Genomic DNA, 1,153,433 nt, shown 5'->3' with positions numbered 1-1,153,433 from the left:
GATACCCTAAATAAAATTATAATTTTCCAATACCTTAAGCTATTGGCATAAAATACCCTGCAAGCCATTTGACTAGTATTTACTATAAAAGGGGGGTAATGTCCTGAGCACAACTCCTCATATAATTCAAAGAAGTCCAGTCTTTCTTCTTTTCACACGTTGATTTTATTTTTGCAGTATGATAAAATCTTCAGCTTAGATACATGTGACTCTCTTCTGATCCTTTCTAGCCAACACGTTTTTCGTCACTTAGCGATGCCTCCGCATCTCTGACTTCTTCAGGGCTCGATTTCAATATCCATCAACAATGTTGCATAGCACATGTACCATATTTCAGGAAAGGCAATAAGTAACTTCATAAAACGGATCCAACGTCTAGTTAAGTGAGTTCCTCATCCGGAACTGATATGCAACAGAGAGTGTGGTCTGTTGCCTAGATGAACAAGCGTTCTCCTCAACCAGGCGAATCGGCGTAGTAAACATGAATATCAGTTGCGGATGAGGAACTCACATAACCAGACGCTGGATCCATTTTATGAAGTTACTTATTGCCTTTCCTGGAATATGGTACATGTGCTATGCAACATTGTTGATGGATATTGAAATCGAGCCCTGAAGAAGTCAGAGATGCGGAGGCATCGCTAATTGACGAAACACGTGTTGGCTAGAAAGGATCAGAAGAGAGTCACATGTATCTAAGCTGAAGATTTTATCATACTGCAAGAATAAAATCAAGGTGTAAAAAAAGGAAGACTGGACTTCTTTGAATTATTTGAAGAATTGTGCTCAGGACATTATCCCCTTTTGTGTATAGGATCAGGTTTCTGGTCCATATCCCTGTCCTTGAGAGCACACTATACCGTTCGTGTCGACTTAACTTGGGATAATTATAGTTACACTGTGCGCGGAAAAGCCTTGCCACTTTTCTTTGTTCCTTCTAGTATTCACTATAAACCCAGTAATATCACCAAAGAAACTGTGCAAACCCCTAAGCTAGGATCACATGAACCTCAGCCTTTCATTAGTGCAGACAGCAGAATTGCTGATATGACTCAGGTCCTCATATAGAGGCTTTGTTTGTTATTTCCCCAGCCAAACTTCTCCAGGCTTTGTTTGGTAAACATTGGGGCATATTTACGTGTGATACCATTGCAAAAGTTACTTAACACAACTTCTAACATCACAGTCTATCTTGGGAAAATTACGCTGTGTTAACCAAGTATTCTCAACACAAGCAATACCATGTGATAGCCTCCAGATAATGTGTCAAATGTCCACGTAAAAATCAATGCCACGTCGCAAAAATGCAAAATGCGAAAGCAAAGAATCCTCCGATGAGGCCAATCGCAGTATAAAAAGCAGCAAAAAACAGTGACAGGCCTGCAAATCCCTCGCGTTTGGTGGGAAAATGCACTATAAAAGCTACAAATACAACACACCAGGAACAATCTAAAGTGTTTAGCAACATGGATGCACCCTGACCTAGCACAGAGGCCGGCGCGAACTCCACAAACCCACAGACCACCAGCTAGGAACAACGGGGTCGGGGAAGGCCAGGTAGAAGAGGGAGAGGAAGACGGGGTGCAATCCACGGGAAAACCGGATCAGCGTCCCTGAGGTGACAGAACACTCCAATCAACTTACCCACAATTAGACTACAGTAAATGCAGTTAGGGTGTTGAGGAGGCCAATCGAGAGGCCAAGAGGCGCTGGCATGATGAGACAACCTAAACCAGGCACAAACCAGTGTCCAACAGGAAGGCTGCAACAGCGACAGGAGGTGGGAGTCCTGTGCCACAGGAGGAGCTGCAGGAAACCGAGGCCACAGTCATCAGTGTGCAGACGGTGCAAGGAGTAGGGAGTACGGACACAACTTGAGAGGACCTGACACAACATCAACAGGGTGAGTAACGACCAGAGACTGGGGGGACGGAGGGAGATGGGCACAATGACACACATGCACAACGATGTGTAACACACTCGCCACACACAATGACCCTGGATCATGTCCCTGATCGCCGTGGTACACTGCAGCACACACACATAGTAATAACAGCACACCCACATTGACGACAATGTGGTACAATGTGCAACCCCGACACTGCAGAACAGAGGACACAAATGGCTCTGCAGACATGCAGAAACAGGCCAACTACATCCAACAGAGCAGGAAACTGTGAGATGGGAATGTACGCGTACAACCTCACATCCATCATGTAGTCCAAATGTACACAGTCCCGCATCCCAATCCTGCACCTCCCAATCACAATGTACATTGTCATACAGTCTGCATGTACACAAGAACAATGCTCCAACATATATGTCAACACAATATCAACTTTTCAGAGGGGCACACAACACCTCCAGCAGAGCACAGAATACCACACATCTGTGAGGCCAGAGAGGACCACCTCACCTTTAACACCAATGCCCTACAACAGCCCATGGATATCCCACACAACCCACCACCAGGACCCCGGCAGCCAAGCTACTTAGAGGGAATATATGACGTTACATCGCAGTGTTTACACCTCAATACCTTTACAACGCAGACATTACAACGCAAGTCATTAAAACACCTTGAGTTGGAGGGCGCTGGACTTAGGAATAAGTATGATTTACTATTCCAACCCCAGTCTAAGTACAGCAGGGAAGGTGTTGGAATAGTAAATCATACTATTCCTAAGGTTAGAGCGCCATCTACTGCAAGTCATTGTAATATCTTTCGTTGTAATACCCGCGTTGTAAAGGTATTGGGGTGTAAATACTGCGATGTAACTGATGTTTCCCACTTGGAGGAGAACACAGACCCTGCAACAGACCACACAGCAGGAATCACCCGCAAGATCAACTGGCTCATGACACTTCACCCACCCACACATTGCACCACAATGCCAGGTGTCAGAACGCCAAAAGGAGGTGGCCCACCAGGTGCGGGTGGGGTCTGAACCCATGGAAGGCAAACTAGATCACAAGCATGGGTGTCTATTATCCGCCAGGGATGAGCAACACCCCACAAAGGAGACCCACACTGCCATAGAGACATATGCAGATGAACATTCACAGTACAGAACCATGTCCAGGGGCACGCAAATAGCAGTAACACAACCATGTTGGCTCTGCGTACGATGGCCCTGGCCACTCCCCTTATGAATTGAGTGGATGACGACAAACCTACATGTCCAAGCTCCAACCCACTGCCTGCGGTTACATGTCTGCACCCGCTGTACACAGCACAATATAATGTTGCAGGGCCTCATGCATACAACAAGACCACAGGGACACACTTATATAGTTGGTGGGACTGGCTACAGGCAAGTGTGCCCGATCCCTTTATTGGCAGGGCCACATGTACAGTGGCGCCTGTGCTGGATGTGTGTGGGGTGAGTGTAAGCCAGCCCTCTGAGTGCTTGGTGCTGGCAACAACTTGAACAGTGGTCACCAGTGAAACGGAAAATGAAAACACCTGCATCACAGAGTCAACTGCTCAGCAACATGTAAATGTAAATGTAAATGTATGTGTCTTGTAAAGCGCACTGCTGCCCTGAGGCGTCGTGGCGCTGTAGACCGCTGGGGAACCCGTCCTGGCTATCCCTGTGAGATGGTCCCTACTGGGTATCTCCAAGGTGAAACCAGGCATCCCCGGCGAATGTGGGGGGCCGTTGTAGAGATGAGGCAAGCTAATGCCCAGAGTTGCCGAGTGTGATCCCTGGTTAGAGTAGGCACCGAGGTGAGAATTATCTAGTCTGCTGACCCTGGTCCACGACCCTGCCGGGTCGGGAATTGAACCCTGGTCCCGGGCCGTTCTCTGCTCCGGGTCTGCCGCCTCTAACCAGTGAGCCACACCACTCCACCATGGAGGGAGCCGGAGCAAGTACAGATGTCACCCAACATACAAACTGAGTGTCCATGAGTTTCAGTGCGCTGAGGTTGGGGCACTAGAGCTGAGCGGGGCATGTATAGAGAATGTATAGGATTGTGTCCCTTTTGGACATTCCTGATGCAGATGCAGTAGGGGGTGTCACACCTGCATCATCTCCATCATCGTCATCCCAGGTCTCCCACACTGCTTGAGGTTACATTGCTGCGTGAGCTCGCCACAGCACTTAACCGCACCTGGAGTGCTGAGCAGAGGATCAGGCAGAAGATGGCATCCACGACAGGTGCAAGCAACTCCGTCAGTCTACCAGTTCGACATGTTTCAACACTGGCAGTTAGAAAGGGTCCCTGCGGTGGTGGCTTGTGCCTCCTGCGGTGATGCCACATCCGGTTGGGTCAGGGCTCGATTTGATGTGTGAGCCCTGGTGGGTCGCAGCTGATGCCAGAGGCAGCGGACAGTGCAGGGCCACAGACACATACAGTTGATGACCCCAAGGCCATCACCTCAGGGGCCATCCAATATCTCAGAAGAAGGGGTCCCGGACCTGGCCAGCACAGAGTTAGTGGCCCTGGATGCACAGTGGCCGGCAAAGGCACCCTGCCATGGGACGGTGACTTGTGGTGCACTGAGGTAGGGCCACGCAGACTGGGTGGGTCCTCATCGATGTCAAAGGTAAATGTTGCGGAGGATTGCGGGGGGACAGTGGAAGATGTCCTCCAGGGTATGATGCGGAAGGTCTGATGTATCCAGAAGCAGCAAATGGTGGAGTGGAAAGAGACAGCCTCGTTGCCAGAACCAATTTGGGATCATCTACATGAAGATGAAAACTACTCCCTAGTCCATAGACTCAGACGCCACCAATGTATGACCAGTGAATGTCCATGAATGTCAAGACTCTGTGGCCTACTGGACCTCAGTGTAGGCCGGAGGCAGCGGCCAGCAGTGGCCCACCGCCACGTGTTGTTGCTCACGATGGACAGAGTTAGCAACACCAGGTCAGTTGTCGGTAGTGTTCGATCACCTCCGTAACAATGATACTTTTTTTCCGCTAAGATGCAATGCGTCATCCTGTTATGCCTCTCCTTGCGTGCAATGATATGTAATCTGCCTTTGCATAACCAATGTTCAGTTCCAATTCTGTGACCTACTCGAGGGCAGCATGGCTGAGAGCAGTAGTCCACGTGGGCCCCAGAATCTTGCGGTTGTGATGTACTACTAAGTCCTGGTGGCACCACATCGAAGGGACTATAGTGACATCAAATGTCTCATGTACATATGAACTCACCCATCAGGATATCAAGACTCAGTTCCAAATGTGTGACCTACTCGTGCGCAGCATAGGCCGAGGGCAGTACGTGATGAACGTGTGGTTGTGATGCTATGCACAGACTTGGTGTCACCACATCAAAGGGAGTATAGTGACACAAACTCACCCGTTATGAATGTACTCTGCCATGGTGTAATCAAGACTCAGTTTCAAATGTGTGACCTACTTGTCCGCTGTGTCTGCCGGTAGAGTATGTCAACCTGAAAGGAGTACTGCGGGCCTTGCTCCCTTAGGCCGTGATGGTTGGAGGAGGCTACCAAGATCACGGCCTTTGGGCTTGGAAAATACACGGGCACATGTTGGGCCCTCTTCAACACACGCCGGTGTTGGCAGGTGGGCTTTGGGGCCTGGGTGCGCAGGGTCGGGCAGGGCTGGTACTGGGCTTGAAGCAGTATTTCCCCATACGAGCCAGCATGAAAAAAACAGAATACACACTATCTGCTTGCCGATGGGAATGGCTCCCCCGGTAGAAGACTGCACAACTTGGGGTACCCCTTCGCTGGCTGTTTTACCTGATGTGTTAAATCAGCTACAGAATGAGTACGGGGCAGTACCTGCCCAGGACTTAACAATGAAACTTGTGGGGAGTTTTGCTGTAGTGTCTACCATTAAGCTAAGTAACATAAATGGGGAGGCAGCTGCATTGCCTATACTTCAGTGCCTGAATGATCTTACTCCTACACAATAGTAGCTGGAATTATTGAAGAGACCTATGCTATGCTAGTTAGAGATTATTTGAGAGCTAGACCTGGGAAATCACAACTTAAGAGTAATTCTGAAAAGGATAACTCTAAGCAAGCATTCGACTCTTTGACTAAAGAGTATTATAATTAACAAAAAATAAAGACAAGCAAAGATAACAGATTGGGTGTGCTCAGCAGGAAGTCACCGAAAAAATTTATAATCTCAGAAATCATGATAACATCAGGAAGTCTGACAGGTATCATCATACTGAAATACATACCTCCTATTCCTTTCACGAGTCATCGGTTACATGTTCGGAGAGAGGTGGAATGTCAAATCTCTGATCGGAAGAGGATGTGAAGCCGAAGAAGAAATCACAATCTTTGTCTGACTACATTATTAATACAGAAGAAAAATCAAAGACTCCTGAACCTCAATTCAAAAAAAAAAATCAGGCATACTCAAAATACTGAGGACTCTGCTTCTGAATGGAGAGTGGGCAGAGACAATGCTGGACAGTGCAGCGTAAGTCACAATAGTTTGCCAAAAGCTGATGGATTATCTGGTGGCATCGGTGCTGAGTGAGCATATCACTGTGGTACACCATATACAAGAGTAAGTGTTCCCCATTCTTTATACGAATTTACACTGCAAATGGACGGGGACATATCCAGAGGGCATACCCAGAAACAGCAAGGCTTTCTTTTGGGAGAACCTTACGTGTGGTTATGATATTCTTTTGGCTGAAAAAGACTGACCACCTCAGTTTGTAATGGAAACTAAACTGGAATGCTAAAACAGTGCAATGGTAATTTTACCGGCTTCCTCCAACATCGTTCTAGAATCAGTAAAACATTCTTATGCCAAGGAGTGGGCTATATCCCCAGCTCCTGCATTATTGAACAATCATGTGGGGTGGGATGATGAGTTATCTCATCACAAGATCCACTTGGAATTAACTCCGCAACTCTAAAGACAATGTACAATCAAACATGAAGCTAAAAAACAGGTTAGGGAAATACTAGAACAACTTGAATACCAAGCTATAACCAAACTGCACCTCATCAATAAATAATCCATTGTTTCCGTAATAAAACCCTACAATTCATACTATCTACTATTAGACTACAGACATTTAAACACATCTACTCGCACATTCACAATTTAAAATGCATACAGTGCTACACTAATGAAGAAAATAGTGCAGAAAAAATACGAAACAACACTAGATATATCAAATTGATTTTTCTGCCAAATATAGCACCTGGAAGCAGATATTTGACAGCAATTTTGTTGATTGGCTCAGGGGTATAAAAATAGCCTTGGCATGTTTTCAGCCAGAGTAATGGAGCTACTTCAAAAGTTTGATGAAGAGGCATTGGCCTATGTGGATAATGAATTAATGGAACTCTTGGACAGCCTAGGATGCATAATTGTGGGGTTTGCTAACCTGGGCAACAAATCTAATTTTAAAAAATTAAAAATTGCCTATCTCAAAGTCCATTTTTGGGATACAACTCTTAAAAGACTACAATCCATTTCAGAACTTTAACATTTTGGCAGAACTTCATATATTTTGGATTACGCAGAATGCGTAATCCAGAGTATAGAATTTACGACTTTATAAGACCAGACTATTTAAGCACACACGGGACACAGGAACATACAAACATTTTGCATTCCATACAAGCTGATATGATAGCTTCCAAACATTGACACATATGTGTAAATACCACAAAACTGGTGATCCGTGTAGTCGCTGGATGAACTGGGTACACCTATATCACGTTAGACAAAGGTCATACAGTACTTATAGCATACAAATTACATTTATACGCAAACGCTGAAATGCGTTATTCTTCTACTGAGAAGATTCTCACAGCAGTACACTCTGGCTTCATAATTGGTGTAACCTGGTGCCAACCTTAGATGCCGTCACCAAGGCAAGCAAAGCTTTACATTCATGATGGATACAACAAACTAACTCCCTCACTGCAACATACATATACTTATACATATAGATGCCTTAATCCAGTCTATCTCTATCAACTCACACAGAGCCACAAGACACAACCCTAGAGGCATAGTTGAAAACAACCTCCCACAAATCCATCTCACATCCAAAGCTACCATAGTATCCAACAAGACACAGGTAAAATGTATATTCCTAAACTGCAGGTCTGCATCTAGACATGCAGCCGATATAGCTGACCTTCTACTCACTATAACCAGACATTCTAATCCTGACAGAAACTTGGCTAAAGGATCTATCTACACCTACCCTCAACATACTAGTACTCCCTAACTATGACATTACTAGACTTGACAGAAATGATAGGCCGGGATCGCTTGCATATATCATAGCAATCTAACAATGATCAACTCCAATGCCCCCGCACCATCCTCCTGTGAATACCTTTGCTTAAACATCTCTTTTTTTTAAGATTAAGTTTATTGAGAAAGAGGTGCATAAACATAAGACAACTTCATATACAATGAGATATAAGCTTAATGCAATTTTAATCTTCAGCAAGTAACTATTTATGAGAAAGGGGGAAAATAAAGGTAAAGAGAAGGGGGGAGGAGGAATCAGGAAGGGAAAAAGAAACAAGGGGAGAAAAGATAATAAAATATTACATCATCCAAAGTAGAAATAACACCTGAGTTGAAAAAATATTATAGGCATATAAAAGCAGATTTAAAAAATGTATAAGTTAACTGTAATTAAAACAATACAACAACAAAAGGAGTAATTTCGAGTGTTTGTGCAATTGGATTTAAAAAGACAACATTTACATCAAGGAGGTTTCCGGACTTCATCGGAAGAGTTAACTGGTGAAGTGTTGGTAGATGCAATGGAATCCATAAAAGGTCTCTTTTAATAGAAAGAGATATGGGAGTAACATAACTAGTGTCCATTCTTTGATGGAAACAAACAGCGTTCCACCATGCTTTGAAAGTGAGTTTTTCTGCCTGTTCCAGTTAGAAATTATCAAATAGCAGGCTATTGCTAATAATAAATCAACTAGTTTAGGGTTGGGAGATGGAGTAGGCCAGGAAAGTGATAAAGATCCTACGAAAATGTTAGTATAAGAAAAAGAAATTTGGGATATGAAAGATTTTGTTTATTTGAGACCAGACTAAGGGGCCGATTAGGCTCGCGGTGAATCCGCATCCTCCGGGCCGGCGGAAGCCACCGCCGGCCCAGAGGATGCGGATTCACCGCTGCGGAGGCTCCAAAGACCCACCGCCAGATTAGGATGGCTGGTGGGTTAGGAAGACCGTCTGCCGCTTTTCCGCCGCGGTCGCATTCCGACCGCGGTGGAAAAGCTCTGATGTGGCGGCGTGTCTATCAGACACCGCCAGCCATATTAGGATGGGGCAGAAGACATGCTTTTCCGCGGCGGCTTTTCCCCAGGGTGTTGGAGGGTGGGGGATGCACATGGGGGGTACCTATGGTACCCCCCTGCATATGCATGCACAAAGCGGCAGGCACCGCGCGGTGCCTGCCGCTTTGTGCATGCATATGCAAAGCATGCACTCATAACCTTGCGGCGGGAGCTGCTTCAAGCAGCACCCGCCGCAATGTTAAACATAGGGTATGTGACCGCCAGGGTGGCGGTCACATCCTAATCTGCATGGAGGGAGCGCCGCAGCCCCTGCGGACGTTCCCTCCACCTTGGGGGTGGCGGACGGACGCAGGTCCGTCCCCCATCCTAATAGGCCCCTAAGTGCCAAAAGCGAGAAATGGGGGGACATTCAAAAAGCATATGCTTCAAGTCAGCAGCTGCACAAGGACAAGACCAGCCGGTGGGAGTAGATTCTGGAGAAAAAGAAGCCAACATTGCAGGAGTGATTAAAATACGTTTATAAAGGAAATATAGTGTTTGAGAGGTGTTAGCTGCGCTGGAAGTCTTGTGAATCTTTAGCCATAGCTTATCCCAAAGGGGATAGATCAACAGTCTGCCAAATCTTTTTCTCAAGCCAATTCAGCTTTTCCCTTGTCTCTATTAGAAGAGAGAAATAAACATTTATATAAGGAAGAAGCCGATGAAGAAGTTGATAGTAAGGGAAAAATAGTGGAACATTTAGATAAAGGAGTAGAAATAGACGGTTAAGAATGAAGATATTGGGAAAGAGAGGAACAAAGTGAGGTATATTTAGCCTTACAAGAGGGTGGTAGAGAAAATGTTGACTGTAAGTCTAACAAGCATTGGCATAACCAATAGGTCTCGCCTTTGGGACCTTATAAGTGTTTGGTTATCCAGCACAATATCCTTGGTGCAACAACATCAACTGTTGCATGGTTAAACACTTATAAGCTTCCAAAGGCGAGACCTATTGGCTATGCCAATGCTTGTTCTTATTGCTGATTGCATAACAAGTGACAGTTTATAAAGACATTAATATCTCCCACTTTTAAGAAGGTCTTTTTTTAAATTATGTTTATTGGTAGGGGGCTACCCCCATGCCTAAGCGTTGTATGTAACAGGGGCTACTATCTCGCTTTTTATTGGCACTGAATGTAACTGAATTGTGGCAGGATAGAACGCTGAAACAAACTTACCAGGACTCAAACTTTTTTTTTTTTTTGAAGCCTTTATTAGATGTTAAAGCAGTATACACTACACACAGCCTTCGCCTACAACCTGAGACTTCAGGCCGGCAGCCTCGTAAAGATAGGGGGAGGGAGGGTAAAGGTAGGCACATACTGAACACAACATGGCAGGATGGTTAGACACAGCATGTCGCCTACAACCCTTAAGGGCCGACCGCGTGAGAAATGAAGTACAGTCCGGTAAAGCATAAAACATAGCAGCAGGAGAAGGCAGACCGTATACAAGGAGAGTGCAGATGAGGCTTCTTTTGTCATTTTTCCCCCAAAAACATAGAACTGGGAACAATCCCACCCATTATGTACCACCATACCTTGTATGTGGATCAGAGGATGTAGGGGTGGGGCACCACAGAATACAGAAAAAAGAATACAGAGGTGATCTGCGCCAGAATAAGTGTGGTCCTCACCCTGGGAATGCTATTGGCTAACACGGGATAGGAGGGGAAGAGAGGAGGAGGGGGGGGAAGGGGGTTGAGGGGAGGGGACATCACATATCTAAGCCTGCGAGTTCAGAAGATTGCCAAGGTCATGTGTGTAACGCTACGCGTAACATGGTGGTGTCGCGAGTAACAGGGCGCCGCATTGGTAGAGGTCAGACTGCGGAGCTGGGCATTGAGTATAGGAGGACTATCTATGAAGAGGAGGCATAGGAGTACCGTGGGACAACGAGGGGGAGTGGGGGGGGGAAACGGGACAAGGCGCAGAGTACAGGCAGGGTCGGACTCCGGAGCGCACTCCCAGGAGGGAGGAAAGCAGGGGAGAGGGCGGTGCAGGGGAAGTACGGTAGGGGCAAGGAGCAGGCCGGGGACAAGGGACAGGGGAAGAACACTTCAAGTATCAGGTTGATCTTCGCTCTGGTGTCGGAGCAGATAGGCAGTGAGGGGCCCCCATATATCCTTGGGGCGTGATTTGTGCGGTAAGAGTTCAGAATAGTTGTGTAGGTGATCTTGCCAGGTAGACATCGTATGGAGCCAGACCTTGAATTTGGGAGCTCGTCCTCTGCCCCATCTACAGGCAACCTGGCGTTTAGCCAACAGAAGGCCTAGTGCAAAAAAAAATGTGTGTGTCTTCAGTGCCGGGACAGCGTGCCCCAGCAAGGCAGTTTTTGGACAGGGCTCCATACCGACCCCAACCATATCAGATAAAGCTCTGAAAATGGCACGCCAATATTCCGCCACTGCAGGGCAGGTCCACGCCAGGTGGAAGAAGTCCGCCCCTTCCGCTCCGCAACAGATGCAACGGTCTTTATTTCGGAGGCCAAGTCGGAACAGTCTGGAAGGAGTGAAATAAGTGCGGTGCAATAATTTAAAGTGGATTAAGCGCAATCGGGTATTACCGGTTACTGCGGTGGTGTGCGTGCAGCTTTCCTCCCACTGGTCATCAGAGAGCGGTGCGTCAAGGTCCCTATCCCACTCGCTGCGGGCCTTGATCGGGGGAGGCGATGGGGCAGGCAGAGCATGTTTATAAAGCATGGATACCACGTGCTTAGGGGTTTCGGTTTGTAAAAGCGAATGTAAGGGGGGGAGGGTTTCCGGCTCTTCAGGAAAGTTCGGGAGGACTGCTTTGACATTCTGCCTTAAACGGACATAAAGGAATGTGTCCATGACCGTGGGGGGGGGGTTTCCCCAAAAAACTGCGCCGAGGAGCGGAACTGCCCCTGGAGGAAGAGATCCCCCCAGGTATGAATCGCTAGCCTCTTGAGGAACTTGCGCCCCATCTCCTCCCCGGCTATGCTCAGTCTGGGGTCGTGAGCTAGGGGCATGCATGGTGAGTATAGAAAGGAAACCTCCATATGAGCCGCAATACGACGACAGGCCTGGACAGTGCAGTCCACAGTAGTAGGGTCCCGGCCCGTCGCCCTCGAATCGGTATAAAGGTAACCTGATGGTTGAACGGGACGCATATAACCATCCTCCACCGCTAGATGGGCCATAAAGGGAGGGGGATGTAGCCAGTAGGCCATGAAGTGAGCCTGGGCACAGTCATAGTACCTCCGAAAGTCCGGAACATCAAACCCGCCTTAATGATAGGGTAACTTCAGCGTCTTTAAACTGATCCTAGCCTGTTTGCCACCCCATATCAGTCTCGACAGTTGGGAATCAAGGGCACTAAAGAAGTGGGAGCCTGGGCTATAAGGTATATTGATGAATAGGTAGAGCAACTTAGGAAGGACAACCATTTTTATAAGGGAAATGCGTCCTGCCATCGAGAGTGGGAGATGGATCCATTTAGCAATGTTGTCAGTGATTTTGTCCAGGGCAGTGCCATAGTTAGCCCTAATGAGGGCCTCACGATTACGGGAGACCACTACACCGAGGTACTTGAGTTCCTCGGATTCCCATATCAGAGGATAGTCCAGAGGGAATTGCGTGGTCTTATCAGTTAAGGGGAAGAGGGCAGACTTCGACCAGTTAATCTGAACTCCCGAGATAGCACCAAACTTAGTTATTTCCCGTAGCAGGGGGTTACTGTTGTCTCGTGGCTTGTCGATATAGAGGGTGATGTCATCTGCATATAGTGCGACTAGGAGCTGCCGTTCCGGGTATATCAGAGAGCGGTGGTTATGATGCTGTCGGAGTTTGGCAGCAAGCGGCTCAATGGCTATCGCGAATAGGACGGGGGAGAGGGGGCAACCTTGTCTGGTGCCTCTATGGATGGGAAAGGAGGCAGATCGTGCTCCATTGAGGAGGACGGAAGCGCGCGGCTCACCGTAAAGCAACTTAATCCAGTCGAGGACGCTGTAAGGGATCCCCATGCGCTCAAGGAGGGCAAATAGGTAATCCCACTCAAGGGAGTCGAACGCCTTGGTGGCGTCGAGAAATACCGCCGCAGCCTAGCATCTGGGGTTAATGTCTTGTATGACAGCCTGAAGAGTGCGTAAATTATGGGAGGTCGCCCTATTGGGAACAAAACCCGCCTGGTCAGGAAGGACCAGGCGCTCCATTAGCAGGTTGAGGCGGGATGATAGTACCTTCGCTAGGATTTTGACATCCGTATTAAGTAGCGAGAGGGGCCTATAGGAGTCGCAGTGTTCCAGAGGCTTGCCTGGCTTCAATAAGGAAGTGATGAGTGCTTCACGCATTGACAAGGGCAATAGGCCACCCTCAAGGGAGGCGTAATAAACCTGCTGGAGTATAGGGGCAAGGATATGAATATATGCTTTGTAGAAATCGACCGGCAGGCCATCGGAACCCGGCGATTTGCCCGACTTCATGGACATGATGGCGTCCTTAATTTCATCAACTTTGAGTATGTGGTGTAGGAATTTTTGTTGGGAAGGGCCAAGCCAGGCTATAGCAGTATCATCTAGGTAGGGACTCAGGTCAATAGGAACCGACCTATGAGAGGTGTAGAGAGAGGAATAGTGTTTGGTAAGAATGCGGAGTTGCTCAGGCAAGTCTCGTTGCGGAGTTTGATGCTCATCCAACAGAGTGGTGACATAGCCATTGTACCTAGGGGGGCGCACCGCAGAGGCAAGTGCCCTACCGGGCCTATCTCCCTCCCCAAAGACCCGTGCTGCATGTTGCTTGCCGAGGAATTTACACTCCCTATCCGCCGCCTCGGTATATTTGTTCAGTTTTTCACGAAGGAGAGCGTTAGAAGAATGGCCCCGGGACTCACTCGCACTAGTGCGCTCAAGCTCCCGCAATTCGGATTCAAGTTTGCGGAGTTCCCCTCGTATGGATTTGAGCACACCACCTCCTTTAGAGATACACCACCCACGGACAGTGACCTTGAAGGCCTCCCACACCACAGTGAGGTCAGATACCGACCCTACATTCCGGTCGAAAAAATCTCGAATGTCTTGTTCAATGTCAGCCCTGAAAGCGGAATCAGTAAGATGTGAGGGGTTGAGGCGCCAGCTGAGATACGGGGAGGTCTCAAGGGGGATGCGCAGTGAAATGAGGACCGGGGAATGGTCTGAGAATGTCCTTGAGAGGTGTATGGCTTTGGACAGCCAGGGGGAAAGGCCCGATGACAAGAACACATAATCTAACCGCACCCATGTGGAGTGTATTGCCGAGTGGTGAGTGCCCTGCTTAAGGGAAGGGTGCAGGTGTCGCCAAGAATCAATGAGGGAGTGATCGGTAAGCAAGGAAGAGAGGACGCGTTGAGTATGAGAGTAGTGCGCCGTTTGTGGGTGAGAGCGGTCCATGCACGGCCTGACGACGGCATTAAAGTCACCGCCTAGTATCACATGACCTATACCTAGGGTCTGAATTTTACCCCATAATGTGAGCAGCGATGAGGTGTCATCGACGTTGGGGCCATAGTAGCAGGCAAAAAGGACCGAATGGGAGTGTAGAGTCCCCCAGACCATGCAGTATCTCCCCCCGGGGTCCGCCTCCGTCCCAGCGGGAACAAACCTCAAACCCCGCCTGACCAAGATCGTAACCCCCCTGGCGTAGTTAGAGTAGGAGGAAAAAACCCTACAGGAAGCCCAACGAGACGCAAAGTGAGAGGTGTTATCAGACAACAGATGTGTTTCTTGGAGCATAGCAATTGAGACCCCCTGCCTATCCAAATATCCCAAGATTTGCCTCTTCTTTCTGGGGTTATTCAGTCCCCTAACATTCCATGACACCAGCTGGAATTGAAGCGCAGGCGGCTCAGACTCTACGTCACCCATTCATACAGATGTAGCATCTTGTAGCATAAAATCACACAGTTTAGGACCAAAGCATTGTCAACTTTGAACATAGCACACATTGCATGCAGACCACCCCCCCTCGGGCCACCCAGGGACAACAAATCCAAAATGACTAGGTCATTAGTGGTGGAACAAAACCCATTCCCACCCACACCGGCAACCCCAACTGGCCGGGAATTCAACCCCCACCCGGTTCCCCAACACTCATACTCCCTAAACAGAGTAGAACACAAATACCACCTTCCTGGAGGAAGGAGGGTCTCAGGGGTTCGCCCATAGGGGGGGCCGGAACTAGGGGCCCCAGACGTACCGAACCACCTCCTTACTTACACCCACTAACCACAGGGACCCTGTCGTCTAACGTGGGGCGGAGGTGGGTGACCGAGCGCATATGGGAGTCTCAATCAGTTCTGCCCCAAGTGGAGCTAACAACAGGACAAAGCACACTAAACCTAGTGTGTCCAGATCAAGATAGCGCGCCCATGTCATGACAGAAAAGGAGGACCATACCATCTCAGAGTCTCTCAGTTCTGTTGCGACAGTGGTGATCGCGACCTAGATCTGCGCAGTGCCGCACCATCATCATTCCGCTCCGCCCTGCAGCTCTTAAGGAAGTCCTCTACCTGATGGGGATTTTAAAAAGAGATGAGTAGTACCTCGGAAAGTCACTTTCAATCTGGCGGTGTAGAGCATAGCATAGGGAATCTCCTGCGCCTGGAGCTTCTTTTTAACCGTTGCGTATTTACGTCTTGCTTCCTGAACAGTGGAGGTGAAATCCGGGAAGAAGGACAGGATGGTGTTGGAGTAGTTTACAGTTCCCACCTCCCTCGTGCGTCGCAACACAGAGTCTTTGTCCCTGTAATTCAGGAAGCGCACAATGATGGGGCGCGGAGTTGCTCCAGGAGGCGGGCGAGCTGCCAGGGATCTGTGGGCCTGCTCAACAATGAAATGTGACGGGAAGGATTCTCCACCGAAGAGTTCGACAAGCATGTTCTCCACGAAGGTCTCCATTTTACCTGTGTTGGTTGTTTCAGCAAGGCCCAGGATACGGACATTATTGTGCCGAGACCGCGCTTCCAAGTCCTCGTTCTTGTCAGCGATGAGTTTGAGCAGCCTATCCATTTGAGTGACCTGTTTACTTGTTGAGGTGGCGCCATCCTCCAGGACGGAAATTCTATCCTCCGTCTCCTTAATGCGGGAGTCGTGCTGCTCAAGCTTAGAGACGACGCTGTCCATGCGAGTGTTGATGTTGTCAATCTTGGCGTCGATCGTGGAGAGGCTCTGCTTCAGACCCAGCAACAGCGTCTTTCAGTCTTCATCCGGAGGCTCCTGGGAGGACGGACCCCCTTCAGGCTCCAGAATCGATTTGGCAGTCTTTTTGGATTCAAAAGGTATCTTGGACTGCCTGGCGTCGCTGCGACCCATGACACCTCTGGGCGCCCGCGTTGATGGAGGGACAACGGACGCCAGGTCGCAAGGAGGACCAAGGCGAAAGCGCAGACAGTGCCCCACCGACCAAGAGCTCGCTGGCAGAGGAGAGGCGCTTTGCGAGGAGGCCACAGGAAGACAGCCAGATGATACCGCCACAGGAAGGCGGCGAGGAATTCAGCACCAATGGGCTGGCGGCACCGCGGACCGACGTCCCACGCAGTGTCCCCGTTCAGGCAGACAGTTCAGAAAATTCAACCAGTGCGCTGGTTCCAAAGGTGAGTACACAGGCAGTGAGGCAATAGTTAGTGCAGCTGCAGCGGGGGGGTAGGGAGGGTGAGGGAGGGTAGGTAGAGAGAGCAGAGTACCGGGTTGTAGATGGGGCTGTAGGTTCTGTTGGCCCCTCTGGAGAGCAGCAGGTGTGGCAAGGCAGGTAAGCAGGGGGGGGAAGGGGATGTGGAGGGAGGAGCTGCTCTAGGGCCGAGTATGTAGAGCAGGAGAGTCAAGAGTTGCCCAGTAGGATCGTAGCAGCTAGGTACAAGTCAGCAAGGTCCCAGCAAGGCGCAGGCACAGGCCGCACAGGCAGCGTGGGTAATCCGGCCCGGAGAAGGGCGCACCAGGCAGCGGGAGCAGACAGACAGCTCCTCAGGAGAAGAGCGAAGAGGCCGCCCTCGCAGCGCAACCCCCCGGACCTCCCCGACCCCGCAGGGGACGGTCCGAGATGGCGGGGGGGGTACGAGCGCCACGAGCGCAGCTGAGCGATGTAGGGTCCAGCAAGGCCGGCAGGAGAGCGGAGGGGCGGGCCGGGCAGGCAGCGGCGACTCTCACCCACTGGACCGGTACCTCCCAGGCGTCCGAGGCAGTCGCGATTGACCCACCGCCTGATGTTCCGCCGTAGGAAGGAGACAAGAGCCGCGCCGGCCACACCACAGGGTCCCAGGCCGTCTCTGCAGAGGGGGAGCCGCTCCCGAGGGTCGCAGCAGCAGCTCCGCGGGCCGGTCGGAAAGGAGCAGGCAGCCGGTCCCGCCCCTACGGAGGTAAGCGGGACAAGCACAGGAGTCTCAGGTGCAGGCAGTCTGTGCCCCCGGGGGGGGGGGAGCGTAGAGGCCGCTGTTGCAGCGTGGTTGGTCCGGGCTGCCCCAGCCCCGCAGGGGATATGGCAAAATGGCGGGGAATCCAGGCGCCGAAGAAGCAGCGCAGCGCTGCAGAGACTAGTACAGGCCGCAGAGGGGGGGTGGGGGGGTGTAGGCAGGCCACGACAAGCGGAGCCCAAAGGAAGCGGGTAGCTCTCACCTGCAAGGGTCGGAGCCCCCCCAGACTTCGGAAGCAGTCCAACGCAGTCCGCGGGCTAGCGCTCCTCCACAGGAAGGATCGTAGGCCTCGTTAACCAGGCCGCAAAGCCCCGGGCTGTCCTGACAGAGGGAGGCCGACGCGGAGGGCAGCAACAAAAGCACCAGGAGCCACCCAGGCCGAAACAGGCCACCGATCACGACCAGGAGCAGTTGGTTAGGGCAAGTCAGGTATCGCTGGAATCAGCACATCGAGAGGCAGGCAATGGGGCTTAGTAGCATCGGAGGAGGGACAACAGGATCACTGTAGGATGTGATGAAACGCTCAGTCGGTCGGGAGCCTCACATCAGTGCGGCCATCTTGGTCTGGCGCCACCTAGCGCTCCCTACCAGGACTCAAACTTGTGCTTTAAAGTTCACCACCGACTTCAGCAGAGAGCGTTTAACTGAGATATCCTGCTAACATCTCGTTAGAGTGATGGTGCCCCGCTGGAAGGTGTGATTATGGAGGGGACTAAAGGGCAGATTACACTAAAAAACATAATCATTCTAATTGTCACAAAAGGCAGGAAAATGTAAAGATCGTCAACCCGAGAAAATGTGTTCCCTAAAAAATGATATAATAATGTTGTTTTCATTGGGTAGGTAGTAATCGGACAATATGTGCCAAGAAACCAGTAAAAACTGCCACTTCTGAAATGGGGGCGTTACTATTCATCACGGCCTGCACTTTGCTTGCCCAACACAACCTTCACGAACAAGCCGATGTGTTTTGCTCAGCAGTGAAGGCGCGTGCAAGGTCCCGTGCACAGAAGCAGTGACTCAGGTGTAAGGCACAGGATGTGAAAACGGATACCCCTTTGCAAGTGTCAACAGAAAAATTAGTTTCACAAATGTCAGGTCTTGAGAGCCAGTACTTACATAGTGGGAAAAAAATATTCGATAATTCAACATGTTCCAGCAAAACAGTCATCCCACACAGGCTTGCAATGAGAAAACACAGTCAGAATAACCTTGAGTGTAGATTGTGCCCCTGAGGGGAAACAAGGTCTCTGGGGAATCAGACAGTCCAGTGGGCCCTTTCCCCACTGCTTGTGAAGCCGGACAGCTCCCACAACACAGGACAAGTCTCTGCCTGCCCCACACACATGACAGCAGAGCAGGGGCTTATAGGGTGAGAAACTACCCCTATAGGGCTGCATATAGCTTAAATGGGGCTACTCAGACATGCAAAAGGCACTTCCGCCCAAACAAACAGAGTGGGCTGGGAGGAGAAACAGAAAGTGGCGGTGTGCGGTTTTGCGGGTGGAAGAGGCACATGGTAGAGACAGCAAGAGAACACAAGGACTCATGTAGGGTGTTGAAAGTAAAATAGAAAAAGCATTTTCCTGAATGTAGGCAGCAGAAGGCTACAGGTCATCCATGTAAAAGCGAGGTAAAGTACCTGTACTCCAAGGGTGGGTTAACACATGAAGACAGCCAAGCTATCTAGTAAGAAGCAGGCAAATGAGACTAATAAGAAAGCTAAACAATAAGAAGAAATGGGATGACCTAAACGCACTGTAAGTATTGGCATTATATTCAATGGGTAATTTGACAAAAGAGAGCTAAATATTTTTGTATACAAGAGCTAACAATGGCAGGAAGGAGCAACCTTAGTACCTATTGGAACGATCTGTGTTCAAATGAATTAATATTCGCTCTGACGGCTACACATACGAGTTCACAAACGCACAACATCCTTTTATATGCGAGAGCACGTGCACTTGGAAGATAAACATACCGTATAGTAGACATAGATTAATTGAAAATATCTTAACGGTAACCATATCTGTACCAAAAATAGGGCCAATTACACATGGTTACCTTTAACCATAAGTGAATATACATCTTTGCAGCGGGCGGCTCTGCAGTACGAGCTACACAGTTCAACTTGCATGGTCACTGTCCTTCACTTTGCCAAATAATTGTTTCCTGGGAGCCTATTTATTTACTTTCTTGACTATATCTAGTGCTTCCGCGTAAATGCTGTAAACTTGCATTAAAACGAGGTCCGTGATTAGCACAAATTAATTAGTTATTGGGAAGAAGCGGATGATAGGGCACTGCTCTTTAGAAGGAAGTGAAAATAAAAGAGATGATTAGTGCAAAAATATCAAGTCGTAGTGTATAGTTTCAAGAGTACGCTAACACTTAGATATAGTACAGTAATACGATTTTTTTTAGGGAAATGGCTGAATGAACATCAAGAAGCAGACGCTGCAAACTACTGACATACATAGATTGGTTCTGTCCTGCTTGGTACAGCACCTAGCACGCTTTCTGTCTTTTTCTGATTTCAGGATATATAACATGTGTCTCCTGGGATATTGTTCTCATATCCATGTTCCTTGTCCTCTGAAAATAACAGCTCAGGAAACTCAGCGCACTCTCCACACATGATGAGGCAAGCACTTACCACATGGCGATTTCCCACAAGGTGGTGCAGTTCATGGAAGTGAATTTATTTGAAGCATGATTTCTACACATAACATCTAATGCGAGAGGAGAACAGAAAAGTGTGAGAATAATGAGAAAAAAAGAAATGACACTCTTCAACATGTCATGTCTATAAAATAAGGGCAAAGGCAAGCAATCGTGTGCTGTAAGAAAGTTCCAGGCTGCTAGATTGAGAAATGTCTTTGGTCATAAAGTCTGATAGAATACAGAGCAGTAAAGTAAAGTGGGTGTATCCCTTGCATTCCTGTACAAGGGAAAGTATCTGTTATAGTGGCCACTTCCGTGTGGAGCAGGCGTTGTCACCAAAGGCATTCTTCTGGCTCTTATACTTTACCTTTGTTTTTATTGAACTAATTAGACTAACACACCGGAAACTGCTGCCTTGAAATGCTTTGGACTGGAGACAGAGTGCATAGTGTTCTGGTACATCTTAGAGCACTTGTGCACACAAAGAGCAGGCAGGCTTAAAACGACTTTTTTTGCACATTTGCTTTTATAAGCTGGCAACGCATTTCAGATAATGCCACATGTTGACAGGTCCCATTGGTTGGTAATAGGCAGTAAATGTCAATAGGGGGAATTGAAACACTATAGCGAAAAGGCAGTTGCTTGTCTGAAGCACGAGAGTATCGGCATCAGGGGTAGGGGCCTGTGCGTTTCCCTTGCGGAAGAGTGCAGCAAGGCACGATGATTGTGACCATATGGCGCCGTGCGCTCCCGCAAGGGAATCGCCAGACGTGCACGCGTTGCCATTGCAAGCAATGCAATGCATGCACGTTCTTACCCCTAAAGCTGTGCCAATAGCTAAAGGTCTCTCTCCTATGGAGTGCATGCGCGCTACGTAGGCGGGACCTAAAAGGGACATAGGGATATTATTGATTAGTAATTGGGAGATCCAAAGTAAACCCTTAAGTCTCCATGTTTTCCAATAAATGGTGCGATTTTTAATGCGTAATGAATTATTACACCAAATGGGCTGTTGATCCAATGAAGAAGATGAAGGATAAGAAGGAGGCAGGAGAGGTGCAAGACTTTTACACGTATGAGAAATGACTGGAGAGCAAAAAAGAGAATTATTGTTAGTAAAGGCAAGAGACTCTTTAAGCTCTAAAGGGGATAAAAATATTTTTCTATATTCAACCAGAAGGGAGGATGAATAGGTTGATCTTCAGAAAGCCAGCGGGAGGATTGTTTTAAAGAAACAGCATAATGATATGATTTAAAGTCTGGAAATTTAAGGCCTCCAGATAATTTATTCGCCTTTAGAGCAGATAAACTAATTCGAGGAGGTTTATTCTTCCAAAGGAATTTGGTTAAAAGAGAGTCAATTTTCTTAAAATAGAAAGCAGGTATGTGAACCGGAATCATAGAGATAAGATAACGAATCAAAGGAGAGAGCATCATCTTGATGGAATCAGTGATCAATAGAATCTGATAGAATCTTTATAATACTATCAAAATGTATCTTTAATGTTTCTGGGATGTTGGAGGCGAACCATAAGCCTAAATATTTAATTTTAGAAATTTGCCAGGAAAAGCCCGTTTGTATGAAGTCTTGTTTAAGAAAAAAAATATTTAGAGGCACGACCTCACATTTATCTGAATTGAGACGGTATCCAGATAATTGAGAGAAAATGTCCACTTGAGATAAAAAGGAAGGAATGGAGGTAGCCGGGTTGGAACAGTACAAAAGAATATCATCCGCATAAATGGATAACTTGACATGAGAGGAGTCGAGTTGGAAGCCAGTGATCTTTTCATCCAATCTCATTTTAGTTAGAAAGGGTTCCAAAGATATTATGAACAAAAGAGGAGAGAGGGGGCATCCTTGACGCACTCCTCTGAAAAGTGAAAAATTATCTGAAGTATTGCCATTCACAAAAATAGAAGCTTTGGGACCTCAATACAATATAGAAATAAGAGATATCAGTTTAGGAGGAAATCCTATTTCAATAATGTTTGGAGCACACCACTTATCACAATCTATTTAGCCAATATTCAGTAAAAGAACACAACAATAATCCATTGGGCTTGTGCACACACTATTACTCAAGTCTGTGACACATGCATGATATGTATACACACAACCCTATTATTCGATAGGGAAGATCACTCTCCTATCATGGACATAATATATTTACAGTAGACCATATTCACATCAGATATTTACATTAAAGTGCATTCAAATCATGTTACTTCAGAGTTCTCTTTTGGTGTTTGTGACCATTGTTCTAAGGTTTCAACTGAGACCACAGTGTTTTTATATTAAAACAACCCATGTGAAAAGAAAATATATCACAGTTACCTCTGAAGCTTTAATCTTGAGTTCCTACTGTAAGAAAAGCGAAATAAAGGACTTCTGTTGAAACCCAACAGGCAAGGCAAAATCAGACTAATATACAAATTTGTTCAGTTATTATAATATTTTAAATGGTTTCCTACTCTCCTATGAGTGGAGAGTGATCTTCCCTATCGAATAATAGGGTTGTGTGTATACATATCATGCATGTGTCACAGACTTGAGTAATAATGTGTGCACAAGTCCAATGGATTATTGTTGTGTTCTTTTATTGAATATTGTCTAAACAGATTGTGAAAAGTGGTGTGCTCCAAACATTATTGAAATACTGTTCAATTTTAGGATTGTATGTAGGGAAGTGGGGTGTTCTCTTCTCTTATATGGTTTGTAAGCACCCAAAGGAACTATATTAAGGGTATTATAATAAGTGTGATTACTATATGAGCGCCAGTGTCTCCTGTACACCCAGTGTTAGAGAATAGGAGGAAATCCTATCCATTTTAGTGCTTGAAACACAAAATCCCAACCAATCCTATAGAACGCCTTTTCTGCGTCTAATGCTATAGCAGCAATGGGATACTCAAGAGAGGATGCTTTGCTGAGGATGTAAAAAATACTGTGGAATTGCCAGATGACAGACCACCCTTTACAAATCCCGATTGTTCCGGGTCAATAAGAGTAAGTAAAATAGGAACAATGCGAAGTGCTAAGAGTTTTGCAAAGATTTAATAGTCCAAATTGACTAGAGGAATTGGCCTATAATTTTTACATAGAGATGGATCTTTATTTTCTTTAGGTATTAAACAAATCATGGCTTCTTGAAAGATCCCAGATGACGAACCACTAGATTAAAGGTATTATAAAGTGATAAGAGATGAGGGATTAAGAGATTTGCAAAATGAGCGTAAATTTCAATGGTAAATCCATCTGGACCTGGAGCCTTCCCTCTTTTGAGTAGTGAAATAATGCATGAAATTTCAGATGTAGTAATATCGATCTCTAGGGAAGAAAAGTCTGTATCATAAGGCGAAGGGGTTCAATAGACTGAAAGTAGGTGGAGAGTTCTGTCAGACTTGGTTGTTGTTCTGGAGTATATACATTTTTACAAAAAGAAACAAATTAATTCAAAATGTCATCATCTTTAAAGAAGGATAAACCAGTGTAATTCCGTATAGATTCAATCTTGGTACGTTCACGTCTAATTTTCAAGTAGTTCGCTAACAATTTCTCCATCTTATTTTGGCCGCCATAGTATCGAGCACTACTTTTTAAAAGATAAGAAGAAGCGGCTTCAGTAGACATTTTATTAAATGTGAATTTTGCTTTGATAACATTTTTGAACTCGGATTCAGAGTTGGAATGGCAATAAGTATATTCAAGTTGTTTGATTTTAGCATGTAATTGGGAATTTTTATCTTGAAAATTTTTTTTCTTTTGTGAAACAAAATTTATAATAAAGCCTCTGGTGGCAGCCTTAAAAGAGTACCAAATCATTGCATGGGAAGAGTTTGGGGTAGAGTTAAAGGAAAAGAATTCAGAAACAAAAGAGGTGAATTGGTTTGTGAAGTTAGGATCTGTTAACTGCACATAGTTAAAATGGCATCTACCTGTGTGAGGGTAAAGGTACTCTGTAATGACACTAAAAGTAGTATGAAATATGCTTGCAGGGATAGGAATTAAGTGCTAGATGTGGCAGTCAGAGTTCGACACTGGTGGATACCATTCCAGGTTTTTGTTCTTATTGATGTAGTGTGGTTGCATCTACAGCTGCACTGAATGTGTTTTACACTCAGTGGCAGTCGCATTGGTTGTGCGGGGTATAATAACGATAACAGTGAAGGCAGTGATTGATTGTAGATATAATTACTGCTCAAAAACCTGCACTGATCATACAGGAAGCAGCAAGAATACTGCTGGACATTGGAGCAGCGAGTGACCTCTAAGAGCATAAGTGAGTGGGACCCACAACAGGTGGTGTTGCAGGAAATAATTTGAGATTCAGTGTAGGCATCTGGTGTATGAACAGGTCATGTTAGGAAAAATGCTGGCAACAGGAGCATTGTTTTTTTTTGTGCTTGGCCATGTAATGGCAAATATAAGTAGGCTGTGGGGTTTTAGGTTTACACCTACAATAACTGATAAAACCCCACTGAAAGATAAATAGCCCTCACTGGTGAAAACATATAAACACTGAAAAAACACATGCACAACCACAAACTAGATGCCATTCAAAGAAAGGTAAAGAGAGTGAAAGAGTCATTATTTTCTTCCTGAAGGCGTCAATACAATGTAACTTTGGTATACAAGCTAGCAGTAAGGAAGACTGGCTAACATTATTCTGCTTGAGTTTTGTTCTTTAGGGATGCCACTAAAATATTGTTTCTTCTTCCTTTTACTTTTTTCAGTTTTGTGCCCTTTGGTCTAAAGATGCAGGGTTTAGTTTCATGTTTTAGGTCTAGTTTAATTATTTTATAAACTGTAGAGAATCAGAAAATATCAAACTCATATTTGATATTTTGGCTGCATTTGATTCTTTCACTGATAGGTAAAATGGCTGGTTTCATAAAAATCTTTCCTAATATGTTTCATCACATTTTCCCACAGAGAATGGGTAAAAAACCTTAATACATCAGACCATAGTTTCTAGTGGGTCAGTATTGATAGTAGGTGAATTGCCAACACCTCAGGCTTTAAACATTCAATGTAATGTATAGTGACAAGTATATATATCACCAAGCATCTGGGATAGTGGTGAAAACATGACACCAGACTTTTAGACTTTTGGAAAGCATTGAACTCAGTGTCACTTGTAATGCTCTGCAAAAAAGGTTCTTTCCAAGTTCAACAAAGATCGGAGTGATATTGTTTGTATTTGCAGTGATTCAGTTACGTATATAAAAACGTTTTGTGATGACCTGTCAAAATTGATACCCGAGCTGAAGTGATTCCCTATAGGAGATCCTTGTCACTTGTTAGATGGTAAGCATCTTTACCATCTTCAGAGTTAATGAGGGATGCTATTGACTTTTTAGTCCATTCTGGTGCACTGTTTTCTTATGCACAGGAACTAAAACACTAATATTTATCATTTCATGCTTTATGTGGCATCAAAGAAACAGTCATCCCGACTGTGTCCCATAGCTGATGGTTCTCAGCCCATGGGGCTATGAATGCTGAGAGGGCCTTTTCACAGAAGATTACATGGGAAGGAAAGAGCAAGTGCACATGACCCAAAGACTCACTGAAGGAGTATTATATGGTGTACTACAATAAGATTAATTTGCAAAAATCTATTTGGACCTCATATACACTATAAGTACACTGTCTATATACCATGTTCTTTCAGTGCAGAAAGTAAGCAATAATAAAAGCAAAATGTTCCATGAACACCGGAAAGCTGTTGTTTTTAGAGGCGCGAAAATGTGTAACCACTGATAACAATTGCTTTTTAAGATATTGAAAACACTAAAAAAAAAACACCAGAATTTACCAAAAATAGAAACTGGAAACAGGAAAGCCTAACTATGAGTAATTACAGCAGTGAAAGCATGATGGAGGCGTGGGTCACTGTGCACCGGCTGGGCATACTGGCAGTGATAACAGAACATCCCTTTGAGTAGTTAGTGCAACCCATTATTGGGGACACCACAGGTGGGTATTATGGGTGGGAGCTGCAATCATTTTGGGAGTGGCTTGAGGAGGGAGGATTCTGTTGGGGCATGGTTGGCAGAATATTCTTTTTTTTCATGATTTTCATACACACCTTAGGGTATGTGTAGAATTAAAAATGCAATATTAGGCACAACAAGTAAATCTTGTTTGTTGTAGGCGGATAGGCTGATATTTGCGGTGCTGATCTTTGTGCACGAGTCCTACCACAGATACAGTATGAGTATTTTTATTTTTTGTATTTGTATTTGTGGTATACTTATAGAGCGCAGACCTGTCACCCAAAGGGCATCCTGGCGCTTCGAGTGACAATGGAAGGTGCTGTTACCTATCAAGAGTGTCAATGGCAGGTGCTGTTGCCTATCATGGGTGTCAATGGCGGGTGCTGTTGCCTATTAACAGTGTTAATGGAAGGTGCTGTTACCTATCATGTGGCAGGTGATGTTCCCTATCAGGTGTTGTGCCTACCACAATTGCCAATGTTAGGTGCTTTCGCATATCACGATTGTCAAAGGCAGGTGCTTCTGCCTATCATGAGTTACATCTGTGACCAAGGATTGGTGCACAGTTGATGAATGGGATGGAATTTATCGCCACTGGAATAGCAATTGTACTAATTTCACTGTGTAGAGAGGATATGGACATCAGTACCGGTCTGGGTGAAGGTGGTTTTGGTGATGTCACTTAAATGGTCGGTTGTCAGTGAAGATGAGACCACTGGAAAACATTGGGCTTGTGCCATGAATAATTGTGCCATTACCACTGATTATGGGGGCAATGTTATTTGTGTTCAGGTCAGTGGGATTGTGAATGATAGTGCAGGTTGAAGAGGGCCCGTGTAATGGTGAGCCTAACAGAGGCATGGCCAATGTCACCAGCAGAGCAGTTGATGGAAATCTGGCATGAATGATGGAGAAGACCTCAGTTCCATCGGGATGCCAATGCTGCCTGTGCTGACAGTGGCAGTGGGGTCAGTAGCCATAGCCAATAATCAAAGTGTATGTGATGGCTTGGGCACTGGGTGAAGAAAGTACAGCTTCAGCTGGCATTATGGTGGAAATGTTGCCTGCTGGTGGGAGTATCAGCAGCACAGGCAGAGGTTCTGTGACATTTTATGCAACAGTATTGGCAGTCGGCACGGAACTGGCAGTGAGACCATTTTCAGTGGGGTGTGGACTTGATGTTTTGGTAGCCACAATGGCACTGCAGGTGTTAACACTGATGGTAAAGACACATGAAGTGATGCTGGAGGGAGCGGTGGTAATACTGGATGGTGGTCGCAGTTATGCCAGTGATTGCTGGAAGCACTGGCAGTAATCATATTATATAAGGAAAAAGTAGGCATTTGACTCTGTTGGGCCATCTTGAATGCAAATTTATCTCACGTAGGCACTGACTTGAAAATGCACCATTTGACCATTCATTTTTTCAAAATTTTCACTGAAGAACCCTTGGGTTCTTCAGGTCGCTCGCCATGGTCGCTCGCCGCGGTGTGCTCTACCACTAATTTTACGGCCCACCACTTTCAAATGTCACCAGCCGCCACTGCTGTTGGTGCAATCACTTGTTCGAGTATGAGAATAGTCAGAGACATCATGTTGGCTGCCAATGCTGCGTGCAACAACACATACCTTCCGAAAGGTTTTCCACTGAAGTACTCCTACATGGTAGATGAACATATGTTCACATTCCAGGAATAGGGAATAGAGTCATACCAAACACTGATCACAGCTTAGGATTTATACTCACTGCACATGAGGGCCTGGGTTCAGCACACGGTATGATTATTGCTACAGTTTCATTACTGCAGCAACAATATTGGTGGCCAGGTCTTACTTGACAGACCAAGCACTCTGTCCTTAAATGTGACATCTGCCAGCAGATGAAGGGCTCAACCATAACACATCCACCACATACACCTCTACTGATTTTGAACAAACCTGTCACTTGTGTCTATTTGGACCACTGCGGCCCCTAACAAACTGACGGTGCTTACAAGTGCGTCTTGATGGTGGTTGATCAATGCTCTAGGCTCATGCTGGTATGGCCAAAGCGGTTGGCCGACGCCCGAACTGTACTCAAAGACTTGTGAGTCTTTATTGGGATATATACAATTGGCGCACTGCATTCCAAACAGGGGGTGGCATTTAGCTCTCGAGCTTACAAAGAGGCCCTGGGAAGTTTAGGTGCACCCACTACTACTCCCCCTATCATCCCAAGGGAGATTTGGTAGTCGAGAGGACAACTGTGACTTAAAGCAGTCTTTAACAGCAAGGATACTATGCTCAGTTCGCTTTGTGGAATATTAGGGGGTGTCTCCAAAGAATTAGTTGGAGGGCCCAAAATCTCAGTGAGCCCAGAAAACACACTTGAGGGAGGAAGAGCTGAGTAAAAGATAGAGAGCATTGACTCTGTGAAGGCCACTAGCTGCAGGAGATCCTCTGATGGTGCTGGATCCATCAACTGTTAACCAATTAGGCAGCCAAGAGTACCAACAGCTACAACATACCAGAACAAGAAGAAAAACCAACTCAAATGTTATAGCTTTTAATCTCATTGGAGGACAACAAGTGAGAGCACATGCTGCTCTCAGAGCTAAGATCATAACAAGCCGTATTTCATTTTGTGAAACGCAACATAGATGGGGCTCATCACAGAAAGTACCCACTATGCACCAACATACTATGAAATGTAATGGAAAATTGCCTAGCTAAAAGGGAAGAGAAAACATAATAAAAGTGGTAAGAATGCAAAAGAGTTGACTTGGAGAAAAAAACTGTTCTGTGACAATCACATTTTTTTAGATGAATTGATAAATAACAAAGAGATCTGCGACTGTTAGTAATAGGTGAACAGTTTGCATGATGGACAATGATGAAGAATGAAAAGGAAATGGCTAAACACATCTTTTTTAGCTGGGTGAGAATACGCAATAGTTTCACAGTGGGTAATAGGGAAATAATGGCTTTTTCATTTCAGCCTTACCGGTAGAAAGTAGGATTTAAAGAACAAGATTAAGAGTCATCCTTGGAACATACAGAAACGGCTTAATGTTTTTTTTGTATAAAGTATATGGAACGAAGACCTCAGGATCAAAAGTAGAGCAGACTCTGGTGCAAAGACAACATCAGCAAGATCTCCCACCCCCTGTAAGCAGCAGATGCTTGATACCAAATATATGCTAACACAGGTCTGGAAAGTATAAGTGACTATGGAACTGATGAGGCAGCACTAAATCTACCTGTAGGGAAATTAATCCTGGGCTGGGACCACCGAAGATATGTTTCCAGATGTTCATTGAGACCTAATCCCTATTGAAATGATTTTATAATGTGCCAATATGCAGTGTCTCTGTTTCTCTCTATTGCCCCATTCCCCTTTCCCCTGTGCTACTTCTAACAAACACATTGTTAGCCTTTGGTTTGCAGTGAGTATCAGGGAAATGTGAAAGCGCACACCGCTCCTTTTGAACCTGTATTGTAAGTTAATGCATCTTGAGACCATAATGTTCACATGGTAAGGAATGGTAAGGAATGATGCACTAAGTGGAACTCAGTGGACCGCCAGAGGAATAATGTGGCTGGGGTACACAAAAGTTTGTGCAGGGTTGACTAGATTTTATGGTAAGAAAAGGCAAATTATGGGACAACATGCCCCATAATGCCACGTATTTTGTGATAATACTGCTTCATTATTAAGGGCCTTATTATGAGCTTGGTGGTCCAATCGCCGAAGGACCACATCCATGACTGCTAGGAGACCACTGCGTCTTTGGCCTTCTGACTGCAGTATTACAAGTTTCCTGTGATGCCGGCAGTGTGGCAGCTGCAGTCTTGGAGCCATGGGTATAGCATTTCTATATATATTGATGCTTGTGTGTACATTCCAACTACATATGTGTTAAATGCACACATAAACATGATATATGTGTAAAAATGCCACCTTCCCATTAGTGGAGTCTGACCCATGTGTGCGCAGTCCCGGTAATAGGTACATGGTATCAAAGTGCTTACCTGTATTTTGCCGAAGACAGGGTAGTATTCATCGGGATGAAGATGCTCATGTGTAAGGAGGACCTGAAGAAAGGGATCACAGGGAAATATGCTGGAAAGACCTGGAAAGGGGTGAGTATGCACCCCAAATCCTTCATCCGCCCGCCGCGGTCAGCTCATCAGGAAGTCAACTCATAATACTTACGGCGGTGTTGTGCCTTTATACAGCAGTCTAGCTGAGGTCTTTGCAAAGCTAATCTATTCAACTTGGAATACAGCTCACCGCTGTCGGACTACTGGTATGGCGGTTCACAGCCTGCCAAAATCATAATAAGGCCCATAATCACTTCTACACATAGCAACACTGTCAAGGCAAAGCTTATCTTGTTAGTACCAGTTTCACACCTAACTACAGTAATAACCATTTGAAAGATGGCAGGTCAACTTTTATGAATGGCTTTCCACCATAAAGGGACACCGGTCACTATCATTTATAAACCTTTGATCGGTTTGAGCTAGAAAAAAGTTTTGGGGTTTAAAATCTGCAGAATATGCAGTAGATGATAGATTATGTGGTAAATGCGACAAATCCATAATTATGCAAAACATGCTGCAGCTGCATAATGGCCAAATTCTAGTGATCCTGACAATCTACATACATATACTTGCCCATGTAATAACTGAATCACAGATTTATGCTACCTTAATTGTAGCAGTACCATTGCAGAACAACAGGGAGACAAACGTTGTTTACTGTTTTGCCTTTTCAATAATAAAGCATAATTAAATGACATGAAAGGCCAAAAATAGCCAAGACAGGGCAGAAAATAGGCCCGGAACCAAAATAAAAGTGGACCCAATTAGCAAATCAGGAAGGTAAAATTTGCAAATTGGGACAGTTTTGAAGGTGTAAAGACACACTACAAAAGTGTTTTGCAATGTATGAGATATGGCATGTATTTGTGCTTTCTGCCAGCAATGATTGTGGTAAAACCAGGGAAAGCAACAGAACATTAGGCACATCAAACCATACACAGGCCCACATACAGCAAAAAACAGTCAAACTCAGTTGTAACAGCAGCACGTCTGGCACTGCCAGATTGCCCTACAGGCCAGACGTGGGTCAGGCTGGACTGTTCCCATGAGGCACAGGGCCAGACTGATTTGCATATCTGTCTGAACTGGGGTGGTGGAATGAGCTAAAGAATGATGATGGATTAAACCCAGATCAGTTAACTGGGGATGAGTGTTTGATTTGCTCAAACGCTCCATCCATCATGCCCTTTGGTATCGCTTTGTATGTTAATTTAGCCATATTTCTGTCTTCTGTGCCCATTGCTCTCTGTGCCCTTCCCGTCAACAACACCGAAGCCATGAAGTGCATCCTTCTCAATGTGTTGTCCCTGCACAAACATGCTGTAGAGATCTGGGACCTCCTTGACAACCTCTCGCCAGACGTTGCCTTCTTTACGGAAACCTGGACCAATGCCTCCTCCACGCCCGACATGGCCACCGCCATCCCAGACGGATACAAGATCTAGAGGGAGGACCGTCCGAACCGCCCAGAAGGAGGACTCACCCTCATACACAAGAGCTCCCGCTGACTCTCCACCTCTACCACAAAGGACTCCTTCCTCACCACTGAACACCTCCACTTCCAGATTCAGACTAGCCCCAGAACCTCACTCTGCGGCACCCTCGCCTACAGACCCCCCAGACACCATGCCTCGTTCACCACTACCATCGCCGACCTCATCGCCTCCATTGACTACATACTCATCGGAGACCTGAACTTCTACCTCGACAACCCCAGGGACCCCAACTCCACCACCCTCCTGGACAACCTCGCCAACATCGGACTGAAACAGCTCATCACCATGCCCACCCACAAGGCAGGACACACCCTCGACCCCATTTTGGCGGGAGGTAACAACATCCATTTCAGCCACACTACTCAACCCCTTTGGACAGACCACCACTGCGTACACTTCCACATCGACAAACCAATGCTGCCCAACCCTGCACCATGTTCCCTACAAAGGAACTGGTGCAAAGTCACTAAGGAACAACTTAAATCCACCCTCAACTGCGACACCCCCACCACATCGACCGACCCCATCCTCGCAGCCAAAGTACTCCACACATGCAGCTCCAAGTAGAAGTAGTAGTAGAATTTATTATGCATGATTAATTAAAACCGTTGCATATATTAAAACATAATAGAAAACATATTGTTCATATTCATATATATTTAAAAATACTGTCAAATAGTCCACATATTTAATTTCAGTTACTCATTAAAGGAGAGGAGGAGGACGTTTGCCACAGTTATTAGACCTCTTCCAATGTGCCATTTTGTATTTTTCCAGTGGATCGCAGTGTTGTTGTAAAGAGAGCCGTGGCCAACATAGGGAGACTCCTCAGTGTCGTTGCCTTAACACTTATTTTCCGTCGACAACTTGCAACACTTCATCAGGAGACACCCTTACGGAATGATTATGATGAAAATCACTGAGGCAAGCCTTTTTCAACACTTGCTACTGTTTTAAATTTAAAGAAAAGAAGAAGAGTTTTTAGGGCATTGACTCAGTTGATGACTCTTCTCCCACTTGTTCTTTTTGATGGTTTAATCCATTTGGCAAAGCTTCTGTTGGTGATTGTTCCTAGGGGAACATACTTGAGTTTTTCAATCTCTTAGCTGTTATGTCGAAAAACTTTGTAAGTCGACAATTTAGCTGCACTCTCTCTGGGTTGAAACACAGCAGTGCCGCTTGTCTGCAGGTCCTAACTACGTACTGTCTGAACTCAGGTTTTAAAAGGCTTATTCTTATGTCCCTTAGGTTATTGCAGACAACGCCCCAGGAAAGCTACCTTGTTCACCGCCAACCTCCAAGAATCCAGACGCACCTGCAGACGTCTTGAGAAGAACTGGAGAAACAGCACAACGCCAGAAGACCAATCCACCTACAAAAACACCATGATGGAATACCTCCAACACATCAGATCCACCAAAAGGACCTTCATCCAAAACAAGACCCTCACTAACGCTGGCAGCTCCTAGCAACTCTTCAGCATCATCCAGGAATTCCACAAGCCCCCCAGCAAAACCACAGACATCACCCCTTCCCAGGGCCTCTCCGACGAGCTCGGATCCCACTTCCATCTGAAAGTCAAGGCACTTTATGACAACTTCAACAACCAGACACCCAACTCCTAATCCACTTCCTGCTCCAGCAATGCCATCCAGCCCACCATCTCCTCCTGGACCCCAGTCAGCACTGGAGACACCACTTTGACCATGAAAGGCATCCACTCTGGGGCCCCCACAGACACCTGTCACCCACACATCTTCCACAGAGTCGCCACCGCCATCGCTCCCGAACTGTGACACACCATCAACACCACCTTCAAGACCTGCATCTTTCCCGATGACTGGAAACATGCAGAGGTCAGACCCCTGCTCAAGAAGCTCTCAGCAGACCCCATCGACCTCAAGATTTCCGCTTCGATGCCAAAGTCACAGACAAGACCGTCAATGCACAACTAACCCAATTCATCGAAGAAAACTCCATCCTTGGCTCCTCCCAATCCGGATTCCGCAGCAACCACAATAATAAAACCGCCCTACTCGCCGCCACAGGCAACATCCGCACCCTCCTCAACCAAGGACACACTGCTGCCCTGATCCTACTTGACCTCTCTGCAGCGTTCAACACTGTCTCCCACCGCTCACTCACTGCCAGCATACAAGGAACAGCCCTTGACTGAATCCACTCATTCAGCACCGGCAGAACCCAAAGAATCAGACTACCACCCTTCTTCTCTGAACCGACGGAAATCAACTGCGGCGTGCCCCAAGGATCATCGCTCAGCCCAACACTCTTCAACATCTATATCGCCCTCCTTGCCACCATCATTAGGCAGTATGGACTCAGCATAGTATCCTACGCCAAAGACACCCAACTCATCCTCTCCCTCACCAAGGGCCCAATCACCACCAGACTCAACTTACAGGAAGAAATTAAGGATGTTGCATCATGGATGAGCAGAAACTGCCTCAAGCTCAATTCAGAGAAGAAAGAAGTCCTCAGACATCCCCCTTGGCATGGGACAACACCTGGTGGCCTACCACCCTCGGCAGCCCCTCACACCCACAAACCACACCTGAAACCTTGGCATCGTACTCGACTCTTCCCTCTATGACACCTAAGTTTTTGGCCCCCGGCACGGCAGTCATCTATGAAAACCCACCAAACACAAACGTTTCTGAAACTTAGCCACCCGAGTGAGTCCAGGGAGGTATAGCTTGTGTGTATACCCCAACGTTTTCCTACCCAGAATCCCCTGCAAACCTCAAATGTAGCTGAAAAATCAAAAATTTCTCATGTTTCTGTTTGTGTAAGTTGTGGGATTACTGGGCCCACACAAATTTCCCACCACCCACCGTTTCTCCAGATCTTATATTAAAAATGGTACCTCACTTGTGTGGGTGGGCAAAGTACCCGCGGCAGAGAAGGGCCCAAATGTATTGTGGAGACATCGTAATTAGCTATCAAAAAATGACCTGGTTTTGAAAGGGGGGCACCCAAGATTTTGGCCCCAGGCTCGGCCACCATCCAGAAAAACCTACCAAACCCACACATGCCTGAGAACTAGACACTCGGGGGAGTCCAGGGAGGTATGGGTTGCATGGATCCCCCAACACTTTCCTACAACGTAAGTCATACCTCCCTGTACTCCCCCGTGGGCTTGGAGCCGTCCTGCGCACTTGAGCACTGTGGCGTGGGACGGCTCCCGGACGTCCCACCCATGCAAGGGGTTAACCCCAAGGACATCATCAAAACACAATGGCCTGTTTTGAGGGAGTACCCTGCACTCACAATGCACCCTTGCTCACAATAAAGCAGTCTCCCAGAGCAGTGCACATCGGGGGCGATATATCCAGTATTTTTTGTAAAGCACGAACAATTACCCGAAGGTGTCAAGGCGCTGGCGGCCTTCGGGATGATTAAGTCAGCTGTTGCCCAGAGTCACATGGAGCTGGGCAGACCCCTGCCGCCGGAGCCGGGGATCAAACCCTGATCCCCAGCGTCCAGCGCCAGTCGCCCTGGCCACTGCGCCACACATCTTCCACACGATCACACCTTTCACTGCTTTTAACCCCACTCGCTTGCTCACATTAAACAGCTGGTGGTTGTTCTCATGAAATGACAGAAACTCTGACCATGCGCTGATGCTTAATGATTGATAAACTGGTGGAGCCCTGGTACATAGGCAGACAACACTCTGTGTATAATTCAATTTACATTGAATTATACATATTAGTGTCAATTGCTTGCCCACTTAGGTTGTCCTGGTTTTCAAGGAAGGCCAGAGAACATGTGAAGCACAGTTAATTGTTTATTGTTTCATTGGCTTCTTCCCTTTCATTGGATTATAGGTGAGAATGTAGTAGTTTATCAACTCAGCTGATGTGAATGCTTCATCCCTGTCATCGGTGACTTGTTCAAACTTGGATGCAGACCAAGGGCTTCTTTTAAAATGTGTTTTCTTTAACCAGCAAGGGGCACTTTTCCTGTTGTGCGTGTTGTTGACTTGTTTCCCACCTTGTGGGAAATATACAAAGTTTTTTGTAATAGTACATGAAACAAGCAATGGGAAAGCCAATAGATTTCACCTTTGCTAAATCTATCAGCTTTGTCAATATTTTTTTATTTGTTTCATAGCAGTTGAGCTGCTGTGGAACATGGCTTAAAGTATATTAAAGAAATGCTATGCAAAGCTGGCCACAACATATTTTTTTTATTTGTTTTACTTTAAGACATGTTGCACACCAAGTCATCTGCTGTCCACCATGTAAAATAACATTCACAAAGATAATAGATTTTGCAAAGGCGAAATCTGTTGTCTTTGCCAATACTTATTTTGGGGACATTTACCTCATATACTCAACAACTTCCTGACGTGCAGATCTTTATCTGTTAAGGTTCTCTCTTAAATTAAGTGCCTCCACATCACCTACTTAACAAATTTGAAGTAGCCAAATTCATTACAGCTTTCCATCATTTCAAATTCTCCACTCACCACGTTCTGGGAGCACACACCTATCATTTGCTGTGGGGACCAACTTAACAGCTAGATTTCTGGAACTTGACTGCCATTGCTACGTTTGCCGTAGCAAGAGCTTCAAATAATCATCACCATTTCATATTGGAACCTATGGAAGGATAATATCCTTCCCCCCAAACCCCTTGGTGTGATGTTCTGCTGAGGCTACTATGCTAAAGTCCTGTCATTGTCTAAGCTAACCTTTTGTGTCATAGTGCAAAAAAGAGGGTCAATGCATTAAGGTGTAATCTTTAAATTTGTATCTTGCGTTCTACTAAGAATGTTACATTTTATAATTGGATTTAAATGCTAATTTCCTAATTCAACAACGTAGTAGCCGAATTTATAGAGCAGCATTCCACGGATGATGTCATAGTGCACACCCCCAACCGGGTAAGACCCTTAAACCCAGAAAAGTATCAAGCTTCCTGGAAATGGAGGGAGGATCCGGGCTGCCACTCCTGACAGCGAACGTCACTGCTTTCTAAAATCTGCCAATATTTTGTGTACGTGCACCAGTTGACCTCTCGACAGACCAGAGTCTATTTTACTGATGCAATCCAGCTCCAATCCAGCCCATATTAGGGACATAAAATTGGAGCACACTTTAACATGCCTTTTAGATGGACCAAACATTCAATTCTGACGTAATTAACACATTATCGACCAAACCGTCATAGCCTTGAAAAAGCCCTAGGCCAAGGCACGCCTTTATGGTGTCAAACACGTGTTGACTGTCAGGTGTACTTCTCTTTTTCACCTGACCAACACATGTAATCTTTCTCTAAGAACATGAAAAACTAAAATAATTATGAATATGGGAAGCATTTTAGTCCCATGTTTAAGATGTAAAATATAAACCTTACATGAAAAATCACCATATGACTAGTGCACTTTATCTAATAATTGGTGAATTAATATACTGAATAGTGATTCCTATATATTAGGTGTTGGTATCCCACACAAATCTTTGCCAGACATGGCCACTGACAGGTTTCTCCTTTAGAACTTTGGTTCACATTGTTCATATTTGTTGGTCAATTTGTATTTCATTACTTATTGCATAATGTGGTGTACAAAATTCATATTCAAACCACTGGAAATTCACTCACTCTTTTAAATTAGGAACGGCTGGGAATGCCACCATCTACACGAGCCATCGAAACATGTACGTTTTTTTAATCTTTCAGTTGCCCCACATCCACCTAGAGTCTCACAGCAGGCAGTCTACAGTTTATCACTTTCAGGGGAAATATATAACTGTTGACCCTCAACTCCCTTTTCTTTCAAGAAGCACAAAGACACTTGGCAATCCCCCCCCCTCCACTACCTCTCCCCCAAAGCACAAGCACCTGGGGTCCTGCCTCTTCGTTTCCTGTTAAACTTCACTGACCAAGCAACCTATCCTCTTAACACTGCCCAAAGCCGTACAACTTGTGACCTGCCCACTGCCAAAAGAACCATCTGCCTGGTAACCTGCAGCTTCATTCTTTCGTGACTATGCTTCATAGTGGCACGCATGCATGTGCAATCCACCACCTAGAAGCATCTGGCCAATAACTGCAGTATAGATCATGTAATCTCTTCATGCACTCGCTACACCACCCTCATGTTGCTCCCAAGCCCTACTGCTCTGGATCACTGCAACTCTTTGCCTAGGCCTCAGCCCTGCACGACTTGTGCTACCAACGTTACAAGTGCAATCACAGAGGATAGAATAAAGAAGCATCAGCTGCTTCTCCCCTCTTATACCTGTTCTGTGCGGAAGGGAAGCCTGCACTGCCATTACCCGATCTGTATTTGCTATGGAGAGAGGAGATCTTGCGCTGCTGTTGACGTTGTCTACCTTCACATGTGAGGAAGAAAAGCTTGCACTGCTGCTGCCATCTCTGTTTCTGGTCTGCAGGGAGAAGATCTTGCACTTTTGTTGAAGCTTTATACCGGTTCTGTGAGAAAGGGAAGCTTGCACTGCTGCTGCCCTCCCTGTATTTGTTCTGTAGGAAGCAGATCTTGCACTGCTATTCAATCATGTTCTCTGATGAGAGGAACCTTACACTGTTGTCACCATCTCTGTATCTGTTCTCTAGGGAGGAGATCTTGTACTATTGTTGAAGCTGTACACCTGCTCTGTGTGGAAGGGAAGCACACACTGCTGCTACCCTCTCTGTATCTGTTCCGAAGGGAGGAGATCTTGCACTTTTTTTGAAGCTGTATACCGGTTCTGTGAGAAAGGGAAGCTTGCACTTCTGCTGCACTCTCTGTATCTATTCTGTAGGGTGGAGATCTTGCACTGTTGTTGGTGTATACCGGTTCTGTGAGAAAGGGAAGCTTGCACTGCTGCTGCACTCTCTGTATCTATTCTGTAGGGTGGAGATCTTGCACTGTTGTTGGTGTATACCGGTTCTGTGAGAAAGGGAAGCTTGCACTGCTGCTGCACTCTCTGTATCTATTCTGTAGGGTGGAGTTCTTGCACTGTTGTTGGTGTATACCTGTTCTGGGAGGAAGGGAAGCTTGCACTACCGCCACACTTTCAGTATGCGTTCTGTAGGGAAGAAATCTTGCACTGCTGTCAACTCTGTATACCTGTTGTGTAAAGGAGGGAACCTTCCACTACGTCTTTTTGTCTTGCTGGGCCAGCCCTGTAGTAAGGATAACTTGCATTACTGCAGCTTGATCCATCCCTAGTATGTAGGAGGGATAGCTGCACTGCTTTGTGTGAAGGATCCTGCAATGTTAGTGCCATTTATACTGTTGTAGAGTTGTATATGAGTGAAGCTTGCTGCATGTGTGAGGAAGCTGCTGTAGCCTGAACCTCTACTGAATGTTAGGGAAGTTTGTTCTTTTGGGAGAAAACATTTTACCTGTCCACTTTATCAAGGGTAATAATAAATGTAATATAAATGCTCATTCCTTAGCATCCCATGCTGCCCCTCTTTTGTGTGCTAGTGAGGTTTAATGAAAATGTTTCCAGGCAAAACGGTTGGCACTGTCGATGTTTGTTTTACCAGTCCTGCGCTTGCTTTTACACCATCGCAGACAAGGAAGATGCCATCGGGCAGTTCCGCTTCACACTCAGTCAGTGTCTGAGTTGCACTCATGGGAGCCGCACATGACATTGGATATGTGGTTTACCTCCTACTTTCCCTCTAGGTGGTAAATATTTTCCAATTAGCTTTCTTCTTTCAGGGCACCTGAGTCTGTGCACACAGACGGCTGTGCCAGCCAGAGCTCCGTTAATGAAGCCTCAGAGGGCCCACACGGCATCCATCATACACTGGAGTGAGGGGCGTTCTGGGGTGACGGGTTTACAGTGTAGTGCTCTGGTCCGCCACTTTGTTTTATTAACGATTAGACATTTTTTAACCTAGCAGCACAATTACAGTGGTGAAAGAGCGCTTTTTGCAGATGAAGGAGCAAGGCTGTAGCAAAAAATGTTGTATACCCCTCATGAAGTAATTTTCTCATAACTATAATAAGTACTAATCAAGTAAATGTAACTAATCAACAGAAAGAAAAACACACACAGATAAGTACACGTGGGATACTAATTTGCTTGTGTTGCAAATCGTCATACATTAATACTGTGAATTTGTCATACTAATATAGTGCAATAATGCCCTAAATTAACCAAGCTCTGCATATATGCTTATTTATAAGTATTCAGTGTGGCAAAAATGAAAGAGAGATGGTAAGAAACAACGCCTATGTGTAGCTTAAAAGCTAGGTAACTCTTTATAGGGTACACCTAGAATGGGGGAAGGTAAACAGAAGGGTTTTACTTTGAAATCTAACGTTTAATTGTGTTTGTTTTTTTATAATAGTTCCTGTTATGGCATATGCGGCCTGAATAAAAATGGAGGTTTTGCGAGACTCCAAGAATGTGTACCTCTACGCATGCGCAACTGTACTAGAGAGATGTACGAGCAGCTTGTGCCTGGGCTGGTGATGTCAAGGTCAGTGTCACCTGAAGAGCAGAATGGTGCAACATGGACAGTTATGACCACATGAGAATTATGGAAGTGACTTAGCAAAAATCAGACAATGAGGAGATGAGGTGATCTTCATCCACCCCTCGAATGGACCAATGAGAATTGAGTGTGGACCCTAAAGTTTCAAATTTTATTTAGATAGTTAGGGAAAAGGGGTATAAAAGAGGCTGTTTGGAAGAGAGAAAAAACACTTGCTTTAAATTTCTTTCGCACCATGACATACTGTCGGACTGATTGATTTTCTGGGTGCAAGACTTTGACATTTTTCCTGACTTTTTGATGGGGACGGAGTCTTGACGGGAGGTGAACATCGAGGTATAGAGATAGAGAGGCTGTCTTTGGGAACTTTGCTGTTTATTCCTAATTTACTTTTCATTTCTGAACTATTCTGCTAATAAATGTAAACAAATTGAATTATTCTTATCCTTTACTTGAAGTGGTTTAAGAAATGCTTAACTAGATTTTCTGAATAAAGATTAAAATTCCAAACGTAAGGTCATGCTAGAAGACTTAAAAGAGAAATGAAAATTAAATAAATGGAGAATTAAGCTGCTCTTGTTGTCCATAACTAACTTTTACTAGCTGATCCATTGGCCAAACAGTGGAGTGCCTTAAATCCCGATTAGTGAAAATTAAATACCATGGTGATATCAATAATATGCATACGTATATAATGTATAGAATTCAACTTTTAGATGAATTAGGGTACTCCGCTATCCAGCAGCTCATCCTCTGGTTTTCGCTGATATCAGGAGCAGGGTGATTTGTGTGAATGAGTGACTCGCAGTGTTATGGGCCCCACCGACGTGTGAAGTGTGATAGCTCCTAAGGTTTACAGTAATGGTTTGGAGGGTTGTTTGAGAGCAGCGCTGGAACACACGTTAACATTAGGTTGATGACTAACTTTCCTAACCTCTTTATTTCTGTATTAAAATAAAATACAGATAATAAAACTGTACCTCTCATTTGAGCAGTTCTGTGGTTGCTAGGCAGGACATAATGGGACAAGAGATATTAACTGTATACTAACAATAGTGAGAGGATCACCTTAGTTAAAATAGTCTTAAGAACTTTTTTCCAAAAGAGAACTATTGTATGGCAAAACGACACTGGGCTAGTCATTTCTTCAGTTCCTTCTTGACATCTTAAGAGATAAGGGTCCTGGTTGTGGGAGGGGTGCTGTACAAGGATCTGACTGCACTTCCTGAAACGAAGAGTTGCACATTATTTTCTTTCTTCAATACTGGGATCTCTAGAAGAGGGGTGTATGAGCTTCTCAGAAAGTGCTCAATGTCTGATTACTCCCGGACTCTCTCTCGGGGCAACAAGAACATTCACTTTACCGTAAAGCCCTTAAGACATGGTTGTTCCCCTGAAGGTTGGGTTGAGTAGGAATCGGCTTTGCCTGCATGATGTCTGTTTTCAGCGCCCTGATGCCCTTGGGCTAAGTTTGCTCTCTAAAAGTCGCATATTCATTCATTCATTACTAGTGTTCAGGCTAAGTAGCTTAAAGGGACTGTATTGGCAGCATTGTAAATGATACACTCTATTTGGTACTTGCCTCTAGCATCAGTCAGTATTCATTTGATGCTGCATACCAGCGGAGTTAGATAATTACATTGCTTTCCCCTGTGATGAGTCCGGCTGATACCTCAAGCAGTGCCTTCAAAGATGTCAGATAGATCTCGGAATACCTCAGTACTAAGTATGGGCCGAAAATCCGTTCCGCTCGCGGAATTTGCGGTTGACTTGTCCATGTATGGCATGGAAGAAATGAAATATCTTTTGGTAGAGAAGGGGGTAGAAATAAAAATCAATAAAAGAATCCCCAAGAAAATTTGGAGGGAAGGGGCAGTAATGTATGAGCTGGTGTTAGAGGAGAATGTCGCAGCATGGAGCAGCGCAGGCATGGGTTTTTGACGGGACAGAAACAAACAAGGGAGAGAGTAAGATAGTAAGATAGCACATGCACTCTCATGGCGTGCTGAATGAAAAAGGAAAAAAAGTAGTTCCCTGAATGTGAGCAGTGGCAGGATACAAGTTATTTAATCAAAATGAAGGTAAAGAATATGTGTTACATTAGAGGTGCAAACTCAAGGGGTGGAAGTCACAAAAGTAAAAATACACAAGTATTTTGACCCAGGGCGTGGCCTGCAAGCCTAAGATGTCGGACACGTGAGCCTGTAGCTCTTCACCGGCCTGGCAATTATACTCCTATAGCCTACATGGTAGGGATCCTGGCCACTTGGCGGAGCAGCACCCCGTGCTAGGCCACTGAGGACGATCTGGGGAAGTGTGTTGTCAGAGAAATCCTGAGTGCCGAAATCTGAAGGCGAAGGGCAGACCTACACCGTCTAAAATGGTGGCCTTGATCCTCTGTGGGATAGAGGCGGCCTGGCATCTGGGGAGGACCTGAGCAGTCCGCAGCTGCTGAGGACAGGCTGGGAGCTGTATAGTGGAGTCAAGGACAGTGGGTGTGGCTCTGGACAAGAGCGAGACATCCGCAGGAACGGAGCTGCCCTGCCGTAAATGAACCAGAGTGCTACGGGGCCAGGGAAGGAGCACCCGGAGGCTGCTCGATCCCGTATGAGGCCTGGATGTGCTTTAGACCCAAGAGCAAGGAGGCCAATCTGAACCCCCCAAAAACAGTGACCTGCTGACTAGGGTCAGCACGGATCAACCCCCGATTGCAAAAGACGGATGCGAGCTGCGCTGTGTGGTGAAGTGCAGAGCTGCGGTGGTGACTCCCCCGTGGTAAGGTGAGAGCTGCTGAGCACAGATCGGTGCTATGCATCCAAGTGAAGACGCTGTGGCTGCCGAACAAGATGGGCGGTGAGCGGTGACAGCAAATGCTCACGGCCTAAATCGGGTCCCAGCGCTGAGTAGTCATGGAGTGAAAACTCCTACTCGGCCAGGAAGGCAACGACTGGGCTGTGTGCTCACGTGCGATGGCCTGGGTTTGGTCCTTAGGACCCTGGGTGGAAATCACGGGTCAGGGGCTGGTTGAAGGCTGGGTGAGGGCTCTGGAGGCGACTCCCTGCCTGCTGGGGTCCACAGCTAAAGGTAGGCTGAGGATATTGAAGCCTGACATTGCAGAGAGCACATAACTGAGGCCAACTGAGGTGCCCTGCACTATATAGCCTAGAACGGGAATGTATGTGGGGCCGTTCCCCTGGGATTTGAGACATTGTTTGGCCTGAACAGGGTACAATGGTGAGTCAGAGTAGTGACAACTACCCCCTGAGTGCTTGAGCAGAGGGGACTGGCAGGATTGTTGGGGTCCTGGGCCAGCGTATGGTGTCCACTATATTTTTTGGAGTACTAGGGCCTCGGAGGCTCCAGGATCCTAACCAGTTGCAGGTTATCATGGGGGATAAAGAGGTTTGCAGGTGAATTTGCATCCCATTACCTTTGCCCCTATTCCCTTTGAACGAAACATGAGGCAAGATGGGCAAACCTAGGGCAAGACAGACAGGGGCTGCTCAAGACCAGGAGGAGAAACAGTAAGAACAAGGACAGAGTGACTGCAGACACGCAGCCCCGAGGACCTAGTGCAACAACAAAAGGCTCAAACATTAGCGGCTATAGCTGACACTAAAGCCACCTTGCATCAAGACATAAGCGCTGTGTCTGTGGGGCTGGGACATCTTAGAACAGAACATAAAAAGCTAGCTGAAAGAGTAAAACTGACAGAATCATCGATAGCTGACGTCACCTCGGCACATAAAGCCTTGACGCTGCAGATCGGGTAAATCTCTGAGAGGGTCCGTGTGCTTGAGCGCAGGGTCAAGGATGTAGAGGGCCGGAACAGAAGGAACAACGTCAGAGTCCTGGGCCTACCAGAGGGGGTGGAAGGCAATGATATGATCGCCTACTTGGAACCTTAGCTCCATAAAGTGGTGGCACCGGAGGGGTTATCAACATTATATACACTTCAAAGAGCTCATCGTGTCCCGGTCAGGCCGCCAGCTCCAGGCCGACCCCCATGACTGGCAGTGGACAAATTGTTCCACTTTAAGGACAGGGATACCCTGCTGTAGAAGGCGTGCGCTAATCGTCCATACGTAGTAGATAAAAGTTAAATCTCCCTGTTCCCTGATTACACGCTAGAGGTCCAAAGACACCGGGCCTTGCTCCTCGAAGGTAAGAAAGCATGAAAAGATGAGGGACTGCAATACTCTCTCATGTTTCCAGCACAATTGTGCATACTCTTAGATGGGAAGGACCACTTCTGTGAAGACCCCAAGATGGCATGGGAATGGATTGGAACTTATAAAACTAAAGGGCCTCAGGCGGCGCTAAAAAGCTGCACCTCCAGCCCAGGAGCCCAGGAAAAGATCCAGGAGACGTTCGGCGAGGCATTTCAAAGAAGCTGAGTCTGTCGAAAACAGAGAAGGAGAGAGCTGCGGTATTGCAGAGGGTGGCTGAGATCCTACAAGACCGGCATTCACCATCAAAGGCAGGGTCTCCATCAGTGAAGGGACTGAAAGATGGGAATTTGACTCTTCCTGAGGAGATAGCACAGTCCTCCCAGTGGAGACCCCACAGACAGCGGATGAGATTATTTCATTATGAACCCACACACTCAGCCCCAAAACTGCTAAGTGGGGGGTGCCCTGCTGACTACCTGGAGACCAGCATGAACTAGACCTAATATTGGTAGGTGCGGTCTATACCGACATCAGACCTCCATTAGCGATCTCTCTCAGTCATTACTCCCTTATGGTCCTCTCTGTGGTTGGTTATGGTCTTTAGTAGATATTGATGTTTTGCATAAGATTTGGGCGAATGGCCGTTGCCATACTGCCCTGGGGTCTGGGAGTTGTTCAATGCGGGAGTTTTTTTTTACTGGTTTGTGTTTTTTTGTTTGCAGGGGAGGGTGCAGATTTACACATGGGGGACCAGCCTGGTGGGAAAGCTGGAAGAACTAACATAAGTGATGCACTCAGTCACTATGCCTCCCATCCAAGCCATGGTAAAGCTCCTAACATGGAACATAAAAGGAATGGGATCCATGGCCAAACGACATAACGTGTACACATATTTGAAGCGTAGAGGTGTCCACATAGCCCTCTTCCAGGAAACACAGTTGATAAGGGGTGAAGTGGAGAAATTGCCCAGGCGCTGGAGTGGGCTGATATTTGCAACAACCTACTCAGCTTACGCCGGAGGAGCGCTGATAAGGGTGCGAGCAGGAGTCCCGTTTGAGCCTGTGCGCACCCTGGTAGATGGAGAGGGTAGGCATGTGTTCATAGTGGCTATTTAGGCAGGAGGTAATGATAAGTAGTATATATGCACCCAGCTAGGAGCAGTTTGCTTTCCTCACTGATCTGTGGTCCCAGATGGCTGAATTCATGGGAAACCATGCAGTGCTGAGGGGGAGACTTTAACTGTACTGCCGACACGGTGGAGGACCGTTCTCAACCACCCCTTTCTGGTGCGCAAGCCCTTCACACAGCAGTAGGGTTCCATGAGTGGAGGAAACATTGGGACCTGGAGGATATTTAGAGGGTGCAGCATGCGGTAAATAGAGAATATTACTACTTCTCCCCTATACATCAACTACACACTAAACTGGATGCCTTCCTGGGTATGCCGGCCTTCAGTAGCTCTGTCACGCATACTGAATACCTGGGACGAACCTATTCTGAATATAGCCCCCTGCTGCTGATCTACCAATCCCTAGGCGAGCACCCTTCAGTCCCCTTATGGAGACTTAACCCTGTGATGCTTGAAGATAACCCATTTCGCTAATCCTTGGGTACCCTTATTGACACATTTTTCCTAATAATGCCCACACTGCATCTACAGCATTGGTGGAGTGGGAGGCATTTAAGGTGGTAGTGAGGGGACATTGCCTGGGTCAGTCTGTAGGGGCACAGAGGGAAATTATACAGGAACTGATGGACCTAGAAGATGAGTTGAGAAGCCTAGATAATGCACAGGGAGTGGATGCACACGCCTTGACAAGACTGCGAGAGGTGCATACATGATACAGCGAGGCCTTGGAGAGACTGAGATGTCATAATCGTAACTAATACCTTGACAGGATGCAGAAGGAGGAGGGGAAAGATGGCTGCCTATCGGCATGGTTGATCAAACCAGAAATCCAAGGGACCCTGCTTACGCACACCCAGTGAGGCAGGTTAATAGAAATGGGATTTCGGGTTGGCTAGGGCTTGCGCTTAAGCCAGACAGAAACCACCACTCTAGTCAGGGCAAGGGAGTTACATCCTGAAGGTAACCTCTGCTCACTCCCTTAGTAGCTTGGCAAGAGCAGTAAGGCTTATCCCAGAGGCAATGTGAAAAGCGCTTTTGCAACACACACACTGCAGCAACACACTAGGCACACCACAAAAGGAACTCCACACAAGGATATATATATGTAAATATAGCCTTTGTATTATCCAAAACACATTAGAATAGTAATCACACAGTATACACTGTGCCAACTGGCACCAGGCAATATTTACAGGTGATTATATACATATGACAGGGCCAATTGGGCCACTGTCAGAACCATCACAAAGCACAAATAGTAAATGTCGAACACAACATGTAACTACTGGCAAAGCCCTGTACTCAGCATTATATCCTGCAACATAAATCATATTATGCAATCAGCACCACATCAGACGTAAAACACATTATGCGCCAACCTCATAAGCATAAACACATTATGAAATAAACTTCAACGGCATAAACACAGCATGCAATAACCTCATAAATCATATCAGAGGCATAAATCAGTGTGCATAAATCACATTTATCATAGGCACCACATAAGTCTCCTTATGGCCTGGGGTCCTACCAACCTAACACTGACCCCCAGGCCAACTGGCATTCTCCAAGGGCTCAAATTCCCTATGTCCCAAATGTCAGGACTGGCTGCAACTGCAGCAGAATCAGAAGTGTGCAATTGCGCTGGCAACACTGTGCCCCCTGGGCCCCCACTGGGACTCCTCAAAAGGATCTGGCCTAAACGTTGCAGCTGCCGCTAATTGCGGTGCAGCTGTGCAGGTAACTGTGGGCACTGGCACTTACTGTGCCCTCTGGGTCCCCACTGGGGTTTTACCAACAGATGTGCCCACTGTTGCAGCTGTGAACAAAAAATCAGCCCTGGAACTCACGGTATCCTCGGGGTCCCCAACGGGGCTCTGAAATAGAATTTGATCCCTGTTGCAGCTGCCCGCGCTTTCGCGGTGCAGCTGGGAAACTTGCAGCCTTGGCACCAACCATGCCTGGGGGAGCCGGGATCACCGGGCTCCTCCGGGTCAGTGGCGTCACTGGGAGGGTGCGGGGGGTGCGGACCGCACCGGGTGTCACCCCATCATGTGGTGACACCAATCTGGTTAGTTATGCAGGCTGGCTCGGGCGCTGACTTGGTGTGGGGGCACCATGTTCAACGCTTTAAAAGCACCGGATGCTGCATACTTTGTCCCTGCAAAAAAAATTACAACTCCATTGATTAATGTTCTTCCTGGAGAGAGTACGGAGCCTTTTCTACTGAAAGTATTGACTGATCGTAGGGCAGAGGTTTAACATGCCTGCTGCAAAGTGCGTATCCCATTAACATCACAAAGTGCATATAATAAAAAAATAGGTCAATGGGTTGAGCTATTAACTGCCATCACAAGATGCATGCAAACGGCAAGGAAAATATTAAAGCAATATCATTTTTGCCCAGACTTTCGTTTTCCTAATATTGCAAAAGGGTGTCTTTTGGGTAAAAATCACTACTTTTTATTAATGAAAACCCCTAACAATGGTGTTAAATTTTAAATTCTGAATTCGTGCTTTTCCAGTCCAAGGACTCTTAAACTATACTGCCTACCAGTATAGATGACGTGTGACTCCTACCCCCTGTAGGTCTCTGTCTTATGTAACATTTCCTATATACTGATTCTCACAGCGATGATTGTCCCTGTGCAATGCATGTGTGATGTAAAAAATGTTGACATCTTAAACTGGCATGAGTGGTGCTATAAAACGAAATGAATCTAAGAGATAGTGGTTATGGAGACTTGAGGGGCACTAAATGGTGGTAGTGAGGGAATCTGTAGTGAAGGTGGTCATTCGGGGGGCGCCAACAAACATTGTCGCACAGGGCGCCACCAGTGCTAAAGCCGGCCCTGGTTAGAAATGTGGCAGTGCAGGCACACAATCAGATTCAGATTGCGGCAATCTCATTACTCCCAGACAGAGATGTATGTCATTACAACGCGGGCTTTACACCGCGCTACCATTACGACGCAGCTTTCACAACGCAAGTCGTTACAACGACTTGCGCTGGAGGCGCTGGATTTAGGAATAGTATGATTTACTATTCCAACTCCAGCCCAAGTAACAGTAGGGAAGGTGTTGGAATAGTAAATTATGCTATTCCTTAGTATATAGCGCCATTCAGTGCAAGTCGTTGTAACGACTTGCGTTGTGAAAGCTGCGTCGTAATGGTAATGCGGTGTAAAGCCCGCGTTGTAATGGCTGTTTCCCCCCAGACAGTCCCCAAGGCCGGCCCAAGAAGAGACAGACAGTCACACACACAGTGCTATTAAAAAGGAGAGCTTCAGCTTTAAAGAGACGTGTCAAGGAGCGATCTCTAATCATGATTTATTTCAGAGCTGGTGTTCGCTACATTATTTATGTGTGACTGCACAAAATTTTCCAAAAAACAAGCTCTCTTGCTCTGGCTCTTTCTTGGAGGGTTTCCCACTGATCTGTTAAACGAGGTACTAGTACAAGAAAAAAAGGGAAGTCTAAAAACAATGATTTTCCATTTTAATTCCCATTGGAAACTGTTCTCTGATACTGAAAAAAACAACTTGGCAGAAGTTATGATTTTACTCAGAAGGAATGCTATTACTTATGGTAAATCTGTTTAGCAGGTTTAAGAAATATTTGTTAAAATAAGTCCTTGGTGTGCTTATGAAGGGGTACATTTTTCAGAAAAGGTAGTGATATCTGGACCGTTATGCACTAAAAATAAAAAATTACTTGCTGAGGGAGCATTTTTTCCAGTCAGTCAATGGGGTACTGCAAAACCTGGTATGGTACTGCCGTAATTGACGTTCTGATTGGCCAGCCGTAACTTTTCATGAAAATGCTGTGGTGGTCATGTCAGTACTCTGGGAATTTGCCATCTGTGTCCACTGGCGGATTCGGAGCGGAGGAGGTCCATGCGGTAAGTCGTGAGGGGGTGACACCATGAGTTACCCGCACCGGGTGACACCAACCCTAGTGACACCACTGCTCCGGGTGCCATGAAAAAGAAAATGCTCCATACAGTGGAGCGGCCCACTCTCTTGCGGCTCCGCTCAGGCACCAACAATGTGCTTTGAACTTGGCCCCTCTCCTGAGGCCTCTCGGTTCCCATTTCCCTCTCGAAGACTGGGAAAGTTGGGAATGGAGCTTGCAAGGCTCCGGCCAAGCCCCTCCCCTCTGAGCTCTTCGCATTCAGCCTCACTCACTGGGGCTTCTGGCAGGCTCCTCCGGGTTCCTCTGGGCTCCCCTGGACTCCTTCTAGCAGGGGACAGGCACCAGCAAGGTGCCTCAGCAGTCCCCGCTCTGACACGACCTCTCTTGACGGCTTCGAAAGGGCGCAGGCTCCCACCAGCTCACAGGAGCCCCGCTGTACCACAGGCTTCCTCCGGCACCGTCCAGTGCGGGGTGAGCTACTGCCTGGATTCTCCTTCTGGCTCAGGGGATTCAGGCCACGCCCCCAACCAGGCACAGCCACCTTACTTCCTCTGGGCTGATCTCGGCGGTGCGACGGCTCCTCTTTTTGGTGGCAATGCGGGGTGGACACCCGCTTGGAACTAATCCATAATTGGCGTTTTTTTTATAGCTTTTATTTCAAGAGTTGTCGAAAAAAGCTTATACAACAACAAATCACAACAGCTAAGCAATTTGCAGTCATGTGACCCAAGATACTGCAGCAGACACCCAATGCCCTTCCCCTCTGCTCAGCTCTACTGCTCTGCTCTGACATTACAGCCAGAGCTGATGACTTTGAAACTTGGTAACCAGGTTCAAGTCTTAATATTGGCTCAACATTCTGTGATTCTGGTCAATTACTAAACCTCCCTTTGCAAAAGTGTGACCTTGTGCAATGTAAATATTGCTGAATAAAGAGCTTTGAAGGCCTTAGGTCTGAGTTTGCGTTTCTATTGGCACTATCACCAGTGTAGGGAAGGGGCAGGAATGGCTCTACATCCATATTTCAAAAGCTATCACTTTTGATAAGTACTTCTCAGGGCAGCGCCATCCTGTGATATATTAATATCAAAGCTTCTACAGGATACTGCAAATGTTTTCAAGGCCCAGCTCGTACAGGGGCTCTAACTTGTCTGTGTCAATTTATTGTTATTGATCACTTCTGGGTTGAATAGGGAGTCAGGGAGGTGTTATATGAGATATCACCACCATGTAGTAGCTCTAAAGCTTTGAAAAAATGTTATTATTAAAAAGCCAAAATGACAAAATGTTTTCTTTCTCCATTTTCCTCTTATGCGTTCTCTCGTTCACTTCCAATACTGCAATTATTTCTTGTTCACTCTTCTGTTTTTGCATTAATTAATTGCCTTTTCCATTACTGTGATGAGTTCCTCTTCCTTTTAACTCTCTCTAACTCTTGCTCATTTTGTTTCATTTCTTAAACTAATCTTTTCCCTTCATTTAGCAGTTGAGATCTACGTTTATTTTTCTCCTTGTTTTACATTTAGTTGATTTCATGAGGCTGTCAGTTCAATAGTGAGAGTTCTTGGCAAGTTAAACAAAGGAAACAGGTCATTTTTATTGAGACCTTTTCTGAGTGTTACATAAGCAGAGCTATGGGTGCATTCCAAGCTGTCCTCGACTGGTCTGAGAGGGCATAGGACGTTTTCCCAGGATGCTGGACGGTTGGGGTCTGGTTTCTAGGTCACGCCTGGGCAGCGCATGTGCTGCACTGCGAAGCATACTATATTCAAATATGAACTTGGAGCTCGGCCCACTCTCGGCCCATGTTTTTCATTGGCTAGGGTCATTGTCCTTTGTAAATGCTTGCTTCTGATTGGTTAATAGGGTTGTTAGTCCCTCCTCAGTACTGCCTTGTCTTCATTTGTAACCTCCCATGAGGACTGGCCCTTTTACTTCGGTTTGTTACACTGTATGTCTTATTTAATCTGGAAGCACTATTTTCTTTAATGAATTTCTCCTGCTGCAGGCACGACATGCTTGCCTGCAGCATTCAGCCCGCCATGCATGCTTTCACTTTCCAAGCAGCCCGGGACAATATAGTCTGCTTCTTTGAAATGCAATAGGTCTCTCGTTTACAAGAGTTTGAGCTTTTGGTATTGTAAATGACAATGCCATTTATTTATGTGTTAATTACCAAAACGGATAAATAAAAGGCATTGTCATTTACAATGTCAATGGCCTAAACTGTGAATACATTGTTCCAAATCTTTGGAGCAAAACCCAAAAAGGAGTAAGATACTGCACGGGTTTTGTAGCACAAGCTTAATCCATGTGGAGTTTCCTAGTGATGAGAATAAGTCCATGTCTGCCTGTGTTGGGATGTGATGCATGCCGATCTGAATGTACACTTGTCTTGGAAAGGAAACCATTTGAGCTCAGTTATACTGGAGTAATATGATTTTGTAATCAACAGGTAGGGAGGAGGATTTCTGGTCCATTCAGATCCCCAGTATCAATATTCCAAATAATCATGAAGGAGAATGGACACTTGTAACTACTTAACCATCAGGTTAGATTGAATCACCCTCATAAACGCTATGTAAATGTGCGGTGTACATCTTTTTTCCGCCTCACATTAGCGTTACGGCATTGTCATCGGGTGTCCAAATACGTGCTATATGCCTGCCTCATCCGGAGGTAACCTCTGGTTATTGGTAGTAGTGTCCAGAGATAGGGGGTACCCCCAACACAAGGAAAAAATAACAACTTCACCATCAGTGAACTTTAATATAAAAGCGAGGTTTAGTTATTAAAAATTGGTAGGTATAAGCTTGAGATCGAGTTATTGGATCTCTTTATACCCTGTTGTAAGTAAGGTCAACATGTTTCTGCTCCATTCCGCCCAGCCGGGTCTACGGAGCATTCGTCAGGACAAACAGGACAATAAACGAATAAGTTACTTACACAATTCGTGAAGTAATTCAAAAAGTGTTGTTTCTAACACTTTGTTTCTTAGCTTGTTCAGAATTCCTAGAGTGAAAGGAAAGAAAACACAGCATACATGTAGGGGGTAGATTAGCACTGTAACTACTCGCTAGATAGAGGTCATTTTTTTAAAAAGTGACAATATTGTGCACTTCATTCAAAAAAGTGGTAAAAAGGAGGAAAAAACTTGGTCTTTTGCTACTCTCTTGTGCGCAATTAATGGTGCACACATTCAATAAAGCATGGTCTCATTGTACGATAATTTGTGATATAGGTCTCTGAACGTAATACCTTGAAATACTGTAAGTCTAATCTTAAGGAAAACATTCGTGGTTGTATGGTGTTGTTATATAGTAGTCAAGAAAGGTTTAAATGTGTTTGCTCTGCTGTATGACAGAAAGAAAACCAATGGGGAAATGGTCGTACTATACGCTACTAGTAATGTCCATCGGTTTCACAATTCAACTAAAGCTCCGTGTGAACGCATTGTTGGTATTCGCTACGCTAAATGTGCAGTACGCTCAATGGTAAGTATCATTAATGACTGTCGGTAATAGTAAACTAGTAGTAGCTAGTTAGACACATCAAGTCTTACCTTATTTTCAGAAACCTGTCTCTTCAAGAGGGAGCGTTGGGACTCTCTGGACCCGAGCTGGGTTTAAGCGAAAGGAAATGGTTATCTAAGTCGAGACCTTACCGCTCAAGACAGCCGCTTGATGTTAAAGACGGTACGCCATTCTCACCAGCACGTGGGAAGGTCTCCGCGTCTTGTGCTGACTCTGCCCCTGGACGCCGGGGTCTCGTTTCCTGTAGCTATTTCAAATCGTACAAGATAGAAAACGGACTACATGTAGTTCTAACTCCAAGACTACAAAACTACAGAATGGCGGGATATAACAATTGTGTTGTACTTCTTGTAATTTGGACACTGGCCTCAAGGTTAAGAAAAAAGTTAAGTAAAAAGCTACATGGGATCGATTATGAAATCAAAATAAAATGAATAGTGGTGACTAACCAAATTGTAATTTTGTTTAGCGTTCTAGCAGAGTGGACTTCATATTTTTACTAGTTTCTTAAATACTAAGATGTCACAATCCTGATATAGAGAGGGGGTAAAAGACGGATTAATCATCTTAAAGCGATATGAGGCTCTACATATCTGGACTGTGTCTCTGGTGTGCGTATAAACCAAATCAGATAGGAAAATCTTCGGGGTAATAATGCTCAATTACACTGCCCAGTCCTGATCATTTGGGATACAGTGCACTATGATAAGTTGTTATTTAAAAAGGGAGTCTTTAAGTGTTGTACTCGTTCCTTATGTAAACTGGTGCCATGGTATATTGTCATTTAATCCTGTCATATGGGTCTGCAGGCGGTTCACCCATCTCTGCTCTTTCTCAAACAATATTTTCTCTGCATTCATGGTCTTGTCGGTGAGTATTTCAAATACTGTCCACCTCAAGTCTTCGCAGTCATGTCCTACTTCAATGAAATGGGAGCATAGTTTCATGGTATTCTTCTTGAGTCTGATGTTGCTCTTATGTTCCCCAATTCTTGTTTTAATTTTTCTACAGGTCATCCCTATGTACTTTTTGTCACATGGACACCATATCATGTACACTACATGTGTAGAGTTGCAATTTGTATGGTGCCGTTGTGTCCAGTTTATGGACTCTGTAAGGTGTAATGTTTTTGACATGGTTGTAAGTTTGCGTACCACACAAGTTCCACATGGATAATGACCAGTGATAGGCATCATGTTCACATTCCTTTCTTGCGTCAGTTTTTTCCTCACTGTCACTGGTCTTGTGTGCACTAGTAAATCCTTGAGGTTTTTTGTCCGTCTATTAGCAAATCTGGGTTTAGGCCAGTTATATTTGCCAGTTGCAAGGATCCGCCAGTTTTTATTGACCAGTTTTTGTATGTCATATGTCGCTGGATAATAGGTAGTGACACATGTGACTAGGTCTATAGTAGGCTATTTGATGTTTGATTGGAGCAGGCACTCTCTCGGTTGATTTTTTGCTCTTTTTTGGCACTCAGATATAGTCAAGGGAGTATAATCTCTGGCTTTTAGTTTCTGACTCAGTTCATGTGCTTGCTGCCTATAGTAGGTTTCTCTACTGCAATTTCTCTTTAGCCTTAAGAATTGGCTAAAAGGCAAATTGTCCCGTAGGGGCTTAGCATGGTAACTCTTATAGGACAGGAGACTATTTTTTGCTGTTGGTTTTGTATATGTCTTGGTCTGCATTTTGCCATCTTCAATAAAAAGTGTTAGGTAAAGAAAATCCAATTGTGTGTTGTTTGATATAAAGGTGAATTTTAACCACTTTTCTCTGCCATTGAGCCAATCAATAAATAAATTCAGGTCCTTTTCCATGTGCCAGATCAATAGGATGTCGTCTATGTACCTTTTCCAGTATAAAATACTGGAAATGAAAGGGTTGGTATCATTAAGTACAAAGGGACTCTCAAAGTGGCTGACATAGAGGCCCGCTACTGAAGGGGCAAAAGCACTGCCCATGGAAGTTCCATGGCATTGCAAAAACAGCTCTCCATTGTACTCCAAAAAATTCTCCGTTAACGCTAGACGGCAGCATTCTAACACAAAGTGTCTAGGGGTGTTGTGGGTCCAGTTTTCCATGAGTAGCAGATCTTCTAAAACCTGTATAGTTTCCTGTTGTGGGAGGCTGGTGTAGAGTGATTATACATCTAAGCCTACCAGTAGCATGGTTTTAGGGTCAAAACTTTTGCCAGATATTTGTGTTAGTAGGTCACGAGTATCTTTTAGATAGGTGGGAGTCTTTTGAACCATGGGTTTTATGTATTCATCTGCAAATTTGGACAGTGGTTCTAAAATTGGGCCAATTCCCGAGACTATCGGATGTCCTGATGGTGGGAATTTGTTCTTATGAGTCTTCGGGAGTGAATAAAAGAACGGTGTTTTGGGTTCTTTAATTGTTAGGTAGTCTGCTTCTTTCTTAGAAATCCAAGTGTTCATTTCTGTTTCGTATATCATGATTGCAATGGTATTCTTTATTCTTGGCGTGGGATCGATCAGGATCTTTCTGTAAAATTGGTTGTCAGACAAGAGGGCAAGGCACTGTTGGTTGTATCCTTCCTTCCCTACGAAGCAGAAATGAACACTTGGATTTCTAAGAAAGAAGCAGACTACCTAACAATTAAAGAACCCAAAACACCGTTCTTTTATTCACTCCCGAAGACTCATAAGAACAAATTCCCACCATCAGGACATCCGATAGTCTCGGGAATTGTCCCAATTTTAGAACCACTGTCCAAATTTGCAGATGAATACTTAAAACTCATGGTTCAAAAGACTCCCACCTATCTAAAAGATACTCGTGACCTACTAACACAAATATCTGGCAAAAGTTTTGACCCTAAAACCATGCTACTGGTAGACTTAGATGTAGAATCACTGAACACCAGCCTCCCACAACAGGAAACTCTACAGGTTTTAGAAGATCTGCTATTCATGGAAAACTGGACCCACATCACCCCTAGACACTTTGTTTTAGAATGCTGCCGTCTAGCGTTAACGGAGAATTTTTTTTAGTAAAATGGAGAGCTGTTTTTGCAATGCCATGGAACTTCCATGGGCAGTGCTTTTGCCCCTTCAGTAGCGGGCCTCTATGTCAGCCACTTTGAGAGTCGCTTTGTACTTAATGATACCTACCCTTTCATTTCCAGTATTTTATACTGGAAAAGGTACATAGACGACATCCTATTGATCTGGCACATGGAAAAGGACCTGAATGTATTTATTGATTGGCTCAATGGCAGAGACAAGTGGTTAAAATTCACCTTTACATCAAACAACACTCAATTGGATTTTCTTGACCTAACCATTTTTATTGAAGATGGCAACATGGAGACAAACTGATTTGTTGAGTCGTAATCACACCCTAGTTATTTATTGTCATTGTGAGTGTTCAACGTAGGTGGTGCTATCGAAGTACAGCCCACTGTGCTCTGGGCGGTTATAATTAGAAAAGCAGCAATTCCCTCAGGAGTGACGTCCCTTCGATGCATCGAAGGGATGTCACTCCTGAGGGAATTGCCGCTTTTCTAAAAATGGAGACAAAGACATATACAAAACCAACGGCAAAAAATAGTCTCCTGTCCTATAAGAGTTACCATCCTAAGCCCATACGGGGCAATTTGCCTTTTAGCCAATTCTTAAGGCTAAAGAGAAATCGCAGTAGAGAAACCGACTATAGGCAGCAAGCACATGAACTGAGTCAGAAACTAAAAGCCAGAGATTATACTCCATTGACTATATCCAAGTGCCAAAAAAGAGCAAAAAATCAACCGAGAGAGTGCCTGCTCCAATCAAACATCAAAGAGCCTACTCCAGACCTAGTCACATGTGTCACTACCTATTGTCCAGCGACATATGACATACAAAAACTGGTCAATAAAAACTGGCGGATCCTTGCGAATGGCAAATATAACTTGCCTAAACCCAGATTTGCTAATAGACGGACAAAAAACCTCAAGGATTTACTAGTGCACACAAGACCAGTGACAGTGAAGAAAAAACTGACGCAAGAAAGGAATGTGAACATGATGCCTATCACTGGTCGTTATCCATGTGGAACTTGTGTGGTATGCAAACTTACAACCATGTCAAAAACATTACAACTTACAGAGTCCCTAAACTGGACACAAGGGCACCATACAAATTGCAACTCTACACATGTAGTGTACATGATATGGTGTCCATGTGACAAAAAGTACATAGGGATGACCTGTAGAAAAATTTAAACAAGAATTGGAGAACATAAGAGCAACATCAGACGCAAGAAGAATACCACGAAACTATGCTCCCATTTCATTGAAGTAGGACATGACTGCGAAGACTTGAGGTGGACAGTACTTGAAACACTCACCGACAAGACCATGAATGCAGAGAAAATATTGTTTGAGAAAGAGCAGAGATGGGTGAACCGCCTGCAGACCCATATGACAGGATTAAATGACAATATACCATGGCACCAGTTTACATAAGGAACGAGTAGTCTTAAAGGTATCGTTTCAATCACATTCGTAAACCAAATAATTACTAAGAACAACACTTAAAGACTCCCTTTTTAAATAACAACTTATCATAGTGCAATGTATCCCAAATGATCAGGACTGGGCAGTGTAATTGAGCATTATCACCCCGAAGATTTTCCTATCTGATTTGGTTTATACGCACACAAGAGACACAGTCTAGATATGTAGAGCCTCATATCGCTTTAAGACGACTAATCCGTCTTTTACCCCCTCTCTATATGAGGATTGTGACATCTTAATATTTAGGAAACTAGTAAAAATATGAAGTCCACTCTGCTAGAACGCTAAACAAAATTACAATTTGGTTAGTCACCACTATTCATTTTATTTCGATTTCATAATCGATCCCATTTAGCCTTTTACTTAACTTTTTTCTTAACCTTGAGGCCAGTGTCCAAATTACAATAAGTACAACACAATTGTTATATCCCGCCATTCTGTAGTTTTGTAGTCTTGGAGTTAGAACTACATGTAGTCGGTTTTCTATCTTGTACGATTTGAAATAGCTACAGGAAACGAGACCCCGGCGTCCAGGGGCAGAGTCAGCACAAGGGGGCCGATTCACAGAAGTAACTTAAGACAAAATCCTAAACTTACTACTTTTGGTATTCACAGAAGTTAGGATTTTGTCTTAAGTTTGTCTTAAGACAGACTTAGGACAGACTTAAGACAAAATCCTAACTTAAGTCTGTCTTAAGTTTGTCATAAGACAAACTTAAGACAAAATCCTAACTTCTGTGAATACTAAAAGTAGTAAGTTTAGGATTTTGTCTTAAGTTAGTTCTGTGAATCGGGCCCAAGATGAGGAGACCTTCCCACGTGCTGGTGAGAATGGCGTCCCGTCTTTAACATCAAGCGGCTGTCTTGAGCGGTAAGGTCTCGACTTAGATAACCATTTCCTTTCGCTTAAACCCAGCTCGGGTCCAGAGAGTCCCAACTCTCCCTGTTGAAGCGACAGGTTTCTGAAAATAAGGTAAGACTTGATGTGTCTAACTAGCTACTACTAGTTTACTATTACCGACAGTCATTAATGATACTTACCATTGAGCGTACTGCACATTTAGCGTAGCGAATACCAACAATGCGTTCACACGGAGCTTTAGTTGAATTGTGAAACCGATGGGTATTACTAGTAGCGTATAGTACGACCATTCCCCCATTGGTTTTCTTTCTGTCATACAGCAGAGCAAACGCATTTAAACCTTTCTTGACTACTATATAAAAACACCATACAACCACGAATGTTTTTGTTAATATTAGACTTACAGTATTTCAAGGTATTACATTCAGAGACCTATATCACAAATTATCGTACAATGAGACCATGCTTTATTGAATGTGTGCACCATTAATTTCGCACAAGAGAGTAGCAAAAGACCACGTTTTTTCCTCCTTTTTACCACTTTTTTGAATGAAGTACACAATATTGTCACTTTTAAAAAAATGACCTCTATCTAGCGAGTAGTTACAGTGCTAATCTACCCACTACATGTATGCTGTGTTTTCTTTCCTTTCACTCTAGGAATTCTGAACAAGCTAAGAAACAAAGTGTTAGAAACATCACTTTTTGAATTACTTCACAAATTGTGTAAGTAACTTATTCGTTTAATGTCCTGTTTGTCCTGACGAATGCTCCGTAGACCCGGCTGGGCGGAATGGAGCAGAAACATGTTGACCTTACTTACAACAGGGTATAAAGGGATCCAATAACTCGATCTCAAGCTTATACCTACTAATTTTTAATAACTAAGCCTCACCTTTATATTAAAGTTCACTGATGGTGAAGTTGTGTTTTTTAGACTCACTACCTTTTTTTCGTTATTTTTTCCTTGTGTTAGGGGTACCCCCTATCTTTGGACACTACTACCAATAACCAGAGGTTGCCTCCGGATGAGGCAGGCATATAGCACGTATTTGGGCACCCGATGACAATGCCGTAACGCTAATGTGGGGGGGAAAAAAGATATAAACGCACATTTATACAGCGTTTATGAGGGTGATTCAATCTAACCTGATGGTTAGGTAGTTACAAGTGTCCATTCTCCTTCATGATTATTTGGAGTAATATGATGTCACTTACTCATGCTCATTGTGATAGTTGCAATGAGGACTGGCTTTAGGGGAACAGGTATCCTGTGACAAACGGCTGCATGATTTGTTTTAAATGCGTTTTGGGCATGAAGTTCCGACGTCAGTAGCTCTAACTCATAGGGGATGGACTTTAAGAGCTTCTTACAGCTCTACCATATCTTTATTTTTCCGCTGCAGGATCAAGATTAATTATGGTGAATTCATATTCATTCTGGTTCGGTTTTCGTGGGCATACTGCATATGGCTGTCAAGTTTTGTATTTTGGGAAGGCAGGTCTTAACGGTTGGCCATAGTATCACCAGAGATTGTGACATAGATCCACTTCTCGTCTGCATATTGATGGTAGTAGATGCCAAGAAAAGTAGTGCTGAAAACTGAAAAGGATAAGGTTTAGGACGGATCTTTGTGGGATAACAAAATGCGTTGTTTTTCTTTTATTGTAAACTTTATTTTTGGCATTTTTTCTAGAAACATCACACAATTACACATTCTAGCAGGTACAGTACTGTGTACAGCAAGGAAATCCGTAAAGAGCGGTGCTTAGTCGATATAAACATAATTCTCAATAAGTCATATGAAGGGTACAATCAAGAAGTACAGAGGTCAATATAAATAGCAGACAGTTCAATCCTTTCTGCGATCATGGGCAACTTTGAGGCTACCTACTGTAAAGTACAAAATCACAGTACTAATATCATAATTTAACACTCATGCATATGGTTCGTCATCATACACGTCAACAATCGACCCCTACGTGTCATCACTACCCTCAACAAATTCTTCCACCCTCTGTTCCTGCGTAGAGTGGGGTTCTTCTGATGCCAACTCCTGCAGCAGTAAATAGACTCGCGATGGTTCCCAGATATTCTTGGGCCTGGATGGCAGGGGTTGAGTCTTCGCATAGACCGTGTTTTGATCCTGACAATAAGCCATATCCCTGACCCATTCCTTAAATTTAGGGGCGCAGCCCCTCCCCCACCTACATGGAAGTCGCCTTTTAGCTAATAATAATGCCACATCCATCAATTTTATGCTAGCTTTTGGTATCTGTGCAGTGTAACCCAAGAGCAGTATTAGTGGGTCTGCGGGAATGCTAATTTCCAGCATCTGTTCAAGTGCGCCATGTACTTGCTCCCAGTACTGTTCCAGCTGCGGGCATTCCCATGCTAAGTGCAAGAAGCCAGCAGCGGGCCGCCTACAGCGCTCGCAGCAATCAGTGTCAGCTAATTTAAATCTATATTTTCGCATTGGGGGTATAATAAATTCTATGTAAAAATTGATAGTGAATGATTTTGAAGCGGCAGCTCGCTGTCATGCTACCCGTAATGCAGCAGCAATACTCCCATTGCTCATCAGTTATTTCACCACCCAAATCCTCATTTCAGTGTCCCCTGGCTGTGCCCATGACCTCCGGCGTGTAGGTGCGAAGACTATCATATATGCGTGAAACCATATTCGCGCCATCACTGCTACACAATACCGTATTAAGTGGGGCCACACAGTCAGGTTCCCTTGGGTAATCTGGAAGTAGGGCCCTCATACCCTCCCGTAGCCGTAAGTAATAAAACACTTCCAACGGGCTATGAGTGTGTTCGCCAAAGAAACTGTCCCGAGAGCGGAATTCACTTTCGATAAACAAATCCCCCCAATATGTCATTTTAAGCACTCGGCACATCCGTTGGAACCCAGCCTCCTGCAGCAAACCTATCTCAGGGTGATAAGTAAGAGGCATACGAGGGGCATACAGCATTGGCACCTGAAGTCTACGTAATAACCTCTGCCATGCATCCATTGTGCAAGATACCGTATTTGGAGGAGTATCCAACACAGTTGGGGAGCCATAGACAACACCATTCAGCGGCACAGGGTGTGCGATCCAATCTTCAACAGCAAGTTGGGGCATTTATCGAGTGGGTGTCACCCAATGATACAAATAATGTGCCTGAGCGCTAAGGTAGTATGCCTCAAAATCCGGGACATCAAATCCACCCTTAGCATACGGTTGGGTTAATACAGCCCATTTGCGCCGTGGCTTTCGTCCACCCCATACTAAACGGATAAGTTCCGATCGCAGTGTTTTGAAAAAGAAGGCCCCGGGGTAATAGGGGGTGTTAAGAAAATAATATAAAAAACGGGGCAAAATAACCATTTTAATAAGGGAAACCCTACCAGCCATCGACAATGGAAGAGCAATCCATCTTGTAACCGTGTCCGTTAATTTCGTTATGGCTGTCCCATAATTTAATCGCAAAGTTTCGTCCTTGTCTTTTGAAATCTGAATCCCCAGGTAGCCCAGATCACTGTGGCACCATTCCAGGGGAAAGTCGAGCGGGAACTCCTTCACCGCACTGGTTAGGGGGAAGGACTGTGATTTTTCCCAATTTATAGCAACCCCTGACAATCTACCAAAGGTAATGAACTCTCGTAATAATGGGTTGAATCGATTAGCTGGGTCAGCGACAAAGAGGGTGACATCGTCAGCATAGAGTGAGATAGACATCTGACGCCGGAAGCACCGGAAAGCGCTGCCTTGATGTAACTGTCGTAGACGACATGCCAATGGCTCGATCGCAATAGCGAACAATAAGGGAGATCACCCCTGACGAGTGCCCCTAGTGATCCTAAGCGGGTCAGATAGGTGGCCGTTTGCAAGCACCTTTGCCATAGGTTCCGTATACAGTAGTCGCACCCACGCCACAAATACAGACGGAAACCCATTTTATGTAGTACAGTAAAAAGATACAGCCACTCCACAGAATCAAACGCCTTAGAGGCATCTAAAAATATCGCGGATAGGGGGAAATCCGGAGCAACTGTTTGTATGAGGGAGAACAAAGTCCGTAAGTTATGAGATGTGGCCCTTGTAGGGACGAAGCCTGACTGATCGGGAAGTATTATTTTGGTCATTAGGAGGGACAGCTGTGTGGCCAATACTTTAGCCAAGATCTTTGCGTCACAGTTGATCAGTGACAACGGTCTGTAAGAATCACACCATGTTGAGTCCTTGCCGGGCTTCAACAGAGACGTGATCACCACTTCACGCATAGATCGGGGCAAAACCCCAACCTCCAGTGAGTCCTCAAACACCTCTTTCAGCACTGGCGCCATAATGTCAATATAACATTTATAGAATTCGGCAGGGATGCCGTCTAATCCTGGCACTTTCCCATTTCCCAGGGACATTATGGCCTCCCTGATTTCATCAAGCTCAAGGGGAGCACTCAAAAAAGCTCTGTGCACGTCACTCAGCCAACACAATGCCAGCTCACCAAGAAAACCTTCCAAATCTACCTCTCTTGTGGCTTGCGTGGTATATAAGTGTGTATAGTGCACATGCAAAACCCTCAGTATTTGTTCATTGTCCCTGCAGGTCTCCCCCCCTTGATCAATAATCTCCAAGACGGTATTCGTGCCTCTGTCATGCCGAACCACTCCAGCCAGTACCTTTCCCGGCCTCTCACCTTCACAATAGCGACGAGCTACCCAATATTTATTCCTAAAGTTGGTTTCACGTTGGGCCTCTTCTTCGTACTCGGAGAGTTTGGTGCGAAACTGTAGATGTGCAGTCCCACTATCTCCCCCTGCCATTAATCTCCGAAGCACCTGTAGCTCCCCTTCTAACCTACGCAGAGTGCGACGAATGTCTCGAAGCACCCCAAAGCTTTTGGACATACACCACCCACGGACAGTGACCTTGAAGGCCTCCCAGATCACTTCAACACTATTCACCATATCTTTATTACGTGGAAAGAAATATCTTATGTCCTCCTCCAGTTTCGCACGGAAAACCGCATCCAGTAAGGCGGTCGGCTGAAGTTGCCAGGCCCGTCTAGGGCAAATATAACCGGTCATAGTCAACATGACCAAAACAGGACAGTGATCCGACTGAGTCCTAGCAAGATGTCTGGCCTCAGTAATACCCAGCGCTAAGTCCCCAGTCAGAAAGCAGTAATCAAGTCTCGCACATGTACCCGTGTAGGATGTAAAATGCGTACCTTCCTGGAGCGTGGGGTGCATGTTTCTCCAACTGTCCACCAGGAAGCCCTCCTCTATAATGCCTCGCAAGGCCTCTCGCATCTTTGGGTGATAGTGTGCATGTCCATCCGCTCTGTCCATCGAGGGCAGCAGTGCCACAATAAAATCACCCCCCCAAACTTTGCGCTGTATTCCAATGTCCAGTATCTTACCCCACAACAGTACTCTGGGTCGTCAGTGTTGGGAGCATAACTATTGACTATGGTAACTGTAGCCCCTCCTAGTCTCCCCCATACTAAGACATAGCGTCCAGCCTTGTCTGTGAGCTGTCTCAATAGGGTATAGGGAACCAAGCGCCGTATCAATATGGCAGTGCCTCTAGCATAGGAAGAGTAATTAGCAAATACTCTGATCCCCGCCCATTTACTAGCAAAGGAGGGTTTAGGTTGTGGGGCCACATGTGTCTCCTGGAAGAGGACTATGTTAACATTGTGCCTATCAATATAGGTCAAAACTTGTCTGCATTCACGAGGGTCTTTGAGCCCTCTAATATTCCAGGAAAGCACCTTACATGTATTAGAGGCCATATCACCCATCATTGTAAAATCTGACGCATCCTTCAAGCAATCGCAATTCATGGGATGTTTTCATCACCCCTCGGCCTCCACTGCTGTACCACAGTGCAAATTGTGTGTCAAACATCAAAACCATAACATATACCAACCCCCTACACCCCCCTCCCATCCCGTTTTGTCCACAACTAGTCCTCAACCAGTGCATCTGCCAAATGTTTGCTGCTGATATATTTAACCATTTACATCCAACCATGGCCGATACATCCCTGCACCCCTCTCCCAGACCACCACATAGATCAGCAAGAAAAAATCAACAACAGCCTACCGGGACCACCCCCACGTCCCTCCCCCCTCCCACTGGCTTATCGGCCACCTGGCGCTCTTAATAGTTTTGTTACTGATTTTACTGATATCGCAGCGAATGCGGCGCTCACCTCGTCAAATCTTACTTTACTTGGTGATTTTAACTTACATCTGGACGATCCCCTTGATACATCAGCCAATAATTTTCGATCTAACCTTCAGGCTATTGACCTCTGCCAAAAGGGCTTCTGTGCGACACATATAAGGGGACACCTCCTTGATCACATCTATAGTAACTTAGATAGTTTAACGATTGAGCCTCCTATTCAACTACCCTGGACGGACCACTTTTTAATACCCTTTACATGGTCCATAAACCCCCTTTCTATCCCTCATAATCCCAATAAGCATATAGGAAGGAAATGGGCCCAGCTCCCGCTCTCTGAATGGGAACTGGCTCTTACTGAACACTTACCCACGAGGGCGTCTAATTCCAACACTGCCGCCACCAATTTTGATAATTGGATCTCCAGCTCCCTTGACCAAGTTCTTCCGAGGAACCCCCTGAGTTCAATAACAAGGTCTAAAGTCGCTCCGTGGTATACACCCGCCCTTAGAACAACGAAGTTAGCCTGTCGTAAACTTGAGAGAGCGTGGAGGCAAGACCGCTCTCAAGTTAGGAAGGCTGAGTACAGAGTCGCAATAAAGCTTTATAAAAATGACATAAAAGCTGCACAAGTCCATTTTTATAATTCGAAAATTAATTTGGCCGCTAATGCACCTAAGACAATTTTTAAAATAGTTAAATCCTTAGTTTCTCCTTCCCATGAGCGCCCGTCATATGACGGTGCACAAACCCGCTGTAATGATCTTGCCATATTTTTTTCTCAGAAAATTCAGGCCATATATTCCTCATTTAGCACTGTCAATGATGACACAGATCTCCCTACCCCTATATCCACCGATTCATCCGTTTCTTGTATGCTTGACAAAATCCCTCTTCTTGATTCCACCACATTAGACAGGTTGATCCCTAAGATTACCTCGGGATCCCCTAATGACCAAGCACCCCCACAGATTCTCAGCAAGGTCATTGATGTAATTCGGCCAGTTATCCTGGAGGTTCTTAATGCGTCCATCACTTCCAAATCGGTCCCTCCTCCCTGGAAGTGTGTGATGGTCAGAGCCCTATTAAAAAAGCCTACATTGGACCAGAACAATTTGGCTAACTATCGCCCTATTTCTTTACTTCCGTGGATGAGTAAGCTGCTTGAGAGGCACGTGAATAACATCTTAGTGGACTATTTGGAATCCAATAGTCTGCTCCGTGCCTCTCAGACAGGGTTCCGCCCTCCACACGGAACTGAAACCGCTCTTTTAGCGGTTACGGAGGAGGCCAGAGCCGTGTTGGACCGGGGAGGAAAAGCCGCCATCATACTACTTGACCTCAGTGCCGCGTTCGACAAGGTCAACCATGCCACATTATTACAATGATTGAGTGGCTTGGGCGTGTCGGGCGCGGCCCTGGATTGGCTGGCCTCCTTCCTGGATGAACGTTTCTTCCAGGTATTTGAAGGCGAGGCAGTTTCCCCCAAACATCCTCTTAGGTGTGGGGTTCCTCAGGGCTCCTCCCTGAGCCCCACCCTTTTCAATGCATATATGGAACCTCTAGACAGGATAGTACATCCCTTTGGTGTGCGTATTGTCACCTACGCCGACGATACCCAACTGGTGGTCTCTTTGGACCACTCCGAAGGGTCGTCTACCACCTTAGGTCCCTGTCTAGAGGCTGTGGCCAGATGGATGCAGTCCTCTTGTCTGAAACTTAACGGTGAAAAGACAGACATTATGCTGCTGGGCAATCATTCTCCATCTGCCCTAGCTCCCATCTGGCCTCCATGTCTTGGCCTGCCTCCCACTCCCAAACCTCAGATAAAGAGCCTTGGAATCTGGCTGGACAAAGCGCTTGATTTCTCGGTTCAAGCCACCAAGACTGCCTCTACATGTTTTGGGCTGATGAAAATGTTGCGCAAAATTCTCCCCCTGCTTCCATTCCAGGCGAGGAGGATCGTAGTCCAGGCCCTGATACTCTCCCGCCTGGACTATGGCAATGTTGTATACTTAGGAGCCCCGGTAGCAGTCACCCATAGGCTCCAGGTCACGCAGAACTGTGCCGCTCGTCTACTTTATAACATCCCCCGCTGGCAGTCAGCTAAGAAAGCTCTAAAGGACCTTCACTGGCTCCCAGTAGTGGCCAGAGTACAGTTCAAGGCCATGTGCGTTTTGCATAAATCTTTTCACCGCACTGGTCCGGCAATCCTTCATCCTTAGGTTATGCCCTATGCCCCTTCCAGAGCCCTACGCTCTAGCTCTCTACAGCTAGTAATTTCCACCAAAATTCACAAAGCTCGTTGGGGTGGTCGCTCTTTTTCACATGTTGCTGCCAAGCTTTGGAACTCCCTTCCGCTCCCTCTCCGAGAGAATAACAACCGTATGTCCTTCAGAAAGGTTTTAAAAACTCACTTGTTCGCAAAAACTTGCTAATCTACCTTGAGCTGCCATAAGCAATCAGTCAAAAATCGCTACGAGGCCTCCGGGTAGTTTGCGCTATACAAGTGTAATTTTTCATTTCATTTCATTTCACTGAAGCAGCCCAAACATGCCAGATGAATCCACCCATCCCCACCCATCCCACCCAACAAAAACACCCTTACTATCCAGATGATAGAGTTCAACATAGGGGGTTCACCCACGGGGAAAACGCTTCAGCCAGTCACACAGCCACCGTCCCTCCTCAAGCCCCGAAACCTGTACCACCACTGGGCTCAGTCCAAGGAGGGGCGGTGGGGCCTGGGATACGTTACCACTGGAAACCACTCTCGTCCTCGTCTCATGCAGGATGTGATGTTGTACAGCCACTTCGGAAACCTCAACTTGTATCAGCGGCCCACTAGCAGTCATCAGAAAACATAAATGGAGTCTCAATCATATCCCTGAGAGTTCAATCATTCTCATCCTCTTCCCGAAGATCGTCCCGTCTGTCCGCATCTCGCCCATCTGCTCCTCGTTGCGCACGCTTCCATTGTCGAAGGTAATCTTCCACGCGTTGTGGATTAGTGAAAAATCTTTGCTTGCCCTGGTGCGTCACGCGCAACCTCGCCGGATAAAGTAGCGATAGTCAATCTGCGCTGCACGCAATTTCCGTTTCACCTCCAAAAACTTGCGACGCTCTTCTTGTACCAGCGGAGTAAAGTCCGGATATATTGAGAAAGTCTCACCTTCATACACCAATTTTTGTTGCACCCGGGCAGCAGGTAAGGCCACATCACGGTCACGATAATTTAACAAACGTGCGTTGATGGGCCTCGGTGGCTGACCAGGCTTCGGCTGTGGGCCCAAAGACTGATGAGCACGCTCCACAATAAATTGCGTATAGAACGCCTCCGCGCCTATCATCGATGTAGTCCTCCATACGCCCTGTGTTGGTCGATTCCGGAATGTTGGTCACGCGTATGTTGTTCCGCCTGCTGCGGGCCTCTAAGTCCTCATTTTTGGCTGCGATTGCTTGGAGTAAGTTGTCCATCCTGGCCAAGCGCGTGGCATGGCTGGCCGTGGCATCATCGGAGTCCGATATACGTCTTTCTGCTTTTTTCAGCCGTTCTTCATGCTGATCAACCTTGTGTACCAATGCGTCCATCCTGGAGGACATCCGATCCACCTTATCCACCACCGTGGCGAACCCCTGCCTCATTTCCTGCAAAATTTGTCGCATATATAGATCTGCATTAGCCGCTCCACCACTCACCTGCTCCGCGCCTTGCAGATCCGCTGTCGATGATGTAGGATTGGGACCCTTTTTAGTTGTCTCAAAGGTAAGTTTCGGTTGGCGATTGTCCTGCTTCCCCATGGTAGCTGGAAGTAGGGGACGTCCTAGTGGGAATCGCGCGTCACCAAGGTCCAATAACAAAATGCGCTGTTACAGGGTGATAGCAGGAATCGTTACTATTACACATAATCTGGCACTTACAACTACATTTGAATTTCTGAGAGACAGTTTTGCCTTGTAAGGATGTTTCACCTTTGCTAACCATCTTATAGGCATCTTCTATTCTGCTGAGCCTAGATATTCCAGTACCTGGACCGGATCTGAAACCTATTGTTCATATTGATACATTGCATTGAGTGATAAATGGATACATTGATTCAGCAGCTGAATGATGCTTTTCTCCATGATTGTGGCTCTAAAATACATACCAGAGACACGACAGAGCCGGACACCAACAATTGTGTTTTAATTGGTTCCGTTGAATAGTAGCAAACTTTCCACATAATGTTCAAAAGCTCACTGTGTTCATCTTCGCGGTCCAACCACATTTACTAATATTTACCGAGTGTTCTTAAAAATCGTGCCACCAGCATTTTATATCTATGAATGGTGAAAAAATGCAACCTGCTACATACAAATGTGATCACATTATTCGTGAAGACAGCTCATTTACTAATCCATACCACGCAGTCCATAGACGTAAACACTTATTACCTCGTTTTTCCATGCTGATTTCCAAACAGATTTTAAATAGTTGTTAAGTGTCTACAATATATATAAATATATATAAATAAATAAATAGTCCCAGCACACACTATGCTGATATTGTTCACTTGTGAAGAAAAGAATCAGGTGATTTCTATGGTGCATAATGGCAATAAATAAGGGACAAAGATACTGGTTTGTTTTTTGCTTGCAGTTACTCAATTTGCAGACAGCCTATGAGGAAGAGTGGACAACTCAAAACGCGTCAGGCTCTGCTGGCGCTGATTGCATCTGTAAACCCCCCCCCCCCCTTACTGGAGAAGGCAAGCAGGGAGTGCACTCTGCTTTTTTGGCACCTTGTGGAACTTTATATATATATATATATATATAAAAGCTCCGTGGTCCTCCCAAATCAAAGGAAAACTTAAGCACTCCAGGTACAGCAAAAGAGATTTATTCCGGCTTACAGCAGGCGAAAGATGACAGACGCTTCCTTATATATATATATTACGAACGCCCAGTTCCTCTTTCCTTGGAAATGGATATAAAAGAGCACTCAAAGCCGCTCCAGCGTGGTTCTAGCCAAGTTATTTATTGCAGACTTCGCATTGCAGATTACAATTGCGTTTCGGCGTTACCGCCTTCGTCAGTGTAAACTGGCATTTTTTCAAGTGACAAATTAAATAAACTTTGTGGTGACATCCTGTCACGTGATTCTAAAAAACAGTAAACATAAAAAACAGCACAATTTATTTCATTTGCACATTTTCTATGGCGGCCATCTTATCATGGTTATATTACCCAGCTGTGTAATTTCACTGTGCAGCTCTTTTTAAACATTATATTTCATTATATTTCAATCCATATCGTTTGATAATCAATCATAATCAATCATATATTCAAAAAAAAAAAAAAAATATATATATATATATATATATACATCTCAGGCCCTTGCCAGTGGCTAAATATTAAACATTCGGCATGAGCTTTCCAGCACCCATGCAAATTGCCAAGAAAATTCACTCTTTGCCCAACTGCTGACAAAATAGAATACATTATGCACCACATGATCACTAGCCATGCAAATAGAAATAGTAAATAAACTTCATTATTTACATGGCCAAGAAATAACAGACATTATGCGCTGTATGCATCACAGTCTTGCAAAGGAGCAAATCAACTTCATTATTTACTTGTCAGCTGATTTAATAGCAGAAAGTACTTTTTCCCAGCAACCTTACACATAACAAAGAAACTTCATTATTCACATGGCGGTTGATTCACCAACAATCGGTATGATGAATTTGCCCAGCAGCCATGCAAATAACAGGGAAACGTCACTGTTTAACTTGCTGATAAAAATGTGTACAATTATTCATAGGTAGATTTCAATGAGTGCTCCGCATCTGGTAAAATACAAACAAGGAGTGAAAACAACTAGCACCCACTGCTCCTGCAAGTTAATGCCAAAACTGGTTTGAATGCAAATTGTGCCCGAAGAGCAGTAACTCACAGGTCTAAATCTCATTAGATATCAAAGAGAATGTTTGAGTGTTTCTAAAATTATTTGGAAGACATGGCATAGAATACCACTCTATAATGGTGAGAGCAAATATACAGCAACTTGGGAGGCCCATTTTGCTGTCTCGTAGTCCACAAATGCTACTGCTCCTTTAAGTTTACCTGAAGTGGCTAATGATAAAATCATTAGCTCATTTTAAAACTAGGTGAACCTGTTTACCGCTCTACAGATACATACTGACTTACAAAGTCATGAGAATCTACTAGAGCCGGATGTAGAGCTACTAAGAAGTTCCATGCAAACAGAACACCTCTTTTTATGTACTGAATTTTCATGCAATAAGTCAGTGCATTCAGCTATTAATAATTCTGGTCCTGTTCAATTAAACATATCTGACTTAACACCTTAAAATAATTTGCAATAGCAAAACCCATAACTGTAAAAGTTTTATCCCAGTGACGTGGTACCATCTGATATTTAGGGTGATCTTTCCAAAATAGTAAGAATTATGCAAGTCACCATTGCAGTATAATTGAAAGGCTTCATTTAAGTTTCATGACATAAAGAAGAAAAACTATGAGACCCATTATGATGGCGGATGGAGGCACCACCGCGGTGCTGGCGAAAAATGCAATTTTCGCACGCGAGCTGCGGTCCTCACGCCTGCCATATTAGTATGGCCAAACATAGCCCATTTCCCATCCGCCGCGGTGCGCAGCGAACTGCCATCAAAATGAGCCCACCACTGCGGCGGTGGGAGCCAATGGAGACCCACAGCGTGAGAAATGGCGTCCCGACCGCTGTACAAATCAGGATGACACAAACAGCCAGTCACACCGCAGCAGAGAGACAGCGGAAGCACGACTGCGGAGCGTCATACCTGAAGCCCGGTCCACACCACCAGGTCCGGACCGCACCGCAATGGATCCAGCTCTACACGTATTCCCAGTGCTGTACCTGATACACTACTAGCAAGTTATGAACCATCGCGGACGCCGCCGCAGGTACGCCATCACACAACTACGCACACAACCACAACACACAACTCATGGGCTGACACATGGTAACTGTACACACCAGACACCCTGGTGGGAAAAGGAACATATCCACAAGTGTACCCACACATGTCCTACCTGTCCCCAAACCACCCCTCCGCATCGATGTTACCCATCAACCGCGATATCATTGCAATGTCCCGGTCACAACACTGCAGCTGTGAAGTCACAGAAAAACTTGCGCACAATGGAGAAAGCAGGGCTTGCGCCAGGCATGGGCAGCACACAAAGATCACAGGGACACCCCTCCACCCTCCACACACCAAGCCCCCCCATTATGGGACTTGCTATGTGCCCTTCCTGTGCACACCCATGCACAACAACCAGCCAGGTGGACCCACACCCAGCACCACGCACCAAACAACCAGGAAGACAGGCACAGCAGGTGGTGCTGCACAGGAACACACAGCACATAAAATCGGGCCAGGGCCACCACACACCACACCCACACTACACTCATGGCAAGCAAACTGAGTACAATCACAAAATAAACACTCACAATGAATAGGAACAATCACAAAACTAGACACACCCCGCACTGACACACTGCCCCATACACAGGCCAGATGTCAGCAGCAATGGAGGACAAGAAATGGGAAAGCTAAAGTGAGGTGGACACAAATGAAAGGCCCAAGGAGCTAGCCACTAAGCATGTGTATATGTAAGAGAAGGAACATATAACAACCCCCTTAGTCCATCAAATCACACATGGCTGGTACAGTGAGTGAAATGAAACCACAGTCAACTCTGTGCAACGATACAGGAAGACAGCAAGACAACCCATGCATAGGCACAGGGATGAAAGGAAGTCTCAGCAGTCAAACAGTGTACAGCCACACATCTGTATCCAACTACTGGACAGGTGTATGTCAGCAGCACAACACACAGGGCCCATTGTAACACACCATGACTGTCAAATACCAGTTGGATCCTTCACACATACCCCCCCAACAACCTCACATCTGCAGCACTCAACACCAGTATCAAACACACAGAATGTTGCCAAGAATGTCCAGTCAATACACTGACAAACAATCACACTCCCTGGGGGGCATCTACAAACATCACACACACGCAATCAGGGATTCCTGAACCAGTGCTGGCACAAAAAAAACAGCCAGACACAAAACTCCTAAACAACATACACAGAAGTACAACAGGCACAGACCTGTGCAGTAAAACTGTGGAAAGGCAATGGGAGCCGAGACAGAACAGGAGTACACAACATCACACTCAGGAAGGGGAGTAGTAGCTCAGCAAACACACAAACAGCTCGCCCATCACCCACAGATGTACAAGTCTGACACACCCAGGTAAAAACACCAGGACCAGAGGACTGTGCAGCACAAACAGTTGAACTGCATATGAGCAACCATGACTGCAAAACAGTACAAGAAAATCACATACAACCAATTGGGAAACTGTTCTGAGTTACACATAGGTCCTGTGAACAGATCGGCACCACAAAGCAAAGTGTAACAAATACAGTGGATGGAAGGCACACACGCTGGCAAACCAAGGGGACAGCTGGCATGAGAGTGAAGTGTTGTGTACGTCAGTAGTGGACCGGTCTGGAGTGCCCCATACACAAATAAATGGAGTGCACACTCACAATGGGTAGGCATCAGAAGTACAGATGGTGATGTTATGACTCCAGTGCCAGCAATGCAGGAGAAAACACACCCACAATGTCAGTGTGGCTGAGCAGGTCTGTACAGTGAGCACAAACAGTATCAAGACACATGGCTGATCAACAATACACACACTGTGTTGCCAGTCACACACTCTGCAAACTCACAATTGCCACCAACAACAAGTAGGTGTCCCCAAGAAGTGCAAGAACACACCACCAGACTGTCCTGCCTACAACTCCCACATTTGCACACAACCACAAGCACAGGGAAGACTATAACATTTACAGGCACTCAACTCCTGGGTGACAAATGTGTGCAGTTGCCATTGCAGGGGAACACACACATCAACACAACTGACAAAGTCACCCCTTCACACTGCACACTTCTTGACCACCCAACTGAACAGATTCAAAGTTACCCATGTGACTAGGATTACTGCCCATCACCTGATCAAACAATAATCATGACAACTGTAGTTCATCACAGACCACCATCATTGCACCCATAAGCCTCAAGTCAATAAGAACTGAAGTGCCTGTCACCCCTGCAAAACCCTGAAAAAGGGTAACAAGCCATTGGCAATGTTGAAGTGGTATACAGTGCATGTGTCACATGAATCCATACCCACAACGAAACCCTTTATTTAGCAAGGACACTGACAAAGCAGACAACAGGAGTAACTGTCTTTATTCACATATTACACAGTTAGGCACCAAAAGTAGACAAGAGCAAGGCCAGTGGCCAGTATATGGTACAGTGAGGTACATGAGAAGCTGCACAGGGAAGGGGCAAACAGCAGTGAACATCAAGGCCAGTGGCCAGTCCAAGGTGCAGAGTAGGTACATGAGATCCTGCACAGGGAAGGGTAAAACAGCAGTGAACACAAGGCCAGTGGCCAGTCCAAGGTGCAGAATAGGTACATGCGATCCTGCACAGGGAAGGGGCAAACAGCAGTGAACATCAAGGCCAGTGGCCAGTCCAAGGTGCAGAGTAAGTGCATGAAAAGCTGCACAGGCAATGGGCGAACGGCAGTGAATATCAAGGCCAGTGGCAAGTACAAGGTACAGTGAGGTACATGAGATCCTGCACAGGGAAGGGGCAAATAGCAGTGAACATCAAGGCCAGTGGCAAGTACAAGGTACAGTGAGGTACATGAGATCCTGCAGAGGGAAGGGGCAAACAGCAGTGAACATCAAGGGCAGTGGCCAGTCTAAGGTGCAGAGTAAGTACATGGGGTCCTGCACAGGGACTGGGTGAGACTTTACCCTGCCATGGTCAGCAACACAGTTAGGGGAATGACAATGGGCAGTCCAGGCACCACAGTGGGAGAGACAGGTGTATGAGGAAAACTTTGACTCAGACTTAGCTGTCAGTCGGAATGGGAGGTGGCTGAGTTTTGAGGCCAGATGGAGAACTGGCCCGGGCGAGAGAGGCACAGCTGAAGTAGAGGTATCAGTGCCTGTGGAAGTCAGGGGGCTGCTTGGAGCGGGTGGTGTAGTGGCACGTGGAGGTGGAGTCATGCTGCCCTGAGATACAGTGTGGGTGGGAGAATGTGGAGGGGTGCCTTTCCTCTTCTTGGGGAGTCAAAATGCCTTTACAATCTTGGTAGGAGTGGGAGCTGGTGAGGACACAACAGGCACATTCACCACCAAAGCTGCAGCCGGTGGCCCTCCCTCTGGGGACTTGCTGCATCCAGCAGAACGGTTGGCCTGGCGTTGCCTTTGCCCCTCCATCCTATATTTACCAGGTGTACCCCCTACAGTGCCCTCCTTTACCTGCTTCACAGGGGTGTGGCTGGGAGTTGAGGTTGTGGGTGAATCTGCCTTGGAGCTCTTTTTATGTGGACTCTTAGCAGGCACCAGCTTCTCAGCGGGTACGACAACTGTCTGCTTATCTTTGCGAGACACTTTTGAGACAGGAAAGTTCTTGGCAGGGGATGCCTCTAAGGCATGTGAGCCTGAGGCCTGCTTCTTGGCTTTATGCCCATGAGTGTCGCCTGAAGGGCTTTTGCCTTTGCGTTCTGGGGTGGCTGTGGTTTTTTGGGGGATGGTGTCTGCACTCTGGACCGCTTGGGCTGCTGCTGTTGTGTGCTGCGTGCACTGTATCTTGAGCTTGAGGCCTGTAGTGTGGGGTCACTATTGTCAGATGTGGCCACTGCCAGGGGGGTGGCCAAAGGGACGCTGAGATTGTGACAGTTGAATGGCTGCCATCACGGCAGAGGACAACCACTGGACAGTCCGGTGTAGCCCACCCATGTCTCGATGAATGCCCTGCATGAAAGCAACGACCTTTGCCAACTTTCTGTCGTGGTCTACAAACGCATTGATGAGAGTCGTCTAGCCCACACACAGCTGGCACAGAAGGTCCACAGACTCAACACTGATGGCAGCAGGGGAGACAGGGGCAGGGGCAGTGGTGCCTGGGGTGAAGGACACTCTTCCCTTCTTACTGGTGTGGACACGGGCAGCACTAATGGAAGTTGGTGGGAGGGTGGGCACTGGATACTGTGTGGTGGAAGAGGAGGCAGAGCCCCCGCTCCCTGTGTCTGCCAACATAGATGTGTCACTGCTGACGTCAGATGATGTTGAGGTTGGTGTCTCTGGCTGTGATTCCTCAAGCAGACTCCTTTCCCCCTTCGAGGCGCTGGTCACATCAGTGTCACTGTGCTGATGTGTAGCAGTCGTGCTTAATGCCTCGCCACGGGGGTCCAGCCCCTGTCCTTCTGTTCCCACGAAAGATGCTGCTGAGACAGAGATGTAGGGTCGGTTCAGTGGCATTAACACAAACATCATATACAAACAAAGCAGAAAACAGGACAATGATATCCCCAAGTTGCACACCACCCTTTGCAGTAACATTTTGCAACCTCAATTCAAAAGTCGAATTTTGCGCGCAATTATGCAAACGTGGCATAAGTGACCCATGTGATGACAATAAAGCAAATAGCCTGCCGGTGGCTCCATGTAACCAGACACACAGATCACTCTGAGCACACCTAGGGTCCTGAGGGTGGAAAAGATGTCCCTCCGAACATGTTGCCACTGTCACATCTTGAGGCAGCAGAAGTGGACAACACAGATGCAGACTCCAACATAACAGTCCACAATGGGCATGAGCCCATGCCATCCACCATGTCGTTCTTTGGGCCACAGCTACTGTTGCACATTGGTGCCAGATGTGTAGTCCTCTCAATTCGGAAGTCAGGCAATGCACACATTGATGAAAGTGCACTCAGATGATGCACGCTCCCATTCCCTCCCATGGGATGTCCCTGACTAGCCCAACGATGATGATGACAGAAGACCATGACTCAGAATGCAATGCAAAGGCCATTACTCCAATGACATGAGAGGATACAGGTAGTGAAAATGCATGTCAGCTGCACCCAACACAGAGGCCACTCACAAGCCATTGCATCACACCCGCAACATCACAAAGCTCAGCACTGGCCCAGGCGTGGAACACATGCAGTCACTCACAACCAAAGTCACCCGTTCCATAATACTCACCCCCAGCTTGCTGCTGTTGCTCCTTAAAACGTGCATCCAGCTCAGACTGAGTCACAGCCAAGATGCGTGCCATTAATAGGGTCATGCTCCTGCGCCCCAACCTGCCAGTCCAAGGGAGCAGCCCCAGCGTCATCTCTGTCACCTTTTTGCTCAGCCAGAAGATGTCATCCCACCTCTTGTGATGATGTGTGCGCCGTCGGTTGGGGACACCCATAGCCCCCACCTTGCGTGCAACGGCCCTCCACACAGCCTTATGCTGGTGTACTTTGAGCTGCAGACATGGGAGACAAAAGGGGGGGGATCAGTGACACTGGGTATGTACCACTATATATCAGAACAGTAACATGATACTAACTCAGCACTACTTCACAGATATGTCTAGCAGAGACAATACAGCATCTCACATAGTACATTAGCATGGGAGGATAATAAGAACATTCATGCAGGTAGGAGGGTGGACACAGTACCTGCTCATTATATACACATGCAGGATGCCAGCACAGAAAGCAATGTGTAGGCTGCCCACATCTACTATCCAGTTTGTGGGTGAGGAAGACATACATCACATTGGTATTCGTGTGTATGGGCAACTTCACTGTGCCCAACACTGCGCAGCCATCAATGTCCTTGCCCTGTGAATGGCTCACTGTGTCAAGGAGATCACATTGAGGGACATGATCTTACAAACTCACACCCTCTCACAAGGCCTGTCGTGTGCAATCTACTGGGCTGAGATGGCTCTTTGATGGATAGTCTAGCAAACAACACACATGTTTCTCTCTGTACATTCAGTGATGTGTCCTTGTCAGATTGGGCAGTGACTGTGCAGGCCAGGAAGCTCACACTGAGGTCCAATGCGGAGCATCAGAAATGTCACATGAAGGGAGAAATTGATAGCGCAAACAGTGCCTACACATGCAAGTCAGTACACATGCTGGGGGAAATTGAAGTGGCTGTGCACCAAAGTACTGCAATCTGCTGTGTCATAGTTGATTTACCACCATGAGTGTCACCCTCTGGTATCAAAGTCCTGAGCAGAGTGCTCACCTATACATGATGCAAATTTTGACTAAGGCACAATTCCATCAGTACCCTCTGGACGAGAACCCTTGCTAAGGCCCCAGATGAGCCTGTGAAGAACATTAGGGACCCACGCATCCATTCACACAGGCAATTTCTGTTCTGACTCCGGTATTACCAACTGGCTGCGTCACTGTATGGCTGAAGAAACAATACATGTCCCTCCCATGCTGATGTGCAGGCAGGGAAATGTGTGACATAGGCTACACACCCCTTTCCCCGGGAGACAGCATGCTAGGCAGTGCATCACACAACCCCACACTCACAGGCACATACTGCAGCAGAGCAATGTCATGTGTGCACTCCCTGCACTCTAACTTCAATTCTGAAACACTTACCATGACATTTGGAGCACCATATAGCCTCCAATACTGTGTGAGCACCTTGTCCACCAGGACCTCCAGCTCCACGGTGGTGAAGGGACTGGCACGGATCTACTCAGTCCTCGACATCATTCGGTAACGGAGACAGGAGCAGCAGCAGGTGGTGGTGAGGGGTGTCAGGCAGCAGGCTCTGGAGACAGGAGCAGCAGCAGGAGCAGGTGGTGGTGAGGAGTGTCAGGCAGCAGGCTCTGGAGACAGGAGCAGCAGGTGATGGTGAGGGGTGTGGGGCAGCAGGCTCTGGAGACAGAAGCAGCAGCAGGTGGTGGTGAGGGGTGTCAGGCAGCAGGCTCTGGAGACAGAAGCAGCGGCAGGTGGTGTTGAGGGGTATCAGGCAGCAGGCTCTGGAGACAGGAGCCGCGGCAGGTGGTGGTGAGGGGTGTCAGGCAGCAGGCTCTGGAGACAGGAGCACCAGCAGCAGCAGCAGATGGTGGTGAGGGGTGTCAGGCAGCAGGTTCTGGAGGCTGTGGAAATGTGAGGCTCTCTCCACACATATGTAGCCCCCTGGGGTAGTTTCAGTGGTTCTAAGCTTCTGCGATTGGTGTTCCAGGTCAGCCTTTTTCAAATGCATCCAACGACCTGCTCCACGGTGGCGGGGCACGCCTACTGCGATTTTCAAAATTGCATTAGTCTGCCGCGATTGCTGTTCCTATTGGTTGTAGGGCATGGACCATGGCGGTAACAGACCGCAGGGGCCAGGCAGTCGCTACCGCGATCGTGCATTTTTCAATTAAATCCAATGACCGGCTCCGCGATGGCGGAGCACACCAACCATGATTTTCAAAATGGCATTAGTCTACCGCGATTGCGGTTCCCATTGGCTGTAAGGGCATGGGCATTGGCAGTGACACATCACTGGGGCCAAGCAGTAGCTTCTGTGGTATGTGTGCCATACATTGCTAAGAGTGACCGTGGTTTGGGTGGTGGAGCATGCCAACTGCCATTTGGCAATACACATATCAGTATCACTACTGTGATTGTGGCTTGGGCATTGGTGGTGACACACCGTAGGGGCCAGGTGGTCGCAACATTGCTAAGAATGACTTTGATTTGGGTGGTGGAGCATGGCAATCGCCATTTGGCAATACACATATCACTACCGCGATTGTGGCTTGGGCATTGGCGGTGACACACCGTAGGGGCCAGGCGGTCGCAACCGCGATATGGGTGCCATACATTGCTAAGAATGACCATGATGTGGGTGGCGGAGAATGCCAACCACTAATTGGCAGTACACATATCACTATCACTACTGCGATTGTGGCTTGGGTATTGGCAGTGACACACCGCAGGGGCCCGGTGGTCGCAACCGCAATATGGGTGCCATACATGCCATACGTTGCTAAGAATAACCGTGATTTGGGTGGCGGAGCACTTTGACAGCACCTGTGGACACATCATGCTGTGTCAATGGCCAATGGGCAGTTCTCAACAGTGCACAGTAGCCACATGATTAATGGCACATGATTATGCACACAATGCCAATGTAACATTTACCCCACTGCTTACTACACATGCCGTGTTTGTTTATATAATTTTAAACATTGGCACAAACTCCCTCACATGCGACTAGTGATAGTGCTGAGCATGTACAAAAAACAGTGTTGTGAAGGACTCTACAATGGGTACACATGTTAATATGTGAACAAGCTGAGCAACTCACAGTGATGAATGTCTGACTAGCCATTGTGCATATTTGACTGTCTGCAACAGACTGGGCACATTTTGTTGTTGATGTGTGCATGGTTCGACTTACGTAAGAAGGTGTTGTAGGCACAGCAGCTAGGTAGGAGACAGTAGTGTGGCAGTTTCACACATATGCAGTTGGTACTACTCTCAGGCTTGCTCATGCAAGATGTGGCCATAACTCGTTATGCATTCACATAGTTGGATATTGTGTGTGAGGTGCTAGCTGTGTGAAAAGTGGGCAGGTGTACGGATGGTGTAGCTAAGGGTGTCCCTACATGTAAATTGTGCCATAAGCTGAACTGTGATGATAGTCATTATTTGCGTTGTGTCTGTCAAAACGTAAGATGTTGGACACATCTGGTGGATTGCATTGACTATTCACAGTGCTGGCAGACATGGAGGATGAGGAGGTCATATGGATATGCCATCTTGATCGACCAACCCTACAAGACCTATATGCTATGTTGGAGCCCCACTGCAGCCTCGCAGGACATATCCGGGTGCTTTCACACCAACGTCTAAGGTGATGGCGGCCCTGCATTTTTTTGCTTCAGGATCTTTCCAATACACGGTGTACAGCGCAGGTGGGATGTCGCAATCTATGTTCAGCATGGTGCTACGTGATCTCCTGTCCACTATGATGATCTACAAGGACAGCTATATCCATTTCTCTGGAGGCATGAATTGGCGACTGTGAAAGGAGATTTTTAGGCACTTGGGCACATCCCTAATGTTGTTGTTGCCATTAACTGCACACATGTTGGCCTGGTTCCACCACAGGCATGTGAGCACATCTACAGGAACAGGAAGAATTTCCATTCCATCAATGTGCAAGTGGTGTGCCAGGCATCATCTCACACGTCGGTGCTAAATTACCAGGATCGGCCCATGACTTGTACATCATGCGTAACAGCATTGTGCCACGACTGATGGATTACCTGCTTCCGGAGCATGCATGGATTGTGGGTGAGTACGAAGAGTCTGGTAGCGTACTGCGTGTGTGACATGCTGTCCTCTGCCACAGTTACATTACAAAGTTGCTCTGTGTATCTCCCACCTAGGTGATTCAGAATATCCCAACTGTCCTTGGTTGCTGAGCCAACTGCGGAAGCCCAGGACCTCAAGTGATGTCCGCTACAATGATGCCCATGGAAGGACAGGTCGTGTGGTGGAGCGTACTTTTGGTGTCCTGAAGGCACTTTTCTGTTGCCTGAACAAGACCGGAGGTGCACTGATGTACTCGCCCAAGAAGGTGTGTCAGATTGTAGTTGCATGCTGCATGCTCTACAACCTAGCCTTGAGCAAGGAGATCCCCCTGCTCCTGGATACTGATGAGCAGCCAAGGCCCCCGCTTGCAAAACAACCCATGCCCAGTGACAAGGATAGTGGAGAGAAGGAAGGTGTTGACCTGCATCAACAGCTCATCAACCTCTACTTCACTTGAAGGTGAGTGACAATGTACAAACGAGCAATTGTCTGCTGATGTCATGTTGTTGGCAAGGTGTATATGAGCTTTGTGACTGCAGCCTGTTGTTGACTCAGTGCTGGCTGCAAATGTTTCAGGGACATGGTAGTTTGGCACATCTACAGGATGTTTATGTCGGTACTGTTGCTCATTGTAATGTGTGCAGATTAGAGTACCTTGATGACAAGTGTTGTGTGATGGCTCTGATGCCAATACCTGACTAGTGAATCTTGTTCTATTGTGTTTTGCTAGGTCCCTTTACCCTCTCCTTCCCTACATACAATCCATACTCCAGGTACATTGTAATCATGGTGAAGACTGCACATCCTGGAATAAACACTGAGCAGACACAACAACATATATGTGTAAGGAGTGTTTATTTACAATGGGAACATTTGATATGGGCGTGAATCTTAACAATAGGGTGATTAGTGAAGCAGTGAGTTGTCAGTGATGGTATATGAGACAATCAAGTAGTCACCACATTGATGTGGTGACCCAGTTCAACAGACGGATGCCATTCACAAGGCAGTGTGGGGAAGTAGAGTCCAAAAGGTCAGTGCAGTAGTGAATAGGGTTGCCACCATGGCTGGCTCCATGACTGGCGTTTGGCAGGTGATTTGCCACGGGATCCTCCCTGGGATTTCTTGGGACAGAGTGGTGATTGGTCTGCCAAGGCGGTGCTCGGTTTCCAAATCTCTGCACTCCCTCCATTGGCTCCCCATACCCCAGAGGATTAAATTCAAGGTCCTTTGCCTTGCGTTTAAAATCCTCAAAGGTATGTCTCCCCAAATTTTGGAGAATCTGCTGACACCGTATGTCCCTCCGCGTACCCTCAGATCTTTGGGTCAGAATCTGGCTGTGGTCCGCGCTTCAGATTGGCTAGAGTTGGTGGCCGCTCTTTTCGTGTGCTAGCGGCAAAGTGGTGGAATTCTCTCCCTCCGCATTTCCGGGCCATTGATGACCTTCTTCAGTTTAGACGAGCCGTCAAGACCTTTTTATTTGCTTAGTTTTCTTGCTGTCTCTTTTGCCCTCCCTGAGTTTCTCTGTGTTGTGTTGTGTTTGCCTTGTCAAAGCAATGAAACGAGGAAATTCCCTTGTGAAGAACTCAATAAAATACAATAAAAAATCAAAACTAATAACAAGGTATACGTATATAAAATGAATTCATACAATTTATTACAAATACAAGCATTAAAAACATAAATCGAGTGGACCCTTGTGAGGCCACTTCACACAGTTGAGAATGTAAAGAAAAAGAATTTATAAGCATTCAATATTGACCAGCAAAATTGAAATACAGAGACAGAAAGGCTGTAAGACTTAGAATTAGTACAATACTGGTTGTATATTCAGACTCTATTTCTGACACCTGGGTTATGTACATCAAAATACAGTATATCAACAAAGGTATCTGGGTCGTGAATTATACTAGGAGAAGCGTTGACGCGTTTCGGTGATTTTTCTCAATTTTATCCACCTTTGTCAAGACTACGTTTGATATCTGTCGTGGTGCAGGGGTCAGTTACAATCACCCTAGAGAAATGGACACACAATAAGTTGTGGTGAGTAGCTATTCATTTATGATTAACATAAACAACTTTTTTGTTTTAATACTCTGTAATGCATTGCATGGTGATATCACTTGAAAATACATATCTGGAAAATTGCTCTGAGGTACAGCAGTTATTTGATTACATCTGATGGTGAAGGTGCTGGATAAGAAAAATCTTACCCATGCCGCATTTTCTAATCTAACAGAACATTCATCTCGAATACATGAATATCAATAAATCACTATTTTCACTTAGTGTATCATCATTGCATATCCCTGTTCAAAAAACGAATCAAAGTAGTTATGTATTCCATTAGTTTGGTGGAGGGGCTGTTATCTTAAAGTAAGCAAATTTCATGTAAAGGAAACACATATAGATTGGACAGGTGATCTGTGCCGGCTGTGCTGGGTTAATAAACGTATACCAGATTAAGAAGCTCTTACCATTTTTTTAGTTAACTGAAGAGAATTTGCTAGTTAATCATTTTTAGAAAACAAAAATGTTGGTATATTATTATGTTATTTTCAACAAGTTACTTGTCCTAATGATTTTATTATTAGGCGAAGGAATTTTTACCTTAAAGGATATTTTCCAAATGGACCTTTTTTCTTTTTTCTGTTTGTTTAAAAGCCAGAGGTGTCTAAGTTGTGTCCTTGCACTATGAACTCTTGTCACACTAGGTAAGTAGAGAGGAAAAAGAAGAAAAAGGGGACGTTGAAGGGTCTTTAGAAGTAGAGCGTTTTAAACTAAATTTCCACATTGTCAAACGTGCCCATTTGCTTACCTAGTCTGGTGCCCGGGACAATGTATTTCTCTGGTTGCTTAAAACCCTTTAGTTAAAAATCCAGGGACGCTTACGTCATGTCCTTGCATTTTGGAATTTTTTCCTAAAGGTCGATACCGGGAAAGGGAAAACAAATGCTGCGGTTAGAAATGACCCACTTTTGTTGTGGTCCTCGCCTACTAAATGCGAAGGACTGCCTGCTTCTCTGGATATACCCTTTAGTTAAAAATCCAGGGGCACCAAAATGTTATATACCTACTAATTTTCCCATGCAACTTGGGATATGTGGGAGAGACCAGCAGGGAACTTAGGGGCATATTACCAACAACTAGCGATAATTATCGCTATGTTGGTTTAGCGGCGATATTTTTATCGCCGAGCTGCGGCGATTTTTATCGCTTAGGAACCTTGCTATTATCAAGGTATATCTCCTAAGCGATAAAAATCGGCAGAAATGCATGAATATCGCTGAAAAGTCAGCGATATTCATGCATTACCGAGCTAATGCTCTTAGCCATGTTATCCACCTACCATTGGATAACATGGCTAAGAACTGCTCAGGGGCATGTGTTAGCTTTTGGAGATATTCGCGCTTAGCGCGAATATCACCAAAAGTTGGTAATAGGAGATAGCGATGTTAGCGACTGTTTCCAGTCGCTAACATCTTGGCACGCCCACTTTGCATGTCATTAGTGATAAATATCACTGACATGCAAAGCGGGGCCCAAGATGGTCGCTATCTCCTACTAGCTGTCGCTAACTGGTGTTAGCGACAGCTAGGTAATAGGGAGATAATTTTATCTCCGCTCTCTTGGCTTTTAAAGCCAAAAAAGCGGAGATAATCCCCCTTGATAATATGCCCCTTAGACTTTGAGTTCTGGAGCACAAATCGGCCATACGTACCAACAAATGCAACGCACCCTTAACAGAGCATTACAAACAGCATAACCACACTTGTGATGACCTGCGTTGGTACATCCTGGAAAAGATCAGAACCACCAGATGAGGCGGCGATATAGACAAACTAAGAAAAACCAGAGAACAATGGTACTTCTGCTTTTTAGATACCATTACTAAAGGCCTCAACACCAGGGAAGACTGGACAAAATGCATCTAAATCACAGGTTTAGAGTTCCCCTTAGGAATTCTTATATTCCAATAGAAAAGCCTAGTAGACATTTAAGATAATGCCTATATACTATATAATACAAGACTCTCATATGGTAGGAACCATTTGACTTTCTGTCATACGTATTCGATCCCCAGTCTTTTAAGCAAAAAACTACTATGAATCCCAATCCCTCTTAACATGCTTCTTAACATTGTCTGTCTCATACATGCCATTGTATTCTGGCATGTGTCTTCTAAAATACATGAATGAGTAGCAACCACCCTCGCCGCGGTTCGGTAGTCAGGCCCAATTCTAGTAAATTTGCCCTCTTTAACTAAACACCAGCCGCTGCGTAATTCTAACTAATATCGCCAATCAAACCCATTATGCCTAAAAATTCACACTGTATCACGCAGTATACGAGTCCAACATTCCGGTAAATAGGAACCTTAAGATCCACAATATATCACATATAAATATCGAGGTCCTACACAAACCCGCCCTCATCCGGGTTATATACAACCTCTAACAAATAGGGTTAACACATGTCACAGATAAAACCCGTTTGTTATTCTTTCCACCAGAAAATAGGGCTTATTACACTAATCTCGGTGGCACTAGATAGATTCTAGGCAAATCACTCTCTATTAAGCGCCACTGGATTTTTAACTAAAGGGTTTTAAGCAACCAGAGAAATACATAGTCCCGGGCACCAGACTAGGTAAGCAAATGGGCACGTTTGACAATGTGGACATTTAGTTTAAAACGCTCTACTTCTAAAGACCCTTCAACGTCCCCTTTTTCTTCTTTTTCCTCTCTACTTACCTAGTGTAACAAGAGTTCATAGTGCAAGGACGCAACTTAGACACCTTTGGCTTTTAAACAAACAGAAAAAAGAAAAAAGGTCCATTTGGAAAATATCCTTTAAGGTAAAAATTCCTTCGCCTAATAATAACATCATTAGGACAAGTAACTTGTTGAAAATAACATAATAATATACCAACATTTTTTTTCTAAAAATGATTAACTAGCAAATTCTCTTCAGTTAACTAAAAAAATGGTAAGAGCTTCTTAATCTGGTATACGTTTATCAACCGAGCACAGCCGGCACAGATCACCTGTCCAATCTATATGTGTTTCCTTTACATGAAATTTGATTACTTTAAGATAACAGCCCCTCCACTAAACTAATGGTATACATAACTACTTTGATTCGTTTTTTGAACAGGGATATGCAAAGAAGATACACTAAGTGAAAATAGTGAGTTATGATATTCATGTATTTGAGATGAATGTTCTGTTAGATTAGAAAATGCGGCATGGGTAAGATTTTTCTTATCCAGCACCTTCACCATCAGATGTGATCAAATAACTGCTGTACCTCAGAGCAATTTTCCAGATATGTATTTTCAAGTGATATCACCATGCAATGCATTACAGAGTACTAAAACAAAAAAGTTGTTTATGTTAATCATAAATGAATAGCTACTCACCACAACTTATTGTATGTCCATTTCTCTAGGGGGATTATAACTGACCCCTGCACCACGACAGATATCAAACGTAGTCTTGACAAAGGTGGACAAAATTGAGAAAAAACACCGAAACGCGTCGACGCATCTCCTAGTATAATTCACGACCCAGATACCTTTGTTGATATACTGTATTTTGGTGTACATAACCCATGTGTCAGAAATAGAGTCTGAATATACAACCAGTATTGTACTAATTCTAAGTCTTACAGCCTTTCTGTCTCTGTATTTCAATTTTGCTGGTCAATATTGAATGCTTATAAATTCTTTTTCTTTACATTCTCAACTGTGTGAAGTGGCCTCACAAGGGTCCACTCGTTTTATGTTTTTAATGCTTGTATTTGTAATAAATTGTATGAATTCATTTTATATACGTATACCTTGTTATTAGTTTTGATTTTTTATTGTATTTTATTGAGTTCTTCACAAGGGAATTTCCTCGTTTCATTGGTAGACCCACCCTAATTCCCTTGATTGCTGTTAAGGGGTACCTCTCATACTTACTCCCTGCCTTGTCAAAGCGCCAGGACGCCCCTTCGCTGGGGCAGCTGTGCGTGGTATAAATAAAAATAACATAACATAACATAACAGCCCCTTGATCGTTTGGCAGGGGGGGGCTTCTGCTGTGGGACCAGTGGGTTCTGGGAACTCCCCGCTCTTTGTGCCCGAAGGGGAGGATGGTGAACTGTCATCCTGCGGGCCACCAGAGGGAGGTGGAGGTGTTGGTTGTGGTGCATGCCTGTCCCTCAGTACCGTCACTAGCTGGCCCAAGAGGTCCACAATTTGGCCCATGCAGGTGTCGATGGACCTCAGCAGCAGGCGGAGCTCACGTGAATCTTCCTCAGCCTGGCCCGTTCATCCCTGGGCCCGTTCATAGGCCCCAAGGACTCTGGTGATGTTGTCCAGGGCTTCGGTCCCAGTGGTCTGTTGGTTTTGACTCACCCTTGCCCTCCCACCTGCCCTGCCGTCACGGACATGTTGCCTCACCACTGTAGGAACCCGCCTCCTCTCTCTGCCCTCCTCAGTTGGTGTGGTGGGCTGGTCATCCTCTGGGGCTGGGAGAGTGTTGCAGGCACCACTGGCCATTAAAGCAGGGGTCTGCGTAGACGGTGTTGCTGCAGACATGATGGGGGGGACAATAAGGTCCTGGGCCCTGTTGCACCCTGGCACACCAGATGGGCTGGCTACGAGCTCCGTGTCCTCAGAATCCGGGGAGTCATCATCCGAGAGTCCATGTTATGGGGGGGGTGAGACTGGCTCTGTAGGTTGCTGTTGTCATCCTCTGCAGTCAGTTCTTTGTCACCTGTGGAACAGAGGGGAAATGGTCATTGATCTGCACCCCTCAAGCTTGTTGTTAGATGTATCTTATTCACAGGTTATACATTACACAGTTTACTAGTTATCACATTGCATGTCTGCACACTACTGTGCATCATGACATGATGTGGAGGTACATGCATTACTTGTCCATGGTGTGACATGTCAATACATATCATGCACCACGTGCATATTTTGTTATTACAAGGACGTGTTGTCATCTAACGACTAGCGCCACAACAAATGTATGTGAAGCATCTTTGTTGATTACTCTGCCTGGCAGACGTTACATCTGACCATGGACTAGCCATTGTTATCTCATGCATACCTTTGTGATGTGCAAATCTCAATTTGATCTACAGACCATGCTTGCTTCGTTTTCATATGGTCCTTGATGCTCTGCCCCATGGGACTTACATATAGCCTTCAGTGCTGACAATGATTGCTCACAGACTTTCTTCGACATGTGAATTAGTGAGTCACACTTTGGTTGCTATGAAAGTTACATTTGCTTAGCTGTTTTCACACTGTAACTGGCATTTGGATCTATTTGAATTTTTGTGGGATGAGAGGGCTGGGGTTTTCGTATGGCACCATGCTTTTTGAGAGGAATGGCTGGGTGCATGCACTGCCTACTTGCCTGTTCTGTTGTCACATTTGGGTGGAATTTGTGACACATCTCTCTGTGTGTGTGGTGGATGGCTCTATCCTGCTCAGGGATGGGACAAGAGAGCATAAGATGGCTACCTACCTGTTAGGTGGAGGTGAACATTATAATGGCTGCCACATGCTTCTGGGTGGGAAGGAGTGCTCCATACTGTTCAGGGGTGGGTCAATGGGGACTGGTGGGAGTTGGTGTGCTGGCCTCAAACACACACACCTCCCTGTTAAGATGGCTACCTACCTGTTAGGTGGAGGTAAACATTACAATGGCTGCCACATGCTTCTGGTTGGGAGGGAGTGCTCTATCCTGCTCAGGGGTGAGTCAAGGGGGACTGTTGGGAGTTGTGCTGGCCTCACACGCAAACACATCCCTGTTAAGATGGCTACCTACCTGTTAGGTAAAAGTGAACATTATAATGGGGGCTACAAGCTTCTGGGTGGGAGGGAGTGCTACATCCTGCTCAGGGGTGGGTCAAGGGGGACTGTTGGGAGTTGTTGTGTTGGTTTCACACACACACACACACATCCATGTTAAGATGGCTACCTGCTTGTTAGGTGGAGGTGAACAATACAATGGCTACCACATGCTTCATGGTGTGTGGGGAGTGCTCCATCTTGCTGAGCTGGGGGACAAGGGGGCATGGTGGCAGTAGTAGTGCAGGTCTCCCACCCACAAACAGAGGAACCTTAGCAAATGGCTACCTACCTATTAGTTTGAAGTGAACAATGCAATGGCTGTCACATGTATCTGGTGGGAGGGAGTGCTCCATCTTGACGAGCTGGGGAACAAGGGAGCATGGTCGGAGTAGTAGTGCAGGCCTCCCACCCACAAACAGAACAACCTTGGAAAATGGCTACCTACCTGTTAGTTTGAAGTGTACAATGCAATGGCTGCCACATGCTTCATGGTGTGTGGGGAGTGCTCCATCCTGTTGAGCTGGGGGACAAGGCAGCATGGTGGGAGTAGTAGTGCAGGCCTCCCACCCACAAACAGTCCAACCATGGAAAATGGCTACCTACCTGTTAGTTTGAAGTGAACAATGCAATGGCTGACACATGAATCTGGGAGGGAGGGAGTGCTCCATCTTGATAAGCTGGAGAACAAGGGGGCATGGTGGGAGTAGAAGTGCAAGCCTCCTAACCACAGATAGAACAACCTTGGAAAATGGCTACCTACCTATTAGTTTGAAGTGAACAATGCAATGGCTGCCACATGCTTCTGGGTGGGAGGGTGTGCTCCATCCTGCTCAGGGGTGGGACAGGGCTGCCTGGTGGGAGTTGTTGTGCTGGCTGCCTGTACACATGTAACCTGAGAATGTTGCAGGCTACCTTTGGGGTATTTAGATGGAGTGGATGTTACATCTGTGGTATCTGTGTTGAGTATTGTGGTGCTTATGAAAGTTCTTGGGCCTAGGAGGGGTAACCTTGTAGTTGTGCAAGACAGTACATGGCAGTGTGATGGTTTACATGTGTTTGTCCTTACCAGCCTGCACTCCCCCGGCTTTTCCTGTGAGACTTTCTGGATGCAGTACGGCAAGCACCTTCTTCTCCCATGCAGTGAATGTTTTTGGTGGGATGGGAGGGCCACCGCCAGTCCTCTGAGCCAGCTCACGGCTCTTGTTCTTCTTGTGTTTGACAACCTTCTTCAGGTCATGCCACCGCTTCATGATTTTCTTTTTGGAGCGCGAGGTGGGGCCTACTGCATTGACCTTGTCCACTATCCTTGCCCACATTTGTGCTCTTGTAGCCAATGGTGTCTGTTGGACCAGGCTACCAAACACTTGTGGTTCTACTCTCATTATCTCATCTACCATGACTGACAACTCACTCTCTGTGAATTTGCCATGGTGTGGTGCCATGGTGTGTGATGTGCTAATGTTTTGGTGTACACTAGTGAGGGTGGTGGGGGTGGTGAAGGTGATGTGTGTGTGTGTGTGTGTGTGTGTGTGTGTGTGTTGTTGTGCTGTGTGATGTGTGCAGGTTTGCCTCTCTTTTGTGCTCTGGTGTTGGGCCCTTCAGTTGTGGAGTATTGCAAAGGATTCTGGTCAGGGAAGGAGCTGGTTTTTATGCTCAGCTATGTGTGTCAAGATGGAGTATTGCTGTCAGGTGTGTTGTGTGGGTTGTGCTGGGATTTGTATTTTTTTAATTTTCCATGGGGGTGTGCCATAGGGATGTGTTAGGTGTTTTTGGGGGCAGGGCTAGTTTGCTGTGTGCACTTGGTGGCCTTGTTGTGATTGTTTGTTAGTCAGCCACCATTTTTTTCACGGAGCGTCCGCAGCGATGGCTATGCTACAGCCCTTCCGCTGGATCTCACATTCATCACTGTTTGCGACCGCGGCAGTCGGAAACAGCAGAACGTACCGCCGCCACAACGGGGATATCCTAATTTTTTGTGCATTCTCTCCGCTGTCCTTGCGGCAGTTTGGTGTGTTTCTGCCATGAATGTGACTGCCGCGGATGGATTTTTGCCTGCTCCGCCCGCTACAGGCGGTCTTTGGTGGCTTCGTTCTGCTGTGGTCAGATTTTTTGGGTGGTTGATCCTAATCGGACAGCCGGTTTTGCCGCGGTGCCGGTGGACGGTTGATTTCCGCTACTGTGGCGGTCGGGGTGGTTTTCCCCTGAATAGTGAATGGGTGCACATGTGGCACACATGCATGCCCTAAAGGTATTTAGTATTTACCACCAACTTGTAGTTGGTGGTAAATAACGAATCCTTAAATGGAAAATGCACTCACTTGAGTGTTCCCTACATTAAGGATTCGGTAATTTACCGAATCTGTATTTAAATTACCGCTCGGTAAATTACTGAATCCTTAAACCTGCCTCCTACATCTCAAACCCTAAATACCGGTCGGTAACGGCCGAAATTCGGTAATTTGGGCTACCTACATCTGGCCCTAGATCTTTTCAATAAACATTTGTAAATGTTTATTGTCTCTTCTCCTTGTGGGCATGCAAAAGTGACAAAAGAAAGGGTTAGATCACTTTCTGTAAATTGCTTGAGAATAATAGTGTTCATGCTTGAGTTTGCTGACAGTATCTGTAACTCTGGAGGTTTAGGAGTTTAAATGTGGTACTGTGAGCTAGCCGAACCAACATTTACTGATGACATAAGATGGCTTAGTCCCTATATTATGAAGTTTTGTTTTTCTAATGCACAGCCTTACTAAATCCATAGGACCCATATAGCAAACTATATTATCCTTGGCAGGTTCTGGTCAGGACTGAACGTCTTTTCCATATTTGGTATCACGGGATGGAATTTGGAGTTTTCTATGTTCCTCTTTATCGTTGGGTTTGGTAGCAAAGTCATCTTTTCCGATTGGCCATCTTTTATTTGCCCCTTTTCCTATTCTCCTATTTGTTCTGGTATTATGGCTCTGTACACAAATCACCTTCACTACCAGGGCTTCCTAGACTTTCAGCCTCCAGACTCAGCAGTAGGGAAACAGACTTGGGCCTCGACAGAAGGTGGAGACCTCATTTCAATTGGTTTGTGGTTTAGGTGGCAACCAAAGCTCTAATGATGAAGGGGCCAGCTGTATAGATTTATAGCTTCTGAGAATTGTAACAGGAAAGAAAAGAAGAAGAGCCGCAAAAGGAGATGTGTGTAAAGTAAGAAAGTAGACAGACTTGGATGAGAAAAATCCACCAATCACTGGCCACTAAACAGAGTAAGAATGGCACCTCACCACCACCTCATCAGAGATAGGGTGACAACCTCTGAAGAAAAAAGATCCAGGTTGGAGAATAGCACTGAATGACTCCTGACAATGATAGCACATAGGGGCTGGAACTGTTCTTCAAGAGTCAGATGACTGACCTCCTATTTGCCTACGCCAGGGACATAAAAAAGCAGAAGGACCCCTGACTGGAAGAAGGACCATCTGACAAAAAGACTGAACCCTGCATGAGCCCTGGCTGTAAAGAAAGCTGTTGCCTAGAAGCCTGCTTTGAGGACATGAGGATATCAAGAGTGACCTAGATATATTGCCCCAGCATTTGGAGAAATTGTGGGACTTATTTTTCTTTTCCACCTTCGCAGGACTGAGACATGGTGTTGAGGCTTGCCTAGAGAGGTCACAATGTAGGAAAAACAAGTTTGTCTCATTCTGAGCCTTTTGCCACATTGGCAATAGGAAAGGCAGGACTGTGCAGTGATAGTGTGAGGCATTGTGGGACCTTGCCCTGCTACAGCTTTCTTCACTGCAAAAATGTTGGCAGTACTTGAACTTAAAACACATTTCTTTGTAGAATTCCCTTTGCAGCAGAGCAACAGAATATAACACTATGGACTTTATGACTGAAACCTAACTTCTGCTTGTTTGGTTATGCTTATGTTGTTGTATAGGGGTCACTACAGCAGTTCCTCTGCTTTGCACTGCAGTCAGCATTACTATGATTAACTATACTGCAGAAAATCTACGAAAGAAAATACGACTTTTTTACCATTTCTATGCAGTATGCAAAGTTAATGTCACTTGTTATTTTCATACGTTGTTGTTTGTTTAAATAACTTAACATAGTGCTCCAAGGCTGCTTTTGGAATTTTAAGGGGGCCGTTTAACTGTGTGCTGGTGATTTCTGCGCCGCCTCCCACATCCTTGCCGCTGGGCTCCCGAGTCCTCTCCTGTTGCCGCCCCAGCTTCTAACAACGTGGCGCGGCCAGAGTGAGAGCGGACTCCAACTCCCAGGAGCATTCGCAGCGGAAGCCGCCACCGCCCACATCGCGCCCGGAGGCGCTTAAATCCGAACAGGGCCCCGGTGGAGCGGGTGCTCCAAGGCTGCTTTTGGAATTTTACGGGGGCCGTTTACCTGTGTGCTGGTGATTTCTGCACCGCCTCCCACATCCTTGCCGCTGGGCTCCCACACAATGCATTATGGGGGATGTAGTGTTACCGATCAGGTAGGCGCCGCTACGTGATCCTGACAGGTCAGACTGATTTGCATATGGCCATGTGTGAACTGGGGTGGCGGAGTGAGCTAAAGGACGTTGATGGATTAAACCCAGATCAGTTGACTGGGGGTGAGTGTTTGTATTGTCAACGCTCCGTCCATCATCCCCTTTGGCTTTTCTTTGTTCGCCTTAAGTTGGCAGGGTATGCTCAGACGTGAGTCCCTTGCTCACTTTGCCACTGGATTCAAGCAAGCCCAGCTGAAGACGGCTGTAATACCAGAAATCGGTCCTGGGAAGCTTGATTCCGGTCCAGGGAAGACATGGCTTGGCAGTTCGGGCTGGACTGTTCCCATGAGGCACAGGGTCAGACTGATTTGCATATGGCCATATCTGAACTGGGGTGGCGGAGTGAGCTAAAGAACGGTGATGGACTAAACCCAGATCAGTTGACTGGGGGTGAGTGTTTGTATTGTCAACGCTCCATCCATCATCCCCTTTGGTTTTTCTTTGATCAAATGTGCACCACTGCACACAATGCCCTTATGCCCTAATGGCTATTAGCATCATCGAAGCCAGGAGAAGCTATAAAAATGCAATTAAATCACGGAAAACTGAGCTCAAGGAGATGGCCTGGGAGGAGTTAAGTCAAGCCAGTACCCTAAAAAGAAGTACCTACTTCTGGAAAGTAATAAATAGTCCAGTTTTCGATGAGGCAGACAATACCATCAAGGACTGCCTCATCCCTCCAGAAAGATGGGTGGAACATTTTAGTGGCCTGTGCATCCCGTGAGCACTCACCTATTGACTACTACCCATAGGGATTTTGACCAGGCCCCAAAAATTATTTTCCAAGAGGAGGAAGTTATGGAGGCAATTGCATCCACAGCCAAAGGGAAAGCACCGGGCCCGGATGGGGTACCGGCGGATGTGTACAGATCCAAGTGTGTGGGCAAAGATTTTAACTTGTGTTTTTAACGCTGCCACTAAGGCCGGTTTCCCAGCGACTTGGGACCAAGCAGTTATAGTCCTAATATATAAAAAGGGTTCAAGAGAAGATCCGGCCTGTTATAGGCCAATCCCACTTTTGGACTCTGCCGCAAAGAAAATGGGAAAAGTTGTACTAGCGCGACTGACAGAATTGCTGGACAAAAACTCCATCATTTCTGATTTGCAGTATGGTTTCAGACAGGGGAAAAGTACGGTAGGCCAATGCCTGAACTTACATCTGGCCATAGGAAAGTACACGGTCGCAAAGCAGGGGGATATCCATTTAGCTTTTATGGATTTGTCCACTGCTTTCGACCTTGTAAATAGGCAAAAGTTATGGGCCTCTCTTTCTGACATTGGGCTGGAACCTACTCTGGTATCCTTCCTGGCTGATATGCATGAGAACAACACTGCTGCGGTCCGCTATAATGAAAATGGGAGTTTAACTGAAGCGTGGCCTGTTAAACGTGGAGAAGGGAAGGATGCATCCTTGCCCCTCTGCTGTTTTCGCTCTATTTAAATAACTTGGGAGATGCATTAATATCATCGTGCAAAGATATCCCAAGGGTAGGTCCAAAAAAGATCCCAGCACTGTTATACGCAGACGATAAAGTTTTGGTGGCGAGAACAGCAAGAGGGTTGCAATTGCTTTTAGATCATTTTATTAGTTTTATGGACTCTCTTGATCTCATAACTAATTTTAAGAAGTCACACTCAATGACGATAGGTGGGAAGCAGGCAAAAAAGGCAAGATTTTTCTGCAAAGGTCTGGAACTGACTAAAGTACCAACCTTCCCATATTTAGGGATAGTATTTGATGAAAGAAGGTCATGGGTGACGCAGTGTATTTTAAAAAAGAACAGCCTAGCTAGGTCCACGGGGGCCGTCTTGGGTTTTGCTAAGCGGATAGGTTCAAAGCCACTCCCAGACCTTATGAAAATATATAACGCAAAGTGTGTCCCCATGGTGCTATACGGGAGTGAGGTATGGGGTTACACAGATGCTAGTGAAATACAAGTAGCAGAAAATATTTTTTTACGAAAATTGCTGTCGCTCCCAGCATCTGCTGCTAATTTTAATACACATGAGGACGTGGGTGTTGGCTACATTCAAGATCAGATTGCTGTGGCCCCATTATTAGGCTGGCTAAGAATCTGGGCGCAGCAACCTAAATCAATCGATAATCCAGGACTGTATGTCCCTAGATAGAGCCCTTGATATTCCGTGGCTTAGATATATTAAAATACAAATGGACATTTTGGGCAGTCCCGACCTGTTTACAAACCCGAGGGCACTGAGCAAGGTGGCCATTAAAGCCATAAAATCTCAGGGGCATATTACCAAGCAATAGCGATAATTATCGCTATTGCTTGGTTAGAGACAAATATTTACCGCTGAGCTGTGGCGAATTGTATCGCAGATAAACCTTGGTATTACCAAGGTTTATCGCAAATGCGATCAAAAACGGCCGCAATGCATGAATATCGCTGAAAAGTCAGCGATATTCATGCATTACCGAGCTAATGCTCTTAGCCATGTTATCCACCTCCCATTGGATAACATGGCTAAGAACTGCTCAGGGCAGGTGTTTGCTTTTGGAGATATTTGGGCATAGCGTGAATATCTCCAAAAGTTGGTAATAGGAGATAGCGATGTTAGCGACAGTTTCCAGTCGCTAACATCTTGGCACGCCCACTTTGCTTGTCATTAGTGATAAATATCACTGACATGCAAAGCGGGGCCCAAGATGGTCGCTATCTCCTACTAGCTGTCGCTAACTGGTGTTAGCGACAGCTAGGTAATAGGGAGCTAATTTTATCTCCGCTTTCTTGGCTTTTACAGCCAAAAAAGCGGAGATAAACCCCCTTGATAATATGCCCCTCAGTTTCTAAACAGGTCCATGTCAATGAGGGAAGAAGGGGAGCTGGTCAAACCTTCAGTCAGGAGCTTTGTAATGCTGAGTATAGGAAGAGGAATCCAGCCATACTTGACGTATATAAACAAGCCATTCCATTTGTTTGTAATGACAAGATTCAAGTATAATATGTTCCCATGGCTATTATCTTTTCCAAAAGGTTTTTCCAAGGAGGGGGTTCTTGGGCCCTGCCCCTGTGACAATTTTTCAGAACAGAATACCTTACATATGATTTTCTTCTGCGATTTTTATGTTTCATTACGCAAGAAATTCATATTGCCATTGTTAAAGGGCTGTAACTTTGAACAGGTTAGGCCAGCCTTAATATACTTGCAAAGCCTGAGGTCACCGTTGGTATGTTTTGGAGTGGCTAGCTATATCACGGGGGCAATTAGACGAAGAAACAATATGTAGTTATTGTGATATGAATTTCCCACCTCTGCACACGTAGTGACTTTATGAATAAGAAACATTTTTATCGACATGAAATCTTATTATATTATTAGGGAATTTTAGGACGTATACTCAATGGGTGACAACATCTTTTTTAATTATTTATTTGAACTCCAAGTATTATTTTTGCGGGGCTAGGTTAATTTAAATGGTCTTTTGCATTAATTATAAAATATGTATATTTGTACATTGATAATCATATTTGTCTTGCGTATGTAGTGAATTTTAATGCCATGAAAATTTGTCTTGTTCTGTGCTTTGATGGTTTTAAAATTTTAACCGAATAAAGCTTGTATTGACTTGACTTGATTGTTCTTTCTTTTGAATTTACTTCTACACTGCCCATTGATTTATATTTGACTTCTCCTGGCACATGTGACCTTTAGTATATTTACCTACAAACAATTGATTTTAATTCATCCATGGGAACTACTGCTTTTCATTCCCCCCTGCCACCGTCAAGGTCAGTGTTTCAATGCTGTCCTGCTGGGTGGTTGTCTGGTCAGTGTCTCCTTTAGTCTCCCCTTACAAGTAAATTAAGTGGCCGTTGGTGTTAGTGTCATATTGTTATGGGTTGTCTTATTGTTATATTTATGATTAGGTTTGGTGACAAAAATATTGTGGAGACAAAATATTGTAGCAAAAAGATCGAAGAGCAAACTATTGTGAAGGTAAGTGCATATGGGTAGTATAGAATTACTATTCTTAACTCCACATAAACGTCCCTTGAAGATATATATTGTCATGGTACATAAATGTGGAGTTAAGGCTAGTAAACCTATGCTTACTTATATAAATGCATCTTCACTTTATTTTTGTCCTTGATATTTCTGCCATGATATTTTGGCCCCGTAGTTAATATTCTAGTGGTATATCAGTGTATCATTGCTTTGGTTTGGCAATGTGTGTTGCTCTTGATTTGATAGATTTAGACAACGCCAAGCTGCAAAGAAAGGGATAACAAAGTAATGACATTTACTCGGAGTACCTGTTCTGAGAAGGCTGGCTATCCACCAAAAAGAGTAAGTATTGGGACACGGAAGAGAGAACTGGATTAACTTAGATTTTTAATATGTAATTCAGGCAATAAAATGGAGTCCAAGATTCACATTATAAATCCAACAAGGATTATGGAAAGTGGGACATAGATCCCTACTTGGCATAGAAGCTCTGACTCGCAAAACGCATAGTTGCTTCATTACTGTGTAAAAACCCATAACTGTATAGTGGAACTTTGTGGATCGGGTATGGAATGATGTTGGGGTGAAAGTGGTATTGGTGAAATTAACGTAAAGTTTAGATTGCTCTAAGCTCGTTGCGGACACAAAAAAAAGAACAGTAGAAAGAACAGTATAAACAAGTGTAAAAGGTCATTGGCATTGGCAGACACATGTAGTCAAACTCTGCTTATTTTAGATCCAGCTGACTCTTATCTCTGTAGATAACATATCATCATCTTCTGCTGTTTGAAAACTCATGTTCCATGCATTCATATTTAGCTTACATTCCGAGCCTGTGTGATGATTTTCTATGCCCTTCCACCATGAGTATGTTTTTACACTACAGAATAACTCACACTCATGGTCATCAAATCAACACAATTCCAGTGATGTCACATGATCATTGCCCTTGATGACATCGCAAGAAACAGCATCACCAAAGTAAAAAATAAGTACAATAAGTGCTACATTAATAAGTACAGGATCAATTACCAAAAAGCTGTGAAATAAAGTACAAAAAGTAGAAGAGGTACAAGTTTATTTTAGTTATTAGACATACACCAACAGGGCTGCATAAATACGCTGGGGCAACCATCATTTGCTAGATAGCCGTGCTATGCTGCTTAATGGCAGACTCAAAACGTCCAATTGCAGCCTTTATTGGCAGACCCAGCCAGACCCACATGAAAGGGAACAATTATGATTGGAAGATTCACCTGAGCAGAGACATCAAGAGTAGCACTGGGTATTGCACTTCAGCTTTCAAACATATTTATGGAGCAGGCAGAGCAGAGTCAACAAAAATGCACCAATTCCTCACCTCACCATGATTGCAGAGAGCAGTGGTAGTGCAAACATTCATGCTGGGGCCTGGGCTAGCACTTGCTTATTGCTGACAAACCTTTGGGGAGAAACAATATAAGGAAATTGCCCTAAAGTCCTTAAAAGTAGATGAGAAATTTGAAACTGTCAGATCAATACTCCTCAGGGTTGGATCGATGCTCAAGTATGTCCACCTCTTGATAGCATCAAGTCTGTCTGCTGTAATAGCACAGATCAGTGAAGCGATCAAGCGCGGGAAGGGAAGGATGGAGACAATGGGGAGAGAGACCTAAACAAGAAAAAAAAAGAAACACACCATCAATACAGTAATCTGAAAGTGTTTCAACTATCTCTCTCTCCTATCACTTTACTAGTATTGAGGAAAAACACAATGTATAATTTATCTGTAAAGAAAAATAACGTCACATATTATATCACTCATGACATGGTCAGTGAAATCACTGATGACATCACTGATGACATCTCAAATGCACTCAACTGGTGTTCTCTATTAAGCTCGAAATAAACCTTCATTTACCTCGTGACGTTTCCAGCATTATATTATTTCTCCCTTTTCAGACACTGAGTTGGTTGCACCAAAATAGGCGGAGCAGGTGCTCAGCCCGTGATCATGGCCTGGGCATTCTGACGCCTTCCTTCGTGCTATCAAGACACCATCCCCGACTGGAGACCTGCTGTGCCACCCTGAGAGAGGGCCCCCCAGAGTCGGAGCTCGCACCGGTACGTTGTTGGACATACCGGTGATGGCAGATAAGCAGTGAAGCCTCGGTGAGCAGGAGCTGCAATTGAGCACAGTGTGGGGGAAGGGGCTGGGATGCAGCAGCCTGGGTGCACAAGTGTAGGCAAGCAATGTTGCCATAGATAATAATGTAATCTCTGGCCTCCTTCATATCTCTGTTTCATTTTAAGGACTTGCTGGACCGCACTCTTTCTCGCGGAACCCAGCGTCCCAGACACACGGGTGACAGGAGGTGAACAGTGAGGGCTGGGTGCAGTCGGCCAATGCTCTGTCTCCTATCAATCAATCAATCAATCATAGACATTTATAGAGCGCTCTACTTACCCGGAGGGTCTCAAGGCGCTAGGGGGGGGTGCTGCTACTGCCCGAACAGCCAGGTCTTGAGCTTCTTCCTGAAGGCGAGGTGGTCTTGGGTCAGGCGCAGGTCGGTCGGGAGGGAGTTCCAGGTCTTGGCAGCCAGGTAGGAGAAGGACCTTCCTCCTGTTGTCGTTCTTCGGATGCGGGGGACGGCGGCGAGGGCGTGACTGGCTGATCGGAGGTGTCGTTTGGGAGCGTAGAAGTTGATGCGGTTGTTGAGGTAGCTCGGGCCTTGATCGTGTAGGGCTTTGTGTGCGTGGGTGAGGAGACAGAAGGTGATTCTCTTGTTGACCGGGAGCCAGTGCAGGTCTCTTAGGTGTCCGGAGATGTGGCTGTGTCGTGGGATGTCGAGGATGAGTCTGGCTGAGGCGTTCTGGATCCGTTGGAGTCTCTTCTGGAGCTTGGCGGTGGTTCCGGCGTAGAGGGCGTTGCCGTAGTCCAGTCGGCTGGTGACGAGGGCCTGGGTGACAGTCTTCCTGGTCTCGGTGGGGATCCACCGGAAGATTTTCCGTAGCATGCGCAGGATGTTGAAGCACGACGAGGAGACTGCGTTGACTTGCTTGGTCATGGAGAGGGAGGAGTCCAGGATGAAGCCCAGGTTGCGTGCATGGTCTGTCGGTTTGGGTGCAGTTCCCAGGGCGGGGGGCCACCAGGAGTCGTCCCAGGCGGAGGGCGAGGATCCCAGGATGAGGACTTCCGTCTTGTCCGAGTTCAGCTTCAGGCGGTTGGTCGACATCCACTCGGCTACTTCTTTCATTCCTTCGTGGAGGTTGGCTCTGGCGGCGGCGGGGTCGTTGGTAAGGGAGAGGATCAGCTGGGTATCGTCGGCGTAGGAGATGATGTTCAGGTTGTGTTGGCGTGCGATGGCCGCGAGGGGGCTCATGTAGACGTTGAAGAGGGTTGGGCTCAGCGAGGATCCTTGGGGTACGCCGCAGATGACTTCGGTGGCCTTTGATTTGTACGGAGGTAGGCGGACTCTCTGGGTTCTTCCGTCGAGGAAGGAGATGATCCATTCCAGTGCCTTCTCCTGGATTCCGACGTCGTAGAGGCGCTGCACTAGGGTGCGGTGGCAGACGGTGTCGAAGGCCGCGGAGAGGTCTAGGAGGATGAGCGCCGCTGTTTCTCCGTTATCCATCAGGATTCGGATGTCATCGGTGGCAGCGATGAGGGCGGTCTCGGTGCTGTGGTTGGCTCGGAAGCCAGACTGTGAGGGGTCGAGGGATCCGTTCGTCTCAAGGAAGGCGGCCAGCTGCTTGTTGACGGTCTTCTCGATGACTTTGGCTGGAAACGGGAGGAGCGAGATGGGGCGGTAATTCTTCAGTTCGGTGGGGTCCGCTGTTGGTTTCTTGAGTAGAGCGCTGAGTTCGGCGTGCTTCCAGCTCTCAGGGAAGGTGGCGGTGTCGAATGAGGTGTTGATGATGTCCCGCAGGTGGGGTGCGATGACAGCGTCGGCCTTGTTGAAGACGTGGTGAGGGCAAGGGTCGGTCGGAGATCCGGAGTGGATGGAGTTCATCGTGCGGACGGTGTCTTCGGTGCTGATAGGAGTCCAGGCGCGGAGGGTGGTGGTGGGGGGCGGTGGTTCGGTTGAGTCGGGCGTGGCGTTCATCGGTTGGGTGTTGAAGCTGTTGTGTATGTCCGCGATCTTGTTGTGGAAGTAGGAGGCGAGGGAGTTGCAGAGTTCTTGCGATGGGGTGATGTCGTTGTTTCCGGCGTTGGGGTTGGAGAGCTCTTTCACGATGTTGAAGAGTTCCTTGCAGTTGTGTGCGTTGTTGTCCAGTCGGTCCTTGAATGCAGTTTTCTTGGTGTCGCGGATCCTATCCTTCCACTGCTCCCTTCCACCTACTCACTCTCTGTCCCATTCTCACTTTCTTCCTTTCATTCTGACTACCTTTCTTTTCCTCTTCCACATGGCACACATACTTCTGTTTCATTTTTGTCTTGCAGGTTTTGTACACTGCTTCCGGAGGAGTCCCACCCACTTATTTCATGTTATATTGTTGTTTGATTGAATACATTTGCATTTACATTTATTTGTGTTGTTTTAATAAAGGTTATTTATTTTACCAATAAATAAGTGAGTGTATGGGTCTTATTTTTCTGACAACACTTGTCTGTAGTTTATTGTGAAAATCGGCGGTTGATATGAGGTTATGAGGGAAAACATTTGTAATTTTGCGGTGCACTTACCAAATATAAACCAACAGACTATTACATAAATGAAGCCTGGGTAATTCTACAACTGCAAGGGTTCTTTGAGTGTATCACTTTATAACACCATGAGTACTGCACTTGTGATTACAGAACCAATAAGGCACCGCCTAGGGCCACAGAGGCTTCAGAGACTGGAGAGGCCCACACTGCATATTTAAGTAAAGCCCCGGAGGGTGGCGATCCCCGGACTTGAGTTGGCCTCGAAGCCAGGGCCGGACTGGGAGCTGAAAGCAGCCTGGCAAATTTTGCCAGACCAGCCCCCGTCCGGCGCGTATCGAGTGAGCGCAGCGAGCGTGCCTGACCACTAATAGGGAGCCTTGGGGGGTTCTTTCCCAAGAAAACTTTGGAAAACAACAGACCAAAATGGTGAATTTTACAGCACATTTTTCATTACATACAATAGTATCAACTTTTAAAGCACAGTAAATAGTAGATGATGACCTTAAAGAGCACCAGGTTACCAAGTGGGGGAAAAAAATTGGGGGAAAAAAAAGTAGAGGAACTGTGGGCGGAGAATCAGAGTGCGGGAATAGCCCAAGGATTGGATCAGTGGGCAGAGCCAGAGGTGTGGCAAGAATGCATAAACATCCCAATTTTTATTATTTGTTTGACATTTCACTGCCCAGTTTAATCAACCAATGGATACACATGATTATTTAAGGTTATTGACATTAAAATACATTCACGAATTGGGATATGCTTCTAATCACAGAATGTCCCAAATACGATAAAATGTGGGGGCACAAGCCATTTGTCGCCGAGCCATGGAGTTTCTGTCATCAGCACATGTCCCTTTTTCCACAACAGCAGTTCAAACACGAATGGCAAAATATCCTAGTTTGCAAATGTTTTCTATATAAGTATGGCTCTGCCTATTTGCCTCATAATGCAAGATCTGCTGCATGATCTAACCATTTAAACTAATAAATTGTTTAAAGCTCAAACGTATCAAAATAATAAAAAATGTGACTCGTGTTGCTGCGAAGTGAATGGCTTTTTGCAAAGGTTGACTGGTCACCTTTCTCACTGCTGCATGTATATGTTCCACTGGTACGAATGAGGCCAAATCTTTACAGCGGCTGTTAGCATGTGTACAAATGTCAAAAATAATAACATATCAGAAAACATACTGCATTACGCTGCAGCCAAATCCTGAATTACCGATCCCTGATGAGTTGCAGTAACTACTTCTGAAACAAGCCCAGTGGAGGTACCTATGGGTGAGGCAGACAGCCTTCAAGGGCAGGGTCGGCCTTAGCCCTGGTGGTGCCCTGTGCATTCATGTTTGCTATTGCCCCCCAATGACCACCTCTGTCATGGATTCTCCCACTACCACCCTTTAACAGTGCCCCTCAAGTCACCATAACCACACTCTCTCTCAGAATCATTTAGGATAATCAAAGACTGGGGGAAACATAATGCTCTAATTATACCTTTCAGTTTATATGCAGCTCTTACATGACAGTTAACAGCTCACTGTTCTATGTTAGAATTGTAACTTATTAACTGCAAGTAACAATAGGGTCTCTCTGACAAAAGCAGTAGCCCACTGACCAATTTACATTATGTGCACTTTGTGATCCACATGGTACATGTTCTTTGCAGCAGGCACATTAACCCTCTGAGCTACCTTTCCATGAGTCAAAACTTCCACTAGATACAATTCCGATCTCTCTTGAGGAAGAACATTAAACACCAGAGTCATCATGATATTTTTATTGATGCCGAAAATTGCTGGAGGCCAGGAAGGAGGCATAATGCCTCCACTCAAAGTCAGCACCCGGTGTGGTGACACATGTTGCACTGCTCTAGAGCTGGCCCTTCTCAAGGGTCCTGTGACCTCAGTGATAGAGTCACTGTTGTTCTAGGGTGTGCTGCTTCATAGGCCTGCCCGCAAGACTGAGGTGAACTTTGTATGGATTGTGGTGGACAAGCCTCGAAGGTTAAACCACACTTGCCACTGCTAGGGTCCACCTGCTGGTGCTAACACACCAGGGCTTCTAAGGTCTTGCGAAGCCTTCTAAGGTCTAGCATAGGATTGTGCTCCCTCAGGAGAGTGGTCTGATGGACTGGTTATTAAGCCCGAACCTGGTTCCCCAGTTCCAAATTCAGCAGCTCTGGCCATAGTGCCACATCCTCTCCCCACTGAACACCATACTGCCCCACTGAGAAAAACTCACACTGCCTTCAATTACAACCCAATTGTTGCCGGCTATTAACGCCTGGATGCAGCTCAATTTAAATGACACACTAGACAACAAGAGCAATATGTGGCCTACAAAAAAAAAAGTAACAACATCCTAAAAAAGCAAACACACATAGGGAATGCAAAATTAGCAAACCATGTGAAATGTAAGCAGGAACAACATGGTTAGCTTAGCGCTTTTGCACTCACTATTCAGAAATCAGTGAGTGCTACTGCCTGAAAAGTTGAGGACATGACTACAGGGCCCTGAATGGAGCCATTTTAATGTCCATGCTTATATCCTTACAAAATGTAAGCAGTATGGTAAAAAAAGACCACATCCCTGGACGCAGAGCCGCAGTACACATTTTGTTTTGCAATCCACACATTGCAGTATCTTCAGGATTGGTACAATAGTTGAAAGCCCAGGGAAAACAAAGACAAGAAAACAAAAATAGCGCGTCACTGGCAAACTCTGTAAAAGTGACGCTAATGTGTTTGGGTGTAAATAAAATCAATCAGGCCAGTTTGCTACCACTCTACCTTACTTTATTTAGTTATTTCATCATATTTTTAACCTTTTATTCCTGATGCTGCACCTTGGAATTAAAATAACAGAACAATCCGACATTGCAAGCAAAAGTGTTTTTCTTTTTTAGATCCATTTCACAGGGGAGCACATAAAAGAAAGGAGAGGAAAGAGACAGGAGACACAAACCGCACCGTGAACTAGACTGTCAATCAGCGCTGCATGGTCACTCAGTCCTGCGGCTTTCAGTGTCAGGCAGTAGGTGGTAATCTTAAACCCGTGCTGGCTGCAGTGCCAGGGCTGAGCCTGAGGCCAGCCACCACCTCGCTCCCTGCTGCTCACATTCAAATTAAGCAAGCAACAACAAACAAAAGCCAGTGTGGTGGCACTGTGCTGCGGAACAGGGCTGGGGCCTCGAAGCCCCCTTGCCCCTTCTTTCCTTGGGCCCCTTTTGGTTTTAAAATTTCTGGCCAGCCCCAGCCCGTTCAAGAGTCGCGCCCCCTGCTCCAGGCCCAGGGCAGGTCCACTGCCCAGATACCACAGTGCCAGCTCGCCACCCATAAATCAAAAGATTCCCAGTTACCAGTCCGACCCTGAGCTTAGCCATATGTCCCACCCAGCGAATTTTGTCTTTTGAATGATTTTTATAAAAACAAACAACAACAAGCACTAGTCAATAAGAAAAATAGGAAAGAAATAAAGGCCTGCAACCTACAAATATCCTCATGATGGATTATATAATACCAGCTATATAATAAAATTGTACATAGCAGCCCACACCAGATTGGGTGGGAGGGCAAAGAAATGGACCGTGAATTAGAATATAGAAAGATTCGGGAACTCAGACATGAGGGACCTGCTTGCCAAATTGCTTTGAATGGATCTTTGCTCCATCGAACCACTAGTGACTACTAAATATTATCTAAATAAATACTTATTTTCGCTTTTCTGGAAGTGTTCCAATACGAAAACAAGGATTTAAGGTGGCAAACCATAACAATTTTCACGTTCTAAATAGAAATTGATGCTGCACTTTGGAATTAAAATGTCAGAAAAATACGACATTCTAGCAAAAGTGTCTTTCATTTTTTGGATCCATTTCACAGGGAAGCAAATCAAAGAAAGGAGCGGAAAGAGAGTGAGAAGCAGCCCTGCCCTTGCCCTGCCCATCCCGATCACAGCCCTAACCAGGCCTTTTGCTTTTAATTTCGAATTCGAATCCAGCCTAGCACCTAAGCCCAGACAGTGCCCTGCCCCATGATGAATCCTGATTACAACAGCATGCAGGCCTGACACTCACAGCATGCATTGCAACTTAAACGACTGGACCGGACGGTTCTGACTAGACTCACCTGCAGCCAGGGGACCAGGGGGCTAGAAATAATTAGATTTCGTGCCTCCCTCTTTTTCTCTGTCGAATTGTCTCTGCGTCTGTGCTCACAAGCTCGAGCCCGGCCCCAATGCGCATGATCTTAAAATCCAGACACGACCCTAAGGGGTGAACTACACCTCGGCTTTCCGGACGCGCGCAGATGCGGGGCCCGGGCAGAGGAGACATCTGCGCGCTGTGCGTGCCATGGATCTAACTAAGCAGCAGCAGGCACATTTATTTATTAAATTATACATGGAATACTGCCAGTGTTAAGCACATTGCATTAATTATGCAGCAGATTTAGCTGCTAATAAACTAACTCGGGTCGGTCACGGACCGTCACCAGGGCCAGGGTCCAATTCCAAACCGGCCCCCTGGCACAAAACCGGCCCCCTGGCACAAAACTGGCCCCCACCACCATCCAGCCTACCAGGGGATTGCCCAGTGCCCGGACTTACCAGTCCGGTCCTGCTCGAAGCCCCCCGAACAATTAGTAAACAATACCCGTGGACGTGGCGATCTCCTAGGCAGCCAAAACGTCTCTGTGCCCTCCCGCCCCTAATTTACATCTGAGATTAAGGTCTCCAGTGCTGCAGAGACCCTGCAATATAATCATGGGATTGGCCCCGGAACATTACCCACCAGGGGTTTCATTTAAATGAAAAGGTGAGACCCCGCTTCATGTTTTTTTAAATTTTTTTATCATCCGGATCTGCTTTATTGAAGCGAGTTTTTCTCCTCTTGCTTCAACAAGGCAAACAAGGATTTGCTATCACAGGGTGGAAGCCATGTTCCTGCCCTGTAATAGCAAACATAAATGACCCACGGACACACACCCAGGGACATTGTATGAGCCGCGCCTGGGAGGTGGCGCTCCATAGGGCCATGATGCATTGGTTACTGCATAACTGCAGAATTAGTATAAATGCATACTAACACTAATTGCACACATGTAGTACAGTGACCAGAGTGTAGTGAAGAGACAGAGGAAACCCAAAATCAAAAAATATAAATCCTACCAGAGGTCGGATGACATAGTTCGATGAGCTGACGACCCTGGGATGAGTAGAAACAGCTGCACGAAGAAAACGGGTCTTCAGCAGAACGCAAGGAAGCTCGGAATATTGGTGAGTGCTTCCTTTTTACCTTCTCTGGCTCGTCACCAAATGTATGTAGTGAAGAGACAGACAGCAGTGGTTCCAATAAGTAGATTTATTGCAGGAAAACAAGACAGCTCAAACAGCCACCAACAGGATCAGACAGCAAGGCAACCGTCTTCTCCAGGACCGTATACAAACTCCCCAAAGTTCCCCTCATGACAGCCCTACATTCTAACATTACATACTTACATTCTAGTAGCATTACATACTGACATTCTACTATGACTTACATTGGAATACTACACAGAGCGCATGACTTTACAGCAATGAGCTCATGGTTTCATCCACGAGTCTTGAGACCAGTAGGGGTGAGTAGTTTGCTTCCCACTCCCTGTATTGTATAGACACAAACTAACACTACGTCCATAGGTATGCTACAGCGCCCAGAGCACATCACTTTACAGCAATGAGCTCACGGTTTAGGCTCACGGTTTAATCCCTGAGTCTTCAGACCAGTAGGGGTGAGTAGTTAGCTTCCCATTCCCTGTATAATAGCATACTAGCACTACTAACACAGTTATACTACAGCGGCCAGTATGCTACAGCACCCAGAGCCCATTACTTTACAGCAATCAGCTCGGTTTGATCCCTGAGTCTTCACACTGGTAGGCGTGAGTACTTCGCTTCCCACTTCCTGTATAGTATAAACGCACGGTAGGGGTCAGTAGAGCGCTTCCCACTCCCTGTATGGTAGAAACACCTACTAACACTACTTGCACACGTATGCGACAAAGATCAGAGCACATAACTTTACAGCAATGAGCTCACGGTTAGGGCTCTCGGTTTCATACCCGAGTTTAGCAGCATCGCATCTCAGCACCATGTCACTCTGAGCAAAACCGCACTTTCAGACCGGTAGGAGTGACTACTTCGCTTCGCACTCCCCCACAGAGGTTACAGTGCTCCTATCCACCTGTTTCCTACTCTTATCGCCCTTTTTTCCCCTTACTCGTTTTAACTGAATCACAAAATGGCTGCCAACACTTCCCAGTTGCAACAGCTTGCAGCCAATAAGCAGCAAGCTTGTGCTCGTAACGCCTCAGCCAATCAGATGGCAGAATTCCCAAATATCAATATCTGTAAATTTCTAAATTTCTCCAAAACTACTTAACGGATTTACACCAAATAAACAAAAGGGTGCTTTCTAGAGCAAGACGCTTCTCCCTGCCAAATTTGGGGTAATTCCTTGTCTAAAGTTTCCTATGGAAATTGCATGGAGAAAAGATGTTTTGGGACCCCCCTTTTTTTCTCAGCCCCCCTTGACGAATCACCCCCAAACCTTCAACATAGGAGCTGATATAAACAAATAATTAGTCTGGAAAATGTCATGAAGATTCATCAAATGACGCCAAAGTTATAAGCATTAATAAAAAATGTTCTTCCTATTGAAACTTGGTCCTAACTATAACTACCTCCTGGCGACCGCCAGTAGGTAATATATATATATATATATATAAATATATATATATATATATGGGAGAAGACCTTCCTGACGAAAGGACCAAAGGACACAGCGGGGGTACCAGGTAACCTTTTAATTAGCGCAGGTTTACAGCATAATGCATTTCGGCGTTTTTGTCTTGCCTTCCTCAGATGCCTTTTCTGCCTTGGGTTATTTCAGCTCCCTCTTTCAAATGTTTTGCGGAGTTCCAAAATGGTTGGAGTGTTCCCGGCCCTGCCTTTATTGGTTTCAGCTGTTGATCAGTGCTGGACGGACTCGGTCTTCCAGCATGCAATGCAGCTGTGATCCAAAAAGCGGAGTAGCGCTTCTTATGCGCCCTGTTAGGCCTGGTCGAAAGGGGGAGAAGGCTGAATTTGTGCCACCAAAGTCCCAGAATTAAAGATGCAAAAGGTCACCTCGGGTCCCCAACGCCTCAACCCCCAGAGCAGTTCAAGACCGGGCCGTGACGATGAGATACCGTGATCCAGCGTCCCCGTGACTCACGGACTGCGAGTTGCAGCAGCGCCTGTCCGTCGTACTCCTGAGGTGGGCCAGCAAGCTACCAATCCCTTGGTTCTTCTTTACCATGTTGCCATGTTGCCTTTACTTGTTGCCGGCCACTGTTTGAGACGGGTCCTCTATTTACACGTGCTAAGGCGTAGCTCGTGAAAATTGATGCGGGAGAAGACCTTCCTGACGAAAGGACCAAAGGACACAGCGGGGGTACCAGGTAACCTTTTAATTAGCGCAGGTTTACAGCATAATGTATTTCGGCGTTTTTGTCTTGCCTTCCTCAGATGCCTTTTCTGCCTTGGGTTACTTCACCTCCCTCTTTCAAATGTTTTGCGGAGTTCCAAAATGGTTGGAGTGTTCCCGGCCCCGCCTTTATTGGTTTCAGCTGTTGATCAGTGCGGGACGGACTCGGTCTTCCAGCATGCAATGCAGCTGTGATCCAAAAAGCGGAGTAGCGCATGACTTTACAGCAATGAGCTCATGGTTTCATCCACGAGTCTTGCGACCAGTAGGGGTGAGTAGTTTGCTTCCCACTCCCTGTATTGTATAAACGCAAACTAACACTACGTCCATAGGTATGCTACAGCGCCCAGAGCACATCACTTTACAGCAATGAGCTCACGGTTTAGGCTCACGGTTTAATCCCTGAGTCTTCAGACCAGTAGGGGTGAGTAGTTAGCTTCCCATTCCCTGTATAATAGCATACTAGCACTACTAACACAGTTATACTACAGCGGCCAGTATGCTACAGCACCCAGAGCCCATTACTTTACAGCAATCAGCTCGGTTTGATCCCTGAGTCTTCACACTGGTAGGCGTGAGTACTTCGCTTCCCACTTCCTGTATAGTATAAACGCACGGTAGGGGTCAGTAGAGCGCTTCCCACTCCCTGTATGGTATAAACACCTACTAACACTACTTGCACACGTATGCGACAAAGATCAGAGCACATAAGTTTACAGCTATGAGCTCACGGTTAGGGCTCTCGGTTTCATACCCGAGTGTAGCAGCATCGCATCTCAGCACCATGTCACTCTGAGCAAAACCGCACTTTCAGACCGGTAGGAGTGACTACTTCGCTTCGCACTCCCCCACAGAGGTTACAGTGCTCCTATCCTCCTGTTTCCTACTCTTATCGCCCTTTTTTCCCCTTACTCGTTTTAACTGAATCACAAAATGGCTGCCAACACTTCCCAGTTGCAACAGCTTGCAGCCAATAAGCAGCAAGCTTGTGCTCGTAACGCCTCAGCCAATCAGATGGCAGAATTCCCAAATATCAATATCTGTAAATTTCTAAATTTCTCCAAAACTACTTAACGGATTTACACCAAATAAACAAAAGGGTGCTTTCTAGAGCAAGACGCTTCTCCCTGCCAAATTTGGGGTAATTCCTTGTCTAAAGTTTCCTATGGAAATTGCATGGAGAAAAGATGTTTTGGGACCCCCCTTTTTTTCTCAGCCCCCCTTGACGAATCACCCCCAAACCTTCAACATAGGAGCTGATATAAACAAATAATTAGTCTGGAAAATGTTATGTTATGTTATGTTATGTTATGTTATTTATTTTCTTCTATAGCGCACGGCTACTCCAAAGAGCATCCCGGCGCTTTGGCGAAATGAACTTGATGCAGAGTGACAACACAACAACTAAAAACTGAAGAAGAAAATCAAAGAAAACCCCTTATGCCGAAAAGAGCCAAGTTTTTAATTCCTTCCTAAAAGCAAGAAGGCTATTTGCCCTTCGTGAAACCAAAGGTAGCTCATTCCATCCCCGCGAAGCCAGATACCGGAAAGCCCGGCCTCCAGTTCTGGAACGCTTGATGGCAGGCACAGCCACTTTAGCCAGAGAAGCAGATCGCAGAGCCCTGCTAGGCAGGTAGAAGGAGAAGCGTTTCCCAATGTACTTAGGGCCAATACCGTGAAGGGCTTTAAAAACCAAGGTTAGGCTTTTAAATAGGATTGTCTTAGAGATGGGCAACCAATGCAAAGCTTTGAGTAACTCAGCGGCATTGGCCCGTCTCGGGAGCCCGAAAATGGCTCGAGCCGCAGAATTCTGCACCACTTGCAGACGGATCAAAAGGTATTTGGGTAGACCCAAATAGAGGGCGTTAGCATAGTCCAAACGCGACCCTATTAGAGCCTGCACGATGGTTTTTTTGTGGTGAAGTGACAGCAAAGGAAGAAATTTCCTAAGCATCCTGAGAATGCCGAAGCATTTCCCTGAAAGCCCTATGATATGGGGCCTAAAGGATAGGTCGCAGTCAATCAGAATTCCAAGGTTTTTCGCCTTGACAGAGGCATTGTCCGGGGGAAACATATCCTGTGGCCACCAGGCCTTCCAGCTGGGATCGGGAGTACAGCCAAAAAAAAGCAGCACTGATTTATCGGAGTTGCATTTTAGGCCCTGACACCGGAACCACTCGAAGACAGCATCGAGACAGTCCCTGATCCGTATGCCGTTGAAAACCCCACCTCTGTCACATGTGAACAGAAGCTGGGTATCGTCAGCATAGGATATGATCTGGGCGCCAAAGGATTCCGCAACCACTGCCAGAGGGGCCATAAAGATGTTAAACAGCATGGGGCTAAGAATGGAACCCTGGGGTACCCCCACCTCTAGCGGCGACATATCAGCAGAATAAGGGGGCGCCCAGATCATTTGCCGGCGGCCGGTCAGAAAAGATTTAAACCAGCCCAATACCGTCCCCCGTAGGCCAATTTCCCAGAGTCTTAAAAGGAGGCCTTCGTGGGGCACGGTGTCGAACGCCGCCGACAAATCAAGCATGACCAACATGGCCTTACCTCCAGAATCTAAAACCTCCCTGATGGCGTCGGTGACCTCGAGAAGGGCAGTCTCCGTGCTAAAATTAGCACGGAAGCCAGATTGAGACATGTGAAGAAGGTCGTTCTCCTCGATAAATTTGGAGATCGACCAGTGTACATGCTTCTCGGTTACTTTCGCCAGCGCCGGGAGGAGAGAGATCGGCCTGTAGTTTGCATGAATGAGAGGGTCAAGGTTTGGCTTTTTGATCAACGGTAGGATCAAAGCGCATTTCCAGGCCTGAGGGACCACACCAGTGGACAAGGAGGAATTAAGAAGTGGGTTCAGTAAGGTGTTAAGAACTGACACCACTCTCCCCAGACACTTCGCCGGACATGGGTCCAGCGGCGAGCCAGACTTCAGTCGGGACAAGAGGTCAAAAGAGGTAGTGAGGGACATAGGAGGGAATTCACAAAGAAAAGGACCATTGCCGTCCAGAGGAGGCAGGGACGACAGACAGCTAACATCCAACAAGGGGCAGGTAGGAGGGAAGGAATCCTGAATGAATTTAATTTTATCAACAAAGAACTCGGCTAGTTGTTTTATCCAAGCCTCTGAGTGCGTATGAGAGGGAGTGTTTAGTGAAGGAGAGATAAAATCCTTTACGATTCTAAAAATCTCTCCACTAGCGTTGTCGGCCTCGTCTATTCTGCGCTCCAAATACGCCTTTTTCCCAACCCATATTTGCCTGTGGTATGATCTTGTCACCACTCTATATTGCAATCTCTCGGCTGGATCATAGGCTCGTCGCCAGGCCCTTTCCGCCTTCTTACACTCCTGACGTAAGGCCTTCAGATGCGGGGTAAACCATGGGGCGGAGCTACGTCTCTCAGTGAGTTTAGTCCTCTTCTCGGGAGCCAGCACCTCTAATCTGGCCGTAAACCAATTCTGGAAGAGAACAAGATTCTCTTCTAGATTGCCAGAAAGTTGGCAAGGGAAAATAAGGAGAGCTTCAGATAGCATGTCAGCAGAGATCAGGTGAAAAGGCCGAGAGGTCCTCATGGTGTCTTTTAGAGGCCTCATCCGAGATATAGCAGTAGAGAGCAAGGCAAAGTTAATTAAAAAATGGTCGGACCACAGGACAGGCTGCGGAGGAGACACATTTAGTGGTCTTGTAGAAAAGACCTGGTCCAAGGTGTGACCTTTGTTATGAGTCGGCCCCTGAACAAAAGGTACCAGCCCTAATGGAGCCGTAATCTCGATAAGTTTTAGAACCTCTGGGTCTAAATTGTTGTCCATGTGCAAATTAAGATCACCTAGTAGGATACACTGCTCTGATCTGACACACGGCACAGAGAGTGCCGATTGCAGGTCATCAAAAAAAGACACAAGGGGTCCCGGCGTTTTATAGAGAAGAATTCCAGTACAGGCTTGAGAGGGAGAAAGGTGAAGGGTAAAACCTAGGGACTCACAGCCCTGAATATTATTTACAGGAAAGGTCGTGCAGAGAAAGCGATTGTCCACGATCAAAGCCACACCTCCTGCTCTACCAGTCACTCTGTCCCTCCTAAATATATTGTAATTAGGAGGTAAGGCGTTAGCCAAATCCGGGGCAGAGCCTTCCCCCAACCAGGTCTCAGTGAGGAATAAGCAAGATGTATTCGATTCCCTCAAGAGATTCCAGATGTTAAGGGAGTGACAACTCAATGATCTGGTATTGAGAAGAAGACAATGGTAGTGGAGCGGAGGAGTATCCGACGAGGGACCCCGCAGATCTGGAAGACGCCAACCACACTCCGTGCATCCCTTCCTGAGAGCCCGACCACCCGGAAAGACGTGATGACAAGAGCCATGGACGCCACGTAGGGAAAGGAGGTCCTCCGAGGAATAGAAGAGCATACTTACTAGAGTAGCGGTAACGGCGAAGATAGTCCTGCCTCTCGCCCCAGCCGCCTCCGAGACGCTGACGGGCGCAGACGGGCAGGACTCTGGCACGACTCAGGCACAGCGAAGGCACACCCGCTGCGCGAAACCGCTGCGCGGTAAAGTGCAGGTTTAAATAGGGCCCCCACGTGTGAGCCGCCACCACAAGGACACACAAGATGGCGCCCGACAAGCGTCAATGGCCCCTCCCAAGATGGTGCCCAACCTCGGAAACCGAAACTGCGCCCCCAGAACCGGACCCGCCAAAGCAGCGGTGCAAATATCTTTTTAAATGCAGGTAAGGGGCCAGCAAACACAGTTAAGAACAAGGGCTAAACAAATAATAAAAAATAAAATAGTCAAAAAGTGAAATTAAAATATCTCAGCGCGCTACCCACGCGGCGCTATGAAAAGAGCCGAGCTGCCACACAAAGCAAGTTGTTCTTTAGCAAGGCCGAGCAGCAGAATGTGCCACCTTAAATAGGGCCCCCACGTGTGAGCCACCACCACAAGGACACACAAGATGGCGCCCGACAAGCGTCAATGGCCCCTCCCAAGATGGCGCCCGACCTCGGAAACTGAAACTGCGCCCCCTAGAACCGGACCCGCCAAAGCAGCGGTGCAAATATCTTTTTAAATGCAGGTAAGGGGCCAGCAAACACAGTTAAGAACAAGGGCTAAACAAATAATAAAAAATAAAATAGTCAAAAAGGGAAATTAAAATATCTCAGCGCGCTACCCACGCAGCGCTATGAAAAGAGCCGAGCTGCCACACAAAGCAAGTTGTTCTTTAGCAAGGCCGAGCAGCAAAATGTGCCGCCTTAAATAGGGCCCCCACGTGTGAGCCACCACCACAAGGACACACAAAATGGCGCCCGACAAGCGTCAATGGCCCCTCCCAAGATGGTGCCCGACCTCGGAAACTGAAACTGCGCCCCCTAGAACCGGACCCGCCAAAGCAGCGGTGCAAATATCTTTTTAAATGCATGTAAGGGGCCAGCAAACACAGTTAAGAACAAGGGCTAAACAAATAATAAAAAATAAAATTGTCAAAAAGGGAAATTAAAATATCTCAGCGCGCTACCCACGCAGCGCTATGAAAAGAGCCGAGCTGCCACACAAAGCAAGTTGTTCTTTAGCAATGTCATGACGCCAAAGTTATAAGCATTAATAAAAAATTTTCTTCCTATTGAAACTTGGTCCTAACTATAACTACCTCCTGGCGACCGCCAGCAGGTAATATATATATATATATATACATACATACATACATACATACATACATACATACATACATACATACATACATACATACATACATATATATATATATATATATATATATATATATATCACTGAAAAAACCATAGGTTATAGACCATATATAGTTAGGAATTAGCATTTACAAAACCTTGAAAATTCACTGAAAAAACCATAGGTTATAGACCATATATAGTTAGGAATTAGCATTTAAAAAACCTTATTTTACTCACACAAAACCATTGAAATTCCATATATAGTTAGTTGCACTAACTATATATCGCGCACCCGCAATCCACTGCTGATCATGTCACATATTACATCATTCATGACATGGTCAGTGACATCACTGATGACATCACTGATGACATCTCAAATGACATCACTGATGACATCACTGATGACAACATCCAGTGACTGTATGTTTCTGTAAAGTTAAAATATGTCTTACATATTGAAGAATGAGTGGATGTATAAGTGTCTGGATGAAGGATTTAGTAGGTGCGTGACTGACTGTATGAGTGAGTGATTAAATGTGTCTCACTGAATGCATGGGTTAGTGACTAAACTGTCTTAATTTGTGCATCATAATGTCTGTTGTGATGTAAACTGCTGCATGTGTTGATCATTAGCTATACGAGAGGCTATATGTGTTATTGATTGGTTGCCCAAATATTTGTATGGGAGATTGAGTTTGTGTAGGGGTGGCTGGGAGGTGTGTGACTCTGTGCATAGATGTGTGAGCAGTTGATTCACTAGGTGTATGAGTTCAAGAGTGCATGTGGAAACAGCTACATGGGCAGTTGACTGTGTGCATGAGTGTATTGATGAGTGAATGGATATCTCAATGCTACATGTCATAGTAAGTACATATGTAAAACACAGTACATGTGAGAGTTGGCATATATAAATAACTGTGCATGAGAGCCACTGAATGTGTGAGTGGTTGTATGGATCATTGTGAACTTGTATCAGGGATTGTATAAGAGAGTAAATATGTGTTAGTATATGTTTGAATAAGTAAGGTGTGTATAACTGTATAGTTGAAGAAATGGAGGTGAGATTGTTTATTTGCATGACTGACTAGGTGTGTGAGTAACTCCATGGATGAGTGACAGTGTGTGAGTGTCTGTATACACTGAGTGTATCTAAGGTTATATTAGAGTCTGAAGAGGTTTATCGTATTAGCACAAGAATGATGTCAAATGAGATGTCATCATTGATGTCATCAGTGATGTCATTTGAGATGTCATCAGTGATGTCATCAGTGATGTCACTGACCATGTCATGAATGATGTAATATGTGACATGATCAGCAGTGGATTGCGGGTGCGCGATATATAGTTAGTGCAACTAACTATATATGGAATTTCAATGGTTTTGTGTGAGTAAAATAAGGTTTTTTAAATGCTAATTCCTAACTATATATGGTCTATAACCTATGGTTTTTTTCAGTGAATTTTCAAGGTTTTGTAAATGCTAATTCCTAACTATATATGGTCTATAACCTATGGTTTTTTCAGTGAATTTCATTGGTTTTTTAACAGCTAATATCTGTAGCTGTAAAATGTATTCTTCTTTAAATCCAAAAATATATTTTATATGTTTATTAATAACTTTTTTTTTAAATATTTTTTTTTCTTCGTTCCCGCTTCGCGAATCGGGAAGCTTCCCGTTAGCTGACCTTGATGCCGCGAAATAGACCGCGAGCCGGTAAACGTTTCTTTACCGCAACTGCCGCGTTAGAAAACAACATCATCACGCCTCCCGTCCGCATGACGTTTCGCGTTGTCGCGTGATACGTCATATGACGTGCTACGTTAGCGAACTGGTACGCTTACCGAGTCGCAAAGCACAGGTTTCTGGAAGCAAACCGGGAGGCCCTGCAAAGCGCGTAACGTAAACACAGCAGGTCATGTGACTTGGTAATAACACTTTTCATTGGTTCATTTCACTTTTGGTTTCCTAATGATGTAAGACTAGGTCATATAATATAAAATGAACACTTTTCATTGGTTGAGAACTATTGTTTTTCCCAAATGATGAAAATCCCTCCTTCTTTCCTCACTCTGACTTTCATCATTGTGAGAGAAAGACCCTTTGTTACCAGTGAGCAATGGCTTCTTTAGTAGCTTCAGCTGGTGCTTCCCCACCACCTCCACCACATCCAAGGAAGAGTGGACCACCTGCTCAAGTTATAATCCAGCAAGAAGAGGAAGAAGAGGAACAGGACGACGAGCACGAAGAGAGGCACTTTTTGCCTGAGGAGCCCAGGACGTCTCACCGGAAAGAAAACTTCATTTGGCAATTTTTTTAAATTCCCAAAGGTCAAAAAAAAGTAAATGCAAGATACGTAACTTGCCTTATATGTCAAGATAGACTGTCCAGAGGGACCGACAAAAAATACAGTTTCGGAAACTACACAATGCATCGCCATATGACTAGGTGGCATCCTAACAACTACAGTGCTGCACAGTTTCGTAACGACCTAGATAATCTCCCTATTATGGCCAGAAGATCTGTTGTACCGGAAGTAACTGGACCAGAGGGCAGGGAGATGGTGCCAAATATACAAACAAGATTTCGTGAAGTAAAACAAGTCTGCATACATTGCAGTGGATTCATTTGCTACGGAGAAAGAAGCATCACTCTGATCAACAGAGCTATTGACTATCATATGCAAGTTTGTACGAAACGCCCCAAATAATAAATTCTTTTTTTTTGTTTTGTTGCTCCTGTTGAGCCCTTTACAATGAATCGTTTCCGTTGCCCCCTCCGAAAAAACCCCCAAAAAAATATAAAACTGTTCAGAAAAATTCAAAAAAAGTAAAAAAATTTTCAGAAAAATAATAAAAAAAATATAAAACAACAAAAACAATTTAAAAAAAAGTTCTTTTCAGAACTACCTCCCCGTTATTAAAAAATTGGTACAATATTTGGAACTGTGCCAACCTCTATTTCTCTTAGTTCGCTTCCCAGTTCGCTCCCCGGTACGCGAACCGGAAGCGAACCCAAAAAAGAACAGTAAGTATAAGGGAAGGAAACAGACAGTTATGTTAAAAGAAAGACAGCTATAGGGGAGTAAACTAGAGATACTATTACCCGTAATCCACTGCTGATGATGTCACATATTACATCATTCATGACATGCTCAATGACATCATCAGCAGAGGATTGCGGGTAACAGTATCCCTAGTTTATTCCCTATAGCTGTGTTTCTTTTAACATAAATGTCTGTTTCCTTCCCTTATACTTACTGTTCTTTTTAAAAAAAAGTTTTTAGATCAGTCAGAAACAGTGAAAGTAATGAAATATAAAAGACTACGTACAATATAAGCACTGTATGCAACAACTTTGACACTTACAGAAGCCTCACCTTCTCCATGCCTCCTACACAGTTCTACATGTACATCATAAATGCAAACAGAACAGAATTAATTATACATGTTAAATGGTTTATTTTTGCTGTTCTCAGAATGTATCAAATTTCACTAAAACAGTGACTTGAAGGTATTCATCATATAACAGCGGGGAAAAAAAACACAATCAAAATGATTGTGTTTAAAAAACCCATACAACATAACAAATCAGAATTCAAAACTCCTTAAAGTTAACTTACTTTCCATGACGGCCAAGGATGTCCTATGAACAGCTTACACTCTGTTGTGCTGTTATTACTTTCAACCCGCCACTTTCTGAAAGAAAACCTCCATCGTTTTCAAAAACATGTTACATACAATAAATGACTTCTCGCTCTCTACCACACGTTTCCACAAGGCCAAATCGTGTCTGAGCCATTTATAACTCTTAGAATTCTTTTAAACCAATCCCGTCATGTTGTATTTCCGCAACTTTCACAATTAAAATGTTGAAGATCATTTTCACAATCCTGGACTAGTAATATCTTCCCCTTCTTGCTCAATCATGTTCTACATTTCCTATCACACTGATACTGCTTACTATGAAGCAGACTTACACTACCTGTATGACTAGTACAATTATTTAATTCTCTACATCACTTTTAATCACAAAGCAATGTAAAACAGTAGACAGCATTGCAGACTTACATTCCCTCTACTCCATGTTTTGATTGGCTGCTTCAATTAGCTTATAAAAAGAAACAGTTTTTCTGAACTCATTCAAAGTGCACGTATTTCTCCATGACGTCCAGTGTTATGATAAGAAGTTATGTCTCTATACTACACTTATCCTCAAGGCCAAATCGTGTAGGAGCCATTAGAACTTCTTGAAATTCCTCAGAGCACATCCCGAGATTCTTTCCCTAAAATTTTGGTTTTAAAAACACCAGGTAAGAGTTTTTAAGGTCATACGGCAATTTTTTTTTTAAAATTAAAACAGAATCATTGCAGAATGACCAGCCATTTCTACACTTTAAATAAGCTGTATAATGTCCTGATGTTATTGAAGGACCATCATGATATATAATTGCTACAGTTACAAAAGTCCTTCCTGATATTGACAACTGTGAAGCCACAAAATTTTTAATTAAAGTTGTCAATTTTGTTCCATCAGGCCTACATCGTTGGAACATTAAAATGACATACTGGCCATATGTTCGTATAAATAATGTGGACATCATTTCAGATTTACATTGGCTACACTCCATGTTGTGATCAGCTGCTTTTACTAGCTTATTAAAAGAGACTGATTTACTGTCTGGCAAAGTTAAATATATAAATCTTTCTGAGTCTACACTAGTAGTACTTGATACCCTACAGTTCTCGCAGTCATGCTGCCATTGATAAGAAAGCCCAAACAGGTGATCTACATCTACACCTTCATCATGCAATACATCAAGCATATACATTAAAAACTCCTGACAATCTTGCTGACTATTTTGAGAGAATTGTGTTTGGCCTGAACAACTGTCTAACAGATTTCGAATTTCAGACACACTTTCTATGTTTGTTCTATCAGTGCTACATTTCTCTAACACAGAATTTAACAAACTGCAAAATCTTTGATCAGAATTGACCACAATCTCTTCTTTTACATTTTCTAGAGAAAACAAAACATTAACCACTACATTAGCATAGCAGTTGACACCAGAACTGTTTTCAAATTGAAAACCAACAACATCTTCAACAGAATCCTTTTTGTTTCTGCTTATAATTTCAGGTTCATCAACTTTTCGTCTTTTTGCTACAACCTCCCCAGTATTGGTCACATTTCTTCGTTTCCGGCCTACCACACGTTTCTCAAACAAAGGATACTGAGGCAAATGTGGCGCATACTCTCTTCTTAACCTATTGTATTCCTTAACACAATCTAGATCCGCACAAATGTTTGTGACATCACACTCAATCAAGTACAATCCCGATAAAGTTCTAACTCGTGACAATGCCACATATGCCATACCCTCCTTGAACACAGAACTGCCAATATTCACCAATGCACAGTCTACACTTAAACCTTGCGATTTATGGATTGTCACCGCATATGCCAAGCAAACAGGAAACTGCTTACGACGAACATATAAGTCTTTTACAAGCAAAAATCTAGCAGAACAACGACCAATTAGCTGTACTTCCTCAATGCCATCAAATTAAATTTTTAAAAATTCAATTCCATCTCTATTTCTGTATTTCACAAAATCAACAACATTACCCATTGATCCATTTACCAGACCTCTTTCAACATGTAAATTCCTTCTTAAAAAGCACACATTCAGAGTCTTTTCAAAACCCGCAGTTTTAGATATACTCTTCTCTAATGAATCCAATTTTGTTTTCAGATTCTCAGACAAAATAATTGTTGATCCCATATGCTCTACTCTGACAATAGCTTCCAGTTTCACAATCTCTTGCTTTTCTAAATGCAACATTTTGTTATTGAATTTGGCACATTCTGCAAGAGTTGGCATCAAACATATTCCAGATTTTTTCTCAGTAACTTTCTGAAAAATATTCTCAGGCACAACATCTTCGTCTGGATATAAATTTGTCAGTAATCGTGCATGTAAAGCTTCTTTCCCATGCTCGGTCACTTTTCCAATTCTAACATCTTGTAGAATAGTCTTGTAAACTTCATCCTTTGCCTGACGCATATTTTCATGCAATTCAGCATAATTTAAGTTTAACCATATATTGACATTGCCAATGCTCCCTAAGCACTTCCTGGTATCTTCATGCGTGAGCATTTTGAACACAGGTTGCCCTTTCACTGGTGTCAGCTGCAGAAGATCTCCGAAAACAATGATGTGTTTGCCACCAAATAACACATCATACTCTGTTTTGAGAACTTCTTGCATTCTCAAATGCACAAAGGCAAGCATGACATTGGAAACCATGCTTACTTCGTCAATGATGAGAAGTTTCATTTTCCTCAAGACTCTTGAAACTTCAAAACAAGCATCTCCAGATAGCTTGTGATATTCTAATTTGTTGTCATGCTCCACTGGCAGCATCAGTAAACGATGTAAAGTAATCCCTTTAATGTTATGTGCTGCCAGTCCAGTTGGAGCGGTGACAACACAAGACAGCGATGACTCTGTCCTTTCCTGCAAATAACATGAAATTGCTTTAATAAGGAAACTTTTTCCAGTTCCCGCTTCTCCACTCACGTACAGTCGGACAGGCTTCAACGACGTACATGAGCACTCTTTCTTGTCATGACTTAATCCATGATCAATTTGCATGGTAATCTCGTCATATATTTTCCTCTGCTCAACGTTGAGTTGTCTTTCCAACTCGTCTAAGTTAACCGCATCCTCCTGAGCATGTGCCATGGCTCTTTCCACTTCATTCATAGCAGTGGCAGCTTCATTTTCGATAAGAGGTCCTCCTAGTGGATCCTGACTCAATGAAGCAGAACTCTGACTGTCCTGAGAACTGTCTCTGGCAATCTCGGCTGCAATCGTTGCTTCCTGCTCAATTTCCACATTCAACATTTCTACATATTTGGGAAAAGCAGAACATTCTATGGTCTCCTTGGCAGCATTGAATGAGTCTTCATAACAAAGGAAATCTCCAAGCAGTTCCTCTTCTGCACGCCAAGGCTTAAAAAGTTGCAAAAGTGCTAAATAGAAAAACTCCTTTTTTTCAGGAGATTCGCCACTCAATTTTCGATGGTTTATCAAGTGGAATTTTCTTTGCTTGACCAGACATCCCTCACTTCCTATTACAGCATACACTCCTTTCTCAGTATCTTCTTTGATGTTCCTCTTGAATATGTAATTTTGCAGAACCTCATACAGACAAACATTCTCGAGGTGACTGCTTCGATTTGGATAATATGTATCCAACATGTTGCTCTTCAAAATGTCGGTACTGTTTGGCTCCTTTTCCGCCAAATACTCAATTTCCCGCACAGGTTTCAGAACTCGATTACGCGTTGCAGCAAGACCAACACTCGCCCAAACGATACTCCTGGACTTGGCATAGAGACTTGCTGAAGACAACCGGTCAGAACATTCGTAAGCTCCGATTTCTCGATGCGACAACATCTTCAGACTGAAACTGTACAACTTCTTGCTGAGGCTCTTTTCATGGGAAATGTCCTCCCACATATCCTTCAATTCTGTCTTCTCTTTTTTGGTGATGTAAGATGTCACATACCGAGCCACAGCCATACAGTTATCAGCCACAAACTGTATATCCATGTTAGCATTCCACATGGACAAAATCACCAGGTTGTAGTCGTTGATGTACTTAGACTCTTCGTTCCTCTTCAAATTGTATGTGTTTTTAGGTGATTTCTTCATCACATTATGTTGCAGCGAAGACATCAAACTGTTCACTCTTCCTTTAGAAATCACCGGTCGTGGAAAGCCGAAACGACATTTGGTGTAGAACTTGTCTTTGTTCCGGAATTTACGACGACAGTACTTTCCACATCGATGGCTTTGGAAACGTAGAACTTTTTCTCTTAGGCTTTTTTTCTCCTTTGCGTTTGGAACAGCACACGTAGAATACTGTTCTATGAAACTCATCACTGAGTCTTCTGCATCCGTTCCAAATTTAGGTGCATCCTTGATCCACAGCAACATATGTATATGAGGAGCTCCTCTTGCTTGGTACTCCTTCCTCCAGAAGAAATCCAACACCTCTCCAAGAGGTGGATTCTTCTTATTCATGATGAAAGACATCATACCTTCAAATCTATGATTGAAGTACCTACATACATTGACTGGATCCAAAGAGCATAGTTCTCCGGGTGTCTTGAATTCGATGTTTTCTACATTAGCATTTGCCTCTCGTAGAAATTCAAGTAAGTCTTCCCAGCCATACTCAGCACAGCTCAAAGTGAGGAACCATGTGGGAGTTCCTAAGTTCCTCAGCATACATTTTAAATCACCACGACGACGGTACCAGTACTCATTAGTACCACGCTGACACGCCATGAGATTAATCAGGTGAGAATCCAAAATACTGTCTTGGACATTGACTTTATCCATAAAGTCACTTGCCGAGATGTTTTGCATGTGTATACCACTTTTCAAGATGTGGTTCACTGCATATGACAGTCCAGACAGATCGCTTTCAAACAGGAGATGAAACAAATAAGGAATGCATTGTCGAAACCTAGGATCTCCTGCATACAATCGCAAAGTCCGGTATTCAGAAGCAGGAATTTGATGAGGTCGCTCATCATATCTTCCTCCCTGACCTGTTGGAAAAAGCTGTGGGAAACACCGAGCTTCCAAACTTTCCTCCCAAACACTAATGGGACTCCCTTTCGCTTGTTTCATTTGAAACAACTCAATAGCATTCCCCATGACTTCCTTGGACTGCAAAGGATGAACACTATAATGTTCATATATTTCTTCACTAGTACAGGGTTCTACTTTCTCAATTTGACCAGCACACAAATCGCTATCCTCTTCCTCACTTACTTCCTCTTCTGCAACATATACATTTTTATAGTATTTATTATATTTTTTCAAATACAATGTTGCCCTTTTGACTTTCCTAACATCTACTAAATCTTGCCATATTTTCTTATTCTTTGTCGGAACCCCATTAACTAAGATAACAAGAGGTTCCTCTTCCACTTTTTCTACTCCAATTGTGTTAATGTTTTTCTTCAAATCTAGAGGCAAATAAACAACTCTTCCCTTTAATCCTCTCTGTAAATCTGATGGAGGCAATTTCCCTGTCTTTGGCTCCATTCTTACAATAGCCTGAAAGGGATGGATACTTTGAATCAAAATAGATTCATAAGTATTTAAATCCTTCAATTCAGAAGGAATCTCAACCAATTCCAGATTATTATGAACTGCTCTAGCAGGCATCTGGTTTTGATTTAATTTGTTACAACAATAAGTACACACACGTTGATCCAATCCCAAATCAAAACAATTTTCTACCATCAAGTATGTTGTAAAATCCTTCCATTCACTATTATTTTCCCTTTCACTTTTTGCATATAAATCCACTAACTTAGTCTGATTCTTATAATAAGTGCGTCGACAACACACACAAGTGAAATTTGGCCTCTCACTTGATTTCACCTCAAACGTCGCAATTTCCCTCTGGAAATTATCTGTACTGGAAACCTGTACACTATCTTCCACATTACTCTCTTCTTCTTGGTCAATTTCAACATTCTCCTCTTTACTTCCAAAGTAACAAAACTCAATTTCTTCACATATATTCTTCACATCTATTTCAGAACCATGCAAAAGAGCAGCGCATAATTGTTTAAGCATAATTGCTGGACTCTTAGCATAATACAACATTCTAACTAATTTCCTCACTTTATTATGATGCACTGCTAGCATCCTGAAATGATGAAAAACACTCTGGCATACTCTCCTGGAAAGACAAGCCAGTGAATGACCATGCAAACCTATCACTTCTCTCACTCTGCAAGGATCTAATTCTTGCAACAACTTCATTTTCTGCTTCAAACTTTTCTTATTAAATGACCGTATAAAATCACAAAGCAAATTGATGGAATCCTGTCGTACACTGCAAATACTACTACACTTCCAGGTGTACACAGGACCCTTAGGACGTCTCCCTAAAACCTCATTACCTAACACCTCTTCTATCTCTGTTGTCACAAGTTTTTCTTTTTCAACTGGACAACCATCTTTCACTTCATAACCTCGACCACTGGTGTCAACTGCATGCACCAAATCATTATCCTGGAAATAACTCTCCTCATTAAAAAATGCCTCAGAGCTTGAACTATGCATCCATTCTCCAGAAAAAACTTCACAAAAATTACTACGATTAACTATTCTCTTCCATCTACTATTTCTTTTGAAATCATAAATTGCCTTGTTTAGCTTCCTAATTCTATTGATTGTCAAAATAAATAACTTACGTTTAATTTCAAATGCCTGATCAATAACTTTCTCAACTATTTTTTTTCTCTTATAAAAAACCACTTTCTGTTGACCTTTCTTAATATTTTTTAACAAATTGCCAATTATCCTGTTGCGGAACATTCGTTTACGAATGTCCCTAAACTGTTGTTTCCTTCTACTTTCATGCATAGAGTTATCTCTTACTCTAGCAGTAACATTTCTCATTGGCCTTTCCTTACCGTTTGAATTGCTTCTCCTTTTCTGGACTGAAACATTTTCTGTAGTAATATTTTTTTTACTAGATATATTTCTTATGAATGTTTTTGTACTCTTACCCGGTGCTTTCTTGGTGACTTGACAAATCTTTTTGTTAGAGGACTGCTGCTTTTTTTCATTCACCTGCTGTCTTTGACGTTTTGCAGCCTTTCTCACTCTTTCTTTGCTTGGCATCCTAAAATCTTGAAATAATCTGCAGTTGAATCTGTGGTAAAATATAATAAAAAATGTTATTAACCACTATCACCCAACAGTAAATTAATAACAGTCATCAAAAACTTAACACACTACTTAACATTTTTACATAGAAGAATTTTTTGTACATGGCAAATTTAGAATACAGAAATAGCAGAAAAGAAATGGAATTTATATTCATTTTACCTGTCCTGTTTTATATATGAATCTGATCTAATTTTATGACCATATTTTAATATTTTATTGAAGACACTACACATAACCTGTTTTTGAAGGTGTCTTTATTTTTAAATTAAACGGTTTACATATTTACTTTTTATTTATTATAAATTTATAAAATACATGTTTATAGTTCCATAGGCTCAAGCAAGTCAGCTTCCCATCCTATGTCATACAATTCTGACAAATCTGCATCCTCATCACGTTCTTCTTCATCCTCAGGATTGAAATCATCCAAGGGATCAACATCCACTGATGTTTCAATTACGAGTTCAATGATGAGGTCGAAATCAACTGATTGCTGATTGTCGCTCATGTTGATGTTGTCTTTATCTTTAAAGAAAGATAACAACAATGAGATGTTGCACAGTAAGAGACAAATCTCAGAGATTATAATAGTAAAATTGTTTAACAAGAGTAACATTTTGCAGCTATTATTTAACCATGTCCAACGATGCTGAGGAGCAGAGGAGGTGAAGCCTATGTCCAATTTTTCACTGAACAGGACTCATCTCTTCTTAACCTTGGATAAACCTCACCGACTCTGTGTCCCCTGCACATAATTAAATGTAAAGGGGCAGATTTATATTAACTAGCACATCCCCAGGGATGCACCAGTTAACATGCACCGCTGCTCTGCCACCCACGGTGTGCCGCATTTACAATCAGATAGGACAAAGCTACATCAAAACCCTGCGCCTGCTTGAAGCAGGCATTGATCTTGACGCAGGTAGGCTGAAAGCTAAAGCAACAACTAAGTGTTGTGTGCAGAAGTTGCAAAAAAGGAAAAATGGCGTTTAAACCAGTAATGAGCCCATGCTAACTTAACACAGAGTAAAGATATCCAGGATCTACATCAGTTTGGGGTTCACGAACCTGGCAGGTACAAGGCACTGAGGCTTTGCACCGTGCATGTCTCATCCCAAATCATATGTTGTTTGTGAATGAAACAATTTCCCAGACCAAATGCTTTGGATTGGCTACTTCTAAAAAATTAAACACCCCTACTATCCCGGAGTTACAGGAATATGATGCTTGGAGTAATTTTACTCGTTGTCCATTAAAGATTTACAGGCCCTACTCCGTAATTCTTCCTTTAACATTTCCAGTATAAATCCAAAAGGTTGACTGCTTTGGCAACGTGCCTTATCCACGGTTTAATAACGCTGCCTTTTGCTTTATATAAGTTTTCAAATTGTATGAAATATATACCAATAGGTCGTTATTAACCTTTAGGTAGTGGTTTTCTTCATGAGGTCTGGTCGCTTCCATACACATACAGATTTTCAAAGATGATCAAGAAGTTTATCTGAATGGAGAGGAATGCACTGAGACGCCAGATCATTCACTAATGTGTAGGCACATACAGTTACACGGTTCATGCAACAAACACCGACCAAATATGGCTTGCGTGTTGCAAGGCACGCCAGTTCCTGCTATCATCCCCACGATCAAGTTGTTGGAAAATGGTAGTTATTTGATGCTCAATAATGAAGATTGTTCTGGGTTAATTAAAAGTATTCCTTTTATCGTAACAGTAAGTGAACGGGTTATTTGCTGCAGAAATGTTCTATTTCCTCCCACACATGAACATAGGGAGTTTTCAATCTGGCCACAAATACCAACCTTGGGAGCACATTTCAACGGCATGGCAAGAATAAGAGCTCTTTTGTCTCAGAGAGAGGTGGCCTTGACTTCGGCCCGTGAAACTTTCGTGCTTCACATAGCGAACACCCGTACAGAGGTGCAGACCCTTTTAAATACAGATTCGCCTTTCCATTTCAGCAAGATGGTTCGAACTATCTATAACGCGTCCTCTACAAAGGGCCTGGCGCACTTTTTTAAAGTTGTTACCAGTGGTCTCGTGACTTCATTTGAGAAAATCTTTGGAATCATCCCTGCTTTCTTTCATTCTATTTTTTCCACTGTGCTTGGTGGATTCCCATTTTTACTTGCATTACCAGCGGACGCTCTTGTGCTTTTTTACATTTTTAAATATGGATGTCCCTCCTGTGCAAGCTCCCGCCCTGCAGCTGCTCACGCTGTTCCGCAATCGCATGCTTGAATATTATGGCACAATGCCGTTGGCGATATTAAGCACGGCATATGGATTATCTTTTCGATTCTCCTACTTCACCTGTGTCCAGCCTGTATTTCACTGCCTGACCTGTGATTTCGATTGGGCCATTGATTTGTGTCTCTGCGGACCGGTTTCTCCTGACGTCGACTTTAATCAGCTGATGAGTCCTATCATTACTCACGAGTTGGTTTGTCCTGGCGAAAGGATTATGGCTGTGGCATTGATCCATGGACTAATTGGAATTATTGGTTGTTCCAGGACTGTCCATCTTAAGTCTGTCGGAAGATGTTGCGCCTGTAAGAAATGACTCGTAAGTCTAGTGGCCAGTTTGTTACACCTTATAGAACTTTTGTGTTCAGATATTCGCAGCTTGACTTTGCGAGTTGTCATTCCGACATACATCTTATGGCAAGGACACTTAATCAAGTAAATCAGATTAGCACTATTACAATTGGTGAACTTGCGTTGTTCCCAAGCTCGTTCTAATCCAATGTCAATTTCTGTTGTTTTTGATGTCTGGGGACAGGCCGCACATTGTCCACAGGGATGATGTCCTGTGACCGCAGGCATGTCCCACAGAGTGCCCACTGCTCTCGGTATCTCACTTTTTGGTCTGGTATGGACGAGTCTATCCTTCAGATTTTGTGCTCTCTTATATGTGAAAAGCGGAAGGGGTAACGTATCTTGTCCAGTATTAAGAATACCCCAGTGTCTTTTCACAATCTTGGTAATTTGGTTTGAAAAGGTGCCAAATGTGCTCACGCATGTCATGCGTTCAGTCTTGGGTTTTGGAGGTAGAATTTCGAGCAAACCGGCACGATTATTGTTTGCAGCTCTTTTTTGTGACTGCTTGATAAGATTATTTGGATATTCTTTGCGTGCCAGGTCTCTCGATAGACATTGAGCATGTGTTCGGAAAGATACACTATCAGAGCAGTTCCTCTGTATGCGCAAAAATTAATAATAATTAATAATAATAATAGTTGCCACCCAAAGTCTCTGCGGGACAATTTACCCTATGGGCAATTTTTGCGTTCGATTATTATTATTTTTTTTTTTTTTTTTTGCCCCGCGGGGCCCTTTTAAAACCTCCACATCAAACCTAGGGGGTCAGCGAGAATCTACTATGCCCCCTTATGGTCATTTGCCCCTTCGCTTTGGCCTCCTCTTGTCTCTCGATCCTACCGAGAGACAAGATGGCGGCCGCTACGGACTGTTTGGAATGTTGACAGACGCCGGAGAACCAATCAGCTTCGCTTCACAAAGCTCCGTTGCGCGAAAAGTACGCGAACTGGAGCGCTGCCCGGTCCGCTGTTACAGATATATATCTTTTTTTAAATGTTAATTTCTCAAAATCCACTAGAGCACATATATTGAGACCTACAAAAGGCACATCGGGCTACCAGTCCCTACAATTTTGCCAAGTTTCGTGCAAATCCATTCAGCCGTTCGGGCTAAAAGTGAGGCCAACCGCCCTATGGAAAACTCAATGTTAAAAACACGTTTTGGGACCCCCCTTTTTTCTCGACCCCCCCTGGACGAACCCCCCCCCCCAATTTTCAGGGGCTGCTCAGAAACAAAATGTGCCATTTTCCTGAAAATTTCAGCCAATTCCGTCCACAAACGCCAAAGTTATTAGACATAGAATTTTCAAAAATCCCATAGAGAAAAAATCCTAACTATATATACCTACTGGCGACCGCCAGTAGGTAATATATATATATATATATATATATATATATATATATATATATATATATATATATATATATATATATATATATATATATATAAAATATAATCCCAAAGTGTTCAGATATAAGGCCACCCTCCGTTGCAGTTTGGTGAGCAACCTTTTTATTTTGTAGGTATGCAGCTTCTCCCCCGGTCATTAATTCCTCAGGCCTTACGCGTTTCGAAGGTTTTGTCCTTCTCATCAGAGACCACACATACAGCAAGAGATTTATCGCCGCTTCATCAACACTGACAGGCTTTTAACACTTAATGAGCCTCTCGTGTGCTCGATGATTTCACTGTTATTTCACAATGCCTGCTGGATGATGTAGTTTACTTATGGCATTTTTCTTCCCGCCAGTGGGTTTCTAACTGTATGTACAATCCAGGAAAAATTCTTATTGTCCAAGCCCTCCAGTGGGCCACAGGGGGGAGTTTGCATACCTTTTACTTTATCAACTGCAGCACCATTATCGAAAGGGATTTGGTTCCCCTCGCAAACTCCCCCCTAGGAGCATTTTTCTGCATAATTCCTTCTCATCTATTGTTAGTGAAGATAGAACAGTACCTATTACCATTGGCTCATGAGTATTTCTGGGTTATGTGTCATTCATGAACGGTAAAACCTGGCAAATGTTCTCTCTTTACATTTAGTATCGCCTTTCCTTTCATTCATTCAATGTTCCAATCTCAAGGTCAGATTAATGAGATCTGCACAAGAAGCAGGCTCAGGTTCAATTTGGGCTAAGATGTCTTTTAGGTCATCTCTTAAATCCTGATAAAATAGAGCATACTGTTTCTCTTCTGGCCACTTTGTCTCTGCTACTAATCTTCTGAACACTGTTACATAGACTAACACTTCCTTGTCTTATTTCTAACAATTCACGATCTGCAGATAGAGTATAAGCTCTTCGATCGAATATATTCTCAAACTCTACTCTAATCACCTCCCAGTCATAAAGTAAGGGAACATCACTTTGCACTAGGTGCACTGCCCAACGGGCAGTGTCTCCTGCATGACATGAAATAAGAAAAGCCACATTTGCCTGATTGGTGGCAAATACTTTAGGTTTGCATGTGAAATGCAGTAACATGTGTGATAAACACATGTATCTTGTGGACATCCCCATTAAACCTTTCGGGAGGTGCTAAATGCACTAGATTGGGCATTGTCACTGTAATCGGATGAGTATACAATGGAGAGCTACTCCCTACATCAAACAGGTTTCTCTGCATTTGTTCAACTTTAACCTGTAACACAGCCGTCTCGGCTCTAGATGCAAAAAATTCTTATTTACCACATGTAATGCGTTCTAACCTAGCCATAGGAGGCAAAGACTCCGATCAGGAGGAGAACAACCTGTTGGCCGATTATTCTGTCAATCAATACTCCCTGGGGTCGTATCAATGCTCAAGTATGTCCACCTCTTGATAGCATCAAGTCTGTCTGCTGTAATAGCACAGATCAGTGAAGCGATCAAGCGAGGGAAGGCAAGGATGGGGACAGCAGGGAGGAAGCCCTAAACAGGAGAAAAAAAAGAAATACACCATCAATACAGTACTCTGAAAGGTGTTTCAACCATCTCTCTCTCTCTCTCTCTCTCCTATCACTTTACTAGTATTGAGGATAAACACAATGAATAATTTACCTGTAAAGAAAAATAACGTTACAGCGGATCATATCAGAAACACACACTCGCTATCTCACTGCAGCATAAGGATATGACCCATGGAGTAGATGCCACTGAGTAGTATATGTTGTAGCACAAATAACATAAACATATATATAAATATGTCTGTAAATCCAACATTGAAATTTACACCTCCACAATCACTAACAACTCATAGAACCCACTATGCCTGAATCTCATACAGTTTCTACCTACCCAATAGAATGCTTGAACACGCTCCACAGGGACTGTATGAGGGAATCAGTGACATCTCAACCACAGTGCCCTGTTAGTACGCCAAATAAAAGTAATACCCCATGTTAACATCAGACATGGAAATCATATGGTGGTATTGTAACCATAACACACACCACTTCACCACTGGACCATTTCTCCAATGGAATGATAGAGTGAACAATAACGTTTAATGAATAAGTACAAAATAGTCAAGGTTTTGTTCCTTCTCCTCACATGAGCATATGATCATGCTCTACAAAATAAGGAAAGGAAATGGTTAAGGTTAAACTTACAACGAAGTCCTTACAACCTGCAATAGACTACAAACATGTATCTTTCCAACACAAAGGAACTCAGTTGTAGTAAAATCAACTTAAGGACACGTGTCAGCAGAAAAGAAACAAATGCCAGCAAAGTTAATCAAGGATATAGTTCCACAATGTACAACAATAGAGGAATCATTGACAATAATCTAAGAAGAATCCCACTCAGTCAGGATCTCACTCTTTCCCTCATCACGCCCCATCTTAAATGCACACTCCTAAATTGTAGATCGGCCTCTAGACACGCTGCTGACATAGCTGACCTAATTGTCTCACATGATCTAGACCTGATAATATTAACTGAAATATGGCTAACAGAATCCTCCACGCCACTCATCGACATTCTAGTACCCCAAAATTACGACATCATCAGATTGGACAGGAGTGGTAAGACAGGGGGAGGAATTACATGTATACACCGTAGTAACATCGCAGTAAACAGAGCCATATCCCCTGTATTCCCCTCTTGCGAATACATATGCCTCGACATCAACAGTAATGGCAAACCATTATGCTCGTTACACATCATCTATCACCCAGCTGGTGACAACATCATCTGCACCGAACACTTGATGGATATGGTCACAACGAACACCGGACGGCAAAACACCTAAATATTCCTTGGCGACTTCAATCTCCGTTGGAACGACCACAACGATACAGTGGTCAATAGTCTCAAAAACCTGCTCGACACCCTAGACCTCACCCAAATTTGCAACAGCCCTACACACAAAAAAGGCTCAATCTTGGATTTAATAATCTCCAAAAGTGATACCACTCAGCTTGAGGCGATCCAACCCTGTGATTGGTCAGACCAGCATATTATCACCTTCTTCATCAAGGAAGCAGTGAAACTTAATTCGGTTCAATCCACAAAACCAAAGGTATGGAAAAGAGATTTGAAAAAACTCAACCCTAACACTTTACCTTCTTCCAGCTACAATCTACTTCTGCCCCCTGCTCGTTCTTCCAACGTACATGATCTCACCAACCACTACATCAATTCTGTGACCTCGATAATCAACGAGGTAGCTCCCCTTCAACTAAAGAGAGTCTCCACGAAAGACTCGCAGTCGCAACCCTGGTACAATGGTCTACTTTACAAGGATAGATGCTCTCGTAGAACTTCAGAACGCAGCTGGAGATCACTCCATCTGCCAAGCACCTTAGGATTTTAAGAAAAAAGAGAAATGCATACTATAGAAAGATTAAGCGCACTAAAGCAGTCTTCTTCAGCCATCAACTAGACCAAGCAAGAAATCGTCCCCAAAAACTTTTTGAATTAATCAAAACCCAATATAAGGAGGCACCTCAACGGCTACAAGACATAGCTCATCCACAACCCGCTTGTGAAGAATTTTTTACTTTCTTTAATTTGAAGACTGACAACATCAAAAAAAGATCTCCTCAATTACCTAATCCTACACTATAGTCCTCACACCAAAACCTCACTACTACTCCCAACGGCGTCACAACAAATCACTTCAAAGTTTGACGTAAAAACGATGCAGCCTGGTCATCCTTTGATACTTACACTGAAGAAGATGTAGGCAAGATTCTCAGTTCTCTGAAGCCTGCCAATCACCACACTGATCCTCTCCCCACAAACGCTGTCAAAGACTTAACCCCATTGCTTCTGCCACTCTGGACCAAAATCATTACCTGTTCACTTCAACAAGGTAGCATCCCGGACACCCTCAAGTGGGACAGGTATCACCCATACTAAAGAAACCCACAGCTGACCCTACGGACCTAACCAACTATCGCCCGATTTCCAATATTCCCACCTTGGCCAAACTATTGGAAAAATTTGTACACCACCAATTGACAAAACATATTGATCACTTCGACCTTCTTAACAAACACCAATCAGGGTTCCGAGCAGGTCACAGCACAGAATCAGCCATGACACACATAATTGACGATGCACTACAAATCCTTGATCAGAACGGTACATGCCTTCTCATCCTACTCGACCTCTCCTCAGCATTTGATATGATCAAACACGAGAACTTGATAGATCTGCTGAGTCACAGAATGGGTCTATCAGGGTCAGTGCTTAATTGGTTTACCTCTTTTCTCTAAAACCATGACTCAAAAATTTAAGGCCAACAACACCCTGTCCAAACCCGTTCCAGTAATGTTGGGAGTCCCGCAAGGGTCCTCTCTATCCCCGACACTGTTTAATTTATTCATGGAACCACTCACTGAATTGCTACAAGCGTCCATCATGCAATATCACATGTACGCAGATGATACCCAACTTTACCTTAAGATCCACACCCTAGAAGACATTAAATTCCTTGACACAACGCTTAGGAACACCCAGACATGGCTGGCAGAGAACCACCTCAAATTGAACGCTCTAAAAACTGAATTCCTCCTAATAGCGCCACCCGCCAAAGTCCCCATAATGCATGACTGGTTCAAACATCTTACTGCATTCAACGTTCCACCAACCATTGTGGACACAGCACAATCATTGGGTATAACCCTTGACTGCAACCTCAATATGCAGAAACACATTAGCAAAGCAAAAAAAGGGAGCAAACTTCCAGATAAATACTCTGAGGAAGTTGAAACTCTTCCTGCCAAGCAATGACTTCAAGTTGGCAGTTCAAGCTCTAGTTATCCCTTGTGTGGATTATGGATGTAACACTCTCTGCGGCCCTCCGAAAGCTACAACAGCACCTCTAGGAGCCCCTATTAATGCTGCAGTGAGACTCATCACTGGCTTGAAAAGAAGGTCTCACATATCTCCAGACTTAAAATCCTTGAATTGGCTACCATTTGAGGCCAGAATTCACCTGAAAATAATGTAGATGACGTATAAGGCCATACACCACAATGCACGCAGCTATCTGACACAGAAGCTGACAATCTCTGGTGGTCTAAGATCCACAAGAAGTTTGAAAAACCTTCTACTGAAGCCACAAAGATTCCACAAGAAGAAAACATATAATCGCTCCTTCTCAGGGATGGCACCCAGGATATGGAATGCTCTACCCCGAGAAATCAGACTGAATTTTCCACTGCATCTTTCAAAAAGGAAGTAAAATCGATTCTCATGGCAAAATTCACCTGAGCATAGACTAAGGAAAGTCTGAGATCATTCATACCCTCAATAGGATTCCTTACTACGACAAGGCTCCAACTAGACAAGCTAGGCCCAGATGTAGGTAAAATAGATTTACCGATTTTTAATTACCGAATCCTACCGATTCGGTAATTAAAAATCGGTAAATCTAAGGGGTGGATATGTAGGAACATCCAGATGTTCCTTTTACCGAATCGGTAAATATCTGTATTTACCGATTCGGTAAATACCGACCGGTAATGCCCCATTCATTCCTATGGGCTTTGAAGCCCATAGGAATGAATGGGCATTACCGGTCGGTATTTACCGAATCGGTAAATACCGATTTTGACAAGGGTGCAGGGGGTGTCACTTTGACACCCCCTGTCACCCCCAAAAAAGATTCGGGGGCCATGTGGCAGGCATACCTGCCCTAAGGGCAGGTCTGCCTGTCATATGCCACAGGTGTGCATGCACACATGTGCATGCACACCGGAATCGGTTTTTTACCATGAAGTTGGATTTCATGGTAAAATATCGATTCTGTAAGGCTTGTGGGACTCAGAAGAGTCCCACCTACATCTCATTGTTACCGAATCGGTAAAAATACCGATTCGGTATTTTACAGATTCGGTAAATTTACCGATCGGTAAATTTACCGAATCTGTAAAATATGTGGCCCTACATACCATTTTGTGAATCTCGGTCGGTAACGGCCGAAAATACCGATTTTCGGCCGTTACCGACCGACCTACATCCGGCCCCTAGTCTTTATATTTGCCATTGTTCATGACTTAAAAGAACTTTCCTGTTTTGCACCTTATTGCTTTACGTTGCACAAGATGTTATGTAGACTTGATTTGTTATGTACACTTGATTTACCTGCATCTTGTTTGCTCTCTATAAAACTTTCAAAATAAATAAAATAAATACATTTTCTTAGGCTCCGAGAGAATCTTGAATGGCCTCCAAACTGGAATACATCAGAGCAAAAGTTGGTGCAAATGCACCCTTACCAGACCTGGACCAAGGAATGAAATAAGCGCCTCTTCGCGCTGAGAACTTCGGGTCCAGAATAATCGGCAACGCCGAAGGAGACGGAAGCCAAGATAAAGCTTTCCGGTCTCCTTCGACGTCACCGCCGCAGAGGATCATGGGGACTGTAGTCGATTATGCCCATGCTGAAGACTCGGGCAGTGTTGACAGTGCGTTTTTAAACGTGTGACAGGAACAAAAGCTGAAAACCACTTCAAACATCTCAAAGCAGATACGATATTTTGAAAAAAGCCAACTTCTTCCACACTGGTACTATTGTCAAAATCTCATTCTGTACACATGCCCAGAAAGGGTTGCTGTATAAACGTTCTTGGGTGTTTGCAATAATGTTAGTACGGTGTTAACTCATACACTACTTAGGGCTGCTATTAATATGATGCTCAACATAATTGCTGCCAGTGCTGTTGATCAGGTAGAGCAGGGAGTGAATTAATGGGTCAACAACATGTCAGGTCTATACATGCCATTCTCTGAGTAGTCCATTTAGGTACACATTTCGAAGCTAGTATCACAAGGCTCCTGAAGCCAATGTTTAATACACATTTCCATGCTGTATCACAAACACCTAGTTAAGCACACATTTCCATTCCAAGCACCTTCACAATGGAAAGCCTTTTCATAATCCTTGCAAAAATAACATCTAGTTGATGGTGCAAATGAATGTAGAAAATATCGCCAAACTTCAGGATCAGCTAAGCTTAAGTCTCTGAAAGATAGCTGATTTAGCGTTTGACGGAATATGTATGCTACCACAAATGGGACACATAACCCTATCCACCAACTGACAGTATGCCCACTCTAGTTTGAGTTGAATGGGCTATCATGCTTCCAAATGCAGTGCCCCTGCTAGCTTTGCCATTGGAAATCCTATGTCAATGGCCCAAAAGTGTTGAAGGAGTTGCCGGACAGGACAGTGCTGGGTTCAAAAACCAGGAAGATCTACAAGGTAAGGGGAAACAAGGGACAATGGGCCAGATGTAGGTAATCCCAGATTACCGATTCTTAAATACCGAATCATACCGATTTGGTATTTAAGAACTGGCAATCGGGATGTAGGTATTTTTACCGAATCGGTAAGATTCAGTAATTACCGAATCGGTATTTACCGATTCGGTAATTGCCATTGATTCCTATGGGCTTTGAGGCCCACAGGAATCAATGTCAATTGCGAATCGGTAAATACCGATTCGCAAAAATTACCGGATTTACAAGGGGGAACAGGGTGTCACTTTGACACCCTGTTGCACCCCTGATTCTGGCTTGTGTGCAATGTGACACACATACATTGCCCTTAGGGCATATATGTGTGCCACATGGCACCGGTGTACATGCACAGATGTGCATGTACACAGAAATTCATTATTTACTACCAAGTATTATTTGGTGGTAAATAACGAATTCCTAAGGGCCTCTGGCACTGTTTTCAGTGCCACCTACATCTGGATTTACAGAATCGGTAAATTTACCGATTCGGTATTTTACCAAATCGGTAAATATACCGAATCTGTAACTTTACCGATTCTGTAAATTCAGGCCCCCTACATCTCAAAATCCAAATACCGTTCGGTAACAGCCAAAATCGGCCGTTACCGACAGTATTTGGCGACCTACATCTGGCCCAATATGTTTAAAAATGTCAGGCAGTGCAGTACAGCAAGCTGTGTTCATGCACTGTAAGTCCTTCTGCCCAGTCACATTTGTACAGCCCAGTACAGATCTGTACAGTTTGTCTGGCCCATGCGTTGATTTGCTTCCCCATTCCAGGTTCTCCTTTGTATATAGGAACTTGTAGTGGAATGAACAACATGAGTGACAAGTCCCAAAATACAAAGCAAAAAACCTGAACTGGAGCTGCACATCATGCATGGACATTTTAACTGTGCCCAACCTGACTGTGACAATGCAGACCCCTGGCACCATGAGGCAATTGTGTCTTTGGCCTTTGCTGCCAAAATGGAGTGTCAACTAATGGAATTGAATGGGGTTGCCAAAGGTTTAACTCCTCACCTGAGAGAGTATCCATGTGTCTCAAAATAGGATAATGTGAAGAGATACACGTACAGTCACTAGCATGAAACGCCATTGCACACAGCTGTCCTGATATGTGGGGTGAGACCACACAGGTGTTGGATGCCATGTTAGAGACAATCCTACCTCCTGTCTTGCACAAAGGAGTACTAGGGGTTGGGATGGGAGTGATGGTGAATGCATGTGATGCATACCAGAGGATCATGAGTGTTTGTCTGAAGCATAGATGGCGTGTGAGGTTGGTAAGCCGCAGGTAGTGTAGAGCAAATTTGATGTGGCTGAGCACATTGAACTGGCAGTGTGCCTGTATGGGGAGTGAGTTGCGATGTGTATACTGCAAGGTAGCCTTAGCGACAGTCACTCACCGCTGTGACTAATAGTGTCACAGTTGCGTAGAAGCTGTGAATGGATGGTGTAGAAGATTGCATTGATGTACTACATCCTACATTTAATGTGGGCTTGGGTAAAGGTGTAGCAGCTGTCAGGAGGGAGCAGCAAAAAGAAATGTCTTACTATGCCACATATGTCAAAGCAGGAGGATTTGAAACAGGGAATATGGATTAGATGAGCTACCCTGTCCAGAATGATGGGCAGGTTTAGGGGATGGTTGGAGGGTGAGGTGTTTGGGCCAAGTTGTGTGGCCAACCAGGGTGGGTGCATTTTACAAAATATAATTTCTACTATCATGTATGTGGGGTACAGCTTGAGCCATAGCTCTCACATACAGGTAGGCAAGTCGGTTAATTGCATATGGTAATGTATATTGGTGATGTTGATGTCACATGAGAGTCAATGTATGATCTGGGTGTCATCTGTGTGTGACAGTAAGTTGATTCCCTGGGTCTAACTGATGATTGCCAGAGGAGTCATGCACAGGTACAAGTGAGCGGGTCTGACTGAAGAGATGTGTGATACTCTGCAGATTACCAGCTTTGGCAATGACAAAATTGTTTGAGCTTCAATGATTGCAATTTTACAAGTTTGACAGGGCCTCTCCCCCAAAGAGCTGGTACTCAGTGCCTACTGTTCTGGACTATGGAGATGACTGGGTGTGTAAAGAAATTACATGATTACACACCAATCAGTAAGTAAATGCCCTTACAAATTCTTGCCGTGTAGCAATGATGCTTGCTGTGTAGAGTTGTGTTGGTGTGTGTCAAATAAGAGACCTTGGCCACATGAATGCACAAAGTACTTGAAAGACAGCTCTACAAGGCAGACTGGCATGGTGTACTGTGTGAAAGGCAGAGTGTAAGACTAAATCTAATACATTACAAAACCTATATCACTTTTCCAGGAACTGTGGGCTAAGTCGTTGCTAGAGGGAATGCAGGTACCATGGTGACTTGGTACAATGTGCATGGTAGTGGTGTTAATAAGTCAATCTCAAATCAGTATGGCCATCATGAAAATATAAAGCTAATCAACATGGTAAATGTGGCCCTTCGCTGCACTGACCCTAACAGGCAGAGCAGGCCAGCAAGCTGCGTAACTGCGTTGCGATGGGTGGTATGACATGAAAAGCCATCCTTGTCACATAGTGATTGTGTGAACAATGTAAAGATATTGCCAGGTGAAAGGCAAAAACAGTGTAACTTGCCCTCATTTTCTTTCAGTAACATATGTTGTACACATCAACATAAAAGTGAATAAAAATAAAGCCTGTATGTCAGGCTAAAAACTCATATCAACATCTATTATCGCTTATCATTAACAGACTCCAGTTTCATTGCAGAAGGACAAACAACAACTCCTGACAAGCAGCCTGTGCTGGATGACCAAACTGTTGGTGATGATATCCTGCTGCTTGTGAACAATGACACCTTCCAGCAACTCCTGGACTCCTTTGGAACTCCTTCTACGGTCAGGTCAAAGGATGACAGTGTTGCTGGTTCTGTAGTGGAACCGCCTACCACAGGACCTTCTCTATCTTCCAGCCCAAGCCCAGCTGTGGACTAACCCTGGGTGTAGTTTGCGTAGTAGCGATACGCGTAGCTACGCGAAGTGCGCTTCGCACTACGCATGCTACACGTAGCTAGGCGAACTGTGTAGTGCCGTAGGGAAAATGCTGTTCACACTGATTGAACAGTGCTGGATGCTTGTCTGCACTGTGCAATCATTGCAAACTGCATCTTGCACAGTGCAAGCCGTCGCTTTCTGCTGCTCGAGTAGATTTGTACTCGAGCTGAAGCTTTCTCAACGCGGACTGGTAGTTCTCATCGCGAGCGGTCGCGAGCATACGCAACCACTCGCAATGAGAAACCTGACCTCCCTGCGTTGAGTATCTCACCGAGAGGTTTATTTTCCACGCTCGCGATCGGCAACTTGATGTTGCTGTTCGCGAATGAGGAAAAAGTCTCGCCGGGATGTTGATTTTTTTCACTCGCAGTCACCAACTTGACGTTGAGGACTGCGAGCTAGCAAAAAATGCCCGCTATGCTACGCGCTTTTGCACTGTGCTATGTGCAATTCACATAGCGCGTAGTAGCGCAAACTACGCATGCTCCACGAGCTTAACGTAGTACTATGCCCAGGGTTACTGTGGACTCCGACGACTCTCAAGTTTCTTTCCAATGGTGAGTAGTAGAAGTCCAGCAGCTGTTAATTGATGAGTTAAGAGCGGGGTTGGATACCTTAGCGGGTACCCTAGATGAGTCTGTAGGTGCCTAAGTCCTAATAAGGACACCTCTGAGGCTATTAAAGGCACCTGTCCATCACTCCATAGGATGGATGAGTCCCTGTCTGACATTGCTGGTGTCACAAGGCAGAGACAAGAACAACAGCTCTGCAACTATGACACCAGTAAGGCTGCCACCCAGCTGGGAGCCATCTGTGTCATCTTGCAATCTATGGAGCGCAAGCAGGACTCCTATATAGCAACTATGGGGGCCTCCCACAGCGACATTGTTGCCTTGTTGACAAGCCATCAGAATCTTGTCAGTGCTGTGCTGTCTTCATTGCTGGCACAGACAGAATTTACCAGTGACAGGGAGCCTCATCTTCTACCCTTGATGTGTGTGTTCCTCAGATGCCGCTGACACAAACACCATCACCTTCACGGGAGACACAACACCCATCAGATGAGGAAGATGTGGACTTCACCATTTCCATCAAGGGAGGGCCCGGTAACATTTACCTGTGCCTCCTGGCCAGTTTCTCAGTGATCCTGTGATTATCATCATGCCCCCGTTTTGTCACCTGGTATTGTCCCTTTTTGTTTGCTTACTTGTTTATCCAAGGCCTACATTTCCTAATGGCAATTTGGACCTCCTTACTGGAATTTTCCACACCACTACATGTCAAGTTACATGTATATCATATGGACTCTGTCTTGACATCCTTTGGTCACGATCAATGTTGGTGTTGTTGCCCCAAAAACTGAAAATATGTTCATGCTGATCCACAACCTCGTAAATATATGCAGTCCTATGAACCAGCATGTTGTATGTCTGTTGCAGTAAGCACTAACTAGACAATTGTTGATGTGTATCTTCAGCATCTACTTCTTAGCATCTCAAGGAGAGTGAGCCAAAGTCACTAGCACCTGGCCCCTTTGGATATGCACCAAGAACAACTACATCCACTGCGATAACCTAATTAGGAATGTGCTGCTTCCCAATGGTAAGCCAGGCTGTGACAATAAACTTCAGGTACTTGACTGATACACAGTAAAAACCTCAATTTAAACACACAAATGCCTATACGCTTGAAATGGGGTCCGAGAGCCATGTAAGCCAATAGCACAGTTGCACTCCTCCACATATTTCTGGCTTATTGAACATGACAACTTGATCAAACACATATAAAAGCCTCAATGTTCACACTGAAGAGATCCTACTGTACATGAAATATCATATGTACATTCAAGCCCATACTCCTTCTGAACTAGCAACATACCTGTGTGATACATGTTTGCATAAGGTTTACAGAACACAAGGGTACCCAAAGGTGCAGTAAGCTAGGGACCTTGGGTGCTTATATATTAACCAAAACAATGTCCCTAGGTCAGAGAACGATAAATCCAATAAATATAGACTAGATAGTTCTCTATCAAATGTCCAGCCGGACAGTTTAATTTCAGGATGTATAAAGTGCGTAAAAGTTAGGTGTGATACAAGTGGGACACCAGCCGGTGCCCGACTAACACAACCAGGGTAGGAACAAACAGGGAATAATAGGCAATTTTGCACGATCCATTGAGCCAACTCCGGTACTCCCGGTGTGGGCATTCTGTATATATAACTGTTAGGCAATCGTGTGTTGTCCTGAAGATGAACCTTGTATTAGATTAGGGTTCGAAACGTCGTCGACCTTCATACACTAAATGCTTTTTTTATCCACTGATATTATTATTTGCATATGTGTATTTTCGATTGTCTGTGTATAATTTATGATATTCAGACTGCCATACATTGCCTATTATTCCCTGTTTGTTCCTTCCCTGGTTGTGTTAGTCGGGCACCGGCTGGTGTCCCACTTGTATCACACCTAACTTTTACGCACTTTATACATCCTGAAACTAAACTGTCCGGCTGGACATTTGATATAGAACTATCTAGTCTCTATTTATTGGATTTATCGTTCTCTGACCTAGGGACATTGTTTTGGTTAATACATGTTTGCATAAGGCCAATCCAATACCTTGGATGTCAGCATGGCAGGAATTCATTCACTTACGGTTGGGGCCCAGTGTCAAGGAGGAAATGCTGATTAATGCTACTTTGTACCATATAGGGTGAATATGTTTCTCTGCCACTGAGTGGCCTCATTTCTTTTGAGTATACATGCATTACATCTAATGTATTTTGGACACACATATTGCTGCATGGGAGCCAGAGCACAGAAACAGGCAAAAAGCAACTCCACCATAGGGGAAGATGACATGGGATACTTATGGGCATGAATTAACAATTGTAGTTACCTAAAATGAGCTCTATGTAGTTCAACATTTACCAAGTAGTCAATGGCAATGATGATAGAGGTTCTACATGTAGGGGTGAATATATTCATGATTAGAAACCAGCCAACAACGATGAGCTACTTGCACCATGGTTCAAGGGTGCCTGCATTGCATGCAGGACTCTCTGTGCAGTAAGGTGCACCTTCCTGCACATAATGCACCCTTATAGGCATAGATGTTTATATATGTGTGCCAAAGATTGCAGCACACATAAGAAGCAGGAGAGACTTCAATGACTTGCCACCTGCGGAGGCCTATTAATGTGGCACATTCCCAGTTTTCCGTGATGTGATATACAAGGCATGCATCTTAAAGCATGGAAATTGCATGGAAACGCCCACACAACACCCATGGAACCCCTCCCTTGCACACAGTGATGTAACAGTATTTTGCACACCTTTGCATTAGTGTACATTTTTACACCATTCCAAGCCATGCATAGTAGCTTTGGGTGTCTTAATATATCTGGGTTTCATTCAACATATACCATGATGAATGGTGAAAGTATGAGGCACACCTCTCATACATATGCCCATGGCTCCATTAACAGAGATTGCTATTATGCCATACCTTTCTAACTTTCAGTTGGTCTGTTGTTTACTTCAGATTTCCTTACCAATAAGTAGCCCATTCTCATATTGGCCATTCTGAAAGTGCTTGTTGATGATGCTGTGCCTAAAGAGGTAGGCATCACACGCACTTCCTGGGTATTATGCTAGCACACTGGTGAATGAAGATGGGCTACAATAGCCTGGATATTGATTGAGTGAGTGTGCTTCCAGTTCCTGTACAGGTGTGATGTTTCTGCGAGGGGAACCGGTTGCACTTGTGTGCAATACTTGACATCTAGCACCTGGCACTTAGCACATGGGGAAATCCCGCAGGGGTATAAAAGTGACCCCTGTTACCTAGGGACTTGTAACCTGAAATGGCCTCTGAAGGATGCAGCATGTATTATGCCACCCTCAAAGACCCCTCACCTTAACACCCGAACACTGCCACTGTCGGCTGTGTCTTTTAGTGCAGACTAAATTAGTCAACATGGCAAAACTCCCTGTGTGCCATACCCCCAACATTGTCTGTGACATGGGTAAGTCGCCCCATTAGCAGGCCCCACACCACAGGTGAAGGCATAGCTGCATGAGCAATATGCCCCTACAGCATCTGTGCCATTCACAGACATTGTAAATTAAGTGCAGCCATTTTGAGTACATGGGCTCGGAGTTTGTCATGACAAACTCCACAGCTCCATGATAGTTTTACTGAAAACTAAGAAGTTTGGTAGCAAACTTCTCAGCATAATAAATCCACATTGATGCCAGTCTTAAAGATACCCCCCTGAAAAACAACCAACTTCTAGTGTATTGGCTGACTGGTCCCAGCCAGCCAGCCAACACCATACAGGTTTCTGACCTCATGAGGTGAGAGCATTTGTGCTCTCAGGGGTCAGGAACACCGCCTGCTCTGGGTGGAAGTGCTACACATCCCCTTCTAGCAGGAACAGCAATACTTGGTGGTGAGCCTTAAAGGCTCTCACCTTGTGACATGTTGATTTAGGCAGCTCCAACTAGTGGAGATACGTCCCCCTCCCCCTGTCCAGGTCCCACTTTGGGCACCAGGATAGGTGGGAAGATTAGTATGCAGAGTGGGAGTGTCCCCTTTGGCCTGGGCCACTGCTTGGGTTGCAAGAAGCTGAGGTGAACCCATCTCTTAGGAATTCCACATCTTGAATTGGAGAATTAGGCCCCATAGGAACAGGGATGTGCTCCTCTACACAAAGGGAGGGGCACCTAAAGGGTGTTGACACCCAATAGGACTGTAGCCATTGGTTACTGCCCACGACCTCAGTAACGACATTACATTTAGTATTCTATGGCTTTCCTTAACCATGTGCCATGTGATTTGACGGACCAAAGAAAAAGTCAGAAGAAGACCACTTTCGGATCAGGAACTGAACCGCTGCAGACAGAACCGGACAAGAACGTACCACCTGTAGCTGGTGTGACAACTAGACCTGCTGTCCATCCAGAAACCCTGATAGGCCTCCAAGAAACCTCAGAGACATTCTAGCCTTCACCGAATCTGCAAGAACCTCTCTTTGGGCTAAAGGCTGTAGTCCTCAGCATCCGCAGGTACAAGAACTGCAGTCGATGAGTACCAACACTTGTGTTAACGCGGCTCACCACTACCAAAAGAACCATAAGACAGCAACGGTAGAGGACCAACATTTGTGTTGATGCGACTCTGCCCTGCCAGACGAAAGTACAACAGCTGGGCGACGGATGCTCAGAGACAGCCCAACATCGGCAGACCTCCTCCATCTCCTGTGCATCTCCATTACTACAACCACGGTTGCTGGGTTGTTGGTACCTCCCTTCGACCTACAGTGACTCACTTATGACAACTGATTGATTGCTAATATTGTGGTGGGAGCGTGTTGTATGCAGCTCTGTTCTTAAAATTTTAAACTGTTGAATTGTAAAGCTGGTTTTGAACCTGTTTGCTTTGTACTCGTTTATTTTGACAAAAACGCTGTTTTTAAACCACTGTCTGCATTTGCACTTTAAAGCACGTTGATTTTACAAACGGTTAGCTTTGCACTTATCTTTGAGGCGCGCTGACTCCCCGGTCCACCGCAGCTTTTATTGCTGATTGATGTGGAGGGAGGAATAGCGCTGGCACTTCCTGGTCGTTCCACGACGGGCGGCCATCTTGTCAGGGTGTCGGTCTAGTCTCCCAGCCCTCCCTGAGTATTAAAGAGCCTATCCTCCTCGCGCCCCCCTATTGATTGCTAATACTGTGGTGGGAGCGTGTTGTATGCAGCTCTGTTCTTAAAATTTTAAACTGTTGAATTGTAAAGCTGGTTTTGAACCTGTTTGCTTTGTACTCGTTTATTTTGACAAAAACGCTGTTTTTAAACCACTGTCTGCATTTGCACTTTAAAGCACGTTGATTTTACAAACGGTTAGCTTTGCACTTATCTTTGAGGCGCGCTGACTCCCCGGTCCACCGCAGCTTTTATTGCTGATTGATGTGGAGGGAGGAATAGCGCTGGCACTTCCTGGTCGTTCCACGACGGGCGGCCATCTTGTCAGGGTGTCGGTCTAGTCTCCCAACCCTCCTAATCTACAAAGCCCCTGATTTCTAGCGCAGCGGAGACGCGCAGCGGAAGCGCCGAAGAGGCGCCAAAGAGAAGCCAGTCTGTGCCAGTCCGTGACAGGACGGGGCCTAGGGCCAGGATAGTGGTTCCTGCATCAGTAAGTGATAACGTTATGATAACATACACTGCTGCCGCCCTACGTCATGTACTCACAAACATCTGTGGTGACTGTGTGTGCAACCAAGTACAATCTTTAGAAGGTCCCTTCTCATGTAAAAATTGTCGTTTTCAGAGTCTGAATGCTTCGCTCCGGCTGGAGCAATTAGCCATGTCCGCTTCCCCTGCTCCTATTAACACCGGTCCCCGTAATAAATGCCTGCTATGCAACATTAGATCACTGCCTAAACATCATATGCAGATATGGGATCTGATTTTGGAGGCTCAACCTGACCTATGTTTCTTTACTGAAACGTGGTTGAAACCCCACACTGCACCTACTATTACCTTGGGGATACCGGTGGGATATAAAATCATTTGTCAGGACAGACCCATAAAAAAGGGAGGTGGCCTTGCCATCGTGCATAACGACAATATCAGGGTCTCCATTCTCGAGAAATATTGCTCAGCAGAGATGGAAATGTTGGTCTTTAAAATCAGTACCTCGCCTAAATGTCTTATGAACGGTGCTTTGGTCTATCGGCCTCTTGGACCCATGAATAATTTTTCTAACACTTTAATGGAATTACTGGCCCCCCATGTCAATGGCGAGAAAGACTTTTTATTATTGGGTGATTTTAATATACATGCAGAGCTAAAGGAGGAAAAAGAGACCCAAGATCTCCTAAATGATCTTTTTTCATTGGGCTTATTTCTACGTAATAAAGGACCCACTCATAGGGCCGGACATACTCTGGACCTCATCTTGTCCAGGCTCCCGGGAGTTGAGTGTTCTGCCCCTATTGCAAATCTATGGACGGACCATTTTACTATAGAATTTTATATCCCTGAGATAGGACCAATTCCCAAGAGATCTATTCAGATCCCCATGAAACGGAGACAATGGCACAAGATAACCAATGAACCTTTTAGGGATGCCTTCTCTATCCAAGATTATGCCCTAACCAATGACATTGATGTGGCACTAGAGAGATATGAAAAGGCAGTAACTATTGCCATTGAACACATAGCTCCTATGAAAACCTTTAAGTCCCGCCCGACGAAAAATCAGGAGGTGTGGTTTTCAGAGGACCTGAGATCCATGAAGCGTAGAACAAGGAAATTAGAGAAAACCTGGCGTACATCTCATTTGGAGTCAGATAAATTGGAATATCAGAGGGCGTTAAAATCTTATCACAAAGCTATTCGAACAGCTCGTAAACATCATATTACCTCACAGTTAGAGGCGGTAGGAAATGCGCCGAGGATGCTTTACCAAATACTGAACTCCTTCCTGAAGCCAGCAGCATGTGAGAGTGTTGACACCTCATCTCAACAACTTTGTAATGATATTTCTCGCTTCTTTACGAACAAGATTGAAACCATCTATGAGAAGATTCATGCCTCCATTGCTTCCATTGGACATGTGACTCTTTCCACTGTTGTCCCAGTGAGTGAAAAGATCATCACTTCCACTATGTCGAATTTTTCTAACATCACCTTGGCTGAAGTGGAGGGACTTATTACAACTATAAAGAGTGGAAGTCCTGTGGACCAGCTTCCACCGAGAGTGATGGTTTCAGTGAGGAGCATATTGGCACCAGAAATACGAAGTTTGGTCAACCTCTCCTTGGACACAGGCTGTGTCCCACTGGAGTGGAAGAGAGCCCAAGTGCGACCCATCCGTAAGAACACCAGCACCGCATGGGCTGACATGACTAATCTGAGACCCATTTCCCTTTTACCATTCATGGGAAAGCTCATAGAAAAGCACGTCAATAAGCATTTGTCTAATCACCTGGAACATACTGGTGCCCTAGATCCATCTGAGTCGGGCTTTAGACCAAAATACAGCACGGAAACAGCATTGCTGTCAATTACCGATGATCTACGCATGCTCCAGGACAAAGGAACATCAGCTGTCCTGGTGCTGCTAGATTTATCGGCAGCTTTTGATACCATCTCTCATGAGATTTTGGTCGAGCGTCTGACTGGGAGTGGACTAGGGGGCATGGCACTGGCTTGGCTAAAGAGTTTTCTTTCGGATCGGACCCAATGTGTCACCATGGGCGATTTCCGATCCGAGGAGACCAGGGTTACTAAAGGGGTGCCACAGGGCTCCTGTCTGAGCCCTACATTATTCAACATCTATGTGGCCCCCCTGGCTAATATCCTGAGAGCCTTTGGTTTTTGCCCAGTGTCATACGCTGACGATACCCAGCTGCTCTTTCCCTTTGACCATCTTACTCCAGAGGTATTACATTCTTTCTCGGAGGGGATGAGAGCAGTCTCCCAGTGGATGTCTTTGAATATGTTGCAGTGCAATGTCTCAAAGACAGAGGTTATGCTTTTCGGTGAGGCAAAGATCTGCTGGGCTCCTGATTGGTGGCCTTTAGATCTAGGACCGGTCCCCGAGCCTAAGCAGACAGTCAAGAACCTAGGGGTCCATCTGGAACAAGAACTCAGCTTGAAGCAGCATGTCACCAACATTGTTGGATCTTGTTTCTGGACCATTGGATTGCTGCGCAGAGTTTTTCCATTGCTTCCAGACACCATCAGAAAGACCCTGGTCCAGGCGTTGGTTATCAGTCGCCTTGACTATTGTAATGGTCTCTTGCTGTCAGCTAATGAGGAGGATTTGGACAGGTTACAGGTTGTGCAGAACACCGCAGCCAGGCTGGTTCTAAATGCCCCTCCGAGAACACCTTCAAAACCTCTTCTTGCTAGGCTTCATTGGCTTTCCATCCGTCAGAGAGTTGTTTTTAAGATCTGTTGTACGGTTCACAAAGGACTTCACGGTTTGGGTCCCTCCTATCTGGCAGACAAGTTTGTGCCATATGTTCCTTCTCGTGTTTTACGGTCCAGTGATCAAATGCTTCTCACGATCCCTAGGATCAAGCGGGTAAGGCAAGGGGGTAAGGCCCTGTCTGTGAAGGGACCAAGGATATGGAATGGTCTCCCTCTCCAGCTTAGGCAGCTTGAAAATCATTTGGCCTTCCGAAAAAAGCTGAAGACGTTCTTGTTCCAGGTCTAACCACACAGTTTAGGAACTAGATTGGAGCTTTGGCATTCGATCTCCTGCAGGTTCAGCAGTCATATAGCGCGGAGATACTCCCTCGGGAGTCTATTCAAGCGCTCTACAAACCCGCAAAATAAATAAAATAAAAATAAATAAAATAAATAAATAAATAAAATAAATAAATAAATAAGTATCGGTACCAGCGTTGGCAGCCTACTGGCTCTCATTCATCCTCATTGCACTCCGCTGACAGCGAGAGCTAACATCATTGCCGGAGTCAACTGCTGCAGCATAGATACTGAACTCTGCACCTATTCAGGTGCCCCCAGTCTCTATTGACTAGCCTTGGGCTTGGCGAACTCTGCGTTCGGCCACCCCAGTGCCACTGGCATTGCAGTGCCTATCTTAAACTGGCCCCTCCACAAGGGCCAATCTAAAATGCCCTAAGACTGGAAAAGTAAGTTGTGTACTTACCTGATGACGCATAACCCCATTTTTTTTCCTTAGGATTGCATTGCATTTTATCGATTGCATAGAACAGTCTGTCATTTTCAAGCATTAAGTGTTGCTGTTACAGATTAACAATACCAAATAATTTCCAACACCAGGAAGTATTTCCACTGCTGAAAAAGTCTAATTACCTGTAACTGAGTTCAACTTGATTCCTAAAATAAAAGTAACTAAAGTAGTATTTTTGCAAAACATTGGGATGGAATTAGTCATTGAGTGTGTGTTCCTGTCTTGTATGGGGGTACAACAAATGCATTCACACTACCCTCTGATAAGCCACAGCTCAGCCCAGATACCACTAAATTGAGAGTAAGGTTTTATCTACTTTAACCTCTTCCATACCTTTGGGGCCTCAATGGACTCTGTGCACACGCTACCTTTTTTGGGTATAATAAATACAGAGCCTGCTTCCTACATTGGTGGATCAGTGGTGGGGTCTATGACTTTGCATTTGTTGGGCTACTTAGCTAACACTTGATCGCACAACAAAACTCCTAAATTGTGTTTAGATTCAGATTTTTTTGAATTGACAATTTTTTCACATTTTTTAAAAGCCTGTGAGGGCCTTGGTTAAGTCCTCCTAGGATTTTTAAAATAACAACTTACTATAGTTAGCAGTAACATTATTTTAAAAGTTTTTGAACCCTTCAAAAAAAGATCCCCACTATTAGTGAAATAATGACTGATACACAGGACAGGTCTGAGGAGCTCAACCCCACCCCGGGCTTCATCTAAAGATGAGTGAGCTAAGAACCCCGTTTAGACTTAAAAAGATTTCCATGGAGTCCCATGCCTCCAAGGTCAAGATCCAAGAGCTCTTTGCAGAATATACAGGGAGCTACCCTTCTGAGGGGGAGATCCCAACTTCAGAGATGATGATGTTAGTGATGTGGTGGACAACCTCTAATTCCCTCTCTAAATACGGAGGGCACGGTCTCTGTGCCCCTTACCCCGAGGTTAATACACACAGCACATACATCCCACACAGGTGGGTCAGCCCTTGATGAGAACATTGAGGACAGCCTCAATGAAGAGGACATCCTTCCAGCAAGGTTGACCAAAAGAATAGATCTAGAGTCCATACTCCATACTCCGGGCCCCTGGTAATGGTGGCAGTGAACCAAATAGGGAAATAGAGCAATCCTGTGACCCTAAAATCCCCAAAGGGATTTACCCCACATTTGAGGAAGGTGATGACATCACCAAATGGTTCACAGCCTTTGAGAGGGTCTGTGGCATGAGAAAGGTGAAGAAGTCACACTGGGGAGCGCTACTTTTGGAATTGTTCACTGATAACTGCAGGGACAATGGGGCAGATGCTGAGTCCTATGACTTCATGAAGGGCACCCTGATTGAGGGTTTGGGACTCACAACTGAAGAGCATAGACATAGATTCAGGGGGGCTCACAAAACCCAAGCCAGTCCTGCGTTGACTTAATAGACTACTCAGTAACTGGAAGTGTGAAGTGCATTACTATGCCTGGCTTTATAATCTGTTGATGAAAGAACACTTGTTAAGTAACTGCACAAACTAAAAGTTGCATCAGTAGCTGGTGAACCTAGGTCTAATTTCTTCCCAAGAATTATGAAAGAAGTCAGACCGCTAGGTCAAGACTAGTGTGACCAAAACCTCCACTGGGAGTGACCAAAAGAAAGAGGTTACAAAACCTTCCGAGTGGAAAGGAGGGGATTCTCCCTAAAGATAAAATCTGAACCAAGAGTCTTCTAAAGGCCCCAAAAACCTGCTCAGAAGGTTGAGCCCTAGACATCTTCCTAGTCCACTGGTGGGTACAAGGGTAAAAATAGTTGCTCCCCTAAAGATCTGGTGTCACACCTGCAATAAGGTAGGAAAACAAACCGGAAATTCTGCCTGTCCTAACAAGAATGTCCCTAGCCTGCCTTCCGTTAGCACTGGAGTGGCAAATCTCCAGATGGGATCAACAGTGTGCCTAGAGCAAATTAGGGTCCACACTGAAGCTGTTCTAAGTTCTGACGGGGAAAGAGAGTTGGCCACTTTAGCTTTCTGGCCCCCTAACTTAAAAAAGTACTTCCAGTACCCCTTAGTGAATGGGACTAGAGAAGAAGCCTGAGGGATACAGGTGCTAGTGTCACTATGGGGAAAGATACACTGGTTTACCCAGGACAATACCTTTCTGGAAAAACCTATCCAGTCATCAATGCTGACAGCATCACTACAGACTATTCCATGCCTATGGAGACATTATACTTGGGGAGGGGGAGTTACTGGCCTGAAACCGGTAGTAGGCTCTCCAAATTTCCAGCTGCCGGTTTGCTTGGAAATAACTTGGATACCTCAGCATCAGCTGAGGTAGAGCTGGAAACCCATGCAGACATGCTGCAAATCCCTGAGATAGTGTGTGGGAAGACAAGAGCACAAACTCGAGCACAGGGTGAGCAATAATTTGCAGTGCAATAGGTCTCACATTTGTGAACTTTAGAGCTTTAGGCATTGAAAATTACGATGTTTTTTACTTTTGTTTTTTTAGTTGGTTTAGTTGGAAGTCAGGTGGGCATTATCTGTCTACTACAGATACTGGGCTATGTAACTGTGATAAAGTTATAATGATAGGTGAAAGAAATCCTCTATGGGGCCAGTCCTTTTAGTTAAGGATGGAATGGTCAGCCGGGCAAGCGGGCAATTCCCTGGTAGGCTGGAGCCCCAGGAGGCCATTATACTTGGAGGCCGGGATCAGCTTCTAGGAATGGTGGTGCTTATTACCGATCCCGGCCTCAACTTGAAAGAGTTGCTTTTATTCTAGCGCACATTAGTATGTCTGCCCATGCGGGCTGAATTTTTAATTTTTGCCAGGGCTGTTTCAAGTTTCCAGTCTGGCCCTGCTTTTAGTACGCCTTTGGTGTTGAGGGAGAGTATGATTAGCTCAAAGTAGGAAAGCCAAGATTGAAAAGCAGCACTGGTTGCTTCAAATACTGCAACTTTCTTAGAATTGCACATTTCAGCAACTGGATTGTGAGACTGAGCACTGTCTCCCTAAAGGAAAATTTGTGTTGCAGCCCGACTTTTTAATACACAATTACTAGACATGGTTAGGCCTGATTCCAAGTAGTCACAAACTTGACAAAAAATGGCAGCACATGAAAAAGTCCAAAAGGTAAGGCACAAGAGTACAAATTGTGACTGCTTGGAGAGGCCGGGATTAAATTCCATGTCTTCGGATTCCAGTTTTCAACTTGCCTAATAGACCACAAAATGGGCTAGTGTGGTAATAATGGCAAAGCCGTGACATTGCCACTTATAGGGAAGTACCACTCTATTAGGGAGGGGGAGGGAGGTCTACACATACTCTTAATAAAATGTTTATTACATGGACATAGTGTAAAAGAGGTGCAGCCAAGCTTAGATATCATTTCGACGAGCTCCATAGCTAAAACATATCCATTATAGCAACTATATTGGGACTGGCAATGAACTGCCCACGTTGTTTGGGAACGGCCAATGTTTTTTAGGCACTCACAACCTGAAATGACCCGTTTCTAAGCACTTCAAATGCCTGCAGATAAAAGAAAAGAAAAACACACATGTATATGATATTTTCTGGAGTCCTGGGCAGCAGGTGGATACTACAGTGGCCATGGTGGATATTGATTACCAGTAGTGTTCCAGGCCCGAAGATACAATTTTATTCCAACGGAATAAACAAGTTATTCATTTTGTACACTTGTCTCTTGGTTGGAGGGTGACCCATTATTTTCTCTTTTGACTCATACTTATAATCAACAGCAATGGCTGCTCGCGAGCAGTCTAAGGTTAGTCCAGGAGATTGATGGATTGAACTCAAATACAGTATGACCCATTAATCATACCTGATAAACTTAATATCAGAGCAATAGTTCATAAAAAGAATACAGGACTGATTTAAATAGGTGCATTATACAATTAAACTCTAAAAATGTGTATCAGGTAATTCACTGCTCCCAAAAAAATGCTTTTGCTGTCTCTGTACGAACAAAGTGTTTCCTGGGAGTAACTTGCCATTCAAAGTGTCAAAGGAAGGCTGGCCATTCCTGCTACTGAGAACAAGTGTCCAACAACTGCTTATCGCTCCTCTTCCCATGGTTTGCCCCATGTCTTCCTATCCATTCTCCAGGTCCTTATGTCAATGTCGATGCCAAGACAACTAGTCCTCATGTGGTATCGATGATTAGCATCCGAATACTCCTGGCTCTGATACTTGTGCTTTCCCCTGCCTCCTAATTTTAGGTATAAGACAACTTATGCTTCTTTTGGTCTTTTTACCTTAAGGAGCCACATCCCTGTATGCTGCTTGACTCCAGTAAGGTCCTCTTCCCAGCCTTTCTCTGCCATGCTCCTAGTGTTATGGGGTGGGTATTTTGTTGTTCCAGGAAAAGACAAGTTCAGACAGGATTCTGTTCTCCAGGTACATTTTACAATGTTGTCTAAGTGAGTTGCTCAATCAGTAGCACATAAGAACGGCCTATGTGGCCATAGACATTTAAGGACGAGTATGACGGTACTCAAATGTATTTCAAGTGTCATATTAGAATTGGAATAAAACCAATACATGTTATCTTATGCTCCTCAAATTAGGAACAAATAAAGCTTGTGTATATGTATATTTCAATATTAAAAGGGAACTGATACAATGACAAATTATTACACTAATAATTAGAATCTTGAATAAGAATGAGGAATAACATGATGTCATTGTCACGAGAGCCTATTTTCTAAATAAAGAGATTTTCAAAAAAAAGAATGAGGAATAAGTATAACATTTTAAAACATTTGCCCCATTACAAAAATTGCAAAAACATTGACATATGTATGTGTCTATTAGTTTTACTTTAACATTTGTTGAACAGACCAAATCAGTTGCCATCCCAAGATGGCTGTCAAGTTTACATGCTGTGAATTACATTATGAAGAGCATTTTAAGCTTTAAAGCAGTGCACAGTTGTACAGTAGCCCAAAGAACATTAGTCTTCTGAAAGAAAGGATCGACATATGATCTGAAAACATTTTTTGCGATTTTATGGTATTGTAATTTGTATAGCGAGTTCTTACCTCTTGCAAGGCATAAAGTGCTGCTCAGTTTTATACTGCAATATCCATTGGCAACAATGCCAGTGAATCATTACATGAATATATCATAATGATGTGCTGTTACTTTTTAAATTGGAACAGGAGGATTTTATGAAATAGTTATACAAAAGAATGTCAGTCACATGGAAGGAACTTGGAGGGACAAATGCTGCAATAGAATGTAAGCAAATAACGGGCCTGAGCACCCACAATGTAACACCAGGTGGATATACACAATGAAGCATAATGAGATTGTACTTAGTTCCTGCTCCTGGGAGGAACAAGGACAGACAAAGAGGCAGGACTGGCCACTAGCAAGCAAGGATGTTTAAAGGACATTGAAAAAAACAAATAGGAAGCAGAGATATGGCTTTAAGCCCACAGACATGTGCACTAAAGTATACAAGAGGTCGTACGCTTACCCTCAACCTAAAAAAGAGTGTTGGAGCCTGGAAGAATGGCCAAAACTTCCAAGAGGAAACTTAAGAAGACTGGGGGACCAGCTTCTAAGCAGCAAACAACTCAGGACCCCTCTCCTCAGGGTGAGGGCTTGTCACACCAAATGGGATAGAGCCCATAGGACTAGAACTACCAGTTGCAGCTCCTGGGCCCAGGGGGATCCTCTAGGGAACAGCTGTGCTTTGGACAGCATGCCTATCCAACTCTTGAAGGCCTGCAACAGCAAGCTGCTGCGCAGGAAAAGGGAGTTGTCAGGGGCTTCCACAGGACCTATACGGAGGAGGGACTCCTGTATACTGATTCCAGAGACCCCCAAACCTAGTAGCACTACGAGAGTGGTAGTGCCTCAGTTGTACAAAGAGTTTCCACTTCACATTGGCACTTGACATCCCCTTAGCTGGGCATCTGGGCCAGACTAAGACTTGGGAAAGGCATGTAAGCCATTTCTACTGGGCCCAGTTGTCCCAGAAAGTAAAAGAGTTTGCCAGTTCCTGTGTTGCCTGTTAGGCCACTGGCAAAATAGGGGGACGTCCAAAGGTCCTCTTAATTCCACTACCAGTGGTTGGGATTCCCTTTGAAAGGGTTGGTGTTGACATGGTGGGCATCAGCATCATGAAACTAATTTCATACTGGTAGTAGTGGATCATGCTACTAGGTATCCGGAGGTGATTCTCCTTAGATCTACTACAGCCCCTGCAGTAGCCAAAGTCTTCATAGCTATCTTTACCAGGGTAGGCTTTCCTGAGGAGGTGGTGTCGGACAGAGGTACTAACTTCATATCTGCATACCTGAAACACATGTGGGATGAGTGTGGCGTGAACTTAAAATTCACTACCCCTAACCACCAGCAAACCAATGGCCTTGTTGAGAGATTCAACAATACATTGAAAGGCATGATCGTAGGGCTCCCTGAAAAACTCAAAAGGAGATGTGTTTTCCTCTTGCCATGCCTGCTTTTCACTTACAGAATAGTGCCTCAGAAGGGAGTCGGTTTTACCCCCTTTGAACTTCTGTTTGCCCATCCTGTCAGGGGACCACTTGCGCATGTAAAAGAAGGCCGGGAGAGGCCTCTCCATGAACCTCAACAAGATGTTGTGGACTATGTACTAGGCCTACGTTCCAGGATGGCAGACTACATGCAGAAGGCATCCAAAGATCTTGAGGCCAGCTAACACATTCAGAAGCTGTGCTATGACCAAAAAGCTCCACGGCAAAAGGTCTGGGTTTTGGAGCTTGTGGCACCAAGGGCCCTCTAGGACAGATTGAGTGGCCCTTACCCTATCCTTGAGTAGAAAAGTGAGGTCACCTGCTTGATAGGCCTGGGCAGTAGCTGGCACCCCAAGAAGGTGCTCTATGTGAACAGCCTTTAAAGTTTCTGTGACTGGGTGAATGTGTCCATGCTGTTGGTAACTGATGAGGATTAGGAGATAGGGAGTGAACCTCTCCCTGACCTCCTCCTCCAAAGATGGGTCAGTTGATGGAGTTATCTATTCAGAAACCCTCACTGCCCAACAGCAGACTGGCTGTAGACATGTCCTGAAAAGTATGCTGGGCTCTTCTCCTTATTACCTGGCCAGACACACTGGTGTACCCTTGACTTTGACACTGGGGACAGCTTGCCTGTCAAAACAAAGATCTATTGGCAGTCTGACCAAGTGAAGGTTAGCATCAAATCTGAAGTAAGATACTGGAGTTAGGGGATATTGAGCCCTTGGAAAGTCCCTGAGCCAGCCTAATCGTCTTAGTCCCCAAACCTCACACCTAGGGTGGATAAAGAGAGGTGAGGTTCTGTTTGGACTATAGAAGGCTCAATGCTGCCACTAAGACAGATGCTCACCCCAAACCCAGAGCTCATGAGCTGGTAGACATGAGGAGCCAAAGAGAAAACAGCATTCTCCACACCAGTTGGGTATTATCAGTTTACTGTTTTGCCCTTTGGTTTAAAACATGCCCCTTCCATCTTCCAAAGGTTGGTGAATCAAGACCTTGCTGGGTTGAAGGTCTTTAGTGCAACTTATCTTGATGATATTGCTGTCTTTAGCTCCTCCTCGCAAGATAACCCTGTCCACCTGCAATCTTCAGGCCTAACTATCAAGGAAGAGAACTGTTGTATACTTGGGCCACCTTGTAGGTGCAACCCTTACAACCCAAGATCCAGACAATTCTGGACTGGGAACAATCCAGACACAAGTCAGGGATTCCTTGGCTTGACTGGGGAATACAGGAGGTTTGTGAAGGGGAATGGATCCACCAGGCACCCCTCACAGAACTTACCTTCAAGAAAATGCCAAGGAAAGTGAACTTGACAGTTAGTTGTCAAAAGGCTTTTGATACCCTGAGAGGCAATGTGCTCTGCACCTGTTCTCAAAGCTCCAGACTACTCCAAGCAGGTAATTGTGCAGAATGTTGCTTTTGAGCAAGGGATAGAAGCAGTTCTATCCAAGACCAATGATGATGGCCAGGACCAACCTGTTGATTTTCTAATCTGGAGGTTAATTCCCAGGGAACAACATTGGAGTGCCATTGAGAGGTAGACCTGTTGTTTGGTCCCTGAAGAAGCTGAGACCCTACCTATTTGGGACTCAGTTCCTAATCCAAACAAACCATAGACCTCTCAAGTGGCAAATGCAAATGAAAGGTGAAAATCCAAAACGGTTGAGGTGGTCTATATCCTTCCAGGCAATGGACTTTACAGTGGAAAATATACATCTGGGACTGCCCATGCCAATGCAGATGGACGTCCCAGGTAATTCCACCTAGACAATGAAGACTCTCTTGGTAAAGGTTAATCTCATCCTTTGTCGTTTGCAGGGGTTGGTAGGAAAGTGCCCTTTTTGAATAGTTACCACTAAGTCTTTGCCAGATACCTGATGCCCAGTTGAATGAGTGTGATGGGACCCTGCTAACCAGGCCCCAGCACATGTGTTCTTTGCCAAAACTGTACCTTTGTTTCCACAATTGGCACAATACTTGGCCACTTGTAGGTCCCTTGTAAAAGGTACCCCTGGTACCAAGGGCATTGTGATCAGAGAGGGCTGCAGCATGTTTTATGCCACCCTCAGAGACCCCACACCTTAATACTCACACACTGCCACTGGCGACTGCATATTTGGTGCAGATCAAATTGAAGAGTCAACATGTGTGCCATGCCCCCAATACTGCCTGTGGTATTGGCAAGTCAGCCCTCTAGCCAGCAGCGGCTGCTGCCGGACAGGGGTGGTGGGGTCCTCTTCATGTTCTTCTTCTTTGAGTTTGCAGCAGTAACCACTCGTGCTCCCAGGCTCCTCTAAGCCAAAAACAACGCTGCAATGCAGCCTGGTTGGAGAACATGCCAAGTGCGCATGACTGTTTGGCTGGTCCAAGACAGCTGGCCACACTGTCATGTGTACTTGGAGAGTGATACTACTCCTTCCCCCTGCTGTGCTCTGCCATCAGCCCCGTCTGCAGGAAACAACTGAGCAAGTGCAGTAGAAAAAATAAAATAATAACTTTACGTTATTATCATTTTATTCTTCCACTGCTCAGAGAGCAGTGGGGAAACCATCCTCTGCCAAAGCGGAGGAGACAACTCTGCCTCTAGCAGGCCTTACAGCCCTAAGGCAGGGTGCAACATACCACAGGTGAGGGCATAGTTGCATGAGCAATATGCCCCTACAGCATTAGTGCCATTCATAGACATTGTAAGTGCAGTGAAGCTATTTTGAGTACATGGGCTCAAAGTTTGTGATGACGAACTCCACAGCTCCATGATAGTTTTCTGAAAACTGGTAAGTTTGGTAGCAAACTTCTCAGCATAATAAACCCATACTGATGCCAATGTTGGATTTTACCACAAAAAAAGACCAACTTCTAGTGTATTGGCTGACTGGTCCCCGTCAGCCAGCCACCACCAGACCGGCTTCGGATCTCATGGGGTGAGAGTTTTGGTCAGGTCAGGAACATAGCCTGCTCTGGCTAGAGGTGCTTCACACCTCCCCATAGCAGGAACAGTAACACTTGGCAGTAAGCCTCAACAGCTCTCACCTAGTGATTTGGCCAGCTCCAACTAGTAGAGATGCCCACCGCCCCTGTCCAGGACCCGCTTCCGATGGCAGGACAGGTAAGAAAATGAGTAAGCAGAGTGGGGGTGTCCACCTCGGCCTGGTCCACCCCTAGGGGTGAACTCCTCTCATATGAATTTTACATCTTGAATAGGCGAATTAGGCCAAATTGGAAGAGGGATGTGCCCCTCTCCCCAAAGAGAGGGGGAACCTAAAGGGTGTAGACACCCAAGGGGACAGTAGTCATTGGCTACTGCCTCCTTACCTCAGTACCACCCTTAGATTTAGTATTTAAGGGTTCCCCTGAACATTTGTCCTCAGATTCGACAGACCAAAGAAGAAGATGGAAGAAGATCACTGCCGGAACAGAAGTAAACTGCTGCAGAGAGAACCCGTCAAGAACCCCGCCACCTGTAGCTGGTGCAACAACGGGACCTGCTGTCCTTCCAGAAACCCTGCTAGGCCTCCAAGAAACCCCAGAGATCGTCCAGCCTAAACCCACTCTCCAAGAACCTCCCATTGGGCTAGAGGCTCTAGGCCCTGGTGTCACCCGGAACAAGAACCGCAGTGGATGTGGACCAGCAATTTACCACTACCAAAAGAACCCCAAGACCACCGTAGTAGATGACCAACACTTGTGTCGATGCGACTCTGATCTGCCAGAAGAAAGCCCTGCAGCTGGACAGCAGCCTCTCCGAGATGGCCCAGCATTGGCAGAACTCCTCCATCCCCTGTGCATCTCCATCCCCCTACCACAACTGCTAGGCTGGTGGTGCCTCCCTTCGACTTAGTGACTTGTTGACAACGACTGCAATGGAAGCGGCATTGGCAGCCTACTGACTCCCATTCATCCTCTTTGCTCTCCGCTAACCGTGAAAGCAAACATCATTGCTGGTATCGACTACTGCAGCGTAGATACTTAACTCGGCACCTCTTTGGGTGCCCCCAGTCTCCGGTGACTAGCCTTGGGCTCGGCGAACTCTGCACCCAGCTGCCCCAGTGCCACTGGCGGTGCAGTGCCTGCTTTAAACTGACGCTTGCCCAGGGCTGGTCTAAATCCCCTGAATATTGAAAAAGTAAGTTGTGTACTTACCTGCTGATGCATAACCTAATTTTCTTTCCATAGGATTGCATTGCATTTTATCCATTGCATACAACTGTCTATATTTTCAAGTATTTAGTGTTACTGTTTGGGTTTGACAATACCACAAAACATTTCCAAGACCATAAAGTGTTTCCACCGCCTGAAAAGGCCCATTACCTGTAACTGAGTTCAAATTGGTTCCTAAAATAAAGGTAACTAAAGAAATATTTTTGCAGAACATTGGTCTTAAGTTAGTCATTGAGTGTGTACAATAAATGCATTCACACTACCCTTTACTCAGCCCAGCTACCACTAAATTGAGAGTAAGGTATCATCTAATGTAACCTCTGCCATACCTTTGGGGACTCACTGGACTCTATGCACACTCTACCATTTTTTGGTGTAGCATGTACAGAGCTGCCTTCCTACACCTGGGTTGCCAATGCGCAGGGAGTTTGACATATTACAGGCTTTGTGCACTGTTTGAGGACGATGCTCAACACATTCACAAAACCATAAATATCACTGAATGTGTTTTACATTAGAATTTGCAGAGGAACCCCTGCCATGCATATTTTACTGTGTCCATGCCAGCTATTTAGAGACGGAGGAGTTTCAAAACTGACACATTTGGCAACAAGCATCAGCTTGAAGATATGCAGGTTTTCTTGCGCCACGGCATCAAATTAGTGGCGCAACAGCACAAAAGCCTCTCATAAATATGCTCCTTTGTTTGGGGAAGATTTAATAATTCTCTCCATGCCGGAAAAAGACAAATAGAAATGTGCTTTATACAGACTTATTTTCATTGTTCAATATAGATAGTAAAATATAAATGAAGATAGTAGCAATGATGCTATTTTGGCATTTTTGCAGGATACAATTCTTGAAGATCAATCAGGCTTCATTAAAGGCGACCAGCTATTTAATAACAAAAGAAAGACAGTCCACCTTGCCGAAAAAAGCAAATAAGCCCTTTCACAGTCTGGCCTGGACCTTTCTGAGCCAAGTAATGCAGGAATTTGAGTTAAGAGTGAAATGGATAAAAATGATCATGGCCACATATGTTAGTTGAAAAGCTAAGGTATTGGATAATGAGATTTAGTACCTTTGCAAAACAGAAATAAATGATACTGGGTTGCTCCATGTCACATATTCTTACCACTATTACAATGGAGGCAATTAGCAACAGCCACGAAGCAGGCTTTCAAAATAGAAGGTCTTGACTCACAAAATGTCACTTATCACAAATGACATTTTAGTGTCATGAAGCAGACCAAAACACCCCATGCCATCCTTAGTTGAATTTTTTAAGAACTCTATCTAGTCTTTCAGATACAAGGTCAGCTTTTGAAATCTCACTATATATTAACCTTGCTCATGCCCTTACGCATAAACAAAGATTTCACTCCAGCCAGTGAAAGCATAACATTTGGTGGATGGAAGGATGGAAATTATAAAATACACAAGGACCTATGTGAAAGAGGGCAGGTAAAATCTTTTGAAGAATGCTTCAATGGTTTTAGGCTCTTTGAGGCACAGATATTCAGATAACAACAGCTCTGGAATTGGACAACACAACCAGTCGTTTGATTAGCATGGACCAGAGATCTAACAAGCTTTGGAAAAATTTAGATTTCCAGTGAGGAAACCAGGGAAGGTAATAGTGAAGTGGAATACATAGAGAAATTGGAAAATATTTTGACAGATAAATAACAAGAAAGGAGTGGGAAGGGTTGTGATGGAACATTGTATGACATAATAAATCTGTGTTGAACAGTATCTACATAAGCTTTTATGCGTTAATGCATCACCCATAGTAAACTAAGCCTGTTCCCTAACATAAAAGGCTATTGTTGGAGGGGGCATGGAGAAGAGTCACCACTTCCTGTCTGGGGGGTTGGGGGGGGGCTGCCCCTGATGGGCATTATTTTAGAAAGGCGTACTGGTTGCAATCAGTGTAACGGTAAACTTCCTATTACCTGGTGATACAAAGATAATAATGCTGCTCTTACAACGGGGGCATGAGTACAATCACATGAACTAGACGGGACACTGATAATCCAAAACAATTATACATACATTTCTAGCGTTTTAATTCTATGTATATATGCCTGGCTTCCCCCCTATATTGGTAATACTACTGTTTATTGTGCACACTGGCCGCCCAATGTTTATCTAAAAAGGATACAGCCATTGTTTCCTCTCCTTATAGGCATGTGCATGACCCATTATGTTTACACATTATTTGTATGGGCCACATTACCCCCAGTTGATATACCTCGTACCGAGTGTGCATATGGCCGGCCAGATTATCGTTAAATAAACAGTAGTATTACCAATATAGGGGGGAAGCCAGGTATATATATATATAGAATGTATGTACGTATAATAGTGATCTGTATATGAGAGATACACGTGGGTATACTAATTAGGCATTATCCTTCTGTCTCCAGCCCTGTGGTTATCATTTTAACAAAACTATTGTGAAGAGGACACAGTGTGAGAATTCCAGGTTTTAGCCAACATAAGATCTCCAAGCAAATGAATCTCGCTAACAACCTTATAAAGGGTAAGCATATCTGACTGGATCATGGTGGGAAATAGAGGGTAGTTAGGATTTATACATATAAAAAGTTTCTTAACAGATATTTCTTAAACATGCCCTCTTTAGATAAGACAATCTCAAGAGGATCACATTCATTATATAAAGAAGATAATATTAACAAATAAACGGGTGTGGAGAATAAGAGCGTCTCTGAAAATTTCTGTGGAGATTTTTAGGTGAGCATTGACCCTGATGTGGGGTATAATTATGAACCCTAATCGGCCTCAATATGGTGTTTCTCGTCTTACTCTCCTACATTATAGGTTGATAAAAGCCAAAGGGAGACAGTGAGTTGAATTTGTACTGCAGAAGAAAAGGTCCAATAATAGGATTGACTGATTGGCTATCCAATCAAGGTAAACCACAAGAGATGAGTATACTCGTTATACACTTGCAGTGAACAAACATTGTGGTATGCTCTAGGACATAAAGAGATCTAGAATAAACTAAGATATAATTATACCTAGTTCCACATAGAGAGATAAGTAATCATGAAATAAGAGAGAATTGTGTGCTTAATGGTGAATGGATAAATGGTATGCAGTGAAGACACTGGAACATCCCCAAATGGCCTTTCGTTGTGTAATTATGTGCATCACAGTATATATAAATGAGAATGTGATTGAAGATGAACTGCTGAGTTTAAAGATAACATCTCTAATCAGTTGCACTCTCAATATATGAATTATATGTCATATGCTTTTGAGGGATCTACTGTGTTTGTAATATAGGATGGATTTGACAAATGTTTTTTGAATGTTTTAAATGGTGTTTGAGAAAATAGTAAAAATATAGATTTTGGTGATGTACAGGTAATGAATTGGAGTATATATATATATTTTGTTAGAGAACGAACATTGAAGACAGAGTGGAAGGAACTTATGATCTGTCCTGAAGATGGTGGGAGTAAGCATTTAGCCCAGCCGAAACGCGTTGATGCTAACACAAATTGGTAAATCTGGGACAGGACAATTAACATAGCAACAAATTGGTGTTACATGTTATGTCATTAGTCAGTTACAGGTTAACTTATAAAAGGCATATGGTTATTGCCTGATAATAGCTTTTCCTTCCGTCCAACTTCGTATTTTAGGAATTTATTATTTTCTATTTTGTGCAGACATTGTTTGATGTCTTTTTAATATATGATTGTTGTTTCAAAATGAATTTATGTTTTTATCAAATTTGATTTTTTAGGAAATAAACTTTTGGACAATCTACATAGAATACACTTTTGAAGTTGTTCCAGAGTATGAATGATGAGTGTTCGGAATAATAATTGATTCATCCTGTAGTCCACTGGGTAAAATATTTTTACTATTATTGAATATAATTTGACATTTATCCCTAAGCCACCATGGACACACACTGGAGGCGGGGTCTCTCCCCTTGAGTAATTTAAAAGGACTGACCTCAGTGGTAGAATGTGGTGTGATGCGATACACCCACAAACGTTCTCTTAGAGCACTTAACCAACCACCGCCTAACTTCAAAGAGTCTGTGACAAAGCCTTTGAGAACCCTATTGACGCAATCTACTTGACCATTTTCGTGTGGTTCATAGAGTGAGGTGAACCTATGTTTAATTCCACAGGTCTTAAGGAAATTCTCCATCTCCACTGATGTTAACTGATTGATTGATTGATTGATTGATTGTGGGTTTCTAAAGCGCTAGAATCGACTCCCGAAGGAGTATCTCTGCGCTGTAGACCGCTGGGGAACCCGTCCTGGCTTTCCCTGTGAGATGGTCCCTACTGGGTATCTCCAAGGTGAAACCAGGCATCCCCGGCGTATGTGGGGGGCCGTTGTGGAGATGAGGCAAGCTAATGCCCAGAGTTGCCGAGTGTGATCCCTATTTAGAGTAGGCACCGAGGCGAGAATTATCGAGTCCGTTGACCCTGGTCCAAGACCCTGCCGCGTCGGGAATTGAACCCTGGTCCCGGGCCATCCTCTGCTCCCGGGTCTGCCGCCTCTAACCAGTGAGCCACACCACTCCACCACTCCGTTATCAGAAACCAAAGTGGAGGGACAACCCACAAGAGCAAATACTTCTTTAAAGATGTTGATGACAGCACTCGTAGTGGCTTTAGGGACAAACTTTACCTCTGGCCATTTGGAATGATAATCTATAATGATCAAAGCAAATCATGAAGATTTAGGTAAAAAGTTGAAGGGACCCGAGATATCAAAGGCAACCTTTTGCCATGGTTCCTCAGGCCACTTGACAACTTTTAATGGGTGAGTGTGTACCTTTAACATTTTCTTACTGGAAACACATTTGCTGCATTCCCTAACAATGCAATCTATGAAATTATCCATACCTGCCACCAGAAAAAAAACTCCTAACAACGCGTTTCATAGAGGAGATTCCAGGATGAGTTTTGTGGGCAATGGTAAGGATGACTTCCTGCATACCTTTGGGTGGAATACTCTTTCCTGATTTGAAAATTAAATCTCCTTCCTTATCTAATTCTCCTGAAACATTAAAGAAAGGTAGCAGATCTGGTCTCACCAAACTCTTTTTGGGACAACCTCTTAGCACAAATGTCTTAAAGTCACTCCACCTGTCATCAACTTGTTCACACTCATGCTAAAATTCTTCTGTGAAGTCTTGAAATTGTAATGGGACAACATCCTTAATTGTCACCACAAAATCCCAATCTTTTGTACCACTCACACTGCCTTGGTCACATGGTAAATGAGAAAGGAAATCCGCTGTAACATTTCTCTTACCTGGCACATATTCTGTTTTAAAATTATATTCTTGCAATTTAGATGCCAGCCTCGCAATTCTAGCTGTAGAGTTCCAACCCCCTCCAGTGGATAAAATGTTAACCAACGGCTTGTGATCCGTTCTAAGGGTAAATTTACTGCCCCACACATATAGTCTGTGATACTCAACAGCCCAGACGCACGCAAGGAGTTCTTTTCCTATCACAGCATACATACGTTCACATTCGTTTAAGGTAAGGGAGGCAAATGTGACATTCCCTTCATGATTACCTTCTCTTTGCGAAAGAACTCCCCAAAGACCATACAGATTTGCATCCACAGTGATGATGCATTCCTTCTTCATATTTTTGCTGTTCCTCTGTCCATTCATACTTAACATTCTGTTTTAACAACTTCCTTAATGGTTCCATTTTGGTTGCGAAATTCTCCACAATTTTACTTTATTACACATTCCTGTGAAGGACAACAGTGGCCCCTTGTTACTCGGTGAAGGAGCTTTAAGGATTGCATCAACATTGACTTTTTTGGGGACTACCCCTTCCCCAGACAAAGTGTGTCCTAGGTACTCTACCGACTGTTTAAATAGTCTACACTTGTGCGCCTTAAGTGTGAGCCCATGGCTCCCCATTCTTTTTCAGACTTTAGTTAAGTGTGCTTCATGCTCAGACTCATTTCTTGAAAAAATGTGAATATCATCTTGGAAGCACTTGAAATAGTTATCTATGTCCCTAAAGATTTGGAAAATAACTCTTTGGAAGACTGACGCGGCTGACGCCAGTCCAAAAGGCATCCTTGTATATTGATAAAGACCTTGTGGGGTAATGAATGCAGTGTATTTTTTCAATTCTTCCGTTAGTTCTATTTGATGATAGGCGGACTGCAAGTCTAGCATGGAAAAAACTTGTGTACCCTCTAACATAGAAACTACTTCATTTATATTGGTAAAGGGTGACAGTCAACTACTATGTTGGAATTTAACGCCCTCAAGTCCACCCAGACTCTCAGTTTTGATCAAGTATGAGAACAAAGGATGAAACCCACTCTGAGGATTCAATGGCTTCAATAATGCCCTCATCCGATAACTCTTTTATCATTTCCTTCAATTCTTCCCTAATGTTGATAGACACACCCCTCAATTTCTGTTTGACAGGTGAAGCGTTTTCTTTTAAAACAATTTTGTGAGAGAAATTCCTCAATTTTCCTAACTCATCACAGAAAACGTTGTCATATGTGTTAATTAATTTTGTTTCTCTACAACTTAATGAGACGTCTGCATTAACAACTGCATTTCTTTTATCAAACGTTCATCACACAATGATACTGGCTCAATAGTCCATGGATTCAAAACCATTCCCAACTTCCAGTAGTCTCGCCAGCATAGAACATTAACTCCCTTTTTAGTGAGGTATAATTTCACTTCCGCAGCACCTACTTTTGAAATGTAATCCTACTTGAAAGAACCCTTCAATTTCAATTTTAGAACAGTGAAAACTCTCTGCAACTATGTCAGAAACCTGTAGGTTGTCATATTGAATAGCTTGACTTAATTTTTCTTTATAGTATTGATGAGTGATGACTTTCCACGGTGAACCAGAATCTACCATGAGCATTAATTTGACTTCCAGGATTTGAAAAGAACATTCGGGAGAACTCATCTGGTATCGGTTCACCGTTAATGATGAACACCACAAAACCCTTGTTAATTCTTGGCACTTTTCTTGAGTGCGTAGTTGCATTCCCATCAAACAAACAAGACACTGCTCCCCACGCCTGGTTGGGGTGACGCTTGATATCTCTACAAACAACATTAAAATGTCCTATCCTACCACAATTTTTGCATTCTCTATTTATGGCTGGACAACCTGGAAAGGAAGCAACATGAGATCTATTACCACATCTATAAAACGTATTATGGTTAGTAAAAGTATCATTTCTTTTGTGAGAATACCTGGGATTGAATTTGATAACATTGTATCTTCCTTGTTGTTGTGGAAGTTCATTTTTGAGCTAATTTTTAGGTTTCATACTACATATCTCTTCCTCCGTAACAGTTTTACAAGAGTTCTGTCTCACAGTCTCCATCCACTTCTCGGATTGTTCCAAAGCATTAGCTGTTGTAATACCTTCGGGCACAGTGGGATCTCCCAGGACCCATAGTTTTACTTGTATTTTTTTACTTTTAAAATGTGCAATTATTTGATCACATATCATCTCATCTGTCATTGCGCCAAAGTTACAGTGTAAAGATAAGGATATTAGGGCAGTTAAGAAATCATCAAAAGACTCCTTTTCCTTCTGTGCTCTAGTATATAATTTAAACCTGTTTAACGCAACACTCATAGTGGGCTTAAATCGTTTTTCCATTCTGGCTAATGCCTCAAGATACACATTCATAGCATCTCCTTCTCCTCCGCCTTGTACGACAATTTGGGGTAATGTTCTAAAGATAACTTGTCCTCCAGAACCTAAACAAGTGCAATAAAATGTTATTTTCCTTTCTGCCCCATGCGTTCTCCATCAATGGCCTTCATGTACGTAATGAATTTGTATTTCCCTCGTGACCATGGCATCGGTGGATCCCCTTTTGTTTGTAGAAATTTTGTCGGAGGATCAAATTGCATTTTAAATTATAATATGATTGTATCAATATGTGGAGGAATAATGAAATTGGGCTCTTGGTGTTCCCCTTAAAGGAATTTAAAGAATGTCATATAACAATTGTTATGCTAATCATGTCCCTAGTTTTACTATAAAATAACATACATTTATTTGTTTCCTGAAAAGGCAACAATATAGTCACGAGGTGAGCCAAATACTTGACTTAATTTATGCTGAATTTGGGGGAAAGCGTAGCTTTGAAACACTCACGTTAGTTGTAATCCACACCATGAAATATGTGAAGCGTAAAGCATGCAACAGCTTCACGTAGTTAATTGCAGCGTTGTACGGTTGTCATAGAGATATCCAAAATGGCGGCGGGTGACGCTACACACTCCTTGACGCTACACGTTTATGTGGAGCGTAGTGCCGGGCGTGTATCTAGGAATGACAGAAAGGACAAGATGACAAATATGGAACTATGAACGTGGGGAAAACACTTTGTATGGTGCCCGCCGGTATCCACTGGTTTGAAAGATGCGGGGGAACGTAGCAGACCGCTGGTAAGGGTTGAATTCACAACGCTTAGTAGTCCGTGTACGCTAAACCACACTTGTGCTGTTGAAATGAAATTGACGACCTTGAATGAAATCTGCCGCTGGTGCAATCTTCCACACGTCTGGCTTACAACAGCCACAGGTGCAATCAGAGCACATGAGATACAATGAAATCCCAAACTGATATATCCATGCATTGTAGATAAAAAATATAGTACTTGGCAAATGTAGTAAATTATTCTGTGTTGTTATAAAAACAAATACAATCCTAGAGTTAAATATGTATATATATATATATATATATTCACTGAAAAAACCATAGGTTATAGACCATATATAGTTAGGAATTTGCATTTACAAAACCTTGAAAATTCAATAAAAAAACCATAGGTTATAGACCATATATAGTTAGGAATTAGCATTTAAAAAACCTGTCATTTGAGATGTCATCAGTGATGTCATCAGTGATGTCATTTGAGATGTCATCAGTGATGTCATCAGTGATGTCACTGACCATGTCATGAATGATGTAATATGTGACATGATCAGCAGTGGATTGCGGGTGCGCGATATATAGTTAGTACAACTAACTATATATGGAATTTCAATGGTTTTGTGGGAGTAAAATAAGGTTTTTTAAATGCTAATTCCTAACTATATATGGTCTATAACCTATGGTTTTTTCATTGAATTTTCAAGGTTTTGTAAATGCAAATTCCTAACTATATATGGTCTATAACCTATGGTTTTTTCAGTGAATTTCATTGGTTTTTTAAAAGCTAATATCTGTAGCTGTAAAATGTATTCTTCTTTAAATCCAAAAATATATTTTATATGTTTATTAATAAAAAAAAAATTTAATATTTTTTTTTCTTCGCTCCCGGTTCGCGAACCGGGAAGCTTCCCGTTAGCTCACCTTGATGCCGCGACCCAGTCCGCGAACCGGTAAACGTTCCGTTTGCGGAACTGCCGCGTTAGAAATGAACATCGTGACGCGTCGCGGAAGCGCGACATATCACGTTGTCGCGTAATGCGTCTTATGACGCGCCGCGTTAGCGCACCCGGAAGTGCTCCGGAGCGCGAACCGAGGCGCGAAGCGCAGCGACCCGGAAGCGATCCGGGGCGCGTTCCGCAGCGCGTAACATAAGCGTAACAGGTCATGTGACTTGTTAATAAAACTTTTCATTGGTTCATTTCACTTTTGGTTTCATAATGATGTAAGGCTAGGTCAGGTGACCTAAAAATAACACTTTTCATTGGTTTAGAACTATTGTTTTTCCCAAATGATGAAAACCCCTCCTTCTTTCCTCACTCTGACTTTCATCTTTGTGAGAGGAAGACCTTATTTCATACTTGAGCAATGGCTTCAGTAGTTGCTTCAGCTGGTGCACCCCCACCACCACCTCCACCTCCTCATGGGAAGAGAGGACCACCTCCCCAGGTCATCACCAACACAGAGGAGGAAGAGGAAGAACTAGAGGAAGAGGAGAGAGAAGGACCACAGTTCTTGGAAGAGGTGCCCCGGGTTTCCCATAGGAAAGCCAGTTTCATTTGGCAGTTTTTTTCACTCCCTCCAGGGCAGAAGAAAGTAAATGCGAGGTATGTCACCTGCCTCATTTGCAAAGAGAAGTTATCAAGAGGGACTGATAAAAAGTATAGCTATGGGAACTATACCATGCATCGGCACATGAACAGGTGGCATCCATTGAATTACAGCCGGGCAGAGATACGTGACATGCAGGAGAACCCAACAACAACTCCTGTGGCCAGGTCAACTTCTCAAATATCGTTGTCAGGAGCAGAGGCATGGGAAACCGTGCCAAACATTCAAGAGAACTTTGCACACTTCAAGCTCACCTGTTTGTATTGTGGAGCATTGATTTCCTGTGGAAACATGAGCATAACATTAATAAATGTAGCTTATGAAAATCATAATTGCCCTAAACGCCCCAAAAAATATTTTTTTTTTTGCTCCTGTTGAGCCCTTTTCAATGCCTGTTTTTTGTTGTTTCCCCCCCCAAAAAACCAAAAAAAATATAAAATTGTTCAAAAAATACAAAAAAAACAAAAAATGTTCAAAAAAAAAAAATATATAAAACAACAAAAACATAAAAAAAAAGTTCTTTTCAGAACTACCTCCCCTTTCAAAAAAAATTGCTAGAATGTTTAGCACTCTGGCAAGCTCTATTTCTTTTAGTTCGCTTCCCAGTTCGCTTCCTGGTTCGCGAACCGGGAGCGAACCAAAAAAAAAAAAAAAAAAGAAGAGTAAGTATAAGGAAAGTAAACAGAGAGTGATGTTAAAAGAAAGACAGCTATAGGGAGTAGACCAGAGATACTGTTTAATAGATCTATTTACCGAAGAAAAGATTTAAGAGGGTATAATTGTGAAAAACAAAATAGATAAGGAAGTGAAAGAAAAAAAAGAGAGTAGAACAATAACAAAGAAGAGTTTCTTGGACAATGTGAGTGAATGTTCAAACTCAGAGTAAAACATGGGGAATAACAGAGAGAAAAAACAGAAAACAAAAAAGAAAAAATAACAGAAAAAGATTAATTGAAACAGCAAAGAAATGTAAATAACATAGAGCCATATCATCAACATAGGCAATAAAAGTTTTGCAGCTTTTATCGGCAGAAATGTGTCGCTAAAGCCGCTTTTGCGGCGGAAAACTGCCGCTAAAACAACTTTTGCAACACTTTTCTGCCAATAAAAACAGCAATAATTTTATTGGCTGTGTTGATAATATGCCCCTTAGTGTGCTTCAACTACACAGAAGAAGCATAATGAACAAGTAGTGATCAGTCAAAGACACTAAGAGTAATAGAGACGGAGTGAGTGAACAAGAGTGAGGAACTATGAGAAGAGAGGGACTAACCTCGCGAATTTTTTTAAAAAAATGTTTTTTTTCGCACATATAAGCCTCCTCAGCCACCCTCAGAAAACCTAGGGGGTCAAGATAAGTCTACCGTGCCCCCTTCTACCCATTCTGAACATTATTTGCCCTCCATCTTGTATCTTAAGTCGACCGAAACACAAAATGGTGGACTCCCGTAACGCTTAAGGTTCGCGTACCGGGGCGCTCGCCAGTTCGCGTACCGGGTCGCTCCCTGGGAAGCGCACCATCAAAAAAGGTGGGAAAGTAGTTTACAGAAAAGCGACTGGAGACACTTTCACCAAATATAGATTAGCTCATAGTACATACCAATCCTTACCATTTTCAAAAATTTGATTGAAATTCCATTTAACCATTTAGCCTGTACACCTCTCTAAATACCCTGAGGTAAATTACTTCACAAAACACATCTGAAGTGTTGGAATTGACAACCAATTAAAATGTTACTTTCATTTTCTACTTTTTTTACCTGACATTTGATTGGTTATGTACCTGAATATATATAAAGGAAGAGAAAGAAACACAGCCATTTTGACTACTACTTCCTGAACTACATTGCAAGATCATTTTCACTCACAACTTAAACTTGTTTTTAGAAGGTGAGATATTATTTTATAAATTTGAAAACATTTTCAGATAGTTATTTACTATCCCTCTGTAAGAGTTAGACATTGAGAAAGGCTTCTTTATTATAAATATGGATTGATTTAGGTTTCTGTGGTATAATTATGAATTTACTTAGGCTTCTTCACAGGCACTTTTTAATAGTACTACTTCACGCCTGAAACCATACAGTGACCATAGATTACTTCTCTGTTATAAACTCACAAGTACCTGTCTGAACTTAAACCCAACAGTGCCCTATCTCTACTGATATAATTATTTTTTATGCAAATTACAGCAATAAAATGGAAGGTGAGCAGAATATTTCCTTCGAAATTGTTCTGGAGAACAACACAGAAAAAGATATTGAGGACAATGATAACTCAGATTTCATGGATGAATCACGGGACCATGAATTAGTTCAATGTGTAGAATCTGTGGATCATTTACTTCATTATGATGACGGTCAAATGTGGGAACTTATGTTCACTCAACAAGAGGACATATCTGACAGTCAAATGTTAGACATTCTATTAAATTTTGAAAAACAATCCGAAAAATAAAATTATATGTAATATTAAAAAATTATTTGAGTCTTTAATCATTTTTATATGTAATTCATAAACTAGTCAAATGTTAGAAATGTTATAAAATTTTGAAACACAATTACAATAATAAATAATTGCTTAAAAAATAAAAAAAATAAAAAATAATCAACAAAACCAACAATCAATTAACATACAGTATTTGAAAAGTCTATTATTCTTTTTTCCTTATAGTACGCTGCCCAGAACGCTTCCCGGTTCGCGAACCGGGCGCTACCCACGCAAAAAAACAAAAAAATGTTTTTTTCTTTTTTTGCCCCACGGGGCCCTTTTAAAGCCTCCACATTAAACCTAGGGGGTCAGGGAGGATCTACTATGCCCCCTTATGGTCATTTCCCCCTTTGTTTTGGCCTCCTCTTGTCTCTCAATCCTACCGAGAGACAAGATGGCGGCCGCTCCGGACTGTTTAGAATGTTGACAGACACCGGAGAGCCAATCAGCTTCGCTACGCGAAGTTCCGTTACCCGTAAAGTCCGCGAACCGGAGCGCTGCCCGGTCCGCTGTTACAGATATATATCTTTTTTTGAACGTTAATTTCTCAAAATCCACTGAAGCACATATATTGAGACCTAGCAAAGGCACATCGGGCTACCAGTCCCTACAATTTTGCCAAGTTTCGTGGAAATCCATTCAGCCGTTCGGGCTAAAAGTGAGGCCAACCGCCCTATGGAAAACTCAATGTTAAAAACACGTTTTGGGACCCCCCTTTTTTCTCGGCCCCCCCTTGACAAACCCCCCCCAAATTTCCAGGGGCTGCTCAGAAACAAAATGTTCCATTTTCCAGAAAATTTCAGCCAATTCCGTCCTCAAACGCCAAAGTTATTAGACATAGAATTTTCAAAAATCCCATAGGGAAAAAATCCTAACTATATATACCTACTGGCGACCGCCAGTAGGTAATATATATATATATATATATATATAAGCCAAATATCACCTATCGGAAGGCATACTCCATGAGTTCAGATTTGGTTAAAAATAGTCCTGAATTGCTCAACAAAGATATGTGGTACTCTACCAAAAAGGGTTTCTATAAATGCAGCAGCTGTAGGGCTTGCAAGTTTGGAACAAATACCAAAACATATAAAACTGCATTCTCTGAGGAATTGTGTGAGATTAAGGGCAATTTTAACTGTAAGACAGAGTATGCAGTATATGTTTTAAATTGTGTATGTGGTCTTCGTTATGTTGGAAGTACAAAACTTCCAGTGCAAGCACGCATTTTACAGCATCTGCGAGCCACTGTCAATTCAGACCAGACTTATCCTGTCGCTAGACACGTCAAATCAGAGCATGGCAATAATTTGAATGTACTTTCTTATTTTGTCATTGACAGTGTCCCCGTCATTAAAAGAGGCGGCAACAGAGATAAATTGTTGCGGCAGTTGGAAACTCGCTACATTTTAGAACTCGACACTAAGAACCCGCATGGACTGAACATGTGTGAGGATATGTATCACTATCTGTGAGCTATGGACTATATACTATTTGTGTACCATCAGCATTCCTTGATGATGAAACTGACTGGATTTCTGATTGTAAAAATGCATTAATCTGAATTGCTAATTCTCTCTCGGACGAGCATTTATTTGTGTGTTCCCTGCTGGGAACATTTTTGTATTTGAAACAGTAATTGCACTTTATTCACCTTTTGCACTTTTGGCACGGAAGCACTTTGCTAAAAAGGTCAGAAACAAAACTGTAAATTTGGTCATATAGTTGGCAATTTTAAATTGTGTATATGGGATAGTTGTGCTATGATATAAATAGTGTTGCATTTAGGCAGGTAGCTTACACACAATGATTGCAAGGGAATGTTATGTTTTTATTATATAGCATAATATTTATGGTTTTAACATTTACTTTTAGAATTTTTTAAACATTAATTCAAAGTACGTTGCAATCTTAATATCCGTTACAAATCAAATGTAAGATACATATATATATATCATGTGTATTTGAACAGTCACTATCCGTAAATTTATTATGCTGACTCTTTGGATACATAGTAACTTTCAATGAGTCTGTTTTCTATAGCTATTACTATGTACAATGACCATGTGACCTAATAGAAAAGTATGGTGATTGGTGGTGGGATATTTAAATTACTTGCACTAATTAAACGCTTTCATCTGGTGAGCAAGGCGACAGGATCGCCGAAACGCGTCGGATCGCGGCACCCTTGACACTGCATTCAATATGAAAAAATAAAAAGAATTTTGCTGCAGAAACTACCGGAGTGGTGTCCGTTTCTCTGCCTGGCAGTGCTGTTTGCTGGGTGCTCTGGGGAGCGTTACTTGCATATATATATATATATATATATATATATATATATATTTAACTCTAGGATTGTATTTGTTTTTATAACAACACAGAATAATTTACTACATTTGCCAAGTACTATATTTTTTATCTACAATGCATGGATATATCAGTTTGGGATATATATATATATATATATATATATATTTATATATATATATATATATCAATTTTTCACGTCCTCCGAGAATTCACCGTGACACATTCACTGCGGTGCACCACAGGGTCAGAGGTCTCCCTGTATTTTCGTATCCACTCCACAAAACGTGATCAAGTCACGTCAATGCACTCCAGTCCGGGGAAAATACCACGATAAATCAAATGTGGTCCAAGGTTTCTTTATTCCATTTCTTATGGCATGAAATCAGGCATAAGGAACAAGTCCCAACGCGTTTCGGCGATACACTCGCCTTGGTCACGGGTGTTTCATACACTTAAACAGAAACATTAAATAAAGTATTTTGAACACAAAATCTAACGTGGTTACGATTGTGCTGAAAGTGAAAATAAACATAGGACTGAGTAACACTTATAATGGCAGCCATCTTATAATGATAAACAGAATCATGTATTCCTGTATATACACACTTACTGCTTTATACCCTTGTGTTTTATACCCGTCTGTTTTAAATAAATCAGAACATAAACTCCACCGTGTATCATCAAAGTTAGCATGACATCGTATCTATTACATTTAATGGCGCAACTCCATGCGCAAATTACAACATAGTAACATGTCAGCTAACATTTTCCACAAATATACACCCCTGTGGGTTTATAGAGCAGCATTTCTGAGTTTTACTTTTAATGTCTAATGACAAATTAATTGATAATCTATATAGACATCGGTGTGATAGTACTTCAGGATGTGGCCCCAGTGGGCATAAGTCACAGGTAAGCAGGTACTTCTTAGTGCCTAGACAAAGAGAAAAGACTGATAAGTTTCTAAAGGTATCTTCAACCTCATACAGGCATGCCACAATTATGTAACTCAGTAATAGTGATAGTGAAGATTAAAACTTTCAAAGATGTTCTTGATACTAGTTTAAAAACAACAGAAAACCCCGAAGGATGCTCATCGAGTTCCAGACTGAATACATTGCAGTACATCAAAAATCACTTTAACAAAACAAACAACAATGTCCTTGAAAAACCTGAAAGGGCCTGAAGAAACCATTCATAAAAGACATCATCAAAGGCAAATGTTTGCAGTTCGAATATAGCAAATTACAGTGTTACTCCCCCAAATGCCAATACGATGTCATGCTAACTTTGATGATACATGGTGGCGTTTCTGTTCTGATTTATTTAAAACACACGGGTATAAAACACAAGGGTATAAAGCAGTAAGTGTGTATATACAGGAATACATGATTCCGTGTATCATTATAAGATGGCTGCCATTATAAGTCTTACTCAGTCCTATGTTTATTTTCACTTTCAGCACAATCGTAACCACGTGAGATTTTGTGTTCAAAATACTTTTACTGTTTAAGTGTATGAAACACCCGTGACCAAGGCGAGTGTATCGCCGAAACGCCTTGGGACTTGTTCCTTATGCCTGATTTCATGCCATAAGAAATGGAATAAAGAAACCTTGGACCACATTTGATTTATCGTGGTATTTTTCTCGGACTAGAGTGCATTGACGTGACTTGATCACGTTTTGTGGAGTGGATATATATATATATATATATTACCTACTGGCGGTCGCCAGTAGGTATATATAGTTAGGATTTTTTCTCTATGGGATTTTTGAAAATTCTATGTGTAATAACTTTGGCGTTTGTGGACGGAATTGGCTGAAATTTTCAGGAAAATGGAACATTTTGTTTTTGAGCAGGCACTGAAAATTGGGGGGGGTTCGTCAAGGGGGGGCCGAGAAAAAAGGGGGGTCCCAAAACACGTTTTTCCCATGTTAATTTCCATAGGGCGGTGTGTCGCACTTTTAGCCCGAACGGCTGATTGGATTTGCACGAAACTTGGCAAAATTGTAGGGACTGTTAGCCCGATGTGCCTTTGCTAGGTCTCAATATATGTGCTCCAGTGGATTTTGAGAAATTAACGTTAAAAAAAATATATATCTGTAAGCGCGCTCCGGGCAGCGCCCCGGTTCGCGTACTTGACGCGTAACGGAACTTCGCGAAGCGAAGCTGATTGGCTCTCCGGTGCCTGTCAACATTCTAAACAGTCCGGAGCGGCCGCCATCTTGTCTCTCGGTAGGAACGAGAGACAAGAGGAGGCCAAAACAAAGGGGGAAATGACCATAAGGGGGCATAGTAGATCCTCCCTGACCCCCTAGGTTTGATGTGGAGGCTTTAAAAGGGCCCCGCGGGGCAAAAAATAAATAAAAAAAAATTAGTTTTTTTTGCGTGGGGAGCGCCCGGTACGCGCACCGGGAAGCGGTCTGGGAAGCGTACTATAAGGAAAAAAGAATGCTAGACTATGATATTTTGAAATATTGTATGTTTATTGATTGTTCTTTTTGTTGTTTTTTTTTTATTTTTTTTATTTAAGTAGCAGTATTTATGATTATTAAATATAAATTTATTTTTGGGATTGTGCACAGTATACTATAAGTCTGACTTTACATTATAATCAATTTGGTACTAGTTTATGAATTACATATAAAAATGATTAAAGACTCAAACAATTTTTTAATATTAAATATAATTTTATTTTTCTGATTCTTTTTCAAAATTTAATAGAACATCTAACATTTGACTGTCCGATATGTCCTCTTGTTGAGTGAACATAACTTGCCACATTTGACCGTCATCATAATGAAGTAAATAATCCACAGATTCTACACATTGTAGAAGTTCATGGTCTCGTGATTCATCCATGAATTCCAAGTCAATGGGTTCAATTATTTCCTCATTATTCATGTCTAGGACAATTTCAAAGGAAACGTTCTGTTCTCCTTGCATTTTTGTGCTGAAATTTGAATAAAAAATAAATATATCAGTAGAGATAGGGCACTGTTGGGTTTAAGTTCAGACAGGTACTTTTGAGGCATGAAGTAGTACTATTCAAAAGTGCCTGTGAGAAAGCCTATGTAAATTCATAATTATACCAAAGAAACCTAAATCAATCCATAATTATAATAAACAAGCCTTTCTCAATGTCTAACTCTTACAGAGGGATAGTATATAACTATGTGAAAATGTTTTCAAATTTATGAAATAATATCTTACCTTTTAAAAACAAGTTTAAGTTGTGAGTGAAAATGATTTTGCTATGTAGTTCAGGAAGTAGTAGTCAAAATGGCTGTGTTTCTCTCTCTTTTTTTATATATATTCAGGTACATAACCAATCAAATGTCAGGTAAAAAAAGTAGAAAATGAAAGTAACATTTTAATTGGTTGTCAATTCCAACACTTCAGATGTGTTTTGTGAAGTAATTTACCTCAGGGTATTTAGAGAGGTCTACAGGCTAAATGGCTAAATGGAATTCCAACCAAATTTGTGAAAATGGTAGGGATTGGTATGTAGTATGAGCAAATCTATATTTGGTGAAAGCGTCTCCAGGGTTTCTTCTGTAAATTACTTTCCCACCTTTTTTGATGGAGCGCTTCCCGGTGAGCGCCCCGGTACACGAACGCGCAGCGTTACGGGAGTCCACCATTTTGTGTTTCGGTCGAATTAAGATACAAGATGGAGGGCAAATAATGTTCAGAATGGGTAGAAGGGGGCACGGTAGACGTATTTTGACCCCCTAGGTTTTCTGAGGGTGGCTGAGGAGGCCCATATGTGCGGAAAAAAACCATTTTTTTTTAAATTTTCGCGCGGTTAGCTTCCGGTTCGCGTACCGGGTAGCGCTCCGGGGAGCGTACTTTGTTGAAAATTAGTGAAAAAAGTTAGAGTAAAATAATAATTGTGAGTGATCAGATGTAGGGTAGCTCTGAGAAGAGCTTTTGGGTTTATGGTACATTTAGGTACTTATAAGTAGGTACCAATGCACAGTCTTAAATTCAGAATGAAAACTCTGTTCCCTTCATCTGAGAAGTGAACTCCATCTCCTCTGTAGATATCTTGCATGTAGTAACGCAAGTTATTGTTGTACATGGAGCCCATTCCATGGTCTCTCATGTAAGCTGAAACAGATTTGTTTACATGCTTCCTCGATTTCTCAATTTGTGGACAAAATTGGTTCGACCACCTCCATTTCTGTCTTTGGCATATATTTGCATATACCAAGGCAGTTTGAGGAAAAAGTGCCATCAATTGCTCAAAGGTGTCCTTTAAAAGCATTTTCAGACCTACACCAGTCAAAGTGCCCAAGTCATTACCTCCACAGTGCAAAATTAACAGGTCAGGTTTAGGCAAATGCATAAAGGTTTTCCCCAATGGTATCAATTGGTGACATTTTAATCCTCTGTTGCAATCCACTTAATTTCCACATTTTGTAAATTGAGGTTAGGTAAATTTCTGTTATCAGCATACCTCTGAGCCCAGTAGATATAACTATGTCCAACAATCCAGACAGAAAACATGGTGAGAGAAGGTTCTGCTGCAGTCAGATGAAGTGTGGCAATGAAATGGCAGTTGAAAAAATAAGAGTTTAAAATGAAAAAAACTGTGGAGTTTCTGTGTTAAGGAAGCAGTAGCAGTGATTGGTGGATTTTGATTGCTGAAAACAGAAAGTTAGGGTGCATGGATGAGTTCTTTGAAAGATGTAATTTGAATGGTCAAGAAAAAATCATTTTATGAAAGATTGCACTGGATATGCAGGTGCACTGAGAGTTCAGAGTTCAATTGAAACATTGTTGTGTGAACTTGCAAACATCAGAGGTCTTTCAGGAGGTGGTTGCTATGCAAAAAAGGCAGAAAGGGCAGAGGGGGGAAGGGTGTTGATTTGAAAAAAGTGAGGGAAGAGTTTTGATTGGGTGACATGAGAGATATGTGTGATGAATTACAGCATTTCTGTGCTTTTCATGGCTGCAGACTCTGGAGTGCATACCTTTTGCTCTGCTAAAGACAAATTGGTGTGTTTCTGAGACTGTTTTGAAACTCATAACGTATTTGCTAAGGTGAGAAAAGATTCATTTAATTTAGATAGAGAATAGTATGCTTTAGGGAGAAAATTATGAAGACAGTTGTGTATTTAAAATGTTGCTTTGTGTCAAGTGTTTTACAAATAGATTTTGTTTCTTTGTGTTACATAGCCATGTTAAAAGTGACGCAAAAATAGTGCAAGGGTCTTACAAAAATGCTTTCATGTGTCTTAGGGTATTTTAACTCACTTCCCCATGAATGTATGATTATAATTTGTTTACAAGATGTGTTTAAAAACGTTTTTTGAAATCAATTAGGTTTCTTGATATGTAGTGCTAGAGTTTCATAGGTTGCTTGGGGCATATTTATAAGGCCTTTGAGTCTCTCTGATGTTATTTTTATCATTTTAATTTAAGACCTTTCCCTATGGTGCAAGGTCCTTGTAAATGCACCCCCATCTGTGCTTGGCAAATTTAGATCTTGATTATTTGACTAACATAGCCATGTTAAAAGTGACCCAAAAATGTTGCAAGGGCCTTAAAAAAAACGCTTTCATGTGTCTTAGGCCATTTTAAGTCATTTCCCCTTGAATGTAGGTATATAATTGATTAAGATGATGTGTTTAAAAACGATTTATGAAAACAATTAGGTTTCTTGATATGTACTGCTAGAGCTTCATAGGTTGCTTGGGGCATATTTATAAGGCCTTTGAGTCTCTCTGATGTTATTTTTACCATTTTAATTTAAGACCTTTCCCTGTGGTGCAAGGTCCTTGTAAATACGCCCCCATCTGTGCTTGGCAAATCTAGATCTTGATTATTTGACTTACATAGCCATGTTAAAAGTGATCTAAAAATGGAGCAAGGGTTTAAAAAAACCGCTTTCATGTGTCTTAGGGCATTTTAAGTCACTTCCTGATGAATGTAGGTATATAATTGATTTAGATGATGTGTTTTAAAACGTTTTTGGACATCAATTAGGTTTCTGGATATGTAGTTCTAGAGTTTCATAGGTTGCTTGGGGCATATTTATAAGGCATTTGAGTCTCTCTGAAGTTATTTTTCCCATTTTACTTTAAGACCTTTCCCCGTGGTGCAAGGTCCTTGTAAATATGCCCCCTTCTGTGCTTGGCAAATTTAGATTTTAATTCTTTGACTAACATAGCCATGTTAAAAACGACCCAAAAATGGTGCAAGGGCCTTAAAAAACGCTTTCATGTATCTTAGGCCATTTTAAGTCATTTCCCCTTGAATGTAGGTATATTATTGATTTAGATGATGTGTTTAAAAACGATTTTTGAAATCAATTAGGTTTCTTGATATGTAGTGCTACAGTTTCATAGGTTGCTTGGGGTATATTTAAAAGACATTTGAGTCCCTTTGATGTTATTTTTCTCATTTTAATTAAAGACATTTCCTCGTGGTGGAATGTCCTTGTAAATACACCCCCATGTGTGCTTGGCAAATTTAGATTTTGATTATTTGACTTACATAGACATGTTCCATACAGTTCTCACCTTCTGCGTAGTCTTTGATATGCTAGACTCCATCTGCACTATGAGATACCTAAGCAAAGGAAACACAGGTGATGTGATTGTGAAATGAGGAAAAGAAACCCTAAATTTCATCTGCAACCCTGAGTAGGCCTCATCTCAAACAAACCTCTGGATAGGCTACACCTTATCGTCATCCTGAATCAATCATTTAAAATGTTAGGGACAGATTTATGATAGGTGTGTGCCTCTTTTGCGTCTCTGTGCGTCACTTTTGTGACGCAGCGGCGGTGGAAAAGATTTGCTATGTGGCGACATATTTACAACTTGATGCATCTAAGCAGATGTGTCATGCTGTAAAGTCCCGTGCCACATGAAACCGATGCAGCAGTGATGCAAAAGATGCACCATGTTGCAAGACAGGCCTCACTTCATCTCCAACAAGATAAGAAGCTGAATTTTCTGTAAATGTCAAAATTGTTGTATACACTGCTGAACTTCTGTGTACTCTTTGATATGCTAGACTCCATCTGCACTACGAGATACCTAAGCAAAGGAAACACAGGTGATGTGATTGTGAAATGAGGAAAAGAAACTCCACATTTTTCAATTACATCACCTGTGTTTCCTAAGTTTACGAATGACATTGTGCAGATGAGGTTTAGGTCTGTCCACGGACACAGAAGAGGTCTGGCCTTTGTTCAAGAGTGAAGTGGATATGACTCACTTCATTGGTAGGCCTGCACATGTATTATCTCCTCTGTATTCTTCAACAACCCTAAATTTCATCTGCAACCCTGAGTAGGCCTCACCTCAAACAAACCTCTGGAAAGGCTACACCTTATCGTCATCCTGAATCAATCATTTAAAATGTTAGGGACAGATTTATGATAGGTGTGTGCCTCTTTTGTGCCGCTGTGCGTCACTTTTGTGATGCAGCGGCGGTACAAAACATTTGCTATGTTGTGACATATTTACAACTTAATGCTTCTAGGCAGATGTGTTATGCTCTAAAGTCCTGTGCCACATGAAACCTGCGTCAGGTTTCATATAGGTGTTTTGTGGCAGAGTGGGCATTCATTTGCATGAACGCCCTGTAAAACTAACACAGTGAAATTTAGAAGATTTCACTGAGTCAGCTTTATAGCATTGCTGAATCAAATCCTTATGCCTGTTTGAAATAGCCTAAGGAGTGATGCACCATGCAATGTGTGGCTTCCTCCTGTGCATTGCAATAGACATGTCGTGCTTATGACGTGATTCCTGCAATGTGCTGCTTTTGCGGCACAGATGCGTGACGCTTCTGTGCTGTTTTTACTCAATGGTGCTCCACATTGTAAATGCGGCACACCATGGGTGGCAGAGCAGCGGTGCACGTTAACTGGTGCATCCCTGGGGATGTGCCAGTTAACATAAATCTGCCCCTTTACATTTAAGTATGTGCAGGGGACACAGAGTCGGTGAGGCTTATCCAAGGTTAAGAAGAGATGAGTCCTGTTCACTGAAAACTTGGACATAGGCCTCACCTCCTCAGCATCGCTGGACATGGCTAAATAATAGCTGCAAAATGTTACTCTTGTTAAACAAATTTACTATTATAGTCTCTGAGATTTGTGTCTTACTCTGCAACATCTCATTGTTGTTCTCTTTTTTTAAAGATAACAACAACATCAAGCATGAGTGATAATGAGCAATCAGTTGATCTCGATCTTATCGTTGAACTTGTGATTGAAACAACAGTGGAAGTAGATCCCTTTGATGATTTAAATCCTGAGGATGATGAAGAACATGATGAGGATGCCGATTTGTCAGAATTGTATGACATAGGGTGGGAAGCTGACCTGCTTGAGCCTATGGAACTATAAACATTTATTTTTAAAATTTAACGGAAATAAAAAGTAAAAATGTAAACCGTTTCATTTAAAATTAAACACAACTTCAAAAACAGGTTATGTGTAGTGTCTTTAATAAAATAGTGTAATATGCTCATAAAATTAGATCAGATTCACATATAAAACAGCACAGGTAAAATGTAGAAGCATTCCATTTCTTTGGTACTATTTATGAATACTGAATTTGCCTATGCACTAAAAAATATTCTAAGTGAAAATGACAAGTAGTGTGTTAAGTTTTTGACAACTGTTATTGATTTACTGTTTGGTAATAGTGGTTAATAACATTTTTTATTATATTTTACCACAGATTCAACTGCAGATCATTTCAAAAGTAGAGAATGCCAAGTAAGGATAGAATCAGAAAGGCTACAAAACGTCAAAGACAGCAGGTTCACAGATGTTTGCAGCAGTCCTCTACAAAAAAAAATCGTCAAGTCACCAAGAAAGCACCGGGTAAGACAACTAAATCATTCATAAGAAACATTTGTAGAACAAAAAGTATTACTACAGAAAATGTTTCAGTCCAGAAAAAGAGAAGCATTTTAAACGGAAAGGAAAGGCCAATCAAAAATGTTACTGCTAGAGCAAGAGATAACTCTGTGCATGATAGTAGAAGGAAACAACAGTTTAGGGACATTCGTAAACGAATGTTCCGCAACAGGATAATTGGCAATTTGTTAAAAAATATTAAGAAAGGTCAACAGAAAGTGGTTTTTTATAAGAGAAAAAAAAAGTTGAGAAAGTTATTGATCAGGCATTTGAAATTAAACGAAAATTATTTATTTTGATAATCAATAGAATTAGGAAGCTAAACAAGGCAATTTATGATTTCAAAAGAAATAGTAGATGGAAGAGAATAGTTAATCGTAGTAATTTTTGTGAAGTTTTTTCCGGAGAATGGATGCATAGTTCAAGTTGTGAGGCATTTTTTAATGAGGAGAGTTATTTCCAGGATAATGATTTGGTGCATGCAGTTGACACCAGTGGTCGAGCTTATGAGGTGAAAGATGGTTGTCCAGTTGAAAAAGAAAAACTTGTGACAACAGAGACAGAAGAGGTGTTAGGTAATGAGGTTTTAGGAAGACGTCCTAAGGGTCCTGTGTACACCTGGAAGTGTAGTAGTATTTGCAGTGTACGACAGGATTCCTTCAATTCGCTTTGTGATTTTGTACGGACATTTAATAAGAAAAGTTTGAAGCAGAAAATGATGTTGTTGCAAGAATTAGATCCTTGCAGAGTGAGAGAAGTGACAGGTTTGCATGGTCATTCACTGGCTTGTCTTTCCAGGAGAGTATGCCAGAGTGTTTTTCATCATTTCAGGATGCTAGCAGTGCATCATAATAAAGTGAGGAAATTAGTTAGAATGTTGTATTATGCTAAGAGTCCAGCAATTATGCTTAAACAATTATGCGCTGCTCTTTTGCATGGTTCTGAAATAGATGTGAAGAATATTTGGGAAGAAATTGAGTTTTGTTACTTTGGAAGTAAAGAGGAGAATGTTGAAATTGACCCAGAAGAAGAGGGTAATGTGGAAGACAGTGTACAGGTTTCCAGTACAGATAATTTTCAGAAGGAAATTGCCACGTTTCAGGTTAAATCAAGTGAGAGGCCTAATTTCACTTGTGTGTGTTGTCGACGCACTTATTATAAGAATCAGACTAAGTTAGTGGATTTATATGGAAAAAGTGAAAGGGAAAATAATAGTGAATGGAACGATTTCGCAACATACTTGATGGTAGAAAATTGTTTTGATTTGGGATCGGATCAACGTGTGTGTACTTATTGTTGTAATTAAGATAAGAAGTGAGACTAGGTAAAACCTAGCATCATCCCTTTGCGGGCACACAGTTCCTTGTCTTCCCTGTGAGAAAGACTTCCACTCCTGTTGGTTTCACAGTGTTTGTCTTTATTTCTTAACGTTATTACGTATTATACATTCAAACAGGCTTGTGTTATTCGTGATATCACTGAAGACGAATAACGGACTAGAGCCAGGTTTACTCTTCAATTTCAGATTGATAATACCCCACAACGAAAGTGTCGTCTCCCTGATGAAGGGCATGATTCTTAATGCCCGAAATGCATTGGTAATACCATTATGACATTGCCTGAAGATAATAATATGTTTGAGAAAAAATTAAGAGGATAACACAAGCCTGTTTGAATGTCTAATACGTAATAACGTTAAGAAATAAAAACAAACACTGTGAAACCAACAGGAGTGGAAGTCTTTCTCACAGGGAAGACAAGGAACTGTGTGCCCGCAAAGGGATGATGCTAGGTTTTACCTAGTCTCACTTCTTATCTTAATTGCTAAGACCTCGTTGGACCCTCGACGCCTCCTTTCGGTGCACCATAAAATCAAACCAACGTGATCACTTTAACATAAACCCATTCGCTGTGCATCTATCCAATTCTTATTACTTATTGTTGTAACAAATTAAATCAAAACCAGATGCCTGCTAAAGCGGTTCATAATAATCTGGAATTGGTTGAGATTCCTTCTGAATTGAAGGATTTAAATACTTATGAATCTATTTTGATTCAAAGTATCCATCCCTTTCAGGCTATTGTAAGAATGGAGCCAAAGACAGGGAAATTGCCTCCATCAGATTTACAGAGAGGATTAAAGGGAAGAGTTGTTTATTTGCCTCTAGATTTGAAGAAAAATATTAACACAATTGGAGTAGAAAAAGTGGAAGAGGAACCTCTGGTTATCTTAGTTAATGGGGTTCCGACAAAGAATAAGAAAATATGGCAAGATTTAGTGGATGTTAGGAAAGTCAAAAAGGCAACATTGTATTTGAAAAAAAATAATAAGTACTATAAGAATGTATATTTTGCAGAAGAGGAAGTAAGTGAGGAAGAGGATAGCGATTTGTGTGCTGGTCAAATTGAGAAAGTAGAACCCTCTAAAAGTGAAGAAATATATGAACATTATAGTGTTCATCCTTTGCATTCCAAGGAAGTCATGGGGAATGCTATTGAGTTGTTTCAAATGAAACAAGCCAAAGGGAGTCCCATTAGTGTTTGGGAGGAAAGTTTGGAAGCTCGGTGTTTCCCACAGCTATTTCCAACAGGTCAAGGAGGAAGATATGATGAGCGACCTCATCAAATTCCTGCTTCTGAATACCGGACTTTACGATTGTATGCAGAAGATGCTAGGTTTCGACAATGCATTCCCTATTTGTTTCATCTCCTGTTTGAAAGCGATCTGTCTGGACTGTCATATGCAGTGAACCACATCTTGAAAAGTGGTATACAGATGCAAAACATCTCGGCAAGTGACTTTATGGATAAAGTCAATGTCCAAGACAGTATTTTGGATTGTCACCTGATTAATCTCATGGCGTGTCAGCGTGGTATTAATGAGTACTGGTACCGTCGTCATGGTGATTTAAAATGTATGCTGAGGAACTTAGGAACTCCCACATGGTTCCTCACTCTGAGCTGTGCCGAGTATGGCTGGGAAGACTTACTTGAATTTCTACGAGAGGCAAATGGAAACATTGAAAACATCGAATTCAAGACACCCGGAGAACTGTGCTCTTTGGATCCAGTCAATGTATGCAGGTACTTCAATCATAGATTTGAAGCTATGATGTCTTTCATCATGAATAAGAAGAATCCACCTCTTGGAGAGGTGTTGGATTTCTTCTGGAGAAAGGAGTACCAAGCAAGAGGTGCTCCTCATATACATATGCTGCTGTGGATCAAGGATGCACCTAAATTTGGAACAGATCCAGAAGACTTAGTGATGAGTTTCATACAACAGTATTCTACGTGTGCTGTTCCAAACGCAAAGGAGAAGAAAAGCCTAAGAGAACAAGTTCTACGTTTCCAAAGCCATCGTTGTGGAAAGTACTGTCGTCGTAAATTCAGAAACAAGGACAAGTTCTACACCAAATGTCGTTTCGGCTTTCCACGACCGGTGATTTCTAAAGGAAGAGTAAACAGTTTGATGTCTTCGCTGCGACATAATGTGATGAAGAAATCACCTAAAAACACATACAATTTGAAGAGGAATGAAGAGTCCAAGTACATCAACGACTACAACCCAGTGATTTTGTCCATGTGGAATGCTAACATGGATATACAGTTTGTGGCTGATAACTGTATGGCTGTGGCTCGGTATGTGACATCTTACATCACCAAAAAAGAAAAGACAGAATTGAAGGATATGTGGGAGGACATTTCCCATGAAAAGAGCCTCAGTAAGAAGTTGTACAGTTTCAGTCTGAAGATGTTGTCACATCGAGAAATCGGAGCTTACGAATGTTCTGACCGGTTGTCTTCAGCAAGTCTCTATGCCAAATCCAGGAGTATCATTTGGGCGAGTCTTGGTCTTGCTGCAACGCGTAATCGAGTTCTGAAACCTGTGCGGGAAATTGAGTATTTGGCGGAAAAGGAGCCAAACAGTACCGATATTTTGAAGACCAACATGTTGGATACATATTATCCAAATCAAAGCAGTCACCTCGAGAATGTTTGTCTGTATGAGGTTCTACAAAATTACATATTTAAGAGGAACATCAAAGAAGATATTGAGAAAGGAGTGTATGCTGTAATTGGAAGTGAGGGATGTCTGGTCAAGCAAAGAAAATGCCACTTGGTAAACTATCGAAAATTGAGTGGCGAATCTCCTGAAAAAAAGGAGTTTTTCTATTTAGCACTTTTGCAACTTTTCAAGCCTTGGCGTGCAGAAGAGGAACTGCTTGGAGATTTCATCTGTTACGAAGACTCTTTCAGTGCCGCCAAGGAGACCATAGAATGTCCTGCTTTTCCCAAATATCTAGAAATGTTGAATGCGGAAATCGAGCAGGAAGCAACGATTGCAGCCGAGATTGCCAGAGACAGTTCTCAGGACAGTCAGAGTTCTGTTTCATTGAGTCAGGATCCACTAGGAGGACCTGTTATCGAAAATGAAGCTGCCACTGCCATGAATGAAGTGGAAAGAGCCATGGCACATGCTCAGGAGGATGCGGTTAACTTAGAAGACTTGGAAAGACAACTCAACGTTGAGCAGAGGAAAATATATGACGAAGTTACCAAGCAAATTGAACATGGATTAAGTCATGAGAAGAAAGAGTGCTCATGTACATCGTTGAAGCCTGTCCGACTGTACGTGAGTGGAGAAGCGGGAACTGGAAAAAGTTTCCTCATTAAAGCAATTTCATGTTATTTACAGGAAAGGACTGAGTCATCGCTGTCTTGTGTTGTCACCGCTCCAACTGGACTGGCAGCACATAATATTAAAGGTATTACTTTGCATCGTCTACTGATGCTGCCAGTGGAGCATGATAACAAATTACAATACCACAAGTTATCTGGAGATGCTTGTTGTGAAGTTTCAAGAGTCTTGAGGAAAATGAAACTTCTTATCATTGACGAAGTAAGCATGGTTTCTAATGTCATGCTTGCCTTTGTGCATTTGAGAATGCAAGAAGTTCTTAAAACAGAATATGATGTGTTATTTGGTGGCAAACACATCATTGTTTTCGGAGATCTTCTGCAGCTGACACCAGTGAAAGGACAACCTGTGTTCAAAATGCTCACGCATGAAGATACCAGGAAGTGCCTAGGGAGCATTGGCAACGTCAATATATGGTTAAACTTCAATTATGCTAAACTGCATGAAAATATGCGTCAGGCGAAGGATGAAGATTACAAGAATATTCTACAAGATGTTAGAATTGGAAAAGTGACCGAGCATGGGAAAGAAGTTTTACATGCACGATTACTGTCAAATTTATATCCAGAACAAGACGTTGTGCCTGAGAATATTTTTCAGAAAATTACTGAGAAGAAATCTGGAATATGTTTGATGCCAACTCTTGCAGAATGTGCCATCTTCAACAACAAAATGTTGCAATTAGAAAACCAAGAGATTGTGAAACTGGAAGCTATTGACAGAGTAGAGCATATGGGATCAACAATTATTTTGTCTGAGAATTTGAAAACAAAATTGGATTCATTAGAGAAGACTATATCTAAAACTGCAGGTTTTGAAAAGACTCTGAATGTGTGCTTAAACTGCCGTATAATTTTAAGAAGGAATTTACATGTTGAAAGAGGTCTGGTAAATGGATCAATGGGCAATGTTGTTGATTTTGTGAAATACAGAAATAGAGATGGAATTGAATTTTTAAAAATTAAATTTGATGGCATTGAGGAAGTACAGCTAATTGGTCGTTGTTCTGCTAGATTTTTGCTTGTAAAAGACTTATATGTTCGCCGTAAGCAGTTTCCTGTTTGCTTGGCATATGCGGTGACAATCCATAAATCGCAAGGTTTAAGTGTAGACAGTGCATTGGTGAATATTGGCAGTTCTGTGTTCAAGGAGGGTATGGCATATGTGGCATTGTCACGAGTTAGAACTTTATCGGGATTGTACTTGATTGAGTGTGATGTCACAAACATTTGTGCGGATCTAGATTGTGTTAAGGAATACAATAGGTTAAGAAGAGAGTTTGCCTCAATATCCTTTGTTTGAGAAACGTGTGGTAGGCCGGAAACGAAGAAATGTGACCAATACTAGGGAGGTTGTAGCAAAAAGACGAAAAGTCGATGAACCTGAAATTATAAGCAGAAACAAAAAGGATTCTGTTGAAGATGTTGTTGGTTTTCAATTTGAAAACAGTTCTGGTGTCAACTGCTATGCTAATGTAGTGGTTAATGTTTTGTTTTCGCTAGAAAATGTAAAAGAAGAGATTGTGGTCAATTCTGATCAAAGATTTTGCAGTTTGTTAAATTCTGTGTTAGAGAAATGTAGCACTGATAGAACAAAAATAGAAAGTGTGTCTGAAATTCGAAATCTGTTAGACAGATGTTCAGGTCAAACACAATTCTCTCAAAATATTCAGCAAGATTGTCAGGAGTTTTTAATGTATATGCTTGATGTATTGCATGCTGAAGGTGTAGATGTAGATCACCTGTTTGGGCTTTCTTATCAATGGCAGCATGACTGCGAGAACTGTAGGGTATCAAGTACTACTAGTGTAGACTCAGAAAGATTTATATATTTAACTTTGCCAGACAGTAAATCAGTCTCCTTTAATACGCTAGTAAAAGCAGCTGATCACAACATGGAGTGTAGACAATGTAAATCTGAAATGATGTCAACATTATTTATACGAACATATGGCCAGTATGTCATTTTAATGTTCCAACGATGTAGGCCTGATGGAACAAAATTGACAACTTTAATTAAAAATGTTGTTGTTTCACAGTTGTCAATATCAGGAAGGACTTTTGTAACTGCAGCATTTATATATCATGATGGTCCTTCAATAACATCAGGACATTACACAGCTTATTTGAAGTCTACAAATGGCTGGTCATTCTGCAACGATTCTGTTTTAATTTAAAAAAAAAAATTACCTTTTGACCTTAAAAATTCTTACCTGGTGTTTTTAAAACCAAAATTTTAGAGAAGGAATCTCGGGATTTGCTCTGAGGAATTTCAAGAGGTTCTAAAGGCTCCTACACGATTTGGCCTTGAGGATAAGTGTAGTACAGAGTCAAAAGTTATTTTTGAGTTTTAAATAGTTCCTGGAAAAAAAGAAGATTTTCTTATAGAAAGTGGTGGGCAGAGATTAGTTGAAGGACAACAGAGTATTTCCCAAAGCAAACGGTGTTCTTACCATAACACTTGACGTCATGGAAAAATAACTGCACTTTGAATGAGTTCAGAAAAACTGTTTCTTTTTATAAGCTAATTCAAGCAGCCAATCAAAACATGGAGTAGAGGGAATGTAAGTCTGCAATGCTGTCTAGATTATTGGTCCAAACTTTTGATTATAATGTCATTTTAAAAATCCAACTATATAAACCTGATGAAAGTAAGTCTTCAACTTTAATTACAAATGTTGTGGCTACACAGTCGTTGATTTTAGGAAGAACATTTGTAACTGCAGGTATTATATGGCATGATGGTCATTTGACAAGATCCGCTTATTACACAGCTTATTGAAAATGTAAAAAAATTAGCTGTTTCGGAAATTATTCCCATTTGACTACGATACAATGTTGCCTTTTTACTTAAAAATATTCTTATTTTCTGTTTTCAGAAAAGAGAATTTAGGGTAGGTAACTGGCGTATAATGATTCTAGGGGTTGATATAATTTTATCTACTGTTTTATATTGCTTTGTGAATAAAAGTGATGTAGAGAATTAAATAATTGTAGTAGTCATAGAGGTAGTGTAAGTCTGCTTCATAGTAAGCAGTATCAGTGTCATAGGAAATGTAGAACATGAGTGAGCAAGAAGGGTAAGATATTACTAGTCCAGGATTGTGAAAGTGATCTTGAACGTTTTCTTTCTGAAAGTTGCGGAAATAGAAAATGACGGGATTTGCTTACAAGAATTCCAAGAGTTATAAATGGCTCTTACATGATTTGGCCGTGTGGAAACGTGTGGTAGAGAGCGAGAAGTCATTTATTGTATGTAACATATTTTTCAAAACGATGGAGGTTTTCTTTCAGAAAGTGGCGGGCTGAAAATAAAAACAGCACAACCGAGTGTAAGCTGTTCATAGGACATCCTTCGACGTCATGGAAAGTAAGTTACTTTTGAGGGGTTCTGATTTCTGATTGGTTATGTTATATGGTTTTTTTAAACACAATCATTTTGATGGTGTTTTTTTTTTCCCCGCTGTTATATGATGAATACCTTCAAGTCACTGTTTTTAGTGAAATTTGATACATTCTGAGAACAGCAAAAATAAACCATTTAACATGTATAATTAATTCTGTACTGTTTGTATTTATGATGTACATTTAGAACTGTGTAGGAGGCATGGAGAAGGTGAGGCTTCTGTAAGTGTCAAAGTTGTTGCATACAGTGCTCACATTCTACGTAGTCTTTCATATGATAGACTACATTTCCACAATGAGATACCTAAGCAAAGGAAACACAGATGATGTGATTGTGGAATGAGCAAAAAAAATTGCACGTTTTTCAATTATATTACCTGTGTTTCCTAACATTACACATCACATTGTGTAGATGAGGTTTAGGCCTGTTCCAGGAGACAGAGGAGGTCTGACATTTGTTCAAGAGTGCAGTGGACATGACTCACTTCGTTAGTAGGCCTGCACATGTATTATCTCCTCTATACTCTTCAACAAGCCTAAATTTCATCTGCAACCCTGAGTAGGACTTACCTGAAACAAATCTGTGGATAGGTTACACCTTATCAGCATTTAGAAACAATTATTTAAAATGTTAAGGGCAGTTTTATGAAGGCTGTGTGCCTCTTTTACGCCGCTGTTCCGTCACTTTTGTGTAAAAGATGCACCATGTTGCAAGATAGGCCTCAGTTCATTTCCAGCAAGATACCGTCAGTTTAAAATGTATATAATTAGGACTGTGTAGGGGGTATGGAGAAGCTGAGGCTTCAGTAAGTGTCAAAGTTGTTGCATGCAGTGCGTACTCTTTCATATGCTGGACTACATCTGCACAATGAGATACCTAACCAAAGGAAACACAAGTGATGTGATTGTGAAATGAGCAAAAGAAATTGCACGTTTTTCAAATACATTACCTGTGTTTCCTAACATTACGAAACACATTGTGCAGATGAAGTTTAGGCCTGTCCAGGGAAACAGAGGAAGTCTGAACTTTATTGGTTGGCCTGCACATGTATTATCTCCTCTGTACTCTTCAACAAGCCTAAATTTGATCTGCAACCCTGAGTAGGCCTCACCTGAAACAAACGTCTGGATAGGACACACCTTATTGCCATCCTGAAACAATCATTTAAAATGTTAGGAACAGTTTTATGATGATTGTGCACCTCTTTTGCGCTGCCATTGCGTCACTTTTGTGAGACAACAGCAGTGCAAAAGATGCACCATGTTCCAAGATAGGCCTTACTTCATCTGCATCAAGATACTGTTAGTTTAAAATGTATATCTTTAGGACTGTGTAGGGGGCCTGGAGAAGCAGAAGCTTCTGTAAGTGTCAAAGTTGTTGAAAAACTGTTTGTCCTTCAATCTTTTCCCTTGTCTTTTCTAATTTTTAAATACATGTTTTAATATTTTTCAAATGTTTGTTATCTCTTTCACAGATTGAAAGTATAAAAATAACAAGTGACTAAGTTAACGACAATTATAAGGTTAATGTTTTGTACTCTTTTCGTTTTATTTCTATCACATTTAACTACTATTAGTTCCACTGCTTCATTTCTTTAACCCTCACTTTCCTGCCTTTGCTACTTCCCTCATTCCTTTTTCTATTACTTACTTACTCTACTCCTTCCACTCCTTTTCTCAGTCTTTCTCTTCTCATAGTTCCTCACTCTTGTTCACTCACTCCGTCTCTATTACTCTTAGTGTCTCTGACTGATCACTGTTTCACTACTTGTTCATTATGCTTTCTCTGTGTAGTTGAAGCACACTAAGGGGCATATTATGAACACAGCCAATAAAATTATTGCTGTTTTTATCGGCAGAAAACTGCTGCAAAAGCGGTTTTAGTGACACATTTCTGCCGATAAAAGCTGCAAAACTTTTATTGCCTATGTTGATAATATGCCCCTATGTTATTTAGATTTCTTTGCTGTTTCAATTATTCTTCTTCTGTTACTTCTTCTTTTCTGCTTTCTGTTTTTTCTCTCTGTTATTCCACATGTTTTAATCTTATTTTGAACATTCACTCACATTCTCTAAGAAACTCTTCTTTGTTATTCTTCTACTGTCCTTTTTTTCTTTCACTTCCTTATCTATTTTGTTTTTCACAATTATATCCTCTTCCATCTTTTCTTCGGTAAATAAATCTATTAAACAGTATCTCTGGTTTAGTCCCTATAGCTGTCTTTCTTTTAACATTACTCTCTGTTTACTTCCCTTATACTTACTCTTCTTTTTTTTTTTTTTAAATGTTTTGGTTCGCTCGCGGTTCGCGTACCGGCGAGCGAACCGGGAAGCGAACCAAAAGAAATAGAGCTTGCCAGAGTGCTAAACATTCTAGCAATTTTTTTATAAAGGGGAGGTAGTTCTGAAAAGAACTTTTTTTTATGTTTTTGTTGTTTTATATTGTTTTTTTTATTTTTCTGAACATTTTTTGTTTTTTTTGTATTTTTTGAACAATTTTATGTTTTTTTTGGGTTTTTTGGGGGGGAAACAACAAAAAACAGGCATTGGAAAGGGCTCAACAGGAGGAAATGTATTTTTTATTTTTTGGGGCGTTTAGAGCACTTGTGGTTTTCATATGCTCTGTTTATTAAATTAACACTCATATTGCCACATGAGAGTAAGGTACCGCAATATATACAGACTATCTTCATGTGGAGAAAGTTTTCCTGAATGTTTGGCACTGTTTCCCGTGCCTCTGGCCCCGACAGAGATACCTGTGCCGATGTCCTGGCCACAGGAGTTGGTGGGTTGTCCTGGAGGTCACGCATCTCTGCCCGGCTGTAATTTAGTGGATGCCACCTCTGCATGTGACGGTTCATAGTATAGTTGCCGTAACTATACTTCTTATCTGTGCCTCTAGATAAGTCCTCTTTGCATATGAGGCACGTCACATACCGAGCATTAACTTTTTTCTGTCCTTCAGGAAAAGAAAAAAACTGCCAAATGAAACTATTTTTATGATGAGATACCCGGGGCTCCTCTTGTAAAAAATGTGTTGCCTGTATTTCCTCTTCCTCTTCTTGATCCTCTTCCTCCTCTGTGTTGGGAAGGAACTGTGGAGGTGGTCCTCTCTTCCTATGAGGAGGTGGTGGTGGTGGTGGGGGTGCACCAGCTGCAGCTACTAGTGAAGCCATTTTCCACTCAGCAAAATAGGTCTTCCTTTCACAAAGTTGAAAGTCAGAGTGAGAAAAAAGGTGGGGGCTTTCATCATTTTGGAGAAAAAAATAGTTCTAAACCAATGAAAAGTGTTATTTTTATGTCACCTGACCTAGCCTTACATCATTAGGAAACCAAAAGTGAAATGAAACAATGAAAAGTTTTATTAACAAGTCACATGACCTGTTACGCTTATGTTACGCGCTGCGGAACGCGCCCCGGATCGCTTCCGGTTCGCGCTCCGGAGCACTTCCGGGTGCGCTAACGCAGCGCGTCATAAGACGCATTACGCGGCAACGCGATACGTCGCGCTTCCACGACTGGTCACGATATTGATTTCTAACGCGGCAGTTGCGCAAACGGAACGTTTATCGGTTCGCGGACCGGGTCGCGGCACCAAATTGAGCTAACGGGAAGCTTCCCGGTTTGCGAACCGGGAGCGAACAAAAAAAAATAATAATAAAAAAAATTGTTAATAAACATATAAAATATATTTTTTGATTTAAAGAAGAATACATTTTACAGCTTTTGATATTTGCTATTAAAAAACCATTGAAATTCACTGAAAAAACCATAGGTTATAGACCATATATAGTTAGGAATTAGCATTTACAAAACCTTGAAAATTCACTGAAAAAACCATAGGTTATAGACCATATATAGTTAGGAATTAGCATTTAAAAAAACTTTTTTTACTCACACAAAACCATTGAAATTCCATATATAGTTAGTTGCACTAACTATATATCGCGCACCCGCAATCCACTGCTGATGATGTCACATATTACATCATTCATGACATGGTCAGTGACATCACTGATGACATCACTGATGACATCTCAAATGACATCACTGATGACATCACTGATGACATCTCATTTGACATCAATGACCACATCACTGATGATATCATTCATGTGACAATACAATGCATCTCCTCACACTTTAATATAACCTCTGTTACACCCAGTGTTAAATACAGAGTATAATTTTTGAAACCATTGACACACCAATACTAGTTACTACATACACACTCACTAATTCCTACGTCTACCCATACAATCATTCATACATACAATCACTCATCTTTACAACACTATCATATGCACTCATACACCTATACAGACACTCACACTCTGCCACTCATCCATGGAGTTACTCACACACCTAGTCAGTCCTGTAAAGAATCAATCACACTTCCATTTTCTATTTTTTCCATTTTCCATTTAAACATAGAGTACCTTACATTTTCAAACATATACTAACACATACTTACTCTCTTATACAATCATTGATACAAGTACACATTGATCTGCACAGAGTCACACATCTCCCAGCCAGCCACACACACACTCAGTCTCCCATACAAATACTTGGACAATCAATCAATAACCCATATAGTTACTCATATAGCTACTGATCAACACATGCAGCAGTTTACAGAACAACAGACATAATGATGCACAAATTAAGACAGTTTAGTCACTAACCCATGCACTCAGTGAGACACATTTAATCACTCACTCATACAGTCAGTCACGCACCTACTAAATCCTTCATCCCGACACTTATACATCTACTCATTCTTCAATATGTAAAACATATTGAAACTTTACAGAAACACACAGTCAATGGATGATGTCATCAGTGATGTCATTTGAGATGTCATCAGTGATGTCATCAGTGATGTCACTGACCATGTCATGAATGATGTAATATGTGACATCATCAGCAGTGGATTGCGGGTGCGCGATATATAGTTAGTGCAACTAACTATATATGGAATTTCAATGGTTTGTGTGAGTAAAAAAAGGTTTTTTAAATGCTAATTCCTAACTATATATGGTCTATAACCTATGGTTTTTTTCAGTGAATATATATATGGCGGCCTCATGGTGCATTCTGGGTTCTGCAGTCCACGGAAGATCACGGACTTGCAGCAGGTGTGTCAGCATCTTCTTTGGGGGCGGAGCTTGTTGTAGGACTTCCTACATATATGTTTGGACGCTTAATGGCGCAGGTGACAGAGACTTTGACTGCTTGGGCGCTGAGGAAGGCTCAACCGAGCCGAAATGCATTCGCCACAACTCGCTAATAAAGCAGCTTCCTCGTTGTTCCCCGTGTGGCCTCTACTTTCTTTCGTGTGAAGAAGGATGTGTTGCACATTTCCACGCCGGCCAGAGGCGTGTCTCGGAGGCCCCTGCTCCTTCAAGTGGCCCGGACTTCACTGGCACCCTGCCGTTGGCAGATTGTGTTTACCGAGGGATCGGTCAGCCTGGGCTCGCCCGGGTGTTGGGAAGAGAAGTAGGAGATTTATGAGGTATTCCACCTCAAGCCAGGCGGCGAGCATTGCCTGGTTACCTCCACTGAGTATTATTCCTAAACATCAAGGCTGGAGCAGTTGGGGACTCGAGGAGGGGCTTTTTGCTGGATTGTCAAGCAGGAAGATTTCTCTTGAACTTTGCGCTGTGTCCAGCATAAGCGCTACCATTATGGCAGAATTTCCCCCACCCACACCTTACCTGGCGGCCTCATGGTGCATTCTGGGTTCTGCAGTCCACGGAAGATCACGGACTTGCAGCAGGTGTGTCAGCATCTTCTTTGGGGGCGGAGCTTGTTGTAGGACTTCCTACATATATGTTTGGACGCTTAATGGCGCAGGTGACAGAGACTTTGACTGCTTGGGCGCTGAGGAAGGCTCAACCGAGCCGAAATGCATTCGCCACAACTCGCTAATAAAGCAGCTTCCTCATTGTTCCCCGTGTGGCCTCTACTTTCTTTCGTGTGAAGAAGGATGTGTTGCACATTTCCACGCCGGCCAGAGGCGTGTCTCGGAGGCCCCTGCTCCTTCAAGTGGCCCGGACTTCACTGGCACCCTGCCGTTGGCAGATTGTGTTTACCGAGGGATCGGTCAGCCTGGGCTCGCCCGGGTGTTGGGAAGAGAAGTAGGAGATTTATGAGGTATTCCACCTCAAGCCAGGCGGCGAGCATTGCCTGGTTACCTCCACTGAGTATTATTCCTAAACATCAAGGCTGGAGCAGTTGGGGACTCGAGGAGGGGCTTTTTGCTGGATTGTCAAGCAGGAAGATTTCTCTTGAACTTTGCGCTGTGTCCAGCATAAGCGCTACCATTATGGCAGAATTTCCCCCACCCACACCTTACCTGGCGGCCTCATGGTGCATTCTGGGTTCTGCAGTCCACGGAAGATCACGGACTTGCAGCAGGTGTGTCAGCATCTTCTTTGGGGGCGGAGCTTGTTGTAGGACTTCCTACATATATGTTTGGACGCTTAATGGCGCAGGTGACAGAGACTTTGACTGCTTGGGCGCTGAGGAAGGCTCAACCGAGCCGAAATGCATTCGCCACAACTCGCTAATAAAGCAGCTTCCTCGTTGTTCCCCGTGTGGCCTCTACTTTCTTTCGTGTGAAGAAGGATGTGTTGCACATTTCCACGCCGGCCAGAGGCGTGTCTCGGAGGCCCCTGCTCCTTCAAGTGGCCCGGACTTCACTGGCACCCTGCCGTTGGCAGATTGTGTTTACCGAGGGATCGGTCAGCCTGGGCTCGCCCGGGTGTTGGGAAGAGAAGTAGGAGATTTATGAGGTATTCCACCTCAAGCCAGGCGGCGAGCATTGCCTGGTTACCTCCACTGAGTATTATTCCTAAACATCAAGGCTGGAGCAGTTGGGGACTCGAGGAGGGGCTTTTTGCTGGATTGTCAAGCAGGAAGATTTCTCTTGAACTTTGCGCTGTGTCCAGCATAAGCGCTACCATTATGGCAGAATTTCCCCCACCCACACCTTACCTGGCGGCCTCATGGTGCATTCTGGGTTCTGCAGTCCACGGAAGATCACGGACTTGCAGCAGGTGTGTCAGCATCTTCTTTGGGGGCGGAGCTTGTTGTAGGACTTCCTACATATATGTTTGGACGCTTAATGGCGCAGGTGACAGAGACTTTGACTGCTTGGGCGCTGAGGAAGGCTCAACCGAGCCGAAATGCATTCGCCACAACTCGCTAATAAAGCAGCTTCCTCGTTGTTCCCCGTGTGGCCTCTACTTTCTTTCGTGTGAAGAAGGATGTGTTGCACATTTCCACGCCGACCAGAGGCGTGTCTCGGAGGCCCCTGCTCCTTCAAGTGGCCCGGACTTCACTGGCACCCTGCCGTTGGCAGATTGTGTTTACCGAGGGATCGGTCAGCCTGGGCTCGCCCGGGTGTTGGGAAGAGAAGTAGGAGATTTATGAGGTATTCCACCTCAAGCCAGGCGGCGAGCATTGCCTGGTTACCTCCACTGAGTATTATTCCTAAACATCAAGGCTGGAGCAGTTGGGGACTCGAGGAGGGGCTTTTTGCTGGATTGTCAAGCAGGAAGATTTCTCTTGAACTTTGCGCTGTGTCCAGCATAAGCGCTACCATTATGGCAGAATTTCCCCCACCCACACCTTACCTGGCGGCCTCATGGTGCATTCTGGGTTCTGCAGTCCACGGAAGATCACGGACTTGCAGCAGGTGTGTCAGCATCTTCTTTGGGGGCGGAGCTTGTTGTAGGACTTCCTACATATATGTTTGGACGCTTAATGGCGCAGGTGACAGAGACTTTGACTGCTTGGGCGCTGAGGAAGGCTCAACCGAGCCGAAATGCATTCGCCACAACTCGCTAATAAAGCAGCTTCCTCGTTGTTCCCCGTGTGGCCTCTACTTTCTTTCGTGTGAAGAAGGATGTGTTGCACATTTCCACGCCGGCCAGAGGCGTGTCTCGGAGGCCCCTGCTCCTTCAAGTGGCCCGGACTTCACTGGCACCCTGCCGTTGGCAGATTGTGTTTACCGAGGGATCGGTCAGCCTGGGCTCGCCCGGGTGTTGGGAAGAGAAGTAGGAGATTTATGAGGTATTCCACCTCAAGCCAGGCGGCGAGCATTGCCTGGTTACCTCCACTGAGTATTATTCCTAAACATCAAGGCTGGAGCAGTTGGGGACTCGAGGAGGGGCTTTTTGCTGGATTGTCAAGCAGGAAGATTTCTCTTGAACTTTGCGCTGTGTCCAGCATAAGCGCTACCATTATGGCAGAATTTCCCCCACCCACACCTTACCTGGCGGCCTCATGGTGCATTCTGGGTTCTGCAGTCCACGGAAGATCACGGACTTGCAGCAGGTGTGTCAGCATCTTCTTTGGGGGCGGAGCTTGTTGTAGGACTTCCTACATATATGTTTGGACGCTTAATGGCGCAGGTGACAGAGACTTTGACTGCTTGGGCGCTGAGGAAGGCTCAACCGAGCCGAAATGCATTCGCCACAACTCACTAATAAAGCAGCTTCCTCGTTGTTCCCCGTGTGGCCTCTACTTTCTTTCGTGTGAAGAAGGATGTGTTGCACATTTCCACGCCGGCCAGAGGCGTGTCTCGGAGGCCCCTGCTCCTTCAAGTGGCCCGGACTTCACTGGCACCCTGCCGTTGGCAGATTGTGTTTACCGAGGGATCGGTCAGCCTGGGCTCGCCCGGGTGTTGGGAAGAGAAGTAGGAGATTTATGAGGTATTCCACCTCAAGCCAGGCGGCGAGCATTGCCTGGTTACCTCCACTGAGTATTATTCCTAAACATCAAGGCTGGAGCAGTTGGGGACTCGAGGAGGGGCTTTTTGCTGGATTGTCAAGCAGGAAGATTTCTCTTGAACTTTGCGCTGTGTCCAGCATAAGCGCTACCATTATGGCAGAATTTCCCCCACCCACACCTTACCTGCCGGCCTCATGGTGCATTCTGGGTTCTGCAGTCCACGGAAGATCACGGACTTGCAGCAGGTGTGTCAGCATCTTCTTTGGGGGCGGAGCTTGTTGTAGGACTTCCTACATATATGTTTGGACGCTTAATGGCGCAGGTGACAGAGACTTTGACTGCTTGGGCGCTGAGGAAGGCTCAACCGAGCCGAAATGCATTCGCCACAACTCGCTAATAAAGCAGCTTCCTCGTTGTTCCCCGTGTGGCCTCTACTTTCTTTCGTGTGAAGAAGGATGTGTTGCACATTTCCACGCCGGCCAGAGGCGTGTCTCGGAGGCCCCTGCTCCTTCAAGTGGCCCGGACTTCACTGGCACCCTGCCGTTGGCAGATTGTGTTTACCGAGGGATCGGTCAGCCTGGGCTCGCCCGGGTGTTGGGAAGAGAAGTAGGAGATTTATGAGGTATTCCACCTCAAGCCAGGCGGCGAGCATTGCCTGGTTACCTCCACTGAGTATTATTCCTAAACATCAAGGCTGGAGCAGTTGGGGACTCGAGGAGGGGCTTTTTGCTGGATTGTCAAGCAGGAAGATTTCTCTTGAACTTTGCGCTGTGTCCAGCATAAGCGCTACCATTATGGCAGAATTTCCCCCACCCACACCTTACCTGGCGGCCTCATGGTGCATTCTGGGTTCTGCAGTCCACGGAAGATCACGGACTTGCAGCAGGTGTGTCAGCATCTTCTTTGGGGGCGGAGCTTGTTGTAGGACTTCCTACATATATGTTTGGACGCTTAATGGCGCAGGTGACAGAGACTTTGACTGCTTGGGCGCTGAGGAAGGCTCAACCGAGCCGAAATGCATTCGCCACAACTCGCTAATAAAGCAGCTTCCTCGTTGTTCCCCGTGTGGCCTCTACTTTCTTTCGTGTGAAGAAGGATGTGTTGCACATTTCCACGCCGGCCAGAGGCGTGTCTCGGAGGCCCCTGCTCCTTCAAGTGGCCCGGACTTCACTGGCACCCTGCCGTTGGCAGATTGTGTTTACCGAGGGATCGGTCAGCCTGGGCTCGCCCGGGTGTTGGGAAGAGAAGTAGGAGATTTATGAGGTATTCCACCTCAAGCCAGGCGGCGAGCATTGCCTGGTTACCTCCACTGAGTATTATTCCTAAACATCAAGGCTGGAGCAGTTGGGGACTCGAGGAGGGGCTTTTTGCTGGATTGTCAAGCAGGAAGATTTCTCTTGAACTTTGCGCTGTGTCCAGCATAAGCGCTACCATTATGGCAGAATTTCCCCCACCCACACCTTACCTGCCGGCCTCATGGTGCATTCTGGGTTCTGCAGTCCACGGAAGATCACGGACTTGCAGCAGCTGTGTCAGCATCTTCTTTGGGGGCGGAGCTTGTTGTAGGACTTCCTACATATATGTTTGGACGCTTAATGGCGCAGGTGACAGAGACTTTGACTGCTTGGGCGCTGAGGAAGGCTCAACCGAGCCGAAATGCATTCGCCACAACTCGCTAATAAAGCAGCTTCCTCGTTGTTCCCCGTGTGGCCTCTACTTTCTTTCGTGTGAAGAAGGATGTGTTGCACATTTCCACGCCGGCCAGAGGCGTGTCTCGGAGGCCCCTGCTCCTTCAAGTGGCCCGGACTTCACTGGCACCCTGCCGTTGGCAGATTGTGTTTACCGAGGGATCGGTCAGCCTGGGCTCGCCCGGGTGTTGGGAAGAGAAGTAGGAGATTTATGAGGTATTCCACCTCAAGCCAGGCGGCGAGCATTGCCTGGTTACCTCCACTGAGTATTATTCCTAAACATCAAGGCTGGAGCAGTTGGGGACTCGAGGAGGGGCTTTTTGCTGGATTGTCAAGCAGGAAGATTTCTCTTGAACTTTGCGCTGTGTCCAGCATAAGCGCTACCATTATGGCAGAATTTCCCCCACCCACACCTTACCTGGCGGCCTCATGGTGCATTCTGGGTTCTGCAGTCCACGGAAGATCACGGACTTGCAGCAGGTGTGTCAGCATCTTCTTTGGGGGCGGAGCTTGTTGTAGGACTTCCTACATATATGTTTGGACGCTTAATGGCGCAGGTGACAGAGACTTTGACTGCTTGGGCGCTGAGGAAGGCTCAACCGAGCCGAAATGCATTCGCCACAACTCGCTAATAAAGCAGCTTCCTCGTTGTTCCCCGTGTGGCCTCTACTTTCTTTCGTGTGAAGAAGGATGTGTTGCACATTTCCACGCCGGCCAGAGGCGTGTCTCGGAGGCCCCTGCTCCTTCAAGTGGCCCGGACTTCACTGGCACCCTGCCGTTGGCAGATTGTGTTTACCGAGGGATCGGTCAGCCTGGGCTCGCCCGGGTGTTGGGAAGAGAAGTAGGAGATTTATGAGGTATTCCACCTCAAGCCAGGCGGCGAGCATTGCCTGGTTACCTCCACTGAGTATTATTCCTAAACATCAAGGCTGGAGCAGTTGGGGACTCGAGGAGGGGCTTTTTGCTGGATTGTCAAGCAGGAAGATTTCTCTTGAACTTTGCGCTGTGTCCAGCATAAGCGCTACCATTATGGCAGAATTTCCCCCACCCACACCTTACCTGGCGGCCTCATGGTGCATTCTGGGTTCTGCAGTCCACGGAAGATCACGGACTTGCAGCAGGTGTGTCAGCATCTTCTTTGGGGGCGGAGCTTGTTGTAGGACTTCCTACATATATGTTTGGACGCTTAATGGCGCAGGTGACAGAGACTTTGACTGCTTGGGCGCTGAGGAAGGCTCAACCGAGCCGAAATGCATTCGCCACAACTCGCTAATAAAGCAGCTTCCTCGTTGTTCCCCGTGTGGCCTCTACTTTCTTTCGTGTGAAGAAGGATGTGTTGCACATTTCCACGCCGGCCAGAGGCGTGTCTCGGAGGCCCCTGCTCCTTCAAGTGGCCCGGACTTCACTGGCACCCTGCCGTTGGCAGATTGTGTTTACCGAGGGATCGGTCAGCCTGGGCTCGCCCGGGTGTTGGGAAGAGAAGTAGGAGATTTATGAGGTATTCCACCTCAAGCCAGGCGGCGAGCATTGCCTGGTTACCTCCACTGAGTATTATTCCTAAACATCAAGGCTGGAGCAGTTGGGGACTCGAGGAGGGGCTTTTTGCTGGATTGTCAAGCAGGAAGATTTCTCTTGAACTTTGCGCTGTGTCCAGCATAAGCGCTACCATTATGGCAGAATTTCCCCCACCCACACCTTACCTGGCGGCCTCATGGTGCATTCTGGGTTCTGCAGTCCACGGAAGATCACGGACTTGCAGCAGGTGTGTCAGCATCTTCTTTGGGGGCGGAGCTTGTTGTAGGACTTCCTACATATATGTTTGGACGCTTAATGGCGCAGGTGACAGAGACTTTGACTGCTTGGGCGCTGAGGAAGGCTCAACCGAGCCGAAATGCATTCGCCACAACTCGCTAATAAAGCAGCTTCCTCGTTGTTCCCCGTGTGGCCTCTACTTTCTTTCGTGTGAAGAAGGATGTGTTGCACATTTCCACGCCGGCCAGAGGCGTGTCTCGGAGGCCCCTGCTCCTTCAAGTGGCCCGGACTTCACTGGCACCCTGCCGTTGGCAGATTGTGTTTACCGAGGGATCGGTCAGCCTGGGCTCGCCCGGGTGTTGGGAAGAGAAGTAGGAGATTTATGAGGTATTCCACCTCAAGCCAGGCGGCGAGCATTGCCTGGTTACCTCCACTGAGTATTATTCCTAAACATCAAGGCTGGAGCAGTTGGGGACTCGAGGAGGGGCTTTTTGCTGGATTGTCAAGCAGGAAGATTTCTCTTGAACTTTGCGCTGTGTCCAGCATAAGCGCTACCATTATGGCAGAATTTCCCCCACCCACACCTTACCTGGCGGCCTCATGGTGCATTCTGGGTTCTGCAGTCCACGGAAGATCACGGACTTGCAGCAGGTGTGTCAGCATCTTCTTTGGGGGCGGAGCTTGTTGTAGGACTTCCTACATATATGTTTGGACGCTTAATGGCGCAGGTGACAGAGACTTTGACTGCTTGGGCGCTGAGGAAGGCTCAACCGAGCCGAAATGCATTCGCCACAACTCGCTAATAAAGCAGCTTCCTCGTTGTTCCCCGTGTGGCCTCTACTTTCTTTCGTGTGAAGAAGGATGTGTTGCATATATATATATATATATATATATATATATCAACGCTCCACTCGCACCAGCCTGTTGCACTCCAAGGCGGGTGCCTGCCAGTCGGGGGTGCACCCGACAACAATGACCGCTCCAACAGTCCCTCCCCGCAATGTACGGGAAATAGGAAGCAGCACTCCAAATAGGTTTACACAATGTTTTAATCTCAACAAAGCGCTTTCGGCACTCGGCCTTCCTCAGTAATGAGACGGTGAAACCTTCCCGCCAGCATTCATTTAAACGTTACGTTGCGTGCATACACATAAACATCAAGAGAGGACTGCACCATACATCGGCGTCCGCCCTCTTGGAATGGGTTATTTTTCTCTGTATATACAAAAACATTTTAAGCGCAAGTAGCTCATTCTGTTCATATGCAAGAATAAACATTCTAATGCAAAGCTCCATTATGGCTACGATCATTAATCAAGCCCTGGATGGGCATAAACCATTACATATGTCCTCGCTTTATCTCGCCCTGGATGGGCATAAGCAAATAATGTGTCTGCAACGTGATGCAACCCTAAATATAAACTATAATTCCTAACGAAAATCAGTATAGCATCAAAATGGATAAAACCAACAAGAAGCAAAAATTGCAGTGAAACCATATTCATCCCAATTAGCAATACTCATACTAAGTGAACAGCTAAGTCCTCATGCATATTCAACCCCACTGTCCCAGTGAGTACCAGGGGCGGAGATAGACTCTCCAAGCTGCGGCGACTGGAGTCACGGTACATTATAGACTTGCTGAGTAAAATACCTATGGGGTTGAATATGCATGAGGACTTAGCTGTTCACTTAGTATGAGTATTGCTAATTGGGATGAATATGGTTTCACTGCAATTTTTGCTTCTTGTTGGTTTTATCCATTTTGATGCTATACTGATTTTCGTTAGGAATTATAGTTTATATTTAGGGTTGCATCACGTTGCAGACACATTATTTGCTTATGCCCATCCAGGGCGAGATAAAGCGAGGACATATGTAATGGTTTATGCCCATCCAGGGCTTGATTAATGATCGTAGCCATAATGGAGCTTTGCATTAGAATGTTTATTCTTGCATATGAACAGAATGAGCTACTTGCGCTTAAAATGTTTTTGTATATACAGAGAAAAATAACCCATTCCAAGAGGGCGGACGCCGATGTATGGTGCAGTCCTCTCTTGATGTTTATGTGTATGCACGCAACGTAACGTTTAAATGAATGCTGGCGGGAAGGTTTCACCGTCTCATTACTGAGGAAGGCCGAGTGCCGAAAGCGCTTTGTTGAGATTAAAACATTGTGTAAACCTATTTGGAGTGCTGCTTCCTATTTCCCGTACATTGCGGGGAGGGACTGTTGGAGCGGTCATATATATATATATATATATATATATATATATATATATATATATATATATATATATATATATATATATATATATATATTATAATCCCAGAAAAGAGTTCAGTAAACACGCTCTCAGGAATGAAAAGGGAGTATGCCAGTTGAAGTAAAGTGCTGTTTAATCACAACGCGTTTCACCAAACAAATGGCTTGATCACGTGATTGTATGCTCGTTATACAAAGGTTAAATAACATCACCAATGTGCTAAACATAAACATAGGACTGCGGTCAGAGGGCAGACATTACTGAAAAGTCAGGCATGATCAGGCAACACGTAAATTACATATGCAGAAAAACATGAATCAAAGCGCCACAAATCATGCTGTTGAAAAAATGTGTTTGGCAAGAAACTAAATAATGAGATAAATGCTCTCATGAAGCTGCCTGCTACTGACATGACATTGTCGCGCAAGTGCGCAATCAAAGCATACAATGAAATAATTGAGTCAAAAAAAGCATGATTCCAAAAGATGTGTCATGACATGCATGCATGGCCTGAAATAAACCCAATTGATTGCAAGGCAGGCCGATGCCCAACAGTTCGAACACATGAAAATGAAAACAGTCCTAGCAATACAAGTTGTTCATGCTGACCCCATGGACACGTTCCTGTCCTGAAAAATTGGCGCAAACCCAGGCAAATAAGTTAAAGAAAATATCACAACAGAGTCTCTGTAAATACAGGGCAAGTGCCCAAGTCCTGAGATGATGCCCTTACTGTGCGAAGAAATTCAGATGCCCTCAAGTGCCGCTCTCACGTCTTAACAAGCAAACCAGTGCCCCCGTGTGCAGGAAACAGGAGAAGGGGAGGAGTCCCGTGATCGTGAAATATAAGTGAAAAAGGGGCCCCTTCTCGTGTGTTTCTGAAATAAAACAAAATGGACGAGAATTGATTGAATATTTCGACATCCCTATTGATATTAAGTTCTGATGTGTTATTGATTACTATACTATTGAAAGTTCGAATTAACGTCACCCATGGTACTTGCCCGCAAATGTATATCTAGATAATTTTATTGTAACTGGCCCTGTCGTACTTTAATTATAAAATGTACGTCCACCGATTCCGCAACTGTTAGACACCTTAGTTCTTGCAACCTAATGGCCCGCCCGTTACGTTCCTCTACAGTGTAAATGTCTACTCATCATATACGATTACAGTTTGCTCCGTGGCCGGCCCACGTGGTTATAGGCCCGTATTTGTATACTGACATTTTCACAATAAAGGTTTTTAAAAGAAAACATGGTAGTAGTATTTACATTGGTAAAGTTTTTAATAATAGTCACTGTTTTAGAATCAGTAAAAGGCAAGTGAAATAAAGCAGTCCAATTACATGAAGGGTAAAAGGTATAATACGCAGGAACGCAGTAAAGATAAATGGTCAAGGGCTGTTGTGTTTTCTACTCCTGCAACATAAAGTGATCGATAAGAATCTGATATTCAGGCGTATCGGCGACTAAGACAGCAGGCCGAGCCTCTTTTGCTCAACGGCTCCGTCATGGGACGAAGAAACGCCCTTTTTCTCGAAAAAGGAATATATTTTACTTGCAGGACAGTTGTAAATTTTCCGGGAAAGTACATTAGCCTGGAACATTATAACATATGTTTAAGAAAAAATAATGTTCGAAAGTAATAAAAAGCGTAATTTTTAGGTCATATGACCAAGCCTTTCATCATTAGAATAAGAAAAGTAAAATGAACCAGTGAAAAGTTTTATTAACAAGTCACATGACCTGTTATGCTTACGTTACGCGCTGCGCGCCGCGCCCCGGATCGCTTCCGGCAAGCTGCGCTTCGCGCATCGGAGCACTTCCGGATGCGCTAACGCGGCGCGTCATATGACGCATTACGCGACAACGCAGGTCCAGAATATAGTCAAAATGTCTCCACCAACCAGCGGTTGGAACACAACCCCTTTCAGCAGGCTAAATAGTTCTGTTAAATGACAACAGAAGGGACAGGCAACAAGAACCATCAGTCAAAGAGGGGAGGGCAAGTTCTTCTCTACCGGTTCACGTTGGGGCGCTACCGGAACTGATCGAATTGGTAGTCTACAGTGTTTCTGGATGTTTCAGACTGAAGCTGGCGTCAGCATGAGAGCACCACCATCTCGTAGCTCCGTCGTGGCCATTCCACGAGCAATCATGGCAGCCGCTCCCCACCAGAAGCCTGCGGGAGTCGGGGGCCCCCAAGACTTTTGTAGAATCTTCAAGGCTGAGGGGATGCTTTCTCGAGAATGGAGCCCAAGCTCTAGCAGACAAGCGTCTGAGTTCCAAGGTGTCGCAGGGCCATTTTAGTGGACCACGCCCAAATCTGAAGAGCCGGCCGCCATTTTGAGAGTCCTGTGGCAGCCGCCTATCGCTGCACCGCAAGAGCGGGAGCAACTCAAGTACATGGTGAGCGAGACGCTGTAGTCGAAAGAGCGGGCGGTAAACAGCTGAATAGCGGAAGAGGCACAGTGTAGCAAAAGCGGGCGGAATGGCAACTGAAACGGTAAAGGGGCGCCCCACTACTTCGTGTCTTTAGGTGAAACGGATTGTGGGACAAGGTCAAGAATGGAAGAGTCACCAAAAGGCAAAAAGTTCCGCTTGACCCCGGGAGCCGGCCACCTATGTCGGGGGCGATCTCAGGCCACACCAGGGCAACACGACTTGGGGAGGGGGCCGGAGGCAAGCGCCCCCTCCGAGTCCGCGCCATCACACCGTCCCTCGGGGGCCTCCGTCAAGCGGTTCAGGGTGGCACCGCATCACATTGTTTTCAAATGCAGTCACGTCCTCAAACAGCCCCCACTTACATTGAGAATAGTGAAGCTGTAGCAAGTGCAAATAGGCTTCAGACAGTGTTACAAGCACTCCTCAAAACTTTGAACTATCAGAGTGCATGAGTTTCATGCTCGATCGATTGAGCTAGCCGGATCGGGCAACAAAAAGTATAAAATAGTTATGTAAATAGTTATTTAATAAAATGTTTTACCCTGTTACTTTGCTGGTGTGTTGTATATATTTGTAATATTTGCATAGAGTTTATCGTTATTTTGGGCGGGGTGGGTGGCGGAGCCGATCTGTCTTGCAGCCATCATGGTGTGGAGTTCAGTTCATCTCACTAGTTTCGTATTTCTCATGAGGGGTTGTTCCTAATGTTTCTATTTTAGCGAGGTCAAAAAGAGATCCCATTAGTGGCCTACTGATTTTGCTCGATTCCTTTTGTTTTTTTACACGATTTTTCGCTATCTGCAAAGACTAAACAGAGTATTGCGACTCTGTGCTTGTTTGTAAATAGAGAATGAACCAAAGAGAACCAATTCTAAAACAGTAAATGCTTGGATAACAATCAATCAAATGGAGAGAGAAGCAGGCCCGACGGATTACAACGGGGGCAAAGGCCTGCGTTAACTACCCTTCACTATCTGCAAAGAGAGAGTACTCCTAATATAAATGAGGGGGGGGCAGCATTCAAAGCAGATCAGTGTGCATAAACACGAAAATGTTTTTATTCATTCGACAGCTTATGATATTTGCTATTAAAAAACCATTGAAATTCACTGAAAAAACCATAGGTTATAGACCATATATAGTTAGGAATTAGCATTTACAAAACCTTGAAAATTCACTGAAAAAACCATAAGTTATAGACCATATATAGTTAGGAATTAGCATTTAAAAAACCTTATTTTACTCACACAAAACCATTGAAATTCCATATATAGTTAGTTGCACTAACTATATATCGCGCACCCGCAATCCACTGCTGATGATGTCACATATTACATCATTCATGACATGGTCAGTGACATCACTGATGACATCACTGATGACATCTCAAATGACATCACTGATGACATCACTGATGACATCTCAAATGACATCACTGATGACATCACTGATGACATCTCAAATGACATTACTGATGACATCACTGATGACATCATCCAGTGACTGTGTGTTTCTGTAAAGTTTAAATATGTTTGATTTATTGAAGAATGAGTGGATGTATAAGTGTCTGGATGAAGGATTTAGTAGGTGCGTGACTGACTGTATGAGTGAGTGAATAAATGTGTCATACTAAATGCATGGGTTAGTGACTAAACTGTCGGAATATGTGCATCAGTATGTCTGTTGTGATGTAAACTGCTGCATGTGTTGATCATTAGCTATACAAGAGGTTATATGTGTTATTGATTGGTTGCCCAAGTATTTGTATGGGAGATTGAGTTTGTGTGGGGGTGGCTGGGAGGTGTGTGACTCTGTGCATAGATGTGTGAGTAGTTGATTCACTAGGTGTATGAGTTCAAGAGTGCATGTGGAAAAAGCTACATGGGCGGTTGACTGTGTGCATGAGTGTATTGATGAGTGAATGGATATCTCAATGCTACATGTCATAGTAAGTACATATGTAAAACACAGTACATGTGAGAGTTGGCATATATAAATAACTGTGCATGAGAGCCACTGAATGTGTGAGTGGCTGTATGGATCATTGTGAACTTGTATCAGGGATTGTATAAGAGAGTAAATATGTGTTAGTATATGTTTGAATAAGTAATGTGTATATCTGTATAGTTGAGGGAATGGAGGTGAGATTGTTTCTTTGCATGACTGACTAGGTGTGTGAGTAACTCCATGGATGAGTGACAGTGTGTGAGTGTCTGTATACACTGAGTGTATCTAAGGTTATATTAGAGTCTGAAGAGGTTTATCGTATTAGCACAAGAATGATGTCAAATGAGATGTCATCAGTGATGTAATTTGAGATGTCATCAGTGATGTCATCAGTGATGTCACTGACCATGTCATGAATGATGTAATATGTGACATCATCAGCAGTGGATTGCGGGTGCGCGATATATAGTTAGTGCAACTAACTATATATGGAATTTCAATGGTTTTGTGTGAGTAAAATAAGGTTTTTTAAATGCTAATTCCTAACTATATATGGTCTATAACCTATGGTTTTTTCAGTGAATTTTCAAGGTTTTGTAAATGCTAATTCCTAACTATATATGGTCTATAACCTATGGTTTTTTCAGTGAATATATATATATATATATCTCCAGCCATGCAGGGAACCTCAAGTGAAGACTGCCACAGAAATACATTATTCACATCTTTAATGGCAGCATGCTGGCAGTTACATTGCATCAAGGTTGCCTCTGGTCATCAGTCGCCAAACGCGTTTCAAGAGCGCCATGCTCTCTTCATCAGTGGCATGTAGGAGTGAGGTGAAAGCGCCAGCGTTCCAAACAGTCTTTTACCATCACCTGCCTGTGGGGGCATGGCCGACTTGCGCCCTCCTGGGTGATGTAGTTCTGGTTATCATTTCCCAAGTGGGGGCGCTTCACATCCACTAAGTGTTCTATATACGTGTTCTATGTAACTGCCAGCATGCTGCCATTAAAGATGTGAATAATTTATTTCTGTGGCAGTCTTCACTTGAGGTTCCCTGCATGGCTGGAGATATTGCGGCCAGTTCCCGGTCGCGAAGACTGCCCACCATTACCATGCGGGTCCGGGCTGGCTCCGAGCTGGGGCCAACCATACACCCAGGCTTTTTATATTATCCTTAGGTGTAGGTGGCATGCCCAAGCTGGAGGGCCAAAGGGAGTCAATAGTGAGCAGGACAAGAGGACCAAGGAGCATCAGCTCAGTTTTATCTCCATTGAGCTTAAGGCAGGATGTCGTCACCCAACTTTTAACTTCCTCCAGACAATTCATCAGACCGCTCCGTGCTAACTGACCATTTTCCTGCACAAGGAAGACCACTAGCTGCGTGTCGTCCGCATATGTAATGATCTTAATACCATATGGACAGCGACCTCAGCCAGTGGTCTCATATAAACGTTGAATAACGTAGGGCTCAATGATGAGCCCTGCGGTACCCCGCAGTTCAGAGGTTTACTGGAGGAAAAATGTCTCCCTCAAAGACCTGAAAGGTCCTGTTGCTTAGAAAAGATCTGAGCCAAGTTATTGCCATCCCTGAAATTCCCAAGCTAAGGAGACGACACAGTAGCATATTATGATTAACCGTGTCGAACGCTGCGCTCAGATCAAGGAGAACCACTGCCACTGAGCCCCCTCGTTCCAGAATCCCTCTGGTTTCCTCGGTGACTGCCAGTAGAGCGGTCTCCGTCCCATGTCTAGGGCGGAAGCCCGTCTGGGTGGCATCAAGCAGTTGGTTACTCTCGATAAAGTTCGTTAGATGTATATTAATATGTTTTTCGAGGATTTTGCTCACCCAGGGTAACAGAGAGATAGGGCGATAGTTGTTAAAATTGCTGGGATCTAAGTTCGGCTTCTTTAAAAGTGCACGCACCATGGCCCGTTTCCAGATGGACGGAACTATACCAGAAGACAGGGAGGCATTGAGTAGGCTCATAATGATGGGAAGAACAACATGGATGGCTGAAACCAGTATGTCCGGGGGAGCTGGGTCACATGGGGAGCCTGAGTTTACTCGACGCATCAATGATTCAAAGATCTCCTTATCCAATAGAGGAAACTGATAAGTATGGGCGAATTTTGCAGATTCGCAAGTGTTTCTGCCGTTTCGCGAGGTTTTTTTACCAGTTCGCAAACGCGAACTTACTTGTCGGGTAGCAACGGTCGCGACCATGTTGTTTCTACGTCTGGTTCATCACAGCACCCTCATTTTCACCACCGGCACCCTCTGTTTCACCACTGCCACCCTCTGGCTCACCCATGCCACCCTCTGTTTCATCACTGTAGATTATGGGGGGAAAAGCACACCTGCCCTGCCTCAACTGACATGAATGAATTAGGGGCTGATTGATTAATGTGTCACTGAATTTGAACTTCCAGTCTGGCACCTGCTTCCTTAGCTGTAATTGCTTTCTGTTGCAGTGTAATTTTTTTTTAGCAGGACCTTTGTGGCATACTTGTAGCTATTCTCTGAGCCTGCTGTGAGGGTCAGAGCAGGGTCATAGAATAGTTGCAAGTAGGCAACTGAACTCCCGGAGGGGCCCCTCAGGAAGCACTAGAGGGAATGGTTACTAATGATAAGATTGAACTTTTGCACCTGCTGAGTGCTTTCAGTTTTGCAAAAACCGTTTTTCTGCAATTTCGCGCGATTCGCGGGGCGCGAATTCGGACGAGATCGATTTCGGAAGCCGCGAATTCGTGCAAATATACGATTTATTTTTTTTCGGCGTGTTAGTTCACGTGATTTTGTGTGTTTTCGCAAGCCGCTTGTAGCGCAACGTTTGCGAAGTTACCATAGCGGTCGCTACATGGGCGCGGCCATCTTGTTTGTGTGATGGAATTCCGTTTCCGGGCGCTATGTGTACTCTCGCAAAGTGTGCGGCTCGCTAGTACATGTTCGCGTGTGATCGCGGGGGAAATCTCGCGCGAACTTACCCACACGGTCGTGAACGGGCGCGGCCATCTTGTTTTTCATTCATTGCTATGGTTCTGGGCATGCTTTCTGTATCCTCTGTCAATCTCTGCCATCATTTGCTTGTTTGAAGTTTTTTTTATCTATTCTACTTATTATCTATCCCTCTATTTTTCTAGCTCTATATTTTTGTGTTTTCTGCTACTTTTGGTTAATTTTAAACTACTTTTTTTAAACTCTTTTCTTTTCTGCTTCCCTATTCTATTTCTTATTTATTATTTACCTTCCTTTCTGCCCAGACCATGGAAAAGAGAGCCGGGAAGCAGCCTGAGAAGGGGAAGTGTCCTGCACCCCGTGCCCGGCTCCCGTGCGGGCGTTTGAGGGGGGAGCAAGTTATAGCCCGGGAGATTTTTAGTGCGGAGGTGGTGGCTGCACTAGTCTTTTATGTCCAGCGCCGCCTCCCCAGGACCATCATGGGAGGCGGCAAGATCGCTAGTGGCTACGGGCTCCGGGAGCGCCGGAAGCGGTGGGAGAAGGTGTGCCGGGCCATGTTTCAACACACTGGGGTCCGGCGCACCTACAACCAGGCCACCCACCATTGGACGGATCTCCTGGACCGGGAACGCGACTTGCTGGACGTGCTCGGCATAGAGATCCCCGGGCTTGGTGAGTAGTAGTAGCTATTTCTAGCTATTTCATCACTACTCTGTTTTCTCCCGCTCTGTGTGTTATTAAATTGCAAATTTTTGTTTTTTACCAAGAGCAATAATGCTGCAGAGTACATTGTAGGTAAATGATATTTCAAAATCTTCTGTGCATTTCAGGTGCACTGCTCTCCTTCTCAGTAGCGTCGCTACTATGCTTATTTGTTTTCGATTTTGTGTTCATTTCATTGGCCTGAGAAATTATGTATGAGTGTAGTGTAAAGAACTGCGTAATGCTAGACTCTAAGGGTCAGATTTTCAATTACCGGCGCATCCCTGCAAAGTAGCAGGGATGAGCCAGTAATTGTACGCCACGCCACCACCACCCATGGTGGGCCGTATTTACAATGCGGCGCACCATGGGCCCAAAACGTCAGAGAAGCGTTACGCATCTGTGCCGTAAAGGTGGCGCATTGCTGGAGTTGCGTCCCAACGAATGCGCGGCTCCAGCAATGCTCTGGGGTGCCCTATCTCCCCAATGCTGCGTGAAGCCGTACGTCTGCTTCAAGCAGGCGCAGGGTTTGAGTCACGCATCATTGTCCTAAAAGTGACTGATTGAAATCTTGTAGATTTCCCTCAGCCACTTTTAGGATGCGTTCCTGCGCAGGAACGCCCTCCCTTGCGCCGGAACGCCCCCTGATGACGCAGGGCTTTACAACGTGATGCATCTCCCATATGCGTCACGTTGTTAATATACGCCGCACCATGGCGCCTCTTTTGTTCTGCTGCTGCGTCACAAAAGTCACGCAACAATGGAGCAAAAGAGCCGCAAGGGGCTTGTAAATCTGCCCCTACAGACTCAAGTCCAGTCCTTCATTTGTACACCTGGCAATAAGAAGAAATAGTGGTGGTGGATTGATAGTTTGAGTATTTTAATGACTGGTTAATGTAGTAGGAAACTTTTGAGTGTTGTCGCTGATCTGCAATCACGATGGAGTTTGTCTGTCACTTCGCGTGCTGCGGACTGCTGCCTGCCAGTCTTAGGCGAACCTTTTTAGTAGTTTGTTTAGTGAGTTACATAACTTTCCAAGTCGACGGTCCGCAAATCAAGCAATACTAATATCGTAGTAGACCACATGAGATAGGTCAATATATCCCGTGGAATAGTTGTCTACTCTATTTGCTATTTCTCCAAAATATTTTGGTATTGTTCTTTTGAAATGTTTGATTTGGTTGACAACAATCATCCATGTTTTCGGGTCTTTCTTTCTTTCATGTTGTACATCAGCTCCCCCCAGGGGCAAGAGGACAGAGGAGGAGGGGTTATCGGCTGCTGCTGCTGTTCAAGGCCAGGATCGGTCAGGCGAGGGCTCCTTTGCTGGCCCCGGTAAGGTTTAATTTTAATATAGAGTACCTATTTTTTTCTAGCGTTCCTCATTCAATTTTTTCTAAATTGTCTTTGATCTTCTTGTAGATTGTATCTAAATTCTTATCCTGCCTCTACTATGACTCCCTGTGGTATTACTAGATTATTCTTATTAGTCTGTGTAGCTAACTAAGATTGCACAGTTGGCAAAAGGTGTTAAACGAAACTCCCATTCTAGTCAGCAATAGCTCTATCCACTGAGCGCAGTCCTCTGGGATTGTCCATAATGTCTTTTCAAGTCTTCTAAATGTTTATGCTTTGACAATTACCAACAATAAAAAGGTGAATGACCACCAAGAAAGAATAGGATACTACTTTACTTTTGGTTTGGATAGGAGGACAATCCATACTACTACTGTTGCTTGGACAAATCTGCACAAACAGAACTATGGACACTAAATAGTGCATTGTTTATCAATTATAATAGGCGCAGGTAGACATACCTCAGTGATATCAGACTTTGAAGAACCCCCAATCTCCTTACTGACTAGATAGTGTGGCAGAGTCATTTAGCTCCTGAATTCAACGATGATTGATCCCCAATGATGATTATCCAACGCAGGGCAAGAGTACGGAGTCAGAGTCCAGAAGTGTCAGAGGCACGGACTCATGCTTGGAAATTGCAAAATCTTTTGCTCAGTCACTCTTGACCAAAAACCACAGAGTCTATTTAAGTTTTAAAGCTTTATTAAAAGTAAAAATATTTATTAAAATCAAGCTTGTCATAAAACATAAACGGTTGATTAAAAATGAGAAAGTGCTTAGTGATTTATTTCACACATTTATTGTGGGCGAGCCGAGCCCTCACCTGGTTTGAACTTTAATTTTTCTTTTTGGTGCTGAATCGTTGGTAACTCCGTCCTAGTGATGATGATTTGTTCTTAGAAGTGAAGCTTCTGTCTGTTATAAGAAAAATGGTGCGTGTTAAAAAGCAAGCATTCATCAGTTGTGCCAAAAAGTGCAGCAAGACAACACCCTTCCCTGGAAAAAGGGACATTTTTACTTTAGAGTAGACAGTCACAAATTATTAGATTGGTTTATGTATTCACCTTTCTTCATTCCTAGACAAAATACTAGTGAGTGGTGTATGTCTATGACATCTAACATTCTTAAATGTACTTTGTAGGTGGAACATCTGGTGCTGGGCCCAGCGCGGAGGTGGAGGAGGACAGTTCTGGTGAGGAGGCGGTGCAAGTGCCGGACGAAACTGCTGTGCGGGTTGCCACGGTAGTGGCGGGCAGTGGTAAGCTCTTATATTCCTTACTTATTGAGATTGCAGACTGCATAGTGTGCTCTCTGCATGGGTGTAGTATATATGTTCTACAGTTAAGTTACTATACTGTTAAGCAGACTTTCAAATTTAGAACAAAGTTTTTTATCAACCAGGTAGTAGCCTCCTCTAAATTTACTTCAACTCAGCTGTGAATTTTTTTTCGACAATCCAAATCTGATCTGAGATGAACTTGATGGATGGGATGAACGAAAAGCGAAAGAAGGGTGTAAGTAAGTGTGGAAGGACGAGCAAGTTAAAAGTAATGATGACTGACAAAGAAGAATGATACGTGTTTGATTGGTGCCCGAGGTGGCTGGGAAGGAATATGATGCATGGCTGGGTGAAGGATGAAGCAAGGATGGGTGGAAGGAGAACAGCCTGGGTGGGTGAAACAGAAACTGTATGTGTGCGCAATATATGCTTTGGTTGAAATTCAAATGCAAGTCAAGCACGGATGTGTGGCTTGCGGTTTCTCAAATAAAATGAAAAGGTTGTTTTCCCGTGAGAAAACGTACGGTTTGTCCAGATGCGAGACATGAAGAAGAATGATTGACATATAGTTTGAATGGATGGATGCCTGGATCATGGTACTATCTGACTCTTAGATAGTATATGTGTATCTAGAGAGAGTAGACGGTCACTGGATGAACTAAGTGTTACTTTGAATAGCATGTAACACCGCACCCGCACGTCCGTCCCAGTGTAGGAAAGGCAAGGAAAAGAAGTTGTAATTTTGTCCGAATACTACCATGAATAGTAGCAGTAGTTTGTATTACAAGCACAGCATATATCCGGCTATTAGGATGGCCACTCACTACCTCTGTTAATAAGTTTAGTAGAACTCGGTCATTCATGTGTGGATATATCACTGTTCACTTAATAAAAAGCAAAGCACCTAAAGTCATCCCATATGTAAGCAAATACATACCATGTGCAGTGATAGGTAATCAGATTATTTATCTTCTTCATTTTCCTTTTCTAGTATTCTTTGGCACTGTAGGGTGAAAGTTAAATTAATTAAGCAGCAGCCCTTGTAACAGAGTATTCTCAGTGCCACCTGTAATAGAAAAGTAAGAGCATCACCACCTGCATGTACTGGACTGGTACAGTAACGCAAGTCTGTCTCACTCATCATGGCGGGCGTCTGTTTTTCTCGGGTGCAAGTTGACTGCGCTGGCATTATGCCGGCTTGCAGAAGTTAACGTACCAATTTTGCTAAACAAGAGAGAAGAAGAAGAATAAGACTGGTGTACTGTCATAGTCGACTCTAATGGAGTGAGTCCATAGTGTGATGTATTCCTATAGGTTCTGTATCGATCCCCCTGTTCCTGACCCTGTTCTGGTTAACAAACTAACTAGCAGCCATCCCATGATGCAGAAACCGTTATCTGATTAAGCCACACCACGGCACAGGAACGGGTTATCTGATTAGGTCATAACGCTTGCCATCTAATTAGGCAAGCAATATTCCTCCAGCCCCTGATAAGGCATACAGAGTTCTCAAAACAAATCAAACCTATGACAACCTGGGAAAATCCCTGCGGCCATTGTTTTGATTTCAACGAGAACTTCAGTAAAGGATGTGCTAACGACCAGTTCGTATGACATTCTTATTGACGTATCTATGTCCATCCTTACGTCAATCTCGGCACCTTACAGGTATAAATATTACCGATATTGCCTTAAGCAAACACACGCGGTGGTACGAGATCGGAGCAGCGAGACTTGCCGAAGAGGCCAGCACAGAGCGGACCCCGCTGGCGCTGCCCCGCCTTCCTGACGCGCTGAGAACGAGACGCTGCTTTCTCCTGCCGAGAAATCCAGCTCCGGCGCTTCCAAGCAGCCCTTGCAGGCAGCCTGGAATATCGAGACCAAAGACGAGAGATACCATCCCTCATCCTAGATCTCAGGTACAGAACTGAATAACCCCTGGCAGAGAATTCTTGAGTCAGTCACTTGGCAAAACAAACTTAACTTAAACTGCTACTTTCTATTCCCGCCCACGTATTAGGCTTAGGTCAGGTACACCGGGGTAGGCGTAGTTAGAAGCACCAGTTGAGTACGATTAGTCAAATGTATATATGTATGTATCTATTTTATCCATTTTAAACCACCATATGGCTTAGAAACCATATAAATGTTTTTACAGTATTATTTTATACTTCTGCTTTTATTGTATGCACTTTACTTAACCATAAGTATTGCAATAATATCGATTCATTTCTCTTGTACGAGAAAAGAGACTGATCAATAAATAACATCTTTTATTGAACACGCCTGTCTCTTCCTTTTCTCTACAATCTGGTGAAACTAAGAATGCACGTACTGACTGAGTAAAATAAGTTGTCTTTTGTTTCGACACGACTCTAGAGATACACTCTTGATTAGGGGAGAGCAAAGTTGTCATGTTCTATGGTTGTCAGAAACTAAATCCCTTCTTGTCTATCCAGGGAGGTTCAACTCCTCCTTGCCTATTCGAGAAAGTTTCTAGTGAACTCTGAGCTAGCTGGCAAACCCAAAACTTTAAGTCTAATATCGACAATGATAATTTCCTGCAATTGAACGCCAAGAAAACCGAGGTGCTCATTGTGGGGAAACAGACTCATCTGTGGGGCGACAGCTGGTGGCCAGCTGAGCTCGGTCCTACTCCTACCCCCGTTTCTGAAGTGAAAAACTTTGGGGTTTGGTTCGACTCCCAATTGAGCTTTTGCACTCATACTAAAAAGATTGCTGCATCCTGCTTTGGGATTTTGCGTCAGCTTCGGTCCACTTTCAAATACTTTGACGCTCCCACCCGACAACTGATTGTGCAAGCCATGATCTTGTCTAAATTAGATTATGCCAGCTCCCTTTTTCTTGGAGTCAATCAAGCTGAGCTCTCCCGTCTCCAACGCGTCCAAAACGCTGCTGCCAGGGCCCTGGTTGGCTTACCCAGATTCTGCTCAGCTAGAAAAACCATCTCTAATCTCCATTGGCTTCCGGTGGCACAGAGAATAAAGTTTAAATCCCTCATACTGACATTTAACATTTTAAAGTTCTCTTCCCCTCAGATTTTGCAGCAACTTATTTCCCCTTATGTCCCTGCTCGTTCTCTGAGGTCTTCTGCTCTCCACCTTGCCATTGTTCCTCGTTTTAAGAGATCCAGGACTGGCGGTCGTTCCTTCCGAGTCCTTGCCGCCAAGTTATGGAATTCCTTGCCTGTCCACATTCGTGCTATTAATGAGCTCCTCGCTTTTAGGAAGGCTGTTAAAACCTTTCTCTTCCCCTTAGGTCCTTAGTTCTGTTGTTGTGTTGTGCCTTCCACCTTCTGTCCGGTTTTTGTTCTGTTCTAGCGCCAGGACGCCCCTTCGCTGGGGCATCTGTGCGCTCTATAAATCCGGATAACATAACATAACATAACATAACAATAGAAGACCTAGTTAACGTCTGGTCTAGGCCTATACTATTGAAGGTATTATTCCAATGCGCAGAGCCTATCGGGATAATAGGAACTACACTACAATAGTGCTCGTAGAATTGATTCCTTAAACTCCTACTAATGTTAGAGCAAGGATGAAGAACTGGGAGGTTAGATAGATACTGGCCACAATAGTTATGTACTGCGCTTGCAAGTTGCTAGTTCTACTGTGACACAACTTTCTGCTGAATCATTTTGTGTTAATCTTAAAGAGCATTGGTTACAGACTATGTCTTTCTTTCTTCATATAGATGCTCCTTCCAAACCAACACGGAAGGAGCTGGCTAAAAGGGCCCGGCAATGGAGGCTGGAGGCCACTGTCGCCGAATATCGGCGGCTGGTGGCCCAGGAGGAGGAGGACACGCACAGTACGTCGACAACATCCACGGCGACACGTGCATCCTCCTCCGCGCTCCCTGGGTTAGCCAGTCAGCGCAGCAGGTCTCCAGCGGTACGGAGCCGGGGTACCGCAGCCACCCGCCACCGCCGAGCAGCAAAGAAATCAGCTGCCCCCCACAGCAGGTGCAAGGCACTGAGGGTGTTCTACCTCGAGCAGGATCTCCTCAACACCAAAACCCTGCTCGAGACCCTCCGCAAGGAGCATGCCGACCTGGCCCGAAAAGTCAACAGCAGCAGCCAGCAGTAGGAGGAGACTATCACTTGCCCCTCTTTTAAAGACTTCTGGGGGGTGGGAATTGGGAGTTGGGTTTTCTATTTTTTTGGACTTAGTTTTCACGGACATTCGTTGGGGTTTGGGAGGGGGGTGGGTTGGGTCTTGTGGGAGATTATTTATGTTAGGGATATATAAATATACTTTAAACTTTAGCATACGTGTTTTTTACTGCTTTTGAGGCTGGTGGGTGGGGCTTTAACAGTAAGTTTGTTTTCCTGAAACTTAAGTGGCATCTTGATTCAAGTTGTGTAAGTACTAGTAATTGCCCAAATGTTTTCAAAACTAAGTGCCTGTCACAGAGTAAGTGAATTCAATAGTCCTAAGACCTTCAGTCTATTGTCTCTCCTAATACTCCATTATACTACCTCCCCCCAAACGCTTATCTTACCTGTAATTTGTGTTTGGAAATAGGGCTAGGCACAGGGCTGGCTGCACGGGAAATGGCGATTAAGGTTGGCAATCCGGGGCGGATGAAATGTCATCATTGCGGTGGTACTTGTAGTGTTACACAGTGGCAGTTGCAGCATCTGAAAAAAAATAAAATTAAACCTTGTTTGTCCTTACCGTAGCATTAGAACGGTACGATAGAGAATATAGCAGGTGACAGTACACTAGAACAGTGCCACAATGTAGCCAAACAAATGGTAAAGTATTGAAAATACTTGCGTTGAATTTCTTTGACATTGGCTACTACTACAAGAAATAGTACTGAAGGTGAAGGACACAGCAGCGTAATATTAATTTGCCATGTCTAGGAGGAGGATGTTCTTGATGACCAATCAAGTTGATGGCGCACGTGAAAATCTGCTTTCATTTGCCAATAGTGACTCAGTGTCAAGCTGAGTAAGAATATATCCTCGGATTCCTTCACCAGCCTGTTGCTATAACCTTATCCTCCCCAGCAAGTGTGTGGAAATATTGCTGTCATTTAGTCACACATCAATCAAAACCACACAGCCCGGGGGAAGAGGGTTAGGGTTTGGAAAATGGATGGGAATGGGTTTTTTTGGGAAGGTTTTGTTGAGAGAAGAAAAAAAAGCACAGCATGGACAAACAATATTTGAAGATAAACAAATCCTTGGGTTCAAAGCTATCCATTAATCTTGTAAGTGACATAAAGGAAGTGCATGCACTACTGCATGCATGGTTACTGAAAAGTAAGTAGTACTTTCGACAACCGTGAATGAAAGAATGCGACAGTACAGGGCTGCAGTAATAATTATGCGTTTTCACTTGCCTATCTCTGCACTCAGAGAAACACTTCTTACATAAAATTAGGTTTAAAAAATAGCATAAGTAAAACCTATAGAATGGCTGTAGGGATGAATTTAGATGCAGAGATCAAAGAAATGCAGAGTCACACTCATAGAAGTTCACAGCAATAACATTACTTAAAGATAATTAGAAAAGAACGGATACTGTATCTGTATGTTTTTGTAGTTGTCCTGTTGAATTTGGTAAGTTGCATGCATCCAACCATTCCTCTTATTAGCGGGACTCCTCCATTCCATCTGACGCTCCATCCATCAATGTTGGTGACCAGAAGACACCCTGTCCACTGCCTGCCTGGCGGATGCTGAATTGCAGCTCGCTAATGTGAAGCCTGACTTCATCCTTTTTTTCCCATTGCACAGGCTGAAACCCGGCCTGTAATTATTGATGGAAAAACAGGAAGTGATATTAGAACACCACTGACAACTAAATATAAGGTATGTACGCTGTGTAGTGCAAAAAGTCACACTTTGAGTTTCCTAATAGACAGTACAATATTTTTGAAAGTGCCTACTCTGTCTGAGTCTCCTTTTGAAGGATAAATAAGTATGGGCGAATTAATTTAGCGGATCCCTCCCCTCAAGCTAGGTATACTTTAAACTGTGTTTTAGAACAAAATTAGACCTTCCCAGCAGTGCTCCCAGACCTTTACTAAACCCAGTCGCAAAAATGTAGAAGACCCCCAATCAGATCTCCAAAAACGAGGCCTAGTAGAAAATGGTGACAAAACGTACTTGGAAAGTAAAGTAGGCTCAAATCCCCCCTTACCCAGCATGGATTGTATTCAACCCACTTGCAAGCAAGCAAAAGTATCCATACCCAGCATTGCTCCAAGACTCGCAAACCCCCCCACAAACACCAAGAACCCCCACAAACAGCCCCCCGAAAACGGTAGAGTGAGCGAAATCTCAGAAAATGCAAAAACGTTTTCCCCAGGGATTGTCTCCAAAACACTTTCTTTCGGGTATTAGACCTTTCCAGCAATGGCCCCAGAACTGTCAACCTGGGCAAAAACAATTTTACCCCCCCCCCCAACAAGCCAAAAGGAAAAACCCGGGAAAAGCCACACTAAAAAAACTTTGGGCCTACCTGGAATTCAGTCCAAATGCGCTCTGCAGCTAGGCCCTAACTCCCCTTTTCCACATTGGATTTCCTGAAAAACAAATGCAATCAACATTAGACTGTGCCAGCAGTGCTCCCAGACTCCAAAACCCACCCACAAACACCCGGAACCCCCCCAAACAGCACCCCAAAGACAGGCAAGTGATCAAAAGCGCAAAATATTTTTCACCTCCGACTTTGTCCAAACCTCTTTTATCCGGTATTAGACCTTCCCAGCAATGGCCCCAGACCCGTCAACCCAGGCGGAAATAAGTAGAAGACCCCCAAAGAGCCAAAAAGCAAAACTACAAAAATGGGGACTTAGAAATTTTCAGGCAAATTTCCAAAATCACTCCACGCGCGCTCTGCAGCTAGGCCCTAACTCCCCTTTGCCACCATGGATTTGCTTCAAACCTCTTGCAATCAAAACTATCCATACCCAGCAGTGCTCCCAGGCCCCAAAACCCACCCACAAACACCCGGAACCCCCCCAAACAGCACCTCAAAGACAAGCAAGTCAGCAAAAACGCAAAATAAATTTCACCTCCGATTTTGTCCAAACCACTTTTATCCGGTATTAGACATTCCCAGCAATGGCCCCAGACCCCTGCAGCCACCTGCAAAAAATCAGAACACCCCCAAACAGGCAAAAAGCAAAAATTGGCCTACTACCTTCAATTCTGTTCAAATGCGCTCTGCAGCTAGGCCCTAACTCCCCTTTTCCAACATGGATTTCCTGAAAAACAAATGCAATCAACATTAGACTGTGCCAGCAGTGCTCCCAGACCCCAAAACCCACCCACAAACACCCGGAACCCCCCCAAACAGCACCCCAAAGACAGGCAAGTGATCAAAAGCGCAAAATATTTTTCACCTCCGATTTTGTCCAAACCACTTTTATCCAGTATTAGACCTTCCCAGCAATGGCCCCAGACCCGTCAACTCACCCGCAAAGAAGTAGAACACCCCCACAATTGCAGAGTCTTTCTTCATTGGGCGTAATCCAGCCATCTGCTTTGAGGGAAATAGGAGTCTGGAGTAGGAGGAGGATAGAGGAGCATGTTCTTGTGAACTTGTGAACCTGAGGAATGCAGACTGCGGCACCTTCAAATCAATAAGCAAATAAGTGAAGACAGTTCTGCTGATGGGCTTGTTTTTGTGATTAGGTGATTAAAGTTTTTTTTATATAGATTTTGCAAAACAAAGAAAGACAGACACACAGGTATAAAAGTGAATAAGGACGAAAAAGAAAGTTAGTGATTCATTGACTCATTTTCAGGGCTCGGTGTCAGGGAAGAAGAGCTCGTCCTCAAACTCTGCTAATTGAGACGGGAGTAGGTCAGTTAACAGGGAAGAACTTCCCTCATCTAAGTTGGTGTCCTCCTCGTCTTCTTCCTGCGTGCATTCTCGTAATTTGTAATCTGGTGGTATGAAGTGCTGATTCATCTTGATCATTGTTAACCTCTCCACATTTTTGGGGAGAGGCGGGTCTTTTTGGAAGTTACAATGCCACCAGCGGCACTGAAAACACGTTCAGAAGACACGCTTGCGAGTGGGCAAGACAAGTAATTTATAGCCAGGTTGGTGATCTCTGGCCACACATCTGTTTTCCCATGCCAATACGCCAATGGGTCATGAGAAAGATGGACCTCTGTTGAGTCATTCAGATAGGCTGCACCATCGACTCAAGGTTCTCCAGGGTTCCTCCACTTTGCTTACTTTTTTCTGGGACCATTTCAGAAGCAAACCCAAGCTGAGTTAGCCAATCCTCTTCTTCACACAATATTACTGTTGTGTCTGGTGCAGATGATACGGTTGCTGTTGTCGTTAACGGCTGAGAGGGAAAATCACTCACTTCTGCCACAGCCACAAATGCAGATGTGGATTTTTTTGACTGCGGACGGCCTGCTGATGCTGATGTACTGCCTTTTCCTTCAATTTCCTGCCGTTCTCTTTCAAACCGACTGGCTGACACAGCTAGCCAATGTTTGTACTTTGTAACATCTGCGTCATCAAAAGGAAAGAATACTCTGCCTGCCACTGCCTTTTTGTACCGTGGATCCAGAATAGTAGCACAAATGTAATGCTGTTCGGTGTTGATCATTTCAAGACGATCGCCGCCAAGTAGGCGGTGTAAATAACTTCTCCGCCAACTCAAATGCTTCTTCCTTTCCATCTTTTTCAAACTTAGAACACACCGCCTTCAGTCGGTGCTCCAGCATGCTCAACAATGGGATAGCTTTTCCCAAATTACAGTCCTCCCTGCTGACTTCTCGCGTGAAGACCTCAAAAGGACGAAGCATGTCTGTCAGGCTTTTAACTAGGTTCCATTGCTCCACCTGTATCCTCATGTCTATCATAGGTGTACCCAGTTTAAAGAAATACTGATCGACTACCGCATACTGCTCATACAGACGCTCAAGCATGTAGAAGGTCGAGTTCCAACGTGTTGCCACCTCCTGGATGAGTGGTTTCACTGGCAATTTACGTTCATGTTGCAGGCACCTCAGCTGCTTCCGTGCCTTAAAAGAATGGTTGAAATGTGTGCACATTCTTCGGCAGGTGGTCAGTAACTCAGAGACTGGACTTTCTTCACTCAAGAATTTTTTAACAACCAGGTTTATACAGTGCGCAAGACACGGCACTCTGAAATAATTACCCATATCCATGGCCTTAACTACATTGGCGCCATTATCCGTGGAAACCTAACCAATCATGCGTTTTCTTGGGGACAGCCATTCAAAGACCTTTGTGTTAAACTCATGCAAAATGTTTTCTCCTGTATGACTTTTCTCCATGGAAAACATGGCTATTGTTGCATGTTTCCGAACAGCTTTATAAACTTTGTCTGAGTCAACACCTGCGTTTATCTTTGCTTTAACCCCTGAAAAAGAAACCCAGTGTGCAGTGATGCACATGTAATCAGTGGCTGCGCAACTGGTCCACATGTCTGTTGTCAGATGTATAGTGTGAACAGCACTCTTCTGCAAAGCTGCCCCAATCACCTTCAGCACATCTTCATGTAGTGCTGGAACCGCAACTCTGGCAAAATAGAACCGGCTAAGAACCTTCCATTTAGGGCAGAGCGTTGCCACCATTTCAAGAAAACCCACCCCTTCCACAAAAGAAAAAGGGAGAAGGTCCAGCGCTAGCATTTTAGCCAGCCAGCTTAGTGTTATAGAGACGCGCCATTGGGTGGTTGCGTTCATATGGCGCTTCTGAAAACAACATGCTTCTAATGGTGGGCTGGACCATTTTACGGGATGATGATGACTTCTGCGACCCAGTTACGCTCAGTGATGATGAACTTTTTCGCATTAGTGTCTCACTCTCTACCACACTCTTAGTGTGGCTCATATATCTTGCAGGGGGTGTGCTGCTGACAGGGGTACTGGGTGTAACTGAAGAAATGTTTGACGCTTCTTCCTCCTCGTCATCAGCAGATGAAACATCAACGGATACAATTTGTTGACTTGCAATTCGGGCATCCTTGATCTCCCTTAGGTGCGCATGCCATTTGACAGTGTGCTGTCTCTCAACATGACCTCTCTGGCCTCCGGTACCATAGTTGGTACCAAGCTTACCACGACTAACTCGAACCTTACAAATGGTACAAATGGCTATGTTTTCCCTTGTTGGGCTAACACTAAAGAAGTCCCAAACTGCGGACTTCAAATTTCTGTGGGGGGTGGAGGAGGCCATACTGGGAATGCTGCTAATGCCAGATGAACTGGAGGATGTGTGTTGCCGAAATTTAGTACGTTGTGCACTTACAGTACCACTAATTGAGGAAATGGAGGTCGAGGTGGATGGAGGTCCCTTCTGGCGAGAAAATATGGAAGCTGTAGGTGGTGGTGTACTAGTTAACTGCATTCATGGTGGTCCCATTCCCACGTCGCCATCATCATCATCACGCTCAGCAGCATTTCGGGCTAGGGTTAAAATGTCTGTGTGCTGCATGCCCACTGAGGCTGAAGTGACGTCTATGATGACTGCGTCGTCGTCGTGAGAGTCTTCATCAGCAGGAGTAGTATACACCACTTCTTGTTCAGCGGCATCATCACACTCCATAACTCTGAGACTTTCGGGGACCTTCCTTTTACGCTTAGCTACCTTTGTCAGATCATGGTGTGCCTCACTCTCAGACGGCCGTGGTGGTTCCCAAGTTTCATCCATATCATCAGAAGGAAGGGGGCTTGAAGAAGAAGTTGACACCATCCTTGATCTTTTCCTTGCTGGGGATCTGGAAGACAATGAATCATCAGGAGGAGTGGCTTCCTCATGTGATACCTCGGCTTGAATGTCGATTTCCTGATGTGCCCCTTCTTCGGGAGGAACAACTATTGTGGGCACTTGTACCGCTCCATGCACCTCTGCCTGCTCCTCTCCTTGCGCCGCCTCTCCTTCCACATGTACTTGGGCTTGTACTTGCACATGTGGCTGTTGTTGCGGCTGTGGTTGTTGAACACTCGTCAGATGAGTTACAACAACCTGTATTGATTGAGGGATGCTGCTACTTTCTTGCGATGAGCCAACATCACTGGTCGATGGTGATTGAACAACTATACTGGCTGCCTCTGCAGCACTCAAGGGCTTGGACCTAAGTTGGCGTGGTGGTGGTGGCACTGAGCCCAATGGAGCGGAGGTACTGCTCCCAGCTTGGTCCCCAGCAGACCCCGCTGCTGCTGCAGGCGTACTTTTTTTTCCCCAAAAAATGCGGGGGTCGGCACACCAGTCTCCTTGGTAAGTGGCGCCACTTGCTTCCTCTGCTCCTTACTGGCAACTTTCTTGCTAGAGGAGCTACGGGCAACTTTTTTTGGGGCCATCTTCTTCAGATGTCAGAACAGCAGGCCGCAGTTGCACAAGTTGCAGAGTTGTCTGTGGCCACACGTGACGTTGTGCTGCACACACCGCAACAGGACTTTTTCCTGGCACTGATGAGGAACGATGAGGCTGATGATTCGTCTTTCTGCACCTAAAAGCAAACGAAGCCAGAGGAACATCAGTTAAATAAATGTTGCATATGTAGCGCTTCAATTAATAGTTTGCAAGTAAGCATTTTTATTATACCCACCCCCCAAAATGGAAAGACCAATAAAATGCACCACTGACAGAGTACCCCTGGGCATATTGGATGAAAGCATGGCAGACTGGGTGCAGGCCTATGACACAACAAAGCACACTGCCTGGCTTCAAAATTGCCCCTAGACCCCCACCAACATGGCCAGGCCCTGCCTGGACCAGGCCTCAAAATGGCCCCCACCCACATGGCCATGCCCCATCAACACCCCAAAAAATCGAAAAACACACAAAAATCACCACAATCCAATGCCATCCATGCCCTCCATGATCTTTACATTCAAGACACCCCACAGAAAGACTAGGCCCATGCACCACTGAGTACCCCTGGGCAAAAGGCCCCAACAACAGCCAAAAAATCGAAAAACACACAAAAATCACCACAATTCAATGCCATCCATGCCCTCCATGATGTTTACATTAAAGAGACCCCACATAAAGACTCAGTCCATGCACCACTGAGTACCCCTGGGCAAAAGGCCCCAACAACAGCCAAAAAATCGAAAAAACACACAAAAATCACCTCAATCCAATGCCATCCATGCCCTCCATGATGTTTACATTAAAGAGACCCCACAGAAAGACTCAGTCCATGCACCACTGAGTACCCCTGGGCAAAAGGCCCCAACAACAGCCACAAAATCAAAAAACACACAAAAATCACCTCAATCCAATGCCATCCATGCCCTCCATGATGTTTACATTAAAGAGACCCCACAGAAAGACTAGGCCCATACACCACTGGGTACCCCTGGGCATAATGGATGAACGCAAGGCACATTGGATGCAGGCCTATGACACAAAGCACACTGCCTGGATTCAAAATGGCCCCTTCACCCCCACCACATGGCCCTGGACCAGGCCTCAAAATGGCCCCCACCCCCATGGCCATGCCCCATCAACACCCCAAAAAATCAAAAAACACACAAAAATCACCACAATCCAATGCCATCCATGCCCTCCATGATCTTTACATTCAAGACACCCCACAGAAAGACTAGGCCCATGCACCACTGAGTACCCCTGGGCAAAAGGCCCCACCAACAGCCAAAAAATCGAAAAACACACAAAAATCACCACAATCCAATGCCATCCATGCCCTCCATGATGTTTACATTAAAGAGACCCCACAGAAAGACTAGGCCCATACACCACTGGGTACCCCTGGGCATAATGGATGAAAGCAAGGCACATTGGATGCAGGCCTATGGCACAAAGCACACTGCCTGGATTCAAAATGGCCCCTTCACCCCCACCACATGGCCCTGGACCATGCCTCAAACTGACCCCCACCCACATGGCCATCCCCCATCAACACCCCAAAAAATCGAAAAACACACAAAAATCACCACAATCCAATGCCATCCATGCCCTCCATGATGTTTACATTAAAGAGACCACACAGAAAGACTAGGCCCATGAACCACTGGGTACCCCTGGGCATAATGGATGAAAGCAAGGCACATTGGATGCAGGCCTATGGCACAAAGCACACTGCCTGGATTCAAAATGGCCCCTTCACCCCCACCACATGGCCCTGGACCAGGCCTCAAAATGGCTCCCACCCACATGGCCATGCCCCATCAACACCCCAAAAAATAAAAAAAACACACAAAAATCACCACAATCCAATGCCATCCATGCCCTCCATGATCTTTACATTCAAGACACTCCACAGAAAGACTAGGCCCATGCACCACTGAGTACCCCTGGTCAAAAGGCCCCCAACAACAGCCAAAAAATCGAAAAACACTCAAGAATCACCTCAATCCAATGCCATCCATGCCCTCCATGATGTTTACATTAAAGAGACACCACAGAAAGACTAGGCCCATACACCACTGGGTACCCCTGGGCATAATGGATGAAAGCAAGGCACATTGGATGCAGGCCTATGGCACAAAGCATACTGCCTGGATTCAAAATGGCCCCTTCACCCCCACCACATGGCCCTGGACCATGCCTCAAAATGGCCCCCACCCACATGGCCATGCCCCATCAACGCCCCAAAAAATCGAAAAACACACAAAAATCACCACAATCCAATGCCATCCATGCCCTCCATGATGTTTACATTAAAGAGACCACACAGAAAGACTAGGCCCATGCACCACTGAGTGAGTACCCCTGGGCAAAAGGCCCCAACAACACCCCAAAAAATCGAAAAACACACAAAAATCACCACAATCCAATGCCATCCATGCCCTAAATGATGTTGAAATTCAACAAAACAGTTGCATCATGCTCCCATAACTAACCCTGGTCCTACTGGATACTGTGGCTACCCACAATATATTTTATTTAATGTTCTGAAAAAGTTCCAAAATTGTAGTTGCAGCAACTGTAATGCCCCAAACAAACTTACTTGTGAAATTTCTAATACAAAAGTGATCCAAAGAAAGTCAAAAAGGCCTCAAATCCAAATATCCAGCAGCATCCAGAAAAAGTAATCCTTCCAGGTCAAGATCCAAATCAAAGTGACCAGCACATGAAGAAAGCACTGGGAGGAGGCTGCTGGACAGGTACAGGAAGTTGGAGACTGTGGGGCACTTCCTTCCTCCCACCCCCCCCTCCCAAAATGGACTCCTTGCAAAATAAAAGTGCAGGCAAATGTCAACCTGAGGAGTTATTCTGATAAAAATCATAATTTTCAAGGTTTACTGCCTGCTGGTGGATTTCTTGTGCGAAATTGTAAATTTTGCAATCTCACAATTGCGAGATTGTCGCTGCCCGCCGAATCTACGTGTTCGCAAGTGTTTACTCCCGCGATGCGTGATCACGGGCCTTTATGACGTACTCGCGTTGCCAAACTCTCGCTGTGCAAGGTGGCAAGCCGCGATGACGTAATCGCGGTCGAAAAACTCCAGCGGGATCCCGTAGCAAGATCCAAAATGGCGCAGCACACGCAAACATGAAGAAAAACAGCTGAATGACGGTAAGTGAACGCTGCACGCCGCAAAATTGTATAGTATTCTATTTGGCAAGTGCGACCAAGCAAAAAAATCCGCTTCGCGCGAATTTGTGAATTTTCTGCGAATTCGCCGAAAATCCGCAAAATCCGCGAGCGGAGCGGATTTTACGCCCACGCTTAGAAACTGATCCAAAGTGAGTAAGGGCCAATGGACAGCTTCTAACGGCAATAGCCATTCTTGGGCAGAGAAACCTGGATCGGCATCTGTGAATGATACATAAATTTGATGCACTTTTTGATAAAAAGAAATCTGCTAAATCATTGCAGTGAACCACTGTATTGCAGTTGGGAACAGAGAAAGGAGAAAGCTTGGTAAGACTCTTTACTATTCGATAGATTTCTTTCGGTTTTGATTTGGCCAACGTGATTTTTTCTGTGAAATAAACAGATTGCGCACTTTTTATCTCATGTTGATATGCTCTTATCGCCTCTCTGTATAAAATTTTATCTGGGGCAGCATATTCCAGGCGCCACCTTCTTGTTCTAGTTTTTTGCATTGTCGTTTTTTTTCCCTGAGCTCCACTGAATACCATGGAGCGGTTTTCCGCGACCGCTTTGGAGTGGTTATACACAGGGGAAGAGTGGCATCAAGAGAGTTCAGAATCCATTCATTGTACTCCTTGTTGGCTAGAAGAGGTTCCTCATTAAATGGAGGTGTAGAGGCCATAAGATTATTGGTCCACTATTCCACTAGGAGTCTGGACCAGTTCCTCGATTTCCGTAGAGTGGGAATTAAAGAGGATGATTTGTATATGAACCAAGTAAGAGGGATCAACAAATGGTCAGTCCATGGGAGGCCGATAGTCGCGTGTTGTAAGATGATGCGAACAGATGACAGGATACTTCGTGTTGGTTACAAATAGATTTAATGCAGGACACAGCTGAGCACAAGCCTCGCCAGCTGACCAGACCACCAACTGTCACTAGTGGAATTCTCCAGGTAGAAGTCAGAACATACATAGGCATTGTGGACAACCATATTACATGAAGAAACAATGTACAACACATCTCCCTCCTTTATAGAAAAGAAAAGAAATAAAGGAAAACAAAGATTACAATACAAAAGACTGAAACGACAACCACAAAGACAAAAGAGTATTCAGAGACACAGAATGAAATGAAACACTCAGATGAAACAAAACACTCAAACAACACCTACCCCATGTTGTACAATAACAAGATAAATCCGAAATATCAATACACTCCATCCCCCTCCCTTAGAGATTGGGAGAAACACAACATACCCTAAGAAAGTTAAAGAAACCAAAAGTTTCCTTTTTACAGACACACAGACAGTGTAAACATGACCCCTCAAAATAAGGAACAACATAAGGAACTAAGCCTGGTAAACAACACAACTTTCCTTAAACAGGGTACACCTCAGGATAAACAACCAGGGAACTGACATGGGCAATGACCAATAAGAGCAGCACTAACCCTACAACCCAATTCAGAAAAACTAAACTAGTCAACCCGAGAACTAATATAGGTATTGATTACTCACCAACGCCACACCCTCCAAAGTAGGCTACACCACACGACAGCACAGGATGGTTAACCTGGAGATTGACTAACTTCCAACACTACTTCTCCAAAGAAGGGTACAACACAGAGTACAAACCCTGAAACCAAACCTATAGCATGCCCAACAAAGGGTAAACCATGGGTACCAACAGGCCCCACACCCTCCCCAAAGAAGAGTACACCAATGGGTAAAAACACCACCATAGGAAAGTACAACAACAACAACTCTCACAGGTTGCACAGGGTTCACACCCTGGAACTTATACACCAACACGCCCTACATAGGGTATACCATGGGTACCAACTGGCCCCACACCCTCCCCAAAGAAGGGTACACTATTGGGTAAAAGACACCGCCATAGGTAAGTAGAGCCACAACAGCTCTCAAAACGAACTTATACACCAACATGCCCTACATAGGGTATACCATGGGTACCAACTGGCCCCACACCCTCCCCAAAGAAGGGTACACTACTGGGTAAAAGACACCGCCATAGGTAAGTAGAGCCACAACAGCTCTCAAAACACTTTCCACACTGACCCCCAAAACGCTCAAAAGGTTAAACACACCAGGAAAAACACATAAGCCCTCCTAGATAGAGTACATCGGAGGAAATGGCCCTGCAGACTAGAATGAGACACCAAATGTCAGTGCAACCTCATAATAAAGAACACAAAAGGAGAAGAGACCCAAGAAACCGTCATCACACACCTGGTGTTGATCTCTCACAATCATGCAACATTTACTAACAAACTCGGCGACCTAACCACTAACAACACAACAAAACAGGGTGACAACAAACGTGGCACAAGGTTCACACCTTGGAATTTATACTCTAACACGCCCTACATAGAGTACACCATGGGTACCGACTGGCCCCACACCCTCCCCAAAGAAGGGTACACCATTGGGTAAAAGACACCGCCATGGGAAAGAACAGCCACACACTTTCCACATTGACCCCCAAAACACAAGCTACAACAAACGTTGCACAAGGTTCACACCTTGGAATATATACTCCAACACACCCTACATAGAGTATACCATGGGTACCGACTGGCCCCACACCCTCCCTAAACAAGGGTACACCATTGGGTAAAAGACACCGCCATGGGAAAGTACAGCCACACACATTCCACATTGACACCCAAAATACAAGCTACAACAAACGTTGCACAAGGTTCACACCTGGAATTTAAACCCCAACACGCCCTACATAGAGTATACCATGGGTACCGACTGGCCCCAACCCCTCCCCAAAGAAGGGTACACCATTGGGTAAAAGACACCGCCATGGGAAAGAACAGCCACACACTTTCCACATTGATCCCCAAAATACAAGCTAATGAGCTGCCCAACAACAAGACACAACAGCTCGTAGTCCTGGTTCCTCCCAGAACCTCTCTGTAACAATTCGCTGTCACAAATCCTTAGACCTAGAAGATCTTGAAACTCTTCAGTCTCAAATTTGCCTCTTGAATTCGTTCCGACACAGAATCCTCACATTGCTTCAGTGACATGCTTCAGGACTCACAGTCCCAATTCAGATTTAACTAAGTTTTGAAGTCACCATCAGTATAATTTCAGTCGCTCCTGTTTCGGAGTCTCTAGACTCCACACCACTATTCCGGACTCCTTCACTTCTCCTTGACATCGTTTGCCCTCTCTTGTTTAGATGCTAGAATTTTTATTTTTTTTCCCTTTGAGAAACTTTCACTTCAAAAGATGAACCTTTGTCCCAAAAACAGGCTTTCAGACTTTGCTTCCGTTGTGGACTTCTTGTCCAAACTCTGACAGTTCCCGTCGTGGACTTTCAGTCCAAACACTCACTCGGAACTTTTGTCCCCGTTGTGGACTTACCGTCCAGAGTCACACGTGGATCCCCTGTCCCCATTGTGAACTCACCATCCCGAGTCTTACCTGGAACTTCTGTCCCCGTTGTGGACTTACCATCCAAAGACTCCCATGGGACCAGGACCTTTGTCCCCATTGTGAACTTATTATCCAGAGTCTCACTTGGGACCTCTGTACCCGATGTGGACCTTCCGTCGAGACTCTCACCTGGGACCTTTGTCCCGGTTGTGGACATTTTGTTCATCTTGCAAATTTGACTCAACTTGCAAGACCATTGTCCATGCTCTGTTTCTAACTTTGCTTTCTTTTACTTCTGTCATCTCGCCTCCTTGACTCAGATATGGACTAATTTTGCTCTGCGCTCTTTTGTCCATTTACTAGAAATACTGACACAGCTACTGACACAACCGATACGTTAGTTCTCTAATTCCATCAATAAGTGTTGTGTTTCCCAAATTGCTCAGCTTTAAATTGCTTTGGAGAATCTGCATGCGAAATGCGCCTTCTCGTGATCAGTGCCATACTCCAAGCGTGGACAGGATGTGGTATCAATACACTCAATTTCGCTGGCTACCGACTTTATTGTTTTCAAGTATTTAACTCACTTTAACTCATAAAGTCTCCGTTGCGTTTTGATACTCTAATACAAGTCCGTGTTTTGACCATCAATCTGTACAAACCATAAAAATAAGCCACATATGAAATAGTTCAAACTTCACAAGATGGTGCTGCCGTGATGAATTTTACACATAAACTGCCTTTAAATACAGTACAAACTCCACAAGATGGCGCTGCCGTGAAGAATATTACACATAAACTGTCTTCAAATATACCAGAACCGAGTGCAGGCTTTCACGTCGAATGCTGTAGAGTGATTAATATTCCAACAAATAAAGATGAAGTGAATATGCTGGCTTACCTTTATTCCATGCATAAACCTTGGAGTAGGGACGAGCGCAGTTTTAAGTTTAACACAAGACTCTATTATTGCGATGTGCTCCGGAAGCTCAGTTGTCAAGGAAACTGAATTTCATGGTGAAAACAAAATGGGTGCTTGACTTCACGCAGTGACGTTACACGCTGCGTGACAATGCGCGATGAAGCAGCCAGCCTGTCAAGATAGACATTGAAAGACCTTCCAAGCTGAAATGAAGCCCCACGTAACAATCGAGCATGCTGCTGCTCCGCTGACTCCAATGGAAAACGAAATGCGTCATCATTTTTAAATGTGCCAAGGAGAAGTGCATAACAACACGGAGAGAAAATAACGGTAACCATACGTACTTTAGACTCACAGTAACTTTCCCTCCGTTATCATCATAACTAAAAACTCACGGTTTTCCAAGTCATTTCTTCATTTCCATATACAGTTCGTGTCTCCAATTCACTCTTTAAATAGGTAATATTCATAAAGCATGTGTCCAATTTCTATCCGATTCACTCGTTTTTTAGTTTTTTGTTTTTTTAACAGCAGTGACAATGCACACTATAAGTAGACACTTTCGCTCCGTGCTATTTGATGTGTCAGATGCTTCTTTTGTAGGACTTTGATGAAACCGACAAGGTTTACGAACGTTACTGGCCACTTCTCATTCTTGAAGAAGAAGGAGTTAAATATTGTTTCAGCTTATAAATTACTCATTTGTGACAGCATGTTTCCGATTTTCAAGAGAATCGTCTCTTTTCACTCCCTGCAGCTGTGGGTTGACACTCCGCTCTATGGAGTTTCTCGAGTCAAACATTTCATGAGTTATTTTTTTCTCCTTCAGTTGCAAAGCAGTTGAGAATAACTTTTGTTGCTACTTAAATATGCTTTTTAACTTTTAAATGCGCTTCAAATACAAGCGGTTGGTTTCTTCATCATACAAGGGGACTCATAGGTTTCCGGTTACATCACCGCTTATATTTTCTTACACCTAATCTTCCTGCTACATTTAATTTTGCGCCGTACTGCCAGAGATAAGCAATGCACTCACGGTTCTTTTCTTGCTTTAATTTCCTCTTTGTTTTCCTTCAATCATCTGGTTACAAGCTTACTCTGAAAAGGTTACTGGCAGAAGATAGGTGGTGCGCAGTGGGTTCTTTTGCGAGGTGTAGCTCAGGCTGTGTTAGATGGTTCCTTCTCTGGTCTGGTCAGCAGAAAACGTCGCCAAAATGTTGTAAGATGATGCGAACAGATTACAGGATACTTCGTGTTGGTTACAAATAGATTTAATGCAGGACACAGCTGAGCACAAGCCTCGCCAGCTGACCAGACCACCAACTGACACTAGTGGAATTCTCCAGGTAGAAGTCAGAACATACATAGGCATTGTGGTAGACAGAGAACAAGAAAACACAAAGAAAGGACTAAGACAGAAGACAACCATATTACATGAAGAAACAATGTACAACATCGCGCCTACCTTAAGCTCAGTGCAGTTGCTAAAAACAGGGTCCAAAAGATGACCCTTAATGTGGGTAGAGGATACGACCAGTTGTTCCAGTTGTAATGCAGCCAGATTGCCTGCCAGCTCAACGGCAGTGCGGTCAGATGCAGTGTCGAAATGCATGTTGAGATCGCCCAGCAACGTGAAGTTGGCGGGAGGGGTGACCAAATCGGCGACAATAGCCGGTAAGGCCTTATGAAACTGCTTTAGAGGGACTGGGGGGCGATATATAAGAGTGCCCGAGAAACAGTTATTCGGAGAAAAATCAATACAAAAAAACATGCTTTCACAATCTTGGATAGAATCAAAGGTACATCTGCATAAATACTGTTCTTTAAAAATGATTGCCACGCCCCCTCCTTTCCCAAGGGCGCGATCTTTCCGCATAATCTGATAACCCGGCAGTAATGCTTGTACTACATCGGGTTCAGAATCTGGCGCTAACCAGGTTTCCGTTAGAAAAACTGCGTCTAGCATATATTCATCCAGCAGGAGTGTAATTTCTAGACTATGTTTAGGTAGAGACCTACAATTTAAAAGCAGCATATTGATATCCAGCTTTTCATCCTGGTACTGTGTGGCATTCAGCTTATGTTTACAATAAGAACAAGTCGCAGGCAAATCTAGAGGGTAATAAAGGTGCGCGCAGCTGGCTTCCCCAATAGGCCTCATGCTAAGAAGAAGATCAGAGCTATAATACCTTTTTTGCCAAGCAAAAAATGTTGAGTGAGACACTTTGTCCTTGAGGAGATGGACTGGAGATCAACAGTTTGTGATCTATGAATATACAAGTAACTTACATGAAGAAAAGTTACTACAGCAGTGCCACTACTATGTGGTGTTAGAGGTTTTTTCCAGAGCATACATTCTTCAGTGGACGTTCCGCTACAAATTCTGTTTGTGAGAGTTATGATTTCTGCTTCAAACCTTGCTTTGGTTGTGCGTTTTTTGCCAGAATTTATCAGTTTCAGTGTCAGTAATTTTCGCTCAGAATGTATTTGTATTTCTAAAATGGTGTGGAGGGAGATCTTAACCTTTGATTTTAATCTAAGGCTAGATTCTCTCCTGTTGCTGGTTCAAAGGCTCAAATGAAGGTATTTTGAAAGTATTCCCCTTAATGACAATCTTCTACTAAGATGAGCCTGTGTGGTGTTATCTTAAAAAAGTGAAGTTTGTCATGTAAACCTAAAATTGAATATTAGCAGGAAGATTTCAGTAAACTTGGAACTATGGAAAAACCAGTGTGTGACTGGAGACATAAGACGTACTAACGTGTTTCCATGTGGAGAACATTGAAAGAACGTCTATGTTTACAATATTTTTAATGATGCCTACAGTCAGGTAGGTGATCTACTTCGTTCCTTCTGAGGTCTCCATGGGGCAGATGTATCAATCCTTTTTTTTGTCGCAAATGCTGCAAATTGCAAAATAGCAGCGTTTGTGAAAAAAAAAATGGGAAATGCAATGTATGAAAAAAATCGCATCGCAAAATCAAGGAATCTCAAAATTTGCGATTCCTTAATTTTGCGCTACCATTTAAGGAATCGCACAAAGCGATTCCTTAAATGGTATGTAAGAAAGAAGAAAGTTTTGCGATTTCACTCTAAGAAATCGCAAATTACCACCAACTTGTAGTTGGTGGTAATTTGCGAATTCTTTTACAAATGCACTTTTTGCAATTTGTAAAGGTGGCATGTGACGCTCATACATGCCCTTAGGACATGTATGTACGCCATATGCGCACACATGTCAATTTCAGGGGTGCAGCAGGGTGTCCTTAAGGCACCCTTGCACACAAAGCCCTACACAACCAAGGCCCAGGATACCTCAACAGCCGCCTCAACTTCTACGCTCCCAAACGCCAGCTTCAATCGACCAGCCACGCCCTCGCCGCCGTCCCCCGCATCCGAAGAGCCACCACGGGAGGAAGGTCCTTCTCCTACCTGGCCGCCAAGACTTGGAACTCCCTTCCGACCCACCTCCGCCTGACCCAAGACCACCTGGCCTTCAGGAAGCAGCTCAAGACCTGGCTGTTCGAGCAGTAGCGGACCCCCCCAGCGCCTTGAGACCCTCCGGGTGAGTAGTGCGCTATACAAATGATTTGATTGATTGATTGATTGACTGGGACTGTAAATCAGTTATCGGTGGGTTAGAAAGTCTGAACAATAGCTAAAGATGCCTTTGAATTTTGTGTTTATCTTGGCACATTTGCAGGTGCTTCAAAGACAGTGGTCAATTGTCAGGCTATGATTTCTGACAAATTTTAACATATTCTATTAACATATGGATTGGGGTTTATTTTTCTTTCTTTTTATTTATTATTTGACAATCATGCTGGAGTACGCAGTGTGAAATGAAAGGCTCTTGCATGTCATTATTTAGCAACACACATCAAAATGTAAATACCTGAAAATGAAGGGGCATATTTATGAGTGCTTTGTGTCATGCATGACTCAAACCTCTGCGTCAGATTTAAGTAGCTACACAAAGCTACTTTGCAAGGCTCTGAATGACTTAAAAAATCTGGAGTACGGCAAGGCAGTGCAAATCGCTGCCTTATCTTACTGTGTGCAAGGGAGGCATTCCATGGGCGTTGCGGTGGGTGTTCCCAACCAGCTCCCATGTTTTTGGTACAATCCCAGATTAACAAGAACTTGAAAACCTGGGAATGAGCCACAAAGATATGGCTCCCCAAGACAGGCATTCTTCAGCACACACATGAAGAGGAAAATGCCTCTCAGTAAAACAATCCCACCTACAACACAGCACCCTTGATGCAAAGGTGCCTGAGTTATCGCTAGGCTGCCAAAACTTTGCCGGAGCAGCAGAAATGTGCTGTATTGGATAAACATTACTGCTCTTTTCCTGTGACACAGGGCAGTGCATCACGGTGACTTGCTGTGCTGCCTTGCACCATACAGCTGGTAAAGATGCCCGTAAGTGTATGTATTCAGCAGTTAGGAAAGCAAAAATTAAGCAAATTTTTTGTAATTCTGAAGTAAGCAGAAAACAGAGATTTTAATAGGATCAAAATATAACAGGCCACTTTATGTTGGGCTTACAAAATGATAAATATTGACAGAAACCTGATTTTTGCACATTTTCATTTGAGAGCTATATAACTTTATTAGTAAAATGTTTGTGGAAATTTAGTGCCCATTTAAATGGAAAATGTGCTGTCTGTAAATGAGAAATGCGCTACTTTTGCAGGGACTCTGCTCCTTCTATGCCCCCACGCGCGCCCTTCGATCGGCAGATCTATCTCTTGCCCGCACAATTAAGATCCGAAGGAGTAGAGCTGGAGGCCGCTTCTTCAAGTATCTGGCCCCAAAGGTGTGGAACTCGATCCCTCTCGGGGCTCGGACCACTTCTAACCACATGCTGTTTCGTAAACAGATTAAAACTTGGTTGTTCTCTACCATTTAAATCTTCTACTCCCGCTGTGCTGCTCTGTTCTCTGGTGTGTTCACAGCGCTGGGACGCCCCGTTGCTGGGGTAGCCATGCGCTATATAAGCAGTGCTAACATAACATAACATACTGCATTATGCTTAGTTACACTTAAAAATCGTCATCGCCTCATGTCTGTTAAAGGTAGGTGGTTCGCAAAAGTTGGGTTGTGGTTCTAAAGAGTTTCGGAAGTACTCGTGTTCTCCATCTAATGTTACAAAATCCCTTCTACTGCCTGCACATCGCCTGTACAGATTGTTCCTTCTGCTAAACAATGGAAGTTTGTAACCTGCACATTACGGGGCATATTTATGAGCTGCTAGCCCCACCAGAGCGTCACTTTTAATGACACAAACCTTGAAATCATATCTGTGAGGCCACACAAAACCACTGCATGGCTTTGAATGGCCTCATAGATGTGGAGTAAGGCAAGGGAGCGCAAATCAGTGTGTTGGCTTACTCTCTGCTCTGAGGTGTTCAATGGGCTTTGCAGTAGGTGTTCCCACGCATTCCCATGGATTTTGACGCTTCCGCGGATGTACAAGAAGAGCATGTAAACCTGGAGAAGCACCAACATCTTACGCTTCTTGAGGTGAGGCGTAACAAGAGGAATTATTTTATTTCTCCTTGTTTACTCCTCTTTCCTATGTTCTGCATTCTGCAGCACACATAGAAAGAGAAAAACGCCTAATAGGATTGCTTTTGTGTAGAAAGGGACCCCTTCCTGCACAGAAACAATCCTACAGACAACACAGGCACCCTTGCACCATAGTGCAAGGGAGTCTGAGTTGGCACTAGGCTGCAAAAAGGGATTAGAGAGGACTGAGACACGTTGCATGTGAAAGGGTCCACCATGGAGTGGTGTTCGATACAGAGGGATAGAAGAAGACACAGTTGTGTCACTTCTGTATGATAAAAAGATTATGCCTTAGGAATAATGACGGAAGGTTATATCGATATCTACTTCTAGGCACTAGGAGGTTCGACCAATGAAGTGCTAGCCCCCTGCTGTGCAATAACTGACCCATAAACATTGTTGGCCATCTATTATATTGTGGATCTGACCTTGACAGTGCAGAAGTATCCATTCAAAAAACAAAAGGTAGGAAGGCAAAGGTTTCGTACATGGTAATCAAAATCGTAATTTACACTACCTTTATGACAAGAGGTTAAGAAGGATGGGTTGAAATCACGCTTTTGGTTTTTTTTTTATAGAGATTGGCTAAGTGGATGACGAAAGAGTCCATGCAAAAAAATTGTGACCTTTGGACAATTAATCTTTGGATTGGATTTTGAAAGCAGTCTAATCAACTCTACTTGAAAAGCGTTTGCTTTGATGTGATGAGTCCAGTTAGAGATATGTAAATGTTGTTAAGCTTGCAGTCTGTGATTGAAAGATATGAGTGGAAAAGAGTGAGAAAGTATTAAGCATCAGTATGAAAGGACATATTTTAAAAAAAGATAATGTGCCTGAGTGGATGGTAAGAACAATAGAAGAGTTACCCAAGTTTGTATTTTGGTGAACCCCCGGCCTACTGAGTGGGCTAGTGCTATAAATTAGCAAGCCCCTTTGTGGTGATGCCATATTTCAAATTCTGATGTTCTACAGAAATGTAATATTCTGTGCCCATTGATAAGTACCTGATCTCTTTGATTTTATTATGTACTGTCAGACTATTATTGCAAATGAAGATGTGAATATCATAGATGTTGATACTAAAAGTAATATTTATGTGTGTTATATACAGGTTTTAATCATGATTTTGCATATGTGAAAGATATTTCTTTGTCTTGAAGAAGGTGGTCAAAACCAGCATTATACCACCGAAACGCGTTGATGCCATATATATTGCTAAATCTGTGCCACATATGGATAGATTAGATGTTGACTTTTATAACCATGTTTCCTTGTTGCTCATTTCCATAAATTAGCATGTAATGAAGACAGAGTGTATTGTCTGTTGTGCTCTCTCTGTTGCTTTTTATTAACACATTCAGTCAATTTTATTCCTATGTATGAGATAGGCACTCATTTTTAAACAAAATATAACTTGGGCTTTAATGCCGATGGAGCATTTATGATGTAATGTGATGAGATGTGTTTATTAAAATGTGTTGCTATTGTGTATCATTTTGAGGCACTTTACTTATTCAAGTTTGGGATTATGAATGCATGTAGAATTAAAGTGAGATAAGTGGCTGCATGATTGAATAATATTGATGTGATTGGTGAGGAATTCAGTGGACCCAAAAGGGAAATATTTGTGTAATACTGTTAACACTATAATTATCCTAACCTACAACATCCCTGCAGTGAAGCAATGTTCAAATGCACATGTATGTGTTTGAATGTATAGCGTCAAAAAAGCACAGAAAATCACACGTGTAAATAATCCAGATATTTTTTAACGTCTATTTATTCCTGAGATCAGCTCCGTTTCCGAAGGGTCTCCAGTCTCGCATTACTATTTCCATAATTCACAACTCATCTTTCATAGTCATGCTGACAAGATCTTTGGAAATGTCTCGTTGTCCTTTTTTCTTTCAAGAAGTAAGGAAAACAGAAGGGCTGCTATCACTGACAGGAGTCACAACTCACAGCCCTGTGCCTGGCGTGGGTCCACTTTCACGCTGCTTCTTCTTCGACATAACATTTGATTTGTGTCCCCTTGAGGTGCAATTAGCCGAGGTCACGTCTTAGGCAAGCCAAAGCTTAATCAAGATTCCGATTAGTAAAGAAACAACAGCAGCAACGAGGGCAAGTCCACGACGGAAGAACAGCTCTGGTGTGGGCCACGACCCAGCTGGACGATCACCTAGGGGCCCTGGCTGGTCTGCTTGTGTCCTGGCTTGGTGGATGTCAGTCATGGCTATACCATTCTGCAACTCCGGTTCCACTGCAAAACATGAACGAAGTGACGTACTGTTAATTCTTACATTAACACACACTGCGATTCCCAATCAAATGACTTGTATTGATCAGTATTTAGCTTCTTTAAAACCTGCACTCTTCAAAGGCAAGTACCTAGGTTGATATGGACTCTAAGCCTGTAATTGAGAGGCTGCTCGTGGGTACATGTGCAGATGTGCGGGTGCTGGGTCAGTGCTGGTACACTAGCTAAAGTCAGCCTTTTGAAAAGTTCACATTACAAGCCTGCAGCTTCCCTCCTCGCCAAAGAGTAAGTTACGCGATAATATCTACCTCTGCTGAGTAACGGTTGATGACGCAAAAAAATGGTGAAGATTTGGGGCCATATGTATGAAAAGTACCGTTTGCGATTCTCAAATAGCGATTTTTTGCGAATCCCTATTTGAGAATCGCAAAACCCTATGTATGTAGGATTTGCGAATAATTTTGAGAATCCTACATATTCCCTAATTGCGAATCGCAAATTGTGAATCGCAGATTGTGAATCGCAATTAAGGAATACCTCCCCATTCATTCGCCCACAGGAATGAATGGAAACATATTCTCAATTTGCGATTCCTAATTATAGAATCACAAATTGCAAATGCAATTTCAAGGGTGCCAGGGTGTAAAAAAGACACCCTGTTACACCCCTGAAATGAGCATGGGTGCAGATGGGGCATGTATGTGAGTCACATGGCACCTTGAAAAATGCAATTTTATGCATTTTTCAAGAAAATCGCAAATTACCGCCAACTTGAAGTTGGTGGTAATTTGCGATTCCTTAAGTCCAAATTGCACTTTTTCTGTGCTTCTTACATTGCATTAAAGGAATCGCAATTTGCGATTCCTTAAATGCAATCGCAAAATAGGAAATCGCAAAATTTGCGATTCCTTATCTTACGAGGGGTACTGCTTTGCGATCGCAAAATTGCCTTCATACATATGGCCCTTAGTTCTGAAACCGGAGAGGGCTCAGTTCAAAACGCACAAACGATGGCAGTGCGAAAGCCTTCAATAATCTGTCCTTAACTTATGCATAAAAAATTGATTGCTGGAGCTAAACTTTTTTTTTTATTATTACAGCGTCACTACCCACTAATACTGGCACCACCCACTGCCAGCAAGGGCACTGCCCAGTGCCCCAATACTAAACCACCCCTGCCCGTAAGGTAGGTGGTTTGAGGGAACTTCAACGGCTGTTGTGTGAGGGATTGAATTGTGCTTTCATTTTTAGCTTAAAGGATCTATTTGTGTGCAATTATTTCACACAACAACAAATAATCGAGGGGAGGTGCTGTAACTTGGTCACTACTGGTGGAACCACAACAGCTCAAGTGTTTTGCTTGATATCTGGTGCTGCCATGGTTACAGGTTAGAATGGTAGGGACTTGGAGACTAGCTGCTGGAGTGTGAGGAGCCAACAAGGCTGTGCTGCACTTGTTGGTGGAATAAAGGAAGACTTGAACAAGCCGCTGTGTCCAGAGTACTACTTCCACAATTTTCAGAGTGTTCGATGTGTATGCACCATATGTAAGGCGGACAGGACATCCTCTACTTTTCCGCCAAAAAGGTTGTACTGGCAGTCCCAAATAAAAAAAAAATACATCACAACGTCCAGTCTAAAATAAACTGATGCGCCTACACAGATGCCCCCAACTCCGCTGTCCTGTCGATTTAGGGTTTCCAACAGCTGGGCCAGCAGAGGCACTGCCACCAGAAACAAGACAGTTCATTGACTGAATATGGAATGGACAGACGATCAGCTTGGCAAACAGGGTCTTCGCCCACGTTTGTGGGGGATGACTCTGCCTGCCAAACTCTTGCATCACGCCCTAAATCTTTACATTATCTCATTTGGCCAAAACGATCAAAACCCTGCTCTGATCAATTACTTTTCATAATATCATCTGGGTCAATAGCCACATAGAATGTCGTCTGATCTGAGTTCCCTGTGTTTTATTTTCCTCTGATATCATCATCTGGCCAACGACGGTTTGCTATAATTTCTGGTGCTTATTTGTATGCTAATTAGTGGTTGTCAAACCTAAAAACAATCTTTTTTTGTCAAAGAGTGTAGGTAAATATGTTACCTTCACTGTGCTTGTCGGTCACAGCTCACTGCCCACCAATTACCACCGCATCATCCCTAGGTGAAGCATAGGTGATGTGGTGCAATGCTTTGTGTCATGCTAATGTGTTGGGTTTGTTAGGATGCTGGCTGCAACCTGCTTTAAGGCACAGCAGTCAAGGTACTACTGTTGTACAAACAGGCAGGACATTGTCTCAGAGATCATTGATGAGCTTACCTAGGTGAGAGCTTGGAGCCCCGGAACAAGACAGCCAAACTCCATTAGGAGCGGCCCCACTGGCCAAATCACTCAGGAAATACCCTAGTTTTCTTACTCACAAAAAAGTCAGTCACAACACTGTCCTCTCAAACTGTGGTGAGTGATGAAGTCTATGGCCTTCCTGAATTCTAAGAATACATAAATCCAGAGGGCTGGGGGACCCTCCAAGCCAAGTCTGAACCCACTGAAAGCTCTTTCCCTGGTAGCCCTTAAAATTACATTCGACATTGCTGCCCTCCACCGTGGCCCACAGGCATTGGTCCACCTTAGATCAAATGGTGTCCTGGTTCTTTGTTATCCCTTTGGAGGAATTGCTAGCCTCTCCCAGTGGGATGTTCTCTTGAGAAGGGTCCACCCTTGAAGACCTACTTCACATCTCTCCCGAGGTCGTGTGACTTAAAGGACATGAATGAGAAATTTTAGTGAAGGAGTTCAGGTAACTCTAGAGATACATCACTCCAATGGGGATTCTGTGTCCCAAGGTGATTAACCTGAAGACTCGCCTGAGTCACTGGCCACCCAGTGAACATTGGAATGGAATCCTGACCAGGCAGCTCCAGTTCATTACCATCAGATCACATCTCATCCCTCTCAGCGGTCTACCTCTGAGGTAGGCCCTGAAAAGAATTCAGTTATGCCGTCATCATTTTGTATAATTTCCGTACTTTTGCATGCTTGCTAAGAGAAATTACAAAAATTACGCTGTCATGCCAAATTGCACAATTACATGCACCTCCTGAGCCTCTCTTCTAAGGGATTCCCTTCGGAGACACTCCTGATTTGCATCATCGTACCACTCCTTGGCCCCATCTTCCAAGCCCAATGTAATCACTCCACTGTAACTCCGTGACTTTATAAGTGGATGCTCGTCCCCAGACTGATATAACTGATCATCAATCTCATGTCTTCTGTACAGCAGAGGAGTTTATTGGAGCATAGCGTGCAGCCTGGCAATGACCAACTGGCAAGCATGGAACATAATGAGTCATTACTAAGACTGGTCTTTGTTGGTGACATCACAGAACGAAAGTAGTCACAACACAAGGTACTCTATGAGAAGACCCTTTGAAAGCCCACCAAAACCATCACCACTTTCCCCCTTTCTGCAAGTTCACCCAAGCGATGGTATGCAAGGACCGTGACAATTTTAAGATAGTTCTCAGGGGCCACGAACTGCAGGACAACCATTGTTTTGTTGGCTCCCTTGCCTCTGTTGTCTAACAGTGGTTGCTCAAAATGCAGTTTCTTGGAATGGTCCGCTGTTCAGTGGATCTGCGGAGCTCCACTTTCAATTGGATATGAATGAGCCCCAGTGGGCTTCTCTTCCATGTGGAACATGACTGTGGATAGTGCGGTGCTGACTTACGCTTCGCATCCTTTCCCATGTCTGGGCTCTGGCCCTCCAGAGAAGACCTATTCCCCCTGAGATTCTCTTCTTGCTGGAAGTCATGGTAATAGCCTTGTCCCCTTTCATCAGCTTTCTGATCATGCTGCTAGGCACTGTTCTCCGGTTGGAATAGAGCTATCCAGCTTCAGCCCCTTGCTTGCCCTGTTCACCAACCACTAAGTAAGCAGGTAACCTGAAATGTATTTCTATCACCTCAGAAGACCTGACTGTGAGGACCAGTTGAGAGTTGGGTAGCTGGCTAGATTGTGCTGGAGCCTCCTCCCTGAGTTTTTGATCCATACACATTAAAATATTGGAAGTGGCCTACCCTCATGTTTTGGTCCATCATCACGAATTTCATAAAGCTTCGGTAGAAAAGGCAGTATGTATCAGCACTCTGAAGGGTGCCCCTCTCAACTTCAGAACACGGTTCTGAGGGTCTCAAGTCACTACACAGGAACATATTCAGCACTCTGGCATAATTGTTGAGATCACAGATGGAAAATTCCAGGAGCCTTAGAGAAGCTCAGGCAAGGCCAGCACCGGTCTTCTGAGACATGCTGGAGATTCTCCGTCCCTAGGATCTTTCAAGCGGTCCACCCACTGTCTCTCAAGAGAAGCTTGTGTTTGTTTGTTTTTTACTAAATCTTTAGACTGAGTCTGAAATGCCGTCCTACAGTGCAACCTGCAAGTAATTAATGTGCCATGGACCCAGTCCTCTAAAATGAGAGCTGGTGTTCACCACCAACAAAGACTGGCTCAAATTTAGAACTGGCCACCATTAATGACCATGACCAGAGCTTTACTTGCAACAACAGGGCTTATACTGCATGGGCTCTCTCTGGCCAAATACATTCATGGTTTATCTAAACTGGAACTGTGATTCTGTAGAAAAAAATTATTTTAAGGATATATAAATAGAGAACATACTAATATTGACAGTACATACAAAATGGAGTTTCATAACTTACCTCCAATATTCAGGGACCACTCTGTTTCCAAATGAGGTTTGGTTGTCATATGTTTCACACCAGTGCGTTCTTGAGCCTAAAATGAAATGTGCTCAGTTGTGTACTTGAAAATAAACAAACATTTAGTACCCATTCACCTTTCGAGAAGAGTTGTTTATTACCAATATGTATGCATAATGAAATGTTCTGCTAATGCAAATCTCTCTTACCTACTCTTCCACTTCCTTGCACCAGTCTTTACTAATATTGGGTGAGCTTTCGTATTGGAAAAGCACCTTCTGGTTTAGTAAACTCAGCTATCAAGTCTGATATCGGGCTTCTGGCAAATTGTCTTCTTTCAGGGACGAGGGCTATTAAGGGATAATGGGCCAGATGAACAACCATTTGCATTAGTGAATCGCAAATTGCGAACAATTGCGAGTCGCAATTTGCGAGTCACTAATGCAAATGTACAACAGTTTCTGAGACAATCGTAGCGATTCCTAATGGGGTCGCAAGTTTCATGCATATTCATGAGGCACTTGCAATTTACGACACCATTAGGAATCGCAGGCCCTCCCAGGTAAGGTGGCCTGCTGGGATCAGCAGACCTCCACGTCTGGGACTGCTTTTCAATAAAGCAGGTTTTTAAAACAAAAATGCAGCCCGTTTTCCTTAAAGAAAAACAGGATGCGTTAAAAAAAATAAAAAACGTTTTCGTTTTATTTTTCAAGGGCAAGCAGTGGTCCATGGGACCACTGCCTGCCCTAAAAAAATATTTTCTGATGCATTCCCAAAGGGGAAGAGGTCCCCTGGGGACCTCTTCCTGTTTGCGAATGCTTTGCCACCTACTTGAAGTAGGTGGTAAATTACGACTGTTTGGCTTCCTCAATTGTGGGCACAAAACAGTCATACATAGGGCTCAGACTCGCTATTAGGAAGGGACCTCCTTGAAACGCCCCTTCCTAATACCGAGTCGCAAATCCTGATTAGCAAGTCGCTAATAAATTGCAACTTGCTAATTAGGGTTTATACATGGCCCTTAGGTATTTTTGCATGCGCAAACAGGTCGAAACCAGTATGCGCGTACAAAAATATGTTGTACATAGGACCCAATGTCCTTTTATTTTACCCCCCCCTCAACCTTCTATTTTGTTGTGGCTGAACACGCCTCTCCATCAGTCATCAACAGAGGGCTGCCCTGTTTATTGTTATTTTCTTTATTCAAAGCTAGGGAAACATCTGCATGTATTCACTTTGTGATCTACCTGATGGAATTCTTTCAATGAGACTTACCCGATGGAATGCAAGTGCAGGTATCCCCCATGCTTACTTGGGTCTTGATGGTTGGGTTCTGCCTTCAGGAAAGATGTTTATGTCACTCCCTTCTACTCCCCTTATCCCTCCCACTGGTGGATTCCGTAGATGAGACTGAGTGCCTGATGAAGCTGTGCTGGCAGTAGGAGGAGGAATTTGGAAGAGTAGTCCTGTTACTCAGTACAGAAAATTGTGTCTCTTTTCCAGTTTTTTAGAGATAGATGGGTACAGTGATGGCATAGCGTCACATTCAAATTTCTTCTGAAAAGAGAGGCTGGAGAGCTAGCTGAGAGGCCACAGTCGGAAAATGATAGGTTGCTAAGTTAGCAGGATGTACCTGTTCTTTGGTGGTCATATATTATCTTGCTGGGTTGAGAATGAGTGGGAGACCCAGCAAAACTCGAGTTATTCAACCTCCTAATATGACACTTCTCATGCTCTTCACCCCATACAATCCCTTCAACTTCATAGACAGACCACTTGGACCCAAAAAGGGTTTAACATAAAATTGTTAATTTCATCACCACTACCTCCATCAAACATACCCACACCACAATTCTTGGATAATTCAACCTCCCCCCATTATCAAGCATCCAGAAAACAACTTGGACATTAACAGTAGCGTAGCAATGGGAGTTGAAGGGGGCGGTCTGGCCCAGGCAGCACTTTTTTGGGGGCGGCTGCGAGCACAAGGTAAGTTTTCTTTTTTTCTTATTGTATTCTCTCTCATCGTCATCCGTCGTTATCCCCCCTCTGTCGTCGACTGTCGCCAGCACCCCCGCTCTTACCTGCACTGGGCTGCAAACTCAGGGATCGCCCCGAGTGGCAAAAGCTCTAGCTGCGCCACTGGGCATCAAGCAACATATCACTCTACTACCTGTAGTATTGTTTGAGTTTGCAATAACAGAGCCTTTTTGGCTCCTGATGGACTCCGTAGAACCGTGACGTGAGTGTCAGAGAATAGTGAAGTAAATGCAGGTTTAGAATGTTGAGTTTGCCGTTACATGCAGACGAATAAAGACGTGTAAAAACCAAGCTCTGTGTGTGGGGTAGCCATTGACAGGTGCTCAGGCTAGGGAGGACGCTACACTACCTACTCCAAAGGCAACCATTTTAGCATCAGAGCACACTGGAGCACTGATACTACCCTTATTGTCAATGATGCGTTATTGATCCCTGACAGGAATAAACCCTGCTTCCTGATACAACTCAACCTCTCTGCATTCATTGACACAGACAACCCCAAGCAGTGATCCACATACTGAGAAAATGCATAAACTTCCCTGACAGCGTACTGCAGTAACTGAGCTTCTATCTCACTAACAACCACCAGTTCCTCCAACGGGGAATGCCCTGATTCCCAAAAAAAACCTTCTCTAGCAGAGTACCCCGTGGATTCTTACTGGCATCTATCATTTTCAATTTCTTCATGTAACTTACTGGGTCCATTCTCACCAACATCAGAATCACAATTGATCAAGGTGCCTTTGGCACGCAGATCTACCTGGAAATCTTTATGGCACATGGCATTCAGTAAATCAAAATCTGCCTTTATCTCAACGAGACAGAAATCTTTTTTTCCCAACAACAACAATTACGAATTCAAGTCATGTTTTCCAAACCTAACCTGGATATCTTCACCTCTTAGCTAATAAACAAAGCAAAATACGTTGGATTCACCCTCAATGCCGGTTTCTCTTTCACAGAATACATTGCCAAGCAAATTAACAGAGCATGGTATCAACTGTCCCGTCTGAAGAAAGTGAAACCTTTCCTACCTGAATCCAAATTCAGAATACCAGTCCAAGCCTTTGCCCTCTCAAATCTGAACAGAAGCAACACCCAGCTATATGGTATCCATGGTACTACTTTCGCTCACCTGACAACCTAGATTCTGCAGCACAACCCATATAAAATCTGGTGGTCTGAACATATCGCACTACTCAAACAAACAGCATTAAAAAATGCCTCCTGGTGGACTTTTTTCAGAAACAAATGCATAGCCTACACTGCCATCAGAAATGGAACCCCCACTAACAGAATGAGAAAGGTAAACATAAAAAGCATAAGAAGCAAGAACATTATCAGAATAGAAACAATATAGCAATGTAGATGAAAAAAGAAGGCAAACTTTCCAACTCTTTTTTGTTTTTGACCAGATCTGACAACTCACCTTCACAGAGAACACAACACCACTGAAAAACAAGAAGCACCATAAACAACCATTGTGACTCATTGTAAATAATCCTGAATAGTATCTCATAATTCAAGCCTTTATCCCTCTGCCATCTTGCTAGGTCTGCAGTATATTAGTCTCCTGCCTTGCTGGGCTGCCCTCCTGCCTGCTGTTGGCCTGCCTGGGAAAGAAGGACTGGACCAGCATCAATGGAACCCAGAGTGACTCCAGAGGCTTGCTGGCTTGCCTCCTGATCTGAAGTCGCAGAGACATAAAACACTTCCAACTCTTCTGAACTGCACCTGGACCATCACCATCTGTGAGTGCCACCCCAGTAATGAACCCTTGAAAGTGAGACCTAAGGTGCTTGCTTCAATGAAGCTGAGTTTGGGGAGAGGATATAGCCTTACGGCAAGAGCGGTTGACTTCGAAACTGGGGAATCGGGTTTGAGTACGGGCAATGACAGTCAACATCCGGTGATTTTGGGCACATCACTTAATCTCCCCATTCCTAACAAAAAATGAATGTGTAACTCTGTAACGTAACTGGTGCTTGTTGTAATAAACTTGTATTCATGGCAAGCGCTTCTGCCAGCGCGTGACAGTAACTGCCTTTGCTCTCCTGCGCGAGAGCATCCTTTGTATATCCCCCCTCCCATTGGCTCTACCAACCTTCCAACGCCTCCTTTTCTCTGCCCCTGTTCCCAACTGTCCTGATTTTCTCCTGAGCCTAACTGAAGCGTACTCCCTGTGGGGCTGTATCAAATACACTTGGAAACTGATCACTGCGTACCTTCATTACAACAAGTGGCGATGAGCGGAGTTCTCTTCCACAGCCCCACTGCGGTGTATTCCTTGGCTCAACCACCTCGGAGGTCTGACAATGCCGGCTGCTGTTCAGCGCTCTTGACCATGGATCCTGTGGAGTTCCCTTCGAAAGCAGATTCACCTAGTCCTGGGCGTTACTGTTCCCTGAGCGGCTGGGTACTCAGATGGTGCTTCAATGTATGCGGTGAGATCTACGCTTTTCTGTTGTGCGGAGTCATCACCTGCATCATGGTGAGATAGGCAGTTTGTTGTGCATGGAGAGTCCGTGGTGTGCTGTGCTCTCCATCTGCTGTTTCCGGAGAGCACTGAATGCTTAACAGCTGCTGCCTCCAGCTGATTTCGCGCTCCTGACATTCCTGTCAGAGACTTTCCGCCTCCTACCGGCATAAAAAAAAGAAAATCTCACAATAGCGCATGACGTCACACAGACGCACACGCTCAGCGCCATCTTGCCAAGAGGAATTCTATTGTCAGTATACTTCGTTGTGCATCTCGCAATTGAGTTGAGCTGTGTGGTGTTCGTTAAATTAAATAACACTACTTCGTGTCAAAGTGAAAAATATACATAGCCTGCAGTGCAAAGTACAGACTTCAAGACTCAAGTGTAAGTACAGTACAGTTAGTACAGCTTCAAGCCCCTTGTTGCGGTCGACCGCTATAAATTTTCAAGAAGGAAATAGGGCAAAGAAGAAAGCATTGATGAATATGTTTCCACCTTGAACAACTTAGCCTTACTATGCAGATTTGGGCAATTAGAAGAAAAATTCATATGTGACCAAATAATTATGCACGCAAGCAACCCAACATCCAAGACAAACTGTGGGTAAATGGCGTATCTCCTCTGAAAGAAGTGGTTGCCTTAGTAAAAAAAGGCGGAACTGACTGGCAGATTTGCCCAAAGCTGTTCATGATGAACCAAATGTTGTGAAGTTTGTCAATACATCTAATGCCAACAAATTGAGATCCAAGGAACGTTCCAGACAGAATACTAATGATTTTCACAAGAAAAGTGAAACCAACAAGAAGAAATTTGAACAGGTCAAAAAGCACAGGGACGACACTGACTGTAGATGCTATTGATGTGGGTCTTCCTCCCATTTTGCAGATTTCAAAAAGTGCCCGGGCAAATCTCAGAGGTGCACGTCTTGTGGATTAATAGGGCATTTAGCCAAAGTATGCAACTGAAAATCCTTGCGATGGAGAAAACCTGTAAAACACATCCAAGAAGAAGATGACTCCAAATCGGAAGACTCGGACAGTTCTAAATCTGATGACATCAATTACGTGTTCTCCATTGAATATGAAATTCTAGAACTAGCTCCCACCAAAATCAAAAAACCCATGTGCGAGATAAGAATAGGTGGGGTGCCTTTGAATGTAATGGCAGACTCTGGCTCTCCATTCACCATTGTCAACGAAAGTGTATGGAAGAAGCAATTTGTGGATAAAATTGGTGCTTCACTTGAGAAGTCCAATGTAATTGCTAGGAGTTACACAAGTGATAACATAGAATTTTTAGGAACTCGCAAACTAGAATTTGAATTCAAGAACAGGACAGGGTACTGCAAACTCTTTGTGGCTAAAACAGGTCCTTCTGTCCTGGGTTAGTGTGATCAGGCTGACCTAGGGATCATCCTCAATCCCAATAGTGATAACCCCGTTATGTCCATTGATGACACATGCAAAAGTTCTCTTCATAAAGACTACCCTGAAGTCTTCTCTGGCAAAGTTGGTTATCTCAACAATTTCCAACATAAAATAGAGCTTAAAGACTTTGCTAAGCCTTGCATACACAAAGTCAGACATCTACCGGTTTCTGTCAGAAACGATGTACAAATTGAACTTAACACACTGATTAACGAAGGCATTATTGAAAAGGTAGAATCTGCAGAGTGGGTTTCTCCCTTGGTGGTCGTAAAAATTAGACTCTGTATTGATCTCAGAGACTTAAATAAGAATATAATTGTTGATCAGTACCCTTTGCCTCGTATTTGTAAAATGTTTAATGCCACATGCATGTATTTTCCATAATTGACATAAAATCAGCGTACCACCAGGTACCTTTACACAAAGATAGCAGAAAGTACACCACTTTCATTACCCCATTCGGCTGTTATCGCTTCACAAGAGTCGAATTTGGACTGGCCTCAGGACTGGCCTCAGCCACAGCACTTTTCCAAAGAGTTATGTCATCCATCTTTGAGGGAATTGCTGGGGCAAGGTTCTTCCAAGCTGATATCTTGGTCACAGGCAGCAGCCAAATGGAACATGACACACAACCCAAGCAAATTCTAGAAAACTTAAAAATGCATGGTTTAACAGTTGAATTAGACAAATGCAAATTTTCTCAAAATAAAGTTGTGTACGATTAGTCATGAGGGTATCAAAGTGAAGCAAGGTTTAGTTGATGCCATTCTCAAAGCTCCATGCCCCTCTGGCAAAGAGGATGTTAGGGCCTTTCTGGGTCAAACCGAATACTTTTCCAAGTTCATTCGTAACTTCTCTGAGAAGATAAGGCAACTACTCAAGAACAAAAGTAAATTTGAATGGTCTACTGATTGTCAGAACACCTTCTGTTCCATTAAAAAGGAATTCAGTAATGCACCTTTTCTTAAAGGTTTTGACACCGAAGCAGAAATTATCGTAACAACCGATGCCAGCAACAAGGGACTCGGAGCTGTACTAGCTCAAAAGGACGCTGCATACAAGGAATGGGTTGTAGCATTCGAGTCAAGATCACTCACCTCAGCTGAAAAAAGGTACTCGGTGATTGAACGCGAGATGCTTGCCTGTGCCTGGGCTCTAAATTATTTCAGAGCGTACATTTGGGGGTTCAACATACGTCTGCGTACTGACCACAAACCACTGATCAAGATCCTTTCGGCTTCCGGGCTGCAGAATGCCTCGCCCAGACTTAGCAAAATGTCAGTCAAACTACTGGACTTCAAGTTTTCGGTTGAATACTGGCCTGGGGTCAGGAACAAGGAGCTGATTTCCTAAGCAGGTTACCCCTACCCCACGAGGAAGTCATGAACGAGCACGAGGATGCTGAGAAAGTAGTCTTGCTATTTGACTCAGATCTTGATGGAATATCGTCATAAGAATGGAAAGGACACATGTCAAGAGACTCCAGTATACTTACAGTGTGCGAATATATCAAGAGTTCCTGGCCTGAGAAAAAGCGTCTGGATGAAAATACCAAAGCCTATTGGGAAATGAGGAATGAACTTAGTCTGGAAAATGAGGTGGTGTACAGAGTTGGTAAAGCTATAGCCCCATTCACACTCAGAAACAAAATACTCAACTTATGCCATATAGGTCATTTAGGTATATCAAAGACCAAACAAAGAGTCAGATGCAACTATTGGTGGCCTGGAATCGATAAGCAGGTACAAATCCTAATCAGAGATTGTGTGGATTGCAATGACTCAGACAAACCTCAAGAGTTTCTCTGTCTCCCATCAAGCCACCAACAATGCCATGGGAAAGGATTGGCTTGGACATCACCGGACCCATTGAAGGTCATGATGGAGTTATCAAGTATATCCTGGTTGTCATGAATCATTTTTCAAAATGGCCTGTAATCAAAATTGTATCTTGCACCAACAGTTCTTTAGTCATTTCATCTCTTGACAAGCTATTTCTGAGTGAGGGATTACCCAAATTCTTGCTCACTGATAACGGCCCTCAGTTCCCATCTGTAACATTTAAATCGTTCTTAGAAAGAAATTGTATTACCCACCTCACCACTTCACTCTATCATCCTGAAGGTAATGGCCTTGTTGAACGTTTCAACCGAGTCATTAAAGGACATATACAACTATCCCGGAATGCAAATCTCAACTGGGAAGAAGAAATCTTCAAACTCATATGGGCGTTTAGAATTTCCCCATGTGCCAGCACCAACTTGACACCCTTTGTCCTGATGAGAAGCAGACAACCCTTGAGCAAAGATTTAGGCTGGATACCAGCCTCCAAACAAATCGAATGGTCACCTGAAACCATCAGGAACAGCATAGAAAAAGCACAGATGAGCTACAAAGACTAGTATGACTCCAGACATGCTGTCAAAGAAAATTCCTTCAAGATTGGTGACCTTCTCAAAGTTCGACTGGAAAGGAAAACTAGGAAGGGAGAAAATAGATTCACTTTCCCACTGCACATCAGCAAATTATACAAAAACGCTGCCAGACTCAGCGATGGGAAAGTCTGGCACTTGAACAGATTAGCTAAATGTCATTCCACTAGGAGTGAGCTCAACCATTATCAGTCCTTTAGAACCACCAGAGATGATTCAGGCTTGAGCCAATCCAACAGTACAGATAAAGATCTGTGGGTGGATTACGGTGATAATGTTGAAGCCCATAGTTACATGCCAAGTAGCAATAGAGGCTGTTCCAGTAGTGAAGATGTAACAAATCACACTCCACCATTCACCACTGACTCCACAGAGTGTGGCTCATCGGACCAATTTGAGGATATCAACTTGCATGCTCCTGCGCTTTATCGGAGTGGCGAGGGTGATTCACATTCTGACTCCGATGTCGCATGTGACAGTCAACACTTTAGGGGAAGCTTTGGTAGGACCAATAGCGATCCCAATTCAGACACTGAGGTCGCATCAGATCACCACAGTCCCATAGGAAGGTTTGGTAGGATTATCAACAGACCCAAACGTTTTGATGACTTTGTTTGTGAATAATTGTTAAACATACAAGAAAGGAAGATGTGTTGTAATTAACTTGTATTCATATCATGCGCTCTGCCAGCGCGTGACCGTAACTGCCTTTACTCTCCTGCGCGATAGCATCCAACACTCCAATGCCTCCTTTCCTCTGCCCCTGTTCCCAACTGTCCTGATTTTCTCCTGAGCCTAACTGAAGCGTACTCTCTGTGGGGCTGTATTAAATAAACTTGGAACCTGATCACCGCATACCTTCATTACAACAGTGCTCATGTAAAGCACTCTGATACCTGATATCTTCAGGTCAAGTTTGCGCTATATAAAACTCTCCCAAAAAAATTTAAACCCTTGCACACTCTCAAGAACTGGCACAATAGTGCAGTTGCATTGATTGAAACTGGTCATCACCCTTGTTGCATGACCATAATTGGTGCATCGCCTCTGCAGCGTGAATCGACCCGACACATTGCTTTTAAAACCAGTGATGGAGCGAGGTGGCAAACACAACATTCTTTGTACCCCTCTCAAAATTAATGTCCTATAACGTTAATATTTACTAATAGTATGTTTTGTAAAATTAACCAACCATAGAGTAAGATGCACACATTATTTTGTTATTATACATGGGAGTACTCATTTTGCTTGCATGTTGCCATATAATTAATTAACATGTGTTGTTATTGTGTTGTGAATTAATGTGCAGCTTTAATATAAACAAACGCAAATTAAAAGTGCTTTTTGTAAACATTTTGTTGTAAGAAGAGGTCGATTATGTAAGTATAAAACGCATTTGTGTGGCTTATTTGCTAGGTAACAACTAATGGGAAACATTAGTATGGGGGGAGGTAAACAGAGTGGGTTTAAATTCAATAATTAACATGAGTTTGTGTTTGTTTCTATGATAGTTCCAAAAGTGGCTTCTGAGGCCTAGTTAGAAAATGGACGTTTGGGTAAACTGTGAGCAAGAGCTGAACAGCGGAGGCGCGTCACAACCTGCAAGTCAGAGTGAACTGCCTGTGCTCGAGGAGGTTCAAGGCTGCCTTGGCCCGGAACTTAGGATGGGTGCCAAACATGGACGCTTGAATGTACTGATCCTGAGAAAATCCTGTGATATTGCCACTCTAGGAAATGGCTAGGCCAAAGACTGTCCTAAAACAAAGACCCTTTATTTTTCTGCTGAACCATAGACAAAATGATGTTGTAATGGTGAGGTAATGCTCACCCACCCCGCAATTGTCCAATGAAATTTTGAATAAGAGATGATAGTTACTTTTTAGATAGATTAAGTTAGAGAAGTAGGGTATAAAACCCCCTGGAGTTGACTAGAAGGGGTCGCTTTTTCGATTTCTACTGGAGATGCTGCCCGATTGCTGACCGATTCCTGGATGTTAGACTTTAATGCTTTTTACTTGTTTGCTTTACAGGACTGAAGGATAAGATGAGGGTGTTAGTTAGGGATGTTAGGAGAGAATGAATTTGGAACTATCTGTTCTTTGCTAAACTGTAACTGTCTTCTAAAAATAAAGCGTTCTTCTTGAGCTCTAAATAAAAAATAAAGTTTACGTTTTTCTGAATAAAGAATTTACTAATGCATACATGTCAGACATAATAAAGTTTTGCTGTTAATAAAATTGGGAAAATGGAATTTTAAAAGCTGGTCTTGTGATTTTCCTACGCCTAATTTTCTTTCTAGCAGATCCATTGCCACAATGGTGGTGTGTCTGATTAAATTAAAAGTTTGACTAAAACCATGGTAAAATGTAATAATCTGCAGGTGTAAATAATAAATAGTTAAATAAGTTTAGACGCTCCACCAAATGTTACAGCATTTCTCCATTGCGATTCACCAAAGCCTTGAAGCCAAGTGTAAGTGAAGAAGGGTAAAATGCGCAGTGTTATGGGCCCCACTGGTGCATGATCTGTGAGTTTTAAGGTTTCAGGGAAATTGGTGAGTATTGATTAGAAATGTTTTCTGGAGCCGCACTGTAGCAGTTATTACTTGGTAGCAGAGTAGTGGTTGCTAAGGAAATTAGCTAGGGTTATGTATAAAGTACTATATAGAGTTTGATGTACAGAATTATGACTAACATCTGTTGAGTTCGTATTACGTTATATGTAGTCCTGAAAAGGCTTCTAAGTGTTGGGTGAAGCGAGTGCCTCTGTCTGCAGATGGAAGAAGTGTGGCAAGGTAAAATCGCACAGTGAATTAGTCTGTTTCAAAAAAAGAGTATCGCCGAATACTGCGGTGGTATTGTCGTATATCACTGTTTAGGGACCTTAGGTGTGAAAGGATAAATGTATAGTGAGGACTGTCTATGAAATTTCAGCCTTCAAGTATAGGGATCATTCCGTGCATCCTGATTAAAACTTACTGCTGGGAGAGTAGTAGGACTCAACCCTTGGGGAGAGGAGTTGGCCTAATGGCTAGGGCGCTCGACCTCCGACCTGGGGATCTGGGTTCGAGTCTCGGTAACGACGCCAAAACCTCCTCTGATTCTGGGCAAATCACTTGATCTCCCCGTGCCTAAAAAAATTTTTTTTTTTTAAATGACGTGTGTCCTCATCTAACGTAACCGGAAAATATGTAAAGCGCTCCGATACCTGATTCGGTTCGGGTCTAGTTTGCGCTATATAAAAATCTGCAAAAAAAAAAACGAGAAAAAAAACCCCGAGTTTGAAAGAAGGGTAAAGGAGCGGAAGTGTTGCTTTATCGATGAGTCTAAAAATTCTGAGGAGATAAGCGTCGTCTACTCTGGTTACAGAATACTTGTGCAATTGAAAATTCTATCACTTTATTAGCGAAACAGATTAGTGGAATTGTTTTGTGTAAGTTACTAACTGATTTTGTAAAATATCTTGTAAATACGGCTTCTTGAAAAAACCCTGTAAAGGAGGGGTCAGACGGAGCTGCAGAAGCCGGAGCGCGGGTGACGTCAAAAGTGTCGCGCTGGGATTGGTCCACGTGACTAAGACAGAGTAGGGGCTGATTGGTTCATCACAGAAAGCAGCAAAGGCTATTGGTTAAGCACTAAAGTGACGTATCGTGTTCTAACTGGTGCATTAGTGCGAAACGCGCTGTGATAGGTTGGTGTTACGGAATCAGCAACAGAATAGTACGTGATCTTTTGAAAGCAGGAAAAGTTTACCGAAAATGTCATACTACTATTAGGATGATGACAAGAAGAAACCCTAATGGTTTAAAAGGCTGAAAAACGTGTTTGTAAAAGACAAAGAGGTAGTTACGAGAGAGGGAAAAATACTTCCTTCACCGAAAACACCTGCTTCCGATATGTTGACGAAATATGGTTACCATACGTGTGTTTGGTTGGAACATTGGGCACATTATACCAAGGATGATGGTGTGTTAGCTTTTCCAGAAGGAGGATCGTTTGATTTGGCAATTTTGAGGAATTTAAGAGACAACATGATGAAACTTGTTACCGAAACCCAGACCAACTCAATTTGAAGCACTAGTTGAGTGGGAAGATGAGATGCATCAAATGGAGAGTGAAAGGTTAAGTAGGCTTCTTAGACCGAGAGGTAGAGATTTGTGGGGAGAAACACATGAGACTAGAATGCAAAGATGGAGGAATGGAAATATGTGTGATGGTGTGTATCCAGTCAGATTGGTAGAAGAATATGAGGGACAAAAAGTACAGAAAAGAAAAAGAATACTGAATTAGGAAATCAAAGCTATGGTGAAAGTGAATCAGAGGATGCTGTTTTAGAAGAAATATTAAATAGGAGACCGCCCCCATATCAACCAAGTTCTTTATGGACTACCCCAAATGCCCCGATGGCAGAAGAAAGAGTTAATGAGATGCCAAGACAACCAACAAATTTCAGAGATTTCCCTGAGAGAGTAGAAACAAGATATGTCCCGAGTACGCCGATAGGAGAAGCTAGAATTACGGGTACACCTGTGCAAAGTAATGATTCACACAGACTTGTGTTAAGTGCAGAAAGACGAAATGATGAACAACCAAATATGTCTGATTATGAGCGATCTGCACATGAATTAATTCAAACCCTTACTAAAAATATGGAAGCTGTAACTGTCCCCGTAACAATAGGACCTGTAATACCAGTGTTTGAAGATCAGAAAATGAAAGAGCCGAGATTACCTATTCCATTACAACAAAGTCTACAGAGAGCAAGAGGGAGTACTAATCCTGATTTGTTGGAAATAAGGCAGAATATAAGTGTAAATCCACCAGAGTTAACGTTTAATCAAAATCTGTCATGCGGATACCCGACAGGAGCAGAATCTGACTCTGCCACTCCAGAGAGAAGTGCAGACAAAGTAGATTTAACGCAGACACCCATGGGACCATCAGAAAGAGAGTTGAGCAGGAATTAAAAGTATTGGATGTAGCTAAATTAAAAATAGATATGGAAGAATTAATAATTGGAACAATTGGGACAGCCAGATTAAAAACTTACCAGGATGATGAGCTCATGTTTTTATGTAAAAGTATAACATGGAGAGCTAAGACAATGTATGACCAACTAGAAGAAGTGGCGAGTGAATGTGGAATAGATTTTTCCAAAATAAAGTCATTGCAGAAAACCTATTGAGTAGATTTTGCAGAAAGAGACATTGAAAATATGAACACTGCAGGAAGACAAGCTCAGATAAAAGTTTTGATTGTGTTGTTGCGCAAATGGGGTGATGTAGGTAAATGGAGAGTCAAGTGGGCAAAGAAGAAAGAAGAAAATAGTGATAAATCTACCCTGGCTTTCCCCATTAGAGAAAAAGGAAAGGTAGCAACTGAATTCTCTATGAGAGAAATGCTGGAGGAGGATATGTAAATGTTCCTTGGAGTAGACAAGATATATTATCATTTACGAATGATTTCCCCAGACTGAGAGAAAAGCCAGTAAAGTGGTACCGGCAAGTTGACAGATTTGTAAAGGTGTCAAAGGTATTGTGGATTGATATGGATGGATTGTTTGATATAGTAGTGCCAGCAGATTTATGGACAGAATGTAAAATATCTGTGGATTGGCCAAGGGAGGAATATCCCAGAGATGAGAAAACAGGAGCTCCATCGCCAGACGTGATGAGAAAATACGAACAAGTGATAGTGTGGTTGAAAAACAAAATACCTCCAAAAGAAACGGATTGGGTAAAGATAGACAGGACCACTCAAGAGCCGAAAGAAACTGTGCATTCATTTTATGAAAGGTTGTTGTTGGTTTTCAAACAATATAGTGGATATGAGGAATTAAATGAAAAAGTTATGAGCCATTTTGTGTATAGATTTGTATATGGATTAAGACAAGAAATCTCAGATATGATTAGATATAGCATGATGGATTGGCAGTCGAGCTCAGTAGATAAGGTACTGAGACAGGCGAAGTATTGCAGTGAAGAGATTGATGCGAAACAAAAGAAGTTGAAAGAGAAAGCCATGTGGGCACAAGAGAAAGTAGCTGAACAACAAGTAGCACAGATGGAGAATAAGAACGCAGGGGATCAAGGAGGATTTAAAGGCAAAGCTAAATTGGTAGGGAATATTGATGAATTGGAAAAAAAATGACATGTTTCAATTGCGGCAAGATAGGGCATTGCAAACGTGAGTGTAAATGTCCGCCTAGAGTTAATGGGGAACATACATCATTGAATCCGCAGGTGCAGTTTGAGGTAAATCAGCAGCAACCACAGCAACAACAGATAGCAAATCAGCAAAGTCAGGTGCCGCAACCGCCACTGCCATACAGTGGGAAGCAGCAGAGATACAGTGCAGAGACAGGATTCAGCGGAGGTGAGCAGGTAAAAAGACCGCAAAGAGTAAATGCGTGTCCTCAATATTGGTTGCAAGAAGAGAATGGCAGTGAGCCGGATGAAAGTTTCTGACGGTGCCTGAGGGTAGTGTATGCTTGGAGCCACTCTTGAGGTAGATCAGTCAGGTCCATTTGTGAGTGGAAAGGTGAATGATTTGGAAATAACCTTCCTAGTGGACACTGGTGCTACCCATTCTACTGTTAGATCAGTGGAAATTCAAAATCTTCCTCTCTCGGGTGAGACAATCCAGGTTGTAGGTGTAGCTAACAGACAAATAAATACTCCTTTGACAAAACCAGTTGAAATGGAGATTGGGACATACAAAGATATGCATCGGTTTGTGGTGTGTGACAGCAGTCCTGTTAATTTGCTCGGCAGAGATATATTGTGTAAAATGAACTGTGCCATATATTGTTCACCAGACGGCATAGAATTGCAAACTCAAGATGAAGATAGCTTGTATAAACTGACGATGCTCATGATTGAGGCAGAACAAGATAAACTGTTTCCTGTTTTTGATAAAGAGAAAATTCCTGTTGAATTGAAAGAGGCAGTGAAAGAAAGCATGTGGGATTTCACTGGAAAAAATATCGGTTTGATGAAAGGGGTTGATCCTGTGAAAGTGTCTATAAAATAAGGTGCAAGCTACCCAAATATACCTCAGTATAAAATGACTGCAGAGGTAATTGAAGGAATTACTCCAGTAATTGACAAAATGATAGAGCAAGGAATTTTAAGAGAAATTGAGAGTAGTCCTTGTAATTCACCAATTATGGGATTGAAAAAGCCAAATGGAACATTTAGAATTGTGCAGGACTTGAGAAAGGTTAATAAAATTGTTGTCCCATGTTGTCCAATTGTCCCGAATCCAGCAGTGATTCTGTACCAAATTCCTCATGATGCGGAATGGTATATGGTGATTGAGTTATGCAATGCGTTCTTTACTGTTCCATTGCATCTAGAAAGCCAACCAATTTTTGCATTTCGTTTCCAAAATCGTATCCTAGCATGGTGTAGAATTCCACAAGGGTACACTGAGAGTCCATTGATTTTTAATCAGCTGCTAAAGAAATCATTAGAAAATTTGAGCATGCCTGGAGAATCTGTATTGGTGCAGTATATTGATGATCTTTTGGTTGCATCAAAAACAAAAGATACCTGTATAATTGATACAGTAGCATTGTTGAATAATCTGGCTGAGGAAGGACATAAAGTGTCTCCATCAAAATTACAGTTTTGTCAAAAAGAAGTACAGTATTTAGGCCACAAGATTGCTACAGGGAATCAGACAGGTCAGAATTGAAAGGATTAAAATGATACAGGGAATGCAGCAACCTAAAACGCAAAGACAGGTAAGGATGTTCTTAGGAATGGTAAGCTACTGTAGACAGTGGATAAGTGGATTTTCATTGATTGCAAAACCATTGCAGAGACTGACAAAGGCAGACATCAGAGACCCTATTGTTCTGACCAAAACAGAGATGGAAGCATTTGAACAGCTAAAAACTAAGTTGTGTGAAGCACCAGCTTTGAGAATGCCTGATTACGAAAAAGAATTTGAACTGTACTGCAGTGAGCGAGAAGGATGTGCTTGATCAGTATTGATTCAAATATATGGAAAAATGAGAAAACCAATTGCGTATTTCTCAGCTGTTTTGGACCCTGTTGCAAAGGCTTTGCCAGGTTGCCTGAAAGCAGTAGCAGGAACTAGTGTGAGTCTGGAGCAAAGTGAAGGAATTGTGATGGGATATCCTGTGAGGGTATATGTACCTCATTCAGTTGAGATTCTCCTCACAAGAGCACAAACCCAGTACATGACTAACAGCAGAATGACACGTTACGAGAAAATAATTTTGGGAGCTGAGAATGTGACAATTGCAAGATGTGTGAATGTCAACCCATCGACATTGTTACCTGATACAATTGAAGCAGAAGTGAAAGGTGAACTTGATCACAAGTGTTTGGATGTTCTGGAATATTGTTCAAAGCCTTGTCCAGACATTAAAGATGAACCATTGCTCGAATCAGATTTTGTAATGTTTGTGGATGGATCATGCTTGAGAACGGAGAGTGGTGTTGTAAGTGCTGCATATGCTGTTTGTACAGTAGCAGAAGTGTCGGAAGCATCTTGTCTGAAAGGAATTCATTCTGCTCAGATAGCGGAGTTGATTGCTTTGATACAAGCATGTGAGTTGGGAAAAGAGGTGAAAGTAACCATTGTGACTGATAGTCAATATGGTTATGGAGTTGTTCATGATTATGGACAGCTTTGGTCCCAAAGAGGATATTTGACCTCTGCCGGAACACCCATTCGGAAGGCAGAGTTTGTGAAGACACTAATAGACGTGATACAGTTACCTGAAAAATTGTCTGTGGTAAAATATTCGGCTCATAAAAAGGGTGAGGATTCTATCACCAGAGGAAACAGTTATGATGATGCAATTGCAAAGCATTGTGCAAAGAATCAAATTTCAATCAATTGGGAAAAAACTGAAGAACATGTTCCAAGCCCTTTAATGCTAACCACTGTAGTTGAAACTTGGCAGGAAGTGAAGCAGATGCAGGAAGAGGCAGGAACAGAGGAAAAATATATTTGGTTAAAATCAGGATGTACACAAAGAGAGGAAGATGAAATTTGAGTTTACAAAGATGAAAGACCAGTAATGCCCAATAGCATGATTTCAGATATGGCCCGAATGTACCATGGTCAAGCACACATTGGTAGAGACGCTATGATTCGTCTCTTCAGACAGACTTGGTATAATCCTAAATTTAGAATGATTGCTGAAAGTTTTTGTCAAAGATGCTTAGTCTGTCAGCAATTTAATCCAAACAGAAAAACTGTTGTAAGCTTGGGAACCACAGGACGGGAAGGTGGCCCATTCACAAGAGTTCAAATGGATTTTGTTGAGCTACCTCCATGCAACAGACTCAGATATGTTCTTGTGATAACCTGTTTGTTCTCTCGATGGGTAGAAGCTTTCCCCACACGGAGGAATGATGGATTAACTGTTGCTAAACTGTTTTTGCGTGAGATAATACCACGTTTCGGGTTTCCGGTCACAATTGAATCGGACAGAGGCCCGCATTTTCAGAATGAGTTAATGCAGATGATTTGTGAAGCTCTGGACATTCGCCAGAAGCTACATTGTGCATATAGACCTGAGGCTTCAGGAGTAGTTGAACAGGTGAATGGAACAATTAAAAACAGAATTGCAAAAATGTGTTTGGAAACAGGAATGAAGTGGCCTGATGCTTTGCCACTTGTTTTAATAACACTGAGAAGTATACCTGACAAGAAAACTGGATTAAGTCCACACGAAATCTTGATGGGCAGAGAGATGAGACAGGCCTATGTACCAGTTGATAAGTTGTTAACAATTAATGATGACATCAAACTGGATTACGGCAAAAATCTGTCTGACGTGGTAACTTCTGTGCTCCACCAGGTGGGAACTGAATCAAATTCCAAAGAGAAAATTCCAGCTCATGATCTAATCCCAGGGGACTGGGTACGAGTAAAAGTTCATCGCAGAAGGAATTGTTTGGTACCAAGGTGGCAAAGACCACGTCAAGTTATCTTGGTCAGTACTACCGCAGTTAAGTGTGCTGGACTGAAAAGGTGGGTTCATGCTAGTCACACCATCCGTGTGCCTGAACCTGACTACCCATACGATGGTGAAAGTACAACTAACTCTGATTCTAAAGGTGAACCAGAGAAGGATCCAGATATTGAATATCGACAGGAACGCCGACATCTGGAAGTATCAGAAGCAAGTTCTCCGTCTGAAGGTGAAGGTGAAAGGGAGATTGTTGAAATACCAGATTCAGAAGATCAACTTGAAGGTCGAGAATCGGTAAAGACAAGCACCAGTAAAGACGCAAAAGAAAGTGAAGAAAAAGTTGTTGAAAAAGAGAAAACTGTAAAGCAATCTGAAGACTCTGAAAGCAGGAACGGAAATCCTGAAACTGGAGAAAAGGAAGTAACTCATGATGAGGATGAGATTCCAAGTACCAGTTATGAAGGTGTTTCTAAGAGAGTAACAGTGGAGAAAACTAAAACAGATGAAGACAATGACATTGTGAAGATCATAATCAATGATACAGTAGAAGACACTGAGAGTGAAATTGATGACAGTGCAGACGAAACTCCATTAAGAAAAATCACAAGAAAAAGAGCTTGGAGAGTTGCGCATAACACAATAGAGCCGAAGACTAAGAAAGTCTGCAAAGGAGACAATTGGCCTAAAGGAGCTGGAGGATTAAGATTCAAAATAGTAAATAAAACAAAAGAGAAGGAAGATCAAGTGAATGAAATTACCAGTCAGAAAGAAACACTGGGAAAGAAAATAGAGACTATTCAAAGGCCAAAAAGAGTAAGACGTCCAAATCAGAGGTACAAATCACCTGAGTGGACATATATTGTCCTGCCACCAATTATTGAAGTTAATAGCAGTCAAGAAAATCTGTACAACCCAAACCCAATTGGGAAAAGTGAGCAAAGCTGTCAACTAAGAAATGAAAAGTTAGGTGTTCAAATTATATGATATTAAAGTAAAAAGTATGAAGTCCTGTGAGACGGTTTTTGTAAATATAGGAGAGGTCGGAGGTCGAAAAAAACTTGTTAGAAAAACCTAATTGTAGTATAATTTAGAATAGAAATTGACACAAGGTCGAAGAAAATTTGTTAGAGTGTTGAGAGGTGTGAAATGTATAGGTGACATAAGGTCGAAGAAACGGTGTTAGGGAAAATGGCAATGAATAATCATAAAACGAAATGTTCTATCTTTAGAAAGAGGTGTAGATGTTTTACAATATGTATGGGACTGTTGATGATATTGTGGGTAATTTTAGCTATTGTGATTCCTTTCCAAAGTAATTTAACAAAATTAAAACCGAATGTGAATTCAAGTAAACAAAGTGAGAAAGAAAAGGTGCATGAGACACATGTGTATAAGCCAGAATTGCATCAAGATAGGTCCATCAGTGATTATACCAAGAACACTTTTTCAAAGTTGCTGCTTGAGTACATCAAAACAATGAATGTTGATGACTGTTATGTTTGTGTAAAATTGCCAGCATCAGTGTCAGAAGGGGTGACCTATCACCACCTTCCTCTTACATATGGAGTAACTTGTAGTGTAATTGCAAGTTTGTTTTATAAAACTGGAAAATTGGAATATCATTATTCCAATGTAGATGAAATATTTGCAAAGTTAAAGATTGACAATACATTTAATAAAAGAAAACATGCAGAGGTAATGGGAGAATATTTTTTAGACGTAGATGAGTTAACGCACGAGTACGCTTTTAATCGTAATTTGACATGTAAAATGAGAGTTGAGGAAAAAGCATTCTTAAATATGGTTGAAGAAAGAAGAGTTGCTTACAAACGAAATGAGAAAATGAAACATGCAAAGTCTAAATATTACACATTTGATGATGAGAATATTGAGGATAAGAATGTGAATGTAGCAATCAATATAGATGCACCAATGTTGGGAACATTTTGTATTAGAAGAGACAACTCAATGTATGACAATTATTTTGTGGGTGCAAGTCAATGTGAAGATACCTATAGACTTATAGGGGGTTGGGGATTTAAAGGAGGAAATGATCCTGTTTTTCATGGAATTTATTTCATTTGTGGGAATAGAGCCTATTATAGACTACCGGACCATTGGTATGGGATATGTTATGTGGGTCTGTTCTTTCCTAAAATTTTTCATGTAGATAGAGGTACTAATGGAAAGCATGAGATAGGTAAAGTTCTAAGTCGAAAAAGAAGAGAAAGTGTGTTAGAAATAATAGGAGATGTATTTGGAGCACTGATACCAGCAGTGGGAATTTTGTTCAATGCAAATAGAATCAGAAAATTGTCCACAATTGTTGATCCATTATCAACAGACACAGCAGGAGGATTCCTCATGGTCAATACTGAAATGGTTGCTATGAGAGCTATGGTGATGCAAAATCGACTTGCCCTTGATATAATTTTAGCAAAAGAGGGAGGAGTCTGTGGAATTGTGAAAGTTCAACATTGTTGTACTTATATTCCAGATAAAAGTCAGAATATTGAAAAGTATATTATAAACATTACAGATTTGCATAGAGAAATTGAACCACTGGAGGTGGAAGGTGTCCTTGAAAGGCTGGGTAAAAGTTTCTCAGCAATCAAGCATTGGTTTCAAGAAATATGTAGTTCAATTATAGGTAAAATACTAATACAGATAACAATCTTAGTGATAGTAATTTTTATGATAAGGTAATGCTGAATATACCAAGGTAGAAGAGATTTTAGAAAGTCATAAAGGAAAAGGAAAGAAGAACAACAGGCCAGAATGAGAGAAAAGAACGAAATAGAAATGGAAGAAATCAAAGAAAAGTTTTTCAAAGACTCAAAGGAGAAAGAGACAAAAGTATAGATGACATTAACAAAAAGAAATTGAAACATGTCCTGCTAAAATTTTCCAAAATTTTGAGAGTTATTTGGTGATAAAATCACCAGATGAGGGAATTGATGGAGCGAGGTGGCAAACACAAAATTTTGTGTACCCCTCTCAAAATTAATATCCTATAACGTTAATATTTACTAATTGTATGTTTTGTGAAATTAACCAACCATAGAGTAAGATGCACACATTATTTTGTTATTATACATGGGAGTACTAATTTTGCTTGCATGTTGCCATATAATTAATTAACATGTGTTGTTATTGTGTTGTGAAATAATGTGCAGCTTTAATATAAACAAACACAAATTAAATGTGCTTTTTGTACACATTTTGGGGTCGATTTCGATCCGGTAAAATCCCCGTCCGTACGAATCGTATCCGGAGCCGTTTCCGTACGACTCGTACGGACGCCGTACGACCGGACGATTCCGATCGGCCGACCCGGACGCGATTCGTACGGTACACGTCGATTCGTACGGAAAAGCGCACGATCACCTACACACCGTACGGCGCGTACCCCCCATGATCGCAGGGGTACGCGCCATACCCCTGTGATCATGCGGGGTACGTGCCGTACACCCAGCGTACATGGGGTACGTGCCGTACACCCACCGTACATGGGGTACGGTGCGTACCCCATGTACGCTGGGTGTACGGCACGTACCCCGCATGATCACAGGGGTACGGCGCGTACCCCTGCGATCATGGGGGGTACGTGCCGTACCCGGGGGTGGCGTTCCGTACCTGTTTCAGCGCGAACTCTGCGTTTACGACTGTTTTCGGCTCCCGTAGGAAAAGGGTCGTACGGCGCGTACCCGACACGAATCGTACTTGCTGGGTCGTAAAAACCAGCCGCGAACCGTAGTGATGTCACGTACAGCCGGTTCCGAGTGAAACTCGTACGGAGATTTGAGTCGTACGGAGTCCTGTACGACTCGTACGGAGTTTGGCACCTGGTACGGATCGTACTTCGTCGTACGTACGGGACGTCTACGGGTACGATTCGTATGGGGAAAAAACTCTCCGTACGACGATCCGGAGCGCATTTTACCGGATCGGAATCGACCCCTTTGTTGTAAGAAGAGGTCGATTATGTAAGTATAAACGCATTTGTGTGGCTTATTTGCTAGGTAACAACTAATGGGAAATATTAGTATGGGGGGAGGTAAACAGAATGGGTTTAAATTCAATAATTAACATGAGTTTGTGTTTGTTTCTATGATAGTTCCAAAAGTGGCTTTTGAGGCCTAGTTAGAAAATGGACGTTCGGGTAAACTGTGAGCAAGAGCTGAACAGCGCAGGCGCGCCAAAACCTGCAAGCCAGAGTGAACTGCCTGTGTTTGAGGAGGTTCAAGGCTGCCTTGGCCCGGAACCTAGAATGGGTGCCAAACATGGATGCTTGAAAGTACTGATCCTGAGAAAATCCTGTGATGTTGCCACTCTAGGAAATGGCTAGGCCAAAGACTGTCCTAAAACAAAGACCCTTTATTTTTCTGCTGAACCATCGAGAAAATGATGTTGTAATGGTGAGATAATGCTCACCCACCCCGAAATTGTCCAATGAAATTTTGAATAAGAGATGATAGTTACTTTTTAGATAGAATAAGTTAGAGAATTAGGGTATAAAAACCCCTGGATTTGACTAGAAGGGGTCGCTTTTTCAATTTCTACTGGAGATGCTGCCCGATTGCTGACCGATACCTGGATGTAAGACTTTAATGCTTTTTACTTGTTTGCTTTACAGGACTGAAGGATAAGATGAGGGTGTTAGTTAGGGATGTTAGGAGAGAATGAATTTGGAACTATCTGTTCTTTTCTAAACTTTAACTGTCTTCTAAAAATAAAGCGATTTTCTTGAGCTCTAAATAAAATGATCATTTTTGAAAATAAAGTTTAAGTTTTTCTGAATAAAGAATTTACTAATGCATAAATGTCAGACATAATAAAGTTTTACTGTTAATAAAATTGGGAAAATTGAATTTTAAAAGCTGGTCTTGTGATTTTCCTACGCCTAATTTTCTTTCTAGCAGATCCATTGCCACAAGGGTGGTGTGTCTGAATAAATTAAAAGTTTGACTAAAACCATGGTAAAATGTAATAATCTGCAGGTGTAAATAATAAATAGTTAAATAAGTTTAGACGCTCCACCAAATGTTACAGCATTTCTCCATTGTGATTCACCAAAGCCTTGAAGCCAAGTGTAAGTGAAGAAGGGTAAAATGCGCAGTGTTATGGGCCCCACTGGGGCATGATTTGCGAGTTTTAAGGTTTCAGGGAAATTGGTGAGTATTGATTAGAAATGTTTTCTGGAGCCGGGCTGTAGCACCAGCACTGTGAGACTCTGTACTTCAGGTCTTCACAACTCTATTTATGACAGCCTTGATGACAACAAGTACTCTGCATCACTCACCAGAGCCAACGCATCACCACTGTTGCACAGTCCAGGAACAGAACATCATCATCTTGGCGAGGAGCGCCACCGAAGCATTGCTTCGGATGCTCTCCGCATCAAATTCCACTTATTGGATTTTTTTAGTTTTGGTCTTGATTTAGTTATTAAATTGAGTTCTATTTTTCTAAACTGTTCTGAATTCTTTTTATGTGGTGTTGTCACTGTTTTACTGTTCACATGTTGCACAAATGCTTTACACATTGCCTGTTTAAGCCTGACTGCTCTGTGCAAAGCTACCAAGGGGTGGGCAAATATTAATGTCTTACACTTACCCTAACTAGGATTGTAAGTCCTAAAGTCCTCCTGAGGCACAGCCGGGAGAGACGGGCGTTACGCTTGCTTAAAAATTATTGCACTTACTATTTTATAAATCCCTCAGGCATTTGTAGCATTTGGAAAATCGAGGAGGATTTTTTAAATTTAGCGCATTTGCACAACTGTTTATTCTTTTTAAAGTACCCTCAGGCATCTGTGGCATTTTTAAGGACCGAATAGGAGTTTTTAATTATTGCGCATTTGCACTTTACTTACGCACTCTCTCGTGGGATTTCGCCGCCATCTTGGGGAGGATTGGGGTCAGCGGGCTAGTCTTTGGGCCCGAGCCCCTACATAAACGGGGAACAGGAACGAGCGCGCCAGGTAAAGTACTCCTGAGGCACACTCGGGAGAGAAGGGCGTTGTGCTTGCTTAAAAATTATTGCACTAACTGTTTTATAAATCCCTCAGGCATTTGTAGCATTTCGAAAATCGAGGAGGATTTTTTAAATTTAGCGCATTTGCACAACTGTTTATTCTTTTTAAAGTACCCTCAGGCATCTGTAGCATTTTTAAGGACCGAATAGGAGTTTTTAATTATTGCGCATTTGCACTTTACTTACGGACTCCCTCGCGGGATTTCGCCGCCATCTTGGAAAGGATTGGGGTCAGCGGGCTAGTCTTTGGGCCCGAGAGCCCATTTAAGCTGAGGATGAAGCGAGCGCGCAGCGGACATGCGCAGCGGGCACGCCGCCTTCGCGCCTAAGGCGCGCCAAAGGCAAGCCCATCTGCGTCCGTCCTCGCTCGCACCGCGCTCAGCGCCAGCCCCCCTGCCCGGTTGACTTCAGGGACCGCCCCAAAAATTACATACTCTAGCGAAGAGCTGAGGGCTCTACAACCAGTGAGACTTGAGAAATCCTGTAACATCTATCTACCCGAATACGGGCGCCACCACACATCAAAGATGTGCCCAGGATGCAACGTTAAAATCCCGGAGCTTACATCAATCCCGGTGGCAGGGTGGACTAGGGAGAAGGGTATCTCCAAGTAGGACACCGTGTGGAACTGTGCCCTGATCAATGCAAGATCATTGGTCAAGCACAGTATAGAATGTGCCGCCTTCCTGGAAAGCGAAGATATTAAGCTAGCCTTTATTACAGAGACCTGGACAGACGAAGCCTCAGGTCCTGACTTAGTGAAAGCAACACCTCCAGATTACGTCTGCTATTTACTTAGCAGAAACCTTAAAAGAGGAGGAGGATTAGCAGTGATACACCACAACTCCATTGTATCATCATTTAACCCTCTAAAAAACGAAGGATGTGAAGCATTGGAATTCTGTCTTCAGATCTCGCATCAGGATTCCTTTAGAGGATCCCTTATTTACAGACCGCCTGGCCCTCTAAAACCCTTTATCGCCCAAGTAGGCGATATTTTAGAGATCGGGCTAAATACCCCGTCATTTACGATACTAGGTGATTTTAATTTTCACCTTGAGGCAGACCAGGATATAGACACCACCAACCTGATAGACCTCATGTCAGATGGTAACCTGGAACAACAGGTCAATGTACCCACACACTCAGCGGGGCACACCCTGGATGGTATTTTTTCTAACAACCCCCTACTTGCCTTTACAAAAGCACTGCCTCTTACGTGGACTGACCACCTAGCAGTATTCTTCAAACTTACTATGCCGCCTCGCTCGGTCAACAAACCCTCTAATAAACATGTTGAAGCTAGAGCATGGAAACACATAGCAGAGGGGGACTTTCAAAACGTCCTCAAGGCTACAGACATCCCCACTTCGACCGACCTAGATCAGGCCACAGAATTTTACTTCAACTGACTAGAAGGCGCAAGGAAGAAGTTGGCCCCTTTAAAAACAGTCCACCACCACAGAACACGTCCATCTGCGCCATGGTACTCACAAGAGCTCAAAAAACAGAAACTAGTATGTAAACAGCTAGAAAGGAATTGGAGGAAGGGCTGCAATGACGAAGATAAAAAAGAATATAAAATAAGCCAAGCACAATACAAACAACAGTTACACAACACAAAACAAAAATATTACACGGATAAAATACACGAGGCCAAAAACTCTCCAAAAACACTGTTCAAAACGGTAAATGACTAGGCCCAGCCCAAAGCCCCAGCTACTCCGACCAGCCAAGATCTTTGCAACAGAATAGCCAAGTGTTTCTTTGATAAAGTGAACACCATTTTTTCCACATTCTCAGACCTACCCAATGAAAATTTAGTTAAACCTGACGCTTGCTCTAGCACTGCCCTAAATATAATAGCCAAATCGGAATTCACTTCCTTTAGTCCTCTTGCGGAAGAAGACACACACAAATTGATGACTAAAGCTAAATCAGGCTCCCCCTATGACCCCTGTCCGTTAGAAGTGCTAAAACTAGCCGGTCATACAGTGACGAGCAAACTCACGTCCATATTCAACCTAATGTACAATGATGGCTATTTTCCTAGGGATTAGAAGCGGGCCGCTATACTGCCGTTGTTGAAAAAATCTAACTTGAACCCGGATGACCCAAACAACTTTAGGCCCATATTCAGACTCCCCCTCCCAGATAAATTAATAGAAAAGAACATGAATTACCAGATTAACCAGTTCCTCAATCAGACGCAGGCTCTTGACCCCACTCAATACGGCTTTAGAGAAGGCCACAGCACCGAGACGGCCCTTAAAATATCTACAGAGGAAATCAGAGCCACCCTGGATCAAGGAGGTCGGGCAGCCCTCATCATGTTAGATTTATCGGCCGCATTTGATACGGTACACCACACACTAATTATTGACTGGTTAGCAGAGAAAGGAATAAAAGGCACTGCCCTAAAACTCTTAAAATCATTCCTTTCGGCTAGAACTCAAACAGTCAAACTTGATAAATACGAGGCAGAGGCCTTCTCATTGCCATGTGGAGTCCCTCAGGGATCTTCACTAAGCCTGACGCTATTCAATGTATATGTCTCTTCCCTCGTGCCACTTATTGAATCTTACGGTTTTAGTTTAACTTCTTATGCCGACGACACTCAAATCGTTGTTGCCATTCAACCAGAAAGACTGCAGGACACAGCCACCAAATTCCATGACTGCATGTATGCAACAGGAAATTGGATGACCAATAATTGTTTAAAGTTAAACTCCAGCAAGACCGAGGTGATACTATTTGGGAATAACCTGCTCTTCTGGTCACATAGCTGCTGGCCAAGTGCTTTGGGACAACTGCCACTCCCAACCAGGAAAGTGAAGAACCTGGGTATCTGGCTAGACGACACTCTTAGCTTCAAGGACCAAGTAAACTCAATTTCATCATCCACTGCGTTTACGCTTAGAGCCTGTAAAAAAATCATGCCTCTAATCCCCAAAGAAGCACAGCAAACAGTAGTCACTGCATTAGTGCTGTCCAAATTGGATTACTGCAACAGCCTCTACCTCAAGCTACAGGAAGGCCTCATGAACAAGCTGCAGATCCTGCAGAATGCAGCCGCTAGACTCATCTCAGGAACACCCAAGCGTGCATCTATCAGTGGAGTAATTAAAGACCTTCATTGGCTGCCCATGAGGAAGCAGATCAAATTCAAGGCCCTATGCCTTGGTTTTAAAGCATTGCAGGGCACAGGACCTAAATTTCTGAAGCAACACTTCAACTGGTATATACCCAAAAGGACTCTCCGTTCATCTGAGGCTAAATTGGTGGTCACTTATCGGATAAAAAAGACCAATTGGGGCGGAAGAAGCTTCATCGCAAATGCAACTATCGCCTGGAACTCACTACCCTCCCAACTAAGACACAAAAAATAATCTGTTGGCTTTTAGAAAGGCTTTAAAAACCTGGCTTTTCATAAATTAGGTGCCAACTATGGAGCAGGTCTCTCTTTCCCAGCATTGATCAGTAGGTTTCTTTATCCTAGCCCCAGGACACCTCTTTTGGTAACAGCTGCGCTTTATAAATGCAATAAACATAAACATAAACATAAACATTGTTGTTACTGCCTGACTTGAGTTCATACCCTAGTCAACCAACAACCCAATTTCTAACACATACTAATGTAATTTGCAACGTGAATTCAGAAAGCGTTAACAGCTTATCAGATTTTATACCGGTACAAAAGGGGGTGGTGATGGACGGAGCATCTGAACCAATCAAACACTCACACCCAGTCAAAAGATCTGGGTTTGGTCCATCACCGTTCTTTAGCCCACTCTGCCACCCCAGTTCAGACATGGCTATATGCAAATCAGTCTGACCCTGTGCCCCATGGGAACAGTCCAGCCCGACTGTTCCCATAAGGCACAGGGTCAGACTGATTTGCATATAGCCATGTCTGAACTGGGGTGGCAGAGTGGGCTAAAGAACGGTGATGGATTAAACCCAGATCTTTTGACTGGGTGTGAGTGTTTGATTGGTTCAGATGCTCCGTCCATCACCACCCCCTTGTGTACCGCTTTTGGCTGCCATAAGTGTGCCACGGTATGCTCAGACGTGAGTCCCTTGCTCACTTTGCCACTGGATTCAAGCAAGCCGGGCTGAAGATGGCTGTAATGCCAGAAACCGGTCCTCGGAAGCTTGTTTCTGGTCCAGGGAAGGCATGGCTTGGCAGTTCAGGCTGGACTGTTCCCATAAGGCACAGGGTCAGACTGATTTGCATATAGCTATGTCTGAACTGGGGTGGCAGAGTGTGCTAAAGAACGGTGATAGATTAAACCCAGATCTTTTGACTGGGTGTGAGTGTTTGATTGGTTCAGATGCTCCGTCCATCACCACCCCCTTTTGTACCGCTTTTGGCCGCCATAAGTGTGGCAGGGTATGCTCGGACGTGAGTCCCTTGCTCACTTTGCCACTGGATTCAAGCAAGCCGGGCTGAAGACGGCTGTAATGCCAGAAACCGGTCCTCGGAAGCTTGTTTCCGGTCCAGGGAAGGCATGGCTTGGCAGTTCAGGTTGGACTGTTCCCATAAGGCACAGGGTCAGACTGATTTGCATATAGCCATGTCTGAACTGGGGTGGCAGAGTGGGCTAAAGAACGGTGATGGATTAAACCCAGATCTTTTGACTGGGTGTGAGTGTTTGATTTGTTCAGATGCTCAGTCCATCACCACCCCCTTTTGTACCGCTTTTGGCCGCCATAAGTGTGGCAGGGTATGCTCGGACGTGAGTCCCTTGCTCACTTTGCCACTGGATTCAAGCAAGCCGGGCTGAAGACGGCTGTAATGCCAGAAACCGGTCCTCGGAAGCTTGTTTCCGGTCCAGGGAAGGCATGGCTTGGCAGTTCAGGCTGGACTGTTCCCATAAGGCACAGGGTCAGACTGATTTGCATATAGCTATCTCTGAACTGGGGTGGCAGAGTCGGCTAAAGAACGGTGATGGATTAAACCAGAACTTTTGACTGGGTGTGAGTGTTTGATTGGTTCAGATGCTCCGTCCATCACCACCCCCTTTTGTACCGCTTTTGGATGCCATAAGTGTGGCAGGGTATGCTCAGACGTGAGTCCCTTGCTCACTTTGCCACTGGATTCAAGCAAGCCGGGCTGAAGACGGCTGTAATGCCAGAAACCGGTCCTCGGAAGCTTGTTTCCGGTCCAGGGAAGGCATGGCTTGGCAGTTCAGGCTGGACTGTTCCCATAAGGCACAGGGTCAGACTGATTTGCATATAGCCATGTCTGAACTGGTGTGGCAGAGTGGGCTAAAGAACGGTGATGGATTAAACCCAGATCTTTTGACTGGGTGTGAGTGTTTGATTGGTTCAGATGCTCCGTCCATCACCACCCCCTTTTGTACCGCTTTTGGCCACCATAAGTGTGGCAGGGTATGCTCAGACGTGAGTCCCTTGCTCACTTTGCCACTGGATTCAAGCAAGCCGGGCTGAAGACGGCTGTAATGCCAGAAACCGGTCCTCGGAAGCTTGTTTCCGGTCCAGGGAAGGCATGGTTTGGCAGTTCAGGCTGGACTGTTCCCATAAGGCACAGGGTCAGACTGATTTGCATATAGCCATGTTTGAACTGGGGTGGCAGAGTGGGCTAAAGAACGGTGATGGATTAAACCCAGATCTTTTGACTGGGTGTGAGTGTTTGATTGGTTCAGATGCTCCGTCCATCACCACCCGCTTTTGTACCGTTATCAGATTTTATAGGCATGTATGCTTCATGCTCCATGCCTGGCTAGGCGAAACGTAGTTAAATGCTGCACTCAGCACACATTCAGGAACGCCTACTGTGCAAACCACACTGTCATTTTTGAATTCACAGCCATGTGGAGGGGAGTTTCACAAGTTTTATCTAATGTAGGCTATAAAATGCAGAAGTCGAATACAAAGTGGAAAGCAGGATGTCAAACTTTGACTTCTCTGTATGTCTGACACCATGAGTTCCAGGAGGGAGAGGTGGAGAAGCCTTAGAATCGCCCTTTCCAAGACAGTGGTGAATCTTGAAACCTATGTGAGATTTCAAATACAAGATTGAAGTGCTGATTTTCTTGTAATGTCAGAGCATTTGTAAATATTACATCAAGCGGCATCTACAAAAGATGGATGCGTTGTAAAGCATTTGTTTATTTCTCAATGCATTCATTGTCATTTTTATGTTATCAATGGCTAATGAGTTTTTTTTACCTCCTGTGGTTTTTCAACCTATTTGGGAAACTCTTAAAGAAACACTTGCAACTGTTCACAAGTGCTATTAAGGTCAGGACAGCAACGCGAATACTGGCAGGAGTTGTCCTTTCTTCTGGCAATCAAGTAGGCAATTCAGCAGACCTCACTGTCCAGTCCTTGACATCTGCAGGAAAAGTACTACCTTTGAAAGTAAATCAGTGGTCTTTTTCAAAGAGAGTTGGGTTTGTGATTTTCTTGGTGTGAGATATCGACTCCAAAATATTGGTTGACTATAACATTGTGGTCAAAATGTTGAGAGTGTTAAAATCTCAATGGGCATAATACTGAAAGCAAGAATATCATATCATTTTTAATGGTATCAATGTTTACATTATAAATATGTTCTTGAAACCCACAGATTCTCAAATGTTCCCTTACGATCAAACATTGTAGATTTGCCAAAAGGGCCTCTTGTCACCCAAGCCTCCTTGCCCTAGGGATCTACAAGACTCAAGTTAGGGGCGCAGCTGTATGGTGCCAAGCTATGGGAAAATGGTAATACCGGCCAGGTGCGTATTGTTGAAACTAGTTTTATTAGAACCCTTACTGGTTTGGTGAGGGGCACACCTTTCCTACCATTACGTATGGGTCTGGGTAGCACTCCAATCACAGAATTAGCTTCCTTGAGACCCTTACTATACTAGCTCCGCTTCTGTGCTGCTAGCAAGCCTCATCATTACAGAGAAGGGCTTGTGGAGACTTTAAAGTTGCAATCATCAGCTACAATCAAATAGCTGGCCAATGTAGACAAAAGTGTGCTTTGATTTCAGGTTTGCCAATTTTTGGAAAGATCCTTTTACGATACATGCCAGTGCTGCTCCAATGGTGAAACTGCGATTCTTAGCAAATGTTGCTGCCCATGATGAGCTGCAACATTCTATGGGCAGCTTTAAAAGATGTTTTCTATTGTATAAATCTAGCATTCAGCCAAAGGAATGTAACATTTTCATTTGTCCACAACATGCCCATTTACTGTTTAGATATGTGACTCTCCCAATTGCAGCTTATACTGCATCATGGGATAATGCCAGGTCGGGGCACAGACATACTCTTTCTCTGCTTCTGTTGACAATTCAGAGGTGCATCTTGGTTTTTTTATTCTCGTTGTATGCTAAACCTAGAAGTAGGTGATTTGCTCCTCTTTGCCGCTGCCTGAGTCTGATGGAAAGTATGTATTTAGAATCTGGAAAGGCGATCCCTGAACAATAGCAGTGGTTGTGGTATTTAAGGTTTTGTACGCAGCTTGGTTTATTAGTGAAAAACTGGCAACCCACTCTTAATGCAAAATATGCAATGCACTTTAAATGCACTTTAAATTAAAGGAATGTTTAGCTTTTATTGTACTATGTATAAGTATGTGTGTATTCTGAAGTTTAAATTATTATATTTTGGAACTGTTTTAAATTGGTATGTATTTTGTGATGATGAAATCGTACTTTCAATCAATCAAATAAACTTTGAACATTGACATGTTTTTCATTGTTTATAATATTGCTTTAATGTTGTGCTTTTTATTTCTTTTCAGTTATAATTGTGTAAATTACTATATTTTAAATATTTGATGTTAATGTTTTTTTATTATATTTTGTGTAGTTGATTGGGAGATTGGGTAGGTGGTGTTTTTATTGCACATTTATTAATTATTCCATACAATGTTAGCAAGTGTATTATATTAGTTGAACTGTTTTATTTAATTGATCAAATATTAACATTAATTAATGAATTTTTGTTTATAATGTTGGATACTCTTGAGATGTGGGTTTTTTGTGTAAGTGGGTGGGAAATGTCTTTATTTGAAATATATGTTAAGTAATATTATCTTTTGATTTGTTTGACCTGGTGATATCTTATTAAACTAATTTAATAATGTAATAAATAATTTCATAAAACGTAATAAATCTGTTAAAACGATAACATTCATTGATGTGTAATTTCATAGTTATGGATGATCTGTGAATTGTATTGGAGACTTTAGTGGGTCATTTATGATTATTAATATTGGGTAGAATGATTTACATAAAAATTGGGTTTGAATTATTGTAATATTATTTTGTGATTTATTACTGAATGAAGATTTTAAAATCCAGTTGTGGGTTACTACTGTAGTTAATCACTTTGTAAATAATATTTCAGTTAAGGTCACAATTGCTTTAGATTGTTCTTATTTCATTAATATTTTCTTTAAATATGTTATTTATTTAATAACATTCTACATGTCAATATATATAATTTAATATGTTAGCCTATAATAACTAAATTAAAGCCAGAAGACTATTTTTAAGACAATCCTTTTCTATTAATTAAATACCATTTATTTACCAGAAAATAGTCTGTTACGAGTTAAAACAACAAACTCCCACACTTAAATTGTTTGTGTCAATACCCTGATGAGATGCAAGTACTGACATTCTTTTAAATGGTACATGCGAATGCTAATGAACTCACACACTAATGCACTAATCTATTCTTAATATTAATGTTATGTTATATCTATTTGTATGGCAGGCATATCACCTGGTAGGGTATCCTGGTGCATGTAAAGGTGAGCCTATTAAAAGAGCATGAAGCCTATTGGAAGAGCCAGGTTTTCAGCTCCTTGAGAAATTGGTGATGGAGCTGGTGGCTTGGATGTAGAAGTGGAGGTCATTCCAGCCTTTCGGTGATAGGTAGGAAAATGCTATGAGAGGGTTTAATGAGCAGAAGAGCCTGGAGGTGTGTCGATGCAGCTGTTGATGTATGTGCGGCTTTGCTTGTGCAGTACCTTGCAGATTTGTGTGAAGAGCTTGTGGATTGGAGCCAATGGAGTTCCTTAAAGTGTCTGGATATGTGAGTGCAGAGTGAGAGTTTCGAGGGTGAGTCAGGCTGCTGCATTCTGTATGATTTGGAGTATTTTGGTGAGTTGAGAGGTGATGAGGATTTACAGGGTGTTGTCATAGTCCAGTCTGGTAGTGATCAACGCTTGTGTGACCAATCTGCTAGTGTGAACCATACTGGTCAACTTGATCTGGCAGACTTTTGGCGATTTGAACACCGATGTGTCTAATTTTAATACTCGCCTCTCCTCTGCCATTGATGTCATCGCCCTAGTGCTACCTTTATCCTCCGCCAGATCGAAACCCTCGGCGCCTTGGTTCTCCCAGGCCCTACGTTCTGAAAGGAGCGATTGTAAAAAGCTTGAGCGCAGTTGGCGACTTACCTATGATCTGCTCGCTAAAGCTATCTATATAGCTGCAATAAACAAAATTCATAAACTTAAGCGTGCTACTATGAGGGAATACTTCATGAGTAAAATTAGTGCTGCTGAAAATTCTTCAAAAACTCTGTTTAAAATTGTGAAGGATTTTGCTAAACCGTCGTCCCTCACTTGTTCGAATAGCCCCAGTCAAAATCTCTGTGGAGGTCTTTCTAATTTCTTCCATGACAAAATCATTGATATCTCCACCTCCTTTAACCAGTCCTTTGTTAGCCCTCCCCTGGATCTTAAGATCCCTCAAGAGAAGGCGATTGTGGCATTTAAAGCGATTTCTATGGAATTAGCCCTGTTGAAAATGCGGCTATGCAAATCAGGGTCCCCGCTTGACCCGCTTCCTGCCCAGGTGCTTAGCACTCTTGCCCCCCTCATCGCTGCCCCATTAGTTTCAATCTGGAACTCCTCTTTACTCTCAGGTCAGTTCCCCATATCATGGAAGCAGGCCATGTTAATCCCCATCTTGAAAAAAGCTGACGCCGATCCTTCTGTGTTCAGCAACTATCTCCCAATATCGCTCGTCCCCAAACCAGCCAAGGTACTGGAAAAAGTTGTGCAAGAACAACTGGCCGACTATTTGGAGTCCAGACAACTTTTCTACGACTCACAATCCGGATTTAGATCCGGCCACAGTACGGAGACCGCGTTGCTGGAGGTAACTGAGACCATTCGCGAATGCGTGGATGCAGGCGAGGAGGCCATGTTGGTGCTCCTCGACCTGTCCGCGACTTTCGATACCGTCTCTCATACCATTTTGTTAGATAGACTACATAGTCTTGGGATACGAGACACTCCCTTGGCATGGATAAGATTGTTGCTGAGTGGCAGAACTCAGCAGGTCTTTCTCCGGCCTTTTGTCTCGAAGGAAAAACCACTCAGCTGCGGAGTGCCTCAGGGCTCTGTACTGAGCCCCTCTTCTTTAATGTCTATCTTTCACCTCTGGCTGAGGTAGTTGAATCTTGGGGGGTCAGAGTGATCTCCTATGCTGATGACACTCAGCTTGTGTTTTCATTTAGAGATCACTCTGACGGCGGCCTTGCCAACTTTAGACGCTGCCTCTCCAACATTGCATCTTGGATGACCCTATATACCCTCAAGCTCAATACAGATAAAACCGAGGTGCTGTTCTTCAATCAAAGTGCCCCACTTCCGTCTCTACTGTGGTGGCCGTCTGAGCTCAACCTTCCCCCGATACCCGTAAAATCAGCCCGTAATCTGGGTTTCCAATTTGACAAAGCACTGTCATGTAAGACTTAAATCAATAAAGTCACCTCCACATGTTTTGGCAAACTTCACATGATTAGCGAAATTCTCCCTTTCCTCCCTCTGGATTCACGTAGGACTGTCATCCATGCCCTTATTACTTCTCACTTGGATTAATCCAATAGCCTTTATGTGGGAGCTCCAGCCTATCTGAATAATCGGTTGCAGGTTGTGCAGAATGCCGCAGCAAGGCTGATATGCAACATCCCGTACCACCACTCAATAACCCCTCATCTGATTAAACTTCACTGGTTGCCTGTGCCCTATTGCATCCAGTTTAAAGCCTGCCTTGGTCCTGGCTTTCAGAGCTCTAAATGGCCTGGGGCAGGCGTATCCCAGACGTAGGTTAAAACTTGTTCAGTCTGCTCGAGCTCTCAGATCCAATCACCTCTGTCTTCTTTTCTCTCCCCGCTTCCGTCGTTCCAGAATGGGGTGCAGAGCATTCGCTGTTGTCACCGCCAAACTATGGAATAGCTTACCATTATGTCTGCGGCTGACTAAATCTGAAACCTGGGTCCGGCGCAACTTAAAGACCTGGCTGTTTTCCAACCTCTAGCCATACTAGACATCCATGTTGTCCTCTAATCCGCAGCACCGGGACACCCCCGTCCGGGGTAGTTGCGTGCTTTATAAGCTCCATAAATAAATAAATTATATAAATAAATATAACCACTTTTTTTTAGGAGGTTGAGGGTGAGTAAACAGGTGGAGAGGACTGTGCCGATCTGATTGGACTTTGAGATTCGATTGTCAATCTCAAAACCTAGATTCCTGTCCGAGATGGACGGCCTACGTTTTGGTCCTAGCACTAAGGGACACCAGGACAAGGACCATTGTGAGGGGTCCTTTACAAGTAGCACCACTTCCGTCTTTGTCAGTATTGAGTTTCAGGCAGTTGTTTTTTTCCAGTTTGCAACCTTCGACATGCAGCTGATGAAGTTCCCTTGGGTTTTTGAAGTGTCCTCAGAGAGGGAGAGGATGGGATGGCTGTCATCCACTTAGTAGCTGGTGCTGATTCTGTGCGTGTAAATGATGTTGGCGAGTAGAGTCATGTAGATGTTGAAACATGTAGGGCTAAGTGGGCAGCCTTGAGGGACTCCACAGTTCAGGTTGAAGGCAGTAGACAAATCCAGGGCTAAGCTGACTGGGTGCACCCTTAGAGGGAGGAGGTCGTCCATCTGAATGCTTGTCCACAGATTCCTGTCTCGTGGAGGTGTTGGATGAGGATGGGTTGGGAGTGAGAGTGACAGAGAGGTCAAAAAGGATGAGTGCCACTGTGCCCTTCTTGTACATGATTAGGTGGATGTCAATGGCAGCGATGAGAGCGGAGTCTGTGCTGTTGTTTGGTCTGAATCCTGTTTGATTGGCGCTCAGGAGGTGGTTGGCATTAAAGTAGTCAGGCAGTTGTTGATAAGCTTTTACAATACTTTGGCATGGTAGGAAAGGAGCGAGATGGGTCTGTAGTTTGCTAGAGTCTTTAGGTCCATCAAGGGTTTCCTCAGAAGAGGTAGGATGGTTGCACATTTCCAGGGGTCTGAGAAGGTGACGGTGGTGAGAGAGTTGTTGATGATAGGAGTGATGGCTCTGCATATGTGTTGTAATCCTTTGGTGAAGATGTAGTGAGAGCATGTATCTGAGGGGCTCTCAAGTATATGGAAACCTTGTTAGCGGTATTCAGAACAGTGATGGCTGGGAAGTTTCTGGGATCTTCCTTTTATCGGGATGGATGAAAGGGAGGGAACTCAGGTCTTGTTGGTGTGCTCAGTTCTTCTAGATGCTGTTGATTTTGTTGGTTAAGTACTGGCAGAGCTGGGTGCAGAGTTCCTGTAATGGGGTGATGGTCATGAACTGTCAACAGGTGACATGAATTATTTTACTATTCCAGAAATGCAATTTGAGTAGCATGGATCCAAGGGGACTTCTGAGTGCACAGAGCACATGTTGTTGGCAGTATCCAGAGGGATAATGGCTGGCCAGCAGGAATGGACAGTTTCCTGGATGTTCCTGTCAACAGATTGGATGAACATTAGGTCTGGTTGGGTGCAAAGTTGTTGTAGATGGTGTTCATTATGTTTGGGAAGATGTGGGAGGGCTAGGTGCAGAGTTTGTGCAAGGGGATAACAATTCTGGAGCTGGTATAAGGGTACATGAATTCCTTTACCGTGGTGAAATTTTATTTTGAGGAGTTAGAGCTGTTTTTAATTGGTTCTCTGAGTGCTGAATGCTTGGTGTCACTAAATCTCTGGTGGTAAATCTGGAGGGCTGATTTGTAGATGTCTCTGTCATTGTTTGTTATGGGTGTGGCGCTATCAGTGTCCCAGCTGTTTGCAGATGAGCTTGGTGAGACTGAGGTTTTCCAAGTACCAGCTTGCCTATGTCTCACTCTGAGATGATAAGGCGTTTTAGTGGCGCCAGGGATTGTGCGTGGGACGTGATCCATATGTTGAAGTTCATGATGGCAAATTATAGGTGGTAGTTGGGCGTGTGTCAAGATTGAAGTTCTGTGGTCCTGATATCTTTGGAGATCTTGCTCCAATTTCACCCGGAGGTCTTGGTAAGTTTAGCTCTCTAATGGTTGGGCAGGTGCAAACTGAATCATACCAGGGAGTGGTAACTCGAGGTGCGGGGTGGGTTTGTCCACCATGGTGTCAAGAAGTTGGAGAAAACATGGTGAAGGACGTACCCAGCTATGTGTGTGAGGTACATCACTTGTTGGGTGAGTCCTAATATGCTCAGATCTTTGGAGAGGTTGGTGGTTTTGATGTTGGTGTAATCCTCAAGGTGACAATTGAGGTCACTGAGAAAAATGAAGAGTAGGAGGCAAGCACTAGCAGGAAAATGAGGTCTGTGAGAGTGGTGCAGACGTTGGCTCTTGACTCTGGCATTCAGATAGGTAAGAGCCCCTCACTGGGTGGTGGTGCTCAAGGTGCTTAACTTGAAGGCATGCGTTCTAGGCGGTAGCTTGTGTCGCTGAAATAATGGATCAGCCAAGTGTATCTATGTAGATGATGGCAAATCCTCCTCCTGGTTTGCTAGTTTTGTCCAGTCTTGTGATCTTGTGGTCTTGGAGGCACTGAGGTGAGCAAGGTGATTGTCCATTTTATTGGTTCCGTTAAATCCTTGTTTTAATGTTCCCCTTCTTTAATATTTCCATACATTTTATTTATGAATTGCCTTTATAAATTGCCTGTATTTACCTCCTCGTAATGTTTTCAATAGTGATACCAGTATACAACACTTTAACTGAAACAGACAGAGCTTACCTGCATAAAAGTTGAAAACCATTAATTTTATGAAGGCCTTATAAACCTCATGGTCAAATATAGCCCAAAGGGTAAAATATGCGTCTGCTACCAAAAAGTTGAATATAAATATCAACAAATAATATAACTCCCAACATTTCTAGAATACAGTCATATTCCCTAATGCATGGATAAAGTTTCAATAAACATGAAAATAATACTGGAAAATGCATTAGTCACATGACATCTCATCATTAGAATAATGCACTGCACTTTGGATTCAGTGTGAAGTGTATAAAACATTCATTAATTCTGTTGTTTCCTGCATCCTACTATCCTTATAATTTGAGTGTTTTTTTAATTGACAGTACTGACAGCAAGCATGAGATCTGAATTGTTTTCGCCTTGAAGCATTTACTTTATCTAACTCACTCATCCTACATATCATAGTCATAATGTTGTATTATTTGGACCCTCGAGTGTTTCCCAGGTTTATGATCAAATGTGTTGCAAACACCAGTGCCCAGATCAATGCTCACATTTATTATAGCTATGACCGGCTTCTGTACTTCCTTAGCCTACACCAAATCCCTTTCTAGATATATATAAGTGTTTTCATTGAGCTTCTGACCCTGACCCAAGTAGCCTCTACAATGGATGTCAATTAGAGGTGGAAAAGGGCAGGTGCGCGTACCTCTGGCTAGTCTTGCACCACCATTGCTCTTGCTACCCTTAATCTCAGCGTCTATGAAGAAGGCTATAATAACAAAGGAGCTGGCTTTCTGAGGCTTTTTTAGATATGGCATAGAGACAGCTTTAGTTATCTTGCCAGCCTTTTGTACTACAAAAAACATTTAAATAAAAATTGAACAGACATAACACTGGCTAGACTGGCACCAGTGTAGTTATAATGAGGTCTGACTTTCCTTGGGAAAGGCATTTTGTATTTCTTGAATAATTTTGCCGCTGTTCGACGAATCTGCACAAAACTTTCCCGAAAAATGTTTATTCACTTTGACTAATTAATGGATTTATTTTTGCTGCTACACCAATTGGGAGCCAAGTAAAATGTAGGGTCCTAAAACATAGATTTCCCATTCTAATTCATACAAGAAACTTTGCTCTCCAATACAGAAAGGATGGCTGAACAGAATTACACCAAATTTGTCAGAAAGTTAGCACTTCACTCAGAAAGCTTGCTTTTGGTATAACTACATTCAGTAGTTTCGTGTAACGATGTGCTCAGTGTGATCATGAAGGGGTTAATCTCCTGGTAAAGTTTGTGATATCTGGAATATTATCTCCCACTGGACTCCAGTGGTACTGAAAATTGAAAAAACTACTTGAATCCCATTGGCTGAGGGAGCCTTTCCTCCCGACAGTCAATGGGGTAGGTAGGCAGACAAAATATCGAATTGTTAATATTGAAGTACAATAATATCGAAGTAGTAATATTGAAGGTGAGTAATATCGAATGTAAGTAATATCGAAGGTAAGTAACATCGATGTTACTAATATCTATGTTAGTAATATCGATGTTACTAATATCTATGCTAGTAATATCGATGTTACTAATATCGATTTTTATATGAATTTTATGTATATTATTATGTTGTTTTTTTATGTAATTTAAGTACATTTTATATTTTAGTACCGTAGCGGGTTGTGGGTTTATAGGGGAATAGGGTGGGAATTCATTTATTTATACTAAATTAATTATTAATTTATTAGGAATTATAAATTAATTTTTAATTAATAGTTAATTCATTTTTATTAATTAGTAATTTATTTTAATTAATTGATTAATTGATAATTATGTTCTGTAGCGGGTTATGGGTTTACAGGGGAATAGGGTGGGAAGTAATTTAATTATAGTAAATTAATTATTAATGTATTAGGTATTATAAATTATTTATTAATTAAAAGGTAATTAATTTTTATTAATTAGTAATTTATTTTAATTAATTGATTAACTGATAATTATGTTCTGTAGTGGGTTTTGGGTTTATAGGGGAATAGGGTGGGAAGTAATTGAAATGTAATTAAGTCATAATTTTTTTATTAATTGTTTTTTGTAATTATATTATTGTTAATTATTAATTAATTGATAATTAATATTTATTAATTGCTAATTTTTTATTAATTGATTAATTGCTAATTATCTTACGTGTATTATTTTATTATTGGTGTTTGTTGTGCGCTCATAGGCAAAGTAATTGATATGTAATTAAGTAGTTATTCAATTTATATTTGTGTATTGGTAATTCATTTATTGGATATTAATTATTAATTGGTAATTACTTTTTAATCATTATTTATTGGTATTTGTAAATAGTTTAGATTTATTTAATAAATAATATTTTAATATTTTAAAATATAAATTTATTTATAAGTATGTTATTTTTAATGTCTACGCTATCCAACGCTTTCCCTACTGTTGCACTCTCTGGAGCTGGAATAGTAATTTTTACCCATAAACTATCCAACACTTTCTCTACTGTTGAACTCTCTGGATTTAGGAATAGTAATTTTTACCCCTATGCTATCCAACGCTTTCCCTACTGTTGCACTCTCTGGAGTTGGAATAGTAATGTTTACCCCTACGCTATCCATCACTTTCCCTACTGTTGCACTCTCTGGAGTTGGAATAGTAATTTTTACCCCTACGCTATCCAACACTGTCCCTACTGTTGCACTCTCTGGAGTTGGAATAGTAATTTTTACCCTCCCGCTATCCAACGCTTTCCCTACTGTTGCACTCTCTGGAGTGGGAATAGTAATTTTTACCCCTACGCTATCCAACACTTTCCCTACTGTTGCACTCTCTGGAGTTGGAATAGTAATTTTTACTTCTACGCTATCCAACACTTTCCCTACTGTTGCGCTCTTTGGAGTTAGTATAGTCATTTTTACCCCTACGCTATCCATCGTTTCCCTACTGTTGCACTCTCTGGAGTGGGAATAGTAATTTTTACCCCTACGCTATCCAACGTTTTCCCTACTGTTGCACTCTCTGGAGTGGGAATAGTAATTTTTGCCCCTACGCTATCCAACGCTTTCCCTACTGTTGCACTCTCTGGAGTGGGAATAGTAATTTTTACTTCTACGCTATCCAACGCTTTCCCTACTGTTGCACTCTCTGGAGTGGGAATAGTAATTTTTACTTCTACGCTATCCAACGCTTTCCCTACTGTTGCACTCTCTGGAGTGGGAATAGTAATTTTTACTTCTACGCTTTCAAACGTTTTCCTTACTGGGTTTTTTTGGGGAGTTGGAATAGTATTTTATTTCCTCTGTTATTTAATATTTTTTGTTTTGTTTTACTTAATGTAGTATATAAATAATTTTAGAAATATTAAAAGTAATTTTTTTTTTTAAATTTGTTTTGTATAATTATAACATTTTTATTTATGTTATTATTTTATGTTTAGAGTTGAATTTGGAATTTATAATATTTTTAATTATTTATAAGTTTTTACAATAATTATTAAAACTGATTATTAAGTAAGTATATATATGTAATTTTTGTTAAATTATGTATATTACTTATTAATTTTAAATAATATTAAATATGTTTGACTATATTTAATATATTTTTAAGTATTTTTTTATTAATTTTACATATTGTTTTTAATTAAAAATAACAATATATTTTTTTTAACGATATTTTTGACATCTATATATTTTTTTCTATATTTCTGTACTTACCTTGTTGTAGATAGGATGTCGATATTGTTGACATCTATATTTTTGTTGCGATATTTTTGTATCTCGATATTCCGACTTTCGATATTCTGTCATAGATCCAATGGGGTACTGTGTTACCGGGAAGCTACCTCAATCCCACACAATTGAATTGCCCAGCTGCAACCACTCAAGAACATGGTGTGGTGGGCATTACATGACCTAGGGACTATGTCCCTGTGTCCTGAAACATTTTTCGAAGGCATAACAGGGCAGGGTATGGACATCCTGATGCTATGGCACTTGTCAAGGGCACCTGGAGGGATTGGTTAAAATTAAAAAACAAATTCAGGCAGTGGGTACCCCAGTACTTTCGAGGGAACTAGTGCAGACCTACTGCGGGAGGCTTGCACAGTGCCTCTGTACTATGAGGTGGAAAGATATAAGACAGATAGAGCTAGAGTACTGTGTAACCAAAACAAATAAAGTAAAAGACAATGTGGGTTGGCCATGCGCAGATAGATGTGGGTAGTGGGGGTTGGACACAAACAAGGAGTTGAGTATAGTGCATGACTGAAGTCCAGGGCCTGCAGCCAATCCCAGCTGTGCGGAGTTTTTGGCCATTTGCATTAGGGTTGGTGGCACATGGGGGATCGGTGTAGGGTTTGGTCAAACGCCTACGGCCAGCCTCGTTGCACATGACCTTTGGTAGGGAGCTGGGCAAAGGGGTTTGGGTGCAGAGGCATATGACCTTTAGCAGGGGTTTGAGCACATGGTTTGGGAAGATGTGGGAGGGCTAGGTGCAGAGTTTGTGCAAGGGGATAACAATTCTGGAGCTGGTATAAGGGTACATGAATTCCTTTACCGTGGTGAAATTTTATTTTGAGGAGTTAGAGCTGTTTTTAATTGGTTCTCTGAGTGCTGAATGCTTGGTGTCACTAAATCTCTGGTGGTAAATCTGGAGGGCTGATTTGTAGATGTCTCTGTCATTGTTTGTTATGGGTGTGGCGCTATCAGTGTCCCAGCTGTTTGCAGATGAGCTTGGTGAGACTGAGGTTTTCCAAGTACCAGCTTGCCTATGTCTCACTCTGAGATGATAAGGCGTTTTAGTGGCGCCAGGGATTGTGCGTGGGACGTGATCCATATGTTGAAGTTCATGATGGCAAATTATAGGTGGTAGTTGGGCGTGTGTCAAGATTGAAGTTCTGTGGTCCTGATATCTTTGGAGATCTTGCTCCAATTTCACCCGGAGGTCTTGGTAAGTTTAGCTCTCTAATGGTTGGGCAGGTGCAAACTGAATCATACCAGGGAGTGGTAACTCGAGGTGCGGGTGGGTTTGTCCACCATGGTGTCAAGAAGTTGGAGAAAACATGGTGAAGGACGTACCCAGCTATGTGTGTGAGGTACATCACTTGTTGGGTGAGTCCTAATATGCTCAGATCTTTGGAGAGGTTGGTGGTTTTGATGTTGGTGTAATCCTCAAGGTGACAATTGAGGTCACTGAGAAAAATGAAGAGTAGGAGGCAAGCACTAGCAGGAAAATGAGGTCTGTGAGAGTGGTGCAGACGTTGGCTCTTGACTCTGGCATTCAGATAGGTAAGAGCCCCTCACTGGGTGGTGGTGCTCAAGGTGCTTAACTTGAAGGCATGCGTTCTAGGCGGTAGCTTGTGTCGCTGAAATAATGGATCAGCCAAGTGTATCTATGTAGATGATGGCAAATCCTCCTCCTGGTTTGCTAGTTTTGTCCAGTCTTGTGATCTTGTGGTCTTGGAGGCACTGAGGTGAGCAAGGTGATTGTCCATTTTATTGGTTCCGTTAAATCCTTGTTTTAATGTTCCCCTTCTTTAATATTTCCATACATTTTATTTATGAATTGCCTTTATAAATTGCCTGTATTTACCTCCTCGTAATGTTTTCAATAGTGATACCAGTATACAACACTTTAACTGAAACAGACAGAGCTTACCTGCATAAAAGTTGAAAACCATTAATTTTATGAAGGCCTTATAAACCTCATGGTCAAATATAGCCCAAAGGGTAAAATATGCGTCTGCTACCAAAAAGTTGAATATAAATATCAACAAATAATATAACTCCCAACATTTCTAGAATACAGTCATATTCCCTAATGCATGGATAAAGTTTCAATAAACATGAAAATAATACTGGAAAATGCATTAGTCACATGACATCTCATCATTAGAATAATGCACTGCACTTTGGATTCAGTGTGAAGTGTATAAAACATTCATTAATTCTGTTGTTTCCTGCATCCTACTATCCTTATAATTTGAGTGTTTTTTTAATTGACAGTACTGACAGCAAGCATGAGATCTGAATTGTTTTCGCCTTGAAGCATTTACTTTATCTAACTCACTCATCCTACATATCATAGTCATAATGTTGTATTATTTGGACCCTCGAGTGTTTCCCAGGTTTATGATCAAATGTGTTGCAAACACCAGTGCCCAGATCAATGCTCACATTTATTATAGCTATGACCGGCTTCTGTACTTCCTTAGCCTACACCAAATCCCTTTCTAGATATATATAAGTGTTTTCATTGAGCTTCTGACCCTGACCCAAGTAGCCTCTACAATGGATGTCAATTAGAGGTGTCAATTTCTCTACTGTTGAACTCTCTGGATTTAGGAATAGTAATTTTTACCCCTATGCTATCCAACGCTTTCCCTACTGTTGCACTCTCTGGAGTTGGAATAGTAATGTTTACCCCTACGCTATCCATCACTTTCCCTACTGTTGCACTCTCTGGAGTTGGAATAGTAATTTTTACCCCTACGCTATCCAACACTGTCCCTACTGTTGCACTCTCTGGAGTTGGAATAGTAATTTTTACCCTCCCGCTATCCAACGCTTTCCCTACTGTTGCACTCTCTGGAGTGGGAATAGTAATTTTTACCCCTACGCTATCCAACACTTTCCCTACTGTTGCACTCTCTGGAGTTGGAATAGTAATTTTTACTTCTACGCTATCCAACACTTTCCCTACTGTTGCGCTCTTTGGAGTTAGTATAGTCATTTTTACCCCTACGCTATCCATCGTTTCCCTACTGTTGCACTCTCTGGAGTGGGAATAGTAATTTTTACCCCTACGCTATCCAACGTTTTCCCTACTGTTGCACTCTCTGGAGTGGGAATAGTAATTTTTGCCCCTACGCTATCCAACGCTTTCCCTACTGTTGCACTCTCTGGAGTGGGAATAGTAATTTTTACTTCTACGCTATCCAACGCTTTCCCTACTGTTGCACTCTCTGGAGTGGGAATAGTAATTTTTACTTCTACGCTATCCAACGCTTTCCCTACTGTTGCACTCTCTGGAGTGGGAATAGTAATTTTTACTTCTACGCTTTCAAACGTTTTCCTTACTGGGTTTTTTTGGGGAGTTGGAATAGTATTTTATTTCCTCTGTTATTTAATATTTTTTGTTTTGTTTTACTTAATGTAGTATATAAATAATTTTAGAAATATTAAAAGTAATTTTTTTTTTTAAATTTGTTTTGTATAATTATAACATTTTTATTTATGTTATTATTTTATGTTTAGAGTTGAATTTGGAATTTATAATATTTTTAATTATTTATAAGTTTTTACAATAATTATTAAAACTGATTATTAAGTAAGTATATATATGTAATTTTTGTTAAATTATGTATATTACTTATTAATTTTAAATAATATTAAATATGTTTGACTATATTTAATATATTTTTAAGTATTTTTTTATTAATTTTACATATTGTTTTTAATTAAAAATAACAATATATTTTTTTTAACGATATTTTTGACATCTATATATTTTTTTCTATATTTCTGTACTTACCTTGTTGTAGATAGGATGTCGATATTGTTGACATCTATATTTTTGTTGCGATATTTTTGTATCTCGATATTCCGACTTTCGATATTCTGTCATAGATCCAATGGGGTACTGTGTTACCGGGAAGCTACCTCAATCCCACACAATTGAATTGCCCAGCTGCAACCACTCAAGAACATGGTGTGGTGGGCATTACATGACCTAGGGACTATGTCCCTGTGTCCTGAAACATTTTTCGAAGGCATAACAGGGCAGGGTATGGACATCCTGATGCTATGGCACTTGTCAAGGGCACCTGGAGGGATTGGTTAAAATTAAAAAACAAATTCAGGCAGTGGGTACCCCAGTACTTTCGAGGGAACTAGTGCAGACCTACTGCGGGAGGCTTGCACAGTGCCTCTGTACTATGAGGTGGAAAGATATAAGACAGATAGAGCTAGAGTACTGTGTAACCAAAACAAATAAAGTAAAAGACAATGTGGGTTGGCCATGCGCAGATAGATGTGGGTAGTGGGGGTTGGACACAAACAAGGAGTTGAGTATAGTGCATGACTGAAGTCCAGGGCCTGCAGCCAATCCCAGCTGTGCGGAGTTTTTGGCCATTTGCATTAGGGTTGGTGGCACATGGGGGATCGGTGTAGGGTTTGGTCAAACGCCTACGGCCAGCCTCGTTGCACATGACCTTTGGTAGGGAGCTGGGCAAAGGGGTTTGGGTGCAGAGGCATATGACCTTTAGCAGGGGTTTGAGCACATGGTTTGGGTGCCAAAGCTTGGGTGTGAAGGGTAGGGCGCAGAGCTTGGCCTAAGGACGTGTCCTGCAGCCAATCCCCCCGCACACAACCTTTAAACATGTGGAGCGTTGGTTCACTGCATACAAGCGGTTGGCTGTTGGTCAAATTTAAAACATGATATAGAAAAGAAATTCGGTAAAAAAACATAAGTTAAAGTGATGTTACAGTCAGGTAAGTATTACGCCTGACATCCTGGGCATGGTATTCCCCCAGACTTCTTACCTTCACTCACTTGTTTTTGCTGAAGTCATTTTTGTCCTTATTGGAACTCTGTGCATGTTATCCCTGCTAAGCACCGATCAAGTATTTGTACTGTCTCTCTTAAACATGGTAAAATTGGCCCATTTCCTTTACTTAAAAGCCCCTAATAAATGGTACTACAGACAGACAGACACCCAGAGCCTGTAAATTAAATGCTACTAGTGGGCAGCAGCACTCATTGTGCCACCCACTAAAGTAGCACAGCCAAGCCTCAGGCCTGCCACTGCAGCCTGTAGTGCAGTTTTAAACTATCATTTCAACCTGGGAAAATAATCCTTCTGTCAGGTCTAATCCTTACATTTTAATACTGATAAATCACCCCTACTAGCCCATAGACCAGGGTGCATGGTATTCATGGTTTCAAAAAGTAGGAAATGTGTACTTAGGTTTTACATGTCCTTGCAGTGAAAAACTCCTAACGTCGTTTTTCACTGTTGCATGGCTATTTGTCCAATAGACTAACACTGGGTTACTTATTACACTTCATAGGTGATAATTTCGGTTTAGGAACAGGTACAGAAATGCTTCTTCTGCTCATTTGAATTGTGATTTTGAACCCTCCTTAATAGTAAAGTCAGATTTTAAGTCGCTATTCAAAAGATTTCACTTTTGGAAACCTAAACCAAATGTGCCTATTTGCCAGTGTTAAGGTCACATGACTGTGAATCGATCTGCTGCGATGATTTGTGTATTCATTCCAGACGCAGGGGCAAAACTGCCTTGGGTGTGGAGCAGACTGTTCCTCTCCTGAGCAAGTTGACCTGGTGGGTTGTACTCAGCCTTCTTAAACTTCAAAGTGTAACCTCAGGGCTCATGTCCATCCCCTTTATGCCTTCTCAGGGCTGCCTGCCCTCCTTCTGACAAATGTAGCTCACACTTAGGCCTGCCTGCCATTTGTTACTCTAGACAGTTTGCAGCCAAACCCAGGAAGGGGGATAAGAGGGAGGGGTTTTATACAGTTTAATGTTAGAAGTTTCTATGTTTGTTTGCCACGCACTAGGATTACGAAACCACAACATTTGCATAACAGGAATGAACCGGGGGACATTCCCAATCTTAACACCTTTGATGTAATATTGCCAGAGGTAACGTGGCCAGGAGTCCCACCCTGACAGTCCTGACTTGGAACGTTATCGGCTGGGGGACAAGATTAAGCATGGGCTCGTATCACAACACATAAAACGTCTCCACCCCGAGGTGGCGATGCAACAGGAAACGCATCTCGGAGGAACACAGTGGGGATTCATCACTCGAGGGGCATACAGACTGCTGGCACACACAGGGCTCACTACTGGGGGACTGGGGTTGGCAATCCTGATTAAGTAAAATATTCCCTTAAAACTACATGCACTTGGCACGACTCCCTAGGTAGATATGTGGGAGTTCTGGGGATGTGGGGCCGGGTGGAGGTCCTCCTGCTCTAGTTCAAGTTCAAGTTCAAGTTCGGGCATTTATATAGCGCACTACTCACCCAGGGGGTCTCAAGGCGCTAGGGGAGGGGTTCATTATTTGTCGAATAGCCAGGTTTTAAGTTCTTTTCGGAAGGAGATGTGGTTTTGAGTAAGGCGGAGGTGAGTGGGGAGTGAGTTCCAGGTCTTGGCAGCCAGGAAGGAGAAGGATCTGCCACCCATGGTGGATTCTCGGATGCGCAGGACTGCGGCGAGGGCTTGATAGGACGATCTTAGATGGCGGGTGGGTTTGTAGAAGGACAGTCGAGTGTTGAGGCATTCGGGTCCTAGATTGTAGAGGGCCTTGTGTGCGTGGGAGAGAAGACGGAACGTAATTCTTTTGTTGACGGGAAGCCAGTGGAGGTCTTTTAGGTGTCCGGTAATGTGATCTTGGCGAGGGATGTCCAATATGAGTCTCGCTGATGCGTTTTGGATGCGTTGGAGTTTTTTCTGTAATTTTGCTGTGATTCCGGCGTATAGTGTGTTACCATAATCCAGTCGACTCGTGACCAGTGCGTGGGTGACAGTCTTTCTAGTCTCGAGGGGGATCCAGCGGAAGATCTTTTTGAGAATGCGAAGTACGTTGAAGCAGGAGGATGAGACTGCGTTGACTTGTCTGGACATCGAGAGAGAGGAGTCTAGGATGAAACCCAGGTTTCGTGCGTGATCTGTGGGTGTGGGTGCTGTGCCCAGGGCCGGTGGCCACCATGAGTCGTCCCAGGCAGAGGGGGATGATCCTAGGATGAGCACCTCCGTTTTGTCTGAGTTGAGTTTTAGTCGGCTGTGTTTCATCCATTCGGCTACTTCTTTCATGCCTTCGTGAAGATTCGTTTTGGCGGTGTTAGGGTCTTTGGTGAGGGAAAGGATTAATTGGGTGTCGTCGGCGTAAGAGATGATGTTGAGGTTGTGTTGGCGCGCGATGGATGCGAGTGGGCTCATGTACACGTTGAAGAGGGTGGGACTGAGTGATGATCCTTGTGGTACTCCACAGATGACTTCAGTGGCCTCTGAGTTGAATGGGGGGAGTCGGACTCTTTGAGTTCTCCCGGAGAGGAATGAGATGATCCAGGCCAAGGCTTTTCCTTGTATGCCGATGTTGCTGAGGCGTTGTATGAGGGTGCTGTGGCAGACTGTGTCGAAGGCGGCGGAGAGGTCGAGTAGAATGAGGGCCGCTGTCTCTCCGTTATCCAGTAGTGTTCGGATGTCGTCTGTCGCTGCAATGAGGGCGGTTTCGGTGCTGTGTTTGGCTCAAAATCCAGATTGAGATGGATCGAGGGAGTTGTTGGATTCAAGGAAGGCGGCGAGTTGGCTGTTGACGGCTTTCTCAATGACTTTGGCGGGGAAAGGGAGGAGGGATATGGGTCGGTAGTTTTTGAGTTCAGAAGGGTCTGCTGTGGGTTTCTTCAAGAGGGCGCTGAGTTTGGCGTGTTTCCAGCTTTCTGGGAAGGTGCAGAGTTGAACGAGCAGTTGATGACATCACGGAGATGGGGTGCGATGATGGAGTCAGCTTTGTTGAAGATGTGGTGGTGGCAGGGGTCGGTTGGCGAGCCAGAGTGGATTGAGTTCATTAGGCGGACAGTGTCTTCAGTGGTGATTGGGTTCCAGGCGCTAAGGTTGTTAGTTGGTGGAGTAGGATCTGTGGGGGGTGGGGAGGGTTGATCGTTGGGAGTGTTCTCGAAGCTGTTGTGGATGTCGGCAATTTTGTTGTAGAAGAAGGAGGATAATGCATCGCAGAGGTCTTGGGAGGGGGTGATGTCGTTAGATGCTGCGGTGGGGTTGGTGAATTCTTTGATGATGTTGAATAGTTCCTTGCTGTTGTGGGTGTTGTTGTCGAGACGATCCTTGAATGCTGATTTCTTGGCGGATCGAATCAGTTGGTGGTGTTTGCGGGTGGCTGCCTTGAGGGAGGTCATATTGTCGGTGGTTGGGTTTTTTCTCCATGTTTTCTCTAGGGTGCGGCATAGCTTCTTGGATTTTTTTAGGTCATTATTGAACCAGGAAGACTTTTTGCTGGTTGATTTGTTCTGGTGTTTTTTCAGGGGTGCTAATTCGTCAGCACTGTGGGTGATTCATTGCTTGAGATTCGTGGCCGCTTGATTTGGGTCCAATGAGAGGGTGGGAGGGTTTTTGGTTGAGTGATGTGAGGAGTTGGTCGGAGGTGATTTTGTTCCAGTTTCTCCGAGGAATAGGTTGTGGGCGGTTGTGGGTCATGGTAGTTTTGTAGCTGAAGTGAACACAGCTGTGGTCCGTCCAGTGGAGAGCTGTGGTGCGATCGAAGGAGATGTGTTTGCTGGAGGTGAAGATAGGGTCGAGCGTGTGTCCGGCTACATGGGTGGGGGTGTCAGCAAGTTGTTTGAGTCCGAGATTGGCAAGGTTGTCCAGAAGGGTGGAGGTGTTGCTGTCGTGTCTGTTTTCAAGGTGGTAGTTGAGGTCTCCTAAAAGAATGTAGTTCTCGGAGGCGAGGGCATGTGGGCTGACGAATTCCGTGATGACATCGCTGAATTGAGTGCGGGTACCTGGAGGCCTGTAGATGAGGGTGCCTCTAAGTGTAGTCCTAGGGTCGGTGTGGATCTGAAAGTGGAGATGTTCGGCGGTTGCAAGATTATCGTCGGAGCTGGTCGAGATTTTGATGGTGTTCCTGTGGATGATGGCGATGCCTCCTCCAGTTTGATTGGTGCGGTCTTTTCGGATAATCTTGTAAGCGTCCGGTATGGCTATGGCGATGTCGGGTGCTGATGATGTGTTCATCCATGTTTCTGTAAGGAAGGCGATGTCCGGAGACGCAATGTCGAGTAGGTCCCAGAGTTCAGTTGCGTGTCTGTGGACCGAGCGGGTGTTAAGTAGGATGCACTTCAGGCGGTTAGAGTCGGAGCTGTGTATGGAGGAAGTGGATGTGGTGAGGGTCCTGGAGCAGTTGAACTTGCAGGTGAGGCAGGCTATTGGGCCGTGGGTACGTCCTGGGGTGGCTTCGCAGCATTGTGGTGTGCGACCGGGGTTGAGGGCGAGGAGAGTTGCGGCATCATATGTGAGTCTGGTGGGTTGGGTGCGGCGGGGACCAGTGGGTCTGGCGCTGGGCGCGGTACAGGCGCGGACGGGCGTAGACGGGCTTACCTTTGGCGCACCTTCGGCGCGCATGGGGCGCATCCGCTGCGCGTGAACGCTGCGCGCAAAAACATCTGTCATAAATGGATAGTGGAAGGGGAGGGGCGAGGGAGGGTCAGCAGGGAGGCGGGATCGGGCAGAGAGGACGGGCTCCGAGGCACAAACAACAAACAAAATGGCATCCAAGTGAAATTGTCAACAGGAAGGGGCACACCGAGTGAATGGCGATTTAAGTACACTTAATATGAATGAGAAACACTCGACAATGCGTTATCACACAAGCGCTATGCTAAGTGGCAGCTAGCAGGGACAACAGCTGGGCAAGCGCGTGTAAGACCCGGATAGTGCTAAAATCGGCAAAGCGCTATTGATAATTAATATACACGCTTGGGCTTCAATTAATGCAGCGCAATGACAAGCAGCAGATTATAGTTAAGCGAGTATCACAGGCAGAGCAGCGAGATCATTAACAATACCACTGGAGCAGGGAGCAGGGAGCGACCTCTGTGTCTATGCACCCCCCAGATTGCAGGCACCCACCATGACTAAGGTAATTGACGTACTGGTCGAGACACCCTCCGCAATACCTATGGTAGGAGGGGATTTTAACGAAGTGATGGACCTGGCCATCGACCGCTCTGGGGGAGGGGTCGGATGCATAGTGATCACACCGCTAGAACGCTTCTCCAAGACGATGGGACTGACGGATAGTTGGAGGGCAAAACTTCCCCAAACCAGACAATACTCCTTCCACTTGGGGTCCCATGACTCACATTCCAGACTGGACTACGTATTTGTTCCCAGAGGGGAAACATATAGCGCAGGGTGCCCTGAATATACAGCCAGGGGCCTTTTGGATCACTACCCACTTCTGGTGGAGTTAGGGTTGAGGTAGCGCGATGGGGTTCGGGGCTGGAGACTAAACCCATGGGACCTGCAGAACACCAAAATTGCAAAGGGTATCAAGGCAGACACTGACATATACTTCCTAGAAAAGAAAGACTCCATCCCATCTGGCGTAATGGTCTGAGAGGTCTACAAAACGGTGCTACGCGATAGGGCCCAGATTCGTATTGCTTGGGAAAAGCGAGAGAAAGTTCAGAGACTGACGGATCTGGAGCAAAAAATAAATGATCTAGATAGACAGGTTGTTCAGCACAACGACCCGAGCAGTCCCGTAGACTTGTTACCCTACCAAGGGAATACAAGGAGTTGGCCTCAGACGCCACCACGAAACTGCACCTGGCGACCCTACATCGCCTATATGAGGTGGGTGACAAGGCCAGGAAGCTTCTGGCCTGGCCTCACAGGCGAGAGGTTCAAAACAGGTGGGTGGCAACAGTGGCGAACCTCTCCGGGACCACTCAATGTACAGATGAAGGAGTGGCTGCGGCATTTGCCGAATATTATAGAGATCTTTATAGAGCACGGCCACATAGAACACTGGCTGATACGCAGGCATACTTGGAGGCAATCACCACCCCAACGGTAAGGGAGGAGGGAATTCGGGCTTTAGATGAGGTCCAAGAAGCGGTGGCAAACCTGCGCCCCAGAAAGACCACTGGTACTAATGGCGTGCCCGCGGAATTCTACAGACGATAGGTGACCACTCTCTGCCCCCACCTCCTCCGGCTCTTCCTAGATGCCCGAACGGAGGGGATTCTCCCCCCAGACCTGCGGATGTCTACTATCGTGGTCATACATAAGGAGGGCAAGCCCCACGATCAGTGTGGGTCATATAGACTCATCTCTCTACTGAATTCAGAAGTCAAGATCCTTGCCACCCTATTAGCGCCTCGCCTCCTGGGTGTGATTGGGAGGTGGATCCACGAAGACTAATCCGGTTTCATGCCAGGTAGATCTATCCGACTGAACCTCAGACGTACTCACAATTGGCTCATGGAAGTACGTAACCGTCTAAACCCACAGGTGTTTTTGTCACTGGATGCGGAAAAGGCATTCAACGCTGTTAACTGGCAATTCCGGGACTCCACTTTGGCCAAATTCGGATTAGTACCAAAATTCCACGACTGGGTGGTACTTATATATAATCAACCGGTGGCTACAGTATGGGTCAATGGTCGAAGTTCGAATCCCTTCCCCATCAAGAGAGGGACGAGACAGGGCTGCCCCCTATCGCCCCTCCTTTTTGCGCTTACTCTGGTGTCCATGGTCTGTGCTGTTAGATCACATCCCTCAATGCGGGGCTTCCACTTCACACCCGCAGACGCGGAAGAGGAGAAAATCTCCCTGTACGTGGATGACTTAACTTACCCTGAGACGACGATTCCGGTCCTGTTTGATTTGATTACCGAATATAGACAACACTCAGGGTACAAAATCAATTTGAATAAGTCCACGATATATTGTCCGTCTAGCGCACCCCTAGACTGTCCCCTACCTGGAGAATTGCAAGTGGTGTTGAGGGGTTTTAAGTATTTAGGTATTTTTGTTACACCCCACGCGGAGGTGTGCAAACGAGAAAATCTGAACGTTGTCCTGGGCAACTTTAAGGCTGCAATAGAGAGGTGGAGGGACCTTCCTCTCACCCTGATGGGTCGAGCTGCTCTTTTTGAAATGATCACCCTGCCTCAACTCTTGTATCCCCTAGGAGCAACTCCTGGAATACGCTCCCCTGGAAGGTAGGTGTGATAATATGTGCCCTCCTTATTATATTGCATGCTTGTTTCTTTAAGGCTTTAGACTCTCTTCGTTGTATTCTCTTTTGGAATGCCTTTGTTTCGCTTGGTCAGTTGACCAGCGTCAGTTGGTGGCTGAGGTTGAATAAACCCACATCTTAAGTCTATCTTGTATTGACTTCTTATTTATATGTAGTAAACACTACATTTCTTTGGCGACAATTGGAAGGAAAAAAGACAACCTCAACACGAAATTAAACTAACCTGCACCACTCCTCCAGCGGCTGTTTAACTTGTGAAGAGAAGCGGTGACTTCACAGCGGCAGAATTAACGAGGAGTTTTCTTCAACCTTTGATGGTATATGGTGAGGAGAACGGTGGGCGGTTTAGTTAAAATTTAAAAAAATTAAAGGATAATCGGGGAAGAGGAAGAACTAAAGAAGAAAATTGTGCTCGCGACTCGAGACTTTCAAGTGTGATGACGTATCACTGTAAATGCCGTAACGTGTGCGTTTCAGTCTGTTGATCTGACAAACGCTGCGTTCCATGAGTCAATGTGTACGTCTCTTCCTTCTCCGTCTACGTGTGACGTAATTCACTTCACGTCTGCGTGTCAAGAGCGAGAGGCTTGCGTTTCATGCGTCCTGCGTCTATGTGTGAGTGCCAGAGGCTGGTATCTCTATGACGTATTCACCATTCTTCTTCGTTGAAGTGAAGCATCGTTCTTTGGCACACATCAAGATTCTTTCTTTGTTCTTTGAGATAAAGCATCGCGCTCTGGTCCACATCGAAATTCTTTTTCATTGAATCTATTTGTTTTATGAAATAGGGCATCTAAGTAAAGTCAATCTCACTTTAAAATTCATGTTTGCTTTTCACATTGAAACCATTTATTTAAGGAAATAAACCTTGGATCTTTATGCAAATTCTCTACAAATCACATGCACAAATGAAAGATCAATATAAATAAATTGGAATACAGCATAAGTAAGAGAATATTATGTATTAGATATATATTAAAAAAAAATTTTTTTATTATTTTGGTTTAAACAAAAAAGCAGAATGTTACGCAACCAGCTTTTTTTCTTACAAGCCCAGGAGAACCTAATGTAAAATGGAAGAAATGGAAAAAAAATTTGCTAACTACGCAAGAGTGTGTGGAACGAATTTAAGCGCAGAAAGGAAGCATTCTTTACTTTTACATTGTTTAGGTGGAGAGGGACAGGATGTATTAGAACATTTACCTGATCTAACTGCAGCAGAACAAAGGAACCTTAATGAGTATGAGATTGCAATTCTTCAACTTGATCGACACTACTTGCCGAGACTTAGTACTATAATGGAGAGATATCACTTTGGATTAAGAGAACAAAAAAAGGATGAAACGGTCGGAGAATATGTATCATCTCTTAGGAAGCTAGCATCCTCATGCAATTTTGGTCAAACTTTGGATGAAAGAATTTGTGATCAGTTTGTTTTGAGGTGTGCGCATGATAATATTAGGAAGGAACTTTGGCTGAAGGATGAACCACCGTTGGAAGAAGTGTTAGTCATTGCTAAACAGGTTGAACACATGACGAACTGTGTTGATGAATTAAAAAAGGAAAAAGAGAAATCGAATAGTACTGACGTGAAAGAGGAAGCAAAATTAGAAGAGGTTGTGTATCAGGTTAAGAAACAGAGTGGTAGTGTACAGGAGAAGCAAAATGTTATGACAAATGTCTCGAATGCTAGTCAAAGTAACACATTTTCTTGTTTTAGGTGTGGACAATTTAGTCACTTAGCTAATTCATCGAATTGTCCTACGTTAAAAGTTTTGTGCAATTCATGTGGTAAAAAAGGGCCCTTTGCTAAATTTTGTAGGACAAAAATCTATAAGGGTGATGGATCAACAAACAAATGGTCACAACCTCAAGTAAGAACTGTAAGTTTTGAGGTGAATTGTAATACTTTAGATCATCCTTCTCACTCAGTTCGTGTAGAGAATTCTATGATAAATTTTAAATTTGACTCTTGTTCTCAAATAACAATGATTGATGAAAAGTTGTTCAATCAAATGTTTAATAAGAAAGTGAATTTGTTGAAATGTGATGTTTCTCCGATGGGTTATGCAGATAAACCTATTAAAATGTTAGGCTACTTTATGGGTGAAATTGAATTGGGTAGCCGCATAATTGTTGGGAAAATATATGTGACTAAAAAGGGTGATTCATTGTTGGGTTGGGTGCATCAGCGTCAACTTGGGGTTAAACTTGATCTTAATGCTTCACCTCAAGTGCAGATTCAGGAGGTAAGTGAGTCTGTACAGGACAAGAAATTTGATGATATGTCTAATGCTTTCTCAGAACGATTTCCTAATGCATTCAAAGAGAGTTTAGGGTGTTTGCGGGGCTACAAACATCATATTAGATTAAAAGAAAATGCAATCCCGGTAGTAGCAAAAGTGAGGAGGATTCCTTTAGCGGAACAAGTGAAAGTTCAAAAGGAAATTGAAAAGCTTGTCACGAATAATGTAATTGAGTCAGTAGAGGCTACGGAATGGTTGGCTCCAGTAGTGATTACCAAGAAACCTTCAGGCGAAATTCGCCTATGCATAGATTTGAGATCTTTAAACAGGGACATGGTGGTGGATAGATTTCCTCTGCCAAACATTGATGAGATGGTTGGGACTTTGGAAGGGGCTAGATTTTTCACTACTCTTGATCTAGGTTCCACATACCATCAGGTGGAGCTAGATGAGTCTTCTCAAGATCTAACTGCCTTCATTACACCTATGGGCACTTTTAAGTTTAAGAGGATGCCATTTGGCCTCATTTCTGCAGCCTCTGTTTTTCAACGAATCATGTCTAAAATTCTAAAGGGATTGATAGGCGTTAAATGTTATCAAGATGACTTATTGATTTATGGCAACAATATTCAGGAACATGATAGGCGTGTGTGTGCTCTAGTCAAACGCTTAGATGAGGCTGGCATGTCTCTGAAAAAGGAAAAATGTAAATTTGGTGTCAAAGAGGTTAATTATTTAGGACATCGTATTACATGTGAAGGTGTTTTTCCTAAGAGAGAATTGGTGGATTCTATTGATAAAGTCAAAGAATCACTTAACAAGGAGGAGTTACTCTCTTTTCTTGGCATGGTGGAATTTTTTGGAAAGTTCATTACCAATTTTGCAGATAAGACACACAATCTGAGGAGGTTAACTGCAAAGAATGGAGTTTTTGATTGGACGTCAAAGTGCAAGAATGAGTTTGAGAACATTAAGAATGAGTTGAAGAAGGCTCCCTCTCTTCATGCGTTTGTTCCTGGTCTTCCTACGTATTTATTTACTGATGCAAGTGGTAAAGGTCTTGGTGCTGTTCTGGTCCAAAAGAAAAATGGTAATGATTCTCTGATTTGTTGTTCATCAAGATGTCTCAGGGGATCAGAATTGAATTACTCTGTGATAGAGAAGAAATCTCTTGCTATTTTTTTGGCTTTGAGGAAGTCTAAAATTTTGATTTGGGGTTCTAAAGTGTGTATACTATCCGATCATAAGCCTTTAAGAGAGGTGTTCTTGAAGAAAGGTTTGGATGCCATATCTTCCAGGATCAGAAGATGGATTATATCATTGCAAGAATTTGATTTTGAGGTACAATACATTCCAGGTGTAGCTAATAAGTCGGCTGAGTGTTTATCGAGATTAGTTGATACTGAGAATATCATTGAAGAAGACATGAATGAAATGGATGAGTGCATCAATGTGTGTGAAGTCACTGAGGGTGCGGTGGATGAAAGTGAATGGATGAAAGAATTGCAGAAGGATGAAGAAATTTGTAGAGTTATGTCTTGTTTGAAGAATAACATTTCTTTAGATAAGCCGTGGTCATTCCTTTCTGGTGAACTTTCTGTTACTGATGGTTTATTAACAAGTGGGACAAAACTTGTGCCTCCTCTAGGTATTAGAGGAAAATTATTGTTACATGCCCATTGTGGTCACTTGGGTATAGTCAAAACTAAGGAGATTCTGCGTATGCAATTTTGGTGGCCTGGAATGGATTTAGAGATAGAGAGGTTGGTCAGGGAATGTGTAGAATGCTGTGTGAGTGACAAAATATTAAAGACAAAACAGATGCCTATGGTTAATAGAGTCTTGCCTAGTCACCCTTGGGATGAGTTGGCAATCGACATTTTGGGACCTCTCTCTGGTGTTTCAGATACTCCATATTTGATTGTACTTATTGACTTATATTCAAGATGGATAGAAGTGAGTGCGGTTAGGGACATTACTTCTGATTCAGTTATCAAGTTTTTGGAGGGAATTTTTAGAAAAGAAAGCTTTCCTAATAGCTTACTTTCTGACAATGGACCTCAATTCTGTTCAAGTGTGTTTAGTGAGTTTTTGAAGAAATGTGGTATTGTACATAAAAGGTGTTCTTTGTATCACCCTGAGACAAATGGTGTTGTTGAAAGGGTCAACAAGACTCTTAAGGAGTCAATACAATTGGCTAGATCTTCTGGCTTGAACTGGAGGACAACTCTTCAGGACAGAATTAATGTCTAGCGTTTTGCTCCCCATTCATCTTTTGGGAGGTCTCCTTTTGAATTGTTTAAAGGAAGGGTCCCCAATACTTTGTGGTGTCCTGGTTGGATGAAAATGAATAAAGGTTTGGTGGACAATGATATAGGTGAATGGAGGGAGAGAGAGTTAGATAAACACATTTCAAGAAAAGAATATTTTGATAATAGAAAATGTGTAAAATATCAAGTGGTTAAAGTAGGTGATTTAGTAAAAATTAAGGCTCCTGTTGGATGTAAACCGTGGTCCAAATATACTGATGTCAAACCTGTTACTAAGGTCTTTAGGAATGCAATCAAAACACAAGATGGGAGGATATGGAATAAGAGTCGTATTGTTGTGATCCATTCTAAACATTCTTGTCAAGATGTTAGTGAAGATCTCAATAATACAGGTAGTAATTTGTGCTATGCTAACAACAATTTTTGTGATGGTGCTACCTCATTATCTACATGTAATAGAAGTCAAAGAACACGTAGAGCTCCTATCTATATGAAGGATTATAGGGGTGTTCCATATCTTGGTGGTGAGTTGGGAGAAGGATCTGCCACCGGTGGTTGTTTGGTGGATGCGTGGCATGGTGGCGAGGGCGAGGTCAGCGGAGCGAAGATGGCGGTTGGGAGTGTAGAAGGTGAGTCGTTTGTTGAGGTATGCTGGTCCGGCATCGTGGAGTGCTTTGTGAGCGTGGATGAGGAGCTTGAAGGTGATCCTCTTGTTGACGGGGAGCCAGTGCAGGTCTCTCAGGTGGGCAATGATGTGGCTGTGGCGGGGAATGTTGAGGATGAGACATGTGGAGGCGCTCTGTATGTGTTGGAGTCTCATCAGGAGTTTGGCCGTGGTTCCTGCGTCGATCTGGTGTTTGGTGTATAAGATCACTAACAGTGATTTCTATCACACGATCTGGGCCTGCCCCGCGCTAAGGCCATACTGAATGCAGATGATTGGCTTATTGGGAACGGTCTTGGGGGTAACATTGCCATTGGAAACCAAATTCGTACTGCTGGGGCTCCCTAGCGAAGTGGACGTAGCTAGGACTCAGTTGAGCTTTGCCTCTTTGGGACTGGTGGTGGCCAAACGGGACATAGCCAGAAAGTGGGGGGGGTGTGATAGACCATCCATACAGGAATGGACTAAGGGGATGGACCTATTCATGACGGCCCAACAAGTCACATATCGTAGCAGGGGGTGCCCGAGGAAATTTCACAAGATCTGGGACCCCATGAGGAAATACTTTGGGTTGGACACAGTCAGCAAAACGCAGCAGTCTACCGGTCACACAACACAGGGGACCTCGATGGAGATTTGAGCCCATAAAGTCTTGCAAAATGATCCCACTAACTTACCGACAACCATCTCTTGGTCCAAGATACAGTCCCCTCTTTAGGGGGACAACTGCCTCTGGCATGCAGTGGTTTTCAATAGATCACTGGGTGGGAGGGGTGATCGGCCTGAGGACAATGACTATATTTGGAATGATTTGCGCTCTACTTCTGTTACTGTATTATGTATGATTTCCTTAGTACCGTTGTATAAAATAAAAAATAAATGTATTTAAAAAAGATAGAATAGTACTTTCAGAGCCTCTCCTGTCTAAGATTTAGAAGAAGGACTGCCTTGCTGTCTGTAGAAAGACAGGACCTGCTTGCCTCGATCTAGGTCCAAGTAACTCCAGGGGTCCGTTGGCTAGCCTCCTGTTTAAGCTGGTGGCAGGAAAACAACAAGCTTTCAGAGGCCTTTCCTGTACCTACCCATCAGACCAGCAACAACTGAACTTGCCTGAGCCTTACTGCTGGGGAGAATTCTGATACCCAAGAGGTGCCCCTCCAGATCCTGGATGCTTGGCTGGCATCAGCAGGTACTCCTGCCCCAAAACCACAAGTCCTGAGCTTTAGGTGAAGATCAAGACGTGTTTGGACTCTTTGCAACTGCGAACGGGCTCTTTTCATCACCCAATGACCATCCAAGGCACCGGACGACATAAATCTCAAGCAAGAACCTGCTTGTTGCATCTGCTCCGAGAACCCATTCCAACAGTGACAGACCATGTCAACCACCAACATGAAGCTTCAGAGACAACCGACTCTTCGCACCAAACAATGGCTCCTCACTCCAACACTGGCTAGAAGCTTTAAGAATTCATTCTTCCGGCACTACTGATTGAATTGCTGTGATTTTAGTGTCATTTGATTTATTACAATTAACTCCTTTTTCTCAATTGGTTTGGCATTTTTCTTGTGTGGTGTGTTTTCACTTTAATTCTTTTTGAGCACTGCATGAATAATTTACACATTCTAAGTTAATCCTGACTGCTTTGTTGCAAGCTACCAGAGGGTTAAGCAAGGATTTATTTAGTTACGTTTGTGGTTCACGCTATCAAGGATTGTGTTTATTATTGGAGTGGGCCCTCCACATATTTACATTAAGAAATTTACTAAAAGAAAACAAAAGATTAACATGACATAGCTTGGTGTTGAAATTAGAAATTAGCACAAATTTGAAAACCCAAAACCAATGACATACACCAGTTACAGATTTCACAAAAACTGTAACCTGAGCCCTGTCATGAACCTCTTATGACCTCACATATTTCATCACTTATGACGTGATGAAATTAATAAAAGGAGAACAATGTTGGTTGGGTGTCTGTTCCGGGACTGCAGGTATAGGTACAGGGCCTTGCGTAAGGCAAGTGTATGATTCGGGCTCAAGTTAGAGTTTTGTAGACAAGTGTGATTGGGTATGTTGAAAGTTACATGGTGTTGCATTTACAAATCATTAGACCAGGTTCCTCGCCCAATCCAGCCACAGTCATTCAACCCCACAATGCTCATTTCACAGTGGGGATTTGGCTACGGGGCCTAGCTGGAGGACATGCAACCCCTCTGCAGTCAGCCAACCACCCTCCCTGGGCACCCAACCTAAATTTTCTTCTCCTTTTCAAATATTTTCCAGGTACTAGGCTACTCCTACAGTATCCATCAAGCAAGTTTCCACCACATGGTACCACAGTATTGTGCAAGTCTTTCTATTGCCTGTATATCTTTTTATATATATGGGGTGGTCCCTCTGGGTTCTACCCCACAGGAGCCGGGGGATTAGGATGTCCCTTTCCTGTCCTTTTATGCTCTTTTTCAAAATATGGAAACTTTGTCTATAATTGCTGTAATGGTAGCCACAATATTTTCATCAGAGTTGTGTCCCACCAATCAGATAGCTCAGTATTTAAAGAACTAGACCGGACCTTTGGTATCAAAATGACTGATGGGAGAAAAACTTCCTCGGCCAATCAGAAGGCCTGTTTTTTACTGCAAGACTCCCATAACACTTCACAAGGACCAACCTTCCAGATATACCTAACTTTTTAACCCCTTCAAACTCACCCTGAACCCCTCTTTAAACAATACCTCCTTAAAAATGGCTTAACGGATTTACACTGCATCAGAATATGTAAGATTTCTGAACAAAGTTCTAACCTTCTGGTATATTTAGTATAATTCAATTCAAGTAACTTTTCTGGATCAGAGAGCAAAGTTTCCTATTGCAATTCATCTGAGAAATCAACGTTTAGGGAATCTTTTTTCTTGGCCCACGCTCAACAGATTAGCACAAAGCGATTCATGAAGGAGCCAAGATAGGTGATCTTCTTGTTTTGGAACATTTCATGGAAATTCATCAAACGGCACCAAAGTTATACCATAACAATGACCTAACTATAGCTACACACAAGGGTTATAGTGAGGTCATAGTTAGGGAATGGAAAGAGACATGAGCTAGCATTAAAAAACCTGCCGCTTGAGCCTTCAAGCGGGGGCCGAGAGATTTTCCACAAGCATTTTCCCATAGGGGCTTTAAACACAACTATAGCCCAAACTGCTGAACGAAATTCACCAAATTTGTCAGAAAGGTAGATTTTGTTAAGGAAATCACGCTTTTTGTGATTTGCTGTAAATCCGTTCAGTAGTTTTATATGGATTAAAGGTAAAAAAATATATATATAAGGACGCAGACTCAACAGTATCAGTGCAGTGCTGTATTCTGATTGGCTGCCAACACTTCAACCAGGAAGTGTTGGCAGCCATCTTGGGACTCAGCATGAGCCAAGTCCCCACAAAAAACGTTTAAAATAAAGAAATGGGGACTTGGTAGGAATACCGTGACCCCCTAGCTGTGGTGGTGGTGGGGTCACAAATTCACAGCAAAAATGAAGGGATAAAACAAGCGTGGTCTCCAGCACTTGTTTTGAATACAGCCCCTGGGAGGGCCAGGTCCCAGGGGCATTTTTAAAAAAAAGGAGGGGAACACACTGGTCCCTCTCCTGAGGCTCAATGAACCTGAGGACCATCACCTCCCTGGGCTAAATAACACCCATAAGTATGTTCCTCACAGCGGGATTGCTCAGACCCCGTGGGAGGCTCTGCCCCTTTCTAAAGCGTTCTGCAAAAGGGCCTCCTGGCGCACCACTGGTTGGGGGATGAAGTCCCCTTGGCTGCGGAGGGTCGTTGGGAACCAAGAACCCCTGTTATTGCAACAAGTAGGTCCCTCATAGCAGGATTGCTCAGACCTCGTCGGAGATCCTGCCCCCTTTCTCAACCACTCTTCAAAAGTGCCACCTGTAACACTACTGGTTGGAAGCTAAAGTCCCCTTGGTTGCTGAGGGTCGTTGTGAGCCAAGAAACCCTATTGTTGCCACAAGTAAGTCCCCCACAGCAGGATTACTCAGACCTTGTCGGAGGCCCCAATCCCTTTCTCAACCATTCTGCAAAAGGGCCTCCAGGCGCACTACTGGTTGGGGGATGAATTCCCCTTGGCTGCTGAGGGACGTTGGGGACAAAAAACCCTATTGTTGCCACAAGTAAGTCCCCCACAGCAGGATTACTCAGACCTTGTCGGAGGCCCCACTCCCTTTCTCAACCACTCTGCAAAAGGGCCTCCAGGCGCACTACTGGTTGGGGGATGAAGTCACCTTGGCTGCTGAGGGACGTTGGGGCCAAGAACCCCCATTGTTGTCACAAGTAAGTCCCCTAAAGCAGGATTGCTCAGACCCAGTCAAAGGTCCTGCCCCCTTTCTCAACCACTCTGCAAAGGAGCCTCCAGGCTCACTACTGGTTGGGGTATGATGTCCCCTTGGCTGCTGAGGGTCACTGTGGGCCAATAACCCCTATTGTTGCCACAAGTAAGTTCCCCACACCAGGATTGCTCAGTACTCATTGGAGGCCCCACCTCCTTTTACAATCACTGTTGAAAGGGGTCTCCTGCAGCACTACTGGTTGGGGGATGAAGCCAAGGGGTGAGCACGCCGGTAAACTCTGCTCCGCCAGCAGTTTTTGCTGAGCTATGCATTCTAAGGGGTGTAGCAAAACTCTGCAAACTCTGCAAGCGGAATGGAATTTACCACCCACCCCTATCAAGGGCGCACACACCCACTCACAGATCCAATCAGACACTCATATAGCCACTTACAGCCCCACTCATACTTTCTGACACCCACTTACAAGGGAAGGGAAGTGTGGCTCAATGGTTAGAGCAATGATTAACAAGAAAGGGACTCAGTTGTTCCTAGACGAAGAGTAATAGTAATACGGTCAAGAGAGGATGAAAATTGATGAGGGGGTAGTGCTCAGTGGAGTGCTCCCCTGGGCATCCCATTAGTTGGAATGAATGGCCTCACACACCCTTGCGAGTGTCATGCTTCATCATCGGCCGTTGCTCCTCGTTGGGCAGGCGGTGCAATGTCCAACGGGCTCACCTCTAGGAGGGGCTCTTTATCGGAGATCTTTTTTCCAACAGCCTGTGGGTGAAGTGCAAGTGAGGGGCCAGGTAAGAAGTGGATAGTGTAGGTGGGTGTGTTAAAATATAGCAAGGGATACCGGAGAGCAATTTATTCTGGTGGTTCCCCTACTATAAGTAAAACAAGTGGGTGGCCTACGATCGCCAGAAATTAGGTTCTGTATCACGATCTAGGACTACACAGCGTTACGTGAGGTCAACATGTTTCTCGCTTCTGCGATTATGCTGCGATTCTTCAGGACCTTATTAAATTGTTACATCTATCACAAAAGGAAGACCTGAAAGTGTCAACCTATACACATCAATTTGTAACTGTTGTACTACCTGGGTGTACCCGCTCTTGCCTATAGGTCAAGGAGTCCAGGTGTCAACAGTACCCGGTAGGTGTGGTTTCGAGGGAGAGAGCCAATAGGGGTTTAATGGTTCTCAAAGCCTCGACCAGTGCTGTTTCGCCTACCCATCTCTACCGGGATCCGGATAGATGGTTAGAGCGGCAGACCCTGATGCAGTAGTCTGGCTGGGACCAGGGTTCAATTCCCGCCTCTGCGGGTCTCTGGCTCAATTTCCTCGAACCTGATAATTCTCGCCTCGGTGCCTATTCTAATCATGAGTCCCACTCTGCACCTCTGGGCAATAGCTTGCTTAATCTCTACAACGGCCCCAACAACGCTGAGGATGCCTGACTTCACCTTGGGGGTGCCCAGGAGTGGGCTCCTCACAGGGAAAGGCCAGGATGGGTTCCTCGGCGGAATTCGTACAAGCGCCGAGATGCCTACGGGTAGTCGTGTGCTATACAAGTGCGTAATCAATCACAAACATACTCAGACACTCATAAACCCACTGAGACACTCATGCACTCACTAACACATGCAGGAGTATATGTACAAGCCCCTTTTGCTTTATTTACAAGACAGCGTTAAGCCACTTAATGTGATGTAACGCTCCCTTGCGAATAAGGCGCCCTTTCATGCTATGCTTAGCGTGAAAGGGGAGGGCAATGGGTTTTACTGTGGATGTTCCACCGCAACACCCAATGATCTGATGCTGCCTCCTATTCACTAGGGAAATGTAAATAGGAGGCAGTGCCAGGATTAAGAACAGGGAAACCTTGTCTTACCCGAGTTGTGCAACACACATGAAAACATCAAAAGGCCAATGATTGTTTGTGTACAGGAAGGTCCTCCTTCCTGCACACAAACAATATATTTTTTTTAAAAGGCCGTTTTGCAACTTCTATGTGTGATGCTTTAAGCATTTAAAGATTGTTTATGTATGGGAAGGGAGCATAAACAATATTCCCCTGAACGCAGACACCCCACCCTTGTACTATGGTAGAAAGGTGCCTGCGTTGGCGCTAGGCTACTAAACTTAGCGCCAAAGCACAGGGGAAACGCAGGGCTGCAGTATATTCTTGTAAATATGGTGCAGCCATGTTTTTCAGAAGTGGCGAACGTGTCGTTAAGCCAAGGAGGCTAACAACACGCTCCGCCATTTCTTTGTACATGTGCTCATTGGTGTCAAAGGTTAGTGGTTACAGTTAGGAAATAACTTTTAAAAAGTTACAGATTCACTTTAAAAACCAAAGGTCACAGAGACGTAATTGTTAGAAAATCGAATTTAAGAAAACGTAGAAATTCACTGAAAGAACTTTGATTGCTTTTGGAAACCAAAGTTTGCGGAGGCAAGATTGCGTCTGAGTAACAGTCTGTCTTCGATGCTCTGCCGGTCAGACTCCTAGAAACTGCAAACCTACCCCTTATACCCTTGAAACTGCAATCAGAATGCTTCTAGGGGGATAAACAAATGAAGCAGCTTCAATACCTGAAAATCTTGCTCACTTTCGCCAATTGAAATGAGCAAACAGGAACCGGTGAAGCGTGGAAGCAATCTTTCCTGCCGGCAAACTCCAATACATTCTACCCGGATCTGGCATCCCTGATGTTTCCAGCCCTGCAGCAGGATTCTCCCGCCGCATTGTCACTCTGGCGGATACTGTTGGTGATCTACAGAGCCCTGTTGGCACCGAAGGAAGCTCCCCTGGCATGTTAGTTACATGAACGGCAGGCTGGTGTCCTTGCAGCATACTACACTCGCAGGAAACATTGCTGCAGCAGGGGACTTGGCCATAGACAAGTAAGGATGGCTGGTCGGGGGGGCAAAAACACTGAAGCCTAAAACTATGAAGCTTTCTATCCCTGCAATGACTGCAGTAACGCAGCCCAGCTCCACGACTGCCGAAAATCAGCAAAAAACGCTTGACACGTGCTGGGCCAAGAGCAAGGTGGGGGAGAGATTTGAAATGGCGAGAAAGGCGAGAAAAGCGAGAGTGCAGGCAAGATGGACAGAACAGATATCGCCAAAAAAGCGCAGATGAAAACCCTTAGGGACCCTGGCAATTGTCAACCGCTAATTACCAGCAGCTTTCGTCCAAGCAAGGGAAAAGTACACAAGGCTCAGGAGGAGGAACATAAAGGGGAAGAGGGACTGAATGACCAAACTGAAGCTGATGATCCTGCAGCTCCCTCAATTGCAGCGCCAGAGGTCATAGTATGCCCTGATCTTCAATCAACCCCAATTGCCAGCCTGGAAGCTGACCACAAAGTGATTACTAGTAAAACTCCGAGCCTGGGGTCCCCAGATGACCAACAAAAGCATAATGATAATACAGGAGAAAAGCTAGGAGCAACTAGAAGCAAACCAGCAGTAAGGTCTCTGATAAAGAAACGGTGAGAGAATTGAGAAATCTCTTCGCCCCTTGCCCAAGACACCTGACAATTTGGAGAAGTTTCATTCCTTAACTGATGACTCAGAAATAGCAGCTCAAACTCAGATCAACCTACACAAAGTCATGGGCAGAAAAAACTCCAAAAGAAAAAGGAGAACCAGAGAAAAAGATGTGAGATCCCCGATAGAGGAAGTGCTGGGGACCGCAAATGTGATTATTTGGCTTCACAATTTTCAAATATGTTCGACTTAACAGGTTCCTAAGGGGGCAATCGAACAATTACAGGCAGCACTGAAGATGGAGAGCGAGGGGCCAAGAATGAGTCTGCACTGGCAGTGGTGTTGCAGTCAATCAAGAGCTTCCAGGAGGAGGTTAAATTAGACTAGCTGCCAAAAAACTGCAAGGGGCTGAAAGGAAGGTGGGCAGAATTTGTGCTAAAATCGCAGATAGAATGGCCTGCGTAGAAGTATCGACTGAAAATCTGGAGAAGGATCTAGTCACTCTGAAGGCACAAGGAGATGAATATGAGGCCATAGTCAAGGACCTAATGTGGGAAAAGAAGGAACAAGTGAATTGACAACGGCGCAATAACCTCCGCATTCTTGGCATTCTGGAAGGAGCAGAAGGGAACGATCCCAGGACCTTCATGATCACGCTCCTCAAGGGGGCCTTCCCGGATCTGCACACCTGGGCCCGGGACAAAGAGAACCAGTGTGCAGATAGATTTCCTCTAACACCTTCAAATGTCCTCAGCATCCTTGTGCAATGCTCACATACTTTGGTAACTTTCTCCTGCGCCAATTACTCTATGATCTGGCTAGACCAACAACTAAGAGGGAATTTAACAGAATTACTTTCTTGTCAAGGCCCGACTTTGCTCATGCCACGGTCAAGCGTAGATGGAGGCTGAGACAGCTCTTTGGCCCCTTTCAATAACTTGGGGGCAATGGGTATCTATAGAATCCATCTCGGCTAAGGATTGTATACAAGGGGACTATACGCAGCTTTATCTCCGAAATACAGGCCGAAGCATATCTACAAGTCAAAATGGTCAAAATGGAGGCAAACCGTAGGGGTAAAGTGTCCCACAAACTTAGCCTTTATGGCGTCTTACTTCTATAATATTATTATCATAGATATTCTGCTCTTTTTTGATCTTTCCTTTCCTTTTTTTCTTCTAAGGCACATGCCGGCTTAAGAATCTCATAACAGGTAGGAATGATCAATTCCGGGCTTTATTAACGGCGGGCAAAAGTCTTGAGTCAGACTTTGTAGAAAATTCAAATTTCTTCTTTTTAATATGCGTGCTTTTTCATTCTCACTAAGGGTGTCACAAATGAGGGGGGGAAGACCGGCGGGGAAAAAGGTTCTGATTTCTCAGATACCATTACCCTGGCTCAGGCCATACCAGGTAACCTCAGCTTCAGGTGGTGGGAGGGGAGGAGAAGGGTGGCGGCGCTGCATGGGAGGAAGGGGTTGGCACAATGGGAAGAAGATTTGCAGCTCTTTGTTCTTCTTTAGTCACAGTCCTTTATCTAATACAAATGAGCAAGCTACGCATAGCTACAATTAATATGTGTGGTCTCAATGACCCCAAAGAAAGGCAGAACACGGCATCTGGACTTTGGTTATTAAAGGCCGATGTGATCTGTATGCAAGAAACACATATTGAAAATATGCAGATACACTTATTAGGAACGCTCAGGTACACATTGGTGTGGGCCACGACACATAATTCTCGGACATCTAATTGTTCTTTACAATTCAAACGCACATTACTTGACCTGCTCGGGAGGTGGGTAATCACTGAATGCTGCAGGAATAATGGAGATCTAATCACTATATGCTCCATATATGGCAGCACCTTAGATGATCCAACAATAATTCTTCATTGTAATAATGGATTAGCTGCCTGGCCACTCCCGATAATAATATGTGGGGATTTCGACATAAACTTGCCTGCCGACAAGAATATAAGTTTAGAATCTGACTGGTTATAAAGTGGACGTAAACCAAAGATGTTTCAGGCATTAAGTGCACTCTGTCTAGAACATGCGCTTACTGATCTTTGGAACAGGCATTACAACAAACATGCAAGAATAGACTTTATATTAGTGTCTCAGACTCTTCTGCACGACTGCTCGATCAAGAAAACCCCTCGCATAATGGCTGATCATAACCGCCTAATTGTAGAGCTCAATAAGAGAGGGCCTAAGGGCGGGGGTGTTTTCACATGGAGCCTGGAACGTGTCCTTCTTTTCAATGAAGAATACTGTGATTATATGAGGGAGTGGATCCCCCAATTTCTTAAGGAGAATATAGGGAGCACTGGAATTGAAGTTGTTTGGGATACGCTAAAAGCAGGTATACGGGGGAAACACTCAGATTCTCACTATCCCTGAATAAAGAAAAGGGCTTTGAGATAAATAATTCACAAGGCAGATTAGCCACTGCAGAAGAGGAACTGATCACAGTGCTCCAGACTGGGGGCGAACCTGCAGAAGCACAGGCAAAAGTGATTGTTGCTAAGTCAGTAATTATGGAGATAATAGCTAAAGGTGCTGCAGACAAACTTGCCCCGTGGGGGAGGGAGCATATGAGTGTAGTGAGCAGATGGATCATCATCTTGCTACCACTTCCAGACAAAAACCAAGTCAGAATAAAAGATTCAGTGAAAGGATGATCTCAGCACAGCAGGAATTCGAAATGTATTCTACTCATACTACCAAGAGCTTTATTGTGAGGATACATCAGGAAATTTAGAAGCTGTGGTGGCATATCTTAATCTGATTCCAACAGAACAATTCTCACAGGAGGACCAGGTACAGCTGGAGGAGCTCCTGCAATGGATAGAGATATGATTGTGCATGAACAGCCTCCCTAGCGATAAGGCCACTGGTCTAGATAGCATACCCCTTGAGTTCTAAAAAATATTTGCAACACAACTGAAAGAGTGCATAACGCAGCTATTCATACTTGTAGTCATGGGCGGTAGACCTTCGGAATCTTGGTCACAGGCCAAAATCATAGTTTTTCTTAAAACACATAAAACACCATCGGAACCCAGGTGTTACCGCCCTATAACATTAATCAATGGTGACAGCAGGATTTATTAAAAAATTCTTGCTACTCGTTTGGCCTCTGTAATTCATAAAGTTATTTCTATCCGACAACATGGGTTTATACCTGGGTCGGGGACAACGGATCATATTAGAAGGGTCATCTCACTTCTGGATGCCGCAAACATCTCTAGTGACCCAATCGCACTAATTCTGTTACATGCAGAAAAGGCCTTTGACAGGGTCTCCTGGCCTTTTTTATGGGAAACCCTGTCAAGGGTCGGAATAGAAAAGGGATTTCTACAGGCTTTCAAAATGCTTTACTTTCGTCCTACCGCAAGACTTTTTATTAATGAAGCACTTACAGACACTTTTAAAATAACGAGGGATACCCAACTGGGATGCCCAACCTCGTCGCTACTATACGAAATTTATTTAAATCCCTTCTTACACGAATTGGAACACAACAAGGCTATTAGGCCTATCGTAACCCATGGTTGGGAAACCAAAGTTATGGCATACGCTGATGATATTGCTCTAGTGACTCCCAATCCTGATACGGCTATAGTTGAAATCGAATAAAGGCGGCAAGATTTGGGACACTCTCAGGGTACTCCCTCAATCGTAGCAAAACACAAATTTTCTGTAATAAGAACATAACGACTAATGATGCTTGAGTAGTCAAAAATGCATTATATCTCAGTGTCGATATCTCTGCAAATATCGATAACATTGTTCAAGATAATGTAGAGCCACTAATTGTTAAAACAAAACCAGACCTGGTGAGATTGAATAATCTACACTTATCCATTATCGGCAGATGTAATATTATCAAAATGTTGTTTTTTCCCAAGTTTTTGTATCTGCTGCGTGCAATCCCGCTTGAATTCAACACTAACTGTCTCAAAGGAATTGAAGACTTATTTTCCTGATTCATTTGGCCATATGCTAAGCCTAGGAGAGCATATAAATGTCTCTCTTTATCCAAGGAAAAGGTAGGACTGGCTCTACCAAATATTAGACTCTATTACTGGGCCACTACATTACTATATAATCTAGTTCTTAGACAGGAGAGACCAAGAGATAACATGACAGAAGAAATACCGGCCCCGCTGGAACTCGTAATGGGGGCAGAAGCGTGGGGCTGGGGCTGGCGATATCTAAATGACAATCACTATAAGAAGGTTCACTTTAAAACGCTACAAGGGGAATAATTCTATTATGAAATCAGTCCAGAAATAATTGGTTTGGGTCGTTGAACTTCTACACACCACTTTGTAACAACTCCAACTTGCCAGACATTTTTAAAAGCCCAATCATTAAAAGATGGGTGATGCGGGTTTGACTAAGCGTGGAGCCTTTTTTTCTCCAACAGGGCTTGACTCTTTCGAAAACCGTAGACAATGTTATAGGCTAGATCGGAGCGATTTTTACAAATATCTATACATTTGAGATTTTATAAATAGGAACGGGGGAGCCCAATAGGGTTAGCTAATAAGGATATTCTAGATACATTAAGAAAGAATAGAGATCTATTGGAGTGGTTTATAATGTTTTTAATTCACTAATAATAGATGACATGGAAGATCAGGCTTAAAAGTGGAAAGCGGAGACTGGAATCCTAGAAAATCTATTTTTTCACTCAGTCAAACTAGCACAGAATATTTTAATCCCGGCCTGACTCCAGGCTCAATATTATGAAACCTGCTTTTTGCTTTGTTACACCTCGAAAAGGATTGCTAAATGGGGGTCGGGGAGAGGAACTCTTTGTCCCTGGTGTGCTTTATATTAGGCAGATCTGAGCTATATCTTTGCCCCCTGTGATGCACTGAGTAAACTGAAACAAGAAATTACCAGCTTCTTTTAGGAGGCCTTAGAAGTTCACATCTCTCTCTCCGACCTTGATAGGACTTGGGGTAGCCCAGGACATTTAGGGGAAGCCTGGAGAAGAATTAGTGTTCATTGGTATGGCGATCCTTCGCTTTTTTCTAGCATCTGCCTGGTTAGATCCTAACCCCCCTCTCCCCGGGTTTCAGCAATGGCTTTCTCGGCTACAAGCAAACTATAATTTACAAAAAACTATATATGCAAGAAGGGGACTGCGTTTCCATACAAAAAGCCATCAAATCTGGGCACCATTGACTAGATGGATCGAGAAGAATGGGTAAATTATAAAGTGCAAACTAACTTATACCTGAACTAAAGATAACAGAGCGAGGACAACTCCATGTTTCTTGTATTTTGCTTTTCTTTCACAATGAATTGTAATTGTTGAGTATACTATTACCATTTATTTCAGAAAAAACAAAGGCTATAGGGACATTATAGTTAGGAAATAGAATTAAAAAAAAACCTTAGATCACTGATAAACCAAAGGTTACAGGGATGTTATAGTTAGGCTCAGATTTCACTCGTACAAACCAATAAAATTCAGCAGTTATGGTTACCTGAGTAAAGTATAACATACGCCCACACAATGCACTACCTGTGACATCACATATTAGATCACTCATGACATGGTCAGTGATGTCTCTGATGACATCACTCATGACATCTCAAATATATATATATATTACATACTGACAGTTGCCAGTATGTAGTTATAGTCAAGTCCTAGTTTTCATAAGAAAAGCGTTTTTTTACTTGCTTATAACTTTGACACTGTTTAATGAATCTTTGCTAAATTTCCCCCAAAATTGACCTCCTGATTCATTCTAGTTATGCATGAAAAAAGTGGGATAAAAAAAAACCACTTACCATTTTAATTCCTATAGAGATGTTAGACACAACAACAGTCCTTCATCCAGAAGAAGCTCTTTTTGTGATTTGGTGTTAATCGGTTCAGTAGTTTTTGAGATATTAAAAGAAAAACTTTTTTTATATCTAAGCATGTAGACGCTCCGTGAATCCAACCGATCTCGTGCACTCACGCATGCATAAATACAAGAGCTTTCAGTCAGTCTTCTTCATCCTTTGGTCTGTTCAACTTCCATTCACATTTTTACATTATGCTTCCAGCCACCACAGCATACAGCAAGTAGAAATGGGTCAGCCTACTTCAGCCATTGGCTGCCTTGCACTTAGTGAATCTGTTATGCATGATCACATGGGCACGTCTGCCAAAAAAGTTGAGTGAAGTGCTTGGGATAAGGTAATACTAAAAATTTACTGCCAATGTTTTTTCTTTCCATTTTCTATCCTGTTTATTTTATATTCATCCTTTTGTGTTCAAACTGTTTCAAAGTAAAGTAACACCTTTTTGCATCAGTAAGCACATTTTCCTGTGATGTAAATTAAAGCTTAAAAGGGTTTCTCTACCTGTTCCAAGCACACTTGCCTGTCATCAAGTACATGTACAATCCTTTTAAAAGTAGAAGGAATATTGTTGCATTTGAGATTTTTATGATAAACCAATGCCTGACAAATGATAATAATTTAAAATTCAGGAAGATTTAGGAATTATCAATACTATAATGATTAATTGTTATTAAATTACATATATAATATTTAGACACATTACTTGGGGTACACTTTATTTATTTATATAAGTGTGAGTATATATACCTGATTTGTCTGGCTATCCAGATATCAAATCAATGATGTCTATTTGAATGACACTTATTTTAGGATTACATTTTATATGTAAATACATGGTCTTTTCACTGGCACCTATGATAACAGTCGAGAGGATATTGGAATTAATATTGTAGCGAAGTTCAGTGGATATTGCATTGAACGTTTAATATTCAAGCAGATGATTTGGACTTGTTTCTTCCTCAAACTATAAATGACTATGGGCCTGATTTAGATCTCAGCTTTGGGGTTACTCCTATGTAAATTCCATAGAATGTAATGAGATTTATATTTCGGCGGATGGGTTATCCATCACCGTTGTGACAGAGTAACTCATCTGCTGAGATCTAAAGCAGGCTCTATATGTCTATGTATGCTTGACATGCTGTACTTAAAGTTTATTATTACAATTGTACTGTAGTCTTGGTATATTTGTAGTTTTCCTTTTCACATGTATTTCCTACAGCTCTGAATAAGTGTTTTTTTCTGATGCATACCACAAAATACATGTTGGCTTTGTCTTTTGATTAAACCGCTACCAAGCAGTGGATGACCCATTGATATATTCCGCATTACTTCTGCAGTGTGGAGAACGTCAATGGATTTTCATGGTAGGTGGCTATGGGGGAACCTCCAATGCTTGCAAGTGCATCCTTAGTCACCCCCAACATATTTCCACACACTGAAAGAAGTCAGATTTAGTGCAGTGAGATCTCTCAAGGTCCCTGAAAGAAAAGTCTTTCTGAGCCTAATCATACTACCATGGTGAGGCATTAGTAAAGGTGCCCCTGCCACCCCCTGTGTTATTAGACCAGGCTCTTTATGCAGTGCTAAAGTCAGTGTACTCTCAGATTTCTCTACCCAGTGCTAAGACGCCTCGACATAAGTGCGCTTTACAAGTACCCTCAGTCAGCTAGTCATTAGGAATCTGGGTGAGACAGTCATAAACTGGTAGCAAAAGCTTAGCCTAGGTTTTTTTCATAGGGAAATCAAGTAGGTAGAAGACAGGTGATCAAGGTCGACCTGACACTCTGGTAAAGGCACTAACCCCGCACAGTGGTTGGCAGTATGTGTGCAGGGGCAATTGTGTGGCTGTTGGCTGCCACTATGTGTGGCTGTTGGCTGGGGAATGTGTGGATGTTGTCTGGTAGAGTGTGTGGCTGTTGACTGGTAGAAGGCAGCAGTAAATGTGGCTGTTAGCTAGCAGTGTGTGCGGCATTTGGGTGGCAACATATGTGTATTGGTTGCTTAGAAGTGTGTTTTTTATACTAAGTTAGCTGGTGACCGGTTCAGTGGCATTTTGGTTGGTGATTTGGTACTGTGGGCATAAGAATTTGTTGCACCCTGGAATGGAGGTTGTGAGAAAATGGGTTGTTTGTTGAAGGGATTTGACCCCTATTAAATAAAAAAAGCCACAATCCTTAGAGGGTGAACAACAAAAAGTCACTAAATTAAACTGTGTTTAACCTAGGGTAGCTGTGCACAAAAGCAGTCAGGATTAACTTATAGGCAATGTGTAAAGTATTTATGCAGCACACAAACAGTCACAAAGTAAAAACAACACAAGAAAAATCATACAGAGCTATTCATTTTGAAAGATTTTACTAAAAACTAGTGCTTAAAAGAGGCAACCGCGGACATCTAGGCACATCAAACCAAGTCAAAGTTGAAAAATATGGACAACTGCAATGAAGTGTGGGTTGTATACAGGAAGTGGATTGGGCCCGGTCGGCGCTTACCTTTTCATTTAGAAACATTTTCAAGAAAAATGTTCTGAGAAGGTAAAGTTCAGCAGGACAAGACTGCAGAATGTGTGAGAGAGGAAGGAGAGTCATCATCGGGGAGCTGCTGGCCAAAGTCTCAATGACGATTTCTATGTTTGGACTCAGTCACTTTTATGAAAGTCGAAAATCTCCAGCGGTACGGAGTAGGACACTGTAGCCGATGAGAGTTCCAGGAGGCCGGGTTCCCCTTTCATACAGGACCGCTCAACAGGATTTGCTGCTGCGCATAAGAAAGTAGCAGAAGCAGGCTGATCAGAGATGCACCTCAGGCATATAGAGGAGCAGGTTGGTCCAAGTCTTCTCTCGGTTTGCAGATCAGTTTTTAGCAAAAACATTTCTAAGTCCCAAGTTTTGGATTTTGGCTATTTGGGTATATTTAGCACCACAACCAAGGGACCAGATCTGAGGGGACACCACTTGGAGGAGGAGGTAGGACTCGCTCAGCCTGGGTCACGGTTCAAGATAGTGGGAGCCTGTTATGTCCCTGTAGCTCTGAACAGGATGCCAGCAAACTAACCCTTGGAGTCACTCTGGTAGTCCTTGGTTAAATGGTAGATGAAGCAGTACAGGTCTTTGAGAGGTCATCTGCAGGTCCTGAAAGTAAGTGAACTGAAGAGTGGGTGTTAGGGCCCTATTCTTATACCTAGTGCCCCATGTGAAGCTCGGAGAGGTTTCTAAAGGTTTCTCTTTGAAGTACTTGGAATTTCCCTACCCTGGCTCCAAGCTGGCCGCAGAGACAATGCAGCAATGACAAGCCCTTTGTGTGAAGGCAGAGCACAGCCTGTTCAGTTGCAAGTTATTCTGACTGCCAGTTCATATGACATAAGAGCATAAGTGGCTTGGTTTGCAAATAAAAAGAGTGTGCTGTATAATGTGACAGAGAGAAAGCAATCATTACCTCCAGCGAAATTTGTTTCCAATTGAGTCTTGAAACGTAAGCTAGAAGGGTGACAGCTAGAAACAGTCCACATACAACCATGCCGGTCCAGAAGCCTGTAGGAGGAAATGCAATTATTGAACGACTTAATGAATGAAAAAGACATGCACTGCAGCCGATACTAATTAATACTTTCAATGTTTTCATTTGGTACTCATTTTACAACAGCACCCAAAAGGGAGTGTAGTTCTGAATCACGTGCCGAGCGGAGAACCAAAGCACTACTTCAGTTGTCCATTTAAAAACGAACGTGGGCTAGACCAGGTACATGCTTGTTGACCGATTCACTATTTAGTAATCATATGCTGTTGGCCTGGAAATGGTGGTCTGATGGAGAGATAGATGAATACAAATTTACAGAATTTTGCTGAAAGGCATGATTAAACAAGCATTGGCATAGACAAGCAGTCTCGCATTTGGGACCTTATAAGTGTTTAGCCTTGCAACAGTTGGTGTTGTTGCACCAAGGATATTCTGCTGCATAACTAAATATTTATAGGGTCAAAAAAGCGAGTACTATTGGCTATGTCAATGCTTGTTTGTTTTTTGTTGCTCTTTTTTTTAAGTTGCCAGATCTACATTAGTTGGACATGGTTTTTGTTAACAGTTCTTTGCATCAAAGGAACTTATTTTCATTGCTCTGAATGTTGTTTCCATTCTGGTGGATCATTTCAAGGCATACCGGCTCCAGGAGGGGTCGTCACTCTGCACCAGCATAGCGCCACTGGGTTCCTGACGTTGTGGCCGCCCCCGCCGCTGTGCAGCGCCATCGCACGGCCGTGGAGCGGAGCGGACCACAACTTCCAGCGTGCCTAGCAGTTTTCCACCGCCCACTTCCTGCTCAAGCGCCAGGAGGCGCAACAAAAGGCAGCAGCACCCGGTGAGGTGCGGGGATCATTTCAAGGCATACCGGCTCCAGGAGGGGTCGTCACTCTGCACCAGCATAGCGCCACTGGGTTCCTGACGTTGTGGCCGCCCCCGCCGCTGTGCAGCGCCATCGCACGGCCGCGGAGCGGAGCGGACCAACAACTCCCAGCGTGCCTAGCAGTTTTCCACCGCCCACTTCCTGCTCAAGCGCCAGGAGGCGCAACAAAAGGCAACAGCCCCCTCCGCCTCGCGGACGCGCGTGGGCGGCGCCGGGCGGAGCCCGGGCAGAGGGCGGGCCGTCTGTGGCCGTCCGGGGACGACAGGGGACGGGACGGGCATCCCCCCCTTGATTTTGCACACCGGACAATGGGTAAGCGCAAACTACAAACTTCTGTTAATGGGGGAACAACTAAGGCTAAAATTGCGCGAAAAACCCCTGCTTCTTCAAACATTATGTCGTTCCTGACCACAGCTGTTGGTAAACTAAACCAGGAAATTGCTGATAAAGAACGCGAACTAGGCTTGGACCCCACATCATCAGATAGTCAAACCCTGCTTACATTGCCTAGACAACCAATCCCTTTGGACCCGGTAATTTTGGTTGAAAAGGGACCTATTACTAGGTTACCAGATACAGATATAGATAATATATTGGTACAAGAAGGTGTGGATGGAAGAGTGACCGATAGCCAAGATGAACACTCTTCTCATGACTGTTCCCAGGAATCTGAGCCTGAACCCCAGGTTAGCAAGCGCACTTATACACAAAGGACACATGGTGCACAGCGTTGTAAGCTACAAAATTCCCCATTGAGTGCCCTAGAATCCTCCATCAAGGACATGGTGGAGAAGGTCCTGGTTGACAAACTTGAAGGGGTACTCATACAAATCTCCACAGATATTATTGATACTTTAAGGGATTGTGTTTCCGATATTCTAAAGAAATGTGACAGGATAAATAAATTTGTAACTTCTCTCGAGGAAGATCCTCGGTGTCCACCACCCAAAATCACTCTAAAATCCCCTTCTAAACCACAGAGGCAATCCCAATCCCCTATGGAGCAGGGAAGTACTATACTAGCCAATCCCCAGCTTCTACCTGCATTACCACTAGGGTTAATTGGTTATGGAACGGGGGAAGGGGTTAGCACAATTATTCCTAAACAGCCCTCTGCACCCAAACCCTGCCCACCACAGTCAATGCCTCTGGCATCTACCCAAGATGGTTTTAACCCAGCGCGGCCTAGAAGATCTCGCCTCAGACCACCAGTTCACCTTCCACCGGAAGCAACACCGTTTGTTGCAATTTTGGTGAATATCCCAGTATTAAAAACAGGGGAATTTGAGTCAAATGCCTCAGTGCTGGACAATATAAAAACATGGTGCAATGCTAATTGTACTGGCCCTAATAATATCTCTGAATACATCCAGACAGGTAGACGTGTGGATTGGGTGGGATATACAAAGAAGAAATTCTCTGGGGATTGTCTAATTGTCAACTTTAACAGACCCCATGAGGCATCCCGCTTATTTTGGGATGCAACCGAGATTAGAGAGGATAGAATAAGAGCAGTCCCTCTAGGATTCTTCTACCCACCACCAGCATCACCTAAAAATCCCCCTGAAAGGGCAAGTTGTAATGTTCTCCCAACTAAAACTTACCGTATTAGCCCTTGGGCAACACAAACAACTGGTATGTTACCTAAAATCCATGGAAACCAGGGGTGTGAATCAAATAATGGTCTGGAGCTATCAAATATGTTTTCAGCACTTTCAAATCTGGAGGAAATTGACTGACTAGATTTTTACGATAGTACTACTGAACCATTGCCTATAACCAATAGCAACGCGAGGGGCCCTACTGTTAACCTAATGAGCTGGAACATTGCAGGACTCCGCTCTAAAAGGGAAGATATAAATTGGTTGAATATATTGAAAAAGTATGATGTGATAGCGCTGCAGGAGACATGGGATATGGACTGTGATTTTTGGATAGATGGGTACACATCTTACTTCCTTGCTGCACAACCCTCAAATTCTGGTCGCAATAAAGGAGGCTTACAATTTTTATTGTCAGTTAAAATGAATGGAACTGCGAAAGCAATAAACACGTTATCCCACAATTTTCTAGCTTTGGAAGTCACATTGACTAATAATTCTAAATGCGTTTACATTAACTTTTATAACGCTACCCAAGGCTCTGGCGATATCGAAAATCTCATTTCTCTGAATATGTTTTTGTGTAATTTTAAAGAGAGTCAAACCGCCCCAACATATTTTATACTGTTGGGAGATTTTAACGTACATTTGTGCCAACATAGCTGTCATTTAATTGATAGTCTGAATGTAGACATGTTCCAATCCCCACACTTTGAACATTCTGTTAAAGGGTCGACCCTAGAAAATCTGCTTCTTGAAAATGAACTTTATGAACCAGAGTTCTTTGATAGTAAAGAAAGGGTCTCTACCTATAGTGCTAGGGATTGCAACACTATCATTGATTATATATTTATTTCGCCAGTTATGTTGCAGAATGTTATCTTTTATAATGCTATACATTCCACATATAGTGACCACAACCCGGTTGTGTTGAACATGGAGGATAATGTTTTATTTTTGTTTAACAAAAATTCTGAATTAGATATCGTTGTTGATATCACTGCAAAGGATCAAGGGAGACGGGTGAAATGGAGTAAAGTTATACCTGAGGAATTCCTTTACTCCCTAAATGAGAAAGTGGGCAGTGACATTAATGTTTGTAGGGAGCCATTGAGATTCAAAGGGAATATAATTGGGTCCTTTGAAGCCATCTGTCGCCAGGTGGCAGATGACCTAAAATGTATATCCACAAACCGAGAGAGAAAGGTTGAGGGGTGGTTCAATAATGCATGCTCCAAATCACACCGATTACTCCATAAAGCACTGAAAAATGTACCCCGTGATAGAGAGGAGGTGGCAAGGCTTAGGAAGCAGTACAGTCAGGATATCCAAATAAGGAAAAAGGAAATTAAGAAACAGGCGTGGGATAATTTGTATGAAAAAGCTACCCTAAGGGATAGCGCAAAGTTCTGGGCCATTGTCAATACACCGCTGTTCAATGGTAAAGAAAATGCGCCATTGGAGTTAAATATCCCTGAGAAGGAATGGTTGGACCATTTCCAAAAAATTTATGGCAGCAACATTGACCTGGGACCTCCTAATTTAACACCGATCGACATTCAAGCCCCCCTTCTAAGTTTTACTATTAAAGAGGTACAGAGTGCTATCAAGGGCATGTCATCACAGAAGGCCCCTGGGCCAGATGGCGTACCTGCAGATATGTACAAAACAAACTCAGCAATGTGGTCAGTTGTACTTACTAATGTTTTTAATGTAGTTGGTATAGATAAGATAAGACCTCCAACTACCTGGTCACAGGCTGTTATTATCCCCATTTTTAAGAAGGGTCAAAGGGGGGACCCTAGATGCTACAGGCCAATATCTCTGCTAGATTCCTCATTTAAAATCTTGGGCAAAATAATACTAGAGAGAATCTCAGCTTGGACCACCGATAAAAACATCTTGTGTGATGCCCAGTATGGGTTTAGATCTGCTAGAGGTACAGAAGATCAATGCCTTAATTTGCACCTTATACTGAGCAAATACACTGTAGCTTCAGGGGGGAAGATGTACTTGGCCTTCATGGACTTGTCCACAGCTTTTGACCTAGTAAATAGGTCAAAGCTGTGGACAATACTCCTTGAAAAGGGACTGGATCGTGCTCTTGTGGATTTTTTGGCACGACTCCACAGTGATTTAAGGGCAACTATCCGTATGACCCAAGAAGGGAACTGTACCTCTTTTTTTAAATCGGGAAGGGGAGTGCGCCAAGGGTGCATTTTGGCACCTATGCTCTTCTCCCTTTATATCAACTCCCTTGGAGAGTCCCTAAAAACTGCCTCTGCAGATGTGCCCTGCATGGGTGGTTCCGTGACGCCGGTACTTTTATATGCCGACGACACGGTACTGATGTCAAGGACCCCGAAGGGTCTTCAACATTTACTTAATACTTTTGGGGCTTTTATGCAAGACCTGGATTTGGTGATTAATGTAGGAAAGTCGCATGTCATGGCTGTGGGTAATTCTAAAAGCAACATTAGAACCCTGACCTGCAACGATGCTGTACTTACTAAAGTTAAAACCTTTACATATTTAGGAGTGGTGTTCGACGAGAAAGGGACATGGGCACCACAAATCCAGAATAAGACCGCTGCTGTAAAACGATCATCTGCTGCTATATTGGGGTTCGCCAAACGTCTTGGCGGCAAACCACCAGAGGCTATATTATCCATATACAAAGCCAAAACCATGGCAATAGCCAGATATGGAGCCTCTATTTGGGGATATAAGAACACAACCCATATCCAAAGGGCAGAGAATATTTTTTTGCGATCTGTTCTGGGCTTACCAAAATCTACACCTGCTCACTCAGTACATATGGAACTAGGGGTAGGTTATATTGAAGACATGTTGTCTTTTGCACCACTAAGGGCTTGGATTAAAATTTGGCTTAATCCCAATTTAACATTAAATCACACGATTATTAAAGACTGTATGGGGCGGGATCGTGTGGCAGAGATTGAGTGGCTTTCATACATTAAGAAAATCGCACAATACCTGGGCCGCCCTCATTTATATACTAACCCTGAAGGCCTACAAAAAGATGACATTAATTGGGCGAAACTGGAATATATAAAGAAAAGAGAAGCCGAAAGAGAAACATGCGAAATCATGAAGCCAACCGTGAGGTCACATTTTTTGACAATAACAACCTTAGCCATTGAACCATACTTGGCGGTAGTAAATAAACCTTTCCATCGGTGGCTTCTTACTAAATTTCGCTTTAATCAGTCTCACCTCTTGTTGGGTGAATATAATAAATGGTGTAAACCCCATGAGAACGCCCCCTGTAAGTGTGACGATTTCTCGGACCAGGATTCTATCCACTTTTTCTTTTTTTGTCCTTTTTTTAGAATTGCAAGAGAGAAATATATTAAGCCAATATTAAAAGAACTAAAGTTTACCCAAGTCAAACCGGCCTTTCTGTTTTTACAGTTAATGGAAACACCTCTAATTATGTATGGGGTAGCAAATTTTCTCACAATGTCCATTAGGTCTCGTCGAAATATACCTCAGACACTGATTAATTGACCTAGCCTTTGTTAAAAATTGTACACCCAGTCGGGGTATCACTGTTAAATGATTGTATTATAGGTTTGTAAATATTACTGTAAATAGACCATTGAACAAACCCATACCACAAACAGTAAAAATGAAATGTAATTTTGTAGGAAAACATAGACAGTGCAAGTATGACGAAAAGTATTTTAAATTTTTCTAAAAACTTTTGTAAATATGAAATTTGTAAATATGGAATTTGAATTTGTACATAATGTGTCTTGTTTTTTAAATACTCCAATGATCAACTATGAATGTATAGCATACTTTTATGATTTTAATTTAATCGAATAAAGTGTTTTTGACTCTGACTCTGGTTGTAGGGAACAGTCAATCCCGGGGGGTGTGGGGGCTGCCTAGCTATGCACATGTGCCAAACTTTGCAAATGAGAAAAAGACTGGTGCAGGCGCAATTTACAAGTGTGGAGTGAGTAAGACCCAGGCAGCATGACTCACTCACACAGGAGTTCATGCACTGCACCTGCATACTCAGCATAGTTTAAGGAAAGTCAACCCACTCCCTACCAGGCATTGAACACATATGTACCAAGAAACTCTGAGAAGAGCCTGCCTGCTGCACTGACGGCTGGTGCTGTGGATGCCGGGTGAAAGCGTGCACTGATGGCTGGTGGTGTGTGTCCCCGGTGAAAGTGTGCACTGACAGCTGGTGGTGTGGGTGCCCGGTGAAAGCGTGCACTGACGGCTGGTGGTGTGTGTAGCTGGTGGAAGCGTGCACTGACGGCTGGTGGTGTGTGTGCCTGGTGGAAGTGTGCACTGATGGCTGGTGGTGTGTGTGCCTGGTTGAAGCGTACACTGGCGGCTGGTGGTGTGTGTGCCTGGTGGAAGCGTGCACTGACAGCTGGTGGTGTGTGTGCCTGGTGGAAGCGTGCACTGACGGCTGGTGGTGTGTGCCTGGTGGAAGCGTGCACTGACGGCTGGTGGTGTGTGCGCCTGCTGGTAGCGCGCACTAACGGCTGGTGGTGTGTGTGCCCGTAGGAAGTGTGCACTGATGGCTGGTGATGTGTGTGCCCGGTGGAAGCGTGCACTAACGGCTGGTGGTGTGTGTGCCCGGTGAAAGCATGCACTGATGGCTGGTGGTGTGTGTGCCTGGTGGAAGCGTGCACTGATGGCTGGTGGTGTGTGTGCCTGGTGAAAGCGTGCACCAACGGCTAATGGTGTGTGTGTGCCCGGTGAAAGCGTGCACTGACAGCTGGTGGTGTGTGCCTGGTGGAAGTGTGCACCGGTGGCTGGTAGTGTGTGATGGCTGGTAGTGTGTGTGCCTGGTGAAAGTGTGCACTGACAGCTGGTGGTGTGTGTGACTGGTGGAAGCATGCACTGATGGCTGGTAGTGTGTGTGCATGGTGGAAGCGTGCACTGAATGCTGGTGGTGTGTGTGCCTGGTGGAAGGGTGCACTGACGGCTGGTGGTGTGTGTGCCTGGTGGAAGGGCGTACTGACGGCTGATGGTGTATGTGCCTGGTGGAAGCTTGCACTGATGACTGGTGGTGTGTGTGCCTGGTGGAAGCGTGCACTGATGGCTGGTGGTGTGTGTACCTGGTGGAAGCGTGTACTGACAGCTGGTGGTATGTGTACCTGGTGGAAGCGTGTACTGACGGCTAGTGGTGTGTGTGCCTGGTGGAAGCGTGCACTGACGGCTGGTGGTGTGTATGCCTGGTGGAAGCGTACACTGACGACTGGTTGTGTGTGTGCCTGGTGGAAGCGTGCACTGACGGCTGGTTGTGTGTGTGCCTGGTTGAAGCGTGCACTGACGGCTGTTGGTGTGTGTGCCTGGTGCAAGAGTGCACTGATGGATGGTGCTGTGTGTGCCTGGTGGAAGCGTGCACTGGCGGCTGGTGGTGTGTGTGCCTGGTGGAAGCATGCACTGACTGCTGGTGGTGTGTTTGCCTGGTGAAAGCGTGCACTGACGACTGATGGTGTGTGTGCCTGGTGGAAGCAGGAGCATTCACAGTGATAGAAGATACAAATGAAACTGATGAAGAGGAGGGGGGAAGAGGGGGAGAAGGTAGGGGGAGTGCGAGCAGAGGAGCATGATTCACAGCTAGAACACACAAATGAAGCTGACCAGGAGGGAGGGGAATAGGGAGGGGATGTACAAGCAGAGGAGCCTGATTACAGCAATAAAAGCACAGATGGCAGCTGTGCATGTGCACGAGCTCCTGAATGCAAGCTGCAGGCCAGCAAAAGCCTCTGGTGTTACTTTTAAAAGCCACTTACTGAATGTCTCAAAGAGACAGCGCACCTTTCTCAGGCAAGAGCTAAAAAGGCAGCAATCTAATCAAGACAGTCTTGGTTCTTCTATAGCTACAGCAGTTGAGAACCTATTCATTCTCTAGAGCATAAAAGTGTGAACTATACCAACATCATACTTACTTTCTGAGAGAGTTCCCTGGTCTGGCACTCCCCTCACAAAGCTCTTGTCTTCCTTTTTCTTTACTCACTAAAATATGAATTCCCTACAATGTCACATAAAGGGTGAGAACTCTCTCCAGCATCCTGTTTCATTCTAGCGTGACAGCACAGCTATCATCAAACCCTATATCTGTAAAAGAAAAAAGGCTTTCAAAAGCACCACGGAGAAGGGTGCTTTGGCTCCGCCCTCATATTGATTTCTTTGAGTGCAGCATTTGATCGGACAGAAGCTATGTAATACCACCAAAAAAGTGTGCTTGCATTACACTTTTTTGCCTTGTGGAAACACTCATTACAACAAAACTGGGTAGGTTATGGTGAAAAATAAAAACAAAGGCAATAGGCCTGACATATTTAATGTGAAAAGCATAAGTTTAAGCCAACAAGTATTTAAGGGTGGTTTGTTATTTCACTTCATTAAAGCCTGTAGAGAGGTGTTTTACAAAGCATCTCACAGGTTACTATTTTAGGCAATTGTTTTAGTGTTGGTACCCACTGTGCCAAAACCTGTGAGTAGAACAATTGCACTGTGATATTCTGTTATACTCTCCTAAGAGGGGTTGTACAAAGTTTACCAACTGTATTTTGTATGTATTTGTATTTTTACATGACATTAAAATTGATGGCTGCATTATGGAAAAGCCTATGCACAATACAGTAGGTCTGAGTTGAATATGGTGCAATGCAATGACAAGGCCTACAGGCCTGATTTGTTCATTGCTAAAAGTTATGTGATCTGCTGTAGATCTCTTCTATTTGTCAAAATGAGTTACAACACAAGCAGTAGGCCTAACTTACTCATCGAGAAAAACATTTGGTAAATCCAAAAGTAGTTTACAGCTGGATTGGTATCCCACTGTGTTAAAGCCCTTAGATTAATATTTTGCTACATGGAATCCTACAGAATAAAGTAATATGGCATGGGTAAATAACTGCACACAAAGAAGGGTAAATAACTACCACAGGTTTGTGATGTTGCTCATCGACTCTGACAAGTCGGGGGTAGCAGATTTGCACTGATTGTCCCTCTTAACTATGGCTGTATATTGGGGGTGTGAATTCGCGGAGCTGCAGTATGGTCGTTTTCTAGAGGGGCTCTGCAAGCCGCGCTTAAAAATCCTACCACATCGACATACTCCAGTTGGAATCTGCTGCTGAAATGCAGCAGCTTCAACCCTGGCATGTTGACAGACCTGCTGTGAAAGTTTGGTAGTGGTAGAGGCGAAGCCGGACCTATATGCAGACCCGACATGTAATGGCCTGACACACTGTATGCATGGCCACCGTAGAGACCCGCAAAACACACAAGATGATGGACGGAATGTTGCACAATGGCAAAACATTCACCCCAGTCACAGATCCGGGTTTAATCTATCGTTATTTTGCTCACCAAGCCACCCCAGTACAGACATATGCAAATCAGCCTTGACCCTGTGCCTCATGGGAACAGTCCAGCCCGAACTGGCAAGCCATGTCTTTCCTGGACCGGAATCAAGCATCCTAGGACGAGTTTCTGGCTATCAGCTATCTTCAGCCAGGTTAGCTTGACTCCAGTGGCTTAGTGAGCAAGGGACCCATGTCTGGGCATACCCTTCCCACATAGGGTGAACAGCAAAACACACAAGATGATGGCCGGAATGTTGCACAATGGCAAAACATTCACCCCAGTCACAGATCTGGGTTTAATCCATCGTTATTTTGCTCACCAAGACACCCCAGTTCAGACATGGCCATATGCAAATCAGTCTTGACCCTGTGCCTCATGGGAACAGTACAGCCATGTCTTTCCTGGACCGGAATCAAGCATCCTAGGATCGGTTTCTGGCTATCAGCCGTCTTCAGCCAGGATAGCTTGACTCCAGTGGCTTAGTGAGCAAGGGACCCACGTCTGGGCATACCCTTCCCACATAGGGAAGAGACGCCGTAGCGACCCGACACGACTAAGCGTTTTCGCTCACCTGTGTTCCCTGCTGTCTTCTACTGCTGAGGCTCTGAGATGAGATTGTGGCGGCTGATTCACCGTCGCTTGCTGCCTTTTGGATCTGTGAGGAGTTCGAGCTGTGGCCTGTGGCGTGATCTGGCCCGTTTGGTTGCCCAGGACTGGAGGATGCTTTTGAGGCCAGGCGTGGTTTCGTTGCACGGCTGCACCACTGATCACTGGCTGAGAGGCGGCCTGCCGCACGCCTCGAGAGGAAACGACCTGGACAGCCAATATGAGCTGTGAGTATTGACATGGGCCGGGTGGACACGTGGCCTTGTGTGCTTCCTGCTGGCTTAGCCCAGCCCTGCTTGGTACTCCAGAGGCCACAGGGGCAGGGTGTAGGCCCGGAAGCTGGTTGACTGCGGCCGTGGTCCATGTGGCACTACGGCATTGCTCTGAATGAGGAGTGCTGGACGTTGCCGGTTCTGTGTGGTCGGTAGTATAGAGAGCCACCCCGGCCCTCTACGACATTGTTTCAATGTTCACGCATTCACACACCCCTTGGGGCGGGCTCGACCCGAGGGGATAAATAAACAGCCGGAGACCGCTTGGGGTCTTCCGGCCACAAGAGTGAAACCACCTGTGTCGTGTGCCCTCATTGAGCCCGGCTGCATTGGCGACGAGACCGGTAGCACCGCTCGCGTGTTTGGCCTACCTTCCGGGGTCCTGTTGGGAGCGTGTTGAGCCCACCTTTGCTGCCCTGCTCCCTCCGCTGCTGTGTGGTGTCCTACAAGGAGCGTGCGGTGCCCACCCGCGCCGCTCCAGTCTGCCTGACGCCTGCTGCTCCCGGAGCGGCCTCTATCTTCGCAGCACCAGCCCACCTCAACTACGTTCTGGCCTGCTCCTGCCCACGCGCCTCCCTGCCCAACGGGCGGCGCTTCCTGTAGCCTGCGTCATGAGGGTAAGTGCACGTGTGCGAGTGCACGGAGCACCTCGCTGTGTCCGGGCTGCCCCTCCTGCACGGGCAGATTTGGGAGTCGCGTCTGCTCCCGCGCCCCCCTTGGACCAAGTGCCGCATCTGGGCCCGTCGGTCTGCATCTGTGCAGCAATGCCCCGGGAGTGGGCTGCCCCCTCCGCTGCCTGCTCCTGACACATCGCGCTACTACAGGGACACGAGGGGCTAACTATCGGCACGCCCTGGTTCTACAGAGGAGGGCTCTATATCTCCCAGCGTGTGGGGACGATCTTTTCAAAAGAAAGAAAAGAAAAGGTGGATAGAGCTGGCTATTCTGGGGCACAAAGAGCCAGTACCACAGACAGGACTACACCACAGCAGCAGAAAGAACTGGGATAGATTGCAGAAGATACTGGGGAGAAGAGAACGACACATCAAGGCAAAGGTATGCACAGGCCTGCCACAGTCACGCTCTCTCTCTCTACCACAAAGCTGTGCCAGAGGGCGAACTGCCCCTCCCCCCTGCACCCACGTGGAGCCACCAGACGGCCCGTGACATAAGACCACGTGCTACGACACACGCCCAAGTACAAACTGTCAGCAAACAGACCAACACTTCGCTCCCACGCACCATCACATGGCCACAATGAGCAACCCACCAGCGGCTGCTGCTGCCACCCAGCCAGATGGACATGCCAATCCGCCCCCACCAGGGCATACACACACTGCAGTTGCACCTCAACCCCCCTTCAGTGAGGCCTCGGACCCCGCCACTGCTGCACCAAGATGGAAGGCATCGGTTGGACGACTCAACCACTATTTCAAGGGGACAAGGGAAACCAATGGCACAGTGAAACGGTCAATCCTCATCTACTACGGGGGCGCGGAAATCTATGACCTATTCGAGACGCTCCCCAACACAGGAAATGACGACGACTATGAAGCGGCGGTTGCCGCGCTCAACAGGCACTTTGACCCCCTGCTCAACCACGATTTTGAGAAATTCAAGTTCAAGAGGGCGTGGCAGACAGACTCAGAGTCCGTCGATATGTTCTATGCACGGCTACACCGGCTGGCTAGCACGTGCCCCTTCATCGACCAACAGGAGGAGATCGGAGACCAGATCATCCTGGGTTGCTGCTCAAAACTCCTGCGGAAACTAATCCTCCGGCAACCGGGAATCTCGCTGGACGAGATTCTGGTCCTAGCCTGCTCCCACGAGCTATTGGATGTCAGAGCAGAGGAGATGGAGGCTGCCCTACACACACCGGTTGCCGCCTCTCATGCTCCCAGACACACACCAATCAAGGAGGAAAGAGTAGAAGCAATCCAGAGACACCCCAGGGCGACTCGCCAGGCACCCAGGCCGCCACCAGGTATACTGTGGTGAAGATCACCCCATGACGGCCATCTGAGGGGCGAAGGGGAAGACATGCTCCTGCTGCGGCAAGCTGAATCACTATGCCAAAGTGTGCCGAAGTGGGCGATTCAGACAAACGTCATCATGACCCAGAAGCATGCCCCAATGTATTCGCCAGAACTCCCACGACGACCCACAGCCAATATCAGAAGACCAGCCACAGGAACGATGCCCAATGTATGAAGATGAAGACGAGGAAGTATTTGTGGTGTCGTACATCAGCAGAAGAGGCACTCGTCGAATGCCACCGCCCATGTGCTCTTTCTCCGTCGAAGACACTGTTGTACAAGCCCGCATTGACACTGGTGCATCCGTCAATGTGATGGACTCGGAGCAGTATGACCGCCTGTCGCCGCTACCCCCACTTGCACCCTCCACAGCCTGAATCTACACATATGGAGGGACTGACCTGCTTCCTCTCCGGGGCGTCATCCAGACCACCGTCACCAGCGGAAACTACTCCACCGAGTCGAGGTTCCACATCATGAGGGTAAAAAGGAGACCCTGCTCAGCTGCCACACGGCTGAGGACCTAGGACTTGTCTTCTTCGCCAATCAGATTCATGACTCCCATGCTGAAGCGATGCTGAAGGAGTTCCCAGCTCTCTTCAAAGGATTGGGGAAGCTCAAGGGCAGGAAGTTCAAGCTCCACATTGACCCCTCAGTACGACCCATTGCCCTCGGGCACCGGCGGGTGCCGTTCAACCTGCGCCCGCAAGTCGAGGAAGATCTGAGAAAGCTGAAGATTTAGATGTGGTCAAAAAGGTCTCTGCTCTTTGTTGACATGAGGCTGCCAAATACCGCTGTGAAGAGGGAACGTCACATCACCCCCACAATGGACGACATCGTGGCAGACCTAAATGGTGCCAAATGGTTCTTCAAGCTAGAACTGAACGCCGGCTACCATCAGCTGGAAAAGGAGCCCGAGAGCAGGTATATCACCACCTTCTCGACGCATGTTGGCCTCCGAAGTAACAAGAGGCTCAGCTTTAGAGTGTCGTCCGCCACCGAGGTCTTCCAAAATGCCATCCAGGAAGCAGTGTCGGGGCTGTAAGGGGTGATCAACCTTAGTGATGATATACTGGTGTTCTCAAACACGCTTGAGGAGCACGACACCCACCTCTGAGTTACTCTAAAGTGGCTAGTAGACTGCGGGCTGACTCTGCACAAATGTCCAAGTGCTCGTTCTATCAGGAGAGTGTCGACTTCTTTGGATATACGTTCACCCTAGAAGGGCTACTGGTGGACTCAAAGACATCCAAAGCCATCTGAGGGGCCAGCACGCCACATCACCCCACCGAAGTGAGGAGCTTCTTCAGCATGGCCACGTATTGCAGGCGTTTCATCTCCAACCTCGCAGCCATGTCAGAGCCACTGTGGGTCCTTACACGACACGATCACAAATAGGAGTGGACATCGGCAGCCAACAAGGCGTTCCAAGACATCAAGGTGGGGCTGCTAGACAAGACAGTGATGGCCTACTTCCATCCAAGACGACGCATGGAGCTGGTCGTCGACGCCAGCCCTGTGGGCCTAGGAGCGGTCGTCCTTCAAGAACACGGCCCGGAGGTTTGGAAGCCAGTTGCCTATGCCAGCAAAGCTCTCACTGACACTGAGACCAGGTACACTGAAATTGAGAGGGAGGCGTTGGCTATCAAATGGGCGTGCCAACATTTCCACCTAGATCTGTGTGGCCAGGAGTTCCACGTCGAGACTGATAACAAACCGCTACTCCCACTGTTTGCAGGCTCATCTCGGCTAGCGCCCCCAAGGATCAAACGATGGGCAGTGCAGTTGCAGGCCTACAACTTCAAAGTAATCTATCGTCCAGTGGCCCACAACCCGGCCGACTATCTGTCTCGTCACCCAGAGTCCACGATGCCATTGGACCCAACGGTGGATGCCTGCAACACCCAAGCTTATGTCAACATGGTGTCGCAAGGGGTGTGTCCCACAGCCCTGACGCTTGAAGAGATCCGCCGAGCCACCCAGGAAGACCACACTCTCTCCTGAGTGAGAGGAGCATTGGAAAACAATGGATGGTCCCATTTCATGGATGGAGCCCGCGTCCTCTAGCTGGAAGTCAGCCACGCCAGCAAACAATTATGGCAGGTCCATAACAAACTCAGTGTAGGGGTGCAAGGAGTTGTCTTGAGAGGACACCTGATAGTAGTCCCGGAGAGTTTCCAGAAACGGATCCTCACACTGGCACACGTCGGCCATCAAGGAATGGTGAAGACCAAGGCCAGGTTGCGGATCAAGGTCTGGTTTCCGGCGATGGACTCCATGGTGGAGGAAATGGAAGACAGTGCCACGCATGCACGATCACCGGAGGAGACCCAGCACCAGGATCACTGTAGAACCGAGCAAGACCCCCTGGACACACATCAGCCTAGACTTTGGGAGCTTCCCAGATGGACGTCACATGCTGGTCATGGTTGACTCATTCTTAAAGTGGTGTCGTCGACAGCATTTCCCCAGGTAAAAAAGGCTCTTGGACAGAACCTTCGCAATGATGGGACTACCGGAAGAGGCAATGTCCGACAAAGGACCCCCATTCCAGGGCCGAGAGTTTCAGGAGTATCTCGAAAATCAGGTGATTCATCACCAGTAGATCACCCCGCTATGGCCACAAGCAAACGGGGAAGTGGAACGTCTGATGAGGACACTCAACCGTGCGCTGCAAATTGCCGTGGATGGGGGAGAAGATGCTGAAACAGCTCTCGACCAATTCCTAGGTACGTATCAACAGACCCCCCCATAGCACCACCAAGTGTGCTCTGGCTCATCTACTGTTCAAGCGGGCCCCACTAGACAGTATCCCGACAGACCCGACATGGGTGCCCGTGGAGCGGGATGATGCAGCAGTCTAAGCAAGAATGGAGACAACAAATCAGAAGGCCAGCGAAGCCCGAAGAGCACAAGAACCTCAGCTAAGAGTGTGAGACCGGGTAGTGATCCGACACCCCGGGTGGAAGTTCCGGCGGCCCTACGAGACAGAAGTATGGATCATTGTGAGTGTTCAAGGAAACATGGCCACTGCTCAAAAGGGACCGCACTCGGTAACAAGGAAAGTGTCCAGCTTCAAGAAGACCACTAAGAGGGCGCTGGATCAACAAGTGTCTGACGATCAAGACTCTTTTCCAAGTTTCTACCCTCCTTCCTCACCCAGCACGGGGATTACACAACAGGAGATATCCTGGCAAGTCAGCCAAGACGGTGCTGATTCTACACGGCCGTCGTGTCAAGACACCACCACTGAGTCGTCCAGGAATATCCCGTCCTGTGCATCGGCAAGTCACCGGTCCCAGAGCCCGAGGTACGGTCTCTGGCCGAATCCGGCGCCGAGTCAGCAACTGAAGGACTTTGTATATACTACTCCATGAACTAGGAGGACTTGATGGTCAAGAACCGAAGTAAAGGAGGGATGAAGAGAGCCACCCGGGCCCTCTACTACATTGTTGCCAATGTTCACTGGTGACACAGCATACTGTACAACAGACATTGTGCACTTACCGAGCACACTTTCCGATCATGCCCCGGTGGTAATATGCTGGAACATACCACAAACTCTACCTCGGGCATTCAGCTGGTGACTCCCACCACATGTTCTACTAGATGCAGCATTTAGAGAGGAAATCCGAAGTGAGCTTGTCCCATTTCTTCTCTACAAATGAAGGTTCAGTGGAATCTCCCTCCACTCTGTAGGAAGCCTTTAAGGCAGTCATAAGAGGAGGAGGTGTGGCGCCGCGGCCAGGGCGACTGACACTGGAATCTGGGGATCACGGTTCGATCCCCGGCTCCGGCGGCAGGTTAGCCCAGCACCATGTGACTCTGGGCAATAGCTTGCTTAATCTTCCCGACGGCCCCCAGCGCCTAGAGACCCTAACGGGTGATTGTGCGCTTTACAAATGTGGATTATTATAAGAGGCGCATGCATCATCAAGCAATCTGGGGTTTTAAAATCTATCAGAACAACACTATCAAGGATGGAGCAAAACATTTGCGCCACTGAGCTTCTATTCTATTAATCGGGTGCACCAGTACATCTCGCAACTTTGAGAGAGAAAATCTTGGATTTCGGAGAATAGGCAGACAGAGAGGCCCGCTTCCTGGGGAAAAATGCTGAAGCACACAGTTACGAGAGGGCAATAGGCCGGGGAAAGTTCTAGCGAACAAACTCAAACAAGGCACGTCCTCGACGTTCATAACAGAACAATTGGACCAGGGCTAGATGGGTTGATGATCTTGTTTTACAAAGCGTATGCGGAATAGCTTGCACCTCGATTACTAGTTAAATTTGATTTATTTATGGAACTCCAAAGAGAGTCCCATAAAAATGAAATTTACAATTACAAAGCAATAAAATGAGATATACAATACCCTAAATGCTATAAAACATCAAATAAAACCAAATTTAGTAATCATAGCCTTCATATAAATTTTTAGTATATATTTGAAAAACACTTAAAAAAGTTAAAAATCCTATGACAAAACATTTCATTTGGTAGTTCATAAATGGAATCTATTAGTGCAGAGGCTGAAAAGATAGATAATTGTAAACAGATTGGCCTCATCCATTTGCGCCGATACAGTAATAGGGCAGGGCAGATAAATAGCACATGATTAACATCCTGGATAGAATTATTGCACAGATTACAAACCGGAGAAGAACCATACCATTTAGATAGTACGTTATTTAAAGGGAGTATACCATGCCTCAATAATAACCAAAAGCGGCGCATTCCATGGGGCAGGTTCCAAGAGATATAAGCTGTATTTTATTTATCACACAGGAGTCAAAGGCCGGGTGGGCACCTCTCTTTAAAATACGTGCTTCCCTATCCCTGGTGAAACTTATTTTCCAGGTGGCCTGCTTCAAAGTGGCCTTTAATAGATATGGCGATAGGGTGAAAAGTACGGATTCATCCAATTATAGCATGTCAACCGCAGTTCTAAAATTTCTAACAATTAATGACTGCTCATTTAAACTTTCTAATATTTCTTTCCAGATAAAAAATCTTAGTGTAACAGGATCACCCTTTAGCAGGCTTGTAACCCATCGCACTATCCCTATGAGACCCTGTACCCAGGTACTTCTTAACCTCGATTACTAGAGGTATACCAAAAATCTCTAGATCGAGGCTCCCTACCACCTACAATGAGAGAGGCAGTGATCATTTCTCTTGTAAAACCAGACAAGGCAGCTAATCTTAGAGATTCATACCGACCACTCGCTCTGATTAATGTAGATGTCAAAATCCTAACCAAGTTAATCACCAGCAGATTACAGCCGCTCCTACCGCTTATAGCCAGACCAGACCAATCCGGATTTATCCCTGGCAGATCCACAGCCCATAATCTATGCACCTTCTTTGCTGCTGTTCACCAGATTGACCCTCAACTGCCATCCATCGCTGCCTTCCTCGAAGCTACTAAAGCGTTCGATTCCTTGGAATGGCCATCCTTGTTCACTATACTGCCCAGGCTAGGGTTCAGCCCCAATTTCATTGAGCCTGCTTTATACTGAGCCCACAGCTCATTTAAAAGCGAATGGTTTACTGTCGGAAAGATTCCCAATAAAACACGGCAACCAGCAGGGCTGCCCCCTCTCGCCACTGTTATTCGCAGTGGCGATGGAGCCTTTAGCTGCCAGAATACGACAACACCACACTTCTCGAGGGCTGGGGTTCACAGACACCGATGATATTACACTGTACATTCATAAATCAGAAGAAAATTTGAATCCAGTTTTGCAGGTAGTTCTACAATTCGGATGCATTTCTGGCATAAAAATCAACTGGTCTAAATCGTCACTCCTGCCTCTATTTGACACCCCACTAGAAGCTGAACTTGAATTTCAGCTCGCATGGGCTGTGCCTCAGTAAAATACTTGGGCATTTGGCTAAGTAGAGACACACAAGAAATCTGGAGCATGATTTTTGGTCTGCTGTTAGACTGGCTGGAGCGCAAATCAAAGTACTGGTTGGCTCTGCCCTTATCCCTGGCTGGCAGAATATCCATAACTAATATGATTATCCTCCCAACGTTCCTATACTTATTCGCAAATATCCCCATCCCACTCACTTGAAGCCATTTTAAATCCCTCCGTTCCATTGTAATAGCCCTGGTGTGGGCTGGGAGGCAGCCACGGGTGGGATGGGAACTATTGACACATCCGCTCTAACGGGGGGCTACGGGCTCCTGATATCGACCTTTATGCATTGTGAGTGCAAGCACAATATCCCCACTTCTGGGTGCATCCCTTCCCATTTCAACTGCATGTGGCGATTGAAAAGGATGTAGCAGACCCCGTCCCTCTGCATGTCACTCTATACAAAGCCTACCGAAGAGTAACCGGTGAAGTGAACACAGTTGAAACACTGCGCTGAGCCTTGGAGGCTATAAGGAAGCATGTTGATACCACATCACTCTATACAACCTCCACCCCACTTGCATATCACCCACTTTTTCCCTCTCTACAAAACAAGTGAGCTGTTGCGCGTGCCCGCACAATGGGCCCAACTACATTGGGTGATCTCTGCCCGCAAGGTAATTCCTAGAGACACCACAGAATCAAGAAGGGAACCCGGTGCCTATTTTAGAATTACTTCTACACTACCAGCTCAGAGCCACCTGCAAAACATGACATGCCTCCTTTCCAGAAGCCCTAGTTACCATGGCGCCACTGGAACATGTACTCGTTACCCCAGCTCCTAGTAAGTAGATTACCATTACCATTCCAACAAACTTTATTTTGGTCAATTTAGACCATACAAAGTAAATTATATAAACAATAACAGTAAAAACACTTCACAAAAGCCAATACATAGAAACACAACTTGAATGTTTGGGTACATTAAAATTCATCAGAGTGTGGGAGGTTCATCAAATTTCAATTCATCTTTAATATCAGTTGTTGGAATATAGGAAAGGGTTAAAAGTGGGTAAAAAAAGATTTAAGTGATTAAAATGTGACAAAGTGTGCACTATGGGAGTTTTGCAGTTGCGGTGGGGATTTTAGCAACACCCTAGGTCTATGCCACATAGAGTTTAAGAATCAGGACATGCCAAAAACTGGGTGGGTATCAGTTCTCAAAATTCGGACAGTAAGTTGATTACCAGGCTATACAACCTAACACAATCAAACACTCTTTTTACCCCCAAAGGTTCTAGAGCAGTGGCGGGTAGTCTTGGTTGAATCACATACAGATGAACAGTGGTCATATTGGTGCTCCTAGATTAGGTACTTATCTCTAAACTACAATCTGAGACTTATTCATGTTAAGTTCATACACAGGGTGTATCGCACCCCTCTACAATTACACAAAATGAGTCTGCGCCCAAGACGCAAACTGCTCGAAATGTAAGCAAGAGAATGTATATTTCCTACATGTTGCGTATACTTGCCCATCCATAGATCGATTCTGGGAAGGAGTATATGCGATTATACACGCCGTATGGGGTGTCTTATTGCAATGCACACCACTAGTTGCCCTGCTGGGGCATGTAGAGGAGACTCCTCCTGAGAAACACACTAACAGCTGTGATGTTGTTAGACTGGCCATTCACTGGGGAGCCCCAAGAAATCCCAAAGTAAATAACTGGGTGCATAACATAACCTATTGTCAAGCGCAGCTGGCTGCGTACTGAGACCTCATGCCCATGGCATCCAGCCCGAAAGACATCTCGGAGCCATTTGTGACATGGCTTAGGGAGAAAGACATGGTAATATCAGACACTTCTGAGCCAGCCGCAGACATAGAACCACTATCACAGCCCCACTCGACGTTCTGCTACACACCTCTACCTACAGGTACCTCCTGAGAGTGCTGTACACACATCTCGGTTACACTTCTGAGCCAATAGGTGCAGGTATATGCTTAACCCATAGTCAACGCAACACCTGCTAATGCTATATATGGCCTAATTCCTAATCTAATAGCCATGAAATATGTATACATGACACTGACGTACCTGCTGTATATGGCACCAAGTTTGCTACAGTCATAAGTGATGTAACTTGAACTTGTTCTATTTTGGTCTACTATTGATTTATTTAGGATGCCTGTCCGTATATTGTACTATGTAGCTTGATACTGCTCAAATGCCTGGAACACCTATATGTTTGAATAAAACAATTTAAAAAAAACTATGGCTGTATATTGGTTTGCCGGCCCTCATTTTGTACATATTTGCCATTTTATGACTGCATGCATGATAGCTGCTTTGTGGGAAAGCTTAAGCTCAATACAGTAAAATAATAATATACTTACCTATACTTACATTGTAATGGCATGCGTTGTAATAGCATCTGCTATGTAATGTCATGCGTTGTAAAGGCATGCGATGTAATGGATCCTGCGTTGTAAAAAATGCGTTGTAACGGAATGCGTTGTAATATCTCGCGTTGTAACGTCATACATCCGTTAATATGTGTAGATGTTCAAAGGTGTATTTGGCAACTGTTGAGTACACAGGACTGGGAAAGAACAGCCAGGCTTCCCGGGGCTCATGGAGAGCCTTGAATATGTATGTAATTACGAGTGCATCATCTGAGGAGATATTAGGGACTGCACCTCCCAGCAAGCAACGTACTGCAAATTCATGGCGTACGATATCACATAAATATGGAAGGTAACGCCCAGCATGCACTTGGGACCGCTCCACCCTTTGATAAAGAGACTACCTCGAAACGTGTCAGGGCAGCGGCGCATCGTTATTGAACTGGAAAGAATGGCTGTTCATACCAAATAAAAGCTGATTTGGGGAAAAGCTGTTGTGTGTCAGAGTGCGGCTTACTAGTTGGACCGCCCCAGTGAGCATGAGATATATATATATATATATATATATATATCATGTATATATATATATATATATATATATATATATATATATATATATATATATATATATATATATATATATATATATAACATGTATATATATATATATATATATATATATATCTCACCCACAGGAATTCAATCTCCACAGAGACGACGCAAACCCAAAGTCGTGCTGCAATATTTTTATTTTTCACCCAGCACCTCCGCCATGACGCGTTTCGGTCCTCCTCGGACCTTGATCACATGACAAGTTACATAGGTAAGCTCATGCAATTTAAAGTGACAGTGCAAACGTAAGTGCAATAGAAATGGACAACAGATTGAGTGTCAACCACTGCTTGATTATACCTGTAAAATACAGTATATTGATTGTGCAAGTATCTGCAAGTTTTCTGTGCAAAGTACATGAAATAAATATTTGTAATAAATATTTAAAATCAATTTAAATGCGATTATAAAAGCCACAGAATTGGAAAGCTAATAAAACACGATTAATTAAAATCTGTGAAAGGAATTCCAAATCAGCAAAAAAATCACAATATGATATTAAAGCACAATAATTTACGCACATTAGAAAATAGCAGCATCAAATATATCAGTGGCAATAACACATAATCAGTGAAGCCCAAGTGGGCAATGCAAGAATTTGTCCAGATTAAAGTGCAAGTGTTGTTATAATATGTGTACCCAACTTAAAATTATACAAAATGTGTGTGAATAAAAACTATATTTTTTCATATATTCAGCAGGCGGCAAATTTTAAATTCATGGATGAAAAACACTCAAAGATATTTACATTTAAAAACAGAATCTTTTCATAAAAATGTACAAAAATCTTCGGTGGAATTCAATCCATTTGGACTTTTAGTGTCCATCTCCAGTATGTACTTTGTCTCTAACTTTCTCAGCTTGGCATTTCTATCTCCTCCTCGTCTCAATGGGGGAATGCAATCCACTACATAATATCTTAGGTCATCTGGGTTCTTCGCATGCATAGACTCAAAATGCCTGGCAACTGGGTACGTGTCGTCACCATTTTTGATTGCTCATAAGTGCTGAAATATCCTTTTATGGCATTGGGGTTTTGTGCTCCCCACATATTTTAAACCACTAGGACACTCCAGCACATATACGGCATACTCAGTGCGGCATGTCAACTTTTTATCTATTTTGATAGGTTTATTTTTGAAGGGGCTATGGTATTCAGTTTTGTTGACCCCCTGTTTGCATGCCTTGCATACTGCACATTTTATGAGCCCTTTACTCCCTAAGATCCATAGATCACTTGTTTTTATCTCTGGACTACTAGTGACTAGTGTATTACTCATAGCACTAGCCCTTCTGAATGTCAGATTGGGAGAGCATATGAGTTTTTCCCCTAAGGTGGGATCATTTCTAATCAGAGGCCAATTTTTTGTGATAATTCTTCTGATTGCTAGATGTTGGTTGCTATACGTTAGTATTAGCCTCAACGGTTGATCCTCACTTGGGTTAGTTCTAACTACACTTCTAGTCACCAATGCCTGTGATCTATTTTGTGTATTGGCTCTAATAGTGGCTTTATCGATCATATGAGGACTATATCCTCTTTCAATGAATCTAGACAGACATTCCCTCTGTGCCTTAAAATAATCAACATCTAGGCTGCAAATTCTCCTAATCCGCAGCATCTCCCCATAGGGGATGCTACAGACGAGGTGGGCAGGGTGATTACTCTCCGCGTGAAGCACTGAGTTGCCTGCCGTGCTTTTCCTGTGCAACCTGGTATTGAGGAGATTATCTGAGACAAATATTTCAACATCAAGAAAAAACACTGTGGACTTGCTGATGTGGCTGGTAAAGTGCAGATTCATATTGTTAGTGTTCAGACAGTCAATAAAGATTTGTGCTTCCCTCTCTGTGCTCTTCCAGATGAACAAAAGATCATCTATGTATCTAAACATGTGAGCTATTTGGGTATTAACAAATTGGTTGTCTTCTGTCATTAACACCTGCCTTTCCCAAAGCCCCATGTGAAGGCAGGCGTAGCTAGGGGAAAAACAAGCCCCCATAGCTACGCCTCTAATTTGCTGATACACCTGTTTGGCAAACAAAAAATAGTTATTTTCAAGGCAAATTGTGATTATAGCCATCAACATTTTGTTATGTTCTAAATAACAAATAGGACGTTTACTAAGGAAATGTTCTACTGCCTTCAGACCATCCCTGTGATGTATACTAGTATACAGGGAGGATACGTCCATAGAAATTAATAGCATATCATCACTCCATGCCACTTTTTCCAATTTGCGTAGCAAGTCACCTGTGTCCAATGTGAATGATGGCAATGTTCGTACAAACTCTTGGAGGAAGTAATCAACATATTTGCTTGCATTTTCCATAATGCTTCCACATGCCGATATTATTGGCCTGCCCGGAGGATGGGTCTTGTTTTTGTGGATTTTAGGTATAAAATATACCACAGGCATTGTTGGATTGTCATTTTTGAGGAAACGAAGCTCATCTGTTGATAACAGCCCGGTACTTTTCCATCCTATTAAGCTCGAGTAAAAGTTGTCCCAAGAGGCTTTCACTGTTCTCATGTCACTACGCCTGTAACAGTCCGTATCGCCAAGCTGGCTGGTTGCCTCCTCCATATACATACTATATGGCCAGAGGACGATGTTTCCACCCTTGTCAGCTTGGCGTACTATTATATTTTTATTTGATTTCTACTTTTTCATGAGCTTGTAATATGCATCGTCTTTTGCCGTGTACCTCCTTTTGGCTTCATTTTGTTTTTTATACAGAGTTTTCAGTTCCTGTGTTACCTTATCGTGAAAGATATCAATGTTGTCTCGTAACATTACTGGGCAAAATTTAGATTTTGGTTTGAATTTTGTCAGTGGCCCTTGTGCATGTTCCCTGGGCATTTGGCTAAGAGGTTCTAGCGTAATGTTACCTTCATCACGGAGGTCATGGAGATCTTGCATGAGTTCTGCATCTTGTACTGTTATGCAGGATGGTATTACTCCAGTTATAGCCAATGGTAATTTCTGTTTCCCAGTACCTTGTAACAAATGGAACTTCTTTAGTTTGATTTTTCTTATAAACTTGTATATATCAATCCGGCAATCTGCATAATTGAAATTTCCCTTGGGACAGAATGACAAGCCCAATGAAAGAATAGATGTCTCAATCTCAGATAGATGTTTGTCCGTTAGGTTTATGACCGTTTGTACTTTACCGACTCCATTGTTTCTTCGTTTTCTTGATGTAAGGTTTTTTTTGGTATTGTGCCGCTGTTTGTGGCATTGCCGCCGCTCCCATCATTATATATATATCTCCAGATAGAGGCTGTCAACTGGGCGGTCCGTGTTCAGGGTACCGGAGACCCTGTGACATTTTGTGCATAACCTTCAATATCCTCGAAGTATTCACGGACAACAAGTGGGTTTCGTTGCAGAAAGGTTTATTTCAGCTACAAAGCAATGCGTTTCAGCTTACGCCTTGTTCACGCTAGGTGACAGGTGTTTTTTCACACATTTTATGTATTTTTTGATACAGTGTAAACATATAAAACAGACAGTGTCAACACAGTGAGAACATAGTAGAAAGGGCGGCCATCTTAACATTGTGTCAAAACATTGTAATTCTATGTTAGCAAGCCATATCTTTTTCTACTTTCAAATATAGTCCATCACACTGGTTCTGGTTAAAATATCACAACAACCGTTAATTGCAAATAATATGCAGAAGAGACCACCAAGCAGATTCCACACAATACCAGGTATCGCTGTTAGTATTCTAGTATATAAACAGATAGAAAGATGAGCCATAAAATATGAACGCAAGTGGTGTGTGGCTCTCAGTGGGGCTTCCTGGTGTGAACGCGAGGGGTGCGTGGCTCTCAGCGCTGCGCCCTGGTGTAAACGTTAGGGGTGCGCGACTACAAGTCGCGCTGGGTGCGCGACTCCCAGCAAAAAAAATTAAGATTTTTTCATTAAAAACCTATGTTATATGTTAGGATCTTGGGTTGGTCTAAAAAGAGCCCTTGTGTTTATTGCAAGATTTATGTAGCTACATTTAAGTGCCGATGTAGAGTCTTAAGTTCCCTTATCTGTGAAATGTTCACCATCACTCCTTTAGATGCCATCCATATCAAAACGCAGATTGTTGTTGTATATGGAACCGATACTATGGTCTCTGAGATAAGCAGAAACAGTTTTATTGACATTTTTTCTAGCTTTCTCAATCTGTGGATAAAATTGATTGTGCGACTTCCATTTCTTTCTTTGGCATATGTTAGAGACAAAGGCAGTTTGGGGGAAAAGCAGCATCAATTCTGCAAAGGTGTCCTTCATTAGCATTTCCAGACCTACCCCAGTCAATGTGCCTAGGTCATTGCCACCACAGTGCACAATCATGAAGTCAGGGGGTTGGAAATGCATAAAGGTTTTAACCAATGGCATCAATTGGTCAAACTTTAATCCTCTCCATCCAATCCATTTAATGTCTACATTTTGCAAAGCTAGGTCTTCGTCAATAGCATATCTTTTGCACCAGAAAACATAGCTGTGCCCAATAATCCACACTGAAAGCATCTTGAAGGTCTCTGTAGGTAAGCAGAAGATGTCTGTAGCTGAGGTAGGCAGGTGGTAGAATGACATCTATCTAAAATGGTGGACAAGATGCTGTTTTTAAGCAAGTAGAGATTTGATGTGCTGTTTAAGAACACTCTACATTCAAATATAGGGTGAATGTTACTTTGTTTAGAAAGCACTTTAAATTTTTTTTTTAAAGAATTTCAATTTCCAGAAAAGTATATAATATTGTTTATTAAATATTATATTTACAAATTAACAGAAATTCAGTAAAAAAAACCTAGGTATAACGACTATTGTACTTAAAATGTATAATTTAAAAAGCCTTAAAAATTCACTGAAAAAAACATAGCTTTCAGTGAGGATATAGTTAGAAATTAGCATTTAAAAAACCTTTGAAATTCACTGAAAAAACCATAGGTTTCAGGGACGTTATAGTTAGAAATTAGCATTCCATCTATATATAAAACATATTTAAACTTTAAAGAAACACACAGTCACTGGATGATGTCATCAGTGATGTCACTGACCATGTCGTAAATGATCTAATATGTGACGTCATCAGCAGTGTATTGTGGGGGCGCGAGTTATAGTTAGCTGAACTAACTATAACAGGGGAATTTCACTGGTTTTGTACGAGTGAAATGTCCAACTAACTATAACACGTCTGAAACCTATGGTTCTTTCAGTGAATATATATATATATATATATATACTAGCAGCCCGTCCCGACGTTGTCCGGGTATGAAATAGAATGTGTGTAATAGGCAAGGGAAATTTATTTTAAAATCTCGCGGTAGAGAACATTTTTAGCATGAAGGTTCACAATAGTTAGGCATGTGTGTGCAGATACTGTGTGTACCTCGGAGTAAGAAGTATTAGCAGATGTCTCTAGTGTGTATGTACTCCACTTCCGTAGGTAAGCGTGTGTGAAAGTGCATTCAGTTGTAAATTTCATGTCCCCGCAGGCACGCTGAATCGCGTCATCTCCCTCCAGTTTTGTTTGATGTTGTGCTTGTGGTGTAAAGTCGTTGATGCAGAGAGTTGAGTGCGTGACAGCGCGCGCTGGAGATGCTGCGCGTGAGGCTAAGTGCAGTCAGTTCAAAGGTTAGTGTCCCAGCAGGCGCGCTTAGTCGCGGCATCCGCCGCCAGAACCCGGCTACAGCCCTGGTTGATGTTGTGCGCCTGGTGTCAATTCGTTTATGCAGAGAGTTGAGTGTCTGACAGCACGCAGGAGACGCTACAGTTAGTGTCCCCGCAGGCACGGTCCTTTATGCAGAGAGTTGACTGGCTGACAGCACGCAGGATACTGTGCAGTTATTGTCCCCGCAGGCACGATCAGTCGCCTCTGCCCACGCCTAAGCTCCGGCAATTGCTGTGCCCATTGGCCACGCCCCTTGCTCCAGCGCAATTGCCGCACCCATTGGCCTTGGCCACACCCCCGGCCCAACGCACACGTTTGTTTTCCACACGCCCTCAAGGCACGCTTTTTTTTGGGATGTGCCGCGCGATTGTTGCCGGTTGTTGCGCCCATTGGCCACACCCCTTGCTGCCGCGCAATTGCAATTGCCGCACCCATTGGCCTTGTTCACGTCCCCAGAGCAAGCCCCCAGCACAACGCACAAATTTAAAGAACGCTTTTTTTTTGTCATCATGCCGCGCCCCGCCCATGCCCACGCGGGACTACTTTGCTGGTAAGGTTATTTTACCTTTCAAATGTATATGGTGGGCATCTGTATAGCCTATGTCCTTCTGCTGCATCTGCCCTTTCCAATGCTGTATTGGGTATTGTGATTGGTGCTGCGGTTCCTGAGATTACCCGCCTCAAAGGTTTGGGCTCTCTCTTTATAATATTAGTATAGATATTCACTGAAAAAAACCATAGGTTTCAGGGCTGTTATAGTAAGCTGGACATTCCACTCATACAAAACCATTGAAATTCCTACGTTATAGTTAGTTCTGCTAACTATAACTCACTTGCCCACAATCCACTGCTGATGATGTCACATATTACATCATTCATGACGTGGTCAGTGACATCACTGATGACATCTCAAACGACATTACTGATGGCATCACTGACATCATCCAGTGAATGTGGTTTGGTTCGTTATTTAAATATGTATTATATATCTGCAATCTGCATTGAAAAATGCGTTGATATATAAATATCTGGATGGAGGATTTAGTAGCAGTGTGATTGACTGTTTACTTGACTAGCTTATAGTGTTTCACTAAATATATTGGATAGTGACTAAACTGTGTGAATATCTGTATCACTTTGTCAGTTGTTGTGTAAACTGCTGCACCAGTTGGCTACTAGCTACGTGAAAGTCTATATTAGTTATTGATTAGTTAACTGAGTTTTGTATGGGAGAGTGAATGTGTGTGTGGTTCAGTGGGGGGGTGTGACTGGGCAAAGATCTGTGAATAGTTGATTCAGTAGGTATATGAGGTTAAGACTGCATGTTATAACAGTTGTTTGGGTGAGTGAAAATCTTTATGGGTGGGGCGATGAGCAAATATATCTCTCAGTTGTACATGTCCAACAAACTAGAAAAATGAAAGGCAGTGTATATGACAGTTGTTGTATATAAATAAGTATACATAAGACTCAGTGATTGTATGAGGGACGGTATGGATAACTGTATACTTGTAATAGTGATTTTATAACACACTATGTATGAGTTACTATCTATATGAATACATGAAGTGGTGTTTGTATAAGTGTGTAGCTAAGTATGATCCATTATTTGCATAAGTGAATAGGATGTGTGCTAGTGTGTAATGTTGATATAGGTGTATACGTATATTTGATAGTGTTCTATTGAACATTGACAGCATGTATGAGTTAATCTATAGGTAAGTGATAAGATGTGTGTGTAGATCTAGGAATCACTGAGTGGGTTTTTAGAAACTTGAATTGGTGTATTAATGGATCAAATATGGTACTCTGTATTTTACAGTGAGTGATGAAAGGTTATACTAGTGATGAGGTGTATCTGATTGTCACATGGATAATGTCATCAGTGATGTCATCAATAATGTCATTTGAGATGGGGTCCCAGAGGCTATTATTGGAACATGTAAAAAAAAATATATTTAAAAAAGGGCCGGACCCGGGGGATGGGGTTACCGGCGCCAAAAGTGGCCACAGGAGGGGAGCAAGGGAGTCCCCCTCCAAATAAAAAAATAATACTAAAAAAGGCCCATGCCCCGGGGGATGGGGTCCCTGGAGCAGATTATGGGTTTAGGAGGGGGGCAACGTGGCCCCCTTCCTAATTTTTAAATAGTAAAAAGAAAATTGGGGGAAGACCCTTGGGGATGGGGTCCCCAGGGCCAAAAAAATTGAAAAAGAAGTGGGGCTACATAGCCCCCCTTCAAAAAATAAAATACATTTTAAAAAACGGGATCGGGCCGGAGGCCACGCCCCCTTATTGCACCACTCTGTAAACGCGCCCCTGGTGCATTTGCAGAGGGGGAACACATTTCTCTTGAATACTGAGGGTCCCTGGGGGCCAACTATCCCACCAGGTACCTCCAGTATGCGCCAGGGAGCTGCGTTACAGACAGGTGTTCAGAGGCCACACCCCCTTTTAACACCTCTCTGCAACGCAGCTCTGTGGCGCTCACTGGAGGTACCTAGTGGGCTAGTGTGACCCTAGGGACCCTTAGGATTGCAGGGGACTTAATCTCTCAACTTAGAACAGTGACAGGGCACGTTTACACAGTGGTGAAGGGAGGGGACGGGGCCTGGCGTGATGAGTACAAACACGCCCTGTGGAGCATTTTAAGTTGGGAAAAAATTCCACTTCAAAACTGAGGGACCATGGGGGCCAAGTAGCACACCAGATGCTTCCAGGAAGCGCCACTGCGTTGCAGAGAGGTGGTGCAGGCCGTGCCCCTTTTCACATCTCTCTGCTATGCAGCTCTGTGGCGCTTTCTGGATGTACTACGAATTCCGATTTACTCACCTGTTATCAGGAGAGATGTCAGTGCTGCATCTTTGAGCCCAGTACTGATCCTGAAAAGTAATTCTAACCATACTTACCAGTAACTTGAATTTCCTTCCATAGGCTAACATTGACTAGTTTCACGCATTCTGTCAACTGTTTACAGGAGATGCACCAGTGCTGGATCTTGGATCCACCACTGAGTAAGAAAAAGTAACGATAACACTACTTACTTGGCGTTGTGACTGTTTCGCCTATACAGACCCTCTCTTCGCAAGTGGCTGGTGGATTTCAGTCTGTATCGCGCTGCGATACCTTGCTTGACCCGGGAGGAGTTTCTAACGCCAGCCCCCCGCAGCCAGTAAAAAAAAGGATTTGGTGGTGGTTGCCTCGGCGGATCGTTAAGTTGGTGCTCGGAGATAGGGTGGAGTCGGAGGATGCCCAGTGTTTTTCCCAGCTGAAAACTGAGGTGCGCCATTGGTGCCGCTGCCTCCTAGAAGATGATTAGCGGGTGAAGAGATTTGAGTGATAAGACTTTTAGGACCGGGTCACGTTTCATTTGCCGGATTCTATTTTTGTGCATAACCTGTTCTCCTTAATTTATTGCTATAATGGCAATGGCAGCGGATATGCTCAGAGATCGCGAGCTAGCAGCGGATGCTTTATTTTTAAATCTACCGGACACCATTGAAACCAGCAAAGGGATCGGGAGTGCAGGAGATAAGAGCCATGTGAAAACCAAGCTGAAAAAGTTGGAGAAGCTACTTAGGACAGAGCTCACTAAGTGGTGGGAAAAAAAGTCCCTGGAAAAGTATAAAGAAGCTGGTAGAGTACCTCGGGGTTTGAGGGTTCTTATTGCGCCATCCTTTGAGAACCCCAACCCCCTTATGCTGAAAGAAAGGGCAGCCAACAATTTGGATGCATCAATGAACATGGTGTGCATTTTAATCAAAAATGCAGAGATTGTTAGAGTGGACATTGTTCGCCAAATTGATGAACTGAATGCTGAACTTAATGTAATGGAACAACAGGATGTGATAATCAAAGCAAGGGAGGAAATAAAGAAACGCCTTGAGAAACATGAAAATACAATTAAAACGCGCAAGGTCTGTAATTTGCGCGTGACAAAGCCGATTACCAGCACATCATATTTTTACTTTTTCTAAAAAGTTTGAAAATGTTAAAAGGCAGGCGGTCTCAAAACACATTTTCCCCATGTTATTTTCCATAGGCATTTTGAAACAGGCTACAGCACGAACTGCTCTTTGTTCAGAAAGCGCAGTTTTTAAAAAAATGGTGTAAATCAGGTCAGTAGTTGCTGAGAAATTCAAAAAATAAAAATATCGATATCTAAGCACCGAGGAGGGTTCGCGAACCCTCCCGAACATGAGCTTCATTCTGATTGGCTGACAACATTCCAAACTAGAATGTGTTGGCAGTCATCACAGTCACAGGAAAACATAAAATAAAGGTTAAAAAACAGGAAAAGGTGGCAGTTTAGAAACACCTTGACCCCCCTAGGCTTGCTCAGGGGGTCCTACAATGACCTCCAGGGCCCAAAAAATCATTTTTTTACAAATGAAAACCAGCCGAATTCACGTTGGGTGCACTAATCTGGCATTAAACATTTAAAAAATGAAGCGCGGTCTCCCGCGCTTCGTTTTAATGAGCCCTCAGGTGGGCAAGGTCCCGGGGCCAAATGTAAATATATGTGGGGGCCGAGCAGGCCCCCTCAGCCCCGGGGACCGCCACCTCCCTGGGGCTTTTTTAATTAGGAGTGGGGGCTTCACAGGCCCCCAAGCCCCGGGGACCGCCACCTCCCCGGGCTTTATTTAATTATGTGTGGGGGCATGCAGCCCCTCAAGCTCGATTAATTAGTTATGGGGACCTCGCCGGTCCCTCCAAGCCCCGGGGATCACCACCTCCCTGGGGCTTTGATTAATTATTTACGGGGGCCTTGCAGGCCCCCCAAGCCCTGGGGACCACCACCTCCCCGGGGCTTCAAACATGATGGGAGGGGGTCATACGGCCCCTCTCCTGGAGCCCTTCATGGCCCTGGGGACTGCCACCCCCCAGGGTCAGCTTCTCCAATGTCTCAGGGTGCCCACCCCCGGGACATTGCTGTTTGCTGTAGCAGGGAGGGAGCACGGCTACGCCCTTTCATAGCAAACACTGCTTTATTTCTTGGAAACTAGAGCAGGAAACTTGCTCTTGCTTCCAAGAACCAAAGCAGAATTGCTTTTGGGCAAGGGGAGCTGCATGTCAGCAGCTCCCTTTGCCTAAGAGTAATGGCGGCTCCTGCAGGAGGCGGAGAGCCGGCTGGGACCGCGGAGGCACTGGCGCTCGCCCGCGGTTCCCATCAAAGAGACCATGCCCCAGGGGATGGGGTACTTGTGGCCAAAATTGGCCCATGGAAGGGGGGCAATGCGGCCCGTCCCAAATAAAAATAAATGAATTAAAAAAGAGGCAATGGAGGGAGATTGGGTCCCGGGGGCAGATAAAGGCCTCAGGAGGGGGCCACACAGCCCGCTTCTATTAAAAATGAAAAAAGTTGTATATGTGGCCATGGCTCAGGGATGGGGTCCCGGGGGCCGGAATTGGCCTCAGGAGGGTGCCCGCATGGCCGCCTTCCCATTGTTATTTTTAAATATGGCAGGCCCTGGAGAAAGTGGTCCCCAGGCCGCAAGTAATTTGAAAGAAGGGGGCCACTTAGCCCCCTTCTAACAATTATAATTTTTTTAAGCTGGCATCTCGCCGGAGGCCCAGCCCCCTCCCTGCACCACTCTGCAAACTCGCCCCCTGGCGCCTTCTAAGTTGGGGAATTAAGTCCCCTTAAATAGCCCATCAGGTACCTTCAGTGTGGGTTACACAGCTGGATTGCAGAAAGGTGGTCTGAGGCCACGCCCCTTTTTACACCAGTCTGCAAACGCACCTCTTGGCCCACTGCTGGTGGGGCGATGAGGTTCTTTTGTGTCCTGAGGACCTCAGGGCACAAGTGGACTTCATTCCCCAAGCAGCAGTGCACCAGGAGACGCGTTTGCAGAGTGGTGTAAAAAGGGGGCATGGCCTCTGACCACACTCAGTAATCCAGGTGTGTGGCACTTACTGGATGTACCTGGTGGGCTAGCTGGGCCCCAGGGACATTCAGGAATGAAGGGGACCTAATACCCCAACTTAAAAAGTGCCAGGAGGCGTGTTTGCAGCGTGGTGGATAAAAGGGGAGTGGCCTGTGTCCACCTATCAGCAATCCCACTATCTGGGGCATACTGGAGGTAACAGGTAGGCAAGTTGGCCCTTAAGGACCCCCAGCAGCGAAGAGGACTTTAATCCCCATCCAAGAGCACACCAGGGAGTGTGTTTGGAGACTGGTGTTCCGATGCCAACCGGCCCAACACCGCAGGAGTGAAGAACGTCCAAATCCTCTACCCTCACCGTGACCCCCAACACCCGCAATCAAAACGGATGGTGGAGAACACGACACCGGGAAAAGGTGGGTAACAAAACAAGGGAACCCAAGGTCTTGGGGAACACAACTCGTCTCCTCTGGCTTCCTGGCAGCTGACAGCTTGACACAGACGAGACCGCTAAAATGAAAGAAGGAGACAAGATTAAACACACCCCTACTACTATTACCAGTGCCAAGTACACACACCAACCACCGACCTCCCTGCTTACCCCAGATAACAAACGGGAATGGCTTGATACGAAACAGGAATTCTTCCACTGCAATCGTATTGTTTGTTTCTTGCGTAACCCCAGACCAACCACGCCCCCTCGGGAAACACCGAGAATGACTAAGGGGGTGGAATTCACAATTCTTAGTACAAAAAAGGACAGGGGAAAATGGTATCAAAGGGAATACGAAAGACACCCAAAAAAAACCTGGAATCTAAAAAAGAACACGAAGGTAGCACAAAAACGGCCGTTATTCAGCTCCTTCGTGAAACCACCCAAACACAGCGTATAACAAGATAGTTTGGATACAAAAAAGGGATAATAACGGGACGTTAGAACTAAAGGAAACGCAGCCGCGAATCCCAGAACGTCACCGAAGATCAAAAACAGGTCCCCAATAAAGGGTTCTGAAATGCCCAAGGGAATAGGAAAAAAAGGGAGCAGGGGAAAAAAGGGGATCAAAACCCAGCACTAGAAAAGACCGCTGGAAAGGAGCTCGAAGGAAGGGAAACAAGGTAGAACCACAGGAACAGGAAACACACGGCAAGGGACCAATAAAGAAACCAAGCACCTGTTTCCTGTTGGCAGCCCACTTTTAAAGCGAGCTCTAGGGAGCGTCCATAAATTCGCATATGCACTTGGCACTTTTCAGAAAAAACGCTAACGAGGAACTAGACAGAAGGAACCAGGCCCCCTTGAACCCCAACAGTACCCTCTCCCGAAAGCCTCCCTACAGGCCTTGGCTTCCCAGGGTGCAGGCGATGAAACAGGCGAACTAACCGGGCAGCATGAACCCTACTTGCCGGAACCCAAGAACGATCCTCTGGGGGATAACCCTTCCAGTCAATTAGGTAATACAGCCGTCCCTTCATCCGCTTGGAATTCATAACCTCATACTCCACGTTATCATCTATTAAAACGGGAGGAGGAGGTGGCAACTCTTGAGAAGTGGTGACGTATGGCTTCAACAAAGAGGTGTGAAATACAGGATGAATACCATACTCAGCCGGTAAAGCCAACCTGATCGCAACTGGATTCACCACCTTCTGAACAGGAAAGGGACCTACAAACCGAGGCTGTAATTTTCTTGGTCCTGGCAACTTCAGATTATTCGTTGATAGCCAAACCCTATCCCCAACTGCATACAGAGGAGCTGGCCGTCTATGCCTATCTGCCTGTTCTTTCATGGCTTTCTTGGACTCAAATAAATGCTGTTGGGCTTTCTTCCAGATTTCAATCAAACCCCTACTCAGGGAATCCACTGCTGGTACCCTCTCAGATGGCTGAATAGGAATGGTCTTGGGATGGAACCCCATTGAACAATAAAACGGTGACATGCCTAAAACTGAGTGCATGCTGTTATTATATGAAACTCAGCCACAGGAAGGGCTTGCACCCAACTGCCCGTCAGTGACGTTAGCAAACAGCGCAAATACTGCTCCATGGTTTGATTGGTACGTTCTGTTTGCCCGTCGCTTTGTGGATGGTAAGCTGTTGACAAACGTACTTCCATCTTTAATGATCGACACAGGGCAGTCCAAAAATGTGAAACAAACTGTGCCCCTCTATCTGAAACGATGGCAGTAGGAACCCCATGCAGTCGAATCACTTGGGCCATAAACACATCAGCCAATTCTCTAGATGTAGGTAACCCTGGCAAGGGAACAAAGTGAGCCATTTCTGTGAATAAATCCACAACAACTAAAATGGCCGTAAACCCTGAATCAAGCGGCAAATCGGTCACAAAGTCCATACTGACCGTATGCCAGGGGGAAGGAGGCACTGGCAATGGGAGCAACAACCCAGACGGAGACATGTGCGAGGACTTACTAACAGCACACACCGGGCATGAGGCCACAAATACCTGTACATCATGGGCCAGAGACTTCCACCAAAACCAACGCTTACACAGCTCTTTGGTCTTATTGACCCCCGGATGCCCAACCAAGGACGATGAATGACAATATGTAAGAACCAGTCTACGCAATTCGGGGGGCACAAACAACTTCTTTGCCTGATACAATAACCCATCCTTTAACGTGATTCCAGGTTCCGACAGCCACGGAGCCAGATCTAACTGCTTCATTTCATCCTGCACTTTAACCATGAAATCGTCCATGGAAGCACAACCAACTATCTTATCACCAGGAATCATAAAACAGGACTCCTCCGTCTTGTTTCCTTGTGACGGATCCGCATAAATCCGAGATAATGCGTCAGATTTCCCCTGTTGAGCAGCTGGCCTACACGTGATGGTAAAATCATATTCATTGAAGAATAGCACCCATCTCATCTGTCTGGGAGTTAAAGCCCTAGCGGACCGGAAAAACTCCAAGTTCTTGTGATCCGTATAGATGGTAATGGGGTGACGAGCCCCCCAAAGGTAATGGCGCCATTCCTCAAAAGACAACTTTATGGCCAATAGTTCCCTTTCGGCAATCGTATAATTCTGCTTAGCAGGTAGTAGCTTCTTTGAAAAGTACGCAATTGGATGCATCAACCCAGATTCATTGTCACGCTGAGACAACACGCCCCCAACAGCTAGCTGGGACGCATCTGCCTCTACATAAAACGGAAGAGCAGGATCAGGATGCATCAACACAGGAGCAGATGTAAAAAGCCCAATCAATCTTTCCAAAGCCAACTGTGCCGCAGGCGTCCACTCAAACACCACTCCCTTCTTCAACAATGAAGTCATAGGCGAAACAATGTCAGAGAAATGACTGATAAAACGCCTGTAGAAGTTGGCGAAACCAAGTAGCACCTGTATATCCTTAACACATGCGGGTATGGGCCAGTTAACTATAGCTTTGATCTTCCGGGGATCCATCTTTATACCATCCGCAGATATCAGGAATCCGAAAAACTCAACATGTGTCGCACCGAAAGTGCATTTATCCAGCTTGACAAATAAACGATGTTCCAACAACTTAGACAAAACCTGCGAAACATGAGCATCATGTTCCTCAAAGGACGGGGAAAAAAACAAAATATCATCAATGTAAACAATCACACTGACATCCAAAAACTCACGCAAAACCTCATTTATAAAAAACTGAAAAGCGGCAGGGGCGTTACACAAACCAAAAGGCATAACACAATATTCAAACAAAACAAACTTAGTACGGAACGCCGTTTTCCATTCGTCGCCCTCGCGGACGCGAACGAGATGGTAAGCACCTCTTAAATCAAGCTTTGTGAACACCTTGGCATGTCGCAGCTGGTCTAACAACACCGGTATAAGAGGTAATGGGTACTTGTTCTTTATTGTGACCTTATTCAATGCTCTGTAGTCTACGCAAGCGCGAAGATCACCCTCCTTCTTCGGTATAAAAAATATGGAGGAAGACACAGGCGAAGAAGAAGGCCGAATAAACCCATTCTTTAACATCTCATCCAAATACTGCCGTAGATGTTTCTCCTCCGGCTCCGACAACGCATAAACCCTACTACAGGGCAAAATGGCCCCTGGAAACCAAATCAATACTGCAATCAAAAGCCCTGTGTGGTGGCAATACACACGCCTGATCCTTATCAAACACCTCCTTATATGCCAAAAACGAAGGAGGCAAACCGTTCTGATCGCAACCACTCGCTGCACAAGACAACGGAGACACCCTATCAGTCGCCTCACAATAACAGTGAAGAAGACAATACTCCGAATCAAGCGTAACCAGCCTCCGCGCCCAATCGATTCTGGGATTATGGGCCTGTAGCCAGGGTACCCCGAGTACCACCCCAAATGCTGGTGCGGCGATCAGATCGAAACAGACCGTCTCAGAATGCCCATTATCAAATGTCATCAACAAAGGTTCGGTTTGTCGTACAATCGACCCAGAGGTTAGCTCCGTGCCGTCAATAGCCCTCACGGGTTCAGGTTGTTTCTTCATCACACAGGGAACCATCAACGACTCGGCCAACCCAATGTCCATAAAGTTCCCTGTGGCCCCACAATCCAATAATACCGACAAGGAAGCTCTACCACAAGATGAGTAAGCGAAGCAAGCCGATATCGTGAAATGATGCGGGACTCTTTGAACCGCCCCTTGTACGTCATATGGGTTACAAAAACCCCTTTCATGGACTAAAGGACTCTCGCAATCCCTTCCCACGAAAGCCACAGCCTTATTCTCCGGGATCCGAGACGGTTTCACTGGACACTCTCGAGCAAAGTGTCCACCCCTCCCACAATACAAACACGACTGCAACAAGCGCCTTCGCTCCTTTTCCTCCTTGGATAAAGGACCCCGCACCCCACCCAAAGGCATAGGTTCAGGATCTATTTTCACGCCCCCATTCTCAGATGTTTCTCTCTTGGTTACAGTTGTCCTTGGGGGTTGAAACCTGATCTTTTCCCCTTTTCTTTCACTCATAAGATGGTAGAGTTTGACAACCAAATCGATGAACTCAACACAATCTTCAGGGGGGTCTACAACCTGAGAGACTATATCTTTTAACTCCTCGCACAAGCCCTGATAAAACAAAGAGGTTCTTTTTGCCATGGGCCATTGTGTCTCTGCTACTAGGCGATTGAAAGTAGCCACATAACCCAAAAGATCCTGCTTACCCTGCCGGAGCTTTAACAATTCAACATCGCTTGCCTGCATAAAAGCATGCTTAGCAAACAGACTATGCATCTGGTTCTTAAAGGCCGGGAAACTATTCAACACAGCGTCATTGTTTTCCACTAAGGGGACCGCCCAACTAGCTGCAGTACCCGAAAGATATGAGATCACAAACGCTACTTTAGTAGTGTCGTCAGGAAAAGCGGTTGGTCGACACATAAAGTGCAAATGACACTGGTTCATGAATATAGCATATCTGCTACTATCCCCGGAAAACCTCTCTGGAGCTGCTAGAGGAACCGGCACGGGAGTGTTCACTGTAACGGACAAAGGAGAAGGAGACCCACTCTGCCCCCCACTTCCCTCAAATTGAAATGTGGCTGGTTGAATCAATGGGGGCTTAGCCTTAACTGAGGGATCCCTCCCTCTTCTTTTAGTGCTTTCCTTCACCTCACTCAGTGTCCCCCGTAACTCCTCGTTCTCCTGACGCAAGGATTGGACTTCACTTTGTATGTGCGCTAAAGCCTGCATGATTTCCTGCATCGAAGAAGCCCCCCCTGCTGCCTCCTCAACCATTCTTCACTCGGGCGGTGTGTTAATTCGTGGGCTTGGTTTTCTGTTCCGATGCCGACCGGCCCAACACCGCAGGAGTGAAGAACGTCCCAATCCTCTACCCTCACCGTGACCCCCAACACCCGCAATCAAAACGGATGGTGGAGAACACGACACCGGGAGAAGGTGGGTAACAAAACAAGGGAACCCAAGGTCTTGGGGAACACAACTCGTCTCCTCTGGCTTCCTGGCAGCTGACAGCTTGACACAGACGAGACCGCTAAAATGAAAGAAGGAGACAAGATTAAACACACCCCTACTACTATTACCAGTGCCAAGTACACACACGAACCACCGACCTCCCTGCTTACCCCAGATAACAAACGGGAATGGCTTGATACGAAACAGGAATTCTTCCACTGCAGTCGTATTGTTTGTTTCTTGCGTAACCCCAGACCAACCATGCCCCCTCGGGAAACACCGAGAATGACTAAGGGGGTGGAATTCACAATTCTTAGTACAAAAAAGGACAGGGGAAAAATGGTATCAAAGGGAATACGAAAGACACCCAAAAAAAAACGGAATCTAAAAAAGAACACGAAGGTAGCACAAAAACGGCCGTTATTCAGCTCCTTCGTGAAACCACCCAAACACAGCGTATAACAAGATAGTTTGGATACAAAAAAGGGATAATAACGGGACGTTAGAACTCAAAGGAAACGCAGCCGCGAATCCCAGAACGTCACCGAAGATCAAAAACAGGTCCCCAATAAAGGGTTCTGAAATGCCCAAGGGAATAGGAAAACAAGGGAGCAGGGGAAAAAAGGGGATCAAAACCCAGCACTAGAAAAGACCGCTGGAAAGGAGCTCGAAGGAAGGGAAACAAGGTAGAACCACAGGAACAGGAAACACACGGCAAGGCACCAATAAAGAAACCAAGCACCTGTTTCCTGTTGGCAGCCCCCTTTTAAAGCGAGCTCTAGGAAGCGTCCATAAATTCGCATATGCACTTGTCACTTTTCAGAAAAACCGCTAACGGGGAACTAGACAGAAGGAACCAGGCCCCCTTGAACTCCAACAACTGGTGGGGAAAAGGGGCGTGGCCTGATATGAGAACTTAGCAATCCCACTGTGTAGGATTTACTGGAGGTATTAGTATGGGTAGTTGGCCCCCAAGGTTGTCCTATTACCTCCACTAAGTCCGACAAAGTGGGATTGCTTAGAGGTCTTCGGTGGCCATGTCCCCTTTTCTTCACCACTCTGCAAACGCACTTCCTGGCAAAGTACTGGTTGGGGGATGAAGTCCACTTTACTCCTGTGGGACTTTGGGGGCCAAGAAGCCCTCCTGGTATCTCCTCTATGCCCAACGTAGCGGAATTCCTGAGCACTGGTCGGAGGCCCAACCCCCTCTCTGCACCACTCAGCAAACATGACTACTATGTTATAGTTGTAAATTAGCATTTAAAAACCTTTGAAATTCACAGAAAAAAACATAGGTTTCAGGAATGTTATAGTTAGAAATTTGCATTTAAAAAACCTTTGAAATTCACTGAAAAAAACATAGGTTTCGGGGCAGTAGCATAACTATATGCAGGGGAGCCTTGTGACTCCTTCGCTGCCCCATGGACCTCCACCTCCTCGGGGCACAGATGTAACAGCCTCCCCACACATGCCCCGGGGACTGCCACCCCAAGGGCAAAATGTAAGCAATTAAAGGGGTCCATCGTAGAACGCAGTGCTTGGGGGACCATGTCCCCGGGGCAAAAATCAGTAGTGGAAGGTGGGTCGTGCTGCCCCCCTCCTAAAGCCAAAGACCGCCTGGATAACAACGCACACAACAGCAAAGAGCTCTTCAGCATCGTAAAGGAACTCTCCAACACCAGTGCCAACGACATACCGCCCTCACAAGAATTGTGCAACTCACTAGCCATCTTCTTCCATCGCAAGAGCGTTGACATCCATGACAGCTTCAACACCATGACCGCCCCAACTACGCCAGACCCCACCTCCCCTGTGAACACTACCAACACCAACCGCCTGACCTCCTGGTCCTACATCAACGACGACGAGACACGCAAAGTCATGAACTCCATCCACTCAGGATCTCTGTCAGACCCGTGCCCATACCACGTATTCAACAAAGCAGACGCTGCCATCGCACCCCAACTACGGAAGGTTATCAACATCTCCTTCGAAACTGCGACATTCCCGGAAAGCTGGAAACACGCCAAAATCAACGCCCTCCTCAAGAAGCCCAAGGCGGACCCCAAGGACCTCAAGTACTTCCGGCCCATCTCCCTGCTCCCGTTCCCAGCGAAGGTCATCGAGAAAATCGTCAACATGCAACTGGCCCGCCACCTGGAAGACAACAACATCTTAGACCCGTCTCAGTCCGGGTTCAGCCAAAACCACAGCACCGAGACAGCCCTCATCGCCGCCACAGACTACATCAGGCACCAACTAGACAACAGTGAAACATCAGCCCTCATCCTCATGGACCTGTCAGCCGCCTTCGACGCGGTCTGTCATCGCACTCTAAAGACACGCCTCCTAGAAGCCGGAATCCAAGAGAAAGCCCTTGACTGGACCACGTCCTCCCTCTCCGGCAGAACCCAGAGCGTCCGCCTCCCGCCCACCCAATTCGAGGCCACCGACATCATCTGCGGCGTCCCCCAGGGCTCATCCCTCAGCCCGACGCTGTTCAAAGTCTACATGGCCCCCCTCGCACAAGTGGCCCGCCAACACGACCTCAACAGCATCTCCTACGCCGATGACACCCAGCTCAACCTCTCCCTCACCAAGGACCCGCACACCGCCAAAACCAACCTCGACAAGGGAATGAAGGCCGTCGCCGTCTGGATGAAGAACAGCCATCTGAAGCTGAACTCGGACAAGACGGAGGTACTCATCCTCGGACCCACCCCCTCTGCCTGGGACGACTCCTGGTAGCCGACCACACTGGGAACAGCACCGACACCCACCGACCATGCACGCAACCTAGAATTCATCCTCGACTCCTCACTCTCCATGTCTAAACAGGTCAACGCCGTCTCCTCCACCTGCTACAATACCCTCTGCATGCTCCGGTGACACAGGCCCTCGTCAGCAACAGACTGGACTACGGCAACGCACTCCACGCAGGAATCCCAGCCAAACACCTACGACGACTACAACGCATCCAAAACGCCTCCGCCCGACTGATCGTCAACGTCCCCCGCCACAGCCACATCACCCCCATCCACATTCCCGTTGACAAGAGGATCACCTTCAAGCTCCTCACCCACGCTCACAAAGCTCTCGACAGCCTACCTGAACAGCAGACTCAGCTTCTACACCCCCACCCGCCAGCTCCGCTCTGCCAGCCTCGCCCTTGCCGCTGTGCCCCGCATCCACCGAACAACCACCGGCGGCAGATCCTTCTCCTACCTCGCTGCCAAGACCTAGAACACCCTTCCTACCCACCCATGTCAGACCCAAGACCTACTCGCCTTCAGAAGACTCCTCAAGACCTGGCTCTTCAAATAGTAGCGGCACCCCCTCCCCTCAGCGCCTTGAGACCCTCACGGGTAAGTAGCGTGCTTTACAAGTACTTTGATTGATTGATTGATTGATTGATTGATTGATTGAATGGACCTAAGGACCACCACCTCACAGGACCGGCTCCACAATGTCCTGGGGTACCCACCCCCGGGACATAGCTTGCTTGATTTGCTCCCTCCAAGCCAGAGCAAACAATGCTCTATAACAAACACTACTCCTGCACTGATTTCTAAAATGCTTTAACTTGTTGAAAATGGAGCAGAATTGGTTTCACAGACAGGGAGATGCCTTCCCAGCCGGTACCTGCCAGTGAAATCAATACCGTCTACCGCAGGATGTGGGAAGCCGATAGGGACTGCAGGGACAAAATCGACCCTGGAGGGAGTCCATGCAGCCCCCTCCAACAAAAAGAAATAGAATAAGAAAAGGCTCTTCCCAGGGGATACAGGTCCCCGGGGCCTAAATAGGCCCAGGGAAGGGGGGCCAAGCAGGCCATCCCATAATAAACTAAATTAAAAGCAAATCAGGAGGCTACACCCCCCCTTTAAATGCGCCTCCTGGCGCGTTGTTGGTTGGGGATTAAGTAATCTTGCTTCCAGAGGGTCCTTGGGGACGAACAGCCCCTCTTGTTACCTCCAGTAAGTCCCATGTAGCAGGATTGCTAAGAGGTTGTTAGAGGTTACGCCCCCTTTCTCCACCACTTTGCAAACATGCCTCCTGGTGCACTGCTAGTTGGGGGATGGAGTCCCTTTGGCTCTTGAGGGCCTCAGGACTAAGGTGGACTTCTTCCCCCAACCAGAAGTGCGCCAGGAGGCGCGTGTGCAAAGTGGGGGACAAAGGTGGCAGGCCTTTGATGACCTCTCAGCAATCCAGCTGTGTGTGTCTCACTGGAGGTAACAGTAGGGCGAATTGGCCCCCAAGAACCCTGAAGAGCCAAGATTTATTAGATTGGACTTAGAATAGTAAATATGACCCCCGACCAACACAGTATATATTTTTTCCAGTTTTTAGTGCCGTAGTTACTGTGGTGTTTCCTATTTTTTATATTTTCAGATTGGAATTAATTAGCTTTTTTTTAATTCTAAAACTATTAGTTTGAGAGTACTTGAGCTAAAAGTAAATATTTTGTAAATAATTATATTTATTTACATTTTTCAATCGTGTTTACTTTTTAATTGATTAATATTTTTTAATGTATTTTAGCATATGATAAATGTTGGTTTAATATATATATTTTTAATTGTTTAATAGATATATAGTTATACATTTTAAAAAAGCATATTGTAAAACTTATGTTTATATTTTGTTTTAATATTTACTTTTAAGGAATATTATCTTTCTATGTTTTTGGTTATAAATTATTATTACAATCGAATCGTAATAAAATATAATCTAATATTTATTCAATTGCTATTATTTGTTAAAAGTTTGTCTTTTTTTATGTATCATGTTATATTTATGAAAAAGTCAATATTTTGAACCTCAGTAGTTTTTCTGCAATATTTGTTTAATGCAATATTTTGGTGGTCAATATTCTGTCTAACAACCTAGATATCTTTGTCAGTCTCATGAAAGACATGTTTTTGTTCTTAGCCACATCCTCGTAGCTGGGGGTTTTAGCTTCCGTTAAAGAATAGGACAAACCCCTCAACTAAAGAATTCCTAAACAACTATGACATCCTTCAATTGGAAATACTCTCCACACCACCATATAGAAAAGGCTACTACAATTACACTACACTTCAACTGCACTACGAAAACAACCCATGACCCTCATAGTAGATTTTTGGTCTGGCCAATCCATGATATGTTATGTTATGTTATGTTATGTTATGTTATGTTATGTTATGTTAATGACATTTTTAAAGTGCAGCGGTTACCCGAAGGTGTCCTGGCGCTAGCTACAACTCCTATTAGGCGAGAGCGGGAGAAAGGGTTTATTGGGAAAAGAGCCACTTTTTTAACCCCTTCCTAAAGGAAAATAGTTCTGTGGCCTTTCTCAAGTGGAACGGCAAGTAGTTCCAGGCTTTTGCCAATGCAATGAACAAAGTTTCCACCACCACTCCGGGCTTTTTTTGTGCGTGGCACTAAGACCTGCTTGGCCCATATTGATCGCAATGTTCTTTCCAGAGTGTACCAGTGGAACTGCTGTTTTAAATAGTCTGGTCCTGTACATTGGAGCGCTTTTATAACCATGCACAGAGCGTTAAAACGCACTTAACTTCTTACCGGAAGCCAGTGCAGTTTTTTGATTTCCTTAGATATAGGGGAAAACCTTGACGTGCCAGTAAGCATTCTAGCCGCTGCATCCTGCAGCAGTTGGAGTTTGTTCAGGAACATTCAAATACAGACTGTTACAGTAGTCCAGCCCCAAAATTTTCCTGCGCATTCTCATCACATAAACTATTTTTTATGCCACTGAATTTACTTGGTGACCAAAGATGAGACACTTGTTTTTGACCTTTTTTGATGGCACAGGAAGAGTGCCCATCAGGTCCCGCCGCCAATTAGGTATCCAAAGGTTAGTGTCATTACCAAACAGTATGACCTCGGTTTTACCTGTATTAAGATTTAGGCAGTTCTCTACCACCCAACTTCCAACTGATAACATGCAGTCTTGGAAACGTACTTCAATTCCCACCTCCTTGCCTGGTAGCAGAGATACCACAATTTGGGTAGCATCCGCATAAGAGGTGAGGCCAAATCTAAATTCTTTAATAATGGAAGAAACGTACAGATTAAAAAGCATCGGACTGAGAGAGTACCCCTCTACAACTCCACAGGGCAGTGCAAACGGTTTAGACTGGTAATCTATTAGTGCAACAATCTGTTCTCTATCATAAAGAAAAGATCTTAAAAGATCCCAGGCATTCCCAGGGATCCCACATGCCTTTAGACGGTCCATCAAGATGTCATGATGGACCATGTCGAAGGTAGCAGACAGATCTAATAAAATCAGAGCTGCCCTGCCACCACGATCAACGGCTTTCCTGATTTCCTCTGTGGCTTTAATGAGCGCTGACTCAGTACGGTCTAAAGCCATATTGAGAGGGATCCAAAACTTGCGTCTCAGCTAAAAAGGTACTAAGTTGCCTATTCATGATTTTTTCAATCAGTTTTGCTGGGAATGGGAGCCTAGAAATTGGCGAATATTATTTGGATCCCTAGGGTCCAAACTGGGCTTTTTTAACAGAGGCAAGATAGATGCCAATTTTCAACAAGTGGGAAATTGTCCTGTTACAAACATACCATTGAAAATAGATGATAGTGATGCCGCAATCGGGACCAGTGCTAGTTTAATCACTGCAACTGGTCATGGGTCATAGGGCGACCCTGAATTGGCTGCCCTGAGGCTCTCTTGAATATCATCAGGGGACACCGGCGAGAAATTCTCAAAGGTGGGAATAGGAGCAGTATCAAACTTGGATTCCTCCCTTATCCCGCCAGTGCTTGACCCACTGAAGGCCATAAAGATAGACTCCACTTTCGTCAAAAAGAAGTTGACAATTTCTTCTCATAGTTCTTGACTCGGTTGTACTATGGCAGGACTTGGCAAGGCCAGGATAGAAACTGTTTTAAACAAGTCTTTTACTGAATTCTTCGTTGCATCAATACGATTTGCATAGAATTTTTGTTTAGCAGAAAAAATAAGTGGTTTATAATTCTGCAGACTGAGTTTCGAAAGCTTTTTCTCTGTTTCTTTATAGCTTCTCCTCCAACTCCGCTCAAGCCGTTTATAAAGGAGTTTTTGGTTTCTTAACTCTTCTGCGAGCCAAGGAGCGGAGAGTTGTGATCTTTTGGACCGGAGAGTTTTTACTGAAGCTAATATATCACAGGTTTGCTCCAGCCATTTCGTACATACCAATGTAGCCTCCTCCACTCCCGGTGGCAAATGAACTGTGGAGGTAAGAATCTCCTGCAAAGCTGTACCCTCAATTTAAATTTTGTTCCAGGCTCTAGTTACTATTTGTCCTTTTGGACATTGACCACTTGCGCGTTGCTCCTTCAGTGTCAACTCAAATTGGACAGGGGCATGATCGGGCCACACAAGAGGTAGAAGCCCTGTGAACTGAAGGAACGGGTGATTGGAAAATATACCATCCAAGGTATATCCTGCCACATGGTAAGGACCAACTACATGCTGCTTCAGGTCAGCACTATGCATCATATCATTCAAAATCACGGTGTCAGGTTCAATAAGTGCTTCCAGATAATAGTTAAAATCTCCCATGATTGTAAAGGCATCAGTACAGAAGCCCTCTTCCAATATTTTTCCTAGGGTGATAATAAAGGAGTTTCTAGCTCCTGGTGGCCTATACAGTAAACTTCCTTTGAATTGTGATGGTGGGGTAGACTGAGATTAAAAACAGGGCCTCACACATTTCCATTGGAATAGGCTGAAACGTAGCCTTGATCAATCCATGGTAGATCACCGCCAAACCTCCTCCTTTCCGAATAGGCCTATCTAAAGTATAGCATAGGAACCCTGGAGGGGTGGCTTTCAATATATCTGTGCCAGATGAGTCATCTGTCAAAGCCTCTGTGATAAAAGCAATTTTAAGTCCTTCTCCTCTGTGGAAAAGTAAATTTTGCCATGTTCTGTGTCCCTACGTGTTCCCCATCTTATGTTATATGTGCATGATTAATATGCATATGTATTCCCTTATGATCGATTAAAGACGCACTTTTAGTTGTGTCCATCTCTAGTATGCCAGTTTTCAGTTCTCGTTAAAGCTACGAGTATTAGGCCTATGTAAAGTTATTTTGCCACGTTTTACAGTGTGCACGTTAATTCATTGAAAAGTCTCTGTTTCTAGGCCTCAAAAGGGCCCGGACACCAGATTCAGCTCCTGTCTCCTGAACCGTCGCTGAGGAGCGATACAGCCCCCACCTGTATCCCTGACCCTTCACTTACTTCCTGCCTCACAGTGCCCGGCTCGGCCTGGCTCTGCCTGCCAGTCTGCCAAGAGTATGTTATGATTCTAGTTATCAGTCCAGCCCTCCTTCTCTGCATTCCTAAAGCTACTGAATCGCATCAATAGTTTCAGTCATCGTCTAGCCTTTACGTCTCCATGTAAGAGAAATACTGTATTAATGGTCATTTAATATTCCTCAACACGCACTACATATAGAATGATGCATGCACCAGTCTTAGAGTCTGTTAGCCTTTACCCTGATAACTTTTGGATTCTATCAAGATGTTCTCTAAACATCAGATACTAGATAGTGTTTAGGTACATGTCGCTCTGACACTCCAGACTTTCGTCTCCTCTTCTAACGCAGAAGTCATAGCCCCCAGTTCCTCCTAGTAACACGTCATTGCCAGCTTGCGCGCACCACTAGGTCAGAGGTCCCGGCTCCTTAGGTAGCCCCCTCCATGTTTCCGCCCCGTTTATGACATATTCTGTTACGTTTACATCACATGTCTATGTATACGCCTCTTGTTCCACCCACTTTATGCCTTATCTTTCGCGACTGCTATGAACTCCACCCACTGCTACGCCTACTATACTGAATGTAATGCAATTGTTTAACTATAAATATTGTGCACTGTTATTAAAAGTTACCCCTTATGCTCCAAGATCCTGCTCCCCGGCAGCTGCCATCCCATTCCCATGCAGGTTGTCCTGTTCCTGTCCTTTATGCCTGATTAAAACCTGCAAACTCCAGCTACCTCGAATCTTGACTCTTATTTATTGAGCTATCTGTTATTGTATATCTAGTCAAAAATAGAACAGGTATTTAATTATTTATTTACCACATAATGGCGCCCGAATAGGGACTTGCCCTTTCCCCACGCGCCGGAGAAGCCACGCCAGCCCCCTGACCCTCTGCAGCCGTGACGGAACCATACCGTGCACGTGCAGATATTTCTGCTTCAAGTATCCCTCAGGCCCACGGAGGAGACGGAGGTTGCGGTCCAGCATCCAGACGAGGCGGTGGAGGAACGCGGCGAGTCCCGACCAGAGCCCAAGCCGAGAGTCCAAGGTCCGAGGTATCCGGAGGCCCACCCGTAACTGAAGTCCGAAGTTCGTAGTCCGTCGTCGTAGCAGTCCAGTCCAGTCCGAGGCCTTCCGTTCTTGCTGCCCGGTGAGTACCGTTGCTGGGGTAGTATCTAGACAGGGTCAATTAATTTGTCTCTGGTCCGTGGGTTTGGGTACGCAAATCCAACACGAAGTATCCACCTAGGTGGATGCGGGTCCTGACGTGTCTCTTTATGAGACCGGTATGTTTCGTACTGTTTCAGCAGTGCATCTAGTAACTCTAGTAAGTTCTAGTCTCGAGAAATTCATGTGTTTCTGTTCTCAAGTATTCCAGGTAATGTTTCTGTTCGAACTGTTATTTTAAATGTCATTTCAATGGGTTTTTAATGTCGTGGTATGAGTGATCAGTCTCAAGTCATTATTGTGTTCATTGTGTATTGTATTGTGTCCAGATCCCAGTTCACGTCATGCCTCTGTTCTCAAAATTACGTCAGTTAAGAACTAGAAAAGGTCTGCTCGAGGAAGCAGTTCCTGTCCCACCTAGGGACAGTCCAGGTCATGTTATGCATCATGAGCATGGCATAAGTGCCATATTATATCTAGACTTATGGGTCGAGTACACTAAGGAATTAGAAGAGAAATATAGATGGCCCGTATCATGCACATGGGATGCCGAGTGCATCATGCGAGTAGAAGAAGTATTATGGAAAAAGAAAGCCAGACAGTCACAGAAAGATGCCATCGAGTTATGGCGCAAAGAATCTCATAAAAGAACCGAAAAAGAAATCAGAAAGTCAGAATTAAGTAGAGAATCCTCAGAAAGAGCCCAGGAAAGGGAATTAATCGAAATAGGTGAACGAGTTAAAACCGAACAGTCAGACAGACAGAGGAATGCCCTTATTAAGGGTATGTACCCTCTTCTTGCCGAGGGCTTGCCAAAAGCAACCCCGGAGGCATCCAGTAATTTTCCGCCACCCTTAGTTCCGACCAAGCTACGTCACAAACCGACCGCAGCTGATATTTTTCTCTCGTCCTATTTGGACGACACAGTCCCAGAATATGCAAATCCTGTTCCGCCAGCTCCTGTAAATAATGTAAATCCTGCTCCTCCAGTCACCGGGGCACCTGTTACAGCACCTGTTACGGTACCCCCGGTCCAGCCTACATTACAAGTACCCGCTACACTGGTCACTCTGCCAGCACGAAGAGTATCAGTCGACGATTCCAGTTTAGGGGCCGCGGGAGGAGGTCCTCCGGGAACCCCGCCGCCACACAAACGTGTAACGTCAGTCGAGTTACATGAACGTGCGTTACAGCGCACGCCCAAACATCAGTCTGTTGCAGATATCAGACGAGCTCTTACCGAATGCTGTTATGATCCAGTCCCAGGTGATGATAGTATGGTTATATATTCATTACGTGTAAGACGGGTGACCGAGTATTTGGACACCCTACCAAATATGAAAGAAGATCTAGACAGAATATATTGTTTCATTCGTACAGGAACAGACCCAGAAAGTATTGGCGAAGTCATGTTTCTAAGAAAAGCTGAGATTCAGCTCATGCTATTAAAGTTTCTAATTAATTGTTTAATAAGAGAACAAGATTATCCGACTAAAGATCCGACCGAAATGAAAGTCCTGACAAGGTGGAGTGATAATATAGCCGAGGGAAGACACAGGACGCTCAGTTGTATAGAGAGTATGTACAAGAAAATTCGTAAGGAAATAATAAGGTTACACGAGAAACGCAAAGCAGCACAAGTAAGCGAGAAGGAAAACGACTCTTCTACTGAAGAGGTAGACGACGAGAATACCGCCAGAATAGCGTATGTAGGTAAAGCTAGACTTCCCGACCGACATTCACGTCTAGAACACAAGAAAACTGTTCCTCTTCCAGCACCAGAACAAGGTTCTCTAGAGCAAGTATTTCAAGCTACCGATCACATTCTGAAATCACGAATCGGTTATAGTGAACTTAGTACCATGCATGAACAAGAACTAGCCCGAAAAGCAGTCCGATGGGCTACTGATTCTACCACTTTTTCAGACGAAATAGTGGCACAAATGTTTCTGAAACTGCCCCCAGCCGAGCAGCGACTGGTGGGTATGTATATGATCCAGCACCTCATTACATTGTATGAGGGTCAGCATTCCGATCCAGGTCCGTTACATGATGTTCTGAACGAGTTACTCCAGTATAAATGGAGAGGTCTAGGTACCGACTTAATTAGTATCATTCTAGAACAGCGCCACAAATATAGAACGTTTCTGGACCCGCATTTTGTTCACGTCTCACCCCCAGAAAGTAAACCCTTTTACATAGACAGACAGCATCCGTTACGAGAAGTACACCCAGTTAGGACAGCGGGTGGTGAAATGCAACGAGTATTTGTTTACACCCCGATTACAAAGATGGAACTCTTAGAGATGAAAAAGTTAATTCCCTGTCACGATAAAGATCCAGCAGGGTTCCACCGTGAATTAAAAGACATGCTCCGTATGGGAGAATACACGTATCCAGATATAATTAAAATGTTAAAGGTCCTGTTGCCCGCGGGCATATATGAAAAACTCAAGGAGAAAGAATGGGAGGTGGGAGAGAAAAAGATAGATTGGGCAGCTCTAGAAGCTGAAGAAAATACACGTGTACCAGGTACCGGTCAAGGAGATAAATGTAAAGAATTACCTGAACTGTTAATACAAGTTTTGCCAAGATTACTAGCCACGAAAAAGGAAGACTGGGATGCAATCTCAGCCTGTAAACAGAAACCAGACGAAGATACTAGTGATTTTTATTCTAGATTTGAGAAATGTTTTAGCATCAACAGTGGTTTGAAGACGAGTAGTGAGTCATACCCTCATCTTTTTGTTACTAAACTAGTCGAGAATTCAAGTCCACAAGTTAAAAATAGAGTTTTGAAAGTCGAGAGTACCTGGCAAGCTAATACTCCGTCCCAAATGCTCCAGATGCTCCAGTATCACCAGAATAGAATCAGGGAAGAGCAAGAACACGAAAGGAAACGTATGAAAGACACGAAAATGAAAGTATTAGTTGCACAATCTGTTCCACAGGACAGTCAGAAGAGGGGTCCAAATCAAGCCAGTCATCCTGCAGTTCCTGTTAAAGGGACCTGCAATTATTGTAAACAGCCAGGTCATTTTATAAACGAGTGTGCAGTTCTGAAACACAACATAGCCACTGGTAAGACTAAAGAAAGACCACGTCCGCCTAGACAAGAACAAGTTTCACAGACTTCCCAGTTACCACAGAATACACCACAGACAGTTACAGCACCGCAGCCTATAGCTGCAACACAGCATGTTACACAGCAGATGTACCAGTATGCACAGTCCGAGTATCCAGAGTACCAGCCGTATTCATGAAACAGCCTAGAGAGGGAGGTAGGCTTGCCTCTCATCGAGATTCCTGTAGATCAAGAGGGTCCCTATGTTCACAGTCAAGTATTAGGGAAAGACAGAAAGTTTCTGATTGATACAGGGGCAAGTAGGACTACTATCAGTCATGACGAGGTTCCAGGGGCTCAGCTCTCAGGCTCTAGAAATGTTTCCCTTGGATTTTCAGGAAAGCCAATTGTTAACGAGATTTCCGAACCAGTTACTCTAGAAGTAGGTCCATTGTCCCGAACTACTGACCTGCTACTCACGAAATCATGTCCAGAAAATGTGTTAGGCATTAAGACATTAAAAGAATTAGGTGCAGTTATTTGCTGCTCCCCAGAAGGAATACGTTTGTTTTTACGTGACTTTAAGGGTCACTATGTATTACGCGATTTTGATCCAAGATTATTGAATGTTCCGCAGCATCTATGGGCACAAGGTCCAACTGATGTTGGTTTTATGCAAATCACACCCCATCGTGTGACTCTCAAACCAGGTGTAGTGTTACCACGAATCAGGCAGTACAGATTGCCACCTGAGGCTGTAGCAGCCTTATCCAAAATTATTGACGAGCTCATTGCTCAAGGAGTAGTTGTAGAAACTGACTCCAATGTATGTAATTCTCCTATCATTCCAGTCATGAAACGTACTGATCCAAATGCACCTCCAGTATATCGATTAGTGATTGACCTTCGAGAACTTAATAAATGTATCATTCCCCAGTACCGAGTTGTCCCAGATATTTCTTCCCTATTGACAGCCATTGATTCTGAGGCTACATTTTTCACAGTCATAGACCTCAAAAACGCATTTTTCAGTGTCCCCATTCATCCAGACAGCCAGTTCCTTTTCGGATTCTGTTTAAATGGAAGGAGCTATAAATTCACACGAGCTCCTCAAGGTTTCACAGAAAGTCCTAGTATTTACAGTCAAGCACTTAAGAGACAACTAGACAATATTCACATGCCAACTGACACTGCCCTGCTCCAGTATGTCGATGATCTACTGATCACAGCCCGTTCTGAACGTGCCTGCGAGCGTGCGTCACTTACAGTCCTGTATTTCCTAGCCGAGATGGGGCACAAGGTGTCCCCTTCGAAGCTTCAATTCTGTGTCCAGCAAGTGATCTACTTAGGCCACTTACTGTCCAAGAGGGGTAGGCAGTTGACACCTGACCGTATCCAGTTAATAGCGAGTCTTCCTCAGCCCAAGACCCAGAAGGAGGTACGAGCTTTTATCGGCCTCACTTCTTATTGCCGACAATGGATTCCTCAGTATGCATTTCTAGCCAAGCCACTGATACAGTTAACGACACAGGAGGCAGCCGTATCGACTGTCCTCCCTTGGACCCAGGAACATACACTTGCTTTTAATGAGTTAAAGAAAGCTTTATGTCAAGCTCCTGTTCTAGCTACTCCGAACTACAGTAAGCCTTTTACACTTTTTGTCACAGAACGTAATGGTACAGCATTATCTGTTCTCACACAAGATCAAGCAGGACAATACAAGCCCTGTGCTTATTTTTCGAGCACATTAGATCCAGTAGCCCAGGCTCTGCCTGCGTGCCTCAAGTCAGTTGCAGCCACAGCACTAGCTATCAGACAAAGTGATTCCATAGTGTTAGGACATTCCCTGACAGTACAAGTTCCACACTCCGTGGAAGTTCTTTTAAACCGAACCCAGACTCAGCACTTGACCATTGCACGTTTAACAGGTTATGAATTGACACTGTTCCAGCCACACATAGAAATCAGACGCTGCAACGTTCTAAATCCTGCTACACTGTTCCGTCAGTTACTTCAAATCCTGCCACACAAGACTGTGTGGAAGTAGTTAACACCATGACAAAGCCAAGACAAGACCTGACAGATATTCCATTACCAGATCCCGACCTGACACTTTATGTGGATGGTTCATGTATGAGAACAAGTACAGGAGAACTAGTAGCCGCGTATGCAGTGACTACTGAGACTGAAGTTATAGAGACACACCGTATTGACACTCTGTCCGCTCAAGCAGCAGAGCTAGTTGCTCTGACCCAAGCCTGCATACGTGCCAAAAACCTGAAAGTTAACATTTACACAGATTCACGTTATGCATTCGGAGTCGTACACGACTTTGGAGTGCTCTGGCAAGAAAGAGGTTTTATGACTTCTCATGGAACCAAGATTCAGCATGGTCTCCTTATCCAAGCTCTGTTAGATGCAATACATTTACCAACAGCTATCGCTATCATGAAGTGCAAAGCACATACGAAAGTCACTGACATTATTTCCCAAGGTAACGATCTAGCAGATCGAACAGCCAAGTTTACAGCCCAGACTCCAGACATTCCAGTTAACGCAACACTGACACACACTCCAGATCCGACTACATGTATGACAGTTAAGGACCCCACTCAAGATGTCATAGATATCCAGTCACATGCTACTCCCGAGGAAATCAAGAAATGGTCCGAACAAGGAGGGGTCCAGACAGATCAGGGATGGTTGACGAAGGGAAAAGCCACATGGTTTCTCCCCGACTCAATGGTTCAAGTCATTATTAATACCGCACATAGTCCTGCACATTTAGGAGAAAAAGCCATGTTAGACAGTATCCAGAACATTTGGTTCAACAAGCATTTACGAGCTGCAGCCAAGCAGAAAGTCCGTACCTGTATGATATGTTGTCAGTTCAATCCAGGTAAAAGTGTCCCGGTGGAACAAGGGGGATTCCAGCCTCCTGACCACCCTTTTGAGGTCCTCCAAATGGATTACATTCAGATGGAGCGATGTCGAGGTTTTAAGTATGTCCTTGTAGTTGTATGCGCTTTGTCCAGGTGGACAGAGGCATATCCAGTCCCAGATTACACAGCCGCGACCACTGCCAAGCAGCTGGTTCGTGAATTCTTCCCCCGTTATGGACTCCCTAGGGTCGTGTACTCAGATAACGGCCAGCCATTCTCATCAGAGTTGATGAAGTATGTTTCCCTTCTGTTAGGGTACCAGTGGAAGTTTCATTGTGTACGCCATCCTGAAGCAGCAGGTCTCGTAGAGAGACATAACCAGACATTAAAAATCCGTCTTGCCAAAGTCTGTAAAGAGAAAGGTGTAGACTGGCTAGTAGCTCTGCCAGTCGCCCTATTTTATATGCGCATGGTCGCATATTCCAGATCAGGTCTGTCCCCTTATGAGGTCGTATTCGGCCGCCCCCCGAACATGTGGGGTACACCTAGACCCCGAAGTATTACAGATGTTTCCAGTAATATGCTGACAGATTACCTAGCTTCCTTGATGTCTGCCCTACACTCTTGTCGTTCACAGGTTGCCGCCGCATTTCCAGACAATACCGAAGTGAAACCGCATGAGGTCATTCCAGGCGACCTAGTCTTTGTAAGGAACTTTGATCGTTCAAGTCCGCTGGAGCCCCGCTGGAAACTGCCTCAACTTGTCCTTCTGACCACCCGCACGGCCGTGAAGCTGGAAGGCCGCAAGGGGTGGGTCCACCTGTCTCACGTCAAGAAGTTTCATGGACTCCGAGAAAAAACTTTTTCCAAGAACATTTTTAAGGACTGCCAGAATTCTAAAAACTGCCCTATTCTCAAGGACTGTCCCGCTACAAACTTTGATTCCAAGCCTCCCCTGTTAGAGGAAACTCCGCAGCAGGAGTATAAACAGAAGCTCCGGTCTAGTAAAATAAGTCAGCCAGTTTAATTGTCTAAGTCCCCCTCGGGTGAAACGGTTAGACAGGTTTCTGACATGTATGAGATAGACCCCCATAGTGAGAGAGTTAGTCAAAACTCCATCAGATGTATTGTTATTTTATGTTTTCTTCTATTTTTGAGTTTGATGGTTACCTGCACAAGTTATGCATTGCATTTATGTTTTTCAATTTCTCATGTAAATAAGTTTTCTAATGCTACAGTAGAACACACATTTAGTGATCTGCCTCCTCACGAGCTATCCTATCGTCTTGCTATGCGCAATAACACATTTATCCGTATGTTACACTATTTACACCAGACCAGCAATGCCACTAATTGCTGGGTGTGTGGTCGACTCCCCCCTTTCCAGACACCGAAGGGAGTTCTGCCACTCTTTCCTTATCCGTTTTCACATAATGGTTCGTGTGGAGCGTGGTCCACGTTAACGTCATCCTCAACTGATATGTCCCTTCTGAAAAGTACATGTTTTCCAGACAAGCAAGGTCTCACCCATAGAACCGGGTTAGACCTAGAAAATGAAGTTTATAATTTAGGTAATTATTCTTCGAATTTTATGGTCCTGAATGTTCAGTCTGATACTACTCCAGATTTACCTGCTATTTCAGTACTACCAGTCAAAGGCGAATTATGTGTCCGAAAAAATGGTTCCGCACATGTAGGACATAGTGATTGTACTACTATTGTCAAGTATAGTGACAGTGGGAAATCTATTTTCAAAGCCTCACGTCATTCTTATTTTGTTTGTGGTCAGACCGCATATGTTCGTCTGCCCCTCGATTGGGATGGAACATGTTACATTGCCTTCCTACTGCCACCAGTTTTCCTAGCCCCATCCGATTATCATAGAAACACACATCTAGTACACATTAGACATAGAAGGGAGATTGAGTCCCCGATTGTCGATCAAACTGAAACTGCTCTAGAACAGTATACAGACTTCAATAGAGGTTTCTTCTTCTTTATAGGACCTATCCAGAATAGTAAGTTAATCCGTAGGTTAACCAGAACCCTTGAAGCAGTAGTAAATGAGACTACTTCTGCTCTAGGTAACTTAACCGAAGAGCAATCTGCTATGAGATTTGTCGTGCTCCAAAATCGTCTCGTTCTTGACGTCATACTGGCCGATAGAGGAGGAGCATGTAGAGTCATCGGATCTAGTTGCTGCATTTTCATTCCTAATAACGCGCCGTCTGTTTATTCAGCTATAACCAGACTTCATAAAATTGCCCATCAGTTACACCAGAATCCAGGCACCTGGACATGGTTCGGTTGGCTCTGGAGTATAATCTCTGCCTGGGGATGGAAAGTATTGTCATTCCTAGGTATAGCAGTAATGATCATTTTCAGTTGCTGCCTCTGTTTACAATGTGGCCCTGCGATTTGCGGCATTTGTGCTACATCCTGTATTCCAAGTCCTAGTCCTAAGTCCCGTTCCAAGACAATTCGAGACGAGCAAATGATACTGTATGAAATGATAGATGGTATCATGAATATTGATGTTTCCTGATGGAAACGTAGTGACAAGGAGGGAATGTGGAAAAGTAAATTTTGCCATGTTCTGTGTCCCTACGTGTTCCCCATCTTATGTTATATGTGCATGATTAATATGCATATGTATTCCCTTATGATCGATTAAAGACGCACTTTTAGTTGTGTCCATCTCTAGTATGCCAGTTTTCAGTTCTCGTTAAAGCTACGAGTATTAGGCCTATGTAAAGTTATGTTGCCACGTTTTACAGTGTGCACGTTAATTCATTGAAAAGTCTCAGTTTCTAGGCCTCAAAAGGGCCCGGACACCAGATTCAGCTCCTGTCTCCTGAACCGTCGCTGAGGAGCGATACAGCCCCCACCTGTATCCCTGACCCTTCACTTACTTCCTGCCTCACAGTGCCCGGCTCGGCCTGGCTCTGCCTGCCAGTCTGCCAAGAGTATGTTATGATTCTAGTTATCAGTCCAGCCCTCCTTCTCTGCATTCCTAAAGCTACTGAATCACATCAATAGTTTCAGTCATCGTCTAGCCTTTATGTCTCCATGTAAGAGAAATACTGTATTAATGGTCATTTAATATTCCTCAACACGCACTACATATAGAATGATGCATGCACCAGTCTTAGAGTCTGTTAGCCTTTACCCTGATAACTTTTGGATTCTATCAAGATGTTCTCTAAACATCAGATACTAGATAGTGTTTAGGTACATGTCGCTCTGACACTCCAGACTTTCGTCTCCTCTTCTAGCGCAGAAGTCATAGCCCCCAGTTCCTCCTAGTAACACGTCATTGCCAGCTTGCGCGCACCACTAGGTCAGAGGTCCCGGCTCCTTAGGTAGCCCCCTCCATGTTTCCGCCCCGTTTATGACATATTCTGTTACGTTTACATCACATGTCTATGTATACGCCTCTTGTTCCACCCACTTTATGCCTTATCTTTCGCGACTGCTATGAACTCCACCCACTGCTACGCCTACTATACTGAATGTAATGCAATTGTTTAACTATAAATATTGTGCACTGTTATTAAAAGTTACCCCTTATGCTCCCAGATCCTGCTCCCCGGCAGCTGCCATCCCATTCCCATGCAGGTTGTCCTGTTCCTGTCCTTTATGCCTGATTAAAACCTGCAAACTCCAGCTACCTCAAATCTTGACTCTTATTTATTGAGCTATCTGTTATTGTATATCTAGTCAAAAATAGAACAGGTATTTAATTATTTATTTACCACACCTCAATAAACCTTGCCCACTCCAGACTGTACTTGACCAAGGACCTTGCATTAAGCAATATACATTCAAATACTTCTGTATCACAGCTGACTAACCCTGTCCTGTTATCATCTCTTGTAGGTATAGTCAGTGCTAAAATCCTGGGTAAGGGTATTTTACATTTAGGACATATTCCTGGGAGAGAGAGTCTGTGCCTGGATGAGGCTGGGCTGAGCCCTTTCTCTTGGTTTTGCTTTGGAACATTGGACAGAATGACAGTAAGACTTTAATCAATTCTCATTGCTATTGTCAATTAAATTGTAAATTTTCCAAATTAAGAACCAACGAACAAACAGTATTAGGGTTTCGAGAAGTATAAGATCTAATCGTAACAGTCTGTTGCGTTCTCCCTATCCCCCCTCGACCCTTTAGAGTAACTAATTGATTTGATACTCAACTTGATTATGGGTAAAAGAAAGCTGATAAGCCCCAAAGCGGGAGGGAAAACCTGGGCAAGCAACACACAACAAACCCTACTGAGCTACATCACAGGTGCTATGGGGGCATTAGACAAGCAGATATCGTCAGTAGTTGAATCACTCGAGGCAGGGACTCCATCCCCAGGGCAGGTACTTGAACAGCCCAAAATCTTAGAACTATCGGGCTGTAGCATAAAGTTAAATCCACTTGTAAATGGTTGTGTCCAGAATTTCTCCTGGGAGATCCTATCAAGTGACTCTGAATCAGTCTTACAACCCCCTCAGAAAAAGCAAAAGAACCCGAGAAAGGAAGGCGGTGATCAGCCCATTATAGATGTGGGGAATACACATCCTAAACCTCTCAAACCTGTAGAGACGAGACAAGATCATCAAGGAAAAATATTAACGGGCACAAGAAAAGGCTCACATAAGGGGAAAGAAGACAGCATTAATTAATTAATTAATTAATTGTGGGTTTATATAGTGCTAGAATCAACTCCCGGAGGAGTATCTCCGCGCTTCGACCGCTGGGGAACCCGTCCTGGCTCACCCTGAGAGATGGTCCCTAATGGGTATCTCTAGGGTGCGACCAAGCATCCCCGGCGGTCTGGGGGGCCGTTGTGAAGATGAGGCAAGCTAATGCCCAGAGTTGCCGAGTGTGGTCCCTGACTGGAGTAGGCACCGAGGCGAGAATTATCGAGCCCGCTGACCCTAGTCCACGACCCTGCCGCGTCGGGAATCGAACCCTGGTCCCGGGCCGTCCTCTGCTTACGGGTCTGCCGCCTCTAACCAGTGAGCCACACCACTTCATTAAAAGATCTGAATCCCATAAAACTGACCTGAAACTAAACTGACCTGAAAAACTTAACAACCCTAGCTGAGAGAATGGATCTCCATGTACTAGACCAACTAAATGCTAGACTAACTAGTATTGAAAAACTTCTAGCAAGTAATTCTAATCCAGATAAACCGCTGTCATCAAACGAGGTGTGCTCCGAGAGTAGAGGCAATAGGACACAAACAGAGCAAGTCGGCAGAGCTGACTTTAGACTAAGAGAGACAGAAGTATTTGAATCACTGAATCACCCCAATAACTCAGATAGACCAACGGAAACTGGAAAAACATCCCACCCACAAATAGGGACGAAAAACACTCAAAGTAATACTGAGATAAGGACAGGGTATAGAGAGGCCATAGGCAGGAGAAGTACAAACATGATTAACACCCCATCCCACTATCCACAGGTTAACCCACCATTCCCACCCCATGATATATTCCATTCACAGCAAAAATATTCTACAGACGAACACCTTGATCTGCCACCTGACGTAACACCCTACGTAGTCATCATGGCAAATGTGCCTAAAAAGGCCCCTCTAGAAAAAGATATGCTAAGGAATAAAACACTACACTGGTTGGGAATTAGGACTGGGTTAACACAACAGCTCTTCGCCGACTTTAAAATGGTCAGAAGGGTACAATGGGTGGGAACACGTAGGAAAACACCGAATCTATCGCCTTGGCCGTTCATGAGGAGTTAAGAAAGGGGGCTGACCAGAACATCTCCCAAGCTTTGGTGCTCCTGGATGTGTCGGCGGTGAAGTGGATTACCTCCTTTCTTCAGGATCGCACTCAGGCAGTGTCCCTTCCTCCTTTTTCCTCTGCGGGAAAACATCTTGCCTGTGGGGTCCCGCAGGGCTCCTCACTTTCACCACTCCTTTTCAATCTTTATATTCGCCCACTCATTTCAGAGCTTAAACACAAATCTGTCACCATTTTCAACTATGCGGACGACCTCCAGCTTATTTTCAGCATTGACCCTTCCCCCTCCTCTATACAAAATGTTCATTCTGTTATGAACTTCATTAGCTCCTGGATGAGTTTGAATCATCTCAAACTCAATCCTGATAAAACGGAGCTAGTTCTTACCGGTCCCCCTCAACTTTTTGGCCACCCTCACTTGGTCCCCCTCCTTCCCCTGTTGACTCTGTTAAGAGCCTTGGTATCACCATCTGTAAGGACCTCTCTATGAGGGCACAAATTAATTCAGTTATATCCACCTGTTTTTACCACTTACGTCGTATCTGCAAAATCAGCAGACTCCTCTCTCACGAGGCTCTTATACAGGCCATCCTAGGACTCGTGATTTCACGCATTGATTATGCGAATGCCCTATATGTGGGCATCCCAGCATATCAATCCAAACGCCTCCAGCTTATTCAAAACCAGGCAGCCAGGCTGGCCTATGGTCTACCCAAATCTACCCACACCAAGCCCCTTTTAAAGAATCTTCATTGGCTCCCAGTTGCTCAGCGTAGCCTTTTCAAACTCGGCTGCCTGATCCCCAAAGCTCTTTCCTCCCTGGGACCATCTTTTATTTCTTCCCTTTTGCACCGCTATGTTCCCCAGCGTGATCTTCGCTCTTCTAGCCACAATCTTCTCACCCCTGGTCTTTTCAAGCGTAAAAAACACAGTGGTTTGCGATTTTCCATTCAGGCTTCTCTTTTTTGGAATTCCCTCCCCCCCGCGCTTCGCCTCCTTCCATCCTATGTTCAGTTTAGAAAATCTTTGAAAACCTGCCTTTTTTAATTAGCCTACAACTAGATCATTCTATCTGTACTGGCTAGCCCTCCCACCCCAGTGCCAAGAAACCGTAGGTGTACGTGCGCTTTACAAGTTCCATTTTTCATTTCATTTCATTTAATTTCAAAACACTTCCAGGAGACTGTATTGTTCTGACATTCAAATCACCGGTACTTGTTAGGAGTTTGCTCTGGGAAGGAAGTAACAGACCACTGTCTGAAAGCGGGATTAATGTCTTACCACTTGTTTTTTTTTACCCACCCCGCAACAGAGCAGTGAACAACTATAACACTAATAAATTAGATCTCTGCCAAGGCCATTGGAACACCACCCAGACCTACAATAGATTTGATGTACTGCCGGGACTGGAAGAAATAGATTGACTGGCTAAACCTAAATCTCTAATTCATGGGCGCCATATCTTATCGAAAAATACATGTCCCCACACTAGGGAACTCCGTCCTAATGCTGAGATTCATTTTCACATCGTGATAACCGATGCCGAATCTCTACCCTCGCCTAACCACGACTCTTTAAGGACATGTAATGTCCCTTTATTTATCAATAAGGTTCCTATGGAAAAAAACACCGTAGGTTATGTAACCAACTACGTCGATAAAGGGGGCCCTGTGAAAAATGGCCCACCCCAGTCAGAAATCAGTGGGGGTACCAGGATAGACATTATATTTTGGAATGTAGCGGGGCTCCGCTCCAAACTAGATAACGATGAATGGCTCAGATTTACTGGAAGGTTCGACGTTCTCTGCCTACAGGAGACCTGGGCCGTTACAGCCACGCACCTCCAGGGCTATAAGACATACTTTTCGCCTGCAATTCCATCGACAGCGGGGAAAGCAAAGGGGAGTTTGATCACATTCATTTCAAATCTTATTGAGTTTAAAGACATAGTCCCTCCTAAGCTGGAATCGAATTTCCAAGTAATCACCTTCGATATTAATAAATCTGAGACTTACGTACTGGTTAACTTTTATAATAACATCTAAGGAGCCCAGTCGATTACTATTCTAAAGGAGATGCGCTCCATTCTAATGGATCTTAGTTATAAAAACTCCAAAAAGGTGACCATAATTTGAGGCGGAGATTTTAACCTAACACCCTGTGGGAACAATGAGAATCTTACTTGTGGTCTAATAGATGAGGCTTTGAATACTATAACTCACTTCCCACATACAGTAACCGGAAGTTGTTTAAATGATACACTACTTGTCCTGGAACTTGCCTTTACAAATGAGTTAGTGACCCCACCGGTACCACTGAACCAGATCTTTATAGGCAGAGGAGCAAGTACAATTATTGATTTTATATTTATATCAAGGAACGTTGGATCTTGTATTTTAAATTTCAAAACTCATATTAACGCCATGAGTGACCACTACCCAAATAGCATGGAATTACTTGTCTCCAATAAATTTAGCGGGAGCTTGAGGGCTAGGACATTAGGACAAAAAGACCTGACATTAGACAGGCTGAACGGATACACGCTAAAATGGGAAAAAGTTAACCCCCTGCAGATTACTACAGAAGTAATAAAAAAGTCCTTTCAATTAATAGAGGCCTGTTTAGATGCTTCCTCCTCGAATCAGGAAATCCTAGCCAGTTTTGTGGTCATTACATGAAAGGTAAAAGGTGCTCTTACCATCCAACAGAGAAGGAAAGAAAAACTTAAAGGATGGTTTAATAGGACATGCACTAAAGCCTATTCTGATTTAAAATCATCTCTGAAAAAAATCAGTTAGGGATAAAAAAGAAGTAGTACTCCTCAGAAAAGTATATAATAAGGCCATTAAATTAAGGAAAGCAGAACTAAAAAAAGAGGCATGGGAAGGATTACATAAAAGTTGCAAAGAGAAAGATAGTGCAGCTTTTTGGAAAATAGTAAGAACTACCTTTTTATCGGAGAGTAGTGATTCCCCAAGGGTAGAAATAGCTATAGATGAACACCTATGAGTAGAACATTTCTCTCGGATATTTGGGACAAATGACAAGGAGACGGGCTCCCCTAACTCTAGGGGATGGATTAAGCCCACGTGTAAGCCCCCCAATCTTCCCCATTGTTTTGAACATCTAACCGCTGGAGGTCGAGCGTGCCCTGAAAGCTAGTAAAGGGGGCAAGGCACCAGGCCCCGACGGAGTCCCAGTAGATTTGTTTAAATTTAACATTGAACTCTGGATTCCGATTTTAACAAGGGTGCTGGAAGCTGCATGTTCAGTAGGCCTTATTGATTCATGGTCTGAATCAATCTTGGTTCCAATATTTAAAAAAGGAGAACGCCAAAGCCTGTCTTGTTACCATCCTATTTCTTTGTTAGACTCGTTAGGAAAGATAGCAGGACACATCATTCTTGAAGGCTTACATAAATGGACAGAGGACAATAACATTCTGTCTGACATCCAATTCGGGTTCAGGGAGGGTCTGGGCAGTACTGAACAAGCCCTGAACTTGATTTCATTGATGGGGAAGTGTAAGAATGCGAAGGGGGGGACTTTTACATGGCCTATGTAGACCTAACAGCAGCCGTTGACTGTGTGGACAATGCAAAACTATGGGCCATTCTAGGAGAGTTGGAAATTGAGCTTCCAGTCCCTTCATTTCCTGCGAGAAATGTACACGAACACCACGGCTAGAGTCCGTTTCGGCATAAGTGGAGAACTCACAACATCTTTCGGAGTGAGGAGAGGGGTCAGACAGGGCTGTGTCCTGGCTCCCTTTCTCTTTTCACTTTACACGAAGGGTCTGGACCAAGCCATGTTGAAAGGGAGCCAGGACTTACCCAGTGTGAAAAATCGCCTGGTCCCTGCCCTATTATATGCGGACGATGCCGTGATTATAGCACGCACCCCCCTAGAACTTCAGCGTGCTATAGTCAGGTATCACAGCTATATGGCAAATCTTGACCTAAGGATCAACATTAGAAAACTTTTGTCATGTCATCTGAGACAAGTTATAAGAAAAAGAGGGGTGTCTTCGTAGAACAGCACAAGCTAGAAAATACTGTCATCTACTCATACCTCGGAATTTTAATCGATAATAAATGGTTGTGGAGGCAGGCAATAGAAGCCAGAAAATTACTGTTTATAAGGGCCACGACTGCGCTACTTAATTTTGCACACAGGCTTGGTAAACGACCGCCTACCGAGATGATACAAATATACCAAGCCAAATGTGTAAGCACTGTGATGTATGGTGCAGGGGTGTGGGGCTATGGAAACGTTGACTCCCTTCAAAAGGTGGAAAACTGTTTTCTTAGGTTCCTTTTAGCGGTCCCAAGAGGCACATCAACTTTAAGTTGTCACATGGAACTGGGTCTTCTATACATTATCGACCTGGTAAAAATTCAACCGATTCTCCTGTGGCATCGAATATGGTCCTCAGCAAATTTGGCTTTTAATAGAGACCTCCTGAATGATTGCCTTTCACTTGATTATGTGGACAGGATAGGCTGGATCGCATACGTCAACAAATGTCTGTGTAATATGGGCCTGGCAAGATATTTTAACAAGCCCCTTTCAATCCAGGAGATCCCAAGGAAAAAGATAAAGAAACTGTGTATGTCACATATGGAGGAATTGCATCTGTCAAAAGAGGCAACAAAAAGCTCAGCCCAACAGATACAAACCTCCCCGACTATTCAGCCATACCTTATATTCAGTCTGAGTAAGCTATGATAGATTGGTGCTTACTCGACTGAGAATGAATACATTTCATCGACTGTTAACTTTTCCCACAAATAACGATTGGTCCCATTCGCTACCACTGTGTCCTTGCGATGAAATGTCTAGCCAGTCCACGATGAATGAGGTCTTGTTTTGCAAATTTTATCATGAACCGAGGAAGCAGTGGGTAAAACCAATAATGAAAATCTTGGGTTTGCGGCAATGCCGTCCGGCATTCCTCGTGATCCAATATTTAGAGCTGGAGTGTATTGCAAAGAACATTGCCAAATTTTAAAAATTTTGTATCAAGCACAGGTCAAATTTGGAACACCACTCGTGAACTAAATATGATCAAGTACATTTTTTTCTACAAACTGTTTAAATCTGCTTTGTATGTAATGATCCAACTTTGTATTCCATAACTATGTAATCTTGCCCAACAATTTAACAGATAAGATACTAATCGTTTTTATCTCAACAGTTATTTCTTTTAAAGAGTGTAAATATAATCATGTTGTTTTAAATTGTATATTTTAAAAATGCACTTTTATGATTTTGTACTCTAAAAACCGAATAAAGTATCTTAGATTGATTGATTGAATACATTCAAATACTTCTGTATCACAGCCGACTAACCCTGTCCTGTTATCATCTCTTGTAGGTATAGTCAGAGCTAAAACCCTGGGTAAGGGTATTTTACATTTAGGACATATTCCTGGGAGAGCTACCCAGTAGTGCATCCACCGAAAGACAGATGCAGTCCCTGGCTCTACCTACCCTATTTAATTTTAACAGGGTTGATCTTTCATAGCTGTGGATGGGTGCCTTACCTGGCCTAAAACTACCAGGGGTCCTGGCGCTGAGCAGCAAAGCGTGGACGGGTGCAGCCTTGCAATTTATGCCACAGTCAGGGAAAAGCCTAGTCCGCTGACCGACGTCCCGCAAGAGGGCAGCCCCACCCGGCTCTCAATTATGAGTCGGTTCCCCCTGGTTCCAGCCCCTGAGAGGTAAATGCAGTAAATAAAAGTATTTCATTTCTTTAAAATCGAATTTAAAACTGTGCAAATCTAATTGAAACCTGTGCAAAAACAACGCTAGCATGTGCAAGATAAGCAGAGTGCAAATGAGTACAATGGGTCCCGGGGTGACTTGGCATGAGCCGGTGTCCCCCTGGGATATTTCGCGCGATGGGATATCCCACACGGCGCGATTGGCTATTGGGGGAATGGGGAGGGGCTGTTTCGTGCGCGGGGCGGGAGCGGGAGGGCGACGTCACTCGACAGGAGTGAAGGAGCGGTGGCGTCGTGTTTTTTGGTCAGCTGTGAGGAATTCCTGTCAGCGTTTTTGACAGTTTAACGCTGTACCGGCGTTTTCAGCATCGGAAGGCGTTGAGAGGCGATGTCGGCAGAAGACATTGCCAGAGAGGCGGTCAGACCGCTGGTGGCGGTCGGGCGCACGGACTTACTGCGTCCTGGAGCCACTATTGATTATGCTGAGGAGGCAAAGCGCCCGAAGAGATTGGCGGCGGAAGGGGTGAGTCGTGCTGTGGCAGCATGTATGCCCCTTTCTGGTCGACTGTGTGAGGCGGAGTGTGAGAAGATAATGCCCAATATAAAGACTCGCCGAGCGCGCTCTGTGGGAAGGGGTGCTCGAGGCAAGAAGGCAGTAATGCGCTCCACATCCGACCCAGGTATGATGAGGGGAGGACAGGTCCTGCTGGCACAACAGGCAAGGAAAAAAGTGGGAAAAAGGAATGGGAAATGCAGCGCTAGTGAGGAGATATGTCAGCAGCAAGTTAATATAATTGAAGGGGCGAGCTTGGAGGTTTGTACTTCAGGAGCCAGAGTGCCTTCACAGTCACCAGGAATAAGGAGTATACAACAAGAGGCAGCATTATCAGGAGGATTTCCTACAGTACGTTATGTTATAGGGCAGGATGATGCCAGGATCGACATAGCGCCTGAGGCTTGGTCTGGAGGCCCCGTGACTGCGTTAGTTGATTACCCCACGGACAGTGATGAAGAGGAGGAGGGGCAAGAGGATGTTTCTGGGGCCGGGCTTGCTGGTTACGGTGAGGCAGCTTTCCCTACCCACGGCATGCAGGTTCAAGATTTTTGGACTGGTCTATAGTCAGGAGGATGAGGATGTCATCACGTCGGTATATGACTTCCAGGCAGTTGAGGGGGCTTGTGGGGGCACTATTGGTGAGGCACGTTCTTCTTTGAGGGGGGTTGTGGCGCACCTGGCGCTAATAACATGTACTGTGAGGTGGTGGCGGTCTTTCTAGAGCCTAGGCCACCGCCGCGTCTTCCACAGGTGGAGTTTGACTCGGATATGGGTCCTCAACAAGGGCAGTGGGTTTGGGTGAAACACTCGCCTTTGCCCAAGAAGGTATTAGCTGGACCAAATAAGGATCAGGTTAAAGGTAAGTTGAGAGCGGTTCCTCGCTGGAGCGGCGGGAACTTGGTAGCGGACTCTGGTTGCAGAGCTGTGGCTCAGAGTTCTATTCCTATTATAGCGAAGCAAAGTGCGGCTTTGGGGGCATCACAATATACCCGAAGCGAATCTGGTGCGGATTTTGGGTCATCGGCCGGGCGCTCGCAACAGAGGCCTGTGACCAATTGGGTAAGATATGATGGTGACATTGGAAATGGGTCCATGCTGAGCACAAGTTTTGTTGATAATGAATTTCATGATGTTTATGGTGGTGATTATGATGATTTTGACAAAGAAAATGTGGAGAATCCAAGGGAGTGGGTGTCGGGGGAGGCGGCTCCTGGTTCAAGCGGTCAGGAGTTTGGGGTGAGGGGGGGTCATCTCACATCTTCTAGTGTGTTTCAGAGAACTGGAGCGGTTTTCTCTTCAGATCGGGGAAGGCGTGGCGGACATCATCAACGTGATGGTCTTAAAGAATTTCAGCAAAGGGCTACACAGCTGCCATCAGGTAAGGAACACTGGTGGGCGGCTTGGACACGGCCTTTGGCATGTGGGGCCTGGGGAAGGTGGTACTGAGAGGATTACAAAAGGTCAAAGAGATTTGGGTACGGTGCCACAGGGTGCACCGCAGTCAATTTTGGGGTCTGCGGGTCAGATGGACGGGGGTGGAGGTGTAAGCCCTGTTTCGTCTTTAGGTAGTTCTTTGCAGAGTGAGAGTCAAGGGTGTGGTCGTACAAAATGACCTTATATGGGTGTGGCCATGCCCTTGGGCACGCACTTATCGCAAAGGACGAGGCAAAGAATTTGGAGTCATGACTATGTGGATATTTTCCGGCTCTTACATAGAGATCTGCAGGCTAGAGAGGGATCGAAGGAGGAAGAGCAGGAGTTGTCCCGCCGCCCAAAAGTGCCTAAAACAATAGAAAACTGGACGGCTGCTTTCATAATCTATGCAAGTGTATATTGTGAGCGGTATCCAGAGAGGGTGGTGGCATTGTTTAAGTACATAGACATCATCAGGAGGGCACATTTGCAGGCGGGAGGCTACGCCTGGTTGAATTACGATGAAGAGTTTAGGGCCAGAGTGAGTCTCTTTAACGACAAACCATGGGGGGAGGTGGACCAGGAGTTGTGGCTCCAATGGATGTCAGGGCATCAGTCATCAACCACGATCCATAGGCCAGTGGCCTTCCCATAACATATCGGCCCTTTCTCCAGCGTCCCGCTCCACTGGGGGCGGGTGTTTTGGGAAGGGGACAGTTGCCTGCCACAGGAGCGTGCTGGTGCTTCCATCGGGGCTCATGTGTGCGACAATATTGCAAATTCAAGCATGAGTGTGCTCTGTGCGGGGGTAGACATGCCATTTTCCAGTGTTTTCCCAATCAACACCAAGGGGACCACGGGAGGGGGCAGAGAGGACGAGGGACCCTTCCACCTCTTATACTAAAAGGCTCCTACCCCAGTTAGACTTCGAGCTATGCTGAACTATCTGGAGGCCTACACGAATAGTGCAGCAGCAGTTAAGTTGCTCTGGGGTTTTAGGATAGGTTTTCGAATTGGGTACCAAGGTCCTCGAGTACAGCATTGGGCTGAAAACTTAAAATCAGCAAAGGAATTACCTCATGTGGGCCGAGCTAAATTGGATGAGGAATTGGAACTGGGCAGAATAGCGGGTCTTTTTTCTCACTGTCCCCTGCCTAATTTGATGGTCTTGCCTTTGGGGGTTATTCCAAAGAAAGCCCAGGGTGAGTTCCGGCTCATTCACCATCTGTCCTGGCCGGAGGGTCAGTCGGTCAATGTCTTCATCTCGGCGGATGACACGGCGGTGTCATATGCCTCAGTTGATGATGCTTTGCGCCTGGTTCGCTTGGCTGGAGTGGGGGCGCAACTTGCAAAATGTGATATTCAGGCGGCGTTTCGGTTGTTGCCTATCCACCCCATGGATTTTGAATTATTGGGAATGTATTTTGAAGAGGCATTCTATGTAGATTGTGTGTTGCCTATGGGATGTTCCATTTCGTGTTCCCTTTTTGAGACTTTTAGCAAGTTTTTGGAATGGTGTGTAATACTGAAATCTGGGCATGCAGCAGTTTGTCACTACTTGGACGACTTTTTGTTTATTGGACAGGCAGGAGGTGAACAATGCAACAAAGTTTTGGCTTGTTTTCTGGAGATGGCAGGTGAATTTGGAGTGCCATTGGCTCCAGAAAAAACAGAAGGTCCGACGACGAAGTTAGTCTTCTTAGGCATAGAGATCGATACTGAAGCAATGGTAGCTCGTTTGCCCTTGGCTAAGGTGCAAGAGATTAGGGCCTTTTTGCAGGAAGTTCTTGGTGAAAAGAGGTTGCAACTCCGATAGGTTCAGCGTCTGTTGGGGTATCTTAATTTTGCCTGCAGAGTGGTGAGAGCGGGCAGAACCTTCTGCAGACGTCTCGGTTTTGCTATGTCGGGGGCTTCCTTGCCGCATCACCACATAAGACTGACGAACAAAGTGAAAGAGGATTTGGTCATTTGGTTGAGGTTTTTGGATGAATTCAATGGTGTGTCGATCAACTTTGTGGAGGAAGACACGGTGTGGCAGGTCCAGATTTTCTCGGATGCTTCGGGGGCCCAAGGTTTTGGGCTATTTTGGGAAGGGCGCTGGTGCGCTGAGCGTTGGCCGGAGCGTTGGTTAGAACAGGGCCGTAGTATCGCCTTCCTGGAGTTTTTCCCGCTTTTGGTGGCATTGCAGGTGTGGGGAGAGGAGTTCAGGGATCGCTGTGTACTATTCCACATCGAAAATATGGCAGTGGTAAGTCTGGTTAATGGGCAGAGAGCGAGAGATGTGAGGGTTCTGCACTTGTTACGAGCTTTTATGTTGCAAATCCTTAAGCTGAACATTGTCTTTAGGGCCAAGCATATTCCTGGGGTGAACAACTCAATCGCTGATGCTCTGTCTCATTGCAATTGGCAGAAGTTCCGGGAATTGGCGCCAAGAGCGGACAGACACAAGACGGCGATCCCTTCGACCATTTGGGACCTGGAGGAGTGAGGATCGTGGATCTGGTGGAACATTCCATAGCTAAGTCCACGAGAAGGAGCTTCCAGCAAGCGTGGTCTGAATTTTTAATTTATGCTTCGGCACATTATCAGGATGGCACAGCAGTGGGAAATGAACAGTTTATGTTAGATTTTGTGTTACATTTGATGGACAAGGGTTTGTCGCATACAACGATTTCAGGCAAACTTGCAGGCATTTCATTTTATAGCCAGTTATTGTTAGGTAAGGCAGTACAGGTTGGATTTTTGTTGCGGAGGATGCTGAATGGTTTTGGGAGAAGCAAAGTTCATATTAAATCTTTGAGAGAACCTATTACATTTGACCTGTTGAGGCTGATTTTAAGAGTTCTGCCTAGTTGTTGTTATAGCGAATGGGAATTAGTTAGGTTCAGGTTGTGCATGGTCTGGTAGTTCTTTGGCGCGTTCCGGATTTCGGAACTATTGGGTTTAAGGCACCAGTCTGGGATCCAGACATGAGATATCAACATCTTGGATGAGAAATTTGTACAGATCAGGCTGAGACAGTCAAAGACAGACCAAACAGGGGTTGGAACTTGGATAAAATTGGGAGGGAGTGGGGTGGTGGGTTGTTGTCCGTTGGAGGAGTGGGGGTCATTTTTAAAGTCAAATGTTTTCTGTTCTGGGGTAATTTTATGTCATGATCAAGGGGGGCAGTTGACTTGTTTTCAGTTTTTATCCGTACTGAGAAAAAGTCTTTCATTGGTGGGGGAAAATCCAAAATGCTTCGGGACCCATTCTTTTAGAATAGGTGCCGCTACGGAGGCTGCCAGACTGGGTTGGGGGAAGGAGGAGATACAGCGCATTGGAAGATGGAAATCAAACTGTTGTTACAGATATGTGCGGCTGTGAAATGCATTCGCTCCCCCCTGTTGTATACTAGTTAATGTTGGTTTTTTGTATCACAGGTCGAGTGTTGGATTTCCCCGGAAAAAGAGGACATGGATTGTGGGCCATTCGTTAGTTAAATGGTCATCAGTTTTTGCCGAACAGCAAATCTGTGGACGGAGTTTGGGTTTGTATGGAAAAGAACATGAGGTTTTGTGGAAAGGGGTGGGGGGCATGAAATGGAATGAACTATTTCCTTTGCTGTCCAAATTGGCTGCTGCATGGGGAATTCCAGATCTACTAATAATACACCTGGGAGAAAACGATTTGGTGGAATTATCAGGCCTAACCCTGATACAGCAAATGAAGCTGGACCTAGCAGCACTTAAAGGAGTGTGGCTCAATGGTTAGAGCGGCAGACCCTGATGCAGAGTTCTGGCCAGGGACCAGTGTTCGATTCCCGCCTCGGCAGGGTCTCGGGCTCAATTTCCTCAGACCTGTTAATTCTCGCCTCGGTGCCTATTCTAATCACGGGCCCCACGCTGCAACTCTGGGCAATAGCTTGTTTAGCCTCCACACCGGCCCCAACAGCGCTAAGGATGCCTGGCTTCACCCTGGGGGTGCCCAGGAGTGGACACTTCACAGGGAAAGCCAGGAGAGGTTCCACAGCGGTATGAGTATCAGCGCCAGGAAGCCGCATAGGTGACACCGCAAGGTGACCATCTGGTGACAGTGCGCTCTATAAATACCATGACATTTACATTTACATTTACATTTAAAAATAACTGGGTGGGAACAACGGTTGTATGGACAGAATTTGTGTACAGGCACCAATGGAGAGGGGCCCGAGTACATTCGGCGGTGGAAAAAGCCCGCCGAAAATTGAACAGAGCAATGAAAATTTTCTGCACAGCAATGGGCATAACTGTTCTGGAGCATGAGCATTTTTCAAGCAAGATGCTTTACTTATTCAGAGTTGATGGTGTGCATTTGTCGCAGATGGGGAAAGCGTACTATCTATCTTATGGAACTACGGGATGCCTTGGCAAAATTGTGGTGTGTTGATCTATGGTGTTTGCATAAGGAAGTTTAAAATGTTCTTGTTATGGCCGAGGTTGGGTGGGGCAGGAAAACACTTGGGGTTTTCCTGGGTGGCGTGTTTTTAGGGGATAGGATAGTCTAGAGCGGACGTATCCTTTCTCTCTGGGGGGTGGGGAGGGTAGGTGGAAAGGGAAAGGAAAAGTTGGATGGAAAAACATTGGATTGGTATTAAAACAGTTTTGGAGTTTTGGCAAATAATGAAATCGTTGGGGAATGGTGATGTAAAAACCAGTTGGGGAAAAGTTTTGGAAAAATTATACAAAGGTGTTGGTTTATTAAATGTAAGGTTCGGAGTCTGTCTTTGGCTGTCCTAATAATAAAAGTGACCTTTTATGCTATATAGCAAAGTTGTGTGGACTGTCCTTATTTGCGCGATATCCTCCGTGTTCTCCGGGCTCAAGCCTCAGGAGATCTAACGCTGCGTGTTCGCGCCAGCCTGGAAATTTATGTCACAGGCAGGGAAAAGCCTAGTCTGCTGACCAACGTCCACCCAAGATGGCAGGCCCGCCCGCCTCTCGATTCTGAGTCGGTTACCCCTGGTTCCAGCCCCTGAGAGGTAAATGCAGTAAATATATATGTATTTCGGTTCTTTAAAATCGAATTTAAAACTGTGCAAAACAACGCTTTCATGTGCAAGATACGTAGAGTGCAAATGAGTACAATACCCTCCGTGTTCTCCCGGTTCAAGCCTCAGGAGATCCATCATCCTACTCAACATCACCTTTCCCAAGACAAGCTCCACTAACAATTCACCATCACACTTGTCAGCCTAGAATGAGGTCATGGCGAGGTTTAAGAAGACTGAAAATCAGTATTATCAGGAAATTCTACAGCTTGAACCAGTGAGAAAGAATCATCACTAAACGCACTATAGGATATTGGTGTTGACAAAGAATGCCACAAGCTTTTTTTGCTGTCCAAAGAGGAAGTATTATACATATAAATGAGATGTAATTTGTAGTTAATTTGTAAACTGGTAATTTAATGGTGATCCTGGGTAGAGTGCAATATAAAGAAACACCTATTTATATCTTACAACGCAAATGGATAGATTGACAGAATAACCTACTGTAAACAAGATTTCAAATCTTTTGCTGTTACTTTAAGGTCTAGACTGTTCTTTTTGAGTCATTTATGCTGCCAATATTATGTGCATTCCAACTAGACTGTCGCAGTTTAACTATTATATATTATTGCAGACAAGAAATATCTCCGATAGATGTCATATGTTTTAATTTCCACAAGTTCTCGAGTGATGAACTTTACTTTCAGTCACGCTTGTTACATGACTTTCGAGAAATTACGCCATTATGCCACTTCACCTGCCAGAGTCCTGAACCCCCAAGGGGTGTCCCACCCATCCCGGACCCTCGGTTGTGGTACATAATGTGCCCAGATCGCCCAAAAATTCGGGACCAACCTATCTGCCCCAGCTGCATCGCTGATGAGTTTGACTTTGTGACTTCTCTTACCACATTCTTCTTTGCAGCAGCAAATCCATTTCAACTACTCTTTGCCAAAAGGGGTATCCAACCTCGTGGAGGTATCTTCAGCTATCTCTGGCCTCATCCCGCTGCTGCTTTTTGAAGTTCCTTTCTGCAACTGAATCCAAACATAGAAATCTTCACCATAGCTTCCGCCCAGGCCATCCGACGATACACCTCCCAGAGCTTTCACCTGCTGAACTTTAAATTCTCAGTTACATTTTCTCAGGATGTATTTTAAGCTAGAAGTTTATCGCTGACCAGGCACAATCCACTTATTTTCGACTTTGACCCAGTCTCGTGCCGCTAGATGTCTGCAGTTGGCATTTTGATCTTTTAGGCACTCGTTTTTAATAAAAACTTTAAAAATAAATTCTAAACTCAAATTCTACTGATTGTTTTTTTTTATGTCAATAAATGTATGAAAATGTACCATATTTTTCTAAATTGGTTTCGAAATTTTATTGTGTTGTGTTTTCACTATATCACTGTTTGTGTGCTGCATAAATAGTTTACACATAAGCCTGACTGCTTCTTGTGCAAAGCTATCTAAGCACGGGTGTGGGAGATCGTAAGTAACGACAGCTATCCCAAAAATATTAGTGCTCTCTTTATTGGCTTTATGTTGATGTATGGGTTAAGCCGGCGTTAATACATGAATAATACTTCTTATTCTAGTATGGACAGAGTCTTTTCTCCAAGTCGGGCAGCTTTCCTGGGGTCATTTCTTCTGTGGTCTTCTCCTTCAGGCAACCCAGATGTTCCTCAGGAAGAAAGAACAGAAGAAAATAGGCGGAGGGAGCATGAGTGGTGTTGTCTAACATGACACCTCAGGGAAAAGGGAGTGAGGGACCACCAGTGACTGCGTACGGTGTTGCGGGCATGAAGGAGTGCTAGGGAATGGCAACAACAGGCAGGAGCGCTGCATATGAAAACCTGCTAAATGCCGGTCTTCCCCCTCCTCCTGGCCCACCCCAAGATCTTTGACCATACCTGGCTGAGCCACACTCCTCCAGGAGTGTGGCTGGACGTCGCGCGGGGTCTTTGGCCTCCGGGCTCTTCCGGATGCCCACTCTCCACCTCTCTCACCAGTACCAGCGGGGTCTTGACATCCTGCGTTGGGGAAGCTCTTCTCCACGTATCTCGGTCAGCGTCCTCTTCCTCATCTCCTCATCTTGGATCGTGCCACACCCCTCTTGCTTCAATACCATTCTTTGTAGTTACACGTTCAGGCACTGTGACGCTGCATACAGGAGCGGGGGTTGCGAAGTACGAGTCCCAGTTAAAGGGACTGCGGTGGGCGCCAGCTGCTTCCTCTGAGATAACGGGCTCCCTAAGCCAAGTCCAGTCTGGCTGCTCCTCCTGCTGAGAAAAGAGCAGAGGACCGGACTGTGAGGTATGTTCCACAGTTCTTGTCTCGCATCTGATCCCTACCTGGGCGCAGGACGCAGGGAACTCGTGACACAACCCCCGTAAGATTATTCTGGTTGGGTAGAGGAAATATCTGGGACAGGAAATCTGCACTCCCGTTCTCGGCACCCCTCCTGTGTCTCACCTCAAAAGAAAAAGGCTTTAGCGAGAGGAACCACCTGAGTACTCTGGGGTTGTGTCTCATGTTCCAGCTCATCCTGTGGAGAGGCGCATGATCAGTAAACAGGGTAAATCTGTTCCCCTCCAAATAATTCCGCAGTTTATCCACAGCCCATTTTACTGCAAGACATTCTTTCTCTATGGTCGGGTCCCGTTGCTCCAGAGGAAACAGTTTCCTACTGATAAACAGGATGGGATGTTCCCTGCCATCTGGTGAAAGTTGAGATAAGATGGCCCCTAAACCACAGACTAAGGCGTCAGTGTGAAGAATAAATAGCTTGGAAAAGTCTGGTGAGGACAGGACCGGGCTGGTTGTGATGTCCTTCTTCAATTGTAATAAGGCTGTAGTCACAGAGGCAGAAGGTTTCAGCAAGTCTTTTGGTTTTACCTCCTTTCGAAGGAGGTCCGTGAGAGGTCCTGCGATCTCGGAATATTGGGGTATGAGCCTCCTGTAATACCCCAATAATCCCAAGAACGTCCTCACTTCCTTCTTCGTGGAAGGAAAGGGGGTTTCTAGGATGGCCTTTACCTTCTCTACCTGTGAGGCTATCACCTGTTCCCCAACACATAGCCTAGATACCGTACCTTTGAAACCCAACCCTGGACTTCCTTGCGTTTATATGGGCCAGCCTGTTGAAGGGCACAAAAGACCTTTGTACAGTGGTTCAGATGTTCCTCCCACGTTGGACTAAACACCACAATATCATCTAGATATGCAGAGGAAAAGGTCTGGTATTCACCGAGTACTGTATTTATTAGTCGTTGGAAAGTGGCTAGTGGTCCGTGAAGACCGAAAGGGAGGACGTTAAACTCGTAGAGCCCATCAGAAGTTACAAAAGCAGTCTACTCTCTGTCAGTTTCCTTCAGTGGAACCTGCCAGTATCCCTTAGTCAGATCTATTGTGGTGATGTATACTGCATCTCCCAGATTTTCTAGCAATTCGTCTATCCTGGGCATTGGGTATGAATCAAATTTGGAAATAGCATTAAGTGCTCTAAAGTCCATTCAAAACCTTATGGAGCCTACTGGCTTTAGTATCAGGATAATTGGGATGGGCGGATGACTCCCATTTCCATCATGCTTTTGACCTCTTCTTGGATCGCCCGGGTGACAGGCGACTAGCCAGGCCAGGCAAGGTCCCTCAGTTTTCCTATCTAAGATTTCAGGCTCTGTGTGTACTCAAAGAAGCCCCTAGCCTCATCTGCCTCCTACTTTTCCCAGGCCTCCCTTGTCATCTCCAGGAGCGTCCTTGGTTGCCTCCCATAAAACATTTCAAAGTAAGAACACCAGAGGCTGCTCTGGACCTGACTTCTTATGATGAACGGTGCAAGGGGCTGAAGCTGATCCCATTCCTTTCCTTCAGTATTCAGCATTTTCTTTAGAGTCAACTTCAGTTTCCCCTTATACCTTTCCACAAGACTGTCAGTTTGGGGATGGTATATGGACGTCTTGAGATGTTTAACATTTGGGGTCTTACCTACCTCTTTCATGAGGCAAGAAACAAAGGGGGTGCCTTGATCTGTTAACACCTCCCTGGGAAACCCTACTTTACAAAAAAGCGCAATGAGTTTTCATAGACGTTTTTGGTGGTGGGGGCCCTCAGGGGGAAAGCCTCGGGATATCTAGTGGAGTAGTCCACAATCACTAGGGCATATTGATGCCACTTGCGGGTTTTTGGTTGCAGTTTTTGGTTGCAGTATCTCTATGTGATTGTCACCATATTTGTGCCTGTGATCATTCCCACCCTCTCAAATGGGTTTCCTATGACTGGAAACAGTTGTAGGGGTACCGGAAGAGGTCGATAAGGTTTACTTTTCTGGCATAAGGCACATTCCTGGAAATGTCTGGTTATGTCCCATAAACCGCCCGCCAGTAAAAGTAGTTCAATACGCTCTGGGTGCTTTTCTCTGTACCCGTGTGTGCTGCGGTAAGATAGGAGTGGGCAAAAAACATTATCTGCTCTCTAAAAGCCCTAGGTACTACCAGTTGTGCTGTATCCTCTTTTTTCCATATCTATACAACAACCTGTCTTTAGAGAAAACCAGAGAATAGATTGGAGGAATGCGGCTGCTCACTTCCTGGGCTGCTCTCCATGCATTTTGTAGGATAGGATCATTAGTTTGTGAAAACCTAAAGTTCTTATCTAGGAGCCACGGTTCGGGAGTGAGGACAGCCGTCTGAGGGACATTCACGGGACTATCTTGTTGTGCCCCTTCTCTATATCTGTGCACAGTGTTTAGGAACATGCTAAGAAATTTCAAATTGTCGGTTCCTATTATCATGTCTTCTGGAAGATCTCCCATCACTCCCACCCTAATAACCAAGGCAGAACCACCCTCTGGGTAAGAACCATTTCTGCTACAGGGTAAGGTTTGATGTCTCCATGGACGCATCTTATATGTACAAAGGCGTCCAGTATCAACTGCGATGTCTCAAACAGTGCCCCCTGGATCACTGACTGCCTACACCCAGAGTCTAACAAGGCCTTCACCCAACGTCCATTTACCAGTACACTTACATGAAAGTTGTGACCTAACTCTGCCGTATATAGGATGGACTTCGGCATGCACCCTACATCCATAGGTTCCTCTGAGGTTTTTTTTTCAAGAACAAAGCAGCGCAATGTGGCCCCAGTCACCACAGTTGAAGCATTGGGGCTTATTATTTTTCAGTTTTTCTTGTCTCCTCTGTCCGGGCGGCTGTGTTTTTCTGCTTCTCATAAAAGTGTACGTGGCTGGGCACGAAAGAAGGAAGTAGCCATCTCCACCGCCTGTTCCGTGGTGAGATGGGTGTGTTGCCTCAACCATCTTTGCGTGTTAAACAGTAAAGCCTCTAAATATTGTTCCATATATATCCGGTCCATTATCTCCTCTTTACTGCTTTCCCCCAGTTTCAGTCACTTGTCTGCAGCAGCTTTAAGGCAAAAAAATAGAGTCTTGGGGTTTTCACCAGGTGTACCTTTTTCCCTTCGAAACCTCACCCGATAGGCTTCTACGTCCAGCCCCAAATGATCCAGGATTACGGTTTTGATTTCTGCATAAGGGGTATTACCAGAAGCATTGGCAACTTGGTGGGCGGCTTGCGCCTCTCTGGAAAGCAGGGGTGCTAAATAGGAGGGCCATTTCTCCATAGGCCATCCACATGCCCGTTGATCAAATGCTGTATTAAACTGTCCATTATGTCAATACTAACGGACAAGTCCCCGCATGTTCCACCACCTTTGTGAGAGATTGTAAGTAACGACAGCTATTCCAAAAATATTAGTGCTCTCTTTATTGGCTTTATGTTGACGTATGGGTTAAGCCAGCGTTAATACAAGAATACTTCTTATTTTAGTATGGAGTCTTTTCTCCAAATCGGGGCGGCTTTCCTGGGGTGATTTCTTCTGTGGTTTTCTCCTTCAGGCAACCCAGATGTTCCTCAGGAAGAAAGTACAGGAGAAAACGGGCGGAGGAAGCGTGAGTGATGTTTTCTAACGTGACACCACAGGAAAAGGGAGTGAGGGACCACCAGTGACTGTGTTCGGTGTTGCAGGCGTGAAGGAGTGCAAGGTAACGGGAACAACAGGCAGCATCGCTGCGAGTGAAAACCTGCTAAACGCCTGTCTTCCCCCTCCTCCCGGCCCACCCCAAGATTTTTGCCCGTACTTGGCTGAGCCACACTCCTCCAGGAGTGTGGCTGGACGTCGCACTGGGTCTTTGGCCTCCGGGCTCTTCCGGGCTCCTACTATCCACCTCTCTCCCTGGTAACAGCAGGGTCTTGACGGGAAGCTCTTAGCCATGCATCTCAGTTGGCGTTCTGTTCCCCGTCTCCTCTTGCGGGATCGTGCCACATCCCTCTTGCCTCGATACCATCCTTTGTAGTTACAGGTTCAGACACCGTGACACTGCATACAGGCGTGGGGCTTGCAAATTACGAGTCCCATTTAAAGGGACCGCGGTGGGTGCCAGCTGCTTCCTCTGTGATAACGGGCTCCCTACACCAAGTCCAGTCCAGCTGTTCCTCCTGTTGAGAAGAGAGCAGAGGACCGGACCTGTGATGTATGTTCCACAGTTCTTGTCTCGCATCAGATTCCTCCCTGGGCATGGGGGACACATGGGACTCGTGGCAACAGGTTAATTTATTGAATGTATGTGGTTCACCAGGCAAGTCATTGTGGCTGTTGCTTGACCAGTGCTCACACCTCAGCCAATCAATAACCCAATTTCTCACAGTCTGGCTGCTGATTTCTGGATTATCTGGAGTCTTTTAGTAAGTTGTGGGGTGATGCCGACATAGATTGGGTTTTCATAGTCCAGTTTGTTGTCAATCTTGTCTTGGGAGACAGTTCATTGACTGCTTACTAAAAAGCCATCAGATGACTTTCCAGAGGTGCTTGAGGGTATGTAAATAGGAAGAGGAAACGGTGATAACCGGGCTTGTCATTGATATTTGATTGTCGATCATTCTCCCTAGGTTCCTGACGTGGTTCCACGGGTTGGGTTTCAGTCCTAGTTCAGTGGGCCACCAGGAGGAGGCTAACGAAAATATCTTTCTCAAGAGTACCACCTCTGTCTTGTCAGAGCTGAGCTTCAGACAGTTGATCTTCATGCAGTTTGCTTTTTGTGACATGCAGTTGAGGAACTTTGTCTGGGTGGCAGAGGTGCCTTCTGAGAGGGTGAGGATGAGCTGGGCTTGGATGATGTTGGTGAGTGAGGCCATGTAGACATGAAGAGCATTGGGCTGAGTGAGAAGCCCAATATTGTGGAGGTGTTGAATGAGAATAAGAATTGGCTTGGTAGTTTGGTTTGCCCTGTTCCCATCATGCACTGGGACAGGAACAGACTAATTTGCATATAGCCAGGTTCTGAGCTGGGATGGTGCAGTGAGCTAAAAAACGGTGATGGATTAAAACCATGATCTCTTGACTTGGTAAGAGTATTCTGCATCATTCAGAAACTCTGTCCATCACCACCCCCCTTTTCCAAAATCGGTTGAATGAGAATGGTACAGGGGACTGTGTTGAATGCAGGGGAGAGGCCAAAAAGATGAGGGTCGTTGTGTCTCCCCTGTCCATTATTAGATGGATGTCGTAAGTTGGGGCAGTTAGGCAGATTAGGTGCTGTGATTGGATCTGAATATAGACTAAGAAAAGTCCAGGAGGTGATTGGTAATGAGGTGGTCAACTAGAAATGTTGCCAGAATGTTTGCTGGGTAGGAGAGGAGGGATATTTGTCTATAGTTCACCAGTTTCTTCGGGACCACTGAAGGCTTTTTTTTAGAAGAGGTAAGATGGTGTCTGTTAGAACTGGCTATTTCTGGTAGGCTAAGGCTGACGCCAAAGCCAGGCAGAAACCACCATTCTAGTCAGGGCAAGGGAGTCACACGCCAAGATAACCCCTGCTCACCCCCTTGGTAGCTTAGCACGAGCAGTGAGGCTAAACTCGGAGGCAATGTGTAAAGCATTTGCGCCAGCACACAACAGCAACAACATCCTAGGCACACCACAAAAGGAACTCCACACAAGGTTATATGAAAATAACTTCTGTATTGTCAAAACCACATCAGATAGAAATCATACATGTACATTGTGCCAACTGGCACGGGCAATATTCATAAGGGATTATTTACAGGACAGGGCCACATGGGCCACTGTCAGAATCAACACTTTAAGAAATAGAAATACTGTCATAAATTAGAATAAAAGGATATAAAATCACTGTAGCACAAAATAACAGTTATACATCACAACCAGTAACTACTGGTAAAGGTAGGTACACACTACGCAATACTAATAACCCTAGGCCTAGATCACGCATGGACACATAACCTCTCTAGTATAAACTATACTAGGCAAAACACAACCACCTAAGAATAAAATACATTTAGGGGTATCAGCAAGAACACATTACACATGATGCATCAAACATTCAGAGGTGTAGGGAAAAAGGTAAACACATGATGCATCATAAACACATTCAGAGGTGCAGGGAAGGAAAAACACATGATGCATAAACCAACACATTCAGAGGTGTAAAATCAAGGAAGACACATAATGCATAAAAACATTCAGAGGTGCCAGACCATAACTCAATAACGCAAAAACACATTAGGCAATTACCGTCACATAATAATCACATTGTGCCTAAATAAAATCACATACCAGCCCCCATCTAATAAAGGGACTAAAGAGCCCTGTGTCCAGAATGTCAGGGCGCGCTGCCATGCAGCGCCAGTCAGGGGTGCGCCACCGGTGCAAAACCTAAACGTTGCAGGTGCCCACTAATTGCTGGGCACCTGGGAACATCACAAGACCTAAACGGTGCAGCTGCCCACTAATTGCTGGGCAGCTGAGAATCAAAAACTGCGCCAGGGTCCTCACTGACCCTAGAACAGAACTGCACCAAAATGTAGGAGCCACACAGGCTCTGGGCAACACTGCGCAGAACGTTGGAGCCACACAGGCTCTGACACTACACCTAGGCAAATGCTGGAGCCACACAGGCTCTTGGGACAATAAGGTCCCCGTGGGAGCCACACAGGCTCTTAGACAAAGATACAGCCTCACTAGGCGGTGGGGTCCCTCACGGGGGACCCGGGAACACTTGGGGCGCCTTGAGCCTCTCCTGGACTCTCAAAATGTACATGGCCTCTCTGGGGTCTTGAAACCAAACCTCTCGCAGGCAGGAGGGGGCGGGCACCGTCAATGTGCCCCGACGCCCCCCCCGATGCCCCCTCTAGCTAAAATGGCCCCCGGAGCCTTCTCATGGCTCCAGATAAATGTGGGCTGTAAGCCTCTTTGGGGGCTTGTAGCACGGAATGCCCCCGGAGCCTATCTAGGCTCTAGGCTCTTCAAACAAATATCAGGAACGTTGGAGTCCCGCTCGGGGGACTCTAAATCAACAAATGCCCAAGAGCCTCTCCCGGGCTCTGCCTCACAAGTGCCACCACAGGCAACACAACATCCGCCCGGAGCTTCCCGCCTACCCCCCCAGCCCTTCAACACTCACCGGGCTGGTCGGGAGCGGCTCCGCTTCACTCTCGGATTCCTCTCCTGATGCGGGCTGCTTCCTCCTCTTCCCGGGGCTCCCTCAGCACACGGGAGCCCCGCCACACTTGGGCTCTTTCCCGCTGGCGGCCCCAGGGCTCTCCCTACTTCACGGGAGCCCCGGGCCGCGGGCGGCCATCATTCGCCGAGCTTTTCCTCCTTCCGGTCGGCAGCCAATGGCTCCGCGGCAACTTCTTCCTCGGGCCAGCCAATGGCAGCGCGGCCCACCGGGACGAGCCCCCAACAGCGGACCAATCACCGACGAGCCTCCCGCAGCCTACCAATGAGAGCGCGGCACCTTCGGTTCTTTGGCGATTTCAAGCCCCAGGCAGCGGCGGTGAATTGGAAGCAAATGCCGGGTGGGCACCGGCTTCTTAAAAAAAATAGACAATAAATCGAGGTGGGCACTCGATAGGCTCCGCAATCCTGGGGATAAGTCATATAAAGCGCTCCCCAGCGCTAAAAGCAATTCACGGCGCTCCCCAGCGCTGAAGGTCCAGAAAAAGCGCCCTCCCGCGCTAGAAGTCAAACAAAGCGTTCCCAAGCGCTAGAAGGGGAAAATAAAGCTCTCCCCAGTCCAGCAAAGTCCTTCAGGGGATAGGAAGAAGGTCCAAAAGGATCCCAGGCAAAGCAAAGTCCCCCCATCAGCCCAGGCAAGGCAGAGGGGTCCCCCAGAAGTCCTCCAGGCATCCAGGGGCTGGGTAGGGCCCAGGGATTCCCCTGGGCCCAAGCAGCAGCTCGCCCCTGGCAGATTCAAGTCCAAAAACAAGAACATTTTGGAAGGGGACACAGCCCCTTTTTATACTAAAAAATCCTTTGTCTAGCAGGGTGCAGGCAGTGTGAGAACCAGCTAGAACTGGTTATAGGGAAGTCCTTTCAGTATCAGGGACAGAGGTGACAGTCGCCCAGCGGGGAGGTGGAGCCAGCATTGTGGCAGGTAGGCACAACCTCATTCACTCCCAGCTGCTATCTCCTCCCACTTCCCTGGCAGCAGATGCAGCCTTTCATCCATGGGCTGACTCAGACAACCTCCTGGGGGCTCCCCAGCCCCTGTCATCCTCAAACCAGACAGTCAATCCACAAGCAGGGCCAGGCACTCCTGGAGCCAGGCTCCAGCCAATCACACGCCAGGCACAAATTACACAAATATGCCAACTTCTAAAAGTGGCACTTCTAGACTAAACACAATCATGCCGCATACACCATTACGCAGCATTCAATCTCACGAGTTCGCACATATCAAACTCGACCCTGCACTCCCCACACATCAGGAACTACCATGGGCATACATATTCCCCATTCATTCCTATGGGAGGGCAGGTCACTCACCACACATACACCGAGAGCTCACGCACTTTACACTGTACCGCAGTGAAAAAGTGCACAAAGGCCTAAAATCATCAACACTAGGTTCCAGAAACAGGCTAGGAAAAAGTAAAAAGTTTCGGGGTGAACCTGCCAAAAAGGGCCAGGTCCAACAGTGTCATGTTATGAAGCCAGGAAGGTGGAATTGGCGAGATAGTCATTGAGTGCAGGAGAGAGGGCAAAGCAGATGGAATCCTTTTGGAAATATGAAGTGGGGGCAGGTGTACAAAAGGGCTCCCAAGTGGATGGAGTGCATGATGTTGTGGTGTTTTCCAGCAGGGTGATAATGGGCCAGAAAGTCAGGGCAGTTTCTCCTGTGCTCTTCTCATTGGATTGGATGATGAGGGAGGAGAGGTCTGTTTGGGATGCAAAAAAGTTGTTTATGGTTCAGATATTGTTGCTGAAGCAACTAGAGAGCTGGGTGCAGAGTTCCTGAGAGGAGGTGACGAACTTAAAGCTGGTGGCAGGGTATTCCTTCATTAGGTGAAGCTTTCTTTAAAGTTGCTGGAGCAGAGCGCTTAGTGCATCCTAATCGCTGGTGGTAGATCTGGAGGGCTGCTCTGTAGTTAATTCCGTTGTTGCTGTGAGTGCTTTTGCTCTCAGTGTTGCAGCTGTTTACAGTGGTATATGTAGAGTCATAGTTCATCTGCGTGCCAGCTTGCCTGAGCTCTGGTCAATGATGTAGCAATGGTCTTAAGCGAGGCTAGGATGTTTTTGCAGGAGGTGATCCAAGTGTTGAAGTGGATGATGGAGTGGATGAGTTCAGTCTTAGTTTAGCAAGCAGTGATTTTGGAGTCTCTGTGGTGCATATTTGCTCAGGTACCTTGTTTCTTTTGTGATGGGTGGTTTTCATGGGTGCAACTCTGTGTTCATAAGGTAGATGCAGAATGAATCAGATGAGGGAGTGCTAGGTCCAGGTGAGAGGTGTGTGATCTTTGCAAAGCCAGTGAAGACTGGCTAATGGTGGTGTCTGCCAGCATGGTTGGGGTCATTCATGCGTTGGGTGAGTCCAATTGTACTGATGTCTTCAAGGTGTTCAAGTCAGTGTGGTTCTCCAGATGAAAGCTGGGCTTTCCTAGGAGAATAAGAGAGCTAGATGGCAAGCACCAGTGAGGTGATACATCTGCAATGATTTTTCAAAGTTGGGTGTGGGTCAAGGCATTCGGCAGAACAATGCCCCTACCAGGGTGGTGTGCCCTGCGAAGCTAAGCTTGGAAGCAAGGTGGTCGAGGTGGTCATTAGAGTTTGCGAATGTGATAAGCCAGTAGATATTTTCTTTGTAGAGAATGGCTATTCCTTCTCTGGGTTTGCAGGCTTTGTCCTGTCTTGTGATCTTGTAGCCAGAGTGGATAGGCACTGTGATGTTGGGGATGGATGTCTGGTTAAGCCAAGTCTCATTAAGGGAGGGAAGGTCTGGGGAGAGGTTGTGCAGGAGGTCAAAGACTTCAATGTCATGTGTGATCAGTGAATGAGTGTTAAGGAGAAGGCCAGTCAAGTTTAATGTAGGGTACCATTGTGTGCATGGGGTGTTGGAGGAGGGGTCCGTGGGTTGCAGGCTGAGAGGCATACAGGAGAAGCCTCAGGCTGCACAGGAGAATGCATCTCCAGTGCTAGTGGGGGAGGCCCTGGTGCAATATCTAAAAAAGCATCTGGTGTTGAGGGTATGAAAGTCTTCATCTAAGTCCTATTTCAGACTGCGGTGGTTGAGTGGCAGACCATGGTTCCTGCCACTCGATGCGGACAGGGCACAGGTGGGGCCAAGATAGGCCCAGACAGGGTTGCTTTTGGCACATCAGCTGTTTGACAGCAGCATGTCTGTGCTGTAGCAGCCATTAAGAAGGTATGAGTGGGGTGAGGAGATCCAGGGCATTAGGTGGGACTGGTTGGTGCAGGAGCAAACAGCAGGAAACGCTAGAGCAGCGGGTAAGTGCGTTGCGCTAGAGAAGGCAGGAATTGTCACGGGGTGCATAAGCAGATGCCAAAGGAATCAAAAATAGAAAACTACAGAGAATGAGTGAAAAGCGAGACAAATGTGGAAAGAGTGTGAGAGTTGAAATTGTGTAAAGAACAAAAAGGTGCAAAAGGGAGAATAAAATGCAAGAGTTGGCAAAACAGGAGTGAAGGAGCAAAAAGGGGCAAAAGTTGGAAAGAATGCAAGGGTTCAATGCAAATAAGGCACAAGGTGAACAGGAATGAACAAGTGAATGTAAGAATGTGAAAGTGTGAGCAATGGAGCAAGAAGGGACAAAATGTGCCCAAAACAAAGGAGCACAAAAAAGAAGAGCTGTGCAAAAGCAAGATTGAAGGAGTGATAGCAGCAAAGAGACCGACCACGGCAAAGATGAGGGGTATGAGAGTGTAAGGTCTCTTCACTGAGCAGTGGCAGAGCAGGATCTGAAAGGGCCAGGGATGGTCAGAGGACCAGTCACAAGTATGGCAGACAGGCAAGGCCAGACAGAGCCTTCTTAATGGCTAGTCCACATTGCAGCCACCATTAAGTAGGTTCAGGAGGGGACAGGAGAACAGGGGGACAGTGGGTGGGGCTAAGAGGGGCAGCAGCGAGCCTCGGAAAACGATGTAGCAGGTGGTAAGTGTGCAGCATGAGAAAAGGCAGGAGACAATGCAGGGAGGCAAAAGTAGTGCAACAAAAGGCAACATTAGAAAAGAGAAGGCTACAGAGAAGAGTGAAAAGAATTCTCTGAACAATCCTGAGCATGAAGTTTAGAAGCTGGATCCCAGTCAACATTTATCATAACTAGGCACCTTCCAATGCACTACATATGACACTTGTTTCTTAACAATTCTTGCATTTACAATGTTATGCATGTGGTTAACATAGTGGATGTGTGAGATGAGCTCCTTATTGCGTAGCTCTGGCCCTTGGTACTTCTTGGACTGCTACCCAGATGTATATGGTCGTTCTGGCACTGGTATAGCAAACTAGTGTGCAGGTCGTAAGTGAAGATGGGAATGTTCAGGTCTGTAATAAGGTACCCTTACACACCCCGAAGGATGTCATGCTTCATCATTAGGCCTGCTCCTCATAGGGCCGGCGCTGCAATGCCCAACTGCCACCCGCTAATTGGCCCTTTAGCAGAGATCTTTTTTTGATGAAGCCGTAAGGTGCATGCAGGTGTGTGGATTGGGTAGTGGAGTACTCTCTTTTCAGGGTCTCATACTCATCGCTTTACAAAAAAGATGAGAGCCCAATTCTTACCTGTCTGAGAGATAAGGGGCCCTCTTTCGGACGTGGCACCTCTTTCTTCTGATCTTTGAGTGGCAAGAGAAAATAATACATCTTAAAATGTCTCACCAGGGGGCACCATTGGAGAGGAGATAGTTTGAAGCCCTCAGAACCTTCGGGCACACCACATGGCGGATCCAATTATTTTAGCTGGCCCCAGAATGAGTCCTAATAAGGACTTGTATGGTATGGAGAAACCTTAAAACACACAAGATGTTTTACGGAATGTTGCACAATGGCAAAACATTCACCCCCAGTCACAGATCTGGGTTTAATCCATCGTTATTTTGCTCACCAAGCCACCCCAGTTCAGACATGGCCATATGCAAATCAGTCTTGACCCTGTGCCTCATGGGAACAGTCCAGCCCGAACTGCCAAGCCATGTCTTCCCTGGACCAGAATAAAGCATCCTTGGACCGGTTTCTGGCTATCAGCTGTCTTCAGCCAGGATAGCTTGACTCCAGTGGCTTAGTGAGCATGGAGAAACCTTACCTGGGGACATGGAACCAGTGGACTGTGATTGCCAGGTGCTACTCACATAAGATGCGGTACAAAAGGGGGTGGTGATGGACGGAGCATCTGAATCAATCAAACACTCACACCCAGGCAAAAGATCTGGGTTTAATCCATCACCGTTCTTTAGCCCACTCTGCCACCCCAGTTCAGACATGGCTATATGCAAATCAGTCTGACCCTGTGCCTCATGGGAACAGTCCAGCCCCGTTCTTTAGCCCACTCTGCCACCCCAGAGACAAGAGCCCAATCCTCACCTATCTGAGAGATAAGGGACCCTCTTTCGGATGTGGCACCTCTTTCTTCTGATCTTTGAGTGGCAAGAGAAAATAATACAAACTTCGTCTTTAGAACAAGCGATATCAATTCTCCATCTCACAGAGGAATCCTCAGAATCTACAACTAGTTAAAGACAGGAGAATCTCATAATCCTGTCGGCACATGTATCCAGTAAATGGAAAAAGTTTGTCCTCAAGTGATCATGATTAATTAGGAAACCAAGGGCCTGATGTAGAGTGTGGAGTAAGGTATTTACTCCATTCGGGCAATGGCCTTAGCGCATGTATGTGCGCCACATGTGCACACATGCTTATTTCAGGGGTGCAACAGGGTGTCCTATTGACACCTTTCCAACCTTGAAATTGCATTCTCAATTTGCGATTCTCTAATTGGGAATCGCAAATTGAGAATGTCTTCCCATTCTTTCCGATGGGCCTTCTAGCAAATAAGAAGGAATGGGAAGGTATTCCTTCTTTGCAAATCCCAATTTGAGATTTGCAAATAAGGAATATGTGGGAGTCGCAAAATATTTTTGCTAATCCTACCTACATTGCGTTTTGCGATTCTCTAATTGCGATTCCCCAAAAATCGCAATTTGAGAATCGCAAAACCCTTTTTACCTACATATGGCCCTTAATTCTAAGATTCGGCAAGTGTGAATTAATTGTGTTGAGCTCTCCTGTAAGATTAGAGATGAACAGATAAAAAAGCAAGGGGCCAGGACACATTCATGCTTAAGTCCTTCAGTAGTCAATGACTTCTTTGAGAGAAGGCTGCCATCTCCTATTTTCATACCCGGCCAAGTTTCAGAACACAGTAGCTCTATCACTGGTAGAACATTCCGCAGAGGGCCCCAGGTTCTTAACTTCCCCCACAGGTACTTTCTTGAAATTCTATCAAATGCCACCTTGAAATTGATGAAACACGCATACAAATGTGAGTGTAAATGTAAATGTAAATGTAGTAGTACTTGTATAGCGCCCGAATCGACCCCCGAAGGAGTATCTCAGGCGCTTGTACACATACCGCTGTCGAACCCTTCCTGGCTTTTCCATGTGAAGTGCCCACTCCTGGGCACCCCCAAGGTGAAGCCAGGCATCCTAGCGTTGTTGGGACCGTTGTGGAGATTAAGCAAGCTATTGCCCAGAATTGCAGAGTGGAACCCATGATTAGAATAGGCACTGAGGCGAGAAATATCAGGTCTGAGGAAATTGAGCCCAAGACCCTGCCGAGGCGGGAATTGAAGCCTGGTCCCGGGCTGGACCTCTGCATCAGGGTCTGCCGCTCTAACCATTGAGCCACACTTCCCCACATCTGGGCTGAATAAAAAAAAAAAAACTGAATAGGCCATTAACATGGAGTTGGCCAGCAGGTTTAATAGACAGCCCTGATTCCTTGGAATCCTGTTCAGTTCAGAGGGATAATCGTTTCTTTTGTCCATTTACAGAGGTTTTGAGATCAGTTAGCAACAGGTTTACGAAGTATTTAGCTTCAACATCGATCAGTGCAATCAGTTGATAATTGTTAGGTTTTGACGTGTTCCCGCCTTTATAATTTGGCCGGATTGTTGAATCCCTTCAAGCCTCAGTAATTTCTTGTGACACAGGAATTTCTTCCACTCAATTAGGCTGAATGGCAGGAGGCACAACTCTTCACCGTGGTGCAAAGGTTAGTTTGCGAAGTCCAGCACAGTTTTTGTCCTGGAAGTATGCACTTCAAGTAAAAAATCCAAAGCCTTGGCAATTTGTATACCATTTCACACATTGGAGCTAGTGTGTATTACAGTGCAACACACGTTTTATGAAATGTTTGGCGAAATAAAAGCATATTCTGATAGAGGTTAATACAAGGACAGAATATAGTGGCATTAGCAGTAAGCTTACGTAGGATTAGTGGTGATTCAAAAGCAATAGTTTCCGCTCATTTTCAAATGAGAGGTAGGAGGTAGTGGTATGGACAGAGGGGGAAATGAAGTTTCAAACCTTCGAATCACAGCCAGAGAACTATTGATTTGGAGTGCCTATTTTTAGTTGAAAGCAGCATTCCGAAGGTGAAGAGTATCACAACTATGTAAAACAAAGGGTTCTATTGAGATCCTCACTTTCTTGGTTAGGTATTGTGATGCATCAGTGTCCAAGCTAGTGAATAAAGCCTGCTAAATTGTACAAACACCAACCCTCAGCTGGCAGCCATCTCAGATGAATATACCCTTCCGATTCAGGTGGGAGACTACTGATGTCAAGGCTAGTCTCCTGCCTCCCGATTCCTTCATGCAGAAACCCTAGTCGGGGTTTTGTCAAATATATTGTTGATGCCTATGCTTCAAACTCCCCTTCCAAGAATTGCCTTTGACGTCAAAGGTTAAAAGGTTGTCCTTAATTCTTGGAAGGGTAGATTAGAGCATCGCTGAGAACGCTATGTCATTAAACTACAAAAAAAGAGGGCATGTGTGTGCGCCATATGGCACTTTGAAAAATGCAAAGAAGTAAATTTTTCAAAGAAATCGCAAATAACCACCAACCTGAAGTTGGTGGTAATTTGCAATTCCTTAAGCCAAAATCGCATAACTTGAGTGCTTCCTACATTGCATTTAAGTAATCTCAATTTGGGATTCCTTAAATGCATTCGCAAAATAGGGAATCGCAAATTTTGGGATTCCTTATTTTGCAAGTGAGTTTTTGTCTACTACATAGCATGCGATCACAAACGCCGAAATTCTGCGAATTTCAGCATTTGCGATCGCAATTTGGTTTCCTACATATGGCCCTAAATGACTGCCCCTGCAGCGTGGGATTCTTCTTTTGCCTGCCTTCATTCCTTGCCTGCTAACTTGCCTTGGTGGGACAGGAGTCCCGAGGCCATCACCCAGCAGGCGCGCACTTCATCCTAGCGCCACCGGGTCGACGCTGCTCCCAGGGGGACTACAAGCCCCAGAAGCCCCTGCACCATTCCCCCAGCTGCTGCTGTTTGAGAGGGGGAGGTGCCACCATTGCGCTATTTAGCGCTGCCTCTCCCCCTGCAGCGTGGGATTCTTCTTTTGCCTGCCTTCATTCCTTGCCTGCTAACTTGCCTCGGTGGGACAGGAGTCCCGAGGCCATCACCCAGCAGGCGCGCACTTCATCCTAGCGCCACCGGGTCGACGCTGCTCCCAGGGGGGACTACAAGCCCAAGAAGCCCCTGCACCATTCCCCCAGCTGCTGCTGTTTGAGAGGGGGAGGCGCCACCATCACGCTATTTAGCGCTGCCTCTCCCCCTGCAGCGTGGGATTCTTCTTTTGCCTGCCTTCATTCCTTGCCTGCTAACTTGCCTCGGTGGGACAGGAGTCCCGAGGCCATCACCCAGCAGGCGCGCACTTCATCCTAGCGCCACCGGGTCGACGCTGCTCCCAGGGGGGACTACAAGCCCCAGAAGACCCTGCACCATTCCCCCAGCTGCTGCTGTTTGAGAGGGGGAGGCGCCACCATCGCGCTATTTAGCGCTGCCTCTCCCCCCGCAACGCGGGATGCGCGCGGGCGGACGCTGGGCTAAGCCCGGGCACAGGGCGGGCCGTCTGTGGCCGTCAGGGGCCAAAGGAGGCCGGGCCACGGTCCTAACATCTGATTATCCAGATTAAGTAAGACTGTGGCCCTAAACTGTATTGTGGACTTAATAATACTTTTTGCGTATGTATTGCTGCATCGGGTGCTGGTAATTGTTTAATTGTCTTTTGAGTGTCCTTGCGCATATTGCTCTATACGTTGGTTTATTACCTTGGTCTTGGTTTGGCCTGTTTGCTGACAGAGCCGTGTAATTTGTGGAAGTAATGTCAGCAATGATGAAATCTAAGGAGGGTAAAGGGAAAGGGGTAGCAGGCACTCTGGATGCCTTTTTAATGGGAAACATCCTTTACAACTCAACGTTTACCACGCAGTGCCTTTACGGCGCAACTTTTACAACGCAAACCATTACAACGCATTGCGCTGGGGGGCGCTCTAGGATAGGGAATAGGTGTAATGTACTATCCAACACCTTCCCTACTATCCACGGGGACTGGAGTTGGAATAGTAAATTAAACTATTCACTATCCAGCGCCCCAAAGCACAATGCGTTGTAATGGTATGCGTTGTAAAACTTGCGATGTAAAGGTAGGCTTTGTAAAAGTATGCGTTGTAACGTCATACATCCCTTTTTAATACGAGCTGAATCTGCAAATATAAATGAAATTAAGTTAACAGAACGTAGGCTGTCTTTAGATTCGCAATTACTGCAGAGTCCCCTTGCTACTAGTAGTCTAAATCTTAATGAAAGTCAGATGGAAGGAGGGCCACAACCTAACGTGTGCTCCCCACTGCTGTTAGATTCTCCCAATACCCAAGAATCCCAAGAAATCCCAGATTCTCCTACCATTAGAGATGAACCCAATGTACTAACTAGGGCACAGAAATCAAAACAGTTAAGTTGAAAATGCCCGGTATTACAAGGTAAAAAACGGAAGGGACAGATAAATAAAAGATCATGTAAACAGCACATATCTAAACTCTCAGTAAAGACGGACATGCAAGAGATTGAGCCAAGCTCTGAATCTCCCCTGATAGATATAACACCTGCACAGATGGCATTAAATATAAATCAGGGTACGGAGGAAGTCTTTTGGACTAAGCTGGAAGCAATGATGAATGCCCATTTACAACCTTTTGTACTTAAATTGGTTGATATTGAAAATCGGTTAGCACGTATCGAGAGGCATCACCCAAATACCTGTGCACCACAAGCTGAATTAAGATCTAGCTTGCACAGGCCAATGGGGAAAAAGAGAAGTGGGGAGGTTGCTATGTTAGACTCCCCTGCGCAAATTTTGATACAGGTTGGGACCTCCAAGGAGCACATAAGTTGTGTGGGGATTATGGATGGGCCGTCCTAGGACGGGAATCAAGTAATAAACCCCACGAATAAGGATAAACCCTTGGGGGCAGGTTCTTCTCAAAATAAAGGCAGACCGCCAAAAATTATTAAAGCAGAACGTCCCTTAGGTGACTTGTTTATTAGCAGCCCAGACACAATTTTAAACTTGCCACCTCAAACCACGCCTTACATTGTTGTTTTAGCAACTGCGCGCCCACTAAACCCAGGGGAAGGGGAAGACTGGCCGTCTTTGCGGAATAAGTCATTGTATCTTTTAAATGCCAAGACAGGTATAAATTGTAATATATTGTTTTCTGAAATTAAGATGGCACGAAGGGTCAGATGGGTGGGACCAGGTGAGAAATCATTGGTGGGTGATTGCATAGGTTTATCCTTTCGGTCACCAGGGTTGGTGAGAGCTATTAACGGAAGGATGCTTGATCAAATTATGGATAAAACAAAAGTTTTGATTGTACCACTGGGTTTTTTCTATTGCCCTCCTACCTGGTTATCGAACTTAACAGGAGCAGAGTATCAAAATAAAATAATCCAGCCGCCACAGTTTCCACCATGGTATCATGCAAATCGTTTTGACCCCCTGAGTACATTAATAGAGGTTGACTGACCATTAACAGGGACCCCGTTGGGAAAAGATGTCAAAGATATGATGATATCTCCACCATGCAATGGGAACATTAGCAAATCTTTCTTATCGGTTGACCTTTTGAGAGACCTTGGCGACTCTTAGCTGTCTCGCAATAAAGAAAAAATCCAGGCTTCGTCTACAGATTGTGAGGAAAATAATAATACTACTCATACTGGCCAAATATTAGAAAGCCCTCGCACTAATAAACACCCAGATATAGTAAAAAATCAAAATAACAGGTGTACCTTTCATTTAATCTCATGGAATGTGGCAGGCATCTCACGAAGATTATTGGATGAGGCATGGATTGAATATATTAAATCCTTTGATATCATCTGCCTCCAAGAGACTTGGAGTAGAACTGACCCATGCCTTGAAGGATATTACTTGTCTGTTGTTCATGCTGAACCATCATTGGCTGGGAGGGCAAAGGGTGGGCTAATGACTTCACTCTCAGTAAAATATAAGTCAGTAAAAAAGATTAAAAATGACTTCTCGATGGTACCAATTGATTATGATTACTAATCTGCTCTCTGTCCCCTTGTTGTTAATCAATTGGTGCTATAATAGTTTTGACACGCAGAATGCATCAATTATTGATGGCCTGCAGGTTGAAATAGCTAGAGTGACTGAAGGATATTCTCCCTTGTGTATCATGTGGTTGGGGGATTTTAATTGTACCGCATGTCATCAAAGCAGGAGTAAGGCTTGTGGTTTACTTGATATTAATGAACAACCACTGGCACACTTCAAGCATACTATACAGGGCGATGCATTGGATAATATTATTGTGGTAAATGATCTCTGCATGTTAGAAATGCCCTCTAGCATTTCAACCATAGCTATTCCAACCTTTCAAGGGACTGGGGGGCAAATGAGTGTGATTGATTTTGTGTTAGTTTCTAGTAGGCATGTTCCTCTTATTGATGATTTTAGAATAGAAGTAAATCCTGCTAGTGATCACAACCCGCTTGTTTTATTGTTGGACACAGTGGTTGATAGGGAACAGTCTATTGATCAACCTATGAAATATAGTCACAGTCATGGCTTTAGGATAAAATGGGACAGGGTAAATCCTAAAAAGTTGGAAGAAACAATCTTTAAAGCCAATCTTTCACAAGTAACCACCTGCCTAACGAATACCTGTGAGCCCGAATTAATAGTACAGAATTTTGAGGCTCTTTGTGAGAGTGTGGCCGCATATTTGTTTAAACCTGCCGGGAAGGGTAGTACCCAGGAGAACAAATGGTTTGATGCTGAATGCTCCGCGGCACAAACTTTATTGAAAAAGGCCTTACACGGAGTCCCCCGGGACAAGGCAATGGTTAAGAAAGCTAGAAGAAATTATAAAGAGACCATTGAAAAAAGAAAACTGGAATTGAAAAAGCAGGCTTGGGATGACCTTGAGAAAGCCTCTGACCTAAGAGATAGTAGGTTATTCTGGGAGGCTATTAATCGCCCCTTCCTCAGTAAGGAAAATAGGACCATGATTATGCACATAACCGGGGAGGTCTGGGAATCTCATTATTCCAAGATTTTTAACCCTAAGTGAGGATGAAATCCACCTTAATACTGAGACTGCACAAAAACTTAGTGTCTCGCTCTCTCTGGGAGAAGTGGAGGAGGCCCTGACAAGAGGTATTTCACTCAAGGCACCAGGTCCTGATGCTGTACCCTTGGATTTGTTTAAAAACAATCTTGAAGTGTGGGTACCCCTGTTGCTTAATGTATTTAAGGCGGTTATTGTGGGGCGCATTCCGTCATCCTGGAAAGAGGCAGTAGTTGTGCCTATTTTTAAAAAAGGTAATAAAAGTGATCCCTGCTGCTACAGGCCAATTTCCTTAATAGACACGCCTCATGTAAAGTTATTGGGTAGAGCAATATTGACCCGCCTAGAGACATGGGCGAATGCCTCTGAACTTATTGTGGATACACAATATGGTTTTAGAAAAGGTAGGGGGACAACGGAGCAGTGTCTTAATCTGGCTATGATAATGGGTAAGTACATGAAGGCCAGGGGCGTTTCTATGCACCTGGCCTTGCTGGACTTATCCAGTGCCTTCGACACTGTGTGCAGGGGGAAGTTGTGGACAATAATGGAGTCTATGGGGTTTGAGGACTCTGCTCTGTATACTACATGCTGCTACTTCTGTGACCATTCGATACAGCCCTGTGGGCGGAAAAACAGGGCCTATTACATCAACTGAAGGAGTCCGCCAGGGCTGTATTTTGGCCCCATTTTTGTTTTTAATTTACACAAATGGTTTGGAAAAGTTTTTGTTAGAAAAAGGTTTGGACTTCCCTAAAATGAATGGTAAATACATACCTTTATTGTCCTATGCAGACGATACTGTGCTAATGACCTTGACTGCAAATAGCATGCAGATATGCTTGAATGCTTATAATGAATTTATGCAGGGATTGGATCTAAAGGTCAACTTTATAAAATCATTCACAATGGTTTGTGCCCCAAAAAGGACTAAAACGCGTAATTTTGTTGTGGATAATATTCCTATTGAAAAAGTTCCGAACTTCAACTATCTGGGAAATCTTTTTAATAAAACCTTGAGTTAGGACCCACTAATTACCACTCGGGTACAAAAGTCAACTAGATCGATAGAGGCCCTTTTTCGTTTTGCAAGCAAGTTAGGACAAAAACCAATTGTTGAATTAATGACATTATATAAATCTAAATGCTTGCCAGTTGCGGCGTTGGGGCAGGGGTATGGGTATATCATAAAAGTGCACAAATACTAGTCACTGAGAACAAGTTTTTAAAACGTCTTTTATCTGTTCCAAATAGCTCTCCGAACACTTTTTGTCAATCCGAGGTGGAATTAGAGTTTGTGAGTGACAGCATTCATGTGTCACCCCTGCTCTTATGGGGGAAAATATGGTCCTCGGAAGACCTCCTGTTCTCAAAAGAAATCTTAAAAGATTGTGTAAATTTGGACAATGTCATGCAGATTCCATGGCTTTTCCAAAGCAAGGGGGTTGGTGTGAGAGGCTACCCCCTTGCCCATGTGACAATGAAGCTCAACAGTGTACAATTCATTTTGTGCTCTTATGCACACTCTATAAAGCCCCAAGAGACTCTTTTATTAAACCCCTTTTAAGGGAAATTCGTCCTTGTAATTTTATGGAAGGTTTTGAGCACCTAAGATCACTACAAACTGCTGCTATATGCAGCTCTATGCTTAGCCTCATTAGATTGGCTCTTTTAACCAGGAATCGCTACTGTTAGCATGTCTTTTGTTTTCGAACAAGATATATTGTGTTTGCCATCGAAAGCTAATGAAATTAATAGAAATTAAATTTTACTGATGACTTGTGTGATTGTACTTATTTGAAGTTAGTAAGTTTCTTCTTTGCAGTTGCTTTGCACAGTCAAGTGGGTTGGTGTGAAAGGCTAACCGACTGGTATATGCACCTTGATAAAGCACAGTGCACTTTAAATTGGGTCACATGTTTTCATATAGGTAAGGTAAGGTAAGTTTATTATGCATAGTTAATTAAAACCAGTACAAAACATTTCACAGTAAAAAAAAATTAAAATGGAGTAAAAAAAGTCTGATAGTTGTAGTCGTCGTTTTTGTAGAGCATGTAATAAAAGACCCAAAATGATTATCTAACAGTCTTTTCCCAGGGCGAGGGCAGCATGAGTCCTTGCGACCTGATGGCCGTCTGCTAGTTGCCTGTGTGAATAGTCGCCAGTTGTTGGGGTTTTGGCAGTCTTTGCTCTACCTTTGCCAGGAAATTGACGTATCTGCAGTTCAATTTGGTGTATGCAGGGTTCAAGCAGGCGAGTACCGCTTGCCTTTGGGTCCTCGTCCCTATCTGCTTGAACTGTTCCTTTAAGAGATGTTGGCGGGCTAGTCGAAGCTCTTCGCAGAGACAAGTCCTGTGCAGTATGTCTCCTTTTCCTTGGTTACACAGTGGACAGGCTTCTTGGCTGTTACTCCTGAGCCATGGTGGAAGATGCTCTCTGCTAGGCAGGACCCCTAGTCTGTGTTTCAAGAACTTTAGTTTTGTGGTTTTTGAATAGCCCTGGCTGAAGTATACTTGTGGCGTCAGGGATTTGTACGTGTTTAATGTCATCCATGCATGATTCCTTTTTGCAAAGGTGGCCTTGTCCTCTAGTAAAGATAGGGATTTGACGTTTTTCCAGACTAATTTTTTGAATGGATTATGCCCCAGTTGCATGTCCCAGAGTTCAATTGCTTTGACGGCCCCCAATGCTGCCTTCAGGTAGGATCGTGCCTGGGATGCTTCCCTGTTTTGTATGTCTTGCCACAACAGCGAGTTAAGTGAGTCAATCGTGGCATATAGAGATTCATAAAATATTCCTTGATGGATATCAGACCTTGTCTACATAAGGAAGTCTAGAGTGACAGTGATGGAGATTATCTTCAATGGTTTCTTAATGTAATTTTTATGACTTTTTAAGATGAGTAGAATGTTAAATGATGTTGTGTCTTTGATATATCATGTTCGGTGCCTTTTAAGTGGGTTGGTGTGAGAGGCTAACTGACTTGTATATGTACTTTGATAAAGCACAGTGCACTTTAAATCAGCTTACATGTTTTTAATAGAGATTTTTTTTTTTTAAATAATTCTTGATGGATATCCGATTGCGATTATATAAGGAAGCCTAAGGTGACAGTGACGGAGATTATCATTTACTGTTTTTAATGTAATTCGTAGGAATTTTTAGATGAGTGGAATGTTAAATGATGTTGTGCTTTTTGATATACCATATTCTGTGCCTTTTTCTTTGATCATGTTGGATATGAAATACCATTTGTGGATTTTTTGTTGTTAAACTGTATACTTTTATGATTCTTCTGAATCGAATGAAGTTATTTATGATGATGATGACTGTCTATTCTACATTATGCGGATGATTTGGTGCTGTTAAGTTGCACAAGTATGGCACTACTGAAGCTTATGAGTGCCTTCTTTGATTTTACAAAGCCAAATATGCTGGAGGTGAATCAAGAAAAGACTAAAATTATAATTTTTCAGAGAAGGATGAATAAACCAGGCTTATGGCAAGTGGGAGGGGTGAGCATTGAGAGAGTGTCAGAGAACATGTGTCATGGAGTCTGGCTAGACAAAAGGGGTTCTTTTTCAAAAGCACTAGGGATTCATCAAAAAAAGACACTCGCCCTCCATGCCACCCTCCAAACCTTGGGAAAGAAACTGTGGGGCCTGCAAGTAATGCAAGCAAAGGTTTTACCTATTCTTCTTTATGGAAGTAATGTTATGCTTGGAAATTATGCCGGATTGTTAGATGCTATGATGATAAAAATGTATAAGCACGCTCTCCACATTCCAAGTTCAGCTTCTCCTGCACAGATTTTGCTTGAGTTTGGCCTGCTCCGGCAGACCATATCGAGGCAATTATCAAGCAGTGTCACATCATTAGATCAGCAGCGTTGGGTACGATTGACAGTATAATATAGCCTTATAGCCCGCCGTAGAGGGCTATACCGGCTATTAAAGTCCCTCTCCAAGGGAGAGGGACTTTAATAGCCGGTATAGCCCAGATACGAAGGGCTATAAGGCTATTAGAACATTCTCCCACTAGAGGGCAGAATGTTCTAACAAAAAAGAACAAAGCCTTATGGGAGCGTGAGAGGATTGGAATCCCCTCAGGCTCACTGAAGCCTTTGTTCACAGTTGGAGCTCCAGGCTTATACCATCCAATTATGAGCCCAGAGCACTCCATTGTTTTCAATGGAGCTCCCAACATTCCAATGTTCTAATATAGCATTATAGCCCGCCGTAGAGGGCTATACTGGCTATTAAAGGCCATCTCCAGCGTGGCGAGGGCCTTTAACAAGGAAGAGGGACTTTAATAGCCGGTATGGCCCAGCTACAAAGGGGTATAAGGCTATTAGAACATTCTGCCACTAGAGGGCAGAATGTTCTAACAAAAAATAAAACAAAGCGTTATGGAAGTGTGAGGGGATTGGAATCACCTCAGGCTCGCTGAAGCCTTTGTTCACAGTCAGAACTGTGAACAAAGAAACATTGGAATGTTGGAGCTCCGGGCTTATACCAGCCATTATAAGCCCAGAGCACTCCATTGTTTTCAATGGAGCTCCCAACATTCCAATGTTCTAATATGGAACAATTAAGATCTACCAGTGGCAAACTTTCTCATGCCAGATATAAGGATTTATGTTTAACTGACTTACATACCGGTGAGATATGGGCGATGGGGGGTAGGCCAACATGAGTTTAAAAAAGTGGTTAACATAAATGCCAGGGCTTTCAGTAGACAAGACAACTGAGAAACTCTATCACAGAGATCCAACGTTTAGATGGAACTATCAACATATGAAACAAGCTCATCTATCTGCAAATGTCCATAGGTACACCAAAAAGAGATTCCTGACATTCGATTTTTGGGGTTTTGTCAACACTGGACCATCTATTGAAGTGGCAAACTTGGCCACCTGAGGAGAAATGCAGATTCTGCAGTGAAATGTGAGAATCCTTTTACATATTTTATGTTTGCATCCTGCATTGTTAGAGCCTCGCAGACGTTTGTTATGCCAAACATTTAACCTCCTGAATGGAAGGTCTTGCAGACAGGCACTTATAGCAGCCCTGAATCTCCTAAACACTGTTTTGAATATCAAATTCATGTCAGCATTTTCACATATGGTTAAACAACAGGAAAATGGAAAAATGAAGTCAATTTAATCTTTGATTCTGATTTTACTGTTTAGGAAGAAGAGATTTTAATTGTCATTGAGATTGCTACCCATCTTGCTTTTAGAATTTTTGAATATGCTTGTTTCTAACCCCAGTCACCCAGGCAGATAACCATTTTGTAAACAACAGTGCAACTTGGCCATGGTTCAATCAGCTGTTGACAAAATAAAAGCAGTGTTTAAATCTGCTCTTTTAAAAAAAAAAAAATCGTACACACACGTTTCTTGCTTGGGGCCGGTGCTGCTGAACAGTGTCATTCACCTGCTTGTTTGTTTGTTGCTCTGATGAGTCATGAGTAACACACTGCCAGCGACGTCCAAAGTCAACAGCATTTGCCTTGCTGACAATCTCACAGCCCTGAGGCGTGTGAGGTCATCAGCTCGGCAAAGACATACCCTCGAGGACCAGACTCCACCCCCTGATGCCATGGGGGTAAAGTAAGCCCCAGATGCTTCAGGCTGAAGCCCTCTAGCGCCAGTGTCTTCACGTCAATCATGGTGTGGAGAGCATGGTCCCATCACCCTTTCCCAACTCCTCACAGAGTGGGGTGTGTCCCACCCTGTAACGAGCTGGGAAAGGGTGGGATAGAGGATGCAGACGCGTAGCTGAGAAATCGAGTCTGCGCAGTTTGTCATCAATACTTTTGAGAACACACAGCGCAGATTCGAGGTGTCTCTTCCTGCGCTGCAGGACCGTGGGTGCCATTTGAGCACCAGCGTGCGTAGTTTCACTGGAGGCCGGGAGATGAGGAGCAGACAAAGTGGTGCGCACAAGAGGTGCATGTGTCTGTTGAAGCTTCCCTCCAGTCACAACAGTGCCCCATAGTCCCCACACCAGTGAGTTGATCACCACTAAGCGTGGTAAGTAAAGGAAAAGAAAATTAGGGGTCCATTAGAATGTCGGGCGGATCGTCATTGCCCGCATGGCGGTGGCGATCCGCCCGACATTCTGTCCCGCCCGCATGCAAATTCCCCCGCCATATTACTATGGCGGGGGGGACTTCAAGGACGAAAAGACAGTTCGCTGGATTTCCGCCCGGTCGATGAGTCGACCGGGCGGAAAAGGTTTGAATCTGTCCTGAGATTTCCCATGTTTCTTATGTAATTCAGCTTCATCTCTTGATTACTATGTATTCATGCAGGGCACAAGTCCTAAATAAAGAAGTGGGGGGACGCACACAGACAGGAAGTGACGTCACGACCGGAAGTGACGTCACGAAAGGCAAAAACCTAGAAGTGGGGGGACGCTCACAGACAGGAAGTGACGTCACGACCGGAAGTGACGTCGCGAAAGGCAAAAACCTGTTAAAATAGGTATGTGTTTAATAGTTGGTGTAGCGCTTTTGCGCAGGGGGGACGGCGTCCATCCATTGGTTGCAACGGCGAACCTGGTAGGTGAAGGGGCGTGGTGACCGGCGTGGTGTCCTGCAGCAGTCCAAGAAACTTCCGATTTCAGCCATCCACCTGCGCACTCCTATTTTGTAAGGGTGGACGCGGTTTTGATTGTAAATGGTGGACGGCTTTTTGATTGAGCAGGGTGGACGGCGTCCACCCTGGAAAACCCTCGAAAATAAGTGGGGGGATGCCGTCCACCCGCGTGGTACCCCGACTCGTGCCCTGTATTCATGTAACATTCACTATGACATCTCTCATTCCCTTCACTTGAACGAATTGTGGGAATGTTCCAATCCTCTTCCCACTCTAGAAAACGATGTACACCTGCCATTGTCAGGAGTACATTTCGGATCTTTTCCTGGAAGGCGTCAGAGAGGATTTTCTGAATATCAAAGTTTGTGGGTGTGCACAAGATCATAGGACAGCCCAGCACTGCAACATATATCGTTTGCTCCATGAGTAGATTTACTCACATGAACAATTGTTGTGACTTAATCATTTTATGGGTGCAAATACCCAACTGAAATCAACAAGCATTAGCAAAGCAAACAATAGGTATGGCATTGACTGCTAGTCTTTTGGCAATTCTTGTTTTGTTTTGTCATGCTTTTTGCAAAACTTATAGTTTACAATACTACCGGGCCATTGGATATGTTACAACTTGGAGTTTTGTGTTAAGGTTTGAGCTTGGCAGCCTCAGCATCCTTAGTGCTGCTGGCTGAGACACCAGGCCTAGCGCAACAACACTCTTAAGGAATGAACACAGTTATAAGCAATTTAAACCATATGTCTAGTTTTCGTCTAATCTGCAGGTTGCCTTGCTGCAATACGAAAATAAGTCAGCAGATTTTATTCAAATGTGATCTCTCCAAAGAAATCTTACCTACTATGCCCAGCTTTGCAGAGAACATGAGAGCAGCTCCTACTGGTAGCCCGATGAGATAATATCCCACCGCAAACACCACAGCACCCATGAGTTGTTTTCCAGACCCTCTTAGCACTCCGTTGGCTGCACACTGTAGTAAACATGCAACACAATCAGTAAGTCACGTTTCTAATAACTGCAATGATGTATTTATAGATTCCAGCTCTGCTCCTGTACAATGAATGAATAAGAATAGGAGGGAGTCTGCAGAGTCCGACTAGGACCCAATGGGTAGTGGCATAGCAGGCACTGTGTAAAACTGAAGAGGACATTAACATAAGCAGTTTAAGATGGAAACACATTGTAATTCAGAAGACAATAATTTGGAATATTATTGAAAGAAATTATGTAAGAAATTCACGAGCCATATAATATGGGCATATTATGAGGGCAGCACTCTGATTAATGAATGTAAAAAATTATACGGGCACATCATGAAGGCTCCGCTGTAGGCAGGATAAACAATGGGGCCACCTAGAAGAGAAGATAGCGATAGCTCAGAAGTTCCTTCCTGGGTTGGCTTTATGCCCCTAGAAGAATGTAGGTACTGCAGAGGAGGAGATGAGAAATCACTGCTTAGTCATCCTCTGTACAAAGTGGTACTTCCTAGGGACCCTTCAGGAGGGGTACGATTTGGAAAGAAAACCTCAATTAGGAAAAATGCTCTTAACTGCCCCTCCACTTCTTCTTCCTTTTTCCCTCAAAGACAATACTTTTGCCACCATTCTTTATGTTCCTCATTAGGTATGTTAATGTATGTTTAGTGTAGCGACTCCCAAATATGTTGCTACAAAAACACAGTGGCAAGAATATTGACAATAAAAGTGTGTGTATTTGCACAGGGGGCTCCACTTCTCCACTTTGCAAACTCCTCAAAGGTGAATAGGACCCTTCACAGATTGTCATAAGGCATTCCTCTAGTGCCGCTCCCCAGACGTGCTTCTGAGAATGGTAGTGACTAGAAAGAATATGGAAATGTGTGACCATGCGGAGGCATAACTCTCCACTCATATGTTTCTATTTTTGTTGGCAAGAATAAGGTCCAATGTGAGGTTTGGATCCACCTAAACTTTTGTGAGCTTTATAAAAAACTGCTGGAATAAGAGAAACTTTGGAAAAAATGTTGATTAGTTATTTCTTTAAAGGTCTGGTTTGTTTCTTTAATTTAAATGTGTCATGTTGAAGGGTTCATGGTGGAGCACGCAAGATGTCAGATCTCTAGTGTTGTGGGTATGCCCACGCAACTCGGTGTAGACAACCTACAGGGTGCAAAACACCCTGCAGAATTAGCAAGGAGATAAGGTTATGATTGTGGTACCATACTTGCAGAAGGCAGGTATCGGCTGCTGTTATGGCGAAAGAAGATGGAAGCTGCATAGGAAGGCCAAGATGGTGCCTCCCTGACACAGCCTAAGGGGAGGGGACCCTAAAATAACTAATTCAGTTTCATGAACAGAACAAAGAAGGCCTAGAGGCACCACTAGTGGCACAGGATGAGAACCTGGCCCTGCCTCTGGGCAAGAGTGCTGGTGAATAAAGGACATTACAGGCCTGTAGCATTATTGTGGCGATGTTGTGCTGGAACTTAAAGTTTGTCGGATGCAATTATTTTTTAGGGAAATGTGAAGGAGAATCGCTCCAGGGGACATAACATAAGGTTCTGAGGAATCCAACGCAAACATGACAAGACGGATTTACCCCAATATGTCTTCAACTTATTTAATGCCCTTTTCGAAAGGACCGAAAGAGATCCAATTTAATTGGACATGGTGCATAAGGTAGATCTGCAGGCATGGGCTGGAGATCTCCTCCCAGATGTGTGAGTGTGGACACATGTTTTCATAGAAAAGGAGGCCAGCATGTCTCAGATGTGGCAGGGAGGTCCGATCTACTATAATGTGAATCAAATGCAGCATTTTCAAAATCTTTATTCACTTACAAAAGGAAAAGCCTTCAAACCTCTTAGAGGATTTCTTTCAGCCAAAAGCGTCAAATATCGTGAGGGGGGTATCCCTTCAGATTGATCTTCCAGTGCAAAGACCAGCAGCATCACTTCACATCCTTTAAGGAAGCCCAGACCACCGAGTGTTTGTACACTGAACAGTGACTCCCAGAAACTGAGAAACATCAACCAAGAGAGAAAGATGGCAAAGGCCAGACTGGGAACCCAAAGCAGCCTTGCCAATTTGGTAGGACCAGCACAACTCCTCCCCCTCTACCCCCGGTTGAGGCAGAATGGTAGAGGGTGCAAGTCTGAAGCACTTCTACTTTAGTTACTGCCATCCGATATGCTGGAAATCGGCCCCCAATAACGAAAAACCATACCTCACTACTGCCAAACCAGTCCCCACCCTTCAAGCATAATTAGAAAATGCCTGATGCTCACTACACCTAGTCCAGCCCTGCGAAGGCAGAGAAACTAGCGGTGTGACAAGATAAATTGCCCCCAGAAGAAACTGTAGCTAGCAAAGAGAAAGTGATAAAGCACCTATGCAGGGTCATTCAGTACTCCAAAGAGGCCATCCCGACTAACTGAGAGAGATAACACAGATAGAGAGACATATTGCAAAGTTGCCCCGCAGGGTTCATAATAACTTTATGGACAAGCTGGTGGGCTGAGGTCTGCTGGGATCCAGACGAGAGGTGTTTTGATTGGAGTCAACAGGACCATTTCCCCTAAACTTCATTTGGCCTGCTGCAGGTTGATTCAGCAGATCATGAAGACATTTGGAGATTAGATAATTGAGTTGTAGGGCTTAGGATATTTTACCATTGATTAACAGGCCACTAATTGAGTTGGCATTTGACTGTTTTCTGATTATACATATTTAGGATTTTGGGGAGTAGAGATGAAAACATGAGCTAGATGACCCACATCCAATTGTCTCCGATAGAGGCACTAGCGATAGTCCCGGCTAAAAGAGAACACACTCATCTTTACATGACACCTGAAATTCCAAATGAGGGCTACTACATACAGGGCCAGATTTATCATACTTTGACGCACTGCAACACATTGGAATGCAGCAAGACATCTTGCTGTGCTGCGTCAAATGGAGAGGGCAGGAATGTGCCATATTTACCATAATATGGCACAGTTGTGCTCTCTCCTTGCGCTGGTGCACTATGTGATGCCTAGCGCCATCGCAGGAACCCTTGCCCCATGCTACAAAAGGTGCCTGTTTTCCAGGTAGGATTGTTTTTGAGCAGGGAAGGACACCTTCCTGCACAGGACAATGGCTTTTTCCTCTTTCTAAGTATGCTGCAAACTTAGGCAGAGGAAACAATGAGGATAAATATTTATCCTCATTGCACCTCCCCTGGGAAGGAGAAGCATTATGACGCCTTTCACAGGTTTACCAGTCTTGGTAAATCTAGGAATGGTGCACTATCCAAGGGTGGATGTAAGGGAACACCCAACGTTCCACAAATGGAACGCCTTCCCAGGGCAGAGTAAGGCAAGGCAGCGACTTCTACATCCTTGCTTTACGCCAGATTTACCAAGCAATGCAGGTCCATGCACGGTGGCCTTGTTTTGCTTGATAAATTTGACTTAAGGATTGCATTGCCCTTGCAACACAATGCGTAGTGCAAGGACAATGTAATCCAATGATAAATGTAGCCCACAATGCAGCGGACAGTCGCGCCACTGCTTTCAGCAGTGGAAATAAAGATAAAATTCAATGGTAATAACTCATTACAATTGTATTTGTTCCTGCTGCAACGTCTTTGTTGTGCTGGAGGGCTGCTCTGCTCTCAGAGCAGGGGGAGGAGTGGTGGGCACTCTGTGAGTGAGCAATGACTGGCTGGCTGGCCCTCTCGGGTCTGCCAAGCATTCATGCATACTTTGCATTTTCTCCACCCAGGCTGCATTACAGCTTGAGTGAAGAACATGCCCAGGCTCCCATTCTCTAGCTGAGCACCAAACCAGAGCACTCAGACCAATCACAATGCTGTATTGCAGCATTGTGATTGGTCAGGGTAGCCTAGATGTGCTTCCTGTTTCTGGCTGGTGGAGACGCAGCAAAAAGACAGAGGAGGGACACAGCGACAATGGAGGAGAGACGCGGCAAGGTGGTAAGTTTTTCTTGCATCTTTTTTTGCACCCCTTGCTCCCCCCGCCACCCCATAATCAGTGCTGGCCACTACTGTCACAATATTTGGTGTCTAAACAATCCAACCAAGATTAAAAGCATACTTCTTTGAGAGCTGCACAACTAGGAGGGGAATGTTTCCTTCAGGAGATGCATCTCCTCTAAGGAACCGAGCACGGAAAGGGATCCCAGTTCGAATTCAGACAGTACCATGACTCTGCACCCCCAAAATAGCTGGAGTGGGTATCCTTATGAACTTGTGGCACCCATTTGTGGAACTTTCTACCAAAGCTGACACAGGAGGCATTGAGAGGTAGTAGATGGCTGGTCCCAATATAAGCCCCAATTCAGGGAACAGGAGAAGTTTCAGAAGCAAACCATAAAATAAATCATACAGTTCTTTTTTAGCCCCATCCTGATGTGGGGGGATTTACCTGGTAATGATCTCCATATCGGTTAGGTCTCAGTAGCAAATAGATGGTGATCCTGAAGTTTAATAGTGCATAAGGCTTTTATCAAAGAGCTGTTGCTTTTTCTCACCCAGCTACACACCAGACATATGCGATAATAGACTACCTCTTGTTACAGACACCTATTACAACGTAAGCGTATGAGGTATATAGGACTTGAATAACTAATACAAGCACTCGGAGAATTGGAAGGGAAATATAAATCCAATCCCTTTAAGACACGCTGGAGAATACTGACTGTGGTGAGAGAACAGGCATGCCCCTAAAAGAATGGCAGGACCAACTATGTGTTAACTTGAGGGGTAAAGAAAGTTGCCACACTTCTGGTGAACATACTTGAGTATGGCAGGCCTGTTGGTACGGTGGAGACATCCAGGAAATGGACAGACATCACAAGAGTGGAAGTTTCATGCCTTCCACATGGAGCTGTATAAACATGATTCTAATAACACCCTAGCTGGTGTTGACAGGTTTCTTGAACAGGAAGTGGAGCACCTGGATGAGCCAATAACAAAAGATGGATTCTCCCCACCTTTTATGAAACAGTCATACCCCAGCGACTACCAATAAAGATGGACGCCTTTAATGTCTTCAATAAGTTCTTAAAGGTTACTCACTCAATAACAGAAGCAACAATCTTGCTGATAACCAGCAGTCTGCTACCTATCGCCCAATATCATTATGGAATACTGATGTTAACATTTGTACAACAATCTTAGCTAGCTGATTAGCAAGAGATAATGCCCTACATGATACACCTGGACCAGACTGCCTCCCACCTGACAGGCATAGCTAGATGGTGGAAGAGATACCATATTCCTGACCCTGTGTGCTGGAAACATGTCTGATAGAGAGTACTGGGTCAATATAAAGGACACTATGAGATCTTTGAAGTTGGGGACCACTTTTTGAGTGTTCATCAACCAATTATGACACTCCCAGGCCAGGTTCTGTGTAAATGTATGGTACTGAAACCTCTCTAGCATACACCAAGGAACCTGTCATGGGTGTCGTTTCTCATCATTTTTTTAAAAAAATAATTATTTATATAGCGCATGGCTACCCCAGCAACAGGGCGTCCTAGCGCTTACGGACATGCCTAATTATAGTACGGCCATAGTGAGGGTGACAGAGTGCCCAATTATAAGGAAATCCTAAGCAGAAGAGAACAACCAGGTTTTAATGTGTTTTCAAAAGAGTAGATGGCTAGAGGTAGTGCGCATGCTTAGGGGAATAGAGTTCCAGAGTTATGGGGCAAGGAACCTGAATGACCGGCCCCCAGCTCTGCACCTCCGGATCTTGATGGTACAGGCAAGAGAGAGGTCCGCAGAGCGGAGAGCGTGCAACGGGACATAGAAGGAACAGAGTCCCTGTAAGATTTGGGGGCCAAGGCGATAGAGCATTTTGTGAATGAGGCAGAGGGTTTTAAATTGTATGCGTTGCTTGACAGGCAGCCAGTGCAGCCTACGCAGAACCTGGGAGGTATGACAACGTTTTGGCAGTCCGAACAGAATGCGAGCAGCAGCATTCTGAGCCCTTTGCAGTCTGTTGGTGACTGTCAAGTTGGAACCAAGCATGAGGGCATTGCAATAGTCTAGATGGGATAAGACCATAGCTTGGACAATTGTCTGCCGAATGGGAGGTTCAAAGAAGCCAAGAATAGGTTTAAGAGAACGTAGGCGGCCATAACAAGTGCCAGCCACTCTTTTAGCATGGGATTCAAGGGTAAGTAAGTTGTCTATAATCACACCCAAATTTTTAACTTCTTTCTTGGGGGTAGGAGGCGGGCCCAATGTGGAGGGTCACCACTGCTCATCCCACTTCTGAGTGTAACTACCAATAAGGAGAACCTCTGTTTTAGTTGAGTTCAGCTGGAGGCAGTTCTCTGTAAGCCAGCTGGAAATGGCCAAGATGTCTTCTTGAAATTTGGCTCTGTCCCCCACGGTGTCATTAGAGAAGGTAAAGATTAGCTGCGTATCGTCCGCATAGGAAATTAATTTGATGTTACGTTCCCTAGCCAACATGGCCAAGGGGCGGACGTACACGTTAAACAACGTGGGGCTGAGAGCAGAGTCCTGGGGGACCCCCGCAACCTAAAGGGAAGCTGCTGGATGAGTACGGCGGGGCATGTACCTGGAACGAACGGTCCGATAGAAAAGACACAAACCAGTCCAGAGCTCTGTCTCGGACCCCTATCTCCCACAGTCTCCTAAGAAGGATCCCATGGGAGACCGTGTCGAACGCCGCACTCAAATCCAGCAGGACCACAGCCGAGGTATTGCCCATGTTCTGTGTCGCCCTTAGCTGTTCCGTGACGGCCAAATAGGCCGATTCCGTGCTGTGTTTAGCACGGAATCCGTTCTGAGATTCTTCCAGAATCCCATTAGTCTCCAAAAACCCTGTCAAGATGGAATTCTCATGTGCTTCCGCCACTTTAGCAAAGTACGGAAGCAGGGAAATGGGTCGGAAACTTTCTGGCTTGGAAGGGTCCAGGGTGGGTTTCTTTAACAAGGGGACAACCTTGGCATGTTTCCAGGTTTTGGGAATAGTAGCTGACTGGAGAGATCTATTAATCAACTCCCGTCCTTCAGTCATAACGGAATCCTGGAAAAGTCTAAATGTCTCTGGTTTAACCGGGTCTCCCGGGGACCCAGACTTGATTTTTTGAGCCAGGGTTTCCATATCTGTCTGTGAGATCGGTGGAAGGGTAAGGAGTGAATAGGGGAGGTCCGGGGGGTCTATGTTAGATCTAGGAATCATAGAGGAACCACCAGAGTTGAACGAATTATAGATCCCTTGAACTTTATTAACAAAGAAGCAGGCGAGGTCTTCGCACTGCAAGTCAGACACTATTGTGTTGTTAGTCCCCTCAGTTGACTTAGTCATCTCCTTCACTAGCGCGAAGATAGTTTTAGCGCGATTAGTGCTGGAGTTGATCAGCTCAGTGTAGTAGCTGGCTTTGGTCTTTTTTTATAAGTCTATGATAGGCTTTAGTGGCGGTTCTAAAGTTGGTCTTAGCACAAGGTCATAGGATCGCCTCCAAATACGCTCAAGTACTTTACATTGCTTTTTTTTTATTGTAAGTGCCTCATAGTACCAGGGATAGGACTGTTCGCGTTTGGGCCTCGATATTTTCTTAGGGATAAAGTGATCCAAAGACTTGTTGATCCATTCTCTATAGGCTAAGTCAGCCTCCTCCACATTACCAGACCAATGTGGATGGGAATTTATTAGCCTGGCCTCAAACAAGGCACCATCGAGTGTATGCCATGGGCGCCTCCAGAAAGGAGGAGGCTTTTCCCTAGAGCTGGCTGGGATCTTAATATAGATCTGTACCAAGAAATGATCCGTCCAGCTAAGGGGGCAGGGGGTAGAAGCACAGATTCCCTAGATATTCGAGAACACCGGGTCTAGCAGGTGGCCTGCCAAATGCGAAGGCCCTTCAACCAGCTGACATAGCTGGCAGGCTTCTAGGTCGCCCAGGAACTTCGGTATAGCCGGGGACTCACGGGACTCAAGATGGAGGTTGAGATCTCCCAGTATACTGAAGTTAGCTGACTGCAGGATCAGTGCTGAAACAGTTGCGACCAGTGACACCTGGAAAGCGCTCGCTGGCCCGGGAGGGCGATATATCAAGAGCACGGTAAGGGTAAAGGTGTATGAGACCCTTAACTTAAACATAGTGCTTTCACAGTTAGTTATGTTTGAGGGGGAGAGAGTACAGGAATAGATGGTTTTAAAAATCACTGCCAGTCCCCCGCCCCTCCCTTTGGATCTGTTCTGAGTTAGAATAGAATAACCAGCGGGGAGAGCCAAAGCCGGAATAGCCAGTGAGTCATTAGTTAACCACGTTTCCGTAAGAACTAACAGATCAGGGGAACAGTCTGTGAGGAGCTCACAGACATCCTCATGGTGTTTCGCTAAAGACCTACAGTTGAGGCTCAATATCTGTAGGTTTGCAGTAATTTTTTCCACTAAGGACGTAGCCGGAGGAGTAGGGACGGCCTCCGAGGCCTCGAAGCCACAATGGTCACATCGCAAATATTGTGAGCCTGGGTTCCAGAGATGAGCTGCACAGTCCGACTGACAGTGAAGAGCAAGCAGCTCCTCACGGGCAAATGGGGCCATTCAGAGAGTTTATCAGACCAGGGTTTCTGGCCACTGGCGACGGACCAGCGCGGACGGGCGCAGACGGGCTCGCCTTTGGCGACCCGCCGGCGGTCTGCTACGCACGTCCGCTGCGCGTGGGGAGATGGTTTGCCTAAGAAGGCACCGGTCCCGCCTCTGATGAAAGTGCTACGCCCACAGGGGTCGGGCACAAAGGTCGAAAACGCCCTCCACACAACCGGCACCAGCCGTGGTGGACCGAGGCGAAGACCAATTAAAGGTACAATGCGCTTTTAGAAATACACTGTTAAAATACAGGAAACTGTATCACACAGAAATCACAGTTTTAAAAATTGCAGTTTCTAATGCACACACTCGCCGTTACAGCGCCTATTAAATCAGGCGCGTCCGCTGCGCGTGGGGAGATGGTGTGCCTAAGAAGGCACCGGTCCCGCCTCTGATGAAAGTGCTACGCCCACAGGGGTCGGGCACAAAGGTCGAAAACGCCCTCCACACAACCGGCACCAGCCGTGGTGGACCGAGGCGAAGACCAATTAAAGGTACAATGCGCTTTTAGAAATACACTGTTAAAATACACGAAACTGTATCACACAGAAATCACAGTTTTAAAAATTGCAGTTTATAATGCACACACTTGCCGTTACAGCGCCTATTAAATCATTGTTGATCATTGATACCTACAAACTTAGGGTATTTGCAGATGATAACTTATTGTCTCTGTTGGACTTGACCCTTTTCCCCAACATTTTTTCGCTTTTCGCCCCCCTAATTTAAGGATGTCTCCCCCATGGTAGAGGTTACTGTATAGGCCATGTGTGGTGTGAGACGCCATGGAAATGTGTAATGTCATGCAATGGTGTGAGCACTTGTCAATTCCCCCCAGTGTGTAAATGTACCCTGGTGAACTGCTATTTTTAAAATGGATGCCATGGTTGTGCGTTGTGCCACCTGACTGCAGTAGGTTAGCGGTCTAGTTGTTAGGTACCCAGCCACCCCAGCATTTGAAGGGAAAGCCTGGCACCCAGGGTGCTCTACTCCTCCCCCTGAGCCAGCTAAAACCAGTTTGCCTAAGCATTCCAGAAGCTGCTGGCACTGTCTGAGAGGGGGATATAAATAAGGGGGATGTGCCACCATGTGGAGAGATCGAGCTGCGACAGGAATGTGAGGGGACCTGCTGCCAGGGGATACCGCCACATGGGTCTGTGTGCTGGACCCTGCACCCATCTTGGACCCCCCCTACTGTCCCCAGGGCTTGTGGAGCCCCACTTCATGAGTTCAGGCTGCCGTGTAGGAGGAGGGCCACGCTGCAGTGGGGATGGTGAAAGCCTACCACCCTGTTTTGATGATGCCCCCACTACCTGCTGACCTGGCCCAGTAGTGCCTACTGCTCTGTCCTCAGGGCCCCTGAAGAAGGAGGGCCCCCTGTGTCCCAGAAGCTGCCGGGACCCTGCGCCATGCAAGTGCTGCGCCCAGAAGCGCCTAGAAGGGAAGGAGCACCTTGGACCCGCCCCCCAGGAGGTGAGGAGTGTTACCCTGGGGCTTGCAGCTGGGACTGTCCGCCCCCCTTTCGCTGTGCGCCTGGAAGTGTTGGGCCTAGAAGAAGCGTTGTGGGCCAAAGCGCTATGATCTGGGAAGCACTGGCCTGTTAAAGAACTGAACTGCTGTGCACCTGCTAGGCTCTGGGGCTTGAGAAGCTGTCTGCCCCCCTAAGCACCACAATCCTAAAGCACTGGGTGCCCCTGGGAAGCGCTGTGTGGCTCCAGAGATTGTTGTTGCCCCCGAGGCGCTGGGCTTCCAAAGCGCCGCTACCAGAACTGCTTCCGTGCCCAGAGCGCTGTGTTATCTAAGCGCTGTACCCGTGAGGTGCTGAGCCCCGTGAGCGCTGTGTCTGGAACCGCTGTTATCCCCGAGGGCCCCTACCGAGGCGCTGCTTGGCTTGAAGGAATGGACGCAGTGAAGCGCTGCGTGAGCCTACCCCATGTGTTGGTGCGCTTATGTCGTGTTTTGAATAATTAATAAGAGGGTGCCTACCCCTCAATTCTGCCGTCATCACCGTCGCGGCCCGGGCGCCGTGAAGCCTGTGGCGCTGCCTGCCGATTGCGCCTGAGGCCAAAAATCACCGCCGTGGCCCGGCGCTACATTGAGGAGTCCCCCGCTGTTGCCATTGCCGTTGCGCCGGCCCCTGGAGCCGGGGGAGGGCCACCACGAAGTTGAGGAGGGCCGCGCCGGCCTGGTGAAATCGAGAGTGCCAGTGTCACGTGGCTGGGGCGCCGGTGACATCACCAGCCGCGCCCCAAGTCCGCCAAGCATTGATTGTGGAGAAGCGTGGAGAAGCGTGGCTCAGTGGTTAGAGGCGGCAGACCCGGAAGCTGAGATCAGCCGTGGACCAGGGTTCGATTCCCCGCCTCGGCGGGTCTCGGGCTCAAAAAAATTCCACGGACTCGACAATTCTCGCTCCGGTGCCTACTCAACTCACGGGGTCACACTCTGCGACTCTGGGCAATAGCTTGCTTAATCTCCACTACGGCCCCTCGCGGCGGGATGCCTGGCTTTCACCTTGTGAATACCCTGCCAGGGTATCTCACCGGGGAATACCAGGACGGGTTCCCTAAGCAAGCGCCTTGAGACCCCTGGGTGATTCGTGCGCTATATAAATCGAAATACATTTACATTTACATTTACATTGGCTGCCGCCCGGGCAGCCCGAAGAGCCCGACGAAAGCCCCGGGTCCCAGGAGGGAACCCGGGTGAAGCCGGGAGTGAGCGGTGACGTTGCGGGGTCCACGTAGTCTCGAGGGATCCCCATGGAGAGCGACCGGAGCAGGAGCCCACCCCGCTGGTCTGTGCCCCACAAGAGTAAACCGCCGGGAGCAAGCCGGAGTGCTGCCGGGGCCCCCGCAGTGGAAGGGGAGCCTCGCGCCTGCTGCGAGCCTGCCATTGAAAGGCAAAGTTCCTGGAGGAGCAGGGGACAGTAGAGGCACATACCGGTGCCTGTTCCCTGCTGGAAGACGCCCGGTGGCTGCCCCGAGAGCCTAGTGAGTGGGGGCTCAAGTAAACTGTGCAGTGTGTTGGGGTGTGCCGGGGCACAGGGTCGGTGCCCGCCCCCAGGACTAGTGTTTGGCTGACGGGCGGAGGGACTGAGATCGACCCCCCCCCTGGAAAGACTGTTGTGGGCCCCGTTGCCCCTGCAAGGCTTTTTGGACTGGGCAGGAGCCCGAATTACGATGTGGGTGACTGCCCCGCCATTGAGATAACCCCTGGTTAGGGGAGTAGTACAGCCTGCCTGCCCTGTTGCCCCTTTGACAGTGGGGCTGGTGTTTAAGGAACCTGGCACTTCATAACTGTGCCCTGTTTCAGTTGACCCCAGGAAGTGGGGTTAAGGAGGATCAGGGTTAGATAGATCCTGCTGTCTGAGTCCTCACGAGGTGATTTCGCCCATGCAATGAAATGTCAGTTGAGTTCTCCCTGAATGGCTCACGACCCTAGGCTTTTATGAGAAAATGTTTCCTGGGTTGTAAGAGGATGTTGTTGCCTATGCAAATGCCATGCTAAAGTGATGCTCTTGCGCCTAATGTTTATTGTATGCTGAATATCCTGCTAAAGGTGTCAGGCCCCATTAATTTAGGCCTGCTCCGACCTATGCCAGGTGTTGATGCTAGGTGCGTGAGGTTCTTTTTGCAGGAGGTGCTAATGCAAGCCCGGTTGTGTTTATGCCTAATGCTTTATTTCACACTTATAGCCTGCTGCTGAGGTGTTGCCAAGAATTAGTGCTGGAGTTGCCCCTGCAATACTGACCCTGTATTTCATGTGTTTGATAACATTCTTTTCATTTCAGCTGGACACTAATGGACTTACTTACCTGTTTTTGCCTTTCCCATTTTCCTTGTAAATCCCCCTGATATCCATCGCCCTGGCACCAGTTGGCGTCCTATTGTGATTACTGGGCTTTATTGTGTTTTACATTTGCAGGCTGGATCTAATACAAAACTTATTCTTTTACTTCCCAGTGGTGTGTCTCTTTTGTAGTGTGCCTGGTGTGTCGTCTGTGGGTACTGCGTGGATGCTTCACACATGTCCTCAGGAGTTTGGCCTGCCGCTCTGCTCCATGCTACCCCCCGTAGAATTGGCAACCCCATTTCTAACATTGTTGGCGAGCAGTGGGATAGGACTTGGGTTTGCGCAGTACCACAGCAGCCACGGGTTACACTGCAAATAGAGCTCTGAACAGTAATCACAGTTTTTGGGGATTATTGTTTTGCTGATTATTGATTTTCTGATTGTTTCCTCCTGAGAAGTGTTTTTTGGAATTGTGTCCCCTTGTTGTACTGTGGGTGGTGTGTCCCGGGTGTACCTTGCCACGATGGGGTTAACCTATAAGGAGGAGGAACTTATGGAGTACACCGAGCAGGAAGTGATAGATTTCTGCAAAGAGAGAGGGATACCCCCAGTAGACAACATACGCAGGAAGTTGTTTCTCTATGAGGCCCTCAAAAGGGGGGAACCCTTAGAGGTAGGTAGAGGGACTACGATTGTGTGTGTGTGTTAGATAATTACGTCCTGAGGCGGAAAGCCGGGACTGATTGTGCATTTTCTGAACTTTCACCCTTTTAAAATCGCCGCATTTTTAATAAAAAAGTATCTCGTAAAACTTGTGATTTGCACTTTATTCACCTGATATCCGGCTGTATTCTGGCGCTTCTGTTAACCCCCTGAACACAGACTCGCTGTCTGGAATAGGGGATCTCTTGGCTGCTAACCACGTCAGATCTCGCCTCTTGCAGCTGATTGGACGCTGCTCGGGGAGCCGCCATCTTAGGTGAGGACCAGGATCAGGGTCAGCACTCCTGTGCTTCGCCCCTCCCGCCCTCCCGCCCTCGGCCACTACAAAATGAAGCCCCCATTCCGTAGGCGCAGCGGACGGGCGCAGCGGGCGCGCCGGCGGCGTGCCGAAGGCGCGCCAAAGGCAAGCCCGTCTTCGCCCGTCCGCGCCCGCCCGGGCCCAGGGGCCAAGACCCCTGGGCCTCTCATTACATACCCAGCGAAAATACTCAGGGATTTGCAGTACTCCAACTTTCCCTTACCGCCCGGTGTGCGGGAGCGCACTGCCCGTCTGGAGATCGCCAGTAAGTCATCTAACCTTGGCACCCAGTTCGATCATGGTCTCTCCCAACCTCGTTCTATGACCCCCCCCCATTGGCACTTAACAATGACACTCACCTTCGGGTGCTTTACCTTAATACCCGTTCCATGGTGAAGCACCAACTTGATTTATTCTTGTTGCTCAATCTGGATAAGCCTGATATCTTGCTCCTAACAGAGACCTGGCTTACACCAGACTCCCATCCGGATATCCTGGCTTCCCTCCCCCCGGACTATTACATCCTCAATGTAAATCGCTCATTGAATCGCCCTGGAGGGGGAGTAGCGGCCATCATACATAAGAACTTTAGATTCCTCACCTCTGCCTCACTCACCCTATCTGGGGTAGACAACATAGTTATCAGCCTGGAAACCTCTGGTGGTGCCTTGGCGATTGTTCTCCTCTATCGCCCCCCCAGTCGATGCCATTGTTCCCTCTGTCCTTCAGTGAGCAGGTAGCTGACCTGCTTACCCATCACTCCCGACTCGCTGTATTCGGCGATTTCAATTATTGGTTCGATGACGACCAAGCCGGGCCCCACGCTACTGAACTTTTTGAAATCTTGACAAACCTCAACCTGTCTCAACATATTTCCTCCACCACCCACACCAAGGGTCACATTCTGGACCACATCTGGTCTTACAATCTCGTCCTGTCTTGCCCAGTCATCTCCCCCTGTCTCTGGTCAGATCATCATTTGATCGAGGTCACTATCTCAATTAAAGGGAATCTCAAGGCTCCCTCCCACCCTGGGGGACTGTGTCGTAAATGGAATTCCTATGACTCTCAGGGATTCATTGACCACCTGACCAACACCCGCCCCATTACTTATCTTGAATCAGATACCGATTCTATGTTGGACGGGATAACCACCTGGCTGTCATCAGCCAGTGATATATTCGCCCCTATTACTAAATTTGCTCATACCAGACATGGCAACTCTCATCGTTGGTTCTCGGAGGAACTGAAAGCTCAAAAACTCAAATTACGCCACCTGGAACGAATCTGGAGACGGGGCTACACCAAGGAGGCTCGCACTGAGTTTGTGAGGGCCCGTAATGAATATAAAAACGCCATCACTAAAGCAAAGGTCTCACACATTTCGGAAAGAATCGACACAGCCAGTGATAAATCTAAAGAAATTTCTAAAATTCTGAACGATTTCTCATCCGACCACAGAGTACTTCCAACCCAGGCCCTCACCCAAGAAACCTGTGACTCGCTCAATTCCTATTTTATTTAAAAAATTGCAAATATCAAGAATGCTATTCCTCTCTCCACTCCTGTCAGCCTTCTTGACTCCCCCCTCTTAACCCCTGCTCTTTTACCCAGTTCCCACCAATCACCCTCAGCACTCTCTCCGAGCTTACCACTCGTGTCAAATCTGGATCTCCAAGGGACTGTTGCCCCCCCCAAGTCCTCAGGGCAATTTTTTCTGCCCTGCCTGATTGTATCCTTCCCCTTTTGAATTCCTCCCTCAGTTCTGGCACGGTACCTAGGGCGTTTAAGGAAGCCATACTGGTTCCCCTTTTAAAAAAATCAGGAGCCGACCCCGCCAACCCTTCTAATTACAGGCCCATCTCCCTCTTGCCCTACATCTCTAAACTCCTGGAGGCCTACGTTACCACCTGCCTCTCGGCATTTATTGAGAGCTCTGGGTTTCTGGTACCCAACCAAGCTGGCTTCAGACCAGCACACTCCACCAAGGCAGTCATCTTAAAAGTCCTGGACACCCTTCGGGAGAATGCCGATAGAGGGTCCCCTCAGGCTCTGGTCCTTCTGGATTTGTCGGCCGCGTTCGACACGGTGGATCATGACATCCTTCTCCACCGTGTCGGACAGGCAGGCATCCAGGGACCTGCCTGGGAATGGATCAAGTCCTTCCTCTCGGGCCGAGCTCAAACAGTCCACCTAGGCCCCTTCACCGCCACCCAGGTCCCCACTACCTGCGGAGTCCCCCAGGGCTCCTCCCTCTCACCATTATTGTTTAATTTATATCTGCGCCCTCTGATCCATTCACTGAGCACCTGGAACTGCACTGTCCTCAACTATGCTGATGACATGCAGATTATTTTTCCTTTAGATTCCCCGGATGCTGTATCCAACTTCCAGGCAGTAATGCTGCACATCCAACAATGGATGATTTCCAACCAGCTTAAATTGAATCCTGAGAAGACCGAACTCATCCTGCCTGGTACTAGCCCACTATATTGGGGCCTCACTTTTGGCCAAACGAGCTTGGTACTCCACCTAGCCCCTCGAATTCGGTAAAAAGCCTGGGCGTTACCATTGATACTGACCTCTCCCTAAAAACTCATGTTGGCTCCATCATCTCTGCCAGCATGTTTCAGCTACGAAAAATTCGTAAGATCTCCCATTTATTTTCCCACGAATCCCTGGTGCAAATCGTCATCTCTCTCGTCCTCTCCTGCCTGGATTTTTCCAATTCCATCTACTGGGGGCTACCCAAGTCCCTCCTCCATCGCCTCCAGCTGGTGCAGAACCAGGCAGCCAGACTCATTTGCAGAACCCCCAAATGGCAATCCGCCAGGCCTCTCCTGGCCAAGCTGCACTGGCTACCTATTGAACAGCGAGCTGCTTTTAAAATTGGCTGCCTGGTATATAAGGCCCAGCAGTCTAAGGGCCCGGCGTTCTTAGAATCCCTCCTCAACCCCCACTGCCCGGCTCGCAATCTTCGCTCTGCCCATCTCCACCTTCTCACTACTCCGACGATCAAACTAAAAAAACTGGGCAGCCGCAGATTCGGCTTCCTGGCACCTAAACTGTGGAATTTCCTTACCCTCCACATTAAAACCTCTGGCTCCCTGCTAAGTTTCCGAAAGAGCCTAAAAACTTGGCTCTTCTCAAACCTCATCTAAACTCTGACCTCCACCCTCAATCTTAATCACAGCGCCAGGAAACCTCCGGTGTCAGCGCGCTTTATAAATACAGCATAAGATAAGATAAGATAAGGTGGGGACCTGTCTGATTACCCCTCTGTGTATTTGAAGGGTGGATTTGATAGAGACCAGAGGGAGGGCTCCCAGTCCATAACCCTGGTGGGTGGTTACGCTGATGATGAGGAGGAAGAAGTATATAGGGCAGAGACTCCAGTAGCTGAGGAGGACACAATAGATATGGAGTCCCGCGCTGGGTTCAGTCCCGGGGGCACTGCCCCATCCCTTTCCCTGTCCCCAGAAGAGTGGGTAGATAGGAGGGAAGAAAGGGAGCATCAGCTGGCGCTTGAGAAGCTCAGGAATGCCAAGGAGTTAGTGCAGCTGAGGGTAGAAGAGTGAAGGCTAGAGAAGGAGGAGGTCCTAGCACAGGAGAGGATGGCGGAGGCGGAGAGGGCCTTCGCCAGGGAGAAAGTAGCTCAGGTGGGTAGGTCGTCCCCTGAGAGTGGTTGTTTTTGTGGTCTGGATTCACCAGTGAGGGTGGAATCCAGTGGTGGCAGCGAGAGTAGTTCTGGTGCAGGGAGTCCCACTCCCAGAGCCCAGGAGACAGTGCCTGATTCCCAGGAAGAGGGGGACGGGTTAGTGTTCAGGGGCAGGGGAAAGCTGTCCCACCAGTCCTCGAAAGAGTTTGCGGAGGAGTGTTGGACTGGGCGGGAGTCCGAATTACGATGTGGGTGACTGCCCCGCCTTTGAGATGACCCCTGGTTAGGGGAGTAGTACAGCCTGCCTGCCCTGTTACCCCTTTGACAGTGGGGCTGGCGTTTAAGGAACCTGGCACTTCAGAACTGTGCCCTCTTGCAGTTGACCCCAGGAAGTGGGGTTAGGGAGGATCGGGGTTAGATAGATCCTGCTGTCTGAGTCCTCATGAGGTGAATACGCCCATGCAATGAAATATCAGTTGAGTTCTCCCTGAATGACTCACAACCCTAGGCTTTTATGAGGAAATGTTTCCTGGGTTGTAAGAGGATGTTGTTGCATATGCAAATGCCATGCTAAAGTGACGCTCTTGCGCCTAATGTTTATTGTATGCTGAAAATCCTGCTAAAGGTTTCATGCCCCATGATTTAGGCCTGCTCCGCCCTATGCCATGTTGTTTATGCCTAATGCTTTATTTCACACTTACAGCCTACTGCTAAGGTGTTGCCAAGGATTAGTGCCGGAGTTGGCCCTGCAATACTGACCCGGTATTTCATGTGTTTGATAACATTATTTTATTTTAGCTGGACACTAATGGACTTACTTACCTGTTCTTGCCTTTCCCATTTTCCTTGTAAATAATCTGCCTGAAATCCATCGCCCTGCCGCTAGTTGGCGCCCTATTGTGATTACTGGGCTTTATTGTGTTTTATCTTTGCAGGTTGGATCTAATACAAAACGTATTCTTTTACTTCCATTCCAACCCAGTGTCCTGTCTCTTTTGTAGTGTGCCTGGTGTGTCGTCTGTGGGTACTGAGTGGATGCTTCACACATGTCCTCAGGAGTTTGGCTTGCCCGCTCTGCCCCATGCTACCCCCGTAGAATTGGCAACCCCAACAGTCTCTAAAAGAGCTGAAACAATCTTGTTTGAGTCTTAAAGAAATAATAGGAAAAAGCGAGGCTCCAGATAAATCTTAACAAATCACAGGACTTAATCCTGGTGAGTGGTCAATCATTTAGCCCCCTAACTAAAGTCTATGATCCTCAAGTGGACCACAGAAAGCATACACTCCTTGTATATCCTTCTTTCCTCGTACTTCACATTTTTTGTGACAGGAAATCTTGCTGCTCTCTCTTTTAAAAAAAATCTCTCTATTGATTTTCTTACAAACGGGTGGAGAGTGACCAACCTGCCGCAAACAAGCACAAAGAATGTGTGGCAATAAAATATAACATATTACAAAATCACATGACCGAGGTACCAATCTTACTGTGGAAAGCTCAGTGCGTAGGAACAGACTTCCCAGAGAACCCCTGCATATGGTATTGACTATATATCCTGGATGCCACTGACCAGACTCCTCCCTCAGGACATGTCCTCCCTGTCTTGTCGCCAAGGACCCCATACATTATCAAATTACTTTTGACAGCTATGTACCTTGTACACCCTTTTTCAAACTGCATGCACCAGTGTACATTGAGCTTCCAGCTCCTCTGCTTTGGGACCTCACTATTCCCCCACATTCTGATGACATCCCACTTGGCCATCATCAATGCCGTATTACGAAGGGTAGGGCATATCTGTCTAGGTACTGGTCGCTCCATTTGCCCACAGCTATCATTTGACCGGTCAGTTCGCTCGCACAGTCCAGTACCCCCAAAAGTCGCTTTCCTATTCCCCACCAGTACCTTCATAGATGGAGGCATTCCCATACGGTATGGCGTAGGATTCCACTTTCTCATCAGGCTCTCAAACATCTGTCTGAGTTTGTCTTGCCCATTTTGTGCAGTCTTGATTGGGTATAGTAGGCCCTAATGAGGAGTTTCAGTTGTGTCAATTGAAATCCGGCCCAAATAGCTGCATCTCGGCGGTACCTACTCCCCCAAATCATTATCTTTCAACCTACCAAGCTCTCCTTCCCATTTCTCCTGAAGGTAATCTAGTGGGGGGGGGTTGCTATTCTGTGGAAGGGCCGAGCACATTCAATACACTGTGTGGCTGGTCAGGGGGACCCCCAGCACTCTGTACTTCAGGGGTTATTAATTCGGGCCCTCCCTCAGGGACTCCATATGTGGTTGAAGAAAGTGACGTAGGTGATCATACCACAGTTATTGCCCCCAGGAGAGTATGTATTGATCTTGGAGCTTTGAGTATGGTATCATCTATTGCCCCCTCCAAATGTCCCCTACCTTGAATATCCCTTTAATGTTCCATTTTGCATAGCCGTCCATAGCCCGTAACCCCCGTGTCTGGTCGGAGGACTATAGGGGGGTTTCTAACATTAATCTTCCCCTCTATCAAACGGTTTCCTCGTAAGCTCTACCCATGAGTAAGAGGGGTAGCTTCTTTCAAAAGCCTGTCTAGCTTTTATATACGTACAAGATTCTCCCCAGATTTTCTACCAAGAATAGGTCTCGATCTTTTGTTATAAATATAACAAGGAATTTAAACCCCCAATGTTGCCACAACAGAGAACATTGCCAGACTGTGTCGCTCAGTGTCTCTAATTGCAGGAACACGCTAGATTTAGTCCAGTTGGTTCATAGCCGTGAGAAGGAACCAAACACATCCAGGAATTCTAGTCCCCTTGGGACCGATTGATCTGGGTCAGCAAGATAGAGGAGTATGCAGTCTGAGTATAAAGACACAACATCTTTCCAAGTGGGGTCCCTGAAGCATGGGCACCAGCATCACAGCCACAAAGGCTTCATGAGCCTGTATGTCATCCCCACCCTCTAACGCAGTATAAGTTCTCCTGGTGTGCCACAAAGCCTTGTGCTATGTTCCCTGTGGTCACTGCCCTGGTCCTTGATTCCCCCTTGATTTCTGCTATGCATTGTTGGCCTTTTTCCTTCCTGGAAAGCCACAGTAGTAGCCTGCCTGCCTTGTTCCCTACTTTATACAGCTTACCTTGCATTCCCTATGGATAGCCCTTGCTTCCTAATGGAGCAGGTGTCGGAGCTCTTCCCTCTCCATCGCAATCTGGCATGCTATATCTGGGGTGGGGTTGTTCACATAATCGGCCTCCCACCAAGCCAACTGCAACTCAAGCACTGCCCTCTCTTTGTCCATCCCCTTACATTTGTCATAGATGAATGTAATAAGGCATCCCCTCATGACAGTCTTGTAGACTTCCAATAGTTTGACCTCCAAGTCTATAGTTCCAGAGTTTTCTCGAAAATATTGGGTCATGAGCTCTACCACCAGTTTTCTAGTTTCTCAGGCCATTGCATCCCAGGGGTCTAACTTCCACTCCTACCTTGACCCCTGAATATCTGTCTGTAGGCGTACAGTCAGCAGTGCACTGTTGGATCCCCGAGTATTCCTCTTGCCAGAGGTCGGCTAGTCCAATGGTGTCCAGAAAGGGAGCTAGGGATAAATCCTGCCTTGGTCTTTCCCCCGATTTCGTCATTCTGTCTCTGTCATGATGATGTGTCAGATTGAGGTCACCCTGATCAGAAGGGGTGATTCTGGCACTTCTGCTAACCACTCTCCCATTTTGTCTAACCCATCATCTGTAGGCCGCGGGGGAGGATACGAAGTGGGCATCAGGTTCAGCCCGTTCCACTGACCACTTACCAAGGCCTGACAACCCATCTGGTCCACCCATGTGTGAGTCATCCTTGGTGAGAGCAAGCAGCGAGCCAGTATGCCCAGCCGCTTGAGCCCAGAGAGTAGCCCACAGGTACTATACCTACTGTGGTGCAGTATTCTACAAGTGTACCCCGCAAGATGGGTCTCCTGAAGGAGAATATTATCTGGGTGCTGTCATGCCAGGTACTTCCACATTACCCCGTCTTCAGTTTGCCTCCAAGGCCATTTATGTTCGGGTTTAATTCCTGAAGAGTGAGGGCAGGGTTTGCTAGGTGATATGTGACCATTGTCCAGTTGGGCCTGTATCTGTTTGTCTTTGAGATGCCTCATTGGGCCTCTAACAGTTCTCTGGACCTTCTAATTCCCCCACCCAACATCCTCACACTGCAGATTCAAAACTCCCCTCCCCTCCAATGCTTGAGGTGTCTGTAGCTACCCCCACAACATCAACAATAACAATGTTGCGTATTTCACTTACAAGTCTCTGCTCAGGTATCTGTGTCCAAAATGGTAAAGGGGCGGGTGAGTCTCAATCAATCACTGTTCTTGTAAAGTGCGACTACTCACCCGTAATGGTGTCGAGGCGCTGGGGAGTGGGGTTCTGTGGTTCAGTCAAAGAGCCAGGTCTTGAGGTCATTCCTGAATTGAGGCAGCGATGTTGATTGCCTGACGTGCAGAGGCAGGGAGTTCCAGGTCTTTGTAGCGAGGTAGGAGAAGGATCTTCCTCCAGTAGGTGGAGTGGAGATGTCTGGTGGGAGTGTGGAAGGAGAGGCGGTGGTTGCGGTCAGACCCTATTCTGTATGCGTGTTCAAACATGAACATCTTTGACGTCTTGCCCTTAAATACTTCCTTAATGAGCCTGTAGTCCAGGAACAATTCCATTCCTTTTCCCACAGTTGGGTGACCGTTTGTGAGAGAGCATGGATTTCTTTATCACCACCCTTCACCGGGGCCCCAGATCCCCCAAGACTTGCTCTGTCTCATCAACTCTCTCTGCCAGTTTCTAATGGGCCTTTCGCAAGAGTCCAAGATCCAGGGCCACTGAGTGGAACTTATTCTCCAGAACAATTTTCGTCTTTCCACTCTCTTAATAGATGGTAAAACTACATGAGAGTCCTGACAAACTCCTCAAGCATAACATTGGTTTGAGTGGATCACAGTGAGCAAGAAGAAACTCCTTCAAAAGATTTTATATACATTTCACACCCTTCTGTATGCAAGGGTGCCTGTGTTACGGGCTGAATTGTTTTGTGCAGGAGGGGTTACTTTCCTGCACAAGAACAATCCTTAAATGCATATTTCTCTTTCTATGTATACTACATAATATAGCACACAGACAAAGAGGAAGTAACAGGAAGAAATAAACATATTTCTCCGTGCTACGATTGACTGAGGAAGGCAAAATATTTTTTTCATATTCCCAGGTTTACTAGCTTTAGTAAGTATTGGAATGTGCCAAACTCCATGTGTGGATGCAAGGGAACTCCTATGGCCCATCATGGAACACATTCCCAATGCAGTGCTGCCCCGCTTTACTTTGTATTTACTAAACCACACAAAGTGGCTTTGCCTGGCTTAGTAAATGCCAACAAGGATTTTGCATCGGGCTGCACCACAATAATGACACAACCCTCAAGCAAAACCTTAGTATATCTACCCCCGGGTGTAGACGCAGTCCAACTTGGAACAGATACAAACCTTTTAGGCCCTCCTTGATGAGAAGCAGAAAGGAATAGAACTGTGAGTGTGGTGGCCAAGAATAACCATGTGGGAAAAGATGCAGATGCATGATTCCGGGTTCCCAAAATGCCTTCAAAGTAAATGGAGTTTCTGGTCTTGGGGAAGGTGGAATTGTGAAGTAGCCTGGTGGTTGTATATTGACTGGGGGGCATATTTATTGAAAAATCATGCAGTGCAGTGCCACAAGCCACTTTGCTTCATGATAGAGAAAAGACACAGCACTTAACAATACACAGTGCATTCTTGTCCTTTCCCAACACTGCTGCACACTGTGCTGCCTAGCACCAATGTGGAAACCCTTGCATAGAGGTGCAAGGGTGCCTTCATTGTAAGCAGGATTGTTTTTGTGCAGGAAAGGACACCTTCCTGCACAAAAGCAATCCCCTAAGGCATTTTCCTCTTTCTATGTGTGCTGAGGAATGCAGCAAACATAGAGGAACAAATGAGGTGAAATAACAATTTTTTTCTTGTTACTCCTCCTCTGGAAATGCGTAGCATTTTGACACATCCCCAGGTCTACTAGTAATGGTAAGTCTGGAATTGTGGAAAAATTCATGGGTGGTGCACGGGAATGCTCCTGTTCTACCCATGGAACACCTTCCTGGGGTAGAGTAAAGCAACACAGTAATTTGCGCATCATATCATTACTCTAGATTTATCAAGCCACTCAAACCGTGCAAAGTGACCTCGCATGACTTCATAAATCTGACTTAAGAGTTGCCTTACTTCTGAGCTCCGTTGCATGGCACAAGGGTGATACAACGCTTTGAGAAATTTGCCACTGCATGCTGGTTTTGAAATGAGAGTGAGGAGCAGTGACGAGCAGGGAATGGTAGTTGTGATAGGTGATGGGTAAAGGATGCAATTGGTGCTGATGATGCAAGATCTGATCACTACATAGCTCTCGTGGTAACTGCTACAATTGCTTGGCGAACGCTATTAAAAAGTTGAGATTTTAAAAAAAAAATAGTAACAGGGAAATCTTTTTAAATAAAAGTAATGGATATGTCCTGGAGATACATATATAAGAAAAATAAATACGCCTGTCTACTACAATCTGGAACTCAAAGAATCTAGTGAACTGATTCAACAGGCGCTGAAATTAGGACCACTAATTCACTCTATGCATCAATAGCAAGCATTTTCGTATATAATTCTACGTATGCATGTCACCTGGGTGTTACCTAGGTGTCAATTGTTCTCGAGAAATTAATCACTAAATTATAGTAATTGCAATACTTACAGCTATGGACTCGAAGATGTGAAAGACGATATATACTGACAGAGTTCGCGCAGTCAAATCACGTATTGCTCTGTTCGAGAGAAGACAAACAGCTGTCAGCGCTGAGCTAGCTACAAAGATGTGTAACTGTGAAAAGAAATTTAAGAGTGCATAATACAATTGAGAACAATTAACCAGGGGTTGAATTAATGAAATAATTCATGAAATGCGGATACTGCAAGACCTGTGGACTGAATCATAACCTTTATTAGAGTTTCAGGACTCAGGGGAGTAAGTGCACAAACAACGGTGGCTACCTGGCACAGGTTACTGCGGAAATGAAAGAGGGCAGAGGAAAGAGGCCCTGTGCTATGAAGAAGTTTCTGCCCCTTCGTAAGCAAGCGGTTTCCGCTGTTTGGGACACCCTCCTTGGGTTCTCAAAACAACGATTTACCCCAGTGATCCCGATAAGGCCTACAGCAATGCAAATACTTACCCTCTCTCTCAATTACGCTCCTCTCATCTTCCCCCTCAAACCAGGTGGCACTGGGTTAATACCACTTAATTCATTTAGGGATTTGTGCCTGAGCCTGGTAGCTCCCTCAATCTTCCCATAGCTGTTGCAGTTCAACCTTCTGGACCACGGTGTCTACCTGCCAGCCCAAACCCTAGTTCAGGTTGCACTGCCAACCACCCAACAGAAGGAGCCTCACCCAGGTCTTACTCAAGTGCCCTAGGTAGGTATTGCATACCTTTGGGTCTGAATTATCATTTCCCTCCACTTCTTCAGGGGCAGCATCTCAGTAAGTTAAGTAGACACATACGCATGTAGCTACTTAGTGCCAAATGATGGTGGCTACACGGCAAGGGTCGCTGCAGAAATGGGGCAGTGCTGAGGGAAGAGCCCCTGTGCTATGAAGAAGTTTCGGCCCCTTCGTAAGCAACCAGTTTCAGTAGTTTGGGATGCCGTCCTTGAGTACTTAAAACAACTTACTGGAAACGACGATTTAACCCCATGAGCCCTACAGGGCCTACAGCAATGCGTATACATGCCCTCTCATCCCCCCGCGCTCCTCTCCCCCCTCAACCCCCATGTGGCACAAGTTTAATACCAGTTAATTCATTTAGGTATTTGTGCCTGTGCTCAGTAGCTCCCTCAATTTTCCCATATCTGTTGCCACTCAACCTCTTGGGCCACCTTCTCTACCTGCTAGCCCAAACTCTAGTTCAGGCCGCATTGCCAACCACACAACAGAAGGAGCTTCACCCTGATCTTACACAACTGTCCTTGGTAGGTCTTGCATACCTTTGGGTGTGAATTGTCATTTCCCTCCACTTGTTCAGGGGTAGCATCCCAGTTAGTCAAGTAGACACATTTGCACGTAGCTGCATAGTGCTCTTTTACCTCTTACTCATCATCAAAATGTCTTTGTGGCTGTCTCAATTCATTGCCTAGCTTGCATGCTACTGCTTTGCAGGTCATTGAGATGTGGTTTTATATTGTTTCCGAATACCATGAAGGATTCGCAATGCTGTCTTTTTTTTGCACAAAAAAATCCCCCAATAAAAACAGATTTAAAAAAAGAAAAATGGGGTCATAACTTTCTGTAATTGCAACACCTCTGTAGGTAGGTCATTATGGTGTTGCAGGATCAGCTAGATGTACAGGATCAAAATTCACCCTTTGGTAAAAATATTTCAAAGTGGCATGCTGTGTTTAACTAGAAGACAAGAATGACTATTCTCGCACCCCTATCTAAGAGTACACTTATCCCACAATTAATTGGGAGCTCGTAAGGAGAAGGAGGTAACCAATATTAGAAAGGATTTTTCTGCATTAGTAATAAACCTTAGGGTATTGTGTATGTTCACCCGGGGTGTTCAAAACTCAAGCCCATTAGTTGGAGGTCATACTACGTTTTTGCTGATTCAACAGCAAAGTCGGCCTAGTGTTTAGAAATTCTTAACCCTGTGAAAGACACAGGCTTCACGAATCCTTCAGCTATGAGCCTGGGAACCAGGCCCAACCACCTACTTTAGGATAATGGGTGTGGGGCAATGCTAAGTCTCGTGAAACTGGGGGATTGTTGTATTAGTAAGTTCAAGAACTCTTTCCCCATGAATGTAGACACACAAGAGATCCACACTGTAAATTTCAAAAGCTTTAATGATAATGAATGCCCTACCCTAGTGCAGAATATGTGAATAAATGTTGTAACCAGAATAAACAGACACGTCATGATAAAATAGGCAATAAATCAGTATGCTAAAAAGAATGGCAGCGTGTTAGATGGTTTGGGATTTAATAAATTGATGTGGGATTCCATCTCTTTCTAGGCTCTAGAAGAGCTGAACCAGTTTAGCACCAAAAGCTCCTATTTGAGTTTCTCCGATGGCAACTGACACTCATTCTTACAAGAATGTTTTCCAGTCTAGTGTTCTACTGTGCTTGGATTCCTATACAAGCTCATATTGTAGCTCTGTTTTGGTATTCTGTACGGCAAGAGATCTAATAAGACTAAAGCAGTTAGTCTATGGCCTTCAGTGCTGATCTGTCATCACATCATGAGCACTTCTCTCCCTCGAAATCTGAAGATGTCCCATTCAATGAAATGGATGTACGTTGATTGTAATAAACGTTTCACATTAAAAAGACCATGTGATTTGTGATTTCAAAATGCACAAATTAACAAATAAAGTCTGTTGCACCTTAATGTAAACTTAATATGTGCATAAATCAAACCACCGATCTGAAATATGTGTTGTGCTATCAACACAGTACGACCTATGTGTATATAATCATAGATAAAGGAAACATTCATTTACAATGAATGGAGAGTAAACAGAAAACAATTCAAAGCATTTGATAGGAGAAGCTGGTAGTGATTGTCTGGGCCAATGATAAGCACCTACACGTTGAGTCTTTGACCATAGGAATGTAAGATGACAATGTGTGCCCCTGATCTAAAACTGCTCTCTTATGATGGACATGCATATGTGTCGGGAGGTGTGCAGCACATCTGTTCTTGAATTGGTAAGTAATACTGCAAAGTGTTTCAGATCACAGATTGCTTTGAACTACGATCTACATCTGTCAAGATGCATTTGTGATGCCTGGTATAGGCATGCAGTCCTTCTGGAATAGTTATGCAGCCCTACTGTTTGAATGTCAGTCAAGCTCCCAATGCGTCTGCCTCCATTTTTTTGCTTACTTATTTTGCTACATACAGGATAATATATTTGTAAGCATGTTTACTTTATTACCTTTTCAATTGTAATTCCTATTGTATATGTTTGCAAACAAAAAAAAGTAAATATCAACAGCTGCAATCCTCTCCGGGATACAAGCTTGCAACTGTTGCAAGCTTGTTAGGTTTCATCTATGCACAGCTTTAGCTATTTCTAGGCAGACCTATTGTTCCCAATTAATTACTTATATTTAGAGTAGGATTTGGATACCTTTTTTGCCTGTCACTTCCCTGCTCCTGAATCAATGACTTACTTTCCTTCCTATTCTTGCATTTGTCGGTCTCAAATTGTTTTCATCGTTTCATGTATCCTTCCACTGCTATCATCAGACTTGTATTGCAATCGAGGAGGGACTTTTTTCTTCTCTCTTCATCCTAGTTCCCTCTCTGTCCCCACTCTGCTTGAAACCAGATCACCGAAACGGATGGCTTCGGGTTCAAATGCCCTTCTCTAGCTCTGTCCAGGACCATTACCTCCTCATCCGTCTTTCTGGATGTAGTCTTTACTCTTGAGATACCACTCTTCTCTGGCAGAACTAATTCCCTAGATGAACCGAAAAGTTCCTCCAAGATGGCCCCCATTACCCAGGAGCCACTTTGTAAAAAAAGAAGTAAATAAAAACAGTTTCGAGCTTGTCAGGCCAGACGTATTGGCTCTGTTTGTGCGATCAGTTACTGGGAGAAAGAAAAATGAGCAATTTCTACCTCCTAATCAACTACTTAAACGACAGGCAAAACAGTGAGATGATAAGGTCTATCCGTGAAAGGTGTATTGCTCTGAGCAGCAGGTGCCTCCGTATGCTACTAAAATGATAAGACGTGATTACCTACTTGTCATTTGTGAATAGAAGGGCCACAGTGTTTCTCAATCCTGCCAATGCGATGGTATCCACTACGATGAAAAACACTGAAAAACAAAGTATTAGGCATTTCAAAACTACAAGATTAGAAAAAGTAATTGAAGTACTGTTTCCAAAGGACTGAAATAATAACTTCAATGCATAGCTGCCAACTGAGCTCAAGTCACCAATGTTGGCATGTTGTGCTGTTATGTTCATCGATGTTACTGGTGTGAACTCTTTCGCTAACGACTGCAGCTCTAAAATGACCATTATATTCTCTGTGGTAAAAGTCCTGGGATCGCGCACGTGGGCAGAATTATGTATTATTCATGAATATTTATATACATGCCTTGTTAAGGAACATCAATTTTGGCTCTAGTGATAAATCGATAAACACAGAAAATAAAATCCTCTACCTCTGCTGGTTTCCTACTAGTTTGTATTCTCTCAGCTTCTCGAGTACCGTACCTGTTGTGTACATAGTGTCAAATCAATCAGCCTTTCATTAAAAAAATTAAAACGGCTTATCTGTATGAATTGCTGAATTTCAACAGGATTGGCCTAATGAACTGCATCCTAGAGAAGCGTAATATCAACATAGAAGAAAATGCTTCACATTTTCAATGTCACCAAACTTGCAGATACACATTAAGATTTCCCTGCTTACATTTTCCAGTTATTGGCCCTAACCCCCTATCAATACCACATTCACTATAAGGAAATATAGACTATGGTGAATCTCTGGTGATTTTCTTGAATTAATGTATACCTCTCTCAGTAAAATTGATTATCTACCTATAATAAAAAAAAACTATGAAGGGAAATCTTGTAGATGTGCAGTTTCTTTAGACATGTACTTTAAACTATACTTAGGTACCTTTTCAGATGGAGAGCAGAAAGCTTGTTCCAACATGAATTTCTGCATTTTACTATTTTTATTCTCAGGTCATTTAAATTTAACACACTAAGGGGCTTATTACGAGTACGGTGGTCTTGAGACCGCCGTACCTGTGGTGGTGGTCTGACCGCTGTAACATAGGTGGCCAACCGCCTGATTACAAGTCTGGTGATCGGACTGAGAATCCTGAAACACTGCCAGGATCCTGAATCCCATGTTGCTGGCGGTGTTCAGAGTGGGGAGGAATGGAGGCATTACGACTTGCCCTTCAGCAAGCCTTAAGCCTGTGGAACAGCAAGAAGAGGGCCCCAAAAAGGGTCCCCGGGCGTCATTGCCCATTCAGTAATGTGTCTGGAGGCACATGTTGTACCACCATGCGCCTGCACTGTTGTGCGCGCACTGTGTGGCATTCACGACATGATGCATGCCTGCAGTGCTCATACATCGGTGCAGGCACTGCTGGGCTGCTGCATTAGATTCAGGCTTATCAAGTGAGCCAAAGCATGCAGACAGCGCAAGACAGCAGCTGGCACACCGCCGGCACAGCTGTCTAGCGGTAATACAGCAGTCTTAAAATCGCTGACATTCCGGTCTTGCACCGTATCCAGCTTCGGCGGTCTGGCCGTAATTAGCCCCTTAGTACCAAGGCAGCCAGTATTCTAAAGCACAGAAATATCAGACCCAACTTAAGATTAGGGCCTTGTTGGAAATGGCCCTTTTTGCAGGGTTATCCCTAAACTTTTTGCTTTTCCTCATATTTTTTCCTGACCTGTGTGTGTTCGTTTTAGGACTTCGGGCACTGTACCACTGCTAATCAGTGCTAAAGTGCAAATGCTCTCTGTGTAAACTGTGTTATGGATTGGTATTTCCATGATTAGCCATTTGATTTATGTGTCAGTCCCTAGTAAGGTGCACTGTGAGTGCCTGGGCCTATGAATCAAATGCTGTTGGTGGGCTGCAGCACTGGATTGTGCCACCCATGCAAACAGCCCGTAAAGCGTAACTCTGGGGTGCTATCTCAGAGGCTGTGCCATGTCGACTTGGCAAGTGCACACACTTGCAAGTCCCTAAACCTTCCCTTTTCTACATGTGAGTCAACCCTAAGGTAGGTCCAAGGTACCCCCATGGGCAGGATGCATTGTATGTAAAAGGTAGGACATGCACTGGTGTGTGTGGCATGTCCTGATAGTGAATTACAGGCTACATGTTCTCCATACGCCAGAATGGGCAGTTTGATCATTACATCCTATGATCCTAACTGACTCAGGGAACATGGTGGAAATTCGAGTTTAATATGCCTGAACTCAGAATGATAAAATACATATTTTAGTGTAGTTGGTTTTAACATTCTGTGTTTGAAAATATCACTTTTAGAAAGTAGGTATTTTCTCACTGGATGTATGACATTACAACGTATGCTTTTACATCGCATGCTTTTACCACGCGAGTTTTACAACGCATACCATTACAACGCATAGTGCTTTGGGGCGCTGGATAGTGAATAGTTTAATTTACTATTCCAACTCCAGTCCCCGTGGATAGTAGGGAAGGTGTTGGACAGTAAATTAAACCTATTCCCTATCCTAGAGCGCCCCCCAGCGCAATGCGTTGTAATGGTTTGTGTTGTAAAAGTTGCGTCGTAAATGCAATGCGTGGTAAAAGTTGCGTTGTAAAGGTTGTTTCCCTTTCTTACCTAACCATCCAGCCTCCCTCTGCCAGTTTGTGTATTGTCTCTCTGGTTTGTGAGTGATAGGGGATGGGGGAGACAGGTTGAGTCAGCAGGGCTGAATAGGCACATCTACACATAAATGGGGTAGATGCCTCCCACAATGCTGGCTCCACCTCCTGTGGTGCATCTGATGACCCTGGCCTACACTGACAAAGTAAGAAGGTGCACACTGGCAGAATGCACCCAGAACTGGTTTGAACTAGGTACAGGACCCTCTGCCTTCAGAGGACAAAGGATTTGCTGGTATAAATATTGGGGCCCAGACCCCAGAGATTTAGATTACTTCTGAACTAAGGAACCTGCAAGGAAGAAGATCCAGGAAAGCTGGAGGAGGAGTACAGCCCCTATGCTGCTTGTTGAGGGGTTGGCCTGCAGTGGTTGCATCTGTCCTGGGTAGGGAAAGGACTGGACTGTGCTTTCATCATCCTGCTGTTAGAAATTTCTCCAAGGGCTTGAAGTAAAGCATGCCTCCTGTTGGATGTCTCAGGAATAGAAAATACTGCAGCGATCTCATTGGAATCAAGGAACCTGCCAAGAAGAAGAGCTGAAAGAGCTGCCAGGAGGAGTACTGCCCCTTTGCTGTGTTGTTGCTTTGTTGGGTTAGCCTGCAGCTGCTGCTTCTGCCTTGGGCAGTGAAAGGACTGGACTGAACTTTCTCTACTCGTGCTGAGTATCGCCAAGGGCCTGAAACCGAGCCGGCCTCCTGTTTAGAAGTCTCAGGGACTGCAAAGACTTCACCAACCTCTGGGTACCGCTCCTGGAACCGTTGTTTCAGTTGCCACAGAGAAGAGGGAACCATGACCGTCTCCGTCATCCAACTCCGTCACCGGCCTTGTGTCCTGAAGGCACCGCATCGAAGCACCGTCTCGCCCTGCACCGCCCACCTTGGTCTCACTGACACCGTCCTGGACGATCGTCACCGAGCCGCTGCATGCACCGCATCAAGAGGCACTGCATCGCCTTGTTTCACTTCGCTGGCCTGGGCTCACCGACACAGTCGCTGCTGGCTCATCACCCGTGACCGACTCGTAACGTACATCTGTCCGGCTCAGCCAGCGCCAATTCCCGCCAACCGGCTCTGTCGTTTCACCACAACTTGCCAGCACCGCATCGAGCACCGTCTCGCCCTGCACCGCACAACTTGGTCTCACGACGCTGTCATCGAGATGCTGCCTGTATCGCATCGAGGGACACTGCACCGTACACCACTTCTACTTTGCACCATAACTGCGACGGACGCCACAACTGGCTCTGTCACCTGCACCACAACCTGCCAGCACCGCATCGAGCACCGACTCGCCCTGCACCTCAAGTCTTGGTCTCACCGACGCCGTCTGGATGATCGTCACCGAGCCGCTGCTCACCCCGCATCAAGGGACACCGCACCGTGCACCACTTCCACAGTGCATCGCAACCACGACGGATGCCAAGACCGACTCGCACCCCCGTGTGAGTTGCACTTAGAAAGGTACTGTTAACAAGTCTGTCCCGCTGTTGCTGGCTCATACCGACGCGGTCAGCTAGAACTGTGAGACTCTGTTGTTTTCCGCATCGCGGTAGGCTCAGACCGAGCTACGGACTCGTACAAACTGTGTTTTCAACGTAACTTTGCAATTTAAAGACATTTTTCAACACAACTATTTTTAAAGTATTGTACTGTAGATTTTTATTGTATTTGGTCTTGTTTAAGTATATAAAAATATTGGATATTTCTCTAAACTCGTGTGGTGTCCATTTGTAGTGCTTACACTGTATTACTGTTGGTTATGTGCAAATGCTTTACACACTGCCTCTGAGATAAGCCTGACTGCTCATACCAAGCTACCAAGGGGGTGAGCAGGGGTTATTTTAGGAGTGTAACTACCTTATCCTGACTAGCGTGGTAGTTTCTGCCTGGCTTTGGTGCAAAACTTAGCCAACCAGAAATCCCATTTCTAACAGGCCTGATTTAGAGTTTGTCTGAAGGGTTATTACATCAGAAAGGTTACAGATTTACCGGCTGCCTTATTACAAGTGTATTACATCCTCCATCACATTTGTGATGGAGAAGCCCATCCACCAAAATCTAAGGGCCTAATTACATGTTTCGTGGTCCATAGGACCTCCAAACCCACAGTGGTGTGGTGGCTACCACCACACTGTGAGGTAACGGGTTTTTAGGAACCCGCTGGTGCCAGGGGATAACACCCGAAGACCTCTGAGTTCTCCCTTGTTCCGGACCACAGAAACACGGAGTCTTCTAGTTACCGTCAGAGATCAAGTTTTATTGGCAGCTACCAAGTAACAGGTGTCCTAAAAACACGACAGCACGGGTTGTGTGTTCTCAGGAGACTGTTCGTTTTTACAGAACCAGCCGTCTCCTTATATACAAAAATATTAGCTGCAAGCAAGAATTCCTGAGTTTATGATATGGCTATACACATATTTCTACAATAATACAAAAGAGCGAAGTCATGTAGGCAAGCCCCTATTTTAGACGTCCAGTTCGTGATGGATTACCCAGCCAGGCCCGGAACTCCCATCAGATATCGACGAAACCCCAATAAAGAAAGGCACCTCCTAGTCATAAAACTGGCCATAAACAGGGTGCGTGGACAGGTGTGTGTGTGTGTAAAAACATGATCTGGATGTAGTGAATGGTTTGTGGTATGTTGTGCATCGATGCTATCGTATTCGGCCACTGGGTGAGGAGCTGCCCAAACAGGTTTGGCTGGAGGCAATGGAGTCAGTTGGGACAGGTCAGGGGGAAGTCAAGGAAAGGTGGACGTGTCCTTTCAGATCAGACTCGGCCTTACTTAATTGACTTATCATGAGGGCAAGACACAAGATGGATGCCGTTCACAAAATGGAGTCTAAGGGTTCGGAACGGAAACTATGATTTAAGGGTGTTGGCATCCCCCAATCATGACGCAAATGCATAGGGATGATGTCCTAATCATTATCGGTCTGTTGACACCAAATTCGTCATGGTACGTTGATATTTTGTGGCACGGGTATTGGATCTCGATATCGTGATAACAGTAGGGTCCAGAATTTCAGAACCACAGACCCTCCTTTTGCCCTTATGTAAGGCAATAACTCATGTCAATCTGAGTCCAAATCTCTGTATGAAGAAATTCGTGGAGATGCTGCTGTAGCATCATTCTGTTGCTCAGTTCGTCCCTTGACACAGGCTTCCGTACACATGGGGTAGCACAGAGGCCACATAGTGCAGGAGCGCACTGTACACACAGGCAGAACATAAACAGAAGCGCTAAGGTCATCCCAATGAAGATCAGTGTTTTCCATCCCCAGGCAGTAATCAGTTCCCAGAACCACCCTAGCAAGGACCAGTCCCCTTTTTCTACGTGAAGGGAATCAGATATTTCATGTAGCTTAGAGATGGCCTGGTACACTGTTGGCGCATTATCAGGGATGAAAATGCAACAACTGGATTGGATCACTCTACACACACCACCACGATCGGCGAGTATGATATCTAGGGCAACTCGGTTCTGGAGGGTCATAAGTCGATCCGACTGAAGCTCGGTTGTTAAATTGCCAAGGGCTCCGGCCGTTTCAATCACGGCGGATTCAACTATCCTTGCTAATTGACGAATATTCCTGCTGTTCACCATAGGCCCCCAAAATGGCAGAAAACCCTTTGCAAAGTCAGCGAATTCCTGACCCGCGGTGTCGTCTTTACTCACGACACCCCTAGCTGTCCTTGTCCGATGGTAATCTGCTCTGGCCGTGTAGGTGGGAGGCAGCAGAAATGAGATAAAACATGTACCTGAGAAGTCAGGGGGCAACCATGTGTAGGCTTGGTCGTGGCAGACGAAATACGTGCCTTTGGCTGCTAAGAGTATAGGGGAAGTTCGGGAAGCGAACACATATGTTTCCGTGCATATGCTCTTTCCTAATTGTGCTTTGGGATCCCTACCGATACCTTGTAAACATAAGTGACCTCGGTGGGGCACTATCCAAACTGGGCGGGATTTCTTTGCTGCCTGGCTCTTACTCAGGTAAACCCCTTATTTAGTTACGTTCCAATGAGTGTAGGGACTGAGTTCATCTTTTGGGATCGCAAGATAAGTGTCGAACTCCCTACTCATATTTCTTATCCCTGCCACTAGTGCCTTGTTACTGGAATCGCTCTCAGTGGAACGGGTCGGGTATGGTTCTAGGGCGAATAGGAACATGGTCTGGAAAGCCCACAGAGAACCATAATAACTGAATGGCAGGATAAAGTATGGGATACCCTTATCAGTTGTGTGTGGCATGAGTCCGCATATCCAACAGTTCGATGTGTTCATTATGGACTGGTGTTGGTGTAGAAGTTGAATGAATGAGTTATTTACAAATTCGAGTCTTCTGGCAGACTCGTGTTCAGGTAGAGGGTGAAAGGAGTGCGGAGAGAGAGTGGGAGGAGGCGTTGGCCGAGTGTCATTTGAAAACAAGGAAACTTGAAATACGAATAGAGCATAACCAGTCAAGAACATCGCTATGCTACACAGCATTAAAACACATATTATCAGGAATCTTCTTTTGGACAGTATCGTGCATAATTGTTTTTCAAAGTTCGTGAATCTGATAGGTCTCTTTACCCTAGGAAACTCCATCCTCTAGTTGCTGCCCGCGGTGGTAGGTTGATTCTGCCAGGGAGTGCGCTCTGTTCAGTCCGGGGTAACTCCCGTGGACCAACCAGAACCGTTGACCTAAACGTCCCCAGTTGCACTCCCCAGACTTCAACCGCGACCCTAGCAGCAGAACCGGATGGCGGTTCGAAAATCAAAAATGAGCAAGTTTCCTGAGAGTGAGAGAGCTGAAAAATCAAAAATAGTTCTTAGGGGAAAGGAAATTCACATTAGTTTGCCTTTGATTAGTCTCTTTGTCTAGACCTTAGATTGTATCGTCGTTTCCCAGGTACGGTGTGGTCTTCAAACAATGTCTCAGGTTCGGTAGTGTCCAACTGCATAGACGGCGGCACAAGTCCTTGTAAAATATGATCACTCTCCTTTTCGGAACCAGTCTCTTTCAAACGTGCATCGCTGAAAGGGATGAAGCGAGGTACGGATTCTGTCTCAGAGTCGGCAAGTCCTTCATTGACCCACCGGTCGTATGGGAGGGGTAGAGGGACCCGTTTACAATGGGTCCCGTGCACCCAGTTCTTTTTGCCTTCCACCCGAACAGCTGATCTCGTGGAAAGAAGTACCAGGTGCGGTCCGGTCCACCTCGGTTGTCCGTTGTTTGTGCGCTGGAAATTCCGCACCAAGACCCACGTGCCGGGTTCGATGGAGTGACCTGGATCGTCAGAGGCTGGCGGAGAGGAACTGTGAACCTGTTGGTGTAAGACACGCAATTTAGTTGTTAATTCGCACAAATAGTCAAGCAGTACGGGGTGTTCTATTTCGCTGAGTTTCTTTGGCCTTGGCACGACCCAGACGTTGGCTGGGCGGCCAAACACCATCTCATGGGGGCTAAGTCCTAATCTGGAATGGACGGTCGTTCTGGTTGACAAGAGTGCTAGAGGCAAGGCGTCAGGCCATTTAAGACCTGTACAGGCTTGGATCCAGGGGCGTAGCTAGAGCTTCTGGCGCCCGGGGCTATCCCTCAGATTGCCGCCCATGGCCGATAGCGGGAGGGGGGGGGGAGCAGCAGAAAAAAGGACATATTTGCTCCGGTGCCCCCAAAGAAGTCAACTGTGTAGCTTGGCTCTATCGTGCCAAAAACATCTTGTGGGCAGCACGTGTCAACAAGACTCAAGCAGCTGTTTTCTTTAGATTCATTCAGGAATGACTTCCTGGGGGCCGTGCCGGGAGGATTTTGAGTTAAAATTAAAACACCCTGGTGCCAGTCAATGACACTGACCCTGTCCAGGCTGGCTAGCACACAGTGCACTATCTGGGGAAACGCCGTGTGAACCAGAGTTGCTAGCCCTACTCATATTGCTTTTACAGAGCCCGAGACCTGGTGAAGAACGGGCTGATCTCAAGACTTTGCCTTCTGTCTCTGGTCTAGACTCGCTCGGCATCATTATGAAAGGTTGCAGACACCAGCTAACTCTCTTCAGCACTGCAGCGACCGCGGTCCAACTCCATTCTGGATTCGAATGGCACCTTGATGAGAAGCTGCAGCATGCAATACTGGCCTGCGGTTCGAGCAGCGGCGAGTTCCACTCCAGCCAAACGTAAAGAAACTGTTAACATCCGCCCTCGCACCGTGGGCAGCCCGCCCTATTATCATAAGTCCTCTCTCACCATTGGGCAAATGCTGGACACATTGTTGCAGTATTTGTGATACACCATAGGCCGCGCAACACAAAATTAACCTAAACACATTATTAATATTAACACCAATAAATGCGTACATGTCTTTACTGAATGTGGCTAATGTGCCTGTGTGTCAGATCAGGCGCTAGGCTGGGCACTTACATTTTTGCTGCATCGAGAGCCTGCTGGTGGTGGCCGGCCGCCATAAACCAATTCGGACCCCGACCGCGGCAATGCAATGGCGGACACCCGGGGCAGCATTGAGGCTGCCACTGTCAAGCAGGATGCCTCACCGGCATAGCTGCCAAGCTTCCAGATTAGCATGTGTGACATTTTTATAACTTCAATGTAAATATGAGTGACATTTCAACAACTTTGAGTGACATTTTCTCACAAGCAAAATCCAGAAATGAAGATGCAGGAATCATATTATATATGTACTATAGCACATAAACAGGTAGGAGCTGTCAGCATGACCGTCAATCACAGAGAGAGTATCAAAGAGAGCAGCACTCGAGAGAAAGTTAGTTTCGGTACCTGCAGGTCTGTGGAATGATGCTGGGCAATAAAATATAATGTGCACTGTTTGTTTTAAATAGTTTCTTGTGCATGCATTTAGCAAGAATTACCTTTCAAGTCATATTGGCAAACAACTCTAATGCAGGTTACGATTTTCAAAGCCATAGTGCTTCAGGATTGTGAATGTAAAAGCAGAAGAATGTAAATGTAATACAGATCTTGCTTTACACGAATTTAAGAAAGTCACCGTATTTGGGATTTCTATTCTGGAAAAACAGCAACCTTTCCCTTGCAAAGTAATAGGTTAGCACATCTTACTATGCACGTCACCATATCAACTTAAGAAAAAATGATCTTACCATTAAATGCCTGCTGAAGAGTCCACTGTACACCTTCAGAAGCAGTACATTGGTTCCGCGCTCGGAAGTCTGTTCTTAAACTATTTCTGGACTTGTGTGCTGACCTGACAGCCTGCTGCTCTCTTTGTGCCGCAGGTGTCCTCCAATTGCTTGTTGGCTTTCCCCGTGTTTTTCTGCCAGCTCAGGGCCATAAAATATTGCATGTAATACTTTCTGCAGGAACCCTAGAACTGCGGGTCTCACCCTGCTTGATTTATTTCACCAAGGACGTATCTCAGTACAGAGTGTCTGCAGCCGTGTGTGTATTTTCACTTGCTTGCACCGGCACAGTGAAGCATCCAGGAATCCCTGTGCCGATCAACTGGAGTGCACGTTCTATGGAGCAGCATGTTTTGGGTGCTTGGTTTTGCCTGCCTGAGGTGTGGGCTCTCGTCAGTGGGTTCCCTAGTGAAGCGTGTGGTGAGCCCTCCAGCGAGATCAGATCATGTTGTGCTCTTGCTTGGCTCCTCCTAAAAGGGGAGCCGTGACATGCAGCTGGCCTGAGAGGTGCCGTACCAAGCCATCTGCTCCCTGCACGCAGCATCACCTTCGCCCTGATGGAATGCCCCTGCAAGGCCCCTCCTGCTGGAGAACCACGGTGCCACAGAGTGGCACGCTTGTCAGCAGCAGTGAGACATCAAGGGGGGTAGGGGGCTGAAATAATATCAGCTGAGAGCACACGGCGGCCCAGGCCTAAGAGAGCTGTTTCAGGAAGAGCTGCGAGCATCACGGCCGGGTGCTATCATGATATCTGTAGCGCTCCGGGCGGCCCATATCATTTGAAGAGCTCCGGCCACGATATTATGGTGCGCTCCCTCCGGCCATGAAAACAGGCCTCCCTCCGGCCAGGACAAATTAGCCGGCCGCCTTTCGCTCTCTTAAACTCCGTGCTCCAGTAGCAGGATGTGACGTCCCCTGCGTCGAGGTCAGGCTGCCGCGCCACCGACTGCTCCAGTCTCGCGGTTTTTGCAACAGATACAGCTGCAAGTGTCGAGGCCCATGATGGCGGCGTTTATAATTTATTTGGGGACACTCTGTCAGTGTCCCCAAATAAATTATAAAGGCCGCCGCCCCGAAAATAGTGCCGCCTGGGGCGGACCGCCCCCCTCACCCCCCCCTAGCTACGCGGGTGCTTGGATCTTGGCTAATTTGAGCTTTAACGTGCCATTGTAGCACTCTACTAGTCCAGCTGATTGGGGGTGGTTTGCAGAGTGGAACTTTTGGTGTATGCCTAGACACTCACACACTCTCTTCATCACACGTCCTACGAATTCGCTTCCATTATCACTCCAGACAATTCTAGGCATACCAAATCTAGGGAAGAACTCTTTGACAAGGGCTTTGGCAGTTGACAAGGCGGTATTGTCCTTAAGGGGGTATGCTTCCACCCACCTGGAGAAGGCGCAAACAACAACGAGCACATATTTCAGATTGTTGCACCTCTCCATGTGGATGAAATCGAGCTGCAAAACCTCGAACGGGTACGTTGGAGGCGCAAAATGACCAGCTGGAGTTGGGGTTCCCCTACCGGGATTGTACTTCAAACACACCATACAGTTTCTGACCACATTCTCTGCATATTTTGGGATATTACTATTCTGCCATACTGGGGCCAATAGTTTACATATTCCTCTCGAACTGATGTGTGCAATTCCATGAGCCATTGTTACTACTGCAAGTACATATGCGTTAGGTAATAGCCATCGCTGGTGTTCCGACAATTCGACCCAACAACCATTCGCATCTAATCTACCTGTACTTTCTCTCCATTCATTCACCTCTTTCTCAGTCGCCTCGGCTTGTATAGATTTCACGCTTTCAATGGTGTCCTCACACATTCCCACATCAGTAATCCATCTAGCGGGACCTACAACATACATCCGACTCATCGTGTTCCTTGCAGTCTCTTTCGCAACCTCGTCTGCAAATGCATTCCCGCGGCCAACATCATCCTGAATCTTTTTGTGTGCACTGCATTTCATAATTGCAACTTGTAGTGGCAAGGTCAATGACTCAAGGAGTTCATTAACTAGCTGACCATGTTGTATCTTTGCACCATGTGACGTAAGGAACCCACGTTCACGCCATAATCTCCCAAAACTGTGAGCCACACCAAAGGCATATTGGCTGTCAGTGTACACATTCACTCGCTTTCCTTTCGCCAACACACATGCTCTTGTAAGTGCAATTAGCTCTGCAGCTTGTGCAGAATTGTGGGAAATGCGCGCGGTCTCTTTAATGGTGTGTAATGTCATTACGGCATATGCTGCAGTCGTATCACCATTCGGCAATTTGAAACATGAACCATCAACCCATAAAGTATCATTGCATTCAGGAAGGGGAGTGTCCTGTAAGTCTACTCTCCCTTTTGTCTCTTCTTCTGTCCTAAAGCAGCAGTCATGTTTATCAATCTCGTCTGTTTCTGTCGGGATGGGTAGTAGCGTAGCGGGGTTGAGTGTATCACACCTCTTTATGTGGATGTGACTTGCTAACAGTGTAAGTTCGTAACTGGATAGTCGAGCGCTAGTAAGATGTTGTGTCTTCGTCCTGTTTAGCAAGATGTCTACTGCATGCGGAACCATAACGATCAGAGTATTATTCATGACTAATCCAGCAGACTGTCGAATGCAGACAGCTGCTGCGGCGGTAACCCTCAGACAACTTGGTAGGGCTTTAGCCACAGGGTCTAGAGTTGCGGAAAAATACGCGCATGGGCGCTGTTTGTTCCCAAAGTGTTGTGTTAAGACTGATAATGCACAACCTTCCTTCTCATGGACATATAATGTAAAAGGCTTACTGTAGTTGGGGTTTCCCAACACAGGAGCCGAACATAATGCATCACGCAACTCGTGGAAACTCGTCTGACAATCTTCAGACCAGGGCATAGGATTGGGCGTATCTTTGCAGAGTAGTGCCAGCAAGGGTTTAGCTAGTAGTGAGAAATTCGGTATCCATTGTCTACAGTACGATGTAATGCCCAAGAAGGCTCGAACCTCTCTCTGTGTCCTTGGGGCACTCAGTTCTGCAATTGCCTGTATTCTTTCTGGTGTCAGTCTCCTTCCCTCCTTCGATAAGATGTGACCTAGGTAGGTTACTTCTTGTCGACAAAATTGTAGTTTGGAAAGAGAGACTTTGTGCTTCATGTCACATAAGTGACGCAATAATGACAACGTGGCTTGTCTGCAAATTCCTTCCGTGTCTGCAGCGATCAGCAGATCGTCTACATACTGAATCAGAGTTGACCCATCTGGCAGAATGATAGTGTCTAGTTGTGTTTTCAGGGCCTGACTGAATATTGATGGGCTTTCGCAGTAGCCTTGAGGAGCGCACTTGAAGCGGAAGCTTCGTCCTCCCAAATTGAATCCAAAAATATCCCTACTCTCCTCAGCAATCGGGATGCTGAAGAAAGCGTTCTTCAGGTCAATCACTGAGAACCAAACTGCTGAAGCTGGAACCATTGTCAATAAAGCAGTAATGTCGGGGACAACTGGAAACTGCGGGATAACTACCTTATTCACTTCTCTGAGATCAATCACGAACCAGTACACAGGCGGTTGTGAAGGATCAGTACGTTTTAAGACGGGCAAAACTGGACTGTTACAAACATTACCTGTTGTTTCTTCGATAACATCTTTATCGATCAGATCATAAACGATCGTCAACAACGCCTTTTCGCATTCGCTAGATCTTTTGTATTGGGGAATACGTGGCAACCTAACGTTGGCTTTCAAAGTTATGACATACGGTGCTATCTCCAAACGACCGACATCATTAGAACCATTAGCCCAAAGTATATCAGGAAGTGATGACAATTCAGTTGGAATATTTTCCTTTGACAAATACTTTGGAGAAATGACTTTCTTACCTAAAGTAAGTTGTACTCCCAAGGGGGAACAGTATAAAGTCGCATACAACCTCTTTAGTAAATCCAAACCTAACAAATTTTCACCGCAACCTGTTGTAAGAATGAGGGGTGCTTCTAATTCGCATGGGCCAACAGAAAGTGATATAGGACTAGAGATCGGGTTTCTAACAGGGGCGCCAGAGAAACCTACTGAGACATTCATTTCGCCAGACAAAGGTGCGCCAGGAAGTTTCGAGTGCATAATAGAACTTTTTGTAGCACCAGTATCCAGCAGAAATGGCTCTGACACTCCTGAGGCAATTACCTCGACATAAGGTCCATTCTGATCTACTGGAACTGAAACGACTCCCTCTCTTTGTCCATGGCTGTCCTAGCAATCATTACCCTCAGTTTCGTGTTCGGTGTAATAGTCGTCAGCATAGTACTGAGCTGACCTAGACGATGCATTATTCTGTTGGTCAAAGCTGTTCATGGAATTCTGAGGCGGAAAAGAAGCTGTGTTCTGGGAGAAATTTCCACGGCCCCTACCTGTAGGGGCATGTTGAACACCTCTTCCCCTTACACCCGAAACGCCGTTTAAGCGTCGCGCAAGAGCCGGACAATTACTTTTGAAGTGACCCACTTCCTTGCAATACGCACATTGATTCGGGCCATACGGAAGACGCTGATGGGAAAACTCGTTTCCTTGCGCGTTTCTCGAATACTGCTGTTGTTGCTGATAATTGGGCTGACTAGCCATACGAGGCGGATACGCCTGCTGGAGAAGAACTTTAGGTTTTAAATCTTTCGTCTTTTTGTCTGCCTTATCTAGCTCGTCTTTGCGCCTATTTTCATAGTACTGGGCTGTAGCTAAAATCTGCGCTGACGTGGAGACAGCCCAAGCACTCTCTGAATCTTTTAGTTTATTACACAGTTCAGGAAGTAAATTATGTACGAATTTGTCTACAAACAATCTTTGACCACCCTCGGTAGCCATATCTTGACCACTATGATCGATGAAAGTCTCCTCAAATCTCGTGAAAAAGTCAGACACATTCTCATCTTTCTTCTGCTTGCACGCAGAGAGCTTATCCCAGTTTACGCGTACTTCAGGCATTATTGTTTTCATGTACGCGATAATCCTACCGGGAAGTTCAGCTATTAACGGCTCAGGTTTAAAACCACCAATTTGTCTAGCATCTGTAGCGGTAATGTTTGCCCATGAGTCACCTAGTTCTTGGTCATGGTTCGTATGACGAATTTTACTCCATAAAGGATGTGGAACAACGTTCCCAAACAACATGTCTACATCCGCTAAATTCATTATACATGAGCTTGCAGTTTGCGATAACTCCTTATAATACCCAGTCGGGTTTTTACGAGGATCAGGTAGTGTCTGCTTGAGTGCTAAAACTTCGGATCTTTTCCAGGGGACATGTACCCATACACGCTGGAAATGAGGCAGAATTGGTGGATTTGCATTCGCATCACCTTCCCTCCAAACCGGAGGAACCTCTCTCATGGGGTACTGTCTCGCTCTTTTCCTACCTGATACGTCGTCTTCGTGCAATGATCTACAGACGTTTCCCTTACTCCTATAAGAGAGCAATAACTCTATCGCTTTCTCAACATCTGCACCTACAATCATACCTTCATGGAACTTAAAGTGCGTACGCCATAGTTCGTCCATTGTGCATTTGGGATCATTTGTCTTCACATCTTCGCACAGATATACACACATCTCTTCGAATACGTGTCTCTGAGTGGGTGCATTCCATTGACGAAAAACGTCCATAACATGCTGAACATCATATCTAACAGTATCCGTAATCCATTGGCGGGCTAGTTCATTCAGCACTTTTCTTTCCTCGTAATCAGGCAGTTGACTACGTGACTGTCTATGTTCTGTTTTAGGGGTCGTTTTAGGCGACCCGAAGAAAGGTGAAAACAGACTAGTGACGGTACCTGTCACTCTTTGTCTAGTAGAAGGAGAACCTTGCGGAAGGGCAAGTGCATCGGAAAAGATATGCTGAGGCAAAGAAGAAGTAGAGGCAATAGCAGAGGAAGTTGGAGCGGTAGCAGACGTAGTATCATAGAGAATAGTTGGAGCTGTAGGCAAAGTCGTAGAAATAGATGGAGTAGGTAGCAGAGACGGCGGCCTTTGAGAAGGCTGTACCGGCGAAGTAGGAACCAGCTGAACAGTAGCTGGCGTTTGTGCAAGAGCTGTGTTACGTGCGCCGGGGCGCGGTATAGTAAAACGCTTTGGGGGTGCCGTAGCGTCTAACGCATACAGTGGAGGTGAGCTTAATAAGTGGGACATTAATGGATCTTTCTCGGATCTCTCCTCTTGACCTTGTCCCTTATGTGGTAACATCGGGTAGCATTTATCTACTGCTAGTTTCTTGCTCCTAAGCATTTGCTCGTTTTCTTGCTCTTCCTCGTTATCCCTGTATGCAACGGCAGCTTGCACCATTGACATTCCTCTTTTATTCTTTTTTGCTAATTTTATTTCTTTCTGTTTGGCTTCTTTGCGCCATAAGCGAAAAGAGTCAAACATCGCCGGCCGGGCTTTTTTCTTGAACAATTTGACCTCTAGGTTATCTAATATTTCTGAATCAAAACTACCATATTGGGGCCATTTTAAAACACCATCCTTGCGGGTGTATTTTATCCACACTTCATTATATGTGATAGGACCTACGCCGTGCTTTACATAGAGCTCATATGTTGGAGTTCCAATTGGAGGAACCGGACAAGAATCCTCTAATCGGGAGTCCTTACTACAACCAAGACAAAACAAGTTTCCAAGTCTGCTAAAACCAGGCATCTTTGCTCACTAGTCTAGCTTCAAACTTCAAAGGATTATCTGTTACGATATTTCTCGTGAAAACATGAGTCCTTCGGCTTTGGGGCTTGCAAGTACCAAATCAAAGCGTATCTCAAGGATACCAAAAACTAAGGACAAACTAAGGACTGGGAGACGCTCCACTTATACTTAACTGAAGTATATGAATATCTGTGACGTCGCTAGAAGACTCGTCTATCGTTTCGCTCTACCAAGGATCACTGGGTCCAAAACAAGGCGATAGTCAGGGCAGCAGTCCTTCGTAGCCGTCGGGACGCGGGGAACCTCGCAGCAAAGACCTTCGGAACCACGTCGACATACAGGGGTCGCTGAAGTGGCTGGCCGTCCTCTGGAATTTTCACATGAAGCTCCTCACGAACATCTGGCTTGGACCGTCGCCGCTTGATACCGCCCGAGTTGTGCGCCAACTGAGGTAACGGGTTTTTAGGAACCCGCTGGTGCCAGGGGATAACACCCGAAGACCTCTGAGTTCTCCCTTGTTCCGGACCACAGAAACACGGAGTCTTCTAATTACCGTCAGAGATCAAGTTTTATTGGCAGCTACCAAGTAACAGGTGTCCTAAAAACACGACAGCACGGGTTGTGTGTTCTCAGGAGACTGTTCGTTTTTACAGAACCAGCCGTCTCCTTATATACAAAAATAATAGCTGCAAGCAAGAATTCCTGAGTTTATGATATGGCTATACACATATTTCTACAATAATACAAAAGAGCGAATTCATGTAGGCAAGCCCCTATTTTAGACGTCCAGTTCGTGATAGATTACCCGGCCAGGCCCGGAAGTCCCATCAGATATCGACGAAACCCCAATAAAGAAAGGCACCTCCTAGTCATAAAACTGGCCATAAACAGGGTGCGTGGACAGGTGTGTGTGTGTGTAAAAACATGATCTGGATGTAGTGAATGGTTTGTGGTATGTTGTGCATCGATGCTATCGTATTCGGCCACTGGGTGTGGAGCTGCCCAAACAGGTTTGGCTGGAGGCAATGGAGTCAGTTGGGACAGGTCAGGGGGAAGTCAAGGAAAGGTGGACGTGTCCTTTCAGATCAGACTCGGCCTTCATTAATTGACTTATCATGAGGGCAAGACACAAGATGGATGCCGTTCACAAAATGGAGTCTAAGGCTTTGGAACGGAAACTATGATTTAAGGGTGTTGGCATCCCCCAATCATGACGCAAATGCATAGGGATGATGTCCTAATCATTATCGGTCTGTTGACACCAAATTCGTCATGGTACGTTGATATTTTGTGGCACGGGTATTGGATCTCGATATCGTGATAACAGTAGGGTCCAGAATTTCAGAACCACAACTGGTGGTCCCATTGCTGTATTACAACTTCAGTGATCAGACCACCGTGGAATAGCTGCAACCGTCGGGCATCCGCAATCCCTCGGCATTGGCGCTACGTTCTGGAGCAGCAATATGCTGCTATACAGCAATGCATATTATGACTTTCCTGACTGCCACACTGTAGTAATAAAACACTACTCAAATGAGGTTTCCTTGAAGTACTTTTATTCAGTCTTGTTCAACAGGTGCTCCCAGCTTGGCGGCATAAACCCTTCTCCCAACGTTCTAACCTGCACTCCCGGAGGAGCGCGGACCATACCAAGTGGGCAGCAAGAGGAGGGGGAGAGCGGGGAGTGGGATAAGAGTGAGGTTACAACACACCTTCCTCCCTAAGGAAAATGGAGGGAAGGAATGCGTTAGAGCTCCCAGCAGAAATGGGTGCTGGAAAGATAGGGAGAAAGAGGGAGAGAGAGAGAGAGAGAGAGATGGGGAGAGGGAGAGATATATGTGAGGCACAAAACAACAGGGTCGGGAACAGGGGACCCCATGCCAAAGTCTAAATGGAAAAAACTCATGAGACTACAGTTGACTATGGTACATGAGATGTGAAGGGTAGGTTTTACTTGACGTGACTGAGGATATAATTATTCGATCTCCTGGCATATACGGAAGGATTGCATGAGACACTCATTGTCCAAATATGTGTCTGCAGCACACAGAACAAAACTCTTAAGAATTCAGGTTGCAGCAATTAAAGTTATGAGATACAATCAACCCACGCATAAACAACTGTAACATTATGGTGCCACAAGAGTGTGCCCAGTTAAGATATAGGCTGTTCAATTCAAAGGATGCACGGTTATGTGCTTAATTCAGGTTGCAGCAATTAAAGTTATGAGATACAATCAACCAACGCATAAACAACTGTAACATTATGGTGCCACAAGGGTGTGCCCAGTTAAGATATAGGCTGTTCAGTTCAATGGATGCACGGTTACGTGCTTAGGCGTCCTGACATGGGTAGATCACAGGTGTTGGTATCACATCCTTTACACCCTTGAAATCAATCAACGCAAATGACACTTGTGAATGTCTGGTGCACCATGGATGTGCACCTCTATGATGTGGGCAGTACAATTAAGGGATTCACGAGTATGTACTTTAGGCATCCTGTCCAGGGTAAAACCTAGGTTTATGAATCACCACCCTTTGTTCCCTTTCGTCAGAACTTGCCCACAGTTTATTTCTCCCTTGGATTCCGAACTTCTCCTGCTAATATTACCCTTTCCATCCGGAAGATTGATACTGGCTGTAATGTTGCTCTTACATTTTATCCTTTTCCATTTCTTAACAGTGGAACTGATGCCTTCTTCCTTTCTTTCGAAATCTCTTTCTTCTCCACCTATTCCTTCACAGTTTTTTTTTTTTTTTCCTTTTTTTTTTCCTCATGTTTCTTACGTATTTCTCTCTCATCCACCAAACCCTGATAAGATTCTAATCCTCCTCTCAGTTTGCACATGGCTGTATTCTCCACACGTTCTTTCAAACTTGCTGCACCTTTACATCCGCGTTTTTCTCTCAGTTTGCACCTGGCAGTATTTTCCTCACGTTCTTCAAAACTTGCTGCACCCTCACAACCGCCTGCTACTTTTACACACGTGTTTTTTCCCAGTGCCTTCTCCTTCATTTGTTCTCTTCTTCTTCCCTCGAGAGATATTCTCAATTCCTTTTGATCCTCCCACCCCAACATGGTGGGTCCTCTTTCTGTTACGTATACGGTACTCCTGGTATACTTTCCCTTGTACGTTAACTCCATGACTAGGTATCCTATAACCTTGACGTCCTCCCCTGTGCAAGTCTCCAGGAATATGTTAGCTTCTTTCAATTCGTTTCCATATTTTTTAGTTAATTTTTTATTCCAGTCACTCCTGCTTATCCCACTATGCGGCGATCCTGAATCTAATAGCATATCTGTCATCACTCCTCCTATGCAGATGGTCCACCCCTGGTATACTTTACTTAGCTTTCGATGCTCGTTGCTACTCATTTCATTCTTGAAAACTTCTACCCTTTGTACTTTTTCCAACAAGGCATGTGCAACATGTTCATTCATCACTCTCAAGATATCCACGTAAATATTACAGACCGTTCCTTTCATGAATGTTTTTTTTATTTTGAGGTACATTTTACGCCCTCCTGTTCCTAAGCTGTACAGCAATACTTCAGCCTTTTCCTTAGGCACCAAGGATACTGCCCCTTCCTCCAGTGCTGTAATGTAATGTTCAAAATATACTTTCCATTCATTCCATTCTGCCATGGTTTCATCATCCCTCTCCATAAACGGCACTGGAGGCAGAAAATCATACTTCTGGCCCCACTCCATGTTAAATGTACAGCTGTATTTTGGAAAATCACTTGAGAATGCTTAACTTCCTAAGCAGGAAGATGGGATCAGGGTGAGCTTGGAGGGTAACACGAGCGTCCCCAGGCCAGTAACTGGAGACGTGCCAAAAACAGCCACTGGGATTTTACTTTGAAAAACACTGTTTCCGAATACTATATTTTTATGGCTTGACTTTCTATGATCCTTAAGTCTGCTTAGCTCACACCGTATATGGGTTGGGAACCCTTGGAAATCCTAATTCACTTGTGCAAAGGGATGCTTAACCCTTACCCGACGAGCTGCTTCTGAACTGTATTGAATATTCCTCAAGGTGTACTTGCACTATAGGCCCTTCTTTGGTTCCCACACACTGCCTCACTTCACAGCCACTATGAGATTTTCAACTCTGAACCTCGAGGGTTGCCTCACCATATGTTCCTCTGGAATATCCTCAAGCTGTTCCCACGCCTTGTCGAGATCCTAAGCTTAACCTCCCGCTGCTTCAACACCTACCGTGGATGGGTCTACAACGCAGAACCCTGATGTTTAGTCACAGTCCCAAAGTCTCCACACATCGCTTAGGGATGCTGCGTCAGTTCTAAATTTCCCTTACGCTGCTTCAACCCCGCAGTGGTGATTTACTTCACAGGGCCCAGATGTTAATCTCGTTCTCTCAGCTCCTTCTATACCTTCTCATAAACTAGCCAGCGCTGCCTCAAATTTAAGATGTCCTTGTGCCGCTTCTACATGGCGTTACGACTGAGTTCACCTCGCCTGAATCTTCTACGCGCTGCTATAGTTCCAATACCCAGGTTAAGTTCAGAAGGTAATGTCGCTCAATATGCTGCCACCATTGATCTTCAATCCCAGGAAGAGAGGCAAGCTACACAATCTGTAATTCTGGTTTTATATTTTATTTCCAACCTTTTCTCTTCACACATCTGCCCTGCACGGCCTCCATTCAGTGTCTTGAGACATAGGCACCATAAGTTACGCTCTGCGCACCTCTCAAATTTTCAGAGGACCAACTCAATAATGCAGTCCAGCCTGTGTCCCCCACGGTTAATCTCCTTCCCCCGAAAGAACATGTGAATCCAGCTGGATTCTCCGAGGCTTTCAGATACACACCTCCTATACTTCTGGGAGTCAGGGAAAGGCGTCTTCCCCACGCTGTCATTCGCTCATGCCTCAAATGGTTGACGCTCACCTCAAATCAGTTCCTTTCACGTTGCTTCAAATGCGACCTTAATGCACGATCCGCTCCCTTCATTTCTCGCTCACCTCAACACAGCTCCTTTCATGTTGCTACAAGAGCGCCTGGAATGCACGCTCCACTCACTTCACCTCACGCTGTATAAATGTCTCGCGCCATAGATTTGTGCAGTTCATTGACCAATGGAGCCCACAGCCTTACTTCCTTTCCTCAGGCTCTTTTGCACCGCTGGCTCCGGTATCACTGTGTGCTGATTGCTGCGCGTCACTTTCTCCTGAAGACTTCTACCTCCTGAGCCGTTGCGACATGAGAGGGTTAAATTCACCTCACTGACGCCGTCCTTGCCTTCTCGCTCCACCTCTTCGCCTCCTGTGCCCGGCGTGACACTCGACTTGCACACTCTCGCGTAGGATGCGAATGTGCTTATAAATTCTACTTCTCACTCCCAATGGCAGGACAGGAACTTCCTGTCAACGTCTCCGCGGCGCTTCTGGGCAAGACCAGATCCGTCTTGTTACCCACTTGAATTCCCTGCTATCACTGACAGCCGGACAGCCTTCCGTTCCTCAAAGGGGACTACACCGGAGGTCCTGTCTTCTACTTAATGAGCCCCAAAGAATGACGACACTCCTCACACTGCTCCGACAGTTGAGTTCGATTCCTTGCTTAATTCAGCAGCAATTTTTCTTCACACGCACTGCCGCTCGACGTCTTCACTCGCTTTAATGGCAGATCCTAACACCTCTTCCGGTTCACACACAACCTTTACGCGTTGTGCCCGGCGGCTTCAGCTCAACATGCCGCTGCTTAATTACAGGTCCGTGCACCTCTTCTGGACCACTCACCAAATCGCTCGATGTGCCCCGTAGCCTCAGATCAACGTGCCACAGCTAATTACGGTTCCTTTCACCTCTTCAGATCGTTTCATTAAATAACGCGTTGTGCCCAGCCTCTTCCGCTCAGCCTGCCGCTGATTCTTGGTAAGTCCTCCGTCACACCAACGGGACTGTACACACCGGCTCCACCAACGCCTGTGACTTCAAACGAGGAGGCAAACTTCCTCTCCTCCCCTCAGCACCAGCTCACCGACTCCCCGGCTAAAACCACTTCCGACTTTTAGAAGCGAGAGCCTGACGTCCAGCAGAGACGCTCTTCGGTTGATTATATCTGGTGCTGGGAAATCCACAGTTCACTCGATCCGCAATGTCCGCACAAGCATCAAGTTCATCCCGGGGAGGGAAAGCACCTCACTGACCCCGGCTCAGCTCCCGGTCCTCGTCGCCAAAATGTAGTAATAAAACACTACTCAAATGAGGTTTCCTTGAAGTACTTTTATTCAGTCTTGTTCAACAGGTGCTCCCAGCTTGGCGGCATAAACCCTTCTCCCAACGTTCTAACCTGCACTCCCGGAGGAGCGCGGACCATACCAAGTGGGCAGCAAGAGGAGGGGGAGAGCGGGGAGTGGGATAAGAGTGAGGTTACAACACACACTTTTTATGTCAGTGACCCCCCCATGAAAAGTGTGTTGGTCAAGAAACTTAGTGGGCCCTATAGGGCCCCCTGGTGCCCCTGTGCATGGGGGGCACATGATGTACTCCCTGTGTACATGAACCCCAGGTCTTGCACAGCATGGACTGCAAAGTCCATACTGAGCAGGAACTTGCTTTGGCGCTCCCTCCGCGCTGCAGTTCAAAGGCTCACATATGAGCCTTTGTACATCATTGCCGCAGGACTAGTAATCTGGCAAGCGGGCAAAGGACAACTCTCGCGGTGTGGGAGCAGGGTGCTGGCATGGCGACCCGCTCTAAATCAACCTAAATCAGAGCTTCTAAACCAATTCGAGGAAGGTGTTGGACCCTAAGGGATGGCATTTACTATTCCCACTACAATCTATACAAATTTAGGGATTACATTGGATACTGAAGGGTTGAGATTTACCATTCCCACTCCAATCTAAACCAATTTGAGGAAGGAGTTGGACACTAAAGGAGTGACTCTTACTATTGCCACTCCAATCTAAACCAATTTGAGGAAGGCATTGGACACTAAAGGATTAACATGTATTATTTCCACTCCAACCCAAACAAATCTGAGGTAGCTGTTGCACACTAAATCGATGATATTTACTATTCCCACAGCAATCAAAACCAATTTAAGGAAGGTTTTGTACACCAAAGGAATGGCATTTCCTCTTTGCACTCCAATCTAAACCAATTTGGGGAAGGCATTGGACATTAAAGGGTTTACATTTACTATTCGCACTGCAATCTAAACAAATTTTAGGAATATGTTGGATACTTATTCTATTAGATCTTAGCGCTGCCTTTGACACCGTGTCCCATCGCATCCTTCTACACCGCTTAGAGGACATTGGCATCTGTGGTTCGGCTCTGCAATGGTTCCGCTCCTTCCTCAGTGATCGCTCCTTCTGCGTTGCCACCCCTCCTTTCCAGTCCAAGTATCATCCTCTGGACCTGGGGGTTCCCCAGGGCTCCTCGCTGAGTCCCACGCTTTTTAATCTGTACGTGCAGCCGCTGGCTGAGGTCGCTAGGCAGTGGGGCCTAACCATGGTCTCCTATGCCGACGATACTCAGCTAGCGGTTACGATCAGCGGGGATGCCGAGCAGGATGCCCCCAGGTTCCGTAATGGACTGAGAGAGGTGGCCAGCTGGATGAATAACAACTGTCTCCAGCTGAACGCAACAAAAACCGAGGTGATGATCGTTGGAAGGGATGCGGACCATTGGGGGGACAGATGGTGGCCACCTGAGCTGGGGCCGGCCCCGGCACCAGTCTTGGAGCTCAGGAATTTGGGAGTATGGCTCGACCACACTTTGAGCTTTGTGACCCATACCAAGAGAGTGGCGGCTTGCTGCTTTGGGGTATTACGCGGGTTAAGACCTCTGCTTAAATTTTTTGATGCTCCAACAAGACAGCTGGTCATCCAAGCAATGATCATCTCCCGGTTGGACTACGCTAGCTCACTCCTTTTAGGAGCGAACCAAGCTGAGATCCTTCGTCTACAACGGGTACAGAACGCAGCAGCTAGGGCGGTGGTCGGTTTGCCACGGACTTGTCCTACTTCTAACACTCTGCAGTCCTTGCATTGGCTACCGATCAAAAAGAGAATTCATTTCAAGGCCCTTAGCTTGGTTTTTAAAATCCTTCGAGAGTCGGCTCCAGAGATTCTCAATAAACTTATCTCTCCCTACGTTCCCACCCGTTCACTCAGATCTCTTGGTCAATCCCTTGTGGTCGTCCCCCGCTTCAGGCTCTGCCGGATGGGTGGGCGCTCCTTTCGGGTGAAAGCTGCGATTCTTTGGAATGCACTCCCCTTGGAAATCCGTCTCTTGGATGACCTTTTATCTTTTCGTAGGGCTTTGAAAACCTATTTGTTTTAATTCTATCTTTTAAGTATTCCTGCTTTTTTGCTGGTTTTAGTGTTGTGTTATGTCCGCCTTTCTCTGCGCCAGGACGCTCCTTCGCTGGAGCAGCTGTGCGCATTAAAAATGTAAATAACATAACATAACATAACATAACTGAAGGGGTGAAATTTGCTAATTCCAATCCAATCATAATCATCTTGGGAAAGGGTTGACATTTACTATTCCCTCTCCAATCTAAACCTATTTGAGGAAGATGTTGGACCCTAAAGGGGTGGCATTTACTATTCTGCCTCTCATCTAAACCAATTTTGGGAAGGTTATGGACACTGATGGGGTGACATTTTCTATTCCCATGCCAACCAAAGTCTATATGGGGAAGGTGTTGGGCACTAAAGGGGTGACATTTACTATTTTTACTCTGGAATCAGTCGGATGCTTCAACATGGCAAGTCTAACCATGCTTGCCATGAACACGTATATACCCTAACCATGCTAGGCGTGATTAAGTCAGTGCGCAGTCTAGCTACTGGCTGCTGCTGAGCTGAAGCAGGAAGACCTCACCAGGATGAGAACCAGAGGAAGCAGTGAGGTAAGTGCAGTGGAAGGGGTTGGGGTAGTTTTAGGGACAGGAGGGTGAGGTAGTGTATGTTAAGGGGCATGTTTTTAGGGCTAAGGGCAGGGGGACAGGAATGGATAGTTGGGGTCGCTTTTAGGGCTTAGGAGACGGCGAGTAGTTTTTAAGGGGTCGGGTAGTTTTTTTAATTAGGGGTTAGGACTTTAGACCTAAGGACAGTGGAAGAGGATTGGGGTAGTTTTAGGGACAGTGCGCAATGGGAGGGGTCAGGGTAATGTATGTTACAGGTTAGGTATCGAACGGGGGATGGGTGGAGGTCAGGGTAGTGTATGCTAAGGGGCAGGGTTTAAGGCCCCACCCCAGGGGGAGGAGGATGGGCAGTTTGCAGGTTTTGGGCCTCAGGGCGGGGGGGCAGATAGGGGGTTTGTAGCTTAGGGTAGTGGGGGAAGGAGGGTCAAAGTAGAGGCAACCTAAGCCACACATGCACCTTAACCATTTATGCCTTTACCATGAAATTGCCTGGGAAAGAAATGCATGGTAAAGGAATGCATGGGTAAGACGCATTTGTGGTTCTGGCTGTGTGGTAGAGGCATGCGTGGTTTAGCCATGCGTGCCTCTATCATACAACCTTTCTACTCCAATCTAAACCATATTGGGGGAAGTTGTTGGGCCCTGAAGGGGTGAAATTTACAATATCGACTTCAAAATATAACATTTTACGCAAGATAATACAAATTAAAAGTTTAAAATACACAATCAATACTCCATACTCACACACAGTTTAAGACATAAAATGACAAATATATTCATATTACAAAATTAAGAATCATAAAAGAAAAAAATATTTAAATCCATTTTAGAATTTAAATTTTAAAAATGTTTTAAAAATAAGATTCTTACATTTTAAAAGCAAAAACATTTAAAATATTTCTATTTTTTTTAAATTGTGACACAATATTTAAAATCTAAACATTTTGCATACTTTTTTTTACAAATATTTAGCTTTATTAGTTTAACTATATATTTTTAAATTTTATACTATTTTTTTATTTATTTCATGTATTTGATATAGTTTTTCACTAATGTGAAATTAAAATGTATTACAAATATCAATATAACAAAATACATTTGAGAATTCTAAATTATAAGTTTCATATATTTAAAATTATTTACTTAAAATGTATTTTAAAATATATATATTTTAAACATCTCCCCACCCTTATCCTCTAAAAACACCCAAAATCTAAAATTATTTATATGCATTAATGCAATGAAAAATTAAAATGTCAACAATTTCATAGCTAAAAAAATATATTATTAAAAACATAAATAAAGAAAAAATAATAAAGATATCAATTAAACACACTACAATAAATGATATACTAATTAACACTTCCAAACGATATTACATACAACAATATTTTCTACATCTATATTTAGAACAATATACAAATAACACTAAAAATTAAAATATTACCTTTGATATTCCTGTCAACGATATTTTTGATATCCTGATATTCTTGACACAATATTTTTGTATTACAATCTTTTCTTTCCGATATTGTGTCAAAACACCCAGGAAAGTGATTGGACTGGCACCAGACATATGACTTATATTGATTCTACCATCTATCAGAACCAGTTCAGGGCAGACAGATAACTGATTAAAGCCAACACAAATAGGCTCTACTTTGTGCTCATGTTCTTTGCTCAAAGGACCTAATTAGAGCAATCAGCAAGAATACTACTATAGATGTATGGACTACTGTTATTTTTGTGTATCATTTCATTTATGCGATTCTGAAGTTGAAGCTTTTGCTCCTATTTATGCGCTTTCGATACGGTCTCCCGTACCATCCTGGGAGAACAGTTAAAAAGAACCGGTATCTCGCATAAAGCGCTGGCCTAGCTGGTATAATTTCTTGAGAACAGGAGACAAACAGTATCCCTAGGTACCTACACATCTTAAGAGAAACAACTTCCATCAGGGGTCCCCCAGGGCTCAGCATTCAATTCAATTCAATTCAATTCAAAGAATTTATATAGCGCGCTACATACCCAGAGGGTCTCAAGGCGCTTGAGGAAGGGTGGGGAATTACTTGTCGAATATCCAGGTTTTAAGTTGCTTTCTGAATGCTAGGTGGTTCTGAGTGAGGCAAAGGTGAATGGGAAGTGAGTTCCAGGTTTTAGCCGCCAGGTAAGAGAAGGATCTTCCTCCCATGGTGGTTTTGTTGTTGCGAGGTACAGCAGCAAGGGCTTGATTGGAAGAGCGTAGCTGGCGGGGGGGGTGTAGAAGGAGAGTCGTGTGTTGAGGCATTCGGGTCCAAGTTCGTAAAGTGCTTTGTGTGCGTGGGTTAGGAGGCGGAATGTTATCCTCTTATTGACGGGGAGCCAGTGGAGGTCTTTCAGGTGACCAGAAATGTGGTCTTTGCGCGGGATGTCTAGTATAAGTCTGGCTGATGCGTTCTGGATGCGTTGGAGTCTTTTCTGAAGTTTTGCAGTGGTACCGGCGTATAAGGTGTTTCCGTAGTCCAGTCGGCTTGTAACCAGTGCGTGGGTGACCGTTTTTCTAGTTTCGGTGGGGATCCAGCGGAATGTTTTTTTGAGCATGCGGAGAATGTTAAAGCAAGACGATGAAACGGCGTTGACTTGTCTGGTCATCGAGAGTGAAGAGTCCAGAATGACGCCCAAGTTCCGTGCGTGGTCCGTCGGGATGGGTGCTTTTCCAAGGGCCTCTGGCCACCAAGAGTCGTCCCAGGCGGAGGGGGAGGTACCTAAGATAAGGACTTCTGTTTTGTCTGAATTCAGTTTCAGATGGCTGTGCTTCATCCACTCGGCTACTTCTTTCATTCCTTCATGTAGATTGGTTTTGGCGGTGTTAGGGTCTTTGGTGAGTGAGAGGATCAGTTGAGTGTCATCAGCGTAGGAGATGATGTTGAGGTTGTGTTGGCGAGCGATGGCCGAGAGGGGGCTCAAGTATACGTTGAAGAGGGTGGGGCTGAGTGAAGATCCTTGTGGCACGCCACAGATGACTTCAGTAGCCTTCGACTTGAATGGTGGGAGGCAGACTCTCTGAGTCCTTCCGGCAAGGAACGAGGTGATCCATTCCAGTGCTTTTCCTTGGATTCCGATGTTTCTGAGGCGTTGTAACAGGGTGCTGTGACAGACTGTGTCGAAGGCTGCGGATAGGTCGAGGAGGATGAGGGCGACTGTGTCTCCATTGTCCAGTAGAGTTCGTATGTCGTCTGTTGCAGCGATGAGTGCGGTCTCAGTGCTGTGTTTGGCTCGGAAGCCGGACTGTGAGGAGTCGAGGGATTTGTTGGTTTCGAGGAAGGCGGCGAGCTGGCTGTTGACGGCTTTCTCGATGACTTTGGCTGGGAATGGAAGGAGCGAGATGGGGCGGTAGTTTTTGAGTTCGGTGGGGTCAGCTGTGGGTTTTTTCAGAAGGGCGCTGAGTTCGGCGTGTTTCCAGCTTTCCGGGAAGGTGGCGGAGTTGAGGGAGCTGTTGATGACGTCTCGGAGGTGTGGTGCTATGATGGAGTCAGCTTTGTTGAAGATGTGGTGAGGGCATGGGTCTGTGGGGGATCCTGAGTGGATGGAGTTCATCAGGCGGATGGTGTCCTCAGTGGAGATTGGGTTCCAGTCATTAAGGATGTTCAAGGGGGGTGAAGGTATAGCGGAAGGTTGTGTGGGTTGGTCTTCGGGTTGTTTGTCGAAGCTGTTGTGGATGTCTGCGATTTTGTCGTGGAAGAACGAAGCTAGGGAGTCGCAGAGGGTTTGAGAGGGAGTGATGTCGTTGGAGTTGGCAGTGGGGTTGGTAAACTCTTTGAGGATGTTGAATAATTCCGTGCTGTTGTGGGCGTTGTTGTCTAGTCGATCTTTGAATGCAGCTTTCTTTGCGGTCCGGATCAGTTGGTGGTGTATGCGGGTGGCGTTTTTGAAGGCGTCCCTGGTGCTGGTGTTTGGGTCTTTTTTCCAGGCCTTCTCAAGGGAGCGACAGAGTTTCTTGGATTTCTTAAGATCATCGTTGAACCAGGAGGCTTTTTTGCTGCTAAGTTTGATGTGACGTTTTTTCAAAGGTGCTAGGATGTCGGCGCTGTTGGTTAGCCATTGAGTGAGGTTGATGGCTGCTTGGTTGGGGTTCGAAGAGTGGGTAGGGGGGTTTTGAAGAAGCAATGAGGAGATCTGGTCGAAGGTGATTTTGTTCCAGTTTCTTCTCAGAGTAGGTTGAGGATGGTTGTGGGTTGTGTTCGCAGCTGTGGTCCGTCCAATGGAGAACTGTGGTGTGACTGAAGGAGATATGTTTACTGGAGGTGAAGATAGGGTCGAGTGTGTGACCTGCGTAGTGAGTGGGGGTATTGACAAGTTGTTTGAGTCCGAGGTTTGCGAGATTGTCCAGAAGGGTGGTGGTGTTGTTGTCGTTGCTCTTTTCTAGGTGAAAATTGAGGTCTCCCAGTAGAATGTAGTCCACAGAGGAGAGGGCGTGTGGAGTGATAAAGTCAGTGATGTCTTCAATGAATTGTGCCCGGGGTCCAGGTGGCCTGTAGAGGAGGGTGCCTCTGAGTGTGGTCTTGGGGTCGGTGTGGATCTGGAAGTGAAGGTGCTCGGCGCTAGCGAGGTTAACGTCTGAGCTGGTTGATATGCGGATGGAATTCTTATGGACGATGGCGATGCCTCCTCCTGTTTGCTTGGTGCGGTCCTTACGGATGATCTTGTAGCCTTCCGGGATGGCAATGGTGATGTCTGGGGCTGAGGAGGCGTTCATCCATGTTTCTGTTAGGAAGGCGACGTCCGGAGAGATGGTGTCTAGTAGATTCCAAAGGTCGATGGCGTGTCTGTGGACCGAGCGGGTGTTGAGCAGGATGCATTTTAGGTGGTTGGTGTCAGATCTCTGTTTGGTGTTAGTGGATGAGGAGTTGGTCTTGGTGCCGTCATACTTGCAGGAGTTGCATGTGAAGGGTCCATGGGTGTGTCCAGGGGCGGCTTGGGCGCAGTTGGGGAGTCGGCCGGGGTTTAGGGCTAAGAGGGTGGAGGGGTCGTATGTAATGCGGGTGGGGTTGGTGGTGTGGGGGCCAGGGGGTCTGGCGCTGGGCGCGGGCTTGGCGCGGACGGGCGTAGACGGGCTTACCTTTGGTGCACCTTCGGCGCGACTGGGGCGCGACCGCTGCGCGTGAACGCTGCACGAGAGTGCATCTGTCATATATGGATGGAGGAGGGGGAGGGGCGAGGGAGGGTCAGCAGGGAGGCGGGGCGGGCTGTGGGGGCCAGGCTCTGAGGCACCAACAACAACAAGCGTAAGATGGCGTCAGCGTAGGGAAAAACGAAACTGGAGGTAGGCTGGGGCTCAGGAAATTGACTACGCTAGCTGCAGAATAGCGCTACTCAAAATCAGGGTTCAAAATTAAAGCGCCCTAACCACAATGCCCCCAGAGCGTTACAATGCACAGATCTTGAAGCGCCGTTTAAATAGTCCCCCAGGAGCTCTTTAAATGTCCTAGTTGCGTCGCAATGGCACTCGCGCTGCAGCGCTATGTAGAGTACTTAGGCGGTAGTGAGGCAGAGCACAAACACAATGCAGCTGAGAAGTATAATGTTAACGATACCTCACAGGAGCAGGGCACAGGGAGCGACCGCTTCTGAACTAGTCAGGACGGTCACAGCGCAAACGGGGTCAGAGCAGGCAATGTACTTCGTGGGAGGGAGGGTCAGCAGGGAGGCGGGGCGGGCTGTGGGGGCCAGGCTCTGAGGCACCAACAACAACAAGCGTAAGATGACGTCAGCGTAGGGAAAAACGAAACTGGAGGTAGGCTGGGGCTCAGGAAATTGACTACGCTAGCTGCAGAATAGCGCTACTCAAAATCAGGGTTCAAAATTAAAGCGCCGTAACCACAATGCCCCCAGAGCGTTACAATGCACAGATCTTGAAGCGCCGTGTAAATAGTCCCCCAGGAGCTCTTTAAATGTCCTAGTTGAGTCGCAATGGCAGTCGCGCCGCAGCGCTATGTAGAGTACTTAGGCGGTAGTGAGGCAGAGCACAAACACAATGCATATGAGAAGTATAATGTTAACGATACCTCACAGGAGCAGGGCACAGGGAGCGACCGCTTCTGAACTAGTCAGGACGGTCACAGCGCAAACGGGGTCAGAGCAGGCAATGTACTTCGTGGGAGGGAGGGTCAGCAGGGAGGCGGGGCAGGCTGTGGGGGCCAGGCTCTGAGGCACCAACAACAACCAGCGTAAGATGGCGTCAGCGTAGGGAAAAACGAAACTGGAGGTAGGCTGGGGCTCAGGAAATTGACTACGCTAGCTGCAGAATAGCGCTACTCAAAATCAGGGTTCAAAATTAAAGCGCCCTAACCACAATGCCCCCAGAGCGTTACAATGCACAGATCTTGAAGCGCCGTGTAAATAGTCCCCCAGGAGCTCTTTAAATGTCCTAGTTGCGTCGCAATGGCACTCGCGCTGCAGCGCTATGTAGAGTACTTAGGCGGCAGTGAGGCAGAGCACAAACACAATGCAGCTGAGAAGTATAATGTTAACGATACCTCACAGGAGCAGGGCACAGGGAGCGACCGCTTCTGAACTAGTCAGGACGGTCACAGCGCAAACGGGGTCAGAGCAGGCAATGTACTTCGTGGGAGGGAGGGTCAGCAGGGAGGCGGGGCGGGCTGTGGGGGCCAGGCTCTGAGGCACCAACAACAACAAGCGTAAGATGACGTCAGCGTAGGGAAAAACGAAACTGGAGGTAGGCTGGGGCTCAGGAAATTGACTACGCTAGCTGCAGAATAGCGCTACTCAAAATCAGGGTTCAAAATTAAAGCGCCGTAACCACAATGCCCCCAGAGCGTTACAATGCACAGATCTTGAAGCGCCGTGTAAATAGTCCCCCAGGAGCTCTTTAAATGTCCTAGTTGCGTCGCAATGGCACTCGCGCTGCAGTGCTATGTAGAGTACTTAGGCGGTAGTGAGGCAGAGCACAAACACAATGCAGCTGAGAAGTATAATGTTAACGATACCTCACAGGAGCAGGGCACAGGGAGCGACCGCTTCTGGACTAGTCAGGACGGTCACAGCGCAAACGGGGTCAGAGCAGGCAATGTACTTCGTGGGAGGGAGGGTCAGCAGGGAGGCGGGGCAGGCTGTGGGGGCCAGGCTCTGAGGCACCAACAACAACAAGCGTAAGATGGCGTCAGCGTAGGGAAAAACGAAACTGGAGGTAGGCTGGGGCTCAGGAAATTGACTACGCTAGCTGCAGAATAGCGCTACTCAAAATCAGGATTCATAATTAAAGCGCCGTAACCACAATGCCCCCAGAGCGTTACAATGCACAGATCTTGAAGCGCCGTGTAAATAGTCCCTCAGGAGCTCTTTAAATGTCCTAGTTGAGTCGCAATGGCACTCGCGCTTCAGCGCTATGTAGAGTACTTAGGCGGTAGTGAGGCAGAGCACAAACACAATGCAGCTGAGAAGTATAATGTTAACGATACCTCACAGGAGCAGGGCACAGGGAGCGACCGCTTCTGGACTAGTCAGGACGGTCACAGCGCAAACGGGGTCAGAGCAGGCAATGTACTTCGTGGGAGGGAGGGTCAGCAGGGAGGCGGGGCAGGCTGTGGGGGCCAGGCTCTGAGGCACCAACAACAACAAGCGTAAGATGGCGTCAGCGTAGGGAAAAACGAAACTGGAGGTAGGCTGGGGCTCAGGAAATTGACTACGCTAGCTGCAGAATAGCGCTACTCAAAATCAGGGTTCATAATTAAAGCGCCGTAACCACAATGCCCCCAGAGCGTTACAATGCACAGATCTTGAAGCGCCGTGTAAATAGTCCCTCAGGAGCTCTTTAAATGTCCTAGTTGAGTCGCAATGGCACTCGCGCTTCAGCGCTATGTAGAGTACTTAGGCGGTAGTGAGGCAGAGCACAAACACAATGCATCTGAGAAGTATAATGTTAACGATACCTCACAGGAGCAGGGCACAGGGAACGACCGCTTCTGAACTAGTCAGGACGGTCACAGCGCAAACGGGGTCAGAGCAGGCAATGTACTTCGTGGGAGGGAGGGTCAGCAGGGAGGCGGGGCAGGCTGTGGGGGCCAGGATCTGAGGCACCAACAACAACAAGCGTAAGATGGCGTCAGCGTAGGGAAAAACGAAACTGGAGGTAGGCTGGGGCTCAGGAAATTGACTACGCTAGCTGCAGAATAGCGCTACTCAAAATCAGGGTTCAAAATTAAAGCGCCCTAACCACAATGCCCCCAGAGCGTTACAATGCACAGATCTTGAAGCACCGTGTAAATAGTCCCCCAGGAGCTCTTTAAATGTCCTAGTTGCGTCGCAATGGCACTCGCGCTGCAGCGCTATGTAGAGTACTTAGGCGGTAGTGAGGCAGAGCACAAACACAATGCAGCTGAGAAGTATAATGTTAACGATACCTCACAGGAGCAGGGCACAGGGAGCGACCGCTTCTGAACTAGTCAGGACGGTCACAGCGCAAACGGGGTCAGAGCAGGCAATGTACTTCGTGGGAGGGAGGGTCAGCAGGGAGGCGGGGCAGGCTGTGGGGGCCAGGCTCTGAGGCACCAACAACAACAAGCGTAAGATGACGTCAGCGTAGGGAAAAACGAAACTGGAGGTAGGCTGGGGCTCAGGAAATTGACTACGCTAGCTGCAGAATAGCGCTACTCAAAATCAGGGTTCAAAATTAAAGCGCCCTAACCACAATGCCCCCAGAGCGTTACAATGCACAGATCTTGAAGCACCATGTAAATAGTCCCCCAGGAGCTCTTTAAATGTCCTAGTTGCGTCGCAATGGCACTCGCGCTGCAGCGCTATGTAGAGTACTTAGGCGGTAGTGAGGCAGAGCACAAACACAATGCAGCTGAGAAGTATAATGTTAACGATACCTCACAGGAGCAGGGCACAGGGAGCGACCGCTTCTGGACTAGTCAGGACGGTCACAGCGCAAACGGGGTCAGAGCAGGCAATGTACTTCGTGGGAGGGAGGGTCAGCAGGGAGGCGGGGCAGGCTGTGGGGGCCAGGCTCTGAGGCACCAACAACAACAAGCGTAAGATGGCGTCAGCGTAGGGAAAAACGAAACTGGAGGTAGGCTGGGGCTCAGGAAATTGACTACGCTAGCTGCAGAATAGCGCTACTCAAAATCAGGGTTCAAAATTAAAGCGCCGTAACCACAATGCCCTCAGAGCGTTACAATGCACAGATCTTGAAGCGCCGTGTAAATAGTCCCCCAGGAGCTCTTTAAATGTCCTAGTTGCGTCGCAATGGCACTCGCGCTGCAGCGCTATGTAGAGTACTTAGGCGGTAGTGAGGCAGAGCACAAACACAATGCAGCTGAGAAGTATAATGTTAACGATACCTCACAGGAGCAGGGCACAGGGAGCGACCGCTTCTGGACTAGTCAGGACGGTCACAGCGCAAACGGGGTCAGAGCAGGCAATGTACTTCGTGGGAGGGAGGGTCAGCAGGGAGGCGGGGCAGGCTGTGGGGGCCAGGCTCTGAGGCACCAACAACAACAAGCGTAAGATGGCGTCAGCGTAGGGAAAAACGAAACTGGAGGTAGGCTGGGGCTCAGGAAATTGACTACGCTAGCTGCAGAATAGCGCTACTCAAAATCAGGGTTCATAATTAAAGCGCCGTAACCACAATGCCCCCAGAGCGTTACAATGCACAGATCTTGAAGCGCCGTGTAAATAGTCCCCCAGGAGCTCTTTAAATGTCCTAGTTGCGTCGCAATGGCACTCGCGCTGCAGCGCTATGTAGAGTACTTAGGCGGTAGTGAGGCAGAGCACAAACACAATGCAGCTGAGAAGTATAATGTTAACGATACCTCACAGGAGCAGGGCACAGGGAGCGACCGCTTCTGAACTAGTCAGGACGGTCACAGCGCAAACGGGGTCAGAGCAGGCAATGTACTTCGTGGGAGGGAGGGTCAGCAGGGAGGCGGGGCAGGCTGTGGGGGCCAGGCTCTGAGCCACCAACAACAACAAGCGTAAGATGGCGTCAGCGTAGGGAAAAACGAAACTGGAGGTAGGCTGGGGCTCAGGAAATTGACTACGCTAGCTGCAGAATAGCGCTACTCAAAATCAGGGTTCAAAATTAAAGCGCCCTAACCACAATGCCCCCAGAGCGTTACAATGCACAGATCTTGAAGCGCCGTGTAAATAGTCCCCCAGGAGCTCTTTAAATGTCCTAGTTGCGTCGCAATGGCACTCGCGCTGCAGCGCTATGTAGAGTACTTAGGCGGTAGTGAGGCAGAGCACAAACACAATGCAGCTGAGAAGTATAATGTTAACGATACCTCACAGGAGCAGGGCACAGGGAGCGACCGCTTCTGAACTAGTCAGGACGGTCACAGCGCAAACGGGGTCAGAGCAGGCAATGTACTTCGTGGGAGGGAGGGTCAGCAGGGAGGCGGGGCGGGCCGTGGGGGCCAGGCTCTGAGGCACCAACAACAACAAGCGTAACATGGCGTCAGCGTAGGGAAAAACGAAACTGGAGGTAGGCTGGGGCTCAGGAAATTGACTACGCTAGCTGCAGAATAGCGCTACTCAAAATCAGGGTTCATAATTAAAGCGCCGTAACCACAATGCCCCCAGAGCGTTACAATGCACAGATCTTGAAGCGCCGTGTAAATAGTCCCCCAGGAGCTCTTTAAATGTCCTAGTTGCGTCGCAATGGCACTCGCGCTGCAGCGCTATGTAGAGTACTTAGGCGGTAGTGAGGCAGAGCACAAACACAATGCAGCTGAGAAGTATAATGTTAACGATACCTCACAGGAGCAGGGCACAGGAAGCGACCGCTTCTGAACTAGTCAGGACGGTCACAGCGCAAACGGGGTCAGAGCAGGCAATGTACTTCGTGGGAGGGAGGGTCAACAGGGAGGCGGGGCGGGCTGTGGGGGCCAGGCTCTGAGGCACCAACAACAACAAGCGTAAGATGACGTCAGCGTAGGGAAAAACGAAACTGAAGGTAGGCTGGGGCTCAGGAAATTGACTACGCTAGCTGCAGAATAGCGCTACTCAAAATCAGGGTTCAAAATTAAAGCGCCGTAACCACAATGCCCCCAGAGCGTTACAATGCACAGATCTTGAAGCGCCGTGTAAATAGTCCCCCAGGAGCTCTTTAAATGTCCTAGTTGCGTCGCAATGGCACTCGCGCTGCAGCGCTATGTAGAGTACTTAGGCGGTAGTGAGGCAGAGCACAAACACAATGCAGCTGAGAAGTATAATGTTAACGATACCTCACAGGAGCAGGGCACAGGGAGCGACCGCTTCTGGACTAGTCAGGACGGTCACAGCGCAAACGGGGTCAGAGCAGGCAATGTACTTCGTGGGAGGGAGGGTCAGCAGGGAGGCTGGGCAGGCTGTGGGGGCCAGGCTCTGAGGCACCAACAACAACAAGCGTAAGATGGCGTCAGCGTAGGGAAAAACGAAACTGGAGGTAGGCTGGGGCTCAGGAAATTGACTACGCTAGCTGCAAAATAGCGCTACTCAAAATCAGGGTTCATAATTAAAGCGCCGTAACCACAATGCCCCCAGAGCGTTACAATGCACAGATCTTGAAGCGCCGTGTAAATAGTCCCCCAGGAGCTCTTTAAATGTCCTAGTTGCGTCGCAATGGCACTCGCGCTGCAGCGCTATGTAGAGTACTTAGGCGGTAGTGAGGCAGAGCACAAACACAATGCAGCTGAGAAGTATAATGTTAACGATACCTCACAGGAGCAGGGCACAGGGAGCGACCGCTTCTGAACTAGTCAGGACGGTCACCAACATTGAGCCCAACACTCTTTAACATATATATATGGTGCCCCTATTAGACCTGGTGGCATCTTTTGGCATCAAGACTGTGTCCTATGCTGATGATACACAGCTTATTTTAACTTTGGATAAAGAGTCCACGGCAGCAGAAGAACATTTCCAACACTGCCTCACCCCTGTCTTTGATTGGATGAAATCCAATCACCTTTAGTGCAACAGCCAAAAGACTGAGAACTTCTGCTAGGACAACAAAATATCTTTACGCCCAAACGGTGGGGCCAACTGACACTGCCCCTCCCTCAAATACAATAGACATCGTCAAGAATCTAGGGATTAGATTCGACACCTCACTGTCCTTTCATCAGCAGGTGCTGTCGGTGGCAGGCTCCTGCTTTCATTGGATCAAAACATAAAAAATGTATTTGATCTCCTTCCAGCGATAGCGCGAAAGACTGTGGCAGTAGCATTAATCTTATCGCGCTTGGACTACTGCAACAGTCTCTAAGCAGAAATAAAGAAGACCACTCTGAAAAAGTTACGGACTGTGCAAAATGCAGCAGCCCGACTTGTACTGAAACTGCCAAGGGGGGCCTCAGCTTCGGCGGCCCTCCACACCCTTCACTGGTTACCTATACACAAAAGGGTTCTTTTTAAGATCCTTGTTATAATCTTTAGATCAGTGAAGCAAACTGGAACCAAATATCTCAGGTCACGAATTAAACCTTATCTACCGCAATGTTCCTTAAGATACTCCAAGGAAAATTTGTTAGTACCTCCCCAGTTCCGCGTGACACCCAGAGGAGGAAAATCAATGACGGTCCTGGGAACAAAACTATGGGACTACTTGCCCAGTCTTCTGAGACTCACACAGTCAGAAGCCTTCTTCAAGAAAATACTGAAAACTTGGATCTTCGCAGTCCCAGATAGCCTAGCTCTATCCCTCATCTGATTACAAACAGAGACCATACTCCTTTACACTTCGTCTACACATCACTTAGCACCATGATGCTCCTTTGGAGTGAAGATAACAAAAAGTGGGTATGGCTCTAATCAGTAAGGCTGAGCCTAATCAAGTTGAGCAGCAAAGAGAAATGCCAATACTGATACCTTATTCCACTCTACAAGTGGCCTCATTCATTCATTCACTCTGCTGCATGCCCTTCTGCTGTTCTGGCCTTCATTTCTGATTTCTCTATGAAGCAGAGTTTGATAGCTCCGATCAAAACTATCCCATGTCCTACCACATTGTTTATGGCTTTGGCCTCTAGAAGGTTGATCAATATCACATTGGGTCTGAGAGTACCCATCTGGTTTTTAAAACTTAGTGGTGATGACGCACCTGAAGAGGTCCACAAGGATTCTGTTGACATCCACTCCATTAATAATAGGAACACCTCGACCTATATGTGGAAAGGTATGACTTGCTCTACACTTTTCAGCTAACGTCAGGCCGAGTAGGTTCACTAAAGTGTTTCACTCTGAGAGAAGGCTGCCTTGGGAATGGAGGTGATTAGCATCAGTGTTAAGCCTTGATTCTCTAAAAACTATCAGTCACCCTTCACATCATTGACCATCCACTTTTGCTCTAATGGCTCTTGGAATTTAGGATTCCAATCTCCATCCTGACCTGGGTTGACTCTTTACTTTGCGGTCAGCAGCATGCAGTGCCCTATCTATCTTTGATACATCATCAAAACCAGTTAGCCCGACACTTTCACTGTAATATTCATATATTATTGAAGGCCACTTGCCATCAAGCAACAGAAATACTAGTGTAATGTCCATGTATTCAGATGCAAACCAATATGTTATCAACCTTAGGAACCAGGAAGGGAGCCTAACTCTGACCTTGGCTCTGTGCGAACTGCTGGTGGATGACAGGAAACTTTCTGAAACTGAAAGTGACCACATCAGAGATTTTACTGGGGTTAACTAGCTGGCCTCTCTGTGAACCTAGGGGCATATTTATAAGAGGCTTGCACCGCTGTTGCGTTACTAATTTTGACACGACTGCAGTATAGCCAGTATGCCATATTTACAGGTCAATGTTTGTGGTCAAATGCACCAGTATTTGAAGGCCTGCATAGAAAAATACCTGCACCAAAACTGGCTGCAGCACACACAGAGTAAAATATGCAACGTAGGAGTTCATCTATAAATTCGAATGTAAAACTCATGCAGTGATATTTATGGTTTTGTCGATATGTTTCACATCGTTGGCAAGCAGCACACAAAGCCTAAAATGTGTCAACATTTCTATGTATCGGTAACCTAAGTTCAAGTTCAAGTTCGATTACTTGTATAGCGCACTACTCACCCGGAGGGCCTCAAGGCGCTTTGGGGGGGGTTCACTATATGTCGAAAAGCCAGGTTTTAAGTTCTTTTCTGAAGGAGATGTGGTTTTGAGTAAGGCGGAGGTGAGTGGGGAGTGAGTTCCAGGTCTTGGCAGCAAGGAAGGAGAACGATCTGCCGCCCATGGTGGATTTTCGGATGCGCTGGACTGCGGCGAGGGCTTGATTGGACGATCTTAGATGGCGGGTGGGTTTGTAGAAGGACAGTCGAGTGTTGAGGCATTCGGGTACTAGCATGTAGAGGGCCTTGTGTGCGTGGGTGAGAAGGCGGAATGTGATTCTTTTGTTGACGGGAAGCCAGTGGAGGTCTTTTAGGTGTCCGGTGATGTGGTCTTGGCGAGGGATGTCTAATATGAGTCTCGCTGATGCGTTTTGGATGCGTTGAAGTTTTTTCAGTAATTTTGCTGTGATTCCGGCGTATAATGTATTACCATAATCCAGTCGACTCGTGACCATTGCGTGGGTGACAGTCTTTCTTGTCTCATGGGGGATCCATCGGAAGATCTTTTTGAGAATGCGAAGTACGTTGAAGCAGGAGGATGAGACTGCGTTGACTTGTCTGGACATCGAGAGAGAGGAGTCTAGGATGAAGCCAAGGTTGCGTGCATGGTCTGTGGGTGTGGGTGCTGTGCCCAGAGCGGAAGGCCACCAAGAGTCGTCCCAGGCAGAGGGGAAAGGTCCTAGGATAAGCACCTCCGTTTTGTCTGAGTTGAGTTTTACGCGGCTATGTTTCATCCATTCGGCTACTTCTTTCATGCCTTCGTGAAGATTGGTTTTGCCGGTGTTAGGGTCTTTGGTGAGGGAAAGGATTAACTGGGTGTCGTCGGTGTAAGAGATGATGTTAAGGTTGTGTTGACGTGCGATGGAGGCGAGTGGACTCATGTAGACATTGAAGAGGGTGGGACTGAGTGAAGATCCTTGTGGTACGCCACAGATGACTTCAGTGGCCTCTGAGTTGAATGGGGGAAGTCGGACTCTTTGAGTTCTCCCAGTGAGGAATGAGATGATCCAGTCCAATGCTTTTCCTTGTATGCCGATATTGCTGAGGCGTTGTATAAGGGTGCTGTGGCATACTGTGTCGAAAGCTGCGGAGAGGTCGAGTAGAATGAGGGCCACTGTTTCTCCGTTGTCCAGTAGTGTTCGGATGTCGTCAGTCGCTGCAATGAGGGCGGTTTCGGTGCTGTGTTTGGCTCGAAACCCGGATTGAGATGGATCGAGGGAGTTGTTTGATTCAAGGAAGGCGGCGAGCTGGCTGTTGACGGCTTTCTCAATGACTTTGCCCGGTAATGGGAGGAGGGATATGGGTCGGTAGTTTTTAAGTTCAGAGGGGTCTGCTGTGGGTTTCTTCAGGAGGGCGCTGAGTTCGGCGTGTTTCCAGCTTTCTGGAAAGGTGGCAGAGTTGAAGGAGCAGTTGATGACATCACGGAGATGAGGTGCGATGATGGAGTCAGCTTTGTTGAAGATGTGGTGGGGGCAGGGGTCGGTTGGTGAGCCCGAGTGGATTGAGTTCATAAGGTGGATGGTGTCTTCTGTGGTGATTGGGTTCCAGGCGCTAAGGTTGTTAGTGGGCGGGGTAGGATCTGAGAGGGGTGGGGAGGGTTGATTGCTGGAATTATTCTCGATTACCTAGGTATAGGAAATAACGTAGTGGCTGTGGTACATAAAGACAAGCCACACAAAATAATTTGGCAAGCTCAACTATGCCATGGAGGTGCTCATTCTACAGGTGGGAGTTGCAGAAGACCACCACCACGTAGGCAGCACAGGAGAAGGGAGCATATTTTTCTCCAGCAGATTACCCTCATTGGCCTCAGGGAGGATGAGGTCATCAAATATTACAGACTCAGGAGGGACTCTATCATAGGACTGCTAAACAAGATAGCACTGATTCTCCGGCCAACAAATGCCAGGCCCACTAACATCTCTCCACCAGTCAATCTCATGGCAGTCATCCACAGACAGGCATCTGGTTCCTTCCCGATCACCACAGTCAGAATATCACAGCCATAATTTTATGCCTTCCTGGATGCCATCATCTGCCTCACACCCTAGTACCTCCTCTTACCCAACACCCAAAATCAGCAGCTAAAGTCCAATCAAGGTTTCTATGCCATTGTGCGATTTCCCTATGTGCTGGGTGCCATGGATCGTACACATGGGCAACTGGTTTCCCCTGCAGAAACATCACACCTTCACTGAAACCAGAATCACACCTACTACATCTTCAGGCACTGTAATCCATACAAAGGTTCTTGAGCTACATAATCATACTTAACCACTAAAAAAAGAAAAACGCCATATAGCAGAGAAAAAATAAAGGAAAAAACCTGTGAGCATCACAATGTCACAAAAAAACCCAATACATAAATAATTAATGAATAAATGTAATGAAATTGATGAAAAAGGGCGCTCAAACAATTACACTCATACGATACATTCAAAAACATAAACATATGTGAAATCGAACAAACAGTGGCAGAGAAAAATAAATATTGAACATTTCCAACTGTCAATATGCAGTGCATAAAAATCCCACCTAATGAGGGTCCTCCGAGCTAGCTCGGAGGATCCTCATTAAGTGGGATTTTTATGCACTGCCAGGTATGGATATTGGTCCCTATGCGGGATTGGTTACTTGCCAATGAGAAAGTGGCAATAGGTGTTAAATTGTGTGTACACTATTGATTTTTATAGGTGTCCCTTTTGGAAATTATTTTTGGTACAATAGGGGAAGAGCACTGCCAAGTGCAGGAATATTGCTAAGGTTTTTTCATTTTTAAATATTTTTCTTCTTATTTTTCTCTTTTTCTGATTCACATTTCCTTCATTATTCACACAATGGATTCTAATTTCTATGGATATAGGTTTTATTCTTTTTTTCTTGTATAAGAGCCTTCATAAGAGTCTTATATTCATTTCAAAGATTCTTCTTTGCACATTTTCAGTGGTGGAAAAGCCTGTTTAAACCAAATGTTTGTCACTGTTTTGTAAAACCTATGTACATATTGTGAATTTTTCAAAGAAAGTCAACTCTTGAAACTTACTGTCCTGATGAGAACCCTTATAGAAATTTTGGGTTGAAATGCCGTCGACGCCTTTAACATGGCTCAAATCAATGATTACATTAATTTTTTTGATTGTGTACTGTGTTTACTGTTCAATATTTATTGCACATCCCCAGACTGAGACGGAACAGCAGTACAACCAGGCACTGGCCAAGACCAGGAACATTGTGTAATGTGCATTTGGTGTGGTGATGGCCCGCGTCCGATACCTCAATACGTCGGGGGAGACTGCTATACTTGTCCCCAATGGTGTGCGAGATCATCCTTGTATATGTCATCCTACACAACGTATGTGTACGGACAAAGGGCTGGCAGGCGACGATGCGACAACATTGTGCAGATTTCTTTCTGTAAATTTCCATTTTTTGGAAGGACAAAAGTTCTGATATGAAATGAATTGTGCAAAAATGTAAATAAATGTTTGTACACTTCCTATGTGTTGGATGTTTTATGTCACAGTCACTGTAAACATCAACTCACTCACATCTCCAGGGCCAGACTGACCATAGCGGGCACCTGGCTGGTTTTGGGTCCCTGGGGGGGCCATGTTTTTACCAGGGGTCGTCAATATCGGCCCCTGGTAAAAGAAATCAGCCAAAACCGGAGGGGAGCAGCTAAGCAGTTTGCCAGGGCCGGTTTCTGTTCCCAGTCCGGCCCTGCACATCTCCTCAACTTGAATTAGGCCTCAACATGTAACAATCATGTTGTTAGACCCTTTGATCAACATGGGGCACCTCACCTATACAGAAAAGCATGGTGATGCAGTGCACTGAATTAAGGTAACAGGCCAGGCATGCCACATATCCACATCCCAAATGATCATTCCTGTCCCCACGTACTTGAGCAGTGCAGTGCTGCACAGCTAGCAGTCTTGCTGTATTCTGCTGCAGAAAAGTGTGTTTTTCGATGTCATTCAGTGAGTGTTGGAAAACAAACCACCAAATATGTCTATACCTGAGATAATCAACTCAGTGTAGTGTGTCTCACCAATGTGGTACCATGCACAATGGCAGCACTTTCATAGGAGCAAATGTAGTAGACCATACCTACAGAGATCATGATTGGCAGATGTCCTGGGAAAAGGCATTGTATGATGTATACAAAATGACATCTTGTTACAGAATGCATACATGCATGTCAGGGGAACCTCAAAACACTACAGATGTGACTCAATGTATGGCCTAATTGTCATACATACCTCTTAAGGCTACAGTCCTCAATATAAATACCTCACAGGCCTTTGACAGTCATGTGATAAGAGTCAAAGTCCTGTACCACAACAATATAAGCAGATGACTTTGCATTGTTAGTAATTACCCAAAGGTGTATGATGGAGATGTGTTTTGCAAGCAACACAACACTTGAAGGATACAGAGATGTCAAGAGTGTGATATGTCCATGTGAAATGTCTGGAAAAATCATGTGGTTAAACACACACATTCATTGAACATGGTGTGATGGAAGAAAATGGATAAACACTTACCTGTGCATGTCAAGAGTAGTTTAACCTGTCCTGAGTGTACAAGTGCCTAGTTGGGGAGTTCACTCATTTTATATCATCCTAATCGGGAAATGGCATTTGAGTGTGTGCTATTACATAGGCCTGTGTCAGGGAATGCTGTCTGCTTGGACCAGGAGGCCAACACAATGACTGGCCCTCATAGTAGCTGTGCTTTAACTGCATATGGCAGGAGTTAGACAGACATCATGTGTGATTGACAGAATTATGTACATTGTCAAACATTGAGGTACCTGACCATGTGACTCTGGTTCACTGCAGTGAACCTAATGGCACATTCCCCTATTCCAAAGGTCTGTTGTATGTCACACTCACCTCAACCCAACATCATGTCTATTTAAAACATGTGTGCATGTTAACAACATGTGCAGAACACACAAGCCTGTGTAAGACACAAAAGAAATCTTGCAATGTGGAACAGTATGCTACGATACATCACATGCCATTACAACGTGGTTGTTACAATGACTGCGTTGTTACATCCCATACCATTACAGCGAAAGTCATTACAATGACTTGCTTTAGGGGGCGCTGGATGTTGGAATAGTATAATTTACTATCCAACTCCAGTCTGTGCAACAGTAGGGAAGGTGCTGGATTTTAAATCCAACACCTTCTGCCCCCTACAGCAAGTCGTTGTAACGACTTGGATTGTAATGGTTTGCGATGTAACAACGCAGTCGTTGTAATGACCGAGTTGTAATGGACTTGGATTGTAATGGTTTGCGATGTAACAACGCAGTCGTTGTAATGACCGAGTTGCAATGGAATGCGTTGTATCGCATTCGATGTAAACAATGTCTCCCGCTGAGAGTGTTTGTTATGCTAAAGTGTGTTCACCTTCAGACCTTCTAGCACAGTCTAAGAAAGTGTATTTCCAAACAGTGTGTGGTGACTGATTTTTGTTTCCGTGTTACCTATGTGAATCTCAGTATAGTCCCCATAATGTCCTAGTGCAGCACAGCTGTGTTTGAAAGCAAATTGTAAGAAATGTACTGTATCTAACAAAAATCTTGTCTTTTCCACAGTGCTAGTGCAGTATTGGCTGCCTAGGCCCAACGCAGGCCCCCTTGCACCATGGGGCAAGGATGCAACTATTACATGTAGGAATGTATGGTAACATGAAGGTGCATCTTACTGCTACAAGATATACTGTGAGCTATAGTGCTCCATCTACATGTCCTGCTGTACACATGACACAAAGAAAAATGAAGTAACGAGGCGATGTTAAGGTCTAACTCCATGTAATGTCACTCCTGAGAAAGTACTACTTACTGACGCATTTGCAGGTCTGCCTAGTATCATCTGTTTGTAAATGCAGGTATTACCATCTGATGTGAATGGCTACTGACATGCAACGGTCAAGGAACCTCTCTCTTGTGCAGAGTAAGTCACTGCAGTGAATTGCAATATATTGTAGCATTCGTGATTAATGACACTTGTCTTCCCTACTCAAGCTGGCCTTGTTATTCTCAAACAATAGGCAAACATCTTTCCAAAACACATTTGCCTGTTGCATTGTGCATGCACCACACACAGTGTTTTACACATATAGCCCTGGCTGCAGAGGGGTCTGTCCCACCACGGTACTAAGCATGGGCGTAAAATCCGCTCCGCTCGCGGATTTTTCGGATTTTCGGCAAATCCGCAATCCGCGAACGCTCGCGAATTTGTCGAAAATCCGTGAATCCGCTCGCGGCGGATTTTTTGCTTGGTTGCGGCGCGCGGCGTGGTGCACGGCGTTCACTTTCCGTCATTTTAGCGTTTGCCGAGTTGTTTTTCTTTGCGAGTGACGCGCCATTTTAGATCTTGCTGCGTGTTCCCGCGGGAGTTTGTCGCCCGCGAATACGTACTCGCGGCTTGCCACCTTGCACAGCACACCTCGCGAGAGTTCGCAATTGCGAACACGTAGTTGCGGCGGAAAGGAACAATCTCGCACTTGCGAAATAGAGATTTTGCAATTTCGCACAAGAAAATCACCAGCAAACAGGATAAACCTTCAGAAAATTATGATTTTTATCAGAATCACTCCTCAGGTTGACATTTGCATGGCCTTTTTTTTTTGCAAGGAGTCCATTTTGGGGGGGGGGAGGAAGGAAGTGCCCCACAGTCTCCAACTTCCTGTTCCTGTCCAGCAGGCTCCTCCCAGTGCTTTGTCCATCTCCTGGTCACTTTCATTTGGATCTGGAGCTGGAAGGATTACTTTTTGTGGGTGCTGCTGGATATTTGGATTTGAGGCCTTTTTGACTGTCTTTGGATCACTTTTGGATTAGAAATCAACTTTCACAAGTAAGTTTGTTTGGGGCATTACAGTTGCTGCAAGTAAAATTTTGGAACTTTTTCAGAACATTAAATAAATTATATTGTGGGTAGCCACAGTATCCAGTAGGACCAGGGTTGGTTAGTGGTGCATGATACAACTGTTTTGTTGAATTTAAACACCATTTAGGCCATGGATGGGCTGGGATTGTGCTGATTTTTGTCCTTTTTTTGGGACTGCTGGTGGGGCCCTTTGCCCAGGGGTGGTGAGTGTTGCATGGGCCTAGTCTTTCTGTGGGGTGTCTTCTTGAATTTAAACATAATTCATGTCATGGATTGGCTGGGATTGTGCTTATTTTATTGTTTTTTGTCGTTTTTGGGGGGCTGCTGGTGTGGCCTTTTGCCCAGGGGTGGTGGGTGGTGCATGGACTGAGTGTGCCTGTGGTGTGGTCTCACTCTCTTTAATGTAAACATCATGGATGGCATTGGATTGTGGTGATTTCTGGCTGTTTTTCTGTTTTTTGGGGGTGTACTGTTGATGTGGACTGGTCATGTGGGTGGTGGTGGTGGCCATCTTGAGTGCTGGCTGCTACAGGCAACATGTGCTTGGGGTGTAAGAAGGGGCCATTTTGAGGAGAGGCAGTGTCTGAGGCCTGCACTTATTTTGCCTACTTTTCATCCATTATGCCCAGGGGTAGTGAGTGTTGCATGGGCCTAGTGTTTCTGAGGGGTGTCTTCTTGAATTTAAACACCATTGAGGCCATGGATGGGCTGGGATTGTGCTGATTTTATTGTTTTTTGTCGTTTTTTTGGGCCTGCTGGTGGGGCCCTTTGCCCAGGGGTGGTGAGTGTTGCATGGGCCTAGTCTTTCTGTGGGGTGTCTTCTTGAATTTAAACATAATTGAGGCCATGGATGGGATGGGATTGGGCTTATTTTATTGTTTTTTGTCGTTTTTGGGGGGCTGCTGGTGTGGCCTTTTGCCCAGGGGTGGTGGGTGGTGCATGGACTGAGTGTGCCTGTGGTGTGGTCTCACTCTCTTTAATGTAAACATCATGGATGGCGTTGGATTGTGGTGATTTCTGGCTGTTTTTCTGTTTTTTGGGGGTGTACTGTTGATGTGGACTGGCCATGTGGGTGGTGGTGGTGGCCATCTTGAGTGCTGGCTGGTACAGGCAACATGTGCCTGGGGTGTAAGGGGCCATTTTGAGGAGAGGCAGTGTCTGAGGCCTGCACTTATTTTGCCTGCTTTTCATCCATTATGCCCAGGGGTAGTGAGTGTTGCATGGGCCTAGTGTTTCTGAGGGGTGTCTTCTTGAATTTAAACACCATTGAGGCCATGGATGGGCTGGGATTGTGCTGATTTTATTGTTTTTTGTCGTTTTTTTGGGCCTGCTGGTGGGGCCCTTTGCCCAGGGGTGGTGAGTGTTGCATGGGCCTAGTCTTTCTGTGGGGTGTCTTCTTGAATTTAAACATAATTGAGGCCATGGATGGGATGGGATTGGGCTTATTTTATTGTTTTTTGTCGTTTTTGGGGGGCTGCTGGTGTGGCCTTTTGCCCAGGGGTGGTGGGTGGTGCATGGACTGAGTGTGCCTGTGGTGTGGTCTCACTCTCTTTAATGTAAACATCATGGATGGCGTTGGATTGTGGTGATTTCTGGCTGTTTTTCTGTTTTTTGGGGGTGTACTGTTGATGTGGACTGGCCATGTGGGTGGTGGTGGTGGCCATCTTGAGTGCTGGCTGGTACAGGCAACATGTGCCTGGGGTGTAAGGGGCCATTTTGAGGAGAGGCAGTGTCTGAGGCCTGCACTTATTTTGCCTACTTTTCATCCATTATGCCCAGGGGTAGTGAGTGTTGCATACTTGCATGTCCGTAGTCTTTCTGTGGGGTGTCTTCAATGTAAACATCAAGGATGGCATGGGATTGTGCTCATTTTTCTGTGTTTTGTCGAATTTTTGGGGTGTATAACTGAACTGATGTTCCTCTGTCTTCCATTGCTTTTAGGTGCACAAGAAGACTCAAGAGAACCACCAGTGCCAGGAAGAAGTCCTGCAGCGGTGTGTGCAGCATAACGTCACGCGACGTCACGTCTGGACACGGAACCCTCTGCAACTCGTGCAACTGCTGCCTGCTGACCTGCTCTGAAGAGGATGGCCCCAAAAAAAGTAACCCGTAGCTCCTCTAGCAAGAAAGGTGCCAGTAAGGAGCAGAAGAAGCAAGTTACCAAGGAGACTGGTGTGCCGCCCGCCCCTTTTTTTGGGAGTAAAAAAAAAAGTATGCCTGCAGCAGCAGCAGCGGGATCTGCTGGGGACCAAGCTGGCCGCAGCACCCCCCCGCTCCATTGGGCTCAGTGCCACCACCACCACCACGCCACCTTAAGTCCAAGCCCTTGAGTGCTGCAGAGGCAGCCAGTATAGTTCTTCAATCACCATCGACCAGTGATGTTGGCTCATCGCAAGAAAGCAGCAGCAATGTCCCTCAATCAACACAGGTTGTTGTAGCTCATCTGACGAGTGTTGAACAACCACAGCCGCAACAACAATCACATGTGCAAGTACAAGCCCAAGTACATGTGGAAGGAGAGGCAGCGCAAGGAGATGCGCAAGCAGAGGTGCATGGAGGGTCACAAGTGCCCACAATAGTTGTTCCTCCCGAAGTAGGGGCACATCAGGAAATCGACAATCAAGGCGAGGTATCATTTGAGGAAGCCACTCCTCCTGCTGATCCTTCATTGTCTTCCACAACCCTAGCAAGGAAGAGATCAAGGGTGGTGTCTACATCCTCTTCAAGCACACCTCCTTCTGATGATACGGATCAAACTTGGGAACCAGCACCACAGCCGTCTGAGAGTGAGGCACACCATGATCCAACAAAGGTACTTAAGCGTAAAAGGAAGCTCGTCCAAAGTCTCAGACTTATGGAGTGTGATGAGGCTCAACAAGAAGTGGCGGATACTGCTGCTGATGAAGACTCTGCCAACGACGACCCAGTCATCATAAAGGTCACTGCAGCCCCAGCGGGCATGCAGCAAACAGACATTTTGACCCTAGCCCGAAGAGCTGCTGCGCGTGATGATGATGATGATGATGTTGTCGATGAGGAGGCAGTGGAAACACCACAATCATTGGAGTTAAGTAGTACACCAACTCGTCCCGCTTCCATATTTCTTTCTGGCAAGAAGAGACCTTCGTCAACCTCGACCTTAATTAGTGGCGGTGAAAGTGGAAAACGTACAAAAGTTGGGCAATCCAGATCCTCCACTTCATCTGGCATTAGCTTCATGACCACCACCACCAGTATCGCCGCCTCCTCCAGGTCCCACAGACACTTCAAGTCCCCAGTTTGGGACTTCTTTACTGTTTGTCCCAAAAATCCAAAGTTTGCCATTTGTACCCTTTGTAAGCTTGCAGTTAGTCGTGGTAAGTCAGGTACCAACTATGGTACCGGCGGCCAGAGTGGTCATCTTGAGAGAAAGCACTCTGTCAAATGGTTTGCGCACCTAGCTGCGATCAAGAAAGGCCAAAATCAAGGAAACGTTGATGTTTCATCTGATGTTGACGAGCAGGAAGAAGACGTGTCAAACACTTCCCTTACACCCAGTACCCCTGTCAGCAGCACACCCAATGTGAGGCACACTAAGAGTGTTGGAGCGAGTGAGACACCAACGCACAAAAGTTCACCAGCGAGCAAAATTGGGTCAACGAAGTCATTATCAGCCCGTAAATGCTTGGTCCAGGGCAACATTAGAACAATGCTTACTTCAGACGTGCCATATGAACGCAACCACCCACTGACGCGTCTGTATAACACTAAGCTGGCTAAAATGCTAGCTGTGGACCTTCTACCTTTTTCTTTTGTAGAAGCGGTAGGTTTTCTTGAATTAGTTGCAACGCTCTGCCCTAAATGGAAGGTTCCGAGCCGGTTCTATTTTGCCAGAGTTGCGGTTCCAGCACTACATGAAGATGTGCTGCAGGCGATTGGGGCAGCTTTGCAGAAGAGTGCTGTTCACACAATACATCTGACAACAGACATGTGGACCAGTGGCCCAGGCGATGATTACATGTGCATCACTGCACACTGGGTCTCTTTTTCAGGTGTTAAAGCAAAGCTAAACGCAGGTGTTGACCCGGACCAAGTTTTCAAAGCTGCTCGGAAACATGCAACACTAGCCATGTTTGGCTTGGAGAAAAGTCACACAGCAGAAAACCTTTTGGAAGAGTTTGACAAAAAGGTCTTGACAATGCTATCCCCCCTAAAACGCAAGATTGGTTATGTTTCCACGGATAATGGCGCCAATGTAGTTAAGGCCATGTTCCTTGGTGACCATGTTAGAGTGCCGTGTTTGGCGCACTGTATCAACCTGGTAGTTCAAAAATTCTTGAGTGATAAAGAGAGTCCAGCGTTCGAGGTAATGGCCACCTGCCGCAAAATGTGCAACCATTTCAGCCATTCTTTTAAGGCCCGGAAGCATCTGCGGAGACTGCTACTTCAACGTGGAATGCCAGTGAAAGCACTCATCCAGGAGGTGGCAACACGTTGGAACTCAACCTTCTACATGCTTGAGCGTCTGCATGAGCAGTATACGGTACTCGATCACTATTTCTTGACAGAGGCTACATCTCAGAAGGAGGACCTGCGGATGAGTAAGGCGCAATGGGACATAGTTAAAAGCCTGACAGACATGCTTCGTCCTTTTGAGTTCTTCACGCGTGCAGTCAGCCAGGAGGACTGTAATTTGGGAAAAGCTATCCCATTGTTGTGCATACTGGAGCACCAACTGATGGCGGTTTCTTCTGAGTTTGAAAAAGATGAAAAAAAAAAAACCATTTCATTTTGTCTGAAAAATTATTACATCGCCTACGTGGTGATGAACGTCTTCAAAACATCAACTCAGATCAGCATTACATTTGTGCTACTATTCTGGATCCACGCTACAAAAAGGCGCTGGCAGACAACGCATTCTTTCCTTTCGCTGATGCAGATGTTCAAAAGTACAAACATTGGTTAGCCTGGTCAGCCAAGAGGTTTGAAAAAGAACGGCAGGTTATTGAAGGAGAAGCCAGTACATCAGCATCAGCATCAGCAGGCCATCCGCAGTCACAAGAATCCACTTCTGCACCTGTGGCTGGGGCACAAGTGACCTCTCAGCCGTTAAAGACACCGGCAACTGGATCATCTGCACCACACACAATGACAACACTAACAGTGGCTGGGGAGGAGGATTGGCTAAGTTTGATGGGGTATGGTTCTCGAAAAAATGTCACAGGCACAGCAAAAAGTAAGCAAAGTGGAGGAACAGTTGATGACCTTGAGTCGATGGTGCAGGACTATCTGAATGACTCAACAGAGGTCTTCCTTAATGATGAGCCATTGCAGTATTGGCATGGCAAAAAACAATTGTGGCCACAGCTCTTCAACCTGGCTATAAACTATTTGTCTTGCCCACTCGCAAGTGTGTCTTCTGAACGTGTTTTCAGTGCTGCTGGTGGCATTGTAACTCCCAAACGGAGCCGCCTCTCGCCCAAAAATGTGGAGCGGCTGACAATGATCAAGATGAATCAGCACCTCATACCACCAGATTACAAAGTACGAGAAAGCACGCCGCATGAAGACGAGGAGGACAGCAACGTAGATGAGGGGATTTTTTCTCTGTTCGGTGCCACTGACCTCATCCAGCCTGAATTCGCAGAGTATGAGGACGAAATCTTGTTCTTATTCCCTGACACCGAGCCCTGAAAATGAGACAATCAATCAAGAACTTTCTTTTTCGTCCTTATTCACTTTTATTCCTGTGTGCTTTGTGTCTCTCTTTCTTTGTTTTGCACAGTTAATTTAATTCAAACTTTAATCACCTAATCCCAAAAACAAGACCATCATCAGAACTGTCTTCACTTGTTTGCTTATTGATTTGAAGGTGCCGCAGTCTACATTCCTCAGGTTCACAAGTTCTGAAGAACATGCTCCTCTATCCTCCTCCTCCAGACTGCGATTTCCCTCCAAGCAGAGTGCTGGATTACGCACAATGAAGAAAGACTCAGCACTTGTGGGGGTGTTGTACTTCTTTGCGGGTGAGTTGACGGTTTTGGGCCCATTGCTGTGAAGCTCTAATAATGGACAAAAGTGTTTTGGACCAAATATGAGGTGGAAATTTCTTGCCGTTTTTGCTGACTTGCTTGCCTTTGAGGTGCTCTTTGGCGGGGTTCCGGGGGTTTGTGTGTAATTTTTGGTGTCTGTCGAAGCACTGCTGCGACAGTCTAATCTTGATTGCATTTGCTTTTCAGGAAATCCGTGGTGGAAAACAGGAGTTATGATGATTGATGATGACGACCTAGCTGCACAGCGCCGCGTTTGGACCGAAGGCCGAGAGACATTGTAAGTATGAGATTTAGCTTTTTCGCTGTTTGGGGGTGTTGTGTCGGGTGGTTTTTTGCGGGTGGGTTGGCGGGTCTTGCCTGGGGCATTCCTGGGAAGGTCTAATACCGGATACAAGTGTTTTGGACAAAATCCATAAGGAACAGCCTTTTTTTTGCCATTTCTTCAGACATCTTGCTCAATGTAGCGTTTTGGGGGGCTTCCTGCTGTTCGTGGGTGGGTTGCGGCCGGGGTCTCTGTCGAAGCACTGCTGCGACAGTCTAATCTTGATTGCATTTGCTTTTCAGGAAATCCGTGGTGGAAAACAGGAGTTATGATGATTGATGATGACGACCTAGCTGCACAGCGCCGCGTTTGGACCGAAGGCCGAGAGACATTGTAAGTATGAGATTTAGCTTTTTCGCTGTTTGGGGGTGTTGTGTCGGGTGTTTTTTTGCGGGTGGGTTGGCGGGTCTTGCCTGGGGCATTCCTGGGAAGGTCTAATACCGGATACAAGTGTTTTGGACAAAATCCATAAGGAACAGCCTTTTTTTTGCCATTTCTTCAGACATCTTGCTCAATGTAGCGTTTTGGGGGGCTTCCTGCTGTTCGTGGGTGGGTTGCGGCCGGGGTCTCTGTCGAAGCACTGCTGCGACAGTCTAATCTTGATTGCATTTGCTTTTCAGGAAATCCGTGGTGGAAAACAGGAGTTATGATGATTGATGATGATGACGACCTAGCTGCACAGCGCCGCGTTTGGACCGAAGGCCGAGAGACATTGTAAGTATGAGATTTAGCTTTTTCGCTGTTTGGGGGTGTTGTGTCGGGTGTTTTTTTGCGGGTGGGTTGGCGGGTCTTGCCTGGGGCATTCCTGGGAAGGTCTAATACCGGATACAAGTGTTTTGGACAAAATCCATAAGGAACAGCCTTTTTTTTGCCATTTCTTCAGACATTTTTGCTCAATGTAGCGTTTTGGGGGGCTTCCTGCTGTTCGTGGGTGGGTTGCGGCCGGGGTCTCTGTCGAAGCACTGCTGCGACAGTCTAATCTTGATTGCATTTGCTTTTCAGGAAATCCGTGGTGGAAAACAGGAGTTATGATGATTGATGATGATGACGACCTAGCTGCACAGCGCCGCGTTTGGACCGAAGGCCGAGAGACATTGTAAGTATGAGATTTAGCTTTTTCGCTGTTTGGTGGTGTTGTGTCGGGTGTTTTTTTGCGGGTGGGTTGGCGGGTCTTGCCTGGGGCATTCCTGGGAAGGTCTAATACCGGCTAGAAGTTTGTTGGACAAAATCCATAAGGAAACACCAGTTTTGGCACTTTTTGTAAGTTAGGGTTCGTTAGGGTTAGCCCTAGCAGCAGGATTGCATGTGTTTAGGGGGGTTCTATTGCAACGCGGTTCTGTTGTTGTAGAGCACTGTTGGAGCGATGCTGGCTATGGATACTTTTGCTTGCAGGCAAGTGGTTTGAATACAATCCACGGTCTGTATTTGGGCCTACTGTTACTTTCAAAGTACATTTTGTAACCATTTTTCTGCTAGGCATCGTTTTTGGAGATATGATTGGGTTCTTCTACATTTTTGCGACTGGCTTTAGTAAGGGTCTTGGAGGGAGCATTGCTGGGAAGGTCAAATTTTGTTCTAAAACACAGTAGTACACCCACCTTGAGGGGAAAGATCCGCTATAATATTTTGGCCATACTTATTGATCCTTAAAAAGGTGACTCAGACAGAGCACGCAATTTCAAAAATATTGTACTGTCTATTAGGGAAATCAAAGTGTCACTTTTTGAACCACACAGCGTACATACCTTTTATTTATTTATCAGTGGTATTGTAATAGCACTTCCTGTTTTCCGTTCAATAATTACAGGCCGGGTTTCAGTCAACATCCGCCAGGCAGGCAGTGGACAGGGTGTCTCTTCTGTCAGTGGTCACCACCACATTGATGGACGAAGCGTCAGCTGGAATGGAGGAGTGCCGCCAATAAGAGGAATTGTTTGCTGCATGCAACTTACTTACCAATTTCAACAGGACAACTCCAACAACATACGCAATACAGATACAGTATCCATTGTTGTCTTTTATTCTATGAGTGTGACTGCATGTGCTTACCTTTAGTTTGTAACCAAAGATTGTCTGTAAACTCTGTATCTTCAATTATTGTTTGTCCATGCTCTGCTTTTTTTTCTTCTCTCAACAAAACCTACCCAAAAAGAAACCCCCATTCCCATCCATTTTACAAACCCTAACCCTCTTCCCCCGGGCTGTGTTGTTTTGCTTGATGTCTGACTAAAATGACATCAATAATTCCACACACTTGCTGGGGAGGATAAGGTGATAGCAGCAACAGGCTGGTGAAGGAATACGAGGATATCTTCTAGACTTACTCAGCTTCAGTACTATATCTTCTAGTAGTAGTAGCCAATGTCAAATAAATTCAACGCAAGTACTAGTTATACTTGCAAGCAAATACTTTACCATTTGTTAGGCTACATTATGGCACTGTTCTAGTGTACTGTCACCTGCTATTTTCTCGATCGTAGCGTAACCGTTGTAATGCTACAGTAAGGAGGACAAACAAGGTTTCGTTTTCTTTTTTTCCATAGGCATGCAACTGCCACTGTGTCACACCACTAGTACCACCGCAATGAGGAAATGTCACCCGCCCAGGATTGACAACGTTAATCCCCATTTCACCTGGAGCCAGCCCTGGGCCTAGCCCTAATTTCTAACACAAATTACAGGTAAGATAAGCGTTTGGTGGGAGGTAGTATAATGGAGTATTATTTCGGAGTAGACAAGAGATTGACGGTTGTACTACTAAAGTCCTACGACTGTTCAGGAAAACAAAGTTACTGTTACACCCCCGCCCCCCACCCACCAGACTGAAAAGCAGTAAAAAACAGGTATGGTCAGATAAAGTTGAAAAATATATTTATTTAGCCCTAACAAAATAATCTCCCTCACCCACCCTAACCCCAACGATTGTCTCTGAAACGTCCCAAAACGATCCCAACTCCCAAATCCCACCCCCCAAAAGTCTATAAAAAAAGGGCAAGGGACACTCCACTACTGGAGGGTGCTGGTGCATGATGCGGCATGGGCATCATACTCCTTGCGGAGGGTGGCAAGCTCGGAGCGGAGGCCCTTAACCAAGTTCTTATACCTCAGGACCTCCTGCTCCAGGTTGGACATGCGGACTCGTAGGCGGCGTTGGCGTTCCTTGCAGCTCCTGTGGGGGGCAGCTGGTATTTCGGTTGCTTGGCGGTGGCGGTCGGCTTTCTTAGCCCGGCTCGGTCCCGCTGGCTTAGTCACGGAGGAGGATGCAGTGGTCACAGTCGAGGATGTTGCCCCGCTCGACTGCGTGTCCTCCTCCTCCTCCAGGGCCACCAGCCGCCGATACTCGGCGACTGTGGCCTCCAGCCTCCGTTGCCGGGCCAATCTAGCCTGCTCCCTCCTTGTTGTTGATTTGGAAGGAGCAACTATATGAAGAAAGAAAGACATAGTCTGTAACCAATGCTCCTTATTAATAACACAAAGTGATTGAGCCGAAAGTTGGGTCACAGAGTACAAGTAGCAAATTGAAAGCACAGTACATAAGTATTGAGGACAGTATCTATGTAACCTCCCACTTCTGCATCCTTGCTCTAACAGTAGTGGTAGTTTAATGAACTAATTCTACGACCACTATGGACTTCCATTACAGTCGACTATGACAGTACACCAGTCTTATTCTTCTTCTTCTCTCTTGTTTAGGGAAATGGGTACGTTATCTTATGCAAGCCGGCAGAATGACATGGACACAGCACAGTGAAGTTGCACCCGAGAAAAAAAGTTGCACACCATGATGATTGAGACAGACTTGCGTTACTGTACCGGTCCAGTACATGCAGGTGGTGAAGCTATTACTTTTCTATTACGGGTGGCACTGAGAATACTCTGTTACAAGAGCTACTGCTTAATTAATTTACCTTTCACCCTACAGTGCAAATGAGTACTAGAAAAGGAAACTGAAGAAGCTAACTAATTTGATTATCTATCACTTCACATGGGACGTATTTAATGACAGATGAGATGACTTTAGGTGCTTTGCTTAATATTGAGTGAACAGTGATACACCCACACATGAATGACGTACTACAAGTAAACTAAAGTTATTAAGAGAGGTACGGAGTGTCCACCGTAATAACCAGATATATGCTGTGAATGCAAACGCAATACAAAGTACTGCTACTATTCATGGTAGTATTGGACACATTTACAATTTCTTTTCCTTGCCTTCCCTGCACTGGGACGGACGTGCGGGTGCGGTGGTACATGCTCTTCAAGGTAACACTTACTTCACCTGGCGACCATCTACTCTCTCTAGATACACATGTGCTATGTAAGAGTCAGAGAATACCATGCTCCAGGCATCCATTCAGTCAAAGTATACGCACACATACAGTTTCTGTTTCACCCACCCAGGCTGCTGTCCTTCCACCCATCCTTGCTTCATCATTGACCCAGCCATGCACCATACCATATTCTTTCCTTCCCAGCCACCTCGGGGGCCAAGCAAACACATATCGTTCTTCTTTGCCAGCCATCATACAAGTTCGCGTCCCACTTACTTACACCCTTCTTTCGCTTTTCGTTCATCCCATCCATCACGTTCGTCTAAGAACTTATTGGGATTCTTCTCACCAAAAACTTCACAGCTAAGTCGAAGTACATTTCGAGGAGGCTACTACCTGGTTGATTTGTAATTGTAATACACCCGTGCAGAAAGCACACTATGCAGTCTTCAATCTCAATAAGTAAGGAATATATAGCTTACCTGTTTCCGCCACCACCGTTTGATCCCCCACAGGAACGGCCACCAGCTCTTCTACCGCCGCCTCCTCCCCAGAGGCCTCCGAGTCCAAGTCCAACACAGCCACCTCCGCGCTGGCCCCGTCACCAGATGTTACACCTACAAAGTACATTTAAGAATGTTAATACACCACTCACTACTATATAATATTTGGTCTAGGAGAAATGTTAAAAAAACAGAATACAATGTAATAATTTGTGACTGTCTACTCCATAGTAAAAATGTCCCATTTTCCAGGGAAGGCTGTTGTCTTGCTGCACTTTTATGCACAACTGATGAATGCTTGCTTTTGATTTTTAACACGCACCACTTTTTCTCCTAACAGACAGAAGCTTGACTCCTGAGTCCTAAGAACACGACCAGGATCAAGTTCAAACTAGGTGAGAGTTCGGCTCGACCACAAGAAATGTGTCCAATTAATCGTCAGCACTAACCACTTTTCCATTTACAGTTAAATAGTTTTATGACAAAGTAGATTTTAATAAATGTGTTTACTTTTAATAAAGCTTTTACACTTAAATAGACTCTGTGGTTTTTGTTCCTCTAGACTAGAGTGGATGAGCTAAAGGTTTTGGAATTTTTGCAAGCATGAGTGCCTCTGACACTTCTTGACTGTGCTGTGACTCCGTACTACTCTCTTGTCCTGCGTACGATAATCTAGAGATCATTGGGGATCTATAATCGGTGACTTCGGGAGCTGAATGACTCTGCCACACTATCTAGTCAGTAAGGAGACAGTGCATAGAGGTATTGCTGAATATAATGGGAGTCCAATGGAATTGCCAAATGTCCAATCTTAGTTAGCTACACAGACAGACTAATAAGAATAGTCTAGTAATACCACAGGGAGTCATATTCGAGGCAGGATAAGAATTTATATCCAGTCTACAAGAAGATCAAAGACGATTTAGAAAAAATCGAATGAGGAACGCTAGGAAAAAATAGGTACTGTTTATTAAAATGTAAACTTACTGGGGCCAGCAAAGGAGCCCTCGCCTGCCCGATCCTGGCCTGCATCCTCAGCACCCTCCTCCTGTGTCCTCTTGCCCTTGGGGGGAGCTGATGTACAACATGAAAGAAAGAAAAACCAGAAAACATGGATGAGATTTTTCAACCAAATCAAACATTTCAAAAGAACAATAACAACATATTTTGGAAAAATAGCAAATAGATAGACAACTATTCCACGGGATCTATCTCATGTGGTATACTACGTTATTCGTATTGCCTGATTTGCGGAACGTTGACTTAGAAAGTTCCTATGTAACTCAATAAACAGACTACTAAAGAGGTTTGCCTAGGCCTGGCACTGCAGGCAGCAGTGCGCAACACGTGACAGACAAAGTCCATCCTGCTTGCAGATCAGTGAATACTCAAACTATCAATCCACCCGCCACCACCGCCACTATTTCTTCTGATAGCCATGTGACTGTCTAAAGGAAGGACTGGACTTCAGTCTGTTGGGGCTGATTTATAAGTCCCTTGCGGAAGTTGCGGCTGATTTTCCTCCATTGTTGCGTGCCTTTTCTGACGCAGCGGCAGAACAAAAGACTCGCCATGGTGTTGGTGCGGCGTATATATTAAAAAAAAAAACACATATGGGCATATGGGCGATGCATCACGTTGTAAAGCCCTGCGCCATCAGGGGGCGTTCCGGCGCAAGGGAGGGCGTACCTGCGCAGGAACGAATCCTAAAAGTGGCTGAGGGAAATCTACAAGATGTCAATCAGTCACTTTTAGGACAATGATGCATGACTCAAACCCTGCGCGCTTGAAGCCGACGTACGGCTTGATGCAGCATTGGGGAGATAGGGTACCCCAGAGCATTGCTGGAGCTGCGCCATCGTTGGCACGCAACTCCAGCAATGCGCTGCCTTTACGGCACAGATGCGTAAGGCTTCTGTGACGTTTTGGGCCAATGGGTGGTGGTGGCATGGCACACAATTACTGCCGCATCCCTGCTACTTTGCAGGGATGCGCCGGTAATTGAAAATATGACCCTTACTGTCTAGCATTACGCAGTTCTTTTCTTTACAGTACACTCATACATAATTTCTCAGGCCAATGAAATGCTTCTGAACACAACATACAAAACAAAGAAGCATAGTAGCAAGCAAGGCTACTGAGAAGGAGAGCAGTGCACCTGAAATGCATAGAAGATTTTGAAATATAATTTACCTCAATGTAATCGGCAGCATTATTGCTCTTGGTAAAGAACAAAGATTTGCAAATAACAGAGCAGGATAAAACAGAGTAGTAAATGTACTACTACTACTACTCACCAAGCCCGGGGACCTCTACGCCGAGCGCGTCCAGCAAGTCCCGCTCCCGGTCCATGACATCGGTCCAGCGGTGGGTGGCCTGGTTATATGTGCGCCGGACCCCAGAGATCTTGTACATGGCCCGGCACACCTTCTCCCACCGCTTGCGACGCTCCCGGATGCCATAGCCGGTCGCGATCTTGCCGCCTCCCAGGATCGTCTTGGGGAGGCGGCGCTGGACGTGGAAGATCAGTGCCGCCACTTCCTCCGCGCTGAAGATCTCCCTCGGGACCACTTGCTCCCCCCTTAAACGCCCGCACGGGAGCCGGGCACGGGGTGCGGGACCCTTCCCCTTCTCAGGGTGCTTCCCGGCTCCCTTTACCATGGTCTGGGCAGAAATAAACTTAAATGATAAAGAAGAAATAGAATAGTGAAGAAGAAAAGAAAAGAGTTTAAAAAAGTAGTTTAAAAGTAACTAAAAGCTGCAGAAAACACAAAAATATAGAGCTAGAAAAATAGAGGGTTAGATAATAAGTAAAATTAGATCAAAAAAACTTCAAACAAGCAAAGGATGGCAGAGATTGAGAGAGGATAGAGAAAGCATGCCCAGAACCATAGCAATGAATGAGAAACAAGATGGCCGCGCCCGTTCACGACCGCGTGGGTAAGTTCGCGCGAGATTTTCCTTGCGAGTACGCGCGAAATTGTACTAGCGAGCAGCACACTTTGCGAGATTACACATAGCGGGCGGAAACGGAATTACGTCACGCCAACAAGATGGCCGCGCCCGTGTACGACCGATAGGGTAACTTGGCAAACGTATAGCTAGAAGCGCCTCGCGAACACGCGCAAGATCACGCGAACATACACGTCGCAACAAAAACAATTTTGTATTCGCACGTATTCGCGGCTTCCGAAATCGATCTCGCACGGATTCGCGCCCCAAAAAACGCGCGAAATTGCAGAAAAAACAATTTTAGCTAAACTGAAAGCAATGAGCAGGTGCAAAAGTTCAAACTTAACATTAGTAACATTCAAGGTAGTGCTTCCTGATGGGCCCCTCCAGAGTTTGCAACTATTCTATGACCCTGCTATGACCCAAACAGCAGGCTCATAGAATAGCACCATAAAGGTCCTGTGAAAAAAAAAATTCACTGCAACAAAAAGCAAATTACAGATAAGGAAGGAAGCAGGTGCCAGCCAGACTGGAACTTTCAAAATTACTGACACATTAATGAAACACAAATTAATTGATGGCAGTTGAAGAAGGGCAGGTGTGCTTGCTTTTTTCAACCACCATAATCTACAGTGATAAATAAACCTAATAGGTGCCAGTGAGGATGTACTAGAGGGTGGCATGGGTGTCCCAGAGGGTGGCAGTGGTGAAACAGAGGGTGCTGTGAACCTGTGATGATAAACCAGACGTAGAAACAACATAGTCGCGGCCGTTGCAAGCCGAAAAGTAAGTTCGCAATTGCGAACTTGTCCCAAAATCGGCGCGAACACGCGCCAACACAAAAAACGGAAAAATCCGCAAATCCGCTAGAGTTCGCGGATCTTCGCGGATTGCGAATCCGTAAATACGCAAGTTCGCGGATTGCCAATCCGCAAAATCCGCCCATGCTTACACGGTACATGGGGGAAGTTGCCTAGTTTAGTGTGCAAATAAATGGCTGTCAGACAGTCACAGGTGCCATATTGGTCTTACATCATAACTATCATTTTCAACCATTAAATCTGTAAGCTGACCGTCATATACACTGTAGATTGGCTGTACCTGCCTGCCTCTGTGCTTCCCTGGGTGTGTGTTGCATCTGTAACACATCTTATGGCAGGAATCCTGACAGATGGTCTGAATATAGATATTGTGCATGATAGGGAATACAACAGAATTTCAGATAGGCTGAGTAGCCCTATATATATATGACATAATTCTGCATACACAACAGCTACCTACATTCACCCAACTATCCTACAAACCTCAATAGGAAGAAAAATGTGTAAATATCTCTATAAATTACAATAAATACTTGTTGGCATATTTATGACCCTCTTGCGCCGCCAGAAGATCACTTTTTGTGATGCTCCCGCAACACAAACTACAAGATCATATTTATGAGGTCATGGAAAGCCACTTTGCATGACTATGAATAACTTCATAGATATGGAGCAAGGCAAGGAAGCACAAATCGCTGCAGTGCCTTGCTCTGCGCTAGGGAGTCATTCCAAGAGCATTGCAGTGGGTGTTCCCATGCAACACCAAAGAATTTTGACGCTTCCCAAGATTTACAAAACCATGTACAACTGGGGATGCACCAAAATCATACGCCTCCCAGGGGAGGTGCAACAAGGAGAAATAAGCTTATTTCTCCTCAGTTTTTTCTCTTTCCATTTTTTTTTGTGCAGGAACCTGCTCTTTCCTGCACAATCATGCATCAATCATCGTTCTTTAGCTCACTTCACCACCCCGTTCAGAATTGGCTTGGCAGTTCGGGCTGGACTGTTCCCATGAGGGGCAGGATCAAGACTGATTTTTTTATGGGAGCCTGTTACTGCTGAACTCTGTGCCTGTGACAGAGGAGGGACTAGGACCACAGTCCCCAGCAAGCCTTGCAGACTTCGCCGCCAACACGGAAGTGCGAAGAGAGCCAGGAGGTGCAAAAAGCTAACTTCGGGCACCCGCTGCATGGGAGCCTGTTACTGCCAAACTCTGTGCCTGTGTCGGAGGAGGGACTAGGACTACAGTCCCCAGCAAGCTTTGCAGCCTTCGCCGCCAAGGAGGAAGTGCAGAGCGCGCCAGGAGGTGCATAAAGCTAACTTTGGACGCCCATGGTGCAGGAGCCCGTTACTGCTAAACTCTGTGCCTGTGTCAGAGGAGGGACTAGTGGAGAGATGTGGCTCACTGGTTAGAGGCGGCAGACCTGTAAGCAGAGAACGGCCCGGGACCAGGGTTCAATTCCCGACGCGGCAGGGTCTTGGACCAGGGTCAACGGACTCGATAATTCTCGCCTCAGTGCCTACTCTAACCAGGGAACACACTCGGTAACTCTGGGCATTAAGCTTGCCTCATCTCTACAATGGCCCCCACAGACGCCGGGGATGCCTGGTTTCACCCTGGAGATACCCAGAAAGGGACCATCTCACAGGGAAAACCAGGACGGGTTCCCCAGCGGTCTACAGCGCCAGGACACTCGGGTAGAGTAACAGTGCGCTTTACAAGTATCCAACATTACATTACGTTACATTACTAGTACCACAGTCCTCAGCAAGCCTTGCGGCCTACGCCGCCAATGCGGAAGTTCAGATAGTGCCAGGAGGTGCATAAAGCTAACTTCGGGGGCCCGCAGCATGGGACGCACGCGAGCCACGCCTGGTTGAAGCTCCGGCCAAGGGCAGGCCCGGCCTGCTCCCGTCAGTGACAGGAAGGGGTGAGGCGGGCCACCCCCCCTTGATTTCCCGAAAACTAAGGGCACCATCAAGAACTGCTCACCCTTTCTGTTTCCCTGTCTCCAAGTGAGTAAAAGAGGTTGTGTAGTTACTCTTTAGTAGCATTATTCAAATATAACAGTAGCTGGGAGTTGTTTGCTCTGCTCAAGTTGCAGAGCCCAGGTATGGACATATAAGTAACCTACGACATTGGAACCTTTTAGCATCAAGGTACTTTAATTGACTTTCACTTTCAACAAACTGATTCTGCCCCAGAGTGTTTTTTTCTTTTTGGTGAAAGTAACACGTATGGGAGGCACGTTGTGCTATCTCAACAGCCACTATTTAATAGATTCTCACAGCAGATAGCTATTGTTCATCCAGATAATGCATTTGAAGTGAAGGGGGGATAAGGGTAGCAATACCTGGGTGAATATCCTACAGGTGGACAGTGAAGGTGGTTTAACATCTGAGCAATATTGTGATTATATTAAAATTGTATTTTCACCCCATATGTCTTAACCATTATTGAGTGTATTATCCTGAACTAATTCTTGGAATAACTGCACATTAGCCATATTTCTTTAAAGTTGTTTTTAAACAAAGCGTTTAGCCACAGTAGGAAAAATACCTTCCCAGATAAGTGGCAAACGTCGCTATTAAAGAATATCACGGGAGCGATGGGAGCCATTAAGAAACAGATTTTAACAATTGAGGAATCTTTGTTAATAAATGGTGTAAGTGAAAAGGCAGCGATAACAACAGCCCATGTCCTTGTTAATGTCTCCGACACCCTTGGAGGTAGGGAAGGATCCTAGAAGGGAGATTGTAGGCAAAATCAACACCTCACTCATGATTGGCACCTCCCATCTTCTTGCAAAACTAGATGAATAGTTTATTTATTTTCTAATCAAGTATTGGGTCCCTTAATATTTTGTTCTTGTTCTAACTATTTTCAACCTCTATAAGGAAAATCTGGAGGTGATCTACGGACCGAGCAAGTATCCTATACAATTATGCGAATGACACACAGGTATATCTCAAAGCATCACCACTGACATATTCCACTTAAGGTATTAACTACACATCATAGAATCACAGTTTTCCCACATTTAACACCATCAAAACAAAGTTCACTCTAATCATTAGCACCCCAAGATCAGACCGTTATCGTAGAGTGGAGCAACAATATGTTCCTTGAATATTTCTCCCCCGCCCTCTCCTTGGGGCTTCCACTATTATCCCTGACTCTCATTAAAAAACATATGAAAAAGAAGAGCCAGGCGTTCTAATATTACCTAAGGGTCCTGAGTAAGAGAAAATGCTACCTTTCAATTTACACCTTTACCTCCACAGTAGAGGCATTTGCCCTCTCACACATTCATGGGTAAACTTGACCTCCAAAATGCATGCTCCACCTGAAGACTGGCCTTCACGCTGCTGCACATTTCATCTCTGTCCAATATAAATTCATCCCCTTCCTGTTTATGAGCCGAATTACGAGTTTGGTGGACAGGGTTACTCCATCACAAACGTGCTCGATCTTGCGCCAACAAATGACAATTCCATTTCATTTTATGGAAATTGTAATATTGTAATTGGGAGAGGATGTAGCCTAACAGTTAGGGTGGTGGACTTCAAATCTGGGGAACCGGATTGAGTCTCGGTAACGACGCTCAACATCCTGTGATTCTGGACAAAGCACTTAAACTCCTCGTGCCTAACAAAAAAGTATGTGTCCTCATGTAATGCAACTGGTGATCATGTACGCGCTCTGATACCTGCTTTCAAGTCAGGTTTGCGCCATGTCATGTTTGTGACAGAGTATTCCATTCACCAAACTCGTAATCAGGCTCTAAGTCTTTTGAAACTATAAGGGATAGACTTGCATCCTTCCATAGCTTCAAGCAAGGAGATGCTAGGCACTTCCTTATTTGATGCACTACAAGTCCCTCTCCAAACACAATGCTTTTCTATAAATGCCAATGGGATGTTAAATGGGCATAGGTTATTGGTCACCAATGCCTATGTGCCTAAAATAATTACATCACAAAGAAAACAAGCCTTCTCCTCCTCTGCCCTTGCTTCTTGATCAAATGTTCCCATCACCCGATACTGCCAATCAGTCCTGGTCTTCAAAAAATAATTAAATACCTAATTTTATCCTATGACCACCTTCTCTGTACACTACTGGTTATCTACCGCATCTGTAAATGTATTAGTTTTCACCTTCACTCACGGTACCTCCCTTAAATCTTTGTAAACATTAGTGTGTGTTTGTGTAAGCTGGATACATCAGAAAATATCCCTTTCTTTGTAAAGCCATTGCTGCTTCTTCGGTTTAGGATGGCGCTATTTAAACAACCCAATAAGATAGAGATGGAAACTATACTCAGATCTCGTGTATAGACATTCTTCAAGAGCTTATGGTTCATTCTAGCCAAACATATCCACCATTCAAATAGTTTTTAGCATCTGGCTACAGACAGTGTTAGCGTCTGCAGGTAAATGTCAATGTGACTGATCACCGCACTGGGCACTGACATATCAAGGATAGTTAGAAGTTTACACACTGTGCTATTGAATCCACATTTGGTTTTGCTTTGACATAAAGTAGTGTCTATAATTTAGGATACATGGATTAATAACACCACCATGATACATAATGTTTACATTAAAGGCATTCAAGAACAATGCAAACCAGGCGGGTACATTTACTAATGCTTGCTTTTTAATGGTCGAAGGCGAGAACGTGGACCAACCTAAAAATCATGTGACACTATGATCATTTTTCATTATACACACCAGTACAGTATAGAGCCACCAAAGCAGAGCGTTTTGCCTGCTCTTCATTTCCAGCCCCCAAGGCATTCCCAACTCGGACGCTGGCAGCTACACTTAAGCCATATGGAAGCTGGAAAACAAAAATACAAAACGCTGTTATTCTGAGATTATGAAGACAAATACAACACATCAGCATGCGAGGTGTTGAGTTTTATAAATAAGAATTAATTTGGCTGGGAATTCCCTGACCCTCAGAATTATCGATACTGTAGGTATCTGAATCCCTTGGCCAAATTTACACTGAGAAACACAGAGAGAAAGAGATGATCAGGACGAAATCAGAACGAAATTAAACTAAACAAAATAGGAAAAAGAGAACAAAGATATACGTGCGCTTCAGAAAAGAACATATTGAAGAGAGGGAAACTGAAAACAGTGGGTGCCAAGCTTACAAAAAACCAAGCGTCCCCTAGCAGTTCGAACACACCAAGATGAAGAAGTGTGACAGAAAAGGTATTACTACTCCACTTGGACAAGTTTTTCTTATCATTGCTGTTCTGGGATTCTTCATGAACTGTGCTAGTCTCAAGGCACCTCTGGTACATGATATTTTATTTAATTTATTTATTTATAAAGTTTTATATAGCGCGAACAAGGTCCAGAGGGATATCAGAGCGCCTTACAATATGATGGAAGGAAGGACAAAAAGCAATAACCATATTAAGTAGGAGGGAGAAAAAAACCGAAATAAAACCCAGGAATGGTCGCATCATACAGTACAGTTGCACCCAGGAGGGTAATGCAATGAACAAGTGTGTGCGGGCACCAAGGGGGAGCCACAATATGCAGTAAGGGGGAGCCGTAACAGATGAAAGTACAATGGTAGTAGGAGCAATCTCAACAGGCATGTGAGCCTATCCCTATTAGGGTAAGAATTTGTTCATTAGGAATCTCTTGGCTTCTGATTTGATCACCGTTGATGAGGAGATTCAACGTACTTCTGGTGGAAGAGAGTTCCATATCTTAGGGGCAGCACCGGAGAAGGCTCGGTGACAACTTCTCTTTTTGTTAAGGATGAGTGGTTACAGGAGGAAGGTAGAGGCACTTCTTGAGGCCCTAACACCACAGGATAGTTTAAGTTTTTGAGCAAGGTACGTAGAAGTGTTGAAGTGAAGGGCTTTGTGTGTAAGAACTGCAATCTTTAAATGAATTCTTGCTTCGTAGGGCAGCCATTTGAGGAATTTTAGGATTGGGGATATATGTTCTTTTCGTTTGCTGTCTGTAACTAGTCTAGCTGCAGCATTCAGTGAAGCCCTTAGTGGAGCCAGGGCATATTTTGTAAAGCCACAGAGGGTAGCACTGCCGTAGTCTAGCCTTGGCAAGACAAGCGCTTGGACCACCTGCTTGAAATCATTTAGAGGAAGGAAAGGTTTGATATTTCTGAGTGACCTCATCAGGTGGTTTGCTCCTTTGCATGTATTGCTGATGGTTTTCATGTTCAGGTGCTTGTCCATTGTAATTCCGAGAGACTTGGCTGAGTCTGCAATGAGAGGAGTGCAGTTGAAAGCAGTGAGGTAACTCAGCCAGAGGTCTAGCTTGGGGATGTGGTTCGGAGGGGAGGTGAGCAGGAATTCTGTTTTGGAACTGTGGAGCAGGAGATGGTTCTCCGTGAACCAGTTTTGAGTAAACATTAGGGTAGTATTGAGTGAGACGATGTTTTCCGGGGATGAGATTTTCAGGTATAGTTGCGTGTCGTCCACATACATGTGGAAGAGAATGTCCATGGAATTTAGAGAGTTTGCAAGAGGTTCCAAGACAAGGTCGAAGAGGATAGGAGATAGAGCGTACCCTTTGGGGACCCCCATGAGAACAGGAGATGGCTGGGAGAGAGAGTGATTTTCCTTGATTCTTTGTGTTCTGTGATGTAGGAAGGATAAAAACCATTGTAACACCTTATCAGAAAATCCCATTCTGTTATGCAGGAAGGATAGGAGGTTGTCATGATTAACTGTGTTGAATGCGGAGGAAAGGTCAAGGAGGATCAGGAGGCAGGATTAGTTTTGGTCAAGCATTTTTAAAATATCATCCATAACGTGAGAGCCGATTCGGAGCTGTGCCCCTTCCTAAAAAAGGATTGATGTTTGTCCAGGAGTTGATAAATCTCTATGTGAGCACAAAGTTGGGATTGCACACATTTTTTTAGGAGTTTCACTAAGGTGGGGATGTTGGAAATGGGGTGAAAGTTATTGAGATCAGATTTGTTAGCGGTAGTTTTTTTTTAGTATAGGTGTTACCTGGGTTGCTTTTAGGCATTCTTGGATTGGGCCTTGTGATAGAGAAGCGTTAAAAATCCTTGTCCAGGTGGGGATGAGTGCACTCTTGATTTCTTTGAAGATGGAGGGGGGCAACAGGTCGCTGAAGTGGTTGGAAGGGTTGATATTCTGAAAAATCTTGATGATGTCATTTTCACTAAATGGGGTAAAGGTGCCCCAAGATGCATTGTTCTTGGAGTTCATGGAGATCGATTTACGAGTTACGGTGGGGCAGGGAGGCGGGGAGGTGGAGGGTCGGGGTGGTGGGTGCTAAAAACCGGCATATGGATAATTGCAGGTAAGTAAACAATTAAATTAAGAAAACGTATTTCGTAGCGCGCACTGCATCGCATTTTGCGATGCAAGGCGCACTACCAAATTTGTTTGTATGCTCGTAGCAACGAAACACGTGTTGGCTGGAGCACCTGGAATGAATATTAAATCTACAGCAACACTACTATGCATGGCTATGTCATAATTGTCTTGCACCATTAATGTTCATAAAGAGTTCATATATGTGTGCTAGGGCTTGTTAGCAGGCCTTACATATTGGTTGTGAATATTCCCCAGGAAAGAGGTAACCATGCTTTCCTTTCAATCTAACCTAGAAAGGTTTTAACCTGTATATCAACATAGTAGCGTGATTTCAGTCAAGTATTTTGAGTGGTTAGTAGCTCAGCTTATCCTAAACACATAAGCTCCTTTCTGCTGGCTAGTTCATCGAAAGAATTGTAGAACCATGCACATCTTATTTTTCAGCACTCTGTATGTAGTATCTTAATATTTTTACTTGATTTTTAGAATGCATGATTAATCCCTAAGCATGGATATTCTATAGTAATTGTACTATTGAACAATTGCACCTTATTTAGCATAATCCTCTCTGAAGGGTTGCCACAGTTTAATTTTTTATGATGCTTTATCTGTTGTTACTTCGTACATCATAATTTCTTACATTGCTGCCAGATTTTAAATGTCTTTATATCTGTTCAATCATTGTTTTAACATAAATGTTTAATGACTGTATTTTTTATAGAATGAAGCTTCCAAAAGAAGCATTACTGCCACTACTTACTGCTACTAAATATAAATAAAAAGTCACTTTTAGTTTCAAAGGTATAAAATACAGAGTGATCACACTGTACCGATTTAGAGCTAAATGTGCAAAAAAATGTATCTGTCCATAAACTAGTAAAACGCTTTTTCTAATGTACTAAAACCACTTGGAAATGATTACTCATTTGCTATTTTAAAGTGTCATGTTCTGGGCATCCTCTCCAGATAGCAAATCAGAAAGTATATATCAATAGTTTGTGAACAAGATTCCGGTCATACAGAGGGGTGATTGATTCGGAAAGGGGAAGGGGACTCTTTGGTGCCCTTCCCTTTGGGAATAGCGGTGCCAGCGTCAGGGTGAGTAGGCCGTGGTTCAACCAAATGTGAATTAGACTGGCCATTCTGCGACCTCCTCGGATTTCTTCTTTTGCGAACCAACAGTGCTAGTATTAGTAAATAGGCCTGTATGCAAAGAAATTTCAGGAGGGAAAAAGTTGTTCTGTAATTTGCAACAATTTGCAAATGTTTTTTGCAACCAGAACTACAGTATAGAGCTCCTGCATTCCTGTACAGAACTGGGCTCCAAGCAGAGACAAGCGCAATAGTAGATTACTGGTTGACCATGCTCTTTTAAAATCCCTCAAATAGGATGGAGCTGATTTATTAAAGGGAAAAAAGAGCAGTGAAGAGAGGAAAATACCTATAGTTAATATGGCCCTTAGCTTGAATGTATTGCCTGAATTCCACGTGGAGCTCCTGCATTCCTGTACAGCACTGGGCTCCAAGCAGAGACAAGCGCAGTGGTAGATTACTGGTTGACCATGCTCTTTTATAATCCCTCAAATAGGATGGAGCTCATTTATTGAAGGGTAAAAAGAGCAGGGAAGAGAGGACAATAAACTATCTTATTGCTTCCATTTAACTTTTTTTCTATTTTAGGTTTGGTTGAAGTAAAAGGATTGTTTCCTTTTGGGACTTCACTTTTAACCTCCATTTGTATGGACTGGTAGGAGAAAAAGTGACAAGAAAGTAATGAAAATAATTCTGTTACATATCCTCTGAGTGACATCTATTAACACAATGTTATGTCCTTGGACTCCTCCGCTTTTCCATGAGAAATGACATCAATTGATGTTTTCGTCATTTCCTGCCTGCCACATTCTGGCCTCTGAGACAAACTGTGGGCATTCAAGATTCAAGCGACATTGAAACTGCAGTCTCTTGCTTACTTGGCGTTTATACGTACAATACTGCTTCTGTCGTGCTGCTACACTCGGCCATGGGGAAAAGAAACAGCCCAGCCTGTCACTCTCCTCCCTCCTTCAAGTCAGGTGAGGCAGTGCGCCACATGTACCCCCGGATCAACAGCCCCTGATATACATTTAGCCTATTTTAAACCATTTATGAGTCTGAAATAATGACCCTTGATCCAAAGCTAAATTGGACTCAGAACAATGAGCTGACAACACTCTTTCTGCTTGCCAAATGGTGTTAAATGATCCTGGAATGCATTCTACATACATTTGTAAATGAAAGACACCAGGGTTGCCTGGGGGGCAGCACATCGCTGTCCTGCCGCCATGCACCTCCGAAGCCTACTCGGTGCGGAGGTGGCCTCGCCACCAGTTTCTGGGGTAAACGAGGGCAGCAGGAGTCAGTGCTCCAATGCTGGTGGTTTAGATGCCCCTCCAGATAGATTGTGAGTGAGGTAGTTTCTAAAGGCAATAAGAAGTCACTAGCTGCAACCAGCTGAACTCAGAGCTGCTCCTGCCTTCGTACTGTGTCGGTGATGCTGATGGACCCAGATCATGCAGCAACACAGAAGAGTGACAGCACATACAGACACCAATATCAGTCATTATCTCCAAGAGCTGCAACAAGAATGAGCCTATGAGGAACAGAACCAGTTATTTATATCATTGTCTTTGTAGTTAATCAAAGACAACACGAAACGCAAGGAACTGTTACAACAGGCACAACTTACTTGCATTGGTGCTCACCTATAGAGACTGTGAATGGAAAATGTACACCCGAAAAATAATGTGTGCTGGCCCCAAAACGTGAAGAACAATGAAACCAGCCAACATCTGTAGGGGACTCGACAAAAAAAAGCCACTGGCCGAAGAGAGCAGGCCCAAAGCCACTTTTGGCCTCTTATGTTTATCTATTTGTAGCTTGTGTGTTGTGTGGTGACACTTTCATCCAGCAGATTACTCTGACTGTAGCGTGAGCTAAAGAAAACTTTCAGTAACAGCATTGAGACGGCAGCTGTCATGGCACTCTTCTTTACCAGTTGTCGGTCCCAAACCTCTTACCATGTACGCAACAGTACAAATTTGGTACATCACAGATTGTGCTCCAAGCTCTGTCACACTGATGAGACCTGGAAAATGAAACATATGAGTGCATTTTAAAATGGAATATTAAGGGAAAAAGTTTAAGCGAACTTATGTAATGAAAATATTTTATAAGCACCTGCAACTAAGTTCCCAATTTCATAGATCCACCATTCGAAACACAGAATCAACATGCTAGGTACAGCCAACGATGTGAAGGGACCCCACTCCTGGAGGCACTCCCAAGACCAGCCTGCAGTGACAAAACATGATGCAAAACTATTAGTACAGGTTAAGAATGATAAGGCGAAGGTCTCTTTGCAGTTTTATAGCAATAACTAAAATCGATGTCCTTTGAAGAGGCTGCGCTGTAGTTGCCACCACTATACCATGCTATTAATTACTGTACAGCACCTCATATCAAGCATGCGCCCTGATATGTCACATGCTAGCTATCCTCAGGGACTTTGCCCAGGATCAATCATAGATCATCCAACATCCTTACTTACTCCTCAAAGTATATCTCACTGAAGATGGGACAAAGCATAGACCATGTATTGAAATTTAAAACAAGCAGAAACATTTAATCATTTGAAAGCGTACTGTATCTTGAGGACAAACCCTTGGCTCTGTTTTAGGATAAATTTAGCAGAACAAAGCTCAGAATAAGGATGACGGATAAGGAAAAAACAAACTCTAGCTCATATCCATAAAAAGTGACTGCTGATAAAGAAATAATTTCCGAAAAGTGATGGAAAGAATGCAGAACAATGTCATACATTCACCCCAATACAGAGATCTGGGCTAAATCCATAATTTTTTTTGCGCCCCATGCCATGCCAGTTTGAACCCAGCCGTATGCAAATCAGTCTTGACCCTGCTCCCTATGTGAACAGTCCAGCCCAAACTGCCAGCCCAGGTCCTACTTGGACTGGAAACAAGCATCCTAGGACTGTTTTGGGGTTTCACCTCTCATCAGCCAGGCTAGCTTGTCTTCTGTGGCATGGAGAGTACATGACCCACGTCTGGGTATACCCGTCCCACTCGGAGTGACAAATGAAAAAAGAGCTGTTGATGGCCAGAATGCAAAACAATGTCATACATTCACCCCAGTACAGAGATCTGGGCCTAAATCCATTGTTCTTTTGCTGGCTACACCACCCCAGTTTAGACCCAGCCATATGCAAATCAGTTTTGACCCTGCGCCTCATGGAACAGTCCAGCCTGAACTGACAAGCCAGGTCCTCACAGGTTTCACAGACCTGAACTTCCAGGAAAGATTTTCTCAATTTTGAATTTTGTGGAAGAGTGCTTTCTAGGAATAAAATATACCACACTTCTAAGGAAGTTGTAATCACAAAGGGTGGCACACTGCACCACATTGGTCATGGGTGCCACCCTGCCCACCAGCCCAGATACCTGGATAAATATGGGAGAGTTGCCCAGAAACTCATATGCCTGCCCGGAAATATCGAGAGAAGAAGGACTGCCCTGCTGAATCCCTGGTCTGAACTACAAGAGGACCGCACCTATAAGGACAGCACCTGCTGCACACATTGGGCTTCTCTAAATAGGACTTTGCCTGGCTTCAAATGGTTTAAGGAGTGGACTCCATGAAAGTAACAGGTATAGAAGAGCTTCAATAAGTCACCTGCATCAACTACATCAAGACAAGGCCAGCTGAACAGCTTCACCTGGAGGTTAAAGGATTTGACCAGCTACATTGTGGTACTTGTAGTCCCAAAAAAAAGAGGCAAATCAGAGCTTGTGGACCCTTGGCTGGTGTTGTGGGCCCCCAAAGACTCAAAAGAAACATCTGTAGAAGAAGGACTGGACTCATAAGGACTGCACCTGCTACGTTCACAAGGCTTCAAAACAAAATGATAAATGATGTTGCCTGTCTTAAAGGATGAGGAGTGGACTTCCTTATCAGTAACAGGTAGAATATTGCTGGAAGAGCTACTTGCAACATCAACAATAAGGATCAGTTTCGGGGTTTCACCCCTCATCAGCCAGGCTAGCTTTAACGGGTGGCACAGTGAGCCTAAGTCTGGGCATACCTGGCGAACTTAGGGCAAGAAAGCTATAGACACAAAGATGATGGATGGAATGCAGAGCAAATCAAACATTCACCCTCAGTCAAGAGATCTGGGTTAAATCCATCGTTCTTTTGCTCACCATGCCACCCCAGTTTAGACCCAGCCATATGCAAATCAGTCTTGACCCTGTGCCTCCCAGGCCAGAACAGGAAGGAGGCTGTGTAACCTAACTTGTCTTGAAAAGAAGATTCACAGTTGGGCCAGTAACTAGGCCCACCCCTGCTACCTACACCACCAGCCATATGGGAGCCCGCGTAATTCAATTAGATGGGGGCCTGGAAGGAAATTGTAGGAAAACGTTTGCCACACCTATGGGTTGGGTTAGTCAGACCTGAACCTCCAGGAAAGATTTCTCCATTTTGAATTTGTGCGGAACAGTGCTTTCTAGGACAAAAATATACTGCACTTCTAAGGAAGTTGTCATCACAAAGGGTGGCACCATGCACCCTATTGGTCATGAGTGTCCCTCTGCTCGCCAGCCCAAAAACCTGAATAAATATGGGGGGTTGGCCAGCAACTCATATCCCTGCCTGGAAATATCAACAGCAGAAGGGCTGCCCTAATGAATCCTTAGTCTGCTCTACAAGAGGACTGCACCTATAAAGCACTCCTGCTGCACACTTTGGGCTTCACAAAAGAGGACTTTGCCTGGCTTCAAAAGGTTTAAAGAGTGCACTACATGAAAGTAACAGGTACAGAAGAGCTTCAAGAAGTCACCTGCATTAACTACATCAACATAAGCCCAGCTGACCAGCTCCACCTGTACCTTAACAGGATTTGATCTACATTGTGGGAATTGTAGTCCCAAACCTCCAAGAGGCAAATCGGAGCTTCTGGACCTGTGGCTGGTGATTTGGACCCCAAAGACTCAAAAGAAACATCTGTAGAAGAGGGACTGCCCTGCTGTACCATTGGACTGCACAAAAGGAGACTGCACTCATAAGGACAGCACCTGCTATGCTCACAAGGCTTCACAACAAAATGATAAATGCTTTTGCCTGTCTTAAAGGTTAAGGAATGTACTCCCTTGCAACATCAACAATAAGGCCAAATCCAGCTGACAAGCTCCACCTGGTTTTTACTTGGATTGACCAGGTGCATTGTGGGAGGAGTTGTTGTCCCAGACCCCATGAGGCAAACAAGAGCTTTTGAACACTTGACTTGCGCTGTGGACCACTTACCTGCATCAAGAAACGCTTCTGGAAGTATGAGTAAAAGTGTTACATTGGGGGCAGTCTGAACACTTGACTTTGTCTCGGTCCAGCTGTAGTGTAGTTCCTATCTTCCCAATAGGCTCTGCGCATTGGAATAATACCTACAGCAGTAAAGGCCTAGGCCAGACGTTAACTAGGTCTACTACTGTCGATACTAGACTTAAGTTTTGGGTTTGCCAGCGTAGCTCAGAGTTCGCTAGAAACTTTCTCGAATGTTCAGGAAAGAATTAACTCCCCTGATTAGACAAGAAGGGATTTAGTTTCTGACAACCATAGAACATGACAACTTTGCTCTCCCCTAATCAAGAGTGTATCTCCAGAGTCGTGTGAGCACAAGGCAATTATTTTACTCAGTCAGTACGTGCATTCTTAGTCTCATCAGATTGTAGAGAAAAGGAAGAGACGGGCGTGTTCAATAAAAAGGTGTTATTTATTGATCAGTCTCTTTTCTCGTACAAGAGAAATGGATCGATATTATTGCAATACTTATAGTTAAGTAAAGTGCATACATTAAAAGCAATAGTATAAAATAATACTGTAAAAACATTGATATGGTTTCTGAGCCATATGATGTTTAAAATGATTAAAATATATTTACATACACATATACATTTGACTAAACGTACTCAACTGGTGTTTCTAAATACGCCTACCCCGTGTACCTGACCTAAGTCTAATGCGTGGGCGGGAATAGAAAGTTACAGTTTAAGTTAAGTTTGTTTTTGCCAAGTGAATAACTAAAGAATTCTCTGTGAGGGGTTATTCAGTTCTGTACCTGGAAGTTAGGATGAATGAGGAATGGTATCTCTTTCTCTGCTCTCGATATTCCAGGCTGCCTGCGAGGGCTGCCCGAAAGCGCCGGTGCTGGGTCTCTCGGCAGGAGATAGCAGCGCGTCTCTCAGCGCGTCAGGAAGGCGGGGCTGCTGCCAGCGGGGTCTGCTCTGCTTCTGGGCTTCGGCAAGTATGGCTGCTCCGTCTCGTCACCACGCGTGTGTTTGCATAGGGCAAGATCGGCAATATTTATACCTTAAAGGTGCCGAGATTGACGTAAGGATGGACATAGATACGTCAATAAAGATGTCATACGACTTGCTCGTTAGCACATTCTTTTACTGAAGTTCTCTGTGAAATCAAAACAATGGCCGCACGGATTTTCCAGGTTGTCATAGGTTTGATTTGTTATGAGAACGTCGTATGCCTTATCAGGGGCTGGAGGAATGTTGCTTGTCTAATTAGATCTCAAGCGTTATGACCTAATCAGATAACACGTTCCTGTGCCGTAGTGTGACTGCGTCAGATAACGGTATCTGCATCATGGGGGCTTTTCTTGCCTCATGGGCTGACTGTTAGTTAACTTGATAGTTAGTTTAACCAGAATAGGGTCAGGAATAGGGGGATCGATTCAGAACCTATAGGAATACATGACAACCACTCCACGCTAACTATGGTCATATTTACTAATCTATGCATAGTATAACATAGTACAACATACTATAGAGTATAGTGTATACCTTACCACCCCAAAATACATAAATGCATTTTGAAATTTTCAAATATACTGAAGAATTGCAGTCATATATATTGTATGCACTTAAGCTATGAATTAAACGCTAAAGTAAACACGCATTTGTAGACATTATTGCTTATTTGGTATATGAGAAATACACATGAAATGGCTCTTAATATGGCTATACAGAAAGAAAGTTCGAGACCATTTCATCACATAATAAAATACTTGTGAACATACCAGCGGGCAACTAGAGTTTATAAAGTATCTAAAAATAGAAATCTTAGTTCTCTAGGAATAGTTTCTTACTTTAAGCAGAAGATGAGTGTCCCGAAAATTTTGTAAAAAAATAATTTGGGGCTGCTAAAAAATTGCTGTCCGTGAACTGGTGGGAAAAATTGTTCATGTGACTTTATTTTTAAAGTTGAAGGCCGAATTCAGGGCGCATGATTGTCTCCATTGACATTCTGATTTGCATTGCTGACAGAAGGTCGTACCTGATCGATGCTGCTTTCATCTTGAACTTCACTACTCTTCAATCGTAGTGGTGAAGATTCCACGAATGCCCATCATCAGGATTGGCAGCCTTTGAGGGCAGCACAAAGCGTGAACCTTGGTAGGAACCAACAATGTATCTGCATCCACTGGCGCATCCGATTGTAGCGTCAGACAGGTGTCTAACACGCATTCTTCTCCGCATAGCAGACACCTCAATACAGGTAAAACACACCTTTGCCACATTGGTCGAAATGATAGAAACCAAGTCATGTTCAGGTCTCTAAGCCGGGAGAGTCCCAGGATTTTTGATATCCGGTCCCGGTATCCAATGGCTAGGATTGTATCTTCCATTGTCGCGAGAGTTTGATCTGTGACATGGGTTGCCATAACGAAAAATAAGGACTAAGAATAGGATTCCTGCAATTAGTCCCAGGATCAGGGGAAGTCCGCCAAAAATCGAATGGACGAAATCTGGAAAAATACCCAGTATGGCTTTGAATGGTGTTAATGCCATCGAAAATACTGTCTTAAATACCTTTGAGACCCCAGTGGTATCAGAAATATTTAAGATTTCGCTCAGGATTTCCGCGAAATGTACGGGGGAATTAGTTGATAATAATGTATGTATCTCTGCAGTCGTCCTTGCGACTTGTAGATCATACGTTTCTTTTGATGACGTGAGCCTTGTAGGCGTCTGAAGAAGCACTGTTTTCATTCTGCTTAAAGTATCTATTCGAATAGAAGTAATTTTCAAATTGGGCCATGCCCTTGCCTCCCTGTCTGGGAAGGAGCTGGGGAACAAAGAACGTCCACAGCACTTGACCTTCGCAGTCGTAGTGACTAGATAAGGAGTCCCGGGCATAAGACTACAACATCTGCGGTCTACAATAAGAATGTAACTCCCATTATAGAGTCTTTGAAAGAATGGTTCTATTTCAGTTGCAGGTGCGCCTTGCTGGTGACATGAAAGGTTGTATGAATTCCCTTCACAGGCTCCATGCAAACTAATTCCGTTACACAGAAGCGTGCCGCTTAGTGACATAGCACAATTGTTGCCACTAAGAAACACTTTCGGGCCTTTATTACTGACACATGCATGTGAATAGGGCAGGTTCCAAGTTGTTTTAAGGTACCCCTTCCCCAATTTCTCATACATGCCAGCCTGTATATATTTTTGGCAGTATTGAAACCTGAAGATTGAGATTGGAATATTTATGATTCCGTGGATTATCCATTCACTGATAGGTCGTTCTGACATTGTCATTGGTAATCTTTCTAGTTTTTCAATGCTCAAGATTGTATAATCAGCACCCTTTTGCGCCATACCGATTTGTCTATCAGTAAGGTTAAAGATTTGGAATAGTGACGTTGTGTTGATTAAACGCCAAGGCACATAGCCTGAACGCAGATTTTGTAACGTCCAGCCAAGCTGTACAATAGAACGCAATTGTGACTGACCATGTTGTAATAACAGTAAGTCTTGCGATAATATGTCGATTGCTGAAGACACAATGCTGTCCAATGAAAAAATTCTGGAGGACAGAGTCATTAACCCATTGTCCACTACAGAAAGTGATTTTTCCAAATTAATACGGTCAATTTCCCGTATTCTCTCTGCTGTTTCAATTTGATTAACCTTCCAGGCCTCATTGTATGCTGCATATACAGAGGCTGCTATGAAACGCTTTTGACGCTGTTTGCGTGGTCCCATTATGAAATCATGCAAGTCAGCACCATCAGTAAGTAAAGTTAGGTGTTGCTTAATTTCAGGCAGTGTGGAAGTTTGTAGCCATTGAAGGCATAATTTGCCCACACTGTAGGTGGTTATTATCCCTGGGTGATGTCTTTGAGGATATCTAGGGTCTGGCCTGTTCATTTTGAAACCTTGTGTTTTGTTCAGGAATCTGTCTTGACAGTTATTAGTATCTGTGGGCCAGATCAACCACTGTTTCCAATCAGGATGTGTTCTGTTTTGGTTTAATATATGGTTTACGTCTATCTCTTCATCTGTATCAGAGCTATTGCTAAACATTGTTGGCTTTGGAATAGACGGTTTAATTAAATCTTTGATTTTGGCTAAGCCAAGACAGGTGGTTTGTTGAACAGTGTCATTTAAAAATATCATTTGTTCTGGGATCATGCAAGCTCTAAACAAAGCTTCTAAACCCTGTACTTGCCATTCTTTTGTACCCCAAACACTTTTCAAATCAACATTTTTGTCCCAATAATCAAATCCAAAAAGTATTCATTTTTTCAAAGAATGAATCTGAATATATCAATTTTGTGTTGGTTATCATGGTTTTCATCCCTGTCTTGTTTGACAATTTAAAATAAAATGTTTCAGCATTACTTGTGTTAAAACCTGAAAAATATGAATATTTGTCGTAAACGGTTCTTGAGCTCCCTTTTGGAGGTGTTGCACAATGTTCCCATTGATTATAATTTAAAACATTTCTAGGTTGTGCAGATTTATGTAAAAAATGGTTACCATAGTGGTTATAGCAATACATACTATCATAATTTGTAGAACCTTGCAAATAATCATGTTTTGTAAATTTAGCAGACATTACTAAGTCAGACATCATGTTATTAATGCTTTCGAAGTCCCAATCATCAGCAAATGAGTTTGGTTTTGCAAAGTCACTCAAGGAGATCTTGATTTGGTGTGGATATTTCAGGATCTCGACCGGACCATAAATTTCATAGTCAGTGTTGTCCCAGGCTACCCCACCAGGTATAGGATTGGCTGTGAAGTTGGCTGAAGAAAGTTCTCTTTTCTCGACGTGTGAAGATGTGTGTGGTTTGAGGACCAAGTTGATGTTCTGACTTGCTGTGTCCATTTTAGCATATTTTCCCTCAATGAAGCGTCCCAAAGTTAATACCATGATGAGCCAAAGTATGAGGATAAATGCACCAAAACCCACCCAAAATTCAATCCATGGAGAAATCAGATATGTTTCTTTCAGTTGGTTCAAAAGTTCATTAGCTTTTTCTTTAAAGGTTTTGGATGATGGCTGTGTCTTTGATTCACTGAGGCTTTCAGAGGAATCATCGAAGTTTATGAAGTAGCCGGATGCAGTTCTGTCAATTGTTCCAATTGCTTCAGGATTTTTGTTTCTTGCATTTTCACTTGGTACTTCATTATAGATTGGTGTGTCTCTGCTAAATGTTTTTATTTGGGTTTTCAGAGGTCTGAGTTCTATTGCATTGTTGCATAGTCCTTGTTGTTCTTCTGTAGGCGTTTCGAATGTGATGAGCCTCTTTGTTAGGACCTCTGTACTGGTAGCAAACCTTGGTGTTCTGCTACTTATTGGGAGTCCACTTGGCCTACTGTTTGTTATCGGCCACATGTTGTGGTTTTACCAGGTCGATGGATACAACTCGGTTCTCCTTTTTACCAGCAAGTGGCGGTAGTACAACTGATCTTGTCCCGTTGACAGACAAGACCGGAACTGCTTTTCTGTAAGAAGGCCCAAATTCCTTCTTTACCGCGATCTTCTCCCTGACTAGATCCCCGACTTTTGGAATCCAGACAGGTCTTGCTGGGACAGGTGGTGATTCTTCAGTGGTTGTTGGCTGTTGTTTCAACTGTATGTTGCTCAGGTCTTTTCTTGTTTTGTTTAAGTCCTGCAAAATAGCCAAACGGTCTTTGACATCAAAGCTTTTTTCTTTAACCACTGAAGTCTGACTGTCGAGGTCAGAGATAATCATTCTAGTTCCAAATAATAATTCGTAGGGACTGAATCCCTTCAGAGAATTTCTTGGCAAGTTATTTAGACTACGTTGGACACTTATTAGATGTTTGACCCACCCAGCTCCCGAACCTAATTTCCTTTCCGCTATAGATTGCTTTATGCCTTGGTTTTTTCTTTACACCATCCCGTACCCTCAGGAAGGAAGTGAGAAGATTCCCGCTGGACTGTGCTCATTCGGCCATGTTTCCCCCCAGGCTGGTGGGCTTGAGTGAAAACAATGGTCGAACGTAGCATGCTCTTAGCGTATATGCCATTTAGACTCGCAAATCTTTGTATAACAGTCCGGACGTCAGCCGAGTGCTGAGGATCTACATTATAAGTGGAAACTAGCCTGTATATGTTAATCGCAAGCCCTGCTTTTTACTGGTGATATTATCTGCCTTGATACGACGAGGTATTAAACTGTCTCTCTCCCCACTGCGATCTCTGTTGCAGTTTGGGCAGTTTTTTACAAACATTGTGTGATGCAGGCTCATGCCTGGCCACCAGTACCGTGATTGTAATTCTTCCAGAGAATCTTTTAATTTAAGGTGTCTGAGACCCTCGCCCATGTGTGCGTCTGCGATTAAGAAGTTTCTCCTGTCCATGTTTGGAATCACTCTATCCCCCACTCCAGGGATTCGAGCAAAAGGGACGGAGTTTGCATCGATTATGTATGTATAATTGAGTGGATAGTTGATCGGTAACGCTGAGCAGTCGCCTTTTGATGACGTTTTCACCGCCAGCACTGTTTCACCGTCAATGAATTTTAATGTACGCTTTTTTCGAACTACGGGAGCCGATTTAGTGGCTGCCGCTGCGGCTGTTTCAGCCAATGAATTCCCTACAACGTGAACGCCATCACGCTGATGACTCAGTGAGTGAGTCACGTGAGTCTTTGGTAGTTCTTTTTGCAAAAGAGCTATTTGTTCCCAGAGCAGTTTCTGCTTTATTGGTGCATCTGTGTCATCTTTGTAACCGTTCTGAATCCATGTCTGCAAATCCTTGTTATATGATTTGACGCAGTAATATGAATCTGACACTATAAGTGTCGGGAATTCGCGATCCGCATTATCTAGCGCCATTTTCAATGCTATTATTTCAGTTTGTTGTTCTGAATTAGTTTCAACTGAGTGTGTTTTTGTTAATAGAGGTCTTAGTTTACCTCCGCGCCACACTTCTTTTGTAATCTCACATGTGGGGTTGTATGCTTGTTCTCCCCAAACGGAGGGTTGAGCATGTCCGTCTGTATAGATTACACAGGCGTAATGTCGTAGAGGCAAAATGTCGATTGGCAGAGGATACGTCTTTTCATATTTTAGATTTTTTAATTCTTCTAGTTCTGGATCAAAGTAGTAGTATACTTTGTCCGTTGTGATTGAATTCACCCATTGTATCCATTCCGGATTCAATGTTGTTGTTGGTAAATTACACGGTGTTGTTAGTGCCTCAAAGGCTGATTCTGCTGTTCTGACTGTGATATGCTACCGTCAGCTATGTCTTTTTCTCTAGCTATTGCGGTTTGAACTGCACGAATGATTTTTTCTGTATTACTGAATTTCTGTTCAGCTTCTGTGTACAAGTGTGATTTGAATGCAATTGGTACCTTTTCTCCCTCATTAGAGGTCAGGTATGTGAATCCGCATCTCCCTGGGATGACTCGAATCACAAGATTGCGTGTGTTATCACGTGTTTCTAATTTTGTTTTAATTAGCATGTCTGTTTGTAAGGATCTCAAAATTTCTGTGTGTGTTTGAGTCCAATTGGATCTTTTAAAGTCTGGTTTAATTAGATCATAAAGGGGTTTGACCCTTTCTGCGTAATTTGCAATGTATGTTCTTCCGAAATTTAGGAAGCCTAGAATTGACTGTAGGTTTTTTTGTGTTTTAGGAGCTTGGATTACGGCACATTTCTCTAGGAAATTGTCAGCCAGGCTTTTACCTTCACTTGATAACTCATATCCTAAGAATAGGACCGTTAGATGGGCAATTCTGGATTTTTTAAAGTTGAATTTGTAACCCTCTGCAGCGAACCCAAGTATTATGGTGTTCACTCTTTTCAAGTGAGTATCCAAGTCATCATCTGTTAAGTAAATGTCATCGACATAAGATAATGCTTCATCATCATATAGATGTAGTAATTCTGTTACTCTCGCTGAGAATACCCCCGGGCTGTTCTTGTACCCCTGGGCTAACCGACAGAATTGTTTTTGAGTGCCATTTACTGAGAATGCAGTTTAATATCTGCTCTCTGCTGCTATGTATTGACAAAAGAATCCATTGGAGATGTCCAAGGTAGTTTTGTATTTTTTGCGCACTATGTTATTCATTAGTGCAGCACTATGTGAGTTTTGCACTGCAAAAGTTTTTGCAACATGTGTTAAGGTGTCGGTAATCCAAAACTAGACGATATGAATTGTCTGGTTTGGAGACCGGAAACAAAGGATTGTTCATTTGTGAGGTGCAAGTTTCAATCACCCCCTGGTATTCTAGCTGATCTAGTATTTCATTTACCTGTTTTTTAGCTTCTTGCTTAATTGGGTACTGCCTTTGTGCAGTAGGTTGTGATTTTAACTGGATTTTGTGAGGAGGAGAATCCTCATCCCATCCTACATGATTTTTATATAAAGCAGGTGCTAGAGCCACTGCCCACTTTCTAGCAAGTGTGTATTTTTTATGAATTGGAATTTGATTTGAGAAGGCAGGCATAATTACTTCTTCGCCATGAGGGCACTCCCTGACAAACTCTGGTGGCCAGTCTTTTTCAGCTAGAAGGATGTCATAACCCTTGGAGAGGTTATCCCAAAATAGTCCCCTTATTTTCCTAGTCTTATCTCCCTCTATACGTAATGTTATCTCGTATATCTTGTGGGGTTTGCTAACTCTGGTGTCTGCAGTTTCCACTTGAAGATATTCATTCGTGTCCACTGTCTCCAGATGATTCATAAGGACTTTGCGAGCTATGCTCACTTCTGCTGCGCTGTCTAGCATTGTCTGAGCCCACTCTCCGTTTTTCAGTTGTGTCCTCAGTATTCTCGGCATTGTTAACTACCTTGATACTGGCTACCTTCTTTTTTGGAAATTGTAATTTCTTTTTTTGTTGAGCAGGTTCCTTGTCTTTGGACTTGGCGTGCTCTTCTCTTTGTTCTGATCGTCCTCTTCTTTCCGATTTCTGCGAGGAAGTCTGAAAAGATTGAGAGGGACGTGTATCAATGTCTTGATATCTATCAGGTTTTTTAATATTATCCCTATTTCTAAGGTTATATCTTTTCCCAGAGGGGTCACTCTGTGGTGACCTGTGTCTCTGGTTCGGAGATTTCTCCCTTCGCCTAGGAGACCTTCCTCTGGACTGGAATTTCTTTTCTTTTGGATTGGATTGTTTGTTTCCATCCCAGTTCTTTTTTGGTGAATTATTATTAAAAAATATTTTTTCTGGACTTTCAGTCAGTTGCGCTTTTACTGGTATTCCACCTAAACTATCTGTACCTAGTTCTTCATAGGATTTTTCTATGATTCTGGCAATTTCAGCTGGTTGGTCTGCTATATCTGTCTCTTTTAACCTCTGGCGGATCACCACGTTTGCTGCTTCACCTTTTATATTGGCTAATAATATAGCCGAGACCTGCTTGAAGTCTTTCAGTAATTTCATACCAAGAGTTAAAGCTGGTTCTGGACCGTATTCATCTTGAATTTGTTTTAGCACATCTGGTATTACCGAAATGGATGGAACACCGTGCGTTTTTGTGTAGATTGAAGCAAAGACTGTACCCCAAGTGTCACAGTCCTCTATGTGTGGTGCGATTCCCATTGGGAGACATATAGTCAGAATCCTGTGTTTTTCTAGCGGGGTGGTGTCAGGAAACACCGCCTCTATTTGGGTGATTTTCTGTGCCAACCAGAATGGTATCTGTTCCCGTTTAGCCGGAACTTTACCTAGGCAGGATTGGATGTTCTGTGGTGTGATTTTATTTGTGTTCCCCTGGTGAGGGGTCAGCTGTGGAAGTTTAATCGCTGGCTGAATTGTTGAAGTCCGCATTACATACTGGACTAATTGTCTATGAATTTTTAGTAATTGTTTTAGCTGTATTAACAGCTCTCCTGTAGACATTCCTTCGATGTCTGGGTGTGGTGTGTATCCGGCTAAGACCGGCCACGTTGCTCCTGGTCTACCTAAAGGACCGAGCCTTGTAATGTGATTGTTATGTATTAGGGCGCCATCAAATAAGAGCAAATGCTCTTGGAATTTGAGTGGTACTTCCACCTCCTCGAAAGGAGTGTAAATGTCGGGTGGAACCTCTATTTTGTAATAGTGGAAGTACTTTGTTACAGCATTTGCTGCTGGAAAATGTATCCATGTATAGTATACCTCTGTCTGCCGATATTCGTGTGCCTCAATTACGAATATGACTGTGCCACCTCTAGGTGTCAGTCCATTTTCTATAAGTTTTAAGGTTATAGATTTCCTTTTGGCGACCAGGATGAGTATTATATCCCCGTCCGCATCTAGTGCTGCAGTATCAGCTGCTGCTATTTCAGCTGCTAATCTAACTGCCTCTCTTTCATCCTCATTGTCAGACATTTTACTGTCAATAAGGTTATTTTGTTTGTTTGCAGATCAGGTTTCTTATGGAAACAGAGATTAGATGCACAATATTTTGGAACAGTGTATCCTTCAACGTTGACTAAACCAAGAACCTTACATAGGAGTTCCCTCCTGCGAGGTTTTGGAGGATATTACCTTTCACCCACTCCAGACGTCTTTGGAGTATTTGGGAAAAGGGGTCTGAATGAGAAAGCACGACTGAGTTACTCTAAATGTCTTACGTTAGTTTTATCGCCCTTTCCAAACGCGTTGGGCGCCATGTAGTGTAGTTCCTATCTTCCCAATAGGCTCTGCGCATTGGAATAATACCTACAGCAGTAAAGGCCTAGGCCAGACGTTAACTAGGTCTACTACTGTTGATACTAGACTTAAGTTTTGGGTTTGCCAGCGTAGCTCAGAGTTCGCTAGAAACTTTCTCGAATGTTCAGGAAAGAATTAACTCCCCTGATTAGACAAGAAGGGATTTAGTTTCTGACAACCATAGAACATGACAACTTTGCTCTCCTCTAATCAAGAGTGTATCTCCAGAGTCGTGTGAGCACAAGGCAATTATTTTACTCAGTCAGTACGTGCATTCTTAGTCTCATCAGATTGTAGAGAAAAGGAAGAGACGGGCGTGTTCAATAAAAAGGTGTTATTTATTGATCAGTCTCTTTTCTCGTACAAGAGAAATGGATCGATATTATTGCAATACTTATAGTTAAGTAAAGTGCATACATTAAAAGCAATAGTATAAAATAATACTGTAAAAACATTGATATGGTTTCTGAGCCATATGATGTTTAAAATGATTAAAATATATTTACATACACATATACATTTGACTAAACGTACTCAACTGGTGTTTCTAAATACGCCTACCCCGTGTACCTGACCTAAGTCTAATGCGTGGGCGGGAATAGAAAGTTACAGTTTAAGTTAAGTTTGTTTTTGCCAAGTGAATAACTAAAGAATTCTCTGTGAGGGGTTATTCAGTTCTGTACCTGGAAGTTAGGATGAATGAGGAATGGTATCTCTTTCTCTGCTCTCGATATTCCAGGCTGCCTGCGAGGGCTGCCCGAAAGCGCCGGTGCTGGGTCTCTCGGCAGGAGATAGCAGCGCGTCTCTCAGCGCGTCAGGAAGGCGGGGCTGCTGCCAGCGGGGTCTGCTCTGCTTCTGGGCTTCGGCAAGTATGGCTGCTCCGTCTCGTCACCACGCGTGTGTTTGCATAGGGCAAGATCGGCAATATTTATACCTTAAAGGTGCCGAGATTGACGTAAGGATGGACATAGATACGTCAATAAAGATGTCATACGACTTGCTCGTTAGCACATTCTTTTACTGAAGTTCTCTGTGAAATCAAAACAATGGCCGCACGGATTTTCCAGGTTGTCATAGGTTTGATTTGTTATGAGAACGTCGTATGCCTTATCAGGGGCTGGAGGAATGTCGCTTGTCTAATTAGATCTCAAGCGTTATGACCTAATCAGATAACACGTTCCTGTGCCGTAGTGTGACTGCGTCAGATAACGGTATCTGCATCATGGGGGCTTTTCTTGCCTCATGGGCTGACTGTTAGTTAACTTGATAGTTAGTTTAACCAGAATAGGGTCAGGAATAGGGGGATCGATTCAGAACCTATAGGAATACATGACACAGCATGACCTTTTTTTAACCCTTTGAGCGCTATTTGCTTCTAAGCATTAGTTTTACCTTTAATCTTTAAAAAATCATATCTCCAATTCCCTACATTTGATGCTTGTCATTTTGGTGTTCTTTTATTAACAAAAATATGTCATATTTTTATAAAGTGGTGTTGGAGTTTTACTGTGTTGTGTCTAAATTATTTACTGTATTGGTGTTTTTAAATGCTTTACACACCTGTCTCATAAGTTAAGCGTGTCTACTCACAGCCAAGATACCAAGGGTTGAACAAGGATTAATTTATTGAGAACTGACTGGACCGTATGTGTGATTGTGGTGTTATTACTAAGTGTTGGTACTTACATGTCCTTACTAATAAACCACCTTTCAACAGTATTACAAAAGCAGTGTGGGGGCAGTGGATGAGTGAGGATGGGTTGAGGGAGAGACAGAGGGGGAAAAGAAGGAAAGAGAATTGACAGCAGGTGACAATGGGAGAAAAAGAAAGAAAACAAAAGGAGAGAGAAGATGCAGGACATGCATTCCCATCAAATGTTAATTTACAAATAACATAAACTTGTAGGCAAGCGTTGGCAAAGCCTAGAGCTTCTAGCTCTGCCAATTTGTTTAAGGGCCGTATTACGAATCTGTCAGTCCATGGACTGCCAGACTCCCGGAGGCACGATGGTGGCTTTCCAGCCACCGCCGCACAGGCGGTCCGAGCACCATATTATACGTTTGGTGGTCAGACCACATTTGACTGTTGCAAATGCTAGGGAGCCATGTTCCCTGGTGGTGGCCTGGCAGTCAGGGGCTCAGAATATGCTGGTGGTGTTGCTGTGGCTCTGCCATGTTTATTTTGAGTTTCCAGATTGCCAGCCTTACAAAGTCATACAATGAAAAAGGCTGTAAATACAAAGTGCAGGAAATGGATAGGAATCCATACCTGGAATATGTCATGAATAGTGCACAACACGCAAATCAGACACATGACGCTGTAGTAAATGTGTACTGGATTCTGTCTCTAAATATAAGCACACTATGCTATGGAAAATTAAATAATTCAGAAGTGTCAACACCCGGGTGAAGTGTCAAATAGAGAACAAGTACCTGGAAGATTCAGCGTTTAGCCACGTCCTTAAACTAACAAGCATTGGCATAGCCAATAGGTCTCGCCGTTGGGATCTGATAAGTGTTTAGCCAGAGCTATTTGCTTTGGCAATGTCTTTAAGCTATATTGTAGAGCTGTGTGGCTGCTGTGCAGCATGTTGGAAAGTTACAGGAAAAAAGTGTTAAGCATTTTTGTCCCCTTATATATAACCAAGAAGACATTACATACAAAAGGGACAGCAAAGTCAGCCTGAAAGCAAACAAATTTAGGGGGAAAAAATAGCCTTAAAAGTAATTCTAAAAAGCAGGTGCTGAGACGGGTCCCTATCGGCCTCTCCATTTTTGCCCTCCACATCAGGATAAAAATTAATCTTAACTCTGCAGCAGGGCCACCCTTCACGTCCTTTGAACTAACTTCCAAGAACCTCGTTACATAGTTCTTTCACAGTCTCATCATTTCAGAACATAAGCGTTTTAAATATTCTATACAACGAAGCCATAAGAATTGCTTATTTATCTTAAGGAACTAACAACCATTGGCAAACCCAATAGTACTGGCTTGTTGTAGGCGTAATGTTACTTGTTTTATTATATATCCCGATGCAATGGCAAACGCAGCAAAATACCAGTGGGGCAGGACAATGTGCCAAGCTCTGATTTTTAGCTTACATGATTTTAAGCCACACCCTAATTACACGCCCCCCTATTTTTTTTCCTATTTATAGAAGTGTTAAAAGCCATACCCAAGCCCTGCAACCTCGCCAGAACTGAAAATACGAAGAGGCCGATATCAAGGGGACATCAGTTGGCCAAAAATACCAAGAACATGGCAACAAGTTGAAGCCATGAGAAAAAAAGAAACCACCATGTTGAAAGTAGGGGTGAGAAAAAAACGTATCAATAAAACCTCAAAGACCAATGCCAACTCAAAAAACATTCCCTGCGGTAGCAACTCCTGGTCACTGACAACAGATCTACCCAGTGTTCAGTGGGGCAGCTGACATCTACAAGCTTTCAACGCAACAGGAGCGGCCATTAATAGTGACATCGGCAGGATGAAAGGGCGAACAGGACCCTGTCTGAATTCTAACGTGCAACTGCCAGTCACCCATCAGAGGAAGCAATTGGCATCAGCAGAGCGGCTTCAGGGCAAAGAAACCATGTGATGTACTATCTGCCCAGAATCACATGATGCTCAGCAAAGCCAGGATACAAACGCTCCAATCAGTGATTTCGCAAATCCGCCATGCCCCTGCCGCAAGCCCCCTCCCCCGTACCATTTACACATGCCGATGTGTTTATAAAGCACACTCTTCTCTGAACCGAAGTGCTCTAACACCAAGGGATAGTGTTGGCATCATATAAACATTAAAAAATACACACTGAACGCTTGGATTATTTTCCTAAAACTTTCACATTTCCGTTTAAATAAACCAACAAGTCTCACATGAGTGCAACCCGCATGCCCGATGCGATCCACTCCAAAAGTGATTAAAAGAAAGCACAAAACATACAAATTCAAAACAAACAAGCACACGGGCGGCAACAGGGGAAGGGGGAGGGGGCCTATGCGATTCTCTTGTGGGAGAGAGCAGAAAGGGCGATAATTGATACCATATGGCACCGCTGCTCGCTCCCACAAGGGAATCGTCAAACGTGCATGCGCTGCCATTGCAAGCAATGCAACACATGCACGTTTTTAGGTGAAAAAGGGAACCGACGGCCAAAGGTCTTTTTCCTATGCTGCGGCTTTGGGTCTCCTAACATCCTTCCTCAACCAGCGTGCTCAAAAGGTCAAACTGGGGGACTTCCTTTCCTCCGCCAAGCCTTTGCATTGTGGGGTCCCACAGGGCTCATCCCTGAGCCCCACTCTTTTCAACGTATATGTGGCCCCACTTGCAAGACTTGTTAGATCTTATGGACTGGAAATCCTGTTGTATGCTGACGACACCCAGATAATGGTCTCCCTATCTCATTCTGTGGAGTCCACGGCCTTAAACTTTAAGAACTGCATGGAAGCCGTGGCAGGTTGGATGACCTCGAATTTCCTCAAACTTAATGGGGAAAAAACTGAGGTCCTCATCTTTGGTGGCAAACAAGATCTCTGGTCGGAGGACTGGTGGCCGCCTGCCCTTGGAACATGCCCCAAGCCGTCCCTTGTTGCCCGGAATCTAGGGGTCACTATTGACTCCAAACTTTCTTTTGACAAACAAGTCAATAAGACTGTTTCCACCTGCTGTGGGGTATTGAGGATCCTTAGGAAACTCGTACACTATCTTTCCCCTGACGCCCGGAAACAGGTTTCAGTGGCCCATATTTCTCCTCGCCTAGACTACTGCAATGCCCTCTATCTTGGCATAAGCAAAAAGCTTGTTCATCGCCTCCAAGTAGTCCAAAACGCTGCAGCCAGGTTCGTAGTGGACGTCCCCAGACGTGTTTCTGTCTCGGGGATCAGAAAGAACCTCCACTGGCTGCCTGTGCAGGCCAGGATAAATTTTAAGGTTCTTGTCCTTACCTACCGTACTCTACACGGCATGGGTGCTGAGGACATCGGGTCTCTCGTGTCCTTCTACACCCCGGGCTGGGTCCTGCGATCGGCCCACAAAAACCTTCTGACTATCCCCCGAACCGTCAAGGCCAGGTGGGGAGGGAGGGCCTTTTTCTCCCTTGCCCCTAAACTGTGGAACATGCTTCCAGCTGACCTTAAGGGCCAGCCGTCTCTTGTCCTTTTTCGTAAAAGTCTAAAAACTTGGCTTTTTGCAGAGTCCTACCTTTAATTCGCCTCACTTGGGTGCCTCCGACCACTCAGCTGTTTCCATCAGATGCGCCTTGATGCCTCCGGGTTAAGCAGCGCCATACAAATCCCAAATTCATTCATTCATTCATTCAGCGCATGCGCGCAGTGTAGGCGAGACCTAAAAAATGCAGTATCCAACAAATGTCTGTCCAAAAAAGTGAATCTAAGTAAATTGCCCGTATCAAAGGTACTCAGTGCGTGTAAACACAGGAAAGCAGGATGTGCTTGTAGAATAACAAGAATACAAAGCCACCGGCACCAACGTGACACCAAAACAAAGTAGTGTGCCCTGAAGTTATATAAGTCGAGAGTGGCTATGAAGAGAACAAGAAGCAGCATTGACAATCGCACAACATGCACCAAAATCGACAATGGACTGAAAAGCTGAAAGGCAGTATATTGAAAATGACGACACCCATGACCATAAATGAAAAAGATATCAAGGTTAGAGAGACTCAATGCTCTTAGTCAAGACAGAACCAAATCACCTATGGAGAAATGTAGATAGGCACCTCTGTATTTGCGTAGATCATGCCATACACATAAATGATGATTACATTTGCTGGGCAAAAGAATATATGTCCTGTACAAAAATGTTGCCTATTCAGTGTCATGAGTAAAGAGGAAGATGTGGAATTCACCGTCATCAATGCATGTGAAGGCGTGCCATGAAGAAGACAATACTGAATTAAGATGCCAAAATAAACTTTACTGACAGCTAGGAGTTCAAAAAAAAAAATAAACATGTGATGAGTGCATGTCTCATATTGGGTTGACGACCATTCTGGGAGGGGAAAGTAGTAAAGTCTACAAGAATAGGAATCTATAAGATGCAGGCCGGTTCCAACTTATTATTTATGGCATTAGGAATAAAACTGTTTAGATACTTGATCCAGTGTGTCTCACGTTGGGATTTCTGGGTATTAATGTCTGGATGCACCATTATCGTTTCCAACACTGTGAATCTTAGCTGTGCGATGTTATGGTGGTGAGCCATCCAGTGTACCACAAGGGATGAATTTCTGTTCTTGTGTCTAATCATACTTTTTTGCTCCCTGAAGCACACCTTGATGCACCCACTCTGTTTTGCCCACATAAATTAAACCACACTGGCACTTGATGGTGTAAACAACTAGTTGAAAGTTACAGTCAGCAGAATGTTTCAGTTGGATCAATTTACCAGTTTGTGGGTGAGAAATAGTGACACCCACATTCGCCAGCATACACATTTTTTGAATATGCATTAAAGGCTATCTGCACAAGTGAGATGTGGAAAAAACACATGTCCTACCAAACATTCAATTTAACACTAAACAAGGCTACCAAAGTTCCACTCGCTACTGGTTGATAAAGACCTTTTTTCAACAAGAAGTCATTCATGGTCAGTGATCAACACATATAAAACACTGAAACAAGCGGCCCATTTGGTCTCCACTTACTCTATTTATGTAAAGAGGAAATTAATAATTATTAAGGTTAGGACATTTCCCTACTCTTGTGGAAGCCCCTCATTGAAAACATAAGGAAAATGAAAATTGCCGGCACTGTGGCTATAAAAAGGAAGATCTGATTCATCTTGTATGTAATTGCAAGATACTGCAACCAGTACGAACTACAATATTACAGCGAGCATTTCTGGATAGAGGCATAAAGTCGTGCAGAACAGCTGTCATAAGAGGGCTGGACTCCACTGACCCCCGAACGAACTGTAAACTGATTACATTTTTACGTTCTCACGAACTAGCACTAAGAGCTAAATATGAACAATGATAAAACATGAAGTATATTTTATAATTACATACATTTTAAGATGTTTTAGAGATATGTAATTTTTATGAGATTCTGCTCCTTTAAAAAAATTAGTGTTTGTAATATTGATATGGTTTTCATTAACTGAACAATAAATAAATAAATCAAATCACTGTAGTGCTGCCCACTATAACGTTACCACACTGTATGCAATTTTGACACCTCTTCATACCCTTAGATGGTGTGGCATCCTTCTGTGGAGCTGATGACAAGTATTCCTTCAAATTCAGAGTGCGTGTATATGGAAATAGAGGTTCATTCGAGAAAACCCCCCTTGAAGTCAGATTCTGTTTGAAGGAATTCCTGATGGTGGAAAATAATCTGTCTAATGGTTTTTGATTAAGTAGAAAATCTAGACACAAAAACCCCTGTGTTGGTTTCACAGTGTGTTTCTTCTGTAAGAACGTTGAGCGGTCCAGAGTAGACTTGTGATGTAATGCAGTCTCCAAAACATCTTCAGGCTACCCATGTTTGGTGAACAGAATTTTGAACATAGGGAGTGTCTGAGTGCTGACACGTGTATAAATTGTGAAAATGGTAATTACCACTTCAATGATAGGGGATGAAACCTACTAAATAGTAGCATGTTGATGCAATCAGTGGACTTCTTGATGACTTATATGGAGAGACCCAGTGTTGTGAGCTCTAGTTGTACATCGAAATAAGTGATACTTGTTTTGTTAATGGAAGGTGTAAACTGAATCCTGGGATTCGTTGGGTTGAGATTCAATATTTGCTGTTCCAGAATATCCCTGGAGCCTTTCTAAATCAAAGAACTTTGTTGATGAATCTTAATTACATGATGAGAAGTGTGCATCAAGATATTGGCATAACTGGGTGGCCCGGAAAAGCCCATAGAAGTGCCATTCTTCTGTGGTGTCCTTCCATACAAAGTAACTATGAAATAATCAAAAGTGCAGTACTCTAGCAAAGTAACTTTGTTGGCTTTTACCTTATCTTGGTTAACTAGTGCCCATTCCACAGCCTTGATGCCTTCGTTATGTGGTATAGAATTATATAACGAAGCAACGTCTATGGTGCAAAGCCACCATTCCTCCATGTCATTGATTTGTAAAAGCACCAGATGCTTAAAATAATCTGTGGTGTCTTGGACATAGGAACACCATTTTCGAACAAAATGTTGAAGGAATGTATCAAGGTATAGTCCAAGGGGTTCATGGATGGACACACCCAGACACAATGGGTCAGAATGGGGGATCAGCGATTCTTTTGTGGATCTTCAGAAGCATGTAAAGACATGGTCTCTGTGTGGATTACATCATAAGATGGCACCGAGTTTTATCATTAATCTACCCCAATTTCAAGGCTCTTTTCAGTATCTTCTTTATAGTGGTGGGAAATGCTGTGGTTGGATCATTTTCTAACGACATGTAGGTATGCTCATCAGAAACATGTGTTGTTACTTTATTCTCGTAAAAGTTGTGGTCCATAACCACCCACGCTCCTCCTTTATGTGCAGATTGAAATGTCAGATCTCCATTTTGAGCAAGCTTGATAAATGCTCCATGCTCCATTTTGGACATGTTCCTAATATTGGAATCGCAAAAGCTTTTATGCTGGGAATTCTTTTTCAACAATGCCTCAAACATGGCAATAGGTTCGTGGGATGTGGGTGCTAGAAATGCGATCCTTGGTTTGAACTCAAGATACTCATATTCCTCACTTGTAAGAGTGGAAGGTTCCAGTTTATCAAGATGGCCGCTGCAGCGTTGTGCTGAGAGGTCGCACTCAATCCCTCTCTCACAGTAACGCTATGATCAAGGAGAAGGACGTTGTGCTGCTCTAAATCTACCCTCAATGGAGTTGTAGCGTTGGTGGTACAGCCAGACTTTAGAATATAAGTACTTCCAGAAACGAATATATCGGATTGGAGTGGCCTGGACTTGGGCTAAGGGCAGACCTGCGAACCTATTCGTCAGGCGGAGCATGGCACCGAAGGTACCCTCTCGGACCGCAACCCAGGAGAAGGGGGGCGAGAAAAGCAAGAAGGGGCTAGATCCTACAGCAGTTAAAATAGGATCGACTGCAAACACGAAATCAGATACTCCCGCTGGAAAGGGCGCCGGAGCGATAAGGAAGGTACTCCCTCCTCCTACGATCGAGAAAGGTGGAAAAAAGGAGAGATGCGGGGGAAGTTAAGCACAGTGGCTAAAAGTTTGAGCGGGCAACTAGCGGAGGAGCATAACCCAACCAGGTCGGATCCCGGGAAAGGGGTGAGCAATGGCAAGAACCGGGATGCGGCTTTCAGGCAACCTACCCTGGTGGAGGTACTTGCGACGAAATTTCCAGAGCAACCCGTTCCTCCGAAGAAGACAAACAAACCAGCGGCCCTGATTCCCTGTAACGCCCTCGAGGACGCAATAGACGCTGCAAGCGCTGGAGACGCTGAGAGGCTGGTTGCTAAGCAACGACCGGCTCCGGCATGGAACACCGATCGAAACACCATTCCGGAGGCTCAAGCAGCTGGGCGAGCAGACGACAAAGGTGAGGCACTGAACGGGGCCAAAGAGGAAAGCAGAGGGGGCCCAATCGTAGACACAGCAAGGGGAGATACGACAGCTGACATGCTCGGGGCCCTACTGGTTGTCGAGGAAGAAATTAATGCCTCAAAGCAGCGGGACGGTACTTGGGGTAGCATGGCCAGCATAGCTGATAAAGATAACATTGAAGCAAGTATAAGCAGGCAAGCTATGGGTGGAGGAGACTGTGCCTCTGTGGAAGCAGAATTCTATTCAGTAAATGAGGACTCCGAATCAATACTATCTATTGATACTAGCTCGGAGGAAGAAGGTGAGGGTATAACTGGAACAGATTACAGTACCTCAGGAAAAGAATCCACGGTGAAGAGAAGACGCGGGAAGCTAAGGAGGCAGACATCTGGATTTTCTGAACACGCGGAGAAGCGACTGATATGGGACTATGTGGCAACATCGCAGGTATATCAGGAGGATGACAATGATAATGCCAGAGCTGCATTGGATGCTGAGGGAGCTGCAGGTGGACCTCCACCCCCCCAAGCGAGATCCTTTCGAAATTTTATTCAGCACCCTCAAACAGATGCAAGGGGAGGCTAGGGCAGAAAGTTGAAGAGCAAGACAGGCCACAAAGAAAATTCAAAACACTTTGAGGAAAGTCAATAAGCTCTATGATGGGATAGTGCACAGAGTAACAGAGGTGGAGGAGCGCACTGGAAGACTGGAGGACGATGTTGGAAGCTGGCAGACATTTAAATCAGAACAGGAGAAACTAGCGGTGGACATGTGTTGGAAAATGGAGGATTTTGAAAACAGGCAGAGGAGGAATAATGTCAGGCTACTGGGTGTGGCAGAAGGGACAGAAGGGCAGGACGTCAGGCAATTCGTGGTCAACTTACTGAAGGGGGCTTTCCCAGAATCTCAGTGGCAGTGGGATAGGGAGATACAGAGAGCACACAGGTTCCCATTTATAACGAAGAAAGCCCATGGCTGGGGGGGTGCAGGGAGGGATGGGCAGGGGAACCATCCAAGGGCTAGCTTAGTAAATGTAGGAAACTTTCTGCTCAGAGAAGAGATCATCAGCAAGGCAAGGCCTGATAATAGGAGGTCATTTGAAGGCGTAACCTTTTTTGCCAGGCCTGATTTTTGCCATGCCACCATAGAGAGGAGATGGAAATTAAGACAGATGATCTCTCCTTTTCAGGCCCTAGGTATGGAGGCATATCTCTTATTCCCTGCCAGGCTTAAGGTGGTCGTGAGGGGGAAACCCTGGATGTTTTAATCCGAAATTAAAGCACAGTCATTTTTGGAAGAGATGAAAAAGCCGAAGGAAGGTTAAAATAGGTCTGGCATGGGTGTTTGCATTAATCACTACTGGCAGAATTCAGTTAGAAGGCTAAAAGGGTAAATGGGCAGCATAGCATACATATAAAGTCTAGCGAGAGAGGCTTGCGACTAGCGCAACCTAACGCGGGCACACATAGGTCCTTTGACCTATTTGCCTGTAAAAGGGGGGGTTGAGGGGGGGAGAGGGGAGAGTCGAGGAGAGGAGGGGGTGGGCTCAGGGGAGGGGAGGGGGGAAAACAGTAACAATGATTTTTTTTTCAATATATGATTTAACACATTGGTATTTATCTAGAATATACGGTATGCCTATATACTGGTTGATGATCTTAAAAAGAATTGGTCTAGTTAGTTATGTTCTCCAACAATTTCTGCAATGGCGTGTAAGATAGCAACAATCAATGTATGTGGTCTCAACGATATGAATAAGAGGATGAAAGTGGCGGCATATCTCAAAACCCTGCGTTTGGATTTAATTTGTCTGCAAGAGACCCATATAGAAGGGAGTAAGGTTTATCTTTTGGAGCAATTAGGATTCTCTGTTCTTGCAAGCACTAAACAGGGTACGAGGACTAGAGGGGTAGCAATTCTGGGAAAAGGTAGGGACGTGATTATTGGGAGAAAGAAGGAAGATAAATGGGGTAGATGGGTGATCTTGGAAATTAAATTTAGGGGTCAGACAATAACTATTGTTTCAGTCTATGGATCCACAGAAGATGATCCAGATATGTTTCAATTCTTAGATATGGAGTTAGCTCAGTGGCCCGAGCCTATAGTGTGCTGTGGGGACTTTAATTTACATGACCCAGAGAGTTCATTTATACAGCCTGGGGGGTCATATCGGGGAAGGAAGAAGAAGGTGTATAATGCGTTAGCTGCTATGGTTGCTCACAATGCCTTGGCTGATCCATGGATAAAGCTACACCCATATTTGGATGGGAGCACTTTCAATTCAGCACCGCACAAAGTAATGGTAAGATTGGATTATTTCTTAATGTCTACTACCTTACTTCCTGGCTTACATATAGAAAAACTTCCACGGGTTATTTCGGACCATAGTCCGTTGATTTGCACGCTTAAAATTACTCAAACACAAAGAATACCCTCGCAATGGTCTTTCAAGAGAGCTTTGTTAAAAGATGCTGCATATAGGGAACATATGATTCCATGGATACAATACTTCTGGGAAATCAATGGAGGGACAGCATCCCCAGGGGTGGTCTGGGACACCTTTAAGGCTGGAGTAAGGGGAGAAACTATGAGTTTTGTTCTGGCAAGGCAGAAGAGGGAAAGGGATAAGAGAGAACAGATAGAAAAAGAGTTATTAAGAGAGGAAGATAATTTGAGTAGGGCAATTGTACGGAAGCTACCACTAGAAGAACATTTATTTAAAATTATAGCATTGAAAACCGAAGCTGTCGAAGGATTGGCCAGGAAAGCAGCAGGTAAATATTTAACGAAAAAGGAAAGAACATATGAATATAGCGAGAGAATAGGGCAAGTACTAGCAATAAGAACTAGACAGAGAACAGCAGCAGCGGCAATAAAAGAGATAAGGGATGGACAGGGGAATTTGGTTATAGATCCTAATTCAATAAGGGAAGTCTTTAGAAGGTTTTATGCAGATCTATACACCCCGGAGGACATAGCAAGCCCGGGAAATATTGAAAACTATTTGATGAATATTTTACCACCGATATTGCCCGAAGAAGATCGTGAGATAATGGAGGGTCCTTTTCACCTGGAAGAACTTAAGTCTGCCCTTGCAAGTCTACCAGTAGGGAAAGCAGCAGGGCCAGACCAAATACCAATCGAATTCTACCAAATATTTAGGGATGTGCTACTTCCAGATATGTTTTACACATTGTTGCAAGCACAGATAGGGGAATCTACTCCGGAATCCTGGGGCGGAGCTGATATTATCGTTATTTTAAAAAAAGGTAAACCACCAGAAGCACCCGGGTCCTATAGACCCATAACACTGATGAACTCAGATGTAAAAGTATACTCTAAAATCCTGGCAAAAAGATTGGCAAAAATTATTGGGCAACTGGTAACCCCCACCCAGCACGGGTTTATACCCGGTAAAGGGACAACCCAACATGTTAGGACTGTAGTTACCATCTTTGATGCTGTAGGTGTCTTAGGAGACCCTGTTGCAGTGCTTTTTCTTGACGCTGAGAAGGCGTTTGACAGGGTCTCCTGGGACTATCTGTGGTGCGGGATAGGGGAAAAATTTATAAAAGCTATACAGGCCTTGTATACCACCCCTATTGCCAGAATTAGAGTTAACGGAGGGCTCTCAGCTGCAGTAAACATTGCTAGGGGGACCAGGCAAGGGTGTCCTTCCTCGCCCCTTCTTTTCGCGTTATATCTGGAGCTGTTATTGCGGCGTTTTGAAACTAATGTGGACATACCACCAATAAGAGTAAATAATTGTATAGTGAAGACCCTTGCATACGCAGATGACGTAGCAATTTTAACATCAAACCCTACTCTAGCTATAAAAGAGGTAGAAGCAGAGGCCTTGATGTTTGGTCAGATATCTGGGTATAGTTTGAACAGAGCCAAAACGCAGATTATAAAGAACTCATACGCTAGGTGCGATGATAACAGAGTGGTCAGCTCGGCAGTATACTTCGGGGTCTCATTATCGGCGGGCCTGAGAGCAGTAGTCGAGAGTACTCCATTAACTTCGAAGGTAAAGAGCGATTTAGAGAGAATGAACAATCTTCATCTTTCCCTGATGGGATGCACTAACGTAATAAAAATGCTGATTCTGCCCAAATTTCTTTATTTCTTTAGAACTATTCCCTTGGTTTTTGAAGTTAAATGGTTTAATTTGTTAGAGAATGTATTGAACAGATTTATTTGGGCACATGGGAAGACCCGGCGTGCATATCGCTATATGTGTCTTCCGAGAGAAAGAGGGGGGTGGGGGGCCCCTGATTTTAGAATGTACCAAATGGCAGCAGCATTACAGTATATGCAAGGACTAATTGGGGGTGGGGGACTCGAGCAAAGAGTTACGACCATGTCCACGGAAGTGTATTCAGCAGTGCTGGGGGTCGAGACAGAAAACTGTTTATTAAATCGAGGAGAGTATGGGTACTATAAAAGGACTAGATTTAAGACCGTAGAAGCAGCAGTTAAGATATGGAATGCTTTTTTAAAAAAAGCGAACCTAGGAAGATATAACAGGTATATCAGGTTATACAAGAACAAATCCTTCCCGGCGGAAGTCTTTGCTGATTCTACAATGGCTGGGTGGGCACAAAAAGGTATAAAACAGATCGGGGACTTAATGGATGAAGAGGGGATTGTCCAATTTGAAGATTTAACCTGCAAATATGGTATTGGAACTCTGGATTTTTAAAAAATTTTGCAGATAAGGAGCTTTCTCAGCAAAAAGCGGGGTGGGGAAGCGGGCTTTAGCCGTAATGAAATACTTGAGAAAATAATATTAGGAGGGGATTGCACGATAAGATCTTTTTATGCAAGTCTTGCAAAAGGGAAGGTAGACGACATGAATAAATTTAGTAACAAATGGGTTGAAAAACAGGGGGGGGAACCTGAAAGCTTTGCTGAATCACTTGACCTGGGTCGTACTATCTTATGCTCGGGTCCCCTCCAATCTCAGCATTATAAGACTCTGTTTTCGCTGTACCACACTCAGCCAGAATAGCTAAATGGGGAGGTTTGACTGGAACCACCTGTCCTCGCTGTAATGCATTAGATGCAGATATTGTACATATGTTTGCTACCTGCCCCCAGATACACACCCTGATCAAAAATGTAGAAGATTTTATGGGTAGCATTTTAAGATTACGAGTACAACTGACACCGCTGTTAATCTTGTTGGGGAGGGATGCGGGGGAGGATCATACCTATAAAGAATTTACGTTTATTGCCACCGCAGTATTAAGGCTGACAATAGCAAGAGCATGGTTGGATAAGATCCCCCCGGTAATGCAAACTTGGCTTTCAAATTTATAAGGCATGTATAATTTGGAGAAGGCAATATATTCACTCAAGGGGAAAAGGGGAAGAAAGTTAGGACTAAAAATTTGGGAGCCAATTGCGAAATGGAAAGAGACCATGGCAATATAGCAACCTATTTGTTTTTTGAAATGTTATAGGAAATATAGATATTTGTAAACCATAAGTCTAGGTGGATATTGTGTAAATGTAATACTAATAGGTTGGTAACTGTTATAGCAAAAGCGCACAGCGAGTAAGGGAAATAGTAACATCCACAGTAAATTCGGTGCTCCAGACAAAAATAGGTTGGTTACCACGACCTGTATATAAGCTCACAGAAGCTTAAGCAAAACCAAAAGAATTTATCGAGCACTCAAAAGTCCAATCAAATACTCAGTCTTGTATTATCTTCAGATAATACAAGACTGAGTATTTGATTGGACTTTTGAGTGCTCGATAAATTCTTTTGATTGTGTAAATGTATTTTATAATTTCCTTTTTTTTGTGGTATAGTAGGAGCAGTTTCATCAAACCAGATGTGGTTAATTATAAATTCAAAATTATTATTTGGCAAATGTATAATATATGTAATACAATGTGTGTAATTCAAGGCGAAAAAAAAATATATAAATAAAAAAAAATATATATATATCTTAACCATAATTTACACATGGATTTAAAATAAGACACTTCGGTTTCCAACTGGGTAGATTGGTATGTCGGTACAAAAGACATACCCTTGTTCAAGAGTGACACCTGCTAGGTGGTAAGCCTAGTGGACGACATATTAATCACTAGTGTCTCATCTGACTCCTGAGAGTCATCCCTTCCTTTTCTGTTACCAAGTCTACTGGGGGTCAAAAATGTGCCATGGATGCTTCAGTCATAGTCAATGGTGCTTCTAAAAATTCCCTCCAGTTTACAAGGGTCAGCAGGTTGCCATTGACAACCCCTATAAAACGAGCACAAGATCTCTAATGACAAGAATTACCCCAAATATCAGTTTCAGCATTTTGCTATGGATCCACCCTATTATGCTAAGAATTACATGCATCAGCCAGGTGTGGTGGCAGGTGTTCTGTGTCCCTGTCACTGTTTTTTTTTGGGCTGTGGGCACTGTCAATTATGCAGTCCGAGTCACCACAGCCAATGATGGCGTCTTAATAAAAGCATGGTAGGGCCTGCAGTTTAAAGTTCAATGACATAACATGAATAATAATCAAAGCTTGATATACAAGATAATTGTGAGACAATCAAAAATTCTTTTAAATATTCACGACCTTGCCCAATGCATTTCGGGATTATGAACAATCCCTTCTTCAGGGGCCACTGTGAAAAACAGAAAACAATTTTAACTGTAACAAATAATCATTTTAATAAGGTTTTATGCGTAAGCACCTTCATGCTACAATCAATTTATGTACAAAAGAATAAAGCTGAAGGTAGATCCTTATATGCACTTAGCTGAAGGCAAAGGAAGCAAAAATCACCCAGTGAAAATAGTGAGCCCTCAGTGTCAATTAATCGAAAATTGTGCACAAAACGAGGTGAAAGAGTGATGGAGAAAGGAAGGTATAAGTGAGTGAAAATGTATCTCATAGTTCACTCAAGTCTAAAGCATTGCGTGCTGAAGAACAAAGGATTTGAGAAATGCTATGCTCAGAATCCCATGAACAACACTTATTCTGCGGCCGTGCTAGTCAAAAAACAATGCAAAGTTGGACCGCTGCTAGTGATATGTGGAGCCAAGTCCCCTAAGGGATACAACACGAGGTTGTAATTTATGGTCCATGTTAAACGCTGGCATGTACTACAAAACATGAATACCGTGTCCACTTACTTTGGAGAGGCAGCGCTAAGACACCCTATAGGAACACAGTGTTGCACTAGTGCTCTTAATCCTAAATGTAAGAAATGAAAGTATGTGCATCAAAAACGAGCCCCCATAAATTGAAAACCTGAGTGATCACCGGATGAATGTAAATTTTTACCTTCTCAAAACTCAATCTGCTGCTTCACTAGTTCTATGTAGGAGATCTCTGTCCACTCAGTAAAATGCCAGAAAGGCGAAAATGCTCGAGGCACTCTCTATGGATTTAATAACATCGCATGTGTCTGCGTTAGCTTGCGCAAATCCCCGATACTGCTTGTAAGCAACCACTGAAAAACAAACTCACCAAACTGGTGAATCTCGACCGCCTACTCAAATTCCGTTTCTTGCTTCAACTTCCATGAAATTAAATCAGAGGTCCGGTAAACCTATCCCTTCTAAACACGCCACAGCAGGAAGTGCATGATGTTCATGCTCAAAGAAACAGGACTAGCAAAAACTAAAGCAGGGCACCATATTGGAGTATGTGAATGTGTAATGCTCCATGTTACGAGGACATGAAGAGATAATGCCAACAATAAAGTGATTAAACTCAATGACGAAACGACAAATGGAAATTGCAAAGAAGTGCTAGCATATTTTCTGAGATGCGCGGAGTATGTAGAAAATCGTAAGAAGATGGTGGAGATGATCAAGACAATAGATTGAATAGCGAAAAAAGGTGCCAATAAAAAACCAAAGAGTAAACCCATACCACACCTGTATCTGAAGAAAGAGGGTGAAAAAGGGAAAAATTGTGAATAACATCTTTTACCTTCGGAAATTACATATTTACAATCTATAGAATGAATGCAGAGCATGGAACACAGTACTGTATTGTACAAGGCAACGACTCAACAAGCTGATATTGTGATCAGAAAACTGTGTTATCCTCCATTGTAACTTGTAGATACTCATAGAAAACACAACATTTCTATTCGGTCATTTAAACCTTCTTGCATGAGTGTTTGTAGTAATTTTGTCCACCATACCTCTGCACTAATACTCTTCCATTGTCACACCCAGACTTGAGCACTAGTATTCTAAAATTGTAAATTTGAGTTGTGCGATGGTGTGATTGTGTTCTAACAAATGTTTAGCAAAATGCGACTTAATACTCTTGGTTCGGATCGTGCGCTTGTGTTCCGTAATTCTCACTTTTATTTTGCGTGTAGTTTTCCCTACGTAAAGCAACCTGCAGGGACACCTAATTGTGTAGATGAAATTTGCTGTGTTACAATCTCCGTTGTACCTAAGCTTAGTTGGCTGACCTGTATGTGGATGGTTGATGACATTACCTACTATTACATTATTGCAATTAACGCAATTATGGCGTTTGCACATCCCTGTGAACTGTGGTGATGCCGTTTTAGTTGTAGTGAGCATTTCTTTTATATTTTTGCTGTGTGTGTATGCAAACAGTGGTTCGTCCTCAAACAGACCTTTGAAATCTGGCTCATGTATGAGAAGTTACCATCTCTTTTGGATAATCGTTTTGATGGTGAACGATCTAGTTGAAAATTTGGAAACAAACACATGTCTGTTTTCGCTGTCTTTGGTTTTCGTGGGCAAGAGATCTTTGCGATCTTTCAATTGTGTTCGGTGAACGGCTAGCTTCAAAACAGACTGTGGCTATCCAGGGTTCTTGAATTTTTCACTTTGTTCTTCAAGTGCGATTTTTAACTTCTCTTCGTCTGATGTGATTCTTTTTATCCGTAGCATTTGCGAATATGGTAGATTTTTTGTCAATGTAGGCGGATGAAAACTGAAAAACTGAAGCAAATTATTCTTGTCTGTCGGTTTTGTGTACATCGAGGTTTCAAAATGATGAGTTTGCTTAGTTATCAATACATCCAAGAAAGAGATGTTGTCTTCTCTGATCGAGTGTGTACATTTTATCCGTTCGTTCTTCGTGTTTAGTTCAGTGATCAAGAGTTCCAAAGATTCCTTTGAGTTGTTCCAAATGAGGAAAATGTCATCAATGAATCGTACATAGAACACTAATTTTGTACTCCATGCTTCCTCAGGGAAAATGTGATCATGTTCAAACCGAGACATGAATGTATTCGCGTAGGCAGGTGCACCCGAAAAACCCATTGACGTGCCGCTTATTTGTAAATAAAAATCTTCGTTCCATTGCAAATAGCTATGTTGTAGGCAAAATGTCAACAGTTCAAGTATAAAAACTTTATGGACACAGGTATCTGGTAGCTGTAATAGAGACCATTCACTGGCTTCAATGCCTTCCTTGAGTTGTATAGAGGTGTACAATGAAGTCACATTGATTGTGCACAAGATCCAAGACGTAGAATACTGTTCATTGATGTTCTGTAGTAGGTTAAGAAAGTGTGTGGTATCCTTAACATAATTGTGCCATGATTGCACAAATTTTGGGAAAAAATGGTCAACCAATCAGCCCGCCGGCACAAATATAGAGTCACACCCCGAAACTATGGGGTGAAACTGTGGATCGTAGAGATTCTTATGAACTTTTGGTAGCATATACAGCTTCGGTCTTCGAGGATGGGACACTGATAAATAATTGCGTATACTACCAGTAATCCATGACATTTGTTCTGCATTATCCAGAATTTGGTTTAGAGTATCCATAATGCTTACAGTTGGATCTTGGTCTAGCTTGATATAAGTCGTTGTGTCTTGTAAGTGCTGTAGCACCTTGTGTTCGTAAAAAAAAAATTTGTCCATCATAACCAGAGCACCTCCCTTATCAGCCATCTGAAAGGTGAGTCTATGATCGTTTGCCAATTCATGAATGATGCCTATCTCATGTTTTTTGAGGTTCGTACTGGTTTGAGGATGTAGATTTAGTTTTGCGAAATCATTCTGGACAAGTGTTTCGAATGAATCAAGTGACTTGTGTGATACTGGTGCCATGAATAAACTCTTGGCTTTGAAAGAACGCAATTCCAAATTTTGGTCTTCCTCCTCAATATCGAAAGTCTCCGATATTGGAACCACGTTGGTGAAAAAGTGTTTCAATCTTAAATTCCTAAAGAATCGAAAAGTAGAGACCTCCAGTTCTAGAGAGTTTGTGTGGTGGACAGGCACAAAAGATGTTCCTCTGTTTACAACTTTATGTTGCCCAGGTGTGAGTGCTGTAGAGGATATGTTTATGACAAGACTTTGCCCTTGCTCAACAGATTCCCTGCTTCCGCTTCTTTGTCCTTTTCTTTGACCACTCCTGATTTTTTTGGGTCTGGTGGTCATCCGCCAGTTACACCCCCGTCTAATAAAGACTTCGATTGGCTAGATACTGCTGCCTCTTCTGTTTGAACACTTGCACCAGCTGTTTCTTGTTGCACTGTAACTGGTACTCTTGCATGATCTAATTCATGATCAGACACTATCGAATCTTGGGATGATGTATTGGGTATTTGGTATGGTCTTTTTTTGTGAATATTTAAACTTTGTTTACCAAGTTATTGACATTGAAGAATTTTGGATTGTCTCACAATTATCTTGTATATCAAGCTTTGATTATTATTTATGTTATGTCATTGAACTTCGAACATATAAAACATTTTCACTGTACTTTCAATGAGTAAAACAATTGAAACTCGAGTTGAATTTGACTGATTAAGCATATGATACTTATGAAAATAATAAGGATTTAAATCGCCAATACATTAGTTTCAGCTGTGCACCCGGTATACTGGTGGTGCTCCACCAGATATTGACCTCATTATCAGGCTGGCTGCCTTACAACTGGGTTGCACGCATCATTGTTTAGCAGAATAATTTTGACATATGATTTAGATTACGTAAGGGTGTGCAAAAACAGACCAATTATTTTAGGGCCTGCAGTTTGCCATAGGTGACACCTCTCCTTCATATGCCATTAGTGCTCTTGTCCATAAGGCATGAATAACCTCCAGTATGCCAGACCAGTAGCACACTAGCAAGCATAAAACGCCCAGGTTCACACACACAGGACTCCTACACATACATTCTCTCACATACTCAGTTTCACGCATCATCACACTCATTCTCACTATACTCTTGCACTCTTTCGTACATTTGTACTCTGTCACACCCACTCATACACACACACACTAACACTCACACTTCCATCCATCAATCTGCTTTGCTCGACCTATCTTGCCTTTTAGTAAAGCTCAACAAAAACGTTCTCTACCCGCTATTCAAAATAATATAATAACATATTGCCTTGTCAATTTTTGTTACATGCATGATGAGAATGAATAGTGTGCTTTCTGCAAAATAGCTGTATGAGGCTTATATCATATGTGGATCAAGCAGTGACAGTATCAGAAATTAACCAATCAAGTTTCTAACATGTAATATCACATCATCCACTTGTTATTAGCAAATGCTAAACTTCTTTAGCAACCATGGATTTATCCAGTAAAACCTTGCATTTTGGGATTTTCAGACCCAATCTAAAAACTAAGGGCCTCATTTATGTGAGGGTTGCATCACGTTTGCACCACACAATGTACATGCATAACGCAAACCTCTGCATCAAATTTGTGACGCCATGCAAAGTCACTTTGCTTGAATTAGAGTGAGTTAAAAAATGTAAAGTAACGCAATGCAGTGCAAATCATGCGTTACTCTGCCCTGGGAAGGCACTTCATGGGTGTTGCATGGGTGTTCCCATGCAACTCCCATGGATTTTGATACATCCCTAGTTTTACACGAACTTGTAAACCTGGGTATGCACCAAAAGCGTACACATTCCCAGGGGAGGCGTAACGAGGTGAAATATCTCTTTTTCTACTCGTTTCTTCCTCTTTCTATATGTGCTGCATTCTGCATTCTGCAGCACACATAGAAAAAGGAATTTTCCTCCCACAATTGGTTTTGTGCAGGAAGGTGCACCTTCCTGCACAAAAACAATCCTGCATTCAAACAGGCACACTTTCACCATAGTGCAAGGGTGCCTGCATTGGCACTAGGCTGCAAAGGAAAAGGACAGGAATGGCTTGTATTCACTTAAATACGGCATGTTCCTGCACTTTCTCTGTCACTGTGACTTGCTGTACTACGTTACTTCCTCATAAATGAGGCCCTACATGTCCCAGAATGAAGCATTGTGGTGAATGCAATCCAGGACTGGGTGAAGGTGTCACACGATTCTCAATACAGCACCATACCTGTCAGCCTAGTCTCCCTCCTCGCTCCATCCCACATCCACAGTCCACTCTCTCATCTTGCAATAGTCCTGTTGTTGCAGATGGAATTAAGTAGGCATCTAGGACTACGGAAAGAGCAGGCATTCTGTGGGTGCCTTTGTAGAAATATGTGTGAATTCATGAGAGTTGTGTAATTTTTATATGTGCAGAATAAGAGGTATGCTCATGTAACTGCTGGGTAATGGTGAATAGTGTGAGTGAGTGCATTGTAAGTGGTTCAAGTGTAGGGTTGAAAATATGCTGATGTGTGTGTAGCATGAGCTGCATGAATGCAATGTGAGACGAGGGCCTATGTGAGTGTCGGGTGAGAGGAGTGCTTGCAGAATAAGAGCAGTAGTGCAGGATGGTGAGTAGTGTATCCTTGTGAGTTCCAATAGACTTTTGTGCCTGTGTGCAGGCAGGCTGAATAGAGTGCAGGCGGAGAGGTGTGTCAATGTGACTGCAGGTTGAGAGGAGGGGGTACAGGGTGAGTGGTGTGAGTCCAGTGTGCCTGTTCCCATGGTGTGAGCGCTGGGTGAGTGGTGTTTCCATGTGAGTGAAGGGTGAGCTGTTTGAGTAACAGAAGAGCCAGTGGGCAATGTGCCAGTGTGAGAGTAGGGTAAGAGGAGTGACTGGAGGGTGGGTGATGCAACCTTAAGAGTATGAGGCTGAGTGAAAGTGTAAACTGGGAGGAATTAATGCATGGTTAGTGATGTGCTTGTTTGAGTGAGCTGGCAGAGTGAGCAGTGAGATTGACAGGTGAGTAAAGTGTCCCATGACCGAAGGCGAGCAATGAACTTGTGTGACTGCAGGGTGAGCGCGGGGTGAACAGTGTAAGTGCATGGTGAGTGGTGTGAAAGCAGTGTGATCGCTGAGTGCAGGGTGAGAAGTGTGCTCGTTTGAGCACAGGGTAAGAGGAGGATGAACAGTGTGAGTCCAGGGTAAAAGCATGAGTCCAGTGAGATCTCTGTGAGTGCAGGTGTGAAGAGAGAACGGTGAGCATGAGGAGTGAGTAGTCTTAAGTTAGAATGTATTCCCAGACTCTTGGAGTAACTCAGAATGTTTTTGATGGTTGCTGAGTAGAGTTTAAGATATAAGTTGAACTATTGCTATTATGCCATTAATCAGGGTTGGATGGTGGAGTGAATAAATAATTTCCTGATCCTATCCGTCTTGTGATTGAGTTGCTATCTGACTGGATTTCTACAGGCACCACCACTATTTACATTTCCTTGCTGGTACTAAAATAAGCAAAATCACATTAACCCAGTATTTTTAAGCCTTTATCTGTACATACTTCGACAGCAAATATAAATAGAATTACCTCTTAAATGTGTTCTATAGCTGCATTAATGATCCATGATTAATAATGTAAGTAAACGATAACAGAAAAATCATGTTACAAATCAATACATATCATTTTGTTTACAGCCCTATTTAGTATCATAAGCAGGCATTTGCAGACTAGTTAAACAACAGCAAATGGTCGGTTTTTACTTTTGGAAAGGTGGCAACCCTACTCATGATATGCCTTTTCACAAAATGTATTCTCCCACTGTGGCAGTAACAGTAAAATATAAATGTAAGGAATAGACGGGGTACTGGAAACAGTGAAAAAACAAAACAAAGCCTTGTTTACCAGTTCACAAAGGCATGTAAATGGTCTTTAAATTTGAAATACTCGGGTGAGACTAAGATGAGATGCCAGACACTGCCCAGTCGAGCCCACAGCAGCTCAGGAACTGTGTGTGTGTCCTAAAGTAAAGTAAAGTCCACATTTGTAAAGCGCACAATCACCCGTAAGGGTCTCTAGGCGCTGGGGGCCATCGGGAAGATTAAGCGAGCTATTGCCCAGAGTCACATGGTGCTGGGCTAACCTGCCGCCGGAGCCGGGGATCGAACCGTGGTCCCCAGATTCCAGCGTCAGTCGCCCTGGCCGCGGCGCCACACATCTCCCTAGTGTCCTAGAAGCTGCAGCGGCCTGAGTTGAGATGCACGGGGAGTGGGCGGGAGCATCTCGCCGCAATCCTGTAGTGTATCTCTGTGGCAATGATGGACAAGTTACTTACCTTCAGTAACGCCTTATCTGGTAGAGACATGATCTAGCCACAGATTCCTTACCATTGAATTTCCCAGGTGTCAGACTGGATCCGGAAGATTTTTCTTCAAGCATACCCCAGCACCATTTGATGGTGTTGGTCGACTCCGCGTGGTTTTGTAGTCGTCATCCACCCCGGAAGTGACGTCCATATCACATATATAGGCGCCACCCAGAGCGCTTACATCAGTTACTTTGCACGATATTCCATGCTAGAAATGTGGAGCCATAAAGTGCACTGACAGAGGTGTGTATTGAAAAGCTAGGGCCTTGAAAGGGAACAGCCTTGACCCTATAAACTTGTCCACAATACAGGGAGGATGGGTAGGTCGGTAAGGAATCTTACCTTTGAATAGATACTCAGCAATACCATTCCCAGAGGAGGGACTGTGGACCTGACTGTGCAGGCAGGTCGTGCTTTGTAAAATTGTGCAGGGATGCCCAGTTGCTGCCTGAGAAAATGTCGAGGACTGGAACCCCACATTGCAATGCCATGGTAGTAGCCTTAGCTCTGGTGGAGTGAGCCCGTAAGCCTTCAGGAGGCTGCTTTATTTGGCCAAGAAATTTTGATGCAGTGAACAACCCATTGCGAGATACTCCTCTTCTGCACCGCACAACATTTCTTCTTTCCAACGTACCCTACAAGGAGTTGGTCAACCATCCGGAACTCTTTAGTGCTGTCAAGGTAGAACAACAACACTCTTTTTTGATCCAGACTGTGGAGTTGCCCCTCTTTGTTGGAGGGGTGCGGAGGAGCATAGAAAGTGGGCAAGAGACAGATTGTCCCACATGGAATGGTGTTACCACTTTCAAGAGGAAAGAAGCCCTAGAGCGTAGCACCAATTTACAAGGCAAGATGGTCAAGTAAGGAGGCTTGGATGACATAGCCTGCAATTTGCTCACCATCCTGGCAGAAATGATTGCCACTAAAAGGTTTTTTGGATAGTAAGCAGCCAAAGGGGGCTGTTGTGCATCGGTTGAAATGGAGCACACATCAGGAACGTAAGAAGTATATTAAAGTCCCACAAACGCATAATGAAAGGGGAAGGTGGGAACATATACACATGTCCTTTGACAAATCTATTAACAATAGGGCATTTAAATAAACGGGGGCTGGACTAGCAGCCGCAGGAAGGCAGACAGGGCTGAAAGATACCCTTTTAAAGTGTCAAGAGCAGAACCCTGCTGGACAAGGGTTATAATAAAAAGCAACGCATCAGAAATGGAAGCAGAAAGAGGGTTGATAGACTTTTGTGTACAGTATAATACAAATGTGTTCAATCGGCATGTTGATGCTGACTTGGTGGAGGGAAGCCTGGCTGCCAAAATAACATTATAAACTTCGGGATGAAGGTTGAACGCTATCAACTGTTGTCGGTCAATCACCACACAAGAAGGTGTAGAGTTGAAAGGCTAGGGTGGAATACCCTCCCCTGCTGCTGTGACAGACTATCTTTCTAAAAGGGCACCCTAATTAGAGGATTGATCCTCATGCTGAGAAGCAGATCAATGCTCATGCTGAAAAGCTTGGGATACCTGACTCTTTGTGCCAGTCCAGAGCCACAAGAATGATTTGGGCCCGTCGGTCCTGATCTTCTTGAGGACCCTGGGCAGAAGTGGTATGTGTGGAAAAGCATACAGAAGGCTTTCAAAGCCATGCAAATCACTCGGAGCTCCAGGAAGTTGATGTGGAGTCTGGATTCTGCCAGAAACCAGAGTCCTCTGTTCTCTACCTTTCCCAGATGGCTGCCCCATCCCAGCATTGACACATCTGTCACTACTGTGAGATCTGGTTGGGGAAGGGAAAGGGGTCTGCCCCTGACCCAATCACAGTTTGTTATCCACTACTGCAGGTCCTCTGCAGTTCCCTCCACGATCTGGGTCATGTAGGAGAGATTGCCCTGATGCTGCGCCCACAAGTCCCACTGCAGTGACCGCATATGCCATCTGGCATGTGTCACTAGCAGGATGCAGGAGGCCATGAAGCCCAGCAGCCTCAGTCAGTCTCACCGAAACCCAGGAACGGGGCTGAAACATTGACATCATAGCCTGAATATCCTGGACTCGCCACTTGGGAGGATAGGCCCAAAACTGTACTATGTCCAGAACAGGTCTGATGAAGGAGACCGTCTGAGAGGGAGTCAGGTGTGACTTTGGCATATTGATAGAGAACCCCAACGAATGTAGGAGGTCTGCAACAGGCTGGAGGTGGGAGAGGACAACCTGGGGTGAACAAGCCTACAACAGCCAGCATTTGAGATAGGGGAAGACTGGCACCCCTAATCTTCACTGTGGTGAACACCTGAAGGGTCCTGGTAAGGCCAAAAGGGAGCATGGTGAACGGAAAATGTAAGTGGCCAATTGTAAACCGTAGGTAGGGCAGATGGGAAGGTAGGGTGGAAATATGGAAATAGGCATCCTGCAAGTCCAATGCTACCATCTAGTCTCCTGGGTCCAGGACAGACAGGACCTGAGCCAGAATGAGCATCTTGAATTTTTCCTTTTTGAGGAAGTACTACTGGGTGTTCGTAGGTCTAGGATAGGATGAAGGTGTTTGTCCTTCTTCAGGACCAGAAAGTAGCATGAATAACAATCACAGCCTACTACTGGCAACGGAAACCACTCTATGGCTTCCTTGGCAAAGAGAGCCATGCCGTTCAGAAAAATGGAGGCATGAAAGGTGGGGGCGTATCGAAGTGGAGTGTGCAGCCTCTTCGGACTCTTTGGAGGACCCACCTGTCTGAGGTGATGTTCTGCCATTGGTGGAGGTGATGGCTGATCCTGTCACCAACTGATCTGGAAGGGAAGACTAGGAAGGTTTGAAGGCTGAGGCTTCAGGAGTGGTGGTGGACTGACCCGACCTCTGTCTGCCCAACCTACATTGTTAGAACAGGCGTACCCATGGCCATGCAGAGGTTGCTGAACTTGCGCAGTCTTGTGACTAGGATATGGCTGGCACAACTGAAAGTCCTTCTGTAGCCACAAAAGGGTCAAAAGACAAACAGGGATGTGTGGCCGCTGAGAGGCTCAAGGACTTGGCCATAGCCTGTGAGTCCTTAAAGCATGCAAGCACCATGTATGCCTTGTCTCTGAAGAGTAACAAGTGCCATCAAGGGGAATATCCATGAGAGAGGCCTGGACATCCCACAAAAAGCCGGAAGTCCTCAACCATAAATGGCATCGAACAGCCGCCAGTGAGTCGGTCGTGTCGAGACCACAACTAATGGTGAACTCTGCCACATCTCTCCCATCTGATACTGCTAGGGAGAGAATGTCCCAGGACCTGTAGCAGCACTTGCACAACTATTTCATACAGAGAGGGAAAGTAACAGCCCAAAAGGCTGGCGGAAGATAACATTATCTTGCACCAAAAGGCCACCCTCTTGGATTCTCGCCCGGGAGTGCGGAAGGTAACTTGCCCTCAGAAGTAGAAGCTTGGACTACCAAGCTCTCATGATTAGGGTGGTTGGTGAGGAAATTTGGGTTGCAAGGGGCATGGCGATGGGGGTGGGCAATGGTCCTATTCACAGGAGCCGTAGTGCGGAAATTGGACCAGATTCCCAGAAAGACATCAAGGCCTCATCATTGAAGGGCACCAAGAGTTTTGAGGAGGAGACACCTGGCTGCAGGACCTCTGTCACGATATTCATATTGACTGACACAAAAGAGTGCTCACGGTCCAGGTCCTCAGCTAAACTTCGAACCACCATAGGGTATGATGTTGCCTCCTCTGTAGCTATTGTTGGGGTAAAAAACTTAAGCAGGCCATAATCGGGAGAGGTATCCAGTCCACTAGCCACACCCAATTAATCGTACCAGTCCATTTCCTGATAGGGCTGATCTTGTAAGGGGTCCAGTATCCCACCTAGGGCCAAGGCATTTGTTGGCGCTGGTATCCGGCTCTGGGTCGTCAGGGATGAGAATGGGTCTGGCGCTGATGGTAGGCACCGGCGGCATTGAGAGTGTCAGTGTCAGGGCCGCGAAGGTCGCAGTGGCACAACCGGTGCCGGTCCAGATCCATAGCTAGGATCAATGGGGCAGCTCTACCTAAGCCTACAGGGCTAAAGGCACGCTGGATGGGTTAGGGCACCCAAATATGAGAACAGGGCCTAGAGCACCGAGAGCACCGAGACTCCACCATCGCGTTGGACAACAGACGGGGAGAAGTTGAAGCATGCATGTTTTTTGTGCTTCATACCTGGCCGACTCAACGACTTTGAGTGGCAGGATGAAGGCTTGGAACTCTTGGTGTGCCCGGGCCTTCCTCTTGACTGGGACCGAGAATGAGATCTCCAGGGAGAACAGCGTGGTGCCGAGCGCCCGGCCGAAAGCAGGTTTAGGGACTGCTCCCTTAAAGCTTTCGGAGCCATGGTCTGTCAGTCGGAGCACAACTCTGAATCGTGGTTGCATTCCAGGCACCAGAGACAAACCAGGTGAGGGTCTGTAACCAACATGGTGCAGTGTCATGCGCCTCATGGTTTGAATTTAGACTTCTTGAGCATGACAGGAAAACCTACACACCAGGAAGAGTCGACAAAATGTTGAAAAAAGCCTGTCAAAAAGTGACAGAGTGCAGCTCTCTTCACGGAACTGCGCTGGTTGGCAGGGAAAGAAAAGACAGACATCATTACTGGAGCAGACTTCGATTATGATGCCGTGCGGAGTCAATAGATGCCACCTACCAGCGCACAGGGGTATGCTTGAAAACAATCTTCTGGATCCAGTCTGACACCAGAGAAATTCAAAGGTAAGGAATATGTGGCAAGATGTATCTTCCATATTATCTTCTTATTACGTTCACCTAATATACAAACCTTTCCTCAGACACAGCATAGATTTTTGTTATTTAATGTATGCACATTAAATAGTTAATGCAGCAGTGTGTGTTTTGTAAAGCAGAGTGCTATTTGAAATCAGGTCAAAATGCAAAAATAACAGGCTGCTAGGAGAGGAAAAGGGAATGGGAGGAGGATTGGGCAGGGAAGGCACTACAGGCAGACTGTCTGGAAGCTAGAGGGAGAGAACTCTGCGATGGGTGGGACAGAGCTTGTATAAACACAAGCACTCATGTGAAGTTCTCAAATAGAAGGAAAGAAATAGCTCCTAAAACTAGAGCAGTGGATGGACACAAGTACTTGCTCCATGCTCTGTGGGAGGGCTAAACATAAGAAGAGGCAACATGCATGCCATTGACAAATGGGGACAAAGGATCTGAGAGCGATGATGGAGCAAGCAAATAGGAAGCCTATGGGTGGTCTGAAGCCCACAGACTTCAAACAAAATGTTTCTACGAGACAGCGTATGCTCTGTCTTATAGAGACATGATGTCAACAGATGAGGGATACATTCTACCACTCAAAATTAAGGGTAAAGCCTAAAAGCCTTTGAATCAAGGACAAACATTTGAAACAGACAAGAAGGACATCCAGTCATTAGCAGAGGGCAAACTGAAAACATGCCGTTAGGCCTAATTATTATTATGTCAAAGGAATATGTGCTATTTATTGCACCTGATAAATAATGATACATTGTTATTTGTTATTTATCCTGTGAAATAAATAGCACCTATTCTGAGTTTTAAGGAAAATAACATGCAGATTCTGGTGTTATAGCACCAAAACCTGCATAGTATGATACATACTGCACAGTTTTCCTGGTTTTGCTTGGCCAAATTCAACAGCAGGGAATGGTGAGCAAAGGCAGCAGGTGAATAAAGAGAGACAGATGGGGAAGGGATAGATACCAAGCCTCAGAGATGCCTTGTATCAGGCGCCAAAAGAGGGAGAGGGATGGTATTATGAAGGCAGTGGGGGGGGGGGTGCAGATAAGTGAGGGTGGTCTAAGATAGAGGGGGTAGAGAAGGAATGTGAAATTTCAGCACATATGTGAGGGAGGGAGACAGAGAGAGGGCACAAAAAAGGAGAGAATTGAACCAGGACATGCACTCCCAACAAATGTCATCAATCAAATAATCAAGCATTTGTTGAAGCAAGACCACTCACCTGTAAGGGTCTCGTGGCGGTGGGGGGTGCAGGTTCCGGTCCATCAAGGAGGGGGTCCGTCGAAGAGTCAGGTCTTGAGATCTCTTACAAAGATGGGGAGCGATGTTGTCTGTCTGAGGTGGAGCGGAAGGGCATTCCAGGACTTGGACGCGAGGAAGGAGAAGAAGCGGCATCCCAATCTGGTTTTTCAGGTGCGCGGGACTATGGCGTAGGAGAGCTGGGCTGATCGTAGGGTCCTTTGGGGTCCGTGGAATTTAAGTCAGTTGTTCAGTTATGCTGGTCCGGTGTCGTGGAGGGCCTTGTGTGCGTGGGTGAGCATCTTTAAGGTGACTATTGCCTTGATGGGGAGCCAGTAGAGTGTGCGCAGTTGCTAGGAGATGAGGCAGTGTTTAGGTAGGTTGAGGACCAGTCTTGCAGCGGCGTTCTGGATGTTCTGTAGGTTGCAGGTGAGCTATTGTTAATTCCGGCATAGAGTGTGTTGCCGTAGTCGAGTCTGCTGGTGACCAGGGCATGGGAGACGGTCTTTCTGTATTCAAGAGGGATCCATTTGAAGGTCTTACGTAGGAGGAGAAAGGTGTGGAAGCAGGAGGACGAGTCTGAGTTGATATGGCGGTCCATTTTGAACTCGGAGTCCAGGATGATTCCCAGGTTGCGTGCGAGGTCTGTGGGGGTGTGTTGGTTTCCGAGGGCGGGGGGCAACCAGGTGTCTTTCCAGGCATCAGGGTTCGGGCCCATGATGATTACTTCCGTCTTGTTGACGTTAAGTTGTAGGCAGCTGTTTTTCATCCATTTGGCAACAGCTTCCATGCCCTCTTCAAAGTTGTGTCTGGCAGTGTTGGGTTTGTTGGTTAGGGAGAGGATGATTTGGGTGTCGTCCGCGTATGACACAATGTTGAATCCGTGGGTTCTGACGATGGTGGCGAGCGGAGCCATGTAGAAGTTGAAGAGCGTCAGGCTGAGGGAGGAACACTGGGGGACTCCGAAGGTGGTTGGCGCAGGGAGTCAAGAGGCAAGGGGGGAGTCTGACTCACTGCGATCTGCCAGAGAGGAAGGAGCTGATTCAGTCAAGGGCCTTGTCCTGGATCCCTGGATCCCTGCGTCGTGGAGTCTGTGTATTAGGGTGCGGTGGGAGACTGTGTCGAATGTCGCTGAGAGGTCGAGGAGGATGAGGGCTACTGTTTCTCCTTTGTCCAGTAGGGTGCGGATGTCATCTGTTGCGGCGAGGACGGCGGTTTCCCTACTGTGTTTTTTCCTGAAGCCGGATTTGGAGGAGTCGAGGATGTTGTGCTCTTCGATGAATGTGGGAAGTTGGCTGTTTATGGCTTTCTCAATACCTTTTGCAAGGAATGGGAGCAGGGAGATTGGTCTGTAGTTTCTGAGGTCTGTGGGGTCCGCCAAGGGTATCTTCAGGAGGAGGTTGACCTTGGCGTGCTTCCAGTCGTCGGGGAACAAGCCGGTCACCAAGGAGCGGTTAATGGTGTGGCGGAGCATGGTTGCGATGGTGTCGACTGCTCTGTTGAAAATGTGGGGTGGCAGGGGTCCATGGGGGCCCCAGAGTGGATTGACTTCATGGTCTTCAGTGTGTCTTCGGTAGTGAGGGCTGTCCAGCTGTCAATCATTGGCTTCAGGGTGTTGGGGGTGGTTGGTGGGGGTTCCGTGTGTTAGTTGTCGAAGTTGTTGTAGATGCTCTTGATTTTGTGGTGAAAGAAGGTGCTGAGTTTGTCGCAGAGGTCTTGTGAGGGAGGGATGTCAGTCGAATCGCTGGTGGGTTGGGCGAACTCCTTTTTGATGTTGAAGAGTTCTTTGCTGTTGTGTGCGTGTGTGAAGATTCTGTCGCTTTTTTCCACGTTTTTTTCTGATGAGTTGGTGGTGGCCGTTGGTAGCGGCTCTGAAGTTTTGTGAGTTTATGTGGATTTGGTTCTCCTCCAGGTCTTTTCGAGGCGGCGGCATGTGTGTCTGGATTCTTGAAGTTTGGTGGTAAACCATCTGTGTTTCGTGGTGTGGGTTTTGTTGTTTCTCTCACTATGGCTATGGTGTTGGCGCTGTTGGATATCCATCTGTGCAGGGTTCGGCTGCTGTGTTAGGGTTGTCGTTTTCTGCAATGGTTGTGGTGGAGTTGCTGAGGGAAGAGGTAAGCTGGTCGTCGGTGATTCTTGCCAGTTTCTTCATGTGAGCAGACGCTGGTGTTTGTGGGTGATGGGTGTTCTGAAGATTAAATGGACACAATGGTGGCCCGTCATGGGAGTTCGGTGGTGTGGCTGAAGGTGATGGTTTTTCCTGTTGTGAAGAGGTGGTCGAGTGTGTATCCTGTGAAGCTAGCTTGCAGTTGTTGTTGCGGCCTTGGTTGAGTTTGTGGAGTGCTGTTGGGCTGTAGCGTTGGAGGTGCAGAGGTTTAGGGTTCCTGGCGCTGGTTGCGGTTGGGTCACGGACGGGCACGGACAGCTTTCCTTTGGCGTGGCTTCAGCGCGCCAGCGGCACGACCGCACAGCTGCTGCCATAAAATAGGGGAGGGGAGGGACGATGAGCTGGGAGGCGGGAAATGAGTGTGGGCAGGGGAGGGCCGCAGGGGCAACAGCAGCGGGTCGCACAAGTAGGAAAAGCAGGGGCACAGGTGGGGAAAAGCTGTAATCAAGCCACACAATTCAAATTAACTAAAAGCAATCAATAAACAATGCGGGAGAAAAAAAAAATGCACAAAAGTACTGTCAGGCAGTGGCCTCGAACCCCTCGGGGAAGAGTCAGGGGCTCGGCGGCAGTGTCGATGGCGCGGAGCTGTGGAGGAAATACAGAAAACGGACTAAATAGCCCAACGCCATGAGTGGTGCTAGAAAAACTACTGAAACAGGTACACATTGAGGAATACATAATGAAGCTAAGTACATACGCGACGTACGCTCCGTTTCGATAAATGAGATTGAGAGTGTCCGCATTTCTTGTAGGATGCCATAGATGTAACCTACTGCGAAAGCCAGTGAGAGACAATCAAGTCTTCTAAAAAGAGAGACAACGCCCGCTGCGGTTGTTCATAAACCTGACGAGAAGATTATCACTACTTCTCAGGTATAAATGGAAACATACTGAGATAATGAGAACTAGAAGGAGAAGTGAGAGGAGACGAGGTACTATAAATAATTAAAATTGTTTTTATGTTGTTCATCCACTACAGAAATCACCAATGCTGTTATAATTTAAAAGCCCTGATTATAACCCTGGTACTTTGAGCCGAGGATTTGAAACGCGTCGGCACACGACATAACACAGAGGAATGATAAATTAAAATCTAACCTGTGAACTGAGGAAATAAATTCCCTCTCCAGTAAAAGTCAAACCCTTCATGTGTTTTAACGGATACCTGATTTAGACACAGTAAAGAAGTCTAGGATCATTGTTTTAGTCTATCCGCCAATTTTGGTGGTGAAAATTCATGTATTGGATGTCTTTGTCCTTTGTTATTTGTTATTTTTTCTTCTAAAGTAAATGTGGATTGTCATGCACTGTGTTAAATTTATGATTCATGTGTATCTAATAAGGTTTGCAGAGCAACTGTGTACAGAAAACTGAGAGGTTTTGATACTTGTCTTTTTTATGTTGAAATAATTAATGAAGAATACAAATTATTGAAAAAAGAATAAGATATTAATAAAAATACAGATACAAACAACAAGTAATGAGTTTGTATATAAAGCTGAAGTTTTAATGCGTTGAAAAAACTCAAGGTACATGCCCATTCCCATTGTTTGACTATTTTTTTTCAAAACTGGCATTTGCATTCCTATTTTTAAGGTGTAAAGCAATGGTTGCAAGTCTTTGTCAGAGATATTTATCTCAGACCTTTACTTCAGATGACACTGGAACATTATTTTGGATGATTATCTTTTACATTGTCAATTTCATGAGCCCTCACCACCCGTAAACACCATCCATTCCTGACCACCACACAGGGACTATGCATATCGATCCCTGACCCATAGAAGCCCCTCGTCACTCTTAAACTACACTCATTCCTCACCCCTAAACTACACCCATTTCTGAACTCCAAGAACATTTACTGTGCCTAAACTCCACTTATCCCTTACACTTAAACTACACCGAACCCTGAAGCATGAATGCCTTTCCAACCCCTAAACTCCACCTATCCTTGAACCCTAAAACATCTCACTACTCCTAAACTCCACTGATTCCTGAACCATGATGTTGAACTTGGCCCTCCCTGCAGTCATCCTCAAACTTTTTACCTTGCCCCTCATGTTTTCTGAGACCGTTTGTGTTGGTTTTTAGGGCTTTGCTCACTTTACCACTGCTTACCAGTGCTAAAGTGGTTGTGCTCTCCCCTTTAAAAATGTTGAAATTGACTTACCCCGTCAGTGGCTGTGTCAAAATCCTTAAATGGAACGTGAACGGCCTGGGCAACAAAATAAAGAGGGGGTTGGTCCTGTCCTACGTGAGGAGGCTAGGTCCAGACTTAGGGCTTCATTAGGATGGAGGATTTTCCGCATCCTCCGGGCCGGCGGAAGCCACCGCCGGCCCGGAGGATGCGGAAAATCTTCTGCGGACCCACCAAAGACCCACCGCCACATTAGGATGGCTGGTGGGTCCCGGTTTCCGTCCGCAGCTTTTCCGCCGCGGTTGGCTCACAACCGCGGCGGAAAAGCACTAATATGGTGACGGTGTCTCTCAGACACCGTCAGCCAGATTAGGATGGGCTCTGAAACATGCTTTTCCGCGGCGGCTTTTCCGCCGTGGAAAAGCATGTGTAACTTCACTGCGGGGGCCCGTTGCGGGCCCCCTAGGTGAAAGGGGGGTGGGGGGTGCACATGGGGGGTACCTATGGTACCCCCCTGCATTTGTATGCAGAAAGCGGCAGGCACCGCTCGGTGCCTGCCACTTTCTACATACAAATGCAATGCATGCATTTTTAACATTGCTGCGGGTGCAGCTTGAAGCCGCACCCGCCGCAATGTTAAAAATATAGGATGTCCTAATTGCACTGGAGGGACCTCCGCAGGCCATGCGGAGGTTCCCTCCTACTCTATGGTGGCGGACGGACTCAGGTCCATCCGCCATCATAATGTGCCCCATAGTCCTGCTATAGGAGACCCACCTACACGGTACGCGGTGTGGGTTCCTGGTGAGAGGGTCATATAAGGTTCTGGCCCACGCTGGGTACACGTCAGGCTCCAGAGGGGTTGCTATCCTGATTAAGAAATCCCCCCCTTTTGTAGCTACTCAGACATGGACGTACCGGCAGGGGACGTATGTGGGGATAACGAGTACATGGGGGCGCCAGAAGATCATGACCATCTCCATATACGCACCACCGAAACTACAAGCTAGAACCCTAGCTGGTCTAGCTGATATCCACCTGAACACACTAGACACACTTCATGTGGGGGGTGGGGACTTTAATGATGTTATATCCTCTTCGTTAGACAGGTCAAGGGACCGCCCTGATGACCAAGTAATGACCCCTAGCGAGGACGATTGACACACTCGGACTGACAGATGTTTGCCGGTGGCTACACCCGGACGCCAAAACTTACTCATATTTCTCAGGGGCCCACAAGGTGTACTCCAGATTATATTATGTCTTCCTCCACCGTCATTCTCTTAGCATTGAGGATGTGGCAGAGTATCAAGCACGAGGAATCTCGGACCATTCACCGCTTCTGGTGAGACTTGGGGGGGACACAAGGCAGGGGGTAGTGGTTGGTGTCTGACGGCATGGGATCTTCAGAACAAGGACTTGCTGTGGGGACTCAGGGCGGATACGAAGGTATACTACGCAGAACATTTAGGATTGGTCCAATCGGGGGTGATTTTATGGGAAGCTTTTAAGACGGTTAAGCAAGATAGAGCCCAGAATAGCATAGCATGGGAAAAAAGGAAAGTACAGGACAACTGCACGCTCTGGAATCTCGTATCCTGGAGCTAGAGCGGCGGCATGTGGTAGACCGTGATGTGCAGACTCTTTGAGCATTAGTGGATACACAGCAACAGTACAAGACCCTAGTGACAGATGAAGCTAAAACACAGGCACAGGCAACCCTTCATAGACTATATGATGTAGGGGATAAGTCTGGAAAGCTCCTGGCGTGGTTGAGTCATAGAGAGCAGGATGCACGATGGGTGGAACAAGTGACAGACGGGCAGGGCCAAAATAGGCGGACCGATGTCCAAATAGTTCAGCCATTCGCCGATTATTACAAGAATTTCTACAAGACCAGAGACCTGGGAGCGATAGCAGATGTAATGCTGTACCTAGACAGCATTGAAACCCCCATTTTAACTGATTAAGATCAGTTGAGCCTTGAAGTGGAGATAACGATCACGGAGATCAAAGAGGCCCTAGCTAGACTTCGTCCGGGAAAATCCCCCGGTCCGAACAGATTCCCCGCTGAATTCTTTAAAAAAACTGCAGATTTATTTAGTGGCAACCTGCTGACCCTGTTCTCGGGGGCAGTCGAAGAGGGCATGCTACCACCAGACCTTTGTATGGCCACAATTATTCCTATCTATAAACAGGGTAAACCCCCCGAGGAATGTGCGTCATATCGCACCATTTCACTCCTGAACGTGGAGGTTAAACTCCTGGCGACGATTTTGGCACTTCGGCTACGACGGGTGATTCCAGGTCTGGTCCACTTGGATCAGACAGATTTACTGCCAGGCAGGGCAACCAGGTCAAATCTGAGGAGAACCCATAACTGGCTGATGGAGGTGCGTGACCGACAGGATCCCGACATGTTCCTGTCTTTGGACGCGGAAAAAGCGTTTGACGCAGTACATTGGCCTTTCCTGGAGGGAGTATTGCTCAAATTCGGTTTTGGTCCCAAGTTCAGGAAGTGGGTGAACCTTCTTTATACGGACCCGAGAGCTAGGGTAAAGGTCAATGGGGTGCTGTGACCGGACTTCCCCATACGGAGAGGGACCCGGCAGGGGTGTCCCCTATCTCCGTTACTGTTTGCCCTTACTATAGAGATAGTGGCGTGTGAAATAAGACAGGAAAGAGGGATAAGAGGGTTTAAAATTAAGCAGGCGGATACGTCAGAGGAGAAAATTTTGCTTCATGCGGATGGCATCCTCCTATATGTTACCCACCCAGCTGTTTCAATCCCACTGCTATTTACCCTTTTGGGTGGCTATGGCTCCTATTCAGGATACATGATAAATTGGCACAAGTCAATTTTGTATAGCCCCAGGAAGGGGGAGGTTTGGCTTCCCTTGCCCTGCTCTCTTCAGGTCACAGGTGAAGGGTTTACATATCTGGGGATATACGTGACAAGGGATAAAGCAATCTCATATCAGAGAAACATTCAGAGAGTGCTCACAAATTTCGTTAATGACGCAGCTAGATGGAAGACACTCCCCCTCAAGATTTTAGGCCGTGCTGCAATGTTCAAAATGATACAGTTGCAGCGGTTTCTTTATGCCCTACAGAATGAATATTTCCCCCTCCCCCAACAGGTTTTTAAGGATATAAATGCCAAACTCTGGTCATTGCTCTGGTTGGGGAAGCAATCCAGGATAGCCCTAGAGACATTGCAGAGGAATCAGTATAAAGAGGGGATCTCTTTGCCAAATATCGAAGCGTATTACTGGGGAGAACACTTATCGCGATAAATGATTGGCTCCACGCCCGGGCGGATCACCCCACGTATAGACTGGAGAGAGGTACGATGGCGCAATGCACCTGCTTGCACTATATATATGGGGGTAGAGGGAAAGAGAGACTGCTCTCAGCAACGCGCATTACTGTGGATTTGTGGGTGAGGGCGACCAAGGCGATTGGCTGGACACACAAACCTACGAAACATACCCAGATATGGCACTGCGCATGGCTAGAGGAGCTGCATAAGCTGAGGGGGTTTAAATGGTGGGATGACATTGGCATCTCTGTACTGGGGGATTTTTTGAAAAGGGGAGATCTGAAGTCCTTCCAGGCGCTGAGGGTGGACCGCGGACTGCATCACACTCAGTGCCTGAAATATGCACAGTTGCGTCATGCATGGACGGCGAAGAAGGCGCTCTCATGTCCCCTGCCTGAGTATGCCCTGCTTGAGGGCCGACTACTGCAGGAGCACATCCCGAGTAAATTAGTTTCTCTGACCTATAAAACATTGATTAATAATATGCTTGACAGACTGATGAAACTGAGAGAAACATGGGAACTAAACTTGGGGGAGATGGACACACTCGACTGGGAGACAGCCCTGATGCATCCCAGAGAAGTTGCAATAAAGTCCCGCCTTAGGCTCATACAATATAAAATTCTGCATAGGATTTATTACGATAGACAACGACTGCACCGAATGGGGCATGCTAGTGATACTAACTGTCTGACATGTGGGCATGTGAAGGGAGACTTTTATCATACTATCTGGGAATGTCGTGTAATTCAGGAATACTGGATCTTAAGAGAATTAAGTAAAATATTGGAGACGGCCCTCCCGGTGGAGCCTAAATTGGTTCTATTGGGAATAACAAATGATGTGGATCTGAATCGCCCACTCCTGATTTTTGTAGCACTAGCTTTAGTGGTGGCTAAGAGGGACGTGGCCCGGACATGGGGCGCTCCCATACCTCCTCAGCTAGATGATTGGAGAAGGGACATGGACATGTACATGGCAGCGGAGAGGGTCACATACAAAGCCAGGGGGTGTCCCAAGAAGTTTACTAGAGTATGGGGGAATGGAGACAATAGTATGGCTTGGATGGGGGGCTGTGAAAGGAGGAGGAAAGGCCACTCTGTTATCCCGGTTACATGCGGGGAGGTCCCTGACTGATTTGTGCAATGTAGAGACAGGTGGGGCATCATTTTATCAATGTGTAGTGTTACTGGTGGGATTATGGGTATGGTGGGTGGAGGGAGGAGAGTGGAAGGGAGGCAGGGTATGGAGGATGGATTCATGCGACATGCTTGTTATGTTTATTTTAAAAAAGCAAATACCATTTTTTAAATTTTTTTAAGAAATTGACTTATCCCCAAATGGCACATGTAATGTCTGTGTGTTTTTTTTTTGCCCATCTTCCCCATCCCCACCCAATTCACTTTCCCCGTCTTAGTTGAGCCATACCCAACAAGAACAATTAACATTTCCCCCAAAAGATTGACTAATAAGAAATAAACAATCAAACAGCTTGTGTGATGCTCACGTAAGGGTCAGAGCTGCCCACCCATTTCTTGTGGCTAAACAACATGGTTACCCGCCCAAACATGCATATTACGAGTTCCAACACTATACAACAGTTCCAGGCAAGGCTTCATATGAATCTACTCTAACGGAGCTCAAAAACTTGACCTGCAGCAAAAAACAATGAGAGGCATGGCAGCATACATAGGCAGTAGTTATAAATGTTGACAGTCAACTTATCTGGTCCAGTAGGTCATAGGTCTCCCCACGCAGACCCAGTCCAAACCGGAGCCTGATGGGAGGATCCTAAACAACGTGCAAATAATACACCATGTTAGCCGACTTGTGTCCATTAGATAGTGTTCATTCCACATCAGACGTAGTAGACTGATCTCCATGTTCTCCCCTCGGTGACCGTCTACGCGCTCCCTGTTGGCCCTTCTGTTGTATGAACTTCATTACTTCCGATGGTTCGGCGAAGATTAGAGTTTTTCCATCCACTGTAAGTTTTAGTCTGGCCGGGTAGAGCATGGCGTACGGGACATTCAAGTCTCCCAGTTTCTGTTTAGCTGCAGTAAACTTTTTCCGCGCCTCCTGTACCGATATCGTGAAGTCTGGATAGATGGATATGTCCATACCTTCGTGCGATAACTTGTCGAGTTCTCTGGCCTTCCGGAGCGCCGAGTCTCTGTCTCTCTAGTTGAGCAGCTTGGCAATAATCGGTCTCGGTCTGGAGCCAGCTGGAGGTTTAGGCGCCAACGATCTGTGGGCTCTCTCTACAATAAATAAGTCTGAAAAAGTTTCATGACCTAGCAAGGAGATGAGTAGCTGTTCCACGTACAGTTCCATTGGGCCCGTGTTTGTCGTCTCAGAGACGCCCATTAAGCGGACGTTGCTCCTTCGGGACCTAGCCTCCAAATCTTCTGACTTTGCAGTTATGGCCGCCAATTGCTTCTCCGTCCTTGACTGTTTCGCTTCCATTTGTGCTTGGCCGTCTTCTGATTCTGATATTCTCCGCTCCGCCATATCCAGTCTTTCCGTGTGTTTATCAATTCGCTCTGACATCCTGTCAACTCTATATGTCAAGGAGTCAATCTTTCCATCAATATTCGACAGTGCGGTCTGGATTGTGGCAAACATGGATTGTATGTCGTCATTTGTTACTCCGCCTGAGGCCCCCGCCGTCGATTGCGCCATCGGTTGTTCATCCGCAACTTGATCTTGCTGTTTCTTTGAATGTTCAAAGGTGATTTTAGGTTGGGTTTGGTCCGTTTTACCCATGATATATTAATTGCGTTATTCAGGCTGCGTGTGCCCTGCCAATTGCAACTCCAAAAATGATGATATCGTAAGTTTAAACCACCCGGCCTGCAGAGCGGCGTTTAGTTCCGTCCCAGGGGGCGAGCAGGTCCGGCCCTATATGGTAGTATGATTGTTATTGCTCATTGAATAATATAGGTCCTGGTATGGATGCCAGTCTCAAAGGGGCATCCACAGGGTTCATCAGACTCTGTAATGCTGTTTAATTATCTGTGGCAACAGACACCAAGTACTGCTCATGTGTCTATCTGCCTCCCCCGGCCAGCATCACAGCTCTGCCAGGTCAATTAACTGTGGTCCCGGCCTTCCGGTTGTGCCGCTCCAGATATTCAGTGGTCTACGGGCCGAAGCCAAGGGGGGAGGGGTATCCCACTTGCCACACAGCATCGACCGATTAGGCTAGGAAGACTCAAAAAGCGGGCCTCTCAGTATCTGTGTAATCACCTGGCCGTGTTGTAGATTACACCCATAAGCCCTGCGGTCTTTTAGGGCCCGTGCACACCCGCCTGCAGTCAGCTCACTCTGCCAGGTCAAGCCCATGGCCTCAGTGCCTGCCAATGGTGTGCGCAGTCTGGCCGGGCCCGTGTCTTTACTACAGCACAGGGCCACCCAGCGATGCACCGCCTCTCCTCGGCAAAGCACGAACAGCCGCCAGTGCGCTCCCCCGCCTCTGCTCAATCACGAGGGTGCACCGCGCTGGCAAGGATCAGGCCCCGGGCCTCCGCTTGGAGTTCATACCAGCCCCCGCGCCTCTCTCAAATCTCCGGCGCACAGCGGGGGCTCCGCACTCCCCCGGCCGCTCACCTTAAAACAATGCGGGTGATGTTTGTGTTTGTTGACCGGGAGGCATTGTGTGTGAAACAAATAACTTAATCTGGTACTCATTTATGCTCAAGTTCATTACATTGAACCTGTCTGGAGCTTCACACGCATTTTAACGAGATTGTAGACAATGGATGCCTTGCAAGTTACTCCATCTTGGTAAGGACTTCTGTAGAAGAAGTGAACTCTTAAGTATCATTGATCAACCGTTTAGGACATGGAATTAAATTCTTCCACGATCAGCCCTGATGAAGCACGCTAGGGTGAAACGCGTTGGCTGTGTGGATAAAGAATAAAAGAAGATTTTTCGAAGAAGACAAGTTTTCATAATAATTTGTGTGATTCGTGTGCATACTATATGCCATTTAATTTGTGCCTCTTTGAGCGATTATATTGTGCAGTTTAAATTTAAGTTCTGGGGCAGTGGACTTACAAAGGAGGGCACGAGCCAGATTGTTGAGCAAATTTACTTAGAGTGATAAAAGAGCAAGTGCGGTGTAATTGTTTTCCCTCACTGCCTTTGTGTTTTTGGGGGATGTTGCTCCAGCGCTGAGACCCGCCAGCGTTTTTGCCGCAGATAATCCCGGGGGCACGGTTGCAGCAGGCTTCCCGTCCTCCCAGGGCCGCTCTGCGTGTCGTACGTCACGGCCCTTCCTCCTACTGGGACCCGCGGATTCACTTTTGATATCAGGATCAGGGCCGCTGCCGTTCGCACCCCCGTTAAGGATGTTTAATAGCTCTCAGGAGTCAGGCAAAGTTCCTCGCCGGATGCACTTGCTTCACCATTCGGCCTCCACCAGGTTTCTGCACTTATTTTGTCCATGTTGGAAGGATTAACTGAAGGATGGTAGGGTGGGTGCGAGGAGCTTGCTTAACAAGCGGCCATCTCGCTTCAAGGCTAGCTCCGCCCCCAATTTATTTATTTGTAAGTGCCTAGTAATTTGGTACCTAGGACATGTATATTAAATGCTCACAGTAGCTCTGCAGAACTGATTATGCCGGCCACTTAGGTAGCCCTTTAAACGTGTCACAGGCCTACCACTGCAGCCAATATATGCAGTTTTGGGCTGCCATTTCGACAGGAAAATAAACCTTTTACTAATCCTAAGTCTTCCTTTTTAATACATATCAGGAATTCTAGGGTAGGCCCTAAACAGCCCATAGGGCAGGGTCGAGTGTGTTTAAAAAGTTGAACATATACATTCAACTTTTACATGTCCTGGTAGTGAAAAACTCTTAAATGTGTTTCTCACTGCTGCAATGCCTACCTCTCCTATAGGATAATATTGGATTACCTTATTACATTTATTAAGTGATAACTTTCCATTGGATGCTGGTAAAATGATGAGTTTGGTTTTTAAAGAATTGTAAATTAAAACCCTCCTTAATGGTAAAGTTGAATTTTAAGTCACAGTTCTGAAAATTCCACTTTTAGAAAGTTGAAAATGAAAAGAAAATTACCCAGAAATGTATCCGGGAATACCCAGTGCACTACGAACAAATCACTATATAGTGTACACAACGTTATCAAAACAATCGCTGATGATGTACTGTTATTCTGATTGGAAACGACAGTAATCCAACCAGCTTCCAATTAATCAAAGCTGAGAATCAGATCTTCAAACCATGAAGTTGATTGTAATCTGCTTTATTCTTGATAGTCGCAGATGCAGTATAGTTCAAAAAATGGCAAATAATGCAGCTTGTATTCAGCATAAAACAATAGAACTTCAAATATCCCAATGCATTTCGGGATTTTCACATAAGCCCTTTGTCAGGGGAATCTGCAATGTATCAATACACTGGTTGTAATGGAAAGTATACAACGACATGAAACTTAACAGCAATGGTAAAACATTATGGCTCACGAGAGGGATAGGAGAAAGAAGCTATTATGGTAGCTGATAGAATTCAGCCTCATCCAGTGTGTTAAAAAGCCATCGTGAAAAAAATCAAGTGACAAATTAACGGAGCCTGGAAAACTAATAGGTGTCAAAAAAGTGAGCGATAAGCGGCAAACGTTAAAGCATGCGTGACATTAATGCAAAGTGCCCAAACGTAAACAAAACAACATATATAAACGAAAAAGTTAAAAGTAAAGTGCTCGTCGTACCTCTAGCACTTGAGTACATGGACTCGAAGCGAAAACTTAAGCCAACATGAAAACGCTGATCTCTGCGGAACGAATCAAACAAATGCTACAGTATGTTTTAAGGGTGAAAAAAGTAAACAAGCTAATACGCCAAGGGAGGGCGCTTACCTGTGGCAATACACTTAAACACGTGCGCTGTCAAAGATCAAAAAGTGTGACCAGCACCTGAAAAACGGACCAAACAACTACTGCAATATATAATAAGGGTGAAAAAAATAGAGAACATGGTCATACGCCGAGGGTGAATGTTGGCGCTTACCTGTGGCAATACTGTGAAATATTTAGGCTCGAGCCATGTCAAAGTTCAAACGCGTCAGCAGCACCTGAAAAATGGACCAAACGACTACTGCAATATATAATAAGGGTGGAAGAAATGGTGAACAAGGTGATACGTCGAGGGTGAACTGCGGCGCTTACCTGTGGCAATACTGTAGACCATGCGCTATGTCAAAGTTCGAAAGCGTGACCAGCACCTGAAAAAACTGAGCTATTGTGAAAAGGTGTCTAAAACACTCTCCAAAACACAGAGTGGTCCCAGCTTCAAGATATAGGACTCACCAGAAGCAGCGAAGAAGCACTCGTCGGATTCAACTCAGAAGACGCCAGCTCTATCGAATAAGCCAATGCGTCATGTGTTAATAAGAACGTGCCAGTAAAAATAAACGTGGGCAACAAAATAGGACTGTCTGAATAGTGAAAGCGCCTAAAACGGAAGGCGGCAGCCATGACAAATATATGGCAAAAAATGCAAAGAGACTGTGCAAAACTGAAAACGAAAAAGTGAATGAACAAATGAACGAAAGCAGTGAATAAAAACATGAATGAATATGAGCTAATATTGGGAAAGATGTAAACAATAAGATAGAATATCACATAGCAAAAAGCAGTACCCAAAACTGAACAAAAAATAATGACACACCCTCGGAGAAAAGCAATAGCAACAGTTAAAGACTATCAGTACATTGTAGCCACCAGAAAAATGACTACCAAAGTTTGATACCCACAATGACAGGGTAATAAAACCTAATCTAATAAATACATAATATACCTATCTATAATGAAGCAACAAGCACAGAAAACAACTGACAGCAATGTAGTGACAAAATTCTAAGAGTTATAAAAAACAGGGCAATGTAAATTTATCATTCGACCCTTTCGGGGACCTTGTTTGCATGAACCAGATCTAGTGAGACTCACACTGAGAGAAAACTTGAACAAGTCTCTGTCTGGACGAATCTCAACCATCTCCAGAACCACAAATCTTAGTTGTGCAATAGTATGTTTTGCAGCAAGCCATTGTTGTGATAACGGAGAACTGATCGTTGTAGTCCTGATTCTACTTTTGTGTTCAGTAATTCGGGTGCGGAGAACCCTCTCCGCCTTGCCAACATAATATAAGTCAATTAGAAAGTTGGCATTTTCTTGTCCTACGTATTTGGGTGCCTGCAGCCTGTATCCTGGGTCACATGACTAGGAGTGGCTGGCAGTTGGTCTTTGTGTATTACTCCCAGACAGTGAGACAAAGGAGGAATAAGTGTTGGCAGCATAAGCAATCTCTGACTAGATAATGGGGCAGAACTGTCGCCTACCACACATGCACATCACAAAGACTCTGCCTCAGTGCGGATGTATGACGTTACAACGCATACTATTACAACGCATGCTTTTACAACGCATTTTTTACAACGCAAGTACCTTTACAATGCCAAACTTTACAACGCATTCTTTTACAACGCAAAATAGTGAATGTAATGTAAAAGTACTTTTACAAAGAAATCACTTATAACGCATACCGTTTTTTTTTTATTTTCTAAAATAAACCTTGGCACGGGATGCAGGGAAAAATGTGGGTAGAAACTGAACGTAAATATAACGAAAGGCAACGGTTTTTAAAATTAATACTCGAGTATTAAAATTACTACTCGAGTATTAAAAAAGTACTCGCGGAATTACAAACAATTTACTATTTTAACAAAATAATATTAATTAAAAAAAACATAACCAATAAAAGTAGCAGATTAATAAAATAACTATTGGTAATTACAAACAGATTTCATTCGAAAAGTCGCCATTTTAAAAAGTCTACAACAACAAATTGTCCTACTACTGTTTTCAATGAAAATAACACCACAACATGATTTACAAAATGGATGCCAAAACGGGACGTGAAAGTTAAAACAACACTTTTTTATTACAACATTTTAAATTGTAAGTTTCCACAAAAAAATTAAACGATTTAAAAAGCACATAAAAACGCTGTATTTCTCAAAAATTATAATGACACTATCAAAAACTTATAAACACGAGCAAAACACGATTTTGAAAGCAGTTGATTATCAACTCCCAGAGTGACCAGACGCCAAAATCTGACCCTCTGACCTACTCACCGAGCTACGACCTAAATTGATTCTAACAGGAATATTTTCCGAACCTCAAGTAAGTGTCGAAACAAATAACAGCAATAGCACAATAAAAGGATTAAAAATCAGTATTATTAGTAATACTTTTTAAAATATATTTTACAGATATTACAAACTTTCCGGAATAGTCAAACGATTTTCCAAAGGGCTAAAAAACTCACATAAAATATGTAAGTACATATACATATTAATCTATATTTTTCGACATTTATTTAATTTACAGCATAAAGCTATCAGTTAAATAATGGTCACAGAAAGTAAACATTTTAAAATCCACAATATATTTTACCGTACCACTTTTTTAAAAGATATTAAAATAGAAATCAATAGAGTGTGATGTAAACCAATAGAAAGATTTTTTAACAAATTTAAGAAATATAAATTATTTTTTAAAACTGCACAACTGAAAGATTAGCGAGGATAATATTTCGAAACTGCATTTTGAGAAAAGAACAACACTCCTTTTCAACTAAAATTAAAAGGTACTGTTTGTAAATATTTTTTGGGTCAATTTGCAAATTACCAAAAAAACTAGAACTATTTCTAATGCACACATTTATTATCATTTTCACAGAAAAATAATCAAGTAAGAAAATAACGAGGACTTTCGTCTGTTTAAAAAAGCACAACGTTTTGAAGAGGTAAATTATTTGAAAATTACAGTACTTCAGTATTATTACTCCAAAAAGATGCTGCAGTAGGGAAAGTGTGGGATAGTGTAGGGGCATGATTAACTATTGTAACTCCAAGAAGATGATGCAGTAGGGAAAGTGTGGGATAGTGTAGGAGCAGGATTTACTATTCTAACTCCAGGAAGATGAAGCAGTAGGAAAAGTGTGGGATAGTATAAAGGCAGAATTTACTATTCTAACTCCAGGAAGCTACTACAGTTTTGAAAGTGTGGGATAGAGAAGGTGCAGAATTTAACAAAATTAAAGCTTTTGCACAAAAATAGAGACATTTTCCTATTTAAAAAAAACATTTATTAAAACAAACATAAAGATACTTTTCTCTGTTTGCAGAATCTGAAAGACCTCTTCTAAGAACAAAACAAAGTCAAAACCAAGGGAATCTCAAAACCAAACTAGGAAAACACACCAGACTCTGAAGGTAATTCAAATGAAAATTCCATTAAATGACACTGATAAAATGACAGTACTTCAGTATTATTACTCTAAAAACATGTTGCTGTAGGGAAAGTGTGGGATAGTGTAGGGGCAGGATTAACTATTCTAACACCAGGAAGGTGCTGCAGTAGGGAAGGTGTGGGATAGTGTAGGGGCAAGATTTACTATTCTAACTCCAGGAAGGTGCTGCAGTAGGGAAAGTGTGGGATAGTGTAGGGGCAAGATTTACTATTCTAACTCCAGGAAGGTGCTGCAGTAGGGAAAGTGTGTGATAGTGTAGGGGCAGCATTGACTATTCTAACTCCAGGAAGGTGCTGCAGTTGGGAAAGTGTTGGATAGTGTAGGGGCAAGATTTACTATTCTAACTCCAGGAAGGTGCTGCAGTAGGGAAAGTGTGGGATAGTGTAGGGGCAAGAATTACTAATCTAACTCCAGGAAGGTGCTGCAGTAGGGAAAGTGTGGGATAGTGTAGGGGCAAAATTTTAGAAAAATAAAGCTATTGAACATAAATGCAGACATTTTCGATTTTTCATCAAACATTTTAAAAAAAATACATTTTCATATTTTTTTCTGTTTGCAGAATATCAAAGAACTCTTCAAACAACAAAAGAAATTCTAATCCAAGGGAATCTCAGAACCAAACAAGGAAAACACACAAGACTCTAAATGTAATTTAAATGAAAATTCCAAACAATGAAACAGAAAAAGTGACAGTACTTCAGTATTATTACTCTAAAAACATGTTGCTGTAGGGAAAGTGTGGGATAGTGTAGGGGCAGGATTAACTATTCTAACTCCAGGAAGGTGCTGCAGTAGGGAAAGTGTGGGATAGTGTAGGGGCAAGATTTACTATTCTAACTCCAGGAAGGTGCTGCAGTAGGGAAAGTGTGGGATAGTGTAGGGGCAAGATTTACTATTCTAACTCCAGGAAGGTGCTGCAGTAGGGAAAGTGTGGGATAGTGTAGGGGCAAGATTTACTATTCTAACTCCAGGAAGGTGCTGCAGTAGGGAAAGTGTGGGATAGTGTAGGGGCAAGATTCACTATTCTAACTCCAGGAAGGTGCTGCAGTAGGGAAAGTGTGGGATAGTGTAGGGGCAAGATTTACTATTCTAACTCCAGGAAGGTGCTGCAGTAGGGAAAGTGTGGGATCGTGTAGGGGCAAGATTTACTATTCTAACTCCAGAAAGGTGCTGCAGTAGGGAAATTGTGGGATAGTGTAGGGGCAAAACTGTAGAAAAATAAAGCTATTGAACATAAATGCAGACATTTTCTATTTTTCAACAAACATTTAAATAAAAAAATACATTTTCATATTTTTTCTATTTGCAGAATATCAAAGAACTCTTTAAAGAACAAAAGAAATTCAAATCCAAGAGAATCTCAGAACCAAACAAGGAAAACACACCAGACTCTAAAGGTAATTCAAATGAAAATTCCAAACAATGAAACTGAAAAAATGACAGTACTTCAGTATTATTACTCTAAAAACATGTTGCTGTAGGGAAAGTGTGGGATAGTGTAGGGGCAGGATTAACTATTCTAACTCCAGGAAGTTGATGCAGTAGGGAAAGTGTGGGATAGTGAAGGTGCAGGATTTAACAAAAATAAAGCTTTTGTACAAAAATGCAAACATTTTCCTTTTTTAAAAAAACATTTATTAAAACAAACATAAACATACTTTTCTCTATTTGCAGAATCTCAAACACCTCTTCAAAGAACAAAACAAAGTCAAAACCAAGGGAATCTCTAAACCAAACCAGGAAAACACACCAAACTCTGAAGGTAATTGAAATAAAAATTCCAAGCAAAGAGACTGAAAAAATGACAGTACTTCAGTATTATTATTATAAAAAGATGCTGCTGTAGGAAAAGTGTGTGATAGTGTAGGGGCAGGATTTACTATTCTAACTCCTGGAAGGTGCTGCAGTAGGGAAAGTGTGGGATAGTGTAGGGGCAAGATTGACTATTCTAACTCCAGGAAGGTGCTGCAGTAGGGAAAGTGTGGGATAGTGTAGGTGCAAGATTTACTATTCCAGCTCCAGGAAGGTGCTGCAGTAGGGAAAGTGTGGGATAGTGTAGGGGCAGAATTTTCTATTCTAACTCCAAGAAGGTGATGCAGTAGGGAAAGTGTGGGATAGTGTAAGGGTAAGAATACTATTCTAACTCCAGGAAGGTGATGCAGTAGGGAAAGTGTGGGATAGTGTAAGGGCTGGATTTACTATTCTAACTCCAGTAAGGTGATGCAGTAGAGAAAGTGTTGGATAGTGTAGTGGCAGGATTTATTATTCTAACTCCAGGAAGGTGCTGCAGTTTGAAAAGTTTGGGATAGTATAGGGGCAGAATTTTCTATTCTAACTCCAGGAAGGTGAAGCAGTAGGGAAAGTGTGAGATACAGTATGGACAGAATTTACAAATCTAACTCCAAAAAAGTGTTCCAGTAGGGAAAGTGTGGGATAGTGTAGGGGCAGAATTTAATCAAATTAAAGCTTTTGAACAGAAATGCAGACATTTTCCATTTTTCATCAAACATTTAAACAAAAAAATACATAATCATATTTTTTTCTGTTTGCAGAATATCAAAGGACTCTTCAAAGAACAAAAGATATTCAAAACCAAGAGAATCTCAGAACCAAACAAGGAAAACACACTAGACTCTAAAGGTAATTCAAATTAAAATACCAAACAATGAAACAGAAATTTGTATTTTGTATTTGTATTTGAGTTTGTAAAGCGCACTGCTACCCGTCCATAGGTTTCCTGGCGCTGTATAACTCTGGGGAATCCGTCCTGGCTTTCCCTGTGGGATGATCCGTGCTTGGAGTCCCCAAGGTGGAGCCAGGCATCCCCGGAATTGATGGGGCCGTTGTGGCGATTAGGCAAGCTAATGCCCAGAGTTGCCGAGTGGAACCCCTGATTAGAGTAGGCACCGAAGCGAGAATTATCGAGTCCGCTGACCCAAGTCCACGACCCTGCCGCGTCGGGAATTGAACCCTGGTCCCGGGCCGACTTCTGCTCCCGGGTCTGCCGCCTCTAACCAGTGAGCCACACTACTCCACATAATATTGACAGTACTTCAGTATTATTACTCTAAAAACATGTTGCTGTAGGGAAAGTGTGGGATAGTGTAGGGGCAGGATTTACTATTCTAACTCCAGGAAGGTGCTGCAGTAGGGAAAGTGTGGGACAGTGTAGGGGCAAGATTTACTATTCTAACTCCAGCAAGGTGCTACAGTAGGGAAAGTGTGTGATAGTGTAGGGGCAGGGATTGACTATTCTAATTCCAGGAAGGTGCTGCAGTAGGGAAAGTGTGGGATAGTGTAGGGGCAGGATTTACTATTCTAACTCCAGGAAGGTGCTGCAGTAGGGAAAGTGTGGGATAGTGTAGGGGCTGAATGTAGCGATCGCGCATGCAGGCGCAATGGTGAGGAAGAGAATCCTTGTCAGGCGTCCCTCACGGAAGAACTACATATACCAGAAGGCCGTGCGGCGCCAGAGATCAGGAAAGAGGGCGGAATCTATATAGCCCCCTCCCATTTCCCAGAACGGTGCTTGTCAATGTTGATTCTGAACTGCTCTCCTGCTTCCAGTTTTTGCCCTCTGCGTGGTCAGAGGTCGTGTCTTCAGCCCGTCGACGAAGAGCCTGCGTGGTCAGAGGTCGTGTCTTCAGCCCGTCGACGAAGAGCCTGTGTGGTCAGAGGTCGTGTCTTCAGCCCGTCGACGGAGAGCCTGCGTGGTCAGAGGTCGTGTCTTCAGCCCGTCGACGAAGAGCCTGCGTGGTCAGAGGTCGTGTCTTCAGCCCGTCGACGAAGAGCCTGCGTGGTCAGAGTTCGTGTGGATCTGCCGGAACAAGTCATGTCCTGGAACAGCAAGTATTTCAGAGGAGTGCGGGCTCGCCTCCTAATCTAGCATCTTGCTCTTTCGTGCTTTTTGTTTTGTATTCCAACCGTTCAGTACATATTTAATTTGTGACTTGCTTGGGGTTTCACTGGTCTGCCTTCCCGCCTTATAAGTGGCGCATACGTTCAGGATAAATAACCTTGATCACTTCTCTACCGCAAGGTGTATTGCGGATATTACTAGACGTGCTGTATTAACGTCTTATAATCGGAAAAGCCACTACTCTACGATTTATCAAAAAGAGGTGGATGTTGCTATTGAGAAGTGGAGTTAACTTCTCAAACCTATGTACAATCCTCTACTGCCCCGACTTCCAGAGTCCTTCACGGCATTAGACTAAAGGGAAAACGGTGAGTGCAGAGACAGGGGGGATTATAGGACAAGTGACAATAACTGGTGATACTAATAGCCTGTCCTCTGTCTTCTCCCCCACTTGCAGTGCTGCAGTACCAGTGAATTCACGTGTAGCCTTTGACCAGAGATTCTCGAGAAACCCCAGAAGTCCTTTTGCCCATCCGCCTCGCGGCCTCTTCCCTTACACACTTAGACCGTGGTGGAATCCCCATTGTTTGGTGTTTGTGGGGAGAAGTCGTGAGGACTGTCATCTTATCGTCTCTGCTGGCCCTCAGAGTAAGGTTAGTGGCGCGTGCGTGTTCTTGCGCTGCTATCAATCGCGACAGATTGACAAGCCCAAGAATACTGTCCAGCCTAGACGATGGACACAAACACAGTCCTTGCCTCCTTGTTGGAGAGTTTTGCAGAATTGCAGCAGGAAGTACAGACCTCTCGAGCAGAGAATCAAACCCTTTATAAAGAAGTGTTTGACTTGCGTAGAGAGATTTCTGATCTTGCCCATAAGGAACCTGTTGTTAAACCATTGATAAGACCAGCGACGTTGCCCCCTCCTCCGTCCTTCCAACTAGGGGGTGCTTTTTCGGTTCCTTCTACTTCAACTGAGACCAATCCCACCGTACATGTAATCCAGAATCAGGGTATACCCCTAGCTCCGCCCGAGAGATACTATGGAGATCCTAAAAAATTCGAGACATTCTTAAACCAATGTCGTCTCCATTTCTTATGTAAACCTATGGTGTTTCAGGATGAGGCTTCTAAGACAGCGTTCATGATGTCATATATTTCCAATCTGACCCCTTAGAATCCTGTGAATACCTTGGTCTTAATGTGAGAACACCTAAGAATCAAAGCTGCAAACTGCATACATTCTACCACCCACCAGGAGAGAACGCTAAGTTCACAGAACAACTGATGGAGATCATAACGACCAATTCTAACTCGGATGCCAATAACATATTCCTAGGTGACTTTAACCTCCATTGGAATGACGGCGGTGATAAACTGGTCAACTCGCTTAAAGACTTCCTCAATGAGCTAAAACTTGTACAAGCTTGCAACCAACCCACTCACTCACAAGGAGCAACCTTAGACTGGATTATCTCAAGAAAGGATGAGACATCTATCCTTGCTATAGACCCTTGTGACTGGTCTGACCATCACATCATAACATTCACGATACCTACAATGACAAAGGGTAGGACCGTGCAACCACGCAAGCTCAAGAAACTGATCCGAGACACAAAGGAGGCTAACACTGAACTACTGGTTAAAAGGTGTGAGAGTGACCTGAAGCCTCCCAACAATAAGCAAAATGTCAATGAGCTGACGGATCACTACACAACCGCAATCGGTAATATCGTCAATGACACCATGCCCCAAAAACTGAAAAAGGTATCAGAGAAACCAAAAAATCCTTGGTTTAATGAATCATTGAATGAGGACCGGCGCAAACTGAGAATGGCCGAAAGGAGGTGGAGACAACATCCCTCCTCCCCTGAGCTGAAAACACTCAGAAAAACAAGAAAAGAATACAACAAAAAAATAATCAACTCCAAAAAAGAATTTATCAGAGATGAATTGGACAGTGCCATAAACAGACCACGAAAACTCTTTGAGATCTTAAAACAACAGTCAAATAAACTAGCCAAAACGGTTTTAGAGAATACAAAAACTCCCATAAGCTGCGAGGAATTCTCCTCTTTTTTCACGGAAAAATCTAAATTGCTTGAAGATGACCTCACAATTGCAGCAACTAACCTTAAGGCACTGCCTCCATCCAGTAACGAATCCAATTTCTCACCAGAGAGCCTCCAAACTAAAAATAAGGCAAAATGGGACACATTTGAACTATACGACCAGGAAAAGATCGCCAGAACGCTGGCGGAACTTAGACCGAACAACCACTTTCAAGACCCATTACCAGGAAAGTGTGTAAGAGAAATCAGCCACACTCTAGTTCCGATCTGGACCGAGATAATAAACGCCTCACTTACACAAGGAACCCTCCCCGACTGTCTCAAAACAGGGCAGGTGATGCCCATCCTCAAAAAACCGACAGCTGATGCTACAGACCCGAACAACTATCGACCAGTGACCAACATCCCTCTACTGGCTAAACTCATTGAGAAATGCGTGCAGGGCCAACTAAGTCAACACATCGCTAAATTTTCATTACTGGATGATTGCCAATCAGGTTTCAGAACAGGGCACAGTACCGAAACTGCGATCTTGCACATAATCGATGACGCCCTTCAAGCCCTAGACCGAAATCAATCTTGCCTACTGATCCTCCTAGACCTATCATCAGCATTCGATACGGTAAAGCACGAAGTGCTTATGACCAGACTACAAGACAGGATGGGTTTGTCTGGAAACGTGCTGAAATGGTTCAATTCTTTCTTACAGAACAGGACTCAGCGATTCCTAGTCAACCAAACAATCTCTTCCCCGAGCCCCAACGCAATAGGGGTCCCACAAGGCTCTACGCTATCCCCAGATCTATTCAATTTATATGTAGAACCTCTCACGGAGATCCTTCAAAAATCACAGGTATCCTATCATATGTATGCGGACGACACGCAATTATACATAAAGATCGCCTCCATTGAGGACATTGACTTAATGAACAAGACACTAAAGAGTGCTTTGCGATGGTTAACAATGAACCATCTGAAACTAAACGCCCAGAAAACTGAATTCCTGCTAATCTCACCGACAAGGAGCCAATCTGAAGTTATAGAGTGGACTAAATTGGTGACAGCGCTAAACTGCACCCCGACCCTAGTTAACTCTGCCAAATCACTAGGAATTACACTAGATAAGAACCTCGACATGAAAAACCATATTAACTCAATGGCCAAGAGCGCCCGCTTCCACCTGAATTACTTAAGGAAACTGAAACCCTTTATCACTGAGACAGACCTAAAACTGGCTATACAATCACTAGTCATCTCGAGGATCGAATACGGCTGCACCACATTAGCGGGCCTGCCAAAAACATCCACAGCACCACTAAAAGCCTGCCTCAACGCAGCGGAGAGACTCATTACGGGAACGAAGAAATTCGATCACATATCTCCTCACCTGAAAGCACTAAACTGGCTACCTTACGAGGCCAGAATTCAAATGAAGATGGCCTGTATTACACACAAAGCGGTTCACTACAACACACCCAGATACCTAGCCAAGAAACTTACGATCTCAGGAGGTAACAGAACAACTAGAAGCGCAGGAGATTTGCTACTACGACCAGCCTTTTTCCACAAGAAAAAGACCTACAACCGAGCATTCTCCGGAGCTGCCCCCAGAATCTGGAACTCACTCCCTCCAAACATCAGGAAGATTCAAAATACAGTAACATTCAAACGAGAACTGAAGAGCCACTTGATGAGTAAATACCCTACTTAGAGAAACCTAAGGATCACTGGAATGGATCAATTATGATAACTGAGGGCCGCCCTCTTCATGGAAAATGGGAAGATCATCATCGGACAATGAACTGATGCCGTGCGCAAGCCGAAGCCTGTCACATCACTGATACCTCATATATGTGTGAACTTTAACTATATCTCACAGTCATACTATATAACCTCTATCTCACTTGATTTATTGATCCATATATGTGGAACCTTAACTATCTATCACAATCATTATATATAACTCCTACCACACTTGATTTATTTATACTTATTTTCCCGGATAGGCACTGGAACGCCTTATAACCCTACCTCAACGGGCATGGTTTGTTACCATGACACAAACCAAGCCGTGCCCGCCATATAATGCTAATTGCACAGCCAATATGAATATATATATTTATTCTTGACCATACAGTATACTGCCTTCTACCTCACTATTCTCTAGTTGTTAGTATTGCTTTTATTATCTTTATATGTAATTGTTTCCTTGTTAAGCGCTCTGATACCCACGGGTCTTGTCCGCGCTATACAAAACACTATAAATAAATAAATAAATAAATATATGGGAGGGAATGCTTCCAGTTGGACGATTCCTTTGCTTGAAAGGGATGATCCCGTGTTACGGAATTTCTCTGAGTTTTGTCTTGAATTAAGGAAATTATTCGACAGGAAGTCTCACATGATGTCCTTGGACCGTGAGTTGATGACTTTACGTCAAGGTTCACAAGACCTGTTGTCCTATATCACCACATTCAATCGCCTCATAGTAGAAACGGATTGGCCAGCACAAAAAAGAATTTCATTATTTTATCAGGGCCTGAGGGGTGAACTGAAGGACGTGCTAGCTCAGGTGGTGCAATTGCCTTCGACCTGCGAGGAACTCATCGATTTAACTGTCCAGCTGGATCATAGATTGTTGGAAAGAAAAGGTGACAGAAACAGGGGAGACTATAGGTTGTCGTATCCCGTGGTCCGGCCCCGGCAGGGGGGTGAGGAAAAAGCCAAGACTACTGAAGGAACCGAACCAATGCAGATAGGGGGTATACGTGGTCCTCTCACTAGAGAAGAGAAGGATAGAAGAAGAAGACTCAAACTGTGTCTGTATTGTGGCAAAGGGGGTCATTTCGTTAACGATTGTAGAGCCAGGAATTATGTCCCAGGACGGAATCCCCTTCCCAGAGTACAGGCCACCATGAAGATGGAGGAACCGGCGGAAAACTAGAAGTCTCAGATCAGGTTGAGACCTCTGATTTGAGACCCCCGTTATCCAAGGTCTCCCCTGTTTTGGCGAATACCCTTCACCCTGCAGTTGCCCATATGAACGTTAGCGTGTCTTTATGGGTGACTACCCAGAACCCATTAAGTATCGATGCCCTGTTGGATTCAGGGGCTACAGGAAACTATATCGACCGAGACTATGCTTTTCGAATGGGCATCCCTTACGAAAAGAAACATACGCCTGAAACTGTCAAGGCAGTGGACGGAACGGTCCTTTCATCTGGTCCTGTAGTGTATCACACCCTTTCCTTATTGATGGAGTTCGGGAAAGACCATCGTGAACATATTCAGTTCGATCTCATTGACGCTGCGCAATTCCGTCTGATTTTGGGTATGCCCTGGCTCACCTTACACGATCCTGTGGTGAGTTGGTCCTCAAGAACTGTCTGTATGACTTCCGATTATTGTAGGGAGCACTGTCGGGATAAGGCGACTTGTAGCTCCCCATCTGATCCATCACCCGCCACATACCTTGCGGGTGCATGTACCGTCGACTTGTTTTGTTGTGCCACAGTTTTGCCAGTGGAGTACAGTGAATTTACCTCCTTGTTTGACAAACAGAAGGCCACCCAACTGCCTCCGCATCGTGCATATGATTGCCGCGTAGATCTTGTCCCAGGAGCAGACATTCCATGCAGTAGGGTGTATACTTTGACGGAGAAAGAGACGCTGTATCTAAAGACATACATTGAAGACAATCTGGCTACGGGATTCATAAGACATTCAACCTCTCCTGCCTCTTCGCCCATGTTTTTCATTCCGAAGAAGGATTGTGATGAATTGAGACCCTGTATCGACTACAGAGCCATAAACAGGGTGACAGTTAAGAACCGATACCCTCTTCCCCTGATTCCTGTCTTGATGGACCAGTTAAAGGGGGCCCGGTATTTCACCAAACTCGATCTCCATGGGGCTTACCATCTCGTACGTGTAAAGAAGGGAGATGAGTGGAAAACCGCTTTCAGAACCAAGTTCGGTCTCTATGAGTATAGGGTGATGCCTTTTGGCCTTTGCAACGCCCCTGCCGCCTTCCAGTATTTCATGGATGAGGTGTTGCGGGGGTGTTTGGAATCCTTTTGCATAGTGTACATTGATGATATCTTGGTTTACTCAGCGTCTTATTCGGAGCACATCACACATGTAAAGACTGTATTGGAAAGGTTGCAGCAGAATTCCCTGTATGCCAAATTGGAGAAATGTCTTTTTCACGTACAAGAGGTGGCCTTTTTGGGGTATGTTATCGACGCCCAAGGTTTCAGGATGGACATGAGGAAAGTGGAGGCCATTTTGTCGTGGAAGACGCCAAGAAATGTCAAGTCTGTGCAGAGCTTTCTTGGCTTTGCCAACTACTATCGACGATTCGTTCAGGATTTCTCCAAGACTGTTCATCCTATTACGGCCCTCTTGAGGAAGAACGCTCCATTCGTTTGGGGGGAAAAGGCAGAAGAAGCGTTTCAGCTTCTTAAGGAGAAGTTCACACAAGCTCCCGTTCTTCGACATCCTGACCCTCAGCTGCCGTTTGTTTTGGAAACCGACGCATCCCAGTTCGCCCTCGGTGGAGTTTTGTCACAACGACACCCCTCCACTGGCCAGCTACATCCGGTGGCATACTATTCCAAGAAACTCTCACCCTGTGAAGTCAATTACACTATCTCAGATAAAGAACTCCTTGCCATCAAAAGAGCATGTGAGGAGTGGAGACATTATCTTCTGGGGGCCTTACATACAGTGAAAATATTTACGGACCATCGTAACCTGCTGTTTTTGAAAACAGCTAAGGCTTTGACTCCCCGTCAATTGAGGTGGACTCTTTTCTTTTCCGACTTCGATTTCGTGATCAAGTACAGACCCGGAACTCGCAACGGAAAGGCGGATGCGCTTTCTAGGTTGGGGAATGAAGAGATGACAACGGCTACTGAGCCTCCTTCTATCCTCAAAGAAACAGAGCATTCGAACATGTCTGTTGCCCTGATCACTTCCGAGGATTTCCTAGAGGATGTCAAAGTCGCCTTATCAGATCTGGATATTCCAACCTGGATCCAAGCAGAACCAGCACATCGATGCGAGAAAGACCAACTCGCATACCATTATCATGCATTGTATATACCTCGGATCGAGTTACAACTACAGGTGTTACGCTGGGCCCATGATTCTGTATTAGGTGGTCATATGGGCATTTATAAAACCACCGCCTCTGTAGAACGATCTTTTTGGTGGCCTGGTATCCGAGCAGATGTGAAGGAATATGTAAAGAATTGCTCTGTTTGTGCCCAGGGTAAGTCCAGTCATGCCAAACCATCGGGTCTGCTACACCCCTTACCGATTCCACCAAAACCCTGGCATACCTTGTCGATGGATTTCATCGTGGAGATGCCCCCCTGTGAAGGCCAGACAGTTGTCCTAGTAGTAGTTGACCATCTCTCGAAGATGGGACATTTCGTGTCCTTGCCCGGTCTACCGTCCTCAGGGGAACTGGCTAGAGTCTTTTTGCAACATATTGTACGAGCGCATGGGATACCGAGTGTTTTGATCACGGATCGTGGCACGCAATTCACATACCGTTTCTGGAAGGCTCTCTGTACAAGCCTCCAAATCGACGCACGCCTGTCCTCTAGCTACCACCCTCAAACCGACGGTAAAACAGAACGTTTAAACCAAACACTTGAGCAATACCTCCGTTGTTTTACGTTGCAAAACACCGCAGATTGGACCACCCTTTTGTGGCTGGCAGAGTTTGCCTACAATAACGCTGTGCATTCCACCTTGGGGTGTTCTCCTTTTTTTTGCCTCTACGGATTTCATCCCAACATGCTTCCCTTTGAGTGGCCTGTTACCTCCTTGGTTCCTACTATACATGAACATCATGCTCATCTCAGAGCGATCCTTATTGACGCTCGACAATGTCTGGAAAAAGCCCAAACAGCCCAAAAGCTGTTTGCTGATCGAAGACGGTCCTTGGAGCCTGAGTATAAGGTTGGGGACAAAGTCTGGCTCTCCACCCGAAACCTGCATTTGAAGGGGGTCAATAAATTGAGGCCTAAGTTTGTTGGTCCTTATGGTATCTGTGAGTTGATCAACCCGGTGGCCGTGAAACTCACTCTGCCTGAGTCTTGGTCAATACATCCTGTATTCCACGTGTCGCTCCTTCGTCCTTGCCTTCCGAGTGTTCGTCTGCCGGACCGCCCTCTGCCTCTGGAGATTGGGAGCCATGATGAGTATGAGGTCTTGTCCATCCTGGATTCGCGCATGGTGCGTGGTAGACTCCAATATCTGGTCGATTGGAAAGGATTCGGCCCGGAAGACCGCACTTGGGAGCCCGTTGGCAATCTCCATTGCCCTGAGATGGTGGCTCGGTTCCATGACAATAACCCTGGTAAGCCAGGTCGACCGCCGGGTCGGCTGTCCTCGAGAGGGGGTACTGTAGTGATCGCGCATACAGGCACAATGGTGAGGAAGAGAATCCTTGTCAGGCGTCCCTCACGGAAGAACTACATATACCAGAAGGCCGTGCGGCGCCAGAGATCAGGAAAGAGGGCGGAATCTATATAGCCCCCTCCCATTTCCCAGAAAGGTGCTTGTCAATGTTGATTCTGAACTGCTCTCCTGCTTCCAGTTTTTGCCCTCTGCGTGGTCAGAGGTCGTGTCTTCAGCCCGTCGACGAAGAGCCTGCGTGGTCAGAGGTCGTGTCTTCAGCCCGTCGACGAAGAGCCTGCGTGGTCAGAGGTCGTGTCTTCAGCCCGTCGACGAAGAGCCTGCGTGGTCAGAGTTCGTGTGGATCTGCCGGAACAAGTCATGTCCTGGAACAGCAAGTATTTCAGAGGAGTGCGGGCTCGCCTCCTAATCTAGCATCTTGATCTTTCGTGCTTTTTGTTTTGTATTCCAACCGTTCAGTACATATTTAATTTGTGACTTGCTTGGGGTTTCACTGGTCTGCCTTCCCGCCTTATAAGTGGCGCATACGTTCAGGATAAATAACCTAGATCACTTCTCTACCGCAAGGTGTATTGCGGATATTACTAGACGGGCTGTATTATAGTCTTATAATCAGAAAAGCCACTACTCTACCATTTATCAAAAAGAGGTGGATGTTGCTATTGAGAAGTGGAGTTAACTTCTCAAACCTATGTACAATCCTCTACTGCCCCGACTTCCAGAGTCCTTCACGGCATTAGACTAAAGGGAAAACGGTGAGTGCAGAGACAGGGGGGATTATAGGACAAGTGACAATAACTGGTGATACTAATAGCCTGTCCTCTGTCTTCTCCCCCACTTGCAGTGCTGCAGTACCAGTGAATTCACGTGTAGCCTTTGACCAGAGATTCTCGAGAAACCCCAGAAGTCCTTTTGCCCATCCGCCTCGCGGCCTCTTCCCTTACACACTTAGACCGTGGTGGAATCCCCATTGTTTGGTGTTTGTGGGGAGAAGTCGTGAGGACTGTCATCTTATCGTCTCTGCTGGTCCTCAGAGTAAGGTTAGCGGCGCGTGCGTGTTCTTGCGCTGCTATCAATCGCGACACTGAATTTACTATTCTAACTCCAGGAAGGTGATGCAGTAGGGAAAGTGTGGGATAGTGTAGTAACTTATTACCTTTTTTAAATACACATACTAAAATACATTTCTTTTTTTTTTCACAGAAAATGTCAACTCAGGAAACTGCAACATATATTAAATCTAATAAAGGAAACCGTTTATTAAAACATTCTGGATATATATATATTGTAAAGAAAGGATAAGTGAACCAGGTAGACATTGGAGGTGTGTGCAATACTACTCATCCCATTGCAGCGGCAGAGCGGGTACCCATGATGATATCATTATTAAAACAACAGAACATAACCACTCTGCCTCTGCAATGGAGATTGAAGTAAGGGAAACCTTAAACGAAATGAAAGAAATTGCATGCACCTCCAATGACACAACTGGATCAATATTATGAGAGGTTGCACAGCATGTCCCCAGTCATGTTGCTAGTAATATGCCTATTATACCTAATTTGAGAAGAATTATACAGAGACAAACGCAGGCAAGTAATACTCAAACTTCAACTCCTCATACTTTTTCTGACATTCACATTCCTAATGATCTCACTATTTCTTTTTCTAATGAACCTTTCCTCCTTCACGACAACCAAAACCCTCATAAATGTATTCTTATCTTTAGTACACCCCGCAACCTTGTTAAGTTAGAAAATAGTGAAATTTGGATGATGGATGCGACGTTTAAAAGTACACCCCATCCTTTCACCCAAATTTACACTATTCACGCAAAGATTAACCATAATGTCATTCCATTAGTATATAGTTTGCTACCAGATAAGCAATCTGCAACCTACACTGAGTTTTTATCAGTGATTAAAAGCAAAACATCCAATAAAAGTCCTAGGAAGATAATTATTGATTTGGAATTGGCTATGATCAATGTGATCACTAAAACGTACACAGATACCCAAATTCAGGGATGTTTTTTCCATTTTTCCCAGGCATTCTGGCGTAAATTACAAAAAACATCCCTGGTTGCAGAGTACTCAACTGATAGCAAATTACAGTTTGAATTAAAAAAACTTACTGCTCTTTGTTTTGTCCCTCCTGAAAGTGTAGACGAGTACTACACAGCTATTACAGAATCTGATTATTTTAACAAAAATGAAGATAAATTGGCACCCTTACTAAATTATTTTGAGGACACATGGATTGGACATCTAAGCAGATTGGGTCGCAGGAGGAAGCCACGTTTCCATGTGGAGTGGTGGAACTGCTACACGAGCTGCATAGAAGGAGAAGGCAAAACAAACAATGCCATAGAGGGATGGCATAACTCCTTCAACCATACAATTGGCAAACCACACCCTAATTTCTACTCATTTTTGGAAACTTTGAAGAAGGAGCAAAGTTTTCAAGAATTGAGAATTTCACAAACATTAACTGGTTGTCTAAACCCACGCATTTCCAAAAAATCAAAGGAAATGTCTGAGGGACTATTGGCTATTCTACAACAGTTTTCGTTGTGTGTGGCTTTAGACTACCTTGATAATGTTGCTAACATACTACATTTCTAATTTTAATTTTAACCTTACTTTCCTGCTTTTACCTAAATTAAATTAAAGTTTCAATTTAATTGGCTTCTATATTTTTCCAAATTATTTTTTTTAATTTTTAAAGTCGGGTCAGCTTAACTTCAGTTGTCTTCTATTTTTTTTTCTTCCTCTTATTTCTCCAAAAGTTATCCTTTTGGAGACCAAACCTAAATATTATTAAAAACAATTTATAAAATCTATAATCCAAATAATCCATAATTGTTGAAAAATAATCTTACAAATTCTCAAATAAACAGATGCATCTTTTATAGAATTAAAAGTGCTCGAAATACACCATTTTTAATTTTTCCTTTCTGATTTTAATCCAAAATCAACGAAATCCACAATCTTTTGAAACCAATGTTCTCTGGTGTGCAAAACTAAAGAACATTTAGGAAATCATCCATACTCCACGAATAGCATATTCTTTCCAAAATCATTTGCAAACATTTCTAAATTCCATCTACATCCTAATTGTAAACCATAGACAACCAAATCCATCACTTTCTCCACTGCATCCTTGAAACACATCAAAATCCACGTTTTACATATTGCTATTCCTTTTGACCATATGTTTCGAGATAGCAATCCAGAGTCCAAAAAATAAATAATACATTTAAATGATTTTTCAAAGTTTTTCTTTTTCCGCATGCGTTCAAAAAATAAAACAACATGCACATTATCTTCAAGCATTGTCACTCTTTCTTATAAAAAATAATGTTTTCTAGAAATATTATTTTTTACTATGACCTCCTATCATTATGCGAAACAACTTAGTACGATTTCCGATCTGACCTTACAACGATATCTTCTAGATTCTAAAAAGCATTTCGATTTACTTTTCAAATATATTACATTTCTATTAACATTCACACCAAAGTAATCAAAAATATTACGAAAGCAGCCAAATTTGAAAATCGATCTTTTCTTTTTCACAGTACATGTGTTTCCTGCACTTTCTGATTCAAATTTCTACAGCATATCATAATATTACTTTTACTAAACAATAAAAAGTCTACTTTTATGATGTAACATTTTCTATTACTTAATCAAACCATAATTACATCTATTTTTAACATTTACTATTATTTACTGCGACCCGACATAGGCATACTATAGTAACATGACAGGCGACATGCTGAAATAACATCGTAAACAATACATTGACATTTGCAACCTCTCCTTATCCTTTCTTTACAATATATATATTTTATTTTACATTATTTTCTTTTAAATTTAATTTAAAAAGTTTCCTACCTGAGCACAGATCAGCTTCCTGCTGCTTCCAGCTTCGACGCCCTTCAAAATGGCCGCTTGAATACACGGTAACGCGTTGACGTCATCAAAAGCTACAAAGATGAAAAAAGGACTATTGTTATGTATTTATGTATATTTAATTACAAACATTTTTATAATGTCAATTTACAAGATAAAAAATCTGTAAAAAAATCGATAAATATTAATAAATGATAATTTTTTTTACATTATTTTTTCAATAAAAAATTATATACACAAAATATCGAATCATTGTTTTCTTTAATGTAATTATTATACATTTGTTTAATTTTACAATATTATTATATCTAAATAAATGAGAAATACTACTTACATCTGTACTAATGCCATTTCCTTCCAAAACTTGTTCGAAGTACCTTTTTTAGAGCTTGCAAAGTAGTTCCGCGGGTCTCTAAAGTTCATCTATGGAAATAAATAAAGGACAAAACTCTCCATTGAATACAATGTAAAAGCGTGGGAAAAAATCTTTCATTAATATTAAAACATATAATTGTAACAACACAACAATATAGATATTTTTTTTACAATTATACTTAATTCTCTAACTTTTATTTTACTGATAACATTTTTTCTACTCTTTTTAATAAATATATTTCAATAATTAATATTAAAATATTAATCAATACTAAATTACAATTAAATTCAGTATTAATCTTAAATAAAATTGTACTAAATTAACATTTAATTATAATTACAATTTTGATTATTAAATGTAATACTTGAGTATTATTTTTCTAAAAATACTATTAATTTTGATTTATTATTTAATTCGTTTTTGTTTATTAATTTATAATTTATAATAAAAATAATACTACTATTTTTAATAAATATATTTCAATAATTAGTATTAAAATATTAATCAATACTAAATTAAATTTAATTCAGTATTAATGTTAAATAAATATTACTAATTAAAATTTAATTATAATTACAATTTTCATTTTAAAATGTAATACTTGAGTATTAATTTTGCATAAAATATTATTAATTTATATTTATAAACTCTTTTTTACTGTAATTTTTGAGTATTTTTTAAAATGTAAAATTATTAATTTAAATATTTAAAAATGTATACTCATTACACATTTAAATGAAATACTAGAGTATTTATTAAAATTAAATAATATAAAATGTACTCATTTTAATGAAAATTTTTTAACTTACCTTAAAACATACTTACGATGTAATGGCATGCGCTGTAATAACATCTGCGTTGTAATGGCATGCGTTGTAAATACATGCGTTGTAAAAGCATTTACGTTGTAAAAGTTGCGTTGTAATGGTAGTGCGTTGTAAAAGTTGCGTTGTAAAGGATGTTCCCCCCTCAGTGCACTCACAAAGGGTTTCACCATAGTCTTTTGGGCCCCCAGAAAAATTGGAGCTGGGGCAGGGATGCAGGAAATTCCAGACCCCTCTGTAGGGGGAGGACTCTAGAAGCTACCACTACTACCACTACTGCAAAGTGGGCACTAGGTATACATAGTGGACCCTGAGGCCTAACTCTTAAGTGCATCTCTGGAAGACTCCGAAGGACTACTTTGCTGCTCTGCTGCACGAAGTATGCCCCTGCTACTCTACTACCCTGTTGACTCCAACCACCCTGAACCCTGCTCCTGAACTCTACCTGCTCCCCAAGTGGGTCATACCAGTTCTGGTCCCTTGGAAGTGGGCATGAAGGTGCTCTAGCAGCCCAACTGAGGTCCTAATAGAGCAGACACAGAGGGATGCATCGCCTTGCAACTTTGCATTGTAACTGCCACTGCACAAAGCATTCACGATGCAGGACCTTGCAGCTCTTCGGAATCGCCAATACATAACGCATTCTTGAAGCAGATCATCACCTCACGCCTCCCCCACTGCTCGAAACCACCGCTACATGACTCATCCTTGCTGCAGGATGTCACATTGCAGCCTGCAGCTTCTCAGAACCACTGCTGTGCAACATATCCTCAACGCAGGACCTCGCACCGCAGCCCCGCAGCATCTCCAAACTGCTGCTGTCCGACATATCCTCAACCCAGGACCTTGCATCACAGCCCGCAGCATCTCCAAACTCCCGCTGTGCGACACATCCTGGATGCGGGATCTCACAATGCTCCACAACCACGAGTTAGGATACTTTGTTCAGTAGGCCTACCCTGGTCCCTGTATCTGGCCTATGTTTCATTGCAGTCGACCTGAAGTTGTGACTATGTTGCAGTCCAACACAACCAAATAGCCACAATTGGAGATTTGTACATTTTAAGCACTATTTCTACCTAAATCTTTTGAATTGCATATCTCCTGTTCTACTGGCGTAAAATGTCTGATTCTGTTGTATGGACAATAGACAGCTTTGAGAATCCCTTTACTTGGGTGAAGTGTATGACTTCTTCAGTGGTTGTTGGTTTAAAATTGTTCAATCAGCATTGTGCAGTAGTCTCTTTTAGGGAACGTAACTTCACTGAACCCGCACAGTGTTCTAATATTTGCAGTAGTCCTATCTAATATGTACTCTAAAACGTTTGGCCCATTATCTTATAACTGAATGAAATGTAACTGATATAGGGAGTAAAATTGGGAAAGTATTAATGTTTGAGGAACTTCAGAAAGTAATCGATTACTATGTTGGGAAATGGGAATGGTATAAGTCACATGCAGTTAGTAAACAACTAGAGAGAGGGTATGCATGGAACACATATAAACAGATATACATTGCACATCACAATCTGATTTCACTCTTGATGTTTACACAATTGGTGCAAATACTACAGCACTCATTTGTAGTCATTGCTTTGATTTTGGAAGCATGAAAGGCTAGTCTGTGTGTTCTCCAGGTTACACGCATGTCTTTGCAGCAGGTCATACCACTATTATCTTACTGGTTTGCTAATCATACACTGAAACCCTCTTCTAATGATGATACGCTGATGTTTCAGTGAGCTACTGCAGTCAGGAGCATTGGTGCTATATGGGGATTTAGAGTGCAGGCACAACAATTTGGTAAACCACCTTATGCCCCTGAGGCCCCATTATGGGTGGTTGTCCCATTTAGGCAGATCGTTCAAGTTATGCCCGTCTCTAGATGGGTGGAGGGCGGCTGTAGAATCAGCATTTTCTGACAAGGGAGGAAGCAGTGACTACATTTGATCTGGAAAGGGGTCAATCTCTTAAGTATGAAAAAGTGGCTGCCGTGGCACGGGAGATATGGCCGACGTTCCCCGAGGAGCCTCCAATAGCTGCCACCCTTCAGGCCCTTGTGTTTCTTGCTGGAGGTCGTAGGCTGGTCTCTCATATTTATAGAGTATTACGGGTGGATCTTACTGCGCACCCGCTTCTGATTCAGTCTAGATGGGACGAAGTGTTGGAGGTGCCCCTTACAGATTCTGAATGGAAGAGGGTATGTGAAAGGGTCAAACAAATCAGTTCCAATGCCAGATTTAAACTCATCCAATTTAATATTATACATCAAACATATTTAACACCGTTAGTGCTGCATAAAATATATCCAGATCGTTCCTCCTGTTGTCCCAGATGTGGTTGTGATGGAGCCTCATTTTTGCTTATGGTATGGGAGTGCCCGAGACTGAATTCTTTTTGGGACTCCAAACTAGTGAGATTGCGCCAAGTTACTGGATGGATGCTACCCCAATCTTTTAAAGAGATACTGTTGGGTGTACTCCCCTGCCCTAAGGGTAAGAAGCTTACAAGTAGATTTCTCCAACTGGGGCTAGTGCTGTCCAAGAGATGGATAGCGATCCACTGGATGGGCTCCCAACCCCCCAAGGTGGAAAGTTGGGCCAAAGATATGAGGGACTGGGCAACAGTGAAATGGATCTGAATGAGGAGGGTCAGGAGGGATGATAAGTTGGAAGAGGATGCTAGAACCTGGTATGATTTGATGTTGGAGGTCCCTTTGGAGATTGCCTCTGATACGCCCCGATCGGAAGGCACACAGGTAGTCCACACTGAGGATGACTCAGAGGAGCAACGTACGGATGCTCCCGTAATAACCGTAGAGTAATCACTCAGTTGTATAGAGTGATGGGGTGAAGTGAACCATGGCATGACCGGAGATTTTTTATTTGTGTGACCGGGGGTAGGGTAGGTGGGATTGTTTAAGATATTTTGGTTTTTGTGATTTGTTTATTGAGAAATCTAAACTGGCTATCTGCATTGTACAGTAGAGATGCAGATGCTTACGTTAGTATGCGCTCCTAGTTTAAGAGGTATTCTTCCTTCATGTATATTTTTTCCATTACAATCTTGGCTACATGTCAAAAATGTTTGTAGTACATTTATTGGTATTTTATACGATTGATCTGAAGTGAGAAATTGCTGTTTCTTTACTGACTTTCTGGAGCCGGAAGGTTTGAACCCTCAAAAAATAAAAAGATGTTTAATGTTTTTTTTTTTTATGTAGTAAACCATGTGGGACAGAGTGTTTTACTGCATTGTCATGTGGTGTGTTGATAGCAGCCTTTGGCAGGTGAATATCAATCGCAGTATTTCCGAGGTGACCACATAACTCCATGTTGTCAGATTTGTATCGCTTTCCAATGCGGCAGTCTGAAATCAGTCATCCGCTAGATAAGTGAAGGTTTATCTACCCAAGAGACACATTTGGGCATCAGAAGAGTCATATGGAGAAACACTGCAGCAGAAAATCTACCAATGCCCATCTCTGCCGGTTGAATTTCAACTAGGATCAGTGGGCACCTGAAAGAGGGGCCAATTGAGGTTGTCTATATATCTGGCCTCCTTAACACACAAGTTATGGACCCCATAATCACTATTCCCTGACAGTCTGTCGCTCTTTACGATGCAGTCTTTCACAGAGGTAACTCCACTAGAAATAGGGGCAGGGAGGCCATTTGGGATTTAGCATTAGTGGCAAAATTACCTTTGAACATCAAAGTAAAAGAATTCCGAGCTGAAAGAGTTGACGCCGGTGGAATATCTGCCTTCAATTTAACTCTAAAAAGGGCATATATATCGACAGAGGCACAAAAGGTGTATCTGTTAGTTTCATGGTGGATTCTATTTTAATGCCCTCCTCTAAATCCGGCCCTGTACCCCAGAAATGGAAGACGTTTATAGTATTTCGCTTATGACACATTTCTACCTCAACTGTAGGACTTTAAATGAGCTTGTGAGTACATCTTGTGTGTAAACAGTCTTGCTGCTCCCAGAACATGAAGAGTGTTGAGAGATGAGTTACTAAGAACAAAGGCAACATACCTCCCCAGGTCAGGACATGGAGTTTCCGTATGCGGATGTATAGAAAAAGGAAGGTCGACAAAGAGATCTGGGAAATGGTGTTGGCCAAAGCAGACCCCCTGAAAGGGAAACACAGAAATCAATGTAACTTCTTTTCAATGAGAAAGTTTCTCTTCTTCTGCATATATCCATTAAATAAAGATCTGGAGACCAGTTCCACGACAACCGATTAATATAAACCACTACTACACTATAAATCACCGGGGCATATTACCAACAACTAGCGAAAATTATCGCTAAATACGCTTAGCGGCAATTTTTTTATCGCAAACCATTGCCGGATTTTATCGCTGAGATAACGTGCTATTAGCAACGTTTATCTCAAAAGCGATACAATTTCCGGCAATAGCGGCAAAATCCGTGAATATCGCTGAGAATACAGCAATATTCACGCATTCTTGCTAACAAGGTCTTAGCCATTATATCCACCTCCCATTGCATATAATAACTAAGAACTGGTTTGAGCACGCTTTAGTTTTTGGAGATATTCGCGCTTAGCGCGAATATTTCCATCGCTACACCTGCCTTGCTAATAGGCGATAGCGATGTTAGCAACTGTTTTCAGTCGCTAACAGTTTGGGTACGCCCACTTTGCATAACATTAGCGATAATTATCGCTAACATGCAAAGCGGGCCCCAAACCGCTCGCTATCGCCTCAAAACTGTCGCTAACATCAGTTAGCGACAGCATGCTAATAGGGCGATGGAATTATCGCCGCTAAAGCGGCGATAATCCAATATCGCCAGCCTTGGTAATATGCCCCACCCTTCTTACCGCCACTGCACTACACTATAAACACTGCTGCGACCCAGGAGAGAATAGGAGCACATCTTCTGTCACTGAAGTGTGACACAACATTGCTTCCCACACTGCAGTTCAACACCTTCCAACCAAGCACTCCCCCTCGATCTAGCACATCGGTACCTCATCAGCGGTAAGAAGCACTATACAAACATTATAACAATACTATACAATTAGATAAAAACCCAGGGGCATATTACCAACCAATAGAGATAATTTTTGTCTCTAACTTATTTAGAGACAAATATTATCGCCGCAAATCGGCGATTTTTATCGCAGATATGCGATAAAAAACGGCCGCAATGCATGAATATCGCCGAAAAGTCAGCGATATTCATGCATTATCGAGCAAATGCTCTTAGCCATGTTATCCACCTCCCATTGGATAACATGGCTAAGAACTGCTCCTGGGCAGGTGTTAGCTTTTGGAGATATTCGCGCTTAGCGCGACTATCTCCAAAAGTTGGTAATAGGAGATAGCGATGTTAGCGACTGTTTCCAGTCGCTAACATCTTGGCACGCCCACTTTGCATGTCATTAGTGATAAATATCACTGACATGCAAAGCGGGGCCCAAGATGGTCGCTATCTCCTATTTGCTGTCGCTAACTGGTGTTAGCGACAGCTTGGTAATAGGGAGATAATTTTATCTCCGCTTTCTTGACTTTTAAAGCCAAAAAAGCGGAGATAAACCCCCTTGATAATATGCCCCCCAAAGTGTATACATGCAATTCAATAAACAATTCATAACTAATTTCAATTTGAGAATTTTATCATCGAACTAGGTAAAATGTTGTACAAATTCCAAATATAAAATCCATCTAAAATGATGTGTTAGCCAGAGGGCTCCTCGCCTCGCATACCTCCCACGCCTATGAGCGAAGTAGAACCAAGGGAACGTATCAGACAACTCCAGGAGTAGATGAACAGTCCTCGACTGCAAATTATGCATCAGACCGAAGAGAGGTACGGAAACTGCTCTAGCAAATTGTAGACGAGTTTCCTTCATCGAGCTGGGCAAAGGAGACCACTCTGCAGTGTCATTCATGGGCATCTCTGCAGCCTGGGACACTGCCGGCCGTGATATCTCACTGTGATATCCTACTGAAGCAGCAATCAATGGGCAGGGATCTCAGGCAGTACCGTAAAGTGGATCTGATCATTCTGCAAAACTGAAGCCAAAAAAGCTCAACTCGATGCTACCAGATCCTCCAGAATAAAGGATGAGTGTGCCACAGGCACTGGAGCATAGGTATACTGAATCTACACTGTATATGTATATCTGTCTACGTGCCTTTTTTCCAAAATATGTTTTTTCTTTCTTTTCTTCTTGGATGGGTTCAGAGGTGTTATGTTCAAGCTGCTACCATTCACCCTACCTGTCTAAAATCTGCCTTTCTACACAGTTGACCATATCAGACTAGATATCTTCTACCATCCTCATTCTCACCTAATCTGCAGTGTACAGAAACCCATTTCCAACATCCCTTGCTTTATCATCTGGAATTTATAGCAAAATATCTGATAGTAAAGTGCGCTTGTCTGTGTACTTGAATCATATGGTGTCATTGTGGGCCTTACATGCAATCAGGGGCAGCCACACTGGACGCCAAAGTTCAGATATTGGGCTGAGGTGCTTTTTGTGCTCTGCCATGAGGAAGTAGAGAGCAGACAGGTCAGGCATGAAAAAAAAAGACAAGAGCACCTGGCAGATATTTTTGTGGTCCCGCAATTTTTAAGGGATAATAATAACAGCAAGATTCCTCTGCTGGCTAAAGTATTTGCTAGAGCGATTTGTGTTTTGTATAGTCACAGTTTTGGCTTATGATAAAGTAGCACAGAGGCTTAATGTGCCTACTGTAAAGCACAACTTATAACATGAAGATAACAGGTTTGTATTTAATTTGGATAACTCAACAAATTACTACGTTTGTCACAGTGATCCTTTTGTTACTTGCAGTTCTTAAGTTACAATACTTCTAATATAGCACAGCGAGCTATGAACCAGCAACAAAGCGATGCATGGAAACTGTAAGGCACAGGTTCAGAAGTTTATTTTTTTATTTCAATCTTTCGTTATTGTAATGTTGCTAAAAAAGGGTTCCTTTGGGTAGTAATACATTATTATTAGTATAGACAATCCCATCCACTGTGTTAAATTTTAAATTCTGACTCTGTGTTTCTCTAGACCAAGCACTGTTAACATATAGAGGACGATTACGGTGTTGTGAGAAAGCCTCGGACCACTAGTCAGGAGCTTTCCGACCGCGGTCAGAGGCTTTACAACCAACTCGGTCGGAGACTTTACGACTGACTCAGTCGGTTTGTGGTCCGACCGACCGCTTACGACGTTGGTGGTTGGAATGTAAACCAGCTGGTCATTCCAACTCAGTTCCGATCGGCTCTTGCAGTCTTCCTGTCAGTCTGAAACGCACCGTAATCCCCTATGGATGTAATTACAGTGTTGGTTTCTCACAGCCTTTCCGTGCTGGCCTTTCCAACATTGACAGGCTGTCGGAAAGGGACTTTGGGGGGCCCTCGCAGGGCCCCCTTGCCTTTGTGGTCTACAGTTTGTGGTCGAGGAGGTACCTGTAAAACTCTGCGCTATGTGGCAGGCACCATGGGGTGCAGGATTTTACACACACCCATTTCAGTTTACAGCCATGACACATAAAGAACAGTGGGAATAAGACCGAACAGTGTTCGAACGCATCGTAATCAGGTGGTCGGGACCACCGACCTCAGGTCGGTCAGTCCCAAGTCCGAAACAGTGTCGATTGGAGGCAACTCGGACTGACATTGTAATAACCTCTGACCGACCTCGTAATAAGACCCATAGGGGCATATTACCAACGAATAGCGATATTTATCGCTAAGTAGGGTTAGCGGCAATATCGTTATCGCCGCGCATCACCGGTTATTATTGCTGAGATAACTTGCTATTAGCAAGGTTTATCTCAAAAGCGATAAAAATCAGGCGAAATGCGTGAATATCGCTGAGATTACAGCGATATTCACGCATTAGCGACGAAATGCTCTTAACCATGTTATCCACCTCCCATTGGATAACATGGCTAAGAACTGTTCTGAGCAGGCGTTGGTTTTTGGCGATAGCGGGAATATTTCCATCGCTACGCCTGCCTTGCTAATAGGCAATAGCAATGTTAGCGACTGCTTTCAGTCGCTAACAGGTTGGGTACGCCTACTTTGCATGTCATTAGCGATAAATATCGCTGACATGCAAAGCGGGCCCCAAACCGCTCGCTATCGCATAAAAGCTGTCGCTAACATCAGTTAGCGAGAGCTTGCTAATAGAGCGATAGAATTATCGCTGGCTTAACGGCCTAAAATGGCCGCTAAACCGGCGATAATTGCCTATCGCCACCCTTGGTAATATGCCCCATAATTCCTACTAGTATGGATGATATACAACTCCTACATCTTGTAACCCTCATTATCATATGTATAATTTCTTATACATTGATTTACACACTTGTATGATTCACAGTCTCTGTATAATACATGTGAGTAATGGAAAGCACTCTTACACCTTACATTGGGATCAGTAGTGCTATAAAAGCAATTAAACAAATATTTGAAATGGGTGGTAGAGATATGAGGGGAACCACTGGAGGGTGGCAGTGAGAGAATCTGTGCAAAAGTCGGTAATTGGAGGAGTGGGGACACCACCAACGCTAAAGGAAGCCCTGCATAGTGGACCCCATTTTATATGTCACCATTGTTGCCGCTGTAGTCACTTGTCTTGACCTAAACTTCTCCTGTGACCTCAAACCACCAGACACTGTTAATACAGGTAGGATTATTTTCATAACCACTTTGCAAGTAGGTGCTCCATTTGTGGAGCATGCGTGTTCTCGTGCATCCACCCATTAATTATGGTGCATTCTCAGATTTACCATTAGTGGTACACCTCAGAATGTGTCAAAATGCTATGCCTCCCAGGTCAGGCGTAACAAGGAGAAATATATGTATTTCTCCTTGCTCTTTCATCTTTCTAGGTGTGCTGCATTGCGCGGTACATATAGAAAGAAGAAAATGCCTCTCAGGATTCTTTTTGAGTAGGAAGGTGTCTCTTCCTGCACAAAAAGAATCCTGCCTATAACGAAGGCACCCATACAGCATGATACAAGGGTGCCTGCATTGGTGCTAGGCAGCCAAGAGTGCGCCAGCGCTAGGAAAGGACAGGAATGTGCTGTATAATGGCAAATTTGCACATTCCTGCGCTTTCCCTTTCATGCAGCGCAGTGAGGTGGCTTACTGCATTGCGCCGCATTTTCATATGCCTTAGGCTTATATCAGTGTCATTTTCAATGCAAATTTGTCAATTTAAGACCGACTGCTCTCCAAGATGCTAAAAAATGAAATATGTGGTTGTTTTTTAGGTCATCTGTGTTGCGTAGGTGACACATTCTGAGACTAATAATATTTTAGGGATGACTAACACCAAACACCATACAATCTCAATTCGAGTAAAATAAAAATGGGACAAAACATTGATTCTTATACATTCCTTGTCAAAATTCAGGGAAGTTTGGAAGTGAGCATCACAGCATGGCTCATGGGAGAGGAATGAAAAATGTCCTAGCTAACGTAACAGAAAGTTTCAATACTATTAAGGACTCGGAGGTGAGGATTATGCCTTCTCTCTTTCTTCGCTTTATTTAAATAGCAGCTTATTTAAAAGATTAACAAAGACTACATTTCCCATGAACCATAGGGAAAGGTAGCATACAAAACACATGGTAACTTCCAATCATGTTAGGGTAACAATGTCCAATCAGTGGCTTCCAAGCCCAACATAGTCCTCTGTTAGTGTGCCTTCACCCTATTTTGTTGCGCAAAGTCAGCCATCGCATCCACTACAGGCATCCTGCTTGTTGGCATCTGACCCTGCATTAACAGGGATATATTACCAACTGAACCGTAACTGCTAAAACCTGCAACTAAGACAGCAAACAGTTAAGACAGCAGAGCAAGACTATCCTCTCCAACTATAGATTTAAGCAAATTACTTAATGCAATACGGAGAGGGATGTCCCCTCTTGGGACCTAGGGCGGGATAATCCTTGCCTCAGAGTCCTCAATAGAATTGAAACTTTCCATTATGTTAGCTAGGACATTTTTCATTCTATGTCAGAACTGGAGGCGAGGATTATACTAGTTTAAAGCTTGCTCACAACGAGGTGAGCCATATTCAGCACTGGCTTGAAGTAGAATCTCTTGAACAAGGAGTCCAAAGACCAATCTGCCGCATTGAGGATATCCTCTAAGCGGGCACCCAAGCCGAATGCTTTAGATGCCATTGCTCCTCGTGCGGAATGAGCTCCGAAATGATGAAGGCTGATGTCTGCCTCTTGCATCAACCATCTAACCCATCTGGCGATGGTTGGAGAGGAATGAGGAGTTGGCGTTCTCCTGGGGGCCGGAATTCTTCCGTCATTTCTTTGTATACCTTGAGACATCTAACAACACACAGTTTTGGGGAGTCCAGAAACTCCGGGTAAGAAATGACCCTGGTATGGCATTTAATTTGTCTGAGCAGAGTGAACGTTACCCCATCGGGAGTAAAATCCTGCTGGTGATGTCCAGAACTCTAACGTCGGAAAAGCGGCTGCAAGATATCAGGCAGAGGAGCATGGCCAATTTGGCCGAAAGTTCCTTCCTGGAGAGAAAACTATTCGGCTGCCAGGACAGGAACAGGTTAAGAACCTGGTTGACATCCCAAAGGGACGAGTAACGCGGCTCTGGGGGTAACGAAACCCGAATGCCAGATAACAACCTGCAGACCAGTGGGTGTTCACCCATTGCCATGCCATTAACTAGGACATGGCCAGATGAGATGGCAGATGTAGCCACGCCCACTCCCGGAAGTACAAAACGCCGCGCTGAGTCTGCAGCCGGTGTTGACCTGCTAGCTACCCTGAGGCGGAAGCCGGGGTGTTTGCTCTTTGACTGAATTTTAATTTTGTATTGCACGCACACTGTTTTATGTTGATTTTAGAACTTGAAACTGTGTAAATCTTTGTAGCACTATCTCGAGCGCTTTAGGGGGAAGATCAATTTCCCTCCTTAGCGTCAACACCCACGTGACTCGGGGCCACGCCCCTCCCATGTAGCCACGCCCACTCCCAGAAGTACAAAACGCCGCGCTGAGTCTGCAGCCGGTGTTGACCTGCTAGCTACCCTGAGGCGGAAGCCGGGGTGTTTGCTCTTTGACTGAATTTTAATTTTGTATTGCACGCACACTGTTTTATGTTGATTTTAGAACTTGAAACTGTGTAAATCTTTGTAGCACTATCTCGAGCGCTTTAGGGGGAAGATCAATTTCCCTCCTTAGCGTCAACACCCACGTGACTCGGGGCCACGTCCCTCCCATGTAGCCACACCCCCTCCTCCTCCTCATTACCATGCTCAGTCCTCGAAAGTGCAGCGGTTGAGCGCAGCGGGCACACCTTCAGCACGCCGAAGACACGCCTAAGACTAGCCCGTCTGTGCCCGTCCGTGACAGGACGGGGCACGAGGCAGAGGCTCTCACTTCCCTTACATCTTCAAGGCTGGTAAGATCGTCATCTGATTTGAAAGCACTGCGCCCCACCCCCAATCCGAGGTGCTCAATATTTAACCTCCACAAAGTCGGAATACGCTCTTGCTCGGAATGTAAACTGTCCACCTCAATATGCCAACCCCACCCTGACACTTCCAGGAGACATAGGAAAAGCAAATTACTGCGCAAAACTGAACCTCTAACTTACGTATTTTACAGTACAAATTGCCGATCATTGCCCAAACATAAATATGATATCTTCAACCTCCTAGCTGAAAACGGTCCCAGTGCCCTTTTCCTAACCGAGACCTGGCTGCACGACAGCGCCGGACCGGATGTTGCTATCGCCCTCCCCGACAACTATGCCATTGTCAGAATAGACAGGGATAAACAGCTAGGTGGCGGGATAGCTATTATCTTTAATAGAGAACTAAAATGCACCCTGGAGCCTGTAGCTATTCCAGACTGTGAAGCGGGTCTATTCAAAATTTCCTTGAACCCGAATTTCACAATGTCAGGCCTTCTGATTTATCGACCCCCAGGCAATTCCTCTCAATGGGCATCCAACTTAGCCAATCTTATCACCCCTTATTACATCACTTTAAGCAATTTTTCCCTGCTGGGTGATTTGAACCTGCACCTAGAGGACCCCACCATCCCCTACTGTTCTAACCTACTTGAAGACCTAAAGGCCCTAAATCTGTCCCTGATAAACTCTAGCCCTACTCATATAGCTGGCCACTTGCTGGACCCTATAATATCCAACATCAGTGAACTAAGTTGTATTGCCACCCTGCCCACAGGCTGGTCTGACCACCATCTTATAAAATTCAACATTAGTTTTCCATCCTCACCCAACCTGCAATATGATGCTCAAGGCTCATGTAGGAAAAATTGGAAGCTAGTAGACCTAGAACTACTAAACTCGGCACTACAACATAACCCACCAAGCTGTAGCTCTAACATGGATTGCCTAGCAACCGAAGCGCAAAATTGGCTCAGCGATGCAGCCAACAAATGTTTGCCCTCTACTTGTATCAAAGGGAGCAGACACCGCCCTCCGGCTCCATGGTATAATGATAGCCTAAAGATCGAAAAATCCAAATGCAAAGCGCTCGAACGCAAATGGCGTAAGAATTACGCCCCTGATGCAAAAAGAAGCTACCAGGAAGCCAGGAATCTTTATCACTCGGCCTGTGCAAAAGCAAGAGCTGCTTTCCTCTCAAAAACTATCGTGGAAGCCACAAATATGCCAAAAACCCTCTTCAACAAAGTTAAAGAACTGGCTGGTGCACACACTACAGCCGCTGCACCCCCATTAAATACTCAACAATGTCAGGAGTTAGGATGCTTTTTTACTGAGAAAATTGATAAAATCATCCTAGATATCAAGGCAAAAAATACAGAACTATCCGCTCCCTCTGACCCTGCACCAACATCCCTTGGTGACAACTTACTGGAATCCTGGCCTGCTCTTTCAGTAGACAAGCTGAAATTAATTCTTAAAACCATAAAATCCGTCTCCCCCAGGGACCCCATTCCTATCAAAATCATTAAACAACTTGGTGAAAACTCATTGGAGATCATTGCTAATCTCCTGAATTCATCCCTTGATTTTGCCACTGTCCCAGCCTTGTGGAAACATGCCATGGTTACGCCCCTTCTGAAAAAACCGACTGCAAACCCGGAAATCCTCGCTAATAACAGACCCATATCCCTGCTCCCGGCATTTTCCAAATGTTTGGAGAGACACGTTCATTCTGCTTTAGCTACCTTCGCAGAAGAATACTCTCTACTACATCCATCACAATCTGGCTTTAGGGCTGGCTTCTCTACAGAAACCGCCCTGCTCGGAGTCACTGAACATATCCGAAAGCTACTTGATCAAGGTCAGACGGTCGCGCTCGTGCTATTGGACCTGAGCGCGGCGTTCGACACCATCTCCCACGAAACTCAAAGAACTGCACAAAAATGGTGTACGAGGAAAGGCACTGGATTGGATCCGGTCCTTCCTGACAAACCGAACCTTCCAGATCACATCTTCACGAGCCGTTTCGGACTCCCTGCCTGCATCCCATGGAGTGCCCCAAGGGTCTATTCTAAGCCCTCTGTTCTTTAATTTATATCTCAAACCCCTGGCCGACCTTGTTGAACAATCGCGTCTCACTCTTATGAACTATGCCGACGACTCCCAAATCATCTTTTCCCTATCCGAATCTTGTCCTCATTCCCCTTCGTTACTCAAAGACGGACTCCTAAACATCCTGAACTGGATGACAAAAAAACAGTTAAAACTAAACGGCGACAAGACGGAGATACTGGTCCTGGGAAAAGATCAAGATCTGTGGAATTCCGCACACTGGCCTGACCAGATGGGCGCCCTTCCTACTCCGGTGACCCACGCTCGAAATTTGGGCTTCATTTTGGACAATTCCCTATCCATGAACCAACAGGCCAGTAAAGTAACTGGCCTATGCCTCACTATAGTTAAATGGTTGAGGAAGATCCTATGGCTGCTGCCTTTGTCCACGCAAAAGACCGTAGTCAATGCCCTCATTACATCAAGGCTTGACTACGGCAACATTCTGTACCTGGGCGCAAACAAATCTGTAATCGGCCGACTGCAGATGGTGCAAAACGCAGCAGTTCGGCTACTTTGCAATATTCCCAAGAACTCCGGAGTCTCGAACCATCGTCGGAAACTCCATTGGCTCAGGATTGAAAACAGAATCCGCTTTAAAGCCCTGAACTACATGTTCAGAATTAAAGCAGGTACAGCACCTAAATATCTTCAAACCCTCGCCTACCTTTACAGTCCCAAGCGAAACCTTCGGTCGCAGACGGCAGCCTTTTTCTGCATACCGAGATTCAAACGGGCGAGAACAGGAGGCAGATCCTTCGCCCATCTGGAACCCTCCCTTTGGAACACGCTCCCTCCCTTCATTCGGAAGGAAGAAAATTACATCAGATTCAGAAAGCTTGTTAAGACCTGGCTATTTGAACAATAATACTCAATAGCCATTTCCCCCCTTTTTTCTGTCCTCAAACTAGCTGTGTCTAGGCGCCGGGAAACCCTTTTTGGGTAGCTGTTGCGCCCTATAAATTGAAAAAATAAATAAATAAATAAATTGGAAAATGTTGATGGACCTGTATGCCATTCCGCTGGAAGCTAATTGTGCAAAACAATTCACGACGTACACCACGTCTGTGACCCGGGTATCAAAACCCTGTCACAAACACCAATGAGACCATCTGCCCCACTCAGATCTGTACCTCTTGATGGCACTGTCCACCGGAGCCTTGGAGATGAATGTTTCAGCTTCCTGGAAAAATCCTGGGGCTTCCTATCGGTCCCCGGAAATCCGCCACGCCACAAGCCACAGTGAATTTGTCAGCACCAGAGGATGTGGAGTTCAGTAGGGATCCAGGAGAAGAGTCGGAAATTGGAGGAGTAGGATTGGAAAATGTTAGGAAAGTACCACTAGAACTAGAAACCAAACTTGCTACCTCCAAAGGGGGGTGACTATGACCAGGTCCGCTGACTGTCTGCGGACTTGCGCCGTTGCCCTTGTGATCATTGCAAAGGGAGGGAAATGTGTACCCCTTCTCCAAGCTCCAGTCCTGGAGAAATGCATCCGTGGCCACCGCTAAGGGATCCGGTCTCCAGCTGAAAAACTGAGTAGTCTGATGATCCAATCTGGACGCGAACAGATCCACAAAGAAGGGGCCCCAGGGGTTGTTCACATCGCAACTACGCTCTGGTCGAGCATCCAAAGGCTGGAATTCCTGAAGTGCGGGATCGGAAATTCGCCTTCTGTTGGATCACCCTGGCAGATACTCCACCGGGACTGACATCTGACTGTCTGGGCAATACTGCCAGAAACTCGCTGCTAGGTCAGAGAGGGCCTTGCATCTGGTGCCCCGAGATGGTTCACATATCGGACTGCTGAAATGATGTCCATCTTGAATAGGACACAGACATGACTGCGCCAAGTCTCTCGTCCAGCAGCGGACGGCAAAGAATCCCACCAGAAGTTCCAGGCAATTGATATGCAATTTCTATTCATCGGGGGACCACAATCCTCCTGTAGAGAGGTCTCCGCACCTGGCACCCCAGCCGAGCCTGCTGGCATCTGATTCTATAACAAAGTCCGGAGCAGAACCGAAAATCGTGCACCCAAACCAGGAATCCATATGAACCAACCACCACTGAATCTCCCCCCCCCTGGGCTTCACTTGACAGGGAAACCTTGTGGGAGTAAGGGAAACCTGTGTGGAGGAAATACACCTTGAGACGCTGTAGAGCCCTGAAGTGAAGCAGGCCCGGGAAGCTGGCCTGGGTAGATGCATACGAGAGGCCCACCACCCGGGCCAATTGACGGAGGGATACCTCTTGTCTGGAAAGGACATGCCTCAGTTCATGATGTATCTTGGTCACCTTCCTGGAGGGAAGACTGAGAGTAGACGCAGTGGAGCCTGTTACAAACCCCAAAAAGATAACGGACTGAGCAGGTTGCAACAGAGATTTCTGTTTCGTTGACTACAAAGCCTAAGCTTCGAAGCAGGTCCACTGCCATCTGAAGATGAGCAGCTAGTTTAGGGGGCAAGAGCCCATGAGAAGGAGATCAATCAGATACATGATCATCCAGATAGCTCGGGCCCTCAGGAATTCCACCACAGGTTTGAGCACCTTGGTGAAGCAACAGGGAGCCAAGGAGAGTCCGAAAGGAAGAGCTGTGAACTTGTAAGTTTGATGGCGCCAGACAAACTGTAGGAAGCACCTGTGGGGAGGAAAGATCGACATCACCAGATAGGCGTCCTTGAGGTCTAAGCGAACCATCCAAGTTTGAGGACGCAAGACATCCTGGAGTAGGTGGATCCCCTCCATTTTGAAATGGCAATAAACCAACCATTAGCTGAATTTGCTTACATTTAAGAGCGGTCTTTGACCGCCATTGACCTTGTCGACCAAAAATATATATATATATATTTTTTTTTTTTGTCCTCATACGCCATCAAAGATATTTTCGGTATTGATTATACTGAGAATCTTTATGGAAGCTCTTTTTGCAGACACCCAATATGAATCTTACGGTACCACCATGTCTATAGTCAGCTCAGTCTTACACTTTACCAGACCCTTGGACTGATCTTAGGGTGGTTCGTTCAGCAAAAAGGCATAATCATTGGACACAGTTGATTTATAGTTCATCAAAGCCAATTAATACAAGGAGTCCAAAAATGCTTCCTTCTCTTCCATACCACTTTATCTAAGCTGAGAGTGTGCCTGATTGCCCTAACCCAATCTAAATATATTGGTGCCTTAGTACTCAACCACAATTTACAAATTTCTCTACGTGCTAAAATTATTAAATATAAGAATAACTTATTACTATCTTGAGATACTTCCTCATAATTGGAGGGAATTCCAAAAAATACTTGTTGTGTACTAACCTGTATTTCATACCCAAAGAGGGCTTTCATACCTTCTTGTACTTCAAACCAAAATTGCGATAGTTCGGGGCAAGTCATGAACATATGGAGATCATCTGCTTTTTCCAGATGGCACTTTGGGCAGCAGGGAGTAGGCCCCTTTGAAATTTTAGCAATCCTGGCCGGAGACCAGTATACCCTATGGAGAGAAAACAAGTGGTTCCGCTTTAAATTGGCAGGAGAGACCGTAAGGTGTAGCAAGTCAAAATATACTTGACCACCTGGACTCTCTTCAGAACGGTCGCTCACCCACGCTCCTCCTCACTCTCAGCTATATTGCTCCATGCTATCGCATTTCTGGTATCGCTAATCTCGTGTTCCCACCCACCTTCGCCTTACTCATAACCACCTAGCATTCAGAAAGCAACTTAAAACTTGGATATTCGACAAATAACTCCCCTTCCTTCCTCAAGCGCCTTGAGACCCTATGGGTATGTAGCGCGCTATACAAATCTCTTGACTTGACTTGACTTGACTTGCCATAAGGTCTGCAAGTTAGCATCCGGGACTTGGTCTCTCCATAGATGTTCTGGAAGGCTGAACTCTCCATCCCCTCCTTCAAGTATTGTCCAGTATAGAGTCGATGTTTTGAGCAAAGTTGTTTTCTTCATTAGTAGTTCATCCAGAATAGATTTAGCACCTTTGCCCTCTGTGACAGCCTGATCCCAACTTTTTATTTTTTTCAATGCTTGAATTTGGATAGATTTTTATCTGTGAGGGCAGAAATGTCTTCCCAGCTCAAAAGATTACCTTCAGGCATTAGCTGGACCCATAGTCTGATATTTGCGCTCTGGAGAGCTAAGGATAATAGATCTTTAGTCCATTCTGGGGCGCCCGGAGAGTCCCAAATTGGTGCTAAGTTGGCATAATATTGAATGTTAAGATTTTTCCTTACTCTAGCCCATACATATGCCATGTCTCTAAGAACCTTTAAACGCATTTTTTTTTTAAATCGCATATCTCCAAACTTAAAGATAAATGCATGAGACCCTCCCTGAGTCTCAGAAAGCATATTTTGAAACATAATGTCTGTTTATGTACCCCCTAAAGTATCAAATAAACTAAATCCGGCTTTCAATAATAGGGTCCAGGCATACACTCTCAGATCAGGTGCGCACAGCCCATCTTTGCCTCTTTTCCTTCGTAGTTTTTTCCAAGAAATTCTTATACCTTTTGAGGCCCAGATAAACGAATTCCATTTAGCTTGTATTTTAGTCAATTTAGCTTCTTTGAAAGCAAGTGGAATGTTCTGAAATATATATATAATTTTGGGTAACAACATCATTTTTACTATATTTATCCTACCAATTAGAGTCAGAGGCAGGAGTAACCAGTTTTTTAGAGAATCCGCCATTTCTTTATCGATCTTTTCAAGATTTTTTTCTGCAAGTTGGTTTATGTCCTGTGTAATTTGGATTCCCAAGTATCTAATTTGGTTTTTCAGGATTGGAATGTGATTAATCTGAGGAATATTCCAACACATACACTCTGATTTAGCTTGATTAATCAGGTATCCAGAGACTTGACCAAATTGCTCTGCCGCTTTGTAAATTAGTGGAATTGGTTTGATAGGGTCAGTGGTATATAACATCAAATCGTCCGCATACAGGGCAACTTTCTTCACCCAGTTCTTATATTTAAAGGGTAGAATATCTTGGTCTTGTCTGATCTTTTCTGCGAATGATTCCATGTATAAGTCAAATAGTAAAGGTGATAGCGGACACCCTTGTCTTGTCCCCCTTTGAATTTTTATAGGAGAAGATAGGCTACCATTTATCAATAATCTGGCCGTCGGAGCTTGGTAAAATGCTGCTATTGTGCCACAAAAGTTTTTCCCCAAGGTAACCTTTGCTAATACTTTAGTAAGGAATTCCCAGTTGACACGGTCAAAAGCCTTTGCGGCATCCAGGGTAATAACCGCTAATGGGATTTTGTATTGAGAAGCAACATCTATCGCTCCCACCAATGTTTGTGTGAGCTCTTGTATAGAACGACCCCTTATAAAGCCCTTCTGGTCTAAATGTAGAAGTTTGGCTGCCGATCCGTTTAATCTTTTTGCTAGTATATTTGCCATAAGCTTATAGTCAGTGTTAAGAAGGGAGATAGGCCTACATGAGTCACAGTGGTATGCTCTCTTCATTGGTTTTAAAATGAGAACCACTATGGCCTCATTCCAAGAAACATGGATATTATCCCTTTCCTCAAATATACCGGAAAATAGCTTTTTCAAAATGGGTATAATTACTGGAGCTAATAGTTTTTAAATTTCTGATGGTAACCCGTCAGGGCCAGGAGCCTTACTATTCTTGGCGGAGTCTATCGCCGCAGCTATTTCAGTGGAGCTGATCTCTCTATTAAAATTATAGAAGGACTGATCATCTAAAGCTTGAACCTGGTATTGGTCAAGCCATGAATATGTTAATTGTTGTTGAGGGCGTAAATCTTCTCTATAAACTTCGTCAAAGTGATGGAAAAAGGCGTGTTCAATATCTAGCCTGTTCTCAGAAATCACATCCGGGTCTGTGATCTGCACTTCCTTTATGAGTTCTTTTCATTGTCTTTTTTAGTTTTCCAGGCTAAGAGTTTTCCGCTGGCCTCTCCATATTCGAAATGTGCTAGTGCACTAGCCTGCCAGCGCTTCCTCAGCCTTCCATCTAATACCTGCTCTAGTTCTAATTTACAGGTTAGGAGATCTTTTTTATTGTTATTCTCCTCGTCTGGGGAGCTGGGGACTAGCACAGCTTGTTCTAAGGCCCTTATTCTTTCTTCGATCTGTGTGATTTGTGCCCTGTATGCTTTATGATTTGCAATCTGATATGCTAGTAATCGCCCTCTCAAAAAGGCTTTGTACGTGTCCCAGACTATTGGGAGTATGGCTGTATCTAAGTTAAACGTAAAAAACTCATTTGATTCTTCAATCAATTTATTTGTTACTTCTTCATCTAAAAAGATGCTTCTATCTATAGTCCATCTCTTGACCAGCTGGGGACCTGACAGCTTTAAAGTTAAAGTAACCCCTGAATGATCGGAGATATGGGCAGCGAGATGTTTTATCTCCTCCACTTGTTGGACTAAATGTTCTGTGTTTAGAAAAAAATCTAATCTCGATTTGTGACGGAGTTTCTTATTATGGAATGTGAATTCTCTTATTATACCATTTTTTTTGTCTCCAGATGTCTTTCCAACCAAACGGAGCTATTGCATTAGATAATATTGCCCTGGTTTTAGGATTATGAGAGAACCTGGCCGCAGATGTTTTATCCAGCTTTGGATCGTTTACTAGATTAAAATCCCCTGCAAGGATGATTGGATCTTCAGAATCTAAAAGTTCAACTAGAAGTTCTTTAAAGGGTAGCGGATCGTCTGTATTTGGACCATAATATCCTACAATCTTAAATTTATGTGAGTGTTGTTTTATCTTTGCTATAGCCCATCTTCCCCTTTTATCCGACCTATACTGTAGTAAATTTATCCCTGAATTAGATTTAATCAATATAGCAACCCCTTTAGTAGAGGACTGTTGTGAAGAAGTTATGATCTGTTGGATCAATTTTTTTTCTCAAAGATGTCTCTTAGTTCTTTTACGGTAGAATGAGTCTCTTGTAAGATAAATATATTTTCGGGTGCATCCTTTAAATACTGAAGGATTCTCTCTCTTCTATGTTTAACTCGTAACCCATTCACATTCCATGATAGAATCTTGATATATGATGTAGTTGTTACCCTACCTTGCGCTATCTGTCCTGACAAAGGTATAACCAGAAAAAATTAGAATCTGGCGATTTGGACATTTTTTTGTTTTTTTTCCCCATGCTCCCCACCCAGTGTCACCACCTCCCCCCCTCACTCCCCTGACCCCCCCGTGCTCCCCTGGAGAACCCCCCTCCTTTTCTTGGCCTAACTTGGCCATCGAGACTCTTCCGTCCGGGCATATCGTATAATTAAGTTGTGAGTGGTAGAAAAGAAATTCAGCTAACTATATATAGAAAAAGAATTATAAAAATATCATGATTGTGATAGAGGATACCTCATCTAGAATCTTTTAGTAATTTTAATAATTATTAGCTTATTCTCTCTGATGGTCATCTGTAAGTAGTTGAAGGTATTCCTCTGCTTCGTCTACCCGTTTTAGAACTTTCATTTTATTTTTATACATCACTTTCAGTGATGCAGGAAATTTGAGCTGGGCTGTAGCGCCTAGTTGTTTAAAGGGTTCTAACAGTTTGCCAAGCTCCCACTGCCTAGACGCTGTAATGGAGGAGACATCAGACCTGATCTGGTAGGAAAATCCTTCCGACGGGAGTTCACTTGCTCTTAAAGCTCTATTAAGGATCTCCTCTTTTAAAGTGTAAGTCTGAAAATACACGAGGATCTTTCTAGGTCTACTTTTATTCGGTTTCAACCTGAATGGATCCCTGTGAACTTGCTGGATATCTTTTATTATTTCTCCTTCTGAAACCTCCAGCTCAATAGTTTGCTTGATCAATCTAGCAACAAACTCCTTAATATTACCCGCCTCTGCCCCTTCTGGAATCTTCAGGAGGCGCAGATTATTGCGTCTTTGCGCATTTTCTAGGGACTCCATCTTTTCCTGGAGCCCTTGCTCCCTTTGTTTGAGATCCTCAAGCTTCTTGTTATGCTGGTTGGCAAGCTTTTTTAAATCTACAGCTGACGACTCCAATTCAGAAGTTCTGGTGGCTAATGCATCAAATTTCTCTTTTAACTCCTGCTGATTGGTTAGTGTGGCTTCAAAGCCACTTTTTACCTCAAAACTCAGAGCTTTTAGCATTGATATAACTGACTGATCCATATTTTCTGCGTTCGGTGGGACCTTGAGTGTGTCATCGTCAGTGTTTGTGTTCGTTGTCTGAGCTGATTGAACTGGTACACCTCCCTCTAAATAAGGATCAAATCCAAATTCAGGCTCCTTATCAACACAATAAGTTTGCAGTTGTTTGGGGAGTTCTGCTGGGCCTGTGGCTGACCCTATAAGTTGTTGCAATGCCGGTTCCATCTCTAAACCTTCTAGGGGTTGATATCTGTTGGAGGTAGGGAGACCTTTTATAGACGCCTCTTCTGAGACCTCATCAGACGGTTTAAGTTCCAGAACTGTAGGGACAGTTTTAAAATATGACTTCAAAGACGGAGGTGGCTTTACCCTTTCAGCTGTCTTCTGTGCTTTTAAGTTCTTTTTACCAGTCCTCTTTAAGGATTTTACCTTAGTTTTGGATAATGGCAGGGACTTTGTTGACACATTTAATGTATGTTGATTCCCTCCTCTACGCCTAAGGGTATACCCCAAGCCCTGGGAATCTGCATACTGTTTTCCTGACATATACAAATCAGAATTTAAGGGTACAAGGGAAGCTGGAGAAGCTGCATTAATGAACATTTTTCGTAGCCCATTGCATTGTGGGATTAGCAGTTTTAATTTAGAATGTTCAATGCTATCAATATTACGGTGTCTATACCCGGCTTTCCTCCCCTTCTTCAACCCACCGTGTTAAACCTTGTTTTGCAAGCATGAGAGATTCCTACCTTTTTTAAGATAATAAATGAAATCTATGTTTTAAATACTCCTCTCCGGGCTGCCACAAACGCCAAGCATCCAGCAGGAAGAATGACACACTGCTTCTGTTATACCGCTAGACGCAGGAAAAACTTTGTGTGGGGTGATTTCCTGTAATTTTCTGTAATTTCTGCCACAGCCTGTCAGAGCCTCTGCAGTGCTCGAATTTTCAGCGCTCCACCTGTTTCTGGGCTCCGGCGTCCTGATGTCAATACCGGCGTGTGCTTGCCTGTGCTAGCTGGAGCCTTCTGCGTCCCGTTAGACGGTCCGTAATTACGAGCTGCATGTAGTATAATGCCGGTGAGAAACTGCTGTACATTCACGGCGTTCGCGTTCGTGGCATTCGCGGCTGCCGCTACTGCTCAGAAACGGCTCAAAAAAACGGCTAATTCAGCTTCTCTACGCCGCCTCCACTCACGCCACTCGCGCAGTGCCGAGTGCCCGGAACTCCTGAGCCTCGCAACTAGCCACGCCTGCTAGCCGCCATGTTCTGACCAAAAATATATTGCTTAAGAACTCCCTAGGGTGCGGGGAAGCCCGGGAGATGGCGCCCTTGTTGAGGAGGGATATGACTACCTCGTCTATAAGGGTGACCTTTTGGGTGGAAAACTGAATGGGGCAGTGTTTGGACCGTTGAACCGGATTCCCTATGTATGAGATGGGCGGGGACACTCCGCTCGTAAACAATTGTGGGCTTCCTTGTCCAATGGTCTACAGATGTGCCCAGCTACATAAGTGGGGCCCTTATCAGCCAGGGCCCACTCTGACGAGCTTGGTTGGATTATATAATTGGGATCGAGCATGTCTGACGTGCTCAGAGGATGGGTTTGTGAGAGAAGGACAGGAGCCAAGGTCTAGAATGGCCCGCATCTGAATTCGCAGCCCCTGCCGGTGCCAGGTCAGTATTAGGGATAGGCAGGGGAGGAGCAGGGGTGTTCCCTGCAGGTAGGGCAGGCTGACTATCCAGGACGGCTTGCTTAAGGCTAGCAAACGCATCCAGGTCCACCCAGAGTCCCAGGGTCGCTTAGATGGCAGTGAGCCAAGGTCCCCATGGCCCCCGGGGACCGGGGCTGGAGGGGTGCTGTAGATTGGGGCGTAAGCCTCTCAAATGCTTGCACGATCTGGAGGGAGATCCTCTCCTCTAAAGGAGTGATAGCCTCATCAACTGCCCAGTAAATTGAAGTGTCAACCACCTTTTAGGATGCATCCCCCCAAGGCAGATCAGCTAAAGGGTCTTCCTCTTCCTGGTAATCATCATAATACTCCATAACACTAGGTCGAAAAATGGAGTCCCAAGAAAATGACAGGGTGGTAATTCACCAGGCCGTGAATCAAGGACCAAAGTCTGTGAGGGCAGGGTGGCAGCCTGAAATATGGGCGGATGCACTGCAATTTAAGGGGGTTCTGGCCCAAGGGGACTTGATATGCTGGCTATGAAGTTATAAATAAGAAGGAAATCAACCTTATGACAAGGGAACTGGCCAGGGTAATGTCCCCCAACAGGCCTTCAGGCCTAATACTGACCCAATCAAGGGTGTTCAAATTTGCACAATACAGACTCGATTTCCCAATTATTCACAGGAAGGGAAAATGGAGCGTTAAAAATTGTCAAGGGCGGTCGGCTGCTGAAAATGAGTGCAGCTCAGCGCCTACAGACACAAGACCAGGGCCGGACTGGGAACAAAAACCGGCCCTGGCAAAGTGCTCGGCCGCCCCCCCCCCCCACCCTCCCCCTGGGGGGGTTGGAGGTGCAGCCGAGCTCTTTGCCAGGGCCGGGTTTTGGACGATTTTGTTACAGGGCCGATTTTGCAGCTATGCTGTCACAAAAACGGCCCCCAGGGGCCCAAAACCGGCCCCCACCCGTGCGGCCCGCCGGGGGATTGCCCGGTGCCCACAACAGCCAGTCCGGGCCTGCACAAGACGGAAGTCTCCCTCAGGCCAGAGGCTCTAGCATTCGCGTGAGATGCTTGAACGGCTGAGGAGAATTCAAGCAGCACACAACACTCGGCCCCGCCTCTTGGTGGTGGGAGGTCTAATGCATGGAGCCCAATGCCAGCATTTCACTGCGTAGGAACAGAAAACCCGTCCCGCTGTAATCTGAACAAACAAGGCAAGCAATGCGCCAACTCAGTGCCGAGCACACGCACTTGCAAAATAAACAAAATCTCTGACAGAAAACACGGAACGAGCACAGAGCGCTCGTCAGGCAATTCCTTCCATAATACAAGCATACTGCGTACAGCATTAAACCATTACATTAACGTGAAACACAGCACCAAACAGTTAATAAAGACTGAAGGGTACTTATCTGACTGTGTAGCAGCAAAGAAAGAAGGTGAAGGGACACTAACAAAGGACATACCCCCAGATTCATCAAGAACACATTTTGCTATTCCTGAATAGCGAAAAATAGCGATTCGCTATTAAGGAATAGCAAAATGCTATGCATCAAGAAATCACAAAAAAAATAGCGATTTCTAATAATTCCTTAATTGCGAATCGCAAATTGCGAGTCGCAATTAAGGAATATCTCCCCATTCATTCCTATGGGCCTAGAGGCCCAGAGGAATGAATGGGAAGACAATCTCAATTTGCTAATCGCAATTAGCGATTCGCAAATTAAGATTGCGATTTCAAGGGTGCAGGGGTGTCCAAAGGACACCCTGTTGCACCCCTGAAATTGATGTGTGCACATATGTTGCGCACACACATGCCCTTAGGGCATGTTTGTGCGCAACATGAAACTTTGAAAAATGCACTTTAGTGTATTTTTTAAAGTTTTTGCAAATTACCATGAAGTTGTACTTCATGGTAATTTGCGTGCCCTAATAGCGAATTCGCTATTTTTTTTACTTTCATGCATTGCATTTAAGGAATCTCAATTTGAGATTCCTTAAATGCAAAGAATCGCAATTTAGCGAATTCTTAATTAGCGATTTTTGCATTTGGGATGATGCATCCCAAATGCAAAAATACCGGTCGCAAATGGGCAGATTCTGGGAATCTGCCCCTTTGCGAGTGGATTTAAGCTTGATGAATCTAGCTGTATGTTGGGCTAAGAAGCCCCTGATTAGACATTGTTACCCTAACATGATTGGCTATTACCATGTGTTTTTCTATGCTACCTTTCCCTATGGTTCATGGGAAATGTAATCTTTGTTAATCTTTTAAATAAGCTGTAGTTTAGATAAATCAAAGAGAGAAGGCGTAATCCTCGCCTCCAGTCCTGACATAGAATTCAAAATTGAAGCTTCCACAGCATTTTCATATATTGGGGTTAAAAGCCTCTATTTTCTCACACAATAATAGGTAGGAAAGAACGAGATTCACTTTTAAAGTTATAACAACTACCCATAAAGCATAGAAACAAAAAACCCAATTGACAATGCAGGTTCCTCCAGTTCCAATGGAGGGGATGCATAGTTCACAAACCATTGTGAACGCCAGACAAAAGCAGAAGCTTCCTGGTGAGGACATCTGATATTCCAACCAGAATAGATATGTTCTACTTACCTAACTCCTAGGTGTAGGACAAACAGAAAAACGTAGTTTATGACAATGTTGACAATGTTCGCTGCTAATGCTGTGAAGATCTGAGGCAGGATAATTCCCTAAATCAAAAATATGATAGAAAAATGTTTTGATAAAAGACATTATGATTCATATATAGGTTTCAATTAAAACTGATTGAAACCAATAAAACATCACCTATGGAAACATTAGCTTTTCAGCAGAAACCAGGAAAATACTGGATTTTGCTGCACTTTTACCTCTTTGGTGCCCTGTGGAATGGAAGCAAAACAAGGGCAGCACCCACCTCTAAACTCTTTAACTCTTTTCTGGGATGGATGCTGCCACTATGACCTACTTCAGCTACAGTAAGCCACATAATATGCCCTTGTGACCAGCAGAAGATCCTCACACTGCGTGTCTCTCCTCCGTGCAGGCTTTGAGACTTCCCCTCAAACTTAACAGATACTGAGAAGTTGGCAGGAAAAATCTCTATATTGTAGGGGGCCTGCACCATCAAAGTCATTTTTCTGCTTACAGACATATTAACTTAATGAGTTGTGGAAATTCAATAACTTCTGGCAAAAGGCTGCGTATAAAGCCAAGACAAAAACTGAGAGAAAGCTGGCCTGGAGACATTTATGACCACTCAACGCACATACACTTTCCCCCATGCAGGAAAGCAGGAAATTATAGTAGTCTATTTACAAGAGCCTAACAAATTAAAAACCCAAACGTTGGCTGGCACCTTCATGTATTTCCCTAAACCACACGTTAAGTATTATTCTACTACGTGATCTCATTGGATGGTTATTTGATTTTAATTGTGGTAAAATTGGCAACGGGAGCGAGGAAGCTCATGAACGGAAGGTTTGAGCAGTGCTTAATAGGTGCCGGTATTTACCGCTGTTCATCTTTGTTTTTAGCATATATTTTGACCTAGGGAATGAGGTCCAAATGCAACAAGGAAATCAATAAATCATTTATTTTACTTCTGTAGTGAGTCTAGGCGCCCAATAGTGGCTTTTACTCGTGACTCATATGCAGGGCCAATGGAATTATGTGGCAGGAGAAGACCAAATTGTATGTCAGGGGTGACAATAATTATGCAACAGGAAAAGGCAAATTATGTGGCATAATCAGGCACATTTTGTATAGTATTACTTCATTATTTTGACATGTTTACACTTGTTAACACTGCCTGGGCATAGAGTGCATCTCATCAGCACCAGTTTAACAAACAAATATAGCAATAAGCAACAGATAGGTGTCCAGTTAATTTTTGCCAAGGGTCTTCAACTGCAAGGCAGCATGCTGCATTTATTGCAACTTTTGAACCGTTTGAGCTAAAAACTAGCTTTGGGTAACATCCACAGATTATGCAGCAGATGATGGATTATGTGGCAAATGCAACAAATCCATAGCCATGATGCCAAAAACTCTGCTGTCACACAATCACATAATTTCAGCGGCCCTGCTCATATGACGATTGAGGATGATGGATTAATAGAGATAGAGTCGCTCACTCCTCTCTCCCATTGGCTGATAATAGTTAATTTATCGCCATTCCTTCTTTTCCTGCTTGCGCTTCTGGGTGCCTTGCCTGGCCAGCTCACGCAAGTGCTCCCAATCACTCACCCGCCTGTTAAAACAATGCAGGGCGCCACCCCCCTTAAGGGCGTGGCGCCGTTAGTGGCAGCCAAAGGGCCGCCCAAGTAAGGATTCACTTCCGGGTCACACGACCCGGAAGTGAAAGTAAGGGGATTAGCGGAAATACGTTGTAGGGCCCCGGATACAGTTAGAGGGCGCGAGGCTTAAGAGCCAGCAACCATCTTAGTGACCCCCTCTTTCGTCTGCTGACCGCCCAGGAGTCGGACGTCGCAGAAGGAAATCAAGGACCATCGCGCGGATTGCTGGCTGGCGAAGGTCAATCCGACTCTGTGGTGCAGGTGAGTGGGCCTTGCAGTGTGTGTCCGTTTTGTGTTTTACGGCGTGTATGCTTGGCGCGTGAATGATAGCATGGGGGGCAGGGAATGCCTGTCGAGTATGCGAGCCGCCGTGTTGAGGGTCCGGTGCGCTGAGAGTGTTGAGTGCGTGGGGACGTGCCGGTGGAGAGCCCAGGGGCTGGGGAGCCGAGTTGAATAAAGAGGGGATCGGGGGTTGTGTGTATTAGGCCGGCACGAGCGGAAGAGGCGCGCCCCCCCTCCTTTACAGCTGATGAAATGAATTAGAGCGTGAACGCTCATAGAATGGCAAACAGCCTCACAATCGGTTGCTGCTCATGCAAACGCCTTCCCTCCCGGTGATTAAATAAGGTAGTGCTCACCATGAGTTAGGGGGTCCGGGCAGGCAGTGGGTTTAGAGCGGCATGCGCTAGCGGGCGAGACGCTCCTCCCTCTCCCCCGAGTTAAAGGAAAACTTAATTGGGCGCCCCTTTGGCGGCTACTAACGGCGCCACGCCCTTAGGGGGGGTGGCGCCCTGCATTGTACTGAACATTCAGATTGTGCACGTTTAAAAATGCCCCTCTAGCCACGTCTGAATCACCCTATGACCTCCAAGATACATTATTATTAAGGAACAGAATGGTACATATCTATATGCAAGTGCATATTGCGCAGGGGACCTAACCTATGTAGTGCTGAAGCAAGAGTTACACTGAGTTATCAGAAAAGTACGGCATCATTTTATGCTGAAGATTTTAAATAATTGTATTTGGTCCCATCATTTTAAACAACAATTCACAGGCATAAGCAAATTGAGAGATGGGAGCTAAATATACTGAATCATGAAATAACGAAAATACACTGAAACACAGAAACAGGGCATGGTTAAAAAGAAGGAATTAAGAGTGAAAGGGTAGCTGTTAAAATAATAAAGGGCCAACAAGATATTGACATAATAAAGGAACCGCCTCCTAGATACATGAGGTGGTGGGTTAATACTATGGTTAAATACATGCTTCGAACAGCCCGCTCTGTACAGTTAATTATAAGCAATGCATAAGCAACTTAAGGACATAATTGTATGTCATGGGCGAACTACCAGCGATAGCATATGTATGGGGTTTGTCAGTTCGGGGGCTAATCCAGAGGCACGTATGTCAATTAAGTGGTACTAACACAATTTTCTTCTAAGTGCAGAATGCCGCCAAAACGGCCAACGAACGGGAAAGGGGCCCCAGCCAAAAGAGATGACTACCTTGCGCTTACAGAGATCATGGAGTATACGAAAGAGAAAGGCGTGGACTGGGCTCTGAAGACTATGAGAGATGGGGCTAGAGCGGACGAGAAAGCTCAAGAGGAAAGAGGGAGAGGCAAGAGAACGCGGCGTACGCCGGAAAGGTTTAAAGAGGCGTTGAAAGACAAGCGGCCCAGGGCAGCCGAGCCCCAACCAGCATCACCAGGTGAGAAGGAGGTGCTAGAGACAATAGATTTGAGCCCGGACACGAATAAGGGCAATGATGCTCCTGAGGGAAACCGCGTTATTTCTAATGCAGCGCAATTAGGTGGGGCGCCCGTCGCTACTGCGGAGGCGCCCTGCTCTCAGGTTACTTTACCGCCAGTAGTTGCGCAACCGGGTAGCGGAGTGGCGCAAGTTTGGGTGCAATCTGGAGGAGTAGCGCAATTACCGGGGATGCAGTTATATAATTCACATGGTCAGGCAATCAGTAATGGCCCTGTAAACACGATGATCCCCAGCACAGCATACCCGGGAAGTGGGGGGCCTTTAACGATGAGCGCCTACCCGAATGTGGGGTGTCTACCACAGACTCCAACAGCAAACACCGCCGTTAATTTAGTTGGGCCATCTAGTACACAGATGCAAGGGGGGGCTGGGGTGCAGACGGCAGGTCACCCAATGTTAGCATACAGCCCGTTAATGTTCGGTTCCGCATCGCTGACCTTATCGCCTTCTACGAGGATCACCTGGCACGTACCCACAGACATTAAGGAAAAGATACTTAAGGGCGAATACGTGGATGTGTTTGATCTTATTAATGCAGGGGTGGGCTCAGGTAAAGCCAGAGGAGGTAAGGAAGGCGAATATAACCAAAAAAAGGTGTGGGTAGACTGGTCCATGAAGAATTGAATCACGGGATTTGCCATTTATGCCGCAATTATGCTGGAGAAATACCGGGTTGGGCCCTCAAATGATGAGTTACATATCCTTGATACATGGGGCGGCAGCGGAGTTCCCAGGCGGGGGATGGTTAAAGTATGATAACAAGTTCAGACAAATAAAGGCAGTACACCCGGGGATAGCATGGGATCAACGGGAGATCAATCTATGGCACACCGTTTTTTATTCTTCCCCTTCAACGTCCAAGACCAGTTCCCCTGCTCAGAGCCAGTCCTTTCGGAGCGACAAGGGGGCTGGAGATATTAAACAGGCCTGCTGGCAGTTTAACAAAAATGAGTGCACCAGGGGGATCTCGTGTAGGTTTAAGCATTGCTGTTCATACTGTGGGGGAAGATCTCACCCGGAAATCAGATGTTTCAAGAAATCAGGAAACCCAAGAGAGCAGTCGGCTCATACCACTCCAAAAGGGAAGCCATCTAAAGCATCTGACAAGCCTCCCAACTCCCATTAAAAGACATGTTTTGACACACCTTCTCAGCAAGTATGACAAACTAGAGGAGGCTCAGTTCCTGCTTAATGGTTTTACATTAGGTTTCCGTATCCCGTCCTCAGCTACCCCCACCAGCGTCCCTCCTCGCAACCAGAGTTCGGTGCTCCAGAATATGGAAGCAGCGCAAAATAAGATCATGAAGGAAGTTGCTTTGGGGCGGGTCGCTGTTCCATTCAAAAAGCTCCCTAACCCTGATCTGGTCTGCTCACCCCTGGGTTTAGTTCCTAAAAAAGAGGAGGGTAAATTCCGCCTTATACATAATCTATCAAGCCCCCCAGGGTTATCTGTCAATGACAAATTGGATCCAGATCTCTGCACAGTGCGCTATACGACGTTCGACACAGCAATCGAAAAACTGCAGGCTTTGGGTCAAGGAGCTTTAATGGCCAAGTCCGATATCGAGTCTGCGTTTAGGCTACTCCCGGTTCACCCGGAGGACACCAAGTTCTTGGGCTTCACTTTCAAAGAGAATTATTTCATAGATCTGTGCATGCCCATGGGATGCTCTATTGCTTGTGCAATTTTTGAGACTTTTGCCAGGTTCTTAGAATGGGCGGTGGAACAATTCCTGACCTCAGACAAATCCCATGCAGTTGTACACTATTTGGATGATTTTCTATTTCTGGGTCCTAAGGGTTCACAGTCATGCAGGAAGGCCCTGCTGGGCTTCCAGCACTTGGCGGAAGCCCTCGGGGTACCATTAGCTGCCGAGAAAACAGAAGGCCCTACTACACGCTTGACATTTCTGGGCATCGAAATCGATACCAGGGAAGGCGTGTGCAGGTTACCCATGTCAAAAGTGGCTGCCTTCAAGGCTGCGATTGATGACTGCTTAAAAGCAAAGAAAGTTACATTACACCAGCTGCAAGTCTTGGTAGGGCAACTGAACTTCGCCTTGAGGGTCATACCAATGGGCAGGGCATTCTCCAGGAGTATAGCAAGGGCAATGTCGGGGCTTCGTGCAAAGCACCATAGAGTTAGACTCTCAGCTGACGTGAGGAAGGACTTGATGATGTGGAAGTGTTTCTTGCAGGATTTCAATGGCTCGGTGTTATGGCGGACAGCGAGCACCTCAAATGCGGAGCTTGAATTGTTCACTGATGCAGCAGGGAGTGTTGGTTTTGGGGCAATTTTGGGTCCTAAGTGGTGCATGCAGTATTGGCCAGAAGAATGGGCACAACAGGGTCTGATGCGCAACGTCACTTTCCTAGAACTGTTTCCCATAGTGGTGGCTATACATTTGTGGGGTGATACGCTCGCAAACAGACACATTGTATTCTGGTCATACAGCATGTCAGTAGTGATGGTGATCAATAACCAGAGAGCAACTTGCTCATGGGTGCTACGTCTACTAAAGGAACTAGTTCTGCAATGTCTGCGTCACAATGTGCATTTCACTGCAAGGCATGTCCCTGGGGTTGAGAACCAAGCTGCTGACGCTTTATCTCGTTTTAAGTTGACAGAATTCCGTGCACATTGGCCACAGGCAGAGAAGACAATGACAACATTCCCAGCGGAGCTATGGAAGTTTGGTGCCCCACAGCCTCCGAGTTGATATCTGCATCCTTGGCCCCCAAGACTAAGAGTATGTATCAGAAGTCGTGGGAATGTTATCAGTTATACTTAAGGGGAGCGGGCCGAGTGAATGCCTTTGTACCCCTGAGCGTATTAGGCTTTATAGTACATCAGAAGGGGAGTGGGAAATCAGTGGCATTGATGAAGAGACAACTGTCAGCATTGGCATTCTATGCGGGCTTGAAAGGGGATACAGATCCAACGACGGATCAGAGGGTGAGGAGAGCTGTGAAGGGATGGGAGCGCTTAACACCGGGTGTGAAGGACTCGAGAAGGCCTATAGATGTGGGTAAGTTGGTGAAGATCTTAGAGACACTGCCGCTAGTTTGCTTTTCCCCTTACGAAACTCAACTATTTAGGGTGGCGTACGTGTTAGCTTTTTGTGGAGCTCTTCGGATTTCGGAGTCGCTCCCGGCCTTAAAGGCCGATAGGGATGGAGGTATAAGGTGTACAGACATAATCGAGTCAGAATATGTCCTGAGAGTCAGGGTACGAAGGTCTAAAACGGACCCGTTAGGCAAGGGGACTTGGCTACAATTAGGCAGGGTAGCGGGGGAATCTTACTGCCCAGTTAGGCTGATGAGGGAGTTCATGCAAACCAGGCCTCAGGGGGGCTATGACAGAGTGTTGCTCCACAGGAATGGCTTACCCCTCACCAGATTTCAGTTCACAAGGGTAGTAAAAATGACCTTGTCAAAGATGGGTGTTGACTCGGCCGACTTCACATCTCATTCCTTTCGTATCGGTGCAGCAACAACAGCCGCAGGCCTGGGTTTGCCGGAACAGACTATCATGAGATTAGGACGTTGGAAGTCAACATGCTATGAACATTATGTGCGCCCGCAATTAGTATGAAAGTCACCCTCATAACCTCCCCCTCCTTACTTTCAAAGGCTGTTCTCACCATTTCTTTGGATATTTACTCTAGGTGCTACCTCTCAAAGAACCCAAATATGTTGGTGCGGCCACTCCTTTATTCGCAGGGCGGGGTTGATCTTCAAGGAAACGCTCGATAGGAGGGCGCACATGGCGCAAGGATGGGACCATCATTGGGTAGGAATAGGTGGTCAGCACTTAGCTGACGTCCCGAATGATTTGAGGGCAGCTTTGGGCAGAGGCATGCCCTATCCCGATGTATTCGTGTTGCACTGTGGAGGCAACGACATGATTCCGGCTGGAAGGAGAGGGGTGAAAGAGTTTTTGTTCACGACGCTGGCAGCAGTCAGAAATATTTTGCCAAAGGCCATCCTATTATGGTCTGAAGTCATTCCGAGGCAGACATGGTCGCGTGGCGCACCCTCGAAGGCAGTGAATAAATCAGTCAAAAGGTTGAACCAGTCAGTGGCCGAAATACTTCAGAAGTCTAGCATTCAAACCATTCGTCACAAGCTAATGCAAACGACCAGGCCGGAGCTATATGCGGCGGACGGAGTGCACCTATCTGAGGCGGGCACTGAAATCTTTATACAAACAGTCTTAGGAGCCATTTCCGAAGCTCTGGAGTGCAGGGGGGGAGGACAAGTCCGCCAGTAAGCGCCTCGCCCTGTGGCGGGGTCCTGGACAAGAATATCACGGGAACTTCTTTGGGCAGTGCCAGTTTTACCTCAGAACAGGTTTAAATCATCATGGGCTCCAGGCTGGCGGGAGAGTTGGGGCTGACCTGCTGGTGGCCCTGGCTTCTCCAGCCCTACCCTGGAAGCCGCTGGTTGCCACAAGTGGTGGCAGATTATTCACCTGCGGCTCTGTTGACCGGAAAGGGGTTAACTTAAGGAGAGCAGGCTAACTTGGTTGTGGCCTGCTGGCGCAACCCGAGGGTCAACCAAAAGCCCATTGGAGAACGGGCTGTAAAAGAGTGAATATGTATATAAGTGTGAGTATCTTAATACTGTGATGTGAAAATCATTTTGACTTTAAATAAAGAAATGGAGGTCAATGAAGTAATTGACCTGTTAACTTGTCTTAATAAATATGCACGCTGCAGAAAATCAAGCGAGGCTCAGGTGTTTGATTTGTGAAGGGGCCGCCTTAATGTGTTGGGGGAGTGTGCACTTTGTATGCCATCTATGCAGGGCGCCACCCCCCTTAAGGGCGTGGCACCGTTAGTGGCAGCCAAAGGGCCGCCCAAGTAAGGATTCACTTCCGGGTCACACGACCCGGAAGTGAAAGTAAGGGGATTAGCGGAAATACGTTGTAGGGCCCCGGATACAGTTAGAGGGCGCGAGGCTTAAAAGCCAGCGACCATCTTAGTGACCCCCTCTTTCGTCTGCTGACCGCCCAGGAGTCGGACGTCGCAGAAGGAAATCACCCACCCACCCATCCCAAAAGTAAGGCTTCAGACAGGGGCGATAGCGGGGTCCTGGACAAGAATATCACGGGAACTTCTTTGGGCAGTGCCAGTTTTACCTCATAACAGGTTTAAATCATCATGGGCTCCAGGCTGGCGGGAGAGTTGGGGCTGACCTGCTGGTGGCCCTGGCTTCTCCAGTCCTACCCTGGAAGCCGCTGGTTGCCACAAGTGGTGGCAGATTATTCACCTGCGGCTCTGTTGACCGGAAAGGGGTTAACTTAAGGAGAGCAGGCTAACTTGGTTGTGGTCTGCTGGCGCAACCCGAGGGTCAACCAAAAGCCCATTGGAGAACGGGCTGTAAAAGAGTGAATATGTATATAAGTGTGAGTATCTTAATACTGTGATGTGAAAATCATTTTGACTTTAAATAAAGAAATGGAGGTCAATGAAGTAATTGACCTGTTAACTTGCCTTAATAAATATGCACACTGCAGAAATGCAAGCGAGGCTCAGGTGTTTGATTTGTGAAGGGGCCGCCTTAATGTGTTGGGGGAGTGTGCACTTTGTATGCCATCTATGCACCAGTGACCAGGGAACGTACTGTACGGCACGTAATGTGAAACTAACAACCAGACGCACTACACAACACTGAAATGCCCCCTGCTCAGTGCTTAATTTCAGCCAGTGGTTTCCAGTGCTTGCGACCAGCACTTATGTGCCGGCACTGGGACTTAATTGCCGGAACCTACAGTTGTTTCTTAAATCAATATACATTAAAACAACTAATGCCTGCCACCAAGCCATTCTTAAAGATTTGGCAGCCTCGAACAGTTTGAATTGTCACACTTGCAGCAGTGTGTTGGTTAATAGTTGTGTTAGATCAGAGGCCATGTGTGGTTTAAACTGTGGTGGCCTCCTGAGAGGTATCCGGCACTTATTTTTTAACACATTAAGCACTGACACTGCTTAGACTGAGTGCAACCCAGTGCCATCCGTCACCCATGCCCAATGCCACTATTTTTTTTTTAACTCCTGTTTATTAACAAAAGTTGTACACCACATTACATGTAGCACATTATCATACAGTTGGTAGGCATGGCTCGGCGAAACAACAAGATTCATATACCACCAAAAGATACAGTGGGTGATACAGCACTTTCTATACCCAAAACCTGAATCGTGTCGTGTCCTGAAGCGACAGGGAAGGATGAGCATTAGTTCTCAGGGCGACACATGGGCTTCCCCTATATATATTCCATTTTCCGCAAATCTTTTCCCACTTTCGGGGGCAGCGCCTTCTCTGACTTCTCTGCTACCACGCATCTATCCATGTCTCTCTTACAGTTTCCAAGAGACGGGCGGGTTCTGCCCCCCACAGTTGTGTGTTATTGCATTTGGCTACTATCATGCCTAATGTGACCCAGGTTTGCTCAGCTCACGACAGACCAGTGGCTTCCCAGAAATTAAGGAGGCACCATTTGGTCGATATGGACATGGTCGCCCCTGTGACCTCACTCAGACACAAAACCACTGCTTCCCAAAAGGTTTGGACATTTGGGCATCCCCACAGGATATGAAAAAACATACCCACTTGCTGACATTGTCTAAGACACACTGCATCCAACCTTTCAACCATTTTTACCAGTGTGGTACAGGACATCTAGACCCAATGCAGTATTTTGAGGGGTAAACGTTGTTTACAACGCGGTGTTTATCCCGCATGACCTTTACCACGCTGCCATTACAACGCAAGTTGTTACTACGACTTGCGCTGGATGGCGCTGTTGGTAAAGGAATATTGTAATTTTATATTCCAACACCTTCCCTACTGTTACGTGGGCTGGTGTTGGAATAGAAAATTATAATAATCCTCAATCCGCGCCCTCCAACGTTGTAACGACTTGCGATGTAAAGTACCGCGATCAAAATGATCGCGTTGTACTATCATACATCCATTTTGAGGTGCACTAGCCGAAAGCGAACCGCACAGCAACCTCCCATGGTGAAGCCAAGATTTCAGACCAGTCTTCCTCCTGCAAATCTCCGAAATCCAATGTCACCATTATTACAGGGTCGATGCTGCCTAGTGCCGCACAACTCCAGTCCTATGCCAATGGGTGTCACCACAATGACGCTGCTGGCCCCAGCGATGACCTGAGACATGGTGCAACAATATTAAAGCATAAATCCCATTGATGGTTCACTCTACGATTGTCCTTTCAGATCTTCAGGGCCCGGTTTACTCTCTAACAATCAGCCACTGACTGATTACTACAATGTATGGAGCATAAGGTTTTGATGACCATCTCACTTGTCTAACAGTGACAAGAAGCTCCAAAAGGAAGGTATTACTTTTTCAGTTATCCCTTTCTGCACTGACTCACTCATCCAACCATCTAATCACTTATCCACTGTGGTATTGGGTTATTCGATGTGTGTCACATGAGGCATGTGGAATGTGTGTGGGGAAAATGTTGAGGGTGGGATTTGGGAGTAGATGGTTGGGTAGAGTGATAAAGGCTAATGTCTCGGGTGCCGCTTATGCTTACTACCAATTACATTTAATTATTAACGACTTACCATCTGAAGACTTCTTCTTTTCCACATCCACCTACCGATTCACGCATCCATATGCTCTTTTTCATTCATTCATCAAACCATTAACTTGTTGTCACATTCAAACTCCCTCTTCCACACATACAAAACGTGTGATATTATGGAATTTTTTTTAATGTTTATTTAACTCTTTCATACCATGCATGCACTGTTAACTCAGTCTGATAGTCCCATGCAAAAGTTCCAAAATGAAAAGACACCGCTAAGATGTGCTGCTGTGTGGGGTCACTATATCTCCTAAGGGCTACTTGAGACCTCATTTGGGGTAGGTTGAATTGTATCATTTTTTGGGCACACTGAGCATATCTGGTAAGGATTCCACACAATGTTCCAGCCCCCCAACCCCACCTTCACTGTTCCATACTGTACATAGCGAAAGGGCCATAAATACACCTCTGCTCGTCTCCCTCCCTCCAATGTGCCTACAGCAAATAAAGACAGTCTGCCGTCTGTGAGGCTTATGTTTTGCAAAATATCACATTTTGGTCACTTGGAGCGTCACAAAGATTATTAAACATACCTGATTTTGCAAATACTTTGTTTGCAGCGCGAACAAAAAGTTTGCCTGTAGAAAGAAAGGAGTGCAAATGTTAACTTGTTTTATTTCAAGCTCTGCAAAGGCGGCGCCCAGATGTGGCTTTCGACAATTAGAAAATGTAATGCCATAGAATGATTAATACTGTAAGGTTTTCGAGCAGGTTTCTTAAATACATACTAATTAATGAATTGTTAAAGCACTTCTACAGGTGATTGCATTCACGATTTAAGTCTATAAATGTTTAATAACTATTGTTTAGTAAAATTGTGTGAAGCTGAATTTTACCAAAACGTCAACCGGCGGGTATTACAAAGGACAGCAGTAGTTAGCTGTTAGACCTGCCGGCCTTAGGGTAGTCTTCCCCCAAACGTTTTGCCTTTCTCCTCCATTTTTGCTGGCGTTGGGACTGTGTTCTCTTTACCACTGCTAAATGGTGCTAAAGATCATGTGCTCACGCCTTAAAGCATGGTAATATTGGCTTATCCCCAATTGGCATATTTAATTTACTTATGTCACTTGTAAAGTGGTACTACATGTACTCAGGGTCTGTAAATTCATTTATTTATATAAAATAATTATAAAACACATCATCACCAAAATTTGGCATTAAGGTGCTGATAGCCTCAAACTGGGGAAAAAGCTGCGCGATAAAGAAGTAAATACCAAAAATGAACAAGGGAGAAGCCAGGTTTTTAGAGCTCTTCTAAAGTGCAAGAGATTGGGTGAGACTCTAAGGGGGTTATTACGAGTCTGGCGGTCCGGGGACCCCCAGAATCTCTGGGCCGCGGTTGTGGATGCGTTCCAAACGTGTTATTATGACCCACCACAACCATCAGAGATCCCTGGTGGTGGTGCAGCGGTGTTGAGGCCGCAATATGCTTGGCGTGCTGCTGTGACCACGCCAAGTATATTACGAGTTTCCTCACCGCCACACTTTTCATTGTGGTACGTACGCCATGAAAAGTGTGGTGGTGAGGAAATTAAGGGGCCTTACAGGGCCCACTGGTGCCTCACCCCATATGGATGCATACAGGGGGACACAACATTTGCCCCTGTGTGTGAATGCGTACCAGTACCTGCACGGCATGGACTGCAGCAGCCCATGCCGAGCAGGTACTGATTTTGGCATTCCCATTGCGGTGAATATTTCATAGGCACTGCCGTGGGAACGCGAAAGAACAGCCAGTGAGACAGGGAAAAACTACTAATGTCTCGGGTGGTTCAAGCATGGGTTTGGAAGTATGGGATTGGAGCGGTCCGGCACTGCCTAACTCATAATAAGGCCCTAAGAAAAGGAGGAAGCTGGTTCCAAAGGCGGGCTACTCTCACAGTAAAGGTGCATCTACCTAGTCTTATCTTCATATATTTAGTGATACAAATGAGGTTAGCCGAAGAAGAATAAAGGCATCTCCCCATAGAACGTCTTTGAAACCGATTTTGGAGGGGGATAGGGACCATAACATGAAGAGCATTGTAGTGTCCTGCTGGACAAGTTTTAGTGTCTCAACAGGTCCTTGTTTTACCAGCCACTCCTTGGAGGGCTAGCCCCACACACACACCTCAAACCCATCCACCACAGGCATCCCAAGTGACGTGGGCCTGTTAATAAATGGGCCAGAGTGCTCGTTGCCAGTTAATAAGCATGACCACTGTGTCAGTGTCAGTTATTTCTGTGGTATGTGGGCCTAGGGTCCATGACGTTACAGAGCATTAGAAACAATACATAGAGATTTAAAACCTATTCTCTGTTTTACTGGCAACCAGTGAAGCTCCTTTATTGCATCTGATGCAGACTATCTTCTAGGCTTATCCAGAGCCAGTATGGCTGCTGCAGTTTAAACTTTGTATAGCCAATTTATCAAAAATTCTGGGGCTCTGAGTAGGAGGCCATTGCAATAATCTAGCCTATTCAAAATCACACTGCAGACAATCAGGTTTTAGCATTTGCCAGGAGCATGGGAAGATGTTGTCATAAGACCTGAAGCTGGGAAAAACAGGTTCCGCTATTTTATTAACATGACCTTCAAGAGACAATTTGTTGTTGAATGTACGGAGGGAGTCCGAGGGAAGTAACTCATCCTTAGCTGACAGTGGCCAGAAATGTTATTTTATTAGCTGAACAACAGAAGAGATCAATTTTGTCTCCATTTAATTTTAGGGAATTGATATTCAACCAAGCAACAATGTAATTTATGCATTTATGAAAGACATTTACCACTATTTGATGGTCACTATCCAGTGACAAAATAAGCTGGGTGTCATGATCATAAAGTACTAATCTAAGATTATGAGACTTAAAGAGAGTCAATAAAGGCCTCATGTATAGATTAAACAAAACTGGACTGAGAGCTGACCCTTGGAGGACTCCATCTTTAATTTCCCTGAAAGCAGAGTGAAAGAGAGGGAGAGCAATGGTCTGGCAATGCTGCGGTATATAGGAGTGCACCCAGTTCAGTGCTGTGCCACTTACTCCGGCCGCAGCGAGTCTGTGCAGGAGATTTTTATGATTTACAGTGTCGAAAGTGGCAGAAGGATTGAGTAGGATCACTATCGCTGACTGGCTGGTATCGACTACCATCTGGAGCTCATCCATGGCAGTAAGTAGGCCTGATTCTGTACCAAGGCCAGGACTGAACCCATATTGCTCCTTCTCAAGGAGGGTATAATAAAAAGTTAATTTTTTACTAACATGGCATTCCAGTAATTTTATCGAGGAAAGAAAGAGTGAAATAGACCTGTATTTGCTAAGAACCTACGGGTCCAGATAGGATTTTTTCAAAATATGGGAGAGAATAGCTTTTTTCCAGGTTTATATTACCATGCCAGAGTCCATCTCAATATCTTAAGAGCATTGAATGCTATTAGTGTGCATGAAGCACTTATTGTGCCACCCACTAAAGTAGCCCTTTAAGCATGTCTCAGGCCTGCCATTGCAGCCTGTGTATGCAGTTTTAAACTACCATTTCGACCTGACAAAAGTAACATTTTGCCAGGTCCAAACCTTCCTTTTCAATACACATAAGTCTTCCCTAGGGTAGGCCCTGGGTAGCTCAGATAGCAGGGAACAGTGTATTTAAAAAGTAGGACATGTAGTTTTAAGTTTTACATGTCCTGGTAGTGAAAAACTCTTAACTTAGTTTTGCACCAATGCAAGGCATGCCTCTCCCATAGAAAAACATTGGAGGTACCTTATTAATAAGCTATAATTTCCAAATGGAAGTAGGTATCCAGTTCACATTGGGTGTCTTTGGAATTGTAATGAAAAATCCTCATTCATGGTAAAGTCAGATTGTGCCATTTTCAGAAATGTGCCATGTTCATGTCTTAGCCATTTACTACCTGTAGCCTGTCTCTGGGTCACATAACTGAATGTAGCTGACAGTTGGGCTTTGTGTATTTCTACTAGGCAGCCACACACAATAGAGTTTACGTGTGTCTGGATGATCCATCACTGGAAGGATGGGAGTGCAGAACTGGACTCATTCTCACTTACACTTTAATAGGCTGTGTACTGTCTCCATACAAAGGTCTGCATATCTCTTGTAGTTAACACGGAGCCAGTACAGGGAAGACATGATGCCTAGGGACTTTCAAGGAAAACCTTTAAAGCTACTCCCACCTTCCAGAGGAAGGGCATCAAGTATAAATACTGTACCCCAGACACCACCTCATCAGAACATTTCTAGACCTCTGCAATCCAGAGCAGAACCGACACATCACTTCTGCAGCGAGTGTTCTCCTGACACTAAGGACTCTGCGTCAACCTCACAGCGAGCATTGGAAATGCCGCCTGCGTGAAGCTTTCCCGAGGCAGGCCCTCACAGCTCCCATTGACAGCAGTCTCGACAACAATGCAGCATCTTGCAGCGCAGCTTCACTGCGCCTCAGAACCGACACATTGCCTTGGCTGCGCAATGTATCCTCGGCGCGGGGGACTCCCAATACACAGCAAATCAGGATTTAATGTACACTTGTTCAGCAGCCTAACTGGGACCCTGTAGCCGGCCTGCCCTCCATCGTGGCCGTCTTAACTTTTGGCTTTCTCCCAGTCCATCATTACCACATATCCACATTTTGCGCTTTTGCTTTTTGGCGTTATTGTCACTAAAATATGTGAACCAAATCTACATATATCCAGTTCTACTGATTGGATTTTTGCCTTTTTGGTCTTGTTTTATTTATTAAACATTACTCTGTTTTTCTAAACTAGTTTGGGATCCTCTGCCAAGAAGAAGGACTGCTGTGCTGCTGAAAAGGCTGCCACTCTGATGGACTGCTGATTTGTAGGAACTGTTGACCTGCTGCCTGCTGTCTTCTTGCCTGAGTGAGAAGGACTGGGCCTGCATCTGTTAAACCCAGAACTCCAAAGTGACTCCAAGGGATCATTGTCTGGCCTCCTGACTGGAGGCTCAGGGACAGAAGACTCAAACGACCTTAAACCCAGCCCCTGGTCTCTCTCACCAACAATCCCTATCCTGCAAGTGGTGCCACCCCAGTCCTGGACCCTTGGTAGTGGACAGAAGTTGTTCTGCAAGCCAATCTGTGGATCCAGCAGAACCAATATATCTCTACTGCTCCGCTGTGCAATCCAGAGCAGAACCGACACATCACCTCTGCAGCGAGTGTTCTCCTGACACTAAGGACTCTGCATCAACCTCACAGCGAGCATTGGAAATGCCGCATGCGTGAAGCTTTCCCGAGGCAGGCCCTCACAGCTCCCATTGACAGCAGCCTCGACAACAATGCAGCATCTCGCAGCGCAGCTTCACTGCTCCTCAGAACCGACACATTGCCTTGGCTGCGCAATGTATCCTTGGCATGGGGGCCTCCCAATACACAGCAAATCAGGATTTATGGTACACTTGTTCAGCAGGCCTACCTGGGACCCTGAAGCCGGCCTGCCCTCCATCGTGGCCGACCTTAACTTTTGACTTTCTCCCAGTCCGTCATGACCACATATCCCCCAGTTTGGGCTTTTGCTTTTTGGCGTTATTGTCACTAAAATATGTGAACCAAACCTACATATATCCAGTTCTACTGATTGGATTTGTGACTTTTTGGTCTTGTTTTATTTATTAAACATTACTTTGTTTTTCTAAACTAGTTTGGGATCCTCTGCCAAGAAGAAGGACTGCTGTGCTGCTGAAAAGGCTGCCACTCTTTTATTATGTTTTATTAAACATTACTCTATGTTTCTAAACTAGTTTGGGATCCTTTGGTGGTATGTTTTCACTGTATTACTATTTGAAGTGTTGTACAAATACTTTACACATTGCCTCTGAGGTAATCCTGACTGCTGTGTGCCAAGCTAACTGAGGATTGTGCACATGTTAATTTAGGGTTTGTTGTGACTTCACCCCGAGAAGAACTGTGGTTGCTGCTTGAGAAGGGTTTCTAACCCCCACCCCCAACTATTTGGCCAATTTCTTATATTAGTTTATTAGATAGATCACCTGAAGTAGAGAATGAGGTGTGTGGATAGCCTCAAGGCAGATTTGGATTCTGGCAGCACCTACTCACTTGCAGTTAACAAAATGTTGACCATTGACTTGGGGAATAATAATGCCTGTTATTTAAGTGCAAAGTGGCAATAATCACTTAAATATTACGCTGTCCTGCTTCAGACATATTGTAATGTCATGTAATCATGGTGTTGTCTCCATATTTAGGGCCCGATGTAGGTCACCAAATACCGGTCGGTAACAGCCAAATTCGGCCGTTACCGATCGGTATTTGGTGATTGAGATGTAGGGGCCAATATTTTACACAATCGGTAAATTTACCGACTCGGTAAATTTACCGATTCTGTAAAATACCGAATCAGTAATTTTACCGATTCGGTAAATTCCAGATGTAGGTAGCACTGTTTACAGTGCTACAGGCCTTCAGAATTCGGTATTTTACCACCCAATCCTATTGGGTGGTAAAATACCGAATACAGGTGTGCATGCACATCTGTGCATGGACACCTGTGCCATGTGGCACACAGACATGCCCTTAGGGCATGTCTGTGTGCCACATGGCACACATGCCTGTACTTGGGGTGCTAGAGGGTGTCAAAGTGACACCCCCTGCACCCTTGCAGGATTCGGTATTCACCGAATCGGTAAATACCGATTCGGTATTTCCCATTGATTCCTATGGGCTTCAGGCCCATAGGAATCAATGGGAAATAGCGATTCGGTATTTACAGATTCGGTAAATACCGACTCGTACAGATTCGGTAATTTTTTACCTACATCTGCCTGCTTCAGATTTACCGACTCTTAAATACCGAATCGGTATGATTCGGTATTTAAGAGTCGGTAAATCTGAATTACCTACATCGGGCCCTAAGAGTTATCCCAAGGAGCTATTTTAAATCATTAAGTGTTGGACATCTTCAGAATACACCCAGACACTCTACAAAAAGGTAAGCAATTCATATTTGATCATTTAAAACAATGTGCCTTTAGTAATAAGTATGATTGAAACACATAATATGTATCCAATTGCATTTTGAGACTAAGGGCCTGTTTATGGTTGGGTCAGAGTTTCCTGACCCCTGTGCAGAGGGGTCAGAATTCCGAGTGGTGTGGAATCTACTGCACCTTGAAATTACCAGTTATGATAAGTCCTCACCCTTTGTGAAAGTTTGGCAATCCAAGCATGTCTAAATCTAAAAGGTAAAAAGTATACAGTATTTACTAGGATGTGGAATTTAGTCTGTTATGCACCAAAATCTGCATATTATTCCCTAAATAGTCTTACCTGCTAAAATCGAACCAAGCTACCCGAAGGTTGAGCACATGTTGATTTAGGGTTGCTTGTGACTTCACTCTGAGAAGAATTGTGGTTGCTTCTTGAGAAGGGGTTCACCCCCCTCAACCAGTCACCCAATTCCTTACACTGATGTTCAGTGAGGATTTAGACTTGTGTTGGTGCAGTGACATACAATAATGTTGCGTTACACTACCACCCCACATAAATAATTTAAGACCATTTGAAGCTTTTTAAATCCCCCTTGATTCACTACTTTTCTTTTTCCAAATGTATTCTCTTTGCTACCCGACTGTCTGTAACCATGCCTGCAGTGATGAAGTTCAAGTTGGCCAATTTGGAAAATTACACTTCTGCAAAGAAAGTGGACTCCCCACTGTTAGACCTGGCACCATTGGCGTGGGTCTCCCTTCCATTTTTGAGGTTGCCTCATGTGTTTTTCTGGTGTTAGATGCTTTGGGCACTGTGCCACTGCTGTCCAGTGCCACAGTGCGAGTGCTCCCTACTGTAAATTGAAGTATTGATTAGTGGTTCCATGATTGGATATTTGGTTTACTTGTCAGACCCTAGTACAAGTGCACTGAGTGTGCCCAGTGCATGTAAATCCAAATGCTGCTAGTGGTCTTGCTGCACTGGTTGTGCCACCCACAGAAGCGGCCTTGTAAAATCTGTCTAAGGTCTGCCATTGCAGAGTCATGCTGACTGGGCAAGTGCACCCACTTGCCAGCCCTAAACCTTCCATTTTCTTCATATTAGTCACCCCTATGGAAGGTCCAAGGGCAGGGTGCATTCTAAGCATAAGGTAGGACAAGCCCTGATGTGTGCGGCATGTCCTGATAGTGAATTACAGCCATCTTCGTTTTTCATTATTGCAAGGCTACCTGTTCTCCATAGGCTAGAATGGGCTGCGGGATTGTTACATGTTTATAATCCTAGCAGACTCAGGGAACATAGTAGAAATTCGAGTTTTGTATGCCTGGAGTTTTGTATGCCTGGATCTTTTAGTAAAGTTTATTTTTATATTCTGTGTTTGCAAATACCACTTTTAGAAAGTAAGTATTTGCTTACCTAACCATTTGAGCCCGCCTCTGCTAGGTTGGGTATTCCTTGTCTGGGTTTGTGTGTGACAGGACTGGGGAATTCCAGGAGACAGGCTGGGGCTACCCGGTGGTGAATAGGGAAATCTGCATCTAAGATGGGAGGGAGGAGTTGCACCTGGGACCTGAATAGGGCTGGGCCTTCCCTTCACAATGCTGGTTCCACCCCCTGTGGTGTGTCTGATGTCTCTGCCCAGCACACTGAAAGAAGAGAAGGTAGACTGTCAACAGAGTGCTCCTGGACCGTACTTGCCTCCACAATGCTGGCTCCACCTCCTGTGGGGCATCTGATGTGCCTACCCTGTGCTGTGAAAGGAAAGGAGAAATCTGGTAAACAGAGTGCTTCGGAACTGGGTCGAACTGGGCACAGGCCCCTCTCCCCTCAGAGAACAAAGGATTTTGGGGAATAAGTATTGGGACCCTGAGTCCATGAAATTAGATCACTCCTGGAACTGACAAGACAAAACCTCTGCTGAGGAGAAGGAACCTGAAGAAACTGACGAGAGACTATTCCCAAGCTGAAGTGCTGCTTGGGGGATTGGCCTGCAGTCGTTGCCTGAACTGCCTAGAGAGGAGGAATCACTTTGTGGACTTTACCTTTATTTTCAACTTGTGCAAAAGATCTCCAAGGGCTTGGAAGAGAGCTTGCCCCCTGACCGAATTCCTAGGACCCGTGGACTTCACCAGCCTTTGTGAATTGCTGCTGGAAACAAGTGGCTACAGAGGTAGGGAGCTGTGACCGACTCTCCCGACCTGCCCGGTGTCCTGTTGGCACCACACTGAGCAACGTCCGCCTCGAACAACGCAAGCTCTGCGCTCACTGATGCCGTCAACGAGCCGTAGCCTGCACCGCGACTGGAAGGACACCACAACGTGCAACACCTCGCTACACTGAATCAAATTGGTCTGACCAACGCGGTCACTGCTGCTGACTTCGAGTCCTGAGACCGCACCGGAGTTGGGCAACGCCCGACTTGCACCGCTGTCCGGACTGATCGACACCAGCTCCCGAACTCCGGCACGATCGCCGCACCATAAAGCTGGAAACACTGCAACGAGCAACGTCTGCCCTGAACAACGCAAGCTCTGAGCTCACCGAGGTCTTTAACGAGCCGTAGCCTGACTGCGACGGAAGGGATACCGTGAACTTCAACTCTTTCTTTTTGTACACCGCGACGATCCCCGGAACCGGCTCGCACATCCGTGCCGGCCGCCCCAAGGAAAAGGTACTGTGTTTGAGTCTGTCGACATTTGAGTGGGCCCGGACCGCCGTGGTCCACTGGATTTGTTAGACTCCGTTATTTCAACACGCTGTAGCCGGACGAGGCTTTTTAACCAGAACTTTTGAAATGTAATAGTACTGTGGATTATTTTTGTCGTTTATTGGTCTTGAAAGAATTCTATATAAAGTATACGTATTTTTTATATAAAACCTTGTGTGGAGTCCATTTGTAGTGTTGTCACTGGGTTACTGTATGTGGTCACAACTGCTTAACCTACATCGCCTCTGAAATAAGCCTTGACTGCTCGTGGCACGCAACCTTGAGGGTGAGCAGGGGTTATTTTAAGAGGGTAATTCCCTTGCCCTGACTAGAGGAGAGGGTCCCTGCTTGTCAAAAGTACCTACCTGTGCCAACCAGAGATCCCTGATTTTAACACCCACCATAAGAGTACCATGACTTTAGAGCTGCAGAAACCTCTGATGGCCTGGTGGGAGGTTCATCCGTCACTAACAGCCACAGAGGAGCGCGATGATGAGGATGTTCTGGATGAGCAAGATCAGGATCTGGACATCAGCACTGAAATACAGCCTTCAGTGGAGGAGGATGACCCAACTCCTGAGTTAGAACTTCCTGCCAGAGCAGGAAATAGTGTCTCCTCACATAGCCGGTCCCCAGGGGAACTAGTGGACAAGAAGGCAGTGAAGGAGTACAGGATACAGATGGCCCAAGTCAAAATAGAAAAGTGGAAGTTGGCCCATGAGAGGAGCCTTAAGCAGTTGGAACTCAAAGCCAAGCAGGCAGATGCTATCAGCAACAGTGGCAGCATACACTCAATGCCTGAAGGGGACAAGAAGGGACACACACACAAAGATCTGGTGCCCAACTTAGTGGTGGGATATGACATTGATAACTGGTTTTCAGCTTATGAGGTGAGCCTGAAAGTGCATATGACACCAGAGGAGCACTTGGTAGAGTGATCTGTGGAAGCATATGCCTCCAGTGGGTAGGGACAAGATTCTGACCCTAGAAGTAGAGGACCAAATCAGAAACACCCCCATGAAAGTCATCCTTCTCACTAAATTTGGGCTGACCCTTGAAAAGTATAACCAGAAGTTCCGGGACAGCGGCAAACTCCCCATTCAGTCGTGGATAGATTTCTTGGGTTGTTCTTACAATGCACTCAATGGCTGAGTGAGGCGTAGCAAAGTTATGATTACAATGGGATGTTCAACTTGATTCTCAGGGAGCTCATTCACAATACTTGCTTTATGGAACTGAGCCAGGAACTATTGGACAGCAACCTATCTGACCCCAAGGAAGCTTTATGAGGACGCGGACCACTGGGTCAGCAGTAGAGTGTCCATATAGGCATCTGGGGGAACTCCCAAAAGGTTGGTCACAAGTCCCACCAGAAGAAAGAAGGGAGAGAAAAACTTGAAGGTCAGGAGTTCTCAAAAGGCCCCCAAAATAATTCCCAAAGGAAGAATGGCAACCAGTCCCAATCGGAATCAATGAAAAAGGGATTCTCTAATACATTCTCTAATAAATAGACACAGAGGTTTGTGCCCCAATTCACAGTGTTACAAATATGGGCACTCCAGGGGAGACACCAATGGTACCAAGAGGGCTCAGCCCCCCCCCCCCGGCAGGCAGACATCGGGGTTGGAGAGTGTAGCACTTGGGGAGGATATGATGCCCGTTAGCTTTGGGGAACAAACATAGGTGACCCTAGTGCCTTTGAAGGATAAGGAGATGGTATGAAAAGCTCATATGCCTGCAAATACTTCGAAGTATAGGGAGTGGGTCACTATCAATGGGCAATGGGTGGAGGCTCTTAGGGACACCAGAGCCTGTATGACGACGTTAAGATGTCAGCTGGTATCCTAAGAGCAGGTCCTACCTAACATATTCCACCAAGTCATAGCCGCATTCAACCGTGAGAGTCATCCACTGGTGCTCTTGGTGGGGGTACATCTCAGGTTCTCTAAAAGTAGCTGTGAGCCGTGCCATGCCTGTACATTGTCTTTTAGGCAACGACCTGGAGCACATTATCTGGAGGGATGTACAGCTAAGGTAACACTTGGAGATGTTGGGATTGCCTGAATGGGTCACTATGACCCCAAGGCCCATGGCTGCCCAGAAAGGGAGTCAAGGGTGTCTGGAACCTGGATAAATGGCCCAGGCATCTGCCAAAAAGAGTAAGGACAAAGAGCATGGAAAACCAGTCCCTTAAGTTCCCAGAGGTCAGGTTTAGGGGCAACTGAGTATTTACCTCCAGATCCGCTCAAAACCTTAAAAACTGCATGCAAGCAGTCTTGTCATGGATGGTACAAAACTATATAAAATTGAATGGCGAGAAGACGGAGGTTCTGATTTTTCAGGACAAGCTAGATACCTGGTCAGGGGAGTGGTGGCCCGACTCCCTGGGCTCTTGCCCAATTCCCGTCTCCCATGGCAAAAACTTGGGAATTGTGGTTGACAACTCTCTTTCTTTGAATCTGCAGGTTTATAGGACAGTGGCTCCCTGCTTTGGGCTAATTAGGCTCATAAGGAAAATTTCACAGTTCCTCTCATTTGCTGCACGAAAGAAAGTTGTTTTGTTGCACTAATACTGTCCAGATTGGACTATTGTAATGCCCTTTATCTGAGCATTAACAAAGGACAGCTGCGTCGCCTGCAGCTGGTGCAAAACGCCGCTGCAAGGCTGGTGATGGACCTGCCTAAACACCACTCAGTCTCGGCTTCCCTTCTCTCACTGCACTGGCTTCCCATGGATTGCAGAATTATGTTTAAAACCCTCTGTCTCACTCACAAAGCCTAGTATGGCCTGTGCCCGGTTGGCATTAAGGCCTTATTTCAACATTCTGCTCCCAGGAGCAATCTCAGGTCAGCAAGCAAAAAGCTCCTCATTGTCCCTAGGTTTAAAAGGATAAGATGGGGCCGGAGAGCCTTTTCAACTGCTGCTGCAAACCTGTGGAATTCTCTCCCTGACAAAATTTCAGGGCAACGATCACATACACTCTTTCCAAAGACTTTGAAGACCTGGCTGTTCCCCGAGATGCTGGTTTGAGTGCGACTTCGTCCGTTTGCATATTGTTCTGTATTAAGCGCCTTGATGCCCGTGGGCTAAGTTAGTGTTTTAAAAGTCGTATATTCATTCATTCATCCTACCAGTGAGGACATTGTCACCCTGGGTTACCTGCCTGAGCTTGCAGGATGGCAAGTTGAGGGTGGGACCAACAGAGAGGATTCTGCAAGGCGCAGGAGGAGTGCTCTGCTCTAGATGGTGTGAGGTGGCAAACTGAGGCCCAGGCAGCAGGTGATCAACTTATCTACTGGGAGAATGGCATCCTAGACAGTGAGCCTAAGGCTCATGGACCAGGAGCAGCCATGTGCGGCTATTTCCCCAGTATTACACTGACATTCCTCTGAGGTCGCTGACTGCACCTGAAGGGGGCAGGGCTCTGATGAGTATTTCTACTCCTGTGGGGTTCCCCAAAGAGGTAGTGTATGACAGAGGCACTAAATTCATGTCAGCGTACATGAAGTGCATGTGGGAAGAGTGTGGTGTGTCTTATAGGTTCTCCACACCATACCACTCTCAAACAAATGGGCTTGTGGAGAGATTCAACAAGACTTCTAAAGGAATGATAATGGGCCTACCGGAGCCCATGATGCGTAAGTGGGACATCCTCATACCATACATTCTGTTTGTACGTAGGGAGGTACCCCAGAATGGGTTGGGATTAGCCCCTGCAAACTTCTCTTTGGCTACCCTGTTAGGGGACCTCTCAGTCCTGATAGAGAGGGGTAGGAGCAAGCCTCAGGAAACCCCCTCAGGATGTAGTCAGCTACATGCTGGCACTCTGCAAAGAAGTATGTGATATATCAAGGACCCCCTGGTAAGGATAAAGTTCCTGGGTCAGGGAAATTAGTTCAATGCGAAAGTATTAACCCAGGCCAAATTACAAGACAAACACTGGCTATTTAAAGACAAAAATTATGCAAAAAAGTTTTTATGAACTATAACACAAAAAAATATACTGTTGTAAAAAGTTTTTTTTAATTATATTGATAAAAATAGATTAAACACATACATCATGTATACAAGATAAATTGATACAATAAAAAAGTTTTTTTGTTAATGATAAAAATGAAACATTTGTTTTAAAAAAGGCTCGAGAGAGAGTTCTATATATTGTATTAGCGTGGCTGTAGTCTGTCAACGCGTTTCGACACGTCGTAGTGTCTTCCTCAGGACAATATTTTTTGCAGCCAAATTTTCTAAAAAGAACAAAACATCTTTAGCTTTTCTCAACATATCGTACATTGTGTTATAGTGCATTATTCTCTTATATTTTATATAAAAAATGAACTTTTTCTTTAATTTCAGGTATTCTTTTTTTAGCCAGGTACAAAAGTCAGATCAATGATTTTTCCACTGAAGATAGCCAAAAGAGCGTTCCTGACAGGAGTCTAAGAACCCAATCCCTATAGTTAAGCTTGGCATCAGAAAGCGGTTATACATATATCTAAATCATTTTTTCAATACATCTGATAAAGGCAGTTAAGCACATGTTTAGTTGGTAAATAACGTGTAGATGCAGATAGTAACATTTTAAGGCTTTCCATCATAATCAGGCTTTCTATCATGTTCAAATGCAAATAGTCATATCTTTGGATTTTTACACCATACTTAAAAAAAGAGAGAGAGAAAAAAGTAATAGAAAGAAGTAAAGTTGTTAGAGGTATAAAACCATGTTTCTATTTCTTGTAACTGGTGTATCTCCTAAGGATGGTCTGCTTACGAGTTTACATATTCCCTAATATCTATTGTAAAAACATTCTACATTTATTAATTTGTAAAATATTATTAATAGAAACTACCTATTTTGTATCTGCTTCCGGTAGATACTTTTTCCGTTCAGTATAAATTTAAAAAGTAACTCACCATTATATATAGGATGACCTCTAATTTACTTAGATAGCTGTAATTTCTGCGATATCAGGTTAAAAAACAGTCGATATTCATCAAGCCTGAAAGGTCATAGTGAAACAACAATTGGATATTATTTGTTTACTCATGATTGTTCTTTTTTTCCAATCGCTTGTTAATACATATTAGTATCATGATCCTAACTTTCATTGACTACTTTGTTTCCATATTCTTTTTTTATTACAACCAGTCATCCTTTGTTCTATTACTTTTTATTTTATCACCTAATGAGATTGGAAGCATTTTTTACCTGGAGTGGCTTCTTATATGCCATTCAGTCTTCACAATAACCACGAAGAATGAGGCACCTCAAAAGACTCTTTGTTTCGGTATGTGAAATCTACAAAAACAAAATTGTATCTGTAGCTATTCCATCATGTAGCTATATACTACTCCAAAGTGGAATTCCTAATTTGCATAAACGCGATGTAATATTTGCATATTCACGCGTTACCTTTTTTTGAAGATTTCACTGCTCACTTCTCATTCTTCGTTTCAGAGATATATAACCATTTTTTTCTTTTAAAACCAAAGTTCTATAATAGAAGAAATATTGGAACATGGAGTCAGTGTTTAGAATAAACGTTATCAAATAGAGTTTTGAAGATTAAATTCCTGGTTTCTTATCGACACGAATGATGTTTTAGCTTTGAGGTCGTGTAAAATGCTGATACTGGAGGAAACGCTCAGGACGTCATGATAAGTCTGGATGTTACCCCTTACACCTAGACCATAAAAACCGATGTTTACAGTCTTTTAGTTTAAAGATATTTATTTAAATGGTTTTGCGTGGAAAAAAGCAGGGTGTCTTCTTACCTTTTGGAATTACGCTATATTATTTTTTCGCCTCCTTTGTCGTTTGGTATATGAATCTTTTCTAGAATACGCCACTTCAGTTCCTCGGGGGCGTGTCTATGTTCCACAAAATGATTTACCAGTGACAGCGCCACTGGTAAATAAGGAAAAAGAGGGAGGTATTTTGGATCTTTACCCTTGGCACTTTTGAACATAGTTTGAACCAAGATTTGCCCTGGGAAAATGCCATAACTTAAAAAATAAATAACTGTATAGCAAGTCTAAAGTGTAAGAACTGTGTAGCAAGTCTAAATCATAGACAGGAACTTGTAAGCAAGACAAAAGAAACATAAGAGAATACATTTAGATATAATATATTCTACATGAATACAATGCAGACTAAAAATGTAAATTGTGTATAAATCTAAAGCAATATTTTTTTGTCTGTAAACCATGAGTATGAGAAATCTATGTATTGGTTTGTAAACAATGATGGAATAGCTACAGATACAATTTTGTTTTTGTAGATTTCACATACCGAAACAAAGAGTCTTTTGAGGTGCCTCATTCTTCGTGGTTATTGTGAAGACTGAATGGCATATAAGAAGCCACTCCAGGTAAAAAATGCTTCCAATCTCATTAGGTGATAAAATAAAAAGTAATAGAACAAAGGATAACTGGTTGTAATAAAAAAAGAATATGGAAACAAAGTAGTCAATGAAAGTTAGGATCATGATACTAATATGTATTAACAAGCGATTGGAAAAAAAGAACAATCATGAGTAAACAAATAATATCCAATTGTTTTTTCACTATGACCTTTCAGGCTTGATGAATATCGACTGTTTTTTAACCTGATATCGCAGAAATTACAGCTATCTAAGTAAATTAGAGGTCATCCTATATATAATGGTGAGTTACTTTTTAAATTTATACTGAACGGAAAAAGTATCTACCGGAAGCAGATACAAAATAGGTTGTTTCTATTAATAATATTTTACAAATTAATAAATGTAGAATGTTTTTACAATAGATATTAGGGAATATGTAAACTTGTAAGCAGACCATCCTTAGGAGATACACCAGTTACAAGAAATAGAAACATGGTTTTATACCTCTAACAACTTTACTTCTTTCTATTACTTTTTTCTCTCTCTCTTTTTTTAAGTATGGTGTAAAAATCCAAAGATATGACTATTTGCATTTGAACATGATAGAAAGCCTGATTATGATGGAAAGCCTTAAAATGTTACTATCTGCATCTACACGTTATTTACCAACTAAACATGTGCTTAACTGCCTTTATCAGATGTATTGAAAAAATGTTTTAGATATATGTATAACCGCTTTCTGATGCCAAGCTTAACTATAGAGATTGGGTTCTTAGACTCCTGTCAGGAACGCTCTTTTGGCTATCTTCAGTGGAAAAATCATTGATCTGACTTTTGTACCTGGCTAAAAAAAGAATACCTGAAATTAAAGAAAAAGTTCATTTTTTATATAAAATATAAGAGAATAATGCACTATAACACAATGTACGATATGTTGAGAAAAGCTAAAGATGTTTTGTTCTTTTTAGAAAATTTGGCTGCAAAAAATATTGTCCTGAGGAAGACACTACGACGTGTCGAAACGCGTTGACAGACTACAGCCACGCTAATACAATAAATAGAACTCTCTCTCGAGCCTTTTTTAAAACAAATGTTTCATTTTTATCATTAACAAAAAAACTTTTTTATTGTATCAATTTATCTTGTATACATGATGTATGTGTTTAATCTATTTTTATCAATATAATTAAAAAAAACTTTTTACAACAGTATATTTTTTTGTGTTATAGTTCATAAAAACTTTTTTGCATAATTTTTGTCTTTAAATAGCCAGTGTTTGTCTTGTAATTTGGCCTGGGTTGATACTTTCGCATTGAACTAATTACTCTGCAAAGAAGTTTCATCACTTCTTGAAAAATGCCAAAAGCAATCTTAAGTGAAGAAGTCATGATACTCTGGTAGAGTTTCAACCTGGCCAGTAGGCGTAGATTATGGAGCGTGTGGTGCCCAGAGCTCTCCAGGATCACTGGACAAGCCCATATGAGGTGAATGAGTGGATGGGGGAGCCCCCCTACCTGGTGGATCTCAAGACTCCTAGAAACCCTTAAAGGGTACTCCACATGAACCACCCCAACCACATTTTGAGAGGTTAGAGGTCAACATGCTCCAGGAGACCAATGAAGTGATGGAAGAGGAGAGTAGCCCTCTCCCTGACCTCCTATCTGCCCAAGAACACGATGGGTCACTGTAGGGTGTCAACATCTCCCCTAATCTGACCACACAGCAGCAGAGTGGCTGTTGCCAGTTCCGGGATAGTTTGTCTCTCTGTTCTCCCGCCCCCCTGGGCTCACACATTTTTGTACCCATGACATTGACACTGAAGACAATCTGCCTGTTTAAAATACATTTTAAAGGCTGTCAGACAACATAAGGGCCAGTATCAAGAAGGATATCTCCACTGGACACCACTTCAGAACTTAGGTGTCATGTGGAGTACAGGGGTCTATAAGGACTGATGCACATTCTATCCCCCGAGCTGATTAAATTATCGACAGGCTGGGCACTGCCAAGTTCTTGAGTGCCTTTGATCTTACATCAGGGTACTGGCAGATTGTCCTGGCTGAGGTGGCAAAATAGAGATCTGCATTCTGAAGCCCCAAGGGCCACTTCCAATTTAGAATGATGTCCTTTGACTTAAACAATGCCCCGGCCACCTTTCCGAGGTTAGTCAACAGGGTCCTAACCAATGTTCCCTCTAATTTTTTTCTACTGTGTACAGCAGTGAAGGGTCTCTGAGCACTGAAGCCGTGGCTATGTGCGCCAGGAACCACGTCGCGTGTGTGTGCAGCGCCACATATCACTACAAACGTTTGCTTAAAACCCTAGCAGCCTAGCTCTGTTAAAAAGAAACATTTTATTCCTCTGTCTGATGTAACATTTCCCTTTCACTATGATTCAGTGACTCTGTATAATGTGTATGCAATGTAAAGTGCTGAACACCTTACAGTGGTATGAGTGGTGCTATTAAATAAAATAAATATGAAATAGAGAGAGGTTTTGGAGACTTGGAGGTCACTGTTAAAGGTTAGTAATGAGAGTATTGTGGCTGAGGTGGTCATTGGGCACCAACAAATACTGTCACAGCAGGCGCCACCAGCACTAAAGCCGTCCCTGTTCAAATGGCACTAAGAATTGATGGGTGCTGCGATTAACATGAAACTTTAACAAATGCACAGGGACATCTTAAGGATTTTGAGTGCCAGTGCTAAGCTTATTTACTGGGCCCCTGATTAGAAGAGCTTTGTATTTATGATCCAATCTCAGCTTTTTCATATCCATTTTGGCAGGTCACCGACACTGCAGAGGCACACTGGTCCACATTCTAAATGTGCTTCCATGTAATATTCAGAGTTAGTGGGATGTGTTTTCAAAATTGTAACATAACCCGAAAGAAAAGGAGAGGAGACTAGTGAGAAATAGGATTTAGTGGCGGAGAAAGGGGGCGAGAGGAACAAAGTAGAAAAAAAGTCAGGGCGCAAAGACGAGAAATGGGGAAGGGGTAATGGAGAAATTGGTAAGAGAGGGACGGAAAGAAAGGCACCCAGAGGCTTTGGAGAACTGGGAGGGAGAACAGAGAATGGAAAACCGGTAAGAGAGAGAGCAAAGAACAGGCAGTGAGAGGGAAATGGAGACAAGAATGGCATGGGGAGAAGAAAAAGAAAAGACGGCGAGAGCAGCTGGGGAGTGGAAGAAAAAAGGACAAAAGATATGTCAGAGAAGACAGCGAGTTTGGTATGGCAATGCTTCAGAAGTAGTGTCTCTGCATATCGACGTTGAGGGGTTCTATAAGGAGCCTTTTTTACCATCTTGTCATTTCTAAACGATTGGTCTATGTAACTGTGCTCACCTGAACGAACTAAGAAAGGTGGAAGGCTGGTTAGGCCTTGCCAAGATTTCTTATCTTGCCAAGATGCAGGTCTGAGCAGATGGCAGCTGCAAGCGTGTAAATGACTGATTTATGTGTCGGAAGTATTCTCTTCACTAACACTTGCTTCCCTTCTCTTTTTGAAACTCAGGGGCAGCAACATTGTTGTGGTGTCACCAGGGCTTTAAGTGGAAGCTTTTTCAATATTATATGAAAGCCATAGTTGCTTCTTATTTATCTCATGCAAATAACAAACACTGACAAAGCCAATAGTCCGACTTGTTGTAGGTATGATGTTACTTGTTGTATCATATCTGGATGCAATGACAGAAACAGGAAAATACAAGTAGGGTGGCACACTATGCCAAGCACAGAAAATTGTAAATCACCCCACAGCTGCGCTCTATTAAGTAGAGAAATTCAGCAACTCTACAAACACGGCGTGTGCTTTTCACGCTGTGTTTGTAAAGTTGCTGCATTTCTTTTATTTATTTATTTAAAAGGTTTTGTGTAGCGCAAACAAGACCCCGAAGGGTATCAGAGTGCTTCACATAAAGTAAGGGAAGAACAAAGTAAAGGAGACATTGCAGAGTTGTGAAGCACATCTAAATTTCTTAAATGAGTGTAGACAGGTTAGGGACATTTGTATCTGATTATTCTACGCTCTCAGGCAGTGTTAATCTCTCCATCAATGCTGGTTAGTTTCTTGTCTATAAACAGAAGCACGCTGCTATTGTAAATCATTTCTTTCATTTTAGCTTCTCCTTAATCCCCAATGCTGTTTTGTTTTATTCCTTTTATTCGGTTACCACTTATTTGCAACCATAAAAAGTACAGATAAAAAACTTATCAGAAAATAAAAATTATTTTACATAGCAAAGAAGTAAAAACATATATGCATTTACATGAAAACACTTAAATCAAACAAGGGTTTCTCTTATTTTGATAGTAGTTTTTAGGAATGTGGCTATACATTTAGCAGAATGAGTTGAGTTCAAAAGTTGTAAAGAAAGGTAAGCTGTGTGACAGGACCTATGACCAGATGATCGGAGAAGTGGTAGTATCCAAGTTCTGTGTGGGATCTTATAATATGAGCAGAAAAAAATAATATGAAGAGTTGATTGGGTCGATACTCCATCACACGGACAGTTCATAATGTCCGTCGGCCAATACTGTAAACGGGGAAAGGAAACCAGTCGAAAGAATGTATTAAAACGAAACCTTGTCAAAATCCCCAATGCATCCCAACAGCTCATCTATAATCACATTGTAATGCGTCTCAACACCAGTTTGCTTCTTGATCCACTCAAATCTGGCTTCCTTCCCCTTCATCTCATAGGAACAGTTCTTACATAGCCCTGCCTGGCATTGCTGAGAAATCTGAAGGCATTCTCACTTTATTAGACCTTTCAAATATTTTGACAGCCCCCAGACGTATTCCCCATTACCCCTCATCATTTCCTCCCGATTCTTTAGCCCAAGATTTCTGTCCAAGAACAAGAAGTGCATATGAGCTTGCATAAAAAGATGTTCAGTGACTTCTTAACAGAGCCGGGCTGCGGGGTGATTGTGGTGCTTTGTTAAAGATTTCAAGTTAATCACAGCACCCGTCTGGAGCTGTAATTCACCTGAAAACCTTCACAAAGTCACACAATCACCCCACAGCCCAGCTCTGTTAAGAAAAGAAACCCAGCAACTCTACAAACATGATGTGTTCTTTTCACGCCGTGTTTGTAGAGTTGCTGCATTTCTTTTCTTAACAGAGCTGGGCTGCGGGGTGATTGTGATTTCAAGTTAATCACAGCGCCCGTCTGGAGCTGTAATTAACCTGAAAACTTTCACAAAGTCACACAATCACCCTGCAGCCCAACTCTGCTAAGAAGAGAAATTTAGCAAACATGATGTGCGCTTTTCACGACCTGTTTGTAGACTTGCTGAATTTCTTTTCATAATAGAGCGCAGCAGGGTGATGGGCAGATTGTGCGCTTTTATTTAAAGTATCCATGTTAATTTCAGCTCGTGACGGAGCTATAATTAACATGAATACTTAAACAAGTCACACAGTATGCACTGCAGCTGGGCTCTACATCAAAGAAACATCCGGTTTTCACGCCGCTCGCTTTTTAAAAGCAGCGGCACGAATGTCCTTCTTTGATGTGCGTGCTCCACACACATCACTGCGCGCTTCATCTAACAGAGGTGGGCGCGCGCCCATGCGCGCACGTTGTTGGGAACAGTGGTCCTAACTGAGAAGGAGGCATCATGTGCCCCTACCTGGATGACATAGCTGTCTTCAGCTCCTGCTGGGAGGAACACCTGTTCCACCTCCAAGAGGTGCTTCAGGCCTTGTAGCAAGTGGGCCTGACTAACAAGGCCAGTAAGCACCAGATAAGGCATGGTTCAGGAGCATATCTGGGCCACATGGTGGGCGGGGCAAAGTGTAATTTCATCCAGGCCAAGATTGAAACACAGACTGAGGTGAGGGCCTTCTTGAGCTTCTAAGGATAATATATGAGGTTTGCTAAAGGCTATGCCACCATTGTCATCCCCTTAACAGAGCTGACTTCAAAGAAGCAGTCCAGAAAGGTGATCTGTAGAGATAGCCAGAATGCCATAGATAACCTCAAGGAGGCCATGTGTACAGCACCTGTACCCAAGGCCCTCAACTTCTCTAAAGAATTTATAATGTAGACAGATGCTTCAGAGCATGACATAGGGGCTACCTTAGCACAGTTGAATGAGCAGGGCCTAGACAAACCAGTAGCCTTCATTAGCAGGAGGTTACTTCCCTAGGAACAGAGGTGGTGTGCAATTGAAAGGAGGGCCTTTGCTGTGGTCTCGGCACTGAGGAAGCTAAGACAAGACTTGTTTGGTACTCACTTCCGGGATCAGACAAACCACAAGCCTCTCTGGTGGCTCATGCAAATGAGGGGTGAAAATTCTAAACTGTTGAGGCTGTCTATCTTCTACAGGCAAGGTACTGTACAGTGGAACACTGTCCTGGGTCAGACCATGCCAGTGCTGATGGTCTATCCAGGTTCTTCCTCCTTAGTGATAAGCACTCCCAACAGGTTGGGTAGTTATCCCCACTTTCAGCAGAGGAATACATGTTAGACCTGTCAGCCTTAGGATGGCCTTCCCCAAAACCTTTTTTGCCTTTCTCTTTCATTTTTGCTGATATCCTTTTTGCTGGCCTTAAGACTCTTTGCACTTTACCTCTGTTAACCAGTACTGACGTGCATGTGCTCACTCTTTAAAACATGGTAACATTTGCTTATACCCTATAGGCATATTTAGTTTCTTTATAAGTCCCTCATGTGCGCCCAGGGCCTACATATTAAAAGCTACTAGTGGGCCTGCAGCACTTACTGTGCCACACGCTAAAGTATTCCTTTAAACATGCCTCAGGCCTTCCATTGCAGCCTGTGTGTGCAGTTTTAAACTGCCACTTTGACATGCCAAATAAACCTTTTGTCAACTCCAAACCTTTCTTTTCCATGCATCTAAGTCACCCCTAGAGTAAGCCCTTGACAGTTTTCGATATCCTGGTAGTGGAAAACTCTTACATTCTTTTTTCACTACTTCAAGACCTATCTTTCCCATAGGACAACATTGCAGTTACTTTATTACCTTTAATATGCTGCAATTTCCAAATGGCTGCGGGTGACCAATTCATGTTGGTGTCTTTGAAATTATAATGAAACATCCTCTTTTATGGTAAAGCTGGATTTTGAATTACACATTTGAAAACACCTCTTTTATTAAGTCAGCTTTTTCCTGCCTTAGCCATTTAGTGCCTGTAGCCTGTACCTGTGTCACATGATTGGGTGTAGCTTACGGTTGGGCTTTGTGTATCCCTCTAGACATTCATGCACAATCGGGTGCCTAGGTGTGCCTGTCTGTGTCTTGTCTCCACACAAAGGGCTACATATCACCTGTAGTTAGTCTTGCGCTAGGACCGGGAAGGCAAGATGCCAGGTGATTTCAAAGGAAAATCTCTAGAAGCTTTTCCCACCTTCCAGAGGAAAGATATCAGGTATAAATATTGGACCTCAGACTGCACCTGTTCAGTACACTTCTGGACTAGTGGATACTCTGCCAGCAAGAAGGACCGCTGTGCTGCTGAATGGACTGCCACTTTGTTGGACTGCTGATCTGAATGAACTGTTGTCCTGCTGCCTGTTGCCCTCTAACCCGGGGGAGAAGGATTGAGCCAAGGACCCAAAATTGACTCCGAGGGAAAGTTGGTTGGTCTCCTGACTTAGGCCTAAGCGACCAAAGGCTCCAACAACCTTGAACCTAGCCCCTGGAATTTGCCATCTGTGAGTCTACACTGCCAAGTGGTGCGGCCTAGTCCTGGATCCTTAGAAGCAGGCCTGAGGGGCTCTACCAGCCCATTTGTGGATCCAGCAGAACCGATGCATCTCCCCTGCTCTGCAGCACAATCCCAAGCAGTGCTGGCACATCACCTCTGCTGTAAGGGTTCTCCCTATGCAAAGGACTCCGCATCAACTCGCAGCCTGTTGTCTCATTGGATCCTCTGCTGCATTATGCATCCTTGGTGCAGACCCTAACATCCCTCATCAACAACAGCCACTAGACTCTGCATCACAGCCTTGCATCTCCTTGGAAAGGGACACATCGCCCTAACTATGCGACGCATCCCGGACACCAGACTTCGCATTGCAAGCCGTCATCAACCGGAGCCTCGATGGCGACACAGGATCTCGCACCGCAGCCTCACCGTATGTCGGAATTGATGCATTGCTTCAGCTGCACAATGCATCTTTGACATGGAACCTCAGAATGCTCCACAAACCAGGATTGAAAGTACTTTGTTTAGCAGGCCTAACAGGGACCCTGTAGCAGGCCTATGCTCCATCACTGCCTGCCTGAATTTGTGACTTTGTCCCTGTCTGTTGCGACCAAATATCCACAGCAGGGGCTGTATGCCTTTGAGTGCTAATTTTACTGAAATCTTTAACATCTCTGGTTCTACTGATTGGATTTTTGTCATTTTGAGCTCGTTTTATTCATTAAGAAAAGATCTATTGTTCTAAACGGGTGTGCAAGCTGCTTCTGGTGTGTTTTCACTGTTTTACTGATGGAAGTGTTGCACAAATAATTTACACATTGCCTCTGAGTTAAGCCTGACATATCTGTGCCAAGCTACCCGAGGATTGAGCACAGGTGCTTGTGACTTCACCCGGACAAGGATTGTGGTTCCTACTTGAGCAGAGTTTCACCCTCTCAACAAATAACCCAGTTTCTTACACTGACATATTCTCGGGTACACGTTTATATAGACACCAGTGGAACTTCCACTTGAAAGCATATGGTGAACAAGTAGAGGGAAGCTTGGACTCCTTCATGATAGTCATGCAATCATCTAGTCTGCTCAATTGCTCATGCTCAAAGTGCTCTGGAGTCATACAGCAGAGTGGAGTGATTGCAGTTTGCAATATAATATCTTATCTGATATTCTTGTGATGAGGTTCTGCCAGTACGGGAGCATCCTGTGTTGTTGCAAGGACAAATGGAGCAAGTGTGCATATCATCATTGTCTCTGGCAGTCTGACGAACAAGTGAATGTTCTCAACCAGTCCCTATCCAAACCAGGGTTCTTGGAATATGGAGGATAATACTTGGCATTGTGTTTCTTTCTGTAGAGAATATGTCAATCTGAAGAGAGCAACACACTTAGAACGTGTCTTCCAGAATGTTGCCATTTAGCACACACTCGTGCTTATCTAAGAGATGCCTGCTGAGCCTGGGTGAAGTACTGGGTGCTGTACTGCGAATAGAGATATGTCTCACTAAGAACCCATGACAGATCCTCAATTTCTCTTACCAGGGCTCTGCATTTGTAGTATTCCTAATTGTTTATGTAATTCATCATGGTTGTGTAGTTTAAATAGGAGGTGGCGGGAGCATCTGGGCTAGCACCATGACTGTAAGAGTGGGTACATGGATTGTTTCTGCGACCTGGAGATTACGTATTGCAGGCAGGTAATATTTACTTCCATTGTAGCTGAGCATTACCAGGAGATTGCTCAGACTTATCCTTCACAACAGGGATGAGCAGCAATAAAGGTTGCTTTTTGCTATGAAAAAGGTATACTCACAATGCACCTCAATGCCCTCATATGTTCATTTAATGTCTGGGTCAGACCGTCTAACCTTAGCACCTGAATGTTGAGAATGACTACATAGAAACAACCATTTGCAATGCAATCGGTCTCGCCTTCGGGACCTTATATGTATTTAGCTATGCAGCACATTTGCCTGGGTGCTGAAACATCTACTGTTCTTTAACATGGTGGGAAAGGAAGCACCAAAATGCATGACATGCCAGGTATGGTAACACATGGAGAGAAATATTGCCTTTCAGTGGGTCCAAATCTCTGTTTTTAATATATCAGGGTCTTCAGTGGTCATATCACTGAAAATATTATTGTCTATGGGTGCTCGTGTAAGACAATTTCTATGGACTGGAATCTAGAGAATGCTAAAGTGATTTTGTTATTTTACCGGCGTCTGCTGGTCATTTTCTATCAAGAAAGTTAAATAGAGGCAGTTGCCAACATTTATTTTTAAAAAGAAAGTCCCTCAGTAGAAAGCAAATTTGATATTTTACTGACCTCTACTGGTCGTTTTCTATCAAGACAGTTAAATAGAGGCAGTTGTACAGAAATAAAAGTTCCTAAGCGGAAGCAGACAAGTCCTAGGGCTGATCTCCACAGCCCACGAAGTACATACACATATAAGTATATACTAAAGTATATACAAGAGGTCTTGAATGCTCAACCGACAAAGTACCTCTATACCAAGGGAGCGGTCCCAGCAACCCTTGATGTTGAATCACTCAAATCTAATTGCCCAGAAGTGGAATGCCTCCAAACTAAACCCCTTAAAATCACTGGTAACACTGAGGGATAACCAGAGCCTTAAAGGGAAAGGATACAACTTGGCCACGCAAGCAAAGATGAAAAGGGTAAAGGTTTTCTTGTCAAACTAGAGCTGGTGGACCCCGAGAGGTTTAACTTGCCTGGTCAACACGGCAGTGTAAACGGCACACTCACCCTCTGCAGTGGCCGTTCTGAGAGATATTTAAAAGGTTACTTAAGTGTGTGGCACAACCAGTGCTGAAGGCCTAGTAGTAGCATTCAATGTATAGGCCGTGGCCACATGTACTGCACTGTACTAGGGAAGTAAATTAAATATACCAATTGTGGATAAGCCAATGTCACCATGTTCTAGGGAAAGGGCACAAGCATTTCAGCACTAGTCAGCAGTGGTAAAGTGTGCACAATCTTGAGGCCAACAAAAACAATGCCAAGGATGCCAGGTCTAACAGTACATGCCTAGCTAGCTGCTTTTCCTTCCTCTTTTGCGATTTTTCCTTTCAAATACCTTTTCCAGCACTTGCAGCCAGCCCAGTAGCAAACATTTATATCACTGCATAAGTGTAACATCCTTATTCCAACAGCCCCTACTCGGTTTGAAGAATTACTCTGTCAATGGAGTCAAGTGGGGCTCTGTCAGAATACTTAGGATCCACCTGTATCTAAATGAGGCTTGTATTTTTGACAGAGTGTGCCAAACTCTAAATCAGGCCCTTAATGACAGCAGCAAGAACCAGCACAGAGAGTGGGTTAGGGACTAAAGTACCAATCTTCTCATCTTGCTCTCAGTTCTGCCAGGTGCCATATTGAGTAGGGTTACTGAGAGAAACTAGCTAATATCTCTGACTGAAAAGTTCTGCCTGACAGCCGTAAACATTTCTCTGGAGTGACTGTGGGTGTCCAGTGGCCTTGTTGCCAATTCCGCCGTTGGTACTGCTTTTGTGGACCTTGGAGTGGTTCGGTCTGATATTTTAGTCTTCAAATCCTAGTAAAACAGGCTCTGTGGTACAGTGATTGTGCCTCCAGAGTTTCCTAAGGTTCCAGAGTCAGCTATGTTTAACCCTAGTAGCCCATTAAATCAGCCGAGTTAGAGGAGAATGTTTTCTGTAGCTTTGGCTCTTGCATGGGCTCTGACTCCAATTTTTTGCTGCATGATCAGTCTTTCCTCAAAGAATTTGACAGTATGAGCAGGCTACGCGCTAGGACTAGAACTACTTGGGATGACCTACAGTGATTGTACATCCTCCAGTGAACCTGTTATACCATCAACTGGGCAAAGAATACAGCGCACAGCGTCCTTGAACAAATCATAGAGCCAAGGTGGATTCCAAGCATTCAATGAAGGTAAGGGCACATAAAACCAAGTGGGTAGAGCAGGTCTCTAAATAATCCATTCAAGGAACTATGTGGCAGTATCTTCTATGTTGGCATCTTACACATCAATCATCAGTTAATTAGCCAGGGAAAAGAGAGTGAAAAGAAAGGATCCCCTGAGAACTGAGGGGCTTATTTACAAGCCCCTTGTGTCACTGGTGCGTCACTTTTTGTGACACACCGGCAGTGCAACCTGCTGCCCCGTATTTACAAGGACATTGTATTATTCTTTATGTGCAGGAAGGGACAACTTCCTGCACATAAAGGCCCTTATTTATGAAGGCCGTGCAACACTTTTGCGCTGCCTTTGCGTGACTTTTCATGACGCAGTGATGGCTTAAACAATGTACTATGTTGCACCCTATTTACATCTAAGCAGATACATCACTTTATAAAGCCCTGCGCTACATTATACCTGGGTCAGGTATAATGTATGCAGGGTGGGCGTTCCCCTACAAAAAAGCCTCATAGAAGTTGCAGTGAAATCTATGAGATTTCACTGCTGCAACACTTCCAGGACACCACTTGTCAAAACCATAGGCACAGACCTACCACATGCATTGCTGGAGTTGTGTCATGCTTGTGACACAACTTGAGCAATGGGTGATGTTTTCACTGACAGAAACGTCAGAATTCCTGATGTATCTGTTATTCATTGTGACATGAAGAGCCGTACATTAAATACAGTGCATTCATCGGGTCGCAAGGAGGGCACTGTGAAAACTGTTGCATTGCTGTTTTATCGCAGCGATGGGACAGTTTTCATGAATGATGCCCAAAAAATCATTCCCCTCACAGCAGGCACCCTTGCACTGTGGTGCAAGGGTGCTTGCCTCAGGGAATGGAAGCAAATTGTGCGCCATGGTAGAGCAAAAGGATCCATCATTCCTTTGTAGATATGAAGCATCCCTGTGCTTCAGAATTAATGCAGCACGGTGCACCCAAATGGCTTGCGGCACAGCACTGTGTTCATTCCTTGTAAATGAGGCCCAGAGCCTTTTAGAATTCTAAAAATGATAGCTTGTGTACAGGAGTGGGAGTTACGCCTATCTAGTTACAGTAAAGAAGATATGGTTAGAAATGTTGCCTCTTTTAGGCATCTATTTATGGTTTTCAATATTTTTCATATGGACAAATATACTATAAAAGTGTTCTGGGGATTCTGTATGTGCACAAGGATATTCTACTTGTGAGGAGGGAGAGTGTTGGTCTGTGTTATGTTCATGCAAACAGAAGGAGATAGTGTTAAAGGTGTGCTTGTCTCATGGTAGCAGAACAGTAATAGACTGCTCTCAGAGGTTCCTTTGGCAAGAGTAATTTCTGCTAAATTGATTTATCAACACAACCCTCTCTGCTGTTGCTCTGTTCCTCATGCTTGAGCCCTCACACCATCACAACTTCAACATTAGAATCTGCGTCAGCTCACAATAACTTATGGACTCACGGAAGGAATCTGCACCTGGGTCCCATATACTCGCTTGTTGGCTTGTTGCTGTGGTGATGATGATGCACTTGTGCAGGTTGCCTTTCTTCACCAATTTACAAATGTGTGCTCCACATGTAATCTTATTTGGCAGTTCCTCCTCTCTGTTTGTTGAACGTTGGGGCTTCAGCCACTTGCACTCTTTAGCGGGGCCCAGATGAGGCCCTGATCAGACACTAGTGATTGGCGGATTGTCTGGTGCTGGCAGAGAGGCTATCTCTCAGTAGTTTGACTCTTGATTTGAGGAGCCTTGTTGGTTTTGGAAGCCCCAGAGTCTAAAGGGCATTTCACACTGGATTGCATTGCTGGCTCATGTCCTAAAGCACCTGGGCGGATGCCACTGTGCAGACCCACCCAGAGGAGTCACAGTGGGTAGACATGCAGCAGGACTCTTGGGGTAGCCGAGGGGATATTGGCCACTGCTTCTGCCTCGATATATAAACTGCTTGTGGGGAGCCCAAAATAGATTAGAAAACAAAGGAATAAACGAGAAATAAAAGACAAATCGACATATAGTAAAAACATCCCGTAGTAAGATCAATTTAACTCACATCGCTGTGAGAAGGTGGCAGACAGTGCAGAGAGGTGATAAGTAGTAAATGCACAAAAGCTGCTTTTATAAAGCACTGCCTCCCTTGTTTTTATGTGTACTAGAGGAATAGATCATGCCTGAGAGGAGGTATGATACCTGAGATGATGTATGCTATACCTGCATTACTACATGATTGTTCTTAGGAGTAATACAGAAATAGGTCATGCCTGAGAGGAAGTATGGTGTCACGGGCCGATAGGGACATGATCGACTTTTCTAAGTTAGTATGAGCTCTGCAGCCTTGATGCTGCTTTTGCACACGTTACTACATGGCTTTATTTTTGTACGACTCTGTTCATGCCTTTCACATGAGAACCATCTACTGTGCTTGTTCTCTGCTTGTTCCTGGAGTTCAGTCTGAACATTATGAGCAAGGTCGATGAACAATGCCCCTTGTTATTCTGTTCTGGTCAGGCCACAGCACCTAGACAAAACATACTGATGCAGTTGCTGCTGGAGACTCCTACTTTGATATTACGGGGATACATGTTTAGGTGACACACACTTGGAGAGGGACCTTTCCAGGGAGAAGAGCAACACACACCTATGATGTAGAAATACAGCTATAGTCTAAGGTATAGGGTCTGCTGACAAAAGCCCAGAGGTCTTCTATTATATAATAATACTTCTTCTTACCAAGGGGAGGGAGGTTAGGCACTATAGTCCTTTCTCCATTGTCTTTATATGATGAGATCTCCCTTCATGATGCATGGCCTAGCTGCAATGCTAACTACATTAGTTTTATGCATTTTTCTGTTTGTTGTGGTCCATGTACTGCATGTTAGAGTACGATAGTTAAAATAAACATTTTAAACTTCATTCATGTCTCGGTCAGATCTTATTGTGGACAGGTACGAGAGTGTTAGCGAAAAGGTGTGTCTTTTTACTGCAATTCCTGAGAGATCCGGGAGTGTTGTGTTCTGGGGTGTCTAATCATTTGCTTCTTCGTGAGTTTGTAGGAGAGCGAGTGAGACACTATAGCTAGTCGGTCCTGTGCCATTTAGTGTAGTTCCTATACTCCAAATAGGCTCTGCGCATTGGAATAATATAGCCTATAGATATGACATAGGACTGAGGTCAGTATGTCTCTATCGAGACTACTAAACCTAATTGTGAGTGCCAGCTAGCTCAGAGGTCACTAGAAAATTTCTTGAATACACAAGAAGGGATTCGTTTCTGACAACCTCATAAACATGAAAACTTTGTTTCCCAAGAATAAAGCGTATCTACAGAGTCGTGGAAACAATAGATAACTATTTTACTCAGTCAATTGTGCATGCTTTGTTTCTACAGAGTTGCAGAGAAAATAGAGAGACAGGCGTTTCAATAAAAGGGGTTTATTGAACAGTCTTCTTTCTCATGCAAGAGAGGTGAACTGCTACAATTGTTAGACAGAATGGAAAGTATAATGCATACAGCGTAAACAGTTATATAAAATAATACTATAATAGCATGGTCTGTTGCTCTGACATGTAAACATACATACATAAATAACACAGGGTAAAATACTCAACTGGAGCTTCTAAAATACGCCTACCTAACCTAGGTCTAGTACGAGGGAAGAAGTAAGTTTTTGCCAAGAATTGCCAAAGGTTTCTCTAGGTTCTAATCAGCGCCATACCTTAGAATGAGAGAGGTTGGTATCTCTTTCAAGGACTCGATTTCCCAACACCCCGCAAGGGGAGTCAGAAACACTGGAGCTGGATTTCTCGGCAGAGGATGACAGCTTCTGATCAGTGCATCAGCTGGAGAGTTGACTTCCTTCGGAACTTGCTGTAGCGAGCTGCGTCGTGCAAGTAGGTAGTCGAACTGCACCGAACCACACCGTGCTTTGCTATAGCAAGTAAAGGTATATTTATACCATGAAGGTGTTTAGGAATGACAGCTTTGACTTAAAGCCGGTCATATGAACATCATGGATGAATCCCTAAGGAATAGTTGTTCATGCATAATAATGAGTTTCTTGGTGAAATCAATATCCAGGCTAGGGGAAATCCCTTCAGCTTAAGAGTCTGGTTTTCCAAGAAATCATTGTGATGTAGATTAACGGATGGAAGTAGCCATGCCTGTATTTGGGTAGCATAGACTATGCCTAAATAAGGGCTTGATTTCTATGCCTATATAAGGGCAAGGTGAATTGTACCTACATAAGGGCATGAATCGGGAAAATGCATACGGAATCTAAATCGCCACACAACACTGGGCTCATGTGTGTAAATGTGTTGGACTTGTAAAGCGCACAGCTGCCCGTAAGCGTCCCGGCGCTTGCTTAGGGAACCCGTCCTGGTATTCCCCTGTGAGAAACCCAGGCAGGGTGTCCACAAGGTGAAAGCCAGGCATCCCGCCGCGAGGGGCCGTAGTGGAGATCAAGCAAGCTATTGCCCAGAGTTGCAGAGTGTGACCCCGTGAGTTGAGTAGGCACCAGAGCGAGAATTGTCAAGTCCGTGGAATTTTTGAGCCCGAGACCCGCCGAGGCGGGGAATCGAACCCTGGTCCACAGTCGATCTCAGCTTCCGGGTCTGCCGCCTCTAACCACTGAGCCACGCTTCTCCACTCTCATGGGCACTAAGTTGGTGGGAAGGCTTAGCCCCTATACACTGAGGTCCATATTCCTGCGCATAGTTCTTTGTATGTGCAGACTCCCTGCAACAATGCACCACCAATGTTTGGTCTGGTACCTATTTGCGAGAACCCAGAGTAGCGCTTGTGCTTGTCCACAATCCACCTCACCAGTTTCAGAGACATCTGTGGTGCGTTGAGTTCACCTCCTATATTAGAATTTTGATAGGTTTTTCAAGCTTTAATTTTAATAGGTTTAGATTTGTTTCATATTTGACCTAGTGTTGCGCTATTGTTTCTGTAATGGCAATTAATATTGGTGTTCTTAACCGCCGGAGTCCCAGTTGTGGGAGCAGATTTTATATTTGTGGCAGAGGCGGATGCAGCTTTCTGCTTCAACGTTTTTAACTCCTGGGTTAGGTTTCCTGCTGTTGATGGAAAGGATAACTTCTTACATGAATATCGTTTACTTGAAGTTCCATTGTAAGCTTGGGAGCATACCATATGGTTTAATGGTGCCCTTCCTCACCCTGTTTCAGTGGATCGTCTCGGCCCCTTATCGGTCGATGGGGCCACATGGCCAGTTTTGGCAGGATTTACACAACATCCAAATGATCTTGGTGTTTTACACGCAGAGCTATGCGTTTTACACACATCGTTAATTCATATACACAGTAGTGTCATACAATATTTGCCTCAAAATATGATGGCGGCTCCAGCTGGCGCAGCTCAGCCACCAGGGCATGGTGGTGGCATGGTTATTAGTCATATCATGATTAATTTAGTGATGGGGAAGCGACTGCAGAACAGGGACGATTTTCCTTACTGGTTGGCTGAAACGTTTGAGCAACTTGAAACTGTTTTTCCACATACTTCTCCTGGGTATAAACACAGGATCCTCACAATGAGCTTACCTAAAGGCCATATTCCCAATCGGGCTGATTTCACCACTTGGGGGATTGTGTTTGCGGCAGTTTGTTTTCTGTGTTTTGGCACCCCCTCCATGACCGTGTTTCCGACTGTTCTCATGAAGGTTCAAGATGAACATGGGGTGGAGTCAACCCTGGAGTTGGGGATGAGGTTAGGTGGAGTATTTCCTTTTGTCTCTGATATGATTCTTGCTAACATCAAGGGAGAAGCAGTGAGCTTACGGGTGAGTCAGCGCTTGAAGGCTGAAAGTGATGTGGACAAACAACGTGAATTATTACGAACGTATGTAAGTCCCTAGGGAGCAATAATCTGGGAGTAGACCTTTTTTCTCACCACAGAATAAGACCCGCCTGCGAAGTAGGGGTGTCCAGTCATCCTACAAAGGCCTGAAATAGAAATCAGCGGCAGCAACAGCAGAAGCAAGATTTGCGTGCGGGTTCACCAACACCTGATGCTTCTGAACGAAGATATGATTTTTGTCACCACTCAAAAATTAAGACACCAGAGACATTTCAGGTTCCTGATCCGAGCTCTACTCATTCCTTTCAAGAAACATTGGATTTACAGTTCAGTGGCGGAGAGCGACAGGATCGCAGACAAGGCGAGACGACTCAACAACGATGTAACATGCCACGACAGTTTGACATAAAATCCGAACCAGAGGGACCACCTCCGTATCGTGCCCTGTTTCAGAAGAAGAAAGTTGCTGCTTTAACAGCAAAATATTCCTCAGGCAGTGAGATCCCTACTCCTCAATTGGAAATGGCCGGTTACACTCCTCGACAGCACAGCGGAAGTTACCATAGTGTAGGAGGCACTCCGTCCTTGTCTGGAGGCGAGAGCAACTGATAATTTCATCAGAGTGGAAACAGCAGATACACGAGTTGCACCCCCTGATAGGCTTTATGACATAGTCCTCCAAATTGATGGTGATATAAAACGGACGATTAAGGCAGTCTTTTTGGACAGCCTTACCTCCTCTTATAGTAACACCTAACAAAAGGTTCAGGTACAACAATTAAATAACAATTACAACTACATACGAAAAGTGATTCGTACACAAAATGGCTGAAACTGATGTGGACAAACTACATATGAAAAGTGATTCGTACACAAAATGAAAAAAAGAGAAAAAAGAGAAAAGAAGCCTATATTTCCAAACTAATTTCAAAAAAATATTCTTAATTTATTAGACATACAAATTCAATAAAAACTCCAAGTAAAACAAACGCTCACAAAAAGTGTTGGCAAAACAAAAACAACCAATTCACATTACCAAACACGTGGCTAACATACAAACATTACATGTACAAAAAGAACAACATAGACGAATATAATGTGTTCTTCACAAATTATGGCCACAGAATGCGTCAACGGCGTTTCGACCGCTGGTAAACTATGCGGTCATCATCAGGACAGACAATAATTAGAGCGTTTTCAACAACAGCATAAAAGCCAATCATTCAAAATTTTGACGGCAGGTGCGATACATTTAAAACTTATTAGATAGGTCAAATCTCCTCATAACAAAATTCGAGGAATAATATAGCGTTTGCATTCCGATATATCACAGCAAGCAAAGTCCATGCAGAGCATTTAGTTATGGCTCAGCATTAGCCCAATCAATCGGCATAAATTCGTGGACACGACGGGACAATTCGCAGCAGTACACTCGAGTGGAGTACTGCTGCGAATTGTCCCGTCGTATCCACAAATTTATGCCGATTGATTAGGCTAATGCTGAGCCATAACTAAATGCTCTGCATGGACTTTGCTTGCTGTGATATATCGGAATGCAAACGCTATATTATTCCTCGAATTTTGTTATGAGGAGATTTGACCTATCTAATAAGTTTTAAATGTATCGCACCTGCCGTCAAAATTTGAATGATTGGCTTTTATGCTGTTGTTGAAAAGGCTCTAATTATTGTCTGTCCTGATGATGACCGCATAGTTTACCAGCGGTCGAAACGCCGTTGACGCATTCTGTGGCCATAATTTGTGAAGGACACATTATATTCGTCTATGTTGTTCTTTTTGTACATGTAATGTTTGTATGTTAGCCACGTGTTTGGTAATGTGAATTGGTTGTTTTTGTTTTGCCAACACTTTTTGTGAGCGTTTGTTTTACTTGGAGTTTTTATTGAATTTGTATGTCTAATAAATTAAGAATATTTTTTTGAAATTAGTTTGGAAATATAGGCTTCTTTTCTCTTTTTTCTCTTTTTTTCATTTTGTGTACGAATCACTTTTCGTATGTAGTTGTAATTGTTATTTAATTGTTGTACCTGAACCTTTTGTTAGGTGTTACTATTAATCGTCCCTGGTTCAGGGGTTTTGGACAGCCTCTGTTGTTGTTAATGATTTACCTCCTCTTATGACATTCTGTTGGCGGAGCCAGATTGGCCTCCTCCATTTGTTTTGGCTTCTTCCAGAGGGGAGGACGTGAAACTCCTGAGTTTACGCGTTGGAATGGGCATTAGCCCTAGCGCCATCTGTGTATCGTAATCAGGTGGGCTGGGATAAAGATTCACCCGTACCTGAAATTCCTTTACGATCTATGCCACAGCCACAAGCACAATATCCGATCAAGTGTGAGGCAAAATCATACGCGAGTGATATTTTGACCTAATTGGAAGATCAGGGTGTCATTGAACCCTGTGTTTCATCTATGAATTTTTAACTCCTGGGTTAGGTTTCCCACTGTTGATGGAAAGGATAACTTCTTTCATGAATATCGTTTACTTGAAGTTCCATTGTAAGCTTGGGAGCATACTATATGGTTTAATGGCGCCCTTCCTCACCCTGTTTCAGTGGATTGTCTCGGCCCCTTATCGGTCGACGGGGCCAAATGGCCCCATGTCTTTTTTCCGATATTGAAACCAAACGTATAGTTTTAGATTATAGACATTTAAACAGTCCCGTACTTACATTTGCAGTACAAAACACACACAGCTTTGCGTTGGTGACTAACATTGTTCGCCAAAAATATAAAACAACACTGGATATTTCCAATGAATTTTTTATTGTCACCATTTGGCTCCTAATAGCCGTGACTTGACCGCATGTACCGCGGGCGGCAATCAGAAATGTTTTATGCGGTTGCCGGTGGGCTATAAGAACTGTCATGGGGCATTTGCTGCATGTGTCGGGAAACAGCCATCACATTGCATGCGTTACAACGCATGCGATTACAATGCAATTGTTACAACAACCGCTTTGTTACATCACAATACCATTACAATGCAAGTCGGTACAACAACTTGCTGTAGAGGGCGCTCTAAATTAAGGAATAGTATAATTTACTATTTCAACACCTTCCCCACTGTTGCACACACTGGAGTTAGAATAGTAAATTATACTCTTCCTATGTCCAGAGCGCCCCCTATGAAGGACTGGACTATTTCTAAGGTCCAGCGGTGCCAGGGAACAACACCTGAAACCTTCGTGGGATACCTCTTCAGCGCACAAATGACAGAGACACGGGACACTTCCTTCGGCGTCAAAGATCAGCGTTTATTACTGCAGGGAGGCAAAAGTCACAAGAAGTACAACAGAGTGTTGGTTCTGAGAGTCTGCTTCAAATTGCAAATGTGGATCGCTCCTTTTATACACATTTTCGTCATTGCACAACATACGAACAGAAGGTTACAACTCAGTTCCCACAATAAACTTCAAAAGGACTTCTTGAAACCCGGAACATAATTACAGTAACATTGCCGGTTCCCAACTGTAAAAGCACATCTTCTCACCGTTAGGCACATTACACTCTAGTTGTAAACGAACGAAAGAAAGAGACAAGAACAGCTGCAAGGAAGACAGACAACAGTAGAGAAAAGAGTGTGAGGGTAATATCGGAAGCATGATCACAGGATCAAAGGATTCGATCCTAGCACATGCACGGCTGAAACAATAGACCGGCACAGCAAGATTACCCTCAAGCGGAGCCATCTGCCTTTGCAATGTCATTCCCCTGGTCATAAAAGATGCATGAAAGGAATATGCGTCTTCCGTAAGGCTTGGGAACTAAGGGTCATGACGCGGACAATTGCCTGCTAGCTAACTACGTGAGGGCAAGAAACAAAATGGATGCCGTATCTAAAATGGAACCCGAGGGTTCAGATGAAGAAACGCGTAAATAAGGCGAACCCTGCCAAGTAGTGTAGCGAAAACGCGTACACTTACTAAACTCGTCATTTACGGTTCATAGATACCAAACTTGCCCATATTGATCATGTCCACAACATCATAACGATTCTCACGGAACCTCAGACGCTCCTTTTGCCCTCATGTAGGCAAGCACTAGTCGAAATCAGAATGGATTTCAATATTCATCAGATCATTCAGGTGTTGCTGGAACATTATCCTATCCATCAATGCCTCTTTGGTAACAGGTGGCCTTCTTATACACGTAGTAGCACAAAGGCCACATAAGGCAGGACCACACTGCACACAAAGACAACACGTGAACAGAAACGTCACCACAATCCCTATAATCATCAGAATCTTCCAACCCCAGGTTGACATTAGGCCCCAAAACCATCCTAGAAGCGTCCAATCTCCCTCATCCACGTGTATGGACTCCGAGATTTTATGCAACTTTGAGATGGCTCGATAGACAGTTGGAGCATTATCAGGTATAAAAATGCAACAACTCGAATGGATGACCTTACACACACCACCTCTAGTACAACGTCTAGAACCATACGGTTCTGTAGCGTCATAAGTCTATCCGCTTGAAGCTCTGCTGTCAGGTTACCAAGGGCGCTTGCAGTGATATTAGCAGTCGATTCAACCACACGAGTCAGCTGTCTCAAGTTCCTACTATTAACCATAGGACCCCAAAACGGTAGGAAACCCTTAAAGAAGTCTCCTGCCTCTTGACCAGCAGCATCCTCTCTACTAATAACGCCTCTCACAACTCTAGTCTTGTGATAGTCTGAGGCAACGGAAAAAGTCGGTGGTAGAAGATTCGCGATATAACAGGTGCCTGAGAAATCACGAGGCAACCATGTATAAGCACGATCGTAACACACAAAATAAGTACCCTTGGCAGTCAGAAAGACAGGGGAAGAGAGCATCGGTAAGACATACATCTCAGTACAAGCACTCTTCCCAAACTAAGCTCTCGGATTTTGACCAAGACCTTGCAGACAGAAGTGACCAAGGTGAGGTACGATCCAAATCGGAGACGAGCTCTTAAGCTGTCTATCTCCCACTGATATACTATACTCAATCTCACTCAGATCCTTATATGCTCGCACCTCCTCCTCTGGGATGAGCGATGCATCAAAAATGTCTCTATCTAAATCAGCAATAGCTATCGCCAAAAACTTGTGGTACGGACCAGGACCAAGGTTTACTGAGCGTGGTTCTCGATGGGGGTAGGAATCTAGTGCACTACGGAACATTGTTTGGAATGCCCGAGCCGACCCTTGGGAGCTATAAGGAAGAACCAAATACGGAATACCCTTATCCATGGTATGTGGCATTAACCCACACACCCAACAGTTGGTAGTATTCATCACCAACTGATGCTGATGCAGGAGTTGAACAAAGGAATTATTCATAAATTCCGCACGTCTGACTTGTTCATGTTGGGGCAGGAGATGGAAAGAATGTGGAGAAATAGTGGGAACAAAATTTAGATCATGAGGAGGAGAGGTAGGTGAAATGGTATCCAATAGTAACTGACTCCCAAAGTACACTCCACCCACCAATAGCATAGAAACAGTTAGAAATAATATAAAAATCTGAAACAAAAAACATTTTGTACGAAACACCTTATGCAATTTAGATCTTTGTGCCGACATTTCCTCTCTTTTCGACAGCATAGTAAATTCCATCCTCTAAAAACCGTCCGTGGCGTTCTTGACGCACTTCGTTCTGAGTAGCGATTATCAATTCCCAGGAGTTCCCAGAAATCGACAAAAGAAATCGACCTAGTGTCAATAACCTGCTAAACAGAAGGAAGTACCCGCACGGCCCTACGGCCAACCCAGATGATAGGTTTTAAATGAATTGAGCATTCAATTTAATATAAGTCTCTTAGCTGCACGAAAAGGAAAGGGTACACACAATATAAAATGTCCACAATATTCAAGGCAAATGTAAGGGGGGGTAATGTAAAATCAAAAATAATAAAAGAAATGTTATTTGTCCTTATTGCGTGGTCGAAGAAAATATCGACATCTCCTGGGTCGAGTCTGTTCTTCAAACAACGGTTCAGATGGCAAAGCAGTGTTCGATTGCTCAGGTAATAATCCAGGACTTGAACTCTCCACTAGTGATGACGTAGGTAGAGTTTCGGTTGATTCAACAGGGATGTCTGATTGCACTACATCGGTCTCTATAAGCTGAGCATCACTAAATGGTATAAAACGCGGGACCGTACTGGTCTCTGTAGAGGCGATTCCTTTCTTGATCCATGCATCTGCTGGCAAAGGAAACGGAACTTTCTTGGTGTGGGTGGCATGCACCCAATGCTTTCTGCCTTCCAGTCGAACCGCCGTCCTTGTTGCCAGTAACACCTGGTGGGGTCCCACGAACCTTGGCTCGAGATTGCGTTTTCGTCCAAAGTTTCGGGTAAGCACCCAGTCACCTGGTTGGAGCCGATGACCAGGTCCCTCAGTTTTGTGCCGGTAAAGCTTCAAAGACCTGTTGATGAATCAAGCTCAATTTAGCAGTCAGATCATAAAGATAGTCAATCAACATTGGATATTCAATTCTATTAAACTCCTTAGGCCTCGGAACTCCCCAAATATTCGCAGGACGGCCGAACACAATCTCATGTGGGCTAAGCCCTACTCGAGAGTGCACGGTTGCCCTGGTCGATAAGAGAGCTAAAGGCAAAGCATCCGGCCACGATAAACCAGTCGTTGCCTGGATTTTGGCAAGTTTCAGTTTCAGGGTGCCATTATATCCTTCCACCAAACCAGCCGACTGAGGATGATTAGCGCTATGAAATTTTTGGACTATGCCTAGGCCACGACACACACTCTTCATCACACTTCCCACAAACTCACTTCCGTTATCTGACCATACAATCCGTGGCATTCCATACCTAGGGAAATATTCCTTGAGCAGGATTTTTGCTGTTGAAAGGCAGTATTATCCTTAAGAGGGTAGGCCTCAATCCATCTGGAGAACGCACAAACCACAACTAGAACATATTTCAGATTATTGCATCTCTCCATATGGATGAAATCCAATTGGATAACTTCAAAGGGACATGTAGGGGGAGCAAAGTGACCAGGTGGAGTGGGGGTGCCCTTACCAGGATTATACATCAAACATACCATACAGTTCTTAACCACTCTCTCCGCACACTTAGTAATCCCATCATTCTTCCATACAGGAGACAACAACTTGCATATGCCTTTCGCGCTAATATGTGCTGTGCCGTGGGCCATTGTAACAACAGCAAGCACATATGCATCCGGTAACATCCATCTCTGTTTTTCTGACAAGTCAACCCAACATCCATTCCCGTCTAACTTCCCCGTGCTTTCTTTCCACTTAGTCTTTTCCATCTCAGTGGCCTCGTTCTGTATTTCCTTCACACTTTCAATTGTGTCTTCATACATGCTAGTCTCCGCTGGCCATCTCACTGAGCTCGTAACATACATTCGATTTGTCAGATCTCTGGCTGTTTCTTTAGCAGTCTCATCCGCAAACGCATTACCACGGCCCACATCATCTGTCACTTTCCGATGCGCACTACATTTAATTATTGCCACCTGTTTAGGCAATATGAGTGCATCTAAAAGGTCATTCACAAGCTGTCCATGCTGAATCTTCGTGCCATGCGACGTAAAGAATCCTCTTTCTCTCCACAATCAACCAAAACTATGCGCTACGCCAAATGCATACTGACTATCGGTAAACACATTCACCCGCTTTCCTCTAGATAACACACACGCTCTTGTCAACGCAATCAATTCAGCCGCCTGAGCTGAATTCTGACTCAATCTCGCAGTTTCCACAACCGTACTCAATGTCACTACAGCATACGCAGTCGTTACATCACCATTCGGCAACTTAAAGCATGAACCATCAACATACAAAGTACCATCGGGATCTACCAATGGAGTGTTTTTCAGGTCAATACGACCTTTCGTCTCTTCTTCAGTTCTTAAGTAGCAATCATGTGGTGCTACATCACCTGATTCCATGCTGATCGGCAACAATGTTGCTGGGTTCAACACATTACAACGTTTTATCCTAATATGACTTGCCAAAAGTGTCAACTCATAGCCAGACAACCTTGCACTCGTCAGGTGCTGGGTTTTTGTCCGGTTCAAAAGAGTGTCAACTGCATGCGGGACCATCACCGTGAGCATATTATCCATGACCAGACCTGCAGACTTTCGAATAGACAGCGCAGCTGCCGCTGTTGCTCTTAAACAACTTGGCAATGCTCTAGCCACTGGATCTAAGGTCGAAGAGAAATATGCACATGGACGTTGTTTGTCGCCAAATTGTTGCGTCAAGACACTCAACGCACAGCCATCCCTCTCGTGAACGTATAGTGTAAACGGCTTACTGTAGTCAGGGGTACCTAACACAGGAGCCGAACACAACGCATCACGTAATTCAGAAAAACCTTTCTGACACTCTTCAGTCCAAGGCAAAGGAGTCGGAACATCCTTGCACGTAAGAGCTAACAATGGTTTCGCCAATAATGAAAAAATCGGAATCCATTGTCTGCAGTATGATGTAATACCTAGAAAGGCACGTACATCTCTCTGAGTTTTTGGCACAGTCATTCGAGCAATCGCTGCAATTCGTTCTGGGGTCAACCTTCTCCCCTCTTTTGACAATAAGTGACCTAAGTAGGTTACTTCTTGACAACAATATTGCAGCTTGGAAGGTGACACCTTGTGATGTAGGTCACATAGATGTTGCAACAATGATACTGTAGCAGATCTGCAAATAATCTCAGTATCAGCAGCTACCAACAGGTCGTCAACATACTGAATCAAAGCCGCACCCGTCGGTAACACGAATGCGTCAATTTGACTTTTAAGGGCTTGACTGTAGATCGATGGACTCTCACAATAGCCCTGTGGTGCGCGTTTAAATCTAAAACAGCGACCTCCTAATGAGAATCCGAATAGGTCTCTGCTTTCCTCAGCGATCGGAATACTAAAGAAAGCATTCTTTAGGTCGATCACCGTGAACCAGGAGGCAGAAGCTGGAATCAGGGTCAGCAAGGCCGTGATATCAGGCACCACAGGAAACTGTGGGATCACGATTTTATTCACTTCTCTCAAATCGATTATAAAACGGTACACAGGAGGCTTAGATGGATCAGTTCGTTTCAAAATGGGTAACACAGGACTATTACACACATTTCCCCGAGTTTCTTCAATGACATCCTTTTTAATTAGGTCATAAACGATCGCTAATAGCGCTCGCTCACCATCAAGAGAGATACGATACTGAGGTACACGCGGTAATCGAACATTCGTTTTCAACTGGACCACATAGGGTGGAATGTTTAACAGGCCCACATCATTGGGACCTGTTGCCCATAAAGACGCAGGAAGAGAACTCAATTCCGGTGGGAACTTATCCATTGATAGGTACATAGGAGAGATAACCCTCTGACCTAACGTAAGCTCCACTCCTTCAGGAGAGCAATACAAAGTCGCATATAACCGTTTTAACAAATCCAGACCCAAAAGATTCTCACCACACCCAGTGGATAAAATCAATGGAGCCTCCAGCTCACGAGGACCAATCGCAAGGGACAAAGGGCTAGAGACAGGATTGCTAACAGGGGCGCCAGAGAATCCAATGGAAACGTTCGTTAAGCCAGACAAAGGTGCACCAGGGAGCTTGGAATGCATGATGGAACTTTTTGCTGCACCAGTGTCCAACAGAAAAGGCTCAACTACGCCAGATGTGGCAACCGCGACGTAAGGCCCTCTCTGATCAACCGGAACTGACACTACTCCCTCTCTTTGTCGATGGCTGTCCTAGTAACGGTCGTCTGCAACAATCTCATGCTCAACATAATAATCGTCCACATGGTACTGTGCAGATTTATCGGACCCCGCATTTCGCTGGTCGAAACAATTATTTGCGTCCGATGAAACAGTAGAGCGCTCATGATTTTGAACGAAACCTCGACCTCTACCTCGAGAGGCCTGTTGAGGACCACCACGACCTCCCTGAGCCGAAACATTATTATAACGATCACGTAAAGCGGGACAATCGAATTTTATATGGCCCTCCCTCCTACAATATGCACACTGATTATACCCAAGCGTAGATCTAAAGTCAGAGGAGTCAGAGCGTGACTGCATCCTAGTGGACTGGGCTCGTGGTCGATACTGCTGTTGTAAATCATTTTGATTTGAACGTGGAGGATATGCCTGCTGCAACAAAACCTTTGTTTTGAGCTCCTTCGTTTTCTTGTCTGAACGATCACTTTCTTCCTTTTCCCTATTCTCATAATATTGAGCCGTCGCTAATATCTGTGCAGTGGTTGAAACAGCCCATGCACTTTCCGAATTCTTCAATTTGTTGCATAGCTCAGGCAACAAATTTAACACAAACTTGTCAACAAATAACCGTTGGCCTCCTTCGGTGCTCATGTCCTGACCACTATGATCGACAAATGCTTCCTCGAATCTAGTAAAGACATCTGAGACACTCTTGTCTTTCTTTTGCTTGCAAGCCGATAATTTATCCCAATTCACCTTCATCGCTGGCATGAGTGTTTTCATGAGTGTAATGATTTTCTGGGGTAGATCCAAAATCAATTGCTCGGGCTTAGCCCCACCAATTTGTCGTCCATCAGCCGCTACTAGTGTAGCCCAGTCACCACCTAACTCAACTAAATGATTCTCTTGGCGAATTTTTGCCCAAATCGGTTGTGGTACGATATTTCCAAACAGCATGTCGATGTCAGCAAGGTTCATAATAGAAGCATCCACCAGTTGGGATAACTCCTTATAATAACCTGCCGGATTCTTGCGTGGATCAGGCAAGGATTGTTTCACCTGCAAAACTTCTGATCGCTTCCATGGGAGGTGTATCCAAACTCTTTGGAAGTATGGAAGAATCACAGGATTAGCATTAGCATCACCTGGCATCCATACTGGCAGAACCTCTCTCATAGGATACTGACCAGAGTTCGTTTTCGTATTATCGGTGTCATCATCAAATGACACACGAGAAGGCACTGTGGATCTAAAAGCTAACAATCGCTCTAATGCACGTCGTACATCTCCACCTACAATCATACCGTTCGAAAATTGACTCTGAAGTTCAGTCATATCGGGCGGTACATTATCTAAATCATCATTATACCATTCTTCTCTCAAAAAGTTACACATTTCTTCAAATACAAATCTCTGAGTGGGCTCATTAAACTGGGAGAATGTATCAAAAACCATGCGCGGAGGGTAGTTAGCAGGGTGTCTTATCCATCTACGCGCCATAGTTACCAACGTGGCACTCTCCCTTCCACCAGGGATTTGACTTCGTCTCTGAGGAGTTTCAGAGACATCGGATCGAAATAACGATCCAGAAAGTGGGGAGTAAAGGGTAGCAACAGTATTAGGGATACGATTACGAACAGAAGGAGAAAGAAGAACAGGAGCAACAACATTAGAAGCGAACGTAGGGACAGCAGAGGTAGCCGGGACAGTAGAGGTAACAGAAACAATGGACTGAGGAGGTACAGGCAAAGGAGCAGTAGGAATAGGAGCAGGTGGTGGGACAAACGCAGGACCAACAACAGGCTGACCAGCAGCCGCTGGAACGACAGGAGGAACTACAGGAGGAACTACAGGGGCTGCAGCACCCTGTGCATAAGGAGGTGGCAATTTCATCAAATACGCTAACAGAGGATCCTCCTTCGAGTCCTCTTCTTTCTTATCAAGACTGGTTGATAAAACCGGGTAACATTTGTCTATCCTCAAGTGATGCAGTCTAGTAGAAACTTCTATTTCTTTTTCCGCTTTATCTCGCTGGTACTGTTCTGCACCTTGCATCATCGTAATGATACCTTCTTTTTTATTTTTCTTAAGCTGTTTGATTTCTTTCTGCTTGGCCTCTTTACGCCATAACCGAAAAGAATCAAACATAGCAGGCCTAGCTTTCTTTTTAAACAATTTAGCTTCAAGATTATCTAAAATCGTAATTTCAAAACTTCCATGCGGTGGCCAACTAAGGTCACCATCGTTTTTCGTATAACGAACCCAATATTCATTATATATAATAGGGCCTACACCATGTCGACTATAGAGCTCATAAATTGGAGTTCCAACTGGAGGTATCGGACACGAGTCCTCCAACCGGGAATCAGTGTTATAACATTTAAAGAAACCAAAGAAACCACTACGGCTAGGCATCTTGCTCACTAACCAAGTATCAAACTTCAAGGGTTATCGAAGCGCTAAATCTTCGTGAAAAACAAAAACCCTCGGTTTTTGGCAATTGCAACTGTCAAATAACAACTAAGAACCAACAACTAAGAACCATAAATGCAATGGAACCATGCAAACAACTAAGCTTCAACAACAACCAAGGATACTGGGAGCGACCCACGAATACTTAACTGAGAGTACAATGGCGTCACCAGGAAGGCCCGTTTATCGTCTCGCCGTACAAAGGACTACGCCAGGCGCCAAAACAGGTCGACAGTCAGGGCATCGGTCCGTCGCAGCCGTCAGGAGGCGGGAAGCTTCGCGGGAAAAATCTTCGGACCACTTATTTCGACAACAGGATCGATGAAGCGGGGTGCACCTTCCCTCGGAGATTTCACACGAAGTTCCTCACAATCGTCAGGCTTTGGACCGGTACCGCTGATGTCGCCCCACATAGGGCGCCAACTGAAGGACTGGACTATTTCTAAGGTCCAGCGGTGCCAGGGAACAACACCTGAAACCTTCGTGGGATACCTGTTCAGCGCACAAATGACAGAGACACGGGACACTTCCTTCGGCGTCAAAGATCAGCGTTTATTACTGCAGGGAGGCAAAAGTCACAAGAAGTACAACAGAGTGTAGGTTCTGAGAGTCTGCTTCAAATTGCAAATGTGGATCGCTCCTTTTATATACATTTTCGTCATTGCACAACATACGAACAGAAGGTTACAACTCAGTTCCCACAATAAACTTCAAAAGGACTTCTTGAAACCCGGAACATAATTACAGTAACATTGCCGGTTCCCAACTGTAAAAGCACATCTTCTCACCGTTAGGCACATTACACTCTAGTTGTAAACGAACGAAAGAAAGAGACAAGAACAGCTGCAAGGAAGACAGACAACAGTAGAGAAAAGAGTGTGAGGGTAATATCGGAAGCATGATCACAGGATCAAAGGATTCGATCCTAGCACATGCACGGCTGAAACAATAGACCGGCACAGCAAGATTACCCTCAAGCGGAGCCATCTGCCTTTGCAATGTCATTCCCCTGGTCATAAAAGACGCATGAAAGTAATATGCGTCTTCCGTAAGGCTTGGGAACTAAGGGTCATGACGCGGACAATTGCCTGCTAGCTAACTACGTGAGGGCAAGAAACAAAATGGATGCCGTATCTAAAATGGAACCCGAGGGTTCAGATGAAGAAACGCGTAAATAAGGCGAACCCTGCCAAGTAGTGTAGCGAAAACGCGTACACTTACTAAACTCGTCATTTACGGTTCATAGATACCAAACTTGCCCATATTCGATCATGTCCACAACATCATAACGATTCTCACGGAACCTCACCTACAGCAAGTCGTTATAATGACTTGCGTTGTAATGGTACTGCGATTATGCCCAGCGAATCAAACCTCTTTATGCGTTGATACAACCCTCTTTTTTGTCTTCCAGCTGGCTTCCGGAACATACCACGATTCTTCGGTCTTTGCAGTCTGATCTGCTTGTGACCAACTTCTTGCTAACACATGACAATTCTACATACTTGGTTTAAAGAATTGTGCCAGGGACTGTAGGTTTTACTTTTTTTGACATTCAGGGAATTGGTACATATAACTTATGTATTGCATTTGTACACATCAGCAGAAATACGCTGTTCCACAGTTGAGAAAATGTTGACAGCTGTCCAGATGGTGATTCTGTAAGAACACACTCTGGTGCTGGGAAAGGCATTCTTATGGTCTTGCCGGTACCTGATTAGAAGCAGTGACAAAGGCAAGTATTCCGAATTCTAAAGCTTTACATCTGCATTGGATTCATTGGGCGAGTTCATTGGCAACGGCTGATGTCACTTTTATCTTTGATCCCTCTGTGCAGACACAGGAGTTTTTACAATATGAACATGTTCATCTCCTCTGTTATCTTTGCTTACTCTAGATCAATAAAAATGTATCATCTATACCAATGGTTCTGATCAGCCAGCCGTTGGGTCAAAGCATGCTTATCCGGCGGCTCGCGCTATAGTGGCGTGTTCCATTGTGAATGTCCATACACAGGTGCTTGGGGACTGTAGTGTTCAATTAGTGGAGCTGCATGCTTTGATTTTAGCTCTAGAATTCGCTGATCCTGATGTGATTCCTACTACTGTGTGCAAGCTTTCAATGAGAATTTCTTTTTGGGTCTCAGTATGATTATCAAGACTCTAAAAGTTGCACAATAAAGTACAAAACACTTTGGGTCCGAGTGCCCGAACTTAAGGACGGTTTACTACTAATACATGTTATCCATACTCTTGGCCATCAGCGTGTGGGAGCACATGCAGTTGGTAATTCTTTGGCTGATGAAGCAGCCAAATCTGCCGTAGCCACATGTTCTGTAGCAGCAGTAACTAGGTCCATGAGTAAAATTGATAATGATATTTGTGTGGCTATAGCTGCTACGGATGGTGGGAGGGAGTTCCCACAAGGTTTCCCTTCAAAGTATTCTTATGATTTGTCACCTGAGCAAGTCCTATTTGCTACAATACCATCAGTTGGGGATCAGCTGATTCCCAATGAGGACCGTAGACTTCCTTTGATCATAGCTGCACATGAAGGCATGGCTTCTGCACATGCCGGTATTTCTGCAAATGTTTCTATTTTACAGAAACGTTATTGGTGGCGTGCTTTATATAAGCAAACCTGTAATGATGTACTCTCATGTGACATTTGACAACAGATTAAACCCTCTACGTTTGCACGTAAACCACATTCACAGATATCAACCGTTTAGTTGTATTTACCTTGATCACCTCAGTCCTTTGATATCTGATACTGCATATAAACATATTTTAGTTGCAGTGGATTTGTGTACTCGATTGGCCTCAATGCAGTGCTTACGCTTGAAATGTCATTAGAGATTTGCATGTCTTTGTCGGGACATTTGCCTGTGGCACCTTCCATTCTGACCAAGGTCCTGCATTTGCCTCTAAGGTTTACAAGGATGCAATGAAGTCTTTGGGGGTGCTGGTGCACTTTTCGTCTCCATACAGGACTGAGGGAAATTATGTAGTGGAGCAAATGAACCGTGACTTTAAGCAATCTTTGACAGCTAGAGTCTTAGGTACAGGCAGGGGTTGACTGACTCATTTCTATGGGGTTCAACGTGCACTTAATAATCTCCCAAGAACATCTCTGGGGGGTGGATCCCATAAGAAATGCTCTTTGGTATAAAAATATTTGTGCCAGACCTTGATGGTCTAGACATTGTGGCGGCTGCCGCAACTCATGACATAGATAACCATTATGCTATGTTGCAGAATCTACAAAAGACAGATTCGAGATGCTCTTGCATAGGATCATTTTCCCTCGCCCACGGATGCAGCAGTGCTGACTCCTGTAGCTAGCTGACTTCCTAAAGTTGGTAATCTGGTACGAGAAAAGCTGGAGAACAAAAAATAATTTGGTCCTTCTTATCGTCCACCTGTCCCAGTTCTTGGATTGAAGGGTACTCGTATAGTGATTTCACCTCCTTTGCCTAGCCGCATGGAAAACAGATTTATTCTATTGACAAAGTCCAGCTACACCATATGGCCAATACTGAATAGTATGACTCCCAGTATTCGAAGCCAAGACCTTTCACTGAATCCGATGGCTTCAACTTCTTCAACTACTCCCCATGTAAATGGAGGGGGAGTTAGAAACTTCTATTGATTTCTTGCCTGTTGTACCTTCTACTTCCACTAATGCAGACATTGATTATGATTTTTCTCCAGTTGAGGTTGTCATTGCATTCCTGACAGTACCATACATATTCCATCTGATGCTGCACGGCCTCCATTGTTTCGTTTGGGAGCGAGTGGTATTTGGATTGTACAAGTTTTTCATCAGACTCATCTTCTTTGTCCTCATCTGTGGCATCCCCTCTGATACGTGCCGGTCTTTTGATTGCCTGGTTTAAAAAGACTTACCAGATCCCACCTTGGACAAACATCTGGATGGTACTCACACTTATTTTTCTTTTCACATGGACTGAGTTTGTGACACTGTTCTCCTTGATCATCAATGGTCATTATTTGCCTGAACCCTCTGCTGTGAAATTTGTTGAACGAGTTCTCGCTATCCATGCATTATCCCATTATAATGAAAAGAGATCAAGCCCTCGTGAACATTTTGGCCTTCCCTGTTGCTAATGGCATAATTTGGGTTAAAGTTGCATTCGATATTCATGTTCCGCGTTTCATTAGGAGATGTGGTATCACCGGATATACACTCAGACAACTGGGATGTTCAGACCGTTCATTCATTGTTTTCTGATTTAAAACATTATGCTGCATTTGATGCTGAGGGTTTATATTTGAATTTGGCCATCATTTTTTGCACAAAATGAACAGTGAGAACATTGTCTAACTCCTTTAAAGGGGAGTTCTAACACTCAAAGAGTAAGTTCACCTACTTTTCTGATTATAATATTTCCAATCCAGAATCCTATTTCTATAAGTTAAAATTGCTATCTCAATCTAAATTCATATTGACGCACACTAAATTGATTTATTCAAAGTCAAAGTCAAACCACTTTATTCGGCCATAAAAGTACACCACAGACAAAAAAATTCATAAAAAGAGTACATAAAAGCATATTAATACATTTTCAATTCAATAAAATATGCCACATACAGACAATGTAAATGTAAATGTACAGGAATTTATATAGCGCAAATCACCAAGCGGTTTCTAAGCGCTTGCTTAGGGAACCCGTCCTGGTATTCCCCTGTGAGATAACCCCAGCAGGGTATCCGCAAGGTGAAAGCCAGGCATCCCGCCCCGAGGGGCCATTGTGGAGATTAAGCAAGCTATTGCCCAGAGTCGCAGAGTGTGAACCCGTGAATAAAGTAGGCACCAGAGCGAGAATTGTCAAGTCCATGGACATTTTCGGACTCAAGACCCCGCCGAGCCGGGAATTGAACCCTGGTCCCGGGCTGACCTCTGCTTCCAGGTCTGCCTCCTCAAACCAGTGAGCCACACTTCTCCACAATAAAATAATACCAGTAAAAATAGGTGAATTGTTGTTGTACTACTTTATTCGATATTTACATATCATAAAAGTACAAACAATACAAACATAAAGACACATATTTAAAACTCTACTTATTCGATACGTTTCATACCATGATCTAAAAAGATAAAAATCAGAGTATTTACATTTAAAACAAGGGGACAATAGTACATTAACAGAAATTGGTATATACATTAGTTTTACAGCTCATCCTTTCTCATGTCTTAAGCCAACAGTCTGGCACGAATGAACCACGCACTGGCTAAATATTTAGCGACCCCGCATACAACTAGCATTGATGTAACATCCGACAGGAGCATACGCAATGCGTTTCTGGTCTCTCTCACACCCAGCTCTCTGCATACCGGTTTTAACCATTTTGTTCTGGGTCTTTTGTTCGCCCTACAAGCGAATAGAAAGTGTGGAAGTGATTCGCTTGTACATGGGCATCCGGGGCAGCTGGGAGAATGGGCATATGCCCCCCTTCCTTTCCATCCCTCAGTGAAGTTTTTCAGGGGTAGGATCCCGTATCTCATTTTCAGGAAGAGGGCCCGATCCCTAGGGTTTTGGATAACATCTAGGAAGGGCTCGAGTTTTTTACTGGGTTTGAATTCCATGAAGGCAGTTGTTAATGCCCCCCACTTAGCATGTTTTGATTCCTCCTCCTGGACCCATTCCCAATATATTTTTTTGATGATCTGCTTGTGGGGAGGGGACTGGGTGGTCCAGAATTCTCCCAAACCTAGGTGAATTGTAATTAATTAATCAGGGAATAAAAACAGTTATATCAATATATAAAATCAACCAACAATTTAACATTTCTAGCACCCTTTCTTCCTAAGTCTAACTGCCGCCAACCAAAAAATTTGCAACATAAAAAATCTCACAAGGGTTATTTAACAGCTGCAAATATAGGAAGGCAGGTCTAACTTGCACACAACTCCTCCTCTTTAAAATAGGACTTAAAAACGTTCTCCCCATGGAGCTAAAATGCTCACAAAACATTATGAAATGTATGGTATCCTATGTTGAAAAATTATCACATGTACAGGGGCCTAAATCATTTACCCTACTCCACCCCTGTACATCTGCTAAAAGACAATGAATGAGATTGATACATAACCTGGTTAGAAGAAATTGGTGAAAAGGTTTTGGACAATTGTTAGATATGGTTCTATCCGTGGTACTGTCTTTAACAGGAAATGGGCTTTCACCTTAGGTTTCACAATCTCCAATGCCTCTCTCTCTGCAGACAGCACGTTTAAAAATTGAACTTTAACCCTTGCCAGGTCCTCTTTCACTATTTTTTCTGGGGTGGCAAAAAGTGCAGGTCGTCCCAATTTACCTAGCATTGACTTGACATATTGTATCCATTGGATTTTACTTACAATGTCCAGCGCTATACAGTCCCTGACAATTTCTCTACTTAGTGCCATTTCTGTATTAATCCATGTCTTTAGCCAACATACGACAGGACCCAGACCAATTTGGTCCTCAACAAAACCACTACCCAACTCTTGACGAATAGCATAGGTAGGGGTAGATTGGGGAACCTCCAGGAGATATCTCATAAATGTATTTTCAACTTGCTGAAGTTCTACTACAGCTTTGTACCCCAAATCGCAGACCCATACCTTGCTAAAGCAACACTTTTAGATCTATAAATTTTGAGCAAAGCTTCAAGGGGCTTCGCTCCTAGTCGGGATACAAAACCTTGCATAGCAGCTATGGACCTAGACATTGCAAGTTTGTTTGCCCTTAACTGGGGAGTCCAGAAGCCTCTCTCATTGAATAAAACTCTCAAATAGGAGAAAGAGGAAAGCCTTGACAACTCAACCCATTCACCATAAAAGGGTTTGGATTTTTTTGGCTTCCAACCCATTGTCATTGTGTGTGATTTGGTTTTATTAACAATAAGGTCCAAAGATTGCATAAAGGACCCAAAAGAATCCAAAGGTCTCTGCAGGCCAACTGCAGTGTGGCCAAAAGAACCGCATCATCAGAGTATAGGAGAGCAGGAATAACCTTGTCTCCTATATGAGGGATATCTAAAGTGGCAGTGCTAAAGGAGGTGTTTAAATTATTTATATAAGTGTAAAAAGCAATGGGTCTAAAATACAACCCTGTCATGTCCCTTTGTCAATTTTAAAGTGCTTAGTGCATTTGCCATCTTGGATGACTCTAACCCTGGCATAAAGATCCTTATGAAGATCTACTTGAAAATAGACTAAGCAGAGGTCCATCCCCATACCTATCAATATTGTCCAGAACTCTGATCTATTTACTAGATCAAAGGTCGAGGATAAGTCCATGAAGGCCAGCTGCAACGTACCTTGTTTTGACACAGTATATTTCTCGGCTAAAAGGTGCAAATTTAGACTCTGATCTATAGTGGTTCTACCTTTTCTAAAACCGTATTGACAGTCTGTTAAAATTCCAGTTTCGTCAAACCATTCAGAAAGTTTATTTAAAATAACTCTACCTAAAACCTTAACCACAGAATCAATCAGGGAGATCGGTCTATAACAACCTGGATCACCTCTCTGCCCCTTTTTAAAAACTGGAATGATGGTAGAGAGAGACCAGGATGGCGGAAAGCCATACTTACTAGCCACATTTAAGAGTTTAGTTATAATTTTTGCCCAGATCAGAGTTTGTTTGTATGGAATAGCTGGAACACAATCAGAGCCGGGGGCTTTTTCTTTACTAGTCATTTGAGTGATAGCCGTCTCCACTTCAATTTCTCTAAAATGTAATGGTGATTTGCCCCAATTTCGGTCAGGAAGAACTGGCGAGCCCCTCCCGAACTGGGATTCTCCATAAATAGTATTAAAATCGGAGTACCACTGATCCTCCGTAATATTACATTGTAACAGCATATTATTTAGTCCTGTAAAACAGGGTTTATTAACTATAGGCCAAAATCTAGCACTGTCCGTCTGAACCTCGACCAAAAGCAGGTCATTCCTAGCCTCATCTTTGATTTCTTGTTTACGGTAATTATTTGTGCGTTTATAGGATTCCAGGCACAAGAGCGCGGCATTACTTGCAGCCCCCACTGGCTGCTGGGGCACTGAGTCCTGGCCGCTCCCCTTGCAGCTTATGAGCGTAGAAGAGCTCCCCGCACTGCAGGAGCCCTACGTTGATTTTAAACATGCCTCCAGGAACAAGAGCATGGCGTCACTTGCAGCCCCCACTGGCTGCTGGGGCACTGAGTCCTGGCCGTTCCCCTTGTCGGCTTACGAGCTTTGATTTAGTCTAATTCCTTTAGGACTGATTTGGCCTTGCAAGGTTACGAACATTTGAAAGGCACCATTGATTTGACATCCATTTGGGGTACTAAAGATCAGCAGGTGGAAGGCACTGAAGCTCTGCATCACGCATTTCTAATTCTAACTATTGTTTTTAAATGACACAGCATAACAAAATACTTGTTTTGGTTTGGTAATGGTCAGAAATTTGAATATTCCTTCTATTTCCTCATTGGCTGAGTACGATACATGGTGTACACACACCAATCGTACAATTGACGTATTGATTGCCCATTCCGAAATGGTAGCATGAATTGTTCTGACGTTGACGTCTAGGGGTGGCTATTGGAGACTACAAGTTCTAATGCATGTCAACTACGTTTTCTTAATGCGACGACAGGTTTCACACATTCTCATTCAGTCACCAGGTATTCAGTGGGGAAACTGTGTCAGCAATGGTTGGGACAATCCACGCTGTCGTCAGTGAAACAACACCTGTCCCTTTTGTTGAGTGACATTCACTTGCCTGACTTTATTTTAGGTCAAAAATCGCCTGGGTCGAAACGATTTATTTATGAAGCATATAATGAATTGTGGAAACTGTCGCAGATGGAAGCTGCAGTACGCCTGTGCCAAATTGACCAAGCTAATTTAGAAAAAGTCCTTGCAGTAGTAAATCATAACATTAATACATTGCCTTCCCATATATACATCTTGAATAATATTGTTTCCTCTGTTATTGATATGGTACAGACTGATATTTCTGTGTTGTATCATGGTCAAAATCAATTGTGTTCTGCAATGTAATTTACATGGACGTTACAAATGCTAAAAAATGGAAAAGTACCATGGGTTTCTTTGAATGCTTCTGCACTGTTTTTGCCATTTAATTTGACTGATAGACAGAAATGTTTGTCTATGAATGATGCAACTTAGACACTGTTACATATAGAACAATTAGAACAGTTACCTTTTTCTGTAGCAGAGGTTTATTCAGCTGTGTGGTTAATACATGGTGGTGTTTCCCTGCCCTTCTCACTATTTCAGTTTACATCTTGCATGAAACACTTTCCTGTGGGACGCTTTGAACCTCTGGGAAGTGCATTTATTCATGAATTGTGGTCATTACCTTTCACATACAGATATCAGTGTGCAGACAGGGGAGGATTGCGATTCCACAGTAGGTCATTCCCTAGTCTACGAACGAAGTTAAATTGCACGATGCCTTTAACGTGCCGCCACCTATTCTGACTTGTTTTTTAAAAGGTACACCCATCCCAGTTATTATTCCAGCACTGACGTTGCTTTCGAATGGCAGTTATCTTATTTTGATAACCACAACTAATGTGGCTTATGGGTCGGCATCCCGTATATAGAAGGGTTTCACAACAGGTTACTTTTTTAAGCAATGTCCTTTTTCCACCCCTGCATGGGACGGTAGATAGTTTGCTTTGGCTTTCCTTTCCAACTTTGAAAACAGATTTCAATAAACTAAGCAGACTCAAAGCGCTATTGTTTCAATAAGAAGTGGCTCTCAAATCAGCACAAGAGGGGAAACAGCGTTTACAACACTGTATCCACAATGCAATGATGTTTGTTCCTTTTTGTCTCTACTAGATGTTTTAACATTCCTATTTGGGTGTCTAACATCTGGTCTGTATTTTCCAAGATGTTCCCTAAATGAGAGAGAACTGATTCTAAGATTCTTTCCAGTGTAACCAGGGCTTTGGATACTGAAGTTTGTTCGCTGGTAGGATCAATAGATTTTAACATTAGGAAATCCGGAGTTTGCGAGAGAAAGTCTTCAGAATCTAATTGTTTTAGTGGGGTGCTGTTCTGGATTTTGGATTTTTCCTTTTGGTGTGCCATGTTAAAAACCAGGGCCTAGATGTATCAAGATTCCATTTTGCGAATCTTAAATAGCGATTTTTAGCGAATCGCTATTTAAGATTCGCAAAACGGAATGTATGTAAAAAATCGCTTTTTTTAGCGATTCCTTATTAATCTTTATTTGCGAATTCGCATTTTGCGAATTCGCAAATAAGGAATAATTTCCCATGCATTCCTATGGGCCAGGAGGCCCTTAGGAATGATTGTGAAGTAATTCTCAAATTGCGAATTCGCAATTTGCTAATCGCAATTTGAGAATTATTTCAAGGGTGCAGGGGTGTCTCATGGACACCCTGCTGCACCCCTGAAACTTACATGTGTGTGCATATGGCACACATACATGCCCTATGGGCATGTATGTGTGTCACATGCCACCTTCAAAATTGTCATATTTTGGTTTTTGAAAGGATATCGCAAATTAACACAAACCTCAAATTGGTGTTAATTTGCGATTCCTTAACCTGAATTCGCAGTGTAAAAAAATTTCATACATGGCATTTAAGGAATCGCAAAATTGCGATTCCTTAAATGCTTAAGCAAAATAAGGAATCGCAATTTTTTGTGATTCCTTATTTTGCTAATTTCTAATACATCCCAAAAGATGCAAAATGTCCGTTTGCGATTCGTTAAGGCCGAAATTCTGCGAATTTCGGCCTTAACGAATCGCAAAAGGCTTGATACATCTAGGCCCAGATCTTTAAAACTTATGTCGGGGCAAGTGATGTCAAATTCCAAATGTTCCTGGTTTTGTTGATCGTCAGCTTTTTCTGGTTTTATAGTTAAGGTTTTGGTATTTGATTGAACTGAGGTTTAATTGTTTGATGATTCTTCTTGCCCTGTACTGTTAATAACCTCCGGTTTTTCTTTTTTTGCTTCTTCTTTTATTTGGATAGTTTGAGTTTGCTCTGGTACTTCTTGTCCTGTGCTGCTAATAATCTCCGGGTTTACCTTTTTTTCTTCTTTTTCTTTTGTTTGGTTAGTTTGAATTTGCTCCGGGTCCTTAGTAATCTGCTTTGAAAAGTATTTGGTTATTCCAGTAGGAGGTTCGGTGTTAAGATGATGGACCATTTTTCCGGCACTCCTTCTTATTGCTTGGTTAGTTCCTAATCTTTTCATGAATATTGTACGTGATCTCAGCTTTTTGTATGCCATACTGCGATAGACGGACTGACTGTGTCGTTTTCGCTCGGCAATAGGTTTAATTGCTGATAGAAGAGGGAAGGACCTCGGACGACTTTCAAAAGCTCTCACTCCTAGCCTTAAACCTCTTGCCACCTCCAGTTACGTATAGATAACATTTCTGTGGGCAATACTGTTGTGGTAAGGACCCGCCGCTGCCCCTGGAAGTATCTAACAGTACCTGCCGCTCCCAACACCGCTTAGCCGCTCTGGCGGTGAGGTAAATGCCCTACAGGACCGGCCACAGTAAGGAGATGTCCAGCGGCTCCTCGCCGCCACTGAGGAAAGACTGCAGCTCTGGTTGTGATTGATTTTTTTCCAATAACTCTGAGGGCTAAGAGTAATAGTTTACTACTCCTCACCTCTCCAAATAGTGTTTGACTGCTCCAGCAGCAGAGTGTAACTTACTGAATACGGATCCTCGGCGCTCCACCACAAATCTGGCAGCTCCGGCGTTGCTCCGGCTGCACCCTGCTCCAACTGGCGGCTCCTGTCACGAGAGAGAGTGCTCGCCTACGTTGGCCTGCAGAGGGAACGGCCCCGCCGCTCCCCCACCTTGCCCAGGGATATCCGACGGTCCCCTGGCCACTCCGGGGTTTGGCCTGCGGCTCCGGCCTCCAACGTGTCTGGGCACCGAGGAAACACCCCACAGCTCCCTCGCCGCACCTCAGGACAACTAGCGGCCCCAGCTGCGTTCACACTGGCCGATCAGCTTCAGCCGCTCGGAGGGGCGCCGACGAGATGCCGACGAGACCCTGCCAGGCCAAAAGGGACACGGCGGCACCCACCGGACCCAAGGCTCCCCAGCGGCTCCCGCTGCAACGGCACTGCCCGGCAGCCAAGCAGCCCCGGGGTCAGGCCTCCTGCGGGTCAGTGGCAGTCGGCAGCACTCGGCGTTCGACGGCGCTCTCAGCTGGTCTCGCTCTCAGCTTTGCTCGGCACCGCTCTGGTCCGCTAGACCAGTATAGGCGGTGGATGGTAGAGCAGCCGAGGCACTGCCGTGAACAGAAACAGCAGGGTGCAGCACACCGGGTAGTGAAAGCCCCCCCAGAGCAGCAGTCTTTAGTTGAGAGACATTAAGTGTAGCCCACTACTTCTCCTGTGTTCAGAGCTCTTGGTGCAGCGCCCCCTTGAAAGATAATGTCCTCCCTCTGTTTACAGAACCTCAGTTCGCGGCTCGCGTTGCAAGTTCCTCCGGGTAGCGATGCCCACCCCGGGCCAGCCATACAGTGCGTCGCACCCGCTGTGGCACCGACAGCTTTTACGCCTGCTAGACCGGCTGAAAAATAACCTTGTCAATTTGTCGGAGGCCGCCGCAGCCCGTCTTTCACAACGAGTACACGCACAGACAGCAAACACGAATTTTTGTATGATTAAAATTCGGCCTTTTTTTACACACATTTTTGACTCTGCTTACAGTTGCATTCTGTTTTTTCTATATGCTATGACCTGCCCAAGGGGAGGGTGCGGGTGACAGATAGGGACATGATCGACTTCGCTAAGTTAGCATGAGCCCTACAGCCATGATGCAGCTTTGGCGCACGTTAACACGTGGCTTAATGTTTGCACTACTCTATTTATGCATTTCACATGAGAACTGTCTGCTGCACTCATCTCTGCTTGTTCCTGGAGTGTAGTCTGAAAATTATGAGCAAGGTTGAGAAACAATGTGCCTTGTTCTCTGTTGTGGTCAGGCCTAAGCACCTAGACAAAACATACTAATGCAGCTGCTGCTGGAGACTCGTACCTTGATATTACGGGGATACATGTTTAAGTGACACACACGTGAAGAGGGACCTTTCCATCTTTCCAGGGAGAAGAGCAACACATACCTATGATGTAGACACACCATCTATAGTCTAAGGTATGGGGTCCGCTGACAAAGCCCAGAGACCTTCTATTATATAATAATACTTCTTCTTACCAAGGGGAGGGAGGTTAGACACTATAGTCTTTCTCCATTGTCTTTATATGATGCCATCCCCCTTTATGATGTATGGCCTAGCTGCAATGCTAACTATATTACTTTTATGAATTTATGTGTTGTGGCCCGTATACTGCATGTTACAGCACAATAGTTAAAATAAACATTTTAAACTATATTCGTGTCTCGGTCAGATCTTATTGTGGACAGGTACGAGAGTGTGAGCGAAAAGGAGTGTCTGTTACCACGATTCCTGAGAGATCCAGGAGTGTTGTGTTCTGTGGTGTCTAATCATTTGCTTCTTCATGAGTGTGTAGGAGAGTGAGTGAGACACTATAGCTAGTCAGTGCTGGGCTCCTGGGCACTAAGGTGGTGGGAAGGCTTAGCCCCTAAACACAGAGGACCCATAATCCTGCACATAGTTCTGTGTATGTGCAGAATCCCTGCCACAATGATACTCGAGACAAGGTCAATTATTCTTGTAGAAATGTTAGTGGAGAAACCTGTAACCATATTGAAATTGAAATTGCAATTAGATCGCACATACTGCCCCAGACAAGATGTTGAAATGCTTTGCGGCGAGTAGCATGCTTCCCAGAAGCTGAGAGTTAGTGATCAGTCCAGTGGTCATTTTTGTTAGCCTAGAATGTAAAGGAAACCATTCCATGCATCTACTCAAAGGTCCTTTGTGGTATGTTAGTGACTTTGGTATGATCATCGGAGGGGACTATGTGAGAAGCAGTTAAAGTAGTTTACACACAGAAGAGGCATGTATAAGGGAAGCAGAGGAGCATTCAAAATAAATAAGGGAGGAAAAAAGTTACATTTTAATTAATGGTCAATTTTTCATGCAGGGTTTTAAGGAATATAGCAGGTGGCCATTTTGTTCGTTAGCATGAAATATATGTATTTACCCTGTGAAAAAGAAACAATCATAAACACAGCTCTAAAGGAATGTGGCTTTTAACAGTCATTCTAGAGACACTTTTAAAGACATGGCAGATACTTCCTCTACTGGAAAATGCAAGCCCATTGCTTGTTGAGACCCCTTTGCGAGCAACTGTCAAGCAGTGCAACATGGAAGAACATCCTAGTACCTGTAATTACAACTTTACAACATCACCACTAACCCACAGAATGCAATGCGAGCAATACTTTCAAATTCCAGATAGACCACTTTTGTATACCATCTACAGCAGTATATTGAATACTATAAAGTATTACTACAGTTATGCAAATTGTTTACCCCAAAGGTAAACTACACATAGAACTTGTATGTTATATAAACACTCAATAACTTAACCCCTTAACAGTTGGGCCTTTCCCCCCTCAGTGCTAAGCCGTTATTGGGCTATTTGGGGTAGTTACTGCTCCCATAACATTTTCCACCAAAGGTGTCCACACCAAATTTGCACCCTTTTCTTCCAACATCCTTGGGATTCTAAAGGTGCCCAGGGTTTCTTGAGTCCCCAGGAGGGGACAGAGACAATTGGCAAAATATAGCTATATTTTGAGTTTTGGGCGGGAAAAATAGGACAAAAGTGCTCAGTATAAAAGTGTCTGGTTTTTTCACCTAAAAATGGCTTGCTGGGCTAAAGTCATCATCTTGCCAGCTTTCAGGAACATCCATATCTATAAAAAAAAAAAGGATTTATACCAAGCTACTTTGATAGATAGGCAATTGGGTGGTAGCTGCAATATTTGGGGCCGTGCTGTGGCACCAACCAAGCAAACCTACAAACTACAGATATTTTTGAAAGCTAGACAGCCAAAGGATTCCAGGGTGGTGTGCCTTGCATGGACCCACAATGCCCTGCAAACCTAAAACATTGCCTAAAATCCTTTCGCCTTTTCCTTATATTTTTGTGATGGAAGCTTTGGAATTTGCAGAAATCCACAAACATCCTATGAGCCAGCGTTACCCCACTTATGCCAATAAAAACACTGCACAACATTAGTGGCTGGGCCAAGTGCCCACAATAGGAATGGATCAAACCAAGGTCAAGGAGAGCCATTGCAAGGGGACCCTCACTAGACCAGACCCAGACATTAATTTATTAAAAAATATATATTCCTGCCATATAGTTCCTGCCCCAATGCCACAGTGCAACATTCGCAGCACTTTGTTTTGCCCCATTGGCAAAATCCCTGGTGTTAGGTGGATTTTTTACTCCCCCGGAGGCAGGTTTGGGGCAACCTCCACATTTGAGACCAGCCTCCTATCTTCCCTTAAGGGGGTAGAAAGATACTATTAACTCCACTGGGGCAGAGTATGACTTGATGCTAGGGTAGGCCCCCCATCCTTTTGTTTACGTTGGTATTATTTGGAAATCTCTGGTGTATATTGGGCTTTCTGCCCCCAGGTGGTAGACTGGTGAAAATCACCCCATCAGTCCCGCCTCCAGGGGTGGCAGAAAGACTATTGGCACATTTATTTGGGGCATGGCCATGGCCATTGTGGCCAGCCCTGTCCCACAGCGGCATAATGAAAGTTGAGGGCCCCCTGTGCAAAGTTCAGAGTCAGTCAGGAGCTCCCAGGCCAAGGTTCTGAGCTGAGGAGGCCCCCTGGAGCTCGGGCCCCCGCACCTCAGAGGCTGCAGGTGCCTATGTTACACCGTTGCCAACCCTACATTTAATAAAGAAAATTCCCAGCTGACTAGTGGAGGGCGTGTCCGCGGAGGCCAGCCCTCACCCCTCTATTTCTTTTTTTTAATCTCTGGTGTCTAGTGGGCCTCTGCTACCCAGGAAGGCAGATTGGGGTAAATACCTTATTCACCCTCCAAGAGTCACAGAAACCCTATTGGGCCCCCAGGCGGGGGGGGGGGGCACAGGACCAGGCACAAGCGGGGTGGGGGTGGGCACTCCTCTCAAAGAGAATTGTCTGAATGCAATCCCTAGAGTCTAGTGAGGGTAATCGCCCACTTCCACCACCAGGGACGGCAGAGAGACTGTCTTTTCTGTTTTGGCAGTGGGTCAAGGCCATGCCCATGGTGGGCAGGACCCCACCCCTATAATAATTTGAAAGAAAATCCCTCTGTGGAGTCTTGTGGGTTTTCTGCCCCATTTGTTCCCCCAGAGATGCAGAAAGACTGATAGCACATTTATATGGGTGGGGGCATTGCCATGCCCATTGTAGGCAGCGCAACTCCTCTATTAGATTGTAAAAAAAAATCCTGCTGTCTAGTGAGCTCATTGTGTGGCAGTTAGGAGGTAACCACCCATATTCCCCCTTTTAATTCCCTAGTGTCTAACGGTTTTCTGCCCCTGGAGGGTGGGGGGGCAGATTGGGGGTAATAACCCCAGGGGGTTCTAGAAAGACAGCCTGCTCTGTAATGTGGTGGGTGCATGGCCATGTCCATGCTGGGCAACCCTCACCTTCATATTATTTAAAAAAATTCTTTCCATGGCGTCTAGTTGGCTTACTGCCATCCCAGGGGGCGGAGAAACTGATGCACCGTGTTGGTTATGGTAGGGACATGGCCATGCCAATGGTGGACAGTTATTCCCCTCCATTCTGTGCAACAGTTTGGAAAATATTGGACCTCTCAGGGGTAAGATTTACTATTTCCACTCCAGCTCCAGACTTTGCAACAGTAGGAAAGTATTGGACTTCAGAGTGGTAAGATTTCCTAGTCCCACTCTAGAATGTGCAATTGTAGTGAAATCATTGAGCTTCGGAGGAGTTACATTATTTCACACTCCAGTAGGGAAAGTACTTCACTTCTAACACATTACATATTTGAATAACCCTAATAATTTAGAACAAATATAAAATTCTTAACATGAAAATTATTAAATTAACCAAATATCTATAAAATTAAAAAAAAAAAAATTACAGGGTTATTCAACAATTTCATAATTATCTTTTCTTTAAAATGTATTTATGTATTACTTAATTAATTTCCCACACTATGCCCCTGCAAACGTAGCAGCCCACACTTAAAATATAAGTTTATATAGTTGGTGATCAATTAACTAATTGATTAATAATTGATTAATAATTATTTGTTAATTAATTATCATTTTACTAACGTTCCATCCAAAACCCCTACCAACGTAGCAACCCACAACCAAAATGTTGGTAAAATAAATCAGTATTACATAAGGCACATCATCAATTATAAATTAACTAATTATTAATACATAAATAATTGATTTCTAATTATTACTTAATTTTCCAACCTATATTCGTACAAACCCAACAGCCCACACTTAAAATAGAACTAAAATATAAAGTTAATACACAATTTACATAATTAATAATCAATTGCATTCAATCAATCAATCAATCAATCAATCATTACATTTGTAAAGCGCGCTACACACCCGTGAGGGTCTCAAAGCGCTGGGGGGGGGGGGGGGGGGGGGGTGGAGCTGCTACTGATCCAAAAGCCAGGTCTTGAGAAGTCTTCTGAGGCCAGCAGGTCCTGGGTCTGTCGTAGGCCGGTAGGGAGAGTGTTCCAAGTCTTGGCGGCGAGGTAGGAGAAGGATCTGCCGCCGGCGGTGGTTTTCTGGGTGCATGGAACTGTGGTGAGGGCGAGGTTGGCAGAGCGGAGGCTGCGGGTGGGGGTGTAGAAGCTGAGTCGGGCGTTGAGGTATGCTGGTCCGGCATTGTGTAGGGCTTTGTGTGAGTGGATGAGGAGTTTGAAGGTGATCCTCTTGTTGACGGGGAGCCAGTGCAGGCCTCTCAGGTGGGGTGTGATGTGGCTGCGTAGGGCGACGTCGAGGATCAAATGTGCCGAGGAGTTCTGGATGCGTTGCAGCCGTTTCAGGAGCTTGGTTGTTGTTCCTGTGTAGACGGTGTTCCCGTAGTCCAGTCTGCTGGTGACGAGAGCCTGGGTGACGGTTCTTCTCGTGTCGGAGGGGATCCACTTGAAGATCCTGCGGAGCTTTCAGAGAGTGTTGAAGCAGGAAGCGGAGACGGCGTTGACCTGCCTGGTCATGGAGAGGGCGGAGTCGAGGATGACCCACAGGTTGCGTGCGTGGTCGGTGGTTTCTGGGGCTGTTCCTAGCGATGTTGGCCACCAGGAGTTGTCCCAGGCTGAGGGGGTTGAGCCGAGGATGAGGACCTCCGTCTTGTCTGAATTCAGCTTCAGCCTGCTGTCCTTCATCCATTCGGCAATGGCCTTCATTCCTCTGTGGAGGTTGGCTTTGGCGGTGTGGGGGTCTTCGGTGAGGGAGATAATCAGTTGGGTGTCATCGGCGTAGGAGATGATGTTGAGGCTATGTTGTCGTGCGACGTGGACGAGTGGTGCCATGTAGATATGGAACAGCGTCGGGCTGAGGGATGATCCCTGGGGAACGCCGCAGATGATCTCGGTGGCCTTGGAGCGGAAGGGTGGTAGGTGGCATTAGCGCATGTTAGTAGCCTTTTCCCCGACGCCTTGCTCTTCATCTCTAATGAGATTCAAAGTGGGCGTCACTAGGCGTACCTCACACAGGGGGACTTATAAAATATCGCTAAGTGTACATTGCAATATTTACATGGATTTTTTCAAAATTTGTTAAAACATTTTCTAGCAGAACTTTCCACATTAGACAGCTTCTTAAAGCCAAGTCTAAATTTATGTTGTCCAATTCATGCCAACAAGAATTTTCTGACATTAAAAATGCACCTGCTCTTCAGGGTTTTGATCCTTCTGGGAAAAATGTCATCACCACTGACGGTATTGGTGCAGTTTTGTCACAGGTTGATGGTAATGGTTTTGAATCTATAGTTTCATATGCGTCTAGGTCCTTGTCTCCTGCTGAGTGCAAATATGCAGTAATAGAACGTGAGGCACTTGCTTGTGCTTGGGACCTGGAACATTTTCGTGCATTTGTTTGGGGTAGTGAAGTCATTATTAAGTGTGATCACAAACCATTAGTTAAGATTTTGTCAAATGTGGGAATGATTAATGTTACTGCCAGATTAATACATATTTCTATGCGGTTGCTGGATTAGCTCTACAAAGTAGCATACTTACCAGGTAAAAAAACGCTGTTGCAGATTTTCTCTCTAGGTTGTCAGTTCAGATGGTTGAAAATCAAGATGACCTCATTGATGATGTTCAAGTTGCTTGGGTTTGGGGCCATGGTGTTGATTCTTTCAAAAAAGAGGAATGGATGGAGGCTCTAACTAAAGATGAGTGTTTAAAGAAAGGTCTGGAGTTTGTGTGTAGTGGTTGGCCTCGCAAAGTGGATGTTAAAGATGTGAAGGCGTTCTGGGAAGTCAGAGATGAGTTATCCTCATTTGATGGCAATCTCATGAGAGGTGATAAATTACTTCCACCTCATAGTCTCAGAGATAAAATTATTTCATTGTGCCACAATGGACATTTAGGAATTTTCAAAGCAAAGTGCATTGTCAAAAGCAGGTATTGGTGGCCTGGTTTAGATATTGAAGTGGAGAGATTGGTGAGAGATTGTGGTTTATGTTCATCAGCTGATAAAACACGGAGGGCCCGATTCACAGAACTAACTTAAGACAAAATCCTAAACTTACTACCATTTTGGTATTCACAGAAGGCACTTACTCATTTTGGTATTCACAGAAGACACTTACTCATTTCGGTATTCACAGAAGTTAGGAGTCCTAAATGCCTTCTGTGAATACCGAAAGTCTTAAAATTAGGATTTTTCTCAGTTTAGTAGTAGTAAAGTTAGGACTCCTAACTTTAGGACTCCTAAATGCCTTCTGTGAATACCGAAAGTCTTAAAATTAGGATTTTTCTCAATTTAGTAGTAGTAAAGATAGGAGTCCTAACTTTACTACTACTAAACTGAGAAAAATCACAATTTTAAGACTTTAGGTATTCACAGAAGGCATTTAGGAGTCCTAAAGTTAGGAGTCCTAACTTTACTACTCCGAAACTGAGAAAAATCCCAACTTTAAGACTTTCGGTATTCACAGAAGGCATTTAGGAGTCCTAAAGTTAGGACTCCTAACTTCTGTGAATACCGAAATGAGTAAGTGCCTTCTGTGAATACCAAAATGAGTAAGTGCCTTCTGTGAATACCAAAATGGTAGTAAGTTTAGGATTTTGTCTTAAGTTAGTTCTGTGAATCGGGCCCTTAAAAATTTGAGACCTCCTATGAGCGATTTTATGTGTCCTGAATCTCCTTTAGAACATGTTGCTGTGGACATTATGGGTTCTGTTGACAGTTTCTGAAAGTATGTGATTTCTATGATGGATTTGTTTTCTAAGTGGCCTGTTGTCAAAGGGATCAAAAAATTAGATACTAATACTGTAATAGGATTTTTAGATGGTGTATTTTTGAGTGAAGTTACTCCTTCCCTCATCATTAGAGATATTGGAGTACAATTTACTTCCAATGGTATGAAACAGTATTTATCTAAATGTGGTATTACACATAAAACCACCTCTCTGTATAATCCAAGCGGAAAAGGTTTGGTTGAAAGGTACAATAGAGTTTTGGAAGGTGCCATTCAATTGGCATTCAAGAACAACATTCCATGGGAGACACAATTGTTTAAAACACTTTGGTCTTACAGAATGTCAGTTGTTGATTCTACTAAGTTCACTCCTTTTGAGCTTAGGAGGGGTAGGAAGCCCGGAGCCAAGTGGTTTCCTGGTTGGATTAAAGATCATGGAGAAGTGAGCTGGCCCTCTGCTGAAGTCAAGAACAATTTGAATCTTAAACATGACAAATACAAACAACTCTATGATCAAAAACATAATACTCAAAATGGTAAATAGTCTGTTGGTCAGTGGGTAAGAATAAAGAAACCAGGATTTGTTAAAAGAAAAGTAAGTTTTTTCAGCCTCAACGTATAGTGCAGTTAAGAAAAAACGCTGTCATTTTGGAAAATGGGAAATGTTGGAATCTAAAAAGGGTTGCATTGTGTAAACAACCCTTTGTGAGTCTTCTAGTGCTATTGATTCTGATGTTGTTAACAGATCGTTTGTCTTGGATGATTTTTCTGAGGATTCATCTGCCAAAGGTGGTGAAAACATTCACAAGAAGATGTTAACGCTTCCAACACTCTTGGAAAAGAGGTCGTCAAACATCCTGTTATATTAAAGGATTATATCTGTAAATGATTTTATTTGTTTGTAAAGGAGGAGATGTGTAGTGTTTTCACTCTTTCTTTCCCTCGTGGGGATTCTCACGAGGGAAGCTCAAAGAATTGGTTACTTAGGAATGTGCATGCTTTGAATATTTGTACTGGCCGGTGGGCAGTTGCCAGCGGTTTCTGTTGCTGAAGGCAGCCTGTGTTGCCATGTCTGGTGGAATTGCTAAATAAATATTTTAATACAAACCGTGCGTGTCTTCATCTTCAACACAGAGTGCCATACATTCTCAGAGATATGGCTCTCTCCTACCCTCTCTCTAGCTCCACTGCTGATTTTAGCTGCCCTGTGCCAGGCACAACCCTTAGCTCCATAGTGCTAGGGTGCAAGCCTGAGTCTACCATAGGTTTTTTACAGAAAGGGTACCATTCCTGTACAAAATACTATGGCTAGACAAGTGAAGAACGTTTTCCTTCTACGTAAGTGTGCTGTACAGTGCAGCGCAAATATAAATCCAAAAAACTAAGGAGAAATGAAAACAATTCTCCTTTTAATGGCTCCTTTTCAGCTGAATTAATGTTTGGCATTAAACCACATCTACTAATGTTAGTAGACAGGGTTTAGCGTGAATAAGCATGGGTGTTTGTGTGGAAACACCCATGTACCACCCATGTAACACCCCCTTGGTGCTAAGTAAGGCAAAGAAGAGTTTTGCTGTGATTTGCGTTACTTTTGGGTACTTTCCTGTGCAAAAACAAGTTTTGCCCTGGAAAGTGACTAGAAAACAAACATTTTGTACTGGTTAGAGTCACTATCGTGACGTTACCCCAGCACAAAATGTTCGAGAATCACCTTGTTGGAGGCACTTTAAAGAAACTGGCAATATGGTAAACTGGGTTATTTTTCTGTTCGAGCAAAGTGTAGTACAGATATATAACCTGGGATTTCGGATAGTCACTTTCGCTGTCACACAATCCTGACTAACTTAGATCCAATGCCTCACTTCTAAGAGGAAGTGAAGCCTCCCTCTCCTGCTATCTGTCGCAGCACCATCACCAATTTTAGAGCGCTTCTTGAGGTACCATGATTTAGCGCTTAGGAGGGCATAATGAAACTAAAGCAGGGTTAAAGAGAAGAAGGAACAGAAGAAGGGAGTGAGGGAGTGAGGGAGGAGAGGTTGCTTTGGGGGTTTGATGAAAGGAGCAATGGAAGGAGGGAGGTCAGGAGAAGGGAAGAAGGTAGGGACATAAAAAGAAATGTAATCAAAAACAAGTAAAGGAAGGAGAGGAAAGTAAAATGAAGGAAGGCAGAATAAAAAGAAGGAAGGATGAACGCAGGACATTCTGTAGCACAGCATCGCATAATGATTCACAATAAAAGAATACCTCTGACATAAACTCACAGGCAGAGCAGGGATGAAAATCAAGACGTAGGTCTGTGCCAGTCTGTAAAAGGAAAACAATGTATTGAAAAAATACTTTCTTGCAAAGAGACAAAGAGGAGGAGCGTGGCATTGGTTGCAGAAATTGTTTGAGCTAGTTCACCAAAATCCACAAAGAAAGCATTACACTTAAAGCTGGCACAGAAAGGTTTAAAAAAAACAGGCAAAGCATACATTTTAGTTTAGTTAATTGAGATGGGAAAATATAAAAACAATAAATTAAAAAATGACAATTCACAAAACCCAGTAGGGCAGTAAATGCTGGTGGTGCCGATGCTGGCACCAGAGAGCATATTATGACCTGCTTTTCCACCGCCCATTTGGTGGTGGGGACCCAGACATGAAAAGAGTGGTGGAAATGCAGGTCCCGGGCGCATCTGTCCATGGGGGTGTGTGTGAAGGGACACATGTTGTGCCACCCGGGAATTGCACCTTCATTCGTGCATGGTGTGGCATGCATGACCCTGTGTAGGAACGTGCAGTAGGCTTGTTGGGGCAGCAGCCTGCTTGTTAGGCTCTCCTATAAACCTAAAAGACTGCTGCCATGACACTACAGCTGCACTGCCCACCCTTGGATTCAACTAGGAATCCGGCGCGAGGGTGTACCATAGGTTTGGTGCCCTTCCTGGGACTGCTGAGGTGGGGTCCCAGATGAAGACCATCAAACTCACAATCAGGTCCTTAGTGTTAATGTGATGGAAACAAGCATTTCAAAGCAAATACGCATGGCTTAGAACTGAAATTGCCTCTTAATTTATTAGTGAGTTTGTGTGATATTATAGATGTACGAGTGAGTGAATACCAGAGTGAATCAAAAGGCAGATGAAAGCTTGAACGAATCAATGAAGAGAGTTTTTTAGTTATATGCCCTACCTAGGGATTTTGGCAATTAGTTTCTTCGCAGGAATGCACTGGTTTTAAGCAACCAGGGTATAAGCTCTTTGGAGTCCAGCCAGTAGAAACAGAGGAGCATTCCACAGCAATGCAGTGGATCCAGGCTGGTCCAATAATCTAAAAAGCTGTGCTTTGACAGGGAGTAGAAAGCAGGATGAGAATATTCAGCTTCATGCTCCATAGAGCTGGATCTCCTCTGGAATAGGGCTAGCAGTTCGCACCTGAACAAGGACGAAGTGCAAGGTGGCATAAAGACAGACGAGAAATACAGATCATTGCAGCTGTGTTGAGTTATTGGAGATATTATGAGCACTAAGTGGTTGAGTAAGTAGCTACTCCATTTGTATGATTTCCATAGTGCTTAATTTTTCTAACAAGACTTTGAAGAGTTCAAATTTTACTCAGACTCCTGGATGCTCTCTGGTGACCCTGTGTCAAAGGGAGGAGGATGTAGTTTGACCTATTTGGGGATTTCTGGGTTATGTGTGTGGTTTGAGGACTTGGTGCAAAGTTTGTTTGGGATCCCTGTGCACGAGTATAAAAGAAATTATTGAAAACTATCCAACCAATGAAATCGCGTTAGCAGGGGACATCAACACCAAATACCTGGGTCATCATAATCACGCTGCTCAAAAGTCAAAAGAACAAATTCAATTTAATGGCCTCCTATCCATATTCGGGCTAACATTGGCAGACCAGACACAGCCGAAGACGGGGAATGAGACCCGCCATACGTTTAAAAAACATTCTACAATTGATTACATTTTCATGTCAAGCTGCTAAATAAGCAATCTCTATAGCTTCCACGTAGTAACTCATGGAGAAAGTGACCACAATCCTCTGGTCATGAGTCTGAACCTAAACCTCCAGAAAACTGATACTGGTCAGGTGCTAGGTCTTTCAACAGGAGATGAACTAAGCATCTTAGTCAGGAAAATCAAGTGGCTTCCTCAGCAACTGCCCCAGGTGGCAAAATGGCTCGAGGATAGGACACTTTGGACGAAGGACCAATCAGGGGTCCAAAACCTATTAACTTGGGATCTTAAGTTTAGAACACTGGTCGTATTTCTCCAGGTACATAAAGGACCTCAAAAGCAAAATCCACAACATCCTAGCCAGTCCAACAACTCTCAGCAACAATGGAGCATTAAACACAAATGGAAGAACTTGAGGCAGAGAACCTGTTTGCTTAAATCCTATTTAACATCTGGAAACAGCAGCATCAAAGGAGACAAAGAAAGCACACACAAAAATCTGGGCCTAAAAACATGCAAACCAGAAGGAGGAATGGGAAAATATATTTGTAATGCTTAGGAAGGATCCCTAACCCGGTTTTGGCAGTATGTCAATAGGCTAAAATCCCCTGAGCCACCAAGGGCAAACGCAGTATCAGCAATAGTGTGGGGGAACCATGTGAGGTGTCAATTTCTACCTCACTACCCTTCAGCTACCCTGGAACCCACCAGGCCATAAGCAGAAAAACACCAAGCCCCAAATTCTTCTACGGAAATAGTAACATTTGTTAAATCTATGAAGGCTAGCAGAGCACCTGGCCCAAATGGGCTCCCTGCTGGGATTTGCCAATCCGCCATAGATAGCTTGGCTGAGCTTCTAACCCAGTTATTTAATATTGCATACACCCTGGGCAAAACACCTGAAACCTGGAGAAGTTCAATATTATGCCCGATCCACAAAAAAGGTAACCTCCTGAATCCAAATAATTATCGTTTAATTGCCATGTTAGACTTGGAGGCAACAGCATATGCTCGAATTTTATTGGAAAAACTGGAAACCTGAGCAGAAGAAAACAAGCTGATACCTTTTTTCAAACAGACTTCCGGGGAGGAGCAGCTACCTCTGACAATATAAGAGCCCTATCAGCTCTTAGCCACCTAGCCACACACAGACAAACCAACCTCCTCTCTTTTGCTGCTTTCTTGACCTAACAGCAGCTTTTGACAAAGTGTATAGACATACCCTTTGGAGGAAATTGGCAAACTAGGGCATTCCATACTCGCTCCTAACGGCTATAGTATCTCTGTACTCAGACACATGGGTATGCGTGAAAACAGGCCCCCTGTCTCTGTCTGCTAAAATCTGCACGTCTGGAGGTCTGAAGCAAGGTTGTGTCCTCGCCCCTTTACTTTTTAATCTCTATACAGCGGATCTGGGCAATGCTCTCTCCAACAGCTGTCTGGTCCCTCCTCGACTAGGCCACCACTCCTTACATGTACTTCAATATGCAGATGAAATTGCCATCATGGATCACACCAAAGTAGGACTGCAAAATGCACTGACCAGCCTGCATATGTACTGTATCTCTAACCACTTAATCATTAATTCGGAAAAAACAAAGATTCTGGTACTTGAAAGACAAAAACACAAAAAGCAAATCACTTGCCATACAGGCGCTATGACCATCATTTCAGCCCCATAACACAAATACTTTGGGGTCTGGGTTACAGAAACCGCTCAACCATCTGCTCATAAAAAATCAGATCAAGGTCCACCTTCCTGCACATAAACAATCTTTAAATGCTGCTTTGTAACTTCTATGTGTGCTGCTTAATGCAGCACACACAGATGTTGCAAAACGGCATTTAAAAAAATATATTGTTTGTGTGCAGGAAGGGGGACCTACCTGTACGTAAACAATCATTGGCCTTTTGCTGGTTTTATGTGTGCTGCATAACGCAGCACACATGAAAAGGGTACGTTGTGGTGACGATAGGGGCTTGTGAATATACCCCCTGGTCTTAAATAGGCGAGACAAGGAGACATGCTTTATTTCTCCTGGCTGCTGCTTTTCCATGTGTGCTGAATTGTGCAGCACACACAGGAATAGCAAAGTGCCATTGGTTGTTTATGTGCAGGAAGGAGACCCTTTCTGTACTTAAATAATGAAAAAAATGACATTTTGCAACTTCTATGTGTGCTGCACTGCATGAAGCATAAAGGTACAAAACGTCATTTAAAGATTGTTTATGTGCAGGAAGAGAGACCTTCCTGCACATAAACTATCTTCACCTCAACACAAACACCCTTGCAATATGGTGCAAGGGTGCCTTTGTTGGCGCTAAGCTGCTAAGTTTAGCTCCAGCACAGGGCGAAATGCAGGGCTGCATGACATTGTTGTAAATATGGTGCAGCCATGAGTTTCTGAAGTGGCAGAGTGTGGCGTTAAGCCAGGAAGGCTAACATCGCACTTCGTCACTTTGTTGTAAATATGTTTCCTGGTTCCTTAGGGCCCGATTCACAGAATGAATTTAAGACTCAATCCTAAACTTACTACTATTTTGGTATTCACAGAATGCACTTACTACTTTTGGCATTCACAGAATGCACTTGCTACTTTTGGCATTCACAGAATGAACTTACTACTTTTGGTATTCACAGAAGTTAGGATTTTGTCTTAAGTCTGTCTTAAGTTTGTCTTAAGTCTGTCTTAAGTTTGTCTTAAGACAAACTTAAGACAAAATCCTAACTTCTGTGAATACCAAAAGTAGTAAGTTCATTCTGTGAATGCCAAAAGTAGTAAGTGCATTCTGTGAATACCAAAATAGTAGGAAGTTTAGGATTGAGTCTTAAGTTCATTCTGTGAATCGGGCCCTTAGTTCCAAAGTCAGCAACTCTACTAGCTCATAGCCTACATTGCCTCCTCTTCCTAATAAAAAATATTTTTTAAAAGCTACTGCATGCTGCATCCTTTCCCACAATAGCAAGCGCAAAATCAGACCTGATTGTATAGTATCAGGAAAGTATCAGGACAAAGTTAGAGATCGTAGTTCAGCACATAAAGAATTCCAATATGCAGTTGCTCATTTGTGATATTTTTATGCAGTGGCTTTAGTCTGAGACTTTTTCTCAGGTAAATAGAGAATAGTGACAGCCAACACGTGTTTCGCTCCCTTTACATGGCCATCGGGCCTGGGGCTTCCTCAGGGCCTGGTTATTTTGGATCAGGACAGGATGTTGTCCCGTTTGGTCTGGTTGTCGTATGGTACTTCTCATGAATCAAGGGCGGAATGCCCGAGATATGTTCATTATTGCAGTCAGCATCTGATTGTATATTATGTACTCTATTTAATTTAGATGCCAAACAGGAATTGCCTTTTTATTCACAAACTGAAAGTCAGGCAAAGCCTCACCATGACCCAGCACTTGGAACTGAAAATACCGTTTTCGGATGATAACTCATGCCTGATTTTTACGGGAAGTTATTGGTAAACAGAGAGCTTTGTAGCAGCATCTTTCAGACTCAGACATAACTTTACAAGAGAATCTGTTAATTATAATCATGGCTGACCTCGCTACCTCTGGGTCCTGTCGCACCAGTAACAAAATGTTCTCGGTGTTGATGAAGAGAGCCCAGCAGGGGAAGCAGATGAGCAGGAGGAGGAGGATTCCCCTCTGCAGTATGACACCAACACGCTTCAGGTTACTGCTTCCATAGATCTTGAAGACATAAACAGAGACGTGCAATAGAGTCAGTCTGGTAACCCAAATTCACGCACAGAAAATCGCAGAATACACCATCTATCCAGCACTAAATAAATATGGGAACCCGGCAAACAACCTCTTTGAAATATCAGCTATTATAATAGGCAGAGTTATGAGAAACTCAAAGTATTGAAAATCACTTCCTCCAGGGTGAGGTGTCCTAAGGCTGAGGTTTTAATCTGCTGCTCACATGCCATGGCAGGGAATTATGGTAACTGATTAATTATCCGACTGAACGAAATGTCCTCCTTAACAAACATGGCAAACGGATAATATTAGCTGATCCCTTTCCTTAGGGTTTCAAGAGAGGTAGTTTAATAAAGGCACAAAAAGGGTTATACATTAAGAACTTCATGAAGGAATAGACTCCCAAATGAACAGAAAAAAATCAATAAAACATGTAATTAGGGTAAAAATTGTTTGGGCACAAAAATACTGGAATTTTAAATAAAATCTGTCACAAGTCAAATCTTTCTCAAACATATGAAAAATTGGGTGGCAAGTGCGATATGTTTTTCCTACCTACAGAAGCAAGAGCTAACGCCAATTATTTTAAATGTAATACCTGCCTCCAAGAGACATTTTCTAAATGTCCTTGTTCAGATTTTCGTGGAAGGCAAACAAAAATGCCCTTTCACAGCCCTGTGGGTTTCCACTACTCAACTTTTTAAGAACTCAGGGGCAGATTTACAAGCCCCTTTCGCCACTTTTGCGTCATTTTTAACATGAGAAAGGGCAGCATGATGTAACTCATAGTGAAGTCAAATAATGGCTGAAGCGTGCTGAAATAAAAATGTGAATAATACAACCACAGACTAATGGATGAAGTCTGTCTGGAACCTCCCTATAAGGAACTATGTTATAGACATAATTTTAGTAAACTCAAAAGGTCTTTGCCAACACACACCTAAAAAGCCAATTAGTCTGGCATTGCCGCTAACCTTTTAGAAAGAATAAGAGTAAGTAAGAAGTAACGAAAGAAAAAGAGTAAGAATGGAGCAAAATAATGAAGAAAGGAAAGAAAAAAGAAGGAAAGGAAAAAGAAAAAATGCAAGAAAGAATGAAGGGAAAAAAATGAAAAACGAAACAAGGAAGAAAATAGGTAGGAAAGAAGAAAATGCAAGAAAAAGGCAGGAAAAGGAAGATAGAAGGCATGAAAGGAAGACATGATGTTAGAAATAAAGGAAGGAAAAAGGAAAGTAAGAGTGAAGGCAAGAAAGATGCAAGGAAAGAAGGCAAGATAGATGACAAGGAAGGAAAGAAAGAAGGGAAACATGAAGAAAGGAAGAAGGAAGGGAAAAAATGAAAGAATGGATGAAAGAAAGCAAGAAAGAAAAAAATAGAAGTAAAGAATGAAAGCAAAAAGCAAGAAAGAAAGCAAAAAGGAAAGAAAGAAAAGAATGAGTAAAGAAAGAAGGAAAGAAAAACAACAGACAAACCAATTTGCAAAGATACAGCAAACTCATGTGTTTATATTCAGAGGTCTGTTAAGTTGCTGTTTGTGTTACTGTTGTCTTTCAAAATGATTTGTTCTCCACAACATTTTCAGACTTGTGAAATAACAGCAGTCAAATAAATAAATGTCACACCAAAATGAATTTACAACAGCATTGGCAGGAGTAAGGACTAAAAAAACTGTAATGTGCCCTGTACATCAAAAGGGTCCTGCTACCTGCTAAACAGAAAGGCAACACTAAAGTAAATACAAATTTAAAACAAAAGCACTGGCACTGAAGGGAACTACCTTTTGCACAGGAGTGCTCATTGTGAGAGAGCAAAATGCAGTCACTGAAAGTAAAGTTAACCATGGGCTTAAGTAGGCTGACCCACTGCCCCATTGTGCATGTTATAGCGGGTAGAAGCAAAATGTGAATGACAAAACAACAGACCAATAGATGAAGAGAAGTGTCTGAAAGTCCCTCTAAGTAAGTATATTATACATATAATTTTAGAAAAAATCAAAAGGTCTTGGCTAACGTCAGACCTAAAAATTGCATGCTATATATTTTGAATACTGAGGATGGTGGTGTTTATTATACACTTCTAGGAACACGGTTGCTCTTTAATGCAATCTTTTTGAACTGTGCAAGCCAGTGAAGGAGTCTTGCTACTGGTACGATTAACCAGCATACTAAATATTTTAATATCTACTGATTTAATTACTTCAGTCATTAGCTCAGAATTTTATGGTACCTCTGATCTGATTTGCTGTGGCCTATACATTTTTTTTTCTGGCTGGATATTTGGTATGGGGCACGTTTTACATTCTACATTAATATTTTTTCTTAAATATATATTTTATTGTTTTCTTTAATTTATATACACAAATTGGACATATCAATAAAAAAAAACTTGGACTGTGGGAGAAATAATGTACATTACATTGGGACTATACGGCTAACACTGAGACAAAAACGTTTATAGACACAATACCGAAAAGTGAAAAAACGTACAATTTCAAAGTTATAAGTGAAACACACATCAGTCTGTTCCTTTTGATGTTAAGAGATTGATGGTCTCAAAGAAATTTTGCATCAGATTGCAAAGTTCGTTCTGGACCAGAGCAGAAACAAAAACTCTCAGAACACTACACATGATGTGTGACTCTCGCACGGATGGTTAGAAATGGGAAAGATACTTAATCGCGGTTGAAGCCAAAAATGATGAACGCCCACCCTGAAAGCACTGAATGTCAAAAGCAGGCACTCTAGCTGCACTAATAAGCAATACTACAGTGATTATCACTATACTTACCGCTAGCCGTTCATAGACTTACTCAACATACATCCTTCCCTGGACCTCCTTCCTCCCCGCACATGCTCGCCGGTGAACACTCCCACCGGTTTACTCCCATGGCCTGATAGTTTTCGCTCTGTAGCGCATCTGAGATCCAATGGGGCTGCATGTCTGTCCCCCACTGGTAAGGACACACCCTTGTATTGTTTTGTGGCACTGTTTAACGATATGAAGATGTTTTGTACATGAACGGCCTTAACATGATAAAATTCATATGATATGGACTGAAGAGCTCTCATCATGTTGGATTGTTGTTCTTTTTTCCTACTCTCACTTTCTGAACTTGCCCTTATTGCCTCCTCTCTTTCCTTGTTCCGTGAACAGTGGGAGTCCACTTGCTTTATCCTACTCCAATTTTTACAACTTGCAAAATGGGTTGGCTATCATTGTAATGCCCATAATGTGTCTTGTTGATTTAATATGTACAAACTGTGGCTTACAATGCCAAAGATGAAATATGCTACATTAATCTATGTGCCAAACAACTTGGGAAGGGCTCCAGTGTTCACTGTTCTACACTGCAATTAAAAAAATTAACAAAAACATAATTTAAAAAAAGATTTTTAAGTTAGTTCTAATACGATAATGTCCCTCCATGTTACTCTTGTCACTCACCATATCTATAGTTTAGCTTTTTCCTCACCAAATCTTCTGTTTCAATCCAGACCCTTATTCTCTGCAATATTTGAGGACTAGGGAGCGTGGTTTGACTACCAATGAATAGCAATGTCTCTCTTGGCCACAGCTAATGTTAATCAATGAGCCAACAGGTGTCTCTATATACCTTAGGCCTTTGTAGTAAGCCCAGAATACATCTTGTGACATGCAGAAATTCCACCAGAAATGCTGCAACACAAGCCATGAGCATGTGATATGATAAAATGTTGCATCCACTGCTGCACATCTTGAGCATTTATGGTCTACCACCAGGAACATGGAGTACAGTCTACATGACGCCGGATAGATCTGGTGAAGAAAATTAAATTGTAGCAGTTTGACTTGAGCATTTCTAGAGATCTGTCAAGTGTATGTGAGGGAGCCCATACTCTTCTCTCATATCTGTGAATGTTGTTAGTAGGCCTGAGGCAAATATATGCCCTACCTGTGTGATACCTACCTTCCACCATTATAAATGGCCTGCTATGCTCCTTACCCTCCTAGACAGAGGCAAAGACCGCAGTGGAATTTCCAGTGCATAAGACCTCCACTGTGCAGTTTTTCATAAGTATCTGCACCATCAGTATTTTTCAGTGTCTGGGAGCAAATGAGGTTAACCTCATGTAACAGATGCTCAGCAATGTTGACACCACTCAGAGCTTCCTGTAATATTTGGGCCTCCTGGTAGCATTGAAATCCAGCCACAGGATGACCCATTGAAACTGTGCAGCAAAACAGAATTACTTCAGGACTGGGGCGCCAAGTCCCCATTCTTCGTTTGGGAGATAAAGATTGACTAATGTCGGATGTACGTTGTTACAACGCATGCTTTTACCACGCATGCTGTAACAACGCAAGTTTTACCACGCAAGCCTTTACAACGCATTGCTTTGGGGGGTGCTGGATAGTGAATAGTTTAATTTACTATTCCAACTCCAGTCCCCGTGGATAGTAGGGAAGGTGTTGGATAGTAAATTAATACTATTCCCTATCCTAGAGCGCCCCCCAGTGCAATGCGTTGTAATGGTTTTCGTTGTAAAACCTGCGTTGTAAAAGCACTGCGTGGTAAAAGTTGCGTGGTAAAGGATGTTTCCCCTAATGTCACCCTACACCTTCCCTTCCCACAAATTAACTCTGTGGGGAATGAGTTTGGTACGGGCGTTTAATTTTGTGGTGTGTTGAATTTTGTGTCCTGATGTGGAATTCTGTGGTGTGGATTGGATGTATGTGGTGTGTTGTGTAATTGTGTTGTTGAGTTGAACTATGTGGTTTGGTGTTGAATTATGTGATGTGGATTGGGAATGTGTAGAGTTGAGTTGTGTGGCATGGAACTGTGTGGATAACTTTGCCTTTTTGGTGACAAAAAAACACAAGTTGGAGTTAAGCTCAAGATCTGTGTCTTTGAGTTTAAAAAAAAACAGACTGATGTCAGGACACCTAACTGGAGCATTTGTGGGGCTCCTTGTCATCTTGTTCATGGGCAGGATGGAGTAACCACAGAGGCAAAAGGTGTCACTTACCAGAGGAGAGAAGGTATTGCAAGAGTTACCACAGAAAGAAAGAGGCAGATGGTCCCACCTTCCAGAGTAGGGAACTATTGCAAGAAGGCTGCCACAGAAAGGCTAGTGCCTATGAATATTCACAAGCCTGGAAGAAGCCTTAGTTTCCATTACTACAAATCTGAACCATCAACTAAGATGATGGAAAAGATTGTTGACTTTTGCGCCAAGTTGAGAAGACGAAGAGAGCTAGAAAGTAGTGTAGTGTGAAGAATATTAAGGGCCCTGTAAAAGACATAGTTTGAGGTCCCCGTTAATAATGTTACTTCCTATTTTTTGCTGATTGAAACCTGCTTGATGGCAAACAAACTTTCAGAAATGGGGTGCACAGAAAAACTGTTGAAATATATATTTCCGGAACCCACAAATGTCCTTAGGATGCCACTGAGAAAAGCGAGAAAGACTCAGAGGCAGAGAGAAGCAAGGCTGAAATCTGAAATTGACAGAGGTGTCCTTCCAAGGGGGTCCTTTGTAAGGAGGGTGCCCTTGGCAATTACCCACGCCTTAAAGCGTCTCTGCTAGAAAGCCTTCATGGGCAAGACATGGCCTGGTTGCCCTGACATGGAACACAACTGAATTAAGTTGATAATAATAATAATGTCTTCATTGCTTGATTAACAAAAATCATTCCATCATTAACAATTGGACAATATAAAAAAAGCGTGGACACATATAAAAACCCGCCAATACTAAAATTGATGGCAAGCTTTTTTTATTCCAAAACGGTACCACGAATATTATTATTAATGTATAACTATATTTATAATTATACAATAGAGCCGATCAGAATTGTTCAAGCATCATAAATAGACATTTTACAATCTTTTAGGCATAGGCTTGATCATTGCATATTAAAGTGCAAACGGACAGTAAACAGCAGTTCCATTGTGCAAACCTATTTTGAAAGTGTATCAATTATTACTATAACAGTTGTTACAGTACTAATGTTTTTCACTAGCAGCATGAACACTAAATCCTACAAAACACAGTACAGTGTAAATGAACAGGATAAAAATACATTCAAGATTTCTCTTGAAGCCAAGGGATATAATTATAATACATCTTAGACAGTCAATACCAAACATTTTTCAGCAGCAAATAAAAATGTATCAATTAGCATAGCAATGGAATGGACTTGCCTGATAGGGAAATAATAAGGGCCTGGCGAGCTGATCTAACCCCAATCTTCAAATAGGTGTTTCAAGAAAATACGCTGATTTTTAAGCAATTTGGGACACACACACACTAAATGCAATAAAGGTTTATGTGGCTATCCACAAAGTCTTCAATTGGTATCAGGCCACTGCTGAATCCAAGGCAGTGTGCCCTCCTTTGTTGGATTCATTCCCATTAGTAAGTTTAAAAATGTATTTTTCTATTTTTGCCTAAAAATGAGCAGCCAGGTGTGGCTGAATGTGTAACCACTGGTGTAAATTAATCACATACCATGCATGATTTTTTACTGCAAACACATTTTTATCCTTCTGAAAGGATTCAGTTTTAATTTGTTTTCTTATGATTATTTTGTAATTGGGCATTATTAATTCTTGAAGCCCACTTTGGAGACCATATCCTTTAGGCAGGTTTAAATATGAGAACTCCAATGAGCAGCATAGACAGATTTTGTTATTTCTAGCCAGCATTTGTTCGCTAGAGAAGCAGGTGCAGAGGAAAACATAGAATACATACGTTTCAGAAAAGCTCCTTGTGACACCCGGCACTGCCTTTGGAGACCAAACGCCAGTCTTATTTCAGCTTGACCCACTGACCTGGGAATCTCAAATGTTGCTTTATAATCCTTAACTACTAATAAATCCAGTAACTTTGCATCTTTCCTTCTGGTAATGGGTGAGCTATATGAAAGGGTTGGCTGGAGCTTTGTTTTCATGACTTTAAGAAAATGTTCAAAAGATTGGCAATTTAATGATTTTTGCAAACATTTAAAAGAGTGATTTAAAGTTATCTTTTGCCATTAGAACTTTAAAATGATACTTAAAAGAGGCTACCTTATAAAACACCACTCCTAAATATCTGTATGATTTAACAACTTCAAGTGGCCCAGCTCTGGCCCCCCATGAATTAAACTTCTGTTTTGCTCGTCCAATTTTCATAATTTTAGTTTTTTTGACATTCAGTTCAAGTCCATTTATTTAAATATAATCATCAAAGCACGTATGAGTCTTTGTAGGCCAATAGGGGTTTGGCTCAGAATATAGTATCATTAGCATACTAAACATAGCTAACTAGCACCTCACCAGCCTTGTAGGATGGATGTTAACTGAGTCTAAGTGCTGAAAAAGATCTGATAAGAATAAGTTAAAAAGGCAAGGTGCAAGAGCACAACCTTGCTTTAAAGCATTATATGTTCTAATTTTCTTTGATAAAGAACCACCATCACCCAGCCTGACTTTAACCCAGGTATACGTGTACAAAATAATTATAGCCTGAATCAAAAGCTGCCTTTAAATCTATAAAGGCAATATCTAATTTTTTTTTTTTTTTAAGACAGCCCACTACGCAAGTAAAGTAAGTGCCAACAGGTTGGTAATTGTAGATTGGTGCTTCCGAAAACCAGTTTGATTGAGTGGAATGAGTGGGGCTCATCATTGAGCCCCACATTGTTTAATGTGTACATGGCCCCCCTGGAGGATGTGGTTGCCCCGTTTGGGATTAAAATTGTAAGCTGCGCAGATGACACCCAACTTGTCGTCTCACTTTCCCAACTCGTTCAATGCCCGGACAGTCTTCATTTATGTCTGCGAAGATACATGCCTGGATGTGTGACTCCTCCCTTAAACTAAACGGATCAAAAACGGAAATCATGTTACTTGGTCACAAGCTGACCTCAATGCCCACCTCCAGTTGGCCTGCCTGTCTGGGGATTCCTCCCAGCCCAAAAAAAGAAATTAAAAGTTTAGGGGTCTGGTTGGAGCAGGATCTCTCGCTCAAAACTCAAGCTAAAGAAACAGCAGGCATCTGTTTTGGTCTTCTCTGGTCTGCCCGCAAAGTCCTTCCTCTTCTCCCACAGCACTCTAGGAAGTTACTAGTACAAGGACTGGTGTTGTCCAGACTAGATTTTAGTAATGCGATCTTTTTAGGAGCCCCTGAAGCTACCGTCAATAAGCTCCAACAGACTCAAAATGCCGCAGCTAGGCTATTAATGGGTATTTCACTGAGGACGTCAGCTAAACCTGCCCTTAAATCGCTCCACTGGCTCCCCATACGGGAGAGGATAAAGTTTAAATCTCTATGTATCACCCATAAACTTCTTCAAGGCATAGGACCCCCGATTATGAAGTGCCTAGATATGCCCTATAAGGCTAATAGGCCTCTGCGTTCCGTTAGTGAGTACCTGGCGAGAGTGCCTAGAGTCAAGAAAACACGCACAGGAGGCCGCCGCATCTCTGTAAATACGGCCTCGCTATGGAACTCTCTTCCCTTGAAACTGCGCGCGGAACCCTGCCACCTGCGCTTCCGGAAGCTCCTGAAAACCTTCATTTTTCCTAAATGATTCTCTGTTCTCCTTTTTCCCTCCTGAGCCTGACTCTACCGCAGCGCTGGGATGCCTCTGGGTAACCATGCGCTATACAAAAACGCGTTACATTACATTACATTACATTATACCTTGATGTGATGCCCATTTTTCCAATTCTTCCAACAAACTTGAGGCAAACCCCTTAGCATCAACATAAGTTAACAAAATTATCGGATAGTTAGCCGGATTATCACATGGACTGCTTTTGTAAATAGGCTGGAGTATACTACCTTGCCATGATGCTGGCACAGTTTCCAATGTCATTACTTTGTTAAACAATTTGGTTAAAATTTCAGCCCACATGTCATTATTGGCACTGAACATGGCGGTATACAACCATTTCAACGCAACTTTTACAACAACTTCCTTTACAACGCATTTTTTACAACGCAGGATCCTTTACAACGAATGCCTTTACAATGCATGATATTACATCGCAGATGCCTTTACAACGCATACCATTACAACGTAAGTATATAATTATAATAAAAATTAAAAAAATAACATTTATAAAAAATATGAATTTAAGTAATTTTATTATTAATTAAAATGTTTACCCCTACACTATCCAGCACTTACCCTACTATTACACCCCCCTGGAGTTAGAATAGTAATTTTTACCCCTACACTATCCAGCACTCACCCTACTATTTCACCCCCCTGGAGTTAGAATAGTAATTTTTACCCCTACACTATCCAGCACTTACCCTACTATTTCACCCCCCTGGAGTTAGAATAGTAATTTTTACCCCTACACTATCCAGTACTTACCCTACTATTTCACCCCCCTGGAGTTAGAATAGTAATTTTTACCCCTACACTATCCAGCACTTACCCTACTATTACACCCCCCTGGAGTTAGAATAGTAATTTTTACCCCTACACTATCAGCACTTACCCTACTATTTCACCCCCCTGGAGTTAGAATAGTAATTTTTACCCCTACACTATCCAGCACTTACCCTACTATTACACACCCCTGGAGTTAGAATAGTAATTTTTACCCCTACACTATCCAGCACTTACCCTACTATTTCACCCCCCTGGAGTTAGAATAGTAATGTTTACCCCTACACTATCCAGCACTTACCCTACTATTACATCCCCCTGGAGTTACAATAGTAATTTTTACCCCTACACTATCCAGCACTTACCCTATTATTTCACCCCTATGGAGTTAGAATATTGTTTTAAACACTTACATTATTTTATAAACATATATATATATATATAAAAACAATAAGAAAAATAAAGTATAATAATAATTAAATTAAATAAAATTAAATTACTTTTAATTTATTAAAATTTTAAATAATATTATATACTTACCTATACTTACGTTATAATGGTATGCGTTGTAAAGGCATCTGCGATGTAATATCATGCGTTGTAAAGGCATTCATTGTAAAGGATCCTGCGTTGTAAAAAATGCGTTGTAAAGGAAGTCGTTGTAAAATTATGCGTCGTAACGACATACATCCGAACATGGCATTAGGCAAACCGTTGGGACCTGGAGCACCAATAGTACGAATTCCACTCCATTACAACTTATGCATTCTAGTTTAATATTCAACTTAAAACAGGCATTGCTAACTTTCACAATATTATTCATTCCCTGGTACATACTGCTCTCCACATCAGTATTTGGTGTAATATTATTCCCATCACAAAAATACATACCTGGTTGATCCACCGTGCCATACAGATTAGTAATAAAATGTACCCAAACAGTTTCCAATATGTTTACAAAAAATTCCCTGCTGCCTACCCTTTCGAGCTCCTTGATTACTGTCCAAAACCTTTTTGCATTGTTCATTTGGAGGCAGATAATAAGCTGTTCCAAAGGCCTTTTTGATAGTTAGATTTAGCCTTCTAAACTTCTTTTTTATACATTTTTCTAAGTGCCATCATGTTATCCTTTTAAACAGAATAGGATTGATGGAATCTGTGGGAGTAAGCAACCCATACAGCTCTATTCAGTGATGTTTTTTAGCCTAAACATCTTATAAATAAACCATTGATATATAGATCTTAATGAATTATTTGATTTTGTATGCTGTTGAACTGCAAATTTCCCCACCAGAGATGATGTTATGTAGGTCCATTTATTAATCATGTCGACAACTCCCTAATCATCCTTTATTAGTGATTTAGCAGCTCATATTGCCTCCTCTTGTTTTTCCATATACCGGACTTACCTCTTCAGATTATATGAAGAGTGGGACATGTTGAGAAGCTCGTTAAATCTAGGGTGCACTTCACTAAAGAATTCAATATCTGATGATTATGATCACTTTTGAGTCGGGGGTTACCGTATATTCAGACAATTTTGATCTTACGTTTTCTGAAATAAGCATATGGCCTTAATTGAGCCATGTTTAGAATATTTAAATGATGGAATAAGCCTTCATTTTCTTTTAACAGATTAACCCCTTCCGTGCGGCCGCGATTCCCCCCGTGTGCGGCAGCCGCACGAGCAGGGCGGGGCCGTGACGAACCCCAGCCATCATCAGCACACGAGCACCGTGGAGTGTGACGGCTGGGGTTCGTCACCAGCATGGAAGGGGTTAAACCTAGCGTGGAACATTATGTCACAACACTCATTTGCAATTACATTAGTCTTACCCTTTACAGAATTAAAGGAGATCAAATGCAGATTAAAATCACCAGAAACTATAAGACCTGCTTCTGGGTGCCAGATTATTAATGTACTTAGGATATCCCGCAAGACATACAACTGTGTAGTCTTATTGTTCCTGGCACTTAAGAATACATTGATCATAATTAGACCTCATTCTTTGTTAAGTAAAACAAGACCTTGTAACCAGTCTAAATCAAAATCCACCACTTCTACTACAAAGTTTAAATCAGCCTCAATATAGCACGAATGCCCACAATTTGCACAGCCTGATTTCTTAGTGTGCGCTGCCATCAGATTATTTTCATTAAACCCAAGCAGGGGTGCCGCTTGTACGTTCCATGTTTCTTGAAATAATACAATTGTAAAAGAATTTAAAAATGAAGTTATATCTGGGTCAGACAGTAAATTGGACAGCCCATGCACATTTCATGAGCATCATTTTAATTGCACATCTTTATCATCTGAAGCTAATGACATTCAGTTCTCATCTACTCAATGAACATTTGCAAGAGTAGCTGGAAGTCAAGACCATTCCTCCACACACGTTATTTTTAGGTAACCATTCGCAGATACGCCCACCAGTTTGAGTATTAGTAATCAGCAGGCCTAAACGGCAAGATTGTTTATCTGTTGGGTCAGTTGCATCTCTAAATACTGGATTTGACTTATTTCTTCCCACCTGTATTCTTTCTTTTTCCATTTTAGGGGTCAGTACCTCTAAGATCGTGGGGTATTTTAAAGCGGCCCAAATCTCCACGTTAATACCACATTCCATAAAGTACACACTTGAATCTAAGATTTTAGTCAAAATTTCATTAGTGATCCAAGTTGTTACAGTGGACTCACGAAGAGAGTTTGGTTGTGATTGTTTGAACTGCACAGACAACAGATCAGTGGTTTTGATGAAAAATAAATCTAGAATGGTTAGATTATTTTCAAGATTAAACTCTGATTAAGACTGTCATAAGTACACCAAGATTAATTTGAAGGCTGCAGTATTAACTTTCCCCTATCATGGGAATTATAATCCTGTATTGTGCGTAGAGATCTTGATGGGCCTATTATGCTATCTACTATAGCTCGATTCATATTTTAGATTATTTTAGGGGCGTTAGACTCTGAGTGACACTGGGCTTTCTTATCAACTGGAATTAACCTTTGCTGTATGTGCAATGCTTGATCTTGAGACGGGGGCCTTTATATACTTCTAATTTAGTTTCCTGTGGAGGATGACAGTTTATATTGTTACATACAGATCCTAGAGTCTGCTTATACTTTCTCAAACAATGGGGCTTGTTGTCATACCTAATCACATCTCCATGATTAATGCTGACTGTATCAGGCATCATTGTACCTGTGGCAGGAAGGTCTTCTTTTTTACTTCCATTTTCAAAAGCCTGAATCTCACTCCTCAATTCGGGGTTCAGATGCTACAATACATCGGAAGGAGATTCCGTACCCTCTTGGGAGCCGTCCTTGTCTTGGCATTTCGGATTAACTAGGTTAAAAATAGGATAACATCCCCTAGATTTTACTACTGAGGCTACTGGAGCGACTGACTTCTTGGCCATATACCGAACTTTCTGCAGCCTTTTCCTAATCCTCAAATCCGAACATCACTGAAGGTATCTCCTGAGGTTGAACATAGGGAGATAACACCCTGGTTTAAATCGATTTTCTCATTTCCCTGACATTCATTGATTTGTTGGCTACACCCAGACAGACTTCTAGTATTATCTGGGATCACATCTCTCCATTGTTGTTGCTGCTTCATGCTCACACTATACCAAAGGGGATGATGGACGGAGCGCTTGAGCAAATCAAACACTCACCCCCAGTCAACTGATCTGGGTTTAATCCATCACCATTCTTTAGCTTACTCCACCACCCTAGTTCAGACATGGCCATATGCAAATCAGTCTGACCCTGGGCCTCATGGGAACAGTCCAGCCCAAACTGCCAAGCCATGTCTTCCCGCATCCTGGGACCGGTTTTGGATTCATAATCCTCATCAGCCAGGCTATCTTGAATCCAGTGGTAGAGTGAGCAAGGGACCCACGTCTGGGCATACCCTGCCAACTTAGGGCGAACAAAGCGATAAAAAGGAGATGATGGACGGAGCGCTTTAGCAAATCAAACACTCACCCCCAGTCAACTGATAAGGGTTTAATCCATCACCATTCTTTAGCTCACTCCACCACCCCAGTTCAGACATGGCCATATGCAAATCAGTCTGACCCTGTGCCTCATGGGAACAGTCCAGCCCGAACTGCCAAGCCATGTCTTCCCTGGACCGGAAACAAGCATCCTGGGACCAGTTTCGGATTATTAATCCTCGTCAGCCAGGCTATCTGAAATAGGAATCTCTGGGTCGGCTTTACAATGGATCAAGTCTTTTTTAGAGGGAATATCGCAGCAGGTTTGGCTCCCTCCGTGTGCCTCTGTGCCCATGAGCGTTTCCACTAGGGTTCCGCAGGGGTCATCGCTTAGCCCGCTGTTATTTAACATCTACGTGACTCCACTGATTTCCTTGGCGGAGTCACTGGGGGCTAAGGTGATGGCCTACGCCGATGATACTCAGCTGCTGTTTACCTGGAGCAAGGAGGAGGACTCGGTTAAGAGACCCCATCAGTGCTTGTCTTCGGTCTTTCATTGGCTGGCCAATGCGCAGCTTAAATGTAATGAGGGAAAGTCTGAAGTTATGCTGTTTGGCTCTTTTGCTCCAGACTTCAGAAGGAGATTCTGGCCCCCTGGTTTTCCCTGCACGCCTGAGAATAAGTGTGCCGCCAAAAATCTTGGCGTCTGGTTCGATGAGAATCTGAATTTTGTGATGCATGTAAAAAAAACTGGCTGGCACCTGCTTTGGTGTGTTGAAAAGTTTGAGAAAGTTTCTGCCCTTCTTGCCGAATTCGGCCAGAGAGACGGTTGTTTGAGCACTGATTCTCTCTCGCCTGGATTATGCCAACGCCCTCCTAGTCGGCAGCCCAGGTTTCCTTGTGAAGAAACTACAAGTGGGTCAAAATTTGGCTGCCAGACTCCTAGGGGGGCTGTCTTCCAGGCACAGTGCCCAGGCTCTTCTACGGTCATTGCACTGGCTTCCTGTTGAAATTCACCTGAAATTTAAAATGCTCTCAATTGTGCAACGGGCCCTTTACAGTTTTGGTCCTAGCTATTTGCAGAAGAGACCTGCTTTTTACACACCAGTGAGACAGCTGCGTTCCTCTTCACAGCTGCTGATGCGGACTCCGAAGTTTAAGCGCCAGCGATTGGGGGGTAACTCCTTTGTCCGCAAAGCTTGTCTGGCATGGAATGAGCTGCCCTTGGCCTTGAGAGCCACTCAAGGCCCTCTTCTGTACAGGAAAGCCTTAAAAACCATTCTGTTTTAATTGGTAACTGTGCTTCCTCTGTCTTTTTGCTGTTAGCGCCGGGACACTTTCGAGTAGCAGCGCGCTGTATAAATTAAAATAACATAACATAACATATCTTGAATCCAGTGGTAGAGTGAGCAAGGGACCCACGTCTGGGCATACCCTGCCAACTTAGAGCGAACAAAGCGATACCAAAGCGGATGATGGACGGAGCGCTTGATCAAATCAAACACTCACTCTGAGTCAACTGATCTGGGTTTAATCCATCACCATTCTTTAGCTCACTCCACCACCCCAGTTCAGACATGGCCATATGCAAATCAGTCTGACCCTGTGCCTCATGGGAACAGTCCAGCCCGAACTGCCAAGCCATGTCCTCCCTGGACTGGAAACAAGCATCCTGGGACCGGTTTCGGATTCATAATTCTCATCAGCCAGGCTATCTTGAATCCAGTGGTAAAGTGAGCAAGGGACCCACGTCTGGGCATACCCTACCAACTTAGAGCGAACGAAGCGATACCAAAGGGGATGATGGATGGAGCGCTTGAGCAAATCTAACACTCACCCCCAGTCAACTGATCTGGGTTTAATCCATCACCATTCTTTAGCTAACTCCACCACCCCAGTTCAGACATGGACATATGCAAATCAGTCTGACCCTGCGCCTCATGGGAACAGTCCAGCCCGAACTGTCAAGCCATGTCTTCCCTGGACTGGAAACAAGCATCCTGGGACCGGTTTCGGATTCACAATCCTCATCAGCCAGGCTATCTTGAATCCAGTGGTAGAGTGAGCAAGGGACCCATGTCTGGGCATACCCTGCCAACTTAGGGCGAACAAAGCGATACCAAAGGGGATGATGGGCGGAGCGCTTGGGCAAATCAAACACTCACCCCCAGTCAACTGATCCGGGTTTAATCCATCACCATTCTTTAGCTCACTCCACCACCCCAGTTCAGACATGGCCATATGCAAATCAGTCCTACCCTGTGACTCAGGTGAACAGTCCAGCCCGAACTGTCAAGCCATGTCTTCCCTGGACCGGAAACAAGCATCCTTGGACCGGTTTCAGATTCACAATCCTCATCAGCCAGGCTATCTTGAATCCAGTGGTACAGTGAGCAAGGGACCCACGTCTGGGCATACCCTGCTAACTTAGGGCGAACAAAGCGATACCAAAGGGGATAATGGATGGAGCAAATCAAACACTCACCCCAAGTCAACTGATCTGGGTTTAATCCATCACCATTTTTTAGATTCTTTAGCTCACTCCCACTAGGTACACAGGCTCCCAATTTGTTATGATAACCAAGGGATCGTTCCGGATACGATTTCCCAACTGTTTTTTTAACTTCATCAAAATATGATCCTACTATTGTTGGGAGGTCAATATCTTATCTAAAATGTGTGAACATGTGCATCTAATTAATTGATTATTGACCTCAGTCTGAGCCTGAGTCAAGTTTTGTAATTTTGTGTCAATGCCCACCACATAAACTGTTGAAGTGTTTAGAAGTTCCACCTGAATATCAAGCTTATTTTAATGGAAATGTAATGCTGTTGTTATTGCATTCATTGTATTTAACAAATGTTGCTATACTCCATTATAATCTGCACTTTTATGTATAGCAGAATGCTCCTTATATATAGTAGAAACATCATATTTATCTAGGAACGAGAGGTCTGCAGAGTTCAACGAGAGTGGCATAGGCTGGAGTGGCATTGAACGAAGTGGTGTATAGTGGATAAGCATTGAGTGGAATGAGTGGAGAGGCGAACGATAGGATAGCATAGAGTGGAGTGGCATACGTAGGAGTGGCATATAGTGGAGTAGTGTAGAGTAGAGTGGTGTGAGGTACAGTGCAGTTAACTAGCATAGATTGGAGTGGTGTACAGTGGGGTGGCATATAGCAGAATTGCGTTCACTGGAGTCTGGTAAAAGGGAGTGGTGTAATGTGGAGTGATTTAGAGTGAACTAGCATAGAGTGTAGTGGCGTACAGTAAAGTAGCATACATGGAGTGGTGTGCACTTGAGTAGGGTACAGAGGACTAGTGATTGGTGGAATAACATTGAGTTTAGTCGAGTTCAGTCTAGTAATATTCGGGGGAGTGCCATATAGTGGAGTGGTATACAGTACAGTGTCAAACAGTGGAATAGCATAGAGTGTAGTAGCGTAGATTGTAGTGAGGTAGAGTGGATTTTTGTGTAGTGGAGTGTCTTAGATTTTAGTGTTGTACAGTGTAATACCATATATTGTATTGTGGTAGAGGAGAGTGGCGAATACTGCAGTTGAGTACAGTCGAGTGGCATAGAGTGCAATGGCATACAGTGGAATAGCGTATAGGGCAGTGGTGTACACAGAAGTCGCGCAAAGTAGACTGCGATAGAATAGCATATATTTTTGTGTTGTAGAGTGGAGTTCTGTACAGTGGAGTAGCATACAGTGGAAGGGCAAACAGTGAAGTGGCATAGACTGAAGTGTCGTAGGATAGAGTTGTGTACAGTATAGTAGAGTAGAATGTGAAGGGTGGAGTGGCATAGAGTGTATTGGAGTAGAAAGGAGTGGTGTGCAGTCGATTAGTGTGGAGTGTAGGGGCAAATAGTTCAGTGATGTAAAGTGGAGTGGCACAGAGTGAAATAGGGTAAAGTGGAGTGGCGTCAAGTTGAGTGGCATTGACTGGAGTGTCATAGGGTGGAGTGTGTTTATTTAAACAGATGTAGCATGAAAGTGTGTGATCGGATGGAAATGATATGTTGCAAAGACATACATTCTGAGGTGTAAATGAAAATTTTGGGCAGTATTTGTAAATAGTGCAAGTTGTATTAAAGTTATAGTTTTTTTTAACGTAGGTATATATTGTGCCATGGTATACCGGTACATGGAGATGAGAAGTCAGTATGTGATTGGCTAATGGCTGGATTTAGAGAAGGTAAAAGGCAGCCATGTAGTTTTTATCATATTTAGCTGTATTCTGCGGTTTGATTTTTGCTGCGTTCTGGGTTTAAGTCTTAGATGTAAGTAAAGTAAGTACTAGGTTTTATTGATGTTCACTACCTTTTACTACTTTGTTTAAGTGGTGAATTCCCATTTAATAGATAGAGAATTTTGGGCCAGGTGTATCAAGCATTTTTTGCCTTCGTAAACGGACAATTTGCAGAATCTGCCATTTCCGAACGCAAAAAAATGCTCTTATGCTGCAGCAAACCCTATTTTGCGATTCGGTAAATTGTTACTGAATCGCAAAATGGGTTTGCGATTCACTATTAGGAAGGGGCGTGTTTAGGGCGTCCCTTCCTAATCCCGAATCGCATCGGCATGCATAAATGTTTACTGACCGTGAATGCGGTCGCAAACATTCGCATTTTACCATCTACTTCAAGCAGGTGGTAACCAATTCGCAAATGGGAAGGGGTCCCAGAGGGACCCCTTCCCCTTTCTGAATGTCTGTAAATGAAAGGAACAGTTTTTATTTTCTCTTTTGTAAAGCATCCAGTTTTCCTTTAAGGAAAACGGTCTGCTTTACAAAAAAAAAGATTGCTTTATTTGATAGCAATCACGGACATGATGATCTGCTGACCCCAGCAGCCCACCATCCCCATGATTTTTTGTATTAAATCTGTTTTATTGACAGAATACAGTGCAAAGAACAGAATTGAATCGCCTACAACCAACGGGCCGGCAAGTTAAAATCCAGCTGTGCAAGCAAGTCAATGATAATAGCAGGGCTTTCAAATGTTAAACACAGCAAGCCGCCTACAACCCTACACGGCCGGCCGCGTCTTAAAAAAGATGGTGATCTATAGACAGTGCTGTGGACTGACCACCAAGTTAATTGACAAGCAAGAGGTCACGGGGCTGCATGGCAACCTATGGAGGCGGTAATCCCTGTGTAGTATTCCGAATGTAAACACTGAACGGAGACCTTTTCCGCTGCCTACGGGGCTCATCGCCATCACTCCGCTGTGTTGCCAATACTGCAGCCTTCCCTACTTTCCCTGCCTTCCCTGCCGCCCCCGCCGCCGCAAACCACTCGCGGCCGCAGAGAGGGGCTGGGCGGGAAAACTACAATCCCCAGCGTCCCCTGCTCTGCGGGGACGCCGCCTGCCAGCTGGGACTTCCGCCGGGAGGCGTACTTCAGCAAGCCCTTCCTTCGGCAGAGCGGGGACCTTTTCCGCTGCCTACGGGGCTCATCGCCATCACTCCGCTGTGTTGCCAGGACTGCAGCCTTCCCTACTTTCCCTGCCTTCCCTGCCGCCCCCGCCGCCGCAAACCACTCGCGGCCGCCGAGAGGGGCTGGGCGGGAAAACTACAATCCCCAGCGTCCCCTGCTCTGCGGGGACGCCGCCTGCCAGCTGGGACTTCCGCCGGGAGGCGTACTTCAGCAAGCCCTTCCTTCGGCAGAGCGGGGACCTTTTCCGCTGCCTACGGGGCTCATCGCCATCACTCCGCTGTGTTGCCAGGACTGCAGCCTTCCCTACTTTCCCTGCCTTCCCTGCCGCCCCCGCCGCCGCAAACCACTCGCGGCCGCCGAGAGGGGCTGGGCGGGAAAACTACAATCCCCAGCGTCCCCTGCTCTGCGGAGACGCCGCCTGCCAGCTGGGACTTCCGCCGGGAGGCGTACTTCAGCAAGCCCTTCCTTCGGCAGAGCGGGGACCTTTTCCGCTGCCTACAGGGCTCATCGCCATCACTCCGCTGTGTTGCCAGGACTGCAGCCTTCCCTACTTTCCCTGCCTTCCCTGCCGCCCCCGCCGCCGCAAACCACTCGCGGCCGCCGAGAGGGGCTGGGCGGGAAAACTACAATCCCCAGCGTCCCCTGCTCTGCGGGGACGCCGCCTGCCAGCTGGGACTTCCGCCGGGAGGCATACTTCAGCAAGCCCTTCCTCCCGCGTCGCGGGACGCGCGCGGGCGACGCCGGGCGGAGCCCAGGCAGAGGGCGGGCCGTCTAAGGCCGTCCAAGGACGACCAGGGACGGGACGGGCTACATCCCTGACAGCATGGGTAAGCGTAAATTAGTTACTCCGGTGATGGGAGAAGTTAAAGCCAAGGTCCCTAAATATACGACCAGCATAATTACATACTTGACATCAAAAGTGGACGAATTATCCACCCAGATAGCTGTTTCTGAACGTGCACTGGGCCTTGAAACTACATCCGGAAGCACTAGTTCTACAATTTCCTCGCCCATTAGCTGTGTTCCACTGGAGCCGAGGGTCATAATTGAATCATGCCGGACAAACTTGGCGCAGACTCCCACAGTTTTGCCTTCTCCAGTACTTCCTATTACTGTTATACCTCCTTCAACTGAGGTCATGGGTGACAAAGAAAATGCGGCCAACATTCAATCTGGGGGCCAGCGGGCTTTTTACATCACCGAGGAGGGTCTCACGTTACTTCTGGAAAAACTTTTCTCTGATAGGCTAGAATCGGCCTTAATTCAGATTGCAACAGACATAACTGAGACTCTGAAGGATTGTGTTAATAACCTGTTGAAAAAATGTGAACGCATTAATGATTTTCTGATTAGTCAAGCTCCTGCACCCCCATTACTAAATTTGAAATGTCCCCATGTCCACCAGGTTCCAGCACCTATAGAAATTAACCCTCCATCTAACCCAGTAATCAATATGACCACAGAAAACTCTGTGTCTGCTAAAGGGAAGGTTGTAAATGGAAGATATACGCCCATGCCGCCAACAATGCCTAACCGTGTTTTACTGGAAAAGCCGTTAGGTGTTTGATAGCTTCTCCCTCGTCTCAAAGGAGGCTTTTTGTGAGGAGCTTTCAGCCCTGAAGAGCGGCTCCCCTTCGGACCCCATGCCCATTCGGATCCTCAAGCAATTTACGAACATCATTGCAGGCCCAGCTATCGACCTGCTGAATGCCTCATTCACCCATGGCATTGTTCCACCTAGTTGGAAGCAAGCATTGTCAAGGCCCTTCTGAAAAAACCAGGCCTTGATCCGGCCGATTTGGCGAATTATCGTCCCATCTCGCTTCTGCCCGGGCTGAATAAGATCGCCGAGAAGTTTGCCAATCGCCAGCTTTCGCATTTCTTGGAATCTAACGATCTACTGGGTCGTACTCAGACGGGCTTTCGGCCTGGCCAGGGAACCGACTCGGCCTTGATTTCAATGGTGGAGGAAGGCAGATGCATCTTGGATTCGGGAGGATCCGCTGCGGTGGTCCTCCTGGATCTAAGCGCTGCATTTGACACGGTTGATCATAATATCTTGATCAACCGTTTGGGGAAGATTGGAGTGAGAGGGTCGGCCCTCAAATGGCTCGCGTCATACTTGAGTGGCCGGACTTATCAGGTTTGCGAAGGCAATTTTCGATCTCTGCCTACCCCCCTTCAGTGTGGAGTACCGCAGGGCTCTTCATTGAGCCCTACGCTTTTTAACATCTACATGGCCCCACTGGAGGCGGTGGTTTCACCCTTCGGGGTGAAAATCGCAACCTATGCAGACGACACTCAACTGATCGTCTCGCTGTCCCTCTCGGAAAGCCAGGGGGAAAAGTTCGCATCGTGTTTAGTCAACATCATGTCATGGATGTCGGACTCCCGGCTCAAACTAAATGGGACGAAAACGGAGCTGATGCTTCTTGGCAATCTATGTTCAACACTCCCCAAATTCATGTGGCCGGATAGTCTAGGTGCTCCCCCAGTTCCCAAAGAAGCAATAAAAAGTCTGGGGGTCTGGCTAGAACCCGAACTGTCAATGACCACTCAAGCTAAACGAGTGGCAGGGACTTGCTATGGTCTGCTCAGGTCAGTACGGAAGATCCTCCCGCTACTCCCTGAAAACTCCCGGAAACTACTGGTGCAAGGATTAGTCATGTCAAGGCTGGATTATAGCAACGCCTTATTCCTTGGTTCACCAGAATCCACTCTGAATGTGCTCCAAAGAGCTCAGAATGCGGCTGCACGAATGCTCACTGGTACTGCCAAAAGATCATCAGCTAAGCCTGCTCTCAAGGCCTTGCATTGGCTTCCAATTCGAGCTCGCATAAAATTTAAATCCCTTTGCATCGTGTTTAAAGCTTTGCAAGGGTTAGGCCCTCCAATCCTTAGAGACCTGGTGCGCCCTTACAAACCTACGCGAGCCCTTCGCTCGGATGATGGTAATTTTGTGGTGATACCCAGAGCCAAAAAGGCGGTCGCCGGTTCTCTATTAATGCAGGCCAATTATGGAATGCTCTGCCGATGGCCCTGCGGAAAGAATCCAATTTAGTGCGTTTCCGCAAGGCTTTGAAAACTTATCTCTTCCCCCTTTAGGCTTTCGCTTCTGTTGTATTTGGGTGGTGGTCCTGTGTTTGGTTTCAGCGCTGGGACGCTCAAGGGCAGCCATGCGCTTTATAAATTTCTTTTCATTTCATTTCATTTTCATTTCATCTTCCGGGAGACCGGATGGGCAGGGTACCTCCAGTGCACCTACCCCCCGATGCAACACCTTTTGTAGCCGTTCTGGTAAATGTACCCAAATTAGATGCGGGGGAGGTAGAACATCATGAAACGCTGCATAACCATACGGAAAAATGGTGCAATGCAAATTGCACGGGTGAAAGTAACATCGCAGCTAATATTCTGATGTGTAGAAGGGTCAATTGGGTGGGCAAAACTAAGAAGTGTGTGGCAGGTGACTGTGTTATAGTTAACTTTAAATCTCGTGATGTCATAAGCCGCCTCTTCTGGGATGCTTCCCCTTTGGATCCATTAGGCAAGGGTGTGCGCGCTATGCCGCTGGGCTTCTTCTATCCACCTGCACTCATGACAGCCGGAGGCGGGCATGGTAGGTCACAGCTAAATAACAACCATGGGTTTCTGGCCAAACAAAATTTCCCTCCTCAAGGGAATGAATGGGTGACAAAGAAAGCCAGGGGCGGCGGTGTAGTTACTTCTGCAAAGCACATACACCCAGATAACTTGCCACTCTCAAATAGATTTGCGGCTCTCGCTAATCATGACAATATGGATTGACTAGAGCCCGAGCAAATAAATCTGCCAGCTAATGCCCTGGATGACTTCACTAACATCCTCACCCCCTTTAACACTGTTAACATCCCCACCCCCTGTAATGTTGCATCCAATGAAGGGGAGGTGACAACAGAGCGAGGTAATAGAAAAGCTAGGATCTTGTCCTGGAACATTTCTGGCTTACGTGCCAAACAGGATGACCCAATTTGGTTGGGTAAGCTGAAAGAACACGACATAGTAGCCATGCAGGAAACATGGGCAAGGGATAACTCATTTTGGCTGGATGGTTACTCTTCATTCTTTGTCAAAGCACAGTGCACCCCGGTGGGAAGGGACATAGGCGGCCTGATGTTTCTGGTGTCTCTTAAAATAGCTGGGAGTGTGAGGGAAATTCCTAGCTCCTCACATTATTTTCAGCTCTTAGAGATCCGCCACTCAGATAAAAATAAGACAGTTCTTATTAACTGTTATAACTCTTTGCAGGGCGGACCCCACAATTTTGTTTTAGAAAGTTTAAGTTCATTTGTAACTGATTACATGTCAAAACAAACCACTTTTGTACAAATTATTTTAATGGGTGATTTTAACGTTCACTTGTGCGATTCACATTGCCAGATCAAAGATTTTAATGGGCCTGATCTTACGACTCATCCACACTTTGAGCATAATTTGAAGGGATCAGCAATGGAACATTTGTTATCAGCAAATGACCTGTATGAACCAGGCTTTTCTGACCCAAATGATCGTGTGGTCACTTATAATGCAAGGGGTAGTGAATCTATCATTGATTACATTTTTTTGTCCCCAGGGCTTCTCCATTATGTTCACTTTTATAACGCCATTGAAAGTGGATTCAGTGACCACAATCCTGTGTACTTAATCCTGGATGGGTCGCTTGGACTGCTCAAGGGGGTTTTGTTGGCCACTTCCGTGAAGCACGTAAAGAGCAAAGACCAAGGGAGGCGATTAAAATGGTCCAAAGTCTGTCCAGAGGACTTTTTGAACCTCATTGAACAAGATATGATGGTGGAATTTCAGACCTGTAGGGACCCTGCCAGGGGGGATAAAGAGACTATTGCCGCCTTTGAGGCTATCTGCTCGAGGGTGGAAGAAGAACTTACACTTAGCCCAAAAAGGGGACCTGCCCCAGTCTCCGGTTGGTTCGACCACTCTTGTTCAAAAGCTCATTCTGCATTGATAGCAGCGCTTAAACATTCCCCTAGAAATAAGTTAGTGATAGCGCAGTTAAGGAAAAAATATGTTGAGGCGGTAAAGTCACGTAAAAAAGCCGTAAAAGAAGAAGCCTGGGACGCTTTGATGGACTCGACCACCCTTAAACACAGCTCCAAATTCTGGTCCATAATAAATAACCCCATATTTGCCCAAACACGTAACATAGATCTTGAGGCAAATATACCAGAATCAGAGTGGCTTAATCATTTCTCAGTTATCTATGGGAGTAATCAAGTTTATGAAACATTTTGTATACCAGGTTATTCTGACATGCAACCCATTTTAGATTTTACTGAAAATGAAGTTAAGGTTGCGATAACTGGGTCCGCTAAGAACAAAGCCCCGGGACCCGACGGGGTCCCTCTGGACTTATATAAATCAAACCCAGAGATGTGGGCAACTATACTAACGAATGTTTTTAATCATGTACTTGTAGGGGGATTCCCTAGCACCTGGGCATGTTCAATCATTGTCCCAATTTTTAAAAAAGGACTAAGAAGCGACCCCAAATGCTATCGCCCCATATCCTTGTTGGATTCTCCCATGAAGATCCTGGGTAAAGTACTGTTGGCGAAAATCAACATATGGACACTAGAGAATGATATTTTGTCCAATGCCCAGTATGGTTTCCGGTCAGGCAGAGGGACAGAGGACCAATGCCTAAACTTGCACATGATAATTTCTAAATACACAAAGGCAAAAAAGGGGGCAATTTTTGTTGCTTACATGGATCTATCCACAGCATTCGATTTAGTGAACAGAGCCAAGCTGTGGGGCATGTTATTAAAAATGGGATTGGATCCTCCTTTGGTCCACTTTTTAGCTGAACTCCACAAGGATTTAAAGGCTTCCATTAGAATGGACCAAGATGGACATCGCACAGCATGGTTTAAATCAGGCAGGGGTGTGCGGCAAGGATGCATCCTTGCCCCTATGCTGTTCACTCTATACATAAACTCTCTGGAAAAAAATCTTCTGGCTGCGTCTGCGGACACACCGCGTGCAGGAGACACTCATATTCCAGTGCTCCTGTACGCGGATGATGCCGCCTTAATAGCTAGGACACATCTGGGCCTCCAGAGACTTCTTAATGCATTCAGTGACTTTATGTCTTCTCTTGACCTTGTGGTTAATAATGCTAAATCTCATGTCATGGTTTTTGGGGCAGCTAAAAATAATATCAAATCCTTTTACTGTAAGGGGGAAGTGATCACTAACGTTAAAGCTTTCACTTACCTCGGTGTAATTTTTGACACTAAGGGCAGCTGGATCCCCCAGATAACAGCAAAGACCAAAGCAGTGAGGAGCTCTGTTAACGCTATTCTGAGCTTCTCAAGGAGACTCGGGGGGAAACCAAGTGGTGCACTACTAGCTTTGTATAGGGCAAAATCATTGGCTATAGCTAGGTACGGAGCAGGATTGTGGGGATATGTAAAAACTTAAACCATCCAAATAGAGGTTAATAAGTTTTTCTGTTCTATATTAGGACTCCCCTCATCAACAGCCACTTTTTCTGTCCATCAGGAGCTTGGAGTAGGATACATTACTGATATCCTCTCTATGGCACCCATTCTTTTGTGGATAAGGGTCTGGATTAATAACAACTTAGGTCTCAACCACAAAATTCTGATGGATTGTTTAAAACTTGATAAATATAAAGATATTGCTTGGTTGGCATATATTTATAAGTGCTCTGTAGAACTTGGACGCCCGGAGATTTTCTCCTCCCCGCTTGACCTAAAAAAAGCAGACCTAACCTGGGGTAAGGAAAACTTTTACAAGCTTAAGTCCTTGGAGAGAGAACAACTCCAGTTAACAAAACCCAGGGTTAGAGCACATTATATGACAATCACCTGTATAGCCATCCAACCGTATCTTGCCGTAGTTAACATTCCGTTTCACAGGTGGCTTCTGGTTAAGTTTAGATTTAACCAGATTTACTTGGTACTCTGTGACAGACAGGGTTGGTTCAAGCCTGAGGATGCACCTGTATGCAAATGCGACAACTTCTCCATTCAAGACAATATGCACCTTATGTTGTTCTGCCCCTTTTATCATGCTCCTAGGCAGAAGTACCTGTTACCTTTGTTGAAAGGGAAAGCTTTTATGCAAGCAAAACCAGCTCTTCTATTTTTACAAATGCTTGATTCGCCCTTGGTAATGTTCAGTGTGGCAAACTTCCTTGTTGCTGCTGTGCGGATTAGGAAGAGGAAATTACAAGCTTAATAGTGTGGACTGTGATGAACGTGGTATATCTTGCTTTTTTGCACATGATGAGTTCTTTTTAATCTGATCTTTTTATTGTTTTTATATTGTATTGTATTGTATGAAATTTTTTAAACATGCACTTGGATTGACTTTTAACTGTTGTAGTATGCTTTTATGATTTTTAACAAAATCGAATAAAGTGGTTTTTGACTTGACTTGACTTGAAACACTGAACGGAACCAGAATGAAGTGAAACAATAAAGAAATCAAAGCAAAACCCTCACATTCCCCAGCCCCATTTCCTCAGTGAGCCACTCAAAAAAAATAAAAAATAGGAGGATATCAGTACAGGTACCCTGTATGCTACAGCAAAACCACCACGTCAGGGAGTGGAAGGGGACTAGTATTATGCATACTTATGGGATAACAGAGGCATCGACAGGGACCGATTTGAGAATGCAAAGGTATTGGGGGCAGGTCAGGTCTCGAAATTATGTGGAGAGAATAGCTAAGAACGGAGCCAAGGTTTTGGCATAGTCTGCATTCTTCCCCACTGCCGCCATAGAGAGTTTCTCCATCGCTAAAAGGTTCCATAGCTGATGTATCCAATGTATATACTCCCACCTTGCCAATATAACCCAGAGTGCAGCATTCAATGCAAGCACCATTTGCCTCCCCCTAAGCGAGAGCAGAGGAAAGGTTATTGCATTAGGGAGGCCTAAAAGAGTGTACGCAGGGACCCGGGGTATGAAAGGGTTAAAGGCTCTGTCAATGTTGACTAGTATCTGTTCGCAGTAACGGGTTAGTTTGGGACAGTGCCAGAGTAGGTGGAGAAGGGTCCCGAGACTACCACATCCCCTCCAACAAAGGCCGTCGCACTGAGGTTGCCATTTGGAGTCCCTATCAGAAGTATAGTACCAATATGTCGTGATCTTAAAGGCCGTTCCCGTGTGGCCCGAGGAATACGTAGTGTGGTGTGCTTGATAAAAAACATCTCTCCACTCCCTGTCGGATAGCGTGCGCCCTAGATCTGTCTCACAGCGCTTCTGTCCAGCAGTATGTATTCAAGAGAGGGCCGTGGTAAGGAAGGAGTACATTTCCGAAATAAGACGTTTGTCGTCTTTTTTGCTACTGATACATTTCTCAAATGGCAACAGCGGGCCGAATGCAAGGGTTCTCTAAGTCCTGTGCCTGCCCCTGTAGTTCAACATGTTTTTCCTTGAGAAGGAGGATTTCCTGCTGCATCATTTCGAGATCATCTTCGCGCCCATTTTCGTGCTCCTCCAGTTTCGCCACTTGGTCTCCAATCTCTGAGACGTCACGGCGGACCTCACGGAGATCCACTGCCAGTTGGTCCTTGAGTTCCTGAAGATCCTCCTTAAGTGCAGAGAAGAGTGAGGGCATGAAGGCCTTCGTGGCTGGTGCACCCACCCCATCCGCTGCGGGCCCCGACCCGTCGACTAGCCTGCAGGGGCTGAGGAGTGGAGAAAAGAGAGATCATCCGCTCCGCTCCCCAGCCTTTTAAACCTCAAACTCGGGCAAGCCAGTTTGGACCGGCTTGGTCTGTGTTGGCCATACACGCAAACCGGGAGCACTAGAATTGCTTCCGGTGTAGGCGGGCCAACCACCAATCATGCTTGGGCTAGGTGGGGCCAGGGGCGCAACGTCATCACTGAGCGTGGCGCGTCCCGCCTACCACGGATGCCAGGGACCGGCGCGCCCGCCATACAACTCTATGCACGTTTTACTTTCTCGTATTTTGTCTGCTTTTCTCGCCAATTCACTAGATCTGGCTCTCCCACTTTCTTTGCCTCTCCTCTCTTTCTTTCTCTCTTCACATCTGTCTCTCTTTCGTTTGCCTTTTTCTTTATTAATCAGTCTTCTCTCTTTTACTCTCTCTATTTCACCAACCAGTTATCCACATATCCACATGACCCCCACCTCAGTGTTCTGTTGCACCTGAGTGTTGTTTATGAAAATGACACATAGAAAATGTTAATGCTCTCAAATATTGCACAATTGACACTGATCTGTGGGGTTTAGAGCCCTCCATGTTACTAATCAGGAACGTCCTGTCGTCTTCTTGATTCTCTTCTATCCTGTATGTCCACTCTTGGCCTGTGGTGTCTCTGAAATAACGCACAATTTTTTACATGTTTATATACCGTGATCCTGGCCGATGGGCATTACAGCTCAGAATCTTAGGATGATGAGAGGCAATGCCGAACCTGCTGTCCCATGTTTCAAGGTTGGCTGTGAAACTACTAGGCCTCATCTCTCCCCGTAATCACTAACTATATGAAGCCTGCTGTCATTTATTTTTTTGACACCTCATTATATTTTAGCAGCAGTTCATAAATGTCTTTGTATGTATATCGTGCAACAAACATGTAAAAAAGTAAAGGTAACAATTTAAAAAGTGTTACTTTAACACTTGGAATGATTTCACCTTAGTATCATAAATTTATATTGCTGCAGAAGATGCTCTAATTTTCTGATTATCCCTTCTGTGATTGGAGTATAAGGTACATGTAGGTGAATGCAGGTTACATATAAGCACTAAGCTCATTGAGCTATTTTGCTGAGATGGATTTGTAGCCTGCATGTAATAAGAACATCTCTGCAAAAAATGCATTCTCTTCGCCCCAGTGAGCTATTTCATCTGATTGATACCTGTGGCCTGCACATTCCCACAGATTTCAACAGCACTTGTACTCTTTCATATAATACAAAACAGCTCCCATTGTGAAGTATTTTCAAATTATTTTTAAAATGTGTATGTCTGTTCATTCATCTGTATATATCTGTACATGTGTGTCCACACTTGAATATCTGTGTGTGAGTGCACAATATGTGTGTCTGAGTGTTTATATCACTGATATCGCTGAAAGGAGTGCATTACCCTGAGATGCCTACCAGTAATTAAGAAAAATATTTAAAGGCCATTTTGTCTCAAAGCGCACCTGGAAGGCAGTTCTGGAGCAGCGTGGCGTAATACATTAACTCTAGTCCCACTCTGAGAGAGTTGAAAGGGGGGATGAAGGCATACATCGAGTGCCCACGAGGGTACTGAAAAACTCACACCAAAAGGCTGCTTCTTTCATTTGGACTTTCCACATAGTCATTCTGTAATTGCATCTATTTCAGTGAGATTTGGCAGGTTCTTGATGGTGTTGGATGCTAATTCAGCTGTTCATCCTTAATGTGCTTCTTCCATTGTACCTTTAACCATACCCCACAGCCCTCCCAGTCCTTGCTTACGCGTCCCCACCACCTGGTTTCTGTCTTCCTCTTCGCCCGCCACAACAAAAAGAGCTTTTATTTTACTTACTTTCAACGTGGCTGAAAGTAAAGAAAATAAAAGTGCTTGCCAGCTGCATGTTTTTTTTCCATTGTCCTCCGACTTTTACCTAATCTCTCGCTTTATATTACCACCAGTAACTGCACAATATATTGCCTTTCTCAATAAACAAGTCATAACACTTTTACGGAGTTTCCGTAACTTATATTGCACAATTGCTCACAAAGCTAAAACGTAAAACAACAACAAAAAGTATTATTAATCACATAGGCGAAACATGTTGCATTTGCCAATGCTTGTTTTCAGTCGATAGAGCTTTCCATCAAAATATATGGGTGGCTATATGGCATTGGTTTAGCTCACTCACTCTGGAGTGGCTTTTTGTACCTTTAGGCTTGGTGTACCCATTTGTCATGGGAGTTGGTTTTCTGAATCATTGACACTTTATGTTTGGCTTCTTGGTCTGTCCCCTGTCTTCATCTATTCTCTTGTTTCACCACACTTGGTTTTATTTCGTAATTTGAACTTGGAAATACTATGGCACTTTGTGTATACTTTTCTAAAGTCTGCTCACCCTGTACATTAATTTTAAATTACATGAGAGTATTGTTTACATCATTTACAGATTAGTGGGGGGGCGTGGCTTGGGCGCTGATGGAGACGGCGGCGTGAGCCTGTAGCTCCACGCCCGATCCCGAAGTTTATCCTGGAAAAACATCCTGAAGTCCGCCTGTGGTACAGGTATACCGAGCGGTACACTGAGGGCAGCATTTGAGCCCACGTCGGTGGTGATTGGGGGCCCAGAAACACAACGGGAGCCGATTGCTGCACTGAGGGAGCCGAGAGCTGAAGGCAAGATGGCGATGGCCTCGGACTAGGGCGAACGCTCGGAGAGGAGCGATACGCTGAGCAGTGGACGGGAGACCTAGCCCAGCCAGTGTGGAGAGCGCGGAGCACGAGCTGTCTGTTGCGAGGTGGAGTGAAGGGCTGGACTGCAGCTGGGACCCTCGCCGCAGCGCTATGGAGAGGCGGGAGCCGTAATCACGATATCGCCCTACGATGGCGGCCGCCTGAAGAAAGACCCGAGAGCCGCGCTGCACCTGCAGCGGCGATTGAGGCAATTTAGGTTTTAGAAGGCACAGGCGGTGTTGGAGCTGCATGGAGCAGTGTCTGGACGACGGCCTGGTTGTGGGGGCTTGCGGTCCACTGCGGGAGCGGCACCGGGACTGGAGGAGGAGGCGGACCTGGGATCTCACCCGGGGGATTTTTCTGAGACCCCGCGGCCCAGCTGGGTGCAAAGGAGCTCTCGCCTACGAACGACGGAGGACTGGCTGCGGGGGAGTGCGGCCCCCTCGACGACCCGGGTGAGTGCTGCGCTGCGGACCTGCACCCGATATTGAAGGGCAGAGGCGGGTCTGCGGCGTAGCGCAGCCTAAATAAGAGGGGGAGCGGTTGCGGGCTCGATGGCACTGCAGCAAGGAGGCGATTCGGGGGCCGTGGTGAAGTGAATGGGACCGGCAGCACTGCTGTTGAGGCTGGGCGACTCAGGACTGCTGAAGGCTCACTGTAACTATGCTCATTGCTGTGTTGGCACAGTGCAATGCTGGGGAGCGAAGCTGCATTGTACCGCTGTAGCGCTTCGCATGCCACCTGGATGGTGCGGATTGCAGCGAGGAGAGTGGCCTTGTTTGGGGGATAGCGCTGCACTGCTGACCACGGGAGAAATTGGGGGCGGAAGCGAACTGAGCACTACCCAGGGCCTAAGGATTATAGAGGTGGACTATTTGTCCTGACCTATGCTTCGTTGCTAGGCTGGAACTGTTGGGGTGCCTGCGCACTGAGAGGCCAAACCAGGGGCCCTATAGAGGAGCTGCATAGCCGGAGAACGCAAGCACGTGTCACTGCATGGGGTGTGCGACGCTGGAGGAGCGGTGCCCAGCCGGCGTTTGGCCCTGAGGAACTGAGGAGGGCTAGATCCGCTGGGATGTACCGCGACGATGTCGTCTGCGCTCCTCGGGGGGGGTCTAGGCCTCGAGTTGAGGAATTACACGGTGAAGAGGACCCGGGCGTTGCGCCGAACAGACTGGGGAGGTGCTGATCAAGCTCTGAAAAGCCGGGGGCGAGCTGAGGATACCCGTGGCAGAGGCGGTGGCTCTGATAGCAAAGATGGCGGCGCACGGCCGTGAAACGGAGCTGAAAGCGGAACAGGAGGAGGAGATGGGGCAGAAAGAGGATCGTGGCACCCGGGCTGACCCGGAAGGTATGGCGCAGGAACAAAGACTGAATAAACGCCTCGACGGCATCCTGGATGCCATAACGGGCAACTAAGGAATCCTTGCACCACGACATAGCACAGGTTGCGATGGGGTTGGGGCTCCTGAGAGCGGACCACTCCAAACTAGCGGACAGGGTGAAAGAAAATGAACTGCTGCTTCAAGACCTGAAACCGGCGGTGGTGACGGCGGAACACAAGCTGAAGGATGTGTTGGACCGCGTGGTGGTCTTGGAAAAGAGGGCAGAGGATTCAGAAAGTCGAAATAGACGCAACAATGTTCGGGTGGTCGGTCTGCCCGAGAAAACGGAGGGGGCCGACATGGTTGCCTATATGGAGAACTGGTTAAAAACAGTTGTTGCCCCGGAGGGCCTCTCACCCTTCCTCTCCCTTGAAAGGGCACATAGGGTCGCGGCCAAGCCGCCCTTGCAGGGTCACCCTCCTCGGCCGGTGGTGATCAAAGTTTTGCATTTTAAGGACAGAGATCTGCTGATACAGCAGGCGCGTTCGGCTGGGCCTTTCCAGGTGGCGAATAGTGCGGTCACAATATTTCCGGACTACACCCAAGAAGTTCAAAGACGCAGGGCCTCTTATTTCAATGTGAAGAAGGAACTTAGGGAGGAGGGGATACAGTACTCTCTGCTCTTCCCAGCCAAATTGAGAATTATCCTGGATGGGTCAACGCACTTTTTTTAGACTCCTGAGGAAGCATGGACTTGGCTTGAATCATATAGGGCTGGCACGGACCGCAGAGGTAGGGGAGATCGTAGAAGGGCAAAGCCAGTCCAGGTGCGTAAGTTACAACGCCTCCGTAAAGGCAAAAAAGCCCAGAAGACGCAACGGGACTCCCAAATGGCCGCGGACAAGCGAGGAGCCCTGGCAGCAGCTGCAGTGCTCACTGGATCACAAAGAGAGGGATCGACGGTGGGTTCGGAGGCTGACGATGACGGGGGAAAAGCAGGAACGGAACTCTCCGATGCGGACAGTGCCAAGGGTCCGATGGTCACTCCCCAAACGGCGGATGGAATCTTCGGCGAATGACACCTCTAGGACTATACCGCCGAGGTCTGGGCCCCAGCGGACCTGCAGTAACTGGGATCATGGGCTCGGGGTGGGGGCGAGCCCGGCCGCCCGTTGGCCCTGCACCACCCTCCTATTGCCCTTAAGGCTATCTGTAGTGGCTACTACAGAGTAGAATTTTGTGTGTTGTTGTGGACGTTTGGATGGGGGCTAATAATGTGTTATTGGGTCCTGTTCTGGGGGGGTGGGATGGGGGAGTTTCAGGGGGAGTTGTGTTCAGGGTTCGAAGCTGCAATGGTGTGGGTGGACAGATACGGCTGGCAGAGTGGCTGAGGGATGGTTACAATGGGAACATTACCTAGTCTGAAGTGTCTCACATGGAGCGTCCGAGGTTTACGAACTATGTCCAGACGCCATAGGGTGCATGCGTATTTGGTGAGGCGTGGGATCCAAATAGCGCTGCTCCAGGAGACCCATCTTACCAAACAGGAGTGTAGTGCTTTGCAGAAGAGGTGGAGGGGCCAGGTGTTCGGCACAACCTACTCTGCATATGCTAGAGGGGTCCTGATATGGGTGAGGGCAGGAATCCCTTTTCAGGTCACGAAACAGGTTGTGGATCCCGAGGGTAGGTTTGTACCAGTGGCAGGGAGATTGTTTGGCCGTGATGTAGTTCTGTGTAGTATTTGTGCCCCGAATTTAGATCAGGCCCGCTTCCTTGACAGACTGTCGGGTTCCTTAGCACACTTTCTGGCAGGTCCGGTGATCCTTGGGGAGGACTTCAATTCCATTACAGATGTATTGTTAGATAGATCGCACCCTCCGTTGACTGACTCCTCGGTTCGCAGGCTTGCCAAGCAAAGGACGAACTGGCAAGACAGATGGGGCCTTATTGATGTGTGGCGGGAACACCATCCCCACGATAGGCATTACTCATTTTTCTCCGCACTCCATGAACTACATGTCCGGATCAATACCATTTTATGTAGTGGTTCGATAGCTGCCCTGATAACACACACGGAATATTTGACTAGGACCATTTCTGACCACAATCCCCAATTGGCGTGTATTCAGTGGCAGCGAGTGCGGTCGGCGGTCCCCACGTGGAGATTGCGACCGGAGACCCTGGAGGACCAGGTTTTCGGTGATAGCATCCGCGAAGGTATTGAGCATTCAACGAGAATGGGGGGACGGCAACCACTAGATCGGTAGAATGGGATGCCTTCAAAGTCGTTGTGAGAGGCTTGTGTATTGGTAGGTTTTCGGGTCAACGTACAGTGGTCCTTGCTGACGTGGACAAAGCGGAGGTTGCACTGAGGGAGCTGGAGCGGCGGCGGCCGGAGTAGCCGACGCTGCACACACGATTAGTGGAAGCAAAAGAACTAGTGGCAAAGGCAACAGAAAGATTGCGGAGCTATGACCATAGACTATATACTACCAAAGTGCATGCTGAAGGAGACAAGGTAGGCACGTTGTTAGAGAGAATGGCGAATCCGGTATCCAGGGGTAGCCCGGTCGTGAGCGTGCATGTGACGACGGGGGAGATGGTATATTCTCAAGCAGCAGTCCTAACACGCTTCATTGGTTACTATATGACCCTTTATCGGAGTCAATTGGAGGCTGAGGTTTCCGACATAGAGGGATATCTGGGGGGGATCCGGCTCCCATTGCTGGATGAAGACAGCGCTGAGGACCTGGGTCGCGCCATAACGTTGCCTGAAATTAGGGGGGCTATCAAGCAGATGGCTCGTAATAAGACACCGGGAGTGGACGGTCTGCCGATCGAATTTTATGCGAAATATATTGATATTTTAGCGCCGCGATTATTAGAGGTCTATGCCGAAGCTATGGAGATGGGGCATTTGCCTCAGTCGATGAGAGAGGCGTTGATCGTTCCGCTATTGAAGCCCAGGCGGGAAGGTGGTGATGTGACCTCATATAGACCGTTGTCCATGCTGACGGTGGACTATAAAATCCTGAGTCGTGTTCTAGCCACCAGATTACTCCCACACATGACCACATTGATACGTGCCGATCAGGCCGGGTTTATTCCCACCAGGAATACCTCGACTAACATCCGCCGCCTTATCCGGGTGCTGGGATGCGACCTGGATCCGACCTAGATGCCGGCAGTGTTGTTTGTAGATGTCGAAAAAGCTTTCGATAGCCTGGAGTGGGAGTACCTTGATAGGGTGCTGGAGAAGTTCGGCCCGGGGGAGCGGTTTGGGCGCTGGACAAAAGTTCTCTGTTCCTCAGCAACAGCCAGGCTGAGGCTGGGCTCGGTAATATCCTCTGAGTATCCGGTGGGAAGAGGGACAAGGCAGGGATGCTCGCTTTCCCAGTTGTTGTTCGCACTGGCGATTGAGCCCCTAGCAGCCCAAGCAAGGTCGGGCGTGGCGTATGGCGGACATGTGTGCGGCGAGACCCCGCATTACATTTCATTATATGCCGGCGACCTGCTGCTATTCTTGGAGGACACGGCAACGGCATTGGAGGGAGCGGTTGCGATGCTGAAGGATTTTGGGACGCTATCTGGCCTGAAGGTTAACTGGGGCAAGACGTGCATTTTTCCGCTGCAGGCTGACATGCCCCGGCCTCACCTGACCGTGGACATTATATGGGAATGGTCATGTTTCACTTATTTAGGGGTCCGCATCTATCATGATGCTGCTGACATGCTGGAGGGGAACATAGGGCGCTGTATAAGGGTCCTAAAGGGCTGCATGGCCTTCTGGGCATCTCTCCCCCTCTCGGTGCTGGGCAGGGTGGCGCTACTTAAGATGGTGGCTTTGATAGAGATCACAGGTCACCCGACCAACAATTTTACCATATACGTAACGGGCCCATAAGTTTCACTTTATCATATACATTAATCAGGTGACCTTACTCTCTACTACCAGTAACCCTGATTCCTTCCTATTTATTTCTATTGTACCCGACTTACCAATCCACCGTTATGGGTACCTATGACCACAACGGATCAGGGAGCTAGCTGTAACAGAAAGGCAGGCAAATACAATACCAACTTTTATATTTCCGTGTATTCATAAAATAACCACAGACTACTGGGAAGTTTTAAAAGCTTTATCTAGATTTCAGATTCTGAAAGTAAACAGTTCACGACCAAGAGACAATCAATAATCAAGATAACGAAGAGCACATAAGAATGCTGAACATGAGAATATGCTAAGCAGATTTCAGGAATGGAATTCGAGAATGGATAACTACAAAAGGGCAAATTTATGCACGTACTAGAAATTTACCACTGAGAAATACTACAAAGGTTGAAAAATCCTATGCAATCTATAGGTAGGGGAAAATGGAACACGCTAAGTTCTAGCAACTTTACTTCGATCAGCTTAGAAAAAGAAAATTATAAACCACATCTATATGTCATAAACAGTATGGAAAAAGGTACATAAAGGAAGGGTAACATAGGAACATGCTAGAAAACAGCAATAACATGTGAGCTTTCAGTCAGTAGCTTTGCGAAAGCATGGAAAATCAATTATGCGCAAAGGTATGTCTTTATTAAAGCAAAGACAGAAAAATAGAAGGTGCAGTATAGAGTTTCAGCACTATATATTTACCTAGAATGGTGTGAAGACCAACCCTGGCCACGGATCAGTCAAGGACAGGAGATACCCCAAGGAAGGACAGTCATCAATGGGACAGCAGGTGCAGAATGGACACCCCAGGACAGGACAGGAAAACCAGATTAGGATCAGGACAGGACAACCAAGGAATGACCAGCACCCGGAGTTCGGAAGCAACGCCTGCGCTCCACCCTCTCTGCAGCTATCAGTCAGAACCCCGATTGGGTTAGCGAACTCCCCAGCAAAGTGCTCCGCCAGCACTTAAGGTTTAGTAAAACCTTTCGAGTCTATGGTATTTTCGGACAGAGTGCTCCGCAGCGCTCTGTATTCTGTCACCTATTGAGTGCGCTGGGTCAGTGACAGGTCAGCTATTCGGACAAGTCCGACAATTTCTCTAGCTAAACCTAGGCTAGTTATACTGTTTTCGGGTCAGTGTACCACCCCCCAAATGTTGCAGGTGTCAGAATCCCCAATTTCGATTGGTCCCCAAGTAGGCTAGGTCAACACACCAATCACAATTTACATCTACAAGCCCCTATTTACATACTTTGGAACCGCCTATTCGAATTTGGGGTTCTCATGAGAACTTCTACTGAATACAATGAAAAAATAACAATTGTAGCGATTGAGGAACAGTCCAGCTCCATCCTGCTGGGTCGCAGGTCGCGTTCTCAGGAGCATCTTGACTGTGGCTGCCAGCTGGCTGAGTTCCATGGCTCAAGGTTGCCTTCTCTCTGCCATGGCGACATGCGCAGTAGGGACTTTCAAGATGGTTCACGTCTCCCTCAGACCCCCAATATCGCGGTACATGAAAAGTAAGCGAAAACAAATTAAAACATAGAAATAAATGAATTCACTGTATACCATGAACAGCTACTCTATACCCCTTACTTTATAATATACTATTGCGTGAATGATTAGTGCAAACAGACAATAACACGAAAGCATTTGCACAAGCTTCACCACGTTAGGACACAGACAGCCATTTTAAAAGCAAGTACGCAGGCGCACAGTTTCCCACCAGAACTGCAACTACGTCACGTCACGTGAGCGTGACTAACGCATGCGCAGAAGAAAACCCGCCAAGCAGCGGCCATTTTAGGAACAAGAGTTATTGAGTTAGTAAACACATCACTAGGACACCCAAATATTCAGAATAAGGGAAATTAGTAAGACGTACAGGTTGAATTACGTTATTACATGTTATTCGAGGTTCTTGATTTCAAGTAAGTCGCGTAATATGCGAAATCTTGCTCTATCAATCCCCTCTTTGATGATATTTACTATCATCACAAACTAATGGAATCAGATGCCAACTTTTCTCACACTTTGTTCATCTCAATCTCTTCCAGCATTCGATTCAATTTCTCCTTCACATCTTTATTAGGGTGAGAATTTTTCACCCTTTTGTAAATCTGATTATTCAGTTCCTCTAATTCAAGTTCATCCACACTCCGTTTCACACCTCTCTTATTCACAGTGTACTTCTTTTGGTGTTTGCGACATTTACAACAGACGAATATGAGGAATATGATGAAACGTATCACTCCAATTGGCATCAGTACCTTAAACAAAAAACATTTACCTAAATTAGAAAACCAATGACCTACAGCGGAGAGACCATCAGTAAGTCTCTTCCAGGCACTATCAACCTCCAGTGGTTTAAGTTCCTTTTCCAAATTTGTAATGTTCCTTACATATTTTTGGATTTGCACACTTTTGTCCGGTATGTAAGTGCAACAATGTTGCGCTTTCAACATCCGGCAGACTCCGCCCTCTTTCGCTAATAAGGTGTCAAGAGCAAGTCTGTTCTGTAAAACCATTGATCTGATCGCAACCATTTCGGTATTGACCAGCAGAAATCCATGAGCTGTGTCAGTAGACAACACATCCACTATTGTGGATAATTTGCAAATTCTGTGTGTGTTCAGAACCACTCCCACTCCAGGTATCAGTGCACTAAAAATACTACCCATTATTTCACCTACGCTTTCTCTTTTACTACGCACTAAGCCATTAGTGTTTTCATTGCTTCCAGCCATTTCATTCACATGGTATATTTTCGGGAAGACAATGCCAAAGTAGCAGCTTCCATACCAGTGATCCGGCAATTTGAAATAAGCCTTGTTTCCACATATATAATAAATTCCGGGAAACACAGGTTCTGACCCATTTTTGAAACCCCAACCTCCAATTACCTTGTAATTGTGTTCACATTGACTGGAACCAATGAAAATGTTATTATAATAACTAGTCTTTTCACGGTAAAGACAGAGTTTTCCCTTCCTTTTGAAATCCAGCAACAAAGCAGGGCCACTCCCACCATCTGAGGTGCTTTCCATGTTTTCAGACCATTTAGGAGTTTTCTGTCTTTTATCATTTGCCTTTCTTTGGAAACTCTCCCTTCTTTTCTCTGCCATGTTTAGAAACATGTTCTCTTGTTCATGTAATGAACAGGTCAAGTTATCTCTGTGTGCGTCATTTAAGTCTATGGTACCTATAGTCAGAAAGTATTCTCCCATATAACGTGTAACGTCACTTTTAGTATGTACAGGATTCAGATTTCCACGTATAGGAAGTTCAGAAAAGATCACGTCTGAGTTTGAGTAGTAGTACTGTAACGGTCCTCTTTTGTAGAATAAGCTAGCTAAAATACTACAGGAAATTCCATAAGTCAGGGGCAGGTGATGATAAGTCACGCCTTCAGCTACAGAAGTAGGTAGCTTCATGCAGACATAGCAGTCTTCTATTTCCATTGTTTCTACATAACGCACTAGCAAGTTTGTGAATACATTTAAATGAGTCTGGTTCTTAATTCTGTGGTAATGTAGTCCTTCCTCATCTGGTGCTACTAAGTCGGGTTTTGTTTGTCTGATGCTAAGAGCTTTCTCACGTCTTTCTACTCTTCGTGTTGTCAGTTCTTCAGTATCTTCGGTCACAGTCTGTGTAGGTTCGATATTAGTATTTTTGCTCACCATATAAGGAATAAAAACTGTTAGTCCTATCCATAATATTAATACTATGGCTACACTACATATACATACTTTGCAGCATGTTTTACAACAACTGCGTCTAGGCCTTCCATTCACATTTGAATCAGACATTTTCGCTCAGAAGAAGTTTTCAACCCCTCTTTGTAACTTTGCACAGGAAGCTTACACTGAGCAACTTCAGGTTGGTTCGTTTTCTTCAGCAGACTGATCAGCAATCTGTTCTTCGTCACTTTCGTCAGTTATATCAAGATCCTCAAACTCCTCCAATATCAAATAAGTCCATTCAGGGTCTTGATATTTTTCGTTCAGTCTTTTTATTCGATTACTTCTTCTTTTGGAGCTTTCTCCAGCCTGCTCTGCTATACGAGAACTTTTTCTTCTTTCCTCAAGCTTTTCTTCTACTGTTTTTAGTCTTAGTCTCAGTCTCTTAATATATCTTGGTTCGATATGTTTCTTTTTCTTGAGTCTTTTAGCTGGCACTGTGGTTTGGTTTTCTTCTAATGTTCTTTTATTCTCGTTTGTTTGTGGCACTTCTGTTTCTGTTTCTTCCCTTCCTGTCTGACTAGTCCCAGGTCTTACTTCAGTGTCTTCTGCCTGGTCGCTAAGCTGGCCTTGTTCAGGTGTATACTGCATTTGGCTTTTGGGTGTTTCAGTTTCTGTGTCCTGAACACGTTCTTCTAGTTCTATCTGTTCCTGTTCAAGCACTTCGGACCCTTGATTTTCTTCTGCTCGAACTTTTACACTAGTTCTGGACTGTCCCTTTTCAACTTCAGGAGTTTGTGGAGGTGTGTCAATCACTTGCTCTGTCCCTGTCTGACCTTCTTCACCTTCAGATTTTACATGGATTTCGATAATCTGATTGTCTTCGCCTGTGCCTGTCTCTTCCTCTCTATCCCACTCTCTGTCTGCATGTGTTCGAATTCTTGTTCTGATGGGGTCGTCAGTCAGGTCGATTATGGGTATCCACTCATCTCGACTGGTGCTCGGTTGTTCGTCGTCAGCTACTTCAGGACCATCATCTGGAGACCCCTCAGCTGGACAACCTTCAGCGTCAGTTTTCTCGTCTCGGATCACCTTCTGTGTATGGCTGGCATGGATCCACTTTGGAACGCCGGCACACTTCACCGCTGTCGTGGTCACCAGTATCACTTGGCGTTGTCGTCCCCACTTCGGTGCAAGGCAATCTGAACGAGTATGCTTCTTTATTACAACCCAGTCGCCAGGAACCAATTTATGGACTGGAGTTGTTGGATTGGCAACGGCGTCCTCCCCAATCTGGCGAGAGATAGAACGCACTTGGTCACCTAGTTGCTTGCAGTATTCAAGTACCAAATCATCAGAAATGCTTAACAGTTTATGTCCTGGTACCCATGCTTGTCTCATTACTCTTCCCATCAGGATTTCATGAGGGCTCAGGCCTGTTTTTCGGTCTGGAATACTTCTGAGTCCCATCAGAACAAGAGGTAAAGCATTTATCCATTTCATGCCTGTAGATTCACACATCTTTCCTAATCTCGATTTTATAGTGCCATTTATTTGTTCCACCACTCCAGAAGCCTCTGGACGATATGCACAGTACAGTTTTTGTGTGATCTTGAATGCTTTGCAGAGCTGATCAATCACCTCATTCTGAAAATGTCCGCCTCTATCTGATTCAATTGTGACTGGCACCCCGAACCTAGGTATTAATTCTCGCAGTAACAATTTGGCTACAGTTATGGCGTCATTCTTTTTGGCAGGGTAGGCTTCCACCCATTTTGAAAACAGGCAGACAATGACAAGGACATATCTCATTCCCTCACAACGAGGCAGTGTGATGAAGTCAATCTGTACTCTTACAAAGGGACCTCCTGATTTTCCAATTTTCCCCAATTCGACTACTGTTTTCTTCCCAGCGTTAAACTGCTGACATGTCAAGCACCTCTGGCAGAGTGACTCTGCTACTTTCCTGAACTTCGGATTGTACCATGTTTGTTGGAAAACCAGAACCATGGCGTCCCTACCAATGTGTGAATCTCCATGTATCAACCTGGCCATTGAAGCAAGCAGATGTCTAGGCAACACAGGCATACCATTTGGGCCCACAATGGCACCATCCTCACTTCTCTGTCGACAACCAAGTTTCCTCCATTTTTCCTTTTCTTTTGATGGCACAGCATGCTGCCAATCTCTCAACTCTTCCCAGGTAGGCACATCCTCAAACACCATAAGTTGGCAGCTGTTTCCAGGTCCCCCCAATTTGATATTTACAGACATGCGATGTTTGGCACAATGTTGGGCCACTTCATCAGCAAATCGATTTCCTAAGGTCACATGATCAGGGCCAGATTTGTGAGCAGCACATTTGACCACTGCCAATTCTTTTGGTAATTGGATTGCCTCCAGTAAATCTTGTAAAACTTTTCCATTTCTAATGGGAGTACCTGAAGAAGTCAGAAACTCCCTCTGTAGCCACAATTGGCCGAAGTCATGCACAACCCCATAACAGTATTGACTGTCAGTATATACTGTTATTCTTTTATTCTTCCCAATTTTACAGGCCCTTGTCAATGCAATAAATTCGGCTACTTGTGCAGACTTCACTCCAAATAGACAGGATGCTTCTTCAATGCGTTTTACTGAGACTACAGCATAAGCAGTACTTAGGCCTACAAGTTCGTGTCTCATACATGAGCCATCCACGAACAGCTCCTCATCTTCCACAGGCAAAGGCACTTCCTTAATGTCTGGGCGTGGTTTAGTACTGAATTCAGTCAGGTCAATGCAGTCATGCTCGTCCTCTCCCTTGGCTTCTGCAATCATTGAGTCAGGGAGCAGGGTAGCTGGATTCAGGATATTGCACTGAGTAATGACTACATTTGCAGCACCCACGAGAATCCTCTCGTACTTAGTCAGCCGACTAGGGGTGAGATACTGGGTCTTAGTTCTGGTCAGTAAAATTACAACTGCATGTGGAACATATACAGTTACAGGATGTCCCATGACAATAGATTCACTCTGTTCTAGACTCGTGCAAGTTGCAGCTACTGCTTTCAGACATCCAGGTAATCCAGCAGCCACTGGATCCAAAGTGGCAGAAAAATATGCCACTGGACGTCTAGTCAAACCATGCTCCTGAGTTAAGACTGACAGTGCACAATTATCTCGTGTGTCACAGAACAGTGCAAATTCTTTGGAATAATCAGGCATCCCTAAAGCAGGGGCTGTACACAGACATTCTCGTAATTTAGTAAATGCTGTCAAGCTTTCATCATCCCATTCCACTGGGTCCTTTGCTCCTTTCTTGGTCATTTTTATCAAAGGCTTTGCTAGGACTGCAAATCCCACAATCCATTGCCTGCAATACCCTACAACTCCAAGGAACATTCTGACTTCTTTCTGAGTACGGGGTAACTGCATGTTCCGAATTATTCTGACTCTCTCAGAAGTGACTTTTCTGATGCCTTTTTCTATCTGGTGTCCCAGATATTTTACTGACTTTGTACAGAACTGCAATTTGTCAGGGGATACTTTATGTCCTTTTTCACCTAGGTGATTCAGTAAGGCAATGGTGTCAACAACACAATCTCTCTGACTCCTAGACGCCACCAAGAGGTCGTCTATATATTGCACCAAAACAGATTTTCCAGGTAAGACTAAAGATTCAAGGCACTTTTTCAGAATCTGATTAAAGATAGAGGGACTTTCCGTGTACCCTTGAGGGACGCGATTCCAAACGAACACGTGACTGTCGAATGCAAATTAGAAAATAAATTTGCTGTCTGGATGCAATGGGATCGAAAACAAAGCGTGACATAGGTCTATCACGGTGAACCACTCAGCATCCCAGGGAATCTGATACAGGATCACTGCTGGGTTTGGAACAATAGGACAACATGGAACAACAATCTTGTTTACCTTTCTCAGGTCCTGCACTACCCTGTACTTGCCATTAGGTTTCTTGATTCCAATTATGGGTGAGTTACATGGACTACTCATCACTTCTTGTATGATGTTTGCTTCTAGCAATCTTTTTATTTCAATGGCAACTCCTGCTCTCACTTCTGCACTCATTTTGTAGGGCTTGGTATTGGGGTAAACTGCATTTTCTTTCATAGCTATTATTATTGGGTCTACATTTGCCATTAATCCTACAACCTTTCCAGTAAAGTCCCATACTTCTGGTTTCACTGTCTTTTGGAGTTCTTCGGGTAAGTCTTGAATAGTCATTTGTTTAATTTCTGAGTCTGGTCTAATTAACATTAATTTGTATATGCCATCCTCGTCTGGGGTTTGAATTTCGACGCCCTTTGGTGTGAAAAAGATGGTACAGTTCATTTTGCACAACAAATCACGTCCCAGTAAGTTTACTGGACTGGTATCACAAACTACAAATCTATGCATTTCTTTGAAATTCCCTATTGTGATCTCCATGGGCTCAGTAACTGGGGTACTAATCAATTGATTAGATACACCCACTACTTGGATTGCTTCTCCCGAGAGGGGTAGGTTTGGAACGTCCGCTGTTCTCACAGTAGACTGGGTAGCACCAGTGTCCAACAGAAAGGTGACATCATTTCCATCAACCCTTCCTTCAATGTACGGTCCTGACTGGTCTACCGGTAAGGAGGTGCCAAGCACGCACTCCTCGTCCTCCCCCCTCAGGCCCCGTCAGTATTGGTCGTCACAGAAAAAAGTGTCATTCAACAAAAATTGCGAAGTTGCTGCATTTCTATCCTCATTTCCTCCCCAGATCTCTATGTCATCACCCTGCGGTGATTTTCCCTTATAATTTGGTTTAAGTGCACGGGGCAACTGACTTGCCTTTACCTGAAGCTGGGTCTTTCTTGGTCTTTCATTCTGCGTCTGTGGATTTAAATCAGGGTTTTGGGTATTATCATGCTGTAAATATGGACATTCGTCTCTCCAGTGCCCAATTTCTCCGCACTGGTGACAGGGAAATTTATTTTTAGCTTCTTCTCTGCTCATTTTTACTTTGGGCTTCCCTCCACCCCCAGAGCCTTGATTTTGGGAATTCTTATTCATTTTATTCAGTTGCTTTTCCTGTTGGTCTGCCAACTTTACCTGTGCCCACATAACTTTCTCTTTCAGAGCCTTTCGCTTGTCTGCCATCTCGTCTTCGCAATACTTTGCGTATCGCAAGACTTCATCCATTTTCTTAGACTGCCAACAAATTTTATTATCTTTGATCCACTGGCCAATTTCGGGTCTTAAACCGTTTACAAACCTGTAAATGAAGTGGGTCATATCCTTCATCTCGATGTTATCTATACCACTGTATGTTTTAAACACCTGTAACAGTCTTTCATAAAAGGAATGCACAGTCTCATTCCTTTCCTGCGTGGTTCTATCTATCTTGGTCCAATCGGTTTCCTTTGCAGGCACCTTTTTCTTCAGGTGCAACATGACCTGGTCATATTTTCTCATCACCTCATCTGAGGGAGCACCTGTAACCGGGTCCCTTGTATATTCTTTGTTAGGCCAATCAATGGCAACTTTACATTCGGTCCATAAATCCACAGGAACTACTATATCAAAGAACCCATCCAAATCTTTCCATAGGCATTTTTGCACCTTTACAAACCTTTCTACCTGCCTGTACCAGGCTTCTCTCTTAATTTGGGAAAGTCATTGGTAAAGGACACAATATCCTGTCTGGACCATGGAACGTGCACGTATTTTCCACCTGGCACTTCACGCATAGGGTATAATTGCTCGGGCTTGTCAGCTTCCTTTAGAACGAACTCAGAAGTCGTCTGTTGGATCTAGCCTCATCTTTTTTCTTGGCCCACCTGGCTTTCCATTTTTCTATGTCTCCCCATTTTTGCAGCACAGTCAATAATTCTTTGATTTGTGCCTTTTTTCCTGCCACATTCATGTTTTCCAAGTCTTTGTCTGAGAAATCAGCTCTATAGGGTTTTTGTAATGGCTTTGATTTTGAAATATCTATTCCCATACTAGCTGCAGTGTCTGTCAGCTTCTCATGGAGCACTCTGGTATTCCGGGTCAGACTTTTGCAGATAAACAGTAGCTCTTCTTCGGAATAGGTATTTAATCTGTCTAACCCCACATTTCCTGACATCAGTTCTTCTATTTCTACTCTTAGTTTGTAGATATCTAAAGGTTTCGACTGTGGAGTTTGTCTTTCTAATTCTCGACTCCATCTTTCAATTTCTTCAGGAGTCACTAATGTGACACTCTTGGTACCCGAAGTTGATTCCATTTGAATCTCCCTCGTATTGAAAGGATTATGTCTCTTCTGTAATTTTCTCCCTGCATCCCTAATGGGCAGATCCATTAGCGAAACCTCAGACTCGCATTCACTTGTCTGGTCATCCACGATTAAGGGCTCTGGTCTTGACTGTGCTACAACTGGGGTAATAACTGGAGTCTTTGGACTCCCCTGTATATCCCCATACAACGGAACCACTGGTCCAATAGTTACCGGGATTGTCAAGGCTTCGGGACTTGTATTTAACTGGGAAATTTTCTGAATTATCTCGGTTCTTTGTTGAGCTAGAGCTTCTCGCTCTCTTTCCTGCAGTAATCTATCCAGGCTTATGTCAGGTACTATTTGCGGAGTCAATGTTGGGGCAGTTGGGTGCGTCATACTAGGCCCTTCACCATAATTAGGTTTCAGGAACAAGCTTCCTGCATTTAAGGGTCTCGTTTCCTCCTCATAAGGAGGTCTCGAGAACTGCTTCCCGGTGCTTGAGGATCTTGCCTCACCCTCGTAGGGAGGTCTAGAGCAGAAGTCTCTTTCTCTCGAGTATCTCGACTCCCCACTAAATGGTGTTCTTTGACAGATATCTCTGGCACCTATGAGTCCTAAACCTTCGTTATAGGGAGGTATTTGACAACCCTCCCCTACACTTACAAATCTGGCCTCATCCTGGGGAGGCGGTCTTCGAGACTTTTCCCCTACACTAGAGGGTCTGTGTCCTTCATTATAAGGAGGCGGACTTCTCATAAACATGTCATCTAATACTTCATCATCCGACTCCCCAATGGGCACCCAATGTTTGCACTTTTCTGTCTTCTTCTCCCCCGCCGGAGGACCACCCATTGGCATCATTGGAAACAGTCCTTCTACAATCATATTCTGTCTCCACTGTTTCATCTTTTTGTCTCGGGTCTCTTGTTTCAGTTTCGGATACCATTTTGTTAAACCTTTATCCATGCGGGGCTTGTCTCTCTCAAAAGCCTCAATCTCCCATTCCTCTAGTGCTTCGTACTGCGTTAATCTAGGTCTGGGATGTAAATCATTCATTCGGGTTCTCAAATTAATTAGAATCCTGCCATTAAATGTACCTTCTAACGGAAAAGCCAAAATTCCGTCATCCTTTGTGTATTCCGCCCAGTTTTCCAACCATACACACGAGTGGTACCCTTTATCAAACATCATGAAAGATGCGGGAGTATTTGGTGGCGGAATGACAACACCTTCTTTAGTTTTAATCGGTTTGTCCTTTTTGAAATAATTTTTCACTTTGTTTACAAGGGACAATTTTCTTTTATTTCCGTACATAATGCTAGTGTTGTGCCCTTTCCACTGATCGTTCTCAAACCCTAACTGTCTCGGATCAGGTCTAGTATGCGGTCTATACGAGTGCCACATACGATTTCTGCGAGTGACTTTGTTTACAAATCACTCCCAATCCAAATGCGCCTTTTATTTTCGTGCAACCAATGAAGTGCACGGGTTCAAATAATCTCAACCAATGGCTGCGCGGCCTTTTCGCGAGACGGTTCTCACGCTTCGGCACTCACCCCTCCTTTACAATTCCAGCTCCGCTACACACCCGCTGTGTCTACCTATCCCAGTGCGGCACCGAGTGACGTCAGAGCAGCTTCGCAACTGACTCCCTCCTTCACAAGGTAACGGAAACTTGATTTCTCTTTTAAAGTGCAAGTGCTTTAGTTATTTAACAACATAAACACATTTGCCACTGTACTCAAGTGTCTAGACAGTAAAGATTTGTTTCACCAGCGAACCCCTTTGCTATCACCCAAGCTCCGACGAACCTGCTACTCCTTCCGGTGCGACCCTTACTAGGTTATATCACAATAGAAGTTTTCCCAGCGAACTCGTTGCTATCAATTATTCGAACATACATTCGGAAAACCCCAATTAGTGCTTCCAGTTCTACCTAACCTGCACCAATTTTCCTTGAACCAGTGACCTCAAAGCAAAGTGGATTCTCTTCACCACTCGCTAATCAATTCCCCGGGGATTCCCAACAAACATAAAACACTTTACTAACGAGTGGGTTAATACATTTATCAGTATAATAATAAGAAAAACAGTTTAAAACATTTCATAATTTTCAAAGCAGAGAATTTCACGTGAGTGATCAATTCACAAAAATGTTTACCGTTTTTAGCAGCAATAAAATGTTAGCAGCATCCAACCTATCTATCTTAACTAGTCCTACCTAACTTTAACTAGTCCCTAACCATAGCTCTGCTACCAGAAAATTACTAATAGAGATCGCAGGTCACCCCACCAACAATTTTACCATATACGTAACGGGCCCATAAGTTTCACTTTATCATATACATTAATCAGGTGACCTTACTCTCTACTACCAGTAACCCTGATTCCTTCCTATTTATTTCTATTGTACCCGACTTACCAATTCACTGTTACGGGTACCTATGACCACAATGGATCAGGGAGCTAGCTGTAACAGAAAGGCAGGCAAATATAATACCAACTTTTATATTTCCGTGTATTCATAAAATAACCACAGACTACTGCGAAGTTTTAAAAGCTTTATCTAGATTTCAGACTCTGAAAGCAAACAGTTCACGACCAAGAGACAATCAATATTCAAGATAACGAAGAGCACATAACCATATAGGAAAAATATCAGGGCAACCATTTACGAGTCAAAAGAGGGTAGGAACATGAGAATATGCTAAGCAGATTTCAGTAATGGAATTCGAGAATGGATATCTACAAAAGGGCAAATTTATGCACGTACTAGAAATTTACCACTGAGATATACTACAAAGGTTGAAAAATCCTATGCAATCTATAGGTAGGGGAAAAATGGAACACGCTAAGTTCTAGCAACTTTACTTCGATCAGCTTAGAAAAAGAAAATTATAAACCACATCTATATGTCATAAACAGTATGGAAAAAGGTACATAAAGGAAGGGTAACATAGGAACATGCTAGAAAACAGCAATAACATGTGAGCTTTCATTCAGTAGCTTTGCGAAAGCATGGAAAATCAATTATGCGCAAAGGTATGTCTTTATTAAAGCAAAGACAGAAAAATAGAAGGTGCAGTATAGAGTTTCAGCACTATATATTTACCTAGAATGGTGTGAAGACCAACCCTGGCCACGGATCAGTCAAGGACAGGAGATACCCCAAGCAAGGACAGTCATCAATGGGACAGCAGGTGCAGAATGGACACCCCAGGACAGGACAGGAAAACCAGATTAGGATCAGGACAGGACCACCAAGGAACGATCAGCACCCGCAGTTCGGAAGCAACGCCTGCGCTCCACCCTCTCTGCAGCTATCAGTCAGAACCCCGATTGGGTTAGCGAACTCCCCAGCAAAGTGCTCCGCCAGCACTTAAGGTTTAGTAAAACCTTTCGAGTCTATGGTATTTTCGGACAGAGTGCTCCGCAGCGCTCTGTATTCAGTCACCTATTGAGTGCATTGGGTCAGTGACAGGTCAGCTATTCGGACAAGTCGGACAATTTCTCTAGCTAAACCTAGGCTAGTTATACTGTTTTTGGGTCAGTGTACCACCCCCCATATGTTGCAAGTGTCAGAATCCCCAATTTCGATTGGTCCCCAAGTAGGCTAGGTCAACACACCAATCAGAATTTACGTCTACAAGCCCCTATTTACATACTTTGGAACCGCCTATTCGAATTTGGGGTTCTCATGAGAACTTCTACTGAATACAATGAAAAAATAACAATTGTAGCGATTGAGGAACAGTCCAGCTCCATCCTGCTGGGTCGCAGGTCGCATTCTCAGGAGCATCTTGACTGTGGCTCCCAGCTGGCTGAGTTCCATGGCTCAAGGTTGCCTTCTCTCTGCCATGGCGACATGCGCAGTAGGGACTTTCAAGATGGTTCACGTCTCCCTCAGACCCCCAATATCGCGGTACATGAAAAGTAAGCGAAAACAAATTAAAACATAGAAATAAATGAATTCACTGTATACCATGAACAGCTACTCTATACCCCTTACTTTATAATATACTATTGCATGAATGATTAGTGCAAACAGACAATAACACGAAAGCATTTGCACTAGCCTCACTACGTTAGGACACAGACAGCCATTTTAGAAGCAAGTACGCAGGCGCACAGTTTCCCACCAGAACTGCAACTACGTCACGTGAGCGTGACTAACGCATGCGCAGAAGAAAACCCGCCAAGCAGCGGCCATTTTAGGAACAAGAGTTATTGAGTTAGTAAACACATAGGCAAGCATCACTAGGACACCCAAATATTCAGAATAAGGGAAATTAGTAAGACGTACAGGTTGAATTACGTTATTACATGTTATTCGAGGTTCTTGATTTCAAGCAAGTTATTCGAGGTTCTTGATTTCAAGCAAGTCGCGTAATATGCGAAATCTTGCTCTATCAGCTTTGCCTCGGCTGCTCTACTATTTTCGTACACTGCCGATATGGATCCCACAACGGGTTTTCAAAGAATTGTGTACACTGACGACGGATTTACTATGGGGACATGGGAGGCGTAGAGTGGCCCTGAATACGCTGATGAGGCCTAAAACTACAGATTCTCACACAGCATGTTGCAAAGAATTCAGAGGTCCGGTGCAATCCCGCGGGGCAGGGATAAAGAGGCATGTCCTGTCCTATATTATAATGCTTCTACATCGAAGTCTTTTTTAGCCCAGGAGACAAACACAAGTCAACCATCAGGCAAGTCTGCAGGAAAACCAGGAGAAGTCAAAGAAAAATTAAGACAAAACCTGAGAAGCCAGAAAACGACTTAATGATAAACATCTCATCAATTGTTCTCACCGAACAACAAATTCACATTTTGAATAAAGGATTAGGATATGTTCCTACTTATCAAACAAATGCTCTTGAGAATGAAATCGCTTTGTTTAAGTTTATGAGAGTGCTACGTTTACAATATTTCTTTTCCACAATTAACATCGGAGACACGATCCGTCCAGAACCAGAATTTATTGAATTCAAAAGGAAATCTACTTTTCATTCCCCAACATCACATAAAATCTTGGATGCGTTTGAGAATTTGGTGAAAAATTATTTTGCTAAGATGAATGTCAAGGGATCAAGAAGAAACAATCTTACCAAACATGAGAGGAATACTTTGAAATCTTTAGCACTTGACACTAGAATTGTTATACAGAAAGCAGACAAGGGAGGAGCGATTGTAATTATGGATAAACAATTTTACGAGTCAAAAGTGGTGGAACATATTTCAGATTCAAGTACTTACCTTAAGTGTTGGAGCAGCACGTGCTAAAATCTTTGTCATCCCTCCTGGAATCTCACCATCTTCTCCAGGAGCGGCAAGCTGGTTTTCGTGCCCACCATAGCACAGAATTGGTAATGCTGTCTGTGCTGGACGAGCTTAGATGCATGGCTGACAGTAAAAAGCCAAGCGCCCTGATATTATTAGACCTTTCAGCGGCGTTTGATACTGTCAGCCATGCATTGCTTCTGGGCAGACTGGCTCGGTTTGGGATAGGAGAGCAAGCCCTCGAATGGCTAACAGCCTTCTTATCTGGGAGGACGCAGAGAATCCAGGTAGCAGATCAGGTCTCCGATGGGGGTGCCTTATCTTGTGGAGTCCCGCAGGGCTCTGCGCTCTCTCCACTCCTATTCAACTTGTACTTACAGCCATTGATAGAGTCCCTGGCAAATATGAACTTTAAAGTTTTTAACTATGCCGATGATACTCAGCTGCTGCTGAGTATCGACAATACAGTCAGTCAGTCAGTCAGAATATCTTTATTCGACTTATTCCAAGTCATACAAAGAAACAAAACAATAAAAGCATGAGAAGAATGCTACATACATACATAGCCCTACATGTCTTAAAAGCATCAATCTAGATGCACATTATAAATACTATATACAAGATTAAAAAAAAAACCTATTACAATTCATATCCAAAAAAGAAACACAACAGTAAAATGTTTTTTTTTTTTTTTTTTTTTTAAGGCGAAATTTGGCCACCCGCTTTTACCCTCGCAGCGGCCACTAAAAAATTGGCAATACAAAAAGTTGTGCGTGGATTTGTCAGGAGCTGTAAATAGAGCAGCGCGGGACGCACCTGTGTAAATCCCGCTTCTTTCAGGATGGGGAGCAAATATTTTTTCCTCTGCTCATGATACAGGCTACAAAATATGACAAAGTGCATTGTGTCCTGCACAGAAAAGTGATCACAACTGCATGGAGGGGCTAAGTCTGGCTTCTGCCAGCGCTTGTAAGAACCTAAATAAAAATGTAGCAGGTTAAACCTAAACTTGGTTAATAAAAACCTGTGATAAGGGAATGTGACAAAACTAAGGTACGGTGCGAGGGAGGGTGCACTCAACAGGAGGTTGTGTGCCCTAGCTGCTGGCTTCAGCAGTTCAACTTCCTCGCGACGCGCTTCCTTCCTTTCCCTGAATGACTTTTTTATATTGCCTATATCCTGAGCCCTGATTTTTTCTGGGTTTAAAAAGAGTTCTGGGCGACCCAATTCAGTGAATGATTTAATTAAATAGGCCAGCCACGGGATACTGCTATGTTTGTCAAGTGATAGGACATCCTTCAATATTATGTGGTTCAAAGGAAGGTCTTCATTCAACCACATTTTCAGCCACAGGGTCAGGGGCGCTAAACTCAATAAATCTGACAGGTAGGGTAAGCCCACCTCTTTGTGGATGGAATAAGTTGGGGTTGACTGGGGAACGGAGAGAAGAGATCTAATAAATCTATTTTCAGCTCTCTGAATGGGGTCAAGATTTACGTACCCCCACAAAGGAGATCCATATAGTGCAATGGCCACAGGCTTACACTTATAGATTTTTAAAAGGGCTTCCATGGGCCTGGCTCCCAGCTTACCAGCAAAACCCAAGAGCGCTGAGGAAGATCTAATGACCGCCAGCCTCTTTGCTCTTATCTGTGGCCCCCACGTTCCTTTCTGGTCAAACAGTACACCCAAGTAGGGGAATGTGGTTACCTTAGAGACCGGGACCCCTCTGCAAAAGAATGATTTATGCCTTTTTTTGGTACATTCACGCCCCATTACCATCGTATGTGATTTGGCAACATTAACCTTAAGGTCCAAATTGCCCATGAAGGAGCCAAAGGCGTCCAAAAGACGCTGAAGTCCTACACCAGTGCGGGCGATCAACACGGCGTCATCCGCGTACAGGAGTGCCGGGATATGGACATCTCCTGCACGTGGAACGTCCGCGTCCTGGCCTCGCAGGTGTGCCCCCAGGCCGTTAATATAGATGGTAAAAAGCGTGGGGGCTAAAATACAGCCTTGCCGTACCCCTTTTAGAGATTTAAACAGTGGGGTACACCTGCCATTGTTTGACACTCGGACAGCTGCAAAAAGCTCCTGATGCAAAGTGGCCATGAACGTAACCAAGGCTTCGTCGATGCCCATCTCCATCAGGATTGACCATAATTTTGACCTGTTGACAAGGTCGAAGGCCGAGGAGAGGTCCATAAATGCCAGAAACACTGAGCCCTCCTTGGCCACCGTATACTTAGAGATGAGCAGATGCAGATTAATACATTGTTCAATGGTCCCTTTTCTCTCCCTAAAACCATATTGCAGGTCAGACAGCCCGCCACAACCCTCAATGTTCTCCCTCAATCTAGATAGAAGGACTCTGCCCAGAATTTTTATAGTTGAGTCCAAGAGGGATTTGGGCCTATAAAAAGCGGGGTCGTCCCGCTGACCTTTGTTTTTAAAAATGGGTACAATGGTGGATATAGCCCACGAGGCGGGTGCTGGATTACCATTAACTGCATTGAATACATTTGACATAACCTCGGCCCACAGTTTAGGTGAGTACATAAAAAAGTCAGCCGGGACTCCATCAGGGCCAGGTGCCTTATGTTTAGTGGTTGCCAGAAGAGCTTCCTCAACTTCTTGGGGGTTAAAGATGATGGGACATACAGCCATATTGGGCGATAAACCCTTTTTGATTCCCTCCTCCTCCCCCCCATAGACATTTTTGAAAAAGGACAGCCATTTTTCATCTGTAATCACGCAATCCATGGGTGCATTACTATCTTCAGAAAATAGGGGCTGTTTGATGATCTCCCAAAATCTCCTACTGTCCTTCAGCACTGCCGCTGAAAGGAGATTATCCCATGTGTCACGTTTGATGGTATCTTTACGAAACTTTATGGCTGCCTTATAAATTTTCCTTAGTCTCGAAATGTCATCTTTATCCCTTGGGACAGTTTTTAGGGCCACCAACAGTTCTCTGTGGGCTTTCGTGCATGCGGAATCAAACCATCGCTTATGTCCTTGTGCTCCCTGGGTGGCTTTGGCTAAAAGATCCTTAGAAACCTGATTGCATATTGCCTCAAAAGTTGCTACTATGTTTTTACCTTCAGTGCCCGGGTTTTTACAGAGCTCCACCTGGTCTTTAATTTTAGGGAAGCATTTTTCATAAAAATTTTCCGGGATCACTTTGGCCCACTTCAATCGTCTATCTTGGTCAGTGGTCCTCAGGGGATGTGCCGGTTTTGCAATTTTTGGCGGCGCCCCCATCTGGGCACCCCAGGCCACTTCGAGTAGTACTGGGTTGTGGTCGCTGTAGTGTGTTGCGACTGTGCGATAGGCCATAGTACGATTTAGGATCCCTGATGAGATAAAAATATAATCAATAACTGTGCCATTTTGGGCACCAGTAAAAGTTGGCATTCTCAGGCCGCAATCAGGTTCGTATAGGTCATAATTGGCCAATAAATCTTCTAGCTCCTGCCCCTCTGTAGAGTGTTCAAAGTGAGGTCCCTGTAAGGCCGCGTCATCTACCTCATTCGCTCCTCTTCCCTTACAGGCTAAATTACATAAATGAATATTAAAATCGCCTAATAAAATTAACTAAAAAACTAACTCGATATTCTGTGATACTGTATTTAAAATATACTGCTGCTGAGTATCGACAATACACCATCGGCTCAGTCCATGGCCCAAGACATATTACGATTTACAGTAAACTGGATGTCGTCCAATTTATTGAAAATCAACCCAGATAAAACGGAGGTTCTCGTAGTTTCAACCTTGACCTCCCCCTGGAATGATTTGTTTTGGCCACAAGAACTCGGACCCACTCCAAAACCGTGTCCTAGTGTTAAGAGCCTCGGCATGAAAATTGATCAGGAACTCTCGATGGCTAACCAAGTGTCCGCTGTAGTTGGTTCTTGTACCAATTTAATCAGGAAACTGCGGAAGCTTGTTCCCTTACTCTCACGGAATATGCTTCGAACCATTGTCTCAGCCACAATAGTGTCTAGAATCGATTATGGCAATGCGCTATACCTTGGCCTCCCAAAAAACCTATCCAACCGTCTTCAGGTCACTCTGAATGACGCAGCGCGCCTGATATTTGGAGTGCCAAGGCGGACTCCTGCTTCCCCTTTGCTCTATAGGCTTCATTGGTTGCCTATAATACAAAGAGTTGAATTTAAGAGCATGTGCATCTGCCACAAAGCAATCCACGGACAGGCGCCAGCTTATATAAAAGAGAGACTTGAAATATACGAACCTAAGCGCGCCCTGCGATCATCCGGTTCTTTCCTGCTGTCCTGCCCACGCTTTAAGCTGGCAACTAAAGGAGGCAGATCCTTTTCAGTTCAGGCTCCGATCATCTGGAATAAGCTACCGGAGGCGCTTCGCAGAGAGTCCAACCTTCTCCACTTCAGGAAGTCCTTGAAGACTCTACTCTTCAAAGACGCATTTACTTCCTAGTATTTGGTTATTAGCTTCAGAATCTCTCATATATTCATCTTGTTTCTTGTTGCTGCACTTGGTTAGTAGCGCTTTGAGACCTGTCGGTGAGTTGGCGCGATACAAAACCCAGTTACAAATTACAAATTACCTTCACTTGGACCAGGATCCTACTCAAGATTTGGTTTCCACACTTGAGAGTATACTAAATAAAGCTACTGAGATGGGATGGATCACGATTAACAGTCGATCCTATCTTACAGTGATTCATCCAAGAAGACCTGGATTATAAATGCTACCAAAGATCCATAATAATTTGAATGATCCTCCGTTCAGACCAATGGTTACTGGGTGCGGAACCATCTTTGAACCTATTGGTCAATATATAGATTACATTTTGCAACCTTTTGTTCAGGCTTGGAATTTGTAGATAAAGGATACCACCCATTTTCTCCAGAAGCTCCGTACAGTCAAACCAGACAAAGACACCATTATATGTACCTTGGATGTCAAAGCACTATACACCTCCAACCCCCATTCTCGAGTATGGAGGTAGTAGAATGGGCTTTACTAAAACAAAGTGCTATAGGTGCCGACAAAGTGTTTATAGTGGAAATATTACACTTTTGTCTTCATCATAGTTATTTTGAATGGAACAGTCAATATTTTCTGCAACTGAAAGGAACTTCAATGGGCTTTGCCGGGGCTGAACTTATGCTAATACTTACATGGCTAAGTTTGAGGATTCTTTATCTACAATGATAAAGAATGGTCTGAGAATCTGTTATTATATTGTAGATATATAGATGATATATATCTATTGTGGAACAACAGTTGGGAACAATAGGAAACCAAAATCAACCAAATAAATCAGCTCGATGAGAACATTGAATTTACCAGTACATTGAACAGAAAATCTCTATCGTTTCTGTACGTACTAGTGACCATGGAGAATGGAAATATACATACGGAAGTGTATCATTAACCAACAGATAAGAATAATGCTTTATCATTTACTAGTTTTATTCCACAGAGCTTAATTTACAAGCTTCCACACTCCTAGTTCCTCACAGACAAAAGGATCTGTTCTGATGACATCTCTTTACAAAAAAAATATTTAAATTGCCAAAGAAAGATATGAGTCTAAAGGTTATCCAGAGTCCATCTCGGACCAAGCAATGTTGAAGGTGTGGAACAAAACACGGAACAGTCTTTTAGAAGCGAAAGTCAAACCAGAAGCTAACAGACAGGTGTTTGTATCGAAATTTTCTACCTGTTCTCGGCAAGTCAGAAGCATCATCAATCATCGATGGGAAATTCTAGCCAATGAAGGGGATTTTAAAGATCTCTTTAAGAACAAACCCATATTTGCCTATAGAAGATCGTGGAATTTAAAAGAAATCTTATAACCTAAATCCACAGAAAATATTGGAAATTTCAGAGGTACAAGACAATGTCAAAATTGTGTTCACTGCAATAACGTGATATGTAGTGACAGCATACAGCACCCCAAATGTGGGAGACTATTAAAACCAGACATAACGCTGACTGTAATTCTAGAAATTTGATATATGGAATTAAAAGTCCATGTGGATTACTGTATATAGGGAAAACTGAGAGAAAAATAAAAACAAGTATTTCCAAGCACAAAAGCACCATTGGCAATTGTAATACGAAGAGCAGTTTAGCTGTTCACTGGACTAAAAGTAGACATACCAAAGCTCAACTGAAATCTCAGGTGATTGAGGTGGCTATACTTGCACCCGGCAAAGATCTTACTAGGACACTACTCCAAAGGGAGATTTACTGGAAAAGGAGGCTTGACACTCAAGATCCAAAAGGGATCATGACAAAGTGGATTTAGGATGCTTTCTGTGATTCCACACTAGGCGGAAAACAATGTAGGTTGCTACCTGTATATATTCTTTTGAAAAATATTTTTTGTTGTATGCACTTTGTGTCATAAGAAGGGTAATGTGCCATTTCACATGCTTGTTTTCTATTATGATGCATCACATATTTAGGGTTTATTGAATGTGTGCATTCTTTATCCTCTTCTGCATCTCTTTCTACTTTTCTCCTTTCTTTTAAGAACCTCACATCGTGAGAGTTTTTTGCTTATATTTGCACCACTTACCATATCTTTTTACTTATCTCGGTTGATGCACTCTTGACCAGTGATCTCAATTGTTATGTTTTAGAGCATCAGTGTCTTGACGGTTTATCACTATTCTAAGATGATGCCAATTATCTTTGAGGCATTGAGGACCTCACACTGTGAGGTTTTTTGTTTTTATTGGCACCACTCACCACTCATTTTGTTGATGTATTGCTGATACGTGATTACAGTCGTTATGCTTCCTAACATCGGTGTTCTGGCGGTTCTATCACCATTCTAAGATGGCACCCATCATCTTTGCGGTGTTGATTTGGAGTCCGTTGTCTATTGCTCACTTTTATATGTCCCCGTCAGTACAGGCGTTGTTCTCGATCACCAGCCGCGTAGCTTGTTGAGATCTATGTGCCGTGGAAGTTGGTGTAGTCAGTGATGTTGGTTCAGAAGTTTTCAGGAAGGTCAGTTTACTATGTGTCTTTTACCGTTAATGTTATCATTGGTTTTTTGGCATATACGGTGCCACTGGGGCTGACATTATTATGTCATTTATAGAAACACAACCGAGTTTAAATCGTTATGGACTATGTTCAAGGTTTGTTTTTCATGTCAGCACTTCACCTTTTTGGTGTTTAGTACGTTTGCACACTGCCACATGAATATTGGTTTAGCTCACTCACTCTGGAGGGGCTTTTTGTACCTTCAGGCTTGGTGTACCCGTTTGCCACGAGAGTTGGTTTTCTGTATCATTGAAACTTTATGTTTGGCTTCTTGGTCTGTCCCCTATCTTCATCTATTCTCTTGTTTCACCACACTTGGTTTTAGTTCGTAGTTTGAATATGGAAATACTATGGCACTTTGTGTATACTTTTCCAAAGTCTGCTCACCCAGTACATTAGTTTTAAATTACATGAGAGAATTGTTTACATCATTTACAGATTATCCCCTGAAGAAGGGCCAATGGGGCCTGAAATGCATTGGGTGGTGCTCTTGAAAGAATAACATTGTGATAAAAAGCAAGAAATTCTACAAAAGATTTTGATTTATGATTTGAACAAATTAAATTTGTATATGTAATATGGACATCCACCAACGTTTGGAATGCCCTTATTTTCGAGTCATTGTTATTTGACATGGTCTTGAGTTAATCAGTATGAATGTTAAAGTTATATTGTGAAGCATTCATAGCAACTACTTTATAGGGTTACAGTGCACAGAGGTCAGGTTGTAAAACTTGAAGTTTGAAATACCCATAAAAAATCATGGTACACCCCCTTGACGCAAACCGACAAAACATAAATTAAGCAGGTATAATTTATGTAATTTGAGGAACTTTGCTTTATACATGTTACACAAAATTCTAGAAATTACCCCATTAAACCACTTTGCGTAATTACGCGCCATTCGGGGTAAAAACTTACCACAAATATGCCATTCGTGAAAATAGTAGACTATTGTCTACAATGCTTTTTTCATACTATATTTTAGTGCAAAATGCATTCAAGCTTCAACATTGACATGACCACAAATTTCAGACTAAAATATACCACTAAATGATGGAATTTATTAAATTTATTAAAAGTAATTCCGTGTATTTTTCTCATAATTTTGCAGCATTTAAATTACACGAATTCCGAACACCTCTAAATGCGAAGGAGCAAACAGTGTTACTTTGTGTTACTTTAGAGCTGGGATATTTAACCATTTCTTTAATAAGAGTTTCTTACATTCAATGAAAATCATCCTGAGTTACTAATATTATTAATGTTGTAAAAGCAACCACATCAGACAAATTATTAGTAGGTACCATATGCAACTGTACCAGCAGTGATCACTTCAGCTCATCAGGCATAGTTGGCAACACTAATGAAAACAAGCATTTGCAATGCAATAGGTCTCGCATTGTTTGAAAGTTTGAGCTAGTGGCATTGTAATTTACAATGCCTTTTATTGATGTGTTTTTAACCTGCACGCGGTGCGTGAATGCGCACTTTGTACTTATAGTCCTTGCTTATGAGATGCATGGCTGTCAGTAAAAGAGACGAAATTACTGCCAGCCTTGCTTCTCGTAAGCAACAAGTATAAGTACAAAGTGTGTGTTTATGCATCGCTTGCAGATTTTCAACCCACATAAATAAAAGGTATTGTCATTTACAACACTAATTGCTCAAACACTCGCAAATGCGAGACCTATTGCACTGAAAATGCTTGTTCTTCTCTTGTTCCTCCTATACCTTACTCCTATTCTTCACGATTATATACTTTCTTGCATACAAAATGGTTTTCGAACATAGTCAAATTGTGTACTGCGTGAAGGTAAATGAGATCAAAGGTGTAAGTACAAAGTTTTGTAAAGTTTGATATAAATGTATACTGAAATTTGCAGATTTCACTTCCGAAGATACATGCAAACATAACATTGTAATGTTGTCTGTTTTTTCGGGTGGGCCTACCTGACCTCTAAAAACAAATGATTAATTAATACGTAATAAAAACCTGTTATTAATTTCTGAACCATTTATGAAAGGTAAACCCATTTATGAAAGGTAAAAAGTCCCCTTCACTCACTCCTAATGGCAGATAGTTGATGAAGAAAACAATTGATAATTTTGACAAAAAACAATCCCTTAATTCCTTGGAGTTATGTTAAAAAAAACTAAAGAAAATCTAGGAGAGGAAGGAAATTTTTTCAGGGCTCCACGTAGGTATCATAGTGCACCGACGCCTGGAGGGCAGGAATGTGACAGGTTTAAAAGTTGTCAAATGTCAGTCTGTAAGTTTAAAACATGAGGTTTGAAATATCTCATTAAACCTCCCTTCTCTTAAGAATGGTGTATCTTGAACTCTGACCCAAGGATAGCCTTACTGCGAGCAAGTACAAAAGGCATAATAATGTCCTTGCCATTATTATGCCTTGACACGACATGACTATGATCTCTCTTAAAGCTGTCAGCTATCTGTTGGCTCCTTTCCCTTTCCTTTCCTTTTCGTTTCTTTTCTTCTTTCTTTTGTCTCAATCCTTAAACACCTTTTACTTCTCCATTGTTCTTGATCCTCATTTTTTATGGATATCAATTTTTCTATTGTATACTATTTGATATTGTTCGTCAGGATTCGGTTCATTTCCACACTATGGGGCCGATTATGATGGCGGACGGACCTGAGTCCGTCCGCCACCATAGAGAAGGAGGGACCGTCCGCAGGGGCAGCGGCGGTCCCTCCGTGCAAATTAGGATGTGACCGCCACCCTGGCGGTCACATCCTGTATTTTTATCATTGCGGCGGGTGCTGCTTGAAGCAGCACCCGCCGCAATGATAAAAAAGTAAGTTGTGCATTTGCATGCACAAAGCGGCAGGCACCTCGCGGTGCCTGCCGCTTTGTGCAGGCAAATGCAGGGGGTTACCATAGGTACCCCCCATGTGCACCCCCCACCCCCCCTTCACCCCTGGGGGCCCGCAACGGGCCCCCAAACACAAATCCGTATGCCTTTACACGGCGGAAATGCCGCCGTGTAAAGGCATCTTTCCGCAGACATCCTAATATGGCTGGCGGTGTCTGAGAGACACCGCCAGCCATGTTAATGCTTTTCCGCCGCGGGCGGAATCCGCCCGCGGCGGGAAAGCGGAGGACAGATAATAAGACCCACCAGCCATCCTAATATGGCGGTGGGTCTTTCAAGGCTCCCCGGCAGATTTCCCGCATCCTCCGGGCCGGCGGTGGCTTCCGCCGGCCCGGTGGATGCGGGAAATCCGCAATTCTCCCCATTGTCTAAATGTACCTTTACATTTGTTTCTATGACTCGCGTAAGTCACTTTCAGTCCTATTTCTGTGCCGATTCCCTATACACCTCGGTTGCGTTGGTCCTTTTTCTTTTTTTCTCAGTGTACACCGCCTTCATTTATACGCATGCGCACTATTTCTCATGTCTTCCGGGTTCGCCCGCTAATGGACGAGCAGCTAATTCTTTACTCCAGAGACCAACACTGTCATAGCGGGTAAGCGATTAGATCTTGCACACTCTACTACAGAAGCTTGGGACTTCGGGTACACTCGTACTTACACTTTTTGTTTAACATCGTCAGTCCCTCTACACCGTTCATTCACAGAATGCTACGCTCACACTTGGGGCAGCTACTTGTTTCGATTTACTCCATACTCCCTAATTCACTGGTGAGCAACCTTGGTTTTCCTTTTTCATGCCCTTGTTTTCACTATTGGATTACAGTTAGTCTAGCACCTGAGAATTTGTTCGTGACACCTTTTAACATTTTGGCACTACACCTTCACTAACTTGGTCATACTCCTCTAGTATCACGTGACTATTCAATCAGCACGCGTCATGTGGCGGCTTAATGTTGGCTATATTCTCCTGCCTTCTGCTCACTTAGTTTTGTAAATAGTTTCCGACTCCACGAAATGCATAGGGGATAACTTTACGCTTTTGATGTCTTGGAGCATTAGAATTTCGTTAACACTTTGAAAATGTGTATACTCCACGTGGATTAACTACTATCATATGATGAAATAGGACAAACATTGAAACTACCTTTTGAATGACTTAAGGTAGAAATAATAAAAGTATACTTTCAATCTTCGCCATTTTCTTGATTACTTACACACGCGTCTTTACGCAGGAAGTGTGCTCAGCGTTGGTCCTTGCTCGCAGTAAGGCTATCCTTGGTTCATATACTCAGCACCTCAGGGACTAGGGGCCAGATGTAGGTAGCCCAATACCGGTCGGAAACGGCAGAAAATACCGATTTTCGGCCGTTTCCGACCGGTATAGTGCGGCTACGGCTACAGGAGGAAGGAGAGAGGGAATGGCAGAGACAGCAGCAGGTCTACAGACAGAGGATCACCTTGTTCATGCTCACAGAGCCAGAGATTCTCCAGAGGTACAGTTTGGACCCAGACACTATGTTGGGCCTCATCAGGGACCTCCACCCACTGTTGGAGCACACTGCCCCAAGGGCGCACGCCATTCCACCCCACGTGCAGGTGCTGTGCAGCCTACACCTGCTTGCGTCCGGGAGTTACCAGAGTGTGGTTGCTGCGGTAGGTGAGGTGACCCAGAGCAGCCTGTCACGCTTTTTCCAACAAATTCCTTGACGCGAGGATGGACCAGTATATAACTTTCCCTGAAACCTATGCTGAACTGCTCCAAACAAAAACTGACTTTTATCTGATGGCGTGTTTCCCCAATATCATTGGCTGCATTGATGGCACCCACATTCCCATTTGTCCCACTGCTGCCACCGAATACATATAAAGGAATAGAAAGTCCACCCACACCATCAATGTGCAGGTGATCTGCAATGCCAAGTGCGTCATCACTGACCTTGTGGCAAATTTCCTGGGAGTACCCACGACTCCTTCATATTTCAAAACAGCGGTATCTATGCACGGCTGACAGCAGGGGAATTTGGTGAAGGATACCAGCTAAGTAAGACACAGTGTGCGACCCCATTAACACCTATTGCAGAAAGAAGTACATGTATGCATGTGAGTAATGTATTCCCATTTCCTTTTAGGGGACAGTGCATATGCCCTCTGCTCCTTCATCCTCACCCCCTACCTCAACCCCTCAACACCCAGCCAAAGGAGATATAACAGGGCCCACAAGAGCACAAGAAATATTGTTGAGCGTACCTTTGGTATTTGGAAGAGCAGGTTCAGGTGCCTGCATAAGAGTGGAGGTGCCCGGCAGTATACCCTCATCACCTGCTGTAAAATCATTGCTGCCTGTGCCATGTTGCACAACCTTGTCGTGAAGAAGGGCACAGAGGTGGAGTTGTTGGACTTTGAGGATCATGACAACGAGGTTGCTGTGCCTGAACCACAACCTGCTGGAGTGTCAACACCGAGCGATGGCAGATACAGACGTGAGGAGATTACACGCAACTATTTCTGAGTAAGTAATGAGACACAGACAGGTTGTGTATGGGACCAACGTATTTTAATGGTGCCACAACGTTTAAGCACGTATGTTATGTTATGTTATGTTATAAGTTTATTTATATAGCGCACGGCTACTCAACAAGAGTGTCCCGGCGCTTTATGTCGGCAGCTCAGCAATTTAAAAAACATAACAAGGATAAAAGCAACAGGCAAAAAAGAAAAGAGAGAAAGCCTAGAGGTTAAAAAGCCAAGTCTTAAGGTTTTTTCTGAACAAGAGCAAACTGGGAATGCTGTGTAAAGCGAGAGGCAAGGAATTCCACAGCTGGGGTGCCCTGAGACTAAAGGAGCGACCCCCAGTGCGGGCCTTCCTCACTCGGGGAACCACGGCCATGAACAAAGTTTCCGACCGCAGTGAGCGAACCGGGCGGTAAAAAGCCAACCTGCGCTGCAGATACTTTGCTCCCAGGCCAGAGAGAGCTTTATGCACCAGAGTCAGCGTTTTAAACAGAATCCGCTTTCGGATGGGCAGCCAATGAAGTGACTGCAGCAGCCCAGATGTTCTAGCCCGCCTATGAAGGCCGAAAATGGCGCGAGCCGCGGAGTTATGCACCACTTGCAGCCGCTGGACCAGATAGTCCGGAAGCCCTAGATAAAGGGCATTATCATAGTCCAATCTAGATCCTATTAGAGCTTGGACAGTGATCTTTCTATGCTCCTCCGAAAGCAGAGGTAAGAACTTCTGGAGCGTCTTCAAGATACCAAAGCAGGTGCCTGTCAGACCGAGAATGTGCGATCTAAATGAGAGGTTATTGTCAAACTTGACTCCCAGATTTTTGGCAACCATAGATGACTGAGCGGGAGGACACATATCCGCCGGCCACCACTCATGCCATTCCGGGTCCGAGGTGCAGCCGAAGAGCAAAACCTCCGATTTACTGGAGTTGGCCTTAAGACTGTTCCGCTGGAACCAGTCAAAGACCCTCTCCAGGCACCCCCGGATCCTCTCCCCATCGAAAGACTGATCTTTCCTGCAGGTAAACAGAAGTTGCGTGTCATCTGCGTAGGACACGATCTGGGCCCCAGAAGCCTCCACCAGTGCCGCCAGAGGGGTCATAAAGATGTTAAAAAGAGTCGGGCTCAACACAGAGCAACAAAAAATAATATACACGTGGGGACTGTATGTTCCGGGTTACTTCACACATGAACGGTAATGTCACTTGCGCCCGCGCTTCCCTGAGCCACTTGGATGTTGTTCGCTTTGTTCAGCGTGCCCTGCAGCCTCAGCTTGGCGCCTGGTACTCCTCCGTGTCTCCACAGTAGTGCTTACTATGCTGCTCCGGCTACTTGTGTCTTCACCCTCTGCCACGTCCAGGGCAGGATTCTGTGCTGTGTGGGATATCAACATTGCCTCTAGAGCACTTGTCATTCTGGCCATGCCCCTGGTGACCTCAGTTGTATTCTGCGTCAATGCCTCCTGCATATTTATGCCTCTCCTGCATAGCAGGGATGTGGCAGTGGCCAAGCGATTGATGGCCGTATTGTGAGCACGGGCATCCCTGCGCCATGTGTGTGACACACTGTCAAGTTTAGAGCATAGCTGCGTTACTGAGTGGCTCATCTGCTGCATCCCTGCTGCAATGTCCCTATTTGTTTTGGCAACTTCTTTATTCGCCTCCACTATATCTCTCACGCCCTTCCCCATGTCTCCTATGTGCACATTCAGGGCTCTGATTTGGCGTTGGCAGGCTTGGATTGATTTGCCCTGCATCCTTTGAATGCGCACCATGCTCCCCTCCAGCCCACGGAACACAGTGCCCTCACCACGTCCACCTGCACTGCTGAGTCTGCGTTGTCTTCTGCGAGAAGGGCCCATCTCATTTGCGGACTGCAGTGCTGCTGAACTCTCATCCAAGGTGACTTCAGCCTCCCCCTCACCCTCTGCTGCCTCCATTGATGATAGTGGGACCACGACACGCCTCCTGGCTGGTGGGGTTACAGGAGTGGACTGGAGCAGAGATGGTGAAATTTCTGGTGAGAATTGCAAGTGAGGGTATTGGGAAATCTGTGGGGAGTGCAGCAACTCTGAGGTCGGTACAGTGTCATCTTCCAGGGACATGCCAGTTGTGTCACCTTCGTCCTGCGAGACTTGCACTCGGCTTGGACCTGCTTCCTCACCCTCCTCCCTCTCTGGTGCAGTCCCTTATGTGTCAGTGGGTCGACTGCGTGATTTGGCCCCTAGGTATAAATGAGCATATATTAACTGTGTGCTACTGTGTCACGGTCACTACAATAAATGATTTACACATTTCACTTTCATTTATCTGCACTCATTTCACTAACTTGCTGATGTCTGCGCTGTTACACATGGTCTTACATTTGCTGACTACATTTCCCATAATGCATTGCTCCTGTATAGTGCTAGCAGTACTGGACTGGGGTTTGCTTGTCCACAAAGGGTAAAGGGAAGCAGGTTGGTATGGGGTGTCATGCTGCGAATGCGTCTTACCTTTTTTTGTTGCAACTCTGGCTGAGCTGTCTACATCTCCCAGTCCGTAGAATCGGTAAAATGGATTTACCTACATCTGACCCTAGGAGGTGAACACCCTGAGCACCTATAAGAATTTTACCCTTACTACATTTTTGATTTTCTTTGGATCTACTAAACTACCACGTGAGTGCAGCGGCTATTTCAACCATTCTAAGGTATCTTCAACTCTCTCAGGAGGTGCTAACCTGCTTGATTATTTGTGAAGCACTGCATGCCCTCAGACTGAAAACAAGTATATTGGGCAAGACATTTTACACTAAAAGTGTGTGAAAAAAATGAAAATACAGAGGGATACAAACAACACAATTTGTTGGTGCAACTATGGGGGATTCACCAAATTTATACAAGTGAAGTAGGTGTTGGTACATACATATTATGGGCGTCATACAGTGATGGAAGTGGGGGGAAAATTAGGGGAACTGTGGGGGGAGAATCAGAGGGAGGAAATAACCAGAGGATTGGGTCAGTGGGCAGAGTCAAAGGTGTGGCAAGAAAGGGCAAAACATCCCAATTTGTAGTATTTGTTAGGCATTTCACTGACCAGTTACAGTTTATTACATTATTTAATGCAATCAATGGATACACCTGTTCATTTAAGGTGTAATATGAGTTATTGACATTAAAATAAATTAACAAAGTTGGATATGTTTCCAATCACAGAAAGTGCCAAATACGCTTAAAAGTAGAATCACAAGCCATTTGTCTCTGAGCCATGCAGTTTCTGTCATTAGAATATCTCATCCCTTTTTCCACAAGAGCAGTACAAACATTACTGAAAATATCCTAGTTTGCAAATCTTTTCCACATAATTATGGCTCTGCCATATTTGCCACATAATACATCATCTGCTGCTGAATCTGATGATTTAACTAATACATTGTTTGTAGCTGAAATGGATTAAAATTTACCAAACATTGTGACATGTGTTGCTGCAAAGTGATGGCCCTTTGCAAAGGTTGACTGGTCACCTTTCTCACTGCTGCATTTGTATGTTACACTGGTACTAATAAGGCAAATTCTTTGGAGAGACTGTTAGTTTATGTAAAAATGTCAAAATATTAACGCATCAGAAATTATACCGTATTATCATGCAGCCTTTTTTTCTGTATAATTTAGTCAACACTGCATCACAATTGTGTCCTCCATTGTGGCATAATTCCAGTGGCTCCAAATGAAGCAGCACATGTTAAAAGTGCTTGTGCTTGAAACAGAGAGACTGTGAAGTTTGTGAACTTAGTTTGGTGTGCGTGCAAATCCTGAATTGGCGATCCCTGGTGAGTTGCAGCTACTTCTGCTGGAACAAGGCCCATGAAGGTACCAATGGCTGATGCAGACTGGCCTCAAGGGTCCTGTGACATCAAAGATAAAGTCTCGGTTGCTCTATGGTGTGCTGCTTTGAAGGCCTGCCCACAAGAGTGGAGGTGAACTACAGTATGTTTAGTGGTGGACAGGCCTTCAATATTAACCCAGACTTGCCAGCGCTAGGGTCCACCTGCTGGTGCTAAGACACCAGGGCTTCAAAGGTCTAGCAGGCCTTCTTAGGTGTAGCTTGGGAATGTGCTCCCTAAGGAGAGTGGTCTGGTGGACTGGTCATACAGGCCGAACCTGGTTCCCCAGTTCCAGATTTGGCAGCTCTGACCATAGCGCCACGTCCTCTTCCCCACTGAACATCATAATGCCCTGCTGAGAGAAGTTAGCACTGCCTTCAGCTACAACCCGATTGTGCCCAGCTATAAACACCTGGATGTGATTTAACTTAAAATGATTTACTAGACAAGAGCTTAAAGCTTAAGGCTTCATGAAGAGCTTGTGCCCAACCTATATACAGGACAACGCATGTCCTTTAAGAAGACCCCTCACTCACCAACCTAGTTGGTGACATGCTTCATCATCGGGGTCCCACCCTGAAGGCCGAGTGCCAACAGGGTGTGCTTCGACACCTGATTACAGTGGAGTGGGTAGTTTTTTCTTTTATATGTGCAATGATAAAACGGTGGTAAGTGATTTAAAAAGGGGCCCGATGCTGCACTTTGGAATAGATAAATGTCAGAAAAAAGACATTTCCAGCAAAAGTGTTTTTTTAGATCCATTTCCCAGGGGAACAAATGAAGGAAAGGTGAGGAAAGAGGGGGTAAGAACCGTGTCTCGAAGTCATGGTTTTCAGCAAGTGAGGAGGAGCAAGACAAAGGCAGATGGAAGAAGAGAAAGAAAGAAAATGAGAAGGGGGACGCTGACAGAGGCAGAGCAGGAGAAGTAGACACTGTCCTTGTCTTGTCTGGCCAGGCAAGAAGGAAGAGTAATTTTCCGTCTCTGCCCTCCCCGCCTGCCAAGCCTTATCTATGGGCCGTGTCTATTTCTGTCATTTTGGGACGCATGTCTAAAAATAAAACAGTAGGAGAATGGTTTTGTGCCCTGCTGATCCCACTGATGTCAATGCTTATTTCCATTCTATTTAAAAAATAATGTTAAAACAGATATGTGGTATGGAATCGGTTTCCGAACTATGAAAATAAATATGCTGCGAGCAATCTGCAGACACAAATACCAATTCTACTGTATGTAACAATATTTTGTACAGTGAGCAGTGGAGTAGATCCATTCCACCCTTCCATGCCCTTCTCAGACACATACTTGTACTCCAAAACTGCAGGGGATTGAATGCCACATAGAGAGTAAATAAAACTCACCAGATTCCATCTCCTGCTCTAGTCGCCTGGCTGCTGCATGTTTTTTATTGCAAACAGAATTGGCTAAACTCATTCCCTGCTAGGGCCAACTAGGGCTCCATAGTTGTAAACGCACCTATCTAGATAAAGAGCCCAGGGTGGGAAGTGTTGTGACAAGCCAGGGAGATTAATTAAAGTGCAACCTGCTGTGATGAGAGGCCAGAAAGGAACTGGAGCGTGGTGCGCTGATCCTTTGTCTAAGGGAAAAAAATTATCCGATTAGTCACACGGCCTGAAGTGAATTCAGGGTGCATTGTTAAAGTGAATACAGGGTGCAGTGTTAAAGTGAATTTGCGGCAAGACGTGTGAGTGATAAACAAAAATAATGTGCTGAATAGGCATATGGGCTCCATTGCCGGTGGAAGCCACTCATAGGTAGATGAGCATTGCAATGATAACACTATTGCTGCAACATGTTCCCCGTCCAGACCGGTTGGGAGGGGTAGCTCTTGAGTCCCAGAGGACTCAGATCAAGCAATGCCTGCGGAGCTGGAAAAAGTTGCAGATGCACAACAGGAGTTAAGCATCCGGTAGCAGAAGCAGAAGGCAGAGGGTGAAACCAAAGGAGATACCTGCACTAGGAAGATAAATCACCGACACACAAAGTAATTACAAAGTACTGAGTTCCAACGTTGAATAAAGCGACCCAAGCCCTGTGGAAAAAAAATAGGGTGTGGCCAACACTGTCAAAGTGAAAGCGCTCATGAGATGCTGGAAATAATAAAAATTAAGCCCTGGGTGCCTGGCTGCTTTAAAAACAAGCAAGGAGCCAGAGTCACAGTAGAGAACACAGCAGTAAAATAGCGGCCATGGATGATTCTGTCCTTGTAAAGTATGTGCTGCGTTCACAGGTCTCCATCTCCGTGTATTGCGATAAGACCCAGTGTGCGTTGGTTTGTGCCACAGTGAGTGATAATAGAGCAACGCAATGACCATGTCCCATTTGCTCAAGCTACAATAAAAGAATGCATGTTAGCAAGTGCTGGCCGGGATAGCTGTGAGGGGCAGGCACATAGAGAAGTGCCCCCTGCTCTGACACATCCATCTGTTTCCCCTGCTCTGCTGTGAGGCAGGTCAGGCTAAAGCCTGCGGACTGATTGGAAGGGGGAAGGGGGAGCAGAGAAAGTGAGACCGAGGAGCCAGGAAACACACAATAAAAATGAAACCAGCTCCTGAAAGGGGCACAGTGCTAATAGATAGAGTTGACAATTATTAACAAACAACCAAGAATTGGCTGGGAAGGGGAGGCAGCAGTAACACAACTGCAGTTTTAAGAGGGTGGGAGCAACAATGCTATATTTAAATACAAAAAGCTAGGGTACTGAAGCTGAAGACAGACAAACAGTAACAGAGCAGAAAACCAAGATTAAAAAAAGAGTCCCCCAGAACAGATAAAGAACCATACTGGAATGAGACAGTACTAAGCTTCCACTCTGTGGGAGGAACGGAAGAGAGAAAGGAGCGACAAAGAGGCAGGACTGACCACTAGCAAGCAAGGATTTTTAAAGAACACTGACATAACTAAATAAAAAGCAATGGCAAAAAAGGGGATAGACTTGATACACACAGACTGATTACAGTAGGTCTCGAAGAGACAACTGCGCTATATAGTTCCACCTAAAAATGGTTTGTTAATGTGGAAGTCCTCTATGTACGTCAAACATAACAGCCACAGCTGCAATCCCTGGCAATAAGACAAAACTATAAGTAATAAGTCTCCCCAATGCCGCATGAGTTGTCACTCAAATGTCAGCCTTAAATATATTTTGGAAATTCATTTTTCTAAAAACATTGGCTTATGAATTCTGAAAATACATACATTGTTTTCAGGCTTTTCAATTTTACACCATTAGGTGATTTGTGTCACTTTTATGGTGCAGGCCCAGGGAAAAATTTTGGTAAATCTGGGCCCCAGTGATTTATACTAGCTGACAGCTTAGAGGCATATACCTATTGTACTGCTTGAGAGAAATAGAGCCCCTGTATACTGTGGAAGATACAAGTATTGGAATAATTCTTTACATCCAGCTTAAGAACTTACTCTAAATCCTATGACACTTTTCCTATTATATCTGGAAAAGTATGTTGTGAAATTCAGAGGGTTACTCTCCCTCTCTATGGTAATTCGCTCTGTATTATAATGTAATGGGGTTTAAAAAGCGCAACTATGACGATTTCCTGTCTAAAAATCAGCAAAAATGTGGTCGCTGGCTTAGTTATGCTGCCACTTACCTGTTGAGGAGGTTTTGTGTTTTTTTAATCGACAGAGGTGGTGCTTCCAGCTTCATGGTTCCTACTCCCTGCTTTCCTCAGAGGTACTGCCTGGATTGTCTGTCAGGGGGGTGGAGTATATTTCAGGAAAGGGCCTGGCTTGGGCCTAGCCACACCCACAGCCCTGTTTAGCTGCTGCACCAGTCCTTTCTTTGTGGAGAGCTTTCAATTCGTTTTCTTATTTATTCTGACATTAACTATTTACTCATTTTAAGCTAATTTTCTCCTCAAAAAATGGAAAATAAAAATCCTGCCAATAATAAAAGGAGACAGCAGGTCTCACCTCCTCCATTAAAATCAAAAGTGGTAGAGTCTTCTGAGCCTTCCTTGTCTTTAATTTTGGAAGAAATTCAAGCACTTCGTGCTAATTCTGAGACTATTGCGACAAAAGTTAAAAATGTGCAAAAAGGTATGGCTAGTTTATCTATGAAAATCTCTGATAATTCAATCAAGAGACAAGATAATAATGCCAAAATAGATGCTTTTACCCCATTGATGTCAAAAATATCTCCTATGAGCACACATCTTTTGGATATGGAAAAAGCTCACAGGATTCCTTCTCATCGTAACCCTCATCATACCACGCCACGACAAATGATATTTAAAGTATTTAGTCATCATCATCTGGTTTTGATCAGGAAAGCTGCAAGAGAAATTCCCTTATTGATGGTCAATGGCACTCAAGTTTTTATTCATCAAGACTTTGCTAAAGAAACCGTTGCAGTACGTAAGGAATTTTCTGACCTCCGTCCTCAGCTGAGAAGTCTTGGTTTCAAATATGGTCTTTTTGATCCATCTATGATGCGCATATGGAAAGACAATTTTGCAAAATCCTTTCACCGTCTAGAGGATCTACGACATTTTCTTGATCTCCAAATGCAGCATTCAATGGACACTGACCCTACTACTTGAAGTGGATTTTTGCTGACAGCTTTTTACGTAATTTCTTCAATTTTTGGGCTCCAGCGGTTCTGGCCATGCTTGTAAAGCATGTGCACATTTCACTTCTCATATTTATGTTTGTTGATTTGTTTGTTGTTTGTCTGTTTTTCTATGTTCTACCCTCTCCTATACTTTTTCTATTCTCTAGAGCTACTCACACTTTCTTCTATGTTCTTTCTCTCATTATCCTCTTCTTATCTTTTTCTTCTTTCTTCTTCCATTATGGCTAACATTAAAGGTATTTCGTTAAATGTTAAAGGTTTGCGCCATCCAGTTAAGCGTACTAAGATTTTGGATTATTTAGGCAGTTCCAAAGCCGATTTTTGTTTTCTACAGGAAACTCATGTTGATGATAAAATATTAGATTATATGAAAAGAAAGTGGGTTGACAGAATAGTTTCTCCTCCTGCTAATGGTCATCCACGCACACAAAGCTCTCCACAACGCCGGACCAGCATACCTCAACGACCGACTCAGCTTCTACACCCCCACCCGCAGCCTCGCCTCGACCAACCTCACCCTCGCAACAGTCCCTCGCATTCCGGAAAACCACCGCCGGTGGCAGGTCCTTCTCCTACCTCGCCACCAAGACCTGGAACACCCTCCCTACAAGCCTACGACAGACGCAGGACCTGATGGCCTTCCGAAGACTTCTCAAGACCTGGCTTTTCGATCAGTAGCAGCCCCTCCCTCCCCCCCTACCAGCGCCTTGAGACCCTCACGGGTAGGTAGCGCGCTTTACAAATTAATTGATTGATTGAATTGATTGAATGGTAAGAAAAATGGTGTAGCGATATTAATGTAAAGAAGTGTCATTGTCAAAGATTGAATACATTTACTGATACAGACGGTAGATACATAATTGTTAAAGTTAAAGTTTATGTTTCTATTATTTACTTACTAAATGTTTATGGGCCCACTGCGGATGACCCTGCTTTTTGGTCCAATCTTACAAAAGAGGTACTAAAAATTGGGAATGTTCCTTGGATTGTGGCTGGTGACTTTAACGTTATCTCTGATCCTTTACTGGATAGATTGTCTCAAACGAAATTTCATCCCTCCAAGGTTTATTTTGCTTTTAAAACGTTTCTTCAAACTACTAATTTAGACGATATTTGGCGTCTTCATTTCCCTACGGACAAAAATGTTACTTTCTTTTCTAATCCACACAATTCACACTCTAGACTTGATTACATTTTAGTTACAAGACAACTTATTACCTCTATTAAAACCCCTAGGATTGGAAATATTGATCATGCTATGATCTCTTGTATTTTTAATCTCAATTCGACATTTCCTAAACAATCTAGATGGAGAATGAATTCTGGCATAGCGCTAAATGAGCATAACAAACCAAAACTCTTAACTGCCATTAATGATTACTTTCAATTGAATCCTGAAGGTTCTACTTCTTTAGTTAATCAATGGGATGCTTCTAAAGCTTTTATTAGAGGAGCTACTATTTCTATCATGGCCCATGAAAATAAAACCTTCAATGCAAATATTAAACATTTGGAAAAACAAATAGCGAAATATGAACGGCTCTTTATTACGTCTAATGATCCGAAATATAGGGATAAATTACAAAAGTTACGTTATGAGTTTAATACTATTCAATACTATTCTTAGTACAAGAGCGGGTATCCAACTTACTAAAGCTAAAGCTAAATTTAGTTTCAATGGAAGACTTTTAACGAATTACCTTCGTATTAAAAAAGAGAAAACCCAAATCACTTCCATTCATAGCCCCAATGGTAAACTTGCCTTATCGCATGAAGATATTGTTGATGAATTTTTGGACTTTTACTGTAAATTATATGATAAACCTGAATTTAATGATGATTCTTTAGTAGACTCCTTCCTATCCTCATGTGATGTACCTAAGTTTTCTCAATCAGATAAACTTGGATTGGACTTACCCATTACTAAGGACGAAATTCTATCTGCTATTAAATCTCTCAAACAAAATAAATCTCCGGGTCCTGATGGTTTACCGGCAGAATTTTATAAAGAATTCCAATCCCAACTCTCACATTTTTTTTGGCTTCAACTTTTTACATCATTTGCTTCATCAGGAAGTAAGTCAGGTTCTTTTACAGAAGCTTTAATTATTGTTCTTCCTAAACCAGATAAAGACCCCACTCTTGTTTCTAATTATCGTCCTATTTCCTTAATAAATCAAGATTGTAAATTATATGCTAAAATATTGGCCACACTTTTATCCCCTATATTAGACTCTATTATTCATTCTGATCAGTCGGGGTTTATGAAGAATAGATACTCAGCTAATAATACAAGAACTTTGCTACATGTTATTGAACATGGTCAAACTTTAGTTAGCCCTTCAGGAGGCATGGCTTTGGATGCTGAAAAAGCCTTTGACAAACTTCATTGGCAATTTTTATTTCATACTTTAACATCTTTTAATTTTGGTGATACTTTTATCCGTATGATTTCAGCTTTATATTATGCTCCTACTGTGTGATGTATTCCTATAGGTTCTGTATCGATCCCCCTATTCCTGACCCTGTTCTGGTTAACAAGTTAACTAGCAGCCATCCCATGATGCAGAAACCGTTATCTGATTAAGCCACACCACGGCACAGGAACGTGTTATCTGATTAGGTCATAACGCTTGCCATCTAATTAGACAAGCAATATTCCTCCAGCCCCTGATAAGGCATACGGAGTTCTCAAAACAAATCAAACCTATGACAACCTGGGAAAAACCCTGCGGCCATTTTTTTTATTTCACCGAGAACTTCAGCAAAAGAATGTGCTAACGACCAGTTCGTATGACATCCTTATTGACGTATCTATGTCCATCCTTACGTCAATCTCGGCACCTTACAGGTATAAATATTACCGGTATTGCCTTAAGCAAACACACGCGATGGTGACGAGATCGGAGCAGCCAGACTTGCCGAAGCCCAGAGCAGAGCAGACCCCGCTGGCGCAGCCCCGCCTTCCTGACGCGCTGAGAACGAGACGCTGCTTTCTCCTGCCGAGAAATCCAGCTCCGGCGCTTCCGGGCAGCCCTTGCAGGCAGCCTGGAATATCGAGACCAGAGACGAGAGATACCATCCCTCATTCATCCTAGATTCCAGGTACAGAACTGAATAACCCCTTGCAGAGAATTCTTGAGTCAGTCACTTGGCAAAACAAACTTAACTTAAACTGCTACTTTCCATTCCCGCCCACGTATTAGGCTTAGGTCAGGTACACTGGGGTAGGCGTAGTTAGAAACACCAGTTGAGTACGATTAGTCAAATGTATATGTGTATGTATCTATTTCATCCATTTTAAACCATCATATGGCTTAGAAACCATATAAATGTTTTTACAGTATTATTTTATACTTCTGCTTTTATTGTATGCACTTTACTTAACCATAAGTATTGCGATAATATCGATCCATTTCTCTTGTATGAGAAAAGAGACTGATCAATAAATACCATCTTTTATTGAACACGCCCGTCTCTTCCTTTTCTCTACAGTCTGGTGAGACTAAGAATGCACGTACTGACTGAGTAAAATAAGTTGTCTTTTGTTTTCACACGACTCTAGAGATACACTCTTGATTAGGGGAGAGCAAAGTTGTCATGTTCTATGGTTGTCAGAAATTAAATCCCTTCTTGTCTATCCAGGGAGGTTCAACTCCTCCTTGCCTATTCGAGAAAGTTTCTAGTGAACTCTGAGCTAGCTGGCAAACCCAAAACTATAAGTCTAATATCGACAATAGAAGACCTAGTTAACGTCTGGTCTAGGCCTATACTATTGAAGGTATTATTCCAATGCGCAGAGCCTATTGGGATAATAGGAACTACACTACATGGCGCCCAAACGTTTGGAAAGGCGATAAAACTAACGCAAGACATTAGAGTCGTGCTTTTTCACACAGAACCCCTTTTTTCCCATAATACTCCAAAGACGTCTGGAGTGGGTGAAAGGTCATATCCGCCAAACCTCGCAGGAGGAAACTCCTATGTATGGTTTTTGGTTTAGTCAACGTTGAAGGATACACTGTTCCAAAATATTGTGCATCTAATCTTTGTTTCCATAAGAAACCTGATCTGCAAACAAACGGAATAACCTTCTGAACAGTACAATGTCAGAAAGTGAGGATGAAAGAGAGGCAGTTAGAATAGCAGCTGAACTCGTAGCAGCTGATACTACTATGCAAGCAGCAGACCCGGAGATAATACTCATCCCGGTCAACATAAGAAAATCTATAACTTTAAAACTTATAGAAAATGGACTGACACCGAGAGGTGGCACAGTCATATTCGTAATTGAGGCACACGAATATCGGCAGACAGAGGTATTCTATTCATGGATAAACTTTCCAGCAGCAAACGCTGTAACAAAGCACTTCCACTATTACAAAACAGAGGAACCTCCTAATGAGTACACTCCTTCCGAGGAGGTGGAAGTACCACTTAAATTTCAAGAGCACCTGCTCTTGTTTAATGGCGCCCTAAAACATAATAATCACATCACCAGGCTCGGTCCGTTAGGTAGACCAGGAGCAACGTGGCCGGTCCTAGCCGGATACACACCACATCCAGACATCGATGGGATGTCTGCAGCAAATCTTTTAATACAACTAAAACAATTAATAAAATTGCATAGACAACTAGTCCAATATGTAATGCGGACTTCAACAATCCAACCAGCAATTAAAATTCATCAGGGGAACACAAATAAAATTACACCACAGAACATACAATCCTGCCTAGGTAAAGTACCAGCTAAATGGGAACAAATACCATTCTGGTTAGCACAAAAAATCACCCAAATAGAGGCGGTGTTTCCAGACACCACCCCGTTAGAAAAACACAGGATTCTGACTATCTGTCTTCCAATGGGAATCGCACCACACGTGGAGGACTGTGACACTTGGGGTACAGTCTTTGCTTCCATTTACACAAAAACGCATGGTGTTCCATCCATCTCAGTAATACCAGATGTGCTAATACAAATTCAAGATGAATACGGTCCAGAACCCGCTTTAACTCTTGGTATGAAATTACTAAAAGACTTCAAGCAGGTCTCGGCAATACTACTAGCCAACATAAAGGGAGAAGCAGCAAACGTGGCGATCCGCCCGAGGTTAAAAGAGACAGATATAGCGGACCAACCAGCTGAAATTGCCAGAATTATAGAAAAATCCTATGAGGAACTAGGTAGAGATAGTTTAGGTGGAATACCAGTAAAACCACAACTGATTGAAAGTCCTGAAAATGTATTTTTTAATAATAATTTAACATCACAAAAAAAGAGCTGGGATGGAAACAAACAATCCAATCCTAAAGAAAAGAAATTCCAGTCCAGAGGAAGGTCTCCTCAGCGGAGAGAAAGATCTCCAAACCAAGGACGCAGATCTCCCCAAAGTGAGCCCTCTGGGAAAAAATACAACCTTAGAAATAGGGATAATATAAAGAAGCCTTATAGATATCAAGAAATTGATACACGCCCCTCTCAATCTTTTCAGACTTCCTCGCAGAAATCGGAAAGAAGAGGACGATCAGAACAAAGAGAAGAGCACGTCAAGTCCAAAGACAAGGAACCTGCTCATCTAAAAAAGAAATTACAATTTCCAAAAAAGAAGGTAGCCAGTATTAAAGTAATTAACAATGCCGAGAATACTGAGGACACAACTGAAAAACGGAGAATGGGCTCAGACAATGCTAGACAGCGCAGCAGAAGTGAGCATAGCTCGCAAAGTCCTTATGAATCATCTGGAGACAGTGGACACGAATGAATACCTTCAAGTGGAAACTGCAGACACCAGAGTTAGCAAACCTCACAAAATATATGAAATAACATTACGTATAGAGGGGGATAAGACTAGAAAAATAAGGGGACTATTTTGGGATAATCTCTCCAAGGGCTATGACATCCTTCTAGCTGAAAAAGACTGGCCACCAGAGTTTGTCAGGGACTGCCCTCATGGCGAAGAAATAATTATGCCTGCCTTCTCAAATCATATCCCAATTCATAAAAAATACACACTTGCTAGAAAGTGGGCAGTAGCTCAAGCTCCTGCTTTATATAAAAATCACGTAGGATGGGATGAGGACTCTCCTCCTCACAAAATCCAGTTAAAATCACAACCTACTGCACAAAGACAGTACCCAATTAAGCAAGAAGCTAAAAAACAGGTAAAAGAGATCTTAGATCAACTAGAATACCAGGGGGTGATTGAAACTTGCACCTCACAAATGAACAACCCTTTGTTTCCGGTTTCCAAACCAGACAATTCATATCGTCTAGTTTTGGATTACAGACACCTTAACTCATGTTGCAAAACGTTTGCAGTGCAAAACTCGCATAGTGCTGCACTAATGAATAACATAGTGCGCAAAAAATACAAAACAACATTAGACATCTCTAATGGATTCTTTTGTCAAAAAATAGCACCAGAGAGCAGATATTTATCCGCGTTCTCAATAAATGGCGCTGAAAAACAATTCTGTCGGTTACCCCAGGGGTTCAAGAACAGCCCAGGATTATTCTCAGCGAGAGTAACAGAGTTACTACAAACATATGATGACGAAGCATTATCTTATGTCGACGACATATACCTAACAGATGATGACTTGGATACTCACTTGAAGAGAGTGAACACCATAATACTTGGGTTCGCAGCAGAGGGTTACAAATTCAACTTTAAAAAATCTAGAATTGCCCATCTAACAGTCCTGTTCTTAGGATATGAATTATCAAGTGAAGGCAAAAGCCTGGCTGACAATTTCCTAGAGAAATGTGCCGTACTCCAAGCACCTAGAACACTAAAAAACCTACAGTCAATTCTAGGCTTCCTAAATTTCGGAAGAACATACATTGCAAATTACGCAGAAAGGGTCAAACCCCTTTATGATCTAATAAAACCAGATTTTAAAAGAACCAATTGGACTCAAATACACACAGAAATTCTGAGATCCTTACAAACAGACATGTTAATTAAAACAAAATTAGAAACACGTGATAACACACGCAATCTTGTGATTCGAGTCATCCCAGGAAGATGCGGATTCACATACCTGACCTCTAATGAGGGAGAAAAGGTACCAATTGCATTCAAATCACACTTGTACACTAAAGCTGAAATGAAATTTAGCCCAACGGAAAAAATTCTTACTGCAACACAGACAGCTATAGCAAAAGAACGAGCCCTGGCACAAGGTAAACGAATAATAATTGTGACACCGATACCAGCCCTAGAGGCTGTAACAAAGGCAAGCATTCCGAATGCTAAAGCACTACATCCAAGGTGGATACAGTGGGCTAATTCTCTTGCTGCAACAGACGTGGTATACGAATTTGATCCCAACTTAAAAACACAAGAATTTCTCCGATACAAATTTGAATGTCCTCCGCCGACCGAAATTCTGCCTCTAGAACATTACGGCTGTATAATATACACAGACGGATCAGCACAACCCGCAGTGGGGGGTAAACAAGCTTACAGTGCTGTGTGCGCGATTGTTAAAGGTCGCTGGCACGAAGGGAAATTTAAACCAGCCTTCACCAAAACACAATCTCTGGGAGATTGTACAGCTCAGCGAGCTGAACTACTGGCATTCAAGATGGCGCTTGAAAATACCGATCGAGAATTCCCCACACTCATAGTGTGCGATTCGTATTATTGCGTTCAGTCTTACAATGAATACTTGCAGATCTGGCTTCAGAATGGTTTTAAGGATGCAAAAGGTGGCACAATCAAGCATAAAATGCTCTGGGAACAAGTAGTTCTTTTACAAAAAGAACTACCAAAGACTCACGTGATACATACACTGAGTCATCAACGTGATGGCGTTCACATTGCAGGGAATTCATTGGCTGATGAGGCCGCGAAGGCAGCTGTGCAAACGGCTTCCGTAGCTGCCATAACACGGTCAAAAACAAAAATAGACAGCGAAATATTACAGGCTGTCAGCGCTACAGAAAAGGATTCGATAGAAACACTCCCGAAAGGCTTTCCAGTAAAATACTCATACATAACTGATGCAAACAATGTTCCTTTTGCTCGAATCCCTGGAGTGGGGGGTAGGGCAATTCCAAACATGGAACATAGGTTAGGACTAATAATAGGGGCACACGAAGGGCTTGCTTCTGTACATGCCGGCGTCTCAGCCACAGTATCATTATTAAAACAGAGATACTGGTGGCCACAAATGAGAAGACAAACACGGAACTATGTTCTAGAATGTGAAATATGTCAAAGAATGAAAGTATCAACGGTGAGATGACCAGCACAGACGCCCCTTCTAATCTCAGATAAACCATTAGCCTGTGTTTATCTGGACCACTGTGGTCCCTTACAAAGGGATGGTAACTATAAATAAATCCTGGTCGCAGTGTATTCATGCACGAGATTCATATGGATGTGGCCCCAGCGATCGGCTGACGCCAGAACTGTTATAAAAGATTTGCGAGTCTTTATCGGCACATACGCAATTGGCATGCTACATTCTGACCAGGGTCCTGCTTTTAGCTCTCGAGCTTATAAGGAGGCCATGACCAGCATGGGCATTGCATTGCGGTACTCTTGTCCATTTCATCCCAAGGGAAACGGAATCGTAGAAAGAAAAAACCGTGACATAAAGCAATCTATAACAGCAAAGGTATTAGGTTCGGGAGCTGGGTGGGTCAAACATCTAATAAGTGTCCAACGTAGTCTAAACAACCTGCCAAGAAATTCTCTGAAGGGATTCAGTCCGTACGAATTATTGTTTGGAACTAGGATGTTGGTCTTAGATCTTGACAGTCAGACTTCAGTGGTGAAGGAAAAAAACTTTGATATCAAAGATCGTTTGGCTATTTTGCAGGACTTAAACGAAACAAGAAAAGACCTGAGCAACATAAAGTTGAAACAGCAGCCAACAACCACTGAAGAACCACCACCTATCCCAGCAAGACCTGTCTGGATTCCAAAAGTCGGGGATCTAGTCAGAGAAAAGATCGCGGTAAAGAAGGAATTTGGGCCTTCTTACAGAAAAGCAGTTCCTGTCTTGTCTATCAACGGGACAAGATCAGTTGTACTACCGCCGCTTGCTGGTAAAAAGGAGAACCGAGTTGTATCCATCGACCTGGTAAAACCACAATCATGTGGCCGATAACAAACAGTAGGCCAAGTGGACTCCCGATAAGTAGTAGAACACCAAGGTTTGCTACCAATACAGAGGTCCTAACTAAGAGGCTAATCACATTCGAAACGCCTACAGAACAACAACAAGGACTATGCAACAATGCATTGGAACTCACACCTCTAAAAACCCAAATAAAAACATTTAGTAGAGACACACCAACCTACAATGAAGTAACAAACGAATATGCAAGAAACAGTAATCCTGAAGCAATTGGAACAATTGACAGAACTGCATCCGGCTACTTCATAAACTTCGATGATTCCTCTGAAGACCTCAGTGAATCAAAAACACAGCCATCAACAAAAACCTTTAAAGATAAAGCTAAAGAACTTTTGAAACAACTGAAAGAAACCTATCTGATTTCTCCATGGATTGAATTTTGGGTGGCCTTTGGTGCATTTATCCTCATACTTTGGCTCATCATGGTACTAACTTTGGGACGCTTCATTGAGGGAAAATATGCTAAAATGGACACAGCAAGTCAGAAAATCAACTTGATCCTTGTTAGACCTGTCTGGGTTTTTTGTGTAGTCCCTCCAAATTATTATTTATTTTGTCCCCTTTTTGCCCCTCATACCCTTAATAATTTTTGTGTCTACTAGTTTTTATAGGTGTTGGCCAAGGGGATAGGTGTTCTTTTTCCTCTCATAGTCTTTCACCTCAGGCCCAGAGGCCTGTTTTGACAGGAAAAGTTGGAACCACAAAATGGTGGCTACCAACTGCCCTAACTGCCAAGCCTAGAACTTGTCCATAGACTAGTATAGGGCGTTCCAGAACCTTCTGGTCCATTCTGGACCACTGAGGGGGCAGCCTATATAAGGCGGAATGCTGGACAGCCATTTTGTCTGTCAGTGAGGAGCAGCTAGAGTGAAGGTTGAGGTCTGGCAGGGGTAGGATCCTGAAGGGTGGTTTCCTCTACAAGAGTAGCCCTCTGTCTAGGTTTCCCCCCCCCCCCATTTCCTGTTGTCCTAGCCAAGTTAGCCCATCCTGCTGATCCTGGGCAGATAGGTGAAGGGGTTAATTCTAGTAGTCTTGGAAGCTGAGAAGAGCCCTGCCCTGGGAGCTGAATTAAGAGTTCCCCTGTGCCCCTAGTCTGTCCAGTAAGGAGGGATAGGGGATTAGTGCTGAGAAAGTGCACTGTGGCTTTATCCTGAAGGAGCCCCCCGTTTTTACCCCCCCTCTTCGTTATAGTGAAGAAAGGAAATACCTTCACTGAACAACTTCAAGATTTCCTCACCATTGACTGGTCCTGTGGCGTGTGGCAAGCCTCCCCGCCTGTTGGATGGAAGGTGTGAGGTGAGGAACTTGTTCCCTTCCTTGAACTGGGAGCGGAACCTCTGGGACACCGATTGCGCTCTGTGCCAGCACCCTCCCGGGATCCACTGAGCCTGAGAAGCCTGGCGAGGCTTCCCTTCGTGAGCGGGACCCCGGGGGCGCCTAGCGCGCTTTAGTCGCGTTGCCTGTAGCGACCCAGCTGAAGGGAGAGTGAGAGCGCCTTCGCGCATGCCCCGTCTGTTGCTGATATCCCCGGAAGGAGGGGCAAAGAGGTGAGCAGGCCCAAGAGTGTAGCGTCCGTCTTTGGAGCGGGAGCAGTGGGAGGCGGCCTCGGCAAGAGCGCTACCACGCATGCCCGCCGGAGGAGTGTCTTCAAAGACCAGCGCTGAGGAGAGGCGCCGGAGGTCTCTTCAGCTGGCCGAGTGATCGGCTCGTTTCCTCCTGCTTGAGCGCCGCGCTGAGGGGCCGGCCCGGGCAGGGAGGGAGAGATACAAGGCCCGGTAGGGGGTCTGAGGGCATTGTGGTATCGGCCCCTGTTGTTTCCTGCGCGAGTGCAGCGCTGAGGAGTCGGCCCGAGCTGGGGTGCACTGAGGAGTCTTCTGAGGCGAGAGAGCCTCTTCAGCCTTGGTTCCTCAGCCCCTCGCGTTTGTCATTCCTTTACCTCTGGCGCAGGACTATTTCATCAACAACACCAACAAGTAAGGAGGTGGTTACGTGGGGGAGTGACTTCCACAAGATTAACCAGTGATATAGATTGAGACTCTGTCTCTGGGAGTACAGCGTCCATGAGGAATCCCTGACAGGGTTCTATTGAAAGCTGACTTAAGTGGTTCTTAACCAATTTCTCTTTAATAAGATAAGAAGGAGAACTGTAATGTTATTCATGTAAAGGAAAGTGTTACCCTGATCTAATTTAAGTGCTGATCTTGCCAAACTTTAAAGTAAAGCTGTAATGAGAGATGATTTAAAGTAAGCAGAGTACAGTGAATGCCTAACTGAGCTATAAAAGTGTAAGAGTTACCTGCCAGCTTTGGTTAAGCGATCTGTCTATACTATAAATGCTGGTTGTTAAAGTGATTTAGAACTTTAAAGTATTCTTGCTATATCCCAAACAAACTGAAGTGTAATTTAGTAGTGAACTCTGAAAGTAAAAGTACAAAGATATTATTTTTATAAAACAGCTCATATTTTCCTAACAAATTGGTGTAGTGTCCTTTTTAAGTGATATTGTGTGGATTTACTGCTGGGTGGTCTGCAACCTTCACACTGTGCCTCTAGAATTGCTTGTCTTACCCCTAGGCCAGGCTACCCTAGGTGACCTGGCATCTCAGGTTCTAACATTTGGTGCCTAGCGGTGGGATTCTGACTTGGTTGCAGCTACTCATTAGTAATTCAACGCAATACACTGACCTACACCAGGAGTTTTCTCCTTGTGGCCCTCTTAATTTGAATTTTGTTTTTTCCAAATTTATTTCTGGTGGTGGGTGGAGGTTAACCTCAGGTCACTTCCTGGTTTTCTTCTGTGTGTTAATTTTATTCCATAGTGAAAGATGGAATTGAATTTTAAAGAGCTAGAATCCCATACTGTGAACCAACTCAAAGAATGGTGTCAGCAACAAGGGGTATTCTTTAACAAAGGTGCCAAGAAAGGCGAGTTGCTGACAAGCATAAGGGCATGGGTGGAAGCTCATTTAAGGGAAGAACCAGATACTGAAGAGAGTGACGGGGACACTGTCCTTGAGATTGCAATGTTGAACCAACCTGGAAGGGGGAATCTGCTGACAGGTCCCAGGACACCTTCGAGGGCGAGCAGCAGCGTCTCAGACAGGGGTTTAACTGACGCCGAGCTAGAAGATAGGAGGGAGGAGAGGAGAATGAAGTTGGAATTAGCTAGGATGGAGATGGAAAGGGAGGAAAGGAGGTTAGCCCATGAGCGAACCATCAAAGAGATGGACCTACAAGCCTTAATACAAAGGCCTCCCAATCCAGATAATGGTGGCAGCGAGAATAAAGTGAACACCAGGGAACCCAGACCCTATTTACCCAAAGATGTCATCGCTAGTTACACCCCAGGCGATGACATTGCCAAATGGCTGGTCGCCTACGAAGTTTCTCTAAGGGCTCACGGGATCTTAGAAACTCACTGGGGAGGTGGGCTGTATAAATACATGCCACCTGCTGGCAGAGACACCTTGTTGGCTCTGGAGCAGGATGAGCAAACCCACTACCCTGCAATGAAGGTGGCACTGGTGAAGAAGTTTGGACTTACCCCTGAAAGATACAGACAGAAATTCAGGGGAAGTCACAAACTGAGTACCCAGAATTGGGTAGACTTCTTAGACTACGCCAAGAAAGCTTTGGAGGGTTGGGTCAAGGGCAGCGAGGTGAAAGACTATGAGGGGCTGTACAATCTATTTTTGAAAGAACACCTCCTCGAGAAATGTTTTCCCGAGTTGCGCCAACACCTGGTGGACAGCAAGCTGACCGATCCCCGGAAGCTTGCAGAGGAGGCGGACACTTGGGCAAGTACCCCGGTGTCCTCAAAGGGGACTGGAGGGGATTCTCAAAAAACCGGACAGGGCGCCCCCCAGAAGAAGGAGGGGGGAGATAAAAAGAAGGAGTTCTCCAAAGGTCCCCAAAATAATTTCCAAGGTAAGGGAGCAGGTTTCACCCCTAGGGCAAACCCGCCCAGAAACCCTAATCCTGGCCAAAGCCAGCAGCCAAGGGTTCTCCACTGTTTTGAATGTGGTGGTGTTGGACATTATAAGGGAGATGTCAGATGCCCAAAGAGACCACCCCCTCCCACCGGAGGAAAGTCACCGGGAGTAGCTAGTGTAGCGCTCGGGGAGGAGTTGCCCTTAGATAAGGGGGGGTGAGTGGGCGGGTGTCACCTTAGTGTCCCTGGGAGAGCGGGAGATGGTTCCAAAGATCCAGGTGCCCCCAAATACTACAAAGTATGGGCAATGGGTTACCATCAATGGCCAAAGAGGGGAGGCTCTGAGAGATACAGGAGCCAGTATGACTATGGTGAGAAGTCAACTGGTGTCTCCAGAGCAGGTTGTTCCTAATGTACTCCACCCCGCCGCGATGGCTGACGGCAGAATGGGCCACTATCCAGTGGCTGAGGTTCCCTTTGAGTGGGAGGGGGTTGCAGGTTCACTTTGAGTTGCCGTAAGCCCTGCCGTGCCAGTTGATTGTCTGTTGGGGAATGACATGGAGCACAACACTTGGAGAGAGGTGGAATACCGGACGCATTCTGCGATGCTGGGTACACCTGACTGGGCCTGTGTAAGCACACGGTCTGCGACTGCCCGGAGAGGGAGTTCGCCTGGGTTGGAGCCTGGAACAATGGCCCAACCCGCTGCCAAAAAGGGACAGACCCGGAGACAGGAAGAGCCTGCTTCGGCTTCCACGCCCATGTGACAGATCGGCCACCTGCGGTGGTAGGCCAGGAGTCCATGGAGGGGGAAGTAGACTCTCTGGAGGATTTACCCATCCCTGCTGAGTGGCATGTGGAGGGAGGACCTACCAGAGAGGAATTCTGTAAGGGGCAGAGGGGGTGCCCTACCCTTGAGGGACTGAGGCGTCAGGCTGAAGCCCAGGCAGCAGGTGATGCTACGGGACACCACCATATTTACTGGGAGGATGGACTCCTCTACAGTGAACCCAAGGTACCCCTACCTGGCTCATCAAGGGCCTTGGAGGTCCCGCAGCAATACCGAGCCTTTCTGCTGGAATTGGCTCATGCAATACCCTTGGCAGGACACTTAGGCCAGGACAAGACCTTTGCACGGCTTGTCCTCCACTTTTACTGGCCTCAGATGAAAGTGGCGTCCAACACATACTGTCGGACATGTGTATCCTGCCAGGCCAGTGGGAAAACAGGGGTGAAGCTAAAGGCTCCCCTGGAACCACTTCCAGTCGTTAGCACCCCCTTTGAAAGGGTGGGCATCGACATTGTAGGGCCATTGGATCCACCAACAACAGCTGGTCACAGGTTTATCCTGGTTCTGGTGGATCATGCCACACGGTACCCAGAGGCCATCCCTCTGAGGACTGTTACTGCACCTGTGGTGGCTAGGGCCCTGATGGGAATCTTTACCCGTGTAGGATTCCCCAAGGAAGTTGTGTCCGACAGGGGGACCAACTTCCTGTCAGCTTACATGCGGACAATGTGGAAGGAGTGTGGAGTGACCTACCGGTTCACCACTCCTTATCACCCCCAGTCAAATGGACTGGTAGAGAGGTTTAATAAGACCCTGAAGGGCATGATAAGAAGTCTGCCGGAGAGCTTACGGAGGAAATGGGACGTCCTCCTGCCTTGCTTGCTGTTCTCTTACAGAGAGGTGCCGCAGAAGGGAGTGGGCTTCAGCCCTTTTGAATTGTTGTATGGGCACCCTGTGCGTGGGCCTCTCAGCCTGGTGAAGGATGGATGGGAAAAGTCTCCCAGAAAACCTCCTCAGGATGTGGTGAGCTACATGCTGGCCTTCAGAAGCCAGATGGCCAAGTTGTGGAAGCAGGCTTCTGACAACTTAGAGGCCAGCCAGGCAGTAATGAAGGAATGGTACGACCAAAATGCTCACCCGGTGGAGTTGGAGCCTGGCCAAAAAGTATGGGTGATGGAACCTGGAGAGCTAAGTGCCCTTCAAGATCGTTGGACAGGCCCATTTGAGGTGTTGGAAAAGAAGGGTAAGGCCACTTACTTGGTGGATCTTAAGACCCCGCGACAGCCCCTACGGGTGCTGCATGCCAATCGCCTCAAACCCCACCATGAGAGGCCAGAGGTCATCCTGATGTTGGTGACTGATGGTGCCGAGGAAGCAGAAAACGAGCCTCTCCCGGATCTCTTTTCATCCCAAGAGAAGGATGGGTCGGTGGAGGGAGTGATTCTCTCCCCATCCCTAACTCCTGAGCAACGAGAGGACTGCCGCCAGGTATTGGAGCAGTACTCTTCGCTGTTCTCCCTTGTCCCGGGAAGAACCCACCTGTGTACCCATGATGTGGACACAGGAGACAGCCCCCCAGTGAAGTCAAAGACCTATAGGCTGTCAGACAAGGTGAAGGCTAGCATCCATGGAGAGGTTGCCAAGATGCTAGAGCTAGGAGTGATAGAACCTTCCAACAGCCCTTGGTCCAGTCCGGTGGTGCTAGTGCCAAAAGCCGCCCCACCAGGCACCACACCAGAACTGAGGTTCTGTGTGGATTACCGAGGACTGAACTCAGTTACAAAGACTGATGCTCATCCGATCCCTAGGGCGGATGAGTTAATTGACCGGCTAGGAGCTGCCCAATACCTAAGTACCTTTGACCTCACTTCAGGGTACTGGCAGATCTCCTTGACAGATGGAGCAAAGGAAAGGTCAGCCTTCTCCACGCCTGAGGGACACTTCCAGTTTTGTGTGATGCCCTTTGGGCTCAAGAACGCCCCTGCCACATTTCAGCGGCTGGTGAACCAGGTCCTCTCTGGAATGGAGAGTTTCTCTGCTGCCTACCTGGATGACATTGCTGTCTTCAGTAGCAGTTGGGAGGACCATTTGCAACATTTGCAAGCAGTTCTCCAGGCCCTGAAAAAGGCTGGACTGACAATCAAAGCCAGCAAATGCCAGATTGGGCAGGGGTCGGTTGTGTACCTTGGACACTTGGTGGGTAGGGGGTCAGTGCAGCCCCTGCAGGCGCAGATTGAGGCAATCATGGCCTGGGAACCCCCCCAAGACACAGACTGAGGTCCGAGCTTTCCTGGGCCTCACAGGTTACTACCGTCGCTTTGTGAAGGGGTATGGCACTATTGTGGCGCCCCTCACAGAGCTCACCTCCAAGAAACAACCTCGACGGGTAGTTTGGACGAAGGCTTGTCAGCAAGCCTTTGAAAAGTTGAAGCAGGCAATGTGTGTAGCACCGGTCCTGAGGGCCCCAGACTTCTCCAAGGAGTTCATTGTCCAAACAGATGCATCAGAACATGGCATTGGGGCAGTGTTATCGCAATTAAATGAAGAGGGCCTGGATCAGCCTGTAGTCTTCTTATCCAGGAGACTGCTTCCCCGGGAACAGAAGTGGAGTGCGATTGAGAGGGAAGCTTTTGCGGTGGTGTGGGCTCTGAAGAAGCTGCGGCCATACCTCTTTGGCTCGCACTTCCTGGTTCAGACTGACCACCGACCCCTTCGTTGGCTGATGCAAATGAAGGGGGAAAATCCCAAGCTGTTGAGGTGGTCCATCTCCCTACAGGGAATGGACTTCCGGGTGGAACATCGGCCTGGAGTGGACCACGCCAATGCAGACGGTCTCTCCAGGTATTTCCGCCTTAGTGATGAGGACTCCCAAGGGGTTGGGTAGTTCTCCCCACTTTCAGCTGGGGGGGACGCGTGTTAGACCTGTCTGGGTTTTTTGTGTAGTCCCTCCAAATTATTATTTATTTTGTCCCCTTTTTGCCCCTCATACCCTTAATAATTTTTGTGTCTACTAGTTTTTATAGGTGTTGGCCAAGGGGATAGGTGTTCTTTTTCCTCTCATAGTCTTTCACCTCAGGCTCAGAGGCCTGTTTTGACAGGAAAAGTTGGAACCACAAAATGGTGGCTACCAACTGCCCTAACTGCCAAGCCTAGAACTTGTCCATAGACTAGTATAGGGCGTTCCAGAACCTTCTGGTCCATTCTGGACCACTGAGGGGGCAGCCTATATAAGGCGGAATGCTGGACAGCCATTTTGTCTGTCAGTGAGGAGCAGCTAGAGTGAAGGTTGAGGTCTGGCAGGGGTAGGATCCTGAAGGGTGGTTTCCTCTACAAGAGTAGCCCTCTGTCTAGGTTTTTCCCCCCCCATTTCCTGTTGTCCTAGCCAAGTTAGCCCATCCTGCTGATCCTGGGCAGATAGGTGAAGGGGTTAATTCTAGTAGTCTTGGAAGCTGAGAAGAGCCCTGCCCTGGGAGCTGAATTAAGAGTTCCCCTGTGCCCCTAGTCTGTCCAGTAAGGAGGGATAGGGGATTAGTGCTGAGAAAGTGCACTGTGGCTTTATCCTGAAGGAGCCCCCCGTTTTTACCCCCCCTCTTCGTTATAGTGAAGAAAGGAAATACCTTCACTGAACAACTTCAAGATTTCCTCACCATTGACTGGTCCTGTGGCGTGTGGCAAGCCTCCCCGCCTGTTGGGTGGAAGGTGTGAGGTGAGGAACTTGTTCCCTTCCTTGAACTGGGAGCGGAACCTCTGGGACACCGATTGCGCTCTGTGCCAGCACCCTCCCGGGATCCACTGAGCCTGAGAAGCCTGGCGAGGCTTCCCTTCGTGAGCGGGACCCCGGGGGCGCCTAGCGCGCTTTAGTCGCGTTGCCTGTAGCGACCCAGCTGAAGGGAGAGTGAGAGCGCCTTCGCGCATGCCCCGTCTGTTGCTGATATCCCCGGAAGGAGGGGCAAAGAGGTGAGCAGGCCCAAGAGTGTAGCGTCCGTCTTTGGAGCGGGAGCAGTGGGAGGCGGCCTCGGCAAGAGCGCGAACGCGCATGCCCGCCGGAGGAGTGTCTTCAAAGACCAGCGCTGAGGAGAGGCGCCGGAGGTCTCTTCAGCTGGCCGAGTGATCGGCTCGTTTCCTCCTGCTTGAGCGCCGCGCTGAGGGGCCGGCCCGGGCAGGGAGAGAGAGATACAAGGCCCGGTAGGGGGTCTGAGGGCATTGTGGTATCGGCCCCTGTTGTTTCCTGCGTGAGTGCAGCGCTGAGGAGTCGGCCCGAGCTGGGGTGCACTGAGGAGTCTTCTGAGGCGAGAGAGCCTCTTCAGCCTTGGTTCCTCAGCCCCTCGCGTTTGTCATTCCTTTACCTCTGGCGCAGGACTATTTCATCAACAACACCAACAAGTAAGGAGGTGGTTACGTGGGGGAGTGACTTCCACAAGATTAACCAGTGATATAGATTGAGACTCTGTCTCTGGGAGTACAGCGTCCATGAGGAATCCCTGACAGGGTTCTATTGAAAGCTGACTTAAGTGGTTCTTAACCAATTTCTCTTTAATAAGATAAGAAGGAGAACTGTAATGTTATTCATGTAAAGGAAAGTGTTACCCTGATCTAATTTAAGTGCTGATCTTGCCAAACTTTAAAGTAAAGCTGTAATGAGAGATGATTTAAAGTAAGCAGAGTACAGTGAATGCCTGACTGAGCTATAAAAGTGTAAGAGTTACCTGCCAGTTTTGGTTAAGCGATCTGTCTATACTATAAATGCTGGTTGTTAAAGTGATTTAGAACTTAAAAGTATTCTTGCTATATCCCAAACAAACTGAAGTGTAATTTAGTAGTGAACTCTGAAAGTAAAAGTACAAAGATATTATTTTTATAAACCAGTACATATTTTTACAACACATTGGTGTAGTGTCCTTTTTAAGTGATATTGTGTGGATTTACTGCTGGGTGGTCTGCAACCTTCACACTGTGCCTCTAGAATTGCATGCCTTACCCCTAGGCCAGGCTACCCAAGGCAACCTGACATCCCAGGTTCCAACAATCCTCAAGCCACACACATCTTCACACGTCGAGAAAAGAGAACTTTCTTCAGTCAACTTCACAGCCAATCCTATACCGGGTGGGGTAGCATGGGACAATACTGACTACGAAATTTATGGTCCGGTTGAAATCCTGAAATACCCACACCAAATCAAGATCTCGTTGAGTGACTTTGTAAAACCAAGCTCATTTGCTGATGATTGGGACTTTGAAAGCGTTAATAATATGATGTCTGACTTAGTGATGTCTGCTAAATTTACCAAACATGATTATTTGCAGGGTTCGACTAATTATGATAGTATGTACTGTTACAACCACTATGGTAACCATTTTCTACATAAATCGGCACAACCTAGAAATGTTTTAAATTATAATCAATGGGAACATTGTGCAACCCCTCCAAAAGGAAGCTCAAGAACCTTTTATAACAAATATTCATACTTTTCAGGGTTCAACACAAGTAATGCTGAAACATTTTATTTCAAATTGTCAAATAAGACAGGGACAAAGACCATGCTAACAAACACTAAATTGATATATTCAGACTCATTTTTTTAACAAATGAATACTTTTGGTTTTGATTATTGGGACAAAAATGTTGAAGTAAAAAGTGTTTGGGGTACAAAAGAATGGCAAGTACAAGGTATAGAATCATTGTTTAGAGCCTGCATGATCCCAGACCAAATTATATTTTTAAATGACACTGTTCAACAGACTACCTGTCTTGGCCTAGCCAAAATCAAAGACTTAAATAAACCGTCTATTCCAAAGCCAACAATGAACAGCAATGGCTCTACAGATGAAGAGATAGACGTAAACTATGTATTAAACCAAAACAGAACACATCCTGATTGGAAACAATGGTTAATCTGGCCCACAGATACTAATAACTGTCAAGATAGATTCCTGAACAAAACACAGGGGTTCACATTGACCAGGCCAGACCCTAGATATTCCCAAAGACAACACCCAGGGATAATAACCACCTACAGTGTGGGCTACAAACTTCCACACTGACAGAAATTAAGCAACACCTAACTTTACTTACTGATGGTGCTGACTTGCGTGATTTCATTATGGGACCGCGCAAACAGCGTCAAAAACGTTTCATAGCAGCCTCTGTATATGCAGCTTACAACGGATATATGACGTTACCACGCGTTCTTTTACCACGCAGACCATTACCACGCATTTTTTACAATGCAGGACCCTTTACCACGCATACCATTACAACGCTGGTATTTACAACGCAGGTACTATTACAACGCATACCATTACAACGTAAGTATAGGTAAGTAAATAATATGGTAAAATAATTTAATTATTAATAATATTTTTTTTAATTAATAAATTATTATTTTAATATTTAATATTTTAATTATTTATATTAATATTTATTTATTAATTTTTAAATATATATGTTAAAAATACCCCTGTACCCCAAAACCCAAACCCAGCCCTAAACCCTAAAAATACCCCTGAACCCCAAAACCCAAACCCAGCCCTGAACCCTAAAAATACCCCTGTACCCCAAAAACTGAAAACTGACCCTGAACCCTAAAAATACCCCTGTACCCCAAAAACTGAAAACTGACCCTGAACCCTAAAAATACCCCTGTACCCCAAAAACTGAAAACTGACCCTGAACCCTAAAAATACCCCTGTACCCAAAAACTGAAAACTGACCCTGAACCCTAAAAATACCCCTGTACCCCAAAAACTGAAAACTGACCCTGAACCCTAAAAATACCCATGTACCCAAAAACTGAAAACTGACCCTGAACCCTAAAAATACCCCTTTACCCAAAAACTGAAAACTGACCCTAAACCCTAAAAATACCCATTTACCCAAAAACTGAAAACTGACCCTGAACCCTAAAAATACCCATTTACCCAAAAACTGAAAACTGACCCTGAACCCTAGAAATACCCATGTACCCAAAACCCAAACCTAAAATATTTTAAATAAAATTATATACTTACCAATACTTACGTTGTAATGGTATGCGTTGTAAAGGTACCTGCGTTGTAAATACCAGCGTTGTAATGGTATGCGTGGTAAAGGGTCCTGCGTTGTAAAAGTTGCGTGGTAAAGGTAGGTCGCGGTAAAAGTTGCGTGGTAAAGGTTGTATACCCTTACAACGAGGCCTGGAAGGTTACTCAAATTGAGACAGCAGAAAGTATACGGGAAATTGACCGTATTAATTTGGAAAAATCACTTTCTGTAGTGGACAATGGATTAATGACTCTGTCCTCCAGAATTTTTTCTCTGGACAGCATTGTGTCTTCAGCAATCGACATAATATCGCAAGACTTACTGTTGTTACAACACGGTCAGTCTCAATTGCGTTCTATTGTACAGCTTGGCTGGACGTTACAAAATCTGCGTTCAGGCTATGTGCCTTGGCGTTTAATCAACACAACGTCACTATTCAATATCTTTAACCTTACTGATAAACAAATCAGTATGGCACAGAAGGGTGCTGATTATACAATCCTGAGCATTGAGAAACTCGAGAGATTACCAGTGACAATGTCGGAACGACCTGTCAGTGAATGGATAATACATGGGATAATTAATATTCCAATATCAACCTTAAGGTTTCAATACTGCCAAAAATATATACAGGCTGACATGTACGAAAAATTGGGAAAAGGGTACATTAAGTCAACATGGAACTTGCCCTATTCACATGCATGTGTCAGTAATAAAGGACAGAAAGTGTTTCTTAGTGGCAATAATTGTGCGATGTCACTAAGCGGTACACTTCTGTGTAATGGAATTAGTTTGCATGGAGCCTGTGAAGGGAACTCAAATAACCTTTCATGTCACCAGCTAGGCGCACCTGCAACAGAGATAGAACCATTCTTTAAAAGACTCTATAATGGGAGTTACATTCTAATTGTGGATCGCAGATGTTGTAGTCTTCTGCCCGGGATTCCTTATCTCATAACTACGACTGCGAAGGTCATGTGCTGTGGACACTCATTGTTCCCCAGCTCCTTTCCAGACAGGGAGGCAAGGGCATGGCCTAACTTGAAAATTACTTCTATACGAATAGATACTTTAAGCAGAATGAAAACAGTGCTTCTTCAGACGCCGACCAGACTCACGTCATCAAAAGAAACGTATGATCTCCTGGTCGCAAGGACGACTGCAGAGATTCACTCGTTGTTATCAACTAATTCCCCCATACATTTCGCAGAAATCCTGAATGAAATCTTAAATATTTCTGATACCAGTGGAGTCTCAAAAGTATTTAAGACAGTATTTTCGATGGCATTAACACCATTCAAAGCCATACTGGGTATTTTTCCAGATTTCGTCCATTCGATTTTTGGCGGACTTCCCCTCATTTTGGGACTAATTGCAGGAATACTATTCTTGGTCCTTATATTTCGTTATGGCAAACCATGTCACAGACAAAACACCTGCGACAAGGGAAGAAACAATCCGAGCCATTGGATACCGGGACCGGATATCAAAAATCCTGGGACTATCCCGGCTTAGAGACCTGAACATGACTTGGTTTCTTTCATTTCGACCAATGTGGCATCGATGTGTTTTACCTGTATTAAGGTGCTTGCTGTGGGGAGAAGAATGCGTGTTGGACACCTGTCTGACGCTACAATCGGATGCGCCTATGGATGCAGAAACATTGTTGGGTCCGGTAACGGCCCATGCTTTTTGCTGCCCTCAACGGCTACCAATCCTGATGACGGCATTCGTGGAAACTTCACCACTACGATTGAGGGGTAGTGAAGTTCAAGATGAAAGCAGCATTGATCAGGTACGACCTTCTGTCAGCAATACTAATCAAAACGTCAATGGAGACAATCATGCGCACGAATGCATGGTTACACCTTTTTCCGAGTTAGTGGAACTCTCCCAGGAAGCTGTTGACAGCTTTTTCGACAGTCTAAATGATATGATGTTCTCACCAGAGCAGAAATAACGACTTTTGAGCAAGCTAGCACACGGCGTTCCCAACACCCTGAATTTGGCCTTCAACTTTAATAATAAAGTAGCATGAACAATTTTCCCTCCAGTTCACGGACAGCAATTTTTTTCAGCAGCCCCAAAATATTTTTACGATTTTTCGGGACACTTATCTTCTGCTTAAAGTAAGAACTATTCTTAGAGAACTAAAATTTCTATTTTTAGATACTTTATAGACATTAGCTGCCCGCTGGTATGTTCATAATTATTTTATTCTGTGATGGAATGGTCTCGAACTTTTTCTTCTGTATTAAGAGCCATTTCATGTGTTATTCTCATATTCAAATAGTAATAATGTATACATATGCATGATTACTTTAGCATTATTCTACAGCTTGAGTGCATATAGTATATAGGACTACTTTTTTCCGTATATTACATAATTTCGAAATGCATTATATGTATTTTGGGGTGGTAAGGTATACACGATACTCTACAGTATGTTTTACTATGCCTAGATTCGTAAATATGGCCATAGTTAGCGTGGAGTGGGTGTGATGTATTCCTATAGGTTCTGTATCGATCCCCCTATTCCTGACCCTGTTCTGGTTAACAAGTTAACTAGCAGCCATCCCATGATGCAGAAACCGTTATCTGATTAAGCCACACCACGGCACAGGAACGTGTTATCTGATTAGGTCATAACGCTTGCCATCTAATTAGACAAGCAATATTCCTCCAGCCCCTGATAAGGCATACGGAGTTCTCAAAAAAATCAAACCTATGACAACCTGGGAAAAACCCTGCGGCCATTGTTTTGATTTCACTGAGAACTTCAGCAAAAGAATGTGCTAACGACCAGTTCGTATGACATCCTTATTGACGTATCTATGTCCATCCTTACGTCAATCTCGGCACCTTACAGGTATAAATATTACCGGTATTGCCTTAAGCAAACACACGCGGTGGTGACGAGATCGGAGCAGCCAGACTTGCTGAAGCCCAGAGCAGAGCAGACCCCGCTGGCGCAGCCCCGCCTTCCTGACGCGCTGAGAACGAGACGCTGCTTTCTCCTGCCGAGAAATCCAGCTCCGGCGCTTCCGGGCAGCCCTTGCAGGCAGCCTGGAATATCGAGACCAGAGACGAGAGATACCATCCCTCATTCATCCTAGATTCCAGGTACAGAACTGAATAACCCCTTGCAGAGAATTCTTGAGTCAGTCACTTGGCAAAACAAACTTAACTTAAACTGCTACTTTCCATTCCTGCCCACGTATTAGGCTTAGGTCAGGTACACTGGGGTAGGCGTAGTTAGAAACACCAGTTGAGTACGATTAGTCAAATGTATATGTGTATGTATCTATTTCATCCATTTTAAACCATCATATGGCTTAGAAACCATATAAATGTTTTTACAGTATTATTTTATACTTCTGCTTTTATTGTATGCACTTTACTTAACCATTAGTATTCTGATAATATCGATCCATTTCTCTTGTATGAGAAAAGAGACTGATCAATAAAAACCATCTTTTATTGAACACGCCCGTCTCTTCCTTTTCTCTACAGTCTGGTGAGACTAAGAATGCACGTACTGACTGAGTAAAATAAGTTGTCTTTTGTTTTCACACGACTCTAGAGATACACTCTTGATTAGGGGAGAGCAAAGTTGTCATGTTCTATGGTTGTCAGAAACTAAATCCCTTCTTGTCTATCCAGGGAGGTTCAACTCCTCCTTACCTATTCGAGAAAGTTTCTAGTGAACTCTGAGCTAGCTGGCAAACCCAAAACTTTAAGTCTAATATCGACAATAGAAGACCTAGTTAACGTCTGGTCTAGGCCTACACTATTGAAGGTATTATTCCAATGCGCAGAGCCTATTGGGATAATAGGAACTACACTACAACTGCCCGCCTATTTATTAATGGTCAAGTTTCCAATCAATTCTCACTTTACAGAGGTACACGTCAAGGATGTCCCCTTTCTCCACTATTGTTTTTAATAGGTATTGAACCCTTTCTTGCCTCTATCAGTAAATGTGATACTATTACAGGAATTAAGGTTAAGGATGTTAATATAAAAACATTAGCATATGCTGATGATGTACTTTTATTCATCAGTGATCCATTATCCTCTTTTCCTTCCTTAATAGACATTATTGCAAAATACTCTTTGGTATCTGGGTATAAATTGAATACTAATAAAACAGAATGTTTCCCTTTAAATGTTTTCTGTACTCCTGATATGATTCCCATGCATGAAATTGTTTGGCAAAAAAATAAATTAAAATATCTGGGTATTTTACTCTCTTCATCTATATAATCAACAATAACTTTAAACAGTTATTTTGTTTTAAATTATATAAAAGATAAAACCTCTAAATGGTCTTCATTGCATCTTTCATGGTGGGGAAGAATGGAATCTATTAAAACGAATGTTGCTCCTAAAATATTTTACACTCTCGCCATGATCCCCATTCAATTTCCATTAAAATTTTAGAAAGATATTGATGAACTTCTTTCCAAATTTCTTTGGAATAATAAAGCGCAACGTATTAGTTATAAAAAATTTTAAAATGTCTAAATATAATGCTGGTTTTGGTATTCCAGATTTTCTTCTTTATCATAAAGCGTTTATTTTAAAACAAAGTGCCATTTGGTTTAATCATTCCTGTCTACATAATCCTCCTACCTGGTTCCATATTGAAAAATCCATCGTAAATCCTTTTCCACTTCCCACACTGTTAACAATGTCTAACAAATCATAATTTTTTCATAAATCTCTTATCCTTAAATCCATCAAAATGATTTTCAATGATATTGGTTCAATTTTTGAACATCCCATGTCCAATACTGATGAATTATCTCTATGGTATTGCAATGTTATTAAACTAAATAGAAATATTCGTTTTTGGTCTTCATGGATTAAAGCTTGTGTTTTTTATCTTAAAGGTGTTTATTCTAATAATACTTTTATTTCATTTCAAATGTTACAAACAAAGTTTGGTTTAGCTGATTCTGACTTTATAAAATATGAATATTTAAGTAATTCAATTTTGGATTCCTTTTCCCAAGCTATCCCATCTAATATTCATGCTGATTTATCTATTTATATTCAAACTATATCATCCAATGCTCATGGTGTTTCTATTTTATATACAAAAATTGTCCAATAATCTAGGCAGTAACATAAATATGATTGCAACGTTTTGGAACAATGAATTATCACTTTCATTATCTATTGATACGTGGGAAAATATATGGATTTTTAATATTTCTGGATGGTTACCTGTCTCACTTTTTCAAACTAATTCTTATATTTTATTTAATGGCTTATGGACTCCTTCACGATTATTTCACGCTAAACTTTTTCAATCTGATACATGTTGGCATTGCAATTTACACCCTGGATCACTACAACATATGCTTTTTACTTGTCCTTTCTTATCCAAATTCTGGACAGGAGTATGGGACATTATTAAGAAGATTGTTAATATTCAAGAAGACGTATTGCATAAAATGTTAATTTGCAAATCTGTAATCTTGTGCCAAGATTTAAGTGATATTGAATGCAAACTTTTAACTTCTTAATTTCAGCTGTGTTAAAAACAATTACCTTTTGTTGGATAGAAGTTTCAAAGTTATCAGTTCATGCTTGGTGGTCCTGGGTTATTTATTATAAGAGGTGCGCAGTTAATTTGCAAATCTGTAATCTTGTGCCAAGATTTAAGTGATATTGAATGCAAACTTTTTAACTTCTTAATTTCAGCTGCGTTAAAATCAATTACCTTTTGTTGGAAAGAAGTTTCAAAGTTATCAGTTCATGCTAGGTGCGCAGTTATCCTTGTCTGGGGTTTGTCAGAATTCTATGTCTTATCATCTATTTTGAACTCCTATTAATACATATTTATCAAATTAATAATATCTTCATTGCTCCTCCCCTTTATTGTTCTATTACTATATATATTGATATTGTATAGTAGCACTTTTTATCAACTATTATACATTCGATATTTTATGTTTCCCTCTCCTTCCTTCCCCTTTTTAAGTTTTCTATGCAAAAAATGTACCTTCCTTTATTGAAAATGAATTAGCAATTATTGTATCTTTGGTATTAGTATTTTACTAGATTGGAAGTCATCCACTGCCTTCCTGAACAATGTCACGCTGCATAGGTAACTATCTTGGTCTTCACAAACAGTGTTGCTGGACCGTGGGACCACCATTTCGGAAAGTGTTTCATATTGTTTAACCCATTCTGGATATGTTTGCTTTGGAACGACCACCAACAATGTCACTAGATATTCAGAGTCCTCTTTTTTTACAATTTCAGCTAAACTCCTGGTTAACAAACTTCCCGCATTTTTTCGTTCCAAATTTTGAAGATTTCCTTTGAGGTTGTTGTAAGCAGACGCTCTTGATTTTAAATCATTGTCAATCTGTGTAATTGCCTTTGCAATTATTTGAGAAATATTTTTCAAGGACTGTTTTATTGGATATTTCGCCATATCCCACTGGAACCGCGTTATATATGTAATCGACATAAAGCCAGGGAAAACAAGTTTGTGGTCCGTGATTTCCAGTACAATGGAGAGGAGATGAAAGCAGACAAAGAAGAGATGACCAGGCTCTCTACTGATAAGAAGAAGCAGTTTGGCCCATTAGTTCGATGGCTAAAAGTGAACCTAAGTGAAGCTTTTATTGCCTGGAATCATGTGAAAGCACTCAGAGTCTTTGTCGAATTCGTTCTAAGATATGGCTTACCAGTAAACTTTCAAGCGATGCTTTTTCAGCCTAACAAGAAGACTATGAAGAAGTTGAGGGAGGTTTTGTATGATTTATACAAGCACCTGGACCGCAGTGCTGCGTCTATTATAGATGCACCCATGGATATCCCAGGCTTGAACCTCAGTCAGCAGGAATACTACCCCTATGTATACTACAAGATTGATTGCAATTTGTTGGACTTCTAGTAACCCATTCCTTGTACGGAACAGCCTGTGACGCTGATGTATCACAGCAGACGCAAAGCTGCTATACAGCACATTTTAACTCTCTAACCACAAGCTTGTATCTCATTCCCTGTACCCTGGTGCATTTGCAATAGTGACCTATTATTTTCTTTTTAGGAAAATATGTATGTATCTTTGCTTTTAATTAATCAAGTGTTTCGATGTACACTGAAAGAAATCAGTCTATTTATAAGCAGAACAATATTTAAAGGTTAGGAATATTTCATGTTAATATAGTGATGTGCATTATTTCCATTTGTTGCCATTGTTTATAAATACCCTGTATACAGAGGAACATTGTGTAAATATTTATACCATTTAATTCACTGTATTTAGTAGATGAAATGTTCAGGTGTTGCCGAATTTTGACATAAAGAATTATGTGCGATATTCAGCGATTGTGGTCCCTGAACATTTTAAACTACAAGCACTGTCAACCAGCAGAGGAAATAAAACCATCATTTGTGGGAAAAAAAGTATTTTACTAGATCTTTTGCAATGTTAGTTTTTTCTGTATGTCTTGCTTATTGTTTATTATGATAAATTTTCAATAAAATATTTAGAACTAAAAAAAAAGCGCAACTAATGCTCAAAGAATGAGTTGTAGGTGCTAAGCGGCTCTCAGTAGTAACACAGAGATTACAAATCATTAAGGAGCTGAAAGGAACCAGGTTTTAAGATCTTTCAAAACCCCCAAATAATCTGATGAGGCTTGCAGTACCAATGAAAGATGGTTCCAAAGTTTTGCTCCCAAAACTGTAGCAGATTGTCCTCTTAGTTAGATGAGGTTTTGAGGGGAGTAAAAGGTAAGAATTGGAAGATCCCAACGACTTAAGGAGGGAAAAGATCTTTAACAGCTTCTGCATGCTGGACAGTCCAGAGTTATGCATGGCTGAATAAATTAGATCTATGACCTTAAATTGAATTCTGTTCTAATTGGGAAGTCTCCGCAGATCTGAACAATCTGGGGCTATTACGAATCATTGTTTTTGGTTCGAAGCCCGGCCTTGCTGAAAAATATTTCGTGCTCTCTCTTCATGCCACTTGCTGTCTGAGATGTGCTGTATTAGTATAAAGGTGAGTTGCAGCTGAGGAAGAAGTTATGACATTGTATGCAGAATATATTGACAACCTGCATAGACAACCTGAGACTTAGGAGAGTGCAGTGAAAGAAGAGGAGGTAATGCATATGGTATTTCATTAATTACCTGTGAAATCAGCGTGTCACAAGCAGAAGAAAATCCTGTTCCCACAGAAACACCAGTCACAGTCACAACCTGCAAATATTCAGTCAACGCAATATGGATTAGGTTTACATTGCAATGCATGTCAGTCACAGTTCGCTCGCTCACACACACAAACTCCTGTTCCAGTGAGTAGAGAAGCATCCTTTGTTCAAACTCACAATCACGTTTACAACACCACATTGTACACATACCTTTCGCATGAGTCCCACGTTACATTTGGATTTGGTTCACTTACTTGACAACTTCCTTCCTAACTTCCGGAAGTACTTACAAATATATAACATCGTATATATATATATCACTCACACTACTAAATACTGCACGCACATTGAAAAATGTACACCCATAAGAAGCCAGAAATGCCTTTAGAGACACCCTCAAAAGACCTCACAGCCAGTAGAGGGTGCACAGTAAAGGGAAGTCCCACAGAACCTCACAAATGTACCCTGTACACCCTTCACTGAAGTCTCACGGGCTGCACATCTGCAGGCCCTATCAAATAAAAGCAAAATACCCCCTTATATTTAGGAAACAACACAATGGGGTGCAGTTCAGAAAAGAGCTGCATCTTTCATTCGGATGGCTAAAGCACTTATAAAGGGATAATGATGATTTTTAATTTACAAATGAACAAAAAAAATGTAAAAATGTTTTTAAGAACTGCTGAGGACAGATACTTTAGGTGCCTTAGGACAAATTACAATATTGTTCTAAATAATGACAATAATACTAATAATAATAAAAATGATGACAGCAGAAGCAGTAATAATAATGACAGAAAATGATTTGTATTTTTTTCATTGCCATAGTCCAGTGTTATAATTGCAGATGGAGAGAGCATTGACGTGAATTAGTATGCGAAATAATCCCAAAATAGCACTGAAATTTAATGGTAATATTCTCAGGAATATTATTATTATTATTGTATTTATTGATAAAACCTTGTACATTATACGTACAGCATTGGCAAGAGCAACGGCATCCAGTTCCACTTTTCCGAGATGACCACAGAATATGCTACTGACGATGCCGATTGAGTATGTCAATAAAATAGAAACGATCTGTCAAGATAGAAAATGAAACACCATGAAGAAAGTTAGAAATAGAAAAAGATAAAATACATATTATTTTAACATTCAACCATTAGGATTAGCTTCCAGACCATTGAAATCGGTTTTATGGTCTCTGGTAACTTTGCCTTAGTTCTGAGGACTCATCATTTTTATAATCCTTCCTTCAATACAGCCCTCCAGTCAAGAATTGTGATCGTTTGAAACAAACAGTTTTTTTTTACACCTGCCTTATATGCCTGGCTACGGTATCAGACTAAGGCCTGCATTATAATATTGTCTTCTATGCCCAGATGAGACTTACTCCTGGAAGTTCAAGGGTATGTGAAGGTCAGTATCAAGTCACACTCAATCTATGGCAGAGGTCGTCAAACTGGTGGGCCTCGAGTGATTCATGAGGGGGGGCCCAGGCTGTGCCCAAAAGAAGCATTATGCTCACAGCAGTGCTTTGTTTTAAGCATGTAAGAACACGAGCAGCTGTAGCTTCTCTGTTATGTGCCATCACTAACAGCTTTTGTCATTTATAACAGACTGGGAGAAGGTGTCGGAAGGGACTCCAAATATTCTTCTACACCCCCACCCCCCATTTCTATTAATCACACTGGGTATTTTTAACCATTAGTAAGGCCTGCCTGACCACAATAGTATGTTTGGCAATCATATATTTGTGTGCATTTTTTAAACACCAAGAGGATTTAACTGGAATGTGTAAATATGTCTCATGTTTAAATAAATTGAGACATATTTAAACATTGCCAATTTAATGGAATTATTGTGAAAAGTTCTGAGGCAGGGGGGCCCGATTAAATAGATTTTTTCACTGGGGGGGGCGCGGCGTTAAAAAGTTTGAAGACCACTGTTCTATGGCCTGGTTACAAAATTAGGCATAGCGGTATCCTCAGGAAACCAGTGAGCCTCTTAAACATTGTGGGGAACAGGATTACATTTGGAGACATTTGCAACAGTTCCAGACACATTTTTTAAGTACCCGAAGTCTTTCAATTGATCACCCAACATCAGTAGTCTTAAACCTTTTTTATGAATATTATATCTTTTCTATTGTGGGTATTTCCTTGCTTGAGTTGCATGTGCTAGGCAATTAATCAAAAATGAATATGTGTGATTATTATGACGCATATTGACTTTATATTATTATGTTCTAAAATGTTATAACCATGCTTAGGTGAATATAGTTGCAGCATTTAATCTAATTGCTGACTGCTGTGTTTTGCATTAGCTTATTATTGATTTCGAAGATTTTCCAGAAGGATGACAACTATGCTTCTTGTCAATTGTAGTTATTCAAAAGAACCCAGTCTTGTCCTGACAAGCACTTCAGACCACTTTCTGTTGATTGTTTACAGTAAGAGTTTTTAACAACAATGGTTATAAAAACTGAGCACAGAGAGTGCAGGCTAGAGAGAAATCTTCACACCAGATGACACTGTAATAGCCGTAAAGAATCATATCTGCGGTTCTCACCGAACGCTATCATGATGGAAGGCAGTGCAGCTGGCCTCGTGAGACGAGAGTAGCAGACTTTGTGATTGCATTGAACAGCAGCTCTATTGTTCAAACAGGTATGTGGTGTATGCCATCTCTGAAACTCAAAATAGGTTTTATTTTCTGCTGGGTTTAAATTAGATTAGCACTTCAATTAGCCAAATTTAGGGTAGGATTGCTATAAATTTATCAAAGTAATCGTGTTGGAGTGGTTCCTTTTATTCACACTTTTAGTAAACGTGACAGCTACCATTTTCTTTGTCTTTATTGTGGTTACAATTCATACTGTGTGTACTAAACAGGATTCTGATTTTAAATAATTATTTAAAATGTATCCCTCATATTCTAGTAATCTTTAGTGTGTAATTCTTTAAATAAAGAGGGTTTATGGCTCCACTAACTAACCTTGTGTGTCTCATTGATTGATCATTAACTGAAAAACATCTCGCTCAAGTATGCCAAAGTAGGTTAGGGGTTTATTGAAGTTTAACTTTTCTCCTGATTGGGGCTGGCTCATTCACTGGGTCCTTGTGGGTCTAAAAAACGAACCCTGTGCTTCTAAAAAAGTCTAGAACAAGTATCACCTCTCTGTCTCATTGCTTTATACACACAAGAGGTAGTATGGACGTACAGCTAAAAATACACACCTATGCACCCATGTCCCTGCTAAATATGCATAGGGGAGCCATATACAGCATACATTAATGCTGTGTATCATTCTAAATGGGTGAAAATAGGTAACCAGACACACCTGGCCACATTCAAATGCACATCAAAAAACAATTGCAAACAGTAGCACTTAAATATATTTAACACTCAAAGCCATACCCTCTTCCTTTTCTGCTGCGCATCGCATTAGAGCCAGAGTGCTGTGTGAACAAGAACTGATGCTGCCCATCCCACTCAAAAGGAAGAGGAACTTTACTGAGACAGAGGCAGAGCTTGCGGTGAAGCTTTGTAGCTGACCACTATGACAACCTAGATGATGTGCCTCCACATATCTTGAGGGTAGTGGTGAAGCAGGGTTTGTGGCAAGACATCACCTATATGGTGAAATTATCTGGGGCGATATCCATTACAAGCTAAAAAATGGTGGGATCAGAGGAAGCATCCTATATCTCGTAGGGAACGTGAATCATGGTTTTGTCTCAACCTGTGGACCAACATATCCTCTCCACCATGTATTCTTAGCTGCATAGCATACAAGCTGTAGAGACCATCATTGTCAGTCCAGTTAGAATAGGCAAATATTCACTGCTGGCAACACATCACACTCCTTGTAAAATGTACAATGGCAACAGCATAGTGCCTGTCACAAGACACAGGGCCTAATTAAACACCCTTAGTAGAAAACATTTACAGTGAACACATGTCGACACAAAGGCAAGAAATGCACAAGTTGATAGTCTTCTCCTTTACTCACCTGAGACCATGAGTGACTGCGCACATGTACTTTTCACATTTCTGTGAGAGCTGACATAATTTATTTTGTCCATGTTAACCATTGTTGTACAGGATGATTATGTCAGATCCTAATCTTATTTTATCAGATCTTACCATTTATAAGGATCTTCGGTCAACTGGACCTTTTTATCTGCTAAAAAGTGTAAAGGGGAGAAAGCCAATATAATCACCTTTATCAATAAGACTTGTCAATTTAGACTCAGGAAAGATCACTCGACTCCAACTTACAATTTAAGGGTTTTATTACAAAGCCAAAAATAATTGAACATACAAGCACCTCATAATGAGGTTGAAAAAGTACATGGGCATTAAAACAAAATTCATTCTACGGACCAATCTAATTCGGTGAAACGTGAAAAAGATAATCAACTCCAAAAAGATTAAACAAGTAACAACTGCTCTAATATCCAAATTAGTCTTCAGTTTACAGAAAAAGGAAAATTAATTGGTTAATTCTGTCCCTACTCTAGCACTAAGGTGACATCCCTACGTAGCATCCTTCAGACACATTTGAGAAATAGGTGTCAGCTTGTGAAGACTTCCTAGGAAGTACATTCACTTTGGAAAGGGTCAGAGACTAACTATGAGGTCGATTAGGATGGCGGACGGAAGGACGACCGCCGGCCTGGAGTAGGCAGAAAATGCCTTTTACCGTCCGCAAGCCACGGATAGTCCATCCGCCATATTAGAATGGGAAACACTGTCAAATTTCTGTACGCCGCGGAAGAACGTGATCCGACGCGTAAATACACCCGACCCCGCGGCGGACGTAACCAATCCAGAGACACCGCCGTACGGAATGACCTCTCGACCGTCCTCAAAATCACAATGGCAGAAACCACACCGCAAATCGCTGCGGAAAAACCACCAGCCCAAACACGGCGGAACCACCACAGCTGAAAGGCAAAACATTGCAGAGAGACCCACCACAGTCTGACTACTGTCATGGACCCAGCCCTACACGCATTCCCGCTACTCTTCGTGCTCAACCACCAGCAAGTCATGGACCGTCGCCGACGACGACACAGGTACGCCAACACACAACACACACACCACGCACGTGTCTAAGCCCCTGCCCACAACAAAACCCCAGGTCTGGACAGGAACACACATACATGCACCACCAGCAAAACCAACTGGGCACAACTGACCCCACTCACCCAGAACACACACGGACCGTGAACAAACAGCCACACCACGGACAACGCTACGTAGTGTAGCAAACGACGAAAACCATGCCCACAATCAACTAGGCAGGCAGGCAGGCAGGAATGGCTAGGCCACACAGCTCACAGGCCCACATACACACACCAACACACAAAGCATACCACACATAAGGAGACATGCTGGCCCACCCTCAGGCCAACCCCACACCTACCCCACTAACAGACAAGGGCCCATACACCACACACCACAAAAAAACAACCCTGCTGCACACACATCAACAAGCAACACACACACGATGAACCCTGACTTGTTGACTGGCAAAGTCAAGACTGAACACCCTACTGGGAAGCCACAAATCATGAGTGTGACACATGCACCATATGAAAAACATCCCCATAACCTGTAGTGCATGGGAAGCCACTGTTGTCCCAGAATAAGCCTCTGAGTGCCTTCCCCACCCTTACACAGTCCACAGCCACATTGTAATGACTGTCACCCCTGCCAAACGAAAAGAAACAGTGCTTGGCAATGGTAATCTGAAAGTGGCATACACAGCATGTACGACAGCAGCATTATATCAATAATGCAAGGAGACAACCAGGAATGACACAGATAAACCACAACATATGAGTAACTAGCTTTATTGCACATCACAGAGGTTGACTTTGTGAGTAGCCAGGAGCATGCACACTGGATAGAACAGACCAGGATACATCTGAGGTAGCACATGAGGGGGGCAAAGAGCATCAGCAGTCCATTGGACAGAGCAGGTACATCTGAGGCAGCACATGAGAGGGGCAAAGAGCATCAACAGTCCATTGGACAGAGCAGGTACATCTGAGGCAGCACATAAGAGGGGCAAAGAGCATCAACAGTCCATTGGACAGAGCAGGTACATCTGAGGCAGCACATGAGAGGGGCAAAGTGCATCAATAGTCCATTGGACAGAGCAGGTACATCTGAGGCAGCACATGAGAGGGGCAAAGTGCATCAATAGTCCATTGGACAGAGCAGGTACATCTGAGGCAGCACATGAGAGGGCACAATGCAGCATCATAACAGCAACAGGGCAGTGTTCACAACAGAGCAGGATACATCTGAGGCAGCACATGAGAGGGCACAATGCAGCATCATAACAGCAACAGGGCAGTGTACACAACAGAGCAGGATACATCTGAAGCAGGACATGAGGGGGCACAATGCAGCATCATAACAGCAACAGGGCCGTGTACACAACAGAGCAGGATACATCTGAGGCAGCACATGTGAGGGCACAATGCAGCATCATAGCAGCAACAGGGCAGTGTCCACAGCAGAGCAGGATACATTTGAGGCAGCACATGAGAGGGGCAAAGAGCATCAACAGTCCATTGGACAGAGCAGGTACATCTGAGGCAGCACATGAGAGGGGCAAAGTGAATCAACAGTCCAATGGACAGAGCAGGTACATCTGAGGCAGCACAAGGACGTGTGTCATACGGACACTCCCATGGAGAATAATATTGCAAGGGTGGTTACAATGGACAGTACAGACATCAAGTACAATGATATTTGAGTGATGGGAACTGCACCTCTTTTTTTTTTATTTTTTTATTGGGAATATAAGTGCAATTACAATTAATAGAAAACATTATTGATAAAATCCGGAGATAAAAGCAGCAGCTCTTAAAAAGGACACTAAAAATTATGCGACATTAAATATAAGCTCAGATTGTACAATATGACTGAAACAAATTCATAATAATTACATCTTATTGCCAATTCATAAAAATTGATACACAGCGGGTAATCAAATGCTGATATGCTTTAAAAGACAGTATTTAAATTGTATTGTTACAGCTTAGATTTCCTCCAGTCTGTGACTGGGGCCCAGAGTCTTCTTCCAAAGTCCCGAGTTCTTATTCCCTTTAGTTCATACAGTGCAGACTCAATATTATGGATTCCGAGCAACCTGGTGAGCCACATTCGGAAGGAGGGGGCCACACTATCCTTCCAACCGGCTGAAATCAAAAGCCTAAGCACGGCCACAGATATAAAGATCAAAGCTTCTTCCTCTTTCCCAAGTTTTAGGTTAGAATCCGTGCCCAGGATCATTAGGGTAGGGGATAGGTCGATCCTATGACCTAGCAGCCCCTCCCAGAATTTTTCAATCTCTTTCTTTACCGGGGTTAAGAGATTGCAGTTACAAAACATATGTAGTAGGTCTGCATGACCATTCCCACACCTTGGACAGGAATCGTCCGTCCTGACCCCCCATGCGATTAATTTCGCCGGTGTGTAATACAGATTAAAAACTGTCTTGTAGTGCTGGGCCCTTAAGTTTGTGGCTCTGAAGATCTTCTTATTCAGTAATAGGGCCTTATCAACATCTATATCTGGGTTTCCCAATTTTCTTGCCCAGGCTACCTCAGTCTTATCCACATCATCTTTGATCTTAATTTTGCTGCACCCTCTAGTAAGCACATCCAATATGGGACAGACATCAGGAGGTAACAATTTTGGTCTCTGAGCCTTCATTATACAAATTATTTGTGTATAGACAAACCAGTGATTATCTGGGATTCCATATCTATTTTGTATGATATCAAAACTTACTACTCCCTCTCCATCCATTAATTGCCCCAAGGTTTTAATACCCAGCTCTCCCCATATTTTAAAGATCCTATCTGCTTCTATTGCCGAGAGGAGGCTGGATTTATAAATATGTAAATATGGATTATTTTTTGGGATGTTGCAGTGCTTTCTACAAGCCGTCCAAACTCTCCAGAGACCATCAATAATCTTATATCTTGCCTTCTTGAAGAATTTGCGATTGGTTTCACATAACATTAGCCCCTGTGCCTTTCTGCCTAGCAGTAACTCAAATATGGATGGAGGGCGTTCCATTTCTAAAGTTAGGTCGTTGACATATGTCTCAGACCGGAAAAGCACTGTCATTTGTGTCAGCAGACAAATCCAATGATACATCTTTAAATTTGGGAGAGCCAAACCTCCCCTATCTTTCGGGAGGGACACCAAATTGGTAGATCGTCTTACCTTCCCAAATTGCCAGATAAATTTAATAAAAGTTGACTCCAGATTTGCAATAATTTTCTCCTCCAGAAATACTGGGATGGCTCGAAATAGATACAAAATCTTAGGAAACATTGTCATTTTGACTGCATTAACCCTCCCAATCAAGGACAAATGCAGCCCATCCCACCTTTTCAGCTCAGATTTAATTGATTTGATAAGTGGGGTATAATTTTCCTTCACAATTTTCTCAACCGACGCATTAATTGTCACCCCAAGATAAACTGCTGCTTCTACAAATCTGGGATCAACCTTCACGATCTTTTTTGTGCAAATGATCTGGGTCTTAGATTCATTTAATAGGTATCGAGACCTAGCACCAAATTTTTTCATCAAATCTGACAAGACCTCTATTGCCTGCTGGGTCTCAGAAGAGAACACCGCAATATCGTCCGCATAAGCTAGGACTTTGTTTTCGTACCCATTAAAGATTACTGGTGTTAACCTTGGACATCCTAGTATAGCCTGGATTAGCGGATCAATATATAGGGAGAAAAGTATCGGAGAGCACGGGCATCCCTGACGGGTTCCCCTCTTTATAGGAAACAAGATCGATTTCTCCCCCATAACCGTCATGCTGGCGACTGGATCTTGGTACATCGCCCTTAGTGCCCTAATGCTTTTCTGTCCGAACCCTCTTCCTGCTAAAATATCCCACAGATATCTCCAGACCACACGGTCAAATGCCTTCTCTGCGTCAAGCAGGATCATGGCCATCTCCCCTCCCGTAGCAGCATGGGCATCAAATAGAGCTATATCTCTGCTGGTGTGAACCGTCGTGCCACGTCCGGGGACAAACCCATGCTGCCAAGGGGAAACAAGACCGCCGATGATCCTACCCAACCTCCTAGCCCAGATCTTCGAGTACAGCTTGGTGTCGGAGTTAATCAGCGAGATAGGTCTATATGACCCTGGGTTCTCACTAGGTTTCCCTTTTTTATGGAAAATAATAATATTAGTCTCCTTCCATGAGTCTGGGGTTTGACCTGAGCATACTATCCCATTAAAGAGATCTACGAGAAGAATAATAATTTCGGATTCTATACTCATAGACTTCCAGAGGAATGCCATCGGGTCCTGCGGCCTTCCCCGAGGCCAGCTCGTGTAGAGCAGTTATGACCTCCATTTAGGTAATGTCTTTATCTAGTTCTTCTTGTAAAAGTGTATCTAGAAGCGGTCCTTGATCTTCAACAATATCCTGTTGTTCACTATCTCTATTCTCCTCATCGTAGAGTCTTTGATAGAAGTCTCTGAAAACATGTAAAATATCATTAGTTTCTGTATATTCGTTACCATTTTCCACAATCTTTGAGATTACATTTTTGGACCTCTCTTGTCTCAACCGGAGAGCAAGGGCTCTACCCCCATGTTCACCTGTTTCGTAACGGTTGGCCCTTGTAGCTTGATACTCCCCTAATGCCTTTTGTGTGATCAATTTCTGTAGTTCTGCCTTAGTAGGAGAAAGGGTATTATAACTAATGCTTCCATCTCCACCAGATGCTATAGTCTTAACATGTTCTTCTTCAATATCCGATAGTCTCTCGAAGTAGTTTGGATTCTTCCGCTCTATCTTCTTTTTTCATTTTAGCTGAAAAACTGATGGTCTCACCTCTCAAAGCTGCTTTGAAGGATTCCCAAACTATATTCCGAGAGGCACTAAATCTATAGGCATCGAAAAAAGCTTCAGACCAAAGCTTTAAGTGGGCTACAAATCTAGGATCCGCCAATAGTCTTCTCTCGAAGGTCCAAGAAGATTTTGATCTTTTGAACCCACTCATTTTATACTGGATTACCAAAGGATTGTGGTCAGACAGCACCCTTGGTAGCCTAGTGATGGTGAATCCCTATTGATTTCGGATGAGGAGATAAATATATAATCCAGTTTAGAATGTTTCTGGGCTGGATTCGAAAAATATGTAAAACCAGAATTTTGTGGGTTTTTAGTGCCCCAAACATCAACTAATGCCAATGAGCTCATAAGTGCCTTAATCGCCCTAAACACTCTAGGTTTCCGACCAGCGTATTTTGAATTATCATCCCAATTAGCCGAAATATTTAGATCACCACAGACTATTAGAGGTCCCGACCAGCCAGCTAACTCTATCTCCAAAAAGTCAAAAAACCCCGGGTCATCCCCATTAGAGCCGTAAATTGCACATAGTGTTAGACCCATTTCCAGCTCTAAGATAACCAATCTCCCATGACTATCTGACTTCACTCTTTTGGCCCTGCCCAAAGATTTTCTGACCAATACAGCGACCCCCCTAATCGTTGTGGTTTGAGAGGAGCAGGCAACCAACTCAAAACCATTTAAGAACAGAAGGTGTCTCTTCGCCCAAGGAAGATGCGTCTCCTGGAGACAAAGTACGTCAATCTTATTAAATTTAACAAAGTAAGCCAGTCTTTGTCTCTTCCTCCAGTCGTTTAGACCTCCCACGTTTATTGTACAAATACTATAGTTTGCCATCGTAATTTTTTGGTTTGACTACCCTGTAGGTCCAGTCGCTTAAAGTATTTGGTTATCTGCTTTTCTCGTCCGGACATACCCATCAAAACAGTAGTACATTTTATATTCCCATTTTTTATTTTTAGCCTTCTACACCTACCCCTCCACCAACCCAACCCCTCCCACCCCTCCCCCCTGCAACCCAACCCAACAACCTCTACCCCCCACCCCCCACGCTGTGAGACGCACAGAGCTAGTCTGTGCATGTGCTGGAATGCAAAGTTTACGGCGAGGACAACTAAAGTGTACCATCTTTTAACTTCAAAACCAAAGAAATCCTAAAAAAAAAAAAAAAAGTACATGGAGTTAATTGCACACTACGAACCCTTACCAGTAATCAAGAGATAGATCTAGAGGTACATTAAGTTAACTCTGTTATCACATTAAGCCTTTTATAAGTTGAACAGTTTAATTGATCTATTTGCCCAAACTATCTAGATACTCTTTAGCTTTCAATTCAGAAGAAAAATACAGTGTTTTCCCATCGTTAATTACTTTTAACTGGGCAGGGTTGATCAAATAGGCTTGAAGTTTCTTATCCTGAAAGGGTTTTATCATCCCTCTAAGGCGCCAGCGTCTTTCCACGGTCACGTGGCAAAAGTCTGGGCGGACAAAAAATGACACCCGTCTACATTTCTCTTGGCATCAGGTCTCGCCTTATCCGCAATTGCCTGTCGAAGGACAAAGTTACCCAGAAAAATCAATACTGCCCTGGGCTTATCGCCCTCATTTGCGTTCCTTCTTAAATTGAAGGGAAAGCGATGAACTCTTTGTAGCTCTTTTGGCCAATCCCAACTAGATAGCTCTGGAAAGGCTTGTTGAAATAATTTGATCATGTACCCTCTTATGTCATTTCCTTCGGCTCCCTCCGGAACACCCAAAACTCTCAGATTATTTCTTCTAAGCCTGTTTTCCATCTCCTCCAGTTTCCACTGGATATCCGACACCTGAGAGCATTGAGCATCCACCTTGGAAACAGCCCCCGCAACCTCAGTTTCAGCCGCCACCACACGCTCTTCAAGATTAGTCACTCTATCCCCCGTAGTAGCAATAGCTTTAGAGAGTTTCCGCACCACTCCCTGCATCTTCCTCATCGCCGCCTGCGATTTCCGGCTATCCTGACGCGTCTCCTCTCTGTGTGCTAATATTTCTTGATGAATGGTTTCTAACAGGGACAGCTGTGTCTGTTCCATTAAGGGGCTTCCTATTAGGGGCTGGGCAGAGGAGTGATCCCAAATTAACTCTCTTTGTTCTTGTTCTTGCTCTTGCCCTCGAGCAGTCTTTTTAACTTTCATAGCAGTTGCTGGCAAGTCATTCTCAAGGTCGGTATCTGTCTCCTCGCATGAGCTATGCTCTTCATCCTCTTCACACCACTCTCCCCCGCCTTCAGAGACTGAGAAGAAAGCCTCACTAGGCTCACTCTCCTTGTCACCAGTACCCCCCGCCATTGCCCCACCAACCTTATCTTCAAATCCAGACTCTTGGGGTTCTGACAAGATTTCTAGCATGCCAGGGATTTCTTCTATTCCGGCAGGTTTAGCCCCCGCTTCGCACAAGTTCGCCGCGTTTTCTGTGCTGCTAGACAGTGTCTCTTTTAAACAGCCTACTTCCTTGTGCGCTCCTTCCCCCAATACTTGTGTAGGGAGGGGTGTGGCAGAGTTCTCTGATGTATTATGTTCGCCCACAGGTGTACTTTCATCAAGGTCCCTCTGCCCCTTCCCCTTACCGGCCTTTACTAATAATTCCAAAAAAGTAGCTGTAGCCTAACGGGTTTTGAGGGCACCCTGCTGTCTCTTTCTTTGCTGTTCTGTTATTTCCGCCTCCTCTTCGTCTTTCGGTGCTTTTTTCCTTGCATTACCGATTTTGGAATTGGAGTTCTGTTTGGGCGCCATTACGCTTCCGTGCTGCCTCTGCTGATTGTAATCTGTCCAGCTGCAACCACAATCGGGACAGCAGGATTCTTGCTTTCTCCCCCGCCTCTGCCTGCACCGGGTTGAGCTTCGCGGCTGTTTCCAATGCCGCTGACTCTGCCCACCTCTCGGCTCGAAGCAGCTGGGGATGACAGCCTCCAGCGCCCGCAATACAGCCCACAGACGCCGTCTCGAGGACCCGATCCGAGCGAGGGTCTGCCACATATCTCTCCGCTTCTCTCCTCCTCAGTTTGCTTCCCTTCGCAATGCCAGGTACTAGTGGGTTACTGGTGGGCTACTCGTTAGTGTAAGTCGAGGATTCCATTCTGGCTGGCATCCTCGCCGTAAGCTCTCTGCACCGGCCATTCAGGCGCCGCCATCTTGCCCCCTCTGTTGCCAGGCACCGCTCCCAGTTGTCATTCCTTTCACGGGGAACTGCACCTCACAGCACAGAATCAGGTGGAGTGTGGGACCCTGTAGCTTCGGACACACTGGCAGGACCTGATACAGGAGTGTGAGAAACAGCCACAGTTCTAATGACTGATACATGAGCGATAGACCCAGACACACTGGCAGGACCTGATACAGGAGTGTGAGAAACAGCCACAGCTCTAGTGACTGACACATGAGTGATAGACCCAGACACACTGGCAGGACCTGATAAAGGAGTGTGAGAAACAGCCACAGCTCTAGTGACTGACACATGAGCGATAGACCCAGACACACTGGCAGGACCTGATAGCCACACTAGCTTGTGACTCCTGAGGCAGAAGCCGGGAGCCTTTGGTTTTTAAATATTTTGTGTTCCCACCTTATTTGCTTTTTAATTCGCTTGCACACTCTTGACACTACACGTGTTGTTGTAACCTACCTCACTCAGTCGACTAGGACTGAGCAGAGACGCTGGGAACACTCTGGACCGCCGCCGTAAACCGCCGCCATCTTAGAGGTAGCAGAGCGGGCAGCGTTCTAGTTGTCTGACACAGGGAGGCTTAAAATGGTTCCCTCAGAGAGAACGCACAGCGGGCGCGCCAAAGGCAAGCCCATCAGCGCTTGCCGCGCCTGTACGTCGCCTCTCGCCAAGACCCCTGGGCGGAAGCAGCCTGGACTGCTTTGCTATGGTAGGGAGGAACTCTTGGTACTGAATTTAGGGACTAGTGTATGTGGTGAACCTCTGTTTTACGTGGGGGCTACTCAGCAGAAATGTTCAGCGTGCAGCTTTGGCATTTCTGACCCTGGCCCCTCCCGGCAAGCAGTGGATAGGCAATCACAGGCCCAGCTAAAAATACTTCAACTGAATTTGAGGCCACGAGTTAAACATTACATGGAAGTTTATGACCTTGTCTTAGAGGAAAGTCCTGACTTATATTTTCTATATGCAAGACTTGGCTGAGGGATGACATGACAGCAGAACCTAATCTCGCTCTCCCCTCGGGTTACTCCATTTGCACTATAAATAGGGACTCCAGGGGGGAGGCATTGCTGTAATCTTTAAATCCCACTATTCCTGCCCGCTCTTTAAGGAAGACATTGAGGGTTTCGAATGCGCTCGCTTTAGGGTGTCTATAAGCCTGCACTTTTGGTCTACCGCCCTCCAGGGCCGGCTATTAAATTTATTGATGCTTTCTTGGAGAATGTTAGTACGCTTGTGGTGGGATCTGCCAATTTTAGTATTTTTGGAGATCTTAATCTCCATTTTGATCTTACACAGGATAGGGCCATCTGTAGTCTACTAGCGGACCTGGATGCGCTACAGCTGGTCCAAGTAGTGTCAGGCCCGGATCACTGACATAATATCGACGACACAAATATCGAGATACACAAATATCGAGTCAAAAATATCGATTGACAAAATATCGACTCCCTATCTTCAAACAGGTAAGTACCAAAATATCGACTCCAAAATATCGACTTACAAAAATATAGACTGTCAAAATATCGATTTTTTTAAATGTCTTAAAATTAAGTTAAAACTATTATAGTAATAAATATATTTAATATAAACTTAGAAATAATTAATAAAAAAATGTAATTTTAATAAATAATTTATATAATTAAAAAAATTATATCACCAAAAATTACACACATATATATATATATATATATATATATATATATATATATATATATATATATATAAACATATTATTAAATAAACATATATAACATTTTAGAAAATGTTTAAAATTTATTGTTACAACTATAGTGAGTTCAACATTAGCAAAAGTGTTGGATAGCGTAGAGGTAAAATTTACTACTCCCACTCCAGTGGGTGCAACAGTAGGGAAAGCGCTGGATAGCGTAGAGGTTAAAATTACTATTCCCACTCCAGGGATGTATGACGTTACAACGCATACTTTTACAACGCCTACCATTACAACAAAACTTTTACAACGCAAAAACTTTTACAACGCATACATTTACAACGCAAGATTTTACAACGCATATACCTTTACAACGCATACCATTACAACGTAAGTATTGGTAAGTATATAATAATTTTTTGAATATAAATTAATAAAAAATATTATAATATAATTTAATATAATTTAATTTTATTAAATAAATTTAATTTAAATGTAATTTTACTTTATTTTTACAAAGTACCCCTGTACCCCAAAAACCCAAAACTGACCCTGAACCCTAAAAATACCCCTTTACCCAAAAACTGAAAACTGACCCTGAACCCTAAAAATACCCCTTTACCCGAAAACTGACCCTGAACCCTAAAAATACCCCTTTACCCCAAAAACTGAAAACTGACCCTGAACCCTAAAAATACCCCTTTACCCAAAAACTGAAAACTGACCCTGAACCCTAAAAATACCCTTTTACCCCAAAAACTGAAAACTGACCCTGAACCCTAAAAATACCCCTTCACCCCAAAAACTGAAAACTGACCCTGAACCCTAAAAATACCCCTTTACCCCAAAAACTGAAAACTGACCCTGAACCCTAAAAATACCCCTTTACCCAAAAACTGAAAACTGACCCTGAACCCTAAAAATACCCCTTTACCCCAAAAACTGAAAACTGACCCTGAACCCTAAAAATACCCCTTTACCCAAAAACTGAAAACTGACCCTGAACCCTAAAAATACCCCTTTACCCAAAAACTGAAAACTGACCCTGAACCCTAAAAATACCCCTTTACCCGAAAACTGACCCTGAACCCTAAAAATACCCCTTTACATAAAAACTGAAAACTGACCCTGATCCCTAAAAATACCCCTTTACCCCAAAAACTGAAAACTGACCCTGAACCCTAAAAATACCCCTTTACCCAAAAACTGAAAACTGACCCTGAACCCTAAAAATACCCCTTTACCCAAAAACTGAAAACTGACCCTGAACCCTAAAAATACCCCTTTACCCAAAAACTGAAAACTGACCCTGAACCCTAAAAATACCCCTTTACCCAAAATCCCAAACATATAACCTTTTAAAAAGAATTATATACTTACTAATACTTACATTGTAATAGTATGCGTTGTACCGGTATCTGCGTTTTAAAAACATGCTTTGTAAATGTATGCGTTGTAAAAGTTTTTGCAATTTAAAAGTTTTGTTGTAATGGTAGTGCATAGTAAAAGTAGCGTTGTAAACGTTGCATACCCACTCCAGTGGGTGCAACAGTAGGGAAAGTGTTGGATAGCGTAGGGGTTAAAATTACTATTCCAACTTCAGAGAGTGCAATAGTAGGGAAAGTAAATACTTCACAAATAGATATAAATAACATAAATAGTAATACCAATTACAAATAATTAAAATATTAAAAAAGTGTATAAAAATATTAAATATTTATTTATAAATACAAAATAAAATTATTTAATTATAAAAATTGCCTACTCATACTAATTAATTACCTATTAACAATAAATTAATTTACAATTTAAAAATTAATAAATTAATTTCAATTACCAATTATATTTTAATTAATTACCAATTAATAATTAATTAACAATGAATTCTAAATAAATATCAATAAATAAATTAACATATTTAATAAATTATAATTAAATTACTTCCCACCCTATTCCCCTATAAACCCACAACCCACTACAGAAAATAAATTACTAAAATTAAAATATTTATCAATTAATCAATTATAATTAATTACCAATTATATTTTAATTAATTACCAATTAATAATTAATTAACAATTAATTCTAAATAATTATCAATAAATAAATTAACATATTTAATTAATTATAATTAAATTACTTCCCACCCTATTCCCCTATAAACCCACAACCCGCTACAGAAAATAAATTACTAAAATTAAAATATTTATCAATTAATCAATTTTAATTAATTACCAATTATATTTTAATTAATTACCAATTAATAATTAATTAACAATTAATTCTAAATAAATATCAATAAATAAATTAACATATTTAATTAATTATAATTAAATTACTTCCCACCCTATTCCCCTATAAACCCACAACCCGCTACAGAAAATAAATTACTAAAATTAAAATATTTATCAATTAATCAATTATAATTAATTACCAATTATATTTTAATTAATTACCAATTAATAATTATTTAACAATTAATTCTAAATATATATCAATAAATAAATTAACATATTTAATTAATTAGAATTAAATTACTTCCCACCCTATTCCCCTATAAACCCACAACCCGCTACAGACTTATATTACACAAAAAATAAAAATTATTATTAACTTACCTTAAATTCGATATTTTTGTTGTCTATATTATGTCTAGTCGATATTATGTCCATTCTATATTTTTGATTCGATATTATGTCCATTCTATTCGATATTAATTTTCTCTAGTCGATATTTTTGTTGTCTATATTATGTCTAGTCGATATTATGTCCATTCTATATTTTTTACTCGATATTCTGTCCAGTCGAAATAAAAGACTCGATATTATGACTGTACACCGTCAGGCCCCACGCATGTAGCTGGTCATCTATTAGACCCTATTTTTTCCAACATACAATCCATGAACATTGAACTGCCTAAGCCCATGGGCTGGACCGATCATTCCTTGGTAGAGATGTCGGTATCGGTCACAGAGCCTTTTAATTTAGACACAGGCAAACCGGTCTTTAGACGTCCATGGCATAAGCTGAGGCTAGAAGACTCTCATGCCTTCCTCACTGCCAACCCCCTGCGAGACCGGTCGGATCCCGAGGTGGACTATAACTTGTTTTGCGACTGGATTAGAAAGGGTTTAGATATTTTCATTCCTGCTAGATGGGTTAAGGGTCGCACTTCTAACATCAATCCCAGGTACAATGACTCATTGATGGTTCTTAGAAAAGCATGCAAAAAAGCTGAACGAGACTGGAGAAGGGATTATGAATATGAGAAAAAACTAAGCTATCTTGCTCAAATTAAGCTCTATCATAGATCTATTTGTACTGCTCGTGCGACTTTCTATGCAAATGAAATAAGGTCTAGTCCCAACGCAGCAAAATGTATTTTTAAGATCTTTAATGATCTCAGGACTAAGAAAGCGACTATGCCTGTCATAGTGTCTGCTTATATAGGAAGTGGGGTTGTGTCCTTCACTGTGGCTGGGTAGGACAACGTCTTCAACATTAGGAAATAAGGAACCCGGTCACTGTTTAGTTCTGCCTCTTTTTTTCATCTTGTGCAGAATATCACCCTAAGGTAATTAATCCTTGGGTGATGTATATACTTTTTTTTGAGTAATACAAGTTACATCACTTTTTTTTAAGATTTCTGAAAACAGTCTGAGGTTTTTTCGCTGCCATACAAAAAACATTCATTTTTACATTTACTATTATAAACACTTTTTACAATACACAATTGAGATACAATTATCAGTTAGACAATATATTTACCACAAAACATTTTTACAAAACTTCAAATTTGTACCCTACCAACTACTTCTACTCCCAGACCTACGTTATCCTAATTCTATCTAGTCTAGGACTGGTCACGCAAAGGCAGAAAGCTTTATATGCATTTTTTTCATCTATTGCATTTAAGAGGTTTTCTAGGGCCTTTTGCGGAAAGAGCATTCGTATTTACGACCAATGTGCCAAAGCCGACGCGTTTCCAAGCCTGTATCTCATTTATCGGGCTTTTCTTCAGGGGTTTTAGTTGGGTACCTGTGTGAAAATAGGGGGACATATTTTAATGTGGGACCTTCAATTATAACATCACTGAAAGGGAGTTGTTTGCACTTATTTTTTTACCTTCCTGTGTTGTATGTGCAAATATGGTATTTCGTTGTTTTGACTCTTGGCTGGCGTTTTGCTTTATGCTGTAAGGGAGAAGACAGAAAATGTGTCTATTTTCAGTTTAGGCCCACAATGTAATTTACCTTGATTTCAGTTTCAATCCTGTTGCTACATGTCCTCTGTTTAGGGAATTCTACGACTCTGCATGAAGTGGCTCTCAGGGTTCTGCAATATTAAAACAGTGCGGTTTTCAATTGTTTGAACTGATTATTTGTTCAAGGCTGAACAGGTTATTTTGAAAGGCTATAACTTACTTGGCATTTGCAGTATGTGAACAGCGCGCCAAACTATCATTTTGGGGAGGGCGTCGCCTTTTCTTTTTTCTGTTTTGCTGCATCCACTGTGGAATTAAAGTTCGTCAAGTTAACGACTTGTTTGTTTAAACAACCGGGATGAATATTTTTCTTTCTCTACTCCGTGTGAGCTTTTACCTGCAATATCCGGGTGTAGCTGCTTGTGTCAGCCGGTTTTCTTCCCGAATGAGTGTTTGTTTGTTCAGGTCACATGACCTATTTAAAAGCACTCACGTCATGTGATTAGGTGGTTGTGGGACATGTAGTCTTCAGTTTCATTGCGCAAATTACCCCTTTTGGGATGAAAGTGGTTACCACGCATTTCTGGCAAGTGGTCATGTTACATAGGACCTGTTTTTAAATTTTAACATTCACCATATTCGTTCAGTCCCGCACTCACGCAGTCATATTTCATGATTAGATAAGTTTCTCTTTTTAGCAGTAAAGTTTCCACATTGCCTCCACGTGGAGGAGCCTTTATTCCTGAAAGTACGGACCATCTTAGGTCTCTTTCTGTGTGGCCCAGGTCAATAAAGTGCTGGACCATTGGTGCGTTCAACACTTTTTGTTTTATTCTAGACCGTTGTTGGGCCATTCTCTGTGTGATCTGTTGGTTCGTTTTCCCAATGTACAATTTGTCGCATGTTCAAATTATTACATATACAATATTTTTGCTTTTACAGTTTGTAAATTCGTTGTGGGTCCATTTGATGGCGTTATGTTCAAACGTTGTACCCTCAATGGTACTGGCACAAGATACACAGGTACCACATTTGTGGTGGCCTTTTAGCGGGTCTAGATTCCATAGGGTACGTAAATCACTTTTGACTTTAGATGTACCTAGATCAGCCCTAATTATTTGTTGTCCTATATTCTTGTTTTTTTTTAGTGAGAACATGGGTTTGGCAAAACGAATTTCAAGATTGGACAATAAATGCCAATTTTTCAGGACAATTGATTTAAATTTGTTGGTAAGTGGACCATAAGTTGAGACGCAGACCAATTGTTCAAGTGGTTTTTTGTCTCTTTTTGTTAGTAGGACCTCTCTAGGAGTGAACCATGCACGCTTAGTTGCATGTTTTAACATTTTTTGGGGGTACCCTCTTTTTCTTAGCTGTTCACACAGCGTTTCTGCATGTATTAGATAGTCTTCTTTCCTAGAGCAATTGCGTCTGATTCGCAGCAACTGGCTGTATGGCAGATTGTCTTTTAGGCTCTGTGGGTGGAAACTCCAATAATGGAGGATGGTGTTTTTATCTGTTTTTTTGCGATGTAAAGTAGTTGCCAATTCGTTGTTCTGGGGGAAGACTTCAACATCAAGGAATGTCAGACGTGTATTGCTGTGAGTCATACTGAATTTTATGTCTGGGTGCCTGTTATTCAACCACTCGTGGAATTAAGTCAGTTGTGTTTCCGTGCCTCTCCACTGGCACCAGACGTCATCGATATAGCGATACCATTTTGCAATGTGATCGCTATATGGATTATTCTGATAGATGAATCGCTCCTCATACAGAGCCATGAAGAGGAGCGCCATCTCCGGGGCATAAGGACACCCCATGGCGGTCCCCTTCACCTGCATGTAGAAGGTATCCATGAATCTGAAAAAGTTCCGTTTTAGTGCTAAGCTGGCCAGCTCGATTATGAATTTAGTGGGAACTCTTTGTGGATTTGGCCTTGTGTCTAAGAAGAACTCGATGGCTTCTAATCCCTCTTCCGGGGGGATATGTGTGTATAACGAGTTGAGGTCAAATGTCACCAACAACTCATTATGCTCATCAAATGGTAAATTTTCGATTTTGTTGATGAAGTCTGCCGTATCTTTAATATAGGACTTGACCTCACTCATGAATGGCTTTAAAAATACGTCTACATACTTTGCAATTTTCAATTGCCAATTGTCCCACAACCACCTAATCACATGACGTGAGTGCTTAAATAGGTCATGTGACCTGAACAAACAAACACTCATTCGGGAAGAAAACCGGCTGACACAAGCAGCTACACACGGATATTGCAGGTAAAAGCTCACACGGAGTAGAGAAAGACAAATATTCATCCCGGTTGTTTAAACAAACAAGTCGTTAAACTTGACGAACTTTAATTCCACAGTGGATGCGGCAAAACAGAAAAAAGAAAAGGCGACGCCCTCCCCAAAATGATAGTTTGGCGCGCTGTTCACATACTGCAAATGCCAAGTAAGTTATAGCCTTTCAAAATAACCTGTTCAGCCTTGAACAAATAATCAGTGCAAACAATTGAAAACCGCACTGTTTTAATGTTGCAGAACCCTGAGAGCCACTTCATGCAGAGTCGTAGAATTCCCTACACAGAGGACATGTAGCAACAGGATTGAAACTGAAATCAATATAAGTTACATTGTGGGCAATTCCTTGTGTAAAACAAAATCTTGCGACACAATGTCCCCTTAACAGAAAATAGACACATTTTCTGTCTTCTCCCTTACAGCATAAAGCAAAACACCAGCCAAGAGTCAAAACAACGAAATACCATATTTGCATATACAACACAGGAAGGTAAAAAAATAAGTGCAAACAACTCCCTTTCAGTGATGGTTTAATTGAAGGTCCCACATTAAAATATGTCCCCCTATTTTCACACAGGTACCCAACTAAAAGCCCTGAAGAAAAGCCCGATAAATGAGATACGGGCTTGGAAACGCGTCGGCTTTGGCACATTGGTCGTAAATACGAATGCTCTTTCCGCAAAAGGCCCTAGAAAAACCTCTTAAATGCAATAGATGAAAAAAATGCATATCAAGCTTTCTGCCTTTGCGTGACCAGTCCTAGACTAGATAGAATTAGGATAACGTAGGTCTGGGAGTAGAAGTAGTTGATAGGGTACAAATTTGAAGTTTTGTAAAAATGTTCTGTGGTAAATGTATTGTCTAACTGATAATTGTATCTCAATTGTGTATTGTAAAAAGTGTTTATAATAGTAAATGTAAAAATGTATGTTTTTGTATGGCAGCGAAAAAACCTCAGACTGTTTTCAGAAATCTTAAAAAAAAGTGATGTAACTTGTATTACTCAAAAAAAAGTATATACATCACCCAAGGATTAATTACCTTAGAGTGATATTCTGCACAAGATAAAAAAAGAGGCAGAACTAAACAGTGACCGGGTTCCTTATTTCCTAATGTTATAGTGTCTGAGCAGCAGTGTGATGAGCTTGCGACTTTCTTTGTGGAAAAAGTACGAACCATCTATCAATCCTTTCCACAGGTCCCTTCGTATTCCGTCTCCTCGTCTTTTTGTGATGGGACTCGTCCGATGTTATCTGCAATTCCGAACATCTCCAAGGAGGAGTTCACCAGACTGAGTGGTAGAATTAAAACCGGTTCACCCACTGATCCTCTGAAGCCCTCTCAATTTAGTGAGTCACTCCCGATCTTGCGGGAGCCGCTTTGTCAAATACTTAACTCATCCTTTGCTACCGCTACTGTGCCGGTTTCATGGAAACAGGCATGGGTGTCACCCATTCTTAAAAAGCCCACGTTAGACTCCTCTAAACCCGAGAATTTTAGACCTATATCTCTTCTCCCTTGGGTGGCCAAGATTGCAGAAGCGCATGTCAATAATGTGCTGACTCAATTCTTGAGCTCCAAGAAGACCCTGGACCCATTGCAGAATGGTTTTCGACCGGGCCATAGCACGGAAACAGCTCTTTTGGCTACAATTGAACATCTCCGGTCTATTCTTGATGCCGGTCAAAGTGCGGCGCTGTTTCTGTTAGATCTCAGCGCCGCCTTTGATACAGTGTCACATGGCATCCTTCTTCTGCGATAAGAGGCAGCGGGGTCACAGGGTTGGCCTTGGAATGGTTCAGATCTTTTTTGACGGATAGATCTTTCCGAGTGTCCACCCCCCGTTCCTCTCCCAGACCCACTTCATCGGGCAGGGGGTCCCTCAGGGCTCAGCACTGAGTCCATCACTGTTCAATCTCTATGTTCAGCCTCTGGCTGCTGTCGCTAAACAGTGGGACCTTACCTTGGTCTCATATGCAGAGGACATGCAGCTTGTTGTTACCTTAGCTGAAGGGCCCTCTACAACGGCCATCAAATTTAGAGATGGGATGGCGGCGGCAGCCAAATGGATGGCCAATTGTTTGCAATTAAATGCTAACAAATCGGAGGTTTTGTTAGTTGGAAAACATGCTACTTTGTGGAGTGAGCATTGGGGCCGTCGGCCCTAGGAAACATGCCTACGCCCAAGACAGTGGTAAAAAATCTTGGTGTCTGGATGGATTCTACTCTTAGTTTCCAAACCCACACAAAGAAAGTAGCCGCCACCTGTGTAGGTCTACTACGAGATCTTAAACATCTTCTGAAATTTTTTGATCTGTCAGTTCGACAGCTAATCGTGCAGGCAACTATATTATCGCGTTTGGACAATGCGAGCTCCCTTCTTTTAGGGGCTAATAAAGCGGAAATACTTTGGCTGCAACGTGTTCAAAACTCTGCAGCTAGAATGTTGGTGGGTCTTCCGCGCTCTTGTCCTATGGGTGGCACTATTCGTGGGCTGCCCTGGCTTCCTATGGAAAAGCAGATCCATTTTAAATCAATATGTCTATCCTTCAAGATCCTGAAACCTGCCAGCCCTGAGATACTGAGCGACCTTCTGATTCCTTATGTCCCGCCCGGCAGCTTCGCTCGTTGGGGCAACATCTGGCTGTTGTCCCTCGAGCGAAAATTATGCCGTGTAGGTGGCCGCTCGTTCCGCTGTCTGGCTGCTAGGCTATGGAACTCGCTGCCTGTACAAATTCAGGCTTTGGCCTGCCTCCTTTAGGAAAGCTACTAAAACCTTCCTCTTCCCTTCAGCGTAGTCTACTGGTCTGGTGACGTTCGGTACGACTTGACCTGCTATGTGTGTTTTTCGATATCTTGCAGCACCGGGACGCCCCTTTGCTGGGGCAGCTGTGCGCTAGAGAAAATTATTTAACATAACATAACATACAGGAGTGTGAGAAACAGCCACAGCTCTAGTGACTGACACATGAGCGATAGACCCAGACACACTGGCAGGACCTGATACAGGAGTGTGAGAAACAGCCACAGCTCTAGTGACTGACACATGAGCGACAGACCCAGACACACTGGCAGGACCTGTCCCTGGACAGTGACCAACAAATACCATGCCAGCGTCTGAGACATGAGAGTGGATGACACACACAGTGGCAGTACCTGAAACAGGAGAGGGCACAACTGACACCGTGCTACTACATGATGCATGACAGCGAACAACAGACACAGTGCCACTATCTGACACATGAGAGTGAACTGCAGCTGACCGACTAGGACCACTGAAATGATGATCTACAGGGCTGTATGGGCCAGGAGGCAGGGTGGCTCTGGGAGCTGGGGACAGCTGTACTGGAGCGACATTGGGGTGGTCAGGTGTCACCGGTGTGTGTTTCCATTTCTTTGGGATTTGCAAGGGCACCCTAGACATGACTGGACTGGTATGTTTTTGGGCTCATCTGAAACATCACCCATCAGAGTGCGGATCATGTGCTGGTGGGGGTCTGCTCTCTGGGGACGTGCTGGACCCTGCTTGATGCTTGCTCTTGCCCTGCCTTCTGCCCTCTGCATCATGTGTAATGGGAGATGCAACAACAGTGTACTCCTTCCTCTGCTTCACCGGGGTGTGGATGGGAGTAGAGGTATGGGGGGACTCCACCTCTGACACATGTTGTTTACGTTCCTTCAACAACACCAGCTTTAGGGGACGCATGAGTGATGGATGTCTGGCCTTGGTGGATGTCCTGTCCATCGGAGACAACTTGGCCCTGGGAGGTGCCTGTTCCCAGGGAGGTGCCTTGGCTGTGGTAGACGCCTTGGCCTTCGGAGGTGTCCTGTCTTTGAAATGTGCCTTATCCGCGGGCGGTGCTTTGTCCCTGGGAGGTGCTCTGTCCTTGGGATGTGCCCTGTCCTTTGTAGGGGTCCGCTCCATGGGAGTGTCCCTGTCCTTGGGGGGGGTGCCCTGTCCTTGGGGGATGCCCTGTCCTTTGTAGGGGTCCGCTGCATGGGAGTGTCCCTGTCCTTGGAGGGTACCATGTCCTTGGGGGGTGCCCTGTCCTTTGTAGGGGCGTGCTCCTTGGGAGTGTTCCTGTCCTTGGGGGGTGACCTGTCCTTTGGGGATTGCCCTGTCCCTTGTTTGTGCCCTGTCCTTTGTAGGGGCCCGCTCCTTGGTAGTGTCCCTGTCCTTGGGGGATGCCCTGTCCTTGGGAGGAGCTGTGTCCGTGGGTGGTGTCCTGTCCTTTGCGGATGCCCTGTCCTTGGTCTGTGCCTTGTCCATGAGATGTGCCTTGTCCTTGGTGTGAGAAGTTGGCCTGGTATATGCTGCTCACTAGTTCTAGTGATCACCTTGTACCATGCCAAGCAACCCTTATGGTGCAGGTTGTAAAGTCAACCTTATAGACAAGCTATCCTAGGGGTAGCATGGACTAAGCAGTCTTAGGCTAAACTCTGTAAAGGCATGTGAAGCAAGCTGTTTTACCATACACAATCCCTTGAATACCAAATGAAAGGACACCACACAGATATATATTGAAAATATATATAGATTTATTTCTCAAAAGATACCCTATACTCTTTATGAGCACAGAAGCACAAGCGTTAAAACAAAACACAGTTTAAATACACAAAAGTTGCACGAATATGGATGAGCCCTAGGGGCCACCTAAACCATATACTAAAATAGTGGTATAAGAACCACTATGAGGAAAGTGAAGAGGCCTAGGGCCTGGGGAATCGCTGGAGCTGATCGGAACTAGCAGTGAAGAAGTCGGGAAAGGCCCGCGGGACTCGGGTGCAGTGCGGAAAGTGCACGCAATACCAATGCAATGTCAATGGTGCGTAAAAGTTACAAAGTTAGTTATTAAGGAACCTTCCAAGTGACCTAGAAAGCTGAAACTTTAGACACAGGCCCTAGAGGTGTGTACCAGTGTGGGAACACCGGCGGAGCTGAGTTACCTCACCCACAGGAAGCGGGTGCACAGGGTCGAAGTAGTGTCGGGTTTCGTCACGCAGGTCGATGGTGCTTGGAGCTGAAGATGCTGCAGGCGGCTCGATGTGAAGAGTTCCGGTGGATCCAAGGGTGGATCTGAAGAGGTGAAGACCTGAAAGCAGAGGGGACAATGTTCAAAGTCACTAGCCAGTGACTACCGTGGAACCAGAGTGGAACCAGGCGATGTTGGGTGCAAACAGGCGTCGAGGTGTAGCTTCTCTCTGCAGCCACGTAGACACGAGGGGTCAAAGACGTCCAGGAGTTGGTCACGAGCTGTCTCACGCAGGCTTCTCACTGTTGGCGGTGTCGGCAACCGGATGGAAGCAAACAGGCCTTGGCTAATGCAAGCCACGTAAGAATCGAAAAAGGCTTGTTACTCGGACCAGCAAGGTCAGAGCGGGTGCTCCCTTTTACAGGAGCAAGGGCAAGTCTGGAGCAACCAGACCTGCAGTGAAAGTTGAAGGTTTCGTCGCCAAGATGGCCGCTAGCCATGTGGCAAGTGGCCGGGATGGCGCATCGAGTGGCACGGTGCAGAAGGGCCCCACGCAGATCGTGGAGATGCTGGGGGGCTGATCTTTGGTGCAAGGGCTGCTCGAGATTACGGCTTCTCAAACCCCAAAGCACAGCGTCGAGGGTGCCTCTGATGCTGCGCAGTCAGCGTTTCGGGGGTCTTCCAAGAGGTCCGGTCCCACATCTCTCGATGCCTCCACGGGTCCCTTCTTCGCAGGGACTGTGGATCGGGCGGTGAGAAGTCTGGGAGTCTGGGTCTTGTCAGGCTCGGGTCTCGGGCTCTGGCGGGAGGCGGCAGCAAAGCAGACGTCGAGTTGCTGGTTGGTGCCTGTGTTCACAGGGTGGTCACTCCTTGGCCACAAGGGAGATTCTCTTCCGTCTTCTGAGCAGCAGAATGTCGAAGTCCAGTCTTCTTCTGTATTTCAAGTTGATTCAGGATGATCTGAAGTCTCAGGACACAGCTCCCACTCTTATTCGAATTTGGGGGGCCGGATCACCTACTAGGTCCCTCCTCTGGGTGGAACCAGGAAGGGGAGTGGTTACACCCCCTTTCCTTTGTCCAGTTTCGCGCCAGGACTGGGGCAGGAAAGCCCCAGCACCGGTTTGAACTGGCCTATGCACAGGGACACCTTGTGTGCCCCAGGCATGTCTGATTCTATTCAGCCCTGTCCTACCCAATACACAAAATCCTGTCTGGGGTGGTGCTAGCACCTCCCCAGGCAGGAAACCCTTTGTCCAAGCTGCCCTCGCTGGAAGGACTCCCAGCAGCAGGAGGTCAGACTTGTGTCTGTGATGGCAGCATCCATCTTGTGATGCTGAGGCTCTGTTTAACTTTAACCGGGGTTCAGGCTAGGTACATGTCGTGTCCCTCTAGAAGGGTGGAATGCTACCCCCGCCGCCAGAACTGGCGAGGGGGTAGTATTCCAATTCGTATGACACCTTACTCGACATGTTTTGATAAAGCCAAACCCAAGATAGCATTTAACCGCGAGGATTATAATGCATTTAAGATTATATGGTATGGCAGTATCATGAAACAGCTAAAGGACATTGTTCCGAAAGCTGCAGACAGGCTCAGCTCATGCCAGAGCACCATCTCACATATTTCCAAGCACTCTGCCTCCAGGATTGATGAGGCCTTCCATAGGAGTGACTGATAGGAACATATGTGTGCATTTTAGGTTAGGTATAGGCATACTACACCTAAGTAAGGGGTGGTTACACCGACTTACCCCAGCTGAGTGATCAGCCAGTTGTGTCAAATATGGAGGCCCGGCCAGGGGTGGCATAATACATGCTGCAGCCCCTGGTAGGCCTTGGAAGCACCTATGCCCTGGGTACCTGGGTACACTGTTACAGGGGCCAATAAGGTGAGCCAATTCCAATTGTGTATGTACCTAAGGTACATGGAGTCCATTTTAAGGAGAGAGCAATTAGCCTGGGGCCCTGAATAGCAGGATCCCAGGCCAACTAAAGACAAAAACCAGCTAAACACCGGGCAAAAAGTTTGGGGGTAACCATAGTCAGATATCCACCTTCCTACACAACCCCCCCCCAAACGAAAGGAGATAAGGCTCTCCTTGACCAGGTAAGCCTATATTGCCTAAGTGGCCATATAAGGAAGTACCAGCTCTGGCTTGGTTACCCCCTGTCTCATGGTCCACTAAGCAATCCCTCACCCTAAGGGTATCTGAGGGTCTCCGCCATAGGGAATCTCTACCTGTGGTGTGTCTTGGCAAAGTTAAAGGCTGATGTTGAGATGGAGTACTGAAGTGAGATTCCTCTGTAGGACTCAGCTTCCTCCAATCCCTTTCCACCATGTAGGCCTTTCTTTCTTTGACTGAGTTGCACTGTGCTCTCAGGGTCAACCTCTGGCTACCTAAAGCTGGAGGCTGGGTCCCTTCTGTTGTCTTACTGGAGGGACAGGTCAGGTTTGGGCCCTTTGGGTCCCAGGTTTGGCTGTGCCCAACAGAATTCATCTGTGGGAGGTCCCTAACTAATTTTAAGGGGGATCCCTCAGGAGTTTTTAAAGTTTTCACCTGGCTAGGGCTGCTAGCTTTGGTGCCCCTAATATGTTGATGGGGGTGCTTTATTTGACAGGGGGCCCTTTGGGGCTCACTGTCCTTCTTGTCCTCGGCAGCCCTGGGCTGAGTAAGGCAAGGTAGAGAGGGGCAGGATACCTGCTCCAGACTGGGTCCCACCTGAGAAGGGTCCACTGACATCAGAGGCTCTGCCAGGCTAGGCCTGACTACCTCTGGGACAGTTCCTTCATCAGGGGTGAGATCAGTTCCCTGAGGAGGCTGATCCTTTCCTAAAGTCTGGTGGGAGGGAGATTTCTCTTCCTCCTCAATGCTCTCTGTTTGTGTGGAGTGATCCATCTTTTCAGGCTTCACAACACATGTATCAGTTTGAGTTTGGGCTGTGGCCATCACAGCCCCACCAACCTTTTCAGGAGGAGACTCAGTTTGGGTATGGGCTGTTACCATCACAGCCCTGCTAATCTTTTCAGGAGGGAAGTTAGCTAAAGATGGGGCTGAGGTTTGCTCAGCCCTACCAACCTTTTCAGGAAGGACATCTTGGATTGGGGCTGTAGCCATCACAGCCCCACTAACCTTTCCATGTAGATTTACCATTCTAGAATGGGTTTCCTGTTCAACCTCAGCCCAGGCTGAGATTTCCAAATCATTACCAAGTAGGCAATCTACAGGCAAGTTTGCTGACACTGCCACTCTCTTTGGGCCAGTGACACCTCCCCAGCTAAGATTGACTACTGCCATGGGATGTTTGGTTTCTATTCCATCAATGTTTGTCACCTGATATGTGGCATCAGGTAAAAGTTGCCTTGAGGGGACTAGACATTCAGCCACCATGGTGATGCTAGCCCCTGTGTCTCTAAAGGCCTCAACTTTCAAGCCATTGATGAGGGGCTCCTGTCTATACTTGCTCAAAGTGTTTGGGCAAGCAGTGAAATTGGCAAACCCCATGCCAGTCTCATAGACAAGAGTATCTGAGTTAGGGGACCTGGATAGGCCAGATTCCACCTGTCCTCCAAAAGTAAACCCACCCAGATTCCTGGGTGTGCTCCCACTTCCTGGGGGATTACTGCTGACAGTAACAGGAGGTGTTGGAGCTGGCTTTGGAGGTATATTCTCTTTATTGCCATTCTTGGGACAACAGCTGTCTGTTTTGTAATGCCCAACCTGTTTACAGGCATGACAATAAGGCTTTTTCTGGGTTGAAGAAGTGTCTTGGGACCCACCCCCATCCTTGGAGTTTTGGGGCCCTGGGGAAGTCTTTTCCTTACTTTTATCCCCACCCTTCTCTTGAGGCTTGGTAGTCTCTTTCTTTTGGTCACCACCCTGGTTCTTAGGCCTGATTCTGGTTCTGACCCATTTGTCTGCCCTCCTACCCAATTCTTGTGGGGAGGTCAGATCAGAGTCAACCAGGTGCTGATGTAGAAGCTGATTTTGACAATTACTTAAGATTTGCTCTCTCATAATTAAATTATACAATCCTGTATAGTCAGTAACCTTACTTCCCAGCAACCAGCCCTCCAGAGCCTTAGTGGCACATTCAACAAATTCAGACCAGTCCTGAGTCTGTGTCTTCTGGGTATCTCTGAACATTAACATGTACTGTTCAGTGATTAAGCCTAACCCATCAATCAGAGCACTCTTCAGGACCAGGTAGTTTCTAGAATCCCCATCACTAACTGTGAGGAGTCTGTCTCGGCCTCTACCTTCAAAGGAGAGCCACAAGATTGCTGCCCACTGCTCCTGAGGGACCTGCTGTACTTTGCAAGCTCTCTCAAGTGCAGTCATCCATTTGTGGATATCATCCCCAACTTTGTAGGGGGGCACAATCTTACTCAGGTTTCTATTGTCATAGGACCTGTCTTTATCCTTAGGGATAGTGCTGCCACCAGTGGATTCTAATCCACTCTCTCTAGGCTGCCTTGCTCTAGCAAGTTTCTCTTTGGCCAGGGCAACTTCTAACTCTTGCCTCTGGATCCTAAGTTCAGCCTCTCTCATTTTGGCCTCATGTTCCCTTCTCTGAGGGCTAGTCAACTCCCTTCTGGAGTTGCCATGAGAACCTCTAGAAACATGGGAAGTATTGGATTCACCTGAGTGATTCCTCCTCCTCCTATGCTCCTGGTTAAGTCCATTTGGGGGTCTGGATAGGTTGGACCCACCTTCAGTCCCAAATAAGCTTAAGTTAGCCTGGTTAAGCCTGCTGACTAACACCTGGCTATTTCTACCATCATCAGAATCACTTTCTTCCTCCTCCTCCTCCTCTTCCTCTTCCTCAGGCTGAGTATTCCCAGGGGTCTGGTCTTCCTCATCTATCTGTATGACAGGGGCAGGGGCATCAGGGTTATCATCTTCAGAAGGAGAAACTTCCTCACCAGTCCCTGAGGGGCCTGGTTTGGAGTTCTTCAGAGCTTCAGACTGGTCTAACAGCTCTCTGAGGTGTCCTGCTGTAGGAGTAGGACCTGTTTTGATTCCTCTCATGGAACACAGTTGCCTCAGTTCCTTAAATGGAAAGATAGCAAATTTGGATGGTGCCCTTGGAGGGTCACTCTCAACAGAGTTGGGTCCAGTGGATCCCTCTGCTCCAGACATTGCTCTAGTGTGGTGGATGTGTTGCAATCTACCTACACTTGTGTTTTCCTACAAAACCTATCTAGTATTTGTAGTCAGGGTGTGCTACTCCCTATCCTCTACAACAACTAAGTTCAGTAGAACTTAAGTATATCTAGTCTTGTTTTAGTGTACCTATCAGGTACCTGTATGATCTTTCAAATGATATTTCCAAAGATTGTAATGGTAAAACAACAGCAAGCTCAAATCCCAATCCGCTGCTCACCAATGTGAGAAGTTGGCCTGGTATATGCTGCTCACTAGTTCTAGTGATCACCTTGTACCATGCCAAGCAACCCTTATGGTGCAGGTTGTAAAGTCAACCTTATAGACAAGCTATCCTAGGGGTAGCATGGACTAAGCAGTCTTAGGCTGAACTCTGTAAAGGCATGTGAAGCAAGCTGTTTTACCATACACAATCCCTTGAATACCAAATGAAAGGACACCACACAGATATATATTGAAAATATATATAGATTTATTTCTCAAAAGATACCCTATACTCTTTATGAGCACAGAAGCACAAGCGTTAAAACAAAACACAGTTTAAATACACAAAAGTTGCACGAATATGGATGAGCCCTAGGGGCCACCTAAACCATATACTAAAATAGTGGTATAAGAACCACTATGAGGAAAGTGAAGAGGCCTAGGGCCTGGGGAATCGCTGGAGCTGATCGGGACTAGCAGTGAAGAAGTCGGGAAAGGCCCGCGGGACTCGGGTGCAGTGCGGAAAGTGCACGCAATACCAATGCAATGTCAATGGTGCGTAAAAGTTACAAAGTTAGTTATTAAGGAACCTTCCGAGTGACCTAGAAAGCTGACACTTTAGACACAGGCCCTAGAGGTGTGTACCAATGTGGGAACACCGGCGGAGCTGAGTTACCTCACCCACAGGAAGCGGGTGCACAGGGTCGAAGTAGTGTCGGGTTTCGTCACGCAGGTCGATGGTGCTTGGAGCTGAAGATGCTGCAGGCGGCTCGATGTGAAGAGTTCCGGTGGATCCAAGGGTGGATCTGAAGAGGTGAAGACCTGAAAGCAGAGGGGACAATGTTCAAAGTCACTAGCCAGTGACTACCGTGGAACCAGAGGGGAACCAGGCGATGTCGGGTGCAAACAGGTGTCAAGGTGTAGCTTCTCTCTGCAGCCACGTGGACACGAAGGGTCGAAGACGTCCAGGAGTCGGTCACGAGCTGTCCCACGCAGACTTCTCGCTGTTGGCGGTATCGGCAACCGGATGGAAGCAAACAGGCCTTGGCTAATGCAAGCCATGCAAGAATCGGAAAAGGCTTGTTTCTCAGACCAGCAAGGTTAGAGCGGGTGCTCCCTTTTACAGGAGCAAGGGCAAGTCTGGAGCAACCAGACCTGCAGTGAAAGTTGAAGGTTTCGTCGCCAAGATGGCCGCTAGCCACGTGGCAAGTGGCCGGGATGGCGCGTCGAGTGGCATGGTGCAGAAGGGCCCCACGCAGATCGTGGAGATGCTGGGGGGCTGATCTTTGGTGCAAGGGCTGCTCGAGGTTAGGGCTTCTCAAACCCCAAAGCACAGCGTCGAGGGTGCCTCTGATGCTGCCCAGTCAGCGTTTCGGGGGTCTTTCAAGAGGTCCGGTCCCACGTCTCTCGATGCCTCCACGGGTCCCTTCTTCGCAGGGACTGTGGATCGGGCGGTGAGAAGTCTGGGAGTCTGGGTCTTGTCAGGCTCTGGGCTCGGGCTCCGGCGGGAGGCGGCGGCAAAGCAGACATCGAGTTGCTGGTTGGTGCCTGTGTTCACAGGGTGGTCACTCCTTGGCCACAAGGGAGATTCTCTTCCGTCTTCTGAGCAGCAGAATGTCGAAGTCCAGTCTTCTTCTGTATTTCAAGTTGATTCAGGATGATCTGAAGTCTCAGGACACAGCTCCCACTCTTATTCGAATTTGGGGGGCCGGACCACCTACTAGGTCCCTCCTCTGGGTGGAACCAGGAAGGGGAGTGGTTACACCCCCTTTCCTTTGTCCAGTTTCGCGCCAGGACTGGGGCAGGAAAGCCCCAGCACCGGTTTGAACTGGCCTATGCACAGGGACACCTTGTGTGCCCCAGGCATGTCTGATTCTATTCAGCCCTGTCCTACCCAATACACAAAATCCTGTCTGGGGTGGTGCTAGCACCTCCCCAGGCAGGAAACCCTTTGTCCAAGCTGCCCTCGCTGGAAGGACTCCCAGCAGCAGGAGGTCAGACTTGTGTCTGTGATGGCAGCATCCATCTTGTGATGCTGGGGTTCTGTTTAACTTTAACCGGGGTTCAGGCTAGGTACATGTCGTGTCCCTCTAGAAGGGTGGAATGCTACCCCCGTCGCCAGAACTGGCGAGGGGGTAGTATTCCAATTCGTATGACACCTTACTCGACATGTTTTGATAAAGCCAAACCCAAGATAGCATTTAACCGCGAGGATTATAATGCACTTAAGAGTATATAGTATGGCAGTATCATGAAACGGCTAAAGGACATTGTTCCGAAAGCTGCAGACAGGCTCAGCTCATGCCAGAGCACCATCTCACATATTGCCAAGCACTCTGCCTCCAGGATTGATGAGGCCTTCCATAGGAGTGACTGATAGGAACATATGTGTACATTTTAGGTTAGGTATAGGCATACTACACCTAAGTAAGGGGTGGTTACACCGACTTACCCCAGCTGAGTGATCAGCCAGTTGTGTCAAATATGGAGGCCAGGCCAGGGGTGGCATAATACATGCTGCAGCCCCTGGTAGGCCTTGGAAGCACCTATGCCCTGGGTACCTGGGTACACTGTTACAGGGGCCAATAAGGTGAGCCAATTCCAATTGTGTATGTACCTAAGGTACATGGAGTCCATTTTAAGGAGATAGCAATTAGCCTGGGGCCCTGAATAGCAGGATCCCAGGCCAACTAAAGTCAAAAACCAGCTAAACACCAGGCAAAAAGTTTGGGGGTAACCATAGTCAGATATCCACCTTCCTACACTTGGGAGTATCTTTTGAGGTTGATGCCTGTGTGCCCTGTGAATCTGTGTCCCCCATCACCCCTTGAGGGTCCTCTGTGTCATCTCCAGGGTAGGTGATGTCGTGCTCTGTGAAAGATATCCCTTTCCTAGGGGATGGTGTCTGTGGCCTCCGTTGCCTGCCTTGCTGCCCGTGCCTGCTTCTAGTGCAATACCCTGAAAATGAGATAGGTTCAGAAATGTCACTCTACCTTGAGGCAGTAAGTGGTGTGGATGGGGGAACTGAAGTAGAACCTTGTACATGTGACTGTTGAATGGCTGCAGACACTGTGTTGGATAAGGACTGCACTGTTCGGTGGAGATCAGCAACATCACCATGCATCCCCTCCATGAATGCTACCACCTGCCCCAACTTCCTATCGTGGTCCAGGAATGCATTTATCATGTTTGTCTGCCCTACACACAGCTATCGCAGCAGATCAACCGCACTAAGGGCAGTTTGTGGCACAGGGGCAGGGGCAGCGGTGCCTGCACCAAAGGCCACTCTGCTCCCCCTACTCTGGCGAGCACGAGCAGTACTTGTTGCAGTTGGTGGCAGTGTGGGTCCAGTGTTTTGTGTACCGATTGAAGGTGTAGATTGTCCACTCCCTGTGTCTACCAACAGTGCTGACTCACCACCATTGTCTGAAGATGAGGACAATGGTGTCTCCACATGTGAGTCCTCAGGGATAGTTCTGTCCCCCTCTCAGGGGCTGCTATCTTCAGTCTCAGTCTGCGTTTGTGTGATCTCTGATACGGATGCATTGCCACCACTTAGCTCCGTCGTTTGTCTGTCAGTGCCCTCGTCCAAAGCTGAAAGTGAGAGATAAGAGGTATACCTAAGTGCCACACTCACGTCTTGCAAATTACAAAATCCAAACTTCCTTGACTGCTGAACAACATGTCGCACCCATCCTGCACATGAACCACCCCTACCAGACATCCTCATGTCATAGAATCAGTGGGCCCTGTGACACATGTACATGAAACAAACTGGGCAAGTGCATGCAGACCACCACACATCTGACGTCATAGGACCACAGATCTGAATGGCATGTCCTGTGCCCCTGCACTACAATGCAACTGGAATGTCCAGCTGGCTGACATGGATGCTAACTCTCACTCCGCTAATGCCACCAACATGCAATAGCAGCACAACATATACACCACGGATGTCACTACTGTGTCTGACCAGCAATACATGCATGCACTCCCAAGTCACAAACCCATTCAGTGTGCTTACCGCTAATTTGCTGCTGCTCCCCTCTCAACCGTGCGGACAGGTCAGGATGTGTCACAGCTATGATACATAGCATTAGAGGGGTCATGGTACATCGTGCAAGCCGCCCTGATCTGGGAATCAGCCCCAGTGTCATCTCCGCAACATTCTTGCTGAGCCTGAAGATGTCGTCCCACCGCTTGTGGCAGTGTGTGTGTCGCCTGTTGCACAACCCCACTGCCCGTACCTCACATGCAATGGCCCTCCACACGGACTTGTGATGGTGCAGCTTGACCTACCATAATGGGGGACAAGAGGGTGCAAGTCAGTGAACATTTGCCCGTTCGCACAGATAGGAGGTACAGGTATCTGTCAGCAGCCATGCTCAGCACAACATATGTGACTGACTGGTCAATATGGCATTAGTCCATCATGGAAAGCAGGTGACGTACACACCCACAAGATAGATATGATGGGTCGTGACCCAGCACAGCCACAAGACTACACATGTCATGTTTGTGACCCCACAAAGGTAACACTTTGCAGCATAGAGGTCAATCAGTCAGTGACAGAACCAGGAAGGCAGCACAGCGTGCCTGGCCTGCTGGGGCATACCCACACTGCCTCCCACAGAACACCACCCAGATTGCAGAGGCCAGGAGTCAGGGACTACCCCATGCACACCAACATGTCCCCCATTGCACTTACCACCTGTCCTGGGGCACCGTAGAGTCGTTCATAGTGGCGGAGCACACCGTCCACAAGGACCTCCAGCTCCTCTGCACTGAAGGGATGGGACCGGATCTCTCCAACTCTCACCATGGCAAACTCCAGGACACTGGAACAACAGCAGCAGTTGGTGGAGTAATCAGCAGCAGCAGGTAGAGGTGATGGGTGCAGGCAGCAGTGGCTGGAAGTAGTGGATGTGTGGTGCTGAAATTCACATATTTATAGGGACCTGAGCTGATATCAGTGGCACACGTCTGCAGCAATTGGTGTTTCCGGGCTGCCTCATTCAAAATGAGCCAATGACTGGCCCCGCTGTGGCGGTGCACCGCTTCTGCTTTTTCTGGAAATTGCTAACGCGTCCCGCGGTACCTGTTGCCATTGGCTGCATGTGCAAGGGCCATCATGGTCACACACCGCCAACCTCATGTGCGCACTACCGCGATGGTGCATCATTTGAAAATCATCACTTGCAATGGCGGAGCACGCATTCCGCGGGGGCGGGGCTGGCTAACAGATACATTTGAATGTGCAAGTGGAAATGGCAGTTGGTCTCTGTAATAAATACAATTTAGGTTTCTTGGTAGAAGAGGCATAGTTTATTTATCACCCCATTCAGTCACATAGCGGCACCCACCGCCGTGTCCGGGCGGTTGTTGCCGCTATGTGTATAGATGTTACCGTGGCAGGGATGGCCATGGGCGCTTAGCCACCACCGGGTCCGGACGGTGGTCGCCGCTATGTGTATAGATGTTACCGTGGCAGGGATGGCCATGGGCGCTTAGCCACCTCCGTGTCCGGGCGGTGGCTAAGCGCCCACGGCCATCCCTGCCACGGTAACATCTATAGACATAGCGGCAACCACCGCCAGGACACGGCGGTGGGTGCCGCTATGTGACTGAATGGGGGGATAAATAAACTACGTATTCTTCTACCAAGAAACCTAAATTGTATTTATTACAGAGACCAACTGCCATTTCCACTTGCACATTCAAATGTATCTGTTAGCCTGCCCCGCCCCCGCGGAATGCGTGCTCCGCCATTGCGAGGCTAGCGAATGATGATCTTCAAATGATGCACCATCGCGGTTGCGCGCACATGCGGTTGGCGGTGTGTGACCGTGATGGACCTTGGCCATGCAGCCAATGGTACGCACAATTGCAGTAGCAAGGATCATTTTCTGTGATGGCGGACGGCGTGCCCTGACGCGGTGTGTAGACACACTGCATGTCTCCGCGCACATCTAATGATAACAGGGGTACATGTGTGTCAGGGCATGTCCGGAATGCCTCAAAACTCATCATGTTCTGTCAATGGCCCGTGTCCACGTGTCAACAATGTCCATTTGTTGCATGTGTGAGCATACTATTCACATTGGCAGTGGTTGTCAAAGGACAGTGATGTGAGCTCAAGTTGCGTAAGATGTGCATGGCAATGTGTTGACATCTTTGCTTTGAGGTCACACGTTTCAAAGTGTACACATCTACACAGTCCATTAAGGCTGTGTACCGACAGTTTGATCCAGTCATGAGTGTGTGTTTTGTGTGTGCAAGAAGCAATGATGGGGGAATACATGCATTCTGTGAATGCGTCTGTGTGTCTTATGTTGTATGTCAATGCCTGTCATGTGAGCATGCACAGCATTGTTGTTGGTGTCATGGGTGCATGAAGACAAGGAGGGTGTGTTCCAGGTTTGTGTTGTGAGTGCACAACCATGTGTGTCTGTGGGGATGATGGTCCACACATGGGCCCTCGGTCATGTGATGTTGGCTGTTCTTCCAACATGTGTGCACGAACCATTGTACATATTTGCACACAGGATGTTGTTTGTGGGTGAACATTGTGTGTGTAGTTGGCTGTAGTGCCTTTTATTTCTGTCACGTCACACATACAATCAGTGTCTGCAACATGGATTATTTGTGTTGTGTTGGTCAAGATGTGATAGTGTGGTTCAGCTTTGCCGTGTTGTCCAATTGACATCTGCTCCCATCTACTCCCACACAGGAGGGCTCCAAATGTGCATCGACCATACACTGTGCTGGAGGACATGGTTGGAGAGGAGGTGATCCGCAAATTCCGGCTTGACCGACTGACATTACAGGACCTTGTTGCACAATTGGCACCGCACCTGCAGCCACGCAGGCCATATCCTGGAGCAATTACACCCACAGCAAAGGTGATGGCGGCACTACACTTCTTCGCTACGGGCACATTCCAGTACATAGTTGGTCATGTCGAGGGGATGTCACAATCCATGTTTAGCATGGTACTGCGGGATGTGCTGGAAGCCATGATGCGCTACAAGGATGATTACATTCATTTCCCACGTCGGGCAGAGTTGGCAGCAGTGAAAGGGGACTTCTATGCCCTGGCCCACCTTCCACACGTAGTGGGTGCCATTGATGGCACACATATTGGTCTGGTTCCACCCCAGGCACGTGAACCCATATATCGCAATCGGAAGCACTACCATTCAATCAATGTGCAAGTGGTGTGCCTGGCTGACAACATCATCTCCCACGTGTGTGCCAGATTTCTGGGATCCGCACATGACTCCCACATCCTGCAAAGCAGCATTGTCCCACAACTGATGGCTAATCTGCGTCAAGATTGTGCGTGGATTGTAGGTGAGTGTGCTGTGATGACTACTGGGATGTATGTGTGCCATGCTGTTCCCACCAGTACTGGTACTGATGTATGTGTCTGTCATCCCCCCACCTAGGTGACTCTGCGTACTCAAACCGCCCGTGGCTGCTGAGCCCCCTACGGAATCCAACTACCCCAGGTGAGATGCGCTATAATGAGGCCCATGGGAAGACACGTCGGGTGGTGGAACGTACATTTGGACTGCTGAAGTCTAGGTTTCACTGCCTGGATAAAACCGGAGGGGCCCTGTCATACTCACCCGGCAAAGTATGCAAAATCGTGGTTGCCTGCTGCATGCTCCACAACCTGGCTTTGCGCAAGAATATTGAACTGATCATGGACCCTGCAGACCAACAGGTTGCTCCACCTCCCATCCCACCCATGTCCAGTGATGAGGATAGTGGGGAGGAAGAAGGTGTGGACCAGAGGCGTCAGCTTATTGACCGCTACTTTCCTTGAATGTGAGTAACTATGTCTTGTGCTGCTGTTCAGTGCGTGATATATGTTTGATGGTGATGTGTGGATGTGGTGTGTGTATGCTGCCTGTTCTGGTATTTTCTGTTTGCACATGGGTGTGGGACACGGTGTACATGCAATGCTCCCTGATGTGTGACCTGTGATCCACCTAATTTGTGATGAGTGTGGTTTGTGGGATGTTGCAGTGCGGTGTGGTGTGATGGGTGTGATTCAGTTTCCTGACCTGTGCTTGTTGTTCTCTCATTATCCCTAGGTCACTCACATAGAGCCATGATTCGGAACAACATTGATCCCTGCACCTGGTATTAACAATAACTAAGACAAACCTGTGTTTAAAACATGGAGGACACACAGTCTTGAGTGTTTCAGTGGTGTTTATTTACAGGGTGTGGATTTGTGTTAGTACATATTTACAAAATGGTGGTGGAGGGTAAGAGTGAGTTGAAGGTCATGTCAGATGTTCCCACCGTGTAGACACCACATTGTGTGGTGTAAACCTAGTCCAACATGGCAATGTGGGGCAAGATAGTTCACAGAGTGAATGCCAGGCTCAAGTAAGGGTGAACTCAGTGCCGGCCCCTCTTCTGGCGGGTGGCTGGTGCATTGCCACTGCTCTGTCCTGGATCCAGCCTCGGACGGCCCCTCCGTCTTCGAGCCGGAGTGGACCCAGTTGTGGGGGCAGCTTGTTCGGGGGGCACCTCCCTGTCAGTGGCCTCAGGTGATGGTGGTGGTGTCTTGTCCCACTGGCCACTTGGGGGAAGGGGAGGTGGTGTGTTGCGGGATAACCACTCCCTCCAAAAAGATGTTTGCTGGACCATGAGGTCCACCATTTGTCCCATATGGTTGTCCATGGACCTCAGCCAGCTGGCGGGTCTCAAGTGAGTCTTGGCGCGCACGATCCGCCTGTGCCTGCGACCACTCGTACGACGCATGCACTCATGCAATGGCATCCAGGTCTCTGTCCCAGGATTGGGTGGGTCTTGTCCCCCACCTCGCCTTGCACCGGTGCACAGACATAATATCGACTCCAAAATATCGTCTGGACAGAATATCGAGTTTTAAATATCGTTTGGAGAAAATATCGACTAGACAGAATATCGACAGCCAAAATATCGTTTTTAAGGTAAGTGAAGTAATATCGACTGTAAATAATATAGACAGTGAAAATATCCAAGTATATAATCTAGATAGTAAAAAATATAGTTTTTTAAATAATATTTAATTATTTATAGTGTGTTTATGTTATAATATGTGTGAAAAGTGTCAATTTTTTTTTTATTTTTTTTTTATTAATTATTTTTTTAATTATTGTGTAATTTAATTCTGTAGCGGGTTGTGGGTTTATAGGGGAATAGGGTGGGAAGTAATTTAATTATAATTAATTAAATATGTAAATTTATTAATTGGTAGTAATAATTAATTAATTGGTAATTAAATAATATATGTTAATTATTTAAAATTTAATTGGTCATTAATGTTATTTAATTGATTAATTGCTAATTATGTCAATTAAAATAATTTATTTTCTCTAGCGGGTTGTGGGTTTATAGGGGAATAGGGTGGGAAGTAATTTAATTATAATTAATTAAATATGTAAATTTATTAATTGGTAGTAATAATTAATTAATTGGTAATTAAATAATATATGTTAATTATTTAAAATTTAATTGGTAATTAATTTTATTTAATTGATTAATTGCTAATTATGTCAATTAAAATGATGTATTTTCTCTAGCGGGTTGTGGGTTTATAGGGGAATAGGGTGGGAAGTAATTTAATTATAATTAATTAAATATGTTAATTTAATAATTGGTAGTAATATTTAATTAATTGTTAATTAAAAAATGTTTGTTAATTAATTAAAATGTAATTGGTAATTAATTTTATTTAATTGATTAATTGCTAATTATGTTAAATGAAAGGGGTATTTTTAGGGTTCAGGGTCAGTTTTTAGTTTTTGGGTAAAGGGGTATTTTTAGGGTTCAGGGTCAGTTTTCAGTTTTTGGGTAAAGGGGTATTTTAAGGGTTCAGGGTCAGTTTTCAGTTTTTGGGTCAAGGGGTATTTTTAGGGTTCAGGGTCAGTTTTCAGTTTTTGGGTAAAGGGGTATTTTTAGGGTTCAGGGTCAGTTTTCAGTTTTTGGGTAAAGGGGTATTTTTAGGATTCAGGGTCAGTTTTCAGTTTTTGGGTAAAGGGGTATTTTTAGGGTTCAGGGTCAGTTTTCAGTTTTTGGGTAAAGGGTTATTTTTAGGGTTCAGGGTCAGTTTTTAGTTTTTGGGTAAAGGGGTATTTTTAGGGTTCAGGGTCAGTTTTGGGTTTTTGGGGTACATATACAATATTGCCTATTATTTAATTAAATGTTGTTACTATATATATATGTTTTAAGAAATATGATTAAAAATATATTTTTTTTTTTACTTTCATTAAATATTTAATTATTAAAAGTTATTTTAAGTATTGTTAATTATATTTTAGTAATTAATTTTTTATATTAATGTAATTAAACATTGTTTTTAGTAAAGTCGATATTTTTTACAACGATATTTTTGTAAACGATATTTTGTAGTCGATATTTTTGTACTTACCTGTTTGTACATACAAACTCGATATTTTTGTAGTAGATATTTTCACCTCGATATTTTGGGTACTCGATATTGTGGTAGTCGATATTCTTTCAGTGATCCCTTGCACCTGCTCTCCTGTCCGGAAGCTGTGTCCTCACCTGTGTCCTCACCCGTCCACTCTCCCTGCTAGCCTGTGATGTTGATGGTCCGCCATTCTCCAATGGGTCAGGGATGGTGGCACAGGCAGTGGTGGTGGTGGTGGTGGTGGTAGCTGCATAGGTCACAATGGTAGAAGTTGCTGCGGTTCCACTGGCCAAGGTGGTGGGGGCAGGGATGTCCTGGGAGCCTGATGGCCCTGGAAGTATATACGGACCGGCATCGCCCTTCGCACCCAAGGTGTCCAGGGTATCATCCCTGGAGAGTCCATGCTGTGAGTGGGGCGACTGGTGCTTGCTGTTGCTGGTTCCTCCTGCCAGTTGACGGTCACCTGAGGGACAAGAATTTAAGAATAAATGCTGTGGACATGAACGGTTTATTGTTGTTACATTTCAATTCTCAAGGGATTCAGGACATGGTTGTTGATGTCATCACATTGGTGTGGTACACAGTACTGGGCATTATTGGTGTGTGGAGGTGGGGAGACAATACTTGGATATGTGTTGTGCTGTTCTGCTATTGGATGGTACCCATGGACTCTGTGTAGTTTTGTAGTCATTTTGAGATTTTTGCTGTGGCTCAGCAATGTGGACTAGGTTAAGTTCACCAGGGTTGTGGACAACCTACCCTGCTACTGTACCTGGTCTAGTCATTGTCAAAAGAGGCATAGGTTGGTCTTTCATTTGGATGGTCTACCTTGTGTTATGGACAGGCTTTGGACATTGCATCCATGTGCCTTGTGTCTGGAAACACATTCAACTTGCTGTTGTGGGTATGTCAAGTCTCACATCATGCACAGACTGCCTAATACATGGATTGGGTGGACTGCTACCATGTCCAAGTTTGCCCTTGCTGGTTATTTGATGTGTGCAGATGTGACGCTTCTCTAACATGTGTCCAAGGGTCTGTTATTTGTGGGTCCTTCAGTGGACATATGGTACTTGTTTGTTGTTCGACAAATGCAGTATGCAGGCACAGCGTACTCACCTGTCCCATGTTTAATTTCACATTTTAACCATGGAGTTACTACGAAGCCATGTGTTGTGTTGGTCCTCCCTGCAATCATGACGTGTAGGGTGCACATTGTAATTTGGAGTACAGACTTCCCCCTCACACCCACCCCTCCCTGTGAAGATGGCTACCTACCTGTAAGTTTGAATAGGGAGATGCACTGGTCAGCACATGGTGGGGGGATTCCATCTTGCTCTGGGATGGGACAAGGGGGTCTGTTGGGAGTTGTCGTGCTGGCCTTTCACCCACCCCCACCCTCCCTGCAGACATGGGGGCCTGTTGGTAGTTGTAGTACTGGCCTCTCACCCACCCCGACCCTCCCTGTAGACATGGAGGCCTGTTGGGAGTTGTCCTTCTGGCCTCTCACCCACCCCCACCCTCCCTGTAGACATGGGGGCCTGTTGGAAGTTGTCGTGCTGGCCTTTCACCCATCCCCACCCCTCCCCACCCTCCCTGTAGACATGGGGGCCTGTTGTTATGTTATGTTATGTTAATAACTTTTATTCAGCGCACAGCTGCCCCAGCGAAGGGGCGTCCTGGCGCCTGATCAAGTACCACAACATAACAGATCGCCACTGAGAAGAGGAAATTAGTTAACGGAGGTGAACAGATGGGTCTTAATCGCCCGTCTGAAGAGAGTCAGGCTATTCAGGGCACGGATATGGACAGGAAGAGAATTCCATAATCCAGCCGCCATAACACAAAAAGAACGACCTCCTATCCTACTCAATCTAAATCTAGGCATGTTCGCTAGGTAGAGGGATTCCGACCTGAGAGACCGCCTGGGGACATATGGGGAAACAAGGCCCATCAGGGCGGGGGGAGACGAGAGTTTCAAGATCTTAAATGTCAGACAGAGTGCCTTGAATTTGATTCTCTGTCTGACCGGCAGCCAATGCAGGGAGGTCAGGACTGCCGATACAGAGCACCGTCTCGGGAGGCCTACAATGGCCCGCGCAGCGGCATTCTGCACCCTCTGCAGTCTAGTCGCCTCGGCCTGATTAACGCCGAGCAACAGAGCACTCCCGTAGTCCAGCCGGGAAAGAATAGAGGCTTGGACCACCAGTTGCCGAGTAGGGGGGTCGAAGAATTTAAGGACCGGTCTCAGTCCTCGCAGAATCCCATAACAGGTGGCTGCGATCTTCTTAGTATGGCTGGTAAAAGAAAGGTTGGAATCCAGCCAGACCCCCAAGTTCTTCACTTCGGCCGCTGGAATGGGAGTCACCCCCAACTCAGGAGGCCACCATTGATCTCCCCACAAATCCGCTTGCTTTCCTAAAATCAGGACTTCGGTTTTCTTGGCGTTTAACTGTAAACAGTTAATACGCATCCAGTCCGCCACGGCAAGAAGCCCTGCGCGAAACCTGGGGGCAGTCACCTCAGGGTCCCCACTGAGTGTCACCGCTAGCTGCGTGTCATCGGCATAAGATGTCATGGTTAAGCCAGATTGTCTAACTACGGCAGCTAGCGGTTTCACATACAAGTTGAACAGCGTGGGGCTCAACGCCGATCCCTGAGGGACTCCTAACCCCAGAGGATGGAACGAGGACTGACCAGGAGGAATGGCCACTTTAAAAAACCGGTCCGAAAGGAAAGAGCGGAACCATTGAAGAGCCTTGCCCTCAAGTCCCACTTCCTCCAGCCTCCGCAACAAAATGCCATGAGACACAGTATCAAATGCGGCGCTCAGGTCTAACAAAAGGAGCGCCGCTGTCTGCCCCACATCCAGCACCGAACGGAGATGTTCGCTCATAAAGAGCAGAGCCGTTTCGGTGCTGTGTTGTGCCCGAAAGCCATTCTGACTCTCGTCGAGGATATTATTGCGAGAGAGATGGGCAGACAAGATGGAATTTACGTGTGCCTCAGTGACCTTGGCGGTCCAGGGCAGGAGGGAGATGGGGCGATAGTTCTCAGGAAGCAGAGGGTCTAGACTAGGCTTCTTCAATATAGGGCTGACCACAGCTTGCTTCCAAGAAGCAGGAACCACGCCTTCCGTAAGTGAAAGATTAATCAGGTCCAGTATGGGTTCACGACATAGGGGCGGGAGGAGAGTGAAAAGCTCTGGCTTCAAAGGATCTAAAGGAGAACCCGATTTAATTTTGAGGCTCAGGGTGTCAAACGCCTCAGCCGACATAGCAGGCAAGGAGGACAGAGGTTCACAATCTGGAACCCTAACAGGCCTGGGCTCAGCGTCGGGCACAGCTGGCATAAACCCTCGGTAGATTATCTGCACCTTCTCCACGAAAAAGGATGCCAAGCTTTCACAATGAGAGTCCGTGCAGATTTCTAGCGAGGTGGCCCGTTTACCCATCAGATCTTTGAGCACCTTAAAAATTAGTTTAGATGGGTTAGGGCTGTTAGAGAACTCAGACGCATAATATGCCGCCCGGGCTTGACAGATAGCTCTGTGATAGCTCTTAAGCTGGGTAAAGTACAATGATTTCAATGTGGGGTCAAAAGACTTCCTCCACGCCCTCTCTGCTTGTCGGCAAGTTCTCTTGAGCTCAGCAAGGGACTCATTATACCAAGGACTGCGGGTTTTGGCATGACATTTCGACCAACGCATTGGTATAAGAGAATCGAGGGCAGTACGGACCCAGGCACAGAACTGTTCATATCCCTGTTCAACATTCGACAGGTTGCCCAAGGGCTGTGCCTCGAGGATATTGACGAACTCCTCCATTTTAAGCTTACGCCAATTTCTTTTAAAGGTCAATCTGTCCACAGGTTTAAATTGGTGATCATCCAGAGGGCATGATACTTTAACCAATAGATGATCAGTCCAGCCCACCACCATCGGGTCAGATGCCAGAGCCCGGTCCAAGGTGGTAAAAAAGGGGTCGAGAATGTGACCTCCTCTGTGGGTAGGGGCAGTGACAAGTTGGTTCAACTGCATGGCTTCCAGATCCGCTATCAAAGAGCTGATGGATAAAGAAGATGTCTGATCAAGATGTATATTCAGATCGCCAATGATGTTAAAATTAGCACATCTAGGAGCTAAGGAGTTAACCATGTCAACGAGAGCGGCCTTAAAGACCGTGTCATTCCCTGGAGGGCGATAGATTAACAGACCACTAAAAGTGAACTGATGGCTGACAGTGACCTTGAAAGCGGCGCTTTCGCACATCGGCAGATCAAGAGCTTGCCAGACCGCCGGAAAGCAAGATTTTGTTGCCAAAGCTATGCCTCCACCCCTGGAAGTACGGTTCAGAGTGAAGACCGTATAGGTGGAAGGAAAGGCCAGATTTATTATGGCAGAGTCGGTGTCCTGTAACCATGTCTCAGTGAGAAAAATAAGGTCCGGTGAGTCCTTGTCGATCATATCGCGAAGGGACTGATGGTGCTTAACCAATGATCTGACATTAAGGCTCCATATACTAAGTGCTCGCCCAGAAAAGTCAGTATGCGCAGCTATGGTAGATCTTTCAGAGGAGCGCACCCCACTAGGGGGATCCAACGAAAACCTGCCACAAGGACAGTCATAGGGTCCCACAAGTGGGCACACCGGAGCATGAGTACAAACCGAGTGACTGTCTCTTAAGGTAAGGAGTTCAGTACGATTGTACCTGAGTGGCATAATAAAGTCCATGGTGTAATGAGGACTGATGCCAGAGTCCTGTGCCCGCACCCGCTACCTCAACGCGGACGAGCGCAGACGGGCAGGACTCTGGCACGACTCCGGCTAAGCGACGGCGTTCCCCTGCGCGTTCCCGCTGCGCGGGAGAGGACGACTTTAAATAGGCGTCTCAAAGTACATCACGAGCGTGGGGACGCTCCAAGATGGCGCCCACAGGAAGTAGAACTCACCCAATCCAAAATGGCGCCCACAGTTATCCACCCCGGGACCCGGACCTGTTGGGAATTATAGTGCTCGCCTCTCACCCACCCACCCTCCCTCTAGACATGGGGGCCTGTTGGGAGTTGCTGTGCTGGCCTCTCACCCACCCCCACCCTCCCTGTAGACATGGGGGCCTGTTGGGAGTTGTAGTGCTGGCCTCTCACCCACCCCCACTCTCCCTGAAGACATGGGGGCCTGTTGGGAGTTGTAGTGCTGGCCTCTCACCCACCCCCACCCTCCCTGTAGACATGGGGGCCTGGTGGGAGTTGTAGTGCTGGCCTCTCAAGCACCCACCCTCCCTGTAGACATGGGGCCTGTTGGGAGTTGTCGTGCTGGCCTTTCACCCACCCCCACCCTCCCTGTAGACATGAGGGCCGGTTGGGAGTTGTAGTGCTGGCCTCTCACCCACCCACCCTCCCTGTAGACATGGGAGCCTGTTGGGAGTTGTTGTGCTGGCCTCTCACCCACCCCCACCTTCCCTGTAGACATGAGGGCCTGTTGGGAGTAGTAGTGCTGGCCTCTAAAGCACCCACCCTCCCTGTAGACATGGGGGCCTGTTGGGAGTTGTTGTGCTGGCCTCTCACCCACCCCCAGCCTCCCTGTAGACATGGGGGCCTGTTGGGAGTTGTTGTGCTGGCCTCTCACCCACCCCCACCTTCCCTGTAGACATGAGGGCCTGTTGGGAGTTGTAGTGCTGGCCTCTAAAGCACCCACCATCCCTGTAGACATGGGGGCCTGTTGGGAGTTGTTGTGCTGGCCTCTCACCCACCCCCACCCTCCCTGTAGACATGAGGGCCGGTTGGGAGTTGTAGTGCTGGCCTCTCACCCACCCACCCTCCCTGTAGACATGGGAGCCTGTTGGGAGTTGTCGTGCTGGCTTCTCACCCACCCTCCTTGTAGACATGGGGGCCTGTTGGGAGTTGTCGTGCTGGCCTCTCACCCACCCCCACCCTCCCTGTAGACATGGGGGCCTGTTGGGAGTTGTAGTGCTGGCCTCTCACCCACCCCCACCCTCCCTGTAGACATGGGGGCCTGTTGGGAGTCGTGGTGTTAGCTGCTTGACCACATGGAAGCCTGGGAATGTAGGAGGCTACATTTGTGGTTTTTCATGGTGGGTGCATTTGAGCCCTGGGCTTCACATTTGGGCGACTGAGTGGTCCACATGCATGGATTGGAGCCTGGGAGATGTGTCTTAGCAGTTGTGCGAAGGCAGGACATAACAGCGTGATCGTGCTCATTGGTTTGTGCTTACCAGCCTCCACTCCCTCATCTATTCCTTCCAGGCTTTCAGGGTACAGTGTGCCTAGCACCTTCTCCTCCCATTCGGTGTATGGTATTGGATCCATGGGAGCGCCACCGCCAGTGTCGTGTGCCCGCAGGTGGTTCTTGGCCCTAATGCTTTTCACCCTTGCCTTGAGGTCGTGCCACCGCCTCTGGATATCGTGTTTGATGCGTGGCACGGTCCCTGAAGCATTCACTCTGGTCACTATCCTGTCCCACATTGTGGTTTTATTTGCCACGGTGGTCTGCTGCACTAGCGTACTGAACAGATGTGGTTCTACACGGATGATTTCATCCACCATGACCTTCAACTCACTCTCTGTGAACTTGGGGTTTTTCTTGGGGGCCATGGTGTGTGATGTGCATGGTGTTGGGGGTGTTGGGTGTGCAGGTGTCTGGTATATAGGGATGGTGTTGTGTGGGTTGGTGTGGTGCTTGTGTTGGTGTGCAGGTTGTATGTGTGTTTGTGTGTGTCTGTTGTGTGTGATGTGTGCCTCTTTCTTGCAGCTGTGCTGTGGTGCAAAGGATTGTGGTAATGGGAGGGATTCCTTTTATACTCTGTGTGGTGGTTGTGTCCCAATGGTTCTTTGCAGTCAGGTGTTCTGTGGGTGTGGAGACTTGGATGCTCTTGTTTGTGCTGGGGGATGTGGCATTGGGGTGTGTAATTGTTAGGGGTGGGTGTTTCAGGTAGGTGTGTGTCCTGTTTTTTTGGTTTACTATTTACTTCCGTCCCCCATTTTTGTTTCGGATTGACGGCAGGGGTGATGTTCGTTTGGTCCTTCCGCAGCCAAGCTCCGTTTGTCGATGATTTTTTTCCGCGGCGGTCGTGGACGGAGGTGAGTTCCATTGGGATGGCAGGGTTATCCTAATCGTGCAGGCGGTCCCTCTGCAGGTCTGGCGGAGGTTGAGCCTGTTTCCGTGGGCGTTGCGTCCGCGGCGGACGGTTTTTCTGTGGTACCGTCCACGTGCGGCGGCCTTTGGTGTGATCTGTCCGCCGCGGTCGGTGTGTGATGGCGTAAAAATCCTAATCGCACCAGAGGTTTATCCGCGGTGCGGTCGGGAGTATATTTGCCGCGACCATGGCGGTTGGACCCGTTTCTGTCCGCCATCCTATTCGGCCCCTATGTCTTCATCCTAAGAAACGATCCCCTCTCTTACCGTCCTAACAGCTCTCTGCTCGCATCAGCCCTCTCTGCCTTGTCTGCCTCTCTCTCCACGGGTCACTGTCCCTAATACAAAACAAACAACTCAAAACACACCCCGGAACACCTCCTCTGGAAGGACATCTGCTGCAGGTGATTTTCCACAACTAGCGCTTCGTCCAAGAACGGTTGAGTCGTCCTGGGGTCCCAGGCTTCTCCGGCGAGCTTCCAATTATCAAATTCCGCTGCAACTGTGTAACATGTCTCCTCCATACCTAACTCCTAAAACAAAGAGCATCAGTCTAACTATCGAGGAAAATGTCCTTGCACCTGCAACGGAAAGTTTGTGAACAAACAAACCTTGCACGTACAAATCTTCTGACTACATTCAACTGAGAGCTTTCCCAAGGAAAATACATTTCAGGCCTTCTTGGTTCTGCTAAGATATGAAACCATGAACAGGCTTTCCATGACAAACGTGAATTCTCATTTTATGCCTTTACATAACAAACCTACACAATTAATAATGTTGCAAATATTAATACTACATTGCTTCACTTTAAAGCACAATTAATCATCTCTTCACGCGCAGACTTTAGTGCATATTTAAATCTAATGCATTACATTACACACAAATGATTCATGAAACACTCGCAATAATCAGTTACATTAAAATGTCGTTTACACGCTTCTACTAACATGAACACATTTCTTTACATTACGCATACATTATTCATTATTACATCCACATTTTCTAATGATTAAATGCTTAGTTCAACCCAGGATACATATGGGTGCGGACTAACGGTGATTATGATGCACCCCTACAAATTTCAGGATAACATGGTGCTCTATCATTTCCACCCTTTGATGACTATTGTCATCACCAAATCACAATTCCTTGGAGAAAGAACCAATCTTAACAGAACTTGTAGCCACGCTTCCCTGTCGGAACTTCTCCAAATTCTTAATATTCTGATAATGACTGCCCTGCAGTCTAGCCATTCTTATCTCCTTCTCTCTAAGGGATCTTTTAACTTGATTCGCCCTGTACCACTGGTAAGCTCTGGCAAATCCCCACAGGCACACCACAGAAACCACAACGATAATGATAGGCTTCAGAATATATCCAATGATACCTTTCTCCCAATTCGCAAACCAGCTTCCCACCTTTCCAAAACCTTTACCAACCTTTTCCCAAACAGCTTCCTCAGTCAGGTCCTTAATCTCATGATGGATCACAGTGATTTTACTTATAGATTTCTCCAGATCTTTACTATTATCCGGTACATAAGTGCGGCACTCTTGAACCTTCAACATTTTACAGACTCTTTTGCCAATAGGACATCTAACGCAAGACTGTTCTGCATCACCATCGTCCTTATCGAGAACTTCTCTCCGTCAACGAGTATTAATGACTTAGTTGTGTTTGTCGATAATCGATCCACAACATTCGCCAACTTTCTTCTCTTCATATCATTCAAAATCACTCCCAATCCTGGTATCACCGCTCCAAAAGTATCTCCAATTACAGCTCCTGCACCCGCATCTCTCCTTGCTCTAGAATGTTTTTCAACTTCCAACAGTTCCAAATCATCTGCGTGGTAGATCTTAGGAAACGTCATACCCAAATAACATGTACCATACCAATTAGCAGGCAGTCGCACAAAAGCATTCCTTCCAGGCACATAATATACTGTTTGCACCACTTGCACCAAACCTTGCAAAAAGTCTTTTGCAGACGTGTCCATGGTGAACACATGATCACACGAACTCTGTCCTACATAGATTTTATCATAATAGGTCTGTACACGTTCCAAACACAACTTCCCCTTTTGCGCTAAATCCAATGCTATAGGACCATAGCTTCCCTTCACTCTATGAGCTCTCTCCTCATCCGTCCAATCTACTGGACTATCTCCAGTGTGACATGTTTGTGTTAATTGTCTATATCTATCTTCTATTTGATTGACAAACTTCTTTTCTATATCTGTTAGTGAACAAGTCAAATTATGTCCATGGGCAAAAGAAGTATCTAGCGTTGTATCTGGTATGAAGTATTTCCCAATACTGTCTTCTTGCTTGTAATAATCATACTTATGCAGGTGCCTATAAGCTGGTACCTTTGAAAGCACTGCATCATAATTTGAAAAGAAATACTCATAATGGCCTCTCCCATAGAATATACTAAGCAGCAAACTACATGGAATGCCATAAGTCAGTGGAAGTGATGATACTTAATACCCTCATCCACTGAGGCAGGCAACTGCATACACACATAACAATCCTTCGCATCTATAACCTCAACGTATTCATAATGCAGCTTAGCATATGAGTTAAGCTTAAAATCACCTTTGGACAAATCTACATGCAACCTACGACTATTTTCATCTAGCAAAGCCTTTTCAGCTCCTATGATGCCCTCTTCCTTGGTTGAAGTGCTAGGTGTAGGCGTTCCCTTCACCTCCCCGACCTCTACCTCATGTGAAATAGCAACTGACAGTATGATAACTACAACTATTGAAACTGTCACTCCTACTATGAGTGTGCCAATCATACATTTGGACCGACGGTTCGGGTTTCCAGCCTCCATTTTTGCTGTCGACTTTCAACAATCAACACCTAGAGTCTCTGTCTCCACCACAAGTTGTGGCTTAACCAGTCCTAGCACCGCTTCTAGATGAGCTGGAAATTCCCCCCCATGTCAGCAGTTTTTTGTTCCTTATTTACACAGTCCAGAAAAAGACTTCCTTAACCCTCTTTCTTTTTCAACTGAAAGTCCCTAATTTTATTCTTCTTCCACTCGGGCCTAGGTTATCTTCTTTTTAAACACCTATTTCCAAGACACAGTTCATTGACAATCTACAATGAGTTCAGATCCTATGGCAGCTAGAACAAGTTGCCAAATTTCAAGACGGACAGTTACCAGTTCATGAGTCGATACTTCAAATCCAAACGTCGGGAAAACCAGTCTGTGTAAGATCAGGATTCGCACTTTGCTCCAAACTGGAGGAATCGGGACCATGATCGTCAGTGCCCCTACGATTTCAAGACCGGCCACCAGCAGTACCACTTTGATCTTCAGTAGCGGATTCCTGCTTACCACACTCACGGACCTCAGCCTCCCGGAACTCACTACTCCCGGCATCAGTTACTGGGTAGCATATCTCTGGCAAAGCTCCCTCATCTTCTCTTCGTCGCTCTCTTCCGATTCAGAGACCTCTGACACAGGAGCAAGATCTCTCTCCAGAGCCAGTCGCAGATTCAGCCTTCTCTGCCTTCCAGGCCACGATTCTTCTGTGCTTTTAGCCCTTCTGCTTTCCTCTTGGTCACTCTGCGCACCACTTCCTTCTGCTGAGTCTGACTCTGGACCACTCCCAGGATGGCCTTCTTCCTCAGAGTTCTGGATAGCGTATTCCTCCTAAGCTTGGCCTAGTGAACAGCTAGTTTCCTCAGCAACCCTCACAGCTTGGCTTGTCCTCTCTCATGGCCCTGCCGCCACAGCTGGATTTTCATTCAGGAGAGATGCTGTTTCTTCCAAGGGTGCTGAAACTGTGCGAGTATGGGAAGCATGTACCCAGTTTGGCAATCCGCCACACTTCACTGCAGTGTTCATTACAATATCACCTGGTAAGGGCCTTGCCACCGAGCATCCAAGCAGCTCTTCCTCATATGCTTTTGGACAAGCACCCAATCCCCTGGACACAGGTTGTGACAGAGATCGCTAAAAGCCGGAACAGCAGCAGCCTGCACCTGCTGAGATAATGAAAGGACCACATCAGCTAGTCCTTTGCAGTAATCAAGGATCAAGTCATCAATGATGTTTATCAATGCTTTGGCTGGCACCGCTAGGAACCGCATCACCCTCCCCATTTAGATCTCTTGTTGGGAAAGACTGGTCCTCCTATCTGGTACACAGTGAACACTCATCAACACCAAAGGCAATGCATCTGGCCACTTTAGGGATGTAGACAAACACATGTTTACCATCCGTGCTTTCAAAGTTCCATTGATCTGCTCCACTATCCCAAAAGCCTCTGGTTGATAGATACAATGAAGTCTCTGATCAACGCTTAAAGCCGTGAAAAGCAACTTCTTGATATCGCTGTGGAAGTGTGTTCCTCTGTCATACTCCAAAGAGGTTGGAAAACCAAACCTAGGAATAAGCTCTCTTAGTAACAGTTTTGCTACAGTGAGGGTGTCACACCTTCGCGTTGGGTAAGCCTCTACCCACCACGAAAACACACACACTACTACTAAAATGTACCTCAACCCATTGTACTTTGGCATCTCAATACAATCCAACTGCATCCTATTATAGGGTCCTCCAGACCTCCCAATGTGACTTAAAGTGACTACAATCTTCTTTCCAGCAATCATTTGTTGACAGGTAAAACACTTTTGACAAACTGTTTCAGCAACCGCACAAAATCGTGGATTATACCACGTTTGTCTGAACACTCGTACCATTGCATCTCTCCCAAGGTGTACCGCACCATGAATATGCCTAGCCATCGCGCTCAAAAGGTCACCTGGGAACACTGCTCGTCCCGCATTTGAAACCAAATGTCGCTTAAATTCGTCCCAAATGTCTGCCATGGCTAACATCATGCTGAGTTCAGTACTCACTTGGCTCTCTCCCGTGTATTCTCCTGTAAATTAACATCCTCGCTCGACACAAAAGCGAGCAATGTCATCGGCATACTTATTGCAGAGGAAAACAAAATCCGTTCACCTCCCATGTGCCGTACATTTCACAACAGCAATTTCCTTAGGACACTGCAAAGCCTCTAACAGTTGTTTAACATATTCCCCAGTCCTGATGGGAAAATTAAATGATGTCATATAACCTCTTTGAGACCATAGCTGTCTGAAGTCAGGAACCACACCAAACCCATACTGGCTGTCAGTGTAGATGGTGATTCGGATCTGATCAGCTGCCAGACAGGCGCGAGTCAAAGCAATGATTTCAGCCACCTGTTCAGAGTATACTCCTTCTAGAGAAGCAGCTTCAACCACTCCTGTGATAGGGCAAGAAAGAAATCCGAACTAGAGCCTTCGCTCTCCTTGCGCCTCTCTTGGGTCACACTTCAAAGTGCTAGCTCCATTAGCCTCTATGCGGTTCAAACTGTGAGCACTCAGTATCGGGAACTCATCAGGAGCCCGGCTTCAATTGAGCCAAGTAAGTCAGCTCTCAGGCGGCGTCAGGATCCCAACAGGAGCCCCAGCAAGAACCCAGTGCAACACGCAGCTACTTTCGACTGCGTACTGCAGCACCACGCCTGGTCTGCAATTCATCTCCTTTAGGGGTGCAATAGATGGTACAATTTAACGTGCACAAAAGGACTTGCCCTAGCAGACAGACTTGACTTGAGTCACACACTACAAACTGGTGTCGAGTTCGGAATGTCCCTATCCTTACAGGAATCGGCTCAGTCAGTGGGTTGGACATTTTCTTGTTCGCTACTCCTACGACTTGGATTGATTGTCCAGAGAGGGATAGATTGGGTACTGCAGATCTAACAGTAGAACGGGTAGCAACAGCTTCAACCAGAAAGGTGGTAGGATGACCGCCAACATCTGCCTCTACAAAGGTCCCCTCTGGTCTACCTCTAAGACTGCCCCAAGAGTGCAGTCTTCCTACCCCATCAGGCACCGTCATTGAAACATGGCTGAACTGTACTCATCAAAATCTTCAAACAGGGGCATCTGTCTGTACATTCTAGCTCCCTGTGGAATCCTCAGAGGTTGCGGAACTTGCACCTGTGGTGCCAATGTCCCCCCTTGCATTGACCTGGGTCTCCACAGGGTATTCACAACCTCAGGTACCTCCACCACCTCCTCTTCCTCCTGTTGGACCTGATTTGCTGGATTCAATGTACACTCGCATGTCCAATGCCCGATTTTGTGACAGCAATGACACACAGTAGTCTTTTTCAGTGTTGACACACCCACTCCTGCCTTGGGGTCTACAGGCTTTCCCTTTCCTTGGCTCTGGGCATTCTGAGCCCCTCCCTGATTGCTCCACTGTCTTCTTCCTAACGTTCCTCCACTTGGCTGTATCTGGATTTCCCTGTCAGCAGTTTGCATTTGGACTAGCATCAGCTTATCTTTAAGCTTTCTGTGCTTCGAGTCCAACTCATCACTGCAATACCTGGCATATCGCAATATTTCATGCACTGACTTATTCTGCCAGCAGTTCATGATCAATCAATCAATCAATCACTGCATTTCTAAAGCACGCTACATACCCGTGAGGGTCTCTAGGCGCTGGGGGGGGTTCTACAGATCAAAGAGCCAGGTCTTGAGGAGTCTTCTGAAGGCCAGCAGGTCCTGGTTCTATTGTAGGCTGGTAGGGAGAGCGTGCCAGGTCTTGGCGGCGAGGTGGGAGAAGGATCTGCCGCCGGCGGTGGTTTTCCGGATACGAGGAACTGAGGCGAGGGCGAGGCTGGCAGAGCGGAGGCTGAGGGTGGGGGTGTGGAAGCTGAGTCGGTCGTTGAGGTATGTAGGTCCGGTGTTGTGTAGCGCTTTGTGTGCGTGGATGAGGAGTTTGAAGGTGATCCTCTTGTTGACGGGGAGCCAGTGTAGGCCTCTCAGATGGGGTGTGATGTGGCTGCGTCGGGGGACGTTGAGGATCAGTCGTGCAGAGGCATTCTGAATTCGTTGTAGTCGTCTCAGGAGCCTGGTTGTTGTTCCTGAGTAGAGGGCGTTCCCCTTTCTCGAGTCTGCTGGTGACTAGGGCCTGGGTGACGTTTTTTCTCATGTCGGGGGGGATCCATTTGAAGGAGATGATGTTGAGGCTATGTTGTCGTGCGACGTGGGCGAGCGGTGCCATGTAGATATTGAACAGCGTCGGGCTGTTCAATGTACTGAATCATGAAACTAATTTCCATTCTCAAACCCAAGACGAACTTGGAGAAAAACTGTCCCATATCTTTAGGGTTTGAGGTGTCTAGCCCACTGTACTGCTTAAAGGCTTGTAAGAGCCTCTCATTATACTCATAGACTGTTTCCTTTGGTTCCTGAATGGTTCGGTCTATTTAAACCCAATCAATATCCTGTCGCAATATCTTGGATTTCAACCAAGTGATAACTTGCTCAAACTTTTTCATGACAATAGGTGAAGGACCATTCGTAACAGGATCCTTATCTGGTTCAGAGGTAGGCCAATCAACTGCAACATTACAAGCTGCCCACAAGTCACCTGGTACTACATTGTGTTCAAGTCAACCCACAACACCTTCGAGATATTAACAAACCGATCGACCTATTTAAACGTACAATTCGACAGGTGTCTCCCTCAGCCGAGGAAACTCATTCGTGAAGCTGTCAAATCGGCTCTACTCCAAAGCACATGCACGTACCCTACATTGGATACCTCTCGCAAAGGGCAACTCTCTTTTCCTACCATCCCCCCTCCTGGAGGCGGTGTCTTTCCAACTCTCTTTTTGGTGCTCTTCTTTTTGTACCATCTTTCCTCTCATTTGTCAAGCATACTGCATGCACGTATCCCTATGATCAATTCCTGAATGTGAGCCTTCAGCCCTATAACTCTTTTCTCTTCCAAAGCTATACTGCAGTCTATTACTTCCCTGCAACATCTTAGTTTTGGACCTTGTATCTTTTTGCCAAATCTGTTAGTTTCTCATGTGCTGACCTTGCCTTGTGAGTTACATCCTTCGCTACAAACAGCAACTCATCAGGTTCTCTCCAAGGGCAAGTTCCCATGTAAGATCTCATCTACCTCAGCTTTCAACCTCACCACATCTAACATCTTTGCTCTTATGGCAACTTTCAGAGTTCCAGAGTTTCAGAGTGGGCTGCTCTAATCCAAGCATGTAGCGCCTCAAACTGTGTTGGTCTTGGTAGGGGTCATAAGCAAGACATCAATGTTTTCAATTGATACAACACCTCCAACCTAAAAGTACCATAGCGGGGGAGAAGTCAATTCTTCATTTCCTTTAGTTATTTTATACCAATTCTCGAGTCAAAGTATGGTATGCAAACCCACATTCGGGGCCTTATAATGGGACTGGGTATCATCTGGCGGAGCTTCTTCTCCTCCTCGAGTAACCACCCTTCTATCTCCTCTACACATATCTCGTAAAACTTTAAAACAATTCATGTTGAAATCAACTTTCCTCTTTCTGCAGTGTTTCGTTTACTTCCTGATCTCAATCTACCAATACTAGCGCGGCTTCATACCAACCGACCTACCGCAGCGTGGCACTCTCTGATGTCACTCTTCCTCCACTCGCAGCAGTTCCCCTCCTTTACAATTTGTCTCTCACACACTCACGCGTCTCTTTCATACAACGAAATGACTGTTTGTCCGCGACCGAACAGTCACTTCTCTGAATGTCTGTCCACCAAACGACCGGACAGTCTCTCAAAATCGTCGACCTCAACTCTAACAACTGTCCGCGAAATGACCGGACAGCTGCCACAGACTATCTGCCAACGAACGGCAGGACAGTCATGTACTTAATTGATATGATCCATACACTCTTGTTTCCACATACAGTAACCCACGACCTGCGTTGGTTGCTCACACACACATTTCCCTATTACCGGTGGGTTAGTCAACGATGTCTCATGACTCCCAGAATCTCTGGTCAGACAATTTCAACTCTGGGTGTCTTCTACAGCACAATCTCTTATCACGGGATATCAATACCAAATCTCATGGACCGCACAAGTTCAGCCCGAAAACACAATCACTTAACTCTCATTCCAACTCCGCAAGCCATCACACAACAAAAACAACACTGCAATCTAACAAACACAACGCTGTTCATACTCACTCTCCCATGAACTGCTACTTCTGCCGCACTGTCACTCTCCGTCGATTTCCATTTGTCATCCTCCGCTCGCGATCCACCGGACAACCATTACCTTGGGCTCTATGACTATGGGGACTCAATGACCACCTTCCTCTAGATCTCCCCTTACTCCAGAGATAACCATCCTTTGCTACCAACTGATTATGCCAGATCCTTATCTCATTTAATCAGATCTTACCATTTATAAGGATCTTCGGTCGACTGGACCTTTTTATCTGCTAAGAAGTGTAAATGGGAGAAAACCAATACAATCACCATCATCAATAAGACTTGTCAATTTAGACTCGGGAAATATCACTGAACTCCAACTTACAATTTAAGGGTTTTATTACAAAGCCAAACATAATTGAACTTACAAGCACCTCATAACGAGATTGAAAAAGTACATGGGTATTAAAACAAAATTAATTCTATGGACCAATCTAATTCGGTGAAACGTGAAAAGGATAATCAACTCCAAAAGCAACAACTGCTCCAATATCCAAATTAGACTTCATCACTTTACAGAAAAAGGAAAATGAATAGGTTAATTATGTCCTTACTCTAGCTTTAAGGTGACATCCCTACATAGCATCCTTCAGACAAATTCGAGAAATAGGTGTCAGCTTGTGAAGACTTCCTAAGAAGTACATTCACTTTGGAAAGAGTCATAGACTAACTAAGTCTTCAGCCTAAGAATTGATCCCTTCTCTTACCCTCCTTCAGCCCTATCTGCCTCGTCTGCCTCTCTCTACCCGGGGCACTGTCCCTAATACAACACGAACAACTCAAAACACGGCCCGAAACACCTCCTCTGGATGGACATCTTCGACAGGTGATTTTCCACAACTTGCGCTTCGTCCAAAAACGCTTGAGTTGTCCTAGGGTCCTTGGTTCTCCAGCGAGCTTCCAATTATCAAATTCCGCTGCAACTTTGTAACATGTCTCAAGGAAAATATATTTCAGGCCTTCTCGAATCTGCTAATATAAGAAACCACGAACAGGCCTTCCAGGACAACCATGAATTCTCGTTTCAGGCCTTTACATAACAAACCTACACAATTAATAATGTTGCAATTATTACTGCTACCTTTCTTAACTTTAAAGCACAATTATGTCTACACGTGCAGACTTTATACAGAATGATTCATGGAACACTCGCAATAAGCAGTTATATTTAAATGTCGTTAACACTCTAATTTTCGAACTAATTTTCTAACATATGCACACATTATTCATTATTACATCCACATTTTCTAATGATTAAATGCTTAGTTCACAACAGGATACATATGGGTGCGGACCATCGGTGATTATGGTGCACCCCTACAAATTTCAGGATAACATGGCGCTCTATCAAGGGCATGCTCTTTAGGAATTTTTTACTTCACTTTCATAACTGTTAGCTCAAATTAAGAATTCCAACGTTGTCAGCTCAGCATCTAGAAGTTTACATTTCTTGTATCTTCCCTGAAGGTCATTGGTGTCTTATTTATTTTCAACATTTATAAAGCGCACTGTTACCAACATGGTGTCCTGGCGCTGATTGACCACTCCCGAAAGCTAGCCTGCTTATTGCCTGAATAGCCATATTTTCAGGACCTTCCGAAAGGACATCAGATCTGGGATCTGTCTGATGTCCGCTGGCAGGGCGTTCCAGGCTTTTGCTGCTCCCAAGGAGAAACTTCTGCCTCCCCAGCGGGCTTTTTTAATTCTTGGGATCACTATCAGCCCTTGATTGGTTGATCTCAGTAATCTTACAGGTTTGTACCATTGGAAGTACTGGGTCATGCACCGCGGACCCAGCCCTTTCAGGGCTTTAATAACTAGACTAGGGCCCAGATGTAGGTAAATCTAATTTACCGACTCATAAATACCGAATTTTACCGATTCGGTATTTATGAATCGGTAAATTAGAAGGAGGCAGATGTAGGTAATTCTTAATTTACAATTACAGAATCTGTAAGATTTGGTAATTACCGATTCTGTAATTACAGAATCGGTATTTGCCATTGATTCCTATGGGCCTTGAAGCCCATAGGATTCAATGGCAAATACTGATTCTGTAATTACAGAATTGGTAAAATTACCGAATTTACAAGGGGGACAGGGTGTCACTTTGACACCCTGTTGCACCCCTGTTTCAGGCTTGTGTGCCATGTGACACACAGACATGCCCTTAGGGCACAGGTGCACATGCACAGATGTGCATGTACACTAGAATTCGTTATTTACCATGGAATACTATTCCATGGTAAATAACGATTCGGTAAGGGCCTGTGGCACTGATTGCAGTGCCACCTACATCTTGATTTTCAGAATCGGTAAATTTACCGATTCGGTATTTTACCGAATCTGTAAATTTACCGAATCGGTAAATATACAGATTCTGTAAAAAAAAAGCCCCCTACATGCCAAATCCCAAATACCGGTCGGTAACAGCCGAAATCGGCCCTTACCGACCGTTAATTGGCGACCTATATCTGGTCCCTAGTGCCTTAAATGCAATACGTTTGCGCACAGGCAGCCAGTGCAGTTTCACCAGCTCGTGCGTGACTGACGCAAATTTGGGAGTGCCTGTGATCAAGCGAGCTGCTGCATTTTGCAGCGTTTGTAATTTATTTAAAAGACCCTGTTGGGCATTAAGCAGTAATCCGTTGCAGTAATCCAGTCGAGACAGGATTAATCCTGATACAGCCGTTTTCCTATGCTCGTCTGGGAGAAAGGGCAGGATCTTGCGAAGAGTCTTTAGAACAAAGTAAGTAGTTGAAGACAGTGCATTTACTTGAGGCCTAAAGGATAGTTCTTCATCCATTAGGACCCCGAGGTTTTTAACCTTGGCGGCAGGTGCGGGAGGGGTGCCCAGTTCTTCCGGCCACCATTTCGGAGACCAAAAGTTTTCCTTGGTCCCAAAAAGGAGAATTCGGTCTTAGCCGAGTTCAGTTTTAGGCAATTCCCTGCCATCCAATCACTGACCGCAAGCATGCAGTCTTTAAATCTGCTGGCTGTGCTTTCCTCACCTCCTGGTAGCAGTGACACCACAATCTGTGTGTCGTCTGCGTACGAGGTTAGGTTAAAACCAAAGGCTCTGATCACGGGTGCTAAGGAGGAGACATAAACGTTAAAAAGCGTTGGACTCAGTGAAGAGCCCTGGGGCACCCCACAAGGAAGTATGAACGGATGGGATTCTTGGTCATCCAGTGTCACTACCTGAGTTCTGTTGGAGAGGAAGGCCTTCAGGATCTTAAGTGCTTTGCCTTGAATCCCTGCAGCCCTCAACCGGTCCACCAATATCTCATGGTGGACCGTATCAAAGGCCGCAGACAGGTCTAGGAGTATCAGCGCGGCTCTTCCTCCAGCGTCCATCACTTTCCTAATGTCTTCTACAGATTTGATTAAGGCCGACTCCTTGCTGTGCCCCGCTCTGAACCCATGCTGAGATGGATCCAGAGCCTGGGCAGTGGGCAAATATGTACTTAACTGAGAGTTCATTATTCCCTCTATAATCTTAGCCGGTAGTGGCAGCCTGGTAATGGGTCGATAACTGGCTAAATCGTCAATGTCCAGGTTTGGTTTTTTTAGGAGGGGAAGGATGGATGCCTGTTTCCAGCGGGATGGAAAATTCCCGCTTTCTAGCATTTTATTAAATAATGACGTAAGCACAGAGGCTATAGGTGTAACAGCTAACTTTATTATGGTAGGCGGGCAGGGATCATGAGGTGATCCTGATTTAAGCCTCAGCATCCGCTTCCTTACCTCCTCCTCCTCAGCAGGGGCGAAGAACAGAAGTTTACCTTCCTGGGACTTGTTCTCTATTTGGTCGGGGTTGTCCTCTATGGGGTTGCTCTTTGTTTGACCATCCAGAGAGTTGAAGATAGTCTTCACTTTATTTTGGAATTTTTTTGCCAGGGCTTCACAAAGTTCCTGACTGGGTGGGACAGCTGCAGGTTTAGGGGCTGCAAGAGTAAGGATCGTTTGGTAGAGTTCTTTTGGGGAGTTGCTTGCCTCCCTGATACGTTTAGAGAAAAAGGTTCTCTTTGCTTTCCCTATTAGGTCTTTGTAGATGGCTAATTCCAATTTGAATCTTTTTTTGTCGGCCTCACAGTAGTTTTTCCTCCATGTCCTTTCTAATTTTTTACATATGATTTTATGCTCCCTGATCTCATCTGAGAACCATGGGGCCGATGGGGACGTGCGAGTGGAATGGCAGAGTTTGGGAGGTGCTAGCTGCCTACAGGCCGAGTCCACCCAGTTAGTGTATGTGGCGGCCGCCTCATCTGCATCTCCTAAAAGAGGTACCATCGTAGATGTCAGAAGTTCATCTAATGACTTGCTTTCTATACTTTTCCATTTCCTGATGGCCCTTGCTGGTTTTTTGGCTTTCTCATCAGATTGAAGTTGGAAATGTTGTCACTGTCTTTTCACTAATGTCATACCACATTATGTACGTTAGTATGATTTTGTTCACATTCTCACCCTACCCCAAATCCAAGGATCGGTGAGTGTCTCGCTCCTTCTCATTCACAGCTCAGGGGGGAAAACAGCTAAAGGATAATGCTCCATCCACAAGAAGAGGTAAATATGCAATTCATGAAGAGTACCCACTTTTTTGCTGGCTGTCATCACAGTAGCACACAGCACTGCACAGGGCAAGGAAGTTGTATCAAAAAATCAAGAGGTGGTGGGAGTGAGGGCATGGAATTTGGGGCTTTGAGGTGAAGATGGTACATGGTAAGTACAAAAACTTATATTCTTTAAGAATCTCTCAAAATGTCTGCCTGAGTCGAGAGAGGAATCACCTATTTGGAAGGGAAAGGGGGATCGAATGGGCATTACAATTCATGGCATGTAAATTGGTATACTCTTTAATGGAATAAATCTTCTCAGTGCCACGCTGCTACTAAGGTGGATTCAGCTGACTATGGTGGTCCTGCCAGGCCTTTACAGGATCCTGTGCTGAAGTGGGCTGAGCCAGGATTTGGGATTTTGTTTAGTGTCGAGGTGACCTTACCAGGATGTCCAGGGTCTTGATCCTGGACCAGACATAGAGACCCTCCCAGAGCATCTGTGTGTACCTGGCTGTTCTTATTCCATCCCGACTGCAGTGTAACGCCCAGCTATGTCTTGCAAGGTCACCTCAATGTATTCAGGCTAGCTCCACTCTCTGCACCCCACTTATTAGGGTATTTATTTATTTATTTATTTATTTAGAGAGTTTTATATAGCGCGAACATGACCCTTGGGTATCAGAGCGCTTCACAGTTACATATATATGGTGTAAAAATATAATTCGCATAGTACTGCATACAGTGAGTGAGGTAGGTAAGTATAGAGCTATATAGTAAACATTTTCCTGAAAAGAGGTAGGTAGGCAATCTAAGGTATAGAGCTACATAGTAACAGATACATATACATATAGTTTGTATAACATTTCCATATCGTGAGTGAGGTAGGTAAGTACAGCAAATATGTAGTGAACATTTCCCTTGGCAAGAGGTAGGTGGGTATAAGTAAATATGTAAAGCTATATAGTAAACATTTCTCGTTGATATGAGGTAGGTTAAGTAAAGTCTATAAGGAAGCTATCCTAGCATATGTACAATGGATTCGTAGGAGTAGTCCTTTCTATATGCTACAGACTGTGTCAGCCAGGTTACTCTACTAGTCTACTATCTGTATGTTATATTCCTGTACACATGATCAGCATTGTCTTTTATCTGTGTATTCTTCATCTCGGTACTGGGGAAATACATTGCCTCAAGCTTGTCCGTCTAAATAGACGCTTTCACTTTTCCCATTCAAGGTTCAGATTTGACGCTTTTAGTACTTGGTGGCAGTGAGGTCCCTTCCTAGCTTTGTAAGAAACCTACTCATTAGGAAGATCTTTGTTTCCCTTTTGAATGCTGTCGTGTTTGTAATTTTTCTGATATTTGGAGGGAGTGAGTTCCATATTCTGGGGGCTGCCCCTGAGAAAGCTCTGTCGTATGTTTTCTTTTTCCGGAAGATGGGTGGTTTCAGCATCATCAAATTGGCGCTCCTTACTGGTCTGCTTCCTCCCGACAGCTCAATCTTCTGGGCCAGGTATCTTGGTGTTTTGTAGTGTAAGGCTTTGTGGGTGACACATGCCATTTTGAATTGGATTCTGGCTTCGTATGGCAGCCAATTCAATGCTTTTAGATGTGGGGAGATGTGATCGAAGCTTTCAGTGGTGCCGTGGAAATTTTTGGTAGGCCTGCTAAGGGTGTACATCCGTATTCAATCCTTGAGATTACTAATGATTGTATTGCCAGTTTGATGTCTGCTGTTGAGATGAATGGTTTCACTTTCCTTAAGTAGTTCAAGTGAAAGCGGGCATTTTTCGCCATTGAGTTGATGTGAGCTTTCATGTTTAGGTTCTTATCTAAAGTGATTCCTAATGATTTCGCAGAGTCCACTAGCGTAGGGGTGCAGTTCAAAGCTGTGATCAATCTGGTCCATTCTTCTGCCTCCGAGTGGTTCTTTGGTGGAGAGATTAATAGGAATTCCGTTTTTTGTGCATTGAGTTTCAGGTGATTAGTTGTTAGCCAGCTTAATGTTATTTTTAAAGTCTCATTCATTAGCTTGATGTCTTCTAGGGATTCGATCTTGATGTAAATTTGTGTGTCGTCCGCGTACATGTGGTAGGATATGTTTGCTTCGCGGAGGATTTCTGTCAGTGGTTCGACGTACAGGTTAAAAAGAGAAGGAGATAATGTCGATCCTTGTGGGACTCCAATCGAATTCGGACATGATGTGGATAGTGTCTGGTTGACCCAAAATCTTTGTGATCTATTCTGCAGGAAGGATTCAAACCAATTCAGCACCTTTCCCATCATTCCCATCCTGAGGTGGAGTCTGTCTAGCAGTTTTTCATGATTTACAGTGTCGAATGCCGATGACAGGTCAAGAAGGACTAGTAGGCATGTCCTATTCCAGTCAAGGGCCTGTACTGCGTCATCGGCAATATGTAGGATCGCTGTTTCCGTGCTGTGACCTGATCTGAATCCCGATTGGCAGTCATCTAACAGCGTGAAATTCATGATGTGTTGGCTCAGTTGGTTTTGTACACATTTCTCGATTAGTTTGGCTAGCACCGGAATATTGGTGACTGGGCGGAAGTTATTAGGATCTGCTGGGTGCGCTGTTGGTTTCTTGATGATCGGGACCACTTGGCCTGTTTTTAAGCATTCTGGAAGGATCCCTTGTGATAGGGAGGCGTTTAATATTTTAGTCCATATTGGGATGATGATGTGGTTTATTTTTTGTAGACATTTGGCGGGGAGTGGATCATTATAATGGTTATTCGGTTTGATATCCGCTAGTGTTTTGGCAATGGTATTCTGATCATACAGCTTGAAGGTGTCCCAGTGCGCTTTGTTTTTTGCTTCATTCTGGTCGAATGTCGGTATGGCAGTGATCAGTCTGTGTGGTTGGTTGTGCAGGTGGTCCGCTGCCGTCTTGAGTTCTATTTCCATCTTGTTGGCCTTTTCCGTGAAAAAATTTGAGAATTCTTCACAGCTTAACTGGGTTTTAGTGGTTTCTTGGGCCGATTTTGCTAGTTTGTTGGATTGTTGCTTTAAGATTTCAAATAGTTTCCGTGGTCTGTTTTTGGCGTTATCCAATTCTGATCTAAAATATTCTTTTTTGGACCTGAGGATCTTTTTGTTGTACTCGTTACTGTTTTTTCTGAGTGATTTCAGTTCTCGTGTTGCCGGGTGTTCTCTCCATTTTCTTTCCGCCATTCTTAGTTTCCCCCTATCATCATTCAATGAACCATTGAACCATGGGTTCTTGTCTTTTTCCGTGACTCCTTTCAGTTTTAGTGGCATAGTGGTGTTAACTATGTTTGTTACTGTCGTAGTGTAGTGATCTGTTAGATCATTCACATTCTGCAGGCTGTTCGGTGGTTTCAGATATTTCTCACAATTTTCTATTAATCGGTCAATATTCGGGTCTTTAGTGTCCCGTGTCCACTTTTTGAGTTTGATGGGCTGTGATATCTTATTCCTTTCCAGTGTTGGAATTTGGAAGATTATGGCATGGTGATCTGACCAGTCGCACGGCACAACTGAGTCGACCACTAAGTTCTTGTTTCTTGATAATATCCAGTCTATTATTGCTCCTTTTGAGTGTGTTGGCTGAGTGCAGGCCTGGGATATATTTAGCTCAGTCAAGAAGGTTTTAAGAGTGTTGATCTGTTTGTCCTTCTTGTCTTCCCAGTGTAAGTTAAAATCGCCCAGGAATATGTTATTAGAGTGAGTGTTAGAGTTATCCGTAATAATCTCCATTAGTTGGTCTATGAAAGTCTCATTGTTTCCTGGAGGATGGTACATGGCATGTAGTGTGGATCTATGGTTGTCTAATGTTTTAATATTAAGACCTAGATATTCACATGATTCCGGAGGGTCTGATTGTATTTGTTTAATTTCAATGTCTGATCGGTGGATGCAGGCTATCCCACCCCCTATTTTCTTCCGCCTATCTAGTCTCACTATGTTGTATTGCGGGGGCACTAACAGATCCATGCATGGAGAGGATGATTCCGAGAGCCATGTTTCTGTTAAGATAGCTAGGTCAATTTCCTGGTTAATGATAAGTGCAGCGATGTCTGACGCGTGTTTTACTGTGGATCGACAGTTGAGCAAAAGGCTTTTCAGAGGCTTTCTTGTATTGCTCGGGTCCCCTACCAGCCGGTTGGAGGCTAGCTGGACTTGATGTAGGTTGTTAAGGTTTGGTTTCCTTGTCTTATGTTTGGAAGTTCTATTAGTGTCAATCGGAACTGTTTTAATTTTCTCCCCTCCACCGTATTTTGTCTGCTCGTATGTCTGTAGTAGCGACATGGTTTCTTCCTCTGTTATGTAACTCAAGTTTCTGTCTGGTCGATTGTATCGATCTATTACTAGCATGTCCCTCTCATTCCTAGTTCCTAGCGATTTCCGCACTAATTCTTGGATGAGCTCAACTTTGGATTGAGTTCCTGCCGTAATTTCCAGGATCTTTACCATTGTTTTCAGAGTCTTATGGATGTCCGGTGCTATATTGTCAATTTGTGTCTGTATTCCTTTGATGTCTCTCCGAGATTGAAGAGATGTGTTAGCAGCATTCCTCCTCCAAGTTTTGTCTTCATAGTTTGAGTTGACATGTTCAAGATCTGTTACTTTTCTCATATCCCTATCATTTGTACCCTTATTTCTGTTGTCTATGACTCCATTATGTAAGCGGCGCACCGCACTAGCTGTGTCACGTGATCTTACCATCGCTATTGGGAGGCGAGCCTTTCTTGTGTTCCTAGCTAGTCTTTGTGTTGTATTTGGGGAGTTTTCTGTAGGGGTGGTATCTTCCATATCATTTGTGACTGTAATCTTGTTGAGTGTCCCATTAATAGGCGAGGTCATCTCCAGAGAGAGCAGCGATGATTCTTCCCTACTTGTTTGCTGTGAAGCAGTATTCCTCGGTATTATATATAGTTCACTCCTCTCAATAGCCTCATCAACCAGTCTTTCTTCATTTTCTGCTACGTTTCCTGGAGTCGTTTCATGTTGTGGCATCAATGTTTCTTCATTCAGAGCGTGTGCCGGCACGGTATTGGCAAGTAGTATCGGTGTTTCTGTGCTTTCTGTGTCCTTTTCGTCCCAACTGTTTCCTTTCTCAGTTGTGTCTCTTAGTGGCGTTGGGTGTTGAAGGTGTTGTGGCTCTCTTGGTTGCATGACGTCTACGTCCTCAATTTGCATTCGGTGATGTGGGTCTTGCGTTTGTCTAGCCAATGTGTTGCCTGTGGTGTTAGGGTGGATGGAGTCTAGGCTATCTACTTGAGCGGTCCGAGCATGATGTTGTTGTTGTTGTTGTTGTTGATCCCTTAGGTTCTCTACCCATTCTTTTAAAGTCGGGAATATATTGTCGAATTTCTCTAATTCGTCATTGGCCGCTTGTATAAGCACAATTCCGCTCTTGTATAATGTTATGCAGAGATCTGCTCCAAGTCTTGGTGATGGTGAGATCAGTAGTTTTGTGCCATGTGGTATATTGTTTATAGTTTTTATGTTGAGCTTCTCTTTGATGACATTGCGCCATTTAGTCGTTCTTCTAGTGAAAAATATCAAGTCGTTGACGATTATGCCTTTCTTTAGGTTAAATGAGGGGTCAGAGATCAACATGTCCGGGTTTTTCCTCATTAGATTGTGCTTAAACTTTTTGGCTGCTGTTTTGGATAGGTACAATGGATATTTTATGACATGTGCGTTTTTGCCCGTTGCTTCTAAATAGTTATCGGACATTTTTGCTAGATAATGTCTTCCTGATGGCGGAAGTCTTCTAACATAAGTAAGTAAATTCTAAAATAGTTAGATACTATGTAGAATCCTCTTCCTCGAGTTACTTTGTGTTGGTTTTACCAGATGTTACCAAAATAGTTGCTCCCACAATATTCCACTAAACAGAATCCCTTCCAGATGACCCAGCGAAGGCCATATGATGATAGCTGTACAGCAATAATGAACTGTACTTGCCTGTATGCGCGATATGCTAATCGCGCGGGAATGCACGCATCACGAACGCAGAGCAGCGTCAAACTGGTTACCGTGTAAATGCGGCTTGTGGCTTCCTGGAATTCTGAAAGTCACCCACGGTCATCTGTTTCACCACCTGCGAGCGCATCGACTCTCTCCTCTGTGCCCCCCCCGCGTCGAGCGGTCTAGCGCATTCTGCTGGGGCGCTTTCACGGCGTTAATATTCCAATTGGAGTCTCGAGTGCGTTCACCTCCTCCCGTGATTGTCGTCGCCACTCAGGATCACCGGCTGAATTCTCTCCTCTGCTCCGCTCCTCGGACGGTCCCCCGTCTCAGCGATCCCACCTGGCATTGTTGGACTCCCGTTACGCTCGCCAATGCGCTCTCGGTAGAACCGGTAAGCATCTTCTCTTCTTCTTCTCCAGTTCCGGTGGCTATTACTCCGTGGATGGCTTCGTTACAGGGGTGTTTAACAGGGATTTTGTCCACTTTGGTATCCCTAACCCAGGAGTTCTAGATAGAAGCTCCTACCCGCGGCCATCACCCACGGGTAATCTTTCGAGCACTCTCTCTCCCCAACAAGGTCAACTTCCTGCTGGACAAAGTTGAGGGCCTCTCTTCAGCCTTTTTGGGCAGTGACTGAAGATTTACCAGAAGGATGGAGATGGATGTTGTTCAGTTTGGTGGATGGCTCAAAATATGCTGATTTTTGCAAATCTGCTTCACTCACTTCTGTGTACAGCCTGATTAATTCACAAATGCCATGTATGCATATGCAGGGCAGCATATGAAAAGGATAGATAGCTGTGCCAGAATTGGGACAGAGTGATAGGATGACCCACAATTCATTGAGGGGTCCCACAATTCATTGAAGGGTCCCAATGACTGTCATACAGAAGAATTGTCTGCATCTGCCACTTGTTTTACATGTTTGCCTAGCACAAATTTAAATGCAAATAAGTGTATCTAGTTATGCAATAAATGAATTGTTCCGCACTAAACAAATGTGGATGAAAATCATTTTACTGGTATCCATGACACGTATCTAGGTACAACATGAAGCATGTTATACTGTGTCACATGCAAGTATTAGTTTTGGGTGTTTACGGCCATGTGTAGCTACTGCATCAGAGTGCATTCAACAGTGGTATCTCAGAATGTTATGCATGGACAGAGAAAGAAACCACATTTAATCCTTGTCCTATCACTGTGCTGCAACAGCCACACAAGCAGCTCAACTTTGAATCCACAAGTTGGTTGGCCTTGGCCTTTAGGCATTGTAAAAGCGTACAGACATGGATACGAATGGAGTGCTGGGGACTGTGTAGGTGTATGTCAGATGTTCTTGTGCAACAGGCAAGGATGAGCTTGCACATTACTTCACAGGGAAGTATAGTAGCACCCATCCCGCCCCCATGCAAGGAAAAGCTCTGAAGTGGAACTTGAGGATGCTGCATGTATTATATATGACTCCAATGGTCTGTTAATGCACAGTGGATGGACATCTGAAGGATTTGAGTAGATAGGGATGGAGGTCATGTGCACCATTAGCTGCACAGAAAGTCATGGATATGTGTTTTACAATTGCTCTCCAGTCACATTTATTCACATTTCACAAATGAATTCATTAACAGACTAACATTGTGGATCACGTAGAGGAGAGTGCTGTGTGATGTGCCACCCACTGTTATGTTCCACCTCAAACGAAAATGTAGTCACTGAGTGTGTTTGATGCACTCACATAGCAGCCACCTTTAAACATAAATCTTAACAAACAAAAGCTATGGATTAGACTCATGGACAATGAAACTATTTTGTATTGTATCACTAAAGGCAACGCACATAGATATGAAGCAGCAACTGGCAAGGAAGGCAGCTTGGACTTTGCTTTATTTGCCAGTCGTATCAAATGCAATATTGGTGTGCCCATTTGGGGTGTTTGAAAGGACAGGGTTGTAGTCACATGCTCCAAGCATGTGGAGGAAAGGGCATGTCACGTATTGACTTCCAGCTGTGACTGGCCTGTAATTTACTGCTGCACTCAAATGTTAATAAATATCAATACCTGAGGCATGCACCAGTATTGGTTTGCCTATGAAATTGCAGAAATGGTCCCACTAGTCCTCTGGAATCATCCAGTGCCAGGAAGTGAAGAGCAGCAAATACCTTGACATGGGCAGGTGTTGGAATGAAAATGTTTTCGTTATTTGGCCTGTACATTGTTCTATGAAAGTTAGCATTCGCTGCACCATTTTATATTTAGCCGCCATCTTGAACCATGCTCGAAACTGCTTCTTGCCTCTTGGAGAAAACGGGTTGTGAAATGTTACGTTTCTCCAAGCTTGGGCCTTGCTTTGCTAATGAACACTGTTCTTATTAGGGCATACCTTTCCCACTAGATAGACTCTTTCTCCCACTAGTCTAGTGGCGGGCACGAAAAGAGTGGCCTTGGGTTGGAGATTGAATTGAATTGAATTGAATTAGGCTTTTGTATAGCGCATGCTGTCACCCTACGGGTATCCGGGCGCTCAGACTTGAAAGATGGACCGGCACAAAACCAGAAGTAGCGGTAGGGGGAGTCTTAAAGGTCTGACTTGGGGAAGAGCCAGGTTTTCAGGCCCTTCCTGAACTCGAACAGGGAATTCGCTTGTCTAATGTGCTGCGGCAGCCCATTCCATAGTTGGGCGGCTGCCGTGCTAAAGGCCCTTCCTCCCATCCTGGAGCGTATAAATCTGGTAGTGACCAGTAGGCCAGTGCTAGAGGATCGGAGCTGCCTTTTTGGAGTATACCAGCTGAATTTCTCTTGTAAAGGGAAAGGGCCTGAGTTGTGCGCCGCTCTGAATGCAATACAGAGTGATTTGAAGTATACCCTTTCCCTAATGGGCATCCAGTGAAGGTCTTTTAGCGCCAACATAGTAGAGGATCTACGTTTTCTATTCAGTACCATCTTTGCCGCCATGGACTGGACTCTCTGCAACCCCTGAAAGATGTATTGCGGTGCTCCCAAATACAGGGAGTTGCAGTAGTCCAGTCTGCTCAGCACTATATTCCTCACTACGAGGGCGCGCATATCTTTGGGGAGAAGTGGGAGGATCTGACGCAGCATACGCATCAAAGAGAGGCATACCCCCACAGTTTTATTGGCCTGAGATTCGATTTGGAGATTGCTGTCCAACAAGACTCCCAGGTTACGCACCGTTTTGGCTGGAGTCAGGGGTTCCTCCTCCGGTGTGAGCCTGAACTCCCGAGGTAACTGTTGGGACAGTCTGGCTGAGGGACAGTAGACCACCTCTGTCTTCCCTCCATTAAATTGTAGGGAGTTATCCTTAAGCCATGCAGCTGTCTGCCGCATGCAGTCCTGGAAGATATCCATCGATATTGCCTGTTTCCCTTCCAGGGAAAACACCAGCTGGGTGTCATCAGCGTAGTTAATCAGGTCAATGCAGAAGGATTTAATTATGGGGAGCAGGGGCTGTAGGTAGATGTTAAACAGAACAGGGCTGATCGCAGAGCCCTGCGGTACCCCGTATTGCACCGGAGATTTACTGGAGGTGAAAGGTGCCAGAGTCACCATCTGTTGTCGTCCCGATAAATAGGACACTAGCCATTTTAGGGCCTGCCCCGACACCCCTATCCTCTCCAACCTTTCCACCAGTATAGCATGGCTCACCGTATCGAATGCGGCTGACATATCGAGCAGCACCAAAATGGTGTCGCTCCCATTGTCAGCTCGCACTCGCATATTATCCAGAACGGTCGCCAAAGCAGTCTCTGTGCTATGGCCTGGCCGGAACCCAAATTGTTTCCTGTCCAGCAGATGGTTATCCTCCAAATAGCAGGAGAGGCTTTTACTGACTAGTTTTTCCAGAATTTTAAGGGGATAGTGTGTGCCCGGCCTCACAATTGAAACCTATCCTTCTGTACTTCTTTGTGTTATTTGCATCTGTTCGGAAAATTCCATTATGGGTGTGCCTTCATTGGTTGTGAATTGCGCATAATGTATTTCCATGTTTGCTGATGTCAGCCCCTATCTGCAGCACTCCTAAGAGACTGGGCAGACCGGGCTCCGCTCGAGCGTATTTGAATAAACACATATTGGTTTGTATTCTCTACTGTCTGACCGACTCTTCATTTGGTATGGATGGCTGAGAGGTGAGGTGGTCGTGAGTGACCCGGGTGACCCTAAACGGGGCACTTCCTTCACAGTAATGGCATGAGAGTAGACTCTTGGTCAAGTGAATACCTACTCCCATTCTGCACCCATGTTCAGACTCAGTTGAAGAGGTTATCTCCTGACTACCTTTTCTTCAGAAATACTAAACAGAGTGATAATAAAGTTCCTATTCCTCCAGAAGATTGACAAACAACAATGCTGACATTGTGGAAAAAGTTGTTATGCCTGTGGCTGGCTGTCTTAGGCTACTGACCAACATGCAAACATGTTTGTTATTTGATGACATGTAGCAGGTGAAGCTTGTGGTACAGGTGACAATGTGCTCATCTTGGACTGGCAAGTGTGTTCTTTCAGATCACATCATGTTAAGCACCGTCAGGTGCAGCAGCAAGTACAAGCCAACAAGGTTATTAAATATGTTCAATTATTAACTGAGTTTATTAAAATCAAATTAATGAAGTATACTTTACTTTTCTTTTTTCTTTTTTAGATTTTAATTATGGGTAATTGGTTTGTAGGTGAATAGGGTGAAAAACCATTTATAATTTTTATGTTTAAAATATTCTTTTTTTTTTTTTAAATATTTGAAAGTATTATTGTTTTCTTAGATATTGTTTTATTTAAGTATCAATTTCATGTTAATATATTTTATTGTGTTTTCTTTATTTCATATGTTTTTGGGTATGATGGAGCGAAGTTGTTTGTATTGAAAGTTATGCATTATTTCTATGTGTTTGACTTTTATTTCCTTATCTAGCTTTTTATTTTTAAACTTTTAAACTATTTGCATTTTAGTTTTTAAATATATATATTTTTTTACTGTTTTGTATTTATTTCTGTAAATAAATAATAATTATGGGTTGGCTTGATGTAAATGGACTGATGCACTATACTTTTCCAACTGTTGGATTTGGAATTGTAAATCTCACTCCTCTATAGTCCAACACCTGCCCTATTGTTGCTTAGACTGGACTGGGAATAGTAAATGTGACGCCTCCGAAGTGCAACAATTTGTCTACTGTTGCTTAGAGTGGAGTGGGAACTGTAAATGTAGACCCTCCAAAGTCCAACACTTCCTTACTGTTGCTTAAACTAGAGTGGGAGGGAAACAACCTTTACAACGCAACTTTTATAACGCACTATCATTACAACGCAGTCATTACAATGCAATCAATCAATCAATCAAAGACATTTATAGAGCGCACTACTTACCCGTAGGGTCTCAAGGCGCTGGGGGGAGGGGGGTGCCGCTACTGCTCGAACAGCCAGGTCTTCAGCTTCTTCCTGAAGGAGAGGTGGTCTTGGGTCAGGCGCAGGTTGGTCGGGAGGGAGTTCCAGGTCTTGGCGGCCAGATAGGAGAAGGACCTTCCTCCTGTTGTCGCTCTTCGGATGCGGGGGACGGCGGCGAGGGCGTGGTTGGCTGATCGGAGGTGGCGTTTGGGAGCGTAGAAGTTGATACGGTTGTTTAGGTAGCTCGGGCCTTGGTTGTGTAGGGCTTTGTGTGCGTGGGTGAGGAGGCGGAAGGTGATTCTTTTGTTGACGGGGAGCCAATGCAGGTCTCTCAGATGTCCGGAGATGTGGCTGGTTCGTGGGATGTCGAGGATGAGTCTGGCTGAGACGTTCTGGATCCGCTGGAGTCTCTTCTGGACCTTGGCGGTGGTACCGGCGTAGAGGGCGTTGCCGTAGTCCAGTCGACTGGTGACGAGGGCCTGGGTGACGGTCTTCCTGGTCTCGGTGGGGATCCACCAGAAGATCTTCCGTAGCATGCGTAGGATGTTGAAGCACGCCGAGGAGACGTTGTTGACTTGCCTGGTCATGGAGAGGGATGAGTCCAGGATGAAGCCCAGGTTGCGTGCGTGGTCCGTCGGTTTGGGTGCGGTGCCCAGGGCGGGAGGCCACCAGGAGTCGTCCCAGGCGGAGTGCGATGAGCCCAGGATGAGGACCTCCGTCTTGTCTGAGTTCAGTTTCAGGCGGCTGGTCGTCATCCATTCGGCTACCTCTTTCATCCCTTCGTGCAGGTTGGCTCTGGCGGCGGCAGGGTCGTTGGTCAGGGAGAGTATCAGCTGGGTGTCGTCGGCGTAGGAGATTATGTTGAGGTCGTGTTGGCGTGCGATGGCCGCGAGGGGGCTCATGTACACGTTGAAGAGGGTGGGGCTCAGCGAGGATCCTTGAGGGACGCCGCAGATGACTTTGGTGGCCTCTGACTTGTACGGTGGTAGGCGGACTCTCTGCGTTCTTCCGTCTAGGAAGGAGATGATCCATCCCAGAGCCTTCTCCTGGATTCTGACGTTTCTGAGGCGCTGTACTAGGGTGCGGTGGCAGACAGTGTCGAATGCCGCGGAGAGGTCTAGGAGGATGAGGGCCGCTGTTTCTCCGTTGTCCATCAGGGCTCGGATGTCATCGGTGGCGGCGATGAGGGCGGTCTCGGTGCTGTGGTTGGCTCGGAAGCCAGACTGTGAGGGGTCGAGGGAACCATTCGTCTCAAGGAAGGCTGCCAGCTGCTTGTTGACGGTCTTCTCGATGACTTTGGCTGGAAACGGGAGGAGCGAGATGGGGCGGTAATTCTTGAGTTCGGTGGGGTCCGCTGTGGGTTTCTTGAGTAGAGCGCTGAGTTCGGCGTGCTTCCAGCTCTCAGGGAAGGTGTCGGTGTCGAAGGATGTGTTGATGATGTCTCGCAGGTGGGGTGCGATGACAGCGTCGGCCTTGTTGAAGACGTGGTGAGGGCAGGGGTCGGTCGGAGATCCGGAGTGGACGGAGTTCATCGTGCGGACGGTGTCTTCGGTGCTGATCGGAGTCCAGGCGCACAACGCATGCCATTACAACGCAACCATTACCACGCATAACACTACAACGCATACAATTACAACTCATGTCATTACAGCGCAGTCATTACAACGCATACCATTACAACACATACCATTACAATGCATAGTACCCTCACACTATCCAACACTTACCCTACTGTTGCACCCCCTGGAGTTAGAATAGTAATTTTTACCCCTACACTATCCAACACTTACCCTACTGTCGCACCCCCTGGAGTTAGAATAGTAATTTTTACCCCTACACTATCCAACACTTACCTTACTGTTGCACCCCTGGAGTTAAAATAGTAATTTTTACCCCTGCACTATCCAATACTTACCATACATGCGTTGTAATGGTATGCGTTGTAATGGTATGCGTTGTAAAGTTAGTATGCGTTGTAATGGAATGCGTTGTAAAGGTATTTTTTAAAAATTCGTTGTAATGGCATGCGTTGTAATGGAATGCGTTGTAAAGGATGTTGTGTTGTAAAAAATGCGTTGTAAAGGTATGCGTTGTAAAAGTATGCGTTGTAACGTCATACATCCGAGTGGGAACAGTAAACCTTACCCCTCCGAAGTCAAACACTTTCCTTACTGCTGTTTAGACTGAAGTGGAAATAGTAAATCTAACTCCTCCAAAGCCCAAAACTGTCCCTACTTTTTTTAGACTGGAGTAAAAATAGAAAATGTAACCCCTCTGAGTACAACACCTTCCCTTCTTTTGCTTACACTTGAATGGAAATAGTGAATCTAAGCCCTCAGAATTCCAACACCTTCCCAACTGTTGTTTAGAATGGAGTAGGAACAGTATATATAACCCCTCCAAAGTCAATAGCTTCTCTACATTTGGTAAGACTGGAGTGGGAAAAGAAACCTTTTTTACCTATGTGAAGTCATATCCTTGTGTATTGAGTGGGACTGGAAAATGTAATTTGGGGAGTCTTAATTTAATATGTATGTTTATAGTGTACGTCTATAAATTGGGCTGGATCCACAAAGAGCCTCCACACTCATGATGGAGGCCCCACAGTCGTAGAATAGTCTCCATATGTGGGCGGAATATCGGCAATGAAAGTTTTTATTTGCAGAGACTCCTCCACAACAGTCAGACCTCCTCAACGATTGCAGAGGCCCTTTGTCAATCAGGCCCTTATTGGCATTGATGCAATGTTTTCACTTGTTTATAATCTTGAAAAATTGTTCACAATTTATATTTTAACAAAATATATTTTATTTATAATTATGTTTTAGAATACTTCTATTTATTTAAGTAACTGTTCTTTTTGATATTATGTTATGTTAAGGGGACATATGAAATGGCAACTGGGCTATAGAGTTGGAGGAGCCAACGAATTTACAGCAAGAGCTGAGCCAGAGCCAAACCAAGTGTCTGGCTTGAATCTCGGAACCCGTGCACGAGCCGAGCGCCTGGAAAATTTGCTGTATAAATCAAAATGCCACATTAATGCACTGCACTGAGAAGTACTTATTAAAACTAAAAATCCACTAATGGTTTATGTTTAACAACTAAGAAGCAAGAAAATGGCCATGTAAACTTTCTATGTGGCCCAGATTATTAAAGAGCGACATTATAGTCTATTAAATTGAGCACAATAGTTTTTTGTGCACATGGTATTCTGAACACACATACTTGAAAGTAATTTCATACATAATAATGAAGAAAATGAGTTTTGGTGAAATACAATATTTGCCTAAGAACACGCAATGTAAGAGGGTAAGCTGCGATTTATCTATGTTTTCTGGTTTTGCTTCGTACAAATCCACCAGGAAATGAGTATCTATCTGTCTTTGCATATGTTAAGGCTTTGTTTTTACTCTGTGCATTTTTCTGCAGTTTTTACATCATGTAAACTCGAACCCAAGACAGTGAAGCACTTTACATGAGCACATTCATTGCTTTTAGGCATGAGGAGTTTAAGTGATGTGCCCAGAATGACAGGACGTTAAGCTGACACCAAGACTCAAACCTGGTTCCCCAGTTCTTAAGTCGACAGGACTGGTGTATTACCACATCCTGCTGAAAGGAGGCAGCTAGAAGCCACATGAAAGCTCAGCTCGTTATGGCTCAAGGTTCCAATAGGCTTCAGGCTCAATACTGGGTCAAGCTTTCAGTGGCTCACCCACCTCTGCTGCACTAGCCGGCTTGATTCTTAACCATCCCACTCCAGGGTGTAACCTCACCATGCAGGTAAGAGATTCTACCATGAGGGCAAACAAAAGGGGGAAGAGGGGGCATCCCTGCCTGGTTCCTCTTCCTATCCGTATTTCAGTGGACATCTTTCAGTTCACCCTTACCATTGCAACAGGGTTTCTGTACAGCACCACCACCCATTTTCTAAATTGAGGGCCAAAGCCAAATTTCAGCAGCTTCTGCTTGAGAAAAGGAAAATGGCCAGCATCAAACTGTTGTCCAGTGTCTAGAGAGAGGAAAACAGGGGGCACCGATGGTCCTGAATTGTTGTCAGTCAATTATGCATGTGTCTCAGGTTGAGGTGAGTTGAGCTGACTGGCATGAATCCTGACTGGTTGCCGTGCATTACAGGTGTAATAACCTGCAGGAGCCACATGGCCAAAAAAGTAGCCAGTAGCTTTGTCTCAATATTGAGCAATGATATCTGGCGATAAGAGTCGCACCTGTCTCTGGGTTTCCCTAATTTGGGGAGTACATAATAGTAGCCTTCTGAAGATCTGGGGGGTGTTCTCCCACTTCCCCAACTTCTCAGAACAAGTTCAACAGGTGGGGTTGCAGCAGGTTTGCATAGCGCTTATAAAACTTGCAGGAATGTTGTTGGGCCCGGGAGTTTTCCCCGGCTTCAGTTTGGCTATGGTGGCCTGTACCTTATTCAGCGTTAGATCACCCTCCAACAATTTCCCACTCTAGCATCAGAATGGGAACCACAGCCAAGTATTGCACTATGGTGTCTGAGTCAAGGCGTGGTCTGGCCCTATAGAACTGTTCATAATAATGAGCAAACTCATCCACAATTAAGGCGTCAGTGTTGCTGTTGACCCCTGCTTGATAATATGATGCCCTCAGCGAGCTTCCTGTTCCCTTCAACTCAGTCACGCTAGGAGTCTTCCAGCCTAGTCCCCTGTTTTGTATAAATTGTGTAGTGTGCCCATTATCTGCTATTTGGCCCCTTCTTGCAGCTGCAGCTCCTCCGCTAAGGCGGAGGAGTGTCATCCCAATGATTTACAGCAGAGCAAAGGTAAAATAAAATGGTGATATTATCATTTTATTTTTAGTATTGCAGTTTAGTCAAGTTAGGTTAGGGCTGACGGGCTAGCTTCCTGTGACATCGAGGGAGGAGGAGTGGTTGCTGCACCTTAAGTGCGCATGACGGTCTTGGGCCGGCCAAACTCTCATGCGCACTTTGTATGTTTTCCACCAGCTGTATTGTACAGCATGGTGGGGAACATACACAGGCTCCCAGTCCCTCTCTGAGCGCAGACCAATCACAACGCTGCTAGAAGACAGTTGCAGGATTGGTCAGGGGAGTCTGGAAGCCTGGGTGCTTCCTGGTTCCTGAATCGGAGGAGAGGCAGCGGTGGCAACGGTGACCTGAAGGTAAGTTTTCTTTTTTCTTTTACTGTATTTTCTTAACACCCCACCTTACCCAGCCCCCGCCACCGTTCCCTACCAACCACCACTGGCTTCTTGTGCTAAATCCTACTACTACGTTTGCAGCGTTGCAATCTGTATAAGAACAAGGGGTTCAGACACCGATCCCGGTGACCCTTCACATTGTAGGGTCTGGTTTTCCAGCTCCTTGAGCTCAGCCGCTTCCTTTCTCTTTTTCTGTGCAATTAAATTCTGGGCCCTATCATGAGGCATGGTCTTACACACCTTCCACAGCACAATCTTAGAAGCCACTGACCCTTCATTTTTGGTAAAGTGTAGTTCAGTGTTTATCCATAGACCACGTGCTACCTTCCGATTCCTACGTTCCCATGCGTTTTGTTTCCACTCCGTGGCCCTCCTCCTCCTGAGTCATGGACTAATAAGTGCCAGTGGTCCGAAAGACCCCTTGCTATATAGTCTGCTTTGGCTACCGCTTCTCCTTCTCCCATGGGCACAAAGACGTAATCAAACCTCAAATAGATCCAGTGGGCTCACAAGAAGTAAGAGTGCTTCTTGTCAAAAGGAAGCAAACTTCACCATAGGTCAATCAGGCCCTCTCTATCAGCAAACTGCACCAGTGCTGTTGCCTGAAGGGTTGCTATCTGGGTCCCACAATGATTGAGGTCCATAGCCATGATTTTGTGATGGAGTCAGGTGGATGAAAAATAGCTGCCTACAATTCAACACGGGCAAAACAAGTACTCATCATGGACCCACACCCCGACACCTGTAATGACACCTGGTGGTCCCCTGCCCTCGGGAAGACGCCCTCCCCCACGGACTACGCACGCAACCTCAGAATCATCCTGGACTCCGAACTCAAAATGGACGACCATATCAACGCTGTCTCATTCGCCTGCTTCCACACCCTCCAACTCCTTCGAAAGACCTTCAATTGGTTCTCCCTTAAACACAGGAAAACCATCAGCCATGTCCTCATCAGCAACATATTCGACTACGGCAACGCTCTCTATGCCGAAGTCAACAAGAATCTCACACATAAACTCCATAATGTCCAGAACGTCCAGAATGCCTTCGCCAGACTAGTCCTCAACCTACCAAGGCACTGCCACATCACCCAACACCTGCGGACACTTCATTGGCTCCCCATCGAGACAATATTCACCTTCAAGCTTCCAATACACTCCCACAAAGCCCTGTACAACACCGGACCCGCCTACTTGAACCACCGCCTCTCGTTCCATACACCCCAAAGATCCCTCCGATCAGCTCAGCTCTCCCACACTAATGTGCTGTGCATCAAGAGTACCAGAACAGGGGGGTGTGGCCTGCAGCCAAATAAGATGGCCGCACATTAGAGAGCTGCTCTAGCAGAAACATCAATTACACCCATCATCCGGCACCATCCGAGCATCTAGCGGCACCTACAGCCTGCAGACACTGTGGGGAAACTGCAGACGGATTTTTGACCCTGCCAAGATATATATTGTGGTATTCCCAGGCTGCTGATCCGGGACCCGGGCAGTGAGTCGGGCAAGAAGAAAATGGCACCCACCGCCGCTGAGACCTGTCATTAAACCTTCGGGCATCATCTGAGCATCCGAGTGGCACCTACGGCTCGCGGTCACTCTGAGGAGACCGTGGCCGTCTTCCTGGCCCTGCCGGGCGGAGGGCATTGGTTCCACCAGACTTCTGATCCAGAGACCAGGCTGTGAGTCGGGCCGTGATAAAATGGTGCCCGCCGCCGCTGGGAGCTGTCATTGAAGCTCGCTGACTGAAGGGGACCTGGTGAGGCGGCTGGCGGCCAACGGGCACTGTGTGCATCGCGTGGGATTTATGCGTTGAGCGCCCCGCCCTGCCTGGTAGTGCGTCCCGGCCCTGGTGGCGGCAGGCCCGAAACCGCTGGGGCCAGCTGGGCGGCCTGTCCCGATCTGTGAGGCTGGAGACATCGCAGCCATAGAGAAGCGTCGTGAAGGCTTGGGTCGGGAGTGCCGCAGCTGGACCCAGGTGAAGAATTCGGCGGCGGCGGTCTGCAGTGCCTGTGGAGAGGACAGCGGTCCCCAGGTGAGCAACGGTCAGTGTGAGGCCTGGTGGGCCTGGGGACGGACATGCCTGAGGAGCACGGGGAGTGGCAGTGCGGCCTAGGTGGGGGCCGTAGAGTTGGGGGCAGGCCTAGCTCAGAACTGTAGACTGCGGCAGTGCGGTCCATGGTGTTACGAGGGTCTGGCAAGGCCTGAATGTAACTGAGCTGGCTTGCGGTGACTCAGAGAGTTGTGATTTGGACCGTGCGGACAGGCTAGCATTATTTGACCCCCTGCGGGTGAAGAGGCGGAGGCCGCTGCAACAGGGTGGTGCAAGACTGCTCACAGGTCCCTAAGTGTGGCAGCAGGAAAGATTGTGACACGTTAGGAAAGGCACTGGGTCGCATTCCATTTGGCATTTGGCGGCTGATCCCCGGGACGAGGGGAGGCCTTACTGCTGCACATAAGAGTTTCCCCCTGGCATCTCTGGGCCTGAACTGCGCCAGGCCCACGTGCAAGTGTGGCCTGATTATGTGCTGGGCAGACCGAGAGTGGACTAGAGGCATTGGGCGCAGCAGGGGGAAGCAGCACCTAAGCTGACACTGCATTAAATACAGGGGCGACGGCAACATCCCGGCGAGTGTCCTGGGGTTTGACTGGAGGCGTGGAACAGCAGACGGAATTCATTGCCGAGGTGCATCTCAAGACCATGGGCCTCAACAGACTGCTGGCACAGGGACAGTCTAACCATATAGACAAGTACACAGTCAGCATGGGGAGGGAGGATGACCATCCAGGAGGGAGCCAGCACAGCGAGGTGAAGAACGAAGGGCCTGACCCTTCGTTAAAGGACATCATTTTGGGTATTATGGAGATGCGTGGCGCCATAAAGTAGATGCGGGGCACCATGGAGCCCAAGCTTGTCTCTGTGACTGAAGAATTCCATTTGCTACGGGCGGACTTGGGGAAGATGTCGGATAAGGTTGCAGAGGCTGAGAGTGGCATCGGCTGTTTGCAGTCTAAAACAAAGAGGCTCGAGGAGCAGGTAGCCACGCTCACGAAGAACCAAGCTGACATGGCCGCCCACCTGGAGGATCAGGAAGGCTGGGCGTGGCGTAATAATATCCGTATCGTGGGCATGCCGGAGGGCATGGAGGGCCGTCCACGGACTGGTTTTTGAAGGATCTTATACTCAAGCATCTCAAGCCGAAGCGCCTATCCAACTTTTTCTGGAAAGTGCTCACTCTGAGCTTAGGGGAAGGCCTGAGCCTGGGGCCCCTCCGCGCACCATTATCACCTGTATCCTGAACTATAGAGGCCGGGATGCCATCCTGCAGGCAACAAGGGTGTCGGGGAACCTACATCTGGACAACACCAGGATTTGTTTTTTTACCGGATTTTACGCTTATTGTAGAGCGCCAGCGTCGTCGATCATTGGAAGGGGTCAAGAGAGCTCTCAGGGAGCAAGGCATAAAGTACATGATGCTATACCCTGAACGTCTCAAGATCCTGGATGGTGAAAAAGCATTCTTCTTTGACTCACCGACGGAGGCAAGCGACTGGATGGAGGGCTGGCGTACCGTGGGCCGCCAAAACGGGTTGTGACGCTTCCCACACAGTCGTGCTGGTCAGGGGACCCAGACCAGCATCAGCCAATCTCGAGAGCCCCAGCAGATGGAGCAGGCACCCATCAAGTGACTGTCGTGGTAATGTGGACACGGGGCAAGGTGGTTAAGGGAAGTGAGAGAGGCGGTGTGCCTCCTGGGTCTTGGTTTATTGCAGGTGGGCGGATGAGAGACTCCGGGGCTGTGAACTCTTTACCAGCTGGAAGGTGTGGGCCCACATTGCGGATGCAGGTTTATGTTCCCTCATTCTGTTGGTATAGGGTTGAGGGGGCTGCAGGCACTCTGCATGTTCAAGTGGTGGGTGGTAGGGGGCTCACTTAGCAGGGAGGCAGGAAGGGGGCGTGGGTTGGGGGGCCGGGTGTTGTGGGAATGTTTATGTTTGGCTCTTGGCATCTCAAACTCAAATGTAAGTAGATTTGCTTACAGCAACAAGCAGTGGCATGTGGGAGATCCGAAACATTCTAGGTTGTTTTACTTCAATGGGTGACCAGTCACGGTTAAGGGTCTGGTCGTGGAATGTTAATGGCTTGGGCAATAAAATAAAGCGTATGTTGGTCCTGCAGTATGTGAACCGCCACGCCCCGGACGTAGTTCTCCTACAGGAGACTCATCTGCGAGGCAATACTTTCAGGGCACTGGACCGGTTTGGCTACAAGATGGCGGCCCATTTGGGATTCACGTCTGGTTCCCGGGGGGTGGGGATTCTCGTCCACAAAGCTCTTACATTGATTGTTACAGGCAAGTGGGAGAAGGACTTGGGTTGTTTGGTGGCGGTTGCGGCCAAATGGGAGAGCCGCACGCTAGTGTTTAGCTCCTGCTATATTCCACCCGGATTGCATGCCCCGACATATATAAAGCTTGGGTCCCACCTGGCAGATCTTCCGTGGGGTACTCTGGTACCGAACCTGGGTAAGAATCAAACTTTTGAGCGTATCTGCTACAGAGAAAATCGACACGGATCGCGGCTTAAAGCAAGGGTGAGTTTTAGCTCCGATGCCTTTTAATTTATACACCGCAGATATAGGTCAAGCCTTGATTGGAGCCACATTAGCAACAATTAGGAATGGGCACACTAAAATCCAACTAATGCAATACGCCGACCTTGTACTCCTAGACCATACTAAAATAGGCGTACAAAAAGCACTTACGGCCCTGGCAACCTACAATGCCAAAAACAAGCTGGTTGCCAACCCATCCAAATTGAAAACAATAATCTTTGGGCAATACCCTAAGAAAAAACTGGCAAAATGGTGGCTAGGTCAGCTGACTCTGGATTGCACACAACACTACAACGACTTGTAAAATGAAAGGGAAAAGTATCATTTGAGCCCTCTGCAACCTATATGCCACTCTACATAGCCCCACAACAACAGCTATTCAAAGAGTCTTGAGGGCGAAATTAATACCATCACTTAATTACGCACAACAGGCATTCCCAGGGAAACTAGTGAGAGACTTAGAAAAAATCCACGGCTCAGCCTATAAAAAGTTATTTCACCTACCCGCATGCACCAGGAATAATCTAGCGCGGTTATAATTTAACCTGAACCAACAAAAGCTGTAAGAGATGGTCTCCCTGAGCAAATACTTCTATCTTTCCATGGCGACACCAGAGAACACAATGAAGTCTACCATAAGAAGTATTTTTCTGGAATCCGGCAATCCCTGGTCAGCCAGCCTTTTCCGCAGCCAAAGACGTTTTGAAACTTGCAATAGAGAACTGGGACCCCAAGATAATCAAGTATACTGCTATCAAAAGTAAAGTAAAAAAACAAGTTTGCCTTTGCTCTCGCACCTCAGCCATGGAATCATTGGAATCAAGAGGCTTTCATGAGTCCCAAAGCCTCCCACATACAGAGTACAACTCCAAACTACATCTCACGCAGGCTGTGGGGAGACAAGCTCTACACAGGATCGTAGCGTTTAGATTACATCCTCTCCCCCTTAAAGAATTATACCCCTCCAGGTCGATAAAAATGGCGATATGGGAGTGTTGGCTCTGCAAATACAAACGTGAGTCCTTGGCCCATATCCTACTTTGCTGCCTGGCCTTGCGCCTAGACCGCAGACTTTACCTTAGGCCCATCTTGCTACAACGGGGGACTAGAACTGCAAAGGAGGCAGTCCATCAACTGTACACACTGGACACAGTGAAGTATATGGCTAAGTTTGGTAAATTTGCACAACAGACTCCTATGAAGCTGATGGACTCTCCCAGCTAAGTAATCAGGCAAGCACCTGCGAGGAGGCCATATACCATCTTTAGCTATCTGCTTAGCTTAATGGGAGCATGTACACCTGTTGGCCGAGTTCAAAAAAGCTTTCTTGAACTTAATGATCATTGAATTTTAGACCCTTAGATTTTATCACAATGTTTATTGTTTTAAATTGTTCAACTTTTAAAATGGAGTGTTCTTTTTCTACTTAGTTGTTTTATTGTAATGGTTACCACACAAATAAATAAATTAATTCATTCATTCGTTCATTCATTCATTCAATCATTCATACTCTGGTACTGGGAGGGAACACTAACGCGGTCATGGACGCGGATCTGGACCGCTCAGGAGAGAGGCAGGGCAATAGGGGGGGTAAGCTGGCTTGCAAAGCTTTACTACAGCGATGGGCCTCAGCGATATATGGCACGTACATCACCCCACACAGAGACACTACACTTTTGACTCTGCTCGGCATGGGTCCTTTTCCAGAATAGATCACATCTTGGCCAGGGTGGACCAATTAGGCGACTTTGTGTACTCCTGCATTATGGCCTAGGGAATATCAGACCTCTCACCAGTAGGTGTCCCTCTCAAAGGGGCGGTAACGGCAAGGGCAACCTTCCCGCGGATAGACCTATGGTGCCTCAGAGACTATTCTATAGTTGATAAGCTGTGAGAGGGCTCCCAACTGTACTTCGGTGAAAACCAGGGCTCAGTTGACTCCCAGTTAACCTTGTGGGAAGCATTTAAGGCCGTCTTGAGGGAGCAGTTCCAGGCACTTATAGGCAGGCAAAAGAAGGAGGAAGCACTTCAGATTGCCCAGTTGGAGTGGGATGTAGAGGCGCTGGAACGGGGGGTGGGTGGGGCCCCATCGGCAGAGCACAGTCACGAGCTTGCCCTCAAATAACAAGAACTTTGCTCATTGGCGGAGGGTGAGGCGCGTGCCTATTCCCTTGCCGTGCAACATCGGATATATGAAACCGGGGATAATAGCATGAAGCTCTTAACATGGCTCAAGCATAGGGACCGGGAGCGTTCCTGAAGTGAGAAGCGAGTCGGGATCCTTGGTATCAGCGGGGGTCGACGTAGCCTTCGCGTCTTATTATGAGAAGGTGTACACCCCGGTGTGCACCAGATCTGAATCTGATTGTGAGGAGTTCCTACGGGATTTCGCCCTCCCCATGCTGTCTCAGGAGCAGACTGATAGCCTAGAAGCGGACCTCATGGTCCTGGAACTGGGTGAAGCCCTTAACGCTCTTCAGGCCAGGAAAGCACAGGGACCCAGCGGGCTCCAAGTTGAAATTTATAAGAGGCAGGCCAATGTCCTGACTGAACCCCTGAGGCGAATATTTCTTGAAGCGAGACAAGTGGGGAGACTCCCGCCTGACCAGTGGGAGGCCACGATTGTGGTCATCCAGAAGGCGGAAAAACCAGCAGACCAATGTTCATCTTATCGACCCATCTCACTCATCAACATGGAAGCCAAGGTCTTGGCGACGTGTCTGCTCGCAGTCCTGCCTGATTTGATACATGTAGACCGGTCAGGATTCATGCCCCGCAGGAGTACGCAGCATAATTTACGACGGCTCTACGGGGTGCAGTATATCAATCAATCAATCAATCAGGTCATTTGTAGAGCGCACTACTCACCCGTAGGGTCTCAAGGCGCTGGGAGGGGGGGGGTGCCGCTACTGCTCGAACAGCCAGGTCTTGAGCTTCTTCCTGAAGGAGAGGTGGTCTTGGGTCAGGCGCAGCTCGGTCGGAAGTGAGTTCCAGGTCTTGGCGGCCAGGTAGGAGAAGGATCTTCCTCCTGTTGTCGCTCTTCGGATGCGGGGGACGGCGGCGAGGGCGTGGTTGGTTGATCTGAGGAGGCGCTTGGGAGTGTAGAAGTTGATCCGGTTGTTGAGGTAGCTCGGGCCTTGGTCGTGTAGGGCTTTGTGCGCGTGGGTGAGGAGCCGGAAGGTGATTCTCTTGTTGACCGGGAGCCAGTGCAGATCTCTCAGGTGTCCGGAGATGTGGCTGCGTCGGGGGATGTCGAGGATGAGTCTCGCCGAGGCGTTCTGGATCCGCTGGAGTCTCTTCTGGAGTTTGGCGGTGGTTCCGGCGTAGAGGGCGTTGCCGTAGTCCAGTCGGCTGGTGACGAGGGCTTGGGTGACCGTCTTCCTCGTCTCGGTGGGGATCCACCGGAAGATCTTACGTAGCATGCGCAGGATGTTGAAGCATGACGAGGAGACGGCGTTGACTTGTCTGGTCATGGCGAGGGAGGAGTCCAGGATGAAGCCCAGGTTGCGTGCGTGGTCCGTCGGTTTGGGTGCGGTGCCCAGGGCGGGGGGCCACCAGGAGTCATCCCAGGCGGAGGGCGTGGAGCCCAGGATGAGGACCTCCGTCTTGTCTGAGTTCAGTTTCAGGCGGCTGGTCGTCATCCATTCGGCTACGTCTCTCATCCCTTCGTGCAGGTTGGCTCTGGCGGTGGCGGGGTCGTTGGTCAGGGAGAGGATCAGCTGGGTGTCGTCGGCGTAGGAGATGATGTTCAGGTTGTGTTGGCGTGCGATGGCCGCGAGGGGGCTCATGTAGACGTTGAAGAGGGTTGGGCTCAGCGAGGATCCTTGGGGTACGCCGCAGATGACTTTGGTGGCCTCTGACTTGTACGGTGGTAGGCGGACTCTTTGTGTTCTTCCGTCGAGGAAGGAGGTGATCCATTCCAGTGCCTTCTCCTGGATTCCGATGTTGCTGAGGCGCTGTACTAGGGTGCGGTGGCAGACAGTGTCGAAAGCCGCGGAGAGGTCCAGGAGGATGAGGGCCGCTGTTTCTCCGTTGTCCATCAGAGTTCGAAGGTCGTCGGTGGCGGCGATGAGGGCGGTCTCGGTGCTGTGGTTTGCTCGGAAGCCGGACTGTGAGGGGTCGAGGGATCCATTCATCTCGAGGAAGGCGGCCAGCTGTTTGTTGACGGTCTTCTCGATGACTTTGGCCGGGAACGGGAGGAGCGAGATGGGACGGTAGTTCTTGAGGTCGGTGGGGTCTGCTGTGGGTTTCTTGAGGAGAGCGCTGAGTTCGGCGTGCTTCCAGCTCTCAGGGAAGGTGGCGGAGTCGAAGGAGGTGTTGATGATGTCCCGCAGGTGGGGTGCGAGGACAGCGTCGGCCTTGTTGAAGACGTGGTGAGGGCAGGGGTCAGTCGGAGATCCGGAATGGATGGAGTTCATGGTGCGGATGGTGTCTTCGGTGCTGATCGGGGTCCAGGTGCGGAGGGTGGTGGATGGTGGCGTCGTTGCGGTTGTGGCTTGCGTTGGTTGGTTGTTGAAGCTGTTGTGTATGTCCGTGATCTTGTTGTGGAAGTAGGACGCGAGGGAGTTGCAGAGGTCTTGCGACGGTGTGATGTCGTTGTTTCCGGCGTTGGGGTTGGAGAGCTCTTTCACGATGTTGAAGAGTTCCTTGCAGTTGTGTGCGTTGTTGTCCAGCCGGTCCTTGTATGCATTTTTCTTGGTGGCGCGGATCAGTTGGTGGTGTTTCCGGGTGGCGAGCTTGAGGGTGGTCATGTTGTCCGTCGTTGGTTCCCTTCTCCAGGCTTTCTCGAGGGCTCGACAGTTCTTCTTGGAGCACTTGAGTTCGTCGGTGAACCATGGTGTTTTTCTGCTGCAGGATCTGCTGGGCGGGGTCCTTAGAGGGGCGAGTTCGTCCGCGCAGTTGCTGATCCACTTCGTGAGGTTGTCGGCGGCCTGGCTGGGGTTCGCTGAGTTGGCGGGAGGGTGCTGGCTCAGGGAGGCGGTGAGCTGGTCGGCTGTGATCTTGTTCCAGCTTCTTCGAGCAACCTGTTGCTGGAGGTGGTGGATCGTCGTTCTTCTGAAGGTGAAGTGGACGCAGCTGTGGTCCGTCCAGTGGAGTCCTGTTGCGTGGCTGAAGGTGACGTCTTTGCTGGATGAGAAGACGGCGTCGAGTGTGTGTCCGGCGAGGTGGGTGGGGGTGGTCACCAGTTGCTTGAGTCCGAGGTTGTCGAGGTTGTCGAGCAGGGTGATGGTGTTGCGGTCGTTGTTGTTCTCCAGGTGGAAGTTGAGGTCCCCCAGGAGGATGTAGTCGGCGGAGGGGAGAGCGTGCGGGCTGACGAAGTCGGCGATGTCCTCGCTGAATCGTGTGCGCGGTCCCGGGGGTCGGTAGATCAGGGTGCCTCTGAGGGTGGTCTTCGGGTTGGTGTGGATCTGGAAGTGCAGGTGTTCAGCGGTGGTGAGGGTGTCGTCGGTGTTGGTCGTGATGCGGATGGTGTCTCTGTGGATGATGGCGATTCCTCCTCCGGTCTGGTTGTCGCGGTCCCTCCGGGTGATCTTGTAGCCCTCTGGGATGGCGATGGCGATGTCTGGGGCTGAGGAGGCGTTCATCCAGGTCTCGGTGATGAAGGCAACGTCGGGGGCGGTTGTGTCGAGCAGGTTCCAGAGTTCTACGGCGTGTCTGTGGATGGAGCGGGTGTTGAGCAGGATGCACTTGAGGTGGGTGCTGCTGGAGTTCGGCTTGTCGGGTGCAGGGAAGGTCCGGATGCAGGTGAACTTGCAGGCGAGGCAGCTGAAGGGTCCGTGGGTGTGCTTCGGGGCGGCTCGGTGACATCCTGGGATGTGGCCGGTGTTGAGTGCGGTGAGGTCGGCGGCGCTGTAGGTTCGTCGGGTCGGCTTCCGTCGGTGGGGGCCAGGGGTCCTGGCGCTGGTCGCGATCCGGTCGCGGACGGGCGCAGACGGGCTTACCTTTGGCGCGCCTTCGGCGCACAATCGGCGCGCCCGCTGCGCGTCAACGCTGCGCGTTCGCACGGTCGCCATATAAGGCCAAGTGCGCGGGTGGGCGGGGCAGCTGGGAGGCGGGAGCGGGGAGGGAACAAAAGAGAAAGGGGCGGGGCAACTGGCGGTGGCGGGAAGCGGGGAGGGAGAGCGGCGAGGGCGGCGGGAAAAAGGGAACACAAACAAGCAAAATACGGCTACTGGCACAGATGGGGGGGGGACAGAACGAAGACAGGGGGAGAGGGGACGTTAGGACAGAAAAGAGAAAGTCACGAAATAAAACAAGCACAAATTGCGGGAACAAAAAGAACAGGCTCAGAGTACGGCAAAAACAAGTATAAACTAATGGTACAACAAGCACAAATTACGGCAAAAACAAGCACAGGCTTCTGGAAAAACAAACAAGCACAAATTCCGGCAAGGCAGCAGAACCAGCGCGCAAGGGAGGAGCAAGGCGGCCGCTAGACCGGCGGCGAGGCAGACAGGCACAGAGGGGCACACGCAGCAGCTGGTGGCCGTGCGGCGCGGGGGTGTCCCACAAGTGGGTCACACTCACCTGCGTCGCACGGTCGCCATATAAGGCCAAGTGCGCGGGTGGGCGGGGCAGCTGGGAGGCGGGAGCGGGGAGGGAACAAAAGAGAAAGGGGCGGGGCAACTGGCGGTGGCGGGAAGCGGGGAGGGAGAGCGGCGAGGGCGGCGGGAAAAAGGGAACACAAACAAGCAAAATACGACTACTGGCACAGATGGGGGGGGGACAGAACGAAGACAGGGGGAGAGGGGACGTTAGGACAGAAAAGAGAAAGTCACGAAATAAAACAAGCACAAATTGCGGGAACAAAAAGAACAGGCTCAGAGTACGGCAAAAACAAGTATAAACTAATGGTACAACAAGCACAAATTACGGCAAAAACAAGCACAGGCTTCTGGAAAAACAAACAAGCACAAATTCCGGCAAGGCAGCAGAACCAGCGCGCAAGGGAGGAGCAAGGCGGCCGCTAGACCGGCGGCGAGGCAGACAGGCACAGAGGGGCACACGCAGCAGCTTATATGACTAAGGATGTGGGCGACACCCAAACGGCATTGATGGCGCTGGATGCCTCAATGGCCTTTGATAGCATTGAATGGCAGTACTTATACATGGTCCTGCATTGTTTGGGCTTTTGGCCGATCTTCTGTAGCTAGGTGCGTCTGTCGTGTGAGAAGCCGGTGGCAAGGGTGAGAGTGAACGGAGTTATGTCTCGTGAGTATTCCCTGTGGCGGGGTACAAGGCAGTGGTGCCCCTTGTCCCCTCTCCTCTTCGCCCTGGCCCTAGAGCTGTTAGCCCACTGGATTCGAAGCGACCGGTTTTTCTGGGGCCTGGCTCTCATGGACGAGTGGGAGGAGCGTATATCTTTATACGCTGACAATATTGTTCTGTACATGGCCAGACCCTACCACTCCATTGCGCAGGATTATTTGGTAGTTACTCCGGCTACAAGATTAATTGGGCCAAATCCTTGATTTATCCACTCTCGGGGGGGGGGGGGCTCACGGGTCCCTTCACGATGTCCGGCCTTGATAGCCACTGAGGAATTCAAATACCTCGAGTGTATGTCACTAGGGACAGGGCTTGCACTTGGCGCGGCTAGCGTCGGATGTCGCTCATTGGCGGTCCTTGCCTCTCACCCTGATGGGACGCGCCACACTCTTCAAAATGTTAGCATTACCGCGCCTCCTTTATATCCTACAGAATACGCCATATCCGGTCCCAGACGGGGTGTTACGGCGCATATCCCAGACTCTGCGAACGTTGCTCTGGGATGGGGGTAGCCCGAGGATCTCACTGCGTAAACTCACGAGGGGGGTGTATGACAGAGGGCTGGCCCTACCGGACGTCCAGTTGTACTATTGGGCGTCTCAGCTACAGGTGATCAACGAATGGGTGTACGTGGCGGGGTCGGAACCTGCCTATGTAGGGTGGAAAGATACGCCATGCCGGGAGGCAATTGTGAACCTCTTTTATACTCCCTGAAGAATCATAGGGACTTACCTTCGCACACAGGGGTCATACTGCAGTGCTGGAGAGAGGCCAATAAATTCCCGGGGTGGGCGAGCACTATAACAGGTAGGACCCCGCTCTGGTTTGGAGATCAGTTGATGGAGGTGAAGAGGCTAACCGGCTTCAGGGGCTGGAAGCTGATTGGGATTGAATACCTGGGTGATGTTCAGAAGGGGGGCACCCCTAGCTCCTTCGACTACCTCAAAAAAGAGTATCAAATGTACGACTCCCAACACGACCACTACTTGCGTCTAACACACGTCTTATGCACCCATATCCACGTAGATACTTCAATCCGTGAGTACTCGCCGATGGAGGACAGGCTCCTGCTTGACCCCATTTTAGAGAAGCCTTCGGCCACTATCTATCGCAAACTTATAAACAATATGCCTAACCCCCTGCTGTCTCTGTGGGCGAAATGGGAAGAAGATATCGGCAGCCTAGAAGATGATGATTGGCAGGAGGCCCTGCAGAGCCCCCGCGAAATCGCGGTATGGGTCCAGTTCCGTTTGGTTCAATTTAAAATCTTGCATCAGGTGTATTACCCGGGAACTCACTTGTTTGCGTGGGGCAGGAGCCAGTCTCCCTTGTGTGTGAGGGGTTGCCAAGAGGAGGGAACCTTCTTCCATATTCTTTGGGATTGTCCGAGCGTGGTACCTTTCTGGACCAGGGTGGCCCGCACTATGGAGACTGTAGTGGGGTCGCCAGTCCCAGTGGAACCAAGGTGGCTTCTATTAATGATCAAAGGGCCGACGGACTGGTCAAGGTACGATGAGATCTGGTTGGCCTTGGTGGCCGGGGTGGCCAAAAGGAATATAGCCAGGAGTTTGGGGGCACAGGAGGCCACACAATGGAACCAGTGGCCGCAGGATTTAGATTGGTGCCAGAGGGCGGAGGAAACGATCTACAAGGCCAGGGGGTGTATGAAGAAATGGAAAAGAATCTGGAGTCCCTGGAGGAAGTAACGAGTAATGGGAAGGGTGCGGGAGAGGAGTGACGGTATACAACCTTTACCACGCAACTTTTACAACGACCTACCTTTACCACGCAATTTTTACAACGCAGGATCCATTACAACGAAGTACCATTACAACGCATGTTTTTACATCGCAGATACCTTTACAACGCATACCATTACAACGTAAGTATTGGTAAGTATATCATTTTATTAAAAATATTATAGGTTTGGGTTTTTGGGTAAAGGGGTATTTTTAGGGTTCAGGGCTAGGTTTGGGTTTTTGGGTAAAGGGGTATTTTTAGGTTTCAGGGTTAGGTTTGGGTTTTTGGGTAAAGGGGTATTTTTGGGGTTCAGGGCTAGGTTTGGGTTTTTGGGTAGAGGGGTTTTTTAGGGTTCATGGCTAGGTTTGGGTTTTTTGGGTACAGGGGTATTTTTAGGGTTCAGGGCTAGGTTTGGGTTTTTGGGTAAAGGGGTATTTTTAGGGTTCAGGGCTAGGTTTGGGTTTTTAGGTAAAGGGGTATTTTTAGGGTTCAGGGCTAGGTTTGGGTTTTTGGGTAAAGGGGTATTTTTAGGGTTCAGGGCTAGGTATGTGTTTTGGGGTACATGGGTACAGGGTAAAAATAAAGTAAAATTAAATTTAAATTAAATTAAATTAAATTAATTAAATTACATTAAATTAAATTAAATTAAATCAAATTAAATTAAATTAAATTATATTAATTTTAATTAATTTACATTTAAAAAATATTATATACTTACCAATACTTACGTTGTAATGGTATGCGTTGTAAAGGTATCTGCGATGTAAAAACATGCGTTGTAATGGTACTTCGTTGTAATGGATCCTGCGTTGTAAAAATTGCGTGGTAAAGGTAGGCGTTGTAAAAGTATGCGTTGTAACGTCATACATCCAGGAGTGACACTGGTTGTGGTATTCCGATATTGTATGCTATGCCCTTGAATGTACAATGAATTGCTAATTTACTTCAGGCTAATTAAACACTGCTATGTATTCATGAGTCATTGAGCAAAGTTAATAAAAAGATTTCCACCCCCCCAAAAAAAAAAGTACCAGAACAGGAGGTTGCTCCTTCACTTTCCTCGCGGCCAAGGCATGGAACACCCTCTTACTCCACCTCTGACAGACGCCAACACTCGCCAAGTTCACATAGGACCTCAAGATCTGGCTATTTGATGGGACGCCATGAACTTCCAGGATCTGCGCTTCCCCTTCCCTCCCACCCAGCACCTTGAGACCCTTTCGGGTTGCGCTTAACAAACCTATGATTGATTAATCGTCAAAGTCCCCACCTACAACATTTAATTTGGAGGTAGTCTCTAGAAAGATATCGGTTACTTTGGCCAAAGTTGGTGCTTGTAGTTGGGGAGGGTCATATATGCTAAAATGGGTAATCACGGTTTGTCCCTGATGGCCCTGTACACCCACATATCATTTGGATCTATCCAGCTTTCAGTTACCCAAAAGGGGGGACTTTTCCTCACCAACCCCTTGTGCCCCATTGGTGAATCCTGTGGGTCCCACTGTGGTGCATGCCCCCTTTCCTAGGAATCTGCAGTAGACCCCCTGTAGGTGTGTCTCTTGGCAGGGAACGATATCGGGCTGTAACCTTTTGATGTATTCCGCAGGAAAACCTCGCTTGATTTCATTACCAAGACTATTGCCATTCCAAATCAGTATCGTAAGAGGTGGATTGTGTAGCTGACTGGACTGATCCATCCTATAAGATGTGGTAATTGTGTTTCTGAGAGTCTGTCTATGTATGTGACAATCAGACTGAAATTGTGTCCATGTACCTTCATAATCAACAAAATAGGCAATAATAAAACACAATATGCCCTACAACTACACCTACCCCAATTACCTCACACCCCAGTGTCTCCCCACAGTAAGGAACCACATTACCGGATCAAAACCATGCATGAAGAGAGTATGAGAGATCTGTAGCCTATCACCCTCCTTAACTCACAAACCCCAAATAGCAACAATAACCAAATAATGACGAAAATTTGAAAGAAAGAAACACACTCCCATTTGTCTCCGGGGGGTGATGAAAATTAGGTTATTTCCCGCAACTCCGTTTTAGGTTGAATATCGCGATTCTCAACCTAAGTCTTAGGTTGAATATCGCGATTCAGCTGCCAGGCCCATCCTGAAGTTCAAACCTTTCTCAGCGGAGACCCTGCCCAGAGAGATGTGTTCCAGGTTGGCGATTTCTATGGCCAGTGGGTGGGTCCTGTCAGAGTCTGACAGAAGGTCACTCTCTGAACTGTCCAGAGTTGCATTCCTCTGCGTTTGGTCGTGCTTAGTCTTTTTAGGTACCAGATTTAACTCACCCTTGGTGTCAGAGAAGATTCCAGACTTCCATCCCTATCTCAGGGCTGGAAGTGGGGTCCCTGTGCACCATCTACTCTTCCTGGATATTTGGGTCTTGTGCCTCATCCCTTCCACATAGGAGGCACTTGGGCCCGCATGTACCCCTTCATCCATCCTCTGAGGTGGGCGCTCCTCCAGCCAGGTCCTGGCCTCCTCAAGCGACTGAAAGAAGAGTGCCTTACTTCCATGCCAGAAATAACAACATGTATCGTACTTGGAGGTCCCATAGCTTAATTTTGAGAATTAAAAGTGCATTGGTGTGTCTGAACCTCGCGGGTGTTGTCTGGAAACACCGTCATTTTGGAGTTTTCATGACAGATCTCACCCATTCGGTGAACCTCTCTGTATCATATCCCTATCCCTGCAGCACAAGGTCATCAGGTGCAGGGGTATCCCAAGCAATGTTAATAGACCGCTGCTAAGCCTCTTTTGGTGGCTCTATTGTTAGAGCTGGTGCGGATAGAAGCATGCGGTCTCCAAGGATGCCGCCAAACCGCCCTGTTTGCCTCTTGTTTTGCATGATTGGGGCAACAGCCCCTGTTGTCAGTGCATCTAGACATGCCCTTGTCCTGTGTTGCAAAAACAATTGAAGTGTAGAACGTAGAACAATGTCATACATTCAACAGGGTACAGAGATCTGGGCCTAAATCCATTGTTTTTTTGCTCACCATGCCATTCCAGTTTGGACCCAGCCATATGCAGATCAGTCTTGACCCTGAGCCCAATGGGAACAGTCCAGCCCGAACTGCCTGACCATGTCCTCCCTGGACTTTACTGGAAACAAGCATCCTAGGGCCGGGTATGCCTAGTTCCCTTGCTCACTGTGCCACTGGATTCAAGCTAGCCTGACTGAAGAAGGGTGACATACCCTGAAACTGGCCCCAAGATGCTTGTTTCCGGTCCAGGGAGGATCTTGCATGGCAGTTCTGTCTGGACTGTTCCCATGAGGCACAGGATCAAGACTGATTTGCGTATGGCTGGGTCCAAACTGGTGTGATGTAGTGGGCAAAAGAACAATGGAGTTAACCTAGATCTTTTGACTGGGGGAGAATGTTTGCATTCTCAGCATTCCGTCCATCATTTATTTGCTGTAACACTTTTCGCCCTAAGTGGGATGGGTATGCCCAGACGTGGTTCCTTTGCTCACTGTGCCACTGGATTCAAGCTAGCCTGACTGAAGAAGGGTGACATACCCTGAAACCGGTCCCAGGATGCTTGCTTCCGGTCCAGGGAGGACCTGGCCTGGCACTTCGGTCGGGACTGTTCCCATGAAACACAGGGTCAAGACTGATTTGCATATGGCTAGGTCCAAACTGGGGTGATGTAGTGGGCAAAAGAACAATGGATTTAATCAAGATCTTTTGACTGGGGGAGAATTTTGGTAATTTGGGGAATTGGGGATACTGTAATGTATCAGAGATACAGAAAGTAGAAAACGCTTTTATCTGCTATATATTGGCGGTTCCTTGATCTACCTCAACCTTTGTTTGTCACTCAGAGCTGGGGCTGCAATATATAACGGATAAAGTAAGGGTCCAGCCAGTTTTGTTGTAGCATCGTATTTGGACCTCAACAAAAACAACATTTCACCAAAGAGTCATAAGAGATTCCCATAAATTAGAGCAAGCCCTAGCCATTAGATGGCTGAAGTACATCAAAGATTTTATGACAAACTTAGGACAGCCTGAATTTTTTAATAACCCATCCAAGTTGAATAATATCTCCAGGAAAGATTTTAAAAAACATTGTATGGTACACTTGGAAGAACTTAGATAAGGCAGTGAAGCCCACAAGTCGACAGTCCGCCTAAACCAGATGATTCTTTCGTCTACAGAAATGCAACCGTATTTGACCTATCATGGAGCAGGATATGATAGATTATTACTGGTTCGTTTCAGACTAGATTCTTTTTACCATCTAGTTTCATTCCCTACAATAAGTGATTGGTTGAAAAATTTAGGACCCTGCCCTTGTGATGGGGTTGCAACCCAAATGACAATCCATATTGTTTTATTTTGTAATTATTACGGGGAACATAGAAAAAGGTGGATTCTCCCAATTTTAAAAATGTGGGGTTTGAGGCAATGACGTCCGGCCTATCTTGCACTCCAACTATTGGAGAATGAATGTTATGCAAGAAATATAGCATTATTTTTAAAAGCAGTAATTAAATCTAGGAAACATATTTGAATTTTAAGAAACTGTATGACTTGTACAAACTGCATTTTAGAAGTTGAGTTTTTATATGGAGAAATGTATGTATTGAATATATGTGAGAATGAAATATTAAAGTAATATGATGGGCGGTATTTCTTCAATAACAAACCAAAAAATGTATTTTATATTAGTGTATCATGCTGTTATGGTTTTTGTACCATAAAATGAAAACCGAATAAAGTGATTTTGAGTTTTGAATTTGAATTTGACTGGGGGAGAATGTTTGCATTGTCAGCATTCCGTCCATCAATTGTTTGCTGTAACACGTTTCGCCCTAAGTGGGATGGGTATTCCGAGACGTGGGTCCCTTTCTCACTGTGCCACTGGATTCATGCTAGCATGGCTGAAGAAGGGTGACATACCCTGAAACGGGTCTCAGGGTGATTGTTTCCGGGCCAAGGAGGACCTGGCCCGGCAGTTTGGTCTGGACTGTTCCCTTGAGGCAAGGGGTCAAGAATGATTTTGCATATGGCTGGGTCCAAATTGGGTTGATGTAGTGGGCAAAAGAACTATGGATTTAATCCAGATCTTATGACTGGGGGAGAATGTTTGCATTGTCAGCATTCTGACCATCATTTGTTTGCTGTAACACTTTTCGCCCTAAGTGGGATGGGTATGCCCAGAAGTGGGTCCCTTGCTCACTGTGCCACTGGATGCAAGCTAGCCTGGCTGAAGAAGGGTGACATACCCTGAAGCCGGTCCCAGGATTCTTGTTTCTGGTCCAAGAAGGACCTGGCCTGGCAGTTCGGTCTAGACTGTTCCCATGAGTCACAGGGTCAAGAATGATTTGTATATGGCTGAGTCCAAACTGAGGTGACGTAGTGGGCATAAAAACATGGATTTAACCCAGATCTTTTGACGGGGGAGAATGTTTGCATTATCAGCATTCAGTCCATCATTTGTTTGCCCTAACTCTTTTCACCCTAAGTGGGATGGGTATGCCCAGATGTGGATCCCTTGCTCACTGTGCCTTTGGATTCAAGCTAGCCTGGCTGAAGAAGGGTGACATACCCTGAAACCGGTCCCAGGATGCTTGTTCCAGGTCCAGGGAGGACCTGGCCTGGCAGTTCGGTCTGGACTGTTCTCATGAAGCAAAAAGTCAAGACTGATTTGCATATGGCTGAGTCCAAACTGGGGTGACGTAGTGGGAAAAAGAACAATGGATTGGGGGAGAATGTTTGCATTGTCAGCATTCCGTCCCTCATTTGTTTACTGTAACTTTTGTCCTGTGTTGCCCAGTTGTCCCTAAAGCGTTTCTCACCTGCCAACCTCTAATAAAGCTCTGGCCTTCATAAGTGCCACTACTCGTGGCTTGGCCCCGGCCCTCTGAGCACATGGCACCACCAGCAGCAGCAAGGACAGCGAGAGGGGGGCATGGGGTGACACCAGCCCGGTTTAGTGAGTACTCTGGAGTTCATAGTCGTCCCACTCTGCCTCCAGCCGCACTATTTATTTTATTTATTTATTTATTTATTTGATTTGTATCGCGCGTTATAGCCACCGGGGCCTCTAAGCGCTGGTTGTCCAAATTTAACCAGTGGGGCTGAGCATCTTACTTGATCTTGGTGGGCGCTTAGTGGCTGCTCCATGCCTGTTTGAATAAAACAGTTTTTAGCTTTTTCCTAAAAGTCAACAAATTGCGCTCCTTCCTTAGATCTGGGGTCAATTTATTCCACAGAGCCGGGAGTGTTTTAGAAAAAGCACGTCCCCCCACCGTGGCCAGTCTAAATCGGGGTTGGGATAGAAGAGAAGCATCCGAAGAGCGTAAAGTCCTGCTCGGTGTATAGAGTGAAATTCTGGACTTAAGGTATTTTGGTGCATTTCCGTACAGCGTCTTATGCACTATGCACAGTCCCTTGAAAACTACTCTCTGCCGAATTGGGAGCCAATGAAGCTCCTGCATCAGCGGGGATGAGTGGGTCATCCTGGGTTTCTTATAGATCAACCTGGCCGCGTCGTTCATAACCCCCTGTAGCTTATCCAGCAACCGCTGGGGTAGCCCTATGTACATGTACTATCTCCTATGCTAGTCCTAGTGAAGAACCTCAGAGGCAGTTAGGCCGACTGCTGACCTCTTTAATGCCTTCCAGAGGTGAGTGGACACCAGGGCTGCCTCTTTGCGTCCTCTGCAATTCGTGGGCCATGTCCAGGGCAGCTTTTCACGGTTTCACTTCTGGGGCAAGCACGGGAGGGAAAATTAAGGCCCACACTGTTGCTGCCAGCTCCGCCAATCTTGTGTGTGAGGGTGGATCAACCACTACCACGGGTGTACTCACATGCACCTCATCTCGCATAGACAGCGCTCACTCGTGTGGCCTCAGTCATTGCCTGGCCTACACAGCCGACACCTCTCCCTGCTCAGCCCCAGCCATGCCCCACTCCTTGGGTAACACAGCTGGTGGCGGGAGCAACAGAAGGGAAGCACAGGGTGGCACCAGTGTAAGCCAGCAGGTACCTTGGCAGTCGTTGCCACTCTTATGGAGGCTTCATGCACTCCTGGAGGATTAAGTACAGGATTACAAAGCCTTCCCTAGGGCCCCTTGAAGTCATGGAGGCCAGTCTCTGAGTTGGGTGGCAGGTGGAAGACAGGATTTGTCAAGGATTGTGATGGAGGTGACAGAGCTAGTGGAAAACACTGCTAGTCACCCATCTTGCTGGCCACACCCCACCCCCTCAGGGTTCACATAGTTGGTATGGCTGCAATCGTGGTTGGCTGTTAAATGCTCTATGCTAAATGCATACACATGATCCCATTTTAGTGCCTCGGTCTGGTGTGTTGGAGTTATTACTACTCCTTGATATCTAAAATGACTAGTTACCATGGTCAGAGTACAGGGCAATCAGGCAGTGCATGACGGGCTGGTCTCCTAGGTCATTGTATGGGCTGGTACTTTAGCTGCTTATGCCTGTTTTATGGTCTGCTGGGCCAGTTTTTACTTTGCCAATTGCACATTGCCTGCAGCAGGTCTAAATGCATGTAGTCTCCTATACCTTGCACAACCCTTACCAGCGCATCTTTACAAGTTCAAAACTGCACCAATTTGCAAACATGGGTCACTCTGCATAGCTTTCTAATTCACTAATAGAGCCACTCTTACTTTGGTGCCCGAACCTATATTCTGTGCCAGCCTGACTCTGCTAGTTACTGTTTAATAGATTTACTGTTTAATTATAACTGAAGAACGGTTGGCCGTAGTTAAAGGTCAAATGTATTCATGCCATAGTTAATTCAAATCATACATGCAATAAGATCAGACATTCACCAAATACAATTCATTATTAAAAAAAAATATTTAGAAAGTATAAATAGTTATCTCAAACTTCGAAATCGGGCAAAAAAAATTCTCCAATTCTACATTCAAAAGGAGTAGGATTCCTTACTAATTTTTCAGTAACGCCATGCAAACGATACAGTAGTCCTGCAATTTATTGTCCTACAACATAGGTAGTGTTAAGAAGAGGTAAAGTGCATAGTGCTGGCTGGTAGGATGGTCGATTGGGTAAGTCCAATCGTAAATCATAGCAAAATTACGTGATTAAAGAACTTTGGAGTTTGCACTCATCCACAAGAAGTTGCGGTGCTCAGAAGTTTCTCAACAGGCTGTATACAATTCACAAATTTCGTAGCCAGTATGGGGCGCTCTGCTTTAAAGCAGCCCATTATAGATTGCCTACAAGAGCGTACAGTGAGGTGTGGTTTTGAGAGTACTCGTTGTCAGTGAGGTGTGGTTTTGAGAGTACTCGTTGTCAGTGAGGTGTGGTTTTGAGAGTACTCGTTGTCAGTGAGGTGTGGTTTTGAGAGTACTCGTTGTCAGTGAGGTGTGGTTTTGAGAGTACTCGTTGTCAGTGAGGTGTGGTTTTGAGAGTACTCGTTGTGCTGGCAACAACACAGGGCAGATTCAGACTGTATGAATAATTGTTTCTCTATACGAATGACACAGCCTGCAAAGTGTGTCCTGCTTTTCCTTATCCTGACGGAAATGCAGTCCAGTGTTGGCAGGCCCCCTAACCTATATTGGATGAGTTATTGTTTACCTTGCTTTGATACACAAACACTTAAAATTGATTGTGGACCCAATTTGTCTTAAATGGTTTAAAATCGTGCATAAGAAAGGTTAACTTTTGTTTGTCTGCTTGTTGCGAGGTCGTGTGAACTACTTTATTGATTATATTTTTCAAAGTTGAGAAGGGGACAGTTGCTGCCCAGAGCGCCGTCTTAACGTTCTGTGTTGAAAGTCTGGGCTCTGGACTTACTGTCTGTATTTGTTGTTATTTCAATCCACAGTAGCGAGTTGGTTGGAAGCTTTTCAGGGCATGGCCTCTGTTCCCTAGGCTATAGGACATGGCCTCTGTTCCCTAGGCTATAGTAGGCACCATTTGGAACAGATTACTTTTGTTAGCGGTTCGAGGGAGGGGCCTAAACGATTTTTTGAGAGCTTGAAGAACCCATGTAGTAAAGAACCTGCTTTTAATTGTATGTACTCCTTGTGGTGAAGGAAGGTTCCACAGCTGTCCAAGTTCACTCCCTGATAAGTATATTCCTCTTCTGTTTTGATTTCAAGGTTATTCAGATACCACTGTTCTGGCTTCTTCATCTTTCTTCCCATAATCATTATTCTGTTTTTTCAAGGTTAATGGAAACCTAGCACTTTGTATAAAAATACCATGTATCCAAAAGGCATCATCGGCGTAGGGAAGGCAGCTAATTGGTTTCCCTCCAAGCTATCACGTTACCTAGTTTTGTCAAATGGTCAGCCAAAAAGATGTCAAAAAGTGATGGAGTTAGTATGCAGCGTTGTTTTAATCCTGTCCAAATTTCTATCTTGCGGGAATGGCCAGCAAATTTGTATTGGTGCCAATCCCTTCTCTAAACCTTGCTTGAGGAGGGGGTTCAATGCTATGATCAAGGCCTCAGGGTACCCAAGCAGGAAGCTAGCATAGAATTTGGCCTGGTCATCAAGTAACGACATTTGTCAGTAATATCCTGAATTCATGATTTTCCCACCTTTGTATAGCAGGTAATATAATAATAATAATAATAATAAAAATAATAATAATAATAATAAATAATAATAATAATAAATAAATAAATAATAATAATAATAATAAATCCACATTTGTAAAGCACACAATCACCCGTAAGGGTCTCTAGGCGCTGGGGGCCGTCGGGAAGATTAAGCAAGCTATTGCCCAGAGTCACATGGTGCTGGGCTAATCTGCCGCCGGTGCCGGGGATCGAACCGTGATCCCCAGATTCCGGAGTCAGTCGCCCTGGCCGCGGCGCCACACCTCTTCCACAGGTAAATTATTTCACCTCTCCAAGTACCCGAGATCTGTTTGTTGAAGACTCAGTTAGAGAATAATGAGGTTAAAACGGTTGCCTAATATTCGGGATTGGGTTTAAAAAGTTGTTGAGGAAGGCCATTTGGGCCCGAAGCCCCATCTTTTCTTCCATAGTTTATTATTTTGAGATCCTGCCTGCTGGTGAACCTGGCAATCTCCGTACTGGATGTGTGAGTAATTCTGAAGTGCATTGGTTTAGGTTCTCTGTGTCGAGTGACAATTTCAACATGGAAATTCCAGCATCCCTTTCAGACTCAGCGTTGGGTATTGGTTGTGCGGTTGTATTACCATGTTTAACTGTAATGACATGATCTTCCCATTGGTGCACATTACTTGCAGCAGGACAACCTGGGTCACATTTATTAACAATGCCCAAGAATTGTTTTATGATTTTTGACTTGCAAGCAAGTAAAAAAGTTGGCCAGAAGTTGTCATATTTGTTTCTTCTGAAGACCCATAATTCCTTTTTGTAAACCATAAGGAAGCCTGTAATCTTCTGCCCTAGGTCAGCCTCAAATGGGTTACGTTTGTGGGTTCCAAATTGTTTGGGGAGCGCCTTTTAGGTGGTCCTTATATGTGGTAGAAACTTGGAACATCAAGGCATGGGATTTCCATATGTTTGAAGGGCCACATACAAGCAGGTTCTTGATTCCCTCTTCTCAAGACTTGATCAGGCATTTTTAGATGGAGATTATGTTATCAGGCACCAACACATCTCCACGCCCTTCTCGATGTCTCCTTTTCAGTTAAGTCTCTTTAGGCTGGGTGACGGTAGTACCAAGCCGGTGTCAGGACTTTAGACCAATAGCTGAAAGTTCTTGTTTAACCCAAAAACCTGATGGTTATGATCACTTTCTGTGAGAATTACAATCTTGAATGAGTTAAAATATCTGAACAGAAGAAGACTCTAAAAGGTATAGTCGAAAGAAGAGAAGGATTTTGATAAGGTGAACACAGGAGCCGGGGGCTGGTCCTCTCTTGCTCTTCCATTAACTAGCCTGAGACCGGCATAAGTGCATATGACCATTATCTGCTATTTAAGAGTGATAAATGTGTATTGCATGCTTTTCATGCCTTCTGTTACTGCAATAAACCTACTCTTGAAGTTACCATCGCTTTACGGAAATTACTTTCAATGCTACTAAGAGGGTCACCTCTTTTTGTTAGAGGTGTCATTGAGGGAGTATATTCCAGAGTTCATCATGCAATAGCACCAGGTTCTGTACTGGACCACTGGAATAAAGTTTCTAATTAAAGCCCCCTTTAGGCTCATGTATGCCCCAGCATACTTTTGGCTTAGGTCTGTTATTATTAATTCCAGTTTAGATATGATGTCATGTTGTATGGTGACAAGGATGGATCTAGATATTCATTACTATAATCAGAACAGTAAGATCGCAATCCCAATTTGCTATTGACACAGCCATGATCCAGGGTTCTTGTATTGTGACTTCCTCTGCTTTAACCACCAAGTCAGAGGAAATATAAATCGCTAAAACGCCTTTGGGTCTCCCCTTAAACTTCTTATGTAGTGCTGCAGTTCGAAATTCCAAGTACCCAATCAGTAGTGTTGATGCCGTATTCCATGTTTCCTGCAGTATAATTGTGTTATATTGTTCCCAGCATGCTACCACTTCTGCATCATCAACCACATTACTCAGGCCTCTTACATTCCACAAGCAGACCTTCAGGCCATTGGTGGGGCTACCTGAGTACTTGCCGAATAGTCCATTTTCTATTTAGGTTACTAACGCTGCTGCCAACCAAGATCAATCTGATTCCCTGCAGCAATACTGATAAGGCCTGGAAGGCTTCCCTTGTGGGTCTTGCAGCCTTAATACTTGAGTTTTGGGATGGTTCAGGCCCTAGACCATAATCAAACGTGTCTACTAGTCCTTCTTGACCTGTCTCCTGTATTTGACACGGTAAACCATGAAAAACAACTAACCAGGCTTCATGACGGGATGGGAATGCCTGGAAATGTGCTGAAATGGTTTGAATCCTTCCTTCAGAATAGAACACCTAGATTCCTGGTCAACCAGACACTATCACTGTCATGCCCTAACTCAATTGGAGTCCCCCAAGGATCTACACTATCTCCGTCACTTTTCAACTTGTATTTTGAACCTTTTACAGAAATTCTCCGAAACTCAAAGATTTCCTATCACATGTACGCGGACCACACACAGATATACATCAGGATTGCGTCTCTGGAAGACATCCAGTTAATGAATGAGGCATTAAAAATGTCATTACAATGGTTAACTAGCAATCATCAGAAGGTAAATGCACCAAAACAGAATTCCTATTAATCTCACCACCAAAGAACCACACAGAAGTGAAGGAATGGACCAAACTGATCACATCATTAAACTGCACCCCATCTCTAGTGGACTCAGCAAAATCACTAGGAATCACGCTGGATGGGAACCTAGACATGAAAGTCCACGTCAAATCAATGGCAAAAAGTGCCCGTTTTTATTTGAACTACATTAGAAAAGTGAAACCATTCCTTTCTACGGCAGATCTCAAACTGGCAGTCCAATCCTTGGTTATCTCGAGGATTAAATATGGATGTACAACCTTAGCAGGTCTACCAAAAATGTGGACAGCGCCACTTAAAGCATGCCTCAATGCAGCTGTAAGACTCATCTCCGGATCGTGGAAATTCGACCATATCTCCCCACACCTGAAAGCGTTAAACTGACTACCTCACGAAGCCAGGATTCAACTAAAAATTGCACATATTACCCACAAAGCGCTCCACTACAATACACCAAGATACCTGGCCCAGAAAATTGAGTTATCAGGAGGAAGCAGACCCGCCAGGAGTGTGCCAAGGAGCTGTTGCTGAGACCACCCATCTTCCAGAAGAAGAAAACGTATGATAGAGCTTTCTCAGGAGCAGCCCCTAGAATCTGGAACTCACTCCCACAAAACTTTAGGAAAATTCCAAACAAACACGGCAACATTTAAGAGGGAAGCCAATATCTTCCTAATGAGTAAGTTCCTACCATAGACAAGACAGTTCATCACTAGCACCATGACATAGATGTTACCAGACAGAACAGCACTGTAAGCAAAGAGAAAGTCACCAGCAATACTGGGGATAACTGCTGACGGTACTATTCAACGCCTGATTCAGGAAGGGAGATTGCACAGGGAAAATACATTCCAGAACTATTTAGTACCGGAAGTTCCAGTACTCCCTGATATCAAGTTGTATCCTAAATTTAACTCAAATATCTGTATATATTTATGTTAATACTTATGGCTGTATCCTTACCTACCTCATATCATTGTGAAACGTTCTACTATACAAGATGTATCTGTAACCTACCTCATGTAATGTGAAGCGCTCTGATACCCAAGGGTCACGTTCGCGCTATACAAAACTCTTTAAATAAATAAATAAAAATCTAAGTATTGAAAATGTCACATTCGATCAGCGACTATTCAAACTCTTTGTCATGGGCGAGTCACAAAGCAGTGCTGGGTAAGCTTCAGTTGGAAATCTTGTTAGTTTTATGTCCCAGTTCCTGAATGCTTCTTTTTCCTTCTACATGAAGTGGGCCTGTTCAGACGTAGACCTAGTTATTAGTGTTGGTTCATTTATTTGAGTACAGCAGGTGGAAGAAACACAATGGGTTGACTATAAACACTAGTTGGATGTGCCCAGGGAGCAAGCCTTTTTAGGAACTTGGCTATATTTTCCCTATTAACTAGGTAATGACAGCCTTGTGATGTATATTCCGGTGATGGTGACTGCAATTGAACTTCGAACTTGAGCAGCACCTAGATTTGAGCTGAACTTTGCCCTTGGTGTTAGGGATCATGTACACACACTTAGGTGTGATTTTGTTCAAACAGAAGTGCAATTAATTATCTCCATTTCTCCTTCAACAGTTTAGCAGCTGAAGTGTAATTTTATTTATGAATCTATTTTAAAGGTTCCAAATAAGGGAGTTGGTGTTCTGTGAAGGGCTTGCAAAGTAACCATTAGAAATTGTCTGAAATGTGTCAGAGTCAGATGTGTGGCTTTAAAAGCAAAGGGTGTCACAGGTGTTTACATCTTTGTATGCTGACAGATAAACTGGCCTGTGAACTTTGCTGCCAATAAATCATTCTTAAAATTAGCTGCTGCTGGAAAAGCCTGGTTCAGGAAGATAACAGAAACATTTTTTCCGTTCAGAGGAGTGTTTGGTAGATCAGTTATCATAATAAAGGCTACTCTGCTGAAGGTAATCTATTTGCAAACATGGCCAATGCAAATCTATGAAGAACAAGCATTTGCAATGCAATAGGTCTTGCATTTGCGAGAGTTTAAGCTATTGCCATTGTAAATAACAATGGCCATTATGTATGTGTTTTGAAACCTGCAAGCGGTGCGTAAACACGCACTTTGTACTTATAGCTGTTGCTTACAAGAAGCAAGGCTGGCATTATCTGCGCCTCTTCGCACTTATAGCCATTGCTTACGAGAAGCAAGGCTGGCAGTAAAAGTTTGTGTTTACGCACTGCTTGCAGGTTCTCAAAACACATAGCTAAAAGGCATTTTCATTTACATTGCGAAAAGCTCCGTCTCTGGCAAATGCGAGACCTATTGCATTGCAAATGCGAGACCTATTGCATTGCAAATGCTTGTTTGTGTTCCCAACGCTTTGGCTGGATCTTGCACACAGGGCAAATTGCTTTGGTTTTGCTGGTTTAGACTGAGAACCCAAGGATGTGCCCTGCAAATGGAACAAACGGGGAATGTTCTCACACATTCAAAACATCTCAAGAGTCCGCAGAAGAGCGCCTCAGTAAAGTTTGTTTTTCAATCTGGTAATTGTAGTACTGTATTTAATGTTACACATGGAGGAACACAAGTCCTAAAATGAGAAGGAAAAAGTACACTATTGCACTTCACAAGGGTCAACTTGTGATCTCTGCACATGATTTAATTATACATCGGCACCCTGCGTGTATTTTGTCTCTTTCCATTGCAGCTTTTACAAATTCGAATGAACTTCCATATTTTGCCGATGGATTTTTCCCAAACTAGCCACCAAATGGTCATGCGATGCAAATACTGTGAAAATTAAATCGACGCCGAGATGGACCATGCTGGCTGCCTCGAGGCGCTGCATTGTATTGCCATGGGATAAATCACGGGACCCAATCCACTCCTGCTATTAACGCATGGTGCCGCAAATGAAAGAGAACAAGCACACTGATGAAAGGCGGTGCTTATTCTTAGAACCCAGACGCTCTTGTGCACTTAAGGTTGTACTATAGTACAGTAAAAATCAAATATCTGACTGCTATCGTAGTGACTTGCTTTCTGCTTCTTTTCATTCCGTACTTCCACTTTCTGTGACACATCTTTATCTGGCTCTGGTGCCCGAGGTACAGCCTCACGGGCTACTCTGTCGCAGACTGTGGTAGCGGTCTAGTTGTTCCGGGGACGGAACAGGAAGCAGCTAGGCAGGAAGCGGAAGGCGGCCATGCTTGTTTGCTGGCGCCGACCGCTAGAGCAGTCACACAGCCCCGGCGCTCCTAATAAAATCATACTTGTAAGCTAAACGGAGTCTCCGACCAATATTACAATGGCGACGAGTCGGGATCTCTGAAGACCCGCGCACGCACACGCAACCTCGGCGTTTACACCCGCATCGTGCGTGAGACACCATTCAAGCTCCGGAGCGCGGCAGAGGAGCTGGGACAAGCGAAGATTTGGTGCGAAGGTGAGCCACCACGTCCCCTTGCCAAGCAAGTAACAGCCAGCCGGCCAGGCATAGTGCACCACCCTATCCAGCAGGAAAAACGCCCAGAAAATCGCCCAGACAGCAGAGGGCACCAAAGGACAGTGAGGGACCACTGCTGAAAGACAGGAGAACACGGCAGTACAGTGCACTGCGGAGGGACATCATCTGGTGACTAGGCACCCAGGCAGAGTGACACACGCTGGCGCAAAAAGCAGGCCCATCACGTCCAGGGGCGGTAGGGGCAAGGCAGGCGACATCCGACACCACTAGGGGCACGCTAGTGGAGGATAGCGAAGAGGAGGACAGAGGAGACGACGGAGTGGAGCAGGACGCTCCGGGCAGTCCGGCCAGGCAGGCAAACGCCGCAGCTACTGTAAGGAGGAACGCACCAACCATGGCGAACCAAAGCAATTCTCTCACGCAGCTGGTGCCATTCCTTACGAAGAGCGGAGAACCTGAGAGAAAATGGGAGGACTGGAAGAGGTACTTCCTAAATTACCTGGAAGCATTAGAAGAGGAGGGTGACACCCCATTCACAAGCAAAAGAAAAAAGAAAATTTTGCTCCACAATTTAGGCCCAGAAGGGCTCAGGATCTATGACACCATAGTGAAAGGTGAGAGGACGGCGGGGGACACGGAAGTGTTTGATCACGCCATTGAGGATTTGGACGCACATTACAGACCAGTGGTGTGTGTCGCAATTGACAGGTTCAATTTCTTTCAGAGATAGCAGAAAAACGGTGAGTCAGTGGACGAGTACGTGGTCGCACTGAAGAAGTTGGCCATCACCTGCAAATTTGGAGCCCTACATGATGAACTCGTTAGGGACCAAATTATTATGCATACCACCAGCTCTCACATTCAGGAGAAGCTGTGGGTCAACGGCGACGCTCCCCTCAAGGAGATCTGGGCGATGGTCAAGAAGGCCGAGTTGTCGAAGAGGTGCGCTCAGGCAGCGAAGAGGGATGCCCAAGAGTCACAAACGGTGTGCAGAGTGATGACGCCCAACAGAAATGACCGATGGAAACAGAATGAAGCGAGGAGGAACCAAGGTGGTAGCAGAGCAGAGTTCCATACGAGACCGCAGTCGGACGGCAGGACACACAAAGCGGGTAAAGCACAGTGTTACCGGTGCGGCAGCAGCTCTCACTTGGGCAACGACAAGGCATGCCCCGCCTTCAGGGCCAAGTGCTCCTACTGCAACATATTCGGACACTATGAGAAGGTATGTCGCAGGAAGCCCAAAAACGCAGTGGTGCGGCTGGTGGACCAAGAGCAAGGAGGTGATTCCAGCGACCAGGAAAGTGCAGTGGAGGAGGAGGAATTCCTCTACATTGACGTACAAATTTTGGAAATGGATGGCTCCAACACGGATAGACCCAGGCTAGACATGCACATAGGTGGTGTACCCCTGGAGATGATTGCGGACAGTGGAGCACCCATATCTATAGTCCAGAAAAGAGTGTGGGAGAACAATTTCGCATCCATTCTCAAAGACACTCTGTTACCCATGGATGTGAGACCGGTGACGTACACCGGACAAAAGATTCCCATGCTAGGCTATTGTCCGCTCATGTTCGAATTTAGGGGCCGGCAGGCGCAATGTAAACTGTATGTCGCAGAGAAAGGCCCGTCTGTACTGAGTTGGAAAGACCAGGGGGCATTGGGAATTCAACTCAACCCAGGAGGCATAGAGAAAATTCTACTCATGGACATGGAAGTCAAGGAGAATGTGCAGTTGTGGCAGGCAACGTATCCGAGAGTCTTCAACGGGCAAATAGGTGAGCTGAGCAAATACACGCATCTCATCAAACTCAAAGACGGAGCGGTGCCGGTAGTGCACAAGGTGAGGAACATCCCGTTCCGCAGCAGAGAAGCAGTACAAATAGAATTGGAAAGGCTGGAAAGGGAAGGCGTCATCAGAGCGATTGAGAGTGCGGAATGGCTATCTCCCCTGGTTGTTGCTCAGAAGCCCAACGGCAAGGTACGTCTATGTGTAGACCTGAGAGAATTAAATAAGAACATTGTCATTGATAAATTCCCCCTTCCGCGCATCAGTGAGATGTTGGCAAAAACTAAAGATGTCACATGGTTTTCCACGGTGGACCTATCATCCGCCTACCATCAAGTGAAACTTCACCCATCGTGCACACACCTCACCTCCTTTATCACGCCATTCGGGTGCTATGAGTTTGTGAGGATGCCGTTCGGCCTTGCCTCGGCAGCGGCCGTATTCCAGAAAATAATGCACAAACTGTTGAAAGACCTGAAGGACGTCCTTTTCTTCCAGGATGACATTTTAGTGATGGGGAAATCAATGCAAGATCACAACGCGAAACTCCACAAGGTGCTACAAAGGCTGCAGGATAATGGGTTGACTGCCGAATGGTCCAAGTGCAACTTAGGAGTTCAGTCGGTTACATACCTCGGCCATGAAATTAGTGGACAGGGAATAACACCCAAGAAGGCAAACATCAGAGCCATCGAAGAGGCACCCACTCCAGAAAAGAAAGAGGATGTTCGGTCATTCCTAGGAATGGCCGAGTATTACAGCAAGTTCATCCCACAGTTCGCAACCAAGACACACTTTATGAGACAACTGCTTAAAGAAAGGAACAGGTTCCAGTGGAGAAAGGAAGAGCAATCGGAGTTCGATGCACTCAAACGAGAAATGAGCACTGCCATTCCCCTCAAGGGCTTCGATCCCAGAGCCGAATCCGTTCTCACCACGGACGCAAGTGACCGAGGCCTAGGGGCAGTCCTGATGCAGAGGGAGGAATCAGGTGAGATGTCGACAGTCAGTTTTGCCTCCCGTTCGTTGGCGCCAAATGAGGAGAAGTTCAGCGTAGTGGAGAAGGAAATGCTGGCTGTAGTCTGGGCAGTGGAGAAATTCAGGCAGTATCTATGGGGGGCCAAGTTCCTTGTCAAAACGGATCACAAGCCATTAGTTCGTGTCCTGACGTCGAGCGGACATGATCATGCCACACCCAGGATTGCCAAGATGACACTCCGATTATTAGACTTTGTCTATGACGTTGAGCACATACCGGGGCCACAGAACAAAGTGGCTGACTTTCTGAGCAGGGCGGCGGCCATGGACGAGGCACAGAATGAGGAAAAGCATGATTGGGAAGGCTATGTGGTAGCAACCATTCAGGACACCGAGGAAGTAATAAGTGCCCAAGACTGGGAAAGTGCCTACAAAGAAGATACGGATCTGGAAGCAGTGAAAGGCTACGTAACACATGGCTGGCCTGAAAAGAGACATTTAAAGGAGGAATTGAAAAGGTACTGGGAAGTTAGGGAGGAGCTGTCAATAGCTGACAACCCTGTGTTCCTACTCCGTGGAGACAAGGTGGTACCACCCCAGAGCATATTGGAACGGCTGATGTCCTTACTCCATGAAGGGCACCAAGGGATCACTAAGACTAAAGCGTTGGCCAGACAAGCATACTGGTGGCCGGCCATTGATGCACAAGTTGAACGGCACGTGCGTAACTGTGAGTCTTGTGCAAGGGCTGACAAGTCTCAAAGCATGCTTAGGCCGCCATTGGGAAGATTTCCTATTCCGGAGGGTCCATGGGAAATGTTATCGGTGGACATAATGGGGCCAGTTCTGGACAAAGATGGCACTCCGAAATATGTGCTAGTGGCAATTGATAAGTATTCCAAGTGGCCGGAGCTGCAAGTATTGGAACAGGTGGACACTGAGGCAGTGATACGTTTCTTGCGCACCACGTTTGTCAGCGAAGGCATCCCAAGGATCATCACCTGCGACAATGGTCCCCAGTTCACGTCTGAGAAGTGGATCGCCTTTACCAGCAGGAACGGCATTGAAGTGAAACACACCCCGATCTACCACCCCGCTGGAAATGGACAGGTGGAGCGCTTCAACCGGGTGATAATGGGCACCATACAGGCAGCTATTGAAGATGGCCTGGATTGGGAAAGAGAGTTGGAAAAAATGATTTGGGCATATCGCATTACGCCCGGAAGTACGGGCTACAGCCCCTTCAAGATCTTAAGAGGTAGGGAAGCATTCACCAAGGACAATGCAGCATGGAAGAAATTGGTGGTGCAGAGCAAGTGGTCACCAGCGGTGGTAAGAAAGAACCTGGAGAGAGCACAGGACATATACACTGTGCATTACAACAAAAGGAGGAACACGCGCAGTACGGAATTGGACAAAGGAGAGTGGGTGAGGGTGAAACTCGCCATAAGGAAGAAAAAAGGGGAAAGTAAGTTTTCTCCACCCCTCAAAGTAGTGGAGCCATACTCACGGTCTGCACTGCTTAGCGACGGGAAGATATGGTCTATGGACAGAATGGCCAGGTGCAGCAAGATAATGAAATGGGAGGAGGAGATAGAAGAAGGAGCGGAACAGGTCATTGTAGAAGGAGAAGGCGAAGTGAGAGTAAGTCAGGAAGAGAAGGTCAGAGGAAGTTGTGAGAGACAAGGAGAGAACGTCGACGATGCAGATAGGAGATCTGAAGGTGAAGGAAGAGAAGGGAGGAAGCCAACAGGAGAAGGAAGTGGTGAGAAGAGAGAGAGGGGCAGAGAAGTGGAGAGTAATAGAGAACGAAGAGAAAACGGTACGACGGAAGGTGAGAGAAAGGAAGAGAGAATGGAGACTCGTGTGGGAAGAAGAATCAAGGTACCGGAGAGATTTAAAGATTTCGTAATGGACTAGAAGTAAGACTTTGTAAATTGTTGTGCGATTAAAAGGGGGGAGATATGTGGTAGCGGTCTAGTTGTTCCGGGGACGGAACAGGAAGCAGCTAGGCAGGAAGCGGAAGGCGGCCATGCTTGTTTGCTGGCGCCGACCGCTAGAGCAGTCACACAGCCCCGGCGCTCCTAATAAAATCCTACTTGTAAGCTAAACGGAGTCTCCGACCAATATTACACAGACATGCGTTTAAGAGTCATCATTGCCCTAGGGCGGCGTGCTGGACTTGTCTGCCAAAGAAACGCATCTGTTTTTGCACCGCTATCAGAGGTTCTCTGCTCCGGGTGCAGATTCCTTTGGACAGCTCTCAGATGGGTTTATTCAAAATTAATATTATTCTGGGGGACTTCTGGGTGCTGGTTGCTCCCTGCTAGGGCAACGTGCATGATAATAAACAGGGGGGCCATTATAGGGAGAGAATAGCGTCACTCACTACACGCCGCCACCATTTCACTTATTTCAGTGTGAAGGCACTCTTGGAATGTTGCCCAGACTGGCCTCTTTTTCAATTACATATGTAAACCATAATGGGATGGCTATGCTAGCGTTTGTAAATTAGTCTTGAATGGCTGTTCATTTTGTGTAAAATGACTGGCAATTAGCAACATCAAGTAATCTCAGACTTTTCTCAGATTTTTCTGTTGCTCTTGTTTTTAACGAACTTACACTTATCCAGGCACTAGCAGGGATTTTGCGAGGGGATTTTCAATTGCATTATCTTGTTTCAGTTCATACGTCTTTATTTCGAGATATTCCATCATAAAAGACTTCATAAAAGATATTCATAAAAACACTCTACACTTAGCAATATTAATATACACAATTTCCCTAGATAAAACATTAAAACTAGATTAATAAAACCTAGTGTACATAAGTTATTTTCAACACACAAATAATCGCTACATAGGGTGTTGGACAAGTCGTACAATCTCATAAAACATAATTAAATTTGCAATTAAAGACGTACTAGATATATTGGAACTAAAAACTGTCAGTTAATCAACTCGCATGTGGGTACCTAGCTCTAATAATCCATGCCCACCCCAGAAATTTTGCTACTGCTATAGTCACAATCTCAGCTGTATTAGTTCTTAAAAGCCATAGCGCCTCCGCACCCACCCGTGTTCTCATCATAATACATATTGGTTTTAGCCATTTTCTCCGGGGGGCTAGGTAAACGGGGCAAACAAAGAAAATATGACCTATTGACTCCTTTTGATCCCTACACCAGGGGCAGTACTCTGAAGACTGTCCACGCCATTTATTTGTGAAGGACCTCACAGGTAGCGTCCCAACTCTTAACTGGTGATAAAGCTTTCTATCGTTACTCCTAATAATGACATCCCAATAATCCTCCAATAGGGGGTCAAGCTTATGAACCAAAAACCTGCCAGTCAATGAAGTGGACTCTGTCTGGACAACGAATTGGTGTCTTATGGTCGCCCAGTAAAGTGCTTTAAATTCTTTTTTCGATGGAAAAGCATTATTTCCGGGGGCCGACCACAGCAGACTAAGACCCATATTTCCAAGATAGACTTCACATCTCTGAACCAGGGAAGATTACCTGATCCCACGATTGATCTAAGATCTGAAATTTCATTGGCAAAGAAGGCCAATTCCGGGGTTGTCCATATTCTCCTCCACAATGCTATCATTCTATACCGCGCTACATCATCAATGAGTGGCAACCCATATCAAGCAGTAGGGGTTTCATAGGGGTAGATTGTGGAAGACCAACCAGATTGCGTAGGAATTTGTTTTGAATTCTAACCAATAGGGATAGGTCCGAAAAGCCCCATAAGTCCGCACCATACAGGATTGTAGAACACTTATTTTTTAATCATATATTTTTAGTGCTGGCACTATCCTTTTGGTTAATGAGGTTCTTTGTTCCTTAATTAGGCACCCTGTTAATCGAGCAAATTTTAAACTGAGTGCATCAAGCTGTGGTTTCCATCTCAACCTATAATCTAAAACTACCCCAAGATAGGTCATAACTTCCACCTGCTCTAATTCAATACCATGCATGCAAACATGGCTCTTCAACGGCCTGTTTTTAGTTAATACCATGAATTTGGTTTTGCTCACATTCACCTGTAAGTCATTAAGTTTACAGAAAACCTCAAACTTATTTATCGCTATTTGGAGTCCCTTTTGTGTTTTAGAGAGGATAAGGGTGTCATCTGCAAAGATAAGGAGTGGAAACTTTATACCACCCAGGACAGGGGCATCAGTTGGTGTGTCTGCTAAATGCTGCACGACTTGGTTAATAAATAACAGAAACAGAGTCGGTGCAAGAACACACCCCTGTCGGTGACAGGAAATCGCTCAGTCACCTGCCCCTGTCTACCCCATCTAACCCTTGCAAAATTAGCCTCGTGTAATCTTATTACTAAATCCAAAAGTTCACGCGGCATTCCCATATTTCCTAAGGCAGCCCATAACTTGTCTCTTGGGACGAGGTCGAAGGCGGACTTAAGGTCCACAAACGCTGCATAGATGGTTCCTCCACCCAGGAACACCACCTTCCAGTATATCAGAATGAATCTGAACACCTGGTCGATTGTGCTGACACTAGATCTAAAACCAGCTTGCATAGGGGATAGGATGTTCTCATTATCCATCCACACCTGTATTTTGGCCAGCACCATCCTAGCTATAACTTTCTGGATTGCATATATTAAGCTAATGGGGCGATAGTTCCCAGGGGTCCAACGATCCCACTTTTTAAATATGGGTAATATTTCAGCCCCTCTCCAAGAATCCGGGATCCGAGCCCCATTCGCAATGGCATTAGCAAGTGTTGTGATATAGGGCACCCAGTTTGACTGATCATACTTAAATAAATCGGCCGGGATACAGTCCATGCCTGGAGCTTTACTGGCTTGAACCAAACCCAGTGCAATCTCTGCATCTTTGTTCGTAAACACTAGAGGCGAACATGAGACTGAGAGCATAGGTGAAGGGTTGGCCAGAACACACGTGAGTTCTAACTCGGGACCCCTAAATTGGGATGCGAAGTGATCAACCCAATCCTCAGCAGGAACATGGTTCGCGAATCCAGGTTCCCACCCCATTTTTACAACCTGCCAGAACTTGATCTGATTTGAGGACCTACTCGCTTCATATAAATCCTGCCAGTGACTTTTGTCCCATGCTCTCTTAGCCTCCCTTTGGGCCTTCGTATACACTAACCTTGCCATTCTAATATCTACAACCACTCTGGATTTTATGGCTTTGATCAGGGACTATGAGCCTGTCGGCATGTTTTATTGTACCATTTGTTCCCTGATATAGATGCCGAGACTGTCCCGGGTTTGAGGATTTTGGTAAAGAGAGCTTTCAGATTATCAAAAAGCTGCTCATGGAGTGCACTTATATGCTCAGGAAACCCTGGGGAGTTAACCAGTGCCTGAATGGCACACTGGGTGGATGAGACTTCGTGAGAGATCCTATCTAAAATGGCGGGATCTTCTATTACCATACTCCATCGAACCCTACGTCTGTCATTGGTTAGGGTGGCCTCTGCTGTGACACACTTGGTGGCACTACTGCACCCAGGGCTATCCTCAAGTTTTAGACTTAAAACCAACGGGTTGTGGTCACTCTCAGGATGAACAGAAATTAACATGTCATCAAGTAGTGACCAATACTCAATTTTAATTAAAATATAATCGATTCGACTTGTGCTGGTACCATTGTCAAAAGTTACCCGGCCTATTTTATTGGAGTGTGAACGGCCATTAACCGCTCTCAACCCCCACTCAAGGCACAATCCCAGCCAATGAAGTGCTGCCTCAGTCCCCTTCTTGATTGGGTTTAAAACAAGATGTGGGACATTCCATAACACATCTTCTTCAGCATAAATATCCTCTCCCTCACATAAAAGGGGTTCAAAGGTGCAGTTTAGGTCCCCAGCCACAACTATAAACTTGTCCCTCCCAATTGAGTTGAGGAACAAGTCTAACTCTCCAATAATTGTCGACACAGCCCTCCAGGTAGGCCACGTGCATAAATATTAACAATGAAAATTTCCTGGTGATTTTTCTTACTAAGCTTAATCCCAAGAATATCAGAATTATGCACTAACACTTCTGTAGGCCTATAGCTAAGGAACTGCCTCACCCAAATGGTTAAGCCGCCGGACGCTCTGCCTTTTTTACCCCGGATGGCAGGTTTAAAGAAGTTGAGATACCCCAAGCGGAAAATGGGGTCAGAAGCCCAACTTTCTTGAAAAATTAAGATATCATGGTCATCTACAAAATCTGCCCACTAAGTCTAATTTCCCCTTAAGCCCTGCAATGTTCCACGAGACTATTTTAAGCAATGAATCCTGTGTGGTCAGTTGACTTTGTTCCGAGGCCCCTAAATTAGATCCTGATGTCCTTCCATCCTCTATTGGTAATTCTCTGGCTGGGAGTTCACTAGCTAGAGAACCCAGGGGAGACCATTCCACACCATAGCCGACATCCTGTCCCACCTTGACCACCTCCTTGGGCCTGCAATGTGCAGGATCACTACTAACAGCCACACCAAACTCAGATGTACATGTTCCCCCGGGAACCCTTCCAGAACTCTTGGGCTGGTTGTTACCACCAGGCATGATCAAAAGTCAATCAACTCCCTCTAGGCCTGAGAGGGGCTCGAACCGGTTAAACAAGGGGGGAAAGTGTGGAAAGTGTGTTACCCGATCAAAGGGGAAACCTCCAGTAGGACTTCTCCTTCGGACCTTAGATGGGTGATAAAGAGGACCACAGTTTCTTTGGGGACAAAAATAGTGAAGTCCTAGTGATTGTACTTCACCCACCCTTCCAAACCTTGGTTCTCTACAAACAAAGTCCACCACCCAAGGGTCCCTAAAATTAATTATAACACAATCTCCCTCTAAATCCTTTGGGCAATGTCCCACCCAGCTTACTCTTCTGACGTTTAAAATCTCCGTTTTAGAGGAGGGAGGGAGAGTTCTGTTCTTATTAAGCCAAAAGATGACTTTATTTTTCAACTCCCTATATGATTCCATTTTATCCTCCCCAATAGCTGGAACTCCCGTCAATATATTCGTATAGGGGGCAGACTCGGGGGTAGATTAATGCATGGGAGACACAGTTTAACGGCCTCCTTACCCGATTGGCTATGCCCTTTTGCCTGACTAACAGTGTCTGGTGCACAAGGAACGGACTGTGTTCTAGGCACCGCACCTTCCTTCGTGACCCTACCCCTGGTGATAGCCAAGGAATTATTACAGATGGGAAGTTTCTCCGAACGTGGTCGTCAAGACTGGATATTCGATGAATCAATTGTGACTGGAAGAGCCACCTTTAATACATCACTGGTACCTATTCCCTTTGAATCAATGGAAGGGTCCTTTCGATTTACCAAGCCTTTTACTAGTTTGTCCAAAGTATTGGAATTAGCTGTAACTAGGTTCTCCAGCTGATCGAGTTTGGAATTAATCAACCTCGTTCGTTCCAGTAAGGGTAACATCAGAGATTTAACAAGGATTTCCATTTTACCCAGAAGTCCATCGTCTGTACTACGAGTGGAATATTAATCAACAGGGTCAGTGGGGACCGTCGTGCGATTGGGGGGGGGGGCGATTAAAACATGTGAGAGCTGAATTATGCTATTTTTGGGGGAAATTTTAGCGGTGCCCCCTTTCTGAATTCCACCCCCTCTTTTCCTTTTACTGGGATTGGAATTTTTTAATACACCCATATTTTGTACTATTTCATCTCTGTGGGTTGAACTACTCGAGGGCGTACTGGTTATAGTTGTGTTTAGTGTGGGACAGTCCGCCTCATTGTCAGGTACTACCGACACATAAGGTCAGGACAAGGACCTTGATTAATTATGGGGACTTGATGACTTGGTAAAACGGGGGATACTACTGACCCAATATGGCCTAAGGACGAGCGTTTACCCGTTATAAGATCCACGGATAGGCGCTTCTCGACAAAGGCTATTTCTTTTTCTAAAATATCTGTTGCCCGTTTTAAAAAATGGTCTAAGGTTCCAGTTACCACCCCGCTCTTAGTTGTAACTTGTACAGCTCTGCCTTGTGGTCCTCGCAGTCCCGCTGTGTCCCGCCGAAAGAGTTCAGCCCCAATTAGTACCTTGTGGCAGAGGACGCAGGCTCCCAAATAATGCAGAGAAGTTCACCAGCTACAGGTCACGGCTACGAGCGGCAAAAACAGTTGTTTTGGGAAACTGTCCAGTATAACCCAGGCCCGGTTCTAGCGGGTGGGCCGGGTGGGCCAGGCCCACCCAAACATGTGCCTGGCCCACCCAAACAGGAGCCTTGTCCCTCGCAGTGAGGGCTTGAAGGCAGGCGTGCAAGGGCATTAACCTCAAAGGGTGTCTGTGTGTGTGCGCCCGGGCTGAGACAGCTTCCCGTGCTCACACACACAGTTTTTGAGATTATCGCAGCCACCCCGAGTACTTCACAGATCTTTAAGACCATTTACATATGAACGAGGCTGTGTTAATTTTAACACCCCTTCATCGCAACATGGCGAAAGGCTACAAATCCTTTTTTTGGGATGTACGACATTACAACGCATGCTTTTACATCGCATGCTTTTACAACGCGAGTTTTAAAACACATACCATTACAACGCATAGCGCTTTGGGGTGCTGGATAGTGAATAGTTTAATTTACTATTCCAACTCCAGTCCCTGTGGACACTAGGGAAGGTGTTGGACAGTAAATTAAACGTATTCCCTATCCTAGAGCGCCCCCCAGCGCAATGCGTTGTAATGGTTTGCGTTGTAAAAGCTGCGATGTAAAAGCATTGCGTGGTAAAAGTTGCGTTGTAAGTGATGTTTCCCCTTTTTTTGACATGGGTAACCTTTGGTAACCTTTGCCTCTTGTTCTGCTGTGTGGATATTTCTTTTTCTGTGCAGTGCAGGAAAAAAGAAGTTTGTTTATTCCTATTCACCTTTCCTGACCCCTGGAGCTGCTTATCACATCAGGCTGCCTGTGACATAAAGTTTGACTAACGGAGTAGGTAAGAGAATGTGTTACTATTTGTTTTTCTTTTAAAAATCTGCACAGGCCCAGCACCACACATACTTCATGTGCGCTTAATTTAAACAGTTTTTATCATTATCATGGCTGATGCAGGATAACAATTAGACAATACAGAATGCCCAGATAACGCTGGTGATTCATGATCCTGCTGGAGAGCAATCATTTGTCTGTTAGTAGTTTTTAAGTGCAGATGAACTGTATTTTATGTGGAAGCTGAGTGGGTTACTGCCTTTGTCACAGAGATCCCTGTGTTACTTGCAGTTCAGAAGTTACAATCGTATCATAGGACAGTGACCTATGAACTGTCATCGAAGAGCTGCCTACAAACATGAATGGTATAGTTAGAACTTCGCTTTTTTTGTTTTGTGGTATAGTTAGAACTTCCTCAGTCTTTCATTATTCTAATGTTGCTAAACTGAGTATGTTTGGGCAGATATACATTTTTATCAGTAAAGCTGACCCCCATGGAATACTTTTTAAATCCTATGGTTGTGTTTCCCCAGACCAAACCCTTTTAAGATATCCTGCCCACCAGTATGAATGACATGTGATTCCTACACCTTGTAATACTCATTGGCTAATGTGACATTCCCTGTAGACTGATTTACATACTTGTATGATTCATTGTCTCTGTTTAATGTGTGCGTGGTGTAAAGTACTGACACACACTACACTGATATTAGTAGCGCCATACAACAAATGAAATGCATATGAGAGAGTGGCTACTTAGAGATGAGGGCACTGGAGGAGGGTGGCAGTGAGGGAATCTGAGGAGGAGGTCCACGGGGGGCTACGGAGAGATGAGGGACGCTGGTGGAGGGTGGCAGTGAGGGAATCCCAGTAGGAGGTAGTGGGAGGAGCTATGGAGCGATGAGGGGCACTGTTGGAGGGTGGCAGTGAGAGAATCCGAGGAAGAGGTCATGGGGTGGAGGGGGAAGCTAGGGCGAGATGAGGGGCACTGGTGGAGGGTGGTAGTGAGGGAGTCTGAGGAGAAGGTCATGAGGGGGAGGGGCTACAGAGAGATGAGGGGTACTGGTGGAGGGTGGCAGTGAGGGAATCTGAAGAGGAGGTCATAAGGGGGAGCGGCTATGGGGAGATGAGGGGCACTTGTGGCATGTGGCGTGGCAATGAAGGAATCCTAGGATGAGGTCAATAGGGGGGCATGGAGGGATGAGGGGCACTGTTGGAGGGTGGCAGTGAGGAAATCCGAGGAAGAGGTCATGGGGTGGAGGGGGGAGCTAGAGAGAGATGAGGGGCACTGTTGGAGGGTGGTAGTGAGGGAGTCTGAGGAGGAGATCATGAAGGGGAGGGGCTACAGAGAGATGAAGGGCACTGGTGGAGGGTGGCAGTGAGGGATTCCGAGGAGGAGGTCATAAGGGGGAGGGGTTATGGGGAGATGAGGGGCACTTGTGGCATGGCAGTGAGGAAATCTGAGGAGGAGGTCAATAGGGGGGCCATGGAGGGATGAGGAGCACTGTTGGAAGGTGGTAGTAAAGGTATTTACGGAGAAAGAGGTCCGTGGTGGGGCGCCAAAAAAGACTTTCGCATCAGCGCTGAAGCCGACCCTGTCATGGCCTTTCTGTCTTTATTTATTTAATTAGCAGGTGGGGTCATAAGGGCTACTGTGGAACATACTTTACAGTGTGTGCTAATTATATTTACTGCTATAGTCAATGTTTTAAGTTTGAAGGTGATTTTAATAATGTTTTTACGGGGAAAAATGAAAGTGGAGCCCAATGGTGCCTGATATGGGGCTGGGGCCCAAGGTCAGCTGTGAGATAAGATGCATTGGGGAGGAGTGGGTATAATCAAGCCTTTAACCCCATGGATGCTCAGCATATTCCCCTGCTGTGCTGAGAAATCGTAAATGCCATACTACATGACGAGCTGGGCTCGTCATCAGTGTAGCAGCAGGCTACTTCATGACGAGCCCAGCTCGTCATGAGCGTGGAAGGGGTTAAGGGAGTGCGTTGCAGAGTCCAGGGTCAGGTGGAAGTAGGTATGAAGAGGGATTCTCTCTGAAGGCTCCCACAGAGGAAGCCCGTGAAGTGTCACTTGCCTGATACTCCCACCTCAGAAACCTCCTCTTCCCATTTAAGGAACATTACATGGAAAAAACACTTTTGAGAGTGATAATATATGGAAAGAGATTTGGAAAAGAGTGCTTTTTACTGGGCAGTGTAAGACTAAGAAGAGATAATGGAGGACCCTGAAGCAGGCCTGCCTAGACATATATGCGACAAATCGAGCCCGCAGTGGCCCACCCAAATGCACCCTTGGCCCACCCAAATAAAAATTCCTGGAGCCGGGCCTGGTATAACCCCTGAAACGCCATTCGGTTTGAAAAGTCTTGAATGTTCACGTTTTGTTACGACTTGTGAAAGAGGGCATGCCGGTTACCCACAGAGAACAACATGATATACATGAAGCTGTTTGAGAAAGTTAATCTTTGTAGGAGATTAAGTTGTGATTGCAGCAGTTTCTCGGAGTCGCAGTGTTATTGGAGTTGGGCGTGTCAAGCATGATTAATGCATTTTCGTCCTCAAACAAGGATGCCCCCCAAATTGCCCTTGAAGCACCCCTGCCAGCAGCGCCATGAAGTGTAGCTGACACAAGCTTGCCGACAAAATTGGACCATATTATTCACAAGATTTAAAAGGCAAATGCAGCCGTTATATAGGCACCACATAACAAATCTCACTGTACCGTAGAAAAAAGCACAGGTATCTTCCCAGGATGCAATATTAAAAAAAACCAAGAAAAAAAAGCATACGAGTGCCTTGTTAAATAAATAAATAAATGAAAGGCCACAGCATCTCTGTTGGATGAGGTTTGGGAGGAGGGAGGGGTGTTCTTTGCAGCAAGCACATGGGCGCCGTACTAAATAAATAAACAAAAGACCATGGCATCCCTGCTGGATGATGTTTTGGAGGAGGAAGGGGTGTTCTTTGTGGCAAGCACTTGGGCGACTTACTGAACAAATTTTCATTTCAAAGACCTTTATTTCGGCAATGTGCCATAAAAGAGAACAATAGTATATAAAAACAGTGCAAACAGATGACAGAATAAAATAATTGTAGCAAACACAGTTTCAGCAAAATTTTACCAAAGACACATATGGTCGGAATTCAGAAGTATTAAACACAGTTAGGTTTTGTTAAAATAATAAAAAAAATTCATATAACAGTTTAAGAACATATAAAAAAGGACAGTGTGTGGCCAAGGGCTGCCAAGCCAGGCTTAAGTTCAAGCAATTTGGATCTCGCTTATGCCACATGGCAGCCAAAAATTGTAATACAATCCGACCAGTTGTGTCAGTTTTTAATATTCTGAATGCCTGCATGCATTGTCGGAAGCCTAGATTTTTGCATAGAGGAACAAGCCAATAATTTCTAACCTTGTGGTACCCCGGACAAAAAAACAGCACATGAAGCTCAGTTTCAGTGTCGCATTTGCATGCTGGACAATTTTTCGGGGCAGAGGGTGACCACTTGCTGGTAAAGGCTCGCAATGGAAGAACACCATGCCTCCATTGAACATATAGTTTTTTTGCTAGAAGAGGGTAGATGTCATCATGAAATTGCGCAAGTAAATAAGAATCTTTGACCAACAAAAAAGAAGCTTATGTAGAGCCAATTTGGAGGTTGCGTAGTGCAGCATTAAGTCTATCGGTACGAAATATATTCGTAAGCTGGGTGCGCGACAGCTTTTTGCAGCCCCGCTCTGGGTCAAACCATAAATCAGGAATTTCTAACCTTATAAATTCTTTTCTTATGTAGGCAAGTCAGGGAATATTCCCTGAGCCTGTATAGGTCAATATTTCCTGGAGTTCTTCTCTGTAGTCCACCAGCTCCGGGGTTACCCAAAGCCTGCGCCAAAATCTCAAAGGTTTTAGCGCTAGCTCTTCATCGATCGGTCTAATTCCCAGGTCGAACCTTAAGGAAGGAGTGGGGTACTAGACGATAGTGCTAACAGGCCTCTTAAAAATTAGTTTTCAGTCCTGGTGATTTCGGACCTGTTACAGTAGCCCCAAAGTTCACCCCCATACATAATGGCACCCCTAGCTTGTACCTTGTACACCTCCAATGGTGGTCCCAGAGGTTTGATTGTGGACTTATTAGATAGTCTGAGAATTCCCCCCGAGAGTTGAGCCAGTTTTAATTGTGACTTAATCTGCTGAGGGCCCCACGTCAAGGTTTCATTAATTGTGACCCCCAGATAGTCAAAGGTAGTTACCCTTTCTAGAGTCGTTGCCCCTAAACTTGGGATTGGCCGTGTGGATCTCGGAGGATTGAAGATCATAAATTTTGTTTTCAAAGAGTTGATCTCCAAGCCTCGAGTGATGCAGAATTCCTGAAAACCATCCATTATTCGCTGTACTCCTATTGGGGATTTGGAAAGCAAAAGGGTGTCATCGGCGAACATAATTGCGGGGACCCTGTTGCCTGCCAACTTTGGCGCATCTTTGTGGAGTGTAGTGTAGTTCCTATTATCCCAATAGGCTTTGCGCATTGGAATAATATCTTCAATAGTATAGACGTAGGACAGAGGTTAACTAGGTCTTCTACTGACGATATTAGACTTAAGTTTTGTGTGCCAGCTAGCTCAGAGTTCACTAGAAACTTTCTCGAATAGGCGAGGAGGAGTTTAACCTCCCTGGATAGACAAGAAGGGATTAAGGGGGTCATTATGATGGCGGATTTCCCGCATACTCCGGGCCGGCGGAAGCCACCGCCGGCCCGGAGTATGCGGGAAATCCGCAGAGGAGGCCTGAAAGACCCACCGCCAAATCAGGATGGCTGGTGGGTCTCACAATATGTCCGCCGCTTTTCCGCCGCGGTCAGAAGGCGACCACGGCGGAAAAGCACTAACATGGCTGGCGGTGTCTATCAGACACCGCCGCCATATTAGGATGCAGGGAAAGTAATGCTTTTCCGCGGCGGGTTTTCCGCCGTGGAAAAGCATACGGACAATCACTTTGGGGGCCCGTTGCGGGCCCCCTGGGTGAAGGTTGTGTGGGGGGTGCACATGGGGGGTACCTATGGTACCCCCCTGCCTTTGCGTGCACGAAGCGGCAGGCACCGCGCGGTGCCTGCCGCTTTGTGCATGCAAATGCACAGCTTTCGTTTTTTACATTGCGGCGGGTGCTGCTTCAAGCAGCAGCCGCCGAAATGTAAAACATACAGGATGTGACCGCCAGGGTGGCGGTCACATCCTAATTGCCATGGAGGGACCGCCGCTGCCCCTGCGGACGGTCCCTCCTACTCAGGGGTGGCGGACGGACGCAAGTCCGTCCACCATCCTAATCGGCCCATTAGTTTCTGACAACCATAGAACATGACAACTTTGCTCTCCCTGATCAAGAGTATATCTCTAGAGTCGTGTGAAAACAAAAGACAGCTATTTTACTCAGTCAATACGTGCATACTTAGTTTCACCAGATTGTAGAGAAAAGAAGAGAAGGGCGTTTTCAATAAAAGGTGTTATTTATTGATCAGTCTCTTCTCATACAAGAGAAATGAATCACTACAATTGCAATACTTATAGTTAAGTAAAGTGCATACAGTAAAAGCAGGATTATAAAATAATACTGTAAAAGCATTGATATGGTTTCTTAGCCATATGATACTTTAAAATGGATAAAAGATATACATACATATATACATTGACTAATCGTACTCAACTGGTGCTTCTAACTACGCCTACCCCGGTGTACCTGACCTAAGCCTAATACATGGGAGGGAGTAAGTAAGTAGCAGTTTAAGTTAAGTTTGTTTTGCCAAGAATCTGACTCAAGAATTCTCTGTAAGGGGTTAGTCAGTTCAGTACCTGGGATTTAGAAGGCAGGAGGGCTGGTATCTCTTTCTCAGGACTGGGTATCCCAGTCACCCGCGAAGGTGGGCTGGAAACGCTGGAGGCTGGATTTCTCGGCAAGAGAAAAGACAGCGTCTTCCTCAGCGCGTCAAAAGGGGAGGGGCAGCGTCCGTGGGCTCTCTGCATCAGCTGGGCTCTCCGGCAAGTAGTCGCTGCTCCAAGCTCATCACCACCGTGTCTTTACTTAGGGCAGCGTCGGTATATTTATACCTAAAAGGTGCCGGGTTTGACGTAAGGATGGACATAAGACGTCAATAAGGATGTCATTAAGAACTGGTCGTTCTTACATTCTTAACAGGAGTTCTCGAACGAAATCAAAACAATAGCAGCGGGGATTTTCCAGGTTTGCTGGAGGCTTGGTTTGTTTAGAGAACTCGGTGTGCTTTCTAGGGGGCTGGAGGAATAGTGCTTGCTCAATGTGACAGCATGCGCTATGACTAATCTGAAAACGGGTTTCTGTGCCGTTGTATGGATATTAGTGAATTATAACCGGACAAGGGTCAGAAATAGGAGTATCGATACAGGTCCCTAGATAAACATACTACACCCACTCCACGCATTTATGTCCATATTTACTAACCTAAGCAATAGTAAACATAACTAATAGTGCATGTGTATACCGAACCAGCCCAAAATAAATTTTTTGCATTTGAAAAAATGGCATTGCAAAATACACGAAAATGAGTATAGGTACTGTATGCATTCAAGCATTGTAATCATTCAAGAAAAGATGCATATTAATATCAGCATGAATGATTTGCGAAAATAACACATGAAATGGCTCTTAATACAGAAGAAAAAGTGCGAGACCACTTCATCACATATAAATACAATTACTTGTAAATAAGCTAGAGGTTGAGGTAATATAATGTCTCTAGAGTTCCTAAAAATAGAAGCTCTGTTCTCTAAGAATAGTTTTACTTTAAGCGGAAGATAAGTGCCAAAAAGGTAAATATTTTGGATTTGGGAAAAAAGTTTTCGTTTTCAGGGGAAGAAGGAAAAAAGTTCTCAGTAGCTTTGTTTTTAAAGCTGAAGGCCAAATTCAGAGTTCAGGGAACGCTGTGTGCACGTTTGCTTAAAGTCACTCTCTCTGTTCTGGTGAAAACATCATTTCAGACAGACTCTAAAAAAAACAGTCTACTGCCTCAGGTGAAAGTTCGACCAAGTTTGAAAATGTCGCTATCATGCAGTCGTGCGCATGTTCGCTTTCAGTCATGTTTCGATCAGCATTGCTTACAGAAGGTCGTACCTGGTTGATGCTGCTCTCATCCTGTACTTCACTACCCTTCAATCGTAGTGGTGAAGTCTCCACGAATGCCGTCATCAGGATAGGTAGCCGCTGGGGACAGCACAATGCATGAGCCTTTACTGGACCCAACAAAGTATCTGCATCCAATGGTACTTCTGATTGTAGTGTAAGACAGGTGTCCAACACGCATTCTTCGCCGCATAGCATGCATCTCAATACAGGTAAGACACAATCCTGCCATATGGGTCTGAACGAAAGAAACCAGGTCATATTCAGATCTCTTAGCCGGGCTAATCCAAGGACTTTAGTTATGCGGTCCCGATAGCGTATAGCTAGGATCGTTTCTTCCATTGTTGCTGGAGTCTTGTCTGTGACATGGCTTGCCATAACGAAGCAAGAGTAGCAAAAATAGGATGCCTGCTACTAGTCCCAACAGGAGTGGAAGTCCGCCAAAGACAGAATGGACAAAATTGGGAAATATTCCCAGGACTGCTTTGAATGGAGTTAACAGTCCCGAAAAAACGGTCTTAAATACACTCGCGATACCATTTGTATCAGAAATATTTAAGATTTCGCTTAGCATTTCTGCGAAGTGTAGGGGGCAATTTGTTGATAACAATGCATGTATCTCTCCCGTTGTCCTTGCAACTTGGAGATCATACGTTTCTTTTGATGACGTCCAGTGAACTGGCGTCTGTAGGAGCACAGTCTTCATTCTGCTTAAAGTATCAATTCGAATAGAAGAGATATTCAAACTGGGCCAAATTTTTCCCTCCCTGTCTGGAGCGTCATTCGGAAACAATACTCGCTCACAGCAAGTGACCATGGAGCTCACACTTACTAGATAAGGTTTTCCTGGCAGTAAGCCACAACATCTGTGATCTACAATTAGAATGTAACTTCCGTTAGAAAGTCTTCTAAAGAATGGTTCTATTTGCGTTGCAGGTGTGCCGAGTTGGTGACATGAAAGGTTATTTGAAGTCCCTTCACAGGCCCCATGTAGACTTATACCCTGACACAGAAGTATACCACTTAGGGATTTTTCACAATTATTACCACTAAGAAATACACTCTGTCCTGTATTACTATAACATGTGTGTGTATAAGGTAAGTTCCATGTTGACTTAATGTATCCTTTACCCAACCTTTCATACTGGCCTGCCTGTATATATTTTTGGCAGTATCGAAATTGGAAAGTCGTTATCGGAATAGTTATGATTCCATGTATTATCCATTCAATGACAGGTCGTTCTCACATTGTCAATGGTAATCTCTCAAGTTTTTCAATGCTCAGAATTGTATACTCTGCACCCTTTTGTGCCAAGCTGATTTGTGTATCAGTAAGGTTAAAGATACTGAATAATGACGTTGTGTTGATTAAACGCCAAGGCACGTAGCCTGAACGCAGATTTTGTAACGTCCAGCTAAGCTGTACAATAGAACGCAATTGGGACTGACCGTGTTGCAACATCAGTAAGTCTTGCTCTATTATATCGATTGCAGATGATACAATACTGTCCAGTGAATATATTCTGGAAGACAGAGTCATTAACCCATTGTCCACAACAGAAAGTGATTTTTCCAAATTAACACGGTCAATTTCCCGTATTTTCTCTGCTGTCTCAATTTGAGTTTCTTTCCAAGCTTCGTTGTAAACTGCATATATAGAGGCCGCTATGAAACGTTTTTGACGCTGTTTGCGTGGTCCCATAATGAAATCACGCAAGTCAGCACCTTCTTTAAGTAAAGTCAAGTGTTGCTTAATTTCAACCAGTGTGGATGTTTGTAGCCATTCGAGGCACAGTTTCCCTACACTGTATGTTGTTATAATCCCTGGATGTTGTCTCTGGGAGTATCTAGGGTCTGGCCTGGTCAATTTGAACCCCTGTATTTTGTTCAGGAATCTATCTTGACAGTTATTTGTGTCTGTGGGCCAGATCAACCATTTTTTCCAATCAGGATGTGTTCTCTTTTGGTTTAAAATATGGGAAACGTCTATTTCAACATCTTCAGTGCGATTACTGTCTGGTGTTGGTTTCGGAATAGACGGTTTGTTCAAGTCTTTAATTTTGGCTAGGCCAAGACAGGTAGTCTGTTGAATTGTATCATTCAAAAATATAATTTGTCCTGGGATCATGCAGGCTCTAAATAATGATTCTATACCTTGCACTTGCCAATCTTTTGTACCCCAGATTGTTTTCGTTTCAATATTATTGTTCCAGAAATCAAAACCGAATGTTTTCATTTTTTCAAAAAATGTCTCTGAATAGATTAATTTTGTGTTCGTAAGCATGGTTTTCATTCCTGTTTTATTTAACATTCTAAAATAAAATGTTTCTGCATTACTTGTGTTAAACCCTGAGAAGTATGAAAATTTATCATAAAATGTTTTTGAACTGTCTTTTGGTGGAGTTGCACAATGTTCCCATTCATTAAAATTAAAAACATTTCTAGGTTGAGCAGATTTATGCAGATAATGGTTACCATAGTGGTTGTAACAATACATCTGGTCATAATTAGATGAACCTTGCAAATAATCATGTTCTGTAAATTTAGCTGACATCACTAGATCTGACATCATATCATTAATACTTTCAAAGTCCCAATCATCAGCGAATGTGCTTGGTTTCACAAAGTCACTCAATGAAATCTTGAATTGATGAGGATACTTCAGGAGCTCGACCGGGCCATAGATTTCGTAATCAGTTTTGTCCCATGCTACCCCACCGGGTATAGGATTGGCTGTGAAGTTTACTGAAGAAAGTTCTCTTTTCTCGATGTGTGAAGACTTGTGTGGTTTCAGGACCAAGTTGATTTTCTGACTTGCTGTGTCCATTTTAACATATTTTCCCTCAATAAAATGTCCCAAGCATAGTGCCATGATGAGCCAAAGTATGAGGACTAAGTGTGGAGAAGTGTGGCTCACTGGTTAGAGCAGGCAGACCCTGAAGCAGAGGTCAGACCCGGGACCAGGGTTCAATTCCCGACGCGGCAGGGTCTTGAGCTCAAATGTCCATGGACTCGATAATTCTCGCTTCGGTGCCTGACCTAATCATGGGTTCACACTCTGCAACTCTGGGCATTAAGCTTGCTTAATCTCCACAACGGCCCCCCTGCGGCGGGATGCCTGGCTTTCACCTTGGGGATGCCCTGTAGGGGCTATCTCACAGGGAAAAGCCAGGACGGGTTCCCAAGGCAAGCGCGGAGATACCCCTTCGGGGGTCGATTCAGGCGCTATATAAGAAACATAATAATAATAATAATAATAATAATACCTTGTGCCACCCAAAATTCAATCCATGGAGAAATCAGGTTTCTTGTAGTTGATGAATGAGTTCCTTTGCTTTGTCTTTAAAAGTTTTTGATGTTGTTGGCTGTTCCTCAGGTTCACTTGGATCCTCAGAAAAATCATCGAAGTTGATGAAGTAGCCTGATGCTGTTCTGTCAATTGTTTCAATTGCTTCTGGATTCCTTTTTGCTTTTGGAAATTGCTTTGTTTCATTAGCATAGTCAGTGGTTACATCATTGTAGATTGGTGTTTCTTGATGTAAGGTTTGGATTTGGGTTTCAAGAGGTTTAAGTTCCATGGCTTTGTTGCATAGTCCTTGTTGATTCACTGTAGGTTTATCAAATGTGATTAGTCTCTCAGTTTGAACCTCTGTGTTTGTAGCAAACTTTGGTGTTCTACTACTTCTTGGGAGTCCACTTGGCCTACTACTTATTATCGGCCACATGATTGTGGTTTAACCAGGTCGATGGATACAACTCGGTTCTCCTTTTTACCAGCAAGGGGCGGTAATACTACTGATCTTGTCCCGTTGATAGCCAAGACAGGTACTGCTTTTCTGTAAGAAGGCCCAAATTCCTTCTTTACCGCGATCTTCTCTCTGACCAGATCCCCGATTTTTGGAATCCAGACAGGCCTTGCTGGGACAGGTGGTTTCTCTTCAGTGGTTGCTGCTTGTTGTTTCAACTTTATGTTGCTCAGGTCTTTTCTTTTTTCGTTTAAGTCCTGTAAAATAGCCAAACGATCTTTGATATCAAAGCATTTTTCTTTAACCGCTGAAGTTTGACTATCGAGGTCCTGGATCAACATTCTAGTCCCAAACAATAGTTCGTACGGACTGAGACCTCTCAGAGAATTTCTTGGCCGATTATTAAGACTACGTTGGACACTTATTAAATGTTTGACCCACCCAGCTCCCAAACCTAATTCCTTTGCTTTGTCTTTAAAAGTTTTTGATGTTGTTGGCTGTTCCTCAGGTTCACTTGGATCCTCAGAAAAATCATCGAAGTTGATGAAGTAGCCTGATGCTGTTCTGTCAATTGTTTCAATTGCTTCTGGATTCCTTTTTGCTTTTGGAAATTGCTTTGTTTCATTAGCATAGTCAGTGGTTACATCATTGTAGATTGATGTTTCTTGATGTAAGGTTTGGATTTGGGTTTCAAGAGGTTTAAGTTCCATGGCTTTGTTGCATAGTCCTTGTTGATTCACTGTAGGTTTATCAAATGTGATTAGTCTCTCAGTTTGAACCTCTGTGTTTGTAGCAAACTTTGGTGTTCTACTACTTCTTGGGAGTCCACTTGGCCTACTACTTATTATCGGCCACATGATTGTGGTTTAACCAGGTCGATGGATACAACTCGGTTCTCCTTTTTACCAGCAAGGGGCGGTAATACTACTGATCTTGTCCCGTTGATAGCCAAGACAGGTACTGCTTTTCTGTAAGAAGGCCCAAATTCCTTCTTTACCGCGATCTTCTCTCTGACCAGATCCCCGATTTTTGGAATCCAGACAGGCCTTGCTGGGACAGGTGGTTTCTCTTCAGTGGTTGCTGCTTGTTGTTTCAACTTTATGTTGCTCAGGTCTTTTCTTTTTTCGTTTAAGTCCTGTAAAATAGCCAAACGATCTTTGATATCAAAGCATTTTTCTTTAACCACTGAAGTTTGACTATCGAGGTCCTGGATCAACATTCTAGTCCCAAACAATAGTTCGTACGGACTGAGACCTCTCAGAGAATTTCTTGGCCGATTATTAAGACTACGTTGGACACTTATTAAATGTTTGACCCACCCAGCTCCCGAACCTAATACCTTTACCATTATAGATTGCTTTATGCCTTGGTTTTTTCTTTACACCATCCCGTTTCCCTCAGGAAGGAAGTGAGAAGAGTCCCGCAATGCAATGCCCATGCTGGCCATGCCCCCCCTATAAGCTCGAGAGCTAAAGGCAAGGCATTGGTCAGAATGTAGCATGCTCCTAGCGTATATGCCATTATAGACTCGCAAATCTTTTCATAACAGTTCAGACGTCAGCCGAGAGCTGGGGTCTACATTATAAGTGAAAATAGTCTCTACATGTTAATATGACGCATTATTCATACTGGTTTTTTTTATTTATATTTATTGTTTATTCCAATCTGGAGCGAAACGCCATGGTAATATACCGTCTCGGTCGCCACTGCAATCTCTGTTGCAGTCTGGGCAGTTTTTTGCAAATATGTGATGTTCCAGGCTCATTCCTGGCCACCAGTATATTGATTGTAATTCTTCCAGAGAATCCTTAAGCTTAAGGTGTCTAAGACCCTCACCCATATGTGCGTCTGCTATTAACAAGACTCTCCTGTTCGTGTTTGGAATTACCCTATCCCCCACTCCAGGGATTAGAGCAAAAGGAACAGAGTTTGCATCGATTATGTATGTATAATTGAGTGGATAGTTGATGGGTAGCGCTGAGCAGTCGCCTTTTGATGACGTTTTCACCGCCAGCATTGTTTCCTCGTCAATGTATTTTTCTGAATGCTTTTTTGTAGCTACGGAAGCCGATTTAGTTGCTTCCGTTGTGGCTGTCTCAGCCAATGAATTCCCTGCAACGTGAACGCCATCACGCTGATGACTCAGTGAGTGTATCACGTGAGTCTTTGGTAGTTCTTTCTGTAAAAGAACTACTTGTTCCCAAAGCGATTTTTGCTTGATTGTGGCACCTGTGTCATCTTTGTAACCGTTTTGAATCCATCTCTGTAAATCGTTATTGTATGATTTGACGCAGTAATATGAATCGCACACTATTAGTGTCCGGAATTCGCGATCAGCATTATCTAGCGCCATTTTTAACGCTATTATTTGAGTTTGTTGTTCTGAATTATTTTCTACCAAGTGTGATTTTGTTACCAGAGGTCTCAATTTACCACCGCGCCACACGTTTTTTACAATCTCGCATGTGGCGTTATAGGCTAGTTTTCCCCAAACTGAGGGTTGAGCATGTCCGTCTGTATATATTACACAGGCGTATTGTCGTATGGGCAGAATGTCGATTGGAAGAGGGTATTCTCTTTCATATTCTAGATTTTTTAATTTTTTCATTTCCGGATCAAAATAGTATTTCACTTTGTCTGTAGCAAGAGAATTTTCCCATTGTATCCATTTTGGATTTAATGCCATAGTAGGTAAATTACATGGGCTTGTTAATGCCTCAAAAGCTGATTCTGCTGTTCTGACTGTAATACGTCTGCCGTCAGCTTGGTCTTTTTCTCTTGCTACAGCTGTTTGAACCGCATGAACAATGTTTTCCTTAATGCTGAACGCTTTTTCAGCTTCTGTGTACAAATGAGATTTGTATGCTATTGGTACCGTTTCTCCCTTATTAGAGGTTAGGTATGTGAATCCGCATCTTCCTGGGATGACTCGGATTACAAGGTTGCGTGTGTTATCGCGTGTTTGCAGTTTTGTTTTAACTAACATGTCTGTTTGTAAAGATCTCAAAATTTCTGTGTGTTTTTGAGTCCAATTGATTGTTTTAAAATCTGGTCTTATTAGGTCATAGAGAGGTTTAACTCTCTCTGCATAATTTAGAATGTAAGTTCTTCCGAAATTCAGAAACCTAGAATTGATTGTAAGTTTTTCAGCGTTCTTGGTGCTTGGATTACAGCGCATTTCTCCAAGAAATTGTCTGCCAGGCTTTTGCCTTCACTTGATAATTCATATCCTAAAAACAGGACAGTTAGATGGGCAATTCTTGACTTTTTGAAGTTGAATTTGTAACCCTCTGCTGCGAACCCAAGTATTATGGTGTTCACTCTTTTCAAGTGAGTATCCAAGTCATCATCTGTTAGATAGATGTCATCGACATAAGATAATGCCTCATCATCATATATTTGTAGTAACTCTGTTACTCTCGCTGAGAATAATCCTGGGCTGTTCTTGAACCCCTGTGGCAAACGACAGAAATTTTTCTGCGAGCCATTTATTGAGAAAGCGGTCAAATATCTGCTTTCAGGTGCTATATTTTGACAAAAGAATCCATTGAGATGTCTAATGTTGTTTTGTATTTTTTGCGCACTATGCTATTCATTAGTGCTGCACTGTGTGAGTTTTGTACTGCAAAAGTTTTGCAACATGAGTTTAGGTGTCTGTAGTCCAAAACTAGACGATATGAATCATCTGGTTTGGAGACAGGAAACAAAGGATTGTTCATTTGTGAGGTGCAAGTTTCAATCACCCCCTGGTATTCAAGTTGATCTAAGATCTCCCTGACCTGTTTTTTAGCTTCTTGCTTAATTGGGTACTGCCTCTGTGCAGTTGGTTGAGATTTTAACTGGATTTTGTGAGGAGGAGAGTCCTCATCCCATCCCACATGGTTTTTATATAATGCAGGAGCTTGGGCTACTGCCCACTTTCTTGCAAGTGTATATTTTTTATGAATTGGAATGTAATTTGAGAAGGCAGGCATAATCATTTCTTTGCCATTAAGTCACTCCCTGACAAACCTCCGGTGGCCAGTCTTTTTCAGCTAAAAGGATGTCATAGCCTTTGGAGAGATTATCCCAAAATAGACCCCTTATTTTCCTAGTCTTATCTCCCTCTATATGCAATGTTATTTCATATATTTTATGAGGTTTGCTAACTCTGGTATCTGCAGTTTCCACCTGAATGTATTCATACGTGTCCACTGTCTCCAGATGATTCATCAGGATCTTGCGAGCTATGCTCACTTCTGCAGTGCTGTCTAGCATTGTCTGTGCCCACTCTCCGTTTTTCAGCTGTGTCTTCAGTATCATCTATCCGAGCTCGGCGGAGATGGGTAGGTGCACCCACACGGACACGGGCAGATTGAGCTACACTTAACTGGTTCGACCCCGTTGTACTGACCCGCCGATCCCTCATGTGGCAAGTAGTCCCCGACCATTAGGCATAGGATTATCCACAGAGGTAAATTATATCAACACCACACACATGACACTAGCATGCTGTTGATTTTATTTATTTTCACTTTTTTAAGGTCCTGATGAATCGCGGGTAATAGCCCCAGTGCGAGAAACATGTCGACCAATTCCTGTTCTAGTCTCCTCTAGGGTCACTCGACCTAACCTGTTGATCCCTAGCGAGCTAGCTACACGCTTTTAATTGCAGTAGGGGGACCCCCAGAATAAAGTGGTTTCCGGCACCCCCTGCTACATTTTAATCACCTCACCAGGCTAACTTGCTACCCTGCCCACACACCCCCACTCCACCATAAGGCAGTTGGATACAAAAGATCTCCGCCAAAGCGCCCCTCTTTGAGGTGAGCCCGTCGGGGATTGCACCGCCTCCCCGACAAGGAGCAACCACCGATGATGAAGCATGACACCCTTCTGGGTGTGTGAGGCAACTACATCCGACAAAATGGATGCCCCAAGGTGTCACACACACACCTTTGGTCACGCCAGCCAACCTATTTTTCTCTCTCTATAGGAACAGTTCAGCCACCCCCCCTTGTTGCATTACTTGTACCTTACACGGGCACATGCTGATACTGGACCTTCCACCCCCTTGAGTGGTAATTGGTGCCCGTTGATCGAAAGATCACTCTCCCCTCTCTTTGATTACCTCTTCAGTATCATCGGCATGTTTGATTACTTTAATACTGGCTACCTTCTTCTTTGGAAATTGTAACTTTTTACTTTGATGAGCAGGTTCTTTGTCTTTGGACTTGACGTGCTCTTCACAGTGTTCTGACCGTCCTCTTCTTTCCGATTTCTGCGAGGAAGTCTGAAAAGATCGAGAGGGACGTGTATCAATACCTTGATATCTATCAGGTTTCTTCAAATTATCCCTATTTCTAAGGTTGTATCTTTTCTCAGAGGGCTCCCTTTGGGGAGACTTGTGTCCTTGGTCCGGAGATCTTTCTCTCCGCCGAGGAGACCTTCCTCTGGACTGGAATCTTTTTTCTTTGGGAGTGGATTGTTTGTTTCCATCCCAGCTCTTTTTTGGAGTGTTTAGATTATTTTTAATAAATACCTTTTCAGGATTTTCAGTTAGTTGGGGTTTCACTGGTTTCCCACCCAAACTATCTCTTCTTAGTTCTTCATAGGATTTTTCTATGATTCTGGCAAGTTCAAATGGTTGTTCTGCTATATCTGTTTCTTTCAACTTCTGGCGGATCGCCACAGATGCTGCTTCTCCTTTTATGTTGGATAACAATAAAGCTGAAAATCAATCGCAATGGACCGCACACCGCTAGCCCCTCCTCCGGATCGCCCCTAGGGACTCTGGTACATGGAGTTCTTGAGTGGTTCTCCCCAGTGGGTACAAGTGGGTACTTGTTGGACTGATGATCTCTAGACCCGATACATGTCGCGGGTTTTTGGATATCGCCCGAGACATGGCTCGGGTTTCGGGATAACTTCCCTCATCAGTAGAGAAAATAGTTTGGGGTGGCAGATTCCCTAGGGGCGATCCGGAGGAGGGGCTAGCGGTGTGCGCTCCATTGCGATTGCTTATACAAATTGGCTCCCTTGAGCTTTGAGCCGACGGGCTCCTGGACGACGCACCTGCGTGCCGGTTCAGGCATCGAGGCCATTGACGGTTGTTTGGCGGCCTTCTCTTCCACCCCTAACTATTTTCTCTACTGATGAGGGAAGTTATCCCGAAACCCGAGCCATGTCTCGGGCGATATCCACAAACCCGGGACATGTATCGGGTCTAGAGATCATCAGTTCTACAAGTACCTACTTACACCCACTGGGGTGAACCACTCAAGAACTCCATTTACCAGATTCCTTAGGGGCGATCCGGAGGAGGGGCTAGCGGTGTGCGCTCCATTGCGATTGCTTAACAATAAAGCTGAGACCTGTTTGAAGTCTTTCAGTAATTTCATACCCAGAGTTAAAGCAGGCTCTGGACCGTATTCATTTTGAATCTGTTTTAGCACATCTGGTATTACCGCCATGGACGGAACACCATGTGTTTTTGTGTAAATGGAAGCAAAGACTGTGCCCCAAGTGTCACAGTCCTCCACATGTGGTGCGATCCCCATTGGAAGACAGATAGTCAGAATTCTGTGTTTCTCAACAGGGGTAGTATCCGGAAATACTGCCTCTATTTGAGTGATTTTTTGTGCTAACCAGAATGGAATTTGTTCCCGTTTAATGGGTACTTTGCCTAGACAGGACTGTATGTTCTGTGGTGTGATTTTATTTGTGTTCCCCTGATGAGGGGTCAGCTGTGGAACATTAATAGTTGGTTGGACTGTTGAAGTCCGCATTACATATTGGACTAGTTGTCTATGTATTTTAAACAGTATTTTAAGCTGTGTTAAAAGTTCTGGTATAGACATTTTCTCAATGTCTGGATGTGGTGTGTAGCTGGCTAGAACCGGCCACGTTGCTCCTGGTCTACCTAGTGGACCGAGCCTGGTGATGTGGTTATTATGTTTTAGGGCGCCTTTAAACCAGAGGAGATGCTCTTGGTATTTTAATGGTATTTCCACCTCCTCGAAAGGAGTGTACTCATTCGGAGGTTCCTCTATTTTGTAATAGTGGAACTCCTTTGTTACAGCGTTTGCTGCTGGAAAGTTTATCCATGAATAGAATACCTCTGTCTGCCGATATTCATGTGCCTCAATTACGAATATGACTGTACCACCTCTCGATGTCAGTCCATTTTCTATAAGTTTTAAAGTTATAGTTTTTCTTATGTTGACCGGGATGAGTATTGCGTCCGGGTCAGTTTGCAGGAGACTTCTGTCATCTGCTAGGAGTTGAGCTGCTATTCTAGCCGCCTCCCTTTCTCCTTCGCTGTCTGACATTTTACTGACAGGAAGGTTTTTTGTTGCAGATCAGGTTTTCAAGGAAACAAAGATTAGGTGCACAATATTTTGGAACACTGTATCTTTCAACGTTGAATAAACCAAAAAAACATACATAGGAGTCTCCTCCTACTAAGTTTGGCCGATTTTTAACCTTTGACCCACTCCAGACGTCTTTGGAGTATTTATGGGAGAAAGGGTCTGTGTGAAAAAGCACGACTGAGTTACTCTAATGCCTTGCGTTAGATTTATTGCCTTACCAAACCGTTGGGCGCCATGTAGTGTAGTTCCTATTATCCCAATAGGCTCTGCGCATTGGAATAATATCTTCAATAGTATAGACGTAGGACAGAGGTTAACTAGGTCTTCTACTGACGATATTAGACTTAAGTTTTGTGTGCCAGCTAGCCCAGAGTTCACTAGAAACTTTCTCGAATAGGCGAGGAGGAGTTTAACCTCCCTGGATAGACAAGAAGGGATTTAGTTTCTGACAACCATAGAACATGACAACTTTGCTCTCCCTGATCAAGAGTATATCTCTAGAGTCGTGTGAAAACAAAAGACAGCTATTTTACTCAGTCAATACGTGCATACTTAGTTTCACCAGATTGTAGAGAAAAGAAGAGAAGGGCGTTTTCAATAAAAGGTGTTATTTATTGATCAGTCTCTTTTCTCATACAAGAGAAATTAATCGCTACAATTGCAATACTTATAGTTAAGTAAAGTGCATACAGTAAAAGCAGGATTATAAAATAATACTGTAAAAGCATTGATATGGTTTCTTAGCCATATGATACTTTAAAATGGATAAAAGATATACATACATATATACATTGACTAATCGTACTCAACTGGTGCTTCTAACTACGCCTACCCCGGTGTACCTGACCTAAGCCTAATACATGGGAGGGAGTAAGTAAGTAGCAGTTTAAGTTAAGTTTGTTTTGCCAACAATCTGACTCAAGAATCCTCTGTAAGGGGTTAGTCAGTTCAGTACCTGGGATTTAGAAGGCAGGAGGGCTGGTATCTCTTTCTCAGGACTCGGTATCCCAGTCACCCGCGAAGGTGGGCTGGAAACGCTGGAGGCTGGATTTCTCGGCAAGAGAAAAGACAGCGTCTTCCTCAGCGCGTCAAAAGGGGCGGGGCAGCGTCCGTGGGCTCCTTGCATCAGCTGGGCTCTCCGGCAAGTAGTCGCTGCTCCAAGCTCATCACCACCGTGTCTTTACTTAGGGCAGCATCGGTATATTTATACCTGAAAGGTGCCGGGTTTGACGTAAGGATGGACATAAGACGTCAATAAGGATGTCATTAAGAGCTGGTCGTTCTTACATTCTTTACAGGAGTTCTCGAACGAAATCAAAACAATAGCAGCGGGGATTTCCTAGGTTTGCTGGAGGCTTGGTTTGTTTAGAGAACTCGGTGTGCTTTCGAGGGGGCTGGAGGAATAGTGCTTGCTCAATGTGACAGCATGCGCTATGACTAATCTGAAAACGGGTTTCTGTGCCGTTGTATGGATATTAGTGAATTATAACCGGACAAGGGTCAGAAATAGGAGTATCGATACAGGTCCCTAGATAAACATACTACAGGAGGACTCCATTGAGGTGCGTGATTACTCCATTGACATAGAGGCAGAACAAGGTCAGTGCGAGCATGCAGCCCTGCCTTACCCCCCTGCCAACAGGGAATCTAGATGAGAGTGTACCGTTTTTCCCACATCTAACTTGGCCGAAGTTGACCTCATGTAGCCTCATCAGAACAGACAGAAGGTGCATGGGAATGCCGAGTACCAGAAGAACAGCCCAGAGTTTCCCCTGGGGAACAAGGTCAAAAGCGGAGCGGAGGTCAATGAATACCATATAGAGGCTGCCACCCACTATTCTCACTGTTTTCCAGTACAAAAGTTGTAAACGAAACATTTGATCCACAGTGAAGGTATTCTTCCTAAGCCCCGCCTGGTAAGGACTAAGGATTGCAGACTCCTCTATCCAGTCCTGCAACCGGTCCAGAATGAGTCTTGCAAAAATCTTCTGGGGGACATCGATGAGACTGATGGGTCTGTAGTTGGATGGGAGCAGAGGAGAGCCCTTTTTAAATATGGGCACTATCTCTGCGCCCAGCCAAATACAGGGAACCATCATGCCTCTCAAGATCGCATTGAACAGAATCTGAAAGTATGGGCCCCAGATTTTCGGTTCCTGCTTAAAAAGATCCCCCGGGAGTTTGTCCAAGCCTGGGGCTTTGCCTGAGGCGAGTTTGGAAATAGCATTGCAAACTTCAGGCACCGTAAACTTACTCGATCACCTCAGGGTGCAAAGTTAATGCAGACTGGGCGACTAAGTCCTTGGTGTCGTCAGTGAGTCCCTCAGTAGAATATAAGGCCCAATAGTGACCTTCCCAGGCTCCTGGCGCTATGTTCAGTTCTATTGCTACTTTCGGCTCACTGCAGCCATTATTTATTATAGACCAAAATTTGCGCGAATCTTTTGTTGCAAGTGCCAGAGATAAGCTGGACCACTTTTCGTGATCCCACTCTTCCTTGGCGCGGTTGGTCAGCCATTTATAGTACGCCCTCCTAGTTTTGACGGCAGTTCTGTCATTGTCTTTTATGGCCTGCAATAGCTCTTCTTTAGCCTTCCTACAAGCTGGATTATACCATGAGCAGTGAGGCGCCCTTTTTGCCCTCCCAGACACCCAGGGATTAAGTAGCTCTGACAGTTTTAGCAATAGGCCCTCATGAAGTGCCGCCAGCTTAATTAGATATTCATGAGATAGTGGTTGGCTGATTAGCACTGCAACCTCGTGAAACAAAGGAATTATTAAACTATACAGTTTCCCTAGTTGTTCCGGATGTTCCACTAATTGAGGCCAACTAACTCTGCGCCTGTCATTAGAGACAGTGAGATTACCGTCATTGGTGTCAGGAGATGGGACACCATTCCTACTGCTATAAGGTAAACCCAGTTCTAAGATAAGGGCATTGTGATCACTGTCTGCTCTTATGGCAACGTTAAAATCAATGACCAGTGGCCATAGCCTTGTCTAAGCCAAAATATAGTCAAGAAGGGACATTTGTCCTGGCTTGTTATAAGTATATTTGGCTGGGATGTCAGAGGGAGTTCGGCCATTACAGGCTCGTAAATAATGATTTAGGGTGAGTGCCGTAATTTGAATGGTTAACGGCGACCATGCCTTGGGAGGGGGGAGCCTGAGTCACAGGTATAGACCAATGGTCATCCTCTGCAGTTAGGGCTTCGTCGATTAGGCCCTTAAGTGGTTCAAAATGGCAGTTCAAGTCACTGCCCACCAGCAGACGAGTACCGCTCGGAATTGTTGGAATAAAGAGGGATAAATCCTCAATGGTGCTGGACTCGCTAGCTGGACTTACAGGGCGGGAATAGACATTAATCAGCGAAAGTTTGAACGCATTGGGCCAAGTGAGAACTATGCACTGGATATCTTTGGAGTGAGTGTTTAGGGATTTGGTAGTACAGCCAAGGTGGGTGCCGACCCAGATAGTGAGACCCACGTCTCCTGAAAGAGGCACACATCGCTTTCGTCCACAAAGGAACCCCATTCAGGACAAGTCATTTTGTTGGTCAACCCTGCCAGATTCCACAATAGTATTTTAAATGAGTCTGGCCCGGGGCCCCCGTCCATATCCTTAGGTGAAACCTCACTTCCTACTGTGGTCTGGGTCGCTGAAAGCACTAGGAGCGGCATTGAGTTGTCAGCCGCAGCTACCGCGGTTGTGGCCTCACTGTTTCTACCAGTGGAGAGCAGGCTATTGTTGGGGAAAGATAGTGTTGGTGTAATCGCCCTAATTCTTCCCGCCATCCCAGCCCCACTGGAACTATCTCTTTTCCATTCTTTTATAGTTCCACCCACTACCCTCTCGGCCGTATCTATACCAGTCGCTTCCCCATTTGTGCCCCCCGTTGTACACCACCGTCAGTCCACCAGGTCCAGGCCACTGTATCTATTATGTAGGCTTAATGCCACTGGACGTTGAGGATCTCTGGGCCTACCCTGGCTAATTCCATCCACTTTTGGGCACCCTACCAGATTCCAGGGTTGTTCAGAACCTTTGCTAGTAGGCAGTTGACCCGGGGGATAAAAGTATGACAAGGGGAGCGACTGGATAGCTGCCATAGACCGGGACTGGCCCCATTGGCAAATATGGGACACTGTCCGTGTGTCTCTGAAATTTATCAGAACACAATCACCTGTTAGGTCCTTTTCCCCTTTGGCCCACCCAAGACACCCTGCTAACAGGTAGAATTTCACTAGTTACAGATGGCGGCAATGGTCTATTTTTGTTAAGCCAATCTGTGACTTTATTCTTAAGTGAAGTGTGTGACTTCACACTCTCATTCTTCAACTCAGGAACCCTGGCTAAAACCACCACATATGGGCTAGATTCAGGTGGTAGGTTAATTTGTATAGGCCTTGAGTTGCTAGTGCGTTGGTGCTGTGTAGGTATATTAGAATCATTGCATGGTATAGATTTATATCGTAAATTTAAATCCAGGCCAGAATTAGAAACAGCCTCAGCTTGCCCTGTTGTGCCCATTACCATACTCCCAGGCCCTTGTGATTTTAAATCTGGTACGACTGGCCTAGGTAAACCCACAGCATTGAGATCTGGTACAACTGACTTGGCTAAACCCACAGTGTTTAAACCATTTAAAATCGCAGGTGGGTGCTTATCATCAACCTTTGTTCGATTCGCTACGGCCCCTACAGTCTGGTTAAAAGCATTGGTTAAAGTTAATAAATTAGCTTCAATTGCAACCAGTCTGTGAGTGAGGGGTAATAAAAGATCAAGAAAGAGGGCCCCCAATTTGTCCCAAAAGACATTGTTCACTTTGGGCGCTTGGGCAGTTGGCATATCAGTAACCATGAGTTCTGCAGCAAGTGTCACTGGCTCAGTCTCTTCATGGGGTTCCAGGGATTTCTGCTCGACCACCTCCCCCCTTCTTTTCTTTGATTTGCTGGGGCAATTTTTCTTTGAATGGCCTGCGTCCCGTTTCGTATTGATGGCTCCTTGCATTTTGTGCAAGGAGCCATCAAAAAGAAACGGGATGCAGGGTGTGCGTGTGCATCGAGTGATAGCCGTCGTTCAGTTACAGCTATCTCTTGCGCAAGCACATTCGAGGCTCTCGTGAAGAAGTAGTCCAGTGTTCCCATCATACCCCCACTTTTCATGCCCAGCTTATCCTTGGTAGCACCAGACGCCATCTCTAGTGAATGGAAAGTTTTGGCCCTTGATTGAGAAAATAGGATCTGTGGTGCTTGACTTACCAAACAGCGTTGGACGGCCATCTCCGAGGCCAAAGATAAGAGGGTATGCCCGGCCCGGCCTGCTCTGGCCTCGAACGGGCTCAAACGGGCCCGGGTTTAGCCCGGCGCACGTCCGCGCTCGTCCCGCGGGACGGAGATGACGTACTGCTTTTACCACACTACGGGCGGAAGGGGAGGGCTGAGGTTGTCACTGGCTGCCCCCAATGGCTCCTGGGACCGGTAGTCCTCCGAGCCCCCACACGCCCCAAACACTCGGCGCTGCGTCTCCTGCGGAGCAGGAGGCGCGAGGTCTCCTTCAGCTGGTGTGGGCAGAAAGGGAGGGCTGAGGCTGTCACTGGCTGCCCCCAATGGCTCCTGGGGCCGGTAGTCCTCCGAGCCCCCACATGCCCCAAACACTCGGCGCTGCGTCTCCCACGGAGCGTGAGGCGCGAAGTCTTCTTCAGCTGGTGCGGATGGAAAGGGAGGGCTGAGGCTGTCACTGGCTGCCCCCAATGGCTCCTGGGTCCGGTAGTCCTCCGAGCCCCCACACGCCCCAAACACTCGGCGCTGCGTCTCCCGCGGAGCGGGAGGCGCGAGGTCTTCTTCAGCTGGTGCGGGCGGAAAGGGAGGGCTTAGGCTGTCACTGGCTGCCCCAATGGCTCCTGGGGCCGGTAGTCCTCCGAGCCCCCACACGCCCCAAACACTCGGCGCTGCGTCTCCCCTAAACAAATAAATATCAGTCTATGGCGATCACTGATGGATACGGTTTGAGAGGTGGGAGGGGTGGTTTCATTATTTAGTATGTTAATTTAAACAAGCGAACTAACTCTGAAACAGACAAGGGGGAGTGACACAGGCATGCAGCCACATGAAAGGGAGGACAGCCCCATTCAAATGTGAGCAGTTACGGGTGCCGAGCTGAACACAGGCAAACACGAACAGGAGCAAGAAAGGAAAGAAAAAAAAGTCCCCAAACTACAAATAAACAACTAAAGCGTAATATACAGTACTAAGTCCCTGCTGTGTGGGAGGAACAGAAAGACAAACAGGAGGGACACAGAGAAGGATTGACCACTACTAAAAGAGGATTTTTAAAGGATACTGAAGCAAACAAATGGCCAGCAGAGGCATGGTTTTTACCCAACAAGATAAGTTACAATAGGTCTCGAATGCTCGACCTAAAAAGGAAGTCTACATTTTCCAACAATCTTTGCAACTGCTTGTTGACCCTGTCCTGGAAAACCATGATGTTGTATTTGGTGCACAGTCCCATCATATATCTCTGCTCATTAAAATTGGTATCTGGACAGTATCCAGCAAAAGATAAATGCCATCTCCACTACCAAACGTCTTTTGACTGATATTAACAAGCATCTGGGTGCGATTAATGTATAGTGCACTGATGGCTCAAATAGTCGTGAACAACAAGAAATCGGAGACCTTTACACTTAGCCAAGGAACCCGTCAGAGGTGCCCCATCTCTCCTTTACTGTTTGATTTGGCCCTTGAACCTCTTGCGGCATGGATCCGTAAGTATGTAATGATCCACGGCATGCGATGGTGTACAGACTGGGAAGACCGTATCTCTTTGTATACGGATGATATCCTTTTGTATCTCACGTCCCCCAAGAGATCCCTGATTGCCGTATTCAACATCCTGGCCATTTTTGACAGATATTCTGGGGTTCATGTCAACTGGCAAAAATCTCTTCTATATGTCCTCTGGGGGGTCTCCTCCTTTACCCCTAAACTGCCCTATACCGATAGTCTCAGAACGCTTCAAATACCTTGGCATATTCATTTCTCTGGACCCCTCTATCAGATACGCCCGTAACCTGGTTCCCCCACTGCAAAGGCTCAGAAGTGACATGCAAACTGGAAGTCACTCCCGCTCTCACTATTGGGCAAAGCGGCCCTATTTAAAATGATGTCCCTACCCCGCTTCCTATATGCCCTGCAGAACTCGGCTGACCCTGTTCCGAACTCGTATTTTAAAGAAATTGAAGGGCTCCAGCGAGACCTTCTCTGGGGATTGCTTTTTGAAAAACTCACACTCAGCTGGTACGACGGCAGAATCGGATTACCCAACATTAAAAAATATTACTGGGCAGCACACCGTACAGCGATAAATCATTGCACCTACGGCCGCCCTGACAGCCCGGGGTTCCTTATGGATCGTTTGCTTCTACCGAAAGGGACCTACTCCCTTGCGCTATACTCTAAACCAGATGGATACCCACTCACTGGCCCCACCAACTACACAATCAAGTCGCTCAGCTGGAACAATAAATTGACTCTCGCCACACCTTTGTGGGACTCACAGAAACTTGGAGACTTGGAAAATTCAAAAGCTTTGACAAATGGGATCGGCATCTCCCATATTAGGGACCTATGGGACGCAGAGGGCGTGAAACCCTTCGACACTCTCCAAAGTCAATATGCCCTGGCAGATTCTGAGCTTTCTTGATACCTACAAATCCGACACGCTTTGCAAACTGTGTTGCCCCTTAACTCCACTCCATCAGATAGCTCCACATTTAAGGACAGACTACTAGACGGCCAGCTGCCTGAAAAGGCTATTTCCCTAACCTATCGAAAACTCATTAATAATATGGAAGACCCCCTATTGACACTACGAGAAAAATGGACTGGAGAAGGCATCGAATTAGACTATGAAAGCTGGCAGGCAGCGGTCTCCTCCCCTAAAACAGTTGTGATCCCGGTGCGACTTCGATTGGTGCAATTAAATATCCTGCACAGAATTTAAATAACAGGTCCCCAATTGGCACACGTAGGTGGGATGACGGATGGGTCTTGTAGGCAGGGATGCACGCAAATGGGCACGTTCATGCACATAATATGGCACTGTGAGCTGATCCAGGAGTATTGGCGTAAAATACACGCAACAAGAGAGATGACTGGGCTGTTCCTAGGGGGAGAAATAAAGAAGGAGAGGGTCACTAAGGTATAAGGGCTAGTGCTCAATGGAGGACCACCCCGTAAAATACAAGAGAGATGACTGGGCTGTTCCTAGGGGGAGAAAGAAAGAAGGAGAGGGTCACTAAGGTATAAGGGCTAGTGCTCAATGGAGGACCACCCCTGGGTATCCAATTTGTTGGATATAATGGGCTCACACACCCTTGCGAGTATCATGCTTCATCATAGGCAATGCTCCTCGTCGGGCAGGCGGTGCAATGCCCAACGGGCTCACCTCAAAGAGGGGCTCTTTATCGGAGATCTTTTATCCAACTGCCTATGGGTGAAGTGGGGGTGAGGGGCCAGGACAGAGTAGATAGTGCGGGTGAGGATAAAATGTGGTACAAGGTACCGGAAAACAATTTTATTCTGGTGGTCCTCTACCACAATTAAAATCAAGGGCAGCCGGTATTCATGGGAACTTTGGTTTCCCAGATTGGACCAGGGCTAAAGTGCAAGTGGTGTGGTCAACATGTTTCTCGCTTCTAGTACATTGACTGCGATTCTTCAGGACCTAGTAAAAAATTACAATCTACAAAACATGACCTAATGATTAGTATCAGTGTTAAATACAGCACATAAGTTGTACTACCTGTTTGACCCTGCTCTTGCCTAAAGAGGGGAGACAAAGGAGAACATTACCACAGGTAAGTAACAACATTTGACCCTGTAGTGACCATGAACACACTGTGAAAAAGTGACATACGAGTGGAGATAGTGACTAGTATGTGATTAAAAACAAGTAAAAAAACTGGTAGCAGCAGTATCCATTAAAACTTAATCACAGACCCAGGGGATCGGAAATACTGTTACTCACCTAAAGGTTAGAGTTATGGGGTGTCAACAGTACCCGGTGGGTGTGACATCAAGGGAGAAGCCATAGGGGTTGAGGCTGAGGAGGGAAGGATAAGGGTGGGCTGGTATTAAGGTAAGTAGTAACCCTAGATACATGTTTTTCCAGTAGTTAGAGCCCCACTGTTGGCGTTGTATAGATGGTACACATACTTTCTACTGCTTGTGTCAGGGCCAGTAATGCCTACCCATCTCACCGGGTCCGGATTGTGGAGAGCCGGTCGTGTTTCTCCGCATTAAGTAGCAACCCGGGTGTGGTCTAAGAACCCCAAACAGGAAGTAGAACTCCCCGGTAGGTCATGTGCTTAAGGTGGTTGATCGGGCGGCCATGATGGAGTGGAGGGTAGTGTATAAAAAGTAAGTAAATATAGCCTGGGTTTTATCGCTATGTGGCAACGTTGTGCAGTGGTAAGCGAATTAGCCATATTCTGTCTGGTCTCTTAATCTGGCATTTGTTCAGTGTTGTTAGACAGATATTGTCACAGGAATTAACCATAGTCTCAAATATTGGGGCAAACCAGAGGAAGTACATTGAACTAGGCATAGCTCGCTAGGCAGATAAGGGATGTATATGCAGAGACGTGTTCACAGAGCGCTCCATGGAATATCCTCATTCAATCCCCGGCTATCTGTGGATAATCGGTGTATCCACCTCTGTTCCTTCAGGAAAAGATTGTGCTTGGATCTGTCTGGGGAGGTTTCAAGAACTAGCCAGGACAATGAGTCAGCCGTGTGGTTCTGTTCTAAGTAGTGTCTGCACATCTTAGTGTTTGTTTTCTTGCAACGGAAGTTGCTTCTATGTTCAGAGATTCGGATTTTCACGGGGCGGGAGGTCATGCCCACGTATTGGAGACCGCATGGGCATCTCAATAAGTAGATGCAGTTGGGAGTGTTGCAGTTCGTGTGACCCCGTAATTCCCAGCGGAAGGTGTCCGTCAGGAGGATAGTTTTGTATGTGTTGGTGAAGGGGCACACACTGCAGGAGCTGCACTGGTAGTGTCCCCGTACAGGCGGTAGTTGCCACAGAGTGGTTTGTTTAGGAGGCTCAGCCTTCTTTGGTCTAGTATGCACCAGAATATCCTTAATATTCCTTGACCTTTTAAAGGCAAATCTGGGTGTGGTAAGATTAAGGTCGCCCGTGTTCAAAATTTGCCAGTGTCGTTTGATTATCTTTTTGATTTTGTTTGAGGCAGGTGAAAAGGTGGTGACACAAGTAAGGAAATCTGCCTCCTCTGTCGTCCGGGTATTGTGTTCAAGGAGGGCACCCCTATGGTTGTTTTGTGCACGTTTGCGTGCCCTAGATATCTCTCTGGTGGGGTACCCTCTATCCCTCAGGTTTCTGGATAGTAGGGAGGACTCCGTTTTGTAATCTCGCAGGTTGGAACAGTTGCCCCTGACCCGCAGGAATTGTCCGAAAGGCAGATTCAGTTTCATGGCCTTAGGGTGGTGGCTGGTAAAATGGAGCAAACTGTTGCGGTCTGTTGGTTTGCAATACATGGTGGTATCGATTTTACCCCCCTCCAGTCTGACAGTGAGATCCAAGAAGGCAATTTTGGATGCAGACGCCGTTATGGTGAAGTGGAGGTATTCGTTCAGCGTGTTTAGCCAACTGAAGAACTCTTTGTATAGATCTTCAGTGCCTGCCCAAAGTACCAGGATATCATCAATGAACCTCCTCCATAGTTTGATGTTAAGATGGTAGGGGTTCGCTGGCCCATTGATGTGTCTTTCTTCGAAGTCTGCTGCCCATGGAAGTCCCCTGGGTCTGATGGTAATGCTGCCCTTTAAACTCGAAGTAGTTCTCCGTAAGGGCAAGGGTAGCACATTCCATAATGAAGGAGAGCTCCAGTCTTCAGCACTGAGGATTCTCTCTATCACCCCTAGTGAGGCCCTCTGAGGGATGTTGGTATAGAGGGCCTCCACGTCTAGGGTGATGAGAAAATCGACCTGGATATCCCCCTGTAGATTATCCAGCAGGCGTAGGACATCAGTGGTGTCTTGGACGTAGGAAGGTATTCGTTTTACCAGTGGCTGTAGAAAGTGGTCACAAAACTGTGATAAAGGCTCTAGGACAGAGTCAATGCCTGATACAATCGGGCGTCCTGGTACGGGGGTGGTCCCCTTATGTATTTTAGGGAGGGTGTAGAAATAGGGGACCTTGGGTTCTTTTTTGGATAGAAAATCAGCCTCCTTTTTAGAGATCCACTCCTGACACTCAGCAGACTCAACCAGCCCAGTGATAGCAGTTTTCAGGCGCTCAGCGGGGTTGGATGGGATGGGGGTATAGTATCGCCTATCCCCTAGTTGTCTAAGACATTCAGTGTCATAGTCAGTGGTATCCATTAGGACTGTAGCCCCACCCTTGTCTGCCTGTTTAATAATGATGGTCTGATCGTTGGCTAAGGAATCTAGCATCTGTCTTTCAGAATTAGAGAGGTTGTGGTGTTTCTTGCTCGGTCTCATAGACCCAATGTCTTTGAGCACAGCCTGCTCATACGTGAGGATTTCATTGGGGACCATCCCACTATGTGGGGTGAAGTTCGAAGGGTTATGGAGACCTGAGTCAGTTGGAATCTCTTGTGGTCTCCCATCAAAGAAAGCTCTTAACCTGATCTTACGGAAACATTTCTGGATTTCACAGCTCTGTTGGAAGTGGTCAATCTTAGGTGTAGGGACGAACCCGAGTCCCTTCTGGAGCACTTCTTCTTCGCCTGCAGTAAGTTGGCGTGAAGAAAGATTCACTACTAAGCTTACTTTCGTGCTGTCTTGCTCCTGGTGTCCATCCCTTGACCTTGAGTGTCCTCCCATTGTACCCTCTTGTCTGGCCCGTTTCCTCACTTGCGCCCGCGTCCTCTGCCCCGGCCTCTGTCTAAAAAAGGCTGCTGGTTGATGCCTTGGGGGTCAAATTGAGGTGGATACTTGGGTGCATACGGTGGCACAGGGTATGGAAATTGGGGGTATTGCCAAAACGGTGGGCCCTGAAGAGGAGGTTGTGGGTAAAATGATTGTCCACGTCCCCCTCCTCTCTTCCCCCTCCGGGGTTGTGATTGCCAATCATCACAGCTAGAGTTGCTGTCACTATTTGATCCTCTCCTGGAGGAATTGGCACTGGAGTCTGAAAGGTAGCTCGTCCCCGGAGGGACGTAGTCATCCTTTGAATATGGATAGACCTTTTCTTTAGAAAAAGGCTGGATATCTTTCTGTAACTTGGTTACCTTTTGCTTCATCCGAAATTCTTTATGTTCAGAGATTTCTTTGTTCAATTCAGCCATCTTGGGTTTGAAGCCTGGATTCTGCCCGGCACTCTTCAGTGCATTTTCTGCAATCTGAATCTTGGTGAGCAGTTCATCCGCTAATCGTTTTGCTGTATTGACCAATAAAATAAGGAGGTCGTGTGTACACTTCCAAGAGATTAATGGCCATTCGATCTTGAATTGGCCATCCTCCCAGAATATCCTGGGGAAGTTTTTAACGATAAGGCCATTAGGTGCTATTTTTGCCTTAAAATACTCAGCCATGAGTGCTCCATGTAGGGTAATTCTAACCCACTCTCTTTTCATATCCGAGAGTGATTTCCAGTCCTCTGAGTTGCTCCCAGTGGCTGTTTCTGTATCCAAGCCAAGGATGGATGGTAATCTATGGATAGCTGCCGCATCATCATCACCAAAACTCAATCCTTGTCCATCCATCTTGTGGTGGTGAAGGTATAGAGAGGTGAGATGAAGGTGTAAATGGAAAAGAAACAGGAAAGTGTAGGTACTCTGAAAAAAGTTAACAGGGCCCGTGGATCTCTCAGTTATTAACTGAGGGTAGAAAAGGTGGGGGAATGAACTAATCTTACCCGCCAAGCAGTGAATCCCCACCGTGGTTAGCCGTGCAGAGAATGTAACAAAGGGTAGGGGAGGACAAGGATCAACTTTGATCCAGTAGGGCTTTCCAAAGTCAATATGCGCTGGCAGATTCTGAGCTTTCTTGATACCTACAAATCCGACACGCTTTGCAAACTGTGTTGCCCCTTAACTCCACTCCATCAGATAGCTCCACATTTAAGGACAGACTACTAGACGGCCAGCTGCCTGAAAAGGCTATTTCCCTAACCCATTGAAAACTCATTAATAATATGGAAGACCCCCTATTGACACTACGAGAAAAATGGACTGGAGAAGGCATTGAATTAGACTATGAAAGCTGGCAGGCGGCGGTCTCCTCCCCTAAAACAGTTGCGATCCCGGCGCGACTTCGATTGGTGCAATTAAATATCCTGCAAAGAATTTAAATAACAGGTCCCCAATTGGCACACGTAGGTGGGATGACGGATGGGTCTTGTAGGCAGGGATGCACGCAAATGGGCACGTTCATGCACATAATATGGCACTGTGAGCTGATCCAGGAGTATTGGCGTAAAATCCACGCAGTCATGAGTGAAACACTGGAGGTAGAAATTAAACCAGAAGTGCCTAGATGCCTCCTTAACATCTGGGAACCTACCGACCACAACACCTACACCATACAATGGGTCACACTCAGCTGCATGATCGCCGAGAGAAATATTGCGCAACTATGGATGGCCTCACATACACCCACGATTACAGATTGGAAGAAATACATTGACTGGTGTATGCTAAGAGAAAAGACAGTTTACATGGCCCGTGGCTGCCCCCGAAAATGGTCTAAGATATGGGCCCCCTGGAATGAATACCGCGGCAACATATGTACCCCTCCCCGTGATGTTGACAGTGATGATCCCCCCTCCCAGTGAATTCCAACAAACTATACTATTGTATTTGTATGCATATTTGGGTTAGCTGTAAATCCCTTTGTTGACTATTGTGAAAATGTACCTCTACGTCGAGTCTGTTTAATAAAAAGAATTATAAAAAAAATAAAAAAAATGAATGCAAGCATCCAATTTGTTTTATAGTCAAGGCCACTGGAATCATGCGATTGTGCGGCCGTGGAGCTTTTCGCATAATTGTAGGTTTGCCGAATTTGCCACATAATCAATCATATGCCGCTTAAGCTGCTTGTACCTTCTTTTAGTTTGTAGTGCATCATGGTAGCCACATCCTGCTGAGGGCCAACAGCCGACTGAACAGGCATTTGTCTCTGCACAAGATGTTAAACAATGTTCCACAAAGCTGCTCCTATTGTTGCCATTTTGATAAACGTACATTCTACGATAAATATACAAATTACAAATATATAACTAGTTTCCTGAGATGAAATGACTACAATCCTTGTCAGTAAAGTAAAATGATGTTGCTAACTTTAGCTTCTCCCTGGAGGAACATACCTCCAAAAATAATACTAGGAAACTGTAGGTACATGGGATTAAAATTAGCTGCATAACAACGCATTTATGGTAAAAACCAACAGAAGTGGTAAGCATGGAAGGATCTCCAGATGTTTTGAACTGTCAGTGGAGGAAATGTAATTACCTCAAATATATTTGGAGTAATGGGCAGGTTAAAGACACTTTTCTAAGGAAGACAATAACATGCAAATAACGATTCTGAACGAAATACTTCAGCCTCCAAAAATGGTTTTTACTGCACATCAACGCACATATCAAAATCAGCACCTTCGACTCTTCTGCACAGGCTGCCTGTTTTCTCCCAGAGGTCTAGACGGTTATTTCTCTGGACAAGGAGGGTTATAAGAGGTAAGACTTTGTGCAGGTGGAAGATTTACTGATGAAATGAAGTGTTGGTTTATCACTGTAAACCTCATATTCTCAGTACCCTCCTGGGTATTGTCCATGGCTGTTCAGGAGTTCTGCAGAAGCAGATATTCTGCTGAGACTGCAATAATGCTGTTCAGTGACTGCACGTCTTAAATTGTTAACATTTGTGATTTCATTTCTAGCAATTGTACTGGTTGTTGGTTCTGGCCATGAAGAAGTATTTACAACTGAGGTCCCTTGCTGCCCTTTGGGTTGGCGGATGTCCCGGGACTTTCTTGACCCTTGTAGTGGAGTGTCGCAGGGGTTTCTGAACTGGGGGTTTGTTTTACATTGGTCCTCTGTCTCCTGTGTAGGACTCTTGCTGTTATTTTTATAGATAGCTGGAAGGGCACTGTCTATTTGTTGTTATGAGTCAGCCACGTGAAGTTGGTCCGTGTCCATAGAGACTACTTTCTTTTTATCAAACATGGGATACATGTTGTGTGGTCTATGGTTTGCGGAATTTGGTTACCTACCTGGCAGATTTTTCTTCGCTGTTTGCAGTTTTTTACGTTCATGTTTGGAGAGAGGCTTCCAGTTCTGTTTCCTGGTTAGATTCCTCGCCTCTAAACAGGCTGCATTGTAGATCAGACTTGAAGGTCACCACTTAATCTGTGAAGTCTTGATTATCCACTCTGGAGTTTACCAAGATTGCACTCTTGTCCTGAGCTCCAGTGTACCTAAGGTCTGGTTGTTTGTGTACTTCTGCTATACATGTGATGAGAGGTCATGTCATTAGTTGAGGACCTTTGAAAGGTTACATTTTTTTGCGTTGCCTTTGAATTGAAAGACTGTACTATAGAGTCTTTGAATTATTTAAATTGAGGCTACCTTAGTGTGTCCACTAACTGGACTTTTATGCTGTATGGCTGTTCACATCGTGGTGATCCAAGGCATTTGGAATGAGATTGTCTGGTGTTCAATTTCCGATGGAACTGTTGATCCCAATGCTAAGGAGGTTCAAGGAGACACGGACGTACCTCCGTTTCTAGAGCCATTTTCTATTATTTTCATTGATTGCTTTTTAAATCCGTGTCAATTGATGATAAGGCTTCCAGTAGGGTTGATCATTTGTTGAGTATTGGTAAACAGGCACTTCTACAAGCCTCTAGGAACTCTTGGTGGGCTTATTGTGGGAACATCTCCTGAATATGCACGATGAGGGAGTTTGGGGTGTCGAGCTTGGCATCAATGCCGGACATAAACACCGCCAGTCTGTCCAGCAATTCTATCTGAACTTTTAATTTATCAGAATTAAATTTTAACGATTGTACGACACTGTGCAGTGTTGTCAGTAGCATAGGCCAACAGTCATTTGTAGTGCAAATTGGCGCATTGGCAGAGCTATTGATCACGTACCCTGTGCCTGAGGGGGGCTACCACTGTGCAGCTGATCCTTAAGGAGAGTCCGCTTTATGCCAAGCTCCGTCTAGATCACCGTGGCCTTCCTGGGCTAGAGCTTCAGTGTTATTAGGCACTTTTTGGGCAGTGTTTGGGCACATCTTTATTCCTCTGCATTTTCCAATGGCCTCTATTTCAACCCTTGTACTAAAAATGCTAAGGGTATCATGAAATCCTGCTGCTGGTCCCTTCTACCAAGCCGGTACTGTATGCTTGACTTTCAGGTTAGAGTCAGGCACCATTTGTGCCTTTACAGTTCTTAGCCCCAAGCCTCTGCTGCCTAAGTAATTGTGTGTTCTTTTTCTGAACGCTATGCAGGGTGGGTAGCTACTAATGATCTAAAGTAGCCAAGGATTGTTGGAACCTGATTTTTCCCCTAACATTCAGGTATCGATAGCATTTGTGCCTCCCGCTGGGAAGGGCTTGCAGATTTAAGTGGCTGTTTTTGGTCATATAATGTTCCCTTGGATATTTTCTGTGCGATTACCTTTAAAGCTTCTTTTCTTGATGCTTGGGGTGACTTCGGAGACTTGAAGCCCTATGTCACCTTTTCCAGGGTTCCTATATGGCTGAATCCTATGTGTTATTCACATGATCATTCTCTAACAGGAGTGCTAGGCAGGGTGGCTAGCCGGTGTGAGTTGGCTGACATTCTCATTAAAGAGCTTTAGGGCACTTGCAAGAGGTTTATGCGTGAGATACATAATAGGGCTGTTGTGGAACAAACAAAGTGAAAACACTCTTTCAGGTTCCTGCTGTCTCACTTTATAGAGGTGTTTCTGTCTTTGCCTTCTGTTGTTCTTCAGATTAGTGTGCTTTCCCTCTGATGCTCTTGGTTAATGTCTGATATGGAAAAATATGTGCCGATCCCACATATGAGTGCCAGTGGCCCCCACAGTCAACCACTGACTCAAATTAAGCACTTGAGACGGATAAGCAAAGCATCTGGATAATTCATGAGGGAAGTGTCTATTTAATATTTGAGTTGAATAAACCTACTTTTTCAAACTCTTTCAGTGGGCTTCAAGCAAGGATGCATGTTGGTCCTATGTCATTAATAGCCCCTTCAGCCACACTGACATGTTGGTCCCCAGCCTAATTCATCTCAGGAATTTAAGGTCATTTTGAACATGCTAAGCACTGTTCTGGATAGGCTTGGTCCTGTTTCGACTGGGCCCTCACTTCTGTCCTTGACTATGAAAAAGAAATCTATCCTAGGAGGTCCAGATCTAAGAGGATTAGGACACAAGTGACCAGGTGGACCAAGAGAACGAGCAGGACCAGGAGCTGGGGTACCAAGAAACAGTTGAACAAGATGAGGAAGCTCAGAAAAACCCAGTCAGTTCAGTTCAATAACTTTATTTGGTTATAATTCATAAATAACCATAAAAGTACAATAAAATCACATCGCAACAATATATAAAAGGAGATATAAAATCAATCATTACCAATCCAATACCATAGGCTCATAACAATTTCATTCAAGTATTGATTTCCGTGAGTTAAAAACATTTTTAAGAAAAGCTGAGACAGATGCGACAGTGAAAATATCATCTAACATCCGGATAGCTAAAAAGGCAGGTCGACACTGTCTAAGGTCCATATACTTTAAAATAGGTACAATCCATCGTTTCCTTAGAATTGTATATAATTTGCAGAAGAACAAAATATGAATGTCAGATTGATTAGACAAATCATCGCATGGGCATTTGATTAGTTGCTTTAACCAGTCATTCATAGTAAGAAAACTTAATAGCCTAAAAAAATATTAAATCTAAAACGTATCAATAAAAACCTTTCAAAATCTCGCATCTGTAAAGTTATGTATGGTTGCATATCGTTCCTAGTCAGGATTAGCTGATGGGAAATCACTGATATTTTGGTAAATTTCGCCTTATTTCTAACATCCTCTAGGTAGGTCATACACAATTATTTCAGTACTTTCCTTGGGATATGCCGCAATAGATAAGGTTCTACATAATAGTCTAAGTGACCTATTTTAATAAAAAATGGTTTTATATAATGTAACCATTTCATTTTATGGGCGTTATCAAGGCTTAATACATCCCCCAAAATGAAACGGTTAAGAGAACACTCCTCGGAGGTCCACACCCTGTGCCAAAGGAGGATTGGTTGTACCTTAATGACATCTTCTAAATATGGTAATCCCAGTTCTGCATGGCAATTATGGGTGGGCACACTATCTGGCACAGATAAAAGATGTATCAAGAAACTATTTTCGGTTACCTGCAGCGATTTCACATTGGCAAGACCCCAGATACCCGCACCATATATCGCAATCGCCACGCAAGTTGCTTTGTAGATGCATAACAGTTCATTAATAGGCTTCCTACCCATTTTCCTACTAAAAGTTATCAGGGCCATAATGGACTTGGAGAACAACAATCTCCTTGTATTTACAGCTGACGTCCAAAGGCCAGATCGATCGAACAAAATATCCAAATACGAAAAAGTGTGAATAAAATCCAGGGGCTTAGAATCAATGACATAGTTTTCTTTATTCTATCTGCCCCTGAGCCACAATTCATGCAGAAGGTTTTGGTGCAATTGATTTTTTAATCCAATTTGGTCATAAAATTAGTGAAAGACGTTATCATTTTTGCATTGCTTGCGGAGTCCTAGTCATCAATACCTCATCATCTGCATATAGTAATGCGAGTATTGAACGATTTGATGCCAAAGGCATATCCCGACATTCATGCAGCAATGTTCTTTCTAAGTCGTTGATATAGATGGTAAATGAAAAAGGGGCAAGGACGCATCCTTGACGGACTCCCCTAGCTATCTTAAACATCTTAGTACACTCACCATTTTTACCAAATCTTATTGAAGCCTTTGCACCCTTGTAAAGATTCCTAAGGAATAGAATAATATTTTCCTCGACCCCCAAACGTTCCAATATCAGCCATAACTTGCTATGGGTAACACAATCAAATGTGGATGACAAATCCACAAAAGTTAAAAACATCCGGCTACCTCTAGCTTTAGTATACTTCTCTGAGAGTATATGCAAGTTAAGGCCCTGATCAACTGTGCCAAGACCTTTCCTGAAACCGTATTGGAGGTCACTGGTTATGGCATGCTCATCAGTCCATGTTTGTAGCCTATTTAAAATAACTCTACCCAGGATTTTAATGGTCGAGTCTAATAAAGATATAGGGCGATAGAATGCGCAACTAGTTCTATCTGCCTTTTTAAAAATAGGTATGATAATAAACTCAACCCAAGTCGATACCAGACCATCTGAGCAAGTAGCATTGAACAGTTTCGTCAGGAGTGGGGCCCATAAATCCATATTATTCTTGAAGAGGTAAACCGGTACCCCGTCAGGGCCCGGCGTCTATCCTCCCAAGCTGGCGTTAATACCCAATAGCACTTCCTCAATGGTGATATTCAGTTTTCTTTTATTATAGGGGGGCATAGTCGTTTCCTCCTCTACGTGCTCACTGGGCAATTGCCCCTCCAAAGATGGTACACTATACAGCGTTTTAAAAAACCTGACCCATTCTGTCTCAGTGATGGCTATCTCTATCTTCACCATAGAGTTAACAATAAAAAACTGAGCGTTTACTGGCTTCCAGAAAGCCGACGAATCTCGGCTTTGAGAGGCCTCACACAGTGAGTCCCACGCTTCTCTTTTCACAACATCCTTTCTCTTTTTTAGAGCCATCTTGTATACCTTACGTAGGTCTCTAATTGAGGTCCTATCCTTATTGGTTTTTCTTAAGGCACACTTGAGGTTAGAATAAGCCTTAGTACAGGCAGCATCGAACCAGCTCGTGGGTTTCTCTTTCTGGTTGTTAACTTCTACCCACAAACTAGCTTTAACTTGTGAGGATATTAACTTAAAATTATTAATTATTTCTGAGTTTTCAGCTGTCTCATTCAAACAAACATTAAAGCTGTTCTCAGATTTCCTAATTAAGTGATGTAAGAATTCCTCTGGGACTACCTTTAACCATTTTAGGGAATACCCGTTTTGACTTTATAAGGCGATGTTAGCCATATATTGCCCATGTATGCGGTCAGCCGCCTCATCAAAATGGGGATTAAAAGTGCGCAACCTTAGATCAGCTAATGACTTTTTTGCTCGTCGCCTGGAGGATTTTGAAGGCCGTGCACGGCGCAATAACGTGCGTATTATGGGGGTCCCGGAAGATTCTAGTTCACTCGCCACTGATCTTCGCGTGGAGGACCTCATTCTTAATCATCTGGCACCCAAGGGCCTGAGCAAATTCTTTGCTATCGAACGTGCGCACAGAGTGCCGGGGGGGACAGGCGAAGCCCGGTTTTCCCCCCCCCGTCCGATTATTGCACGGATCTTCAACTTTAGAGATCGCGACGCCATTTTGCAGGCGGCACGGACAAGCGGCCCTACGCAGTTCGAAAACGCTGCTGTGAACTTTTATCCGGACTTTTCTCAATCGGTCCAGAAACAACGTATGGGATTTCAAGGAGTGAAACGGCGGCTTAGAGACATGGATCTAAAATATGCTATGTTATTCCCGGCCCGACTGCGTGTTGAATATGACAATCGAACATTCTTCTTTATCAGGCCTGAGGAAGCAAGTGATTGGTTGGACACTTTGCCGGCTCGCCGTGCTGCCCAGGAGCATGCTGGTGGTGCTGAGGGGGGACTGATGGACCAAGAATGACTATCGCGCCTGTGTCCGGAACACTACTCAATGTGACCAGCTGAGGCTCACTGACTTCTTTGATCATTCCATTCGTATCTTGGGAGGTGGCGGGGATGGTGGGACCCTTTCCTCCTCTGGGGTTTTCTTTGTGTAGATTAGTTCTTTGTTTGAAATTGTTAGGGCGACAGGCACACTGCAAATTGGGGTGGCTTTTGAGTCTGTGCAGGGGTGCAGGGTGGGGGGGAGTTGTGTTGGGAACCTGGGGGGGAGGGACACGTTTTGGGAATGTTTGTTTTTTCTTTTTCAAGGCAAGGTACTTTCACTATCTTTGACATTGGTGTGACGCTCGTTTTGCGATGGGAATTCACTGTGGATCTGAATGGGGGGTAGGGGGTTGAGGGTATTGAGCTGGAATGTGAATGGGTTGGGTGATCGCATAAAGAGAGGGGTGGTCCTGCAGCTGTTGCGGCGCCTTTCGCCTGATGTCGTTTTGCTACAAGAAACACACTTGATAGGGAACACTTGTCACGCTCTTAATAGACGAGGTTATCGTCTTGCTGCCCATTCTGGATTCACATCTAGTTCTAGAGGAGTGGGTATTCTGCTTAGGGTTTCCCTCCCCCTTGAGGTTGATGATGTGGTCCTTGATGCCAGGGGTCGATATGTCGCACTTGTTGGGCGGTGGGAGGGAAAACCGATTTCGTTGGTGTCGGTATATGTCCCCCCCGGGCTTACAATCCACGACATTTACGGACCTGGGGCGGATGGTTCTGGGTCTCCCGGAGGGTGTTTTGATAATGGGTGGTGATTTTAACTCCGTCGTTTCTGGCCGTATAGACTGTTATCCCCCCCCCGAGATCTTCCTGCTGCGCCATCCTGGTTGGGCGACTTCCTGGAAACATTGGGACTCATAGATTGTTGGAGGCTAATGCATCCGGAGCAAACACAGTTTACTTTCCATTTGGGAGCTCATGGTAGTCTCTCTAGACTGGATTATATCCTAATACCGGCGGCACTGTCCCCCTCGATTGGGGAGATCAGACACTTAGCCCGGGGTATTTCGGACCATTCCCCTATTTGGTTTCATTTTAATCTTGGCATCGGAGCCGAAGGGAGGGTGGCTCCGATTCACCCCTGGCATCTTCTTAACCCAAAGACTCGCACAGAATTGATCAAATCATTTGATCTGTATTTTACTGAGAATGCTGGTTCTGTGTCCTCGCCTGTTTCGTTATGGGAAGCTTTTAAGACTGTCATCAGGGGACAGGCATTGTCTCTGGTGGGGTGTGCCAAGAAAGGTAAGAATGAGGCAATTGTTCGGCTTGAGACCGAAATCACAGACCTGGAGACTGCATTGGAGCAAGAGGTGTCTCGAGAAGCGTTACATGTCCTCCGCCTTAAACAACTAGAATATAAAAATTTGGTTACGGATGCGGCAAAGATGATGAGTAGGGAACAGCAGGGGCGGCTATATGATGTGGGTGATAAAGCAGGGAAATTGATTGAGACATGCGGTGGTGTGCGTGTAACGGACCCTGTTGAAATTGTTGGATGTTTTGCTGATTATTTTCGAGAGGTCTATACCTTGGTGTCCGACAGGCCCGAGGAGGATTCGCAATTGTTACTTCGGGATATAGCACTTCCTTGTTTGTCGGAATTGGATCGGGACAGTTTGGATGCCACGCCCTCGGTGGATGAGATGGCTATCGCGCTGCGCTCCATTCGTTCCGGCAAGGCTCTGGGTCCCAATGGCCTTCCTGTTGAACTGTATAAGTTACATCCTGACACTCTAGCTCCCTATCTCCGTGAGATGTTTTTGGCTGCACGGAACAGTGGCTCCCTCCCTAGAGATCAGCGTCTTGCGACCATTTTGGTGATCCATAAGGAGGGTAAACCGCGTGATCGCTGCTCGTCTTATAGACCCATTTCGCTCTTGAATCCTCACCAAACTGCTTGCTAATCGTTTGATTACGGTCATTAGCGACCTGATTCATCCGGATCCGTCGGGTTTTATCCCGCACCGTAACACGGCATTAAATTTGCGATGTTTGTATGGTGTTCTTGCGAGGGCTTCGACCCTGCGTGAACCGGCCATCTTGGCGTCCCTAGACGCCACAATGGCCTTTGATGCAATTGAATGGTCCTATCTCTGGGCGGTACTCGCCAAGTTTGGATTCGGCGCGGGTTTTGTTGGTTGGGTCGCACTCCTATGAAACGCCACTGGCACAGGTCGTGGTTAATGGCCGGGTCTCTGCGTCTTTTACCCTCGGGAGGGGCACGAGGCAGGGTTGTCCATTGTCCCCGCTCCTCTTTGCTTTGGCGTTAGAGCCACTCGCTGCTTGGCTACGGTGGGAGCCCTCGATGAAGCCCTCGATGAAGGGTATACGCTGGACGCCGGAATTTGAAGATCGCATTTCCTTATACGCGGATGATATTTTATTGTACCTTACATCTCCCCAAAAATCGCTCAACGTATTGTTTGACGTGCTCAACTCCTTTGGGAAAAACTCGGGCCTTATCATTAATTGGTCAAAATCCTACATGTATGCTTGCGGGGGATGTCCCTCGTTTACCACGGGGCTGTCCCATCCAGTTGTCGCAGTCTGGCTTTAAGTATTTGGGTGTGTTTATATCGATGGATCCGGCGGTTCGCTATGAACGTAATTTACTCCCTCCACTCCTAACGTTGCGCTCCGATGTAGCGCGTTGGCGTAAAATGCCGTTATCTCCCCTAGGGCGTGCGGCCCTTTTTAAAATGATGTCCCTACCGCGGTTCCTATATGCACGTCAGAATAGTTTTGATGTCGTCCCATCAAAATATTTCCGGGAAGTAGAATCGTTGCAGAGGCAACTACTATGGGACGGGCGTTCACGCATCGCTCTTCCCTGGTATGATGGCGGTATAGCACTCCCGGATATTCGTAGGTATTATTGGGCTTCCCACCTCGCTGCCATCAACCACGGGATGTATGGCCCGGCGTTGAATCCAGCTTTTGAAATGGATAAGTGGTTGCTCCCGGGTGGTGATTACTATAGGGCGCTTTATTCGGGATCCTCCCGTTCACAACTCTCGGGGCCTACCGCTATAGCCGTGCGGGTGTGGCATAACGCAACGGCGGCTATGGGCTGGAGTGATAAATTAACCGCTGCGACTCCGCTCTATGCCTCTGCGAAGTTGGGTAGCCTATGGAAGACGAAGGGATTTGATAAATGGGACACGATCGGTATTAGTAAAGTGCGTGATCTCTGGGTTAGAGGAGGGGTGAAGGCCTTCTCGGATTTGCAAAAAGAGTATAAACTGAGTGACAGGGAAAAATTTCGATATGTCCAGGTACGCCATGACCTGAACTCTGTGTTACTAGTGGGTAGCGATATTCCGGATTCTTCCCCCCTCGAAGATCGTATACTAGACGGTTATGTACCAGATAGTACTATCTCATTGTTCTATAAGAAAATGATTAATGACCGAGCGAGCTTACTCGATCGCCTCCGTGAATCCTGGACTGCTGATGGTATTGAATTGGATGACGAGGACTGGCAGTCTGCAATCTCCTCCCCCAGGGAGGTGGCGATTCCGGCCCGCCTCCGTCTGGTCCAACTTAAGATCCTCCACAGAATCTATGTCACCGGTCCCCGTTTGATCCATTTGGGCTACTCCACGGAAGGCATGGGTGTGGTCTCCTTGGCACCTATCTCCATATCATATGGGAATGCCCTGAGGTGGTACGGTTTTGGAAACGTATACATGATGTGATGGATGAAGTAACGGGTATTGTGATGATGCCGGAAGCCCGACAATGTTTATTGAATGTATGGGGTCCGAATGACTATGAGGTGTCACAGCTTCGATGGGTGACTCTGGCCAATATGGTTGCAAAGAGGGATATTGCAAAGTTGTGGTTGTCCTCAAGGCCGCCTACAGTGACTGCTTGGATAGAGAGTCTGGACTGGTGCATGTTCAGGGAGAAGACAGTGTATGTGGCAAGAGGCAGACCCAGGAAATGGGGGAAGATTTGGAACCCTTGGAACTCATACCGTGGGGATATCTGCACGCCCCCACTCACTGCTATTCCTAGTCCTTCCCAATCGCCCTGACCCACATTCCTTCTAGCTGTGGTATATTTTGCTGTTCATATGCAATTCTGCCTTCGCCCCCCTCCCCTCATCTGTATTCAAAGATTCTTCTCTCCTGTTCTCATGTATTTCCCGTCCTCCTTGAGCGCAGACCTAATGATTGTATTCTCACCGGATTGCCTTGCCTGTATGTTTTATGTTTGATTTTTTCATGTTTTCAAAATAAAAAAGTTACAAAAAAAAAATGGGGATTAAATACTTCAACTCTAATAGGGAAATGGTCACTTAAAGAATTATCCAATGTTTGGAAGTTTAGAACATTCTCTCTGTAGCATGAGGAGATAAGTATAAAATCAATTGTTGAAAGCACTCCTCTACCATTAAAAGTGGGAGAGAATGGAATCTCCTCGCAAGAAAGTAATATCTGATTTTACATTTTTCAAAGTTAATTCGATGTTATCCAAAGGAACGTTATTATAAAAGTTCACGATAATCAAACACAGCTTTTTACTAATATGTATCCTAACCATATGATAAAACCTATTATTCCGTGGGAATTCTATTTTCTCACAATTAAAAACATAAGTGCAGAGCCCTCCTTTTGCTCTGCTGTGTACAGAGCCTATAGCAGGTGAATAAAAAGTTTTAAAACCGCTCAAATGAGATGCTTCTACTGCCCAGGTCTCCTGAAGACAGACTACATCATATTCATTAATTAACTTTACCCATATCGGATTACTTCTCTTGGATCTTATGCCTGCAACATTCCAAGACATGACAGACCATTTACTCTTTTTCGCCTTATGTCCTGCTTTTGGTTCGTTCTCTGCTCCCTTAACAACTAGCTGGGTGAATGTATCAAAATTGTGCCTGCCTTAATCTTTATTCAATATATCTTCAAATATACCAGGGTTCAGTGCCACAGCCCTTTCCACAGGAGCCACTAAAAATGAGGTTGCACCTACTATATTTTCGTTTACCACTGGAATGTCATTATTTATGTTTTCCATGCAGTTAGCCATACCCTTCTCTTTGCACAGTCAGTCAACCCCTTCAAGCCCAGAAAACACCTCAAAGCCATTAGCTATTGGGATGTTGAACTGGTTTTCAGATGGGGTCCTTAACCCTCCTCGCCATCTATCATGAGATATTATGCCAGGCGGGGCAGGGGGAATAGAGGGATAAAAGTAAGTTAAATTTAGAGTATAAATGCCACCTGTTCCTCTATGGTTATGAAAGTCACCTATGTACTGAACTACCCTGCTGTCCCTAAAATTAACTATAATGCAGTCCCCGTCCATGTCCTTCTTTCTATGGCCCAACCAACTCACTCTACGCACATTTAGGATTTATCCACGTAGATCTGGTCAGAGTGGTGTATTTTTATTTAACCATAAGGTTATTTTATTTTTAAGTTCCTGGTAGGTTTCTGTTTTCTGATTACCTAACTTTGGGACCCCGGATAGGACAACTACATAGGGATATGAATCTGGTGAAAGATCTATTCTCACTAAACTGCTTATTTCTGTACAAGTTTGAGATACATCATTAATTCGTGATATATTTTTGTTCGCCTTTTCTATTTCCCCTGTAATCAATGCACCCCCCTTTTCTATTCCCTCTAGTAGCCACCTCTCCCGTGAGCCGATGAACAACCCACAGGATTTTCTGGTGCCATACCATTAGATGGCAGTGCTGAGATATTAGAGGTGATATTCAAACTCGCACTTGGCCTACTTACAGATTCATCTGTGGTTATAACATTTCGATCACACTGAGTTACGGTAGAATCCAAAAGTTTTTTCAATAGCAAAGATTTAGCTTGGGTGACTTGTTCTAACTTCCCAAGCTTCTCGCTAATTCGTTTGGATCTCTCCATTAGTGGTAACATCAGTGATTTGACCAACTGTTCTATTTTTCCAAACAAACCCTCTTCACTGTTATTCGTTAGGGTCAGGGGGTCTACCACATGGACCAAGGGGACCTTTTGCAACTGAGTGGTAGTCAAGGATGAAGACACATTAGTAGCATCTGCCATTAGTTGTAATGGAGCACTCGTTGGGTTTGTTACCTTGGTCCTCTTTGTACAACCCCCCTTATGAATACCCCCCCCCCCACATTTTCTCTTCACTATCGGTTTTGGGATTTGAGGATTAACCATATGAAGGTTGTGGATCTAGTGGAAATGCTCGGTCCAGTGATGTTCATGGTGTTATCTATAGAAGAGTCATCTAATATGAGCGGTGCACTAATTTCCAGAGTATCTAACAAGTCAGATTGCTCTGGCTCATGCGAATGTTGGTTATTTCCATCTGACAAAATAATGTCGGGAGACAAGGCGGGAACGATCCCTTGGTTTGGAGAGGACGCCAGTGCTATTCCTCCCATTGAGGATCTCCTCAAATACATGGGTTCCAGGGACAGGCGGCGTTCAGTCAGAGCAATCTCGTGTTCTAAGACCGAGGTTGCTCTAGTAATAAACTGGTCCAAAGTCCCAGTAACGCTTCCTCCTGTCACTGCATTTAATGCCTTTCTACCTCTCCCAACTCTAGACGACATAGTGTTTCCTAAGCACGGTGTATTTCCCTTTGAGAAACTTATAGACAGAGGATATGAAAAAATGCAATATTTACAATGTTCGAGAGGTGGCCCAGTCCAGTCTCCACCAGTCTCGAACGGGCTCAGACGGGCCCGCCCTTGTATACTTGTAAACTTGTGAATTTATAAAGCGCGAATTGTTGCCCGGAGGCGTCCAAGCGCTAGGATAGCCAGGGCCTACTGAGGAGTTGGAGGGGAGGCAGACAGTTAGTAAGAGGATGCAAACAGAAAGGTCTTTAATTGCTTGCGGAACTCCGTGAGGTTAGGGTTCGCTCTGAGATGGAGTGAGAGGGTGTTCCATGTCTTGGATGCGTTGTAGGTAAACGTCCTTCCTCCAGATCTGGATCTTTTTATTCTTGGTACTACAGCCAAGAAGGTCTGGCTGGAACGCAGACTTCGGTTTGGGGTGTAATGGGTAACCAGATCTCGTGTGATGCTGGGTCCTTTGTCCCAGAAGGCTTGATGAGCTATGCATAAAGTTTTGAACAGAACTCTCTGTCTGATCGGAAGCCAGTGAAGGCTGATCAGTCCGGCCCTCACTGAGTTTCTGCGGGGAATTTTGAGCAGTAGGCGCGCTGCGCAATTCTGTACAATCTGCAGCCTGCGTAGGGTGTATTCGGGGGCGCCAAGGTAAAGTACATTGTTGAAGTCAAGGCGTGATTGAATAAGACCTTGAATGGCTGCCTGTTTTGCTTCCATGGGCCGGAGGGGAAATATTTTATGTAGCACCCTCATGATGCCAAAACAGGTGGCTGAAAGTTTAGTGGCCTGGACATTGAAAGATAATGAGCTGTCCAGCCACACTCCGAGGCTTTTGATAGTGTTTTTGGGGGTCGGGGGAGGGCCTAGACAGGGGGGCCACAGAGAGGGAGGTAGGGCCAGATCTGATGGGCCTAAGAGCATCAGCTCTGTTTTATCCCCATTCAACTTCAGGGATGATGATGACATCCAGTTCCTCACCTCCTCCAGGCACTCTCTAAGTCCGCCTGGCGCAGTTCGATTGGCCTCCTGCGCCAGCGAGACCACTAGCTGCGTGTCGTCCGCATAGGAGATGATCTTAACTCCAAATGGGCGGACGACATCGGCCAGCGGTCTCATATACAGATTGAAAAGCGCGGGGCTTAGAGAGGAGCCCTGAGGGACACCACATTTTAGGGGTCTGCTGGAGGACACGGATTCGCCATCAAAGACCCTGAAGGATCTGTTGTCCAGGAACGATTTAAACCATGCCCAGGCCTTATCCTTGATCCCCACACAGGACAACCGGTTCAGTAGGGTGTCATGACTGACCGTATCAAAAGCCACACTTAGATCAAGGAGGATCACTGCCACTGATCCTCCTTGATCCAGGATTTTTCTAGTTTCCTCGGTGACCATGAGGAGGGCGGTCTCAGTCCCGTGTTTTGGTCTGAACCCCGTCTGAGTGGGATCGAGTATGTGTTGATCTTCCAAGAAGTTCACCAGCTGTAGGTTGATATATTTTTCAAGTACCTTGCTCACCCATGGGAGCAGGGAGATGGGACGATAGTTGGCCAGGTCAGACGGGTCCAAATTGGGCTTCTTAATTAGTGACCTGACCATGGCTTGCTTCCATACAGTTGGCACAGTGCTGGAGGAGATAGATGCGTTTAGTACCTCCCTGATGACAGGCAGGGTGATCCGGGATGCTGCCATTAGGATGTCAGGGGGGGCAGGGTCATCCGGCGAGCCTGACTTGATGCTAAGAGCTAGTGATTCAAGGGTGGGGAGATTTAGTAGGGGAAATCAAGTTAGGCTCTGTTGTACAGGGGGACGGGGCAGGGTTGGAGAGATATTGGGTTGGATTGAAGGATTCATTTTTGGGGAAGGAAATGCCGAGTAAATCTTGTTCACTTTCTGAAAGAAAAACTCGGCAATATCATTACATTGTTTGACAGATTTCTCGATGTGCGGCGCAGGGGGAGGGTTTGTTAGCTTTTTAATGATCTGAAAGATCTCTCTCGGTTTAGATTTGGCTTGTAGGATTTGATCGGCGAAGTAGGTGGACTGGGCTGCTTTTATTTGGATTTTGTACTCGCTAATAGCTTCGCGATAGAGGGTTTTGTTGTCTGTTGAGTTGTCTAGACGCCAGCGTCTTTCCGCCCTTCTGCAAAGGCCCTTCTTGTCCCTAAGAGACTGTGTATACCAAGGGGCAGTTTTAAGAGGCCGCTTCAGTAGAGTCCGCTGGGCCCTTGGCCCAGGCTTCACCCGTTGTGCGCCCGCGTGCGTCCCACGATGGGGGAGCCTGCGCTGGTATTTCAAGGTCCCGGGGGCGGGGCAACTGCTAAGCACCTCTCGCGAGACCACACTGCCCCCTGGATGTTGTAGGCAGGGCAGTGCGCGGTTCGCGGGTCTAGCAGAGCGCGACTAGCAGGCAGGCTCCCCCTCTCACTGGCAAGCAATCCTCGTGAGGTGGCAAGATGAAAGACAGCAGCTGGGCAGAGTGCAGGTAAGCCACGGAGTTAAATCGCCAACAAACCAAGTTCCGATGCGGGCGTCCCACGATGCGGGAGCCCGCGCTGGTATTTAAAGGTCCTGGGGGGGCGGGGCAACTGCTACGCGCCTCTCGCGAGACCGCGCTGCCCCCTGGATGTTGTAGGCAGGGCAGTGCGCGATTCGCGGGTCTAGCAGAGCGCGACTAGCAGGCAGGCTCCCCCTCTCACTGGCAAGCAATCCTCGTGAGGTGGCAAGATGAAAGACAGCAGCTGGGCAGAGTGCAGGTAAGCCACGGAGTTAAAGCGCCAACAAACCAAGCTCCGATGCGGGAGCCCGCGCTGGTATTTAAAGGTCCCGGGGAGCGGGGCAACTGCTACGCGCCTCTCATGAGACCGCGCTGCCCCCTGGATGTTGCAGGCAGGGCAGTGCGCGGTTCGCGGGTCTAGCCGAGCACGACTGAAGAAGAATGTCCAGGAGCAAGAGGAGAAAGTCTATTGGGCACAAAACCAGGAAGGAACCACAAACTGTGAAGAACAGTAATAGGAAGACTATGGATAGGCAGACCAGAACTAGAGTGAGGAATATTAGTAGAAGAGGGCCAGGAGGATCAGGAGCAGACACACAGGCATGCAGAGCGAGGAGGCCAAGAGCGAAGAGAATCAAGGCAAGGAGGACAAGAGGGACCACAACCAAGAGTAGGAGAAAGATCAAGATCAAGATCAAGAGGCCCTGGAGGATCAAGACCTGGCATACTAGGGCAAGGAGCACAGTAATAAGGAAAAGGAGGGCCTGGATAATGGGGGCCTGGATAACAGGAGCCAAGCTAACCAAGTTGGCTGACTAGGAGCAGTATGAACAGAGCCAGGAGCATTAGGACTGAGAGAGTGAGTTAGTGCTGAACTAGGATGACAATGAGTAGCAGGACTTGGAGGACAAGGGATCAGGAGTATTGTGACCAAATAGAGAAGGTGGACAAGGGCTGTTAGGACCAGATGGAAGAGGAATAGGCAGATTTGAAGAATCAGGATAATCAGGAACAGGGCTAAGAGGAAGGGATCTAAATTATTAAGTGGAGCAGGAGGACCAGGGCCTGGGATAGTACAGCCAGAATTAAAAGGTTCAGGGAACCAAAATGTCAGAGCCAGGACAACCAAGGGGACCAAAACTGGACCAAGAGGATCTAATAGAAGACCAGAACCAGCGGATACACTATCAGCTGGGCCAGGAGGATCAGGATGAACCAAGCCCAGAAAAGGAAGACATGAAATAGGACCAAAATCAAAAAGCATAGAAGGACCAGGAGGAGAAGGATGAAGATTGGAAATACCTATTTGAATTCAGGTCACTTGTTTCAGGATATCCCTTGTGTAAATAGTTCTTATTCATTCGTCTTATACTGTTATCACTTAAAACTCCCTACCCTTTTCAGTCCACTTACGGAACTGATGTTAAGTAAGTGGTGAAACATCAGACCATGCAAAGTGCATAAAAAGCCAGGACTGTTACAATCTGAGTTCTGAGTGATAGCAGACACTATCTGATGCTGGTACAGTAGTCAAAATGTGGAACTGAACGCAGAGGGACTGAAACTTGGCTGAGAGGTCAAAAAGTGGATGGGTGAAAAGGATTGTGGCCTGTGAAGAATGGCAGAAAGGGTATAAGAAAGTCAAAGAGCCTCAAAATGGTAAACGCTAGCATAGGAGTCGAAAGGTTATTACAATTAGCAAAGGGGAACTTAGCATCATAAGTGGATTCTGACAAGCAGAAGAGAGAATCACAGAGACTGCAGATATGTGAACTCAGATTGCCCTCCAAGGGACGACGAGTAAAAAAGGCCTCAGGTTGCCAGCTGTATTAGAACTGCAAACAAAGGCCAGCAGTGTTCTCTTCAGCACCAGAAAAGTGGTCTTTTCAATCTCTGAGGGCATGTTGAAGTGATGTTTCATATGCAGCAGAAATGTCTGGAAATCATGCTAGGAATGTCTGAGTGTCAAGAACAATAAAGTAATATCTGAAACTCTTGGCTGTCAGAAGTATTTGACAATGGATGTTGGGTGCTAAGGCTGAATGGAGTGTTGGAAGGGCAGTGAGATCAGTCAGGAGATATCATATAGAAGGGATGGTTGTGCAAACAAATGGGCTATTGGGACCATTAGAAAAAGTCAGAAGGCCAAATGAGGTATTCAGAAGACAAATGAGAGATTATTAGGGTCAATTTTTAGTGACCATCTAAGGGCAACAGATTGTTCAGTAGTCTGTGAGAGTTGCCAAAGTGGTGAACAGACTCTTCGGGGCAGCAAGGCTGGGGGTCATGGTAGGCACTGGAAAGTGAAACCTGGCACAAATGAGTACCTATGGGTTAGTTGGACAATGTGAAGCCTGGCAAGGTGCTAGAGGAAGGTGTGAATGCCAAGATCAGTAAAGGCGGCCAAGAGCTAGCCAAGTGGTGGTGAGTGCCAGCAAAGGATGGTCTGAAAAGGTATTTTCAGAGAGTCTGTTGAGGGCCTTAGAGGGCAAGAAGAGGTGGCACTGAAATGTAAAAATAGGGAGAGGTAGTCTGAGCACTGGTGTACGGGCTCTGACAAAAAGAAGGTGCATGAAAATGTGAGGGCCAGTTAAAAGGTTGAAGTGCTGACAAAGAGGACTGGATGAGCCCTTATATCAACAGTGTAATCAGAGTTCACAAAGAGCACCATGTGGGCTCTTAGGGGTGAGGCTGGCAGAAGTGACCTGAGGACTTGCAGAAAGATGTGACAATCTCCGAGAGCCTGCAGAAGACTGCAAAATCTATTGCCATGCAGGTTAAATTACCTTTTAGAAATGGCATAGGGGAGGGTCTGGAGGATTCCAAGAGCAGAAGGCATTGACTGAAAGTATATTGACCGGAAAGAGGATGTTGATAAACATTGGGAGTTAGTGGTGTAAATGTAAATGTAAATGTCATGGTACTTATAGAGCGCACTGTCACAAGACGGTCACCTTGCGGTGTCGCATATTCGGCTTCCTGGTGCTGATACTCATACCGCTGTGGAACCCCTCCTGGCTTTCCCTGTGAAGTGTCCACTCCTGGGCACCCCCGGGTGAAGGCAGGCATCCTTAGCGCTGTTGGGGCCGGTGTGGAGGCTAAGCAAGCTATTGCCCATAGTTGCAGCGTGGGGCCCGTGATTAGAATAGGCACCGAGGCGGGAATTAACAGGTCCGAGGAAATTGAGCACGAGACCCCGCCGAGGCGGGAATCGAACCCTGGTCCCTGGCCAGAACTCTGCATCAGGGTCTGCCGCTCTAACCATTGAGCCACACTCCTCCTGGTGTAGGTCAGAAAGATGATGAGGTCCCTGAGTGTTGATAGTGGGGCTGTGATGTCCAGAAGTGAGAGTTATTCTGGGCCCTATGGGTCCTTATAGGAGGTCAAACTTTGTTAGTTGCAGTGAGAATGGGGGAAAACCAGATATGATAATGTTCTGAGGAAGGGCCATTGGTGGGGGGTTCTGGAAAGGGGCATCTGATGTTTCGGAGGGTTCTCACAACTGCCAGAGTTCTTATGGCTGAGGCCCACTTAGGTGCTATAAGAGATGATGGCTGTCAGAGGAGGGAGGTGGTGAGAGCATGCCTTAAGTTGGTGGGAGGTTTGAGGACCATCCAATGGGTAGGGGGATGACAGAATGGGTAAGAGGGGTTCTAAGATTTGGTAGATGAGCTCTGAAGGCTGGCCCGAGGTAGAGGTAATCGTATCATTGCATGTTCTGAAGTCCAGTAGGGTAGACTGAAGAACCAGCATGCTATGTTATGATGAGATATAAAACAATAGGCAGAGAGTGTCTGATTACCTATTAAAAAGGGGTTTGGATGAGAGTTTGTAAAAGAAGGCTGCCATGGAGTTTTGAAAATGGGATGGGTGTAGGTCAAGGTAGTTTGAGTGTGTGCTATGGGTCTGGACTAGACTTTGCAGCGGCACTGTTTTGGAATGTTCAATGAAATAATTCAGACTAATGTACCCTGCATAATATGTGGGTGTGCACCCATTCACTAAGTGCCCAACTGCTTGTGAAACTGGGATCCCGTCTTTTTATTAGCCATGCAAATTTACCATGTGTAGAGATGATTTGGCCTGTTTATGGAAAAAAAGCCAAAAGCCTGAATGAATCAAGTTATCTACAGCAGACTTTATGGCTGCATGACTATGTTTCAGAGGGCTCACACTAAGGTGCTGTAGCATTTAAAACAGTGTTTTTCTTCCTTAATAATTGTCTGCTGCATCAGAAATGTTGTGAGTTTGGAAATCACCTGCAGCTGAGCATTGCTCAGAAGATAATTGACAATCGTTGGAATTGTCCGTAGACCTTTTTAAATCAGCAGGAGCTAGAGGAATCTTCTCCATTCCTCAAAAAAACAGGGCAAATGCAGAGCAGGTGTGATAAAAATTCCTGGAGCAAGCCACAAAGGCGACATATTTTAGTGTCAGATTGACTTGCCCATCGAGGTAGAAATTCTAATAATGTAAAACAGCCAATCCGAAGTTGACAAAATGTCACTTTATGATACGACGAAATGGTTCCGTGACATATTTTTGAAGTCCTCTTCTGGCATAGCTGGCCAGACCTAAGGCAGGGTGTTCTCTTCTGGTGAAACCTCGATAATCTGAGGTAAAAGACTCAATTTTTACCTTTCTATTCAGGGCTGCTTTAAACTGTGAATGCTGTTGATTTAAGTTCCACAAATCTTCAGCCTCTCTTATCTCCAGAAGATCAAAAAGGGATGAGCTCAAGCGTATCTATTACATGAGCTATTGGCAAGTGAGACTTCCAGCCAAATAACAATTTTCAGTGTTTCAGATTCTGTTTCACGTTCTGAGTGCATCAACTTTAAAATGTAAGCTTTCTGGATAAGCAGTTGATCACTCAATGCAAATTCCATCCTAATTTGGGATGCGGGCGTGTTAAATGGCAATTGAAACAGTGATCTAAATTCTGCACTTTGTGAGCAGTTCAAGAAGACACCCAAATTCCCTGGAAAAGCCACTGCCCCATATGCAAGTGTTGGAATCAGTATGGCAGTGTTTCAAAGAAGTACAGTTTTGTACTTTTGAAGATTGTTCGGAAGGCAAATTGTAATGACGCCACGTTTAGTTTTAGTGAGTTTAGCTAGCAACCTAGTTATTTGTATTTATTCAAAATATTCAGATGTTGGTTATTGAGGTACCAATGGCCTCATTCTGGGGCATATTCACAAGGAGTTAACTCCGATTTATCACCACCTTAACGAACCAAAAGTGGAGATAGAGCTAACACCCCATTCACAAGCTGGTGCAAACAGCGGACATCGCCAGAATTCCCGCGTTAACAGCCCCAAGACCTAACACTACAGCGGACACCACCAACCAACGCTAATGAGATGCAGAGTAGGCGTTCCCGTGCAGAAACACATGAAAAAACAGCAATACCACTTTCACAGCGAACTGGCAGATCCACGAAGAGAACCGAAAACACGCGATAAGCCGCGTTAGCTGCAGGTATTTAACACCTGCCTCAAGCAGGTATAAAGCCGGACGACTACCTGCAGTAGGCAACGGAGCCCCGCACACAGTCACACCAGAACGACACCATAGAGCTACTCATCATGCAACTCGGAGCCCCAACAGGGCCACAACACCCACCGCCACGACCCCCAGGACCCTGCACAGTGTTAAAGTGCGCAGAAGCCAAAAACAATTAACACCAGGTCACATTTAAAAGCAAAGAGTTTAGGGGTGAACCTGCCAAAAGGGCCAAGTCCAACACATTGATCCGTGTAATGGGTCACAACATGGGCCACCGAAGTCAGCCTTGCGGTAAAATGGCGTTGCTCTACTTTTTTGGACTATGAGGATGAAGCAGCATGACGTAGAAATACCCTGATTATGCACAACTAATTTTCATTACATTGCATCATATGTTTGCTTATTGCATGCATTGATTCCAGTAAAGTGGGATTTTAATCCTACCAGGTTCTGACCAGAGGTATTGCATCAATTTGTTTTCAAATGCATTATGTTTCCAAAACTTCAGAACATGAACAAAATCCCCATTGGTCCTTCTTCCCCACAGTGTATGATCTGCGGTACTCGAGACCTGCTCTGACTTCATACACAATGTATATGAGCATAGTAGTGTTAAGTAGTTGAGTTCTTTCCTCCTTTTATTTGGGTAACATATTCGGTGGCCAGCCTTAACAACCCAGTTAACTGTTACTTACACGGGTTCCCACATGAGCCAGGCCACATTCTTGGCCAGCAGCCTTGATGGGGGAACCTTCCATTCCTTTATATTGCCCAAACAAACCAGTAGTGTTTCTAGAAGTAATTTCTAGGAGGAGCACACACTGAGCCACGGATAAAACTGGTGGAGCCACCTGTAAAGGACAATTGTAAAGAGTGTGTGGTGTGCACGTGTTTGTATATTGTGCTAGGCAAGGTGCAATGTGTGCTTTATTCTGTGTTGCCTGTTAACACATTTAACAGCTGCGGAGGTGGGGTCCAGGTCAAAAAGAGCTGTGGCACAGTCTATATGTCCCCCACCCATATCCCCCCCCCCGCACTGCTTCTGCAACACGAAGGTCATGCGCTTGATGTTCACTGCGCCCCCCGACATTAGACATTAGGAAATCTCTGGCCTAGGACCCCTAAAACAACTCACATACCTAATTCTTAACAGATGTTCAAGTGACCAATCTCTTATCCCATCCTTCCAGCTCACATGCCAATACACAAGTGTAATTTGGTTGCCAAGCACAATACCATAGTAACTCATTCTCCTTAAGGCAAACAAAATGTGCATGCTGGACTGCTTTAGAAATTTCTGTTCGCACCAAACTCTAAACTAGGCCTGTAAAGTTATCACATGCAGTCAGTACTTGCCCATAAAAGAACTTTTGAAAATTCCATCCTTACCATTGGTGCTCCCAAGATTACCAGCTGCTTAGCTTCTTCTGAGAAGTTCGCTGGAACAAGTTGATAATATTTCCGAAAGTATTTTCCCCAATAGGAGGAAGATGGTCCTTGCAGGGTAGGTAGGGAGTTATTGCACCTGGCTGGGTTATCCTCTTTCCCCACACCATCAGCTGGCGCCATTGTGAGGTTCTTTGGGTGAAGTCTTTCTGGGACATCGACCAAAATACCCGCTTCCTGTAGAAAGTTACCTCGAGGTCTGACCAAAGGGGACTGGAACCTGCAACACAGTGAATATCAGTCACCAATTATAAATGCTGCCTTTTCAGAACCATTCTGTTACTCTCAATTATGTGCAGCTTAGACAATTCAGTTTTTTCTTTGAATTCTGATACTTTTAATTTATTTTTTCCATAGCAAATCTACAATTGCCAGTATTACGACGCAAGGGAAATAGCACCGTCAGACTAGGAACTTGAGAGCTACTGAACAGACGCGAACTTCGCAATAGAGACATCAGAACTACTGAAAGGAAAGATGGGGGAAAATCAGTTGCCTGTCAGTGACGTGGCTTTCAGGGGAGGTGAGGTCCACCCCTGAATCAAATATGGCCTTACCTTTCTGGCGGCAGCAATGTCCAAAAAGGATTTCCTACTGGTCACAGGCGAGTCCAAAGTGTGCATGACAGGACCCGTCCCTGTGTCAGCAAAGAGTGACTCTGACTTGTTGTGCATGCCAAAGGCAAACTGGAGAAAAGGTTATTTACATGGTCGGTAAAGTTCAGCTGTTAAATGAGTTACATTTTTTTGTAAACATCAACTATGAATTAGGTCAAATGTGCAGGTCTCTGTACTTTGATAAAGAGGAAGTTATCTTCATCACTTATCTCTGATTTCGTCTGTTGTGAGCGAGGCCCATGTAGAGGGAAATGGAGGAGAATGAAGAGTTAACGGTCCAACCAGAATTAGTCTCTACTATCAAAGTAGAACACCTTAACTGTTTTTTTAAGTATTGACTTAATGTTGGAAGAGAATTGCTGTTAGATCTGAAAAAAGCAGAGATTGAACGCTTTTATAAACTGGAGAGCTTTTTATTCCTTTGAGGAGCTGTAGTTTCATGTTTTAAGATGATATTTGCTGTATTTCAGTAGCAGGTGCTTCAGTGAATAAATGTAAGAATTTAAAGGCTGATTTTGGCCCTATTTTTTTCTTCAGCTTTTTTTATCCAGATACATATGCTGAAATATCATTGTTTAATAAAGCATACAATAAAGTGCTGGGAGAGTTCTGACAGCGAATGTCTATAGCCAACACCTTGAATTGAGTGAAATGCGCCACGGGTGCCCATTGGACCCTACAAAGATCATACCTTTTAAAGTGAGATAAAAAAGAAGCACTATTATTCAAACGTGTCATCCACAGCTGGTGACAATTGAAAGTGGGACGGGTAAAAGTTCTGGATGAGTGCCCATTGGCGAGCGCGGCTAGCGAACGAGTCTGACAGCGATAAGGGTGACTCAGGGGATATTCTCCCCCCAAAAACATTTTGACAAAAGAGTAGGAAATGGTGCATTTTCTAGCAAATTTGATAAAGAAAGGAGGTTAATAAAGCAATTATGAACATGTAGTTCAGTAAATACATTTCATGTAATAATGACGTAAGTTGCTGAAAATTCAGTATAACCCCAGACCTTCATTACAGACTGTGAGATAACAATGCTGAGTGCCCTACAGATCATTTATTTATTGATATATCTTTACCCACGAAACCTAGTGAGGAAATACACCTCATAGTGATTTGTCGGATTGGACACAGTGAGACAGCAAGGGATAAACTTTTTATTGCATTCATTCCTGAAAGCACCTGCAACAAACCAATTTATGTAGGCTGCAAGCCATTTATCATGTCATAAAGAGAGCTCAGAGCACACAAGGCTGAGGGAGTCAGACGGGCTGGAGGGGGCATGGCATGGACGCCGGCGGGAATGGTCGCTCGTCTGTGAGCTGTGAGTTGGCATTGGAGGTTTTAACCTTCTTCTACGGAAGGACCTTCTCATATTGTGTGGAAAGGAACTGCACGGAAGATGAAACTGTCGGCATTAGTTTTCCTCGGTTAAAGCATCTTTCGCTGTAAGCGGGAAACCGCAATTTACATTTCTTTAAGCCATCGCGATTCCCTCGGGGCTCACATCTGCCATTTTGTTTTTTACCCATTTTATCCTGAGGCACTAATGTTTTGTTGTGTTCCTGGATGTTTTAGTGGATAAGTGCAATTCTTGCACTAGAATTTGCAAGTTCTACGCCTCTTCAGTAGTCTTGAGGTATCTTATAATATTTCTGGGGTCCTCCTTGCACTTTCAGATAATGCCTTTCTCAGTCTTCCTTGTGACTGAAATTTCTTGAACACAAAATGAATACTATCATTTAAGCTGTATTGCTGTTCCCCCTGTGAGTTTCTCTTCTTATTCTGGCTGTGTGCTGCTTTTGTGCTATCTGTGTATAGGGAGAATAACGCCTGCTCGACGTTCTGTCAACACTTCCTCTCCATCTGTGGTTGACTTAAATCCTTTTTGTATTCTTCAAGATAACATGGCGGATTGGAGGAAGTTATAACAACAGGTGTCCCAGCTTCAAGTATATCACTTGCTACCTCCAAAATTGTGTCCAAGCTATCTGGGACATCAGTGCTTTCATCTGGGAAAAGACTAAAAAAAGACCCGCCTTTACCAACTACATCACCTCCTCCAATTTCCGTGGAACTAATTCTTGAGGAAATTCGAGCACTGAAGCCATACACAGAGGAGACAAATATTCGTCTTCAACAGTTTGATGACAAATACTCAGACATGCAGAGCAGGGTTGTTTAATTAGAGAATAAAGTGGAGTCTTTTCATTCTGTCGCCAGTCAGGTCTCCTCCATGCAGAATCAGATGTCATATCTCCAAAAGCATATTGAAATCCTTGAAAATAGTATCAGGCACAATAATATTGACATTTATGGTTCAGTAGAGGTACTTGAGGGCCCTAATCCTCTCTCCGTTTTCAAATCTTTTCTTCCAAAACTTCTGGATCTTCCTGAAACTCCACCACTGAACATTCAGAGGGCTAATCGCTTAGGTCATGTTTCACAATCTGCGTCTACATCGAGTAAACCAAGAGGAGTTATTTTGTATTTTTTTTTTTTAATACACAGATCTGTTAAAAGTCTAACAAGCAGGCGTGGCTAAGATGGCGGCTCGGTAAGACGTGTCTCGCGGAGGCTCCCCAGGACTGATCCCCCGCCAGGGAACCTTGCGGACCTTCGCCCTCACCGAGCCGGCCATTATCAGCGGAAAAGGTCCGGGAGTGGTGCTGCAGACGAGGAGCCGGTGACGAGGCTCGAGGCTGCCGTAGAGCGCCGGGAAACGGAGAAGCCTGACAGCGGTGGGCCGGCGCGGGCAGCAGTGACCCGGGCGCTGGTGCCGGGCGGCCCCGGGAGACCCCCGGCAACATCTGAGACTCGAGTGAGGGAGAGCCGGGGACCCCTGCAGCGGCTCCGGAGATCCGAGAGCATCACCCGACACCACCAGGCGGAGGCTCGGGCGGACCGGAGGAGGACTACGCGGCGCCGGGCCCGCCGGCCCCCAGAGCAACGCGAGGCCCCGGCGTGGGCCTGGTGGAGGTGGGCGCCGAGGACCAGAGACGCTTGGCTGCCGCCGAAAGGCGCGTTTAGAGGTGACACGCGCTGCTGCAGGGGGCGAGACGGGGCCCCACGCGGCACAGCGGCCACAGGGGAGGAGCCGGTGAAGTACCCGGCGGTGTCAGTGGGAGCCGAGGGGCGCAGTCCGGCAGCATCCGACAGCGACCCAACGGACAGTGCGGTGCCGGGCCCGCCGGCCTTCGGAGCTACGCGAGGCCCCGGCGTGGGCCCAGTGGAGGGAGCGCGGCCCTGCTGTGTCGCGGGCCGGTGGGGCCAATCGGCATCGGGCAGCGGTGGGACCCGGCATCCACAAGAAGGAGGTGAGCGGCGCTCAGGGGGCGGCCAGGGGGCGACTACTAGTGACCCCCAGAGACACACACGACACGCGGCTGGGGCGCAGCTGCGCCTCTGGGACAGCCCGAGGAGGCGGCGGGCCCTGGGAGGAGGAGATCCGAGCGGGCGGACGGGGGCCCAAGGATACCACGCGGGCGCCAGGTTCTGTGCCGTGAGCGAGGAGGAGCGGCAGTATAGAGGCCTAGGGGAGAGGCCCCAGGGACACGATATCGGCCTTCCCGAACTACGGCCGGAGCACACCAGGGCACCTTGCGGAAGCACCTAGAGCCCCGACCGGGCTGTGGCCTACGGCTGGGTTTGCCATGTCGAACCGCAAAGGGAACCGCAACATCTCGGAGATGCTGGTCAAGGGACCCCCCAAGACCGACAAAAGCCCGGACAAGCCGGCGCCAGGGCCCCCCCCCCAAGGGGAAGGATCTCCCAGAAGGCGAGACACCGGCGACCAAGGCATTTATGGAAACCCTCTTCGCCTCCCTGAAAGACGATATTCAAACCTTCCGGCAGGAAATGACAGGGGAGTACAAGGAACTCCGACGAGACGTCGACGACCTGGGGGAGAGAGTAGCGGCCAACGAGCTCTCGGGCCAGGCCAGAAGCGAAGAAATAGAGCTCCTTCGGCAGGAGATCGTTCGCCTTCATGACCAGCAAGTGGATCTTCAGACCCATACGGAGGACCTGGAGAACCGCTCCAGGCGGAATAACATTCGAGTCCGGAATGTGCCGCTCAAGGCGGAGGGGGAAGACATAGCGGGGTACCTGCAAGCGCTCTTCCGAATGGTGCTGGGTGAAGGGGATGACTTTGTGGTTCGTATCGACAGAGCCCACCGAGTGGGCCCGGCCCGCCGGTCCCAGGGCCCCCCACCGGACATACTGGCCTTTCTGCCGGACTACCCTTTGAAGGAGCGCATCTTGAGGGAGGCACGTCACAAGCAGCCCCTCCGCTTCCAAGACCACAATGTGGAACTCTTTCAGGACTTGGCTGCGACCACCCTACAAAAGCGGAGGGCGTTTAGGGTTGCCACAACCTTCCTGCGTAAGGAGGGGGTCCCGTATTCCTGGGGACACCCTTTTCGCCTGGTCTTTAAGTGGAATGGCGCCCTCCACCAGTTGCGTTCCCTACGAGACACGTGTGCAGTGCTGGGCATCCCCCATGAGGACCCGCCCCAGGACGACATGGCGGACCGACGGTCCTCCGGAGCCGCGTCGGGCTCCCCTGGGGTGTCGAGGGACGGATGGCAGACAGTGCGTCGAGACAGACAGCGGAAGAAACCTCTCAAGCCCGACCCGGACACGGTGGCCCTGGAACAGGCCGCAGCAATCCATGAAGTATCAAAAGACACCGGCGCAGCCCCCTGAGTGGATTCTGGTGAAGGTCGTCATCAGCTAAGTTTTGGCTCCTGGATGGGGGGGTCGGGGGCCATGAGCCGCCACTGCCACACACCCACTCATTGACTCATCTACCACAGGCCTAGACTGTCTCATGATTGGCCTGGGACTATGTTCACCAGTTGGGGGGGGAAGGGTAGGGGGGAATGTTGGGGGGGGAGTTGGGGCTTGGGAGGGTGGAGGGGGGGAGCTCGGTGTGTTCACCATGGATTAGCATCTGGTACCTGGGGTTGGGCTGGCTGGGGGTTTGTGTCACTGCAGACGGGACGCACGCACACCCATGGCTGCTGACAGCATAAGTATCCTCTCTCTTAATGTTAAGGGACTCAATAACCCCATCAAAAGGAGGGCAGTCATCTCCTTCCTTGAGCGTTCTGGGGCCGAAATATGTCTGTTGCAGGAAACGCATCTGTTGGCGAAAGATTGGCACCGCATGAAAGCAAGGGCCTTCCCCCACCAATTCTACTCCGCGACCAACGAGAAGAAAGCGGGCGTAGCAATACTAGTGGCCAGACACTTCAAAGGGCGGGTTGGGAGCAAGGTGGCAGAAATCAGGGGCAGGCTCCTAGCGCACTCGATACACGTAGGTACTTCTTCCTTCACGTTAGGCTCCATTTATGCACCCAACGCCAAACAAGAGGTCTTCTTGAAAGGTGCGCTGTCTGAAGCGCTTTCGGGCGATATGAGGCTGGTACTGGTGGGAGGGGACTTGAACCTGGTCATGGATAACGAGAAGGATAGGTCTGGGAAGAGATTTGGGGACGCCGGAGCGCTGTCGGCGACCGGGAAGCAGTGGTTAGGGGACAGGGGGCTGATTGACATTTGGCGGGACAAACATCTTACAGCCCCGGGATACACCTTTTATTCTCATGTGCACCACACATATGCTAGAATAGACCACTTCCTGGGTTCGGCGGACCTACTCCCCATGGTTCAGGACATTGACATTACACCAGCGGCACTTTCAGACCACGACGCGGTGATCCTTCAACTGACTGTTCCGCGTACTCCTCCACATAGGGGCAAGTGGCGACTCAGGGAAAGTATACTATCCCGCAAGGGAGTGGTGCAGCAACTGTCCCAAAGCATTACCACCTACTTGGATCATAACGACACGGGAGAGGTCACCCAGGCGACATTGTGGGGGGCGCTGAAGGCGGTCATTAGGGGCGAAATTATGGCAATCGCCGCGGCAGAAAACAAGGAGCGGAAAGATCGGAGACGGGACCTGGAGACGCAAGTGCTAGAACTAGAGCGGTTTCACAGCCGGACGGAAGCCCCCCGGATTTGGCGCAAGCTGAAAGCGGTCAGGGCACAACTGGCGAGTTTGGACCTAGACAGGGCAGAATACGCGGCGCTCCGCCTCCGCCACACGTACTACGTAGGGGGAGACAAGACAGGCCGCTTGCTGGCTAGCAAGCTTAAGGCCAAAACCGTCCGCTCCCAGATCCCAGTGATACGCGGAGACGATGGCGGCGAGGTCCGGGAGGATGGCAGCATAGCGGAGGCATTCCGAACCTTTTATGAGCAGCTGTATGCCGCCGATCGGACCGTGGGGGAGGAGGCGGGGAGGACCTACCTGGAGACTATGGAGGTCACTGCTCTTAACGACATGAACTCCGCAGCGTTAGACGCCCCTTTCCGCCTGGAGGAAGTCATAGCGGCCATCGCCCGTCTCAAACCCTTGAAAGCTCCGGGCCCGGACGGCTTCTCCGCGGGCTTTTACAAAACCTTTTGCCCCCTCCTGGCACCGGTCCTCACGAAACTGTTCAACTCGTTCGAGGGCCAGGGCTCAATCCCGAGGGAGATGTTGGAGGCAGAAGTCATAGTCCTTCCGAAACCGGGTAAGGACCCCTCGCGCTGCGCTGCGTACAGGCCGATTTCGCTTCTCAACGTGGACCTTAAGCTCTTCACGGGCATTCTGGCCTCCCGACTGGGCCCGTGTCTTCCAGGCGTTATCGACCCTGACCAAGCGGGCTTCGTCCCCTCCCGGCAATGCGCAGATAATACTAAGCGCATTATGCATGTCATAGATAAAGCTCACGCCAACGCCTCGGACGCAGCACTGCTCTCGGTAGACGCCGAGAAGGCGTTCGACAGGGTAGACTGGAGGTTCCTGGAACAGACGCTGGTTAAGTTCGGCGTGGGTCCACGCTTCCGCTCATGGGTGGCGGGATGCTACACATCCCCGAAGGCAACCATCAAAGTCAACGGGGTTAGCTCTAAGCCGTTCGACATCCAGAGGGGCACGCGACAGGGTTGCCCCCTCTCGCCGCTCCTATTCGCCCTTTACATCGAGCCGTTAGCCCAGCGTGTTCACGACAATACCGCCATAGCCGGGATCAAGTTCGGGGGAGTGGAGCAAACCATGAGCCTCTACGCGGACGACATTCTGGTGGCGGTGGATAACCCGCGGGTCTCTTTGCCGGCCTTCCTGTCGGAAATGACCGCGTTCGGAGCAGTGTCGGGCTTCAAAATGAACGTCCAGAAGTCCGTCGTCCTGCCACTAGGTAGCAATACCCGGCCAGCTAACAGGGCATCGCTGCACATGGGGGGGCTTGAGGTCAGCACCACCGTGCAGTATCTGGGGATAGACTTGACACCGGCGACCGTCCAAACGGTCGACCTTAACTACACCAAGCTGCTGTCGCGCGTTCAAGGAGACATTGCGAGGTGGAAGCAACAGCCGCTTTCGTGGCTAGGTCGGGTGGCGGCCATAAAAATGTCCCTGCTGCCCAAGATCCTCTACGTATTCCAGACCATCCCCGTCACTCCCCCACTGGGGATGCTGAAGAAGCTACAGGACGCCCTGCACCATTATGTTTGGGCGAATAAAAGGTCCAGGCTGCGGCGCGACCTGGCCACGAGGACAACGGCGGAGGGGGGTTTGGGGGTCCCGGACCTGAGGCGTTACTTCCAAGCGGCTCAGCTTAGATTCCTCCTGGAGTGGTCCCGACCGACTTCGGAGAAGCATTGGTTGTTCCAGGACAGGGCCATAGCGGGCCTGCCCCTCTGGAAGGTTCCCTTCCTGGCGCGACCGGACAGACCACCGTACCTCAAGAGATCCCCTATCACCAGGACTCTTTTGCAAGTGTGGGATGCGACCGCGGTCCCGAGAGGCCTGACGACCTTTCCCTCCCCCATGACGCCTCTGCTAGACAATCCGGCGTTCCCCCCAGGTAGATCCCCAAGCTCATTCCCTCAATGGCGACAATCCGAATGCCGCTCTGCGGGCCACCTATTCGACACGGAGGGCTTTATGACCTGGGACGCAGTGATAGCGAACTACACACTGGATAAGCCACTCCGCTACCAGTACTTTCAGCTTAGGCACTGGCTGTTGCACACCGACGTGGCGCCTTTGGCTGGCCGCCCCCTTACCCCCTATGAGCGATGGCTCATGACCAAAACGTCAGACACTAGGTCCATCACTGAACTATATCAGATGCTGTCCCCACCCCCCCCTACGGAGAAATCTGCTGGACAGAGGTGCTGGGAGAGGGAACTGGGACGCACTCTTTCTGCAAAAGAATGGCGGGACATATACTACCGTGCTCACCATACGGCCAGGAATACCGCTAGCAGGGAGGCGGCGGTCAAGATCGCCTATTACTGGCACTTGACCCCTGAACGCCTACACCAGGGAAACCCGAGCAGAGACCCTAAATGTTGGAGAGGGTGCGGGCACACAGGGACCATGCTACACATTCTGTGGGAATGCACCGAGGTACGGGAATATTGGGAGGCAGTACTTAAGGACATAGACACTCACTTTGACACCGACATTCCACGATTCCCGGCTTATGCTGTCCTTGGCCTGCCGAACAGCCTGACGTTCCCACTCAAGTCCATGCGGGGGAAACAGATGGGATTGGCAATGGGGGCGGCAACTCAGCATATTTTGTCGCTATGGGGGTCCACTAGGCAGCCCACACACACGGGGTGGTTACACAGGTTATGGTACATCATGGGGATGGAGAGGATACAGGCCTCGCTCACTCAGTCATCCGAAACTTTCAGAGAAACTTGGCAGCCACTCGTCTCTCTACTTTCCCAAGAATTTACGGAGCTTACATGTCCGAGGTATCTCAGGGTCCTGAAACTGGCAGAAGGGTTTAGAGATGATACGGCTCGAGTGGAGCACAAAGTCTAGCCTGTACCCCGAACACCCACCTTTAAGCGCTACAAGGAGCACACCGGGCGGGAGGGGGGAGGTTGGGGGGGCAGGGGGTTGTTGGAGGGGGGGTAGGGCACAGTTGGGGTAGGTTGGGGGGGTGGGCCTTTTGGGTGGTTGGTGGAAAAGAGTTCTGGTGGTCACCGGGGGGCGTGCCCCCTACCAAGGGAACATACTCGGGCGCCCGGACTCGCCTCACTTCCTGGTCGCACAGTCAAGTCATGAAATTTGTATAGCGCACTACATACCCAGAGGGTTTCAAGGCGCTTAGGAAAGGGGGGGAGGATTATTTGTCAAATATCCACGTTTTAAGCTGCTTTCTGAACGCTAGGTGATTCTGGGTGAGGCGAAGGTAAGCGGGGAGTGAGTTCCATGTTTTGGCAGCCAGGTATGAGAAGGATCTGCCTCCCATGGTGGTCTTGTTGATGCGAGGTACAGTGGCGAAGGCTTGGTTGGAAGAGCGAAGTTGGCGGGCGGGGGTGTAGAAGGACAGCCGAGAGTTGAGGCAATCTGGTCCGATGTCGTAGAGTGATTTGTGTGCGTGGGTAAGCAGTCGGAAAGTGATCCTCTTATTGACGGGTAGCCAGTGGAGGTCTCTCAGGTGACCAGAGATGTGTTCGTTGCGTGGGATGTCTAGTATGAGCCTGGCTGATGCGTTTTGGATTCGTTGGAGTTTCTTCTGGAGTTTAGCGGTGGTGCCTGCGTAGAGGGTGTTTCCGTAGTCCAGTCGGCTCGTGACCAGAGCATGGGTGACTGTTTTCCTTGTTTCGGAGGGGATCCAGCGAAATGTTTTTCTGAGCATGCGAAGGATGTTAAAGCAGGAGGAGGATACGGCGCTGACTTGTTTGTTCATTGAGAGTGAAGAATCTAGGATGACGCCTAAGTTCCGTGCGTGGTCTGTCGGGATGGGTGCTTTTCCGAGGGCTTCCGGCCACCAGGAGTCATCCCAGGCCGAGGGGGATGTACCTAAGATGAGGACTTCTGTTTTGTCTGAGTTCAGTTTCAGACGGCTTTGTTTCATCCATTCTGCGACTTCTTTCATTCCTTCGTGTAGGTTAGTTTTGGCGGTGCTGGGGTCCCTGGTGAGAGAAAGGATCAGTTGAGTGTCATCCGCGTAGGAGATGATGTTGAGATTGTGTTAGCGAGCGATGGCCGCAAGGGGGCTCATGTAAACGTTGAAGAGGGTGGGGCTGAGTGAGGATCCTTGTGGTACGCCGCAGATGATTTCAGAGGCCTCGGACTTGAATGGTGGGAGGCGGACTCTCTGGGTTCTTCCATTGAGGAACGAGGTGATCCAATCAAGTGCTTTTCCTTGGATTCCGATGTTGTTGAGGCGTTGTAGAAGGGTGCTGTGACAGACTGTATCGAATGCTGCAGAGAGGTCGAGGAGGATGAGGGCGACTGTGTCTCCATTGTCCAGTAGAGTTCGAATGTCGTCTGTTGCTGCGATGAGGGCGGTCTCAGTGCTGTGTTTTGCTCGGAAGCCAGATTGTGAGGGGTCGAGGGATTTGTTGGCTTCGAGGAAGGCGGCGAGCTGGTTGTTGACTGCTTTCTCGATGACTTTGGCCGGGAATGGAAGAAGCGAGATGGGGCGGTAGTTTTTGAGTTCGGTGGGGTCTGCTGTTGGTTTTTTCAGAAGGGCGGTGAGTTCAGCGTGTTTCCAGTCATCCGGGAAGGTGGCGGAGTTGAAGGAGCAGTTGATGACGTCTCTGAGGTGGGGAGCTATGACGGAGTCTGCTTTGTTGAAGATGTGGTGAGGGCATGGGTCTGTGGGGGATCCTGAGTGGATGGAATTCATCAGGCGGATGGTGTCCTCGGTGGAGATTGGGTTCCAGGCGTTAAGGGTGTTAGCGGGGGGAAGATGGTCTGCAGATGGTAGGGTGGGTTGGCTTCCGGGTTGGTTGTCGAAGCTGTTGTGGATGTCGGCAATCTTGTTGTGGAAGAAAGAGGCTAGGGAGTCGCAGAGGGTTTGAGAGGGGGTGATGTCGTTGGAGTTGGCCGAGGGGTTGGAAAATTCCTTGACGATGTTGAAAAGTTCCTTGCTGTTGTGGGCGTTGTTGTCAAGTCGATCCTTGAATGATGTTTTCTTGGCTTTTCGGATCAGTTGGTGGTGAGTACGAATGGCGCTTTTGAAGGCATCCTTGTTGCTGGTGGATGGGTCTTTTTTCCAGGCCTTTTCAAGGGAGCGGCACAGTTTCTTGGATTTCTTGAGGTCATCATTGAACCATGAGGCCTTCTTGTTGCCAAGTTTGTGATGACGTTTTTTCAGTGGTGCTAAGGTGTCGGCGGTGTTGGATAACCAAAGGGTGAGGTTGGAGGCGGCTTCGTTGGCATTAGAAGAGAGGGCTGGGGGGTTTAGAAGGAGCGATGAGGAGATCTGGTCGATGGTGATTTTGTTCCAGTTTCTTTGTAGAGTTGGTTGGTGGTGGTTGATGGGTTTTGGTTTGTTGTAGGTGAAGTGAACGCAGCTGTGGTCAGTCCAGAGGAGCTCCGTAGTGTGGCTGAAGGAGACATGGTTGCTGGAGGTGAAGATGGGGTCGAGTGTGTGACCTGCGATGTGGGTGGGGGAAGTGACCAGTTGTTTAAGTCCGAGGTTGGCGAGGTTGTCCAAGAGGGTGGCGGTGTTGCGGTCGTTGAGCTTTTCGAGGTGGAAGTTGAGGTCTCCTAGGAGGATGTAGTCTTTGGAGGGGAGCGCGTGTGGGGTGATGAAGTCCGTGATGACTTCACTGAATTTTGCGCGGGGTCCTGGTGGTCTGTAGAGGAGGGTGCCTCTAAGAGTTGTCTTGGGGTCGATGTGGATCTGGAAGTGAAGGTGTTCGGAGTTATCGAGGTTGGCGTCGGAGTTGGTGGAAATGCGGATGGATTTCTTATGGACGATAGCGATTCCACCTCCTGTATGGTCGGTGCGGTCCTTGCGTGTGATCTTATAGTCTTCAGGGATAGCGATGGCGATGTCAGGGGCGGAGGAGGCGTTCATCCATGTTTCCGTTAGGAAGGCGACGTCAGGAGATATGGTGTCTAGAAGGTTCCAGAGGTCAATGGCGTGCCTGTGCACCGATCGGGTGTTGAGAAGGATGCATTCTAGGTGGTTGGGGTCGGGAATCCGGGGTGTGGTCGTAGCGGAGATGTTGTCGGTGCCGCTGAATTTGCAGGAGTAGCAAGAGAAAGGTCCATGGGTTTGTCCAGGGGCGGCTTGGACGCAGTTGGGAGCGCGACCGGGGTTAAGGGCTAGGAGAGTGGCGGCATCGTAGGTAATGCGGGAGGGCTGGGCAGCGCGAGGGCCAGGGGTCCTGGCGCTGGGCGCGGTCCAGGCGCGGACGGGCGTAGACGGGCTTACCTTTGGCGCACCTTCGGCGCGGATTGGGCGCGGTCGCTGCGCGTGGACGCTGCGCGCGGGAACTACTGTCATATATGGATAGTGGAGGGGGAGGGGCGAGGGCGTATCAGCTGGGAGGCGGGGCGGGTGCACGAGGACGACAAAGAGGACAACAAACAAAATGGAGGCGGAGGGGGGAGGCACAGCGTAGCGCTGCAGGTAAATGCGCTGAGAGCGTAGGGGAAGCAGTTGTAATCTTACAGAGCGCAAATGAGGCACAAAGCAAGCAGAATGTCAACAAAGCGGCACAATTTCAGAAGCCACAGAGCGCCAATGCAAATACACTATGAGCAGATAAACAGCGCAGATCAAGCAAAGCGCTACTTAGCTATGCAGCAGGCGAAATGAACCAAGTGAATAATTCTGGTAAACGAGGCAAAGCAGCGCGGAGAAACCAGCTGTCTGCAGGGACAGTGGGAGCGACTCCTCAGCTCGTGGGAAAGGAGCGAGTCACGGCGCTTCCAGGGGCAGGGAGCTATTTGAGGACAGTGGGAGGGCGTATCAGCTGGGAGGCGGGGCGGGTGCACGAGGACGACGACGAGGACAACAAACAAAATGGAGGCGGAGGGGGGAGGCACAGCGGTGCGCTGCAGGTAAATGCGCTGAGAGCGTAGGGGAAGCAGTTGTAATCTTACAGAGCGCAAATGAGGCACAAAGCAAGCAGAATGTCAACAAAGCGGCACAATTTCAGAAGCCACAGAGCGCCAATGCAAATACACTATGAGCAGATAAACAGCGCAGATCAAGCAAAGCGCTACTTAGCTATGCAGCAGGCGAAATGAACCAAGTGAATAATTCTGGTAAACGAGGCAAAGCAGCGCGGAGAAACCAGCTGTCTGCAGGGACAGTGGGAGCGACTCCTCAGCTCGTGGGAAAGGAGCGAGTCACGGCGCTTCCAGGGGCAGGGAGCTATTTGAGGACAGTGGGAGGGCGTATCAGCTGGGAGGCGGGGCGGGTGCACGAGGACGACGACGAGGACAACAAACAAAATGGAGGCGGAGGGGGGAGGCACAGCGTAGCGCTGCAGGTAAATGCGCTGAGAGCGTAGGGGAAGCAGTTGTAATCTTACAGAGCGCAAATGAGGCACAAAGCAAGCAGAATGTCAACAAAGCGGCACAATTTCAGAAGCCACAGAGCGCCAATGCAAATACACTATGAGCAGATAAACAGCGCAGATCAAGCAAAGCGCTACTTAGCTATGCAGCAGGCGAAATGAACCAAGTGAATAATTCTGGTAAACGAGGCAAAGCAGCGCGGAGAAACCAGCTGTCTGCAGGGACAGTGGGAGCGACTCCTCAGCTCGTGGGAAAGGAGCGAGTCACGGCGCTTCCAGGGGCAGGGAGCTATTTGAGGACAGTGGGAGGGCGTATCAGCTGGGAGGCGGGGCGGGTGCACGAGGACGACGACGAGGACAACAAACAAAATGGAGGCGGAGGGGGGAGGCACAGCGTAGCGCTGCAGGTAAATGCGCTGAGAGCGTAGGGGAAGCAGTTGTAATCTTACAGAGCGCAAATGAGGCACAAAGCAAGCAGAATGTCAACAAAGCGGCACAATTTCAGAAGCCACAGAGCGCCAATGCAAATACACTATGAGCAGATAAACAGCGCAGATCAAGCAAAGCGCTACTTAGCTATGCAGCAGGCGAAATGAACCAAGTGAATAATTCTGGTAAACGAGGCAAAGCAGCGCGGAGAAACCAGCTGTCTGCAGGGACAGTGGGAGCGACTCCTCAGCTCGTGGGAAAGGAGCGAGTCACGGCGCTTCCAGGGGCAGGGAGCTATTTGAGGACAGTGGGAGGGCGTATCAGCTGGGAGGCGGGGCGGGTGCACGAGGACGATGACGAGGACAACAAACAAAATGGAGGCGGAGGGGGGAGGCACAGCGTAGCGCTGCAGGTAAATGCGCTGAGAGCGTAGGGGAAGCAGTTGTAATCTTACAGAGCGCAAATGAGGCACAAAGCAAGCAGAATGTCAACAAAGCGGCACAATTTCAGAAGCCACAGAGCGCCAATGCAAATACACTATGAGCAGATAAACAGCGCAGATCAAGCAAAGCGCTACTTAGCTATGCAGCAGGCGAAATGAACCAAGTGAATAATTCTGGTAAACGAGGCAAAGCAGCGCGGAGAAACCAGCTGTCTGCAGGGACAGTGGGAGCGACTCCTCAGCTCGTGGGAAAGGAGCGAGTCACGGCGCTTCCAGGGGCAGGGAGCTATTTGAGGACAGTGGGAGGGCGTATCAGCTGGGAGGCGGGGCGGGTGCACGAGGACGACGACGAGGACAACAAACAAAATGGAGGCGGAGGGGGGAGGCACAGCGTAGCGCTGCAGGTAAATGCGCTGAGAGCGTAGGGGAAGCAGTTGTAATCTTACAGAGCGCAAATGAGGCACAAAGCAAGCAGAATGTCAACAAAGCGGCACAATTTCAGAAGCCACAGAGCGCCAATGCAAATACACTATGAGCAGATAAACAGCGCAGATCAAGCAAAGCGCTACTTAGCTATGCAGCAGGCGAAATGAACCAAGTGAATAATTCTGGTAAACGAGGCAAAGCAGCGCGGAGAAACCAGCTGTCTGCAGGGACAGTGGGAGCGACTCCTCAGCTCGTGGGAAAGGAGCGTACTCAGCAGTGCGGGGGACGGGTGCCACAGCGTAGCCTTTTGTTTCTTCAAATGTTGTATGTATGATATCGCTTTGTGGAACTCAATAAAAATATATTTGATCAAAAAAAAAAAAAAAAAAGTCTAACAAGCAGTCAACGTCAAAGGTAGAATCTCCTGGCATGACGCTACTCTCTTCTTTTGCCAAGACTATGCTAACGCAATAGCAGTCAGTCCTGCCTTTTTAAGGTTAATTATATAAAAATAAGATCACTTTTCATGAGGATCCTTATCTTCTTCAGCGATCTTTGGCCAATTGTAGACTGGAAGATATGGAAATTATTAGATCTACTGTTTAACTTATTTTAGTAACTCTTGTCAGTGTTTAATACAGTCCTGGTTATGTGTTCATGCATTGTCTTTGTTAGCATCTGTATTTCTTGTTTTCCTTCTTTTATTAGGTACTGCCCTGTTCATAAGTCATGCATGTGATTCTCTGTAAGTCTAATGATGTACCTCCTTTCTCCTCTGTCTTTTCCAACAGCTCCAGTTGTTGTACCATTTCCCTTATAACTGCTGCACCACCCTCGAATTTTGTGTGCTTTTTCTGGCATGTCATTTTTTATATTTTGTATATGGTTTTTGTTTTTTCTTTATTTTTTGCCTTGTTTCTTTATTTCTTCTCCTTCTATTTTCTCTCTGTGGAAGATTTTATCAGGTACTTATCTCTCTTTCTTCATCCTTTCCACCCTCCTTCTGTTTTTTAACTCGTCTCTTCTGTCTCTTTGTCTTCTAGTCTCCCTTCTTCTCTTTCTTTTTCTCTGACCTCAATTTTTGCTTTATATGCAATCTATTTTGATATGTTACTACACTTTCAGGGTTATGTTTTACAATATTAATACTGTTTTCGCAAAATGGTAGTTATTATTGCTTGTTTTAAAACTTCATAATTTATTATTGTATTGTAGATGACTTTAAGACTTATCTCATGGAATGTTGAAGGTTTAGGCTCTCTAATAAAGCGTCAAAGGGCTTTGTCTCATATTTCCAACTTAAAGGGTGATATTGTTTTACTGCAGGAAATACATCTTTCAGACAAAGAAGTGTCTAAACTTAAAAGACAATGTTTTTACTTCTGCGGGCTCAAGAAAATGTAATAGGGTAGCTATTTTATGTCATAAACATCTTACTATACAAACTCTTGCCCAAGATGATAAAATTCCTTTAACTATTGTAAATCTTTATGTACCTACTAACCCGGATCGTTCCTTTAGGCCAGCAGTATTATCTAAGTTGATGATTTATACTTATGATTATTTGATTGTTGGTGGTGAGTGTAATATGATATTTGATCCCATTATAGATAGGCGCGCCAAAACTAGATTTATATCTTCACAAATACATTCCCAGTTTAAATCGTTAATATCTCAACGCTCTCTTGTTGATGCTTGGAGAATGTGCAATCATGCACTTCAAGAGTACACTTTCTTTTACCCTATTCATTTTTCCCAACCTTTGATAGGTTATGCATTTATTTCCAGCATGTTATCAATTCCGATATAGGATCCATATTGATTTCTGATCACTCACCAGTCAGCTTGGATTTAGAGCTCCTTCCACCTATTCGGGGAACTAGACGGTGGAGATTTACTAATTCTCTTCTTTTAGATCTGCAGCTTACACGCACTTTTGAACCATTTGCTAACACATTTTTTAAAGACAATTAATCTCCTGATACGTCTCCTCAGATTATTTGGGATGCGTTCAAGGCTGCTTCCAGAGATGTTATTATCAATTTTGTTTCCCAGAAGCGGAAATTGGCCTCCAATAAATTAAAACTACCTAACTCACGTATCAAACATCTAGAACACTTTCTCACTCTAAAAACATTTTAAATGATCTGGTGACTGCTATATTTTGATTTAATACACTTTCTACAGAAAATGCCAACTATTATCTCCTCAAATCCAGTGCAAAATATTATGGGGATCAGAATAAAGCTGGGAAACGTCTTGCCAATTATCTTAAAATCAAAAAAGAAAGTACTAAAATTGATTCTATTTTAACTTCCACTAATTGGATTACGCATAAAAATTAAGATATACTTTTGGAATTTAGCAAAGTTTTATCAGGACCTTTATAGCCCCAGAGTCTCAATCTGATCCCAAAGACCCTTTTCATTATTTATCATACACTCCTTCACCTTTATATCATGACATTGACTTTTCTATATTGTAAGAGGATATTCAAATCAGGATTTCTCTAATGCTAATCATTTCATTAAATGTGGCAAAGCTCCAGGACCTGATGGTTTTACCATTTAATTTTATGCGCATTTGTCTTATTTTTTCTTGCCCAAAATGCACCGACTTTTTCTTTTCATTTATCATCTCAGGTATTGGGTGGTTCTTTTATTATGAGGCGTTGACTTGTCTTCTTCCCAAGGACAATAAAGTCCAGAGATTGTGTTAGAATTATCGCCCAATTTCTCTAATTAACTTAGATTATAAAATCTTCGCGGGGCGTGGCTTAGCGCCCGACGGGAATGGCGGCACCCGTGTGAGGCTCCTCGGCGGCTTCAGGCTGCTCCCTTCCATTTTCGGCTCCTTCAGCGCAGCTTCTTCAATGTAGAGGTGTCGGAACATCTGCTCTTTCTTCCCGGACTCTTTTGGTTCCCTTTCCACCGCAATTTGCTGTTTTTAAGACTATGTGAGTTTCTCCTTCACAGTCGCTGCATTGCGACCGCCATTTTGTTTTCCCATTTCGCTCTGAGGTGCCGATTTTCAGCGTTTTCAATGGATTACTGTCGCTTTTTTTCACTTGTTCCTCCCGATATTTTGCTTTTTGCATTTCCTTAAATAGTGGTATGCTTTCTTCGCGTTTATCGAGCATTGTTCATTTTGCCCATTTGAACTGACTAACTGCGGTGGCCATTTTGTGCTCTTTTCTCTCTCACTACTTTTCTGCTGACTTTTGGCCACGCTCATTTCGTTTTTTCCTATATGGGCAGATCCAAAGGCTCCCTTTCTATAGTACCTCCAAAAAAACACATTTTTATCAAGAATTCTAAGGATTTTACTGAATTCTCACGCTTGCAAGACTCTCTTCAGCTAGCAGAAGACATGGCGGCTTCTGACCCTGCGATGGCGACTTCTGTGAAATCCCTTACTAAATGCCTCAGGCAGAATCCTCCGTCACTGCCCAAATCAACCTCACCTATCTCAATGGAGGTATTATTAGAGGAGATTAGAGCGCTTCATCCCTTCATGGAGGACACTAACGTCAAACTTCAAGTCCTTACTGATACTTGGACTCAACTTGATAACAGACTTACTGCAGCGGAACAGTCCATTTCTTCCATTTCTGATACCTGTGCAAAAATCTCTCCTCTTCAATCCCAAGTCGCTCTTCTTCAGCAACAGGTGGAGGAGTTGGAAAATAGCAACAGGCGCAATAACCTTCGCATTTACGGCCTTGAGGAGGGACAGGAGGGGTCTGACCCTCTCTCTTTCTTTAAATCTTTTATTCCCAAGGCTCTTCATATGCCTGAAGGTACTGTACTTAATATTCAAAGAGCGCACAGATTGGGCCGCCCATCATCTTCTGCTTCTCCCTCACAAAGACCTAGGGGTGTGATCCTGTATTTCCTAGAATACACAGACTTATTGAAAGTTCTATCTGCTGCCAAGTCCTCTCAACGAGTTACTTGGTCGGGATCCACCTTATTCTTTGCCCAGGACTACGCTAAAGCTACCGCGAACAGGCGGAAGGCCTTTCTGAACATGAGACCTGCTGGTCGTGCAATAGGCGCTCAATATGGACTCTTCCATCCGTGCCTATTTAAAGTCACCTTTAACAACAGGACGACAACTTATGAAGATCCGCTCCGTCTCCAGAGTTTCATCAACGCTCATCACACTGATGCTATGGATGCCTCCTCCTCAAATGCTGGCTGATTCTCTCTTGTCTCTCCTTTATGCTTGTCGTTTTGCTTTTCTTGTTCGTTAATTGACCTTTGAATGTTAATTTTCTCCTCCTCTGGTTGGTTCAATTTTTTACCCTCATCCTGTACTTGTTTTATCTCCCACAGTTTTCCCCTTCCTTTGATGTGATGCCTCCTGATCCTCCGTTTTGTCTGAACCCGGCTGTGTCCTCCATCCTGCCTGGTTCTCCCCCTCCCCCTGTATCCTTGGATCCCTCCTTGTAGGTAAGTTGGTTGTTTTTGTTTTCCTCTGGTTGCTTCCTATAATTTTTTATTACTGTCCTCTTCTTCTTTGCCTATTCTTCCTCTACCCTCGTTTTTTCCCTTCGCTCCTCAACCTTTTTCTCTCAATTCTTATTTTCTTCTTCTTCCTCATTGTCTTTTTCTTTTTTCTCTTTTTTCTATTCCCTCATTTTCATGGTTTATTTTCTTCTTTCTCTCTTATTCTATTTTATGCTTCTCTTTTTCTAATGATTTTTATTCTTATTTGCAAGATAATCAGCTTTTCGTCTGTTTATTGCATTGTATGCTGTTTGTGCAAGAATAATTTTCCCTCCAGTTGCATTCAGAGTCACCTCATGGAACGTTAAAGGTTTAAATAACCCAATTAAAAGACAACGGGTACTCTCCCATTTGGCCAGACTGAAGTCCAATATTGCCATGTTACAAGAGACCCATCTTTCTGATATTGAAGGCTCTAAATTGAAACGTCTTTGGGTCGGCCATGTGTTCTTTTCCCCAGCTTTAGGGAAAAAGAATGGGGTTGTTATTTTAGTTCACAAACAGTTCACTGCTTCAGCTACTCATCAAGAAGTGGACTCTGAGGGTTGTTGGGTTTATGTTAAGCTACTGATGGACAACATTCCCATTGTTATTTTCAATGTATATGCTCCAATTTTTGGCCTTCTCTTTCAGATAAACTAATTGCTTTAGATGACAATTATATCATTTTTGGTGGTGTTTGTAATCAAGTTCATGACCCCATTCTTGCTAGACATTCCCCCGTTAAATTTATCAGGTCTAAAATGCACTCTCAATTCACCTCTACCATTTGTCGAAAATCCCTGACAGATATTCGGAGGCTTTTTCACCCAGACCTTCAGGAATACAGCTACGTTTCCCCTACACATAAAACACAGTCCTGTATTGATTATCTTTTTCTCAGTAAATCCTTACTCAGTGTTCTATCCTCAGAGATATGCTCTATCCATATATCGGATCACACCCCTGTTTTTGTTGATCTTGACCTAATCCCTTTCTCCCCTTCCTCTGGTAGATGGCGTTTTAATAACTCCCTTCTTGCTGACCTTAAATTCTCTGGCCAATTCAGTTGTTTTGTTGAAGACTTTTTCACTACTAACTCCACTCCTGAATCTTCTCCGGCCATGGTTTGGGATTCTTTCAAGGCAACCGCTAGAGGTTTCATAATTAACTATGTTTCTTGGAAGAAAAAAGGTTTTGAACGTCAATCATCTATTCTTTTAACCAAGATTAAAAAATTAGAATACTCCTATTACCATTCTCCCTCGGACTCTTCCCTAACACCTTAGCTGCTTTGGAACGTCCAGCTCCAGTGCTGAACGTTCCATTGCGCAGGTGCAGTTGGAACGTCCAACGGCCGACGGCAGCACTCCCGAGGTAGTGGTGCCGTCGGCCGTTGGTATAGGCGCAGCACTTAAGAGGCTAAAAGATCTTATTTCAGCCAAGGTTGCTTTTAATAAAATGTCTACTGATGTTGCTGCTTCCTATCTGCTGAAGAGTAGTGCTCGATATTATGGGGGTCAAAACAAAATGGGGAAACTCCTAGCTAATTTAGTTAAAATCTCGACAAGAAAGGACCCTGATTGCTTCTATCACTAATTCTACTGGTACTTCTCTCTTTAAAGATGCTGATATTCTCCAATAATTTGTTTCCTTTTATCAGCAACTTTATACTCCCGAATCTACTCCCCTTCCTTCTGATCTGTCTTCTTACTTCCAATCAATTACCCCTCCTCCTTCTTCCCATATTGATTTTCATTCACTTGAAGCTGATATAACCTTAGCGGAAATCTCTAACGCTGTCTCGGTCCTGAAAAGAGGAAAGACCCCTGGCCCAGATGGCTTCACTATCGAGTTTTACAATCATTTCTCAAAAACCCTTCTTCCCCATATGTCCCTTCTTTTTAACTACTTTATCTGCAATAGCTCCTCTCAAGGCACTTTTCAAGAAGCTATGATTTGTCTGATCCCTAAAGAAAACAAAGATCCCACATATTGTAAAAATTACCATGCTAATCTCTTTGCCAAATTGCTCGCCCTACGTATAGATCCCATACTACCTGAACTTATCGGTCCTGAGCAATCTGGCTTCGTCAAGGGCCGTCTGTCCTCGGACAATTCTCGAGTTTTCTTTAATGTTCTTAGCAAAGCTTCTTCTGCTTCCTATCCTCTTGCGGCCATAACATTAGATGCCGAAAAGGCGTTTGATAGGATAAGTTGGGACTTCATGTTTCACGCTCTTACTTGGATTGGCTTTCCTCCTAAAATGATTTCTTTTATTTCCCTCTTGAATTCTGGTCCCAAAGCTTCTATCTTTGCCAATGGGCAGATCTCTGATTATTTTTCTCTCTCTAGGGGAGTTCGGCAGGGCTGTCTCTTGTCTCCTTTACTGTTTATTGTGGCACTAGAACCTTTTCTTACCAAGATCCGGCAAGACCCTCAATTTACTGGATATAATCCTGGCCCTAATTAAGTCAAATTATCAGTTTACGCGGACGATATACTTTTGTATTGTTCCAATCCTAAATCCTCATTACCTTCTTTTCTCAGTCAGGTCGATGCCTTCTCGTTGGTCTCGGGCTACCGCCTTAACCGTGATAAGTGCGAAATATTGCCCCTTAATATCTTATGTCTTCGCCATTACTTTGATCAATCTGGTTTCTCTTGGCAACCGGACAAGGTAAAATACTTAGGCATATGGTTTACCCCTTTTATCTCGAATACTCTGAAAACAAACTTTGATTATATAATCAAGAAATTATCTGATTCCATTTCTAAATGGCACCCTCTCTTTCTCTCTTGGTGGGGTAGGCTGGATTCAATCCAAATGATGTTGGCTCCTATCGTTTTATACTCTCTTTCCATGATTCCGATTAAAATACCTGGATATTATTTCAAGCGTTTAGATTCCCTCCTGTCGAAGTTTCTCCAGAAAAATAAACCTCCATGGATTGCTCTATCTTCCCTTAAAAAAGGTAAATTAATGGAGGCATCAAATTCCCCGATTTTAAATCTTACCATTATTCTTTTATCCTTAAACAAGCTTCCCCTTGGTTGTCTACAGATATCCCTACTCACCCTTCAGTTTGGCTGTCTATGGAAAAAGCACTTATTTCACCTTTTGACTTTCCTGAAGTTCTAGCTTTTTCCCGCTAATACTGCTGTTTTGCAATCTCCCGTCATTGCCCACTCTTACCATCTTTTGACTCCCTTATTACCCTCCTCTTATCCCTCTCTGGCGTCCTTATCTTTTCAACCTATCTGGCACAACAAATTACTTCGCATTAAAAATCGTTCTTTTTTCTGGAAATCTTGGAAATCTAAAGGTTTAGGGCCATATGTATCATTGAAATTCGCATTCGCAAAGGCCGAAATTTGCAGAATTTCGGCTTTTGCGAATGCGAATTCTCAATATGGTATGTAGTAAGCAAATGTGGTTCAAAATAAGGAATCGCACCATTTGCGATTCCTTATTTTGCGATTGCATTTAAGGAATCGCAATATTTGCAATTTGCTAATCGCAATTAAGGAATTTTAAGAAATCGCTAAAAAGAAGTTGATTTCTACATACATACCATTTTGCGATTTCTAAATAGTGATTCCTTAAAAATCGCTATTTAGGAATCGCAAAACGGAATGTTGATACATATGGCCCTTAATGTGGATTACCCAACTTCTCGTTGATAATGTTCCCCTAACCTTTGCTGAACTTCAAGCTCAATTTCTTCTTCCCAACTCTTTTCAGAAACAATATGACCTTTTACTTCCAGCGCTTCTTCAATATCTTCAATCTCTCCCTACATCTTCTGACCTACCTCCCCTAGGTCTGACTCTTTTTCCACTTTTAGGTTCTTCCCCCTCGGCTTCTCGCATCTACAACTCCTTACTTACCCCATCTACGCGACTTAAAACAAAAACTGAATTGGACTGGGAACAAGACTTATCAGTATTGTGGCCAGTCTCCTTATGGGATAAGCTTTGGGTAAAGATTCATAAAACGTCAAGAGCTGCCAACACTACTCAAATTCTCTATTTCATTTATCAAAGATTATTGTTTTCTCCAGCTAAATTGGCTTCCTTCTCCCCCGATCTTTCAGCTAAATGTTGGTCCTGCCCCTCTCCTCAAGCTGATTTATCTCATATGTTATTTCATTGTCCCATTATTGCCTCCTTTTGGAACTCGATTTGGTCCCGTATAAACATTATTTTTAGCTTACAACTCCCTTTCTCCCCCTCTAATGTCCTTTTGGGTTCCCTATCTCCGGATTTGTTCCAATCCCCTTCTCATTTCAGATTACTAGATTTATTTATTGCCATAGCTCTCCACTTGATTACCTCCAATTGGAAAGACTCCACAAAAGTCAACTATTCTGCATGGTGGAATGCTATTTGTTTTAATCACAGACTAGATACCAATTACCTTACACCCGTTTCCCTTGCTGTTAAAAGGGATTTGCTCTGGATTCCTCTTACTTCTTATTTATCCACACTCTCCTCCCCTTTTCCCTCCAACAACACTACTAATGTTACCACTTCATCCGATGAAGTTCGCAAACCTCCTTGAATTTACCTTAGTTGTCTTTTTAGTATAATGTTTCGCTTATCTTTTTTCTTATATTGCTATGCACTGTTATTCGCTTTACCTTGTTCTTGCTGTGTTATTGCATACGATGTTATATTTGCATATGTTACATTATCTCGTTACTTCCCCCCCGTTTTTGGTCTCCTCTTTCCCCTTTTTCTTTTTTCTCTTGTTTTACAATCTATGTTTATTGATTCCATTTCATTATATTTCTACATTGCATTCTTTATTGCTTTTATGTACATTTATTCTCTTTTGATGCATTGTTGTCATCTGTTTATTTTGCTTGATATCAATAAACTTGAACTGAAAAAAAAAATTAAATCTTCGCAAAAATGTTAGGTCTCCGTTTGGATAAATTATTACCCAATTAATTGGGAGAGAACAATGTGGGTTTATTAAAGATAGGCATCTTATTTTTTAATGTTATTAGTAAATGCAAATCTTATAATTCTTCTTTGGCAGCTGTTTCTTTATACGCAGAAAAAGCATTTGACAGAGTTCGTTGGTATTTAATTTTCTCTGCGCTTTCCTGGTTTGGTTGTGATCCTAAATGTATTAACTATGGTTCTCTGTTATAGTCTTCTCCCTCTTTATAGAGGCGTTCGACAAGGTTGTCTGCTCTCTCCTTTATTTTTATACTTGCTTTGGAATCCTTTTTAATAAAGATTTGAGCTAATCCACAAATTACAGGTTTTTATTATGGGGACACTCAGCTTAAACTTTCTGTTTGTGCTGACGATATTTTGCTTTTTATCTCTCATCCACAGACATCTTTACCAGCTTTTTTATTAGAAGTACATAACTTTGCGTCTGTCTCAGGCTATAATTTAAATGCAGATAAGTGTGAAATTCTATTTTTTTTATAGATCTTTTTATTAAAAGTCATTGACATTTACATACAGTACGAAGGATTAGGCAATTACGCTAACAGTGGTGACATACAGCCTTCATTGGAGTAACAGTGTTACTTATTGGAATCTATGGGAAAGGGACAGCATCAAGGTCATTTCCAAGGGGTGGGCTACACACATTTCCCCTGTAGGTGGTCTATGGGCCAAGATTTTGGACCATTTACGGGGGCTGCCCCGAGCGATATAGACTGTCTTCTCCATAAACATGCACCAGTCGAGGTCTTTCTTCCAGTCTGAAAGCGTGGGTGTGTGAGCCGCCCCCAAAGCTGTGCTATGTTCCTTTTTGCTATTGTAAGCCCCAGAATGACCCAGAGGGTTTGATGGCTGTTTAAATCAGTGGGTTCCCAAATTTTGAGAAGGCATCCACTTGCTTCTGGGCGGAGAGGAACTGCGATTACCTCGCAGATTTTCTCATGTAGCTTTTTCCAGTAGGTTTGTATGTGAGTGCATTCCCATATAATATGAATGAATATACCTGCTTGAGTGCAACCCCTCTTACAGTAACCTCCCCGGCCACCCCCATGTGTAGTAGTTGCGGCCCCGTCACGTAGGCTCTGTGGAGAATTTTGAGCAGTATCAGCCGCAGACGCGCAGAGATTGCGACTATTCCAGGGGAGAACACCACCTACTGCCACTCATTGTCAATTATCATACGTTCATTTACCCATTTTTCTCGCAGTGCGCGGAGGGGGTCCTCCATAATATTTATTAATTTTTTGTATATTAGCGAGATGGTCTTTTCTGGCAAATGTCCGTTGAGTATTCTTTCCGCTAAGGGAGACCTGTCAGGGGGGGAGGACCCTGCAGGAAGGAGCGGTATAAGCGCGTGACGCACCTTTATGTAGCGAAAGCGTTCCGAGTCCGCAAGTTCATATTGGTGCTGTAGTGTGGCAAATGATTTTATGCCGTTCTTATCCCCGAGGTCTCGGATACGCGAAATCCCTATGACCTCCCACTTGTCAAACCCCTACGATTTCCACAGATCCCCTAACCACTGGAAGTCCCACAACGGGGGAGAAATCCTTTTTGCACCCTTTTTCTCTGATGGAATGTTTGTTTTTTACTTCTAGACCCTCATCCCTGTCTCTTCCAATTTTTAGGAAGACATACAAGATTCTTTCACCCATTTTTGTTTCTTATAAAACTCCTAAGGATCAATTTTTACACTCATCAATTTGGTACAACACTTCTATTAAAATACATAATAGAATAATTTTTTGGAAGGATTGGTACTCTAGAAGTTTTAAATGGATTAATCAGTTTTGTCTAAGCAGTAATTGCCTGCCTTTTTCAGTAGTACAGTCGCTTTTTTCCTTCCCGGATTCATATGAGGACAAATACCGGGTAATGGCCTCTGTAACTCAATCCTCTTATAAAAAAATCTCCCTTCATTATGTATCTTTTTCCTCACCTCCTCATATTCATAAGTTATTAGATGTATTGCTGTCTGCATCCCAATTATAGAAGCATCTAACACTTACTCCTGAAGATAGAGATAAAACAGAGGTGGAGCATCTTTGGGAACTCGATTTGCAAACGACTTTTTCCACTCCTTTTAGGAATAAAATTTTGAATAAAATAAGGATATCTTCTAGAGCGGCTAATGCAACTCAAACTTCGTTTTTTAATTATAACCATCAACATTACACATGTAGTGCACTTTTTTCTAAATACATATAGTGCACATGGAGTGCAGCTGAAGGACTTCCTGTCATTTCAAACAACTGCAGTTTCTGTCATTACATACAATACACCTGGTGAGCTTCAGTACTCTCAACAGGCAGTGCATATGGAGTGCACTTGTTGACAATAAACAGTGTTCTTGGCTTTCATCTGTGTCTCCCAATAAGTAAGAAGATTACATTTTTGTCACAGCAGACAGTACATACAAAGTGCACTTTTCCCTCCAGACATAGTGCACAGGGACTGGAAAAAAAGACTTCCAGAGTCTCAACTGTACTGCACTTTTTGTATTTACAAGCAGCTTATGCAGTTGTTGGTCTTCCTGTCCTCTACGCAGGCTGCTCTTTTTGTGGCTGAATACAGTGCATATATAATACCCCTTTTGTGATTACATAGCTCATGGGAAGGGCAGCTGAATGCCCTCATGTACTTTCACCACCGGTGCCAACTCGGTGCTAGTACATACTATTTCTTTTTCTCAAATTTCCACAAGAAATGCTACACATAGTAAGTAAGAATTGGTAAATACATGTAATTATACTTAAATAAAAGTATATTTAACAGAGTCACCAAGTTGTGCAGTAAGACAAAGCATTGGGACCTGTATGTACTAGAAAGTCTGTTGGAGATGCGTGACGCTTGTTTTCTTGTTATTGCTATGTGTGAAGATCAACAGTTGTGAAATTCTGGCACAATTAAGGCTCATTGACATGATATCTCATTTGCATCTCACGTATAATGTCAGCATTATCCCAAAATAGACTAGTGAAAACCTGCTCTATATATTTATTATGTACACACATAACTTAACATGGGTAAACTTAAACACGATAAGAATAACAGTCTACACACAAGCCGGACTCTGACGGAGTAATCAAAACAGTGACTGAGGGCACTAAACTGCATAAACAAATACCACATGTCCTGTTCCAGTTGGGATAGGGTATCACGCCATTCCCGTACATAAGCTGCCTGCAAGCCACTTGTTACTATTCCATAAAGACACACAAATATCCGAGGGCTCAGGAGTCAGATATGCTAAACTGTTGTTTGAGAACTAAGAAAATCAACAGCAGCCTGCATTCATTTTGAAAATGTGTTTTCACATTACATCATGTAAGTGAGAAGTGAGCCTGCTGTCAATATCGTCCCACAGAGAGAGAGAGTTGCATAACCTGTTGCTGCAATTGGGTGCTTAAATAAAAATGTTATGCAATCACTGATCCACCATCTTATTCCTTGAACCACAGTTCTCAATTAATCCCCACCGTCCATGGAACCTCTGCAAGACTGAAACAAAGTAACCTCAAATGGCCTCGTGTAATTGCAGAAAAGCTGCCTGATCTGTGAATATTAGTTTCAAAAGTTAAAAACAATGCTAAAATGTGGGGCCATTGAAACTACCCACCTACGTCTTGCACCATGATGTCTGCGGAAGAGCAGCAGTGCCAAGGATCAATTAAATTATGCAACGTGTGAGCTGCACAAAAGCAAAAACCAAACATAGGCACAAGAAATGGGGCTACGTGGTAGCTTTCAAATTGTAATACATGTTCTTAAATAACTTTTCAATGTAATTAAATAAATAAGTTCAAATCGAAGATTTGTAAAGCGCTGCATATCACCCAGGAGGATCTCAAGGCACTGAATTGTAGGCTTGGGGAGATTAAGTGATTTGCCCAGAATCACAGGATGTTGATGCTGAGACTCGAACCTGGTACCGACAAGCTCCGAAGTCTGCAGCTTAGGCCGTTATTGCCACATCCTCTCCCCATGTTGGAGTCAAAGTTGCACTGTAAACAAATAACATTTCCCCCTACCTCTTAGGCTGGCAGTAGTGGTGTAATGCAAAATAATACCCCCCTTCCTGCAGAGCGTGATGAGGGGCCACTAAGTCTTCCATGTTCTCATGATATTCACGGAGAGAGAGGGCCACCTGACTTGGTGCTGCAATTGGTTGCTTAAATAAAAATGATATGCAATCAATGATCATACCCACTATTGTTAAACACCACATGTCCTTTCCTGAATGTCAGATGGGCTAAACTATTGTTGGCGGGCTAAGGAAATTGACGACACCCAAAGTCCATTTTGAAAATGTGTTTTAAATTACACCAAGCAAGTGAGCAGTGAGGCTACTAGCATGATCCTCCAATGGAGAGATTAAGCCGCGTAAACTGGTAATGCAATTAGGTGCTTAAAAATAATATTAAATGCAAATGGTAATAGCGATAATTAACACCAACTCGAACTCACTTCTAAACTTTAACTTACCAGTGGAAGGCTGAAGCTCAGCACGTTTCAAATGCGTGCCTTACCAATGCTGAATGCCTGCCTCTCAACATGCCGGAAGGGGAGGGCGAGAATAGACAACCTCTTCCCAACCCTGTACTGCCTCACATGGCATGTACACACTGCACAAGAGGCCCCTAGTAACCTAACCAGTCTCCAGTATGCCAATCCAGACAATGCTTCTGCTGTAACATAGCAAGAGAGCAGCACTAGGATTGGCTCGGTGTAATGAATGTGCTTTTCACTAAAAGTACACACCCAAACCATGCACTCCCACCTGGGAGGCAAATTTACCACTGCACCTTTAAATAATACACTTTGAGCAGCACCCCCTAAAGACGAGGAAAAGTTGCAGCACTCCCTTTAGGCGAGGCAAGAAAACAAATTGTGGTGCATTTAAAACAACACACACAAGTTTAGTAATGCAATGTTTAAAACTGTAGGCCAAATATATCAGTAAATGAAGACTCCCAAATATCAAGTGAACAATTAAATGAACAATTGAAATAAAATTCAGTATATACAAATAGCAAAGAGTACAAAATATATACATATATTACCTACTGGCGATAGCCAGTAGGTATATATAGTTAGGATTTTTTTCCTATGGGATTTTTGAAAATTCTATGTCGAATAACTTTGGCGTTTGAGGACAGAATTGGCTGAAATTTTCAGGAAAATGGAACATTTTGTTTCTGAGCAGCCCCTGAAAATTTGGGGGGTTTCGTCAAGGGGGGGCCGAGAAAAAAGGGGGGTCCCAAAACGTGTTTTTCCCATGCAATTTTCCATAGGGCGGTTGCCCTCACTTTTAGCCTGAACGGCTGAATGGATTTACACCAAACTTGGCAAAATTGTAGGGACTGGTAGCCCGATGTGCCTTTGCTATGTCTCAAGATATAGGCTCCAGTGGTTTTTACGAAAATTAACTTTGAAAAATATATATTGGGCTACATTGGGCTATATATATGTTGGAGCCCAAATGTAGCCCAATGTAGCCCAATGTAGCCCAATGTAGCCCAAAGATGGCCACCAGAGACAAAAAAACAAATGTAGCCCAAATATCAGCCAGATGTAGCCCAACTATAGCCCAATGACAGAATGTCCCAGAGTGTTCTAAAGAACAACTAGAGTGCTAACAGTCCTACTTATTACAAAGGTATGGCACACCTGAAGCCATCTTGATTGGAATAAAGTGGTAACTCTTAAAACATTTAATTTAAAAAGGAACAAAATGAGGGGGTTAATTTTGCCATAGAAAGTATGATTAGCGAATATATGACGAAATCCCGCATACCATCAGTCCGCAAAAAAAATCCCGCATGTACTATTAGGCCGCAAATTAAAATAACGAAAACTTTTAGAACGAATATGCCTTTAGCATACACTAAACAACTAAACTACCCTAAACCCTAAAACACTACCCCCAGCATGACCCTACACTACACAAACAGTACAACACTACCCTAAACCCTAAAACACTACCCCCAGCATGACCCTACACTACACAAACACTACAACACTACCCTAAACCCTAAAACACTACCCCCAGCATGACCCTACACTACACAAACACTACAACACTACCCTAAACCCTAAAACACTACCCCCAGCATGACCCTACACTACGCAAACACTACAACACTACCCAAAACCCTAAAACACTACACCCCAGCATGACCCTACACTACGCAAACACTACAACACTACCCTAAACCCTAAAACACTACCCCCAGCATGACCCTACACTACACAAACACTACAACACAACCCTAAACCCTAAAACACTACCCCCAGCATGACCCTACACTACGCAAACACTTCAACACAACCCTAAACCCTAAAACACTACCCCCAGCATGACCCTACACTACGCAAACACTACAACACTACCCTAAACCCTAAAGCACTACCCCCAGCATGACCCTACACTACGCAAACACTACAACACTACCCAAAACCCTAAAACACTACACCCCAGCATGACCCTACACTACGCAAACACTACAACACTACCCTAAACCCTAAAACACTACCCCCAGCATGACCCTACACTACGCAAACACTACAACACTACCCAAAACCTTAAAACACTACACCCCAGCATGACCCTACACTACGCAAACACTACAACACTACCCTAAACCCTAAAACACTACCCCCAGCATGACCCTACACTACCCAAACACTACAACACTACCCTAAACCCTAAAACACTACCCCCAGCATGACCCTACACTACGCAAACACTACAACACTACCCTAAACCCTAAAACACTACCCCCAGCATGACCCTACACTACGCAAACACTACAACACTACCCTAAACCCTAAAACACTACCCCCAGCATGACCCTACACTACGCAAACACTACAACCCTACCCTAAACCCTAAAACACTACCCCCAGCATGACCCTACACTACGCAAACACTACAACACTACCCAAAACCCTAAAACACCACCCCCCAGCATGACCCTACACTACGCAAACACTACAACACTACCCAAAACCCTAAAACACTACCCCCAGCATGACCCTACACTACGCAAACACTACAACACTACCCAAAACCCTAAAACACTACCCCCAGCATGACCCTACACTACGCAAACACTACAACACTACCCTAAACCCTAAAATACTACACCCCAGCATGACCCTACACTACGCAAACACTACAACACTACCCTAAACCCTAAAACACTACCCCCAGCATGACCCTACACTACGCAAACACTACAACACAACCCTAAACACTAAAACACTACCCCCAGCATGACCCTACACTACGCAAACACTACAACACTACCCTAAACCCTAAAACACTACCCCCAGCATGACCCTACACTACGCAAACACTACAACACAACCCTAAAACCTAAAACACTACCCCCAGCATGACCCTACACTAAACAACCACCACAACTCTACACTACACTAACACAACACTACACTACACAACACTACACTACACTACACAATCACTAACCCACGAAAAAATTAACACAAACCCACTTACCTCTCTCGTCATCGTGGTTTTCACAACGCAAATGCATTTACCATACATGCCTTTAAAACGTAATTCTTTGTAAAGGCATGCGCGATAAATGCACATGCGTTTTGAAAAAATGCGGGATAATGGTATGCGAGGTCAATGACCTTGCGGGATAATGGTATGCGGACTGAAAGTCTGCGGGATAAAAAATGCGGGAAAATGGCTGCAAACCATGATTAGCAGCAGACTTCCCTGGTGAGCACTAGCTTTACTACAGTGATCTAATGAGCAACTAGAGTGCTAACATTCAGAATTTATGGCAAATGTGTGACACATCTGAATGCCTTCTTGATAGAACCAAAGTAAACAAGCATTGAAAATGCAATAGATCTCGCCCTCGTTTAAGTTAAAGCCATTCTGTTTGTAATGAGGTGGCTTTTTAGCTTTGCTTTTATTAGTGTTTTTAAAACTTTCATGTAAATAACATGCATATGTATGCATATATGTATATGTATGCATGCATTTATATTTATATTCACTGAAAAAACCATAGGTTATAGACCATATATAGTTAGGAATTTGCATTTACTAAACCTTGAAAATTCACTGAAAAAACCATAGGTTAGAGACCATATATAGTTAGCTGGACATTTTATTGACATAAAACCAATGAAATTCCATATATAGTTAGTTGCACTAACTATATATCGCGCACCCGCAATCCACTGCTGATGATGTCACATATTACATCATTCATGACATGGTCAGTGACATCACTGATGACATCACTGATGACATCTCAAATGACATCACTGATGACATCACTGATGACATCTCAAATGACATCACTGATGACATCATCTAGTGTCTGTGTGTTTTTGTAAAGTTTAAATATGTTTTACATATTGAAGAATGAGTGGATGTATGGAAGACTGAGTGTGTGTGTGGCTGGCTGGGAGGTGTGTGACTCTGTGCATATCAATGTGTACTTGTATCAGTGATTGTATAAGAGAGTAAGTATGTGTTAGTATATGTGTGAAAAGTATGGTGTTCTGTGTTTAACTGTATAGATGAGGAAATCGAAGTGTGATTGATTCTTCACAGGACTGACTAGGTGTATGAGTGTATATGATAGTGTTGTAATAATGAGTGACTGTATGTATGAGTGATTGTATGGGTGAATGAGTGAATGTGTGTGTAGACGTAGGAATCTGTGAGTGCGTATGTAGTAACTTGTATTGGTGTGTCATGATGTCATCAGTGATGTCATTTGAGATGTCATCAGTGATGTCATTTGAGATGTCATCAGTGATGTCATCAGTGATGTCACTGAAGTATGGTGTTCTGTGTTTAACTGTATAGATGAGGAAATGGAAGTGTGATTGATTCTTTACAGGACTGACTAGGTGTGTGAGTAACTCCATGGATGAGAGACAGTGTGTGAGTGTCTGCATAGGTGTATGAGTGCATATGATAGTGTTGTAATAATGAGTGACTGTATGTATGAGTGATTGTATGGGTGAATGAGTGAATGTGTGTGTAGACGTAGGAATCAGTGAGTGCGTATGTAGTAACTGGTATTGGTGTGTCATGATGTCATCAGTGATGTCATTTGAGATGTCATCAGTGATGTCATCAGTGATGTCATTTGAGATGTCATCAGTGATGTCATCAGTGATGTCACTGACCATGTCATGAATGATGTAATATGTGACATCATCAGCAGTGGATTGCGGGTGCGCGATATATAGTTAGTGCAACTAACTATATATGGAATTTCATTGGTTTTATGTCAATAAAATGTCCAGCTAACTATATATGGTCTCTAACCTATGGTTTTTTCAGTGAATATATATATATATAAAATGGTTAGGAACACATCACCGATTGAATTTGCATCATCCTTACCAACTCAAGCTGGGGAAACCCTTCAACAGCCCAGGAAGGAGTTCAATCAGGACTTAAGTTTCATCCCCTCAACAGCAATACGTCTATTCTGTGGTGAACTTCCACCTGGCCCCCGAAGGCTGCCAGCTTTAATACCATTACTCAACGTGAGGCGAAGCTTTAAGAAAATCTCGCTTCTTCTCATGAGAAAGAACCGAGCTGGCTTTACGAGTCTGCGTCAAGGCCAAGACGGAGGCTGGCCAACCTCCCGTATTTTGACTTTGAGACAAAGTTGCACATTCCACAGATAATATCCAGTTCACTCTGGTCAGTGTGGAGTGAAAAATAAGTGAAGAGCAGAAAGCTGCCCTCCCTACTTTGCAGCTACGTGCAAGCAGCAAGGCAAACCCAGGAAACAAGATCACATGAGGCCATGTCAAAGCCAATAGTAAGCACTTATAATTCTCATAACCCAAACAACTTGCAAGCACTGCTGTGCACACAGAAGCAAGGCAAAGTCAGAAAACAAGATGACATGAGGCCATGTCAAATCCAATAGTACTGGGGTGCGTGGCTAGCCGAGCTGCGAAATGGCCGCTTCTTAAGCGTGCTCCGCCGGCTGGGGACAAAATCTTAAATTATTCCTAAGTTAAACACCGTGTTGGAGGCGCATTTACAAAGCAGAGAGTTGCTGAAGGATCAGGGCACCTGGGGAGCTGCTTTTGCCCAGAAGGCGAGAGAATAGGGTCGAGATACGCAGCGCGTAAAGACGACCGGGGCGAGCGGACACTGGCTCCCGACCGCCGAGTGGGCGGACTCAGCTACATTCAAAACCTGAGACCGGGGCTGAACAGGCCGACCGTCGAAAATCCTGCGCCAACGCCACTGCGGTGCATGAGTCCCGTGTACCGCAGCAGAGCCGGACTACTCTGGTGACAGGTGGGATTGCTGACCACGTATGCCTGATGCTGGTGGCGCTGAGCACCGGGCACGGACTTGCTGTGTGTTTTTCGGCCTGCATGACCGGTGCCATTTTACAGAGGCGGAACTGAGACGGCAGGCAGCCAGGGTGATGGATTCATTGGCAGGAACCCACCGCTGCCTTCCGCGAGGCTGTGTACGCAACTACGGTGAGACGCGCCCTGCTATTACCGCAGAGGGACGAAAGAGTTGTGCTGGCTGAGGGGGGGGAATGACTTTGCTTCACTTATAAACAAGTGGCGCCAAATTGCACGGAAAAGCTGAAAACGGGGGCTGGACTGTTGTATTTTAACGTCGATTGAGTTGAGCGTTAGCAAAAGACATCGAGTTTTGATCGATATCTCGATATTGGATGGCATCCATTTTGTATTCATGGCAGCCATTTTGTCTGCCACATACTGCCTCGTGTCGACCACGTGCGTTGTCCTACCTTTCTGCTTATGGCCTTTGAATCTGCCCGGCAACAGTCTAATAATAGCATCTCTGTGTTTTGCCGCTGACCGTTAGGGTCTCCATCTGCTAATGGTTAGCTCTAGATTGGAATGTGTTAGCCGAGACCCCACGATTGTTAGCTCCTCCCACTGATCGATCTTGCTTCTCAATATTACCTTGTATGGGCATAAAATGTGCTTTTGTGTTTGTACCGCCTTCTCTTGAGCCCCTGTGTGGGTATAAATAAACCATGTGTCCGGTAGCCCTTTGTGCTACTTCTCATAGTGCCGAAGGGTACTGTCTGAACTTTAGCACCACTTCATGAAGTGTAATAAATTCTATGTTTTGCAATTCCAGTTTCCGTGCCAACTTTTTCCTTTGAGTCCGAGGACTTTGTGTGCAGAAGGGCAAACCCCTTGCACTAGCGGGCCAGGCTGAGGCCTGTACGACAAATTGGCGCCCGGCACGTGGAGCTCATCAGCGACTCGGATGCCTGAAGGATTGGTCGCGACGAAGGTTCGGAACTTCGCTGAGGTTGCGATCGCTACCAGATGAGACCCGTGTCTTGGTATCCGAGGTGTTTCTTCCTTACTTTCTGATCCGACCATCCCGGTGGCGCCGGTCCTCGACTGAGATCTCTTCTGTTGGTCTGCCGTGCAGTGACCGTTTGGTCGAATTTTTGAAACTTGGCAGTTGGAATCTGGACAGCCTACAATTGGTAAGAGAGTCGCTTAGCGGCGCTTTGTTGTAGGTTTTGGCATTTGGAAGCTCCCGTATTGGTAAGGCAGTTTTAGGAACGCTTGCCCGAGCACTTTGTATTTGGATCAACTTGTCTACTTTGGTTTGGTTTTGGGTCCTATGTTAGCATTATATGGGTTGCAATTCATATAGGCAGGTGATGCACTGAGTTTTCTCCGCCTTTTCTATGTATAGCGCATCGTACTAAGAAAGTACCTTAAGCGCTCTTTACCTATGGTAGTGTATATCTTGCACTATTTTTTGAAGCATGCCTGTTTGCCGCGCACTTCGTAAGATGTGCTGCTTGTTTGGTGGCGCCAGTTTACGACTTGAGGAATCACAGCCGGCTCCGCCTGAGGGGACTCCTAATCGAGATATGTATGTGAAGTTTGGTCTTTCTGCCATAATGTACAGCACATTGTGGCACAAATACACAAAAAAGGATCCTGAGTTACGTTGGCCATTGCATGGGTCGTGTGATGCGCGAAAGGTTGAATATGTGGAGCGCTGTTTGTTTGAGCGAAAGTCTAGACGTGATATGTTTGAGAGTTTGCGAATGTGGGAGAAAGAAGTACGACAGCAGGAGAAACGTGAGCAAGCGTTGATTGAGAAAGAACAGCGAAAGACTGTGTATGAGAAAGAGCTGGAGTTACAAAAGAAAGAAACGAAAGAAATACAGGAGCGAGAGGAAAAAGAACGAAGGTTGCAGATATCTGGCCAATATCCTGTCCGTCAGCCTCTCTATCCTGTCCTTAATAAACCACAAGATGATTTTTTGTTATTAGATCGACCTCCACCCCCGTATATTGCTCCATCGGTTCCGTCTGGGGATGACGTGGACTCTGATGAGGACAGACAGAAAACGCGGGACTCCCGATCTATGCTGTCTGTAGAACGATCGGCCGAGATCAGACAAGCTGCCCGTAGAGCATTGCGTGGTGCACGTTCTGCTGCTGAACTGTCCGCTGATATGCAGAATTGGACAGAGAAAGAACAAATGTATTTCACTGCCTCATTTGCTGATGAAGTAGTTGAGATGTATCGAAAAGCTTCCGACATTTTAGAACCTGTTGATATTGCAAATGATCATAAACAAATACGTGATGGTCTTCTTGTTTTTTCTCAGGCACCCGATTTCATTAGACGGCTGGTTAAAATACGAGACGAGGCATCTGAAGGAGCAGAAACAGGCTGCGAACGCCGTTCCACAGACTAATCCGTCCGGAGTGGCACAAAGTCCTATCTTCGAGACAGATAAGATGATACCAGTTGTCATGAAACCCATGCGGGAAGTCGCGCCTTTGTATGTTCCTCCTAAAGGAGCGGGTGATAATGATGATAAACATTCTGCCGATGCGAAGGGTTATTTCATTTATAATTGGGTTTATACTCCCTGGAATAGGACAGATGTAATGGCACTTAAAAGTTCGTTACCTGATCCGCGTAAAAATCCAGCTGCCTTTTATGAAGAGGTCGAGGGTGCCTTGAATTCTTGTGTTATGACTTTATGTGATATAGATTTGTTTTTCTGTCTTATTTTACCCCCAGATATGTGGAGGACCGTTCGTAAAATAGATGATCGTACTGTTTTTGGAGCCGAATGGAAAGAGATAGAGCGCATAGATGCGGATCGAGAGCCCGCCCAAAAACCACATAGACTGATATTAGATCTTCCTGTAGCCATTTTAACTAAACTGAAAACGGTCATTCCCCCCAAAAAGATTGATTGGACTGTCTTAGCGTCCTGTAAACAAAAGATAGATGAATCGGTTTCTGATTTCTTTACTCGCTTTGAGGAAGCCTTTCATGATTTTAGTGGTCAGTCTCTTACTGACGATACCGGTAGACATCTGTTTGTAGATAAATATGTTTCAAATTTGTTACCCGGTATAGCGAGTCGATTAAAAGCTAGTGAGAGTTCTTGGACTACGTCCTCTTCGGCCTCTGTGTTGACGATGGCTCAGTATTATGAGCGCCAGGAATCGGAGGCAAAGGGGACTGGGGACAAGAAGTCGAAAGAGTTAAAAACGAAAGTCATGTTGGCTCAAGTGTAAGGGGCACCTCCTAGGGGATATGATCGGACCTCAACAGAACTTATGATAGAAGTGGCCGATCACCTTCCAATATTTCTTCTGGCCGTTCAGATATAGCTCCGAATCAATGTGTATATTGCAGACAATACGGCCATTGGGCGCGAGATTGCCCGGCGCTTCATGCTCAACAAGCAGCTCGAGAATGGGGCCAGGGAAGCCCTGGGTCAGGTTTCTCGGCGCCTCGTGGTACTATGAATGATCGAGTCAGGTCTGATACGAATTCCCGTCCACAACAAAGACAGAACACATTTGATAAACGGAATCAATGTCAAGTATCTGATTATGTTCATTCTGATCTATATGACCCTGCTCATGCATAGGATTGCCTAGGATGGGGTAAGGAATCAATTGAAGTTCCAGTAGATCAGACGGGTCCCTATGTTACAGCACATGTTTTGGGCTCTACTGATCGGTTTCTGGTCGATACAGGAGCTACACGTAGCGCTTTGTCTAAACAATTGGTTCAGAGGGCTCCCCTGTCTGGCACAACTATTACTTCGATAGGTTTCGATGGAACACCTTCCCTTAGCCCATTGTCCCAACCACTTTTATTTTCTGTTGATAAATTTGATGCTCCATGTCCGTTTTTACTCTCCCCGAACACTCCAGATAATATTTTTGGCCTTGATATATTGAAACACTTTAGAGCCACAATACGATGTTTTCCTGAAGGAGTGCGTGTCATTTTAAATGATAACTACATTGCATCTGATAGAAAAAAGAGGATGCTGCATTGGCTTTTCTTCCTGCATCTTTATGGGCTACCTCAGACACTGATGTGGGTCAGATGGTTATCCCTCCGATTCAAATCAGTGTCAAGGAGGGAGCTGTGCTACCTCGTTTGCCACAATATCGCATTTCACAGGAGGGGGAGGAAGCACTTATACGAATTGTTCATGATTTGATACAAGCTGGGGTTGTTGAGGAGGTCCCATATAATGTATGTAACAGCCCGATTCTTCCGATTTTAAAGAAAGACTCAGATACACGAATGTACAGATTTATTATTGATTTGAGGGAGGTGAACAAGATAGTGGTACCACAATATCCTGTGGTTTCAGACATCACTACACTTCTTACCTTAGTTCCTCCGACTGCTACCACGTTTACTGTAATCGATTTGAAGAATGCTTTCTTCTCGATCCCTATTCATTTTGATAGCCGGTATTTGTTCGGCTTCACTTTGAATAATCAATCGTATCGATTTTGTAGAGTTCCCCAAGGTTACACTGAAAGTCCGAGTATCTACAGTCAAGCATTGAAAAGGGAACTTGATTCTTTTGTGTTGCCCGAAGGTGTGGCTCTCATACAATATGTCGATGACATCTTGTTGGCAGCCGATACCCCGGAGCAGTGTGAAACATGTACTTTGTCTTTGCTTTCTTTTCTTGCTTTACATCAACACAAAGTCTCTCGAAAGAAGCTGCAATATTGTAGACCAAAGGTAACCTACTTAGGTCACCTTTTGTCTAAGGAGGGACGTGCATTGACATCAGATCGCATACAAGCCATTTTAGAAACGCCAGTTCCTACCACACAGAAAGGAGTACGTGCAATTTTGGGTTTTACTTCCTTTTGTAGACAGTGGATTTTGGGATTTTCACACATTGTTAAACCCTTGTTAGCACTTTTGACGAAGGATACCCCTGTACCCCTCCCATGGACAGATGAATGTGAAAATGCTTTCCAACAATTACGTCAAGCCCTCTGTTCAGCACCAGTGTTAGGCACACCAGATTATACAAAGATTTTCACACTCTACGTGCACAAGAAAGATGGATGTGCATTGTCAGTGTTGGTTCAGTTACACGGCGATAAGCAACGTCCGTGCGCATATTTTTCTGTAGTTCTTGACCCTGTTGCTAGAGCATTGCCTGGATGTTTTCGTTCAGTTGCAGCAACAGCGGTATCTATTCGACAGACTGAGGGAATAGTTTTGTTACATAAAATGTTAGTGTTAGTACCACATGCTGTTGATGCCCTTTTGAATCAGACAAAGACGCAGCACCTGACTAGCGCTCGTCTTACAGGATATGAATTGACACTGTTAGCCCCTCACATTACATTGAAGAGATGTGCAACTTTGAATCCAGCTACTTTATTGCCATATCCGGTGACTCAGCCTCAGTCACAAGAAACGCATGATTGTATTTTTCTGACTGAGGAACAGACAAAGGGTCGCATTGATTTGCAGGATACACCCCTTCCAGATGTAGATGGTGAATTGTGGGTTGATGGGTCTTGTTTGAAGTTACCGGATGGAACGACTTCGGCTGCATATGCAATCACCACACTAGAGACTATAGTGGAGACAGCTCGCATACCGCAGAAATCGGCTCAAGCAGCTGAGCTGATAGCACTGACGCGAGCGTGTGAGCTCAGCGCTGGTTTGTGTGTGAACATTTACAAAGATAGCCGCTATGCTTTTGGAGTAGCGCACGACTTTGGCCTACTCTGGAAGGAAAGAGGCTTTCTTACGTCTCATGGAATGCAGATAATGCATGGAGATTTAGTGCACAATCTCCTGACTGCATTGACATTGCCGAAGAAAATTGCTATAGTGAAGTGTAGTGCACACAAGAAAGTCACAGACAAAATTGGTCAAGGAAATGCTTTTGTAGATCGTATAGCTCGTGAGACCGCCATGCAGAGAAATACTACTTCTATGTATGTAGTGAAGTCACAAGCTGAAATATGGTACGATGCTAGACAGGAAGTGCGAGAGATACAGAAGACAGCTTCTGATAAGGAACGTGAACAATGGTCCAAAGAAGGAGAGTTAGATGATGAAGGTTGCTGGAGAAACAAACAAATGGATCGATGGAAGCTGCCCATAGCTTTCGTGCAACCCATGGTTCAGATAGCACATGGTGTGGCACATGTTGGAGCTCTTGCCATGACAAAAATGCTTACGCAAGTTTGGGAGCATCCTGAGATTGCTAACACAGCTAAAAGAGTAGTGCAGTCCTGCTTGATTTGCTTACAATATAATCCTGGAAAGGGGACACGAGTTCCATCTGTTACACCAACTGCACCTTTTGAAGTCCTGCAAATGGACTACATTCAGTTTGAGCGGTGTAATAATTTGAAGTATGTTCTAGTGGTGGTTTGTGCCTTCAGTAAATGGATTGAGGCATACCCCACGAAAGATAATACGGCTATTACTACTGCTAAGGTGCTACTGAAGGAATTCTTCCCGAGGTTTGGTGTTTGCAGACTTTTGTGGAATGATAATGGACCTCATTTCGTTGGGGAAGTTATCAAGTATGTCCTGAAGGGATTAGGCATCAAGCAGAAATTCCACGCTGTGTTCCATCCACAATCTGCAGGATTGGTGGAGAGGTATAATGGCACTCTCAAGCTTAAGATTGCGAAAATCCAAGCCTCCACGAAGTTGACATGGCCAGACGCGTTGCCACTGGCATTGTTGTCCATTAGATCAGTACCTCATTCTCGAACGGGTCTAAGCCCGTATGAGGTGGTGTTTGGATGACCAATGAATGTCTGGGGAGCTCCGGATAAATCCCAAGGTGAGGGCCATAGTCTCCGTCCCTGAGACTTTGTTATGGTGAAGTCCTTTGAAAGTCGAACAGCTTGGAGCCAAGGTGGCGTGGACCGGAGCAAGTTCTTCTCACTACGAAGAGGGCAGTCCGGATCACCAACAAGCGCAACTGGGTCCATAGTACCCACTGCCGCAAGGTATTGTCGACCATGGTGGAATCTGCTGTTTTGACTGATCACCGAGATATCCTATCTACGGAGAAAAGTCCTGCTGTATCACCTGGTGGATCTGCGGAGTTCTTCCCGGACCAGACGACTTCTGGAGCAGCACGTTACGACTTGAGATCAAAGAGGAAGATTTAAGTTTTTTTTTTTGTTGCAAGACTGGTTGAGCAACCGCTCTGGGTAGTGGAAACGGAGAGCCGATATGACAAGGGAGGGGGATCAGCCCTGCGTAGTGTAGTGACACCTGTCTTGGTCTGTGGCGAAGAAACCAACGTCTACCCAGGGTAAAGAGCTCATTGACTATTTTTATTTTTTCTGTTTTTTTAGTTTGGAAAAGACTTTTGAGACTATGAATAATACTAAGAAAAGGATTTTGGGCGTATTAAGTGTTTTTATTGTTTTAATAATCATTGCAGTAATTACCTGGGTGATAGAGGTAGTGAGGCCTGATCGGAAATTTCTTATGGTCTCTACTACTCCGATTGCGGAAGAGCATCAGCATTTCACTCTTCCCTATCATGAGCACAAGCATCGAGAATCCTACTTGAATAATACTTTTGTTCAAATGCTGCACCACACTCATGGTGCTACAAACACCACGAATTGCTGGATTTGTGGCATGCTTCCAGCTCATCAGAAGAAAGGCGGAACGCCATTTATTCCACTTCCTTTTTCGCATAATGGTTCTTGTCGAGCCTGGTATACTCTTCTCTTTTCGAACAGAAAACCTACTGTAGGTGGACTCCTTTTTCGCTTAAATAAGGAGTGTCATCAAGATGAACATGGTTATCCTCAAGCGAATGGAACTATATGGGAGTGAGAAGAATATCGACCGGACAATGCCTCTACACCCTATGTTTTCACTCATACGAGAGACTCTACTACGAACAATGAATCTGTAATTACTGTAACACGTACAAAAGTGAATCTTTGCATACAAAGTACTGGACGAATTCCAGTGGGGACCAGTGAATGTGTTATTGTATTAAATATGGATAGAATAAACGATAGTACCTTTTTGGCTTCACATAATACATATTTAGTATGTGGAAGCAATGGATATCATAGGTTTGCCTGTAGGGTGGTCGGGTATCTGTTATGTATCTTTCCTATTGCCACCTGTTTTTCTTGCACCTGCTTCTTATCACCGAGATTTTAAACTGATTCAAAATATTTCTATGAATCGATATAAACGAACAGTTCGAGTTGACGATGTTGACCAAACGGGTACTAGTCTGCAGCAATAAGTTGATTTTAATTTAGGCCTGTTTTCGTTTGTAGGTGCTGTCTTAAACAGCAGGAAAATACGACGATTAACTAGGGTAGTAGAAGCTGTCACCAATGAAACCGTTGTAGCACTTGGTAACATTACTGAGGAACTACAGGTTGCTAGGATTGTAACTTTGCAAAACAGTATGGTTCTGGATGTTATGTTAGCTGATAGAGGAGGAGCATGTAAAATTATCGGAAGCAGTTGTTGTGTGTATGTGCCAGACAACTCGCCTTCCGTTTATGAAGCAATTCTGAAACTACATAAAATAGCTTCTGATATCCATGAGAAGAATGGTACCTGGACGTTTGCGGGATGGTTCTGGGCTCTGATTTCTGCTTGGGGTTGGAAACTATTGACTATCCTATGTGTTGCAATTGCATTGATTTTCACCTGTTGCCTATGTATACACTGTGGTCCAATGCTGTGTTCTATGTGCATAACTGCCTGTATACCGTCCAGACGAAATGCCGTAAAAGCGCAACAACTAGTGGACAAAGAAGTAACCAACATAATGAGCATAGATATACGAGATGAATGCATAGATTATCCTAAAAGAGCTTATGTCTTTAGCTAACGCTAAAAGGGTCGTCTGTTGTATTTTAACGTCGATTGAGTTGAGCGTTAGCAAAAGACATCGAGTTTTGATCAATATCTCGATATTGGATGGCATCCATTTTGTATTCATGGCAGCCATTTATGACAGGACGAAATGAATTTGCTGGCATACTGAACTGTTTGAACTGCTGGCCCACGGCCCCTGTTGTTTCACGAGTGGGCTGGCGATACATGTACCCCTCATCTGCCATTTTGCCTGTTGCCGCGTTGTGAAGTGGGCACTCCTAATAACTGATCTGCAGGCACTGGCATGATAATCCTACAACTAGTTTGCATGATGGTGAGTCTGGAATGTGTTCGCCACTAGCCCTGGACACTGACTGCATACAAGAGACTGGAGGGTGTTTGAGTTAAAAGCTGAGGCCTATATACTGCCTTGTTGAAGCACGCTATGCCGCGGCTGCACTGACTTCCTGCCTAGCTGACGAAATCCTGAAACTAAGCGCCTAAACTACGTGTCTCAGTCAGGCTACCACAGGACCGCAGTTCTGCAGCCAGGTTACCTCACACCATCCTCTAACTCACACTTCTGGGCAAACGTCACGTCAGGTTCACCCGCAGTAGGCTGAGGGCACAATGGGCAGGCCCGACCCTAACCAACCCAAGATTACTTTTGAGAACAAACGCAATGCCAAACAGTCGGACCAGGCTCAAGACACTGAAGGCGCTACGGGCCAAGACGACCCCTCCGAAAGTCAAGGGGAAGATCTTCGATCGCTGATGCTGGACGTGAGATCTAGCCTGCTCAATATTGACTTGAAGCTCGATGCTCTAAGCACTCAGCTGGACTCGGTTAAAACCCAAGTCTCCACGCACGAAACACGGCTGGATTGCTTAGAAAATAGATACACCGAGTTCCACGAATTTAGGGCGGAAACAAAGGAGCAGCTCTTAAATATGGATAAACTGCTAATGGTCATGAGAGTGAAGAATGATGACCTAGAAGCGCGCTCACGACGAAACAACCTTAGGGTCACTGCAATTCTGGAGACAACTGCAATATCAAAAATGGAGGTATTCATATCGGACCTGCTCCACGAGCTGTTTGATCCTTATTTGTCCCTGGTGTTTGCTGTTGAGCGGGCGCATAGAGCACTGGGCCCGAAGCCGCCGGTGGGGGGCACGCCGAGGCCCGATCTTGCCAAACTGTTAAATTATCAAGACAGGGAACTCATACTGCGCATAGCGAGGGAGAGAGGACAGATCACTCATAAAGGTAATACTATCTCCTTCTACCCTGACTTTACCCCGGCAGTCCAGGCAAACATTCCCTACTCCCTCTTGTACCCAGCTAAACTTAAAGTTTCTCATGATGGCTCTCCACATTTCTTCACTGATGCTAAATCGGCCCTTAAATTTGCTAAACATGTCTGTGGGTCTAAATCAAAATCAAGCACGGCTGCAGCTGCGGGGGCCCAGGGAGGAGACCACCTGAGTGAAAATGACTAATGTGCTATGTCTCCATTGTTTGGTTCCACTTTCAGCTTAGCTATTGCTGTTGCGCGTATTCTTTGTTATCCATTTAAGATGCTTGTGGTCACATGACCACCTCTGATGCCCCTTAGGTCTACTTTCACGTATGCGTGGCTGTGATCTGTAGGCACTTATTCTGGGTCACTAGAGGTAAACCCTCGCTTCTTATGTCCTATGGTGCGCCTCCACAGGTGGAGAAGTGTGGCTCACTGGTTAGAGGAGGCAGACCCGGACGCTGAGATCAGACCCGGGACCAGGGTTCAATTCCCGACGCGGCAGGGTCTTGAGCCCAAAATGTCCACGGACTCGGTAATTCTCGCTTCGGTGCCTACTCGAATCACAGGTTCACACTCTGCAACTCTGGGCAATAGATTGCTTAATCTCCACTACGGCCCCCCGCGGCGGGATGCCTGGCTTTCACCTTGGGGACACCCAGTAGGGGCTATCTCACAGGGAAAAACCAGGACGGGTTCCCAATGCAAAGCACTTTGAGACCTGGCGGTGATATTGCGCTATATAAAAACATATCCTATCCATCCATCCATCCAGGTGTGTTGGCAGTACCCCCAGCCAACCTGCATCCACAGGGGTGTATGCCAGTGCACCACGTCCTCACGGGAAGTTTCTCAATGTTTGTTTCATTCCGCCTACGAGGTGGTCACAAGGGGGGTTTTACACAAACTAATTGGGGGGTTGGTGGGGGTGGGAGACACAGTTGGGGTTAGTTAGCATGTCCTGGTACGCACGTTCAATGCACTTCGGCGAGACACATTGGAAGGCTACTTCTCCTTGGGTACCGAGCATTTCTACTCTTAATACAAGTCTTTTACTGAAGCCCACACGGTAAACTTTAATATTCTCACTTGGAACATCAGGGGAGTCAATGACGGCAGTAAAGCTAGACTGGTACATGCAAATCTGGTATGGCATAACATAGACATTTACTTCATGCAAGAGACACACCTTAATATGCAACCATCACCGAAACTGAGGCACAGCAGATGGGGGAGGTGCACTCTGCGGTTTACTCAAACTATGCGCGTGGGGTTGCTATCCTAATACACAGAGGACTAGATTGGAAGGGGGGCACAACATATGCAGATCCCGAGGGGAGATTTATTGTTCTACAAGGCAGACTGGGGGGTCGTCCGGTGGTTTTGGTGGCCATATATGGCCCAAATGTAGACTCACCAAATTTCTTTAGGGAGGTATGGTCGCATATAACGTCCACGCACTGCCAAACAATACTATGGGGCGGGGACATCAACGCAGTACTTGATGACACACTAGATAGGCAAGGTACACCGAACCCTCTACACCCTCACGCCAGTCTCGCACTGCGCAACCTCATCTCAGAAGGGGACTTAGTTGACATATGGAGAGCTAGGCACCCCGGGTTGAAAGAGAGGACATACATTTCCAGCCAACACGCAGCCTGGTCACGGTTAGACTACTGGTTGGTGTCCTCGGATGTCGCCTCCTGGATACTTGAGGTATCACATCTTGCCCGTTCTATGTCAGACCACGCTCCATGTCTTCTTACGATATAATTCCCGCACTCACCATCCCGTGCCTTTAGCTGGAGACTCCCACCCCACGCTCTTCTAGACGAAGCATTTAAAGAAGAGATTAGAACAGACATCACAGATTACTTTGAGTTGAACAATGGGTCCGTCTCTTCTGCAGCGACCTTATGGGACGCTTTTAAAGTAGTCATAAGGGGGAAATGCATAGCAAGGCAAGCAGGGGTCCTGAAGGCTATTAGGGGTACCATTGCAACTATAGAAGGCCAGATCAGGGAACTAGAGCAACGCTTCTGTGCTGACGCTTGCCCGGAGCTCGCGACGGAGCTTAAGGGTAAACATTTGGAATTTTCTGAAGAGGCGCAGAGAGAACTAAAGTTTTTGGGGAAATATGCTCAAGCAAGGAGGTACGGCGAAGGGGACAGGCCGGGCCGTACTCTGGCTGGTATTCTTCATGGATCAAGATCCAATGCCTTTATACACACAATACATAACCCTGATGGGGACACGGTTTTGGGGCAATCGGAAGTAATGCAGGAATTTGCAGCCTTCTACTCTTCACTGTACACTGCCACTCAGTCGGACCACCCGGAGGGCCTACAGGAGTTTCTAGACTCAATAGCTGTAGTTGGGTTCAATGACATGCATAGGCGATATATGGCTCTCCCCATTACCATAGAAGATATTAAACAAGTGATAAAAAGCCTGCCATTGAACAAAGCTCCTGGGCCAGAAGGACTAACAACTGCATTTTACAAAGCAGATGGGGAAGAACTGGCTCCCGGCTTATTGACAGTGTATGAAGAGGCATTGGAGGAGGGGGTACTCCCAGATTCAATGCGTGAGGCTTTGATCATTACGTTACTTAAGCCTGATAAAGAGGAAACGGAATTGGATTCCTACCGTCTGCTTTCCTTAATCAACGTGGACATTAAAATCTATTCTAAATTGCTAGCAAATCGTTTGCAGCCACTCCTCCCCATGATTGCCCTCTCGGATCAATCGGGGTTTATACCGGAACGCTCCACATCACATAACCTAAGAACGTTGTTCTCGATATTGCATTATTTGCATCCTAGCGTAAAGGCTGCTGCCATCTTTCTCGATGCTGTGGAAAAGTAAATTTTGCCATGTTCTGTGTCCCTACGCGTCCTCCATCATATGTTATGTGTGCATGATTAAATATGCATATGTATCCCCCATGTTTGATTAAAGACGCAATTACAGTTGTGTCCATCACTAGTATGCCAGTTTCCAGTTCTCGTGAAAGCTACGAGTATCAGGCCTATGTAAAGTTACGTTGCCACGTTTCTCAGTATGCACGTTATTTCATTGTAAAGTCCCCGTTTCTAGGCCTCAAAAGGGCCCGGACACCAGATTCAGCTCCTATCTTCTGAGTCCTCGCAGAGGAGCGATACAGCCCCCACCTGTATCCTCGACCCTTCACTTACTTCCTGCCTCGCAGTGCCCGGCTCGGCCTGGCTCTGCCTCTGAGTCTGCCAAGAGTATGTTATGATTCTAGTTATCAGTCCAGCCCTCCTTCTCTGCATTCCTAAGCTACTGAATCGCATCAATAGTTTCCGTCATTGTCTAGCCTTTACGTCTCCCTGTAAGAGAAATACTGCATTTAATGGTCATTTAATATTCTTCATCACGCACTACATGTAGAATAATGCATGCTCCAGTCTTAGAGTCTGTTAGCCTTTACCCCGATAACTTTTGGATTCTATCAACATGTTCTCTAAACATTAGATACTAGATACTGTTTAGGTACATGTCGCCCTCACTCTCCAGACTTCAGTCTCTGCTCCTAGCACAGAGTTCATAGCCTCCAGCTTCTCCTAGTAACACGTCATTGTCAGTTTGCACGCACCACTAGGTTAGAGGTCCCGGCTCCTTAGGTAGCCCCCTCCATGTTTCCGCCCCATTTATGACATATTCTGTTACGTTTGCATCACATGTTTATGTATACGCCCCTGTTACACCCATTTTCACCCTTATCTTTCGCGACTGCTATTGACCACACCCACTGCTCCGCCTATCGTATGTATTGTAATGCAACTGTTTTTAGTATATATGTTCGTGTATTGTTATTAAATGTTAGCGCGCTCATCCCAGATCCTGCCCGGCAGCTGTCGGGGCCCCCCTGTCAAGCGCTGCCATCCTATTCCTGTGCAGGTTGTCCTGTTCCTGTCCTTATGCTGTATTAAACCTGCAAACTCCTACTACCTCGAATCTTGACTCTTATTTATTGAGCTATCTGTTATTGCTATGCCTAGTCAAACCTAGATCCGGTATTATTTATTTATATACCACATAATGGCGCCCGAATAGGGACTTGCCCTTTCCCCACGCGCCGGTGAAGCCACGCCGGCCCCCTGACCCTCTGCAGCCGTGACGGAACCATACCGTGCACGTGCAGATATTTCTGCTTCAAGTATCCCTCAGGCCCACGGAGGAGACGGAGGTGGCGGTCCAGCATCCAGACGAGGCGGTGGAGGAACGCGGCGAGTCCCGACCAGAGCCCAAGCCGAGAGTCCAAGGTCCGAGGTATCCGGAGGCCCACCCGTAACAGAAGTCCGAAGTTCGTCCGTCCGGCGTCGAAGCAGTCCAGTCCAGTCCGAGGCCTTCCGTTCTTGCTGCCCGGTGAGTACCATTGCTGGGGTAGTATCTAGACAGGGTCAATCTAATTGACTCTGGTCCGTGGGTTGGTGGTACACAGACCCCCAAACGAAGTGTCCACTTCGGTGGATGCGGGTCCTGACGTGTCTCTTTATGAGACCGGTAAGTTTCGTACTGTTTCAGCAGTGCATCTAGTTTCTGTTCTAGTCCATTCTGTTCTCGAGAAATTCATGTATTCTGTTTCCAGTATTCCAGGTAGTATTCTGTTCGAACTGTTATTTTAAATATTCTTCATGTATTTTAATGTCGTGGTATGAATGTGAAGTAATTATCGTGTTCATTGTGTATTGTATTGTGTCTAGATTACAGTTCAGTCATGCCCTTATTCTCGAAATTACGTCAGTTAAAAACCAGAAAAGGTCTGCTAGAAGCAGCAGTTCCTGTCCCGCCTAGGGACAGTCCAGGTCATTTTATGTATCAAAAGCATGGCATAAGTGCCATATTATATCTAGATTTATGGGTAGAGTATACCAAAGAATTAGAAGAAAAGTACAGATGGCCTGTATCAGGCACATGGGATGCCGAGTGCATCATGCGAGTAGAAGAAGCATTATGGAAAAAGAAAGCCAGACAGTCACAGAAAGATGCCATCGAGCTATGGCGCAAAGAATCTCATAAAAGAACCGAAAAAGAAATCAGAAAGTCAGAACTAAGTAGAGAATCCTTAGAACGAGCCCAAGAAAGGGAACTAATCGAGATAGGTGAACGAGTTAAAACAGAACAGTCAGACAGACAGAGGCATGCCCTTATTAAGGGTATGTATCCTCTTCTTGCCGAGGGCTTGCCAAAAGCGACCCCGGAGGCATCCAGTAATTTTCCGCCACCACTAGTTCCGACCAAGCTACGTCACAAACCGACCGCAGCTGATATTTTCATTTCGTCCTATTTGGACGACACAGTCCCGGAATATGCAAATCCTGTTCCTGTTCCGCCGGTCCCTGTAAATCAGGCAATTCCTGCTCCTCCAGACACCGGAGTACCTGCTACGGTACCCCCGGTCCAGCCCGCCATACAAGTCCAGCCTGCATTTCAATTTCCCACTTTGCCAGCACGAAGAGCATCAGTTGACGACTCTAGTTTAGGGGCCGCAGGGGGAGGTCCTCCTGGAACCCCGCCGCCACACAAGCGTTTAACGTTAGTCGAATTACATGCACAAGCGTCACAGCGTACGCCCAGACATCAGTCTGTTGCAGAAATAAGAAAAGCCCTTACCGAATGTGGCTATGACCCAGTCCCAGGCGAGGATAATATGGTTTTATATTCATTACGCGTAAGAAAGGTGACCGAGTATCTAGTCACCCTACCAGATATGAAAGAAGATCTAGACAGAATATATCGTTTCATCCGTACAGGGGATGATCCAGAAAGTATTAGTGACGTCATGTCTCAAAGGAAAGTTGAGATCCAGCTCATGTTATTAAAGTTCTTGATTAATTGTCTAATAAGAGAACAAGATTCCCCGACTAAAGATCAGGCCGAAATGAAAATCCTGACAAGGTGGAGTGATAATATAGCCGAGGGTAAACACAAGACTATCAATAGTATAGAGAGTATGTACAAGAAAATCCGTAAGGAAATAATAAGGTTACACGATCAACGTAAGGCAGCACAAGTAAGCGAAAAAGAAAATGACTCTGCGGAAGAGGTAGAGGACGAGAATTCCGCCAGAATAGCGTATGTAGGAAAATCTAGATTTCCAGATCGCCATTTACGCCTAGAACACAAGTCAGTTTTTCATCATCCAGCACCAGAACAAGGTTCTCTGGAACAAGTATTTCAAGCTACCGATCACATTCTGAAATCACGAATCGGTTACAGTGAGTTAAGTACTATGCATGAACAAGAACTAGCCCGATCAGCAGTCCGATGGATTACTGATTCTACCACTTTTCCAGACGAAATAGTGGCACAAATGTTTCTGAAATTGCCCCCAGCCGAGCAGCGACTGGTGGGTATGTATATGATCCAGCACCTCATTACATTGTATGAGGGTCAACATTCTGATCCAGGTCCGTTACACGATGTCCTGAACGAGTTACTCCAGTATAGATGGAAAGGTTTAGGTACCGATTTAATTAGTGTCATTCTAGAACAGCGCCACAAATATAGTATGTTTTTGAACCCGCATTTTGTTCATGTCTCACCTCCAGAAAGTAAACCGTTTTACATAGACAGACAGAATCCGTTACGAGAAGTACACCCAGTTAGGACAACAAATGGTGAAATGCAACGAGTGTTTGTTTACACTCCGATTACAAAGATGGAACTCTTAGAGATGAAAAAGTTAATTCCCTGTCATGATAAAGATCCAGCAGGGTTCCACCGAGAATTAAAAGACATGCTCCGTATGGGAGAATATACGTATCCAGACGTTATTAAAATGCTAAAAGTCCTATTGCCCGCAGGGGTATATGAGAAACTCAAGGAAAAAGATTGGGAGGTGGGAGAGAAAAAGATCGATTGGACAGTCCTAGAAGCTGAAGACAAGGCACGAGTACCAGGTACCGGTCTTGGAGATAAATGTAAAGAATTACCTGAACTGTTAATACAAGTTTTGCCTAGATTATTGACAACTAGAAAAGAAGACTGGGATGCAATCTCAGCCTGTAAACAGAAACAAGACGAAGATATTAGTGATTTTTATTCTAGATTTGAAAAATGTTTTACCATAAACAGTGGCCTCAAGACAAGTAGCGAGTCATACCCTCATCTTTTTGTTACTAAATTAGTCGAGAATTCAAGTCCACAAGTTAAGAATCGAGTTTTGAAAGTCGAAAGTACCTGGCAAGCTAATACCCCGTCCCAGATGTTACAGATGCTTCAATATCACCAGAATAGAATCAGAGAAGAGCAAGAACACGAGAGAAAACGTATGAAAGACACGAAAATGAAAGTACTAGTTGCACAATCTGTTCCTCAAGACAGTCAGAAGAGGGGTACGAATCAAGCCAGTCACCCTGCAGCTCCCGTTAAAGGGAACTGCAATTATTGTAAACAGCCAGGTCATTTCATAAACGAGTGTGCAGTTCTGAAACACAACATAGCTACTGGTAAGACTAAAGAAAGACCACGTCCGCCTAGACAAGAACAAGTTTCACAGACTTCTCAGCCACAGAATGCACAACAGACAGTTACCGTACCGCAGCCTATTGCTGCAACACAGCATGTTACACAGCAGATGTACCAGTATGCACAGTCCGAGTATCCAGAGTATCAGCCATATTCATGAAACAGCCTAGAGAGGGAGGTAGGCTTGCCTCTCATCGAGATACCTGTAGATCAAGAAGGTCCCTATGTTCATAGTCAAGTATTAGGGAAAGACAGAAAGTTTTTGATTGATACAGGGGCAAGTAGGACCACCATTAGTCACGCCGAAGTTCCAGGGGCTCCGCTCTCAGGCTCAAGAAATGTTTCCCTTGGATTTTCAGGAAAGCCTATTGTAAATGAAATATCTCAGCCAGTTACCCTAGAAGTAGGTCCATTGTCCCGCACTACTGATCTGTTACTTACAAAGTCATGTCCAGAAAATTTATTAGGCATTAAAACACTGAAAGAATTAGGTGCAGTTATTTGCTGCTCCCCAGAGGGAATACGCCTGTTTCTACGTGACTTCAAGGGTCACTATGTATTACGAGATTTTGATCCGAGATTGTCTAATGTTCCGCAGCATCTATGGGCGCAAGGTCCAACTGATGTTGGTTTTATGCAAATCACACCCCATCGTGTGACTCTCAAACCAGGTGTAGTGTTACCACGAATCAGACAGTACAGATTGCCACCTGAGGCTGTAGCAGCCTTATCCAAAATTATTGACGAGCTCATGGCTCAAGGAGTAGTTGTAGAAACTGACTCCAATGTATGTAATTCTCCGATCATTCCAGTCATGAAATGTACTGATCCAAATGCACCCCCAGTGTATCGATTAGTGATTGACCTCCGAGAGCTTAACAAATGTATTATTCCCCAGTACCCAGTTGTCCCAGATATCTCTTCCCTATTGACAGCCATTGATTCTGAAGCCTCATTTTTCACAGTCATAGACCTCAAGAACGCATTTTTCAGTGTCCCCATTCATCCAGACAGCCAGTTTCTTTTCGGATTTTGTTTAAATGGAAGGAGCTATATGTTCACACGCGCTCCTCAAGGTTTCACAGAAAGTCCTAGTATTTACAGTCAAGCACTTAAGAGACAACTGGACAACATTCACATGCCAACTGACACTGCCCTACTCCAGTATGTCGATGATCTACTGATCACAGCCCGTTCTGAACGTGCTTGCGAGCGAGCATCCCTTACAGTCTTGTATTTCCTAGCCGAGATGGGGCACAAGGTGTCCCCTTCGAAGCTTCAATTCTGTGTCCAGCAAGTGATCTACTTAGGCCACTTACTGTCCAAGAGGGGTAGGCAGTTGACACCAGACCGTATCCAGTTAATAGCGAGTCTTCCTCAGCCCAAGACCCAGAAGGAGGTACGTGCTTTTATCGGCCTTACTTCTTATTGCAGACAATGGATTCCTCAGTATGCATTTCTAGCTAAGCCACTGATACAGTTAACGACACAGGAGGCAGCCGTATCGACTGTCCTCCCTTGGACATCTGAACATACACTTAGTTTCAATGAGTTAAAGAAAGCTTTATGCCAAGCTCCAGTTCTAGCAACACCGAACTACAGTAAGCCTTTTACACTTTTTGTCACTGAACGGGAAGGTACAGCATTATCTGTTCTCACACAAGATCAAGCAGGACAATACAAGCCCTGTGCTTATTTTTCGAGCACATTAGATCCTGTAGCCCAGGCTCTGCCTGGGTGCCTCAAGTCAGTTGCAGCCACAGCACTAGCTATCAGACAAAGTGATTCCATAGTATTAGGACATTCCTTGACAGTACAAGTTCCACACTCCGTGGAAGTTCTTTTAAACCGAACACAGACTCAGCACTTGACAATTGCACGTTTAACAGGTTATGAATTGACACTGTTCCAGCCACACATAGAAATCAGACGCTGCAACGTTCTAAATCCTGCTACACTGTTACCGTCAGTTAATTCAAATCCTGCCACACACGACTGTGTGGAAGTAGTCAACATTACGACAAAACCAAGACAAGATCTGACAGATATTCCATTACCAGATCCAGACCTGACACTTTATGTGGATGGTTCATGTATGAGAACAAGTACAGGAGAACTAGTAGCCGCGTATGCAGTGACTACTGACACTGAAGTTATTGAAACACACCGTATTGACACCCTGTCTGCTCAAGCAGCAGAGCTAGTTGCTCTGACACAAGCCTGCATACACGCCAAGAACCTGAAAGTTAATGTTTACACAGATTCACGTTATGCATTTGGAGTCGTACACGACTTTGGAGTGCTCTGGCAGGAGAGAGGTTTCATGACTTCTCATGGAACCAAGATACAGCATGGTCTCCTTATTCAAGCTCTGTTAGATGCTATACATTTACCGACATCCATTGCTATCATGAAATGTAAAGCACATACGAAAGTTACTGACACTATTTCTCAAGGTAATGATCTAGCAGATCGCACAGCCAAGCTTATAGCACAGACTCCAGACATTTCAGTTAAGCCAACACAGACACATACTCCAGATCCGACTACCTGTATGACAGTTAAAGACCCTACTCAAGATGTCATAGATATCCAGTTACATGCTACTCCCGATGAAATCAAGAAATGATCCGAACAAGGAGGGGTCCAGACAGATCAAGGATGGTTAACGAAGGGTAGAACCACATGGTTTCTCCCCGACTCTATGGTTCAAGTCATTATCAATACCGCACATAGTCCAGCACATTTAGGAGAAAAAGCTATGTTAGACAGTATCCAGAACATTTGGTTCAACAAGCATTTACGAGCTGCAGCCAAGCAGAAAGTCCGTACCTGTATGATATGTTGCCAGTTTAATCCAGGTAAAAGTGTGCCGGTGGAACAAGGTGGATTCCAGCCCCCTGACCACCCATTCGAGGTCCTCCAAATGGATTATATTCAGATGGAGCGATGTCGAGGTTTCAAGTATGTCCTTGTAGTGGTATGCGCTTTGTCCAGGTGGACAGAAGCATATCCAGTCCCAGATTACACAGCCACGACCACTGCCAAGCAGTTGGTTCGTGAGTTCTTCCCCCGTTATGGACTCCCTAGAGTCGTATATTCTGATAACGGCCAGCCATTCTCATCTGAGTTGATGAAGCACGTTTCCCTATTGTTAGGGTACCAGTGGAAGTTCCATTGTGTACGCCATCCTGAAGCAGCTGGTCTCGTAGAGAGACATAATCAGACCCTGAAAATCCGAATTGCAAAAGTTTGTCAAGAGAAAGGTGTGGACTGGCTAGTAGCTCTGCCAGTTGCTCTGTTCTACATGCGCATGGTCGCACATTCCAGATCAGGTCTGTCCCCGTACGAGGTCGTATTCGGCCGCCCCCCTAACATGTGGGGTACACCTAGACCCCGAAGTATTACCGATGTTTCAAGTAATATGCTGACAGATTACCTAGCTTCCTTGATGTCTGCCCTCAACTCTTGTCGTTCACAGGTTGCCGCCGCATTTCCAGACAATACCGAGGTGGCACCGCATGAAATCATTCCCGGATCCATGGTTCTTGTCCGAAATTTTGATCGTTCAAGTCCGCTGGAGCCTCGCTGGAAGGAGCCCCGACAGGTCCTCTTGGCCACCCGTACAGCCGTGAAGTTGGAGGGACGAAAAGGCTGGGTGCATCTTTCGCACATCAAGAAATTTTATGGATTGAAGCCAGTTTCAAAGAACATTTCCGAGCATTTAAAGGACTGCCAAAGTACTATTCTTAAGGACTGTCCCGCAAAAGACATTGCTACGAACCCTTCCCTGTTAGAGACAACTCCGCAACAGGAGTATAAGAAAAAGTTAAGGTCTAGTAAAATAAGTCAGCCAGTTTGATTGTCTAAGTCCTCCCCTAGGTGAAACGGTTAGACCGGTTTCTGACATGTATAAAATAGACCCCCATAGTGAGAGAGTTAGTCAAAACTCAATCCGATGTATCGTTTTCCTAAGTTTCATATTATTTCTCAGTATTATGATTTCCTGCACCAGTTATGCGTTTTATCTGTATTTTCCAGTTTCTCATGTAAATAAGTCTGCCAATGTTACAGTAGAGCACACGTTTAGTGATCTGCCTCCTCATGAACTCTCTTATCGCCTCGCTATGCGTAACAATTCTTTTATCCGCATGTTACATTATTCACACCAGACCAGCAATGCCACTAATTGTTGGGTGTGTGGTCGACTCCCCCCTTTCCAGACACCGAAGGGAGTTCTGCCACTCTTTCCTTATCCATTTTCACATAATGGTTCGTGTGGAGCATGGTCCACGTTAACGTCATCCTCAACAGATATGTCTTTTCTGAACAGTACATGTTTCCCAGACAAGCAAGGTCTTCCCCACAGAACAGGGTTAGATCTCGAAAACGAAGTTTACAATTTGGGTAATTATTCTTCGAATTTTATGGTCCTGAATGTTCAGTCTGATCCTACTCCAGACTTACCTGCTATTTCAGTACTACCAGTCAAAGGCGAATTATGTGTTAGAAATTATGGTTCCATACATGTGGGACATAGTGATTGTACTACTATTGTCAAATATAGTGACAGTGGGAAATCTATTTTCAAAGCTTCACGTCATTCTTATTTTATTTGTGGTCAAACTGCATATGTTCGTCTGCCCCTCGATTGGGAGGGAACCTGTTACATTGCCTTCCTACTGCCACCTGTTTTCCTAGCTCCATCTGATTATCACAGAAACACACGTCTAGTACACATTAGACATAGAAGGGAGTCCCCGATTGTCGATTATACTGAAACTGCTCTAGAACAATATACAGATTTCAATAGAGGTTTCTTCTTCTTTATAGGACCTATCCAGAATAGTAAGTTAATTCGTAGGTTAACCAGAACCCTCGAAGCCGTAGTGAATGAGACTGCCTCTGCCCTAGGTAATTTAACTGAAGAGCAATCTGCTATGAGATTTGTCGTGCTCCAAAATCGTCTCGTCCTTGACGTCATCCTGGCCGATAGGGGCGGGGCATGTAGAGTCATCGGATCTAGTTGCTGCATTTTCATTCCTAATAACGCGCCGTCTGTTTATTCAGCTATAACCAGACTTCATAAAATTGCCCATCTGTTACACCAGGATCCAGGCACCTGGACATGGTCCGGTTGGTTCTGGAATATAATTTCCGCCTGGGGATGGAAAGTATTGTCATTTCTGGGTATTACAGTAGCAATCATATTCAGTTGCTGCCTCTGTATACAATGTGGCCCTGCGATTTGCGGCATTTGTGCTACCTCTTGTATTCCTAGTCCCAAGTCTCGTTCTAGATCCCGTTCCAGGAAAATTCGAAACGAGCAAATGATACTGTATGAAGTGATAGATGGTATCATGAATATTGATGTTTCCTGATGGAAACGTAGTGACAAGGAGGGAATGTGGAAAAGTAAATTTTGCCATGTTCTGTGTCCCTACGCGTCCTCCATCATATGTTATGTGTGCATGATTAAATATGCATATGTATCCCCCATGTTTGATTAAAGACGCAATTACAGTTGTGTCCATCACTAGTATGCCAGTTTCCAGTTCTCGTGAAAGCTACGAGTATCAGGCCTATGTAAAGTTACGTTGCCACGTTTCTCAGTATGCACGTTATTTCATTGTAAAGTCCCCGTTTCTAGGCCTCAAAAGGGCCCGGACACCAGATTCAGCTCCTATCTTCTGAGTCCTCGCAGAGGAGCGATACAGCCCCCACCTGTATCCTCGACCCTTCACTTACTTCCTGCCTCGCAGTGCCCGGCTCGGCCTGGCTCTGCCTCTGAGTCTGCCAAGAGTATGTTATGATTCTAGTTATCAGTCCAGCCCTCCTTCTCTGCATTCCTAAGCTACTGAATCGCATCAATAGTTTCCGTCATTGTCTAGCCTTTACGTCTCCCTGTAAGAGAAATACTGCATTTAATGGTCATTTAATATTCTCCATCACGCACTACATGTAGAATAATGCATGCTCCAGTCTTAGAGTCTGTTAGCCTTTACCCCGATAACTTTTGGATTCTATCAACATGTTCTCTAAACATTAGATACTAGATACTGTTTAGGTACATGTCGCCCTGACTCTCCAGACTTCAGTCTCTGCTCCTAGCACAGAGTTCATAGCCTCCAGCTTCTCCTAGTAACACGTCATTGTCAGTTTGCACGCACCACTAGGTTAGAGGTCCCGGCTCCTTAGGTAGCCCCCTCCATGTTTCCGCCCCATTTATGACATATTCTGTTACGTTTGCATCACATGTTTATGTATACGCCCCTGTTACACCCATTTTCACCCTTATCTTTCGCGACTGCTATTGACCACACCCACTGCTCCGCCTATCGTATGTATTGTAATGCAACTGTTTTTAGTATATATGTTCGTGTATTGTTATTAAATGTTAGCGCGCTCATCCCAGATCCTGCCCGGCAGCTGTCGGGGCCCCCCTGTCAAGCGCTGCCATCCTATTCCTGTGCAGGTTGTCCTGTTCCTGTCCTTATGCTGTATTAAACCTGCAAACTCCTACTACCTCGAATCTTGACTCTTATTTATTGAGCTATCTGTTATTGCTATGCCTAGTCAAACCTAGATCCGGTATTATTTATTTATATACCACAATGCAACAAAGGCGTTCGATTCCCTCGAATGGCCTTACCTGTTTCAGATACTAGGACTCATGGGGTTTAGCCCTCTGTTTATTAGCCGCATCCAACTGCTATATAGCAAACCGCAAGCCAGAGTTCGAGTAAACTGAATGATCTCTGAGAGTTTTGGTATCACTAGGGGAACAAGACAAGGTTGCCCTCATCGCCTCTCTTATTCGCCGTTGCAATGGAGCCCCTAGCAGCGAGAATACGCCAACACCACACGGCGAGAGGGATTGGTCTCAGCACTAGAAGTCTTTTGATCTCACTCTATGCTGCCGATGTCACCCTGTATATTTCGAACCCTGCTATAAACCTAGATCCAGTACTCCGAGAGTTTATTATGTTTGGCGGTCTATCCGGCATCTCGATAAACTGGAAATAATCTGTCATTTTCCAGAAGTGGCGTCTGAATACCCTTTAAGGTGGGAAGCAGAGGAAGTCAAGTACTTAGGAATATGGCTTAGTCGAAACCTGTAGGAAATTTGGAGCTTAAATTTTGGGCGGGCAATAATGTGGCTGGAAAGTAAGGTGAGGATCTGGTCTAAACTGCCATTGTCGATTGCGGGTAAAGTGGCCATGGCCAAGATGGTCATATTGCCGAAATTCTTGTATCTATTTACGAATGTGCCAGTCCCACTGACGCAACATTTTTTTAAATGCCTTCGCTCCCACTTGCTCTCATTCGTCTGGGCCGGGGGCCAGGCCAGAGTGTCATGGGATCTCCTGAACATGCCGCTACGGCAAGGGGTCTGGGGGCTCTGGACATGCACCTTTACGCGCTTTGTGCGCAGGCCCAATTTTTGCATTTTTGGATATACCAGACACCCTACCAGCCCCACGTTGCTGTCGAAATCGACGTAGTTGCACCGACCCAGTTGAAGGTGGCACTCTATAAGACGGCGCCACGTCCCAAGGTAGACGTGGATACGGCTGACACACTGCGATGGGCGTGGCGCGAGCTCTGGTGCCATGCTCACCTCCCACTTCTATCGCTCCATCCATGCCGCTGCGGAATAACCCGCTGCTGCCTTGTTTGGAAGGTGGAGGGGGAGTGGTGGAAATTAGAGGTACACAACTGCTAACATTTGCTGACCTATACCCCGATAACACTTTCAGGCCCCCACCCGAAGCAGTAGAAGACAGGGAAGTGCCCTTTATGGTGAGATTTGCCTATCACCAATTGTGTGGGGAGTTTCCTCAAGCCCCCTGACGTTGCACGCCTTGGAGAACATTTTGATACGGTCCTCCCCGCGGAAACTGGTGACACGCCTGTATACCGCTATGCAGAATCAGGCCCCAATTATAAAACCCGAGTCCCTGAGGCTATGGAACAGGGCGCTTGATCCCCACCTATCAGAAGAGCAATGGGATTTCTGTTGCAAGCAACTGCTGGAATTATCCCCTAACTATAAACTGCGCCTCATTCATTTGAAATTCTTACACCGGTACTACAGGACCCCTGTTGGTCTTCATAGAATGCGCCTGCGGGACGATGAGAGATGCTGGAGATGCGGTTTCGAACCAGCAACATTCCTGCATATGGCCTGGGATTGCCCCAAACTGGCTGACTACTGGAGAGATGTTTATGAGGCAGTAGATAAGATAGTAGGGCGAACTGATGCCCCTCCCCGGTGTCGGGCCTCCTAGGTCTAGTTCAAGTAACTGAGCCCAAAACACGTAAACTACACGCTCTGTTGCTGTTATACGCCAAGAGACAAATAGCCCTTAGGTGGGGTAGGAGAAGGGTACCCAAATTTGATGCATGGCTGACAGATGTAACCTATGGCCATACTCAATTGGGCATCTACTGGGAGCTAATGCCACCCGCCTCAAGACCAAAAGATATTTGGGAGCCATTCTTGCAGTGGTCACATGCTAGAGCAAACTCCCCTGCCGAGGCTTGAAGGGACTTCGCTTACGGTATATGTATAATCCCTTACCAGACCTGTGTTGGCCTAAACTTTTCACTGTTGCACGTGAATTTGAAATATACGTTTGCAACTGCTCTAGACAGAAGAAGAGAAGAAATGCTAAAAAGCTGATAGGTGCCAGACGACTCTGGCTCTCCTTTTAATAGATGAAATGTATATTACTATGTGAAGCTCTGTATGTACCCAGGAATACATAATAACTGCATTATGTATCTATTGCTTTATATGATTCTTATAAGTTGAATACTTGTGTAGCACCGGGATGCGCTCTTTTGTGTTGTTGTTTTTGTAGTTTTTCTATTGCTCACTGCTATTTTGTATGGAAAAATATGTACATTGATAATAGCGACAGTTACATACATGTCTGTCTTTTTGTAAAATCAATAAACAAATTTTTTTTAAAAAGCCAATAGTACTGTTCTACTCTGTGACAGCTCCCACTAAAAGACAGCAAGATTACAAGACACAAGAGAAGCAGGCATATGCAGGACCATCCTACATTAAGGCTAGGGTAAAATAACACACTAAAATCATTTAAAATGGTGGTAGTCGAAGGTCATCATAGGGTGCCACCCCATGACCCTCGACTATCACCATTTATATATATCAAAACTGAACTGAAAGCACAAGTATAATACTGTGAAATCATAAAAGCATGTAATACTCATCTCAAAGCATGTAGAAATAGCTCAAAATGGAGTCAGTTATGTGAAACGGAGTTACTGGTCAATACATCTTTCCTTCACTTATAACATTTCATTTCATGACCAATGACTCCTATAAGATATTGGTCTAAAATCAACTACTTGGGGACGAAGCATTGACAAGAGATTAGGTAGACACTGAATGCAACAACATAAAGATACCAGGATACATATCGTTAATGCTATCCCACCTAGAACAGAGCGAAGTTTACCAAAATCTGGCAACTACCCAAACAACCAATCCCACCATCCCCTTTCTACATCCTGCTTGACATCTTTAGCTAACTTTTGTAAAGCATCAATGTGGGATTGAATTGACTTTGAATGATCTGAAAGATTTAAGCAACACATTCCCTCAAAGTTTGAACATCCATGATCATGCTTCAGGAGCAAATAATCAATAGTGGCTCTGTTCTGCAATACAGCTCTTCTAGCCCCCGTACATCTAGTAATAATTCTGCTAATGCAATTGATCTATGATTAATATTTTTCACCATTAAACATGCCAATTTACGAATAGCCCTGGAATTATAAATGATTAGGCCTGGAATTCCTACTATTAGAGCAGCTAAACTAATATATTCAGACTTAGCTAACAAATGAACTTCAGAGTCACAATGTTCACTAAGCTGAACAGCTTCTCTCGTATTTCGAGCATGTGATGCTGGATCTCATGGAAATATCATCAGACCTAATCTAGTAAAGGCACACGCTCCACCTGTAATATTTGCTGGAATATACGTATATGTAACGTTACCACATGAGAATAGCCACCCCACAGGCAGTTTGACATGCCTGAAATGACTAGCAGCAGATACTACGTGTTTGCACACCACATGATTGTGCACATTCTCACAAACGTCATTTCAATGTTTGCATATAATTTCTTCTTGCCATGTCATGGTAGGTTGAATACTGTCAAGTGGTATTTGAGCACATTCACCAATGGTAACATTCAGCTCCATATTCCCCTCCCGTACTGGCCACAAATCCAAAGCATGCTGTATAGCCTTTTTTGCTAATTCAAATGCAATCTGCTGTTGTTCTCCCCATTTAAATGCATTTTTCTATCGCGGAACTTTGTACGAAAAGGCCAAAATCTGACTCAAGTGAGGGATGTGCTGTCTCCAAAAACCAAACAAACCAATGAACCTCTGGGCTTCCTTCCTGTTTCGGGGCACTGAAAATTCTCTGATTTCATTTCAGTTGGGGCACCACCTCTCTGTATCCCTGATGCCACTGAATACCCAAAAACTTCACACTTTGAGAGGGTCCTTGTAATTTGGCGGGATTTATCTTCCATCACTTGCTCTGCAAATGCTCCACAATCCTGTCGAACTGAGTTTGCACTTGTTCTTGTGTCACTCCCTGTATCATCACGTCATCAATGTAATGACAAAGCTGTACTTCGGGAATAACTGACACCTCATCTAAATGCTCTGCCACCAGCCGGTGACAGATCGTGGGACTATGCACGTACCCTTGTGGCAAATATTTAAGTGTCATTTGTCTGCCAACCCGTGAGAAACTGAATTGCTCTTGACATTCAGGGGTAATTGGTATCGAAAATAACCCTAGGTGGTGAGCTACGCTACGCTCGCGGAGTTTGCGAAGTTTCGGCAACTTCTCAGTTCGCATAGGGTGCGAAGTTGCCGAATACTACGCAATCTACAGCGTAGTGTAGTTGTTTTTCTTTCTCGCGTGCTCAATATGCGTGCTCGCGGGCGTGATAATAACTTACAGTGATTTTGCTTTCGCCGACTCGATTTACTATCCCGTTCGCGTGCGCCACGTGGTTTGGAATCCGGCTGCATGATCCTGCAAGACTGTGCAAATGCAAACACGTCATTCGGACGCGCTATCTTCCTTCTGGTGGCAGTGTTGGTAAGATCGCATTCCCAAACACGCGGAAACTACAATCTGGCAAAGAATATCTCTCGAGCACAATAAAACCTTCTCGAAAATGATCATTTTGCTCAGAAAAACTCCTCAGTTTGTGATTTGACTGTAGTCTTTTGTGCAAGGACTCCTTTTTTCTACTCTTTTTTTCAAGAGGAAGGAAGTGCCCCTGAGTCTCCAACTTCCTGTTCCTGTCCAGCAGGCTCCTCCCAGTGCTCTGTCCATGTGCTGTTAACTTTCATTTGGATTTGGAGCTGGAAGGATCACTTTTTGTGTATGTCTGCTGCATCATATCATTGTATTGGATTTATTTGAGGACTTTTGGATTTGAGATTTTATTTTACGAGTAAGTTGGAGACCTGGTGTACATGTTTGTTTGATTGGGGCTTTTTTTTACCTACACTTTTCTGGGTTTTTCATCGTTTTTTAAAAATTATTGTTGAGGAAAGTGAGCTTTACCGATACCTTCAAGTTAGACACGCCCTGCTTGCGCATATTCCCAGAGGTGCCGCACTCCCGGACGCCTCCCCCTGGAAGAAATCGAGTGTTAGATGGATACCTCTCGGAAAAGACCATTTTGCTAATATACAAAAAGCTTATCAACCACATGGGTGACCCACTGGCAGCTATTAGGACACAATGGGACGCTGATGGCTTGGAATTAGATGATGAGGATTGGAGGGAAGCAGTCTCTTCCCCTAAGGTAGTGGCTATTCAAATGAGACCAAGGCTGGTCCAACTAAAGATTCTCCATAGGTCGTATGTCACGGGGCCCCGGCTGGTGCACAAGGGTCGGGCGGAGAGTAGGGAGTGCCGGAGGGGGTGCGGAGAGCTTGTAACCTTCATGCACATTTTGTGGCATTGGGTGTATGTACAGGAATATTGGGTCAAAATTCATGGGAAGATGCGAGATGTGTTGGGGAAGGAGATTGCACTGGAGGCTTGAAGGTGTGTCTTAAATGTCTGGGAGCCCACGGACTTGAGTGCATATGAGAGGCAGTGGGTGACCCTGGCTTGTATGATTGCCAAGCGTAACATTGCTCAGCTGTGGGGCGCCAGCCTGTTGCCCCAGATCGGGAGATGGATGGAGGACCTGGACTGGTGTATGTTCAGGGAAAGATCGGTCTACGTCGCTAGGGGCTGTCCAGCGAAGTGGGGAAAGATCTGGGGAGTCTGGAATAGTTATAGAGGGGATATCTGTGCTCCTCCAGTCGTTTGGGATGATTCTGTATGTATTATTTTGTAATATGGTGTTGTCTATATGACGAATGTATAAGCGATATATGTCACCTGATGCTTTTTCTTTTTGGTTTTGTTAATAAAAAAGATGTTTTTTTTTTAAATATTGTTGTGGGTGGCATGTACTTTCAGTAGGAGCTAAGTTGTATTTTTTTGAAATTTCAGCCAGTAGGCCCAGAGGTACCTATGGATCTAACCATGTTTCTGTGGTGTCTGTTGAATTTCAAGTTTTTAACATCATCGATGGCATTGGATTGAATTGCAAAATGTAGTTTTTGGAGTGGAATTTCATATTTTGGGTGTGTGTTAATTAAATAAGGGCTTTTCAGCCAATAGGTAACCCTAGGAGTTCATATAGTGATATTGGCCTGCTTGAGTTAATTGTATGTACTTTCTTGTTATTGTGGGTCGCCTGGCGATGTGGTGGTGGTCATTTTGTTGGATCAGCCACTATGCTTTTGCCATCGGTCTCCAAGCTTGTGGCCTACTCTGCCAGTAGGCCCAGAGGTACTACTCATTATCAGTCATCATGGGTGCATGAAAGTTAAACAACAGTTTTTTGTGTTGTCTGTTGAATTTTAACATCATGAACGGCATGGATGGCTTTGGATTGAATTGCAAAATGTGTTTTTTGGGGTTGAATTTCAGTTTTGGGATGTGTGTTAAATAAATAGGGCTTTTCAGCCAGTAGGTAACCCTAGGAGTTAAGCTCGCGTAGTTTTGGTAACTCCCCACAGCGCGACAACACAGACTTACAGTTTTTGTCTTCTTCAGACGCTCAATCTGCATGTTCGCGCACACAATAACGACTTTTTATACAGTTCGCGATGTCAAACACGCCGAATTTGCAATCTGGCGAACAATATCTCTCGAGCTGTATAAAACCTTCTCAAAAATGAAGATTTTGTTCATTTTGCTAAAAAAAACTCCTCAGGTTGTCATTTTGTTGTAGTTTTTGGAGCATGTAGTCATTTTTCTTTTATTTAATTTTTGTTAAAAGAGGAAGGAAGTTCCCCAGAGACTCCAACTTCCGGTTCCTGTCCTTTGTATGTACTTTCTTGTTATTGTGGGTGGACTGACCATGTAGGTGGCGACCGTTTTGTGAAGTCAAGCATTGTGCTTTTGCCATAGGCCTGCATTGTCGGTCTTCTCTTTCTTTTCATGTTGTTGTGGGTGGCCAGGCCATGTGGTGGTGGCCATTTTGTGGGACCATCCACTGTGCTTTTGCCATAGGCCTCCAAACTTGTGGCCTAGTCTGCCAGTAAGCCCAGACTCCCAGAGGTACTCATCAGGGGTGCTTAAAGCAACTGTTTCTATGCTGTCTGTTGAATTTAAACATCATTTAGGGCATGGATGTCATTGGATTGAATTCCAAAATGTGGTTTTTGGGGTGCTTTTTAGATGTGTTAAATAAATGCATTTTGTTGCATGTGTATGTGTAACTTTCCAACCTTTTTAGTCATGCAGATTTTCTTTTTTACATTAAAGCTGTGTTGTGTAACAGGCATCCTTTGTCTGGCCATATAGGGTTGATCTGTCAGACATATCCCCAAACTTAGTGGAATATTGAATATGTATAGATTCATCTTTGGTGGAAATAATGGTTAGAGACCATTGTATTTGAATAGCATTAATATCCAGGTCTTTGACTTCCTTGGGTCACCCCATTTTGATAATGGTCATATAGGGATATAGGCCTGCTAAAGTTCATTGTTTTCCTGGCCTTGGCCTTGTGCCTGTGATGAGTCACCATGTGGCTGGGGGCCATTTTGTGGTTGTAGTAGTAGTGTGCTGTTTTTGCCACATAGGTCTGTGTGTCTTTTCATTGTTCCTCTTGGCTTACTGCTTCCATCCCCATTGCCAGCTGCAGGTCCCTGATGCTGCATCCATCCCACATGATGCATACATTAAGGCCAAACAGGTTCCACTAACTTTGTATTTTTGTTCTTTGCTATTCTTACTCTTCCTGAGTGTACACAGTACACTAGTAGTAATTAAAATTAAATCACAACAAATTCCACGTTTCACTGATGTTCTTCTGGCTTTTTTGATTTTAGGTGCACAAAAGACTGAGCAGGAGGTGTCTGTCATCATCGCCCGTTGTACTTCCAGACAGACGTCCTGCTGTTGTACGCGATGTGACATGAGGTGTGACATGATCAGACAACTCTGCAACTTGGGCAACTGAGTGCTGTTGACATTCGAAGTAGATGGGCCCAAAGAAAGCAGGTAGCAGGTCATCAAGAACAGAAGAAGGAATGACACTTAAGTCTGGTGTTCCCCCCAACACCTTTTTTGGGAAACTAAAAATTACTCCTGCAGCAGCGGTGTCCGGGGACCAAGCTGGGGGCAGCACCTCCACATCAGTGGGCCCAACCCACCAACTCAGGCCCAAGCAGATGAGTGTGGCAGAGGTAGCCAGCCTCATTGTGGAAAGCAGTGATGCTGAGCCTGACCTATCTCAAAGTAGTACACAATCAACGCAGGAGGGAACACAGCAGATAAGTGGTCAGCAACAACAGCCACAACCACCGCCCGCAATAGTAGTTGTTGTTCCTCCCGAAGTAGGGGCAGTTCAGGAAATTGAGCCTCATGCAGAGGAAGAAGAAGAGGAAGTGACTCAATCAGGTGATCCATTGTCTTCCAAATCCCCAGCAAGGAAAAGGAGGTTAGTCCGTTGAGTTCTTTATCAAGCATCCCTTCTGATGATCTAGATCTCACTTGGGAGCCACAACAACCTGCGCATGAGAGGGAGACATATCCCAAGACCAGGCTAGGGAAAAGGAAGGTTCCAGAAAGCCTTAGACTTATGGAGGTCGATGTAGAACAGCAGGATAATGATGATGATGACCCTGGCATCATGAACATCACTCCCGGCCTCGTCGGCATGGAGACCAACATTATTACCCTATCCAAAATGGCTGCGACTAGGGATGTAGCACACATACCTCCAACACAGGTAACACCAACACGACCTCCAGCTTCCATATTTACATTAGCAAAGGGCTGGCAGAGTCCTACATCCAGCACAAGCACCACCTCAGCAGAAGTAGGTGGTGGTACTGCACAGCTACAAAGTCAAATTCAACACACACCCTCCAGTTAATCCGGCATTGAAAGTGGCACCTCCAGCAGGAGACAAAAGTTAAGCTCCCCAATGTGGGACTTCTTTACGGTTAGCAAAAAGGAGGAGAACATTGCTATATGCTCTATTTGTGATACCTCTGTTAGTAGTGGTAAGCTTGGTACACACTATGGTACTGGAGGCCAAATGACCCATCTGAAAAAACACCACGCAATCAACTGGGAGGACCACCTTCGCCGCATAAAAACTGGAACCTTTGCTGTTGGTCAGGATAAACGAGTAGAAGGTCCGCTCACGGTAGAACAGGAAGAAGAAGAAGAGGGAGAGATTCTCTCTGGTAGTGGTACACAAAGTAGCCCTGTCCCCAGCCCTGCAGTGGTACCGCCCACATCCTGAGCATCAGTAACATCTCAGTGGCACAAGAGTAAAAGTCAGCCTGAGACAGCAAGGAGTACTGCAATGCAAAAATGTGCCGCGTTGAGCCGAACAGAAAGGAATACCCCGCAGCCTACCATTCTTAGCATGTTTACTAGGCAGGAGGGACAGTACGAACGCAACCACCCAATAGCCTGTTTGTACAATGCGAAGCTGGCTAAAATGTTAGCACTGGACCTTCTCCCTCTTTCTTTTTTTGAAGGGGTGGGTTTTCTGGAATTTGTGACAACCATCTGCCCAAAATGGAAGTTTCCCAGCTACTACTATTTCACCAGAGTTGCTGTTCCACCACTACATCACGACGTGCTGGAATTGCTTGGAAAAGCCTTAAAACAGAGTGCTGTTCAGAGTATCCACCTGAGAACAGACATGTGGACCAGTTGCCAAGCCACTGATTACATGTGCATTACTGCACACTGGATCTCTTTTGCGGGTGTTAGAGAAAAAATATCTGCAGGTGATGACACTGCTGAGATTTTTTATGACACTCGCAAACATGCAACTGTAGCCATGTTTGCTATGGAGAAATCTCATACTGCCGCAAACATTTTGGAGGAGTTTAACAGCAAGGTCCTCGAGCGGCTGCGACCAAGAGGGCTTAACATTGGTTTTGTTGCCACGGACAATGGTAGTAATGTAGTTAAGGCCATAAAAGATGGTGGCTATTTCAGGGTCCCGTGTTTGGCACACTGCATTAACATTGTTGTTCAAGACTTTCTGTAAAATGAAAGCAAAGTCAGCAACTTACTGATCACCTGCAGAAGAATATTCACACATTTCAACCATTCTTTTAAAGCCAGAAAGCAGCTGAGGGTCATTCAACGTGAGCATAAAATGCCAGTCAAAGCACTCATCCAGGAGGTGCCAACATGTTGGAACTCAACTTATTACATGCTTGATCGTCTGTTTGAGCAGTACATACCACTTAATGCTTATGTCATGAAAAGAAGATTAGGGGGTCCTACTATGAAAGCCATGACCGTTGAGATGGGCCAATGGGACCTCGTTAAATGCCTGACAGAGATGCTACTTCCTTTTGAGGTCTTCACACGTGAAGTCAGCAGGGAGGACTGTACTATGGGCCAAGCTATCCCATTGTTGTACATGCTAGAGCAACAGCTGAGGGAGGCTTCTGAAACGTACGAAGGTGTGGATGACAAAGTTGATGCATATTATTTGGCGGACGCCTTAGCCGTTCGCTTATCTGAAAATACAAGGATTCAAAATACCATTGTGTCACATCGGCATTACATTATTGCCACAATTTTGGATCCACGGTACAAATTATTTCTGAACAATAATGATTTAATTCCTTTTTCTGAAGTGGATGTTGCCAAGTACAAAACTTTGATAGCTGAGGAAGCCACTGATTTCGAAAATGAACAGCTCTTAATTAGAGGCCTGCTACCCCAGGACAGAAAAAGTACTACAGGGCATCCAGATTCAAGTTCTACTTCAGAGCCTGAGGGCAGTGCGTTTGCCTCCCAGCAGTCACCAACACTACCAATAACATCACCAACAGGATCATCAGCCACATCAAATAAAATGGTAACTGATTGGTTTCTACAGAAAGGGTTTGGTCCATTGCTGATGCAAAGTCAAAGAGTGTAAGCAAATCAGAGCACCCCTGAACATTGAGCGGATGGTCCAGGCCTATCTGGATGACACAACAGAGGTCTTCATGGAGCAAAGCCCATTGGTGTATTGGTATGGGAAAAGAAGCCAATGGCCAGTGCTCAGCAGGCTGGCGATAAAGTATCTGGCTTGCCCTGTCGCAAATGTCTCTTCTGAGCATATTTTCAGTGCTGCTGGTGTCATTGTAACTGTGAAAAGAACCAGTCTCTCACCCAAAAGCGTGGAGAGGTTAACCATGATCAAAATGAATCAGCACTTCATAACACCGGAGTACAAAATACATGAATCACAGCAGGAAGAGGAGAGCAACTTAGAAGACATAAGTAGTGGGTTACATGACCTACTTCTGTCCAAACCGCCTGAGTTTGAGGACGAGCTCCTCTTCCCTGACAACTAGGCTTTCAAATTGTTACTTTCTTCCTTCCTCACAGACCAACCTGCTTTCTTTAACCATATAACCATCCCCTGGCTCCATACCTGACTGGCACTACGATAGTGGGGGAGATTTTGACAGCGTGGGGGTTGTACATTTGGTCAGGTCCCATCCTCCACTGTGAAATTCCCTGACAGAGCGGGCATCACAGGTATTTAACAACTGGCGACACTGATGGGGACTGCTAGACTCATGGAGAATCCCCCACCCTAGGGACATGGATTACTCTTATTTCTCAGCGATACACGAGCTACACACATGGTTAGACACATTGCTGTGTACTGCAGACATACCAAGCTTAGTACACGCTGCAGAATATTTATTACGCACCATCTCAGACAACATCACTCAATACTTCATCGATAACAAAGGGACAGCCTCTTCCCCGCTTGTGGAGTGGAACGCCCATAAGGTGATACTACGAGGCCACTGTATAGCGGAAGCTACAGGGGTCAGGCGTACACTCCTCAAGGAAGTTAATGAGGTGAACAAGACTCTTAGAGGGTTAGAATGCAGACGGTTAGGATATGCAGAGCTCCAGCAAACAGTACAAGAGGCTAAAGAGGAGGTGGTAAGGCAAACCGAAAGGCTCAGGTGCTACGACTATAAACATTACCTAAAGCAAACACACGCAGAGTGGGATAAATCAAGGTCCCTACAGGGGTAGTTAGCAAACCCTTAAGGCAAGGGTTCCCCAATAGTGGAGTGGGACGATGGGCAGGGCACCAGACAATACACTCAGGAGAAGATTAATGATATCTTCGCTAAGTACTATGCTTGGCTATATAAGAGCTCAGCGCAGTGCAATACAATAGAGGCCCAAGAATATTTGGAAAGACTGTGGATGAGATGCTTAGACCCAGAAGAGGCTGAAGAGCTAGGGGGAGACATTACACTGGAGGAGGTGCGGGCAACCATCAAATATTTGGCACATAATAAAACGCCGGGCACTCATGGGTTGCCGGCAGAAATCTATGCCACATATGTAGAACTGGTCCCTCGATTAGTCACATTGTATGTTAAAGCCCGAGAAGCAGGGATACTGCCGAAAAGCACCTGAGAAGCCCTCACAGTTCTAGGAAAAATCCAGGAAAGCGGACACATGATCACTTGGCATATAGCCCATTATCCAAGCTGAACATGGATTACAAGATAGTAAGTAAGATACTGGAAACCTGGCTATTACCACACATGCCGACATTGATCCACAAGGAACACTCCAGATTTAAACCAAGGCGGTACACAGCCATAAACAAGCTATGACTCCTAACTATTTTGGATGTAAAGTGCAAAATGGTGTTCGCTATACACATTGAGAAGGCCTTTGATAGTCTTGAATGGTACTTCCTTTATGAAGTGATGACTGCGATGGGCAATGGGGGGGGGCTTCTTGACATGGGTAAGTCGGCGCTACACAAACCCAATGGCCAGGGTGCATACGGAGAAGACTAGGCAGGAATGTCCACTATCCTTGCTACTATTTGCTCTTGCTATGGAGCCACTAGCTTGCCAAGAGAGAGAGGGGTAGGACTACAGAGGTCTGACGATCAGAGAGACACATCACCACATTGCCCTATATGCGGATGACCTGCTGCTGTTCCTCTAGGATATAACAGCGGATCTAGAAGAGGCACAGGTCATGCTGGAGCAATTTGATAGATTATGCGGCCTCAAGGTCAAACACAGAAATCGAAGTTGTTCCCTATGGCGCCCAATAGACCCCCACCGATGGTCCTGGATGGCCTTCAGTAGGAACCCAGCTGTCTGACATATCTAGGGGTGAGAGTATATAGTGGTCTCGCTGAGCTTTTGGAAGGCACTGTGGAAAGAACAGTACCCTCGATTTGATCCTCTATGGACTTCTGAAAGTCCCTACCACTATCGGTCGCAGGGCGAGTAGCAATAATGAAGATGGAGGCGCTATCATGGCTACTATAGTTATTTGGAACTCTCCCGGTGTGAATCTTCCGAGTGATATTTAGAGACCTGAATTTGATGATTACATCCTTCATATGGGGAGCTGGTCACAGACCGGTGGCACTGACCACGATGCAGCATGCCACAGCAGACGGGCGTCCCAGATTTTGAAGCATATTATATAGCAACACAATTGAACTGGATACTCCAGTGGTTAGTGATGAGAGGAACCCGGACAGAGCACAGTACTGATTTGTGACAACTTCTCAGACACTTGCGGAGATATTATTAAAGGTGCAAAGGAGCACCGTGGGGGACTCAACTGAAGTCAAGGTGGTGACGAGATGCTGGGCATCTGAGGCGGCTAGATAGCAGAATGCCCTAGTCTCCTGACCTGCCTATAGACCTGCTATGACACCTTTAAAGGGGAGGACATTGGGTGGGACTAGAAGTCTGGGAGTAGGCAGGAGTGAGGGTGATTGGAGATCCCTATAGAAATTCTGATCAGCTCCCTTTTAAGGAGCTACAGGCTGAGTATGACCTACCAGGTGGCCACTTCCTAATGCAGAGAGCTCTCAATCTGAGCATGCGGATGCATTGGGGTATGGGCACCACAGATCCCTTAATGCTAGATGGCTGTAGATATGTTGCACTCTCGGTAGGGAAGATAAAAACAGTCTCCTGCATTCAGGCAATTTGCGGAGATGTACAGAAACCCTTGGACCGGCTAAGACTACAGTGGGAAGAGGACTTGGGAAGGCCAATCCCTGAAACGGACTGGGAGATCATAGTGGAAAGGACCCCAAAAGTATCTAGAAATACAAGGTTCAAGCTGATAAACGACTGTGTTCTCCATAGTGCATACCTTACACCTCAGTAGAAACAGAAGCTTGCCCTAGATGTGGAGAACAGGAAGCACATATAATGTACATGTTCTGGGATTGCCCCATCCTACGCACATTCTGGGAGGAAATACAGCTCAATATAGGAGATGTCATTGATAGAGAGGTGCAACAAACACCAGTACATTACTTGTTAGCATACAGCTAAGACAAAACCAACAGGGAAATTTTAAAACCTAGCATATGTTCTGGCCAAAACTTAGATTTCTCTGAATTGGAAAACACCAGGGGGACTAAGAATAGGGACATGGAAAAATTAGTCGAAAAAATGGGCGGGGACAGAAGGAAGACTGCTGCTCAGAGAGGCAAAACAAGGCATAGGTAAGATAGATAGGGAAAGAGCATGGAAACAACTACTAGGAGAGCTAGTAGCCAATGGACATGAAGAGGAGAGGGTAAAAAACATTGCAGCACACAATGCCTGACAGGAGAGGGGAGAACAAGGCCAGACAGAATAGAGTATAGTCTGGCTGAGAGCATACACTCTGCTATATGGGGAGCCGCAGCAGCAGGGGACATGAAGATGCCCGAGACATGCAAATACTATCTGAACAGAGGGCTATCCAGAAGCGAGTGCTACACAAGGGGGGAGAGGGGAGGGAAGGAAATAGTTTGAGTTGAGCAAACCAACTTGCATGAAGACAAGAATACATGTCTGACGCTAAATGTGTACGATATGTGATGTGAATACTTTGAATATCAATAAAATCTAGTTTAAAAAAAAAATCAGTTGAAGAGCATTTGTATTTTTTATTTCAGATTTCTTCTTGGAATTCCTGTAAGACAACAACACATTTATTGAGGGGCGAATCAGCTGCCATTGTGACAGGGTTATTAAGATTTGGAACGTACATCAGGAAGCCAAAAAGGACCTTATAGGTGGTCCGGACACCAAACGATAGTCTAGGCATAATATCCAAGGCTCTCTGGACCCCATACAATTGATGGATCCAACTATGACCTGAACCTAATATTCTAGCTGTTAAGAACTGCTTAAAGTCACAGTTATTCCCTTCCACTATCAAATTTCCTTCAGGATGATAGGAAGAAGAATAATGCACAGCAACACCCAGGGTTCCCATGGTATCTTAGTGAGCCTTAGGGCCACACTGGTCACTTGCCAGAGTGGAAAACGGATACTGCATATGTCGAGATAAAGACATGCAAATCTTTAATGACAGTTCGGTGTCAGACAATCTCTGTGGCCACACCCATAGAAATCTAGAACATTAATCAACTACCAATAGAATGAGTTTAAATTAATCATCTGAGTTCAGAGGTCCGCATGTGGTGGTGAGCCTCAGCAAGGCCTACCATTGCTATGGGTTCTCCCTTCTCTGCACAGAGTCATCAGACCAATGGAAAGAAGTTGGCACAGAAGCTGGAATAGAAAATACAGAGTTTATTAAACCTCATGAGGTGGAACTACATTCACACAGCACCCTTCGGTAATGTATGAAGTAGCACACTGAATAGAAGGAGCTTGGTCCTTTTATACCCACACAGAGGCTCAAATGAAGGCGGTACAAGTACAAAATGCTGGTTTTAGGTTCATATAAGGTCATACAGAAAGTGTACAGGCAACAAGTGGGAGGAGGTAACAGTTTGCTAATTCTGGTGGACACATCCTGACAGTTACAGACTACAGCAGCTGCAAGCTCAACTGAGCATGTGTGAAGGTGGAAGATGCTAAATATATCTCGTCTCTAGGAAGATTTCAAGAGAAGTTAACAGAAAGGTAGGACAGAGCACATGGCGAGCACATGGCAAACAAAATGGCTGACAGAAATACAAAATGGATTCCACAAAACAGACAAGATAGTCTTAAATACAGGATGTCTTCTGCTAATGCTTAACCTAATTGCTGCCAAATTACAACACGCAGTAATCCACATTGACAAATGTTGGGGTGTCTGCAGAGGGCCAGCTGCTGAGGAACTTTTAATTTGCACACAAATGTCACAACTGAGGACATATTGTTTAGTTTGCTTGTAAAGACCATGTCACAAATAGCATTTCTGTAGTAGGGTAACTATAGCCGCCACACCTGCTTGCGCAGACGCTAATCCCTCATTAGCAGCTATGATTAATTCTTGCCTGGGGTCCTGTTTGGGTATCACTCAATCACCCATTCTGAGAATGCGAGCAAAAGGTATGATTTGAGCACTCAGTAGATAGAAGTATTTTTTCTAGATACTTTTTAGGTAATAGAGTTCTGCTGTGTGAAGCATTGACAGAAACTATGATGTCACCATCTGTAGTGAAAGAGCCACACTTGTGGTTTGGCACCCTACGATGACCTTCGACTACTAATTGATTTTAGTGTGTTATTTTACCCTACCCTTAATGTAGGACGGTCCTGCATATGCTTGCTTCTCTTTTGTCTTGTAATCTTGCTGTCTTTTAGAGGAAGCTGTCATGGAGTAGAACAGTACTATTGGGTTTGACATGGCCTCATGTCATCTTGTTTTCTGACTTTGCCTTGCTTCTGCATGCACAGCAGTGCTTGCAAGTTGTTTGGGTTATGAGAATTATAAGTGCTTACGATTGGCTTTGACATAGCCTCATTTCATCTTGTTTTCTGGTTTTGCCTTGCTGCTCAAACGTAGCTGCAAAGTGGGGAGGGCAGCTTTCTGCTCTTCACTTATATTTCACTCCTTACTGACCAGAGTGAACTGGATATTATCTGTGGAATGTGCAACTCTGCCTCAAAGTCAAAATACGGGAGCTTGGCCAGCCTCCATCTTGGATATATATTTTCTACTCTTTGCTATTTGTATTTACTGCTTTTATTCCAATTGTTCATTGTAGTTAATAGATACTTGGGAATCTGCCTTTACTGATATATTTGGCTTACTGTTTTAAACTTTGCATTAATAAACTTGTGTGTGTTGTTTTAAATTTACCAGAATTTTTTTTCTTACCTCGCCTAAAGGGGGTGCTGCTCAAACTGTATTATTTAAAGGTGCAGTGGTAAATGTGCCTCCCAGATGGGAGTTCAGGGTTTGGGTGTGTCCTTTTAGTGAAAAGCAAATTCATTACATCTTGGCGTCATTCTCACAGGATTCCAACATTGAATTTAAAAGGGGGAAATAAACATGTTTTCTAGAAAATTAAAAGCAAATTCCCAGATACCAATTGATATACCTGAATGGGAGGCAGTCCCATATAGTGCATTAGCTCATGAGAGGGCTAATTGTGCTGGACTGAGTGAGAATTGGAGTGTGTGTTTAGTTGATGCTGAGCCAGCACAAGTGGTTGCGTGTTTGCAAAAAGTGCCTGTGAAGAAAGGAGAGGAGCTTGCTACGTTAGGAAGAAGGAGTTGGATCCTCTTAAGTGCTTATCATAAAATGCATGAAAAATATGTTCAGCTATTCTTCTGTATAATGCTCATAGGTTGATGGATGGGCTGTTGAATGTGTCTGTGCAAAATAGAATAATTCGTACAGATCCCCCGCATACAAACAAGTGATGATGACTTTGCTAATCAATCAGACTGGTAATACTTTGGCACAGGTGGTTGAGGCAGTCCCTGAGTTAGGAGAGTTGGGAGACTGGATAAAGACTGAAAGAGCTGCCACGTCTGAGACTCGTACAGACAATAACAGGCTGTCTAGAAGGGACATGTGTATGGCTTTGTTGAATGATTGACTGGAAAAGGAAAAGATAGATGGAATAGAGACTAAAAGTCTGTGCGAGATGTCCTGGAAAAGAGGTTTGGATAAGAAGGAAGGAAGCAAGAGAGTGAATAAACAAAAGAAAACGCAAAGACAGTCAGATGAGAGCGAGGAGCAGAAAAAGGAGCAGGAGAGACCTGTCCGCTCGAGCAGGCAGGAAGTGAGAGATTTACAAATCGACTGGCTCACTGAGAACCCGAAGGAGGTGGATTTTCTCCCTTGAGGATATGAAAAATTGTACCCAGATTTAACTTGGGCAAAGGTTCACAGATACAAAGCAGATTAGGAAATAGGTCAAGCTCTGGTACAGAGATGGACTCGCAAAGACAATAGACCTTATGTTGACATAGAAATCCATTGGAAACATCGTAATGTTCAGAAGGCCCGAGCCCTAGTGGATACCAGAGTGGAGGCCCCTTTGTTATATGGAAATCACAGAAAGTTTAAAGGACAGTATTTCACAATTACAGGCGTAGGTGGTAAAGAGACACCAGCAGTGCAGACCAAGGTCCAAATGAAAATAGGGAGAATACCAAAAAAAGAATACATTGTATTAATTGTGCCCCTCCCAGAATATATTATTGGAATTGATATTTCAAAGGGAACAGCTCTGTATTTGGATGATGGGTACTATCAATTTGGATCAAAGAAGTATATTTCAGTTGGCACTGTAAGGGTAGGTCTCTTGAAGATTCCCCCAGTGAAGATGGCCCAGGCTACAAAGGTAATTCATTTGAAACAGTATAGAATTCCGGGAGCGCATGAAGAGATCAGTGCACCCATACAGGACTTGATAGAAGCAGGAGTGGTGACCCCAATCACTATTGCTTGGAATAACCCTGTGTGACCTGTGCGCAAAGTGACAATACTTGGCGCATGACAGTTGATTATTGTGAATTGAACAAGCATACACTTCCTTTGACTGCTGCTGTCCCAGACACTGTTACTTTAATTGAGAAAATACAGAAGCACCCTGGGACTTGCTATACAACTGTTGATATTGCCAATGCTTTCTTCTCTATACCAATGGCCCCTGAATGTCCAGAGCAATTCAGTTTATCATGGAATGGTAGACAAATGACATTTAAATATTTGCCACAAGGGTACTTGCATAGTCCCACGGTCTGTCACCGGCTGGTGGCAGAGCATTTAGATGAGCTTTATCATTACATTGATAAGGTGATGATATAGGCAGAGACTCAAGAAAAAGTGCAAACTCAGTTAGACAGGATTGTGGAGCATTTTCAGAGCAAGGGATGTGAGATAAATCCCACCAAATTACAGGGACCCTCTCAAAGTGTGAATTTTATGGGTATTCAGTGGCATCAGGGATACAGAGAGGTGGTGGCCCAAGTCAGGAGTTTGTTAAAGCGCGACTACTCACCCGTAAGGGTCTCAAGGCGCTAGGGGTGGGGGGGGTAGGGGGGGTGCAGGTTCCATTTCATCAAGGAGGGGGTCTGTCGAAGAGCCAGGTTTTGAGGTTTCTTGCGAAGATGGGGAGCGATGTTGTCTGTCTGAGGTGGAGCGGAAGGGCGTTCCATGCTTTGGCCGCGAGGAAGGAGAAGGAGCGCCCTCCCGATCGGGTCTTTCTGGTGCTGGGGACCACGGCGTAGGAAAGCTGGGCTGATCGTAGAGTCCTTTGGGGTGCGTGGAATTTGAGTCGGCTGTTCAGGTATGCTGGTCCGGTGCCGTGGAGGGCCTTGTGTGCGTGGGTGAGCATCTTAAAGGTGATTCTCGCCTCGACGGGGAGCCAGTGGAGTGTGCGCAGGTGCTGGGAGATGTGGCAGTGTTTTGGCAGGTTGAGGACCAGTCTTGCGGCGGCGTTCTGGATGTTCTGTAGCTTGCGGATGAGGTTTTTGTTTATTCCGGCGTAGAGTGCGTTGCCGTAGTCGAGTCTGCTGGTGACCAGGGCGTGAGTGACTGTCTTTCGGTGTTCGAGGGGGATCCATTTGAAGGTCTTACGAAGGAGGCGGAGGGTGTGGAAGCAGGAAGATGAGACAGAGTTGATCTGGCGGTCCATTTTGAGCTCGGAGTCCAGGATGATTCCCAGGTTGCGTGCGTGGTCTGTGGGGGTTGGCGGGCTTCCGAGGGCGGTGGGCCACCAGGTGTCGCTCCAGGCATCGGGGTTTGGGCCCATGATGAGTACTTCTGTTTTGTTGGTGTTTAGTTGTAGGCAGCTGTTTTTCATCCATTTGGCGACGGCTTCCATGCCTTCTCGAAAGTTGTGTCTGGCGGTGTTGGGCTCGTTGGATAGGGAGAGGATGAGCTGGGTGTCGTCTGCATATGACACGATGTTGAGTCCGTAGGTTCTGACGATGGGGGCAAGTGGAGCCATGTAGACGTTGAAGAGCGTCGGGCTGAGGGAGGAGCCCTGGGGGACTCCGCAGGTGATAGGTGTGGGGTCCGAGAGGAAAGGGGGGAGTCTGACCCGCTGCGTCCTGCCGGAGAGGAAGGAGCAGATCCAGTCGAGGGCCTTGTCCTGGATTCCTGCATCATAGAGTCTGCGTATTAGGGTGCGGTGGGAGACTGTGTCGAACACCGCTGATAGGTCCAGGAGGATGAGGGCTACTGTTTCTCCTTTGTCCAGTAAGGTGCGGATGTCGTCTGTTGCGGCGAGGAGGGCGGTTTCCGTACTGTGGTTTTTTCTGAAGCCGGATTGGGAGGAGTCGAGGATGTTGTGTTCTTCAATGAATGTGGCGAGTTGGCTGTTGATGGCTTTCTCGATGACTTTCGCTGGGAACGGGAGCAGGGAGATGGGTCTGTAGTTTTTGAGGTCGGTGGGGTCCGCTGAGGGTTTCTTTAGGAGGGGGTTGACCTCGGCGTGTTTCCAGTCGTCGGGGAACGAGGCGGTCGCCAGGGAGCGGTTGATGGTTTGGCGGAGCATGGGTGCGATGGTGTTGGCGGCTCTGTTGAAGATGTGGTGGGGGCAGGGGTCCATGGGGGCCCCTGAGTGGATTGACTTCATTGTCTTCAGTGTGTCTTCGGTGGTGAGGGCTGTCCAGTCATCAATCGCTGGTTTCCGGGTGTCGGGGGTGGTTGGTGAGGGTTCAGTGTGTTGGTTGTCTTCGTCGAAGTTGTCGTAGATGCTCTTGATTTTGTGGTGGAAAAAGATGCTGAGTTTGTCGCAGAGGTCTTGTGAGGGAGGGATGTCGGTAGACTCGCTGGTGGGTTGGGCGAACTCCTTGATGATGCTGAAGAGTTCCTTGCTGTTGTGTGCGTGGGTGGAGATTCTGTCTTCAATCGCTTTTTTCTTCGTTTCTCTGATGAGTTGATGGTGGGCGTTGGTGGCGGCTCTGAAGTTGTTGTGGGCTTCTGTGGATTTCGTGTTTCTCCAGGCCTTTTCGAGGCGGCGGCATGTGCGCCTGGACTCTCGAAGTTCGGTGGTAAACCATCTGGCTTTCTTGGCACGAGTATTGTTGTTTTTCTTGAGGGGGGCTATGGTGTTGGTGCTGTCCGAGATCCATCTATGCAGGGTTCGGGCTGCGGTGTTGGGGTCGTCGTTTTCCGCAATGGTTGGGGTGGAGTTGTTGAGTGAGGAGGTGAGCTGGTCATCGGTGATTTTGGTCCAGTTTCTTTGTGGAAGCAGGTGCTGGTGCCTGTGGATGGTGGGTGTTCTGAAGGTGAAGTGGACGCAACGATGGTCGGTCCATGGGAGTTCGGTGGTGTGGCTGAAGGTGATGGAGTTTCCTGTAGTGAAGAGGGGGTCGAGGGTGTGTCCTGCTGAGTGTGTGGGCTCGGTCACGATCTGGCGGAGTCCAATGGTGTGGAGGTTGTCCAGGAGGGATGTGGTGTTGGGGTCCAGTTGATTGTCGAGGTGGAAGTTGAGGTCTCCCAGCAGGGTGTAGTTGGTGGATGCGATGGCCTGCGGGGAGATAATGTCCGTGATGGAGTTGGCGAAGGATCCGCGGGGTCCAGGGGGTCGGTAGATGAGGGTTCCTCGGAGGGCGGCGGTGGGGCTGGCCAGTATCTTGAAGTGAAGGTGTTCCATCAGTTCTGTGGACTCGTCAGGGAGTGTGCTCAGGCGGAGGCTGGATTTGTGGACGATGGCGATTCCTCCTCCTGGGTGGATGGGGCGGTCCTTCCTGGAGATCTTGTATCCTTGGGGGATGGCGATGGCGATGTCCGGTCCCGAGGTGGTGTTGGTCCAGGTTTCGGTGAAGAATGCTACGTCTGGGGTTGTGCTGTCGAGGAGGTCCCAGATTTCTGTGGCGTGTTTGTGGAGGGATCGGACGTTGAGGAGGATGCATTGCAGGGTCTTCGGTTCGGTTGTGTTCTTTTGGGCGGGTTGTGCTGGATCCGTGTTCTTGGCGGTGCTGCAGGTGTGCCGGCAGCGGTGACAGCTGAAGGGTCCATGGGTGTCGGCTGGTGATGCTAGCTTGCAGTTGTTGTTGCAGCCTGGGTTGAGTGCGTGGAGTGCTGCTGGGTCGTAGCGTTGGCGGGACGGAGGTCCAGGGTTCCTGGTGCTGGTCGCGGACGGGTCGCAGACGGGCGCAGACGTGCTTGCCTTTGACGCGCCTTCGGTGCACCAGCGGCGCGCCCGCGGCCGCTGCGTGGCCACGCAGTGGCCGCCATTAAGTAGGGGTCGGGGAGGGCTGGACAGCTGGGAGGCGGGAGCGGGGAGGGGAGCTGGATTGGGCCGGTCGTGCTGGGGGGGGAGGGGCCGCGGGGGCAGCAGCGGCGGGGAAAGGTAAAGGGAGGAAAGAAGGGATAAAGAAAAGAGGGAAAATAAGCAGAAATAAGGCACAAAAGAGCAGAGATGCAGAAAAGAGCAGAAAGGTGAAAGATAGAAAGGGTAAAAAAACGAGTGAAAACGAGTGAAGGAGCAGAGGGAGAGAAAGGGAAAATGGGCAGAAATAAGGCGCAAAAGAGCAGGGGTGCAGAAAGGTGAAAGATAGAAAGGGGAGAAAAACGAGTGAAGGAGCAGAAAGAAAGAAAGGAGACAGAGGTCCACTGGACCACCAGGGATGAGGCGCAGGGAAACCTGCGGGTGGAGGAGGGCCTCGATCACCAACACTCAAGAGTGCAGGGGCAGGGGCACCTCACTTAATGGTGGAGCTGCGAGGGTGGGAGAGCAATTTCACTGACAATGAGTCAGTGGTCTTGCTCGCCTGTCCCCGCAGTGGCCGCCATTAAGTAGGGGTAGGGGAGGGCTGGACAGCTGGGAGGCGGGAGCGGGGAGGGGAGCTGGATTGGGCCGGTCGTGCTGGGGGGGGAGGGGCCGCGGGGGCAGCAGCGGCGGGGAAAGGTAAAGGGAGGAAAGAAGGGATAAAGAAAAGAGGGAAAATAAGCAGAAATAAGGCACAAAAGAGCAGAGATGCAGAAAAGAGCAGAAAGGTGAAAGATAGAAAGGGTAAAAAAACGAGTGAAAACGAGTGAAGGAGCAGAGGGAGAGAAAGGGAAAATGGGCAGAAATAAGGCGCAAAAGAGCAGAGGTGCAGAAAGGTGAAAGATAGAAAGGGGAGAAAAAGGAGTGAAGGAGCAGAAAGAAAGAAAGGAGACAGAGGTCCACTGGACCACCAGGGATGAGGCGCAGGGAAACCTGCGGGTGGAGGAGGGCCTCGATCACCGACACTCAAGAGTGCAGGGGCAGGGGCACCTCACTTAATGGTGGAGCTGCGAGGGTGGGAGAGCAATTTCACTGACAATGAGTCAGTGGTCTTGCCCAAGTGAAACAAGAGATCAGAGAATTTGCAGTGCCCCGAAACAGGAAGGAAGCCCAGAGGTTAATTGGTTTGTTTGGTTTTTGGAGACAGCACATCCCTCAATTGAGTCAGATTTTGGCCCCTTTGTACAAAGTTACGCGAAAGAAAAATGCATTTGAATGGGGTGTGCAACAGCAGATTGAATTTGAATCAGCAAAAAAGGCTATACAGCACACTTTGGTTTTGTGGCCAGTACGAGAAGGGGATGTTGAGCTGAATGTGACGGTGCAAGGACCATACGCTACTTGGAGTTTGTGGCAGAAGCAGGGAAGAACAAAAGTACCTTTAGGGTTTTGGACAAAGAAATTGCCAGACGCTGGAGAGAGGTACACCCCCTTTGAAAAACAGTTGCTAGCATGCTTTTGGGCTTTGGTGGATACTGAGCAATTGACCCTAGGGCACGATGTAATTTTGAGACCTGAAATTTGAATAATGCAGTGGGTGACGAATTTCCTCAAGACACACAGAATTTGACATGCACAGGAAGCCAGCATAATGAAATGGAAGTGTTATATACAGGATAAGGCCAGAGTAGGTCCCATAGGCACCGCAGTGTTGCATGAGCAGGTGGCACAGGCGCGAATGGAAGAGACAGAGGTGTTGCTTGATGTACCTGAAATACAGGAGTCTCCTGTAAAGTGGGGTAAGCCATTTAGCGAATCGTCCGTGGAGGACAAGAAGCATGTGTTGTTTACTGATGGTGCAGCCAGGTATTTAGTGACTTAGAGGCACTGGAAGGCAGTGTCATACAATCCTGTGACCCAGAAATTGTCGACCATTACTGGAGAAGGAAAGAGTAGTCAGTTTGCAGAACTATACGCTGTGTACCAAAGCTTTGAAGCAAAAATTGCCAGGTAAATGTCATATTAACACTGATTCGTGGTCTACAGCCAACGGGCTAGCAACTTGGCTTCCCATGTGGCATGCTCATAATTGGATGATAAATACAAAGGAAGTGTGGGGTAAGGAATTGTGAAAACAGATCTGCACCCTGTTGACACAAAGTACAGTTACTGTGTATCATGTAGATTCTCATTGCTCCACCGACTCACTTGACCGCTGGTTTAATTCTCTTACAGATGAACAAGCTAAGATTTCAGAGGTCGTGGTGGCAACGCAGGATTCTGACCTGGTTTAGATTGCGAAGTGGGCATATCAGAAATGCAGACTCTGTGGAGAACAGATTACTAGCAGGTGGGCAGAGAATAGAGTGATACACATTCCCCTAGATTTGATTAAAACTGTGATTTTGCAGTGCCATGTTTGTCAGCATGCCCGCCATAGATCAGTCCCACAGATAGTGAGAGGACAGCTAGGTAGAAGAAATTTACCAGCAAAGATTTGGCAGATTGACCATTGGGCCCCTGCCAACTTGTCGAGGATGCCAATATGAGTGCACGGCAGTGGATACATATTCTGGAAATTTGATTGCATTTCCATGTAAACGTGCTACCCTGGTGAATACATTGAAAACGTTAGACTTGCTGATTTTGTTCCAAGGAATTCCATTACAGATCCAAAGTGACAAGGGTCTCATTGTAAAGGCAGATTGGTGCAGGAATATTGTGTACAACACAACATTGAGTAGATTTTTCATATCCAATACTACACACAGGCTGCGGGTTTGTTTGAGGTCATGAATGGATTGTTGAAAGATCAATTGAGAAATTTGTCTGATGGCTCTTTGAAAAATTGGAGAGATCATTTGAGTGAAGTATTGCAGATACTAAATAATAGACCTTTAGCAAATGCAGAAACACCTTTAATGTGAATGTTAACTCCAGCTTTGCTGATTCAGCCTCATGTGGCCACCAATACCATTCTTTACTGGGAGACAGCTCCTGGAGCTTTGGCCCCGTACCGGGACACACCGGAGGCTGCAGGTCTTGACCTGCATGCTTTAAAGCGGTACAGACAGAAACCAAGAGATATTACACTCATTGAGACAGGAGTGGGAATTTAGATACCCCCAGAGCACTTTGGTTTAATTGCCCCACAATCTGGATTGGCTTTTAAGGGCATCCAAGTGCTGGGAGGAGTCATTGATGCAGACTATCAAGGTGAAATCAAAGTTTCCTGCTTAATAGTGGTGATGCAGATTTGATAATACAATCTGGAGACAGAATTGCTCAAATGGTGATCATGCCTTTGTACGGAGGGTTAGTTAAGAAAGGGACTGCCCCAGTCCTCCTCACCATACGTGGGAAGGAGGGTTTGGCTCAAATGATAAGAACCCAGGCGCCAAAGTGTAGGTAGAGTCTCCAAATAGTCCCCCCGAACAGGCAGAAATCATTGCAACAGGAAAGGACAATGTCCTATTGATTATGAAGCCAGGGCAGGAAAAATGGGAACATGTGCCTGCTGATAAATGTTATTTACGAGAATGAATAATACCTGTTTTGTTTCTGTTCTTTTAGATCACAGTATGGTGTGTCAGTGCTCTGCTTGCGCTCACTGGTGCTGGTGTGGTCAAGTGTGTGTGTGGGGTTGGGGAGGACGAGGAGCCCCTTACCCCAAAGTGGCCAGCCTACCGTGCAGACTGACAGCGCTGCTAACACGACCTGATGCATAAACAGTCCTCAACAGATCGTACTTCTGCATGACGAACATGAAGAGTACTATGGATATCATTTCCATATGCCTTGTAGCTATACCTACCCATGTTGAAGTGCTTTTGCAAATCTTTATTGTCACAAATGCAGATGAGGCAGCGGAGAAACATGATGTAAAGTCTCATCTTTCACCTTATGAGTTCTGCCGATTTTGTCCGGAAACTGCTGACAATGACTGGAAAAATATGACGCAAGTGGTCACGTTTAATGTCACTGAAGGCGAAATTTGCTATAATTTGACTTGCGATCGTGTTAACATTGGTAAATGTGCTAAAATATGACTTGACAGTACTCAACCTACCATGACTTAGCAAGAAGAAACTTTATGCAAACATCGAAATGACAACGTTTGTGAGAATGTGCACAATCACAAGGTGTGCAAACATGTAGTATCTGCTGCTAGTCATTTCAGGCATGTCAAACTGCCTGTAGGGTGGCTATTCTCATGTGGTAATGTTACTTATAAATATATTCCAGAAAACATTACAGGTGGACCGTGTGCTTTTACTAGATTAGGTCTGATGATGTTTCCATTAGATCCAGCATCACATGCTCGAAATACGAGAGAAGCTGTTCAGCTTAGTAAACATTGTGACTCTGAAGTTCATTTGTTATCTAAGTCTGAATATATTAGTTTAGCTGCTTCAATAGTAGGAATTCCAGTCCTAATCATTTATAATTCCAGGGCTATTAGTAAATTGGCATGTTTAATGGGGAAAAATATTAATCATAGATCAATTGCTTTAGCAGAATTATTACTAGATGTACGGGGGGCTAGAAGAGCTGTATTGCAGAACAGAGCCACTATTGATTATTTGCTCCTGAAGCATGATCATGGATGTTCAAACTTTGAGGGAATGTGTTGCTTAAATCTTTCAGATCATTCGAAGTCAATTCAATCCCACATTGATGCTTTATACAAGTTAGCTAAAGATGTCAAGCAGGATGTAGAAAAAGGATGGTGGGATTGGTTGTTTGGGTGGTTGCCAGATTTTGGTAAACTTTGCTCTGTTCTAGGTGGGATAGCATTAACGATATGTATCCTGGTATCTTTATGCTGTTGCATTCAGTGTGTGCCTAATCTCTTTTCTATGCTTTGTTCCCAAGTACTTGATTTTAGACCGATATGTTATATGAGTCATTGGTCAAGAAATGAAATGTTATACGTGAAGGAAAGATGTATTGACCAGTAACTCAGTTTTACATACCTGACTCCATTTTGAGCTATTTCTATATGCTTTAAAATGATTAGTATTGCTTTTATGATTTCACAGTATTATACTTGGGCTTTCAGTCAGTTTTGATATATGTAAGTGGTGATAGTCAAAAGTCATGGGGTGGGATGTAGAGAAAGAGCCACTCTTGTGGTTTGGCACCCTATGATGACCTTCGACTACCACAATTTTAAATGATTTTAGTGTGTTATTTTACCCTAGCGTTAATGTAGGAAGGTCCTGCATATGCCTGCTTCTCTTGTGTCTTGTAATCTTGGAGGGCCCGAATCACAGAACTAACTTAAGACAAAATCCTAAACTTACTACTTTTAGTATTCACAGAAGTTAGGATTTTGTCTTAAGTTTGTCTTAAGACAAGCTTAAGACAGACTTAAGTTAGGATTTTGTCTTAAGTCTGTCCTAAGTCTGTCTTAAGACAAACTTAAGACAAAATCCTAACTTCTGTGAATACCAAAAGTAGTAAGTTTAGGATTTTGTCTTAAGTTACTTCTGTGAATCGGCCCGCTGTCTTTTAGTGGGAGCTGTCACGGAGTAGAATAGTACTATTGGCTTTGACAGGGCCTCATGCGTGCACAGCAGTGCTTGCAAGTTGTTTGGGTTATGAGAATTATAACTGCTTACTATTGGCTTTGACAATAGCGGAATGTTGTGCAATCAGTATCTTTATTTGTATTAAAATCCATAGAAGGAAAAATATAATACAGCATTCAATTCAAATAAATCAACTGCTTTCCATAAAGTGCAAAACAAGAAAATAAAGTGTGATTTTATAGTTTGTACAGTATTTTAAAAATGTCATATTAATCTCAGTACGAAATCTCAAGACCAGTAAAGCTCCTGCCAAGCCGGGCGGACAAACATTCATTATCCCTATCCTGAGAAGCAAATAAGGCCATAACTATATATAAATGATAACTGGAGCTGTAAACGATACCTGCCGTGTGATTAATACGTGGCGGGAGCAGATAGCTGAGGAGTGGAGACCGAAGAGATCCTGAGCCGAGGGCGAAGCTGGAAGTCTGGAGCTGAGCGACAGCGGCAGAACTCAGGAAAGTCCAAGGTCGGGCGGGCAACCACAGTCCTGGTCCACAAATGGTACAGGAGCAATGTTCCCTCTAATTTTTTTCCTCTGTGTGCTGCAGTGTGGGGTCTCTGTGCGCTGCAGCCATGGTTATGTGCACCAGGAACCAGAACGTGCATGTGGGTGCAGCGCCAAATATCACTCCAAACTCATGCTTAAACAAGTGAAAAGACTGTATTTTCACACATAAATCGCCACGTTAAGGGTCTTAGGGCAGGTTTGCAATTTAGACACACACCATTACATGAATTGGTTATACAGGCAAGTACACTTCGGGTTTAGAAAAGCACAAGACTCCAATGATAGTACAATTATAAGATTTTACTGTTGTAGATGTAATGTTACTTGTTGTATTGTATATCTGGATGCACAGACGGAAAGAAGCAACAAAATACCAGCCAGGCGGCACACTAGGCTAAGCAGAGAGATTTCTAACTTGCGTGATATCTAAAAGAAATGCAGCAAGTCCAAAAGAACGACGTGTGCTTTGCAGGTTGTTCAATTGGACTCTGGTCAGCCAACTTCAACTAGGCACAAGCCAGGCCGCCTTTAACACTGGTGGAGCCCTGTGCGACAATGTTTGTTGGCGGCCCCCAATGGCCACCTCTACCATGGATTCCCTCACTAGCACCCTTTAACAGCGGCCCTCAAGTCTCCAGAACCACTGTCTCTCTGATTCATTTAGTAATATAGCACCTCTCATACCAGTGTAGGGTGTCAGAGCACTTTACATAATACACACATTGCGCAGAGACAATCATAGGTGTGTAAATCAGTGTATTGGTAGTGTTACACCAGCTCCTAGTAGCACTATTGTGGACAGGGAAATGGTGCAAGGTGGGACTTTCCCCTCTCAAGTTAAAATGGGACAAAGGAGCGATGGAGGACAAGTACCTTGAATTCGCTTATCTTGGAGCCCAGCTCGACAAGAGAGATAATTGGGAAAAGACCTTACACGCTGGCACATTCAGAGACGCAGTTTTGGGGACACTCCTGATGTTCCGCAATAGAGTTCCTGAGACTATGCACCATGTGGTCCAAATAGTATGCCCTCTATGGGAGAGAGCAATATGGGGAGTGTGCTTAGGGCGCCCTGTGCACCTGAGCTGGAGATAGTTATTGTTAGAACTTTTTCGCTCATAGTTCAGACCATGACCACCGATCGGTGGCGACAGGGGGTGTAACACACTGAGTGACCTGTACCCTGCTGCCCGGTTTATCACTATGCAGGATGCCTTTGAGACATTTGGCTTGGGGCAGGGACGGTTTTTTCATAATGCAAGGGCGGAGGCTCATTGCACACCTATATCAAGCACTGCGGACTGATCGGACGGTCCCACCCTTGAAAGTGGAGGATACTTGGCAACAGTTTAGCAAGAACCCTATCACTGCAGTGGCGTGGAATAGAGTACACAGGGGAGTGCATAAGGTTTTGATTAATGCACAGTTCAAGCATATCCAATTTAATATTATCCATATTGCCTACCTCTCCCATAAGCAGTTGCATGTCAACTATCCTGCTAGAGACCTTGTAGGGTGGAACTTCTCACATGTTATGAAATTCTGGAAGGAGGTGCTGGAACAGCGTCACAGGGCCATGGGCTGGGCGATCTTCTTTGAAACTAAGCAATGTCTCATGAGTCTGGTACCCAAAAGAAAAATGGGAAGATCAGTCGTACATTTGCTCTGTTGTGTTTAACTCTGGATAAGCTGTGCTTAGCTATTAGATGGCTGAGCTCAAGACGCCCCCTGGCAATAGACTAGCAGCATGATATGACTAAATAGGCGGCGCAGAGGAGCTTCATATGAGAAAGGTACCACAGGATGAGAGACTGGCAGATGACCTGATTTCTTGGAGAGCTTTGATACACAACCTGAAAGAGCCTCAGGCTGATGCCTCCCTGAGTGGAGAGCCTGGAGAGAACCAGGGGTAGGCTGCTGACCAGACTAGGGAGATGTGGTGGGTGACAGGGCCTGCACTGGGGGGAGCGGTGGGACTGGGCCAAACTCGATAGCCATGGAAATGCAAAGTGTGGGTCTTTCGGTAGCTCATGGGCCCTCCTGAAGAGCAATCAGTGTATCTGATGGAGCATTGGGGGGATAGGGGATAGGGAGTGTAAGGGGAGTAGTTTTGTCTGTTGTTTACATGATTATACAGTTTGTACCGTAGTACAATATCTGTAGAGGGGAGTGAACTTCATAATACCAATCCTGGCTTGGAAAACTCCTCCTGAAATATATAGTTTCTACATTGTTTCATTTTTCAATAAGAATAATATGAGTATTTAAGAAAGCAAAGATGAAAAAACGGTACACGTGTCATTGGCAGCCTTGATTCTTGATGCTGTATAGAGGCCCAACCTTGAGAGATAGTAGAATGCAAACAAATAGATATAGAATAATGGCGCGCAAAATCAGAAAAATTAAAGTTTAAATTTCATAAATGGAAAAGCAGATGTCAACCAGATTTAACCTTTATTTTAAAAGAGAAAGATGATTCGAAATACAAACACAGTGAAAGCGAAATGAGAGGCTCACAAACGGATGCCATTTGAAGATTGAGCTAAGTTCAACTTAAAGTTCTTCAGAAATCATGATTATATAACATGCAAGATAAAAAGCAGGTAAATTCCACTCTGCCCATCAACTACTTAATTTAAATCCTTCTCTATATCTGTATGGGCGCTTCTCTATATCTGTATGGGCGGTGTGCCCCTCCGTTTGACAGCAGACTTAGATTCGGTACACAGGCGTCCACATTCATAAATTTTCTACTATCGCGCTACACCACAAGGTACTATGGAACAACTGGTTATTTAACATCTGGATTTCCTTTTAGCGATGACCATGATGGCAGATGCCAGGGCAATACTTTTTCACACTCAAAATATCCGCAATTGAGAAATCTTCATTTTAAGTTGCTGCCATGTACTACTTACAGTCCTGCCAAGTATCACGCATCAGGTGTGACATTCACGCATTTCAGTGTGGTGCTCCCCATCACCGCACTGAAATGCAACGTCACGCATATTGCCACTCGCCAGCCTACGCCACCGCCTGTGCATCAGTGCGCGCCAGCTCTGCACCTCCGAGAGACCCGTGCTGCCAGGTGGGCTGTGAGTTCATAAATAGTTAAAGATCCTCTCTCTGCTCTCAGCTCTGGAGTGGCTGAGAGCTCTACAATATTATAAATTAAAACTGCGGCGCCACGCTGCTTTGACACACTCACTGCTGCCATGTCCGGGAGGAAGAGTAAGTCAGAAGAAGCGGCGGGGGACTTAAGCACAGTTAGTCGATGAGTCCTAGTCGCCGCTGGGTGCACAGACAGTGCTGACTGTTCTGCGCTGCGCAGGCTGCGCCGCAATAATACCCCCCCCCCCCGTTCCCCGCGTGAACGCGTTCACATTGCCAGCCCCACAGACCGGTGAAGGGGAGCCGAGAGTGAATTTCACTCACCGGGATACGCTGAGTTATTCACATTGCCGCCCACAGCGCAGAGGCTGCATGGGTGATGGCGGGCGGCGCAAGTGTCATGATTTTAGGACAACGGGACACACCTATACGCAAGCTCTTGCATGGCACAATTTACATTTGCCAGCCAGCTCGGCCAGGAGAGGGCCTCTGGAGCTCGCAATAATGTTGTCCTATGAGGCCCGGCCAGGGCCCAGTGCGGCCTCATGAATGACTTAGACCACGGCAGCTGCCGTCTCACCCTACTGCAGTCCAGCGCAGCCTGGGGCTAAATTGAATGTCACTGCTGCACAAGTCAGACTCATGTTGAGTCTTCTTCCGGACCGCAGCCGTGCTGCCCGGGTGACGTAGCGGCTGGCTCGTACCATCTAGAACAGTGTTTCCCAAACTGTGGTCCGCGGACCCCAGGGGTCCGTGACACATTCCCAGGGGGTCCAGTAGGCAACAGTTTTAAAAGCACAGAAACGTTTCTTGTATAATTAGCAGCTTTCCAGCAACAATAAAAGTGTCAAGAGAATGCCAGTGATTAATGTACCTGCTGGAGAGCAGGAGAGTTTTGTTCAGTGGCAGCTTTGATTTAACTAATGTAGCACAGAGGGTTAATGTGCCTACTGCAAAGAACGTGTAACATGCATCTTAAAAAGCAGTATTTTATTTGCCTAGGTTCGTGGTTACTGCTTTTGTCACAGAGATACTTTTGTTACTGTGCACTTCATAAGTGACAATCGTAATCTAGCAGAGGGACCTATAAACGGTCATCAAAGAGCTGCTTGCAAACTGCATGGTACCAGTTAGTAACTTACATTTTGTCCCAGTTATTCATTATCCTGATGCTGCTAAAAAGATATATTTCGGTGGAAATACATTTTTAATGTTAAAGTCAATGCTAGCCACTGTGTTATGTTCTGAATCCTGAGTTTGTGCTTTTCCAGACCAAGCACTCTTTAAACATTTTATATACACACTGATTTACATGTATGATTCAATGTCTCTATATGTGTGTGATGTAAAGTGCTCTGACATCCTACAATGGTATGAGAGATGCTATAAAACAAATGAAATACATGTGACAGAGGGGCTATTACTTCAATATAAAATACTAAGGGCCAGATGTACGATCTGTTTTCATATGCGGGAACTGGTTCGCGAACCCGTTTTCGCATGCAAAAACCTATTGGGCCATGTACATAGCCTATTTCACGAGTCGCAATTTGTTTGCGACTCTCTAAATAGGTTTTGCAACTAGCTATTTGGAAGGGGCATCCCCTTCCAAATAGCGAGTCTCAAAACCATGTACAAATGTTTTGCGATCGCTAAACAGTCACAATTACCACCTACTTCAAGTAGATGGTAATACATTCGCACCCCTTTGCAAATGCATGCAAAATTATTTTTTAAGGGCAGGCAGTGGTCCCATGGACCTTTGCCTGCCCTTAGAAAATGAAACAAAAACGTTTCATTTTCTTTTTTTTTTAAATGCATGGTAAACAGGCTGCATTTTTTTTTAACTGCTTTATTTGAAAGCAGTCCGAGACATGGTGGCCTGCAGAGCCCAGCAGGCCGCCATCGCTGGGAGGGCTGGCATTCCCAATGGGCTCGCAAATTACGAGAGGCTCATTATTATTAATGAACCTCGCAATTTGCGACCCCATTGGGAATCCCAACCAGTGTTAAACACACTGTTGTACATTTCATTTAGCAACTCGCAATTTGCCACTCGCAATGTGTCGCCAATTGCGAGGTGCTAAATGAAATGGTCGTACATCTGGCTCCAAAATCCTTAGTACTTTGAGTATTTGTTTTGTGTGCACACGTGTGTATTTTTTTCGAATTACTGTTTTAATGTTTGAAATTTAACTCATACAAATTGCTTGGGGGTCCCCGGCTTCCAGTGGTGACTCAATGGGGGTCCTCAGGAGTCAAAAGTTTGGGAACCACTGATCTAGAAGGCCGGGAGCTCGCTGACTGACACAGTAAGTCTCACTCAACTAAGTTCTTCTTCCAAATTGAGCACATCATTCAGCCTGCAAAGTGAGTTACAGCCGTTGAACTCTGCACAATTGCACTGCTGTTACTCAGGGCCGGACTGGGAACCAAAACCGGCCCTGGCAAAGTGCTCGGCCGGCCTCCCTCCTCCCCCTGGGGGAGAGGGGGGATGCCACCAATCTCTTTACCAGGGCCGCTTTTCCGCCGAATTTGTTACAGGGCCGATTTTGCAGCTTTGCTGCAAAAACGGCCCTGTCACAAAAACGGCCCCCAGGGGCCCAAAAACGGCCCCCACCCTTGCGGCCGACCGGGGAATTGCCCGGTGCCCGCAACGGCCAGTCCGGGCCTGCTGTTACTAGTCTGTCTGCAGTCTGCACTGGCACCGATTCTGTATCAGGAGAGGCTGTGTCCCATGGCTATATCCAGTGCGCAGGCACTTGGTACTGAATTGAATTTCCACGAGCGCAGCTGGAGCTCGGACACATGCTACAGTGCTGCTGCTGCTGCTGCTGAGCCTTGAATGCAGCCGGTTCGAGGGACTACAGTAGTTTATTGTGGCTTGGAGGACCCTCTGAGGAGGCGGGCGACCCGGCCCGGCCATAACCCCCATTTCACGGCCGCTGCTCACCTCCCTTTTTTTTAAAGTTTATTCAATATTTACTGTCACAATGCACATCTGGAGCGTGGTAATGCAGGAAAAAAGTGCTTTATGTTTAAGCGCGGCTTGCTGCAACGCACTTTAATTCATACAGCGAGCGCCCTGGCTCACTCAGCTGCCACACACACTGTGTGTTTGCGTACGTGCCTCTCAGCCTCTCCCCCCGCCCCATGAATCCCCGGACCGGTGCTCTTCGCGCAATAACCACTCCACGCATCAGTTAGCGTAAAAGGCCATTTATTAGGACAGGCATGACATCAGCAATAAACATAACACATTAACTTTTAACAATCCCCCCAACATCCTGCCATTCACCCATCATCCACTCACGTGCTTCACCAGCCACTCCCCCTTCACACCATGACCTCTTTGCATCTCATTCACTTCACCCTTTTCACTTTCCAACTCCTCTGTCATCTCCATCCATCGCACTCCCGTCTACCACTCCCCCCATCGTGCACCTGTAACCCCCTCCCTGAAAGGGTGATTCTGCCCGTCATGGACTCCCCACCCCTCCCAGTTCCCGTCAACACCCTGTCTAGCCATCCTGTCCTAAACTGGCACATTGCCCAACTGTGGCAATTACAACCAACGCCCACCAACCCCTTTCCAAATGTAGGGCGGGTGGGTGGTAAAACTAGCTTCTTTCCCTGAGGCACCGGGGACAGGAAGAGGAAGTCCTTCCCCTTCCTGTCCCCTCAAATCACCTCCTAACCCCTCCCACCCCTGACCTAAGCCCCCTAAACTACTACCTGCCTTGTCCTGCCCTCGCGCGAACACCCAGGGGAAAAGACTGGTCTGCCGACCTGCTTTCCCCCGGGGGCCGCATCGCGCAATAACCACTCCACGCATCAGTTAGCGTAAAAGGCCATTTATTAGGACAGGCATGACATCAGCAATAAACATAACACATTAACTTTTAACAATCCCCCCAACATCCTGCCATTCACCCATCATCCACTCACGTGCTTCACCAGCCACTCCCCCTTCACACCATGACCTCTTTGCATCTCATTCACTTTCCCCTTTTCACTTTCCAACTCCTCTGTCATCTCCATCCATCGCACTCCCGTCTACCACTCCCCCCATCGTGCACCTGTAACCCCCTCCCTGAAAGGGTGATTCTGCCCGTCATGGACTCCCCACCCCTCCCAGTTCCCGCCACCCAGGGAACCCCCGGAGGGCGGTTACCTGCCCCACCAAGCGTGCACCTTTCGAACTCATACTCTCGGACACCAGATAGATTCATTCCACAGATGGCTAATCAGGTCGCGCAACTCCATTAGGTAAAAGGCATTCCCCATGTGAGAAAGGTGCACGCCGTCGTCCCGGAAAAGAAGTGGCTGCTCCAGCTGAAGCCCGACATGAGCCAGCACATTGATCCCCTTATCTGCACAAAAGAGTCTCATAGCCCTGTTCAGTTTCCTGCGTGCCCGTTCGACTGCCGCAGGCTTAAGCGCACCCCTCCAAATTCTCCGTGGAACAAACTCAGTCCACACAATACAGGCGCCAGCCAGATTGCGTTTCATTGCTTCCAAATCCCTCTGCATCAAGTGCAAAAGTGACAATCCCGAGTGCTTCACTAAGTCATTCTCTCCCAAGTGGATGATGAGCATGTCCGGGCAGCCCAGCTGCGACACTTTCTTTGTGAGCCATGGTAGCAATTCTCCCCAGCGCATTCCGCTCTTACCCCACCATTGTACCTCGTGATGGCTGCTCCTCAGGCCCAGGTTACGGCCGTACACCCGCCTGGCAGCATACTTCTCCTCCCAGTGCACAAAAGAGTGCCCAACGATCCAGGTGACCGTCTTGGCCCCCGGCCCACGAACACAACCTACGAAGAGAAAGAGATTAGTACCTCAGCAGAACAAAAGAAACAACAACCAAAACAGTGCAGCCGGCCAAGCAGCACGCCCCACCCCTATTTACGCACATAGCGCTCGCAGCAACGCGACCTCCACCGACCAATCTCCGGATCTCCTCCCACGACCAACCCAAACCCGCCGCTGCCGTGGCCGCCCCGATCCGAAACGAATGCGTGCCAAAACGCGCCGGGTCCCTACCCAACTTCCGCAAAGCCATCCGCAGAACCGCCAACAACTGAGAGGACGTCAAGCGCTTTCGCGACACATGTACAAAAATCTCCCCCTCCAAGCTCCGCACTCGACCACAAAATGCCAGCCATTCACGCACCGGGCACACACCCTCACACCCACTCTCCCACAACCACACCCATTTGCCCCGACCCAACTGGTCTGTCTTGGAACGTCCCAACCATATACCCAAACGAAACCCGTCCACACGCACGTCCGCAAACACTCGGCCCGGCACCCCACGCGTCCCCAGCAACTCAGACACCCGAAATGCACCAAAAAACATCCAAATCATGCATAAACGGAAGAGCGCCACCTTGTCCCCGTCATAACAAGAGAAATGCAACTCCCTCAAAACCTGCACCAACAACTCAAACGTGACCGCCTCCCGTGGCGGTTCCCCCCCACCCATCTCCGCCCTCACCCGACCCCAACCTTTTAACATTCGGCTCAGCAGATCCGCCCTAGCCGGATCAATACCCAAGTATACCATGCTGTAGAAAGAGACACCCGCCAACTTGCCAACAATCGTCGTCTGCGACAGCCCTTTATCCATGCAATCCAACACAAAGCGCACCACCTCACGCTCACACTCTTCCTTGGACAATCGTCCCACTCCCATCGCTCCCCCCACCAAGGACCCAAACTCAGCCCACGCCAACCTGTACGCCCGCCTAGTGGACCGCGCAATTGACCTTTCAACCAAGCCAACCACTCTCACTCCCCCCAGGCCCAGATACCCTCCGGCACCTTGGTCTTGCAAGCTTCCACTCCCGGCGCCAGCTCCCTGAAGCGCTGCCACTGCGAACGAGATAACGCATCCGCAATTTCGTTACTCACGCCTGGCACATGTTGCGCGCGGAACAGCACATTGTAACGCAGACACAGCAGCATGAAACTTCGCAGCAAGCGCAGCACCCTCAAGTCCCTCGCCCTCTGGTTATTCACCAAGTCCACTACAGTCATATTGTCAACATGAAACAACACCGACCTGTTCCTGAACTCCGGGCCCCACACCAGCAAAGCAACCAACAAGGGCAAAAACTCCAAAAACGCAATGCTCCTGCCTTGGCGCAGCCAATGAGCCGGCCACTGCTCTGCACACCAGCGGCCGTCCCAGAAAATTCCGAAACCAGCAGCACCCGCCGCGTCAGAGTAGAGCTGAATCTGCCACACCATCCGGTCACGCGCAAAATCCAAGGACACACCATTGAAGTCCTCCAGAAAAACCAGCCACACTCGCAAGTCCGACCGGACCCCCAGCGTGATCCTGATCCTGTGATGCGGGAGGGCCGCCCCCGACATGGCCATGCCGAGCCGCCTGCAAAACGTCCTTCCAGCCCTCACCACCCTGCACGCAAAGGTCAACAACCCCAACAGGCGCTGCACGGACCTCAACTCCAGATTCCGAACCTCGATCGCACCTCTCAGACCTTCCTGCATCTCCCCCACCTTCCGTACCGGTAGCCGCGCCTGCCAAGCCTCCGAATCCAACTCAATCCCGAGAAAAGTCAGGCAGCAACTAGGCCCTTCAGTCTTCTCCGGTGCCAAAGGCACCCCAAAATCCTGTGCCAACAACTGAAACTGGCCCAAAGCCGCACCGCAAGCGCCAGAGTGTCCCGCGCCCACAAACAGAAAGTCATCCAAATAGTGAGACACCAGCCGGTGTCCACTGCGGTCCACAAAGGCCCACTGCAAAAAGGAGCTGAAAGTCTCGAAAAGCGCGCAGGAAATCGCACAACCCATCGGTAGAACCATGTCCACGAAGATGGACCCGCCAAACTGCATGCCCAACAATGAAAAATCCGCGGGGTGAATGGGGAGGAGGCGAAAGGCCGACTTGATGTCACACTTGGCCAACTCCGCCCCCTTCCCACAGGACCTCACCAAGCCTATGGCATCATCCACCCACGCATACAGTACTCTTGAGTCCTCCTCAGCAATGAAATCATTCACCGATCCTCCCTCAGGCCAAGACAAGTGATGAATCAATCGAAACTCCCCAGGTTCTTTCTTGGGCACCACCCCAAGAGGTGAAACAATGAGATCCGACATCGGCCAGTCCGCAAAAGGACCCGCAATCCTGCCCTCCGAAACCTCCTTCTCCAATTTACGCGCCACTACCTCCGGCAACTCCTTGGCGGACCGCAAGTTCTCAGCCCAACGTCTCTCCCTCGGCCCCTGATAACCAATCCGAAAACCCTCCATGAAACCCCAGTACAAACGCAGCGCCGCTTCTTTATCAGGATACCGTGAGAGCCATGGACACATGGCCTCCAACCTAACCGGAGTATGGGCCCTTCGGCCCAGGCTGACCCCTACCCTTGGCAAGCTTCCACTGCTCAGACGGCGAAGCCAACGTGAGGCACTGTGTAACTGCATGCCGCCCCCCGCACTTCGAACACTCATGCTTAAACTTACAGGAGGGGCGGTTGCAGAAACCTCTATTAAAACCCCAACAGGCTCCTGAAGCCACCGGCTTGTACTGTTGTCCCGCAGCCCCGGACCACACTGCCTAGTTTCCTGAACCACCTGCACTTCCTTGGCTACCCGCCCCAGACTGGGCGGGGCGCGACTGAAAAGACCGATAAGTCACCGGAAGACCGCTAGCCGTATGAGTGGAAGCCGCCGCCTGCGTCGAAGACATCCATTGAATCCAAAGCTCCTGGTCCACCTCCCCCCATGGCTTGTCCGGATTGACACTGATCCTGGCCCTAAACTCCTCGTCGTAGCTCAGCCAAGCAAAACCCCCGAAATGCAGCTGCGCCTTCCTAATCACGTCCATATACTTGAACAGAGCAATCGCCCGATCACCACGCTTTTCGCAATATATACTCGCGTAAATCAGGAAAGCCGACGTCCAATTCTCCATCGTAACCGGTACCCTCGGCCGCCTGGTCAGCTCCCATTCCTCCTCCTTAGACCCTTCCTTTGCCTGAATCTCCCTATGTAGCAGTTTAAACACATCCACATACTCATGCCTCCAAATTTTCCCTCTCGTTTTCTCCGACAGATGCGATCCCAGGGGCACGGCCAAACCCATATAAGGCAACCTCTTGGGGAGCTTCCCCACACCATCATCTTTGCCCCCCAAATCCTCCGGCTTGTCGGTTTGCGCACTGGCCGTCGTGACCTGCTTCCCCCCGGCAGCCGCCACTGGCTCCTCCCCAACATAGGCCCCCGTCCTCACAGACCCATCCCCCACCCCCACCGACCGGCAGGGTTTCTTCCTCCCTCCTTTCCCCCCGTCAGTCCAAGCGTCCCACCAAGAGCCCTCACCTGACAAGGTTGCAGGAGCGTCCGTCTCCCGTCGCCGTGCGTCCGCCGGCTTCCTGGTCCCCTTGGTGGCCCGACTGGCGCCATCTCGTGCCTCATGGGAAACACCCACCGTGGCGGATGCCACCTTAGCCCTGTCAACACACTCCGACTCACGCAACTCACCCTCCTCCAACTCATCCTCCTCATCCTCATAGTCCAACCACTCATCCTGAACATCCAGCGGCACCACTTACGTCACCACTCTCTTGGCACCCTTTCCTTTCACACCAGGCAGAAACTCGCATTCCAGCATCGGTGGTGCCCGCTCCCTCGCTGGAGGGCAGGCCGGCCCGGACCCCCCTGCTTCTTCGTCCTGGCGTTTGGAGGCCGTTTTGCGCCCCGCCGGCCCACCCCAGCCTCTGCCAGCTGACCCCGCTGGCTTGTCCCCCCCCCCGAGCCGTGTGCGCTCGGGGAGGCCCCGGTGCCAACAGGTCTCTGATCCGTCAAGGCAGTCCCTGAACCCTCTACCCAGACCCACTGCCCTTGTGACCCAGGGGCCCCCCTACCTCTACCTCCAGTCATCCCCCTGCCACGCGCAGGCGCCAAGGCCCCATCGCCTTTGAGCGCCCCACCCGCCTTCGCCCCCCTGCTTCGCCCCCCTGGCCTCCCTCAAACGCTGCCACTCACTTTCATACTCGGAAATGACGCGACGCTGGTCGCGGGCCCTCTCTTCCTCAGACATGTGCTCCCACCTGTCATAAATGGACGGCCGCCCAGGCACCCCCAGGCCCCCCCCCACCAGGCACGGGTGCCGCAGCACCCCTTGCCCCAGGCTGCTGCTGCGCCTTCAACGGGCCTTTGCCCTTGGAACCCTGCTGCTTAACAACCCCTTTCCGGCCCCCCGAAAGGTCAACCGGCTGCTCCAGGATGGTGAACTCCTCCTCCCCCCCAGACTCCCCCCCCGACAGGGTGAGCGCAAAATCCACACCAGCCGCCGCCTCCCACTCACCCAGATCCTCCCCCCCACTGCCCTCACTGCTCTCATCGTACCCCACCAGAGGCCCCACACTCCCCGACCCCCCGGCACCCAGTGCCAGCGGAGTCCCGGACGCCCCACCATCCCCACCGTAAAAAGCCTCAATGGACTCGATCTTAGCCGGGAGGCTTAGCCGCCTCTCCCCTTTTTTGGGCGCCTCCTGCTGCTTCTTACCCCTAGTCTTTTTAGGCGCGCCCGCCCGAGCCCCAGCGGGCTCGTCCATACAGGCTGCGACAGCTGCAGCCACCCCCGCGGACGCCGGCCGGGGCGTGCGGGTCATCCCCACCCAAGCCTGGTCCAAGACCCCGGGTTGCAGGAGGTCCGACCTCCCTGCCCGTCCAAGAACCAGTAGTGCAGCCCTCACTGCCTCTGCATCAGGCGCTGCCATGTCACTAAAAGTGCTTTTTTACCTACCGCGAGATGCGTGAGGTTTGGCAACCCCAAATCCAGTCCGTCCGCGAGATGCGTGGGATTCGGCACCCTCGGCCCGTCCGCGAGATGCGTGAGATACGGCACCCGCGTTCGACGTACCGGGACACCAACGACAAAAACCCTGAAAAATGCCTAAATGTAGATCCCGCCTAGCTGGACACAGTAAAACCACCTAACCAAGTCGCTCTGGGGCACCAGAACGCGACCAAATTACCCCTAATTCACACTCCACCTAGAGCTCCTAAAACTAGCTTCTTTCCCTGAGGCACCGGGGACAGGAAGAGGAAGTCCTTCCCCTTCCTGTCCCCTCAAATCACCTCCTAACCCCTCCCACCCCTGACCTAAGCCCCCTAAACTACTTCCTGCCTTGTCCTGCCCTCGCGCGAACACCCCGGGGAAAAGACTGGTCTGCCGACCTGCTTTCCCCCGGGGGCCGCATTGCCACGGCGGCGGTTAGGCGGCGACTTTCAAGTGTGTTGGCTCATTAAGACAACTATCTGGGCCACTAGCTACGACGATGATGGCACGTTGTGGCACGGGGACCGGTTTACGGAACACTTCACTTACTTCGAGGTAAGAGTTTGTTGGGTCCTCACAGAACCTGTTACAGCGGCCCAGTTGTGGGGGCACTACGTTATTGCCCTTTCATTTCTGCTGCTAACTTAACAGTTTTTCATTGATCAAATGGTTGTTATTTATGCAATTTATTTTTCCCTCCTCTTCATTCCTTTACTTTGCTTTAGAAAAAGTATCACTCATATTTATGAAAATGTCACTCATAATTACATTGAAAATCTGAAAAATTTCATACATAGCAATCTGAAACCTTGGCAGCTATGTACTTACTGTCGAGCAGTTGCATGAATGTTTAAAAGTAAACGACAAAGTACAAGACACGAAACTTGCAACTAATTCTCTGGTTAAAATGTTCGATCTGCTGCTTCATTGTTGCCTCTCAAGCAGGCTTCTTTATTCGATTTTCAAGCTGATACTTATCTGTAATAATTCTTCTAGAAATGCCATGAAAATCAGCTGGTAAATTGTTGGTGTGTTTTTTCCCTTAATAGAAGACATTTAGCAAGTCCAAAAGCACAACGTTTCGTGCTTTTGGACTTGCTAAATATCTTCTCTTAAGGGAGCGCGGTTGGGGGCTGATTGTGAGCCAGTGTGAAAATCTTTGTTAATTGCAGCACATGACGGTGCTGCAATTAACAAATGTTTTCACAAAGGGCCACAAACAGCCCGCAGCCACAGCCCATTAGTGCGGAGCTTCTTCAATCTATGTTCTTTTCCCCAAACACGGAATTGCAGTTTTCGCGCCACTCGTGTTTTAAACGTGGCGGCGCGAAAGCACTCACAAGATGTGTGCGCGCTTTCCTCGGGACTCTGCACGCTCGGGGTCAGCAAGGTGCGCGCGAGCGCGCGTTACAGGGAACACTGCTGGTGACACTGCTCGGGGAAGGAGTATTCTCACCAATGTTTGTTGTGGAGCGGGCGCACCGCTCACTGGGCCCGCGCCCGCTGCCTGGAGCACCACCGCGCCCCATAATTGCCAAGCTGCTCAATGATAGGGATAGGGATGCAGCGTTACGACTCGCTAGGGACAAGAAGTCGCTGCAGTTCGAGGGCTCAGAGATTTTGCTTTATCTGGACTTCATGGCCAGAGTGCAGGAAGCCCACAAATACTTTGCCCCGTATAAAAGAGAGCTGCGAGATTTGGGCCTGGACTACGCAATGCTGTATCCCGCCAAACTGCGTGTCAATCGACAGGGGAAATCCCACCTATTCACAGACCAGAAGACCCTGCAGCAAGCGGTGAAAGGGTGGACGAGGGAACATCGCAAGTACATGATTAGGCCATTGGAAGGAGAGGAGAGGAGTAGCCAGTTGGACGAGCAGGAGTGACTTTGTTGAGCTTCAAGATGACAGAGAGTGTAAGGGGCAATGTGTGCGGTGAAGCCTGGAACTTGGGGACATTATAAATGTTGGACTTGATACCCGATGATTGAGGGTGGGGGGCAGGTAAGAGGATTTGGTAGTTCGGATGGCCGCCCCGAGAGTGTTGTACAGTGAGGTCACTATTTGCACACGCACAGACGCTTATGAGTGAAAAGTCACCTTGGGGGTGCGCATAGCCTATCGGTGCACGTGGGAAGGTATACCAGGTATGGGGGGCTCGAGTGCAAGTGGAAATTAACAGAGATTACTGATTCACAGAGGGGATTGTACAATTTGATCCTTAATGATGCAAGAGATACAGCACAATGGGAGGACGGAGGAGAGCGTTTAGTAAATTGTGTAGACGCATTACTGGTTGGTTGTGAAGCAACCTTGGCCCCTGTGTGCTATGCACCTAAATGACTCCCAGAGGGTCACACAGTTCGGGGAGTTGGATGTTGCGGGGTGGGTGGCGGGGATTCTGCAAAGCCAGGTTGGGGGTGGTCTGCTATGGGAGGGGGGTGGGTGTGATAGAGTGCGCGGGATGGATGTTGGGTGGTTTGGGGGGTCTGTTTTGGTTTTTGAACATGCAGCATGGCGCAGAAACACTCAGTGAGCTTTCACACACGAAGTTCAGATCGGATAGCAATGGCGGGTGCGGCTGAACCGGAGAAACCTAGACCTGTAGACTCGATTAGGGCGCTTACATGGAACGTTAGGGGTCTTAACGACTACCGGAAACTGAGGAAGTGTTCTGCTCGATTTTCCCGGCCCTCTTTTGAGGAAAGGTGATTGAAGGTGACTTCAGTCTCTTATCATTCCAGTGCAAGGGTTAGAGTAGTGAATAGAGCCTATTTACAAGGCACTTTGATATAATTCTGTATTCTCCTCCTTAGATTAGGGCTTATACACATAGGCTAGGGGATAGATTCGTTAGTATTAGGGATAATCCGTCCTTCAGTTAGGGTATTATTATACTTTCCATGGAGTTATGCTGAATTCGGGCCTGGTAGGCCTCAAACGGGAGAGACTCCATCTTGCTTTCTGCTCCGGCAGCTTGGGATGCTTCTAGGTCAAGTGTAATGTTTTAGTTATGAGGTGTTGTTCGCTTGGAGAGAACCGGTTCAGGCCGGCCCTTGTCGAAGGATTGTATTTTTCTCCATGCCGAAGACACAACATCAGGCCGGCCGGCTGGGAACGTGTCCTTGGTACGGGGAGGTACAAGAATTTGGTGGGCGGCAGGTTACTGGCCGGAATTTTCCATGAAGAAACACGCTTCTATATTAGTGAAAGCCCGAGACAGTTGGGGAGTTAGTCCGTAGGCGGCATCTAGCCGTTAGCAGCAAAGCTATTACTTATTCCAGGGAAGACAGGCGCCATTCCAAAGGCGGAGAAGAATCGAGAAACAGATACTCTCTTAGCAGAACAGCCAGAGAAAAGAGAGTAGCCGATGAGAGGAAGGTTCCAGTGACTTGGAGAAGGGTGAAGGGAACAGCGCATAGCGGTGCAGCCGTGTACCCGTGATTGCAGAGGTGTGACTTCAAGACGAGCCAAGGCACAGACGAGAAGGGAACCTAGATGACTGCTGAGTGCAGACTTCATATTAATAAGGTGATGTCGACCCTTTCTTATTAGAGTGTACAACCTAATCTTTCACTTCTCTTTGCAGGCTATGTGTTGTAGTGTGGTGTGATATGATTGTTTATTGTAGTGAGAAATAAAGTACCCCAGTTCTTAGTGAACCGACATGTGCTGCATATTCTTGTATGAGAGGGTAACCTGTTCTTCTAGTCAGATGCTGCTATGTGAACAGAAGCTAACCCTGATCAGGTAAGTGGTAACTGAATAAGGGAGAGAAGAGCCCCTTGAATTAGAGAATAAGTTGTACATTATCCAAATTGGCAACCGTTGTGTGATCGGTAATACTGTAATTCAATACCCCTGATGAATAGTGAGACTGATCCCTTTATGTAATGGTAATCATAGGATAAACTGCCGTCTGGGTAGAGAGGTCTGGGTTCGTATGGGACCGCGAGGCCGCCGATTCTGATACTGCCGTCTGGGTAGAGAGGTCTGGGTTCGTATGGGACCGCGAGGCCGCCGATTCTGATACTGCCGTCTGGGTAGAGAGGTCTGGGTTCGTATGGGACCGCGAGGCCGCCGATTCTGATACTGCCGTCTGGGTAGAGAGGTCTGGGTTCGTATGGGACCGCGAGGCCGCCGATTCTGATACTGCCGTCTGGGTAGAGAGGTCTGGGTTCGTATGGGACCGCGAGGCCGCCGATTCTGATACTGCCGTCTGGGTAGAGAGGTCTGGGTTCGTATGGGATCGCGAGGCCGCCGATTCTGATACTGCCGTCTGGGTAGAGAGGTCTGGGTTCGTATGGGACCGCGAGGCCGCCGATTCTCATACTGCCGTCTGGGTAGAGAGGTCTGGGTTCGTATGGGACCGCGAGGCCGCCGATTCTGATACTGCCGTCTGGGTAGAGAGGTCTGGGTTCGTATGGGACCGCGAGGCCGCCGATTCTGATACTGCCGTCTGGGTAGAGAGGTCTGGGTTCGTATGGGACCGCGAGGCCGCCGATTCTCATACTGCCGTCTGGGTAGAGAGGTCTGGGTTCGTATGGGACCGCGAGGCCGCCGATTCTGATACTGCCGTCTGGGTAGAGAGGTCTGGGTTCATATGGGACCGCGAGGCCGCCGATTGCTGATATTATAGGAGGTACATGGTATGCATCTTAGGAATTCCCTATCCTTAGGTGGTAGATGTATGTTGTTACCTGTTGTAAATAGGTCCTAGGGAGGGGGAGATGGTAACGTTCTGGCTGAGTTAGTAATGCTCTGATGAGCTGGTCCTATCTAATCTGAGAAACCAGGCAGAACATTTGGCGTCACGAACCGTTTACGAAACCTGTGTGCGTTGTGGTTGTTTTTAAGTTTGTACTCGGCACGTACGTGGTTTCATTTGTATATTATTTGTATATAATTGTGTGTATAGTTTTTGTTTTGTCAGGATGTTTTTGAGAAAGTCGAAATCTGTTTTTAAGTTGCCTGTTGATATTCCCGGCTGGGATTCAACGCCTTATGAGGCCTTGGCCCGCGAGTGGGCTGATTCTACTGGTTTGAGTGAAAATTGGAATTCTTGTCTGGAGCTGGCGGAGCCGGCTGATGTGATTTCCTGTTTGCAGAAGGCGCCAGTAGCGAAGGGTGAGGAGCTTCCTATTTTAGGACGCAGAGGTTGGATTGTTTTGTCTGCGTACAGGCTTGTACATGAGAGGTTGTTGAAATTACAGAAGGAGCATGTGGAAATGGAACGGAAGTTTGTTGAAATTCAAAATGCTCATACTTTGTTGCGGTGTCAAAATAAATTGCTTGCCGACAAACTTGAAACGTATCAGACTATCGCTGAAAGGGCGGCTGTTCGGATTGCACGATATAAATACAAGAATCGTCGTGGCCGCGTTTCTAAACTGAAAGTGCGACTGGTCGTAGCGAAAGCCGGACTGGATTGGAATCCTGATGAATGGGATGGTAATATCTGGAATTCGAATGATTCTCGTTCCTCGGATGAGGAGCCTAACAATCGCGAGTCTTCTCGCTCCGGACAGGCTTTTAAATCTGCTTCTTGTGCTACAGATGTTGAGTCCCGCGACTACGATCGCTCTTTGCATTGTGTTCATACTTCTCATACAGATTGCTCCCCTAAGTTTACTGATCGGGCTCCTTGTGATGCTCTTCCTGCGGTCTCTGTACATCCTGTTTTTCGTAGGAAGTTGCAGCAGGCTCCCGGTAATCCGAACGGTATTCCTTTGGACTCTTTGGAGGATTTTACTCAACAGGAAATTAGTGATATTTTGCAGCGATTTCGACAGCGAGCAGGTGAGACCTTGCTTACGTGGATAGTGCGCCTTTATGAACTGGGCGCTGCTGGCATTATGTTGGATGCTGGCGATTCTTTGAAATTTTGTTCCTTGAGTTCAGATTCTACTGTTCAAGATCATTTTCGTAATTATAATGGTGCTGGTCAAATCAGTTTGCTTCAATTGGCGACTGAGGGTTGTAATCAAAAGTACCCTACTGAATCTGATTGGCCTGTGAATGACAAGCCGTGGTATACATTGCGCGATGCTGCACAACGTCTCAAAGAGGAGGTGATGAAAACTGCGATTTTTCTGAGTACTGCTGACAGATTGCTTGATGGTTTGTTGACGTCTTCTGTGCGGAATCGTATTATTCGTTCTTCCCCGGTTGCTTATAAGCAAGTCATGATGACTTTATTGATCAATCAGACTGGTAATGCGTTGTCTATGGTACTGGAATCTGTACGCCAGCTCGGTGAGTTGGGTGATTGGTTTAAACCTGAACGACAGTCCCGGTCGGACACTCGTACTCCTGGAGACAATAAGCTTACTAGACGTGACATGTTTCTTGCACTTTTGGCTGATGGTGTGAGGAAGGAGGATATTGATGGTGAAACTACTTCTCGTTTGTGGGACTTGTTTCGCAAACGCGGTTTAGACCGAAAGGAGGGTGCCCGGCGTGTGCGGACAAATGAGTGCGATCGTGATTATTCTGATGACAGCGGTGATGACAACCGTCGTGTGCGTTCTGATCGTCGTGATGATCGACGATATGTACGTGATGCGTCCCCTCGACGTGGAAGAGAGAGAGAGCGAGAGGGGGAAAGAGAAAGGGGGAGAGATGATTATGTTAACAGCAGACGTAGAGATGAAAGGGATCAGTCCCCTGAGTTGAGGAGGAGGGAGGATCGACACAGATTTTCCGATCGAAATTCGCGGTACAATACAGAGGACAGGAATCCATTTCGTAATGGAGATGGATATGAACATGATATATTGATACCTGAGAAACGTGAGAACATTTATCCTGATTTGTCCTGGCTGACAGAACGCAGTAAAAATGACTAGGAAGTAGGTCAAGCTCCCGTACACAGATGGGCTCACCGAGATAATAGACCCTATGTAGATATTGAAATTTTTTGGAGACATCGTAATATCCAAAGGGCCCGAGCATTGGTAGATACAGGAGCGGAGGCCACTCTTATTCATGGAAAATCGAAGAAATTTAAAGGCCAATTTTTTACAATTACTGGTTTAGGTGGAAAGGAAACTCCCGCAGTACAAACTACACTTGAAATGAGAATAGACAGAATTCCAAGAAAAGAATATTCTGTATTAGTCGTGCCACTCTTAGAGTACATAATTGGAATTGACATTCTGAAAGGAATGACTTTGCATTTGGATGATGGATGTTATCAATTTGGAACTAAACATTATATATCATCCAGACCCGTACGGGTTGGTCGTTTAAGAATGCCCCCCATAAAAATTCCCCAGGCGACAAAAGTGGTTTGCCAGAAGCAGTATCGTATTCCAGGTGGTCATGAAGAAATTAGTACCACTATTCAGGATTTGGTGGATGCAGGAGTTATAACTCCGGTTACTTCTGCTTGGAATAATCCCGTTTGGCCCGTGCGTAAGAGTGATAATTCTTGGCGCATGACTGTTGATTATCGAGAACTGAATAGGTATACACCCCCTTTGACTGTTGCAGTACCGGATATCATTACTTTAATTGAAAGAATCCAAAAGCATCCAGCTACATGGTATGCGTCCATTGATATTGCTAATGCTTTCTTTTCGATTCCGATTGCCCCTGAATGCCAGGAACAATTCAGTTTTACATGGAACGGACGTCAAATGACGTTTAGAAGTCTTCCCCAGGGCTATGTGCATAGTCCTACGATATGTCACCGGCTGGTGGCAGAGCATTTGGCTGAGGTACCTGTACATTCGAGAATTCAGATATGTCATTACATTGATGATGTTCTGATTCAAGGTGAAACACAAGACGAAGTTCAGACCCAATTAGATAAAATCCTTGAGTGTCTGCGTGAGAAAGGTTGGGAAATCAACCCGGATAAGTTACAAGGTCCATCCCAGACTGTAAAATTTTTGGGTATTAATTGGCATGAAGGTCACCGAGAAGTGATCCCACAGGTAAAACAGAAGATTCTTGAGTTTGCAGTTCCGAGGAGTAGGAAAGAAGCCCAAAGCTTCATTGGCTTGTTTGGTTTTTGGCGCCAGCATATTCCACATTTGAGTCAAATATTGGCCCCTTTGTATCGTGTCACTCGTAAAAAGAATGCGTTTGAATGGGGTAAACCACAGCAAGATGCGTTTAGTTTGGCAAAAGAAGCGATTCAGTATGCCTTGGATTTATGGCCTGTGTGCGATGGTGATGTGGATTTGAATGTGTCTGTACAAGGCCTTTATGCAAATTGGAGTTTGTGGCAGAAACAAGGAAAAAGTAAAGTACCGTTAGGTTTTTGGACCAAAAAGTTACCTGATGCTGGTGAGCGTTATACACCTTTTGAGAAACAGTTGCTTGCATGTTACTGGGCTCTGGTGGATACCGAGCAATTAACTTTGGGACATGATGTGGTCCAGCGACCTGAAATTCCTATCATGCAGTGGGTTTTGAGTTCGCCGAAAACTCACTGAATTGGACACGCTCAGGAGGCGAGTGTGATTAAGTGGAAATGGTACATACAAGACAGGGCACGTGTGGGACCAAAAGGAGTTGCATCCTTGCATGAGCAGGTGGCGCGGGCGCCATCGGTTGAGACGGAGAGTGAATGTTCCGTACCTTTAGTACAGGAATCCCCTGTTAAGTGGGGTAAACCATTTGATGATCTGTCCGCAGAGGATAGAAACCATGTTTGGTTTACGGATGGTTCGGCGAAGTTCATAGGTACAAAACGACATTGGAAGGCAGTGTCCTATAATCCGATCACACAAAAATTGCTGAGTACAACTGGTGAGGAAAAGAGCAGCCAATTCGCTGAGCTTTATGCTGTCTATCAAGTTCTGAAACAAGAGTTACCTGGCACATGTCATATTTTTACTGATTCCTGGTCTGCTGCCAATGGATTGGCAGTTTGGTTACCGACTTGGCATTCCCATAATTGGGAATTGCATTCAAAAGAACTGTGGGGAAAAGAATTATGGCAAGAGATTTGGGAAATGCTCCCGCAAAGTACTGTTACAATCTTTCATGTGGATGCTCATACCCCAATAGATTCCCTTGAAAATTCTTTCATAATATTGCAGATGAAAAATCTAAAATTGCTGAGGCACTGGTGGACATGCAGGACTCTGATATGGAAGGATTGGCGAAATGGGCCCACCAGAAAGCAGGACATTATGGAGAGAAAGCCACTAGCAGGTGGGCCGCTGATCGAGGAATTTATATTCCTTTAGATTTAATCAAAGACATTATTTTGCATTGTCCCATTTGTCAGCATGCTAGACAGCGGAAAGTGCCTCAAATTGTTAAAGGTCATTTACATCGCGGAAAATTGCCCGCTCAAATTTGGCAAATTGATTATATTGGTCCACTTCCTATGAGTAAAAATTGTCAATACATTTGCACCATTGTTGATACATACAGTGGCCTGTTAGTGGCCTTCCCCTGTAAACAAGCTACCCAAATGAATACCATTAAAACATTGGAATTGATTATGCTTTATTATGGTGTCCCATTCCAAATTCAATCGGATAATGCATCCCATTTTCGTGGAAGATTGGTGCAGGAATTTTGTGTGGAAAATAATATTGAATGGGTGTTTCATATACCATATTATCCGCAGGCCTCGGGCCTGATTGAAAGATTGAACGGTTTGTTGAAAAATCAACTGCGTAAACTGACCGATGACAGATATAAGAATTGGAGGGATTATTTGTTCCAGGCGCTGTTAATTTTGAATAATCGTCCCTTTCTAAATGCTGAATCTCCATTGATGCGTTTGTTTCCTCCGAATGTAGATGCAAAGCCCAATTCTATTGGTGACACTGTGATGTACTGGGAAATTACCCCCTGAGCACTGGCTCCATGCAGAGCGACCCCGGGGTCGGCAGGTCTAGACCTGCATGCCATGAATGATATTATTATAAAAAGTAAAGATCGAGTCATCATTGAAACCGGTGTTGGTGTCTGTATACCCACTGGAAATTTTGGATTAATCGCCCCTAGATCGGGGCTGGCTGTAAAAGGTGTTCAAGTACTCGGAGGAGTCATTGACAGTGACTATCAGGGAGAGATTAAGGTGCTCCTGCTGAATAGCAGTGAGGTTGATTTACCGATACATAAAACTGACCGAATTGCTCAATTGTTGATAATGCCTGTTTTCAGTGGTGAGATCACAAAAGGCACTGCCCCAACGTTGCTAACTGTACGAGGACAAAAAGGATTTGGTTCCACGGATAATCCTGGAGCTAGAGTTTGGGTGCAATCGCCTAAGAATCCCCCTGAAAAAGCTGAGATTATTGCAACCGGTCATGATAATACTGTTCTAGTCATGAGACCAGGGAAAGATAGCTGGGAAGCTGTCCCGGCTGACAAATGTTATCTACGAGAATAAATAATGCCTGTATTTGATTTTCTTTCAGATCATTCTCTGGACTGTTGCTGCAGGATGTGTCGGCGTTGGACTCCTTTTGGACTGCTACGACGAGAGAGGAGGGAACCCATCGACTCGGGCTGATCTGAAAACCCGAGTATCGCGTTCCTTTGCTGCGTGGGATTCGTCATCGAACTTTTGGACTACTTTGGCCAAGCGAGTGACTAATGCCCCTCATTTTTGTTTAACACCGATGCGTTCGGTGACTGACATTCTAGCGACTTGTTTAGTTGCTGTCCCTGCTTCATTAGAGACTTTGGCCCATATTTTTAATATATCGAATGCCCGTCCTAATGTCCTTTTGGGAGATTTTGCTACACATGAATACTGCCCTTTATGTACTGAGTTGTCCGATCCGACACCCCTGATCCAGTCCCAGATAATCACTTATAATATCACGCAGGGTGATTTATGTTTTTTCCTTACTTGTGATCCCAATGCTATTTCTGAGTGTGTGCGTTTAAAATTGAAAGGTACTACTTCATTCACAGCTCATGAAAGGACTATGTGCTTCCGAAGATCACCGAAATTATGTACTTCTGTTCAAAATAATATGACTTGTAAGAGTTTAGTGGTTACCCCCAGTCATTATCGTACAATGCTGCTACCCTCTGGTTGGCTCTTCTCTTGTGGTAATACATTCTGGCCATATATTCCCGCGAACATTTCCGGAGGCCCTTGTGCCATTACCAGACTGAGTTTGTTGATGTTCTCATCGCATCCTAATGCCAATTCCCGTGTGATCCGAGATACTGTAATGCTACAGGAGGACTGTGATTCGTCTATGCATTTATATTCCAAATCTGAATACCTTAGTTTAGCTATCTCAATTGTTGGTGTTCCTGCCTTGGCGGTCTATAATGCCAAGTCTATTGGGAAAATGGCCTGCTGGATGGTAAAATCCATTAATCATACTTCTACAATCCTGTCTGACATACTATTAGACGCCCAGGGTGAACGTAGAGCTATCTTGCAGAACCGGACGGCTATTGATTATCTTTTGCTTAAACATGGACATGATTGTTCTGACTTTGAGGGTCTTTGTTGTTTTAACCTGTCTGACCATACGAAATCCATTCAGGCTCATATTGACAAACTTCATGACTTGACGGAAAAGGTTAGAAAACACATTGACCAGGGCTGGTTTGACTGGCTCTTTAATTGGTTACCTGATTTACATATGTTGCGTCAAATATTGGGAGGTATTTTGATTACTATTAGCATTCTGATTGCTATTTGTTGCTTCATTCAGTGTATTCCTTCTCTACTTCAATATTGCAAACCTGGTACTAGACATAGATCAGTTAGTTTTGTTTCATATTACTCGTCCACAGATGTTAGTTCTGTTTGATGAATGTATAATAGACTGAAGTCAAGGGTGAAATGTTCTGCTCGATTTTCCCGGCCCTCTTTTGAGGAAAGGTGATTGAAGGTGACTTCAGTCTCTTATCATTCCAGTGCAAGGGTTAGAGTAGTGAATAGAGCCTATTTACAAGGCACTTTGATATAATTCTGTATTCTCCTCCTTAGATTAGGGCTTATACACATAGGCTAGGGGATAGATTTGTTAGTATTAGGGATAATCCGTCCTTCAGTTAGGGTATTATTATACTTTCCATGGAGTTATGCTGAATTCGGGCCTGGTAGGCCTCAAACGGGAGAGACTCCATCTTGCTTTCTGCTCCGGCAGCTTGGGATGCTTCTAGGTCAAGTGTAATGTTTTAGTTATGAGGTGTTGTTCGCTTGGAGAGAACCGGTTCAGGCCGGCCCTTGTCGAAGGATTGTATTTTTCTCCATGCCGAAGACACAACATCAGGCCGGCCGGCTGGGAACGTGTCCTTGGTACGGGGAGGTACAAGAATTTGGTGGGCGGCAGGTTACTGGCCGGAATTTTCCATGAAGAAACACGCTTCTATATTAGTGAAAGCCCGAGACAGTTTGGGAGTTAGTCCGTAGGCGGCATCTAGCCGTTAGCAGCAAAGCTATTACTTATTCCAGGGAAGACAGGCGCCATTCCAAAGGCGGAGAAGAATCGAGAAACAGATACTCTCTTAGCAGAACAGCCAGAGAAAAGTGAGTAGCCGATGAGAGGAAGGTTCCAGTGACTTGGAGAAGGGTGAAGGGAACAGCGCATAGCGGTGCAGCCGTGTACCCGTGATTGCGGAGGTGTGACTTCAAGACGAGCCAAGGCACAGACGAGAAGGGAACCTAGATGACTGCTGAGTGCAGACTTCATATTAATAAGGTGATGTCGACCCTTTCTTATTAGAGTGTACAACCTAATCTTTCACTTCTCTTTGCAGGCTATGTGTTGTAGTGTGGTGTGATATGATTGTTTATTGTAATGAGAAATAAAGTACCCCAGTTCTTAGTGAACCGACATGTGCTGCGTATTCTTGTATGAGAGGGTAACCTGTTCTTCTAGTCAGATGCTGCTATGTGAACAGAAGCTAACCCTGATCAGGTAAGTGGTAACTGAATAAGGGAGAGAGGAGCCCCTTGAATTAGAGAATAAGTTGTACATTATCCAAATTGGCAACCGTTGTGTGATCGGTAATACTGTAATTCAATACCCCTGATGAATAGTGAGACTGATCCCTTTATGTAATGGTAATCATAGGATAAACTGCCGTCTGGGTAGAGAGGTCTGGGTTCGTATGGGACCGCGAGGCCGCCGATTCTGATACTGCCGTCTGGGTAGAGAGGTCTGGGTTCGTATGGGACCGCGAGGCCGCCGATTCTGATACTGCCGTCTGGGTAGAGAGGTCTGGGTTCGTATGGGACCGCGAGGCCGCCGATTCTGATACTGCCGTCTGGGTAGAGAGGTCTGGGTTCGTATGGGACCGCGAGGCCGCCGATTCTGATACTGCCGTCTGGGTAGAGAGGTCTGGGTTCGTATGGGACCGCGAGGCCGCCGATTCTGATACTGCCGTCTGGGTAGAGAGGTCTGGGTTCGTATGGGACCGCAAGGCCGCCGATTCTGATACTGCCGTCTGGGTAGAGAGGTCTGGGTTCGTATGGGACCGCGAGGCTGCCGATTCTGATACTGCCGTCTGGGTAGAGAGGTCTGGGTTCGTATGGGACCGCGAGGCCGCCGATTCTGATACTGCCGTCTGGGTAGAGAGGTCTGGGTTCGTATGGGACCGCGAGGCCGCCGATTCTGATACTGCCGTCTGGGTAGAGAGGTCTGGGTTCGTATGGGACCGCGAGGCCGCCGATTATGATACTGCCGTCTGGGTAGAGAGGTCTGGGTTTGTATGGGACCGCGAGGCCGCCGATTCTGATACTGCCGTCTGGGTAGAGAGGTCTGGGTTCGTATGGGACCGCGAGGCTGCCGATTGCTGATATTATAGGAGGTACATGGTATGCATCTTAGGAATTCCCTATCCTTAGGTGGTAGATGTATGTTGTTACCTGTTGTAAATAGGTCCTAGGGAGGGGGAGATGGTAACGTTCTGGCTGAGTTAGTAATGCTCTGATGAGCTGGTCCTATCTAATCTGAGAAACCAGGCAGAACAGGAAGGTATGGAGTTACTTACAGAGACATCAAGTGGATGTGGCACTCCTACAGGAGACCCACCTGCCACAAGCGAGCAGGATGTTACATAGCAGAGGTCTGGAGGGGAACATCACAGGCTTCACGACTCATGCCAGGGGAGTGCTGACCTGGGTTAACCCCAAATCGAAATTTACACTGGTGCTCCTGCGAGCAGACCCAGCAGGCCGTTTTGTGATATCTAGGTGTAAAGGACTGGGGCTGGACTTAGTATTAGTTAACGTGTATGGCCCAAACTATGATTCCCCGGAATTTTACATGCCACTAGCAACGATTGCCCGCGATTACAATATGGCCCAGTTCCTGTGGGGTGGGGATTTTAACTTAGTACTAGATCCAAAGCTGGATAGATCCGCAGGCCCAGCCCATAGGCCCACAGCTGCTGCGCAAACGTTGCATAGCGTGATTACCAGCTTAGACTTAGAGGACGTGTGGAGAATGCGGCACGCAGAGCAAGGGGGCTATACACACTACTCGGCCTATCATGACATACACACCCGAATAGACTATTGGCTGTTGTCTTCCTCCCTACTGGGACTGCTACGAGACTGCAGGGTCCTTCCGCGTAGCCTATCTGACCACTCACCAATACTGTTAGTGCTGGCTACCCCTAAGAAAACGATCCCACCATTTACATGGTGATTTCCGCCCTACTCGCTCCTTGATCCACTATTCAGAGGAGAGCTAGCGGAGGCTATAGATGTGTTTTTTAGACCAACATAGGCTCAGTGGACAGCTTTCAATCAGTGTGGGAGGCATTTAAGGTCTAAATAAGGGGCATCGCTATGTCTAAGCACTCAGGGGTACTCAGGTCCATCAGGCAAAGATTGGCTGAATTGGAGCGGCAATTAGCACTGTTAGAGGAGCGGCAGCGGAGGGCCCGTGACACGGCAGCGGACGGTGATGTCAAATCTCTGCTGACCGAATATCATGAGGAAGCAGACAGGGAGATCAAACATATGTATGGGGCGGATCGCACGTATGGAGAGGGAGAGAGACCTAGCTCAGTTCTTGCTGTTTAGGGAGAGAAGGGGCAGACCACAAGTTAAGGAGATAAAGACGGATGAGGGCGATGTCCTCACTGACGAGGCGGGCATAGCCCAGAGGTTTAGACGCTATTACACAGATCTGTATTCATCCAAGAGCGGGGAACTTGACGATGAAATTTTAGATTACCTGGAACATATAGAGCTACCTACACTCACCAACACACATAGGGAATTCCTGATGCTACCTATCGAGAAAGATGAAATTGTTGAGGCTCTTGCGGGCATGCGGTCGGGTAGTGCCCCTGAAGCAAACGGGCTCACAGTGGGCTTTTATAAAGCGTTCCAGGATCAATTGCTCCCACACCTGTCGGCGCTGTTTGATGACATCTGTGTAGAGGGATGCATGCCGCAATCAATGAGGGAGGCGCCCATAGTTACTATCCTTAAGCCGGGTAAAGCGCCTGATGAGTGCAGCTCGTATAGGCCCTTCTCCCTACTAAATGTGGACACAAAAATATTTGCCAAGGTGCTGGCAAACCGTCTAGCGTTCCTAGCTCCACTGCTGGTCGCACCAGAACAGGCGGGTTTCATCCCGAGCAGGAACATAACATATAATATGCGCGCGGTACTCGGCACTATGCAGCACGTAAAGCAGGATACGAAGGCAATTGCTGTGTTCCTCGACATGGAATAGGCCTTCGACTCTGTGGAGTGGCCTTTTATGCGGCAAGTGTTAATAAGGATAGGACTGGCATTGCCTTTTCTGCAAATGATAGGATCTCTGTACGATACACCAAAGGCCAGAATACGTCTCGGAGATTTGGTCACAGATTCCTTTCCCATATGCAGGGGGACCCTACAGGGATGCCCGCTGTCCTCTCTGCTGTATGCCCTGGTGGCAGAGCCGCTAGCGTGTGCACTGCGGGAATACCATGGCAACGAGGGCATAGGTTTCCCCACATACAGGATTGTGGTCTCCATGTATGCAGACGACACCTTGCTTTATGTCCGTGACCCTGAAAATAATTTATCGGCGATGCTTAGAGAGGTGGTACACTATGGAGCCCTCTCTGGTCTGAAGGTAAACTGGACGAAGTCGTTGGCCTTCCCCCTCACTTCGGTAAAGCAGGAATTCGACATGGAGTTCCCTCTGCTTTGGACCACTGACTCGATTAGATATTTGGGTATATGGTTGCACACTGACTCTGAAATAGTGTTCAGGGAAAACTACAGTGTGGCTTTTAGCAAACTGGAGGATGACGTTGAGGCCTGGTGCAAGCTTCCGCTTTCGCTCCTGGGTCGAATCTCGATCATGAAGATGGTGGTGCTCCCAAGAATGCTGTTTCTGTTCTTTAACTTCCCGATGGTGTTACCCCGGGTATTTTTCCAGAGACTGACACAACTCATGATTAAACTAGCGTGGGCAGGTAAGCAGCCTAGGGCTCGGTGGAGAATTCTCTCTCTGCCATACAGCATGGGTGGCCTGGGTGCCCTGGACCTGGAGCTTTACTACAAGGTGGCTCAGGCGTCGCACTTGCACACATGGGTGCACGGAGACACGCTCATTCCCCATGTCTGAATGGAAAAGTTATTCGCGGACCCACTCTCCCTTCCGGCAACGATTTTCCGATCGACGGATCGTAGGACTGGGATTCTAGATTCTATCACAGCCACAAACCATGCATGGCACTGCCTCCTGCAACAGCAGGGAGGGGCGTTGCTTTACTCGCCCAGAATGCCGGTAGAATGGGCCCAATGGCTATCCCTCTGCAGAGATAAAGGAGTGATAAATGCCCTACACAAGCTGAATATCAAGCTCGCGGGGGACCTCTTCCAGGAAGAGAAGGTTAAGTCCTGGGCTCAGGTGGCTCAGAGTGGGGGGGAGGACTCCTTGCTACTACGTTTTCAGTATCATAAAGTGCACGGAGACCTTCTGGAACAGCTTGGGTATGACCTTGCGGAGCCGCCGGAGGTCCCTGAACTCACCTATATAGTGAAGACTGAGACCCCTCGCAAGCTGTTGACCAATCTTTACAAAATAGCGATGTCACATAGGGAACACCAATTCACGGCGGCAAGGCTGGCATGGCAAAGAGATTTACTGATTACAATAGATGATGATATGTGGCGCTACTGTTGTGTAAACACCAGGTGGATTTCTTTAAATGGTAAGCACAGACTGGTACATTTCAAATGTATCAATAGAGTGTATTACACCCCTGAGCGACTGCATAGATTCGGTCTCCGTCAGACGGCTGAATGCGAGAGGTGCCATGAGCCAGAGGCAGATTTCCTGCACTTAGCGTGGCAGTGCCCGGGAGTACGGGCATACTGGGAGGATATCTTTACAGAGCTGAGCAGGATAGTGGAGGTTGAGCTGGTCCCAGACCCCGCACTGGCGCTGTTGGGTCACTCCAGGAAGTTGCCCGGAGCTGTTCGCAGGCTGGTGGACATAGCCAAAAGGGTGGTGGCCCTATGCTGGATGAGAGGACCATCGCCCACGACCAAACGCTGACACATGACATGTTATACTGTTGCACGCAGTCCGAACACTACAGTGAGCTCCTGCCTCCCAAGAGCCGTCCGAAAAACTTTTGGGGGTTGTACCAGACACATTTAAGTGGCAGGGGCACTGAGGATAAAACTGAGGACTCGTGCAGGGGCGGGGAGGAAGCGGTGCACTGCAATGACACGAGAGGGTCTCTCATTTATGATGAGCGTGGTTAGAGTTACACATTGAGGAGCCAATGGTGTGTTCTCACTGGGGAAGGTATAGCGGCAGCAGACTCCCTGTTGAGAAGTCCAGGGGGGGATTAAGAGGCCGGGCGACTCCATACTAGATGTTCCCTGGGAAAGGTGTGCGCGTTCGAAAAGTTTTTTTCACACACTTAGGGCTCGGGTGGGCTGTACATTCTTCTGGGGGCGGGGAGGGGGGGTTAAAGGAGTGGTCTGTCCTTCCGGGTAGTTAAGGTCTGGAGGATTGTGGTGACCGCCGCCTGCCCTCTGAAGGGTTGTTGGCTGAATGGCTGTGTATACGCCAAAAGATGGGCACGTGTATTGGAATGCAGAAGTGCTGCACTGTGTATGTTCGTTTGGGGGGGAGGGGTATATCCAATTGCTGTGCTTACGTGCCTTAAAATCCAATAAAATGTTTAACCAAAAAAACAAAACTCTGCTCTAGATGTATCCTGGTTGATGGGCAAACTAAAGCCTAATTTGGAGCTCTTGCATCAGGTTGGTTACCTGGACAGTAGTTCCTCCTTGAGGACAGAGAGTTCACTTCACACCGGCATGTTAGGAAGGCCCAATTCTGTAGAAATCGACATACACAAGAGGGAAAAAGCATACTGCTTAGCAAGAGCAACATGCACTTGTGTACCTCTCTATTTCTTGTACTGGAGCATGTGTACATCACTTTATACCCCTGACAAGCCAACCAAGCACTCTGATTGCCATTGGTTTTTGGACACTCTACTGCAGGCATGTGGTTGGAAGGGGGTTTGATCCAGTATGTTCTAAGTGGGAGATCATGGTAGAGCTGCGAATGCTTCAAAGATATGTTCCATCCATGGTGCAGCACACCACATATATGAAGTTTGGCGGGGAGTGTGAGACAATCGCAGCTGTGCATACTTACAGTTTATGTAAGCCACTCTGCTTCTTGTGTTTATAAGATCATGGGCAGAGCCATGTCTTTGATGCTTTCTGAAATGTTATGTGTTTGTAATGACCTTTTATTCAAGAAGGCACTGAGTGCCAATGTGTGGGTCTCTGGGTGGTGAGAGAGACTCACCAGTTTAAGGCTTTGAGAATCGCTATATATTTCATCATAGGGTCAGTGTAGTTTTTGCTGAAGGACGAGTGGTCCAGTCCCATGGCTTGCTCAGTGAGCAATACACATTATTCACCCGGCTGTACTGGAATGCTTAGACCCATGCTAACTTGGGACTTTTTTAGAATCCATCAGGATGAACTGGAATCAATCTTTTCAGCACTGGTAACTCAAACACAGGAATCACTTATACGCAAGGGTTGAACAGGCATATAGCAGATGCTTGCTTCTCGGTATATTGGGGAGCGTGGATAGCACACTTCGAGTCACAGATGATTGTGAATAACTACAGGATCACACCGAGACGTGAATGGGCATGCCAGGTTAGATCAGATCTATCAGGCCAGGCCAACAGTGCCTGCATGGGGGCCTCAGTCTGCCCGACAAAGTGCATTCACCAGATGGGGCGGTTTATTTTGATGGATTGCTACGCATCATATTTTGAATTGGATTCTGGCTTTGGTACACACGTCCTTTTTTAAGATGCGGAGGACTGGGGGAATTATTGATGAAATTGTCTTGAGTAAGGTGTGACAATCTAATGTAATACATCCTTGGGAAGAGCAAGTGTGGGCTGAAACACATGGTACAGCTGCTCGGACATGCCCTAAGCACCATATACAATGCTGGTGTTCTGGCATGTGAGTAACTTTGAGCCAAAGGTCCAGCCATCACTACTCTGCCAGAGTCGGGATGTTTGTTTTAAAGGCTTTTAAATGTTATAACTTATTGTAACACTATCAAGAGAACATGAATAGGCAATACAAATATAAATGTAAACCTGAGATTGCAACCTTGCAGTGTGGGGTTCTTCAAAAACAGATGCATAGCTCTTTCCTGCAAAGTAACCTATTATTTACTAGTTTGTGTATGTATTTTCCATAGTTGGTTTTAAAAATATAGCAAATAATTTCACAAAAAATGCTTAACTGATTGAACAAAAAAAACACCCAAGGTAGTGACACAGGGGACCCACGGGGGACGCGTGCAGTGTCTAAACACAGTCGCGAATCACCATTAACTTCTATGGGGAAAGTTGCGGTTTGAATTTTAAAAATAAAGGACACTTAGAAAAGGACTTGGAGCAAACCCCTTTAGAACTAGGAGGTTCTAGAGTCAACACCCATGGGCGCACCGGAGTACTCAAGTTACCTCACCCAGGGAAGCCAGGTGTATAGTCGTGTTTTGTTGTTGTTTCAATGTCGATCTGCTGCAAAGTGCTGCTGCCATCCAAGTGGAAACTGTCCGGTGTGATCCGAGCCTGGATCGAAGATGAGAGGAACCTGAAAGCAGAGGGGACAGAGTCTGGGTCACTTGCCAGTGACCAGGAAGACGATAGGCAGATGCCCACCGATGTCGGGTAATTTCAGGTGAAGAAGGTGAAGCTAGACTCTTCAGCCACGAGGACCTGGAGGCATTGACGGTGATCAGGTTCTGGATTTGAGCTGACCCACAAAGGATATCGAGTGCTGCGGTGTCGGTTCCCATATTGGACCCAACAGGCCTTGGTAACAGCAACCCATGCAGAAAGCAGAGTTCGGCTTTGGTGCAGACCAGCAAGGTTTGAGGTACTCACCACGCAGTGGAGAGTCAGGGCACGTCTGGAGCAACCAGGGAAGACTAAGGAAAAGTAGAGTTACCTTCGGGGGACCCACCAGTCGACGGACCAGGGATCGCAAAGGAGCCTCAAGCGGAAATGCAAGAAGTCAGCTCACGGAACACTCGTGGAGTGTAGGCCAACGAGCTGTCGTGTATTTCTATAGGTTCTGAATCGATCCCCCTATTCCTGACCCTATTCTGGTTAAACTACCTAGCTAGTTAATTAACAGTCAGGCCATGAGGCAAGAAATCCCCCATGATGCAGATACCGTTATCTGACGCAGTCACACTACGGCACAGGAACGTGTTATCTGATTAGGTCATAACGCTTGAGATCTAATTAGACAAGCGACATTCCTCCAGCCCCTGATAAGGCATACGACGTTCTCATAACAAATCAAACCTATGACAACCTGGATAATCCGTGCGGCCATTGTTTTGATTTCACAGAGAACTTTAGTAAAGAATGTGCTAACGAGCAAGTCGTATGACATCTTTATTGACGTACCTATGTCCATCCTTACGTCAATCCCGGCACCTTTAAGGTATAAATATTGCCGACCTTGCCCTATGCAAACACACGCGTGGTGACAAGACGGAGCAGCCATACTTGCCGAAGCCGAGAGCAGAAGCAGACCCCGCAGGCAGCAGCCCCGCCTTCCTGACGCGCTGAGAGACGCGCTGCTAGCTCAAGCCGAGAGACCCAGCACCGGCGCTTCCGGGTAGCCCTCGCAGGCAGCCTGGAATATCGAGAGCAGAGAAAGAGATACCATTCCTCACTCATCCTAAATTCCAGGTACAGAACTGAATAACCCCTCCTAGAGAATTCTTTAGTTATTCACTTGGTAAAAACAAACTTAACTTAAACTGTAACTTTCTATTCCCGCCCACGCATTAGACTTAGGTCAGGTACACGGGGTAGGCGTATTTAGAAACACCAGTTGAGTGCGTTTAGTCAAATGTATATGTGTATGTAAATATATTTTAATCATTTTAAACATCATATGGCTCAGAAACCATATCAATGTTTTTACAGTATTATTTTGTACTATTGCTTTTAACGTATGCACTTTACTTAACTATAAGTATTGCAATAATATCGATCCATTTCTCTTGTACGAGAAAAGAGACTGATCAATAAATAACATCTTTTATTGAACACGCCCGTCTCTTCCTTTTCTCTACATTCTGATGAGACTAAGAATGCACGTACTGACTGAGTAAAATAATTGCCTTGTGCTCACACGACTCTTGAGATTGACTCTTGATTAGGGGAGAGCAAAGTTGTCATGTTCTATGGTTGTCAGAAACTAAATCCCTTCTTGTCTAATCAGGGAAGTTAATCCTTCCTTGAACATTCGAGAAAGTTTCTAGCGAACTCTGAGCTTAGCTGGCAAACCCAAAAATTAAGTCTAGTATCGACAGTAGTAGACCTAGTTAACGTCTGGCCTAGGCCTTTACTGCTGTAGGTACTATTCCAATGCGCAGAGCCTATTGGGAAAATAGGAGCTACACTACATGGCGCCCAACGTGTTTGGAAAGGGCGATAAAACTAACGTAAGACATTTAGAGTAACTCAGTCGTGCTTTCTCACTCAGACCCCTTTTCCCAAATACTCCAAAGACGTCTGGAGTGGGTGAAAGGTTATAATATCCTCCAAAACCTCGCAGGAGGGAACTCCTATGTATGGTTCTTGGTCTAGTCAACGTTGAAGGATAAAACAGTTCCAAAATATTGTGCATCTAATCTCTGTTTCCATAAAGAAACCTGATCTGCAAATAAACATAATACCATCCTGTCAGCAAAATGGACAGCGATGAAGAACGAGAGGTTACTAGATTAGCTACTGAAATAGCAGATGCTGATGCTACCATGCAAGCAGCAGACGCGGATATAATACTCATTCCGGTCGCCAAAAGGAGATCTATAACCTTAAAACTTATAGAAAATGGACTGACACCTAGAGGTGGCACAGTCATATTCGTAATCGAGGCACACGAATATCGGCAGACAGAGGTATACTATACATGGATACATTTTCCAGCAGCTAATACTATAACAAAGTACTTCCACTATTACAAAGTAGAGGAACCTCCTAATGAGTACACTCCTTTCGAGGAAGTGGAAGTACCACTCAAATTCCAAGAGCATTTGCTCTTATTTGATGGCGCCCTAAAACATAATAATCACATTACAAGGCTCGGTCCTTTAGGAAGACCAGGAGCAACGTGGCCGGTCCTAGCCGGATACACACCATATCCAGACATCGAAAGAATGCCTGCAGCAGAGCTGTTAATACAGCTAAAACAACTACTAAAAATTCACAGACAATTAGTTCAGTATGTAATGCGGACTTCAACAATTCAGCCAGCGATTAAACTTCCACAGCTGACCCCTCACCAGGGGAACACAAATAAAATTACACAACAGAACATCCAATCCTGCCTAGGTAAAGTTCCAGCTAAACGGGAACAGATACCATTCTGGTTGGCACAGAAAATTACCCAAATAGAGGCGGTGTTTCCTGACACCACCCCATTAGAAAAACACAGGATTCTGACTATATGTCTCCCAATGGGAATCGCACCACACATTGAGGACTGTGACACTTGGGGTACAGTCTTTGCTTCCATCTACACAAAAACGCACGGTGTTCCATCCATTTCGGTAATACCAGATGTGCTAAAACAAATTCAAGATGAATACGGTCCAGAACCTGCTTTAACTCTTGGTATGAAATTACTAAAAGACTTCAAGCAGGTCTCGGCTATATTACTAGCCAACATAAAGGGTGAAGCAGCAAACGTGGCGATCCGCCAGAGGTTAAAAGAGACAGATATAGCAGACCAACCAGCTGAAATTGCCAGAATCATAGAAAAATCCTATGAAGAACTAGGCAGAGATAGTCTAGGTGGAATACCAGTAAAACCGCAACTGACTACAAGTCCAGAAAAAATATTTTTTAATAATAATAATTCACCAAAAAAGAACTGGGATGGAAACAAACAATCCAATCCTAAAGAAAAGAAATTCCAGTCCAGAGGAAGGTCTCCTAGGCGAAGAGAGAAATCTCCAAACCCGAGACAAAGGTCACCCCAGAGTGACCCCTCTGAGAATAGATATAACCTTAGAAATAGGGATAATATTAAAAAACCTGATAGATATCAAGACATTGATACACGTCCCTCTCAATCTTTTCAGACTTCCTCGCAGAAATCGGAAAGAAGAGGACGATCAGAAGAGCACGCCAAGTCCAAAGACAAGGAACCTGCTCAACTGCAAAAGAAATTACAATTTCCCAAAAAGAAGGTAGCCAGTATCAAGGTAGTTAACAATGCCGAGAATACTGAGGACACAACTGAAAAACGGAGAATGGGCTCAGACAATGCTAGACAGCGCAGCAGAGGTGAGCATAGCTCGCAAAGTCCTGATGAATCATCTGGAGACAGTGGACACGAATGAATATCTTCAAGTGGAAACTGCAGATACCAGAGTTAGCAAGCCCCACAAAATATACGAGATAACATTACGTATAGAGGGAGATAAGACTAGGAAAATAAGGGGACTATTTTGGGATAACCTATCCAAAGGCTATGACATCCTTCTAGCTGAAAAAGACTGGCCACCAGAGTTTGTCAGGGAGTGCCCTCATGGCGAAGAAGTAATTATGCCTGCCTTCTCGAATCAAATACCGATTCATAAAAAATATACACTTGCTAGAAAGTGGGCAGTGGCCTTAGCACCTGCTTTATATAAAAATCATGTAGGATGGGATGAGGATTCTCCTCCTCACAAAATCCAGTTAAAATCACAACCTACTGCACAAAGGCAGTACCCAATTAAGCAAGAAGCTAAAAAACAAGTAAATGAAATACTAGATCAACTAGAATACCAGGGGGTGATTGAAACTTGCACCTCACAAATGAACAATCCTTTGTTTCCGGTCTCCAAACCAGACAATTCGTACCGTCTAGTTTTGGATTACCGACACCTTAACACATGTTGCAAAACTTTTGCAGTGCAAAACTCACACAGTGCTGCACTAATGAATAACATAGTGCGCAAAAAATACAAAACAACCTTGGACATCTCCAACGGATTCTTTTGTCAAAACATAGCACCAGAGAGCAGATATTTAACTGCATTCTCAGTAAATGGCACTCAAAAACAATTCTGTCGGTTAGCCCAGGGGTACAAGAACAGCCCGGGGGTATTCTCAGCGAGAGTAACAGAATTACTACAACTATATGATGATGAAGCATTATCTTATGTCGATGACATTTACTTAACAGATGATGACTTGGAGACTCACTTGAAAAGAGTGAACACCATAATACTTGGTTTCGCTGCAGAGGGTTACAAATTCAACTTCAAAAAGTCCAGAATTGCCCATCTGACGGTCCTATTCTTAGGATATGAGTTATCAAGTGAAGGCAAAAGCCTGGCAGACAATTTCTTAGAGAAATGTGCCGTAATCCAAGCTCCTAAAACACTAAAAAACCTACAGTCAATTCTAGGCTTCCTAAATTTCGGAAGAACATATATTGCAAATTACGCAGAAAGGGTCAAACCCCTTTATGATCTAATTAAACCAGACTTTAAAAGATCCAGTTGGACTCAAGCACACACAGAAATTTTGAGATCCTTACAAACAGACATGCTAATTAAAACAAAATTAGAAACCCGTGATAATACACGCAACCTTGTGATCCGAGTCATCCCAGGGAGATGCGGATTCACATACCTAACCTCTAATGAGGGAGATAAGGTACCAATTGCATTCAAATCACATTTGTACACAAAAGCTGAACAGAGATTCAGCAACAAAGGAAAAATTGTTCAAGCAGTTCAAACCGCAATAGCTAGAGAAAAAGACATAGCTGACGGTAGACATATCACAGTCAGAACAGCTGAATCAGCCTTTGAGGCATTAACAACACCGTGTAATTTACCAACAACAACATTGGATCCAGAATGGTTACAATGGGTAAATTCAATCACAACGGACAAAGTATATTACTTCTTTGATCCAGAACTAGAAGAATTGAAAAATCTAAAATATGAAAAGACGTATCCTCTGCCAATCGACATTCTGCCTCTACGACATTACGCCTGTGTAATATATACAGACAGACATGCTCAACCCTCCGTTTGGGGAGAACATGCATACAATCCCACATGTGAGATCACAAAAGAAGTGTGGCGCGGAGGTAAACTAAGACCTCTATTAACAAAATCACACTCAGTAGAAACTAATTCAGAACTACAAACTGAAATAATAGCTTTGAAAATGGCGCTAGATAATGCGGATCGCGAATTCCCGACACTTATAGTGTCAGATTCATATTTCTGCGTCAAAGCATATAACAAGGATTTGCAGACCTGGATTCAGAACGGTTACAAAGATGACACGGATGCACCAATAAAGCAGAGACTGCTCTGGGAACAGGTAGCTCTTTTGAAAAAAGAACTACCAAAGACTCACGTGACACACTCACTGAGTCACCAGCGTGATGGCGTTCACGTTGTAGGGAATTCATTGGCTGAAACAGCCGCAGCGGCAGCCAGTAAACCGGCTCCCGTAGATCGAAAAAAGCGTACATTAAAATACATTGACGGCGAAACATTGCTGGCGGTGAAAACGTCATCAAAAGGCGACTGCTCAGCGTTACCGATCAACTATCCACTCAATTACACATACATCATAGATGCAAACTCCATTCCTTTTGCTCGAATCCCTGGAGTGGGGGATAGAGTGATTCCAAACATGGACAGGAGAAACTTGTTAATCGCAGACGCACATATGGGCGAGGGTCTCAGACACCATAAATTAAAAGATTCTCTGGAAGAATTACAATCACGGTACTGGTGGCCAGGCATGAGCCTGCACTACATCATGTTTGTAAAAAACTGCCCAAACTGCAACAGAGATCGCAGTGGGGAGAGAAGCAGTTTAATACCTCGTCGTAGCAAGGCGGATAATATTACCAACAAAAAGAATGGCTTGCGATTAACATATACAGGCTAGTTTCCACTTATAATGTAGATCAACAGCACTCGGCTGACGTCCGGACTGTTATACAAGATTTGCGAGTCTAAATGGCATATACGCTAAGAGCATGCTACGTTCGACCATTTTTTTCTTTTTCTCAGGCAATCCAGCCTGGGGGGGGGAAGAATGGCCAAATGAGCACAGCCCAGCGGGAATCTTCTCACTTCCTTCCTGAGGGTATGGGATGGTGTAAAGAAAAAACCAAGACAGAAAGCAATCTATAATAGAAAGGATATTAGGTTCGGGAGCTGGGTGGGTCAAACATCTAATAAGTGTCCAACGTAGTCTAAATAACTTGCCAAGAAATTCTCTGAAGGGATTCAGTCCGTACAAATTATTATTCGGAACTAGGATGTTGATCTCTGACCTTGATAGTCAGACTTCAGTGGTAACAGAAAAAAGCTTTGATGTCAAAGACCGTTTGGCTATTTTGCAGGACTTAAACAAAACAAGAAAAGACCTGAGCAACATACAGTTGAAACAACAGCCAACGACCACTGAAGATTCACCACCTGTCCCAGCAAGACCTGTCTGGATTCCAAAAGTCGGGGATCTAGTCAGGGAGAAGATCGCGGTAAAGAAGGAATTTGGGCCTTCTTACAGAAAAGCAGTTCCTGTCTTGTCTGTCAACGGGACAAGATCAGTTGTACTACCGCCACTTGCTGGAAAAAAGGAGAACCGAGTTGTATCCATCGACCTGGTAAAACCACAACATGTGGCCTATAACAAACAGTAGGCCAAGTGGACTCCCAATAAGTAGCAGAACACCAAGGTTTGCTACCAGTACAGAGGTCCTATCAAAGAGGCTCATCACATTCGAAACGCCTACAGAAGAACAACAAGGACTATGCAACAATGCAATAGAACTTAGACCTCTGAAAACCCAAATAAAGACATTTAGCAGAGACACACCAATCTATACTGAAGTACCAAGTGAAAATGCAAAAAACAAAAATCCTGAACCAATTGGAACAATTGACAAAACTGCATCTGGTTACTTCATCAACTTCGATGATTCCTCTGACGGCTTCAGTGAACAAAAGACACAGCCATCACCAAAATCCTTTAAAGACAAAGCAAAGGAACTTTTGAAACAACTAAAAAAAACATATCTGATTTCTCCATGGATTGAATTTTGGGTGGGTTTTGGTGCATTTATCCTCATACTTTGGCTCATCATGGTATTTACCTTGGGACGCTTCATTGAGGGAAAATATGCTAAAATGGACACAGCAAGTCAGAAAATCAACTTGGTCCTCAAACCACACACATCTTCACACGTCGAGAAACGAGAACTTTCTTCAGAACTTTCTTCAGCCAACTTCACAGCAATTCCAATACCTGGTGGGGTAGCCTGGGACAACACTGACTATGAAATTTATGGTCCGGTCGAGATCCTGAAATATCCACACCAAATCAAGATCTCCTTGAGTGACTTTGCAAAACCAAACTCATTTGCTGATGATTGGGACTTTGAAAGTATTAACAATATGATGTCTGACTTAGTAATGTCTGCTAAATTTACAAAACATGATTATTTGCAGGGTTCTACAAATTATGACAGCATGTACTGCTATAACCATTATGGTAACCATTTCTTGCATAAATCTGCACAACCTAGAAATGTTTTAAATTTTAATCAATGGGAACATTGTGCTACACCTCCAAAAGGGAGCTCAAGAACCGTGTATGGCAAATATTCATATTTTTCAGGTTTTAACACAAGTAATGCGGAAACATTTTATTTTAAATTGTCAAACAAGACAGGGACCAAAACCATGATAACCAACACAAAATTGATTTATTCTGACTTATTCTTTGAACAAATGAATACTTTTGGATTTAATTATTGGGACAAAAATGTTGATTTGAAAAGTGTTTGGGGTACAAAAGAATGGCAAGTACAGGGTATAGAAGCTTTGTTTAGAGCCTGCATGATCCCAGAACAAATGATATTTTTAAATGACACTGTCCAACAAACTACCTGTCTTGGCTTAGCCAAAATCAAAGATTTAAATAGCCTGTCTATTCCAAAGCCAACAATGTTTAGCAATAACTCTGATACAGATGAAGAAATAGACATAAACCATATACTTAACCAAAACAGAACACATCCTGATTGGAAACAATGGTTGATCTGGCCCACAGATACAAATAACTGTCAAGATAGATTCCTGAATAAAACACAGGGTTTCAAAATGAACAGGCCAGACCCTAGATATCCCCAAAGACATCACCCAGGGATAATAACAACCTACAGTGTGGGCAAATTATGCCTTCAATGGCTACAAACTTCCACACTGCCTGAAATTAAGCAACACCTAACTTTACTTACTGATGGTGCTGACTTGCGTGATTTCATACTGGGACCACGCAAACAGCGTCAAAAGCGTTTCATAGCAGCCTCTGTATATGCAGCATACAATGAGGCCTGGAAGGTTACTCAAATTGAGACAGCAGAAAGAATACGGGAAATTGACCGTATTAATTTGGAAAAATCACTTTCTGTAGTGGACAATGGGTTAATGACTCTGTCCTCCAGAATTTTTTCATTGGACAGCATTGTGTCTTCAGCAATCGATATATTATCGCAAGACTTACTGTTATTACAACATGGTCAGTCACAATTGCGTTCTATTGTACAGCTTGGCTGGACGTTACAAAATCTGCGTTCAGGCTACGTGCCTTGGCGTTTAATCAACACAACGTCACTATTCCAAATCTTTAACCTTACTGATAGACAAATCGGTATGGCGCAGAAGGGTGCTGATTATACAATCTTGAGCATTGAAAAACTAGAAAGATTACCAATGACAATGTCAGAACGACCTGTCAGTGAATGGATAATCCACGGAATCATAAATATTCCAATCTCAACCTTCAGGTTTCAATACTGCCAAAAATATATACAGGCTGGCATGTACGAGAAATTGGGAAAGGGGTACCTTAAAACAACTTGGAACCTGCCCTATTCACATGCATGTGTCAGTAACAAAGGACAGAAAGTGTTTCTTAGTGGCAACAATTGTGCTATGTCACTAAGCGGCACGCTTCTGTGTAACGGTATTAGTTTGCACGGAGCCTGTGAAGGGAATTCATACAACCTTTCATGTCACCAGCAAGGCGCACCTGCAACTGAAATAGAACCATTCTTTCAAAGACTCTATAATGGGAGTTACATTCTTATTGTAGACCGCAGATGCTGTAGTCTTATGCCCGGGACTCCTTATCTAGTAACTACAACAGCGAAGGTCAAGTGCTGTGGACGTTCTTTGTTCCCCAGCTCCTTTCCAGACAGGGAGGCGAGGGCATGGCCCAGTTTGAAAATTACTTCTATTCGAATAGACACTTTAAGCAGAATGAAAACAGTGCTTCTTCAGACGCCTACAAGGCTCACGTCATCAAAAGAAACGTATGATCTACAAGTCGCAAGGACGACTGCAGAGATACATACATTATTATCAACCAATTCCCCCGTACATTTCGCGGAAATCCTGAGCGAAATCTTAAATATTTCTGATACCACTGGGGTCTCAAAGGTATTTAAGACAGTATTTTCGATGGCATTAACACCATTCAAAGCCATACTGGGTATTTTTCCAGATTTCGTCCATTCGATTTTTGGCGGACTTCCCCTGATCCTGGGACTAATTGCAGGAATCCTATTCCTAGTCCTTATTTTTCGTTATGGCAACCCATGTCACAGACCAAACTCTGACGACAATGGAAGAAACGATCCTAGCCATTGGATACCGGGACCGGATATCAAAAATCCTGGGACTCTCCCGGCTTAGAGACCTGAACATGACTTGGTTTCTATCATTTCGACCAATGTGGCAAAGGTGTGTTTTACCTGTACTAAGGTGTCTGCTATGCGGAGAAGAATGCGTGTTAGACACCTGTCTGACGCTACAATCGGATGCGCCGGTGGATGCAGATACACTGCTGGTTCCTACCAAGGTTCACGCACTGTGCTGCCCTCAAAGGCTGCCAATTCTGATGACGGCATTCCTGGAATCTTCACCACTGCGATTGAAGAGTAGTGAAGTTCAAGATGAAAGCAGCATCGAACAGGTACGACCTTCTGTCAGCAATGCAAATCAGAATGTCAATGCAGACAATCATGCGCATGAATGCATGGTTACCCCTATTTCCGACTTAGAGGAACTTTCCCATGAAGCTGTTGACAGTTTTTTCGAAAGCCTGAATGATATGATGTTCTCTCCGGAACAGAAATAGAGACTTTTGAGTAAACTCGCACACGGCGTTCCCTGAATTCGGCCTTCAACTTTAAAAATAAAGTCACATGAACAATTACAATCCAGTTCACGGACAGCAACTTTTTAAGCAAGCCCCTAAAATATTTTTCTATATATTTTTTCCCGGGACACTGATCTTCTGCTTAAAGTAAGAAACTATTCCTAAAGAACTAAGATTTCTATTTTTTTTAGATACTTTATAGACTTTATTTAGACTTTAGCTGCCCGCTGGTATGTTCACAATATATTTTATGTGATGAAATGGTTTCGACTTTTTTTCTGTATAGCCATATTAAGAGCCATTTCATGTGTATTTCTCATATACCAACAAGCAATAATGCATAAAATGCGTGTTTACTTTTGCATTTAATTCATAGCTTAAGTGCATACAATATATATGACTGCAATTTTTCAGTATATTTGAAAATTTCGAAATGCATTTATGTATTTTGGGGTGGTAAGGTATACACTATACTCTATAGTATGTTGTACTATGTTATACTATGCATAGATTAGTAGATATGACCATAGTTAGCGTGGAGTGGGTGTCGTGTATTTCTATAGGTTCTGAATCGATCCCCCTATTCCTGACCCTATTCTGGTTAAACTACCTAGCTAGTTAATTAACAGTCAGCCCATGAGGCAAGAAATCCCCCATGATGCAGATACCGTTATCTGACGCAGTCACACTACGGCACAGGAACGTGTTATCTGATTAGGTCATAACGCTTGAGATCTAATTAGACAAGCGACATTCCTCCAGCCCCTGATAAGGCATACGACGTTCTCATAACAAATCAAACCTATGACAACCTGGATAATCCGTGCGGCCATTGTTTTGATTTCACAGAGAACTTTAGTAAAGAATGTGCTAACGAGCAAGTCATATGACATCTTTATTGACGTACCTATGTCCATCCTTACGTCAATCCCGGCACCTTTAAGGTATAAATATTGCCGACCTTGCCCTATGCAAACACACGCGTGGTGACAAGACGGAGCAGCCATACTTGCCGAAGCCGAGAGCAGAAGCAGACCCCGCAGGCAGCAGCCCCGCCTTCCTGACGCGCTGAGAGACGCGCTGCTAGCTCAAGCCGAGAGACCCAGCACCGGCGCTTCCGGGTAGCCCTCGCAGGCAGCCTGGAATATCGAGAGCAGAGAAAGAGATACCATTCCTCACTCATCCTAAATTCCAGGTACAGAACTGAATAACCCCTCCTAGAGAATTCTTTAGTTATTCACTTGGCAAAAACAAACTTAACTTAAACTGTAACTTTCTATTCCCGCCCACGCATTAGACTTAGGTCAGGTACACGGGGTAGGCGTATTTAGAAACACCAGTTGAGTGCGTTTAGTCAAATGTATATGTGTATGTAAATATATTTTAATCATTTTAAACATCATATGGCTCAGAAACCATATCAATGTTTTTACAGTATTATTTTGTACTATTGCTTTTAACGTATGCACTTTACTTAACTATAAGTATTGCAATAATATCGATCCATTTCTCTTGTACGAGAAAAGAGACTGATCAATAAATAACATCTTTTATTGAACTCGCCCGTCTCTTCCTTTTCTCTACATTCTGATGAGACTAAGAATGCACGTACTGACTGAGTAAAATAATTGCCTTGTGCTCACACGACTCTTGAGATTGACTCTTGATTAGGGGAGAGCAAAGTTGTCATGTTCTATGGTTGTCAGAAACTAAATCCCTTCTTGTCTAATCAGGGAAGTTAATCCTTCCTTGAACATTCGAGAAAGTTTCTAGCGAACTCTGAGCTTAGCTGGCAAACCCAAAAATTAAGTCTAGTATCGACAGTAGTAGACCTAGTTAACGTCTGGCCTAGGCCTTTACTGCTGTAGGTACTATTCCAATGCGCAGAGCCTATTGGGAAAATAGGAGCTACACTACAGAGCTTCAGTGCAGAGGATGCTTGGGGCTTGGGCTACAAATAACCCAAAGCACAACTTCAGAAAAGATCGAGAAGTCAAAGCACTTTGCAAATGTGCACGGTGTCGGGGGTCCCTGTTCCACGTCACTCGTGAGGGCTGCAGGTCTCAGCTTTGCTGGGGACTCGTGTCAGCCTTAGAGTAGTCTGGAAGTCTGCTTCCTGGGCTGCAGGTACTTTGGGGTCCGGCGGGAGCTTCGAAGATGCAGACCAGCGATTGCTTTGTTGGTGCCTGCTTGAGCAGGGAAGTCACTCCTTGACCCCAAGGGAGATTCTTCTGTCCTCTAATCGTTAGTAGAGCGTCGAAATTCCAGGATTCAGTTTCATCCAGGTATAATCTAAAGTCCTGTTGCAAGGGGTCCCTTACTTATACTAAGAAAGGGGGTTGGACATACTCTGGAGACCCACCTATGGGAGGGTCTGGAAAGAGGGGTGGGTACACCCATTTCCCTTTGTCCAGTTTCGCGCCAGAGCAGGGGCTGGTAGCCCCTGCAACCGGTTTGAACTGGGCTATGCACAGGGACACCAAGTGTGCCCCCAGTGCAGACTTACAAAGCACTCCTGGAGTGCACCCACCCAGCCTAATACACTAAAGCCTGTCTGGGAGGTGGTTACACCTTCCTGTGACAGGAAACCTATTGTCCAGGCCTCCCCTGCCGGAGTTTTGGTCAGCAGCAGGAGGCCAGACTCGAGATTGTGGCTGCAGCATCCATTTTGTGATGCCAGGGCTCTTTTAAACTATTACCGGGCAGACCAGTGTGTACATGTCTTCTCCCTCTAGAACAGTGGAATTCTACCCCCGCCGCCAGGAATGGCGGGGGGTAGGAATCCAAAGTGTTTTACACTAAACACGACATGTTTCTATGCAGCCATTCCAAAGTTAGCATTTACTGCAAGGTTATAACGCACATAGGAGTATATGGTCTGGCTGCATCACAGAACAGCTTCAGAGAATATGCTCCAAATGCTCCAGAGGGGTCCTGCTCATGCATGGGCACTCTCTCACACAAAACCAAGCCCTCTGCCTTCAGGATTGACAAGGCCTGCCATAGGAGTGACTATATCTTATTAAGGGGTGCATGCACCACCTTACCCTGGCTGCAGTAGCAGTCCTGTGGTGCCATTTTGGAAGACTTCCCAGGGGTGGCATAATACATGCTTCAGCATATGTAAGGTCTCTGGGGTACCTACGCCCTTAGCTCCTAAGGTGCCATATACTAGGGACTCACAAGAGTACCCCAGTAACCAAACTGGAATGTACCTAAAGTACATGCAATCATTTTAGAGAGAAAGCAGCTAGCCTGGGGTCCTGGATAAAAGGGCCCCAGCCAGACTAAAGTCGAAAAACAGTGAAATACCAGCAAAAAGTGGGGATAACCATAGTAAGCAGATCCGAAACTCTCCTACAGACTTTATAGTTAAAAATTATCATTTAAAAAACGTTAGAAATTCACTGAAAACCCCATAGGTTTCAGGGACTTTATAGTTAGTTGTACATTTCACTCGTATAAAGCCTGAGAAATTCTGCTGTTAGTAGAGCTAACTATAACCCGCACCCCTGCAATGCACTGCTGATGGTGTCACATATTACTTTACACATGACTTGCTCAGTGACATCACTGATGACATCTCAAATGACATCACTGATATCATCATCCATGTCATCATATGATGCACCTCCTCACACCCTAATAAAACCTTTGATACACCCACTCTAAAATGCAGACTACAAATATCAAAACCATAGACAGACCAATTGCAGTTAGTACATAACTGCTCAGGGATTCATACGTCTACACACACATCCACCCATTAACCTATGCAGTTACTCATACACCCACTCATACAGCCATGTAGACACACACACTGCCTTCTCCCAAAGAGTTGCTGAAAAACGTAGTAAATCCCCCAAACAATTATTCAAACTGCCATTTACTCACTTATACACATACCATGTCACTTATTCATACAGATACGTACTGTCTTTATCAATTAATTGCATAAGCACACACTTATCCATGCAGCCACTGTCACAATCACTCACTATCACATATACTCACTTATATACTCCTATACTCACAAATACAGCCTTTCACATATGTAGTTACATACAAATATACCATTAACACATACATTCACTCATCAACACAGCTATACGTACACTCACTCACCCATACACTCCCTAACACACGCACTTATAAACGCATACACCCAGTGAGCCACCCACTCACATATCCATGCAGGTGTTTTGAATCTGCTTTTCCCAAAAAGGACAGATCCTAACTGCAACATCCACCCAAGGCGGGGTGCTTTTTACCACTGCACTCTTAAATAATATTACTTTTGAGCATGTCTTACCACCGCTGGCACTGTAAGACTTCAACACAAAACAAACAGCACCTTTTCAAAAGGGGTTTTATTTAACAAAATGCAAAGACTCTATCACTTTTAGAATAAGGCTTGGGGTTTATTACATAATACTCTCTAAACGAAGGCTGTCTCAGATACCAAGGGCCCGATGTAGGTAAATCTTTTTTACCACTTCATAAATACCGATTCATACCGAATCGGTATTTAAGAAGTGGTAAAAAAGAGGAGGGCAGATGTAGGTAATTAATTACCGAATCGGAAGGAATCGGTATTTACCGATTCGGTAAATACCGAATCGGTAATGCCCATTGATTCCTATGGGCATTGAAGCCCATAGGAATCAATGGGCATTACCGAATCGGTATTAACCACATCGGTAAATACCGAATTTTGCAAGGGTGCAGGGGGTGTCACTTTGACACCCTCTGGCACCCCAATTACAGGCATGTGTGCCATGTGGCACACAGACATGCCCTAAGGGCATGTCTGTGTGTCACATGGCACAGGTGTGCATGCACAGATGTGCATGCACACCTGGATTCGGTATTTCACCACCCAATTGGATTGGGTGGTAAAATACCGACTCCTAAAGGCCTGTGGCACTGTTTGCAGTGCCACCTACATGTGAGATTTACCGAATCAGTAAAATTACCGATTCGGTATTTTACAGAATCGGTAAATTTACTGATTCAGTAAAAAAGGTCCCCTACATCTCAATGACCCATTTACCGGTCGGTAACGGCCGAATTCGGCCGTTACCGACCGGTAATGGTCACCTACATCGGGCCCCAAATGCGTAAGATTTAAAAATATTTAGCAAACTTATAATCTAAAGGCATGAATCAATAACTGAGCAAAGTATAATACGGATTAATACACAAGCAATAACTGATATAAGAATATAAGATAAGACACACAAGACATCTGGCAAGAGATCAGAAAAAAAAAATATATATACATGTATGTATAACAGCTAGAGGAAGGCGCGAAGCCGAAACGCGTCTGTTGCTGCAATTTTGAAAGAATAAATAATACCTTATCCACGGAGTGCGGTCCGTTCCTTTACTTGAAAAGGAAATTGAGCGGTGATATATATATATATATATATATATATATATATATATATATATATATATATATATATATATATATATATATATATATATATATATATATGTATATATATATATGTATATATATATATATATATATATATACACAGTAGAGGATCACACTGGATGTGCACCTTCCACACCACAAACAAAACACCTCATCACAACGCAATAGCCAATAAATTCAATACATCACCTGATATATACACTGCCCACTTCTGGCCGGGGGAAGTCTTTACACAGCCGGGGATCAGAGCTCAGCAATTAAGGTTCAATCCGAGATAGACACGTCTGTCCTCGCTCGGAATGCAAACTCCCAATCTCTCAGCCTGCAACCCTCAGCTTTAAACACACTAGAAGATTCGCGAAAGACCTTCTCCCACTGCCAGAGGAATTTTAACGGAACTGGCCAAGTTCCAAGACAAGCATCCCCTGGCAATAAGGAGCTCTCACGTCTCTTTCTCCATTCTCACTTCTTCCAACCTCTATCTTGATGAAACTCTCACAAGGCCTTCCAGAGTACACTAAATAAAAACAATCGCTAGAAAAACAGAAAGACCTTGAATGGGAATAACCCAAACAACTTACAGGCACCTCTGTGGACGCAGCAGCAAGGCAGAGTCAGACAGCAAAAAGATATGAAGCCATTTCAAAGCCAATAGTAAGAACCTATAATTCTCACCAATGCAAAATACAATACACATTTCGACACGCTCTACTCTTAGCAAGACTTTTCCACTCCGTATCAGCTCCTACTGAAAGACAGCAAGATTACAGAACAGTCGAGAAGCAGGCATATGCAGGACCATCCTACATTAAGGCTAGGGTAAAATAACACACTAAAATCAATTAAAATGGTGCTAGATGGAGGTCATCATGGGTGCCAGATTACAAAAGTGGCTCTTTCAATACAGCAGGGAGTCACCCCTCCCCCCCACCCACACAGACACTCAGGCACCTATACAGGTTCTCAGACAACCAATCATTCTTCAGTATACATTGGCATATATACATAAAACATTCTTAAACTTTTTAGAAACTCTCAGTCACTGGATGATGTCATCAGTGATGTCATTTGAAATGTAATCAGTGATGTCACTGACCATGTCATGAATGATGTAATATGTGACGTCATCAGCAGCACATTGCGGGTGCGCAAGTTATAGTTAGCTCAACTAACTATAACGGACACATTTTCAGGTTTTATATGAGTGAAATGTCCAACGAACTATAACATCCCTGAAACCTATAGTTTTTTCAGTGAATTTCAAAGGTTTTTTTAAATGCTAATTTGTAACTATAATGTCCCTGAAACCTATGTTTTTTTCAGTGAATTTCAATGTTTTTTTTAAATGCTGATTTCTAACTATGCCTACAAAGGTAGGACATGTGAAGAAAGAGGAAGAAAAGCACAGAAAGAAGCAAGACAAATGCTGAAAGAGTCAACAGAAGTACAGAAAGACGAACAAAAGTGCAGGAAGAAGCAAGAGTTGTGCAGAAATAACCAACAGAGGAGCAGAAAGTCCTCCTGTGCCCCCTACTTTTTACTGATGGGTACTGGTGGTCACTGACTCTGACTAACTAGGACCGGAGCCAGTGCTATGCTAAAAGACACTTAGAATGCAGTGAAAATACCTACATATACTAGGTAACACTATACGTTGGGGTACCTCTCTGATTAGCATGACCTCCTCTATATTTACCATGAGTTAGTGCCTGGGTTATTACATGAGTACATGGGTACTGAGTGGATGACTAGAGTACTGCAAGGAGAGTGCATGATGAATTTATAATTCCTCTGGTTTTGGCACACTGATTGCATAAGTATACACATGTCACATCAGGCCCACCCCCTCCCTTCACCACTGTGCAAACGCGCCCCCTGGTGGGTTCTAAGTTGGGATATTAATTCCCTTGAATCTTGAGGATCCCTGGGGGCCAACTAGCCCCCCAGGTACCTCCAGTAAGCGCCACAGAGCTGCGTTTCAGAGAGGTGGTCTGGGGCCACGCCCCTTATTACACCTCTCTACAACGCAACTCTGTGGTGCTTACTGGACGAACCTGGTGGGCTTGTTGGCCCTCAGGGACCCTCAAGATTCAAGGGGAATTAATCTCCCAACTTAAAACGCGCCACATGGTGCGTTTGCACACTTGTCACATCAGGCCACGCTCCTTCTCTGCACAACTGTGCAAATGCAGCCCCTGGTGCGTTGCAAATTGGGGGATTAAGTCCCCTTGAGTCCTGAGGGTCCCTGGGGGCCAACTTACCCACCAGTGACCTCCAGTAAGCGCCACAGAGCTGCGTTGCAGAATGGTGTAAAAAGGGGGAGTAGCCTCCGAACACCACTCCGTGAAGCAGCTCCCTGGTGCATATTGGAGGTACCTGGTGGGCTAGTCAAAGGGACTTAATCCCCCAACTTAAAATGTGCCACAGGGCGCATTTGTACACTTGTCACATCAGGCTAGGCCCCCTCCCTGCACCACTGTGCAAACGCACCCCGTGGTGCATTGTAAATTGGGGATTGAGTAGCCTTGAGTCCTGAGGGTCCTTGGGGCCAACTAGCCCACAAGCTACCTCCAGAAAGCACCACAGAGTTGCATTTCAGAGTGGTGTAAAAAAGGGGCGTGGCCTTAGACAACCTCTCTGCAATGCAGCTCCCAGGCACTTACTGGAGGTACCTGGTGGGCTAGTTGGCCCCCAGGGACCCTCAGGATTCAAGGGGACTTAATCCCCCAACTTAAAACGTGCCACAGGGCATGTTCGCACACTTGGCACATTAGGCCACGCCCCCCTCCCTGCACCAACGTGCAAACGCGCCCCCTGGAGCATTGTAAATTGGGGGATTACATCCCCTTGAGTCCTGAGAGTCCCTGGGGGCCAACTAGCCCACCAGCTACCTCCAGTAAGCGCCACAGAGCTGCATTGCAGAGAGGTGTAAAAAGGGGCATGGCCTCTCAACACCTCTCTGAAACGCAGCTCACTGGTGCATACTGGAAGTACCTGGTGGGCTAGTTTGCCCCCAGGGACCCTCAGGATTATAGAGGACTTAATCCCCCAATTTGCAATGTGCCAGGGGGTGCATTTGCACACTTGCTATGTCAGGCCCGCCCCCTCCCTTCACCACTGTGCAAACGAGCCCCCTGAAGCGTTTTATGTTGGGGCAATAATTCCCCTTGAGTCCTGATGGTCCCTGGGGGCCAACTAGCCCAATAGATACCTCCAGTTAGCCCCACAAAGCTGAGTTGCAGAGAGGTGTAAAAGGGGCGTGGCCTCTGAACACCTCCCTGCAACACAGCTCCCTGGCACATACTGGAGGTACCTGGTGGGCTAGTTTGCCACCAGGGACCCTCCGGATTCAAGGGGACTTAATCCCCCAACTTAAAACATGCCACAGGGCACGTTTGCCACTTGTCACATCAGGCCACGCCCCCTCCCTGCACCACTGTACAACCGCACCCCCTGGTGTGTTGTAAATTAAGGGATTAAGTTCCCTTGAGTCCTTAGGGGCCCTGGGGGACATCTAGCCCACCAGCTACCTCCAGTAAGCACCACAGAGCAGCGTTGCAGAGTGGTGTAAAAAGGGGGCATGGCCTTGGCCCAAAAGAGATTATTATTATTTTTTTAATTTTGGCACGTTAGAACAGTGGTGCAGGGACTGGGCAGGGCCTGACATAGCAGGTGTGCAAACGTGCCCCCTGGAGCATTGCGAATTGGGGCATTAATTCCCCTTGAGTCCTGATGGTCCCTGGGGGCATGTGCGCTTTTTAGGTCATTGCGCAAGCGCAAGCCCTAAAAAGCGTGTGCACAATGCCACCAGCCGCCTGCCTGCCTGCCTCACATTACCACATCAAAGGCAGCCCAGCCTCCCTCCCACAAGCTTCTCAGCGTGTGCTCATCCCCTAATTATTGACGGCCGGCCGGCCGTACTTTCCGTTTCACGCCCGCCAGGCCGTCCAGTTTTTTTCCCTCACATATCGACTGGCTGTCCGATCTTTACCAACGCATGTTGTAGATTTTCTTACCGTCTGTATTTTATAGTGTGCTAAGAAAGATTATCTAACAAAATATTAACGCTCGCCTTTTCTATTAATTTGTGCCTCGTTTTCCCCTTTGTGGCCAACCTATGTGTCTTACATACAAATAGAAACACAAACCATTTTATAATTGTTTATAAAGGGGCCCTCCACTTAAAGGGGCACAAAGCTTGCTCCACTGAAAATGAGTGCTTGGTTTCAACAATGCTTTTGTGCTAACTCTCGATCCCTTGATGTTTGTGGAAATCATCACCACAACAAAGCCATCTGTTGCTTTGCGCTCGGCCTCAGGCCGGCATTTCTCCTCTCCTAATTATACACTGCATGGCCGGCCGGCACATCAAAGGCTGCTGCTCCCCATGCGTCTCGTCACCCTTCCTCCCTTGTTCTGCTGGGTGTGTTGCTGGTACTGCATGCCTTGACACCCCCATGTGTCAAAGGTTGCCCCTTAAAACATCACTTATTTTATTTTCGTTAACATATTTTTTTTGGGAAGGTACGGAAATAACTTCGTTTCACAACACTTCTACACCTGTTACTGTGAAAAATCGATACAAGCGCACTATCGGAAGAGTTTTTGCTTGTGTAAGTACATTAGCTACAATTTTCTGTACGTAATTTAAATCTTTACTTATTTGGAGTTCGACCTACATAAGAGGTTTCTTTGCATTTTTATCATGTGAAGCTAAAAATTCCTATTAAAGCTAACAAACAAATCTTGTGTCTTATAATCAGTAAACGAGAGCATTATTTATACACTGTTGGCGCAAGGCTAAATATTCAGGGGCTTCATTTGAAACGGTGCTTAACTGAACGCGATTTTGCAAAGTGCTTTTACACACGCCGAGGCACCCACCACACAGCTCCACCGATGCACCCACCACACAGCTCCACCGATGCAGCCACCACACAACTCCACCGACACAGCTCCACCGATGCACCCACCACACAGCTCCACCGATGCAGCCACCACACAGCTCCACCGACACAGCTCCACCGATGCACCCACCACACAGCTCCACCGATGCACACACCACACAGCTCCACCGAGGCACCCACCATACAGCTCCACCGAGGCACCCACCATACAGCTCCACCGAGGCACCCACCACACAGCTCCACCGATGCACCCACCACACAGCTCCACCGAGGCACCCACCATACAGCTCCACCGATGCACCCACCACACAGCTCCACCGATGCACCCACCACACAGCTCCACAGATGCACCCACTACACAGCTCCACAGATGCACCCACCACACAGCTCCACCGATGCACCCACCACACAGCTCCACCGATGCAGCCACCACACAGCTCCACCGACACAGCTCCACCGATGCACCCACCACACAGCTCCACCGATGCACCCACCACACAGCTCCACTGAGGCACCCACCATACAGCTCCACCGAGGCACCCACCACACAGCTCCACCGATGCACCCACCACACAGCTCCACCGAGACCACCACCACACAGCTCCACCGATACACCCACCATACAGCTTCACCAAGGCACCCACCACACAGCTCCACCGATGCACCCACCACACAGCTCCACCGAGGCACCCACCACACAGCTCCACAGATGCACCCACCACACAGCTCCACAGATGCACCCACCACACAGCTCCACAGATGCACCCACCACACAGCTCCACCGATGCACCCACCACACAGCTCCACAGATGCACCCACCACCCAGCTCCACCGATGCACTCACCACACAGCTCCACCGATGCAGCCACCACACAGCTCCACCGATACAGCTCCAACAATGCACCCACCACCCAGTTCCACCGATGCACCCACCACACAGCTCCACCGACACAGCTCCACCGATGCACCCACCACACAGCTCCACCGATGCACCCACCACACAGCTCCACCGAGGCACCCACCATACAGCTCCACCAAGGCACCCACCACACAGCTCCACCGATGCACCCACCACACAGCTCCACAGATGCACCCACCACACAGCTCCACAGATGCACCCACCACACAGCTCCCCCGAAGCACCCACTACACAGCTCCACCGATGCACCCACCACACAGCTCCACAGATGCCCCCACCACCCAGCTCCACCGATGCACCCACCACCCAGCTCCACCGATGCACCCACCACACAGCTCCGCCGAGGCACCCACCACACAGCTCCACCAATACACCCACCACACAGCTCCACCGATGCTCCAACTAAGCTCCACCAATGCACCCACCACACAGCTCCATCAATGCACCCACTAAGCTCCACAGATGCGCACACCACTCAGCGCAACCACAACATCACTCAGCGCAACCACAGCATCACTCAGCACCACCACAGCATCACTCAGCGCAACCACAGAATCACTCAGCGCAACCACAGCATCACTCAGCGCAACCACAGCATCACTGGTTCAAATATGTTCTTTCAATGTTTCAAGCTGTTTTCAAGCTTTCATGCTTTATTACAAATCACAAAAAGATGTTACTATTTCACTTCTGTTCTTGGATTTTCGTCACAATAAAAAACACTGAACATAATCTTCACAAAATGTATTTACAAAAGTTTAAGCTATTGCCATTACAAATTAAATAAATTATTTAAGTATTAATTATTTAAAGACATTAAAAGCCATTGTTATTTGTAATATCAATACATCTAAGTCACATAAATACACAACATGTTGCATTACAAATGCTATTGGTGTTTGCGAAAGTTATAACTATTGGCATTGTAAATGACAAAGCTATTAATTTAGCTATTTTAAAAAATAACACATAAATAAAAAAAATTCATTTATAAGACCAATAGCTCAAACTTTCCTAATGCGAGCCCTATTGCATTTCCAATGCTTGTTTTTTTTGCAATGTTTACAGTTTTTGCATCCTTGCGTAAAAATGCGAGTATTTCTATGTTTTAGTTATACGACGTCCAAGCGTGCGCGCCCCTCACACTTAAAGTTTTTTAAAAAGTGTCGGCAAAAGTGAAAGAGTTTCCCTTGCAGGAGTGAGACTCGCAATGAGCAATAATTACCAACACATGGCACCAAAGCTCGCTCCCACAAGGGAATCGCCAATCGTGCACGCGTTGCCATTGAAAGCAATGCAACGCGTGCACGTTTTTAGGGCGAAAAGTGAATCGATTCCAAAAGGTCTTTTTTCCTGCGTAGGCGAGACCTAAAAAGGAGACATTTTGCGAAGATTTTGTGGAGAATCATCAAGCGGCGCCAAAGTTATGAGCAATAACTTGAGCAATGTATGTGTGTATATATATATATATATAACTTGCAAAGAAGAAATATGGCGCACTTCCAGGAGTTTCATTAAAGCAATATTTTATTCGAGACACCAGCTTCATTACAGCTTTGCATCTGAGCCCCATGATGCGTTTCGACTTTTGTCTTTATCAAATTATAATTACTCTCAGCTGTTTGCAGTGTTTTGCTTTTTATATTCTGTAGAGCATTCTGGGAAATGCAGTTCTTGTCATGGTACATATGAGAACTAATGTTTCTATATAATATTTTCTGCTGAGTGCTCATGTAAACATGAATTTCAGTTTCCTTGTTCTTATTTTGCATTTCCATGAATTCTCTTCTTCTAGTTCGACATCTGAAATGTATTTGCATTTGTACAAAATGCTAACTCCTAGGCCCTTTCTCCCTACTTAGTCCGGAACCACATCGGTGCTTTGAAAACAAAGGTCATAACCTCATTGTGAAAGGTTGGGTGGAAGGGAGTCCTTGCCACTGAATAGATCCACTCCAATGTGTCGTAAAGAAGGTTTTATTTTCCTGTATATCCTGCGCTTTACAGACGCCAGGGTAACACAACAACTGAGGAGGTACAAATATGAAAGTACATTTCCAGGAAAAGAGTCTTATGGTTGCTCTTCCTCAAGCCCCAACTTGAGGGGTGGGGATAAGACTTCTGTTGTCCAACTTTAACTCGTGAAGATGCACATTACCCACTACCCCGCTCGGGTTAAGTTTCTCCGTAGTCCGGTCTTTAGTGGGATTGAGGCTCCATGCAGCGTTTCACCATAAAAAAAAACCAAGCAAAGCAAACAAAAGGTCAGGCTTCTGTTTCCTTTGGTGCACTTGATATCAGGGAAGGGTGTGAGACACAGTGTGCGCAGGTTCTAACAGTTATAAACGGTGACCGGGAGGTGCACGTGAGGAGGGAAAAAGGGTGGGGGTTGGTTTTCAGGACAGAGGCAGCGCGGCACAATAGTGACTACCCGACCCCGCACTCATATGTCCTCCCGTCCCCTCCGCCCTACCCAGCCCAACACACGACTGCGTACCTGCGAAAGCCACACTCCTCCTGGCATGTGGCTGGGCAAAGAATAGGGTCGTTGGCCTACTGGCTGCTTCTCCGTTGCTCGGTCCGCTTCTTCCTCCTGAACCGACCAGCCTTTTTCCGATCGCCTCTCTTCTTCGTTTCCGCACTCCCAGCTGCGTCTTCCTCTCGCGTTCTCCCACTGACTCTCCTCACCTGATCCTGGTTCCGTCTTTTCCGGGTTGCCGGTGACCTCATAAACGCAGGCGTGTTTTCCCTCTATGTCAAGTTCCTTAACCCCGTCCATGCTCATGACGGAATGGTTCCGTCATGAGCATCGGTGCTCCTGTGCTGATGACGGAACCATTCCGTCATGAGGCCAGGGGCACGAAATCCCTCTGCTGCAGACAACAGAGGGATTTCCTTTTCACCCCTCTGACCTTGGGAGCTGGGGAAGAGCTTCCCCAGCTCCCGAGGCCCCCTCCCTGGTTTCTGTTCACGTCGCGCTGTCGTCATTGAACACAAACCGAAACTAAAATGAGCCTTTAGGCTCATTTCAGTTTCACTTTCTACATGCTCAGTGGGCTATCTCAGCCCCCTGAGCACGTAGAAAGACGGGAGAGGTATCATTGGAAAGGGGAGAATGTCCCCTTTCCAATGGTACCCATCACGAGTGTATCCCTGCTTGGGTTCCCCCCAGGAGGGCAATCCCCAAGCAGGGATCCACCCACTAGACACCAGGGAGGGGCGAGCGGCCCCTTGGGCAAGGGCCTTCACTCCCCCCATAAATAAATTTATAGTATAGCAATAGCCCCCCAATCTGCCCCCCCGGGGGGGTCAGAAAGCCCACTATACACCAGGGAATTATTTTGGTGGCACTTTTTTTAGGGTGGGGACTGCCCGAAATGGGCGCGCCAATGCCCCCCCCCCCGGCACCATTACAGCTTTTCTGCCCCTGGGGGGCAAATGGGAGCAGTAGCCCCCAATTTGCCCCCCGGGGGGGCAGAAAGCCCACTATGCACCAGGGATTTTATTTTGTGCATTTTATTTAGGGTGGGGGCTGCCCGAAACTGGCACCCCTCACCACCATTACAGACTTTCTGCCCCCCTGGGGGACACATGGGGGCAGTAGCCCCCAATTTGCCCCCCGGGGGGGCAAAAAGCCCACTAGACACCAGGGATTTTTTTAGGCAAATTTTTATTAGGGTGGGGGCATTGGCGTGCCCGTCTTGGGCAGACCCCACCCTAATCAAAATTTGCTCCAAAAACTCCCTGGCGTCTAGTGGACTTTCTGCCCGCCCTGGGGGGCAGTTGGGGGCAGTAGCCCCCAATCTGCCCCACCAGGGGGGGCAAAGAGCCCCCTAGACGCCAAGGATTTTTTGAGGGGGCAAATATGAAATAGTGTGTGGCTGCCCAAAACAGGCATGCCCATGCCCCCACCCCCTCCCCACAACAATTACAGCCTTCCTGCCCCCCCTGGGGGGCAGATGCGGCAGTAGCCTCCAATCTGCCCCCCCCCAGGGGGGCAAAAAGTCCACTAGACACCAGGGATTTTTTTAGGCAAATGTTTATTAGGGTGGGGGCATTGGCATGCCCGTCTTGGGCAGACCCCTCCCTAATTAAAATTTACCCAAAAAACTCCCTGGCATCTAGTGGTCTTTCTGACCCCCCTGGGGGGCATATGGGGGCATTACCCCCCAATGTGCCCCGCCGGGGGGTGCAAAAAGCCCACTAGACGCCAGGGATTTTTTTGCGGGAAAATTTGAATTTGGATGAGCTGCCCAAAATGAGCATGCCTATGCCCCCACCCCCTTCCCCACAAAAATAACAGCCTTCCTGCCCCCCTGGGGGCTGATGGGGCAGTAGCCTCCAATCTGCCCCCCTGGGGGGGCAAAAAGTCCACTAGACACCAGGGATTTTTTTAGGCAACTTTTTATTAGGGTGGGGGCATTGGCATGCCCGTCTTGGGCAGACCCCTCCCTAATTAAAATTTACCCAAAAAACTCCCTGGCATCTAGTGGTCTTTCTGACCCACCTGGGGGGCATATGGGGGCATTACCCCCCAATGTGCCCCGCTGGGGGGTGCAAAAAGCCCACTAGACGCCAGGGATTTTTTTGCGGGCAAATTTGAATTTGGATGAGCTGCCCAAAACGGGCATGCCTATGCCCCCACCCCCTCCCCCACAAAAATAACAGCCTTCCTGCCCCCCCTGGGAGCAGATGGGGCAGTAGACTCCAATCTGCCCACCCTGGGGGGGCAAAAAGTCCACTAGACACCAGGGATTTTTTTAGGCAAATGTTTACTAGGGTGTGGGCATTGGCATGCCCGTCTTGGGCAGACCCCTCCCTAATTAAAATTTACCCAAAAAACTCCCTGGCGTCTAGTGGTCTTTCTGACCCCCCTGGGGGGCATATGGGGGCATTACGCCCCAATCTGCCCCGCCGGGGGGTGCAAAAAGCCCACTAGACGCCAGGGATTTTTTTGCGGGCAAATTTGAATTTGGATGAGCTGCCCAAAACGAGCATGCCTATGCCCCCACCCCCTCCCCCACAAAAATAACAGCCTTCCTGCCCCCCTGGGGGCTGATGGGGCAGTAGCCTCCAATCTGCCCCCCTGGGGGGGCAAAAAGTCCACTAGACACCAGGGATTTATTTAGGCAACTTTTTATTAGGGTGGGGGCATTGGCATGCCCGTCTTGGGCAGACCCCTCCATAATTCAAATTGACCCAAAAAACTCCCTGGCATCTAGTGGTCTTTCTGACCCCCCTGGGGGGCATATGGGGGCATTAACCCCCAATCTGCCCCGCCGAGGGGGGGCAAAAAGCCCACTAGACGCCAGGGATTTTTTTGCGGGCAAATTTGAATTTGGATGAGCTGCCCAAAACGGGCATGCCTATGCCCCCACCCCCTCCCCCACAAAAATAACAGCCTTCCTGCCCCCCCTGGGAGCTGATGGGGCAGTAGCCTCCAATATGCCCCCCTGGGGGGGCAAAAAACCCACAAGACACCAGGGATTTTTTAGGCACATTTTTATTAGGATGGGGGCATTGGCATGCCCGTCTTGGGCAGACCCCACCCTAATCAAAATTTGCCCCATAAACTCCCTGGCGTCTAATGGACTTTCTGACCCCCCTGGGGGTAGATGGGGACATTACCCCCCAATCTGCCCCGCCGGGGGGGCAAAAAGCCCACTAGATGCCAGGGATTATTTTGCAGGCAAATTTGAATTTGGATGGGCTGCCCAAAACGGCATGCCTATGCCCCCACCCCCTCCCCCACAAAAATAACAGCCTTCCTGCCCCCCCTGGGGGCTGATGGGACAGTAGCCTCCAATCTTCCCCCCTGGGGGGGCAAAAAGTCCACTAGACACCAGGGATTTTTTTAGGCAAATTTTTATTAGGGTGGGAGCATTGGCATGCCCGTCTTGGGAAGATCCCACCCAAATCAAAATTTGCCCCAAAAACTCCCTGGTGTCTAGTGGACTTTCTGACCCCCCTGGGGGTAGATGGGGGCATTACCCCCCAATCTGCCCTGCCGGGGGGGCAAAAAGCCCACTAGACGCTTGGGATTTTTTTTGGGGGGGCAAATTTGAAATAGGGTAGGACTGCCCAAAACAGGCATGCCCATGCCCACCCCTTCCCCCGCTAAAATTACAGCCTTCCTGCCCCTCCCGGGGACAGATGGGGCAGTAGCCCCAATCTGCCCCCCCCTGGGGGGGCAAAAAACCCACCAGACACACGGGATTTTTAGGCACATTTGTCTTAGGTTGGAGGCTGCCCAAAATGGGCATGCCAATGCCCCCACCCCCCACCCGCAACAATGACAGCCTTTCTGTCCCCCCTGGAGGGAGGATGGGGGCAGTAGCCCCAAAATCTGCCCCCCGGGGGGGCGGCAAAAAGCCCACTTGACGCCAACGATTACACTGGCTTTTTTATGTGTGGGGGTGGGGGCTGCCCAGAATGGGCATACCAATGCCCCCTCCCCCCAACAAATATAGCCACAATGTTTCTGCCCCCCTTGGGGGCATATCGGGGCAACCCCAGCCCCGAAATCTTCCCCCCAGGGCAGCAGAAAGCCGACTAGGCACGGATTTGTTTTTAGCAATATGCCTAACAGTGGATTTTGGGTCCTAGCGCAGCTGCCACATAGGGAAACCTAGCAAACCTGTAAATTTTTGAAAACTAGACACCCAGGGGAATTCATGATGGGGTGACACGACAGCCTCCCACCAGGTTCTGTTACCCAGAATCCCTTGCAAACCTTAAAAATTGACAAAAAAAACGCATTTTCCTCACATTTCTGTGGTGGAAAGTTCTGGAATCTGCGTGGATCAACAAATTTCCACCCACCCTGCGTTCTCCCAGGTCTCCCTGGAAAAATGGTACCTCACTTGCGTAGGTAGGCATAGTGACTGCAACAGGAAAAGGCCCAAATCGTACGGTGGAGAATTTAAAATAACCTAGAGCAAAACTAACTTCTTTTTTTGGGGGGGGCACCTGAGTTTTTGGCGGCAAACTTATGAAACTACCAAACCCAAACAGTTCTGAAAACTAGACTCTCAGGGGAGTCCAGGGAGGTATGGCATGCGTGGGTCCCCCAATGTTTTCCTACCCAGAATTCCTTGCAAACCTTAAATTTAGGTTAAAAAAAACACTTTTCCTTACATTTTTGCGTGGGATCTCCGTGCCGGCACAAATGTCCTACCACCCAGCGTTCCCCTTGATCTCCCGAGTAAAATGATACCTCACTTGTGTGGGTGGGCCAAAGGCCTGCGACTAAGGTGAGGTGCCTAATTTGTCAATCCTAAATACTACAATTTTTAAAAATTCATTTTTAGGCTGTTCTGCTTTGGGGCACCCACACAAGTGAGGTATCATTTTACGCGGAAGAACAAGGGGAACGCTGGGTAGTAAGACATTTTTGCCGGCACGGAGATCCCACGCAAAAAAGTTTGGAAAAGTGATTTTTTTACCTAATTTTAAGGTTTGCAAGGAATTCTGGGTAGGAAGACATTGGGGGACTCACGCATGCCATACCTCCCTTGACTCCCCCGGGTGTCTAGTTTTCAGAACTGTTTGGGTTTGGTAGTTTCCAAAGATGGCCGCCGAGCCCCGGGCCAAAAACTCAGGTGCCCCCCCCCCAAAATCAAGGTAGTTTTGCTATAGGTTATTTTAAATTCTCCACCGTACGATTTGGACCTTTTCCTGTTGCAGCCACTATACCTACCCACGCAAGTGAGGTACCATTTTTATTGGGAGACCTTGGGGAACGCTGGGTGGGACGAAATGTGTGTGAGCCCAGTGATGCCACGCTTTCCAGCACAAAAATGTGTGAAAAATCAGATTTTTTTCAGCTACAATCGAGATTTGCAAAGGATTCTGGGTAAAGGAACGTTGGAGGATCCACGCAAGCCATACCTCCTTGGAAGCCCCCGGGTGTCTACTTTTCAGAAATGTGTGGGTTTGGTAGGTTTCCCTAGATGGCCGTCTAGCACGGGGCCAAAAACCCAGGTAACCTCTCTTGCAAAAGCTGGTGGTTTTGACAATGTCAAAACCACCAGCTTTTGCAAGAGGGGTTACCTGGGTTTTTGGGGTTACCTGTGATTTTGACAATGTCAAAACCACCAGCTTTTGCAAGACGGGTTACCTGGGTTTTTGGCCCCGTGCTAGACGGCCATCTAGGGAAACCTACCAAACCCACACATTTTTGAAAAGTAGACACCCGGGGGCTTCCAAGGAGGTATGGCTTGCGTGGATCCTCCAACGTTCCTTTACCCAGAATCCCTTGCAAACCTCAATTTTAGCTGAACAAATCAGTTTTTTCACACTTTTGTGTGGGAAAGCGTGGCATCACTGGGCTCACACAAATTTCCTCCCACCCAGCGATCCCCCAGGTCTCCCGATATAAATGGTACCTCACTTGCGTGGGTAGGCATAGTGGCTGCAACAGGAAAAGGCCCAATTCGCACGGTGGAGACTTAAAAATTACCTTTAGCAAAACTATCTTATTTTTTGGGGGGGGGTCACCTGAGCTTTTGGCCCGGGGCTTGGCGGGCATCTTTGGAAACTACCAAACCCAAACAGTTCTGAAAACTAGACACCCGGGGGAGTCCAGGGAGGTAGGGCATGCGTGGGTCCCCCAATGTTTTCCTACCCAGAAATCCCTGAAAACCTTAAATATAGGTTAAAAAAACCCTTTTCCATACATTTTTGCGTGGGATCTCCGTGCCGGCACAAATGTCCTACCACCCAGCGTTCCCCTTGATCTCCCGAGTAAAATGATACATCACTTGTGTGGGTGGGCCAAAGGCCTGTGACTAAGGTGAGGTGCTTAATTTGTCAATCCTAAATACTACAATTTTTAAAAATTCATTTTTAGCCTGTTCTGCTTTGGGGCACCCACACAAGTGAGGTATCATTTTACTCGGGAGAACAAGGGGAACGGTGGTTCGTAGGACATTTTTGCCGGTACGGAGATCCCACGCAAAAAAGTTTGGAAAAGTGATTTTTTTACCTAATTTTAAGGTTTGCAAGGAATTCTGTCGGCTTCTATCCAAGCGATATTTCCGGGTCCTCTGCATTATCGGGCCTTTCAGCGCCTGAAAGTAAAGCATTTGGGGAAGGGACTTCCTTATTCCCATCTAGTTTCCCTGTCAGACGAGGCACGAGAAGAGATTCTTTGGTGGCTCTCTCACAAGGAAGCCTGGAATGGGAGAGCAATTTTTGCTCGGCCCCAGACCTGGTTATACAGTCAGACGCCAGCAGGTCCAGTCGGGGTGCCAGGTGTGGAGAGTTTTCCACAGGAGGATCATGGACTCTGCAGGAACAGACCTGCACATCAACTGTCTGGGACTGCTGGCAGGGTCTTTTGCCGTGAGGTGTTGGACCAAAGATCGAGTTCAGTCCTGTGTCCTGTTGAAAATGGACAATATATCGGTGGTCCGTTATAGCAACCACATGGGGGGCACCCGATCGACGGTGCTGTTGGCTCTCACGATGAATCTATGACAATTTTGCCTCGAACATCAAATTTGTTAACGGCAGAGTACAATCAAGTTGCGGATTGGCAATCGCACCACTTCAGAGATTCAAGTCAGTGGAAGTTGCATCAGGACGGTTTTTCAATGCAATGGTGCAGGACCATTGGGGTCCTTTTTCTGTGGATCTTTTCGCCTCCTGACTGGACCATCCGGTTCCTCGTTTTTTCAGCTGGAGGCCTGATCCTTTGGCGGTAGCCACGGATGCCTTCCTGCTTGATTGGTCGCAGGAACAGGCTTATGCATTCCCGCCATTTGCGATGATCACCCGGGTGTCGGCCCAAATCAGGCGGCAGCAATTGCAAGTAGTTCTTATCACACCGATTTGGAGGTCGCAAGTCTGGTTTCAGTTCTTCTAGAACTTTATTGGGATTTCCCAATCCAACTCCCCCACTTTCCAGAATTGCTTCTCAATCCGGATCAGGCTCCTCATCAGATGGTACTCAACGGATCCCTACGTCTCATAGCTTGGAGGATTACAGGAGTAGATGGTCTATTCCAGGCCTTTCAGAGTTCGCTGAGGGCCTCTTATCTAAAGCCATGTCGGATAGTACCATCAAGAGATATCGATCCGCCTGGCGACGATGGTGTCGTTGGTTTGTGCAACGGGGTTGTGATCCCGTGGACGCGGAGGTAGTCCAGATTTTGAACTTCCTGGCGAGTTTAGCCCAACAGGGTATCGTTCAGTGAATACCTTTTGATCTGCCATTTCAGCAGGCCACGTTCCTGTGCATGGGCGCCAGTGGGTGAACACCCTTTTGTGTGCCGCCTTCTGCGGGGGCTCAGGTTTTCACTTCCCCCTGTACCACGCTATTCAGAATTATGGGATATTAATAGAGTGCTCAACTTGTTTTTGTCTTGGCCATCTAATGAATTCTTGTCCATAAAGAAACTCACGGCTAAGCTAGCAATGCTCCTGTGTCTAATCTCCTGCAGGAGAGTGTCGGATGTCAGGGCCCTGGACATCACGGGCAGAGTGTTTTCTCCCTCGGGGTGTCATTTACCATTCAACGTCGAACCAAGTGTTACACTAGAGTAATAGAGTATCCGGAGTTTCCAGACTCCCCCAAACTGTGTGATTCGCTGCTTGAAAGTCTATGAGGCAGCTCTTGATTGCCTTTTGGAAACTTCAAAAGGCCGTTTCATCCCCGACAATCACTGGATGGGTGCAATGGGTCATTAGCCTGCGCCAGTTCGGACCTCATTCAGCGCGGGGAGAGATGGCCTCAAAGGCATTCGCTTTTGGGGCGAGATTCGAGGACATAATGAATGCAGCAGATTGGTCCTCAGACTCAACCTTTAAAAGGTTTTATTTTAAGCCTATTATTGATATGGCACATTTGGTGGTAAGTAAGCTTTGAACTAACATAATTCGAAGCCTCCGGTCCTGACAAAGAATGAAAAATCTCCTAGCTATCGTAACGGAAAGTTTCAATTCTATTAAGGATTCAGAGGTGAGGATTATCCCACCCATCGATCTCTACGAGACATCCTGCCCGTTGAGAGTAAATACATACTTCCGGGTTATGTTTTACTGATGGTGTTGCATTTATTGTATTTTCTTTAGTCCCTGTTATAGATTAATGCTTCTTTGATCATGTTGTACGGTTTTACTCTGGTATCTTAGGTTCATATAGTGTTGATACCCTTGAGTGTTTTGTCTATGAACTCCCCCCTTCCGCTCCGAAGCCACCAAGATCATTTGCTGCGTACCCCAGGGATCTTCCCTTAGCCCAACACTGTTCAACATCTACATGGCACCGCTCCCCCGTGTCGCCCGACTGCATGACCTCAACATCATCTCTAATGCCGATGACACCCAGCTGATCCTCTCCCTCACCAAGGACCCCCACACCGCCAAAACCAACCTCCATGAAGGAATTAAGGCGGTCGCCCACTGGATGAAAAACATCCGACTGAAGCTGAACTCTGACAAAACAGAGGTCCTCATCCTCTGATCGACCCCCTTGGTGTGGGACGACTCCTGGTGGCCGACCGCACTAGGAACAGCACCAACACCCATCGACCACGCACGCAACCTATGGGTCATCCTCGACTCCACGCTCTCCATGACGAAACAAGTCAATGCTGTCTCTTCCTCCTGCTTCAACACCCTCTGCATGCCCTGCAGGATCTACAAGTGGATCCCACAGTAACAAGAAAGACGGTCACCCAGGCCCTCATCAGCAGCAGACTGGAATACGGAAATGCCCTCTACGCAGGAGCCTCGGACAAACTCCTGAAACGGCTACAACGCATCCAGAACGCATCCGTGCGCTTGATCCTTGACATCCCTCACCGCAGCCACATCACACAACACCTGAGAACCCTGCACTGGCTCCCCGTCAACAAGAGGATAACCTTCAAGCTCCTCACCCACGCACACAAGGCACTCCACAACACCGGACCAACGTACCTCAACAGCCGACTCAGCTCCTAAACCCCTACCCACCAGCTCCGCTCCGCCGACCACACCCTTGCCACTGTCCCTTGCATCCGCAGAGTGACCGCCGGCGGCAGATCATTCTCCCACCTCGCCGCCAAGACATGGAACACCCTCCCCATCTGCCTACAGCAGACCCAAGACTTGCTGACCTTCAGATGACTCCTCACGACCTGGCTCTTCGAACAGTAGCAGCACCCCCCACCCCTTAGCGCCTTGAGACCTTCATGGGTAAGTAGTGCGCTTTACAAATGATCTGCCTGATTGATTGATGAACTCTGTTGGTTTTTCTAGTCCTGATTTTGTGGTTTGATTTCAGGAGCAGATGCCAGGAAACAGGAAGGCTATAGACAGACGAATGGCATGATTTGCGCAAAGAAAGAGGATGATCAAGGGGATGAAGATGGACTATACAGTGGACCCAGTGTCGGGATTGGCTCTGTGGACTCAGGGATATGTTGTCCCTTATTTGTTTTTTTGTTAACCACTTTCCCGTGGATGTTTGGGAAATGTGTTTTGACTTTCAAGTTCTAAAATGGCTGCTGTTGGAATAAAGCAAAGAAAGGATAGCATAATCATTGCCTCCGAGCCCTTAATAGAATTGAAACTTTCCGTTACGATAGCGAGGAAATATTTAATTCCTTCAAATACCATGATCAAGACCTTCTATGTAGAATGGCCTCGACAAATGTATCTTACTTGCTAATGCTCGAGCTGTGTTTTGCTTGGGTGGTTCTTACTGGCAAAAATGTCAAACTGACAGCAATTCTGAGTTCTCTGGTTTCCAGCCTCGAGCTTGATCTTTTTAGAATAGACCGTGTATAGTACTCATTATGGCCACCATGATGGTATCTAATCTCTACATCATTACCTCTTTAGTGGAAGTTTTACTTGTTCAGTCTGCAAGCATTGGGATTTATGGTCAGCCATATATGGTTTATAGCTTACAGTGGATCCATCAAGCTCAATGTAGGTTATTATTTTCAGGTATTTCAGCATGTAGTTATCTTGGGCATACTTTCTCAGAATGTCCACTCCACATTTACAACTCTCTCCGATTCCTAGAGCTGTTTATTAAACTCCTTCATGTTATGCTTCTTAAGTTAAGCCAAGATAGCTCTTTCTGTACTTTCTCTGTACTTTCTGTACTTTCTCTGTACTTTAACAGTCAATATTCCTTTTGCTAATTCTTATTTTGAAGAGTGCAGTTTGAGGTGTATTTTTGCTTCAAGTGTGTTCTCATCCTCACTGATGTTTTCTCACAATTACCTGCTGAGAGTCTATATGCCCTGGCTGTGCCTCCTTCACTGGGCCTCAAAGTAATCCTCAGTATTTCAGTTTTGAGTATCCTGATATTCCAGCAAAAGTGCTATTATTCATGATATGTGTCTCACAATTTACTACTGTAAGCTCACATACTCTGTCTGGGTACCCTCTTTGTTATTTAAAGTTAACGAAGACAGAAATACCATGCTAAAATGAAAACAGACAATTTCATATAAGGTTCTATTTAAGAATCGTGTCCCGACCTTTGCAGAATATTAAATCGTTAACAGACACCAGTATTTTTCGCCGGGAAAGGTGGCAACTGTTGCTGTGCAAACTTGTCCTACATGATCCTGCTCATGAAGCATGCCAACTGCTAGGACTGGGAGCATTGTAGCCCGCTACGGACTTTGTCGCTCTCCAATTGGACCAATGGCTGCTATAATTATGGTCAAATTTGAAGTAAAGGTTTAATGATGATTGCCACTATCACCTAGAATTAGGGTTGGACTATATCTCTGATATTCTAAAGATCCAACCGATCATGCTATGGAGGCGTATCTGGACCACACAGCAGTGTGAACTGACACGAAGTCTCATTCAGGAGTGTATGGTACTGGATAATATGGACAAGATAGGATGGTTAGCATATGTAAGGTCATTTTTGGAGGAATTCGGTCTCCAGAGATATTTTACAGATCCACCTACTATCTCTGAAGTGCCAAGGAAAGAGTTGAAAAAACTGTGTCTTTCCCATTTAGGTGAGCTACGACTCTCTCAAGAAATAGGGAAACCCTCAGTACAGCACTTGCTAGCGGTACAAACTACCTTTTCCATGCAGCCTTATTTGACGTTTAACCTGAACCAGTATGAAAAGTTTCTTTTAACAAGAGTTAGATTAGATAGCTTCCATCGTTTGATTTCTTTTCCCCAGCAAAATGAGGAACTTAGCACCCTGTCCGTGTGACTCTATCGCCCCACAATCTTCAATTCATATACTGTTGTTTTGTAGATACTATGAAACCCCACGTAAACGTTGGATTGCGCCCATATTAAGAACTATGAGACTTCGGGCCTGCCGCCCTGCTTTCCTAGCACTTCAATTTTTGGATACCGAATTACATGCTAAATTTGTAGCCTGTTTTTTTAAATTTTGTGTTAACCACCGTGGTAATCTTAACCTTAATTAATTGTCGGTATTATGTATGTATCGAAATATGATATTTTGACAATTGTTTCCTTTTAAACATGTTTTTATCTGTGCTTTTATGGTTTTATGGTTTTCTATGAATTATGGAAGCCGAATTAAGATGGTTTTGATTGATTGATTTGATTGCCTCTATCAATTCTCACTATTAAATGAGATTTACAATACTAATATGAAATGTACAAAATAGATGATGATGAAAAACATGAGATCTTTTACTGCATCGTAAAAGCATGCAGAAGTGTTCTGAAAACCTGAAAATGTGAAAGGCTGTAGTTAAGAGAAAGAAAAACTGTTATTGGCTTATGCAATGTAAACATGCGTTTAAGAAATCAAATATGGTTAAACCAGAAAATGTGCTGCTGATTACCTAACGTGATAAATTAAAAGAATGCTTACATAAATGAAACACTTGAAAAACTATTGGACAGCTTAGTTTAAAGATGTTTGACAGTACAAGATTTGCTGTTTTATCCTCGTAATATGTGAAAATAAACGTGAATAACACAAGTGAAGCATAATAAAAATGTGTGAAATGTTCTTTTTAGTAGTACCTAATATTGACATGTAACTTCTGGAGAAAGAGAATAATGAGTACATTTTACTAAGAAAACGGAATTATTCATTTTAACGAGTGTTTTATATTAAACATAAAGTGGTAATGATTTCACAAGTTTTCGTGTAGGCCTCACAGAATCTAGAAAAACAGAATCTAGCTGAAATACTCATTTCAGATGCTATGAGAACTTTTCCAAGATATGTTTATGCTTTTGAACAATATGTCCTTTTCTGATTCAGCAACATTTTTCACAGAAATGTATCAATACAATTTTCAATGCCAGACAGAGCGTCTGGGAACGGACAGATGGTGAATAAATAAATTTCCTTACTTCCGAGGAAAGGATAGAAATTATAAAGTTATTGAAATTGATGATTTAGCAAACAGGATTACTTAATGCTTTCGGATTTCTTAGTGAGGTATTGATCACACCAAGAGCAGCCCACTGTGTACGTATTGATTTCTACAAACAAAAGCTAACATGTGATTTGTGTTTCTTGACCATTCAAATTGAGGCTTAGATAAACGATATACATGAGAAAAAGTATAGTATTTGAGTAATTATTGGTGTAAAACTTCTTGTCATAAGAAATATTATTTAATGTCTATAGAAAGGTTGTTTGTTGTCAGCATGAATTTGGCATCTTCTTATTCCAGGTCCTCGTAAGAATTTGCTACATGTTTTCTTGATATCCAAGTACCTGTTAGCTCACATAAAAGGGATTTTGGAAAAGGTGATGGACAGAGTTTCTGAATGATGCAGAATACTCTTACCAAGTCAATAGATCATGGTTTTAATCCATCACTGTTTTTTAGCTCACTGCACCATCCCAGCTCAGAACCTGGCTATATGCAAATTAGTCTGTTCCTGTCCCAGTGCATGATGGGAACAGGGCAAACCAAACTACCAAGCCAATTCTTATACTGGGAAGGAAACAAGCTTCTGGGCCGGTTTCTGGCATCACAGCCTTCTTCGGCCCGGCTTGCTTGAATCCTGATGGTGCAATGAGCAAGGGACTCACGTCTGAGTATACCCTCCCACACATAGTGTGGATCAAATCGATTTTGGAAAAGGTGATGGACAGAGTTTCTGAATGATGCAGAATACTCTTACCAAGTCAATAGATCATGGTTTTAATCCATCACTGTTTTTTAGCTCACTGCACCATCCCAGCTCAGAACCTGGCTATATGCAAATTAGTCTGTTCCTGTCCCAGTGCATGATGGGAACAGGGCAAACCAAACTACCAAGCCAATTCTTATACTGGGAAGGAAACAAGCTCACATAAAAGGACCATTGGAGGATCTAAGTTTGTTAAGTGGTTTGACATGGCCCCAGAGAGGAAGCAGTCCATGAAATTATGTGAGTATATGGAATAGTTTATGACCAAGTTGTATGCTGCATCAGTTTTCTGGTAGCTTGTCGGATGGTTCGTTTGACTAGGATATGAAGACATAATTAAGGAATTGGTTTTTTTTATAGTGTGAAGAGAATATTAGGGGTTTGACAGGTGATTAAGATTTGAAATGGACTTCTGATCATAGAAAATTGTCGTTTTGTAAAAATTTTATATTTATGTTGTGGTCTGTCGTAACCTAAGTGAGTACGGGTCCTCTAGGCCTAAGATCCCAGCATAATCCTGCGGGCAGTCTTAGTGTATTTCTCTGGTGTTTTGTGAGTACTGTGCATGAAACGTCATTGCCAGTACTGAGAAAGGGAACTTGATGCATGACAAGTTGGAATTGTTGAGATTTCTTCTGGGAGCACACCGGGAGAGATCTTATGAGTTCTTACTTAATGAGAGTGAAATCACGCTGGTCGAGGTTTTCACAGGAAGCTAATGAGATTTTCTGAATGAGTTGGTATCTTTAATTCTTTTAGTTGAGCAGAAAAAGTTGTTTTATGTTGTATCATTTTGTGAAGTTT

The 1,153,433-nt window shown here is 45.1% G+C and overlaps 2 protein-coding genes across 8 annotated transcripts; one reads left to right on the top strand and one right to left on the bottom strand.

Moving 5' to 3' along the window:
* Positions 1-243,686: 243,686 nt before the first annotated feature.
* Positions 243,687-1,130,975, bottom strand: LOC144822412 (multidrug and toxin extrusion protein 1-like). Of its 6 annotated transcripts, XM_078679894.1 has the most exons (19): positions 837,494-837,524; positions 837,317-837,402; positions 837,146-837,227; positions 819,076-819,177; positions 818,078-818,146; positions 717,229-717,377; positions 711,990-712,032; positions 644,205-644,249; positions 632,579-632,676; positions 610,599-610,696; positions 528,288-528,401; positions 528,128-528,195; positions 522,466-522,574; positions 456,432-456,507; positions 452,374-452,443; positions 428,332-428,464; positions 325,784-325,878; positions 249,280-249,355; positions 243,687-244,559 (listed from the first exon to the last, which is right to left on the bottom strand). In XM_078679894.1, exons 2-19 carry the CDS (start codon positions 837,397-837,399, stop codon positions 244,360-244,362), a joined length of 1,710 nt encoding a protein of 569 aa, XP_078536020.1. In that variant the 5' UTR covers positions 837,400-837,402; positions 837,494-837,524; the 3' UTR covers positions 243,687-244,359. The 6 variants fall into 6 exon arrangements, with proteins under 6 accessions (XP_078536020.1, XP_078536019.1, XP_078536018.1 ...); XM_078679893.1 differs by lacking the exons at positions 837,146-837,227; positions 837,317-837,402; positions 837,494-837,524 and adding exons at positions 993,717-993,993; positions 1,130,886-1,130,975 and having other exon boundaries at positions 243,689-244,559; XM_078679892.1 differs by lacking the exons at positions 837,146-837,227; positions 837,317-837,402; positions 837,494-837,524 and adding exons at positions 993,717-993,993; positions 1,022,976-1,023,072 and having other exon boundaries at positions 243,689-244,559.
* Positions 634,378-649,425, top strand: LOC144822414 (uncharacterized). 2 transcript variants are annotated; one of them, XM_078679898.1, is made up of 4 exons: positions 634,378-634,524; positions 635,717-635,979; positions 638,663-638,791; positions 648,433-649,425. In XM_078679898.1, the coding sequence occupies exons 2-4, from the start codon at positions 635,718-635,720 to the stop codon at positions 648,489-648,491; spliced, it is 450 nt and encodes a 149-aa protein (XP_078536024.1). In that variant the 5' UTR covers positions 634,378-634,524; position 635,717; the 3' UTR covers positions 648,492-649,425. The 2 variants fall into 2 exon arrangements, 1 of the variants encoding a protein (XP_078536024.1); XR_013608616.1 differs by lacking the exon at positions 638,663-638,791.
* Positions 1,130,976-1,153,433: the final 22,458 nt, after the last annotated feature.

This window comes from Lissotriton helveticus, chromosome 3_1, assembly GCF_964261635.1.
Source record: "Lissotriton helveticus chromosome 3_1, aLisHel1.1, whole genome shotgun sequence".
NCBI lineage: Eukaryota > Metazoa > Chordata > Amphibia > Caudata > Salamandridae > Lissotriton > Lissotriton helveticus.
Note: the sequence above shows the minus strand (reverse complement) of the source record. Positions and strands in the feature narration are given on the sequence as shown.

What these genes read in the sequence shown, in the direction of transcription:
- LOC144822414 (XM_078679898.1), top strand. Translation starts at nt 635,718, where the DNA reads ATGCCGCCAAAACGGCCAACGAACGGGAAAGGGGCCCCAGCCAAAAGA. An exon ending in GCCCCAACCAGCATCACCAG is followed by an intron (nt 635,980 to 638,662) that starts GTGAGAAGGAGG and finishes TCTCGTTTTAAG; the next exon opens with TTGACAGAATTCCGTGCACA. An exon ending in CTTGGCCCCCAAGACTAAGA is followed by an intron (nt 638,792 to 648,432) that starts GTATGTATCAGA and finishes TTTCTAAACTAG; the next exon opens with TTTGGGATCCTCTGCCAAGA.
- LOC144822412 (XM_078679893.1), bottom strand. Translation starts at nt 993,896, where the DNA reads ATGGCGCCAGCTGATGGTGTGGGGAAAGAGGATAACCCAGCCAGGTGC. An exon ending in TTTGTACTGTTGCGTACATG is followed by an intron (nt 522,575 to 528,127) that starts GTAAGAGGTTTG and finishes TTTGTTTTCCAG; the next exon opens with CTTCCATATGGCTTAAGTGT. An exon ending in CTTCTATTCACAAATGACAA is followed by an intron (nt 452,444 to 456,431) that starts GTAGGTAATCAC and finishes TCTCTCGAACAG; the next exon opens with AGCAATACGTGATTTGACTG.